This window comes from Arvicola amphibius, chromosome 6 (genome assembly GCF_903992535.2).
Source record: "Arvicola amphibius chromosome 6, mArvAmp1.2, whole genome shotgun sequence".
Classification (NCBI taxonomy): Eukaryota; Metazoa; Chordata; class Mammalia; order Rodentia; family Cricetidae; genus Arvicola; species Arvicola amphibius.
The window spans coordinates 128,726,146-129,879,578 of record NC_052052.2 but is presented as its reverse complement, the minus strand read 5'-3'; the positions used below and the strand labels follow the sequence as shown (position 1 = coordinate 129,879,578).

The 1,153,433-nt window shown below is 42.0% G+C and overlaps 5 protein-coding genes and 2 pseudogenes across 8 annotated transcripts; 5 read left to right on the top strand and 2 right to left on the bottom strand.

Moving 5' to 3' along the window:
• Positions 1–443: 443 nt before the first annotated feature.
• Positions 444–5,409, top strand: LOC119816634 (cytochrome b-c1 complex subunit Rieske, mitochondrial). Its single transcript, XM_038333442.2, has 2 exons — positions 444–753; positions 4,524–5,409. Exons 1-2 carry the CDS (start codon positions 540–542, stop codon positions 5,132–5,134), a joined length of 825 nt encoding a protein of 274 aa, XP_038189370.1. The 5' UTR covers positions 444–539; the 3' UTR covers positions 5,135–5,409.
• A 122,691-nt stretch (positions 5,410–128,100) lies between these two features.
• Positions 128,101–182,139, bottom strand: LOC119817416 (type-1A angiotensin II receptor). 2 transcript variants are annotated; one of them, XM_038334634.2, is made up of 3 exons: positions 181,982–182,139; positions 173,552–173,635; positions 128,101–131,263 (listed from the first exon to the last, which is right to left on the bottom strand). In XM_038334634.2, the coding sequence occupies exon 3, from the start codon at positions 131,215–131,217 to the stop codon at positions 130,138–130,140; it is 1,080 nt and encodes a 359-aa protein (XP_038190562.1). In that variant the 5' UTR covers positions 131,218–131,263; positions 173,552–173,635; positions 181,982–182,139; the 3' UTR covers positions 128,101–130,137. The 2 variants fall into 2 exon arrangements, with proteins under 2 accessions (XP_038190562.1, XP_038190563.1); XM_038334635.2 differs by lacking the exons at positions 173,552–173,635; positions 181,982–182,139 and adding an exon at positions 136,262–136,368.
• A 67,528-nt stretch (positions 182,140–249,667) lies between these two features.
• Positions 249,668–354,834, bottom strand: Mboat1 (membrane bound O-acyltransferase domain containing 1). Its single transcript, XM_038334186.1, has 13 exons — positions 354,613–354,834; positions 298,540–298,685; positions 297,577–297,654; positions 290,143–290,238; positions 279,552–279,607; positions 276,497–276,551; positions 274,705–274,888; positions 272,736–272,928; positions 266,983–267,086; positions 264,620–264,684; positions 261,724–261,856; positions 258,661–258,812; positions 249,668–250,890 (listed from the first exon to the last, which is right to left on the bottom strand). Exons 1-13 carry the CDS (start codon positions 354,706–354,708, stop codon positions 250,773–250,775), a joined length of 1,476 nt encoding a protein of 491 aa, XP_038190114.1. The 5' UTR covers positions 354,709–354,834; the 3' UTR covers positions 249,668–250,772.
• On the top strand, positions 330,086–330,533 carry LOC119817025 (annotated as a pseudogene).
• LOC119818181 lies at positions 341,495–341,700 on the top strand (annotated as a pseudogene).
• Positions 354,835–498,069: 143,235 nt separating the features above from the next.
• E2f3 (E2F transcription factor 3) lies at positions 498,070–579,897 on the top strand. Of its 3 annotated transcripts, none has more exons than XM_038335087.1 (7): positions 498,070–498,441; positions 565,556–565,667; positions 567,005–567,224; positions 568,855–569,013; positions 573,236–573,350; positions 575,181–575,316; positions 576,340–579,897. In XM_038335087.1, exons 1-7 carry the CDS (start codon positions 498,070–498,072, stop codon positions 576,600–576,602), a joined length of 1,377 nt encoding a protein of 458 aa, XP_038191015.1. In that variant the 3' UTR covers positions 576,603–579,897. The 3 variants fall into 3 exon arrangements, with proteins under 3 accessions (XP_038191015.1, XP_038191017.1, XP_038191016.1); XM_038335089.2 differs by lacking the exon at positions 498,070–498,441 and adding an exon at positions 499,424–499,607 and having other exon boundaries at positions 567,023–567,224; XM_038335088.2 differs by lacking the exon at positions 498,070–498,441 and adding an exon at positions 499,425–499,607.
• A 44,423-nt stretch (positions 579,898–624,320) lies between these two features.
• On the top strand, positions 624,321–1,135,614 carry Cdkal1 (CDK5 regulatory subunit associated protein 1 like 1). The gene is given in 23 exon segments (XM_038335499.1): positions 624,321–624,425; positions 625,017–625,060; positions 628,767–628,939; positions 631,843–631,955; positions 702,165–702,249; positions 762,164–762,260; positions 768,567–768,615; positions 777,976–778,096; positions 838,269–838,372; positions 921,124–921,290; positions 945,770–945,808; positions 945,810–945,885; positions 945,888–945,915; positions 995,526–995,706; positions 1,022,994–1,023,065; positions 1,029,220–1,029,245; positions 1,057,862–1,057,875; positions 1,072,990–1,072,996; positions 1,086,380–1,086,407; positions 1,108,802–1,108,867; positions 1,108,869–1,108,932; positions 1,108,935–1,108,966; positions 1,134,789–1,135,614. Coding segments are annotated over 21 exon segments (1,740 nt in total). The 5' UTR covers positions 624,321–624,425; positions 625,017–625,060; positions 628,767–628,769; the 3' UTR covers positions 1,134,990–1,135,614.
• The last annotated feature ends 17,819 nt before the right edge of the window (positions 1,135,615–1,153,433 follow it).

Sequence of the window (1,153,433 nt, the reverse complement as noted above, 5' to 3'; positions counted from 1 at the left end):
GTACATAATGAATAATCGTAAGCCACTGTCATTGTCAAACTTTGCACACAGGTTTCTGGCCTTTTTGTTGTCAGGTGATTAAAAAAATGTTATAGCAAAAAAAAAAAAAAAAAGATGGTTAGTATTTATTCTAGGTGATAAACATTAGGAACTAGTAATAGCCTCTTTTTTAATTCTGTAATAACTTTTTCTCCTGCCTAGATCGTCCCTGATTAAATTTTTGCCCTAAACCAAGGCCAAATATCGCGTCACGACCTCCAGAAATTCTTCCTGATTTGAGCTTTCTTTGGGCACTGGGACCAAACCAGACCCCGAATGAGAGCCGACGCCAGGCCCCGCCTTTTCCTGCCCCGCCCCCAACTGGCACCCGTAGCCACGCCTCCAACGCGGCGACCCTCCCGGGTCGCTGATCCTTGCGGGACTCCCTTTCCGGCGGCGCGCTGACGTCACAAGCCCTGCGCCTTTCGCGCCTCTTCGCGCCTGCGTTCGAGCGGAAGGTCGTCCCTGTGACCGGCTAGGTGTTAGGAGCAGCTGTCGCCATGTTGTCGGTCGCTGCCCGCTCGGGCCCATTCGCGCCCGTCCTGTCGGCCACGTCCCGCGGGGTGGCGGGCGCGCTGCGGCCCCTGCTGCAAGCCGCGGTGCCCGCCACCCCGGAGCCACCTGTGCTGGACGTGAAGCGACCCTTCCTGTCCCGAGAGTCGCTGAGTGGCCAGGCCGCGACCCGGCCTTTGGTCGCCACGGTGTTCCTCAACGGTGAGCCGGGTTCAGGGTGCCCCGATCCGGGTTCAGGGAGGTAGGGGAGGGCGGTGCTGTGGGATGTGGCTCGCCGGCGGGAGTGGGAGGATGCGGTTCTGGGCTCAGCGACCTTGGCGGCCGAGCGCCTCCCCAGGTCGGAGTACCGCTGGGATGCTCCAGCAGCGACATCTCCCCACTCCCCACCCCCGAGGCCTCAGGAGTCTGTCTGCACTCAGCCTACACTTGACTTCCTTGGTTAACTTCGAGACTAGCCTCCCACTGTCCCCGCGAAGTGACTGGGATACTGTTGCTTACAGGACTTTGACCTTGGGCAAATCTCCAAACGTTTTTCCTCACGGGTGAGGTGGATTCGTGGTTATAACAGTTTTGGTGTCGTGTTGGCTTAAGTGACAATTCTGTGTAAAATGTAAAATCATTGGTACGGTTTAGACGATAAGTATTCAAAATAGAAATTGTAACGAACACATTGTCTCGAGTACTGGTACATCTGCCTTTCAGCGTCTTAACTCCCCAGCGACCCCATCCCCACTCCCACAAAAAGAAGAAAGGAAGGCATAACCCCGAGGTCAGTTCCACTGTAAAGGGTCAGCAGTGTTTCGATATCTGGGTCCTCTAGCAGGGGCTTTCACAGCCCCACTTACTTGTGAAGAGGCGGGATACGGTAGCTGTAGATGCCACCCTTACAGAAAACAGACCCCCAGAGGGGGAGTGACCCACATAGCGGGGATTCTACGCAGCGTGGTGTCTTCCAGGTTTGCCTAAGTCTATGCTTGTTATGACGTTTTTCTTCACATGCCCTTGTGATTTAAAAATCTGGAATGATTTCTGGTGTCCCCCACAGTATGGGAAGCTGCGCAGGGCTCAGGCTTCTGCTCCCTTAGTTGACTGCTTCATCTCAGTCCTTACTGTGTTACCTATTTGGCACTGCTGAGTGTTGAGTTTATGGTCTTTCTGTGTGTTAATCAAATTGTCCGCTTGGGCAGTTGTTTTTTTTTTTTTTAACCTGGCATTCATCCACCCACTCTACCCCTCTTTTTCTCGCCTTTTTTTGTTTGTTTGTTTCCTTTTGAGGCAGGGTCCTGCTGTGTAGCCTAGACTAATCTCAGACTCCTGACCTTCCTGCCTCTGCCTTCCCAGGCCTGTGATTATGAACATGAGCCACCATGACTAGCTTGACTGGTGCTGTTTTCTGCGTATCTCTGTTTTAGCTTTTAACCTTAATTTCAGGTCATACTACAAGAGCTAGTTCCAGAACAGGCTCCAAAGCTACAGAGAAACCCTGTCTTGAAAAACAACAACAGCCAATGTTGTGTTTGCTGATACCTGACATCATTATGACGTGTTAGCGCTTTCCCTTCTGTTGTTGAGACTTCTGACCTTGATTTTAAGAGGCTAGAATGGCTCCTTAATTTTTGTCTCCCCATGCCAGATTTCCTATAAACTAATACACGATCTTTTTTTCTGAGTATATGTGAGGGAACACTAGTGGGTCTTTGAGAAACCGTTCCGGACAGAAGTGTTATTCCAGGTCTGTTTGGGCTGGGGGATGGGGAGGTGAGAAATGAGGAGGAGAAGTTGCAAAATGAAAAGCATCTCTCAGGTTTGTCAGATAGCTCAAAGGTTTCTTGTAAAGATTATTGTTAAAAAACAACAAACAAACAAACAACAACAACAACAAACTCTTTCCAAAGCAGACAGTGTCAAAACAGCCAAAACCTTTTTCTGGAAGCACACTTTACCTTGTAGTTTAATTGTACATTAAAATCCATCCAGGTGGTTGGGCCGTGGTAGCTCACACCTTTAATCCCAGCACTCAGGCTGAGGCAGGCAGATCTCTGGGTTTGAGGCCAGTGTGGTCTACAGAACGAGTTTCAGGACTGACTCCAAAGCTACAGAGAAACCCCGTCTTGAAAAAGACAAATCCATCCAGGTGGCTTATGGGAAAAGCCACTTATGGATAGGTAGTGATAAAAATTGGTGGGTTTTGGTTAGAAGCTACACGGAGGAATAAGCTTGTATCATGGTAGCATCCCTTCCTTGTGTTGTATCATGGTAGCATCCCTTCCTTGTGTTGTATCATGGTAGCATTCCTTCCTTGTGTTGCATCATGGTAACATCCTTTCCTTGTGGATTTCTAGCTACATTAGCTCTACAGCTGCAAAAAGTTTACATGCCTTAGATTTTCTTTTATTTCTTTTCAAAGTGATATATCCATAATTGATAGCAATAATGCTTAAGGTTAAAATTAAATTAAGAATTCATGCTTAATACGCCTTGTGCACATAACATAGAGAATGACTTTTGCAACATGGCAGTTTCCTAAAGGTCCCTTGGCTGATGATGTGACACAATGAAGTATAACTTGCTATACAGAGAATGGTAACTATATTATAGCTAGATTTCTTTTGTCACCATAACTCGAATGAGAATGAGTCATCCATTCTATGTAGCGTTCTTAATTACCTTGTATTGTCAATGGTTGGTGGTTGTGGGTACTCTTGAATATAGAACTGTGAACTTGGCTCCTTTCTATTTTAGGTAAACATTTTTTTAATGTAATCTCAGTCGTTGTGATGGAGAAGTAATTCTTGATTCCAAATACCAGTCTGTACCATCCCATTGGTATTAGGTAGAATAATGCATAATATAATGTCGAGCGATTCTGCAAAGTCCTAATTGTGACTCTCAGGCTGCCACTACTCATGTTTTAGTTCCCTCCCCAGAAGGGTTGGGTTGTAAGAAAAGTAATTTTGATAGGTTTCATTCCTGTTCAGGTTTGTGACTTCTGTAGTTACCTTGAAGTCATGTGAAAGTGGGTAAAATTCTGATATTTGGGTGTTGAAAGAAGTCTTTTAAGATGAGAACCTCAAAGGCCCAGGTAGTAGCACTGTCACAGTGGCTTCTGTTAGGTCTCATTTTTTCAGAAAATGAAGAATATTTATAAAACAAATTTTTATTATAATAGTATTTTGTGAGGGAATTTAATTTCTAAACATACTTAAAGAATCCTGCTGGTGAGCTCATTCTTTTTGCCAGAGATTTACAAATGGCCTGAGAGAACAATGCTGCTGCTCCTTTCCAAGTGTGCATAGGCAGTAGTGTTCTTAGATGTGTGTTCATTTCTCACAAACATTGGCCCATTTTATGACCTACAGGAAAAATGTTCCATTCAAAGGCTTTACAGTATGAAAAAATATGTTTTTTTTTATATAGATGCTGTTGTCTATAAGGGGGGGATATATGAAAATTTCCCCCTTTTTCCCCTTTTGAGTTGAGTAATTACTTTGTAGATTCCATTGAGTGTTGCCTATGCTGATAAGGTGGTTGTTCTCTGACCACAAATGGTTTTACTTGAATTTTATGCCTTGTAATTGAAAATAGCAATCCTTAAGTTTTCTACAACTAAAGTATATCAAGTCACGGGAGGGTTATGGTTGTGTTGTTAGTATGTTAAGAACTACAGCAATTCTTCCAGAGAGCACATAGCAGAGGTACCAGCTCGGCATCTGTCTTGAGATGATCACACAGCAATTGTTTAGGTGGACTAAGTGAGTTTTGAGACCCACTAGAGATCTAGAAATCATCTAGAGAGGATGAGAAATAATTAATATAGATGGATAGTCTGTCTAAGCAATTGATTTAAAAAAAACAAGCAAACTAGAAATACCTGTTTATTGTGCTGTTTGCTACTATAACTCAGTCTTTGCTGATGTGTACGTCTTCCAGGACATTCTTTTAACTGTGGTTTTCACCTGTTTGTCTTGCAGCTCCTGCTTCTGTTCGTTATTCCCATACGGATGTCAAGGTGCCCGACTTCTCCGACTACCGTCGTGCTGAAGTTCTAGATAGCACAAAATCTTCTAAAGAGAGCAGCGAGGCTAGGAAAGGCTTCTCTTACCTGGTAACTGCAACCACTACTGTGGGGGTTGCCTATGCTGCCAAGAATGTGGTCACCCAGTTCGTTTCCAGCATGAGCGCTTCTGCTGATGTACTGGCCATGTCGAAGATCGAGATCAAGTTGTCTGACATCCCGGAAGGAAAGAACATGGCTTTCAAATGGAGAGGCAAACCTCTGTTTGTGCGCCACAGAACCCAGAAGGAGATTGCCCAGGAAGCTGCAGTTGACGTGGCCCAGTTGAGAGATCCACAGCACGATTTAGAGCGAGTAAAGAAACCCGAGTGGGTTATTCTGATAGGTGTCTGCACTCATCTTGGTTGTGTACCCATTGCAAACGCAGGAGATTTTGGTGGCTATTATTGCCCCTGCCATGGGTCACACTATGACGCCTCTGGCAGGATCAGGAGGGGCCCTGCACCGCTCAACCTGGAAGTGCCTACCTATGAGTTCACCAGTGATGATGTAGTTGTGGTTGGTTAGTCATTGGACTCAAGGCCTAGGTGTCTTCCGGTCTTCCTGTCCCCTCGAAAAGTTGAGAGTAAGCCTGGTGTACTTCTAGGTCGGTTGATTTAAAATATTTAAGAATTGTGAATAATGTACTGGCAAACATGTGAAGTAATTGAGTTCACTCTTAAATATTGTCAAGCATTACCGTAATAAAGCTGTTGAACATCATAAAATCCAGTCACAGACCTGGAAGGTGCAATGTCTTTGATAGCTGATTCTAATAAAACATTACAGATTGTTGTACAAAATATTTGTGAAATCTGTAAATAGTTTCCTCATTTATCATCTAAATTTCTTATATCTTGAAAAGAGGTAGGGGACCATTTTTTACTTTGAAGTAGATAGGGAAGGTTATTTTAATGTCAGATGTTTTTCCGTTTTGATAAAGTTTCTAGAGTTATGAGAGATAATAGTTAAATAGAGATAAAGTATAAAAATACAGTATTTTATTGAAATATTTTTGTTTTTAAGGATGATTTTATTCTGTGGCCAAACTGGCCTCAGACCTGTAATCTTGCTGTGCCTCCTGAGCGCAGGACGACAGGCATGTGACAGACAGCATATCCAGTGTAGCAGGACTGCCGCCAGAGCTTAGGAAAGACAAGGAAGACAGAAACCTGTCAAAGTCATATTCTGCTCAAAGATAAACACTTGGAATTTTTGCATGTGTATTGTTGGAATATTTTTATATATCTGTGAGCTTTTCTTGATCCCTGTGCAAGCTCACTTAGTCTCCCTATGCTAGAGGAGAGCAGCCCACACACTGCAGTTAGCAGACACAACTCAGAACAGTCCATCTCCTGCAGCCTATAAAGCGTTTGATTGGAAAGGAGAATCTTAAGGGTGTTGATGAAAATAGATAAAAATCTTACTGTCTCCTAAAGTGTCATAAATGCTGCTTTTAAAAGTGCTCGGATCTGTTTTTAGTCAGGCTTCCAGGTTCGTGTAAGCAGTGATTGTCTAGCATTTTGCATTTGGTCTGCCCCAAACCCCTTGTGTTTGACCTGAATAGGGTCCTGTCCTATTTCAAATTTGTCGAATGAGCCTTTACTTTTGCTTGTGGGTAAGTAATTATGCTAGTGGAGACTTGCAGGGAGTTTGGGTTAAAAAAACAAAAATTAAGCAAAATTACTCTCATCCTCTAAGTCACAAGTGTTCAGCTTTCCCCACAAATTAGCATATTTGTGCTTTTTAAAATAAACACTCAAAAATGAATCACATTGTCTAGAGTCTATCAGTTGATGTTGGAATTTTCTTTTTCCAACTTGGAAGTCTCAGTTTTGTTGACAGTTTTCAAAACAGTGAGTTACAGTCAGTGGCCCTGTAAAGTTTCCAATATTCTAGTTGCATCAGAGGAAAGCCACCCACTAAGTACTGTTTTGCTCTTATAGTAGATCTATGTGCTCATCCATAGATCTTACCAAGTTACTTCAGTAGGGTGCTCTGAGGCCCACATAGTCGATCTGGAAGCGGGGCTGGTTACCTGAGAAGTTGCAGTCTGCTGCCTGTGTCACCTCAAGTACAGACAGGTGTTAGGATTACCAACATGGAGCACAACACCTTGCTCTCCTGGTCACCTGCTGAAAACCCAGGACAGTGATACACTGTAAGACTGAAACCATACAATAAGCCAGGATTTCTATTCAATAGCCCTCGCTCTGCTAGCTAGGAATTTAGAGAAGAGCATATTGATTAGGGGACCTGAGACCCTACTTTGGTTAAAAGAGACATCTGAAGGAAGAATGGTACACACTTGTTCTCTGGGTCCAGTATTCCCATCAAGCCTTGGACTCAGCAGCTACTAGGGTTTCTGTCTCTCCAGGCTGCATATAACCATTGGACAAACCTGTATCACCTAAGCCCATCAAGTAAATCCCTTTGTAATGTACATTTTACCCATTCTAGAAAATGCTGACTAATACAGGATGGTTTATCCTGTTGAGAATTCCAGCGCCTCGTGCAAAAAATGCCACCTTCCTTTTGGAGCAGCATGGCCTGCACTATTTCAATGGCAAAAATGATGGTATACATGTAGAGTGCCCTCATAGGCTCATGTGTTGAATACGTGGTCCCCAGCAGATAGCTGTGGAACTTACCTGAAGGTGAGCCCTGGCTGGAAGGTCTCTAGAGGTAGGCCTTTGAGAGTTATAGTCCCAACCATAGTTAAGGCTTCATTCTGCTTTCATTCCACCGTGTTGTGAACACATTTCCTGCCACCATGGACTGAGCTGCTCCAACCTACCTTTGGTTCCAGCCTCCATGTTTGTATTTTTGTCACCTAGGCATCTGAAGTTAGGTCATTACGGTGTTTTTAGTACAGATTTCATCCGATCTCACCTATGTCAGGTGGATGTTTGGCTCTTTGTCAAGTTGTGGGGCAGCCAAATGATGCTTGGTTTTCAGCGTTGGGGCCACTCTGGGGTTTTGGGTTCAGACTTTATACCAAATCAACATGATGAGTAGGGTACAATAGTTGTACAGGTAATTAAAAACCAGACTGACTCTGGGTGTCTCTTACCTGGGTTTCTGGGTCATGCTCCAGTCTCTTGGACCCAGCATTGGGTTGGGTGGCAGACAGTTGGGATAAACTGCCTTTGAGACTTCCCTACCTGAAGTTCTGGTTCATACTCCAGGTTTGGACTCCAAACTGTCCTATCACAAATTGTCGAAGTTGGGGAAGTGGCTGATAGGTGAGCAGGTGGTGGTGAGGGTCCTGGCTGTGGAGGTCTCCAGCCAGGATTCCAGGTCCAGCTTCAGACGGTGCTAGGCTGATGTGGGTGGAGTATGGACTTGCTCTGGAAATTCCTTCCTGAGTTTCTGGTTCAAACCCTCAAAACTTTATATATATATATATATATATATATATATATATATATATATATATATATATATATATACACACACACACACACACACACACACACACACACACACACACACACACACACTAAATGGAAAGTTTAGATTCCATTGGGTAATGTCTTACTTAGGGTCACTATTGCTGTAATGAAACACCATGACCAAAAGCAACTTGAGGGGCTGGGGGAGTATTTCATACACAGTTACAAATAACAGTTCATCATCAAGAACAGTGAAAGCAGGTGCCTGGAGGCAGGAGCTGATGCAGAGGCCATGGAGGTGTGCTGCTTTCTGGCTTACTCCTCATGGCTTGTTCAGCCAGCTTTCCTATAAAACTGGACCACCAACCAGGGGCAATAGACTGGGACCTCCCCCATCAATCACTAATCAAGAAATGCTCTACAGGCTTGCCTGCAGCCTAATCTCATTTTCTCAATTAAGATTTCCTTCCCATGATTCTAGCTTGTGTTATAAAACTAGCTAGCACAGCTGGGTCATTATATGGGGCTAGCATTAAATGGTTAGGTGGGCAGTTCATTATTGTGTTGAAGAATGAGTTTCATAATACACATGGCTTCTTCTTGGTACTGGCCATGTATCACGTCATGGGTCATAGCCTGGGTCTAACTAAATTAGAGTTCTCTCTGGGAGCATCAGGATCCCTTAAGACAGACTGCAGCCGGGGCTTTGTTATGGTGAGATAAATTCTAGCTCAGAGTTAACAGTGGCCTCACTCTGCTGACCCTTCCATGAGACATCAGCAGCCACGTTCTGCTGCTAAAGTAGCGCACACAGCCATTGCTCCAGAATGGTGTTTAAGCATTTGCCTAAGCTTTTTAAACTCTATAAAAGGAACACCATATATGACCCATTATAAAATTGATATGTGGCAAATAATTCAAAAATTACTTTCTTCTTGGGTCTGCACTGTAAATTAGGGTCACTAAAAATTTTAAATTTACGTAGACAGTTCTCTTTACAACACAAAACAAAAACTTACTAAAATCTAAAACAATTATTAGAAAAGTAATTTTGTCCAATTTGAATATTTCTTAAAATAGCTTTTCAGATGTAATTTGTTTTATTTTGAGACAAAGTATATATAGCCTTGGGTGGCCTGAAATTCACTATGTAGCGCAGTTCACAGAGATCTGCCTGCTTCTGCCTCCTGAGTATACTGCCATGCCTGACTTCAAAATGTAATTTAGAAAAAAAATCTAAAATAAGTTAAAAGAAATCAATAATTAATAGAAAAGGGTTCTAAGTAATGATATAGTATGCCAAAAATAAAAAGATTTGGCATAAGAAAAATATAATAAAACATGATTCTATTCTAAAATAGTATCTGTGACAAAACTATCAGCTCAAGTAATTAAAATATTTTATAAAGTATGGTAACTAGAATACAACCTTGGAGAGTTTCTTGTACATCAGTGCACTAATAATATCCATTTCTCAAAGATAATAGTACCTCCCCAAATCTGAGACCAAATCCTTCTCACCTGAAAGAAACCTGGAAGGCATTCACCAACAGATGCAACTAAAAAGGGAAAAAAATAAATAAATAAATAAATAAATAAATAAATAAATAAATAAATAAATATGTAAGTAAGCAATTGCCATTTAGCCTCCCGCAGTCACCCAAAAGGAAGGAGGAAGCCATTGTGGCGTGTTCCCTCATCTCTGGTATAGAAACAATGGACACTGAGAAAGCTGTGGCTAGAGAAATATGCATGGCGCATGCAAGCCTACATTGGAAAAAGAACTTTGGTTGCCCAAACCAACCTCAGAGAGGAGCAGAGGACCAACCCAGCTCCTAGTACCCTCTTAGAGCAGACAGGGTTGGTGGTGCCAAGGGGCATCCAGTTGTCTCCCATTTGCAGTTCAGATTTTCTTCAAAGAGATTTTCTTCCTGGATTGAACACAAACATATCTAAAAATTATGTTGAGTTTTACTCAATATTAGGGTCTCATCTAACCAGACTATGCAAACGTGCACTCTCACCAAGAAAGGATGTAACATAAGATGGATATTGAAGCAGAGGCAAATGATTTCTTGTATATCTAACCTACAAAATGGGTTTGAACCTTTTTTAAAAAAAATGTGTATTCCAGTTTGGCCTTGAACTCTAGATCCTCCTACCTCTGCCTCCTTTGGCAAATCCTACCAGCCTGCACCACCAGAAACAGTGGGTTTGAAACCTTTAAAGCACTAATTCCCGCATGTTGCTTAACCCCCTATTCTTTTAAAAGAGATGCCCTAAATTGTGGGACAATCTGCACCACATGACCACTTTTCTGTGTTCTGGAGACAATAAGTAATCACTGACTGACAAGCAGACAGATGTTAAGCGCCAGGTCTAGTTCTGCTGTGGGATAATGGTCTTGTAGCCTGTCACTTGTATTATTTTAATAAAACGCTGATTGGCCAGTAGCCAGGCAGGAAGTATAAGCAGGGCGACCAGGCAGGAAGTAGAGAGGAGCAGTGAGAATTCTAGGAAGAGGGAAGTTTCTGTCTGGAGTCGTCACCCAGATGCAAAGATGCCAGACACAGAGCAAGCAGTATGTGACTGCCTCACCGAAAAAAATACCAAGCCACGTGGCTAACACAGACAAGAATTATGGGCTAATGTAAGTTATAAGAGTTAGTTAATAAGAAGCCTGAGCTAATGGGCCAATCAGCTTATAACTAATGTAGACCTCTGTGTGATTCTTTGGGACTTAACGGCTGCAAGACTGGGTAGGACAGAAAACTTTGGTCAACATAGGTCCAAGATGCCCTCATCTGGCTTTAAACCCTTGTCAGACACTGAGCACAGTCATTTTACTGCCTGTGTCACAAGACCCTCTAAAAGCTGACCACTCAGAACCTAATCAGATGAACCCAGAAAGAAAGGGTTTTCAGAATTAACCTCTTGTAAATGCCAAAAGGCAGGCTGGTTAACACCAATAACTATCGCCCACATTATTTGGTCAAGACCACTGGAAAGATCTCCCCGATTCCCAGAATTTCAACTCAAAACCTGAAATAATCATCTTAACTCGGGTGTTCAGATGACCAAAGGGACATTAGGTCTATATAATTTCCAAATATGCCTTCCAGTGATCCGTGCCCATGAAGAGCAAGAGGAAGAGGAGGCAGTGTGTTTTCCCCACCTCTCTGTGACAGTTTAACAATTTATAGAAAACCGTAAAAGAAAGATGTGCAGATTCCATTGAGAAAGCTTAAGCGGTTCTTTCCCAGGGGAAGTAGCTGAGCCCCAGCTCGCCTTCGTTGCCTCCACTTTCCATTATGGAAGAGTTTTTAATCATGTTTGTGCTTGAGAAGAATGGGGTAGAACTGAAGACACCCCCGCCGACACACACACACACCACACCACAACTTCCCCTGCATCCCACTCCCCCGTCCACTCCTCAGAGAGGATAAGGCTTCCCATGGGAGTCAACAAAGTCTGGCACATTGCTTCGAGGCAGGATGAAGGCCCTCCCCATTAGGCTGGGCAAGGTATCCCTCCAAAGAAAATGGGTTCCAAAAAGGCAGAATAAGAAATAGGGATAAATCCTGGTCTCACTGGCAGAGGCCCCACAGTCTACCCCAGCCATACAACTGTCGCCCACATTCAGAGGGCCTAGTTTGGTCCCATGCTGGTTCCCTCCCTGTCAGACGGGAGTTGGTGAGCTCCCATTAGTTCAGGTCAGCTGTTTCCATGGGTGAACCCATCATGGTCTTGACTTTTTTGCTTGTATTCTTACTCCTCCCGTATTGTCACTCTCTGGCTGGGCTTTGGTTGCTCGGCCCAGTGCTCTACTGTGGATCTCTGCATCTGCTTCCATCAGTTGCTGGATGAAGGTTCTATGATGACATTTAAGATATTCATCAACTGACCACAGGGCAAGGCCAGTTCAGGCACCCTCTCCACTATTGCTTAGAGTCTTAGCTGGGGCCATCCTTGTGAATTCATGGGAATTTCTCTAGTGCCAGGTTTCTTGCTAGCCCCATAATGGTTCCATCAATCAAGACATCTCTTTCCTTGCTCTTCTTCTCTGCCCTTCCCCATCTCAACCATCCAGTTCCCTCAAGTTCTCCTTTCTCCCCTAATCCCTTTCTCCTCCCCTTCAGCCTTCCCTTCTCCCCCACAGCCATGCTCCCAATTTTTTTTAGAGGAGATCCTATTTTTCCTTCCCAGGGAGATCTATGTATGCTTCTCTTAGGGTTCCCCTTGTTACTTAGCTTCTCTGGGGCTGCAGACTACAGGCTCCTTATCCTTTGCTTTACAGCTAGTATCCACTTATGAATGAGTACATAGCATGCTCATCTTTCTGGTGCTGGGTTACCTAACTCAGGATTTTTTTCTAGTTCCATCCATTTGCATACAAATTTCAAGATGTCATTGTTTATAAGACTGAGTAGTACTCCATTGTGTAAATGAACCGCATTTTCTTTATCCGTTCTTTGGTTGAGGGACATCTGCGCTGTTTCCAGGTTCTTGCTGTTACAAATAATGCTGCTATGAACATAGTTGAACAAATGTCCTTGTGGTATGATTGAGCATCCTTTGGGTATATGCCCAACAGTGGTATTGCAGTAGGTTGATTCCCAATTTTCTGAGAAACCGCCATACTGATTTCCAGAGTGGCTGTACAAATTTGCTTTCCCACCAGCAATGGAGGAGTGTTCCCCTTATTCGGCATCCTCTCCATCATAAGCTATCATTGGTGTTTTTGATCTTAGCCATTCTGACAGGTGTAAGATGGAATCTCAGAGTCATTTTAATTTGCATTTTCCTGATGGCTAAGGATGTAAAACATTTGCTTAAGTGTCTTTTGGCCATTTGAGATTATTCTATTGAGAATTCTATATTTAGAGCTGTACCCCATTTTTAATTGGATAATCTAATATTTTGATTTCTAATTTCTTGAGTTCTTTATATACTTTGGAGATCAGTCGTCTGATTGATGTGGGATTGGTGAAGATCTTTTCCCATTCGGTAGGCTGCCTTTTTGTCTTATTTACTGTGTCCTTTGCTTTACTGAAGCATCTCAGTTTCAGGAGGTCCCATATACTTACTATTGCTCTCAGTGTCTGTGCTACTGGTGTTATATTTAGGAAATGATGTCTTGCACCCATGCATTACAGGCTACTTCTCACTTTCTCTTCTATCAGGTTCAACACACCACTTTCAAGAGCAGAGTCTCGGAGTTTTCGATCTCATACAAATTTTCAGAATTGCTTCTCTATTTCTGTGGAGAATGCATGGGGATTTCTGTTGGGATTGCATTGACTCTGTGCATTGCTCTTCATAGAATGGACCCTCACAATATTAATAGACTTTAAGTGAAAACCAAGAGATAAAGGACACTTCATTCTAATGAAGGACCACATCTCGTCTTTCTCTCGGCTTCATCTCACTTGATTTGTTGAGTGTCATGATATCACCTTATCTATTTTATTCTAGCACAGACCTTCTTTTTCACAGCAGAAACCCTGTACCTTGATTCCTCTGTAACTTGGCATAGTTTTATCATATCACCATAGTTACCGCCGGAGCCAGCAGCTTTCCCTGCTGTTGGTTTCAGTGGGAATTCTGAACCACACTATCTGTTTTATCCTTTTTTGCCAGTAGGGGGCAGAAGGTGATTGGTGAGGGTTAATTTGTTGCTATTTTCCTGGAGACACGTGAGGATTAGGATGGTAGTGATCCAGTTGGCTGGAAAGCTGAATGATTTATTTGTGTTCATATTAAGAACAGAATTCTATTCCTTCCAGACTATGGAGCTGCAGAAAGTAACTTCTGCCCCACTATTAGGAATTTCCAAAGTTTGACAATGACATAAACTGAACACTTAAGGGAAGGACTCATATCAAATCATAGTTTTTCTATAAAACATTTGTACCATATTCTCTGGAGCATAGGGTGTTCCAGCTAATTCAGCATGGGTAGAGGCTTATGTAAAGTTTATATTTAAGAGATAAACCCTTTCTGCCATTGAGGTATTTAAGATACACATGCCAGATAATAGTGTACAAATTGTATATGCAATTAAGAGGTTGCAAAGGACTTGTGGTTAGCAAAGAAAATACCAGGGAAATCTGTTTAACTTTGTGTGAGGATTTGGAGACAGTAATGCCAATGGATTAGAGATTTAATAGCTAGTATCCCTTTTGTCCTGAATAATGCATTACTTAAACAAAAAACAACAGTGTTTGTAAGGGTCTGGTGCATCTTTTCTGTCCTCTACCTCTGTCTCATCCTCACTACACGTAAGTCACTCACGTGAACACCCACATCCTTCCTGTCAGAAGGAGGACTTTGCATGAGAAGGACACAGGTTTCAGGACATGGCATCAGGGTCTTGCGCCCGTGTTTCCTATATGTGAGTTCACCTTGATACTTGCACCTCCATGTTTGCGGGGACCAATTCCTCTAGTAAATCTGTTCATATTTATTGCTGTTTATCCTATTGGTTCTGTTACTTAGGAGAACCATGATAAATATGTTCATATATCTTCTTTAAAGATTTATTTATTTTATGAGTATGTGTTTTCCCTGCACTATGTGCATGCCTAATGTCCAAGGACATCAGAAGAGGGTATGGATCCCCTGGAACTGGAGTCACAGATCGTTGTGAGCCACCTTGTGGGTGCTTGGAATGAAAGCTGGGTATTCTGGAAGAGTAGTCAGAGCTCTTAACCACCAGCACATCTCTGAAGCCCCCATATGCATCTCTTAATACATCTGACACTATTATATTGCTTTGGAAAATTTACATGTAGTGAAAAATGTACAGAAACAACACATTCAAGGCTGGTGATGAGGAAGGGGAAAGATGTGGGAAGGTTTCAGAGGGATTTTTGAATGTGTCTTTCTATATTCTTTGACTTTGAAAACTAGAGGATGGGACAGACATGAGAGAGGAGGACCAATGTGGAGAGAAAGCAGATTTGAAAGCAGCTTCGTGGGAGGAGAGCAGCTGCTGCTCTTTCGTTGGCATTCCCTTTGCATTTCCGGTCCAGGGCAGACAGTGCAGAGGGCAGAGCATCTTGCTACCTTCTTTTCAGTCACCTGGTTTTCTGTGACCCAGTGCCAGCACTCTCGCAGTTACTGGTCGATTGCATGTCCTCCTGTGGTGGTTAATTTTGATGCCAGCTGGTTGGATTAAGAACAGCTGAGGAGAGCCGTGCGGTGGTGGCGCACACCTTTAATCCCAGCACTCGGGAGGCAGAGGCAGGCAGATCTCTGAGTTCGAGGCCAGCCTGGTCTACAAGAGCTAGTTCCAGGACAGGCTCTAGAAACTATAGGGAAACCCTGTCTCGAAAAACCGAAAAAAAAAAAAAAAAAACAAAACAAAAAAACGGCTGAGGAAACCAAGCAGTGGTGGCTCACACCTGGGAGGCAAAGGCAGGTGAATCTCAGTGAGTCTGAAACCAGCCTAGTCTACAAAGTGAGTTCCAGGACAGCCAAGGCTACACAAGGAAGCCCTGTCTTGAAAAACAAAGAAGAAGAAAAAAAGACATTAGTGAAGCACACCCTTGAGTTTCCTGAGCTGTTTGAGTAGGGAAGGCCCATCCTCTGGCCTCTGTTCTGGACTGAATGAAAAGGGATAAAAAAGAAAGCCAGTTAAGAACCAACATCCCCCCTGCCCCTCCGTTGTGTTTCCTGATCTTCTGGGAAAATATGTGTCGCCAAGTCTATTGAAAATCATGTTAGCCCAGCTAAGCACAGACAGTCACACAGCTACGAGGGAGTTTTTGGTGCAGATCTACCTCTTGTCAAAAATGTATCCTTGTTCACAGCCCAGCTTGGAGGACTACTGTGGTTTAGTGCGTTCTCACACCCCCTGTAGAATTCCAGTACTCCATACTGGTGGTATATTACACACACACACACACACACACACACACACACACACACACACACAAGACGGAGTCTCTATGTGGGTCCATCTGTCCTGATTCACTGTGTAGATAGGCTGGCCTTGAACTCATGAACGTCTGACTTGCCTCTTTCTTTCGAATGCCAGAATCAAAAGCATGCTCCAACATGCCCAGTTTGGAATCAAAAATTAGAATCCTTTGTATTCTTTGTTCTTAAAAATTTTATTCCTACATTTCCACTTGGGGCTTAGGGCAATGAATTGCTTGAGTCTTGACATACAGTGTATACCGTGTCCCAAGAGGCTTGACATAAACCTGAACAATGTACACGGTGTCCCAAGATTTGGCTGACACTCACTCAGGTTAGACACAAACTTCTAAATTCTATGGACCTAGTAGCAGTTCACAGGTAGAATGCTGGTTTATCATATGCAGGGGCCTGTGCTCAGTCCTCAGGACCACCTAGAAAAGGCATTCCAAGTCTGTGCTTCACCACCTCAGATATTCTATCTGCACACACCTCACATTCATGGCTTCGAATAAGTTGATGCTCATTTCTTCAAGTTGCTATGCATTTTTGTTGATTTTTGGAATTTTTAATTTTTTTGAAACTAAAATTCATGCCTAAGTTTTCATTTAATGCGGTAACAGGTTCTCTTCCTCTTCACGGGGCTTTGCCTGCTCTTTGCTGGATCACATTCTGTAGCAGGCCCTGATGGTATCCTTAAAATGTCTCCTGGCTTTAAAATGTTTTGTTGTTGTTATTTCAGGCCCAGGGGATTGAACACAGGCTCCACCACTAAACTGCAGCCCCAGTTCTATGGTCCTTTCCTTTAAGTTTTGGTAAAACTGAAGAACCCAGTTGCACTCTTAAAATATCTTTTTAAAAAATATTTTTAGATTTACAGGTGCTTGTTTTTCCCCCTGGGGTTTCAGGCTTCAGCAACAACACAGGGAACGGCTAGACCTTACCCTCTCACCGCGGTCATCGCAATGAATAAGGGTGGGTGCGTGTGAAATTTAACCAAGAGACGCCGTGGGGAAACCAGAGCTAGTAGTTTTTTGCTAAGACGCCCTAGTGAGAGACACCGTCAATATTTGCTACCATTTTAAGAAGCTATTTTTTCCCCAATACAAATTAACAAGTAGTTTTGATTTTTTTTGCAAAATACCAATTTAATATGGGAAATACCTTATACAAACCTTGTATTTTGCGTCTCCAGTCCTTAGTCACAAGCAGTTTCATTTTCTACATTGTTAGTTATTTTCACTTTCCGTTATATTGGATTTTTATGATTTTTTGTGTTTATTTTAAATGCTATATAATATTTTTAAAATTAATATACACAAACCTACTAAACCTATATTACTGGAGAATGTTTAGATTAGTGGTTTTTCATTCTCACAGACTTCTATAGCATCTTTTTAAATATGTCCTTTAAATTGGGGCTTAGATTTATTCCCAATAATAAGATCAGAAGACCCATGCATATGGACATTTTGTAAGTTTTGGTGCACATTGCCAAATTCTCCTTTAAAGAAAAATTCTATTCAATTAATAATTTCCTATATTCTTACTCTGATGTATACTTAGTTTCATATAAACAAACTTTTGAATATGACCAGACAAATCCTCTTTCACTTTTTGTACTACTATGATTATGTTTTTAAGGATTCATTAAATTAAAATGGCGATAGATGCTCTCATTAAAAAAAAAGAACCATTATTTCCAAATAGACTTGTAAAATCCTCTTAAATTTTAATTGTAATTTATTTAGCTAGGAATATAAATATGAAATAAAGCAATGTATTACTCCTCCTTAGAGTCCAAGAATAGAGCATATGTTAGTCATGTTTTGAGATTTTAGATGTCCAGCAAATACCCAACATAATTTTTGAATCAATGTTAACTTCTCTAAGTTGACTGAAAACCTCGTCCTCTCCTTGTTTAGAACTGTGTAAGCCTCAGGGGTTTTATCATGCCTAAGATCTAGTATGCAAAGATTTGATTTGTTTTAGAAAAATGTAAATATGTAACATCTTTTATGTAGAGAGCGCCACTCAGCTCTTCACCCCCACTATCAAAGACCCCGTGTGTACATCTGAGTAGAGCAACTGTCGCTCTCAGGACTCTTGTGATCATCATGGCTCACAAGGACCAACCATTTCACATATTGTGATGGGTGGTTTTAACTGTCAACTTTATATAAAATAGAATCATGGGGTCAGGCTATGGGGCACAGTGACGCATCATCTAGATCACTTTGCCCATGGCTCTGTCTGTGGAAAGCATCTTCACTGATGTGGAAAGATCCAGCCTGAGAGTGGGTTGTACCGTTTCCTGGTTGGGACCCTGGGTAGAGAAACGTTAGCCAAGCACTAAGTGGACATGCATTCATTTCTCGCTCCTAACTATGGATGTCATGTGACCAGGTGCTATGAATCCCTGCTGCCTTGACTTCCCTGCTGTGATGGACTGAAGCCCAGAATAATGAGCTAAAGTAACCTTTTCCCCCTAACTTATTTGCCACAAGCAAGTAATTCAGAAATGAAACCATAGCACATTTTGAAACAGTGAACACTTAAAATCATTTTTTTTCTACTTAGCAAACATCTCAAATTTTGTGAGTTCATAGTAATACATACTTTTTCTCCATCACGGATCTGTGCTGTAAGGTTTGAATGGGAAATGTTTCTCACAGGCTTATGTGTTTGAACGGTTGTCCTCCGCCGTAGCTCTGTCTGGGACACTTTCGGAGGTGAGTCTTGCAACAGAAAGTGCATCACTGAGCGTGGGGTTTGAGATGACAGCCCTGCCTTTCTTTCTGCTTCTGGACTGTTGCTCAGTGTGTCAGGCTGCTCTCCAGCTCCACCTTCCATGTCTTCCCCATGGTGATGGGCTCTATCCCCTCTGGAATGGCGGGCCAGACGAAACCCTTTCTCCCGTAAGTTGTGTCTGTCAAGGCATTTTATCACAGCACCAGAAAAGCGACAAAGACATACAGGATGTCTGCTGAGCTCTGATTGGTTGACCGTGGTGCCAGTCTCTGAGCTTCCCTCTGCTCAACAAGCTCCCCGCAGCATGTGCTTCTTACTGAAAAGTACAAATGAAAGGTGGCAGGCGACAGCACAAAGAGCGTGTTTAGGCATCTCACTGTTTGGGATAAAGAAGAGGTGGTGAGAAGGTTGCTGCCAGGAAGTACTATGTTGTTTGTTTTCTTCCCCCAAACAAAAGTAGAAGGTTGAAATTTAGCATCTCACAGCCAGACCAAAATACAGAACCAACCCTCTATGATTTTGCAGCTCTTAATCCCCAGGGTGTTTGCATTTCTGCCTCTGACAGTTTATGGTATGGGCGCCACCTATACCTAGTGTGGTATCCAATTCACTCCAGACACTCACCAGCTCTCAGCAAATCAACACTTCTGTATCCCACACCGAAGTCAGTCTTTCATGAGTCTGTGCTCATCTGGCAAAGCTAGTCATTCCTGATCCCATTCTTCATAGTGGTCTTCCACGAAGACATTGCTATGCAAGGAAGTCCTGAGCCAGGAACATTATCCTTACTATTTCACACATATGCTTAGTGTTTGGGGAATCAAAAAAAGAATCCCTGTGATAATTGTTGATTTCCAGGAGTTTAGAGATGTGTGTGACAGGGACCCCATCCAGGGGCCATTTGTCATATTAGCCACCCACACTCAGGAACACCGAAAGAAGAGATCTTGACTAAGTTTGGAACCTGTTGGAAAATCTTCATGAGACCAGGATTGTACAGTGTCCTAAAGATCATTAGTATTTGAGTGATGGGGCTGTGCTGAAAAGTGCTTCTGGGGACACATTTTGTTTTGGATCCTGGGCTTTTCAAGTGATACCATTGGAAAATGTGGTCTTTTTCCTCTCCCATAATCAAATTGCCAGTAAGTTAACCGCAGTCTGGAGACCTAAATGCCACAGCTGCCGAGTGAGAGAGTGACTAGTACTCTTGGCGTTTCTTGGGTCCATTGGGTCTGAAAGATTCAACTTCTGAATGATGGCAGTTCTGGAGAAGGAACTAAGTAGAGACAGTGGAACTTATTAGGCGGAGAATCTAGTGGTATGGCCAGTCTTAGGATAGCTCATGCTCTTGATAGAGCTCCAGCAATTGTGTCACGTGTTCAGGAATGTGTTTGGTGAATTGGAGTTGTATGGAGAGAGAGATCTTCCCTCTCGTTCAACATGAAGGAAAACGTGATATCCCTCATTGTTGCTATACTGTGAGACACTGGTCCAGGTCTAAGGTATTGGGAGGGACACTGACTCTTCCTCTCATTTTAATTATTTCTGGAGTGTCTGTACTGTCTGTAACCTTCCACATTTTAGAAGAAAAGTAGTTCACTTTTCATTCCAAAGGCTTTGAATGATACATGGTGTGCTAGTATGAATGAGGATGGCCCTCATGGCCTCATATATTTAAATATTTGGCCTCCAGTTGGTGGAAGTTTGGGGGAAGGATTTAGAAGTGTTGTCTTGTTGGAGATGTGTGATTGGGGTGTGGTTTTATCATTCCTAGTTACTGCTCTCTCTCCCTTTTCCTCTCTCTCTCACCTCTCTCTCTCTCTCTCTCTCTCCCTCTCTCTCTCTCTCTCTCTCTCTCTCTCTCTCTCTCTCTCTCTCACACACACACACACACACAGACTCACACTCTTGCGCCCATAGATCAGACGCAAGTTCTCAGTTACTGCTGCAATACCATATCTGTCTTTGGGCTGCCATGTTTTCTGCCATAAAGGTCATGGACTCTAACCTTCTACAACCATAAGCTAAAATAAACTCTTTCTTCTGAGTTGCTTTGGTTAGGGTCTTTGCAGTAACAGAAAAGCCACTAAGATACACAGTCGCTTTGAGAGGGAAATGTGCCTCAAAGGTTCAAATCTGAAGACTGCCATTTTCTGGAAACCACAAGTAACCTCTCACATTAGGTGGGTCTTGGTTTTCTTGTCAATGAGCATCAATAAACTCTCCTTGCTTCAAAGCACTGCTGAGCAATTTAATGAAATTGTGATGTCAAGTACCGGAAACATCAGTTCTCTTGCAAGTCAGATTAGCACCTCAACCAGAAAAACCACTACTGAAAGCCTTAGACAAGTCAATTTAAATTTAATGAAAAAGTAAGATATTTATACAAAAAACACAGCATGAAAAAAATCTTTATATTTAAGCTGAGTAGAAGAAGTTATAGTCTTCGTATAGAAGAGGTTTTTGTAGAAGTTATAGTCTTGTTACTTAAATGAAGTTGTTTTCAGTCATGACTGGCATCAGTTTTATATAGAAAAACACCCCGTAGAAGGGATGACCTTGTTGTAAAGGCAATGAAGACATGCAGCTAGCTAAATATGTGATTGCGCACAGACTAATTACCCAACATGTTTTTGTACATAAAATATTTACTCTGGTAGACGAAAGTTGTTGCTGTGGATTGGATCTGAATTGTTGCTGAGGCTGCTTCTAATCTAGGAAATCACAATGACTTCATCACGTTGGACTTCCTGTGTCTGGTAGCAGCCTGGAAGGGATCTTTTGCTGTGCTTTCAGCTTTTGCTAAAAGTGCTTGTTAGACTTCTGCTGCTGGGGCCCAGGTTTTGAAAACACATTAAATACTTGTTCTTTTAAAACTAAAACTCTATGCTCCCTCTAAGAAGTGAGTTTCCTGGTAATGAATTTTCCTCATATTCTAGATTCTGTGAAAACCACAAACTTGTACAGAATAAGAAATAGATAAACCACTCCACATTTCTTCTCAAAAGTGGTTGGGGTGTCTTTACCTATAATTCCAAAACTCAGGGACTGACAAAGGGAGGATTACTGAGAATTCAAAGCCAGCCGGGGCTTTGTTATGAGTCCCTGTCTCTACAAAACAAAGCAGGCTGGCTGGCGAGATGGCTCAGTGATTAAGGGTGCTGGCTGCTATTGCAGAAGGCCCTAGTTCGGTTCCCAGCACCCTCATGGTGGCTCATAACAGTGTGTCTAATACTGCTTTAATAACTTATATTTTGAGAGAAGCCAACATAGAGGCAGAGTAATTAAATGTGCTACTTAAGTTCACGAAGCACATGAATATTTAAAATGGCAGTTCAAATGCCAACAGTCAAATAGGCTGGCTGTCACATGGGGGACTGTTAGAAATCAAAATCTCAGCAGAACACACCCAGGCTCACTTTAGTCTGCACTGTACAGTGGTCTCTAGACCTTAGGGTTTATTTAAAGAGTCTTTGTTAGCAGTTAATAGCGAAGTGATGGCTATTAATAAAGTTAGGATGCACTTGATCTGATGAAAATAGTTTCTTAAAAATTTAAAAATTGAAAGAGGGGGAAGTGGTGCTAGTACTTGTCCCTGCTACCTGAGAGTCACCTGAGTGTCATCTTGATGCCATCTTGCTCAAGACTGGTTATGTCTGTAACTCTCACATTCTGGGAAAACCTCCACTTTTGAGTGTACTGGGGACAATTGGTGACCCATATTTTATATGCCGATGAGTGTTTTGTCTGCATGTATGTCCATGTGCCATATGCATTGCCTGGTGCCCACAGAGGCCAGAAGAACAGAAATTCCCATTTCCCATGTGGCTTCTGGGAATTGAACAGTGGTCCTCTGGAAAAGAATTCCGTGTTCTTATCAACTGAGCCATCTCTACAGCTACTTATATGCTTATTTTTAATCCTCATAATAATCTTTGTATATAAACATCTCTTGCATGAATTTTAGGTGGGTTGATAGGTCAAACTTGTTAAGTGAAGTCCATATTCAAACCTGTCTTTGCGTAGTGTAGAAATTCCTGTGAGCTCAACTACATGTTATACATTCAAATGTTGCTTGTGTATTGTTTATTAGACTTTTTGTTTGCTTGTTTGTTTTGTGTGTGGGGGGGTTGTTTTGTTTTTTTAAGACAGGGTTTTGCTGTAGTTTTAGAGCCTGTCCTGGAACTAGCTCTTGTAAGATCAAGCTGGCCTCGAACTCACAGAGATCCGCCTGCCTCTGCCTCCCAAGTGCTGGGATTAAAGACATGCGCCACCACCGCCCAGTTGTTTGTTTGTTTTTATCAGAAGGACTGGAGGTGTAGTTCACTGTTGAAAGTGCATGATAGAATATGAATGGCCCTCCGTTCAATCTACACACACACACACACACACACACACACACACACACACACACACCGGACCTGAAATATATTCGGTTTAGGGTAACATAATGAATGAGAAAACTTAAGCCTCCACAAAGTTATGTCGTTAGAGAAGAAATACATGACTGGAATGTGCCGCACAGAGCAGTGTCACCAGGCTGCCCTGTCCAAGGCGACTTGTCTCAAGGACTTTCTTTCTGTGTGCAAATGGAAGGGACAGCTAGATCATCATGAGATTCCAGGCAGACTATGTAGACAATCCTGAGGCAAAATAGAGGCTTAGGAGGGAGATTAGGGAAAATTGGATTTTATTTCACTTTCCTCCCTGTTTCTTTCAAGCCATCTGTCAGAATGACAGGACGCGTGCGTTATCTTTTCTTCCTTTATCTTTCTTAGAAGACCAGTTGAAGCAAACACATTTGAGCTTTGTCAATGGCGACATCAGGGACTGTCTGTGCATTAGAATATCCTTCCTTTCTTTATTCCATTACCTGTGTCTGAGGGAGCACAGACCACGTGGCTGGGAATGACCAGAGCCACAAAACTATGCATTAGAACTCTCCCCTCATTTGCCCTAACTTTTCTAAAACAAATATTTTGCATCAAACATTCCAGTGTTACTGTTAAGATGCTCTCCACTGCCATGGGAATTCTCCCACCATTTCTAAGCCCAAGTTTTCTTAGGGGGATGCAGCCATAGGAAATCAGGACTTGGCTCAAGTCAGGGTGTTTAATGTTTGGAAAATGGTTTTGGACTGTATGTGTAATATCTTGAGTTTAATAAACATGTTGTCTAATATTCCTATCTTTTTAAAAATTTATTTATTTATTATGTATACAATATTCTGTCTGTGTGTATGTCTGCAGGCCAGAAGAGGGCACCAGACCTCATTACAGATAGCTGTGAGACACCATGTGGTTGCCGGGAATTGAACTCAGGACTTTTGGAAGAGCAGGCAATGCTCTTAACCACTGAGCCATCTCTCCAGCCCTGTTTAATATTTCTTAAGCATAAATAACTTTATAGGAAAGTTCAGTTCTTTGTGAAACATATAGGTAGTATCTTGTGTATTGAATTGGTCCTTTGTGTTGTTTTGCTATTTAAAATATATAGGAAGTTCTTTGGTCTTAAAAAGTGAGTTTGTCTATGAAACTTAATATTAAAAGTGAAATCACTTTAAAATTTAATAAATTAGTTCATAAAACATAAATATTAATAATAAAATTCTGATTAAAATATAGAATCAAAAATTTTTAAGGTAGGGGCTTTATTGTATTTAATTATTTCTGTGTATTTCTAAATTACTTAAATGTTTGATGGATTTGAAATGTGAAGGCCTGTGTTTGAACACCTGATTTTGTCTTTTACATGTATTATTTACAGAAGATAGAAATTGAAGGGGAAATTTTATCCTTATATCACTTGTTATTGATTTGCCTACACTTTATATTTGATTGCTGTTTGCTGTGGAAAATTCTTTCATATATTGTGTGAATATATGTCAATATGATTGGTTTAATAAACAAGCTGACTGGCCAATTGCTGTACAGGATAAAGTTAGTCTAGAAAGCCAATCTGAGGATGAAGGGATGAGGAAGAGTGGAGCCAGAGGAGATGCCAGCCAGCCGAGCAAGCAGGATATATATATATATATATATATATATATATATATATATATATATATATAGAGAGAGAGAGAGAGAGAGAGAGAGAGAGAAAGTGAGGTAACAAGCCATGAGCCACATGGCAAAACATCAATAGAAATATGGGTCAATTTAAATGTAAGAGTTAACTAGTAACAGCCTGAGCTATTGACTAAGCATTTATAAAAAATATTAAGTGTCTCTGTGGTAATTTGGAGACAGATGCTGGGACAGGGAGCAGATAATTAAGACAGAAAAACTGACAACAGTTATTGGTGGTTTTCTGTCTTTTTTCCCCCTTTCTTTGAGACAGGGTCTTACTATTTCCCTGGGTGCGCTGAAATTCACAGAATCTGCCTGCCTCTGCTTAATTAGTGCTGAGATTAAGGGCTCAGCTTGAGTTGTCTATACTTTGAATTAAAGTTAAAAACTGAGTAAATTGCTTTTGCCAATAAGTTTCATAGCTGAATAAGGATGACAAAAAATGTGTGTGTGAGGGAGAACAAACTATTGGGGCTAGCAAGGCGGTTCAGCAGGTGGAAGCATTTGCTGCACGAGCTTGAAGAGCAGATTTCAGTTCTTGGATCCCATGATCCCATGGTGGGAGAAGAAATGGGCTCTTCAAAATTGCTCTCTTGCCTCTCTATGTGTGCTGTGTGCTGTGATATGTAACAAACACACATACATGCACACCAATAACAACAACAACAATATTTTTTAAATCTAGTCATTGAAAAAAATAGAAGAAATTTTTAGAATTATTCTGGGCCAATCATTCTTAAAAGTGTGATCCCAAGGCTGTCAGCAGCAGCATTGCCCAAGAACTTGTGGGTACGGGAGCTTCTCGTGCCTCCCCACTGCTCTGGGTGGAGCCCCAAGTTTGCTCTTTAGTGATCTGTCAAGTGATTCCAGTGCCCATTCAGTGATGAGAAGCTCTGGTCCAGAGCACATGGAAGAGTGAGCAATGGAGCTGAGGGTGGGGTCAGTAGGGTAGTGTAGGCTCAGCATGACTGGAGAGTTAGAGCTTGAGCCAATGACTCAGAAATTATATAATCTACCTTCCAAAGAAGTGACAAGTATCGAACAGTTTGGTGAGATAGAAAAATAACGAATTTGGCCACATGAAATTTAGTTTTCAATTTGCATTAACCATAAAAGTCACTAAAGCACTTTGGGCAATATTTTCTACCCAATGAAACACGAGCAGTGACAGACGGCCCCACTCACATCTCGCAGAATTGCTCTCAACGCAGATGTGGAAACGAGGGCATCCTTGAGTAATCCGGAGAGCGCTGTCCTATAGTTGCAAGCCCCACCTCAAAATTTTACTTTGTCCTGAAATTTAAGTTTTTCAAAGCAGAGATTTATTTATTTATTTTATTGTTTTTTTTTTTTTTTTGTTGTTGTTGTTTTTTCGAGACAGGGTTTCTCTGCAGCTTTAGAGCCTGTCCTGGAGCTAGCTCTTGTAGACCAGGCTGGTCTCGAACTCACAGAGATCCACCTGCCTCTGCCTCCCGAGTGCTGGGATTAAAGGCATGCACCACCACCGCCCGGCATTCAAAGCAGAGATTTGAAAGAAAAGGAGACTTCAAGAAAAGAAAGAAACCAGAGTTCTTGTCAATTATTTTATTTGTCAAATGGTATACAGGAGATTTTTTTTTCTTTTTTTAAGCCTTTCAATCCCCAATGTAAAATGAATCACTTGCACACTTCGGTGATTCCTTGGCAACGATAGCGCATGTGGAATTTAATATGTCAAAAATTATTTTTCATTCTTCTAGTTTAGCCTGGTTTTTAAGTTTACCCTCAGTTTATAAGATACTTCCTAGAGTCCTTTATCCAGTAGGAGGACAAGGATCACAAACTTTCGAGGCTGCCCTTGTACCCGTCAAAAGGTAATTTCCTCTGACTATTGCAGATTCAATTATTTCTAAGTTCGTGTACACCATGTTGATAAGAACCAGACTGGTTATTTAAATTCATCTCTCTATGGACCAATTTAACTCCTGGAGGATATCCTTTGCGGTTTTGAAAGTAGAAAAAATGTGTATTTTGATCAAAAAATTTTAAAGTCAAATTACATGTTTGAAATTGAATATATCTTCATGTTATCTAATTAGTAAGAAGCATTCATCTTGGTTATTGATGCTAGCTGAAAGTCAGAGAGAACACAGTTTCTCAAAAATGTTAGGATTCATTTGTAAAGCACTGGAATACATTTGGTTTATTTTTTTTTTTATTTTGTTTCCACATGAAATGATGAAGCCCCGTGGTACAAATAAGATTCTGGAGAAATGTGAAGGGTTTTATTTTCTTCTCATGCCTACTTTATACCAAAATACAGAAAGCAGTGTTTTCTGATGGGTTCAAATGTCACACAGAGTGAAGAAATGCAGCTTTATTTAAAGTTCCGTTGTTCGGGTGCTACTGGGATGAAATAAAAACAAGGAGGAGAAATGTAAGATTATGGAAAGAGGCCATGTTCAGGGGCATGAAGGCTCTGTCTGTGGGTAACTGAAGACTGGCACACATGAACACTGGCACGCGAGAGTATACACAGAGAGGAATAGGCACATTCCAGATAGAGCTGTTCAGGAGGAGAAATGGTAGTATTGCTCAGGACACACTTGCCAATAAGTTTGACAGCAAGCATGGTCCCCATAGGTTCGTTTTACCCGGGATTACCAAAGAACACAACACAAACCTTTACCAGGGACCTCAAAGGCAAATGTGTGTTTGATGCCTAGATCATAAACCCAGCTTAAGAAGGGCCTGGTGCTTGGTCTGCAAAATGTAAACAGTAAATATTTAAGTAGAGTAACAAGTTTTCAGTGTGATCTTTACCATAATCTATCTGTTTTAATGAAGGTTTTGATTATGAATTTGCTACCTATAAGATGGAAGAAATTATAAGAAAAATATATTGCATTCCATCATATCAAATTATTATGAGAAGACATAAATTGCATATATCCTCAGTAGTCACTGCTAATGATAAGTTCACATAAAATAAATCACAGAGTGGAATGGTCCTATCCTTGAGCCTTCTGAAATCACTGTGGTTTAATGGAGAACCTGGTACAGGCAAAATCTAGCCAAGTTCATTAAATATCCAACATACTGTGAATTTCATTCCAGACACATCTTCTGTTTCCATATCTCTTTTTCTGGTAAATTCTTATCTTTCTGTGTTTTTGGAAAACTTAAGTCCAACTATCTAAGAATGATGACCTTCCTGAATCCAGTATAGTTCTCAGTTCAAAGGTCACAAATTGCTTGCAGCATTTGACCCCAATCAACTCATTTTCTTTTGATAGTGTGGAGCAACTTTCCTCCAGCCCCATCTCCACTTCTTTGCTCTTGCCTGGCCTCCTTAGCTTTGCACCGTCCTGGCTCTCCCATCACCTAGTTTTCTACTAAAGTAGACATACTCCAAAAAGTTCTTCACAATTTGAACAATATATTATAGTCTGGGATGTGGCAACTTACGGCTAGCCTCCTGTTTTTGCAAATGAAGATTTATGGAAATATAACCTTGTTGTGTGGGAGCTTTTGAGCTAGAATGCCCACAATGGCTTGATCTGCCAGTGGCTATGTTACCGGCAAAGTCAACCAGCAGGCGCTTTACAGGAAAAGTAAGTCTGGTTGCTTGTATATAGAATGAGAAACAAGAAAGTCAGAGCTAATAAATCAAAACAATGAATGGTCTGGTGAACAATAACTTCTTCCCACAGGAAAATATGACTCCGTGGTGGCAACAATGGCCATCTACCGCTGAATAGGTGAGAAAATGAGCACTTGTCCAGGAATACCTGTTTTTACTAAATAAATTGGTTAAGCCCAGTGTTCAAATACTCAAGTGATTTTCCCTGACACCAAATCTGTGCCATTCAGGCCAGTTCCAACCGAAGTGGAGTTTTGGTTATGAAAGCAAAAATGATTCTTTTGGATGGAATAAATAGTGTCCGTACATGATAGGTTTACAGTTCTGCATTTGATTATCTGATTCCCTCAGCAGGTGACCATAGCTTTACTTGAAATTGATCTTGTTAGCTTGAGCCTGTTACTATAGTTTTTCTTATAATTTATAATACTTTTAGAATCATAGTGTTTAATAGTTATGTTCTTTTCTCAATGAAATAGTTCAACTAGTTTAAAAATTGTTTATTATTTTTCAGCATTAGAAAATGTTTATGGGCATTTTTTGATTACCTGTAATTTAAGTTAAAGGTTTATTGTATTTTTCTTTATTTATAGTTTTAAATAAAATATATGTCAAGATGTAGCAGAATCTGAAGGATAGACCAATGTGATATTTGTCTAGAGTTCAGTATTGATCTTTTGCTAGCAATATCAGGGGCAATAAGGAATCCTGTTAAAGACACACATCTATGTCTCTCTTTTATATGTTTATTTTAATTTTGTTTCAAAGGTAATACAGCTCAATTCTGCCCCAAACTGATGGAATAAAATAACTTTTGCTTTGGAATCAATATGTTCATAAAAAGCCTTTAAATGAGTGCCATCCAGAGCTTCCTGTAACTATATGATTCTTTAGGGTTAGTGCTTGATTTCATTTCTATGTGAATAGCTTCGGAAATAAGGGCACATTTTACATTACCTTAAGGACACCAATGCAATTAGAAGATTCTTTCAACAATCTGAAGTTTAAAAAATTAAATATAATTTTCTGAATTGGAATTAACTAGTTATCTAAACCATAAACTTAATGCACAAAAATCAATGTGTATGAGCCGGCAGATTATGCAAGTAGGAGCACACTGTGCTACCTGCATCCTTGATCAAATGCAACTATCTATGTTGTCCACAGGTAAAAATGAAAACTTCTTTCCACTCAGAAGTTTGATTATAATTCTGTTTTCCTATAACTTTTTGTCTGTAACAGGGCAGGAAAGACAATCACACTTCGGGAATTAGTTAACCATGAAAACAGCTGTTATAACAGTAGCAACCACCATTCCTCAAGCTACTCATCAAACAGTTTCAAACTTAACTCCACCAAACTACATAAAATAACATGGCCGTAAAAGTGACAAGAGAAGACTCCACTGATCAAAACAGTGATATTAGTGGAAATGAGCATCCTTTAAAAGCTCAGTTAGTTATCAAGACTGGAAGCATTCCAAAGACAGCACACAAAACATGGTACATGCGGATGGATGATAGGATCCACGCAGAAATTGGTATTTACTCTTGATAAATTCTTTACCCTATAGCTCTTGCATGAAGAGTTTGAATCTGTACACACAGGGATACAGAAATATTAGAAAGGATTCATAAAATACCTACGAGTAGGAACGGACAGAAGATCTTCTCTCTTCTCCCACTTCACATCCCCTCTTTTCTCCGGCAGTCTTGTGCGCCTCGGGCCTTGCAGTGACTCGCTTCACTATCGGTGCCATGTAGAAGAACACGCTTCGGGGCTGCATTGGAAAGGCGTTAGGGAAAACAGACTGATGAATTTTTACCCTGCTATTCAAACCAGATTGTGTAAAAATTTGGTCAAAGCCTGCCTGAGTTTGGGTTTCAGCTGGATATTTCATAGGAAGTAATCGGTCCTAGGAATCCCCACCCCCTCGTGAATGACATGCAGTGTCACCGCTGAGGCAAACACTGAGCGGCAAGGCAGTAAACGGGATCAGGAGGCACAGTAATTGGCCTTGTTTAAGGTGGAAGTGCTGTTTCTTTCACTTGAAAAACTCAAAATGTCACCCAAACCTAACAAATAGTCTGGAATTTACTAGAAATTTCTGAAATCAAGAAGTATATGCAAGCCTATTTCTAATTTTAGTGGTACAATCTTATAAAAGAGAGAATTGTACACCAATATATCAATCAAAATAGCTAAATGAAATTAAATTTATGGCATATTTTCCCAATTTTTTAACTTCTATATTTACATCATAGCCCTCTTCAAACAGTAACCAAAACAAAACAGGGATCAATAACCATTACGAATAGCCTTCTACTTTTTAAACCATGCAAAAGAATGCTTTTGCATTTTTCTTTTCTTATTATCAACAGCACTTTTATTTGTGGTAGCGTAGCAATATCACAAAATCAAATCATGACGAGCAGCATCGCCTTGCTCTATAATATGACATTACTGGTACCAGCAAACTTTCTGATGCCAGCCACAGGAAGGAGGCCTATGAATCTGGAGGTCTGTGGTAGAGATATCAAATAGAGAATTCAAGGAGAAATAAGAAGTGCTTCATGGTTTGTGTCTTTGTTTTTTGTTTTTGGACAGCAAGAGCTTGAATAAAAGGGACCTTGGAATGTCATAGCCTGGAGAAAACTAGACCCTGTTCCCCAGGACACCAACCTGCTAAATTTCTGAAAGTATAAAACACACTTTATTTTCTAAATAATTCATTGATTTATGATATTCATAGTGAGGTTCTTTTCTTGTTCGTGGCCCCAGGGCTCAGTTTGTGCATGCCCTATAGTTATTTCTCAATAAATTTCAATTTCCCTTTATTTTCTCTGTGTGGCCAGAGTGACTCATTCCTATTCTTTCTTCTTTGATTTAAGGTCTATTCTATTGCTTTGTTTTTGTTTTCTCTGAGGTGAAATTTCTCTCATAAAAAAGTATTTATTTCTTATATATCTTCAATTACCACTTCTCAGCCTTTGGGGTGTCTTTTTACATAACAGGAGAATTGAATCACAAGGTGAGGGGGCTCATCAGACTCAGTAGCTCTTGTGCACCGAGCTGATCACAGCGGATAGCAATGTCCCTACCTTCTCTGGAGGCTCTGAAGGCTAGTTTTGGAAATGGAAGATGGAAACAACTGTCATTCATGCTGATCAGAGCGAATGTAGGATGGAGAGTGAGCCACTAATAACCCCATACCACATCTATGAACAAGCGGATGGCGAGCGAGCCGCTTTATAGATGTTATACCACATCTACACACAAGCTCCCATAGTCTGCTTGGAAGGCACTGGGTTTTGACAAACATACCAAAACACCCATGAGATAAATGACAACATCAGCATATGGTGCTGGGAAAACTGGGTATCTGTATGTAGAATAATGAAACTAGATCCTCATCTTGCAGCTGGCACAAAAATTCAACTCTAAATGGACTAAAACCTCAGTGTTAGACTGGAAACCCTGAAACTTCTAAAAGAAAGAGTAGCTATATATCAGGATGTAGATGCAGGTAAGGACTTTCTCAGAAGGACCCTGGATGTGCAAGAAATAAGGTTAACAATTGACAAGTGGGACCCAATTAATTAAAAAGCTATTGTAGTGCAAAGGAAATCTTTAACTGACTGAAGAGGTAGCATATAACATGAGAGACAACATGACCACATTGTTCATCATTCATAACAGGATTGCTGTCTAGAATATGCAAAAACTAAACATCAAGATAACACTTCCCCCCTCCCCCGGGGCTGGTGAGAAGGCTCTATAGGTAAAGGTGTTTGATGACAAGTCTGATGACCCCAGTTCACTTTTTGGAACCGAAGTGGTGGAAGGAGAATACTGACTGTCACAAATTGTCCTCTAAGCTCCATAAGTACACCATGGCATTCATGTCCCCATACACATATTCATACAAATCAATCAATAAATGTCAATAAATGTCATGTTAAAAAAAGACCTTTCAAAAAAGGAAACAACCCACTTCAAAAATAGGCTACAGAACTAAACACAGCATAATCTAAAGAAAAAATACAAATGACTAAGAAAGGTTTTTAAAGTGTTCAAAATCCTTAGACTGAGAGAAATACAAATTTAAAAACTACTTCGTTATTTCATCTTCCACCAGTCTACACAGAGTGGCTATCATCAAGGGAAAGATGACAACGGATACTGTCAAGGATGCAAAGGAAAGGGAACACTGATTTACTGCTGCTGGGAGTGCACACTGTCGCAGTCCCTGCAGAAATCAGTAGGCGGGGTCTCTCAGAAAGCTAGAAATAGAATCACCATATGGTTCACTCTTTGGCGTATAGCAGAAGGGCCCTATATCTTATTATAGAGGCACTTGCTTGTCTATGCTCACTACGGCTCTGTTCAAAATCGCTAGGACATAAACAGTGAGAACTTTAAGACCTTGAAAAAGAAACCGAGGAAGACACCAGAAGACTGGAAGGCCTTCTGTGTTCATGGATCAAAAGAACCGGTATTGTGAAATGGCCATCCTGTTGAAGAAGGCTGAAGTTTCAATGTGATCCCAATCAAATTTCAAGGATCTTTTTTCACAGACAGAAAGAAAGTCTCAAAATTATAAGGGAGGCACAAAAGACCAAATTTAGCTGAAGAAATTCTGAGCAAAAAGAATACTGCAATCATAAAAATAAAAAAAAAGAATGTTGCATCATACCTAACTTCAAATTATAGAGTAGAGGTCCTAACTATAAAATATAACTAACTTTATTTAACTACGGCTTTTTATCTTTAACAAAGTTAGCATTGAGAAAAATCACAATTCTCCACAAATGGTGTGGGAATCTGGATTTTAATATACAGAAAATGATGAACCAAGATCCTTACCATTTACCCTGTGCAAAACTCAACTACAACTAGGCCAACGATCTCATCTTAAGACCCAACACCCTGAAACTGAAAAAAGTAAGGAAAACATATCAACTTATAGGCAGGGGTAAGGACTTTCCAAACTGGACTCCAGTAGCTCATCAAGTATGACTGACCAAAAGGACCTCATTAACTAAAAAGCGGCTGTAGAGTATAGGAAAGGATCAACTAAGTGAGTAGGCCATCCAGGGAATGGGAGAAAATCTGTTCCAGTTATGCATCTGAGAGAAGATTAGTGCCTATAGTAATCAAAAAATAAGAAACGCTAAACACTAAGAAAACAAATTAAAAATTGGCAATGAATTTGATCAGGAAGTTCTCAAAAGAGGAGCTGCAAATGGTTAACGTAAACTTTCAAAAGTGTTCAACATCATTGGCCATCAGAGAATGATGTTAAGATTCCATCTCCCTCCAGCCATCAATAATGACAAAAATAATTTGGCATGGATGTGTGTCATGGATGAACACTTTACACGGTGGGTACGAGTGTACTACATAGAACCATTTTGGGTATCAATCTGAAGGAGTCGCAAAAAAAAACCCAACAAACAAACTAGAATAGATTTGCTGTAAAATCCAGCCATACCACTCAAGCCTAAACCCAAAGGACTTATATCTTATTATATATACATGTACACTAGTGCTCATTGCAGCTGTAGTCACAATAGCTAGGAAATGGAATGAATCTAGAGGTCTATTAACTGGTGAATAGGTATTAAACTGTGGTGTATATACACAATGAAATACTCTCATCTGTGAAGAAAAATGAAATTTACAAGTAAATAGATGGGGTATTAGCTAGGATTGTCTAGTAGAACAGAAATGATAGAGTGAACACACACACACACACACACACACACACACACACGGGGTTTATTAGACTGATTTACAGGATGTTGTCCTGATACAACCAATGAGTACTGTACACGGCTTCCAAACTTCACCTAATATGGTGCCCATCACCGTCCCTACGTTTATAACCTATTTTCCATAAGGTCCAATCTCCTTGGCTTTCTTCTTAACCTGATTGCTAATAACAGGCCTGGGAGATATCTTTGTGGTTTGCCCAGGTTACAGCATTTCACGAAAACCTTCTCCCCACATCAGAAACACTTCTTATGTGTTCATTTTGTACAGTCTACCCCTCATTTGCTCATGCAAAATAGCTAGTTACCAATTAATGTCTGGTTTAGCTGCTGTCTTAGGTACCTAATGAGTATATGTATTCTTCCCATTGTCAAGTAAGGTTTATTTTTTTTTTGCATGTTGTAGACAGTTCATTACAGAGCTTGAATGCGCAGAGTTAAAACTTAAGCCAAGAGGGAGTTTTTTTCATTTATGCTATGATGTTCAATCTTCCGTTTCCCATTATATTTTTCTTACTCATACTGCCAGTGGCCATCAATCACCAGGACTGGATTATCAATGGCCAGTCACTTCATTATTTGAACATGGTTTGCTCATTCATTTGTTTACGGTGCTGCCCCTTCTCCGCAAAGCAGGCAACCTGTCATGTTTTGCAGTTTTAATGACTTTCTTATGATCAGTGTTTAAAGATCCAAGGAGTTTAATAGACCTAAAAGCTTTTAAAAAAAAGTCAAGGTCTGAAAAACCTCCAGCTTAACAAAATTAAGGGTGCAGATGAGGCAAGAAACAGTGAAGTCAGGATTCCAGCATTCTCTTCATCTGCATGCAGATGTCCCTGGATGTAGCTGGCAATGTACTTATCATCAGCTTAAGATTAAACAGATCTGGAATGCAGGAAGCATAAAGACATATTGGCCAATGTGCTGGAGTTCAAAGGTTAAGGAATATGACCTTCATAAATCCAGAGCCCCAGAGGCAGGGTCTGAAGTGAGCAAAAAGCAGGGAGGGAAAATATCTTTAAAATTAAGAGAGAGATTTTAAAAGTCATCAGCTTCCCTTTGTGATTATACATGTTTTATTCTGCAAAATATGTGCTTAATTAACTAGAATTAACCAATCATAGTTAATGGGAAAGAAATGAGTCAGGGCTATTTTAAACATTGATTCCAATTTTCTGTCTATATCTAGCTTGTGGGAATGATGTGCCCACGACCTCAGAAAGTATGTTCATAGAGCACGGACGGCTCACTGTGTTCAGTACTGTTGTAAGGCACACTGCACAGCACGTAGCTGTTCAAACAGTATCTGGGAAAAGAATGTGCGAGTCTCCTAGGAGAGTAAGGAAAGCTGAGTAGTTGGGGACAGGACTCTGCATCCTGCACACTCTTGAATGATGCAATTGAGCAGCTTAAAGGTGGGCATGGGCTGCAGCCCTCACCATGCTGGGGATTAACCGCAGTGTTTTAGGCACGTTAGGTAAGTGCTCTACCACAGAGCAACCCTACCCACAGCCCCACTCCTTGGACTTCCTTTTGGAAAAATAATCTTAAGAGTCTACAATAAGAAGTGGCATACACTTAACATTCTTTCCATTATGGACCCATTCAATGACAGTTTGTTGTCAATAACGTAGAACGTGTGTTTATTCTTCCATTGCTTCTCTGTGTATCCCGTTGATGCCTGAACAGTCCTCCTGGACAGCAGGCCATATGCTGAACTCTAGAGATTCTAGAACGAGGGAAAGAAGCTGTTGCCACTCCTTTCTGTACAATAGGGGGAAACCCCCAGTTTAACCAGTTAGTAAGCGTACACGACGTTAACAGTACAAGAGTGAGTGTGTTCTATATATCCAGACCACAGCAATATTCCACAGTCAGCGTAAAAACAACTCAGAAGACAGGACTGTGTCTTTTATCTGGTATAAACTTTACTCCTTTAAGAATTCTGTCAGGCTGGGTGGGTGGTGTACACCTTTTATCCCAGCACTCAGGGAGGCAGAGGCAGGTGGATCTCTGTGAGTTTGAAGCCAGCCTGGTCTACAGAGGGAGCTCCAGGATAGTCATAGATACACAGAGAAACCCTGTCTTGGGAAGAAAAAAAGAAGAAAAAAAGACTTCTGTCAGACAGAATATATTTGAAAGCAGATAAATAAAAATTGAAAATGGATCCATGGAACGTACCTTTCAATGAAACTCCAGGCTCTGTAGCATTCTTGGCTCTGGGGTCTAGCCTAGGCTAACTTTTATCATATGTCTCTTCCGTGTACACACATGGAAGGACTTGGCAGAAAGTCCATTACATACCCTTGTACTCCTTCGGGTGGTTTGTGCCTCAAGAAGGCTCAGACCTACACCCTGCTGTCTCGAAAACCAGCCCCTCTTATAGCAGTCTCTGTTGCTGCAGTCCTTCAGCTAAGGGCCTGAGCACTGCTTTGAATCCTAGCCATAGCAAGTGGTGATCTGGTGCTGGTACTGGGTTGGAGGTTTTGCCATGCACCTGAGAATGCCATACCATTCCCCCCAGTTACCTATAGTGCTTCTCTGTGACCGTTAGGATATCCTTTACCAACTTCCCCTTTCAGATTTTCCTCTTCTGCACAACTCCATTTTCTCTTAGAATCTACTACAGGGACTAGCACATAGCGGATGCTCAGGAAATACATACAGAAAGCAAATGTTTCTGTGGTTGAAAAGAACATTTCCCTATTTTTAATAGAAAACAAAGATACCATATTTCATTTTTAAAAATCCTGAGTCAAAAGCCACATGCTTTTAAGTATTGGTGAAAGAAAGGGGATGGGAACCTTGTGCTGGATTTTAGCCTTGTGGTTTCTTTGAATCATTCTCAAGCCAAGGTTCACAGGCTGTTTAAACAGACCGTAAGTGTGCTTGTGTGGGGGAAGAATAGGCTGGACAGTGAGAACAAGATCAGCATATGAAAGAAAGCAATTGGCAGAGAAGAAGGCTCAGGCCCCACCATCTCCAGCAAAGCTCCAAGCAAGGCCAGGTGACCACCAACAGATAGAATATGAGTCCAAAAAGTGCACGCAAAATAAGCAACCAACCAAGGTCCTGGTCTGTAGGACTTGGGGACCATTGAGCTTCCAACCTTTCCTTCAGTTCTGCCCCACTTCCTTCCCTGGAAGGATACCCTTCATAAACCATCTCTGCTTAGGACTCTCCACCTACCCCTTTCCAGGTTCTTGTCTGGGGATACAAGAACCTGGAAATCTGGGCAAGCACCAAGTTGATGAAGGAGTTGTTTCCAACATCTTGAAACTTTCTACTTAATCTATTTTTTCCTTCCTTCCTTTGTTTTCTTCACTCACATTTCCTGAGACACGTAGGAGTGGCTGGCCCAGCACGGGCAGCATCACAGGTTCTGGGAATACAAGCCCCAGTGACAGCAGCGCCCACGCTAAGACTACAAGGCACATGTGGAACAATGCCCCACTGGGGACACACAACGGTTGGGCTTGTGCCAAGGCAGCCAAGATGGAGATGCTTTTGTGGCACCATCTATAATCATGTCAGCTAAGACAGTTATGTATGTGGTTATGACCATGATGGTGCCAGCTAAGGTGGTAGCATCTACATCTTGGCAGCTGTGGAGATGACACCCACATGGCAGGGCCCACATAGGGATGCTGTCAGAGTGATGTCATCTAGGGTTACAGGAACGTGTTCTTTTTCTCCACTTATTCAAAGGAAAAAAAAAAAACACAGAAAATGCAAGGCCTCAGCACTTAGATTTTATTGAAAGCAGACGAGAGAGAGAGAGAGAGAGAGAGAGAGAGAGAGAGAGAGAGAGAGAGAGAGAGAGAGAGAGGACACACACAAAGTCACTTTCCAATGTGGAGGAGGACCCAAAGCTAGTGTCTAAGTCTCCTTGTAGGGTCAGGGATTTTATTCTTGGGACTAGAATGAGCTCCCTATCACCCTTAGAACTGACAAGTTTGGACTTTGCTGTGGATTGCATGATCCAGACAAAGAAAGGGAAGTGACCGGTTCCCACCAGAATAGCACCCCGCTCCCCAAACCAGAGATCTGAAAGTCCCACAGAACAGTTCCCATCAGGGGAAGAAGTCACTAGGTCTTTGTCCTGGCGAGGAAGAAGAACAGGAAGTTTGCTATCTCAAACGTTTAACTGAAAATTACACTGGTCTATCCTGTGTTTCTTTTTCCTGTTTGTCTGACTCATTGGTGGTACTGACTTGTGGTTCAAGATCTAGGTTTCTTCTGGCCCCTGTCTTGAGCACTGTAGCTCCCCAAGCTGCCCAAGCTTCATGTGCCTAAACCTATTCTCTTGCTCATCACTGTTCTCTGCAATCCTTGTTAACTTGCTATGTACGTCTCTACCAACATTCCCAGTCACCAAGTCACTCTGATTTTTTAGTTCTGATTTGCTGTGTCTTCCTTGTTCATTGTTGCTAGACAATCCCATCCCTGAGCTACCGATTTAGTCTTGCAGGTACTAAGCCATCCCCCTTAGTATGAGATCCCTCTCTCCACTTACATTTTGAACCTGGATGGCAATAAGAAACAGAATTTAGAGCCGTTCCGGAAGGCGAGCATCCCCTCTGAACTGAGAAGTGTGAGCTTCTTTAGAACTTCTTAGGAAATGGGCCTTATGCCACTGAGGTCAAAGGCGTGGCCTCAGAGATGTCTGCACTAGGAACCTCATGCTCAGTGCTGGGGGCCATGGTCTGGTCTAAGGAGAACAGATCCACACAGTTGCTTTAGAGACCGGGGAGATGACTAGTAATCCTCCCACAGGCAGGGGCCTCACGCCAGTGTTTGGAGCTCTCTGGTGGACTGCACGCAAGTTCTCCAGGGATGTGTGCTAGCTGATGGGAACTGTCTGAGGCTGAGAGGTGGGTCCTTCCCCACTCTACAGGCCACTGTTTCCTGCTCCTCCCCTTAGGTGATTCAGTTTCCTCAGACTCGCAGAGCCGTATACCCTCATTGGACTGGAGTTCGACAATTTTGTTTTGTTTTAAAAGATTAATTTAGCTTTCTGCACACTCTGTTACAAAGGGAAAAGGTCTAACCTCAGGCAGCACAGCAATCTGTCCTTAGCTCTCACCAAGCAGTCCTCAACTCTCTCAAAACACACAGAGATGCAAACTTTCTCTTTTGTTTTAAGAGGAATAAACTCCAGCATTGGTATGATTGTCTCCCTATCATTATTCATGTGTCACTTTGTACCTAAAATAACAAAGAACAAAATCCAATCTGTTCCTGGAACTCCCCCAAAATAACCCTGTAACAAAATCTGTGGCTACTTCTTATCTCGTAAGATTTCTACACTTGACATGCCTACTACGAAATGTGTTTGTAAACGTGAGTGTTTGAGGATAAATTTGAGTGCTGCATTAATACACAGGAGCTGTTGGGTTTGTATAGTTTTTCTTTGAAAAAGTAGTTAGTCGAACTGTAGAGACTTAACAGTTAACTATAAAATTTAACAGAAGGAAACCTGGTTATATAGCATTGTATCTCAGGTCTAACCAATATAGCTTCTGTGGGTCTCTATAATGGAGTTAAGATAGAGACAGTCCAAATGGGTCACGATGTAGGGTGAAAAGGGCCAAAGAAAAGAACAGCCTGTTCCTAACTAGTCCCAAGACAAGGGCCAAGGAAAAACAGCCAGATCCTAACTTGACCTCAGGACCAGGGCTTGAAAATCCACCAATCCCTGAGCTTGCCCCAGAATCAGACCACAAAAACCCACCAATCCCAAGTCACCCTAGAAAGGATCCTCCATCCTCCCCCCCACCCCACCTTGAACCCCTCTCCATCAGAAATCCTATTAGGTTCCGATCAGTTTACTGATGCTCACCCTAGAGACGGTCATCCTCCTGGGTTCTTTCTTCCTAATAAATCTCTTGAGTGAGGTTTGTTGTGTGGTGTGACATTTTTGGGGGGAGCAGAGCCCAGTTGTGACAACTTTTGCTGGAGCAGAGCAGAACTGTAACACTTTCCCCAGGGGAAACTTTTCCCTAGCGGAGCAGAGTTGTTCCACTCTGAGTGACGCAGAGGAGAGCTGTAACACTTCTCTGGAGCGAAGCAGAGCAGACCTGTAACTTACTCTGGGGAAACTAGCCTCAAGCAGATCGCAGCTGTAACTCTTCACCAAATCTGAGCAGAAAAGAGCAGAGCTATAACTAACTGGGGGCGGGGTGGGGGGGCGCACCCTCCTCTGCCAGAGCAGAGTTTTTACACTTGCATTGGGAAACCTTTTCCTGGAGCAGGGCCATAAGCTGTTACGCTTGTGGTGACTTTGTGGTATTCCTTGGCTCCGACTGTCAGGGTATCTTTCCACCCAAGTTGCCATACTTACACACAGAAAATGATTGCAGACACTAGGAGACAACGGATAACTTTAGACCCCAAACAATATAGTATTTATTGCATTTCCAACAGATAATAAGCTACTTTCCCAGAGAAAACCCAGACCGAAGGTCAAACCCTAAATGTACAGCCCTTACTGTAGCTATGGCCCTGAGGGCACTGGAAAGGAACAGCGTTTGGTGGGTGCCATGGCTACTCTTCCTTTTCAGTGTGACCGGATCTGCAGTCAGCTAAGAGGTAAGTTTCTTGACATGCCTGTGAGGGACAGCCTTTGATCAGGTTACCTGCACTAGGAAGACCCACCCTGAATGTGAGCAGCACCTTCTAGAAGCAGATCAGGTGAAAAGAGGTCCAACCACTGAATGTGGGCGGCACCTCCGGCAGCGGGCTCTCCAGTGGAAAAGCTTCGCTCATTGCCTCGTTTGCTTCCCGTCTCACGGCTGCTGCGGATAAACTCCTGAGCTGCTACCAGAACCCAGCTCTTCTGGCTTTTATCACGGACAGAAGACGAGGCTATCTCTTTCGTTGCTCCTCTTCTGGGGGTCATTTCATCACAGCATCTTTGCATTGAAAACCAACTCCGTTTTGGTAGGAAGGATCATTGTGCGTAGCTCTTCCCTTCTTTCAGTCCCCACCACTGTGCATTCTGACGTTGCTTCTGATGTCGGCCACTCTTCCTTTTCTTGCCTCTCGTGACTTTGAGGTCTTTCTCCCCATTTTGATTACATGAAATATTTCTGTTGTTCTTTTGGGCTCTATTTAGTACTTTCTTTTCTCCAAAACTGCCTCTGTCTTTGAAAACAATGGCCTCTCACCGGCGGGAGGATTCACACTTCTGTCTGAATTCTCTTTGAATTAGGCTATGTGTGTGTGTGTGTGTGTGTGTGTGTGTGTGTGTGTGTCTTCTACTGACAAAGTCGCAGTGCCAGGAAACTTCAAACACTGATGATAAAGAAAGTTGTCTACAAAAACAATGTGCATCTAGTTCCGACTTAAGCTCAGAAGAAGCTGAAGATTTTGGCCCTTCCCAATCATCCAACACTCTCAATTTTGACTATGCAGAAAAACTGACATTTAACCTTGTTGTGACTAGAATCTTCGAGTAAGGATAAAAAAAAAACATGAATGAGGAGCTGGGGGGTGTGGATAGCAAACTTTAGAGATGAAATTTGAGAGTCAACAAACTCCTACATAGACCTATTTTCAACACATCTAAGATCCCTCCTTTGAGAATTCCAAGCTGACACTTGGGTCTGTCTTATTTTTCCTGAATGCTTCTCTTTTTATTAACCCCTATGCTTGAGATCTATGCCTAAAATGAATGACTTTAATAAATTCCGATTTTGATTCATAACGGATTGCCCTAAAATTCTTTCCTGTGGCAAAGCCACAAATCTCAGAATTGCCTGACGAGGGATCCCTAAGGAGAAATGGAACACCTTAAGCTGCTTCTAGAGACATCATGGAGCTGTGTTGCTGTCCCTGCTCCCACTGACACTGTAACTCTGCACAGGAACCAGTTGTTTTGATGTCTATTTGCTCATAAGGTGAGCTTCTTGAAGGAAGGGACTTTTGATTCTTCTTCGTTGGTTTACTATTTTGAAATAAGGTCTTGCTTTGTAGTCTAGGCTGTCCTTGAACACAAGGTTCTGATTCAGCCTTCTGAGTGTGAGAATCACAAGTGTGAAATCACCACGACCTGGCTGATCATTTTATATCTTCAGTAGATTGTTTAGAACTTAGCGTAGGTTGGTTAACTGAACCCTGTGTTGCCATCTAGGCTTGTTATAGATGGGTGAGATTTGGGTGGACACACAGAGTGCTGAGCTTTGTAATTGATGGCATGGGTCCCTCCTGCGTAGAGATTGAGGGTAGTAGTGCCAATGCAGTCTTTTCATTTTGTTAAGAATTGGTGATATCATTGGCATAGATATTGGCATCTTCTGGACCCTCTGCTCAACTTTATTGCTTAAAATAGGAGATGTTTGTGAACTGCTCTAAAAAGATATAGGATGTCAAAAACATAATCATTAACTATACACATTAAATTCTGATTATCTTAGTGAAAATCCCTGGAGTCAGCATGTGTCTTTTATTTGAAAGAATTTAAATAATTTCACAAATGTTATTCATTTATCTTCTTCACATTATCTCTGAAAGAAATTCTTCCATATTGTTTCATTTCGTTACCACAAGCTGTTCTTGCAGAATGGAATGCCAGTGGGCGTCACACACACACTGGGAAGGTCCCAACTCAGCCTGATGATGGGCCCTTGCCAGTAACCATAGGCGGAAAGGTGAGTATACTGTTTGTAGGGCTACAGTAGCAAAGATGTAATGGAAAACAAGGTCTACCCAGTAAAACTCCAGTTAAGGACACTTTTTTTTCAGAACCTGCTATTCAAGGAAGAAGTCTCATGTCCTTGTATCACGGGTACAAAAATAGCTAACATTCCCATTAAACATTTACAAAGTGCCCTTGTAAAGACTGTTTATTGGTGCTTTATAGATAAGACAACTTGACCAACACAGCCCCATCAGAGGCTTAATTCAGCTAGAACTTACTTCCTTTAAATGCTGTGTTCTGTTCTTCTTGTGACCCCCCAAGAACTTCAAAAGAAGCAAAAAGAAGCGTTGCTGGAGCTGTTTTTCCAACTGTGAAGAACAGAAGGGAGAGAAATGTAAACCAGTGTAGAGAAAACTTGACTTTTAGTCAAGGCCAAACATGGCCAGCCTTTATCAATCCTTAGATATGAGTTTCTTACCAGAGCTTATGCATATTCCTCTTCTCATGTTTCCTTAAAGAGATCTAGGCTTTGGTCATAAAGCAAAAGACAGAGAGTCTAAAATGTCATATTTAGCTCAGACCCCAGAGACGGGATGGAACAGTGCCATGTTCTCTGGGCTCTGGGCTCCTGCAGCCACACGATGAGTTAGAGGAAGGGTTTTTCTCCACCGACATTCATTCCCAGGGAGAAGCCCCTACTAGTTAGTGTAGATCATGTGCACTGCCCTGAAGTAGGGAATTTATCACGTGCTTCTTGGGGATGGAGGTCAGTGGAGACAGTGAACATGGTCTGGATTCTATCTTTCCACTCAATATCAAGACAAGAGGCCGCCATTCCCTGTGTTTCAGTAGTCTGTTATTACAGCGTAGGGAATAAAATCCCCCACCAGGGAAGAGGGATAAAACAATTTGGAGAAATTTCCTTCAGAATTTATAACTTAAAGTCCAAGTTCAGTCCCACTTATGAGTGAACACACAAGTGGGAGTTGCAAAATGATTTTTAACTGTAATTTTTTTCCTTCTGTCCTGAGATAATATATCACCTACCCCAGGGGACCAATGGGAAACTCAATATTTATATTTTTGGTGGTAAAAGCAAAACATTATATAAGCATTGAGACTTAAGTGAGCCTTTGAGACTTGGCAAGGGGTGGGGTTGATTCTGAGAAGGAAGAAGCCCTGGAAAGGAAGTGGGGAGGGGACCAGGGAAACAAATGGATTAGGAGGTCTGTGTCTGCTACTTCCCAGAGGGCCCGTGGCAGTGTGGGAATCCTTTTGGTGATACGAACCAAATATTTCCTTTGATTAATCTGCATAAAATCTCTAGCTCTTTAAATGGAAAGGGAGCACAAATTCTGAGTCATCTGAATTCCTGACAGAGAATTTTGCTTAGTTTTAGTGGAAGAGATATTTCTCTCAAATACATTTTAAAGATAAACACTGTGGACATGACTGTCCTTGGCAGCTGAGGTCTGTAGAATATCTACACTGTTTGTGAAGAGGGCAGAAAGTCTGAGACCCAAGAGCCTTTGGCCTTGCATACAGCCATTCTTTAGAGGTTTTCAACCTCAGCTCTCTTGACATCTTGGGTGTATTATTCCTTGTTGTTTGTTATAGGGTGTCCTGTATATTGTAGTATGCCCATCAGAAAATGCCTTCCAAAACACTGTCAAACTTCTGATTGAGGTGGAAGTAGGGAATACAGTTAGTTGGAAGTGAAATAAAATATAATTATGGCAAATGAGAGTTTGCCTTAGGAGAAAAAAAAAAACCATAAAGAGGCACAAGAGACTTAACAGGTGTCCTTCTGCTGGTGACATTAGAGGTGGTTCCTCATAGGTTAGGTCAATTATAGAATGGGATTATAAAATTATCATAAAATATAGGATGCTCAGGAATACTTAAATCTCAGGTAAATTATGAACATGGTTTTAGAATGTCTGCCTTAAAAATATTTGAGATAATGTTACAGTAAAAATTATCTATTACTTTTTCTGAAATTTGAGGTAAACTGAGAAGTCTAAATCTGGTCATTTTATCAATTAATCTCACCCTCCTTCTTTGCTACCAGAAGCATGCTGACCAGGCTGACCTCTTTCTGTTCCCCTCATCTCTATTTTTCAGCCTTAATTTCATTGGCTTTTTCTCTGCTTCACATCCTTGGTGTGGTAATTTGAAGGAAAATGGGCCCTATAGACTCCCAGGGTGTAGCACTATTAGGTATGGCCTTGTTGGAGAAAATGTGTCATTGTGGGGATGGGCTTTGAGGTTTCAAAGATTCAACCCAAACCAGGTGTCTCTCTCTTCCTGCTGCTTGCTGATTCAAATGTAGAACTCTGGGCTAATTCTCCAGCACCATGTCTGCCTGTGATCATTGTGTCTCCTACCATGACAATAATGGACTAAACCTCTGAACCTGTAAACCAACCCCAGTGCCATTCTTTGTATGAGTTACTGTGGTCATGGTATTCTGGCAATAGAACAAAAGACACTTTGTTTCTTCCTCTGTTACTGGGATCTTGCCCTTCCTTACCTCTGGACTCCTACCTATAAGAGTCATGAAGCAGCTTCAACACACAGTTTCTTTCTCTTACAGCTGTATATGATTAAAAGCGCCCAATTATGTGCTGCTTCTATTTGATTTCCAGTATCTGAATTTTACCTTTTCAATGAGACTCTAAGTTCTCAATGTCAGGAGACATAGCTTAAGAACTCTTAGTAGGGACTCAGTGAAATTTCTGCTGAGCCGTCTTCTCACAAAACTTAGTGGTATGGTCTATTTCTCCTACTCTTGGCATCCCTGGGTTGTCTGTAGGGTTGAGGCCTCTGGGTCTTTGCCTTCTTCACATTGGCATGACTACTTGATGTGGGATTCCCCTGTGTATGCTGTGAATATGTTTTATTACCATTGGTAAATAAAGAAGCTGCTTTGGCCTATAGCAAGTCAGAATAAAACCAGGCAGGAAATCCGAACAGAGATATATATATAGAGAGAGTAGGTGGAGTCAAAGAGATGCCATGGAGCTGCTGAAGGAGAAGGATGTCTGAAACTTACAGTTAGGACACAGCCTCATGTGATACACAGATTAATAGAAATGGGTTAATTTAAGATGTAAGAGTTATCTAGGAATATGCCTGAGTTATTGGCCAACCAGGGTTGTAATTAATATAGTTTCTGTGTGATTATCCAGGTCTGGGTGGCTGGGAAACTAACCTGTAGTTTCTGCTTACAAAATGGTGCCTAACATGGGGCATGGATCCACATAAAACCTAAAAAGGCTTTTTATAAAAGGATTTCTAGACCCACAAAAATGGGAGCCAAGCACAATTTCTTGGTAGCCACATTTTTTTTCCAGATAGGCTCTGTTTGCCGGCAGTGAGCAGAGGTGTGGCTCCTTTAAGAAAAGGTTTCCTGACTCAGCATTAGCAGCAGATACTGCATGACTTCTCTAAGAGACAGCTTCCTGGTTCATACTGGTAGCATGAACAGCTCTGGCTCTTTTTTTTTTTTTTTGGTTTTTCGAGACAGGAGACAGGGTTTCTCTGTGGCTTTGGAGCCTGTCCTGGAACTAGCTCTTGTAGACCAGGCTGGTCTCGAACTCACAGAGATCCGCCTGCCTCTGCCTCCCGAGTGCTGGGATTAAAGGCGTGCGCCACCACCGCCCGGCAGCTCTGGCTCTTTTGGGAAGCCTGGCTACAGGGTAGTTAAATGGGGTTTGTGAGTAGAGTGCTACAACTTGCTTAATGGCAGCATAGACACACTGCTTCCCTGGAGCTGGGGTAGTGAGCATGGTTAGCAGAGGTTGTGAACATTCCACTGCCATGTTGGATCGGGTGGAGCAAACATGCAGGGCTGCAGAGTTGGTCCTAGCCATGTCCATTTAGCATGCAAAAAAAAGTCACTCCTGGTCAGAAACTGATTACAAATATGCAATAAAGACAGATTCAGACAAAAATGAACCTCTGAGCAGGTCACAGTGTCTTTAAAAAATGTATGTAGGCTCAGGGGAGAGAGGAAAAAGAGATAGACAAGAGTACAGACAGTCATAGATTAAAGGGGTAATGATAATAAAATAAATATTAAAAAGTAACACAGTTTTTTTAAAATCCAATAAAGATGGAATATACACAGAGAGTCTGGATTATGTATATTATTGTGTTTTCTTTGAATTTTTTAAAACTGTGAATGAGCTAAGTACAGAGAGCTATTTCACTGTACAGAATCCTAAGCTAAACAACCATAATTATTTTAAATGTTTCTTGACTTCAAAATTTTAATCTAAGGATATGTTACTTTGGAAAAGAGGTCCTGCTTTTGTTTCCACAGAAGATGAGAATCTGTGGATTCCTTCCAGGCTAATATGTGTTGATGGAACAAGATCCCCACAAAAGGTCTCTGTGAACTCTAAAAATACTTTGTCCAACAAACAGCAGGAAGCAGTTTGGAGAAAACTACATCCAAATTCCCAAAATGATTGTTTATAAATGTTTGTTTTTATTTAAAAGGGATATGATATTGAAATGATTACTTTACATTGTCATGAACTTTGGTCTATTGATACAAATTTTAGGTCAATTTGCTATACTGTGTATATATATTTCTACTCTTGTTTAAGGTATTGTGTTTGTGCAGCTCATTTAAGAATGTAATGTATAATTTAAAATTATGGATTAATAGATAGTCATCTATAATAGTGAAACTGTAGTCATGTTAGTTAGGTTTTCCAGATGTACAGAGATATATTTCAGATGGACAGGTATTTTTCAAACCTATCAAAGACCTACAGAATATGGCATTTAAAATGTTTTAAGAACTTAGACTTTTCTCAACAATGAGATACATCTGCTCCTGAGAGCACCAATTTATTTCAGAGATGATGGACATTGAATAACTCCTTATGGAATTTGCTGTCATTGTGGCAAGATTAGCCATTTTAGCAAGAAGCTGCTATTGCTTGGACTGCTTGATAGTATGTTGTATAAACTGGGCATGCAGGACCCACAGGAAAAGGACCAGTGAACTTTGTCAGACTAAAAAAGTCGAGATGGTTCTTCAGGGCTCCTGCTTCACAGAAGAAACTGCCAGACTTTCTGAAGGACACAGAAGAAAGCAACTGACAAACTTTGTTGTTACAAGGCAGAACAGATCTTCAAATTTCCTGCTTCATGTAAAAGTCTGCCAGATAATATGGGCCTATAGGCTGAAGATGGATGCCCCAGTATTACAGAAGAACTTTGGGTGACTATCCAGGAAGTGAGATGTCTCTGTCAATTCTAGAGTTTTGGAAGTTGTTTACAATGCACTTGCATTTTACTTAGGTAATATTATATCCTTTTGGGGTTTTTGATGAAGTTGAAGACAGATATTTATAGTTTTCCTTAGTTATGACAAAGGATCAATTAGAAATGAAACTTTAGACTCACAAAGAAATATTGTAACTGTATTTCTTGCTTGATACTTGTTTTATTATATGTAATTTTACTATGTTAAAGTTAAAACTTTTTTGTTTAGGAAGAAAAAAGAAGGTGATGTGGAATTCCCCTCTGTATGCTGTGAATATGTTTTATTACCATTTGTTAATAAAGAAGCTTTTTTGGCCTATGGCAGGATAGAATAAAGCCATACAGGAAGTCCAAACAGAGATAGAGAGAGAGAGTAGGCAGAACCAAAGTGATGCCATGTAGTTGCCCAAGGAGAAAGATGCCCAGAACCTTTACCAGTAAGCCACAACCTCATGGCAATACACAGATTAATAGAAATGGATTAATTTAAGATGTAAGAGCTAGCTAGGAATATGCCTGAGCCATTGACCAAGCAGTGTTGTAGTTAATAAAGTTTCTGTGTGATTATTTGGGGCTGGGTGACTGGGAAAACAACCCGCAGACTCTGCTTACATCTACTGCTATTGTCCTTGTTCAGCTCCTGTTTAGACAGACATGATGGTGAGATTTTTGTGGGTGTAACTGTTGGAGACACAATCTCACAGCAAACTCCTTGAGACTCTGGCTTTTATAATCTTTCTGCCCTTCTTCCATAATGATCCCTGAGCCTTAGGAGTGGGGAGTTGTGGTGTGGGGAACCACAACTCTACATTTTGATTGGTTGTGGTTTTCTGTGATGGCTTCCGTCTGTTGGAAATAGATGTTTCTTTGATGAGGGTGACTTTTTTTCTTCTACTTATAAGGTGAAGTTTAAATAAACAGACCACATGCCTTGGCCTCCTCTCCCCTGGTGGCCTGAGATGTAGGACGGAAATCAGAGTTGACCTCATCGGCCTCTGAGGCAGTAAAAGTATGTGCTCCCAGTGGGAACAAGTACAGGCAAAACACAGATCAAGTGACTTAAATGATGTTTTCTTTTATTTTTTGGATATAAATATGGAAAATTAAAAAAATATTCAGCCAACTATGAGTTATGCTATGAGTTTTTGAGGAGACTGGGTTGGTTTTCTGGTTTGCTTTTTCTAATGAAATATTTATAGTATTACATATTTTATTTGGCCTCTAATAGACTGAATCTAGAAGTGTAACACTAGAGTTTACAGTTTTTAAAGTGAACATGCTCTCAGCTCTCAAGTTTATTTATTTAAATAAGTCAAAATTTAATGTCATTCTGTAAGAGGAATTTAGAGATACTCAGATAAAGATATGGGTAGATATAGATGTGTGTGTGTGTGTGTGAGAGAGAGAGAGAGAGAGAGAGAGAGAGAGAGCAAGAGAGAGAGAGAGAGAGAGACTATCAAATGTCTTAGATTTGCTTGATCTTTTAGATCATTGGTCTTAACTTCTGGCAACAAGTTGCTTCATAAATTAAAACAATATTGGTCAAAGGATTCAAATATGCTTTTAAAATTGTTTATGCAATGATATGTCTATGTGTGATATTTATTAGTGTGAATTATTGTACAACTCATAAGAGTCTTTTGAGTGTATTTTTAGTGTTTGACAATACTGCTGTTTTTGGAGTCAAGAGTCCTTAATTTCTTCCTTCCTTCCTTCCTTCCTTCTTTCCTTCCTTCCTTCCTTCCTTCCTTCCTTCCTTCCTTCCTTCCTTTGCATTGTTCTCTACATTTAAAAAGATTCATATTATTTGTGCATGGAATGATTTATCCATATGTTTCATCTGATTAAAAAGTGAAATAAACAATTTTAGGATTATTTTGATAAATCTGATATCTATTAAGGGTGGCAACATCCTCATGTCATTACACAGTGTTCTGACTGTGTCAAATCCAGCTCAAATCCACTTGACAAACTGTCTCCCACAAACATTGTGTATGTAGTTGAAGATCTTTGTTGATCATCCCAAACACAGCTGAACTAATCCTCTGAACCAGGGCTGTGATGAAGCCATAGGCAATGGAACTGTTGTCTTTGTGAAGACTAGAAAACAAACCACATATATGGGAGACTTACTGTTTCTTTCATTAAAACACCATTTATTTTAACCAAATTATCAAGCCAATTCAAGCCCCCCTCCAAATCTATATATTTTTTTTTTGCTTCTACTACAGAATCAAAGAAGGAAAGAAACTCCCTATAGGTACTCCTCCAGGATTAGAAAATCACAGATTCAGTAGTGACACTACTTAGCTCCTGTCAAGTGTCCTTACTGGCTCCTCACTGCTCTGAGGCAGGAAGGACAGAGCACCATCTGGGAGAATTGGTGGATTGTCAGACAAGCTGCAGGAGTGAAGGAAGAGATCAGCCAGGGCCTTGGTCTCTTATTTATACACTGTAGCAGGGGCTTCAAGAAGCTTGGATTTCTGAGAAAATGGATGTTGTTATATATGACCAGTGGTCACCTACTGGCATTCTCATAGAGGGTGTTTTGAAATTTCATACTTTCAAATTGTTTTCTTAGAAGTTCTTGCAATCGTTTCCATTACTTATTAATTAGTTACACATTTAAGTCCCATGATCAGAATGTTCTTAAGTTAACATGAACCCACCAGTGTTACCTTGCATATTATGCAATAAGAAAAAGATATTATAAGAAAAGTAGTAAGTAAGCGGCATGCTAGTATCTATGAAAAAATCTGTATTTTTTTGCTCATTCTAATTGCATGGCAAATTTAGTTGAGTAATTGTTAGCTAATGGCTATGTCTAATTATTCATATGATTAAACTCTCTAACCACACATCCTGAAGGTAGAGTAGTAGATGCTTCTGCCTCTAACACTCCTGGAACTTAACAGCATGCTAGGTACATTTTATCAAACGAATTTATAAACTATGCAGTGTCTGTGCTTTCAGAAAATTCAAACTTTAAGATGTAACACTTTACAGTTTATCATGTTTTAAATAGTGTCCTGTTTTCTATTTTCCCTCTTGGATATTTTTATTTTAATTACGAGGGCAAATGGTGCACCCGACAGATATTTGCTTCACCAACGTTTCTCTGGTTACTGCTGCAGGATGAGCTACGGCAAGTGGAATGGGTCTGTCCCCACATCCAGTCCTGAAAATGGATCGCACATTTCCAAGTAGAATCCTGATAAGTAGGTTGGTTTGAATTTTGTCAGTATCATCCTTATGCTCAGGTAGAGTTATAGATACAGCCATCGAAAGTACACACAGGGTAGGACATAAAATCCCAATTTCCTGAATGTCTCTGAGTTGGATGTCTTGCCCATAGGTGGAAACATCCCCAATGTGAATGAAAAAGCAAAATTTTGTAGAACAATGGAACCATGATACTACTGAAATTTACATGCCCTATTACATGTTTACTCTGTAATCTAATCCTTTATTGAGGACACTATGACCATATAATAATTTCACTGACTCATAGGCCCTCTGGTAATCGAATCTTCTATTGAGGACACTAGGCTCATATAATAATTTCTCTGACTCATAGGTCCTCTCTCCTATGTTAGAATTAAATTCAGCCTACTCCTATGCTTGCGTGAATGAACCACAGTAAATTAATGCAGAAATGATTCTCACAAAAGAAATAAGGTTGTATACTAATATTCTCACATTTTAAAATCATTTCCATGTAAATTTTTAGACTTACAGAAGGGAGTTTTCATACATTTTTCATCCAGTCTTCCTATAACTGTCAAAGTGAAGAACTTATCATGGAAACATAAGCTTTATAGAATAAACTTTAGTGAACATCCAGGTTTCCTCAGAATGCTGCTGTCTTTCCGGGTCCTGCATTGACTTTTTATTTATTGTGCCTCCTTCTCTCCTTGGATTCATGACAAGTCTTCCGTCTGCTCTCACATTATATGACTGTGATGATGCTGAAGAACGTCAACCAGGTTGCTTTGCAGACTGTCCCTTGGTTTGAGTGTGTCTGATTTTCAAAATTATTGTTATTATATGATTATAAAGAAGTTACACATTTCAAAGAATACCTCTCTCTTCATGATTGATGGATTTTAGGGAAAAAATACTATGTGATTCTGCCAATATCTTGTTTCTCATTGAATTTCACCTTCTAATTTTCACATCCCTCAGTGTACTTGTCTGGAATGAGTATTACTTTGATATTCTATGGGTCATGAGATATAAACTCCTATGCTTACTTTCCAGGCAAAGGTCACCTGACATGTCCTCAAGGAATTAAATCATGCTGACTGGAGGGGCCATAGCACAACTGAGGTTATGACAATTTGATTGAGAGCAATCAGACTTTCTATACCTTTATCTGAAACAGAATATAATGGCAATTGCCAGGATCAATACAGTTGTAGTTGCCAGGATACAATGACATTTGCAAGCTATACGGGGCACACAAGATTAATGTCTAAGACCACTTGTCTTGTCAAGTCTCCTGTCAAGTCTCCATGTTTCTTCGACTTCTAAGGGAACATACAGAGAAACACAAAATAGCCTGAACGCTTCACTGCTTGAGGAAGTGCATTGGTCTCACAGGAACTGGAAGGTACATTGTACCACAGGAGCCATGGACTCTAACCTGAAAAACCCATGATGCATGTTTATCAAGGCAGCTAGGCCAAACCAAGTCCATGGTTCTTTGCAATGAGATATTGTATTCATCAGTTGTACACAGGCTGATTGTAATTCTGCAAGACATGGTTATTTCTTTTTTATTTTAATTCACTGTAAAAATATAAAAATCATCTATTTATGTCAGTATGGATGCATACAGTTTTTAAAGTTTTATTTTAATGTTCATCAAGAGATAGCAATCAAGTTGGTGATTTAGTCACAGACATTAATTTTTTAATAACCAATTCACTATACTGTCAGTCTTTCCATCAAACTTGCTGAAATTCAAACAAATATAATTCACTAACTTTTAAAAATCTTGTCTGTTGGCGAAAGTCTAAACCAAATTGAAAAACTGAGAAGTGTGACTATGAGTTTTCTGTGACATTTTCTTAGTACAGCGAGGATGTAAGGAATTAACTGGAATGTAAATATTTCCTTCTTTCCTCTGTAAAAGTCCTGCATGTTGGCCCCTCTCACAAACCATTGGCAAAATACAGTAGAAACCTGCTATCGCCAATGGAAACTGCAGTCCACCAAGATGGCTGGCTTATATGGTTCAGCTGTGCCAACAATTGTGAACAGAGCGAGAAGGGAAAGCGTGATTCATCACATAGTGCTCAGGCTTAAAATATTCACAGCCCATTCGTGTTTTGGACTCAATAGGTGAAAACAGACAGAACACGTGATATATGCCTCACTTAAATGAAAGCATAAGACCAGCAGGCTTTGTCTTGCCTCTAGACACAGTATTTGGCCAGAAGCTTGCGGGGCTATTTCTTATTTTTATTAGGCTTGACAAGACCGCGTTTTCCAAAGATGCCTGATGATCCAGCTTAATTGTGCTCACGTGGGGGTTGTCAGCTGTGGTCCTGGGGTGACTACAAGGACTGGATGAGCAATTCTGAGAGATGATGATTGTTGTTGACCTAGTGAGTTTTTCTCCCTTCTCCCGAGCTATTGTTTGGGTTTTAATTTCCTTCATTAGAATTATATGGCAAAAACATGGCACTAGAAGATAACAGTAACAAATAGTTAATAGTCTTGCAAAGTCTGGTAGTCATATTGTCAGCAAAGTTGCTTGCAAACTACAGCTGGGGGGAGAATTTCATCTTGTAGGTAATATTTACGTTGCTTACAGGAATGTGGACGGATTTATCATCACGCTTAGTGTGTTGCTTTTTCCTTTTGCAGAAATCAAAGCAATGATGTAAGTATCACATGGTAGAAGAAGCCGGGGAGTCTGGTTCCCTGAGGGAGACAGTCAGGAAGAGTCAGCAATGCTTGCGATGAGCATGTTTGTGAGACAGATGCCAATGCATTAGAATTCATTGATAGAAATTCCTCAGGCAATCACGAGGCAAGGCCCTGATTGAAATTAATTACCTGAAGGAGCTACACTGTGCATCCTTCAAATGTGTCTACAAAACGAAGTGAAGCCTGGAGTCTCAACCATAGTTTGTTGAATTCAAGCCTCTCCCTATCAAAGAGAATCATTTTGGGATTAATATGACATTGTTGCTGTCTAACTCAGCAGCATATCATTCTGTTTCAAAGTTGTATTTTGTATTGTGCTGTCTGCTTTCATGAATGTTGTTATTATACTGAGCCTCTAGCACATTCTTGCCCTGTTTGACGATACCCAGTATGAGTCAAGTATGAGTGTTTGTATGAAAGTGAGCATTTCCCCTTCACTGAGCACACATGAAGTCCTACTGTTTTGATTGGTGGTCTAGTACATTCTCCATGAAATCACATGCAGCCTTCTGATTGTTCCTGAGGCCCTTTGAGTTCAACTATTTAAGAGTAGATTTTGTTATGGGCCGCAAGGAATGAACAAGGAAGGATCCCCTGTTACCCAAACTTGTATATCTGGATATCTTTAGATCCTAAATTCAGAAAGACTTTCTTCTTGTACCTAGACATTTTGTATCAGAACTTTGGCTGGCTCTCTCTCTCTCTCTCTCTCTCTCTCTCTCTCTCTCTCTCTCTCTCTCTCTCTCTCGCACTCTTGCGCTCCCTCTCTCTGGGATGTCCTCATTTTAGCACAGACAAACAATAAACAAAGTGACTTCGTGTCCCAGAAACTTACTCATTCCCACCCAGGAAATTTGTGACAGTCACACAGGGTCAACTGCCAAGTTTTAAGAAAAATGACTTACTGGCTGAAAATTCAGAATCTTAACAAAGTCAAGAAGTCAAGATTTATTAGGTAAATAAAATCCTAGATTTAAAGGCCTAGTTTCCACTTGCCCGTTTCTCTGGCTTAAGTACCCTAAGAATAGATCTGTTGCAAGGCAATAGGAAAATTGAGGTCTTTCTTATTTGCTATAAATGTATATAGTTCAGTTAAAATTCCTGTTCAGGGAGGCAGGCGTGAAGATTGCAGGCGCACGAGTGCATGTGTGTATGTGTGTGTGTGTGTGTGTGTGTGTGTGTGTGTGCACGCGTGCACGCATGTGTCATCTCCCACTGCTACTCTGAATGGAAAACGTGCTCAGAAGGGCCAAGTTATCTGAGCATTGATGTCCATTGTCACAGCACTGTGAATATACAAGTAGAGGCCAATTTGCAGAAGCTTCTGTTATCCAAAGCTTTGAGAAGGTTTTATCTGACCCATAGAGAATTGCAGCCATGCATGAAAAGTCTGCTCTTGCTCCGGCTGCCCCGGGGGCATTCTGATGCAGTCTGTCAGAGATGTCCTCCAGACTTTTCCTGTATTCATTCTCCATTTCGTGAATTTGGGTCTTAATTAGTCTCTGTTTGCGGAAAATACAATAAATTAACATGAACAATCTGGCTGCCTAGCAAAGTCGGTCTCAGGGTAGTATTTAAAAATAGTTTTATTATTTATTTGAGAATTTCATATAATGTATTTTAACAGTATTCACCCTCATCTCCTCCTCCCACCTCCTCCCAGATCAAATCCCACCTTCCTTTCCCCAGCTTTATATGACGCTTTCAAATTTCTTTTTAAAGTTCAATAGCCTATTGATTCCAGTTTGTGCTGTCCATCCACTTCTGAGTGCGGAGACACCCACTGGAGTGTGGGTAAGTTCCCAGGAGCCATACCCTTAGAACTAACTCTTCAGTTGTGGGTGGGTGTTCGTGAGCCTCTTCCCATGCCACGCTAGAATGCTGACTGGCATGGTGTCATGCAGGTCCTGTGCAGGGAGTGCCAACTGACAACTGTCATGAGCTCACGACTGCAGTATCCTGTCCCATCCAGGGGACACTGCTTTCACTTCAGTCCTCCCAACCTCTGGTTCTTAGAACCTTCTTTCCCTCTCTTCTGCAATGGCCCCTGAGTCTTGGGGTATAGGTGGGGTAGGATCTAGACATACCATTTGTGGCCGAGCACTCCATAGTCCCTTATTCTCTGTGCTTTTTTGATCAGGTGGAACTTTCTACGTTAGCCATCATCCAGTTCACGGGGAAGCTTTTCTCGCGAGGATGGAGAGCTGTACTGATCTACAGGTGGAGAGAAGTTAGAGAGATGTTTGGTGCTTAGCAAAGTCACAGCAGTAGGTTCACTCCTGGGGACTGTGAGCTTCCCAGCATGGGTTCTTGGCTAGATTTGCAACGCTTTGCATGTTTCATGAGGACTGGGTCATAGGTCCAATTAGAAATCAGTTGGTTACCTTCACATCTGAACATCCCAGAATAGAAGACCAAGAAAGGTTTGGTGGCAAAGTCAGATTAGCCAGCGTTGTAAAGAGAAGGATAGTGGAGATAAACATGTTGTAAGAGAAAGTATATTTTTGAGAGCCAGTTGAGTTTGTATTCTTAAGACAGACTGTCATTCTGGGGTTAGCTGGGAGAGAGAAGTGTGACTGCATCGTAGACACAAAGCTTTAGCAGTAATAAGGTACATAAAACCCTCCATGTGCCCCTCCCCTCCACGCTCACATAGTCACTGCAACCTTTTAGTGTGCTCCGAAGATTCATCACTTCCAAGATCTATGTCTTTGACCCTGGGCCCACTTCCTGCAGAACTAGGAAAAGCCAAGAATCAGATCCCAGCAGGCAGAGCGCTGAGGTCACAACCCTTTCTGGACAACACTTTCTTACCCAGTGAAGGTCCTAGAAAGCAGCTATTTAGTTTCTCGGCCTTCCCGACTCTTGGCTGGAATAATTTTAAAATGTGCAGTTTATACTTAGCTCAAGTTCTGTGTGGGTTAAGCTCCAGGCCCTTGCTCACTCAGTGAAGCTCAGGTTAGGTAGACATAGGGTTAGGGGAGCAGATTTATGTACGTGGTCCAGCACACTAAGCTTCAGCACCCAGAAATCTGGGTCATTTTCAGCAGCCATTTACTGTCTCAGTTCTGCTGAGCTGTCCCTTGCCACATCCTTCCCTTTGTGCCAGGCCAACTGTCTAGAGTGGGAAAGCCCTCAGGTGTTTTGGAAACAGCTCTGGCATTCCGCCCTAGCCTCCACTCACATGGTCTAGCCTAGAAACTGCTTGGTCTTGCTTGCAGACAGACCAAAGTACCTTCCCTTCAATGCTAGCTGTGCCAAAAATCCTACTATAGCACTCTGCTGGATTCCTGTCTGTTAATTCCATTCCCTTCTCTGTATCACCCCCTATACACTTTATTTTTTATTTTAATACAGTGTTTATTTGTATGCATATGTGTGCTTATGCATGTGGAGATCAGAGAACAGCTTGAGAGGGTTGCTTCCCTACTTTTGTTATGTGGGTCCTAGAAAATAAACTCAGGTCATGAGGCTTGGTGACAGGCACTGATGCCACTGAGCCCCCCCCCCCCCCGTTTTGGGGATCAATGTTCCTTGCATTTCCTAAATGAACTTTTCTCCTTTGGATCTTTTCTTAGGATCTGCTTTGGAGGAGCCTCTATTTGGAACGCTAACTTTCCGTGAAGAGCAAAACATGCATGACATGTTTGTTGATGGTTCTAAGACAACATTGAGTGTAGTTTCCGTTCTGCTCCAGAACCCAAAACTACCTTTGCTAATCTTTTAACTTTTTGCCCATCATCCTAGCTCATTCAATACCAGATCACTACACACATCTACATAACATAACCATTAAAATCCTGCAGGAAAATGGTGGGTTATTTTTAAATGGTTACTACGAACATTTGACCAAAACTTGGAGATTGAACCTAAGACTTTTTAAACATTTCAGTTTGAGGGGATAAAGGAGTATGGCTCAGTGGTAGAACAGTTGTCTAGCATATGTAACACCCTAGGCAGTACTCAAAATGGACACAGCATGGCATCAGGAGCAATGCAATACCCAGAGCAATTTTCCAATATTCCATGTGGGTGCACATGATAAACTAAAATGGAAGACTAGGGACTTTGGGAATTATCAAGGACTTGTGAGAATCTGAAAGTGGGGTGAAATGCATGATACCCAATGTATCGAACTATATGCTAAGATAGTGTAAATGTGGAGTCATAAAATTTTAAGTTAGGAAACTGGGTGGCAGAGAAGCACAGGGAACATTGGTTGGGTGACACCTTTAAGGGACAGTCTTGTGCTGATACCAATATACTGAGTCAAGGGGCCATGAGCTTGAGTCATCACTAAACTAAGTTATCTAGTTAGGACAAAGGTAAGCTTTTTAAAGAAGTGGATATATTTTAAATTCTTTGGAAAATAGAAGGACAGATAAAAGAAGAAACTATGTTTTGGCTTTGTTTTTTTTCCAAGAAATTTCACAGGTTTGCTTTTCCACGTTGACTGTGAGGTAAGTGTCTGACGGGTGCTTGGTGATCCTGGGGAGAGTTTCCTTTAGAAATCTACTTGAGGTCTGGTATCCACAGCAGGAGGAGCTCACTGACTAAGCAGTGAGGAAGGAGACCGCAAACCTTAGAGAAAAACATAGACAAAAATGCAGAATTCCAGAAAGTCCAGAGGACAGAGAGAGGGGTTTGTGAGGAACATTTCCAGAAAAAGAATCAGTGCATCCCGGAAGTCCTGGAGATAATGTGAAGTCCTTACATACCATTGCAGATTTCTGGAGGACAGTGAGGTCACAGATCTCCATAGTCCAGTGAACTTCCTAAGGGCTGCTATGAAGCTGGAAGAACACATGGCTAAGGAGGAATACAGATACTAGGTGCCCTGTGGTGTCTTAGCCAGAATACCCTGCACCCACAGATTGCTGAGAATAAGATTATCTTTTAAAGTCATCACCACAGTAGAAATAAATATTAAGAAGTATGTGTCCTCCTGATAGGCTGAAGCTTGAGAAAATGATGTACCACTATTTAAGTATCATTTGACTTCATTTTTTTTTCAAAGAAAGAGCTATAACATTCCTTAATTTTTCTACTTATGCCACGAAATGAAATTACCATAAGTCGAATGAAGAATATTTCACACTGGGTTCAAGCAGAATCATTTTCTCCAGAGAAACAATCGACATCAAGGGTAGACAAGGAGACGAGCGGTTGTACCGACATGGAAATTGCACGGGAAATCCCAGGTTTAATTCTGCAAGAACCAGACCATTACGTAGCTCTTTCCATTCGACCTCTTCCTCAGTGCTGCACTTGGAATAATTCCTTGAACCCTTGCAATGATTATCGAAGGGAAATTTTATCACCATTTTGCAAATGGAATTTTAACTCTGGGGAGGTGGGCATAGCCAGCTAGCAAGCCGTGGGGATAGAAACTGAACCCCGGCAGTCCTAGCTCGGATTCTTCATTCTTGACCCCAGTAAAATGCTGAATTTGGATGCATCAATAAATAAATACTGCAGCTATGAGTGCATGACTGACTTACCCAGTGGTGTTGGGAGAGCTTGAAGGACTCTCTGGTGGAGCCACAGACATAGTCAGGCTTCATAGAGAAGGAAACAAGAGAAAATTGGAAGCAGGGGCTCCAGCGAGCTGCAAAGTCAACCGGAAGAAAAGGACTGGGCATGTTAAGAAAAGGAACCATGATCTTTGTGGGTGTTAAAAGATGCAAGAAATAAATGGTGAAAGAGCAGACTTTTACTGATCTGAGAGGCGCCCCTGAGACCCAGTAGGTGCAGGAGAGCATGCCATGAAGAGCCTGGGGGTGGGGGTGGGGGTTATAATTGAGAATACAGAAGAAGAAAGGAAAGGTTTTGCCACTCCAGAAATGGTTTCTCTGAATGAACCAATTTGTTTTTCCAAACTTCAGGGGATGAGATAAGTCAGATTGCCTGGTATTGCGACCTCTGGGGCTTCAGGCTGTGTGGATGAGCTGATTTCCAGGAACTGCTTGGATTTCCTGTAATCTTGGGCTTGTTTTATACTCCTGTTTTTGTTTTTTTATTTGAGGGGAGGGGTCCTTTAAGGATGTGTGTGTGTGTGTGTGTGTGTGTGTGTGTGTGTGTGTGTTCGCTCTGAGAAGTCTTTCCTAAATGCTATGCATCTTATTTGAGACAGTGTCTCTCACGAAACCTGAAACCAACTGACTCTAGTAGAAGGGTTGCAGGGTGGTGGGGGCAGGGTTCTGTCTGCCTACACCCACCTCTACCAACACTGGGGTTATAAACACACTTGGCTACACCTGCCTTTTATGGAGGTGTTAAAGACCCACACTCAGGTTGTTTCTCCAACACAGTGTCGGCTTAGCCATCTACCTGGTCCAGCCAGGGGGGTTGAAAGCAGGACTCTCAGACTCACGTCTATCATATTATTGGCAGGGATCACTAACTTGGTACAATGTAGACTCCTGCTCTCAGTAAAGTATTTAGCGAAAGCTCTGCATTGACTTCTTTCTTTATAAGCCAATAGGTGGCATAGTGATAGGTCTAGGCAATGCCTCGCTAACTTTGGACATAAGTCAGTGTAGCCTAAGGGGAGTAGGTTAATGAATCACGTTCAGGATTTTACACCATGTATGGTATATGGGGTAATTGTGTAATGGTTTTATTTCTGTTGCTTTAACAAAAAACCCTCACCAAAAGAAATTTCGGGAGAAAAGGTTAATTTCATTTCACATTTCCAGGTTACAGTGCAAAGTCTCAGGAAAGTCAAGAACTCTAGCCAACTACTCACATCAACAAGACTTGTTCAGTCTGCTTTCTTGTAGACTCCAGGACCACCACCTAAGGGATGGCCCTACCCACAATGGACTGAGCATTCCTGAATCAATCACTAGTTAAGAAAATGTTCTACAGGCTAGGCCAAAGACCCATCTTTTGGAAGCATTTTCTCAATCGAAGCTTCCTCCTCTTAGATTATAGTTTGTGTCAAGTTGACATAAATCTAGCCAACACACACAGATTGGAGGTAGATCCTTTCAATTTGTCTAATGTGACATTGAATTAAGATTAGTAACTATAGGACTTCAAGTGACACAATGCAAGGGCTACTCTGTAGTAGTGACCTCTGCCCTTCTTCCCAGGCTGCTGGATCCAACAGGCAAAACTAATTACATGAATCATTAGTTTTAACGAATGCCTTCCTTTGACGGGAAGGCAGTTTTCTTCCTAAATTTCAGGATTGACTGCTCCACTCCCCTCATGGCAATCATCTGGGTGCAGCATGATCTTTTGTCTTAGACTCCATCCCAGCCTGTAAGAAGTAAGTCAGGGAAATGCTGAGTTCTAGACTAACCCTCTGCAAAAAGTCAGAACTCAATGTCTGCCAGAGCTGAAATGTTCAGCGCATTTCGTGTGTGCCAATGATAAAGGACACAGAGCAGTCTGGTCTTGAACTCACAGAGTACAGCTGCCTCTCCCTCCTGAATGCTGGCGTTAAAGGCATTCACCCCCATCACCAGGCTTGTTGTTTCTTGGTGTTCTACTCACAACTTTCAAAGAAGGAAATCTGTTACATGCCTTTCTGAATGTAAAAATAAAAGTTGAACGTTTAGGCAGCTCATCAGCAAGTTTGCCTCTTTTGTGGCTATTATTAATTACTTTCTTCCCCATACGCCCTTACAGTGCTTTTTTTTTTTTAGCTGTGCATGTTGTTTATTTATTTTTGTATTCTGGTTGAATATTTGTGGACCCCTTCCTTTGATTGGGATTGCAAGATCCTTACTAAGCTGTGTCTTTACCCCTTTCCACTTGTTGAGCCCCAGGTGCCGAGGCGCTTTTGATACTGTCGCAATATCAGATGCTTAGAGCTGCTGCACTAGGGTTGAGGATTCCTGGAAGAGAGGTCAGCATCTCAATAAAGATCGGACGATTCAGGGCTGGAAAGATGGCTGCTCTTCCAAATGACCCTCGCTCGCCTGATTCCCAGCTCCCACATGACCTTTCACAAGTATCTGAGGCTCCAGTTCCAGGGAATCCAATGCCCTCTTGTGCTCTCCAAGGGCACCAGGCATGATGTTGCACAGACGTGAATGCAAGCAAAACACCCATATATGTAAGACAAATTGTGATAAAATTGAAAGTATCTAGTAGCTTCAATAAAGAAACAGTTTTTTGTTTTTTTTTTTTTTTTAAAGAACTAATTATTCCACTCACCCCTTTAAATTGGTTTAGGGTGAGCCCACCTCCTGGGAGTGGTCGCTTAGCCAAAGTGATTCAATCAGTCCAACTGGAATGTTAGATTCCTACCCAGAACAGAGAGAGATTGTATTCTCGTGGCAAATAGGTTTTCAGTCTAGAAGGATTAATGATCTAATGGTGTCTTCATAGGGTGTCTTGATTGTTCGAGTCAAGGTCTCATGTTGAAGTCCAGGCTGGCTTTAGACTGCTGATAATCATGCTGCCTCGGTGTCTGCAGTGCTGGGATTATGGGCATGAGTTGCCACACTCACTCACATTCTTCTGTGTTCTGCATTACAGGTGTGGATTTAATTCTGGAAGGCAGTGATCGGCACTGCCGGGTTCTTGCGCCTCTTTGCAGTGAATTGTACAGAGATAGTTGCATAGATAACTGCAGAAAAAAAATAGCTTATTAAAACTGAAATACAGGCCGGGTACTCGGAGACAGAGACAGGTGAATCCCCGTGAGTTCGAGGCTAGCCTGGTCTACAAGAGCTAGTTCCAGGACAGCTAGGACTGTAACGCAGGGAAACCCTGTCTTGAAAAAAAAAACAAAAATAAACAAAAAAACAAACAAACAAAAAACAAACCTGAAATACAGACCAGCTAGGGATTGTGCCAGACCTTGCCTGTGACCTGGCTCCAAGAACGCAAAGTGTGTGTGTGTGTGTGTGTGTGTGTGTGTGTGTGTTGTGTCAAGGGTTATATGACCCGTTATGGGTCATTTTCATACTACCCGCCCCTCCCAAGCTTGTATAACAGCTTTTTGGAGTCTTCTCCCTAGGCTGAATGAAGTCCAGGAGGCTAAGGGCTTCCAATATTTCCACTGCAGCCTTTTGTATGCTAATGTCAGCCTTCACCCTATTCCCTATTAAGCTTCAACCAGGGCCCGCAACAACAGTAAATCATGTCATTTGTTGATTTTTCGTGGCTTTTTTCCCTAAATTATCCTAACCCAAATGTGTGCTCCAAACACACATTTGTCCTGCTACAGAGTCTTCCAGAATCTGACCTCATTGCTCCTCGTTCTGTTGTTATTTGTTTATTTTCACCTCCATAGTGACCTTGCCTTTGGATGTAGCCCTTTTGAAAGTCTCCCAGACCCACCCCTTGCAATCTATCAGTGCTGATTTGGGATTTTTTTTCTTCACTTCCCTCAATTCTCTCTTAGTTGCATTGAAAACAACAACAACAACAACAACAACTTAGCTGCTGAGAGACATTGCTTTTCACATAGCTGGAAAGTTTAGCAATGGTTCTGGCTTCACAGGCTAATTTAGCAACCGCCTGGCTTTAGCAATGTTTCTTAAGCCTGGGTTTCTTTCTCTTTCTGGTGAGCCCTCTCACATCATAACGGCCACTAACAGGGAGTTTTGCGTACCAGAAGATTCATTACTCATCTTGAAAGATAATATATTTGTGAATTGCTGAGATTTCCTGGAAAGTCTGCAGAGACTGATTGATGGATTACAGCTGCAATGGTGTGGGAGGGCTGGAATGCTGCAGATGGATCCAGAGCCTACCTTGTCTTGGACTAGTCAGTAGCCATTCCTTGCCGACCTTCATGTCAAAACTAGTACATTTTGTGTTAGGATTCAGGCATTATGCTGGCCTCTGTCTCCTGGCAGGATGCATCTAGGCAGTACCCTGGCCAGCCCAGGGCCTATGGCTGCTACATCACTACGCATGTACACAGGTGCAAAAGGGCCCCTTAAAACAAACAAACAAACAGACAAACATTTTTTATTAATTTTTATTGAGCTCTACATTTTTCTCTGCTCCCCTCCCTGCCTCTCCCCTCCTCTTCAACCATCTCCCATGGTCCCCATACTCCCAATTTACTCAGGAGATCTTGTCTGTTTCTACTTCCCATGTAGATTAGATACATGTATGTCTCTCTTAGGGTCCTCCTTGTTGTCTAGGTCTTTAGGATTGTCATTTGTAGGCTGGTTTTCTTTGCTTTATGTTTAAAAAGCACTTACGAGTGAGTACATGTAATAATTGTCTTTCTGGGTCTGGGTTACCTCACTCAATTCATTTGCCTGCAAATTTCAATACGTTTTTTTTTTTTCTGCTGCTGTGCAGTGCTCCACTGTGTAAATGTGCCACATTTTCCTTATCCATTCTTCAGTCGAGGGGCATTTAGGCTGTTGCCAGGTTCTGGCTATACAAACAACGTTGCTATGAACATAGTTGAGCACATGTCCTTGTGGCACGATTGAACATCCTTTGGATATATACCCAAAATTGGTATTGCTGGGTCTTGAGGAAGATTGTTTCCTAATTTTCTGAGAAATCACCATACTGATATCCAAAGGGGCTGTACCAGCTTGCACTTCCACAAGCAATGCAGGAGTGTTCCCTTTACCCCACAACCTTTCTAGCATAAGTTGTCATCAGTGTTTTTGATTTTGGCCATTCTTACATGTATAAGATGGAATCTCAAAGTTGTTTTGATTTGCATTTCTCTGATGACTAAGGATGTTGAACATTTCCTTAAGTATCCAACAGCCATTTTAGATTCCTCTGTTGAGAGTTCTCTGTTTTTTTATTGGATAATTTGTTCTTTTGATAGTCAATTTCTTCAGTTCTTTGTATCTGTCTGATGTGAGGTTGGTGATGATCTTTTCTTATTCTGTAGGTTGCCATTTTGTCTTGTTGACCATGTCCTTTGCTTTACAGAAGCTTTTCAGTTTCAGGAGATCCCATTTATTGATTGTTTCTCTCTGTGTCTGTGCTGCTGGGGTTCTATTTAGGAAGTGGTCTCCTGTGCCAATGCATTCAAGTGTACTTCTCACTTTCTCTTCTATGAGGTTCAGTGTGGCTGGCTTTATGTTGAGGTCTTTGAACCATTTGGACTTGAGTACAAAAGGTCCCTTTAAGAGACAAACTCCGTTCACTCCTGCTCTCTCTTTTCCAGCTGCTCTTCTGAAGAGTCAGGCTGGTCTTTGCCTCTCCTTAGTCTTCCTCTTTCTCTCTATATTTCCCTTTCCCTCCCTCACTCCATTTATCTCAATAAAACTCCCACATAGGCTCTACTGGCATGACATTTCTGTCCTTCACCCACCATGGGCTCTCAGCTGCCACATGGCCCCTTGGCCTGCCAATGTCTCTTGCACCATTTTACAACACTGTTACTAAAAAAAAAATGTTTGGGCTCTATTAAGATAATAGGTGATTAGCTTCCACCAATATAAAAGCTGAGAATATCATCATAGAGCATCTGGGACCTATAGGAGAGACTCTCCCATCTTTCCTTGTGTTTGTAATCATCTCAGATGTACCCACTAATATATTTTAAAGTTATCTTGGTTTATAACTTTCTTTACTACTATAAAACCTCATGAAGCTGCTTCCATGTGGGAACATGGGACTTGGGGTAAACTAGATCCAGGTCTCAGGCCTTCGTCACCCAAACTTGGTTCTAAAATAAACTCTTATTCCCTTTGAGGTCAGAGCTGTGTTTGTTTGTTGGGTTTTTGTTTTTGATTTTGTTTGTTTGCTTGACATCCCCATCACTTGAATTAAAACACAAGCCTTTAGATTACATCTCAGTATCTAACTTGGAGTACATGCCTCTCTATCTTCCAGCCAATTCTGTAGTCTATCTGGGACATGTACTTGGGAGTTCTAGACTGAGTTCATTACTGGAACCACCTTGACTTACAGATTTGGTCCTGTGGATTCCTGATTTGTTCTACCTAGTCCAAGTTCATTGTGGTGTTGAGCATTTAGCATAGGACAGAGAGGAAGCTACACAAGACTTTGCTCAAAGACTTACAAAATTATCAGATGAATACAACTGTCTGTAGAGAAGGCTGGAGGGTTCCCAACTAAACGGAAAGCAACCACTAGTGCAGACAGAGTCACTCCAGAATGTCCCAAGGTGACCTACCACTTGTTATAATGCTAAATTGCTTATGTCTAAGTGCGTATTTAAGATGCTTAAGAGACACATGAGTTTATATGTAGAGCTACATGTAAAGTTCAAACTGTGCATATGAGCCCAAACTCTGAGCTATGTAACATGAGACCCCCCCCCCCACCGCCATCCAACTCTATCTATATAATGAGGCTGTTTGAGTTACTAAGGTCTCTCTTTGCTTAACTTACTCCCTTGCAAATGAATCTTTTTCCTAATATTCTGCTCCTGTTGCAACTGTGTGTCTCTGCTCATTGCCTTGTTCTAGGATACAAGCATACAAGGACACCGCCCACCAAGCACCAATATCAATGCAAAGGAAACTGAGCTAAGAACTTTGGAGGGTTCAAAGACAAAAAAAAATGAGCTAAGAACTTTGGAGGGTTAAAAGACAAAATAATGTGCAGAAAAATCAGGCACCAATGTTAAGGGAATCATTTCTGTGAAATATTTCTCCTTTTTGTTTGTTTTTGTTTTTGTATACAGATTTGTGGCATAGAAAAGGGATTGAGAACTTAACTATCTAGATTAGCACATACAAATTCAGCATGCAGAGAAGGCAGGAAGCCCTTCTTCACTTAGGTTTCTTCTAGAGCATGCACAAAAAAGTGCTGAGTGTGCAAATGGAGGGGCGGGCTATGTAAATGTCCTGTAATAGGCTATGCACCCCTTGGCCCAAAGTTTTCTGAGCTTTCTCAAAAGACCTAACTCACTAGCCACTCCCTTTCACAGGCACCCTTTCCCATCTTAATAATAAATAAATGTCTCCATTTCTATTTTTATTTTATCTGTTTTTAGCCTGTGTCCCCCATACCTTCTTTATCCTGATGCAAGAGCTTGGAATCAGAGTCCTCTGAATACAGGTACACAGCATGATACTAAGCATGGTTTCTTAGTCTCTGTCTCTTTCTTTCTCTCCCCGCCACCCCAAACCGCTCCTCCCGCCATGCTTTCTATGACATGCTGAGTCTTCTCATGCTTTTCCTGAAACATCTTCCCACTTCCATCATGCAGTTGCTTGCTGACCATCACTGTTGAGAATGCTGGCTTTCTCAGGCCCTAACTTAATAGCTTTATATAAGACTCTTAGCTTTCCTGTTCCACTATTTTTCTCTCAGACTTTAGTGAAATTGTCCTCAAGCTTCCTTTTGAGTCTGCTTTTATAGTCTTTTACCAATGAGACTAAGAACCCAAAGGGAGCCCTAAATTCCCTGGTAACAGATAAGCAATAGTATCAAGGGATGTTCTCTCAGCCTGTGTGCAGAAGATTGTAATGATTGTCCTGGCCCTTTAAGAGACAAGCCCCGCCCACTCCCTCCATCAGCTGAGGCACGCAGGTCTTCCTTCCTGCTTATCTGCTTATGGCCTTAGTCTCTCTTTTCTGACTCCCTCTCGGAGAGGCAGCTTCAGTCTCTCCTCTCTCTCTCTCTCTCTCTCTCTCTCTCTCTCTCTCTCTCTCTCTCTCTCTCTCTGTGTGTGTGTGTGTGTGTGTGTGTGTGTGTGTGTGTGTGTGTATGTGTGTGTGTGTCTGCCTCTCTGTTCTTCTTCCCTTCTCCCTTCCCTTCCATAACCACTAAATAAATATTCAACCTCACTCTTTTAGGACTGGCTGCTCTGGGCACCTCCTGCCCACTGCCTGCCGCCACCGGGGATCCCAGAGCAATTTTTAATAATCCATTAGAGTGATGGGCAAATATGACAGGATGGATGAGGACGAGGGAGGTGGTGCCAGTCCCACCGGTTGAGAATAAGACCTTTACCACAGTTTAAAGCCCAATTTGAAGCAAGCTTTAATTAAATACTGGCCATGTTCATACCAAGGTTCCTGGGAAATGGACCCAAATCATGGTCTGCAGCAATTTAAGAAGGAAAACCCCCTAATTCATTGCATTTCCCATCAGGTCCAATCAGGAGCAAGCAGGCATCTTGATGGCCCTCCAGCCTGTGACCCTCCCGCCCACATGTGATCAAGCACAGCTGGTGTAGATAGGTCAAACAAACTCCTTTAGGGAGTGGAAAATGTGGCTTGTTGTCTCCCATAAGCAATAGTCTTCAGTGTTTCAGGATCTATCTGTCCTTGAGCAAGAGACTTGCAGGTCGGAGGCATTTTTGTTCCCTGGATCTCTGAGGCATGGTAACTGAAGCTTAAAATGTAGCTTTGACTCTCACAGTAGCACTCAGGGAATATTTAATTTTTATTAATTCAGAGAAAGCAGCTCTGACAACTTGGAGAGATACAAATACTTTGTAGACACATTCGTGTCTGTCAGACATTGAATAGAAAAGCCGTGTAAAATTATTCCTCCATGGGCAGCGGGATGGCTCAGTGGTAAGGGTGTGTGCCGCCAAGTCTGGCATCCAGAGTCTGATTCCTGGAGCCCGTGTGCTGCGAGAAGAGAAATGGCTCCTGCAAGCTGTCCTCTGACTTCTGACATTTTAGGTGAATGTAATGTATACATGCATGCATATAAGGAGAGGCAAGAACGCATTTGTGCAGCCAGATCTCTCTTTTCGCCTTTAGGTGGGTTCGGGGGAGTCAGAATAAGGTCATCAGGCTTGCAAAGGAAGTGCCTTGGTTGATCTATTCTGCCTTTTGAGATAATACTCCTGTATTTCAAGTTGGCCTCAAGTAGCTATGCAACCAAAGACGACATTGGACTCCTCATCCTCCTGCCGGTTTTCCAAGCCCTGAGACAGTAGGTCTGCATCTCCATGACTGTGCCACCATGCCTGTGGCACCATGCCTGGCTTAATCTGCCTCTCGTTACAGGGATTCATCTCACACAGGAAAAGGGGAGGAAATATTTTTCTCTCCCCACACGATCAGATTCTCTCAGTTCCCCGTTACTGACTATGATAGAGCAATTTATTTGGATTTTATGTAATAGAGAAGGTCAGTATCTATATGAGGGGTTATTTCAGAAAAGACTTGTGCTGTCTTTGTTCGCATTTAGTTACAATAACTAATTGCTCCAATCTGTTGTGCTCTTAGCTTATTCTTAACTGAACTATTCAATCTGTGAGGAAAATATAATTTGATAGATAAAATAAGTTCATGGCCCAATATTCCTTCAACTAAGTTAAAAACAACCTGAGCAGAACATGTTATATGGCTGCACTTATTGTCTGTTAACTTTATGTAATTGTATTTAATACTCAAAACAACTAAACTATTGTGTATATAAAGAAGAAATATAATAAACATTTTCTTGGCTTGTTTTTTTTTCTGACATCTGCTAATGCTTGTGTGTGTGTGTGTGTGTGTGTGTGTGTGTGTGTGTGTGTTAAGATAATCATTATCATGAGTGGGCAAAGTCTACATATCTCTGGTAGGAATGGTATTTGTTACTGAATCGCAGGAGGATAGTTTGGAAAGCTGGAGGATGTACAAAACTACTTCATCCCGTAAATCTTACCACCTGAGTCATCAGTTTGAGTTTCCTCACTGGAACAGAGAAAACATCTTTAATCATACAAATATTTGAAAACTGCAAGTTTGTCTTTATTTGGTATTTGGAAGATAATTAAAATGGACATGTTATGATTGATTAATATATGAATAATAGGTTAGTCAAAAGATAGATGGTTTTTGTTCTGTCTTTATACCAACACTCCATCAACAGGAATTAAGAAAACAGCATACCTAGGCTATAGCTCTCCCTCCACCCTCAGGCAATTAGCTAGCATAAAAGAGTGTGAGCTAAGGTGAACTGATACCAAATAAATCAACCGGATTCTTTCCCTGCATTTATCATTGGTGATTCTCATAGGTCATTTTTATTATTTTGCTCTTTGATTTGTATTAGATCTGGGTGTCTGAATGAGAAATGTCTCCCATAGGCTCAGGCGTTTGAACAATTAGTCTCCACTAGGGGATGCTATTTGGGGAAGTTTAGGTAGTGTGACCTCACTGGAGTAAGTTTGTCACTGAGGTGGGTTGTGACATTAAAAACTTCTTGCCACTTCCAGTTTGTACTCTTTCTCATGCTCGTGGAAGAGAAGTGAGGTGTCAACTTCCTGCCTGTACTTTCAGGCCTGCTGCCTGCTGCCATGTCTCCCCGCTGCCATGGACTCTTATCCCTCTACAACAGTAAGTATAAATAATCCCTTCCTTTTTATGTTGCCCTAGGCAGTGATTTATCACAGCAGCAGAAACTAATATACCAGGTGATGGATTTGGAATGGTTATGGTTGAACGGTAGAACGTTGAAGTCAGGTTGACAAGTGACGGATTGTGCTGGTTGGTTTTTGTCAATTTAGCCCAGACCTAGAGTCACCTGGGAAGAGGGAATATCTGTTGAGGAACTGCCTTCATCAGATTGACCTACGCACTGTGGGGCATTTTCTTGATGTGGAAGGGCCTATCCCAGTGTGGGTGGTGGCATCTCTGGGTAGGTGGGAATAGGCTGTAGAGAACAGTAACTGAGCTGGGCAGTGGTGACGCAGGCCTTTAATCTCAGCACTCAGGAGGCCTAGGAGGACTGATCTCTGTGGGATCGAGCCTGGTCCGCAGAGTGAGTTCCAAGACAGCTGTAACGGTTACACAGATAAGCCCTGTCTACCCTGTCAGGAAAAAAGGAAAGAAAGAAAGAAAGAAAGAAAGAAAGAAAGAAAGAAAGAAAGAAAGAAGGAAGGAAGGAAGGAAGGAAGGAAGGAAGGAAGGAAAGAAAGAAAGAAAGAAAGAAAGAAAGAAAGAAAGAAAGAAAGAAAGAAAGAAAGAGAAAGAAGAAAAAGAAGAAAAGGCTGGCAACTTTGGTAGCTGAGGGAATCAGAGAAAGCAAGCAAGTTAGCACTGTTACTCTATGGTTTCTATCTCAAGCGCCTGTCTTGACTTCCTGCCTCGTGCCCCTCTGCCCCTCAGTTATGAATGATAACTTGTAAGATAAACCAAACGCTTTCCCTCACGTTGATTTCATACAGTGTTTTATCACAGCAACAAAAGGCAAACGAGGACACCTTGCTTCAAACTAAATCCTTCCAAAATACTCAGAGGATTAAATTGTTAAACTGGCAGCTTGTCTGGGGCTGATATGCTAAACGTTTCATTTTACATAAGTGTTTGGTCCCCCAGAACACAAGGATAGGGACCTTGCCTCACAATTAGTGACCAAATTCTATGTGTCACTTCCAGGCACTGACTTAGAAACAAGTCTGTGAAACAGGGTATCACCGGGAGTTACTTAGCAACTGCAGAAGCACAGTCTGAAGACATGTTCCTTTGAGAACACAGTGATCCAGAACTTCAGTGATGCTAATCACATACACTCCACACCACACAACAGAAGAACACACAAGGAAATGATAACACTCAAGCAAAATATAAATATAAATTCTTAGGGAAGGTGTAGACTAAAAGCTGAAACACGACATCTCTAGTTACAAATTAGAGCAACAACCCCGAAGCCAAATTCCTCCTTTTGATGGTATCTGGTGTTGCTTTCCTGCCATGGTGTAGTGAAATCACATGCAATGTCATCCAATACAGGGTGTTAGCTGCTGACAAGAGCCACTTACTCAGAGGCTAGCGTCATTGCGGATGAGCCTGACGTTCATTCTCTAGATAGATGGTTCTGCATCAGGTTACATGATAAACCTCCTCGAAGCATGGGTTTGTGTTTCCTAACAGCATTAGACAAACATTCAGAGTGGTAACACAAGGGTAAATCAAATAGTAAATTAAATTTAGGTATGCCATCTGCTGCCTTTAATGACAGTCCACGGGACACTGGCTGCGCATGAATGTACGAACCATTTTCTTTTATTGCTGGGCTTATGGCAAATGTTAGCTGAATGCTCATTCATGGTGTCCTTCTTCTGCGGGAAAATAGAATTCAACCAAAGTCTATTTTTTAGTTGTGAGGGTTTTGCTTTAATAAAAATAATCCACAACAGAAGAAAAGCCAGCCTGTCCTCATTTCTCCAAGTTCAATATCTCTATTGTTAACATCTCTAGGTGTTAAAAGTTCATCCACAGTGGGGTAAATTGGTTAATGTGTAATGTAAGCAGAAATATGAAAGACCGTGTTAGGTTTTCTGTGATTTTTTTTTTATCTCCATCTGATAAAATGTCTCCTGACTAGCAATGGTTAAGCCTCTTGCAACTCTTTTGAAGGATGATCTTGATTTCTTCTAAGAGTAACTCTTAGAGTCATGTCTTTTCTTCACAGTGGGTCCTTAAAGAAATTATGTTTTCAGGGGCTGAGAAGATGACTCAGTGGTTAAGAACACTGCAGAGGACCTAAGTTCAGTTGCCAGTACCCATAGCCAACAATTAACAGTCTTACTTAACTCCAGCTCCAGGGCATCTGGCACCTTCTTGCTTCTGCAGGCCTTCACACAAACATCCACAAACCCACACAGACATCAACATATACAAAATGAAAAATAAATCAGTCTTGAGCTGGAAAGAGATGGCTCGGTGGTTAAGGACATGGTCTGCTCTTCCAGAAAACAGGGTGGGGAGGTCTGTTCCGCACATCCACATGGTGGTCCACAACCATCTGTAACTCCAGCTCCAGGGGATCTGACACCTTCTGGCTTTCATGGGCACCTACACACATGGCAGACACACATAAATGAAATAAAAACAAAACTTTTAAAGAGATTATGTTTTGCACATGGTTGTGAGAATTTTTCTTCTCTGCTTACTTTTAACTGACAGAAGATAATTATATATGTGTATATGTATTTATGGTATATAACATGATACTTTGATAAAAGTACTTTGCAAAATGTCTAAATCAAGTTATTTAACCTATATATTATCTCATGTAATATTTTTTTGTGGTGAGAAATGTCTTATATTAGAAATATTTATGTATGCACTATACTGTTAGCTTCCTGATTGCCACCACAATATCCCCTAATGCTATTGAACTTATTCTTCCTGCCTAACTGAAACACTGTCTCATTTGATACACATTTTAAAATATCAAATATCAGTAAATATCATAAGAAAATGTCAAGATCTGTATTTTTGTAATGTTCATTTTGGGGAGGAACAATAGCTCCATTCATATTGCAAAGTATGAGTTTTCAAAATAATACAATTTGGTGCTATCATTTGTATTTTGGTCTTGATGACAACCTCGTTCTTCAGCATTTGCTCACATGCAGTGGTTACCAGGGTGGTAGACTGCTTCCAAGGAATTTTGTAGGTTTTTAGTCCGCAGTATAAACTGAGTTCTCTATTTCTAAGACTAATAAAAGTTTTAATGATATATGCATCCAGCAGATGGGCAGAGGGCTGTCTTGGAAGCAGGCAGTTGCAATCAGCCTCCTGTTGTTTATATAAGGTTCTTACTCTAGTCAATAAAAGGTCATTTTCACACACGATTTAGTTCAGCATATAACAGGCTGTAAGGAGTAGCTACTGTGTGTCTAATAGGCATAAGGGTAAAAAGTGTACTTTGATGGCAAATTTAACGTGACAGCTTAGCCAAGAGAAACACAGGAGTGAGCCACAAACTGTGGACAAAGGCGGGGTTTCAGAAGCAGAGCGAAGGGCGAGCTGAAGGTACTAACAACATCTGTAGCAGAAATGTAGATTTAAAATTCCCCATGTCTGTCTTTTGCTGGTTTTCATTCCTAGCCACCGTCTCATTGATGTGAGACACTGTACCCATTTTATAAAATAATTTGTTTGCTCATGTTTCATCTTAGTACTCTAAGGTCATAAACTAAAATATTCACAAAATGACTACTGTGGGAACATTTTTGAAAATGTCAGAAATAGTTGGGATATATAGTTCTTTCTGGCCTTTAGAGTAGGTACCCAGGTAAAGTCCTGAGATACAGAAGAGGGACTCCCTTTGTTCAACTTGATCACAGAGCAGGGCACTGTGTGCAGTGCTGATGAGGTGGAAAGGGACCTCAGAAGTAATAGAAGAATAGAGCAGGTTCCTGAGTAAAGGTAGGAGCAGAAGCTGGCGGGAATTTACACTTCCCTGCAATCACTAAATGAACTGTTGATAATTTACATATAGTCACATACACACATTTGGAGATTTGCACATACAATGAGCCAGCAGTGTCTTGACATGCAATATTGCATGTGATGCTGGGGACTCTGAAGGGGGTCGGACCGGATACATAGCAAAGTTCACACTCGGATTCTTTTTACTGGTACATTCCCAAGGCGAAAGCTGCTACTCCATGCACTAAGAGTATGTAACAAATTCTGCTGTGGGACAATGGTCTTTTGTCCTGTCACTTGTGTTATTTTTAATAAAACGCTGATTGGCCAGTAGCCAGGCAGGAAGTATGGATGGGGCCACCAGACAGGAAGTAGAGACAGAGCGATGAGAACAAGAGAATTCTGGGAAGGGGAAAGGTCAGTTTGCAGTCATTACCCAGACAGAGAGGAAACAAGATGAGACTGCCTCGCTGATGAAAAGTACCAAGCCACATGGCTAACATAGACAGGAATAATGGGCTAATTTTAGATGTAAGAATTAGTTAATAAGAAGCCTAAGCTAATAGGCCAACCAGTTTATAATTAATGTAGACCTCTGTGTGTTTCTTTGGGACTGAACGGCTGTGGGACCGGGCAGGATAGAAATTCTCCTTCCTTCCACGTAACGTGTACCCTGTCACCTTCTCCCACTCCACCAACCCCTAGAGTTTTCTAGGTCTTTCCCTTGGTTGTTACTTCTGAAAACTTACCATTCCTTTTTGATGGTGCTGTAAAGCTGGAATTCAAAGACTTCTCTTTGGAATAACTTATTCCCTTGACTTGTCCCAGGCACATATAAAACGTGCACATCAGTAAACCTCGGTTTTCCTTGTTTATATCTTGTCCAAATTGTCTCTCTCAACAAAGACGATCTAAGATTAGTCTTCCTTCTAGGTTTAATTTAATTTAATTGCTCTAATATTTTTGATTAAGGACTGACTTTGTCTTTCTAAATTCCACAGTTACTCACACAGACCAGGAATTTTTATATATCTATGACCCAGACCATGCTCTGTCAGCTGCTCAGAACACTGTTCTCAAGTCCAGGCAGTGAAATCCCTCATTGCCTGAATGTCAAATACGTTGCTGTTGTTGTTTTGCTTCTATAGTAAAGCAATTCACAGATTCAATTCACTCTCCATCAAAATTCCAACGCAGTTCTTCATAGATCTTGAATGGGCCATCTTCAGCTTCATATAGGAACACACACACACAGAGGACTGCTGAAGCAATAATTATTATTAAGTAGGATTATTATCCTCAATAAGAATAAATGAACTGTCGGGGATCACTATCCCTAATTCCAAGTTTCTCTGCAGAAATATGGTAATAAAAACAGGATGGTATTGCTACAAAAATGACACATAAATTAATAGGATTGGATTAAAGGCCGAAACATAAATCCACACACCATGGACATCCAAGTTTTAATTTAAAAAAACCAGAAAAACACAGTGGAGAAAAGAAAGTATTTTCAGCAAATAGTGCTAGTCAAACTGGATGGTTTCTGCTGTGTGACATTTTGATCATGTTCTGACAAGTGAAGCTTGCTCGGAGCCAGGGGGGCGGGTTAGCCACTAGTAGGCCAAAATTACCCAGAGAGGTTTTGGATGACTGAGGACAGATAGGACAGGAAGTAGTAATGCAGGACTGGTTCTCTGCTTGGAAAAAGGAACGGAGCAGGTAGGGAGGTCTGGTAGCTTCTCTGCTTCTCTGATCTTTCAGGCTCTTGCCCCAATATCTGACTCCTAAATCTTTATTGGTAAAGAATAATTAGAATAATGCTTCAAGCTTCATGTACAAGAATCCAGACAGATGGATACCACCCTAAACAAAACTCAACCACAAATGGATCAATGATGTAAACATAAAACCAGATACACTGAATCTAATTGAAAAGAAAGTGGGGAATAGCCTTGAACTCATAGGCACAGAAGGAAAAAAACCTTTCTAAACAGAACACTGTTATCACAGGTACTAAGATCAGCAAATAATAAATAAGACCTCATGAAACTGAGAGGCTTCTACATGGCAAAGAACACCGTCACTGAGACAAAATGACAATCTACAGAATAGAAAAATATTTTTACAAACCCCACATCTTATAGAGCACTAATATCCAAAATATATAAAACACTCAAGAAACCAGATCTTAAGAAAACAAATAATCGCCGGGCGGTGGTGGCACACGCCTTTAATCCCAGCACTCGGGAGGCAGAGGCAGGCGGACCTCTGTGAGTTCGAGGCCAGCCTGGTCTACAAGAGCTAGTTCCAGGACAGGCTCTAAAAAAGCTGCAGAGAAACCCTGTCTCGAAAAACAAAAAAAACAAAAAAAACAAAAAAAAAAACAAAACAAAAAAAAAAAAAAGAAAGAAAACAAATAATCCAGTTTTAAAATGGGGATATAGATCTAAACAGAATTCTCAAAAGAGAAAACTCAAATGGCAGAGAAACAATTGAAAAAAATGTTCAACATCCTTAGACAACAGGGAAGTGTAAATAAAAGCTATAAGATTCCATCTAATTCCTGTCAGAATCACCAAGAGCAAGCAATAAAACAAGTGATCGCTCATGCTGGTAAGGTCGTGGATGGAGTAAAAGGAACACTCCTCCATTGCTGGTGGGAGTTCGAAGTTGTGCAGCCACCATGGAAATCAGTGTGGTGGTTCCTCGGGAAGATGGGACTCAATTTACGTCGAGACCCAGCTATACAGCTCCAGCATATACCCAAAGGATGCTTCTTCCTAGCATAGAGACATTTGCTCAACCATGTTCATTGCTGCTCTATTTCTAATAGCCAGAAACTGGAAAAAGACTAGATGTCCCCCAACAGATGAATAGATAAAAAAAAATATGGCACATTTACAGCTAGAGTATTACCCACCCATTTTTTTAAAAATGAAATTTACAGGGTAAATAAGCTTAGGGAAGTCTGCAGTAGAGGAGGCAGAAAGAGTTTAAGAGCCACTGGTGATGGAGGACACCAAGAAAATAAGACCCTCTAAATCAAAATGATCAAAGCTTGTATGAACCTGCAAAGACTGAGGCAGCACACACAGGGCCTGCATGGGTTGCACCAGGGCCTCTGTGTATATATTACAACTTTCAATTTCATGTTTCTGTGAGATTTCTGTGTGAATGAGTGAGTCTCTGATTCTTGTGCCTTCTCTTGAGCTCTTTTCTTCTTGTTTGTCTATTTTGTCCAATTCTGATTTGTTAGTTTCAACTTTGTATTATATTGAATTATATTTAAAATACATAAAACAAAATACTAGAAAAACCTCTTACCTGCCTGGGTAGAAAACTATCTGAAATCATAATTATGGCAAAGTCAGCTGGAAAATGTACTGACTGCTGTGCTGTCTAGCACTGAAAATGAGAGATATTTCAATTGTTTCGAAAGTGTGACATGGTGCCTCTTGTGATATTTTGATCTTCTTAATTCATCATGGCGGATAGCCAATCTAGTTCACCTGCATAGAATAGTTACATGCATCCTCACTCCTTTTGGAGCTTGTCTTTGTTGGAAACAGAAGGTCATAAGGGCTAGACAACATGATGCTGATATGGATACCAAGTATGAGTCAGATAACATGTGGCTGCCTTTGAACGTTGATGGGAGACTTTGAGTCAGAACCAAATGGCTGACATATGATGTCTGGGTACCTGAAAAGAAGCAATGCTATAATCTGCTAACTACTTCTGGCAGACTGCCTCTTTTGTGATTCTATATGAATATGACTTTCATATCTGTGACTTGGCCTAAGCCTCTGCCTTACCAGCCCACCTACGTGTGTCTGAATGTAGGTTTGTGTGCCTACCTCCTTGCTGACTGTGCCAGTCTGCAGGTGGGCTTGTGCCTGTCTGCTGGCAATCCTTGTGTGCCTAGGCGCCTTGGGGCAGCTGGCTACCTAGCAGTCTCTGTGTAGAGCAGCGGATCTCAACCTACAGGTCTTGGCTCCTTTGAGGTCACATATCAGATATCCTGCATTTCAGATATTTCAGTTCAACAATTCATAACAGTAGCAAAATTACAAGTATGAAGTAGCAACAAAATAATTTGGTGGTTGGAGTCACCACTACACGAGGAAGGTATAGGGTCACAGCATGAGGAAGGGTGAGAGCCACTGGTCTAGAGTGAATGAAGTATACATTCTATCTGCCTGCGACCCCTTGAGATTGCCTCAGTTTTCCATAACTCCCCTCCTTTCCTGGTAGTTGAGCAGGAAGCTCACACTAAACCTCTCCCTGGTTGCATAGGTCTCCCTACTGGTTCATTTACATACATGAGCACATACATACATGGTGTCTGATTCAAATCTTGGCTTCCCTGACCAATCATGTAACCACTGGCAGCTATTTTTCTATAAGTATCAGTTTCTTCAAATGTAAGGACAATTTATGGAGCAGATTTAGAAAGCAAGTTAAACAATGCATTTTTAACTGAGCCAGACACAGAACAATCCCTTGATCAAACACCAACAGCCTTCTACTGATATAGCCACATAATCAGGTACTATCTTGAACTATAAAAAGGAAGCGAGATTGACTTTTGTAGATGTGGAATGTCATTTACCTACTTAGGAACCTATTTTGTTCCTCTTGGTATTATACATACCAAGGTGTGCTAATTCTGATTCATTTCTCATAGCAAAGCTACTTGATGTACATATGTAACTCAAGAGTAAGCAGGCTTCCACTAGCCTACGACCATCCCATCTGCCTTGACATAGCAAAAATGAAACAGTCACATTCACCTAGATAACTAGCATTGGCACTTCTATAATACAGAATCAATTTTAAATTGTGACTCCTTTGTCTTAAATCACAAATTACATTGACTTAGCTAAGAGTTTTCCAAAACAAAATTAAAAATAATGATCTCTTTAAAAAGGAGAAATGCTTAAAGATCGACCTTTGTATTCATTCCATTCAAATTTAACATCTATAAAGCTTTGTGCTGATGTAATAATTTCATTAGTTTCTCCTCTCCCTACTCTTTTCTCTTTTGATCTTTTCACTTATTCATTTCCCATTAATTATAAAACTGAAATGAAAAGGAAGTGAATTTCCTAGTCACTTCCCATGTTAATTTCTTCTAAGTGCACTATGGTGATGTTTAATTTGTATCTAGGGCTAACACCCTGTCACATTTGCTTATGCCTCCAGATAGAAGCAATTAGCTAGGCCAGCCAAACCCTCCACCTGGCCTCTATCAGTACATGCAAGAGCACCGGAGGAAACAGGAAACTGGGTCTTCTCTGAGATCTGTTTGGGAATCAAAGCCTCTGCTTTCCCCAGTAGGGTATTGAGAAGGTACTTAAACCCCATTACCTCTGATTCTAGCAGACAATGACGTTTTTGATGTTTGACTAGCAAGCAGATACCTTTCAATGTAAAAGCCTTTACACCGACAAACAAGCACTCTAAAGTGGCATCAGTTGGAACCGGAACTCGAAGCTTTGTTAAATAATGTAAGAGAAAAGTCTAGAAAGAAACCGAATTAATCTTGAAGCAAGCCAACTTGTATTGTGGATATTCATTACGTTTTGGAAAGTGAGCTGTACAGACAGCAAAACTTCCTGTGGGAATGGTTCGCAGTGCTGGCTTGAAGTATTTACACTCTTGATCCCTGGGGCCAAAGCCCTCAAGGCTGTGAACTCAAATAGCTTCATTGACATAAACATGAACTTCACGCATGCCGAGCTGAGAATTCTTGGGAATGATGTTCTAAGACCCGAACTCCCTTACTAGTGATTTCTCCTCTTAGCATTGGGATTCCAAAGACACTGCGCATTTCAAATTATCATATTTCTTTTTATTCCAGTTAAGAAATGAACTTATAACAGTGGTTCTCAACCTGGGGATTGTGACTCCTTTGGGGATCTCATAACAGATATCCTATATATCAAATAGTTACATTATGATTCATAACTAGCAAAATTGCAGGAATAAAATTGCAACAAAATAATTGTATGTTTGGGGGTCATCACAACCTGAGGAACTGTATTAAAGGCCCAGCATCAGGAAGGTTGAGAAGCACTAACTTAGAAGAATAAGAAGATCCAGGAGGCATAGGAACCTCTTGGAGGGAGAACAAGGTTCCTTACCAGTCAGAGAAATGGAGTGTCCAGTAGCCATTCTTTCTGGCACACATGTTCCTCCTAAGAAATGCACCACTAGGCCAGGCATTTGGTGGTACACACCTTTAATCACAGTACTTGGAAGATAGAGGCAGGTGGATCTCTGTGAGTTCGAGGCCAGCCTAGTCTCAAAGCTAGTTCCTGGCCAGCCAGGGCTACACAGAGAAACCCTGTCTCAAAAAAGAAAGGAAAGGACAAAGGAAAAGGAAAGCCCTGCTGCTGAGTCACGAGACGTCCCTCCATTTGGGCAGTCTGAATGGCCTTGGTCATTTCAACACTGACCTGTCCCATATAGCCATTAGTTCATTAAATTTCATCTCACAGAACATACCATTGTCCTTAGCTGATTCCTAATCAGTGCCCCAAACCTTTCGTAAGAGGCTAAAATGTATTCTCCTCATTGTCTCTTTCCTCCTTATGTGTATATGTGAGATCAGATTTTAATAAACCCAGAAGTGTATGCATTTGATAATCCCTGGGCTAAAAGTCTTTACAGGCCAGTTTCTCACCAATGCTTGCACAAAAAGTTTATTGATTTACTTTAATTTTGGTGTGTGTGTGTGTGTGTGAGTGTGTGTGTGTGTGTGTGAGAGAGAGAGAGAGAGAGAGAGAGAGAGAGAGAGAGAGAGAGAGATATCATGCATGCTGTGCACATGTGAAGTGAGAGGTAGATTTTTGGGAGCCAGCTTTCTCCTTCTACCAAGTGTCCCAGGGATCAGGTCCCCATACTTGTAGAGCAAGGGCTTTTACCTATGGAACCATTTCACTGGTCCCCAAGTTAATTTTTAATGCCATTATTCTTGGTTGGATTAATGACTATTTTTAAGACTCTGCATATTTTCTTTGATTCCTTCACTTGGTATCTGAGTTCAAAACTTGGAGAAGAGTTTCTGAAGAAAATGGAATCTTTATTCCTTTAAACTGTGCAGAACCTCGGTGACATGACAGTCACATCGAAAGTAAGTTTCCTCTTTCTGATCAAAGTGGATGTTTACAAGGTATAGCTTGATGACCACGTGCTCAGCCGTCCCGCACTTCAGGGATGGAGATCAAAAACTCCCCCCCCCTTCATTGTATTCTGGGCATTTAGCAATTGTGAGCCCATGTTGATTAATTCAACATATTATAATGTATGAAAGTCAATAAACAGTAAAACTTCAAGGTACCCCTATGACCTCCAAACTTTTACTCATCCTCTAAGGAATTCATCCATCAGGAAAGATGGCTCCACACGTATTTGTTGGCCTAATTATGATGTATTTCCTTTAAGTGATTCGCACACAATAACTGACCAAAAAACTCTGCTTAACAGGCTCCCAGAGCAATTCATTAGTTACTAAGGACACTGTGAGTGGAATTGGAGCTGCAGCTCAGTGCAGATGGCCACAAAAGTGAGTTGATTTATCAAAGTAAATTATCTTGGCAGTTTCCACTCTGGAAAACACAATTAGGATCTGGTATTGTGCATACAGAAAGAGCAAAGCAATGCTGGCTCATTTTTCCAGGATCGGTATGGGGTTACACCATGGCTGGATAGAAAATCCAAGAAATATCCAGCCTAAAAATAGCCACGCAGTTAAATAATCAGTAAGTGTGTACTAAGACCTCTCATGCTTTCTCTCTCTCCTTTGGAAAATAATGGGTCAGATGCTTCTTAAACCTGAACCTTCTCCTTAATTCCAAAATGCAGTCCAGGCTCCATAGTAAAATAGCGCATGTAGCATGTCAAGCAAATGAAGTTAAGGCTAACTTTGTAAAATGTCCCCATCAGTAAAACAGAGCATGGCTCTGAGGTTGCACAGAATTGCACATTGGGAAAACCCTCCATTGATCCAGGTATGTCATTTATATATAACCATCAATCATAGCCCTGTCCACAAGCATAAATTCAAAACCTCTATGTTGGTTTAACCATCGCTTTTGCCTTAGGAACCATGGCTTGAATTCTTTGGCCTGGTAGCTACCTCTATGCATATGCCTGCCAGATACACAGATTAAAGCAATAAGTGGCCATCTGTGCTCTGCAGCCATTCAAACCAGCTCCAAATCTTCCCGGCCTGCCTTTCCAAACTCTCAGCAGGCTATTTATCCTCAGGTGCTGGGGGGCGGGGGGAGTCAAAGATGCCAAGAAGTCCAGGTCACACACAAAGATGCTGAGATTCCTGACTCCGTGAAAGCAGCCTGTGTAGAGGGGCGCTTTGTTTGTTTTCTTTAGTGCAGAAAGGAACCACAAAACTTCAGATGTATTTTCACAGCACCTGCCTTGTTTTGCTTAGGAGGAACCCAGTTTCTGGGCCAGTGCTGTTTGCTGCTGTCGTTCTACTCTTAAAGTCCAGAGCAGAGTTCTGTTTTCCTTTGCCAAGAATGCTCAGCTGAACATATTCGCTGTTTCCAACATTTCCTCATTCTGGAAATTTTATGGTCCGCCTGTAGCACTGTGGGTGCCAGGTCTGTCCTCCAGGGACCAAGTAGGGGCCATAGTAGAAAGTCAACGAACTCTATCACATGCAAGGAACAACATGGTCTCAGGGTTACGGGAAGCCCCAAGCCCCACAGTGAAAAACATCTTGGTTTAGATGCTAAACACAGCAACTGGGGGACTGTGCTTAGCTTGTGCTTAGAAGACAGTGTGACTGAAAAATATTTTGAAGATGGGAATCAATTCAGAAGCTTGGGGTTAGCCCTGGAACTCATTTTACTCTAGTTCGATGAACTCTACAGAGCAGCCAAAGTTTTATGATTGGTGTGTTCACGAAGTGGGGAAAGGTAACTGGATCAGATAGAAAACTGACTACAAGCTGTGTACACTGTCGTTCACTATGAACGTGCTCGGTAGCTATTACAGCCTCTCCCATGTGCAGAAGGAAGGGTGCTTCAAGAACTGAATAGAAGGACCAAGGCTGGGCTTGATACCATGGCTGGCCTCCAGAGAGAATCTAGGTTTCAAGCCTTTGCCTTGCCCATGTGCTCCTGTGGGAGGTGGGACTGGTGATTACTGAACAATAATGACCTCCCTTGGAGTCCTTCAGACTGGGCACTTAGGAACTGCCAGCATCTACCCCATGAGCCATTCTCACGGTTAATAGAGTCCTCTACCCAAGACTCCCACCCAATTACCTTTCCCTCAGGGGCGTTTTCTCCTTGCTTATTCTCATCAGTAGTGCCCTTTGGAGAATGGCCAGGATGACAGACACACATGACTTAGGATGAAAGAATGCTGAGCTCAGAGCAAAGTGCCTGGTGCACCTGCGTGGTCCTGGAGGCATTTAGCTTTTCTCGGTACAGTGCTTCTCTGGAAAGTGAGAGGAGTCCTTTGACAACGAGATCACATTTGTGACATTCAGAAAAACCAAACAATGTCTGACACCCATGTTAGGACTCCATTAGTCTTTGTAAACGTAAAGGTTACTATATTATCATCAGCACGATATAAATATAAACCACATGATAACAGTGAATATCTAAGGCTCTGTGGGAAAAACTTACAATGATCTTGAAAGTGGCGTTTAATCTTTCTGTGGATTAGCATCCAAACTGCAAAGCAGCAAGGCATGGTGGCTCATGCCTTTGACCCAGCATTTGGGAGGCAGAGGCAGGGAGATCTCTGAGTTCCAGGTCAGCCAGGTCAGACCCTGTCTCAAACAGACAAACTCTGCAAAGTAGCTATGGCAGGTGTTGCTCCCTTTGCACACCTGGGGGCTGCAACTAGGAAAATAGATTATACAACATTTTGTTAACCCCAGGCCTCCAGATTCATCCTTGGTCACCTGCTCGGGCTTAAAGGCCAGCACAAGACCTTCAAATGCACTTCCTACTGAAAATGGCAGACTTTTCACCCCTCCGAAGTTAAGGTTCACAGGAAAGCTGGTGTTTGTAGGGTGGCTATAAGATTTACCAGTGTAGAGAGCAAGGGCTTTTTACTGTGGTTCAGACAAGATGATGAACACTCTGTGTGTGTGCCCTTCCAGCTGCTGACTAACCTATTCAGACATCTTAAAGGTTTTTAATTAATCAATCACTAATAATTTTTGTACTCATTTGCTTTTTGGTACATGCTTATTGATTACTCTCATCCATAGCCTGTCTTAACTTTCTCCCTGTCTATCTTAATCCCTACTTTCTTACAAACACCCTTTTCACATTCCTGGCTCTATGTGTATTTTTTTGTGACTCAGTTTAACCAGGGTCATCTGTGGAGCCATGGGTTTGCTGCTATCTACTGGAGTTTGGTGAGTTCTGCAGGAGATACACGCCTGAAGACAATGACTCTCCCTTTCCCATAATCTATCAAGAGCCAGTACTTCAGGACTGAGTATGGCCCTTCTCCCAATCTGTAACTAATTGTTGACAGGGCTGGTTCATGCAAGCCCTGTGCCAATAGCCACGGCCTCTGTGATTTCAAGATTGCGATTGCTGTGTCATGTCTTCAAGATGGCGATGCACAGTCGTCTGCCTATTCCAGCTCTTAACTTCTGCGTTCCCACCGACAGTACGTAAGACTCCCTTCCATGCCAACATTTGTTGTTATTTATGTTCTTGATGATGATGTTCAGAATGATGGCCATTCTGGCTTGGGTAAGATGAAATTTTAAAGTAGTTTTAATCTGCATTTCCCTGATAGATAAAGATGTTTATTCTTTTTAAAAATTCTTTTTTAAAGAATTTTGTTGATTACTTTAATACAAAATATATTTCCTGAGCTTTGTTTAATAAGTGTTATTCTAAAAGACACTTATTTTGAAAACATAAAGATTAAAATAATAATATCAAAGTTAGAAGATGTGCATCCAAATGCCTTTCTGTCACTCCTAAGGTGTAAAGTGAGGCACAATAGACTCATGGCAGTGCCTAATTCTGTAGTTAAAGCAGCACACAGAGAGCAATAAAACCAGAGTCCTCCCTACGCTATTGCTTTCCATCATTCTCTTGCACCCAAACTTGTCCTTGTGAGGATCATTGGATACAGATGTTAGGTTGCTCTCATGCGGGCCTTGTTACCATTATTTAGATGGGTGACTCTGGACAGCAAATATCCCTTGTTTCAAAGGACCGTATTGGGCCTACACAGTGGTTGGGGATTAGCTATTGTGAAACAGATACATCATGAAGATCTTTGGACAGGTTGAATACAATCACTCTGTAAAATTCTGATGCCATACTTCCTAGAAGTAGAAAAGCAATCGCAACTTTAGCACAAAAGTATAAAATACTCTGGATAGCATAAGTACACCACATATGAGGTCAGTGCTTCAGGGACATTGAAACATGTACAGCCTACAACTGGAACTAAGCAATTTGTCAGGAAAATGAATCTGAGTTGAGTTCCAGTTGGAAGAGCATGCAGTTAATTCTTTAGGGATTTTAGGCAGGTACCAAAAATGCACCTTGGCTTACACATGACCTCTTCCTCAAATCATGCTGGGAAACCTGGTTATCCACATGTACAGAAAGAAAATTTGATTCCACCTGGATTTTGGAGCATTCCTTTAGTCCCAGAACTCTTGAAGCAGGGACACAGAAAGAGGCAGAGGAAGAGGCAGAAGAAAAGGCAGAGGCAGACAGGTCTTTTTGAGTTCAAGGCTAACTTTGTCTATGTAGTTATTTCCAGGACACGCAGGGCTATGGAGAGACCCTCTGTCTCAAGAAACTAAAAGTAAGTTAATAAATCTATTAATCCTATTTCCTAGGTGTCACCCTCTAGATAGTCAGTGCCAAATGCTGCAGAGACCACAGTGCAATAAACTCTGAAACTAATAGACCACGAGTAGCACGAAGAGTTGCAAGTTTGACTTCTTAAAGAGCTTACTAGCCATTTGTATTTCTTCCCTTGAGAACTCTGCCTACTTCCAAAGCCCATTTTTTTTTTAAAGTTGGGTTGCTTGTTTTCTTGATATTTGAGTTTTCTGAGTTCTTTGTATACACCAGGTATTAATCCTTTGTTACATATATTACTGGAAAAGGGAATTTTTCCCCTGTTCTGTGAGCTCAGTATAACTCCATTTGTGTTTTGCTGTGCTGTATAAAACCTATTTAGGTTCATGAAATCTCATTTGTACACTGTCTTAATTAGCATTTTATTGCTCTGAGGAGGTACCATGACCATGACAACTCTTATAAAGGAAAATATTTAATTGGGGCTGGCTTACAGTTAAGAGGTTTAGTCCATTATTGTATGGCAAAAGGCATGGCAGCATGCAGGCAGATGCTGTGCTGGAGAGCTGCATCTTTATACCCAGGCAGCAGGAAGAGACTGAGACACACTAGGCCTACCTTGAGCTTCTGAGATCTCAAAGCCACCCCCACGTGACACACCCCCTCTAACAATTCCACACCTAGTCCAACAAGGTCACATCTCCCAGTAGTGCCAGACTCTATGAGCCTATGGGGTCATTTTAATTCAAGCTCCCATATACACTGTTGGTCCTATGCACCCTACTCCCAGGGTCTATTCATAAACTCTCCGACTGTACCTCAGTGTTGGTATAACGGTCTAAGTCTTCAGAAATAAAGACTTACATTGAAGTCTTTTTAGAGTTGGGTTTTGTTCAAGATGAAAGAAAGCATATATTTCATTCTTCTACTTGTTGATATCAAGGTTTGTCAACACTATGTATCAAAGATAGGGTTCTTTTTCCAAAGTCAGATACCTGTAGTGACTTATACTTCATTTGCTGTTTTGTTTGTCATTCAGTTCCAGGAAATTTTATTTTCTTCTTAATTTCTTTTATGACTCATTAACTGTTCAACAGTATGTTGGTTAATCTGCAGAACTTTCTTTTGCTGTTGATATCTGGCATTATTCCACTGTGGCCAGGTCAAACAGAGGATTGCTCTCAGTTTTCTTATAGTCTTGATTCTTTCCTTGCACCATAACATGTGGTCTATTTTGGAGAAAGTTCTATTTGCTGCTAAGAAGAATATGAATTTTTTAGTGTTTGAATTAAATCTCCTGTAAATGTCTGCTAAACCTGACATATCATTTAACTCCAACATTTCTCTGCTTTCTCCAGATGACCTGTCTATTATGAGTGTGGAGTATGGCAATCAGCCACAGATGCTATGCTGAATTCAACCTGTGGCTTCAACTCTAGCTGTATTTGTTTGTGAAGTTGGGTGTAATACATTTGAAATTAAAATATTCTCTTCTTTTTCACTGAAATAGTGTTAAATGATCTTCTTTATTATCTTCTGATAAGTTTGGGGTTTAAATCATTTTTTTTTTTTGCCAGGTATTAGAATAGCTATACCAATGCCTTCTTAGAATTTCCTTTTCTGTCCTTTTATCATGAGATGGTATCTCTTTTTGAGGTGTGTTCCTTGGAGGTAGAAGACATAGCAATCCTATGTTCTGATCCTATCTGTAGTCTATGTCTTTTTATTAGGAACTAAGACCACTAATAACTAAAATTGTTGATGAAATAATGTATTAGGTCCTGTTTTGTTGCTTTGTGGTATTTTCTTAGATATCTTTTCCTTAAACATCATCTTATTGTGTATTTATTTCCAACAGCCTCTTGGTTGCATTTATCCTTCTTTTTAGTTTGAAATATTCTTTCCAATATTCTTTGTATATATGGCTTAGTGGTCATATCTTCTTTTAGTATATCTTTTATAATGGGTAGATTTTATTTCTCTTTTAGATTTAATGGATAGTTTTGCTGGGTGTAACTGTGTGTTGGAAGTTTTGATATTTCAAAACATGAAATTCCTATTCTAGGCCTTTTGGCTTTAAAGGTTTTTTTTTCCAAATAATGAGATATTATTCTGACTAGTCTGCCTTTATATTAACTTCACTCCTCATAGTTTTCAACATTTCTTCTTGAGTCTGTGTTTATTGTTTTAGCTATTTCAGGGGGAATTTTTTTCTCACATGCTGTCTCTTTGGTATTTTTTATGACTCTTGTTCTTACGTAGGCATTCCTTTCTCTAGATCTGGTAAAGTTTCTCCTATGCTTATATTGATAAGATGTGGTCTTTGACCAGAAATTCTTTATCTTCTCATCCCACAGTTTATAGATTGGGTGCTTTCACTGAGTCCCTCTGTTAATGAGTCTTAATTTTTTTATTTTCTTTTATTGACCACCCAGTTTCTTTGCCTTGTATTCGAGCCCTAATATTCTGTCGTCTGTGCGATACATTCTGTGGTGAGGGTTTCCACTGAGCAGTTTTATTAGACTTATTGAGTTTTTCATTTCCTGATACATTTGTTTGGCTTTTCTTCAGTACTTTAATCTCTTCATTGAATTTGGCTCTCATTTCCTGAATTGCCCTTATTGTTTTAGTCTCTTTTGTGTTTCCTTGGAATCCATCTGTCTATTCCTCACCTCTATACGTTCATTCACGAGTTTGTGTCCTCTTTGAATCCTTTGAACTTGTTTGCCATGCTTATCAGACTAGGGTCCCAAAATGCCAGCACATGAAGTAAAAACAGGTCCTAGTGTATTATGGATGGCTTCTCAGTCCGCCCCATTGGCAGCCACATTCAGAGAGTCCGGTTTGATCACACCCTCAATTCAGTCCCGGTCCAGCTGAATTTGATGAACTCCCATTAGAACAGGCACACTGTCTCAGTGGGTGGGCCAACCCCTCACAGTCCTGACTTCCTTGCTCATGTTCTCCCTCCTTCTGCTCTTCAACTGGACCTTGGGAGCTCAGTCTGTTGCTCTGATGAGGGTCTCTGTCTCTATCTCCAGCCGGACGAAGATTCTATGGTAATATTCGAGATACGTGTGATAGTAGGGGAAGGCCAGTTCATGCACCCTCTCCTCTGCTGCTCGAGGCCCTAGCTGTGGACATCCCTGTGGACACCTGGGATCCATTCTAGAGCCAAGTCTCTTGCCAACCCTCTCCTTAATGTGTTTCACATAATAGAAACAGAAGAGTCCTTGCCGGGGCTTTATTTTTTAAAGAAGAAGAGAACACGCATGATGTCAGCTATAAGACAGCTTCAGTGAGCCTCTCCTATGTATAAAAAATAAAAAAAAAGACACTGACAATCACTAGCACAACTTAAAACTGATAAAGATGCTATTTCCCATGCTATTGCATGTTTTATGAAGCCTTAGACGCTCAATGTATAAAAGCAAAGTTTAGCTGTAGAGACAAAAGAGAATGACTGTATATTAGTGGGTGACGTAGGAGGGGGACACTGACACTCTTCCACTTTGAGAAAAAGCAGGAGCAAGTGTTCTGCACAGTGTGGCCATGGCTTCATTAGGGGAAGATGACCTGCTGGGAGTGTGACAGTTGTGGGACAAAGCTAGGGGAGTTCTGAAACGGAGAGTTAACAGAAAGATCAACATTTGCAAAGACAACATCAGGCAGGAAGAAGGCTGTTATGCTATGGGGGCAGGTGGGCAGTGGTGTGGTCAGAGCATGGCCCAACGGGTAAAACATAGCAAAGAGCAGTGTTTGAAAGATGCGGTTAAAAGCTCTTAAATAAAAACTACTCGTGAAGCAAACCCTTAATTTATGTGTTAGCGAACTAGGAATATTTTATGACTATGTATTAGTCCGTTTTCCTTGCTGTAATAAAACATCATGACCCAAAGAGATTGAGTGAAGAGTTTATTTTGGCCCGTGGGTCCAGAGGTACAGTCCGCAATGATGAGGGTGGTGTGGCAGCAGGCAGCCAAAGCAAGGAGCTGAGAGACCAAATCTCCTTCCACACACAGGAAGCAGAAAGAGTAAATCCAAAAGTAGAGAGAGACCATAACCTCTCAAAGCCCTCCTCAATGTCGTGCCTCGTCCAGCTCCACCTCGCAAAGGTTCCACACCTACCCAAACAACCACCAAGTGGGGACCAAGTTTTCTAATGCGTGAGTCGATACGGGACATTTCCCATTCATAACACCACAGTCTATAATGAAATTCTGTATATAAATTAGCAATTTAATTTCTTATGATTCGAAAGAGATGGATTTCCCTTACATTAAATTATATTACACCAAAACCAAGAACATGTTATTTCCTCTTAATTCATGGGGGGGGGTCCTAATTGGTACTTAACTCTGACTCCTGCCACTCATTCCCCCCACTTTGACCAATACTTAACTCTCTTGGTTTTAAATGATGTTCTGTTCTAGGCAACACTAAGTTAATAATATTGGTGCCTGCTCAAGAGCTAAAATTAGTATATATTAAAATTTGGTCTCTTATCAGGTCCAGGACTACAGTGACCATGTGGAGCTGCTGGAACATATTGGTCTGGGGCAGAGTGGACCAGGAGACAAAATCAGGACAGACGTCCCATACTAGGGGCCAGGGCCAGTACCTCAGAGGTCTTGCGGAGTGACTGGGGCAGAGGGACCTGAGGTGGGGAAATGGTCTCTTACCAGATCTGGAATGACTGAGTCTGGAGTATATGGGTGTGGGGTGGGTTTAAATACAAATGTTTAAATATAGCATTTTTATTTTTTTTGTGTGTGTGTGTGTGTATGAGTGAAGGATATGTAGTGGTGGATGTGGGCAGATGTGCTATGCATGTGTATGTATGGACATGGTACATGTAGAGGCTGGAAGCCAACTTTAGTTATTATTCTTTAGTAACTGTACATCTTGTTATTTGAGACAGGGACACTCAGTGGATCCTGTGGCCTTCTGATTAGATGAGGTTGGTTGGACAGCAAAGGCCAGGGGTCTACCAACACTGTGATTACAAGCACAGGCCACTACCTGTGGTTTTTTTACATATGGGTGTTGCGGATCTAACCCAGGTTCTCAAATGTATGTACAAATACTTTACCAACTCTATAGTTAGCATCAGCTGTCAACTTGATACAACCTGGACTGCATCTTGATAGAACCTAGATTCTCTTACCTGGGAAGAGAATCTTATAATGAGGGGTTGTTACACTGTGTTGAGCTGTGACATTTATGTATGCATGGGATTATCTTTATTAAGCAAATTGATATGGGAAGGCCTGGCTCACTGTGGGTACCACCATTCCCTAGGTGGGTATTCCTGAACTGTGTAATGATAGAGAAATCTAGCTAAACACAAACATATAAACAAAAGAGCATGTGTTCATCAATTTTTCCATGCTTTTGACTGTAGATATGACGTGACTATTTGTTTTCTACTATGTTGACTCCCCTGTTCTGCCACCATGACTTCCTTGTTACCTTGAATTGTGACAGAGAGCTGTGAGCTAACATACAGCCTTTACCCTGAGTTAGTTTTCATCAGAACATTTTATTAGAGCAACAGCAATGTATCTAGACCACTAATTGAGTTGTCTTTCTAGTTAATTTTGAACCTAGTGGAGAAATTGTAAGACTAGGAGAAAGAACTCCCCCGCCCCAGTACTTTTAAGAGTGAATTACTGTCTTTTTCCACTTCCCATGTAGATTAGATCCATGTATGTCTCTCTTAGGGGTCCTCCTTGTTGTCTAGGTTCTCTGGGATTGTCATTTGTAGGCTGGTTTCCTTTGCTTTATGTTTAAAAACCACTTATGAATGAGTACATGTGATAATTGTCTTTCTGGGTCTGGGTTACCTCACTCAATATGATGTCTTCTAGATCCATCCATTTGCCTGCAAATTTCAAGATGTTATTTTTTCTGCTGTGTAGTACTCCATTGTGTAAATGTACCACATTTTCCTTATACGTCCTTCAGTTGAGCGGCATTTAGATTATTTCTAGGTTCTGGCTATGACAAACAACATTGCTATGAGTATAGTTGAGCACATGCCCTTGTGGTACAATTGAGTATCTTTTGGATATATACCCAAAAGTGGTATTGCTGGGTCTTGAGAAATGTTGGTCTCCTCAGTAAATTGGGAGCATGGGGACCATGAGAGGGAGTTGAAGGGGAGGGCAGAAGAAGGGAGTAGATCAGAGAAAAATGTATAGCTCAATAAAATCAATAAAAATAAAAATGGAAAAGTAAATGACTGATGCAAGTCTGAAATAGTCATATGTACTATTCTTCCCAACAAGTATGTTCTCCTACCTTTAAATCAAGAAATCAATTTTGGCATAGCTGTCATCTAGTCAGGCTTCAAGTCTGATCAATTGTCTCAATAACATCTTTTATAGAAAGGGATTATTGATGAAATTATACATGACACGTAGCTATGTCTCCTTGTCTCCTTTAGTTAGTCTTCTACAACTTCCATGTTGAAATTCAATGCTGTTGAAAGTGATACCACTGGATTGTACTAGGTGGCAAGTGGGGTTGATTTATTCCATTGTGGTCACCACAGTGGTGATTCACTTGATATCTGTCAAGGTTTTCCACTGTCAAGTTACTCCTTATCCCATTGTAATTAGAAAGGATTTATAAAGGGTCCCCATTTTTTATTAAATTTTACCCAGCTAGCTATAGTAACAATTAATGCTTTGTGGTTGGGTCTGTAATATTTATGCCAGTCAATTCATGATTCTTTAACTGTTTCATCCCATCTGCATTAATCACTAGCAATGGTACATTGCAAGGAAAAGTTTTCTTTATACTTATATATTCACTTCTTAGTTTATCAGAGCAGAAAGTCATAAGTTCCCACTTGATCCAATAGATGTAGCTTCTGTTCCAATTATTTACTTTAGTGCTCACTTGTCCATCGTCTGGCTAGACATCTCCTTATATGAGTGAAATGCTCCCACCGTGTTTGAGTGCTTTTCTTTCCCAGATGTGTTCTAAGTTGGTGTTATGCTTTCCCTCCCTCAGCCTTGGCAGCACCCTTCTCCCAAGAAACGTTTCCCTTTTTAGTGAAGACCATTTATGGTACTGGAATTTTTAGGGTAAACACTTGACCTCCAGAAGACTCTAATTGACTGCTCTTTCCTCCATTATGCCCATTAAAAAGACAAATAACAGTGAGAAAGGGGATTTATTTAATATGGCCATGTTAGAAAGAACAAATAAAGGTCCAGTGATTCCCAGGTCTATCTTGGGTACTGATATAAGGTGTAGGCTTAAGAAAAGGACACCATGTATACATAATGAAAGAGTCCTGGTCAGATGGGCACCCTGCCCATCACTGTGTCAGCTACTATCTATCTTGTCTGTCCTACAACATGATTCCACAAATTCTCGAGATGGCATGAAGACTCTTCCTGGGAGGCAAGTTCCTCCTCTGGCTTGAACCAGAGTTTAGCCTTTCCCCTTCCTCCATCATGGGATTCCTGGAGGGAAACTCATGCCAAGACAACTTATAGAAGAGAGAGTTTATTGAAGGCTTACGGTTTCAGAAGGCTGGAGTCCATGACCACAGTGTTCAAGAGTGCAGCAGCAGCAGGCAGGCAGCAGGCCTGCTTTCAATGGCACACCTTCTCCAACAAGTCCATACATCTCGATCTTTCCCAGTCTCAGCAACTGGGAATCAAATATTCAAATATATGAGCCTTTCGGGGTCAATTCTCTTTCAAACACTTCAAGGTCTGTTATTTCAGTAGTCAGATAAGCACAAGGGAAGGGTACAGTTGTCTCTCTTTAGAGTAGCTCCTCTCTTGCTAGGGCAGTTGCAAGATATTACAAAATACTGAGAGTCAAGTCTTGGATCTAGAACTGCTATAGCTCCTAGGCCTACCTATCTGTCTGTCTGTCTATCCATCCATCCATTTATCCATCTATCATTTATTTTCTACTCATTTACTGTTTCTATATTTATTTCAAAATCTGCCTGTATTGACACCCATGAATTTCACTGACGACTCCACTTCCAACATCGTTCTGTTTGCCACTCATTTCTCCAGCAGTGGGGAACCTGGCTCCCTGTAGGTTGGCTGCACCATCAGTCTTAGCTTTGCACATCCCGGAAGCTGTCATTGATGCTATGGATTTCACTCCTTAGCCTTGAAGAGCCACGCATTTATTCAGCCTCACCTAAAGGCTTTCAAACTGAAAGAGGTAAGTCCGTTTTAAAACTGCGTTGATGACAAAATTTTATTTCCTTAAATCTCTCTTTCCTTGATACTGAATTTCTAATTCTTTCCTCTCCATCTTGAACTATTTAAAAGTTTCATATCTATTGTTACATTTCCTTTGCTCTACTTTTCTGGCTATCCTGTTAGATGACCTAGTCACTCTGCTTCAGCATGACTCATTTCTACACAGGGCTTAGAATTTTTTTACTGAGTGATTTTTCAGTGAGACTTGTTTACCATGGACGAGCCAGTATCCTGGGTTTGGAACTGTCCCTGTGGAGTCATTCCTAGGGAATGACTTTGTATTGGCCTTTTCCAAGGATTTTGAGCTTTACTGATTTAGACAAACGAGTCCACTAATTTCTCGTGTTACAATTTCCACACCCAAAGAAAATATCTTTATGTCCCTGAGTGACAGGGGACCTTTAATGTTAAGCTTTGGTACAAATTATTTTATTTCCAACATTTACCTTATGTTCACAGTCAACTACCTTGTATATTCCCATGCTGACCAACACAGCTCATAGATTAGAATGAAAAGCCCTCCGTGTAGATCTTTAATGAACTCAGTTTATTTCTGACTTTCCTGGGTGTGACATGTACCCATCTCCTAACTTCTTCCCTTAAGCTTCCAGCTTCCAACCCTTAGTCTATGTTGATTCTAATAGGTCTTTTCAAAGGAAGATCTTTAATTCATATTCTCAAGACTTTTAGGTTTCCTTATGTTTCTGGAACCTGAGAATTTCCCTGATTAGTTTTGCACTTGGCTATAAATTTATTATTTTTTATTTTTAAGTTATATTTTCTTAAACAATTTAGCTTTAATAAGGGAAATTTGTATTGTTTCACATGATGAAAATGTAGGTAACTTAAATGTTTTAATACTTGAATGCTGAGATAAATTCACACATAGCTAATATGAAATAGTTTGTAACTGTCATATCATGTGGCTGAAATATATTAAATAAGATGGCTGGAATATAATAAAGAAGAATGAGACATACTGATAATAGAATATTAGGTTTAAAAGCATGAGACCTAATTATAGGCTGCTGTGGAAAAAAATCAAAAATGTATACAGAAGTGTGAGACTGTGCTAGAGATTAAGAATTTATAGATATTTTTATTGAGTTGATTTACATTCTATAGAGTTATAAGAAAATGAACTTTGATAGACATTCCTGTATCATAAAAAACCTCAAATAATAATAGTACCAATGAGGGTTTATAACTCCGGGAACTGAGGAAACCCAATCAATTAAAATTGTGGTTTGAGAATGACCAACTTTTGTCTTTTAAGTTTTATATTGGTTTCCTAACACCAAATGAAAGAAACACAAACTAGTGAAGCGCTAGACAACTCCATATGATCCCACCTTTGCTAGACTCCAAAAGTAAAACCAGTTTCTATGAGACTGAATTGGGAAGGGCCCCTCTGTTCATAAGACTGAATCAAATATCCTATTAAGGGAGTAATTTGACTTCAAACCGGTTACATGCGACCTCAAAGGGATTTTAACAACTGAATTTTAATATTAATAAGAAATTAAGTCAAAATAAAAATTTTGCAAACACTTAGGTAGGTTTTTGTTTTTTTAAGTTTTTCTGTTTTTATTTTCAGTTTTATTATTATTATTATTTTGCTTTGTTTTGTATTGTTGAGAAAGAGTCTCTCTACACAGCCCTTACTGTCCTAGAGTCCACCATGTAGACCAGGCTGGCATCAAACTCACAGAGATCAGCCTGCCTCTGTGCTCCTGAGTGCTGGGATTAAGGGCATGTACTGACATGCACTATGTTAAACTCTTATTCTTATTGTAATACAAAAGCTATCAATACCTGAATTAACGTGTGTCTGTATGTCTGTGTGTGTGTGTGTGTGTGTGTGTGTGTGTGTGTAGTAACCAATTTTTAAAAAAAAAGAAAACATCTAAATTCTACTTGTATGTTGTACATCATACTGATAAATGTCTGTATCCCAGCTGTTCTGGAGGTTGAGACAAGACAAGAGGAGCGTAAGTTGAAGGCCTCCCTGGGCTACATGTCAAGTTAAAGGCTAGCCTAGGCATTTTAGGGAGACCTTGATCGAGTGGAAAAGGTGGTGAGGCTGGCATAGAACTGGTGGAACACGTTCCTAGCTTTATGAGACCTAGGTTCAATCCCTAAACCCCCGAGGTAAAGAAGTCTGTATAACTAAAAGCTAAAGAGCTGTGTTTAATCTGAGAGAACACTGAGGGGATGGGGAGAGGACAATTCTGAGAGGTACCCTTTATGAAAAGAAATGTCTCTCACATCAAGACGTGTGTGTGTGTGTGTGTGTGTGTGTGTGTGTGTGTGGTGTGTTTCAGTTTTGTGTGTGATACACTCTCAGATGTGTGTGCAAGTAAGCACCCATGCACACCAGCACAGAGCCAAAGGAGGACTCTGGTTTGCACCTTTACCACTCTCTGCCTCTTTATTCCTAACTGAACTTGGAGCTGGACGGGCTGCCTGCAAGCCCTGCTGATCCTCTGTCTTGAGCCCCCACAGCGCTGGGGCTAAGGCATGTGCTTGGTTGCACCTGGCTTCTGCGTGCTTTCTGAGATCTGATCTGGCGTCCTCATGCTTGTGTGGCAACAGTTCTTACTACTGAGCATGTGCCTGGTGCCACTTCCTTTCTGTGCACGAATCCAGAAGCAGATTTTATAAGCCACTCAAACACCCAGCACTCCACGGTCACTTGAGCACCCGGTTGGTTTGTTTGCCTGTTTAACCGTTAAGCCTTCCATCTTCCGGGAAAGTGTTCACGACTACAACTGATGCTTCCTATATTGAGTTCTTCTAAATTGACTGCACTTTCTCGAAGAATTTGCAACAGTAAGTTCAATGATTTTCTGCTCCTTTCAAGTTATCCATGCCTACACTCTGTCTATCTTCATTACGATTTATTTTCAAACCTTTCATCTTATGTTTTACAAGGAGAAAATATTAAATTTAATGGGAGGTAATAAGACACAGAAGGGGATGGATCCGGATGGGAGGGGAGGGGAGGAGGAATTGGAGGAGCCCCAGGTGTGCAGTCCAGATTGCAGCCTCTCTTTTACACAACCGCTGGTTGGCACAGCATGCCCGTGGAAACCCTAGAAATATTCTCTTTTATCTTTCATTAGATTTGACAGTAGGATCACAACATTTCCATAGGCTTTGGTGACTTTTGCACTTCCTAAAACTTTAGTTGACCAGTGTATTAAATTTGTAAAACTGTTTAAACAGTCAAATTCTCAGATTTGTTACAGCTCTCAATACCAGCTCTAACCTTGTGATTTTGCTTGGCTCTTACAGCATCTGCACGAACGAGTGTGGCTTTTCTGAGTCACTGGGGGGTCATGGGTGGAAGATTCCCTTGGGTGATTAGAAGAAAAATGTTACCACGTGAATCTTGAGATCTTCAAGGGTTCTTCTGTTTTGCTTTTGTTTTATTGAAGATAGATTTTTTTTCTCTCACATAATATATCCTTATTATGGTTTCCCCTTCCTCTGCTCCCCCAATTCTTCTGCCCCGCCCCATCTGGATCAACCCCCTTTCTGTGTCTCATTAGAAAACAAAGAGACTTCTAAGGGATAATAATAAAATATAAAATAATAAGATAAAACAGAAGCCAACACTTTGGAACTGAACAAAACAAGCAAGCAGAAGGAAAAAAGTCCAAGAGAAGGCATAAGAAACAGAGACCCACTCATTCACACACTTCAGAGTCCCATAAAAACACTAAACTGGAAGCCATAATAGATACACAAAGGACCGTAGGGTAAAAACATAGAAGAAAAAAATGAAATAGTAAAAGAAAGTGATATGATTTTTAAAAAGAAAAGAAAAGAAAAAGCTAATAAGACAAAGAACCTCAAAATAAGTTGCTGAGTTCATGTTCTGTTGGCCGTCTGCTTCTGGTGGGCAGCCTACCCTTACAAGGAGTTTGCTTCTCCAGTGGGGCTTCTTGGAGGAGCCTAAACTTTCATTTGCAAGGGGTTATCAACTGGAGATGGCTTCTGGGTTGAGAAAGGGTGTGTGTGCCCACTGTTCCTATCATCTCTAGGGTCCCATCTGGGGCAGAACCCTGCAGGCCCCATGCATGCTGCCGCAGTCTCTGTGAGTTCAAATATGCGTCAATCCTGTGGGTTTAGAAGGCCTTGTTGTCCTGTCATCCTCCGTCCCCTCTGCCTTTCACACTCTTTCTGCCTCCAGTTCAGAAGGGCTCCCTGAGCCCTGAAGGAAAGGTTTTGACAGACACATGCCTTTTAGGGCTGAGTGTTCCAAGCTCTCTCAGTCCTTCCAATCATCCTGTTGTGGGTCTTTGTATTAGTTCCCGTCCCCTGTAGGAAGAAGCTTCTCTGATGATGGCTGAGCAACACACTCATCTATGGTATAGCAGAATGTCATTAGGAGTCGTGTCATTGTTCCTTCTTTTTGCCCTAGGTTTTTGGGTTTTTTTTTTTTTTTTTTTTTTTTTTTGCATTAGTATTGGTTTGCCCTAGGTCCCTGGGCTATCTAGTCTCGGTTTTATTCAAGCAGTATTGGGTATGGAGTCCATCTCCCGGAGTGGGCCTTAAGTCAAATCAGATATTTATAAGAAGTTGAAGATGGCCCTTTCAAGATCTGTAAAGAACTGTGTTGGAATTTTGATGTGGAGATCACTGAATTGGTAGATTGCTTTTGGTAGGATGTCCAATTTTAGTACATTACTCTTACCGATCCACAAACATGAGGGATCTTTCTATCTTCTGATATCATCTTCAATTTCTTCCTTCAGTATCTTAAAATTTTTATTATTCTTTCTTGCTTCGAGTTACTCGAGGTTATTTTATATTGATTGAGGCTATTGTGGAAGGTTTTATTTCCACGATTTCTTTCTCAGCCTGTTTGTCATTTGTATATAGGAGAGCTACTGATGTTTGTGAGTTAATTTTCTAGCCAGCTACTTTGCTGATAGTGTTTATTAGCTGTAGGAGTTCCCTGGTGGAATTTTAGAGTAATTTATGTATACTACCATATTATCTGCAAGTAAAGATACTTTAACTTCTTCCTTTTTTGGTTTGTATCCCCTTGATCTCCTTCAGTTGTCTTATTGCTCGAGCTAAGACTTCAAACGCTATATTGAATCGATGTGGAAAGCGTGGACAGCCTTGTCTTGTTTCTGACTTGTGTGTAATTATTTTGAGTTTCTCTCCATTTAAATAGATGTTGGTTATGGGTTTGTTGTAAACTGTCTTTATTATGTTTAGATATGTCCTTGTATCCCTAATCTCTCCAGGACTTTTATCATGAAGGGGTGCTGGGATGAAGCCTCCTTGATCATTTTAGAATGATCTTTTTGATGTGTTTTTGGATTCAGTTTGCAAGTATTTTACAGAGAATGTTTTCACCTATGTTAATAAGGAAAATTGGTCTGTAATTCTCTTTGCTGGATCATTAAGTGGTTTCGATATCGGGAAAACTGTGGCCTCATAAAAATGAATTGGGGATGGGGAAATGAACGGGATGGAGATGTATGATGTGAAAGATACAAAGAATAAGTAAAGAGAAAGTTAAATATAAATCGGGGAATTCCTTCTATTTCTATTTTGTGGAATAACTTGAGAAGTACTGGCATTAATTCTTTGAAAGTCTAATAGAATTCTGGGTTAAATCCATCTGGCCTTGACTTTTTTTTAAATTTAGTTATTTTTATTTCCCTAGGGATGGAAGTCTATTTAAATTGCTTGTGTGATCTTGATCTAGTTTTGGTGAATAGTATGTATCAAGAAAATTACCCATTTTTCAAAAAGGTTTTCCACTTTGGTGGGGTACAAGTTTTTAATATATGCTCTTAATATTCTCTGGATTCCCTCAGTTTCTGTTGTTATTCCCCCATTTACATCCACAATTCTGTTAATTTGGATATTCTCTTCACCTTTTAGTTAATTTTGCTAAGGGTTTGTCCATCTTTTTGTATTCCTCAAAGAACCAACTCCTCTATTTAACTGATTCTTTGTAAATGTTTTTGGTTTCTATTTTATTGATTTCAGTCCTGTGTTTGATTGTTTCTTGCCATCTGCTCCTTTTGGGTGTGATGTCTTCTTTTTGTTCTTGAGCTTTCGAGTGTGCTGTTCAGTTGCTAGTATGAGATCACTCCAATTATTATGTAGACTCTTGGTGCTATGAACTTGTCCCTTACACCTGCCTTCACTGTGTCCCTTACGTTTGGGTATGTTGTGTATTCATTTTCATTGAAGGATTCTTTTTTAAATGCTTATAAGCATGCACATACGTTAAGTGTTGATTTGTTGCTGAGCAAAGGCGCATGCCTTTGGTGGATCTCTGCAAGTTCAAGGCCAGCCTGGTCTACAAAATGACTTCCAGGACAGCTAGAACTGTTACACAGAGAAACGTTGTCTCGGGAAAAAAAAAAAAAGAGTTGATTTGTATGATTATGTTTCTCTTTTCATTTCCTCTCCCCACCCATTTTCCTTTTCTTTTATTATTGGTTCAGATTTTTTGAGAAATTTAAAGATTTTTTAAAGTTATCATTTATTTTGTGGTATTTTCCTTGCTGGGGTTGTTTTTAGTAAAGAGGGAAGTGGATCTACAAACAGCTCCCAGGAGAACATAGTTTCAAAACTGTTGCCTTGAGCAGATGTTACTGTCCAATCTGGAATTGTGCGAAAAGTAAAAATGTCCTTCAAGGGGAAAGGAGAAGAGAACGCTTGCCAAGGAGATGCTTTCCTATAGATATTAGTTACTAATATTCTTATGTAATGTGAGATAAATTACATCCAGATAACTGTTTCCATTTTTGTTTTCATTGCTAAGGAGCCACAGGTGGAACTGATGATCGTGTATAACCATAAGCTCTGGTTTGCTAATTGAATGGTCTCTTTCTTTCATTTTTCAGTTCTATATTTTTCTGAATGTTTCAGCCTATCTGCCTTTGTATTATATGTCCCTTCAAGACTTTTTTATTTACTTTTTTTATCCCTTCAAGACTTTTATATGAGCAAATAAACTTGAATAAATAAAAAGAGAATTGGGACAGATGGTCTCAAAGGTACCTTTTAATAAAGAAAAGTCTAATATTTAATATAGTGAGGGTATCAAAAGTTACCAGTCAGTCATTCAAGATTTTTTTCTCTCCCAGTTTTCAGAGTGTGACTGGTGACTTATGTTTTTATCAAAATACTTACCAAACTGCATTCCTGTCAGACTTTACTTTAGGCTATAAAAACACCTCTCAGGGTTTAGAAAGTTAGTCTTCTCGTGTGTGAATATTCACATGTCTAAACAGCTGGCCCCCAGACAGTGACACTGTTTTTATAGGGTGTCAGACTGCTAGGAAATGAGCCTTAGGCAGAGGAAGGTGAGTTGTTGTGGGTGGGCCTTTGGACCTGATTGGATCTCTCCCTAAAAGGCCTGGTCTTGCTGCTGGTGCAGGCTCTCCCACAGACCTTTCTCCACCATACTAGACTGTACTTCCTCAAGCTGTGAGCCAGAATAAATCCTTCTCTTAAGTTATTTGCCTAGAATCTGTCCACAGTGGTGAGAAAAACGGTTAACACAACTTAACTGAAGCTTATGGCTCTTAACATTTCACTGGATAAAAATATAATAATTTGTAACAAAATATGCTAAATTTAAGTTGATAAAAAAGGAAAATCATAGAAAAGATAATACCTCTTAGGATGCCTTTGCTCTGTTCCAAACTGTTTGTGGAAATCCTAGTCATGAAAGATTATCTTAGAAAGAGATCTCTCTTTTTTTAAAAAAGTAAAATCAAGAAATTATGGCTGGGCAATGGTGGTGCATAACTTTCATACCAGTAGTAGGGAGGCAGAAACAGGAAGATCTTTGTGAGTTCAAGGTCAACATGGTCTACAAAGAGAGTTCCAGGACAGCCAGTGGCTGTTACACAGAGAAACTCCTTCTGGAAGAAATAAATTATATCATTTTAGAGAGCCTAACAGACCACGAGAGACTCACAAGAATAGTCTGAAGTGCTTAAACTTTGAAAGATGCAACTGTAAATCTGGAAGTTTCTGTTTGCTGGCTGTTTAGCCTCAGGTAACTTGGTCATTGTTGGCCCATAACAGGGAGCTTGTGACACTGAAGTAGCTGGAGACACTGAAGTAGCTGGAGTTTCTCTACCGTGTCTGATATCTAACTCACTGCCTGGTAGCTGGTCAACTGGATAGTTACTGTTCACCACTGCATCAGAAGAGCCTGAAGTTCAAGTCTTGCTGCTGTGGGACCTTGAGACTCACTTCAAAAAGCCCGTCTGTAATTCTTGACCTTCCCTGTCTAGAGAGAATGCTGAGTTCAGGTTGAGAATCATTGTTTTATTTTTATTTATTTATTTATTTTTTGTATCTGTAGGCCCATATTTCGGTATGGCACAGGAGCCATAGGCCTGGTCTGAGGTGGTCACGTAGCTTTGCAGACAAGCTGTCTCAGCCTAACAACCACCTGGATGTGCTGCTCCTATTTTCTTTTGTTATTAATGTAGATCACCTGAGGAGAGGTGTTGGCTGAAGTTGATCAGGATGTTTGGTGCTCCTTCCTTTCGTAATTTGGAGGATGTCTTATAGAGATGCTAATTCATGGCCTACGTGACAGCTAGCATACTCGCAAACAGGTAGATGCGTACATGACAGAAGGCCATTCACCTGGTTACCTAGGATACAGCCTAATAATGTGTTTTCCCGCTCAATTGTTGTGATTATATATAAACTGTTTGGAGAATAAATGAGGGGAGATCTTGCCCTTCAAGGATGACCGTGTAAGCTGTGTCTGATTACTCCTCGTGACTCCGTTCCAGTCTAGTGAAGGAAAATAGTTATCTATGTTGGGGCCTGCACGGGCCTCAAGAGGTATCCATCCCATGTAATAGCTAAGAACACCAGGGATAAATCCTGCTGCCCATTGTTTAATCTGAACCAAACACGCCCTGGTCAGGGACTCATAGCTGAAGATAGTGACTGCATAGTATTTCACAGCCCTTCTGTCCATGGCCCTTCTTTCCTCCTGCCCGGCCATCACTAACTGCCAGGACTTTGAATAGCTATGTGTCTCTGCCTTGACAAGCATTCATTGCAGAGATGGTTCTCTGATTAAGATTGAGATATAATTTGCCTATGAGTATGAACACAAATTTTTAGCTAAACAACTGTAGTGAGCTCCCCCTAGGACCTCCTCAACTGCTGAGTTTTGACCAGGTTTACAGTACCAGGCACGAACTCTTCTTTGGGAAGCAGGCCTCAAATCCAATCCAAGGGTGGTTGGTAAACCACACAACAGTTTTTCCACAGCTGCACCATTGAACAATTATAATTTGCACAGCTGGTGGATAAAACCATTGATGGTTTTCATCCCCAACAGCCTGAGTAGCAGCATCTTCTGGTACTGAACGGCAGCCAGCAAGTCTGAAGCAGCTAACTCAGCTCCACCTGATCTCTATCTTATATTCAAGGTGTGTGGTGTCTTTGGCTATAGGACCTTATCAGCTAGTTCCAGGGAGAAACCAAGAGGAATGACAGGAGTCTGGGTTGTTAAGGCCGCCTCTGGGGCCTCCCTGACCAACAACTGAGAAGGAGATACCCAGTGCCTGGCCCTGGAGCTTTGTTTAATAACTCATAGATTTTAGAAACTGTATTGTCTAGTCCTGTAGAACGTTTCATTCCTAACCTTTTTTTTAAAAAAAAATCATTTTTTTATAAGTACAGCATTTTTATCAGATTAAGATGATAGCCTTCTGTTGGAATTAACCAACTTCATTTACAGTGATCCTATTTCCAAATAAGGTAATTTTGAGGTACTAGAAGTTGGGATTTTGACATATTTCTTCAGACACAATTCACCTGTAAGACTCACCAACCTTATAGATTTCCTAAGGTATCTAAACCACACTGCCACACATATATGGTCCTTTACATATCAAGTAACTGCTGGAGTGAACTTGAGAGAGTAGAAAACATCCCTTGTTCAGGCACGGTTCTGTAACATGAATTCTTACTGGTCCTCATAAATAAAGCCCAGAGTCAGATATTAGGGGGTGAAAGCTGAAGGATCAGAGAAGCAGTATGGCCAACCACTAGAGAGACCTTATTCCTCTAGCAACACTCAAACTGAAGAGGTGATCCTGTCCTCGGACTGTCTCCTCAGACTGCAACTGAGACCACATGAGTTCCTGTCTCCTCCCACCTTATATTCCTCTCTCCTCCCAGTCATATCGCTCCTGTCAGCACCTCCCTAGTGCAGGGATTAAAGGCGTGAGCCACCACTCCCTGGCCTCTAGTGGTTTAGCTCTGCACTTTGATCTTTGGGTAAGCGTTATTTGTTTTTTGTTTTTTGTTTTTGTTTTCTGTTTTGTTTTGTTTTTCAAGACAGGGTTTCTCTGTCTTGCTTTGGAGCCTGTCCTGGAACTAGCCTTGTAGACCAGGCGGGCCTGATTAAAGGAGTGAGCCACCACCACCAGGCCTTTATTTGTTAAAACACAAACAACATATCATTACAGGGTTCTCCATCTTTGCCGTCATAATTTGGAAATGTTTGTTTCCTCTGATGGTCATGATTCCTCAAGGCTAGGGAGTGTGTGTATTTTTTGAATGTTTTTGTTTTGGTTTTGTTTTTTTTACCTTGACCAATAAAACAGTTCTAGAATGCATGGAAGGAGACTTCAGTAGATGAAGAAAAGAGAGAAAGTGTGAGAAAGGAAGGAAGGAAAGTCATTTAAAGTTGTACTGGTTCAATGGCTCCCACACATAAGTGACCTTAGGATCGTGGCTTTTCTTTCCATTTGTTTGTAAAAAATTTTCTTGCTTCATTTTTCAGTTCTGTTTATGCTTTTCACATTTGGCAACTTTGTTGTTTGGTTCATATACATTTAAGATTGCTACGTCTGCTGACGGATCAACCTGTATAGTATCGTTCTCCATTGATGTGGAATGTTCTTCTGTATATGTGTTGCCTTTATTAGTTGACAAATAAAGCTGTTTTGACCAATGGCTTAGAAGAGTAAGGCCGGGCAGGAAATCCAAGCAGAGATAAAGAGAGGGAGTAGGCGGAGTTGAAGAGACACCACGTAGCCGCCGAAGGAAAGATGCCAGAACATTGCCAGTAAACCACAGCCTTGTGGCAATATACAGATTGATAGAAATGCGTTAATTTAAGATATAAAAGCTAGTTAGGAATATGCCTGAGCCAGTGGCCAGTGTTGCAATTAACATAGTTTCTGTGTGATTATTTGGGTCTGAAAGACTGGGAAACAAAAGGGTAGTCACGGTCTGCACTCCATCATTAATAATTTTGTTTTCTGTAAATTCTATCATATAATTCTAACATACTCACTCTTACTATTTATAAATATTCATATGGTGTATTACTTTCCTTTCCTTTTACTTTCAACTTACCCATGTCATGTTTGAAAGTATAATATTTTCCACAAAGACAAAACAAACCAAGGACATTGTATACAGTAATTCCAGACTGATTTTCTAGACAGCTTGGTTTCTAATGCCTTATCACTGGACCGATTCCTCCTCTATTAGCAATTGGCTGAGGGCACCTTTGCTGAATTCATGAATTTTGGCTTGATGAATGTAGATATATAATATGAAAATACACAATGTTAAGTAGATCTTTGGGAAGCAGTAAAATTTATAAGAAATAATATGATCTTCAGACAGCTGTAGTTCATGCCTTTAATCCCAGTAGTCTACAAAGTGAGTTCCAAGACAGCCAGGCCCACAGAAACCTTATCCCAAAAAAACAAAAATGATAATAATAATATCAATGTAGTTATTTCCTACTTAATACAGGTTTCTTTTAATCCATGCCTTTCCTTAAATACTATATTTGCAATTCAATTCAGCACTGCCATGTGCTACCACCACCATTACAAAGATACAGTCAACTGACTTATTATATTTTTTATAACTAGGAAACATAATGACTTCTGTTCTCTATAATCATATTCAAATGATTTGTTTTCAAAAATCTTGATTATTTGATCTTAAGAGGGGGAAAAGTTGCATATTTTATTTAGTGAGTATAAACATTGGCGTTTTCATTTGCATTGAAGCCTACAGGGAGTTAGTTCACTGTAAGGTATTTTTTTTCTCTGATTCCCAGGCCTCCATTAACTCTGGCTGACTCTGCCTGCTTGAGGACTGTGTGTCTCCAGAATTAAAAATAGATTTCATGGACTCAGGCCTGTTTCCCTTTTTATAGCACTATATTGAAAGCCATGTTCTAGTCTTTCATGAGATTTGAGGGAAGCCTCTATTTCTAATAGAAATTCCTGCCCCACCCTTTCACTAAGTCCCATTGTTCGCTTTAAGAACTCTGCAACACTGCATGGGATGAGCAGCTCTGTATGAACCCTGCAACACTGCATGGGATGAGCAGCTCTGTATGAACCCTGCAACACTGCATGGGGATGAGCAGCTCTGCATGAACCCTGCAACACTGCATGGGGGCAAGCAGCTTTGTATGAACCCAGCAAAACTGCATGGGGATGAGCAGCTCTGTATGAACCCTACAACACTGCATGGGGATAAGCAATTTCTCCTGTACGAATCCTCTAACACTGTGTGGTGTTGATGATAGACAGACTCTATCGCAGCTTGTTTTAAAAAGAAAGCATTTCAGTGCCCTGTTGTGAGGAACACACAGTGACAGCAGGTCTCTACTTATAAGCACACATGTAAGAGCCCAGGTCCCCTCCCCCACCCTCACGTCTTTACGTCAGACAATTTGTGTGTTCAACATCATTAACAGAAAAGGAGGAGCTTCCAGCATGCTAACAGTCGTTAAAAATAAAATGTTGTTAAAGCATATCAAAAAGCACAATTGTTCTATTCCTCTGAAAATGAAGTAACATTGTTGATAAGACAAAAAAGTAATTTGTAACTTACCCTGTAGTTGTTCAACAGGCTGGACTCCCCCAGTTCTGGCTAAGCAGATCTTATGCCTAATTTAGGAAATTGTAAACATACTTGTTCTTTCAACAGATTCAAAATTTTCTACTTGTCAATTTGGGCCAGGAAATTAAATAAATGCGCATTATATTTATGTAATAAAGTATGCAAAGCTTATCAGCAAAGTGAGCTAACTTGATAAACTCTAAAATCTACGTGTGACTCTTACAACCGTATAGTTGATACTTTTGATACTGAAATTCATGCACTAGGTCATCTACAAGAAGGCACAACAACTTCAGAATGGCTATTACAACTGCACAGATATTCAATGAGATGTATACATTTGGGGTATTGCTAGTCTCATGTGCATGATGGTTTTTATTTGCATGCTTTTACAGTAATATTTTACTTTTTTTTAAAAAAAAAGAAGTTACTGGCTTCCAGTGGTTTTCTCATACACCAAGAGTTTTGATTCTCTATCCCTCACCTTCTCCTCTACTTCTCCCACTTCCTGCTTGACTCCTTCCACTGCATTCCTCCCACCCTACTTTCACACCACAGGTGTTTTACTATTCTCCTCTCCCTTGAGGCCTCTTTTCTCCCTCTCCAGCTAATGGTTTCCTGCTATCTTTCTGGTCTCTGGTGTGGGATTCCCCTCTGTATGCTGTGAATACCTTAGGTGAATAAAGAAACCACCTTTGCCTGTTGATTGAGTAGAGCAGAACTAGGTGGGGAAAACTAAACTGAATGCTGGGAGAAAGAAGGGTGGAGTCAGAGAGAAGCCATGTAGCCCTGCTGGAGACAGATGCCTGAAATTTACCCTGTAAGCCACTGCCACGTGGCGATACACAGATTAATGGAGATGAGTTAAATTAATGTGTAAGAGCTAGTCAATAAGAAGTTAGAGCTAATGGGCCAAGCAGTGATTTAAATAATATAGTGTCTGTGTGATTATTTTTGGGCTGAGCAGCCAGGATAAACAAGTGGCCTCTTTACAATAACAAAATAACAAAAGGCACTTCAAGTTAAACACACAATTCTAAGACTTCATAGCTAGGATCTCTATATAAGAGACAATACATGTCATTATCTTCCTGGATCTGGGTTGATCCTCCCAAATGCCATGGGATAGTAACTGAAAAAAAATCCAGTTCCAAATACGGGATACTTTTCTACAAGTTGTTAGTTGGGGACACCACAGAAGACCACTCCCAAACAATAGAGATTTTTGACATTGTTCTTGGTGACCACCAGAACTTAATAGTTAGACCCTATTGCTGAAGACACCAACCACACAATTCAGATATAAAACGCCAAGAGATCAATCTGGAACTGAGATGGAAGTTTTTTCCCTGTTGGCTAGCTTTTGGGATGCTAGAAAGTGGGAGGCAGGCTGTTGAGGGAGAAGAGCTATCTGCAGTCTTACCCAGCCACCTACCCTTCTAGCTACAGTTCCAACATGCCAGTCATGATGTGCCTACCCATGCAACACTGGCATGATTGCTGTAATCAACCACTTCCTAACTGGCTTTGACTCTCACTCCTCAGGAGGGAACTCGGGCTTAACACATAAACATGGGCAAGAGCCTATGACTAGGGAGAGCATAAGACCCAGATGGGAGCCCACTACTCTTGTTTGGCTAATGGACATGTTGTCAACCTGTCTTCAGATTATCTGGGCTACTCAGATTAGTATGGATTTCAACCTTCCTCAAAGACGACTCTTATTGCTGCAGGTGGTGATTAATGCAGAGACACATTGGTCAAAGTGTCACATTCTTCAACTAAGAAACTGCCCATGCTTCAGTAAATAACCTCCCACACCTGCTCAAGCAAGCATCCCTAATTAAACCCAATGAATCACAGAAACAAAAGGGCATGCAAGTAAGAGGGACCCTAGCTGGGAGGAAGAGCCTCAGCAGAAGAGGGGGGTAGGCAAAAGAGGGTAGTGTGAGTAAACATGACTGAAATTCGTTATAAACATGTATGAAACTTGGAAAGAATTAATAAAGGAAGGAAATTATTAGAGCCTGCTAAGTTGGGAGTCCTGCAATCTCAGCACTTCAGAGACTGAGGCAGAAGGATTGCTATGAGTCCAAGGACAATTGGAGCTACATAGTGAGACTTTGTCTCAATAAATAAAGAAAATAAAAATGTCCTTCAGGAATTTCATGTTTTAAATTTTTATTTTAGGGAATTTGTATTTTTAAAAAATTCTGCTGCCCTGGCAACCCATAGGCCAGGCCAGCCAGGGGCAGGTAGGCTAATGGCAGATATTCACCTCTCCTTCATCTGCCCCAAATCCAATCCCCCAGCTCTGTAGCTGACCCTCTGTTGTGGACTCTCCTCACACTCTGCCCCACTCACAGGGAGCTAAGCAGTTCCTGCTGAAGCATCCTTCTTTCCTCCCTCCTGTGGACCCCCAGTCCCACCCCCACCACCCATTCCCAAGTGTCAACTCTCAATACCTAGAAACACATTCTACACAGAGCTCACAGTGGCCACACCTGGTAGGATCCCAGAAAAATTCCCTGACAGGCAATACACAGCCACCACACCCTCCTAAGAACAAGAGAGGGCATCAGAAATCAAGGAACAAAACACCCATGCAAAAAAGAAAAGACCAGCTATCAGCACCAAGAATTAGAAGCATTCCAAACCCAGATGCCTAGACACCAGTGTGAAAATGCAATAGCAGCCAGGAGAATATGTCTCCAGCAGAGCTAGGCAACCCTATCACAGTAGGCCCTGAGTATTCCAACATTGCTGGGGAAATGACCTTAAAACAACATTTATGAATATGACAGAGGTCCTTAAAGAGGATATTAATTTTTAAAAACCCTTAATGAAAGCAGAAACAGTGGATGGAAATGAATAAAATGGGTCAAGAACCGAAGGTGGAAATCAATAAAGAAAACTCAAACTGAGGGAAGTCTGAAGATGAGAGGTTTGGGAATTGGAACAGGAACCTCAGAGACAAACCTCACCAACAGAATCTAAGAGTTGGAAGAGAGAATCTCAGGCATTGAAGACATGATAGAAGAAATGAATACCCCAGTCAAAGAAAATGTTAACTTAAAAAATTCTTGGCACAAAACATCCAGAAAATCTGGAATACTATAAAAAGATTAAACCTAAGAATATTAGAAATAAAGAACAGAGAAGAAACCCAGATCAAAGACACAGAAGATATTTTCAACAAAATCATAGGAGAAAATTTCCCTAATCTAAAGAAGCAGGTGCCCATCAAAGTACAAAGAGCATAGAGAACACCAATAGCCTGGGCCAGGAAAGAAAATCAATCAAAACACTAAACACACAGGGCAGAGAAAGAATATTCAGAGTTTCAAGAGGGGAAAAACCATGATACGTATAAAGACAGACCTATTAGAATAACACCTGGCTTCTCAATGGAGACTCTAAAAGCCAGAAGAGCCTAGACAAATGTTCTACACACTCTAAGAGACCACAGATGCCAGCCCCGATTACTATACCCAGCAAAACTTTCAATTACCATAGGTGAAGAAAATAAGACTTTCCATGATAAATCCAAAATTGAGCAACATCTACCTACAAATACAGGCCTACAGAAGGCACTAGAAGGAAACTCCAACCTAAAGAGGTTAACTACATCCAAGAAAACACAGGGAATGAATAATCACAGACCAACAAATCAAAAGAGAGGAAACACACACACACACACACACACACACACAAAACATCATCATCAACAATGAAATAACAGGACCCAGCAAACACTGCTCATTGATATCTCTGAACGTCAGTGGTTTTAATTCCACAATAAAAAGATACATATGAGCAGAACACATGTGCAAACATTATCCATTCTTCTGCTGCATTCAAGAAATACATCTTAGCATCAAGGATAGACATCACCTCAGAGTCAGAGGACTGGAAAAGATATTCCAAGCAAATGGACCTAAGAAGCAAGCTGATGTAGTCATCTTCATGTCTGACAAAAGAGACTATAAAACAAAACTGATCAGAAGAGATAGGAAAGGATACTATATACCCATCAAAGGTAAAATCCACCAAGACGATATTTCACTTTTTTTTTGTTTTTCAAAACAGGGTTTCTTTTGAAATTATCCTGCAGTCCTGGCTATCCTGGAACTCACTTTGTAGATCATGCTGGCCTCAAACTCACTGAGATCCACCTGCCTCTGACTCCCAAGTGCTGGGATTAAAGGCATGTACCACCACTGCCCAGCTTGATATTGTAATTCTCAACATCTGTGTGCCAAACACAAAAGCACCAAAGTTCATAAAAGAAATACTACTATACATGAAATAACATATTATCCTCACACACTGATAGTGGGTAACTTCAATACCCCACTTGTGTTAGTTAGGGTTTCTATTGCTGTGAAGAGACACCATGACTACAGCAACTCTTATAAAGGAAAACATTTAATTTGGACTGGCTTACAATTTCAGCAGTTTAGTCCATTACTTAATGTTGCCATACAGGCAGATGTGGTGCTGGAGAAGGAGCTGAGAGTTCTACATCTTGATCTGCAGGCAACAGGAAATGAACTGTGTTCTATATTTGGCATAACTTGAGCATGGAGAGCTCAACGCCCACCCCCACAGTGATACACTTCCTCCAACAAGGCCACAAATACTAACAAAACCACACCTCCTAATAGTCCCACTCCCATGGGTGCCTTTTCTTTCAAACCACCATTACCACTCTTGCCAAAAGACAGGTTTGTCATCCAGACAAACACTAAACAGAGAAATACTGATGCTAACTGACTTCATAAGTCAAATGGATTTACAGAACATTTCACTCAAACACAAAAGAATATACTTTTTCTCAACAGTTCAAGGGACTTTCTCCAAAACCTCACGCACTTGGATACAAGGCAAGACTCAACAGATGCAAGAAAATTGAAATAACTCCCTGTGTCCTATCTAACCACCACATATTAAAGCTAGATAGCAATAACAACAGAAATCCCAGAAAGTTTACAAACTCATGGAAGCTGAACAAATCACTACTGAATGAAAAATCGGTCAAGACAGAAATTGAGGAAGAAATTGAAGACTTCCTAAAATTGAATGAAAATTAAAACACAATATGCCAAATTTAAGGGACATAGTGAAGGCAGTTCTAAGAGGCAAGTTCATAGCACTGTGACTGCATTAAAAAGAAACTGGATAGATCTCATTCTATTAACTTAACATCACACCTGAAAGCTCTAGAACAAAAATAAGAAATCACAGCCAATCAGGGTAAATGATGAGAAATAATCAAACTTGATGCTCAAAACAACAAAATAGAGACAATAACAAAGACATTACAAAGAATCAATGAAACAAATAGTCTTTACCCCCACATTCTAGCATCTTTGTTAGTGCTATCGAAGGAGAAATGTAAACACCAACCCAGCCCCAGACCCTTTGATCTACAATGGTGTACTGCCTGCAGGATTTGCTAGAGCAATGGTGGTATAAAGCTTGTGTAAGCTACCAACCAATATCCAATTTGACTTATGGCCCACTCCACAAGAGATGGAACCATACCTGACACTGTCTCGGTGACCAAGAACCCTAGACTAGATAGCCTAGGGGCCTAAGGCAAAACAAACACACCCCTAATGACATCCTGCTGTAATTAAATGGCCTCATTCAACCATTATCAGAGAAGTTTCCTTCTGCAGCAGATGGGAACAAACTCAGAGACCCACGGACAGAGAAATCTTGGACCACTCATCCCTAACAGGATGTCTCTATTAAATCTCTCCCCTCAGTGCTCAGAGGATCCCGCTAAAGAGGAGGCAGAAAGAGTACAGAGCCATAGGAGGTGGAGGACAATAAGAAAACAATACTTTCTAACCACAACAGGAACAGTGCACGTACAAACTTCCTGAGACTAAGATAGCATCATTCACAGGGCCTACGGGGGTCTGTACTGATGGGGCCCTACAGCTGCGTGGAGAAGTGGACACGCAATGCCCCTATTTCCTACTCCAGAAGCAATCTCCAATTGATAACCACTTGCATATAGAAATTTAATTTCCTCCAAAGACGTCTCCCTGGGAAAACAAGCTACTCCTAAGGGTAGGCTGCATGCCCAACAGTAGAGTAGATGACCAACAGAAAATGAACTCAACAGCCGGGCGGTGGTGGCGCACGCCTTTAATCCCAGCACTCGGGAGGCAGAGGCAGGCGGATCTCTGTGAGTTCGAGACCAGCCTGGTCTACAAGAGCTAGCTCCAGGACAGGCTCTAAAAGCTGCAGAGAAACCCTGTCTCGAAAAACCAAAAAAAAAAAAAAAAAAAAAAGAAAAAAGAAAAAAGAAAAAAAAAAAAGAAAATGAACTCAACAATGTAATTTGAGGGGTTTTTGTTGGTTGGTTCGTTTGGTTTGCTCTTGGTTTTATCTCATAATGCTACGTCAAGGCTCTCTCTCTCTCTCTCTCTCTCTCTCTCTCTCTCTCTCTCTCTCTTCTTTTTTTACAGTTGTTTCACAAGGTGCCCAGTTTTGTGTTTTCATGGGATTCCTGAGTATGTGAATGAGTGGGTCTCTGAGTCTTTATTTGTTTCTTGTGAATTTCTTGGGCTCTTTTTCTTCTGTGTGTTTTGCCTTAGTATGATGTGTTTGCTTTGTTAATCTATGTGTATTGTGGAGGTCAGAGGGAAACTTCAGGGCAGTAATTCTCCCCCTCTACCCCATGGGCAGACATTATGAGGTTCACAGAAAGTAAACTAGAATTTGCTGGGATGTACTCCAGGAAGCTCAGGCACAGATTTACAGAAAGGTAAGTCCAAGTAGAGAAGTCTATGTTTTGCAGCATGTTGTCTTGTGTCTATTAGCTCTGTTAGCAGTTTTTGTCAAAGCCAGAGCTAGAAAAATGGCAAGGTTATGAAAGGCCAAGCATTTATTTCTCAGTTTTCTTGAGCTATCCACACTGGTGAAGCTACTCTAGAAATATGTTTGCAGAGAAAAAGAACTATCAAAGTCACTGTTGGTGATGCACTCATTCATTTTTATGCATGTGTGTGTGTGTATCAAGGTGTGATAAATTATTCCCACAACCTGTTTTGTTAGGAACCTGTCAGGGTATTATTAATTAGTTAGTTTCTTTTTTTTTTTTTTTTTTTTTTTTGTTTTTTCGAGACAGGGTTTCTCTGTGGCTTTGGAGCCTGTCCTGGAACTAGCTCTTGTAGACCAGGCTGGTCTCGAACTCACAGAGATCCGCCTGCCTCTGCCTCCCGAGTGCTAGGATTAAAGGCGTGCGCCACCACCGCCCGGCCATTAATTAGTTTCTTGAATTCAATATGAATACAATTTCTCCTGGGTGCTTCAACAAAAATATTTATTTTTACTTCAATAACTTTAAACATTGGTCCTCTTTTGTGATGGCCCCTTACCTCGATGAATGGGTACTAGGTTTATGTACTTGGGGAAAGTAGCGTACTACTATATAGCAAAGTGGGGTGACCTTATGGAACAACAAGGCTCTGCATCTTTCAAAATGTTTTTCACCATAAAGAAATAAAAATGAGCAAATACATATGTTTATCCTGAATTAAATATTATATAATATACACATATGTTGAAACATGTAGCACAAATAATAAAAATCCAGAGACAGATATTGGGGTTAAAGCTGAAGATCAGAAAAGCAAAGCAGCCAACCACGAGAGAGACCTTTTACCTCTACCAAATCTTCAGACCTAAAGGCGAGGTCCTGTCTCCACAAATCCTCAGACTCCACACTCCACTGAGTTCCTGTCTCTTCCCCTTTATCTTCCTCTTTCTGCCCAACCATATCGTTCCTGTCTCCACCTTCTTAGTGCTGGGATTAAAGGTGTTGTGACTCCCAAACACTGGAATTAAAGATGTGAACCACAACTCCCTGGATCTGTTTCTGGATTGATCTGATCTTGTGTAGCCCAAGGTAGCCTTGAACTCACAGAGATCCGTTTTACTCTGTCTCCAAAATCCTGGGATTAAAGGTATGAGCTACCACTCCCTGGACTGTATGACTGATTAGTATGACTGCTTTGCCCTCTGATCTTCAGGCAAGCTTTATTTATTAAAATACAATAATAGACCACTGTAGAAACATATTATTCTATGATTATCTAAAATTTCATCTTTCATAAACCCATTAAAATAACTTAGTTCTTAAAAAAGATATTTGCTCCTTGACATATTTGTTATAACAAATACAAATGTCCTTCCGGCTTTTGGTTTTCATCTTCAAAAATGTTCTTTTCTGGATGATTTGTGCCATTTCTGGAAGACATTTCTGCCTTTATGTTACACGATAGGAAGGCTACCCTCTAGTCTCTGCCTGGCTCACCAGGAGCTGGTTTTGGTTAACACAGTTGATTAGATTATAAATTACTGCATGATGCTCCCATTCTTTGTTGGAAGCTGTGGCTGGAGTTGACTAATTGCAGACCCATTCTACCTTTTCAGTATTACTGGTCCCAGAAAACTTTGATGTTTCCTCCTTAAAATGGACAGAAACAGCTTTGGAACTGTCAGAAATAGCAACGTCTCCTGAAGGCTAACCATTGGCAGTCCGTGTATGGTGGCTTCTGTGTCTTGCATGAGCTGTGTCATGAATTCTCTGTCCATCAAGGAAGAATGTGCTAAAGCACCCGTGAGAGTTTCTACACTGCTGTAAACAATTGCAATGTTTGGCTTTCTACAGATTAGCATGTTGCTAGACAACACTGATTTGCTGTTTGCTCAAATTATTCCTTCATTCTTGGCATTGCTACGAATTCTAGACTTAAAACACATTAAAAATTTGTAGAGTTAAGTTTTCATGACAAAAGTTTAAAAAGAGTTGTGATGATGAGAAAGGTATCAGTATTTTATTTCATTTCTTGTATCTTTTTTTGTAAGTGTGGGTTTGTGGATAACTAGGGAGGCCAGGCCAAACTTGGGTCCCAGATCTCACTCAGCACCTCGTTCTCGTGAGTTAGGGTCTCTCACTGTTCCCAGTATTAGGCTGGCAGTCCTCAAGCTCCAGGGCCTTCCTGTCTCTCCCTCCTTTTTACTGAGCTGGAAAGCAATAACAAAGATCACACAAGACGTTGGAATGAAAACTGGCTGGAGATCGGGATAAGAGAGTAACTGACAAGAAACAAATGGGGGTAGATTTGATCCAAACACATTATATGTATGTATGAATATTAAATAAAATATTTTTGAGCCTAACATGGTGGCACACGCCTTTAATCCCAGCACGCAGGAAGCAGATGCAGGTCAATCTCTGAATATAAGGCCAGCCTGGTCTACAAAGTGAGTTCCAGGATAGTTGGGGTTACACAGAGAAACCCTGTCTCAAAAGAAAATGTAAAAATTAATAAAGTCTTTTACTTTCACGCATTTAAAAAGAATAGTTAGAGTGCAGCTGTCTGTATATGCCAGTGACCCAGTGTATTTTATGATAATGTATTTCCCTGTTAAGTGAGTTGGGTGTAGGGCACTTACACAATGGTGTTTGTGATGGTTTGGACTGAGGCACACTACTGGGTATACAAGTCGCCTTTTCTGCTTGCTTGCTTGCTGCACATATATGTGCCCTTCAAGGAAGACAGGCCCATGGGGGAACAACTGTGCTCCTGCCATCCTTCCACGTGGTCTGTCTGAGTTTGTGTGTGGCTGTAACTATGAGATATTACAGTTGATGCTGAGGAGAAATCACAACTTGTTCCTCAAAGCAGGGCCGACTTTTGTGGCACGGACAGAGCTGTGGGTCCTTCAGGAATGTGCTAAGACTCAGTCTCACAGAAGCCCCCAAGACTGTGCTAACATCACTCAGGAGTCTTGGTTTGTGGTTTGAGCGTGCCTTCTGCTCTGGATGCTTTTAGGGCTATGAATTTCTGTTATTATGCTCAAACAGCTTAAATAATATTTTAAAAATAGTTACCATGCCCAAAAGTAACAAACATCTTTCGAGAGGAAGCTCCCCAAGTTGTATTTGACTCTCCACACTACCCAGAGTGTGGCCCACCCTGGAGGGTCAAACGGATTCTCTGGGAGTTTGTCAAGACGCACAGATGCTGAGAATATGGCGCCCACCCATCACATTAGGAAATGCAGTGTGCTACGGACTCCAGGCGAAGTGATCCAACGTTGTGAGGCTTTGGGGAAGGAATCTCCAGCAGTGGGGTGAGGGGTGAAGGTGGGGCCTCTAACAAGGGACAGGACTCTTGCCGCTGGGATTTGCCATCAACTGAGAGGGAGTGAATGAAAGTTGTCATTGGGAAGAACTAAAGAAGACAAATGCTTTTGATGGGGCCCGTGACCCCCAACTCCCAACCCCTCCCCCCCATCCTGCCCAGCAGTATACACACAAAATAAATTCCAGACTTCTTCTTTCTAATCCCCTGAAAGCCAGCCTTCCCTTTCTCCCCCTTTTCAGATCCCCAGGGTCCGATCCTTCTTTTCTCCTCATTTCCTTTTCCGGATCTTAATGCTGACATTTGGTGTGATTTTAGGAACCCTGGAATCCTCTGTTCCAAAGCTGCATTCCCTCTGGGATTGTGCCTCCAACATTACATTCCTGGTGCGGCTTTGTCCTTTGTTGAAGCACAGATCCCGCCATGCAATCTGTAAGACAGGAGCTGAGGAAGACTGAAGCCAAGAACTTTTCCTTCCCCGAATGATATAAAAGGAAACTCTGTGTGTGTGTGTGTGTGTGTGTGTGTGTGTGTGCGTGCGCGTGCGCTGTAGGGAGAGAGACAGAGAGGAGAAGAGAGTGTTTTATACATGTGGGCACACATGGCTGGCCATGCCTGTGCAGTTGTGTGTAGATGCCAGAGTATCTTGCTCTATCATCCTCCATTTTATTCCTTTGAGATGGAGGGGTGTGTCTTTTATCAAGTTAGGAGTGCACCTAACTTGCGTGTGTGTTTGTTGTTGCTTTGCTAGGCTGACAGGCTAGCAGGCCTCTGCAGTCCTTCTGTTTCTGTCTCTGCTCCCCAGGGTTGAAGTAGCAGGTGCATGCTGCCACATCCAGCTTTTATGTGGGTTTGAGGAATCCAAAGGCAGGTCCTAATGCCTGTACCGCAAGTGCTCTTACCTACTGAGTCATGTCTCCAGGATACACAGGAAGCTTTATTACAGCCCTTCTGACAGAATTGAAATATGACTTAATAACAGAAAGGAAAAGGTCATGTAACAAGAAGTTACATGGAACATAAGAGGTTTGCCCACGGCTACCATTTTGGTCCAAGAAGAGAAGTGGCAATGTGGGCCCAGGGGCTGCAGGGAGGAAGCCTTGGGAGACCTGCACATAGGATCGACCATGAACATACCACCAGCAACCGTAGTGACTTCACAGTTGGGCCTGGAACACGGTCTGCTTGCTAGCATTCTCTCCTTGTCTTTTGCGTCTCAGTAATAAATGGTTTTATTTTTATAGAGTTCATTTGTTATTTTCTGGCTCCCCAGCAACTGAACATAGATTTTATTTTGCAAGCATGCCAGAAGGTGGGGGGTAGAATTCTTTCTGGGGTTCTCATCCATTCTCCGCCTCAGAGTCTCCATGATGGCAGTGGGGCCAGAGGCTGGTGTCAAGAAAGAAATACATATACGGGCATATGGTTTGCACAGAACCAGCATATGAGTTCACCAGTGGCAGAAGCAGCGTCCTTGGCAGACTTTTCGTTGGGGAGAGGAGGGTCCTCATTCTCATATCTTTTCTTCTCTGTTTTCAAGGGTAGTTTTGGACAAGTTGAGTGTAAGATGACAGGCGCATCTCTAGATCCCACTGCCCTGCAGGCAGTTAGAAAATATATTAGGATGAAATGATGTTATTTAAATTTAGCAAATGACTATGGAATATGAGCAATTTATAAAAAAATAAGCCCAATGATAGATGTATATGAAGGAACTGATAAATTGATATAAGTGAGGGAGTAAGAAAGTAGTTCAGCTTAAACATCTCCTGCGTAAGTCCCTTAAGTGGATGCTCACACACAGCAGAGAACCTTGGACATATAGAAAACATTGGATAGTCTCTGGCAAGAAAGACATCAGAAAGTGACATATCTGTTTGGTAGGAAGACATGAGAATTGATGGAGGATAAATTCTGAATAAATTAAACTGCTTAGCTGCTCCTTTTATAAGAAATTTTTTCTGCTTATCAGTGCAGGAATCTGCTTTTTAATAACCACTGAATGGCCAGCGACAGTGCAAACAATGTCTCCATCCTAGTGTGGGGCAGGATTTCTCTAAGGACAGATCCTGACAGTCTTGTTGAGAACAATGAATTCCCATCTGAAGGAATGGCTGACATTGAATAATTAGCTAATGAGATAAACATCTAAACTGTTTCCTGTGAGAAACTAGATATGGGCTTTGTTTCCCCAAGGGAAATGGTAAGAGAGAGAGAGAGAGAGAGAGAGAGAGAGAGAGAGAGAGAGAGAGAGAGAGAGAGAGAGAGAGAGAGAAGCATACATAGAGACAGAGACAGAGAGGAAAGAAGGAAGGAAGGAAGGAAGGAAGGAAGGAAGGAAGGAAGGAAGGAAGGAAGGAAGGAAGGAGCCAGAGGAGAAAGTGGATGTGTGAGAAGAGACCAAAATTTGATCTTGGGTGATGTATAGAAGAGAAACACACAGAGGGAACGGAGGACTTTTTGAATCAGTGCTGTCACCCTAATAACACAGAATGTTAATGTGCAGTGTCTTCTGTGTTCCCCTCTTTAGACTGGAACTTTTTTGTGCCTGTATCACGTGGGATGAAGCATTCTAAAGTACGTCTAGGATAGTAAAATGTCTGGTAAACTGAATTAGGGAGGGAAATGATTAGGAGTTTAAGAGACCACAGAAATGTAAAACTCTCTAGGATTCTGCAGAAATTTCTGGAGACCTGGTACTCTCTCTCTGGCAATGTGAGCTAATTTCATCTAAGGTTTCAATGGACTTAAACATTCCCACTGGCCCTCATTATGCCCTCATTAGTCTATGAAGTATACCATTGGCTAAGTCCTTATCTCATAGCCCTGTCACCAACGCTCATTAAATTGGTGTCGTGTTCTTGGAATTTTATTTTGACAAGATCTTGGTCTGTACCCCTGACTGGCCTAGGATGTACCGTGTAGATCAAGCTGGGCTAGAATTTGCCTTCTGAGTGCTAGAATGGCAGGCATTTGCCACCATACCTAGCTCTTGCTCTTGTCTTTTGTAGAAGAACATTGCAAAAGAACCATATTTAAATCAGACAATAAAACGGGAAATGTTTTTTTAAAATCATTCACTGGGCCAGCAAAAAGGCTGAATGCATAGACACTTGCAGCCTGAGGTAGACCACTTGACCCCACATGGTGGAAGGAGAGTACTGACTCTTTCAAATTGTCCTCTGACCACATGTGCAGCCTCTGCACGCACACATGCACACACACACACACACACACACACACACACACACACACACAAATAAGCGTACTAAAATAAAACAAGACCACCCATTATATGACTGTCTCATCCACATGAGCAGTTAGTTGCCCTGGGAATTTGATGTCAAGGCAGTCGCTCCACTTAGGGGCCTTGTCTACTCTTGTGTTGAGGAAAGGAGCCTGGGATTTAGTGATGTCTTTCACCCAGGCACAAGAAAATCTGAGCCCAGTGTTTTTCTCAGATAACAGCATCAGTAATTTTGCTTCTGTCTTTGTGTGGATCTTCTCTCTGGCTTCCTATTACTATTATTTTGTCTTAATGTGTTCTTTATTGAAAGCTACTCAATTCCTCTATGAAAATATTTAAAGTAAAAAAATACACGTTTGGATTTGTCCAATAAGAGCTCTCATCAGAATCTCTTCAAATGCTGACACTGATGTGGCCCTCAGAGCCACCAGTAGCGACTCATGTCGACATTTCATCTCTGCACTGAGTGTCTTCTCTGAGGATTAGCGGCTTGGTGGGACCGTGCATTCTTGTCTCTCTGTGGAAGCAGATTTAAGGTTGAACAATTTCAGATTCCATCGATCACCCACTCCACCTGCCTTCATCTCCAGCGTTTCTCAGTGGCGTTAAAACACACTGCGTTGGGGACCATCTCAGTAGACTTAGTAGCTCACTTGACTCGGGAACTGGCAGTGCTCCTTTCAGGGCAAGTTTCCCATAAAGTCGGCTTCTGCAGCTGAAGCTCATTCACATGCAATGCAATTTGAGACGCTGCATGGGAGAACAGGAAAACTAGGGCAAAGAAGTACATTGTAAGTTGTAAAAACCAGGATGCTCACACGTTATTTACCGCAAGGCTTTGCAGCTAATCCATACACTTTAACTGCGGCTCCTTCCTTAGTCTTCTACAGTAGGAATTGTCAAGTTTGAGGCTAAACTGCTTCATTTTTAAGTATTTCATGAGCAATTGCTCCCTTTCTGCCTGTGGTAGCTGCAGGGGTAATCGGCAAGGTCAGGAGTAAGTCTGTCTGTCATGTTGTGTTCCTGATCTGAACGGCATTCTTTTGGGGTGGTTTTCAGTGACGGTACTAGAGCTGATATCAAGATTCACACCTAGGATCTTTTTGTCCCCTGGTTTTCTGTGTACAATTGAAATAAATCAACAATTTGGGCTTTTCTTACTCTGGGTTAACTCTTCACTTACATCCATTGCCAAATCTGAACTGTATATGACTTCACAGGAACTCTTCTTCCGAATATAATATAGTCAGTCTCTCCTCGGTATTTCCCAAAACGCATCATTTTATTAGGTATAAAAGGCAAAACTTTGCTCTAAAAACTAATTTGGGAATTTCCTCTCCTGTCTTCTTTTTAGCAATACTCTCTAAAGTCTTAGTTATACAAAGCACCAGAGCAGTCGTCACCGAGGCAGTTAACAGTTTGTAGCCCGCTTGTTTATTGCATGGAATACATGCTCAGTCCAAATCAAATTAGAATAAACATAAATGTCAGTGCTCTACTGTAAGATCAGCCAGGCTTTCCTATTAGTGAGCCCACTTTTCGACGACAAGTTCTAGATGAAGTTCAGTAAACATGACCAAAGACAAAACAAGGTATTTTATTGAATTTGAATAAGCAGTCACAGGAAATTATTTTTAGAAAGTACCTACGAGATTCAGACACTGTGATGACCCTTTAGAAGTGAGGCGTGGGGAAAAGCAGCCGCGGTGTGCATTCTAGAGTGAACTTGCCCAGGTTCACATTCCAGCCCCAGCATTGGCTAGGAATACTGCAGCCTTGGTTATGCATGCCTCCTGAGCTTCTTTGTGTCCCATTGGATAACAAAGGCACTGACGTGACTTACTGTTGTGTGCAGGGCGCAGGAGCCGAGCATCCTCTACCAGTAAGAATAGCATGGTGGTTACAACGGTTTCACAGAGAGCTGGAGTTTAGTGTGTAATTTCCTCCATCCTTAACTGGCCGGAGATAAACAAAAAACAAAAACCAACCAGAAATCCGAAGGGTGGTACTACTTCCTGGAAATTCTCAAATGACTTCCTAAAGATTTTGTCCAGTCTTTCATTATGTTGCCAATATTCTCTACAAGTTCCTGGAAATTCCCACATCTGCCTTGGAAGGAATAGCACTTCAAGTTCCCTTAGATTTTTGTGTAATGGGGAGAACATTTTGCTTTGGTAGCATCTGCTGTTAAAATCCAGCAATCTGCTCTGATTGGGCAACACTGAGATTGCATATGCATGCCTCCTGAGTCAGGGGAAGGGAATGGACCATTTTACTTAAGTTTGGTGGAGGGTTCGGGGGGGGGGGGGGTTCTATCCAGAGTCTGCACTCACTGGGTAATCTAATGGGATGCAAGAATTGGAGTCTTTGGGAGTTCAAGAAATAGCTCTACAGGTAACATCAGTAGAAAGGTCTCTTTTCCCATCGTCCACTTAGTATCTGAGTGAAGGAGAAGAGCAGCTGCTTGTCTGGATCAACTGACTGTTGATCCCGGGATAACAAACTGCTTTAGGTGAAGTCAACACTGCTTGGAAATGTCCCTGTAATGTCCATCTGAGAGAAGGCCACCACGAGAATAGGTCCACACTGGGGCTTCTAGTGTCACATACACGGTGCTGGCTAAGGTGCGGCACATCTGTTTGGGCACATCTCTCCAGGCACATCTGTCCAAGCATCTCTCTCCTCTCTAATGAACCGTGGCAGAATTTCTTTCTGCATGCTAATGCTAGTCTGCTTTTGTATCTGCTGCTCAGAGGCTGGAAGCCTATTGGCTTATTTCTGGAAAATTATCCTTTGGTAACTGTATGTACCCATATGACCCAACAGAACTTCAATGTTCTTGGAAAAGTATTTCTGTGAACTCTAACCCAATTGACAAGCAGGTTTACTCAGAATCTCTATTTTTCTCATCCTGTTTAGTATTTTAAAGAAACTTTACGGACATGGAAAGAATCAAGAACTAGGCCCGGGGGAATGAATAACTGACTCACTGACATTAGGATTCTTGAAACTAAGTCACTGTAGCAAAGCTTCCTTGAAATAGTCTCACAGGTCACATCTCTTATCATTTAAATTTATATCTCACACTAATAGATACAAGTTTCTTATCGTGCTGATGAAGGGTAAATCTGAGGGTTTTTCAACTCACAGAAACTTGCCTATCCAAAGATTTCCTGTGTGTGAATGACATAATTAAATATTGCTAAAGCTACACATACTCATTCTAAGTTTTCAATTCTGGTTCTTTCTGATCGTGGAAATTCACTGTTTAACCTCACTATATGATTTCTCAAGCAGGATGAGTAAGCTTGATGAAGATATTTTCTACGGACTTGGGCCAGGCGGAATGTTGTGTTTGCTCTTTCTATGGGCTACTGGGTCTAGTTGGGGGGGGGGGGGGGGCTAGCAGCACGAAGGCCATCTGTTTGGGCTGTCAGATGGCATGGTTGTTCATTTTCTGCCTTATGATTCTATGCTTCAAATTAGATTTACTATAGTCAATATTTTGCCACTGTGCCACGTCAGGACACAGGTTTTAGCTACAATAATATATAATAGCAGGTACTGTCAGATCCTCAGTCCCATGCAGTTCTTCCCTTTAACACACACACTCTTTTTTTTTTTTTTTTTTTTTTTTTTTTTGGTTTTTCGAGACAGGGTTTCTCTGTGGCTTTAGAGCCTGTCCTGGAACTAGCTCTTATAGACCAGGCTGGTCTCGAACTCACAGAGATCCGCCTGCCTCGGCCTCCCGAGTGCTGGGATTAAAGGCGTGCGCCACCACCACCCGGCTAACACACACACTCTTGTATCTCTGGGCCCCCACTATCCCACAGGCTGACGGAGGTGACTAACAGGTTAGTCCACATCACCTTCACTTGTTTATAAAACGAGGGGTTGTGGAACTTTGAGGATAGAACCCTTATTAAATGGCCAATGGATGATGTGCTCGGCACTGGAAAAGGGGAACTCTTATCAATCACAGCCACACTTGTAGATCTTAGTCATGGTCCCTTGGATCTTGGACTGGCGAGACAATGCAATGGATAAAGGTGTTTGCTACCACACCCAAGGACCTGAGTTCAAAACCCAGGCACCTATATGGTTGAAAGAGATAAGTGATTCTCCCAAATAATCCTCTGAACTCCACAATGCACTGTGGCAAAAAACATGCATGTATAATAGTGCATATTCACACAGTAAGTAAAAGATGCAATTTTTAAAAGAAACATGAATGTTGGCTGTATCATTTGCCATCCTAAAGACATAGGTGGTGTTGGGGACCCATCTTTGACAAGGATACCACTCACCAGGATAGAGGCATGAGAATTAGAAAAATAAGTAAAGAGAACAAAGACGCGAGTAAAAATAATAAACACAGCAAACACAGGACAGTAGGAGGGAGTTCCAGTGAATACTGAAATCCCCTGCATTTATTTTTCCATACAGTTTTATAACCCCAATACAATAGGGGGACGAAGACAAAAGACTATTTTAACATGATACAAAGGACGACTAGAACAGTTACTTGCTTCAACACTTTGAGATATCAAGTCATTAATATTCTGTTGTTTAGGCAGTGAACCCACCCCAGACGAAGCATCCCGAAGACAACCACCCCCAAGGTCAATCCTCCTATTTCAAAAGAAGGAACAGAAGTATGCTTGAATATCCTGACCTTTGGTCAGGGTGTAGTGGATCTAACTGTATGTGCCATCTTAATATCAAAGAGACCAAGTAACCATACCCTAGTTCAGAATGTATAGCCACACTTTGATACAACTTTCAACAAGCTAAAACTCTCTGACCGTCTGACAAGGTGGAAATGGGCCCACAGTTTTGGGCCTCCACAGGTGGGAATCAGACATAGAATTAAGGACTCTGCTGTGACCTTAGCTCTCATCATCTCTGTTAACATTACTCTCATGAATGGGAAACATTGTCCAAAGTTGCATCTCACAAATACAAACATTTCTCTGTTTTCCTAATGTACGATCTATCCCATTTGACAATTTGTAAATTATTTTAAAGATTAAAAACTTATCAACAAGTAAGTCACACAAAGCAAATGAGACTTAATAAGTGATATCATTTCCAGAGCTCTTCAGTTCCTTCAAATTTGTAGATCAAAGCATTAAAGTATGATTTTGAAATAAACACAGCTAGTCCTAGATACATACCTGTATTTTGAGCAAGACTCAGACTTCTACAAGAAACTGATGAAGAGCCAGGTTTGAACTGCTGTTCTTCTTCAACAGATACTTTCATAACTGTCACATCTCATCCGAGCATTTGTCAGGAAGAAGTCAATGAGGAAAATATGCCACACGTGTGGAAACTTTAGTTCAGCTGCCTTGCTTAGGCTTAACTTCTGCAGGGTCCATCATCTACCATAATTAATATTATTTAAGTAGAAATACTGTATATGGGTATATCAACTTCTGTTAATATATTCACGCCATTCGAAACTATCTAGCATGTCATATTTATTCTATGAACATGGATGTTTCACTAAATAATGTATATGGCTTCTTTGGGTGCATGCTCAGGCTGCAGAAGGATAAGCCTCAGTGGGTTTTGCTCTACCTTATCTTTATGTAACTGTTAATGAACCATGTCAAACCTACACCCATTTTTGTGGCCTAGAAATGGAGTTAGGTAGGAATATTGCTTGTTCTAAAAATGTCCATTCAAATAGGACAGGGCACTACAGGTAATCCCACAGAATTCTATTGTACAAATATACCAAAGTGGACACAATTATAGATACCGATTTTGCAATCATGAAAGAAACAGAGGCCTTATGCCTGCTACCCAAACACTCTACCACTAGGCTAGAGCACTCATTAGCAAGCACGTATTGGACCTGACTCAGTAAGAAATTTAAATTTTGAAAATCCAACCCTCTGATCTTTGGCTGGAATATCCTGCCACTCTTACCATTTCCTTATTCCCTTTGTACTTATTCTCTAATCTCCTTGGTGCCGTCTGCATTCAAGGGATGTTTTCCTATTATACAACATAACCTAAATTATGTAAAATCTGTACAACTGTGTCATGGCCATACCATTGCTTATAGCTTGTGTCTCTCCCTGACATTTTGGCTTCCTCTTCCTCCTGTTGGTCTAGGCCTAAATCTAATACAACTTCAGGGTCCCGGACATCTGTGTGTGGTCCTCCTCTGCGGTCTGTCCCATGATCTGAAGCTGTATATACCTGTCTCCAGCCTCTAGCCCATCCTGTCTTTCTCCCGGTTTACTTTGTTCTCCACTTTTAAGGATCTTATCTGTCATACACATATCTGGAATTCCCTGGGCTTGTTTTCTTTTACTTCTATTTTGACCTACTTGATTCTGCTTTCTCTTCTCTTAATTCTCGGGTGGGTGTGGACTATTAGGGAAAATGCAGTGATGCATAAAGTTATGAAACTGAAAATACATTGCACGAAACTCTGAGCTTTACCATGGCTTGTCAATCCAGCTACCTCTTACTTGCCTACCTTACAAACTATGGAAAGGCCTATTATGTAATATAAGCTGGGAGTTACACCACTCTCTAGCCCCAACACAGACTAGGTAAACATAAAACATTTACTGAATTGATGAACAAATGAATGTTCAACTGAAAAACAGATTTGCTCATGGAGGAATAAGACAGTATATGTAGTTCCTCCATTTCATGGGGAATCTGGAATCTTTTTTTTTTTTTAATTTCACAACAGTTTATTTAAGGTTTTTGTGAATAAGATAATGTCCCCATGCATACATCTATAGTTTGACTTTCTCCTTTTCAGTTTGGATGCCATTCATTTCTTTCTTTTGCCTGAATGTTCTGGTAAGAACTTCCTATGCTATGCATTTGACAGTTTTGATATTTTTTGGGGGGGGGGGGTTTCTCATGGTTTTTTTTTTTATATTTAAAAATTTCCATCTCCTTCCCTCCTCCTCCCCCCTCCCTCCGCTCCTCCTCCCCCTTCCCTCCCCTGATGGAATCTTTATCTTTGGATTTTGCACATTTAAAAGATATTCCAAAAGCAAGTAGTGCACTTACTTTAAATATGTTCATGAAAAAATTAAATCATAGTATCTCATTTGAGATGAAGTAGAATTTAATGTTTGGGGGGAAATCTATTGCTACGATATGGTGTGGGAGGTCCTTCTGTCTATGTGTTGCTTTTATTGGTTAATGAATAAAGAACTGCTTTGAGCCTATGGCAAGGGCAAAACACCATGACCAAGACAATTTAAAGAAGAAATATTTTATTTGGGGGCTTACAGGATGAGTCCATAACCACCTTGGTGAGGAACATGGTGGCAGGCAGGCGGGCAGGCAGGCATGTTTCTTGAGCAGCAGCTGAGAGCTCACATCCTCATCCACAAATTGGAAACAGAGAGAGTGACTTGAAATGGCTCCAGTCTTCTGAAACTCAAAGCCCACACCGTGATACATTTGTTTCAGCAAGGCCACATCTCTTAATCCCTCCACTCCTCCACCCCCTCCACCCGACCCCCTGCCCAGACAGCCACCAGCTGGGGACCTAGTATTCAAATACCTGAGACATATAGGGGATATCTCATTGGAACTACCACGCAATCCTTTTGAAAACAAACGAAAATTGAAATAAGTGGCCAGCAATATATTAATGAAATTTAAAATAAGACAAGAAAAAAATTAATATGAAGCACATGTAACCACATTTATTTCCAAGAATATGACTGAGATGATTTGATGTTGGAGGTTCTGCCCTATCCACCAATGTCTCTGAACAACCTCCTTGCCCATAACATCTCTCAACTATTCTAATTATTATATTACAAGCAACTATTCTAAATCTTACCCAATCCTTTGCACATTTTACTGGACCGGAATGGACACCCCGGCATGCCTGGGGTAGGAACAATGAATGTTTCCAGAGTAAAGAATGAGCTAGCTGCACCATTGGAACATTCTGGCCTAGTTAGTTCCCTGCCCTTGTATAAAGTACCTGGATTCTTACAGCAAGTAAACTCCTTTACGCTGAGGCTGTCATGAGCTACAGCCAAACATAGCTGGTGGCAGACAAATTGTGTTATGTTTTCTGGAAAATATTTAGCCACATACACTGGAACATGAAAAATGTTTATAAATGTATTCTTGGTTCTACTACTTCTTGGAGTGAAAGGGGTTCATCGGATTCATATACTTGAATGATCAACACAGTGCAAGTTTTGATACCAACAAATCTTTTAGAAGAATGGTAAATGTTCCAATTTGGTGATTTCCTAATTATATAAGGTATGTTTATTTTATAACAGTATTAAAATGTTTGAGCAAGTATATTTAATGGGATACTAGCTAGTATGCAATGTCACTGAGGGACAAACCTGTATATAGAATTGCTTACACATTATGACTCCAACATCACAATTTACATATGTATGTATATATGATGAGTACAAAAATAGTATGTGACCTAAAATACTGAAATGAACATGTTTTTGTATTGAAGAACTAAATATGACTAGTATCTTGTGCTTTTTAAAGTTTCTAAATTTCCTGCAATACCACGCAGATAACTAGAGGTATTCGATTATTTAAAATCTTATGAGTAAAACAATGTATTAATTTAATGTTATAAACAATGAAAATATTTTTGTTTTTGTATGAAAAATTTCAAAAAATTCAAAATGGTGAATCTGTCCCATGTTGTTCAGCAGAAAAATCTATCTCCTTCCTGGTCTTTCCTGGGCTGGAAAACCTATATCTAACCATATTAAACCATCAAGCAGACCAAACTAAGTAAAAACACATTTGTACTTACATCCATGTCATTGTAAAAATAGATGAGCTTCTATTTTAAATAATGATTAGATACATTACAATAAAATTACTTTATTTTGAGGTAAACATTAACATTGCCAGATTTTCACCAAATGACAGTTTAGAGCTGTAGTTGTACATATATGTAGAGAATATATACTTTTCAGAGAGCAAGGCAGATTTTATGATATATAGTCTATTCACCACTGACTGTATACAATTCTTAAATGTGAAATAAAGCTGATGAACCTAGGAAGTCACAGTTATTACAAGCAGTCTGACTTTGATGTGTGACTTTGGTAACACTGCTACATAAATACACCACTAGCTGGCATTGGCTAGGGGCGGTGGACATTAGTAAGACACTGACTGAATTTTACAAAGGGATCCTGAAACTTGATAACTACAGCTTAGCAAATCTTTGCCTAATACGTGTAGTAACAGGGACAAGTAGACTGCCATTACTAATGACTAAAGGGATCAAAAAAGGTTCCTTGCCCTCTGGAAATTGAGCAGAACAAACAATCTTGACCTCCTGCCTCTTGTTGCTTGTCTAAACATTTAACAAACTCTACATACCTTCATGTGGAAATCAAAAGGAACAAAGCAAGAGGGGACTGGGGAGATTGCATTTCTGCCAGCAAATGTTTTCCAAACCCACAGATCCATCCAGCTACTGATTCTTCCTTTGGGCATCCATCACCTATTAATGCAAGATGCGGCAAGGAGCGGCTTTGCTTGGTTTCTTGTCAAAGTTTTCTTTCAGAGTTTTTAGAAAACATCTACAGTCCGCTGAATGCATGTTCTGCTTAGATCCGAGGCAGGGGTGAATGTTCCTTTGGTAGTGTGCCATCTAGCCGGATGCTGCCCTGGCTTCTGTCACTACTTCACCAGCGGACTCTGGGCCTGTCACTCCACCTCGAAACAAGACGCAGGCTTTTTGGCTGATGAGCTCATGTTATCCGAAGGGCGATAGGAAAGCGTGCTCATTTTTGTCGACAGGCTTGAGTGGGTCTTCGCTTTCGGGGGAATGTATTTTAGAAGCTGGAGGAAATATTTCTTAAATTTTTTCCCCAGGAAGCCGTAAAACAGAGGGTTCAGGCAGTTGTTGAAATACGCTATGCAGATGGTGACAGGCATGGCAGTGTCCACGATGTCAGAGATTTCACAGTTGCGGATGACACCCAGCTGGATCAGGACATCCAGAAAAGTGAATATTTGGTGGGGAACCCAGGAGAAGAAAAAGAAAAGCACAATCGCCATAATTATCCTAAAGATGTCGTCATTTCTTGGCTTGTTCTTCTGAATGTCATACGCCTTCTTTAGGGCTTTCCAGATTAGAGTGTAGCTGGTGAGAATGATCAGAAAAGGGAACAGGAAGCCCAGAATGTTCTTGGTCAGGCCCAGCCCTATGGGGAGGGTTGAGTTCTGAGATTCATAGTGGAAAGCGCAGACTGTGATGTTGGTGTTCTCGATGAAATACACATTCCGGTGGATAATAGCTGGCAAACTGGCCAAGCCAGCCAGCATCCAGATGATGATGCAGGTGACTTTGGCCACCAGCATGGTGCGGCGGAGGCGAGACTTCATCGGGTGGACAATGGCCAGGTAGCGGTCGATGCTGAGACAGGTGAGCAGGAACACACTGGCGTAGAGGTTGAAACTGACACTGGCTGATGCGATCTTACACAGGTGATTGCCAAAGGGCCAGCGGTACTCCATAGCGGTATAGACAGCCCACAGTGGCAAAGTCAGCAAAAAGCATAAGTCGGCCAGGGCGAGATTCAGAAGGAAAACGCTGGCCACGGTCTTCAGCTTCATGTAAAAGTAAATGACAATCACCACCAAGCTGTTTCCAAGTATTCCCACCACAAAGATGATGCTGTAGAGAGTTGGAATCATGACAAATATGTAATTGTGCCTGCCAGCCTTGGGGCAGTCATCTTGGATTCTCTTAATACCATCCTCAGTAGAAGAGTTGAGGATCATTTTGCTTTTCTGGGTCGATTAGTCTCAGACACTATTCAAAATGCACCTGGAGGAAACAAAATTCCAAAGAGGATTAAAAAGTTAAAAGGTTAAGTTTCAGTTGTAAATGAGCAATTTTCATTCTCAACTACAAATCTAGTAATGAAACTTCACTCTTTGGCAAAGAGATTGGATCGTATTTTCTGAAGAAATGTCATAAATTGATAGTCTATGATATCCCCCTTAATTTCTAGAGCATATGCTTAGGCAGTGTTAAGTGGCCAATTAGACAGAAAGCTTGACGGTCATAGAATGAGGGACCCCTTCTTCATAACCATAATCATAATTGACCCTTTGATTATTATGACGGATTGTCAACTTGACAGAATTGACTCACTGAACAACAAACCTTTGGGTGTGTTAAAGGTGCCACCCCACCTTTTGGTCTGGGCACTGTTCCATCAATTGGTGTCCTGGATAAAAGAGAGAGCTTGTCGAACACCAGCATCCACTGACTGTGGATCCAGTGTAAATAGTTTCCTCGTGCTCCTCATGATAGCATCCTATGCTCTAACTACAAGCCAAAACATCCCCTTCCTTCCTTAAGTGACTTGTCAGGTCTTCTGTCAAAGCAGCAAGTCTGGTAACTAATTCAGATCCTACCTCCTTGAAACATGCTAATGTTAAAATACCTCTCCTGATGTTTGTAACAGCTTATGGGAAGGAGGAAGGTGGGACGCAGGCTCACCTGAGGTCTATTGAGAAAACTCTATTATAGACTCCTGAGAAAGCATGGCTATGGTAGACTTGTAATTTTTTGTTTATTTGTTTGTTTTTCGGAACAGGGTTTCTCTGTAGCTTTGGAGCCAGTCATGGAACTCTCTGTAGACCAGGCTGTCCTTGAACTTAAAAAGATCTGCCTGCCTCTGCTGGGATTAAAGGCATGAGTCACCACTGCCCGGCTGTGTTTTTTTCCCTTAGGTCCTATATAATATATTATTTCTTTTGTCAAAAGACGAGGAGCTGAGTCACACACCCTAGATAGACACATGACTTTAGAAACCGTCCAAAAGACTGTTGTCTCCTATAGACCAAGGTCATCTAAATGGGGGCTACAACATAGCTCAGTCGCTAAAAAGTATTTCCCTGGCAAACAAGATACCTTGAGTGTGGATCCTCAAAACCCCTGTACAAAGTTGGGTGCAATAAGATGCACATTGATTCCCAGTAATGACAAGCTGGGAGGTAAAGACATGTGGGTCCCTGGGCCAGCTAGTCTGGTCTAGGTAGCAAAATTCCAAGACAGTAGGAGATCCTACTGTCTCAAGAGGTGGATAGAGAGTAAGGACCAATGCTCCAGATTGTCCTCCGACATTCACATATGCACTCTGCAGGCATGTACCGCCTCTCTCTCTCTCTCTCTCTCTCTCTCTCTCTCTCTCTCTCTCTCTCTCTCTCTCACACACACACACACACACACACACACACACGTTAATCAAAATGGACCAATTTGTTACCTAGATAGGAAACCACCCCTCAAAAAAACTGTATGTCCCTGAAACTTCAAGAATCATAACCTTACTGTCCGGTTTTGTGTGTCAACTTGACGCAAGCTACAGTCATCAGAGAGGAAGGAGCCTCAGTTGAGGAAATGCCTCCATGAGATCCAGCTGTAGGCGTTTTGTCAATTAGTAATTAAAGGGAGAAGATTCAGCCTATGGTGGGCGGGGCTATCTCTGGGCTCCTGGTTCTGGGTTCTATAAGAGATCAGGTTGAGCAAGCCAGGGGAAGCAAGCCAGTAAGCAGTTTTCCTCTATCTGTATCAGCTCCGGCCTCCAGGTTCCTGCCCTGTTTGAGTTCCTGTCCTGACTTCCTTCAGTGCTGTGGAAGTGTAAGCTGAATAAGCCCTTTCCTCCCCAGCGTGCTTTATGGTCATGGTGTTTCATCGCAGCAATAGAAACCCTAACTAAGACAATAACATCCATACTTGGAAAGCGTGTAAAGATGGCAGAGACAACTATCTCATTGAAATATGCACTTATACATTCAGAAGCCCCTCTTAGATGTAGTCACTAGGACCCTCGCTTTCTGAGTTCCAAGTCGTAACATTTCCTCTTTTCTTTTTTTTCTCCCTTTTCAGATACTGTCCAGCGTCCCTAGGCTGTTTGCCCTGACACTCTATGTTCCTTCTCTGTGAAGTTCCCCCAGAGTTTGGGGCTGTTCCTAGATCTCCATACCTGAACCTGTCTGCTTCTTTGTCTCTACCTTTAAAATTCTTGACTTTCTTTCCTAGCTAGGTCCTTCCTCCTGGAAATTTCCATGATCTCTAGCTTGTCTGCCCAGTTTTTTCTCAGACTTTAATGAAACTCTCCCCATTTCCTTCTGAATTCATTTTCAGTTTCTCTTATATATGTGTTGTGGGGTATTTGTTTTCACTGACACCCCAAACTGACAATAAAGTGCACCTTGAATCAGAGGGCAGAGTCAGCAATTCGCTGACCAGAATTAGCCAAAGAGACTTTGGAGGACCAAGATAGGGGGCACAGGAAGGTATAAGGAGGGGCTTGAGAGATTCTTGGTCTTTTAGATCTGACAAATGTAGGGAGTTAAGATCAACTGATCGTTCCTTCACCACTATTTGGGTCTATCCAGTTTTCACCCCAATATCTGACTTCAAAGATTTTATTAATAATAGAACAATAAGTAAATAAGTAAAGGCTTCATCTGGCATCCAACCCATGGCAGCTCCTGAGGCAGCTTTTAAATCCGCCACTTCACTGAGCCACCTCAGCACTCCCAGGACCAATACTCCCTGACCACAGCCACAGCTGCCGCCACTGGCTCTGTCTTTCAGTCCCTCACTCCAACCCTCACCCCTTGTCCTCCGTCCAGGTTGTGTATGAACAGCTGCAGGTACCTGAGGCCCAGCCTGTGCCCCACAGTGGTTAGCCTTGCTGTTTGAACACCACACAGGAGCCGCCCTCCTCACTGGCCCACCCTGAGTAGCCCTGCGTGTCTCAGGTCTCAGAGATGAGATGAGTGGAGTTAGTCCATCTGGGTCCTTCCTGCCGCTGCTCCCCACCCCACCACACACAGCTGAGCACGGCTGCTGCAGCTGGCTGCCCCACACAGTTCTACCATGGCTGCTGCAGAAAATCTGAAAAGTTCATAGATTTAATGAGGCACCTGCTAATTGTTAAGGGGAATTAGGTTTTGCTAAAAAAAAAAAAAAAATCTTTCCCACCCTAAGAATGGGGAATATTATGGTGCAGGAAGCTAAAACTCTGAATGGTTCCACAACAGATGGTTTGAAAATGAGAACAAAAACGAAGGAATAACCCACTTAGCTGGGATTGACATAATGTTGATTATAATTATTATTAGTTTGGTAACTCATATTTTATCCTTTAAAAGGTGGTTTGATTTTGGTGCCAAACATGAAAAATTGATTGATAAGATACAAGCCTTAGAAAGGCCTACCAATGAAATGAAGAAAAGTCTTCACACACCGACAGAGGAATTTAGATCATAACCTACTACACCATGGTATGATAAAAATGAAGAGGAGTGGCCCAAGGTTATTAGGAAACCAACATTAGCTTACCAAGTTGCCATACAACAACATTCACCAGATGATAGGCAGCCCCAAGGTTATGTGTTAAATGCTTGGGACATGTTTGAAGAATCAGAAAAGAGGAGTGAGCCATTTACTAAAACTATACAAGGTCCAAAAGAAACCTTCATTGATTTTTTTTTGCAAAGATTGACTTCAGCTATAAGTAGAATAATATAAGATCCATAAATTAGACAAATATTAATTTAATCTCTGGTTTTGAAAATGCTAATTCCGGCCGGGCGGTGGTGGTGCACGCCTTTAATCCCAGCACTCGGGAGGCAGAGGCAGGCGGATCTCTGTGAGTTCGAGACCAGCCTGGTCTACAAGAGCTAGCTCCAGGACAGGCTCTAAAGCTGCAGAGAGACCCTGTCTCGAAAAAAACCAAAAAAAAAAAAATGCTAATTCCGAATACAAAAGAGTGATTAAAATTTTCAAGGCAATATCAGCACCTAGATAGATAATGGATCTGATATACAGCTGATAGTGAATCTCACCCTCATGATGATACTTAGATAGGAGAAGCGATTTCTAAAAGTATTAAGAAAAATCAAAAGGTCAGATATTTTCCTTGTGGTAAATAAGGTCACCTGAAAAGGGATTGTAGACAAGGCATTCCTAGAAACAATGTTTTTTTTTTCTAGAGATAATCCAAACAGAAAATCCCAGCTTTCTGGAATATGGAGAAGGTATGGCAAAGGCATAATGAATGATCTACATCTAATGAATGTAGATCAACAAGCGACAGTCAAGGTAACCCTTTGCCATCAGCATGCACCCTGTGAGGCCTCTTGCAGGCCCCATTATCAAATTAGGTTCAGCATTCCTAGCAGCATTGAGGAAACACATCCACTGAGCAATTAAAATACTTAATGTCTGTTGTTAAAAACCATACTGCTCTGGATAACAGAACAGCTTCAGTCGATAAAAGAAATTTTTAAGGAGAGATCATACAACAAGTATTTTGGCAAATTTCTATAAATGATCAAAAGACCAAAGCTTAAAAATCTGAATAAATGGCATTGCAGTTGAAGGTTTGGTTGATACAGTGTGGATGTAATAATTTCACCATAAGGCACCCAGATTAGCCTTTTCAGGAGCTAAATATTCAGCTTCTAGGGATTGGAACTTTATCTCAGATAAAACCAACTACGAGGTGGTTCGAGTGTATGAGGCCAGAAGGCCAGATAGGAAAGTTAAATCCATATGTAACCAACAGAGCAATGAATTTATGGGGGCATGATTTGTTACAGCAATGGACAACATAGATTAACCTTCCTTCAATCTCAGAAACAAAGTATAAAATAAAGAATGCTTCCAAGAGAAATATTAAAAAGTATTAATTATCAAGAACAGTCTCCAATCATTTAGGTTGTACATAAGTAAGGCACAACAGCTGTTGAATTTTCAAAGGACCAACAGTCCTACCTTTAAAATGATTAACTGACAAACCTGTCTGGGTGGAACAATGGCCTTCGACATGGAAAACTGCAGGTACAGGAGCAGCTAAATGCTCAACATATTGAAGAATCGACCAGTCTTTGGAATTCTGCTATATTTGTCATTAAAAGGAAATCTGGGAAAATGGAGAATGGTACAAGCTATTAATAAAGTTATCCAGCCAATGGGTTTTATAGCCTGGGATTCCCTTGCCTTCTTTTACCTAAAGGGTGGTCTACTACAGTGATTGACTAAAAGACTGCTTTTTTTTTTTTTACTATAACTTTACAAGAACAGGACAGAGAAAAATTTGCCTTCATAGTGCCTACTTATAATAATTACCAGTCAATTAAAAGATAGCATTGGAAGATTCTCCCACAAAGAATGTTAAACAGCCCTACTTCATGTCAGTATTTTGTACAACAGCCATTGGAAATAATTTGTAAACAGTTTCCTAAATCTATAATTTACCGCTACATGGATGAGATCTTACTAGCTTATTCAGATGCAGATTCCTTAGAAAAAAACTGTTTGAAGTAGTAAAGAAAATTTTTCCCTGTTGGAAAGTACAAATTGCTCCTGAAAGGTACAAAGAGGAGATTCTATTAATTACCTAGGATATAAGATAGGTTTACAAATATTCAACTACAAAAAAGTACACAAATCAGGAGAGATCAATTACAAACTCTTACTGAATTTCAAAACTTGCTGGAATATATTAACTAGCTGTGGCCCACAACTAGATTGACCACTCAAAAGCTAAGTATTTTATTTCAAACCTTACAAGGTGATAAAGACTTATATAGTCCAAGAAAATTATCAGTTGAGGCTGAGAGAGAATTGGAGTTGGTAGACAAGGAATTACATGATGCACATGTGGATCACTTGGATAAGGATCCACTTATTGCAGATGATTCAGAATTAACTCTGTTACTTATTCAATTTTAACAAATAAGCAGAAATAGAAATCATCCCTCATCTATCACACATATCAGATTCCATATGGATCTACGAAGCCCTCTAACACAAGGTGATGATGAAATTGATCAGCTATTGGTAGCAAATGTGTTAGAAACCTCAGAATTTCATAAGAAACACCATGTTAATAGCAAAGGCTTGAAAAAAGATTTTTTTATCACTTCGCACCAAGCCAAGGAAACTATAAGGAAATTAAGGAAATGTCCTACTTGTTCTTTATATGACAAAACTCCATTCCCTGCAGAAAGTAACCCAAAGGGTTCTCAAAGAAATTTAATTTGGCAAATAGATTTGTCTGATTTTTATGGAGTCTGGAAAACTGAAGTATCAGCACCATACCATAAATACATATCAGGATTTCAATGGGCAACTTCTTTAAGTTCTGAAAAGGTTGATTTTGTAATTATACATTTATTAGAAGTCATGGTCATTATGGGAATACCTGTACAAATTAAGACTGACAGTGCTCCAGCATAAGTCTCTAGTAAAATGCAACAGTTTTCTTCATATTACAACATAAAGCATATTACAGGTATACCACATAATCCTATAGGACAAAGTGTTATTGAAAGGCCTAATCTCATTTTTAAAATATGCTTAATAAACACAAAGGAGTAATAAAGCCCCCAGAGACATATCACATAATGCTTTATTAACTTTAAATTTTTTAAATGCTAATGAGAAAGAAGCAACAGCTGTGGATACACATTGGGTAGTAGGGAAAAAAAACTAATGAATTAAATCAGCTTATATATTTTAAAGATGTGTTCACCTCAGAATGGAAACCAGGATATGTATTACGTAGGGAAGAGGTTTTGTTTTCTTTCCACAGGAGACAAAAAGCTGTGGATGCCTTCAAGACTGATGAAGATTAGATTCAAACAGGCGATATCTCTTCATTGGAGAGGTGACAGTTCATCAAAAAAAAAAAAAAACAAAAAACAAAACAACAAAAAAAACATGGCTATTCATTCTGAACTAACTTATAAGACTAAATGTTTTTTCTTTGATCAAATATAACCTTCCAAAAACAGGGAGGGAGACCTCCCCAAAGTTAGGGTCGGGGCAAGTTTTTGCTTTTGTTTGTTTGTTTTTTGGTTGTTGTTGTTTTTTTTTTATTTCTAGCAGAATGAAAGAATCCAAATAAGGAATCTGAAGACCACTGGATAAATGAGACATCAGAAGGAGGAGGAGGAGGAGGAGGAGGAGGAGGAGGAGGAAGAGGAGGAGAGAGAGAGAGAGAGAGAGAGAGAGAGAGAGAGAGAGAGAGAGAATCATTCAGAGAAAATGTCTAATGAAAAAGAGTAAATTGGACTAATTGTACAGTATATTTCCAATAGGATAAAATTTTAATCTTCCCAAATGTTTTGGTTTCTGCTATTCTCTACAGACATATAGGGCAGGGCTGGAGAGATGGCTCAGAGGTTAAGAGCATTGCCTGCTCTTCCAAAGGTCCTGAGTTCAATTCCCAGCAACCACATGGTGGCTCACAACCATCTGTAAAGGGGTCTGCTGCCCTCTTCTGGCCTGCAGGCATACAGACATATAGGGCAAATGATCTTTTTCTAGTTCCAATTCAATTAAAAATTAAAGCTGGCTTTGCAGCTAGAGTGTGGCTCTCTCATCTAAACTCAAGCATGTTTTTTTTTTTTTTTAAGAAAAATCTAAAATCTCTGTCTCATTTTAAGAGTCATCTGGTATGGGACAGAAGAAAAAAAATCTCAATTTAGGGACTATTCTATTGCTACTATCTGATAATCCTTTGGTTTTATTTTGACTCTTTAAAACTTTCCTTAAGGTATAAATATTATCTCAAAATACATAAGATTATTATATATATTTAAATTTTCTGATTTAATGTTAATGGTCATACAGAGTACTAACTAATTCTAGAAATAGGCTTTATCTAACTTCCTGTATGTGATTTTGGGATTAAGTCTGAGGCAGGTAATTAGGAGCTAAGTTTATGTCCCTAGATGTACTTAACAAGTTGTAGTCCTTTAACCTCTAGGAAATCTGCTGCATATGATATTTAAATTTTTTTCTGCAGTGAACCATGACCATTTCTAACAGCAACCTTTGAAGTCTCCAAAAGGACATTGGGCCCCATAATAATGAATCCACGTGGATTGTGGTAACACCACTAAGCTGACAAACACCACCTAAAGATCAGCTTTGGACTACAAGCTGCTTAGAACAACTTCAATACGGTTAGCTAAGATGGTCCAGTCTCATAGACTACTCCAGCCAGGAATTCAGATAAGTCCTGCAACAACTAGCTCTCTCAGGACTTGATCATTATCTCAGTTTTCTCAGGGTTTCCTAAAGATGCCTTCACCACCAGGAAATAAGAAGTAATTTTAAGAACACAACACCCACATTATCAAAAGGTGAGGTAGCTTTTGGTTGCTCAGTCAGTTATGGATGTTTATCATCATTTAGGGCGGTTATTTGCACATTGTTAGTGGTCATGGTCAGAGAGGAAACTAAGCAAAGGAAATCGGAATCAGTGAGTTAGTTCTGCAAATAAAAAAGGGAGATACAGAAATGATAGAAAAAGGGTAGATTATTGAATCTACTTTTAAACTGAAAAGAAGCAACTACTAGTCTCAAATATTTTTTAAATTGGTAAAGATTTTTGTATATTTATACAAATTTAAGGTTGTTTTTCTTAGAACATACTGTATATATGTGTCTCCTGTTTAAGGTATTTTTGTATATTGATACAAATTTAAGGTTACTTTGCTATACTGTATATATGTTTCTATTATTTAAGATATTGTACCTATGCTGCTTATTTATGAATATAATGTAAAGTTCTTGTCTTTGAAAGTTATTATTACAAACTATTTAAGACATGCAAGTTAGACCAGGTGGTGGTGGTACACGCCTTTAATCCCAGCACTTGGGAGGCAAAGGCAAACAGATCTCTGTGAGTAAGAAGCCAGCCAGGTCTAAAGTCAGTTCTAGGAAATCCTGTCTTGAAAAACAAAACAAAAATAAAATAGAAAGAAAGAAGAGAAATGAAGATTAATATTTAGTCGTCTAAAGCAATCAAATTTCTTTTTCTTTCTTTTTTTTAAAGATTTATTTATTTATTATACATATAGTGTTCTGGAATGGAGGGCACTAGATCTCACTACAGATGGTTGTGAGCCACCATGTGGTTGCTGGGAATTGAACTCAGGACCTCTGGAAGGGCAGCCTGTGCTCTTAACCTATGAGCCATCTCTCCAGCACCAAACAATCAAATTTCTAGCCATGTTAGGTGTGTTTTTAAAGACGTATTTTATAGAGATTGCCTTCAAACACTTTAGAAACCTACAGAATATGGCATCTAAGATGTTTTAATAACGTAAGGGTTTTCACGACAGTGAGACATGTCCGCTCCTTGGAAGCACCAATCTATTTCCTAAAAGAATGATGGGCAACTGTAATGCAATGCCCGCTCTGCACGCTATGGTATGGTTGGCGAGTAGGGCAAGGGGCTGGAGATTGAAACACACACAAAGACACATCTAATACCAAGAACACCTTCTTTATTGTGTTCTAGGGCAGCTTATATAGTGCCTTCCCTTGACTAATGGTCACGCCCTAACTCTTCGCTGCAAGCCCCCCAGAAACCACTCCCCTGCCATCAGGAACTCCTGAGGGTCTCCTGCTCAGAGCAGCTGCAAAACAAGTTGTTTGCTTAGAGCAGCTGAAAGCATAGGAGAACAAGTTGTTTACTCTGGCAGGCAGGGAGGTCACAGGAAATTTACTGTCTGGGGGTGCACAGTCCTCAACAGGTATCAAAGAACCTCCATGTGCAGTTTGCTTTCGTTAAGACTAAGTTAACCACTGCGCAAAACAGTGCTCTTGCCTAGACCGTTGGCAGTATGCTGTCCAATTTAAACAAGCAAGAAACAAAAGAAAGTGACTACTGAACTTTGCCAAGATAAGGTAAAACAGTCCTCCAAAAATTCCTGCTTCACAGAAAAGTATATCAGATATTCTAAGCCTGTAGGCCAAAGATGGATCCCCCATTGTTGCAGAGGAAACTTGGGTGACTGTCTAGGCAGTCAGATGTCTCTGTCATTTCTATAGTTTTGCAAGTTATTTGCTCTGCACTTCCTGGTAGCTCAGGTAATACTATATTCTTTTCGGGTCTACTATAGATTTGAAGACTAGATAGTTACCATTACAGCTTTGCTTGTTACCAAATTCAGAAAAGAAACTCACAAAAGAGATGTAAAGTGTATAAGGTTGAGAGACATTAAAAATGTAAGTTGTTTGTTCTAAGAAAATGTTTTAAGGTTTAAAAAGATATTTCTAGGTTGGTAATACAAATTATGATAGAAAGTGAATTAGGTAAAAAATTTTGGGCTCACCAAGATAAAACAGATAATAAAGTATTTTATCCAAAGTTGCCAAATACAAATGGACTGGACATTCTGAATGTAATTGATAATTGTTCTTATTGTATTTAGTTTTACTTTGCTAAAGTAAAAACTTTTCCTTTTTATTTATTGAATACCTGATAACTGTTCTTAGTGTATAGCATTTTTACTATGTTAAAGCTAAACCTTTTGCTTTTATTTAGACAGAAAGGGGGAAATATTGTGGGATGTTTGTTTACACTGACACTCCAAGACTGGCAACAAAGTTTGCCTTGAATCAGAGGGCGGAGTCAGTGATTGGCTGATTAGCCACAGGGGTTTTGGAGGGCACAGATAGGAGGGCACAGGAAGATATAGGGAGGGACATAGAGAGATGTGCAGTCTTTTTGATCTGCTGATCACTGACCATTCTTTGGATCTATCAGGTTTTTACCCCAATATCTGACTCCCAAGTTTTTATTACTAATAGAACAATATAAGTAAATGTTTCATCTATGAAAATAGAACCCACAGAAAAGACTATGTATGTGTCCCCCAGTTACAGTGGGAAGAAGTAGTAGTGTGGTTCTATGTGAGTGTGTCAGCAGCTAAAGGCACTCAATTGAAAGCACAAACTCAATTTTAGAAAATACTGTACTAAGTTAAAAAAAATGACAATTACTCAGAGTAGTTTGAAAGTTGTTCCCAATGCAGTCTGATTAATTAATCTTTAACCTCACAGGAATGTCACATCTGTATCTTATTCATTAAACAATGTATTTAACTTTACAATCTTGGCAATAAAAACTATTAGTATCCTCCCTTCGTAATAATCAAAATAGCTGCCTTTGGGTTATTATATCAGTAGACTTAAGATGAGGTAGAGGGAATGCTCAATATGGCCAGGAGATAAGGTAAAAGTAGGGCAGAGAATAAGATTTGGGAGGCTTGGCACAAAAGCTCCAAAATTAGCATTCAAGAACAATCTATGGGCAAAGAGTAAGAGTGAACACACCCATCCCTTCAGCTACTAGATCTGGCTGGAGCTGCTGGAGGGGGCAGAAGCTCTCCAGAGACATCTTAGAGCAGGGGTTCTCCGCCTTTTTAATGGTGCAACCCTTTAACGCAGTTCTTCATGTTGTGGTGATCCCCAACTATAAAATTATTTTTAGTTCATTGCTAGTTCATAACTGCTTTACTACTGTTATAGATATCTGCATTCATACTGCAATGTAAATATCTGTGTTTTCCAACGATCTTAGACCACCCCTGTGAAAGGATCATTCCATCCTCTAAAGGGGGCACAACCCACAGGTTGAGAACCAGTGCACCAGAGTGTCTGAAGGGTATCTGTGACTTATTACAATAGTAAAATGCATATCCCTGATGGAGACCAAGCTAAGCAGACTGTTTTGAAGTTGTGCGTAGAGCTACATGTTCTGGGGGAATGGGAGCAAAAACCCAAGCTATGCCCATGAGCCAAAATGCTCATGAAATCTAACATAGCAGGCCCTGTCTTCTATACAGTATGGGCACTGAGTTTCTAAACTCTTTCCCTGAAGCTGCTTATTTGTTCCTTTGGAAATACAACCTCCCAATAGTGTCTCTCACTTAGTTTACTACTATTCATATCCAGTCAGGGACATACAAACTTGAACCCATGCAGAAGTGGCATTCACATCCCAGGGTCCCCCAAGGTCACTGGGGACAGTGTTCTTTCCATGGCTCTTCACCATATACAGGGTAGAACTGTTTATTCCTTAACTTGCAACTGTCTGGGTGTTTATTTCCCCTAGGTCATTCAGGGCTTACCTGTAAACTGACCATCTGTGCACTAAAGGTGTCAAATGCAGAAAGTAGGCATGATTTACCAACAAGACATGTCATCACAGAGTGCGGGAGCTAGAAGTGATTCTTGGGATTTTCAGGAATAAGCAGGTGCTTGAGAAGGAATTCTGTAAAGATTCCCGCAAATATTCCCTGCTAGGTTTTACATACTCAAACTGTTCACTTATATGATTCTGAAAACATATACTTTTTCCTTGGGAGCACATCAAAAAAAATTGTGGGGGAGAGAAGGGGGAGGGAGGGAGAACATGAATATAAGGCAGGAAAAATTCCTACTGCACCGTGGCTTTTTCCTCGATGCATGAAACAGACGTCTCATAATCGCCTTAGCACAGAGAGAACCTTGGCCCCGGTAACCATGGCAATGAACCAAGCAGGACAATCCAGTGATGCAGTGATGGCTAAGACTACATCACAGCAATGGTGTTAGTACTCCACGGTAGAAAAAGGGAAGGATCCCAGGACCCTAACCTGGTACTGCAGCCACTGCTTTCTCCTGCCTGACACACTGCGAGAGGTTGTGCAAGGTCCCTGAATATAGCAGAAGTGGCAGTTAATGAGGCTTCGTGATGTGTCTTCCATGACATGTTCACGCAGGTAGCAATGATGCAGCTGTTTTGGGGTCACCGCTGGTGCTCCTGTCAGTAACCTGTCACCCATACTCCTGTAGGTAAGCGCAGTAAGATCGCCAGTTCACCATATTGAACTTGATCTGTTATTAATGTCTGATAAGCATGAGTAGATAGATATCTGTTCCCCTTTCTCCAGGAAAAATCAAAGGCAGATTTCTAAGCCACCCCTTTGCCTTCCTCAGTAGGTAGAGTGACTGTTCCTATCTGACCTATCTGAGGGGTTAGTTTTCATTCTCGTTGTTAACAGTTACTACCTTGATTAGAACCCTGTGGAGGCCAGTTAGGGAAAGTGATTCCTCTTTCCTGGTAGAGGTCTTGCATTCCAAGCTATCTCAAAACAAAAAATTAGGCAGGCCCTGAGGCAGGTCAGCCACCTGGTTAAATCAATAAAGCAGGACCCCCTTCCCCTGGGAATGCAGCTCCACCTCCCTTCTCCCCCCCCCCCCCCCCCCCCCCCGCCCACCGCAGCTCCACCAGAAACCATAGACACAGGAGGAACTTTTATCCCTTTAATGAGACGATGTGTTTTCTTCCCAGAATTCCTGACCCTTGGGGCCCCAGGAGAGTCCTGGGGTTCTGTTAGGTCTGCCTATCTCTCTGAGCCCTGATTCCCTCTGAGAGACAGAACTTTGCTTTTTCCTGCTCTTCTGTCTTTCTTGTGGGTGCTAGCCAGAACCCGCGTAAACTCTACCTAGTGCTCTGGACTTCCTTACTTTTCTCTGGCGCCCCTTCCTCGCGCTTTTACTACAGAGCTACTGCCACGTGGCTGTCCTCCACACTCATTCAAATAGCATGCCCTATCCTCCTTCCTTGGCTCCCAGAGGAACTGGCCTACCTAGAGGGAATGAACACCTTCCAAAGAGATGTTGTATGCTTCCCTCTTTGGCTATCAGACTATTGCAAAAATGAAGTTGAAGAAAAGACAGTTTCCTTCAGGAATCTCCCTATTGTAAGAGGAAATAGCTGAAGCCCTGAAGGCAGCCTGTGTCCTAGAGAAAGATGGCTGGTCAGGACCCTCACAAGAGAGACCAGGAGCTGAGACACTGGTGGCCATGGAGCCACGCCTTGACAAAAACATATCTTTTTTTCCTATTAAATTCTCCCCTCTAGTCAGGACTGTGAAGAAGGGTTCTAGAAGGGTCACTGGATCTCCTTGCCCCTGTGGCCAGATTGAATGAATCTCCTTTTCTGGTTGACTTTTAATTTGGCTTCTTAAATTGATTTACTGAGGATAAATGGCTGAACTTGGATTGCTGGGTCACAGGCTGTGACCCCTAAATCCAGTAAAGACTTGTGAGAAACGCGAGCTCTTTGTTTTGTTTCTCCTATTAAAGATGGCTAGCTCACCAAGGGCTCGTATTCTCTATCCACCTCTCCAGTCTTGAGAAACTTTTGTGTATTTGTCTGTTTGCCCAAGCCCTGGATGCCAGGCATTCCTGAGACTTGACTCTATCCCACCCTTCCCCTTTACCCCAATTCTGAGTTATCCAATTGTGTCAATTTATTAGGTCAGGCTCCCACCAAGGGGGTGACACAGAGTCACCACCCAGTGATAGGATAAACACTAAGTGATCTTCGCCCCACCTCTGTGTGCTGGATCCCTTGGTTTGGGTGGTTAAGAACATTTTCAGAAGTCGTTCGCCTTGCCAAGTTGCTTTCGCTTCGTTCCTGCATCTCTTTGTCCGATCCAAAGGGCTATAGGAATGGAATTCTGTTCCGACAGAAGCCCTCCTGTGAATCTCAACTCTCTAAAATTCACCCTGTGTCATCTGGGGATTCCATTCTCCCAATCCACAGAACAGGAACCCAAAAGTCACTGGCTCAGGGCGGCATTTGGTGGCCATCAAATGTCCAGGACACTAGCTTCCAAGAAAGACTCCTTTGTCCTAAAAGACGCCCCAGCTCTCCCATTTCACCTCCCTGTCCCTTTCACCCAGCTTGTATGCTCTACACCCTTTCCCTTCACTGCGGAGTCATTAGTATCCACACACAAACACTGTCTGCTCCACGTGCCGCATTCTGTGACGCAGTCCCAACTTCTCTAGTAGCTTTGGAACTTTGGATATAGATCTTGACACTTAAATCATCTTGACATATTTGTTTTCCCCACTGGTCTGCCAGCTGCTTGAGGAGAGTCCTGTTCTGAATCATCTTGTTTACTACTGTAAGCCCTGCAGTATTCCAGGGGGCAGATGATAAATGTCTCCTAAAAGACGGAGTGCCTTATCAGGGAACACAGAGTCCCCTCTCAAGGTCCTTATTCTCATATTTAAAAACAGACTCAGAAGAAACCTAAAGGGCAGTTTTAGTAGGATGCGAGCAAAAACAAGAACACTGACAAGTTAGGGATCTTGGAAGCTTCTGGAACAGGGAACCTGGAAAGACGATGGTAGAAAGTCATTTGTTGAGTTGGAGTCAAAGAAGCAGGCGGGATCAGCAAGGAAATCTGGGAGAGCATCCTGGGGTGGAGGCATCAGAGAAAGAGAATACAGAACAGAACAGCCAGGCAAGCATCTTAGGATTGTGACCAGTGCCTGAAATGGGAGCCAGAAAGAGGAAAATGGAAAGCCTAGGAGTTCAGGGTTAGACCTCGGGGAGTGGGTGGGTTTAGCAGGGGGAGTCTGCACTCACAATGGAGGCCCTTCTGCGCTGCAGACCTCATTACTGGGGGACGTTCTCCATTCATCTCCAGTCGATTTGGTCTTCTGCTTGCTTCTTGTGCCTTGATAGGCACCTCCCTCTTTAGATTAGGGCAGTTTTCTTCTATGATTTTGTTGACAATCCTTTCTGTGTCTTTGTCCCTGGTTTTCTCGCCTTTCTCCATTCCTATTATTCTAGATTTGATCTCTTCATAGTGTCCCAGATGTCCTGGATGTTTCTTTGACTAAGGTATCCATTTCTTCTACCTTGTCTTCAGTGCCTGGAATTCTCCTTTGTCGTGTGCTCTGTTGGGGAGGCTTACCTATGAGGCTGCTGTTTGACTTTCTAGATTTTTCATTTCCAGTTTTACCTCCATTTGGGTGTCTTTGGAGGGTCTATTTTTACGTTCAAGTCTTGAACTGTTTCTTTTTCCCTTTTGCTTGATTGTTTTTGTTCTCATAGATTTTATTAAGAGAATTATTAATGTCTGTTTTAATATCATCGTACATTTTTATAGTTGGTATTTTGAAGTCCTTTAGCCTCAGCTATAACACATTTCTTGGGACCTATTGCAGTGGGGTTGCTAGGTCCTGCTGGAGACATGATAGCCTTGGGTATTAATGATTCTGGTTTTAAGGTTGCTGTTTAGGCATGTAGGGTTGGGATAATTGTGGTGATTTGGGGTTCTGCTATCTGGTCTTGTCTTTATTGGGTGGGGTTTGGTTCCTTGGTTTCTGTTGCCATTTATGGATCTTCAGAAAGTGTGGCTATGGGGGAGTGCTTCTGAGTCCCTGCCAGGTATGGCCATTGGAAGTCCCAAGTAAATGGTGTTTCAAGGTACCCCTGGCTGACACAAAGGAATGGGGGTGGTTTAGGAGGGGGACTGGGAGGGTTCACAGGAAGTAGGAAACCTGGGCCTATACAAGGTTGGCAGAGTCTCTTGGAACACGGATAGAGAGGGAGGACAGGTCCCTGAATGTGGTCGGCTGCAGGGCTCAGGATGCCGCTGGGGAATTTACAATGGAGGAGAGGAAGGGAAGTGATGATCACCTAATGTTTCTAGACCAGTGTGGCCTCTGAGTTTCCAGCGAGACAGTGTTTTAGCTATGGGCGGCTGACACAGAGGAGCCAGAATGGGTTAGAAGGGGGTGCTGAGAGGGTCCAGAGCTCAGTGTAGTCTGAGATTTGGTGGGGACAATTGCAGTCTGTGGATCATCCCTGCATCTGAGGACGAAGTCTGAGGAGACAGTCTGAGGACAAAATAGCCCCTGCTGTCTGAGCACTGGTAGAGGCTGGTAAAAGGTCTGCTTTTCTGATATTCAGCATTAACCCTTATATCTGACTCTGGGTTTTTATTATTAAGAGCAACTAGAATTCGTGTCACAGGTAAAGGATGCCACCAGGCACTGGCAGCTGGCACAGGGGAATGAGAATGGGCTGGAAGGGGATACTGAGAGGGTCCACAGGAAGCAGAAAAGCTGGGTCAGCCATTTGGTTGGGCAGAGTCCCCAGAGTCCCCAGGGAGTGGAATACTAGAACAGACAGGTTTTTGAGGGATGTGTTCCTGCCCAGATAATTAGGCCCATTTTGTTTGTTCATGAGAGGGGTGATATTGTGTCTTTGTTCAGTCTTTGGGACAGCTTAGAAAGGCTTGCCTTCCTGCCCAGAGATACAACTTGAATCCATTCTTGAGACCAAGCTACACTGTGTATTATTAAAAATTTAAAAAAAAAAAACTTTAAAAACTAAATCTATGGAATAATTATGCTTACTATGAGGAAATAGCTTTCACCTCATGGGCTTCCATGAACCCACTGCCTCCGCTTTCCTGCTGTTAATCAGCCATTTGAAATCTTCAGGACAGGCAGCTATGCTGCCGCCTCCCCGTATGGCATTTCAGATTCTAAGAACGGTCAGTTGTGATGCTGTTCCCATCCTCTAAACCAGTGTATTACAGAGAGAAGGAAAGCAGGCCCCACAGCATTGTAAAGATGTCCATCCTACTTCATGGCTTGGTGATGTCTTCCCAGCTACCTAATGGGTGGATAGTGAGTGAGGGTGGCTGAGTCTAAGGCACACACACCGATCTCTGTCAGGCTTGTGGAATCAGTTCTCCCTGCTCTTCACTCACAGAAAACACCAGAGGCAAACCCAACTTTTGGACAAGAAATCAAAGCAGGCAGAAAACCTCTAGAAATGGGCTTAGAGGACAATGGGGAGTTAAAAGGATTAACATGTACAACCTAGAGCTCAGCTTTGGGGGAGGTCTATTGCTTTTTTTTCTTTTTTTTTGTCTCAGAAGGACTTCCTAAGTTTTATTGACTTTTCCACTAATCTTATTATACCTTTTGAACTTATGCCTGCATAGCAGTATAATTTCTAGATAATTCTTTATGAAAGTTAATTACTGCATACGATTGTTTCGGCTAGCAGTCATTCATATCTTAACAAGGACTAATCAGTTTACCTCTCTGCTCTGCTTCTTGCATGGTGCTGCAGCATAATCCTAGCTGCACTCAGGAGTTGGACGCAGGAAGATAAAGGGTTCAAGACCTACTTCAGCATCGCAGGAGCCTGGCCTGGGGTACATGAGAGTGTCTTTTTTTAAAAAAAAAAAAAAGACACTAAAAAACAGCAGGAAGGAATTGATTTAATGCATGCAAATCTCTGGAGAGCCCTAGCTGCCAGGGCTAGGAGGAAATGGTTCTCCCCTCCCTCCTTGCTCTCTTGACCCTACTTTGACATTACACAAATCAGTTGGTCCCATTAATCCCATGTTTGGAGTATCTAAAATTGTACTGACTCGCCTGAAACCATCAACAGCATTCACAGCAAAATGAGCCGGGAACGAGTTTGCATTCTAGAGGATCGATTTCCAAGATTTTTCAAATCCAACGTCTTTGCAAGCTGAGGTCAGCCTCTCCTTCAGCTCCACCAGTTCACATTGACTAATATCAAATATGTGAAAGGTCTTTCAGGGCAGCCAAGGGAGGAGCTTCCTTGGAAACAATAGTGATACGTTGATAAAAGACTCAACACAGCCTAGAGGCTGCTCACTAGAAGTACGTCTTCCATAAGCACTGGTACAATAATTTAGAGCAGCCAAATTCTGAGTGGGTGGACCCAAACCAGTATGTCTATAGAAAAGAGCACAAGTTGAAAAGTGAACCTCTGAATTGGGTTTAAAAACTCCCACATTCAGTAAGGGGAACACTCATCCATTGCTGGTGGGAATGCAAACTTGTGCAACCACTTTAGAAATCAGTGTGGCGGTTTCTCGGGAAACTGGGAGTCAACCTACCTCAGGATCCAGCAATTCCACTCTTAGGAATATAATATACCTGAGAGATGCCCAATCATACTACAAAAGCATTTGCCCAGCTATGTTCATAGCAGCACTATTTGTAATAGCCAGAACCTGGAAACAACCTAGGTGCCCCTCAATGGAAATATGGATAAAGAAGGTATGGCACATACATACTTTAGAGTTCTACTCAGCGGTAAAAAACAATGACATCTTGAATTTTGCATGCGAATGGATGGAAATAGAAAACACTTTACTGAGTGAGATAACTCAGACCCAAAAAGATGAATATGAACCTTCATCCAGCAATGGATGGAGATAGAGACAGAGACCCACATTGGAGCACTGGACTGAGCTCTCAAGGTACAGATGAAGAGCAGAAGGAGGGAGATCATGAGCAATGAAGTCAGGACCGCAAGGGGTGCATCCACCCACAGAGATGGTGGGACTGATCTAATGGGAGCTCACCAAGGCCAGCTGGATTGGGACTGAACAAGAGCATGTGATCAAACCGGACTCTCTGAATGTGGCTGACAATGGGGGCTGACTGAGAAGCCAATGATAATGGCGCTGGGATTTGGTTCTACTGCATGTACTGGCTTTTTGGGAGCCTAGTCTGTTTGGATGCTCATCTTCCTAGACCTGGATGGAGGGGGAGGGCCTTAGACTTCCCACAGGGCAGGGCATGCTGACTTTTCTTAGGACTGGAGAGGGTGGGGGGAGGGGGAGTGGGAGGAGTGGGAGGGAAATGGGAGGAAGGGAGGAGGTGGAAATTTTTAATAAATAAAAAATAAAAATTAATTAATTAATTAAATAAATAAAACCTCCACATCCAATGAGCGTTCTATGCCCCAACAGAAGTTCACATCCAGACATTGAAGCCTCCAAAGGATGTTCTCCTTCGCGGAGCTGAGCTGAAAACATTACAAAATCTAGCAAATTCCAAGTAAGAACGGATGAAATTTCTATTTGAGGAGCTGTAAAGCAGGGCACAACTCAGTGGGGATTTTTTCTTCCAAGCATTCAGAGTGCTTAAGGAAATAAGGGGAAAGCAATAAATAATAAAATAGAAAGATAAGAAACAAGTACAAGGTGATTTTTAATAGAAACTGTAAACTTCTTAATGCTTATTTCTCTAAGCCACTGCATTCCCTGTGGATATTCAGCAAGAGTTGTTCCCTGAAGCATTGCTAGGGTGGAGGGACACACGGGAAGATAAGGGAAGATAATTGCTTTCCAGAGTCAGAATTACAGAATAAAGGGGGCTGGAGCGATGACTCGGAAGTCGGGAGCTGCTGGCTGCTCTGCCCAGAGTCCTAAGCTCAGTTCCAAGCACCCAGGCCAGACACTTCAAACTGCCTGCAAACTTGAACTTCAGGGATGCAGCACCCTGTCTGGCCTCTGTGAACACCTGCACATATGTGGCATGCGCTCACATGGGTGTATGCATAAGTGAAAACATCAATCTTTTTTAAAAGAGTTATAAAAATATGTACTAAAGAGAATAGTTTATTTGAACTGGATGATTTATTGAGTTGTCCCAAACTGTGAACTTACAAACACTAGCTTACTACTCATTTGAAATATGAATAAAATCCTTGAAAATGTAATGGCGTGGTCATTTATTGTCCATTAGGATACTATGGACTCTTTTCTCTTTAGATTGCGAGCTAATTTATACAGCAGCTTGTACTGAACAATTTAATTAGATTGACTTGGCAGTACCTAATGTTCTAGTGATGTTTTGGTTGTGAGTCTAGCCTTTCATGGATGAGCAGTCTCTCCAACCCAATCAAAATACTCCAGTCAAAGCAGAGTGTAATAGAAAGAGCTGCTTTCTGGGATGCATCGTATCGGTTTTTCTAACATCTCATCTACCTCATCCAGCTTTTCACCAAAGTAGCCTCCTTTCAGCTTCAAGGAGTGTGCTGGCTAGATTGATGGCATCTAGATACAAACTGCAGACATCTAAGAGGAGGGAACCTCAACTGAGAAGATGCCTCCGTAAGATCAGGCTATGGGCCAGGTGGTGGCGGTGCGTGCATTTAATCCCAGCACTCGGGAGGCAGAGGCAGGTGGATCTCTGTGAGTTCAAGGCCAGCCTGGTCTACAGAGAGAGTTCCAGGACAATCAGAACTGTTCCACAGCAAGCTTGTAGAACATTTTCTTAATTAGTGATTGATGGACTGGTGCTGGTTTCTATAAGGAAGCAAATTGAACAAACCATGTGGAGCAAGCCAGTAAGCAGCACCCCTCCAAGGCCTCTGCATCAGGTTCCTGCCACCAGGTTCCTACCCTGTTTGAGTTCCTGTCAAGACTCCTTTGCTGATGAACAGTGACATGAATGGTAAGTCAAATAAATCCTTCCCACTGCAATTTGGTTTCTGGCTGTGGTGTTCATCACAGCAATACAATTGAGACAAGGATAGAAGGTCTATTCTTTGGTCACAAAGGGGCCAGATTTTCTAGTTCCTGGGCTTAGCTAACAAGGAAACACAATTCCTATTGTTTTCAGTGTGTGAGTGTCTAGTGACCCTGATTTCCTGACAGATGAAGTCACTGGAACTTCACCTCAACCTTGGATCCACTGTCAGTCCTTTGTTGACCACACCTTTACCCATTGATACTTTCCACGGATGATTAGACCATTGCCTGCATCCTCACTACAAGTTATAGACATACTAAAACTTTGGGTACTAAGCATGCCTTCTGATGAATCATCCAGGCCTTTCCAGCCTTCACTTCCATGCTGGTGATCTTGGCAGCCATGCCCACAGGAATGTGGTAGAGGACCTGACACTAAGGGGCAAGTATCTAGAGTTGACTTTAAGACAGACACACGGGGATGGGGGGTTGCCGCGTTTTCTTTAAATATTGGTGCACATAAATTAAGTATTTAAGATCCACTCTCTGCTAGATAAAGAGTGACTGTATGGTATGTCTAAGTGATACCAACATTTTATAATCCTTTTCCCATCAGCATCAATCTACTGTGGTCTGAACTTACAGAAATGATCACAAGACCAGCAGCATCCTCAATTCTGCGTATCAGTTATGTGGGGACAGCAGCTAAATGTGCTGCAATTACTAACTAGCCTCACCCCTTGCTTCACTTAAAATAATGCCAGACCCAAATGAGGATCACGAGAGGAAATTTGGATATTCCTCTCAATCTTGGATGGCAGTTAAGTCCCCCCCCCCCAATTCCTCTGTTTCTCAGGAGTTATTCAAGGTAAGAACCTACTGATGCGAGCCTAAGCTACAGTTAAAATTTTATCCTCTCTAAGAATTCCTACTTAATAACCATGGCTTCAAGAACTCAGCTGTGTATGTATATGTGTGTGTGGTGCATGAACGTGTGCATGTGTCTGCGGGTTAGCTTGCCGTGCAGGTGCATGACCTAGAGGGTGTGAGTGACACTGGTATGTTAGATTTTGGGACAGCATCTATCAGTAACCCAGAAGTCACCATTTTAACTCAGCCGGCTGGCTATCACCCTGTCCCAGTTCTGTCTGTCTCCTCCCTCCAGTGTTGAAGCCTTAGGCGTATGGCCACAAGCTCAGGTTTTACATGGGTTCTGGGGACCCAAACTTGGGTCCTCGTGCTTGGACAGACCCACTGAGCCATCTCCCCAGCCTTATAATTCAGTCTTGATAAGTGTCCCTAAGCTCTTCCTCTTCGCCCACAATCCCAAACTCTTTTTCTTAAGATTTTATTTATTACATATACAATACAGTGTTCTGCCTCCATGTATGCCTGCATGCCAGAAGAGGGCACCAGATCTCATTGTAGATGGTTGTGAGCCACCATGTGGTTGCTGGGAATTGAACTCAGGACCTCTGGAAGAACAGTCAGTGCTCTTAACCTCTGAGCCATCTCTCCAGCCCAAACCCAAACTCTTGACTGCTCATGCTATTGTCTCTCTTTTTCAAAAAGTATAGAAGAGTTGAGATGAAAGATATGTGATCAAGGCTAGTCAACACTCTGAAAATCTTCTCTGGCCATGTTGGTGTTAGCAGGAAATGGTCTTATCACTTTACATATCAAGCGCCATTGGAGAGTTCCAGAGGACAGGAAGACCAACGTGATAGGAAGCCCATGTGAGCATGCACCCATCCTCCTCCACTCCTAGACTCCTCACTACATGTTTCATCAGGCCAGAGTCATACAAGGAACTGGGAAGAGCCCATGATGAGAACCAAAAGACATGGATGCAGTTTCAGGTACCTGAGCTGGCAAATGTGACTTAATGCTGATGATCTGGCTAACAACCAAAGTCCAGTGAGATGCCACCCTGTCCACTGTCCAGTGCTTCATTTGGCCTTTATCAGCCATCAGAAATGGAAGTCCAGTAAACTGCTGAAGCCAGATGAAGAATTGCTTATGAAATTCTGTGTGTCTCTCCTACATTCGGGACTGGGGTGAACCACCTAGCTTGGTGCTATCTCCTAAAACACTTCTTCCATCTGCTTGTGAATGTCTGAACTTTATCTGATTTGTGTAGACTGGGCTGTCCTCTTCTGTGACACTACTGGAACCAGCTACTGCCTAGAACAGGTGGTTCCACCTAAGAACACAGAGAGGAGAGTGCAGAGTGGGTCAAGGAGTGGGAAGGGCATGGTGATGGAAACAAGAGAGATGGGTACAACCGACATAGAATTTGCATTTTTTGAGTGGGAGAAGCTCTTGTTCTGTAGCCCAGGCTAGCCTCAAAATCATGTAGCACAGACCGGCTCAGCCTCCCTCACCAGTGCCGGGATTAAAGATATGATTTACTTCTTCAAAGTTCAGGAGTTGGGATTTTCACCTAATGTATGCTTCATGTTCTTCATTTGGAAAATGATGGCAATGCTGTTTGTGGCGGATGATGCTGACGTGGCAGCCATGTCTACTGTGACACTACATGCCACTACATGCCACTACATGCCTCTACATGCCACTACATGCCACTGGCAACAGAAAGGCAGGTGCTATGGGGTCCTAGCAAGCCTGTCCAACCTCTGGCTTGTGAGCCTTAAGAGGATAGCCATGAACGTAGTCAAATACAAAACTGTAAACTACCTTAAACCATGAGACTATTTTAAGAACCCAATCGTGTGGCTCTCAAGAATGAACTTTGTTATGTAGTCCCGTGAAGTCAAAAGTCAGACAGGCCTATTTCAGGACTTTTGTTGGTGTTCTTAGATTTATACTCTGATGCAGATAACTAATTACTTTCACTGCAAGCAAACAGTAACAGAGAGATTGGAGTGCTGTACTCCAACACAGTACTCAAAAGACACTAAAGCACAAGCAAGGGCTAGACCTGGGAGCAAGGAGCTGAAAGACAGCGATGAAAACATGCATGGACTACACGTTGCCAGCCCCGATAATGCCTCTTGAATTGTATATGATTTTTAAAACATAGATACTACACCCTTGGCTGTAGTCTGTTCCACCTGCTGCTATCTGTCACTCCGTTCCTTTCGACACTGGGTGTTTTACACTTTCTGATAAATAGCCTGTGATAAGAGGCAAGAGAGGTTGGGATAATAGGCACGACACTCTGCCACTCAAAAATTAAAATGAGCTCGTTGCTGTTGGTGACTTTGGCTTCCTGTGACAATCTCATTTGCAATTAATGAGTAACCAGATGTCAGACATCGACTTGAAATGAAAATCCATTTCTAGTATACAGGCCGAACAGGAGTCAAACAGGAACCCTTTTCAAGAGCAAGACCTGAGTTACCGCATCATTTGGCCGTCTAAGAGTTCTTTCCTCTTCTAAGTGTGACTAACACTCCTCTCCTGGTTCGGACAAAGTTTGAATGAGTGTGTCTGTCTAGAAGGGCCGTGTCAGTGAGTGGCAGGTGACACACAGTGTACCAGCTGCTCAGGACATCAATCGCCACGCCACAACCATCACCTTCTCCCTTCACTCTCCTCTGTGGTTTCTGCCTTTCTCGTCCTTCCATTCCCCAAGCGATTTCTGCTTTTATTTCCCACCAACAAAGCCCCACAAACCAGTCTCCCTCACCACCAGCTCCACCCTGCCCGAACTCCACTGTAGCAACACACTTACAGACCTTCCCTGTCTCCATCAGGTAGTGAGAAATCCCTTGCCCTTCGAGATAGCTCAGCCCATTGGGAGAGCCCAACAGAAAAAAAATAGAAAAGCATAATTTCCCTTGAATCAGAAGAAACCAGTAAGCTGGGTTGATAGAAATAACTAAAACGTTCTAGTTTTAAAATTTTTAAACTTATTTTTGTCAGAGACACACATGCCATACATAGTATACATTTGGAAGTCAGAGAACAATGTGGAGGGATCTGTTCTCTCCTCCCCACCCTTGGGCCTCAAGGACAGGACTCAGGCCATCAGGATTGATGACAAATGTCATTCCCACTGAACCACTGAAACAGCCTTACTTTCTAACGGTTTTGTTTGTTTGTTTGTTTGTTGTGAGACTGGTCTTTAGTGGCTCAGCCATCTCTCCAGCCCCAACTTCCTAATTTTTACAAACAAATGTTTTTGACTAAGGCCCCAGTGCTCTGATTTCCCCACAGGAAGCAGTCGCGGCTGAATGTAATGGTCATTTGGGAGCATTTGTTTATTTTTTTTTCTCCCCAGTTAATTTCGATGCTTATCTCCTATACACTGAGTAAAACTTACAAATCAAACTAAGAGAGTAAAAGTGTATTTGAGCAGTGTGGACAAGGACCTCCACCAGGAGCAGAAGTCAACAATGCTGCAAATGACAAGTGCTGGTCTCTGCCTTCTTTTCCGTCCCCTCCCCTCCCCTCCCTGCTCTCTCCTTTCCTTTTGCTTCATTTCTTTTTCTCTTCATTACTTCTTTTCTTTAACTTTGGTAATCTATTGTTTTTACCTTTAGCAGCACTAAGTTAACTATATGCTGCCTTTCCGTTCTCATAGGTTTCACAAGAGACACAGTTCTATTGAGTAACCCTTCAAAAGACCAAGCTGTGTTGGGGGCACGTTGGCTCAGTATCGAGAACTGCCTAAACTTCTGCTCATGAGATCATTCTAGAAAATAGTCTCTCTAAGCATTTGCTAGGACTCAAGGATTTGAAGAGGCAGTCCAGGAATTCAAGACAAACTGAGGCCTGTTGAAGTGGCCCACAAATCTCCACTAGAGGGCAGAAGCCACCAGATCTGGAAATCAAAGTCTGCCCTCTGGAGGCATTCTGTCAATAGACACTGGATGGACTTGTGGGCCACCGAGTAGTAAATACATTGTGCACCCTTTAGGGTACAAAATGACTTGGCAATATTTGCATATAAATTCAGCCTTTGGTTCACTCTAAGTTCTCCCATGAGGAACAGCACGTTAGATGGAAATGCAATGAAGCACACGAGAGAATTAAAGAGAAGTCAGGGAGAGAGGAGACACATAGCTGGGAAGAAGTGACACACGATGGGGACTGTGGGTGTCACTGATCAGCTCGACTTCCTGCTACCAAGTTGCTTTTTTAATCCACCAGGACATAGAGTAATTGTTTTCACAGCTAATGAATATTTCTGAGAAAAATAAAACCTTTCTAAATAGCAGTTACCAATAGACTTCTATAAACAAAATTCCGCGACCACAATTTTAACAGTTCATTGCCCTCAAACGTTCCCTTCAAGTTTCTCGTAGACTAGTTTAAGAAGAAAAGCACCAGGAAGTTTGAAAGAGCAGTTAAATCAGAGGCAGTTTTACCCTCACCCCACCCTATTAAGAGCTCTGTTTTCTCACTATGGAAACATCGAAGAACTGCCTATCACAGATGTCTCTTCTGTATGCTGAAGCTGAATAGGTAACATTTTGGTGAGGCATTTGAGGTCAGGCTATGCAATTCCTGAGCGATAAACACTACCAACTGTAAAGTCTTTGCATCAAATATCAAAACAACCTCACTTCAACAAAGGATAAAACAGAAATGGAGGAGAAGCCCATGAAGTACAGAGATGAACAGGAAGGCAGAAACAGAGATACGCCCCAAATTAATAATAAAGAGGTATGCTGACTCTTGCATGATTTTGTTTGTTTCTTTTTTCGAGACAGGGTTTCTCTGTAGCTTTGGAGCCTGTCCTGGAACTAGCTCTGTAGACCAGGCTGGTCTCGTACTCACAGAGATCCGCCTGCCTCTGCCTCCCCAGTGCTGGGTTTAAAGGGTGTGCCACCACCGCCCGGCTTGCTGCTGCATCTTCATATATAAAACTAGAATTGCTGAGTAAAATTCAGCATAACATGTGTACATATATGTTCTGTGTAGTTAGACTAGATCAAAATAAATACATGACAGGAATGGAAAGCCCATCTACAGGCTAGGATCTATGTGCAGCATGTAGCAATATTGACTTAGTCGATGGTTAGTCTATTGACTGGACACAAACCAACCCAAAACCTTTGGACAGGGTTAAAATTCTCACTACATCTCAGAGTAATCATGTAATTGGGTAGTTTACTTCTCTCTATGCTTCCAGAGACTTCTATCAAAAACGAAATTAAAATCAACCATAAACTCTTAACATGAAGGTTAAATCAAATGAAGGGGGAAATAGTTGTAATATTACATACTCAACAAGTGCTAGTTTTTAATACAGATTTACTTATTCTATTTTATGCTTCTGAGTGTTTGGCCTGTGTGTCGGTGCACGACTGGAATGTCTGATGCCTGCAGATAATAGAAGAGGGCATCAGAGCCATTGGAACTAGAGTTACAGACGATTGTGAGCCACCATGTGATGAGAACCAAAGCAATAAGTGCACCATTTCTCTAGCTCCCATCAAATGTTACCTATCATTATTACCATTGTATATATAATCATCATAATGATATACTATTATATTATTATTTCCAACTCCTTATACCTATACTAAATTATTCAATAAAACTTTACATTTCATAATCAGTTCATCACATTCTTAATTAAGCCTAGAAGTTGAAATGGTGCTAGAAACTCTTTTAATCTAATATTATATGATTATATGTTGTTCCTCACCCAATAAAGCCAGGTTAAAGGCTCAGTTACGAAAACAAAATAACAATGAACATTTGAAGTACAAGTGATTACAAGATTATATTGAGGGGACAAAACCATCTCACTAAGCAGAAGATACACCTCTGGATGGCAGATTATAACCGGACTAATTAAATAACAAAAACACCCTTAAAGGTCTACACGAGTCCAACCCCAACCAGGTTCCAGTGCTGAGATGGGGAAGGACACAGGGTCTCGCCAATAACCAAGAAGTCTCCTGCAGTTTGTACCCACTTCCAAAGGAAATAACACTTCCTGCTGGTGGAGTCTCACTGGGCGTGTTAACCACATTTCAGGGTAGGCCCCAGTGCCCGGGAGTGGTTGGCCAAGGCCAAACAAGCTCAATGGTGGTTTCATAGGCTTTTTTTTTTTATCTCGTAGTGCTTTGTTTGCGCTTGTTGTTGTTGTTTGTTTTATTGGGCTTTTGCTTGCATATTTTGTTTCCTGATTTTGTGTTTTTGTGGGTCGTTGTGTTTCTTATTTTTGCTTTATTATTTATTTGTTGGTTTTTGTTTGAGTGAGAAAGAAGGGCATGGAATCGAGTGAGCAGGGAGGTGAGGAGGAGCCGGGAGGAAAGGCAGAAGGGGGAAGTGGGCTCAGAATATGTCGTATAAAATATGTTTTTAAAAAAACGCCTTAGAAATACAGCGTTCAGAGTCCAGAACTCTGTTTGCTTACTGCTCCTTTTATATTCCTGTGACTTTTCCCTTGGGTTACCTGGCTTGACATCTGCAATTGTTCCCTAACATGAGTTCGTGGTCTCACCTTTTAATAATTACACAATACTCTACCGGTTGTGATAGGAACATTTTCAGTATTACTTTATTACTGTATAAAATAGTGGAAAGACCAATAACTGCCTCTTTCATTCTGCTCATCCGAGGGCAGGCAGAGTTATGAATTTCATTCGAATTTTGTAAGGATGTCAGAATTACTAAGAGTTTTGGAAACCCTGATAGGAAGAGGGTCTCATGTGCAGAAACTGTATTTTCGAAGCTAGCCTATTCCAGCAGCCCGAGTCATACCCACAAGAAACATTCAACTTTCGCTCCACTCTCGGTAAACAGTCTGGCTTCATGTCGTAACCAAACCAAAGATGTTCTGTTTGTGGAGTCTAACTCTCCAACTGTCGATCGAGGCTTGGAGAGCAGCTTTGTTTGTTTGGATGTGGCTTTAAAAGTCATAGAATCTTCTGCAAAAGCAGGAAATTTGTAATTCAAATTTATTCCTTTTTCATCAAAATACACATAGTTTCTGTAAACAAACGCAATACTATGGTAACTATCAGAGGTGATTGATTGTCATATTATCTAACCAAAAAGTATATTTTAAGCCTTTAGTGTAGTTGAATCATTCTTCACAGTCTTTTGCCTCCCTTGAAACAATTTAAATTAGAAATTCCTGCCATTTTATTTCTGGAATAATCCCTAGAAATCGTGAGCACCGTGGTTCTCGTCCTCACACACTTCAGGGCCAGGAGACAGCAAGCAAAGGGTAAGCAGATGGGAAGCCACGGCCCACCTCTGCCTTACAGGAAGACAGGGGGGTTATTTTTCAGCCAACTGTGGCACTTGGGGGCGGGAGGGGATTTTTAAAGATAGGCTGGGAATTTCACATTTTATGGGAGACATCTTAGTCGGAAATATTTTCACTGGAGCAAATGAAGAAACAACACGGTGGAACTGGGCAGAGGTCTGTTAGAGAGCAGACCTGGTCCCACGGCTGCCAACTGACTGCACCAACCGCCTCATTTTACAACTGAGAAAACAGCCTCGAAGCCCTGGCAGGATGCTACGGACACCGATCCAATGTTTCTACACAATGTTAAACACTTGAAGCAAAAATACCCAAGGCTGCTAGACGGCTCTCTCTCATTTCTGCGTTCAACAAAATCCATGGCCCAGAACATGGAGATGGCTGGAGGCATGCTGAGGTATGGTGTGATGGAGGCCTGTCCACTGTGGCTCTCAGACAGCCCGGCTGCTCTGTCCCCACGTGTCTGACACAAGCCTGGCTCAGTCTGGGCCCCACTCCGCTGCCGTCTCTCTTACTGTTCCACACAGACACTTATCTTCCTCCTCCCACTTTCTGCCCTATAAAAAGAGACTGTTGCGTGGGTGTCCAGTGATGTGCCACCTTCGTGTGTATGAATACAACATGGAATCTATGGGATTGGGGTACTTGTGCCTGTTTTAACACCTGTGAAACTAATATCATCTAGCACCCAAAGACTGAACAGACTGATGCCATACTGATTTAATTGCCCCCTGTTATATAACTGATAAGAAAAGATTACAGTTGAAATATCTTACTGAATGCCAGAAATATTTGGTTTGGGATGTTTTCTTGTTCGTTTGTTTTTTCGAGTGTTTCTAAGGTACACTTTGCAGGCAGGAAATTTCCTAAACATTCATGTGACAAGAGCACATTGTGGTTTCAATGCCAGCTTATTTCCTAAATTCATTCTATTGATTACATAGATTTGAATGAAGAGTTCCATGAGGCTTACCTTTCCAATTGGACGAGCAATCACACTGCTTGTCAGTCTAGCTTGCGTAAAACATATTAACATTATGTTAACATTAGCATATCGGTTGGTGGTTTTTTTTTTCCTGCTTTATTAGAAAAATACAGCTTAACTCAGGAGCAATTTCTAAATTCCATTGAAGAATAACATGTATATGCAGGTTAGCTGCTTGGAAGCTAGAAGAAGGCAGTTCATGGTTTTATGCGTGCTCTCTCGGACAGGAATGTTGGACTCTGTAATAGTGCTGACTTCTAGGAAGACTGTATTCTATAATAAAGAGCAGGTGTTTTAACCTCTATCCAAAGAGCGTTTTCATAGCAAAATAGACAACCTAGGTGCAAAAATGGTAATCTGGGGATGTGAACTCTCTTGCAGCTGACTCAGAAGGTACCATGTTGAAAACGGTTGATGGGCCGGGCATTGGTGGTGCACACCTTTAATCCCAGCACTTGGGAGGCAGAGGCAAGTGGATCTCTGTGAGTTCAAGACCCACCTGGTCTACAGAGTGAGTTCTGGGACAGTCAGGACTGTTATATAGAGAAACCTTGTCTTGGAAAAAAAAAAGTTGATGGCTGTTTAGTTGAGGAGTGTCCATCTGGTGTGAAGGAATGCCAGGACTTTGGAAGGCACGGAATCTGCTCTGTGAGCCAGGACCAGGCAAGAGGGTATGTGTGACTATAGACCTAAATACTGTGATTAATCCTCTCCTGAAAAAAAAGTTTTCTCTAAGAGTTTCGATTATAAGTAAATATGTATTAGGCTGCTGGGATCAAGCAGCATCCAGGACAGAAAATCATAGAATATCGGAAGGACACTGTGAAGATTGCGCTCACAGCACCCAAAGTCCCACTTGCATTTCCACTTGGTGTTTTGTCATCTCCAGAAGCACAGTGTCCATCATTTACATCTTCCCAGACTCTGCTCAAATGCCCAGGCTTTCATGTAGGTTCTCAAATGGAGTACAGTTACAACAAAACCCACGTGAAGTCCTTATGCAGTAAGTCCATCACCCCGTCCTTGACAGGTCTGTTTTCCTTGACTCTTTTCTGTTTTTGTTGATTCGTTTCCTGCTTGTTGGCATGCCTGGAGGTTTGCTGATGAGTGTTAAACAGTGAACAGACTTTGGGAATCGGGAATTCTTCTAGAAGAAAGTAGTCATACCCTGGGTTTGTTCCAGGAAGCATTTGCCATACATGCAGTTTAATTTGTTTGGGTCTAGCCTTTCAATTGTGTCAGGTGTGATCAGAGCAGAGAGTGACTGTCTACAGACAACGGCTTCCGTTCACACCAGCCAGAGAAGGACATCTGCCGCTCACGGGCATCTGGTGACACCCTGGGAAAGAAGACGAAAGCATTCCCTGGGTCCTATTTCTTCCAACCATTTTAGGCACCCACTCATTCACATGCAATGAAGCAGAGAATGACCCTCTGCAGATCTCAAGCCTTCTTCTCTGTATACTGTCCCTCTCTGAAATTATCCGTGGACTCAAGCCTCTTTTGCTTTCTTTAACTCAAGCGCTTTAATTTAAGAAGACTTTGCCTGTATTTTCCTTCCCAGGCAAAGATTGGTCGTCTTTGAAATACAGACAGACAGCAAAGCTGGGCTGACTAATGAACTCCTTATTTGTTTCTTGGGACAACCTCAGGATTATGGTTCTCTGTCACATAAGGCCCACTGTCTTGAAAACCAGTTTTACCTGAGTGTCCAGCTGTTACCTTGTTTCTGCTATGGCTGTAACTTTTGTCTCTGTTGCTCCACTTTGTATGGAAAAATAAATGTCTAAGAGTGAGTCCTAGCCCTGCTATGTGGTCTGGGAAGAACCTTAAGCCTTGTATTCATTTCCCACCCTTGCAGGGCAATACAGCAATGATTTGCCAGTGTGAGTCTATATGGAAATATGCAAATGAATAACTGTTCATAGTAAATCTTTTTTTCAGAAAGGACTATGGAGCTGGATGAGGGCTCATTTAGCGCAGAGATTGCTATTTGTAGTAGTTTAAGTGAGGAACGCTCTCCATAGTCTCAGATATTTGAACACATAGTCCCCAGTTGGTGGCTCTGTTTCAGGAGGCTTAGGTACTAGAGCTTGCTGGAGTAAGTTTATCACTGGGGCAGGCTACGAGATTAAAAGGCCTCCCGACTTCAGTGTGCTCTCTCTACTTCACGCTTGCATTTAAATCTGAAAGCCCTCAGTTTCCTGTTCCTATAGCCATGCCTGCTGATTGCTGCCATGCCTTGCCATCATGACAAACTCTTAACTCTAAAACCGTAAGCCAAAATAAAGTCTCTTCCTAAATTTGCCATTGATCATGGTGTTTGATCACAGCGACAGAGAAGAGACCAATACATCACACAAGGACAAGCATGTGGACCCACAGCAGCCATGTGGAAGCTGGTGTGGTGGTGGACTTCTCTCTCCCCAGGACTGGGAGGATGGGGACAGGTGGAGCTCACTGGCCATCCCGGGTAGCCAAGTTGCTGATCTCTGGACTCCGTGAAAGACCCTGTCTCAAAAACTCTGGTGGAGAAGCTACTAAAGATGTCCGACCTCCACCTGCACACGCACACACATAACAATGTGCGCCCGCACCCACATCCACACACAAAGAACTACGTTCACAGAATCTTTTTTCTCCTTGGCTGGATCACATGAGGCCTTTTCTCCTGCCCAAGCAGATCCAATTGCTCTGGTTTTGCCCTCTTGCCAATAGATCACCTCGTTATTCACCAGGACACCTGCTGCTGCAGGGATGACAGGTCAGTCAACAACTTGCCTCCACCAAGAACCCACAGGCCATTAAATTTATGTGAAATCTCTAAGAGAGGGCACAGCAACACAGGATATGGTGCAAACAGCAGAGTTCATGGGGTTTTGCAGCAATAAGAAATATTTTTCTCATTTATACCTCAGTTTAAGCAGATGATAATTTTCAATAATCTATGAAATAGAAGGTATGCATAGACCCTATTAACAGAAGACCCGAGAATGCTAACCCAAACGGTGGCTAGCAACTGGCTATAACTTCTCCAGTACCATATCTGCCTGTATGCTGCCATGTCCTGCCATGATGAAAATGGACTAAAAACTGGAACTGTAAGCCACTCCAATGAAATATTTTCCTTTGTAAGAGTTGCCACGGTCATGGTGTCTCATCTCAGCATTGAAATCCTGAACTAAGACACAAGCTATTGGAGTAAATCCCAGATCTGGGTCCTGGCTCTGTCCTTGTTTAACAATATATACAACAGGCTCAGATGCTGTCAAAAAAGTAGATACAGTAAGAGAAATCAGACTATACATTTTAAAACTGTTGTTAGATCTTTAAAACAGTGAAGAGATGGACACATTGCCTGGTTATCCGAGAGTGTCCTCTTAATAATGTCCACCGTTATTTTCTGATTCTTCCTGTTTTCATTTATAAAGTCGCAATAGAACATATTGTCAATAACATGGTGACCTCAAAGTATGGTGGGTGATAGACAAGATCACTCCATGGTGCCAGCTGCTCATGCAACTATTACTCTCCTACCATCTCCACCTTTAAAACTGGATTACAAAAGTTGAGAAAATTTTAGAGATGAATCATTCCTGAACTGATAATATTTTAATCTTTGGTTTTTATTTTTAAGTGAGAAGATTGTAGTTCTTTCAAATATTACTTTTTTTTAATTGGCTGATTGCTTAATTTATGACTCTACCAGATAAAACAGTAGATAGAAATTAAGAGTCAGCTGGAGAGCCGGGCGGTGGTGGCGCACGCCTTTAATCCCAGCACTCGGGAGACAGAGGCAGGTGGATCTCTGTGAGTTCAAGACCAGCCTGGTCTACAAGAGCTAGCTCCAGGACAGGCTCTAAAGCTGCAGAGAAACCCTGTCTCGAAAAACCAAAAAAAAAAAAAAAAAAAAAAAAAAAAAAAAAAAAAACCAGAGTCAGCTGGAGAGCAGCTTCATCGGTTAAGAGCACTAACTGCTTGCTCATCCAGAGAAGCCAGGTTCAGTTCCCTGTATCCCTATGGCAGTTCACAACTGTCTGTAACTCCAGTTCAGGGGATCTGACTCCCTCACACAGACATGCAGACAAAGCATCAATGCACATAAAATAAGGATAAATCATTTTTTAAAGAGAAGTAAGAATCAACTAGACACAAGCCATTTTTGGAACAGCTGGCAGAGTAAAGTGGTTTAAAATCTATTTGAATTTAATGAACCAAAAGTAAGAAACCATTAGCATATTCTCAGGCGCTGTTTTAACCCTTTCACTAGTCCATAGATTGCCACTGAGAGTTGTAATTCTCTCAAATGCTAGGTTTGTTTTCTGTTGTTGTTGTTGTTTGGGGGAGTGGGGGTGTTATTTTTCCAGACAAAGAAACCCATGGTGGTGGAATCTAAAGCTTCTTGTTTTGAATGGAACAGCAGTTAAATTCCAGGCACCCTCTTAGCTTACCTGCTCATCCCTGTGCTGCTGGAACTCACAACTAGAACTGACTTATTTTGCAATGAGCATCAAGGGGAACCATGACCAGACACTGACATTTAACTAAAAAGACTTAATTCAGAGGAGAAGGGTTAGACTTTGGCAGCTTTATGAGCAGTTTCAAAGGACACACTGGAGTTACAAAAGAGGCGTGTGTCTCCCGAAGTCAGGAGCAGGACCCAAGCCTTGGCAGAGAATTTCAGAACAATCGGAACAAGCTTTTCATGTTTTTGTTTGAGAAAGGAAGACCTCGTGTGAGGTTATGTATTGTGTATTCCCAAGTGTGCTGCTTCCAAACATGGCTGTCTTTTGTGTTCTCACTAACAGTAGTGATATCAGCAAGCAAATCTGTACTTACTTATCAGTGATGGACTGAGATTTGAGTACTTACTAGCCCGGGATTCTGCCACAAATATTCTTCTGGGTTCATACTTTGGTTTAGAAGCCACACACCACCAGGACAGCTGATTCCCATATCTTCTTGCCACCTCAGCACAAGCTCATCTCTAGAGCAGTCTAAAGTCCTGTAAGACTAAGCTTGATTCCACTGGGGGATTCAGAGAGAAGGCAGAGGGTACTAATGAGTGAGCATGGAATCAGGACCGGGGGCAGAAAGCTGTGCAAAGGGGCATGGGCCTGGCTGCACGCCGTTCTTCCCTTTCCCCAGCTTAATGTAGGCAAGCTGGTTCTCTGAGCACAGTTTGGTTCAATTTACCACAACAGCACTTTTCTATGACACAGCCACTGCTGTTCAGTGATCCGGTGTGTACAAGGTGGCCCAGCTTTTAGGAAAGTTCTGAGCTCTGGGAAACCGGCGCATACCCATAATCCCTGCAGAAGGGCAGAGTTCTAAGTTAGCCTGAGCTGTGTAACAAGGCTGTGTCTTAAGAGTAAGATAATAAAAGTTATGAATATGCCGATATTAGTTGCTTGAAAGTCGTCCAAATAACACTTTCCAAGACTCAGATATGTATTCACACCAGATGAAACAAGTCATCACTTATAAGGGACCAGCAAAGGCTTAGTATTTTTTTTATTAAATATCATTTTAGCAGGAAGAATATATATTATGAAAAAAGCTTTTTAGAAGGCATAATTCTCTATTAACATGTTTCCTAATTATATTCAATTGTTGGCTTAGAACTATTTAAAAGGTAATTACTTGACAGAAGCATTAAGGGAAAAATTCTTTAAAGAATAATACTAACAGAATTAGTTTTCCTATTTTTATCAGAATTTGCACTGCTTTGAACATCTCTTAGCCCACAGAACACCCAGCCCTGGAGCTGGTTATCACTTCTTTGAATGAAGGGGGTTTCATTTTCCTTATAACTTCCTACTATGAAGGAATCCTCCAGCTCAAGCTTGTGCGGCAGCGAGCTCTCAGAGGAGGCGTGGTGCCACACCTGCGTTTTCTCCCCGGGCCCATTTGCTGGAAATAGCAACAGAGACCTTTACTTAAGCTGTAGAGAATCAAATTAACAAGAATGATACTGTTAATCTTCATGTTCTTGTTTCCATCCCTTAAACGCAGATTGCTAAATACATTTGTTCCCTGGCCCTCATTAGAAGTCCTGAATGGTAGCAGAGCGGGGGAAGGCATGGAGAGTATGAAAAACAACACCGATTAAGAAACAAAGAACATCAGAACTGTTTGTTCTCCCTCGAGTCAGTCGTATACTTTCAGAGTGAGTAGATTTGACTTATTTCTGTTAAATAATTTTATTCCTTCTTATATGGGGATGGATGGGCACATTTACAATGCGAATGTGTCTAGTTTGAATTTCCTTATTGAGCATGAAGATAAAATCATTTAGATGGAATAAAAAGCCCATGAAAATATTTTGAACTTGGTGATGTCCCAGGACTTAAGTACACTGCGTCTGAGAATGCAGATGGTATTTCGTTAAATGTGATCTACTGACAATGAATGCCTTCACTCTCTGGTATTTGAAGAACTGTATTTTCATCCCCAGAAACAAGACTCAAGGTCACAACTGTAAGCAAAGTGTAAATGAAGTATACAAAAGCACAAACACGGACGTTGCTTTCTGGAAGGAGCAGATTTTTAAGCAGATGGGTTTCTAAAGTTACAGTCACTACCAGAGGCCATGTCAGTAAGGACAGAGTTGTGGGCCTGCTTTCTACTTAAAAGCCTTAATTGGGGGAATGATTCATTGCGTATCAACATATTTTAACTTTTACAACCATTTAAATTTAAAATTCTGTCAGTTGCTTTTCCTAGGTCCATTCTAAACATGTCTCTAGTTTCTGTCAATTTATGTCATGCAGTGTTACACGTCACTTGTCAGACCCCACGCCTCTGACATTCCTAAGACTACACATGCTCCCTCATGGTCTCAGAGCCTCTGCCTAGAGCAATCTTCCTCTAGATGTCCACGCAGTTCTTTTCTGCTCAAAGGTTGCTCTGAACATCACTTTAGAACTGAAGCAACCTCTGCCCACTGCTCCCACAAACTGCTCATTCTCTGTGCTCTTCAACACCTAAGGCATTTTACTCAATTAATTTTTCTCTCCATCCACTGCAATTCGTATGGGGACATTTTTAAATTTTCTTTTTGCTTGTATGTGCTCATGTGTAGTGTAGGTGTATGTGTGCATGTGTGTGTAGCGTAGGGGTATATGTGTAGGCGTGTGTAGGTACACTTTGTGTGTGTGTGTGTGTGTGTGTGTGTAGGTCAGAGGTCAACTTTGGGTGTCTTCCTCTTTCACTCCTCCATCTTGTTTTTTGAGACAGGATGTCTCAGGGAACCTGGAGCTCACCATTTCTGTTGGGCAGACTTGGCCCATGAGCCCCAGCAATTTTCCTGTCCCTCCCTACCACCACACTCAGCTTTCCTGTGGGTTCTGGGGACCCAAACTCAGGTCCTCATGCTTTCACAGAAGATACTTTGCCAAATGAGCCATCATCCTAGACCTGGGTCCTGGGACTTTGATCTTTGTTCACACCTGTGTGCTCACGCTACCTAGTGCTCAGGTGTTCACAGGTGTTCACCGATTGATCGAACGGCAGAATCTACTGCCAAGTACACGCCTTAATTAGGGCACCACGTGTGTGCTGTCATGTTCGTTGAGGACTCACTACGCCATAACACTTACTTGATATTCCCAGTTTGTAGTCGAGGAAAGAAACTTAACAGGTACCTCATACCTGACAGTTGAAAACTGAAACGCCAGGGCATTAGACAGTTAAGGACAGTGGGCTCGGTGACAAGTAGGAGTATGAACAGACCATCCCACTGTAACTGCCCCACTCTAAAGGAATTCAGTATTGACGAACAGATTTATAGCAGCCCTCTTTAAATGAAGCCTGACTGTCTTCAGCCATTGATGGTCAATGCGCACAAGACAACATTGTTTTCCTTACGTCTTCTCGGTAGACACCCCGGCTTAAGTACATGCGCGACTCTGAGTCAAGACCATAACACTCAATTGCTCAAATCTGATCATGTTTGTTTCCCAACTAAATGGCCTCTTCTTCTAAGAGGTAAGGTACAGCCCCTCTTGGATCTTCAGCATCAGGTAAACCTGACTTGCAACCTTTCATTAATAAAACTCATTACGTATACTGAATAAAAGTTCCCCATGAAGTCAATTTTTCCTTTTTAACTTAAGAACTTTAATTGTTAGAATAAATCACTTACAAAGATTGTAGAAATACTTTCTCTTGAAAATGTATACATATATATTGTATTATATTATAGTATGTTAATTATACTGATGGTAACATCACAGAACCAGAGGAGAAGAAAAAAGATGAAATACAAAAGTTTAAGATGGTATAGCATCTTTCTTAACCAATGTAAAGTAGCATGTTCATGGGCAGAATTCCACTAGCCATGTTAGTTAACAAAGGAATCAAGTTACCATTGATAAACTGCAAATATTACGTAATTTCCCTTATAAACCAAATTACACATTAGTTTACTTAAACACACACACACACACACACACACACACACACATTGGCTAAAATTTCCCTTCACTGGAAACATTGGAGCCAAAGGTGGCTCCAGGCCACCTCGTGCTGTGGTTGAAAAGTGACGCTCTAAGTGTGTAATTGGAAGACAGGCAGATATGACATGCCTTTCTGAAAGATAGGTTGACAGCTGCCTTCACATCCTGTGCTTCAACAGGAAAGGCAAATTTGTTTTCAGTGTTTGGTCTTGTGCAACTGTGTTATTCCGGAAAATAAATGTAACTGCATCACTAGAGATAATGACTGGAATGTGTTTGAGACTGACATTTCGTTAATGTAACACGGGGAAACAGAAGGAGTAAGAACTTTAAGAACATTACACCAGGGATTCATTGTATTTATACAAATAAAACCAAATTACTACTATATAATATGTGTACGTCAAATAAAGCTAGAGCGTTGAGCAAAAGTGTTGAGCAACTGATTTTGTTTGACTCAACAAATTCTTTATAAAAAAAAATCAATAAGGTGTCTTTGAGTTAAAACAAATGAGACACACCTCCGTGCAAAATTGAGACCTTACAAAAAGAAGGGTGACAAGGATGTAGGTTAATAAGGCAACTGTGGCATCCACATGTTAGTCCTCAGCTCGAGAGGTGACATAGGGACCTACACACAACTCTTAAAGAGATCATGAATATAAAACTAGACTACTTTACTAAATAGTCAAGTGTAAAAACTAATAGGAAACACATGAAGAAGCCTGTGATAGCTGTATCCCAGGCAATGGGAACTAAGAAAATTTGAACATCAAAATACTTTGAAATTTCCAAGTTAAAAAAAAAGAGCATAAAACTTTCCTTTAACTGGCCGTGGATGTCCACTGCAGCGTTTAAAACTGTGTTTATCGCAGCCTGTTAAGTAGAACTGTCTGTGTGAACGAGAACGTTCTACGTCTGTGTCATACGTCAACTACGTGTCTACTGAACACGCGAGATGCTCATTCAGAGCCGAGAAACTGAATTTCTACTTTCTGGAGTCAGATTAATTTATATTTAAGTTTCAGTACCCACATGTGAATAATGGCTGTTCGATCGGACAGTGATGTCCGCAGATTCTGATCTCACTAACCCCAAGTTTTTACTCTTTTAAATGTACAAGTAGGCAGGCTTCCCTACTTGTAAAAGTCGGTTTTAACATAAACACTTTGGACCTGTAAAACAAACTCTAAAATGCTGTTTACACATTCCAATCAATAAGAGATCAGAGTTCCTTAGTTGTAAGTTGGCAGACATTTTAAAGGGGCATTACCGAGTTCACAAGGTCCTTCGGTAAACAAACGCCTTCTGTATTTTAGCATAGCACCTACAGCTACAAACGGGGCCTTTGGGACAAGTTGGCAGGAAACCAGGGCAATGTTGCTAGTTAGGAGGATTGGTAGACCATCAGCTCTTTAGAAACAACAACAACAACAAAAAAAAAAATGGCTCCTTACAATGACGAATGCTGCTTGTGTTAGCCTTAAATGAAATGTTTGAAAAAGAAATGTATAATGTATCGTCTGTGTTTACTATTCTTAAGCAAGGTGTCAGTTATTTGAAAAGTTTTCTTGCAAATGTGAATGTCGGGAATGGGATGTCTTTGGACATGGTGGTTAAGGAGGTCAGGCCCAAGACTAGAACCTCTTCTGGAAGGAGCATTCTGGATTAGGTGCTTGGCTTCTTCCACCTGGGGCTGATGGGAAATAACATAGAATGAGATCCTTCCTCTTCAGAGCTGTCTTGGTCAGGGTTTCTATCGCAGTGCTAACATACCACAGCCAAAAGCAACTTCAGGAGGAAAGGGTTTCTTTCATCTTACAGTTTGTAGCCAGTCCTTCATCCTGGAGAGTCAAGGTAGGGACTCAAGGCAGGGACCTGGAGGCAGGAACTGATGTATCGGCCATGGAAGGGAGCTGCTTACTGGCTTGCTCCTTATGACTTGCTCAACCTGCTTTCTTATAGAACCTAGAACCACCAGTCCAGGGCACTGACCACAATGGAATGGACTGTCCATCCCACAAACACTAATTAAGAAAATGCCCTACAGACTGGCCTATAGGCCAATGTTATGGAGGCATTTTCTCAATTAGTAGTCCCTCTTCCCAGCTTTAAGTCTAGATTTAAGTCAAATGAACAACAAAACAAAACAAAACAAAAGCAAAGCAAGCAAACAAACAAAAAACAGCACAGGAACTCCTAAAAATATACCACATCAGCTGGGCCTGGGGGTTGCTGTCCTCTAAGCCTCAGTACATGGGAGGTTAGCTTTAGCTGATGCAGCAGAATCACAAACACAAAGTTTGCCTGGGTATTTAGTAATACTCGGAATCAAAAGAAAAGTCTTTTTTTTATTTTTATTTTTTTTACAGCTGGGACATGGCTCAACAGCATATCATGGATAAGGTCTTGGGTTCAAACCCCAGTGCTGAAAAAAAAAACTTACATATTGTCTTACTGTCTTACAAACTAGAAGAGTATTTGATATAATTTATTGCACTTGTTTCCAAAGCTGACTTTTAAATTTCATAACGTACACTGTCCAGACTCTTAAGTTTATCTACACACACACACACACACACACACACACACACACACTACACACACGCACACACCAAACACAAATGCCAAAGATACACAGCAACAACTCTGTAGAACGTGACTATTTTTATCCTCAAGATTAAAGCAGCCCTAAATAGTTTGCTCACACCACTACCCTGGGGTGCCTTCCAGAAAGATTCTCCTACGTGCCAGTGAGAAAAAGAGCAAAGCCACTTGTAACATTTCTGTGCCCACCTAGCACCCATCCACCTAGCACCCATCCACCTAGCACCCATCCAGAGTCTGCCTTAGCAGAACAGAATCACCACGGTGAGTCCCAAGGGGCACACGCGGCTTTTAAATTCCTCTAAATAGAACAGGGAAGCTCCTGAAGGTTCCTTTCCCTACTAGTTGAGTTCACGGGACCCCCTTCATGAAAATTATCAGGTCTACTACAGAAGAGGATCTCCAAAACAGTCTCAGACCACTGTGTTACTCTCCAAGGCACCAGTGGGCTACCCTGTGAGTCCATGGCTCTCACAGGGCTTTCAGGACCTCCCTCCCTGACTGATATCACCCTGCCTTATCATTAAAGCAGGGGAGAGGTTTGCAAGCAGAGACTCTGAGACAGGCTGGCATTCTGAAAGCAAGCAGGTCTAATGTTAAGGTCTCGGTCTTTAGATTCCTGACAACGAGTGAACGCATACCCGACTTGAAGCTGATAAGGCCACAACCATTTCGTGGCTAGCCTTTTCACAAGAATGCAACACAGGGCAACCATCAGATGCTGAAGGGCCCTTTGCCAAAGGTTTTCAGTCATCTGGCATGGTTTGCCATCAGTTCATGAATGAATGGTTACTATGATAGTGTTTATATTTAAAGTTACAGGAAACACATTCCTAAGCCATGTATCAAGAAAATAGAGTAAAGGTGAAATATTACTCTTCCCTGCTTGGATAACTGACTATTAGAGAAAACTACTTATGAGACCCTTACCTGGTGATGACTTCCAGGGATGGCTGTAGGGATTTATCTGGATAAAGTGCCAGTCATTGTATACCAATCGATCAGATGTTAAATCTGGAAGAGGAAAATATTAAAGGGACTCACAAATGTGGTCAGATTTTAATTTTTTTTATTAAATACTTGCTAATACTGCATATTAAGACTGTTTGAGGAGAAAATGAAGCCACATGTTTCACACTGAGGACACATTTTCCCTAATATGGAGTTAGGCTGCTCCTTCCTAATGATGTTTAACAACCCTTCCCGGTGTCTTGCAAGCAAGGGGGACCAGACTTGGTGAAACTAACCTTAAAAATACAAACTATGCCGGGCAGTGGTGGCGCACGCCTTTAATCCCAGCACTCGGGAGGCAGAGGCAGGCGGATCTCTGTGAGTTCGAGACCAGCCTGGTCTACAAGAGCTAGTTCCAGGACAGGCTCCAAAGCCACAGAGAAACCCTGTCTCGAAAAACCAAAAAAAAAAAGAAACAAACTATGACAGTGGATTGGGCTTTGACTTAAGAAACCACAGTTAAATTTTGCTACATATTCTCTTTTTTAATGAGGTTTATACAAGTATTATTTAACTATATTTTGAAAATTCTATTATAAAAGACTTTTTTTCTGTTTGTCTTTTTCATATAAGACCTACATGTCCTATAAAGGTTGCTACATAATAATGTAAATGTCTTACTCTAATTTTGTAAGTTTGTCTCCCAGAGATACTCTTCTTCTTTACCCCTCTAGAACTCAAAGTATATATACGTGTACACATCTGTGTACATTCATGTTCTCTTAACTAAGATTTTACTTCTCTGCTCATTGCTGACATTAATCTGCTGATTTTATTTAGCCTTATAGCTACACAGAACGTTCTCTGTCAGCACACAGAAAGCAGATTCATTCATTGATAATTTACTTAGCCGGCCTGTTCTTAAGGCCTTAAATCTCTTTTTTTCCAGCTTTCCTTTTGGCTGCTACAAAACGTTTCAATACTCATAGTCATACTTAGACATTTTATACTTACTAGTAGAACATTATCGATAGCATAGGTCCAAAATAGAAGTATTGAACTAAACTGTTCTTTAACATTTTGACGGATATTGATAAAATTCTATTTATAAAGTTTGTGATAAAAATCTGATGCCAAAAATCTAGATTTTTGAAAAATCTTCTTTATGTGTCGTTTGACTTGGCATTTCAGTGCCTGTGGATGAAACTGAGTTTCTCAACTTCTAAAGTTCTTCAGGAGTTTTTCTGCTCCTATTTTACATGGCCAATACCTTTGCTTCCTTTTTCAATTAGGCCGTGTGTAGTTTCTCATAGGAAAAGGTGAATGTTAGTTATAGAAGCTAATATTTTACATGTCATGTGTGGCAAGCAGCTTCCAAAGGTTTGCAGTTTTATCTCTCGAATTTGTTTATCATGCTGCTCATTATTTAGCCGTTTGTTTGTTTGTTTATTTATTTTTAGGTAGCTAAATTCATCGAGAGTTTTTATTATGAATTTGGGAGAGTCTACAAAGATTGTTTTAACCTGTTCAGTTACTAAAAGAGACTGTGTACAGGTGACACAGAAAGCCTGTACACAGAAATATAATATCATAACAGAAATAGAGTATCAAAACAGAAGGATTTGGGGCATTATTACCATTGTCAAAGACATTTTCATAAGAAGATTCTCCACTTAAAATACTAATATGATATAAAAGCTATGGGCTTTCTGTAAGACCACATTTTTGGAAGAAAAATAAGGAAATCATCAATTTTACAGTGCCCCTCTTCAGAGTGTTAGCTGTGGCCGGCTGAGGCAAGAAATGCAGAGTGGATTGGAGGGAAAGTACCAGAAGGTCCAAGGCAAACACAAAGTGGAAATGTTAGAGACTCACTAAGGAAATTTGGAAAGCATACAAAAAAATGAATGATAGAAAGAATGAATCTTGAACGACTAGCCCTCTAGGGCTTCTCAGATCTGTTGTATATTTTTATTGATCTTTTTGTTGTGGTTATTCTGCTGCACAAATTTTCTGGCATTAATAAAAGTAAAAGAAATTATTTTACTCACAAGTCAGTGATAAAAAAAAACTAAATTACTTTCATTAGACCATCAAGAACCTAATTCTGGCCTTAATAGTCTTTTGATAAGAATCAACAAAGCCATAATGCGCACAGAATGGTACTTATGATTTATGTTGTATATGTTGCTTATGAATATTGTCATTACGTGTTGTTAAAATATAAGATACATACATGATGACTCTATACTTCTCAATTATATTGTGACTGCTTGGTCCAAACCTCTTCTCTCAGCAGATCAAACTTCAAAAAGTATTTAAGAACTCTCAACATGTAGAAAACACTCCAGTTCTCTCCTATTACAGCTAAAGTAACAATGAACTATGGGCAGCAAACGGATGGGAAACATCACGATGCAGTGTGTTTTATTCATGGTACAATGTGTTTTATCTAAAGTGACATCCTCTGAATGGAAAGACAGTCATGAAACCCGGCTTAATGGAGCATTCTTATTCAAGAAGAATTACACATATTTAGAATCATGAAGAAATGTAATTGAATTAAATACCAAGAAAAATGTGGGTCAAAGAGTAGAGGAAATTCTGATGATAAAATTGTAAGCATATGGCATTTGTTGGAGGAAGTGCTACAGAATGTTTTATTCTGTTTGGAAGAAGAAGGAAACTAATAGAAGTTGTCTGCACTTACAGGCTGGGCCTGGCAAAGCCGGTGAGGATGGCCATTGATACTGCCTCGCTTGTTAGCACTGAGGAACTCTGCCTGCTGCATTCACATCCCCTATGTGCTACCCTAGCTCTCCCATGCTCACTGCATGGCATGCTGCTGTCTCTGAGTTGAGCTTTGCCCCCAGTCTTTCCCATAAATGTTAAATTCTGTACTGGTAAATCTGCCTGGATGCTAACATCCTAGATCCAAGCAGCGGGTAAAATTCATCACTGAGAAAACTATGCCAACTGTCCTGGTGGCAGGCCATGATTCTTAGACACGATCCCAGGGAACCTAGGCTCGGCTCAGTCTTTTAGCCAACTTCAATGATCTTCTGGCAAAACAAGAAGCATTTGGCTGGGTCTATCTAACAACTGTCAGAAGTCTGCTTACATAGGGAGGAACCCTACAGGAACTAAAGCATTTGGAGAGTCGCTGACTCCAAAGGATTTGCCACTTACGTGGAGCCTGACCACTTTACAGCCAGACTCTACTACAGAGTTTTTAAACCATACAGTAGGTAAATAAGAGCCTATACTAAAAGCTGAAGGTAATATGTGATCTAAGCTGGCATGAACCACCATGCTCAGCTCACACGGTCCTGGGGAAGAAACCCAAGTTACACTCCCAGTCCCCCAAAAGTTTATTTTAAAAAGACCTACTACCCTTTTTTTTTACACTTTTTAAGGACCATCTTTGTATATTTTCCAGACTGTTCTTGAACTCCTGATTCAAGGGGACCTCCTGTCTCAGTTTTCCAAGCAGTTATGACTCCAGACTGTACTGTACCCAGTTCCGTTTTTAGAAAGCTTGATCGCAGTTTAAGTGTTACCCAGGTTCCTTCCATCACATGCACATTGGGTGACAGACTGCCACACTTTCAGTTCTTAATCGATAGCGGAAATTTCTAGATTTCTTCTCAGTGCATCTTAAGTCAAATACTAGAAACAAAACATTTGTTCTTAGTGTTCTTTCCCTGGAGACAAATGGGTCTTGATTTCAAATTACAACTTTAAATAAATTCTTACGCTATTAGCTTTCATCAAAAAGAAAGTTTCCCAGTGTGCGACAATGTGACAAAGTACATGGCTTTTAAGATTTAAGTAAATCTAAAATGTTACCACATTTGTGTATTTTTTATCTGTCTCCCATTATTTCTTAGTATTCTGGCAGATAACACGAAGATACATAGAGACTAAATATAGAGTTTTCTGAAGGTTAAATGAAGGACATTTACAGAATGAACACTATACATCATGTGTTATATGATGAATAAATTTTAGCTTTATTAAAAACTTATTTTCTGTTGGAGAAAAGGGGTTTTTCTGTGTCGTGTTGGCTCTTCTGGAACTTGTTCTGCAGACCAGGCTGACCTGGAACCCAGAAATCCCCTGCCTCTCTTCCTGAATGCTGGGACTAAAGGCATGTGCCACCACCACCCAGTTTTAAAACATTATCTTCTACAAAGGCCAAGAAAATAACACCCAAGATAATCATTTTAAAAAAGGCATAAATACCAAGGCTTTTCTGTCTTTAATGTGCTTGAACCACCCAGAAGTCTTTTGAGAATGCAGATTCTTATTCAAGGAGTGTGAGATTTTACATTTTCATAAATTCTCAGATGTTTAAGAAACTGCTCAATGGACTACGGCACCTGGGGAGACTGGACGGCACCCGGGGAGACTATACGGCACCCGGGGAGACTGGACGGCACCCGGGGAGACTGGATGGCACCCAGGGTGACTGGACGGCACCTGGGGAAACTGGATGGCACCGGGGGTGACTGGATGCTTGTTTCGGGTTTGAAATGTGGTGAATCTGAACAGGGGGACAGGGCTTGACTGGCCTCAACACATTCAAAACCACTGATTTGAAGCCTGCCTTTCATCATCTTTGATTCTGTTTTTTTTTCCATCCTTTTCACTCTTCCCTTGCCAGTAGTCCTTTAGATTGAAAACGATATTAGTGTCTATTCCAGACGAGACCAATGTTAAGCCTTTTTATTGTGGATGGCAGGATGGACTACTAGATGGGTTGGAAAGGTAGCTCTGCTGTCACACTTTCCCCCAGACACAAGGAATCACTTAATAAGGGGCTATGAGGGTGCACACACACGATTCATAATATTAAGTGAGTCTTAGGGAGGAACGGAAGGAGCTGTCTTTGTTGGAGAAGTGCAGGAACTGAATAGTGCAGCCACGCCAGACACCCATCTCATCTGAACACCAGGACAGGAGGAGTGGCTTTTAAATGTCTTCTCTTTCTCAACATCCATGCAACTAACGCTGCAGGGCAAAGACCGTTTTCACGCTTTCACGTGTCCTCAAAGGCTGAATGTCACCCTGCTCCATACAGCTGCCTTTGCAAGAGCCTACTACTGCTGATTCAGATTTCACAGATAATCCTTCATTTTCCAAAGCAGTGTATGATCTTTGATTCGTATAAAATGAGCAAATATCTAAGCAGCTCAGAGAGTGAATTAGCAAGCAGAGTGTCTCTTTATAGGCAAGTACGTAGCAACATGCATGTGTTTCCAATATTCTTGCTCTGAAGTTAAGACAGAGTTAAAGTCATTGGCCTGAGCCAAGACTTTTATCTCTCGGTGAAGATCAAGGTGTCTTCTGTGTAAACAAAGTGAGTAAGAAACCAGTTGCTCTAAACATAAGGATCGTTAGTCATATGACTTAAAGTTCATAACTCATCCAGAAGGCTGCCACTAGAAACAGTGTGGACTCCCTGTTGACCTGTTTCCCAAATTTTTCAATGCTGTAAATGTAATTAAACATGAAACTCTTGAAAAGACTCTTGGGTATGGGAGTTGTAACCATAACTAGCAGATTCTAGACGCTTGTCTCCACTTAAGACCTTTAGAGGAAGCGCAGAAACAAAAGCTAAAGCAAGCGCTTCTAAACGGACCTGTAAGAGTGAAGTAGAACAAAGCAATCACACAACATTCAAACCATACAACAAACTCTTTTCTATAAAAGAAATTTGAATCACAATTTTAGTTTTCAGATGCAAAGGAACTTTTCTGAATATCTGCTATAAAAAGAATTAAAGATCAGCAAATATTTCCTGGTAATACAGCTGTACAAAACAGCAATATTGAGTTGTCATTTCTATGAATATCCTAAATATATATATTCTTTTGTATTCCCATCTGGTGTTAAAGTAATAACTCTCGCGAAACTTCTGGAAAATATATACCTCTTTACATTTCTTTTCTGAAAAGCAAACACTATATTTTAGAGCTTTTAATAGGTTAATAGTAGTCGCTCACCAAGTCATTTGCGCATTACCTTCTGCTACTGAGTAAGACTGGTTAAAAGTAACTGAAGCCGTAAAGTCATTAAAAAGCTGATTGCTAGAACCTAATATTCAGGGAAAGGAAGGACCAGGCACAGTGATAAACAAAAGGCTAAGGGACAGGAGTCTGTTCTGGGCAGTAAAAGCATACAAATGGAACAGGAACTCCATCTCTGTCCCTATAACAGATTTGAAAGCAAAATATCCCAGCTCTCAGCTATCTGCCTGGGAAGGGTATCACGAGAGAGGCTGGTGGCCATCGTTCAAACTGTACTCCAAAGTCCTTCCCAGCTAAGTACTTCACTGGGGTTTGGAGTGAGAATAAGATTAAACTTTTGGTTCCTCTGAATAAGCAAAATTAGTTGCCACCGTTAATTAGTAACACAGTATCCACAGTCATAAGTTGCAGCAGCCAAAGGCAGCAAAAATAAGCTCTAAAGTATCAGGGAACGTTCTTCCTCCAAACTAGACAGGAGAGGAAGAGGAATGGTTCATAGGTGTGTCCTCACACTGACCCAAGTAAGACAGAAGACCCACTGGCGCTCAGTACGCCTGCCTCAGACACTGTGATGGTCGGACATTTTGTAAGCCTCAGAATAACAGGTCTTCCCCTGGGAGGAAACCCACTCTCTCCTGAGGTGGTGGGCACTGAGATCGGCTCAACTAACACCAAAGGAGAGCAGAACTAGAAGCCAAGGCCTTATAAGGGGGAAACTAAACCAATATCAACAACAAAATAACATGAACAAACAAAACCCAAGAAATCCAGGAAGAGGAGAAATCTGAAAATCTAGTAAATCTTAAGATCTTGCAACTTGAGGCCACTCCCTAAACCCCAGCATTATCTATTATACATTACAGGAATTGTCACCTATGATTTGGGGATGGACCTAGGAGCTATTAGGAAACTTAGTGTTTGTCATGAGGAGACAAAAGGAAAGACAGACAGTTTTGAAGACTCTAAACCTGGGCTAACAGGATAGACATTCTAGACTTTTATTTTGTCAGCAATCACCAAGAAGCAGAGAGAATCGAGGGTTTTTAGTAACTGGAGGAGACCTTCTGGGCAGTGACCTGAGACTCAGACTTGTTAAACAAATAAAAACACTCTTAATACCATGCAGCTAATTTGGTGGGAGGACAAGAAGGGCATTAGCAAGAAAATTATTCTAGGTCACCAGTAAAGTGATTGTCCAAGTAGGGCCATTAAAAGGCAAACAAAATAGGTAGTGTTTGTTTGTTTGTGGTTAAACTAAGGAGATGAACGGCTAAAATAAGCCTCTTGGGTTCCTTTTGGGACTTTTTTAATAGAATATCTTAAGGAGGGTTAATGCTTTTGCTAAGGGCAATAAATACGGGGGCCCCCCTGAACATGGAGTTCGGGGGTAGTAACTGTCAGAAAAAAAATCACTTTGGGAGTGAAGTACCCTGAAGAAGACAATTACTGACTGAAGAGACTAGAAGGAGCTAAGGATACTTGATGCAGCCTCTCTTCCTGGAATGACACAGGAAATTAATGCAGTCAGCTTCCAAACGTGACCTCAGGGCACACAGTGCCCAAACTTTCCTGCGAAAAAAGTCTCCTAGGAATCGGTAGTGGGTTTTTATGCTTAGTGAGGACATTAGAAAACAAGGGGACACCGGCAGCCAATTACTCTATACTTGACCAAAGAGAAGGAGAGGACAGACAGGACGGCTTGAATTTTCTGGAGACCACCACAGTTTGGGGTTGCAGAGGCCCTGGGCTAAAGGAACTGGGAACGGGGCAGAGGAGTGGAGGGCCATGCTCTAGGTTCAGTACTGAACCACTGGAATCCGGCAGGGACTACAGGCCAAGTGGGCCTGCTAAGGTGCAGCAACCTGCTTCTCCCCGCCCCAAGCTGAGAAATCAGCAGTGATGGAGTTTGGCCCACCTACCGGACTGTGTCTGATGACAATGACCCGCTGCTAGGGGGTCACTGGCAAACAAAGGGGGACACTCTTAACTTAAACTCAAAGTAGCCAACTTCTAATGACGGGCTTCGCAGTCACACAAGCCAACGTCACAGTTAAAACACAACAGTTATTTCAAAGCACGGAGGAAAGCTGGTTTGCTTGCCTCCTATTTCTGTAGCTGTTTAGCCTGTACTCGAAAGAGTTTGGTCAAAATATTATGAGTCTTTGGAGCACGCTGCTGCAAATGAGCGCAGTTTCCTCCCACCTCATCTGGAGAAGGGCGGCTAGCTCCAGTCTGCCCACTGGCAGGAAAAGTGCTTGCTCTCCAGGATCCTCCGGGTCCTCCTCGCCCAGTACTCCCGGTTCGTACGCGGTGACAAGGAACCGGCCCCTCCCGCCCCTGATCACCACGCTGGCGGGACGCCTTGGCTAGGACTCACCGCACCCGGGAGAGCACCAGAGCTGGGAAAGCCGCTGCGCTGGTACCGGCCTCGGTCACCCGAGCCACCCGTGGAGCAGGACTCACGCCGTGTGTCCTCTCCGGCCACACAGCATCACCCAGTCCCTCGCAGCTGCCTGACGATCAGCAGCGGAGCACCTCAATATTTATAGCCTAGGGGGCGTTGCTGCTCCACAGGTTCCAACCCCTAGGCTCTGTTTTGCACTCCTCCCCCGCCCCGCCCCGCCCCAGACCCTCCATCCAACCCTCTCCCTCTAGGGATTCTGATGGCTTCTTTTAAGCTAGGAGTCACTCCCTAACTGTCACTTCCCAGATCCACTCTCAGCTGGTCCTGTGTTGAAGATAGAGGGAAGTTGGGGTAAGGCCACATGAACTGACTCCGAGATAAATGCTCCACTTAGAAGAGGGTGAGAGGGGGAAGGTTGAGAAACTTAAGGATAAATTAGGGAACTCCCTTGTCTTTGCTGCGGCTAACTAAAAATTTGGCGCCCTTGTCATAGATCACAGATGGTATGGATTAATTTCAGAGTTGTAAAATGAAAGCCGATTAGCAGTTCCTCCCAGTTTACACGTGGCTCGAGCTGTGCTTATTTAAAAATAAAAACAGACTGCCAGAAAAAGGGAATAGCTCAAAATATTTGAGAACAAAAATGAACTCAATTCTTTTCAAAAAAGAAAATACTTTCCCCAGTGCATTGTGAGGCCAGAATGACTCCCATACCAAACCTAGGCAACACATTGCAAGAAGACATCAGACTAACGACTTCTGTGAATGGAAATGCAATTCCTCAATGAAGTGCTTGCAGTTCAAATCCAGCGAAAAATAAAGATATTGAGATCAGGATGTGCTCTGCTTTGAGTTACTCCACACTGCAAAACAATGGCTTTTCAGACTGCAGCAGGTTCTGTTTTACAAGCAGCATCAGCTCCATTTTGAGAAAAAAAAAAATCAGAAGTAAGAGTTCACACCTTGATGGGCAAGTAAACACCGTCTGTCTGGCACCAACCACAAGGCACAGATAGATTAACAACTTATTCCTCAAAGCAAAAAGGGGCCCACTATTTTTCTTTTAAAAAGCCATCAAAGTAAATGGGAGCTACAACCACACGCTGATGTTAAGATCAAACCAGGGAAAACAGACATGACAACATACTGGACTCACAAGGCTGGGGACGGGTGCAGCTCCCTCACCGGAAGCGCATGAAGAGGAGACCTGTCTGTCTCTCAGGCATCTTTGCAATTCCTTGAGCTCCCCTTGGGTTTCTTCAATCCTATGAATCCTATGTAGCCAAACTGTAAACTACATTTATGCATATATGTTGTGTGTATTGTAATGCACAATCTGAAAGTTAATATTCATAGGTAAGATTAGAATAAAAGAATCTGTGCTCTTGTATTTGCCTTGTCAGGTTATTAAGAGACTACTTGGGAATGCTGATACTTACAAAGTCAGTATACTTTGTGAATCTATTGTTGGTTCTATAAATTCCGACATTGTGAAAATACGTAGTTGAATCTTTGTAAACACAAAAACTCAGTTTAAAGAAATGTAGGTGGTCCTTTTAGTGTGAAACCTGAAACAGTAGAGCCGCTGAAGAAAACACAAGCAGTGTTCTACAAGATGCATGTAGGTCGGGGCTTCCTGTATAGGGCTCCATTTGCTCAGAAATTAAGGCCAGCGATTGACAAATGAGACTTCATAAAACTAAAAGTCTTCTACACAACAAAAGAAACGAGAAACAGTCGATTGAGTGAAGTGGAAGCCCACAGAGTAGAAGAGAGAATTTTTTTTTGCCAGCTGTGCATCTGAGAGAGGCTTAATATCCAGAATATAGAAAGAACTCAAAAAATAAAGTCATGAAAACATAAGGCCCAATTTTAAAATGCCCTCTGAATCTGAACAGAAAATTGTCTAAAGAAGCAATAAAAATGGTTAAGAAATATATAATAAAATGTTCAGCATCCTTAGCAATCAGAAAAGTGAAATTAAAGTCCTCTGAGTAGTCCGTTGTCCCCAGTTAGGTTGCTGAAGACCAAGCAAACAGCGACAAGGACTGTGGAGGATGCAGGGAAGGGGACCCTTGTTCACTGTTGGTCAGACTGTAAACTGGTGCAGCGAATATGGATATCAGTGTGGAAAATTCTCCAAAAGCTAAAAGTCAGTTTGCCATGTGACCCGGCTACAACACTCTTAGTCATAAGCCCAAAGGACTTGACGTCCTCCCCCTTGACACTTGCTCATCTGTGTTCATAGCCACTCCGCTCACAATGGCTAGGAGACAGAAACAACCCAAATGCCCTTCAGCTAACGAATAATGATGAAAATGTGGTTCATGCTCAGCATGGGATACCATTCAGCTCTAAAAGAAATGAAATCATGAAATTTATAGGTAAATGGATGGAACTAGAAAACATTACATTGAGTGGGGTAGTCCATATGTAACTTGAAGTAGCCTAAGAAGCCAGGGAAACAGAAGGAAACCACATGAGGAGGGGAGGAGAAGCTCTAGAAAGGGGGTAACAGGAGACCTGGACTACAAAGAGGGTGATAGAAAAGGGGGAGACCTATACTAGAGAGAAAGGATGAAGGGGAATATGCAGGAAGGGGAAGGAGAAAGAGCTAACACTAAGAATGGTTGAAAAGGCCATAGGGCAACATATTATTCAATAAGCTTACATTTTTAAAATGCACACACACACACACACACACACACACGGTCTGAGTGATGCCACATGGGGTGGTGATGACGTTCACAGGAGCCATACACTACCTTTGCCATCATTGTGGCATTAAGCATAGGAAAGCTTTTGAGTTGTTGGTCGGAAGATAACAAGAGTTTTCTAAAACAGCATGGGTTATTGTCTGTGCCCTGGGTTGCCTTCCAGAACTTGAGGGTAAGACCTCCTTTCTGAATACACCACACACTTTGGACACAGGAGTTGGAGGGATCACGCTGGAACTGATCTGCAGGCTCAAAGACTCGCTCTCAGCATCAGAAGGTGATAGGTAAGTTGCCAAGAAAGAGGAGCAATCAATGGTCCTATCTGCTATAAAGCCTGTGAACCAAAATGGCCGGCATGATAGCCCCAAAGGAGCAACAGTGGCACTGTCGCCTGGGCTGTAACAGCGGCAGCTGAGCTGTCTGATTCAAGTGAAGGCCCACGCAATAGGAATTAGTGCGTGGGCCCGGAGCTCCTTTCCCATCTATGGAGGAAGACAGCAACCAACTCTGAATTTTCGATTGTCATATTTAAAGTCTCTTTACATCTGTGCCTCCCTATGAGATGTAAGTGCTCACATGGCTTTCATTTAACTTCTTATAACATACCAAGAACTTATTTTATAAAGAGATGTCGGTGTTCCCAAAGGGGTGAATCTTAATACAGCCAAACTTTTGGTTAATTTTGAAAGGTTATTAGTGTTGTCTGAGAGCTCTGGTTGTATGAGGAGATTTGAATTGTGTCATTAAAATAAGTTCTCCAGTCACTATATAATTCACCAGAAATGCTCCCAATGTAAATATAGTTTCACAAAACTTCTTCCACTGCGCGGGCCGCCCAGCAAGTGAATATTTTATTCAATAAGAAAACGTAAGTTTAGTGATTCGAGAGAGAGGTTAAAGGTCTCATTTGGCAAAAGGATGTAATAAAATTCTTGTCCTGCTAAGCCAGGTTTTGGTAAACACCGCTAAGAATCGATCAATATAGAGAATATAGGAAAACCTGATTTTTGTGAATGAAGACTTGAGCTTCCGTTTTACCTCCGGGTATTAAATTTCGACTTTAACAGTTTTAATGACTTCTGCATTACAACTAACTTAATTACAGCCATGTCCACTTTCAGTACGTCTGGCACTCTCAGCCTTCAGTTTTGTCCTTTCCGGCTTTCCATCCTCAAATGCGTTTCTACTTCGGGACAAAGCTCTCTGTACAAAAGCCATCCCTATGTAAAAGCATTTCCTCACTCTTTAACACTCTTTATCAAAAAATTATTTACACCTATAAACCTTACACCCTTCTTATTAACATGATGGCTCCTTCCCGTATTATTATTGCTATTATTATTATGAAACTTATAAAGGTTTTGATAAAAATTGTAAGATAGAATTTCTTTCTTCATAAGCTAAGTATATGTAAATAAAAGCCAGGACGCTGGATCTAAACACAGACAAAACCATCAATCAGAAGCCCTAGGCCTCTGCTGTGGGAGATTTGAGTCCTGTGTAACACGCATGTAGAAAGCACTTCCATTCAAAGGTTTTTATTTCTTATTTGAGCTCATAAGGCACCCAAAGCAGGATAAAGTTTATTCCCTGTCTACTTCCTTTCCCTTGAGCTAACTGTTCCTCTATAGATAAGCCTGTTAATCATTTAACAGTATTTTACCTAAATTACTTTCTCTTTCTGTAAAGCTAAAAGCATAGAGATGAGTTATCATCCCAAGTACATTGCAAAATGGAAAATACAGTTATCATGAAACACAAGATTATTATTAAACCTTAAAATGTATCTGGAAGTTTCTACGTAGGTTTTCAGAGTGCCTTTTAAAAAAAATGGCCCAAATTTTCAAACTCCTGTCTTACCTCTGCTTGGCTGAAATGAAAAAAAAACTTTAAAAAACCTGTTTTTAAAAAGAGGTACAGGAGTATGTTATCTTTTAAAATAAATTTATTTTTCTTAATTTCCTATGAGTATATAATGTGCTCTGGTCATGCTAATGCCTCCAGTGGCTTGTCATCCTTTTTCCATAGCCCTCCTCCTGCCACCAAGTGCACATGGTAGCTTCAGGACTTTTTCTTTTGTTTGTTTTTGTCTGTTTGCTTTGCTTTGCTTTGTGACCCACTGGGAGCAGCCAAGGCCACTGTGTGGCATGGGTACGAAGCTATTTGCTGGAGTATGAGTAACTCACCAGAAGTCACTGAAGATAATGACTTCTTCCTTACAGCCTTTGGTTCCCCGCTAGCTCGACTGGGCAGGGCAAGGCCCTACTATCCCCTCCTCTGTCTATTACTAAATGTTTACGGGCTCAGTCTGGTGAGGACCCTGTCAGGCAATCACAGCTTTCCACGAAGACAGTATTTGGGGCCTCCTCTCCTCTGTCCTGCTCTTGCATTATTTCAGGAAGGGAATTTTATGGGTGTCTCATTTAAGGCTGAATATCTAACAGTCACTTGTTCTCAGAATGTTGACCAACCATAGTACCTGAATTAGCTGCTGATCAAGGCTGAAAGCATCACTAGTCTAGGTGTATAAACATAAATATTTAAGTGGCAGTTTGACACGTCTCAGTTTAGCCAAACAAAAGCAGTAGGCTCATTGTAGTGTCTTCCACCACCCCATTCTTGCACCTTAACTTTCTTGTATGGAATAAGCCTCAGACTGAATCAGAATACAGTCGGCTACCTAGGTAGCAACAATGCCACCATCCCACCAGTATGCTTCTCTTGTCTGGCAAGTTGGCAGTGTAGCATGCCGGGTCCAATGCTAGGAAAGAGCCTTGCTGACTCTCAGCCCTCACAGGCTTCATTTATTTCATTTTCTCTTACCCTTTCCTGTCTCTACACATTTCCCCAACTTTCTATGTCAATCTTTATCCTGCGTGGCCCACTGTTTAGACTGCCCTACCATCTAACCCTTGCTATTTGGAAACTTGCCAATCCCCAAAAATTGAGATCAAATGCTTATCTTTAAATTTTCTTTTCATATCTACCAGTAGTTACTATTTTGTCCCTTTATGTCTGTTTTTGGTTTTCCTGAGACAAAGTTTCTCTGTGTAACAACAGCTCTGGCTATCCTATAACTTACTTTGGAGACCAGGCTGGCCTCAAACTCACAGAGATCCACCTGCCTCTGCCTCCTGAGTGCTGGGATTACTGGCATGAGCCACCACTGCCCAACATGCTTGTTTTTGAAAATACAAAGACAGCATAATTTTCTGGAGAAATGACCACAAACCAGACCAGAGACCTGACATTCATTTAAAGAGGCCCCATTGGAGCTTGGCTAAGCCAGCCGACAGCAGATGTTTCCTGGCACTTGGTTGTAAGACAGACTTTTCCTAGACAGACATGAACAATATCCATTTACCCCAGATACTTAACCAATGATAGACCAAAGTACAGATACCACCAAACCCCAACTTGGTGAGCCAATAAATTTTCTTAGGATTACTTTCAGGAATATAGGTGAGAGGTGACGTGAGGTTATTACAGGTGCAAACATGACTCAAAGACAGCTGTATCATAAGCCCACTCCAGAATAGGTGACAGGAAAGCTGGGAACCGGAAGCACACTGCACAACCTCAATAGACTGTAGAGTGCTGTTTCCAGGCTGGCCTTCCAGTGGGTCTGAGCCTCTCTCAGGCAGCTCAACTGGTCTTTTTTTTTTCTTCTAGGAAGCTTGACTGGTCTACGTTCAGGCTTCTTGTCTGGTATGTGTTTACTCCAGGAAGCTGGGCTTGTCTCAAAGGTACAGCTTGTCTGGTCTGAGTGACGTGTGTTCTTCACTTATACACTCTTGAGAAGAGAGGCTTAGTAAATTTGATCAGTTTCAGAGACTTCCCAAAACTATTTTAAGTTCTTTACTTTCTGTCTTAAAAGGGGCTTTGCTGCACTATGGAGGGTCTCAATGTGAACGAGGATCAAATGAATTCACTAATACAGGCACAAATAGCTTATTGTGACTGACTGCAATTAAGATCAATAAATATCGGCTATTTTTATTAGCTCAAGTATTCCTTTATTTCTTCCTTCCTCCCCTCCCCCAATCTGTTTATTTATTTATTTTTCCTGATGGTGCTGGGAATTGCACTTAGTGCCTTACACATGTTGGGTAAATGCTCCGCCATTTAGTTGTCCTCTCAGTCCCAGTTCTAATTATTCTATGCATGGATATTGCCCACAGCTCCAACACACCAACTCTGAATCCTCTGGACAACACAGGAACCTATCTTATTCAGTATGCTTTGCCAGATTTCATGTCCTTCATTCTAGTAATTTCATAAGAACGTAGAGACAAATATAAAAATGACAAAAACAGCATTTCTCAATGTTTGGGTGGGCATGAATGGGTTTTTTTTTTTTATGGAGTTTTACCATTTGAGTTTGGTGATTTGTTTTCTGGATCTATTGCTACTATCTGTGTAGTGCACTGCCAGATGTTACACGTGGTAAATAAACAGCTGCGTTATCCGTTTTACTTTCTACCTTTGCAATGTAACTACTTAAATTTATTTGCTTATTTATTTATTCATGGATTTATTTATTAAGGACTGGAAATGAGAAGGCCCAAAAAAATGTGAGCCTATTTCCTCCTTGGAGGGTCAGAGAGTTTTAGCTGGTTCAGAGTTTCTGACAAGTGTGGCCACGCATGCTGACCTAGGGTGTGGTTACTTCGTCATTTTGACATTAAGACGGCCCACACAGGCAAATCCACTGTCCCACCGACCCCCACCAATGGTCAGGAAATCCAAGCATAAGTCTGCTCCTTCTTTTGAATGAAGAGGTTTGAATTAAGGGAGTGGCTGCCTTCAGGATCCTTGGTCTAGGGTGGGTTCACTGCCTAAACAATAGAATGCTTTTTTCATGGATTAATTTTCTAAAGGCTCAAAATATTGAAACATATAATTGTTCAAGTTGTCCTTTGTAACTCGTTAAAGTAGTCTTCTGTCTTCTTCCCCTTGTTGTATTGGGTATAAAAGTGTGAATTTCAGTATTCACTGGAACTCCCTCTCAATACTATCCTATGCTTCTGTTTTATTATATTCATTCGCGTCTTCATACTGGCCACTTATTTTTCTAATCCCCATGCCCTACCCTGGTGAGAGGGTATACTTGTTGAAGCACAGTCTCCAACGTGGAGAGAGATGACTCAGTGCTTGCTACTTTTGCAGAGGACTCAGTGTCAGCTCCCAGAACCCATGTGGTGGCTCACAACTGTAACCCCAGTTGCAAGGGGTCTGTTGACATGTTCCAGCCTCCATGCAAAACAGGCATGCACGAGATACACATACATGCAGGGAATAATCATACACATAAAATAAACGAATATTTCAAAAGGTACTTAACTTGAACTTTTAATTTAATTTTAATTACCTATAAAGCAGCAGTTTCAATGTGTACTTTTGTTTTGATTGCCTCTCCCCACTTTTCTCTCATATCCCTTTCCCCTAGCCCTGCTTATGCCAATCTACCTTCATATTACATATTACATTCCCAAGCATGGCAAATACTTTTTTTTTATTTTTTTTAAATATTTATTTATTTATTTATTTATTTATTTATTTATTATACAATATTCTGTTTGTGTGTCTGCCTGCAGGCCAGAAGAGGGCACCGGACATCATTACAGATGCTTGAGACCCACCATGTGGTTGCTGGGAATTGAACTCAGGACCTTTGGAAGAGCAAGCAATGCTCTTAACCTCTGAGCCACCTCTCCAGCCCCGGCAAATACTTTTGATAGGTAAGAGGAAACAATTTTTAAAAGCTACAAAATTCCCACCAGTAAAATGTTTTGTGTGTTTTAAATCTAATAGTGTTTCATTGATGATAATTGAATAAATATGGCATGCTCTACACAAGCAAAGCCTTTGCACTCGTGATAGTTGCTTAGATATTAACTTTAAAAAAGAAAGTCTTGCATGTTCAATGAAATGAGGGATCGAGTAAGGATAAGGCAGAAATTTAAGATGGAAGTATACATAATTTCACCTGGGTAAAGAAATCAACACACTTTTAGATTTAAATTTTCAGAAAATGGAGTGACATCTACAAAATCCTTTTGAGTGTAACTGAGTAAGGAAAATGGAAGTGCCAGTTTTAATGACGTTTCCATTATGACTTCACCATACAATCCGAGCATTTCCTGTCATGTTTCTTACTTTGGCTCAGTTTTGGAGCGTGCCCCTTGCTCTCCTGTAAAGCAGTTCATTCACCATGGTTGCTGTCATGTATCCATCGGAGAGGTCGTCCACGTGGCAAAAGCTTCTTTGACATCTGGCCACCTTGAAAATACCTTTGTTGGCCACAGTACACCCTATTCCTGCTGACTTAAGTTGCATGATTTGTGAGGCACACATGATTTGTGTGTGTGTATGAACAATAATAAAGAAGAAAATGTCATGAAGTGAGAGAGAGTGGCAGGCACACACAGGAGGAATTAGAACAGAATCTAGGTAGGCTGTAAACAATATAAAAACAGTACTCATGTGTGAAATTCTCTAAAATAAAATAAAATAAGCCAAGCAGTGGTGGCACACGCCATTAATCCCAGCACTCAATAAGCAGCAGCAGCAGATAGATCTCTGAGTTCAAGGCCAGCCTGGTCTACAGAGCAAGTTCCAGGAAAGTCAGGGCTACACAGAAAAACCTTGTCTCAAAAAAAAAAAAAAAAATCACAGCCAGCTTTAAATAAATAACAAATAAAATAAATGTGAAATAAAGTAAAATTTTATACATCCACCTAAGGGCCTTGGATTGCTAAAAGCTTTCATATTTTCAGTGTTTATTCTCTGTTAGTTAGTTTTCAGCCTTGGTTTACTGATGAAGCTAGCCTTCACAAACTGCCCATGTTGGCTGGCTTGGCTATTGCTTATTAATCAGCTTTGACCGTGTTAGTGGGTGGTGGGCTAATACCCTAACACTCATTATGTGCTGCGTGGCAGTGGTGGAAGCATTGATTGGGTTGAAACTCTCTTCTAAGCAGCAAGATTTTCCAAAGGACCGCATTTTCCACTCCAAAGCTCATTTTCTTTTTATTCTCATAGGATTACCTTAATTTATACTTTTCACAGAATTATTGTTATAGCAGAAAATTGCCGCATTTGGGTTCCTTTGGCTCCTGCACTTAGATTCGTATTTTCCAATTGGTTTGTGTTCCACAATCTTTCTGTACAAATTCACGCTGCTTCTTGCTCATTAAATTGTTCTTGCCTAAGTACTTCTTGATCGATCCTGTCATTACTTGTTCCTTTTCTTCCCTGGTATTGATGCTAACTACCAGGTAATTTCCTGAGTCTCCCCTTTGGCACATTTCATAGATTCAAAATAGCTGTTGCTATAATTATATTTTTAACTCTTTGTGCAGACTGTGTATCATCGCCAATTTTCTGCATGGTCTATGACTTGAATATCTGTAAGATTAAAAAAAACAAACTCATAAATGTGTGAGGTTTTGAATGGCAAATAGTTTAGCTGGGCACAGCTTTTCATCTCAGGCCATTTGTGTGACTTTGGCAAGAAGGACCTCTGGACTCTAGGGCTAGCCTGAGCAACAGAGCAAGACCCATATCAAGAAGGACCTCTGGACTCTAGGGCTAGCCTGAGCAACAGAGCAAGGCCCATATCAAAACACGTGGGAAAGCGAGGTGTGGGAGGACCTGCCTTTACTCTCAGCACTTGGGAGGCTCAGGCAGGTGAATCTCAGTGAGGGGGAGGATGGTCTGATCTACATAGCAAATCCCAGGCCAGCCAGGGCTGCACAGTAAGGCCTTGCTAATAGATAGATATGTAGACAGACAGACAGGCAGATAGATACATGGTAAGTTTTTCTCTTGGAAATATTATTAAATGACATCAGAACTAACATTACTGTTAAATCGTAAAGACATAAAAGATGTCCCAAATGTCTGAAATAAGCTCCACTGGCATCAGAAGCCCCACAGAGAAAGCTGTATGAACGTGTGACACCAGTGTATGTGCTGGCATGTTCTGCCTGAGTCTGCATCAACGGTTCACGCTAAAAGCCATGTGAATCTGAGGGTTGTGGTTGAGGGTTATCGTGGCTGCATCCACGTCTGAGCAGGTATGACAGCGATGAGCAGTGAGAACACATGTCACTGGGTGTGCTGAGGTCTGACCCAGTCATGCCTCTTAGCAGGTAAGACAGCTGTTGAGTCACACATGTCACTGGGTGTGCTGAGGTCTGACCCAGTCATGCTGTGCATGCCAAGCACATGCAGCACCTGTTCTTTTGTACTAGAAAGTTCTTACAGATGATCTGGATTTCATATCCATGCTCATAAATCAATTTTTTAAATAAAAGCAATCACGAAGAAATTGCAATGAATTCAGAGTGCCTTATTGAGCATTGTCAGTGAAATGGAACTCTTTTTGAGACACAGTTTTGAAATATAGGTCAGGCTGTCTTTGAATTCCTATTGTTCTGGGCTGTTGTCGTGTTCAGGACCAGCCCACTACATACTCTTGAGAGCTTGGGTTAAAGATGTGGTCTTCCATGCACACCCGTATATCTTTAATAAATGAAAATTTCCAGTAAAATTTCTCAATTTCTATCCAATATAAGTTTGGGGAAGAAAATTTCAATTAATGTAATTTGCATGTTAATTTCCAAATCAAATTGCTTAATATGGTATTGAAAATTCAAGTATTAAACTATATGCTAACAAATAAACAGTAATAGTTCCAGTCAGAAAAATTATTCATATAAAATATACATTTTATTGTGAGATTAACTCTCAATATTTATCTGCAAAGACATTTATATGTACTAAAACATACTAAAATGAAAACCAAATTTAATAGTAAAAAATTGAGCATCAATAGGTAATATGTCTTTTTTGACAAATCACTTGATTTCTTGAATAAAAATTATAAAAATCATATTAAAAGTGATAAATTAATATTGCAAATGAAGTCCCCTTTCTTCACAGAACCTGTTCAGAAGCAAAAATGTTATCCTTTGAATAATTTTTTGGATTTATTTTTATAAATTTTAAATGTTTCTTTTACAAATTTTTTAAAGTATTGCTTATCACTCTAACATACACATGTGGCAATTTGTGGACTTTAGTCACCAAAAGATATGACTAATCAATAATCAAAACAGCTTCATATAAACTATCATAATTCTTAGTCGTTACAGCATTGATATTTTATAGACTCTAAATGGAAAAACTTCAGGATTTTTGTGCTGAGGATATAGCTCAGTGGTAGAATGCCTGCTTTGTATTTGCAAGGCTCTGGATTTGATTCCCAGCACCATCACCACCACCACCAAAACACAGAAAATGAGGAATGTACACCACTGTGTTTAACTAATAGAGAATTCGAGACTGACTCGGAGATTATCTAGGCCAGAATTAACTCTGACGACAGCAAGTTGGAGGAAGGCCTAGTAACAGAAGAGAAAGGATTTGAGTCACGCTTTGAAGGTTAGGGTACCCCAGATAAAGGTCATACCCATGCAGGTGCCACTGGATACAAAATAGTGCCTTTGCCCGTGTGGCTGAATGAGAAATCTCATGAGTCTTTTCTTGATATTGATCAATTCTCATAAGCTGGAATCCCTATATAACAAGAATATTTTGGTATTACTTTCCGCAGTACTTGAAGTTTGGCACATTGGACATGTTCACTTAGTACTATTTGAAAGAATGAACAGATGATGAGAGGACAGATTCTAGTCTTTGGATCATTTCCCATGGAAAAGTAGCATCACCAAATCACTGTTCAGGGTCCTGTGACATCATTTGTTGGGTAGGAAGATGAAAGCTAATTCTGGTGGAAATAGAGGACAAGTACTCAAATAGAAAGTGACTTCTGGCAGGGAGTTGGGTCAAGTTGTCTTGTTTGTTTGTTTTTTGAGACAGGGTCTCACTATGGCAGTCTTGGAACACACTTTTAGATAGAACAGGCTGGCCTTAAACTCAGATCCACCTGTCTCTGACTCCCGAGAGCTGGGATTAAAGGTGTGCGCTATCACACCTTGAATCGGATTAGATATTCCTAAGGGTATGTTGAGGACTGAGGGTAATGGTTATGTGGATGGTGGGGTCTGGGGTGCAGTGGGGCCTGAGCGGTTTGTTGACTGTTTGGTTGTGAAGGATGGAAATGAAGCACTAAGAGAGACGTGTCCACTTGGTGCTGCAGTGGGTGGCAGTGCCGTTCCTAGAGATTAAGAATGCAAATAAGAAACAAGTTTTAGAGAAGGAAGGAGTTCAATTTTGGATATGCTAAGCTTGTTTTACTAGAGAAAATCCAAACGTAAGCAGAATCTGAGCTGGGATATGTATCTCGGGGCAACGGCTATCATCAAGAATATGTCTGAGGCTTGTATTAGATATGTTTCTTATTGCTGTGTCAAAAGATCTAACAAGAAAATATGGAAGGGCAAAGGATTTATTTTGGCTTGCAGTTTGAGGGCATGTGTTTCATCGTGGCAGGGAAGGTGTAGTACCATGTTCACGGCAGAGGGAGGCCAAGGGGTTGCCTTATGTCTGCAGTGGGGAAGAAGGAAGTGAGATCAGAGAGCAGTGAAGGCTGGTGCTCCACTTGCTTTCTCTTGCTTATTCATTCTGGGATTTGACCCCAGAAAAATGTTTAAGGTGGCTGTTTCCACTTCAACTAATTTAGATTACCCCTTACAGATATGCCCAGGGGCTCGCTTCTTCTGTGATTCTAGATCCCGTCAAGTTGACAATAACTATCAACCATCACAGAGGCTATAGGAGGAAAATGAGGTTGGAGGATAAGCAGGAGATGAATAGGTTCAGGTGGAACCTCAGGAATGGGCAAGAGCAGAAAAGCCAACACAGGGAGGAATGAACACTGACTCAATTAGTAACAGAAAACATCTGTGCGTTGTGCATCTTACTTGATCTTCACAGAAGCGAAAGAGAAACAGAAGTTACACATCCTGTCTTCTCCGAGGGAAAAGCTCCATCAAAGAGATAGACAATTTAACAGAAGTTTAGTTAGCCAAGCAAAAGTTAAAGAGCGATTGCAGCAGACTGGCTAGGAGGGGGCGGTGCTGTTCTTAGCTCATCGCGTTCAGCACTGGAGATTTTAAAGATGCTGTAATGAATATTTATGACCTGAGGAACATATTTGTACGAGTAAAGCAGCAGTAGTTCCCAAATCATAGTAAGTCCTGTCTCCCTTGTAGTAGGCTTTGTGCTATGATTCTCTTAAAAGAGACATAAGGTGTGTGTGTGTGTGTGTGTGTGTGTGTGTGTGTGTGTGTGTGGAGTGTGTCTGTGTGGTCTTTTTTTTTTAAAAAAAAAAACATTTATTTATTTATTATGTATACAGTAGTCTTAGTATTCTGCATGTATGCCTATAGGCCAGAAGAGGGCACCAGATCTCATTACAGATGGTTGTGAGACACCATGTGGTTGCTGGGCATTGAACTCAGGACCTTTGGCAGAGCAAGCAACGTTCTTAACCTCTGAGCCATCTCTCCAGCCCATGTGTGGTCTTTTAAGTAAGTAGCCGAGTTGTGTGGAAGAGAAGACATCAGAAATAGGCACGGTGGTGTGGAAAGCAGAAGTGTGTTGGCTTCTGTACACAGCCCGTTGCCTTTCCTCCAATTTACCGTTTGAGGTTTGGGCAAAGCCACTTATTCTTTCTCAGGGTCCCTACTGTAAATGTTTCTAAAGAAAATTCTAAGGTGGCTGAAGGGAATTCATTTTCATTCTAAAATAATCTTGCCTTACAGATGAGTTCAATTGAAAATTTCATTATAGCCCTTAGCTACATCAATTTGTTTAGGTAATTCCTATTTAAGGGAACAAGCAAGGACCTGCTTTAATGATGTCATTTTAAAGACAATTATGTATGCATGGCCATCTCTTCTAACCATTGACCGCTCTGGAAAGAGGAATATCATTGGGGAACAGGGCAACAAACTTGCCTAAATCTTAGGGGTGGTTGTCAATGGTTGAAATAAAGTATTTTTCATCTGTCCTAAAGAAATGTTCAGGTTAACCGTCTCAAAAGTACCTTGCTGGCTGTGGCAACACATGCCAATAAACACTACACTCAGCAAATCTAGAGAGTAATAGATAGTGAAACCTTGCTACAAACCCAAAACAAAACAAGTTCCACCTTCCATTTTTCTTTTTCGTCTACTTTCAAGACAATTGAAGATTGTTGAGAGGAGATACAATGCAAAAATAACAAAGAAGTTCTTTCTGCCTTCTCTTCTCCTGTGGTTGCTGAGCTTTGGCAGGGGTGGGGGAGGGTGTAGGTAGAGATGCTCTGTGTAGGTCTGAGTACCCAACCCACAGTCGCTTATTAGAAATGTTTTGACCAGTTATGAATCTCTGAACTGACTTGTGCCTACTGAAATAGAAGGTTCTCTGGCCAATGTCAAAAGCAGCCCAGGTCCCGAGTCTCTGAAAGGGCTTCTGGGGCTCTTACTCATTGGGCCATCTCTCCAGCTCCTTGTCTTTCTTAAGGCTGGGTGTGAAACTAAGTTTTATTGCTATAAAAATGGGCTGTAGTCTCCACACTTGACTGAGGCAGGATGAGCGGGGACTCTTTTGTAAAATACAGCAGTAGGGCTTGGGAAATGGCTCGATGGGTAAACCTACTTGCTGTACAAATGTGGGGACCTGAACTCAGATTCTCAGGACACATGTAAAGTCAGAGGCAACAGCACACTTCGGTGGTCTCAGTGTTCCTTAGACAAGATGTGAGGCGAAGATGGCGATTCCCTGAAGGATCACGGCCTCACCCGGAATGTGAGGCCGCAAAGAGCAAGTTCTTTTCTCAGATGAGATGGAAGGTAAGGATCAATGCCTGAGGTTTTTCCAGTCGGTATTTAGTAAGTTGAGCCATTGGAGAATATTAAGTTAATTACATCATTTTTTCCTGGGCATCTACAGAGCGTACCCATAATTTTGTCTAAGTAAAATGTCTGAAAGTCTAGTAAATGGATTTGAATGCACTATCAGATCTTACTTTGCTACTCAAATGAAGGATGGCTCATAAACAATAAACTGAGAACCACAAGTTACTTGTTTCCACTTTTACACTCCAGTGAACGGAAACATTTCACACTTCGTAGGAGGCAGATTTCTCTCTAGGCAAGGCTTGATGACTGTGTTTTTAATTTCATCTTCAAGAAAAGAGTCCTTTTTTTTTTTTTCAGCTGTAATCATTTTGGCTCGGAAACCTAGACATATTTTTCTTGCAAAGAACTCATGATTCATCATAAAAAATCAAGCACTGTCCAAAATAAACATTGCAGAAGTTCCTTAGGGAAGAGAGCTCCGTAACTGATTGATTTTCCGGGCAGTGTTCTTTCTATAAAGTTAATTGTGTCCTTTCAATCATCTCACTCCAAATTAACAAAAAATTAAACTCAAGACAGAGAAACCCAGAGTCTTTCATTTGGGACATTTGTCTGTGATAGTTTTGTCTACATCATGCTAGACTGCCAGTGTTCAGAAGACTTATAAAGTAGGCCTAAAAGGACAGACATGCCACTGCCACATTGTATTACCTGGATTACATCAGCTTCGAAAGGTAAGGAATCTCACTATTACTGCGGCACTCAGACTGGCCAGGTTCAGGAGACAGTCCGTGGGTCAGCTTCTAAGACCTGCATAAAGCAAAATTACGAGTTGACTATGAAGTCGCAATTCCAGTTTTAACTAAAGACTGAAGTGGGGGCACACGTGGCTCATGAATTAAGCTTTCTAAACTTCCCCAATCTCTTTTTTAAAAAGCAGAGAAAACCCAAGCAGAACTTCAAGAAACTGTAAAGTGAACTCATACCTACAGTGTATGTTAAATAGATGGTGAAAAGATTACTAGTAGCCGGTGTGGTTTTTTTTTTTTTTTTTTTTTTTTTTTTTATCATTGTCAGGCATTATTCTAAGAATGTAAATGCCAAAGAGCTCACGTAGGGTCATAGTTACTTCTCAGTTTCTGTGACGAAACACCATGACCTAAAGCAGCTATTGGAAGGAAGTGTTTATTCTGTTTACCATAGGGAGATTTCATGATGGTGGGGGACACATGGCAGTAGTCCGCCAGCAGAGAAAACTGAGAGAGTATATCTTCAACCACATGCAAGAGAGAGAGAGAGAGAGAGAGAGAGAGAGAGAGAGAGAAGAGAGAACTGAAAGTGGAGAGAGGCTATACTCTCTCTAAGCAAACCCTCAGTAACATTCTTCCTACAAGGCTGCATCTTCTGTCTTAGTCCCTCTTCGATTCTGTGAGGAGACACATGATCAAGGCAACTCTTACAAAAGGAAACATTTAATTGGAAACTTCCCTAGTTCCAGAAGGTTAGTCTATTATCATCACGGTGGGGAACATGGCAGCATGCATTATAATGGAGTAGCAGCTGAGAGTTAACATCCTGATCCACAAGCAGAGAGAGACTGGGCCTAGCCTGGGCTTTTGAAACCTTAAAGCCCACCTGCGTGACACATTTCCTCCAGCCAGACCACATCTACTCCAACAAGGCCGAACCTCCTAATCCTGCTCCCTGGGACTAAGCATTCAAATATATGAGTCTGTGGAGCTGTTCTTATTCAAACCACCTCCCCAAATAGTGCCACCAAATGAGGGCCAGGTGCTAAGATTCCTGAGCCTATGGGGGAATTCCTCATTCAACCCATCACAAATGGAATTTTTCTTATTCTTGTAATCAGTATATAAAATGCACTTTTCTCTAAAGTGTCTAAACTTCTGTCTCTAAACTGTAACCTTTTTCATTGTAAATTACTCCTAACATTTGCTTAGATTTGTGAAATGTAAATTATTAATATAAAGGAAACAAAAGAAAAATGAATAAAATGGCAAATATTTCTAAAGTATACTTTTTATTTTTTAATTTTATCATGAAGTTTTTAAAAATTATTTTTAGAGTTTTTTTTAATTTTTTGAGACAAAGTTTGTAGACAGAAGTTTCTGTCCCACCTGGTCTCACAGCCATTCAGTTCCAACAAAACACACAGAGGCTTATATTAATTATAAGCTGTTTGACCTATTAGCTCAGGCTTATTATTAATTATCTCTTATAACTTAAAGATAATTCTTATCTATACTGGCTGGTGACTGTAGACTGAGCCTTTCTTCTTCCCAGAATTCTCCTATTCTGGTCACCCTGCCTATACTTCCTGCGTGGTTACTGGTCATCAGTGGTTTACTAAACCAATACAAGTTACAAATCTTTATACAGTACAAGAGCATTTTTCTCACAGAAAAGCTTTCTCTGTGTAGCTCTGGCTGTCCCAAACTCTCTCTGTAGACAAGACTGGCCTTGAATTTACAGAGATTCACCTGCTTCTGCCGCCAGAGGGGTGTTGCACATCTTTAATCTCATCCTCCGGAATTCCATAGAAATTTCTACATATTTTAGGCACAAGACCCCAGTTAATAAAAAAATCATCTTTTATCATTCTGAACGCACCAGAGTCTAGAGCAGTGGTTCTCAACCTTCTACTGCTGCATCACTTTAACACAGTTCCTCATGCTGTGGTGACCCCAACCATACAATTATTTTTATTGCTACTCTATAACTGCAATTTTGCTGCTGTTGTGAATTGTAATGCAAATATTCTTTGACGATAGAAGTTTGGCAAGGGGTCACTACCCACAGGTTGAGAACCACTGAATATAGCTTTCTGCTATAACCTTTAAGATAGCAGCCAATATAAAACACTTAAGGAATGGGCTGGCATTAGTAACAGGGAGCATTGTTATACATTCTTAGTGTGTCTTACTGCAAGTGCTATGAAAGAAGAACCACAATTGGACATCCACCATTCAACACTGATATGGGAAAACATCTCATCCAAAGTGGATACAGGTTGCAATATGTGCCTCCAACCATTCTTGCTTCCCCAGCAAAATCAACAACACACAAGCACATCAAGATTAAGTGACAGAAACCATAGTTAATAATTCTGGTTGAAATCTTTTGTTTGTACTTCATATATGTATATATAAATACCCTGCAATTGGAAAACATGAATAGTATCAGAGGGTACACAAATTTAAATTTAAAAATCAGAAAGCTAGGGAATTAAGTGCCTCCTAGAGAAGTTATATATTTTATAGCTTCCTGCAACTTATTTTTAAAAAAGAAAATAAAAATTCCTTCAAAATGTCTCTCATTTTCCTGTTCTCAGGAGAGAAGAATGATCTATAAAACAATGTGACACTCAATTACTAAAGAAAAGAGATTTCTTTTAAGCCCCTTTTTTCAGTCCTTTTTCATGCAGGGAGGTCTTGAAAGATTTATTTTAATGGGTGTTTTTAAACATCCTGATAGCTCTTTGGTAGTGTAATCCCAGTAGTTTATAGAAGTGATGAATGGATATTTTAGGATCATCTGACAGCTAGGGGCACTGAACTCAACTACCTTTGCTCCTAACGGATCTCCTACCTCTCTCTTCTTTTGGATGTTGATTAAAACAGCAAGAGGTGGATTAAAAACACGCTGTATTGACACGGGGATGAAGCAATAACGGAAGCTTGTCATAAGGATCAGACTCTGCCTTCTCTGAGAACTGACAGGTCCCTTAGACCTGGGGGCTTCTACCACATATCCTGGCTGAGAGGATGTGTTTTCACCTAAGGAAGGTGGTGAGGTATCTCTGCATTTGTTATAAAGGACAAGCATTTGGTATGGCTGTTCTCTTCCCCTGGTCCATGCCCCTTTCCTTTTTTCTGAAGGGTGCTGCTTCTCTTAGATAAAGTAGGTAACATGATAGTACATGCTTCAAAAGCAAGAAAATTAATATGAACTGTATCAACATGGATGTATCTTTTCAATAGTATGAAATAGTCTAGAAAATATGAAGCATACACAGCATGCCAGTTTTACACATGTGTACAATCACTTCTGTAGTTTACGGACCGCTTCTGTCTCTTGGCTTCAGTGCAGAGGTCACGCTCACATCCAGAGGTCAGGTCGGGAGAGCACCATGAACAGAGCTGATCTTGAAGCGGTGAGGAGGGGGGAACACCTGAGATGCAGCCGTTATTACCACTGAGAAACCAGTTCGCCAGGATTCTGTTGAGTCAAGCAGCTTGATTGTAATGGCCACCGATTTATTTGACACAGATGAGGGAAGGGATTCAATTATAAGTTAAATTCAGGCATCTTAGGTGAAGGAAGATCAATTACACTTAAAGTAGAAGAGAGGAGGTTACCAGGATTGATTACCATTTTTGACACTTGTGTGTGTGTGTGTGCGCGCACGCACGTGTGTGCACGTGTATGTATGTATGTACTTGTGCATGTGTGTCATGAAGTGTGGTGTGTGCACATGCACGTGTATGTATGTATGTACTTGTGCATGTGTGCCATGAAGTGTGAGTGAGGAAGGTCAGGTGACAACTGACTGGAGCGTCTCTCCTTCCCCTTGCACACACGCGTGCTTCCATCCGAGGTTGTTTCTTCTCAATCAGTCAAGGCCGCCAGCATTGTGGCGTTTTGGGTTTCCTGCTCAAAGAGGATTAAACAAGAAAAACAAATTAGAATGGAGGTGAGAAATTAGAATCAAGGAAACTGGCAGCGAGAGGTGGCCAGCTGCTAGACAAGGGAGAAGGAGAAATGAAGACTCAGGCTCTAGACAGTGTACGTTACAGAACGAGGCAGCCACGGTGATGCCTAAGACGATACAGTCACCGAAAAGGCCAGCGTGTGGCCGGCAGTTGACATTTTCAGAACACTTAACAGAGTTTATAATTTTTCATACACTGATATAAAAACACTCGAGGAATCCAACAGTAAGTTGAGTTAACCAGATGAAATGTTTCTTTTCCAAAGCTGTGTCTTTATATAGTTATACTAATTTCATAGCAAAGGTTCAGAAATATGTAATGGAGCCTAGCTTTTAAAGACTGAAGCCATCTGTGGGCACACACAAAATACACAGGCTGATGACTGGCTTTGTAACACACAAGAGGAAGTTGTATAATTACTATTGTTGTGGTTGGTATGCAGATTTATGGTGATGGGTGTTCTATCCACGGGCACAACAAGAAATTCTTACAACTATCTCAGTCTGTGTGTCCCAGTGAAGTAACTTTGTCCCTTGACTCCAGAACAGCCAAGTGACACAAGCCTGAGCATTTGCCATCTTTTTGAGCCATTTGGACCTATGATCAAAGATGATGCAATAAAATCTAATTCCAGGCCTTCTGTAGCTATTCACACATGGAGAAAATTATGTACAGGTTGAACCTTGATAATGTTATTGCACCTACTAATTAATATGTATCTCAATGTATAACAATAATTATAACATGTTTCCTTCATTCTCTTGGCACATTCAACTGTTTAGTAGGATGTATTATTCATGAATCATCTTTGCAAATTGTAAAATTTTTAGATATCATTGCTGTGCATTTTTCTGTGTTCATCTGCCCCTTGCTGCACAGGGTCCCAATGACAGCATGATTTGTAATAGTAATTTTCTCATTAAAATTAACTCATTACACAGACAGACTTCAATATGACTGGCATCATAAACTGGTCCTGCTTCCTACTAGTACTACCATTGGTGTTGCCTGCCCTGGTGTCTGCTTACTTCCTCAGACAATGCTGGACAACCACAAAGTTGCACAAAGAACATTCTTTAGCTGTCTCCCCATGGCTTTCTCATTATGCTTGTCTGGTTTCTGTATAGAACGAACTCCTTACTGGCTGCCACTGGGTAGCCGAGTGACATGGGAGGTTATGTGCCTCTGATCTCTGCAGATCTCACTGCTGTTTGGCTCTGTCTTTGTGTCTATTAGAGAAACCTTCTATTTTACAGTTACTTTTCTCATCTCTAATGCACTTATAAGTGGCACCCTGCAAGAATTTGTAATCAGAATGTTCATTCAGTTCAGGTATAAGAAATCCTTGTGGGGGGCTGTAGAAGAATGCTGTGTTTTGTGTGTTTTCTCCCTCTTGTGTATTTATAGCAGTTTTATGGATTTATGTCTGAAAATATTTACAATCTAATTTGAGTTAAGTTTTGTATAGATCATGAGGTGATCGTGACATTTTCCTTATTCATATCCAGTTTTTTCCATCAATAATTGTTGAACAATCATTTTCCACTGGTCTCTGGAGCCATTGTTCAATCAATAATATATGCAGATGTCACTTTTGTGTTGTCTTCTGATTTACTGAACTTTCATTCTGGTAATGCCAGGCTTCCTTGACTACTTGAAATTTATCTCTATATCTTTAAGTTGCAAAGACACAGGTTTCTACTTCTATAGCCTAGTAAAATATCAGCCAGTTAAAAATTCCAACATGGATCAACTGGGGCTGAGCACCACAGGGTCGCTTGTTCTCTGTTTTGATTTGTTGTGGTTTTCTGTAGTAAACTCTATCTGCTGAAGGGTGAGAGCTATACTTATTTGTAGGTATAAAGATACATATTTAGATTGCTGTTAGGAATGTGCTGTTTTAACAAAGTGATGGCGGTAGGTTCTCCTCCAAGATCCATGACGTCACTAGCTCCAGGTAGATGGCTGGGTTTTCTATGCCATACTTAACTTCCCTCTTTTTAAAAAAATATTTATTTATTTATTATGTATACAATATTCTGTCTGTGTGTATGCCTGAAGGCCAGAAGAGGGCACCAGATCTCATTGCAGATGGTTGTGAGCCACCATGTGGTTGCTGGGAATTGAACTCAGGACCTTTGGAAGAGCAGGCAATGCTCTTAACCACTGAGCCATCTCTCCAGCCCCCTTAACTTCCCTCTTGTTAAACAGGTCTTACTTCAACTAGAAAACAAGATGTGGGTGCCACCATTGTACCCTTAAGCTTTATTGTAAAATGGTAGTTGCTGTAGTTCACTGGCATCATAGCTAAGTAGGACTGTTGGTTGCTCCCCTCCCTTGGAAACTTGCATGGCACTTTCTGGCACCATGAAAGCTCACCCACATGAAGGAAGCTTTTAGGTCAGATACAGCTCATATCTTCCAGGTTCTGTATCTGAAGTGCAGGAGTCTTTAGTGATAAGGACTTATATTCAACCTCTGGGAGGCACCAAGGGTAACAGCAATAACCTGTAGTATTCTGAGACGTTCTTGGAGTTCCATAACCAATAACATATAAGGGTGTCTTAAGGCTGGTGTTAGTCTATGACTTTTGAGGAGAGCATTGCCAGACCAGGTAGAATTGCACTAAACTACTGATCCTTCTTCTATAACACAACTCCTGCACCTAATGCTTAGGGATCATGGCAAAAGAGGAGTCCAAAAGATTTATGAACAAAAGCAACAGCATATCTGCTGTGAGATTGCATCTCCTAGAAACATCAGGGAAACTACACCCAAGAAGTCTCAACAACATGGCTACCTAAACAAGACCTGAGTAAGAGTGACACCCACGGACAAAACAATAATGAAGGGGGAAATAAACCCTGGATGAAGACCCACAGGCAACTAAGGAATATCGAGAATGGAAGAAAATGGTATTCCCCAGGGAAGAGTACCACAATTGGTTATCCAATACCAAATGATAAGCCCTGAAAACATATGCATACAAGTAACATTACACAGACTAAGAAGACTGGACTTACATATTCAGGAATACACATGTGCACTTGAGCACACACACGTATGGGTAAATGTGAGGCACTGGAGGAAGTAAAGAGAAAGGAGAAAATAATGTAATTATATTTTAAGTTCAAAAACTAAAAACTAATTTCAGAGTAGATGGGAGGTGCTATCAAACATTTTGATGATTTATTAAAAACACTAATAAATACATACTGCCTTGCATACTTGCATACTCTAAACTTCTTTAAAGTATTAAAATGATATTTTTGGGTCTATTAAGTGTTTAATAAAATCTTGAAATGCTATTTGTTTGCATAAAACAGTATTCCCTGGATTTATAAGATAAAGGCTTTATTAAGCTGTGAACTGTAATATATATATGTATATATATATATGTATACATATATATTAGATAAGATTTTCTTCCAAAACTGGTTCTAAATTAAAATATATAAACTAAATTTTTATTTCACTTATGTAATAATCATGGTTAACATAAAAGCATATGACTTTCTTTTTTCATAAATATTCTTAGTATAAAACCATTAAATATGAGGTACAGAAAAAATAAAGACTTTGTTATATTTTTTTTACTAAGACATTTAAAACCTATGGTTAGATTTTGCTTTTATGTTTTACAGTTTTTCTCATTGGGCAAACTCTTTCATTTGTTAAATAGTTAGCATATTAATTGTGGGAAAAATCCTCTTTAAGGAACAATTCCTAGCTGAGTCGTTCCTACTAAAATTACATAATGATCGTGAAACTCATTATAGTGGATGATTCTGAAATCTGTTTATAAAATGTGATCTATTAGAAAAACAATAATGCTAATGAACTGTCCAAATGAACTAAAAGTCTGCCTTTCTACTAAGATTTACCCCTTTGGGAATCATCATTACTTCGCTGTAAAACAAATACTTGGTATCCTATAAAAATTAAACAAAGAGCCATCTCTATCAAATAAAGATGTATAGCATTATAAAGGATTTTAAACACAATAACTAAGAATCAGAATTGGTTACAAAGCCTTCCTTGAGGGATAAAGAAGCAGGATGTTGTCATCAATCAATTGTAAAAAGGACATCATGAAGCCACCATTCTGACTAGAGGAAAGAAACTCTCTCCAGGTACTTCTAAACCACACCTGCGTTACACAACTCCAGGAGATGAACTTCTAGACTCACATTTTTCCCATCCAACATGTGCCAGCTGCATCTGAAAACACCTGTATAATGCTGGTCTTCAGGGCCACTGACAACTGAGAACCCCAGGTAACTCAACATTTCTCCCACTTTTTATGTTTCTTAAATCCTTTCATGTTTAGATTTTAATTGTGATGTTTAATAATTCACTTGTATGTTCCTGAGTAACAAAATAAGGTTAATCTTGTTTTTAATGAAATTATATATGATAATGAAACATTTCTTCTTGTTAATCATGCTTTTGCCACTATTAGCTTATCTCAGTCTCCTACCTTACTTAAATCTAATTTCTGTGATTCAAGATTCAAGTGTCTTTATTCACAATTTTGTGAAGCACACTTTTCTCACTGTGATTCAGTATAAATTAGATAAAGAAAGTCTAGTTTTTAAATTCACCAAAACTTACTTAAATCTTAAAAAAAAAAAAACCCTCAGTACTCCAGTTTGGAAATAAATCCAAATTCTTAAAACAAGTTAATAAACTTTTTATTGTTAAGTAAAAGACACACACACACACACACACACACTCATATATATATATTGGGTCCAGCCAATTCAATTATTATGTTTCTACTGATGTTAAAATGTTGGTTTAACACATTAAAAGTTGTAAAAAGGCGTCACAATATCCTCAGATAGTTAACAAATGAAATAACTCTTCCTTTATTTTCTCCAGCTAGAGACACACAAAGATTGGGCATTAACTCTTCTTAACCAAATTATACAGAAGACATCAGTCTCTAATAACCACATTTGTGTTGTTCTTTACATTAAGCCCTGATAGTCTGTGGTTAAATGAGTATTTAAGGAGTCATGTAGTACAATTAGCCAGGATTTATAAGAGTTAACGGACTGAAGAGACGGCTCAGTGGTTAAGCACACTTGCTGTTCTTCCGGAGGATTAGAGTTCGGCTCCCAGCACCCACATCAGGCAGTTCACAACCAAATGTAACTCCACTGCCAGTGAAAACCCTGGCCTCTGCAGGCTCCTGCACTCGAGCACACATATCCAGACACACCTAGAGATGACTAAAAACAATAAAAATAAATCTTTTTAAAATTAAACAGTAGTTGTTTTCTGATAATTAAAAAGGAAATGGACTGCACTACAGTGATTCCATCTAGAATCCAGTTTCTATTTCTAACTATGAAAAAAGAAAAGGGGATTTGGTTATGCCTATAAAGCCTATAGCATCCTAATTTCTAGTGAGTCTCACCTCTTGTTTCTATCACTTCTTAGCATTTGGCACACTGAAAAGGCAATCAAGCTAAAGGAATACTATATTGTTATCTAATTGCTTTGAAAATGTGGCTTTCCATATATTTCTACAGGCTAAATTTGGTATAATGTCAGTATAATAAAAACAGATCAAGAAAATATCCACAAATAAGAGCTATGATAATTTAGATATTAAAGATCAATTTTTCCTCAGAATTAGCGCTAGTTACTCCAAACAAAGTTAGAACTATATGGTCAAGGTAGCTGTAAAAACGTCCCCAGACTGCTATCACAGTGGAATTCAGTATGTGATATAATCCAAACACAGTGTACTACTACTGTGTCACCCATGTTTGACTCCAGAAGAAACTCTCTCCCTTTGTGATCAGGGCTATGTTTGCAGCTAAAGCAGTGGTTCCCGAACTGTGGGTCACAGTCTCCATAGGGGTCGCATGTCAGATATCCTGCATCTCAGATATTTACATTATGATTCATAACAGTAGCAAAATTATAGTTATGAAGTAGCAATAAAATAATTTTATGGTTGGGGTCACCACAACGTGAGGAGCTGCACAGCATTAGGAAGGCTGAGGACTGATCTAAAGATTTTGGCACCCAGTGTAGAGCCCCAGGGATTATATGCATTTACTGGAGGTGTCACCTGGATTGGTATTTGGTATGAGCCTGGCCCCTTGTGCCTCATCCCTCAACATCACCTTCCTGGTGGAAACTAGTGAGTTCTTTCCAAGGCTCAGTCTTCTCTTAGTTCAGTCAAGAGTCTATTAGTTTATTCGGAGCTGGCTGTTTGGACCCTGTTTTGTCTGTTTCAAACACGCAGTTTGAGATATCCGTTTTTTTTTTCCTCCAGAGCACTCAGCTTTCAGAGCACTCTGGTTGCTCTGAAAATGTTTGTTGATTGGCTAGCATTTGCTTTTTGCTTCTGCCACTCCTTCAGTTTCAGGTCCACGTTTTCTGTGACCGTTCCTGCTTATTGCATTCCCGTGTCTGTCAGTTTATGACCCCTTTGAGCACCTGATCATAAAGATGTTGAAGATAGAGGGACTTGTGGCCTCAAGCCCAACAGTGTGGAGGCTGAATCACCTCTTAGGGGTGCTCAACCAAGCATACTCTCTCCCCCGGTGGAGGAACTTTGTTGACTCAGCCAGGAAGACACATATAGGTTGGTCACTCAGTGTCTTGTGCCTCCTTGTGTTCTAAGGTACAGAACAAGCTTGAAGCACCATGTGAGTAACTGACCTTGGACAGTGAATTACTCCCCAAAGCAGTATATAGCTCTCTATATATGAGAAAGTATATATCATCAATACACATAAATTGAAAAGAAAGGATGATTTCTAAAACAGTAATGGACAAAACAAATTTCTGCCTTGGAGCTCCTCAGAAGAAAAGGCAGGCAGCTTCAGTTTCGCATTCCCTTTTAAATTCATTGTGCACTGAAAATCATGGTTGGAGTGACTTTTTAAAATGTGTGTGAGTGTTTGTGTGTATGACTGTGGTTAGGGTCGTTTTAGACTTATAAAAACAAATGTTTCTATGTCTTTTTCTTTTAACCTAAAATCCAGACGTGGAAACAAGATTCTGCAGTTATAACACTGACTGCTCTTGCCGAGGCTTGTGTTGGATTCAGCACCCGCATGGTGGCTGATAACCGTTCCTAACTCCTGGACCCTCTGCTGGCTTCTGCAGGCACCACGTGCACAAAGGGTATAGATATGCATAAAAGCAAAGCACTCAGAAATAAATAAATCTTAGAAAAGAATCAGAATTCAGACACTTTAAATCTAAGACAGAAGGGAGTGTTTTGTTTCTGGGCTACATCTCTGGCAGGCTTATGTAAATACTAATTGAATTTGGGGAGGATTTATTGGTTGGTGTTTTTTTGTTGTTGTTGTTGTTGTTTTGTTTTCCAGTTTTTAACCATTATTTTAAGCTTACTCAAAATGATTTGGATCTGGTGCCTTCATATGTTAATTATGGAAATTAAGGTTGAGAAAAAATTCAATTACAGAATTTAAGAGTAATAACCTAAAAATTGCTTAAAATATTTTTTATTAAGTGCTCAAAAAATATCTAAACTGCTTTTACTGGTCACACTTAAAATATTAGTTTCAGGACTGACCTGTATACAGAAATACTTTTGCTTTGGTACATTTTAAATGCACATCACTTTGACAATGCTAAGATGGTCTATTTGTTGCTTTGAAATAGTTGCTGGAGTGATATGCAGTGTTATAAATAATGTACTTTAATATCTACATATGTTACGGTCCCTTTCACTGGTCCTTAGTCTCACTGGTGTAAGAATTTGAATATAGGACTCAGAAGGAAACTCGAGGACAACAGGACAAACAGGAGTAATGAATATAAAAGATAGTTTGAATCAAGTCCAGGCTTGGGAAGATGAGGTGGGGCCATATGCCTAACAGATCTTCCTTTAAGTATCTTGAAGGGTGGAGAGTTACTCTTACTCTCCTGGACTCTTTCAGACCATGGAATTCCTGTATTCTTATTATGATAACAACGAGTAAAGAAAAGATGTCTCCTGAAACTTACAGCATCAAGTGTGGATAATGTGATGTAGAAGTCAATGGGTGAGCCTGGCAGGGCTTTGCTTACTTTGCATAGCAATGCTTAGCTTCTGACAACATGCATCTCCTTCTGTATACACTTACTTTTATCTCTTATAATATTAGAATGCTATGTTTCATAAAAAAGATTTAAAATCCAGATAGGCATTAAGATTCTCATCAGTATCCAAAATCAACAAAAATATCTTGATTTTTTTTCTCTTTAAGTTATAACTCAAAAGCCATAATGATCTGCTGAACAACTACTTTCATAGAGGGAAGGTTTGTATTACACTCCTTGAGACAGATTGGATTGCTATGTCACCAACCTAGCAAAAGATATAAAACTCAGATCATGGCACATCTCCATGGATATTACTTAGAAAAAAATGGAGATGGGGTTAAAAACAAAGCAAAATAAGACATAAAGTGGTTAATTTTGGCCAGCTGCATGTTCATAAACACCTAACAAGAAACATAACCAAAGATTAAAGTTTATTAGTATAATTTTTAACACTCCAAGTGACCATACTCCCCAGACTTTGGGATTCAGTCTGTAGATGTTTAGACAACTGTTCCTCACTAATGATTTTCTTCTTGATAAGAAAACTGCTATTAGACCTTATCTCAATCCAATAATAATGATATTGTTATCATTAATGATAACACAGCACCTACCCACTGGCAAATAATACTTAAATTTCTACTCTCTCCCTCTCTGGAAGCCATCTGGGTACTGTAACTCTAGTAGCTACTCCAACAGTTACCAAAATACCAAAACAGATCCTGGGTTCTTCACTCTCCAGATTAGCCTTGGAGGTCTAGAAAAAAATTTTTTAAAAAATTGAGGAGGAGTCAAATGTTTAGATGACCTTGTGAACCCATCAAGAAATTATAATGGACTTTATCTTGAACATTTAAAAAATAGCCTCTGTTCTAGCTTCTCCCAATTCCCTATCTAGGACTATAATGCTTATCATTCTTACCTTTACTTCAGATCTTTTTCCAAGTCAGACCAACCAGAATGAATCTTCTCCTGGCCTTGAAGGACAATAGAAAACAAAACATGAGTTAATCAGATGTCTTCAGAGAATATTATTCAGAGACAAGGGTTGGGGGAGTTGACAGAATTAAAATAAAGCCATGCTGGGTATGGTTATGCTCACCTGTAATCTCAGCACTTGGGAAGCCAAAACAGGAGGATTATAAATTTGAGGACTGACTGGACTTTGATGATGAAACCCTGTCTCAAACCAGCTAGCTGGAGTTACTCATGCCTGCTCTCCAAAAAGTAACTAAAGCCAAGATGTTATGAAGAATGGCTGCCAGGCACTAACTAAATGTCTTCTCATCTTGTTCACTGCTTCCATTCTGTTGATTATATTTGTTGCAAACACAAGAGAGTCTACCCTAAGATTGAAGTGTTAAAACAAAAAAGTGGGAATTTTAACTGGCCTGATAGAAATGAAGACGTTCTAAGGAGACACTTGTATCCCTCAAGCTATCAGATTCCTGGCACAAAGGACCTTGAAAGAAATGGAAATTCCCCAGGAACCTCATGCACAGAGAAGGAAAAGGTGCCAGGCAGAGGGGAACTTGTCTCTGGGAAAGAGATTTCACAGACTTCTAACAGGTGGCTGGGCCGCTCTATGGGGTGAGAATGAAGGCCAGTGGTGGGCAGGACAACGCCTTGACTGGGAATGCTTAGATGTGAAGTCTTGGCCTTCTGTGTAAGCTTTGGTGCCAGATGCGGTGGGAGCTTACCCTACGGTCACTGCATCTCGTTGTACACTTTCCCAGTGTTGTTACATTGAATAAATCTCCCTTTTTCTGTTTTCTACCATTAAAACTATACATTAATAAGTGAGTGAGTGACTCTGGAAGGTGATTAACAGGTGATTATTGGTCCTAAGGACTTACAGTTATAAACCTCAAAACACACATTTTGTGCTTTTAAAAGTACATCACAAAATGTGTTTGTACCAAAGTACACTCAATAAGTTTAATGAAGTTTAATGAAAGTTCTTTTATTCTTGTACTCAAAATCCTAATTACCTTTATTTTTTTCTGTAGAACAAAATCTTTGTTTTATTAAGCCTAAGTTTTAAATTACAGATTTTTGCAGAGGGTGAATTAGCAAAAATAGCCAAGAACATAGTGTTCGTAAGACAGTGTATCTTACACTTAATTGAAGGAAATGACTCATTTCAGAAATAAATTTCAGGATTAAATATGACTGCAAAAATTAAACACAGTGTTTTTATGCGCAGACGTGTGCATGTTGAAACAGAACTATATCAATAAAAAACTAGTGCTAGCAAGCATTACTGAGATATAACTATATAAACAGCACATATACATGGTATGTGCATATTTACTTGCATAATGAAAATGAGACAATATTGCAATATTTTCCATGGGAAAGCGAAAAGGCTCAGACCCCTCTGCTCTCCCACCTCAGAGACAAAGGAAAATACATCCCATCCTAAACCTCCACAAATGGAAAGGAATCTTAACCTGATGGCCAAACATTGTCATAAACAGCTGTGGTATCTTTTCTTCTTGCAGCGTTATTCAAATATTGATATGGGAATATTGGGGTGTCTCTGAGTGTGACAGAGCCCTCAGAGGCTGAGTTTTAGAACAAAATGTTCTATTTTAGAGAGCTGTTCTAATATGCTGCTTTGTTGATATGATAAGGCACTGGCCAAAACCAACTTGGGGGAGGAAAGAGTTTATTTGGCATACAGGTTACAGTTCATAATGGACGGTAACTAGAGGAGGAACTCAGGAACCTGGAGGCAGGAACTGAAGCAGAGACTATGGAGAAAGACTGTTTCCTTAGCTTGCAAGTTTGCTTTCTTACACAACCCAGGACCATCATCCCAAGGTGACAGCGCCTGCAATGTGCTGAACCCTCCTGTATCCATCATTAATCAAGAAATGATTCCACAGACCTGCCCAAAGTCCAATCTGATGGAGGCACTTCTTCTCTTGAGATTCCCTCTACCATGGTGACTCTAACTAATGTCAAGTTACCAAACCTGCACTAGAGCTTAAGAGAGATGAAGTCAGAGCTCCTGTCGAGAAGACAGGGTCCCTGGGAGTAGGAACCATTGAGCTTCACTGCCTTGGAGTTTCTAAGGCTTTACTAGGTAGAGGTAGGTACTGTGTCCTGCATGGTTTGGAACTTTGACTAGGGTAGCAAGGGAATGAAGAAAGGACAGACACATACAAAGATCAGCTGGGATCTGGTGGGTTGTATGCACACTGATGGAGTAGCACCAATTATGCAACAACCCAGAATCTTAGCACATCTATTATGTACAGAGCAGGGGGAGGAGTTATTTAGTACCTTTAGGCACTAGTCTCAGGCTCTAAACATCCAGGAGGGGAAAACTGAAGCTGCTAGATTTTTGTAGATTGCTCAGCTGTTCAGAAACACCTGTATTTTCACACACGCTCAACATTCACACCCAGACCAGAAGAAGACTTTAACATCCCTCTGAGCCTCACCTTGGAGGGAAGGCTTTGCCATTCCATAGGTCTGAGGCAGTGGGATGACAGCCCATGGCCATGTCAACAGACTTACCTGCTCTTCACACACTAACTCAGGTCTTTCTGGGTCCCTACAGGAACCAGGGAGGATGGGCAGGTCATCCTACTCTACCATTCCAAGAGTCAAGGTCCCTCTTACCTTCAGCCAGACCCTCAGTTCTTATCTTGAAAATTTGAAGAATAAAATTCACAGATCTTGGAGGTAGAGTTTTAGAAAGAAGTATTTTGCTCTAGAAATCTGAGGAGACAGAAAGAGGGCAGAGCTCCTATACAGCAGTAAGGCTTCTAAGAAAACCCTGGAAGAGATACCTTTGAGTCTCACTGCCTCGAGTCAATAGGGCTTCACTGTGTGAAGGGAGGGGGATTGAGCAGCCATTCTAGTTTCCAGCACAGGTGTTGTGGTCCCTCCCAGTTTTGGTCACATCCTCAGCATGGTAAGAATTAGCCAATATGAAGCTAAAGCTAATAGGCTAAGCAGCGATTTAATTAATACAGCTTCTGTGTGGTTATTTCGGGTCAGGGCTGCCGGGAGACAAACAAGTGGCCTCCTACAACAGGAGGTCTCAGAGTTTATCATGGGCATTGATTCCACCTACTCCCACAGAAAGGTCTTCAATTTCCTATTTTCTTTCAATACTTAGCTTTTTTCTGAGTGATTCAGTTTTATAAGAATATGTTCAACATTGCCCAAGTTAGATAGTGCCACTGTGTGACAAGATGTTTGATGGACCCTTCCTCAAAGTGAGACATACAAGTGTGTAGTCATATTCCACACCACGGGACAGTGTTTTGTATGAATCACCTTTCAACAAAAACAAGAAAGTATATTTATAAGCATATATTCCCTACAGCTCCTACGTGGTGCTCCCAATATGTAAAAAATGTTCTGAGAGACTTTTTATAGAACAATGTAAATGTACCACACTGCATTTCATGAGAAGATTCTGAACACACTATATATTTCATAGCCATCAGGAAGAGATTGTGCCTTATAACATATTCACCATGTGACAAGAACCTTGGAAGGGGATCTTCACAGAGCATTGAGATGTGCCACCTGTTTCCATTGCAAGCAGGAAGCTCGTGCGTGGTGCGTCCTTCCTCCAGCACAAACACATTCTGCTTTATGAGTATATATTCCAGTGTTCATAAATGGGAAAGCAGCTATGTGACAAGAAATCTCAGAAGGGATAATTATGGAAAACTAGGAATTCATCGTCTTCTGTAATCTATGAGCAAGCGTAATGTGTGATTCATCTTCCACTCAGCACGACAAATTTTTATAAAAGCACATTTTAATGTTCATGAGTAAAACATTCAATATGTGACAAGAAGCTTGTTAAAGTCTTTGAAAGGAGTTTAAAAGACAGAGAATCTGTTCTCTACTTCCAGTACAAAAAAAAAAAAAACTGTTCAATGACATTTTCCATTCAGCATGAATACATTGTCCTCTCTCTTTGGTGACTGTTGGTTTTAATAAAAGTGGCCCCTATAGGCCCAGAGGGAGTGGCACTTTTAGGAGGTGTGGCCCTGTTGGAAGAAATAATGTCACTGAGGTGGGCTTTGACGTTTCAGAAGCTGTCTCTCTCCAAATTCCTTCCCTCAACTCTATCTCCCCCACCATCTGATCCTTCCACCCCAGTCTTCACCCACCCCAGTGCACATATAAAATCCTATTTTATCTTCCCTCTCCTAGGGAGATACGTGTGTCCTGCCCAGTCCCTTCCTCTATACCTATCCTCCCCAGGCATACAGATTGCAAAATGATTGTCATTTATTTAATGGCTAATATGCAAATTTAAGTGAATATATACCATATTTATCTTTGTAGGTCTGGGTTACCTCACTCAGGATGACTATTTTATCTAGTTCCATCCATTTGCCTGAGAATTTCATGGTAACATTTTTTAATAGCTGAGTAATACTCCATTATGTAAACGAACCACATTATTTATCCAATTTTCTGTTGAGGGACATCTAGATTGTTTCCAGTTTCTGGCTATTATGAATAGAGTAGCCATGAACATGGTTGAGCAAATGTCCTTATGATAGGATGAAGCATCCTTTGGGTATATGCCTAAAAATGATATAGCTGGCTTCTGAGGTAGATTGATTTCCAATTTTCTGAGAAACCACCATACTGATTTCCTTAGTGGTTGTACAAGTTTGCACTCCCATCAGCAATGGAGAAGTATTCCCCTTACCACCCTTGCCAGCATGAGCTGTCGCTTGATTTATTAAACTTAACCATTCTGACAGGTATAAGATGGGCTCTCAAAGTAGTTTTGATTTTCATTTTTATGATCTAAAAATGTTGAAATTTTCTTTAGGTGTTTCTCAGTCATTTGAGTTTCCTCCATTGAGAATTCTCTGTTGAGATCTGAACCCTAATTTTTAATTGGATTATTTGGGGATTATATCTAGTTTCTTTAGATTTTTATCTATTTTAAATATTAGTCCTCTATCAGATGTGGGGTTGTAAAGATACTTTCCTATTCTGTAGACTGCTTTGTCCAATTGACCTTGTCCTTTGCCTTATAGAAGCTTTTCAGATTGTGGTAACTAACCAATCAAGGAAAAGGATTGTATGATTAAAAGCCTCAAGTCTTTGAAGAAAGAAATTAAAGAAGATGTAAAGATCTCCCATGTTCATGGATTGGTAGGGCTAACATAGTAAAAATGGCCATCCTACCAAAAGCAGTCTTCAGATTCAATGCAACCCCCATCAAAGTTCCAACACGGTTCTTCACAAAATCTGAAGAAAGAAAACCCCATAATTTTCAGCTTCATACTGAAACATTAAAATAAAAAACCAGGAGAGCTAAAACATTCCTGAATAATAAATGTGTTATAAAGAGATAAAGAAGAAACTAAAATTGGAAGATGAAATTGAAAGGGGGATTGGAGAGTAGAGGAGGGAATATGGGGTGGGATGGCTAATCATGAAGGCCTTCAGAAAAGTCATAATCAGAACTACTAGTATAGAGGCTGCCTAAAACATGTGCAGCATATGACAGGAATTTAGATGGAGTCACCACATAATGAGGGAGACAATATTCCAACTAGATATTTTCTGATACCAAGTAAAAGCTACTGTACCAGGAATGGGTTACTCTGTCCTGAGTCATTGGTCAGAGTAGGTCCTGTAGACATCCCCAAACATCACAGGCTATTGCCAAGGCTGTTGGTTGATCTCCACAGCTTGATGGTAAGGACATGTTTCTGAAGATACCACTTACTTATGTAATTAATGGAAAAATTGATGGCACCCAACTTAGAAGCTTCATTGTGTTCATGGTTTTAGAAAGTACTCTGCTTGTTACTGGAAGAGAATCAAACCCTACAAGAGTGACCTGCCTGCAAGATACATTAGTGCAATAGTTCCACAAATGTTATGGGAGTAACCAACTAATTTTTATTGGGTTTAAGGCCTACTCCATGAGATGAGACCCATACCTGACACTGCTAAAGAACCTGAGACTAGATAGGTGATAGACCTAGGGGGAAAATCTACTAGGATTATCTTGCTAAAAGAATATAGCAATAAAATCAGTCCTTATGACCTAATATACTCATAAGTCAGTACCTTGTCAGTACCTTGCTCAACCCTTATCAGAGACGCTTTTCTTTCAATGAACAGAATTGACACAGAGACTGTTAACTAGAGAATGAGAGACTTTTGAGTACTTAGTCTTAAATGGGATGCTTTCATCAAACCCCTCATCTCAACTCTCAGGGATCTATGTGGAAGAGGAGGCAGAAAGACTGTAAGAGCCAGAGGCAGTAGATAACATGTGAACTTAAAGAGACTTCGGCAACAACTTTGGAAGACTCCATAAGCTCAGGTACATTCCACACCAGTTGGAAGAACGAGTGACTGACCAGCCTCTGGCTGATCTGCCCCAATCTCCAGACACTAAACCCCAGGGCACATTTCGTGCCCCTCTCCAGCAGAAAAGCTGGTGAATGATCTGCCTGCTGGCTGGACTGGACTCTGTTCCACCAAGAACCACTCTGCTATCACACCCTTTCCATCTCTTTCTATCTCATCGTCCTCCCCTCAGCTAGCCCTTCCCCATCATGTTGGAGAGCTACTAGACCCCATAGACCCAGGTACAGTCAACGCCTGTTGTAAGAAGAACACTCCCTCCCCTGGGCTCCATATTCTAGTCTACAAATTTAGAAGAAGACTTTGGCTTTACCAGAGGTTAGGCTGGATTAAAGGATCCAAGATCCCCAAAACCCTAGCAGAGACACCCTACTAGACCTGAAGACTCACCAGTCACCAGAACCCTTGGACACTTAAGCCAGAAGACTGAAGAGGAAACAGAAAACAAAGGAGCAAAACGCCCATCCAACAAAGACAAACCCAGGAATTAATGCCTAGACCTATAATCAACCTAAATCAAGATGCCCAAATGCCAGTCTAAGAACACAATCAATAACAGAAAGGGCAATATGGTACCACTAGATCCCAGTGATCCTACAGCAGTAAGACCTGAATATTCCAATACAACTGAAGCGCAAGAAAATGACCTTAAAAGAACATCATGAAGATGATAGAGGGCCTTAAAAGGTAAATGAAAAACTTCCTTAAAGAAACTGAGGAAAAGACAAACAAAAAATTGGAAGAAATCAGTAAATCCCCTTAATAATGCCAAGAAAGGCAAGCAAAAGCAAACAAACAGGTGAAGAAAATGTTTCAAGACCTGAAAATGTAAACAGAGGCAATAAATAAAACACAAACCAAGGGAATTCAGGAAATGGAAAATCTGGGTAAGCAAATAAGAACTGTAGATGAAAGCATAATCAACAGAATACAAGAGATGGAAGAGAGAATCTCAAGTGCTAAAGATATGATAGAGGAAGTAGATTTATTGGTCAAATGGAATGTTAAATCTAAAAATTCCGAACCCAAAACATTCAGGAAATCTGGAAAACTGTGAAAAGACCAAATTTAAGAATAATAGGAATAAAGGAGGCAAATCCCAGCTCAAAGGCCCAAAAAATATAGTCAACAAAATCATAGAAAAAAGTTTTCCCAACCTAAAGAAAGACATGCCTATAAAGGTGCAAGAAGCTTATAGAACACCAAATACTGGACTAGAAAAAAAAGCCCCCTCACCATATAATAATCAAAACACTAAACATACAGAACAAAATAAATAGGATTAAAAGCTACAAAGAAAAAAGTCCAAGTAACATGTAAAGGCAGACCTGTTGGAATTGCACCCAATTTCTCAATGGAGACTAAAAGTCAGAAGGGCCTGGGTAGGTGTAGACACTAAGAGATCATGGATACCAGCCCAGACTACTATTCATAGCAAAACTTTCAGTCACCATAGCAATCAAACAGGTAAAGGAAACAGTTCAAGATTTGAAGACGGAAATGGAGGTAATTAAGAAAACACAAACCAAGGGATGGCTGGATTTGGAAAATCTGGGTAAAAGAACAGGAACTACAGAGACAAGTATAACCAACAGAATACAAGAGATAAAAGAAAGAATCTCAGGCGCTGAAGATACTATAGAAGAAATAGACACATTGATCAAAGAAAACAGCAAATCCAACAAATTCTTAACACAAAACATCCAGGAACTCCGGGGCACCATGAAAAGACCTAACCTAAGAATAATAGGGGTAAAAGAAGGAGAATTCCAGCTCAAAGGCCCAGAAAATATATTCAACAAGATTATAGAAGAAAATTTTCCCAACCTAAAGAAGGATATTCCTATGAAGGTACAAGAAGCATACAGAACACCAAATAGACTGGATCAAAAAAAATAAAATCCCCTCGCCATATAATAATAAAAACACAAAACATACAGAATAAAGAAAGAATATTAAGAGCTGCAAAGAAAAACGGTCAAGTAACATATAAAGGGAAACCTATCAGAATTACACCTGATTTCTCAATGGAAACCATGAAAGCCAAAAGGTCTTGTATATATGTGCTGCAGACACTAAGAGACCATGGATGCAAGTTCAGACTACTATAGCCAGCAAAGCTTGCATTCACCATCGATGGAGAAAACAAGATATTCCAGGACAAAAACAGATTTAAACAATATGTAGCCACAAACCCGGCCTTACAGAAATACTAGAAGGAAAACCAAAAACCAAGGAAGCCAACAACATCCACAATAACACAGGCATCTGACAACCCTCCACCGGCACAACTCAAAAAAGGGAAACACACAAACACTAACACCAGAAAAAATAACCAGAGTTAACAACCACTGGTCATTAATATCACTTAATATCAATGGACTCAATTCACCTATAAAAAGTCACAGGTTAAGAGAACGGATATGAAAACAGGATCCAACACTCTGCTGTTTACAAAAAACACACCTCAAACTTAAAGACAGACACTACCTCAGAGTAAAGAGTTGGGGAAAGGTTTTCCAATCAAAGGGATCTGAGAAACAAGCGGGTGTGGCTATACTAATTAACAAAATTGTTTTTAAACTAAAATTAATCAGAAGAGATGGAGAAGGACACTTTATACTCATAACAGGAACAATTCATCAAGATGAAGTCTCAATCCTGAATTTCTATGCTCTTAATATAAAAACACCCACATATGTAAAAGAAACATTACTAAAACTCAAATCACACATCAAACCTCACACACTAATAGAACACATAAAAAAATATCCATTATGATCAAGTAGGCTTCATCCCAGAGATGCAGGGCTGGTTCAACATGCAAACATCTATCAATGTAAATAAACTGAAAGGAAAAAAAAACAAATGATCATTTCACTAGATGCTGAAAAAGCTTTTGACAAAATTCAATACCCCATTATGATAAAGGTCTTTGAGAGATTAGGGATACAGGGATCATACCTAAATATAATAAAAGCAATATACAGCAAGCCGACAGCTAACATCAAATTAAATGGAGAGAAATTCAAAGCCATTCCACTAAAATCAAGAACAAGACAAGGCTGTCTACTCTCTCCATATCTCTTCAGTATAGTGCTTGAACTTCTAGCAATAGCAATAAGACAACATAAGGAGATCAAGGGGATTCGAATTGGAAAGGAAGAAGTCAAACTTTCGTTATTTGCAGATGATATGATAGTGTACATAAGTGACCCTAAAAACTCTACCAGAGAACTCATACAGCTGATAAACACCTTCATTGATGTGACAGGATACAAGATCAGCTCAAAAAAATCAGTGGCCCTCCTATGCACGAAGGATAAAGAAGCAAAGAGGGAAATCAGAGAAACATCACCTTTCACAATACCACAAATAGCATAAAGTATCTTGGGGTAACACTTACCAAGGAAGTGAAAGACCTATTTGACAAGAACTTGAAGTCCTTGAAGAAAGAAATTGAAGAGGACACCAGGAAGTGGAAGGATCTCCCATGCTCTTGGATTGGTAGGATTGACATAGTAAAAATGGCAATTCTACCAAAAGCAATCTATAGATTCAATGCAGTCCTCATCAAAATCCCATCAAAATTCTTCACAGACCTTGAGAGAACAATAATCAACTTTATATGGAAAACAAAACACCCAGTATAGCCAAAACAGTCCTATACAATAAAGGAACTTCCAGAGGCATTACCATCCCTGACTTCAAACTCTATTACAGAGCTACAGTAATGAAAACAGCTTGGTATTGGCATAAAAACAAAGACATTGACCAATGGAATCAAAATGAAGACCCAGATATTAATCCACAAACCTATGAACACCTGATTTTTGACAAAGAAGTCAAAATTATACAATGGAGAAAAGAAAGTATCGTAAACAAATGCTGCTGGTATAACTGGATGCCGGTATGTAAAGGAATGCAAATAGATCAATATCCGTTACCCTGCACAAAACTCAAGCCCAAGTGAATAAAAGATCTCAATATAAATCCAGTTACACTAAAGCTGGTAGAAGAGAAAGTGGGAAGTAGCCTTGAAAGCATGGGCACCGGAGAGCACTTCCTGACTAGAAAACCAATAGCATAGACACTAAGATCAGCAATTAATAAAAGAGACCTCATAAAAATGAAAAGATTCTGAAAAGTCAACGGACACTGTCTATAGGAATGGGAAAAGATCTTCACCAACACAACATCTAACAGAGGACTGATATTCAAAATATATGAAAAAAAACTTAAGAAACTAGACTTCAAAAACCCAAATAATCCAATTTTAAGAGATATAGATCTAAACAGAGAATTCTCAACAGAAAAATCTCAAATGGCCAAGATACACTTAAAGAAATGTTCAATATCCTTGGCCATCAGGGAAATGCAAATCAAAATGACTCTGAGATTCCATCTTATGCCTGCCAGAATGACTGAGATCAAAAACACAAGTGACAGCTTATGATGGAGAGGATGTGAAGCAAGGGGAACACTCCTCCTTCAGAAATACATTTAGGTGGGGAAAGAAAGGAAGGAAAGAAGGAAGGAAGGATGGGGAATGGAGGGGAAGAGAGAGTTACTGCAAAATACTTAAAATACTAAAAGCATAGAAAATAACAAAGAAGAAAACAGAACACAGGAAACATATTGAAGCTGAAAGGAGAAGATCAGTTGTTTATAAAGCCATAACTATTAGAATAACACTGAATTTTTTAAAAAAAAAACAGAAACTTTTAAAGTCATAAGGGCATGGAAAATGTATTCCAAGTTCTGAAAAACCACCAGTCAATGCAGATAGTTTTATTCAGCAAAAATAGCCATTAAAATACACATGGGGAAAATGCTTCATTTTAAAGGGAAGGACAAACACAGTTAAAAGGTCACAGTGAAAATATAAAAATCACATCTAAGAAAACAAAAGGGAATTAATAAACATTCTGAATAATAGCTCTGGATGTTAATGGTCTCAACGCCTCCAGTAAAAACGTCACAGACTAGATCTTATTACAAAATACTCTGATTCCTTCAGCTTGGAACTTGGAACAAGTTTCCCCTGGCTGAGTGGACTGTCCTGTGTCTCAAGCCATGATAGAGCAATTGCCTTTCAGTATTAGCCTGCCAGCTGGCAGGGTTCTCAGTCTTCAAATCACCTGTGGTACCTGGGGAATTGCTGTGTCTATGTGGGACATGTGCTGGTTAGAGAGTCCCTGGTAACATTATTGGGATTAGGCATAGAGGAAGAGAGATGGGGAATAAAAAGTGGTAGTCCGCAGCAGCAGCTATGGAGTTTAGGCAACCCAAACGGAGGGGTCTGGGAGAGGAAGAACAGGCAGCCTACTAGGTCTCTGTGCCATTTATGCTGGTTGAGAGTCGCTAGTATTGAGTAGGATAGATCAGGCAAGTCCCAGAGGAAGGAAGAATGGAAGCGAGGAGGTGGTCTTCCTTGGCAAGCAGAGGATGTAGGCTTGGGGCTTAGGCAACTCAATAGAGGGGGTCAAGGAAGGGGAGAGCAGGCAGTCTACCTGGGTCTCTTCACCTTCACCACGTGTGCTTGCTAAAGAGACCTCTGTAACATGGCAAGTGGGTTAGGACCAAAAGTGTGGTTGAGAAATTCTCATGTAAGCTAGACAGTCTGTGTTCACCCTCACTTCCAAAAGCCAACTGTATGATATCATTTTCACATCAACACAACACAGCCACCCTGCAATGCATATCCAAGAAACTTATTAAACTTACTTCTCTCTGAGACCAAGAAGGAAATATATTCATCTCTTTTCTCTTTGATAATGACATGTTCATATACAATAAGGAATATAGGCCACATACAGCCAGGATAGATACAAATGAAACCCAACAGAAAATAACAAACTTACTCAAAACATCATTATGAGATTTCTTTTTGAATTATAAAAAATTCATTGTTAAGTTCTTAAGCATGAATTTTGTAAATTTTTAAAATTTAATTTTATTTAACTTTTTTTCATTTATTTTACATACCTACCACAGTTTCCCCTCCCTCTTTTTACCCCATTGGCTATTCCCTCTTCTCCCACTTCTATCTACCCCTTTCTCATCCACTCCACCTCCTTCTCCAAGGGCCACCCCTTGCATCATGGCTGGGTCAGATAATACAGCATGGGGAACAAGTTCCTACAGGCCAGTTAAGTGCCAGAAACAGGTTCTGATATCACTACTAGGAACCTTACAAACAGACCAAGCTACATAACTGCCACACATATGCAGAGGGCCTAGGTCGGTCCTATGCAGGCTCCCTAACTGTTGGTCCAGAGTCCATGTGCTCCCGAGAACTCAGGTCAGCTGTCTCTGTCGCTTTCCCCATCATGATCTTGACCTCCTGGCTTGTACAATCCTTCCTCCCTGTCTTCTGGAGGACACCTTGATCTCTGCTCAGTGCTTGGCTGTGGATCTCTGCATCTGCTTCCATCAGTTACCGGATCAAGGCTCAATGATAACAGCTAGGGTAGTCACCAATATGCTTATAGTAGACGGCCAGTTCGGACAATTTCTCCACTATTGCTAGGAGTCTTAGCTACCCAGATCAGTGCAATACACAAATGTCCAGCCAGTCAATGGAAATCCAAACTAAGGAACATTCACATAAGGAAGAAAATACTCGGTAATCAAAAGGAAAGACATACTGACAAGGAACTTAGGAAACTCTCAAAGGCACATGCTAAGACCAGGGTCCTGTCTGAAGATTATACACAACACGGCACTTGTGTGACACTCTTGCAGACAGAGCTGTGGTGAGGAGTGGGGGGAAAATCTAATCCAGTATAGGAGCACAATCCTATCTTCCTCTCTCCTTCCCTCCCTTCCTCCCTCCCCCCTCCACACACACACACACACACACACACACACACACACACACAAACCATCATGCATGCAGAGACAGCCTGTAGCCACACTGGAGGTAGCAGCTGCTTCCTTCTTGGTTGAACTAGGTTTCGGGGAAGCTGCAGATCACTGCTGCCATCCAGTGTCTTGAGAGAGGATTGTGTTACACATCCCTAACCCAGGTAAAGACCAGAATGCCAAGGGCAGGGTCTCTCCAATAGTTATAAATTGTTCAACACCATAAAGTCAAAATATCAGAAGTGAAACCATCTTAAGCTGGGTCCTCATTAGGCAAGAGCTATCTATGGTGCACATACCTAGTGGTTCCATAGCTCCCAGTGCCTGGCACAGCACTGGGCCAACAGAAGAAATGCAGTCAGTGTGGGAACAACAGCAGTGGGAGTCACAAATTCTAGAATGTTTATGTCGGTCATGTTATGTTTGGAGGTACCAACTTCCAAATAACGGGCCAAACCGTTATCCTGTGAGTCAGTTGGAGGAATTTCAGGGCTCAGCTCACTACAGGTGCATCTTTACTGTCTCCTTCTTTCCCCCAAAATACACATGGTTCAAGTGCTTCCATGAACCACTGGGCAAGCAAACTGGCCAGTGGACTAGAAATTCATTGACTGTACCAGCTGACTGGGAATGTCATCCGTCGCAGAATGCACGGCTGAGTATACACGGTTCTGAGTTGAGTGACTAGCTTTGCAAGAGGAACAAAACAAAAACAGAACAAAGTTAGCAATGGCTGATTTTCCAGACACACAAGGGATCTGCCATTTTGGCCTACTCCTCACCTCTATAACAGACTGTTCCTGCTAACTTCTTTACTGGGCAGTTAGATTAGAAAACCCTCAGACTGCAGCATTTTAAAACCTCACGGAACCTGGGAATTCTCAAAACAGTTCTTATTCTTTCTGTCTTGATGCTTTTGAAATAGGATCTCCCCCATAGCATAGCCCAGGCTTGCCACAAATTTTCTATATAGCCCTGGATGACATGGGAACTCCCGATTTTCCTGCCTTCAGCTCCCAAGTACTGGGATTACGACGTGAGCTACCATTTCTGGTTTTCTCTGCCTGGGATTAAATGCATGTCTTCTTCATACGTTCAACACAGGTCAAAGCTACATCCTTAGTCCATGGGACAGTCCTTGTTCCACATTAAAGGCGTTCTCTTCAGAGCCGCTTAAAACACTGCAGACCTTACCTTTCTGCTCACTGCAATCTTGCATTTGACGAACGCTTTGGGTGATTTCGAATCCAGTGTACTGGGATGGTAGGCATTGCCTCTGCTGCTGCATTATTAACTTTGGTAGCTGCAGCACCAGCAACTGAGGACCCTTCCCCCTGCCCCGTTTCACAACATTGTGCTTTGTGGACATGGGCCCAAAACCTGGAGCTGAGCACCCAAATAAAGAGGGGATGATGGTTGTTTTAGTGTGTGCTTTGTAAAGAATAAATGAAAACCCACAAGGCCTGCTCCTTCCCCTCGCCCTAACTCCTGAGTGCAGTTTCTCCAATAAATTTAATAACATTCGTAGAGATATTAGATTAATTGGATGTTAACTCTGAATGTCTGTAAAAGTAGAGACATGAGTCACCAGGCTGTATTAAGGGGAAGAACTATAAAGCTCTTTTCTGATGGGTGCATGCAGCAGAATTATAAATATTTAATGTCCAATTAATTGAATTTTGTTCCCCAAACATGACACTGCCCTGAAACATCAACCAAGCAGGAGCAGGAAAAAATAACAGCAGCATGGAAAGAAAACTATGAGCTTTGGAGTAACAGCCACAGAAGTCCTGGTCTTTCCTTCTCTGAGAGCCCCTAAGCCATCCCCTTTCTTACCCTGAGCACCCCTGTCACTCACAGGGGGCTGCAGAGAGGAGCTAGAAGCACACCAACAGAAGCTGCTTCCATATGGTGGAGACACTAATTAATCCTCTGCGATGTTACACAGGCTACGCGCAGAAGGCTACGTGAGTCCTGCTGCACCTTGCTTACAGGTGGAATGGCTACATCGGCTGCCCTTCTGTAAATTGGCTCATTAAATTGACCATCAGTCAGAAAAACGAATTGAAGCTGTACAGTAGCTTGCGATGAGCAGCACGCGGCTCTGGATAAACAACTCATCCACATCTCCCCAAGTGCTGGACCACTGAGTAGGGCTGCAGGCTCTCTTCCCGCTGTCTGCTTGGGCTTCTCTTGCCTCCTCCAGCTCATTATCTTGGCAAGAAGCAGAAGTATGCCTTCTGCCCAGCTTCCCCTCTTCCACCGACCCCAGGCAAATCTGTGATAACAAAGGCCCGTGGAAAGTGACAAGTGAGCAGAATTTCCGGAGGCACAAACAATTGTTACCTTGCTCCACTGCCTTGCTCCACCTCTGCCGTGGCCAGGCAGTGACATAGCAGGATCTGCGTGGACATGCAGGCCCCATTCCCTCTCCTTGCACAAATCTTAATCCCTTCCCATTTTATTCATCATATTCCTGTGTCCAAAGAACAAATAGAAAACATTTTCTCCATGTTATGGCAAAACAAAAGAGGACAAAAAAAATGTACAACCAGGAATCTCTGACAGCTTTTTGAGGTAGAATATGGGCATTTGACTTTCCTATGTGGAAAAATCACAGAAATGTTTTAAGAATGAACACTCAGAAACAGCACAATACTCAGTAAGAGGGAGGACTCTGGGTATCTAAATTGGTGTACGATGACGACCAAGCTGCTATTTTAAATGATTTTCTCAGAGAGCTACACTTACTGATCTAGAATGCCATCTGTGATGTGTGCGTGTGTGTGTGGTCACAAAATCCGATCACAGAACAGGTGCAATATGTTCCTACACAGTGTGGCTTTTCCTATAGCTAAATGTGCACTGAAAATGTACATTTTTAAAATCATTTCCCACCTGTACTCTTTCATAATCTCTCAGCAATTAGTGGGATGGAAAAAAAAGAAAAAGAAAAAAGGTTGTTGAACCCTAACCTGATCAGGTAAGCAAGTCCCTTAGCTCATACTCCGTCTCCTTTAGGAGAATGTCTCTTGCTTTTGTTAAATTTTACCGTGTGTGTGTGTGTGTGTGTGTGTGTGTGTGTGTGTGTGTGGTGTGTCCACAAGTGCACACATGTTATAGCATGTGTGTGGAGGTCAGAGGACAACTTGTGGGTATCAGCTTTCTCCTTTCACCAAGTGGGACTCAAACTAGATCCTCGGGCCTGGTGGTGGGCAGGTTTATCTGAGTCACCTTGCTGGCCATGGAATATGTCTCTGGTTAGACACCTCTCTACAGTATTAATTAAAGGTCAATGTGACTGGCCCATGGGATGTTCAGACATTTGAGTAACTTTTTCTGGGTGAGTCGGTGAGGTGTTTCTATTTAGGATTATGATGGAGGACTTTCATTGATTGGTTAATTAATAAAGAAACTGCTTGGCCCAGTAGGTCAGAACATAGGTGGATGGAGTAGACAGAACAGGATGCTGGGAGAGAGAAGGCAGACGCTTCGGGCAGTCACCATAGTGAGTCGCCATGCTCCTCTCCGAGACAGACGCAGGTTAAGATCTCTCCTGGTAAGCAACCACCTCGTGGTGCTACACAGATTACTAAATATAGGTTAAAGGAAGATGTGAGAATTAGCCAATAAGAGGCTGAAACTAATGGGCCAGGCAGTGTTTAAAAGAATACAGTTTCCGTGTAATTATTTGGGTAAAGCTAGCTGGGTGGCAGGATACAGCCCGCCATTCCATCTACAGGATTAACCCTTTAATATGAAAAATGGGGGTCTCCTACAGTCCCTTGAGGGTCTGAAAATAGAAGACTATGTAAGATCTCCATCTATCTGTCTGTCTTTCTGTCTGTCTATCTCTATCTCTCCCCCTCGGCTCTTATTCCCAGTCCTAACATCTCTCCCTCTCCCCTCCCCTCCAGGGGTCTTCACTGGACTTCTGTCTTCTCATACTTGTTGCTAGGACTTGGGTAGAACTCTCACCATGGATTCCCCCGAATCTCCAGCTTGAGCATTGTGATCTTGGGACTTCTCAGTCTCTGTGGAGTATAAATGGTGCAAGTCATCTATATTTATATCTATACCCACACAATTGGTTATATTTGTTTGTATCTCCAGTGGGTTCTGTTTCTCTGGAGACTGCTGACTAATATACCTTTGCTTTCGTCTCTTGCCAGGCATTTGCTCACTCTTGCCGCTTCTGTTCAACACAGAACTGGAAGTCTTAGCCAGAGCAATTAACCAAGAGAAAGAAATCAATAGTACTCGATAAGGAAGGGAGAGGATAAAGTGTTCCTTTTAATGAACAATATACATTTAAATTTTGAAACTCTTAAAGATGATACAGAACAACCTGTTATTGTTATAACAAACAATTCAATAAAGTGGTCAGGTTATAACAGCACACAGAAATCAGCACACACACACACACACACACACACACACACACACACACACACACACAAAGATTTTTTGAGAAATGAATCAAGGAAACAAACTCATTTATAATAGCAACTGTGGAAGATAAAATGTTTAGAATGCTTAGAAATAAATTTGACTTGGGGCAGGGATGGGGCTGAAAAGATGGCTGAGGTTAAGGGCATGTACTGCTCTTGTAGAAGATTCAAGTACAGTTCCCAGCATCCATGTAGGTCAGCTCACAACCACCAGTAATTCCAGCTCCAGGGGGAGTCGATACCTCTGGCCTCTGGAAGTACCTACCCTCACATGCACATACCCACACAAAGATACACACTTTCGTGTAATAAAAAATAATGTAAATAAATAGATATTAAATAAAAGTTTAACTCGGGAATTGAAAGGCTTGTATGCTGAAAACTACAACACTTGTAAGAAAAATCTAAGATAATCAAACAAAGAGTCTATATTCATCAATTGTAAGAAGTAATATTCAAATGCTCATAGTACCCAACATGATCTATAAATTCAATATAATTACTAGGAAAATTTAAATGATGTTTTCCATAGAAATAGAAAAAGCAAGTTCTATCATTCATTTGAAATATATATTTATATATACATATATAAAACCAGAAAGGCATATGCATGCATATATGTTGGGTTTTATATATGTATATATACATATGTGTGTATGTGTGTGTGTGTTGGATTTTTGAGACAAAGTTTCTTTGTGTAATAGAGCTAGCTGTCCTGGAACTCATTCTATAGATCAGGCTGGCCTCAAACTCACAGAGATCCGCCTGCCTCTGCTCCACAAATATTTCAAAAAATATTTAAAGTGATCTTAAGGAAAAAAATTAAAACAACCAGCAACATCACATTTTCTGACTTCAAAATGTTCTACAGAACTATAATAATCAAAATGGCATGGAATGGTGTGAAACACACACACACACATACATATGTTCTTTAGTGACACATACAGGCCATTCACACATGCATACACATAAATAAAATAATAAAAATAAATCTTTTTAAAAAGATGCGTGAGGCTGAAAGAGAAACGGCAAATGTCATTCCTCCATGTTTTCTTCCTCAAATACCTGCTTGAATTTCTTCCATGACTGTCTTCAATGATGGACTCTTGTGGGGAGCAAGTGAATGTGTATTATTGACCTGAGCGTGGCCTTGTCAAGACCTCAATGCCTCAAACTCATGGGAATGCCAAGGCCTTCCCATGGGTAGGGCTCAGAGGAATGGCCAAGCCAGGTCAGACGATGATGAATGCTGATCGTGTGTGTAGAAAGCACCAACTGTAGCCTCTCCTCCCAGACCACTGCATCCTGAGACTGCTGCCTGCAAAGATTCTCTGCGGAGATCAGTTCATCCAGCTCCTCCTGCTGCTGCTGCTGCTGTATGGAACTAATGCCTGGGGTTCCCAAGCTGATGCCGGTGCATCTCCCAGAGCTCGCAAGCCCACCCAGCCCACTGGATCCCAGCTTCTCTGCCTCTGTGTCTGTTGTTTCTTTATTCTCTATCAACCCAGTTGGTTCAGTCTCTAAGTCTGAACTTATAGACCACAGTAGACCGTGGCCTGCCCGTCTGAACCAATGAACACTTTTGTTCCCTAAATTGCTTTTGGTCAGAGTATTTTATCATAGCAACAGAAATCAAAGTCAAATACCACTCAGTGGACTGGAGTCTAAGGTTGAGTAAACAAATGATTTTCTTTGCTCACTGGTTTTCCGAGTTTGAGCAAGCAGCCTCACTTCCTTTACTTTAGCTAAGAGCTGATTTCCCCACCGTGCCTTCCCAACTTAAATAAATCCTTTCTCCCCTATTAGTTACTTCTCTATTGCTGTGATAAGACACCGCAACCAAGACAACTTATAGGAGTTTATTTTGGTTTATGGTTCCAGAGGGGTAGCAGTCCCATCATGGCGGGGAGGTGTGGCAGCAGGACCGGGAAGCTGAGAACTCCCATCCTCAAACACAGTGTGAAGAAGAAAGAGCAAACTGGAGGCTTTTTTACTCTCAAAATCAGGCCGCAGTGAGGCACTTCCTCCAGCAAGGCTGCACCACCTGAACCTCCCTGAAACAGCGCCTCCAAGTGCTTAAGTGTCTGAGACTGTGGGGGACAATTGCCAATCAAACCATCTCTCCCTTAAGTTGCCTCTTGTCAGGTACTGGGTCAGTGACGAGGAAATTAAAGTAATACACGCGTTTCTTTTGCATTTTCCATCATTCTGTTAGAGACATTTTACTGCATGCATCCCTAGAGTTGCTTCTCCATTCTTATTCTTCAAACTTGGTTTTCTTTCCTATAAAACCTTCAAAAATCGAGCTCTCTTATTCTCTTCACCATTTCATATGCTTTCTTAAGCAACTGTGCCTGTACTGAAGCCTTCAGCTACCAAATATGGACTAGAAGTCCTCAAATGTGTATCCTTATGCCTGGGAACTACAAATCTAGCCCACTTCAACAACTCAAGCAGTTGACAGCAGCTTACACCAAATTAAACTCAAGGACTGTCCCTGTCCATACGAATCACTGTTTTCTTAGTCAGTGAGTGGCATCACCATTACCCACCCTCCCTGAACTTCCATTTCATGTCCTAAATAATTCTTGATCCATCACTTGTCTCCACGGCTGTTGCCACCAAACAAGTTATCAGTAGTATTTTCTGGATGACTATACTGCCTGCAAAATAACCTACACATACACCCTTTGGTCCTCTATAGCCACATCTCCTGCTAAACCCTGAACAATCTCTTCTTTTTAATTTTGAAGCAATTTGACTTGCATGAAAGTTGTAAAGGTACATTATAAAACTCTTTCACAATAATATCAAAAGACATTATCAAATGGTAGAATTTTGTCATGTTTTATATTGTTTGATTTATTATTATTCTTTTTTTATAACACATATAAAACATTTCCCTATTTGAAAGAAAATTCCACACAAAATTCTTCCATTGTACCTAAATATGTCATTGTGTTAAGATAAGATGTTATTTTAGGTAATTATAATATAATTAGCAAAATCACAGATTAAAGATTTACCTAAAACTTTAATTACAGAACTGCTACAAAATTTTCCAATTTTCCTACAGAGCTCCTAACACTCCATCGTGTTAGAAGAGAGAGTAGAAGGAAATCAGGTCTGCATGCAATCACATTCTGGGTGTGCAGGGTCTAGAGGGTGCTGGAGGAGACTAGACAGAAGATTGCCTGAGGTGGCCACTCCGGAGATCACCTGTAGATGGGACTTATTCTCCACAATGCTCCCATGGGAAACCCCATCAAATACAATGGCCCTGCCACCTAGATTTAGATGGAATCACTTCAGCTCTGACACAGAAAAGCTGCACTCTGGGATGGGTGACAATTCAGGAAAGCTGCAGCCCTGGAGCTCCCTACACAACCTGCTGCAGCTCCACAGTCCTGGGGAGGGTCAGCATGCTGGTAGTCTATTAGTCGATTTACTCTGTGTCTTTGTCCCGGTTTCTGCTGTTGTCAAGAGACACCATAGCTGTGGAAACTCTTACACAGGACAACATTTAACTGTGGTGGCTCACTTACAGTCCAGAGGTTCAGTCCATTATCATCATGGCAGGACGTGGGGGCATGCAATCAGACATGGTGCTGGAGAGGTAGCTGAGAGTTCTACTGCATCTTGTGCAGGCAATAGGAAGTGGTCTCAGACACTGGGTGTAGCTTGAGCATATAAGAGATCTCAAAGTCTGCCTTCACAGCGACACACTTCCTCTGACAAGGCCACACCCACTCCAACAAAGCCATACCTCCTGATAGTGCCACTCTCTTTAGGGGCCATTTTCCTTTAAAACACCACACCATGTATGAGTTTCCATCTCTTCTCTCTCACTTTCCCATTCCAGATCATTCTGTATCATGTCTCAAACAAAACATTGTAACTTATCACTAAATCTTCATCTTGGCATCTCTATAAGGAGAAATACAATCCAGGAAGGTGTGTGGCCTTTCTGTTTCCCTGCACAGGTCATGGCTCATTTAAAGATTACCAAAGCAAACATATACTAAATATGCAATTCATTCAGATTACTAGAACAAGAGGAAGTAATTATATAACTCCTGAAATTTATCCAATTTTGGCACTATCAGAGTTGGGCCGAAGAAGGAAACTAAAGGTCAAGATCCTGAAACCATCATCTGCTAGAAGGATGCCCACAAGGTGATTACTTCCTGGTTTGAAAAGGAAGATGAATATCTGGTTCCAGAACCAGGGGAGATGGCTCAGCAGTTAAGTGTGCCTGCTGCTTTTGCAGAAGACCCCAGTTCACCTCCCAGCACCTGAGGAGAGCAACTCACAACTGCTCGAACTTCAAAGCATCCGATGCCCTGTTCTGGCCTCTGTAGACACTGCATTCACGTGCACATATCCACACAGACACAAGCATACACACACATTTGAAAAATAATAAAAATAGATCTCTATAAAATAACTGGTCCCACCACTTCTAATTGGGAACCAACAATGAGAACAGATGGGGAAATGAGCCAAACTGTAAATTACATGTAAAACAAGGAATGCGTGCCTTGAAGTTCCCGGAAGAAAAGCTGCACCCGTGTTACAGATGCCACCAGGCTGATTGATTGGTTGGAGCATCCGGGCTGAGCAGGGTTGGAATTGGCTTTCTTTGGCTTCTGTAATAGCCACTTCTTGCCCGAGGACCTGCATAACCTAACCTCCTATGACGAGCAGATGAAACCTTTGGAAAGTTTTCATGTAACATCTGCTTGCTCCCCTGAGCCCTAACACTAAGCATGCCATGAGATAGCATCTTGAAGCCTGCAGCAGGGATTCCCAGGCTGCCATGAGCCGCCCACCTGATGTTCCCACTGTGTATTTGAGAAGTGCCTTGATTTACGACTGTCTTCCGTTTTGTAATTATAGCAACTTGCTGAGGCCTTTCACAGGAGAACATGCTATCTGGGCAACCCGAAACCTTGTTCCCAGACTGGAGTCTCTCATCTGAGCTTCAGAATAAACCGGCTCTCTTATGTGCTTTGAGGTGAGAGCCATGATTCGCATCAACAAATGTCACTCTTCTCCCAGGGGAACAGGACTGTGTGGGTGGGTGGGTGGGGCCAGAAACCTCACCACCAGAGAGGAACCAAGCGAAGGGAAGAATATCATGCCAACCTACAAGATGACTCACTTTCTATGATTCTATATGTTAATGAGTGTAACTCAATGTTCAGATTTTACCCAGGCCCCAACCTTTTGTTAAGAAACAGGTGAGCTGGGAAGAGAGAGAGAGAGGGAGAAAGCCATGGTAAGTCACAGCATAGCTGAGCCTGGTGACCCTGGGGCAGGAGCACAAAGGTGCTTGTGCTGTCCCATCAAGAGTTTCATGAGTGAGCCAGGTGTTATTTGTTGCGTCATCTAACAGAGCATCCTGGAGATTTAAATATTTCCCAGAAGGACAATGTGTCTTCCTCGGTTTTGAAATGTGCTCGAGCCGCCACGACCAGAATGCTGAGTTGTCAGCAAAGACAGGGAGCTAGGAGAGGCCTGCATTTTCCTTTAGAAACGGATCACTCAGGACGAGTTACCTAGAAAACAGAACGCTTTCCACGAAGGTGAAGACCAAAATAAGCAGGTGAGCTCCTACCGACAACCGCTGGCTGCTGGAACAAGGAGGCTCTGAGCAGGAGACAATGAGACAAACTATAAAGGTTAAAACACAAGCAACCCATGGTCATCTTCCGTCTACCGCTTACAGGTGATAAAACGTGCTAACTAAAACATCCCTGGCTAAAACATTACAATGACTTTTTTAAACTAGGTCACCACTGCAGAAATCTACCGACTTCGTTCCTCCACTGTCTCACTTAACCCTCCCGGTAGTCACTGATTCACCTAACAGAAAGGCGACACGCTTTCTCCAAACCACACGGCAAACGAGAAGCATGGTCCTGCAGCTGTTTTCACCTTTACCACTTCCGCTTTCTTTAAGTCTACCCATTATCCTGTTTGTATTTGTCTCTAGAGTAGGAAGAGGGCAACTCAAGGGCATCATTTCAGCATTCCGCGCCTTAAGGACGTGGCCATTTCTCCGACAGACTAGCAGTTACAGGTCAAAAGGAGTAGCAGAGATGTTCAAACGGCCAAGGCAACACATGGTTGAAAGGAGCCCCAAGGGAACACTTAACTTGCAATTCAAGGGCCGCCGGACGTTACAGCAAGTGGCCACAAGATGTCCCTACTTTACACCACTTCAGAGAAACAGCGCTCCAGCCAAGACTTGTAGGTGGTGTCTGCTGAAGCTGTTCCTAAGTGGGAGAGGCTCAGGTACTCTGAGGTTATGTCATTTCTCAGGCACTCTGGGGTTCCTTCCTCTCACACCTACACTATAAGGCAAGGCTGTAAGTTAGGTTGAGGGCTAGAGAGGTGGCTCAGTAAATAGAGGTGCTTTTTCTCCCCTTTTAAAAAGGTTTTGGAAGCTGGAGAGATGACTCAGCAACTGTGAGCACTTTCTCGGGGGTTCAGTTCCCAGCACTGCATGGTGGCTCACAGCTATCTCTAACTCCAGGTCCAAGGAATCCTATACCTTCTTCTGGCTACTTTGGGCATGGGACACTCACATGGAGCACACACAGGGTGCACAGACATACAAGCCGGCAATCACTCGTACATATAAAATAAAAATGTAAAGCTGGGCGATGGTGTTGCACTCCTTAATTCTAGCACTTGGGAGGTAGAGGCAGGAGGATCTCTGTGAGTTTAAGGCCAGCCTGCTCTACACGTGAATTCCAGGACAAACAGGGATACACAAAGAGAAATCCTATTTTGAAAAATAAATAAATAAGAAAGAACAGAAGGAAGGGAGAAAGAAAGATTTATTATTTCTCTCTCTCCCCTCACACCCTCCGTGTGTGTGTGTGTGTGTGTGTGTGTGTGTGTGTGTGTGTGTGTGTGTGTGAACATATGCATGCCTACAGAGGCCTGTATGGCATCAGATCTCCTGAAGCTGGACTTGCAGATGGTTGCAAATTACATTGTATGATGTAAGTGCTGGGAACCAAACACAGGTCCTCAGGATGAGCAGCAAGAGTTCTTATAGGCTGAACCACCTCCCCACCACCAAATCTCCAATATACACAATTCTCCTTGCCCGAGTTCCCAGAACTCACATCAAGGTGGAAGGAGAGATCCAACTCTGCAAAATTGGGCTCTGATCTCCATATATGCAGCATGGCACATGCACCCCACACGCACACACACACACACACACACACACACACAATAGGCTAATAACCTGATAACCTGAAGCTTAGAAAGCTAGGAAACCATTAACCAAGAAGTCAGCCATTTACCTCTTTCCAGGCTACTTTTTGAAACCAAAGACAAAGCCAGTGGGTATGTAGTCCCAACCACAAGGGAAACTGAGGCAGAAGCATGCTTGAGCTCAGAAATTTCAAGACAGCTGGGGCAATAGGAGGCCCAGTTTCAAATCAAAACAAGCTGGCCACACCATCCCATTTCCACTCTTTCCCTGGCTCCGTTGCAGTGTTCCCTCCCAGCGCTTTGCTGTAACCCCCTCACACACACACACACACACACACACACACACACACACCACACACACTCCCGCTTCAGACTCACAGGAAACTGATTCAGCAAAGGCCCAAAGGCAGAATGTCCGGGTGTAACTGCTTTCTTCTTGAAATACTTCTCAGGCTTCCTGCTGGAATTGAAGACCAAACCACCACTGTGAGTTTATGAGTAACGCACGCGTTCACCATTAGAGTAGGGTATAGTCTTTGCTTATTGGAGTGGGTGAGAGGCTATCTTTAGAATCCAATTTGCAACTGGGGACAGAACTCAGTGGTGGAGTTAGCCTAGCCTGCAGGAAGTTCTGGTTTCCATCCCCAGTACCGCATACACCGGCACTATAATTCTAGCACTGAGGGCGTAGAGGCAGGAGGATCAAGATTTCACAGTCACCCTTGTCTGTTTAAGGGTTAGAGGCCAGCCTGGGTTATGCGAGACTTTGCCATCAGAAAGAAAGGGAGGGGGAGAAGGGAGAGGGCCCAGTGTTCAAATCACTGCTTCAATGTCTTAGAAGTTTAAAAGGGGCAGCATGACATTATTCAGCCTTAGAGGCTCCGCTTCAGCTGTGTTGACCAGCGACAAAATCAGAAGATCAAAATAAACTGTACATGCCTTGGACATCTGTGGCCTACCAGTACTAAAACATATTTATAGGTTGTCAATTTTATTTTACTTTTATTTTTGAGAGAAAGTTCCATTATGTAGCCCTAGTTGGCCTTATGGAGATTAGGGATGTTTTATTAGTATTCTCTACTGATATTCCTTTCCCTAACGTTTTTATTGAAACAATGAATTAGCCATCATTATATCAGCACTTGGTAGGTTTGGAGACAGTGGGTCAAAAGAACTGCTTTGCCCTGAAGGTCCACTTTCCCTGTGCAAATGTACCTGTTTGTTGGGAGGGCAAATGAAGAGTCCTCTTCTGCTCGGGGAACTGAGCGATTCGGAGAAGCTCCATCCCCAAGTCATGATGGACAGTAAGATATGCCAAAGTCACTTCTGGGTAAGAGTAGTTAAACAGCCAAGGCTTGCGACTGATTGACCTTGTGAAAATTAAACACATGGTAGACACACCGAAGCCAAGAAGTTTCTAGTGCCCTTCATTTCCATTCTTTATTGTGCTTCCTGGAGCAGAAAGGAATGGGAGTTTGCTTGGTATGAGATATCCCTATTGAAGCTCGGGAGGCTTTAGACTTCGGTCAAAAGAAATGTTTCTCCAAAAGAACAACCAAAAATAAAAATTAAAAAAAAAATGAAACAAAAACTAGAAATACGGTGAAATGTTGACTGTAGCTGAGGTATATCTGTATTTTCAGTTCTTTCTAGAATTATCTTTTATCAATGAACCATTAACCAAGTGCTCCAACATTTGGGGAATATTTCATGACTCCATGATACTCATATCCACAGGCTTGTTCTTAAGAACAACTCTTAGGGGGCAGTGAGGTGTTTTAGTCATTAAGGCTTGCTACCCGAGCCTGACAGATGACCTGAGTTCAATCCCTGGATCCCACCGAAGGAGAGAACTGACTCCCGCAAGTTGTCTTCTGCCTTCCCAAGCTAGCTGTGACACTATCACACTTGCATTCATGCACACATGGTACACACACAATAATAAAGAAAAATAGTTACATGACATATCATGCTTATCATGTGGTATATTTGCAACAGGCCTCTCGGGATGGAAATTCATTCTCCCCAAAGTCATGTCAAAGTCCTATCCCCAATACACAAGAGTGTAGCTATGTTTGAAGATGAGGTGTTCGAAGCATTAACTTGAGATCATTAAGATGGGCCTTAGACTGGGTGATGGTGGTGCCTTCTTCCCAGCATTCAGGAGGCAGAGGTAGGTAGATCCCTCCGAGTTCCAGGACAGCTACATAGCGAGACCCAGTCTCAAACACCAAACAAATGAGCTTTCAGCAATATGGTCCAGCATTCCTAATAAGAAGTTGAGATTACAGGGAATCCCTCAGAAGAGGAGGCAAAAAGAGTATAAAAGCCAGAAGGGCTGGAAACCACAAGAAAGCAGGACCCTCCAAATCAACACGAACAGAGCTCATATGAACTCAGAGTCTGAAGCAGCATGCACAGGGCCTGCACTGGTCTGCACCAGGCCCTCTGTGTGTGTATGATGACTTCAGTTTACTGTTTTTATGGGATTCCTGAGAGTGAGAACGAGCGGGTCTCTGATTCGTGAGCCTTCTCTTGGGCTCCTTTTCTTCTGTTAGTTTGTGTTGTTCAACTTCAATAGTTTTTGTGGGGTTTTTTTCTCATTATATTTAACTTCGCTATATTTTAATATTATCTCTTAGAAGCCTGTTCTTTCTAATGAGAGCCAGAAAGGGCGTGGATCTGGATGGGGAGCAGGGGTTGCGGAGGAACTGGGGGGAGCAGAGGGCAGGGAATTGCCATCAGGATATAGTATGTGAGAAAATCTATTTTCAATAAGAGGAAAACCAAGAAAAATGCAAAAATAAAAATTCATAGAACTGAAGAGAAATAAATCAAAATTTCTACTCCATTATTTGAAAAATAAAACTGGCTAGGATAAAAGAGGAGTTGATATTAGGGCACAGGCAAACTCAGAAGAGTTGCGAGGACACAGGAGGAAGAAAGACAGCCATGTGACTCAGAACAAATTTAACTTGGCAACACTCTCATCTCATCTCAGATTTTTACTTTGAGACAGAGTTTCATATAGCCCAAGCTGGCCTCAAACTCCCTACATAGCTCAGGATGACCCTGAACTTCTGATCCGTGTGCCTCCACCTCTATAGTGTCAGGATTATAGGTATTTGCCATCATGTCTGGTTGGTGTAGTGCTGGGAATCAAAGGCAGGACTTCATGTGTGTATGTGTGTGAGTTAAGCACTCTAACCACTGGGTCATGCCCCAACATGGGTTTCTTGCCTCCAGGATGGTGAGGCAACAGATGTTTGTTGCTTAAGACACACAGTCTCTGGGATCTGATGATGGCAGTCCTCCATACCATGGAGTCCATAGTGGAAGATGAGTAACACAAGACCTTGGTTGCGTAGACAATGATGCACCATATCTTCTTCAACAGAGCCATGAGCTACAGGAAGACATCATGATAAGGCCTACGAGATAGGGAGACCGGCATATGCAGGACTCTTAGAAACACAGGCAGATCCAGCTCACCGGCCATACTTCACCCAAACCCTAGGGAACAAAAATCAAAATGTAGAGAGAGAAGGACTCAGAAGACATTCAGCATCAGTGGCTTGTCACCAGGGCCATCTTGGTCTCTAAAGGCAACGAAGGCCACAGCCTTTTCAACACAGAGAAGTAACAACATAATCTTGCCATGGTAGGGAAATTTTCATTTGTTCAGCTAATGCTGATCCAGAACCAATTCGAGCCATGGCTTTGCTAGATGCGGAGACAGAAGGAAACACAACTGGGCAGCTGCCAGTCTGGCTGCAAAGAGGCAAATAACATGAGGAGAACCAGAGCAGACGATATTATTGAGGATTGGTGAGCCGAATTTAGAAGTCACCCAATGGAGACTTCTCAGGGAATACAGTCATACACAATGCTCAGGAGATGGGATTGCTGTTTTTCCTTTTGCCCTCAGGGGTCCAGTCTTTCCCTGGAACACGGTGCTGCTTCAATCTCTGCTTTGCAGATGCACACCTCCCCCCAAAATCACTACCTGCTTCTGCTTCTGGAGACAGTCCATCCGGGGCAACTGCAGGCCTGAAAGCAGGGGTGGAAGGAGGAGGGTTGGGAGGGACAGGAAGGTGGTGGGCTTTGTGTTGTATACAGCAGGAGCCAACGGGAGTAATAAATAGCGAGGGCCTGGCATATTGTCAATGACAGCAATGTGGAGGACTCAAAGGAAAAGGTCACTGGTGAGTAGGCAGAAACTTAGTCCTGGCATTTGGTGGCTTTTGCAGAGCCGTACAGTCAGCTGCAATTGGCTGCAGCTGGAAATGCTGAAGGGTCATTTTGTTGACAAAGCAAAGACAATAGAAAGTGCAGGGCAAATGGCTGGTTGTAGCTGTCGACTGCTTACTCTAAATTTTAAAATCAAAAGTGCTTATCCGTGTGAATTTTCTTTGTCCAGGAACAAAAGGGACCATTGGATCCTAAGAGTCGTGTGCATCCAGAAAAGAGTTTTCTCTAAAACATGCTTCTCTGTCTAGAAGGCAGCCTCCAGCATGAGGCCGGGCACCTGGGGTCAACCAAGACCCAAGGGGATGATACGAAAAGCCCTTGGTGCAAACCCTGACCTGACACCCCCTTTAATGCAGATTTTTTAAATTGGCATATAATATGCTAGATGCCACCATGTGACATTATTTTGTGATTCTCCCTTCCCCCATCTCCCCCAATCCTGTTTCTTCTGTTCCTTTTCTGCAACCCCCTTCCCCCACCAGGTGCTTCTTACTGTTCATGCCCCATGTATCTTCATGCCCACCCTCCATCCTTCCTCATCATCTAATATCCTCCTCTCTTGGTCTCCTTCCAGATTTTTAGACTTTCCCCATGTTATGCTTGTTTACATATGCACATACATTGCAGGCTAGGGTCCACATGTGAGTTTTTAGAGGAAACATGGGATTTTTGTCTTTCTGAATTTGAATTACTGTAATATTATTCTTTCCACGTCCATCCATTTCCCTACAAATTCCACGATTTCTCCTTTTTTCCCCCCACAGCCATTGTATGTGCATACCATGTTTTCATTATTTATCCACCCGTTGATGGACATCTAGGATGGTTTGACCTTCCATTGTAAATGTAGTAATAACCATGGACCTGCAAGTGTTTCTCTGGTAAGATAAGAGTCCTTCACACACACCCAGGAGTGGGAAAACTGGGTCGTATGGTAGATCTATTATTAGTTTTCGGAGGAACCTGCACACTGCCTTCCCTAATGGCTGTATCAAATTACTCCCACCCCCATCTGTGCATAAGGGCTCCTCTTTCCCCACATCTGCTCTAACATTTGCTCTTAGATTTCTTGGCGATAGTCATTCTGACTGGGGTGAGGCGATATCTCAAAATAGTTGCATTTCCCTAGTGTCTAGGGGTGTTGGAAGCATGTGTAAGTACTTATTGGCCATTCGCGTATCTTCTTTTGAGCACTAGGCAGTTTCTTTCACTAGTTCTTTGGTTGAGAGGCAGTTTTGTTTCTTTGATGTTTTGCTTCTGGGGCTCTTTGTAGATTCTGAAGCGTGGCCAGTGAAGATTTTCTACCACTCGGCTGGCTATCCGTTTTGTGTGGCCGACAGTTTCTTTGGCTGTGCAGAAATGTTTTAATTTCAGGTTGCCCTATCTGTTGCCTCTTTGGGCTCGCTCTTGTGCTACTGCAGAGAATTCTTGCCTGCACAAGGCTCTTGAAGATCGCTCCTTGTTTGCTTCTAGTAGTTTCGGTCTTGGGCTTTAAATTAATGTCTTTAGTCCACTTCAAGTTTTTTTGGTTTTGTTTTTTAACCTAGGTTGAAAGATGGGGATCTAGCTTCAGTCTTCTACAGGTGGTGATCCAGTTTTGTCAGCTCCATTTGTTGGGGTTAGGTTTTTTTTTCCACTGCATGTTTTTGTTACCTTTGTCAAAAATTAGGGGGCTGTAGCTTTTGATTACTTAGTTTCAGATCCTGTCTTCTGTCCCATGGATCTACCTCTTTGTTTTAATGCCAGGCTGGCTTTGTCTGTAGTTCTGTAACTTAATTTAAGGTCAAGTAATGATATTCATTGTAAAAAGATTTATATTAGTAGTGTTTGGAGGACTTTATACATGAATGCTGTTTTCATATCATTCCCTCTCCCCCACCAGCTCCTACTGAGTGTCCCACCAACATACACATACACACAGAGAAAACCTACTGAGTCCAATTAATGTTGCTTATAAGTATAAGGTGTGTTTAGGGCTGGCCACTTGGGATTGGATACCCATCGGGGGGGCTTCTCCCTAGAGAACACTGAATCTCCCACTCTCAGCTGTCATTGGTTTCCTGTAGCTCTGTATCTGAGACCTTGTGAGATCCCTCCCATCCATGTTGACAACCAGTGTTGTCATTATTCCGGTCCTGTGTAGGTAATCATCTTTTTGAGAGTTCATGGGCGCAGCTTCCTGTCATATCTAGAAGACACTAGATCTCCCGGCAGATTTCTTGGTCCTTCAACTCTTATAATCCTTCTGCCCCTGCTTCCATGTTCCCTAAGCTTTATGTGTAGAGGTTGTACTATAGAGGTATCATTTAGGCTTGGCCAACAAATGCCATTGAGGATGAGGGGAAATGGGAACCCTTACAGACAGCGGTTCTCGACATTTGATCAGTTGTGGATTTCTATGACAGTCTACATCCATTGCAAAAAGAAGCGTCTTTGATGAGGGTGAAAGTTATACTTAATAGGCACACATTCAGGAAACAGTTAAAATTATACTGGTTTGGAAAGTGGAAGTAGTAGGGTCTCCTGCAGTGTTCATGACCTCACCAGCTAGGCTAGGGTCACAGTGCCAGGCAAGAATTCCTTCCTACTGAGTGGGGCCTTAAGTCTAATTAAGAAAACTGTTGGTGATGGCAAAGATCAAAGGGTCAATACTGTACCATTATAGTGTGCCAGGATGTCTTTTGTTGTGGTTCACAGGCATTTTACAGGAAGGTAGGAATATCGATTGCTTTTTCCTAGGCAGCTTACACAGCACCATCAGATACTACGAGAGCTCATCCTCAGGGAGGAGGTTTGCAATACCAGCTAGATTCTCCAGGTCCTGTGTTTGCAATGTGTTGTGTCTCAGCAATAGGGTCTTACTTTCATGTTCTGGAAGGCAACCAAGGGCAGTAACAATTGCCCATACTGTTTTAGGAGCTTGGAGACTCCGCTAAAGGAGAACTCCAAGGGAACTTTCCCACCCTCTGTCTAGCTGTTTACAAGGTCTTGATCATTAATTTTTGCCTTTAATTCCTAGACAAATGATGTCCTGTTCAGAGAGTCCTTTCCTACACCTTATCTTGAAGATGTACTGCCTTTGCCTTCCTCCAAGTTTTACACTGAGCTAACTCTCATCTTTAAGGCCATGGTGGAGGGGGGATGAAAACCAGTCTCAGGAGTGAGGCAATGTTAGGCGTTTTCTACAGGAATAAAGCATATTTGTGAACAGAACACTCTGGTGGGTCAAAAGACTATGTTTCTACCCTCATCTCAAGTATGAAGGAGCCTAGTGATGCATTGGGCTGAACACTAAAATCCCCAAGCTTCAGTTTCCTTAAATGCAAAAGGGCAAAACTATACCATTAATTCTGAACCTGGTTACACATCAGAATTATGTAGACAGATAATTAATAATACGGACGCTGGGCACAGCCCCAGTCAACCATGCTATCTGCGGAGTGAGACTCTGGGATGTTTTTAACTAAGAATTTGCAAAGGCATCTCTAGGGAGCTGATGAAGTCTCCAGTGAGTACGTGTTGTTGACATTAGCATGGCCATGTCAAGGACACCAAAGCCTCAGACCCACGGGAGTAGCAAAGCCTTCCCCTGGTTCTTGTGTGAATGCTGAGTGAGTGTGCAGAAAGCTTTGGCCCACACATACCCCTTCCCGATGTGTACAGCCCGAGGCGGCTCTCCTGCAGAGACCTTCCATAGGGAGTAGCTAATAGCTCCTCAAGCTCGTTGAGCTTTAGGGCTGTGAAGTAGATGACTTCTGTTAGAGCAAACCCAACCCAACCAATCTCAGGGTTTCTCTGTGTGTGTCTGTCCTTTCTTCATCCACAAGTTGCCCGTCAGGTTTCCAGATCCAAGCCACAGAGTATGTGGCAGGCATCCATTACCTTCATATCCCAAGATTTCTTGCCTTATAATAGATGTGCTTGGAGATGCAAACAGTGGGTGCATAGCAACCTTCAAAAACAGACAGTATCTTAGCCAGTACAACTGGGACCCTTCCAGGCAGCTTAGCTGACTCATGGATACCTTGGTCCATTCTTTAGCTCCTTCTGCCATCTCTGTCTTAGCTAGTCTTTTCTCCTTTCTCTTGCCAATGTTAAGCAAAGTCACAACCAAGTGTAGCCTTTTCTGGGATGGAGACCATTTCTAGGGAGGTGTGAGTGTGGTTCAGTGACTGAGCACTTGCTCAGCAGGCATGAGGCTCCAGCACTGCAAAACAAAGTCTCTCTGGCTAAGAGATAAACAACCCAGCAATGAGACACCTTCCTGTGCTTAAAGGTCACCAGACCAATCTATCTACTAGGAATCCTCCTCCTTGGACTTCAAACTTCTGTCATGTCCTTGCTCTGGTCCTCGGGGCTCTGTGCTTAGACTTCCCAGTGTTATTTATTTCTAGAAAAGCAACTTGCTTTTCACAACAGGCTTCAAATACCCAAAGTCTAGGGAAGCCTACATCAAAGGGCCATATTAAACAAGAGGGCCTTCAGGAGCAAAAAATGTTGGCAGAAGACTATCTATAACATCAGCTAACTGGCCAGCTTGGTTCCTGCCCTCCTCCTCTACTCCTTGAGTCCCTTAGCTCCCTTCCCCCATAGAGGCGAGGATTAACTACTGCTGGCAAACAGCTCTGTTTAGATGGAATATGGGAAAGATTATTCTGAGCCACATATGACTGTGGTCCAGGAACATAGAAATCACACTGCCGTGAATGACTTGCTCCAATATGGATGTGGTTGCATGAACTTCTACACATTAATATCTCTACCCCTTGCATGTCCAGTAAGCTTCCAAGTGGCAGGGCCAGTCACTGTATGTAAATGGTTTCTCTCTCTGTCCAATCTTGCAGCCATTTCTAAATAATTACTCAGAGGCTTAATATCAACTCCAGAATGTTTGACCTATAGTTCAGGCTTATTACTAACTAGTTCTTACATTTAAATTAACTTATTAATCTATACATCTCCACGTGGCCCATTGCTTACCAGTTTCCTGATACCTTATCCCTTGAGCAGCTGGATTGTGTCTCTTCCTGATTCTGCCCTTCTTTCTCCCTGTATTCAGCCTGGCAGTCCCACCTCACTATATTTTGCCTAGCTATAGGCCAAAGCAGTTTTTACTATCAACCAATGAGAGCAGCATATATTCACAGTGTATGGAAGGGTTATCCCATAGCAAGCATATGTTTGGAAGCCTCTGGGGTAGGTGAGTGCTGGAGTTACTCTTGGCTCTAGAGGTGTCAGTTGCTCTGAAAATAAGTTCTGCAGTCAGATGTAAAGCAGACTCTTGACTCAGCCCATTCAGGATCCCAATCCCACCTCCTCCATTACCTGGGAAAACTTGGGCCTATTACTTGTGTTAACTAGAGTTTATGGGAGGCCACCATTTTGAACTGAGCTTCTACACAAGGCTGTAGTAATTCAGACCAAACGTGAATGCAATCAATTATGCTAAGGAAGCAAATAGATTTCCAAACAGGTCTGTTTTTCCTAAAAGAAAATTCAAATCTACCTGCCTTCAAAGCTTATGAAGCACCCCATGCTTCACTTCTTACAAAAATATAAATAACCTGAACCTGATGGTTCCCAGGTTTTCCCACTGTTTCTAGATTATAGATCCCGCTACCTACCCTGCTCACTGGTAGCTCATTCTATTCTGTCACTGGACGCTGCTTGGTTATTGAACCACAAATAAAAGCCAATTGGATCTCCAGCTGAATCTGCTGTAATTTCATCTCGACACCTGTAGTCCCTGAGCCTTGGCCTTCATCTCTGCAATGACAAAGGCCATTGCCAAGTTCGCGGTACTGTAGAAGGGAAAACAAGAGAAAAGAAGCTGTTCGTGGATGCTTCTGCTCTTCTTCACAGCCAGGAGTGGGCAAACACAGGGAGTGTGACAAAGCTCACATGAGCTGGAACTTTCCTACAAGAATAACTTTCCTCGGGGGCCCCATGAAATTACTTGCTGGGCCTGGAAATTACCTCCACAGGCAACCATTCAAGTGGAGCCTGTTGGATGGCACAGCTGATGTCCTGACTGTTTGCTCGAGGTCAATGTGTCTTCAAACAGGGCAGACTTAACTTTTCTGGACAGCAGGCCAATGGATGGTGCAGCTGCTGTCCTGGGTAGAGCATTAGCCATAAGGAATGGCCGCTCAAATCTTGCAGGGAAACAAGGGTAAGGCCACACCAATCTGACAGCTTTTTAATTTGTGAGTGCTGCATGCCCCCAGAGCAAGCCTGTGCTACAGGGGTCTGAACCATATCTTTCTAGGATTACTGAGAAGGGCGGAGGATGGGTCTCCAGCATCTTTTATTTGCAGTGTCAAAGAATGTCAAGAATTCTCCAAGTACAACACATCCAATGAGCAACTAAATGCACTAATCAGTAAATGGATGGAACAGGCAGTTTCAAACTATGCAAACTCGCTGTTTGAGGGAACCCCACCCCACCCCCACTCCAGAACATGCTTCCAGCGTTCTCTCCAAATCTAGCTCTTAACCTCTGAAACTAATTTTGAAAAGCAGGAACATTTCCCAGCGTAAACACAGCTCAATCAAAACTGTCAAGAGCAATGACGCATTAAGCTAATCCATCCAATCCTTCATTCACCCAACAAACACTTACTACATCTTCATTACACGGCAGGCCCTATGCCAAGTGCCAGAGACAATGGGAGAAAAAGACGAAGTTTCTAGACCACAAGGCATTGATTTTTTTTTTTAAAGCTTCCTAAGTAGTTCAGATGCATAAGCAGAGGTAAGAAAGTGAGTCATCAGTGCACTGCCCAGACACGGAACGAACAGCCAGAGCCCCACCAGTTCCAGGAACAACTGTCAGCTCCCTTGTCCCTTCCCCAGCCTCCTCCTGGTGCTTTCTCCCTTAAACAGTCAGCATCTCAGACTAAATTCCTTCCTACTTCTCAGCTACTGAACAATATTGTTCCTTGGGGTTACCTAAAAAGTCAAGTGCAAGAAATAATCCTAAAATAGACTATTTTACATTTGCCTTTAAAAAAATTAAAGAAGTAAAATCAGGAGCTGGAGAGACGGCTCAATAGTTAAGGGCACTGCTGTGCTTGTAGAGAACCCCAGGTTCAGTTTCTAGGACCCACAACCATCAGTATCTCCAGTTCCACGAAATCCCTGTCCTTTCCTGCCCTAAGGGCACCAGGTACACACATGGCACACAGACATACATGCAGGCAAACACTCATATATATATATATAAACTTATTTAATTTTAAAAAAATCAGAAAATGTATTGATTTCAACCCAAACCTCCCCCCATCAACTCATTCTTATTAAAGACAGCTTATATTACAGACATCCTGGAAATCTAAACAAAGTTCTAACTACTAGTTAAAACCCTGGTCCTAAAGAGAAACCATGTGGAAAATGTTCTTGGAGGATAAGGCTGAATTTCTCTTCTATGTGCTGCCCCTTCAGAGCTGATGAAAAGCCTCACAGGTGCACGCTAGCTGCCCAGCAGCCGTCTCTCCTCTCCTCAACAAGGTTCTTCTCTCAGAAGTGAAGATGCTTAAGTACAGGGAAGCCTGGTAAGAGAGAACTCTGAAGTGTGGATTACTCACACCTCATGCCAATCCTGACAGTTACTGTTCTCATCAGCGTGATTTTTTTTCCATGTTTGTACCTCACAGTGTTCCCACTGGAGGCTCTGGTACATTTTAGGCACCTATAGCCCATCGTCTATCACAAACACTGGTCTTTGGATTCTCAGGCAGGCTTGTCCCATGAGTTCCTTGTGAAAACAGAGTGAGCCTCACGCACTGGGTCCATACTACATAACAACGACGCCTTGGAGGAACTAGCGGTCCAGGATATTCTGATCCTTGCCGCTCAGCTGTAGCATGAACGGAACCTCCCACCTTGTGGGATTCTCCCCATCACTTTATCTTCCGCGTGTCTTCTTTTCTGGTGTCTTCTGCCTCTGGCTTCCTGCTGGCTCCTCTGTTCCTGCTTCCGTCATATCGGGAGGAGGTGATGGCTACACTGAACATGTACGGGCATCTTTCTTTCTCCTAAACCTCACACTGTAACAATAATTTACGCTGTGGGAGAATGCTCTTGTACACTTAAAGACTTGTCAACATATTGGTTTAATAAAACGCTGATTGGCCAGTAGCCAGACAGGAAATATAGGTGGAGCAACCAGACAGGAGAATTCTGGGAAGAGGAAAGGCTTAATCTGCCAAATATAGGAGCAAGATGAGAACACCTCACTGAATAAGGTACCAAGCCACATGGCTAACCATAGATAAGAATTATGAGTTAATTTAAGTTGTATGAGGTAGTTAGTAACAAGCCTGAACAATAGGCCAAACAGCTTATAATTAATATAAGCCTCTGTGTGTTTATTTGGGAATGCATGGCTGTGGGACCAGATGAGACGGAAATCTTCATCTACAAATTTACCCAGAATTTACACTATATTAGCTATTATTACAAGCAATCCAAGGACTAGTTAAAATATACAGGAGATTATTAATAATTTTTATGCAAATTCTATGCCATTTTATGTTAAGGAACTTGACCATCATTAGACTCTGGAAACAGAAAATTGTCCTTGAACCAATTCCCTCACTGATACCCTGGGGCGGAATGGGGGGGGGGGTGGGAAACCACTGTCCTCTTACCCAGCACCAAGACTGATAAATGCTTTCAAAGTAACTGTATACGTTACAGTCCTAAGACACACCAGAGGGTACATCATGGAAAAGCCCAGGGCTAGTGCTCACACAAGAGTGGTCTGGATTGAAATCTCAGTTGCTTCACTAATTCTTTGACACTAGCAAATGTGTGTAATCCACAGTCCCTTCCTTCATAAGGGAAATAAGTCATACTTACAACACCATGAATGAAGATAAGAAATCACACCGTCCCCATTCCTGACATACATAGTGAGCACTGACCATGCTAAAGTGCTAGAATTAACACAAAGACAACTTCAGATGTGCACACATTTGTGAAAACACACACAAGTCGACAAAAACAAGAAGCAATTTTTTCCATAAGGAGTCACTTCTTAAAATAGAAATATATTATTTATTCAGTGAGAGACTAATTTTTTTATCATCAGATAAGAACAAATTTTCAGCTCCCAGGCCATTTGATTGGGGGCACATCACTGAAGCATATATTTTATTATTATTATTACTATCATTATCATTATTATTATTATTATTTTCCACATTTTAAATATTATGTTTCCTTCTTTCATACAGACTTTTTACCCAGTAGAAATCCCCGAAAGGAGCCACAGCATATTCATATTGAAGACAGTAGAGCACTGTCATCCAGTTGCAGCGTCCTAAAATACAGCTGGATTTAATCCATTACAAACATCAGCTCGTTCCTACACACTGGCCATGATCACTGACACTTCCAGGATATGCAGGGAGAAAAGAGAGCCTCTACCTACTGAAAGAAATTATTCCTTGAAAAGGCATTTGCCACCTTTGACAGGATGAGTGTCTGGGTGCCTTCTCAGGGCCAACGAAGGTCAAGTCCAGCAGATCAAAGCAGGTGAACTAGAAACCAGTAGCCTCCACCCCCTCCCCACTTCCTGGGGCACACAGGCAGGAAACTTTCTGATTTCCAGTCTTGGCTCAGTTCAGAAGGAAGAAAGGGAACGATACATTCTTGGGGGAAAATAACACAGCCTGTCTGAGGACACACCAATCCATTCAAGCATTCAGGATTGATCTTCCTAGTTAGTGGAGGGTTTTGTTTTTTTAACAACCTGAAAATATCCCTCCATCACCACTTCCCTCCAAGGGCTTCTGATCGTAGGAGCTGTATCCACAGCCCCGTAAGTCACCCACGGGTCTGGAGTTGCCAGGAGAAAATCATGCCTGGGAATGTTCTGATTTCTGAAATCTAGGACAAGTCATCTCAGCAGACACCTCCTAAGTGCTGGAGGCAATGCCTGGATCCATGCATCCAGATTTCAGCAGGTGGAAATGACTTCAGAAGAGACGGCCCAGCGGCCTGCTCTCCATACTGTGTCACTGAAAGGCCCTGTAAAATATGACGACAAAGCTAGACATAGTGATTTAGCTGTACAAACAAAAAGGACTTATAAAAATATTCCCTGCAGTGAAAAAAAGAACACATGTAAACATCTCCTCTGAGTCACTGGAGAACCCTTAGGCCTGGCCACTGTGTCTTCCTAACATCCCACAAGTCTGTAGTTCAGTTTCTCTCTGTGGGTATCAGTCTGCCTTCTTCACAGAATCTGTACTTTGAGGCTGCCTTTGAAGCCGGCGTGGTTTGATTGGCAGGAAAAGGATTATCAGCAGACTTGCGATGTGTAAGAAAAAGAACATGGACCTAGAAGTAAAAACAGAAGAATTGCCTTTCAAAGACGGACATAAACAAAAAAACATACAACATACATGATGACGTCATCTTCAGTGGCAAAGAGAGGCAGCAGTAGTAGTGAGCCACAATGACCCAGGGTTGCCATGTGCTCCTCACTTTGTAGGCAAGTAGGCTAAGGATGGATGAAACCACAAGGCTGGGTCAGGCAGAGATGGACAGACACAGCACTGCCCCCTTGACATAATCAGACCAGACCAAAAGAACTAACTGCAACCAGATATTTCTGCTGTTCAAAAGCTGAAGACGACAGAGCCCATGAAGTCTACTCTGTCCTCTAAGGGCAGGCACAGCTTCATCTCTCACATACTTCTCAAGACGGAGGAATTCTGATCTACCTCAAGAACCCGATGGATCCTGCGGGTTTTTTTATGATTTGCTGTGGGGAGGTTTGCAGAGAAGTGCCACAGCACATGCAAGGTCAGAGGACAACTTTTAGGAGTCTGTTCTCTCCTTCCAGCATGGGTTCCAAGGATTCAGCTCAGGTTCCGGGCTTGCACACCAGGGCCTGAGCCATTTCACTGCTCCAGGGTCTGCATCTTGAAAACTCTATTTAAGCTTGAAAAGAAGGTCTATCCAAACTACTAAGAACCAAGTTTTACTTCAGTGTTAACTGTCATTGGCACAGTGTAAATGCCAGGTAAACACTGAGCACAACCTGTTAATAAATATGTGTAAATAGAAGTTGATTCTGTTAGCATAACTATTCCAGATCTGTTAGAAAGGCTAAACAAATAATTTAGTCCGATTCCCTCAACACTGCTCGCCTGTGCTTTTGCTCTGTCTGTCTCTGTCTCTGTCTCTGTCTCTGTCTCTCTCTCTCTCTCTCTCTCTCTCTCTCTCTCTCTCTCTCTCTCTCACACACACACACACACACACACACTCATCCCCCTTTTCTTGATGGTAAGGATTGAACCTAGGGTTTTATGTGTTAGGCAAGCACCCATCCCTGAGCTGTATCCCCAGTCACTCCAGTGTTCTTTAAAGATTAAAGAAAAAACGGTTAAAAGACAAGGGATCCATAATGGATGCATATAACATTCCTCAGTAGTGACAAGACCAAATACTCAGATCTAGCCTAAGCTGCCCCACCTTTAGCAAGAGGAATGGTTTCCAAAAATGCTTGTGGTATAGTCAAGAGCATTAATGTATCTTCACTTGCTCATTTGATCCTTGAACACTGGATGGAGCACAGGGCCAGGATAAAGCTTAGTGGTGGAGCACATGTTGATATGTGTGGAGCCCTGGCTTTAATTCTCAGCACTGAAGAAAGAAAAGAAAAGAAAAGGAAAGAAAAGAAAAGAAAGAGAAGAGAAGAGAGGAGAAGAGAAAAGAAAAGGAAAGAAAAGAAAAGAAAAAGACCCTCCCCAACAACAATAGTTTAAACTGGGATTTCAAAAACAAAAGAAAACATGAGTTTCTGCCTTGTCCCCTGGAAGAAGAGCAATGGGAAAACCCACAGGCCACCAGTCCCATGACACCTGCTTATGTCCAGATCTCCAGACATTCCATTTCCCTTATATGGCAGTACAATACTTACATATAATCTACACAAGCCTCTTCTATGCTTTTAACTGCCTGTAGTACACTTAGAAAACCAAATACATTGTAAACAACCATAGGAAAATAAGGGGAATGCTCTGTACACGGTCCACCTCAGATCCAGTTTCCTCTGGACTTATTAGGACTTGTCCCATCTTGAAGCAGAATGGCTGCAGCGATCTATAGAAGATCCTGGTCCACAGTCATGATGGTGAGTAAAGAGATCAACACAACAGAAAGCAAATCCACAGAAAGGATAAGGGGCTGTTTATACCTCCCCTTAGAGATCAAGAGGTTAACACATGATGCTTCCCTGAGATTCCAACCACCTGCCTCTCCATGCCAGCTGTGCACAGTGTTTCAGATACACAAAACTGACTGGGGTTTTACTTTTCAATGGTGAAACCAGCCTGCAAATCATTGATGGTTTGCTAAATAACCCAAATAAATTAATTGACTCCCCATCTGGACTCAAGGGATCTTACTGCAATCTGTCGGTTTCTCCTCTATCTGGAGTACAGATGTTTCTTTATGCCTTTCAAGGAGATACGATGTCATGAGAGAAACATCAGTATGACAGTGTCTTAAGAATATTCTCAGCCCATGGACCAGGGGTCCACTGGGTACGATGAGCAGCCTTTTAAACAGCAAAGGAGTAGTAATTGGCCAGCTGACTTAGTAGGAAAAGAACATTGAGAGTGAGAAAGAGCTCTTAAGAAAATCCCTGAGCATAGACTGGATTCTCAGAGGTCACAGATAGGGTTACAGTAAACTACAACTTCAAAGTGAACACACCTAAGATACTTTGTTCCTGTGGGACGTGAGGCAATTGTGCTTACTTAAATCCAAGTACACAGTCAAGAAAAGCAAACTTCAGTCTCCTAGTGAAGTTTGGTGACCTTTCTGACAGTTCATATCTCCTCTGAAACTTTGTGGAATGTTCCATCTTTCTATTATAGAAAATCTCAAATCAGCTGTCATCTATTGAGTACATTCAGTACTGACTTTGGTACTCTAGATATAAATGGTGTCCTAAAGAGCTGGCTATCTATACAAGTTATTTATAGATTTTTAACCTTCTTTTATAAATGTGTGTGTTTATGTGGTGCTTATGTGTGCATCTGTGTGTGAAAGACAGAAGGACCCACTCAAGTGCTGTTCTTAAGAAACACTGTCCACAGCCGGGCGGTGGTGGCGCACGCCTTTAATCCCAGCACTCAGGCAGAGGCAGGCGGATCTCTGAGTTCAAGGCCAGCCTGGTCTACAAGAGCTAGTTCCAGGACAGGCTCTAGAAACTACAGGGAAACCCTGTCTTGAAAAACCAAAAAAAAACAAAAAAACAAAAAAAATATTGTCCACCTCCTTTGAGGCTGGGCCTTTCACTGATTGGCCTGACACACTACAATGAAGCTTGGCTGGCCAGGCAGTGAGCCCTAGAGATTCTCCTGTCTCTGCCTCCCCATCAGATTACAAATGTGCTACCACCAGATCTAGGCCCACCTGAAACCTGTGATGATATTTCTCCTGTCTTCACAACAGGGATTATTTATCCTGGGTGTCTATTACCCAGAGAATATAATATTTCCAGGGAAGAGACTCAGCACCAGGATAGCTTTATAAACTCACCATGGGATAGCAATATCCCTCTAAGGTGAGTGTAGAAGGAGTGGCAGGCTGTGTCCCGCCGCCCGTCTAGCTTATGCCCCGAAATAACAACACACAAACTGTATTCATTTAAACACTGCTTGGCCCATTAGCTCTAGCCTCTTATTGGCTAACTCTCACATCTTGATTAACCCATTTCTAATAATCTGTATACCACCATAAAGATAAAGTGGTGGCTTACGGGGAAGATTCTAGCCACCGTCCATCTTGGGTAGGAGAACTATGGTGTCTGCCTGAGGCATCTGCCTTCTTCCTCCCAGCATTCTGTTCAGTCTACTCCGCCTAATTTTCGGTCCTATCAATGGGCCAAGGCAGTTTCTTTATTAACCAATGAAAGTAACATAGACAGGTGACCTTCCTCCATCAGGTGAGCACATGGACCAAGAGTATTGTCACTCAAGGTGGGTGTAGCGGTTGAAAGAAAATGCCTCCCCAAAGGAGTGGCACTATTAAGAGGTCTGGTTTTGTTGAAACAGATGTGGGCTTGTTGGAGGAAGAGGGTCACTGTAGGGTGGGCTTTGCAGTCTCCTGTGCTTAATATATGCCTAGTTCAGTTAATTTCCTGCTGTGTACAGATCAAGATGTGGTAACTCTCAGCTCCTTCTCCAGCACCATGTCTACCTGCATGCTACCATGTCCCACCATGATGATAATGGACCAAATATCTGAAATTATAGGTGATGTGGGATTCCCCTCTGTATGCTGTGAATAGCTGTTTTGGTCTATGGTGGGAAATCCAAATAGAGATATAGAGAGAGGAGGCGGAATCAGGGAGACACCATGTAGCTGCAGAAGGAGAAAGATGCCAGAACCCCAAAACCTTACTGGTGGGCCACAGCCTCATGCTGATACACAGATTAATAGAAATTACTTAACTTATGATGTAAGAGCAAGCTAGAAATATACCTAAGTAATTGGTTGAACAGTTTTGTAATTAATACAGTTTCTGTGTGATTATTCATGTCTGGGTGGCTGGGAAATGAAGAAGCAGTCTCTGTTTACATATAAGCCACTGTAGTAAATGTTTTCCTTCATAAGAAAGCAAAACCAAAAACAAATGTGCTACCACATCCAGTTTCTTATGTGGGTGCCTGGGATCTAAAGAGCATTTTGACATCAGACATGGAGATGCAGAATTTGTCCAGCTGGTTTTTAGTCTTGCTTTGGCCCAGTCTTTCCTTATTATGCTCCCTTCCCTGTGTTTGAAATAGTAATGTATATCCTGTGCCATTATATGTTGTTCTGGTTTTTGATTTGATTTTATAGCAGATTACAGTTAAGAGATTACATTAATCTCAGAAGAGAATTTGAATTTTGGACTAAATGCATTTTGCATTAGAATATTGTTACAAGTTTATGGGGGCCAGGGAGTGTAATGTGGTGGTTTGAATGTAACCGGTCCCCATAACCTCAGAAGGAGTGGCACTATAGGAGCTGTGGCATTGTTGGAGTAGGTATGGCCTTGTTGGAGGAAGTGTGCCACTGTGGGGTAGGCTTTGAGGTCTCAAGTGACACAGTAACCTTGTTACTTAATTCCTCTTTTTTTGCAGATCAAGATATGGAACTCTTAGCTCTTTCTCCAGACCATGTCTGTCTGCACACTGCCATGTCTGGCCATGATGATGATGGACTAAACCTCTGAAACTGTAAGCCATCCCAATTAAATGTTTTCCTTTGTAAGAGTTGCCATGGTTATGGTGTCTCTTCAGAGCAACAGAAACCCTAAGACAGGATCATACTCGGGTCCTTAGTTTGCAAGGAAAGTGCTATATCACCTGAGTTATCCCAAGCCAAATTCCAACATCCTTTGAATTACATATTGAATTAAAAGAGCATTGTTGAAAGATAAGTGAGTGTATGAATACTGGGCTTTCAAACAATTTCATAGATTTCTTTTAATTTTCCTTTTTCTCACTTTTAAAAAACTTTTTAAAGATAAGATCTCATGTTGTAGAATATTATTTTAAAATGTGTTACATTTGCCTATGCTGTGAAACGTTTGGTTAATGATGCAAATTATGTTGCATTCTTTGATGTTGCATTTGTTTAACTCTGTGAAGCTGTGTTACTTTCCTGTCTAAAACACCTGATTGGTCTAATAAAGAGCTGAATGGCCAACAGCAAGGCAGGAGAAAGGATAGGTGGTGCTGGCAGCAGAGAGAAAATGAAAGGAAGGAAGGAAGGAAGGAAGGAAGGAAGGAAGGAAGGAAGGAAGGAAGGAAGGAAGGAAAGAAGGATAAATGAGTAGGAGAATAAATAGGATCTGGAAGGAAAAGATCAAGAAGGAAGAAAAGATTGAGGAATTGGAGAAGAAGGAGGACTCCAGGAGTCAATCACCCAGCCACACAAGTCACAGAGTAAGAATTAGAGAAAGGTATACAGAAATAGAGAAAGATAAAAGTCCAGAGGCAAAAGGTAGTCGAGATAATTTAAGTTAAGCAAAGCTAGCTAGAAACAAACCACACTAAGACTGGGCATTCATTAAGTAATTATTTGGGAGCTGGGTGGTGGGTTCCTCAAAGAGCAAAATAGTCAAAAGAATAAAAAACAAATAACTACAGTCTCATACAAAGCAGATCAGAAATATAAATAATGAAGATGGAGAACATCTGAGAAATGAGTTTTTACGTAGCTAACCTTCACTGCCGGCCACTGAACTTAACCCTGAACAAGCTACACATCTGCAAGGCAACTACACTCACCTTTTCTAAATGGCCATGACGTGAATTTCATTTTACTAGATTTAGTGGCTCTCTTTAGAGTGAGTCAGAGCTAGAGAGAGAGGGCTGGCTGTGCAAGCAAGAGGACCTGAGCTTAGAACCCCAGCAAATATGTTTAATATATGAAAAGCCCTATACATTGATATGCCCATATGTACCTGTAATCCCAGTACTGGTGCAGGATTTGGGGGTTGGGGGAGGGACGCAGGGGTGGAGTCAGAATGATAACCTTTCTAGGCTTTGCCAAAATATGACCTGATGAATAGATAATCTGAGACGGTTCCACATGAGCTCTGGATGCAGGGTTAAATCTAGTCTTTCAACATGAAAAGTCATCTGAAACACTCAGGCTTCAGAATGAGGACATTCAGGGGCAGTTCTCTCTTACACTTTGGAGAGGAAAAAGAGAAGCAGGGCCTGGGAAACAGAGATTTTGGTTTAAATAATAACGGCACTGTTCCTTTCTAAGTCACCCTTTATAACCAGACTGTGTTAAGAAAAAAAAAATTAACCTTGGTGCTGGGAAGATGGCTCAGTCAAGTAATTACTTGCCACATGAGCATGACGACCTGAACTGATCCTCAGAACACATGTTAAAAATCTAAATATGTGCTTGTTTATTACATGCTTGTCATCCCAGTGCGAGGCAGGTGGAGACAGGAGGATCCCTAAGGGCTCATTATTCAATAAGTGAGCCAAATGACAGTCCCCACCTTAGAAAGCAAGGTTGACAGGTTGACCTCTGGTTACCAAGCACACACACACACACACACACACACACACACACACCCTCTCTCATGCACACACACAAAAGTTAATCTGGAAAGGCCTGCGTCATCCACTAAGTACGCATGTTAGCATTTGCTGCTTAGAGGTGCTGGTCTAGGTCCTCTGCATGCTCCTCACTCGGTCCCCACACCCACTCCTACCAGGGCTGCCTGAGGCATTCTTAGCCTCCTTTCATGGTGAAATTACACAATTTCAAGGCCGATGGCTCAAGCACTCTATAAAGGAAAAAATTAAACATGAACGTGAAATATAAAACATGACTATAGGTCATAGTTCATTTGGAACATAATCTTTCAAGTACAAGCCTGGTTGATATACCTTTTCCTAAAATCTGGTCCCCTCCCTTGGTTGCCATATCCCCCGCCATCATGCACATCTGGGAATATAAATCCCCATGCACACGCACCAGCACTGGATCTTAGCAAAAGGCACAAGGTGCTTCTGCAGGCTGTGAAACTCAGTCGACCAGCAGCGACACCCAAACGCCAACCCTCGATCTGCCTCAGAGGATCCAACTCTCCAGCACTGTTTAATTCTCAGGAGAAGGAGGCAAGGGCAGGATATTCACACTTCGGGAGAGCAGATTTACAGGCTCCTCTTTAGCCCTTTGTTTGAGACAAGATCTCACAGCCCAGGCCCAAGCTCAAGCCCCTCCGGCCTCTGCTTCCCAAGTGCTGGGATTACAGATGTGTACTCCCTCGCCGGGGGAATCCTCTGAGTATGTACTCTGTATCCATCCCTTCTGAACGCACGGCCACAGGAGCCCTTTCACAACATTGGGGATGACTTAAGGGAGTCTTGTCAGCCATTATCACAGGTACTGGAGCTCAGGCTGGCATCTTTGGCACAGTAATCTCCTCTCAGAGCTTCTGTAGGCATTTTTCCCCGTCAAGTCACACCTAGCAGTTCTTAGTATAATTCGTTAGTGTGTTGATTCAGCTGACCAGCCCTGAGGTCAAAAGAAGATAAACGCACCAGGCATCAACGGAGACCACTGGAAACTTACTTGTATAAACTGATGGTGGGCTCGACAGCCAACATGACAAAGGGTGCTGCCGTGTAAGAGATTGCCAACTGCGTGGCGGCCCAGGTAACCACGTCATAAGCAACCTTCCGAGCTTTAGAGGAAAGGAAGTGATGCCTGTAGTTGTTCCTCACCTGCAAGAAGTCAGAAGTAGAATGCAGGAGTGAAAATAAAAGGAACTTCCACTCCATCGCACACAAGAAGTAGGACCACGGGAACACAGGCTGAAGAGCATATCTGACCATCTGAGCTCCATTTTCAACCAAAACCCCACTATAGCTTTTCTTATTACAAGTATGTGTGTGTATGTATTATGTATGTATGCATGCATAATGTGTAAATATGTGATTATATATAATATATATTTATTGTATATATCCTTTTTGCCCTCCCCCTGCAAAAAAAAAAAAAAAAAAACAGTTCAAGAACCTGGCACAGAGCTGGGTGGTAGTGGTTCACACCTTTAATTCCAGCACTTGGGAGGCAGAGGCAGGAGGATCTCTGCGAGTTCAAGACCAGCCTGGTCTACATAGTGAATTCCAAGATAGCCAGGGTTACACAGAGAAACCCTTTCTTGAACTATCCTCCCCCCACAAAAATAAAAAAAAAGAAAAAGAAAAGAAAAAAAGAACTTGGCACAGAGCCTTCAAAAGCCTTTTCTATTTGTATGTATCTACATTCATAATCTTAGTGGCACTGGTGAATTTTTAGCCAGGTTGATGTTTTATTTGTTTGTTTTTGGTGTTAACTGTTGGAGATTTTTTTGCCACGTCCATAAATATTAATCATCAATGAATTTAGGTCATTAGGGGAGAGTGAGCTTGTCTGCCTGTTCTGCTTTTGTGGTCCACACTCTTACTGGTAAGTCTCTGTGTTGTATCCTGTTTCCATGGCTACAAGAGAACAAGTATGAACTATGACCACAACGAAAAGCAACGGCTATTTACTGTGTGCCATGTCTGTGCTAATCTTTTAAATGGACTGAGTCTGTTGAGTCTTCTGGCAAGTCAACAGCACTAAAGACCTTTCTTAGCCTGGAGATTTGCTCAGCTGGTAATTACTTGTCTATGATACACAGAGCTCTGGGCTCAGTCTCCAGCATCTCTTCAAACTGGGCATGATGTCATAGGTCTATTATCCCAGCACTCCAAAAGTCCAGAGGTGGGGGCAGGAGGATCCAAAGTTCAGAGTCCTTGTTTTGGATACGTAGGGAGTTCCAAGATAGCCTGAGTCACAGGAGATTCTGTTTCAAAATAAAAGTAAGGCAAAACGAAGACCCCCTCAACAACAACAATCCTTTTCCTCCACGCTCACCTCCTTAAAACAGAGTCTGGGGTTCCAATGATTCAGAAACGCAGGGCAGTGGATGTGAAATTTTAATAGCTAAGTAGTTAACCTCCAGAAGCCTGAGCTGTCACGACTGCAGAGTTCATTCTCTCGCTAGAAAGAACTGGAAGCTCTGCTCCATCAGTCTCCCTTTCCGTCCACCACCTAACTTACTTGTGAAAATAGTTTGCAATGCTACAATAGACAAGATCTACATAAATCAAAGTCTGTGCCAGAGAGGCCACTGGAGTAAAGATACTTAAGGCACGAACTCTGAATACATCAGCGAGCAAAGTGCTGACCTTTATTTCTTAGTTTGTTCTAGCAATCTGTTCTTGAGTATGTGTTTAATATTTAGAATTTTTGAAATTAGCAGGAATAGCAATTTTTTTACCTTGTTCATATGTAGAATTTAATATACTTCATCTAATCTAAGTAAAACACGAACCTTCAGGGGAGAGCTTGTCTTATCCACTGCAGTACCTGGACACCTATACACTGACTGGCATGTGACAGAGCTGCTGAAATATTCATAGAAAACTGCACCGAAGAATGAGCAAAGAGCACAAGCTTGGGAGACAACCCAGTTGTGAACTGAATATCCAGAAGCACTTAAAATTAAAAATAAAAAAACACAAAAGCCAGTCATCATGGCATCCATTTGTAGTCCTGGTACCAGGGAAGTAGAAACAGGCAAAACCTTGAGGCTCATTAGCAGCCAACCTAGCCTGCTTTGAGTTCCAGGCCAGCAAGAGGTCCTGTCTCAAAAAAGAAATAGAGGGTGCCAATTGAGAAATGACACCCAAGGCTGTCTTCTGTTCTCCACACACACATTATAAACGCACCTACAAACACCCACCAGCCCCCCATCACACACACACAATCAGGCAAAATAAGTAAATAGCAAAAATTTACATATAGCACAATGAACGTTATTGGAGCCTGAAGTAAGAAAGACTATAGCCACGATCAAAGGACAAGATTAAACCAAACCTAAACGCTGTACTTAACACAGTAATTATATGCTAACTGTATCAGCCATATGAGGTTAGGTCTGGCCCCAGCAGATGCAGTTCCGAGGCTGCTACCTCACTGACTTCTCAGAGACATCGTGAACAACTTCTAGACTTAATATAATGACACGGGACATTAAGCAGGGTACCAGCAAACTGAAGTGTGATAGAACCTGCATTAATTAATAAACATGATCATCTGTACATGTGCATCCAGTTCTTAGTGATGAAAAATGTGTTTGTTTCTCAAGGGAGTAATCTGTTGCTCATAAAATTCTTATTGTTTTACTCTCTGCAAGTGAATCAGTTAATCACTTTTACAATGGCAAGTCCCTATACATTGAAGTACTTCTGTAGTAAGAAAAGGGTTTTTTTATACATTATGATTTTTCCAAATATCATTCCAAGAAAAGAAAAGAAAAAGTATTCTATGGGGGAACTTATCACTCTACATCAAAAAGTCACTCCCAACAACCCCAAACCTTCAACTCACCCTTGTTTAAAGCAGAACAACACACAAGCACACACACACAAATACAAACACAAACACACACATATGAATGCACGCACACACACAAACAGAAATACACACTCACGTATGCATGCACACATGCACACACACATACACAAAAACACATATGCATGCGCACACACACACACACACAGGTTGCTAGAGGAAAAGCGCCAACAGCAGAAGGATGCTTACCGCTCTAGCTGCCAATGTGACAGGGACTCCAGTTAAGAATGTAAAGTAGTATCCAGGGTAAACGCCATGCCACAGAGCAGACAGGACGAAGGTGAACACAGTAGGGCACCAGGGAACCCGTTCGTAGCACACACTGCAAAGAGAGGAAGGACTAGCAAAGCCCCGGCACAAACCCTGCATGCCCTCCACCTGCACCTCTCTGGGGCCCACCACGTGGAAGTCCTCAGGTCCACTCTGAGAGATGCCTGCCTGACTCTTAGCAGGAGCTTGCAATGAAATGCAGGCAACCTGTGCTTCTCTGGCATCCTGGAACACTATCAGCTACGCGGCTCATGGCTCTGCTATCAGTTTTAACCTCAGTAGATTAGATTGTCTGGGCCCCATCACATGGTCTACTATAACAAAGGTCTCAGTGGTCTCTTTCAACTCAAGTTCCTGCCTTAAAGAAACAGGTTCCACCAAAGGGCAAATCCACTAGAGGCACTAATATGAGTGCCAATGGCATTAAAATGCCCAAATGCCAGATAAGCATCTGTAGAAATTCTCTTCATTTAGCCAACATTAATTTCTCTTTCCAACCAGGCCCCTATGCCACCTGACTCATCAACATGACAACCCTTTTATCTTTCTGGTAGGAACTCTAGTGAGAAATTAGTGTGACATTTAGAGGATCTGCTCTTAGCCCGACAAATTTTAAATTAAGATAGTGGTTGAGTAGCTCTTACCCTAAATGCCTGAGACAAGAAGTCTTTTCAATTTTGGATTTTTTTTCAGAGTTTAGAATGCTTACATATACATGCGTTATCTTGGTATTGAGACCCAAGTCTAAAACACAAGCTCATTTGTGTTTTGCATACACCTTCCACACACAGCCGGAATGAAGAGTCACCCAATATTTTAGTGTGTGTGTTCTGATTGCCATCTGTCACGTCAGGGCAGACGGGGAATTTTCCTCATGGGACATCAATCATGTTGGTGTTCAAAAGGCTTCAGAAGGGGACATTTAAGGTTTCATGCTTTCGGATATGAGATGCTCAATGTGGGAACTACACTGTGAGAAGCTAGAGAAGTCAGCTGGTTCCCTGAAGATCTTTGGCTCTTCTTGAGTCAAAATTAAAATTAGTGATAGGAAGTGAGAGGGGACTTTCTCCCCAGAACTCAGGCTATGCATTGCCAATGGCAGTCAAGGTGGTGGTCACTACATTCTTCAGTAAGTGACAGCCTCCCAGTAGAAAACGCAACAGTATCAAGAATCCCACCAAGGATGGTTCAAAAGTAACTGAATTTTGCTGTTGTTGCTGTTGTTGTTTTTTAAGATAGGGATTCTCTGTGGAGCCCTGGCTGTCCTGGAATTCACTCCATAGAGCAGGCTGACCCAAACACACAGAGATCTGCCTGCCTCTGCCTCCTGATGCTGGGGTTAAAGGCTTGCGCCACCACTCTCCAGCAAAAGTAACTGACTTACACCCAGACTCAGGGTTTCATTTCCGTTTCACAAGAGGAACACAAATGCAGCTTGTAAGAAAAATATAGGCTTGGAACTCTGCTCTCGGTAAGATTTCTTTTTGACATGAGAACTAGACATGCACTTTTTTATTTTTTATTTTTCTCAATTCTTTGTATCTTTTTGCATGAGTGAAATATTTCATTCTCAATCATCTTGTCCTGTGCATTCCTAATGGAAACTGTATGACTCTTAGCATGCCCAGAACTACTCAGCAGAAAGAAAGAAAGGAAGGAAGGAAGGAAGGAAGGAAGGAAGGAAGGAAGGAAGGAAGGAAGGAAGGAAAAAAGAAAGAAAGAAAGAAAGAAAGAAAGAAAGAAAGAAAGAAAGAAAAAAAGGATGGTGGTAAAATTGCTTGCAACATTGGTTAAAAACAATCACGTTCATATCACAATTTCAAAACTGCAGGAAGTGGCAGTTTCGAGGGAGCAGCACGTCAACTTTATTTGAAGAACTACTACATTGTGCTTGCTTTGCTTTAATAGCTTCAAAGATTCATTATTATGTATGTGTCTACGTGGGGGGTTGTACACATAAGTGCTTGTACCTTAGAGGCCAGAAGAGGGCACTGGATCCCTCCAAGCTGGAGTTACAGGTGGTTGAGTCACTCCATGTTGGTGATAGGCAGTGAATTTGGCTCCTCTGCAAGGCCAGTATACACTTAATCACACAGCTACCTCTTCAGCTCTGCCACAGGGTTCAGATTTGTGAAAGACCCTGCTCATCAAAAGCAAAACCTATCTTTTCCCATGCTCCCTGCAGGTTCAGGGGCGTTCAGAAAGTGGAGTTTGGCGTTCCAATGATAGTACACTCATAATTTTCTAGCAAGTAACGCTTCTAAATTTAGAACACATATAGAAACAGGTCAGAGAAATGTCAGTACAAATCCAGGCATGTGGGGTACTGTAGAGCTCTCATAGCTAGGGACAGCAGCAGCTCTCATAAGGGATTTGATGTTGACACTGACTTCCTTAGATCTGAAAACGAGACTCTCCTGGGTATCAAGCCAAACAGCAGAGAAGTCAAAAGCCTAATTCCGGAAACAGACCTTTGGTCCTATATCTGTCACTCACAGATCTGTGACTTTGGGCATGTCATGTAACCCCTCTGTTCTCTTTCCTCAGCGATAAAACAGAGGAACACAGCTAATAGCATCTCACAGGACCGCCACACGGAACAAACTACTGTGTGGAGCAGAATAATGAGCATTCTGGGATGAGACAGGGACATGCTGGGATCTTCTCAATTCATCATTCCTACTTTTGTATTTATAAGATGTGGACAATATTGTCGACGTGTCAAATGGTATGACTGGCAGGCACCTGCTGCTCCCCTACGAAGTCCCCAAGCACATCCCTGCCATGAAAAATAAGGTCGTTCTGTGTCCCTTACCATTTCAGCCAAGTAGACGTCTGAATATTCCAGTTTTCTAAGTACATTTTGAAACTCGTAGCAGTCTAGAAACAAGAAAACAACGCCTATCGTTAGCTTTCAAAACACCAGAGCAAGGGAAAGCCCTGCCCAGAACTCCCTTGCTTCCACACCTGATGTGAATCTCAAGCAGGATTCCGCACAGTTCAGTCAGTCAGCCGTTCTGCCATGGGCAGTAACATTTTCTGGCATTTATAAAATTTACTTTGCAGCTAAACCTTGGCTTGGAGACTCAAGTCTGCTCAAAACTTATTTTCACATTAGAGCAAAACTGAGGGAGAAATTCTGTCAACTCCCTCTCACTCTGATTTTTTTTTTAAAAAAAAACAAAGTCAAATGTCTTAAAAACTACTCCAAAAGGGGATTTACCACAGGGAAAGTCTAATTATATGATGGTGGGGCTTTGGGGACAAATTAAATGAGACTGTTATCTTTGTGCGATGTGACCACGTGCAAACTAGGTCAGCCTTTTACAGCCATTTCTATAAATAGCCCCACAGTCCCAGCTGCATCCAATTTTGCCTGGAATAGGAAGAGACTGCATGCATGAAGGGATCACAATACAGACGAGAGAAGATCAAGAAGTTTCACCCATCTGGCAAGAGTGTAAGTCAGTCAAGTGCCAAAGAAGACAGCCCCAAATATGCCATGAACCGTGCTTTCTCATTCAAAGAGTAACAAGAAGTGTGGCTTTTCCTGTAGAAAATCTTCAGTCATAAGAAACCCCACGTAGGCCACACGCCTGCCTAATGTAATGAGCTTGAAAGGAGAGGAAAGGCTCGGAAGAGAGGTGACACATGGCTGCAAGAGGCCTGACAGATGATAGACAGATAATGCAGATGATAGGCCCATGAGAGAGAACACAGGTTGAACAGACAACGGATGGTAACAGATAAACAGTATAATAGATATATAGGTAGTATGATTCTTAGTTTCTTGTCAACTTGAAACAAGCTGGACTTATTTGGGAAGAGGCTCTTCGGTTATGAAAATGCACCCAACAGATTGTCCATAAGCAAATCTATAGGTTGTTTTCTTCACTAATGATTGGTGTGAGAGTGGTAGGCACTGTGGGCAGTGCTATCCCTGGGCAAGTGGTCCTAAGATGTATAAGAAAGCAGGCTGAGAAAGTCATTAGTGAGTAAGCCAGTAAGCAGCATCCCTTCATAGTCCCTGCATCAGCTCCCGCCTCCAGGTTCCTGCCCTGTTTGAGTTCCTGCCCTGACTTCCCCCAGGAATGGACTATGATGTGGAAGGATAAGCTAAAATAAACCCTTTCCTCTCCAAGCTGCTTTTGGTCATGGAGTATTATCACAGCAACAGAAACTCTAAGACAGGTAAATAGATATGGATAGATGACAGATAAATGATAGATAATAGATCAAAAGATGAGAGGAAAATAGATGGGCAGATGACAGATGAAAGGTAGATGAATGATAGGTAACATAACAGATGATGCATGATAGATTGTTAGGAGAGCTATTATTTATTGATGTTTTATTGCTAAACCCAGTTTGTTTCTGTTTGCATAGCTAGCTGGCTGCTATCAAACACGGCACTGAAGCCATGTAACTAAACCAGACTGCCTTGTTGTTCTGTTGTTCTTGCCCCACACCAAATACAATGAAAATTAGTGTTCTTATTTTCTCTTCAGTAACAATGTAACTTAATATCAGCCTTTGACCCCAAGCACACATCCAAAATGAAAGATTCTGTCTTTGGTACACACTTGGGGTAAATTCATGGGCAACTAAAAACCAAGAGGGTCAGTTGTGAAGGACAGTGACCTATAATGCTCCAAGGGAGCGAAGTCCCTAAACCCTAGGGCTTTGTCTGACAACAGCAGTCTTCACAAGTTTTTCCAAGAATGAGAAAGGTGCTTATGATGTCTGGAAACTTCCTATTGAAGAAGTGGTTTACTGGAATGAGGCAAATTGCTCACTCAGAACCGGTTCTAAATTTGAACTTTTTTTTTCCTTTTAACTATATCTGCCAGGGCTTTCTGACCCAAGGAGCCCTCAGATTCTCTAGAATCTAAAGATCAGCATTCCCTCCCCCATAGTTGAGACTCATTGCTTAGGCAATCTGATAAAGCTGAGGCATCAAATAGCACAATGAATTTAAATTGAATATATTATGCAATTTGGTGAGGGAACAGGCACAAAGTGGAAGAGGAGGAGGCGAGGAGGAAGACATGAAGGAGAAGAGGCTGAGAAAGAAGATAGAAAGGAAAAGAGAGAAGAGGAGGAAGAGAAAGGGGAAAGGGGAGGAAGAAAATGCTGTATTCACTGTGGCCATTTGTTCCAGAAGTGCAGTGTTCTCACCTCAATCTTCCAGATGTTCAGGTTAGAGAGCAGATCCCAGCAGAAATTCCCATCGGCATCCACACCGCTGAACCCAAAGCCAGCTGCATTGTGCACCGCATCCGCTGTGGTTTTAAGACAAAACGTCAGGAACCAGGCAAAGGTCTCTAAAGGACTGCCAACATTTGTCTAGCTACACACTGGATGCTTATTCGATAGTTTCTTGGAAAATGTGCCAACACACACACACACACACACACACACACACACAGGATTTGGCACCATTATGAACTGGGCTGTTTGGTGACCCTGGTTTCTATTCATTTGTTCTGTAGCCTCTGAATGCTTGCTAAAATGGATATCCATTGAATGGACAGAGGTGCATCAAGGAATGAAGAAATGGCGTGAAGATGTCAGAAGTGGGATTCAGCGGCTGGCAGGGTGTAGGGAAAGAGAAGAAGGCAAAGACACCGCTGCTTAGAAGTAAAGCCATTAAGGGACACAGTGGGGATCAAGGGTTATCACTAAAGATGTAACACATGGGATTTGTTACTTCCCCTCTGGCTGATTAAGGCAATTTAAGGAAGGCTTCTTTCAGTTCCTGGTGGGGAAGGCACAGTGGGGCAGAAGACAGCTGGTCACACTGAGGAAGTGGAGAGAGAGGTGGAATGTTGGCTCTCTGGCCACTTTCTCTTTTTTTATTCAGTCCAGGACCCAAGACCATGGTGTTCCTTACACTCAGGCAGGTCAAGCCTCAGCTAAGCCTCTCTAGAAATATCTTCAGGCATGCCCAGAGGCGTGTGCCGCAGGTGATTTAAAATCCCACCAAGGGGACCAGCAACATTAACCATCTCAGGTGTTAAAGGGTAGTGGGCTATGTCAGAAGACAGTCCGTTCTGGAAGAAAACAGAAGCTTAACCTGGACAGGCTACATAAAGGGGCTGATGGGCTAACCCAAAATGCAGCTAATGAAAGTTTACGACAAGGGAGAGAAGCTGAGCTGGGAATTGGGGGCCAGTTCCAGAGGAAGCCACACAGGGCCACAGTGATGAACACCCTAAAACCCTAACATAGTGTGGGGGAGCAGAGCTTGGGAGGTAGAGAAGGGAGGATCAAGAGTCTAAGATTATTCTGGGCTGCATAGTAAATATAAGGCTAGCCTGGGCTATGGAGGAAGCTGAAGACCAGGTTGAACTACACAGGAAAATTCTGGCTCAAAAAGAAAGAAAGAAAAGAAACAGCAAACCATCTAACTCACGAAGTCATTCTGAAAGCCCCTGCTTCCATCTTGATTTACCTAACTAAACTGTATGAAAATGGCCCTCAAAGGAACAATCTACCTCAAATCAATATTGTAATGAGGTATTTTGTAACCGACTGGAGTCCTGACAAGCCCTCATTGTTATGATGAAGACCAAGAGACTACTTTTCTCCTTTATCATATTCCAAATTCTGTTAGAATATGCTCTTCAAGAAATTAAGTCACCAGTGACTCACACTAATTAAATCAAAGCCCTTTCCAGTTCTAGACTGGAGGAGGGCCGAGAGGATTCTCCCATAAAGGTTTAAGTCCAAATTCAGACAGCTCTCAGACCCACTGGAGAGGAGCCTGCCTTCAGAACAGCCACTCAAAAGGAATTGGCATCCTCCAGGTCGAGCATTTGCCTAGCACTGTCCTTGGGTTGCATCCCCAGGATGGGGAGGGAGCTGGGTGGGTAGGGGAGCAGCTCAATGTTTATCTCCTCTATTTTTGGCATAGCTGATGATTTAATGATGCTTATCTTAGGCTTGACTTCAACCGAAAACTATCTGGTTTCTTGTAGAAGACAGGATTTAAAAGGACAGAGCCCCATGCCATCCTCTCTCCTTTAGAGGGAAATTCAGTAGAGAAGAAAAAGGAAACAAAGAAAGCAGATGTGTTGGGAGCAGTGAGACCCCAGATCCTGAACTTCTTGTAATCCCCTGATCTGAGTGCCTACAGCTGTTCTGAGCACGAGACCTTCAGGAGTTCCTGATGGCAGGAGAGTGGTTTCTGGTGGGTTTGGCTGGGGCGTGGCTATCTCTATATAATCTGCCCCTGAACACAATAAAGGGGGCATTCTTGGGAAATTCAAAGATGACCCGTGTCGTTGTCTCTCTGTCTGTCTGTGTGTGTGTGTATTTTAACCTACAGCCCCTTGCCCAAAGCTCGGTAACAGGGTTCAAGCGCACCGAACACAGACACGGGGGGGGGGGGGGGGGGGGGGGGGGGGGCACAGATGCCTGAAAAGGGGCCTCATGGTTTCATATATGTGAGAACAAATCTATGAATGACAGATGTCAACTAGGTGACAGCTAAAATCACAGCTGGACAGCCCATGGCAAGGCCAGCACAGCAATTCTTAACTTCCTGTCTCCTCCTTTAGTTTTGTTCCTACCACTCCGAGTCAGAGCCGAAAGAACCAAGCAGTGATCATGTGCATGAATGTGTGTTCTCCCTGGTCACCATCTGTGACAGTCAGATTTTCACAACATACAGGTCAAAACAGCTTAAGGCAGGGACAGATTTACTCAGGTCCAGATGTTGCAATCCATTACTGTAGGGAAGGTGGGTGTGGCAGAGCATGTCGCATCGTGGCCCTCAGAAAGCATAAAGAGCAAGGATTCCCGTGCCCATCTATCTCCTTCGCCCCCACTCGGTCCCTTCAGCCTAGGTCTGGTGCTGCCAGCATGCAGGAATGGAGTTGCCTCTTAGCCCACTATCTCTGGAAATGCCCACACAGACACACCTAGAAGTGTGTTGTATTAATAACCCGCATGCTTCTCAATCCCAGCAAGCTGGCCATCAAGATGAGCCACCACACACCTTTCTGGGTCTCTGGACCCCACACCTTTCAAGTATTTTTTATCTCCCATCACGGCGGCATTAGGAGGGTCGGTAAGGATAGGCTCAGCAGCATAAAATGCAGAAGTTAGAGGAGGTGACTAACTTCTAGAAGCCTGTCCCCGAAGGATCAAATGGATATAACAATAGCACCTGTGTTGAAGAAGCTGTTGAAAGTGGACAAAGTTCACACCCAGGACCCATCTGGGAAGCTCTCAAGAGATGGTAGTGGCCATTTTTATCATGATGGCCTCTGCTAATGGGAATGCAAAGGGGATGGAGACTGGAGATGTCCGTTCAATGTGCAGACCATTTCAGTGGAAGCAGTGCCAGAATCTGAAGGCCAGAACTGATTCCACATCCCAAAAGGCTGAGTGCTCCTTTGTGAGGTAGCTAGCTCCCAGAATCACCCTATTTGGAGAGTCAGGATTCCCTGCTCTGCACAGCGCTTTCTGCAGAAGTTTATCTAAGATTCCATCATGACCTAGAGCAGCCAGAGTGAGGTTCTGACTCATAGCCCCAAACCGGCTTTCCTTTCTCCATGCATGATGTAACCTACTGTGGCAGACAAACTGATCAGGATACCCCTTGGTTGGAGCTCCTCCTTAGAACACAGCTTAACAGTTGAGCCTCTTAAATTAGTAACAGTTGGTTTCGGGGGGGGGGGCGTTTAAAATTGGATGTTAAGTCCAAAGAAAATAATTTTATTATTTATTACATTTATTCATTATTTCTATATAAACAGTAACTAGAGCGAGCCTAACACAGTGCGCTGCAACTGACATCCATGAGAGGCCAGCTTTAAGGATTAAATTTATAATTAGTACATCAGTTATATGTAAATGGCATTTTAAAGAGCTGGATAAAACAATTATTCGGTTAAGCAATTTAAATATTCCCCCATGGACTATTCGTTGCTTCTTTATTCATAAATAATACAAAGGTTAATTTCAGACCAACCCGTGGAATCGAAACTGGAAAAAACTTCAAATCAAAGCCATTAATGAAATGTTTCCACTAAACAACCAGGAAGACATAAAAGATGGGACAGAGGCGATTGGGGAGAAAACGAGCTCGGTGCACAGAGAAAGCTGTCCAGAGGAAACATGTCCACATTCCAAAAGTCTCGGGGGTTCTCCTAAAGTGCAGAATGACATTCTCTTCCCCGCCACCCCTCCCACCCCGACCCTGTCAGCACAAACCACACCCACCTGTGTCAGACTCTCCCCATAAGGCCACGGAATGGCCTTTTTTTTTCCTTAAATCTGGAGCTGATTTAGTCCAAAGCCAGTCCTAAAGCCCCAAGATACAAAAGGTGGGAACAGAAAGGGTAGGGGGAGAAGAGAGAAAGCAAAGTAAGTGGAAACAGAGAATGCAGTAAAAGGGAAAAAGACATCCTCACTCCTCCTCGACACACACACACACCTATACACATTTGTACTCAGGTTAGTGCAGAGAAAAAGCATTAACTATTTTGCATGGGAAAACACACAGAGACCCAAATAGATTGCTAGATACCTAAGATAGAGATGCCTAGCTACTAAAGTAGTAAAAAAGACGGCATTTTTAACTAGCAAAGCAACAGCAGAATCGGGGGAGGGGTTGGAGGCAGGCTTCTGAAGCACATATTATGCCACTGAGGCAGCTCTTGATGCCTCCTGCCCAGATGACGAAGACGAAGACGTCTGTGTCCCCACAAAATAGTCTCGAGATGCAGAAGGTATTTCCTAGCACAAAGCCCGGTGCTCAACAAACACCCCTTAAATTAAGCTGAATGGAAATGGAAACAAAACACAGCACCCCATAAATTCTAATACAGCTCTGGTGCTGGATGCAGTAGTTCCCACCTTTAGTACCAGCAGAGAGGGGCACGTGGATCTCTGGTCTACAGAGCAAGTTCCAGGACAGCCAGGACTACATGGCAAGACCCTGCCTCAAACAAAAACAAAACAAACAGCTCGAAGTCTGATGGCTCTGGCCAAATGCTATGGAAGTACTGCATTTGGACTGAACTTACACATAGATATTCTTGCAGTTAAAAATAACCTGGCCCCAGTAGAAATGCTTAATGGGCACAAAGTTTATGTTTGGGGCAATGAAAGTTTCTGGCTCTCAGTCTTAACTGCAACAAACAAACAAACAAAACAAAACAAACAAACAAACAAACAAATAAATATAAAAAACCTGCCCATGCTGGACTGCAGGCCCAAATGGCCAAAACCATCTACTTCACATTACATGTACTTGAATGAAGAAAATAATCCTGCATCTGCAAAGTTTAATTTCGATTTTAAAACCTGAAACACAAACTAAGAAGAGGACCTGAGTCATGTGCTATTCCCTAACCTGCAGCCTGTGGACAAAACACTGGGGACTGTTGAATGGCCAGTCGGACTTGAGAAGCCAAGTCTTTGCTCTCCCAAGTCTTTGCTCTCTCTGACCTTTCCATCTTAAATCAAAAGCAGCGTTGGTAAATGCATAGGCTCTTCTCTTAGCAAGGCTTTAAACAACTCCATCTAAGATTCTTTCAAAGGAAAGAGATAAACCTTGAGATTGGCCAACGTGCCTCCAGAAAGAGAGAAAAAAAAGATGTGTGATTTAAAAAAACAACAACAAATAATAATAATAATTCTGAGCTTTTCACCATGAACAGGAAAACCTAGAACTCATCTTCCTTCTGAAGCATCAAGCTCAACCAGCATTTCCTTCACTGTGTGCAACCTAAAGTGACATGTGTGATGTAAAATTCATTGCTCATTCATTCATACAGCCCAGAAGAAAATAAAAAGCAAGCCAGACTGTCCTGGAATTTTCTCTTAACTTTGTACTGTACTGAATGATATTCTGGCTAAACCATCCAAGGACGATCTCTGCATTCTTCATTCATTTTGGGCCACTCCCTCAAACTTACCTAATGTCCACGCAAAGTAATACTTGGGCTTTGCAGCTTGCATGACGACATATAAGTACCAGAGTCGACTCAGAAAGCTGGCCTCATGTACAAACCAGTCATCAAGAAGGAAGGTGACAGGAAAGGACTTTGAGAGCGTCAAAAACAGCAGGAGAGACAGCAAGGTCAGGCACAACTTCTGTATCACAGCTCCCTAGAAATGGGGGAAAACCAAATGGTAACCAATCAGGTGTGACGACCACAGTTTCGGCAAGAGCATCAAAAGAACATGGTCATCCAATATCTTCCCTAGAAAGGGCAGTGGATGGATATGGGTTTTCTTCCTTAAGACACAAATCGATAGGATTAGGGTTAGGTGGTATATTCAGATGCAGAACACACATGTAACCCTTGAGGATTGGAGGTGTTCACGGTAAACACGGGACATAGCTGAATGCATCTTTTGGTATCTTCTACCAACATAAGTTAGGTAGGGTTGTTTTTCCAAAACATAAGGGAAATGGATACCATCATAGAGTAGCAGTTTTACACTAGAAAGCAGTAACTATTTGTTTTTCACCAGTACAGCCTGGGGAGGCAGGGTAACATGCTTGAGTCGCCAGCCAGGAGGTAGAAGCTTCCAGTATAATGGATTTTGTGCAGGTGACTGAACATCTGAGCCAGTTCATAGGCAGATAATGGAGAGCATTTGCTTCCAAAGAAGACTCAGATGTTTAAACTGGTATCATTGTTCGCTACATCTGTTACTTTGTCACAAGGCTGTTGACAGAGATTTCTGTCCTGCCTGGTCCTGTAGCGGTTCAGTCCCAAAGAAAAACACACAGAGGTCTACATTAATTATGAACTGATTGGCCTATTAGCCCCAGCTTCTTATTAACTCTTAAATCTTAAATTAGCCCATAATTCTTGTCTGTGTTAGCCACATGGCTTGCTACCTTTTATCAGCAAGGTATTCTCATCTTGCTGCTTCTGTGTCTGGCTTCCTCTGTGACGACTTCAGACTCAGCCTTTCCTCTTCCCAGAATTCCCCTTTTCTGGTTGCCCTGCCTATACTTCCTGCCTGGCTTCTGGCCAATCAGTGTTTTATTAAAGCAATACAAGTGACAAATGTTTACAGGGTAGAAGACCATTGTCCCACAGCAAAAGGCTATTACAACCAGGGAAGAGGGAAGCTCAGTTGACAAAATTCTTTCACAACATTGGCCTGTGGCATGTCTATGGGGCTTTTCCTAATTGTTAGTTGATGTAGGAGGGCCCACTAGGCAGCCTAGGCTGTAGAAGAAAGGTAGCTGAACAGGAGCCTGCAAGCAAGCCAGCAAGCACTTCTGTGGTGTCTGCTTCAATTCGACTCCAGGGCTTTTCCTGTAGTCCCTGCATTGGCTTCTCTTTCTTCCCCCAGCTGTTTTTGATCATGGTTTTATCAGAGCAAAGGAGACACAAACCACAGCATCTGGGGTTAGGATGTCCTGACCTCTAGTTTCGTCAACGTTCAGTAATTTTGCCCAGTTCCTCTGACTTCCCAGGAAATATCATCCTACAGGTCTTTAGTTTCCAACTTCATAAAAATGGGCATCCTTTCTAATACGGTACAGTGATGGCATCCTTGGCTGAACTGATTGGGGCTTAAGTGAGTGGACACAATATGAACTGAGACTACAGCCTGGCTCTAACTAAGTGATCTAGCATAGAGGACAGTTAAATAATTGCATATATTTGATTTTAATCAAATGGGGGGCGGGAAGATTGGTCAAGCTCTCTGCTAAGCTGTTTGACATTGGCTTTTCCTGTTTCATTTTTCCATTCTAGGGATCAAACCCCGGATCTCGTGCATACTAAGCAAACTCTATCACCAAGCTACACTTCCAGCTATATGACTCCTTAATTAGAATGACTGTTAGCAAGGGTCAGCCCTGAGAGTAAAACCCTTTCTATGAAACCCCAAGAAACATGCTGAATGCTGAAAACTTACAGTGGGAGAAGGTTCTGGCAAACTGTGAAAACCTCTTTTCTTCCAGTTCACTTCCAGCAACTTCATGTGTATATGTCTCCCTTCAATGAAGGCTACATAGTCCTTGAAGTTGTTACAAGGGCCAGCTATGACACTCATAAAGTTGAGATGGTAGCTTAAATATTCCAGAAGCGAGGGCTTCACTCTGTGAACATAAATGGAATTTAAAACTTGAGTACTCATCCATGTTCAATCCTCCAGCAGAATATGGCCAATATGTTCTTATCCACGGCAAAGTCTATCTCTCTTCTGTTCTCTATAAAATCCAGCTAAGAGAGACATCTTAAAGACAGGAACCATGGACGAGATAGGTGACTGAGATGGTCCCAGTTCCACGTCACCCTCTGCTGGTGAGGCCCATGAACCCTGAGGGAGGGATCTCGGGCAAAGGTTAGTCTAAGCCTGGGAGCTGCTCTTTTCTCTTCCCCTCTATCTGCCTGCATCACAACATGAAGGTACAAACAAAGGCAGGGTGAGAATCTGGCCCAGCGTCAGCTGCTGAGATACTCTGGAAAGGGGAAATTCTCTCCTGACTGCCAACATAAATACAAAGTAAATAGTGGGTGGACCCGACCGGTTTCCACTTGGAAGCCACACAAAACCAACTGTGACAATCTGTTGTCTGCTTTGGTGTCTAGGTCCCGAAAAAGAGACCAGGGAAAACCTGCAGTGCATGCCTCTGCTTAATGCGTCCAGGGCGCGCAGGAGGCCTGCTCTAGCAGGGTATTACTGTAGGCGAGTTCCCAAAACAGCCTCAACTCACAGCTTCCTCAGACTGTGCCGTAAGCTGGTTATAGCTACATAGGGCTGAGCAAGAGACCAGAGTATGAGAATCCTCTAGTGCTTCACAACTGCTTCCAAGTCTCAGTTCCTTCATAAAGGATCTCCTGGGACTCCCTAGGGATGCCAGCTGTCCTTAGGGATGCCAGATGCTTCTAGAACCCTCAAGTAGGAACACAACCCCCAGCCACGGCTGTTCTTTGTGAGCCACTCCAATAGCATTTTCATCTGTATGTCATTGTTTATCTCCTGATCCACTGGGGAGCCTCCCCCTTTCTCTCTAACACCCTTCCCTTTCCCTTGGCCATCCATACTGGCCAAAGAACACCTTCAGAATCCCTGACTCCTCAACCTGGATTCCCTTCTGTCCTGCTTCCTATCTTGCCCTATGCTGGGACCTAATCATGCTGCATGCAATGATAATTACTATTTCTCAAAGTCCCCAGACACAAATCCAATAGAAATGATTCTGGAGTAGACACATACATCCTGAGAAGGGAGACTCTTACAGGACTGACAAAATCAGAGATAGGCTTCATCTGCTCTTGACCTTTTCCCTATAGTGACCCAAACACCCGCACACAAAGATCTATATGCAAGGTTAGCCATTGCTTGGTAATGTCCAAAGGCAAAGATTAGTAGACAGGCAAGGGCCCATTAACAGCATTCAACAGTAATATTACTCCCATATAATAGAATTAATATATGAGTACTTATTAAAATGAACAAACTCTAGACCAGTCGTTCTCAACCTATGGGTTGCATATCAGATATCCTGTATATCAGATATTTACAGTGCAATTCATAACTATAGCAAAATTACAGATATGAAGTAGCAAGGAAATAATTTTATGGTTGGGGTCACCACAATATAAGGAACTGTATTAAAGGACTGCAGCATTAGGAAGGGGGAGAACCACTGCTCTAGACACATCCAAAGGACTTGAGAACGTACTACTAGCTGCTAACTTACTTCACAGCAAGTCGGTGTTGCTCGGCAGAAAGGTCTTCAGCTTTTCGACCCAATCCTATGAAAGATAAATGAAATTCAGAGTAAGGTGTCTTCCCAAACTCATTTGGGAAAAGCTGACTTTTTTTTGTATCCTCCACTATAAAGAATCCCATTTTTTTTAATTCTTTTCAAAAGCCCTGCAGGAGGAAGGCATTGGTTGAGCAAGAACCTAGCACACACACAAGGCCCTGAATTCCATCCTTACAGCAGGATGTAAATAAAGTTATTCTATATCAGTTACCCATGAGTTTGCCTGAAGTCTCCATAGGTTTGTATGAACAAGGGAGCATTCAAGGTTACTTGTATTTGATCTGCCTGGAAGTCTGTTAACTCCAGAAAAGCCTGCCCATCACCTCCACATAAAGATTCCTTAGCACACAGCAGTATTCTATAGCTCTAACAATTGTTAAGAGTGCTTCAGCTGCCTTTCATGAGCTGAGCCAATTCAGATGTCTCTCTCATGATGCCAAGCGGGAAACGTGGTGCGGTGGCTAACGGTGACTGTCAACTTGACAGGACCGAGGATCACCTAGGAAACAAACCTCTGGACATGCCTGTGTTTCTAGCGGCAGTTACATGAGGTAGGAAAATCCACCTTAACTACAGGCAGCACCACTCCAAGGTGGGTTTAATAAAGAGGAGAAAGTAAGCAAGGCAGCAACACACAAGCCTCTCCGCTTCTCAACTTCAGATGCCACGTGACAAGAGCTCATGCGCCTGTCGCCATGTCTTCCCGGCCATGACGGACTGTACCTCCAACTGGGAGCCGGGTTTGGTCAGAGGATTTTGTCATAGCAACAGGAAAACTTACTAATAGACCCGAGAATTGCGATAGCTCTAACAGGAAGCTGCAAGCACTGGGATGAGACATAGTAGGGGAGGAAACAGAGACTTTCTCCTCCTAAACAGCAAAAGGAAGCTAATGCTGACTGAGGGGAAAACACAGAGAATCACCAGATTTTTGTCTTTTCTTCTTCTTCGAACTCATCCACAGCAGACAAACTTCCAACCACAAGTGATATTTGCTTTCTGTAAAATGTACATGCTATCTTGGAGTCAACGAAACTAAAGCATATCTTGTGTGTATTTTTTTAACCTCCTTTTTTTGTTTGTTTGTTTGAAACAGGATCTCACCAGGTAGCACAGGCTGACCTTGAACTTGCGGCCCTCTTCTGTACACTTTCCACGTGCTGGAAGTACAAAAGTGAACTGAGCTACGTATTGGCTCTGGAGTACAACAAGCAACATAAGAACTCCAAATCTGCCTAGTAACTATGAAGGCAATTCCACAGCACACTTAAACTAGGTGTGGTGGCTCGGGCCTGTAATTATAGCATATGGAAGGCAGAGACAGGCAGATCGAGTTTCAGGCCAGGAAGAAGACATAATAAGATCCTGTCAAAAGAAAATGCCTAAGAAAAGGCAGAGTGTTTCTGGAATTCCCTCATTCCTCCCACACACAAGGGGGAAAAAGAAAAGAAAAAAAGTAAATAAACACTTCATTATGTGTTAGGAATACTCCAGGAAATGTGGTAAAGGGAGCGTCCTTTAAATCGTAAATTTAGGTCCAAAGACTATTTTGAAACGAAAGAAAAAAAAAAGAAGAAGAAGCAGTGTCAAAAAAACAAAACAAAAACCGCCCAGCCCAGTATGGTTGCCCCTGGGAGGAAGCAGGAAGATTCCTAGTTCAAGACTACACTGGGTAGCACAGTGAGGCCATGTCTACACACACATACATACACAGAGTCAACAATACGACCCCACTCTGTTTTATCCAATCAAATCTCAACACACCCATAGCAATTTACAGAACTGAACTCACTTTGACTGTTGGTTACTTTACTTCTGTTAGTCTATACTGGTAGACACACCCAACCTTTTGACGTGGTGACACCAAGTTGTCATATATAAAGTTGACACTTAAGAACAGAACAGCATAGCTAATCCCACCTATACCCCCCAAAAAAACCTTACAATGTTTTAAGTAAGTTCATGATTTTGGGTAGGGCTACATTCAAAGCTATTCTGGGCTTTCTCAGGCCCATGGGTTAGGTATTCCTGGCCGCTACTACACCAAGCAGGGTTTCCGTTTTCCTGAGACTTTCTGATTCTGACAATGTAAGTTGCATTTTGGAGTGTGTCTGAGTCCTGGGAAAATCAGGATGGTTGGTGACTCTATGGACACCCCATTCTTGCTGCGGAATGACCCAGTTCTATTGCAGAGTAGCTAAAGCCCCAAGTATGAATGAAAGACACTGGGTCAAATGAAATATGGTCTGTTCCCACGCTTTAAGTAAAACAAGGACACTAGTTGTTGGAGAGAAATCTTCTCAACCTGGCTACTATAGAGACAAGTCAACAGTGGAGATCGTTCTGAGCGCAACACAAACCCACATTGAACCCCTTAACCCTGTATTAGAATCATCTACCTGGCTGAAAGTCTTCCTCCCTTCCCTGAGAAACCACTCTACTGATGGAAACTGTGTGCTCTGACCATTGTTAGGAAGAACCTAAGTGAAAAAAAGTGTTCAGTTTTACACAAGCAAAAGACTCTTCCTTTTCCCAGCTTTTTTATAGGTCAGGCTAATCTTATCAGACAATTTTTCCAAGCACACACCTCCCCCAGGGGGGCTAAAAACCATAGCATTAAAAACTGATTAACCAGCCAATGCTGTTACATCTTTTATTGCCCTCTAAGTTTTTCAGAGATGAAATCAAAGCAGAAAGGAAGCCGTTGTCTTAATAAATTTGAAAAAGGTCAGAGGGCATCATGAATTAACTTTAAAATGTAAACAGAAACCTCACTGTTCTTGGAGCAAACACTTAAGTGAATGTGGACTGTGGATTCATTTTTTAAAAAAAATAATGGGGAGTGAACCGGAGGCCTGGAAACTGTGAACAAGAGAGAGCAAGGCCTGCCAGCGCTCACGTAAATCTTGGACTGTGTGTGATAGACGCATGGGAGTACCGGACACCTGGATGGCTCTGAGAGCCAAAAGGAAGAGTGTTTTCTCACCATCGTGAATTTGGAAAGCCAAGGTTGTGATCTTCTGAGTGACAATCATCAGAGGCCTAGAAAGAGGACAGAAAGTGGAAACTGGTTCAAAAAAAAGGAAAAAAAAAACTTCTATCTCTTTGCACGGTGGTTTTCACTTTGCAGTTTACCAAATCCAATGCAGAAACAAAGACTCTAAAATCGTCCACTTTATCCCCCTTGCAAGTTGCTTTACATATGTGGACAGAATAATGCTCGCCAGGACAGCCCAGACCATCTCAGTTGGCCAAGGCAGTATCAACACCAGAGGACAGCCTACAGGAGACCTTCACATGACCGGGTCAATAAACATTGCATCACGAAAAGGCCTGAGGGAGGGTCAGCTGGATGGAATGTTCTTTTACAGGTTGCTAGCCTAGGAGCCAGCCCATATAGTTTAGATGGTTGGTAGGACAGACCGGTTCTGTTTGTATTCGCACACTCTGGGATGTTCAAATCATGACAAAATCACCCAGGGACACATTTCTCAAATCACGCTTGCAATGTTAACAGACACAAGGGCTGTTCCTGGTGTCTTCATCCATGTCTGCTGCAATCTGCTTTGCTCTGTTAAAGGCAAATCTGGCATGCACGCACAGTAAGATATATTTGTAAAATAGAGCTGTCGAAAAACAAGCAATTTGTTAAAATACACACACACACACACACACACACACACACACACAACAGCAGTCTTAAATTAGTGGTGAGTCCTTTCCTGGGGGACATGCGCAAACTCCTGTTCTTCCCAGACAGGGCACCAGTGAAATCCAAAAGAAATGAGTCCACTCCAGTCTAGCTTGGAGAACCAGAGTTTAGCGCTGCTCACGGGTGCATAGGTGAAGAGTTACCAACAGGAACATGGGCACCTTCTGGGCAGCTACTGTACTGAAGAGGACTCTGCCCCACCTCCCCTTGTAAATCTTGACTGTTTTTATATCCTTGAGAAGGTGTGCGACCCCATGGACTTAAAGAGCCATCTTGTGAAGAACCTCACACACTTTAGTGGGCCCACTTATGATAGGGGCTCGTGGGAGTAATTGCAGCTTCTCTATTTTAAAAAACGGCAACAGCCATGTCACGCTCAGACGACAGAGTCTCACAATAGCCCCAAATCAAAACTTACCTACAAATGGCACTTGGGCCAAAAAGCTAAGATAGCTGAATGAGGGTTAAGAATCGAGATTTTAACTTCCAGCTGTATATAGTATATGCCTGTAATCAGGAAGCTAAGGCAGGAAGATCAGGAGCTGGGGGCTAACCTGGGTTACTTAGAGAGACCCTGTCACAAAAAAAGAAATACATAAATTTTTTGTGCTTCAAAGTGAAAAAAGAATGAAATATTTGTAAATAATATATTTTATTACTTAATGACAGTTCAATTTAAAGACAGTCATAGAATCTCAACAAATAACCCTCGTGTGTATGTGTCTGTGTGTGTGGTTGGGTGTGTCTGCAAATGGATAGTAAGTACATGAAAAGATGGTTGTTAGTAATTAGCAGGCACAGAAATTCAAGTGGGAATCACAAAGAGGTACCATTTCCAAGCACCAGTACAGCTGTAATCAAAATGACAGGCAATGACAAGTGTTTGCATGGATGTAGAGAAATCAACACCCTTACACACTGTGAGTGAGAGTACGTGACGGTTAATTTTGATCATCAACTTCATTTGATTAAGAAACACATAGGAAATTAATGAAGCACACTTTGGCTGTGTCTGTGAGTGCACTTCAAAAGGTTTAACTGAAGAGAGAAGATTCACCCTAACGCAGAGAGCGCTGTAACATGGGCTAGAGTACCAGACTGAATAAAAAGGGAAACAGAGCAAGAGAGACGGCTCACAAAAATAGCGATGACTCTTTGAAATCCTCCTGCATCTCACATCGTGTTTGTGGAAGCCCAATAGCCAATAGGCAGGACTTAAAACAACATAATGTTGTGCTAGGGAAAATGGAGATAGGTCTGCCTAGAAGCAGGGCGGGCGTCTGTGCTCTGTCAGAACAGGTGACAATACCTGCAGCCAACAAGAAGGTAATCAGGTCAGACACTCTAGGGCAGCAAGCCATGCCATGCTCTTTTATGTTGAAAAATAAATGAACACCATGGTTTTGGTCCTCATAAAAAAGGGCTACCTCAGAGTTTCTAGAAGACCAACTTGGTCATAAAGATCCATGTGTCTTTGTAGCTCACCCTCTTGATGTTAAATAAGACCTCTGACCCCGAAGGTACAACAAAGACTGAGAGCTATCTTTCTCAAAAGAGGTTCTCTATATATAGACACTGCATTCAAGGTGGTTTCTAAATATGGCCTTCAAAGCACCATAGTTTTCTTTCCACTGCCTTTCTGTCTTCCTTTGCTTTATTCTGGAAGCCTGGAAATGCTCAGAGTCAGGCTTCCTATGCAAATCCCAGCATATATTTTTAAATGTGTGCCACTTTCTGTGTGCACATCCTATGTGCAAACCACATAAAGCTCTGCACCCAACATAGCCCACACATATGCGGTAGGGTCTGGGCACACATGTACCAATAAAGTGATAAAATATTATGGAATTAGCCTAGACCTTCATCTCTGTAAAAATATAATATTTGTTTCACAACAGGTGGTGTTTCTATTTGAAATATCTAAAGAAGTCCCTAACAACTTACACACACATGCACATGTGCGCATACACACACACATACTCACGCACATATTCACACACACACAAAAAAAAAAAAAACTCAGAGATAAAGAGATGGCTCAGCTGCAGGTAAAGCACTTTCTGGGTGATCCAGAGTTTGGATCCCCAACACCCACATAAATGCTAAATGCACATGGTGGCCTGCCTGAAATCCCAGGACTTGGGAGGCACAATTGGAAGCCCTGGAGCAAGTCAGTTAGTCATGATAGTAAATTGGTAAGCTTTTAGTTCACACAAAGATCCTGCCTCAATATATAAGGTGGAAATGATCAAGACAGACACTCAGCCTTAACCTTTGGCCTCAACATACAAGCACACAGTTATATACATCCATCTTCATCCACGTGTACCCACATCCATACACATTCACACATGCATGCATACTACACACAAGAAAGTAAACAATTCATGTAAATGAGTTATGTGCTCCTTAAATGTCTAAAACCCACACACTAGAATCAGAACCTGTTCACCACAAGGAAACGTGGTCCTGAGCTCTGAAGACTAGAATCTGCAAGCGTGACAGGATGACACCAAACTGTCCCTCACAGAGCCACCCCACACCCACTACTCTTTAGCTGTGACTGTTTCTAAGTGTGAACTGAGATCTACCCAGTCTAAACAGAGGTTCTATCAGGTAATAAGACTTGGGAATTGAATCCTTAGAAGCTTCAACTTAAAAATGTAAGCCCCACATATACAGTATTTCAATCAAATAAAACAGTCTAAGGTACACTGTTGTCTTATGATTGGTATTCATGCTCATTGTTTTCCAAAATTCAAAGCTCAGCATACAGGATGTGGTGGTTAATGTTGCCAATTGACGGGATCTAGGATCACCTGTAAGACAAACCAGGCTAGTCTCTGGGAGCACCTGTGAAGGGTTTTCTAGATGAGGCTAGCCTCTGGTGTGGCCATGAGGGGTTTTCTAGATGAGGCTAGCCTCTGGTGTGGCCGTGAGGGGTTTTCTAGATGAGGCTAGCCTCTGGTGTGCCTGTGAAGGGTTTTCTAGATGAGGCTAGCCTCTGATGTACCTGTGCGGGGCTATCCTGAACACACACTGCAAACACAGAAATAGGAGGATATACACAAACAGTTCCCTCATGCAGCCGGAGTCCTTCTGCAGCACAGCGAGGCTGCTGAACCTGAGCTGTGCTCTGATTTCTCCCCATCAGCCACATCCTTAGATTCGCACACCCTCATCGATGTCCTGCTGTGCCCTTGGACCTGAGAAGCCTCTGAAATCAAGGTGAGAGGGCCATCTTCCCTTCCTGACATTGTTTTCTCCCATGATTAAAGCAAAAAGCAAGTAAAATCATACTTTGTCTTCTTGAACTCAAGATGATTAGTCTAATCTGGATAAAGAAATATGAGTAAAAAACAGAAATATAAGCACAGAAGTGAAGTAAGGCAAAACAGGCAGGTGAATATAAGTTTGAGACATAAGAATGATACAGTAACAATCTCCAACCACCACCACCATCACACCACACACACACACACACACACACACACACATCACTTTTTTCAAAGCTTTAAGCTCTATTGTCGGCACTGACCAGGAACACAGTCACCACTTCCCATTTCAACAGGGCACAGGACAAAGGGACATAGCATAACTTTTGTCTGCAGAATTAAACTCTAAGAGACTCTTCTAAAGACTGAAAACCTAGCGAGAGCCGGAAGGGGGAAAATGTGACCAAAAAAAAAAAAAAAAGCCAACCTTGAAATCTCTTTGCATATGTCTTCTCTTTCCAAATCACAGGACGCAATTATGTGGACATTGGACACTGACTGGGCTGAACGTCAGATGGGGTGGCCAGGTGTCATAAAGCAACAGAGGAAAATACTACCTGGGGACAACAGGGCAAATGGCCACCACCAGGAGAGGGACCAAAGTCATAGTTCTATTGTGTACCCCTAAGATATAGCAGGGAACACAAATGGTGGCTGGTCCAAATGCCAACTATGAATCTCCATGATTCTTCACTATGCATTCAAATATATTAATTAACATTCCAGGAGTATTCATGATACTATTCATAAAACAAATATGAAGTCACCAGTAATGGCCCCTCTGGGAGAAGCTGTCCTACGTTTTCATTATTTCTTCCCACTCCTTTTCTATAGATACCCACATTCAGAGAAAGAAATGGAAGCTTGGCACAGATCATCTCCTTTGCTTTAAAAACATTTTCCTCTTCCTCTCTGTCTTTTTTTTTCTTTCTTTGAGATAAGGTCTCACTCTGCAGCTCACTCCGGCCTCCACCTCAGGACGATCCTCCTCCCTTAACCTCCCAAGTACTGGAATTACAGATGTACGCCATTACACCTGGCGTAAAAACCTCATTCCCAATGGCAGCATTAATCTAGCTATTTGATTTGATTGTCCACATTTTTTAGACCATTTAGGATTCTTCCAGTTTTTCACTATTAGTGAAAATAGCTAAAATTCCCCGTGAATATATTTTATTTCCTCACAGTGATTCAATTCCTAACAATTTAGCCTATTATAACATACAAACTTGAAAGCATTCTTTCTTGAAATGTGTAGGGAAACTGCCTTCCAGGAGGGTAATATGTATTTATACTCCCACCGGCAGCGTGTGCGAGGCCTCGTTCCATGTTTTCAAAAACACTTGGTGGCCTGAATTGCCAACATGAGGGAGAAATCATCTGCCTGGGTCTGGCCTGGACTGGAAAACAAGAAGTCAGAGTTCTGGCTGCCACCCTCGGAAAACATAACTTCATTTGTACCCTTCTGTGAGTGAAAGAAATAAAAAACCAATTCAACACACACACACACACACACACACACACACACAAAATTGGTATTACTACAATTGCTGAGCTTCACCAGAAAGAGGGTGCATATTCTAATGCAGTGGTTCTCAACCTTCCTAATGCTGCGACCCTTTAATACAGTTCCTCATGTTGTGGTGACCCCTAACCATACAGTTATTTCACTGCTATTACATAACTGTAATTTTGCTACTGTTGTGAATCATACTGTAAATATCTGATATGTAGGATATCTGATATGCAACCCCAAAGGGATTGCAACCCACAAAATGCCTTCTGTAGCCCACATTCGGAGAGAAAACATAAAGACATTCACAGCTATTAATACGTGTATCGATTTAAATTGCATTAGTAGCCCTGGCAAAAGTGTATCTTGTGCGTTTGCGTTTTCCTTACTGGGCCAGCCTGCGGAAACTTGATTATTTTTGAGTGATAAATAAATTTTCAAGTCCTGGAACAACCTAAAGTTCAAGTGTGCATGTTTTCCCAAATTAAAGAGATCCGTATATGTTCAGACACAAATGCTAATCACCCCCCGAGCCCACTAAACGCCTGTCTGTGCTCTTACACTAAAGATGCAATGAAAAGTGTTAAACACTAAGATTTGTCCACGTCCTCAAAGTTTAGACCCTCCCATGTCAGGGTGATTTGTGACACCAGATGCCACTTTGAAACAGAAAATTAGGGGGAAAAAAACACGAAATAAACACTACTTGAGGGAATTCACCCAATTCAGAGAGTGAGGAAGATTGAAGTTGGTTTGCACCTTCCTCGTCAAGCAAACTCAGCATCAGCCGTGCGGTGCAAGCACGTGACTGCTTTCCCCAAATGCCCTTGACCTTCCCATTCTGGAAACTTTCCGTGATTTTGACCTTACAAAAATAATGCAAAAGATGCCAGGTGCATGATACATACCCATAAACCCAGCATACGTTTGAAAGGCTGAACTGAGAGTTCAAGCTCAGCTTATGCTATAGGGGAGAGACCAGTCTAGAATACATGAACAAGACGGTCTAAGGTAAGGGTGGGGGGTGGGTGAAAGAAAAGAAGAAAAGGAAAGAGAAAAGGAGAAAGCTTTGTGGTGCTGATGAAGCAAATGGAGGAGGAAGCATAATAAGACTATCTAAGACATGAATGAGAGATGTGTCTTGACCCATCCAAAGACAGAGAAGCATGAATCAAAGTGTATGAGCTGCTTGAAGCTGCTATGACCAACTGCCTCATGCCGGATGGCTTCAAACAAAACTCAAGTTCTCTTTTTTAAATTCACGGTCCCAGACAACAAAAGACCAAAGCTAATCACATGCACATGGTGGTGGTTCCTTCTGGAGGCTCAGGACAATCTGCCCCGCACTTCTTCCTGGCTTCTGCTTGTTGACAACATGGCTGGACTCCAGCTACACCCCTAAGCCCTACCCCTATCTTCTGCACACAGTCATCTTACTTCTAGGTGTGGCTTGAGTCTATCTATCCAGACCTTTCTACGAAGACTGGTCAGACTGCATCTAAAGCACGTAATTTAAGCCAGAGTCACCTCAACTTAACTGATTGCATCTGCAAAGATGCTGTTTAGAAATGAGGGCACAGCTTGGGGCTGGGTGGACACAAGTTTGGGAAGGACAGCTAACCCTGGACATGACCCTGGCTACATGATAGCTTTCTATACGAGTGCACATCCATTCTGCAGCTGTGCGCACTTCTGTCAATTTCTTCCTGCTATATACATGGTTCTCAGTCTGTCTGCAAATAATGGATGCAAGAACCTTTGATACAAGAGCAAGGCCTCTGCTTGGAGTGTAGGTCCCCCCTGCTACAATGACCCCCTTGCATAAATGACCTGATCTCTAGGGTCATTTCCTCTATTTCCTCTAGCATGAAATCAGGGAGGAAACATGAAACAAAACAAAAGGTGCCTGGAAGTAATCTAGGCAAAGAATTCTTGATATCTGCAGTGTTCTTCAATGTTCCCAGCAGCAGCCTCATCCACATTTAATTCAACAGCAATTATTTTTATGTACTAAACTTCCTTCAGTGGCTTCCCAAAGTCCCCAAGCTGGTTTTGGACAAACTACTATCTCTCATATATATATTCTTATTTATTTATAAATATACATACACACCTATGCCCACACATTATAGATAAATGTATATAAAATCAGCTTCTATAGAAGCTGAGATGATTAATTTTTTTTTTATTTTTTTTTCGAGACAGGGTTTCTCTATGGCTTTGGAGCCTGTCCTGGAACTAGCTCTTGTAGACCAGGCTGGCCTCGAACTCAGAGATCCGCCTGCCTCTGCCTCCCGAGTGCTGGGATTAAAGGCGTGCGCCACCACCACCCAGCTGAGATGATTAATTTTATGTGCAAACTTGATTGGGTTAACGGATGCCCAGACAACTGGTAAACATTCTTTTTGGATATGTGCATGAGGGTGTTGAGAATCTGCGTAAGTGAAGAATTCCTGTCCTCATGGATGGGGGTACTGTACAGTCAGTCACACATGCAAGGCAATGTGAATTCTTCTCGTTCTGTGCTAGAACACTCATCTTTCCCCTTCAGGCATCTGAATTTCAGGCTCTGACTTTGTTAGGGTTTCTATTGCTGCAACAAAACACCATGACCAAAAACAAGTTGGGGAGGAAAGGGTTTCTTTGGCTTATACTTCCATATCTGCTCCTCATCAAGTCAGGACAGGAACTCAAACAGAGAAGGAACCTGTGGACAGGAGCTGTTGCAGATTCAGGGTGGATCCTAGCCCATCAGTTCTTTCTTTGGAATACCCTCATAAACAAGTCAAGAAGTGTACCTCACCAATCTCCTAGGTGACTCTAAATCTAATCAGGCTGACAATGGATCTTGACCATCACCACGACTGATTAGATCAAGGGCATCACCACTTTCCTTATGGCTATGTACAGCACGAGCACCATTGACTTCATACATTTCGGCCAGTCCCAGTTCTTAACCTTATTTGACATCAATGAAATAACCCTCTTTTTAATTAATCTTGTTAAACACCTCACAGCTGGTGGCATATCTACTCATTATGATTCATATGAATTTATGTATTTCACCCTTAGAGAAAGGTCTATTTACCAAAGATTCACTGAATGGGAAACAATCTAACTAGAGGAGAGAAGTCAGGTTCTCCTGATCCATGCTGCTTGTAGGGAACAGAGCCTAGTTCCTGGGGAATTCCTATCAGACGACATCAGTCACCAGAAACAACACCTACCTTCATTTCACAAGGGTCATAAGAGGCTGTGCTTGAACTAATATGAACATATATAGAAAGGTGTGTGTGTGTGTGTGTGTGTGTGTGTGTGTGTGTGTGTGTGTGTGGAGAGAGAGAGAGGTGTATATATAGAGGTATGAATGTGTGTATGTATATAGATAGAATATGTATGTATATAGACAGATGATAGATGGATAGATAGATAGATAGATAGATAGATAGATAGATAGATAGATGTGTATACATAGAGAGGTGCATGTGTGTATAGAGAGAAAGAGGTGTGTGTGTGGGAGAGAGAGGTGTATACATAGAGAGTTGTGTGTGTGTGTGTGTGTGTGTTGTGTATGTGTGCGTGCGTGCGCACGTGCACTGTGGAGAACCACCTTGGGTGTTGTTCCTCAGTTGCTATTCTAGTTATTGGAGACAGGGTCTCTCATGGCCTGGAACTCTCCAAGTAGGCTACGATGACTGGCCAGTGAGTCCAGGAATCCACTTGTCTCTGTTTCTCCACACTGGAATCACATGTATGTGCCACCATACTTGCTTTTTTATGTGAGTTCTGAGGCTCAAAGTCGGTTCCTCATGCTTGCAGGCAACTGCTTTATTTACTTTACCAACTGTTCTGTCTCCCCAGTGCCATGACATAGAATTAGCAATGGACTGTACCAGAGGGCCAATACGGAGAGGGGTGACCCACCAAGTCACTGGTACTAGCTGTACCAGGGACTTCCCTTGTAGTTAACAGAAGTCAAGAGGATCTGAAAGTGGAATCATGGATACAGTACAGCCAAAAAATGATAAAAAAAAAAAAAAAAAAAGCTTCAGGGTACCACCTGTTTATCAGCAACAGCATATTATTAACTAGTAAGAGATGAAATGCAGGGGGCTGGAGAGATGACTCAGCAGTTAAAATGCTTCCTGAGGACCCAAGATCAGTTTCTCTGGGGAACATCCATCTATAATTCCAGCTCTGGATCTAATGTCCTCTTTTGGCTTCTACCAGTACTGCATCCAAGTTACATAAACATACACAGACAGATAGACACACATACACACATATTTTTAAAGATCCCTTAAAGAGGTGAAATACATAAAGGAAGTATGCTAGGAAGTCTTATGTAAATTTGACACAAGCTAACGTCATCTGAGAGGAGGGAACGTCGATTAAGAGAATATCTCCATAATACCCAGCTGGAGGGCATTTTCTTAATTACTGATTGATATTGGAGGGTCCACTTTCTTATGGGTGATACCACTCCTGGGCTGGTAACTCTGGGATCTATAAAAAAGCAGGCTGAGCAAACCACGTTGAGCAAGCCAGTAAGCAACACCCCTCCATGGCTTCAGCATCAGTTCCTGCCTGCAGGTTCCTGCCCTGCTTGAATTCCTGTCCCGACTTCTTTTGAGGATGAACTGTGATGTGGTAGTATAAGCTGAATGAACCCTCTTCTTCCCAACCTGCCTTTTGATCACAGTGTCTTATCATAGCAATAAAAACCCTAACTACGACAGGAAACTGGGTAAATACTTTAGGTTTTGTGGGCCCTATGTACTACTCTACCCTGCCATTGAAGTACAAAAGCGGCTGCTGACAAGCAATAATCACACACCCAACAGGGTTCAAATACGACTAAAGAAAATGGGAGGGGACGAGGTTCCCCTGACCTTCTCACAATAGATAGAGATGGCAGTTGTACAGAACAGGTAAATGTTTAACCTCAATCTCATTAGCACAGTATCTCACAGTGATTTAGCTGGCCATGATAATCCTTAACCTGTACTTGGTGTTTATAGACCCTGAGAGGCTTAGTCATCGCTCAGACATGTCCCTCTCCAATTAAGATACTCACCCAGAAAAATCTGTAGTGAGGATTCCATAGTGGAAGATGTATATCCGGCTGATGTGGCATATCGTAAGGTATCCCATGGCTACGAAAAAGGAATACCTGAAACACAAAACACAGGGGACCAGATTAATGTGTGTGACAGTAAGGTGCTCAGCAAATGTTCTCTTAGTCCTCTCTCTCACCCTCTGCAAGTGACTGGTCACAAAGCCTTTAACGTCCCAGCTACACCCTAGTCCATCCCATCTCCCCTTTCTACTCCTCTGAGTCCTTCATCCTTTCCTCCCCAGACTACAGCTTTGGCAGCAAAAAGATTTCAACTGGAACAGCTTTACAAACTGCAAACCCCTGCGTTCTTCCTCTAGCTCTTCTGGTTTAAATGGCACCAGGTACACGTGGACATGTTCTTGGTCTCCTTCTCAGCGCAAACCATTACGTTTATATGGTGAGCGCCACTAAACACATCTCTCTATCATATGCTCATGGCTCTCCACCCACATCTCAGACATCTATTACCAATTATTCCTGAGCAACTCCCCTGTGTTTGTCAGAGATGTGGCACAGGTGATATGACATATGAACTAGCGATATGTACCTGTGGCACACACACGGAGAGACATTTACATATATATGTATTCTTACCAGCTTGCAATTTTAAATACATACAATAATACGGTACAATGGAAAGAATGTCCCCAAATATGTATTCAAAAGCCCTAACCTTTAGTGTGATGGTATCAGATAGAGAAGCTTTGGGAGATGATTACATCATAAGGATAGAGCCCTAGTGATTGGGATCAGCACCTTTATAAAAGGAAGGCTTCTGTGCCCATTGTGGTGGCACACAACTGTAATCCCAGCACACAAGGGGTTCAGGCAGGAGGATTAGAAGTTCAAAGGCATCCTCCGGTACATAAGAAATTTGAGGCAAATCTGGGAAAGCCAGAGGGATATCCAGAGGGCTTTCTCATAAAGGACTATAAGAAGATGCTCACTAGAAGCCCCTAGCTGGTTAGAATCTGGCTTTTGTCCTCCAGAGATATGACAGACTAATTTCTGTCTTTTATAAGCCATCTAGCTAGCCTAGATAGAGTACCTTGTTGCCAGCCTAAGCAGACTATGACACTCTGATGAGCTACTGTCTCCCTTTCTTGACTGTACGTTCCATGGAAGCACAAATGTCCCTTCGCGCTTGTTAGCCAAACCCACCTACTCTGTGTTAATTGTACAAATAAGTATATGAGCAGTACTTTCTTTAAAGGGTTCAATGAGCCCACTGTCAAGTCAAATTAGAACCCCTGAACACAGCAATCAAGGGGCATCCCACTCTAAGCTCTCCTCCACTGTTGTAGGCTCATCTCCAGCTGTGGTCCATGTCCATTTGAGCCTCGATGACATGGTCCATTTGAGCCTCCATTACACTGGCCTGCCCATGGTCCACAACCGCATCTTGTTTTCGAACTGGATGCCTTTCTGTACGACCCTCCTTTTGCCTGCCACTCCTTCCTCCATCCTACAGTTCATCTGGAAAGTGCCCGTTCTCAGGCAAGGCTCAGCTCCATTGCTCCCTCTCCACTATCACTTGTTCAGACATCCTCCCTGCTTGAGCTTGGTCGTCAACCTGACTGGATTTTAAACAGCTGGGGAAATAAAGATTTGAATATATCTGTGAGGGTATTTTCAGGGAAAGATTAGCCCTCAGTGTGGGTGGCATTTCCAACAGGTATACAGATACAAAGTCTAAGGAGAAAGCAGCATGTGTATACCTACTTTTGTTCTTTCTTTTCTTTATAGATTCACTAATTTCACTTTATATGTATGAATGTTTTGTCTACATTCACCAAGTGAATGCACCCATGTGCACAGTCGCCATAGAGGCCAAAAGAGGGCATCAGATTCTCTGGAACTGGCATTACAGACAGGTGTGAGCCACCATGTGAGTATTGGGAATTGAACCTGCGTCCTCTGGAAAAGCAGCTAGTGCTCTTAACTGCTGAGCCAACTCTCCAGTCCTAGCTGCTTATTTCTGAGCATGGACAGCTATCACCAGACTACAGCTTCTCCAGCCTTCTACTGGGCTCAGTATCCAAGAAGCTTCAGTGACAGATTATAATGTCTGAAATGTCTCAATTCCTGGACTAAGTAACTACAAGGTTCTCGGCCTTCCCAGCAGATAGCCACTGTTGTGCTACTCAGGCGCTATCATTTAAGCCAATCTAATAATAATGTGTATGTCTGTCTGTCTTTCTGTCTATCTCTCCTTCTCCCCCACTCTGTGTGTGTGTGTGTGTGTGTGTGTGTGTGTTTACACAGGGTCTCACCATGTCACCATGTAACTTTGTAACTGTGGCTGGCCTGGATCTCACTCTATGTAGACTAGGTTGGCCTGGAACTCGTAGATCTATTTGCCTCTGTTTCTGCCTTCCGAGTGCTGGAATTAAAGGCATACACCATCATGTCTGGATATATACGCATATTCTATTGTTCTTGCTTCTGTAGAGCATCCTATCTATTACACCACCTTTGTTCCTCAAGCCCAGCATAAAACACTGCTCAGCTGCTTGTATTCTCCTAGTACATAACACTAATAAATTAAAATTATCCACATGTACATCTGTTTCCCCAACTCTCTGGAACCCTGAGCATCCCAGCCCTTAGCCTGACACACGGATACACAGATTCGGGGTAGTGAGGGCATCGTGACTATTAGAAGAAATGGATACACTTAACATTTTAAATGTCTCAGGAAAACAACAGGTAGAGACATACATCCGAAAGCTGTAACTTCTAACATAGGTCATAAACCAGGGGAGAATATTTGAATATTCTGGAATTAAATTGTACCGAAACTCACATGTTCACATTAAAATAACTCATGAAATCCAGGTCAGTCCAAGGAGTAGTAAAGTAAGGACAATAGTCAGAGAGCGAGCACAGAGAGTTCTCTAAAGCATTGCATGGCATTAGCTTCTCTTTCATCTTAGTTACAGAGGACTGTATTACAGCTGAGGGGCAGTGGGCGGGCATTTGCCGACTGTGCACAAAGACCAGAGCTGCTACTCAGCGTCACCAAAAAGAAAGGAAAACCGTGAGAGTTAAGTGGGCTTAACCAAAAAGTTCAAGGTCTGAAATGTTCTAAAATGAAAAATACCCACAATTAAAAAAAAAAAAGAACAAGTATCATGTCAGCCCTCAAAAAGATTCAGATGGCAAAACATTTCCAATCTTAAGGTTTCATATTCAATAATTCATGCCACTGTGGCCTATGCTCATATTCCAAAATCATAAAGCCTTCAAACCTGGAAACACTTCTTTCCAAAATATTTTCAATAAAGAATAGTCAGTCTACTTCATACAAAAAGGCTTCCCTTACCTCGGATCCATTCTCAATCCCTTCTAACCATAAAGAGTTGACAAAGCCAAAGGCCAAGAACACATGCCCTGAGAAGCAAAAAGGCAGAGGAGGAGAGAAAGCCTTACTGCTTCTGGCTTCCATTCCCTTTCTCCAGACAGCTCATGAGCTCAAGGCAGAAGTACAAAGCAGATTCAACAGACAATAGATTCTGCCAGAACCAGGTCAACCATAGTTGCACCTGTTTCTTGCCTTGCTTATAAGGCAAACAGACTCAATTCAGTGGTTGTCATTAAACCACAGCTGTCAATGACAGGGATAAGTACTGAATCATAATACAACAGGGCATTCTTGCACTGACTCTACCTAAATTCCCGTGTGGTGCAGAAAACATATTTTGTGAACACAAAATAATAGGACTTCAAAATCTGTGGAATGAGATATTGGCAGGGTGGCTAATTTTGGGAAAAGGAGTGTGGCAGAGATTGGGACAGGACAGTCAGTAATGTTCTCTTATTGACCTGGCTGGGTATGATGTTCTCTTTATAAAACAAAATCACTTACTTACATAAGCATTCATTACCTCGACTAAAAAGACAAAATCAAATCTATATCCTACACACTTGTTTTAGAAAGACTGTTAGCAATGATGAAATCAAATACCAACCAATATATTAATCATTTATGTATTGAGAATAATGGAATACATTGAAAAGAGCTTAGTCTAGGATATAGTACAAAGCAAGATATCCAAAATCAACCAACTACATCACCAGTCATTACACAAGGCTTCCATCCTGGAAGAGATCAATCAGAATCTGCTTCAGCTGGTCTCAGCACAGCAAGCTGATGTCTGTGCTTCCTGCCTCATACTGCAACTTGGGATGGAAACAGAAGTGGGACCCTAAGAACTCTCTAAGAAAACATCCTGAGGAACAGCTAGGCCAGAAATGAGATCCTTGCGGACAGCAGACAATGCTCACTACCTCTCTGTACCTCTTCTGAGTCACGAGAGGGAACTCCCAACACTGGACATGGAAAGAAGGACAATTTAGACAGGATCATGAAATCACAGTCTTCAGACTCTGCATTCAAGAAAATCAGGAAGATGGCTCAGAAGGTAAGAACGGCATTAGGACTCAAGTTCCAAATTCCAGCACCCATATAAAAAGCTGGTCATGGTTGTTCTTGCCTGTAACCCTCCCAGATGGGGGAGAGGGGAAGTAGGAGAGAGAGACAGATTCTAGAAGCTTTCTGGACAGCCATACAGCCAGCCTAGACAAAAGTAGTGAACTCCCAGTTTCAATGAGAGACAGTGTCTCAAGCCAGTGAGGTGTCCAGCAACAGAGGAGGACATCAGGACATCTGACACTCTACGCTGGTCTCTGAATGCATGCAAGCACATCCGTGCATGTACCATACATATACACTTACCCACACACATGCACACACATGGGGGGATTCATAATCATTCAGAAATAATCACACAACTTTTTTACTTTTTTCTAATTAAAAAATCCTGTCTCAAAAAACCAAAAAAAAAAAAAAAAAGAAAAAGAAAAAAAAGAACTGTCATTCACACTATGACAAACACAGCACCTCATGGGAGTTGGGAAAAGCCAACCACAAAGAGGCTAACCCACCTATCCGGATTTCACATTTCCTAGCCTGTTTCTCTGAAACAGCTGAGAGCAAAACAACTTTGGGACATGTTCTGAGTGACGTGGAGCTCTTCCTCGGGGAACTGGACCACTCCCTACTTCTGCAAACTGGCAACCGGTCAAGCAAACAGAAAGAGGAAGAACAAGTTTGGGCATCTTCCATTCTTATTCTCATAGCAGAGGTTTCTGCTACCAACCACAAAATTGCTATGGAGAGCATCATTGTGTGCTGTGAACCATTCAGCTCCGCCCAGGTTGGAATGTCCCAATCCCACACGCTAATTCCCAGACTCTAGGGCGGAAGTTGGAAACCCAGGCCTGCCGTGGAACAAGGGCTCATGTAAGTATTCGATCCTCTAAAAACCAGAAGGCACCCCATCAGTGTTTGTCAGTATGAGTGATGTCCCCATCCCTGTTCAAGACGCTATTTGCATAACTGGTAGGAGATCCTCCATGGAGTGATGCTGGCAAGTCAAGGACACACACAAGCCAGGCTGACTAACACAAAATAGAATTCATGGGGGTTTAGTTTCTTGCTTGTTTGATTTCTGTGTCCTGTTTTGTTTGTTTGTTTTTGTTTGTCTGTTTAAGAGAAAGAATGTGAAGTAAGGAAGAGTGAAAACAGAGACCTGGGAGGAGCTGGGAGGAGAAGAATATGACCAGAAAGTGTACTACAAAAGTTTAAAGCATGTAAAAAGACTTTCCTCTTAAAACAAAAAAAAAATTATTGTAACTACAAAATTATATATTGAAAGGTTACATGTCAGTGTTTCTAAGAAGTATGGTGTCAGCCTTTCTAATCAAGGGCTTCGGGAAACCACACAGGGGAGCAGGGGGACTTTTCAGAGAAGCTGGGAACAAAGAAACAGCAAGTGCAACTAGCGAGGTGCTTTGTTTTTTTTCTCCAAGACACGGTTTCCCAGTGTAGCTCTGGCTGCCCTGGAGCTTGCCCTGTAGACCAGGCTGGCCTCGAACTCAGAGATCCACCAGCCTCTGCCTCCCAAATGCTGGAATTCAAGGCATGTGCCACCACCGCCTAGCCTGCAAGTATCTTTTCAAAGCACCCTGGCCATTAATTTCATGAGTGTTTACTGAGCCTTCACTGTTGCGTGGGCTGAGAATTGGTCTAAATGCTGAAAATGCAATATAATCAAGATAAAAGACTTTATAGTCACAAAATACACTAGCAGCTGAGGAGATGGCTCAGCAATAAAGACCATCTGACAGAGACGGATTCCCAGCATCCCTATCATTGGGTTTATAACCACATGTAACCCCAGTTCCAGGGGATCCAGGGCCCTCCTCAGGCACCTGTACACACGCAGGGCCCATAAACTCACACAAGACATGTGCATACATATAAACAAAAATAAATTCTTAAATATTTGCTCTATTTTTAATTGTGCACATGTGTGTGAGTGTATACACGTGAATGCAGGCGTTGATGGAGGCCAGAAACTGGGTTCTCGGAAGGTAGAGTTACACGCAGTTGTGAGCCATCACACTTAGATTCTAGAAATTGAACTAGGGTCCTCTGGAAGAGGAGCAATATTCTTAGCCATTGATCCTTCTTTCCAGTCCCCAAAATAATTATTTAATAAAAGAAAATTATTAATAAAATTTTTAGTTTTAAATAAGATACAAGGAAAGGGGAGGCAAGATACTGATACATATATGTAAATGTAACTTTTTAGTGCCCACAAAAGGCAGAAATCAACACTGAGTTTTCAGACAGACCACAGGAAAGACAGACACACATTGTAAAACACACGCCACCAGTCTATCTGCTGATCATGTGATCACATAGACTTCAAGGAAGAAATAACTACCTCTGTGCCTTGAAAGCAAACATCATGGCGCAACTTAGCTCTTCCTCATTGAACCGTTCTCTGGTACACTATGCGTTTACATATTTAAAGTGTACAATTAATGAGTCTTGATTTACACAAACACTTGGAACACTGTACCAGATCTGAGAACGGACTTGGCCTCACCCTGCACATTTACACACACTTCTGAAAAGCGTGACCCTTGCCCCATCTCCTGGCACCACTCCACACCACAGACTAGCTTGAGTTTCCTAAAACCGGGTGGCTTCCCTCATTCTGAGATTTATTCTGAGATGCAAACACGTCATTCTGTCTCTCCAGAGTTTCTTCCTTTCCACGGCTGCATCACGCGCCAATGCGGTGAATGCCTAAGTTGTGCCCAGCTTGAGGCTGCCCGACAAGTGGATAAACCTTCTTTCAACTGCATCCCACTTCCCATCCTTTTTACATCCAGCCTTTTCTGAAGATTCCCATCCTCCCTGTTCTCTGACATCCTAGAGATACTCGGATGCATCACGCATGGTGAATAAGCAAAACACATTTCCCCTGGAAGGTCACAGAATTCCTCCCCGCACACTGCTCGATCTCGGGATCTTACCTGTGGATATTGGATGCACTTGTGGTGACCATGACTCCATAACTCATCAACACCAACACAAAGAGATGCACAGCATACCTTTAAGATACAAGGAAAGGGGAGGTAAGACACTGAGAACAGTTTATACTGACCTACCCACTGGATAGCCCACACCTAACCACTCCAAAGAGCAACTCATGCAAAGACATAAGTCCAAGTGTTGTTCTATGGAATCAAAACACTGTATCTCAAAAGGCACTGGGAAACCTGGACCCAGCTTGCAGTTGCAGCCATGGGAATGTCCAGAATCAGTAAGTGAGTAGGTCTTTTCTTTTCTTTTTTTTTTTAATACAGTGGTTGACACAAAAGATGCATCCTTCCCCAGTGGTTTATGGCATGATTCGAGCAGTATCCTGGTTCCTTCACCAAACTCAGAAATTTCCTTTAAGAGACACCGCTAAAAATGTTTGTCTCTAAGAAGTGTCACTCCCTAGGTATTTGCCATCTTTGGGTGTTAGGAGGTGTCTACACTAAGATTAACCCCCCATCTGTTAGAGAATGACTCATGTCCCTAATCCCTACACTGAAGCCTTTGGACTAACACCAAGTCTCTAACAGCAAGACAAGAAACACAGCAACATCTGTGAAGACTAGGGAGGGGTCCCCTAATCTTAGGAGGAACTGACCCTTATAGCGTTCCATCTACATGACTAAAGGAGGTCTTAGAAGTCTAATCTTAAGAAAAAAATAGACAGCACTGACTCTCAATGGTTAGCCTCTTCGTCGGATGCAGTCTATAACGCAAATGGAGGTTCCCATGACGTCCCCATTAGTTTACGATAACGTATCTACAACAGTCACCATCTCGCCAATCTTTTTACTACAGGAGGTATTTTATAATGCCATATATTTCTTACCAAGAATATCATCACAAAGCATCCAAGTGACAAATGAAACATTAGAATTTACGAGGTTCATACTCACCAGCCGAAACAAAACACAACGAAATAAATGCCCAAAATGGTGGCCAATGCATGACGGACCTCGGGGCTGGCTTTACCAGGATGTAAGTAGATTCTAAACCAGAAAGCAGCAGACAAGGCGAAGAGCTGGCAAGCCACAAAGTTAACCTGTGGAGACAGATAACAAAGACCCCCTTCAGTGCTTTGCCTATGGATAAATTTGTTTTTGGTTTTTCAGGTGTCTATTCCAAGATGCCTCTGAAACAAAAAAAGTCTCCCCTGAGCTGAGTGTTTGGAGAAGGAAGGGATGAGCAACGGAAGAAGAATGCTGCCTGCACGAGGTGCAGTAAATCCAGGGCTGGGGAGATGGCTTGGAGGTTAATACTTGTTCAGTTCCCAACACACATACAGCAGCTCCTTGCCATCCAAAACTCCATTTCCAAGGGATCTTCTGGCCTCCTTGGGTACCATATAGGCATGTGCTGTACAGACATACATGCAGGCAAAAGACTCATACACAAAAAATAAAAATAAAATAAAGAAGTGATAAACCCAAGAGTCTCTTCTTCAGCCCCTTCAAACATACAAATGCTTTCCTTCCCAAGAAAGGAAATTTTAGTGTCTAAGTTAGCAGTTCTCAGCTTTCTAATGTGACCCTTTAATACAGTCTTCATGCTGTGGTGATCCCCAACCATAAAATTCTTTTCGTTGCTACTTTATAACTGTAATTTTGTGGATGTTGTGAATCATAATGTAAATATCTGATATGCAGAATATCTGATCTGTGACCCTGAAGGGTTCATGACCCATAGACTGAGAACTGCTGCTCTAAGGAGACAGGAAGTCTGTTGACTGGGTTTCCGTTCCTGACTTTCAGCACTTCCCTAAAAGGAAGAGTATATTATCTGACGCACCCTTGTGTGTGGTTTAAATGAAACACACCCCCACAGGCTGATGTGTTGGAACTACTGTAGTAGGAGACTGCTTTTTCATTTCCCGACTGCTCAGACCTGAATATTCACACAGAAACTTTATTAATTACAACACTGTCTGGCCAGTGACTCAGGCATACTTCTAGCTAGCTCTTACATCTTGAATTAACCCATTTCTATTAATCTATGTATTCGCACAAGGCTGTGGCTTACTGGTAAGGATCCAGCGTCTGTCTCCTTTGGTAGCTACATGGCATCTCTCTGACTCAGCCTACTCTCTCTATATACCTCTGTTTGGATTTCCCGCCTGGCTTTACTCCAAAAAGCCATTGGCTGAAACAGCTTTATTCATCAACCAATAAAAACAACACATTTACAGAAGGACATCCCACATTAGAGTCCATAGCTGGTGACGCTATTTTTTGAAGGTTGTTGTATTGCTAGTAGGTGGAGCCTCACTGGAGGAAGTACATCACAGGGATGCCAAGGCAGGAAGATGAGGAGTTCAAGATCATCATCTCTGCTTGCATATATAAGTTCAAGGACATCCTGGGCTATATATGCAAACCAGGGAAGGAAGACAGGGAAGTAGGGAGGGAGAAAAAATATTCCTCAATATCTATGGGAATGATCTGCAAATTTTTGAAAAAGAACAAAGATGTATCTTTGCATTTTAAAGTTAAGGGTAATCTAACTCAGAACATGTTGAGGAGTCCAACCATCATCAAAAGCTGGAAAAGTAATGTAAACCCTTCTAACTATTAAGGATGAAAATTGGATCAAGGCACTTGTAGAAAGCAATAAGTTCAAAAAATAAAGATTTAAGACATTTAAACATGAATAAAACCACAAGATTTCATCAGCATTTTTCCAAAACTCAATGTGGGGCAGCTGTTACTGAAATTCATTAGCTATTTACTGGGGGAGTGGGAGGGAGAGAGAGGGGGAGGGAGAAGGAGAGAAGACGGAGGAGAGAGAGGGAGAGAAGAGGGAGGAGGAGGAGAGAGCGAGGGGAGAAGGAAGGAGGGGGCATCAGCTGCACTTACGCTCACTATGTTTTCTCAATGGAAAACAATAGTACTTTAGATCCCTCATAGAAACCAGCACTTTCAGAAAGCTCTGTTCTGTCTTTGATGATGACTGCACTGTTTCCTCTGTGTGTAAAAGGTTGTGTCTCACCAGACACCCAAACACACCTGTTGCCTTGGATTCCACCCTTATCCGAGAAGGCCCAGAAAAGAGGGCTTAGGAGCCTACTGTGCAAGCTTTGATCCTATCTTTTATCTAGGCTAAAGGAACAACTGGCATGCATGCACACAAAATAGAGTGAGAAGCTGGGGTAGTAGACCACTCTTGTAATCACAGCAGAGGGGAGGCTGAGGCAGGAGGATTCTAGTTCAAGGGCAGCCTCAGAGTACACAGCGAGATTGTTCTCTAAAAAAAATTAAAAGTTAAGTGTGTATATGGGTGTGTGTAGCACACATTGCTTCCTTTCAACCCAGTGACCAGTCTACAACCACAGTAGGGCGTATTTCCTCAGGAAGTGCCCACAGTAGGACATACTTACTCAGGAGAGTGCCCACAGCAGGGCATATTTACTCAGGAAGTACCCACAGTAGGGCATATTTGCTCAGGAGAGTGCCCCACAGTAGGGCGTATTTACTCAGGAGAGTGCCCACAGTAGGGTGTATTTACTCAGGAGAGTGCCCACAGTAGGGCATATTTACTCAGGAGAGTGCCCACAGTAGGGCGTATTTACTCAGGAGAGTGCCCACAGTAGGGCGTATTTACTCAGGAGAGTGCCCACAGTAGGGCGTATTTACTCAGGAGAGTGCCCACAGTAGGGCGTATTTACTCAGGAGAGTGCTCACAGAAGACTTTGCTCTATCCTTTCTGTTTGACCAGGAACCGTGGAGCATTAGTACATGAGGAATAACTCAGAATACAGTAGTATTATTTTGCAGCATAGCCCTCAGGGCAGTAGCAACAGCGCTGCCTGGAAACCAGTTAGAAAAGCACCGTCTCTGGCACCCCAGACCTACTGAGTCAGGCACTTTATGGGCAGGATCCAGTAGCATGCATTTGTGCCCCTCTTTACCCCAGCACAATCCACTCTGAGACGGTGCTATGACAGGAAAAGCTTTCAATGAGCTAAAGAATAAACTACTCAGCCTAGCCAGGCACAAGGGTGAATTTGGAAGGTAGAGGCAGGAGGATTATGACAACTTTGAATCCAGGCTAGGTTATGCACTATTCTTCAGTCCAGCCAAGCCACATAGCAAGACCTTATCTCAAACCCAAGCTACAAGAAAACAAAACAGAAAGGACACAAGCCTAAAAGTGATTGTAAAGTGTTATGGGAGCTCCTTCCGCTCCTTCAGCCAATAGCCGCTGAGATGGCTGAAGGAACGGAAGGAGCTCCCGCAACAGTAAAGGATTGTCTGAACTGACAAAGATCCCTTACTGCCCAAGCTTCAGTGAGGTTCCTGAATCTTCTAGATCCATACCTAGTGTTAGTAAGAGCCACACCCCACCCCTCCTGATCACCCTTAGTGTCTGATCAGCCCCCTGCTCCATCACCTAGCATCGTCTTTGGACTAAAGAAGCTAATACATATGCGCGTCTAAAACAATGCATGCACTCTCTAGTAGTCTACAGTCCCCAAATTAACATGTGCAGTTGAGCACAGGATGTGCAGTTGAGCACAGGATGAATTCACCAACTCTCGTAGAGCTATTTCCAACTGACATCCCTAACCCTTTCCCTGCTTGCTCTGTACCCAGTCTCTCTCCCACCCAAAATTCACATGGTACCCAACTCACCTTCGTCCTTTTTTCCTGTATGAAGAGGCAATAAAGCCCTGAACCCAATTATTCATTTCCTGGGCTTTCAGCTCCTAAACTGAGTTTTATAAACCTACAGCAGAGACAAACTTGAAAGTCAAGGAAGTTTCCAGAAAGAGAACTGGAAAAGAGAGTTGTTTTTTTTTTTTCCTTTTCATTGTAAAAACTTGTCTTCGTGAAAAGTATTGAACATATGCCAAAAGATTAAACCCCACCTCTTAGAGGAAGCACGGATAAAAAACATTCGGGCATGCATCATGATACTGTTTTATTAAATCCTCCACATTTACAAGGAACACTGGACACTGGCAGGTTATTTCTTTTCCCAGTGCTGCAGCCTCCAGAGGCACGCCGGGGGCTGCAGGGTCATTCCTGAATTCCAACAGCTCTGTTCCCACAGTTACAGCATTGTGTGAACCCCACTGTACAAAGATGAAGTAGAGGGCAGCTGTTTTGTTGATCAGATTCCCAAACCCAAGCTAAGCTGGCATGACTCAGATCCAGCCCAAGCTCAATTTCCACAGCCTTGACAAGATTTCAGAGTCACTTGGAGGCAATCAAACATCCCCCCCCCCAAAGTGTGTATTCTTATCCCACCCACCCAGGGTGTGCTGTGCTGAGCTTTCCAAACGTGGCTCATAAATGACCTCTGCTTCTCTCACACTCTACCTACAAGAAAGCTGTTGTTTGGGGATTTCTCGTGACCTTCATAGCTTCCAACTAAAAACAAACTGTGTCAGGACCTAAAAATATTGCCTTCCTCCTAATTGGAGGGAGTCAAGCACACTGTTCTTAACAGATAGCAAATATCAACAGTCTGAAATGATTGCCCCCTCCTCCAGAGGCGTACCAGCAGTATGCCAAGGAGGGGCAGGCGAGAGAGCAGGCCTGGAAGTGTCTCCTTGGTGGCACCGCTTTATGCGCACCAAGACTAAACTAATGTGATTGAAAGATCCCTGACTTGAAGACAAACAGTCCTCTCCTGCCTTGCACTCCCAACCCCTCCCCCCAAAGAAAAACAGAAGGGGAACTCAAACTGCGATTCCCTTCTGTCTTCTGTTTCACAGAACAAAAAGAGTCTGTTCCACACCCTTTAGCTACTTTTCACTTTCAAAGAGATTCTTATTCCTGGAGCCTTGGAATGTTAGCAAGATATGTTTTGAAATCTGCAATGAGCCCATTCTTCTCCCCAGCCTGTGGATAAGCAAATGTTATTAAAGATGGATAATCAATGTGCATAATTTTGCAACCCAGCACACTTTCCATTGATAGCTCCTCTCATCCTGAACACAAGTGTCTTTTATTGAGTACTTACAATGGATGAAGGACAATGACAAATTTCACACTAATGATTCTGATAGTTTTATGTGGTAGCCTGCTTCCCCAGACACAGGGAGACAATTAGGAACACCATGGAATGCAATGGCTGAGGTCACAGCTCCACCGAGATCACTCATGGTTCTGAAACACTAAGTCTCAGTTCCTAGAGTCCTCCCAAGAAGCACTACCACTCGGGGAAATTGCCATCTGCCTATAGCACTTCTGGCACTGCCATAACAACGTGACCAGAAACCAAGTGTCTTAAACAACAGAGACTTAGCATTTGATTCTAGAAGCTGGAAGGCTGAGAGCAAGATATGAGCATGATTGGCTTCTCTGGTGCCTCCCCTTAGCTTTACTGACTATCTAGCCCTGTGTCCTCACATCGCCTCTCTGTGTGTCACTGTCTTAAGATTCCATATAAGGACACCAACTATACTAGATTCCATATGGGCCACCCTCATCAGCACCTCCTTAAAGACCATCTCCAAACATGGTCACATTCTGAGACACTGGGGGACTTCACTTATAACACTGCCCAATAAAAACCCTCCCTCCCAAACCCAAGAGCCGAAGTAGACATCCCTGATCTTATCCCAGAAGGTAGAGTAGGTAGAACCCAAAGCCAAGGCTGCAGAGGATGCTGTGGGCCTCATCAAAACCTGGAGCCAGCTACTAGAGGCTCCACCAAAATGACTGCCAACAGGACCACCCAGTTGCTGGCCCTGTTTGGATACGACCACCCTTGTGAAATGACAGTTTATTCTAGGTTTGTACATGTTGGAAAAGTCCACTGTCCTTTGGCCTTTGCTTCAAACACACAAGCTTGAGAACAGAAACAAAAAGTACTTTTTTAAAAAGTGTGTATTCATGTATGTGTGCATGACTGGTACCCGTGCAGGATCTTCCTCTGCCACTCCCCCCTTATCTTGCCAGACAGAGTCTCCCACTGAACCTGGAACTCACCAATTTGGCTAAGCTGTTTGGCCAGTGGTCCCCGGGGATCCACCTGTCTCAGCCCTCAGCACTGAGACGAGCCCTGCTCACAGGTGGAGTTCTTACATGGATTCTGGATGATGGAACCCAGCTCTCCGTGCTGATGCAGCAAGCAATTTACCTACCTAGCCATCTTCCCACACTAGCAATCAGCATTTGCTGAAACGTGTTGTGTGTCAGGGGCTTAACAATTGTCAGCTGTCATTCAAAGTGATTCATATCATTTAGTCATCTCAAAGACTGTCAACAACTTCCAAGAAAACTAAACTACCAATCCCTTAAAACATTCCACTCTGTGGTGGCACTCTGAATTAAACTGGGGATCTTCATGAGAAGCACTGTCCAGGAGGAATTCGAAGCAATACTACAAGGGCTAAAAGTCCTTGCCAATGATTGTTCTTTGAGTGAAACTCTCCAAGTCCCCAGAGTTTGTATTCTCACACACCAAGCCTACTTCAGCAGTTCTGAGTAAGATGAGATTTAGCCCTCTTAATTCCCAGAGAAACAATCCACACATACTTGGTGATAGTTCAACTTGCACAGGAAGACTTCTGGCTTGCCCTGTCCTGAAAATATCATGCAGCCTTGTATTAGTTACAACTCAGAATGAACATCCTAAAAAAAGCTGACGCTATTTGGAGGGGAGGGGGAATGATTGTGGTGTCTCTTTAGACATGGCAAGGATACATCTACCCTATAATCCTTGGCTCAGGAAACGGGGAAGAAGGAATAGACTTCAAGACCATGCAGGATCTGGGATACCCTATCTTCACACATGCTCTCACCAACCTCCTCTGGAAAAAAAATTCATTGCAACTATTAGCCAGCACAATGAAGCCAATAATAATGATGGTGTAGCTAGCATGTATGGTACCAAGCACATGGCCAGAACTTGCCCGAGCCCTCTCTTCTCCCCAAGACCTTTCATCTCCACTTAAAGGAGGATACTTAAAGTAAGTGGGAGACAAAGAAATTATGTCACAAGAGGGTTAAGAAATTTATCGAAAGTTCACATAGCAGAAAGTCAGTGGCAATACTGGAGCTGAATTCTGAGGCTCTAAGCTGAGAATGAGGCTCATCTGATACGGTACCTGTCTCGCATTCACAGAGCCCCAAGTTAGTCCCTAGGACTGCCTAAAACCAGGTGTGATGCTCCACACCAGTGATCCCAACACTGAGGAGGTAGAGGGAAGGGACTGGACGTTCACTGCTCTCCTCAGATAAAAAGCAAGTGTGAGGCCAGCCTGGGCTATGGGAAACCTGGTCATAAAGAACAACAGCTCAGGAGTCTGGCTCCTGGGCCCACCTTAACTCAACCTTCTCACCCAGTTCCAACATCTCGTTCTCTAGATGAAGAAACGAGCCCAGTAAGCGTTCCAGGTCACAGAGCGCTGAGCCTCAGAGATGGGACAGGAATTCAGGTGTCCTGTGTGAAATCTGCTTCCTGTGGCTATAAGACATACCTGGGACAAACCATTGAAAAAGAAGAATGGTATTGTTTGCCTCACATTTTCAGTCCATGGGATAGTGAGCCTGGGTGATTCAGGCACAAGGTGATTCATGGCAGGGGCGGGGCATGCAGTAGAGGAGGCCTGCTCACCTCATATGGTCCAAGATACAGACAGGAAGCAGCAGAGGTCCCAAAATCCCCTTCAAGGGCATGGCCCCAGCAACTCAGCTTTATCCAATTAGGCCTCACACCATAACACATGGATTTTTGGGAGACATTTTGGATCCAAATATAGCTTCCTGACTCGGGTCCAGCAAGCCTTCCCGTGGCTCTCCACAGCCTTGGATACAGGTGGAAATACAACCGAGTGAGGAGTCAGAGGGGCCTATGTAGGACTAGAGTCTTAGCAAAGAACTCTGGGTCCCAGAAGCGGGCAAGGGATGCTGAAAAGGCCTGGAAGATAACATGGAGCATTTGCAGACGACGTTGTAAGCTTGGATGTATCAAGATCTACATAGAGAAAAATATCCTTACCCTAGCAGGTTGTGTGCGTGTGGTGCATAGAGGCAATATATATTTATATAATGTCTATATGGCTAATTAAAATATAAATATTATGTATGTATTAATATAAAATATACATATATTGCATAAATGTGTATGTTTATGTGTTTTATATATTCTTATGAAATCTGAAATGTTCCACATGACTCAGGTGAGGCTGTAATCAACTTCTCTCAGCCTGGTTGGATAATAAAGATAAAGTAGGTTTCATCCAGTAAAGAAATGCCACCATCTTCTTGGTTATATGAGAAAATAACACCTATCCACAGGATTATAAGGGGCATGAAGTAGAACGTGCTAGCACTTTCTAAACTGTAAAATTCCATATGTTAGCTGAACTACAAACTGTAACTAACTAACAAGACCACCTGGAGAGAATGACTCTCAATTGTCTACTAGAATCAAAGGAAGGTAAAAAAAGAAAAATGTAATTTAATATTAAAAGAAAATTCCTCCCAAAAAAAAAACTGAAAAGGACTGAGATTTGAGCTAGAGACAGCTCATCAGGTAAATACGTTTACGGCCCAACCTGATGATCTGAGTTCAGTTCCTGGGACCCATGTGTTAGACAGTGAGAACCAAGTCCAGCAAATTGTCCTCTGACCTCCAAATCCATGCAGGAACACACACACACACACACACACACACACACACACACACACACACTCCATGCAAAAAAATTCTTGTTTCCTTCCAAAACAAAATTGAAAAGGTTAGTATTCATTGGGATTGAGGCCTCACCTTAAACCACAATGAAGGAGAAGAGGCCTTTCTGTTGTAAAAGTTCCCAGGGTGCTTACAACAGGCAGATGAGCTGAGCCCTGCTTCTACTCACCATACTGCTAAGTAGCAGATAAAGGGAATATGAGTATTTAGTTCAGTACTACAGTAATTAAAGGCATTACAAAAACATATCAGACATATTGATCTGATCCAAACCCCTCAAGTGGTCCCCAGAGGGACGTGGAGACATGGCCACACTCTCCACAGATGGAAATGGATCTCCTGACAGCTAGATCTGCTTTTCCTACCTGGCTAATGGGAACTATGATATCACTGACATTTTTTCAACATGGCATCCGTATGTGCTGGCTGACAAACCCAGAGAGCCCTTTGTTAACACTGCCTTGTTCCTGTGCCTCCTCTGCTTCATGGACTGGAAAAATGCTACAGGGAAGACTTAGCACATTGTAGACCCAAGGTTTTACACAGGGCTTAAAACAAACGGATCTTCCTGTCTCTGTCCCTCAAAACAGCGCTGGGGTTGCAGGCTTGGAAGACCACACCTGGCTCTTTACATAGGGGCTGAGGATCTGAACTTAGGTTCTCATTCCTCATGCGTGCACAGCAAGTTCACTTACCTTTCTAGGGCATTCCCTAGCCCAGGGTTTGGTTTTTTTAAATGCTGTGATATCTGAAGATGTCTTTAAATATTTTAAACTTCATATAAGATATGTATCTCTAGGCTGCACTTAATAAAATCACACTGTGATTTGAAATTTTAATAATGAGCAAATAGGGAGGTGCCATGGGGTGGCTCAGCTGATAAAGAGCTTGCCATGCAAGTATAAGGACTGTGTTTGGATCTCCAGCAACTGCGCCTGGCATCATAGGAGATGTCTGATATTAACCTCCAGCCTTGGCATACACACAGAGGCACACACACATAAACATATACATATACATACACCACATATCCACATGCGTAAACACACACACATACAGATACAAAAAAACACAACTGGCCCAAATGGAGCTTATAAGGCCATTCAGACAAACTAAACTAATACCTCGTGTTCCAGGACTGAATGGAACATACAACAGGGATGCCACGCCCTTCCTTCGTCCAGGCCCCGGGTAAAACCACACCGAAATGAAGCCCAGCAGACACAGCCGTGTGAATTTTCACTGATTTCATTTTACTATAAAACTAATAAATGCTCACTTTAAATAAAATGATAGGCCTCTATTTTCAACAGAAGATGAAAAAGCTAAATGAAGGGACGATCTCACCATCTACCTTCCTTCTTACAAGATCAGTGAGCACACCTTAATACATTTTCTATATTTAATTCAAATATGAAAAGGTAGTTTCTCTTCACAGGCATTGGTTTCTCCTTTGGCTTCGTACAGTCATGGTATAATGTCTCCCCTGTGATGTGGTTTTCCACTCCGCTACGAAGATGGGCATCTTTCTCAGGGTGCTGATTAATTCTGTCAACTTGATTGGATTAGTAAATGCCTAGGGCATTCGTCAAGCGCTCCTCTGGGTATGCCTGTGAGGGTGTTTCCAAGGAAGAGGGAAAGACCCGTCCTGAATCCGTGGCATCATGCCATAGACTGGGATCCAGACTGAATGAAAAGAGAAAGTGGGGAAGTCGGTTGAGCACTGGGTTCCCCTTTCTCTGTTTCCTGACTCCACCATGATGGGAGCGAGCAGTCTTTGGCCTTCACAGCCCGAGCTGGTTCCACAGTCATGTCCTCAGCTCCAGGCTGGGACTGTACGGCCTGAACCGTGAGCCTGAGTACACTTCCCTTCCTCAAGTCGTTCCTCTACGGCAATGAGCAAAGCAACTAAGACACAAGATCCACTGCTCTCCAGTTCACTTTCGCTTTTTAAAGGTCCAGGATACTCCACAGTACGAGGCGGAGGAGGGCCGAGTGAGCAGTCCTCACCCCTTAGAGACAGATAGCCTGTCATTTCCACTTCATCTCCCAGGAAGGTATGGTAGTCAGTTTCTGGTTGCTGTAACAAAATACTTGGGGTGGATCATCTAAAAGGAGTAAAGAGGTACGTGGCTCAGAGTTTCAGAGATTTCCATGGCTACCTGGCCACGCAGCTGTGGTCCTGTAACAGGGCAGATCATTGTGGAAAAAGAAGGAGCAAGGAGGTCTGTCACCTAACGAAAGCTGGGAAGCAAAATGGGAAAAAAGGAAGGGCCAGGGTCTAGATTTGTCCTTCAAGGCTATACCTCCCAACACTTTACTAGTCCCCTGTTCTGCAGAAGGTTCCAGCACCTTCCAACAGTGCCAATGGTTGACAACCAATCCAACTCATGACCTTTGGAGGATGTTTAATATCCAAACCATAACAAGGAAGATGCATTCCACTTCCTATCCACCTGAAGAGTCCCCAGGTAAAGGATGAGGAAGTTAACAAATGCTAAAGGGAGGCACTGAGCATGCTCAGTCCAGCCCCTGAGGGCTTTCCTCATTGAGAACTAGACTGTCTACACAAAGGCATTCTCCATCGGTGCTCTCTGCATATATTATCCTACCACAAGGGTCTTGCTGCTAGAAAGACAGGAAGTTGGTTTCATTCAAGAGTAAAAATGTATAGTGGGCCCTGGTAGTGCAGAGATGCAAAGGGATCTTATGTTCAAGGCCAGCCTGGGGAATCTGAAGAGATACTGTCCTCAAATAAAAAGCAAAAAAGGGGCAGGGCTGGATATAGAACTCAATTAAGAATTACAGCCCAGCATACATGAAGCCCTAGGCTCAATCCTCAATACTCCAGCAATAATAATGATGGTGATGATGATGATGATGATGATGATGATGATGATGAAGAAGAAGAAGAAGAAGAAGAAGAAGAAGAAGAAGAAGCATTAAAGAGTCAGTAGACCTATTGTGATTCCATCATTAAAGCAATATTTTAGCTCTGCTGCTAGTTGCTTGGGTCTTATTTTCAAATTGGTCCTGTATCTAGGAAAGAAGCAAAGCATACTGTGTCAGTCGTCCGGGATGTTATGCACGTGACATCATTCACTCAACCGTTCTACAGTTTCTCATTTTCTTACAGCTTTTGTTGTTACAAACAACACCATACAGAACACTTTTCTACACATAATTACTCACTGGGGAAGTCTTGGCTGTAAGATAAAACCCTGGCTCCTCTGAATGATGTAGTTCCTCAAGATTCTGGGTCCTGCTAGTTCCGTTCAGTTTCAACTCCCTCTAGTTGAGTGTAAGACTGTGTCTCCCCACCCCTGGGGGCTGGCATCGGACGCGGCAATCTGCTCAGTTGTTTTCAATCAACTGGTGGTGAGAAACCTGGGTGCACTACTTTCAATTTCCTGGGTAGTGGTTGAGCACATGCGCATGGCTAATTGGCCTCCAGCCAGGGAGTGTTGCGGTCACTAGACAAACATCTTCAAGCGTTCACAGCAGAGGGGGAACACGGCCCAGATGTGCTGAGCACAGTCCCTGGATCAGCAGGAAGCAGGAGACAGTAGAGCAATGGCACACACGTAAAAGTGGCCCTTGTGAAACAGAAGCTGCTTCTCACCTTGTCCCCCAGTATAACCTCAGCTAACTCATACAGCCCACATCTCTGTACAGTGAGACGAGCGCCGGGAAGACAGGCAGCGGGTAAAGATGCCTGATGCCAAACCTAAGGACTGAGTCCAACTCCCAGGACCCACATAGTACAGGAATCCATACACATAAACACACATACACAGATAAACAAGCAAACGTGAGTACACAAAATATATACAAAAATGGGAAGTGTAGCTACTCTCACGGAATGGAGCTAATGCATGTCACGCGGTGCACACAGCATCCACAGCATTAAACGTGCAGCACGTGCCAGATATCACAGCGAGCCTCTCGTTTGCTCCTTTGAGCCATTTTCTGACACTCAACGGAGGAGGGCTCTCATTCGAGGCCATCAGTTTCTTGGAACGACCCTTGCAAGAAATCATGGACAGGAGGCAGAGACCTCCACCAAAGCACAACACCCTACCAAATAATAAACTCCTACAGTAAAAAGGCAATTGGCCCATCAGCTTTACAAATGATATTTGAGTTCATAATTGTGGCTTTAAGACAAACATTCACAACTCAATTTCTATTCTTCTCTTTATTTTTAAATTCTTAGGTATTTATAATTACATTGGAAATGTAAAAATTAATTTTAAAAATTAGTCCAAACAATATCAATATTATAACAGGCCAGTGTCATCTCATTAAAATCTCTCTCTCTCTCTCTCTCTCTCTCTCTCTCTCTCTCTCTCTCTCTCTCTCTCTCTCTCTCTCTGCAAGTGTTTAGCTGTTTCCTGTCACTAATTAGACAGTCAGTATAACTATCACCAGAGTGTTCCCAGTGGGTAAAATGAAGGTTAAATAAGATAAAGAGAAAGAAAAACTCCCAATTGGCCTCTTGGCTCCATAACCTTTGTTGTCTCCTAAACAAACAAGCAAACAAAATGACTATGGACAATCTTTTTCTTAGTGAACTCAAGATAAAACTTAATCATTCTGAAGTAAGTTTCTCCAAAGCCATACCATCAGTAATAATAATAACCATAACAATAATAATAATAATTGCTTTGAGGATCTTAGGTTGAGGGAGACCTTTAGGGACCATGAAAAAAAAAAGCACAGCTAAGGGTTGCTGTCTTATGCAATACCCAGGGGCAAAACCAATTATCTCAGAATATGTTGTGAAATTTCCAAAAGTCTCAAAACAAAATTAATTTTAATTTGGTTTAATTTGAAAATAAAGCACATTGCCATTTAGTTTTCATAAAACAAAGCTCTCATGGGGCTAGATGGAATACAGCACAACTGTCACATCTCCAAAAGCAGAGGGACCCAAAGGCTTGGTGGCCGTTGAGAAACGGAGGAGGGCAGTTGTCAAAAGAGGGTACTGTCACTATGTGTACTCCCCAGGGGCTGCCCTATGCTGAGCTCTCACTACATCATCGCCTTCTCCAAAATATTTGTGTATAGTTAAAAAGGAAATCAGCATGGACCAGGAGTCAAAGCAACTGCATGCCCCTACGAATCATCCCTTCCTCGGTTGCAAAGGCACGATGATCAACTATAGGTTCATTTTAGTTTCAACAGAAAGCAAGCTTTTCTTTAGTGTGTATTAGTTTTTCAACCTTCTCAGCTCTCTATGGGGTCACAGGAGAAAGGGAATTATTTGAAGTTTTGTTTGTTTCGTTGGGACAGGGTCTTGGTAGCGCAGATTAGCCTAGAACTCCTACCTCAGCCTACCAAATGCTGGGATTACAGGCCTGGACCACCATACTCAGTGCGGATTTCCATTTCTACAATCAGACTCCATCTCCCTTCACTCACACCATCCCACTACTCTGGCGGAGGCCCAGACTCTCCTAGTCTACTAAAGCCAGTGAGCACCGGGACTTCTTGCTGTTGCTTGCTCCCCCACATGACTCTGCTCGTCTGGACACAGGAGTCATGTTTTCCTGCCCCTCTTCTCTTGCCTTTCTGGTTACTGCCATTTCCTCTACATTGAGGATGCTGCCTCCCAAGGCCCATGCCAGGCCACACTTTTCTTTAGCCACACTATAAGGGCAAGGTGACCCAGGTGGTCGTGGAACACGCCTTGAATCCCAGCACTCGGGAGGCAGAGGCCAGCCTGGTCTACAGAGTTAGTTCCAGGACTGCCAGGGATACACAAAGAAACTGTCTCAAAAATAAATAGAGAGACATGATAGATAGATAGATAGATAGATAGATAGATAGATAGATAGATAGATGATAGATAGATACATAGATACATAGATGATAGATAGATAGATACATAGATACATAGATACATAGATGATAGATAGATGGATAGATGGATAGATAGATTGATAGATAGATAGATGATAGATAGATGATAGATAGATAGATAGATAGATAGATAGATAGATAGATGATAGATAGATAGATAGATAGATAGATGATAGATAGATACATAGATGATAGACAGATAGATAGATAGATAGATAGACAGACAAATAAATAAATAGACAAATAAATAGTCAGACAAATGAATGAATAAGCAAACAAACAAACAAACAAAGGCAAGGTGAGCAATCACTTCTATATCACCAAAACCCAGTTGTTACTTTCAAATTATCTTCTCAACCCAGAGGTCTCTCCTAAACTCCCGGGCATATATATATATATATATATATATATATATATATATATATATATACACACACACATACCTTACTGTCCTACTGAAATCCCCGCTTGGGAAAACCACAGTCATCAATTTCATTCTATCTACAGCAGGTCACCACTTCCCTCTTGCTTATTCAGTCCTCCTAGGTAACTAACCAGACAACCACTGCACTCTCTCTTCTCCCCACCTAAACAGACTCAGTCTCCGCACACCATATATTAGGCCTCTCTGCCCACTTTAAATCCATCCACTTCCCTCCCTATCCTCCCTCCCTCCCATCAAGCCACCCTCATATCATAATGGTAATCTACAATAACTCCAGCAGCCACCCAACTGACTGCTGCCCCTGGCTTTGTCCATTTCTCCTCCTTAGTCCTGATCTCAACTCAGAGTCACCTCCTGCTAGAAGCTCTCTCTCACCCAGTCCCAAGATAACAAGCATGCTGCCGTTGCTGGTGTAGTACACTCCGTGTCCACAGTAACATTCTTCCCACGCTCTTCTGTACTGATCTCTTTATTTAAGCAAAACCCTTCCAGAAGGTGGAGGCCATGTTTCTTCAGGGTAGCTGTCACAGGTTTCTATTCTGAGCAGACACTGGTGAATGTCTACTCATTCTTCATGGAACACCAATACCAACCAGAGGAACAGTTCTCCTCATATCTAGATTGGAAACTTAATGAGTTTTCTGGGATGATTTGCAGATGTATGGACCAGGGGTTGCTCATTGGAGCGTGCCTGACTCTCAAGCTCCTGCATTCCCAAAAGCTTACCCTGAGTCAGGGAACAATTCACGATTAGCTCCCTTCCCAACTTGCAGGCAGCTCCACCAGAAAGACTACTCTGTCTAGCAATTGTTTATGACTTTCGTGACCTTTGGGAAGAGCACTGGGAATTTTTAACTTTCATGAACTTTTGGGGTCTTATATGTTTTGTAAGTTTCCTATTTTTGAATTCTCTCTTCCCTCCCTCCAAGCCTGGATGCTTCAATTCCAAAGAAATAGCCACCTAACAGCATCCACAGTACCTACCATCTCTATTAGGGTCTCTATACTGTTCATGCACAAATGAAGAAAAGTATGAATGAATGTTACATTCAGAGGCCAAAGAGGTGGGAAGCATGTCAGGGGGAGTTTTCAAAGAAGGGGGACAGAGTCAAGACCTGGGGACTCAGGGCATTATAATCTGGAAGGACAATGTCAAACTGATGGGGCCTGGTCGAAATACTCAAAAAAAAAAAAAAAAACCTTTGTCACAAGTGTTATATGTGACCATGCATGTTCTAGAACCATTAGTGATTTCATGAAAAGTGTGGCCTCTTGGAGTCAGGTGACACCTGTTCATTATCAAAGACATTGTGTCCAGATCAAATCCTCACTCTCCACTTGAATGGGAAGCATTATAATAATCCTCCTAATCCAACCAAGGAGCTTCACTGACAGTAGGAAACACTTTTACAACTTCAAGGAAGGAAAGTAGAAGAGAAGTTACTACAGGTACTGGAGTTAAAAGTGCTACCAAAACCAATTCTCAGGAAGGTTAAAATTTCTCACACTATACTTACCAAATTTCACACTATATTTACCAAACCAATGGAGGGCCTGCAGCCTTGCCACCTGAAGTCTTGTTTATAAACTAACCAGGGTGGATGGGAAGAGGCTTGACTGTTAAGAGCACTTGTTGCTCTTACAGAAGACTCAGGTTCCGTTCCTAGCACCTACATTGGAGGGAGCTCCCAGCTGTCTGTAACTCTAGTTCCAGAGTATCTGATGCCCTCATCTGGTCTCTGCAGGTACTACACACACACACACACACACACACACACACACAAACACACACACTGGACAGACATACACACAGGCAAAAATTCATACACATAAAATACAAACAAATAAAGTAAAACATTTTGCTTTTCCAAATCTGTAGCTACCAAGGCCCTTATATGCCTAGATTTTGCTGTAAGAAAATTCCAACAAGAATTTCAGTGAGAAGCCAGTAAACGAGAAAATATAAAATAATTGCATGCATATATAATATGTATCATGAGTATACTTATTAATTAATAGTATATTTAATAGCAATGGTGTATTTCATAGTAAATTAACTATATGCAGTAAATTATGTATGTTTCAACATAATAGGCTACACTAAATAAAACACAGAGATGGTTAAATACATGAGGTTGTCTAACTTTCCTGGAGAAGCATGAGTCCTCATTCACTACACCAAATGGCATTTCTAGACTTCTGCATCCATAAATGGGGGGGACGTCTGATAGTAAATCCAGGATTTAAATCTCAGACTCCCATAAGATAATCAATCATAGGTTAAAAGGGGTTTTAAAAGATGCCACAATCTAATAGAATCTTTCATCAGAAATGATGAATTACTCACAATGGGGGAAAAATACCTGAAACTGAGTCAAAATGAACTTGACTGCTTATAAACCGTGCACACAAAAGAAAGTTTGAATTTGTTTGACTGAAGAAGAGGGAGACCAGAAATCAGACAGCTTTTTAAAATCTGAGAGCTGTCTGTAGAGTTGGGCCATGCAGGCAGATATTTAAGAATACAGAGTTTAAAGCCTGGAGGATGGAGAGATATAAATGTTTGGGAAGGAGAATAAATAAAAAGTAGAGGTGCAGAAAGGATGTGGGGACAATCCATCTTCTCAAGACAGCTGTAAAGCTCAGATGAGACCCGAACATTGACAGAACAAGGAAAACAATAAAAACTCTAGATAAAGCTGGAACACACTCCAGGCAAGACAGGAGACGCTCCACTGAGGAGCCATTTTCTCCCAACTGAAGCGCTTCCTGCTAGAGGGAGGATGGGGGCTCATCAGACTCAGAAATCAGAAAGCTAGTGAGATTTGGGAAACCCAAAAAAGTTGCAGTATCCCAAGACTCCATTCCATGGCTACAAATGCCATGAACCATTGCTGGAGAAAGGAGACTTTCTATCAGAACTGCCTGGGATACAGGGAATGAGGAAGGGAGCTCCAGGCACACAGCTTTTGTGAGCTGTCACCCACACAGGTGACCTTTTCAGTGATGCAGCTACCTGTGAGTCGCCTGTGCTCTTGTAAGCAATCCCAACAAACCCACTGGTTCCCCGCGCTGTACATGGGTGCAATCATTTCTTTGCTCCATCAACTTAGCCCTATCTGAGGTGAACAGATGTTAGTTTGTGTCCTCTTAGTAAAAGTCACTTGACAGTCTCATTCACAGAAATCTATGGCATGTTACTCTTTGGAACTGCATGCATTCGCAAAGAAGACAGCTAAAGAAAATACAGGAGGAAAAGTAATAGTATTAAGACAATTTTAACAGGTATCAACGGCTCCCAAAACTAGTGGCTCCAGAAAGGTCTCCTTCTTGACTTGGCCTTCAATAAGTCGTGTACTTAGCCGGTAAAGGCAGGCATTCTGCTTCACTGAATGGGAACACTTTCTGGCTTTCGTTATCTTTAGAGTTGAAAAGCAAGGGAAAAACTAGCTCAACACTATCACTTGGCCAGCCTCTTCTCAGCTCCCAAGGATTCAATAACGCCACAGGGAAGCAGTGCAGAGGAGAGTGAAGGCACCTCCCAACACGAGTCAGCGGGCCACGTTTACCTGCTGCATGACCCAAGCCAGCCACTTCTTCCAGCCTGCAGCTTCAAATGAAGAACAGGGCTAATAACTGTTGGGTCTTCTGCAGAGTTTATGTGTTTTAAATAAAAGGATTCGAAGAGAACTTAAAAATGGCAGCACACTGCACAAATCTAACCGCAATTGGTGCTACTGTCTGGATTTGTTAGGGTCTGAAGAAAACGTCTCTGCAAACCTAAAACTTAAATGGATGCCAGGGACCCGTGCCCATCCTCTAGGTAGTGATGGTGCAGGCTTTATTTTCAGAGTAAAAAACTGTCTTGAAGACGATGTGTCTCCCAAAGGCTCATGTGCTGGAGCCATGGTCAATGCAGCAACCTCTGGGAAGCAGGACCTACCAGAAGGTGGTTAGGTCACTGGGAATACCGTCTTCAGAAAGGATTAACATATTAAGACAGCCCTTACAAAAGTAGGCTGTCAAGTGACACCAGCCATGCACTTGTCCCCTCTGCAAACAAACAGCTGCTTTTCCCATCCCCTGCCATGCTGTGACCCAGTCAAATAAACAGAGGCAGTTGAGTAGGTACAGGTGCCTGATGCCAAACCTGATGACTAGAGTTCAGTCCTGAGAGCCCACATAGAGGAAAAAAGGAAATCGTCCTCGGAATTCAACCTGCACACCGTGGTGTACACATGCACACGTGTTCTAGCGCACGCGCACACACACACACACACACACACACACACACACACAGGTGCATACACTCACACAAATAAACAAATATGAAAAATAATGCAAACCATATTCAAGAAATCAAATCACCGTTAGCACAGACATTGCTTCCCAGGTACAGTACTGGAGCTTGGGTTCTCAAAACAAATCTGCAGCTTTGTCTTGAAGGGAAACCGAGGCACCATACCATCTGCTGGAAACGGTAATTGCAATGTGTCATGTAGCCCTGGGGCAACTTCATGGTCGTCTGCAGGAGCTACTGAAAGCCTGGCCATGAAGGCTCACATACCTGCTTTTGTCCCTGATTCAGAATAAACAATGCATTGTGGCAATGAGCGCAGAATCTGGGCCCAACCTGGATCGTCATCTTGTACCCACCCCTTCCTTCTGACCTGTATCTATAGAATGGACACACTGGACACACGCCCTTCCATGTTCAGAAGAAATAAGGTCTTAGCACATTAAGATACATAAAATAAGTGATATTCCTCTCAGTGTCCTCAAGGACTCTGTTGATGCAGATGTTATTTTATTTCAAAACGAGTTGTTTTAACCTGAGTCTTTTTTATTTTTATTACGTGTGTGTTTGTGTCTGTGTGTGTGTACATGCACTGCCATGGTGCATGTGGAGAGGTCAGAGGGTTGTCAAGTTTGCCATCAAGCACCTTTACCTGCTGGGCCATCCCACCAGCTCCTTTAAACAGGCCCCTTACACGACTCCGGGGAGAGGATGACAGAAACTATTCATTTCCTTTTTATTCCATTTCATAATTACAGTTATGATTATAAGCATAACTTGACCTCTTACAAAGCTACTCCACACAGAGAAGAAACTCCAAGTCCCTTAACAGTCTAACTGACCCATCAAGAATGACTAGCTACTCCCATAACCCAGGAGGACGCAGTAACAAGGACCTTGCTGGGGTGGAAGCTCAGCAGTGAAAACCAGGCCAATATTAGTCATTTTCTACCAACAATCTGGTCTTTGATCTTCAGGAAGTTTCATCTGTTCCTGTTTCTTGGGCAGCAAACAAAAGGCCTCTGATCTACCTGGAGATGGCTATGATAACAAAGAGGACTATTTTTAAACCCCACCAAGAAAAGGAGCAAGACACACCAAGAGCCCGGGATATCCTGCCATCTCCTAGAATCTGGCAGGCTTGTTGGAGACGGTCCCCAAGGGGCCAGCTCTGTCTAACGCTTTTTCGCTTTTTCTTTTCTCATTTCTGCTCCTTTCCCCGAATCTCAAGCTGTGGCCTCACCCCTAAAGGCTTCACTTCCCTCATCTGTTTACCTCTATGCCGGCTCCACCAAGTCCTGCCAGCAGAACTGAGCATCACCTGGGCGACACCCTGCAGCTGTCTAAACGATGCTTGGATGTTCTGAACTGACGTGAAGGCTAGTCTCACCAAGTGCCATGGTGCCCACCTATAATCCTGGCACTTGAGGGTCTGAGGCAGGAGGATGGTGTGTATAAGGACATCCCTGGATATATCTCCAGTTCAAGGGCTACATGCGGGACATCATTTCAACAAGTGGTACCCACACTCCAGAACGCTTCTAAGCCAACGTGAAACTTCCTGTCTCCTCTGGTGGTTCTTCTCTTTCTCTTTCACATTTGAGCTGGATCCTCCCACACTGTAATCAGAAGAGACTACCCACTGCTACTTGCCAGTTCCCAGGAATGCAAATTCTATAAGGAGGGATGGTGGGGTTGGGCAGGGGGAAACTTGTATACAGGGAAACAGGACACGCAGAAGTCCTTACAATTTTGTTCGGGATGTGACCTTCCCCCCTCCCCAAAACCCCACTTCCTTCTGAGCAGATGTTAGACCTGTTAGAGCTACTAAGTAAAATGCAGACCCATCGAAACAATCCTTTTCAAATGGCTACTGACTTAGAAGCACACCGGTGCAGAGGATCATGGGAAATAGACATGTTAAAATTAAGAGCTGCTACTGGGCTCTGGACAGATGGCTCAGCAGTTAAGGACACATGCTGCTCGGGGGAGGAACCGAGGTCTCTTCCCAAAACCAATACTAGGCAGTTCTCAATTGCCTCTTACTCCAGCTCCAGGAGATCAGAACCTTCCTCTGGCCTCCACAGACACCTGCACACACACAGTGCACATATATTATACTCCAGCACATACACATAAAATAAATCTTATTTATTATTTAAATACCTTAAACATGGTGGTCCTTCCAAGCACACCTGATGTGTTACAGTGAGGACCCTGTTTCCCTAGCCCCATAACAGCCACTAACTAGCTCTGTGACAGATATAGGCATAGTCGCTGTCAACCTCTAGTATGAATGGCATCGGACAGCCTTTAATGGAGATGCTATGCACAGAGATACTTATTGCAGCACACACAGGTACAGTAATGCTCCCTGTGTAAACTGTGCTGGTTATCAAAGATGATAAAGACTGAGTGCGTGCCTCCCCTCATCTTAACCTTCGGGGCCAAAAACTCTGAACAGGAAAATCTGACCTCAGATGACAGATCTATAATGTTCCTACTGGCCTAAAACCTTCTTATAAATTGGTTTAATATTTAGGCTGTGATAAAGTGATTTATACTGGGAGAGTTGGTTTGTGGCCATTCTCATGGAAAATGATGAACTGATTCACTACACATAAAGTTGTCATTGGTGAGACAATCAGTATATTATCAGATATACTGTATGTACACTTTATGAGACAATCAGTATACTATCAGATGTATACTGTTTGTATACTCTATGAGACAATCGGTATACAATCAGATGTATACTGTATGCACACTCTATGAGACTGTTGGCGGGCGGTCAATAGAATTAACCAGACTAGCTTTAATATAAAATATTCAGCTTTAATAAAGGAAAGAAAGGGGGACTTACATAGCCTGGGTTCCAGCGAGGAGCACAGGAAAAACAAAGAGGAAGCAGGAAGCACACCCGCAAGTTTTATAAGTAAATCTTAGCCTAAGGGGAACACACCCCACAACCCCAACCTTTATCTCCTTTTGATGACCGCTACAATTTACATATGCTAATTTTACTGTGACATACAGTCTGGGGCGTTAAACATCTCCATCGATAAATCATGTGATGGTTAATTTTTACTGCCAGCTTGGTTGAACTAATAATAATGTAGGGCATAAATGCGGCACACTTTGGGGTGTGTCTATGGGAGCTTTTCCAGAAGGGATTAACTGAAGAGTGAAGATCCACCCTGAATGTGGGCCACACTCTCCCATGGATCCCAGACTAAATAAAAAGAGGAAATGGAAAATGTATGCTGAATGCTGGCTTGCCTCTCTCTACTTCCTGACCCACCAGGATGTGAGGAGTATCAGCATTACATGAACTCCACCATGAAGGCAAGCACACACACATACAGATGCACACACAGAGACATATACATACACACAGACACATGTACATAGACAAGCACATACATAGAAACACACATAGACCCTCCCACAAACACATACAGACCCCCACACACAGACCCCCCCCCATACACACACAGACAAACATACACAGACCCCACACAGAGACCCACACACAGAGAGAGAGACACACACACACACACACACACACACACACACACACAGTGACTGTACCCTTTTAAATTATGAGCCAATAAGAAAAAAATCCCTTCTTTCATTGTCTCCTTAAGCTGGTTCTATGGGGCATTTTTGTCACAGCGTCAGGAACGTCACTAGTACAGACTGTCTTCCCTGAACAGAGTCCTGCTTGGCTGTTTGTACCATCATCCAGAAAGTATACACTCTCATGGGCTCTTGACAGCATCTCCGAGACAGCTTTATCTCCTCCAGCTTACCCAAAGACCCCTTTCTCCAACTACCCTCACTTACCCTGCCCTCACCACACACTGGTTTCATAATTCTCCAATGCCACTCCCTTTCTTTTGCAGCCCACAGCTTGCCAGGTCCTCCCAGTCGCTCCCCTTCCTTCTGAGAGTACCCCTCCCCCAAGTACACTCTCCCCAGGACTCTCCAGTAGTTCACTCCAGTAAATGCCCCAGCCCAGGCTGCCTCATCCCATTTTCTGACCCTTCCAGCAACAGCAGCTGCAATGTTCTGTTAACTAAGCTCAAGACCTGTCAACACTGCCCTTGGTGTCGCTGGTACTGCTGGACTTTGAAATAGAATTTCTGACCTCTAAATCTGACCCCAACTCTTCCTTCTGCCACTTAAATACCAATTACTGGGGGCTTTTTTTCTTTCTAATTCAAACAGATCATTTATCTATGTGTAAATGAATTTGATTAAAACTTTCATTTAGTAACTGGCTTCTCTTAAGGAAACTTCCAAACTGTTTTAAATTGGAGGTATACAAAGGCTTAATTAGAACTTAGAAATTGAGAACAAAAGAAAACAAGCTGACCAGAAAGCAGTTGGATGTAGCCCAAACTGACTTTAATGAGACACGTAATTAAAATAGAAATGCCACTGAATGATTGCCTTAACCAACCCCTGCCACATGGTGCTGAGGTTGGGTTAAAAGGGAGCCTGTTCTCATCTGTCTACTTCACAGTGGCTTAGGGAACCTACCCATATGAGGGCACTTCCAGGAGTGGTGGTTCTGAGAGACTGGGGATGGGTTATGAAAAACAATCCAACCAAGACAGAGGCCTGTCTGGCCATTGCTATGGGGACACCTACCTCCCAAGCACCATAAGACAGAGAGTCCCAAGTCATTTGCTGGGTAAGCATAGCCCCACAGAGGGACTGAGCCGTCACAGGTACAAGAGAACAACCACATCATGGCCCATGCTGCCTGCTGAGTGTGAGACCCTTCCTCTCTGCTCTTTCTACATTTCGCCTTGCTCCTTCGTGTACCAGCTCCCTTCTGCCTTCTTCTCCCTGCCCCCACTTCATACTAGTTTTCTCTTGCTGCCCTTTTCTCTCATGAGTCTCTTTTCATCATCTATGTGCACACATGTGTGTACAAGTGGACATGCATATATGCTTGTGTGCATACAGAGGCCAAAGGTCAATATTTGGTGTCTTCTTCAGTGATGCTCTCTCTACCTTATGTTTTGAGGCCATGGCTATCACTGAACTTGGAGTTCATCAATTCCGCCAGTCTGGCTGGTCACCAAACTCCAGGGATCAAACTGTCTCTGCCTTACTCAGTGCTGGGATTACAGAAACGCGCTGTTGCACCCAGCTTTACACAGGAATGCTGGGGACCTGAACTCAGGTGTTCAACTTGAATGGCCAGCACTTTCCCGTCAGAGCCATCTCCACTGCCCGTTTCCATCTTTTGTAAATTCTAGAGTGAAAGAAAGAACAGTACTCAACGATCTGTTGAATTAGGACAGGATCCCACAGAACCCAGCTCTGGGTTCAGTACATGCCGTACACATTACAAAATGGCGGGAGCTTGGGCACCACCTTCTAGATGAATGTATAGGATGAACACTGTGAGCCACGAATAGGAGACATCCTCAATGTCCACACATGAGGTTCAGCCCATTCAGTGTCCAGAGCTCTTGTCTGCAAGGAGATGCAAAGACTAAAGGAGAACTGCTTAAAATGGAGATGGTGTGTGGTGGTTTGAAGGACAATGGCCCTCATAGACTCATATAGTTGAATAATTGTGCCCAGTTGGTAGAACTGTTTGAGAAGGATTAGGAGGCGTGGCCCTGTTGAAGAAGATGTGTTAATAGGGGTTGGACTTTGAGATTTTGAAAGTCAAAATGCCTCTCAGTTAGATAGTGTTCTCTCTCTCTCTCTCTCCCTCCTTCCCTCCCTCCCTCCCTCCCTCCTTCCCTCTCCCTCTCCCTCCCTCTCTCTGCCTACTTGTGGGTCAGGATATAAGTCTCTGCTAATGCTCCAGCACCGTGCCTGCCTGCTAGGTGCAGGCTCACCCCCTGAAACTGTAAGTACCCAATAAACTCTAATAAACTGTCTCAGCCATGGTGTCTTGTCACAGCAATGGAAGAGTCACTAGGACACAGTGTTACCAACAGCAAGCACTGAGGAAACAGTTCTGGTCTCGTGCTTCAGATGGCTGAAGACGACTTCACATCTGCAGTGCATTTAAGGAGCACAGGCCAACACACATGATTTTTCACGGGCAGTTCGGAATCACATGTGTAGCACAGATATCACAAGATGACCTAGGCTAGACAGTCGGAAGTGCCTAGGGTTAAGTCCTCATTCACTGTGCTCATATACACAGATGGCCATGACTCAAAACAAACGGCTCACACTCCTTACCTATAAAAGAAGTAGAAGCTGAGCGTGATGGCATACACCTTTACTGCCAGCAGAAGCAGAGGCAGGCAAATGTCTGCAAGTTTGATGCTAGCCTGGTTTAGAGAGCACATTACAGGACATGCAGGTCTACAGAGAGACCTTATCTCAAAAAATCAAACAATAACAATCACTGTTAACAATGATAATGATTAACTAGAAGTATAAAGACCCCCGGAGCTGTGCAAGTAATGACATAGGAAGTGCCTGACAACTATCTTGGTCTTTTGTGCTAGCAGAACAAATCACCTTGAGTTGGGTAAATTACAAACAACAGAAACAGCTCTGGAGGTTGCACAGTCCAAGGTCAAGCCACCAGCAGGCTTGGTGTCTTCTAGAAGGTGCTTCCTATATGTCCTCACTTGGCAGGAGTTCCCTCCACTTCTCTCCACTTCTTTATATAGAACATGAATTTCCTTCAAGAGAGCAGCGCTCTCTCTCTCTCTCTCTCTCTCTCTCTCTCTCTCTCTCTCTCTCTCTCTCTCTCTCTCTCTCTCTGCACTGGTCATGGGTTTCATTATACCAATTCCAGAGAAGACTCAAGTATCCACCTCACCAGCAAAACTGAGCAAGCTGTCAATCTCTCCACCTGGGTCCCTACTTCAACAGGGATATTCCATTTCTAGACCACTGGAAAGTGACTTTCTACCATTCTGCCTGTCCTGCTCAGTCACCTCGCCTGACGGGGAGGAAAGACTGATGTGAAGACATTCATTCCTCAGGGGAGACCAAGGGGCCAAGGACTGACCTGCTGACCCTCCTGCTTCCAGCCCACAGGCTGCCGTCACCCTCCTATTGCGCCCACACACAGAGGAGTCGGGCTCCCCAAAGCCCCCCAGTGGCATGACCTGCAGCTGTGACGGTTCAGTTCAGGCCAGGATGTAGAAGCACCTACTTCATCTCCGGATCCATATTGACACCTCCCTGCTAGCTTTACCTGTATCAAAGCTGAAATGTGGAGGCCTGGAGAGATGGCTCAGTGACCCAGGTTCCACTTCCAACACCCAGAAGGCAGCTCACAACTGTCTGCAACTCCAGTCCCAGGAGACCCAATGTCCTCTTGTGGCCTCTGCAGGGACTCTACGCACACGGCACACAGACATACATTTAAGCAAACACTCCAGACCAGCGTGGACAACTTAGTGTGTCCCTGGATGAATTTTTTAAAGAGATGGCTCAGAGAGTAAAAATGCCTTGCTGCTAGGCCTGACAACTGACACCAGCATTTGTGACACCCTTTTAAAGCTACACCTCTGGTGCGCACTGCTCAACTTGTGGGTGGATCCGCTGGGGACGCTCCTCTGCCACAGCAGCTATTGACTGTTCATAGAACCTTAGGGAGGGGCCCTGTGAGTCCTGTAACTTCCTAAGCGTCATTAGATTCCCAATTCTTGTGAGCCTCCTCTACCCCCTCCAGAGAGGAGTGTGTCAATTCAAAGGAAATGGTTATGCAACACTTGGTACTAAAAGAAAAAGAGCTGATTATGTGAAGAGGTCTCAGTATGATGTGGGATTCCCCTCTGTATGCTGTGAATACCATTGATTAATAAAGAAACTGTTTTGAGCCCGTGATAACGGAAATAGGTTAAATTATAAAATATAAAATGATGGATATGGGTTAAATTAAGATGTAAAAGCTAGCCAATAAGAAGGTAGAGCTAATAGGCCAAGCAGTGATTTAATTAATATGGTTTATGTGTGGTTATTTCGGGAGTCTGGGCGGCCGGAAAACGAACAAGAGGCCTCCTGCTACACCAGTTGAACAGGTGCTACTAACAGCGGAGCCCATTACAGCCTGGGGTTAGAGGATGCGGTAAGGGAGAGGGATGGTTCTATCTAAGGTGATGGCAGTGATGACCAGTGGGCGGAGATAAGTAGGCAATTATCCAGTGCAACCATGGTAGATGACCATGCTGGGCAACAAAGATCCCAGAGACAGGTTATGAGGCGACTCTCCTCGGAGCACCAAGGCTAAGAGTTAGCCTCTCTGCCTTGAAGGATGTCTTGCTCTGTGTGTCTATCAATCTCTCCAGCTTTCATGGTTGATAGTCTTCGTGCTCCCACACCATCCTCTACCAAATGGACTACAGAGCATACAACTCACCTTTTCTCTCCCAGGGCCAAGGCCTTTAGATAGCTCCCCATTGCACTAGGCTAGATGTCTGCCTGTCCTACCTCTATACTGCCTTGTGTATTTACATTCCTGTCTTTCTCTCCTTCCCTCCCCCACCGTGTGTGTGTGTGTGTGTGTGTGTGTGTGTGTGTGTGTGTGTGCAAGTGCATGTGCACATCTGCACATCTGTGTGCATGGTAGCCCGATATGAGTTCTCTGTGGGCAGTGAATGAGCTTTGTTCATCTTTGTCACTGTGGTGGTTTATTCATAAGCCAGTTTGTCCAAACCAAGCTGCTCAGATATCACTCGCATTGCTTAGATGTTTCTTTGAAGTCTATTTTGCATGAGCAGGGGGAAGTGAACACAAATTTCCACAGTTAATTAAAACCACACTTGCAGTAGACACCTTCTGCAATGTAACGTAATGGCATTTAAATGAACAGAATGAAACAGTCTGCATTACTGAAATTAATCTACTCAAAAAGAAAAAACAAAACAGCTATTTCAAAGGAGGTGCGCCTCACCAAACAAGCAGAAGCGCCAAGGAAGAGAGGCTCCCACCAGCAAGCAGTCCTCTTTTGAACTCAAGCTGCAACCCTTCCCTGGGTCTCCAGCCTGTCAGCTTAGCTGTAAATTTCTGGACTTATCAAACCTCCACAATCTACGAGGCAATCCTTTCAAAGAAACCCAAATGGAGAGATGGAGGGATGGATAGATAATTAGCTATAGGAAGAAACCCAGATGGAGAGATGGAGGGATGGATAATCAGCTATAGGAAGAATCACACACATCGCCCTGGTTCTCACAAACACACATCATGGCATGCATGGCAATGAAAATTAATTTTACTCTGGAGAGCTAGCAAGATGGCTCAGTGGCTAAGAGCAGAGTCAGGATGGTGGCTCCTGCTTTTAATCCCAGACCTGGGAGGTAGAGGCAGGTAGGTGGTCTCTGCTGAGTTCGAGGCCAGCCTGGTCTATCCAGCAAGTTCCAGGGCAGCTAGGGCTACACAGAGAGACTATGAAAGACTATCTTTTTAAAAGGCAGTTAGTTCCCAGCACCACCCACCTAGGTAGCAGGTGACTCTTCTAACCTTCACAGGCACCTGTAGGCGTGTGGCACACAAACAGACATTTGGGCCCAGGCAAAGGAAGAGACCTGGTCAGTTGTCCTCATCAACTTAGACAATGAAACCCAATATGGACAAAGAACCGCCACATACGGGCTGCCCATGCATGCTTCAGCATTGCCAGGGCATAAATTTCAATTTTTTTTTCAATGTGGTACACTTACAAACATTTAAGCCCATACACACACAATAAAAGCAAGTAATAAGGATCTTTCTTAACAAATTAATCTTATCCTTTAGGATCCAAGGACTTTCTTCATTTTTTTTTTCTTTTCAACATCTCATTTCAGAAGATGAAGGCTAAAACTTAAAGGCTGGCGGGATGCCCAACACCTCACTGGTTCTGATACAATTCCAGCTGCTGCTGGCTCAGAGCCTCAGGGCAGTATGTGATGAAGGACACGGACTCAGCTTCACTGCTGGCACAAACTTTCTTGCATGCACTGTGCACCGGCAACACAACGAGGTCACGGCTTCCTACACTACGCTAGCCACACTATCACCACGGAGGCACCGTGGCAAGACCACCGCCTGGGCCTTCTGCCTCGTCTCTCCAGGTCTGAGCACGTGACGATGCGCAGAGCCCGAGTTTCCTCACCCTTCCTACAGCCACCTATGAGGGCTTGAGAAACAGAGAGAGAAGCCAAGTGTGATCCTAGGTAGAATGGGAGGCTGCTGGCTCAAAGCGAAGGACTTAAGGCCCTGGCTGCCTGCGAGGCTCTGAAACAGGAGGGTCCAGGGAAGGCTCGCCTTAAATCCCATCACCTCCAGACAGAGCCCGTGGGGGGCCCTTCGAGACATGGCACGTGTTGGGGTTGCAGTGTAAAGAAAACTATGTCTTGCTGTGGGACTGAGGAGAGCTGTATGAGAAAGAAAATAGATACTCCTGAAATAAAAATAAACTAGCCAGAAATTCCGAAGGAAAACCACAGCACCTGGGGTCAGTCAGACCGACCAGCTCTAGTTCATTTATCGTTCCGCACTCGGCCTTCGGAGGAGTGAACGAAGTGGTTGGCATGGTGACCTGCTTAGCTTTGGGCAAAAGCTAAAACTTGTAAACACAGCTATAAACTACTCACCAAGCTGGCTGGAAATATTTATGACAAATTTAAACGTCTTTAGGATAAAAATAGCATTGCATATTTATCCCTCTAGAACTCCTTTGACTCCCACAACTTGTCCATTCAGATATTAATATACCACCTTCCCAGGAACACCAGAGAGAATTCCTAAGCTGCTTGGAATGTTTAAACACCAATCAACAACTCCATCTGCAGGAACCTAATTTGGGTGTTTAGCCTTCTTTTTTTAATTTTCTGTTTTAAAATTACTTATTTATTTGAGACAGGGTCTCATTGGCTGTCGTGGAACTTACTATGTAGACCAGGCTGGCTTCAAACTCACAGAGATCCTCCTGCCTCTGCCTCTGCAGTACTGGGTTTAAAGGTGTGCACCATCACTACCCATCCCTGGCCTAGCCTTAACATTGTCGCATTTTACTGACTCTGAAGAGATGGTAAGAATAAAAGGCATAAAAAATTAGAAAGAATGTGGATTTTGTGTCAAAGAAAAAAAACAGTTCTGCACTAGCTAGCTGGTGTCCTTGGGCAAGGTATCAAATTATGACGAGCCTTGGTTTTCTCAACCATAAAGAAAGAAAAGGAATGAGATTATAACTGTGGTCATTCTTAATCTTCCTAAGCAGAAACCAAATAAAACGTCACACGCATCCAAATGGCTTATTCACAGCACACGGAGTGAGGCGTTCTTGCTGGGGTTCCAAAGCACTCACTTTCTTCTTCCCTTGTCCCCTCTGAAAACTTTCAAATCTGGTTTTACAAACTGAAAACCATGTACAGAGCTGGGGAGATGGACTCGGTGACTGGAACCCCCTGCTGCTCTCACGGAGGAGCTGTGTTCAGTGCTCAGCACCTGCATCAGGCGGCTCACAACCACCTGCAGCTCCGGCTCTAGAGAACCCAGTGCCCCTTCCTGACCCCCAGGACAGCCCACAAGCACATATCCCAGCAGACACAAAACATAGATACATATTTTTTTAATTAATTTTTTTAAAAAAAGTTACAAAAACAGAGAATTCAGCAATCTCCGCTTTCAGCAATCTCCGCTTTCAACGGTGAAGCGAGAGTCACAATATTGAGTGCTAAGTGGTAAGTCTCAAGCCCTGGACTAATAGCGAAGGTGCCTATTTAACTTAGTGAGGTGAACTTGGCCACCAGTTCTCCTAGCATCCCTCAGCCCGTACCTGTTACAGGGTCCTCCTGGCCTGCATACTGGGCCCTCTACACAGAACTCTTCAGCCCAGGGGGCTGGGCTGCTCGTCCCTATATTATCTAAACGCTTTGATTACCTGCCCTTTTTGTACCTTTGCCAGCTTGGCTGCTGTACCTGGTTCCCCCTCTCTCCCCTCTCTTTCCCTACCCCTCTCCTCACATGGTCCAGGTCAGTCTGGTCGGGTCCACTCTGGACACTCCCGGATGTCCCTGTCTCTGCCTACACTCTCCCTTTTCCTTCATCGTATCTAGGAGCGGCCATGTCCTTTTCTTCTTCTTCTTTTTTTTTTTTTTTCATTCACTAAGTCACTAAATGGACTCACATGTGAAAGAAGTATGAAAAGGACAATGGGGCTCTTCCGGTCGCAGGCGCTTCGGGAGCCGCCGGTTACAGTCCAGCCATGGCCAAGTCCAAGACCCACACCACACACAACCAGTCCCGGAAATGGCACAGAAATGGCATCAAGAAACCCCGGTCACAAAGATACGAATCTCTCAAGGGGGTCGACCCCAAGTTCCTGAGGAACATGCACTTTGCCAAGAAGCACAACAAGAAAGGCCTGAAGAAGATGCAGGCAAATAATGCAAAGGCCGTGAGCGCACGTGCGGAGGCCATCAAGGCCCGGGTGAAGCCCCAAGTGGTGAAGCCCAAGGTGCCAAAGGGGCCCCAGCCGCAAACTCACCCGTCTCGCTTTCATTGCTCACCCCAAGCTTGGGAAGCGGATTAGAAGCTACATGGCCAGGGGTCGTAGGCTCCAAAAAACAAAGCCCAAGGTTCAAGCCAAGGCAGAGGCCTCAGCTGCAGCTCAGGCTCCCAAAGGTGCACAGGCCCCTGTGAAGGCCCCATAAAAAGGTCTCAGTCTGCCAGTGTGAAGACAGATGGACTTGTGTGGATATCTACACAGTGTCTGCAGATGGTCAGGACCTTGTGCTGTTTTTACAAATAAACTTGAGGCGAGTTCTGTTAAAAAAAAAAAAAAAAAAAAAAAAGGACAATGGGGCTGCGTGTTGGGGGTGGACACCTTTAACCCCTGCACTCAGGAGGCAGAGGTGGGCGATCTCTGTGAGTTCAAGGCCACTGGAAACTGGAGCCCTGACCCAGTATCACCATACTCCATCTGTAATCCCAGAACATGGGACACGAAGGCAGGAAGGACAGGAGATAAAGGCCAGCCACAGCTACATAGCAAGTTTGAAGTCAGCCTGGGCTACCAGAAATGCATCAAAAAGAAAAGTGAGGAGAGAAGAAATGAAAGGCAGGAGAAAAGGAAAAGAAGTGTGGAAGGAGCTGGCACACTTTATGAAAAGGTGAGAAGCCCACGAACCAACTACACCGAATCTAGGGGAGATTTCAAGGGCATGCACGGATTAAATGGCAGGCTGAGAACAGTAAAAAAAAAAAAATACAGACCTACAATTCAGAAACTGGTTCAGCCTTGGAAATAGTAAGCTGCCAAATTACTATGGCAGACAGGAAGTTTCCAAGTGAGGAAAAATTTAGAACATACCCCTCCAGGGGTAAAAGCTCAAATAACCCTTTGTACAAAGCTCAGACTATTGTGACCTGGAAAAGCTGCTGGGTCCTACAACTCCCAGTGCATCCCAAGCAGCTTCTAAGACTCTCGGAAGGATGAGGTGCAGAAAGCAGTGTGAGAAGGTCCCGCGTGACTGTGACGGTAAGCAGCACCGGAGAAGAGGTCTAGCTCACCACCAACCCCAACCTCCTCCCAGTGAGTTCAGTCCATCAAACTCCATGTCCGTCCTTTTTGGATTAACTTCATTTTGTCTCTTACAGCTTCTCAGGTTTTGCGGTTTCTTCACGTCTGTCTTCAAATATAGCCAATTCCTTTCTACCTTTAAAAAGCATTTTTAAAAATCTCTCTTGCGCTTCCTGTCATCTTCATCTCTCTTCTTTGAAGCCATCAGGCGTCCCTGGGATGGATCCGGTCATTGTATCTCACCTCAGCCCCTCCTGAACTCGGCAATTAGCTATGCTCACAAAACTCCCTTCTCCACCAACCCCAACAAATTTCTTCTCAGAAAATTCTAACGTTCCTCTTCCCATGGACCTGTAACACCCTCTTCCTTGCTAAATAGTCTCTGCTATGCTGTGTCTCTCGGGATCCTCCCTTGCTCTGACAATGTTCTTCAAAGATGCAGGTTCAAGGTCAAATAGTTTCCTGTCCATTTTCCTTCAGCCACGTCTCAGCGTGCTAATGTCCTTCCTAAAACCCCACGACCTACCTCCAGAGAGACACAATTTGGCTTGCACTGCACAAACACTGTGGCCTACCTGCTGTATCACCTGCAAGGGATAATGGTGCAGAACAAGTCCCCTAGTCACCATACAAGCCAAACCACACAGTCGCCAAGTTCCTGAGTGAGCAGGCGTGTTCCCACACTTACCCAAATATTCTCAAGTTACCCCATTTTGAAACATGAAAATCAATGAGTAGACAGGAATGGAGGGTTGGAATCCACATGGCCTGGACCAAAATTCTGGCTGTACTGCTGGTCAGCCACGGAGCCAACACACTTACCTGTGATCCCAGAAGCCAGTAAGTAGGCTGAGGCCAGAAAAAGAATGCCTGGAGATCAAAGGTCAACCAAAGCTACGTAAGTGTTCAAAGCCAGTGAGAACTGCATAGTGAGACCCTAACACCAAAGACAAACATTAGTCCTTTGACATTAGAAGAGACAAAAAGCACATCTTTTTATGTAGCTAGCTGGCTGGAGGGAGAGTAAAACTGTCAGCTCAATGGCCCAATGTCTGTTTAAAGACTATGGATCTATTTTTTTAAGAATTTCCACAGGCAGGGCCACTGTGGTGGCAAATAATCTGAACCTACCACACTAACAACCCAGCAGCTCGGAGATAAGAAACAGTCTTTATGGAATAGAAAACGCGGTTCCTCTGAGTAGCTTTGGCACTTCCTAATACACCAAACGCCCTTGAATTCTGATCATACTTCTGTTCTCCGATTTCACTACAATCCAGCCCTTTTTCTCCCAATCCGTCATCCATATGCCTGTCCTTACACCTTCTCCTGCCCCGTTTCTTTCCGCAGACCCTGTCATTAGCTCTAAATTGAGCTTTCCTTCTCTTCTAGGAATTATTCAAGCAGCTCCCTGTCCCTGCATCCCAGACACTCATGAAGGAGGCTTCCAGGACAGACTGAAATCGAAGACCGTTCAATGGTGTGGCCTACCTTACTCTTCTGAAAAGGAAGTACTAAGACCCACAGGTGTAGCTCGGCGGTAGAATTTTTTTACCCAGCATGCACACAGCCCTGGGTTCTGAGCCCAGGAACACCAAAATAACCCCCAAGGTAACTCCTGAAAGCTAACTCTTCACCTATGTGTTCTGACAAGGAAGTCTTTTTTTCTCTGAGTCTCGAAACTGTGGGGAAATAATATGTGCTTTTGTGCTGACTAAAGAGTTCACTAAACTAAGCTTCCCCAAGCAAGAGTCAGCCACACCACCTGAAATCACAGCCACCCCCTGATGTAGGTACCACATGCCCACTTTCCAGATCAGGCCCTGAGGGTTTGTTTTTCAGTTTGGGGTTTTTGTTTTGTTTTCTTTTTGTTTGTTTGGTCAGTTGGTTTTGGTTTTTCAGGACAGGGTTTTCCTGTGTGACCTTGTTTGTACTGGCACTAGCTCTGTAGACAAGGCTGGCCTCGAACTCACAGAGATCCACCTGCTCCTGCCTCCTGAGTGCCGGGATCAAAGGCGTGCGCCACCACATCAAGAGTTTGGATGGATTGTACGACTCAACATTGCCTCTAGGTCTAGACTAAAATCTCCACAAGCCAGTTCTTACAACTGCCATCACTGAGCAAGTGAGGTCACAGGCAGATCTCAGCAGGACACTCACCAGTCCGTTACGCAGCCTGACTCTGAAATTTTTCCTCCTGTCATTCCTTCAGCTTGCCACTTCAAATCCCTTGTGCTAGAAAATCTGAGTCCCCACATACAACAACCTCTGCTACAAGCGGAAGATACCAGGGCTGGAGAGACGACTCGGCAGCAACGAACACACTGCCCTTGCAGAGGACTGAGGTAGGCTCCGGCAAGCACAACAGTAGCTCATGACTACCTGTAACTCCGGCTCCATGGGCATCAGACACCTCTGGCCTCCACAGGCACCTGTACTCACATACGCATTATTAAAAAAAAAAAGCAGAAGGTCTCATGAAACCAAAGATGGGAACAGTCAAGCCCAGGATTACACAAGTAGCATTTTTTAGAGTCTTACAGAGAGGTGGATTCCTGTACCCCAGGGGGGGAGTTAGGGGCTCAGAAGCAAGTCTACACAGAAGGGAACTCTAACCAATCAGAATGCTCTGACCTCTCACCTCTCTTAAACACCAGCAACACATCAGTGTCAGTTAAGAAACAGGCAGAGTGTCAAGGGTTGTCACGAAACTCTTGACTATCTTAGCAACTTTGTCCTACAAGGGATGGAACAGTTGTCAAAGTCACCTGACTGGCCTATGGGTGCTTACAAGCAAGAGGGCTGTAGTTATCTCTGGCAGATACCCACATTCCTTACAAGTAGATTCCAGCACGGACTCCTGTGGTTTGAACAACACACACTTAAAGCTTTCTATGATAAGGAGAGATTGAATGGTGAATGGAGGGGCAACACTCTGAGATCATCGCCAAGGTCAAAACTTAGAGAGTTGTGAGACGTGGCAAATGCAGGAAGGGTTGTCTGGGCGGGCCTCTGTTGAGGTTAGGGAAAGAGAAGTATCTTCTTACTTCACAATTGTTCATGGGTGAAGATTACCCAATCGGGAGCCTGAAGATTTAAAATGAGTCAAAGTCCTCACATCCTCACAGGAATGACTTAAGAAGTATGTGAAGATTATTAAAAAGCCAACTGTAGGATGAAATAAAGCTAACCACAATTGCAAACTGATACAACTGCATTCTCATGTTCCAATCTTAACCGGAAAACTCTGTGGAGGCCAGGGATATAGCTCAGTGGGATAGCACTGTCTAGTGTGTGCCCTGAGTTTTATCCTCAGCATGAGGGAAAATAGAAAAAGAATGGGAAGAGAAACGGGAGATGGATGGGAGAAAGGGAGGGAGAGAGGGATAGACGAAGGGAGGGAGGAAAGCAGGGAAGAAGGGAGGGAGGGAGGGACGGAGGGAGGGACAGAGGGAGGGACAGAGGGAGAAATAAAGAAGGAAGAGAGGGAAGAAGAGTAGATAGGAAGGGACAAAAAAGAGGGGAGAGGGAAAAGGAAAGTCCCCCCAAAACACGGCCCTAATTCTATTTCCACCAGTATGGTAAATACGATGCTCATCAGTATACAAAACTAAGAAGCCAAGGCCATAGTTAAAAGGCGTCAGTGTCAGCTTTACCCAAATCTCAGGAGAGCAAGAAGGGCGCAGCAGTGATAGAGCTCCCACACTCAACCCTGTCAACGTCTGCCCCTAGCTGACTGTGCTTACCACAACCAATGAGCTGTTTTGACACATTGTTACAATTAGATGGCAGTTACAGGGATCACTGTTCGAGACCAGCCTCCTGCATTGGGTCCAAAAAGAACAGGCTAAAAATAATAATGTCTAAAAAGATGCAAAAAATAAAAAACAAAGTTGCTCATACAAGGTCTCTACCACTGAGTTTCCCCATCAAGCCCCACGCCAGTTTCAAGAGGCACCATAGTGAAATTCTCTCTACCTCTTACACACACACACACACACACAACAGGATGCTAATTCATTAGCTATTTTCCTAGTATTCTATCTCATCTATAATTTCCATCTTAAATGGGTCCCAAGGGCCCATGTGTTAAAGACCTGGTCCATAGCCTTGGGCATTATGGGAAGACAATTGAGCCCTTAAAGGTGGGAACTAATGAAAGAAACAGCTAGACCCCTGAAGAGGATGTGAAGAGCCCAGGGTTTTCCTGCCTCTCTCTGCTTCCCAGCCGCTATGAGGCAGAAACTCCTCAGCCAAATGCACAGTGGGACGTACGGTGAGACCACAGCCCCAGAGGAACATGACCAGGGAACTGAACCCTCTGAAGGAGAGACCCAGAGCTGAGAATCTGATAATTTGACAAGCAATGACAAGCAGATAAACACTATCTCATGGGGCCTGCCTTCCAAGGAAGTGGATAAAGTGATCTGCAAATGTTATTGGTTTGGTTTATGGGTGACTAAAGAGCTCTGCCCGAAAGATCGAAATCCTTGTCAGAAATCAAAGGAATTCATATTCGATTTTATGGAATGAGAGGTTGCCTCATTCTACGATTGAGAATAAAACCAAAAATAAGTAGATAAGTAGTAAAGTAGACAGACAGATAATAAATAAGAGACATAAGAGATTATAGATAGATGATAGAAATATAGAGAGTTGATAGACAGATAGATAGACAGACAGACAGACAGACAGACAGACAGACAGACAGATAGATAGAAGAATAGACGAACAGACAGATAGCTTTAAGGAAACAAAACACCGAACGATGTTTTTTATTTTGGTTTTTCGAGACAGGGTTTCTCTGTGTAACAGTCCTTGCTGCCCTGGAACTTGTTCTGTAGACCAGGTTGGCCTCAAGTTCACAGAGATCCACCTGCCTCTGCTGCCCAATTGCTGGGATTAAAGGCGTGCGCCAGCACACCAAAGAACTTTTAAAATAAGAGAAAAAAGAAAGCCAGTTAAGCTCATTAAATGTTAGACCACGAACCTTTTGCATTAGTGACTGAACTTCATACTGATTCCTGATTATGCTTAAGGATTCCAGGACCCCAAATTATAATTACCTATCATCTTACGCTCCTCTGTTATGACAGTATTTCAGCTTGTCCTTGGTTTTGATGACTGTGACAGCTTTACCTCGCCTATGTGTTAGGTTTGTTACATAGACACTAGACTCCAACCTCTGTGTTAGCTTCAATACACTACATACTGTCTGGCGTGTTGTTATATGTACACTATACACCACTCTATATACTAAGCTTATTACATGGACACTGCACATTTCCCTATCTGCTGTTTATTGCATGCACACTACACACCACCTGTGTGTTGAGTTTAACACATGAACACTCCACACCACAGGCTCACTCTGCTCAGCTCTCAAGAGTCCAGAGCTGGAGGTTCACACTGAACCGTGATAAAAATGTTGCATGGTCTCTGTCCCTTTCTCAAGACAAAGCTTGCTCAACTTTTTCATTCTGAGAGAATGCTAGACTTTCAGAGAACTAGCCAGTCAGTTCCCGCCAGTCCTTTATCCACCTCCCTTAAAACTAATAGCTCATGTGATCATTTTCAAAACCCAGGAATTAACTCTGGTTAGTGTTCTTAGGTTTTAGTCTGAACTTACAGACAAGAATACATAAGTACGGTATACTGTGGGATGTTTCAATAGTACACAATATGCAACAATTCAATTTCAGTAATTAGCGTATCCGCCTCAAACATTTATCATTCCTTCAAAGTTTTAATGCTCTTAAAAATATCAAAAATCTCCTCCCATTTTGAATATACAATATATTATTGCTTGAGCCTGAAAGCTTTGAAAAATCTCTGTAGAAACCCTTAATTAGTTGGGATGTGATTGTGCACATCTGTAATCCCAGCACTTAGGAAGAGAGACGGGAGAACTTGACGCTAGAAACAGCCCCAGCTGTGTAACAGTCTGAGTTAACCTGAGCACCATGAGACGCTTTCTCAAGAAAATAAAGCAAAAGCCAAAACCTCAAACCTAGTACCTGCCTGATGTGTTTCTGTGAGGACGGTCAGAGCAGTAAAGTACCACCCGTGCACGTGTTCAGGGTGACCTGCTGTGGACGCAGCCGTCACTACCTAGGTGAACACTCACTGAGGCCATGCCTACCTGGCTCCTCCCCGTAGGGTCATTTGCCCAGCTCTGTTCGCACACTATGCTAGGCAGAGCTGAAATAGCGGAGGCTATAAATTAACTAATGCTCTCTGAATGTCCTAGATGCTCTGTGTAAAATCCATAGTATTCTATGTGAGTTTCTTCTGAGGGGTCCTGACCGCACTAGCTCCCTCCACTTAGTTATCTAGGCAATAGCTTGTCTAGGCACTCACAGTTCCTGGTGTGAATGCCTACTTCCTGGTGTGAACCCCCACTTCCTGGTGTAAACTCACACTTCTGGCATGAACCCCCATGTCCTGGTGTGAACCCCCACTTCCCGGTGCAAACCCCCACTTCCTAGTGTGAACGTCTACTTCCTGGTGTGAACGCCTACTTCTTGGTGTGAACTCACACTTCTGGTGTGAACTCCCGCTTCCTGGTGTGAACCCCCACTTCCTTGTGTGAACTCACAGAATGTGTACTTCCTACTTTAAGTTACACTGTGGAATGTCCATTATCTCTAAGAATGTCTGTGTTGTAAATTTCTTTACCATATCCTCCCAGGATCTTATATCTTTTATTTCTCAGATGCTCACTTTATTTCCGGATTCTCCATTGTCCACCTGTTCCTTCGACCACTTGACAGACCACTTTCACGTATGAATTTATTTTATTGGGGGGTGGGAACAGATGCTTTTGGGTGCTTCTGTACTTTCTGGAACTATAAACAACTTCAGATTCATGTTACATATTTTACAGTTAAGCCCGAGAAGCATTTCTCCAAGGACTCCAGTTCCTTGTGATGGAGAATGACATTAGGGACCAGGATCTAGGCTTAGGTAGCACCCACTGCTGGGAGAGTTGAATTCTTATAAACCGCTCAGCTGACAGACCAAGGAAATATGTGTGTGCTAACCTTTGAATCTTCAAATAGCTATATTCTCTTCTTTGTAACTTTCTGTATTTATATTAAGCTAAGCATGGGTTTATAGTGATGAATTGGTCGTTTCCATCCACAGTTGATCCAGTACAAAAAATAATTCTTGGAGCCGGTGAGATGTCTCTGTGGGTAAGGAACTTGCCACCAACCCTGACAACTTCATTTTCAATCCCCAGGACCCACACGATAGAAGAGAAGAACCATCTCCCACATATTGCATATACAAGCCTTAGTTCTGGGCAGAGATAACCATTTAAAGACTCATCTGAGGATGACAGCTGACATGTAGGAACATGTGAACATGTAGGAAAGTATGTTTAAATGAGCCAGTTCTAAGAAATGCCCTGAGTATCCGGCATAAGTAAACCCAAAGTCTATCGAAAGTTTGCCCTGTAAGCCTGGATCTTAAAACCTCCCCATAGATGAACTCAAACAGAGCATAAGGACCCAGCCCAAAATCACCCTGAGTGAAGGTGCCAGCCACGAAGAATCATGCCCACTGAAGTCCATTTAGACGTGGTGTGGGCATGCAGAGCAGTGTTGCCTGAGCTGGGAGAAAGGAAAGGCAGAGACGGGGTACGCTTGAACCAGGAGAATAATGACGTAGGGCTTCTTTTCAGAGGGGATGGAATGTTCTAGAATTACACTGTGACAATGGTTGGGCATCCTTATGAGTACATTAAAACATAAAATAAGTGAATTATGAGCAAAGCACAGAAAGTATATCAATAGAGGAATTAGTAAGACTAAAAAGACTGTGGATCTTTTAATAGTTACATCATAATGTTGGTCATGCTTAGTTTTTATAAATACAGCAATGATGATAGAACTTTCTCAGGAGCAGAAGAGAATTCCTTGGAAGTTAGCAGAACAAAGAAGCTGCCTTCCATGTTCAAGGTCCTCTTCAGGAAATGCGCTTCACTGACACCGAACCCTGGCCCATTGATGATTCCCCATCCTGCCCCACTGATACCCACCCTACCTCACTAATACCCCACCCTGCCCCACTGATACCCCACCCTACCTCACTGATACCCCACCCTGCCCCACTGATACCCCACCCTGCCCCACTGATACCCCACCCTGCCCACTGATACCCTACCCTGACACACTGATACTCCACCCTGACACACTGATATCCTGCCCCGATACCCTGCCCCACTGACACTCCACCCTACCCCACTGATACCCCACCCTGCCCCACTGACACTCCACCCTACCCCACTGATACCCCAACCTGCCCCACTGACACTCCACCCTGCCCCAATGATACCCCACCCTGACCCACTGGTACCCCACCCTGCCCTGTTGAATAAACAGCATGCTGAGTTCTTCCTGGTAACTGTTCCACGATCGCATGGCTTTGCGTCCTTCTTAATCAACCCATCTCACTTTAGTTCACTTCTTTGGTTTAGCAGTCTTTGGCAAGCCTGATTTTCTTAGAGTCATTTTCCTTCTAATGTCTCCAATGTTTTTAGAAGCTACCATGTGGAACCAAACCGAGACACACATTACTTTAGACTAATAGGTGTTTGAAGGTTCCCAAGTACACAGGAAGTAGCTTTACAACTCTGATAAAGCCATGAGTAGTTCATTTCTAAATTACTTTATAACACACTGCTTTCCTTCAAACTGTCTCTGTAACTTCCACTAGCTAAGACACACCATCATAATTCCTTATTCATTACCATGAGTCAGGGCCTCGCCTTGTATCTTGATGAAATGACTGTTATTCATTTACAACCTCATTATCTTATAAACTAAGACAACAAAACTGGAGTCAAATAAAGCCATCTCTAAAGACACTCTAAATGCGTAAGTGGAACGATGAGAAATATAGCAAATTAAGTTTTTTGTAAAGTGGAAAATTGACCATAAACCTGAGAATATGGACTAAGAATGTAGCTTGGTTGGTAGAGTGCTTGCTTACCATGCACAAGGCTCAGCATCTGAACCCCAGCATCAAATAAGACAAGCATGTAATATTGGATCTGGAGAGGTGGAAACAGGGAGATCGGAAGTTCAAGGCTATCTTCACATACATATCAAGTTTGAGGCTAGCTTAGGAGACAGGAGTCTCTGTCAAAAAAAGGGGAGGAGAAAGAAGAGAAAGAGGAGGAAGAGGAGGAAGAGGAGGAGGGAGAGGAGATGGAGGATGAGATGAAGGAGAGGAGGAGGAAGAGGAGGAGAAGGAGGAGGAGGGGGAAGAGGAGGAGAAGGAGGAAGAGGAGGAGTAGGAGGAGAAGGAGGAGGAGGAAGAGGAGGAGGAGAAGGAGGAGGAGGAGGAGGAGGAGGAGGAGGAGGAGAAGAAGAAGAAGAAGAAGAAGAAGAAGAAGAAGAAGAAGAAGAAGAAGAAGAAGAAGAAGAAGAAGAAGAAGAAGAAGAAGAAGAAGAAGAATGAGAAGGATTGCAAAATGTTTATAAGGCAGAAAGCAAGGTAAGTACAGCTTTTGCAACTTTTGTAAAGTCCACCTCGTGCCCCACACATTAAAAAAAATTTAAGAAAAAATTAATTTAATAGTCACTACAGAGTCTACCCCTATGACGTTGCTTCCCTTTTGTTAAATAACATATTGGTAATTTGACAGCTATTGTCAGGAGACAAGACCAGTCAGTGTTCCTTTCACATGAAGGAGAGGATGAAAAGCTCACTCTTGACAGACAGGAGTGCAAAACTGTTCTCTGCATGAACTCTTCTCCAGAGTAGCATGGACGTTGCTAGGATATTCCACCTTTACTCTAACCAGGAGATTCTAAAATCTCAAAGGCCAGTCCACTTTGCTCAATACACACCAACATGCACTTCTTTCCTTTGGGAGAAAGAATGAAGCTGTACAATGTACCGCTCCGACCTTTCAATCACGTGTCCCCTGAAAAGTAGAAACAAAAATAAAGGTAGGTCCTTAGTTTGTGGTGACCCTAACTCTCAAAAAGTCCTTCCTTAGCACCTAACGTCAACCCTTCCTTGATCCCATTGACAGTACTGAGATCACACAGCTTAGGGGGCTGAGAGAGTTTACTTTGCATGGCTTCTCAGCTTTCGGCTAAAATCAAGTGTAGCATGAGTTCTTATCCATGTAGTATCTGGTGTGTCCTCTATCTAACAACAATACAGTCACTGGATTTTTTTTTTTTTTTTTTTTGGAAAAAGCAAGGAGAAAGATTAGGAGACTTCACCATATACCCCACGCATGCACCTGATACTAGAACGCCTCTGAGAATGCACCTCATCAAATAATAGTAATTGTAAAGAGCATCACCTCCAGTGGTTGTGGATTATCAGGGCTTCCAGGTTAAGTGTCACCGTCGGCAAGATAGCTAAAGATGGAGTCGTTTTCTCCCGATGCATGGGGATACTGGATCCATGTATGTCTCACTTCCCTCATCTGAGGGTGGCAGTGGAAACAAGACTTTCCTCTCATAGCTCCACCTGAAGGGTTATCTGGACTCTCTGTATCCCCAGGTCAGGTGATCAGAGACCGTGCCCAGCCCTCTCACCCCAAACAGCAGCAGGTCAGTGTGTGCTAAAGGTCGTGGCTGTTCCTGAAAGGACACAAAAGGAACAGAAAGGGCACAAAGGTGGCCAGGTATCTTCAAGTCTCCGCAGGCTGATATGAATCAGTTCTTAAGAAATAAGGGTTAGTGGGGGAGCAGCACAAAGCAGGAGAGAGAGAGAACAAGCTGAAGAACTGTAGCTTGTTCTGTGCGCAGAAAGCAGACAAAAATTCTAGGTGCATGTAGACACAGATTATGTCTGAAACATGGGGAGGGGGAACAGCCATTGGGAAATGGACTAGTAGAGAGACTGGCCTGCCCTCTCCATTTTTTTTGTCTGCCTATGTGTTTGATACCAAGTATATATGCTACCTAGTCTAAAAATTAATATTTTGTTTTTTTGTTCATTTGTTTTGTTTTGAGACAGTGTCTCACTCTGCACCAAGGCTGCTCTGGAAGTCACAACGTATCCCAGGTTGGCATCAAACTCAGAGTGGTCTCCAGCCTCGGCCTCTAGAATGCCTGAATAATACTCATGAGTAACCATGGCTGACCAAGGCTGAGAAAGGTTAATTCTCAAAACTCACCCACAACAACTGAAAGAAAAAGTTAATGCTAAGACATCTAATATACAAGAAAGATACTCACTAGAACCTATTGTCACTGGCTTCAGTAAACAAAATGAAAGAGTTAAAACTAAGACCTGTGAGGGGACAAAAATGTCTTAGGAACAAAGAGGTTTTGACTGGGACAGGTGACTTTGCTGCACGGCCTTTGGATCTGATGAGCTCCTTCCTCTTTCCAGTCCCTGGATACCTCCGCTGAGTCATCCCTGTGAGTCACCTGCCACAGGCTGAAGCTGCAGAATGATCAGGAAGGACCACGCAGAGGAGGAGAAACCCGGGAGAGCATTTTTAACCTTGACCCCTGGTGCAAAATGAGAGTTTAGAACAAGCTAAAACCAAACGCATCCCATCCCTTGCTCCCTTGCTATTTTCCACACTTGACCGGCTCCTAAGCACAGAGTTCTGTGTGGTTTAGGTAAACTAAACCTAAAGACTGAAGGTGGTGGTAACATACAGATGAGGGTGTCCCCATCCGCTCAGCCCAGAAATCAGAATTCAGTATTTTAACCTGTGTTAATGCTAGTTTAGACTTTCCAACCCCTACCTAAGGCAGATAGGGTCACAAATGCACAAGAGAAGATTACCCGCTGGAAACTTAAGCAATGCTACAAACAGAGCTCGAGTATTACAAGGAAGTTGGTCAATGATTCACCAAGCCCACATTTTTTTTTTTTTTACAGAACTGAAAGCACATTAGAAACGGGTTAATGAAGAGTTCAGTCAGCTGCGGGGTAGTCGCAGTTCAACCCTGGGGGATGGTAGCCACGTGTTCCTGGCAAAACTTCTAGAAATTGCCTTTAGACTGAAGGAAGTTTTTCCTGTATCTATCTACTCGGAGGCCCAACTTGCTTAAATAGAAAATCTCTTTTCTGAACAACACACACTGAGTTTATACAAATTTGCTGCTACCAAAGCTGTTTGCAGATTGTATCTCTTCAAGTATAATCTGTCCCTCCAATTTCTCTTACAGAGTTCAAGGACCATGATACGGGATATTTGAATGATTTTCTTTTATGGGTGATTTGACTGTAGATACAAAAAGAAAAGCCTTAGACACTGTCTATATACACAAATCAGAGACAACAGATCCAGAAACAATACAGAAACCAACAGCCATATCCAGATATGGGACTTCAACTCCAGACGATGAGAACAGGAATGGAGTATGTTATAATTAAGCATAATTAGATTATCAGTTATGAAAGCAGAAACTAGAAATTGATCTAATCAGCATGAAATTCTGGCTCTAAATAATACAGAGGTCTAACTCCGTTGGTGAGAAAAAAAAAAAAGACCTGCTTTTCAAACTTATCTCAACTTAGTCATTCACTCCAGGCCAAGAATGTAAATAAAATTCCATCACAATCCAACAAGCATATATTTAACTCCTACACTGTGTAAGCACACAAAGGTGCCACTGAAGTCAATAAAAAATGACTGGAGGCCTTTGTCGAGAATCAGCTTCTGCTCTTACACCCAGATTCTTATAAACCAGAGCAGAGTCGCTGGTGTGAGGAGCCACACACACAAAAATCAACCTCAAAATGGACCCATGGGTTTGTTTGTTTTATTTTTAAAGGGGAGCCTGCAGCAAGCAATGCTACAACGTCCCTCGGGGTCGGGAGAGAGGCTCCATAGATAAAATACTTGCCTAGCACACATGAAGTTCGATTCCCTGTGTCACCCAGTCATAGTGGTGAACCCCTAATAATCTTAGTAATCTGGGTGTAGAGGCAAGAGGAACAGTGGGTTAGGGTCATCTTCAGAACACAGTGAGTTTGAAGTCACCCCATGCTACGTGAGAGCTCTCAAAGAAAAAACAAATAGACCTCCCCATCAGGGTGGTCTAAGTTACTTGGCAAGGGGTCCTACCTTGTAATGTAAAGTAATTTTGAGTTTTCTATTTGGTTGTATGCACACACACACACACACACACACACACACCTGCGATCAGAGGATAACTTTATTTAGGCAGTCTGGCTTTCTGTCAAACACCTTTACCTGCTGAGCCATCTCACTAGCCCTGAAAAATAACGACACGAAGTGTCTGTTTTCGTTCCTTGCTTCTGCTTCCCTTCGCCTTTCTGCCTGTAAAGCCACCTCCTCTGTCCAATTCAGATTCCTAAACCACTAAGAAAAGACAATCGGGTCTTTAAAGCCAGTTTGCTGACATTCTGTTTTGGAATGGTGATCACTACCCACAAAGAATGCAACTCTTTTTGAAGTCTCCATGCCTGTGCTGAAACTGCTTCTGTCTAGAATATTCTGCTTTGTCCCACCTAGCCCCGAACTCCTCCACAAATTCCTCTTTTCTCAGTCCTTCTCCAGTGGCATTCCTTCTAGTGCTGGGGGTTGCCCAGAGCATCTGAGACTTCAAGGCCTAAAGCGTGGCATGCACACGTACCGAACACTTCGACAGACACGCCAAGATGACAGCTGAGCAAGCATCTGCAGGTCCTACTGGAAGACATGGACCACATTAATCTCTGCACTTTGCATGAAGCAAGGTGTGCTTCAAGTACTCGATGCATAGCTTTTAAAAGAAGTCTTCCGGTGTTGGACTGGGCAGAAAACATGGAACAATAAATCATGCCTAAGGATACCTTCCTTAAGGTGGCACAATAAGAAAAGAGGTATCTTCAGAATCAAAAGAGTGGGGGTTAGAGGTGTAGCTCAGGGGTACAGCATTTACCTGGCATTCACAAGGCCCTGGGTTCAACCCCAAACCAAAAACAAAATACTGACTTTATTTTATAAGTTGAAGCCTTCAAGGGAAATGATACCTGGTGTTTATTGTGATTACTTTATGTAAATTACAAGAGCCGCAGCTGCAACACTATCACCCGCTTGTTGTGAATGCTAATAAAATGTAAACCAGGAACAAGATTATAATTTTTATTGTTGCTGTTTGGGTTTGGAGCTTTTTTTGTTTGTTTTTGTTTGTTTGTTTTGAGAAGAGGTAAGGCTATCTCTCTATATAGGCCTGACTGTCTTGGAACTCACTATGTAGACCAGACTGGCCTCGAGCTCACAGAGATCCACTGTCCCTGTCCCCCAAGTACTGGGATTAAAAGTGTGTGCCACCATTTCCAGCATAATTTTCTTTTAACACAAATGTACCTTAGTTATGAATGCAGCCATCATTACAGGATGACATCGTCTGTTTTATTCCTTTATGTAATCAGAAGACTTTGTTCTCATTCACACTTAGCCTATCTTCAAACTCTAAGATGCCGGGCCCAGCCGAACAGTCCTCAAGTATCTGTATAAATTTTTAAGTATAAAAATCAAGACAATCACAAAAAGAAGGACCATTAAAAAAACAAGAGCTCTCCCAGGCCCTGGTGGAGAGGGAACCATGGGGACCAAGGCAGACAAGAAGGCACAGGACAGACATAAAGTGCCAGGGGAGGAAGTGTGTGTGCATTAGAAGCTGTGAAGACACTGGAGGGACAGGGAATGAACCATCCACTGAGAAGATGGCTCAATGTGGCTGGGACACAGTGTGGTGATGTCACAAAGTCTTCAGCCACGGCACAGGTTCAAACCCTGCCTCTTTCCCTTCCTACCTGTAAAACTTCAGACAAGCCCTACAAGTCCTTGGGATGTGTTCTTTCATCTGAAATTTGGGGAATGCCTCTGAAGTATGTGGGGGACGTGTATATTCCAGTTCATGTGCACACATACAGGTGTGCATATGGGGGCCAAGAGTCAACCGGGGTATTGTTCCTTAGAAGCTGTCCGGCTTATTGAGACTGGGTCTCTCGCTAAGACCTGAGACTTGTCAATTGGGCTAGGCTGGTTGGCCAGTGAGCCCCAAAGATCTGCCTCTCTCCGCCTCCCTAACACTGAGATTATAAGTGTGCCCAGCTTTTGACAAGAGTTCTTGGGATCTATCTCAGGTCCTGATGCTTGCATAGCAAGTCCTTCACCAAGTGAGCTGTCTCCCCAGCCCCTGCCTTCTCATTATTTAGTTTTGCATACTGGTTGATTGAGATCTTGTATCTATAACAACTGGCTAGACACCCATAGTACAAGCCTTCAATATGTAGAGTTGATAAGGTCATTAAGCCAGATAGGTAAGTTGAGGCCAAAATGTAAAGACCACCTACTGTCCACAACAGGAAAGTTAAAGTCCCAGGGTCTCTGCTTCAAATGCTGGGAAATGCATGGTCACACTTCAGGCCATCACACTGTGGCATAAACCAATATTCTGTATGAGGGACATCCTGGAGACCCACGGGGCAGACTGTTCATCTTCCTGCTCCACGTGTACCGGGTCCTTTCTAAAAGGAGAGGGTTGGAGTGAGGGATACCCACAAACCCGCAGCCTTGTCCTCCTCAACAGCATGGAGTATAAAGTTTGCACCTATGTGGCCCTAACACACCCACATGGTGTTCTCTAGTTGTCCCCAAAAGCCGCCTTCTCCCTCCCCATAGCCATCTCTTCAGAAGCAAAGAGGAACTTTCTAGAAACAGTCATGTGCTGCTCTAGGAAAGACTGCAACCTCAGAGGTAGGTCACTGGACTCATTGAATTCTGAGGCTTCGGGGAGATACCTGCACCTCCCTAGACCGTCCCACTAGCCTAACCTCAGCCTCAGCAGGCAGGTTCCCCTTCTCAATCTTCACCAGTGTGCTGCTCCTGACTTCCTCCTTGGTGACTCATCACCCCACCGGCCTCCCGCTGCTAACCACACTTGGCTCCTGTTTAACCACTAAAACTGTAAAGTCAATGTCAAGAAAAAAGGGTCAGTGCTTTCCCAAAAACCCTACTGCTGCCTGGGATCATTTTTCTTCTACCAAGCCGCAAAACCCCTTCTCCTTCCAGACTTCTCCCCCGTGCTAGCATTCAGTGAGATAACAATGCGTGCAGGAAGGCTGGCACAGCAGGACACATCGTCCCTGGGTCTTTCTTCCCACTGCCAAAAACCTTCCGGAAGTCCTGAGATCTTACCTACCTCGATATCTTCTCCATCTCAAAGCCCCAAATAAGCATGAGCAGTTTCAACCCTGAGGGCAGTCCATCAGCTCCCTGGCACCTGGGGCTCGCACAGGTGACCCCGCTTTTACCCTGACTTCCATGTCCACACCCTGCCTTGCACAGGAACCCAGAAACCTTCCACTCAAGAAGCCCAGCCCCCAGCTCGAGCTTGCTCGGCACCTGATCCTTGGAGGCCCTCACCTTTACAGCTCCCTTCTCTCTGTTAGCACTTTTACCCTCTTGCCAGCATCCTTCAGCACCCCTGCTTAACTTTGCAACAGCCTTCTCTGAAAACTTCGTCTGCTCCACACTGCTCCGCCAAGGAGCTGTTGACAGAGATGCAAACGTGAGTTTCACGCTCTCGAAAGTTGGATGCCCAGAGGGATCGGCTCAGTCAGTAAAGCACGTCCCTTACAATCATTAGGACCTGAATTTGATTCCCAGCAGCCATGTAAACATCCTTGGTGCGGTAGCACATTTATTAAATACAGCCTTGACGATGCAGAGACGGGAGGATCCCTAGACTCACTAGTCAGCCAGCCTAGACTAATCGGTGACCTCTAGGCCAGCGAAAGGCCCTGTATCAAGGAGGTAGATGGAACCCTGAGGATGACACTGGAGGCTGTGCTCTGGTCCCCACACACAGACATGTATATGCCAGTGCGTGTGGGCGTGTACACACACACACACACAGTAAACAACTAAAAATTTAATCTCCAGTGAGTTGATTTTATGTAGTAGTCCACTAAATTGAACCCTTTCTCCAATCCCCCCGTTATGATTTGGAAGTGTCATGTTCCCAAAGGCTCTTAGGATTGAATTTGGTCCCTAGCAGGGGGCACTGGTTTGAAATCTTGGGAAGGGAAGGTTTTACTAGAGAAAATGGGATGCTGAACGGGAGGCCCTGAAGTTGACAGTCCTGGCATCACTTCTTGTTCTCTCTGTGCTTTCTCAAACCCCGTGAATGTGAAGAAGCAACCACCATGAGTTCTGTTTTTACTGGTCTCTCCCATCACCTGCTTCCCCCACCATGACACTCGGCACCCAGTGCTTCCACGGGCCTTGCCCATCACCATACTCGTCCCATCACGACAGACTATACCTTCACATTATGGGCCAAAACATGTCTTTCCTCTCACAAGTTGCTTCTTTTCAAGTATTTAGTATTCAGTCACAGAGATGAGAAAAGTAAATAATACACCCCCTTAATAAGCGCTCTAAACCAGTGGGACTCAACCTTCCGGTCACCATCTCTTTGGGGGTAGAACAAACCCTTCACAGGGGTCACATATCAGATATCCTGCCTATCAGATAATTACATTATGATTCATAACAGTAGCAAAATTACCATTACGAAGTAGCAAGGAAATAATTTTATGGTTGGGTGTCACCGCAACATGAGGAATTGTACTGAAGGGTTGCAGCATTAGGAAAGCTGAGAACCACTGCTCTAGACCTTCGCCCATCCTCAAAGCCCCGCTGCACCCTGCATCCTTGCCTCCTTCAGCAACGACCTCCTGTATCATTGCAATATGACCACCCTTGTAGACTTTAACCCTTCAATGCCTTCCCTTGGACTCACTCTATAAACCAGATGGACTTGCACGTCCCAGAATCCCTCCTGCCTTAGCCTCTAACTGCTAAAGTTACAGATGTGAGCCACCACACCTGGCTTAGATGGGCCATTGCTAACAAGTGCTAAGGAGATGGCACTCTGAAAACACATCCTGCCTTACCCAAAATGAACGTTTAGGGTCAGCATCACTTCACTCATGCTTGAATCAGCTCTTCCCATGACTCTGGAAAACCTCGGAAGCCAACAGAAACTTGACTCTTGTGGTCTGTGGTCTACTAGATTAATCTCTTGTAACCCGGTCGTTTATGACATCCAACAATGACAAGAATACGAACGGGGAAGAGGTTTGACTTTGCAAACTGACTGAAGCCAAAGAAGAAGCAAGAAGGAGGGAAAGAAGAGGGATGGAGAAGACGGAATCTGGGGGGACCTCTCTTGACTGATGCTCCGTGTCCTGATGGGTGTTCACGCCCTTCCTGAGCTGAAGTGAGCTGTGGCAAACCCAGGTCACAGTCTGGAGATTGTACAGATAATGGCAGTGTCAGAAAAAGGTCCCTTCTTCCCAAAAGGCCAACCTCTTGTCCCCTTTAAAAGCAAGGTTCCAAGCCAGGCATGGTGGCGCACACCTTTAATCCCAGCACTCAGGAAACAGAGGCAGGCAGATCTCTGTGAGTTCAAGGGCAACTTGGAAACAAAGCAAGTTCCAGGATAGCCAGAACTACACAGAGAAACCCTATCTCGAAATAAACAAACAAGCAGCTTGGGCTGGGATCACCTAATTGGCAGAGGGTATGCCCTAGTGTTTTCAAGGCCCTGAGTTTAATCCCTGAGGCCAAAAATCACAAAAATCAAAACTACTGTTCTCTGCATAGACCTTTACTAATTAACAACAGTGGTATCCACTGCTATAAACAACAGACCCTTCCTGCACATCTAAAATCCCCCGAGAAGTAGGACAAAATCTGAAACCATGAAAAAACTTGGGTTTGAAATCAAGTCTGCAAACCCAGCAAAGTCACAGTATGAGGTGACTTTCACCCAGGGTCTTGTGTGTATACAGTAAATTGTACAGGAGCCAAATATGTCCTGCACTTCTCTTTCTGCTTCCTGAGGTGCCAGCTACAAACTCTGTAGTATGCACCACCTGTTTACTTGTGTGGGCCTCTCCTCTGCCACTGCACAAACCCTTCGACAGTGCGGACCTTGACTTCGTGTCACCATACAGCCAAGTACCTGGTACTAACAGGATTAAATAAATATTTAATGTATTTAACAACGGCTGTGGAATGTGACCCGAGCTTTTAACTTAGGGCAAGATTTAGATAAGAACAGAACCTGGGTTTTCCATGCATAGCCAAGGACTTCAGCCAGGTGACCGAAAGCTCAAGGAAACCTGAGGTCACAGATCTCAGTGTCATATCTGTCTGCTGTGTCACCATTAGCCTAGTGCCAGGTCTCCAAGGCTGGCCTTCATACATGCACTTTAAAAAAGAAATTAAGATCTATTTTTGTGCATGTGAGTGCTTTGTCTGCATGTATGTATTATAGCACATACATGCCTGGTGCTCTCGGAGGTCGGAAGAAGTCAGGTTCCCCTGGAACTGGAACTACAGATGGTTGCGGGCCACTGTATGGGTACTGGAACCAACCCTAGGTCCCCTGCTAGAGTGGCAGATGCTCTTAACCACTGAGCCACCTCTCCAGCCTCATGAGTTCTCTTTTAAATGGGATCACAGACCTATGTTAAACTCTTAAACCCTGGGTACTTTAACATCAGAATCATTTCCTGGATTCTAATTCTTGTCTGTCTCTTTTTCAGTAGATGATAAATTGAGAGAAAGGGGGAGGGAGAAGGGAAAGAAGGAAGGAAGGTAGGTGGGTAGACAAGGCCTTACGGCCTAAGGCTGAACTGGCCCTTGATAAAAACACACACAGCGTGGGGACACACCAACCGAATGATAATGTCAGAACTCTGGTTTCCAGGAGGCTGCGTCAGCCTTGCCTTGTAATCATGGAGGCTGCAGTTCAGTTTAAAGTTAATCATATCACACTCCAGCCAAAACTCTCTGCAGAGAACATGAGCCCTCAGCCTCTATTCCTTATTCCCTGCACATGGAAAGGAGAATTTCTTGCCTAATTTATCCTGAGTAACTGAAGGTTAGTGTCTAGATAATCCCACGTCCACATAGACAAGTCTCATTTTAAAATGCAGGTTTAGTCTTTTAGGATATATATATATATATATATATATATATATATATATACATAACTTATGTTATGCACATGCTGAGGTCAGAGGACATCTTGCGGAAGTAGGTTTTCTCATCTCACCACATGGGTCCCTAGGACTGAACTCAAGTCAACAGACTAGCCTCAAGGGCCTTTTAACCCACTGAGCCACCTCTCTGGACCTCACGGTAGTTTCGGCAAACCTATCCAAGCTGCAGGAGCTCTGAGTCATTCCCATTTCCTATACATCATTTGAATTGCAGTGCTCTGTCTGTCTGTCATTAAGAATTTACATTTAACAGCTTCAGGAGTCCCTATTTAAAAAGAAGAAGAAGAAGAAGAAAGCTGTAAGAAAGGCTAAAATGTCTATCATAGATGTAATTGGGCACAGCACTCCTATTGCCCCCAAGAACAGGTAAATATGATCATCGGGTGAGCAGCAACAGTTCCTCCCATAAGCCAGGACACAGAGGATAGCTTTGCAGATAGTATACTTTTAAGTCTTACTTTCTTTGGATTTGTGTGTGTGTGTGTGTGTGTGTGTGTGTGTGTGTGTGTGTGTGTATCTGTGTGTGTGCAGATTCACGCATGGATCCCCTGCGGCTGGAATTACAGTGGGAGTGAGCTGCCTGATACGGATGAAGGAAACCAAACTCAGGTTCTCTGGAAAGGAACTCCAACCTCAGTGATAAACTTCTTGAGGCAAGAAAGCCAGGATTGAAGACAATCAAAGAAATGTGATTGATTAGAAAGTATGAACAGGATATGAAATCTTAAGACACTGGGGAAAGGCTTCAAAGACAAATCCCCGGCCACAGCTTGGTCCTAAATTATATTAGTTATGGCATGGGATTTTTCCCCCAGGCTGAAAACAAGTGATTTGAGGTGTCATATGAGGGGCACTTCTTCCACCATGTTGCTCAGACTGACCCTGCTGGGCAGGCTGACCCAAGACCTCAGAGATGCCAAGTTTTCCTTATGACTTCCCATTCATCCCATGATGATCTGAGTTCATTTGTGGTTTGAACTAAAATCATTCAGATTTGTATTGTTCTTCTCTTCCTTTTCATAAATTCAAACCAGAGTTGCTTTGGGGGCTGGATAGGTGGCTAGGAGGTTAAGAGCAAAGGCTAGTTACCAACACCCACATCCGCAGCTCACAGTGGCTTTTAACTCTGGCTCCAGGGGATCCAAGACCTCTTGACCTCAGTGGGCACCTGCTCCCGTGGACATATATCCACCAGGGGCCTGAGTGTGCACATATGTGCAGATGCACACACACACACACACACACACACACACACACATTTTAAAGTAATAAAATAAATCTCTTCTAAAAACCAGAGTAACTTTTTCTAAAACTCTATAGAGCTTCGGGATGCAGGAGGATGCAGTCAAAATCTTAATAACACACTAGGACCTCCCCTCTCAGTTTGCCTTAGTACTTCACCAGTCCATTTATTTCTGTGCAAAGGGGGAAGCCCCTCTGAAAATAAATAGAAATTATTCTTCTATTATTGTAAATAGGTTATTGTAAAATAGAAAATGCAACTACAATAGATTCTGGTAGGAATTAGAGAAGTCAATGCAAAATGAAATCATCCTATGGAAATTTCACAATTAACTTTAGTTTCCAAGTAAAAGAATTTGTTATTTGTGCGTGCCTGCCTGCCTGCCTGCCTGCCTGCCTGCCTGCCTAGATCCCTTAGGCTCCCTTACTACAAAGTAAAGAGAAATTGACTTAACATCTGAGGCTTCTACCAAGTTCCTGATTCTCAGAGTTTTGCAACTGAAGAGAAGGCAGCAGGCAGAACCTGAGGATAAGGGTGGCTCTATAGTAATGCAAAGGCCAGGGCCAACTTCACCATTGCCCCCGGACTGCGCGTGGAGGGTCAGCAGGTACAGGCAGCTCTAGTGTGAAAAGGAAAGAAAGAAAACAGCTCTAAGAAAATGAAAAATTTTTTGTTTTGTTTTGAATTTTTGGGCCAGGGTTTTACTGTGTAGCCCAGGCGGACTTGGTGCTCTCCATGAGGCCTAGACTGGTCTCCAACTTGAAGCTGTTAAGTCTCAAAGCCTGATACAAATGGCTGAGGTGCCATTTAACAGAAGCAATCTTCCTGCCTCAGTCTCCATGTATGGAAATACAGGCATGCGCCACGCTATCCAGCAAAAGGAGGGGAAATAAACTGGGAAATTTTAGCAGAAATAAAATAGTAGGGAAAGCAGGAGTCTTATTCCAAAAACCGTGCCTGAGTCCATTTATATCAATAGGCATTTACACAAACCTGAGGTGCCAAAAGAAAGTAAACAAGACTACACCTCAGTAAGATTTTTTTCCCCCCAGTACTGGGGCAGCTTCCAGACTCTCCTGGATACTACAAGTTCTACCACTGAGCTGCAGCCCTGGCTGTCTTTGCAAGATTTCTTACCAGGTTACTGTTGCCAATTTTAACTGTAATGTAGCAGGCAATACCTGAACAGTTCAAAATCTTTCCCCACGGCCCCTCTCCTCCCAAGAACCCTCCCTACTCATCGGCTTCTCACCGCAGGGATGAATGAAGACTGAGTAACAATGACCCTCTTGGTCTGAGAGGCATCTCAACAAGAGACAAGAGGATCGCCCCAAGTTCTAGCTCAGCCTGGGCAAAATATAGAGTTGGCTGCCAGTCTGAACTACAGAGTGTCAAGGAAGTCTGGGCTATAGAGCCAGGTGCTGTCTCAACATACAAGTCACCACCATATGCTATACTAGATATCTACACACCTGGTTAGTCGGATTTTTGTTGTTGTTGGTTTTTTTTGTTTACTTTTTGTCGTTGTTTGGTTTTGTTTTGGGGTTAGGGCGTCTCACCCGGTCACCTAGAAGGTAGACAGGAACATGGAGCAATTTCCCTGCCCCAGGCTCTGGTGAACATGGATTAGAGGCGTGAGCCACCACGCCCAACTCGATCAGACTTAATTCTTAACATAGTATCGTCTAAATTTAAAATCACGAAGATCTAAGTACACTGGTGGTAAAGTGCTGGATTCGTGAATCACACCACTAAAGTTTCGATCACAGACCAAAACTTAACTTCAGTCCAACTTGCCTGTTTAGGTGAACGGATAGCTTTCACACATAAAAAGCGACCAACTCTAAAAGAAGCCCTGGCACCTGTGGGCTGGGCTGAGCGGGACCAGGGAGCATTCCTCTCCCCAGCCCGAGGATCGGGGTCGCGGGTGGGACGCTGTTACCTGGTCTAGCGGGATGCCAAGGAGCTGACTGAGCGGGTGCAGGCAGGTGGAGCCCGTGGTGCGGTTGGAGAGGCTGTCGGGCGTTTGCGCAGCCATCCTGCATCTTCGGGTGTGCTATCTGCTGGGCACTGTACTCTGGCCACCCCGAGGGCTCGCGAGGACCGCGCGGGAACCCGACGCTAACTCCAGGGCGCGGACCTGGCGCTGCGGGCCCCCGCGCCTGGGAGGGCTGGGCCCCCCACGCTCGGCTTCCCGCTCCGCGCCGCCCGCCGCCCATTGGCCCGCAGCCGGGGACGCCCCGGAGGAGGAGCCGGGCAGAGCAGGGCGCGGATCCCCCGGAGCCCAGCCCTGGGCGGTTGGGAGACGCCCAGCCGGCTCCCCAGCTAGTTGGACTGCGGGAGGGGGTGCTCCCCAGCCCTGGGTTACTCCAAAGTCGTCTCACCCTCCTACCAGGCAGCGGAGGTGTCCTGCGCTCTCTTTTCACGCCCCGCTCCTGCAGCCGTTCCGGAAACCAGAAGAGACATCTTCGAGCTAGCCAACACCCACATTCTGCTCACTTTTTAAGATTCATTTATTTGCTATTTATAGACAGGATCTCCTGTAGCCCTAGCTAGCCCTGAACTCCCAGATACTGGAACTACAGGTGTGCACCAACTATAAAACTCCGACTCCATATTTCTTTTCTTCTTGCCCCCTCCCTCCCTCCCTCTCTCCCTCTCTCCCTCCCTCCCTCCCTCCCTCCCTCCCTCCCTCCCTCCCTCCCTCCCTCCCTCCCTCTCTCTCTCTCTCTCTCTCTCTCTCTCTCTCTCTCTCTCTCTCTCTCTCTCTCTCTCTCTCTCTCTCTCTGTGTGTGTGTGCCTTTTTAAAGATTTATTTTTTAAATATGTGGTATGTACTCACCTGTGGAGGCTGGAAGAGAGAGAGCTGGAGTTAAACAGGCAGTCGTGAGCAGTTCATCATGGGTGCCGGCAACTGAAATCCAGTCCTTTAGAAGAGCAGGAAATGCTCTTAACCACTGGGCCTTCCTGCCAGCCCCTACATGCCTTTGCTTAATCCGTGAAGTGCCTGGGAAATCAGGGCCTTTCTGTAGCAGTAAGAAGTAATTGAACATGAAGTCCACATCATAGAAGAGAAGGTCCACTCATGTCTAAAGCTGTGTACCTCCATCCTCCGTGGACCTCCATCCTCCGTGGACCTCCATCCTCCACATACCTCCATCCTCCGTGGACCTCCATCCTCCACATACCTCCATCCTCCGTGGACCTCCATCCTCCGTGTACCAGCTTCAGGACTGTGGCATCCAGGCTCTATTTAGGACGTTTCAGTGGCGCCCATAGCTAGTTTTCCATCATCATGCGGATTTTCTAGCACCCTGGAGGGAGCCTTGAGTTTTCCATGGGCTGTCCCACACCTGCTCCTGCCATTGGCCCAGGAAAGCCCAGTCTCTGAAACAGTGGACTGTGACAATCCAGACTTGCAATAAGACAATGGAAACACTGTTGTTTTCTGAAGAAGCGCAGACTTGTGCAGCTCATTGCTGATATCGCCTTCACCCACCTAATATGGGAATAAAATGTGAAAATAAAGAAACACCGGCATCGTAAATCCGGTATGATGCTCCACACCTGTAGTCCCAGCTACATGGAAGGCTGAAGTCTTGGGATTATGAAAGCCTGAAGCTGGTGACCGGCCTCAGCAATGTTCTGAGATTCAATCAATATCTTTTTCATAAACCTCGAAATGTTCACTAATAAAGAGGCTTTTAGAAATACAGAACTCCGGGCTGATGTCTAGAAAGCCAAAGAAAAAAAGAGCTTTGTGGGTCCATGTAAAGCATCTGGAAGCTGCCAGTGAAGGATCGGCTGGCAGAGCATCCAGTCAGAGAAGTAGTCAATGGCTTTAGGTAGATTTTATGAATGGGGACTCAGGTTTCAAATTAAATGGATAGCCTGTCAAACACAGGCAATGACTGAGATGGGAGGTGATGTATGATGTGAATATGTTTTATTACCATTGGTTAATAAAGAAGCTGCTTTCAGACAATGGCTTAACAGAGTAAAGCCAGAAATCCGAACAAAGATGTAGAGAGAGGGTAGATGGAGTCAGAGAGTGTGCTGCAGGAGACAGATGAATCAGAACCTTGTCAGTAAACCACAAGCCTCATGGTAAAATATAAAATAATGGAAATGGGTTAATTTAAGATATAAGAGCTAGCTAGCAATACACTTTAGCTATTGGCCAAGCAGCGTTTTAAATAATACAGCTTCTGTGTAATTATTTTGGGTCTGGGCAGTCGGGAACGAACGAGCAGCCTTCCGATCACAAACGACTTCCTTCCAGAGGCATAGATTTTTCCTGTTAATGTTTAACAATGTCAGCCCTAGAAAGCTACAATTAACAGTAAACAGGTAGACCACAGTTTTGAGACCCATGCCCCCTGCCAAGGAGCAAAGGGTGAAGGGGAAGCCTCCACTATATTACTCCCAAGCAGACTCCAGCACAGGCACATGCATACACATACACATAGACACATGCACACACATACATGTACACATGCATACACATAAACATAGGAATATGCATGAGACTAACAAGGCTAGACAGACTCACCAAGCATCAACTCTGGAAGATAATCAAGCTGAAGAAATACTCATCTTAAGTGAGATGAATGCTTAAGTGGGGTATTAAGATCAGATGGGGGCTGCAAGCATTTATTAAAAATGAAAAGGAAGGCATGGTGGTATACATACAATACTATCTATTGTGAAGGCTGATGCAGAGTCATCGTTGAGCCCAGAAGTTTGGAAGCAGCCTAGGATATGTCTAGAGCTTGTCTAAAGAAAGGGAAAGAAACTTTTAGACAGTCATGAACAGGCCAGAAGTAGACTACTGGCTTAGTATTCTCAAGTGAATGCTTTCCATAAGAAGGCTAGGCTCCTTGAACTTCTAAAAATTGTCCTCTGGGGTGAGGGGAGCTGGAGAGGTGGCTCAGTGGTTTAGAGTACTCACAGCTCTTCCAGAGGATCTGAGTTTATTGCTCAGCATCCAGGTCAGTGGTTCACAAATGACTGTCACTCCAGCTGCAGAGGATAAGACCCCTCTGGCCTTGAAGGGCACCTGCACACAAAATCATGAACAAACCCACAAGCAAACAAAAAACAAGTAGAGGGGCTATCTCCATGAAAATGAATGTTATCTAAGGCAGTGCATCATGATAAAAACTAAAGGCCAGGTACAAAAAGACCTGATGAAGATCATTCACCACATGCCCTGTGGTGAAAAGCGATATGCCCCTGTTGTTAGGGGAACCACACCTGTGGCACCAGACTATAAGACCAACACCCGGGTGCTAAGGCACAAGATCATGAGTTCTAGGCCAGATGGGGCTACAAAGCATTCTTGTCCCACCATATACTCCCCACCCCCACCCTCACAAATAACACATGCTAGTTCTGCCAAACCTAAGATGATCAAAGAACATGTGAATTAAAACCATCTTCTAAGTTTTCAGAGATACAAACCCCTTGTTTGAAGAGTGTGAAAACTGTCTTCACGCCACATATCAAGCTAAACTTGCCACTTAACGTTACATCTACACAATGACCACATAGACTCGTGGAGTACTAGCATTGGTATGATTTTCTTTGATTCTCCTAACGTTTCTAGGAGGATGGGGGCCAGAGTTTTATTGTTATGTCGTCTCCATTCTTGTTCATTTGAATACTGAGTTACTGGAGGCTTGCAGAGGTCACCAGCTTCGTTCAGCTGGTACATAACAAAGATACAAATAGAAGTCACGATTCCATTTGATTATCCAGAGGTCTGTGTATTGTAGTAGGAGTCCAGCTTCAGGAAAAAGAAGAAACTGTTTGCGTGGGATGCTAAGATAGAGGCTCAGCATCTGCGAACTGACCAGAGAAGAATGGAAACTCAGCCCCAGAGAGCATTGCCTCTGGGCTTTGAGTCATTTCTACTCACAAAGCCATAGGGAACTTACATTTTGCAATTCACGCTCTAGTTTCTTCATGTTTTAGCTCAACTGATGGATGTGTCTTTGGCCATATATTATTATCTATTGGCCAAACATGTTTTCCAGGCTGGAGATCAAAGATAAACACTTCTATTTTCACGTGTTCAGAAAATAAAGAACCTAATAAAACTGAACAGCTATCCAATGTACCACCAGAGTTACCAAGTTTTTTTTCCTTAAGAATACTCTGTCTGTGTAGAGCTATATCAATACCAGTTATCTCAGTGAGCTAGCTCCTCACATCCAGAGATACTAATAAATCCAAAGACAACAGAATCTGTAATAAGAGAAAATAAATCAGTCACTAGAAATGAAAAGCAGAAAGCCACATGCAGAGAGAAAGCCTGCTAAAAACACTCTGTTAATTTGAATACTCAGAACAATGTTTTAAGATAGGATTTTGTGTCTCTGAGTGGTCATCATTTAAGCCCAAACATACCATGGAAGGCAGGTGTAATGAAATCTCTTTATTTCTGAGTGGGCTGGGGAGGCTACTGCCCTTTTTTCTGGTTTGATGACTTTGAGTCATCTACATCTCAGGCCTCAGCTTCCTCCATTACAAAGTAGGCATTAGAATTATCATTTAGGCTGGGTGATGGTGGTGCACATCTCCAATCCCAGCACTTGGGAGGCAGAGGCAGACAGACCTCTGTGAGTTCAAGGCCAACCCAGTCTACAGAGCAAGTTCCAGGACAGGCTCCAAAGCTACACAGAGAAAGCCTGAGAAGAAAAAAAAAGAAAAGATTTATCATTTTGTCCAGTATGATAGTAGTATAGACCTGCAATCCCAGCATTGGGAAGGTACAGCGGGAGAATTGCTAATACAAGGCCAGCCTGGGCTGTGTGAGGAGATGTTATCTAATAAAAAGGGTGGTGGGAGGAGCAGGAAGAGAAAGAATGGGGAAAGGGGAAAGGGAGCTAGGGGAAGGGGTGTATGTTGTTAAAGTGATTGCTTTGAAAACCCCAAGACCTGAGTTCCATCCCCAAAGTCCACAGGAAATAAACTGGGCATTAGGGCCTCCTGTTTGTAATCCCAGCACTGGAGACCCAGAGAAAGACAGATCCCTAGAACTCACTGGTCAGCCAGTCAAGCCTACTTAGTGAGTTCCAGCCAATGAGAGATCCTGTCTCAAAAAAGTCAAGGTAAATAGCAATTGGGAAGCAATACTCAAGGTTGTTCTCTGGTCTCCATATGCATGTACACATACACACACACACACACACACATGTATACACACACACACACACACAAAATATGAAGAACCATGATGTCTGGGACGAGAAGTAAAGGAAATATTATGTAAAATAACAGCAAGTGTTTGTTCAATATTAAACCTGCTCGGTTGTTGCTCACCCTTGGTGCACTTTTTAATGTAATTAATGTGTATGAATGTATTGCCTACATGTGTGTCTATGTACCACATGCATACCTGATGCCTACAGGGTCAGAAGATGGCACTGCATTCCCTGAAACTGGAGTTACAGGTAACTGTGAGCTACCACATGGGTACTGGGAATCAAACCAAGAACAGTCAGTGCTCTTAACCACTGAGCCATCTCTCCAGCCCTATGGGCTTCTGTTAGCTTTAGTCTTTGAGGAAAGAGATGTTTCTCAAGTCTTCCCATACTTAAACAGAACTAGTGACCATCACTGAGTTAGCATTAGATGGGTACCGCTGTGAAGAAGAACGCAGCCTTCAGTCCAGGGAGATCTCGGCAACCAGTGACATGCTTAGTTTGTCCTGAACTCGCTGGCTCAGGGAGGTCATTACCCTCAACAATTTTGTTTTGTTTGTGACAGGGTCTCACTATGTGACCCAGGCTGGCCTTTAGAACACCACCACCTCCCAAATGTTAGGTATACAGGCATGTACCATCATGAGTGTTACCATGGGGTCCTTCTTAATCTGTTTTCAAGAAGAGACTCCCAGATTGTCCGACCATAGCCTTGTCTGCAAGTCTTGCTTCAGGATGCACATCCCACATGTCACACTTGGAGAACTGTGCCTTCTTTATGAACACTAATTCTATGTTCGGCAAACATTTGTTTTAAGACATTTAAAAAAAAATTTTTGTTGTTGTTTGGTTGATTGGTTGGTTTTGGTGGGTTTGTTTGTTTTTGAGACAAGGTCTTAGTATGTAACCTTATCCAGCCTGGAGCCCACTGTGTAGACCAGACCAGCTTCCAGTTCACAGAACTCTGCCTTTCTCTGTGTGTTGAACACTGGGATTAAAGGCTTTGAAAGCTTATGCCACTACTCAGGTGAGGGCTATGATTTTTTTTTTTTTTTGGTTTTTCGAGACAGGGTTTCTCTGTAGCTTTGGAGCCTGTCCTGGAACTAGCTCTTGTAGACCAGGCTGGCCTCGAACTCACAGAGATCCGCCTGCCTCTGCCTCCCGAGTGCTGGGATTAAAGGCGTGCGCCACCACCGCCCGGCAAGGGCTATGATTTGTAAAGCTCTGCTGTCTGTGCTCCAGACACACAGGAAGCAGCTCACCTACAAAATCTCTCCCCCATGCATCCTCAAACAACCAACAAAACAGTACTACTAAACAACAATAAGTGCATAAAAAAAGAAAGGTTCAGCAGGTAAGAGGGGGTGGTGGGTTACACATGTCAATACAGAAACAACCCTGATCTCAGGGGAATAAGGGATTCCTCATTCCAGAGCTGAATCAAGTGATCATAGCCTAAGGAGACAGATTAACCCATACACCCCACTCTAATATGGTAAGCTTCGCGAAGATTGTTACAGTTTTTACAGTTGTAGAACAAGAGAGTCATTAATCAAGGCATTTTAAAAAAAAATAACTTGTTTGTTCTTATTTTATGTACATTGGTATTTTGCCTGCATATATCTCTGTGTGGGGGTGTCAGATCTTGGAGTTACAGACAGTTGTTAGCTGCCATGTGGGTGCTGGGAATTGAACCTGGGTCCTCTGGAAGAGCAGTCAGTGCTCTCAATCACTGAGCCATCCCTCCAGTCCCCAGAATCAAGGCACTTTTTAATAATGGTGGTAGAACCATCAGGCAAGTAGCTAGCAGAGAAGCAAGGAAACTCTACCCTAGGCCTTAGAGGCCATCAGATGGTATTCTTAGCTTTTGGATTGATGGAAGCTAGTGATCGTTAAGATCACCTGTCCCAAAAGGGTTTCACGTGATAATCATGAAGGTGTTAGATCTGATACAGAGGCGGAGGAGGAGTGACTATTAAGAACCCTAAAGTTGGCAAGACAGTTTGTTCTGGAACATTTCAAACCAGCCCTTCAACTCTCCACAATGTCATTCTACCTATCCATCCACCCTGGTTGCATCTGTAACATGGGTGACACTTTTCTTTTCTTTTTTTTTTTGGTTTTTCGAGACAGGGTTTCTCTGTGGCTTTGGAGCCTGTCCTGGAAGCTCTTGTAGACCAGGCTGGTCTCGAACTCACAGATCTGCCTGCCTCTGCCTCCCGAGTGCTGGGATTAAAGGTGTGCGCCACCACCGCCCGGCTAAGGGTGACACTTTTCTCCTTCGAGCTTCAGCTCACATGTACAAGGCAGTGTTTGACAGGGTAGCGACAGGCAAGATGTGTAGGAAGTAAATAATTGCCCAAGCAGATTTCTCTTCTTTTTCCAGTACATGAGACAGCGGGGGATGTGGTCACATTGGTCCACCGTCAGGAGGCAGAGAAAGAGGGATGCTGTCACTCATCTGGCTTCCTCCTTTGCCCTTTCTGATTGCTGTGACAAAATCCTTTGCAACAGCCACTCCAAGAAGGAAGGGTTTCTTTTGGTTTGCAGTTTGAAGTTACAGTCCATGTTGGTGGGGAAGGAGCTTGAGGTAACTAGTTACAAGGCACCTATAGTCAGAAAGAGAGAGAGGAATATCGGTGCCTAGTTCACTTTCTCATTATCCTGCTTTGGGACCCCAACCCACAGTTAGGGAGTGTTCTTCCACTTTAATTAACCAGTCTAGAAATTCCCTCACAGAAATGCCCAGAGGTGTGTCTCCTAGGTGACTCTAGATTCTGTCAGGTTGGTAATAATGGTAACTCTTTCAGCTACTAACTGAAAATACACACACACACACACACACACACACACACACCACACACACACACACACACACACACACACACAGAGAGAGAGAGAGAGGCTACAAGCTATGTATATGGAATAGTCTAACTTGATATGACTGCTGCCATCTTGGCTATAACCTTCATCTTGCCTGGCACATGATCCTGGTGTGTGTCACACACTATAGGTCCATGTTGCTAAGCCCTCAGCCAAGGATATTGTGCTGGCCACTGATGACTGTTTGTTAATAGACCTTGAAAACGTTCAGTTTGGGGGAAAGGCTAAGCACATTCCAGCTAGCTTTGGCCACCATCTGTCTCACTCAGCCTACAGACTCCTCCTCCCTGCCTTGGAGCTCTGGGACCCAGGACTTGGTTCTGTCCTTTGTAAATTCAACTTGGACGATTCAGTTTGCTACCTCTGTCTGTGGCCCTTTGACATAGTCTGCCTTGGGTGGCAGGTTCTCGTACCCAAGGACCATGTCCTTTTTGACTATCATTTCCTTAAATAATGCAGGGAAGGTAAGTGTGATCATAATGGTTGATTTCCACTGTCAGCGTGACTGGATTTGAACCACGTAGGAGACACACCTCTGGTGTGTCTGTGAGTACCCTCCCAGAGAGTCTGAGGACGGCTGGTCCATCCTGAAAGTGGGTAATATTATCCCATGGGTGGGGGTCCAACACTGAACAAAATGGCGAAAGTAACCAAACATCAGCATTCATCTCTCTCTGCTTCCTGATGTTAGGTACAGTAGGACCCGCGGCCTCAAGCTCCAGGCCTTCCCCACCGTGATGGGCTCTGCCTTCAACCTGGGAGCCACAGTAAACCCTTCCTTCCTCAAGCTGCCCTTGCCAAGCGTTTTGCCACAGAAATCAGAACAATAACTAATAGCAGACCTCGCGAGACAGTGCAGAGGGTACACAAGCTTGCTCCCTAAGCCTGGCCTCCTGAGTTCAGTCCCCAGAAGCTATATAACAGACACAGCCTCTATGTGTGGAAGATTAGTCCATTGCTATCCTGAATAGTGAACTCTTCCGTGAAGGTGCCAATCTCAGGCCCTCTCTCATCTGCCCTCTTTCAGCTGACAAGTTGCCTGACATTCTGTCCTAGGTTGATCTCTGCCACCACGATAAGACATTCTGACCAATATCAACTCTGGGGACAAAAGTGTTTATTTCACCCCACCGTCCGTCGAGGCAGGAATTCGAGCAGGAACTCACAGGAGGGCTTGCTTGCTATTCCACACAGCACTACCTCTGTAAAGGACCAAGGAACTCGCTTCACAGCCAAAGAAGCGCATCGGCAACCATGGATGCTGGTTGCTAGCTGGATCTCAGACCAGCTTACCCTCAACTCTCTTACACAGACCAGGGCCACTTGTCCAGGGAATAGTGCTACACACATGCCCACAAGCCAAGCTAACTTAGACAGGTCCTCTCAGATGACTCTAGACCGTGTCAAGTTGATAGTTTAAGCTAACCAGGACTCGCAAGAATCAGACTCGTTCTGTCCTTTCAAATGGAATCCTAGGATGGACTCTCATTGCCGTGGATGGGTGATCTCTGAACCAAGGAACAGATGCACCCCTCTAACTTGTGCCGTGTACTCTTCTGTGGGGCTGGAGATGGAATTGGATCCTTTCAGACCGAAGGTGGGGGAGGGGCAGTAAAAAAGGGCGCTGTAATCAAAAGACCGGGAAACGAACTGTAGGCTTCCAATAAGGACAGACATCTACTTCAGCTCTGAATCTTGTATGCATTCATCCCTCTTCTGATTCTGCTAATGTCTCTGGTTTCGGCTACATTAGCTACTCTCTGAGTTAATTTACTCACTGTAGCATGAAGAGGAGGGAAGATAATGACCAAAGCTATTTCCATTCTTAACTCCTTCATTCTGGTCTCTACATCTTCAGTGAGTGGCGAAAGGGAGGGCTTGGAAGCGTAGTCGCGACAGAAAGCAGGGATAGAATTAAAATGCCTGTTGTTGTAAAGTTTCTCAAACACATAAGCTCCCCAAGAACCCCTAAGTTAAATTCTAGCAGTCACTCCTGAATAGCTATGATCAATTAGTGGGCAAGGGTCTTTCGAATGGAAGGACTCTCGGAAAGAACCCAGGAGGGAAAAAAAAACTGACGTAATAATTACAGTTGACCCCACAAGGCTAAAAGAAGATGACGACGACAGAGATGGATTTAATTATTGGCTCTTTGTAACTCAGTTTTTACACGTTTTATTCCATTTCTTTGTGTGTATGAGTTTGTGTGGTGTGTGTGTGTGTGTGTGTGTGCATGTGTGTGTGTGTGTTTGCAGGCACACGTGCTATCATGTACTTATGGAGGAAGGAAGGTAAATTGTGGGACTTGGGTCTCTTGTCCACTGTGTGGATCCTGGGATCAAACCCAGGTCTTCTGGTTCACAGGGAGCCATCACCTGCTGAGCCATCTTAAGGGCGCATAATTCAGATGTTTAGAAAGATACTCACTGATCAAATAAGACCAAGAAAATCAAGTGCACGTGCATGTATGTGCATTTACATGTATGTGTACGTCTGTCGTCATGTGAAGTGTGAAATATACCCCATGGGTTAATGTATTTCATTCCAGCTAGTGGGGCCATTTACAGTGGTAGTGGAACTCTTTGGGTGGGAAGCATGGCTGACAGTGGAGGGGGGTACCAGGGACCTTTGGAGGCGACAGCTGAGCCCGCTTCCAGCCCAAGCCCTCTCTGCTTCCCATCTACCACCATGTGACTCGCTGCTTCATGCCCTCCCCCTCCCCCCCCCCCCCCCCCCCCCCCCCCCCCCCCCCCGCTGCCACGAACAGAGTTTCTGCAGCCACCGTGCCTTCACCAGCCCAAGCCAAAACGAATCTCTCTTCTCAAGCTGCTTCTGTTGGACATTTCATCATGGTAACGGGAGAAGTAGCTAACACCGTCTGTACCATACATCCGGAAGTCCTCAACCCAGTTCTCTGAGTGCACACCATGAGCCACGGCATGGTGGCTATGAAAGGAAAACAGGGCCTTGGCCCGGGTGACGGACATCTCCACTTTCACTGCTTGCAGGCTGCAGAACCAGAGGAAGCTCCCAACCCAGTTCATCCCTCTGCTCACTTGCAGAATGAACGAACAAGAGAACAATGTCTCAAGAGAATGGGATAACAAAAATAAAGTCCTAGGCCTTCAGAAGATTCCTATCTTCCTCCAGCAGGGCTGACCTCATAAACATGCTCATCGACGGCTTGCCTGAAATTAGACATTCGCTGCCACAGGACGTCAGCACAGGCCACAAACACAACTCCGTGCTGCCTCTGGTAGCAGCCTGAGGTTTGCTTTCACAGGCCCCTCCCCGGATAAGACCGGGCTCTTGACTGTGCCGCAGAAAAGAATCTGGGCACCTGACTGTGCAAAGCAGACTTGGAGCTTTTCTGGAAGAGATTTTAACAGGGATCTAAGCAAGGGAGTTCAGAAAGAGATGCTCAAAGAAACAACACAGCCCAGGCTTCTGGGTGGGTGTGGCTTCTCAAGAGAGGTTGCTCTTGGTGCCTTAGCTGGAACCTATGTTCACATAAGAAAGCATAGGAAAGGTTCTAAACACACAAACATAGAGCCAAGCGTGGCTTCCTAGTCTCACAGTCTTGTTCCAGCTGCAATGCAGAGATACATCTCTAACTGCAGGATGGAACCAGCCACCAACTGCCAAGCACTGTCACCATACACTAAGCTGAGCAGTGCTGGCAGCTGACACAGCAGTTTAAGATTCATCTCATGCAATCAGAAAACAATATATGTGCTCAATAAAGATAGATCCAAATGGAAAAACCATAAACAGGTTACAGTGTGTTTAAAAATATACATAGGCTTGGAAAAGAAAGAATATAGACAGTCATAGAAAAAAATAGTTTAAAATTTCTAAAGTAGAGTCCTTTAAAAAAAAAGGAGTAAAGTAACATAAAAAGTAACAAGTCCAGTAAAATGGGAAATACATAAAGAGTCTGGATTCCGTATATTATTGTGTTTTCTTCAGATTTTCTGATTGTTAACAAAGAAACAACAGCTGCTAAGACACATTGGATTATTAAAGCTTCTAGATTAAACCAACCTATATATTTAAAAAATATTTTGACTTCAAAATGGAAGTTGAAAGGTGTGTTGCTTTGGGGGAGAGGTTATGCTTTTATTTCCACAGGAAATGAGAGGCTGTGGATTCATTCTCAGTTGATACAGATCATACTTGATTGGGGAAGACCCCCTAAAAATCCTGGCTACAGAATAAAGAAATAAACCTAGAAAACTATAAAACATGTATCATATATTCTACCTGCTCAAATACAAAACAAAAAAATTATCTTTGGCTAACTTGAGTATAGCATACAGTCTATATTGGTATTAATACAGATATTTATGTTACCTTTAAAAGTTCATGTATTTTCAGGGCAAGGGGATCAGACACCAATAAAAACCAGCTCGACTTTTCCATGTTCAGTGAACTGTGTAGGTACTGTCTTCAGCAATAGGACCTTGCCATCAGTTGGTGGAGAGCAACCAAGAGAATACAAAAAAATGGAAGAGAGGCTCTCAGGCACTGAAGATACAATAGAAGAAATAATATTCATCAGTCAAAGAAAATGATAAATCTGAAAAATTCCTAACACAAAACATTCAGGAAATCTGGGACACTTTGAAAAGACAAAATATAATAATAATAATAATAATAATAATAATAGGAATAGAAGAAGGAAAAGAATCCCAGCTCAAAAACAAACAGAAAATACATTTAACAAAATCATAGAAGAAAATTTTCCTAACCTAAAGGACATGCCTACTAAGGCACAAAAAGTTTACAGAATGCCAAATAGAGTTCATCAGAAATGAAATTCCCCATGTCATGTATTTAAAACATTAAACATATAACAAAGAAAGAATATTAAAAGCTGCAAGGGAAAAAGGCCAAGTAACATATAAACACAGACCTATTAAAATCACACTTGACTTCTTAGTGAAGGCCCTAAAACTCAGAAGGGCCTGGACTGATGTCTTGCAGACTCTAAGAGACCAAAGATGCCAGCCCAGACTACTATACTCAGCAAAACTTTCAATCATCATAGAAACAAGATATTTCATGATGAAGTCAAATTTAAACAACACCTAGCAACAAATCCAGCCCTACAGAAGATACTAGAAAAAAAAAAAGCTCCAACCTAAGGAAGTTAGCTACAACCACATAAACACAAGCAATAGATAATCTCACACCAACAAAACCCAACAAGGGAAACACACACACACACACACACACCACCAACACCAACACCAACAAAAAAACAGGAATTAACAGTCACTGGTCATTAATATCTCTTAATATCAATGGACTCAATTCATCAATAGAAAAAAACACGTTAACAAAATGAATCCAAAACCAGGATCTATCCTTCTGCTGCATACAAGAAATATATCTCAACATCAAAGACAGATATTACCTCAGGCTAAAGAATTGGGAAAAGAAGTTCTAATTAAACAGACCTAAGAAGTAAGCTAGTGTAGCTATCCCAATTTCTAACAAAATAGACTTCAAACAAAAATTAATCAAAAGAGATGGAGAAGGGCATGTCATACTCATCAAAGGAAAAATTTCCCAAAATGATGTCTCAGTTCTAAGCATCTATGCAAAGGCACCCACATTTGTAAAAGAAACATTACTAAAGCTTCAATCACACATCAACCCCACACACAAATTGTGAGAGACTTCAACACTCCACTTTCACCAATGGGCAGTTCAACCAGACAGGAACTACACAGAAAAATGACTGAACTAACAGACATTTTGACTCAAATGGACCTAACAAATACCCACAGAGCATTTCACCCAAACACAAAAGAATATACCTTCTTCTTAGCACCTCATGGAACCTTCTCCAAAATTGACTGTATACTCGGCCACAAAGCAAATCTCAACAGATACCAAATAATTGAAATTCAAACTCCCTGTATCTTAACAGATCACCATGGAATAAAGATGGAGTTCAACAACAGCACAAACTAGAGAAAACTTACAAACCCATAGAAGCTGAACAGCTCACAACTGAACTACCACTGGGTCAAGAAAGAAATAGAAAGAAATGAAAGACTTTCTAGGAGTCAATGAAAAATTAATGCACAACATAAACTTATTGGGCACAATGAAAATATTGCTAAGAGAAAGTTCACAATACTAACTTCCTGAATAAAGAATTTGGAAAAAACTCATACTACCAACTTAACAGCACACCCAAAAGCTCTAGAACAAAAAGAAGCAAACACACCCAAAAGAAGTATACAGCAGGAAATAATCAAACTGAGGGCTGGAATCAATAAAAGAGAAACAAAGAGAACTATACAAATAATCAAAAACTTGATTCTTCATGAAAATCAATAAGATATACAAACCCTATCTAGTTAGTTATCCAAACTAACTAAAAGACAAAAAGAGAATATCCAAATTAACTAAATCAGAAATGAAAATGGGGACACAACAACAGACACTGAGGAAAGCCAGAGAATTGTTACATCATACTTCAAAAACCTATACTCCACAAAATTGAAAAATCTAAAAGAAATGGACAATTTTTCTGATAGATACCATATACCAAAATTAAATCAAGCTTATATAATCAATTTAAATAGACTTATAACCCGTAAGGAAATAGAAGACATCATTAAAAGTCTCACAACAACAAGAACAGAAAGCCCCGGGCCAGATAGTTTTAATGAAGAATTCTACCAGACTTTCAAAGAAGAGCTAATACCAACACCCCTCAAATTATTCCACAAAATAGAAACAGAAGGAACATTGCCAAATTTTTTGTGGGGCCACAGTATACTCAAACCACATAAAGACTCTACAAAGAAAGAGAATTACACACTATTTTCTCTCATGAATATTGATGCAAAAATACTCAATAAAATACTCACAACCTGAATCAAAGAACACATCAAAAAGATTATCCACCATAATCAAGTAGGCTTCATTTCAGAGATGCAGGGGTGGTTCAAATTATGAAAATATGTCAGTATAACTCACCAGATAAACAAACTGAAAGGAAAAACACATAATAATCTCATTAGACATTAAAAAGGCCTTTGACAAAGTCTAACACCCTTTTACGATAAAAGTCTTGGAGAGATCAGGGATACAGGCACATACCTAAAGATAATAAAAGCAATATACAGCAAGCCAACAGCTGACATCAAATTAAATGGAGAGAAACTCAAACAAGGCTGTCTACTCTCTTCCTATCTATTCAAATACTTGAAGTTCTAGACAGAGCAATAAGACAAGTAAAGGAGATCAAGGGGATACAAATTGAAAAGGAAGAAGTCAAAGTATCATTATTCACAAATGATATGATAGTATACGTAAGTGACTGCAAAAACTCTACCAGGGAACTACTACAGTTGATAAATACCTTTAGTGAAGTGGCTGGATACAAGATTAACTAAAAAAAATCAGCCACTATTCTATTTATAAATGATAAACTGGCAGAGAAAGAAATCAGGAAAACAACACCATTCACTATAGCCACAAATAATATAAAATATCTCGGGGTAACTTTAACCAAGCAAGTGAAAGACCTGTATGACAAGAACTTCAAGTCTTTGAAGAAAGGAATTGGAGAAGATATCAGAAAATGGAAAGATCTTCCATATTCATAGTAAAAATGGCCATCTTACCAAAAAGAATCTACAGATTCAACACAATTCCCATTAAAATCTCAACAGAATTCTTTACAGGCCTTGAGAAAATAATACTCAAATTCATAAGAAAAACAAAAAACCCAGGATAGGTAAAACAATTATGTACAATAAAAGAACTTCTGGAAGTATCACTACCCTTGATTTTAAACTCTACTACAGAGCTATAGTGATAACAAAAAAACTGTATGATATTAGCATAAAAACAGACAAGTGGATGAAAGGAATTGAAGACCCTGATGCAAATTCACATACCTATGGACACCTGATTTTTGATGAAGAAGCTAAAATTATACAATGGAAAAAGGAAGGATTTTCAACAAATGGTGCTGGTATAACTGGATGTTGGCATGTTTGATCACATGTCAACCCTGAGTTTGCATTTGTATTAAATAAAATCAACCTCTGGTCAGGAGGCAAAGTTAGTAACTAGTTGACAGAAAGTAGTCATAGAGAGTCAGAAGGTGATAGAGAGACACACAGGAAGTAGTAGGGATGAACTTTGAGTGTGGTGGTCCTTTTTTGTTTGTTTGTTTGTTTGTTTGGTAGAACAGAAAGACACTCTCTTACTGAAACCCTGGTTAAAAGGGAAGGTCAGCTAGTTGCTCTTCAACATCACTGAGCTAGCAGGTTTTCACCCCAGCCTCTGACTCCTGCGTTGTATTGATAATTAGAATAATAGAGATTTAGCTAAAACTATATATGGTATCAGGAGCAGGAGGCAGATCAGGCCAGATGTAAAAGTCCCACTGTGCCGCTACCAGAAAAGAGGGCCAGTATCTGCAAGCTGCAGTAGTTTCAGGTGCAGTCACTGTGCCAGAGATAAAACAACAGGTATGTAGAAGAATACAAATAGACCCATTTCTACCACCCTGCACAAAGCTCAAGACCAAGTGGATCAAAGGCCTCAACATAAAACCAGATACGCTGAACCTGATAGAAGAGAAAGTAGGAGATACCCTGGAACATATTGGCATAGAAGCCAACTTCCTGAATAGAACACCAGGCAGTAAGATTGACAATTAATAAATGGGACCTCATGAGACTGAACACCTTTTGTAAAGCACAGCACAATGTCAATAGGACAAAATGGCAGCCTACAGAATGAGAAAAGATCTTTATGAGTTCCACATCAGACAGAGGACTGATAGATAGATAGATAGATAGATAGATAGATAGATAGATAGATAGATAGATAGATGATATAGTATAGATATAGATATATAATAATTGATCTACCTCAAGACCAGCTATATCATTCTTGGGCATACCTAAAGGATGCTCATTCACACCGTACTACTCAAGATATATTCACAGCAGCTTTATTCATAATAGCCAGAACCTAGACACAACCTAAATTTCCTCAACCAAAGAATGGATAAAGAAAATGTGCTACATTTACATTGTAGTATTACTTAGCTGTTAAAAAACAATGACGTGATGAAATTTGAAGATGAGTAGATGGAACTAGAAATAATCATCTTGAGTGAGATAACCCAGACCCAGAAAGACAAACATGGTATGTACTCACTTATAAGAGGATATTAGCTATAAAATAAGGAATAATCATGTTACAATCCACAGACCCAGAGAGACTAGGTAACAATAAGGCTCAAGCGGGGGAGGGGGATCTCTGTTCTCCCTGGTAAGGGGAAATAAAAGAGATTTTGTGAGTGAACTTGAGGGGATGAAGGAGGAGAATCCTGAAAGAACCAACTAGAAAGGAGGTGCATTCAGGGTTAGATAGAAAGCTGGTGCAAGAGAAACTTCCAGGAATCTGCAAGGATGACCCCAGCTAAGACTCTCAGGATTAGCAGATATGCAGACTGAACTGGTCATCTCCTGGGACCAGGCAAGACTTCCATTGAAGGAATTGGGATACCAACCCAGCAACATAACCTTCCATCCATAGTCCAAACTGCCTATGGGATATGCTGGGGTAAGGGTGCCACAGAGATTGTGGAAGTGGCCAACCAGCAATTGGTACAGCCTGAGCCCCATGCCATGAGAGTGAGCCCACCCCTGACATTGCCTAAAGCACAGGGACCCAGAGGCTGCATGGCCCAGTGACCAAACTAGAACTGAAGAAAAAAATGTCAATGTAATGATGCTTAATAATGTTCTTTTATATTCAGAGACAATGCCTACCCTAATTGTCACCAGAGAGAATTCTTCTAGTAACTGATGGAAACAGATGCAGAGATCCACAGCCAAACATTAGGCTGAGCCTAGGAAATCCTCCTGAAGAAAAAGAAGTATTGTAGGAGCCACCAAGGTGGTCAACAATATCACAAGAAAGCCAACAGAATCAACTAACTTGGGCTCAGAGGAACTCATAGAGTCTGAACTGACAATCAGGGAGCCTGCATAGGACTGACCTAGGGCCTCCACATATATGTGGCAGTTGTGTAGCTTGTTCTTCTTGCAGGACTTCCAAGTGTGGGAGCAGGGGCTATCTCTGACTCTTTGGCTGACTTTTGGGAACTTTGGTTGCCTTGCCGAGCCTTAATACAAAGGGAGGTGCTTAGTCTTACTACAACTTGATATGCCATGTTTTGTTGATGTCCATGGGAGGCCTAACCTTTCCTGAAAGGAAATGGAAGAGGAGCGGAGCAAGACCCCACCCAGCTAAGCTTCCAGCTCGTGAAAAGAAATGAAAGAAAAGCAAAACTGAATAAAACAGAAGCTTAGGACCGGGCATGGTGGTACACACCTTTATTCCCAGCTCTTGGAAGGCAGAGACATTCTGATTTCTGAAGCTGGTTTACAGAGTAAGTTCCAGGACAACCAAGCTCAGGCAGTGCAAGGAAACCATAAAAACAGAAAGCTGGTGAAGATGTAATTGAACAAAAGGACCGTGTTCCAGACGAGCAAGCAGCAGAACTTGGCAACTTTGACCACATGGTTCTGGATTTAGAGTTGAGGATACAAGAAGGGTATTATAGAGTCTCCCTCTAAGACCAAGAAAATCTCCTGAGGCCAGGCATGGGTCAGGGGTGTCCCTGCATAGAAGCCTGGAGAGGCCATTACATGAAGCTGTGAATGTGAAGTCCAGATTGCCTTGGAGACCCCAAGATGGTAGAAATGCTGACATCATGGGACACCTGCCAAGAAAGCTGCTAACAGGGAGTGGTACCAGCCCATGAGAAAGAAGTGGGTTTCAGTCAACAAAGCTGAAAGGAGTTGGAGATATCAAGAGCATTTCGACATCAGACATGGAGGTGCAGAGTTTGAATTTGCCCAGCTGGTTTTTGGTCTTGCTTTGGTCCAGTATTTTCTCATTATGCTCCTTTTGTCCCTTTTGGTCTGGTAATGTATATCCTTGCCATTATATGTGATCTGCTTTTTTATTTTGTCTTTATAGGGGATTGCACTTAAGAGATTGCCATGAGTCTCAGAAGAGGCTAGAGCTTTAAACAGAGTCAAGACTGTTCTATACTATGGGGACTTTTGGAAGTGCACTGAATGCATCTGCGCATTATGATATGGCTACAAGCTTATGGGGGCCAGGGAGTAGAACACAGTGATTTGAGTGAAAATGGCCCCTACAGGCTCCTGGGGAGTGACACTATTAGTAGCTGTGGCCTTACAGGAGTAGGTGTGGTGTTGTTGGAAGAGGCGTGTCACTGGATGGAGTATTTGAGGTTTCAGAAGCTCAAGCCAGGCCCAGGGTGGTATTCTGTCTTCCTGCTATTTATTGGATCTGGATGTAGAACTCTCAGCTACCTCGCCAGCACCATAGCTGCCTGCCACTATGCTTCCCACTACAATGGCAACGGATGAAACCCGTGAACTGTAAGCTAGGCCCAGTTAAACGCTTTGCTTTATAAGAGTTTCCATGATCTGCTGTCTCTTCATAAAAACAGAAACCCTTTGGCCAACAATTCAATTATATGTAACCCATTCCTGGCGCCGGAAACTTTGTTTGGTGACATGAGATGTCCATCTGAGGCTCTGTCTCCCCCTTAATTTGGTCATTTCATTTAGATTGCCTTCATATATAAATAAAGGTTTTTTTTTTAAAAAAAACAGTACCATTCAGATAAAACACTTATTGTCTTTATATTAAATTGCCTTTACATAGGGTGCCATTGAGTATGCCTACAACATATTTTTGCTGAATGAATGAATGAGTGAGTGAATGAATAATGCTTTAGTGGACATTTGCTAAGGGTTCTGAGGATAATAACTCACATTTCTTCCTAGTTTTGAGTTCTAATAGAAACTAGCTTTGGCTTTTGTTTGTTTTTCCATCCAAATTTGCTTGGAGTCAGTGATATGATTCATAACATTAAAAAACAGGTTGAACCTGAAATCACCCTGCAGGAAATGAGCTAAGGAGCAGAGATCAAGCAAAATGGAGGGGCTTGATAGAGAGAGGGGAGAGACAGACAGAGAGAGAGAGAGAGAGAGAGAGAGAGAGAGAGAGAGAGAGAGAGACTCTCCTAAATTCCTGGTGCAAAGTGAGGACATGTCAACAGCAGTCTTGTTCTCATTACCATAATTACATTGTTTGAAATAATTAAATCAAATGCAAAGTACAGAGTAATTCAATCTCCAGGATCCCAAAGGCACATTTCCCAGGTGTGGCTGGCCTTTCCACTCCACCCGCAGATGAGTCACTATAGAGATTAGCAGAGAGGGACCGATTCATCTTTGAACCCTCCCACACCCATACACAAAAACATGTCTTCAGGTGGGGAGAGGTGGATGGAAGAATCACCCCTAGAGGGGTAGTAGCTCTCTCTCAGCCAACCCTGCTGGGATCCTCTAATTGGAAAGAGGAGCAAAAGCCATGGGCATCCTGGCAAGGAACTCTGAGTCGAGTGAGGAGGTGATGGAGCATTTGAAAACATCCTTAAAGGAAAGCATGGTCTCAGGACCCTGCAACCCAAGCTTCTGGCAACATCTGGCACCTCCTTAGGAATCCCAAGGCCTTTCCTGCCTATTTCTCTATGGGTGATGGCATATCAGGAAGCCCATAAAATTGACCAATCTAGAAAAGCAAACAGCTCACCCTTAAAAAAGATAATAGTTCAACAGGAGGAGGGTAGTTTCAGCCCTTAATGTTAGCTCAAGGAGGCTTCTGGTTCCTGCCCTATGGTGTGTGCCAGATGTCCCACCCCTGACCTCATACCTTAGAGAATGAACTCTCCCTCCCCTGTGCCGACACACTATGTGTTCTTACTTCTAAATCTTGCTCCAGGTATCCCAGATTCTTCCTCTCAAATGACCGCTAACTCTCTCTTCCGGTTCAGTCTTATGCTACCATCTTGTCTATGTGTAGCCGATGTACCCACCGCACCCTGTAAGGCAGCGAGGCAACCGTCGGCAGCTGTTGCAGGTGGGTAGAGATTTACTTGCAAGGCTAGGGTGTCACTGTAGGTTCTATGTGCCATGACATGGGGCCTCTTGCGTACAGGAGTCCTTAGGGAGAAGCTGAGTGAGTGGCAGGGAATGGGACTGGCAACCCGATCGCCTATCTCCAGATGACCAGATGACTGTGTGCGGCGTTAATTCCAGAATGTAAAATCAGACTTTGCCTTTTGGGTGTCAAGAAAGTATTCCTGTTGGTAGAAGAAGATAAACCAGGGTTGGGAGTTCGGTAGAGTGCTCACCTAGTATGCACAAAACCCTGGGTTCCATCCCTCACACTCCATAGACTGGGCGTCGTGACTCATGCCTATACCCCAAACCCTCAGGAGGCTCAAGGTTATCCTTGACAACACAGCAAGTTTGAGCACAGCCTGAGTTATACTACAAGACACTACTGTTAGGATTCAGGCATTATGTGGGCCCCTGTCACCTGGAAGAATGCACTCAGGCAGTACCCTGGCCAGCCCAGGGTCCTGTGGCTGCTACATCCCTACGTAATCTAAACGCAGTAAAAGGTCCCTTTAAGGGACAAGCTCCACCCATTCCTGCTCACTTCCCGCTGTTCTTTTGAAGAGGCAAGCAGTTCTCTGTCTCTGTCTCTCTCTGTGTCTCTGTCTCTCTCTGTGTCTCTGTCTCTGTCTGTCTCTCTCTGTCTGTCTCTCTCTGTCTCAATCTTTCTCTCTTTCCTCCCCTTCCCTCTTCTCTCAATAATCTCTCCACTTAAACTCAGTATGCATGGCGTGTTTGTCTGCCCCTGACCCCCTGTGGGCTCCCTCCCTTGCAGAACAACACCACCTACCTCACCACAGAAAAAGAAACTGAGGATATCTTAGTCACTGTCCTATTGCTGTAAGGAAACACCGTGATCAAGGCAACTCATCAAAGGAAGCCTTAAATTGGGGGCTTGCTTACAGTTTCCTTTAGTCCGTTATCATACTGGGGGGAAGCATCATAGCACACGTGGTGCTGGAGTGGTAACTGAGAAGTACATCCTGAGAGACAGGGCCTGGTGTGGGCATTTGAAACCTCAGAGCCCACCCTCAGTGCCCCAACCCCTAATCCTTCTAATCCTCTCAAGTAATGATACTCCCTGGTGACTGAGTACTCAAAAGTATGAGTCTATGGGGCCATTCTTATTCAAATTACCACAGAACAGGAGGGGGAGACAGGGAGGGCCTTATGGGGAGGAAGAAGAGGAAGAAAAGAAGGGGAGAGGGGAGAAGGATATTTTATTTAACAATTTGTTCTTTGTATATTTTGGAGATCAGACCTTTGTCTGATGCGGGGTTGGTGAAGATCTTCTCCCATTCAGTAGGATGCCTTTTTGTCTTAATGACAGTATCCTTTGCTTTACAGAAGCTTTTCGGTTTCAGGAGGTCCCATTTATTCACTGTGGCTCTTGTTGTCTGTGGTCCTGGGGTTATAGGTAGGAGGTGGTCTCCTGTGCTCATGTATTGCAGTATACTTCCCACTCTCTTCTATCAGGTTCAGTGTGATTGGATTTATATTGAGGTCTTTAATCCATTTGGATTTGAGTTTTGTGCATGGTGACAGATATGGATCTATTTTCATTCTTCTACAGGTTGACATCCAAATATGCCAGCACCATTTGTTGAAGATGCTTTCTCGAATATCACCATAGAATCTTCATCCAGCGATAAATGGAGATAGAGACAGAGACCCTCATCAGAGCAAGGGACTGAGCTCCCAAGGCCCAGTTAAAGAGCAGAAGGAGGGAGAAGATGAGCAAGGAAGTCAGGACCACGAGGGGTTGGTCCACCCACTGAGGCAGTGTGCCAGTTCTAATGGGAGCTCATCAAATCCAGCTGGACCGCGACTGAATGAGCATGCGATCAAATGGGACTCTAAATGTGGCTGACAACGGGGGCTGACTGGGAAGCCATTGATAAAGGCACTGGGACTTGTTTCTACTGCACGTACTGGCTTTTTGGGACCCTAGTCTATTTGAATGCAAAGCTTCCTAGGCCTGGATGTAGGGGGGAGGGCCTTGGACTTCCCACAGGGCAGGATTCTCTGCCCTCTCTTAAGGAGGGAGTAGGGAGGAGGGTGAGTGGAGAAGCAGGAGGGGAATGGGAGGAGGGGAGGAAGTGTAAATTTTTGAATGGAAAAAAATTAAAAATTAAAAAAATAAAATAAATAAATAAAAAGAAAAAAACACAATTTGTTAAGTTGGTTTGCAACCTTGAGACCTATCCCTATCAGGTGAGCCCCTTTGGACTCTTGCTTGAGCACTGAAGACCTGCAGAAATGGGTTGATCCACATGTTTCCCAACAACACTGTTGATTTCCTAGTAATTCAAATTTGGTTGATACTGGGGATTGCCTCTTTGCCACATATCAATTTCTCAGTCTGTCAAAGAGATTGTTACGCTTTTCTTAGCAAAGCCATATCTAACTTGGTGTCAGTAATTCATGGCGATAGCAAGAAAGGTCTATAGTTTTTCACAGAAAAGAAAATGGAGGTGTCAGGTAGGATTGCAGCACTGAAAACCTCTAACCTCATCTGGTTTAAATTTCTAGCTGCTCTACCCGTTTCTTTAACAAAGGACTCTGTGCGGTTCAATATTTAGCAAATTGATGAGTTTCCTCTATTTTGATTTATTTTAGAGAAAGCATTATCAAAATATTTAAACAACTTTGATTCTATAAATATTCTAATGCAGTTCAAATTTTACACTAGTCATTACTATAGCAACACCTAGGGATGTGAACGTATCATGCTTACGGCTCTACGAATCCTCAGGGTACCAAATTGATACCAAAATCTTATTAAATGCACCCTGACATGGTACAGAAACCTGAGGGGCTTCGTTGCCAGGGAACCTCATTATCAAAGCCCTTTCTCTGGAGCGGACAATGATCTTAGAGCAACAGCGTCACCACAAAATGCCAGTTACCATGGTTGAAAATGCCCCGTATGTCTCTGTTTAAAAGAGACAGGCGAGTGCTGGGGATGGAGCTCAGTGGGTAGAATGCCTGCCTGGTATGCAGGAAGCCCAGGAATGGATCTCCAGCACTGCATGGACTGGGCAACTTCTCTATCGCTCCAATGTCATACTTATATTTCCAGTTAACCACTCAGCTGTTATTACGGGGACCACCATTAAACATAGAGCCGGAAGTACAAGGACTGCCAAAAGCCCAGGTGGTTAAGAAACAATAACAAGTACAGGGACAGTCACAGCCCCAGACTCCAAAACAGACTTTAACATAACAGGTTTATCACTTACTGCAGCAGTGTCTCCTGGATGTTAAGGTAATACCATAATGCTAAAGAGAACAAGTGCTTTACGATTTGCTTCAGGGAAAACACTGAGGGGTCTAATAATTCCCCTTTCCAATAATTTCCCCTTCTTTTCTTCCTTCCTCCCTCCCCACCGTCTTCTATTCCAACACTATACTATCGTAATCATAAGCCTTTAATATATCTAAAATGTATTTCTTTTCAAACATTTTTTGTTAGCTCCATGGAGCCAATTGGACCTTTTTAAATGGATCAGACTCGCCCAGAATAAGTATCATTTAATTCTTGCCTTATCATTCCTGATCTCGGGAACCCCTGAGAAATACCCTCCTCTACCCACAAAATAACCCTCCATCTTCCATCTTGGGACACTCCTCCCTCAATCACCAGGATCTGAAATTTTTCCAGACATAATTTTCTGCCTTTCCAGCATCTTGTGAGGTCCAAGCTGCCACCCAGCCAGTTCCACAAAGCCCGAAAAAACACGAAAGTAATCAGCCACCCCAGGACATGGTCAAGTACCTCAACTCTCTGACACCCACAAAATCTGCAAAAAGCAGTCTCGAGAGACCTGACAACACCCATGAAATCAGCAGGAAGCAGTCACGAGAAACCTGATGATGTCCCATTCCCACCCATTAAAGACCCCGAACTCCCCAAATTTTTATAATAAACAAAAGGGGAGAATGTTATGATTTTAGCCAACCACCATGGCTGGCACTTCTGGGTTCCAGGGCCACCCATGTGTGGACAAGCCCTCAGGCAAAAATACCTAGCTGCCCCAGGGACCTTAAAAGGCCCTGTATGACCCACATGCAGCATGGTTGCATCACCTACATATGACACAGCTACATAAGCCCTTGCATGCATGCACAAGCTCCGTCATCTACATATGATGTAGCTGCACTAGACAGCCTTTAAAAGCTGGATGCGCCATCTTCGGCCCACTCTTTCTGCACACTGACTTCACCAGGCATGTACACGTCTCCTCTAATAAACTCCTAAGCGGGTTTGTTGCATGTTTTGTGCTTTCTTCTCACTCACACCATGAAGGTAAGAGGATCGGAAGTTCAAGACCATCCTCAAATGCCTAAGTAGCTGGAGGTCAGCCTACACTACATGGAACTCTTTAGAAACAAAGGGAGGGTGTGTGATCAGGATACAGGATACCTTTTCCTCTTTTTAGCTTTATCAAATATATTACTTGAACATTCTTCATTCATTTGATGATTCTGAGATAGAAATAAGTTCCGCTGTTGGCATTGCAACGCATGCTGGCAAAAACTGTCCTTTGAGAAGGAGTTCACTCACTTTCCAGATAAGGCACAATGAATCAAAGTTGTTCTTTTTTCCTGATAAATGCCTACAGCCCAACACATAGCCTTCACAAACAGCAAACAGGCCCCTCTCCTTCCACAGGTGTCAACACACCTACACCCCTGGCAATTGTGCTCCTCACCCTGGCCCCTGCCTGCAGTCACTGATTTCACTGCAGGCACTGGCTCTCTTTGTTCTTTGCAGCCCTAGCTCCTTGGAGAACTTGAGAAAAGAAGGCTGTCTGGGTATCATGCTGTCACGGGACCTAAGGCAACACTTCAAGTTTCTACATAGGAGGGCTGCACAGTTCCATTCATTTCCTCTGATTGGCAGGGTGAGGTATCATCTCTTCCAAGACACTCATTCTTAAGACCCCTGTCATAATCGTTCCCATCTCGACCTTCCTGTACTCCTTTGTTCGCAAGCACTGTAAGAGTAGGAATATCTACCCTTGCAGATGTGTTTATCTTTAGAATAAGTCCCACAGTATTTTGAATGTTCTATAAGTGTTCCTTAGTTACATAAAGCTTTAAAAGTTGAGACTGCAGATGTAGCTAAGTATGAGTGTACTGGTCTAGCATGCACAGGGCCATAGGCTCAATTACTCTGGCACTGAGGTGAGAGAAAGTTCAGGATGATTGTGCAAGCATCCTATCAGCATAACAGTGGGTAGCCTTCTTTTCAAGACCTTTCTTGTCCTCCCAGCCCCACAGTTTCATTGTGGTCAATGAGAAACCCACTCATCACCTCAAATGACCCAATCAAGAAACTCCCTTACTGGCTCACCCAGCTGCTTGGGTTTCAGTTGATTTGAGATGTAGTCAAGGTGACAACCAAGATTAGTCATCGTAGAAGGGTAAGACATTTTATCAGCGACAAAAATGTATTTTGTGTGTCTATGTAGTGTAGTGGGATTCAACTGTAAATTTATTGTTGGTTCTTCAGCTCGGAACATAGTACACGTCAATAGAAGGTGCTGGACTAATGATAAGTGAGTGTGTGCATGATAATTGGGATATAAATGTGGGAACAATAGAATTGAGAATATTTCTACAAACATGCTGTCTGTGGCTCCTTGTCTTTCCAGTGAATGTTTATATGATAAATTACTTAATAATCATGACTTTCTTTAGTTACCTAGCAACATAGTTAAAGAGCTTTACCTGCATCTAATTGACCTGTTTCTTTCTGACTGGAGGATTATTATTGCCAATTCAAGAGGCACTGAAATGTACATGTCACATTTGTGCAGAAATGGTTCCTTGTGAGTATTTTGCCTATTCTTGATGGATTTCACCACCTTTGGAAACCAAGTTAGAGACCATAAATAGGATTTCTTTTGTGCAGAGAGGTGATTTCAAGACAGGGCTCCTCTGTGTAACCTTGGCTATGCTGGAACTTACTACATAGACCAGGCTGGCCTCAAACTCAGAGATCTACCTGGGATTAAAGGTGTGTGCCACCACTGCCTAACAATGTTTTTTAAATAGAATATCTTTATTAATTCCTTGAGAATTTGATACATGTATATGTGGTTGGAGGCTGCAGGTTCATCCCCAACCTCCAAGACCAGAAATAATCACATAGAAACTGATTAAAGCACTGCTTGGCCAACCCTTAGGCATATTGCTAGCTAGCTCTTAAATCTTAAACCAGCAAGGTTCCTGTGGGCAGCTACATGGTATCTCCTCGACTTTGCCTACTTTCTCCTCCTCTATCTGCTTGGGGTTTCCACCTTTCCCTATTCTGCTCTGCAATCGGCCCAAAGCAGCTTCTTTATTAATCCATGGTATTCACAGCATACAGAGGGAAATCCTACATCACCTTTCCCTTTCTGTCTAAATAACAAGGAAGGTTTTAACTTTAACATAGTAAGATTACATACAACAAAACAGAATTATTACAATATTTTGTTCATTTACATTTGGCAAATTAAGAAAAATACCCTATCATCTACCCTACCTTTGTGAGTCTAAGGTTTTATATACAATTTATCTTTTATCATAACTAAAGAAAACTATAACTATTCTTCAACTCCATCAAAAACCCCAGAAGGATATAATATTACCTAAGTTAACAGGAAGTACATTGTAAGCAACTTCCAAAACTCTAGAATTCACAGAGAAATCTCACTGCCTGGACAGTCCCTCAAAGTTCTTCTGTATCATTGGGCAATCAATCTTCAGCCTACAGGGAGACTTTTCCATGAAGCAGGAAATTTGAAAGTCAGTTACACCTATATTGGTAGTTTGTCAATCACTTTCTTCTGTGTCCTGAAAAATGTCTGGCAGTCTGTTTCATGAAGCAGGAATCCTGAAGGACTGTCTCACTTTCTTTAGGCAAGTTCAGCAATAATTTTCCTGTGGGTTCTGCATGTCCAGTTCATATAGCATAACATCAAGAAGTCCTGGCAAGAACAGTTTCTTGCCTGAAACTAACAAACTCCATAAGGAGCCTCTTCAATGCCCATCATCCTCTTGAAATAGATTGGTGCTGCCAGGAGCAGATGTGTCCCATTGTCATGAAAAGTCCTAAGTTTTTAAACATTTTAAATGTCATATTCTGAAAGTCTTTGAAATGTTTGAATAATAACTATCCTTCTGAAATGTATTTCTGTAATCTAGAAAACCTAACTAACATGATTACAAGCTTGACTATTATAGATGGCATCTATTAGCCTATATTTCTTAATTATCCATTACATTTTTAAATGAGCTGAACAAGCACAATACCTTATACATACAACAAAATTGATCTCAAATTTTTATCAATAAATCAAGATTCATAACAATGCAAAGTATTCATCTCTATAGTATGTCCCCCTTTAAATGTAAACAAATATTTGTAAACAATCATTTAGGGAATTTGGGCATAGTTCTCTCCAAACTGCTTCCTGCTTTTTGTTGGGCAAAGTAATTTTGGGTGTTCACAGTGACCTTTTGAGGGGTCTTGGTCCATCAAACTATATTAGCCTAGAAGGAATCCACAGGTTCTCATCTTCTGTGGAAACAAAAGCAGAACCTCTTTTCCAAACAGCAGATCTTTAGACCCAAATTTTGAAGTCAAGATACATTTAAAATATATATGTTGGTTTAGCTTAGCAGCCGATACAATGAAATGTCTCTGTATAGCTCATTCACAGTCAACAATTTAAATAAAACACAAAAATTTACATAATCCAACTCTCTGTATATATTCCATCTTTATGTGGCTTATTTTTTTTACTCCTTTAATCCATGACTATCTATACTCTGTCTTTTTAAAGATTTTGTTTTATTTTTTCTATATTCTTTTTCTTCTCTAGCTCAAGCCCACATACATTTATCCAACACTGTAACCCATTTAAAGGTCTTTTCACTCTAATTTGACTCTATTATATATATCTGTAATCTTTTTTCTTACCAGGACCACTTCTTAAAATGCTAAGTGATGTGGCTAGAATGAAGGCTGCTTTGTCTTTTGGTTCTACCCAGTTTAATATGGCAGAGGTCCATTCAGCTCCAGCTCTCTGAGCCATGCCCACAGCCCCATTTTAAGGCACACAGCGGGTCTATGTTGCCATTAAGCAAGTTGTAGCACTCTGCTCACAAACCCCATTCAAGTGCTTGGTCTCCTGAAAGAGCCAGAGCTGTTTGTGCAACTAGCATAAACCAGGAAGCCTTTTGAAAGGAGCCAAGTAGCCTTTGCTGTCTACGCTATGTCAAGAAGATTTCTCTTAAAGGAGCCATGGAGCCTCTGCTCACTGCCAGCAAACAGAGCTCATCTGAAGGGGGAAAATGTGTCTTCAGGGAAACTGCACTAAGCTCTGTTCTTTTGTGTCTATAATTCCTTTCCAAGCTCTTTCAGGGTTTATGTAGATGTAGTTGTCCATGTTGTGGCACCAATCTGTAGTTGGAGGCTGCTTGTTCATTCCTGGCCACCCAGACCTGAAATAATCACATAGAAACCATATTAATTAAAACACTGCTTGGCCAATCACTTAGGCATATTGCTAGCTAGTTCTTAAATCTTAAATTAACCCATCTCTATTAATCTGTGCATTACCACAAGGTTGTGGCATACCAGCAATGTTCTGGTGGGCTTCTGTGGATGTCTTTTTCCTTTGGCAGCTACATGGCGTCTTTTTGACTCTGCCTACTCTCTCCTCCTCTATCTGCTTGGAATTCCAACCTTGACCTATTCTGCCCTACAATAGGCCCAAAGCAGCTTCTTTATTAACCACATAACATGCCAGTCCACACCCTGTGCCCCCTGCATCCACCCAGACCTCACTGTCTGCCTCCTGCACTGTATACTGCAGGAGAGATTTTAGTTACTTAGAGCTGTGCTTCTCAAAGTTTAGTGTCTCAGGTACATAGATTCATATCTTGTCATCTCTTTAGACATCACAATTCCAAATGCTGTTGCACAAAACACAAGGAAATGCAAAATGGGTGCTTTTCTTCCCTCTGATGAAAACCACAAATCTTTGTCTCTCATCAAAAAGGAAGAAAGAGAAGAGTAACTTGGGACAAGAGTCTCCTGGAGGGAAAGTTTATCCCTAGAAGGGAACCCCTTGCTGATTGATCTACTTTGGTTGGGACAACTGAAGTTAAACCTCAGCTCCTTCCTTCTGCTTTGGAATTTCATCTTTTAAATATTTAATCGCTGCCATATGTGAGCCACAGCATGACCAAACATTTTGCTTGAAGTAGAACTGACAAAATAATCAGATCTTCTCTCTCAGTTTACGTTCTGGTCAACAACACAGACTCTTAATGAGTATACACAAACTGAAGCATTCGAAGTTATAAAATAGTGAGTGGGTGACACTGGGCTAAAGATGGCCACCACAAGAAGCTGATATGGTCTTAAACTGTACTATGACTTCTTATCCTGGATTTGCACAGTTCCAGCTTCCTGGTTCTGCCTTTGTCTCAGGTAGCTTCATATCTGATCAGCCTCTATTGACATCTCGTCACTGTCTCCTGTGATCTAAGTCCAGTCCCCTCACATAGCACAGGAAACCCCTGAACTCTCCTCCCTGGGAAGCCCAGGGAACAGGCATGTGCAACAAAACAATCTGGAAAGGGGTTTATCCTCCTCACCCCATCCCCACATAATCAAACAGAAGAAATCCATTTCTAATGTTTAATTAAGCTGTCAATCAGGAAGGTGAGAGTTACTTTGATGCCCTCAAGAAGGAAGTATGTATCATGGACAACCGAGGAAGACAGGGCCAAAGGCATCAGAGCCAGCCCAAAGCACCAAGCAAAACCTCACAAGTAGGCGAATATCTGCTTTCTTCCTCTCCCAGTGGTCCCCTGTCCTCTCTACAGTTATGCATTTTCTAATACAACCAGCATTTCCATATTGTCCCAGACTAGACCACAGACCTTCAATTCATGCATCCCTACATAAACACACTTCTTCATTTAATGTATGGATATTGGGAACCCACTGTAGTATAGGCTGCAATAATGTTGTGTAATCAACAATAGCAGTCGCAGGGACCTACAAGAACCCCATATCCTAGGAGGTATAGACAGGGAGAAAGAAGTACACAATAAACTCTGAATATTTAAAACTGATGACTACAGTGAAGAAGAATGAACTGAATTGAGGGCAATGGAGAGTAGAGAAACACGAGCTATTTAATAGGGTGGGGCAGGAGAGATATACTACTCACTTTCCACTACACTGACAAAACACCCAAGCTAATCAGCTTATAAAGCTAAATGGCCAACCTTGGCCTATAGTTTTGGAGTTTTCAGTCCATGGTTAGTTTGCGTCATTGCTCTTTGGCCTACAGCAATGGGGGAAATATGGAAAACAACATGGTAGAAGAATCTTTTCAGGGAACTGGTAAGAGAATGTCTCATTATGTCATTCCTGTAACGACCTAAAGTCTTATACTAGGTCCATGTCTTATGGCTTCTGTCCCATTCCAAAATCCATGGGGTGAAAAAAGCCTTAAATACATGGGCTTTGAAGGATGTTCCAGCAGATCCACATTACAACAAAGCCCTTACTAAAAGTATGGTTTGGGATCAAAGACTTAAAGGAGTTTCCATTGCTGTGAAGAGACACCATACACACTGCAGTCCATATTTAAAAAAACATTTAATTGGAGCCAACTTACAGTTTCAGAGGTTTAGTCCATTATCATCATGACAGGATATATCAACGTGCAGGTAGACACAGTGTTGCAGAAGGATATAAGAGTTTTACACCTTAATCCATAGGAAGGAGATGGAGTTTGTAATACTGGGAATAGCTTGAGCACATGAGACCTCAAAGCCCAACCCTAGACTGACACACTTCCCCAACAAGGCTACACCTCCTAATAGTGTCACTCTCTCTGAGAGCCATTTTCTTTCAAACCACCACAGGAAGTTAACTAGGCATGTGAATATGGGTTCACTGTGGAAGAGGTTTCTACCAGAGATATCAAAATGTTAAGGTCTCATGGCCAGAGAATGTGTGGAATGTGTAGAAACTTGGAATTCCAGGTGGGGAGGGTACATGCAGGACCATCCAGGTTCTAAGCCTGGAAGCTCAGCTTCCTCTGTCTATGGATGATCCCTGGAGGAAGGGGAGCTGCTTTGTTCTGTTACAGTGCTGGGGATTGAACCCAAGACCTGGGGTACTCTAGGAAGGAGCCCTGCTACTAAGCTAGATCCCCAGCCTGCCCTATACAGTTTGGGGCAGAAGAATAATATGAGCTGACTTATATTTTAGGAGAAGTACATTGGTTGTTGTGTCCAGAATAGACAGGCTGAGGAGCAGGGAGCTAGAGACCACGGCATGTGTGGGAGGAAGGTAGAGGTACTTTCAAAGATCTTGAGAGATGAATCTGGATTACATATTATGTTTCAAAACCAAATCCAATGGGACTGACTGGAAGAGGGAAAAAATACAGGCATGATTCTACTAAGATAATGAGTGTGGGAAAAGCCATGTGTAGGACAGATGATAAATGTGTTGGGAGGGGGAGGGGAGAGATGGCTCAATAGTTAAGAGTGCTTACTGCTGTTGCACAGCAACTGAGTTAAGTTCAAAGCCTAACACTCGAGTCAGGCAGCTGGATCAGGTCCAGCCCCAGGGGAGCTGATGCCTCTGACCTCCATGGATATCTGTACGTACTTGCATATACCTGTAGTAGGAGGCCATTAGTTTGTTCCCAGACACCCAGACCTGAAATAAACACACAGAACTGTATTAATTAAATTACTGCTTGGCCTATTAGTTTTAGCTTCTTACTGGCTAGCTCTTACACCTTGATTTAACCCATTTCTATTAATCTCTGTATCACCACGTGGCCGTGACTTACTGGTAAGATTCCAGCTGGCAACTCGCATCTTTCCCCTCATGGCGTCTCCTGACTCCACCTTCTTTCTCTCAGCATTCAGTTTAGTTTTCCCCGCCTAGCTCTACTCTACCCTATCACAGGCCAAGGCAGCTTCTTTGTTCATTAACAAATAAAAGCAACACATATACAGAAGGACTTCTCACACCATATACCCATGCATACATGTAGTTAAAAAAACTCTGAAAGACTGTAGTAGTTGCTTTACAACACACAGGTGAACCACAGACAACACATGCTCAGATCAAATTAAATCAAAGTTCTTCCTTGAAACACAAACTCTGCCATGACTTGGATTTGATTTGTCCCCACCCAAACTCATATTTGGTGACCCTTGAGGGGGATTCAGACAACGGAAGTGTCACCATTGATTCCTATAGGTGCTGAGAGTAGAGTTCCAGGACAGGCTCCAAAGCTACAGAGAAACCCTGTCTCGAAAAACAAGAACAAAAACAAATTTAGTTGGGGAAGTTGGTAAGAGGTTCACAGAGGACAGGGTTTTCAGCTGGGACTCAAAGGGTAAAGACAGGAGTCTTCCAGGGGACACATGGTCCATGGTTTAAGCTTATCAACAATCCTGAGACTCCCTCACACACCCGAAATACAATTATCTTCCCTCACCTGTGTAACCTGGGCACAGAAAGGAGGGTTTCTGTGTTTAATCTATTGTGCTTCATGTTTGACGTGTTTCACACTGAACCCAAGGGCAATAAGCATTCCTGGCATGTGATCAGCCATGGCCACCAGGGTGGGGTAGCTTCTTGAAAAGTAGCTGGATTAGGGTTATGTTTTGAAAATAGAGCCAATGGGATTGACTCGTGGAGGAGTTTCATGATGGGAGAGGTCAGCTGCTAGAGTCTGGTGCCAGCCGGAGTTTGTGTCTAGGGAAGAGATTTCTCTGCTAACTTATGAGACCATCTCTTATAGTAGATGCCAGAGCCCAGATGAAGAGGACTGGTCAGTGACAGCAAGGGCCAGAGCCCAGAGGAGGATGAGGGGTCAGTGGAGGGAAGGACCAGAGCCTAGATGAAGATGACAGATATAAAAGATGCAGTAGCATAAAGAGTCAGAAGTATAACATGCATGGCTGTGTTTTAAACCTTTGTAAGTAGAATATGTAAGACAAAATAGCCCAGAGGGAGAAAACACAGGTAAGGTAAGGAGAGCAATGCTCTTACACCTCCCTAGAGTGGAATTCACATGAATCTAACGGTGGTGCTGTCCGTTCAAATGTGTCTGCCTTCTAGAAGAATTCCTGAAAGGGAATTTTAAAAAAAATGTACCCAACAACTGTAGAAAACAAAGGCAGCTCAATGGAGGGAGAAGAGTCTTTCCAGTAAACTTTCCTGAAACAGTTGGAGGATCATGCACAAAAGAAAAAATACCTACAGGCTGGGAAGACGGCTGGCTCAGCGTTAAGAGTACCTGTTGCTCCTGCAGAGGACTGGATTTCTCTTACCAGCACCCTCATGGGGTGGCTCACACCCTCCTTTAACTCTAGCACTGCGGTATCTGATGCCCTCTGCTGGTCGCCTTGAGTACTGCAAACACATTATTTAAAAAAAATTAAAAAATAAATTTAAACGCAGCTAAGCTCAGACGTCATACTTTTCAGGAAATTACCTAAATGGTTCCCAGACACAACTGTAAAATGTGAGAGCAGACAACTCTGAAAGAAAAGCTAAAGGAAACCTAGGTGACTTCAAGTTTGGTGACGATTTTTTTTTTTTTTTGGATGCTTCCTGGGAGAAAAATAGATGCTCAGCCAAAGGAGAAATTAAATGGCATATTAGATTTGAGACGAATGATGTTGAAGACATATTGTGCTATAACTCAGGAAGTCTGCTAAATTGGAACTTAAGGTAAAAGGTGGATTTAGAGATGTGTATGTTTGTTAAGAGCCAAAGATTATGCATCAATATCCTAACCTTCTAATTTAAGATATTATAATAAGAAAACCAAACCAAACCTAAAACAAGAAGACGGGAGGAACTAAGAAAGACCGGGGAAGAAATTAATGATACAGTGGATATAAAAACAACAGAGAAAACTGGTTTTGAGGGACGGTTTAGTGGGTAAGTACCTGCAAAGCAGGAGGACCTAAGTTCAAATCCAAGAACCCACATAAAGTTGGACTAGGAGAACAGCTCTCTGATCTCAGTGCTCCCAAGGGGAGAGCAGAGACAGGAAAATTCTGCTCACCTGGAATACCTCCATGGTGAGCAAAAGACGGCCTCAGACAAGGTGGCAGGTGAAGATTGATGCCCGAGGTTGCCCTCTGACCTTCACGCATGCACCTACACTCATGCACAGGAACACACACACACACATACCACGTACATATGTATGTGCACACAAAGATTTCAGAAAATAAATAAAATCAAAAACTTATTCCTTGAGAAGATCAAGAAATCTTAAGCTAAACTGATTTTTTTAAAGTGAGGAGTTAAATTAATAGAATTATAAGTGAAAAAGAGAGTTGCTGCCACATTCATAGCAATGAAAGACTTGTAAAATAAATATGGTAATGTGTGGGAAATCATGCAACTTAAATGAAATGAATAGATTCCTAGGTCACAAACTGCTAAATCTGACTTACAAAGAAATAGGCGATTTGAACAGATATGTAACAAACAAGGAAACTCTGAATTTGTGTTTTAAATCTATATATTTCAAGCCCAGATGTCTCCAATGTTGGAAATATTGATTAAAGAATGGTTCATTCTGAGTTCAATATCAACCTAATACCATCATGATATCAAACAATAATATCATGAGGGGTAAAACAAAACAAAAAGCTAAAGGACATAGGTACAAAAATCCTCAATAAAATACAACCACATAAAATTCAGAAATATGAAAAAAGTAAGAAATATAGTGTCTGTTGGGGTTTGCATGGTCAACATCTCCAAAGATCATGGACCTAAACAAGTACTTGAGTCCCAGACGGTGGCACTCTCTGGAGAGCATGTGGTATCCTCAGGAGGTGGAGCCTTGCAGGAGGAAGTGGGATCTAAGGAGGGGAGGGGTCCAGCTATGCCTTTCCTGCTGCCGTGGAGGTGGGCTGTCCTGTCTGCTTATCCTTAAGTTATTTCTGTCACATGTTTTGTCTCTGCAACAAGAACAGTAACTAACACAGCAGTCACATGGAATTTTCCTCAGGATTGCAAAGTAGGTTTAACGTTTAGTAACCAGTTAGTATATCAATAGATCAAAAGCACACCCCACAAGACAGATGCGGAGAAGGCACAAGGCCAAATAAATGCAAAATGATTTCATAATAGAAAATCCTCCACCGAGAATGAAAATAAACCGTAACCAGATCAAAACCACACTGTTAAAATCCCACCTAATGAGGAAGACTGAGTGTTTTCTCCTCGGATAGGAAGGGGTCAGATGTCTGTTCTCACCACATCCACTCAATGGAAAATCATTGCAAGAAGAGAAAAGTCATTCGCACTGGGAAGAATCAAAACTATATCTTTTCTCAGGGAGCATGATCTGGCATGCAGAAATATTTCTTAAAATATTTCAATCATAATATTTCTTAAAAACAAACAAACAAAAAGTCTGATAAATCAGCTCAGCAAGTCACAAGATAAAAACTCAATATACAAAATTCAATGTGTTCCTATAGTCTTGCAATGGAAAGTTTAAAGTGTAATTAATGAAAATTCCATGTAAAATAACATCAATATGAATAAAACGACAATAAATTTAACACAAAGAATGTCCTACAGCCTGATCTTAAGGAGCAGTGGTTCTCAACCTTCCCAAAACTGTGACCCTTTAATACAGTTCCTCGTGTTGTGGCGACCCCAACCATAAAATTATTTTGTTGCTACTTCAGAACTGTAATCTTGCTATTGTTTTGACTCACAATGTAAATGTCTGTGTTTTCTGATTGTCTTAGGTATGCCCTGTGAAAGGGTCTTTCATGGGGTCGCTACCCACAGGTTGAAAACTACGGCTATGTAGGCATTTTTTCAATTGGGACTCCCTTCTTTCAGATAACTATAGCTATGTCAAGTAGACACAAAACTACCAGTGTGTGTGTGTGTGTGTGTGTGTGTGTGTGTGTGTGTGTGTGTGTGTGTCGTGGTGCCCATACAGAAAGACAACTTTGTGTAGTCTTTTAGGTCTCTTCTGTCATGTATGTTATGGGGACTGCACTCACGTTAGAAGGCTTGGCAGAAAGCCCTTTACCCATGAGCCATATTGCTAGCTCTGAAAGGCTAATTTTGTTGCAATAGAAACTGATTTGTTTTGGGTATTGTAAGTCAAATAAATTCAAAAATAGCCATAAGAAGGATAAAAAGAGCCAGGTTCTTGAGTAATTGAGCAAAGTTAGGAAAAGAGAGAGAAATGATGTCCAGTAGTCATTCCAGCAGAGCCCTGGACAGGAGGAAAGGTGAGACGAGGTGGCACAGCCAGAAAGCAAACACATTGAAAGAGATTCAAACCTATTCAATCTTCCATTTTAATGATAGTTTGTTGATATGGGGCATAATGGTTCCACCTGAAATTCCAGGACTCTAGGAGGCTGGGGCAGAAAGGTCTGACGTCAGTCTGGGCAAGGAGAATCCTGCCTCAAAACATAACAAATACATGAATAAGTAATAGTTGATTATATTACACAAGGAGCAAATCCTGTGAAGTACAACCTAAAGATACATATGTCATGCGTAAGAAGACAGACAGTAGAATCAAAGAGAGCCACAACTCTCAGCTCAAACTCTAGACCCAAATGTGAATAAGGTAGATTAACCTACGTAAAAATTGGCACAGCGCACATGTGAGAGCCACAGTGGGACTAGTGATAGCATTCTGTACTCAAACACAGTATTATTTCTGGGAAAAGAACCTAAGTAAAAGAATGATTACAGATAGTTCCTTGTGAACACAGATCAGGGTTTGCTGCCAGGAGAATTACAAAAGCAGCCTTTTGTTTTCGGAACCTTGGTTTCCAGAATTGCAAACTGGGAATTACGAGCCCGAATCGGGCCACTAATATTAGCCAAGGGCAGCTGATGCACCTGAGACAATTAGCAAACAAAACAGACTCTCGGGCAGATATTACTAGAAGCTGAGAAATAATGACATCTTTAAAGACTCCAACTAACCTGGACAATATCACAATTCTAAATCGATGTGCTTTTATTCAGAGAGCCTCCAACCACTCAGACACGCTGACAGCAAGATAGGAAAATCTGGTACACAGAGCTAACGATTTTCAGTGCGTCCTGTCTCACCCCTCTGGTGTTTCAGAGCATCCTGTCTTCCTAGCCATGTTAGGAAGATGCACCAGGAGTGGGAGGTAAAGCAGAGCTTAAATGAAACGCTACGGACCAGGCGCTTCCATTCTGTCCTCTTCTGAGTCACTGATTCAGCTAAGTGGGGGTGCCATCTGTTTGCAATGAGAGGTGAAACGAGGCGCCCAGAGTCAGACCACTGTGTTAGTCATCGCTCTGTTGCCCTGACCAAAGCAGCTCTTGTAAAAGGAAGCATTTACCTGAGGCTTGCTGACAGTCTCGGAGGCTTAGTCCATTATCATGGTGGGAGGCAGACAGGCAGAAATGGTGCTGGAGAAGTAGCTGCGAGCTACATTCTGATCCACTGGCCACGAGAGAGACTCTGGGCTTAGCATGGGCTTCGGAAACCTCAAAGCCCTCCCTTAGTGACACACTTCCTCCAACAAGCTCACACCTCCACGTCCTTTCAAACAGTGCCTCTCCCTAGAGACCAAGCATTTAAACCAATGAGCCTGTGGGAGCCGTTCCCTTTCAAACCACGGCAGCTGAGAACTATGGGAGTCCGCACTTCAATTCCGTTCTGATGGTAGAGATCCAAGACCCTTTCAATGTGTCATGGAGCACACGTAAGACATTGTCCCTTTGTGCATAACCATAAATGGACAGCCGGGCCACATCCCTCTCCACAAGGCTTCAGGGAGCAGGATGGAAGAAGGGGCAATGAAGGTTGAATCAGCCAGCCCGGGTGCGGGGGCAGGGTGGCTCCTGGACACGGAAGAACCGCTGCTCTGCTGAGCTCAGAGCAGCTGTGCTTGCCCAAGATTGAGTCAGCTGATGCTCCATCATGACTTAGGGAGGGGCTCCCAAGATCCCACCTCTAGCTGAAGGGCTTTTGAGAGTTGAGGGCTGCTTGGGTATGGCCCTTAGCAGGACAGCAAGGCTCCTGTGGATGGTCCCACACCAATCAGACTCTGTGAGTTAGAAAAAAAAAAGAGGATATGAAATTAGGTGGGGGGGTGGGAAGAAGTAGATGCGGATTAGGTGGAAGAGTGGGAGTGGATATTATTGACTATATTATATGCAGGTATGGAGCTTTCAAGTTATAAAAACAGTTTGTATATAATTAAAGGCACTGTCCCTTGATGAAGTAAAGTATAAATGGTAGCCATTTAAATAAGCTCAGCTGTAGCCAGAACGGTTTGCTTACATTTCCGAAAGACACTTGACAGAGTATCTATGCGTGAGAGACCCTGTAGAAGAGCTGATAGGAATGTCTGTGTCTTCCCTCAGCCCAAAACCGTACTGTTTTCTCCTTGACCTTAAGGTTCTCAACTTTCCTCCAGGGTCGAAGCAGACCTTTAATATGCTTCCTAAGGTTGTGGTGATGCCCAACCATGAAGTTATTTTTGTTGTTACTTCATAACGGTAATTTTGCTACTGCAAATGCACATATTCGATATATGATCCTGAGGGGGTCTTGACCACAGGTTGAGAACCACTAACTTAAGACACTAAAGGAGAGAACACTCAGTGGCAAACTTGGGATTTCCTGGGCTTAAATATGTATTTTCCTCTGTCGCTTGGTTTGTTTATACATTTGTTCATTTATTTGTTTGTTATGTAGCCCTGCACTTTGGGACCCTCCTGAATGCTAAGATTAAGTATAGGCATAAGCTAACCACATTCAAACTCCTGGGTTCTGTTTGGTTTTGCTTTGTTTTTTTTTTAAGGTGGGGGTTGTTTGTTTGTTGTTTTTTGTTTTTCTTTTGTTGTATGAGAGCAGGGCCCTTTGTTTCGGCCACCCAGCTAGTTTATACCCGAAATAATCATATAGAAACTGTATTCATTTAAATACTGCCTGGCCCATTATCTCCAGCCCCTTGTTGGCTAACTGTCACATATTAGTTTAACCCATCTCCATTAATGTGTATCGCCATTTGTTTGTGGCTTACCGGCATGAGTCTAACCAGTGTCTGTCTTGGGCAGGAGAGCCATGGCGTCTGCCTGACTCTGCTCTTCCTCCCAATATTTAGTTCTGTCTACCCCACCTATCTAAGTTCTGCCCTATTAAAAGGCCAAGGCAATCTCTTTATTCAACCAATAAAAGCAACATATAAGTAGAAGGACCTCCTACATCATTCTCGAGCCAGGGTTTCTCTGTAGCTTTAGAGCCTGTCCTGGAGCTCTGCCTGCCTCTGCCTCCCGAGTGCTGGGATTAAAGGCGTGCGCCACTACCACCCAGTTTGCCTTGTATTCTTAACAACAACAACAACAACAACAACAAAATCCAGCCATTTGGAGAATTAGTGCAATTAGAAGTGTGAATGAACAGAAATCCTTTTTAGCCTACTTGGTTTTCTTCTACTCAGTTACTTATAACCCTCTGTAAAACAGGAAGAGAAAAATAATTATACGACTATAATTGGCCACAGTAACAGCAGTTGGAACAAAAATAAACACTCAAAAAATACAATATAGAAACAACAGCAATGCATTTGTCATTGTGTTTACAGAATATTACAGACTCCTAGAGAAGGAAAAGGAAGCCGGGGGCTTCACCAGGGACATCCCAGAATGCTCTAGACCACGCGGGCCTGGGATCCGCACAAAGAACCTTGGAGCTAGACCTGCATCCTCACGATCCACCACAAGAGGGCGGTCATCAAAAGCCAGTGAAAGGTCACCCTGCCCTCTGCAGACACCGGAAGAGCCATCCTGCCTAAAGGGATTGAGACTATTTTTATAATCCGAAACTGCTGACAGAGTTAGGGAAACATGATTCAAATGAAGATTTTCTTCAAACTATTTTGGTGTTGTTAATCCTTTCTCAACAATGAATTCTTAGAGACTCATTAGCAGTAATAATAAATTGTCCTGTCTGCAGGGTAAAACAGAAACCAAATTAATTACTTACACGAAGCTATTTTAGTAATTTGCGATCATTAGGTGGGTTTTATTTTAGGTATATTTTACCCCAAATGGGGAATAACGGCAGTTCAGCCTGCATTTACTTTTTTAAAAAATGTGAATTTAATCTGAATCTAATTATTGAGAAATAAAAACCTTGAATTTAATTCCACTTGTATTCCTGTGCAAAAATCCTTTGTTTTCCCTTGCGAGGTTGTTCATGGAGAATGGACTCCTTGAAATGGCTTGTCACAATCTATCCCAGGACTCAGGCCTGCCAACCCAGAACTTTCTGGGCTTCCAGTGGCCAGCCAACCCCCAGTGGTGTGCGTGTTCATTCTTTCTGGGATCCATATTTCCAAGTTTAGAAGTGTGTTGGTGTCTGGACAGTGGCGCCACTCTTTCTGGTTTTATAGGCAACCCTGGTTCAGACCCTCAACCTTTCTGTGGCCCTGTTTCCTCCTCTGTGACATGGGAACAGGAACAGGTCTTACCTCATCAAGGAACGGTAATTGTTTAGCATTGCGAAGTGTGGGCCCGGCATCTGCTCTGTAAACGCTAATAGTCACGATTATTATTGTATTCCTAAATATCTATGGAACAACTACAATCTGTCTATGAACAAACTAGCCAGTGGTCCCTGACACTACATCCTAGCAAGGGAGGTGACAGTGAGCAGCAGGCCCTGTAACCAGTCAAGAATGCTTTGAAGCAAGAAGATAAGCACTATGGGAAAGCAAAGTGGTGACAGATACCAAGCTTGAGAGGGCCCTTTTTTTCTTTAGGGTACTTAGAGAGACCTCATTTAGAAGATGGTACTTACATAAAGAAATGGGAGGTATGAGCATACCATACAGCTCTGTTGGGAAGAGCATTTCGTGTTGAGGGCACAGCTAGGTCACCAGCAGACTCCTGCTGACCTGTTCAAGAATAGGAAAGGCAGCCCCAGGGCATGGGGGGCAGGTTGGGGGAGGAGGCTCTCACAAACTGGGTGTTTCATTTGCACATGTAGCCCCAAACAAAACAGGTCATCCCTTCCTGCTTTGGTGTCTGTGGGATTTCCCTCATTGTTATTGTCAAACCCATCAAAGGTAGTAACTCGGAAATCACCGTTTTAAGTTTTCCCCTATCTTGTGGCTTACAGTTTTGGTTGGGGGCTTGTTTTTGCAGTTCTGGGAATGAAACTCAGCCTCGTACATGCTAGGCTCACTCTACTGTTGAGTCACATTTACAGCCTCTTTCCGTTTTCCCACCCGAATATGGTGACCCTCAAATTGAGCCTGGTGGTTAGCTGGAATGGCTGTAGCAAATGCAAACACCCCAGCCCTTCCTAATGTCTCAAAATTTATCAGTTATCAATTTATCCTTTTTCTTTTTTTATCTCCACTGTCAAGACACAGAGACAGATTAAGAACTGGCTCCAAGATTTAAAACACTCACCGCCCTTCTTCACAAATAGCAAAACTCTGTAAGATCTTATGAAAACTGAGTTCTTGCTTTTAGTTACCCCCAATTTGTCCTAGAGTATGTGTTGAATCTGCCCACCGGCCATCAAAGCCCCCATCCCCCCATCTCCATTCTTATCAACGTTATTTTCCATAGGCTGGTTTCTTCATCTCCCTCTCTGTTATAGCCCAGCCATAATCTAAAACACACAAAACTGCTGGACCTGGGAAAGATGTGGAATCCTTCCTCATGGGAACACTTGTGACCACCGACTGTAATCTGCCAGATAAAGTCGCCACTGCAAAAGGTGTTCTTGTCGTTATGAACAACTGGAGATTATCTTAAACTTGTGTTACAATCTCCGAAATGCTTAACAGGATAAATGACACACACCGGCACTCAATCCTTGTTGAATTGAAGGCAAACGGTAAAACTCATGTCAAGTTCTCCCGACTCTGAAGACCATTGTCTGCATAAAAAAAAAAAACCCTACACAATATAATTTACATGCAACGAGTTTGTTCTTTACCGTATGCATATCTGTGAAGAGTGGCATGTATACATATGGTCATGTGACTACTGTCCTGATCAAGACACAGAAAAGTTATCATGAAAAGTGTTCCCATGTCCGTTGACAGTCAGCTCCTCCTCGGACCCCCAGTGGTCTCTGGGATTGATGATTTGCTTTCTGTTCCTGGAGCATTCTCCTTTTCTAGAGGCCGAATGGAATCATCTGGAAAGGAGTCTGGCTTCTTTCACTTAGCATAATGCAAATGAGAAGTTCATTTTTGTTGCGCACAGGAGTAGTTCCTTCCTACCGCCGAGTGGCATGCAAAGATGCATGGATGGAACACCAAGCATATCCTTTCAACAGCCAGGCAGCATTTGGAATTTGGGCTGTTTCCAATTTGGGGCAATTATGAATAAAGCTGCTATAATCCTTCATGTCCAGGTTTTTGTATGAACATATGCTTTCATTTTCCTTGGCTAAACATGAAGAAGTGCAGTTATTGGATCATGCGGTATGCTGAAGATTTGAAGAAAATACCACACATGTCTTCCACAGAGGATCGGACCATTTCCCCTTACTTCCTGCAATCCTGCCAGCTCCAGCCTCGACTCCACTTTGTTTAATGTCACTTTTTTTTACGACTTTATTAATTTTACCAGTTCTAATAAGTTGGTATCATGGCTTTAATTTGCATTTCCCCAGTGATATTTTTCTGCAAGGAAGGGAACCCAGGGCCTCACTAGTGCTGGACAAGCTTTCTACCATGAAACTATCAAGCTGTGGTGGCACCTTCCTTTAATCCCGGCGCTCAGGGAGCAGGGGTAGGTAGATCTCTGAGTTCACGGCCAGCCTGGTCTCCACAGTAAGCCACAACCCCAGCCCCGGATATGTTTTCTGATGAATGTTTGTTCAAATCATTTGCCACTTTTAAATGGATCATTTGCCTTCTCATTCTTACATTCATATATTTTTTCAAATAATATGTATCTATATTAAGGCATATCCTATATCAAATATGTGTGTTGTAAATATTTTTTTCTTATGCTATGGCTTATCCTTCTTTAAAGTCTATACAGAATAGTGTACAATCCACACTAGTGTACAATCTATGAGTTTAAATATATGCCCAGATTCTACTACATGTACAAGACTCCTATACAAACACAGTCCAGAAGTCAGGTGCAATGGTTCACACCTATAATCTTGGCACTCAAGAGGTGGAGGTAGATGGATTAGGAGTTCAAAACAAGCCCAGCTACAACAATGAGTTTGAGACCAGTTTGGGCTATATTAGACCCTATCTCAAAAAAAGGAAGAGGAGGGAGAAGAGGAAAGAACCACTGTGGATTAGAGATTCCAATGGTCACTAATGATTTGGTCAAACTTCCCTTTTTAAATCCCTTCTCCTCATCCCACCTTCTGACAACCTTTTCTTTTATGCTCTAGTTTCCCAAAACACACACTCTCTCTAAATAAATAAACTGCTGAGACAGCTCAGTCAGGAAAGTGCGGGTGTGGGGTTCTTTGGCAGGGTGCATGATTTAGCCTGCCATTGTAGGAAAATCAATTTTGATCATGACTGAGGAAGAGAAATCTGGTTGCATGTTTGCCTTAGAAGTATGGTTGGGATTTGGAGATGTGACTGAGACATGGTGCCTGTCTTACAAAGAACCATCATGAGCTAAGGCCCAGGGGTACTCTAAGGACACGGAGAGGGTAATGGTGTCTAGACTGGCCTGGGAAAGCCTACTTGGTATTCTGTTATAGTGAGGGACCAGGCAGGCAACATAATTAAAGAAGAATCAAATAGCAGGGGCCCTTGAGCATTGAAATACTAGTTATTCTAGAGAGACAATGGTATTGTTTCTTGACTAGGAGATGACATCTTGAAACTGCGTTGTAGGAGGATCAATCTGTAGCAACCTTGTGGTGACTGCTGCTTTATCTAGGTAGGAAATGATGCAGCACGCTTAGCTTCTGATGCTCCTACTCCTGCTTTTGCTCCTCCTACTCTGCCCCAGGCTTCCTGCATGCCAGGCAAGCACTCTACCCACTGAGTTCCACCCCAAGTCCCTGCTGGTTTCTTTGGTGAGAATCTGTGGTTTAAACCTTGGGCATTATTGACCCAACCTTGATCATTCAAATACTTTAAAGTGCTGCTTCTTGCCTCTTTTAAACATTTCAATCAGCCAGTTCATAAAGAAAATAAGAGGACTCGTATTTCTGAATGTCTTTGCACAAACTGCTTCCAGCACATTCGCATCCTGTGTGCGTCTTCACCATCCATCACAAATGAGACATAAACACAGACCAGGATCCCCTGACATGAAAACACCTTGTCTGCAGCTTTAGTTTATGAATGTGCCAGAAAGTAATAAACTTTGGTTCTTCAAAAAAAATATATTCTCTGTTTTAGATCGTGTTCCCACTGTTAGCTGAGGTTACTGAAGTGTTACCATGAATGTCTCATGAATTTCCTTGCCCTCACTTCAAGGAACCACTAGAGGATTGGGCAATTTTCTTCTTAAAAGCAGGATAAAAAAGATGAGGCCAACTGGTGAGAAATAAGGGGGAGCTTCAAGTCCACAAAATATATTGCATTTATATTGCAGTCCCGTTTGCACTCAGATCTACCAAATGTTGAAAGATCTTGATAGGTGCACAGCTCCGAGGAGAAGACATCAGCCTCTCTAACACGTTCACGGCCATTATCTGTGTCTGGCATCACACAGCATCTGCTAAGCCCCGCTGGAGCTGTGGGAGATGCTGGAGAAGTTATGGGCATCTTTAGAGTTTATCTCTTAGAGGGGAAATCATACCACATTAATATTGAAACATAGATTGTCATAAATTGTACCACAACATAAAAAGACTGCTGCTGGAAATAATGCAAGCTGAACTCTAAATTTCTAAAAAAAAAAAAAAAAATTAAAACATCATCTTGTCTATCAGAATGTGCAAGGAAAATCAATGGCCACCATTGCTTGCTTTGGAAGAGTGAGAAAAGCAAAATATGCAGATGTTATCTTTGACTTGCTCCTCGGAGTTCTCAGGCTCTGCCACTTAACCAATCCTCGAAATGCCCTGTGTATATATTTTCAGTCTGGTTAGGGACCACTTCTTCCCCCCCCCCCCCCAAGTGTGTCCTACAGTTCTCAAAGAATGAACTCCCCAGAGGGACCTTGAGGCAAACATGTTCAATTTCTTGGTAGTATATGCTCTATTATATACATATAAAATATGTGCTTTATGTTCTTTTGTCCTTAAAGGAACTTTGGTTTGGCTGGACACCTGAACACTTGATTTTTTTCTCCATTATGTCATTGACAATAGCTGGAAGCTCTCCCGCACATCCTTGATTTTTAAACATTAAATATTTCAGACTCATTCCAGCCCATTTCCTTTTCTGGTCCTTGACTCTTTTTTGAAATGACCCCTTTTAGTTCAGCCAAATGTAAACAAAACTGAATGTTCACTCTGCTCTCACAAGGGCTGTGTTTAGACTACAATTTGCTCTGGGCCAATGGTTTTCAAAGGGAGGTTTGGATCCCCCAGGAATCCTTGAAGGTGAAAGATACCAGGGACAGGAAATCAGGATTTAAAAACACATATTTGTTCATCGGAACTTATAGTAGAAGGGGAAAAAATAGCATACTTCGATGCAAGGAAAATGCATCTAAGCACAGCGGGCTACTTACATAATTCTAAAAGGCCAAATTACCCTGCAACTCATTGAGCTGCCATTTTATTTCCCGTGGACTTTATTGTATGATTCCATTTATGAGAAGTGTCTGAAATAAACAAATCTAACAGGTTTTTCTGTCCTGCCTGGTTCCCACAGTCGTTAAGTCCCAAAGAAATCACACAGAGGTCTACATTAATTATAAACTGTTTAACATAGTATCTCAGGCTTCTTATTAACTCTTATAACTTATATTAGCCCATAATACTTGTCTGTGTTAGCCACATGGGTTGGTACCTTGTCCGGTGAGGTAATCATATCTTGCTTGCTCTGTGTCTGGGTGATGGCTGCAGACTGAAACTTCCCTTTTCCCAGAATTCTCATTGCCCCGCCTCTACTTCCTACCTGGTCTCCCTGCCCATACTTCCTGCCTGGCTACTGGCCAATCAGCATTTTATTAAAAATAATACAAGTGACAGGATAAAAGACCATTGTCCCACATCAGACGTTATGTTGGTAATTGCCTATGGCTAGTAGGTGAGGGAGGAAGGAAATGAATTAATGAATATAAACTTTATTTGGAAAGTCACAAAGATGATGGCTTAAAATTAAATAGTTGGGGCCAGCGAGATGGCTTAGTGGATGAGGGTGTTTGCTGTCAAGCCTGGAGACCTGGGTTCAAACCTTGAAACTCACATGGTAGGAGAAGTCTGACAGCTGGAAGTTATCCTTCGACCTGCACTGGGGCACTGTGGCACCCCTACACACACACACACACACACACACACACACACACACACACACACACAAAGAAAAAAAGAAAATAAAGAAATTTTAAATCAGTGTAAAGAGTTGTGTTGGATGCACAGCTCTGTGGATGTATAGAATAAGCATTTGTTTTTAGATATGAAAGGGTGAGCTTTTTGGCACAGGTCTTGTATTTAATAAAATAGTATTTAGGAAATGGAGCTGGGAAGATGGTTCAACTGCTAAAGGGTAGGTAGGCTTGCAGCCAAAACACCAAGAAAGTAGATTTGCCTCAATATCACCAATGAGGACATACTAACCAACACGATAGAAAATGAGTGAGGATATGTATTGGAAGTTCACCAAAGAGAGCCCACAGCCGGCCAAATGAGGAGGAAGAGAGAGAGCATCACCCTGGGATGGAAAATGAGATACTGGGGGAAATGAGGACCATTTCAAATGATGGCGGAATGTGAGGCTCAGAATCCCACACGCACCCAGTGCGAAGATTGATGAGACAGTTTTGGATCATGGTTCCACAGCACCCTCGAGCTCTGGGTTGTCTCTGCAGCACCGGAGAAACACAAATGGATAGCAAGTGTCAGCTGCCTGGGTTTGTAACGCAGTGTACGGTACTGCAATAAACACGGAGTGCAGAACTGGGCATGCTTAGACCCGGGTTCAAACCCTACTGTTACAAGAGATTGAATTAACGCAACAAAGTTGAAAATAAGGGTGTCTTACAACCCAGGAGTCCTGTTTCTGGGTGTGAGTATCCATTAATGTGAACATTATTCCTAATAGAGGAAAATGGAAACAACCCAAATATCTGGTAATAAAGGGAAAAGAATTAAGCTCTAGTATTAACACGAGATGTTATTTAACACCCAAATAGGTCCATTAAAAAGCAGTCCACCCTTAGCCGGGCGGTGGTGGCGCACGCCTTTAATCCCAGCACTCGGGAGGCAGAAACAGGCGGATCTCTGTGAGTTCGAGGCCAGCCTGGTCTACAAGAGCCAGGTCCAGGACAGGCTCTAAAAAAGCTGCAGAGAAATCCTGTCTTGAAAAACCAAAAAAAGAAAAAAAAAAAAAAAAAAGCAGTCCACCCCTATAAAACATATCAGAGGACTTTTTATTTAAATTTGTTATTTTTTAATTGTGTGTGTGTGTGTGTGTGTGTGTGTGTGTGTGTGTGTGTGTGTGTACGAGTGCAGGTGCCCTCAGAGGTATGAGATCATATGTTCCTGGAGCTGGGGTTAAGGGTGGTTATGAGCCTCCAGATTGATGTGGAACTGGGAACCCCACTTGAGAACTTGGGCCCTCTGAAGGGGACTATGCATTCTCAACCTCTGAACCATCTCCAGCCCACTGAGGGTATTTCTTTTTTTCTTTTTTTTTTTTTTTTTTTTTTTTGGTTTTTCCAGACAGGGTTTCTCTGCAGCTTTTTTAGAGCCTGTCCTGGAACTAGCTCTTGTAGACCAGGCTGGCCTCGAACTCACAGAGATCCGCCTGCCTCTGCCTTCCGAGTGCATTTCTTAAAGGGAGGTAGAACATCTGCTAGAGTTGGGTCATAACATGACTCTGACCATTCGCATCACTGAAAAAGGAGATGTGATGGATGAGAGTATCACACTGTGATATAACCACATGAGACCTGCTGCTAGCACTAAGGTCCAGGAGATTCTTTCCCTCCAGGGATTTTATAGTATCTATCATAGGTGTGGGATGGTGACACATACCTTTAATCCTAGCACTCTAGAGGCAAAGACAAGTGGACCTTTGTGAGCTCAAGGCAAGTCTGATCTATGTAGTAAGTTCCAGGCCAGCCAGGCTCACAATGGGATCCAGCCTCAAAATATCTATCAGTTCCACCATGAAATATAGGTAATAAGTACCAGGATCACAGCATCCTCTCCACTGCAAGGGTGGGTCTTGGATTTACAGAGATTCGTCTAGTTCTGTGATCTTCAAAGACATTTGGCTTCATTTGGAGATTCGCTCGAAAGAGCAAGACTTAGAATCTAGGATACTCTAAATATTCTGCTTGCATCAGGTGTGACAAGCACTTCTCAGCAAAGTTGTCACTCAGGGGTATCTGTGATGATAGACTGTCCTACATTTGTACCACTGAGGACGGTGGCAGGAGCTCCTTCCTGCAGAGCACTCGACTGGTGACTAGGGAATTTGCAAAGCAGAATGTACATAGTAACTGATTTTTACTTTTTGTTTGTTTGTGGGTCTAACTGTATATGCATGAGTATGCATGCATATAGAGGCTAGGGTTCTAGGTCTTCCTCGATTCCACTCCACCTAATTTTTGAGACATGGTCTGGAACTCATGGATTCTTTTACATTGGGCTGACCAATGGGCTGTCCCTAGAGAGCCTTCCCGTCTTCACCTCCCCAGCACCGGGGCTGCAGATGCACACACTACACCCAGCCTTGTACACGAGGGCTGAGGGTGGGGCTCAGGTTCTCATGCTTGAGTAGCAGTCACTTTGCCTCCCCAGTCCTAATTTATTCTTTTGAGACAGAGTCCCATGTCTCCCAGGCTGGCCTCAAATCTACTATGTAGACAGGGATAATTTTCATCTTCTGATCTCCCTGACCTCATTTTCTGAGTGTTGGGATTATATGTACCGCCACATTTCCTTCATGCAGTGCTGGGGAACAAAGACAGCACTTTGTGCAAGCTGGGCAAGCACTCTACTGACAGAGAGGACCACAGTCCTCCAACATGTCACTAACATGCAGTTAGGGACAAAGGTAATACCCGGTATCACTCTGGCAGGCTCTGGGTGCCACGATTCTCTACTTCATCAAGCCCTAGACCTCCACACCACACATTTAGGTGATCTGTCTGCCCTCAGAAAAATAATTCTTACCTTGACTTACATTTTATAATACTATATCACAAGCGATGGGCAAAATTTTCAGCCTTCATCATCTTATTTGTTCACTTATTAATATTGTTTTACCTGAGATGCATCAAGCCCCTGTCAGACTTGTGGCTCTGGAAGAAACATGGACCAGTGAACTACAATCCTTCAGGGAATACATGAGACAGGGGAAAGACAGATACGTTAGAAAACCTAACCCAAGCCAGGCCAAATGATCTCCACCTGGAACCCATCACTTGGGAAGCTGAAGCAGGAAGGCTGCCATGAATTCAGGGCTAGCCTAGACTCCTGAGTGCTGCCAGTCCCCCCAAAAGATAAGTAAAGGGGGAACTGGAGAAGGGGAGAAATACAGGGAACAAGAATGAGGAGGAAGAGGAAGAAGGTGGAGGGAGGGGAGAAAGGAAGAAAGAGGAGGATAGGACGCAGAGGAAGAGGAAGAAAGCAGAAGGAGAAGAGGAAAAGAAGGAAACATGGCCTGTTCTAGGGATTCAAAGATATTCGCTAGGGATTCAGGTTGGGGATGGGGAGATTGTTCAAGATGCTAATCATGAAATCAGGGCAGGATGTTTTCTAGTTGACACACTAACTGCATATTTATGGAGTGCAGTGTGGCACACAGATGCCTGCATGTGTTGTGTAGCGGTCGCAACAGGCTATTTCACTCATCTATCAACTCAAATATTTGCCACATTTTTGGAATAAAATATTCATATCATCTCTTCTAGGTATTTTGAAATATGTGGCATAATATTGCTAACTGTAATTACCCTTCTATGAAGAAGTACACAAAACATTTTTACTGTATAATGGGACTCTGTGTCCTTTAGTTACCAGTGGTCAGAGTCCAGACTGGGTGTCTCCAGGTTCTTGACCTCTTATTCAAGGAATTGAAATGAAGTCTTACACAAATTGCAGAAGTAGCGAGGAAAAGCTATTAAAGGAAAGAGCTAGTAAAAATCAGAAAGAAATGCATTTTCAAGATTGACAGCAGGCCACATGAGTGAGGGCATTCAAAGGCCCTGATTATTGTTTGTGGCTTCCTTTTGGAGAGTGGCCAAGAGAAGAAGGAGTTTGATTTTTAAGGAATGTGGTTTGGGTAGTTCCGTTTTGATTGGTAGATTAAGTTGCACAAACATTTTTCTACTGCACACGTTTCTTCCCATGATGCATTTGATTTTAATCATATGGACACCTAATTATGCATGGATATAAGATGGTAAAAAAGGATTCTCCTTAAAGCTCACTTGGGGGATACAGTTTTCCTTATTTTTCATGCACCCCAAACCAGTTCAGGCAGGACTGGGCAATCAAAGTGGTTCCCTGATGTTTCCAGGCTGTGTCTGGATGGAAATGGGGCACTATCATGGGTTTAATAAGGAGGAGTGACTTATTTCCACTGCATAAAGGGGACAGACATATCCCATGTGGGTGCACAGGGGGAGGTCCCAGGTTGCCAAGTTATTATATGCATTGCTAGGAAAAGGGAGTGTGTATATTCCAAGCCAGGCAGAGTCCCCGACTGCCAGGTTATTCCCTATGCTTGCCTGCTTTACCTTACCGTATTTCCCCACCCTGTGACCCTACTACTATCTCTGGCGTCTGGCAAACACTACACGATTATAGATCTGTTTTTAGGATACCAACGTTTTAAACATTCAGCTCATGGGTGAAATCATGCCGGGTTTGTTTGTGTCTCGTTTATTTCACCACCATGTCTTCCAGGCCCACTCAAGTTGGTACAGATGACAAGATTTCATTCTTTTGGCTACAGAATAATATTCTAGGGTGTGTACATATTGCATTTTCTTTATTGTAATGGCTAAATTTTGGTTTCGACTTAATGACATCTGGAATCAACTAAAAGCCAAGCAGTTGGGTAAGTCTATGAGGGATTATTTTTTGATTAGATCATTTAAGGTGAGAAGGTTAACCCTAAATCTGGATACTCTTAGTGGCAGCCATCATAAAATGGCATGGAAGAAGAATTTTTTTCCTTCTTGCCTATTTGCCCTCACACTGACTGGCAAGTTTATGTATCCTGCTGCTGAGCCATTCCTTTACTGGGATTAGAACCTACTTCTTGGAGATTTCAGTGTAATTTGAAGATCAGCTGTTCCCTCAGGAACCTTCTGGGACCCCAGCCCCAGACTGGGTCTGCTGAAACTGCAGCCTCATGGACTGAACGGTCACCGTATTCCTGGCCTTTCCATTGGGGGGTAGCCATCGTCAGACTAGCTGGACCACACCTGTAAGCCACTTTGGCAAATACCCTTTTAATATACATGTTCACTGTATCACCTCTGCTCCTCAGGTGAGCATCGCCTGATACACTTGTGTGCTCATCCCTCGGTAGACATTTAGGCTGTGCCCAGCTTTTGGCTACAACTAATGATGCTGAAGCAGTAGATATTGCCTCCCTCTACCGTTCTTCTTTGGATATACACCTATCAGTGACATTGACGGATCACATGATTGTTCTGGTTTTCATTGCCTGAGGGCCTTTGTGCCATTTTCCATAGTGACTGCTATCATTTACAGTCCCACAAACAATGTGTATGAGTTCCCACCTCTCCATCTCCTTCCTGGCGTTTTGTTTTTATCCTTTGGTTAACAGCTATTCTAACTGGAAGGAGGGGATCACCTTCCTGAGGGAATGCAATGCTGGGTGCTTTGTACCTCTTTTGTCTTGTGGCTTTGAGTTTTTTGCCTCCTGTTGTCGAGGCTGGCCTAGGTCCTAGCTTCAAGCTGTCCCCCTTCCTCAGCCTTCCAAGTAACTGGGATTTTAGACAATGCCAAGGCAGCTGGCTTTTTGCCTATATTTTAATTTCGTTATTTGGGGGTTTGCTGTTGAATTTCAGGAGTTCCTTCTTTATTCTGGCATTAACCCCTTCTCAGGTACAGACTGTTGTGGGCGTTTTCTGCCAATCTACAGTCACTGTCTTCTTTTGCCCAGTAGACGCTTTTAGTTTGCTTCAGTCCCATTTGTCTGTTTCTGTTCTGTTGCCTGCAATAAAGAAAGCTTAAGTCACATTAAACTGACATAGGCCTTTACCGAGGAGCAAAAGGAAGCCACAGAAAATCCCTAGCCTCTGTTGTCTCTTTCTTCAAAATGAATGCATCAGAATTGCCTGTTGGTCCAGCAAACTCACCACTGGGCATGCACTGAATATAATGGAAAGCAGAGGGCCAGATGTCTGTAATGTCAGCATCTATGAGGCAAAAGCAGGAGGTTCAGGAGTTCAAGGACAGCCTGGGCTATTTACAATCTCTCTCAACACCCCCCACCCAACAAAAACAACAAAAGGACTGAAATAAGGATCTCAAAGAAATATTTATATGTTTATATTTACCTGTTCATATTTATACTAGTATTATTGACAATAACAAAAGGGAAAATGACCCAAATGTCCATCAGTGTATGAAAGGACAAGCCATATGACATGGGAATCAACAGCAATATAATGAAACACATTTCTGCATTAGAGAGACATAAAATTCTAATTCCTGCTACGACAGAGACAAACACTTCGGGCACTATGCTAAGTGATAAGCCAGTGTCCAGCTCAGCTGCACACATGCTAAAAGTGGAATGCACAGAGATTAGGACGGCATCTGGATGAGGACGGCACGCACAAACTCACGCAGCTTTCCCTATGAACGAAAGAAAAGCAAGGAGGGAAGCAAGGAAATGTGGGCCATCTCGATGGCTACACACACAACACACACACAAGTAAATAATCAGTACAATATAATGTACTTTTTTTTTAAAAAAAAAAAAAAAGGCAATCAGCTACCAGGGAAAATGAGGCTCTACTTTATGGGACACGGATATCAATTTTCCTGAGAGAGATAGATTGGTCATAGCCAGGGCCCAAAGGGATGGGGGATGGGAACTTCTGGTCAGTGGGTACAGAACATCAGTTTGAAAACCTGGGAACACTCTTCAAATGGATGTCAGTCGTGATCACACCCCCAAATCAGAGCCCACAGTGCTGTTCAGCTGCACGACAGATTGAGGTGGTAAAGCTCATGGTGTTGGCATTCAATGATGTTAATAACACACAAAACAAATCCATTGTTATCTCATGTTAAAGCTGCAGAAGTCTCCCAGTACCTAGTCTTCAAACTGTTCTTTTTAAGTAACTTTTTAAAAGTTACTTTTTTCTTTGCGTGTGTGAGTGTGTGTATGTATACACATGTATGTTGTGTCCACATACTTTGTAATCCCATCATTTGGGAGGTTGAGGCAGAAAAATCATGAGTTCAAAGTCAGCCTGAACTGTGTAGCAAAACTTCATGTCAAAAGAAAAGGGGCAGGGGCAGGGAATCTCAGATCAGAGGTGGCTCAGTGGTAGGGCCTGTGCAGTAAATAAGCAAGTTCTCCTAGTCCAGCGTCAGTCTTTCATACATGGAGAAGCTAAAATCCCAGAGACGTTAACCGCCTGCCTATAGTCACATAGGAGAGAAACAAAGCCAGACAGGAATGCAGGTCCCTGACTCAGACTCTTAGCAGTTCGTAAACTGTTGATTGCTTTGCGTTGCTTCTTTGAAAGGACTCCTTTAGAAACGTGCATTGCTGGTCTGCTGTGGTTCACCAAGGCTACCTTGATATCCTGCAGTTTCTCATATGTCCTACCCAGGGAGGCTGTCGTCAGCTCTGAGCTTCCACTCCTGATTACATTTCAGCAAAATTTAATGCATTGTTGAAGGTGTAGTGGAACTGTTAGAGAATAAAGATAGGACCCCCGGGGCATGTTCAGACTGCACGTTGCTAAAATACCTCGTCAGAGTCCAGGCCATGCCACCACGCACAGGCTAATCTTCTTGATGGAGTGTCCTGATTCTTAGATAAACATTATTAGAAGCTATCTCAAAGAGCCAAACGGTAGTGACTGCTTTCAACAGAAGCCTAAGAAAAACACCGTCTCAATCGTGATAGTCAGGCAGCGGGAGTCAGGAGTTTCTTCTGCATTCCAGAATGAATTGTAGCAGATCCACTGGAAGCTCTCAGTGCCTTTAGAGCGTCTCTGCCTTGCCTGCTGGAAATGCCTCCCAGCAGGTGGATGTGGCCACATGACCCAGTTCAAGGCCCTGAGAAGCAGATAAATGGGTGAAACGGGCATTATTCCTGTCTGCATTTCAACTTCCTTTGTCTAGACAAGATGGCTGGAGCAGTCATCGTGTGTGTGTGTGTGTGTGTGTGCGCGCGTGTGTGTGCGCGCGCGCGTGCCCTCGTTATATACACACCTGTATGCCAGTGCGCTTGCCCATGCATCCATCCATGGTTGGCATCAAGGGTCTTTCTCTTTCACTATTTACCTTTCCTTTATAAACTGAACTGTGGAGCTCACCATTCCAACCAGGCTAGGTTAGGTGCTGAGACTCACTTGTCTCTGCCTGTCACCGCCACCCGCTGGGATAGAGTTACAGATCCATGCCACGGGGCTTGGCTTTTAAATGAACACTGGAGATCTGAACTCTAAGCTTATGCTTCGGGCATTTTACCCAGAGCCATCTCCCAGCCTTCAAAAAAAAAAAACAAAAAAAAACAAAAAAAAAAACAACAACAACAACTTGTTTTTCTTTGCTTTTTTTTTTTTTTTTTTTTTTTTTTTTTTTTTTTTGGTTTTTCAAGACAGGGTTTCCCTGCAGTTTCTAGAGCCTGTCCTGGAACTAGCTCTTGTAGACCAGGCTGGCCTCGAACTCGCAGAGATCCGCCTGCCTCTGCCTCCCAAGTACTGGGATTAAAGGCGTGCTCCACCACCGCCCGACTTCTTTGCTTTTTTTTTTTATGCTCCTGTAAATGAGTTTTCTCCCTCTAGGTGAATATTATCCCAACGAAAATACTAATGAACTACCTCCTTGGAAAAGTAAGTGATTGGAATGGTGTTGTGGAACATTAGTTAAGGTGTGTTACATTTGTTTATGCTGAGGAACATTTGTTTAATGATGCAAAGATGTATTGCATTCTTTTATGTTGCATTTGTTTAACTCTGTAAAGCTGTGTTATTTTGCCTGTCTAAAACACCTGATTGTTCTAATAAAGAGCTGAACAGCCAATAGCAAGGCAGGAGAAATAGGAGAATAGAAGGGGCTGGCAGGCAGAAAGAATAAAGAGGAGGAGAAATCTGGGAGGAGAGATAGAGGAGCAAGAGAAAAAGAAGACTCAAGGGACTGGCCTCCCAGCTACACAGCAAGAAGTAAGAAGAAAGGAAAGATATACAGAAATAGAAAAAGGTAAATGCCCAGAGGCAAAAGATAAATTTTAGAAAAACTAGCTAGAAATAAGCCAAGCTAAGGCCAGGTATTCATAACAAAGAATAAGACTCTGTGTGTTTCATTTGGGAGTTGGGTGCCCCCCCCCCAAGAGCAAAGAACAAAGAGTTAAAAAAAAAACCTATAGAGTGGAGCCTATGAGAATATTTGTGGTTGGGACCCAGGAATATATTTACAGGCTGAACATCCTTAATCAAAATCGCTGCAACCCAAAATGCTCCAAAGTCTGAAACTTCTGGGGCACTGATGTGTAGAAAATCCCACACCTCCTCTCGCATGGTAGGTTGGGGTCGAGGTGCAGGAACGGTAAACACATTGTACAAAATCACCTTCAAGCTATGTGTATGAGTTACACAGGAAGTGGAAATGAATTTACTGTTTCCTCTTGGCTCCTATAAGCTATCGAGTTCTCTGTGAGTAGCCAAATAGTCCCAATTCAAAATCTGAAACACTTGGTCTCAGGGACTTTAAATAAAGGATATTCAGTTTGGAGGGGAGAGTGTGTGCGTGTGTGTGTGTGTGTGTGTGTGTGTGTGTGTGTGTACATGTGAATGTGGTAACCGATACTTCCCATCCTGATTGGAAACTGCCTGTATCAGGTTTTCCTTAATTAGATCCAGTTTTATTTTATATACATAGCTTAAAATAAAAGACTTAGAAAAAGTTGGTATCTGAATACAACTTCCACACATGTAGACTTTCCGAATTTGGTAAGCTCCAGATGCCACCCAAAACTGAGATATGACACCTCAGGAGCATGACGTTGCACACATGAATGGAATCATCCCTAGAGAACTCGTGCTGCTCTGTGGGGCTGGGCGATGGGGACAAGCGCTTAGGAGATTAGGTGAAATCTGCTTTTCCCAGTTGGGACTTGCACTGCTGCTGTCCTTACACAACCTTGGAACCGCCCACCCCCCTTGTCTGTGCAGTGTGTGGGGCTTCAGCTGACTCAGCAATTGCAAGCGCTGGCTCCGTTGCTATTAGTGCCTTGGCCAGATCCCTCTAAACCATCTGCTGGCTTCCCTCGTATCCATCATTCTTCAAAGATCACGGTTCAATCTGTTCTCCCGTGCTGAGGCCAACGCTCGGCAATCGACTGCGTGAGTCGATGCAAAAGTCAAGGTCTTGCCAACAATGGGTTGCCTCCTAGATCCTTGGTGTCCCTTCCTTACGTTGACGTAGAGCACTGATGTTAGGCCTTGGAAATTGAGATGCATTTCCTTAGTCTTCTAACTGCAGGAAACAGGCAGGCAGATGTCTGAACAAAACATCTCATTCTCTTCGATGAAACATTAGCCCACGGCACAGTGGGTGAAATCCACCTCTCCTGGCTACAAGAGGACACCATGGCATGCCCTTAAAGCTCCCTCTCCTCACAGCTGTCATCGTATAACTCCTGAACTGCCCACAGCTACCCAAAGAACTTTGGTACACATGTCTCTCCAGAGTGTTACCTGCCCCACACTGGGGACAGTGGCTTCTCATCAAACCACTTGTCTAAACTTTATCTCACAGAGATTTGGCACTGGGCCTTGAATAAACACCCTAAATTAAAAACGCCAGGGATGGGGAACTGGTTCTGGCCTTAGGTGCAGGTGACCTGGAGAGAGTTGATAAATATGAATCAGACCCAGGAGCCTTCCAGAGGGCGCCTCTGCATTCTTATGCCTGTGGATGGATTGGTTTGATTACTCTGGGTCTTAAAAACAAAATAAAAACAAACACACCCTGCATGTGTTCTGTCTGTCCTCATCCCGCTATTGATTATTCCCTACGTCAAGGCATCCTCGTGTTGTTGTTTGTGAGTCATGTGTGGCGGTTTGCAGGTCCCCACCTTACTCATGTTGAAATACAGTTGTCATGGCAGCCTTCGAGGTGGCTCGACTCTCACAACTCTGCTTCTGTAAATGGACTGCTGTCCTTGCCCATGAGGGTGTTAGTTGTTCGTTTGGAGAGAGCGTACTCCATTCCCCCACTTCTCGAGTTTCCACGTGATGCATTCTGCCATGTTGTGATTCAGCAGGAAGGCCCTTACCAGATACTCCCCCCACACCCATGTCACACTCCCCAGCCTGTAGAACTATGCAACAGACAGCACATAGCCAGTCTGTGGGGCCCTGTGATCGTAACAGAAATGGACTACGACAGTGGCCGTGTTTGTGATGGTGGAAATTGTAAGTTTACCAAGTCAACCAACCACACCATCTTCCTGGAACCACACAGGAACGACTTTATTCTAAATGAGCCAAAAGAGCTGTCTTCAGCCACCTTCCTTCAGATCAAATGGCTCTCCCCCGCGGCCACTCAATGTCATTCAGTTGGTCACACAGATCATAAACTCTTTAGACTCTAACCTGTCTATAGTTTTGTTTCTTGAATGAATGTCTTTGTTTATTCTGCTTAATGCAATCTGTTTAGTACAAATGAAACATCACCTGATTATTCTCTCATTAAATGCATCATTAGACACTCCTACTAATTCTGCAATTATTGCTCCTTTCAGAGGTATGATGAAGCTAGCAGAACAAAAATAAAGATATTAATAAATGTGTTAGTTCGTTTGTCCTGTTGCAGGGCTTTGAGGCAACAAAAAAAAACCCACGGTGATTATGCTAGAAGTGCTTTGGGCTCTTAAGGTTGATGTCATAACTAATTTAAAAGGTCTATATAATAATCGCAGTATCAGGGTGAAGGACTTAACTCAGTTAGTAGAATGTTCTTTTAACACCCACGAAACCCTGGATTCCATCCCTAGCACTTCAGACACCAGATCTGGTGGTGTACACATGCATTTCCAGTACTCAGGAAGCAGAGACTGGAGCATTGGAAGTATAAGTCACTCCTACTACATAGCTAGTTCAAGGCCAGCCTGAGATACATGAAACCCTGTCTCAAAAAGTGGTAAGGGGGAGGGCTAAAGATATGGCTCAGTCAATAAGGTGATTTCTGTGCAAATATGAGTACTTGAATCCAGTTCTTAGACTCCAGAGGAAAACGCTGGACATGGTGGCACATGGCACCAGGTGGTGCACAGCACTGGGAAGACACAGATAAGAGGATCTCTGGGGCTCTCTAGCTAGCGAGCCTAGCTCAATGGCAACCCCGGAGCCCAGTGACAGACCCTGGCTCAAAAAACCAGGTGAATGGGCCCTGAGGAACAGCACCCAACGTTGACCTCCAGCCTCTCTATGCACATTCGTGTACTGCAATGCAGCACCCTGCACACACAAACACATAAATCTTTTTAAAAAATCATATGTGCTAAGATGAGCGGTAGCACACACCTATAATTCCAACATTTAAGAAGCTGAGGCTGGAGGATTGCCGTGAGTATGAGGACTGCCAGGGCTACCCTGTAAGACCCTATTTCAAGATACAAAAATATGCAGAAAGAAGAAAAAAGGAGAAAGATCATTTTTCTCTACTATCTTCTACAGCAATTTTTTTAAAAAAAATTTTACTTCTTTGAGATTTCATACAATACATTCAGATCATATTTATTCCCCTTCTTCCATTCCTCCCAGATCCTCCTCCACTTCCAACCTACCCCAAGACACGTTCTCATCTCTCTCTTTGTCTTAAACAAACAAATAAACATGGAGTCCAGTTTGTTAGCTGGCTTTTAGGCCCTGTTAAAAGGTCTCCAAAATCATGCGAAATATGTCCAAAGTCATTTGGCAAAACAAATGCTGCACCTTTACAGAAATAGCCTTCTGGGAACTTTCGTGACAGTGCCTAGCTCTGACAGACTGCCGGGCGTGAATTTCACCTGTCACTTGTTAGGACACAAGGACCTGACTCGGGACAACCTGGGAGGAAAAGGGAGACTTGCAGAAATGTAATTATAAGGGGACCTCTGGTCCCACAAGGCTTTCAGTATGTCCTCCTGCATTCTGTGGGACAGAAGCTGTCAATTAATAGCCTCACAAGCCAGGAACCACGCTTCTTTGTTGGAGGCACGGCAAACACAGATCGCTCAGTCCTACCCAGAGGAAAACAAACCAACCTGTAAATAAACTGCACCCCAGCTATGAGGCCCTTGGATGGACAACTTCACCTCTGAAGCTGTTTGGCTTCGTGTTGGTATCTGAATAACACGTCTGGCCTCTTTGGAGCTCTGCTGTGTGTGTGCCTCTCTCTGCTTATTTCCCTGGTGGATCCTCAGAAGTGGGCTGCATCCTCCAGGTATGAAACAGTCACAGTGATGATCTCAAATGTGAGGTGTCAACAAGGATTGGCTTCACAGCCACGTCACCCTCTACCTCCACGTCATACCCCCTGACTGGCCCTGAAAGGCTCATGGGGACACCTGCAGGAGGATTTGTGCTTCTTTTTTCTTGTTTTGACTTTGTGTGTGTGTGTGTGTGTGATGATGTGTGTGGTGTTTATACATAGGTGTGTGTGTGTGTGGTGATATGTATGTGTGTGCACTCATCCATGTGTCCTCAGGAGCCAGAGAAGGATGTCAAGTGTCCTGTTCTATCACTCTTTGACTTACTCCTTTGAGACAGGGTCTCTCACTGAAACTGAAGCTAGGCTTGTAGCCAGCAAGTCCCAGGCATCCTCCTATCTCTGGTCTCCCATCCCCACCCCCAAAGTAATGGGGTCACAACCCGTTTTTATTTTAACCCAAGCTAGAGTCAACTGGGAAGAGGAACCTTTATTGAGAAAAAATGTTTCCATAAGATTGGCTGTAGGCAAATACATGGAGCATTTTCCTGATTGCTAGCTGAAAGAGGAGGACCTACCCCACCGGGAGTGGTACATCCCCTGCGCAGGTTGTCCTAGGTGATGTAGGAAAGCAGACTGAGTAAGCCCTGGGAAACAAACTAGAAAGTGGCACCCTCCAGAGCTTCTGTTCCTAATCATGCCTGGAGTTCCTGTCCTGACTTCCCTCAGTGATGGGCTGTCACCTGGACGTGTGCCTTGTCCTCCAAGCTGTTTTTGGTCATGATGTCTGTCATCGCAATAGAAACCTAACTAAGATACATGGTCACCCACAAACTGTTATAGGAACTATGGGGATTTGAACTCAGGTCCTTGTGTTTTCTCACTCAGTGTTCTTACCCACCTAGCCATCTCTCTCACCCCTCTTTCTGTTTCATCATCGCCTCTCTTCCTACTCTCTGTGCCTCTGTCTTTCTAGTTCCTCTAAGTCCCATCTGGCTGTCAGTTCCTTCCTGCAAGACCAGGCGGGACTACCACCCCACACCGCAGTCTAAATGTGGGTTGCCTACCTGTTTGACACAGGCTACCTGCACTTTTTTAAAAAAAAAAAAAAAAGTCTTTGGACATCATAAAATGATGATTGCTGCTTTAGTGTTATATGTTCAAAGGTCAAGAAGAAGTACACTAGGCAAAGTCTGCCCGCTTTCTTTTTTCAACTACATGCTTCTGACCAACCCAATGGAGTTATATAATGGTCTTGTAAAAGAAGTAATTCTGCATCGCTTGCCTGTTCCCCTGCACAAAGAATAAAAGACAGACTGCATCAAATCACTGAGGCCTAGAGAGTCCCCCTGCCAGGTCTGCTGTATTAGGCCGATGATGTCGTCCCATGTTTTAAGGATTAGAGGGACCAAAAACGGGTCTGTCCAATGCCAGATGTGCCTATTTTTTTTCTTTTTATTAATATAGGGAAAGGGGCTTAGTATTTTCATGACCAGTTTCAAAGCAAGGATCAAATCAGTGCTCCTCAGAAAATCCTTGAGGAGAAATAGGCTTAGTAATGTAATACTCAAGGTTTGGAGGGCAAAGTTCAGTGGTAGAACACTTGCCTAGCATTCAAGAGGTCCTGGGTTCAATTACCATCACCACCACCACAAAAAATGGAAAAATGTAAGGAGCTTAACAGTGCAGTACTCAGGGGAGGAGCTGCATGGGAAGAGTTGGTTTTAGACTGAATTGTTCAAGTCTCATTTTGATTCCCCACCCTCCAGCCTCAGATAGGATATGGGACCTCAGTTTCCTCATCTGAAAAGAGACCAGGGGATTGTTGTGGGAATTAAGTGGTACTGTGTGTGTAAGAGGCATACGTCATGGCACAGACTCTGAGATGCGGCCGGATCCTGGCAGAGCTCTCTAGTAGCACATTATGTAAATGCTGGGCTTCATAAAATTCATTAGACTCTAGCCAGAGCATAGGTTAGAAAAATGTTTCCTTTAATGGTAAGATTACACATATGTCAAGCACTGGAAGCCATGTGCCATGTCACAATTACTCAGCTCTGTCCTTGTCTCTCAACAGTAGCTATAGAATGGTGAGTCGGAACCACTGTAGTGTGCTGCGGGGCCACATTTGATCCGTGGACTGTCGTTTGCTGATTCGTGCTCTGCTAGACGACCAATAGATTCTTAAAAATCTGGCAAGAAACACCGACTCTGAAATGAGGACAATCAATAAAGATGGGAGATTAAGCGAAAGCACGGGAGAGGCCAGCCTTTCCCTGGACCTCCCCAAGAGGCCCTACTTCCTGTTAGGTTCCCATGTGGATTCTACAAACAACAGTGCTAATCCTGCCTTCTGGAAAAATCCTTTTCAAAAGTTGCAATTTCTGACACACAGAAACAAAACAAAACAATAACAAAAAATAAATTAAAGAAAAAGACAAACCCACAATCTGTGGCTAGAGTTGGCTCATCAGTTGAGGTCACTCGGCTGCTCTTGCATAGGACCTAAGTGTAGATGGAGACTATACCTTTGTTTCCCGGCCACCCGGACCCGAAAAATCACAGAGAAACTCTATTAATTACACACTGTTTGGCCAATGACTCAGGCACATTTCTAGCTAACTCTTACATCTTAAATTAATCCATTTTCTATTCATCTGTGTATTGTCACACGTCTGTGACTTACCGGAAAGGTTCAGAGCGTTTTCTTTCTTTGGCAGCTAGATGGCATTTCCCTGACTCTACCTACTCTCTCCATATCTCTTCCACTCTGGCTATATTCTGCCCTGCCATAGGCCAAAGAATATTTATTTATTAGCCAATAAGTGCAACACATAGACAGAAGGGCATCTCACGTCACCTAAGTTCACTTCTTAGCACTTGTGTTGGACAGCTCACAATTGCCTGCAACTCCAGCTCCAGGAGATCTAATGCTCTCTTCTGACCTTGATGGGCACAAGCACAGGAGTGGCAGAGTCAAAGAGATCTCTGTGGGTTCAAGGCCAGCCTTGTCTGCACAGAGAGTTCCTAGTCAACCAGGACTACACAGTTGGACTTAGTCTTTAAAAAAAAAAAAAAGTAAAAAATTTGAAGGGACGGTAGTGATCAGGAACAATCATGACTTAATGCCATCATGGAACTGCTGTCTCTCTGCTTCCTGGAACATGAAGGGGGAAAAAAACTATTAGATGATGTGATGTTAGTTCAGGTTCTCTGACGTGTTTGAATATCGTCCATAAGTGGCCTTTAGAAAGAATAGGGTCAAAGGTAGGATGCTGTAGAACACAGACATCCTGCCATTTTGTACACCACTTTTAAAGAAAAATATTATCAAATATACTATAACATAGCGCAAAGATGCTCCCCTTAGACATGCGCTGTCAGATTCTGTCTTGCTTTGAAATTTCTATTCCAAAGGCCTTTTCCATTTCTGCGGCTGTCCGTGTCATTGTTGAGAATGATGTGAAGTTCTACAGACTCTGGGACTAAATCCAATCCACATGTTTTTCAGTTTCCACAAAGCAATGGTTTCTCTTTGGCAAGGTCACTGCGAAAAGCTATCTATAAGATCTCTAATTTGCACAAAGGCACATGGTCACAGAAGCAAACAAGACTACAGTCCAGCCCAGCACTATGCCCTGGCAAGTGGCAAGAAGGAAGAGGGAAGCCATTGTGCATGCCTAAAGAGGCACTTTTTCTCATTTTCAATAAGGTTCTCTACATACCGCCCTGGAACCAAGAATGTGATTAAAAAAAATGAAAGATAGTTCCTAGTGTCTTAGGAGGAAAGGATATTAGCAAATAATACCTATCAAATGTTGATGGGACCCTGTGTAAGTGACTCACACAGGACAGATACCTGGAGGAGAGAGGGAAGGAAGCTGGAGAGGGCAGGGGGTGGGGGAAGCTGGACAGGACAGTGAAGCCCAACTGCAGCCAGACCCTCACAGGCCACTGCATCTGCTCTGTAGACAAAGCTCCACCATCCTGTACTCTCTCAGCTGGTCCTTGGCTGAGGACTACTGCACTTGTAAGTTCTGAGGGAAACAGCCTCGTACTGTGGGCAATACTCTGGTTATGGGGGCTGCTATTAACAGTTAAGCTACTTAGGTAGGGTAAACTAGAGTAGGCATGCTAAACTTTGTGAAAGAACCTGAACAGGGAACACACACACACACATACTCACACACACACATACTCACACATGCACACACACTGCTGTTAGTTGGCTGGAACTGTGCCTTTACCTGTCCCAAAGCAACTATATTTTTTTAAAGTAAAAAATAAAAATTTTGCCAGGCAATAGTGATACACACTTTTAATCCCAGCACTTGGGAGGCTGAGGCAGGCATATCTCTGAGTTTGAAGCCAGCCTGGTCTACAGAGAAAGTTCCAGGACAGACAGCACTGCACAAAGAAACTGTCTCAAAAGAAGCCAATAAACAGAGTCCTGACTCACAGAGAGCACGTACCTCAAATTCTGCCTTAACAGGCCTGAGGGAGCGAACGCCACTGGAGCAGGGACAAGGGAGCTACCACTGAGGGAGTAGGCCAGAGCTTGAGACCTCTGCAGATCTACACATGAGACTGGGACAAAGCAAACTTCAACAGATACAAAAAGAATTAGAAAAACCCCATGTATTTTATTGGATTACCATGGCTTAAAATTAGAATTCAGCAGCAACACTAATTCAAGAAAGCACAAAATACATGAAAATTAAACAATGCTCATCATCTGGATCATCAATGGGTCAAGGAAGAAATAAAGGAAGAAATTAAAAACTTCTTAAAATTCAATAAAAATGACCACACAACATACCCAAATTTATGGAACACAATGAGAGCAGTGTTAAGAGGAAAGTTCATAGCACTAAATGCCTACATAAAGAGGCCGAAAAATATCCTACACTGGTGAGTTAACAGAACATTTGAAAACTTTAGAACAAAAAGAGCAAACTCAGCCAGGGGAACTAGAAGGCAGAAAATAATCAAATTGAGAGCTGAAATCAACAAAATAGAAACAAAGAAAATAATACAAAGAATCAATGAGACAAAGAGTTGGTTCTTTGAGAAAATCAACAAGATAGACAAACTTTATCCAAACTAACCAAAAGGCAGAGAGAGAATATCCAAATTAACATAATCAGAAATGAAAGGGGACATAACAACAGACACAGAGGAAATCCAGAGAATCATTAGGTCGTATTTTGAAAGCCCATACTCCACAAAATTGGATAACTTAAAGGAAATGGACATTTTTCTGGATAAATATCACTTACCAAAGTTAAATGAAGACCAGTTAAGCAAATTAAATAGACATATAACTGCTAAAGAAATAAACACAGTCATCAAGAGTCTCTCAACCAGGAAAAAAAAGCCCAGGACCAGATGGTTTCAGCTCAGAATTCTACAAGATTTTCAAAGAAGAACTAATACCAATACTCCCCAAATTGTTCTACACTATACAAACAGAAGGAACATTACCAAACTATTTTTATGAAGCTACAATGCCCTGATACCCAAACCACACAAAGACATTACAAACAAAGAGAATTACAGACAAATCTCACTCATAAACATTGTTGCAAAAATTCTCAATAAAATACCGAATCTAAGAACACATCAGAAAAATCACTCACCATGATCAAGTCAGCTTCATCCCAGAAATGCAGGGACGGTTCAACATATGAAAATCTGTCAATGTAATCCAGCATATAAACAAACTGAAAAAGAAACACATGATCATTTCACTAGATGCTGAAAAAGCCTTCAACAATATACAACATCCCTTCGTGATAAAGGTCTTGGAAAGAGCAGGGATACAAGGAACATACCTAAACATAATAAAGGCAACATACAGCAAGCCAACAGCCAACCTCAAACTAAATGGAGAGAAACTCACAGCGATCACACTGAAATGGGGAACAAGACAAGGTTGTCCACTCTCTCCATATCTATTCAATATAGTTTTTGAGGTTCTAGCTAGAGCAATAAGACAACAAAAGGAGATCAAGGGATTACAAATAGAAAAAGAAGTCAAACTCTCACTATTTGCTGATGATATGGTAGTTTACAAAAGGACCCCAAAAATTCTACCTAAGGAATTTTTACAACCCATAAACATTTTCAGTAATGTAGCAGGATACAATATTAACTAAAAAAAAAATCAGTAGCCCTCTTGTACACAAATGATAAATGGGCTGAGAAAGAAATCAGAGAAACATCACCCTTTATAATAGCTACAGATAGTATAAACTATCTCAGAGTAACTCTAACCAAACAAGTAGAGGACCTGTACAACAAGAACTTTAAAATCTTTGAAGAAAGAAATTGAAGAAGACACTAGAAAATGGAAAGATGTCTCATACTCTTGGGTAGGAAGAATTAACATAGTGAAAATGGCAATCTTACCAAAAGCAATCTACAGATTCGATGCAATCTGCATCAAAATCGCAGTAAAATTCTTCACAAACCTCAAAAGAACAGTACTCAACCCTAGCCCCTCACTGGATGCTTTGCCTGGCTGTAAAAGATGACCAGTTCTGACCCCATACTAGACACCCTCCCTAGAGTCACCCTCATAGGTACCAGGAAGCTTGCACAACACTAGGTTTCCAGCTGCCTACCAAGTGTCCCCCCATTCTAGTCTCTCTCCTCAAACTCTTTTAAAGGGAGAAACGTGGGACTGGAGAGATAGCTCAATGGTTAAGAGCACTTGCTATATAAACATAAGGTCCAGAGTTCAGATCACAGGAACCACATGAAAAAGTCAGGTGTAGCAGCTGCTAAGCCTGGTACCCCGGCACTGTGGGGTGCAGAGGCAGGAGGAGCATGGCCTTGCTGGCCTCCAGGCTCAGTGAGAGACCCTGGCTCAAGGAAAAGGAGTTGAATAGTGGTGGAGCAGGACTCGGGATATCTTTCTCTGGTAACCATCTATGTAAAGGTGTACGCACACACGCACGCACGCACGCACGTACACACACACACACACACACACATAAACAGACACATACACACATTTTAAGAAAGCATCAAAAGAACAATGAAAAAAGAGACCTAATGAATTATGAATAAATAACGTAGGAAAAATGAGGGTCATGGACAGGAGGGGTTTTGTTTTTGTTTTGTTATTTGTTCTGGACTTTTTGTTTTGTTTGTTTGCTTGTTTGAGGAAAGGGAACTACTAGGCAGCCCACACTGGCCTACTGCCCTGGCCTCCCAAGTGCTGGTATTACAGGCATGAGCTGTCACACTCAGTTTATCAGCAGGAATTTCTTGGCAATCTTTTAGTGCTAATCACTGAAATAAAAGGAAATCAAAATTAGTCGTGTCCAGTTCAAATAAAAAGCTTTTCTAAATGTAAACCAACACGTTGTTTCACTGAGCAGAGATATTACTATTTTCAATTATGTGATAAAACATTTCCTGGCAGAAATGAAGTAGATGTTTTTAAGATCTAAAACACATAGTGCTGAGCGGGCTGGCAGCGACCCTGGTTCCACTCCACAGACCTAGCCTCCTGAAGGACATTGCAGAAAATTCTCCGAGAGCTTCACGCAAACATGGTCTGCAGCTGTTGGCCACTGGTGATCCCACTTTGAGTGAGACACTAGCAGGAGATGCTTTGGTAAATAGACTTGTAGAAGAAAAGGCTGCTGATTACATTTAAATATATATGAAAGGAGGAGAAGAGAGGCACTTGGCCCTTGAAATATTTTTCTTTTAAGTCTGAAGTGCAGAGTGTGCTGAGATTTCAGCGTGTCCAACTTGCCAACTTCAGCACCACCAGAAATTAATTTAAGAGTGGCATGCATAGGGGCTAAAATATGGTTCAAGGATAAAACACTTCCTCAGCAAGTATGAGGATGAGAATTTGGATCCCCAGAAAGCATGGAAAAGCCAGGCATGTATCATGTCCCACCAGTAATCCCAACATCCAGGAGGCAGAGATAGGGACACCAGGGCAAACTGGCCAGCAAGTGTAGCCAAGTCAGCAAGCTTTGGGTTTAACAATAAACCTCCACAAATAAAGTAGAGAGAGACTGAAGACACCCAACACCCACGTCTACAACACACACCTGTGCATGTGCACATGCACACATATGCATGGACATATATGCCAACACATGCATACAGGAACTACATAAATACATAAGGATTTCTATATCATAAATATACAGCCCAGTATGGTGGCATATACCTTTAATCCCAGCACTCAGGAGGCAGAGGCAGACAGATCTCTATGAGTTTGAGGCCAACCTGGTCTACATAGCAAGTGCCAGTTCAGTCAAGACTACATAGTAAGACCCTGTCTCAAAAAGGGGAGGGAGTTGGGGATTTAGCTCAGTAGAAGAGCATTTGCCTAGCAAGTGCAGGACCCTGGGTTCATTCCTCAGCTCCAGAAAAAAAAAAACAGGAGGGAAGAAAAGAAAGAAATAAAAAAGAGTTATAAATATTAATGAAAAAGAAATACTGTAGCACCTTTACAAAATATGAGTTTCGCAAAGAAACAGGTTATGGAGAAAGCCCATATATTTTAAACAAAATAAAGGTTTTTGTTTCACAAACCAGCAATGGTAACCCAAAGGATACAAATAGGGAGAGAGACACTATTTAATGACTGTCACGGGGATAACTGAATCCCAATATTAAAAAGTGTGTCACTTATATACTTTATTTCATACAATTAAATAGAGACTGTCTTAAAAGCTAGAAGCCCTAACAGTGTAAGACTGACAGGTTTCGTCAGCTTCAGGTCTCTATAACAATACCCCTATACCAATCAGCTTCCAAACAAGTTTTGACCAGCATGATGGTGCACACCTGTGATCTCAGCATTTAGGAAGTGGAGGTAGGAAGATCAGGAGTTCAAAGCCAGTCTTAGTTACAGACTAAGCACAAGGCCAGCCTGGGCAATGTAAGATTTATTTAAAAATAAAATAAAGAAGGAAAGATGGAGAGAAGAAGGGAGGGAGAGAGAGATGGGAGGAAGGAGAAAAGGAGGAGGGGAAGGAGAGAAGGAATTAGGGAAGCAGGAAGGAATGTAGGGAAGCAGGGTTTTAATTTGGCTCATAGTTTAAAGGTGCTGTGAGATAATGCTCTTGGACACTGTAAAAATTTGTCATAGTGGTTTAATAAACTGATTGGCCAGTAGCCAGACAGGAAATATAGGCACGGCAGCCAGACTAGGAGGATTCTGGGAAGAGGAAAGGGAGCGAATCAGTCACCATCAGATGCAGAGGAGACAAGATGAGAATGCCTTACTGGGAAAAGGTACCAATCCTTGTTGCTTAACACAGACAAGAATTATGGGTTAATTTAAATTGTAAGAGCTAGTTAATAATAACCCTGAGCTAATAGGTCAAACAGTTTATAATCAATATAAATCTCTGTGTGTTTCTTTGGGACTGAACAGTTACAGGACTGGGCAGGACAGAAACTTCCATCTACAGAAGGTTTTAGAATGTGATTGTCTGACCTTGGTGCTTTTAGAGCTGCAATAAACAGCATATTAGAACAGGACTATGTAGGAGAGACAAACCTCTCACATCATGTCTAGAAAATAAGACAATAAAACAAATTATTCACATACACATACCCTGTCAAATGACCTAAGTTCTCCCACTAGGCCCTGCCTCTTGAAGGCTCCATCACTTCCCAGTAACATCAAGCTGAACTCCAACCATGTCTTTAACATACGGGTCTTTAGGGGACAGCATATATCATTGTTGATAAAAGATGGCAAATAGAGAAGATGATGACAGAAACACGACAGAAAATGCATTAGCATTAATTACCAAAGTCAAAACTTGAACAACCCTAAGATCTAACTGTTAAATCCACTTGTTAAAGAGAACTCAAGAGAGGAGGACTCCGTTGATAACATGCTTACCAGGCATGCCCAAACCCCGAGTTTGGATACCCGGCACCCACATAAAAAGCTGGGTGTCATGGTGCATGCCTGTAAACCCAGCCCGAGGGAAACAAAGACAGGAGGATTATGGAGGTCTTCTGACAATCTAGTCTAGAAAATTCAAGGAACTCCAAGTGAGAGACGTGAGAGACCTTGTCTCACACTAAGGTTGAGGAGTTAGGGAGAGGGTTCAGCAGGTGAGGCACTCATTGTCAAACCCTGGCATCCTGAGTGATTCCTGAAACCTACATGGACACACACACACACACACACACACACACACACACACACACACAGAGGAAGAGAAAGAAAGAGAGAGAGAGAGAGAGAGAGAGAGAGAGAGAGAGAGAGAGAGAGAGAGGTGTTGAAATCAAGGCAAAACCTAAAGAGTCTCTGAACAGATAATGCCAGGTAGGCCACAAACCTTCCTTGATTTGCCAGCTGAACCTAAACATAAACTCAATAAGGAGTAGCCAAAACTAGAAGATAATATAGTTAGGAACTTGCCAATGGGGAGCACCAATCAGGCAGCAACACCGGGATGGGTGTTTCCTTTAGCCTACTCCACCGCAGCCTCTCCTTCATGCTTCTCCATTGGACCTCTGAGTCTGGTGTTTCTCGCCTCATGGATTTATTGTTTGTTCAAATAGATTCTGTAGTCGTTCATGCTTTCATTTAGCTAGAGTGGGTTTATGTTATTAAACACAGTGTGCTGGGACTGTGCAAATGTGCTGAATATACCGTCTGGAGGGTGGGGTTCGCGTCCCCAAAGCAACCTGCCCATAATGGAAAACATTGTAACATTCTTTCGCATATACAAAATAGTCATCACCTCACTGCCCCCAACTCCAGATCTCTAAAATCCTTCATGTCGGAAGGTTCCAGCAGCACTCTGAGGAACAGCCTAGACAACCAGCAGGAAGGGCCGGCTGTTCAGAGCACACAGTGGCACAAGCCCTGTGGAGTCCCAGCGTCCCCTTGCTTGCTCACTGGCAGCTCATCTTAGTGTCCCAGCAGAGCAACCTAAGCCCTTTCCCTTTGTGTAATTCCTTCCCCATCTATCAGCCTCTCAACAGGTCTCTGCCTCCAGCACCCGCCCCCAAGTCCAGCTTTGTTTCCACACCGGTGTCAGAATGCTAATTCTGAAACCCAAGAATACTTAAAAACCCCACCGGGCATATCCCTCTTGCCATAACCGACAACAACGTGCAGCCTGGCATCCAAAGACCCCCAAGAGATGACCCTACCCACCCTGTGTTTCTTCCTTCCCATGAAAGCCTGGCTCCTCTTCCATCTGTGCTGCTATTTACAGCCCAGTGCCATGACCAGAATGCCCTCGCTTGCCCTCTCACCCTCCTGACAAATGCTTCTCACCTTTTAACCTTAACCAAAGCTTCTCACCCCCATAAATCCTTTCTGAGGCAGAAGAGGAAAGGCATGTGTTTCCCTCAGAAGAACCCAAAGATAGGGCCTTGTTTGTTTTCTCCCCCGTCTATTATTCCTGACATGATGGGGGCCTTGGAGCTGGAATGCCCCGACTTGCCAATTAAAAGTGGTTCCGTCTCATTAAGTCTAAAACTCTGATTTTCAGAGAGATAGGGAAGGTTCCAACTTGTCATGAGACTCCTTTCCTTCCTCCCTCCCTTCCTTTCCCTCTTTCTTTCCTTTCTTTCGGGAGCATGTGCACCCCAATACTTCCCAGGCATTTGAATCCAGGGGAACGTCATGTGCTTTAGTGACCCCACCCTGGCTTTGTTGAGTGTCATTTGGTCACCCTAACACAGTAACTGTTGCCTTTGTCTGGCTTGGCCATGAGACACATGGACAGAGTGTTCCTGTCACCTGCATAAACCCAAGGTTTATCTCAAATTCAGAGAGATTCTTCAGCCTCTCGTGCTAAGCCCAGGAGAACTTCTCAGGTTCATCAACTCTTCAGCCTCTAAACCTTGCTGTGCTGTGCTGTGCTGTGCTGTGCTTTCTGGAGTGTGGAATGTTCTCAATACCAGGTACAGGTTCTAAGCACCTGAGACCCTGCTTGGGTCCATGTAGCTGGACTCATCCTGTGTTAGTTCTCTCTGCAGTAGTTGGGTCATGTTGGGTGTGATTACATCACACATTGTTACTCCACCCCACCTCACCTCCCACTCCCAAAATGCACAGAGAAGCACTGAATCTCAGCACTCTTCTGGAGGCCACAAGACTGTCCACCCATTCCAGCACCCGTCTCCAGCCTTGGAGAGAGTCCATCACTCATGGCTAAACGCTTGCCCTTTTCCTACTGTCTCCACAGCACCTGACCAGTCTTGGTGTTGGTTTCTGATCTCACTGGTTTAGGGAAGTCTTCTCTACTTTAGTACTTCTGACATACTATTAAGATGCAGATTCCAAGCCGGGTGGTGGTGGTGCACGCCTTTAATCCCAGCACTCGGGAGGCAGAGGCAGGCGGATCTCTGTGAGTTCGAGACCAGTCTGGTCTACAAGAGCTAGCTCCAGGACAGGCTCTAAAGCTGCAGAGAAACCCTGTCTCGAAAAACCAAAAAAAAAAAAAAAAAAAAAAAAAAGATGCAGATTCCAGTTCAGGAGTTCCAGAATGTAGCCTGTGAACCTGAATTTCTGCTAAGCCTCCAGGTGATAGCAACCTGCTAGTCCAATGAGCACTGTTTAAATAACTTAAGCAAAGCTTCACCTGACAAAGTTGCGTTGCTTCCTCGGGCTTGCTTCCATGAGAAATAACAGCTGCTGACAAAATGCAAGAAAAGAAAAATGGTCATCAGTGGAAAAACATCAGACAGGCGTTCACAGCTATCATCTGTCTTCCATGGGCCACCGTACTCCCCTCTCTCAACAGAAACACTGCTGCCTCTTCAGGACTTCCGTGCTGTGCAAATTTCAATTATTGCCCCATGTGTTTGATTGCATACACTTGTCCCTAACCATGCTATACATTTCTTGAATGTGTAGAACAGAATTCCCAATGGGTGGTAACGGGTCACACGTGGCCCCGCAGGTGCCATCACTGTCTTCTGAAATACAGGGATCAGGTGCCACGCATAAGGCTCCAACGGGCAGCCCCACCTGAGACACTTCCCAAGCCACGGTGCCATTTCCAGTCCATCCTCTCGGGTGAGTGTGCTTTGGTTTGTCTAGGAAGGGCCCGAGGCATCAGTATTTGCTTCTCAGATGTTGTTGACTTGGAGAACGCGTGTAGGTTTGGAGAAATCCTGCAGAGACGGCACAGTGCTTCCGTGGACCTCACACTCCATCTTCCCTCTTTAACGTTCACTGACACCGGACATTTGTCACAGACAGCAGATCAATAGTGTACGTTCTGATCAGCTGTGGCCACGCTCTGTGCAGGCTTCTGCGGATTTTCCCTAAAGGCTATTTCTGCTCCCACATTACATGCCATTGTGCTGGCTCCCCAGGCCCCTCCTCATCCTCTTTGATTAAAGATATGTTTTATTTTTTGGTGTGCATACCTGCAGTGGTAACAAGAGGATGCCGAGATACTCCAGAGCTGGAGTCACGGGTGGTTGCACACGGCCTGATGTGGGTGCTGGGGACCAAACTCAAGGCTAGTCTGGTCTTTATGAGACCCTCCTCAAATAGATAGATAGATAGATAGATAGATAGATAGATAGATAGATAGATAGATAGATAGATAGATAGATAATCAACCTCAGATTTTTCTTGTAAGTAATTTATTTGAGAAGTTTTTGTCATCGTTCTTAGTATTCCACAGTTCACACTCATGCCAATCTGATATCCATCCTCTACTTCCTTCTGTCCCGAGGAGGTGGAAGTATGGTTTGGTGCCTTTTTGTTGTGAGAGCGGGATCTTGGTATGTTTCCCAGACTGTTTGCAATCTCCCGAGCTGCAGAAGTCCCCCTATCTCAGCCTCTAGAATAGCTGAGACTACAGACGTAAACCATCACACCCAGCTCATACGTCATGGCTTTAAAGCACAGGCTCGGTTCCCATATTCTCTAGTAGAATAAACAGGCAACAAGAATGTAGGAAGACTCTGGGCGGGTCATCGAGCCACACTTTGTAGCAGTCGACTCAGAGACAAGCATTCGTCTTGCACTTCCAACTTGGATGCATGCTTTTAACTTCAAATGGTATAAGATAAAATAGAAATAAAAGTCAGGCATCGAGGAGAGCAGCGGTGAAAACAAGAGCAAGGCTGAGCACTAGCGCTGTGAGTGTCGTCTCACCAGGCCTGGACTGCCTGGCTCCCACACCAGAAAACAGTATCTTTTCTCACTTATCTTATTGAAGCTGCAGAGAGCGGGGTACTTTTCTTAAGAACTTAAAAGCATATAGATATAGCATGATACCCAGATGGAAATTAAACTTTCTCTGTGTGTGTGTGCATGTGTGTTTGTGTGTGTGTGTCTGTGTCTGTGTGTGAGGGTGTGCATGTGTGTGTATGTGTGTGTGTTTAAGCCCTAGCAGAAAGTCAATTTGGTTTTTTACTTTCCCAGCTAATCTCCTTGGAGTTATCAAAAACATCTCCTGCATCGTCAGAGTTGTTTCAAGTATTGGGATACTTAACTTGGAAAGCCAAGGGTGGGGGGTGGGATGGGGGGGCACCTCGTTATCTTACAGGCAGCTTCCTAACCCCACCTTCATGGATCATGGAGCCCCAAGGAGTGTTGGAGGAGAGAAGGCAGCTGAGGTTCTGGTTGCATGGTTTATATGGTGCTCCCTGTATCTTTATTGAGTGTCCACTATGTGCCAGGCATGTGTACAGTAAACCATGAGATCAGACCCTTGCCTTGCAGAGTTAGCGTAGACCCAGAGCCAGGGCCCGAGAGAGGCCTGTGAGAACACTGAGCCGGGTTACTGAGTCAGCAGAGTTGAGCTAACAATGCCTGTGGAAATGAAAAAGAAAGTTGCCGTGTGACCTCAGCCAGGGAAAGCACCACATCTGGAATAGTGTTCCTCACACTCTTGGGGGGAACTCCCCCTCCCCAGGTCACCACCAGTCCCTCTGGCCTGTGATCTGTCCCACGGACACACCTCAAGGAAGAGGATGACCTCCATCTTCCTTGGTAAGCATGGGTAGTGACTCCAGCCCTGACACTCAGGGACAGAAGAGCAAAGTGCAGGACACTGAATTTGGAGAAGGGAAAGTTAAATATTTATAAAATCCTGATGTTGGAGGGGATGAAAGTCCGTCTTATGGGGATGCAGGTACAAACAGTAATCTTACTCGTTTTTCTTTAAAACCCTGAAAGGAAGTCACTCTTATCTTCATTTTATAGAAGAAACTAACAGTATTTAGAGAATGAATGGGTTCTGCAGGAAGTCAAAGAGATCCATCTGATGGGAGGAGGGTGGCGAGGTGCTGGGGATGGATCCCAGGAGCCTTCTGGTTGCTAGATAAGCATCTTCAATGGAGCTGCCACCTCAGCTCCCAGAGCCATCTGATTCTAAGGCCACATCCTTTATACTTCGCTGCTCTGCCTCGCCCTGTGAGGCTTCAACTAAAGGCATAGTGTCCTGAGCAACATGCCAGTCTGGATTTGGCAGCCCTCTAAAGTTCAAAACATAGCCATAACTGTCAACTCCATAAACTTGTTGGTAACATCAGAAGGCACAGGAGACATTCAAATCTAGGAATTTAGTGTTTTTCCATACATCTTTCTAAGTACTATGTCCAACTGTAAGACATACTTAGTAGCACAATGCATATGCTTGCCTTAGCTATCTGGGTCTCTTTTGTAACTGCTCTCACAGTAGAGGGCAATTTTATGCCAACTACTGTTTCCTTACAGAGAAAAACGATTCTTCGCTCTTGCCATTTTTACCTGCTCAGTCTTTAGCTGAAACTGTGCAGTCTTCAGCAGTATGACCTGGCAGTGGAAAATGCATGCACTAGGGGAAATTCAAGAAGGAAACAATCGCCAGGTGTTTTTCACACTCCTGGGTCCTCCTAGCACCAATGAGCCGGTGGCCTGTGCGGAAGGACGATGATTTATTTGAAGCTCACTAGAAGTGCAGATTAGTTACCAACTGTCCCCCTCCCCAGGCTGAGCCTCACCCCCCTAGACAGAACCAGACTGTCTGTTCTGTTCCCATCATAGCCAGAATTCATCTCTGCCTTCACAGTCAACCGTTCTGTTGGATCGTCTTCAGTGGGTATGTCTGACACCTCAGTATCAAGAGGGCTGTCTTTCCATCTCTGTCTCTATATCAAAACCCAGTGAAAAAATTAATTCAAACTGGAGGGAAGGGGGGGGGAACCACTGAAAAGTTCAGGGTTGGTACTAGATGGAAGCAGCCTGATCTAGTGGCTCTAATAGCATCCTCCATACACACACACACACACACACACACACACACACACGCGCGCGCGCACGCGCGCGCACGCCACCTCTCAGTTTCATCTCCCAGAGCATGAGAAAAAGGTTACTTTAGGTACTAGATGGTGACTCTGGGAAATTTCAGGCTCATTTCATCTTTTACGTTCATGCTGCAGGAAGGTGTAAAGCTAACAACTACCTGCCTGGGGCGTGGCCTCATAGATTATTTACCTGGATGCGGAAGCGTGTCCGGTGCTCTTCCTCTCTGCCTTTCCCCCTGGACCCTGGTTTTGCTGGTTCAGTTTGTTTGGATCTCATCTTTATCTGTCGTTCATGCAGAGAATCCTGATTTGTAAGTTTTATCTATTAATAAATACCTGTATATTTCTTAGTTCTGAGCTAACATTCATAATCTCAGGAGAGAAAGATCTTCCTGTACTTTCCCAGTAACCGCTTGATTGTTTGCTCACTCGTTTTATGGAAGACGCGGGAATGACCAGCCATGTCGTTTTTCACTGAAATCCTGGGGGAGATACTAGTATACCCGTTTGACAAATGAGACCCAACAATATTTAGGAAAGTTAACCATTGTGATAAAGATGCAGTAAGAACTAAAAGCCATTCACACTGAGGGGACTCCACCTTCCGGGTGAGCTGGGAAAATTCAGTACAGTAACTAGCCAGCCCAGAGTCCCATGTTCCACCCTGAAAACTGTGGATGCTAAGTGACTGTAGTGATTGGCTTGAATTATCAACTCAACACAATCTAGAATCACCTAAAGTCACAGGGAATGGGGAATTATCTAGATTAAGCTGGCCTGTGGTCATGCCTGCGAAAGACTTCGTTCAATAGCGTTAATTGAGGTTGGAAGGTCCCAGGTGAATGTGAGCGGCCGTATTTCATGGTCTGGTCCCTAGGCGGGCACGGAGACAGTGAGTTGAGCATGCACACACATGCATTAATTCATTTCTCTTGACGGTGGCTATGATGTCACCAGTTCCCTGAAGGCCCCTCCTTGGTGAACTGTAACCTGGAACTGGGAGCCACACAAACCCTCTCTCTCTCAAGTGGCTTTGGTCATGGTGTTCTTAGCACAGCAACGAAACCCAGACTGAGACAGTGACTGAAACAGCCCCATCCCTGCAATATCCCCCAGCCTAACATGGCGCCTGGCCCCCAGGAGGAACGCAAGGCTTTTCAACTTATTGTTGAAGAAGGAAGTGCTGCCAGGACAGACCCAGACTCAGGACAGGGCTCTTCCTCGGGAACCCTGGCTCCTCTCAACTTGTTCCTCCTGTTCCCAGCCCTATCTAGAAACTTCCAGTTGAGGTGAGGTAATTTCCACTTCAAAGCCCGTCTTCTACGTTCCATGCATGCCTCCTCTACCCTCTTTCAACACAGATGGAGCCCTTTAAAGGGCCGAACCACATTTCCTTTGCTCTTCTGAAGAGCCTAAGCAGGCTGCGCTATCTTAGCGGGAAGTGAGTTAATCAACAGACTGAACAGAGTCAGGATGGAGGACAGGAAGAAGAGGCCACATTGCAGTCGAGGCCAGGAAGTAAAAATCAGATCTGAAATGTGATCTTTCAGAGTTACAAGCATCCTCTTTCTGAGGGGCCCGTGACCTCTCCCACCATTTATCGGGATGATATCCTGAGGATTAACTCAGGAGCCTTTGTAGATGGCAACAGTACTATCTCCATAGTTACTGAAACCCTGAGAAACTTGGGTCTTCCAATGCTTTATCAGCTTTCCCAAGGAATGTTACATGCTGGACACAGTAAGTCATCATCAGCAAGCCCCCACAGAGCGTCTGCGACATAGCACCCTCATTCCCAGGCTAATGACCTTGGAGTTAACCAACACTTCCTATATTCTAAAACTCTCGTGTGAAGTTCATATGTGAAGATATTGTTAGTCCTCTTCGTTGGATTAAATTTTCCTGTCTTTCCTCTTTGTCTCCTTATTTTAAATGTTTACACTGTATCTCAAAATAGCTACAATTTATAATTTCTTTTTCTAAAAAAAAGATGCTCCCTGACAGCATAGTGGCAAATATCTTTAATCTCAGCACTGGAGGTGAGAGGAGGATGGATCGGGGAACTCCAGGCTCCAGGCCACCCTTGTCTATATAGCACGTTATAAGACAGTCCAGTCTATCATAGTGAGACCCTGTCCTAAGAAAATTACAAAACTTGTACTCCACAAGATAAACACCTGAATTCCTCTTTTCATTTTGTTTTTTGTTTGTTTGTTTTTTGAGGGTTTCTCTGTGTAGCTTTGGTACCTGTCCTGGAACTTGCTCTTGAAGACCAGGCTGGCCGCAAACTCAGAGATCGGCCTGCCTCTGCCTTCCAAGTGCTGGGATTAAAGGCGTGAGCCGCTCCTCTTTTCACAACCACATGTGCTTTTAAATAAAAATGAAGTTTAAGACACTGAAGATATACAGTATTCTATTTCAGGTTTCATATATAGACTGTTTTTTATAAAAAATTATGAGACAAGGATTTACTATGTAGACCAAGCTAGCCTCACAAAAATCCTCTTGCCTCTGACTCTAAAGTGCTAGGATTAAAAGCGTGAGCCCCCGCACTCAGAAAACTTTTGATTTTTGACACATTCTGAATGAGAACTCGAGAGAGGATGGGAGGGAGTTGTCCGAAACAGGAGCTTTGATGAGCACCTACACCGCAATGATTGCTTTGGAGTATTGCTTTAGACTTCCCTAGCTAAAGGAAACTGAACGGAGAATTCAACATAGATTACAGTACAAGGGCATCCTCTACCAATACAGTGCATTTCTTCACGGCCCTTTGTACCTTCCCTCGGGGGACTTTGAAAGCATAAGTGGTGTTTCTTTAACTCTGATTTAAAAGTATCAAAGTTGAGGGGGGATGGGGACAAAAAAAAAGTATCAAGGTTGAGCTTGAGAAACTGCATTACCCAAAGTCACATGCATCATTGATACATTCCCAATCCCTTACACATCTAGAACTTTCTGACTCGTGTTTTGAGAAACCAAGCTCTACCCATGCCTATTTTCTTTCTTTTCCATGTTGTTATTCTTTATATCTTCCTTGGAGTCCTTTCTTGTTTTTGCTTCACATGTCATTCCTCTTCCTGACACGATTTTTTTTGTGTAACCTTCAGTGGCCTCTCAGTATAAATCAATTTCCTGTTTGTATTCCTAAAGCTCACAAATGCATTTATTTTCCCAGCTAAAAGACATAAGCCCAAATGCTTGTAGGAGGGAGTGTCATGCAGCTGAGCAGTTAAACAGAGCACAACACTGTGTGACATCAAGATGCAAAGGTGTCTGGGTGTCCAGTGGAGCAGCTTCAGATTCTCTGCCACTGCATGCAAGGAGGCCTGAGCTGCCCATCCCTGATTCCAGGCTAAATCTGAGACACAGATCTGGTCTTTCTACCTGCTGTTAAATGACTGTTAGCTTCCCTTAGGCGTCATAGGGAAATGTCTCTGCAAGCCTCATCTCGGGTAAGTGGCGGAAAGGCTGAATCTTTTGTTTGGAAATAGACCTTTCACAAGCTCTGCGGAAAACCTCAGCATGCTTCCTTTGGCATGCACTCAGTTCCAGGCTCTTTCTTCATCTTCCTGCTTGTTCTCCTTCACAGAGCAGCTTCTAAAAAGGGAAGCACCGGGCTCAGCATTAATTGCCTTCTAGGGTGCAGGGTCTTCCAGCAAGGTTCTTCCTAATCAAAAGCTGTATTGTTGGGTGCTAAATACACACAATAAAGAATCCACATTTGATCGGGCCCTTGATAGAAGGTAGAGCGTGCTGATTGACAGCATGGGCTTTTCTGAGAGATGAAAATTTAGAGCTCAGATCTGCTGCCTTGAAAAAGCCACTTGATTTCCGGCACCTGTGGTCCCATCCATGAAGCAGTGCTAAGGACACCCAGGGCTGCTGAGACAAGAGGATGAGCAGAAATGATAACATCCAGCAGACAGCTGTTTGTGGTGTACATACCTATAGTTCCAGGAACTGGAAGGCTGAGGCAAGAGGAGCACACGTTTGAGGCTAGGTTGGGCAATACAGACCCTGTCAAAAGAGAGGGAGGGGTAGCAGTAGGGTGGAGGGGAGAGACGGGGAGGGAAAGTAGAGGAGGGGAAATCTTAATGCTGCTTGCAGAAAAATGTATACAATTAGGGGTCATCGCATACATTGTGTTTTTTTCAGGTATAAATTCTAGATTATATACATATACATATGTATATGAACATAAGATAACATACATGTATATATGACATGAAATTAGAAGTGAGATGACCTGGAAATAGAATAAACTAATGGGGGTGCACAGAGAAAGGAAAGGGAATCGTGGAATGAATATGGCCCCAGTACCTGATACACGCAAATGAAATGTCTCTAGAGAACCCATCACTGTGTGCGATGAATATACACCAATGAAAAATTCACAAAAAGAAAATATGTTACATACCATAATGTCTGTCAGTGAAAAGATGAAAAGTGAAGAAGTTAATTTCTCTTTTTGTAGGTGAGATATTCGAGGGTCTGGATCCCTGACAGCCCGTGGCAGCTTGGCCTTGCCGTCCTCTTCTGTTCATTTTTTTTTTTGGCCTTTGCCAAGCCTAAGGTAACAAGCGTTAGTTGTCTGTTTATAATTTTGGTGAGCACAAACTGCACAGTTCTTAGAGCTGTGTGTGGCTGAGTTTTATGCTAACCTGAGGAAGGGGAGAACTGATTTTCTCTATAACACAGAGGAAAGAAGGGGAGCTCTTCTCACTCCCTCTAGGGTCACAGGAAGGATAGAGTATGTCCCTAAAGAGAAAACTGAACTGGTTACGTTTCTTAAAACAGAAAATCTTTGTAGATCCGATGGAGTTGGGTTTAGCTACTTTTGCAAGTAGTCTGATTTGAAACCATTGGCAAATTAAAAGGAAAAAACAAACAAACAAACCAAAACGCTAACTTTCAAACTCTCACTAAATACTGAACCAGGAAGAGAACTCCTGACACATCCTTTGACACCACAGCAGCTGGAAGGTGGCTGAGTCACAACAGCCTGGATGTAACCCAAACATGGTTCCTCTTTCATCCCCTTTTCTGCCTGGTACATCTTCCTGTAATGAACAAAAGCCCCCTGTGCCTGTCTGTACCTTCCCCTACACACACACACACACACACACACACACACACATACACACACAAATGAATAGGTCTTATTTCTTAGATTCTTAGAAAACATTTAACTGTATAAAACTTATGAAGAAAATGCCCCATATTTGAAAATAGATACCAAGATCAAAGTAGAACATAGGATCATAATGAACAGAGTCAGAGCACACTCTAAAGGGGCACATATAGTCTGCCCACGGGAACCTGTGTGGTAAATTTCTAAGTGCCAGCTTGAGCTTCATGTTGGTCCATTGGCAGATATCCTCTCTCTTCCAAGCACGAAGAGCCAGCATTTCAAAACTGGGAACTCCTGATCACAAGTACATAATTATCTGTGTCGGTGCCTGCAATGAGGTGTCTCCATCTTTCCCATGTGTCTGATGATAACTTTTCATGGTCAACAAAGTGGCAGGATTCACCAGCAGCAAGTTCTACTTATGCACCTCTGAGTTGCTCTTGTAGGGTCGATTTCACGGTGCTAGAGACAGTCCTGTGGGTGTTCACAGCTCTGGAGAAGTTTGTTACCACCTCTATTTTCTGTATGAACAGGGCCACAGTGTTCTAACAGGTAGGAATTTGTTCAAGTACCTGTGAGCCACTGAATCCCACTCCCTGAACCAGCTATAGTAGGCAACAGCATCATAATGCCAACTCCATATCCAGGAGTCAACAGAAAATTTTAATGTTGGTGAACCCCTCATGATGTGGGAACAGGAACGTCAAACATTTATTAGGAGTAAGGACATAGGTAATGTGGGTTAGAACTTCCTGCAATCCTTTTACACATTTATTGTATGTGTGTGAGTGTGTGTGTGTAAGAGAGAGAGAGAGAGAGAGAGAGAGAGAGAGAGAGAGAGAGAGAGAGAGAGAGAGAGAGAGAGAGAGAGAGAGAGAGAGAGAGAGAGAGAGAGAGAGAGAAAATGTGCATGGGCAGCTGTGTGTGTGTGTGTGTGTGTGTGTGTGTGTGTGTGTGTGTGTGTGTGTGTGTGAGTGAATGAGTGTGTGTATTAAAGGACCACTTATGGGAATTGGTTCTCCCTTTCTACCAAATTTGAAGCCATTTCCCTGGCCCTATTATACTTTTAAAAAATCTTTAAATTTTTGACTCTAAGTATGTGTCTGTGTTTGGGTGTGTATACACGAATGTGAATTGTCTTGGAGGCCAGAAACATCAGGTTCCACGGAGCTGGAGTTACAGGTGTTTGTGAGCCACCCAACACGAGTGCTGGGAACCCTGTGCTAGAAACCAGAAGGAGGGGTGAACTTGGTTAGTAGCCCCTTATAATGGTGTTTTCTTTTCCACTTTTTAGCTACACAATATATTACATTTATAACATCAGGACCAAAAGTCAACATGTAACTATTAAGCAACAAGTTTGATCTTCATGGCTAGTTGGGTCTTCATTAACATTACATCATCCTAGGCTCAGTGGTTAAGAGCACTTCCTGCTCTTGCAGAGGACCCAAACTCAGTTCTCACTATCTATATGTCAAGTTGCTCCCAGTCACCTGGAACCCCAGCTCCAGGAAACCCAGTGTCCTTTTCTGGCCTCCACGGGCCTCATACTCATGTGCACATGCTCACCAACTTAAAAAATAATTTTTATAGAAAAGTATATAAACCCCATCCATCTCTTAAAGTCTGGTGTAAGCAGCAGGGCTTCTGACACCATGCAATACTTAAGGACTCTCTCCCTCTTCAGGCCGTGGACTCTGCATGCTGTCTGTCATGAAATGCTTTTTAAAGCCACAAAACACTTATTGAGTCCAACAGTTCTGTGGACGGCAGTCTGGAGACCAGATGTAGAAAGAGGGGCTCTGATAGACGCAAGTGGTGGCAGCCTCGGCATCCTATGGCTAGCCCTTGGAACCCTGGGACCCCACAGAACAGTCTGAAAACTGCCTGCCTGTAACACATTCATCGCCCTGGGTTTTCTGTAGACTTGTTAATGTGATAGCAAATTTGTGGAGATACTTTGCTTGTGATCTAACAAGTAAAACTTGCTAGAAGATCAGAGAAGCAGAGCAGCCGACCACTAGTTCTTACCTCTACGGAATCCTCAGACTGAATGGGCAATCCTGTCTCTAGGAATCCTCAGACTCAATTCCAGGAGCTCCTGTCTCCTTCCACTTTATATTCCTCTCTCTGCCCAGTCAGATCCCCTTCCTGTCTCCACCACCCTAGTGCTGAATTAGAGGCCTGTGACTCCCAGGAACTGGGATTAAAGGTGTGAGCCATCACTGCCTGGCTTTGTTTCTTTTTTAAACTGGATCAATCAAGTGTAGCCCAGGGTGGCCTTGAATTTACAGAGATCCACAAGCCTCTGCCTCCTGAGTGCTGGAATTAAAGGTGTGTGCCACCATTGCCTGGCCTCTATGGCTAACTAGTGATTTAGCTCCGCACTGTGATCTTCAGGCAAGTTTTATTTGCTAGATCACAAACAAAATATCACCACACAAATTCATAAAGATTCAAATTCATAAAGATTCAAATGGAAGACAACAGAAATAGCTAAAGTTGGGAGGTGGAGGTTGTGGCCTTGGCACCACCCCTAGCTGGTGTCTTGTGGTGTGTGCTGATCCTGTCATGAAGAAACTAAACAGTATGTTAGAAACATGACTGTACTTTTGAGAGTCCCATCAAGTCCTTGTTTATACCTTTTGGTTTTGTTTTTATATTTGTGTATGTTTTGTTGTTGGTCCTGACCTCATACTGGCTATGTTCCCAAGGCTGGCCTTGTATCTTCCTCTCAAGTACTGGAATTACAAGTCATGTTCCACCACACACAAGTCCTGGTTTATGCTTGTCAAAGACAACCTAGTTATTTCAGGGCCTCTTTCACTCTCAGTCTGCACACTCAAGCATATGGTCTCCCCATAGAGAAAAGCCTCCTTGCGGTTCATTATGCTCTATGTGGCTATACCCTGTTGTTGTGGAACATTTGTTTAACATGACAAAGATGTGTCACATTGGTTTATGCTGCATTTGTTCAACTATGTAAAGATGTGTTGCATTTGCCTTGATTAAATAAAATTAACCTGGGCTCAGAGAGGCAGGGTTAGCAACCACTTGACAGCAAAGAGCAGGGAAGAGGGTAGCATGGGTTTTTTAGTTGGGGCAGTGTGTAAGAAGAGAAAGAGAAAGAGACACTCAGGGCCAGACAGACAGACACAGAGTAGAGCATACAAAGTGAAAGAAGGTAAAAGGTCCTGAAGAGAAATAGGTTAATACAAGTTATAAGAGCCAGTGGGACAAGCATAAGCTAAGGCCAAGCATTCATAACTAATAATAAGTCTCCATGTCATTATTTGGGAGCTGGTTGATGCCCCTACCAAAAAAGCCTGCTGCACTCTGCCCTCCTATTCTGCCCAGCATTTAGCATCAGGCAAAGGTCAAAATAAGGACATCTATTACTGTGTTCATAAGACAGTTACTACCCTAAAGGAGTTCAAAACCCAAGTGAGAAGATGACTTGCAAGAATGAAGCTTCCAGAACCAACACACACCAGTGTACAGGAAGGAGACAAAGTAGTGGAAGGACAGATGGGCAAGGCCACAGGTACAGTTCTGTTCTCTCAGCTTACAAGCCGCCATGCGTTCTTAGCAGAGCACATCTGATTTTGACCGCGTGGGCTGGAAGCAGAGTGCAGATGAGGACCAGCTGGACACCAGGCCAACCATCCCATAGAGCACGGGACTGGGGTAATAGCAAGTTTCAGGGGGCGGAGCTGAGCCTGGTAGGATGCACAGCCAGCTGGCAGCACTCCACAGAGCAAAGCAATTGACAATGGGCCAGCCAGGCAGTTGGTGTTGGTGAGGTCCATATGTGGATGGTGGGGAGCGCGGTAGGGGAAGCAGACATCAGGTTCTGGTTGCCTGCAGCCCTGGAGAAAGGGACTTCTGAGATATAAAGAGGAAACGCGGATTCAGCCGAAACTTTCAAAAGTTGAGTGAGTGTGGATGCTATATGTTGGGCTACTTGGGTGACAGGGACATGCTAGCTCCTCACTGGCAACTGAACACCAAAAGAATGATCTAAAAAAAAAAAATGGAATTGACAACGCTAGAAGGATTCATTTGGTTTTGGGATCAACTCCAAGGAGAGGAGCCTGCTGTTCAAACCACAGCTTGGGTCTGCCATGGGCTGATGCCAGTATCTTAGTTTGCTTCCTATTGCTTTGATAAACACCAAAGCCAACTTGTCTATAGCCTACCATGATGGGAAGTGAAGGCAGGAGCTCAGAGGCCCGAGCAGGAGCAGAGACCACGAAAGGATTCTGCTTACAGCCTTGTTCGCTATGGGTCACCCAGGCCACTTTTTATACGTTCCGGGACCCGCTGCCCTGAGGTGGCGCATGCGCAGTGGCCCGCCCACACTTAACATTAATAAGGAGACTTTTCTACAGCCCAGTCTGATGGAGGCATTTTCTCAATCAGTTCCTTCCTCCCAGACAATTCTGGACTTGTGTTGCTCTGACAAAGACCTAAGGAGTACAGCAGTGTTCAAATTCGCTAGCAGGAGCCCAATACTTGCCTCTGCTGTTGGGCAGAAGCCAGGTTAAACCATGAGGGCCAATCCCAGAAGCTGAGGTAGATCGCTGGGCATTCCATGTCTTACCCTGGGTGTGCGAGGCTAAAAGCAGAGACTGGGAGTCAGGTCAAGCAAGTTTTTGACCAAATCCCAAACTGGATTCAAGGAAAAGAGTTTAATTGAGATCAGGGCAGAGATTTGAAAAGAAAAAAAAATCCAAAGGGAGTCTTGAAACTAGGGAATAAAAAAAAAAAAGCATAGAGTAAACTGGGTGGTGGTGGTGCATGCCTTTAGTCCCAGCACTTGAGAGGCAGAGGCAGGTGGATCTCTGTGATTTCCAGGCCAGACTGGTCTACAGAGGTAGTTCCAGGACAGCCAGAACTACACAGAGAAACCCTGTTTTAAAAAACCACACACACACACAGTATAGAGTGAATTGATCAGGACATACACAGCCTGGGACAAATTTGATAACAAGTCCCATAGACACATATACATTGTTTATATGTAACAATCCCAATATAAGGTGATGTATATGCATTAAACTAATTAAGGAGGGGGAGAGCAAGTCTGTGTTTTATCACATGACACGACAATAGAGTTTATGCACAGAGACAAGCAGGAAGGTGGTTCACAGCTCTAGAAACATCTGCCCAAAACAGATGGAAAACAAGACTGTTTAGCCGAGGGATGAGGTTCAGTCCCTGAGGGAAAGGAATTCAGTAGGGCAAGAGGATGTCAGAATCCTAGCAAAGTAAATTAGGACCAGGGCAGAGCTAAGTCCTGGGATCAAAGTCGGGATCCAGAGGAGAAGCAGAGTCCCGTGGACAGAGTACACAAAGGCGAGGATGAGCTTGGGATGCCACAGCTTGCTGAAGCATCTCAGGCCTACCTGGTTCCAACCAGGGACAGCAAGACTCTGGGCAGCAGAATCTCATCTTCACTTTGGGCTCGAACTAATAGACATTTTCTTCTTTGTCCTACCATTTCCTAACGGTGAGGCCATTAGCTAGTTAATTAACATCTCTGAGCTGTGATTGCCTCATCTTTAAGATGAGGATAGCAGCAAGCTCTCGGCCAGGTGTTAGGGAAGAGTAAGTGATGTAATGTGTGCGCATGAAGCCTCGGCCTGCTACTGGCACCATCGTGGCTGCTTCGTAAACAGAGCCATTATGATCATTAAGACTCAACGCAAACTACACTGGTAGGGAGGGGACGGGGATGAAGCTTATAATATGTTGTCAGACTGGCGTGGATCACTGTGCAGACCCATTTGAGAGCAGGGCTATTGACATAGTCAGTTAGACCTGGAGTGGACCCTATGGAAGAAGCAAGGGCTATATTCCTAAAGGAGGTCAAGTTCGGAGAAGGAGCAGCCCACAAGTTCTAACTTACGATCTCCATTTCCATTTGGGGAAAACTATAGGCAGAGTCAAAAAGCCTGTTGCAGAAAGAATGACAAGACATGTCATTATGGAGCCAATTGGCCCCTGTTGTTCCCCTCTTCTTAATTCAAGGGCAGTCATGCCATGCCCACAGTATGCCACTTTGTAATCATTTCTCTGAATTAAACACAGTTGAATCTCCATGTCCATGGATTCTACAACCATGGATGCAACCTGTCACAGGAGGAAAATATTTGAAAAGCGGGACTAGGAATGCAACTCAGTTGTAGAGTGTTTGCTGCGAGTGCTTGGCGCTGCAAAAAGAGAAAAAAATAAAACAGGTGAAAACTATCTTACTGAATATGTGCCATTTTTTTGCCCTTGCTATTTCCTAAGCAGCACAAGATAACAACTGTTCACACAGCACTTGCATTATGTATTATAAGGAATCTAGAGAGGATGTAAAGTACAGAGGAAGATTTGTCCAGTTATGTGTGACGAGTGTACTGTTTCCTTTAAGGGGTTGGAATATCCTCAGATTTTGACATCTGTGGGAGGTCCTAGACCTAATATGCCTTGGAGACAAAGAGTAAACAATATTCTTCCCTCTGGGAATAATTGTTCAAAATGAAGTGCTGTCAGATGTGGAACACATTGGTACTTAAGTTGTTCGTGTACCGATGCCGCGATCTGCTGAGATGTCTGCAATGTGTCCAGACAGTTCCTGTGAGTACTGACCTTTCTCAAACACATGGCCACTTGTGCAAAAGAAGACGAGGCATCTGTGGACGCAGGAGCCTTGAGGAACTGGGAGGAGGCAGATGCCCACATAATGTTAGTTCTCTTCTGCCTAACATCCAGGCTTCACACAATAGAGTTTATCCAAAAGGTCCTCAGCAGTATAAATTAAACATCGGATTGTGGGGAAGATGGTCCAGAAACTCAGGGAGAGGGTTACTGTTTCATTTCCCTGACTCGGGGGTCTATGTTCCTGATGAGACCTGATTCCTTTGGTCTCTAAACTTCCTCCATAAGCCTGTAAGTTTGAATGGGGTGACCGAATATAGGAACCCATGCCACACTGGCAACATGTCAGTGCCCACCTCTGAAAGGTAACACAATTGTCTGCTTGCTATTTCTCAGGACTGGGGATCAAACCCAGGACCTTTAGCTTGTTGGTCGAGCACTACCATGGGACTAAATTCCAACCCCAGTAAATTCAGCTTTTGCCTCATGTAATCTCAGTTGATAGTACCAGCGACATTGGCTCCCAAGCTCTTGAATAAGCGCCTGGTCTGTGTTGAGATGTGCTACAAGTGTAAAGTAGACACTAGATTTCAGATGCATTGGAAAAGACGTGAGCATAAACTGTCTCCTTAATAATTATGTTCACTGATTGCCTGTCTAGATGATCATGTCTGAGATATGTCGAATTAGATAAAGCATAATATTAAAATAAATTCTAGTGATTTTTTTCCTAACTCCCCCCCCCCGGCAAAAAAAAAGACTACTGACATAATAAAAACAAAACAAAACCAGACAGCTGTGCCTCACACTATATTTCTATTTAGGCAAGTTGAGAAGATAACATTGCCCCAGGTGTTTTAGCTCTCAAAGTCTGGCCACGCCCACTGTGACTCATCAACCCGGTGGGTAGCTAACCTTTGACCAGCCATGAAAGACTCTTCTGGGAAGAGGGGGTGTGATAGCTGCTCTATCCCTGGAGCTAGTATCTTTCAGAGCAAATGCTGTCTCTCTTATCAGACAAAAGTACACGTAGGCAGTTGTAATTTTCTCCTGGCCCCTTTCCCTGCATCAGCACCCCACAGCTCTGCTTGAATGTCAGGAAAGAGAAACTTTCACCTCTCCTTTATCTGCCAGCACATGTTTTTCAGATAGACTGGGTACCTACACAGGCATCGTCTGTTTGGTCCTGTCCTGGTGAATTCCAGGCTCGATGTGATGTTTCTCACACAGGAGTCAATAAACGACTCCAAGTCCACATCAGAAGCTCCAAAGGTACCTCTTTGCTAGGCAAATGAGGGCACAAACATCACCTCCTTTCTTCACTCATTCAACAAATATTCATGCAGCATCTACTCGTGCCCAGCTTGGAAGAGCCAACTAAATAGCCTACTGGTTCTGTCTTTAGCAGCTTTAGGGGCAGCTGCCCCTCCAGTCCCGCAGGAAAGCTAGACCTCTCGGTGTCCCTTGGCCTAAGTTATCCCTTCACTATCACCTATGCAGCTCCATGGATGCTTCAAACACACACACACACACACACACACACACACACACACACGCTTTCGTGTGCCCGTGTACACTCACTGACAGCTATCTTCCTTAACCACCAGACTTTCCTTTCCATCAGACTGCCTGCCCTGTGAAATATCTTTTTGTTGTTGTCGTTGGGTTAAATGAACAATGAAGACCTACCCTGAACGTGGGTGTCATCATTTCAGGCTCTGGGCACTGGACTGAATAAAAAGGAGCGAACACACTGAGCGCTCCCCTACACGCCCTAATCCATTGCCCTCTGCTCTTGACTGCGGGTGTAATGGTCCCGGTTCCAGCTGTGAGGCCACTGTAACCTGGACATGTGAGCCAAACCCTTGCTCCTTTAAGTTGCTTTTTAAAAAATATTTTATCATAGCAACAGGAGACATAAACCAAGATACTGCAGAAGTGTGAGGACTTAAGTCTGATCCCCAGAAAATACATGAGAGAGAGAAAACAAGCATGGTGGTGCCTAAGGAACAACACCCAAGTTTGACCTCCACACACACTCACATGTACACACACACACACACACACACACACACACACACACGAGTAGACACCCAAAGAAAAGAAATGAACGGAAGTCCGATACTTATTCCAAGCCAGTCAGGTGTAAGAAGACAGCAGGTGCTGAGGGGAATGCTGTTTGACAACATTTCTAGAGATTCAGAGGGGACCTTCTGAAGAAATGTCATCTGCTCTGCGTTCATAGCGATAAGGTGAGGCTGGCCCTGCAAATTGTAGAAGAGACTCAGGGCACAAAAATGACCTTCAAAGATCATGAGGCACAGCATGATATGGTAGTTAATGTCTTTAATCCCAGCACTCAGCTGGGAGTGAAGGCAGGCAGAGCTCTGCGAGTTCAAGGACAGCATGGTCTATACAGTGAATTTAAGGATAGCCAGGGCTACAGTCATTGCTTGTCACAAATAAACCAATATATAAATGAAAGAAAGAAAAGTTCCTAAGGCATGAATGGGTCTGACATTTTCAGAGAAAGGAAAGGAGGCTCCAGGGTAAAGAGAATTCAAATCGTGAAAAACCTCATGAACTTTTTTTTTGATTGACATGGGCTATCATGTTGCCCAGGCTAGCCTTGAACTGGCTATGTAGCCAAGGATGGTCTTGAACTCCTAATTCTCTGGCCTTTTCTTTCTGAGAGCTGAGATTCCAGGCATTTACGGCTCCACTCCACGAAATGTAGATTTTGTTCACAGCATTGTAAAAGGCTAGACCTTCTGGCATAAAGGCGGAAGGAAACACTGGGGTGGAAGCAGAGGATGGAATGCAGAGTCCTGGGTTAAAGCTGCTGCCTTGTTTCTTAGCTAGAAAATGGGTAGCCCACAATATGGCTACAGATCAATCCTCCTACAACGTGCTAAATGTCATAGTTTGAGTGAGAAATGTCCCCTACAGTCTCAGACATTTGAACGGTCCCCAGTGATGGGAGGTTGAAGAGATGTAGCCTTGTTGGAGACATGCTTTGAAAGTTTAAAGGCTACTTCCAGTTTGTTCTCTCTGCTTCATGCTTAGGATTCAAGATGTGAGCTCTCAGCCACTGCACCAGCATCCACGCCTGCCTCCTGTTGCCATGCTTCCCCACCGCGATGGACTCTCAGCCCTCTGGAAGCAGAAGCCCAAAGGAATCTTTTTGCATATGCAAGTCGCCTGGGTCATGGTGTTCCATTACAACAAAGGAAGGAATACAACTTCCAAAGTGTCCTTTTACTGCTGGAGAAACAGCTGCGCAAGCACCCCTGTTAGTTGGTTCCCCCTTAATTACATAGCTATCCTGGTCTCCTACTATAATAAAATATCACATAGATGTTTCCAGGACAGTGGTTTAGGTACTAGTCCATTCTTTGTACCCTTACAGATGTCCCTGGGCCTTTGCTCAGGCAGCTTCCTTGCAAAGACATGCACTATGTCTTATTTGCAATCTTCAAATCCCTACAACTGTTCTAAAGCAAGCATGAGACCAAATTCATATGTCTGGGTCACGCTCTAAAACTGACTGTTTTATGGGAGTAGGCTAATCACACCACCACCACCACCCACCTTTAAAGGATTCCACATCTTCAGAACTTGTAAATGTGATGTTATGAGACAGAAGGGGTCTTGGCAGATAAGATTGCATTAAGTCATAACTATCTTGGTATGTGGGGATTATGCGAACTATCTGAGTGGCTCCTGCCTGCATTCTTATAAGAAAGGGTAGGAGATCAACCAAACAAAAATGAGTAAGGCAGTGTGACCACCATGGCAGAGATGGGAGCTATGCAGACACCAGTCGGGAAGCACCAGAAACTTCCAGACAGAGCAGAGTGTGGGTGGTTCTTTCGATGCTTCCATTTCAACCCAGCAATAATGACTTCGGACTTCTGACCTTAACCCCTCTAAGAAAATCGATTTCTGCCGCCTTAAGCCACCAGGTTTGGGGTAATTTGTTGCAACAGCCACAGGAGGGAAATGTCAGCCCCCAGCTCCACACCTTGGCATCTCGTCTCTTGCTGTTATCTTTATAGCTTTCTGCCAGGCTGGTGAATCCAGATCCTTCCCGTCCTCCTGCCTTCCTTCTTGCGCTGCCCACTCCTGTTTATGGCATGCAGGTTTCACAGGCTCATGTAGGTGTTTTCCCTCCTCCCACTCTCCTTCTCATAAAGCCACTTGACTCCGGGCAAATGAATCCAACCACAGCTCAGATGGACCATGGCAGTCAGGCCTGGCGCCAGCGAGACCAGCCAAGAGGCTGCTGCTGGGATGTATAGGCACATGGGTGTGGGCAGATCGGTGGCTTCAGTTGGTTTGGCTGTTTCTTTTTCAGTTTTTTTTTTTTTAACTCCAGCAGTCTTAGGCACTAAGAACTGTGACAGCTAACTGCAGAAAACAGAATTTCCAGACATTGTTATAGAGAGGGCTGAAACTGACTGCAAGAACTGGCTGGATTTAATGGCTGATTTAATGGTGTGATAGAATGAAGTGAAAAATTAGGAAGCTTCTTGATCTGGCATGTTCAGTTTTAGGTGTGTAGAAATGACACTTTATAAAGGTCACCTCCTTTAGGAAGCTCCATCCACCTCACCCCAAGTTTAGCAGTTCTGGAATCTTCTGGATTTGTATTTATCAGCCCTGCCTCATAAGCATTCATAGTCTCCGGCAGACTCCTTGAGAATGAGACTACGTCTTATGTCAGTTCCAGCAGCAGCAACATAACATGATACCAAGGAGAGGTGGATGCTAAATGAATTATTGACTAGGCCTGACCTCAGACAAGTTTCCAGGCTGGAGATGAAGATGGTGGGTTCACATTCACAGGTGAGAGTTGAAGCCATGATAAACAGCACTCAGGAAGGTATGACAGACTGATCGATCATCTTCTGAGTTCCTCAGCCCTAACAGGTAGTTCTCGCTAAGTAGATTTTAAAAACTTTGACCTAATACTCAAGTGTCAGGGACTGTGATAACTGAATAAGGAAGAAGCCGGGAGTCTGAGTCTGCTAGCTTTCCAGGGTGTCATGACACTAAAAGCAATTTATCATTGCCAGCCAGTTCAAGGTTCACCTGCCCTCACCCCTGTTGTCATGCAACATCATAATAAGACTCAGTCAGACGCAGAGAGACATTCTGCATGTGATATGTCTGACTTTCAGGTACTTATAATTATATATGGTGCTGTCTCAAAAACTGGTTTGCTGAGACATCCCAGAAAAACAAAAACAAAAGCAAAAACGTAGCATTTTCCCTAAATGTTACTCCTGAAAAGCTGCTAACGGTATGTGGTAATGCGTTTGAAGACCAAGCTCACAGTTTTCTCTCTTACATTTGAGCCAGGTCCCTTTTTTAATGTGAAATTAATGCTGTTAGTTTAGTTTATTAATATTATTGTTTTGTGTGTATAAGTATTTTACCCACACGGATGTGTGTGTATCGTGTGAATCCTGTGTAGCACAAATAATAAAAACCCAGAGACAGATATTGGGGTTCATCCTGAAGATCAGAAAGCAAAGCAGCCAGCCACTGGCTCTTACCTCTACTTCAGACTGAAAATGGGTGAGATTCTAGAGATTCCACACTCCACTGAGTTCCAATCTCTTCCCCTTATATTCCTCTCTCTGTGCAGCCATATCCTGTCCCCACCTCCCTATTTCTGGGACTAAAGGCTTGAGATCCCAAGTGCTAGGATCACGTTTGTGTGTACTTTGTTACTCTTTTAGAAAGATTCAGTCTTACATAGCCCAGGGTGGCCTTGAGCTCACAGAGATCCTCCTGCCTCTATCTCCCAAGACCTGGGATTAAAGGTGTGTTCCACCACTCCCTGGGCTGTATGACTGACTCATACGGTTGATTTGCCCTCTGATCTTCAGGCAAGCTTTATTTATTAAAACATAAAAAAACATACAACTATATTTCCCCTTTTTTGTCTAAAATAAAAAGGCTATAGCTAGTATAAGAAAACCTATATACAATAAGTAAAATAACTATATATAGTATATACAGGCAATAAACACATCAACAATATCTAATCCATTTACATATGACAAATTCAGAGAAAATACTCCTTATCTATCTTATCTTGGTGAGTACAAAGTCCTGTACCTAATTTACTTTCTACCATAACTTGCTTCCTGCATCTGGTAAACAAGGAAAACTATACTATATCTAATCTTCAACTTCTTCAGAAACCCAAGAAGGAAATAACATTAGCTGAGTAAGTAAGAAGTGTGAGCAAGCAACTTCCAAAAAATGTGAGAGATGACAGAAACAGCTGGACAGTCACCCAAAGTTCCTCTGCTATTGGGGCATCCATCTTAAGCCTACAGCCCTACATATCCAACAGACTTTTCTGTGAAGCAGGATATTCTGAAGGGCTGTCTCTCCTTGTCTTGACAATGTTTGGCAGTCACTTTCTTTCATGTCCTGCTTTTCCAATTAGGGCAATATACTGTCACCAGTTGAGGCAAAGACTTTTTCTTGCCTAGTGGCTTACTTTTGTCACAAAGTAAACTCCATGTGGAGTTTTTTGATACCCATTTTCTCTGAAGTAGATTCTTGCTTCCAGGAGTAGACAGGTCTCATTGTCATACAAAAGAACCTATGTTATCAAAACATCTTAAATGCCATATTCTGTAGATGTCTGAAGTGTTTGAAGATGACCTGTCTATCTAAAATATATCTTTTTTGACCTTGAAAATATACCTAATGTGACACTATTTTGATTATAATAGGTGATTAACTACTAACCTGCATTTCCTTATTATCCTAAACAGTGGTAATAATAATTTTCAAGGACTAGAAATTTGCATTACATTCTTAAATGAGTTGTATGGGTATAACACCTTGAACAAGAGTAGAAATGTATGTAAAGTATGTTCTAACAAAATTAACCTCAAATTTGCATCAATATAAAAAATTATAGACAATATACAAAAGTCTAATCCAATATAAAAATATTTAAAATGAGTAGTTGCTTTTTAAAAGTAGATCAATAATCTTTTTATCTTATCATATCTATATTCTCCATTTTTTCTTTTCAGAGTAGATTCAGTAATCTACCCTTTGTTCCTATCATATTTATATTCCTCTTATATTTCTTTTCAAAACAGGAACTTTAAATCTAATTTGCTTTCTTTAGCTTTTTTTCCTGACCATTACCAATAATAACTTATAACCAATCTGCCTAAACAATGACAAATACCCATAACCCAATGAAAGACCAGAAACTACCCACCCTACCTCATAGGAAGGTGGACACTGTGTTCTTAAATTTACTTACCACTACTGGATGTGATGGTATCTCTAGGGGATCTGAAAAGAAAAATAGGGGTTTATTGTCAAATTCTAAAGAGGTAACTGTATCATTTGTTGTCTCTGCATAATGGGAAAGTTCGGGGCTTGTCTGAAGTCCTGGCTAGAGTAATCTGTGAGACTGGATCATCTCAGCTAGTTACCTCAAAATTGTTCTGAGCAGTTTGTAGTCCAAAGTCAATCTTTAGATGGTGTTTTTTCGCTTCATGGTGTTATCATATTCCTGGAGGAATCATCCTTGTGGAACCTCATTCCCCATTTGGAGATTTCAAAGGTCACTGTTAGGTGTGCTCATGGTTCACTACAGAAAACTGATAGATCCTCAAATCTACAGGAAGGTAGATGAAACCTTTTCCTAGAATTATTTAGTACTCTATATGACCATTAATATTATGACAAAAAGTTTAATATATATACATATGTATATATATATATTGATCTTATAAAATTTATACCTTAAGAAAAGCTATTGAAGAGTCAAGATAAAACCAAAGGATTATGAGATTAGTGGCAATAAAATAGTCCTTAAATATTTTGTTTTTCTTCCATCCTATATCAGGTGGCTCTTCTGTCATGAGACAGAGATTTTGGCTTTCACTTTAATAAGCATTCTTGGTTTTAGAAAAAGAGAGAACCATACTCCAACTCCAAAGCCAGCTTTAACCTTTAATTAGACTGGGAGTACAAAAAGACCATTTGCACTATATGTCTGTAGAGAACAGCAGAAACAAATATTTGGTAAGATTTATGAAATTTTCTCCTGTTGGAAATATGATATACCAATAGGCCAATTATTCTTTTTCTTGAGACATTTTTTTCTGGATGATTTGTCCTTTTTCTTTAGATGTTTTATTTGTCCATTGGTCTTCAGATTCCTTAGCTGAATACCTTTATTCTCCAGGAAATACATAAACAAAACTCTCAACACTAATTTTGGGGAGATTCCCTTATGGCAAATTATATATGATCAAATGAAAAGCATTTGTTAGTTTTATAGGTTAGTTTAGATTAAACAACCATGGTACCTTAATGAACTACTACCTCCTCTAATTAAGAAGTGTCTCCTGTTCAAATTGAAACTTTATCCATTTTGATAGTATCCATAGCTTTTCTTCTCCTGTGGAAACAAAAACAAAACCCCTTCCCCAATGTAACACATGTCCCGGTTTCATTCTGAGATCAGTACATCTTTAAAGCTTATTAATTGATTTAATTCTGTAGTTTTTCTACTATCCAATGTCTCTCCACAGCTGTTGCTCCTTTCTCATTAGCATTTAGAAAATTCAAAGTTAATAAGGCATTATGGAATCTATTTCTGCGGGCATTTAGATCCCTTTCTGCTTATTTAACACTTCTTTTAGAGCTCCATTTGATCGTTCTATAACTGCTTGTCCTGTAGGATTGTGTGGTATACCTGTAATATGCTTTATATTATAAAAAGCAAAAAACTCTTTCATTTTCTTAGAGACATGTGCTGGAGCATTATCTGACTTTACTTGTGCAGGTGTATACATAATGACCATAACTTCTAGCAAATGTGTGAATCAGCCTTTTTCAAACTCAAAACAGTTGCTCATTGAAATCGTGAATAGGTATCAATGGTGTTGTTTACATAGTTGAGTTTTCCAAATTCTACAAAATGAAACACATTCATATTTCAGATTTCATTCCTTTGCGTACCCTTTGGGTTACTTCCTGCAGGTAGTGGTGTTTGGTTGTATAAAGAACAAAGTAGGACATTTACTCATAATTTCCTTGTTTATTGCCAAATGATGGAAAAGTCTTTTTTTTAACTTTTGCTATTGACATGACTTTTTTATGAAATTCTGAGTCCTTCAGCATGTTTCCATTCACTAATTGATCAATTTCTGCATTACCCTGTGCTATAGGGCCTGGCAGACCCGTATGGGATCAGATGTGTGTGTGTTATATATGGAATGATTCCTGTTCCTGATTGTATCTTGAAACTGAATAAATAATAAAGTCAATTTTGTATCATCTGGTATAAATTTGGTGGTTTCAATATGCAAAACAACTCTTTCTGCATATTGCACATCAGTAACTATGCTGAGAGTTTCTTTAAAATCCTTTAATACCATGAGAATAGCATTTAATTCTGACATTTGGAGAGAATCATAAAGGCTTTGATCCACTTTATTTAAATTTTCTGATTTGTATCCTGCCTCCTAATCCCTAGTGCTGGAACTAAAGGCTTGTGATCCTAAGTACTGGGATCATCTTTGTGTGCGCTCTGTTTGTCTTTTAGACAGATTCAATCTTGTGTGGCTCAGGATGGCCTTGAACTCTCAGAGATCTCTCTGCCTCTATCTACCAAATCCTGGGATTAAAGGTGTGATCCACCACTTCCTGGTTTGTATGGCTGCCTAGTATGGCTGGTTTGCCCTCTGATCATCAGGCAAGCTTTATTTATTAAAATACAGATAATATACCACTATATGCATGGGTCTGGTAAAGGCCAGAAGAGGTTATCAAATTCCCAGGAACAGAAGTTACAGACTATTGTGAGCCACCCTGTGGGTGCTGAGAATTAAACCTAGGTTCTATGAAGGAACAACCAGGGTTATTAACTGCTGAGCAATCTCTGCAGACTCTTGTTTCATTTTTTGAGACAGGTTCTACCTCAACCCAGCCTGATCTCAAATTCTCTATGTGGCCAAATCTGGCCTCTACCTCCTAAATTCTGGTATTACAGTCATGTACTGCCACACCCAGCTCCAGCCAGATACTTTCTGTAGGGATAATAGGACAAGGATCGAATTCTTCTAAATGCCAACAGAGATAGACAATGATCCTGACTGTTGTAAACGGAGCCCTGAGCTCCACAGCTTGACCTATAACTGAATTTCCTTGGGAATTTTACAATGCATTGATTGAACTTAATTAAATCAAGAGACTGGTCCCAATTGTCTGCCTTAACAAAGTTGTTCACAGAAATCATTTCCTGAGCAACTAGACTGTACAAAGCCTTGTGTTGTCTGTGTTAAACACCAGAAAAATAAGACTCAGGACCTTGATCTTCATCAGGGATGTATAGCATACACTAAACCTTGAAGGAATGAAAAAGGACTGTATCCTTTGCATGAAGTGTACTGTTAAATTATTGGGTTGAAATGATGCCTAAATTACATAGTTGGAATGGCGATGACTTAGTCTATAGACTTGAAAGTGCTTATTCTTGAAGCAGAGTGTGAGGAATACCCACTCATTGGTCATTTCCTTCATCATTAACTAAGCTATATCCTTCTGGTGTCCATTATTAATCTTATTCTTCTTCGGAAGCACTCTTTGGAGAATACACAAAAAGACTCTTAGGATTCTGTCTTAGGCAAAGGGAAGGACATTTGGAAGGAGGCTTTGAGCAATTAAAGAAGGCAGCAAAAGTGAAGAGAGGCTCCTTGGGATGATGGCTTCTTATTCCCACAAGACATTGCAAGAGCTGGAAGCCATGGAGGCAGGTATCTAAACAGGACCAATGAGAGAAAAGGAGAACCCAGGGACTCTAGAACATACTCAAACCAGCTTCCATGGAGTGGGCTTGCATCAGTAGCTTTCTCCCATCCCAAATGCCTAAAGTTGTTGTTTCTTTATTCTGGAACTTAGTCTTACGTCTTCACAAGCATCCAACCCTTTCTTCCTGCCAGGGAATGAACTCAGCACTTTCCTGGGCAACCATTGACACTCCCATTACAATCTTAAAGATGCACTTAGGTAACTTTGGTTCCTTTCACTGCAGAATCTTCCCCCCCCCCCCCACATTCCCATTATTCGTTTTCCAGTACCAATAATTCAGATCCATGTTGCACTGAAGCTTTTGGTCACTAGCTTTCGACATTCCCAGGAGGATTCTCTTATTCGCAAGTGTACCCCTGGGCCTTAGAAAAACTATTAGTCCTGCATTAACATCCACTGCAAACCCTTCTTGCTCCTGCTTCATTTAAGAGACTGATTCTTTCTTGTTCCAACTACTTCCAAGACTCTCAGTCAGCCATTTAAGAGCTAAGTGAGCCAGGTGTAGTGGCTACTCTGTAATCTGAGCACACTGGAGGATGAAGCAGATGGGTCTTGAGTTCCAGATTAGCTTGGGCTACCTAAGAAAATCCTGCCTCAAAAGGGGGTAGGTAATTCAATCAAACTCAGTTTTCAAACATATTTCACTCTACCATAACTTTCTTAAAAATTTTTAATTGAGGAAAATCACAACTATTCTCTAGAATCATCTTATATAACCCTCTCAGTGTGAATTCAAGGTAATAATACTAGTGTGTGTCTATTCATGAGTATATATGTACTATAACTAAGATACTGTGGAGGAAATACAAAAATCTGCCAACCCTAGGATCAAATGTGTGTGTACATTTGAATGTGCACTTGTCCTGTGGGATCTACAGAGGACTGGGCCTAGGATCCTACAAAGACTCCAAAGTGCACAGATGTTCAAATTCTTGTATAAATTCTGTGGCATTGCTTATAACCTATGCATGCCCTTGCATATATGTTAAGTCATCACTAGATTATTTATGATGTCCAAATAAAATGTAAATATTTATTTTACTATATTACTTAAAAAATAACAAGAAAAGGTCGGTCCATGTTTCATACTGATGCAAAAATTTCTGAATATTTTCAGTCTATGCTTGGCTGAATCCACAGCTTCAGACCAGATAGGAAGAGCCAACTGGATATGCATGAGGAGGTGTGGGTGGGTGGGAGTATCATAATCCCTGTATCTAGAACGGACGTGTAAGAACTTGTCAAACGTTGTGATTATTTTCAGAAACTGTACCCACAATTGCAACAGTGTTCTCAGGCAGTAAGTGCTTTGATGACATCACACAGACTCTCGGACTTCAGACATATGTGTGGTTAATTTAGAAAATGATCCCCGTGCTTCTCCTTCACGGATTAGCTGGAACAGTTCACATAACCAAGTTTGTTACTTTTCCAAGACACAAATGCCCTTTGCACGGTCACAGTGGTTGTTGGGAACTAGGGTGGAGGTGATAAAACTTCTTATGTGAAAGGCGGGAGGTAGGAGAGATACTACTCAAGCTTTCTAGGTCCTTGGGTCCTTTGTGTTCTTTAAACCAGCAGGCCATTTGGCCACCAAACTTCTCGAGTGGGGATTTCTTTCTTTGTGTGCTTCCATTAAATTTGCTTCCCATCTTGGATTCCAAAGCATCCAAGACTAATAGTGCCTCTACCTAGAAGATTCTAGAAGATGACTTGTCACTTTTTTTGCTCAATAAGTGTTTTATTAAATATTACACTGTGCCAGGCACAACAAGTTACAAAACAAATAATTTTCGTACTCAGGCTTGCAGGGCAGGCTAGATGGGACGGTGGATAAAGGTGCTTGCTGCCACACCCAATGACCTGAGTTCAATCATCCAGGCCTAACATGGTGGAAGAAGAGAACCAACTTCCACAAGCTATGTTCTGACCTCTCCGTATGCACACCTTCTCTGCATGACCAGCTGAAACATTTCTCCCATCGTAATTGTGGCTTATCCCATCATCCTTCCCACCTACCCCAAAGCTACAATTATGTCTACAAGATGAGCTCAAGACCAATCTCTGGGATACTCCTTACAATTGGGCTTGCAATGGGGTCTCTAGAAATGAATGGTTTCTGCTCTAGTCCATCCTCTGTTGATAGAGTGACCATGACTCTTCTTTTCTCTCTGTAGATCCAGAAGACTTCAGAATGCCCAAAGACATGATAGGCTGGTTACTTTTTGTCAACTTGACACAGCTAGAGTCATCTGGGAATAGGGAACCTCAGTTAAAAAAAATACTTCCATCAGGTTGGCCTATAGGCAAGTCTTTGGGTTATTTTCTTGATTAGTCATTCATGTGGAGGGCTCAAGCTTACTGTGGGTGGTGTCACATCTGGGCAGGGGTTCCTGGGTTATATAAGAAATCAGGGTGAGCAAGCAATAGTGAGCAATCTAGTAAGCAGTACCCCTCTGTAGCCTCTAATTCAGTTCCTGCCCCCAGTCTCCTGCCTTGAGTTCTTGCCCTGAATTCCCATCATGATGGACTGCAAGATGTAAGATGAAATCAGTCCTTTCCTCTCTGAGTAGGTTTGGGTCAGGATGTTTCTCACAACAATAGAAAGCAAAATAGGCACATGGGTAGCTAAAAATGATCAAATTGGTATGAGTTCCTCAGTCCCTCTGATGGAGAGTGAGACAGCTTATTGCTATTTCCTGTCCATGTTTAACTTATGGGAATCTCATATTCCATCTATTGCTCACCACAGGCTCTGTCCAGAACGAGAACATTCTGTGAAATTGTCATCTTTCCACCATTACATGTGGACCGCATTCACACATCAGGACTGCAGAGGAGAGTTCATTCTCTTTGTACACATAACACAGGATTCAGTCAGCTGATGGTGTTTTAGACCTACAAGCTGGGAATGGAGAGTAATGGGTGTTGGGTGGGTGGATCACAGATGATGGGAATTTGGTTAAGGAGAGGAGGGGACTGTAATTAATGTCTGTGCCGTGTCTGTGACTCCTTCTTACCCAGAAATAAGAGAGTAAACCATGGCCAGCTTCCCTCATCTTCCTCACCATTGGAAGGGTAGCTCGGGGCAAACATCACCTGGCCAGAGTCAAACTGGCTCTGGGCTAGAGGTTACTCTAGCTGATAGGGAAGTGTACTGTGGACTGGAGACAGAACGGGCAGGAAATTACCACAATTCCTCAGCATACTTTAGTTTTCTTTTTGTTTTTTCTTTTTTTCCTCCTGATTTCAACATTTTACTTTAAAAAATCTCCTAAGTTAAATTTCAAACAACATGAATAGTTGTATTCACTATTCATATTTTGTGTATCAAACTTGCAGAGTTCATAATTTTAAGCAATGTATTATTTGATGGACCTATCATTATAGAAAACTAGGGTGTACTTATATGTATTTTTAAAACATATTTGAATCAAAGTATAATTACATCACTTCTCTCATTCCTCCCTCCAATTCCTCTCATGCCCCAGCTTCATTCTCTAATAGAGATCCTATTTTTCTTTTCTTATTATTGTTGCACACACACACATACACACAAATATAAATACAACCTGCTGAGTATATTTTCATTTGTGTGTCTGTATATATGGTTTCAGGACTTACTACTTTTTATTGAGTAACCAATAAATTTGTGGGGATGTAATTTGTTACAGCAATGGAATACTCAGATTAACATTCCTCCAATCAACCATAAATTAACCAGAAACAAACCATAAATTAACATATGTTTCTGGGAAAAATAACATGATATTGTAAAGAACAGTCACCAACCATTCAGGTTGTACAAGAACAGGGTACAACAGCTGCTGATCTTCCAAAGGCACCAACAGCCCTGTCTTTAAAATGGTTGATAGACAAACCTGTATGGGTTATGCAATGACCTCTAACAATAAAAAAACTGCAGGTCTTAGAACAGCTAGTACTGAAGCAGCTAAATGATCAGTATACTGAAGAATCAACCAACCTTTGCAATTCTTCTGTATTTGTTATTAAAAAGAAATTTGTAAATTGAGAATGGTGATAGATCTAAGAGCTGTTAATAAGGTGATTCAGCCAGTGGACTCTCTACAGTCTGGAATTCCTCTGCCTTCTCTATTGTCTAGAGGATGGCCTCTTATAGTTATCTATTTAAAGACTGTTTCTTCACTATACCTTTATAAGAAAAGAACAGAGAAAAAATTTGCCTTCATTGTGCCTACTTATAATAATTCTCAGCTTGTTAAGAGATATCAATAGAAAATTTACCCCAGGAAATGTTAAAAAGCCCCACTCTATGCTAATATTTTTTAAGTCAGCCATTAGAAATGATATGTAAGCAGTTTTCTGGATCTGTAGCTTATCATTACATGGATGGCATTTTACAATCTGATTAAAATGTTGATACTTTAGAGAGAATGTTTGAAGAAATAAAGAAAATTTTGCCTTGTTCGGGATTACAAATTGCTCCTGAGAAAACACAAAAAGGAGATTCTATAAATTATTTAGGATATAAAATAGATCTATAAAATATTAGACCCCAAAAGGTGCAAATTAAGAGAGATCAATTGTGGGTTCTTAATGACTTTCAAAGATTGCTAGGAGACATTTCCAATCTATTACCTATTGGTGTAAAAAATGATGAACTGAGTAATTTGTTCAAAACCTTTAATAGTTACAAGGACTTAGATTATCCAAGAGAATTATCACTGAAGCTGAGATAGAATTGACTATGGCAGAAATTACACACAAGGGAGCAACCACTGAAGGAGCAGGCCTGAGCCAGAAAGCTCTGTGGGACCAGGTGAGAGTCCAAAGAAGCAGGCCTGAGCCAGAGACCTCTGCAGGACTGGGCCCAAGCCAGGGACATCTGTGGGAACAGGCCTGAGCCAGCAACCTCCAACAAGCCCATGGCAGCAACCTCCACAGGAGCAGGTACAAAGAAGTGACTGTTGAGGGAGCAGGCCTGAGCAAGAGAGCTCGGCAGACCAGGCACAAGTCAGGGACATCTGAGGGAGCAGGTCCGAGTCAGTGACCTCTGCCAGAACAGGTCCAAGGCAGTGACCTCAGCAGGAGCAGAACAAAGCAAGCAACCTTCATAGGAGCAGACCAAACAACCTCCTAGATTGCAGAGCAACACTCAGGAGTACCAAGCAACCTCCAGCAACACAGAGTAACCTCTGTCCAGGTGACTGAAACTCTGGTCCTGACTGTACCATGAGAAGCAACCATCTGAGCCTTGGATCCATTGGCACCTGGAAGACTGATCAGCAGAGGCACAGACCCAACTACACCAATAGAGGAAAAGATCGGTAGACAAAATAAGAACACACTCAACATCACAAAGAACAACATGACACCAAGAAAAACTAGTGGCTCTACAACAGCAAGACTTAAATACTCAAATATAGATGAAGTAGAAGAAAATGACCTAAAAATGACTTTAAAAGAATGTTGAGACCCTTAAAGAGGAAATGAAGAATTCCCTCAAAGAAATGGAGGAAAAGACAAAAAAAATGGAGGAAATCAACAAATCCCTTTTTAAAAAAAACAAGAAAAAGCAATCAAACAAATGGAAGAAAAGATTCAAGACTTAAAAACCAAAATAGAGACAATAAAGAAAACACAAAAAGAGGGAATCCTGGAAATGAAAAATATGAGAAAATGATCAGAAACCACAAATGCAAGCCTAAACAGCAGAATACACAAGATGGAAGAGAGACTAAATTGCTGAAGATACAATAGAGGAAATAGACTTATTGATCAAAGAAAACATTAAATTTAACAAAAACTTAGCACAAAATATCCAGGAAATATAGGACACCATGAAGGAGAAGTCCAACTCAAAAGCACAGAAGATATATTCAACAAAATCATAGAAGAAAACTTTCCCAACCTAAAGAAAGATATTCATATGAAGATACAAGAAGCTTAGAGAACACCAAACAGACTGGATCAAAAAGAAAAAAAGTTCCCTCGCCACATAATAATCAAAACACTAAACATACAGAATAAAGAAAGAATATTAAGAGCTGCAAAGGAAAAAGGTCAAGTAACATATAAAGGAAGACCTATCAGAACTCCACCTGACTTCTCAATGGAAACAATGAAAGTCAGAAGGTCCTGGTCAAGCGTTATACAGACATTAAGAGATCACAGATGCCAACCCAGACTACGATACCCAGCAAAACTGTCAGTCACTGTAGAAGAACAAAACAAGATATTTCATGACAGAACCAGATTTGACCAATACCTTGTCACAAACCCAGCCCTACACAAAGTACTAGAAAGACACTGAGAGAAACAGTTAATAAATGGGACCTCCTAAAACTGCAAAGCTTCTGTAAAGCAAAGGACACAGTCAACAAGACAAAACGACAGCCTACAGAATGGAAAAAGATCTTCACCAACTCCACATCGGACAAAGGGCTGATCTCCAAAATATACAAAGAACTCAAGAAACTGGTCATCAAAAGAACAAATAATCCAATTTTAAAAATGGGTACAGACCTAAACAGAAAACTCTCAACAGAGGAATCTAATATAGCTGAAAAACATCCTTAGTCATCAGAGAAATGCAAATCAAAACAACTCTGAAATTCCATATTACACCTGTAAGAATGGCCAAGATCAAAAACACTGATGAGAACTTATGTTGGAGAGGTTGTGGGTTTAAGGGAACACTCCTGCATTGCTGGTAGGAGTGAAAACTGGTACAGCCCCTTTGGAAATCAGTATAATGATTTCTCAGAAAATTAGGAAACAACTTTTCCTCAAGACCCAGCAATACCACTTTTGGGTATATACCCAAAGGATGCTCAATCGTACCACAAGGACATGTTCTCAACTATGTTCAAAGTAGCATTATTCGTCATAGCCAGAACCTGGAAACAACCTAATTGCCCCTCCACTAAAGAATGGATAAGGAAAATGTGATACATTTGCACATTGGAGTACTACACAGCTGAAAAAATAATAACATCTTGAAATTTGCGGGCAAATGGATGGATCTTTCCAGAAAACATCATATTGAGCGAGGTAACCCAGAAAGACAAATATTGTACGTACTCACTCATAAGTGGCTTTTAGACATAAAGCAAAGAAAAACTAGTACAATTCACAATCGCAGGAAACCTAGACAACAAAGAGGACCCTAAGAGAGACATACATGGATCTAATCTACATGGGAAGTAGAAAAAGCCAAGATCTCCTGAGTGAATTGTGAGCATGGGAACCATGGGAGAGGGTAGAAGGGGAGGGGAGAGGAAAGGCGGGGAGCAGAGAAATATATATTGCTCAATAAAAACAATTTTTTTAAAAAAAAGAAATTACAGAAGTACATGTAGATCATTTGCATCCAGAGCTTGACTGCATTCTGATAATTTTACCCTCTATGCATTCTTCTACTCGAATATTAAAGCAGAGGGAAGATATTATTTTAGAATTGATCTTTTTACCACATAAACTGCATAAAAAATTAAGAACTTATGTGGAAAAGCTCTCTTCATTGGCTCTAAAAGGAAAATTGAGACTTTGTCAATAATTAGCAGGAATAGACCCAGGAGAAATTGTAGTACCTTTTACTAATGATGAAATTGACAAATTATGGACAGAAAGTGAACCTTGGCAAAGAGCTTGCAGTAATTTTTTGGGAGAGATTAACAAGAACTATCCTCAATGCAAGAGAATTCAATTTATTAAGAGAACTAACTGATTTTTCCTCACATGGTACAGGGACATCAATATCTGGAGCCCTTTCATTCTATACTGGTGCAAATAAATCAGGAAAGGCAAGATACAAATCAGAAAATTTAAGTAAAGTGGCCCAAAGCCCTTAAGATTCTGTTCAAAAGTCAGAATTAGATGCTATTCTTGTGGTACTAATGGATTTTACAGAACCTCTTAACATAGTTACTGATTCACAATATGCAGAAAGAGTTGTTTTGCATAGTGAAATTGCTGAGTTTATACCAGACAATACAGAATTGACTCTATTATTTGTTCAGTTACAAGAAATAATCAGGAATATATATAACACACATCCAATCCCATTCCGATATGCCAAGCCCTCTAGCACAAGGTAATTAAGAAATTGATCAACTATTGATAGATAATATGCTGGAGGCCTCAGCATTTTATTTTTTAAAAATCATGTTAATACCAAAGGTTTGAAAAAAGATTTTCCATCACTTGGCAACAAGCCAAGGAAATTATAAGGAAATGTCTTACTTGTTCTTTATACAATCAAACACCAGTACCTGCAGGAAGTAACCCAAAGGGTACTCAAAGGAATGAAATCTGGCAGACAGATGTGTTTTATTTTGTAGAATTTGGAAGTTATCAGAAAATGAAAATATTCCCATGCTCATTGATAGGAAGGATTAACATAGTAAAACTGGCAAACTTTCCAAAAGCAATCTACAGATTCATTGCAATCCCCATCAAAATCCAACACAATTCTTTGCAGACCTCTAAAAAATAATACTCAACTTTATATGGAGAAATAAAAACCCAGGATAGCCAAAACAACCTTGAACAATTAAGGAACATCTGGAAGCATCATCATCCCTGACTTTAAGCTCTATTATAGAGCTGCAGTAATGAAAACAGCTTGGTATTGGTATAAAAACAGACAGGAGAACCAATGGAATCGAATCGAAGATTCTGATATTAACCCACACACCTATGAAAACTGATTTTTTACAAAGAAGCTAAAAATAAAAAATGGAAAAAAGAAAGCATCTTTAATAAATGGTGCTGATATAAGTGAATGTCAACATGTAGAAGAATGCAAATAGCTCCATATCTACCACCATGCACCAAACTCAAGTCCAAATGTATCAAAGACCTCAACACAAATCCATCCACACTGAACTTCATAGAAGAGAAATTGGGAAGTACCCTTGAACGCATTGGCACAGGAGACCACTTCCTAAATATAACCCCACTAGCACAGATACTGAGAGCAACAATCAATAAATGGGACCTCCTGAAACTGAGCAGCAAAGGATGTGGTCAACAAGACAAAGAGCTGACCACAGAATGGGAAAAGATCTTCACCAACTACATATCTGACAGAGAGCTGATCTCCAAAATATACAGAAAAAATGCAAGAAACTAGACATCAAACTACCAAATAACCCAATTAAAAATGGGATACAGATCTACACAGAAAATTCTCAACAGGAGAGCCTCAAATGCCTAAAGACACTTAAGGAAATCTTCAACATCCTTAGCCATCAGGGAAATGCAAATCAAAACAACTCTGGGATTCCATTTATACCTTTTAGAATGGCTAAGATCAAAAACACTGATGACAACTTATGCTGGAGAGGGTGTTGAGTAAAAGGAACACTCCTCCATTGATGATAGTAGTACAAACTTGTACAGCCATTGTGGAAATCAGTACAGTGATTTTTCAGAAAATTAGGAATCAATCAGCCTCAAGACCCAGCAATACCACTCTTGGGCATATACCCAAGAAGAGGCACAATCAGACCACAACAACACTTACTCAACTGTGTTCATAGCAGCATTATTTGTAATAGTCACAACCTGGAAACAACCTAGATGACCCTCAACCGAAGAATGGATAGAGAAAATGTGGTACATTTACACAATGAAATACTACTCAACGATAAAAAAAAAAAAAAAAGATCTCGAAATTTGCAGGCAAATGGACATAACTAGAAAACATCATTCTGAGTGAGGTTACCCAGACCCAGAGAGACAAATATAATATGTACTCACTCATAAGTGGATAGCAGACGTAAAACAAAGGATAACCAGCCTCCAGTTCCCAACCCCAGAGAAGCTAGAACCCTCTTCTAGAAACAGATGGAAAAAGAATCAGATATCCACAATTAACCACTGGGCTGATCTCCAGTCTAAAAGAGGGAGGATCAACATGAGCAAAGGGGTCAGGACCACAATGGAGAAACCTACAGAATCAGCTGACCTGAACTAGTATGAGATCACTAACTCCAGACAGACAACTGGGGCACCTGCATAGGACTGAGGTGGGCCCCCTGAATACAGGTGACAATAGTGTGGCTTGGGCAGTATATGGGACCACTGGCAGTTATACAAGGATCTAACTCTAATGCATGAACTGACTTTGATTTTGTGGAGTCCATTCTCTATGGAGAGAAACCTTACCCAACCTAGGCACTGGGGGAGCACATTGGTCCTGCCTCAAGGAGATGATGAGACAGACTTAGTTGTCTTCCCAGGAGAGGCCTTAACCTCTCTGAGGAGTGGATTGGGGATGAGGTGGGAGGAAGGGGAGAGCAGAGGAGAGAAGAGAGGGGGAACTGGGATTAATACGTAAAAATTAATTAATTAATCAATTAATTAAAAGAAGTATTAGAACGTTGGCCAGTGGCCTGGTTAGCCCTTCATTGGTTTGTTTGAATTTATAAAACAATTTAGCATAAAAACAGGGTTGGAATGGAGAGTAAAGTCTTTCCCAATTTGAAAATCCTTTAAGAGGATAAAATGTTTTACCCAGAGCACGCATCAGCAACGTTTCCATTTCTATCACAAACCCTACTTTGTCCTTCCCTCTAATCCTCGGCTCATATAACATGAAACAAGCTACAAAGTAAGGAGCAGTATCTGACACACAGGATGAAGCTGTAATGTGCTTATAAAAAAAAGAAAGTGCTCTTTATTCTAGGTGACTCAAGTCAAAATATGAGTGGTTTTGACTACATAGTCTAAAAGCTGGCCTTGAATAACAAGGGTTAACATAAGAAAACTATCAGGCATAACAGGGACCAGGAAAGTGCTAAGACAATTATGTAGATCATAATATGTATCTTTGATGCAAGTTAATTGTACATGTTATCATAGGACTGTTGACGGATTAAATGCACACGATATTTTGTGTAAACATAATGCTAAGTATATTGTGCAAATTATGGCAAACCTGTAGCCATTGTTATGTTGTGTGTCTGAAATTTTGTTTAGACTTTAAGTACATTGATGAGTCCCCAAAGAAACCTTATTTGGAGAAAAGAATGATGGAACAGATCTTCAGAGTGTACCAGAAGCCAAGGCAAGTGGGTATCTGCTGGAGTCAGATACAGTATATATACACAGTATATACAGCTGGGTTCATCTGTACCCCATATCTGTAAAGGACTGGCTGCAAGATTCCGGTGGATTCTAAGATCCATAGGTGCTCAAATCTCTTATAAAAGATGGCTCGGTGGCCGGGAGGTGGTGGTGCATGCCTTTAATCCCAGCACTTGGGAGGCAGAGGCAGGCGGATCTCTGTGAGTTCGAGACCAGCCTGGTCTACAAGAGCTAGCTCCAGGACAGGCTCTAAAGCTGCAGAGAAACCCTGTCTAGAAAAACCAAAAAAAAAAAAAAAAAAAAAAAAAAAAAAAAAAAAAAAAAAAAAAAAAGATGGCTCGGTGGTTTCCTATATTCCTCCAGATTACTTAAATACCTCTTACAGTGTAAATGGTCTGTAAAGCGGGGCCTATTTGACAAGGCTCCATCCCCATGGCCTAATCATCTACCAAAGGCTTTCCCTGCTTGACACCTTGATGAGTACAATATCCATGGGTGAGTTTGGCGCAGATATTCAGACCCCAGGGGAATCTCTGAGTTTTCCTATATAGTGTAGGGAATAACAACAACAACAAAAAAATTTCTATGTGCTCAGGACAAATGGAATTTTTCCCTCGTTTTTGCTCTGTGCTTGGGTGAACTGCGCGTGCGCTGTGGAAGGAAGGGCTGGCTCTCACCATCTGTCTCAGGAGGAGGCCGAGGTAGAAAGTGAGGTAGCCTGCTGAGTCCTGTTGGAAGCTTCGGATTTGGGTCAGATAGGTTCTAAGAGTGACCTGTGCTGAGAACAGACACAGATACTCATTTTGAAGCAACTAATGAACTCACGGGGAAACTTGAGCCTGAGAAGAGCAAAGCAGGACAGAAAGATGCACCACAAGGGTGACAGTTTGCAATCTCGGGAAGGGGAGCGGGGGGGGGGGGGGGGGGGGGGGGGGGGGGGGGGGAGCAGGGGGCGCAGTGACAGTTTGCAATCTCGGGAAGGGGAGCCGGGGGGCGGGGGGGAGCAGGGGGCGCAGTGGAGACTCTGTGAGGTCCAGAGTAAAGGCCTGCTGCGATCGGGACAGAGACTGACTTCGCCGGCTGAGAAATATCCTAGAAAACGCCCGTGAAGACTCGAGAGCTAATGTTAAAGCCGAGAAAAATATGCCGTTAGGAGTTAAGGAATGGGGTTCAATGTCTACTTTTTAATGTTTGGTGCACAAATTAGGAAAACCTGGAATATGATAAGCATTTACACTTTCATTCCCAACCCCGAGGACCCAAGTCAAGAGGAGAAGGTCTCCTGGACCTCAAACTGGCACCAACTGGACTTGGTAAGGGAAAAACTACATTGGAAAGATGTTGGGAATGCTGTTTCCATTCACTTTAGTCCATCCCCTTTACAATACTGTGTGTGTGTGTGTGTGTGTGTGTGTGTGTGTGTGTGTGTGTGTGTGTGTGTGTGTGTGTGTGTGTGTGTGTGTTTGATTATCTTGTTGTAGTCTGAATGTTTCCATGCCCCCAAACTCACCTATTGAAATTCTACCTACCGGCAGTAATGGATCTAGGAGGAAAGGCCATCTGGAGGCAATTAGGTCATGAGGATGGAGCTCTTGGGAACGAGACCAGTGGCCTTATAAAACAACTGCAAGAGGGACGGGAGAGATGGCTTAGTAGTTCAGAGTGTGCACTGCCCTTCAGAGGCCCCAAGATTGGTTCCTAGCCCTCGCATTAGGTGGTTCACAACCACCTGAAACTCCAGCTCCAAGGGGATCCAATGACTCTGGCCTCCCCTGGCTCCTGCTCCCACTTGTACATACCCTCCTCCCCAAGATGTAACTTTAAAATAAAATAAATCTTTTTTGTTTTGTTTTGTTTATTTGGGACAGGGTTTCTCTGTGCAACCCCTCTGACCGTTCTGGCACTTCCTCTGTAGACCAGGCTGGCCTCAAACTCAGAGATCCACTGCCTCCGCCTCCCAAGTGCTGTGATTAAAGGTGTGTGCCACCACAGCCTGTTAAAACTTTTTTTTTAATGCATGAGAAACACTTCTGATTCTTCTTGTCTTGTGAAGTCAGAGCTGGAAGGTGTACTCTGTGAACCAGAGAGTGATATGGCACCAAACACCAAGTCTACCAGCCTCCTGCTTGATTTTGGACTTCTGAGTACAGAATAATGAGGAATAAATGTTGTTGTTTATAAACTACCCATTTTTAGGGGCTAGGGAGATGACCGATGAGGTCAGAGCACTTGCTATGCAAGCAAGATGACCTGAGTTTAGAGTCACAAACATCTATGAAAAAGCTGGCCATGGCTGCACATGCCTGCAAGCCCAGCATTGGGGGACAGACGCCAGTCAGCCTAAGTGAAATGGGGAGCTTCGTGTTCGGTAAGAGACCCTGTCTTTTGGGAATAAAGCAGAAGTGATACAGAAAGACACTTGCTATCATCCTCCAGGGGAGCATTGTGGTATCCGTGTGTACGCGCGCGCACACACACTCATGTAGAACAACATAGTTTCATTATATTTTATTACAGCAACATAAAAGGATTAAGTAAATGTAAACCTACGTTTCAGTCACATCAGCAAGTATTTTTTTTTTGTAGTTTAATATAGCAAGTAAAGTGGCAGAAAGCCACCGTTTGAATGTAACAAAGATATTGGAGTTTTAATGACGTTTTTCCGTGTGTGATTGTATGCGTGGGAGCTAGAGAGATGGCTTAGCAGTTAAGAACACTTGCTGCTCTTTCAAAAGAACTGAGTTTGATTCCCAGTACCCATGCCATATAGCTCATGACAACCTGTAACTCCAATTCCAGAGGATCCAGTGTCTTCTTCTGGCCTCCGTGAACCTACACACACACACACACACACACACACACACACACACGCACACATATAAAAGCTAAAATAAATCTTTAAAAAAGTTACAAACTATAGAATTTTGTACAAAAGCAGAAAACTACCATGAAAAAATTAATTATTTATAATCTCACCACCTGGAGAGGGCCACTGTCAATATTTGATAGTTTCTCATTATCCTTTTTTCATACAGTTCTTCATCGTTCAGATTTTAAAATACATTTTAGGACATGGTACATGCAATATAGATCCTACATTTATTATTTTAAAATATGAGCGTTTTCCTATGTATAAAAAAGATTTTACAATATTATCTTAATTAATTTATACCATCTTTGTGGTTTTCTAGTATTTACTCACTTTTCTATTGTTAGTCATTAACCTCATTTCTAATGTTTTATTACTACAAATTGTGATGTAATATATACATGCATATATGTGAACATAAAACTTTGTACACTTCCTGTATTTATGCATATGCTCAGGATTGAACTCAGGGTCCCATATAGAGCAGGCAAGCACTCTATCATTGGCCTGCAGTCCCATCTGTAATCCAGATTTCAAATGGTTTCATTAAAATAAATTCTTTGATGTGAAAACATTGGGTCAAAGGTCACAAATATTCCAGGACTTAGGAAACTGCCCCTCCCCCCAAGTTCTTGACAGTTCTTCCTATGAAAGTCTGGGGTCTGGTTTTCCTCCTTTTGAGTCCAGCCTGTTGTAAGGCAACTTTAACCAATAAAGTAAATCACTGAACTTTGGTGACTGGGACTATCACCCTTGGAACTCTGAGATGCCAGTAAACATTATTAGCCTAGCGTAACCATGCTTTAGAAAATTCAGGACACATGGAGGTCACCCGAGGTATTCCAGGGCACATTCCTAAATTTTGTGTCAGACCAGCCCCAGAGCTGTGAGTGAATACACCTTCCTTCTGCAGGCCAGCCCCAGCCCCAGAGTCACCCCGGTGTGTTCTAGCCGCTGAGGGGCTGCAAGCTGTGGGCAGCATCCCCTGTATGCCCTGTCCAATTCCCACCTGCAGTCTGTAAACATATAAAATGGGTGGTTTAAGCCAAGATTCTGAAGAATTTTTTTTCACGCAGCAATAACATAGTGAGTGGAATGAACGTTCGGGGGTTCTTGATACACCCTGACAAACTGTTGCCTAAGCAGATTGCAGCCATTTGGCCTCCCACCTAGCACGGATGGGCTCTCCCAACACTACATGTATTTGGTCCACACCGGCATGCTCCAGAGTGTAGCCTTTTCTGTTTTTCGATTTTATCACAGGAAATGAATATTCACAGAGATGAGAGGCAAGTGTAATGAATATGCCCATCCCTTGGTTTCCACCATTCCTCCTTATATGATCTGCTTCACTTCCTGCCCTCTACTTCCTATCAGCAGAGTTATTAGATTAGGCACTAAACAAACAGCAACGGGAGAAGCAAAGACGATGGGCATTGACAAATATTTAGTAGGTACACTAGACTAGACACACTCCTAAATGTATCACACAGAGTAACTCAGTTACGTTTCATAGGAGCCCGAAGAGACAGATAGGTAGACTCTTATCCTTCATTTTAGAGATGAGGAAGCAGGGATGCAGCAAGCTGAACAAGTTGTTCAAGTCTGGACAGCTAGCTAGGCAATGTGAGTGGCAGAACTTGAACAGAAGCCGTCTGTCTCTAAAACCCATGCCCACGGCTCTATCTATTCCTGCTCTCAAGGGAGACCGGTCTCTATGGCTGGACAAGTTTGTGTGGCACATCGAAATGATTCTCTGGTCTACATTGCCCTGGTTATCAGGGAGACGTTTGAAAGTTGAAGATAAAACACGATGCTTTCTGAAATAGTGGTTCAAGGAAAACCATTATTAATTTTGGTACACACAGCTTTTTAAAGGAAAAGCTAACCCAGAGAAAGAACTACAGCCGAGTTAGTTCAGGGTTCTGTGTCATACAGAACAGGGTCTCATGTATATTTAAAGGAAAAATAATACAACTTCTAGATTTGTATGGAAGAATGAATCTGCCTCATAGTGAATTCCTTTTAAAAAAAAAAAATCAGGAAAAAATAGGCAGTGAAAGCCAGTTCTCCAAACATTCCCCCAGCAGCAAACAAGGGAAGAAATGGATAAAGCAACACTGTAAACCTCGACAGAGTGGTTCACGAAGGAAACAGGACTGTGGAGCTAAGCTGGGCAGCATGTTGGCAGGACCTTCCGACTCCACTTCCTTCTCTCTTGAGCCATGCAAATGTAAGCATTCTCATCAATATTCAAAATCTGAAAAGCCGTCCTGTGCGGTTATTCTTATTGTTTTGTTTTCTGATTGTGCTGGTGACAATGGCTGCTGGGGAGAAACTGGAGAAGCCTAGAATAGCATGAACCAGGGGGTGCACTCTTAATGTGAGAAGGGAGCCAAAGCCTGTGGAAATGGGGGTTCACCAGAGGGAGTGGAAACAGAGAGCTGGGGGTTGTTCACGCAGAGTCCATGTGCTTTCTCCTCTTCCCCCTGCCATACTGGTTAGGGTGCAGGAAAGCAGGAACCACTCAGTAAATAAAGCATAGCATCTGGGGGAAATCAAGCTGGTCTTGGGTAAGGTGGGAAGGCAGTCACGAAGTCACCCACACTCCCTCAGAGCAAACAGGGGCTTTGACAGAACTGTCTGAACTTGAGCAAGAAGAAAAGAATCAGCCTTGGCAATGAGGCCATGGTGCCTGCGGGGCCGGGGGTGTAGCGTGGGTGGAAGGAACACAGACTAACAAAAGACAAACACACACCACAGCCTGCGTGAACACTGAACTCCAGGGGGAGGAGAAATTGCCTGCTCCACCCTCTAAGGACAAAGGAGAGCACTGGTTAATCGGGCTTGCAAGAGAGACAACGTGGACAGGACTCTCTGATCTTCCCCCCCCCCCACCCCCAGTGATTCAAAGGAGTGCGTCAGCACTGATTTTAGGGTCTTTGCAAGTAGTCTTCCGAAGATAGCCGTGTGAGAACCACAATGTGTGGGGCACTGGGCCCCTTTCAAGTAGTAACTCATTTAATCCTACGGCTGCCTCCACGAAACAGACTCTTTCATCATCCCGTTTTATAGATAAGAAAGCTTGCTCAACAATACATAGCTCTCGATCCAGAGTTGATCCTCTTATCCATTGCACGCACCGGTTCTCCTTTACCTAAAAGGTGATGGTGCCTCTCTGCTGAAGTGGAGGACCCCTTTCTGTTTACCTAGTACACAGAACTGACCAGAGACTGCCCAGGCTGGGAGAAGCTAAGAACTCTTGCAACCTCCCTCCTCCATCTCAGAGACACCTGGGAATACAGGAGGCTAGCTCCTACTCAGTTGTACACCCTCCCGCCTCATTTAGCATCTAAATATCTCCTCTCAATCAACCTGATTCCTACGAAATGTTAAGACCTTTCTTTTAGGTAAACGAAAATGCTTCACCAACAGGTTTAGCTTCCCAGACTGTAGACAACACCCATACATAAAACACCCACACAGGCACACACAGCCCGCTGCCGTGTTTTAACAGACATAATTATGACTCACAAATAAGCATGGCTGGCGCATAAAGCACTCAACCAGAAGTTACATAAGCGTGGATGACATCCATCTTCTACCCGGGCAGCATTAGCATGAAACGCGGTGGACTGCAGACTAAATTAACAGGAGACAGAATAGGCCATTTGCTGTAATGAATTCCTGTAGGTGGGGATCTGCCTCCTAATCGCTAGCCCACAGTGGGGAGTGCAGTAATCCACCTATCAACGATAAATCCAACAATAAGCCCAAATTCTGCTTCCGGAAAGACACTTGGCCAAAAAAAACAGTGTCTCTAGAAACTGCCTGCCTGGACTTCACTTCAGATATTTTGGAGTGGATTAACTGTCACAACCCCATTTCTACCAGTAGGGATGATTCATTTTCTTCTAAGTTCAGGAAAATAACTAAACTGCATCGAACCTTCAAATCAAGCATAGAAAAGAGGGACAAAACCAAGAGCCTCGGATCAGATGCACGGCAGAAGCCTGCTGTGTCCCCGGCCAGGGAGATGTAAGAGCGGTTAAGGCAGATGTTTTACTGCTCCCCACTAAGTACTTCCTGCTTTGTTTGCTCCTTGGTCCTTCTCTAAATGTTTGATGCATTGGTGTAAAGGGAAAAGCCCATGAGAACAGAAGAGCTAGAAGAAATTCACACTACTCTGCCTCAAAAGAGCTATGATTGGCAGCTATTATTTTATATTATTATTGTTGTTGTTTTCTCTATGGCACACCCCCATCCACATATGTAAAGATTTTAATTGTGGAGGTTAACAATATAAAGAATACCAAAGATCCCAAATAGAGGACAGTGACTAAAGGCCAGATGAACTTTACCTTTTCCATTGGTCTGAGGAATGTCACTTGTGTCGGAAAATGGTTTTCATATCCTGGAAGACTCTGGGGCTGTCTCTGGGAGTGAGAACAAGTCAGCAAGCACCACTATGATTCAGGGACATCACTGTATAAGGTTTAGGAGTGTGCACACGCTTAGGGGACAGAGAAAAAGAAGTACATTGATTGAGAAATTAAGAGGTATCAAGGGAAGAAGGAACATGGAAAACCATCCAAACAGAGGAATCTTGATTTCTTTAACGTCTTTTGAAAAGCCCTCCCTGGACCCTATACACCCCTTCAGTCACTGATTTCTGCCTGGCCACGTTCTTTCCTAGGGGTTCTTTTTCCTTCTCTCTTAAAACCGTCATTGGGGGTTCAGTCTACAGTCGTTGCCTTATAATGTCTCAGTTAGTGACAATGACTATACAATGGGGTCCCATAGGATTAGATTGATGAGCTAGGGAGACCACTCAGTTGGCAAGTGCTTTGCTTTGCAAGTGTAAGGTCGAGTTCAGATCCCCAGAATCCACCTAAAGCTGGATGCAGTGGCCCATGTCTGTGATCCCAGCACTCCCATGACAATACAGAAGGTGGAGATAGGAGAATCCTCAGAAGCTGTCAGCCAGCTGGAAAGCAACAGAACAACAAGACTGTTGGAAAACAAGGAAGAAGGTAAGGACCAAAACATGAAGTTGTCCTCTGACTTCCACATGAACCCTGTGGCATTCATGAGCACACATTCACACATATGAACACGCACACATACATGCACATTCATATACACATATCGCACACAGATTAAGAAAAGATTACATTTTTCTAGTGATATAAGCATCTTATAGTATAAACTAAGTAAGTATATTCTATGATGTCCAAACAATGATAAAATTGTCTAATGATGCATTCCTCATATGTGACCCTGTGAGTAACCATGAATTTACATATTTCAACTACATCCTAGCTACATGATTTTATTTTCTTTTATCTTGGCAATGGGAATTAAACCTACGGCTTCACATATGTTCTACAAGCATTCTACCATCGAGCTAAAGTTCAACCCATAACATTTTTTGAACTGCAATTCTTTTGTGTGTGTGTGTGTGTGTGTGTGTGTGTGTGTGTGTGTGTGTGGTATGTGTGTGTGCCCATATGTCATGGTATCTGACGTCAAAGGACACATACAGGAATCAGCTGTGTCCTTGTATCATGTGGGTTCCACAAGTCAAATTCAGGTTTCCAGGCTTGGTGGTGAGCACTTTATAAAGTGAGTCATTTTGCCAGATTCCCTGCCCTTTCTTTGCTTTGCTTTTCCTTTTTTAGTTATGTGTGTATGTGCACATACATGTAAGCACACATATGTGGAGGCCAGAGGTATCCAATCACCTCAACCTGGAGTTACAGGTTATGAGCAGCCTGGTGTGGATGCTGAGAACTGGCTGTCCTTGCAGTAGAAGCAAGTGTTTTTAGTTTGAGACAAGGCTTCACTAAGTAGCCCCAAGCTGATCTCTGCTGCCTTGGCTGGCCTCGAACTTGTGATCTCCCTACTTTAACCTTCTAAGTAGCTGGAATTACAAGCCTTTAACCCCCAATCTTGTTACCATCCACATGTTAAAAGGTATCAGATCCATCCTTCCTGCCTAGACCTCTTTCTTTACAATTTAAGGTGGGTTTTCTTAAGACTACCTGCTATATCATCCAGGTGGCCCCAGTCCCAAATGTTCCTTCTTCTTGTTAGTCTGTTACTCTAGACTAAAAGAGCCATCACCTAACAATGACATGACCTAGACAACTGTGAGTCATTGTCCAAAGTCTTCCCTCAATCCTCACATGCAGTCTCTAAGACTTAACATTTCCAAGTTCCTCCTGGACATTTCTAAGTTTATCACCCTGTTTCCAGCCCAAGTACCAGCCTGACCATCTCTCTCCTCCGTGAACCCTGCACCCATATGCAGGTTCATCCTACTTTGAGATCCTCCTTTCCTGGTCCTTGGGGTTTCCTGAGGGTGCATCTCACCATTTCACTATCCTGCCCACGTTTAGTCTTGTTGGGTATTGGACAGCTTTCCACCTACTGGTCCAGTCTCTACATCTCCTGCAGCTATGCTCCAAAAGGCTGTACTTGTGCACGTCTGGGAGGGGCACGGGCAAGGTAAGGAGAGTACAGTAAAGTTAGGGTATTTCTCTTCAGGCCCTTCTTTGCCCAGTTGCCATGGGATGGCTGTAATATTAACTTTAGACCATTCCCTGTCAGGAAGCATCTCCACACAGCTTATTGGCACCTCTCTTTCACTTCCATGTTCTGTCAACTGAGCTCCTACACCCCATTTCAGATCTGGGGATGGTGATGGTTTCTGATTCTTACTAGGTTTGTGAGACTACACTACCTCATGTGTTTTCCCTGAACTATCTATGTGGTCCTCAACTTATCCCAGTTGGAAGTGCCACACGGTTTCTTCAAAGATCCCCACTATTCTGGCACAGAAACAGAGTCTTATTTGTTGATGTCACCTTGCATCCAGCAAGTAATAACTGAATAAATAAATGTGTGATCCAGCTGCAGCTCACCAAGTCTATCCCAGATATGTCTCAGATCCCAGAAAGTGGTGGTAATTCATGGACTAAATGACTTTGATTCAAGAGGAAAGGGAAGATGTTTTCAAAACTAGAATTAGGGGTTTAGTTCTCAATAAGGAAGCTCGTCATCATTGAGATTAGAAGAAAGAGGGAATGAAATGAACATTTCTAGGAAATTGAGGGAAAGGGGGCTAGTCTTCAGAATGTAAAGAGGAGTTACAATGGATCTGAAAAATGAAGATATAGAAAAATAACTTAAGTAGCAGAGGGAGATAAGTCAGCGCAGTATTTGTATTTCCACATATTTCTCATAGTGCCAGGACAACAATTCTATGATGGAGATGCAGGAACAGAATTTAAATAAGCATTAATCACTCCTTTACCAAGCAAAGTGCAGGGGCCTAAAGGTGTATTGGTGAATGAGTCACAATTTCTATCAAAAGTTCACAGAAGAGTGGAGAAGATAAACACAGATGAAGATACAAATTTCATCTTTGTAAGTACCATGGTAACAGTATGTGATGAGTCCACGCAGACTCGGGAACAATCATACAACCCAGTCTGGAAGGAAGAATGCAAAAGAAGTCAGAAAGAATGCTAAAAAAAGGAGATGAGCTTGGCAACTCTGGAAAGGGTTGGGCTGACAGAAAAAAGTGCAGCCATGGTTGGCATTAGCATAACGAACAATGAAGACCAAGGGTAAAATGTTCAAGATTTGGGGGCAGGAAAGATATTTCAGCACTTAAGAGAGTTTACTGTGCCTACGTGGGTTCCCAAGTCTGGATCTCAGCACTCCCATACAAACTAGGTTTGTGTCCACTGAGAGGGACAGAGACAGGAAGATCACTCAAGTTTGCTACATGCCAGCCTAAATCAAAATCATGAGCTCTAGGTTTAATGAGAGACTCTGTTTCAAAAGAACATATCAGAGAGTGATAGAGGACATCTAAAACCTTTCTCTGACTTCTGCATGTACACACAGACACACATACCATCAGCATCATGTATATACATCACATACGTATACATCACACCCATACACATATCATCAGCATACACATACATCACACACATATACTTTATAGCCATACACATATACACATATCATCAGCATCATGTATATACTTCACACACATATGTACGTACATCACATCCATATACACACACATCATTATCATCATCATGTACATACACCACACACATGTACTTCACACCCATTCACACACATCATCATGTACATACACCACACACATGTACTTCACACCCATTCACACACATCATCATGTACATATACCACACACATGTACTTCATACCCATTCATACACATCATCATCATCATCATCATCATGCACATATACCATACATATATATATACTTCACACCTATACATACACACACAAAGGGTCAGCATCCACACATATACACATACTATGCCAAAAATTAAAGCAAGATGCATGTTGAAAATCTGTTATTGTTTTTCATAATCAGTGGTGTTCCTGCAGAAGTTAATGTTCAAACATATTTATAAATAATTACAGACACAAAAAGAAGTTTACAGAATGAAAATAGAAAGCTGCTTTCACACTATTACCAACCCTCCTCCATTTCTCAGAAATAATCACAGCCAGGCAGACTTCCCAAATTTCCCTTTATGTGTGGGATAATATTGTAATATATCAATCACTGCAATTTTGTCTTAATTTTTGACAACAAGAAATTCTTGCTCTGTTGTAACTCTCACAGTCACGTTCCTGCCATAGACATACACTGTTTGAGCAGGGCCATGGAGCACTGGGTCAGGGACGTTGGCAACTCACAGCCAAAACTTTGGGTTTCAAAGACCAGAGCTTCAGGAGAAGGAAATGAATGGCCAGATACCAAATCATGGTGTTGGACATCAAGCTCAGAGCTGTGGACTGTTTGGAGCTAAAAATCTGTCATAAGCAGTAGTTTGGAAGCATAACAGATGAAAAACTCAATTTCTGTGTCTCAGAGATGAGACAGGAAGTGGAATGATGGGTGAGATAGCACAGGAGGTGACAACGACGCCTGTGTGACTTAGGATGAGGGACCAGACCGGAAATCACCACAGTTAAAGGACAGGAGAATGTCACCTTTCTTCTCTGAAACACTGAGAGGTTGCCAACTACCAACGCAATACGCATAGGGATGTCAGCAGCCATTGGAACAAGCCAAAGCAAGGAACACTTCGGGAGGTCTTCAGTTGCTCTGGTGAAGGCTTCCTATGAATGCAGTGAGTTGGGAGGCCTCAGCTATCTAAGAGGCAAGAAGCCTATGGGCCTCCAAGATGGAAATCAGAGCCAGAGCAAATCAGCAAGTGGTGGTACAACCAGACAAGCTCCAGCATCCACCTTAGACACTGGATTCAGTGTACCACAGCACAGTTCATAGTTGTACACAGGTGTGGTATTGTTGTTTAACACACGCTGGCTAACACTGCATCAACTGTTCACAATAAAGTAGTTTTAATTTAACTATGTGCAAATGGGAGCTAATACATCTATTCTCCCACACGTTCACAAGCAATGGGGAGTTATGCATGTTTGTTTGTCTCTCATGAGTCAATGTAGGTGAGCACGTAACGTGAGCTCCACTGTGGGTATCAAGGACAAAAGGGTTGGAAAACGTTGCAATGGATACTTCTCCACTTGATGACAGTTATCCCTATTTCTGTGACTAATAAAAAGCTCTGTGTTCTTCATAGCATAGCATTGCTTAGGGTTTTGCGCTGCAGACAGCAGAATCAAACCACAGTAGCGTCAACAGAAACGGATTTATCATTACTATCTGAGCTTACAGAATTTCTAAAAGAGCCAGAAACAAGTTGGACGCCCACACAGAAACAATGTCACCAGGGAAACATTTAACTACACAGGAGCCTATCTAAGGCCAGGAAGTCTCTCAGCACCCCTTGACCATTGAGTACCAAACAGCATCAGTCACTGTGACAGTGGCTCCAGAGAATGATAAACTCCATCCCAGGCCCCTGTTATGCCGTTGGATGCCACCTTCCAGGTCTCTGAGGGAAAACTTGCAAAGTAGTCTACAAAGCTCAGCTTTAGCGCTCCCACTTCTGAGCTACACTACAGAAGGGTCTGGAAAAAGCTAACACAACTGGCGGATTCTGCTACAAGCAAACATCCTTTGCACTCTAACCATTCAATAAAATGCTGTCCTCTAAGTGACTGGGGAGGAAGTGATCCATAAACAACCTAATTTTTCCTGAATCGGCCTTTGTGTGATTTGTCCTAAGATTTATGCAGGGTTGAGCCTACGAGTACAAATGGAGTGGAATTGAGTGGCTCCAGCTGTGAAAAAAAGAAAACGTAGACCTGGAAGCTGGTAAAGATTTTAACATTTCCAAACCAAGGGAGTCAGCCATCTGTTAATGCCAGTAACAAGGGAGGATGTCGGGGTACCCTCCCCCCCCCCCCCCCCCCCCCCGCTTCTGAGAGTTCCGTTCAGCCCATCGCATTGACACTCACATGCCCGCTAGGACCAGTCTGATTCAGTTCTGTTCTTATTCAGTTCTGTATAATCCTTACTTGATGATATGTGCCCAGTCAAACACGATGGCACTGATCTAGCGATGGGAACTTCAAACCAAACCAAGAAACTGGGAACCATCGCTAAGCTTTGGTGTGAATGTGAAGTGTAGCTTCCTCACACCGTGGTGCTAGAATAAAAGATGGCGGGACCTTTAGAAAATGGAGCCTCATTGGAGGAAGTGAGTCACTAAGGGTGGGCCTTGAGGTTTTATAGCCCCACCCCACTTCCTGACTGCGCTCTGCTTTCTGACTGAGGACCCAACGTGGCAAGCTGCCTCACACTCCTCTTGCCATGGTTTTCTTTTGCCTGTCCTGGAACTAGCTCTTGTAGACCAGGCTGGTCTCGAACTCACAGAGATCCGCCTGCCTCTGCCTCCCGAGTGCTGGGATTAAAGGCGTGCGCCACCGCCGCCCGGCGGTTTTCTTGCCGTGATAGACGGTATTCTTTTTTTTTTTTTTTTTTTTAAGAAAACCGAGCCCCCTAATAGCCTTCATCCCTTAAGTTCCTTTTTGCCAGGTCACAGAGATATGAGCCCTAACTAATGCTGTGGCTTCTTATTTGCTGCATAGAAGGAACCAGTAATCAGTGCATAAGAAATAAAGCCAAGCAAACGAAAGAAGCCGAGGTCCGAGACATTTTCCACAGTCGTTAAGCTTCTAACTCCATGATTCTTGAAACTCTGCCCTATTACATACAGCCTTGTCTCAATTCACCCTATATGATTGGGTTTAAGATACTAGTAGTTAAGAGAGGTACCGTCATATTACCTCTGTCTCTTATGTAAAATATACTTGTGGTTAAAATGCGATATGCTACAAATTACTACCCGACATTCCCTTGATACTGAAAAGAGGCTGACAAGATGGCTCATGGGGTAAAACTGCTCAACATGCAAGTTTGATGGCCTGAATTCAAACTCATGTAAAAAAAAAGCTGGACGTGTTGGTGCGTGTCTATAATTATAGCGCTCCTATGGAGACATGAGGTACAGACAGGAGAATCACCCACAGCAGGTCTGGGGTACACAGCATAGCAGGAACAACAGACACCCTGCCTTAACCTTAAAGGTGGAAAAAGTAAACTGAGCCCCAATGTCCTCTGGCACACACACATGTATGTGTCCACACTCAGACGCACATCAGACGCAAGTACATACAGTGATAATAAATAAGCAAAATAAATTTTAAAAATGCAAGGAGAAACATAATGCAAATTTTAAAACTAGCAAACTAGGTTTGTTATTCTAAGCAAATTCAAGTCGGCTTGCTTTGACTTACAATGACTAATATGTTATGGGATATGATGCATAGAAACTTTCCAAACTAGGAATGGGATAGTGTGAAAAAAGACATGGCAGTAAGCACTTCTGAAAGAAAAACCCGCAAAAGAATTATTAGGAGCATAAATTGCACTAAATGTAACTGTGCAGCTATGGTCCACATGTGCTCTGATGACATGAAGCACTTCAGTGAACCACCTCATCTTGAGATGAGGAACTAATGACAGCAACCATAGCTCCAAGCAGGTCAATGGAGATATTCTCCTGTAATTATCAAAGCAAATTTTGATTCTGAGTTCATCTCCGTGAGCATCTCCTCCAAAATAAGAAAGCCCTCACCATCCACAACCCCAATATAATTTAAAACATTGGTAATAATTAATGCTGTGTAAATGATTCAGACCAAAGAGAACTTTTAAAGGATATAAGGAAGAAAAGTTTTCGTTGGTAACGAAAGGATTTGAAAACTAAGTTTTACTTTCATTGGTACAGGTAAAAGGCAGTGTCTTGAAAGTGATAGACATTTACTGACGGCCAAAATGAGAACTTCCTCAAGAAGAAAACGGATGGAGCTCCAGGGGAACTCACTCGTGACAGGTACAGCTCCCCTCTAACCTGCTTGTCTTTAAATCAGGCTTGTGGTCTGGCTTCTGCAGAAATGTGTGCTGTGGACTCATGCAGCTTGCCAGATGGCAGTGGGAAGCCCATTAGTTATGCATCACACATCCTGACATCCTGATCAAAACTGAAAGAAATTATGCTCAGATTGAGGAGAGATGCTCCAGAGACAAGTGGAGATTAGAATCCTCTGTATTTCGACACAAATCTGTGCATAATCATTGTCTGGAAATAAAACCATTCTTAAGATATATGGACCCAAGGCCGGGTGGTGGTGGCGCACGCCTTTAATCCCAGCACTCGGGAGGCAGAGGCAGGCGGATCTCTGTGAGTTCGAGACCAGCCTGGTCTACAAGAGCTAGTTCCAGGACAGGCTCCAAAGCCACAGAGAAACCCCCCAAAAATATATATATATATATATGGACCCAAGTCTGGGGACAGGACCCAAGGAAGTCTTCTAATGGTTTAGGTCATAACATGCACCTTCCCATGCTGTCCATTAAAGAATGCCAAGCCAACGTCCTTTCAAGGTCATCTAGAAATGCCCAAGGAGCCAAGAGTAAGATGACACTTTCAACTGTTTGCCTTTCAAAGGAAACCCGTTCATTCTTTCATAGGTTCTAGGGAAACACTAGGAATTTAGTCACATGAGAAGTTTGCTTTCCCAGGGAGCCAGCTTGAGGCAAAGTGGGAAATGAATTCTACCCACATTTCTAATGAGGAAACGACTAGGTAGCACTTTAGAAAGGGCCCAGGGGTCCCAGTTGTATGAGCTATTGTTAACTGATAAGAGGTGGTATAGCCTTTCCAATGCAATAGAGAGCTAGTCACTGCTCAACAAAATTTTCAAGTTGTCTAGTGATCAAACATGGCCAGTTTTCCGCTAAATAGAAGACACCTAAGTAAGGCTTGTTGTGATATGCTCTCCTGGGAAAACAAAACCAACTCTCTCTCTCGAAGGAACGGCAACCTCTGAAAGCATGTGTGTGGAAGCCAAACCTCCAGCCCTTCCTGAAATTGTCTGTTGACCAGGAGAAACTGAGGAAATCAAGTGTCATAGTAAATGATTGTTAGATCACAGGTGACCTATATAGGATGTAGATATAAGAGAGACCAGTTCTCTCTTTACAGAGCAAGTCCAAGGCTAAGCTTGGGCTACAGGCAGCCCAGATTCAACAAGGAAAAGCAAATTTTTAAAAGAAATTAAACGAGAGTTTGGGTGTGCTGGCATTTGGGAGGTGGAAACAGCAAAAAAATAAGTGTATGCAGGTCGGTCTGGCTCACATGAAACCTTGACTTAAAAATGCAGCAAAATATAACAAAAGCCAAAATCAGTTCTGAGGGAAAGCTTGAGAAGACCACAGACAGGCTATGGTAGAACAAGGAAGACAGTACAGAGATCTACCGTGAGCATTGACTTCAAGGGGTGAAAAGGATACCGCCCCCACCCCTATGTAATGAATAAGTCACAAAACAATCCCACACCAATCTGAAATTATGATTAATAAAAGGGTTATTTATTTAAAGGGAAAAAACTTACAGATCACCGTCTTAGACAACAGCCTCCTGCATGACCAGGAAAAGCATCTGATAGCCTAATACAAAATCCAAAGCAAGAGCGCGCAGAGGGCTGCTGCCGCTGCTTTTTTTTTTTTTAAAGCAAAAGATACCACACCCCAGTGGGCTGGTATCTCAAAGGCTATTGGCTAAAGGAGCAAAAGTAGCTACCACAGCACCTCTGCCCATGAGAAGTCCTCTCTTGTGCTCAGTGGATTCCCTGAGACTGTGTCCCAAGCCTGCCTCTGTGTCAGAATCACCCAGAACATTTCCTGAGGACATCAGACCTTATGTGTGTCTCCCCAGACCTATGGATTGGAATTTCTGTACCAGGAAAGGATCGGTGGCTGGTAACAGACTTCCCATTTGCGCCCACACCACCGCTACTCTTTGTCTCCATTCGCCAAGACTGTGTTAGAGCAGAGAATCCGATGTCTAAAACAAAACCGAACTGCAGATTTTTATAATCATGGTTTGAATGAATTTCCTCATACACAAAGAATTTTTTCAAAGTTTCATTCATTCATTCACTCAACAGATACTTGGAGTGTGCCTGTTTTGGCATATTGGGGGCTTAGCAAAAAAAAAAAAAAAGAGTAAAGCCCAGCTCTTACAAAGCTACCACCAACATTACAACGTTAGCTACACGTCCAGGCCCCTGGCTTTCTTTTTTTTTTTTTAAGGGTTTTTATTCTTTAATTGAACCAGATGTTCTTCTAGTAATTCCATGCATTCTTTCGTACCCCACCCCCTTCCTCCCGGCCTGGGTTCATTGAGGAAAGTCTATTTGTTCTCAGGCACAGATTCTAACCACGTTCATCTGAAGCAGATTAGCCCCTGCATGTTTCTGCCCTTGGTTCTGCACAGGGCACACTTGGAGCACGTCTGCCAAACACGTGCTGGCAACTTTCCTTCTGTTTTCTCTTTGGTGTGACATGTAGGAAGTCTGTCTTTGGGCAGGAAGTTTATATACCTGGGGAAGATTTGATTGGGTTAGCGATGTCAGTGTAATCAATCAACTGACAAATATTTATGGAGGCATTTCTAAAAGTAGGAAACGGGTCTCTTTCTCAAGAAGTGGATCCAAAACCTCCCTGGGAAGGACACCTGGAAAAGGATTTTCAAAGGTGACAGAAAAATTAACTCTTGCTGTGGTCCCAAGCTGAAGTCATTACCACCTTGAAGTGAAAAGTTTTCCTGAAGGGTCCCTTCTCCACTCTCCTCCTCTTCCTCATTCTCCTCTTTCCTTCCTCCTCTCCCTCCTTCCCCAAAATAGGACTGGTGGGAACCTACAGAAATAAGCTTTTTTTTTGAGACATGGTTTTTCTGTAGCTTTGGAGCCTGTCCTGGCACTAGCTCTTGTAGACCAGGCTGGCCTTGAACTCAGAGACCCGCCTGCCTCTGCCTCCCGAGTGCTGGGATTAAAGGCATGCACCACCACCACCTGGCTAGAAATAAGCTTTTATCTGTTCCTTGCAACTGCCTCCTGACTTTGGGCCCAACAAAGACAAGGGCAACTCTAGATAAAAGCAATTCGAAAATGCTCAGAAGCATCTTGTCCTCCCCATTCCTCCTACGGCTCCCTCATTCTTGATACTCATCAGCACACAACCCCCCTCTTTCTGCTCCTGGCATTCCGTGCGCCCTGTCTACTTAATAGGACACGAGAAGGCCAAACTCAAGTCCACCTGCCCGGCTCTTTCAGCGACAGAACACAAATGGCTTCTCCCCTGTGGGTGGCCTTATTTCTCCCTGCTCCTGAAGCTGGCTGATCAGAAACAGAGGACGACCTTTCCAGGTGAAGAAAGATCACCATTCAGTAAGAAGTCTAGCAGTTTCTCCTACTGGTGACACAAGCCCAAATGTCACATTCTGAACGCTGACAGCCTGGCTGTGGAAATGCTGAACGTTCCCCCTCCCTGCAGTGGAAAGAAAAAAAGTCTAGAAAGATAAATTCTGGAGAAGGATTAGTTCACTTCCTGCTGTGAAAACACAAAAGTGTTTCTGTGCAACAGCTGATTAATAACCAGAATTTAAAACAGGCAGCACAGGCTTAAAACAGCTTCAGAGTACAACTTCCCTCAAATACGAGCAAATGGAGCCATTTGAAGACCCTGAAAGTGAAGAACACAAGAAGATATCTCTACTGCCAAAATACTCACTCGGGGCTCACTTCTGTGCCTTCATACGAGTTCAGTGTTTGTATAAAACTAAGCACACAACAGCAACAGCAGAACCCTCAGTGGCCTTCGGAACCAAAGACACTTGGGAATACAGAGGTTCCTCGGGGGATTTAACAATGTGCTGGATGCTGTCCTATTCTTAGTGATTCAGCTGTTGAAGAGGTTAGAATTCTATTTACCTTTACAACTTGGATGTAAAATGTTCCATATAGCCTCATGTGTTTGAACTCTTGGTCTCCAGGGTGGCACTGTTTTGGAAGATTGTGGATCCTTTAGGAAGAGGAGGTTTGTTGGAGGAGTGAGTCACTGGGAACCACCCTTGGAGTTTGAAATTTTTATTACATTTATTAATTTATTGTACTATCTTAGTTACTGTCCTACTGTAACTTTTATAAAAGGAAGCATTTTATTGGGGACTTTCTTACAGCTTTAGAGGGTTAGTCCATGATTTTTCAAGGTGGCATGGTGCTGGAGCAGCAGCTGAGAGCTTTACATCCTGATCCACAGGCAGCAGGGAGTGGTGGGGGTTGAAGTCTCAAAATCCGCCCTTGTGATACACCTACTCCCGGATGTTACACTTACAATAAGGCCACGCCTCCTAATACTTCCCAAACAGTTCTACTAACTGGGAGCCAAGCATCCAAACACATAAGGTTATGGAGCCCATTGTCACTCAAAACACATTCTCTATGTATGTATGTGGATATATGTGGGTGGACACACACATGTGGAGGTCAGAGGACAACCCATAAAAGCTGGTTCTCTCCTTTCCCCATGTGCATCCCAGGGATTGGACTCAGTTTGGTAGGCTAGGTGGCTTTTACCTGCAGAGCCATCTTGCCTAGCCTTCACTTCCTATCTACTCTCTACTTTCTGACTGCAGACCCAATGTGGCCAGCTGCCTCATGTACCAGCTGCCATGCCTCCTCCACCATGAGGGACCGTATCTCTCATCAGACCATGAGCCATGGTAAACTCTTCTTCCTCTCAAGTGGATTCTCAGCAGGTGTCTGGTCACAGCAAAATAGAAAAGTAACTAGTGTTACTAGTGTAAGACAAAGCACTGTGTTCTTCACAAGGCAAAAATGGTGGGACTTGCAACACTGTCCCTGCTGAATTTTTAAAAATAAACACACATTTATATATTTTTAAATAGTTAAAGATGTATGTGAATAAATTCATATATATTTAAATATTTTTAAATATATAAAGTATATATTTTATGCCCTTGTTGAAAAATAAATTCTAGAACTTGACTGCTTGTGTATTAATGACCGAGAAGGGTGAGATACTTTGTAAAGATGAATTTGGTGACTTGGTGAACTTTGCAAGATGAAATAGGTTTCGATTGTGTCCCCCACTGGAATTACAGATTTGGAAGTAGGCACAAACAAGGTTTCTCAAGGAGTTTTAGTCATCTCTTTTTACAAGGCCAAGTCCTGTTGTTATCTAGCTCGGACTGGCCTCCGATTCACAACCCTCTGCCTTAGCCTTCCGGTGGAATTACTGGTGTGTACCATCATGCCCAGTCACAGCAAGTGACATTCGACGTGTTATCAATAAAGTTTATTTCCCCCCTCTTATTCCAATACACGAGGGAAAAAAATGCAGGAGAATGGACCGGCCACTTTATTTGGCAATGAGGATGAAAACCAGAGCGTAAAAAGGCATCACGTGTGTCTGCTTTGGCATTCCCTCTAGCTAAAGAAATAGCAGGCACTTCTAAGAAAGTCAATCTGAATTTGCCTTCGTAAGTCAGTCGAGTCACTGTCAGGGTCAAAATCACTATGGGGCAAGATGGGAAGACAGACAGCACTGCTGTCCCCCTCCCCACTACGGTTTCTAGCAAATCTATGACCTGTATGTGAGTAAGATGGATGTCTAAATCCCAATGGACGTAGGAAGGTGGGCCAGAAGAAAGGCTGGTTTAGAAAGAAATGCTGGCCTAGTGTCTACTGAACCACTGGAATCTCCTAAAGGACAGCGCAATGCAGAGCCATTCCCGAAAAGACAAAGACGTTCACCTCCAAACAAGGCTCCAAAAGTGAAAGGTAGCCAGCTCTGATGGAGAATATCCATGTCTTTTTATCTATATTATCATCTGTTTGTTCTTTGCTTGGGTCATTGGGTGGAAATGATTCTCTTTCTTTCTTTTTAAAACAGGGTCTCATGTAGCCCAGGATGGCCTCAAATTAGGTAGCTGTGGATAACCTTGAACTTCTTGAACTCTTACTTCTACTCTCTGAGTGCTAGGATTGTAGGTATATAGCACAGTATCTAGTGAGTGAACCTAGGGTTTTGTGCATGGTCGGTCACTACTCTACAACCTAACTGCAGCCCCAGCCCAGCCCTATGATGCCTGCTTGCTTGCTTGCAGGATGCTTTTTTCTTCCTTCCTTCCTTCCTTCCTTCCTTCCTTCCTTCCTCCCTCCCTCCCTCCCTCCCTCCCTACCTTCCTTTCTCTTCTTCCTTCTTTCTTTCCTTTCTTCCTTTCTTTCTTTATTCATTTCTTTTTTGTTCTTTCCTTTCTTACCCTCTTTCTCCTTCATTTTTGTTTGTTTTGAGACACAGTTTCTCTGTGTAGCCTTGGCTGTCCTGGAACTTACTCTGTAGTTCAGACTGGCTTTCAACTCTGAAATCTGCCAGCCTCTGCCTCCTAAGTGCTGGGATTAAAGAAATATGCCAACACTACATGTCCCCTATGATGCTTTTTTTTTTGTTGACCAAATTTTCCCTTTAGTTTTTATTTTGCCCTCCTCACTCCACTATTTCAACTTGCCAGCATCAGCTTTTAAAACTTGCTATGCTGTGTGTGTCATCATTGCGTCATTGTCTACAATGGAAGTGTAAATTGTATAAAAACTTCTACAGAGTTCTAATTCATTCCATGCATTTTTCATGAATTAGAGTCTCTGAGAAAACATTATACAACCTTGACTTTGCATATAAGCACAATGTGTGCATATGAAAATGTTTCAACTTTCTCAGTGACTGCAGAACTGTCTTTTTGTACATTTGCATTTGCGAAAGATACCGTTTCTTGATACAGTACCTCTCTGAGCAGCTGGATGGGGTAGGTTTTGATCTATCTCATCAAAAGACTAACTTTCAACCTGAGAGACATGATTTTTTTCTGAGACAGGTGCTCATATAGCTCAGTCTAGGTTTGAACTCACTGTACATACAGCTGAAGATGACCTTGAACTCCTTATTTTCCTGCCTCCATCTCCTGAATGTTGGAATTACAGATATGTGTCACCAGTTGGGCTGATAGCCCCTTACATAGTTTGCTCTTTTATCTGTTTCCTCATGAATACGGTTCAAATGCTTGTATCCCTTAAACACACCTGACTGTTAGAAGTATGCTTGAATATGTATGCTTGCAAAGATCTGTTATTGAATAATTTATTATATGAAGTAAAATTTCTTTTTAAAATATAAAAATTATTTTATATAATTTCTAAAATTATAGTTTTCAAAATTATATTCTTAGGATTTTGGAATCTTGTACCAGGCTTTTTCTTTTGGGCCACCAACTAGCTCCCAGATCATGACACAGAGATTTGTTATTAGTTTTGAATGACTGGCCTAGCTTAGGTATGTTTCTGGCACTAGCTCTTTAACTTAACCTGTTTCTCTTTCTCTACATTTTGCCTCAGGGCTTATTACTTTTCTTACTACTGTATATCTCACTTTCACTGCGTCTCTATGTCTGGCTAACTAGAATATGCCTGGCTTCTTGCCCTGGGTGTCTCCCTCGGTCTCTCCTCTTTCTCTCTTGTTCCTCCTGTTCTCCTTGAGCCTAGAGTTCTCCTATTTATTTTCTCTGCCTGGCAGCCCTGCCTATCCCTTCTCTGCCTAGCTATTGGCTGTTTAGCTCTTTATTTGACCAATCAGGTGCCTTAGGCAGTCAAGGTGAAACAGATGCAACACATCTTCACATAATCAAACACACATCCTTACGTTGTTAAACAAATGTGGCATAGACAAAAGCAACACATCTTTATACGGTTGAAGTAATATTCTGCAACATAAACAAATATAACACATCTTTGCCTGGTTAAGATAGTATTCTACAACAGAATCTGGAGAATCTTTTTAACTACAGAGATTTTGATTTGGGGGACTTCATATTTTGGATTACAGCACTTGGAATTGTGTCTTTAGAAATTAGGCCCAAATTCATTAACAGAAATGTAGTAGAAGCATGTCTCTGAAATGCAAAAACATGGCTAAATTAGAAATATAAAATTAGAAAAATTCAGTTAAGTTTATAGATACATATTGTACCATAAATTCTCCTATATGTGTCTGACTAATTTTGAATTTAAGTAAACTAAAGCCAAGTGGAATAGAAAACTGAATTCATTGGTCATACTAGCTGTTACCTCCTGTGCCTCTTGGCCACAAGGGATAGCACACTAAATGCCATGAAATTACAGAACATGCCCACTATTTAGAAAGCTCTATTTCACAACAATCCATGAACTATAGTCGGAATTTGTAAATAAGGACTAGGTTATTTGGGAAGGACCTCAAAAGGTAAAACAGAACTGCAATATATTTATCGAAATTCCTGCACCTTAGCGTCTGTCCAAAAGAACTGAAAGCAGGAACTTGAATGGATATCTACGTGCCCATCATGCAGTATTATTTTATTCACAACAGCCACGAGTCCATCAGTAGGTAAGTAGGTAAGCAAAACATGGTGCATATGAGCACAATGAAATATTATTCTGGCATACAAAGGAATGGAATTTGGGGATATTTCATAACCTGGGCAGACCTTGCAACCCTTACGGTAACTGAAATATTAGCCAGGCACAGAAGGCAAAATACTCAAAATTCCACTTATGAGGTGTCCCTTGCAGTGTCCAAGTGCTCGAAAGTGAAATACTAGCTACAGAAGGATGTGGGACGCAGGCATGGAGAGTACTACAGTCTGCATGTAAAATGTCCCCCACAGGCTAATTTTCTGGATACCTGACCTCCAACCAGTGATGCATTTTTTTGGAACATTGTAAAACCCTTGGGGTGTGAGGTTTATAAGCAAGACCCACGTCCTGTTCTATTCTGCCTTCTGGTCCATGGAAATGTGAACAGGCAGCCCCACATGTGGCTCACGCTGCCACAGTCTAAAGCCACTTCCATTTTCATGCCTTCCCTGCTGTGTTGGACTGTACCCTCAAGCCATGAGCCCCCAAAAGTCCTCGTTCCCTTAAGTTGCTTCTTTTCATGTATTTGGTCATAGCAATGAGAACAAGTAAGTCACACAGGAAGTTACTGTTTGGTGGGGACAGAGTTTCTAATGGAGGACAATGATAAAGGCTTAGGTACGGTTGTGATGGTTACACATTGTGCGTGTATTTAACTGAATACTTACAAGTGGCTAAATTAATAAATATTATATTGTGCACACTTAACCACAAGAAGAAGTGGTCCAAAAGAGAATGCGCAGAATAAGAGGAGACCCTTAATGGAATATAGAAAAATGTGAAACCATCAATGGGATCCAGGAGGTCAGAGGAGCAGAATGGGAATCAAGAGAGTGCTCCTGCTGCTGGCAGTGTGCCCCATCTAAAACCCACTGAGGCACAACCACCCTACCAAATCTGAAAGGTAGTGTGTGTTCTTCTGTTTCTTACCCACAAGAACTGAGTCCCTCCACTCCTGTTCGTCTTCACCTGTCCTTTGCAAATGTTCTCCGAGAGACTGGAACTCAACAGCTCATAAGTCTCCTTTTGACGCTGGTGGGAACATCGATCTAAGTGACACTGGTTCACGACAAGTCAAGTCGGTGGGTTCAAAAGTAAGTATTTTAAAGCAAAGGGAATATATATCTGAAGATGGTAGATGTACAGTACCATTCTCCCATCCCTCCTCACCCCTACACAAAAAAAACAGAAACGACTTCTAGAAGAGCCCCAAATCTACAAGAAGTGTTGAAACAAAATTAAATGATAAACCACCTCAGTCCCAAGGTGCAAGTGAATGGATGCCAACTACCAACAGCTATAGGAGTCCTAGGCAATGCCCACGGGACCCAAGGAAAGGAGAACCCCCAGGTAGCAATGGATCACCATCAGATGCCACTTGTTAGATATGAGAAAAGGTTTGTTCTCCAGCAGCAGGTGAGGCCAAGGGACTGTGGCTAGATCTAAAGGACCTGGGGCAATCTACCTTGCCTTCCTCCCAAAACTGACAACCAATTGTCTTGGGAGATAACTCATTCAATAATGTGCTTGCTTTGCAAGCATGATGACCTGAGTTTGCCTTCTTAGGACCCACATTTTAAAATTCAGGCATGGTGACACCCAATTGATAACAATCCCAGAATGTACAAGGGAGGGGAGTCAGGAGGACTCTTAGGGCTTGTGGGCCAGCCAGTCTGAGCTACATGGTGAACTTCAAGACACTGAGATACTCTGTCTCAAAACCAAAGTGAAGGGTGCCTAAGGACGAACAGCTAAAATTTTCCTTTGGCACACACACACAGGCATAGGCACACATATGCTTGCATGCACACATACACATGCATACACACATTTCCTCTCACACACATACACACATATGCACCCCCACACACCTCCCATCACATAAACACTTATGTACACACACACACACATACACACACACTCACATACACATGCATGCACATACAATCTCACCACTGGCATTCCTTTTAAGGTAGGGTCCCAGACAAAGGAAAAACCACTGAGAGTAGAGACAGAGTGGGTCAAGACAGGGATACAAGAGGAGACTGAGACGTTTAGGTTAGATATAGGAAATGGAAAAGGTAAAACCAGAAATATCTCAGAAGACATGTCTCCCTGTTCCTGGAAGCCCTGAAGATGGAGCCTTTTTGCATGCTTTGATTCTTACCCAACCATGGATGGGTGTGGGGTGCATGTGGTGTGGAGGGCAGAGAACAACCCTGCAGATTCAGCTCCTATCTTCTACTGTGGGTTCTGGGAATTAAACTTAGGTCATCAGATTTGTCAACAGGAGTTCCTTGCTCACTGATCCTGCCAGCTCCTAATGGGTATATCTTTTCAGAGGGCCAGCAATCAACCCAGTGCTTTCTTCAAGTTAAATTGCAAAAGATAAATTGTAAAGGGATTGGTGAAGAACCATAAACCTAAACGATACTTTCAAAAAGAAAGTGACATTTTTGCTAAACAGATGAGACTCTACTGTGGTTCCTAGGAGTATGCCCTCCACAGGTTCACATGTTGAAGACCTGGCAGCCTGTAGTTCTATTGCGAGGTGACTAGATTTTGAGGCTGGTAACTTCATTATTGGGTTACCACTGATGGCTTTAAAGTTGAGTGGATTACTGTATGTCTTGTCCCCTGCCCCTTCCTGATTGTTTCTTGGCTGCCATGAGGTAATCAACTTCCCTTCACGATGGCCTTCTACCTCAGACCAATCCTATGCCAATGGAGTTGGCTAACCGTGTACAAACACTGCTGTGAGCCAAATTCATCTTTCCTCCATTTAGTTGTTTTCTTCATCGATTTCAATGAAAACAGACAAACAACATGGACGGAAAGACTGTATCCATCATGCTCATGGTTACTTCTGGTGGGAGGGAGAGTTGTGTTCACGCTGGCAAACAAGAATCGGACCTCAGGGAGCTCAGGCAGAGATCAACTTCTGGATTTCAGTGAAAATCACAAGGGTCTCATCATGACCCACTGAGGCATGCATTTATTTTTCTAGTTCTCTCCATGTATCTAATATCATGATGAAACCATGCTTCAAAAAGTCAAGGAAACACACCCCTTTGAGATGAACCCTTTCCTCTGAGCCCAGCATATTCTGTCGACATCACACTACTTGTTAGCTGAGCAAGAACTTAAATAAAAGAGGTCATTTCCATCCACGCTACAGTCTAAGTAGCGTCATGCTCACGGTGGTAGCAGCTGAATCACAGATGGCATCCATAAGGGAATTTCTGTTACACTTACCCTCCCCCCACACATACACACATACACGCAAAAGACCAATTTATAATGCAAAGATTGATGCTAGGTCACCGATGTCTGTAGTTAGTGTTTATTGAAGTGTATTCTGTGGGTTACATGTACCAAAATTACCCTGCTTACAATGCAGATTCCTGGATCCCAACCCGTGAGCTAGATTCACAAGATGTGACTGAGGACAGCACTGTAAGCCAGAAACTTATCCAGGATATATTTAAAGAAGCCCCGCCCAGAGCCAGCAAGCATCTCCCTTTCCAAAGAGCCGAAGGCAAGTAACCTTATGCTGGTGAATCCACACCTATCTATAATGACGTAATGATCAATTTTTTAGGCTATGCATTTAGACATTTTTTTTTATCGGTGTCTAATGTGCTAGTGCCTTAAGAACACACACTCCTCTCTTTCTTCTAAATCAGGAAGCTGAAACAGAGTGTTATTTCTTTGTGGGCAACTATTAGATAAAACCCTTAAACTACAAAACTGTTTTTTTGCAGATGCTAAAATGTAATACTGTATACTCTAAATTTGATGTGATAATTAAATTGTGCAATTTAAACCTTTGCTGGGCTAATGAGTGGTTTCCTTAATCACCTAAAACTATGATTTTTCCATCTGAGGATTCAATATTGAAATTTCATACAACTGTTAAATTTATGGTTTTTTTGTGTGTGTGAGTGGCTTACAGGGGCTGACAAACTCTTTTTCTAAATAGAAAAGGGACACTTTCAGAGAAGGTTGTATCAATTTTATATGGCTATAAGACAACATGTTAACACTGTAGTCAAAGGTGTGTGTGTGTATATATATATATATATATATATGTAAATTGTGTACAGGAAGGGGAATCCAGCGCCCCCATTAACTGGCAGGTGGGAGCATGAGGGGGATTATAAACAGTAAAGCACCTAGGTACAGGAGCAAGAATAAGAAGAAACAGCTCAGTGGTTAAGTAGTTGCTGCTCTTATAGAGACCTGTAATTACATTTCCTGCACCCAAGTCAGGTAGCCCATAAGTGCCTGTAACTCCAGCTCCAAGGGATTCAATGCCTTCTTCCGACTCCCCAGGTACCTGAACTGGAGTCCATGTATGTTCGGAATTGCCTTCTTTACACAGAGTATACCTGGAGATTCCTCACCAGAGTCTATAGCCCAGACTACAGTTAGGATCTTGAGTGTTCAACAAGGAAGGGTATGTTGGCAGGAGACCTACAAAGTGAGGAGCAGAGAGCCTTGAACTGCTACGTAAACAGGATAACAGGCTGTCTTTGTTTCCTCAGTGGCCATTCACATCACCACAAAGGGACAGCTCCGTAGACATTTATTCTAACACAGGGCTGGAGGTCAAAAGTCCAAATGCAAGGTGTTGACAGGGTCCTGCTCCCTCTAGGTTTAGAGATTCTCTGCTCCCCCTTGCCTCTTTGGCTTCTAGTGGCTGCCACATGGACCTTGACTGCAGTCGCTTGGCTGCAACCTGCCTCCCACTTCACAGGGCTGTGTGCTCCTCTCTGGATGTATCTTCCAAGGATACTTGCTGCTGGATTTGGGGGTACCGCAGGATAACCCCAAATGATCATATCTTGAGATCTCTTTCCCTTGTGTTGCTTCTGGGAATGGAACTTAGATAGTAGGGCTTAGCAGCATTGAAACATTTATTTGGCCATAACCTTTACAAAAAAAGAAAAGAAAAGAAAAGAAAAAGTGAAAGCTATGTAGCTAGGAGGTGGCAAACATCACCATAGTTACATCTACAAAGACTGCCTTCCCACGGATAGTGTCACAATGAATATACGGTAGGCCTGTCCTTTGAGGGGCCCCTCAATCAAACACATAGGCTAATTCTAAGACAACTAGCTGGTTGTCAGAGTAAATGAATGGGAATGGTGGGTGGCAAAGCAGTCTGCCTGTAGCACTACAGGAGACCACGTTGAGGTGGAGGTGAAGAGGGTTCAGAAGTGGGTCACTGACAGACAAGCAGCTTGAAGTGGCATGAACAACAGAGCCAACTTTAAGCATTACCCTCAATCTCTGAGTCAGGGTCCTATAATCTATATTCAGCAGGACATGACTACACTTTCAGTGGGGGCAGGGGGGGGGGGAAGAAAGGCCCTAAGTCGTGCCAGCAAGAGGACGTCAGGAGTTCTCTGAAGATCAGAGGTTGGGAGTCAGGTTGGCCTACAAAGAAGGCCAAAGCATGCTCGTACGAATTAGTAGACTCTAAGTGGCTGTCCCTTAGTGCACAGCTGCTGTGCTCCCAGCACACGACACACGTGCCATTGCCTCTTTTCATGAGCTCCAGAACCTGAGCTTCCGTCTACCATATGAGAAAGCAGGCTAGTCAGGACGGAAGCTAGGACAGGTGAGATGGTTCACCGGGAAACAGTGTTTGGCAGAAAAGCCTGGTAAGCTGACTGCCATCCCCATAAAGTTGGAGGGAGAGAACCAAGCCCACACAGCTGTCCTCTGAAGTCTACATCCTTGTTTTGGCATGTCTACACCCCGAAAACACTCACATACATCATTCACCCACACATACACAATACAATAATAAAAAATAAATGTGTTGTATGTAGCAGAGGGTAGAGACAGAGAACAACTTTGGAAGCCAACTTTTTCTTCCCATCAAGGGTTCCGGGGATCAAACTCTAAGTTGTAGCTCTTAGCAACAAATGCACTTTGACCAGCTGAACCATCTCTCTGACCTTTATTTTCTTTTTAAACAAGGAGAAGGGGGAAGGGGGCTAACAGGAGTTGGCAGAGCTAGAATTCAAACCCAGACTCTCCTGACTCCTAAGTGTGAATCTACTAAAATTTGCTGACTCTCCACCAAGGACTCATGGATTCTAGGGTCTTGAACTCAGGCCCTGAAGATTTACCAACTGAGCTGTTTCCACAGCCCCCCCACCCCCCAGGCTGTGGCCTACTTATCTTACTGTTCCCACCTACTGCCAGCTCAAGCTGGCAGAGTCTGGGATCTGGTATTGTCTCTAACGCCAGAGGCAGCTCTTTAATGACTGTATGTTGCAACACCTCTCCCCATAACCTCCCTACCTCCACCAAAGGGAAGTTACCAGTAATGTTATGCAGCTGGCAGTATCCTAGCTAGAAAGTATCAACTTTCTCCACAGTGACCCACAATGCAAAGCAACAGTGACGATATAAGATTTGAGAAGTTGCTATCATTCCTCTAGGTCAGCCAGGCTTTTATGCCTTTTGAATTCCACTTCTCCAGCCTACAAATACAGCCGGTTCTATCATTGTGCACAAATCTTCAAATGTACCAATACTACGGATCCTCAACAAGCTTGAATGCAAAACTAAAGTATTCCCAAGTCTGGTATAGAGCTTACTTTTAACTTCATAGAAGGTAATAGGACTGAACTTTCAGAAGGTCCTAACATGAACGGACCCAAATTGTTAAGTTTCCTATAGGATTTGAATGTCAGCTTGGATAAAGTGATAATCATAATAAACAAAAGTCAGGTGACAGGACTCAGTGTAATGCAACCCTCATCACCCAGCGGACACACTACCAAACACCCTACATTTAAAAAACAATGTAGCTGAGGTAGAACGATTTCTTTAAGTACATCTGTCTTGCACAATTCTCAGCTGCTAAATGAAGACCTGGTCTTTCCCTCTACATCTTCCCTCAGCTTCCTCCTCCGTCTTGAACACTCTTCATTGTGTGTGTACCTGTGAGTGCACATGTACGCATGTGCATATGGAAGCCAGAGGTCAACCTCAGATATCTTCCTCAATAGCTCTCTACCTTATTTTTCGGGTTAGGGAAGCTCACTGAATCTGGAATTTACCAGTCGGCTTCACTGGCTGACCAGCAAGCCCCAAGGATCTTCAGGTCTCCATGTCCCAGCTCTGGGATTGGTGACATGGGTGTCATGCTTAGCTTTTAAATGTGAGTCTTAGAGATCAAACTTAGGTCCTCTTGCTTAGGCAGGTAAGCATTTTATTAACTGAACCAGCTCTCTAGCCCCACAGTCCTCAATTTAATGAGTATTTGCTTCAATACAGAAGTCAGTTGGACAGCCATTTCATTTTTCCTGACGACATTTTCTGATTTACATATACACATATATATGCACACATTTTCCCTCTCTTTTAAATTAGGTTAGGTTAGGTTTGGGTTGTAGCTTTCTGTGGCAGTCCCATGTCACCATAAAAGCCTGTCCTTCGGATTACTGCATGGAGGATTAGAAACTCGGGGATCAGTTCTAGGTTAGCCCCGATTAACTCCCCTGGGTGTTTCTGGGCCAGAGAGGGTGTCTGTTAGACTCAAACCTATACTTGCAGTACGAGTTCACTGTACAAAAGAGTTAATTTTTACTTAAACCCAGTTCGGGCTAATCATGAAGCTACCAAGAATGCTCTGGAATATGAACTAAAGTGGGCCTGCAGTCGCGTCAGCTGAACCTCCTACCCCCACGGTTCTGTCTGCCCACATGCTTCTGTCTATCAGCCTTGGCCTCCGGATCCGCTCTCGCGCCATTGGTTGGAATTCAGGAAGGAAGAAACGCAGGATTTAAAGGGCTCAGTTTTCCACCTGCCAGGCCGGGTCCAACTTGCCTTTGACACGTATTTGTGAGAATCTCTAGCAGTTCTTCACTCACTACACTGATTGGTTAAAGGAAAAGGAGTCCCCGAGGGTGTCACCTTGACAATCTCCAAAACCGAAACTTGCGCTCAAGATTATCTCCACACTGCGTCTGCGAGGCAGAGTCCCTGCCCAGGTCATCAGAGCCAGCCCCTCGGGAGGGGCCTGGGAGAGGCGTGGCTTTCCGTGGGAGAGTAGGATTTTGCTCCACCTCCTAAGAAGCCTGCTCTGCTTCCAGCCAATCAGGCTGGCCTATGCAAATAGAGCCAGGGTCACCCCGGTAACCATGATGTATAGGGACCAATGGAAAACAGCCAGTGGCGACCTCGCTCCAGGATTGGTACTGAAGTAAGGCGACAGGGATCCAATGGACTGTAGGAACAGTCCTCGGCGGGCAGAGGGGCGGAGATATGCAAATATGGTTTGAAAAGCCGGCGGGAAATCTGAGTTTCGCGGGAGGACCTTGGCGCGTAAACCGTATCCCTTCATTCATTGTCAGCAGCAGCTTCCTGGAGCCATTTTTCAGCTGCCGGCCGCAGCACCCGGGCTGCCGCCGCCGCCTCGCAATCCGTTGCATCGGCTGCCCCCGACGCCTCCATCTCCCCTCGGGGCCTGATATCCGAGCGGCCGGGACCCTCCTCTCTCCAGACCCCCGATTATTTTTGGCCCCGGGGCCTGTGCGGTGCGGAAAAATAAAAAAGAAAAGAGAGAGAGAGGGTTCGGAAGCGCCGGGAGGGGAGGCGAGAAGGAGAGACTTGGAAACTCCGACTGCAAATAATAAAGAAATTGAAAGCAATACGTTAATATATCGTAACACTAAAAAAGAGCAGGAGCGAGAGATGAGAAAGGGGATCCAGCCCGCCCTGGAGCAGTACCTGGTGACCGCCGGGGGTGGGGAGGGGGCGGCTGTCGTCGCCGCCGCCGCTGCAGCCTCCATGGACAAAAGGGCACTGCTAGCCAGCCCCGGCTTCGCCGCCGCCGCCGCCCCGGGCACGTACATCCAGATCCTCACTACGAACCCTTCCACCACGTCCTGTGCCACCTCCCTCCAAAGCGGCACCCTGGCTGCCGGCCCCCTTCTCCCCAGTGTCCCCGGCGCGGAACCGGCCGCCGGCAGCCTCCTCTACACCACGCCACAAGGACCCTCCAGCAGAGCCGGGCTGCTGCAGCAGCCACCAGCACCAGGACGCGGCGGCGGCGGCGGCCCTCCGGTAATACCCTCCCTCCGCAAGGTCCCTAGCCCAGGTGGGAGGCGGGCTCCCGGGAGCGGTGGCTGCGTGAGCGCGAGGCTGAGCATCGTGGGCCTCGGTGCTGTCCCTCCACCGTGTGCTTATTGTTAGACTTGGGGTGCTTCCTTGCGGACGTTGGGAGGACCTGGGGGCCTGGGCAGGCGCGCGGGACAGTGGGGAGTCCCTCTTTGCGAACCACATTCAACACTCCAAAACTTTTCGCGCCCCCCCTTCTTTTCCTGCACTTTTCCCTACCCCCACTCTCCCCTCCCCTGCAACTCGAAGCTTCCTCTTTCTCGGGCGTAGGAAGGGGTCACGCCCCGGATGGAGAAGGGGGTGGGGGAGGGAGTAGTGCACAGGAGAGTGGGGGACCCCAGGGGATGTAAACTGGGGGACCCGATCCGTGCCTGCCTCCCCTTCTGCCTCTGCTATCCCTGGGCGCCCGGGGGTCCCACAGGCGTGCTCCGAGCGTACGGGCTCCAGTGCCTGGCACCTTTGGGGACCTAGCTCCCGGCAACAAAGGGGCTCTGGGAGGTGGAGGGGTATCGCGGTGGGGGAGGTGGAGCTGCGAACCACTGGTGGGCCAGGGCTCGCGCTGTCTGTGACTGGGGGCCGGCGGGCGGGTGCTCCGGCCTGGGCGCATCTCCGCGGTGGCAGCGGCGGCGCCCGCGTGGCCGGAGCGCCGGGGCCTTGCTTACCGGGCCCCGGGCCTGCCCTTGACCCGCCTCTCCCCTTGCCCCTTCCTTCCCCGCCCTGTCCCCCTCCCCGCCCCCCGGCGACGGAGGGCGGGGGCAGCCGGGTTCCCGTCCCGCCGCCAGGATCTGTCCCTTCTCTCCGGGACCCGCCGGTGACGTTTCGCACACGTGCGCGGAGGACGCGCCTGTGACTGGGGAGGAGGTGGCGGCGGGAGGGGGCGCTGGAGGGGGAGAGGGGGCACCCACTTCCTCCTGCTCGCCGGCTCCCAGGCCTGGGACGGTCCCGGCGCCCTCGCACCCAGCACCGCCACCCTCCCTCTCCCGTCCCCACCCCCCCACGGCGCCCGCCCTCGCCCGGCGCCGCCGCTCCGCTCGGCCTCGGGCCCCCTCTCCAGCCGGCCCCCCACCTCCCCCGGAGCCAGGCTGCTTTCGGAAATGCCCTTACAGCAGCAGGTTAGTGACCCGGACCGCGCGGGGGCCCGAGCCACCGCCGCGGGGACCCGGGATCCCCGGGGGGCCCCGAGTCGGAGGATAGGCGACCGAGCGGGGTTTTGGAGTGGGAACGGGGGGTTGGGTGCTTGAGGGAAATGAGTAAGCAAGAAAAATCTAACTAAGTAAATCCCCGGCCTCCGCTTCTAGGAGCCCCGGGGCGGGAGTGGCCGCCCCCGGGGTGGGTATAGTGTTTACGTGTGTTTCTTTTGGGGGGTGGACGGATGGGCAATTGAAACCCAGATGAGGGCTTCACGCCCGTGGCCGAGTTGAGCTGCTTTCTGTCTTGCTTCCCTTGTGCTGAAGGGGGAGGGGGCGGGTCAGAGGGTAGGGTGTCTGTGGGGTTCTCAGGCCACCCGCCACCCCCTCCCTTTGTCCCTGTAATTTATAAAGCGCCTTTGAGAGATGATTTAGGTCAGTATGCGTCTTCCCTTTTTGTTGCTACTAGAAAGAAGTGTGGCCCCGAGGTCTCCCCTTCTTCCTTTCTCTCCTGCATTCCTTCCTCCATGCCTCCTGTCTTCACCCTCGTGTTGAGGATTGGCCCAGACCGGGCTCGAACCCACCCGGACTCATATCTGTGGTTGCATGATAATACCAGTCGGGACCTCATTTAGTCTTCGGTCTCGATGTGTGTGTTTTTCACAATCAATATTTTGCTATGGTCTTTTAAGAAAGTCTGTGCACATATATGGGACTTTGGGAGATGGAGTGGGTAGATAAATAATTAATTTTTAGAAATTCCCTTTCTGTTCATAATTTGGCTTTGGGTTGGATCTTTAGTGCTTTCCAGCCTAGAGATACTTACTGGGGATGTGCGATACAGTCCCAGTCAAAGAGGTTCATCCTTTTAGTGACTAGGGTCTGCCAGCAGGGGGGAAGCCGAGTACAGTACCTGCTTACACATACTGTATCCAGTGTGCTAGATTCTAGGGACAGAATATTCCATGCTTTCATTAGCAGTAAATAATTTTGCCGACTTGATTAAACGTGCGTGGCCATACAGTAAGCCTATTTCCCCCTACACAATCGCTTCCTATATCATAAATAACCTGAAACAACTGGGTATTGACATGCTTCTTGGATTGATTCAGATTTTCAGGGAAAGTTATTTTTTGATAATAGGAAATTGTGAGACTACTAAATTGCTCTTTTAAAAAAGAATCTTAAGACTATTTGTTGGACCAGGTCACCCAGACTGGCTAACCAAATTTATATGTAGTTCACTGTAGTTAAGTGTTTAAAATATAAAAATAATGGTCTCATCGTCTTCCAAGTTATTTCTAAACTTTATTATCCTTGCCATGAAGTTATTATTCCAGGAATATAGGTTGTTTTGAATTTGGATACTCAAAAATAATGTTTCATTATAGGAATATAAATGCTTCTTATACATATTCAGAAGTCATTTTATATAAGATTGTAATGTATGCTGAATCACTGGTTAATCTACGCTTTCAACGCTGTATCTTCTGGGAGGGGTACGAAGTTTATCTTACCAAGTGCATACAAAATCCTCAGTATTGCAGGCAAAGTTTGATTTATTTTTTTAATCAGTATTTTTGTGGGCTTCCAGTTAGCTTGAAATTTATTTTGTTTTTTGAGGCAGGGTCTCTTATAGCCTTGAACTCCTGATCTTGCCTCAAGTATGCATGTTCTGAGATTGAAGACATCCACAACCATGTCTTTTGGAATTCTATTGATATTTTCCCCTAAGCTTGAGGGTTGGGAAGGTGTAGAGAATGAACAAGATGGGACCATCCAAACATTCTAGGTTCAAGAAGAGTTGAGGGGATTCTTCAGGTCATCAGAATTCTAGACCCACCTGGGTCCACCTTCAAGTTCTGTCTCCAAACATTTAAGAACTTGACAGAGCAAGTGACTTGCCTTCCCACTAACTGTAGCCTCCTGTATTTACATGCTGTCTGCTTGTAGACAAAAGACAAATAATCTGTCAGAATTGTTCATTATTCTATAAAATAGCACAATAATGCTAACTTTGAGGCTTTTTCAAGTAATATGATAATGTATGTACCATCCTTAAGCACAAAGCCTGGCAAATAGTAACTGTTCCATAAAATTAGCATTCATAAATCAAGTATTTTTATAACTCTGGGACTGCACATGTACTGTCCCTTTGTTTACCTTTATGAGCAGAATGATTGTAAGTTTTCTTAAGGAGCATGTAATTTCATTCTTCCAGAAATGGAGGATCTATTGATGCAAGAGGCGGTAGCCTATCACGTCAGATTTGCTTTAATTCAGTCCTAGCAGCCTGCTGATTATACTGTCCTCCGAAAGAGCCCTGCACGCCTAAAAACCTCATCTGAGAATGAAGGACTGCGGATGCATTTCAGCAGGGGCTTTTTTCCTGAGCAAGTCTGAAAGAAGAAAAATGTGGGTTCCTGTGGTTCTGTATGCAATAATCTTGCTTCTGCTGAGATGTATGGTTGATGCCAAGTTGAAGCTGGGAGAGAATTTTTAGTCACTACATACCCCAAAATGGAAGTTTTAATATAATGGCAATGCCCAGACGTGGGCAGTACAAATAGCTCCACTATAATCAGTCCCGAGGGCGCCACCCTAATTGTCCCTGGCAACAAAGCACCCTTAAACTGAGCTAAAGCACCCAAGCTTGAGAACAGGAAAGGATTTTTTTTCAATGTGTATTTTTCTAAAAATCGCCACCTTGTATAATACTTGGAGGAAGGACAGAGTCTGAGGAGTTTAATGACGTGCAGTGTAAAGTTAACTTGGGAAAAGAATATCTACCCTGGTCCTAGGAATAAATGCTAACACCTGGGGGCTGCGAGACTGGCGGGGGGGGGGGGCTATTTGGTGTCTTAGAAATAAAACCCAGTAGTTTCCCCTTAACCTTTTCTCATGCTGTCTTCTCCAGTGAGACACACACATCTCACACACACACCTCCAATTGGCTATTTTCTCCAACTTACCCCGATTTATAAATAGTCCATATGACTGGCTATAAACATTGTCCCAAGCTTTTTATCCATCTACTTTTTAGTAATACTTTAATCAGGATGGGTAAAGATCATTTATTTAGTATACCGAGTCGCCCAAGGTCTGTGAAGTTACCTGAAGTAGTGTAAGGAGGAATGATGCCAGTTTTCACCCCTATGTTGAGGGGAACATCCCTGAATTTTTTAAGGTGCCAAAGTATGTGGTTTGGTGTGCATTTTCATGGTTGTTAGCAGTTAAGTGGTGGTTCAGGGACTGTGTTTACAATTGCCGAAGAGCCCCCGCCCAGTAATATTTCATGGGACTTACGAAGACCAGATAAACGGGAAAGTATTATGTATAGAAAACCACAGATGTAGGGCCTTCCTTCTCCCCATCCTGTGTGCCTTCTAAGAATGACTGGAAAAATGTCACACAGAGAAGAGGCTTACTACAGAAGGTACTAGAAAGCAGCCACTCAAGAAACTGGCAAGGTGGGGGTGGGGTTAACACAGCAGGATTATTTAGGTGACTTTCCAGTGGGTGGGGTGTTCAGTTTATCTTCATCTCATACTTTTTCCTTTAAACGTTCCCCTCAGATATTTAAGTTGTAAGAATGTTTCTCCACCCTGCTAGCCTTAATGGGAGTCGGTCTTGTGGCCACAGTTACCTGCTGCTTCGAAGATGTGGTTAAAGCCAGGATGGAATCCATAGGTCCCCATAAACTTGACTTTGCTGGAGACCTTGAGTACCAGGCTGAGGTTGTGCTTTGTAGTATAAGGCAGGAGCTACATCAGCTTGAGGTTGAAGACAGTGGGGTGATAGCTGATTGAATCCAGAAGATAATAATGAATGACTGACCCGACTTCCGTTAGCTTTCTGGTAGCCCAACTGTTTGCGGCCATTCCTAGTGTCTGTGCAGCATTCTTATGAGTTGACGACAGTATTTCAGATTAGCATATTCAAGACTTGAGAAATATGATGGTTCTGGAATCGTAACCTGGGAGTTTATAAAGTGTAGTTCTTAACTATCCAACCCGCTTCTTTTGCAGGTGACAGTTACAGGCCACCTCAGCTAAGTTACTCAGCCAAGGTCACCAGGCAGCAGGGGGCAGGCCAGAAGCGAAACTGGAGATTCTTGCCTTATCAACTCTTCAGTGAGAAGAGGGCTAACTGACTTATATGCCCTGCATGGGAGGCATAGGTGTGTGAATACTTAAGTTTCCCTCAGAAGCCTACACGTACTTTGAACCACCAACTCTGAGGCCCCAACTTATTCCCAGAGACACTAAAAAATCAAGGCTACTGTAGACACAGTGAAATGGACTTTTAAATGGAAAGGAATGACAGGATTTCTTAAATAGTGACAGCAATTTTTTTTTAAAAAAACTTGATCTTATATTTGAATTATTCTTTGGATGTGACATTTCTGGTGTCCCAGGAGAGATTATTTTACTTAATCAATAACAGCCTAAAAGGATCTTTGAAACTTTCTTGGGAGAGGGACATCATGGGAAGTAATGTCCTGAACCATCCACATCCTGAGTGACAGAGTTTTGCAAGGTTCTCTGAGCCTTTGCATTGTACCATTGACCAAGAGGCTCTTCCTCTGCGGTTAGCGCCAGGAAGATTTCTGAAGTGTCAAAGCCGCCGATCAGTTAACTCTTTCAGAGGAAGTCGTCAAAAGCCAAAGCTCATTTCCTTAAAATGACCTTATTTTACTTGTGGAACCGAGAAAGCTTAAAAATAGAATTGCTTCAAGCTCTGAAGCCGGAAAGTGAAACATAATCCAACATGGTTGCAGCTCACAGCCTGCCCTGGGACAGGGGTATCTGTTTATCTGTAATCCGCAAGCCAGGAAGGTCCCCTGTGTGCATGAGGACTGACTTCCTGTGACCCATGAGTAGCAATTGATGAGAGTCCCGTTATCAGTGAAGCTGAGTTCCTCTGGAAGCACATTTGATGGCTGGAGGAGGTGAATGCCCTTGGCCTTCCCTGCCAGCTCTTGCCAGTCTGCCCTGGAGAACCTTGTCGTTCTTCTAGCATGCTGTTGAGTGACTGTTGAGAGCGGCTCCACCCTGCTCTTCTTTCGCATCTGTTATGTGTGGCTATGAACTCCTGGGTGTAGGCAGTGAACACTGACTCTGTATGTTTCACTCCTTCTTATGATGGGAGTTTTGGGGCGACATAACCAGAGCAACATCCTTAAGTCTGACACCATCACCTCTGCCCTTCGGCATTTGACCTCTCATTGCAAAGACGGTGTGTTGAGTAGAAAAGCCACGCTCTCCTAAAGGGCATATGAGAAACAGCTAGGTCTAAACTTAAATGGAGGCTACAGGGCCTGGGTTCCTTTCCTGCTTCCACCTGCCAGCTGTATGATTCTTCGTCTGCTACTCTTCATTGGCTCATCCTTCTGGGGTGGGGGAGTATTCATAAGGGGGAAGAAGATGAAATCAGTTGCTGCCTGGGAAGTGCTTAAGCCAGTGTCCCACAGAGGTGCAATAGAGTTGCCAGTCTCTTGTACTGCATTCGGTGTCTTGGTTTCTTTCCACTGCCCGATAGTGTTCGTCTCACACCATTTGCCCCTCTAGGAATGCTGGTGTCTGGAAGGGGAAGGCGTGTGTCGCATCCTACCGTGGATGTTGCCTAAGTGCTGTCACTGGGCCCCTGGTCTTTGTTACCGCATTTACAGCTGCCCGTTGACTTGGGAGGAGAAAGAAGAATAAGTTTCTTATTGTCGTAGTACAATCAGTAGTGCTAACCGTTATGAATGAAAGCTTTCTTTCTCTGACGGAACATGTTGGTGAGACGGCACGAGGAATGCAAATTGCGCTGTTAACATAACTTCGTGTCTGTGCAGTAAGCCATGGTCTGAGGCTAGTTCAGAAACCGGGGTGTCTCGGATGGTGAGCTCTAACTAACTTGGAGATGAGGGCTGGGAAAATGTGTCTTGCTCACCAGAGGCCTCTCATTTTCCCTCTGAGCCATTTCTTCTCATCACTCTGAGTTTGGTTTTGGTTTTGAGATGGTCTCAGGTAGCCCAGGCTGGCCTCTGGTTCTTTATCTAGTTGCAACTGAGTCTTGTTGGCCCTGAGATCACAGATCCGTGCTGCCACACAGTCGTCCTGTGCTCTCTAGTCCCCTCTTCTCTTAGGGGTGAGACTTGCAGCTCTTTCCCCGGCCTTGGGGTATGGTAAAATCTTTTTTTTTTTTTTTTTTTTTTGTTTGTTTTTTCGAGACAGGGTTTCTCTGTAGCTTTGAAGCCTATCCTGGAACTAGCTCTTGTAGACCAGGCTGGTCTCGAACTCACAGAGATCCGCCTGCCTCTGCCTCCCGAGTGCTGGGATTAAAGGCGTGCGCCACCACCGCCCGGCTGGTAAAATCTTGATCTGACTTTCTCTGCCTTGTTTTCCCTGCTTTCCTGTGGGGAGGGGAGTACCCCCTGTGGGTGTTTTGAGTGGACATAGGTTGCCCTCTGGAGCATTGGTCACTCCAGAGTGACCCTTTTGTTGCCCTACCCCTTTCTCGTTGGTCCTTCCAGCCCACCTGAAGAAAGTTCACGCAGAGTACCCTCTGACTTTCCAAGCCTCGGACCGCTTCCCTGAGTGACTTCTGTCTTTTCCTGGCACATCCAGTCTCCCTTATATCCCTTTTGGCTTTTACAAACCTTCCCGCCCAGTGATCAGGGTAGCTGGCTCTCCAGGTGCTCTCTGCAGGCCTTTTTTGATTGTAGAGCTAACTGTTTCATTAGTTGCCTCAATGGTCTTGGCACCCCGTTAGCTCTGCTGGGACAAGAAAGAAGGATGTGTTGGGGCATCTGCCCACTCTTGAATTTGCAATCTGTTTGGGGAGACAAACTTTAAATACGAGTCGATTTGTGAGCAAGGCTGAAGGGCGTCGGAAAGAAAACAAAGACTCATGTAGCCCTTTGTATGATGCAGACAGAAAGCACTAGAGAGCGATTGACATTCTTTAGACTTCACTGGATTATCAGGACCAGTGGCCGTGGTTCCTGCAATGGCTGATCTCAGAGCACATCCATGCATACCCTAAAATGTTCTTGGGTAAATTTGGGCATGGTGATGTACACCTTGAATCCCAGGATTTGGGAAGTGGAAGCAGGAAGATAAAAGCCTGGGCAGTGTATTAAGTTCAAGGCCACCCATGCTACACGAGACCCTATCTTTAAATTAGAAAGAAGTATCTCCCAGGACACTAAAAGATTGAGATACCTGGGCCTTATTCTGACTAGCAGTCTCTGATGATGTCCTTTTTTTTTTAAATGACCCAGACAGTGTCAAACTGTGCTGCCTCTTAGACCCTGTGGTTTAAGCTTCTCTAATGCCACGACAGTTTCAATATGCCGCCTACTGGACATCCTTGACTAGGCTGGGGAGACTTGAACCCTTGGTAGGGAAGCAGGAGGTTGGTTGGCATGAGGGGCACCAGTTGGACTGGTCAGTGTGGGGAATAAGGAGACAGTTGGATGTGTTAGAGTTGGTCTAGAAGGACTTAGGAGAATTACTGAGTTCAAGGTCAGTCTGGGCTAAAGTGACCCTATCTCAAAAAAACAAAAACAAAACAAAACAAATGGTCTAGAATAGGGATTGTTGCTTTCCTGGAAAAACGGGGTATAGGACAAATTGGAGGTAGGGTTAAGTCAGGCAGAGCTGTGCTTACAGAGAAGCTGGGTGTTATCACAAGGATGGCAACGGCCCTCACCTCGCGTTGTGGATGCCAGAGGCCAAGGCTCTCCTGTGTGTTGCCAGACATCCAACCTAGTCTAAAAATTTACCAGTTTTAAAATGTTGGTTTGATTGAAAAGGAAAATGTGCAGGCCAAACAAAATAGGTCTCTAGGCCAGATTGGGCTTAAGGGCTGCCACTCTGTAGTCGAAGGTCTGTGGGATAATAATAGCCAGTGTTTATGGAGTGCCTGTGGGCATCCAGGGCAGGAGACTAAGTGCCTTCCTCGCCTTAGCACGTTATCTGCATGGCAGCCTACGAAGTGGGTGTCATTTCCATCCTTGTTCTATGCTGGAGGAAGCCGGCTGTCAGGGGTTAAGGGGCTGGCTCAGGGCCCTGACAAGAAGTGGGACAACCAAAATTAAACCCAAGGAGCCTGGCCCCGAGTCTCAGCTTATTTCTTCTTTATCCTTTGTGGCCTGGCATTGGGTTAAATACATAGCAGGAAACCAAAGTTACCCGTCCAAAGGAAAGAAGTTAGTGTTTTACCTTTGCAGGTCGAATAACCTTTATCCAAAGTGCTTGGGACAGAGGTGTTTGTTTGGGACTCTTAAGACAACCACTTACTGCTTAGACTAGCCTTCATTCACTTAACTGTCCTCGAGGGTGACCCTGACTCTTGCCTCCACCTCCCAAGTGCTGGGATTATAGGAAAATGCCTTACCTGTCAGGTTGGGATTTGTTAGTTTGCTTGTTTGTTTTAAATACAGTGATATTTGCATATAAGTAATGAGATGATTCTAGGAGTGAGACTTTGGTCTGAACACCATTTGTGCTGTCGCCGCAGCTTTGAGGTCATTTTATACATTGCTTTTGCTCATTTTGTATAGGAAGCCATTTTATGAAGTGGAATTTTCCACTTGTGGAGACATGGTGGCACTCAGAAAGTTTCAGGTTCTTAAAGTCTTTCAGATTCTCAGATTAGGGATGTCCAACCTGTGGTCAGTTTAGCCTGAAGCGTTTGATCCAGGTAAAGATCTCCAGGTTCCATCCCTATCCTCAGTCGGAAGCTTGACATTTGATCTTGTGAAATATGTAGGCAGCCAAGAATGCAGGTTAAGGTTCTCCAGCTGGCAAGAGTCTTGTATAGAACATATGATGCTCGACCCATCGTCCACTATAGAAAAGAACAGCCTTGAAGACCTTTGTGCCTACTGTGTCAATACCAGCTTCTGGATTTCTAGGTCACTGCAAAGCAAACCATCCAATGATCGTTCCCAAAGCCCAAAGGGTCCTGGGCATGGTAGCGCATGTCTGAATCCCAGCTCTGGAGAGGCAGAAATCAATCCCTGGAGGTTGATCCCTGGAGTTCACTGTCTAGTCAGTCTAGCTTCAGGCTCTGTGAGAGACCCTGTCTCAAAAAACAAGGTAGACCTGGGTAAGGTATCCCCTGTCTTCATCCTAGCACTCAGAAGGGAGAGGCGGTCATGTCTGAATTCCAGGCCAGCCAGGGCTACGCAGTGAGGCCCCATCCGAAAGAAGAGGAGGAAGAAGAAATAGAGTGGAGAGTGGTCGAGGAGGGCACCTGATGCCAGACTGGCTTCTGCATGCACCCAGTCACATGCATTTACCTCCACGAGTACACAAATCCCACATAAAACCCCAGTATGTTACAGGGAGTTTGCCAACAACTGAGGATCTAAGCTTGGGAGGTCAAACTGGGCGAGTTTGCTGTGTCCAGGCACCAACCCCAGCTGGATGCCCTGCCTTGAGCGGTTTAGTCTAATTGTAGGCTCTTGTTCTGTTGGGAACAGATAACCAAATGAACAGAAAACTGGACTTGAATTAAAAGAGAGCTAGGGTGTGTCTTTGAGGACATGGGTACTGTAGAATTGGAATGACTGGAAGAAGCAAAGAGAAGGGAAAAATTAAAAATCTTTGGCTCAAGATACTTAACTCCTGGGGCGGAAGAGAAGTCGAGGCTGGACGCTACCCTAGGATGTGCTGTGTGGAGAGAATATTGGACGGTGGGGAGGAATGTTTGTTACAGGCTTTCTAGGATTCAGGGGCTGAGCCCTGGAAATATTTGTCACTCCGGTATAGAGGTTATGGTAGAACTACTCAGAAACCACAGGTCAACAGCTAGTCTTTCTAGTTTTTGGAGGGAAAACCACATAGGTGTAGTAGCACAGAAAGCTTTCGTTGTTTTGCTTTTCTCTGTGATAGGAAGATGAGTCAGAATCATCAGGTAGACTTGATGGGGGAGGGGGTCAGTATTGTCAGGATTCCCAGAGACAAAAACCATCAGATGTTATTTATGATGCTTGACCAGGTACGCACCTGGCCCCTCAGCTGCTTGGACAGAGAGGCTTGGTTTTGCTGTGTCAAAAAAGCACGGGGCCAACAGGGGAGTGTCACTTGTAAGGACAGGTCGTGTAATTACGACTGAAACCAGTTCTTCAGAATTTGCTGTGTTCTTTTGATTTTGCCAGTAAGGGAGAAAATAACCTCAAAACTTTTATGCTCTGTCAAATTAAAATTTTTAAATGATGAGGGTGTTTTGGAGGATAGAGCCAAGAAGATTCTAAATATCTACAATTAATTTTTAAGAATATATAACCATGCCGGGCGGTGGTAGCGCACGCCTTTAATCCCAGCACTCGGGAGGCAGAGGCAGGCGGATCTCTGTGAGTTCGAGACCAGCCTGGTCTACAAGAGCTAGCTCCAGGACAGGCTCTAAAGCTGCAGAGAAACCCTGTCTCGAACAACCAAAAAACCATATATATATATATATATATATATATATATATATATATCCATGTTGAAGCCTGTTTACAGCACTCCTTGAATTGACTGATTTTGTTGCTATATTAAGTAGCAAAGTGTGTAACTATCACATTGGTGATGTCATAAGGCTTCCAGCGGTTCTTGTTACTGCCCTGCTTGTCAGCATCTCAGACACCCTGATTCTGGGAATCGTCTTTAAAGTGAGCTCTCGGCCCTGGAGACCCATGACACAGCAGTGGGGTATGGTAGGAGCGTGGGACTTAGCAGTCTGACTCTAGAAACATGCTTTCCCACTCACCAGTATGTGACCTTTCACCAATTACATCGGTGAGACACACTTACCTAAAATAGCGATCCGATCTCATTGGCTGGTCAGTGGGATTAGTGAGATAGTGTTGATGGGAATCATGGTTTGTACTTCGGGGCGCCCTCCACTTCCCAAGGTAGGAAGTGTCCAATTTTGGCCCAACCTTCCAGGAAAACAAGCTATGTACAGTACTTGATTGCGTGTGTGTGTCCTGGTACTCTGGGGAGTTCAGGAGGTGATTAATTGTCTTTGTGACCTCAGTAGACAGGAGTGGTGTTCTCTAATGATGAAAATAATGTACAAGGTGGTGAGGGAAATAGCAGTCATGTTTCTCAGGCATCTGAACTTGGAGGCCCAGGGAGGCTCCTAAAGCAGCCTTAGAAAGGCTTAAAATAGAGTAGGCTCTTAACCCTGTTAACATCTTGCCGGATACTTTTTTTGTTGAAGGAGACAGTCCTGTGCATTTTGGGTTCTTTGTATGTCTGACCTCCGTGCTCTTAGATGCCAACAGCATTCTGGCAGATGTCATAATAACATTGACTCCAAACATTGCTAAATGTCCCGGGAGCAAAACCACCACTGATTGAGAACCACTGAAGAAAAGAAAGATACAGTGATCGATCATATGTGGATCCCTCCTATAGATGCTATAAATATTGTTGTAAACGTATTGATGTGTGCGCATGTGCATGTGGAAGGCAGAGACAAACTCAGGTGTCGTTCCTCAGGTGTCAACTCCCTTTTTAAAATTTTAAGATGGGGCCCCTCATTGGTCTAGAACTTGTTAAGTAGGCTGGCTACCTTGGCTGGCTGTTAATCCTCAGGGATCCACCTGTCTAGAGCTAGGGTAACAAGTATGCACTTCCACACCTCGCTTTCGGGTTCTGGGGCTGGAACTCCAGTTCTCCACCTTGTATGGTAAGCACTTTACCAACTAAATTATCTCCTGACCGTGTGAGAGAGAGAGAGAGAGAGAGAGAGAGAGAGAGAGAGAGAGAGAGAGAGAGAGAGAGTGTGTGTGTGTGTGTGTGTGTGTGTGTAGTTTTAATATTTTAATATATTTTAAGTGGCATACATTTGCAAGCAAATGGTTCCTTATTGAATTTTCACTTTGAAATGCCCAGCCGCCCTGCGGAACACCACAGCTATACCCTCCTGCTCCCACTCCTGGTAGATAGTATTTGTGTGTCTGGCTAAAGCTCTCTGTTTTATGACCAGCATAATATTAATTTGCTGTAACTCTGAAAATAAAGGTTCAAAATCTGCAGTTTGGAGAAATAACTTTTACATTTACCATTGACTTAACCACACTAAGAGAGGCTCGCTCAGATCAACTGTTCCACTTTTTAAGCCCAGCTCTGCCACTTCACAGTTTGAAAATCTGGGCATGTACCTTCCCTTGACGGCCTATCTCCTCCCGACAGTCTTACACGGCTCGGTATAAGGATCGCAAGCAGCAGTTCGGATTGCTGCTTTGCCCATGGCTGAACATGCCTAAGTCCTTGTCATCTACCTTGCCATTGTTATTCATCCAGGCGTCCCTTTCAGGCCACCAGCAGTCAGCAGCTACTCTTCCTGCTTGCCTTCCCTAGGTGGCAGTGTCAGCCACTGGGTGTACTGAGTTACTAACTTAATTGGCAGGTATGATGGAATGACCAGTGTGTCACCTTCAAGATATTAGGAGCACAGCAGTGGCAGAACAATAGAATCCCTTGTCCTCGTGTAGCCTTATAACTAATGAACAATTTGCCCTGTAATAAACACCATTGCTGGTATTGTTTCTGATGCATCTCATGGCTTGTGGCTCATGATGAGGAACCATAAACCAACACTATCACTTTGGAACTTGTTGGGAATGTTTTCATGCAAGACCCCAGGGCCTACTGAGTCAAAAACTTGGGTATCAGGGCCAACAGGTTATTTTGATTACTGGTCTAAGAGGTCAGTGCTTGGGGGAAGGGACCTGGGGAGAACCCAGGGCTTTGATTGGGCCATAGCGTTGTTCTGTGGTATCAAGTCAGCATTGCTCGTGTGGAGATTCTAGCATCAGAGTTTGCAAAGCTGGGTATGTCAAGGTAGTTCAAAATGGCGACACTTTGTCATCTCTTCCTTGTATGGACCAACCATGCTTTAAGAGAGATGACTGAGATGGTTTCTGATAACAGAAATTACTGGTCTTTCATCGGGTTTTCGTCTGTAAACATACGTGCTTCCTGTGTCTGGAGGCTACCCTCACCCTCCCAATTTGGAGATAAAGTTTAAGGTAGCCTAGGCTATCCTTGAGCAGAAAACATGTTCAGAGATGACCTTGAACTGCTGCTTCCAACTCCTAAATGACAGTCACAGGTCTGAACCCACTATACCTGCCGCCAAATCACTTGTAGTATGTTTGTTTGACCATTGTTTTTCTTATTTTAATTTCTTAACTGTTCTTTTATCTGCCCCCATTAAAATCTTTATATGTGTAATCAAATTGCCAGCCAAGCACACAAGGTGTCTGTGGAAATGGAATGGTGGCTCTTACACATTTAGTAGTTTGGGTATTTAAGGATATTGTAAGGAGAAGTGAAACAGTAGACCATGGAACAGCGCCCAGCTGGGAACTGGGCACAGAGTAACCTCAGGATAAAAAAATGTTCCTGCAATTTCTGCCCCATCCCAGTTCATTAGAAAAACCGAGGCATTAAATAAACATCACAGTTCCTTGTACGAAAACTTTGGGATTTGGTTTGCATATTCATTACCATTGTATAATTAAAATGAGAATCATAGAACCTAAACTTTTGATTTAAGGCTTACTTTATACACAAAAAAGAAAAGAGCTAGGCAGACAGGTCAGTGGTGGAATATTTGTCTAGCCTGAACAAGACCCTCATACCCACCCCAATACCACAAAGGGGGGTGGTTAAAAAAATGAATGTTTCTTGTTTTTTGTTTGTTTTTTAATGATGATGAGTTGGGTCTTTATTTTAGAAAAGATCAAATCTGATTGGCAGAAATTCCTTACTTTGCTCTAGCCTCAAACATGAATATAAGTAATCTGTCCATTCAATAGCTCCCTTTTAATTTACAAGCATGAATTACCTCTACATTAGAAGGGGTGTTTGGAACCCTGTGTTAATTCTTTTTTTAAAAAAGACAGTCGTTGCCATGCATAGGAAAGACGATAAGGGTCTTTCGCGATCCAAGTGTGTCCCATTTCTCTAAAAATGATCTCTCTACCTATGGCATTTCCTCTTTTTTCTGCCCAGCTTGCACTCAGTAACTTCAGGCCACAGCAATAGTTTGAAGTTTGCCATTTGTGGTTGGTTTTACTCCAGGGGCCATAAAGGAAGGCAGGCGGTATTCAGTTCTAACTTCTGGTCTTGTTGCCGCGTGTAAGGATCGGCTTCTCATTTTAGTGCTTCGGTTTGCCTTTCCGTACAGAAGGTGACCCTTAGACATCCGCCATTCATGAGAGTTCTAGTTCGATCCAGTACTACTGCTTCTCCTGAAGCCCGCCCTGGGGGCTGAGCCTGAGGCCTCTTCTCTTGGCTTACAGAGTAAAGAAATAGAAACAGAGCAATACTGTCTTAATATCATTGAGTTTCATAAATATTTGTCAGAACTTAATGACTGGGTTATCAAATGGGTGAATTTTAATTTCATTTATTTTATTGTGTTGTGTATGGTGGGGGTGTTGGAGGATAAGGTAGGGGGCGTGGTTCTCATCTGGTGGGTTTGAGGGATGAAACTCAGGCTCCTGGGCTTGGTGACTGTCACCTTTCCAGCTGAGCCCTCTCCCTGGCTGGAGTCTTGCTTTCAGTTTTTATTTGTTTTGTTGCGTGAGTGTGTGAAAATGCCATCACTTGGCTGTCCTTTTAAGAAAGGCACAGTATCCTGTGGTCTTATGCCTGAGAGTGATCTCCCTTTGGAAGAGGTGCTAATCATACCTTATAGACTTAGAAATGATGTTTATTGTTCTGGAAGATTGCTTTGTGTTAATCAGAGTTCCAAAAGCTGATAAATGTAGAACACACACTTATTAATTTACCTCAGGAAGTAATGCTGCCCAGTGAACAATTACAGATATTTCTATGCTTATCAGAGGAAGAATAAATGAGTTGAATGGCCCCATTAGTATTGTCCTGCTGTGGTGGCCCCTTTCTGGAGTGGGCCTCGGAGTGGAAGTACTGCTGGTTGTTCAAGGAACGCACGGATACTACTTAGTTTCAGGACTTCTTTTAAAATAAGAAAGTAGAAAGAGGGGTGAAAATTCAACCTGCTAGTCCAGAGGGAAACAATAAAAGATCGGTCTGTCTATGTCATATCCATTTGCAAATATATATTTTTTATAAAGTACAACCATTTGTACAAAATATGAAAGGAATATAAACTGACTTGCAAATTTTATTCCACTGGGTTAGACAGACATCTTTCCTTACCAATGTATACTGACGCTTGTTACTCTTTATGTGGCCACACATGGGATATGCCAGAAAGTATTTAGTTATTCTCACTTGGTTTCTGTTATTTTTGGTTCTGTTTGTTACTATTTTAAATAGTGTTACATTGGATAGCCACAAAAGCCCTTCATCACCTACTAATAAGGACATTATCATTCATTGCATATAGCACAAAGTAACACTGTTGCCACGGCTCCCACTGCTGCCCCTGCTATTGTGTATTGTGAGATGTGTCATCAGAGGACCCGCTGCCTTTGCTAAACATCACTGATTGTGTTTAGCAAGCTTAGAGGTCCAGACATTATCACCTATTGTGGTCTTCTTATGCACTCAGAAGACTTGGTTACCATCTAAGTAGGGCTACACTTAAATTACTGATAAAAGGTATAATCATAGGGAGGTGGTAACTCCCTTAATATGAGGAACTTAATTAGATCCCAGCACCCACACAAAAATATCAAGTGTGGTGTCATACACTTGTAATCCCAGCTCTGGGAGGTTGAGATAGCAGGATCCCTTGAGCATGTTGGCCTGCCAGCCAGCATAACCAGTGAGCCCCTGGTCCCAGTAAAAGATCCTGTCTCAAAAGACAAGGTAGAGAGATCCCAAGGCGGATCTCTGGCTAGCATATGTACTGCCACATACCCTCACACATGAAGATGTACATACACACAGAGAGAGTATAATATAGTAAATGTGTAAGCCAGTAAGGAATCATCGATTTTTATTATCAAATACTGTGTGTGTCCACGGTTGCGCAGCGGTCTCTGCTGTTGTGTGACTGGCAGTATGAGTTTGTTTATATCTGCGTCGCTGCCATCCCAGGAGTAGGGCATTGCGCTGACATGCTAGAACAGTCACCATGTCACTCACTTGGAATGTTCAGCTCTGTTGCAGTCTTAGGGTGTCAGTGTGGTATGAACATAACTGTAATTTTGTGTGCAAATGAGTATTTCTGTATGTCTTGGGATCACAGGGCACATGCATTATCTTTATCCTCTCCCTCCCATACATCCTTCACATTGTTTTGCTTAATATGAAATACCTGGTGTTTCTCCTGTTGCTCTTCAATGCTCCCCCACTCCCCAGCTCTCTTGGAGCGGTGAGTATAGAAGACAGACTCCCATATCCACGACTTCCCCGTTTATAAATTCAGCCAAGGGTGCAGGCTACTTTTACTTGCATCCGCACTAACCAGTTTCTTCTTGTCTGAACCCTCGCACCAATACATTAGAGCCATAGTTCTCAACCCCGGGGGTCAAATGACCCTTGCACAGGGGTTGCTTAAGACCATCGGGAAACAGAAATATTTTCAGTACCACTCATAACAGCAAAATTACAGTTATGAAGTAGCAATGAAAATAATTTTATGGTTGGGGTCACCACAGCATAAGGAACCGTGCGTATTAAAGGCTCGCAGCATCAGGAAGGCTGAGGGCCACTGCTGTAGAGAAATGGTGGCATTAGCATCGTATGGAGCAATGGGAGGATGGGTGAAGTGCATAGGGAGGTTGTGTGGAAGAAAGATGCCAATCCAGTGAGATAAAGACACAGCAAGGTAGTGGTTCTTAGAATCCCCTTGGAAACCAAAGAATAACCACACAACAAAGGTAATAACATCCTAGGCATTCTGTCCGGGGGAGATGTCTACACAACCCTGGGAGTTGTCTACTTTTCAAAAACAGTGTTGTTGTTAGCTGCCAGGGAAGTGACAGAGATCTGTGGGAGATCCAGAAGTACTGCTTACCAGGGCGACTGTGTGTGTGTGTGTGTGTGTGTGTGTGTGTGTGTGTGTGTGTGTGTGTGTGTGTGTGTAAGAGGAGACAGCCTGTCGTCTACCTAGCTCATACTCAGAAACTGAAATCAGGTTATTTTAGAAGTACCCTTATAATGGTCTAAGTGAGTTTAAGATGATGTTAGGCCACATTCATGGCTATCCGGCTTCCGTTTAGGCTCACCAGGTAAGGTGGCCCCTGGAGTCTGTTCTCCCCAGTGTTTTCTACTAGCTCTTCTTGGGTGAACATCAGGAAAGTGATTTTCTTTGGGAACTTTTGAAGCTGACCCCCTAACAAGGCCTGGTGAGCTCCCATCAGACTTCGAAGTAGGTCTATTTATTAGTGGTATTGTATTGATTGTGTGTGTAAAATGGACCCAGAGGCCTTTTGTAGCACTTTTCATCAGAACTGCTGGCTGGCAAATAATGACACGGAGACTTAATATTAATTATAAAATCTTGCCCTTAGCATAGGCTCGTTCCTAACTAGTTATAACTTAACCCATACATTTTAATCTGTTATTCCATGAGGCTTGTTACTTCATCTCCATACTGCCCATCCTACTGCCTCCACGCCCAGCTGGGGCCCTGCCTTCCTTCCCAGAGCTTGCTCTCTCTCCAGAAATCCTGCCTATACTCTCTGTGTAGCTATTGGCCGGTCAGCTTCTTATTACACAATCACAGCACCACCTCTTCACAGTGTACAAATAGCCCACGACAATCAATTGTTTGAATTATAATTCAAGATATCTTGCAGAATAACTGCTGAAACATTATATCCTAGAATGAAAATGGTAAGATATTTAGTAGACTTTTCATAATTTAGTTGTGGAGTGGTTTATTCAAGTTTGCTTGTCTGTTTTTCAAAAGTGTCGTGTGTCTGTGTGTGTGTGTGTGTGTGTGTGTGAGAGAGAGAGAGAGAGAGAGAGAGAGAGAGAGAGAGAGAGAGAGAGAGAACAGGTGCCCGTCATGTGGTGTATGTATGGAAGCCAGAGGACAATCTTGGGTCTTGATCTTCACTTGGTTCAGTATTTGAGATGGAGTTCTTTCAAGAGCTCTTGGTTATTCTCTTTAGTGCAACGCCGTCTCTTCGCGCCATGTGCTATGGTATAGTTCGCGAGTCGGGCAAGGGCCTGGAGATTGAACTGCACGCACACAGACAGAGACATGGGTAATGCAAGAATGCCCAGTATGCCCCTTTTATTGTGTTCCAGGACAGCTTATATAGTGCCTTCCCTTGACTAATGGCCACGCCCTATCTCTCAGCTGCAAGCCCCCCAGAAACCACTCCCTGGACGTCAGGAACTCCTGAGGGCCTTGGTCAGAGCAGCTGCAAACATAGAAAAACAAGTTGTTTACCCTGGCAGGCAGGGGATCACAGGAAATTCAGGGCCTGGGGGTCCACAGCCCTCCACAATTCCTCCTGTTTTCGCCTCCTGTAGCAAACTATCTTGTCTGACAATCTTTGGAGCGCCAGCCCCCAAGTAACAACTCGGAGACTCATTAAATATGAAAGCTGGACCTTTAGCTTAGACTTGTTTCTAACTAGCTCTTATAACTTAATTAACCCATAGTTTTTAAATCTACATTCTGCCCCCTGGCTCAGTAAGTTACCTCTTCTTAGTGCAGCATGTTCAGCTTGTTCTGAGTCTGCTGACGAAATCACTTAGATTCTCCTCTTCTTCCTTTCTCCCCGGAAATCCCACCTATCCTCTCCTACCTAACTATTGACTGTTCAGTTTTCTGTTGTACCAATCACAGGTACAAAAATCTTTGCACGGTGTACAGAGAGCCCACCACCGCTTCCGTCTCAGCACAGGGCTTTGGGGTTATAGACACAAGCCACTAGCTACAAGCCCAGCTTACCTAGGGGTTTGAACTCAGTCTCTCACAGTAGCAGAGCTTAGCACTTTGACCCACTGAGCCCTCTCTACAGCCAAGTCAATGTGCATTTTATCAACATTTAAATGAAGGCACTTAAGTCAATCTCATAAGCATTTATAAAAACATGGTTTTGCTTTGTTCGCTTATTTATCAATTCATATAATATGATTTTCTCTTTTACCACAGGCAGCACCAGGAGTCAGGGATGCAGTTCCATAGTAGAGTGCCTAGGGGCCTGGCATGTTCAAAACCCTAGGTCCCTTCCCAGCACTAACACATAGAAAGAAAACTCCTAGTCTAAGCCTTCTTGCATTTACTGTATGCCCACGATACTCATTTTATGAAAGCGTAGATGGTTTCCTAGACGGAGGACATGAATGAGGATTTATGTTAGCATGCTTCTTCTGTCTGCACTCAGGGCTGGGATGTCTGTGTCGTTCTCAGCCTCCCCCAGGAGTAGTGTCTGTCAGATCACCAGCTAGACTCACGTTGGCATTATGGCCATGGGTTGACCTTCCTGGGCTCCGCCAGCTAGGCCTTCTATCCTCCCAGTCTTGACTAATACTTTACATGTCTTCTTTCCCATCCTCCCTTCCCCCAACACCATGGCCTTGGCATCCTGGCTTTTTCCATTCTTGACAAATGATCTGTCCACTGTAACCGTAGCTAAGGTGTGCTGATATCTGTTGAAATTAGACCTAGAATCTAAATGTGGCTTCATGAAATGATGGGCAAGACATTTTTCTCTTCAGAGAGTCTGCGTTATTGGCATTCAAACCACCTTCCAGTAGCTTCTGAACTGAGATGTTGAGGGAAGAAGTGGAGTCATATGTCTGAAGCTTATTTAGAGTCACAGTTCCAAATCTCCTGGTGTCCCTTTCTTACAGTCTAATGAGGCTTTGTAACCCGAAGATTTAATTTCTTACCGATGCTTCACTGACTTAGCCAGACTGTGGTCATTTCTCCTGTTCGAAACAGAAATACGGTTCTTGAAGCTGTTTCCGTACAACACAGGTCTGTGACATGTATGATTGCATTTGTCCTCCAAGACTGACCATTATGGATGACGAACTGAGACACTGAGGGGCCACTTGGGTCATGGGCAGTGGTGAGGTTTGCTGTGTAGTCAGATGGGATGCAGGGCCCAGATGTGGACCTGTGGGTTCAGAGACTTCAGTCCTCCTTCCCCTAGTCTGTCCACAAAGCCACAGTGAGTTTTCCTATGGTGGTCACTTTGTGCTACCTGTGTGGTGCAGAGGCGTCAGTTTCCTGGAACTGGCATTAAGGGTGGGTGTGAGGTGCCATTGTTGGGCCTAGGAACTGAACCCAGGTCCTTTGGTAGAGTACAAAGTGTTTCGAACCCTCTACAGTGGTTATTAACTTTTTTTTTAAGCTCTGGGACCTTGGGAACATTTGATTGCTAAAGGAGATACAAGGTAGCAATGGTCCTCCTAGACCCTTGGTTCTCAATTGGGGATGGTTTTACCCCTTTAGGTGAATTGGTGTTGTCTGTAGACATTTTTGATTGTCATAACTGGGTGTGGGAGATGCTCCTGGCATCTGATTGGTGGAGTTCAGGAACATATTTTGACAATCTAATATAGGCAGGATAATTCCTCCTTACAGTAAAGAGTTACTTAGCCTCAAATGTCAATACGGTAGTTGTGGCCACAGTTTGACTTGCTGAATTTTTCACAGCCCTTAGTCAACCAAGAGTATTAAATGGGATATAATAGAAAAAAAAAAAAAACCCACTCTTCCTAAGTTAAAGTGTGTGCTGTTACTGAGAAGTTTGATGAAGTGCCGCTTCTGACGGTAGTTCATCCCTTCATCCAGCGTATAGACTCTGGATGAGCTACTAGCCACCCGTTAGCTACTGAGTCATCCTATTTAGCGATTGATTGCTGTCATAGTATTTGTCTTCAAGGAATCTAAATGAGTTAATCATGACCTCAACCACAAACCTAGTAATTGTGGCAACTCAGATTTGCCAAAGAGAAAGCTGGGAAGTGCTTCCTTCAAGCGAGAAGGTGGGGGTTCTCAGCTTACAAAGAAATAGTGCGCCGAGATCGCGGCTTCCTTCAATAATAACCAATCTATCTGTAAAATGGTGAACAAGGGGGAAAGGATGCTGGCTTTGCTGTCACACATCAGACTGCCAAAGTTGTAGTCACAGTGCTCGGTGGTACTCAGATTAGATGAAAAGGACGTTAGGTTCAGAAGACGCAAAGTGTGTTCTCCCTGACACTGTGCCATCCCAGAAAGCATTGTGCTTGCGCGGTAACATCTGGAAGGGATGCAGTGAAACAAGCAGATGGTGGTTACACAGATGATGGGGAGGGGGCATTGTTTGTATCGTTGTAGTATTTGTGCTTCCTCTTGCATTGTGGTGGCAAGTGGTTGGGGTCTGGTGTCTCCTCAATCGCTCCATCTTACTTTTTGAGAACCTCTTACTTTTAGGAATCTCTCCCTAAACCTGAAACTCACCAATTCAGGTAGGCTTACTGGCTAGCCTCCCCAGTGCTGGGATTACAGGTGCATGCTACCACACCCCACTTACACCAACATCTCCAGGCATAACGATCTTGGGTATTGTATTTTCTAAAGCGTTAAATAATACATCTCAAGTAATTACTTGCCATAAGGAAGGAAATAATTTCTGAAAGTGATTTACAAAATGTATTGTATGGTTCCATTCATTTGTCTCACAATCTAGCTCAAATAAACTGATGTGGGGTGACCTCCTGGGGAGACGTGAGCACATGTCTGTCTACTCCCCGACAAGCAAAGCCATCAAACCAAGGAAGCCACACCACCAGTATCTAGTTTGGCAAGCCAGTTTGAATTGATTTAAGGGAGTATGAGTGCAAGGTTGCTTGCAGGAGCGCAGGTGACTCAGGCAGCTGCATCACCGCCAAGCCCACCACAACCTGGGTTGTGACTCACCCTGGCTGTATCCATGGAATTCCCGGTGCAGCTTGCAGGCAGCTCCACCAAGAACCTCCTCTTTTCCAGCAGCTCATAGCCTGCATCACCTCAGAGAGGGCCCCTCCTGAGTCTTACAAATTTCTGATATTTCCTGAGCCGCCTCCTTCTTCATAGTGGAATGTTTCATACAGGGCGGAGTTAGCTACCCAACAACCTAGGGCTAGGCTAGTAATGCCCTTTGTGACAACCAGAAACACAGTGTTTCACCTGTCCCTCCATTCTGGAGGCAAAGCTGATCAAGAGAACCCTTTTCATCATTGACTTCCAGAGACTGCCTGAAGATCCATTGGGGCAATGAGACAGGATTTGAATGCTTCACTTTGCTCGTGAATGGATTTTATTTTAGTGGAGGACCAGTTAAGTAGAAAAGGTAGATGGTGGATAGTTTGCTTTGGAAAACACACACATCTCCAAAAACAGAGAAACCCTCAAAGACAGTTCGCAGAGATCTGCTGAAAATGACGGTAGAGACACGGACTTCTTCGAGTCTCATTGGTGTAAAGACACCCAGACCCACCTTGTGGGGGTAAAGCAGCTGTCACAGACTGCCACCAGCATCTTTACATCTTTGTGATTTCAAAACAAGTCCATTGGTGGGGGTGGGGTGGCTCAGCGGGTAAAGCACTTGAGTTTAGATTCCCCAAAACCAACATTGGTCATAATCCCATTAGAGACGGGTGAACCTCAAGGTCTTAGTGGCTGCCGTCTCCCCAGCAACTGCTCAGTGAGAGACTCGTATAAGATAGAGGGGGCTGAAGAGATGACTTTGTGAGTAAGCACACTGGCTGATCTTCCAGAGGACCTGGGCTTGGTTCCTAGCACCCACACGACTGTTTATGGCCACCTGTAGCTCCAGTTCCAGGCGACCTGATGCCTTCTTCTAGCATCTACGGGTGTCAGGTATGCACACGGCGCACAGACATATAGGCGGGCAAAACAGCCATACACATTAAACATGGAAAGATAAGACAGAGAGCCATCGAGGTGGTTCAGTTTGTAAAAGTCCTTCCTCCAAGCCTGACAGCCCGCGTTTGATTCCCGGTATCCAAATGGGGGAAGGAGAAAACCAGCTCTTGGGAGTTGTTCTTCACACGTACATCATAGTCCACGGAGAGAATAAATAAATAGTAAGATACGATATTAAAGTTGGAGAGCAATTGAAGAAGACACCTGATGCTGGCCTGTGGCCTCCACATGCATACATATGCATACACCAGACACAAAATGAGTCCACTGAAGAAGCGTGCTAGCTTCTGGGACCTTAAAGATGTTTCTGACCCTGTACTATGTGTGGGCTGCTGACCTAACAGTACCTCTGGCTCCACATCATGTCCCCCATAGCTCCCTTCCTTCCTTCCAGCCGGCTCTGTGAGAGCTGGGTTGTGTTTATGGTGCTGACATAGGTGCACCTGATTCTCACTCACTGCCTGGTGGTCTCACCAGTAGCTTCCTGATGTCTCTCCCTGCCCACCACAGCGCCCTATAAGTCAGATGCTTAGTGCCTCGGTAACAGCCTCTCATCCTGGGGGAATGGAAACCACTGGGTGAATGCATTGGGGTGCATTTTGGATGCTTCCTAGAGAGCCTTAGAATCAAGCCACTGTTCCCCTCTACAACTTTGTCCATGTACCCCTAAATGTTCACTTGCTTTCTGGAGGCCCAATGTCCAGGGTCATGGTGTCAGCAGGTTGGCGTCCTCTGGGCTTTCAAGTGGCTACCCACTTTCCAGAGCATCACCCCGCTGTGCACAGATGCCCCACTGTATCCTTTCCTTTCCATAAAGACCAAGCTCAGCCTTACGACCTGCCCTGTAGACCTTATTTGATAACTTCATCTCTTTAAAGGCTCTGTCTCCAAATGCAGTAACGTTTCGAGGTACAGGGATTGGTACTTCAGCATATGGATGCGGAGAGGGGGTATTTGGCTTTGAGATTGGAGTTGGGTTCAGCAGACTTTTTCTGCTTTATCTGAAACTGCTGTAGAGGTCTTTAGATGAGTCCGTACTGGGAGGGAGGATATCCCACTCGGTAGCCGTCTTCTCTCATATTTTTTGAGTTCCCTTCTGCTCTGAATGCTTTGGTCTGGGAAGGCCTGGAGAGAGAGTGTAACACCTTCACAAGACACATGACACGAGGCATGTGTCTCCAGAGTTTCTAGAGACACAGGCCATGTGACACCGTGACCTGGAGAGGGTTGTGCTTATGAAGGAACCGTGAGGGTATGTGGTGACTGTGGCTGAATGGGATGGTTTCTGGAACACTTTGGCCCAGACATCCTCGGATCCATCATCAGTGTGTGGCCTGCAGTGTGAAGAGCGAAGGGTGGGAAGAACAGAAATGACCACGCTCCCTCGGGGCCTCCGAGAGACCTGGAGCTTTTGTGAGGGAATGTTCAGCAGATGTGCTAGGAACAAGGAACCTTGAGGAAGGGGTCTGTAATACAAAAGTGTCCGTGGACACATTGTAGGTGTTGCTGCCTATGTCCTGCCCTGGACCGTTGCACTTCCTGCTCCCTCCGCCTGGTCAGCCTTTCCTCACACCTTAGTGTCTTGTCAGCACTAGTGAACCTTCAGAAGAGCTTCTGCCACCATCCGCTCTGCCTCACTCTTCTGTCCGTCATTCGCCATCTGCAGTCAGCAGTCATCATCTTTTCTTAGCTGACACCTGCTTAATGCTCCATGATTATTTGCTAAATGAATGAAGGCATCCATGCGGGCAAAGCCCCTGCATATAAAAATACATTAAAATTCACTTTTGGAAACAAAATCTATGATATGTTTTCCTGGTTGGGGTTACTGTCATGATGAAGCATCATGGCCAAAAGCAACTTGGGAAGGAAGGACTTGCATTTCCACATCATAGTCTGTTATCGAAGGAAGTCAGGACGGGAACTCAATCAGGGCAGGATCCTGGAGGCCGGAGCCGATACAGAGGCCATGGCAGGGTGCTGCCTACCAGCCTCGTTCATTACAGCTTACTCAGCCTGTATTCTTACAGAACCCAGGACAGGATGGCACCTGCCACAATGGGTTGAACCCTTCCATCAATCACTAATTAAGAAAATGCCTTACAACTGGATCTTATGGGGGCATTTTCTTACTCGAGGTGACTTTTCAGAAGTCTTTAGCTTGTGTCAAGTTGACATAAAAGTATCCAGGACATATTCAAAGAGTCGAGAGGAACAAAAACATAAAATATCTTATTTACTGGGTATTGACATGACATTTTAACTATTTCTTGTTAAGTTTTAACATGAAAAAACTTAAAATGGAATCAGATCTTGAGGGTCTCCTAAGATATTCCAAAGGCTGGGTGTTAAACACATCATCATTGGACAATTCTAGAACCCATTCTAGGTCTGTCCGTGTAGCCTGGCTGGTCTGGAACTCACTGTGTGAACTCCAGCACGTGTTTGGCTTGCAGTAATCCTGCGATCTCAGCTTCTGGTCTGTTGGAATTGTAGGTGTGCCCCCCTGTGCTGGATGTGTAGATACTTTGGAATTGATGTTTACCCTTCCTTTCACTATGAATAAGTAATAAATCACAGGAGAATTAAGGACACTAGTGACTCCTTCGCCTATGCAAGTCCTGGCTGCCTTTTCAGGTCACATTTCACCTGCTGCCCATGTCTTGAGACACTGTGTGTTTTTCGTGGTTTTGTTGTTTTAAAGCTGTAGGAGTTCTTTGGACCTCCTGCTGGACCTTTACAGGCCTGTTACTGTAGCACACATGTCTTTTCATTGCTTTGCAAAGCTGTTTTTCCATACAGAGCATTTCCTTAGTATGTTTATTTTTCAGTGGGTAAAAACATTAGGCCTAGAACACTGCCATAGCCTTTGCCAGCTGGCCAGAAGGCTGGGATGTAACTCAGCTGGTACGGTGAGTGCCGAGCGTGCAGGAAGCTCTGGGTTCAATCCCCAGTATCACATAAACCAGACTTGGTGGTGCATATCATGGGATCAAGTAGGATCAGAAGTTTAAGGCCGGCCTGGGATAAATGAGACGCAAATCTGGGTTAGATCTGTACAGAATGAGCCACCCTGGCTCCTCATCTCAAAATGCGTGAGTGAAGCTCCCTCCTCACAGTTGAGGGCTCTTCCTTCCCTTTGAAGCCCCTTCCATACCTGTCAATTGCCTAATGGATGGGGATGATAGAGCTTGGGCAGAGGGTCTGCTCAGCTTATCGGGACTGTCTGAGGATACTCGGGCTTTGGGGAAGGAGCAGAAGGATCTAGGACAGCTGGTCAAAACAAGCTTGCCCTGCCTTGTGGGAGGGATAGAGCTTTCAGATGATCTTTTGGTTAAGACCTTAATTAAAAACAGCCTTGGTCCACTTGTGGCAAGAATTTATTAAAGGAAAATAACCACGAGCGAGTCAGTGTTGTCTTCTCAAACAGAGCACCCACGTGGGAGTCATGGCTTAAATTCTGGTGAACTAACTCAAGGAGCCAAGACACCATGGACTGGTTACTTAACAGTTCATGATGCGTGTAATTAGGGGGAGGATTGATCTCGGAGATCTAAGAATCTCTGAAGTTGAAGACACTGTGATTTGTGGCTTAATTAGAAACTGATATCATGGTACCAGAAGGAAGATGTATAGTACTTAATCTCCCCTGTGCCACCTCAATCTTAGACTCACAAGTGCCGTGTTGTATCTGCAGAGTCCTAGTTACTGCTGGAAGTCTCTTGTTTGTTCTTTGTAAACTATAGAGAAAACGACAGGTTTCTTCTACAGTGAGGGAACAGAGCATCACTTCTATTGTGTTTGGGGCCAGCAGGGTTACAGGTGTCCGAGGCTTCCCTGCCCTGACATCCCATCCGCCGTTGCATGCTTTCGGGACGCCTGTGAAATCCTTGGTGTGAGTGAACACGGGGACTGCTCTGTGGCTGACAGTGAACCTCGTTCACATTCGTAGAAAGAAACCTTGACAGATGCAAGGGTGGGAAACCTGGAGAGTGACCTGCTGCAGGCTCTGGCGTCGGAGAAGAAGGTACAGTAACTTGGTGCCAGAGCCGGAACCCCTGGCACCGGTTGTAGATAGGCGTGCCCTTGAACTGAGCAAGGTCCCTCTGGGTTTATTTGTTCCTCCCTGCAGCTGTTCTTTGAAGTTTTTAAGTGGTGTGTCCATTTTACAGAGGAGGAGCTCGAGGCCTAGGTTAATTCCAGCATGCCCAGAAACATGAAAAGAAAAAAGGGCAACCAACCCAGACTTCTTGTTGTGAAGCTTGGGTGTTATTATTTGGTCTTTTTATATCAATTGTGAGATCAGATCGCTTAAGATTAGCAGAAGGCAGCACTGGGAAAGCAGAGAGTCAGGGTTTCACTGTGTACTCTGACTATCCTGGAACTCTCTCTGTAGGTAGACCAGACGGGCCTCCAACTCAGAGATAGGCCTGCCTCTGCCTTGAATGCTGGGATCAAAGGTGTGCACCATGCCTGTCATGTGAGACCCCATCTTTAAACCAACAAAGCCTATGATGACAGCAAGAAGGGTGATAAAAGGGCAAGAATATTACCAGCCAGTCTGTTCTTTTAAAAGGGGTGGGGGTGTGCGGGGTGAGCATCAGTAAAATTCACTGACTTGCTGGACAGACGATAATTTGAATGACATGGGAGGTAAGAATGAGCTCTGTTGGGTATATATGTAACAATTGCTGGGGGTTTGTAGTCTTTCCTGGCTTTCTGGTCCCTTCTAACATCCTTAAAGAAAAGGAACGTTCCCAACTGAGAGGAATGCTTGAGTCTTAGCATACTTGAGATAGTGATCCCAGGCTCTATCTGTTTATTAGATGGCTTCCCACAATGGGAGCCCTCTTTCCCTCCCATAAAAGTCCCAGGCCAGGCAACAGTATTTCATGACTTTAATCCCAGCAGAGGCAGATGGATCTCGGTATGAGGCCAGCATGCGCTGCATTGTGAGTTTTAGGCAGGAGTAGGAGCATAAAGCCAAAGGGAATAGCCACACTGCTCGTGGTTTAAGTTGTTCAGTTCCAGTGCGTTCTGAAAAGGAGAGTCATGGGAAGGCATCATAGCTGGGGCCTCTTACATATTGCAAAAATCTTTCCCACCTTTCAGGACTAAAAGTTGGTCTGTGGAGCTGGAGAAATGGATCCGTGGATCCACATAAAAAGCCAGGCCTGGCCAAATGTGCCGCTAAACTCAGCTTGGTCCTCTTGGCCTCTGTGGAGCACAGGCTCACCAAGTGGTCTGTCTGTGTGCCCAGAAGGGAAGTACTGCTGAGAAGGCTCAGAAGGGACCAAGCCTATACAGCTTGGTAAAGCATCCTGCAATCGCAGCTCCTTCCAGAGGCTGTCATTTTGACACGGTTTGATACTTTGTGACAAGACAACGCCAGCCTTCCGGAATAGTGTTCACTTTTTGATGGAGAAAGAAGCCTCTCTTATTCTTGATCCTCCGCAACGCATGAAAACTGGCCTAAGTCGAGGTTAGAAATACAATGAAATGGCACCGCCGTCTGCAGAAAACATTAAAATTGGGGTTTTACAAAAGTAGCTTGTTCCTTTGCTGTGGATAGATTGTTCTGCTCCAGTTAAGTAAAAGCTATTTTCATTCAGCAAAGGGGACTGGGACACTTTGGAGCAAAAGCCTCTGATTCCCTGTTCCAATCTGAGAACACTTAAGGAAAAACTAAAAGCTACTTATTCCATAGCCTGGTGGGGAAGGGGCTGGGGAGTTTCCTGTCTGCTCTCCCCTATCCTGGCTTGGTAACTGGTCCAACAGAAAAGGCTTGCTCAGGGCCAGCCAGAGCTTCTGTCCTCCCCCCTTCCCCTGCCATCTGCACCCACACTGTGCTTGCTTGTAAGATTTATTTAATGACATGTGTGACTCTCGGACTATCCATGGTAGTGAATACCACAAATTTGCCTAGGTAACATGATAGTTTTTATTTGCTTTAAGTTACCTTTAGCTTCCAGTGTGGTGTCATGGGAAAGGGCACCAAACTTGGATCCAAAGCTCTGAGTTCAAGTTTCAGCCTTGACATTAGCTTTTGCCGGCTCTGTTTCCTTGATCCATGAAATGGGACTCCTAACGCTCACGCACTTTCTCTTAAGCAGTGTCGAAGGGCTTTGTAAACTTTAAATCGACAGGCAAGCCAGTCAAGAAAGTATCAATCTGTATCTTTCATGATCCACCAAAAACTCATGCTTGTTTTCAAGTTTTAGATAACCAAATTTGCATAATCTTCTCCCCCATTTTATATTTCTTGTTGTTTGTGATGGGTTCTCATGTTGCCCAGATTAATTCTAAATTCCCTTTGCTTGGGAGGCTGGCCCTGAACTCCTGTCCTGCTGTCTCTAGCCTCCAAGCACTTAGAATGTGGGCATGCCTCATCATGCCCTCTTTTTGTATTTTTATGCAGTATTTTTTCTCTATGGAATTCTATGTGTAGGGTGTTTCTCTGACGAGTGAATAGACTTCAACTATCCCCTCCATATAATTCACCATTCCTTTGGCAAATGCAGTTTTGTTTTGTTTTGCTTTGCTAGGTTTGAGCTGTCCCAGAACTTTCTTCATAGACCAGGCTGGCTTTATCCGCCTGCCTCTACCACCCAGCTGCTGGATTTAAAGGTGTGCACCATTCCTGGCATCTACGCAGTTTGCTAACTATATTCAGTAGACGGAAGCTGCCTTGTTTATGCTGTGAAGATCCCAGCGCACTCCTTACTAGAGCCTGCTGGTTTGTGATGGTCACCATCTTAAAACAAGTCTCAGCGTGGCTCTGGCTGCAGAGTAGAAGCTGGTAATTACACTCTAGTTTTTCTATGGATGTCACCAATCTGGGTGACATGGACACCAGAGCCGGACACTTGCCAGCTGTTCCTTGTTTCTCTGCTTTGGGGGCCCTGGTCTGAGTGGCTGACTGTTCCTCAACCAGGCCGGTCACTTGTTTACAAGCAAAAACTAACTTCATATCAGACTGTCATTTTAATAGAGCTATTCTTGTTTGTAACTCAGAGATTTCCCCCCAAAAAACCAAAAAATTTATAAGTTTACTTGATTTGGGGGTTTCCCTTGTTGATGTTGGGGTTATAAGAGGGACTTAGGAGTTGATAGTATGAGGTTTTATGAAACATTCAAAACTTATCTAAAATTCTGACCAAACATTTTTTCCTTCTAATTTTTCTAACAAAAATGGAAACTCCAGCTGTATAAATAATGATTTTTGTTTGAAACTATTTCTTCCCTTGTTTTTAGAACCATCGAGGGAATTAAATTATAAATAAGTCTTAGCAAAGAACAACTGTCATTGTGAACAGAATGCAGAGTTGTTCGTGCTTTGACCCCCGTCTCAGGGCACAGAGGCAGTGAGGAGTGTGGTGGGCAAAGCTGGCTGTTTGTGGAGGTAGAGAGGGTTATGCAGATGTTGATTTGATTGGATCTTCATTTTATTTGTTAACATATCGCTCAGTTCTTTTAGATGACTTAAACTGAATTTTATTTTTATGGATATGGGTGTTTTGCCTGCCTGCATGTCTGCATCATGGAAGTCAGAAGGAGGCACTGCTGGGACTGGGTTTAGAGTTTTGTCAGGGTGGGAATTGAACCCGAATCCTTTAGAGGAGCCACCAGTACTCTTAACTACTGAGCGATCCTTTCTTTTTTCTTTCTTTCTTTTTTTTTTAATTCACAGATATTTTAACTGGCTAAAAATGGTATTTTCTATGTATTCATTTGCTACCGTGCGTGTGTGGCATATGAGTGGGTTTGGGGCTGGTGAGCATGCCCTGCGTGTACATCTGGAGGTCAGAAGTCAACCTCAGATATTTCTCTATGACTTTCCACCTGATTTGGAGGCAGGGCCACTCGACCTGTAGCTTAACACCTGGCATCACACATGGCCATACCCTGCCCTTTCCATGGGTGCTGGGGATCAAACTCTAGACCTCATGCTTTTACGCTCACTAAGCTCTAAAATGATGTTTTTCTATAAGAGTTTATTAGATCGCTTTTTAATACTATGTTTCTTTTGAGCCCGCAGCCTCCATCCCCATGTTATCTTTGAGGAGATGATTTATTTTTATAGAGAAGCTCAGTTGGTAGAGTGCTTGGTTGGCATGCCTGATGTCCTGGGCGCCATCTTTTCTTGCATATAATACCAGCACTCAGGGGCGGATGCAGGAGAAACAGAAGCTCACGGCCAGCCTGGCCTAAGTGAGACCCTGTCTCAAAACAGAAAGAAATAGTTCACATTCATTTATCTCCCAGACATCGTCCAATTTAGCACTTGTCATAGGAATGCCTAAGTCTGTGGCCACCATTAATCTTTTTCTTTCCGTAGGTCTGTATTTTAGTTACGAACAAGGGGCACTTTAGGCTAGCCAGGATGCAATAAGAAACCTTGTAAAAGCACTATGTGCTTTTTGATCCTCCTTGTTGTATAAAAGGGATTTTCCCCATGTTATTGGACAATTGGTTTCATCATATTTTTATGTTTTTGTTGTTATTTTATTTTATGATTGTCTTTTGAAATAGGGTCTCTGGGTGGCCCAGAACTTATTAGGCAAGGCTGGTCTCAAACCCACAGAGACCCATTTGCCTCTGCCTCTTGGGTGCCAGGATTCAAGGCATGCACTATCATACTCGACCCTTGTCACATTTTCAAATCAACTTGTCTTCCAGAGAGATTATGCTCTTGTCTATTATCTGTCTATTATCTATTCTATTCTTCATTCCACAAATACTCAACCAGTGCATGTCTTTGACAGGTGTGTAACTTCCAAGAAATTGTTGCAATTATTTAACATGATTGTTCAGAAAAAAATATAATAACTTAGATTAGAGGTGTTAACATCATCTTACACTGAACATATTTTCTAGAGTGCTCCAAATTTAACTAGTGTTAAATTTTTCGCAGGAGAAATACAGTCGTTGGTCTAAAGAAACAGGAGGGAGTGTGGCCAGAGTGAGGGTACGCTCGCTCTCTTTCTTCTCTCTCTGCTGGTGACACCTGTAGAAAAGAAGGCCGTCTGCTCTCTCTACCCGCTAGCTGCTTCCTTTCCATGCTGGTCTTCAGGGCTGGTAGTCCCAAGAGCAACTTGTTCCTCTTAGGAGTGAAGGCCGCACACTGAAGCATAAGGCTGCACAAACTCTGCTTTCCAGACTGACTTGTGCCTACCTCTGCCAGCAATAAATTCGGTGGACATCTTGAAGGGAAATGTACAGATGGTTATGGGGAGGGCAGAGATCCGAGGTGGAGGATGGGAAGGTCCTGCCACACAGATGGGCAGGGCCTGCCTTGGTGAGAGAGCGCGCATCTTAGGGGATTTGTACTGTGTTCCTTTTGTCTTTACTTTTGTGGTATTGTAGGCGGAACATTGCAGATTTCACTTGGATTTTTTATTTGGTGTGTGTATGTGTTTGTCTGTGTATGTGTGTACTTTGTACAGACGTGACGGTCCATACTGGAGGGTCCTCCCCTGTCTTTTCCCCATGTTGTCCTCTCAGGCGGTCTCTCACTGAACCTATAAGGGGCCAGTGGGTTCCAGGACCCTTCCTGTCCCTACTTCCCCAGCACTGGAATTTCAGGTGCATGTCCCTGCTCCTGGCTTTTACATGAGTTCTTGGGGCCAAGCTCAGTTCTGGTGCCTGCATGCCCAGCATTTTACCAGTGGAACCATCTCCCAACATTTGCCATTTTAAATTTTTTTAGGTGTAGATTCCAGCAGCAGCAGGTACCTCTGTCATCACTGCCCATTTCAGAAGTGTTTTCACCCTTTCTCCCACACCCTCCCTCCCTGTTCCTCTGAGCCCCTAACGAGGTCTCTTCTATTTTCTGCTCTCTATGAAGTTGACCGCTCTAGATAACTTGTACAGGTAGAATCAAACATTTGCGTGAGCAGTTGGTTTCATTTAGCACAGTGTCTTCAAGTACCATCCATGCTTGGCATGGCTCAGAACTTCATGCTTTTTATGACAGTAATGTTCCTCTGTGTGTGCCCATTTTGCTTACCATTCATGGGCCCTTGGTAAGGTTTGGATCCCACAGAGAATGCTGCCTAGATGTTGGTATGTTTGCACCTCTGATTTCAGCTTCTTTGGATATGGGACTGAAAAGATAAGTGGCTTAGCAGTTAAAGAACACTTGCCTCTCTTGCAGAGGATCCAGATTTGGTTCCTGGTACCTGTATCAGCTTATTGGTGTGTATCCCCAGAAGTGACTGTTGGTAACGCAGTGTGCAGCTTCTGGAAGAACTGCGAGAATCTCCTGCAGTAACTGTGCCATTTTACATCACGCATACGGTAGAAGGCCATGGCAGGGGGCACAATGAGCCTTTTGAATGGCACCTGCCACTTTAACCCACTTTAACCTAATCTGCCTCATCTTCATTGGTCACTGCATCTCCCAGTATTGTTTCTGATCTCATGAGCCCTCCTCCCCGTCCTGCTGGCTTCAGTTCTTTCATTGTTGCTCTGGTTGGTTGTACCTTTCTGCCTGTGGGGCGCTGGAAGGCTTTGACTCAGCTACAGTGGCCCTGTGCTCTTCAGCATCAGGGGAGAGTTAACATGGTGTGTGCTAACCCACTGCCCTCCAAAGTCTGCAGTGAGCCCTCTCATTCTCTTGGAAACCATTGCTGTAACAGGTACAGCTTCATGCGAATGAGAAATTCATCCTGTTCTACATCTGCATCCAGAGGAGCAGCTCCTCACATGTCAGAATTATTTTACCAGTTATCTTGGTGACTCAGATGCTTTTCCATCGCTCAGAGCAAGTTTTAGAATAGTATGAGTTTCTGGAATATTCAAATTTTGAGATACTTTCCATCACTGGTTAAAGGAGGTCTTCAGAGGAAGTTTAGGATGATTTGAAGTGTTTTCACACTTTCCATAGACATGTAGTTGTGTATGTCCTACAGCAGGACATGATTCCTCACAGGTAGCCATGTAGATCAAATCTTTGTTTCTTCGTGTGTTGTTTTTTTTTTCTTCAACCTTGGAAGCCTTTGGGGGCAGCAGGTAGTCTGGGGTACCATTTGGGAGTACCATGCAGGAGCCGGGTCATCTGCCCTCTTTCTGTGACCTCCACAGACATTCCCTAGATCCAGGGCTACCATCCTGACACTTCGTTTGTTTTGGTTTTGTTTCTCTTACGGAATCATGGTACTAGGTCCAAGTGGACCCGCAGTGCTGAACATTCCGTGAATTGCTTTCCCATACCTTGCTCTTTACAAAATACATAATCTGAAATCTTCAGTCGGGAGCCATTTCTAATAACATGTTTAACAAAATTAATTGTAGTCCTTGATCCCGTTTAAATTCTGGAAGGGCTGTCCTTCACCAGGAATGTGACGTGTGTCTGCCGCTGCATGGCCTCTACAGACTGAGTGCTCTCATTGACTTGATGTGAATCTCCTGTCAACCTCTCTGCTGTTTATTAGCTTTAGAATGGCAGGGTGCTCTGCTCTCAAGCCACAAGCTTGGTCACAGCCTTGGAGGTAAAGCTTGCCTGTCAGTGTCCCCCAGCGCCTTAGACACTTCTAACACACCACGTGTTTACAACACGACATACTGTTTTAAGTAGATGTTAACAAGTTCATTTTGGTGGAGACAGTCTCTCTGTGGCCTGGGCTCACCTGCACTCATTCAATATGTAACCCAGCCCGGCTTTAAACTCGCGGCCATCCTCCTGTCCCCACTGTACCTTTGAGCTACTATGCTCAGCTAACTAGTTTATAAAGTAAGCTTGATTCGGGTCCTTGAGAATAACATTTCTGTGTAGCTGCAGGGTTGACATTGAGACAGATAAATGATGTGTTTGGTACTTAGCTCAATCCTCCTGAAAAGAATATCTCGTACCTACCATGATCCCTAGTGAGCCCTCAAATGCATTAGCTGTCACCTTTTCCGAAAGTCAGGTTGTGCTGTGTTTTGCTGTCCCAATTGTGTGTGTGTGTGTGTGTGTGTGTACTTCGTTATACAGCTGTGCCCAGAAATCGGCACGGAAACTCAGCCCTAGCCTTGCAGTTTGGTACAGCCTGTTTGTGTGCCCGTTTACAAGCAAGCAGGGTCCCTGGAAATTAAGTGGTATGTCGACCACAGCAGCAAAGCAGAAAATGTATTTTCTTAACTGTTTGATGTAAGATTTTGTTATTAAGTCTTGGGAAAGGTTATGAGTTAATCCGAGGGTCTTGGGAAGTCCCCTTGAGTCATGTGGGGTGTGGTAGCATTGAGATACAGGCCTCTAGAGCCACACAGATCCAACTCTCTGGTCTGTTTATCCCCAGGCCCAGCGCAGCTTCTCTAACACAGCAACTTTTAGAACTGACCTGCATTGACCTCTAATCCTAGTCATCTGGGCCTTTAGTTTTTCTTCATTAAGGTAGAGAGTGGGGCTCTCAGTGACTTAACTCCTTTAAGACTTCTTGGTGAACCAACAGATCCTTCTTGGAAAGAATGGTGTTTGTCTTATCTTCCTCTTTAGGATTACAAGGTTTTGGCAACTCTAACTGTCGATCATTACCTATAGTTAATTGGCTCTAGGGACACCCCTGGAATACTAAAATGCCCAGGTGCTCTAGTCTCCAACATAAAACAGTACCGTATGTGTACGCCCTCACATACTTTTGGCCGTATTTAATGCAGTTGTAATGCTATACTCTAGTTAATGCTGTGTTGCTTATGGGGAATACTAAAACAGATGTGTGTGTTTAGTACAGATGCCTAGATTTTCCTCTGGATATCTTCAGCCCTTGGTTGGTTGTACAAATGCCTACTTTCTCCTTTTTGAAAAAAATTATTTATGTGTGTATATGACTGTTTGAGAGAGACAGACAGACAGGAGTCTAGAAGAGGATGTCGTGTTTCTTGGGGCTGGAGTTACAGGTGTGTGTGAGCTGTCTGGTGTGTGTGTCCTGTGGGGTAAGCATCCTTATCCACTGAGCCATCTCTCTAGCCCCATTTGCTCCATTTCTAAGGCATGTTATTCTATTTCATCTGTGCATTTGAATTCCATCCGTGTTCTTCCTCTGAGTTTGCTGCTAGGACATGGCCCATCTTGTTGCCCTGGCTTCATGTAACTAGAAAGCTTGTCTTTGCTCTTGGAGGCAGTGTAGCATGCTCATCACTATGTTACTAGAAAGACTTGGGTACAATGGTCATTACAGATTCAATATTCCAGGGTTCAGTAATTGGGTTTCCTTATCAGTCTGACTTAAGGCAGAAGGCCCATCTGTATTGACCACACATTTTCATGGATTTATTTTACCAACGTTTTAGGGATTTACCCTTGAAGGCATTGAAATGTCAACTTGATATGCATGGGAGGTGTGTGAAACAGGCCAGGTGACGCTCACAGTTGGAGTCAATTGCTGAGCATGATGTAAGATACCTGTTTGTGGACGAGGAGTGAGAATGAGCTTGGTAACCACTTTATGTAGTATTTTGGATTATGTATACAGGATAGACGGCTCAGCATTGAAAGAGAACCTAAGAAATTCGAAGCAAAAACCAAATAAGTATTAACCAATAGCAGGTTTGTGAAATACCACGTTTAGTAATGGGACACAACCACCTTAGACCCAGTGGTGATCCTTCTGGGAACTGTCTTTCTGGTTAATATCAGGATGTGATATTAGCACATCAGCTTGTATCTTGTCAGGGAACAGGTAGGTCTTCAGAGCCTGAGGACTGAAGAATTTCCACATTGTCCTGTGTAATGTCATAGTGGAGGGAGAGTCCCCAGCCAGGCTCTGGCGCTCTACAGCTAGTAATCGATGTGGGGAAAGGGCAAAAGGGTTAAGCAGTCCTGTGTTATTAGAGGTGTGTATGCATGCAGGTGGATGTGCAAGCATGCACAAACATGAGAGAAAAACAGGTAAGTCTTGCTATTTTTTCCTTTTATCAGACAACTCACCCTTGTCCCCTTGGTGCAGGAATGCAGTCAACCTCCAAGCCACTGAGTTCCCTGCCTAGGACTCTGGAACTCTAAACTGGAGCAGGTCTTGACAGTTACTATTGTAGCACACCAACTCCCCAACAGCCTTCTGGGGTTTCCTTCCCCTGTAATGACAGTGACCTAAACTGATGAAGCCCCCAAGGAAAGGACATTGATGAATTAGAAAATACACTTTCATGATGCCATCTTGTGCAGGCATTGCTGCACAATTAGGAATTCAACCTCTCAGGGAACAGTCTGTGAAGTAATGTCTCTGTGTGTGTATATGCCGGGGGGAGGGTGATTACAAGCACATTCATTAACTGTAAACTGTCACCAATAGTCACTGCTATAATTTTTTAAAGATTTGTGTGTGTGTGTGTGTGTGTGTGTGTGTGTGTGTGTGTGTGCGTGTGCTCATGTATGTGGTTACCCTTGGAGGTTAAAGTGGAGTGTCAGACCTGGAACTGAAGCCACAGGTGGCAGTGGGCCACCCATATGTATGTGTGGTGTCCAAAGAGGCTAGAAGAGGGCTTCACATCCACGGGAAGTGGAGTTTGAGCAGTTGTGGACAACCATGTGGGTGCTGGGAACTGAGCTGGGGTCTTGTGGAAGAGCAACTGGTGCCTCTAACAGCTGAATCATCTCTCTAGCCCTTGGTAGTAGATGGGGTTTTCCAGTGGCCGGAAGAAGCCATAAGAATTAAGAAGCCTGGAATCCAAATTTTAGGTATCACACTAAAAATTGTGAGGACCAGAAAGGACAGAGGGGAAGCGACACAGTGTGCTAGGGCAGCAGTAAGGACCAGTCTTGTTCTGTCCCTTAGTTCCACGTGGAAAGGATTTTTCCTAAGCTGGCCCCATCCTTTCTGCAGGTAGATTTTAGGAGATGACGGGAGAAGCTGAGCAGTGGATGGTGAAAAGCTAGTTGGCCGTGGGCGCCTTGTTTTGAGTATCTTGAGTGTTCCAGTGCCCAGCCTAGGAGCCTCTCCAAAGAAGCAAGAATCCGCTCTTCATGGTGTGAGTTTGTACAAGCAGCCATGTTGTCTTAAGTGCTGAGGTAAACCCTCCACTGGTTTCTTAGTGTGGAGAGTCAGTCAGTAGAAGCATGCACACATTTTCACCCCCTTACACGACTAACAGTTCTGGAGATACAACTCTGGTCCTTCACCATATCCGAGGCAGAGCTGTCTTTATTCTATACACCTGTGCTGCAGCAGCATGAGAGGATGTAGTTTTTATTTTACATTTTATAGGAGAACGTAAACTAAGGTATGTAGCAGGGGATAGTGTGGTTCATATCTGAAATTTCAGTAATTGGGAGGCTGCAGAAAAAAGATCACAAGGAAGGAAGGAATACTTTTATTTATAGGGCTAGAAGTGTAGCCCAATGATGGAGCACTTGGCCTAGCAAGCACAGGACCCTAGGTTTGATACCCAGCGTGGCAGCAACAAGGATTTAGAGAAAATGTAAAAGCCAGCCTGTCTCCAGACAGACATGGAGACCCTGAAAAACTCTGGGTACTGTGACTTTTGTAGAGTGTCTGAAGGTATCGCCTTCAGCTTCAATTAGTTAAATGGTAAGTTTGAGAGGTGGGGGAAGGGCAGATCAGATTTCTTGTCTGATCTGGGGAATTTTATATTTGAAGTCTTTAATTAAGTGCTCCTGTTGATTGTTTGCTTATTTAAAAAAAGCTGAGGGGTGTCTCCTAGTAAGAGACCTGTGCAGACATCAGAGCTCACTTAAAAGCACAGGCTGCAAAGAAATATAAATTCATTGTCTTAATTGGAAGAGAATATTTATAGAAATTGAATGACCCCATAAAGGTAAAAGCCTGGCTGCTTTCATCTTCAGAGTTCTGCTTTAGTGCGCATCTCTGAAAAGCCCATGTCTACAGGGTGGACTTTGCCATGGGAGCCCTGCCATCTCAGAGGTCAGTACCTTTGGCTTAGCTTGGTCACTTCGCTCCTATTTACCGAGTTGGATTTTGTTTTTAAACTTTGGGCTTTGCTGAAAATACACCTGTAAGAAAAGATGTGGCTTTGTGCTGAAATTTTCTCTTTGTGTGTGTGAGAGTGTGCACATGTGTATGTATGTAGGCCCAAAGTTAGCCTCTGGGGCCCTTCCTCAGGAGACATTCACCTTGCATATTTAGACAGGGTCTCTATGTTGTCCTGGAGGTCACCCATTAAGCAGGTTGATTGGCCATTGAGCCCCAGAGATCCACCTGTCCACCTCCCTAGGCTGGGATTCTGTGTGTGTGTGTGTGTGTGTGTGTGTGTGTGTGTGTGTGTGTGTGTGTGTGTGGTGGTGATGGTGGTGGTGGTTTTGAGACAAGTTCTCACCATGTAGCCCTGGCTGGCCTAGAAGTCACAGAAAACCCTCTGCCTCTCCAGTACCTGCCTTGCATTTCTGGCATTTTTAATGTGGGTTCTAGAATCAAACTCTGCACTTAGTACTTGCACAGTAAGCACTTTGTCAGTTGAGCAATATCCTCAGCTATTTTCAGTTTAATATAGTTGGGTGCTTTACAGTAAATGTTACCAAGGTTTAAACCACCATGGAAAGTTATACTTTGATGATCTTGCTGTCCAGTCTGTACCCATTGCAGCTGTTCTAATGCCTTGTACAAGCCCACAGTGCTGTCACAAATTCTTCCAAGGTTTATGATATGAGAGTTAGCCAGAAATATGCTTAAGGTATTGACTAAACAGCATTGCAAATAATATAGTTTCTGTATGGTTATTTTGGTTCTGAGCAACCAGGAACTAACAGAGACAGGCATGTGTGCATTTATGTGTTACACAGAACCATACACTTCTCTCTATCAGGCAAACAACTAACAACCAAACAAACAAACAAACAAAACTTGAAGATAAAGGAAATGATTAACTGGGATAATTTTTGGAAGCTATATAAGAGTTAAAGCCAATCTTCCTTATCTGTAAAGTCTCCTCTTATATCTTAAAATTAACCCATTTCTAATAATCTGTGTATCACCACATGGCTGTGACTTACCAGCAACTTTCCGGCACATCTGTCTCCCGCAGATGGCTACATGGCTTCTCACTGACTCTGCTTTCTTTCTCCCAGTATTCAGCTTAGTTTTCCCTCCTAGCTCTGTTCTGCTAAGCCACTGGCCAAAACAGCTTTATTCATTAACCAGTAAAACAAACATATACAGAAGGACTTCCCACACCATTTCCCCTTTTCTGTTTAAACAAAAAGGAAGGTTTTAACTTTAATAATATAGTAAAATTATATATAACAAAACAGGTATCAAGCAAGAATAACAGTTATAATATTTATATCTACCTTATCTTTTATCATAACTAAGGAAAACTATAGGTGATGTATGTTGTGAATGTTTTATTGCCATTGGTTAATAAAGAAGCTGCTTTTGGCCAATGACTTAACAGAGTAAAGCCAGGCTGAAAGAGATAGAGAGAGTGGGCAGAGTCAGGGAGATGCCATGTAGCCTCTGCTGGAAACATACGTGTGGGAACTTTGCCAGTAGCCACAGTCATGTGACGATACACAGATTAATAGAAATGGGTTAATTTAAGATATAAGAGCTAGCTAACAATATGCTTAAGTGATTAGCCAAGCAGTGGTTTAAGTAATATAGTTTCTGTGTGATTATTTCGAGTCAGGAAATGAACTAGTGGCCTCCTGACAACATGTCTCCACCTCCCTGGTGCTAGTTTGCAGATACTCACTGCCATGTCCAGCTTTTACATGGGTTTGGGGATTTGAACCGCCAATCTTTGTGCTTGAGCTGCAAGCACTTTGCCAGCTGAACCATCTCACTGGACCCAGAAGTTACTTTTTATGGAGCAAATTTCCTCTTTTTTTTGGCTTCTGAATTCCACTGCCTCCTCCCCCATAGAAGAGTTGGTTCACATTTCATTGCAGAACTTACATGATATTATTCTTTCTGTATTTATATGTCCCGATACTCTAAAAAAGGGTGCCCCCGCCCATGGCCCATCTCACCACAATAAAGGTTTCTTAATGAAAAGTCCACACTGTACACTTGTAAAACCAGAAACTTGGGTCACTGTTTTTTGGAGGGGGCAGGGAGCTAAGTCCTTTTGCAGCTTAAGACAGTTCTACCACTTTCTCCTTTAAGGGTAATAATGCCTACTCATGAGCGCAATGAATGAATGGACTGAGTCTACCTGTATGTTCTTACTAGGGGGATGATGAAATTTTGCCTTTTGGAACAAATCCTGAGGTATGCCTGAAGACAATCTCACTTCACTGGACGTGTTTCAGTCTTTATCCCCAGGCCTGAAGCTGAGCAGAAATCTCTCTTGTTACCTAAGAACCATGCCTTTTGTGAGTCCTTAATATGGGGATTATCAAAGCATTATCTGCCACAGATGCATGCTCCAATCTGTGACTTGAGCTTGCCTTGCGTGCGTGCGTGCGTGCGTGCGTGAAGCCCTGCTACTATATGCCCTATGCGCATATGTCAGGTGTGGTAGTGCACACTTGGAGTCCCAGTACTTGAGGTAGAAGCAGGAGTTCAAAGTCATCCTTGCTACATAGCAAGTTTAGGGTCAACTTGAGCTACATAAGACTGCTGTCTCAAAAAAAAAAAAAAAACAAACAAACATAAAAACAAAAAACCAGAACTGGCTCCAGCTAGGCTTAGTCAGTTAAAGGGATGTGTAGTGGTGAACAGATTTATTCCACGTGGCTACACCGGGAAGGGGAAGAGAATAGGATTACAGTGACCTATTACTCCTCTCCTTCACCTCCAAGTTCATCTTCCAGGTCCTGACATTAGGATTTGGCATTAAGAGATGGCAGGAAGTTTACACAACCATTCAATCCTGGTCAAGGAGTAATCCTGTCCATAGTCTCAGCTCCAGGCCTGTGGGTGGTCTGATGTTTAGCTGTTGATCTGTGACTTGCTGGCATCCCCATAGTGGATTCCTACCAAATAACTGATTCTGACGCAGCCTTGTTCTTGTGGGTTGGTTACTGCCCTCGTTTGCATGGGAGGGCCTTCACTGTCCCTTGAGTATTAACTCTTCTGGAATTCAAGGTGCCTGAAGAGAAAAGGGTAAGGCCCATCCATGGTTAATCTCTGTGCTTTCAACAAAAGTGAAGACAGCTTGCAGAATGGGAGCAGAGATGCCAGGTCTTCATTCTGCTCAGAGGTTGGATGTCTTGTTACCTTGTAGACCTAAGCATAGAGTCAGACAGTAAAGATCCCGTGTGCAGGGCTGCAAAAACTTGACTCTTAGCAAGCCTCCTGGGGATTTTAAACATGCTCCCCCAGTTTGAGTCCTGTGGCCTCCTTAGAAGTTCTAACTAATTTTATTTTTTGTTGTTATTGCTTTGTTTTGTTGTTTTATAATAGCAGATCACAGACTTTTGGTGCTGCCTTCTGGGTGGGTCGGGTTGGCCCTTCTTGGCAGGCAGCGGTCCGTGTAAGGACTTAGGAAACGGTGATATCTGTTATTTGACCCTGGTGCGCTTAGAATGGGAAATTTCTGGAGGAATTTTCCAGAGCTCTCATGGAGTCAGTGCTGCTTGGGACTCCATTGCATCCAAAATCCTGCCTACCAGGCCAATGCTTCCCAGTGTCTTGTAATTAAAAACCAGAAGAACAGGTTTCCAGAATATGCTAGGAAGTTTTGTGGCACTGAAAACAACATGCCCCCAACAAAAGCAGCATTGTTCCTCCTCATCCCGCCGCCCCTCTGCCTTTAAAAATAATTTGACACCAGAATGGAATACATATTTACTTGTGGTGGCTGTGGGCCATGGAAGGTGGAACTCTTCCTCTACCACCATGATTTCTGAACTTCATTGTGTCCACTGTCAACCTGGGTTGCAAGACAGAATCCCCTAAATGCCTTTGAGCAACTTTACCGCTATTCCAACCACATCTGTGGAAATAAATTCATGAGACTTGGGAATCACTTTTCAAAAATTCCCCCGGTATTGTGTATGCACTTTTGAGAACTGAGCCATGTAGTCCTGTAACAGGGACCAAAGATCACAATCAGGATGCAAGAAAGATGTTAAGATGGCTCAGTGGGTAAGGGCACTGTCTGAAGACCTGAGTTCCACCCTTAGGACCCACATGGTGGAAGGAGAGAGCTGACTCCTACGTGGACCACATGGCATGTGCATGCAAATGTGCACATGCACAACAGATAGAGAAACAAATAAATGATTGTAAATAAAATTTGTAAAGAAAGGCGTCTGAGGGTAAGCACAGCCATAACAAGGAATTGGTCATTTACAAAGCAGTTTGTATGCAACTTAACTCCTGGACTGTTTTCCCGTCTCAAGAAGAAAGCAGGCTGCAGTGTGTCTGTCTCCTGCATTTCTTTGTAATGGTCTTGCCCATTGATTTTGTTGGCTGTCAGCAAATGTGATAATACCAAAGGCCACCTGTGCCGGGGAGGTCAGTGCTGGACTTTCCTATTTGGCTCTGTTTGGACATCATTAGCAGATTGATTCGAACCCCTTTCTGGAGACTTTGACCTATACAGGGCTCTGTGGTCTTTTAGAGGAATAGTCCTTTCTAGATCTTTTCCTAATGTTTCCCTTGTTAACTGTTCTCTTATCCGTAGCAACAGTTGAGAATCTTCTTAGGAAACCCGTGCCTTGCTCTGTTTGCTCTCCTGCATATTTTTCCCTGTTAGAGGCTTTCATAGTTTGCCAGAAGGAAGAGAAGGTGTGGATTAAGAACATCATAAAGGGAGTTCTGAAGCTGGCCTGGGGCAAGGGTGCCCAGTGACTTTGACAAAAATGCTTTATAGTCCAATAGGGTGGAAATAGGAGACCTTCTCTGGTCCCTTTTCCAACATCAGGCAGTTCTTGGAGAGAGTACTCATGGAGATTCATCAGAGGCCAGTGCTGTGGTCATCTTGAAGTTGAAGGTGCTAGGGAGGGAACTCCATGCAAGTCACATGACGCTCAGCGGGCTTCTGTTTTCATTTAGGATTTTAGAATATTCTTCTTCATGTTTCTAACTGATATACTGAAGTTACTGACCAATTTAGTATTGGCCAAGGTCCGGTCACTTGTTGAAGGAGGAGCACTCCTGAGGCTAGGGAGCTGGCTTAGTAAGTAAGGCACTTACCACACCGACATCACCAAGTTCCCAACATGCCCGACATCCCGACACTGGGGAGATGGGGGGGGGAGAGCCTAGCCAATCCCCACACTGCCAAGCCCAGTCTAGTGGGTGTGCCAACAGCAGGTGCAGTGAGGAGCCCTTTCTCATGCAGTAAGGTTGAAAGCAGCTGAGAAGACACTGATGTTCACCCATGCTCACACACCTGGATCTGAGTGTGCGCATATGTGTACAGAAGGTGCCAAGTGTGTGAACCTCACTAGTGTGAGGCTTCAGATGTTGAAGGCATTCCCAGGAAGTTTTCTCCTTCACTTTCATCAGGTGAAACTCAGACTCTCTGGATCTACAATTTGCCTAAGGTTTCTTGCCTTTTATGCAGGCTCTTCGGTTAAATAATGAGACATTATATTTTGCTGACTTGCAACAACGGCTGTATGCTGGTACAACAGAAGCCATGTCTTTTTTAACATGTTTTCATGGGTGTTTTTTAATTCGCCTTTGTAAATGGCTGAGAATGATGATAGAACGCACTCCTAAACTGTGATGTAACCAAGAAGTCCTTGCTCTTCTTGTTTTGTATGAAACAACAGCCCCATTCGTGTATTTTAGTGGGCAGTGAAAGGTGTGAATCCATGTAGATTCGAGGGGGAGAGGTTAGTGTTGGTTCACTAGTGGAAAAGACAGACCACAATCATTCCAGGATCAAACCATACGACTAAAAACTATCGGGCTTTGGGGAATTGTGTGGTTTGGGTGTGTAAGTATCATTCTCAGACCCATAAGCATTGACTAGTTTATAGAAATCCTGACGTTTTGTTTATCCTACATGTATGTGTTGCTTTGGTGTTGGGTGGTTATTTTGCATTTGTAATGATAGCCTTGCGAAGAAGCCAACCCTGCTAAGAGGAATCTCGACACGTGTTTCTAGGGTTCTGTGGAGTTCACTTGGGGTCAGTCATCAGGAAAAGCACCTGAGGTCTGTGAATTAGCTTGCCTACAGGTGAGCTTTCCCAGCTGTGCAGTGAAGGAGGAGAGGCAGTGGGAGGATGTGACAGACACAGATGGTCTTCCAAGGTGAATGGCTTCTCCCCCATCCCCTTGAGTTTAATCTGGAAATGGTATAGTCTAGAGAGAGACTCTGTCCCCAGTCTCGTCAAATTCAACCAGAACGGAACTTCCTAGCCTTTGCCACTCATGACCCCACCCCCCAACCCTCGTTCAGCTATGGCAATATAGCAGGTATACAAATCAAACATTTGTTGATTATAAAGAATTTGTTTTAATCAATTCCTTGATATACATAAAATTTTCCATGTCAAAAAAAGATGAAAGTAAACTTGCACACTAATGAGATGGGTATGTTTATCTAATACAATACAATCCGAAGACATACTAATTTAATGTTTATATAAATGCTCCTTTGATACTTAGAAGGAATGATAGAAAGCAAATATTGAAGGTTCTTATTTTCTGTAAATAAACTACCATGTTTCTATAGGCACAGACAGCTTTGCATAGACAGTTAAAAAAAAAAAGCCCTCCATTTCATAACACATGATAACCTCAAATCTGAGCCAAGGTGTCACAGCAGGGCCTACTTGTGTTTCATGGTATGATAGCATACACAGTACAAAGTGTGTGCTGTGTGTTCAGAATCAAGGCTAGGGCCAGGAAGATAGCTTAGCAGGTAAAGGTGCCCACCCTCGTGCCTGAGTTCAGTCTCCAGAACTCTCATGGTGGGAAGAGAATGGACACCTGTAATTTGTCCTCAGACCTCCACAAATACACACATACAATAAATAAATGTTAAAAACTTAATTAAAAAAAAAAGGCATCCAAGGCTTTTGAGCACTATCAAAAGTGCCCTAATTGCTCCACCTTTGAATTTTAATTTGGTTTTATTCACAGCATGTTTAGAGACCCTTGATTTCCCAGTTTTCTCCACCCACCTCATTTACTTATGTGACCTCCCCCCTTAGGGGGGCTATGAATGAGCTAATGAGATGGTTCTATGGGCAGAGACACTTGGTGCCAAGACTGACACCTGGGTTTGATCCCCATGACACATAAGATAAGAGATCTGACCTTGGCAAGTTGTTGTCTGATCTCCACAGGCATGCTATGATGTGTGTGCACACATGCACACAACCTAAATACATAAGATACATAAGCTAGCAGTAGTTATAAGAATGGATTGGAAAATAAACTCAAAGGAGACAGAATCTCAGAGTGGGCACCGAGCTCTACTTGCCACTGACCCATGGGTGAATTCATGTTCTTTGTTATCTAAATTTCTGTTTGAATAAATGGTTGGTTTCCCCTTGGTAATGGAGCTACTGGGTAAAGCAAGGATCCTTGATAACTGTGGTCTGTTACTGATTTTGTCATTAGTAAAAGTTACTCGTGTGTTACCCTTTTCCTGTACAACACACTAACATTTTCTCCAAGCTCCTTTTAATAAAGAGCATTTTTTTTTTTATTTCTCCATGTTCAGGAACTTCAGAATCGTCAGATTTGTATATTTTCAGAGCTACAGCTCTCCTCTCTCCCAGCCCACAGTCCTCACCACCTTGTTTCCTAGAGTGTTTTCAAGATCCTTTTTATGTGCATCTAAAAAATGAGCATGATTTCCTATGTATTCATTAGGAGTCCCTGCCAGAGGCCTTTCTGGTTGATTTTTCTTCAGAACCTCAAAGGTAATGGCTCCTTATAGAGTAGAAAACCGCTAGCAGGGGCCTTGTTCAGCACCTTTCGTGGGTAAGTGTGAGTCTTCTCAACATGGTCTCGAAACATCTGCCCACATTAGTGTAATAGGAAGTTAAAGCCATGCTCAGAGAGCAGCTTCATAAAACTACCTGCAGAATGAGAGTGGCGGAGCTGCGTTGTGCTGTAGGGATCCATGTATGCCTCCAACCCCAGCCAGGGAGCCTGAGGATGGATGGCTGACACTTGAGTCCAGCTAGGCTCCTCCTCAGACTACTGGCATTCCCCTCAGTGTGGGGAGTCCGCTGGTGGTCTCCCCGAAAGCTCCTGAAGATCTCTTGTCTCTGTTGCTTACAGGAAGGGCTCATTCTGATCTTAGAGATAGACAAATGTGTGACCTAACTTGCTTCCCACAGCTTCTGTTCTGTCTTTGACACAGTGAGATTGCTCAGCAGTGGGTAGACCTGCTGGTGAGACTGTCATGACAGGGGAGCTAAGCTATTGACTACTCTATGTGGGTAAGATGGTTTTAAGTTCTGTACCCAGAGATGTTTTCCTGGGGATAACTGGGAGGCTCCGTGCACTGTTCTGAATGATCTTCCATCATGGGCTCCTATTTGGGAACTTGAAAATGGTTTAATCACTTCAAAAGTCATTAAGCTTAGTGTGGTGCACGCTTTTAATCTGTTGGGGTCCAGCCTCGACGGGGTTCACACCTTCCAGTGTAGGGCCATGTGGATAGAAAAATTAGGTAGGAGGAACAGAAATATGAAAGAAGTGCAGAGACAGAATAGAACCGGGAGGACAAGCCCATGAATAGTGAATACACCTGCATTTATTTTCCAGACACTTATATGCCCCAATCCAAAAAGTGGGGAAGAAGTAAAACACTGCTTTAACATGACACAGAGAACAGAGCAATTACTTACTTCAATACTTGAAACATCAAGTCACTATATCCTGAGTTAAACATTCTGTTGTTTATGCAGGACATGCAGCCACTACCCCTTAGACCAGGTATCCTGTAGGCAGCCACTCCCTGGATCAAATCTGCTGTCATAACCTTGAAGGAGCAAACAGGCTTGAATTCTCTGACCTTTGGTCAAGGTAGAGCAAATCCACCTCTATAGGCCATCTAATAGCCAAAACACTGAGTGACCACACTCTAGGTCAGGATAGGTTGTTTGTAGCCACTCCTTAAATCAGACCTCTTGTCAGTAACTGTAAAAGAGGGAGAGTAGACGAGATCTCTACCCTTAAGTCAAGGTGGAGTGGACCCACTTCTTTGGGGCCCCACATATTTAGTTTAATAAACCCTGTGCTTCTGCTATAGAACAGGTGACTGTGTGAGTCTCAGGCACCTTCTTCCACTTTCCAGACGTACCCATCATCAGTACATACATTCATCATGTAAGTTCTGTTTTAGGTTGCCTGAGGACGGGAAGATCTTACCTGTCATTGACTTCTTGCCTCTATTAAGAAAGGGTTAAGGGAGAATGCATCTCTAGGTGCTGTTCACCTCTGAGCCAACTTTCTGTCAAGATAGTTCACCAACAACTAGATAGTCATATACAAGCAGATAATGCTTTCAAATATACATGTGTCTATGGCCAAAATATCTCCTAATAAAGGAAGGGAGGATGACCAAGATGGGATGGCCATTTTGAATTGGTCCAGGATGTCTTTAACAGTTTTTAGCTGCATCATTAATCCCAAAAGCTTGGCTGAGGCAGGTGAAGCTCTGAGTTTCAGGCCAGCCTGGTTTGTGTAACAAGGATCAGACTATATAGGGTATATAGTGAGATGTTGTCTCTAAAAAATAAAAAATTGCCTAGTCCTGTGTTTACCTTATCAGGTGGAAGAGTGTATGAAGCTGAATCTCTTTAAGACTTACCATGGTTACTTGTTCTTTAGTGATACAGCCAGAAGACACTTATGAGAAATGGACAGCAAGAGGAAAAGAGTCCTAGGGCTTTCTGGGTTTTCTAATTTTTATTTTTTATTTTTTTTTATTTTATTATTATTATTATTATTATTATTTTTTTTTTTTTTTTTTGGTTTTTCGAGACAGGGTTTCTCTGCAGCTTTTTTAGAGCCTGTCCTGGAACTAGCTCTTGTAGACCAGGCTGGCCTCGAACTTCCAGAGATCCGCCTGCCTCTGCCTCCCAAGTGCTGGTGTTAAAGGCGTGCGCCACCACCGCCCGGCTTTCTAATTATTTTTTAATTTTAATTTTTGTATGAGTGTTTTGCCTGTGTGTATACATGTGCACTCCATGTGTTCCTGGTACCTGAGGTGGTCAGATGAGGGTATTGGATCCCCTGGGATTAGAGGTATAGTTGGTTGTGAGCCACCATGTGGTTGCTTGGAAATGAACCCTAGTCCTCTACCAAAACAATAAATGTTATCGATAAACCACTGAGCTATTTCTCCAGCGTGTGGGGTGTATCTGAAGAGATTTAATTGGGAAAATTAAGTGGAAAAAATGTTTCTGTCTTAGAGTGAAGAGACTACTCTGAAACTGATCTGTTATCAACATACTATACAACTCTGTCTTTAACAAGGTCAATGGCTCCTGAGGACTGACACCCAAAGTTGACCTGGGTTATATCAACACATACACACACACACAGCTGGCCAGCGTGTTGGAATTATCTGTATGATTATCTATTTTTGCACATAGAATACGCATTTGCCATATCATAAATAGTTCTTTTTAAAGTGCATTTTTATTTCCTTTATACGTAAGTGTATATGCCTGTATGTGAGTTTGTACACATGAGCGCAGTTGCCAGAGGAAGCCACAGGTGTCAGCACCTGAAACAGGAAGGAACTGGTGTGAGATGCCTGGTGTGGGTTCCGGGAGCCAAACTTGGGTTTTCTGGAAGAGCAGCGAGTGTTTTTAGCCCCCAAGCCATCTCTATAGCCCAGTGGTTCTTTACGATTTAAAATCAAGGGGAGACATTGCACGTGTTCCCACTTGACATCATCTCCTCCTTGAAGGGCTTTAATATTTCTGCTTTGGCTCTACTGCTGAAGAAATCTTTTGCAGGCACTGCTGGGGATCAAAACCAGGCCTTTGCTCACTCCGGGCCAGTGGCTGCGTCCTCAACATTCTTTTAGCTTTGACTTCTAAGAAAGTCCTTTCTCTTTGAACTGCGCAGGATATTTTTGCTGGGGATGAAAGTCATTTGTCATTTTTTTCAATACTTAAAAAGCTGTTCTGCATTCTGGGTGCATTGTTACAAATGAGAACTGTTCTATCATTTTTGTTTTTCTCTTTATCACCAGTTTTAAGCAATGTGATTGTACTGTGTCTTTAATTTTTAATATTTATTTACTTAGTGTGTGTGTGTATACATGCAACACAGCATGCACATACATGAAGGTTAGAGGACAACTTACAAGAGTTGGTTCTCTCCTCACTACTGGGATTTTGTGGTGGTGGTTTGGTTTGGTTTGGTTTGATTTAGGTTTTTTTTGAGACAGGATTTCTCTCTGTGTAACAAGTTCTGACTGCCCTGGCTGGCCTTGCACTGACTGAGATCCACCTGCCTCTACTTCCCAAGTGCTGAGACTGAAGGTGTGTGCCACCACCTCCCAGCCCTCCCACTACTGTTTAAGTTCCAGGATCAAATCAGGTCATCAGGCTTGGCAGCAAGCATACACACCGAGCCATCTATATCCCCAGCCCTTATTCTGTGTTGTGAAAGGATTTTGGGTAGGTGGGTGATTAATTGGCTGGTTTAGAGGACCGGACCCTTGTATCTCAGGTTGAACCTGAACTCTGCTTTGACCCCATTCTCCCGCCTCTGATCCCAAGCCCTGGCACTGTAGAAGGGCACCCCCACTCCCAGCTAGGCCTTTTTAGGAGAGTAGTAATTTTGGACTGGATACGAGTCATTGCTGGATACTGGACATTTCTGTCAATATTCACAAACTTTGTTCCTAGATGCAGCCACTGGTTTCATCCTTAAGGTCTTGCTTTATTAGGTGTGAGCAGAACAATATTATTAGAGGACTACTTTTCCTCCTGAATGAAGTGACCCATGATTTATAAGGCATGTATTGACTTCCCGGTAGGAACAGGCCCAGTTTCTGTCCCCACAGAAGTCAACACCACTGTGCATGCTGGCTTTTATTGCATCCTTGAGTTTTCCTGTATGTTCTCTGGAGTCAGCTCTGCTCCATTGAATCCACGGGAGGGACTTTCCATGGATCTCCAAGGGGGTTGGATGTCTTGCTCACTCTCCCTGTCCCTCCAGCCTCTAGCCCCTTCCTTCTGGTACTCTGTCCAGATTCTGGCTGTGTTGACACCCTTCATCCCTCCTTCAGCTCAGTCGTCTCAGCTCAAGAACTTGACTGGGTCCACCTGTGCTGCTCCTTCCTCTACTGCAACCTGGAAATCTCCAACCTCTAACTGCAGAAATTGGAGGGCTGAGTATATGTGGAATGAAAGTAGAGTGAGCAACCTGCCCTCCATTTGTCTAAGTGTCAGATGTCTTGACACAGTGCCAGACCAGCAGAGGTTCCCATCTTTTGCCTGCCTTCCTTATTGGTGAAACAGATTCACTATATATCCCAATTGTCCTCAAACTCATTTAGTCCTCCCTAAAACAGATCTGTCAGCCCCCAAGTAAGAAACTGTTTATGGTTTTTCGTATGCCTATAAAATGTTCCTAGTTAGAAATGGCTAAAGACATACGAAGGCATTTTCTCACTGTTGTCTAGGGTTGTGTCCCATGATTCAGGTGGATAGCTTAGCTTCGCTTTTCTTTTCAGTACACATTTTCATCCCTCAACTAAGAGACTAAAGCATGACCAAGTCATCCTATTCCAAAAGAGATGTTCGGATAAGCAATACAGAGTCCATTCCTAAAAATAAAACTTCTGCTGGGTGTGGTGGTGCACACCTTTCATCTCAGTCTCCAGAGGCAGAAGTAGGCAGTTTTCCAGGTTCAAGGACAACCTGGTTTGTATATAGTGAGTTACTGGCTAGCCAGGGCTACATAGTAAGGCCCAGTATCAAAAACAGTTGAACACTGGGAGATGGCTCAGTGGGCAAAGCCCTTTTCCACAAATGTGGGGACCTTAGCTCGAATCCCCAGAACCCATGTAAAGCCAAACACAGTCATGCATATCTGTAGTCCCAGCTTTTCTAAGGCAAAATTGGAGGGAGAGACAGAATCTACAGGGGCTTGTGGGCCAGCTAGCCTGGTAAAGGCGGTAACAAACAAGAAAGCCTGTCTCAAACAAAGTAGAAGGCAAGGGACTAACCCAAGGTGTCCTGTGACCTCCAAACACGCAGTGTGACACTCATGGTGGCAGTCATGCCACATGAACACATTCTTTGTACAATCACACAAAGAATTAAAAAGAACATAGTAAGTTACAAAAGGAGTTTATTCCCATAGTCTTGGAACTGGCCATGGCCCAAATGCGGCCCCTTGCCTAGTTTATAAATAAAGTTTTATGGGGACACAGCCCAGCCCACTCTTTGATATCCTCTCTGTGACTGCCCCAGAGCCTAACGTACTCGTTTGCCCTTTGCAGAAAATGCTTTAGAACTCCTGTTTAATTTCACTGGTGTTGAAGCACGATATACAAATCATAGGGCCAAAAGTCAGAACTCGGAAAGGAAAGAAGGATAAACTAAACTGTCGTGAGTAGAAGGTTCCAGAATACTTGCTGTGAGACCTTTGCATAGCAGGATCAGCCCAGACTTCATCACCACTCACCAATGAACATAGTTGACATGTTTTTGTTGAAACTTTAAAGTAGAAAGTTGGGAGTCCAAAGAGGACGTGTTCCCTTGTATGGACGGTATTTACATACTTGAGATTAGCGGTCATTTTAAGGAAACAACACATCGCAAATCAAATGAGGGCATTGGAAACCCTTTCTTAAGTTAGCGTAGCTATGCAGTTCTATCTACCCTGTGTCTGGAAAAGGCTTGTCCCGTTTAGACTTGGAACAGAACAGAAGGCTGTGTGTGTGCAGCATCCCATCCGGACCACTGTGCTGGGGAGACCCCTGCACACGTAGACACAGAAGTTATTGATGGCAGCACATTACCTCTAAATCATTAGAAATATTACCCATCTGCCCTTATTTCATGTAAGCTACATTAGGTTTAGTTGGTTTATTCGTCAGGTCCTTCTATTCCAGTTGGTATGGATACATAATTAACCTGATTTTGTTGTTCTAAGTGTTTGTTTATGAGATTGTATGAGAGAGAGAGAAGGGTCAGAAGATAGTGTCCGATCCCCTGGAACTGGAGTTATAGGCAGTTGAGAGCTGTGGTGCTGGCACTGGAAATTGAACCCTGGTTCTCTGCAAGAGCAGGAAGTACTCTCAACTTCTGGGACATTGCACTGGACCCTGTTTTTTGTTTGTTTGGTTTTTTTGTTTTGGTTTGGTTTTTTTTTTTTTAAGATAAGTTCTCATGTAGCCCAGGCTGGCCTCAAACTCAAGATCCTCCTGCCTCGGGGCTGGAATGACAGGCCTATGACCCTGTCTTAGGGCCAGTATTGTGATGAAACACCGTGACCAAACGTAAGTTGGGGAGGAAAAGGGTTGTTTTGCTTATGAAATTTCCATATCTCTGTTCATCACTGAAGGAAGTCAGGGCAGGAACCTGGAGGCAGAGGCCATAGAAGGGTGCTGCTCACGGGCTTGCTTCTTCTGGCTTGCTAACCCTGCTTTCTTATGGAAGCCTAGGGATGACCACACCCCTAATGGACCAGCACCACCTCCCTTCCCCATCAGTCACTAATTAAGAATGCCCTACAGGCTTGCCTACTACCAGATCTTAGAGACATTTTCTCAGCTGAGGTTCCTCTTCTCGTATGACTTTAGCTTGAGTTGCATTGACATAAAAATCAGCCAGGATAACTAATCTCCATGCCTAGTGATTTTTGACTTTTAAGACCAACATCCTGTATACTAGAGCTTGCAAGAGGATGTTGTCACAGTTATGTGAGCTCATCTGCTAACAGACATGTCCAGTGTAGACTTCCTGATGAATGGGAATTATATTTTTTATGTTAATTTTGAGACTGTGCCTGGCTGTGGCCCCAGCTGACCTAGATCTCCCATTCCCACAGGACTGGCCTCAGAGGAACTGCTGCGCCCTCTGTGGGGTACTACATCTCGGCTATAGCTCTAGCTGTCGGGTTTCTTTGCTCCCACTTGTTCCCTTGGTTTTCATCTCACCCACCCTGTGAATTATCTAATATCCTTTCAATAAATTCCTCTTTTATTTCAATAAGCCTGAGCTAGTTCTGCTCACAACTCAGTCGGCACCCTGGTCATATTAATTGGTTGTGTTCCTGGAACGCATCCGAACAGTAGTATGGAACATTAAATTGCATTTCTTAACAGTGATAAAGACGTGTTTTTTTACCCTGGTACTTGAGTTTGACTTAGGAAAGAATTCAATGCTGAGAAACCTACAGCTAGTCTGAGCCTCATTCTTTTCGGCTTTGCTATTATTTATTTGATTTTAAACTTTAGAAAATTGTTTATTTTTATGTGTATAGCTGTTTTGCCTGCGTGTGTGTATGTGAAGCGCATGCATGCCTGGTGTCCTTGGAGGCCAGAGAAGGAACTGAATCTTCTAGAATTTTAATTATAGTTGGTTGTCTCGTGGGTGCTGGGAACTGAACCCAGGTCTTCTGCAAGAGCATCTCTCCGGCCTCAAAACTTTGGGGTTTTGTTGCTGTTGCTGTTGTTTTTAACGTGTGTGTGTGTGTGTGTGTGTGTGCCACAACATACATAGGGAAGTCAGAAGACAACTTTTAGGTACCCTGGACTTCCTCCTACTACTGGTAGCCCCAGATGCTGATTATGAACAGTATCTGATATTTCCCAGAGTTCAAGTCCAGGATGGGTCTGTGCTTTGTCCCTGCCTAGGTCAAGGGCTTAAATTCTTTCTATGTGTAGCTCTCTTGACCGAGAAATTTTTATATGACCCCAGGTTCATGAGTAAATATTTTAGGTAACAAACTAAATATTTACTGATAATAAATTATTTTTAGCATTTTTCAAACCGTATTTTATAGGTATACAATTTTTCCACCTATTAGGGAGAGGCAAATTTGCATACTAATAAAACACATGTGCTTTTTTATTTTAAAGTGAACAATGAAATTGTGAGCTAGGAAAGCTCAGTACTAGAGCACTTCTGTGGACTGCTCAGGCACTGGTCTCAATCCCCAATATTTGGAGTTGGGGTAGGAGGTTTAAGGAATTAAATCTTGGCAGAATACCACAGAAATTAGAGCATATTCAACCCTTTTCACAGTCGGGTGATATTTTTTCTTTATAATCTTCAATGCTGAGAACACCACTTCACCTAAATGCATAGCTAAATGACAGAAATATGTTTAGGGCCATTTCAGAACTGATTGGAAATCCCGTCTTATTCTCAAGTTTTTTATGAAACTAAAGTCAACAACTCAAGCAGCAGTTCTGGGTTTTCATTTTGTTTTTCAAATCAAGCATTCTAAAACGCTGCTCTCCAACGATACTCTAATTTGCTTCTCTTATACGCTAAGGAATGATGGTAGGGAAATGCTAAAAAGTCTTTGTTTTCCGTAATTAAGCCACAATGTTTCTGTCAGCAGAAAGCTTTGTATAGAGGAAACTAGTAATTTGTAACCTACGATGATCTCAGATCTGAGCTGTGCTATTTCATGCAGTTGTTCAGCCATGTTTTCTGGAGTGACGACATGTGCAATGCCAACTGTGTGTTGTATGTTCAGAACCAAGGCTGCAGGAAGGTTGTAAGTAAGTAACCTGGTCGAATACTGTCAGACATGTAGGATCAATTCACATGTTTAATTTTAGGTTATGTTTTGATGATTGCACATTCAAAGAAGTTTTTATGTGACTCCCGCATTTAGTTATGCAACCCCATGTGGGGTCACAAGCTACAACTTAAGAAGCTAGTCCTGGCCAAGGCTCCAGGGAAGCTAGAAACAGAGAGTGTTCTCAGCTGCTGTAGCAGATGGGACTACCTGTCATGCACACTGATAAAACAGCATTTTCTTAACGTAGGAGACAAGTTTGCAATACTAGGCAGGTAAAATAATGTCTGCCTGAGGCTTTGCACAGTGAAGGAAGTAGACAGTGAAGGAAGATTGCAGAACAACAGCCAGGCTGGGGACTGGGAAACAGCCCAGGATCTAGACAGCAGGTTGGGAGCCATGGGCAGAAAGAAGAGCGGGGTCTTGGTAGAATATCTAAGATGGAGCGTTAGGGAAATGGAGATATAGTGAAGGCAGGGAAGAGCCGGACACACCAGCGATAACATACAAACTTTGTGGGAGCTTTTCCTAAGTTGAAAACGACCATCCACTTACCTCATATAGGATACCATCCACATCTGACCTGTGAACCACAGAGTTCACATGTGGGTCCTTCCCTTCAGGACCATGAGCTGTTTATAGGCAACTAAACCACCAAAGAGGTCTCCCCAGCAATAGTTACTGAAAGGAAACACAATCTCTGTGTTATACCTGACTTTAAATTTCGATAATCATGATGTACTTAAATGACCTATTTATCCAAGAATGTAGATTGTTTAAGGAGGGGAGTGTTACACCATTGGAAGGTGGTAGCACAGAGTAACAAATGGCCAAATCAAGAAATGACTGCATAAGCGTATTACATAGGGACACCAGCAGCAATGATGACATTGTTTCCTAGAAAGGCAGCCACTGTGAATGCCCCGAAATGTTAGACTTTGGGGCGTCTGTGTATGTATAAATTATCTTAAATTGTTCTTAGCAATGTATCAGGCCTAGAGAGATGGCTCAGCAGTTAAGAACACTTGTTACTCATGCAGGGGAGACCTAGCATCCATGTGGAGGCTCACAATTTTCTGTAGCTCTGGTTCCAAAGGATCCTATACTTTGTTCTGGCCTGTGTGAGCAGTGCATGCTCGTGGTGTACACTCATACGTGTAGACAAAACTCCCATACCATATACTAAAAAAATTTAATAATACTAATAGTGTGTGTGACTGGTAAAGAGGTGTCCCAATGGTTAAGAATGCATGCTTTTCTTACAGAGAACCTGAGTTCGTTTCTCAGCACCCATGTGGGGTGGCTTACAACCACCTGTAACTTCAGCTCATCTGACACCTCTGGCCTCCGAGGGCTCGTGCACTTAGATGCACATAACTGCCACACAAATACATGAACACACACAACTTTATTTTTAAAGTAATATTTTTTAATTGTGTAGGAAGGAAGGCGGGTATTGGTTCATGACTAAATGGCTTCTAAGCATTGATGTCAGCTTGAGGTTGCTTTTCATTTAGGAACATTCATATATATATAATTGGATTCCCAAGTAAGTCCATACATAAAAACTATAGTGGAGTTTACAAGCCAAGAGAAGGAAAATGGATTAGCTTGTGTATTAATTGTAATTCAAGTAAGAAATGCTGGTGGAGAAAATTGGACAGGAGTCCTGTCCCACATCCCGTCCCGTCCCCGTCCTCATCCCCGTCCCCTGCCACCTTCCTAGGGTAGTGTTGTTTCTATAGGTTTCTCACCCACAAGCTCAAACAGGATGCTATTCTGAACTTATCTCTTCGATAATCCACTGCGGGATTTCTAATGCAGTTCTTTTTGTTTGCTTGCATCCACTTTAACAACAGGAACCACTTGCCTTACTAGTCATGACATTGCAAGGCCTGGAATACTGAAGGTATCCTTGTATTTTGAACCTGAAATGTTCCCCACAGACTTGTGTGTTTGAACACTAGTTCTCTGGCTGGTGGCACTGATTTAGAGGGGTTATCGACACTTGAGGAGCTGGAGGAAGTGAGTCACTGGAGACTAACCTTGAAGCTTTATAGCCAGTCCCCACTTTCTGTTGACCTCCTACTGCCGTGACAGACAATATCACTTCTTAAATTGTGAACCAGAATATATCCTTTCCCCCTTAAAATGCTGCTTCTCAGGTATTCGTCAAAGCAACATGAAGTTACTTATACAGGCACTTGATAAATGCTTAAACGGCCAGAAGAATAAGAAAGACCGAGTCAGTGCATAGTCACGACTAGAAACTAGGTTTTCTTAATTTCCATGCCCATGGGGCTCAGCAGTTAAGAGAGCCCTCACCCTTCCTCAAGGCCTCGGTTCAGTTCTCAGCACCCACATTGGATAGCTCACAACCACCTATTGCTCTAGTTCCAGGGGGTCCTCTGACTCCTGAAGGTACCTACATACTCATGGTGTGTATACAGACACCCAGGCACACACACATATAAAATAAAATACAAGAAACAAATATTTTATTTAAAAAATCCTCTTGCCTCACTGTTGGGGCGAGCTACAGTTCACTCTAATTCCTCCCTTGAATTATGTCACTGTCGCGTTTAATCTGGGCCTCATTCCTTTTGTCTTGTTTCCCATTTCTTTTCCTTTTTCCTCTGTTCAGAATGCTTATCCAGACTTGGGCTTGGAGATACTGTCATGTCTGCCATTCTTCTCCAGACTCAGTAACCGGCAGCTGTCACACTGGTTTTTACCTTAGTTTTCCCTGTGGTTAGGTTGTGTAGTGGATGCAGAGTCGATACTCCCTCTGTTTTAAAGACATCCACCTTGGGTGTTGCATAAAACTTTCAGCAGTCAAAATGTTAAGCCAGCGTATTTCATTTGTTTAGCCCCAGATGGAATGGGTTTTGCTTTTCTTCTTATGCAAGTAATCTCTGCATACATTAGAATGGTTCTGAAACATGGAATACTAAAAAAAGAAAGTAAAATCGTGGTGGCCAGTCACTCCAAGATTAATAGTTTCTAAAACTCTTTGGTATGTAGCCAGGCTAGGGTGGTGCACTCCTTTAATCCCAGCACCTGGGAAGCAGAGGCTGGTGGATCTCTGTGAGTTTGAGACCAGCCTGGTCTACAGAGTGAGTTCCAGGACAGGATCCAAAGTTACACAGAGAAACTTGTCTTCAAAAGCCATTCAGTGTGATATGTATCCTTCTGTGGCTTATTTCTCTGCTTAGATCCCACCCCAGTACAGCTTTACTATCTTTACTACACAACGTTTGCATATGTAATATATTACTCCTTGCCTGACATCCCATTCTGTAAATCAGTAGTAGCTCATGCATTTTTTTTTTCCTCCAAGACTTTGTCATTTATGGTAGACATAACTGGGGAAATACAACTATTTCAGAAACTGCTGTTTGCTTGTTTTGAGATGGTGTCTCTTGGTTTTTCGAGACAAGGTTTCTCTGCGTAACACCTATGGCTGGCCTGGAACTAGCTCTATAGACCAGGCTGGCCTCGAACTCACAGAGATTCTCCTATCTCATTAAGTAGCCCTGACTACCTTAGAACTCACTATGTAGATAAGGCTGGTCTCAAACTCACTGAGACCTCCTGAGTGTTGGGATCAAAAGACGTATGTTACTATGCCTAAAGTGCTGTGTTTATTACACAGATGCCAGAAAAAAATATCTGTTCAGTTTATACTGTGGAATTCCTAGCTTGAATGTTATAAATTTAATGTATATATGGATATGGCCCTTTGTAACATATAATAAAATGTTAAAAAAATAAACATTGTCTTTGCTTCATTTCATTTTACTTCACCAAAATAACCACCATCAACATTTGATGTGGATTTTATTTTTTAATGATAGGCTCCTTCTCTAGTCCAGGCTAGCTGCATACTCATCTTCCTGCCTCCACCTCCTAGGTGCTACGTTGCCATGGCTCTTTCCACGCTTTTCTCCCCAGTGCATATATGGGGGATTTTTGTTCAAGGACCCTCCCCCCACCCCATGTGATCATTCATGTCTTTCTACAACTAATTTCCACAGTATTTTTTTCTGAAAGACTTTCCATGTGGTATGTGGTAGTTAACCTCGAGCCAGTGCACAGATACCCTTATATATACACACATATCCCCTTCGGGTTGGCAAAAACTGTTATTTATCTTCCAAGGGCATTGGGGAATTGATCCCTTGTCTTATGTCTTAATCAGTATAAACAAACAAATGAGTAAATGTGGTGATAGGTGTATCTTAAGCCTTGCCTTGGGAATCCTAAACTATTTAAGATTTGAGCTTCTAAACTGAACGTGTTGGTACATGCCTTTAATCCCAGTCATGCCAATCTCTGTAAGTTCGAGGCCTGGATGGTGAGTTCCAAGCTATATAGGGAGATCTTTTCTAAAAAATAAAGCTTCTGGACCATGTATTATTGTCATCTAAAATTATGCTATGGCAGCCCCCACAAGTCAATGAGGTTCATTTCATAGCATCAAAAAAGTCAAGGTTGCCGGGTGATGGTGGCACACGCCTTTAATCCCAGCACTCGGGAGGCAGAGGCAGGCGGATCTCTGAGTTCGAGGCCAGCCTGGTCTACAAGAGCTAGTTCCAGGACAGGCTCTAGAAACTACAGGGAAACCCTGTCTCGAAAAAAAACAAAACAACAACAAAAAAAAAAGTCAAGGTCACTTACAGTATATGCAGATCACATTCACTTGTTAGCTCAGTGCAGAAAGAATGTTTAATACGTACTCCACAGAGCCATCAATATTTATGGAGAAATTATATTTAGATTTATTTACATAGAGCCTCTGAAAAGTTGTCCAAGTAACTTACCAGTACTTATTTTTAAGAAAGGGAACTGAAGATCAGGGGTGGGAGAAAATCTTGATTTTTACATATAACTGTGATGCTTAAAGTGCATTATGCATTTCTTATGTAAAGAAGAGGCTTGTTTTCTCTTAAAGAATAAAGGGGAATACTCAAGCTTATTATGAAGGTAATATCAAGGGGCTGGAGCGATGGCTCTTCATGCTCTACCAGAGGAGTGGGGTTCCTAGCACCCACATTGTATGGCTTACAACTCCTGTTATTCCAGCTCCAGGGCTTCAGTGCCCTCTTAGAGCCTCTAAGGACACCTGCATATACATTTGTGTGCACATGCATGCAAATCAATAAATGAATTATTTATAGAGAGAATATTTCTAGATTTTAAAAAATTATAAAAATTTATTTTTGCAGTTATTTATAAATGAATAAGGCCCTGGGGAAATGGCTCAGGGTTAAGAATGCTTGCTCCTCTTGCAGAGGACTCGAGGTTCCGTTTCCAGCATCCCTATCAGCTGTCTCACAACTGCCTATAACTCCAGCTCTTGCAGATCAAACATCCTCTTCTGGCTTCTGTGGACACCTACACACATGCACATAAGTAAATAACAACTAAAGTGGCACCGGTTTACTATAAGTCTTCAAAGGTCTTTATGTGGCAGTTTTTCTAAGCTTCTCTTATAAGCCCTGGGCTCCTAAGAATGTTCCTAGGTCTTCTACATTAGGGTTTTCTCACGTCAAATAGAAGGTCATAGCAACTGCCATACAAAGTGATTGTGAAATGGCATAGCATAGTCAGGTACAAAGTGTTAATAACCTCAGTGTGTTGTAAGCGCTCAGATTTCACTGACTTGCTTATACTAAGGTCTGTATCAGGACCCTTGCTTGTCTTATGCAGTCCTGTTTCAGCTACCTTAAGTTAAAGGGCTCAGTCCCCAAGACATGCTACTTCCAATGCCAGCTCCAAGCCCCAGGTTGTTCTACCTGTAGCATGAGGGCCTGCTTGTTGAGGTTTCTGTCCTGCCCGGTTCCTGCATTCATTAAGTCCCAAGGAAAATCACACAGATCTACATAAGTTATAAACTGATTGGCCCATTAGCTCAGGCTTCTTATTAATTTATAACTTATATTAGCCCATTATTCTAGTATATATTAGCCACATGGCTTGGTACCTTTTTCAGCCGAGCAGGTCACATCTTCCTTCTTCAGTGTCTGGACAGGACAGCGGAGGAATGGGCTTCTTCCTTCCCAGAATTCTTCTGTTTTCATTGACCTGCCTCGACTTCCTGTCTGGTTGTCCCGCCTATACTTCCTGCCTGGCTACTGACCAATCAGCGTTTATTTAAAATATAATTGACAGAATATAGACAATTGTCCTGCATCATTTACCTGTGCTTCCAACTGAACCAGTTGCCATGAGCATTTTACTTATCCCTACTGGCTGCTTATAAAGGATATTTCAGAGGAAAGAGATGAGGAAGATGGGTGGGGTGGGGTTCACAGAAGGGATGGACTTATTGTACATCCTCTTGATTACCAGTCTCCATGTTTACTTACTCCGAACCTTCTAAACCCCATCTTTTGAGTTTTTAATGGAAGCTTCGTTATGTAGGTATGATCGGTTTAATTATTGACCACTGACAAACCAACTTAATCATCACCCCTTTCCCTGTCTGATAATTGAAGTTGGTACTGAAATCCCTGTTATGCTCAGAGACTGTCAGTTCCCCATAGGTCCATGTCTCAAATGCTGTTTCCCAGCTGGTGGGGGTGTTTGTTAGGGGGCTGCGAAAGCTTTAGGACCTAGGTAGAGGATGTAGTTCCTGGCCACTGGTTCCCCATTTGCTATGATGTTAGCATCCGCCACACTCAATGAAGTACACTCCACCACGCCTTCCCCCACTCCTCCATGCCTTTCCCTCTGTGATGGACTGGAATTCCTAAAGCCATGAACTGAAATAAACCTTTCCTCCCTTGTTATTTCTGTCAAGTATTTTGTCACAGCAGCCCAAAAGGAATATAAGTCCCAACCCTCTGGTAACCACCATCGCTCAACTCATTAACACACCCAATGACAGGTCACTAGAAAGTCCATAGATTTTTGGAGTTGTGTGTCGGGACACTGAATGAAAACGAAGGCCAAATACATCTTTCACACTTTTCACCAAGATGCTCACACCGTGAGCAAAGGAAAATGAGGACAGACTGAAGAGACTTTCATTGGCAGAGCGCTCCCATACTATTCAATCTAGCGTTTTGTTTTACTAAGTATATATGATTGAATTTGCCACGTTCAGCATTTAAAACAATGCTTTATCATAGATCAAATGTCTTAGCCTTTGCCCACCAGTCCAGTTACTATAGGCATGTTCAAATCAGGGACTCACAGGAAGCGTGTGGTGCATTCAAGTCTAATTCATCCCTCCCGTTCATGAAATGGAGGGGATAGAATAATCCAACAGAAATACCTGTTTAGGAAAGAGTAAAACACCATATAGTGATCACTTTCCATGGCCCACTGTGTCTTCATCAGGGATGGCAGTTATGGACTGACTTGGTGGGGATGGGATGATGGATGGAGCTGCTAATGGCCTCCCCTGTTGGCTCTGGGAAGGCTATTTTGGACGGCCTTTCTTCCATAGCTCGTCTGTGGTGTGGGTCTCCAAGCCTCATGATTAATTCCCTTAAGAGAAAGGTCTTTTGCTCTCTCAGCGAGCATTTAGTAGACTATCAGATATTTAGAATTGGTTTACTTTGTTGATGCTTAGTAACCAGAGTCACACATGGAAACTAGTTCTGGTGACTGAAGTTAGACTTCGGTCTCTTAGCAACAGCCCTCTGGGAATTTCCTGGCCTGTGACTTTGTGCTTCCTTAGGACTTTGCTTCAAAGCAAAACAAAATGGCCTAGGGCGATGAGGCAAAATTCGCATGTACCTGGGCTGCTGGCCAGAGGGTAGATCTTGACTTAAGGAGAGCATAGATTTGGGGCTTAGGAGCTTTGGATCCCAAACTTCCTGCTTTGTCTTTGATTGACTTTGCCTTGGGAGGAGACAGTTGTCTGAAGCCTTTGGATTACTTTTCACAAAGAGGACCAGAATGCAGTAGCTTACTTTCAGGTAGTCTAACCTCAAAGTAAGACTTTTCTTTCTGTAACAGCTTCCCAGTAGCCACAAGAAGTCAAGCACGCACACCTTTCTGCCAGGACCCTGCGGCTGCGCACTGCATCCCAGTCTATCTTGACTTCAGTAGTGTTTAGAACGACACACTCTCGGGTTTCCGCCCAAGGTGCTTTCAATACACAGATTTTATTGACTAAAGCAACAACAACAACAACAAATCTGAAGACCAACTTCTGCTCCTGTTACATGAGCCAACTCAGTCTCTTTTCTTTCTGTCCCCGTTTTCAAGTTGACAACATTTTGCCTGTAGTTCTAGGAAAATTCTTAAAAGTTGTCTGTTCCTCCCCCAGCTTTGGCCTTATGCCATGCAACCTGTTGGATGCTGGGGGAGGGGGGGAGGGGGGGAAGAGGGCAGCGGGAGGCAGCACAGCAACTAGGCAAGCCCAGGTGTATTCAAATGTACTCAGGCTCTGAGAGGAGAAGGCTGGTTGTCCAGAGGTAGAATGTTGGCCAAGAAAACCAAAATCCACGGAATATGCATGGATTGGACAGGAGAGTTGGGAGCGGGAAAGGAGGTCTCAGGAAAGCATATTGCTGAATTGTCCTTGCTGGGCCATTTGATGAATGCTTAGCTTAACCCTGTCCAATAGAAAGAGAATGGGCACACATGCAAACTGCAGAATACTCTATAAAGCCAAAGTATCTTTTTTTTTAACATAATCAGTATCAAAATTAGTGAGATGTTGGGCTGGGGGAGATAGCTTGGTTGGGAATAAAGCTTGTCATGCCTGTGACAATCTGAGTGTATTGTGATACCAGCCCTGGGGAGATGGAGACTGGTGGATTCGTGGAGCTCACTGGCCAGCTGGACTAACCTAATCTACACATTCCAGACCAATAAAAGAATCTATCTTTAAAAAAACCAATATGGGTAGCACCCGAGGAAAAACACCCACGGTTGTCCTCTGGCTTCCATACCTACAAAACTCATAGACTATTTTACTTTCTTATATATTTAAAATCTAATGTGTATTTTAGACTTGTAAAGTGTGTAAATTGGCTTAACCTGGTAACCAGTGGCTATAGCTGTGGATTAGGTTAGCCAGAAACTTTTCATTAGCAAGGCAGATAACCATCATCCTCTGTCTGGTCCATTACCTGTTTCCCATATCATAGGCTGCAGTTGGGTTTTTGTTGTTGTTTAACTCTGGGGTCCTGTCACCCAGATTCCAAATAAATACACAGGGATTTATTCTTACTTAGGAATACCCAGCCTTAGCTTGGTTTGTTTTGAGCCAGCTTTTCTAGCTTAAATTATCCCATTTCTCTTTAACTGTATTTTGCCTCTGGGCTTTTTACCTTTATTCATTCTTTCCTTCTTACTCTGGCTGGCTGTGTAACTGGGCCCTGGCATTCTCCTCTCCTCCTTTTCTCACTCCTTGGTTCTCCCTCCCCCCAGCATAGTTTTCACCTTCTGTTTAATCTTTCTGCATGGCAACCACACCTATCCTTTCTCTTTTCTAGCTATTGGCCATTCAGCTCTTTATTAGACCAATCAGGTATTTTAGGTAGGCAACACAGCTTCACAGAGTTAAACAAATGCAGCATAAAGGAATGCAACACATCTTTGGATCATTAAACAAGTATTCCACAGCATAAGCAAATATAACACATCTTAAACTAATATTCCACAACAATAAGCAGTTGATAAGAGATCTGAAGTTGCAGATCTCACTTGAAGAAGCAACCCTAAAGGGAGTTTGGTATACTCTGTCCTGCTGGGTGTCTGGTTGGAGACACCTTGCTTTAAACACCCACCATAATCGTACAGTAAGTACTAGCCCAACACCTAGTCTTCTGTCTCATCTTCTGACTGCATCCTGAGAAGGAAGAGATTTTTATCCATCTTGCTTACCGAGGTTTCCACCTACAGTTCCCAGCGTGCAGAAGATGTTAGAAGGATATTGAGTGAAGTGAAGAATAAGATAAGAATGTGTGTGGCAGCTTCTCGCTGGCCAGATTTAATGATAAGCCAGAGGACGTGCTATTGGTTGTAGCTCCTGATGGTGTATTTGTAACGTTTATTTTTCTAATGAAGGGCCATTTGTAGCCTGTAGCTAGTCGTGTTGCTCTAAATCACGCATTTGATGAATGTATATAGAAAGAATGATTGAAAACCTACAGACCCAGGCTCTTCGCCGAGCTCCAGGATGCAATGATAAATGACAGCTGTCTGTCTTGCAGGAAATGAGAGGTGGATAAGTGACCACTAACTGTTAGGGTATAAGTAAACAGTGTCCGAGGAGCACAGGAAGGGTATCCAACCAAGTCAGATTGGGAGATACCCACGAATGTGAATTTACGTTCCATAATGCATGAGTTGTTCTTAGCAACCAGCCCTGTGCCCAGAACATAAGTTGAGTCAGTAAATAAATGATTAACCCATAGCTGAGGAGTCACTTTCTTTGCCCATCCAAATGTGGGGATGCGAGGACCGCGGCGAAGGGAGTTTGTGTGACAGGTTGGCCTTCTGAGTAAGACCCCGACTGTGGGGCATGACAAGCCACAGGGTGGGATAGAGGCGGAGAAGGAGGGCACAAACAGCACCGGTGACAGCTCTCTCACTTTCTGATTACAGGCAAAGCGAAGGCTGGAGCTGGGTGAGAGTGGCCATCAGTACCTCTCAGATGGTCTGAAAACTCCCAAGGGCAAAGGAAGAGCCGCACTGCGGAGTCCTGATAGTCCCAAAAGTAAGGGTGCTTTTATCTGTTTCCCTGTGCTCCTTGGTGTGGTACTCCCAACTTGCAAAGCTTGTGGCTGGAAGGATGCCAAGGTGTGAATAATTTTGGCATGTTTCTTTATTTCTTCCTGTGCCTATCCAAAAAAAAATATATATATACAATGTCTCCTGGCACCTACTAAATGGCGATAGTCACTCCAGTACCTGGATGCGTTTATTTGCATTTTGAACTAGTCATATTTAACTTTCACTCTCTTTCATGGATGTGACTAAGAGCAAGAAGGGTGGAGACGAATGTGGTGGGGTAAGTGATGTCCCTGCCAACCTCATTCTCTGCCCACCACACAGTAGCTTAGGAACTGGGCAGTTTGGTCAGGAGAGTCCTTGCCTAGCATGATAAGGTCTGGGGTCAGTCCCCAGTACCAGGGAAACTGAGTGTGGGAGCACACACCCATACTCCTAGCATCTGGAAATTAGAGGGGGGAAGGTTCAAGGGTGTCCTCAACTCCACGAGTTCAAGGCCAGCTTGGGATACACAATACCTTGTCTTAAGAAGGGGGAAAAGGGGGGGCAGAAGTAGTTTACCCAATAAGTCACAGCTAATTTCTGCCTCCGTGGACACTGTCACCATGTCATTAGAGAGAGAAAAACGAATACATTATAAATGGCCAGGTATTTCCTAGTTCCGCACTTAATGCAAAAGCTAAGTTAGGCTTGGCTCTTCTTTTCCCTATAGATTCACAAGTACATATCCCCAGACTGTGTGGGTGTGTAAGGGCTGAACCTCAACCTGAGCTCCTGACGGAGAGCAGCACGATGCTAAATAGTGGCATTTTGTTTAAGAGGGGTGACAGCTTGAACTTTTTGAGGTGTTCTTGATCCAAATAAGACTTGTTCTGCAAGATGAACTAACAAGTGCTAACACGCCCGTGCCTGAGCAGCCAGTGAGCTCAAGTCTGTTTGAGACCGTTTTGGACAAAGCCTGGCTCGGTTAGCTTGGGCTTCTTAAGTGAGATTCCCTGAGGCCGCGGCACCTTCTCCATCCATTCAGCAGATACTTTTGAGCACCTATGTGTGAGGTATCTCCTTACCCAGAAAATAGGGGAAGGGACTACTGACAGAGACCAAGGAAATGTTATTGCCCGACATAGGAAGTCTGTATTGTCTCTTCCTTTCCTGATAAAGCCATGTCATGGCTTTTGTAACTCACCCCAGACAACACCAGCTTTGCTTCAGATACTAATCCGGCTGCCTTGGGAAAGAGGGCTTGCTTAGCTGCTAAGAAACCCTTCATTTCTTTACCTTTCCCCCTATCCCCCACCCGTTCGGTTTTTGTTTTTCTTTAAGCTCCAAAATCTCCCTCAGAAAAAACGCGGTATGATACGTCACTCGGTCTGCTCACCAAGAAGTTCATTCAGCTCCTGAGCCAGTCACCTGACGGGGTCCTGGATCTGAACAAGGCAGCAGAGGTGCTCAAAGTGCAGAAGAGGAGGATTTACGACATCACCAACGTGCTGGAAGGCATCCACCTCATTAAGAAGAAGTCGAAGAACAACGTCCAGTGGATGTGAGTAGGGGTCCCCTTCTCCCAGGCACCAGCTCTTCAGGGGGCGTTTGTGACTGCCTCGGTTTCTCCTAATTTCAGTTCCCACATTCAGACCCATACATCTCCCTCCCTCCCTCCCTCCCTCCCTCCCTTCCTCCCTCCCTCCCTTCCATGTAGAAAGTCAGGGCTGAGGATGGAGAGTGCTTGTCTAGAAGGATGAAGCCCAGGGTTTAACCCACATTTCCACATGAACTAAGTGTTGTAGTGTTCAACATCGGCAACCAGAAGTTCAAGATCATCTTCCAGTCCGTACAGAGTTCAAAGCCAGCCCAGGATCTGTGAAACCCTATCTCAAACAACAAGGAAAAAACAAAAACAAGACAAAAAAAAAAAAAAACCCTGTCTTTTAGCATAGAGTCATCTTATATAGATACTGCTGGGTCTGTATCTGATTAGCATAAATCTCAAGGATTGGGGAATTCAGTAGACCTCTGCAATTGTAAGTTGGGAAGGAAGCTCTTCACCCATCACACTTAAGTCTGTGTGTATGTGTGTGATCTGTTGATGTACATGCATGTCTGCTATTTTGTATTTTGGTCATCGGTAGATGAATATGAACAAACATGGTCTTGAAACAGACTCATTTCTGGTTCTAATAGATTAACACACTTCCTCTGTCAGTGAGGGCAAGACTTCAGTGTCTGGGTTTCTACTGCAGAGACATGTGTCCCAGTGTGTCTGATTCTTGATAATGTCATTTGTGAATCCTGGACAGAGCCAGGCATTTTATAAGTACAGCATTAAGCTATGAAATCATATTAAAAGGATCAAAACTGTTTGAGGACTATTTTAAATATATATATATAATTTGGCAAGGTGACTCAGCCAGTAAAAGGTTGCCTCGAAAGCCTGACAACCTAGATTCAATCCCTGAAACATACATGCATTAAGGCAGGAGAGAACCAACTCTAAAGAGTTGTTCCCTGGCCTCCATACTCCCAACACATTATGGTGTGTCCACATCCTTGCAATAAATGAAGAAAACAAAAACCTGTCTAAATACACTCAAGGGCTGAGGCGGTAACTCTGTGGTAGAGTACTTGCGTTAAAAAAGGTCCTGTGTTGAAAAAACCTGAGTGAATTTCTAAAGTGACGTGTGTGTGCAGGCGCGCCTGCGCGCCTGCGCGCGAGCTGGGAACTCCAGACTCACTTTGACCTGTGCCTTAGAGAACCCTGTTGACGGCTAATCTTTGTTCTTGCAGATGCCTGACAACACCTGCCTCTTTTGCCCCCGGGGATGCATGGATTAAGTGGTGGTGGGAACCAGGTGGCTGCTTTTTTGCCCTCAGAATTTGAGACTACTGAACAAACAGGCTTTTTTTTTAACCCCCCTTGGGAAAAGGACCCTGAAAATTACTGTTTTCACCTGGTTTCTTGGTGTGTGAAAGTGCATGGCTGTGCAGATGCGTTTCTGAAGCTCTGCTCAGCCCTTGGCCGACAAACAGCATGGCCTTCCGTGACACGGGGGAGGGGAGTCGTTGACCCCGATGGTTACACGCACACACACACACACACACACACACACACACACACACACACACACCCTTTAGCTCCTGTAAAGTGCCATAAAGAATCTGTGTTTGTGTTCTAGGGGCTGCAGTCTGTCTGAGGACGGGGGCATGCTGGCCCAGTGTCAAGGCCTGTCCAAAGAAGTGACTGAGCTCAGTCAGGAAGAAAAGAAATTAGATGAACTGATCCAAAGCTGCACCCTGGACCTCAAACTGCTGACCGAGGATTCAGAGAATCAAAGATATCCTTTATGCCGCTGGTGGTTAGACCCTTTCATACTGTTTCCAGAGCTGACAGACGGGCTTGGTCTCCGGGGATATGGGTGTTACTATGGCATCATGTAAACAACCATTGGGTGTGGGTGTGTGTGTGCGCGCGCGCGCGCGCGTGTCAGTCTGTCTGTCTGTGTCTATGTCCACTTAGCTTTACCACAGAAGACAGCATTTTTAATAAAGTAACTTTGGACTGTATGGTATCATTATCGGTGTTGAAAGCCAGGTGAGAACTGTTTTAAAGCATTTCTTCATGTGTGGCTGAACATATAGATACGCTCACATTGTAAGAACACGCTATTAAAATAAAGCGGAAGGTGTCAGTATTAATATTAATGGCAACATTAGGCAGGTTTGTCTTCGCCTTCCCAGATTTTTGATGGGTGTTAGCTGACACTGTTGGGGTTCTCGCTTTCTATTTTCTTTTCGTCAGACATTGTAGCGATTGGAATTTACTGAATCTGTCTGATTGGGCTACCATTGAGACTAGAAAAGTATACTGTAGCTGGGTGTGGTGGAACTGCCTATAATCCTGACAACGGAGAAACTGAATCCTGAGTTCACAGCTACCCTGGCTACAATAGCAAGGCCCTGTCTCCAGAAAAACAACAGAAAAGGAGAAATTACACTTTATGATACCTGCATTTGAAACACAAGGGCAGAATTATGAGGAGTTCAAAGCCAACCTGAGCACCATAGCCAGTTCAGAGTTAGTCAGGGGTACATGAAATCCTGTCTCAAATGAAACAGAAAGATCAAGAATCCAAGATTGTCCATGTCTGCCTGGGGAGTTTGAGGCCTGCCTGGTCTGCGTGAGCTCTTGTCTTTAAGGAACAAAAGAACAAGGTGTGGTAGCGTATGGCTTTAATGCCAGCATTTGGGAGGCAGGGGCAGGTGAGTTCAGCCCAGCCCTGCTACAAAATGAGTTCCAGACCAGCTAAAACTACGTAGTGAGTATATCCTGTCTTACCTTGTCTCAAAGAATTAAATAAATAAAATTTTAAAAATGGAAAGAGCCAGGCGTGGTGGTGCCCTCTAATAACCCCAGCGCTCAGGAGGCAGGCAGGCAGGTCTTTATGAGGTCAGCCTGGTCTACATAGCAAGTTCCAGACCAGCCAGGGCTGCACAATGAAAGCTGCCTTTACATGAATAAATGAATGGGGTGACTCGGTAGGTAAAGATGCTTGCCTCCAAGCGTAAAGATCTGAGTTCGAGCCCTGGTACCTACATGGTAGAAAGAGAGAACTGGCTCCTGTACATTGTCCTGACCTCAGAACTCCGCTGTCACATGCACGGTGGCACACACACCCACTCATTCACATGCTAAATAAACACATACGAGAAATTTTGTAAAAGAAATCAATAGTAGGGCTATTTAATTCACTGTTTAATTGGAACTCCATCATGGGAAAGCTGTGACTGACAGCTGTCCTGAATATGTGGTTTATAGCATTGTCTCCTAGTGACTTTCTCTGGGGCCTTTGTCAAAAAAAAAAAAAAAAGTTTCCTTGAGGGAAAACAAGAAATGGATTTGGAGGGAGAGAGCCACATCACAAGTACTTTTAAGTTTGTAAGATTAGCAAATATATTTATGAAATTTCTCTCAGCCCTCTCTTCAGTTCCCAGTCTGGTACAGCTTGTTCAGAGATGTGTTGAAATTTTCCTTCCTACAGCTTGTTGAATAATTGTGGATGAGTTTTATTTTAGTAAGCTCTTGTTACATAGCTTTTTGATGGTGGGCTCAAGGTTAAAAACCTGGTTATCAGTAATCTAGTATTCTCAACAAAAACCAGGACCATCCAGTATTCCCAAAAAGCCCCCATTGACTTCTTTGGTAGGCTAAGTGGTGACCTAAAATGGAGCACCATGTTTAATTCTGTCTTAACTGCTAAGATTTGGAGAAGACAATCTGTAGTACAGGCAAGTGCATGCGTGTGTGCGTGTGTGTGTGTGCGTGTGTGTGTGTTTGTTTATATTTTAAAAGATGAATAATGGCACACACCTTTAAGTTCAGCACTCTTTGAGTTTGAGGCTAGCCAAGGTTAGAGACCCCATGTTTCACAAAACAAAACAAAAATAAATATAAAAGTTCTGCCTTCCACGGACATCCGGCATACAAACGGTGCACATACCCATATACAGTCAGATACAAGGCTTTATTTAGAAGAAGAAGGAGAAGAAGAAGAAGAAGAAGAAGAAGAAGAAGAAGAAGAAGAAGAAGAAGAAGAAGAAGAAGAAGAAGAAGAAGAAGAAAATGAAGCTCACTAAAAGGCTAATAAGATATCGCTCAGCGGATAAAAGTGCTCGCTTCACAAGCCTGATGAATTGGGTTTGAAGTGTAAAACCCATGGTGAAAGGAGAGAACCTGACTCAGATGTTGTCAGCTGACTACCACACTTGCAAGCACGTGCGCAAACTACCGCGCTTGCAAGCACGTGCGCAAACTACCACACTTGCAAGCACGTGCGCGCGCGTGCACACACACACACACACAAATGATAGTAATTTTTTTAAAGCTGACTAACAACACATTCGGTTATATGTGTTCTTCCATGTCCCTTATCAAGAGAAAGAAAGCCTTGAGCCTGTTGTCCCTGCTGCTAAATGTCTGTCTCTAGCTGAGTTCATGTGCGTTTGTGTGTGTGCTTTTGTTACATAGTAAGTACCGTGCTTTTTCATGATCTCCTTTTAGCCTTGGCTTCCAGGATGCTTAAAGGGATTGCTCGGTACTTGGAAGTAACTACCGAGCAAGAGTCATGAAATGTTCATTTATTCTCTTTTGCTAAGTCATTGTATCTCCAGTTCATTCGGCTGCAGAGCACCTGGGAGCCGCTCACTTCCTTGGGAGCCTGAAATGTTCATGGTGTTAATAATGACAAGGGTAATTTTTCTAACAGAAATAATGATACTCTGCTGTCTAGGCAATATGTAATCACCCCAGCCCAGGTGCGCTTGAGTAAACAACGCTGTCTGCCTGGGTGGTAGACTCTGTTCTTCCACCCGTGTTTGCTGTTTAGTCATTCATTTGGTGGCTGCTGTCACTTGCTAATAGCAAGCAGAAGTAGCTGTTGTCTCAAAAATTTTTGATTAGTAAATCCTACTCTCCTGCCCCACCCTAAATTAGGGCCATCTGTCAATCAGTTTGATTGACGGGGCACTTCACTGGAATTTATGGAATACTAGTATACAAGATCGGCAAAATAAAGCATAGATTTTTTATTATTATTATTATTGAGACCATCACCCAGAAAAGCCATGGGGGAGCCCATTATTTTACGATCCAAAAGGGAAGACATACCTATTCTTTTAAGTCATAAAATGATGGATAATTTTTCCGTGTGTCTGTTTTGTCTTTTTTATTTATTTTTTACTTTTTTTTTCTTTGTGGATTTCACATCTTGCATCCCAATGCCATTCATCTCCCTTTCACTTCTGCCCTCTGTCCTTGCAACCTCCCCCGAAAAAAAAGAAATAAAATTTAAAAGTCAAAACAAACAAACTAAAGTCTCGGCATGGAAGCTGTAGTGTGGCCCAGTGTGTCACACAGTCTTTCCTTCAGTCCATGTATCTTGTGTTAATTGCAATGAGTTATTGGTCTGGCTCAAGGCCTCTGGCTTCTCCTACCCCCTCGATACACTGGGGCTTCTTGGATATCTTATTGTTGCCTTGTGTCATGGAGAGCCTGTAGCTTTGGATCTGCAGGTCTAAGTCCCTTCCCATACTCCAGACGTTTATTGACGAGGTGGACTATCAGTTGTCCTGGTTCTGGGCATGGGTGGTAACTGGCTTGGTCAGCCTGCCAGCTTTTCCTCATCATCACCACCCAGGTGAGCTCTCCAGCACTGCCTTGACTTGCTCACTCAGTGTAGCAGACAGCAAGGAGCCGGGCTAGTCCTGCTCCTGCACCCTCTGGTCCAGCTCACACCACCACTATTTTGCCCAGGCAAGATGCAGGGCCCGCTCTCTGGAATGCTTGGTGAGGGATAAGCCTAGCTCTTCCATACTTGTGTCCCCAAGGTCGGCTCTCCTGCCTGTTGCAGGTGGCAAGCGGTGAGGGAGAGGACACATTTTCCTTCCCCTTGTCATCCCATGGCGTACCAGGGACGGGGAGAGGGGAGCAGCTCTGTTTGGTCATTTTTATGATGGCCGTATCTGTACAATTAGATGGAAAATGTCCTTAACATTTCTTACGTTAGCTTATGTTACATATCAAGATATTCGAAAAATTAGTGGCCTTAAAGACCAAACTGTTATAGTTGTGAAAGCCCCTCCAGAAACAAGACTTGAAGTGCCTGATTCAATAGAGGTAAGGAGACAGCGGCGTGGTTCATCTGCAGAAAACATTCCAGAGTACCTGAGCTTGAAGAATCACTGGCTCATGGTTAAAGTCTGCCCATCCCAAGCACTGGATAGTTCTTTCCCATTTATTTTGACTAACCCAGAGTTTAAAAAGGTCCAACAGTTTCCTGTTTATTAAATGCTCAAAATGTCTGGTTTCAATTCAGAAGAGCATTCTGGTCACAGCAGTCTTTGATGCCCGCCTCTCTTCAGCTTTTCTTTTTCACAACTTATTATCTGGTGGTTCTGATCAAATTGAACCACTTGAGAAATTTTATGTTGATTACCTTGTGTACAGACAGTTTCCACCATGAATAGAGCTCCGGGGGCTTTAGAAGTGACTCTGTGACTTAGCACATTTTTAAGAATTCTTAAAAATCGTTTGTAGTATGTTTACTTTGAGAAAATTAAACGGGACCTTGGGGTAATCAGTAGACAAGAACAGTGTAAGAAAGTAGAGTGGCATTTTTGTAATTGCGTTCAGGTGTTCTTTGATAAAATCAGCCTAGACTGTAATTATAAGATAAAGGAACGGTGGTAAAAAGAAAAGACCTGGAATATTAAAAAATAATACCTAAAATGTTAAATTTACAAGGTAAATTTCTTACCTTAAGAAATTAAAATGTTGTGACCTAGATGAGGAAGGCCTCTATTATTGTACAGCGCTAGAGAGATGACTCAGCAGTCACAGCACAGGCCGCTCCTCCAGCGGACCCAAGTTTGTTTGGTTCCCAGCACCCATGTAGAAGGATCTGTAACTCCAACTGCAAGGGATGCAGTGTCCACTTTTGGACCTTGTATACATGGCATATAGACATACATGCAGGCAAAACACCCAAATACATAAACTAAGAGTAATTTTTAAAAAACAAAAGTTATAAAATCAAAGTAAATCTTGGGCTGGAGAGATGGCTTAGTGGCTAGGGGCACTGACTGCTCCTCCAGAGTATCTGGGTTTGATTCCCAGCACCCGCACTTGGCAGCTCACAACCATCTGTAATTCTGTTCCCGGAGAATCCAGTGCTCTCTTTTGGCTTCCCAGAGCACCAACACTCATACATGTTGATGCATGGACATGCATACAGGCAAAGCACTTACACACATAAAAATAAATGAGTGCAATATTTAAAAGCCCTCATAGGCCAGGTGGCTTACAAGCAACAAGTTGTTTTAAAAATAAGTAAATAAAGGTATTTAAAAATCAGTATGGTTTATTCTTATTCACTGAAGCTCCTAGCACTTTAGAATGCTGTTTATGAGTTGGTTGTTAAGAGTTTAACATTAGAAAGTTTTACCATGAGGGAATAGTTTAATGGAAATACATTCTTTGAAATGCTTAAAAGACCTTTAAATAATTTCCAGGAAATAATATATCTAAAGAATACCTAGCCACCTCCCCTTCTCCCCCCAAAAATGATGTCTTTGTGGGATCAAAAAACTTTAAAGCTCCACATAGTAGTTGGCTTTGATTTTTGTGAGCAGCATAGTTTCTTAGATTATTCAAGTAATGCACCTTACTATTGTACTATGCAAACAGCCAGAGGTAATATATGCAGGATGAGAATGGCCAGGAACTCTGTCCCAATAAAACTTTATTTACAAAATGGTTGGTGGCTTGGACTTGGCTTCAGGCTGCAGTGGTTTGCGGCCCCTTGCTCTAGAAGAATGTCATCCCTGGCAAATTAGGAGTGAGGGAGCACAGTGAGCAATGAATCTTGCCCTTTTCAATTTTAGGAGAGATAGGCTTTGGCTTTCATTTCTAAGTGACCTTGAGTTGACCTCTTACTTGTGTTCCTAGAGCCTACAAATACATTTGGCAAGTACCCAAGGGCCCATTGAGGTTTACTTGTGTCCAGAAGAAACAGAAACACACAGACCCATGAAAACAAACAACCAAGACCACAATGGGAATATCCCTAAGCCCACTTCCAAAGGTAAATATGCCACTATTGTCTTTGAGAAACAATGTGTAGAAACGAAGGCGCCTGGAAGGCTCCTCTTTCAGAGTCACACAGCTGAGTCCTGACAAATGCTCAGCTCTACCAGATCATTGCCATTGTGGGCAAGCATCACGTGCAACCCATCAAACTGGCCAAAATAACCAAAGTGTTGGGCAGGCTCAGTGCAGAAAGGTGGGCCTAGAATTTATGGACAATACTAGCTGTTCCGTCATTCACCATGTTAAAGGCCCCGTGTGAGAAGGTGGCATGCTTCCCTATTGGAGTCAGAAAGAGAAGTTCCAAGTCCATGCTGAACTTGCTGCTGGGTCCTGGGTATCCACCAATTGGCCCACGGGGTGATCTGCAGCTCTTAACGCCTTTATGTTGTGTGGAGGGGAGTGGAAGAGGACCTTTTGTTATGAGAATAATTTTTAAGTTATTACTAGTCTACAGACTAAAATAACAATCTTAGTCAAAATGGTCTCTCATCCCTGATGAAGATCCTGCGGGCTCTTGAAAGCAGAAAACTGTTTCCCTGGTGTGCGGACAATGGCTAGAATGAGGAGTGAGGCTGTGGACGGCATTGAGTTATCAGCCATGCTTGACCAGACAGCTCTCGAGTGATGCTTCTGAAATCATTTGGGATGGAAATGAAAAGAGCTTGATGAGAAAGGCCTTCATCAGATCCTTGATCTCATCATCCTCCCCACTGCAGTGAGGAGAGGATAGGGTCAGCAAGCAAGCATCAGGAAGGTAGCTCGCTTCTCTTCCTCTCGCTGAGCTCCAGCTTAGATATAAAGACACATAAAACCTTTCCCAAAAAGAGAATGAAGGTAAATAGACAAGGACGAGGCTAAGTGATGGGTTCTTGGTGCCGGTTAGCCTAACGGTGATGATGTGTGTCCTCGAGCCGCATGCGCCATTGAGCTAAGGGCGGCAACATGCACGTTCATCCAGGAAAGACAGATTTTTACATTTCTCCTAACCATGCCGCCTCCCCCATTTCTCCCTTTTCAGACTTGGCTTCTAACAACTCAGGACATAGCGACTGCTCCGTTTCCACGACAAACCTCTCTCCTCTGACCTCCCCAGCTAACCTTCTACAGCAGACTGAGGACCAAATCCCTTCCAACCTCGAAGGACCCTTTGTGAACTTACTGCCTCCCCTGCTCCAAGAGGACTATCTGCTGAGCCTAGGGGAGGAGGAGGGCATCAGTGATCTCTTTGATGCCTATGATTTGGAAAAGCTGCCCCTCGTGGAGGACTTCATGTGTAGTTGATTGGGCTTTGTACAAACTGTCCTTACAAACCAATATTTTTTTATCACGGAATCAGAACGTGTATCGCAGTGTTGTCCCCTCCTACCTTCTTCCTCCAAGAGTATCATGAAGTAAACTTCAGAACAAAGCTGACATTTTGATGAATTATTATTATTTTATTATTATTTTTTTTTTCCTAAACGCACAGTTGCAGGCTCCCTTGGGAAAGCCCTGCCTGGTCCCAGGCTCCAAAATCTTCCTGATGAGTCAGCAAGTGAGAAGATGTGCAATCAGGTGTCTCTCACCTGCCCTTTTCTCCCCTCCTTCCTCTCCTTCCCTTGCGGACTGGCTTGCTGTGCCTAACGGATGGGCTGTTGAATGGGGTCTGGCCACCCAGCCCGCTGGCAAACAGCACTCGCCCTTTGACAGCATTTCAAGCCGTGCCTTCTCTGCAGAATGCATGTCTTTGTGAGTCTGCTAACCTGGAATGGAATTCTGCCACAAATGCAAGCTTGAAGTCATGCAAAGGAATGACACGGATTTCTTCAGCTCTTAGGAATATTTAAATTACTCTCATAATTCAGTGTAAGCTATGGGCCGCGTGTCCCACTCGGAGGTTGCAAGAGCCTCCACAGCCTTGTGGATGAAGAACTTGTTTGTGAGTGCTCATTGCAGAGACAAGGAGAGTTCTGCTGCTCGACGCTGTTGTGGATTTTCCTGTCTCCATACCCCACCTGCTTCCACTCCCCCCATCCTGCGTGTTTGTGAGTTTCCAGTTGATTACTTGCAACTTAGGAGTTCCTTGTGGGTTGTTTTAGAATTTTTATTTTTCTAGCTGCCATTGAAGCATTCCTGTGGCCCCCATCAACCATTTCAATTGAAGTGTTTACCTTAAAGCGGTTTTTTGCAAATTCCTTTTCCTTTAGCAGAGGGAGAGAACCTCCTGATCAAAGCATCTAAACCTGTGCGACCTAAGGTCCACCAGCCTCTGCAAGGAGCATCCTCTGTCTTGCTTCCTTTCCCAGGAAGGAAGCTTGGAACGAGAACAGCTCTCGAGCTCACTGACTCGAGTGGCCCCCAGTGAGGACCTCGGGCCAAATGATACAGCTGTCCCATGGAGCAGCAGGCATGGATCCCTCCATCCTTGGGCTTCCCGGGCCCCTGCGACCGGGGAAAGGGCTCTAATGCCACACTCAGGGAGACCACTTCTCAGGATGGGGTCAGGTGGAGAGGCCCTAGGGAGAAAGGCATCCCATTGTGTAAGTGGCATTCTATCAGGGACACTTCCTGAAGTTGGGACGAGGAGCTCCCACTGTGTCAGGGGTAGACTAGTTCTGTCCAGAACCCATTGCCCCTCCTACTGTGAGTGGGTGAGTTGGGCAAAGGGAAAATGGGAGCTAGGAAATGCGGTGGTAGAATGCCAGGGCATCTCCCTCATTACGCCTCAGGAATGGTGTCCCAAACTGGAGGCTTTGTGTCAGCTACGATCCTTCCAGTTACTTCCAAGAATAGCGTTCCCACTGGCAGGTGGCAATGGCCATCACGTCCTGGTGTTAACTATGGCATAGTACCTCAAATCCATTCCTTGGATGCTAAGGGCTGCGGAAATGAGTTAGTCATCAAAACTAACCTCCAGCTGAACGGTAACGCTATGTGCCTGACCCACCAGGGAGGCACGTAGTAGGCACTCAACTCATATACACGTAACCGTGTTGAAAATAACCCTTGGGAAAACATTTTACTAAACCACAAGAACCCTGGCCAGTTTACTCTAGATAGATTTCCACAATATGCAAAGCGGTGGTGGGGGTGGAGACAGAAGACACCGGCACTTTAAACTCTGTGTGTGGGTATGCGTGGTGTATGTTTGGGAAGAAAAATCAAAGGTGCAGACTATCTTCCTCTCTCTTCTTCAGCCTCAGCCCCGGCCTCCTCCCCTCACACACTCTGGACTTGGTACAGAATAATCCGCGTGGTCCGAGCTGAAGCACTGGGGTGGAGGAGGGAGGGGGAGCTTCGTGTTAAGTGCCTACTGGAAATGCACTGTGGGGTTTTTTCCTGTATGGGAAACCATTTATGCCAAGCTTTCCCCCATGTCCTCTATTTATCTCATCTGGTTAGCTGCCTCTGCTTCTGGCTTTGTGTAATTCTCTTTGCCAGCTGCATCGAGCTGGGTTTCTTTCCCCCAAAGTCTAATGACTAAACTCACCTGGCTCCAGGTTGTTGTATGTTTGGTTGACTTTTCTTGTTGAAACTATTCGTATTGTGATACCATATTTATTGTTTTAAGAAAGGAAAGGAATACTAATAAGTCTTTAAGAGTTCTTTCGTGCATAATAAGACTTTTCCAGTTAATGGGCTTAACTGGCATATGTAGAGGAGACATCGATATTATATTCTGTTTGCATTTAGGCCTTTTCTTTGCTCTTAATATCTGGCACACAAAGTAGGTGAGTACTACAGTATTTGTGTTCCTTTAAGTCCTGAGAGTGCAGGTTCCCTGGTACCATTAAGTTGCTGCTACTTAAAAGCTCACATGCGGATGGCTGAACGTTACAAGTGTGCGAATGGTGATGGCGTGAGCCTCAGAGGATTAAACTGTATAAAGGGCAACACATGAGCTGTCAAACAGTGTTAGGCGTGTGTTTGTGTACATAGCAGTTTTATTTAAGTCGATACAGTCCGCTCACATTGCCATTATTTTCCAGTTTTTGTACAGAGATAGCAATTCATTTGTAAACACTGCCAGAATATTTTCTAGCTGGTTTGTAATTTTTTTAAGACTGTTGCCTTGGGTTTTGTTTTTGTTGTTGTTGTTGTTGTTGTTGCGCCTGTGACTCTTGTTTGCCTTTTGGCCGTACGTGTAGCTCTGTCTGTAAATAGAACCGCAGTATTTAAAGCTTTAGCTTTCAGGAAAAACGAAGTAAGAATCCAAGTGTGTGCATGACAAGTTGTGCGTATGAGAAGGGATCTGGAGGAAGATGCCTTGTGCAGGAAGTTGGGTGGCAGTTGGCAGGGTGTGGGATGTCTTTCCTACGGGGTACATGCTTTTTGTAAAAAGGAAGTGTTTCTCCCAACGTTGGGAGTGCGCAAACTACTAATCAGTTTAGCTTTGTGTTGTATGCTAGTTACAAAAATAAATAATGTAATATAATGTAAAAATAGACAAACAAAAAAAAGCTTTTATGATGGATTTTGTAAATAGATTTGTTACAGGGTGACCTGTTCTAGCTGTGATCTTACCACTTCAAATGGATGTAATTTGAATAAATTTTGTATGGTAAAGGGTCAATAAAATGATTTTTTTAAGAGTTCAGACTTGTAAATGTATTTTCTTTCATTATCTTAATATCTCTCTCTCTCTCTCTCTCTCTCTCTGTGTGTGTGTGTGTGTGTGTGTGTGTGTGCCACACACACTCACGGTTATTTTTTAGGCAAGCTATCATGTGCTCTAGGTTGGCCTCATACTTGCTATGTAGTTGAGTGTGGCCTTGAATTCCAGATCCTTCTGCATCTACCTCCTGAGTGCTGAGATTATAAACCCATGGTGTGCTGCCATGCCTGGTTTGTTTTATACGTTGCTGGGAATTGACCTCCATTGTATGGCTATGCTACAATCTATTTAACCATCGGTTGATGTATATTTAGCTTGTTTCCAGCTGTAGACTATTGGAATTCTAGGTGCTGTCTTTAATGTGCTTAAGTGAATGCTCTGGGTATTTTTAAAGCATGTATGAGTGGCACATACTGTGTCTTCTTTCGCTCTAGAACATAGGTTCTATGAGAAAAAAGCTTTCTGTTTTGTTCACTGATGTGACCTCGGTCCCTAGAACGGTGCCTGCGTGTACTAAGTTCAAGAGTTCTTAAACTGTTTGTAAAACATAGCCAAGGGCAGCATCCTCGGTTCAGGGTGCTTTTTTGTTTTGTTGTGAGTAGTGGTGCCTGTGCTTTTCTGTGTTTTCCTCTTGAACTTCACGGTCATGTGTTCTCATTTGTGTTTTTTTTTTTTTTTTTTTTTTACATTTTATCTTTGTTCTGTGTAGAGGTCATGTTCACCAAGAGCTTAGGACCTGGCTTTTCTATCATCTCACATGGCTGCTGCTCCTACCCGAGAATCCACATATGGGCCATCAAGTCATGGAGTCTACGGTCAAGCCAGTGACAGGAACAGAGCAAAACAAAGATATTTTCCTTCAGCAGCCTGCTGGCACAAAAGCGGGCAAATCAAAGAATTTCTCACCCACAAAAACAGCCAAGAAGTTTAGACAGATGAATATGAATCCAATCACATAGGGTTGAATTACATAGAAACACAGATAAAAGACAAGGATCTGTAAATATTTCAGAACCATGTTTATTATATAGAAAAGGTCTCTATGATGATGAAAAGCACTAGTCACATATAGAATTAGCAAATAAAGGCTGTAAAGCTAAGTAGATAAAGGCATTTACTGCCAAGCTTGATGTCCTGCATTATATTGCTGTGGCCCACACAGTGGAAGAAAACAGACCACTGCAAGTTGTTCTCTGACCTCTAACATGTACACATGTCATAGATAGATAGATAGATAGATAGATAGATAGATAGATAGATAGATAGATAGATAGAAGGTAGCAAGTAAGGTAATTAACAGAAAAGTATATATTCACTCATTTAGGTGAGTGGTTGTTTAGGCATGCTTTGAATGAACAGAAAGTGATGGTTTGGTACCAGGTACTGTCCTGGGTGTCCTAGAGTTAATAGCGTGTGGGGAGAGCATAGTGACTTGGCAGAGGAAGAACTTTTAGCTAAGAGAAGCAAATGTGGATCTTTTCACACTTCCCTTTCTAAAGCCATTTGTGGAAGACATAGAAGAACAGATGGTTAGAGGCAGAAGCTGAAAGGAAGGTTGGATACAACCCTGTCACTGGGGAGCTGTACCGAGGGAGGGTGGTTTGGGGCAGTGCCCAGTCTCGGGCCCGTGCGTCTGAATGTGGCAGTGCTCAGAGAAGATTGCCCAAATAGGCACAATTCTGACTACTAGACCGACTGGTCCTTTGTCTGCAAGGGAGGCTAGCCTCATCCTAGCTCAACTATAACCTCAACGTGAAGAAAATAACAAGATTCAATTGTAAATCCATGTGGTTTGAGTAGGACACGCCCCCTGCATGTTCCTGTGCTTCAACACTTGGTCTCTACCTGATGGCACTCCACTAGTAGGTTGTGGAACCCTAAAAAGTATTTTTAATATATTTTATCACTTAATATGTATGGGGTAAGTGCACATCCATACAGGCGCCTTTGAAAGCCAGAGGCATTGGATCCCCTGGAGCTGGAATTACAGGCATTTAGTTGTGAGCCACTGACATGGTTGCTGGGAACTGAACTTGGAACCTCTCTCTACAAGAGCAATATGTGCTCCTAAGCACCGAGGCCTCGCTCCAGCCTGGGTTATAGAACCTTAAAAGATGGAGTCTCTCTGGAGGAAGTGAGTCACTCACTGGTGGTGGGCCTAGAGGGTAGGCCGCATCCTGCCCATTCTTCCTGACTGCAAAAGCAGTATAGAGCCAGTGGCTTTAAAACTCCATGCGTTCCCCGCCCGCCATGGTGGACCAGATCCCCTTAACTGTAAACCTTCAATTTGCATTTTCTCGGGTATTTGGTCACAGCAATAAGAAAAATAATAATATGGCCATCCATTAGAGGCCTACGAGAATTCCTGCACTGACTAGTTAGAATTAACTGAGTAACCTGCAGATTGTTTCTAGAATCTACTGAGGCTGCGTATGGGTGTCAGTAGAAATTCTGCAGTTACATAGCAGCTTTCTGGAAGGTTGGTCTCTGCCACCAGCAAAGAGGAATTGAGCCCTTGGAGTGCATCAGAATTCTTGGAGCCAAAGCAGCATTCAAGTTCTGGGGTACCATGGTGTTCTTCTTGAACTTTCTCCCATGCAACTCCCTGAGTGAGAAGAAGCAGGCTAAGAAGGGAGAGGTGATAATCCCAGGAGAGAAGGAATGAAGACGCAGGGACACTAAGACTTGTTTGGGCTGAGCTACCCTGGGGACCTAGAAATAAGGAACACTCACATGTCAGGAAAGCTTAGAGCACCCTGCAACAAGGTCTAGGTGGTAGCCACCCAGAGGTCCTTTTAGATGGAAGAATTAGATAGTAGGAAGGCCTGGCTATAAATGGCGTGCTTGAGGTCAGCAGGCTACTCTCTGAACTCTAAGCTGAGGTCCAATCCATGTCCACTTTCTTCAGCTTCCTCCCACTGTGTGGTTTATTGCTGGATGGACTCTGAAAGCACTAAGCCAGGCAGGCAGAAAAAAAAAAAAAACCCACACCCTCCAGGCTCCCCTCAGCAAGCGCAGAACTGATTTATGTTCTCTTCGCTGACGCGCTGGAAGTGTGTTCCTTCACTTGGAGTTTTGCTTCCCACGCAGGGTAAACACACCTGGGAGAGGGGACCACTGGAGCAAGTGAGAATATGCCTGGGGCAGTCTGACTGCCAATTGACTGTGGGGCTGGACATATAGCGCAATGGAACAGTAGTGGCTGCCACTTGACTGGGGAGAGATAAAATGTGCACAGCCCTCTGATGAGTGCTGGAGCAGCCAGATCTCACATCCACAGACACCACCCACCTATACAGTGGGAAGAAGGAAAAACCCCCCAGACCACACAAATTCCAATGCAAGAGAACCCAGAAAGAAATTTCTCCAATTTCTATTTTCCTATTTCCACTGTTATTTTTTTCCGTTGTTATTTTTAATATTTTTCCTATCTTATTTTTAAATCTTGGCCGTTTCTCTTTCTTCTGATTTTGTTTACATATTTTAGATGTACTGTATTGGTCTCTATGTATGCACACACATGTGTGTGCTTGCCTGTGGGGGCCAGAAGAGGGCATCAGTTCCCCTGGAGTGGAGTTACAGACCCTGGTGAGCCACCCAGTGTAGGTGCTAGGAACTGAACTTGGGACCCCTGGAAAAGCAGCAAGCCAGCAAGTGTTCTTCACCACTGAGCCATCTCTGCAGCCCACTACTAGATGATTTCTCTCTCTTGCTTCTCTTGTTTTTCCTTTGTTAGTGCTTTCTTTAATCATGTTCTTCACTACTTCCCCCCTCCCTCTCTCTCTCTCTCTCTCTCTCTCTCTCTCTCTCTCTCTCTCTCTCTCTCTCTCTCTCTCTCTCTCTCTCTCTCTCTCTCTGTTTTTCAAGACAAGGTTTCTCTGTAGCTTTGGTGCCTATCCTGGAACTAGCTCTTTAGACCAGGCTGGCCTCAAACTCACAGAGATCTGCCTGCCTCTGCCTTCTGAGTGCTGGGATTAAAGGAGTGCGCCACCACCACCCAGCTCCTTTTTTGCTTTTCAATCTGTTCTACTTTTCCTCTTATGAGTTTTTAACTTCATGCATTTCCTATGCTGTTTTTCCCTCTCTCTTTGGTGTAAGGGTGTTTATTGGTTTGCGATTTTTTCCTGATATGCTGCTGTTGTGGAAGCTTGCTTTCTCTTAAGTAGTGCTGGGAATTGAGCCCTCCAAGAATGATTGCTCTCTAGGGCACTTGTAGCACATGCCTTTAATCCCAGTACTCGGGTGGCAGAGGCAGATGGATCTCTGAGTTCGAGGCCAGCCTGGTCTACAGAAGAATTCCAGAACAGCCAAAACTGCACAGAGAAACCCTATCTCGAAAAACCAAAAAAAAAAAAAAAAAAAATTGCTCATCAGATAAATCTAGAAGAGATCTCCATCCCTGCAGATGCACAAATCTTCACAAAGAAACCAACACACAAAAACAATGAAAAAGCCAAGCAAGGACCCCTCCAAAAGCTGCTCTTGAATTAGGAGACCTGAAATGCCAACTAGTTGAAAGATTCCTGTCCTGGGTTGCTTTTCGTTTCTCTGATAAAAACTGATCGAAACCCACTTTTAGAGGAAGTGGTTTGTTTCAGCTTAGGTTTGTGGCAGCTGATCTGAGTTGGTGACCGCCTCCAAACCAGCTTTCACATACACTGCTAAGCACACATGTGAGGGGTTTTCTCGATCAGATTATCTGAAGCAGGAAGACCCACAATGATGTTGGTGGCAGCACAGATCAAAGGAAGTGGAAGAAGGAAGCTCTTTGCTTTTTGTCTCCGTGCACTTGCTCTTGATGACAAGTTGATCTAGCCTGTGGCTGAAGCATTCCTTCCCCTACGTGATAATCAAGTTCTTCCAACTTCCAGTGAGGACTGAAGACCAGCAGCTCTCTGGGAATCCTCTAGGCCTTCACCAGATTGGGATTGCTGAGACATCCAACCTCAGGGAATGACAGATACTGGATTTTCAGTGAGCGACAGACATTGTTGAAACCGGGACCCAATGCTCCAGTTCTGCTCCCTTAGTGAACTTGGACTCACACAAGGTCACAGTTCTGCATCCAGGGAAACCAGGTGTGATGGTTTGAAAGAAAATGGCTCCCAAAGCCTACAGGGAGTGACACTATTAGGAAGTGTGACCTTACTGGAGTAGATGTGGCCTTTTGGAGACAGTGGTCACTGGGGGGCCGATTTTGAGGTCTCAGATGCTCTTGTCATGCCCAGTGTGGCAGTCTCTTCCTGCTGCCTGCTGATCAGGACTGTAGAACTCTCAGCTATTTCTTGAGCACCATGTCTACCTGCATACAATCATTCTTCCTGCCGTGATAAACTGTAAACCAGCCCCAATTAAATGCTTTCCGTTATAAGCGTTGCTGTAATCACGGTGTCTCTTCACAGCAATAAAATCCAAACTAAGACACCAGGGCAGGAATTCAAGGCAAGAACCCGAAGGCAGGAACTGAGCAAAAAACTATGAGGGAACATTGCTTACTGGCTTTCTTCTGGCTTGCTAAACTACTTTCCTTCTAAGATTGATATTTTTTAAAATTATGTGTGTAAGTGCATTACCTGCATGCCTATGCCTACAGAGGCCAGAAGAGGGAATTGGATCCCTTGGAATTGGAGTTATGGATGGTTGTTAGCTACCATGTGGGTGCTGGAAATCAAACCCCCATCCTTTGGAAAAGCAGCCACTACTGTTAACCACTAAGCTATCTCTCCAGCCCCCTTCACTACCTTTTTATACAACCCAGACACACCTTCTTAGCAATTAAGAAAATGCCTTGGGGGCTGGAGAGATGACTCAGCAGTTAAGAGCACTGACTGCTCTTCCAGAGTACTGAGGTTCAATTCCCAAAACCTGCATGACAACTCACAACTATCTGTAACTCCAGTTCCAGAGGGTCTGACACCCTCACACAAACATACATACGTTCAGACAAAACACCAATGCACATAAAATAATAAATAATAATTTAAGCAAAAGTAAAAAAAAAGCCTCACGGACATGATCGTGAACCAATCTGTTGGAGGCAGTTCTTCAACTGAGGTTGTCTCTTCCCAAGCGTGTCAAGTTAACAGTGATAGTGCTCGCTTTGGAGCTGCTGCTGTCCCCTGTCGCTGCTTTCTGCAACCGTGGTCAGCCCCACCCTTGGACTGCATTTCCTCTGAACTGTTTGCATATAAGGGTTTCTCCTCTCACAGGATTATTCTAGGATTCGTGTCCCAGGCTGGTGACATAGTGACACTGATGGTAGATCTATCTACAGGGAAAAATTTGAGGGCAAGAACTTGATCCTGAAGCATACAGGTCCTGGCATCTTGCCCATGGCAAATGCTGGACCAAATACCAATGGTTCCCAGTTTTTATCTGCACCACCAAGACTGAGTGACTGGATGGCAAACATGTCATCTTTGGGAAGGTGAAAGAAGGCATGAGCATCGTGGGAGCCAGGAAGCGTTTGGGGTCAGGAAGAAGATCACCATTTCTGACTGTGGACAATCTAATTCCTCAACTCTTGGGTGTCTTACCCACCAGACCATTCCTTCTACAGCTCAGGAGAGAAAGCCCACCTCATCTGTTCACAGTGCCCTGTAATCTCTGCTCTCACTGAAGTTCTTTGGGTTCCATATTTTCCTTATTCCCCTCCGAGTCTAACTGGTTTGCAGAGTTAAGTTTATGATCATGAATAAAAACTAAATCAAACTTTAAAAAAATTACAGTGCCATTGTTTTAAGTGACCAATTACCCTGGAAAGAATGAAAATAAACAGAAGAATGAAGTAAGCAAGTTAATTCAAGACTTCGATGAAAAATTCAGATGCATGTATGAAGAATAGATATCATATTCTGAAGGCTGGGGAAATGGCTCAGTTGAAGCGCCTGTTGTGAAAATGTAAGTACCCAAGATCAGATGCCAAGAACCCACATTTAAAAAGGTTGTGGTTGTGGTGTATCTCAGCAACTGACCATTCTAACCAACCTGTGAGCACTGGAGTCAGCAAAAAACACAGTCTTAAAAACAAAAGATGGGGAGCAATTGAGAAAGACACTGGACAGTGACCTCTAGCCTCCATCCACACGTGCACATGCACATGCCCACAGACACACATGCACACACATGTGCATACACATATGCACAAAATATATTCTAGACAAAACAGAAATGTTGGCAACCCATTTTCAGAACCCCTCCTTGCTACTCCTAACACTAGTCAGTAAAAACTTTGCCAGCTTACCTTTAAAAATCAAGAGACTGGAGACGTGGCCTGATGCTTATGAGTATGTACTGCTCTTACTGAGGGCCAGAATTCAGTTCCCACCATCCAAGTACATGTGGATGCACGTGTACAGGGTTTTTGAACAGGAAAAGTATTCAAGACCATTTACATATGATTAAGAGCTCAAATGTATTTTTTTTTACTTAGAAGGAAAAACAAATGATCTAAAAACATATAAACCATAGACAATGAAACTATACCAGAAAAATCCCCAAATCCAGGGAAAACAAAAGTCAAAAAAACACAGTGATCATGACACAGGCTAGAGTGGTCTGGGTAGAAAGACCCTCAGTTGAGAAAATGCCTACTTCAGACAGGCCTGTAGACAAGTCTGTAGGTCATTTTCTTGATTAATGATTGGTGTGAGAGGGCCCAGCCTGCTCGGGGGTAGGACCACACCTGGGCTAGTGGTCCTGGGTTGTATAAGAAAGCTTGCTGAGCAAGCCATGGAGAGAAAGCCTGTAAGCAGAATTTATCTGTGATCTCTGCTTCGGTTCCTGCCTTAAAGTTCCTGCCCTTTTTGACTTCTTGACTTGGATCCCTCAGTGATGGACTGTGATTTGGACATGTAAGTCAAATAAACCTTTTCCTCCCCAAATTGTTTGTGGTTGTGGTTTACCATAGTAATAGAAGGCAAACAAACACACAGCCCCACATAGAACCAATGAGAGAAGAACCTCTCCATGTTATATGCCAAGAGTAGAGGCCAACAAAAGAATACAGAGAGTTACAAGGTGGAAAAAAAAAATCCAAGTTACTTAAGAAAGACAAAGCTATTAGAATAACACTTCTCAAAAGAAATCCTAGATGCCAGGAGAGCGTGGAGAACTAAAGGGCATTGTCTTAGCTGGGATTCCTACTGCTGTAAAGTGAAACCACGGCCACAGCAACTCTCATAAAGAAAATATTGAACGGGAGTGGCTCACTTACAGTTCCAGAGGTTCAGTCCATTATCATCAGGTCCAGGAGCACGGCGGTGTGTGGGCAGATGTCCCGGTAGCTGAGAGTCCTACATCTTGCAGGCAACAGAAAGTTAACCGACAGTCATACTGAGGGAAGCTTAGCAAGAGACCTCAAAGCCTGCCCCCACAGTGACACACTTCCTCCAATCCTCCAATAAGACCACACTTCCTGATAGTGCCACTCCCTTTGGGGGCCATTTTCTTTCAAACCACTGCATTCTACTCCCTGGCCCCCAAAAGATTATAGCCATATCATAATGCAAAAAATACATTCAGTCCAACTTCAAAAGTTCCCATAGTCTATGACAGTCCCAAAACTTGTTTCAAAGTCTCTTCTAAGACACATGGCAATCCTTAATTGTAATTCACCTGTAAAACTCAAAATCAGAAAAGCAGGTCACATACTTCCAACATATAATGGCACAGGATATACATTACCATTCCAAAATGTAGGGAAAGGAATATAGTGAGAAGATACTGGACCAAAGCAAGACCAAAAACCAGCTGGGCAAAGTCCAAACTTTGCATCTCCATGTTTGATGTCAGAATGCTTTTTAGATCTCAAGCTCTGCTTATGTTTGACTGCAGCATCCTTCTTTCTCTTGAACTGGTTCCATCTCTGTTTGCAGATCTCCTCAGTGGGTATTCCACGACTCTGGCATCCCATGACCCTGGCATCTCTTATTTCTAGGCTTCTCCAAGTCAATATAGGCTTCAACTTCACTGCTTCACTCAGTGGCCTCTACTAGGATCCCCCTAAGGGACACTCCTGACACATGCCTGGCTTCATTGGCTTTATTCCATAACTCCTTTCTTCTATTCTTAACTTTAAAGCCAGAACCATGTGACCAAAGTTGCCAAGTTATGATGCTTACTGGGGCCGGAACCTGGTCTCCTCATTCAATTACACCTTCATCAGCTTTCTGTCTTTCACTGCCTGAGCCCGGCTGTGCCTGAACTTGCTCTGTGGACCAGAATGGCCTCAAATTTAGAGGTGAGACTGCCTCTGCCTCCCGAGGGCTGGGAATAAAGGTGTGCGCCACCACACCCAGCTCTAGGTTTTTCTTCAATTTCTTTTTACAAGTTGGAAACTTAGCTGGGTGGGGATCTTGCCCTGAGGTCACACTCTCTTTCTTCCATTTCTTAATCAGTTTATCTCCTTGAACACAGGATTTAGCTCCTTTCCACTTCCTGGTGCTCTTTTTCTCCTCCAAATTTACCCTGCTCAGCTTGCTCCTTTTCATTATAAATCTTCGTTAGCATTACCATTAATAGCCACATGACAGAGTCTATACTAGGCTGTTTGGAGATTTTTTTTTCTGCCAATAGAATTAATTCAAAGCTCTTCACTTTAGCCACAGGCAGACTCTTCAGGACAAGAGCAAAAGGCAGCTACTTTCTTCACCAAAATATCCCAAGACCAGTCTCTAGACCACATACTAACATTCCTCTCCTATGTAACCGCTTGAGAAAGCCCCTTCAATTCATCAATCATGTTCAGCACCAGTGTCTTCTATGCTCATACTAGTATGGCACGTTAAGCAGTGCTTAAAGTGTTGCACTGCTTTCATAACCCAAAGTCCCAAAGTCCAGATTTCTCCAAACAAACACATGGTCCAGCCTATCATAGTAACACACCATTCCTGGTACCAACTTCCATTTTTGTTAGGGTTCTTTTTATTTTTGTACGATTTTTCAAGGTAGGGTTTTTCTGTAGCTTTGAGCCTGTCCTGGAACTAGCTCTTGTAAACCAGGCTGGCCTCGAACTCAGAGATCCGCCTGCCTCTGCCTCCCAAGTGCTGGGATTAAAGGCGTGCGCCACCACCACCCAATCTTAGTCAGGGTTCTTATTGCTGTGAAGAGATACCATGATCATGGCAACTTTTATAAAGAAAACATTTAATTGGGGTGGCTCACTTATACTTTCAGAGGTTCAGCCCATTATCATCAGGACCAGGAGCACGGCAGTGTGCAGGCAGACGGAGTGTTGACTGCAGGAAGTCCTGCATCTTGCAGGCAACAGGAAGTCAACTGTCAGTCACACTGAGGGAAGCTTGAACAAAAGAGACCTCAAAGCCTGCCTGCACATTGACACACTTCCTCCAACAAGGATATACCTCCTAATAGTGCCACTCCCTTTGGTGGCCACTCCCTTTGGTGACCATTTTCTTTCAAACAACCAGAAATGTCAACTCCTGAAACAAAATAATTATCAATCAAGATTGTTCAATAACATCTTTTTATTTTCAAGAAAAGGAAAATTAAATGCTAGAGGATTCAACTTTTATATGCTATTGATGAAAGACAAATTGATTCAGCCAGTATGGAATTCAAAATGGAACTTCCCCCCCAAAAAAATTCTACCTAAAAATAATGTCTGAAGAGATGACTCAATGGTTAAGAGCGCTTGTTACTCGTGTAGAGATCCCCAGTTTGGTTCCTAGCACCCACAAGACAGAAAACAACCACCTGTAGCTGCAGTTCCAGAGGGACCAGTGCCCTCTTCTGGCCTCCATGGGCACTGCATATGCATGGTGCACAATATAGATCCAGGCAAAACATCTGTACACATAAAATACAAAATAGATAAATTCTATCTTTTAAAAAAACTGAAAAACAAGGCTGAAGAGATGGCTCAGCAGTTCGGAGCATGGGTTACTTTTTCCAGAGGACCTCAATTCAATGTACAGTACCCACATGGCACTGATAGCCCTTTGTAACTCCATTTCACAAGATCTGACACTCTCATCTGGCCTCTGCAGGTACCAGTTGCACACATGGAGAGCAGACACACATGTAGGCAAAACACTCATACACATAAAATATATATATTCAAAACTAAAAATGGATTATTGTATGATCTATTTTAGTTTCATAGGTATATACCCCTAAGGAACCAAAGTCAGGATACAATAATGACACCTGAGCACTCGTGTGTCATGATTAAGTTATGGTATCGTCTTAGACATCCATCAAAGAATCAATGAATAAACACAGTGTAGTATACATACAAACTGGAATAGTGTTGTTCAGCCATAAAAAGAATGAAATAAAGCCATTTTTACAAAACTGGGTGTAACTGGAAATCATGTTAAGTAAAACAAGCTAGAGTCAGAGAGACAAATACCATTACATTTATTACATTTTCTCTTGTGAGAAAAATCCAGATTTTTTTTTAAAGGTACAAATCTCCAATCAATGGGGATTATTTGGGTAGAGAACGAGGACCATCAGAGCAATGAAGGGAGTGCATTTAATCAAAATACATTTTATTCATGTACAAAAAAAATGTCAAAACGAAGGCTTTTGAGATGTCTCGGCAGGTAAAGGCACATGCCACCAAGCCTGATTATATGAGTCCAAGCCCCTGTATACACAAGATGGAAGGAGAAGCCTGGCTTTTGAAATCTGTTCTCTGGCCTCTGTGACACTCATGCATGCGCACAGACACCAACACACAAATAAATACAAATAAATAAAATATAATAAAAAGAAAATGTCACAATGAAACTCATTCTGTATAATTAAAGTGTACTGGTTTTGATAAGGGCAATAGAGAAGTTGAAGATGCAGCTTTCTTGTTAGGAGGCTGATGTGCTGCACCAAGTACAGAGATCGATATTGTGCTCTTAAATCTCTTAAATCTAGAACTTGAAGAGTGGAAAACAAAAGAATTTATTAAAGTGTTTGCAAAATTTCATAATATCAGGTATTCTGAGAATGCTCTTGGGGGTGCAAAGAACACTAACGGCGAAACCACTGATGCTGGAATATCAGGGAAGTACAATGAGAAACAGAAGGGACAAAACAGACCTGTTTTGAGGGTCAGTGTCCAGCCTCAGAACTAACACTGAAAACCTCAGCATTGCTCCTGCTGGGGTGCTTTGGGACTTGGGTATATCCACATAACAGAATGGGTAAAGTTAGTCCCTAGCTGAAGCATAGGAGACGTCTTTTCTTCTTTACATCAACTACAGTGGCTAGCTTTCCTCAGATCACAAGTACAGAAGCCCAGGAATTTAAACTCAGGTAAAAATAAGCAAATGCAGGGTCTGCAGAGGCGACTCAGCAAGTTAGAGCACTAGCTGCTTTCAGGGGATCTATGTTGGGTTCCCAACACAACAGTCAGCTTACAACCCCCTATAACTCCAACTCTAGGGGAATGGACACTTCTGGCCCCTGTGGGCACTTGCACACACTTACACTTATCCACACATAGATACACACAATTTTTAAAATAATAAAGATTAAAAGAAAAATAGTTTTAGAAAGATACGCTAACAAAACATAATCATAGTCTAGTTTTTCAACACTGACAAAAAGCACATCAACTGAAAATGATCACAGGCCAGGTGGTGGTGGTGGTGCACACACACCTTTAACCCCAGCACCGAGCAGGCAGAGGCAGGTGGATCTCTGAGTTCTTCAAAGCCAGCCTGGGCTGCAGAGTGAGTTCCAGGACAGTCAGGCCTACACAGGGAAATCCTGCCCCCCTCCAAAAAAAAGAAAATAAAAGAAAGAAGGGAGGGAAGGAGGGAGGGAGGGAGGGAGGAAGGGAGGGAGGGAGGGAGGGAGGGAGGGAGGGAGGGAGGGAGGAAGGAAGGAAGGAAGGGGAGATAGAAAGAGAAAATGATCACTGAATCATAGTGCATAAGTTAAAGACAACCACACATCCACCAAGGAGCTCATTCCATCATCTGTCCTGTTCCCCCACCCCACGTGCTGAGGATCAAACCCAGAGCCTTGTGTTTGCTAGACAAGTCACTGAGATGCATCCTCAGTCCACCTTTTCATCAAGAAAATGCTCTCAGTCCCCTGGTCCAACAGTTTCTGGTACATGTGTAGTCTCTGTTCTCTCAGGCACACCCACCAGACACAGTACCCTTCCTACTCTGAGCTTTAGAACTGGTAACCTAGATGTCATGCTTAGTCCATTACTTTTACTTTATCTGAGTTTCTGAATGATTCCTTGCTATACTCTGTTTTTCAAATTATGTATTCACTCTGTGTGTGTGTGCTTGCATACTTTCATGTGCACCACATGCATGCAGCAGTCTGTAGAAGCCAGAAGAGGGAGTTGAGTGAGTCCCCTGGCTCCAGAGTTACAGGTGGCTGTGAACCACCATGTGGGTGCTGGGAACCAAACCTGAGTCCTCTGCAAGAGCAGCCACTGCTCTTGATCTCTGAGCCATCTCTCCAGTTCCCAGCCCTGCTCTTCACCAGCTGTGTTCCTGAAGTGTGTGGCAGTCATGTTCTCAGCCCCCACACAACAAATTGGGAAAGACGAAAATTGTTTGGGAGAAGAGTCTGGAAGACATTATAGCGTTTTGCTTGTCTCCAGTATGCAATAAAAATGGATTTTTCTTATTCACAGAGAGGAAGAATCAAACTGGCAGTGACTTCTATATAGAATATTTCATTTTCTCTTTGAAAAACGTTGCCTCTACAGACTGCTTCTCATCTCCAGAATTCTTTAACAGTGTCTCTACATAATTAAATTCAGAAGTCTTACTGATGCTGTAAATTTTGTTTTTGAATAGTCCAGAGCGTGTCAAAGTCTTCCCAGAATACAATTATTTTCACGTGCCTGTCTCTTCACTTAAAGCCATGTGCAACAGTTTATAATAACTAATCAATCTGGAAGACAATGAAGTGTGTGTGTGTGTGTGTGTGTGTGTGTGTGTGTGTGTGTGTGTGTGGTCCTATAAATGGAAGAAGAAAGTGTTTGGCTTCAGTCCACACCCTGGAGACACCAGGAACCAAAGAGAATGCTACACGTTCACAGGAGAGATCTGAAATGCTATCAGGAAACAGAAATTAAACTGTGCCAAGGAAGATGTTTGTGGTGGTTGAATTAGTATGGTCCCCATAGGCTCATACATCGGAATGCCTGGTCATTAGGAAGTGGCACTGTTTGAGAGGGATTAAGAGGTCTGGCCTTGTTGGAGGATGTGTGGCCATGTTGGATGAACATGTCACTGGAGATGGGCTTTGGGGTTTTAAAAGCCTAAGCCAAGTCCTAGTGTCTTCCTTCTCCTGCCTATGACTCTGTATTTAGAACTCTCAGCTGCTTCTCCAGCACCATGTCTGCTTTCATGCTGCCATGCTTCCTGCCCGGAAAATAATGGACTAAACCTCTGAAACTGTAAGCCAGTCCCAATGAAATGCTTACTTTTATGAGTTGCCGTGTTCATGGTGCCTCTTCACAGCAATTGAACACTGACCAAGATGCTGTTCAACCTAATAAGAATAGCAGAAGGTGTGTGTGGGGGTGGGTGTGTGTGTTTAGGAGTAGGAGGAGACAAAATGACACCCATGATGGTTTTTTTGTTTTTGAGGGCTTTTTGGTGTTGTTTTTATTTAAGATAGGATCTCACTAAACAGCTCTGGCTGTCCTGAATCTCACTTTGTAGACCAGGCTGGTCTCAAACCCACAGAGATCTGCCTGCCTTCACCTTCCAAGTGCTGGGATTAAAGGCCTCTTTGCCTTTAAAGGTACTTAGCCAATTTAAGATGTTTAAAAAAAACTAAAGCTACACTCTGTCCTCAGCAAGAATCCTAAGAATGGATACTCCGTTAGCCAATGAGGCAGTATCATCACCGTTGACTCAGAGTTTGGAGGTTGTTAATGGGATGACAGTGAGCTCTGAAGGCAAGAGCAGGCGTCAGCTGTGGTGAAGGACAAAGAAGATGAAAAGTATGGAAATAATCTCCACACACAGTCCTGGCAGGAGAGAAGCCTGCAAGGAAGGGCCACACTTACTTGTAAAAACAGAAAAGGCATTGGATGTGACGCCTGCAATGTCAGATTAGAGAGGCATAAGCCCCTTCCTTTGACAAAGCATGCACATTCAACAGGAAGCATAAGTTTGTTTTATTGCTGACAGCATGGGAAATTCCGAAAGAAATGGAACAAACCCAAAAGCTGGGCTGAAAACCAAGTCAAGAAGTGTGCACATTAGAAAGACAATGATGGTGTCGGCCTCCATAGGCCTGGAGTCACAGGAGTTTGGAAACTGCTCAGTGAGGGCGCTGGGAACTTAACGTGAGTTGTCTGCAAGAGCAGCAAGCACTCTACTGCTCAGCCATCTGGGTTAGCTGCTCCCCTGGCGGCAGCAATTAAAGGCCTGACAAAAGCGACCTAAGGAAGGAAGGGGTTATTTTGGCTCAGCTCATCATCATGGATGCGAAGTGGTGGCTGCAGGCACTTAAAGCAGCTGGGCACATTCCATTAATAGTCAGGGAGCAGAGAGAAATAAATGCCGCTACTCAGGTTACTTTTTTATTTAGTCAGCAATTGGAATAAGTTGTCCCGCCTCAGCTAAGTTAATCTAGAAAATTCTTCATAGGGCTGACAGGATGATTTGGTGGGTGAAAATGTTTGGTGCCACAATGGAGACCCAGAGTTTCGTCCTCAGAACACATATTGTGTAAGGGGAGAACTGACTCCCACAAGTCATTGTCTGACCACCAGCACACACACACACACACACACACACACACACACACACAGAGTCAGGGACAATAAATGAAGAAAATCTTTCACAGACCAAGAGATCTGTCTCCAAGGTAAATAATTATACGTCCTGACATGTTGACAGTCAGTATAAACCACAACACTATCAATAGCAGAAAACATGAATTATGCAATTAGATCTTAGATAATTCCGAAGGAAGTAATAGACATAGAATATAAAATGATTGTAGATGAAATGACGAAAAAATAAAAGTGATGAGACAGCTCAGTGTGTCACCTGACAGCCTGAGCTCAGTGTGTCACCTGACAGCCTGAGCTCTAGCCCTGATGCACACATTAGAAGGGAAGCTGTTCTTTCAACCTCCACATATGTGCTATGTCATCCTCATAGCCCAAGCCGGGTCACAAATAAATAAACAAATAAATATCTAAATTAAGAAAAAAAGATGGCATTTCAGTAATGTATGAGTAAGAAAAGAATATCACAACTTACCAGATAGATTAGAGAAAGGATAAAAAATACAACACTAGAGTTAAAAATGCAGTTACAGAAGCTAGGCATAGTGGTGCACCTTTTTAATCTCGGTACTTGGAAGGCAGAGGCAGGTAGATCTCTGAGTTTGAGGCCAGCCTGGTCTACAGAGTTCCAGGACAGCTAGGGCGACACAGAGAAACCCTGTCTTGGAAACCAAACCAATCCAAAACAAAGAGCAATTACAGAAGAAAAAAAAAAAACAACAAAAAGCAATTGATGACTAAATCAACAAATTAAAAATAGCTAAAGAGATAACAAATTGGAAAGAAAATCACCTGGAATGTAGCACAGAGAGAACGGAAGATGAGGAAGGTGAGCCTTTCTGAAAAGATGTGGTGACAGGTTTGCCTTACTTTTTTGTGAAGAAACAGAAAATTGAGTTAAATAAAGGGAAAGGTAGAGATTTCAAGTTCAATATCTTTTTAAAGTTGAGTTAAATCAGACACAGAAAACTTAGAAGATAAAGAGCGAGACACAAAGGTTTAGGCTTTTTATTGCTGCTGGTCCAGACCTAGATATTTTCTGTTTCTTTCCCATCAAAGCATTGTGGACAAGGGCCAACAGGGAAGGCCGGGGAGAACAGCTGGTGCCAAGGAACCAGAAACATGCCAGGTGCTGCCCTATGAGCCCTTCCCCTCTCTCAGTATTTCATGAAAGTGTTAAGGAAAATAATCTAGAAGTCCTTTCTATCTCCCTTCTTGCTACACCCCCATCCCCAGGCCCTCATGCATTCTAAGCATTTGCTCTACCACAGAGCTTCAACCCCAATTTCCTGTTTATTTCCATTGGATTACTTTATTTTATGTGTGTGAGTGTTTTGCCTGCTTGTGCACCACGTGCATGCTTGGTGGCTTGCGGAGATCAGAAGAGGGCATCGGATCCTCTGGAATTGGAGTTATGATGGTTGTGAGCCACCAGTAGGGTGCTGAGAACTAAAACCATGTCCTCTACAAAAGCAACACGTGCCTTCAGCTGCTAAGCCCTCTCTCCAGGCTCCCAATTTACTGCTTTTTAACTCTTAAGTGATCTCTAAGTATCCCTGCTTATCCCTGCATCTGTCTTTGCCTTCCCTGCTTCTTTCCTTTCTTGAGCTGGTGTGGGCTTCTCATAGATGTGCTTACTGAACACTGACAACCACCCGTTTTCAAGTTCGTGTCCATCTTGATAGCGAGTGCTAGTATTTGTATCTTAAATCTTAGTGTTTCAGTTCTGGCCTTCACAGTATGCATGTAGCAAGTAGAAGAGGAAAGACAGCAAGCTCACATTCCTGATCTTCACTTCCCTGATATAGCTACTCAATTCAGTTTAAGACCTTCAGGCCTGTGCCCTTGCTCCCCACACACTTATTGCATAATGCAGAGGTGTGTCATACAGTCTGTACACACCTCTGTGATGGTTTGGATGACATGTTCCCCCACTCTCAGGCATTTGAGTGCTTTGTCTCCAGTCGGTGGCACAGTTTCTGGAGGATTAGGAGATGTGGCCTGGTTAAAAGAAGTGCATCACAGGAAGCGGGCTTTCAGAGCTTAAAGACCATCACCATTTTTAGTTCATTATCTCTGCTTCATGCTTACAGTGAGACGTGAGCCCTTGTTCCATCACCATGGACCCTAACCCTCTGCAACCATAGGCTCAGATAAACTCTTCTGATAGTTGCTTTGGCCATGACGTTTTTTTTAATCACAGCAGCAGAAAAGAAACTAATACAGCTTCTCGTCGTTTCATTAGTTAGCTCTCAAAATAAACATTGTGTTATTCTATGCAATGGGATTCCCAATTTCTTCCCCTCCTATCTCTTCAGGCCATTGTTTGGCGTGTCTGAAATAGTACTTGTGATGATTATTCTTGGTTATCAGCTTGACTACATGTGGAATTATCTAAAACCCAAGCAATCTGGGTACAGTTGTAAGGGATTTTTCTTTATTAAGTCCTTTGAGATGGGATGACCCACCTAAAATCTAGACCACATCTTCTGGTGGCAGCCAATGTAACTGATATGGAAGAAGGAAGTGCTTGTTCTTTGCCTGCTTGCCTTCTCTCTCCCTGGCAAGTTCATTTTTTTCACTGACATTAGAACATTCTTCTCTTGGATACAGAAGACCAACTGAGATATCAAGCCTATTGAACTGAAAAACTACTGGATTTTTGGACTTTCCATTGAGAGATAGCTATTGCTGGATTAGCTGGGTCACCCATGTAAATGATTCTAAAAAATCACACACACACACACACACACACACACACACACACACACACCATTCTGTTCCTCTATAAAGTTCTGACAATTAGGGAACTGATATTTTACTGAAATTCTATATCAACTGTGAAAACCTCTGCTATAGAGTTGCCATATTTTTCATGTAAGGCAAGGAGGTGATTTGACAGTAGAAGAAATGGAAATTACCTTATGGTTATTTCCTGTCTCTGCCGTACTCCAGGGTTACTGCAGAACATCAAATGAAGATGACATGGAAAGCTCCAACCTTTAGAGTGAGAATTATAGTAAAGTTCTCCTTGCTTCCATATCCAAAATTGTAGCAATTGTTTGCACTATAACTTCCCACACGTATACTATGTACAGAATTAGTAAAGGGGACTTGCCGGCTGTTCTGGAAAATTCTACCCACAGTCATGTCTGTTGAACTGACTCAGATGCATAATCATAAAGACCCCCCCTTTGTTCTGTATCTGTTCAACAAGGTTATTTGTTTTGCCCTCTCAGCTCTACCACTCAACCACTGAACAAAGGGTCACTTTTAGGATAAGTCAACATGTTGGGAGGTCAAAAGATGAGCAAATCCAGTAAGGAAAAAAATGTCTGAAGGTAGACAACATATTGAAATACTTAGTTGACTTTTTCAATTAGTTGCTTTGGAATAGTGAGAGATTGATGGCATGAGTGGAGTTTCTTTTTAGAACTGCGAACAGGAATTCTAGCACGGAAAGGCTGTCAGAGTCAGACTGCATGACAGTGTTGGTAAAGCTGCAAACTGATCATTTCAGAGTCTTTAAAAATGGGAGATGTTCAGCTTTGCTCTAAAAAAAGAACAGGAGTTTTTGACAAGTGTTTTCTCAGTTAATTTATACTCTAGTCATAAAGGACTGCTAAATAAATTAAACTTCAAAACAAATTAGTAAGGCAATTAAGAAATGAAAAACAAGGGTTTCAGATATATTACATACATAGGAATATGATTAGAGTATCCAAAGCATCTGTAAGGTGCTGTGTATTTGTTAAAGAGAAACACTGATCCTAACATTTGTCTAGAACCAAGAATAACACAGAGACACAATCCATTACACAATTCAGAGTTAAAAGAAGCCAACCAAGGCTCAGGAAAAGGTCTAATGATTCCTAGTTTGAAGACTCCCAAGAAAATGTCCTATAGACATGCCTTTAGTTCTATCTGGTGGAAGCAGTTCCTCATTGAGGTTCCCTGGTCTCAGGTAATTCTGACTTGTGCTGAGTTGACAAACATTACCCAGTATAAGAAATGGAGTGTTTAATCATGAAGAGAAAGCAAGTAACTGTTCAAAGTGCTGCTGAGCATCTTCCAAACAGATCTAATGATGGAACAAGTCATGGCAATTAGAAAAAGCCTGCCTGGGAGTCAGGAGAAACAAATGAGAGTGAGGGAGCACTCGGCTTGTGCCTCCTGGAGCCAGCTGCACTGTGGCTTGGGCTCTCCGTGATGCAGCCTTCATTTGAAGTGCCTCTGTCTCTTGCAACCAAAATACTGTAATAAACTCTAGCGTGTTGGACAATTTTCCATCCACCACCCAATTAGACAAAAGAGCAGGGCCAAAAAGGGGCAGTAGAAAAGATAAGGGAAAGTCAAAACATATAGTTTCCATCCTGCTACCCTTCTAAATGGTCACACACATACAAAAAAGGCACAGTCTCCTCTGGAAAGAGACTTCCACATTTAATAAATTTAATAAATGTGTCAAAAGAGTCAAGGGAGCATAGTATAGTAAGTGAAGAGATAGTCAATGTTTCCTTATTCAGAAAACAAAACCAGGAAACTGAGTTGAACTTGAATTTCAGGTAAACACTGGGTAATTTTTTAAATGGAAGTTTGTCCAGCAATCTCTGAAACATGATGTTAAAAAACAAAACAAACAAAAAACAAACAAACAAAAAGCTGCTTCACTCAAACTGAAGTATCTGAGAAGTCTTGCTTATTTATTTAGTTGGTTATTTATTTCCTAGAGAAAAGAATGCTGGAGTTGTTTTAAAGGACATGTGATATATGAGCTCAGATGGTGAAGAAAAGGTAGGAAGAATATTTGAGTAGAGGAAAGGGAGAGAAAACAGGGGCAGAGGAAGCCCTAATAAATGGGTAAGAAGAGGATGATGTCTTGAGAGAATGTGTAATATTGATAAGGACCTCAATGCTTCAGACCTTTGGGAACTGGAAAAGCCTTTTTTTTTTGGTCTAAGTATGAGTGTGCAAAACCCAGCAATTGTACCTTCCTCCTCCTAGAGGACTAGCTGACCCCTCCTTCCTGCGCTGCACATAGTAAACACACTGAGTTTCATAATAAATATCCCAAGGTTCTGTGTTGCGTAGTTGCTGCTCCTCCATCAGAGTGAGCACAGCACAGTACTCAAACCTTCCTGGTAGTGTGTCTATGTGACTGTCCTTTCTTGACTCCATTATTGCCTCAGTCAGGTTTCTTTAAGCAAGATGGTGTCTTTGATACTCATAGGAGCTAGGCAATGACATTAAAAACATCAGTAAAATCCAGTTTTATCCTCAGCCCTGTAGAGGGTCACTTGTAGAAGCTTGTTCTCTTTCTCCAGTCCCTGGGATCTCCACAGAATCTCCCTGAAGTCTCAGTCTTCCTCCCTCACTCCATCACTTTATGTGCCAATACCCAGAAACACTCTCTACCTAGGCATCTGCTGGCCACACAAGCATGAGAATCAGATAAGCAATCTGTCTTCAACTACACAGTCTCCGGTCTCATCCCTAGGATAACTCTCAACATCAACGGTCTCAATTCCCCAGTAAAAAGGCATAGGCTAACAGATTGAATTAAAAACAGGATCCATCCTTCTTCTGCATACAAGAAACATATCTTAACATCAAGGATAGACATTACCGGGCTGGAGAGATGGCTCAGAGATTAAGAGCATTGCCTGCTCTTCCAAAGGTCCTGATTTCAATTCCCAGCAACCACATGGTGGCTCACCACCATCTGTAATGAGATCTGGCGCCCTCTTCTGGCCTTCAGGCATACACACAGACAGAATACTGTATAGGTAATAAATAAATAAATATATTTTTTTTTTAAAAAAAAGGATAGACATTACCCCAGGGTAAAATGATGGGAAAAAAATTCCAAGCTAATAGACCAAGAAGCCAGCCAGTGTAGACATTTTAATATCTGACCAAAATCGGCTTCAAACCAAAACTAATCAGAAGAGACAGGAAGGACATCAGCTATTAATCAAAGGAAAAAAATCCACCAAAAAGATATCAAAAACATTTATTTACCAAACACAATAGCACCCAAGTGTCATGAACGAACACTAACTACTAACCTAAATCACCCTATCAATGCTCACACAGCATTAATGGGCGACTTCAGTACCTCGCTTTCAATAATAGACAGGTCATCCAGACAAAAAGTAAACAGAAAAATGCTGGAGTTAACTAACATCATAAACAAATAGACCTAATAGATATTTACATAATATTTCACTCAAACACAAAATAATATACCTATTCTCAGTAGCTTACAGAACTTTCTCTAAAATTCACTACATTCTCAGACACAAAGGAGTCTCAATAGATGCAAGAAAACTGAAATAACACATCCTATTTGACCACCACAGATTAAAGATGGGTATCAACAACAGAGACAAAAGAAAGTTACAAACTCGCGCAAACTGAACAATGCACTACTGAATGAAAAATATGTCAAGACAGAAATTAGAGGAGAAATGAATGACTCTGTAGAATTGAGTGGAAGTGAAAACACAGCATACCCACACCTATGTGACACAATGAAGGCGGTTCGAAGAGGACACTTCATAACACTAAACGCCCACATAAAGAGTGTTCGGGAGATCGCCTATTAGCAACTTATGGCACCGCTGAAAGTTCTGGAACAAAAAGAAATAACATGCAAAGAGGTAGATGCAAGAAATAATCAACCTCAGGACTGAGATCAATAAGGCTGAAACAAAAAAATCACTCACACAAAGAATCAGTAAACCAGGGCTGGAGAGATGGCTCAGTGGTTAAGAGCACTGCCTGCTCTTCCAAAGGTTCTGAGTTCAATTCCCGGCAACCACATGGTGGCTCACAACCATCTGTAATGAGGTCTGGTGCCCTCTTCTGGCCTGCAGACATACACACAGACAGAATATTGTATACATAATAAATAAATAAATAAATATTTTAAAAAAAGAACCAGTGAACCAAAGGGTTGGTTCTTTGAGAAAATCAGTAACGTTGGGATCACACAAACACAAACACACACACACACACACACACAACAGGACAGTGTACTATTCTCAAGCTAATTGTACTACAGAGCTATAGTAACAAAACAGCATGGTATTAGCATAAAAACAATCATGCTGATCAGTAGAGTGAAATTGAAAACCTAGAAAGAAGTCCATACACCTATCAGCATATGATATTTTGATTACGAAGCCACAATACAAACTGGAAAAAAAGACAGCATCCTTTTTTTATCTCATTATTTTTAGTTTTGCTGTTTGAGAAAGAGTTTCACTAGGCTAGGGGGGAGGCAAGGTCCAGTGAGTAAAGAAAAGCACTTGCCACCAAGCCTGAGTTCAGTCCCTGGAACCCAGCACAGCATAAACAGGGCATGATGTCACATTTCTATAATCCCAGCATCCAAAAGTGGAGGCAAGAGGATTACAAATTCAAGGCCATCCTCAGCTACTACTTGATTCCAGTCAGAGATTCATGAGACCATGAGACATGAGACCATGTCTTAAAATAAATAATAAATGCCCCATTTTGACAGAATCTTTTATGCCCAGATCAAGGGTGTGAATGCCTCCGCTCCTCACTTATCACAGGGCCCAGCTTTGATCTGACACATTACAAATTGTTTCCTTTGATGAAAACTTGAAGCTACCGATGTCCGAGAGTTTCGCGTGGGTGGGGAAATATGCTGCTTAATACAGAGCCATAAAGTACCGATGAACAAAAACGAAACAATAACATGAAATGAACCTACGCACAATCCCGACGAAAACCGAGTAAACAGATACTCACACTGTGGTCATGCCTGCCCCTCGGGCAGCAGAGGCAGGGGACACCTGCACTACAGGGAGAAGACTACACTGAACCGCCAGGCCAGACTGGTTACATGCCATCCTCCTGCCCGTAGAAAACCAACAGAAAATGGAGAACCTGGAGAGATGGCTCAGATAATAAGAGCATTTGCAGTTCTTGAGGAAGACCTCAGTCCAGTTCTGAGCACCTGTGCGCTGTGACTCAGTTTACCCCTGTACACGCCAGTTCCACAGGCCCTGACACCCTCTTCTGTCATCCTCTGGCACCAGGCCACACATGTGGTAGACATATGTGCATTCAGACAAAAACCCCGTAGACATAAATTAAAAATAAGCCATGGTTAGTCGGACGGTGGTGGAGCACACTTTTAATCCAGTACTCAGAAGGCAGAGAGAGACAGGTAGATCTCTGTGAGTTCAAGGCCAGCTGGTCTTCAGAGCAAGTTCCAGGACAGGCTCCAAAACTACTGTCTCGAGAAGAAACAAGACAAAACAAACAACAACAACAACGAAAAGCATCATTAAACAAACAAGCCAGGTGTGATGGTGTGCCTCTTTAGTCCCAGAACTCAGGAGGCAGAAACCAGGTGGCTCTCCAAACTTCAAGGTGCAGGATTGGTTATATACAAGTTCTAGGCCAGCCAGGGATACACAGTGAGACTTTTTAAAAAAACAAAAAGAAAAACAAAAACCAAAAATGGGGAGGGGGGCAGGGAAGGAGAGGAATACGAAGGAGAGGAATCGGAGAGAGGGGGGGTGTGTACCGGCGGTCGGAGGAGTTTAGGAAATAACCAAAATAGTCCCTTTTATAATAAATCAGTTTTAATAAAAGGGGAATAGGGTAACTTACAGAACCAAGGTCACAGCGGAGCAGAAGGTAACGCGGGGGGGATAGCAAACAAGAGCTCCTTCCGGCGCCCCGATCCTTTTTAAGGAGTTATCCTCACTCCCCTGGGGCAGCCACACGCCCCTGAATGCAGGGATTGGGCCAGCCGGACCACAACGGGGTGGGGGGGGGGATACGAAAAACATGCAAATCATGACAGGACTTTGAGGTCACGCTAAGGAGACAAGGCTTTCTGTAAAGGCAGTGGGATGCTTTTCACTGGGGTGGGGACATTGACACTGACTGTCGTATTTGTTGTTGAGGACTGGTCAATAGCTACAGTGTGAAAAGCAGTTCTGAAGCAATGAAGTTCTGGGCAGGAATTTTGGGCAAATTTATTATTAAATAGTGCGTGTGGATGTCAATGGCAACCTGAGCTACAGCAGGAGAGGAAGCTGGTTGAAAGAATCTGAAAAATACGTATTCCGTGGAATCATTCCAACCCCTTTGTGAAGATCAGAGAGTAAAATCAGTTGAGAGTGCTGTCTGGGTGGCTGGAGTTTGACTATCTGAATTGTTACTTTAATGAATTTGAAAGGGGTTAAAAGCAGATTTGGCTGATGTTAAAATACAAAACGGAGGACCTTAGTGCTGGCTTGGCGGGTAAAGACATTGGCACTTAGCCTGACAACCTGAATTCAATGCCCAGTACTCACAAGGTAGGAGGAAAGCTGTCTCATACAAGCTGTCCCTTTGACCTCTACATGCATGCCCTAGCATGTGTGGCCCCCCACACAATAAATAAATACTGGGGTAAGAGAGATGGCTCTATATGCATGTCTTAGCATGTGTGCCCACATACATACAATAAATAAACACTGGGTTAGAGAGATGGCTCTACATGCATGCCTTAGCATGTGTGCCCCCACACACAATAAATAAATTACTGGGGTTAGAGAGACGGCTCTATATGCACATCTTAGCATGTGTGCCCACCACATACAATAAATAACATACTGGGTTAGAGAGCTGGCTCATTGATTAAAAGCACATACTGGCCCGGGCGGTGGTGGCGCACGCCTTTAATCCAGCACTCGGGAGGCAGAGGCAGGCGGATCTCTGTGAGTTCGAGGACCAGCCTGGGTCTACAAGAGCTAGTTCCAGGACAGGCTCTAAGCTGCAGAGAAACCCTGTCTCGAAAAACCAAAAAAAAATAATAAAATAAAAAAATAAAAGCACATACTGCTCTTGATTGATTGAGAGCACATACAGCCTTGCAGAGCACTGAGGTCCTTTCCAAGCACCTATATCAGGGGCTCCTCCAGTTCCAGGAGCTCCAATGCCCTCCCTTGGGTCTCCATGGGCACACGACTGCACCCCCACATACACAAACACAACCCACGGGCACACATAATTAAATATAAAAGTAAGGTCTGGCTTGGTGGCACACACCTTTAATTCTAAGTGCTCAGGAGGCAAAAGCAGGCCAGTTTGAGGCCAGCCTGGTCAACATAGCAAATTCCAGGACAGCCAGGGGTTTCAGAGAGATCCTGTCTCAAGGTAAAAGAAATAGAGTCTGACTTTTTAAATATTAGAATTCATTTTATTTAGTGCTATGAAATTTTTGCAGAAATAACTTGCCCAAGTACACAGACAACCCAAAATCAAGTTATAGTTATCACAGCAAATCACCCAGTAGAGTTTCTTGCAGTGTTGTGGGTGGTCTGTTGCTGCATAACAAGACCCCCAAAATGTATTGTTTTAAGACAGTAGTGAGTCTTTAGACACCCGTACAGTTTCTGCAGGTCAGAAATGGGGTATCAGCTTTTCTAGGTGGTGCTGGCTTGAGTAGCCTGTGAGATGGGCTGTCATGTTCTGCAAAAATGATGATTATACAAATGTAGGCCTGGGGTTGAAAGACTGACCAAAGCTGACAACTCCCATGTATGGCCAAACCTGCTGGACGAGGCCTTGGTTCTGCTGCATGTGGACCCCTTCAAAGGGCTCTTTTAGTGTCCTCATGAACATGGCTGATGACTTCTTCAGAACAAGTAATCCAAAAAGAGAGTATCTCGAAAGCCATATGTCCCTTATACTGTAACCCCTTGTGTGATTTGATGAGAATGATCCCCATAGGCTCATATATTTGAACGTTTGGTCCTAGCTGGTGAGATATTAGGAAGAATTTGGATGTGTGGACCCTGTTGGAGGAAGTGTGTCCCTGGGGGTTGGCTTTGAGGTTTCAGAGGCCCACTCCAGGCCCAGACTCGCTCTTTTCTCTGCCCCAAACTACAGAGATCAAATGTGAGCTCTCAGCTGCTGCTCCAGCACCATGCCTTCCTGCCTGCTGCCATGGTTCTCACCATGAGTGCTCATGGACTAACCACCCTGTAAGCAAGCACCCAACTGAATGTTTCCTCTTATAATTCCTTGGTTATGCTGTCTCTTTAGAAACAATTAACAGTAACTAAGACAACCCCTAAATTGTATACTGATATTTCTTTAATATCCCATATAGTGATTTAAAGTCAGACACATTCAGCATGGAATACACAAGTTAAGGTACCCATCTTCTTGGGTACCAACTGACCAATAGTTCTAGTTTCATTCTGTTGTGATAAGACACTCTGACCACCAAGTGGTGGTGACACACGCCTTTAATTCCAGTACTCAGGGAGGCAGAGGCAGGTGATCTCTGTGACTTCAAGGCCATCCTGGTCTACAAAGGGAGCTCCAGACAGCCCGAACTGTTACACAGAGAAACCCTTCGTTGAAAAAGAAGGATTTATTTACCTTACACTTGAGGGTCAGAGTCCAGCACTGATGGAAGCTGGGGAAGGAAAAGCACTGCTTACTCACTTGCTCACTCATGCGCATGTTCAGCTAACCTGATACCAGCCCAGACCAGCTATCCAGATCGGTCCACAGTAGGCTGGACCTTCTACATCCATCAGGAGTCAAGATGACTAGTCCTCAGTGGCATGCACGTGGAGTACCTTACAACCATTGAGTATTTCATTTTTGGTTTGTTGAGACAGGCTGACCTGAACTTGCGGTGTAGACCACTAAAGCCTTGAATTCACAAATACCTGCTTCTGCCTCCCAAAGGCTGGAACTAACAGTGTTTGCCACCATGCCTGACATCTAAGACCTTTTTTCCTGTCAGGTTGACAGTTCACACAATCTGACCACGTGGTTCTGAGTCAGGGGACCTTCTGATATGCGCTCTAGCTCTGAGCCCATCTGACTTTACCCATAGATAGCATAGATAAAGTTTTGGAGACAAGTGTGCCCTACATACCCTTAAGGCTATTCTTTATTAATATTCTGTCAGGCCACCTCCAGTCAGTGTTACAGTAAGCATCAGGATATTTGATAATATGATCCCTGACAAGTTCCCTGAGGGTAATAAGTATCTCTTGCTGGGGAAGAGCACAGAAGACCCAGTCTTCTGATCTTTACTGACTTTTGCATTTTAGCTTACGCCAATCTCCTTGTTCATACAGTCCTTTCTTACTAGTCCATTCTTTCCCCATCTCTCATCTCAGAACTTGTAAATTTCTGTTTCTGGAATGCCTTTTCTCTAGGTCCTCTTGCTCTCCATCCTTACCCCACCCCTTAACCCCTACCCTCCCTAACCCTTCCCCTGCCTGCTTCTTATCCCAGGCGTCTGCTTAAACATCAACACCCCAGAGAGAATGTCACTGCTTTCTTGGGGCTCAAACAGAGCAATGGTCACTCATAATTGAGGGCCCTGAGCTATGTCTCTCAAAGATGCATGTTATCGTCAAGGGAAAGAATCCAGCAGAACTAACATGGAGGAAGAAAGGCCCTGTTCCTTCTGTTGTGAACAATACTGATAAAGATATTGCTAGTCGGTTGGTATTTTGATGTCAGTTGTAACTTTGTCCTCAACTCCTTCAAGACTGAGCTTGCATAAAAATACTAGTGAATAAATAAAAGGGACTTTTCTGACAATGTCAAGGGAAAAATGAGAAAACACAACAAAAAAATTCCCTTGGTGTGTCATTTTTCAAAGCCTCTTTCTTTCTGCTCTGACATAGGAATATTTTATTCAGTGTTATGCCGGTAAATGTTGACTAATTCTTCGTGGGCAGGGTGAAATTTGATTTGCAGAGCTGCAGATTTTATGGTCTCTAACTACAGGGCTGGGAAATCATGCCAGTCTTCAGCCTAGAGAACCATGGGAACCGCTCAGGAACACCCTGCAGCTCCTTCCAAGCCCACTCCCATGGGGTTTCTTCCTCACAGACTTGCCCACTCTTCTAGTTAGACTGATCAAATTTTGCATGTGCAAACTCTGTTCAATTCCCTGAAAAATAAAGAGAATTCAGCCTTCCCAGAACATATTTTCATAGGAGAATTTGCCTCTTGGTATCCTAGTCTCAAGGAATACACCAAGCACGTCTTCCTATTTCCTCTGTTAGATCATGGAAGGAATTTAAGAAAGTGATGTTTCTTCTCTCTCCTTACACCTATGCTGTCTGTATTAGCTACTTTTCTTTTGCTCAGACAAAACACCATGACCAAGGCAACTGATGCAAGGAAGAGTTTATGTGGGCATCTAGTTCCAGAGGGTTAGAGTTATCATGTGGGGAAGCATGGCAGCAAGCCGCAGTCATGGCGGCTGGTGCAGGGTGTTGAGAGATCATGTCTTAAATAGAAAACATGGAACAAAGACAGTGAACTGGAAAAGGCACAAGGTTACTAATCTCAAAGGCTGCCACCTGTGACATGTTTATTGCACCAAGGCTGCACCTCCTAAACTACCCCAAACAACATTTCCCACTGGGGACCAAATATTCAAATACCAGAGCCTATGGGGACATTTCCATTTGACCCACAACACTTATCAGATGGTGTTATTGGGATATTTAATGCCTCACCTTTTCAAGTAGGAAAATGAAATTTACAGAGTTCAAGTGTGTTGGCCAAACTCATGGAATTAGACAGTGGCTTTCCTAGGACTTGAAGCCTCATCTGTTGCAAGCCTAGTCTATTAATCTTTACTTTGCATCACAGGAGACCAAGTGACAATCACTGACATAGAAGAAGCCTTCCCAGGATGCTGCTGAAGAGGTGCAGTATTAACCTTGGGGCATACTTAGGAGAGCAGATTGTGCATAAGGAAATGAAGAAAATGTCTTTAATGTCTACACATGAAACATGAAGCCAGGCGAAGCAACAGAAACAGGACACAGGTCGTGTTAGGCAAAGACTCATTCAAGGACCACTCTGGCAGTAATCACTGACGTCTATAAAGCTTGAGTGTGCACCCCTATCCTGTGGTACCTTTAGAAAAATCAGTTCTGTGATATAAAGTAATTGCATGGATGGCCAGCTGTCCTTTGACTTTCTGTTATGATGGTATTTGGGAAGCCAAATCACCACAACTTTATTGCAGCAGAATAGCATAGACAATATTTCATATGCATTATAAAAACAGGCTATGTAATTCACTTAATTAACTCAATATAATTTGATTCTATATTTGACAACACCAAGACTTTTTATACAATACTTTATCCACTCAGTTTCTTCTTATTGACATTGGAGAATTAAAATCTCAGCATAATTTTGATTCTTAAATTGTCCCCATTTCTAATACATATTCACCAAAGCTTGGCATTTGGGTCACATTTCTCTTTTTCTAACTTTTGCCATTTTCCTAAGCAAATTATACATCACACCTTTTTTTTAAAAAAAAAAAAGATTATTTGTGTGTCTGTGTGTGGGGGTCTCCAGGAAAACCAGAAGAAAGAGTCAGATCCCTTGGAGCTAGAGACTGTGAGCTGCCCCTCATGGGGGCTGGGAATCAAATCCAGGTCCCCCAAAAGAACAGCAAGTGAGTTATTTTCCCCACCCTCTGCATTCCATTTCTTAGTCCCGAAGGGCCTTGATCTATATAATTATCCACTCCCTTAGCAGCCCCTGTGCCAGCCACATCCTGTATCTTTAATTTTTTTTAATTGTTTGTTTTTTGTTTTTTTTGGTCCGGCGGAGGGGGGGAGAGGAAAAAAGGGCAAGAGAAGAAAAGAAGAAGAAAAGGGAAAGAAAAGAAGAGAAAACAGGAACGAAAAGAGGAGAAAAAGGACAAGAAACGAAACGGAAAACAAGGAAGACTACCTCCCTCCCATTCTCGAGGCCAAGGAGCCATCAGGGTTCCCTACTCTATGCTAAGACCAAGGTCCTCCAACTCCCCCAAGTCCAGGAAGGTGATCGACCAAGCTGAGAAGGCTCCACAGAGCCCGTCCATGCAGAAGAATCAGAGCCCAGCGCCATTGTCCTTGCTTCTCAGTCAGCCCCCGCTGTTGGCCACATTCAGAGAGACGGGTTTGGTCGCATGATCCATCAGTCCCATTCCAACTGGAGTTGGTGATCTCCCATTAGTTCTGTCCCACCGTCTCATGAGTGAACGCACCCCTCACGTTCCTGACTTTCTTTCTCATGTTCTCTCTCCTTCTGCTCCTCATCAGGACCTTGGGAGCTCAGTCCAGTGCTCCAATGTGGGGCTCAGTCATTTTCTTCATCTATCGCCAGATGGAGGTTCCTTCACGGTCCTGACTTTCTTTCTCATGTTCTCTCTCCTTCTGCTCCTCCTCAGGACCTTGGGAGCTCAGTCCGGTGCTCCAATGTGGGGCTCTGTCATTTTCTTCATCTATCGTCAGGTGGAGGTTCTATGGTGATATGCAAGAAATTCATCAGTATGGCTATAGGAACTGGCCTTTTCAGGCTCCCTCCTCAGCTGCCCAAGGAACTAACTGGGGGCGTCTCCCTGGAAACCTGGGAACCCCTCTAGGGTCAAGTCTCTTGACAACCCTCAGGGGCTCCTTAAATTAAGATATATGCTTCCCTGCTCCCATTTCCACCCTTCCTGTATCCCAAGCATCCTATTCATCCTGTATCTTGTTAGAAGGTGACAGCTCATTCTCTGAACCATCTCCTATCCTTCCTCTAAATACCCATGTCACCAACTCATTTGTCCAGCCTCCTCCTTAATACTGCCCCTTCTTTCAGTTGGACATCTCCCATTTGCTGTTCTCTTGTTTCTCAATGCAGCTTGACCGTTCTTTGCAGAAATCTCAAGGACAGAGCACACCATAGAAGGCAGGCAGAGTTTATCATGAAGTAAAGAAAAAAAGTGCCCTAAGGTGGGTGGGGCAGCACACGCCTTTAAACCTCATCACTTGGGAGTCAGAGGTGGGAAGATCTCTGATATCGAGGTTAGTCAGATTTAGAGAGCAAGTTTCAGGACAACCAGAGAAATCCTGCCTCAAAAATCTAATGATGATGATGACAATGATGATGACGATGATAACAAGAACAACAACAATAATAAAAGTGTCCAGAGGCCAAAAAGGAAAACACAGAGTGAGAGTGGCCACTGGCCAGAGAGCCTGTTGTACCAACTTAGGTTTTTAGTTGGGTTTATACTATTTCTTAACATTGCTGGACCAGATAGCTTCCTGGAGGGTAATTTTCTGTCCAGATGACTGACAGGTCCTTTCGGATTAACTCTCAAGGAAGGGGAATGATGGCATGTCTCTTCTTTTCCAGAAAGCTTCCAGCTAGATAGCAATCTTCTGACCCTTTAGAAAGTTTAGAATATCCTGTCAGGGATATCCACCCAACCCAGCATTTCCTTTCAGATCTCATTCTTTGGGGTCTTGCTGTCACAGGCACAGGTATCTAGTTATAAGTTGCAACCTCTATGACCTTCATGATCTCTGGTATCTCTCCATCAACTTAGTGGTCTCTTTGGTCTCTTTCATCCGCTGTTTTTCAGCTCTCTTTGTCCTCAGCACATCTGTCAACCTTCTCTGCTGGCAACGCCACAGGCAGCACAGTCACTTGTCAGTAAATACCGTCGACAGGGAAACCCACTGGATGACGCTAGCTTTAAGAAAGGAAATGGCTGACCCGACTTGACGACAGGTCTGCTCTAGACTGATCAAGAGAACTGGGGAACACTGTCATAGTTTACTCAATGGGACCTAGAGACTCTTAGCTGTTAGCATGTTCTTATCCATGGGCCTATTGCAAGGAAGGCTAAGGTATGCTGAAGGTGCCAGCCACGGACATATGTCACCACGAGATCCACCACAGTGGCCCGGGATTATTAGGCTCTGATTGAACTTGCTTAGTCACATCCTCACTGAGGCTGAGGTAGCTCAGGCTGGCCTGGCTCAAACAAAATTAGTGCAGGTATCATGAGTGAGCTATGCAGAAGCATAGACAAACGTACTTGCATCTTTTCACAGTATCATAATTTGTTGAATAATAATAAATTCACAAGGCTTAGTGTCTTAGTTAGGATATATTGCTGTGAAGAGACACCATGAACATGGCAGCTTTTATAAAGGAAAACAATTAATTGGAACTGGCTTACAGTTTCAGAGGTTTAGTCCGTTATCTTCATGGTGGGACATGTAGGCATGCAGGCAGACTTGGTGCTGGAGAAGGAGCTGAGAATACTGTATTTTAGTCCTCAGGCATCAGGAAGAGAGCTAAGATGCACTTTTTTCAGCAAGGCCACACCCCCTCCTACAAGGCCACACCTCCCAACAGTACCACCCTGTATGAATCTATCTGGGTCATTTTATTTCAAACCACCACACTTAGTCATTCCAATAACAGGAATTTGTAATAAAATTTACCTACTTTCGTAGTTTGGCCAATGTAAAAGGAAGTTCTTTATTCCAGTCTTCTTTTTTTTTTTTTTTTCCAATATAGGGTTTCTCTGTGTAGCCCTGGCTGTCCTTTAACTCATCCTGTAGACCAGGTTGGCCTTGAACTCACAAACATCCACCTGCCTCTACCTCCCTAGTGCTGGAATGAAAGGTGTGAGCCACCACCGCCTCGCTTTTATTCCAGTCTTAGTTAGTAGTATTCTCTCTCCTATCACATATCACATAGTATCTAGTGAATATGTCTCTATATTAGCATACATGTTTATAGCGTATGGGAAGAATACAAGTAAAAGAAGATGCGTTCAGAAGGGGCTGAGAAAGACTGTGTAGAAAAGATAATGAGGCAGACCAATGCCAGGTGGAAGCTGTTAGTAAAAACTGCCGGTGGAGATGAAGGAGTCAGGCTTGAGAGCCAAGCTGCAGAATTCAGCTGTTAAGTGAAAAAGGCGAACCAGGCTGGAGCAGGAAACAGTTGGTCAGGTCCAGAAGGGTGAATAGGTGGAGGGGTAGATAGTCAAGTAGGTTGTATCCATAGCAGGAGCTGACACAAGTCAGAGGGTCACGGGGCCTTGACATATACACACTAGGTATTATCTGATAGGTTGGCGTGGCATCATGCCATCGCAGTGTTAAGGTTTGTGTCGCTTTATGGGGTCCAAAAGAGCGAGTTAACCCCTTCTTCTAACTGATGTGTTCCATAAATTCGTGGGTCTCGTTCTCTTGACAGGATTTTAATATGCCTGTGTGACCCCAGTTTTAATTCTTTCCAGTGAACTTAGAGGGTAGCTTCCTTTCTAGTCCCGGGAACTAGTCAATGATCAGCCTGGGCCAGAAGTGTAGTGCCTGCTGCATGATGCTCTTCCTTGATTCGCTCAGGGGCTGCAGGGTTCATTTGCCTCAAAATGGAGCCCAAAGCCTCTTCTAAGAGAAGGTCTCCCAGAGCAAAGGACAGCCTTAAAAACCACTGCTCCTAAGAAGTATGGAATAACTTAGGATAGAGTATAGCCTGACCTCAGTAGTTGGCCACAACAGGTTCTTTTCTATAAGAAAAAAAAATATTTACTCTCTGACACAGTTGCTCAATGATAGACAAATAAGGAAAATGAAATAGTAGTATATTATTTGTGTTTTAATAAATAAAGCCTGTCTGAAGATCAGAGGGCAATGCAGCCAACTACTAGAGAGACCTTTTACCTTTACCAAATCTTCAGACCGAATGGTCGAGATCCTGTCTCTACGAATCCTCAGACTCCACACTCCACTGAGTTCCTGTCTCTTCCTGTTTATTTTCCTCTCTCTGCCCAGCCATATCATTCCTGTCTCCACCTCCCTAGTGCTGGGATTAAAGGTATTGTGACTCCCAAGAACAGGGATTAAAGGTGTGAACCACCACCCTTGGATCTGTTTCTGGATCAATCTTATGTAGCCCAGAGTAGCCTTGAACTCACAGAGATCCGTCTGCCTCTGTCCCCGAGTCCTGGGATTAAGGCGCGTGCCTCTACTCTATGACCTGTATGGCTGACTAGTATGACTGCTTTGCTCTCTGATCTTCAGGCAAGCTTCATTTATTAAAACACAAACAATATGCCACTATAGGTAGTCAATTATTGTCCAGTTCTTGTAAATGAGTGTTCGTGGTACCAGGCTGTGGGAGAGTGCATCCTTGCCCAATGTTTTTCAGTACTTTATTTGAAGTTTTAAAAAAGGATCTTAGGATATGGAAAACATATTTTATTGCTAACTATTAAACATTCCCCCCCCCAATTAAATGTAAAGGCCTTTGGATTTTTTGATTAACCCCTATAGTTTTCGTTCAATTAAAATTATTTTATCATTTTATATGAACACAGGATGTTTTGTTTTGTCTATAAACCACGAGCATGCAGTATGTGCATTCTGTGCAGTAGTCTGAAGACAGCATTGGATCCCTTGGAACTGGAGTATCAGACAGCAAGTCGATGCTTTTACCTCTGAGCCATCTCTTTAGTCCCCATTAATAAAACTGGAATTTACTGGAAGCAAAACTACCCCCAAACTTGATTTGTTTTTGTATGTAATTATAAGATAACTCTTTATGAAGATATCCATTAGTTTATTTAATTGACTCTTGATAATCTTGGCTAATGTAGGAAAACCTGTGGAGATATGGGCCAGCAGTGTCTAGCCATGACTGCTCTTCTAGAGGACCCAGATTTGATTCCCAGTATCCACATGATGCCTCACAAACCTCTGTAAGTCCAGTTCCAGGGGATCCCTTGCCCTCTTCTGGCCTACTTGGGCATCAGGTGCATATGTGGTGTACATACATACATGTAGACAGACACTCGTGCACATAAATTAAAATCTTTAAACATATGACTAAATGTTACTGATAGTTACCTGTAATACAAACAAATATATGTCTTGAAAATAGATGTCTGGGCCACTGGGCTGGCTCAGCTGCTTAAGGCCCCTTCCACTAAGTCCCAGGACCTGTATTTGATCCCTGGGACACACATAGTGGAAGGGGAGAACTGCCTCCTGGAAGTGGTCTCTGTGGCATGTGTGTGCACACAAAACCAATAAACTGAAAGTTAACGACAATTTTTTTTTTTAAAAAAATAGTCTCTGCAACAATTCACTGAGTTCCTTTTACTAACCGTTTTTCTCTACCTCCTTACTAACATTTGAGAATTTATACTGGGAAATATGAGAGCCTGACTTTAAAACAAAAGACCTTTTGTTCGCTCTTTTCTTTTGCCCTCCTTGCTTTTCCTTTTGATCTTTGCTCCTAACTCTCCCTGCTGATGGGACAGCCTGGGAGAGGGCCTTGCAGATGTTTAGAATAAGTAAATGAGCCGAAATGGAATACTTCCGCGGCCCTTTCTGTCTGGAGGTTCAGGGAGTGCATTCTCATGAAGCCAGCTGCTAGCAGCTTGTTCTGTTCTCTGAGAAAGGCCTCCTCACCAGCAAGACCCTCTCTGGCTTGTTTTTTTTTTTTTTTTTTTTTTTTTTTTTTTAATTTCGCTATGCATTCTAAGACTTGCTTGGTGGAATTGTAAGTCTTAATTTTGCCTACAGAGTCAGTGTTTGTAAAGTTTGTGTGTTGGGGGGGCATCAAACCAGTGAGAAATGTAACACTAGTATGTAGTGAGAGGGCAAGCAGGCCTGCTTTTCGTCACAAACTGTATTCATTTAAACACTGCCTGGCCCATTAGCTCTAGCCTCTTACTGACTAATTCTCACATCTTGCTTAACCCATATTTAGTAATGTGTGTAGCACCATGAGGTGGTAGCTTACCGGGAAAGATTCAGCATGTCTGACCTGGCAGCTGGCTTCATGGCGACTGCTTGAGGTGGTTGCCTCACTTCCCTTCTTCCCAGCATTCTGTTCTGTCTACTCCACCTATCTAAATCCTGCCCTATCAAAAAGCCAAGGCAGTTTCTTTATTAACCAATGAGAGTCCTCCATCTCTAGTAGATGTGTAAATGTGGGGTGTGCAAGTGTGTCTGTGTGTATTATGTGTCTGTGTCTCTCCACTGTGTGTGTGTGTGTATGTGTGTGTGTGTGTATGTGTCTGTGTATGTGTATTTGTTCTCCCATCAAACAAAAGGTATGAATGCCTTATGGTTACAAAAGTAAATGGGCTTAAAATTTTTTTATTTTCTCTTTCCACACCTTCCTGGCCATGACCAACCAACCACATTCTGGAGCTTGCCACAGAAATACATTTCCAGTAAAATATTTTAGCTGACCATTGATAGTCATGCTAACACCTTACTAGGAAGCTTTGGTATTTTTCTGTTTGATATAATTTAAAAATCTTTGGTTGTTGCTTTAAAAACATTTTTAAGCTTAAAATTTAAAATAGCATACATCAAATGTTTGTTTCTGTTTTTTGAGATAGGGCCTCTTGTACTCAGGCTAGCCTCAAACTTCTATGTAGCTGAGCATGACCTTGAACTCCTATACCTCTGGAGTGCTTGGATTTAGACCTTTATATCATGTTCTTCCTGACCTGTTTACAGTGTGTGCAATCTGGGGCCTCCCTTGTGCTGGACAAACACTCTACCAATTATCAACTTAGCTACATTTTCAGCCTGTTTTTAAATTTTAAAATTTTAGCTTTTTGCTTGTTTTATCTATCTATCTATCTATCTATCTATCTATCTATCTATCTATCTATCTATCTATCTATCATCTGTTTATTTGGTTTTTCGAGACAGGGTTTCTCTGTGTAGCTTTGGAACCTGTCCGATCTATATACCAAGCCAGCTTTGAACATGTAGAGATTCGCCTGCCTTTCCCTCTGAATGCTGGAATTAAAGGTATGCGCCACCACCGCCCAGCTCTTTTGTTTATTTTTGAGAAAGGATCTCACTACGTAGCTTGGCTGGCCTGGAATTCATTATGTAAACTCACAGAGATCCACCTGTCTCTGCCTCATAAGTGCTGGGATTAAAGGCGGGTGTCACCACTCCTGATCCTTGTATTTATTTTTAAAATAACTTTTGTGTATTCTTTAAATATTTATATCTAAAGAAATAACTCCAAAAGACCCCCTCTCTCTGCTATACTATCACCTTCCCATTTCCAGGAAGCTTAGCATTTAAGTAAGCTCTTGTTTATCTTGACTTCAACTCAGTACTTCTTTGGGAACACACCTCTCCCACTGCCAAGGTCCCAGCTCCGTGCTGCTCGTTGGCGTCCTGTCTTCAGTTAGCATCCCTTGTCACCCTTTAATTTCCTCTGTTCAGAATTTACTCTCATCGCTGCACCAAAAGCTGCCCTTCCAAGTTGTTCAGCCTGATGGTTCATTCTCAGCGTTTGTCTTACTACAACTTCAGCATCATTTAACACAGCCTACCATTCCAGTCTCTGCTCTCTCGCTTGCCTTCCAGGACACCAATCTCGTTTTTCTTCTTTTCCATTGGTTTTTATTTCTCACTATGCTTTTCTAGTTCTTCCTCTTCTCCCCCATCTCCATATTAGCATGCTTCGGGCTCACCCCATGGGTGCTCATATTCAGTCTTGGCTTTGTATATTACCTGCGTGCCAATCACCCCCAACTTCTCAAAACTTTAGGAACATAAATTCAGTTGCTAGGTCAAGGATGCGCATGGATGTCTAACAGACACTTCAGGTTTGCCAGGCTTAGACTGTAGCTTCTGGAGCAATAATACCTAGAAACAATAGCATACTTCTGCTCATATCATTATTTATATTTTGAAATATTTGTTTATTTACTTAATTTTAGTTATATGTTATCTGTATGAGCATGTATAAATTTATATGTATATGTGAATGCAGTAGTTCAAAAGGGCCAGGAAAGAGGACATTAGATCCCCTGGAACTGGAATTCCAGGCAGTTCTAACAGTTTCTATATGGATGCTGGGAACTGAACCTGGGTCCTCTGCAAGAGCAGTAAATGTTTGCAACCGCTGAGCCATCTAGCATCTTGCCTGTTCGTTCTTTCACTCTCTCTCTCTCTCTCTCTCTCTCTCTCTCTCTCTCTCTCTCTCTCTCTCTCTCTCTCTCTGTGTGTGTGTGTGTGTGTGTGTGTCATGTGACCCAGGATAGCTTCATACTTGCTATGTAGCTTTTGCTCCATCTACCAAGTTCTGGGACTGTAGATGTATTCCACAATGTCTGGCTTCCTATCTTTGTTTCTAAATATCATTTTAAACTGACAGGAACTATAGTTCTATGGAGAATAGATAGATTGCAAGGACTGGCCAGAGAAAGTACATCAGAGCTTGGGACATACTGCAGTAACACACACAAAAAGCATGTATGTATAGTTGAAAGGCAGACATGTCCGAAGAACACTGAAGGCAACCCACGGCTATGGCCAAATTTTGGATAATTTGAACAACAAAGTAATAGTAACAATGGGTTAGAAGCTATAATGTAAGTTGAACACTGTGCATCCATACCAATATAAATAATTGAATGGAAAAATGAGACGGGAAAGCCCATTCGATAATATAAGTAGAAGGAATGATAGAAATGGAAAGTCCCCATTTGGCAAACACCACAGTGATAATTGTTCCCTGCAGGGTCGTTTAGAGATGCTGCAATTAGAGGCAGCAACATGCTCTGAAACAAGATGCTTCTGTAATCTCAGCATGTCTTCCCTCACTGAAAACAGAGGGAAGAAGAGTCCTTTTACAGTGGTTAGACCAAGTGTTCGAAGTACGTCCTTGTTAATGAGATGCTTCATATGCGTCTGTTGAGATCGGCCAAGGGGAACAGACAACATTTCTCTCCTGGTGTTCTTGCCCCAAGTCCAGTGCTAAAATATAGCTGTGCCATGTGCACATATCTTTACTTCTAGCACACGTGGATCTCTCTGAGTTACGGGCCAGCCAAGGCTACACAGTGAGGCCCTGTCTCAAAACAAAACAAAATATACAGAAAACAAACAAACAAACAAACAAACAAAACCCACGATGTAGCTGTGAAAACATCAGTGGACTCAAGTTGACGGACATTTTACAAAACAACTGCACCCGTCTTCTTTCAAAGTATCAAGCTTAGGGAAGATAAGAAAATCAAGACTTTCCCAGGGTTGCTGCAGTTAGAATGGTGTCATGTTCATGGTAGTTTCCTGGCTCTGATCACTGTTCTTTGGTCCAATGAAGCATTATTATCTGGGGATGAAGATTTGTATATGTATCAATTACAATATTTTGGCAACTTTGAAGAAGTTTGAAATTAGCTGGGTTTGATGTGAACGCCTTTAATCTAGAACTTGATAGGCAGAGGGAGGTAAATCGCTATGACTTTGAGGTCAGCCTGGTCTTACATGGCAAGTTCCAGAACACCCAGGATATAAAGAGAAACCTTGTCTCAAAAAGAAAAAGGAGTTTGAAATGTTTCCAGGTAAAAAGTTTAAAAAATTAATATAACCTCTTGGGAGGGAAAAGTGGTGAGGGTGTATGAGAAGAGCTGTTTGGTATGGGAGGGAGTCTGGGGTAGATTTTATCAAAACAGAGAATGGTATTGCTTGTATGAATGAAATTCTCAAACAGTAACTAAAAATTACTTTAGAGCTGGGCAGTGGTGCAGGCCTTTAATCCCAGCACTCAGGAAGCAGAGGCAGGTGGATCTCTCTGAGTTCGAAGCCAGCCTGGTCTACAAGAGCTAGTTCTAGGACAGGCTCCAAAGTTACAGAGAAACCCTTCCTTGAAAAACAAAACAAAAAAAGTAACTTTATCCCATTTAAAGAGAACAAGGATTTTCTATTAACTCTCCATTCAAATGTCATTAATATTTAGTAGAAAGGCTAACACATTTATTACATTTCTTAATGTATATGTCTGAGCACTTGTTATGAAACAACTTATCAATTGTTGGAGGGGGGGTGGAAGGTAGATGTGACTCTGTATTCTTTATCTTTCTTTTCTTCTCCCATATTTTTCTTTATCTGTAGCTTTTTCTTCCCCTTATTTTTCTGTTCATGGAAATGTCATTCTTCTCCCTGGCAGGCTTTGAACTCACTGTGTAGACCAGGCTGGCCTGAACTCACAAGATTACCAGCCTCTGCCTTGAAGTGCTGGGATTAAAGGTGGACTCAGGAAAATCCTTTTTCTTTTAGCTTCTTTAAAGGCTTCTTTCAACCTCTTTAAAATCTCAAGTCCTGGGCTAGCAAGATTGGCTCAGTTGGTAATGGTGTTTGCAGCATATGCCTGGAAATTCAATTCCATCCCCAGGACACATGTAAAGATAGAAGCAGAGGAATTGACTCCACAACGTTTCCTAACATGCAAGTCTTTCTCTGTCTGTCTGTCTGTCTGTCTGTCTGTCTCACATACACATGTGCACACAGTAAAAAAAAATCTAAAGCTCTGATTTTGATGCTCCTTAACTCTGATGTCATCCTTATTTGGCTATCTTTGTCTTCCATTATGAATACAGTACAGGCCAGGGACATGCTTTTAATTCTAGCACTAGGAAGGCAGAGGTAGGCAGAGATACAGCTCGTGATTGTGAGGCCAGCCAGGTTTACAGAGTGAGTTACAGGCCAGTCAACGTTATACAATGAAGCATTGCTAAAAAAGGAAGGGAAGGAAGAAAGGAAGAAAGAGAGAGAGTTAGTAATTTTATATCTTGTGTGTGTGTGTGTGTGTGTGTGTGTGTGTGTGTGCGCACGCGTGCTTTCCTGCCATGCCTGTGTAGAGGTCAGGAGTCGGATGTATTTTCCTCTCTTGTTTTGCACTATTTATTTAGGCATCACTAGGGATCTTTGGCTGGACTGAAACTCACTATGTAGACCAGGCTGGCATGGAACTCAGAGATCCCTCTGTCTCTACCTCCCAAATGCTGGATTAAAGCAGAGTGCCACCATGCCTGACTATAGTTATTATGTTTTATCTGTATCTGCTATCCTCTTAAAAAGGAAGGGACTTTCCTATGTTTCATCTCCTGAGAACGCAGACTAGTCCTTAGTGTATTGAATCCTTGCAGTGAAGATTATGTAACTCAGTTCTTGTAAGAACAGATCTACCATTATTATAATTGCTTACAACAGTGGAGAGCCAACCTAAGGTCTTCGACATGCAAGACAAGGGCTCTAACATGGAGCTATATTCCCCACAAAAACAAATGTGTTAGCATTAGGTCTTGCATTAGAAGGATGGAGAAAACATCATGTCTCCCACTAATATTTATAAACCATGAGAATGTTATACAATGTCTGTGAGTTAATATTTTTAATCAATGGGAAACTATAATACAATAAAAATAGTATGTTTTAATATTTGCCTTTTAGAGTAGCATTTGGAAGGTGGAGGCTGGAGGATCAGACAGTTGAGTGCATTCTTGCTACACAGTAGGCTTGGAGCCAGAAGTCTGGGGTAAATGAGAACCTGACTCAATTAATTAAAACCAAAACCAAAGCCAAAACATCATCATCATCATCATCATCAACAACAACAACCACAACAATGGAAAGAACTGTTTTGATTGCAACAGATAAAAATGAATTTGGGTTGTTTTAAGAGAAAAATATAGAGATTAACTTGCACACAAAATTGAATAACTTAGAAATAAATACAGTGCTGGGTATGTGGGGTAGCATTGTCTTTAGAATGTACTGATCTTTTCTTTCTTTGTACCTCACTTATGTTTTCCTTTGAAACAGCCTTGTCATGGGCAGGTTTTTTTTTCACATAATTCATTCATTCATTCATTCATTCACTTTGTGGTAGCCCTGGAAGATTCAGCCTCAGATTCTTGCAGATGACAAAGCCCAGAATTCTGGGCCTGGTGTGGGTTACCTGCTCTACCGCAAGAGACTGTGGTATTCTCATTGTTCTGACTAGCATTCCAGGCCACTTGTATAGTCTCTTAACCACTTGTACTGAGAGTGGGAGAATGGAAAGGGAACATTAATTATGGAATTCAAGCAACTGTATTTATGTGAAATGATAGACCGGAATAGCTGGTGTCAGAAGTACAGCAGTCCGACCCCTAGTGGTTACTTTGTAAGATGACCTTTCAGCATCCCTCTAGGGGGTTTCACATCATCTTGTCTATCATCATTTAAGAACTTCAGTGTCTCTCTCTTACCTTCTGCACTGAAGCACCCATCCACTTGAAGCAGTCTTTCTTTTGACGTTGATATAGCATTCCTTGTGTTTTCTCTTTGTTCCTACAATCACTTTTTCTGTTGGGTCCATCCAATTCTTGAGAAAAAAAACTTCCTTCAAAATTTCCTGTTGATATATGGTTTTCAGCCAGGGTGTTTTTTCTATTCTGTCAATAATTTCTCATATCTGATCTCAGTTCCTGCACCCAACATTGATTCTTGTGTGCTAACCCATCCCCTTGCTGCTTAAGAAACTGGAGCTAGATTTTGAGCATAGGCTGTTGAAAGTCAATATAAGTCATAGCATATTTTCCTGATGCCTGGTGGCTTCTTGAACATCACAAACTAAGAGCACCTACACTTTCCTGTTAACCTAACAGATAGATTAACCTGTCTTGAGCCTGCTACTGTTACGTTTATCTAATTTCTGCATAAAAAATCATATGCATTTCTGTTTTTCTAAGATCAAATTAAATACACTAATTGTTTATTTCGTGAAAAGGTCATTGATTGTTTTAAATTAATTAGTCCAATAGATGATGCTATATTTGTTTCTAAATTTGTATAATTTCTGGATTTCCTCTTTCTTTGTCCATTGAGGGGTAATAAGAACTCACTAACTTGGTTTTATCTGTCACATTCTTTCTTTTCCCTTCAATATTCTCTGTGTACTAATATGAAAAATGAGGGACTGTAGCTTCCGCTCAGCGTTGCAGCGCTTGCTTAGTCCCAATGCATGGACTGTCAAAGCCCCAAGCCAACCAAACTGAAGCCATTCACCCTCCAGCTTCTTTCTGAAGACATAAAAAATTTATTCCATATTTTTCATATCATTTTTTCTTTTTGCTGTATTTGAAATTATGTGTTACTGGTAAAGAAAGTATTACATTTTATTCTTAAGTATTTTTATGAAATTATTAAATGAAACCAGACTGCCTAGGATTAATTGTCTCTGTAGAAGCAGAACTCTAAGCCTAGTGCACCGGGTCACAACTGCAATTTCAGCAGTAGGAGGCAGATGCAGGCCGGAGAATCAAGAGCTTGAGGTAGCCTGGCCTACCTAAGAAAAATTTTTTTTTTTTTTTTTTTTTTTTTAAAAGAAATCAAGGGAAAAAAAAAGAAAAAGAAAAAAAGAACCCCTAAATTTCCTTAAAAGCAGACATCAGTGTTAAATGATTTCTATTCTTATTCAATAGACTAAACATTCCTTGTCTATTCTTTTCTAAAGAAATGGAGGGAATTAGCTGGGCATGCTTGTGCATGCCTTTAATGCCCACATTTGGGAGGCAGAGGCAAGATGATTTATGTGAGTTCGAGGCCAACCCCGTCCATACAAGGAGTGCCAGGGCAGTCAGGAATACATAGAGGCTGTCTCAAAAGAGATCGAGATCGAGATAGATAGATAGACAGACAGACAGATAGATAAAGGAGTCAAACTGGTAAAAATGTAAAGAAAAGATTTCCTCCCGGAGTAATTACTCTGGGAAGTATTTACATTCTCGAGTTCCTTTTTCTGAACTAGGAATAGTAATAATAAACGGCGAGATGTTCGTGTTAATCTCTTAGCTGTCCGGAACAGATTATAAGAACTCGGCGGAAGTTATTTGGTAAGATATAATGAGAACATGATGACGTAGGAGTGCATTTTTGTCTTTATTTACAGAAAAATTTAACAACAAGTATAAAATTAAAATCCTACGCAAACTTGAAACAATGGCGCGTTTTGACTTCTCCAGGCTACCGTCGCGGAGCATGCGCAAATAAGCCTGGCGGGACACAAGTGTCATGGCGCGCTCCATCTGAAGTCTGTGTAGTTTCCTGACAGTGGCGTGTGGTTTTTCTCTCACTTTGGACAGGTGAGTTTCCGGATTTGTGGATACGAGGGACAACTGTACCGATGCCGAGCGACTGTGGGCCGCGCTGCTTTTTGGGCGGAGTTTCGTTTCCACAGATTTTTCCCCCTACGGCCGATCGCTCGTTTGTTTTCGCAGTTTGAGAAAGATCTGGCGGCTGGGATGGGGACTCGGAGGCTGGAGCGCTGCCCCGAGAGGCCCGTGTGGCCTCGGATGATGATGGCATAGTCAGGGACTTACAGTCCGGCCTAGCCTCGTTTCTTCCCTCACTTTTCTCGGGAATGGACTTGTGCTCGGTGATCAGGCTGAGCAAAAAGAGGGTTTTACACTGAAGTTGGGCAAAGGCGCAGGTGACATGAGCCCCCACCCCCCCTTTCCCGTCCCTGTGCTTAGAAGACTTTCCTGTGTCTTCACGAGAACACTTGTGTCTTACTTGGTGAATTTCACTGAGCTGTGGTGTTAGAGTGCGGGCTAAGCAGTTTTCACTGTGGCCAGATGTGGCCTTTTTTTTTTAAATGTAAATGTAAAGAGGCCTTAGAATGGTCTTGGGAGTTACAGGATACTTGCATTTTCTAATTAATTTTAATTTTCCAGATTCATCTTTCAGGAGGACTTGAGGCCAATTTCTTATCATCAAGGTATTGGTTTATTTTATAAATAGTTTGAGTGATTGAAGATGTCCCATTTCTTAATAATTTCTTAGACTTTTTTTGCATTTCTTCTTTAATCTTTCGTTTTCATTAAGTAGCATGGACATGCGCTCTTCCTTTGCTGTCTGTGACACATCTAATTTTTTTTTGTTTTGAAAGTTGCTTGATCTTTGTTATATCCTAATTCTCTGATATTAAATTTGACTTTTTAAAAAATAATTTATTTTTTATTTTCTATGTATTGGTGTTTTGCCAATATGTATGCCTGTGTGTGGGTGTCAAGTCCTGGAGTTAGAGACAGTTGTGAGCTGCCACATGGGTGCTGGGAATTGAACTCAGGTCTTCTGGAAGAGCAATCAGTGCTCTTAACTACTGAACCATCTCTCCAGCCCAAATATGGCATTCTTGAGGCTTGTTTCTATATCTCTTCTAGCTGGATTATTTGATTTCTTTTAATTTGTGTGTGTGTGTGTGTGTGTGTGTGTGTGTGTGTGACATTGTCTTAATGTCTATTCCTATCTAGCCTGGAGCTATCTGTGTAGACTAAGCCCCCAAGTGCAGATATTAAAGATGTGCAGCACCTTGCCAGGCCTGGTTATTAAGATTTTTTTTTCTTTGCAATGTGATTCACTGCTGTTAACCTGGTTACCTGTCTTTGTGATTCTGGCTGTCCCAGTGAGCTGTATCTTTGTAGGTTTGAATGACCTTTCCCTTATGGCTCATTTTATTTACAGATCTTACGTGCTTACCGGGTACTTATATATCTCCTATGAAAATATGTCTATTCAGATCCCTTTCCCATATTTTAATTTGGGTTGTTTGTAGTTTTGAGTTCTTTATTTACTTTGATACTAGGTCCTTATCATATTATACGACTTGCTGTTTTCTCCTACCGCATGGGCTGTCTTTTCACGTCCTCCATGTTGTTCGTGGAGCATGAAAATTGATTCCCCCCCCCCCCACCCCGAGAACAGGTTTCCCATAACCCAGGTTAGTTTCAATTTTGATTTGTTTTTGAGGACAGCCTTGAACTCCTCATCCTCCTGCCTCTTCTTCCCAAGTGCTGGGACTACAGGAATGTGCCACTGTGCCTGACTCACACATTTTAATTGTGATGAAATCTAACCTGTTGCTTTCTTTTATTGCTTGTGCTTTTGGTGTCATAACTAAGAAACCAGTGTCTAATGTTGGCAAGATTTATACTTGAGTGAGTTATAAGAGTTTCGTAGTATTAGGTCTCCTAAATTTAAGTCTGTAGCCCTGTTTGAGTTGATTTTTGAGTATGATGTGAGATGGGGCTGCAGCTCCATTTCTTTGTTTGGCTATCTAGTTGTTCTAATATCATTTGTTGAAAAGACTGTTCTTTCTCTCATTGAATTGTTCTTATACTTATGTGAAAAATTATTTGATTAAAAAAGCCTCCAAAATAATTTGATTCAGTAATATCTATTCCTTCTTGTCAGTCTTTATGAAATAGTAACTCTAGAACAATGACTAACAAAATTATTTAGAGGGTTTGTTGAGCCTGGCTTCACTCAGAATAACTGATTCAGCATGACTGTGTTGAAGGCATAGACTTCATTTCGTTCAGGTCCACCCGACGCTATTGCTGCTGTTGGAAATCTCACTGTGGAAAGTGCTAATGCGGCACTTTGGGTTGTGTTCTTGGCTGATCATAGGAGAGAATTGCTGGGAGTTTAATCTATTGATGCTCAGGTTCCGTTCCTAAGTTCAGCTGGCCTGGGGTTTTGTTGTTGGTCATTTTCTGTCTTCCTTCTTTCGTTTGTTCCTCTCCCCATTGAACCCATCTTGTTGGTAGTAATTTCCAGAAGCTCCTCGGGGATTCAGAATGAGCTACTGAAAATTCATGGTTATGGGTATGGGAATTATGAGAAGTTCCTGACAGATTCACTACTCTACCATAGTCTGTCCTTTCTGTCTTTATCCATCTATGAAACTTGACTTCTTGTCACTTCTTTGAGAAGAGTTTTTAAGAGATCTTTGTCTTATGTAACTATTACCTTTTCCCTCTAAAATTCATTTCAGTGGTACCTAAATATTTTTGAGAATTTAAGTCTTTTTTTTTTAATCTACCAGTTTGATGTAAAAACTTTAGCTTGTTCATAGAGATAAATGAGATTGTGAAACTGATTATGATATACACTCAGACTTGAGAATGTCTATATTATATTACATTGACTTGACTCCTTAAAGTCAAATTCTAGTGATTGAGTTGCTATATGAAAGATGTGAATATTGCATAGCTTGAGATGTATTGGCAGTGGTTCCGCAGAAAACTGTACTAGCTGTGCCATGCTTTTAGGGAGCCACAAGGATTTGGCTAGTCTAACTTCTCATCAAGATAATGGTAGGTAACTTATTGTTTGAGTACTTATTGTTTGTGTAGTTGAGATTTGATCCTGTTTTTATTGACATTTTCTTAAATGAATCTTCAGTTTTTTGGGATGTTTACTTCTCAGTATTATACTAGACTCATGATTTTAGCATCTGTATTTGTCAGGCATATTCTTTTTCCTGTGTGTCTTTATTTGGTTTTGATATTAGAGTAATACTTTATAGGCGTTTACCAATACTAGTTTTGACTGGCATAGCTGTCTAGTGAGTCGTATACACACACACACACACACACGTATATACATACAAATATATATATATAAAAATTAATGTAAAAATAAATTTTTGTGAATAGATGTTTTGCCTGTCTATATGTTCACCAGAAGTGTGTCTTGTGCAGAAGGAGGTCAGAAAAAGTTGTCAGATTCCCCGAACTAGAGTTATGTTTGTTGTGAGCCTCTATGTGGGTGCTGGGAACTGAACCTGGGACCTTTTCCAAAGCAACAAATTCTCTTATCTGCTGCACCGTCTCTCCAGCCCCACCAATCAATCTTACAGGCAGGCAGATGAATTTCTTTAGAAGGTGGTGCGGGACAATAGTCTATATTCTGTCAATTATATTTTAAATAAATGCTGATTGGCCGGTAGCCAGGCAGGAAGTATAGGCGGGAAAACCAGACAGGAAGTAGAGGTGGGGCAATGAGAACAGGAGTATTTTGGGAAAAAGGAAGCCCATTCTTCTGCAATCCTGTCCAGACACCCAAGAAGCAGGATGTGACCTGCCCTGCTGAAAAAGGTACTGAGCCATGTGGCTAACATATACTAGAATAATGGGCTAATATAAGTTATAAGAGCTAATATGAAGCCTGAGCTAGTGGGCCAATCAGTTATAACTTATGTAGACTCTCTGTGTGATTTTCTTTGGGGCTTACCGGCTGTGGGAACTGGGTAGGACAGAAACCCCAACAAGCAGGCCCTCATGTTATAATACGGCCCCACTTTAGGTTTCCTCATAGCACTGAAGGCCTTGGTGATCATTGACCTCAGCAGCAGTGGCGGAGGGGAGTTGTTTTGCTTTCAGTTTCTTTCTCTTGAAAAGACCCTGTCCTACTTTTTCTTCCATGGTATTAGTTCTGACAGTTACAGTTCAATCATGGGATGGTCCACTGTCAGCAGAATTTGCATGGTTGCTTCTTTGGGTTTATCCTCCTACATTTTCTGTGAACTTAGGCTTTAAAGAGTTGGTTTAGATTCAAGGTTGGTGAGAATTGGGTACCAGCACAATGTTAGGCAGATGTTCTTAAACCTGAGCTATTTGTAACTTTTTTATGTGGTACAGAAGATGCCTTCTGCATCCTGTGATGCTCTCCTGGATGACATAGAAGACATCATGTCACAGGAAGATCCCAAGCCACAAGACAGACATTTCTCAAGAAAGCACGTGTTTCCTAAAGTACGAAGGCGGAATACCCAAAAACATTTGGAAGAGGAGCCCAGGCCACCAAGTGATAGGTAAGTGTTCTCAGAATTACCTCTGTGTCCATCCAGGGAAGAGACCGGCACAGCTGGCCTACAACATACGTGGAGTAGCTCCAGTTTTAGGATATTTGTATTTATAGAAGGAAACATAGGTTTAAAAAGTTGAGTGGTTTCACACCTGGTAAGAAATAGGTTAAAAAGGAAGAAATACCCAGGGAATGGAGAGTGGATCTAGGAGGAGTTAGGAGGATGAACATGACCTAAATATATTTTAGGAATTTTCCAAGAATTAATTAAAAACAAAACAAAAGTTCAGATTATATGCTCTTTGAAGGAATGGGCTAGGACACTAGGAGTCATTTGATTTGACTATAGTCGGTTTAAGTCTTCTGTAATTGCAGATTTAAACTTTTATTGAGATTTGTGATTCTTATGCTACAGTGGTGTTTTGGACATGTGATTTTTCTTAGCATATTAGTGAATACTCAGGAATCGTACAAAGGCACTGGGCACAAAAAAATTATTGTCCTTTTTACACTATTGTGGTGGGAAACAGTCACATAGTTGTATGGTTAGAATTAGCTCATAATTGTTTATCTGGTAAGTGTGGAAGGTTTAATGATTACTTTGTTTAGATTATTGAGCTTTTCAAGCCTGTGCATTTAGAATGTGCTTGTGTTTTAGTTAAGTTAGTCACATTTATCTCAATCATGTCTGTTGTCATTTCTGTTTACTTATAAATTATTAGGGCAATCTAAGGGAGAATCTTTTTTTTCCTTCCTAAATTGTTTAGAAACCTGTGAATGCAGTAACTTTAATCATGGAGTTTTCAGTTTTGATTATTTTTAATCTGTAAATTTTAATGGATAAAGATTTCAACTAGTGTTTAAGAGTCTGAATCAGCAGGTCATCAGACTTTTATTTTTTACTTACATATTTTTTGTATTGTATGTGTGTGTATATGATCATGAGAGTGTGCAGGTGCCTGTGTGTGTGTGTGTGTGTGTGTGTGTGCATGTTTGTGTGTATTGTATGCATTCATGTGTATTGTGTGTGTGTACATACTTATGTTACAGGTCACATCAGGTGTCTTCCTTGTTTGCTTCCACCTTATTTCTTGAGACAGGGACCCTCACTGGAGTTGGAGCTATTGATTTGGCTAGGCTGGGCTGGCCATTGTGCTCCAGTGATTCTCCTGTGTTCTCCCCCAACAACTACTGGGCTTACAAATGCCTGCTGTTTGGCCTGACTTTTTTCTGGGTGCTGGGAGGCCAAACTCAGGTCCTCATCTTTGCAGGGCAGCATGTTAATGCCTTCACCATCTCTGCAGCCTTTACCTCTTCTCTGGGTGTTATTGCTGCCACTGCTATTTTCTGTGCTGTCATTTATGCATTAATGATCTTTACATCAGTAAGTATGGTTAGTAGGAATTAAATCTACAATCTAGAGAAAAACTGTTTTTGAGGCAAGATCTCTTGTAGCTTGGTTCATTGATGGCCCTGAACTTTATGTCCTCCTTCTTTTCTTTCCTGATGCAGGGATTACAGGTGTGTGCCACCTGGCATGAAAGGGCATTCTTTATTTGTATTTAGAATTATTTAAAGTTGCATTTTATTTATTTATCATGTGTGAGTGTGTACGAATACATGGCCGAAGCATGTGAGTGAGGGTCAGAGGTCAACTTGGAGTTAGTTTTCTTTCTCTAATGTGTATCTGGGATCAAATTTAGGTCATCAGGCCTGGAGCAGATACCTTTACTTGTTGAATCTTCTTCTGGGTCCAAAAGGATGTTATTTATTTTTAATTAAAAAATTGTTTTTTTATTTACCATTTTATTTTTCCCCTTTTATTTAAAATTTTTTCTTTACATAATATATTATGATTATGGTTTCTCCTCCTTCTATTCCTCCCAGTTCTTCCCCAACTCCCTTCCCATCTGTCTATCATTAGAAAACAAACAGGCTTCTAGGATGATAAAATAAAATGTAGTAAGATAAAACAAAAAGATGCTGATCTATGAGCACAACAGAATGTCATTAGTAGTCATTTTATTGCTACTTTTTTTTTTAGTAGAACAGTAGTATTGGTTTTATAGATAGGTCCCTGGCCTATCTATTCCCTGGTTCTTGGCCACCTGAGCAGTGTAGGGGACGGGTTTGACTCATGGAGTGGGCCATAAATCCAAGCAGATATTAGTTGGTTTCTCTCACAAACCTTGTGCCCCTGTTGCACTAGTGCATCTTGTATGCAGTCACCATTGTAGACTGAAGTTTGTAGTTGCGTTAGTGTTTGGATTTTTCTTTAGTAGCATGCAGAGTACCTCCCAGGACGTGAGCACTAGTCAGTAGGGTGCAGGCAGGGTAAGCACCAGCTCTGCTTCTCCATGATCAGTGAGTTGTGTAGGTGAGTTCAGCAATGGGGCCTTACTATAGACTTGTGGAGAGCAATCTATAGTACTCTAGTCTGGGCAGCTAACAGCCTGGTCATCACTGAACGAGAAAATGCCTTACAGCCAGATCTTACGGAGGCGTTTCTTCAGTTGAGGTTCCCTTCTTTCAGACGACTCTAGCTGTGTCAAGTTGACAAAAGACTAGTCAGTACAGAGTGTGCCCGAGAGTGCCATGGTGAACCTGTGAGGTCAGAGAGCAACTCCGTAGGGGAGTTCTCTCTTTCCGCTTTCACCTTGTTTCCAGGGATCAAGCTCTAGTTGCCAGGCTTGTGCAGCAACACCTTTATTTGCGGAGCCAACTCACTGTCCTTTGATTTTAGAGTTTTGTTGTAACAGCAGATTTTAAATTAAATTGATGCATTTTGTATCTAGCTTATAAATTGATTCTAGTGTGTTTTTTGTGTAATGTGCCCTGAAGTCATCTAGTGGCTTTTATTTTAAAAATCATGTAAAGATACTTACTTTGTTTTAATTGATTACTTAACAGCACTATTCCAGGCATACAGAAAATTTGGATTCGAACATGGGGCTGCTCACATAATAATTCAGATGGAGAATACATGGCTGGACAGCTGGCTGCCTATGGCTATAAAATTACAGGTAATGAGACTGGTCCATAATGTATTTTATTGATTAAATTTCAGAGTTGCAGATTTTGGAGACAGGTAGTCTAGCCCCAACAATTTAATGATATTTTAGAGTAACTTAATGATTTGAAGGTAGGACTCTAATAGCTACTATATATTATTAGATAAGCTGGTTATCATATTTTTACCTTTCATTTTTGTTTGTTTACTTAATATTACATTTTATTTTGTGTGTGTATATGTGTGTGCACATGTGTGCACACACATGTGCACTGGTACACATCTGGAGGTCAGAGGACGGTTGCAGGAGGGGATTCCATCTCTTTTCCTGTGTGCCACTCTATATGATGTCAGGCATGATGACAGGTGCCCTTATCCACTGAGCCATCTCACCTGCCCTGTATTATATTTTAAAGTAACCTTAAAATCTTTTGTATTTTGAAATGAAAAGCTATAGAAAGTTCACATAAGTCCTTTACCCAGCCTCTGATATGAACACGATACACAATACTTTAATTTGTAAGCTAGAATATTATCACCTTTGTGATACTGCTGTCTAAACTGTGTATCTGGCTTGACTTGTTCAGCTTTTCCCTATTTTTCCTGTTTCTGTTTTGGGGTCTGTTCCAGGGCCCACTTTGCATCTAATTGTTAAGTTGTGTTAGTATTCGAGTATTTGTGGCAGTTCTTTCTGGCTTTGTATTTCTGAAGAGACTGGTGGTTTGTCAGATCACACTGTCTTAGTTCTTTTCTGTTGTGATAAAACATCCTGACTAAGGCACCTTGTGAAGGAGTTTATTTGGACTAATGGTTCCAGTGAATTAGATGGAACACCGGGTGGTAGCAGGTGGCTAGAACCATTCCAACACTGGCCACAGCCTAATCTCTTATGTCCTAATCTCCAATGGAAAATGGCCTCACTCCATTCCTGGGCCTAGTTCCAGAGCCTACGTGGCTTGCTGAAGCTTGGATATTCCACTCTCCTACGCTTGCCCAAACTTATGTAAGTAGGAACCATAACAGTGTCCTTGGTGAGGTTGGGAACCTTCAAAGTCTTCAACTGGAGCCTCCCCTTGTTTGCATGCTTCTTGTGAAGGGGTCCAGATTCCAATGACAGGTGGGGCTTTGAGCCATCACATATGAACTTGGAACACCTCTGGATTTTAGACGTCTTTAGGAGTTTTCTCCTGTGGTGGAATATCTTTATGGGTCCCTCACAACCAATTACTTACCAGCAAAGACTGGATTAGAAGTAACCATGATCAAGGCAACTTATAAAAGAGTGTTTAATTGAGCTTATTCTTCCAGAGGGTTAAAGTCCCTAATGGTGGAGCAAAGGCACGGCAGTAGCAGCATTGGGAGCTCTTGTCTCAAATGCAGGAGGTTGAGAGAGCATACTGGGGAGGGTGGGATGCTTTGGAAATCTCAAGCCTGTTCCCAGTTAAAAATGCATTTTCATAATTAACTACTTTATATTTGATATTAAGTCTTAGTATAATTTAGCTTGAGCTTGCTTAATATGTTCTGATGGTGTGTGTAGTTTGATAAGAAGGCAGCCTTTCAGGAAATTATAAAACGTTAAGTACCGACTTCTGCGGTGATAGTAAATATCCACTGTATTTTAATTTACAGTTTAATCCATTGGCAGTTTGAATATGGTCCAGTGAAAGTAGTCTCTATATAACATAACAGTCCTATATGTTTAAATACGAATCTTCACTTTTTGAGCATGGTGGTCTTGTAATTCCAGCTCTTGGGAGGCAGAGGTAGTAGGGTCGCCTGAGTTCAAGGTCAGCCTGGTCTATTATAGCAGTATATTCAGGCCACCTGGGTCTAGTTGGTAAGACTTTATTACAAAACAAGACTAAACAAAACAGTTTACTCTTTAGAATACAGATTTAATTTGAATTTCTTTAAAAAATTACACCTATTTATTTTGTGTGTATGCATTCTAGGACACTCACGCAGAGGCCAGAGGAAAGTTTCTGGTATCAGCTCTCTCTGCACAATGTGGAAACTGGAGCTGGAGCTCAGGTTCTCTGCCTCAGTGTGGTCTCCTCTACCCACCGAGCCTTCATTTTCATTTCTTTTTTTTAATATTTATTTATTTATTATGTATACAATATTCTGTTTGTGTATATGCCTGTAGGCCAGAAGAGGGCACCAGACCCCATTACAGATGGTTGTGAGCCACCATGTGGTTGCTGGGAATTGAACTCAGGACCTTTGGAAGAGCAGGCAATGCTCTTAACCTCTGAGCCATCTCTCCAGCCCTCATTTTCATTTCTTATTTGGGAATATTTTAAAAAGGAAAACTAAAAATTATTTGAAAATGAAATTTATTTTCTTAATAATGTAGTATAGTACTGATATACTTGTGTTAATTCCATGTGTTTGCATCTTATACACTGCTCCTTGTCTTCACGTCAGCATGACTTGAATGCTGTAGACTGTACGTACAATCACTTACTGTCTCAAAATCACGTAGAAATGTGGATTGAATGCCTCCGTTCCAGGAACACATTCTGGGAGATTTCTATAGGCTGAGCTTTTCCCCTGGTAAGGTTCTGGTTATTGTTTCTGAATTACTTCTTTTGGAGATCTTGCTAAATTATTTTCAGTGTCTTCATTTATAGTAAGTCGTCCAGTTTTCACACGTGGAGTCTTAGAAGCAAGTGACCTGATATGCCAAGCACAGCTGCTTTAGTTAACAATAGGCATCTTATCTTTTTCCCTTCCTTACTCTATGGCCCAGACTGGCCTTAAACCCTCAGATACTCCTTTCTGAGGGAGTACTGGGGTTTTAGATGGGTGTGTTTCTGTTTGTCTTAATTGGTTCTGGGAACACATTTAAAATACTTGCTTAAAAAGTACATCCAAGGATCACATTACTAATTAGAAGATTATTTTAAAAAATCCTAAAGTGAAATTTTTGTGTTTGAATTGAGGTTGACTGAAGTAATACCTGTTACACAAAGTTACGTAAAATCAGTGGCAATAGCAAATGCTGCCTGCTTGCTTATCTCAGTCTCCTTCGCCTGCTTGTGATGATGTCACTCTACACGAAACATATCAAGCTTACCTATATAATAAATTATATTAAGATGCAGAGTAAGCTGGGTGTGGTGATGCATGCCTTTAATCCCACCGCTCCTAAGAGGGGAATTTTTGTAAATGTTGTAAAAAAAGGTAGAGGCTGGTGAATCTTTGTGAGTTCTAGGCCAGTCTGATATAAATAGCGAGTTCCAGCACAGTCAGTGCTATGTGGAGAAACTTTCTCACAAATAAGCAAGCAAACAACTCCTAAGGGAAAAAAATAACAGAGAATAGATTGATTGTATGAAAATTTGTAAACACAGTTGACTTTAACTACTCTGATATGCCGTGGAATGAAACATGTGACATATGTTCCTTCTGGTTAGGCTAGCTCTAAGTGTCGGGGCTTTTACACACGTTTCTTAGGAAGGGGCGATGAACTGCTGGAAAGCTCAGTGTATGAAGATATTTCCGTGTGATTAAGATGAATGAACTGGCACGAGGCTGCTGTTGCTTTAGCATAAGATTGAGACTGGAGAAGGAAGACAAAGAAGCATGGAGACACTAGCAGAAGGAAACCCCCTCGCTCGTGTGCAGTAGAGCCCACACTGAGATTATTCAGGCAGATCTGCACAGCCTTATGTCTTTGCCTCATGCTGTGGTCTCTTGGAGTCAGTGTTTTAACAGCCAGTCAGTATGGAAATCTACTATTAATAGTAGCTTTTGCTAGAGTAGTTTTTGTTGTCTAAAATTAAAAAAAAATGCCCTCCAGGAGTCTTTATGTGTGACCCTCATGAGAAGGTTTTCACTTTAGAGAGGGAGAGAGAAACAGGGCCGTTGGTGCACTGGCATGCATTTCACTGCAGAGTTAAAGCTGCAGGTCTCTTACTGTGGTTAGCTTGTCAACTAAGAGCTGCTTGGCCAATTTCTACCTTCTTAATTAAAAGTAGAGTTCACAGAAACACGAAGAAAAGTTTTGGTTCTTGAATCCTTGATTTGTTGATGAAATTCAGTGGAATCCTGTTGTGGTGGTGTGTGCTCCTCATCCTAGCACTTGGGAGGCAGAGGCAGGTAGATCTCTATTTAATTGAGGCCAGCCAGAGCTACACAGCAATATCCTGTTTCAAAAATAACCCAGAACAATAACAATAATAGAAATTCAATGTAAAAATACTATTACCTTTTCTTTGTGCAGGTCACTAGCTAACTTTTCTTAGCTTTCTCTTTTCACTACTCATTATTTACATTTATAGTGTAGTGCAGTTTATAAAATCTTCATTTTTCTGATGCTAATCTTACATAGTTTATAACCAATAACTTTATTAATCTAAGCTTTAAAAATACTTAAAATATCCTGGCTTTAGATTTCTGACTTTGTTAGACTGTATACACTAGTGATGAGTTTTTTTTTTTTTTTTTTTTTTGAGATAGGGTTTTGCTGTAGCTTTGGATCCTGTCCTGGAACTAACCTTTGTAGATCAGGCTGGCCTCGAACTCACAGAGATCTGCCTGCTTCTGCCTCTCGAGTGCTGGGATTAAAGGTGTGCACCACCACCGCCCGGCAGTGATGAATATTTTTAATGAAGTATTCAGTTATGTGTTGAGTAGTATATTTAACAAAAACCGTTTGCTCAAGGTTCTTTGCAGAGATTTTTCTGTAGCTAGAGGTAATGCCTTGAGAAGCTTAGAAGTCTATCTGGAATGAGAGTGCAAATGATTTACATTATGATTGTGAGCAGACAGTCTGTAAAGCTAGGGGTGACCATCACTTTATTGTTAGAGTTGGGTCTTAGCATTTTTCTAAGGCTCAGACATTAGCCATAGGAATGGTTCTCGAATGAGAAGCATAGGTGTTCATGCATTAAGATAGGAACTGTATGGAACCAGAGAGATAGCTTAGCCGTTAGGAGCACTTGCTACTTTTGTAGAAAACCCAGGTCAGTTTCCAGTACCCACATGGTGCTTCACAACTGTCTGTAACTCTAGTTCTGGAGAATCTGATGCCCTTTTCTGGCCTCCAGCAGCACTGCATGTACACGGTGCATATATTCAGGCAAAACACCCATACATATAAAATAAAATGAATAAAATATAAATATCCACTTTAGGGGGCTGGAGCGATGGGCCATAGGTTAAGTGCTCTTACTGTTCTTGCAGAGAACTTGAATTCATTTCATATTACCAACATGGGTGGTTCACCCATAGTTTATATAGTTTCAGGGGATCCAGTATCCTCTTCTTACCTCTGCTGCCAGTATAGTGCATAGACCTACCTATGAACAAAACACATAAAATAAATAAGTCTTAAAAACTATTTCTATAACTTGCCAATAATCCACTTTCCTCTCTGATGACTGGAAATTACCAACCACATCTTAGGTTATTTTCATGGACTGATACTATTACTCAGAAGCGTCTGTTTTGCTGGCCATGTTTTGCCACTGCTAAGGTAGAAAGTTGAAGGTCTTATTCAAAGCTGTCTTTGTGTGATCCTGCTGCAGCACGGGGCAGTAGAAGTGGTCAGCCATGTAGGAGGTGTCCCAGATGACGGAAGGGCAACAGCTGTGGCAAGATGGCTGTGGCCACTACACTGAGCTGTTTCTTTAGCTGTCTCCGGCACTCGACCGTGAAGGGTGGAAATAGCCCTTGATTTTCCCAGACAACACAAACGAAACAGGTAACAATATTGAGATTTGGGGTCAGGGGCGAGAGAGAGACAGAGACAGAGAGACAAAGGCGGGGAGTTTGGAGATACCTAAATGTAAAAGGAGACCCCTCGTACATGGTGTTGCAGTGTGTGTGATCAACAGTGGGTTGAAGACGTCAGCGCAGGCTCCCTTTGTCTTACAGGTGAAAGGGATGAGGGAATCACATACTTGGATTCCTGGAATCATTACTCTGAGTCAGGAAACATGGTGTGGGCTAAGCAGGCCTTGAGTCAGGGGCATTTGGATTTAAAGAGGTAGATGGAAAGGGGAACGGAGTCAGAAATGTGTTGGTTTAGGTTGCAGAATATGAACAGTATCATAGAAGATCAGAATACATTGCCCTGTATTTTGTTTGGAAAGTGATTTTTTTCTTGTGTTAACTGAAAATAGACTTTTAAAAATACTATGCATTGCGATTATGGTCTCCCCTCTCCCAGCTCCTCCCCAGATCCTCCTCACTTCCCCACTCATCCAATTTCCTACCTTTTCTCTCAGTAGTATACAAGCAGGCATCTAAAAAATAATAATAAAATAAAACTAAGTAAAGCAAAAATAAAGAAATCAAAGAAAAGAGAGCCAAAGAAAAAGCCCAAGAAACACAAAGATGCAGAGACACACGCATTCACATACACAGAAATCCCATAAAAACACAAAATGGGAAATCACAATTATATATGCAAGGAACTGTAAGGTTAAAAAAAAAGCCCCGAAAAAATATTATATACAGTCAGCCTCCATAAATGCCATTGAATATGATTTGTGTTGGCCATCTACTGCTGGATATGGGGCCTGGCCTTAAGAGTAGTTTGTATACCTAGCAAGTCTCCATTGGATCAAACTGAGTTTTCCTGTGTGAGCAGTTATCAGTAGGAGATAGCTTCTGGGCTGTGGATTTGAGCTTGTGTCTACTCTGCTGTCAGTGCTGCGACTCCATTGTCTTAGACCTGTGCAGACCGTGTGCGTGTTGTCACAGTGTCTGAGTTCACATGTGCATCTTACTGTGTCTAAAGGTCTTTTTTCCTTGATATTTTCCATCCCCTCTGACTCTTACAATCTTTCTGCCTCTTGTGCAGAGTTCCCTGATCCCTGAGGGGAGGGAATTGATGGAGACACCACATTTAGGATTGAGTGTTTCAAGGTCTCTCACTATCTGTCTGTACATTGTCCAGGTTTGTGGATCTCTATTTAGTCTCATCTACTGCAAGAGAATGCTTCTCTGATGGTGGCTGAGCAAGACACTGATCTATGGGGATAGCAGAATGTCATTAAGAGTCATTTTATTGTTATGTTCCTTTGGTTTTCTCCTAGGTCCCTGGCCTATGTAGTCTCAACTTCTTGGCCACAAGAGCAGTATCAGGGATGGGTTCCATCTCATGGAGTGGGCCTTAAATCCAATTAGATATTAGGTGGTTTGACATACAAGCCTTGTGCCACGATTGCACTAACACATCTTGCATGTAGGTCACCACTGTAGCTCAAAGAGTTTGTAGCTGGGTTGGTGTTTACCTTTCTCCTTTGGTAGTGTGCAGAGTTCCTTCCAGTACCATGACTATTTAGTCACTGGGGAGAAAGCTCTATGTAGGCACCAGCTGTACTTTTCCACATTCAGTGAGTTGTGTAGTTGTTGTCTTCAGGGATAGGGCCTTAGCATCAGTTTGTGGATAGTAATCAATAGCTTGGGTTGTTTGGGGGTTCCCAAGGGGTCCCTTTGGCCAACAACTTGGTTAGATGTAAACCACAGAAGTGAAAAATTGCAGTGAACAGATTTAACGTCCTAAATAAGACTAAAGACTTTAGTGAAAGTCAGTATACGAGAGAGAGAGAGAGAGAGAGAGAGAGAGAGAGAGAGAGAGAGAGAGAGAGAGAGAGAGAGAGAGAATATGTATGTTAATAATGACTCTATCATTTGGAAGGGTGTGGACCAATGTAGTTGAAAAACTATTTATATAGTAGGGTCCTACAGCGCTGCAATTGAAAGGCCATTTATACATATAATTAATTCCTAGAGGCTGTGCACAGCATAGCTCTCTGTGACCTCAGGGATCAGTGTGTCTTGGAGAAGGGTTTGTAGAGACAACGCTGTGGTAAAGGCACTGAACAGTGCCAGTGGACACACCTTACATATAACTTACGCTAGATTTGACTATAAATTCTAGCTATAAGATCTTGCAAGAAAGTTGTGTTTATTTTAAGGAGTCCAGGATAAGTGAGAAATGAAAAAAATAAGTTCTTACAAGGAGTTATGGTTTATATTATAAAAACAATGAGGGTTCTCTATTCACAGTTTTGTAATCTGTGATGTCTATGTTAAGTATTTGGTTGAAATTTTGTAGTTCTTGTGTTGAGATAACTCACTCACTTGGTACAGTGCTTGTGCACGAGGAACCAAAATTCAGCCCTATAATCTGCTTAAAATACAGAAAACAAAATCAACTCCCCCCCCCCCCAAAAAAAAAAACATTCAGTGAGGTGCTATGCTTTTGTATCCCTATCCCTGGGGAGGCATCCTCAGGCCACCCAGCCTTTCCTACCTGGTGAATTTTAGGCTAGTGAGAGACTTTTTCCAGAAGGTGGACAGCACTAAGTAAACCACACCCAACATTGTCTTCTTGCGTCTATGTGCATGCTTGCACGTTTGCATGTGTGTCTATGCACACTTGTGTTTGCATACACATTCATACATGCACATACCCCTACACAAATGCTTTGTAGTACCTTATTGGGCTATATTTATGTTTAGAAGGATGTTTAAGTATAAAGCGGTACACAATGGTATGGTATAAAGTGGAGTACATGATGAATTTTTGTGGCTTCTTTGAAATGACTGGGAGCACAGACTTAGGTTGTGCTTGGATTTGAACTTATGCCTTCCAGAGTGCTAGGTTGACATTTCTCACAGAGCTACATCCTCAGCTATTTTTGTGATTTCTTTCTTAGTTTTTGTTTCTTCTTCATACAAGTTTGCACTTTCATTTTTCAGAGAGCACAGAAACATTTAATTTCTTCTATTTATTTTTTGTCTTACTGACTCAGAAATTTCTCCATGTTTGTCTTCTTATGAAACACCCAAACTACCCGTGTTTGAACTAACAGCATGCTTAGTGGCACTGATTTTGTCCTATATTTTGTTATTTGTACAAATTAAATAGTGTAGCTCTTTTCCTCTTTATACTCTAAACAATATTTTCCTTATGTTTAAATAACCTTGAATGACTGATAAGAATCTTCTCTCTGTTTTAAAGGAGTAGTGAAATGTAGTTCACGGTGTGAATTCCCAAGTGCTTGGTTCTGTGTCTTCATGAGCAGAAGAAGCTCATCTTATGTCCAAAATGAATGCTCAGTAACGGTTGACACTCACAGGCTAGTGAAATCATTTTGATAGACTGACGACCTGTTTTCCCAATTTCCCCACTATTAAAATTGTGGTAACTGTCACATTCTCCTGTTTCTCTTTATGAACCTGAAGATTGTTCTTCATCTGGTTAACCTTTGGCCTGGCCATTGAGGTTCTTTGAACTTCAGCTTTATGTAGCACGTGACTAGAATAGCCAGCCCATGGAGTGATCGCAGTGCTGTGTCAGGAGACCCAGTCCTTAAAAAATTTCTGGCCTTCTTCTACACTGTGTTCTTCATGCGGTATTTTAGAGTTTTTTTTTTTTGAGACAAATAAATACATATCCATACAATTTCAGAAAGCTAATACCCATTTAATATTTTAACCACTCAGATTATGCTTGGAGGTTTTCTCCACTAGTTTTGTGGAATAATTTATTTAGAAATAGCCTGTGTTTAAATTGTAGTTTTCCTGCATAAGAAAATAAGTAGAGGAGAAATTACCATGAAACCTTCACTTAAAAACATACTTAGAAATTTTAACTTTTTACATTGCCTTCTTTAATTTTAGGACTAAGAACTTCAGGAACGTCCACTAGCTCTTTTTGGCTTCAGATTTAAGAGGATTTGCATTACAGATGTGTTTTTAGCTCTTGAGCAGCAGATGGCAGTATTGCATCGTGTGCTCACTTAGTGATGTTATGACCCCTGAACATGAATTTCATGCTACAAATGATCATCTAATAAAATGATTAGAAGTCATTAAGTTACCTAACATTTAATTTTTCTCTGCTTTTTTATATTTTTGACAGTATTTATATAAGAACTTGGCAAATTGACCTTTTCAGAGGCTGTGTGAGCTCATGTTAATGTGAGATGCAGTGTGCAGGAGATCAGATGTGTGATAATCCGGAGATGGGCTGAGATCCTTTACTGGTCTTGGTTGCTCTCACTGCTTGTCCTAGAGTCTGGTTGTGTGATGGGGGAATTCAGCCAATCTGATGCTGGATAAGGCGTGTGTCCCCCCCCCCCCCCCGGCCCACAAATAGCCTATAAAACACCCATGTGCGTTTGTTTCCTCCTCTTTGTTTTCCTGCGCTCCTAAATCGCTGGAACCCTGGTTTTATAAATTCCCTTCTTCCCTTTATTAAAGCTAAATATTTTATATTAGCACTAATCTGGTTAATTCTAACTGCCGATCGATCACACACCTTACAGTTGTGGTCATCGTCTGTAGAAATATATAAAGGTAGGATTTTTTAATCTGAGAAAAATGCTTGTTACCTTATTACTCCATTACTTTCACACTTGCACAGATCCCTTGGGGCCCTCATTATTCCTCAGACCCGCTTATGTGCTACAGCAGTCAGGCCTAAGAAACGGGAAGCAGAATGAGCTAAACGTCACCCTTTTCATTCCCTCACTCCCTCACAACCCATCGACATGGGGTTGATGGCTGATTTACGAGGCTCAGAAGTTTGGTACATGTTTATATACATTCTTTTGTGTGATCGTGTTTACGACAACTGAAGGGCTTTTCTTGGATGGAATTGTGCCTCGGCATCCTCTTCACGCACTGTGGCGCCCTGCTCTCTAAGCCACAGTTCCGTGGCACTGCTGCCGTTCAGCTTCTTTGTGCTTTGCTGAAACATTGACTCTTGCACTGGTCCCACCTGAGGGTGATTTACCCAGTTTTCCTTTGAAATCTTTCTATCTTACACAGTGTGGACATTTCAAAGACACCGTAGTTCAGTGAGTCAGAGCACCAGTTCCTAGCTCTGAACACTGTCATACTGTAAAACCTGGTGCTACCTTCCAGTAGCCTAATAGCTGAACAAATCTGTGTCAGTGTCCTTGGTAGGATTACTAGAATATTCTCTCTCTCTCTCTCTCTCTCTCTCTCTCTCTCTCTCTTGAGGCAGAGTCTCACTGTATAGCCCAGGATTGCTTGAAATGCATTATGTAGGCCAGGCTAGCCCTAAACTTATGGTGATCCTCCTGCTTTAGTCTCCCAAGTGCTGGGATTAGAAGTGAGCCTCTGTCTCTGGTTGAGTAGGGTTAAATGAATGTCTGTGTGTGTTTGGATTAATAGCACAGGGTACCACTCACAAAACAGGAATATTTTTAATGTACATTGTATATGGGTTAGTGATCCAGTCAAACTTACTTTTGAATGTGATGAATGGAATGCTTGTTTTCCAACTTTAAGACAGTGAGAAGTGAAGTGTATTCTAACAGTTGACTCAATGGTGTATGTGCACGAGAAGCCTGGAAGCTTTCAGTAGAGTCCTCTTTAGCTGACTGTCAAGACCAGTCAGCTTAGTCTTGACATGTCTGAGATAAGAGCCACGCGCCATCACTCTTCCTGACACGGACACTTTTACAAATGGTATTGAATCAGAAACCCAGTTTAATCCATTCTTATTAAATTGGAAGCAGTAATTGCTTTCTATTTAATGGGATGGAATTGACTGTAGCAATTTTGATGGACCTTTAAACTTGATAAAATATGGTTAGCTATATTCCTGTTGGTTTGTGTGTGTTCCTGTGTACTTATCCTTGTGTTCAAAAGTTGAATTATTTGCACTGGTTGGTGAAGGGTATAGTAGAAAAGTGGGGCTAAGAATGGCATTTTCTCATTTTCCCCCTTTTTATTCCTCAGGGACTAACAGAAATAAATCTAAGGGCCTTCAGAATGGAATTTTCACTCACCACTAAGAAATAGGGGAAGGCGATTGTCTCTAGAGAAGACCTGGTGGGTGCAGAACGGCCCCGAGAGGTGAAGGAGAGCTTTGGGGAGTCACATCCTTCCAGCCGCTAGGCTTTTATTTAGAGATCTCCAGGTCTCCATTTCCACGTCTGCTTCTGTGCTTGTAGCTCTGTGCTCTGTGAAATGACGAGGCTAGTCTATGGACTGAAGATGTTCTGAATTATTTAATAATCACTGTTGTGAAAGGTAGTGCTCAATATATATATTTATTTATATTATTATAAATGGACATGCTTTTCTGTATCTCCGTTTCTGCAGTTGCAGTGCTGGGTCTGACCAGGCCTTTGTTCATGGCAGCCCCGCATCCCCAGCCACAGAGCAGCACTCAACCAACCCTTTGGGCTCTGTCTTTGTTCCTTCTGTGTTTTCAGTCACCGTTTTGCTACCTTATAAGGCGGCTCCGTGATAGCCTTTTAGCTGTGCTTTAAAAATTCATTCTCTGAAGAACCATTTGCTGATGGCAATTTGAATAAAATTTATCGTAATGAGTGATTCAATTGTAATATTTTTTCCTTTCCATTTGAGAGCTGAATTGTTAGTTAGCTTATCAAAATGAAGGAAATATGAGACTGTTCTAGAGTAATATGTTCTGATTTCATAAAACTTTGGGAAATTATTGAAGAATATCAACCCAAAAGACAGTGAAAGTGTACATAGACCTAATACTCAAACCCTTGAGAGGGAGTGTTCGAAGCTGGTCGCTCGCAGTTCACTGGTAGCGTCTTGTGGCTTAGGCAAGGTGTGAGACAGGTGCACGCTGAAGTAATGGGCATTGAGCCCCCCCCCCCACTAAAGGAGAGACCATTTGCTGTTTTTAGTTACGTTTCGCTCCCCATTCTCATCTATATGGAAGTACTGTCGTGGATACAAGTTTTAACATTTTTATATGTAAATACCTTTCTGATGCAGTTAGTGTTTCTATGGTCATGTAATAATTTAAGCGTAAGCATCATTTCCTTGGCACATGTATAAGTAACACTGTAAAAACAATAAAACTATTTTTCAAAATTGTGTATAGAAATGTGTGCATTGCTTATAACAGGACTCTTATGATTCTGTGGTTATATAATTATAATGAATTAATTTGGGAATTTGAAAACTAGTATGCTGATTCAGCAATGAATAGATCAGGGGCTTATGGGTCTCAGTCATTAAAGTTTTCTCAGCTATTTTAAGAGAGGAGTCCAACCAATGGAACTGAAGTTCAAATCAACACGAGCTTCTGCAATACATTTAAATACCTAAAAATTTAAATACTCACATTTAAAGGATACATAATTGATGTATTGATTAAATGTAACTTATATAAGTTAAAAACTGGTAGCTTGATTTGCCTCTGTTCTTGTGTTCATTCAAGGCATTTTGTTCACCTTTGCGCAATTCCAAAAATCCCCAAAAGATGGCACTATTGACCTGTGTTGGCATTTTCATGAAAAAAAAGTGTTGGATGTCTTATCTGCAAATGTCTTAAATTGAGGTTATATTTTTTACATTTAATTTTCTGTTTTGTAAATGGATCCTTAATTCATGTAAGGCTTGCAGGAACCAGATTTCATTTTTATTTTGAAATGGTTTGGAAATTCGGTTATTTAACAATCATGTTGTAGACATAAACTATATAATCCAATATAATTAATGATAAAACCTTGTCTTACTGTGACAGCTAATGTTTCATGGGAAACATAGTTGCTGTTGTATAGCCAAAACCATTAATTTTTTGAAGTCTCTAAAACAGTCGAGTGATTAAAACATAGCAGGCATAAATAAACAATTTGTGTGGCTTTCAGGTCACACCACTCTGGCTTATCCATTTTGGAAAGTCATTTTATATTAACAGCACTTTTGAAAATTTAGTAAAACCTTTCACTGTTTCTGTGTCCTCTGGCAGTAATATGATAGAAGGAGAATCTAGGGTCTACGAATAGCTTTTCAAGGTGAGAAATACAAAATTAGATAACGTGCCTCTGGCTTGATGGTAGGCTTCTAAACAGCAGTGTGGTTGAATCCATCACCATGCAGGTGAATACCTCTGACTGAGGAGTCAGTATCTTGAAAAAAGAATATTTTTAAATTGTGTGTGTGTGAGTGTGTGCACTAGTGTGCAGGTGACTGCAGATGCCAGAAGCACCAGATAACCTAGAGCTGGAATTGGAGGCAGTTGTGAGCCTGCCTCATGTGAGTGCTGGGAATGTAACCCACGTTCTCTGCGAGAGCAGAATGTGCTCTTCAATGCTGCGTTGTTTCTCCAGCCTCTGATAACTCACATGCGACCCAAGTGGTTGCATCCCAGGTGGGATGAGCTTATGTCCAGTCTTATGTCTGCGGTTATGTTCAGCTTGTACAGAGCCAGGGATTTGTACTGGAAGTAAGAACGCATGGACTACTTACTCTGCTTTTTTATGAGATGGGTGCTCATTGTTTTGGGGTTAGGTCAGAAGTACAGGACCTTTCAGGTGCCTTTTACCATTATTTATTGAAATTGTTTTGAATCTGCATCAGTTTTACATTTCAACTTTTCTGTTTTTCTCCCCAAATCATCTTTTTAAAGGGTAGTATGCCTTAAAAAAGATTTTGCACCTTATTCCATTAGAAACCCTTGCTTATTACCTTGACGTCATAGTCTCGCTTACCACCCATGTGTTGTGAGAGGTTTGTTTTTATGTTCATAGGAACAGATGTACTTCTATGTAAATCTTCATTCTTCTTGCTGCCTTTGTTGATGCCAGTAACATAATGCACATGTGATTTGTCTGAATTGCTTTGCAATGCACAGTTAAGGGAGAAGGTTGGTTACTTAGCAGCAGTTACAGTGGGATCTGATTGACAGCCATCTAGAGATTCTCCTCTAGGATTTAACAGTGGTCCTGTGAGCTGGGTATAGCCTGAAAAATAAAAAGATTACATTCTGACATGACTGCTTTAGAGGACATGATCTAGGCTTACTGTGTAGCATAGGCAGTACTGTAATTAAACATGAGTCTAGTCTGTTCATCTTTCCTTAGAGATGGAAAACTGTGGACTTGCTAAATAACAAAGGGTTATTTTCCTACTTGACTTTATGTTTTCAGATTCTTATAGGACAAATAGAAGTAAAAAAATGCAATGAGTTATTTTTTAAGCCCTTTATTCCTAAACAAATGGACAAAATCAGCCAAGTGTCCAAAACATGTGTTTACTAAATTTCTTCCACCCATCTCCACACACTCAAGCTCTCTGGATTCCCGTATGTATCTCAGGGTAGGAGTGGATGTCGTCTAAGGTTGTACTTCCTTAAGTCCTCCAATCAAACAATGCTATATATTCATTGCAAATAGAAGACCGAGTGTGCAGGGTTTTGCCTGACTTCGGTGCCTGTCTCATAATAATGTGCTAATTTATGCTGATGATCTTCCCTCATGACCCTTCTGTGTGGCCTAGATATGTTAATATGTTATAGCTTTTTAATTTCAATCATCCGTGTTGGTTGGCTCTGCTTGTTAGTTTCCACTACCACTCATACTAGTCTGTGTCAAGGCCTGCTAGAGGACAAGAAAAATGTATCTCAGAATCAATTTCTTTAAGCATGCATTAGTAATGGAAGAAATTATAAGATAGACATAATTTTAATAAGACCGTTATGTCCGAACATTCATTGCAAATAGTAAGTACTCTTACTGCCGTCAGCTTTTAATTAGGAAAGGGAGTTGGGCCATTGGCTTTATTAAGCAAGGGCTTTTGAACATCTTTTGATATATTTTTAATGCCAGTGAGAAAGTGTCATAGGACTGAGAAGCAGGCATCGCAGTCAGCTTTAGTGAAGTCAGAGCCTTGGCCATGCCTCTGCTTCTGTTCCCTAGGTGCTAAGAGTTGTGTTCCTAATGATTCCCACGGAGAAGGATGCTGCACACAGTATATGGTGGGGAGATTGAGGACTTTATGTACAAAAAAGGATGAGGCCAACCAAGGCCTAAAGGAGAACCCAAATAATTTAATCTGTTAAAGTGAAAATTGAGTAGAATAAATTTACAGACCTTGAATATAATTTCTTTCTTTTCCACAGAATATTTTTATCTTTATTATTGAAAATCCACCTAGGATATTTCCCCCTTATATTTAGCCCCTTATGTGAAGGGTACAGTAACTGCCTTAGTTCTGTCCTAAAACTGTCTCCCTCCCCAGCCTTTGATCAAGTATTGCTCATAAGGATGCTCAGATGCCAATAAAACCTGGAGAATGTTTTCATAAAAATTACTCAATGATGAAATTTGCCGTTATATGTAATGTTTTAAGTTTGAGTACCTGTCATGCACTTGCCATTCTAATAAAATTTATTTAAACATGGATTTAATCGACTTTGACCTATTTAGATGCATGTTAGTGGCTTGTGTTTCTTTTCTGTGTATCTTTTTCTGTGTGGGTGTTAATTAGGAAGCGAGGGACGCATGATGGCTTCTTTTGGTCGCCAGTGAGTCAGAAAGCAGTGATTTGAGTGGACGACTTGTGGGATTAGGTGTTGTAGTTTATGGCTGATAGTCGGTGAACTTCCTCATCTTTTCTCAGGTTTTTAATTCTCACAGATGAATCATGCAGACTGTGGCAGAAGTGAGAGGCCCAGGATGGCTCTTCCCACACATTGTGTCACTCTGCCTGGGGCAAAGCCCTTCATTAGAACTGTCAGGTGCGGCGCCCTGCTGGAACTTTCTTTCTGTACCTTCCTTGCCCTGTCCCACCCAGACCCACTCAGGCCGTCTCTTACCGGTGCTGTGGCCTGCGCTCTCTGCTTTCCTTACCTACTGGATCCCGCTGCAGGCGTTCATGCATCACTTCTAACTAGATAGATTCCCAGCACAGTCGTTCCCTTTCGTATTCACCGAACCTACCATACCTCTGGTTACAATAAGCCCTTGATTAGGATTTTTAATGAGTTTATATCAATATTCATGTAATTTTATGGGAACCGAATGAAGCTTGTTATATAGGTGTTTTCTCATTTGTGCTGTTCTTGTTCATTGTTGTTAGATACAGAATGGGGGATGACTTGTTACCACCTGAACAAATGCAATTTAGCGTTTTTGTAGTTTGCAGTTCTTAAGTTTTTAAGACCCTTTCTTTGAGCCCAAAGTCAATGGTTTTGTTATTACTTCTTAGATGTTGTGATTCATAGGCATTGTAAGTATAGATTTCATGCTCAAAGTGACTGACTAAAAAGGCACATTGTTCTTTGTTAGTTTCCTCAACTGCTTCTTTTCATCTTCCTGTACTCACTGACTCCTGGAGGCATCTGGCCAGCGTTGGGTGTTTCTTCCTGATTCATCATTCCTTCTGCACCTGCCAAACAAATGCTTTTACTCTGGTCAGGCATATTTTAGTGAGTTAGGCTTTATTATTGGTGTAGTCATGGACCACCTGATAAATCCAACCCTGTCACCCGAATACGTGTTGACCGCAGTCTCCAGGATGTTCAGACTGGGGCTGTGCTGCTTTCGTTCTACTGATGTCCCTGAGGGTGGAAAATCCCTTTTTTCTGAATGTGAAACTAACCACTGAGTACATTCTTCACCCATGATTGTTTTTGTGTGGTCTAAGTTTCTAGAAAGAGTGTTAGATTGAGCTTAAATATGTGTGTAGGTGGGAGGATAAAAAAGCAAAAACATAGTGTTAGATCGTACAGGGATGACCGACTTACCCTGTGGCCTTAGTGATGTCATTTAATCTTCCTGAACCGCAGGTTATTCATAAATAAGACGAAGGAGGTGAACTCTATTGCTCTCGGACTCTTTATAGATTCATTTATTCATTAGATATGCATCATACGCCTGTTATGTTGTGTATTCAGCTAAGGAGACAGATCTGTTCTCACCCTGGCAAGAAGACTTCCATTTCCTCTCTCTCTGTCCACCTGCTCTTCTCCCTGTTTGCTTATCTGATAATTGGATAGATAATGAGGAAATGAAGCAATGGGATGTGATTAATTACAAATTTAGGGAGCATGTCTGCTCTTACATACAACATGGATTGACAGGTTGTTTTTGGTGTGTGAGCATAAATACTCTATTCAGACAATAGCCTATATTTGCTTTAATGTTATTAAAGTGAAGTGGGTTTTCTGGTAGTAGTAAATTAATTTTGTTTTAGTACGAAGATGGAAGACTTCACTGGAGAATACTACTATTTAAGTTTAGGTGTAACATGTATGAAACAAAGCATTTATTCTTGACATTGAAAATTGTTTTTAGAAATTAAACTGGGTAGTATCCATATAGTTGTGGATGCTGAAGGTCAGAAATAATTTTGTTTTTGGGATAAAAATCATGTTTGGTATAAGTCTGGCCTCCTCATTTGAACTTTATGCCCTTATTCTGGAGAACTGAAATTTATTATGTCACAAATGGGAAAATTAATGTAAATGGAGTTAATAAAAATGAAAGGAGTACAAAATATCACTTAATTGAGAAATAGAATAAGGTATCCAAAATGAGAACATGTTTCTTATTTGACCTCAAGGTCTGAAAAGAAGGCTTAGTTTGTACAGGTTGGTTCAAGAGCATTTAACTGTGTTGTCGGCGGCCAGGTTAGCATCGAACAATTTAATTCTCTCACCTCTCCCAAAATAGTGATGAAAGCAACTAAATTCATTGGTTATTAGCTAGCAAGAGTAAGTTCAATTTTCTCTATACTCGTGACAATTAGAGGTTGGTTATAGCATATCTAATGCTCAAGTTTCAAGGCTTCCTCTATTTGAGAACTGTTTTGGGGAGATAACCTTGTAGCACATACATTTTAATGAGTGCATTACTTTTACCACCTGCTGAAGCCGACTTGGAGTGACTACTGACCTGAAGTGAATGCCTGTGTTCAATATTAATATGGCATGTCTGAATCCAGACAGCAATCTTTCATTTTGACATGCACATAGTCAAAGTAAATTAATGTTTAAAACCTGAACACTCTAAGTTCAGCCAGTGTGTGTGTCCCATAATAATCCTTCAGACGCAGTTTACATAGAAATGCTGAGTGCTTTCTTATGCTTTATTTATCATACACATGGGTCCCCTCTGCTGCATTGGTAACGAGATTCATCTGGTCCTGTTGTGAGTCACGTGTTTTGCATTGACTAACAAAATTAATTTCCTTTATTTTGAATTTACTCTTTGCATATTTTAGGTAAAGTTAATATTTTTAAAAACACATTCATGTGCTCTGTAAAACAGCCACATTTCAGTTGTGTTAGGATAATTTCATACTTCTGTTCATATCACAGTCTTTGGGAAATCCTGGGTGTAAAGATGGAACATGCCAACTCGGCGGTCCTGAAGCAGGTTTAGGTCAGTGCAATAAGGGGATTGCCGAGAAGACTTTTCCTTCCTTGCATACCATTTGGTTCTTGCTTTTATTGGTTAAAAAACATCCATGACAGATGTAGTAATAGGGAAATTATATTAACATTTAAGTATTAAATTAGCTTGTAGCCAGAGCCTTCTCCTAATATGATGACAGTTAGTAAGTTTGGGATTCTAAGGACCACATTGCATAACACGTTGTTACATGTTTCCTGTTTGCCTTTGTTTTTCTTTCTAAGTGTATTAGATCTGCTGTTTTCATGTTGGAAATTTCCATAATGGATGCCAGTGTTACATTTTACTCTTCAGCTATGTGGTTGATATTTATGTATTAAGAAAAAATATACATTTATATATATTCATATATTATAAACATACACACACACACACACATATATATTTATACATATGGTGGCCATAATGAGAATTTTGTGATCGGGGCTGTATGCAAACAACAGTTTTCATAACACCTTTGAATTTTAATTTCAGTGAAAAAATCTAATGTTATTAATAAACATATTTCAGATAGAAAGTTTTTCATGCTACAAAATGATGACAGATGTACGACTAGTGTGTGTTCTAAGAAAATGCGATGCTTTTATTTCAAGTTATATCAACATGATGATTTAGACCTTCTTAGAGTTACACTGAATGCCATGATTTTGTTCTGAAAAGCAAGATTAGATTTTGTTTGGCAGGGTTTGTGTAGAAATAAATGCACTGTTTCATTCAGGATACTGAACATCAAATAACAATTGTTAGATCACACTAAATGTCCTTACCATTTTATGAATCTTGGATTTTCTAACATCAGGAAAATATGTTTCACCCGTGGTACAGTGGCTTAGATTGGATTTGAGAACCCTGTGTAGAGAACACCTATTGTTTCTGCTGATGCCGTGTGCCCCATAGAGGTGAACTCTGACCCGCTGCTCTTCTAGCAGTGATGGATTTGCACTGATTGGAGCACAGACTCCCACTACCTCCTGCTCTCAGTTCTCATGTGTAATAGCTGCCTAGCACAATCAGATGTCTGCTTGGTGGCTGTAGAAGCCAGTGTGACAAGCTGGTTTGAACCGGTTCACATTTGTAACTCTGACTTGGTGATATTGTGCTTTTATTCCTGAATTAACAAGCTGTGTGTGGATAAATTATCTCTGATTAGTATACTCATTCTTGTTCTGCATGAAGAATTTTGGCTCACATGTAGGGTTTTATAGAACATTGTAGTAACTTTCATTAATTGGAGAATCAGCATTGAACAGCACCTCTTTCCTGCTCAGAGACTTGGTGAATAATTTCTGAAAAAAAAAAGTGAACATGTAAGAGATGCTGTGATTGGCTCTCTTATATCAGTCTGATTTTAACCTGCTTTGATAATCTTTACACAGAAACTCAGCCATATTTGTTCCTTAGTAAGAAGAAGTAATCCTGGCTGAGATAGTATGGAGTCCTCAGAAGTTGGTTCATTTTTATAGAAACTATTCCTTTGCATTTCTTTCTAGAAACATGACAGGCAGACATCTTTAGTGTAAAGAGGCTCATAGCTAATGGTGATACTCACTTCTTGCAGCCCTAAGCGTTGACATCACAGGATTCAGAGCAAAATATGTGCATGATTACATATAATCAAGGTTAATGTTTATCAAGGGTCACCATGTTTTTGCTATGGTCTGACAGTCATGACCTACATTAGAAGAGCCCTGTGGGTCTGTCTGGTATATTTTCTCTTGATGTCTGAGTGGTTTATTTCAGATGCTTGTCAGTTTCATTATGTATTATCATTTGGGGCCCTTACTGGGTTTTCAGGTGTCTCATCCACAGTGCTCTTTGCTATTACATTGTCATGAGGGAGCTGCTGTTTTATGGTGTGTAAACAGGCTTTAATCTTGAAGGGTGAGCAATTTGGAGGACATTTTCCATTTGGTGTTGTGTTATGTTCAGCTGGTAGATTGTCTTAGCTTTCCACCCAAGATTCCTGACTGGCTCAGTCAGTTCATCCTTTGGTGAACTCTTCCTGGAAAAACAGTTTGGAAATTTCAATTCAAGTACATTTTCTTTAAGGAAAATCCAGATGAGTAGCTTATTTCATAGTATACCAACCAAACAGATTTTATCAGACAGAAGTTTGCAAACATTTTGCTTTTTGCTAGTACAAGGAGAATGGAAGGTAGTGTTTTTAAAAAGTGTCATTTAGGACATTTTGGTACCTCAGAAGCAAAACTCAATGGCTGTTAAAACTGTTTTTATTTCTGTTTTGAAGTCATATTTAATTTTGACCATATCTAACTTAGTTAGTAGTTTAAAGGATAAACAGTTCAAACAGTAAGGCAAAAGCAGTTTGTATTTTGTCAGTTTTCAACTTTAGATATCAGTGAATCATTGCTGTAGCTTTCTTTATCTTTTGTTTGCACAAAAACCCTGTTAGAATTATGTCTGGGGGCCATCTGCTGTGGTTCCCAGCTCGTCAGTGTGATAAGGGATAAGCTGTATAAACAGAGCACCACAAAAAAGAAAAGACAAAAAAAAAAAAAAAAAAAAAAAAAAGAGGAAAAAGCAGCTTGCTTTTAGGAGTGGGGGAAAGTGTAAGGCAGTTTTAATTTTATAACCTAGCCACAGAAAGTCATAGGCTCATACTCCGTCAGGATGGAGGCCGTGATGTATTTATTCAGAAGCTACAAGACCAAGACTGTGCTGTATTTTCCCGTGAAGTTAATATTGTCTTTCTTTTTGATTATTGTATTCCTGCTCTGGAGGCTGAAGCTTTCAGGAGTTCTCCAAGAACACTTCATTGTAGCTCTTGACATTGTGATATTTTCCAGATCATCTTCTTAGGCTTTGGATTTTTTTCCCCCTAGCCATTAATTTCTCTCTCAGTTGAATCCTCAGAAATCATCGTTTCCCTTTTTCATTTGCAATGAGGTCATGGTGCTTCATGAGGCGCAAGGCAGTCATTTCCATGGCAACAGGCTCTATCAAAACATCACACGTCTGTCTTGCCCCTTACCTTTAAACTTCAGTGCTAGGAGGAGGCTGCTAGGAACACCGCTGTTCCTATAGCTCAGAGCTGCAGGGCCAGGGAAGAGAAAGCCAGTTTTCAAAATTTGACCTCTAACATACTTTAAAACGTTTATCTGTGTATGTGTAAGGTACTTATTTTGCATTAAGCCTCTTTAGTAATGCAAATATTGGTTTCTGAAATCATTTAGCATCTCCAGGAGTAGTAACAGAAAAGCCGGTTACAGTGTAACTTGTCACACTGCTCAGGCTTAAGCCGTCCTGCCTTAAGGGAATGGAATTTGGTTGATAGAATATTGGCACTTTGAACTTTGAAATGAGCCCCAGAACCTTTTTAGGCGTTTCCCCTTTTCCATTTGATGGTGCTATTGAGGTGCTGTGATTTTTTTTTTTTGCATTTATGGACTGGGAGAGCAGCCTGAACTTGCATGCTCATTGATAATTACTTATTATGAAGTATATAGCACAGTCCTCTTCTCTTGTGATCCTGCGGGTTGAACCCAGGCCCTGAGCATGGTAGAAATGTACTTTATCACTGCGCTACATCCTCAGCTCATAAAATCTTTTTTTTGTCTTTCTAAAATAACAGAATTTATTAAGTAAATTCACAAGCTATGTCAGTTTTGTTGGTTGCAATTTGCTAAGTAGTCTCACTTTTCTTTTGCTAGCTGGCCATTGACAGATACAGGCGTTTTTATTCTGATCGTAATTGCTAATATTAACTCTCAAATCACACATTACACAGTAAGAGTATGTGTGTGTTACAGAATAACTACGAAAAGGTTAAGGAGGTCAAAGTTCAAGCATTCAGAGCCCTTATTGGAGGTGGGGTCAGAAGATTGGCACATTTGCAGAGAGTCACTGAAAGGGCTATAGGATAACGACCCAGCTGAAGTCAGCTTATAAAATTTTCATGAGTTTCTGAGATTTTAGGGTGAGTTTTTTTTTCCTTTTTTATTTTCCTAGACAGGATTTTTTTTCTGTAGCTTTGGAGCCTGTCCTGGAACTAGCTTTTGTAGTCCAGGCTGGCCTTGAACTCACAGAGATCTGTCTGTCTCTGCCTTACAAGTACTGCCTGGCTTTTTTTTCTTTTTTGAGGGCCTCACTGTGTTGCTCAGGGTCCTCTAACTCAATTGCAGGCATCTCCCACCGTGTCTGGCTCAGTTGTCATTTTATTAGCTGGAGCATTTTCTTCAGTGTTTCATCTTATTAATTCTACCATAGCTTTTGTCTCTGCTCTTGCATTTCTGGGTAGTGCGGGTCACCAGGCTTTTAGCCCTCCCAGCTTATGCACTCTGCTAGTCCTCATCCAGTGTTCTTGAGCTCGCTCACCTGACTGCGTCTGCCTCGGCTGAAGCCATGCTGGAGGCAGAAGCTTGACTTTTTTTGTGTGCTTGTACCCTATGTTTGGTTTTTAGCTGGTAGTAGTCCTGCCTCAGCCTCCTGAGTGCTGGGGCTCTTTTTACTTTCATAGTGTGTTTTAGTACTGTGGTGGGCTATCCCTTCACGCTGTTCAGGCCTCTGTTGCTGTTAGAAGCAATGTTGGTGTGTCTCTGCTCTCCATTTCTCTTCAGTTGTGATGAGCTGACGGTGGCACTTCTTAAGCTGTTTGTATGGGAAAGAAGCTTTTGGGGGTGGGCAGAACTTTCAGAGTCTGTAGACACTATCAAATTAAGATTTTATTATGGAACATTTGCTACAGAAAAAGATTAAAAAATAAGATACAGAATATATACTGTTTTCTCAGATTCATTCCCCATGTGTCTGAAATCCTCTGTGTATTACTGTGCATGGTGGTACAATTTTCATTCTTCCTGCCTCTAGAAAAAGCCTCAGCCTTCAAAGGGACTCTTCCCTTGCTCTGTTTCACAGCACTAGCGCAGGCCTGTGTGTACTATTGAACCTGCCAGTGTGTATTAGTGTGTCACAACCATCTGTTCATCTGTCTGCCACCTCCACCAGGCTGAACTTGGGCTTTGTGTTCTCAGCTTGGCACACAATAGCCAGAATGGAAAGGTGCCGTGGTGTGAAGGAGGGAATGAATGAGAGGCGCAGTTCTCTTCAACAGATGCCTCCTAACGCGGCGCGGGGTTCTGTTTCCTTGTCTGGCCCATAGTTAGAGGGCCTTGCTGTTCTGATTTGAGCAAATTGAATTAAACATAGAGTCCTGTAGGACAGGTGCATTTACAAACCTCTACTCACACGGCTGCTGGTCTGTTTAATAAAACCTGCTGTTGTGATTGGGCAGTCACAGTCTTTCTTTCTGTTAGCTGTTAGTATTGTGGCCTAACAGCACTGCAGGCTGCAGCAGATGAGGGCAGGGTGAGCCGGTGGTCCTAACTGTGACTGCTAGGAAGACGCAGGCTGTGGAGATGGGAGGGGAGAGGTTTCATCTGTAGCTAGAAAGAGAGTAAGGACGAATGCAAATATTTGTCCTTCTTAGACCTCAGGTTCTAAGTCTTTAGCTCAATACTTCTTATCTGTCCTTCCTTCCTTCCCTAAGTTGCTAAGTGTGTAATATATCTAGTCTGAATTATTGTAGGTATATCCCTTTGCCTTTGCTTTTCCAAGGTTTTAAAGTTAAGGTAGAATTATATCCAACAAAATGAGCACATTTCAATTTTATTGCATTATTTATATTATGTATATGCAAATGTGTTTGCATGTGTTTTTGCCAGAGGACAACTTTTGGAAGAGTCAATTTTCTCCTTCCACCATCTGGGTCCCAGACACTGGACGAGGGTCATCAGGCTTGATGTGAAGCACTTTTCCCACTGAGCCATCTCGTCAACCCCTGTATAATTACTGATATTTATTTGTTGACATTTGTCATCAGGTCTTGCTGTGTAGCTGTCACTTTCCCGTGAAATACCATGTAGCTCTGGCTGTTCTTATACTCTCCTGCCTCAGCTTCCTGCGGGCTGCTGTTGTACCTGTTCAAACGTTAGGTGTATAATTAACGAGTTGTTCCATTTTACAGGCCTAGCTTAGTTTTGCCTCAACAAGGTGGAAAACATTTCCATATTCTTGAAGATCTTTTTGCATACATATTTGTCTCCAGTTTAGAGTGAAGAGAGAATGAATGCATAGATTTGGGTGCTGCTAACCCCCAGCATGTGGCTTCCCACCTCAAGTTAACCTAGTTAGGTAATTCCCACCTCAGCATGCCCGCAGGCCACCCTGATCTGACAATCTGCGAGTCTTCCCAGGTGATTACACATTGTGTCAGGTTGATAGTTAAAAGTAGCCATGACAGTGTGTGTTTGAGGAGGACTGCTGTCTGAATTAACATCAGCTTCCATTCATGGGCCTCAGCTCAGAGCGCCTTACAGGTGTCATACAGGACATACTGTTGCATACTACTTGAATGCTTAGTCCCCTAGGCAGAGCAGTCTACATGTATGAGTGACAGATGTGCAGGTGCCCTCGGAGGCCAGAAGAGAGCATCAGGTCCCCTGTAGCCGGATTTTCAGCTGGTTGTGAGCTGCCTGATGTGGGTTGCTGGGAACTTACTTTAGGTTCTCTGTGAGAGCAGCGACTGTTCTTAACTACTGAGCTATCCTCTCCCTCAAGACTCCCCCACCTCACCCTGCCCCATTTTGAGTTGTGTATATCTTACCTTTTGCTTTGCTGGCATTTATTTAATAGCTTACTCAGTGACATCGCTGCTTTGCATATGTTAATTCCTGAAACTTGGAGAATTGCACATTTTTTTTTCATTCCATGTTCTACACAGAAAAGGGCTGGGTTAAAGCTACAGAGACAGTAAGGCTGGAGCTATGGTGCGGTCTGGACAGTGCTTTCTGCCATAGCGTTAACCTTGCTGTACACCTCTGTCTGCTCCCATCCTAACCCACTCCATGGCCCAGGAGATGCGGTCAGCAGAGCTTCACAGTATCAAGTGGATTTAAGGACTAGAACTTCTTTATAATGTGTGCATAATTCACAACACATGTCTTAGAGTGGTGTAGTTCTTTGCAAGTGGGAGCAGGTTATTTAGGAGGGCTACTTTTCAATTTGTACTCTGTGTCCCCAGAAGTAAGTGTAAGTACTTTATACCTCAGCAAACTGCTTGCTATTTGCTTTGATGCTTTTTCCAGATGTGCCTGGTACTTCTTAGCTGGTTGACAGGAGGCCTTGGGAGGAGGTTGCAGAATATACATGTGTGTGAATTAGCTGATGACAGCAGAGAATATCACATTCCCTCTTGGGGTCCTTGTATTTGAAAGGACTGGGCACATTCTCAGTAGGTCCTTGACATTCATGAATTTGTTATGTGGGCTTTCAGGGTACCCACAAAGCTTATAAGATTCAGTTATTTACTATGAGAGTAATACTAGTTTCATAGAGTAGGGTATATGGGAATTAGTTAAAAACGGTGCATGCAGGAACAAGCTGCTCAAGGCTATATAGTTCAGTCTGCCCATTTGGCCTTTGAGAGAAGAAGTTCCAGCAATATTATTAGAAATATCTATATCTATATCTATTATTATTATTAGACTTTATTAGAAAAAGAAAATAATTCCTTTTTTGGTTTTTTTTGGGGGAAGGTTTTTGTGTATAGCTCTGGCTATCCTGGAACTCACTCTGTAGACCAGAGATCTGCCTGCCTCTGCCTCCTGAGTGCTTAGCTTAAAGGCCTGCACCACCACCACCCAGCGCAAGTAATTTTTTTTTTTTTTTTTTTTTTTGTTTTTCGAGACAGGGTTTCTCTGTGGCTTTGGTGCCTGTCCTGGAACTAGCTCTTGTAGACCAGGCTGGCCTCGAACTCAGAGATCCGCCTGCCTCTGCCTCCCAAGTGCTGGGATTAAAGGCGTGCGCCACCACCGCTTGGCCGCAAGTAATTTTTTAATGAATGGTATTTTTTTTTTTCAGTACAGTAAACTTGACTTTATGTTTGGACCTTAGATTGATAACTGGCCAGCACTTCCAGCAGAGAAAGTTAAAAACTGGATATGTTTTACCATATTTTATTTTATTTTCTGGTCACCATGTGCACTACATACCCTCCCATACCCTTTCTCTGTTTCATTTCACCTTATTAGAGGTTTTTTGATCCCTGAGTTAGAAGGCAGATATTTATCATATTGATGTTTTCAGTATCAGAAACATCTATAGCTTGCATTCTTAATGTGAGAGAAGAGGTATGATGTGTTACTAACATTGAATTGCCCTCAGTGCACACTGCTGTGTGTCTGGAATGCATGTGCCTGTGATTCATGTTTGAAGATTAAAGCCTTCGTGTGATGTGGAAAGATGAACGACATTCAGTGTTTGCATGATGCTCTGCAGAGCAAGCACATGTAGTGTAGTGGTGGTCGGATATCTCGGGGTCAGCACTGAAAGCTATGGGGAAAGCAGGTTTTGGACTGGGAGTACCAAGAGTTAGAGTGGTGTTCATAGTATTGTTTGTGCATTTAACAGGCGTCGCACTTGTTCTGAAAGTTCCCTCCCAATTTGTTTGAGCTCACTGTTGCAAGGAATAGCTTTTTAAAGCAATTTTGGGTACTTATGATATTTTTTACTTTTATTTGTATTTTCTATGTTTACATTTGCATGATGTGGGTATGGTCACATGTGCTGTAACATGTGTGCAGGTCAGAGAACAACTTGTGGGAATGGGTTCTCTCTTTTCACTATGTGGGTTTTGGGGATGGAATTCGAGCCATCAGGTTTGGTGGCAAGTACATTTACTCATTGTGCTATCTCATTGGCCACTCACCATGTTTCTGAAAGACTTTTATCATTGTCAAATTTAGCAGATTTAGTAAACATAGCCTATTGAAAGGTTTTTGTTTTTTTTTTTTTTTTTTTGGTTTTTCGAGAGAGGGTTTCTCTGTAGTTTTGGAGCCTGTCCTGGAACTAGCTCTTGTAGACCAGGCTGGTCTCGAACTCACAGAGATCCGCCTGCCTCTGCCTCCCGAGTGCTGGGATTAAAGGCGTGCGCCACCACCGCCCGGCTTGAAAGTTTTTAGAGTTAAAAAAGTCTGCTTATGAACAGATCAAAAGAATTTTTGAGTATAGGATTTGAATTTGCCTCTTTTTTTTTTTTTCTGAGACAGGATTTTTCTGTAGCTTTGGAGCCTGTCCTGGAACTAGCTCTTGTAGACTAGGCTGGCCTTGAACTCACAGAGATCCACCTGCCTCTGCCTGCTGAGCGCTGGGATTAAAGGTGTGTGCCACCACTGCTCGGCTTGAATTTGCCTCTTTAATGAATATCAGAAATCTAAAAGATCAGAGCACTAGTTGGCAATATTCTGTTTCTTCATTCCTCTCTGTCCTTCCTTCCCTCTCTTCCTCCCTCCCTCCTTCCCTCCCTCCCTTCTTTCCTTCTTTCCTTTCTTCCTTCCTTCTCCCCACCCCCTCTTTTTTAGAAATGCAACTATGCCTTTCACATATGGTTTGTTTTCAATATTCTTCTTCTTTGAGCAGGCTCAGAAAATTAAGTTATTTTCTAATCTTTTTCTGTAGACTTTTTGTAAATATCATATTTTAATATTTGTGATCCTAGGGACCAGAGGAAAACACAGGAATCAGAAATGGTCACAGTAGATAATAAGACACTATCCAGAAGTTTAAGGTCATAGTTATATTCTAGAAGGTTAGACCTGGTTGGTCTGTAATGAGTAAATGGGACAGTCGTGAGAGGCTAGCTAGTTATAGATAATGATGATTTGGTTTGTGTGTGTGTGAATGTGTGTGATATGTGAGTGTATGGCTTGTGTTTATTTTTATGTAGACTGTGAACCCTGTATGGAGGTCAAAGGGCAACCTCCTTGTGTCAGTCTCCACTTTCCCATCTTGTCTGAGACAGGGTCTGTTTGTGGCTGCATACCCCAGGTTAGCTGACCTTGAGCTTCTAGAGACTGGTAAGGCCTGCATGGGTTAAGGCTTAAGCTGAGGTCCTTGGATAGTCAGTCTTTCTATCAATGCATTTGTTCAGTACAACTCTTGAATAATTTAAAGTGTGCTAGCTTGTTAGTGCTAACAACATAGATGACTACAGCCCATTCCTTTGAATGGCTGTCAATCTGGTGGGGTACATTGCTGTGTAGAGCCATCAGGAGAAGTGTCTGCACTTTCCTGCAGCAAATCTGTGTATCTGTATGAGTGTCCTTCATGCATGGACTCTGGTCCCTTTGTTGCACTTGGTAATTGGTCTGCTGAGCTCTGGTATGAAGCCTATGTACTGCTCTCCTTGCTTGCTTTACCTATCGCTTTTTCCTTTTACTAACTGTTCTTTTCTGTTTCCATGGACACTTCCTCAATTTCCAGGACATTTTCTTTAATGATTCTGGTTTTTCCTTTTAATAGCAAAGTTAAAGGAAGGAGAAACAACAGATATGAACAGATTCTTATTGTGGAAACATTAAAATTACCTCATTTAATTTATATATTTGCTTTACCCTGATTTAGATAGTGCTTATGCTTAGGCAGCAAAAATGAATAGATGAGTGTTGTTACATGGTAGACAACTGTGCTTGGCCCTCGTGATTTTGCACATGAGTAAGGAGCTGTTGTTGTGAATTGCTTGCCTAGTATGGGCAAGGCCTTGAGTTTTATTCCAGCACCATGACCCCTGGGGGGGGTGTGTGGCAACTGTTTTCAGGAATGTCTATTTATTGATAGGCTGACATAATGATATCCACTATTGGAAATGAGTGTGGTTCAGCTTTTCTTAATTTAAAATATTTATTTCATTTTATAAGTGGGTGGTTTGCTTCTAGTATGTCTATGTATCACATGCATACCTGGTACCAGAATTGGCCAGAAGAGTGTATCAGATCCCCTGGATCTGTTTTGTGGGTGCTGGTAATTGAACTTGGGTCCTCTGCAAAAGCAAGTGCTCCACTATGCCATTTCTCCAGCCCCAGGTTCAGTTTAATTAGCATATTAAGTGGTATATTTAATGTGTAATCATTAAGAGACATGAGTAAGAGAACTGTCAGTGTGACTGTGCTGTGTGTCTGTTGCTCTTAGCAGTTGATTGGCTCCAAGCTCCATAGGGATCCAGTTTTCTTCTTTCTTATTTCAACTTCCTTTCTCATTCTGGGAAGGTAAGTTTATGGAGAGCTGACTGAGATAATAATACCCATTAGTTGTCATAAGCTTTCAGACATTAAAAATATGAATTCTTGGTGCTGGAGAAATGCCTTATTGATTAAGAGCTTGTGCTGCTCTTCCATAGGGCAAATTCAGTTCCTGGCACCGAGTCAGGCAGTTCACCTCTGCCTGCAACTCTAGGTGAAGTGCAACTGATTCCCTCTTCTGGCTTCATCAGGTACTTGTACACACATAGCACTCCCACCTCCACATACACATACATAAAAATACAAATAAATCTAAAGAATTGATTGTTTTGTTGGTGATCATGGTCTGCGGTGGGAAAGATGCTGCGGTGACTTTATGTGCACTAAAGTCAGGAAGACAGAGGATTAGCCTGTCCTAGTTCTGCTTCCATAGCTTTTTACTGTGGTTCAGTTAGGTGTTCTGGGAATGAGATTTTCAGAAATAATTTTCCTTCCTTGTAGCCCCCAAAGTACATTCTTCAAAGCTGCCTTCTACACCCTCCCTTACCCAATAACTCGTCACTCCTCCTCGCTGCCTTTGTTACTCTGATTTCTTTGAGCCCACCTTTGAATTTAGGACTTGTAAAATGATAAACATTTATAAATGTTTGATCTCTGTGTCCATGGAACAGCTTTAAAAATCTTCTTTAATCTCTGAGACGAGACAGGCAAGAGTACGGCATCTTCGATTATAGAATCTCTTTGAAGTTTTCGTTCTGTTTCAGTGTTTTCCCTCCAGCACTCCAACTTCCAGTGTGTTTGAGGCAGATTTCTTTTCATTAAAAATTTCCCCCTCCTTTTTGCTTAAGTCTATTTGGCAATCTTTCAAAGGTTTAGAGGGAAAATTAGTGAAATTACACTTTGAACTTTTCTTATTGTTTTCTAATTCTGCTTCTAAGTTGTGTCAGATGCCACTTTTGAAAGTATTTAATCTGTTTTTCACATTATTTCTGTTTTTAGAACGGATTTATTTTATGTACATACACACATATACACATATACACACATAAATATGTATATGTATGTACAGCAAATACATGTAGTCTCTGTGGAGACCAGGAGAGGGCATCAGATCCCCTGGAGCTGGAGTTACAGGCCATTGTGAGGAGTCTCATGGTGCTGGGCACTGAATCCGGGTCCTCTGAAAGTGCTCTTAACTGTTGCGCCATCTCTCCACCCTTCATTATTGCTATTGTCACTATCATGGTCCTAGGAATGTGCTCTTCTGTGATTAATAAATCAAGATGTCTCCACTCTAGATTAGCTGTTATCCAGTTTTGCTTTGTATGGTTATGTACTTAAGTTTTGTTCAGTGCAAGGAAAAATGGAAATCTGGTAATATAAGCCTTTTTCTTTATTCTTTATTTTAATATAGAAAATAGAGTTTATTACATAGTACTATGAAATACTTGTGGCATGATAGTAGACCACAGTCAAAGAGAACCATTGAGTAAACATACACGTTTAGGGAGGGTATACATATTCCTTTGGGGTTTTACATGAATCTTAACATCTTGATCTAGACCATGTAAAAATTTCACCACACAAGGAAGGTATCCTGTAATTTTTTTTTCAGTAGCTTCATGTGAAATTATTAATAGACTTTTGGATTCCATAGGTATCTGTAGCCACATTTGAGACATTTTCTTTTGTTTGTCAGATCATAGATTGTGAATATTTAGGTTAGATAGTATCAATCAGAGCCACTACAATACATTTGCCATTGTATCTTGTATAGTAATATTGTGGGTATTGTTACAGGGGTTGGAGTGACAGGGCAGAAACTTAGGGCTTCTCCTGAGTTGCCCTCTTATTTTAATGTGATAGCTGTGGGCCAGAGAAAGCTGTGAAGGATTGGACCTGGAGAATTTCAGGAACAAAGTAGGAAATAGCATCTTGTTAAATTCTTATGTATGTGATGGGCAGAGTCACAGGAAGGACTCAAAGCAATTTGGAATCAGGGAAATCTGCAGCCATCCAAATTAGCCTTTGTTAATGTCACATGCTAGTTTTCTTTGCTCCGGAAGGCAAAGTTGTTTTTAAATGGAAACCTAAGATAGCTGAGCTTAATATTGATCTTGAGGCTAATATACCGCTGACCAAAAGCTAGGTTACTGCCATTTTTGACTAGAGAATATGTCCCAGCATTTGCATTAAGTGTGACATGTGCTATGTGTCTGACACATGGAGTGAAAGTCATTCCTTAATGACATGACCTCTGTCATGAGCACAGACACATTTAAATTTATAAATGATGGCCTTCTGAGAAATGTCTGTTGTGTTTAGTAAAATACACATATAAAACTAGAAACAAACGGAACATTTCAAATAGCTAATTTTATCAACTTTAATAATTAATTAGCTTTTCTTTTTTGCACAGAATGAAGGTAATGACAACACATTCGCTCTGTGCTGGAAGACTGTCTCTGGAAACTGAAGGAGCATTTACTTGTTTCACAGATTTAGGCGTTTCTCCTTTTGTTCTCGGGGGGCTTTGTGTATAACAAAAGCACTAATGGGGGTTTTTATTATAAAGTTATAATTATATAATATCTTTAATGCCTTTTGGTGTGCCAAATTTAATTGTAATTAGTGAAAATGATAGAATTCCTCTTTTAATTTCTGTGACTGATGCTGGTCCTTTCTGCAGTTGAGCGGTGTGGTCATGGCATTTTATCATCTCACTTACGATTTTATTGATTCAGTCTCTGAAGTCGTTGATATCGTCACATGAGTCAAAATACTGAAAATGTGAAAAGATGTAAATGCTGAAGTGTTGTTTCTGTCTAAACCCCATGTTTGCTTAGCATCCATGTCTTTTCAGGTAGAAACATATTTCTCCATTTATAAAACCCTGCCAAATACAAACATATATTTCGGATTTTCTACCATTGATTTTACTTTTAAAAACGTAATTCTAAAGACATTGATACTTGATAATAAATCTGGTATTACTTAGGCCAGACTCAAGTGTATTCATGTAGTTTATTCTTTCCTTGTCTGCCACTCCCGGTTATTTCAGCTTGGGTATGTTGTTTGCTTCATCTTGAGGGTAGTGAGTTACTGGCGAGGACAGACCCGCCCTTCTGGATCTGTTTCTGTTTGACCTCTCCTATGCAAACTTACTCACTCATGCAAACACTGGGTGCTTTATAAAACACTGCCAGCTGTATTATTGATTTGTGTTTCTCAAAAGAGTTTTGGTGAAATTTGCATCTGAGTTGGCTCACTTAGCTTTGTGTGCTGTTAAGAGTTCAAATACTGTGGATATGAAAGATTACATTATGTAACACATAAAAAGGTTTTGTGACAGGCAGTATTCTCAGGATAACTGTGTCTTAGGTGTTTAAATCTAATTTGCATGTGGAATCTAGACCCATGATTGTTAACCCAACCCCAATTACAGTTGATGAAAATTTGCATAAAATTGATCTTGATGTCTTAAGGTATAGTGAGCAGAACGTTAACTCCTTCTGTAACATGTGCAGCCGTGATTGACTGCCACAGAAAAGGCTAATCTAAGCACACTTGGTTTACTGACCCTCTTTTCCAGAAATTAGCTGTGGTTTCCTGTCAGGGTATCAGAGCGATGTCTGACAGTTTAGCTTCCCTCGCTGGAAAGGGAGTGGCAGGCCTCACAGTCTCGCAGCAGTGCTGTCAGATGCACAGTATTTGGGGCTCATCCTGGGTGCTGCCTCATTTCAGAGGCTACCACAGCTTGAGATCTGGTTTTAGAGTTACGAAGGGGCATGTACTAATTTTAATGCTCGTAGTGTTGGCTTTTGCTTTACTGGAGGCTTTATGTTTGGCATGATGAATGACCTCCCTCCTCAGCTTGGTCCCTTTTGTAGTGGTTTGGATTGGGGTATACTATTTTTTTTTTAACTAAAAATCATGTGAGTATATTTGCATGTCTCTTGGGGCAGCCAGCTGATCCAGATCTACCTTTTCAGATGGAGTTTTGTTATTGACCAAGGGTGATTACCTCTTAGAACTATGGTGATCTGGATTTGCAAAGGCAGAGAGAGCTCATGTCTTGTATTTTATCTTTTCTCATCTGTTGTTAAACCTACTGTAAATGTTAGTAAGCATTTCAGGCCACTGAAGAGGCTTCTGATTTGAACAGTTTGATTCTGCCAGTGTTGTTGAAGTCACCAATGTTTTTGGGACCATAGGTGGATACTGTTTCTGCAGTGGTGACTTAGTATCTAAAATGTATTTCCTTTGTGTGGATGTGTATGGTCTCCACCTGTGTCTTTCGAAATAAAGTTTTAAATATGATGGTAATTAATACCCAAGATTTTATATTTACTTTAATTAATAATGTTTTAATTATTTCAAGTAAATTTGATGATGGTCAGAAATGTAATGGAGATGTGTATCTCTCTACCTATAGATATAGATACAGATATCAGTAATATGAAATATTATTAATATTTATTTTTTTAAAAATTATATGTTTTTTTTTATTCTGGAGAACTTTATGTATGTGTGTACATAGAAAAATGACCTTATCCTTTTCAACCATTTCTTTTGTTCTTATTCCTTGTATCATGATCTCCTTCCAACTTATAGCATTTATTCTTTATTCTGAAACAATATTCATTTTTATTTATTGCTAACAAACACCATTAATATATTTAAGCTTGTATTAGATTTATAAATGTCATTTTCTGTTTGCTATTAGATTAGAATGTACATTGTATAACATGAGTCACACCTGTATAAAATCTTTTATGTGTACTGGATGACAAACACTCCTGTTTTTAGCTAGATTGATCCCAGATCCCTAAGGGGTCTAGCAGTTTCTGTTACAGGGCATTGCTGAGTCTTCAGTTTTCTTCCTGTATTTCTTTCCCTGCAGCCTGTGCTTAGGTCAGATTACTGAGAAAATCAGTGTTATTGATGAATGCCATGCACATGATTATAAAAGCCCCAGTACCTCCGAGAAGGAGCAGAGACACGTAATTAAATGCAAATGGTGTCAGCTTGTTTAATTTTGAGTTAATGTAGGTTAACCCAATGCTATTGATCAGTTGGGAATAGCACTATGTGGGGTCCATCTAGTAAAGATTATAATGATTCTTGTTTTTTTTTTTTGTAGGTAAATTAGTTTGAGTTTGAGGGGAACATTTTGTATTTCAGAACTAGTGCTTAAGTGCTGGGCCTGGTGCTGTAGTCTTTAATCACAGCACTGGGAAGTGGAGGCAGATGGGTCACCATGAGTTTGAGGACAGACTAGTGTACATAGTGAGTCCCAGGCCAGCAAGGGCTACATTACTGTTTATTTATTCTGTGTCGATGTGTGCGTGTGTGCATGGAAGTGAGAGAACAACTGTGGGCTTTGGAACTAAACTCTGGCCATCAGCTTCCCAGCAAGTACTTAACCCACTGAGCCTTCTTGCCAACCTGTTCCTTATATTTTGAGATTTTATTTATTTTTATGTTATGGGTGATTTGCCTTCATGTATGTCTGTGTACCACATGTGTATAGTGCTCACAGCGGCTGTAGATTCTTTGAAACTGGAGGGCACCATGTGGGTACTGGGCTGACCCAGGTCCTCGGGAGAGCGGCCGTCTCACCAGTGCTCATCTTTAAGTTTTTAACAAACGCCCATGACGGATGGTAAGTGATGATTCAAGAAAAACCTTTTACCAGCTGATTGATATTGACACTTGGTGTAGGGTCCCCATCCCCTCAGATCTTTTCTAGAACTCACTGGTGTTTGATTTAGATAAAGGATGCTGCAAGCAAAAATCTGGAAGGACTTCATATAGGTGTACCAATGGCATGAAACTTAAGAGTCCAAGATCTGGATATTGTAGTGTAGACTGTAATGGAGCAAAGACGTCTTGATAGCATTTAACTCGGACTTGTTTTACAGCTCAGCAAATGGAGGCTCACAGATGTGGGAGGCTTATGCCAAGCCAGTGAGTGAGTTACTTGTAGCCTGAAAGCTAGGTCCTATTTATTTAACCTAGTGCCTCTCACTGTGCTATTCTTTTCCATGTTTATTACTTATACATGATTGTTATTGGGTTGCCAGATGGTTAAACATGATTGAAAAAGAAGTAGGAATACCTAATGGAAAAGTTGATTTCATAATTCTGCTGAAGACCAGGGCTGCTGACAGGCACTAATGGTAGTAACTAATATAACGCTGAGGACTTGCCATATAAGAAGCACTGTGCAGGGCTTTACATGTTCCTGCATGTAATCTTGCAAAGAGATCTGTGGGCTAGATAGCATTATGATACTATATTACAGATACAAGTGTGAGTCTTAAAGGGGGCTGGAGTAATTTGCTGAAGATCCTTCCCTGCCTAGTGTGGAAATGTATTTGAACTCCTGCCATGTCTCCTACTGCCCCCTTGGATCCATCAGCACAGAAGGGGATACTCTGCACACATTTGAAAACCCCCTTTCAGCTACTAATCAGTGACTATGAGATTTTAGTTTGAAAAAAATTATTTATTGTTTTTAAAATTTCTTTTCCATTACCATCTGAAAAGTCAGTTAATACAATCTCATTTCTGTTTTTAAGAAACAGAAATTTTTTGGGGAGCATGCATATGTTTGTGTAGTATGAGTGTCTATGTACTTGCATGTGTGTACAAGTAGGCATGTACTTGTTGGGTGGCCAGAAGTTGATGTGCCATGTCTCCTTTGATGGATTTCCACTTTATTTACCAAGGCAGGGTTTCTGACTTAACCTGGATTCACTAATCCAGCCACTCTCGGTGGCCAGTCTTTTCTGTTGATCCCATCCTGCCTCGCTAACATTGGGATTGCAGCTACTCTTGCCTGACTTTAATGTGTGTGCTGATAGGTTTTAGCACTTGGGAAACTGGTGCAGGAGGATCATGAGTTTGAGGTTAGTTTTGGCTACATGGGAAGACATTTTGTCGAACAGCACAATGGATACAGGCACATGGACAGACAGACACACACACGCACGTGCATACACACACAATGAAAAACAAGCCAAGACAAAAAAAAAAAAATCATGAATCTGTGTCAAGGGCCGAAGCCAGTGAACAGGTCGCCCGATTTCTAGTTGTATATTGAAGATTTATGGCAGGAACAAGTCACTGCAATTTGTGATTGTATTTTGGGGGCTGATAGCAAGTGAACAGGTCATTCCAATTTCTAGTTGTATCTTGATGCCAGGGTCATCTAAACTTTTGATTATGCCTCAAGGCCTGATATCAGGGAACAGGTCACCCGATTTCTGATTTTATCTTAAGGATTGATATCAGAGAACAGGTCACCCTGATATCTGATTGCTTCTTGACCGATGGCTGGGGACAAGTCACCCTGATTTCTGTTTGGAAGGCTGGAGTACTTGCCCCCTCTTATTTCCCACATTTCCTCCCTTTGTAAATTCTTTAGATGTTACTCAGTGGTAGAGTCAGTGAGCTCACCTTTCGCCTTGTTTTCTTGGTGTGTCAGTTGCACGGGCTGTATTTTCATCCACCTCTGTCTCTGGTGATTTCTTCTAGTCATACCGTCTGTATATTGTCTAGTCTGAAGAGGAGACGGGCACCCAGCTTCTGAATGCAAGGGTGAGAACTCACTGCCATGCTTCCCATAGCACTTGTGCGTCAGAGAAGAACAGGTGTCGGGAGGGGCACCCATTAGTTCCCACTGAGTTTGGAAAGCTGGAGGACACTGGGCAAAGGTTGTGCTCGATTTTAACAAAGTTGCCTATCTTCTCCTTTTCCTGTTGTTTGTCTCTGACAGCTACCCATAAGAGACCCAATAGGAGAACTCTTGGTCTGTTTGAGCCAAGTCACTTTCATTTTTCTCTCCTGACCCATTTGGCCGTGAATAGTAGCAGTCTCTTACCAGAGGGGAAAAGGTCTATAAGGAGACCAGGCTTGGCCAGGTCTGGAGGTAAGCTCTAAGGGTTCACTCAGACTCTTCAGTGCCAGCGGCTGCCCCATTTCTTCCTCCATTCAGCCCATGCCTATGGCTTTCTGAGATGCTGCTCTGATAGCTGACTGAAGAACAGAAGCTGGAGTTGTTTCCAGATGGCCTGGATGTTTGCTGATACACTCAGAAGCAGGCACCAAGGCAGTGAAAGCTCCGTACAGAACTGACAGTGAAGGACAGTGGGAAAGAAAATACCTCCAGGCGGCAGAGCTTGGAATAAGTGGTTACCTTTTATTCCTGGAGTGAGAGAAGATTGCATGGAATAAAGCCTACAGCGGTTAATGGACATTTCTAATGTTTTCTCTGTGTGATCAGAGACGGAGCAAGCATGCGCTGAAGACTGGTGACGAGTGAGTGTAAAGGAAAGGCGTGGGGAAGGCCTCTCTGCAGGGATCTGTAGGTGCCAGTCGTCCTCTTTCTCCAGCCATTTTAGGGCTTGCTCAATGGGCCAATGAATAAATGGCTGTGCTGGCAGTGATGAAAGCTATTCATGCATTCAACAATAAGGACTATTGTTAGTGTTGTAATAAGGCTGACCTGGCTAATGTTACTGCTGAGTGCCTACTCTGCCAACTGTAGAGTCCCAGCATTGAGTCCCTAGTGTGACACCATTCTCTGAGGGAAGCAGCCAGCCATCTGTTGGTGGTTAATTATATTGGACCTTTTCCATCATGGGGAAGGAACGCTACATCTTTACTGGAATAACCATCTACTCTGCATATGACTTTTCCTTCTCTACCTACCTCGCATACTTCTTTCACCACCATTGTCTGTGGATCCAGAAATCTTTATCCACTTATAGGACATTTTGCGTTGTACTCCTTCAGACCAACAAAGTTGTTCCTTAGCAGCGTGCCAGTTGAGAGGCAGCACCACGAAAGGGTGCTCTTGCTTTCCAGGTGTACACTTTGAATTAGAGACCATTGCATGTGTTGTCTCCAGTAATCATAATTTGTGGCTTTAGGGGTCAAGGGGTGGAGATTAGAGTTGCTTGCTATTTTAGTGATCCATGTTATGATTTGTATATGCCCCTTCCTCACTGAAGGCTCTTGTACGGAAGGCTTGGTCCCTTTCCTATGGCACTATTTTGGGAGTCTCTGGAAACTAGGAAGTAGAGTCTACCGAGAAAGTAGATTACTGGGGACATATTTCAGGGCTGTATCTTGTCTACTCTGTTTTCTGCCTCTGTGTTTTTCTGTTTCCTGGTCAGCATGAGGGTTCACAGCTTCCTAAGTACTCTTGCCATTGGGATATACTGCCTCATTGTAGGCACAGAAACATGGCCTCAAGTGACCCTGGCCTGAAAGCTCTGAGGCTTTGGGTACAAATAACCTTTGCTTTCCTCAGCTTGTTTATGTCTGAGACTTTTCACTCTGAAGAAAGTCTGAGTAATCAAATCTATTTGGCAGAGCTTCCGTTTTCTGCTATGTCAACCCTGACCTCTGCTGTCTGTAAAGTCGTGGGCCCTAAACGGAGAATGTCTCTGTGGAGAGAATGGTGTTCCAGAGGATTGGAAGATGAGGCTGTTCCTTGGCTCTTTTGGCTTCTTGCTCTAGTGGATCAGCAGCGAACAACAGCAACAATAAAAGCCACTTTGCTTATGAGAATGAATGATCTTGATTGATGATCAGGGGTGAATTGAGTTTCTGTTAATATAATGGCACCAGGGAGATGACGTCTAGAAATGGGGTTCTCTGGGCACTTCTTAGCACTGTTCTTCTCAGTCTTAAAGGGTAACCAGATACTTTGATGAGTCAAGAAAGGACCTACCCACATCTTTTGAGAATAAAGTTCTGTCTGCTAGCTGAAGAACCAGAGTCTCAACTGGAGTTTGCTTCCACCATCTTGAATATGTTATAAGTCTGCACTTAATTTTTGAATATTTTTAACACACAGTTATGATAATATACTAACGTTATTGTCGCAATTCTAACATTTGTGTTAATTCTCAGTTACTCGTATACTGCTTGTTGTCCTCATTCTTAGATCACATTTTCCTTATTTTGTCATCCATGCTAGATTCAAAACAACGTAACTTTTCTTCTTGTAGGTTGCATGATATTTTTGTACCTTTCATGCATATTCTTGAGTGCTCTTCTGGGTTGTAGTTAAGTTATTTGGAAATGTTTGGTCATTTTGCATAGAATAGGAGCTCAGTCAGGATTGATTATTCGCTTGTACTGAGGTAAGATCCTTTGTGTACTACTGAGTGGCCCATGAGTCACTCAAATTTCCTGTCTGGCTGAAAGAGCAGGTGCCCTGTGTGAGCTCTGCACCATCGTCTCCATCATGTCTGTGTGTTTGTGTGTATCTTAGCATGCTGTGGAGTCTAGAGGTTGGCATTAGGTGGTGTTCTTAATTGCTCTTTATGTACTGAGGCAGGGAGTCTCACTGAATCGTGAACTTGTCAATTCAACTGGTATAGTTTAGTCAGCTTACTCTCTGGAGCCCGTCTCTGCTTCCCACACTCTGGGATTATAAGCATCATGGTAGCTCCACTTATACATGGGTCTGAGGACCTGAACTCCAGACCTCAAGCTTGCACTGCAAACCATTTATCCATGAATATTTTCTTCTGGAAAAAGCCAAGGCTTGAGCATCATGGAGCTCATCATTGTTTTCCATTACACAGGGGTCCCTGTCCTTCACTGTAACAACTTCTGAGTCTTGAAAACCACTTTTTTGTGTTTTGTCTGCTTTTTTTATGCTGTTGTTTTCATATAGCATCTGATATCATATATTTATATAACCCTTAATCGGCTAAGATCAGACAGAAAAAAGATACTTACTTAGAAAGTTAAAACCTTTTAGTATCATGGGAACCTGTTTTTCACCGTTTAGAGCCATTTCTTAGTTATGTTTTAATGGAAGAGCTGTCTCTAATTTTCCCCGTTATAAATAGTAGAACCCCAGGAGGAGGAAGAACAGGTGAGGTCGACCTGATGGCCTCTGCAGGTTTGTGGAACCCGAGAAGCTGAGTGTGTAGAATTTCAAGGTCAGAGGGAAGTCTGGGAATAGACTCTTTCTGAGCTCCAGAGGGTCATTGTAAATAAACACAGGCTGAGAGAGATACAACACCCAGTGCTGTTTTTGAAGCCCAGCATTCCTCAGGTCTGGTCTTAAGGATGTGTTTCTGTGTTTGTTACTTACTGATTTAAGATCTTCTTAGTGCTTGTTGGAAAATTTATCAGGCTGAACATGTTGGTCCTCAGATGCTGCCGAGAGGCTGGTTGTGAAATGGGAAAGAAAACTAACTATGAGATGCTTCATAAAATCTATTTCAATTCTGGATATAAACTGTGAAACTCTGGGCTTGCCAATGAGGTTTCGATGGCTGTCCTGGTTGCTTGTGAGTCTTAAGGATTTGTGGTGTATTTATTGGACTGTCTTTCGCCTGACCAGATGCCACGGGTTTTACACGCATCATCTCATCTTGTCCTCCTGACGAATCCTGGGAGGTGTGTGGTGATGATCTCATTTTCAGAATGGAGACTCGGATGCTGCTCATTGCCTTGGGCAGTGGACAGGGATTGGGCTGGAACTTTGACTCCTGGGCAGGTGTTCACTGTGTCCCTCACACACACAGTTGTTTTCCTAGAAGTCATAGGGAAAAATTCTTGTCCTCAAATGAGACAGCAGGAGATGAAGTGGAAGCAGTTCCTAAGTCGCTGGGTCTTACAGGTTAGAGGGCAGTGCAGGCTCTGCGAGTTGTCTAGACTAGGTTTCCTATTTCCTGTTTTTCTACCTGAAGGGATTCTCTTGAATGCCTACACTTGCTTTGTTGAAATGGCCACATCTTTCTAAATAAGATTTTCATTCTTTTAAATGCACATTTTATCTGTGTACTATGCTGTCTGCCTAAATGGTCTGTAGACTGCAATAGATCATAGAGTGGCACTGGGAGTTAACATTGGAGAATACAATCTGTGCCTGAAACACAGTATAGCCAGCCCTATGGAAGGGGGGTTCTTACGACATAGCTAACTACAGATATGCTGTGTATTTTCTTTGGCCCAACTTTATTAGAATAAAGTTAAGTTGGATACATCCAGTGCTTGCTTGAATTAGTTTTTCCAGCTTTTTGTATTATTAAGAATGTTAGACAGTGGTTTACTGAGATAGGTTTTGTTTTGAGAGAGTTTTACTGTGGAGCCAACCGTTGACTCTGATTTCTACCAGAGCCAACCTTCTTATTGATGGAATTATAGACTTGTGCCTCCATGCCCCAGCTACTAAGGTAGCAATTGATAGAGGAGTAAGTCAAGGTACTTTAAATCTGTATATTTTGTTGTTCCTCAAATAAATTAATGTGTGCATAATAGTTGCTAAAATATCATTTGGATAGTTAGAAGTTTGCTGAAGAAAGAAATTGAGTGTCTGTCTTACAAGCTATATTATTACTTTAAGTAACGCCTATAATGGGAGCAGTTCATGAATTAATGGAGATGGGACCTTCTGGGTTGCTTGTATGAAGTTAGTGTGTGCGCTTGTACCTTTAGGAAGCTGGAAGGAGCTACCTCTGTTTTTCAGTCTTTCGTGGGTTTGTCCTGGTTCCATGTTATTTTCAGCTCATATAACTGCAGTATATTGTGTCCCCCATAAAAAAACCAGACACACAAATAAAATCCAGTATGTTGTATCCTTGACAAGAGCACTGTTTTGTTGCTGACATATGATTTGTCATTAGTTTTATTCAGTAGCATACCTTCCTCAGTTAATGGCACCATCTGTTAAAACTATGGCCGATACCAGTAGAGAGGAAGCCAATTATCTTTTTGTTTGTGAGCGTGGACTAGAAGGGAAGATGTCTGAGGTTGCCTGCAGTCAAGTACTTTATAACTGGTTTAGTCTAACAATTGGAGCTGGGGCTGCCTTGGGAAACCAGATCCAGAAAGAACATGAGAATGCTTGTGTAGTCTCCATCTCCTCTTGGCAAGGGCAGCACGCTGTGAAACAGGATCGTAACGAAGTTCTTCCAAAGCGTTGCATGTGTCTCATGCTCTCACACTATTGCTGTTCTCATCTTAGCTGTCATTTGAGAACCAGCAGAGGACTTTCTGCACTGAGGCCTGACCTTTGCAAGCATGATGCCCTATGGGCTCTTTTGTTTTGTGTATGTGTACAGGTTGCGGACAATATGATGGGGACAATAATGGCTAAGATTATCAGACATTATTTGCAGAAAAGTAGGTGGAACTTGGGGAATCTTTGTATTAAATAATCCAGACTCAGACAGACTTATGCATGTTTTCTCTCAATGTGTAGAACCAAGATTAAAAGGAGTCATGGAGTAGAAAGAAGTACTGTGTTGGGAAGAGGGAGGGGCCAGCAGGGCTCAAGGGAGGATAAGAAAGGAGTAAGGCGGGGTAAAGTGTCTGCATGAAATTGTCATAATTGTGTCTGGAGAGACGGCTCAGAAATTAAGAGAACTGATTGCTTTGCCAGAGGATCTGGGTTTGATTCCCAGTGCCCACACAGCAGCTCATAACTGTTCATAATTCTAGTTCCAGAGCATCCATGGCCTCTTCTGGCTTCCTTGGGCACCAGGCATGCACATAGTGCACAGACTTGCATGCAGGCAAATACTGAACACACAGATAGTAGTAGTAGTAGTAATAATAATAATAATAAAATTAAAAAAGATATCATTATGAAATCCATTAATTTATAAAATTAGTATATGCTAAAAAAGTTATAACTTGGTCACAGAGAATGTCACTATGTGACTTATGATATTATGTTTAAAAATGAATATAGCTGGGTATGGTGACACATGCATATAATCCCAGTACTTGGAGTCTGGAGCAGGATGGTTGGTAGGATTCTGGGCTAGGCAGGGCCACAGAGTGAGATCCTATTTCAAAACAAAAATGCTTTTATAAAACCAGACATCAATAATTGATTTTTTATCTATGACACCATCCCTTCCTCTGAGTTGGGATAATAAAGTTTTGTGCTTTATTGTGTTAGTTTCTAGCAGAATTCCTAGCCCTTGTGAGTGATGTTTTTCTTTCCCTCTTTCCCTCTTTCCCTCCTTTCCTTCTTCCCTCCTTTCTCCCTTCCCCTCCCTTCCTCCCTCCCTCCCTCCCTCCCTCCCTCTCTCCTTCCCTCCCTTCCAGACCTGTTGAGTGTGGTTGAGGCAAATGGGGGTGTCATTATCTTCTGCTATCCCCTTATAGCCTCTTGGGACACTTAAAAAAATAGTGAAGCCTTTGAAATTATATGTGAATATGTTTTTTATTCAGCTTCTTTCTCTCCCTCCATTCAGGCCCAAACTTCAGATAGGAGCAACAACCCCCGTTAGACCAGACTTTTCATTTTTCTCTTTTCCTCTCCTATCCCTCTTTTTCTCCTTTGCAGAATTCTTAGCTAGATCATGAATAAAAAATTAACATCTAGCTGGGTAATGCACACATACCTTTAATCCTAGCACCTGGGAGGCAGAGGTAGGTGAATCTCTGTGAGTTCAAGGCCAGCTTGGTTTATCAAGTTCTCGGAGAGCTAAGGGCACTCAAAGAAACTCTGTCTTGAAAACACACACACACACACACACACACCCCAAAACAAAACAAAACAGCAACCAAAAACAACAAAAAACCCAACCACCTAAGATGTAGGAGGGTATGGCAAAAATTTCTAATTTATTTACTTTAAAATCTAGTGTTTGAATAATTCTCCCAGAAATGGTCTATGGTAATAAATTCTGTTCTCTTGAATACCTGGAAATATTTTATACCTGCTGGGTTATATCTAAAGTTTTTGATTAATTTTCTGTCAGAACTTTGAGGCTTTCATTCTTTTGTAAACTCTCTTTATTTTTGAGATAGGGTTTCTTTATACAGACTTGGGCTGTTCTAGAACTTGCTCTGTAGACCAGGCTGGCCTCGAACTCACAGAGATCGACCTGCCTCTGCCTCCTGAATGCTGAGATAAAAGGCGTGCACCACCACTTCCTGACTGTGAACTTATTTTTAAGAGGTTTGGGGCTGGAGAGATGGCTCAGCAATTGAGAGTGCTTGCTGCTCTTACAGAGGACTGGAGTTCAGATGCCAGCACCATGTTGCACAGCAAGGAATTCATTGGCCCCTTCTGATCACCTTGGATAACTTCCCCACAGGGAGGGGTGGATTAGAGGGAGAAGAAGAAAGAGGTTATAAAAGTTTGATGTCTGACTTCCCCTTTTAAGGACCCCCCCACCCCTTGTAAATATATTTTCTTCTCTTTTTAAAACGTCTTTAGGCTCTTGTCTAGCTTTTCACCTACTATACATGCTTTGGTTTGGGAGTTTTTCTCAATGTGCTCTATTTTTCTATCTTTTTAAAAATATATGCATGTGAGGACCCTATGAGAGACATACACGGATCTATATAGGAAGGAGAAAAAGACAAGCTCTCCTGAGTAAATTAGGAGTGTGGGGGGTCATGGGAGAGGGTAGAAAGGGAGAGGGGAAGAAAGAAGGGCAATGGAGAAAAGTATAGCTCAATAAAAGCAATAAAAAATGTGTGCATGTATAGGTGTGCATGCAGATGTGTGTGCTGGGATCCAAGGTTCCCGCCAGGTGTCTTCTTTGATTGTTCTCTCTAACTTAGGTCCAGAGCTCACCGGTAATGCTCATCTTACCAGCCACGGTGCTCTGCAGCTCCCTTCCTTACCTTCTGAGTGCTGGTGAATGATTTAACACTGGTCCAGCTCGCGAGTCCTCATGTCATTGTTTTATTTATGGATTTCCAATTTCTGTTGGCTTGGCAGTTGGGTCATCTCTATGTTTACCCTTTCTTCACATTTTCTCTTTGGCTTTCTGGAATTCCTTTTACTGTGGTATGCCAAAGTCTGACTGGTATCAGTTAACTTTTCTATGTGCTTAGTACTCCATATACACATTAGTTTTGCTTCAAAAAATTTGTATTGCAAGTTTTTAAGGAAGACTATCCACATATCTCTAGCATTCATAATATTATTTTTTTTTGAAAATCTGCCTCCCAGTATATGTGTTTTGCGTGTGTGTGTGTGTGTGTGTGTGTGTGTGTTTATGTAAAAGTGCCTGTGGAGGCCCTGGAGCTGGAGTTATAGGTGGTTGTGATCTGCCAGATGTGGGTGCTGGAAATGGGACTGAGGCCCTCTCCAACAGCAGTACCTGCTCTTAACCACCGCTTCTCTGCAGTCCCGCAGTGTTATTTGTTTGCTAGAGTGACTGTTTGTTGCACTAGTGATTTCTGGGTTTGTTGTTGGGCTTCTGAAAGACTTCCTTACTCCCCTGCTTTTGGCGTTCTTCTTTTCTTATCTGTGTTTTGCTTTCCTCGTCTACTTTCTTGCTAGAGAAAACACTGTTTTATTTCCCACTTGCCCACTCCACAGTGATTTTCTTCTACTAAGAACTGTCAGTCATCTTTCTTTAATTCAGAGAAAAAAACATAGGCAAAGCATGTGCTATTTCTTGCTCTTCTGCACCTATGTGCTAGCATGCTAGACAGTTTCTTCTGAGTGCTCCCTTAGTGGTCGCAGGGAGAGCAAGGCAGACAGCAAAGATTATCTTAAAATGAGAAATGTATTTCAGGAGGCTGACTGTGTTACTGGGGTCTCTTAGATGTAGAAGGCTTTCCTTGTAAGCCATGACCCACAAATTTGTTACCTGTTTCAGACTAAAATTAATAATGTGTATAAAACCAAGACTTTGGTGTTTTTTATACATTCTATACATTCTCATAAAAGTAAGATTGGCAATGGAATTTTATGAATGCATATTTAATTTACAGGGTCTAAATTCAAATGAATCATGGCAAGAGAATGAATGAATTTGAGAGTGCTGTGGTGGAGGCCTTACTTGCCTAGCGTGTACTGGGCTCTTGGTTTTAATACCCAGCAGACTCAGTGATTATATTGTTCTAAGTGTGCTTGTTCTGTTTTCCCTTAGTAGTGCTGTGTCACATTGTATCAGTGGAGCATAGTGTTCACCAGTCCTTTCATTCTAGACTTCTTTTCTTGTCCATTGCTGTTACCAGTGATGTGCAGTGATTTCTTTGTCTTTGTATGGGACAGATATTTGGGTCATTTTGCACACATGTAACTAGATCTTTGCAGTAAATACTTAGAAGTGTAATATAGCTGGGTTAAATGTGTGTAAACTTATAATTTTATTTGATGTGTTGCCTGCTTTAGAGAATGTATTTATTTATACTCCTATCAGCAGTGTATGAGCTTGCTCCTGTACCTAGAGCCTGGCCACCACACCCCATGATGAGCCTTTTGATCTTTACTCATCTGATGAGTGAAAAATGGTATCTTAGTGTCTTTTAATGTGCATTTCTCATAAGAATCATTTGACTTCCTTTTCTGTGACCTATTCGTATCCTTTTATTATTGCTTTATTGAATGTGGTTACTAATTTGTAGGTACTCTCTCAGGGACATTACTCTTCATGAGACACTTGTCCCTCTTTGTTGTGCTTTTTCTGTCAAGGAAGTTACTGTTTTTTTTTTTTTTTTAGATGATTTTGGTTACCTGAGTTTTGTTCCTGTTAATAGTCTAATGCTTTCATTTTCTTACATTTAAATCAGTTACATGGAACTCACTCTGATTTGCAGGTAATGGATGGGCCTGCTCTCATTTTCCCGATGACTAATCATCTTTCCTGATAGCATTTATTGAGTAATCTGTCTTTTCTCCTCTAATGTGAAATACTACAATTATCATACGCAGAATTCCAGAGTACATTTGTATTCTTTCATCTGTCAGAGCTGCTAGTTTATTATGAAAATGTTTATCTCACAAGAGGAGGAACTCGTTCTGAAGCCCCCTACCCTCATCTCAGGAGAGTCAGTAATTAAGACTGTCTTTCTTCTTGTTGTTGCTATTATTTTAATCTTACTTAAGGAGGGTCCTGAGCTCCATCTTTCTGCTTCCTCTGGAAGACTAGGATTCTCCCATACCTGGCTCTTTTGTCATTTTTGTTGAAGAGTTTGTGTGTGTGTGTGTATGATGCATGTGTGTGAGTGTGGGCTCATGTATTCTATGGTGTGTGTGTGTGCTCTCAGTCCTCACCTTGCTTGTTTTGCGATAGTCTTTCATTTGCGTAGGCCAGGCTGGCTGGCCCCTGAGTGCACAGGGATCCTCCTGTCTCTGCCTCCGGCTTTGCCATCGTTTCACTGGGACTACAGGGGTTTTGGCTGTGTTTTCTGGGGATTCAAATTTGGGTCCTCATGTTTGCCCAGCAAGCACTTCATCTGATGAGCTATTTAGCTTTTTATTGAAGTATTTTAAAGTAATTGTAGATGTTGTAGGGACATGAAGTATGATAACTTAAATGTCCGGCTTATTGATCCCCATGAAAGTGAAGAGCCCCGGAGCTAACATTGGGCATGCCTTCCTCTAGCAGGCAGCTGTTTAGAAGCCGGGGCTCTACCAGTCCTTTAACTCCAGTGCTGGGTCTGAAGTCATGTTAGGGGAGACCTCTTTGTAGACTGTGGTACTGGACGCATGCAGGTCATTCTCACCATGGCCAGGTAGGGAGAAGTCATGTGTAGCTGCATGAATGGTAAAGATGTGAGGGATGCCTAAGTACAAGGAAAAATAGTAGAGAAACTGTTTAGATGTAGTTTAATCTACCTTTGTGTAACATGAGGGGCTGGGCTTAAACTCGTGATTCTCCTGCCTCTGCCTCCTTCAGCAAATCCTACTGGCGTGTGTCTCCACAACTGGCAAACCCCCAAGAAAATCACACAGAGGTCTCCAGAAGATTATAAACTGATTGGTCCATTGGCTCAGACTTCTTATTAGCTCTTATCACTTATATGAACCCATTATTTTTATCTATGTTAGCCACAGGGCTCATCACCCAGCCGCTACTTCCTGTCTGGTTGACTCCACCTATACTTTCTGCCTGGCCAATCAGCTTTTATTTAAAACATGATTGACAGAATACAGACAATTCTCCCACACCACCTTTGAGTGTAGAAAAGGCTAAATTGAAATCAAGAAGATCGAATTTCTGATTTCTTTATTAAGAATTGGGCTGTCAGGGAATCTCATCTACTGAACTTAGTGCCTTGTTTCAGTTTTATGAATTTCCTAAGAGGAAATATGTGGCCATAGCTATTTCATATAATGATAGGTTTCAGTTGAATATGTGTTGGTAACTTAGAGTCTGTGGCTAATATGTTTATGTCCTGTGAGTTATTCTCATAGTGTTTGTTGCTGCCAGTACTTAGTGTTATTTCAGACATATCTGACTTGTATTGCAGCGGCAGCTTCAGAGTGGGTTGCACATTTTCTTTATCTATAAAAATCTTTTGAGGTTACAAATGTTTGAGCTCTGATGTACATAGTGACAATAGTTAACTTACTGTAACTGACATCATCTGAGATGATTTAATTCTATAACCTTAAATAACCTTGAACCTGTATAGACAAGATCCTACAGAGATCTGCCTGCCTCTGCCTTCTGAATGCTGCATAATATTCTTTTAAAACAATTTAATTCTTTGATAACTTTAGAAAAATATTTTGAACATATTCACCCACCACAAACTTTTTCCAGATCCACCGTCTCCACTCTCACTTTCTTACCCACCCAACTTTGAGATTTCTTTCTTTTTTTGAGCCCATTCATTTCCTGTTGCCTAACTACTCTTAGGAGTGTGGCTTTTCTTGGAGTGAGGTCAACCTACCAGAGGTTACACCATAAAGAAAACTCCCCCTTTCCCAGTATCTATCCATTGCCAATGGCTCCTCAGCTACTAGTGGAATTTTGTGCTTACCTCCCCTCTCCTTCCTGGGGTTTTGCCTGCCTTGAGCTGGTGTAGTTTTACGCATGCTGTCGCAATTGCAGCTGCCTTGTGGTGTCCAGAAAACACTATTCCCATGAAGTCAACAAATCCTCCACTCCCAGTTCTTACAATCTTCCTGCCCCTTCTTCTAAGAAGATTTCTGGGCCTTAGGGTGGAGGGGTGTAATACACACTCCCTATTTAGGCTAAGCACTCCATAGTGTGTTATTTTCATTTTATTGACTAGTTGAGATCTCTGTGTTAGCTGCTATATACTACAAGAAGAGGCTTCTCTGATGGGGGTTGAGAGATTTGCTGCTCTGTGAGTATAGCAATATATTATGTTCTTAAAACCAAATGAAGGGATGTTAAAATAATGGATGTAGAAGTATTCTCACCCCCAACATAGTGGTTGATAACCATGTGTGGTAAAATACATGCCAATTAGCTATCTTAAGGTAATTCACAACACCTATAGCCACACCCTCCATACTGCTTCCAAATGCCATATTTGATGAATGCACTCTAAAAATGGAGAGCAAGAAGTCCCTCTTGCTGAGTAGCCCTGCTTTTCGATGTGTTCCTTCAATGACTTGGAACAGTGTGATGTGAATGCAGATTTGGGTTATCATTTGTACAACTTGTTTATCAAATCAGACTAATATGTTTTCCTTCTTCAGCAAATCTGTAATCCATTGATTTTCCTTTCCTCTCCACCCCTGCCCCGGTTGGGGAGTTCATGTATCTTATTACAGTCTATTTGAGTATGCATTGGTGCATAAGCTCTTGAATGGATGGGTTTTTCAGAGTTACTCATGCCCAAAGATATTAAAGGGGACTTATTTGTAGAGATATTGTTGTTTTATTATTTAGTTTTTAAAATTACATTTTGTGTATGTTTGTGTATACATACATATGTGATTGTGCAATATCATAGGTGCATATTTCCTGGCACACGTGTAGAAATCAGCTCCTTCTGTGACCTTGTAGATTCTGGAGATTGAATTAGGTCATCAGCTTGGAGACAGGTGCCTTTACTCACTGAGCCATCTTGCCAACACCTCATTAGTTTTTTTAATACCTAATTGTTTGATTAAAGCTTTTTTTTTTTGTATTGTTCTACAGCTTTTAAATATTCCCCTGTTTTGCTCCTTTTTCTTATTTTGAGGGATCAGAGCTAGATCATTGTTCATGCTAGGCAGGTGTTCTACCATCGAGCCATACTGGAGCCCAGTAGCCCTCTTAATTTTTCTCTGCAACAAATTTGTAAAGGTTATAACACTTGTCACATTAATTAATATTTTAATTGAAAGCTACTTCCATCTCTCTCTTTGAATTTGAATAAAATGTTTTCTTGTAATCTAGTCAAATCATTTGTCTAAGTAAACTCTCTATGTTTAGGACAGAATTCTCAGTTTTTTTCTGGTAGCATCTCACGCTTATTATTGGTTCATATCATAGATAAAAGTAATGTTTAAACTTTCTGTCTTATTTTCCACATTTTTAAAATCATAACTTGCATTTGAGAAAACAATTTCAATCATTTGGAGGGAGAGGATATGCTTTGGGTAGCGGTCCAGGCAATGTGCAGTTAACAAGAGTTTTAAAAGATGACCATTTTTTAAATAAATTTTTACTTATTTACTTATTTTATTTACATATATGGATATTCTGCTTGCATGTTTGTATGTGTGTCATGCATATGCCTGGTGTCCATGGAGGCGAGAAGAAGGTGTTGGATCACCTGGTATTGAAGTTTCATCTAGGAATTGAACATGAGTCTTCTGCAAGAGCAGCCAGTGCTCTTACCTGCTGGCTATCACTCCAGCTCAGTGTTTTTATACATTTAATATCTTTTTAGACCTGCTGAATTTAGAATTCCTGAAATGGTATCTCCCCGCCTCCCACCCCCAGTTCCTTGAAGAATCCTAAAGAATCGAAATATCTGTACCATTTAGGCTTTTATAACATGCTGGCCCAGTCCTGGCTGCCATTTGCCTTCATAGTTCTTGCTGTGGGAAATAACCCAGCTTCATATTTTGTGTTTCCCACCCAATTCCCTAGGCAGCTCTTTTTCCAAGAGGAGCTGGTTCCTTCCACTAAGGAATCATAACAGAAACCAAGTATTGGGTACTAGACTGCTGGATATTGGATCACCTTTTCTTTTAGACACTCAAGCAGAGCAAGGACATGTGTATACACGTATGTATATTTCTTCTGTCAACACGTAAAAGCTGTCTGGCAGCTCTTTTCCACCCACAGTTTTAGCTGTTTAGTCTAGGACCCAGATTTAGATGGACTCTGTTCACCCTCCCTTATGGAAGGGAAAGGCTGGTCCATTTCCGAGCTTTTTGAACTCTTCTTTGGGTTGTTTGATTTACATAGGCCTTCTCTGACTCAGAGAAGGTGTTCATGGGGGGGGGGGGAGTTGTTTTTCAACTCTTATTTCTTAACTCATATTTGTAATTACTTTTTTTTTTTCAAGTAAATGATGAGTGTATCCTGTTGATTTAGGAATTGAGGATTTTGTCAATATAGCTTTTCATCGTTGTGTTTTTTTTCTTATTTATTTTTGTTTATTTACTTAATTTTTTTTGATGGCCAGTAAAAAAGGGGAAGGCAATGACACTGGATTGTTTATAGAAGTAATTTGTTTTAGTTTTGTTTATTTTCCTTCCAGATAATACTTTTCAAAAGTTTGTAGAGTTTGAGCCCATTCTCTACCTAGACAACTTGTGACAATTTTTAGTGGTGATTTTATTTCTCTATGTAGCTTATTGGGTTTTGGGAAAGACAAAATTTATGTTTTTATATTCTGCCATTTTTTATTTTGGGACTTGGAAAATATCCATCCAAAACCCTTTCTACTCTTATCTGACTGCTTCTCCAGATTTATTATGTCTATTTAAATACAGTCATAATGTCTGATTGTTATCTGAGCTGTCATCCAGCACAACTCTCTTACTTTATAGATGAAGCAACTTAATTGGCTGTTATTTGCATTAGAAGTGATTTTTATAAATTTTTTTCAAACAAAAAAGAAACCACTTAGTTGTCTTTGTCAGCCTTTCTCATTAAGATGTTTTTGTGCCTAACATGTTCAGGGTGACTAATTGTATTGTTTTTATATGGGTTTCTAGGGCAAGAAAGAATGTATATTGAATGTGTTTGGGTGGTTGGTAAGGTAATGAAACATAAATCTTTTCAGGGAAAAGCAAGCAGTACTCCTCTTTAAACAGATTGTTCTGGTCAAATTTGGTTGTTACAGAAATACGAAATAAAATAAAACAGAAAAATAGTTGCATCTGTGCATGGTGGCACATACCTTTAATCCAGCTCTCTGGAGGTAGATGCAGAAAGTTCTGTGTGAGTTTGAGGCTAGCCTTGTCTATATAGTGAGTTTCAGGACAGCTTGGTCTATAAAGAGAGTCCCTGTTGTTGGGGTGTTCTGTGTTGCATGGGTCAGTCAAAGAAAGAGGTCATTTCCAGATGAAATTTTTAGGCCTGTGTGGCAGCAGGAAGGTCTGGCCTTTGATGGACTGAACCCTGGACAGCTGTACAAAAGCATGTTTATCGACTGTTACACCAAGTTGTTTTTTGGGTAAAGTATTTCTTCATCCCAAGGTCCTATCTAATCTGTGTTTCTCTAAAGGAAAGCATTACATGCTCTCGTGATTTTAGTCCTTATTGTGTACCGTTGCAGTGCACAATAATCCAAAAGCCTCAGGTGTGCCAGAGGTGTTCCGTGACAACAGTCATTAGAATTCTGCAACCCCCTTCAGAAGAACAGTTCTGAACAATTCTGCAGATCACGAAGACAGTCATTGTTTTTCACACATTCTTTACTGTTTTTCATAATGATTCTTCAAGGTCAAAGTATTTCTAGAAAACAGCTCACTGTAATGTCTACCCCAGATACAATGAGAACTGTCCATTCTTAATGTCTACCCCAGATACGGTGAGAACTGTCCACTCTAATGTCTATCCCAGGTACGGTGAGAACTGTCCACTCTAGTGTCTACCCCAGGTTGTTCTAATGTCTATCCCAGGTACGGCGACTGCTAAATTCCTACGACACCCTGTCTCAAAAACAAACAACAAAAGGGAAAAAAACCCCACAAAACCAAAAATAGTTTCATATTTTGGTGAAATATACATTCTTATTTGATAAGAATATATTTTGAAAAATCTTGGGATGAATACTATGTAATTTAAGCCAAGTCTGTGCTTTGATCCTGTTGAGCATTAGGATATGGTTTTGTGACACAGAATTCAAGTTTAGGATTGTCTTTGAGAACTTCATTCAGTGTGCAAAAGATCTTTCACAGTACATTTCCCAAATTCAGTGGGAGAAGGAAATTGCTGTGTTGTATCTTCACCTTGCTAAAATAAAATCCTGTGTTGCAGTTTACTGAGGGATACAGTAATTAAACATATTTACCCAATGCAAAATGCTTGCTTTGTGTGCTAAAATCAATCAAAGTGCAGGTAATTGTTTAATAGTGAAAGAGTCAGTAGTTTCTGTACCACTGCATTAGTTATTTACTGATGTTTGGATAAAGTACATGGCCAACAGCAACTTGTGGAAGGAAGAGTTTATTTTGGCTTACGGTGCTAGAGGGATGAGTCCATTATGGCAGGGAGGAGGCGTGATGGTAGGAGTAGGAAGCTGAAGTGTTGTATCCTCATTCCCAAATAGGAAGCAGAAAATAAGGCCAGGCTATCCACTCTCAGAGCCTACCCCACTGTCGTACTTCCTCTGGTAAGGCTGCACTTCCCCAAAACTTTTCCAAAACAGACTAGCAGCTGGGGACCGAGTGTTCAGATGCTTGGCCCTGTGGGGACATTTCCTATTTAAACCACCACAGACATGGTGCCTGAGTGTGATAGCATCTTGTTTTTAATATTGATCCATTTTTAGGTGCTTTTAAAAATAATTTGATAAAGGTGGTGATTAAGCTAGGCAGTGGTGGCACACATCTTTAATCCCAGCACTTGGGAGGCAGAGACAGGTGGATCTCTGAGTTCAAGGCCAGCCTGAACTACAAAGAAAGTTCCAGGTCAGCCTGGGTTGTTACACAGATTAACCCTGTCTCAGAAACCTAAAACCCCAAACCCAAACTCAAACCCAAACCAAAACCAAACTATAACCAAGCAACCAAAGTGGTGATTAAGATCGCAGAGCCTCGAGCCAGACTGCCATGTCCACCATTCGGTCAGGTGGGACCTTGGCCAAGCACTACACTAAGACTCTTCCTGTGGGAGTGGAGCTCCACACAGAGGATAGTCCAGAGTGTGGGGGAATGTTCATCCAGGGAGCATGCTCAGCAAGTGGGTGCTGTGTTTACACTGTCCTGCTTTTAAGGAGCACTGGTTATTATTATCCATGTGCTTTCTTTGAAAGAAGGTAAGCCTTTGATATGAAGCTGTTCTGGGGACTTCACCCCCATTTAAATTTTACAGAACTTGGGTGAATTCATTAACCAATGCAGTGAGCTTCTTTTGCGCGTTTTAAGTCTTTGGGCACTTGGTAGCTTGTGGTGACCATGAGGAGGAATGGGAGTGGGGCACTGGCTTTATCAGTTCTCTGTCAGCTAACAGAAGTGTTGTGAATGCAGAGCTCTGGAAACATTACCTTTCCAGCCCACCAGGAGGGAAAGTGTATTTGATTTCAGTTCTTACTTTATTTGCTGCAGATGTTTCTTGTTGTCTTTGGTTCTGTCCTGGGAACACAGAGTGCAAGTCCTGCTTTGCTAGAACTGGGTCCCCGCTTCTCCCCTCCTTAGTACTTCATAACCCGCCTCCCACTGGCTCCTCACAGTCCCGTGACTCCCGTTAGCCTCTTCACTGATCAGAGGCCTAGAATTAACAGAAAACCGTCCATTTCTATAAACAAAGGGAGTGGGGCGGGGGGGGGGGGGAGGAGGGAGAAACTGAATAATAAATTCTGAGAAGCATTTCAGATAACATAGATTGTAGTACTTAAGTTTTTTTTTTTTTACAAGTTTCTATATTGAATTCTGCATAGCATTAAATTTCCACAGAATGTGTGGAAGCCCAAGTTTCTGTTTATTTATTTACCCCCCCCCCCACCAGCTGATAGTAGAGTGGGCTGTGCAGTAGCAATAGCTTCTTTACTAATTATTTTGTCAAAACAAAATTCTACTTCTAATGTTTTTATTCTTTTGGCACAGATTATGATTTTGCTTTACCAAAGATACCTCCTTTATAGCCATTTTCTCAGTACTAACACTATTTCTCAGAGTGTCTAGTACACCTGCTTCAAAACACAGTATTTGGGCCGGGCGATGGTGGCGCAAGCCTTTAATCCCAGCACTCGGGAGGCAGAGGCAGGCGGATCTCTGTGAGTTCGAGACCAGTCTGGTCTACAGAGCTAGTTCCAGGACAGGCTCCAAAGCCACAGAGAAACCCTGTCTCATAAAACCATAAAACCGACCAAACAAACAAAAACCCACAGTATTTGTCTTTGCTTGCCATAAGATAAAGCTCTGAAACATCCCAGAGAGAAATATTACAGAAATGAGTTCCTAGGGAAAATTATTCTGTGTCCCCTGAAGAAGATATGGCTTCCTGTGAGAACTGCACAGTGAGCCAGGTGTGTTCTTGTAATTGTAACCCTACAGATTCTGTTTCATGTCAGCTGCTGGCGTTGACAGCATCATAAAACTATTGCATCATTTATCAGAATTCTCTTATCTACAAAATAGGAGAACAATTTATTGATGGAGTCAGGTAAAATATGTTATCAGTATACATGTGTTTTATCTTTTCTGTGCTGCTTCATTGAGTGAGAAGCTCAGTAGTGTGTGTTCGTCCTCACTGATTCCCATTGTGCTCACTAGTGAAATACCTGCTCACTATGTTCATTGATGCTGGAGTATCTTTTGTGACTTATGACAGATCTTTGAAAAATTAGAGTTTCAGATGAGTCTAGTTATGTGGGTTGTTTATAAAAAGTCAATATTTAGCTTTAAGGTTCAGTTTAATAAGCATTTGTTCAGTTTTGCTTAATGTCTTCTGTGTATTTTAACTCTCTTAAGTGATTTGTAATATTTATATCTGTTTTCCCTATGGGGTTAAGTACAAGTAAGGCATTTACAATCAATAATTTGCTTCTGGCTAGAGTTCCACACAGATTGTGTTGTAGTAAAGATGTCCAAGTATTGTCTTAAGAAATGCGGACTGCTCCATACAAAAGTTTAAATTCTATAAATCTGTAATGAGAAGAGCACTCTTTTTTTTTTTTTTTTCGAGACAGGGTTTCTCTGCAGCTTTTTTAGAGCCTGTCCTGGACCTAGCTCTTGTAGACCAGGCTGGCCTCGAACTCACAGAGATCCGCCTGCCTCTGCCTCCCGAGTGCTGGGATTAAAGGCGTGCGCCACCACCGCCCGGCTAGAAGAACACTCTTAACCAGGTGTAGCAGCTCAGCCTTTCTTTCTGGGTTAGACTTGAAAACAGTGTTCTCTGCATTGCTTTCTCTGATGTGTCTCCCACATGCACCCTCAGAGCTCTGACCTAGAATTGGTTTTCTATGAGGAAATTTGCTAAAGAGGGTGGTGTGGGCTTAAAGATATAATTGAGTATTTTTTCTACTTTTACTTTGAAATTACTTTATTTCTACCTTCGTTTTTATTGTAAAATTGATTTCCTGTACTTCCTGAGTCTTAGTCAGTTTTGGCTCTTATGTGTGGAGTCTAGCTTCACTGCCTTCTAAACAGTAGTCTTCAGACACCATGGGACTGGTTTTTGTGGGAAAGAAAAGCACCAGATTGCTTAAGCAGCATAAGGGAGGAAGAGCTTATCTTGGCTCACTGTTAGAGAGGAAACAGTCCTTAGGTAGGAGACTTGATGGCAGGACGGGGAGGGGCAGGGACAGATGAATGCTGGTGCTCAGCTGTCTTTCTCTTTCTCAGTTAGTGAAGTTGCAGGTCCCAACCCAGGGGGTGTTGCCACCCACCTTCAAGGTCAATCTTCCCTCCTCACCTGAACCTTTCTGAAAACACCCTCACACCTAGAGGCTTGATCCCTTGCCGATTCTAAATCCAATCAAGGTGACAAGAAGATTAAATATCAGAGATCATTTCCCACCTGTCTCTTATACAAGTAACTTTTCCAGGTAGAAAGCAAAATGGCTGGAAGCAGGAAGGTAGCCTAGCACCTTGAAGGACACTATTAACTCATTCTTAGGCACTCAGATGTAAAGATGAAAATGCTTTTATCCTTTGTGGCTGGAGAGATGGGTCAGCAGTTAGGAGCACTTGTGTTTTTTACCGTTTGCAGAGCATACAGTTGTGCTTCTCGAGGATCCAAGTTTGATTCTTTGTACCTCCTTGCAGCTCATAACCACCTGCAGCTCCAGCTCCCGATCTGACACTCTCTTCTAGCTCCTGTACGTGGATGTATGAATGTGCCGTACACGCTTGCAGACACATACTCATTTTTCTCCCCTCCCTGTGCTTTGACAGCCTCTCTTCCTTCTGATAGACTTGCTGAGGCTGCCTCGGACCTAGCACAAGCACCTGCCTTCTCATGCCGTTTACTGAATTTGTGTTCAAGAGGACTTAGGCTAACAGGAATGTGTTTTTTTCAGAGACCACATTGGAAATAGTATTGCTGTATTCTTTTTCTTTGACCTCCTTGTTATTAATTGGTTCTTTGGCAGTTTTGTACATGTATGCACTGCATTTACTCCCATCCTTTCTAGTTTTCTTCCCGTTCTTGTCAACTGCTTCTTTATTCTTTTTTGTTTCATTAACATATTTTTAAATGTGTATGAGTGTTTTGCCTGCATGCGTGTCTGTGGACCACATGTGTACCACCTGATGTCTACTGACACATTAGGATACCCCGAGACTGGATTTACAGACAGTGTGAGCCACCATGTGGATGCTGGGACTTTAATGTAGGTCCTCTGGAATATCTATCAGCCTATACTCTTAACTGCTTAGCTATCTATCCAGCCCCATATATATTTATAAATATATTTAATGTATGTATGTGCATGTGTGTGTGCATATGTACAAATATTTGTGCCCATATATGGAGGCTGGAGGACAACCTTGGTGCCATCTTCCCACTTTGAGGTAATGTCTCTCTTTTGCCTGAAACACACTAATTAGTTTAGAATTGCTGGCCAGGAAACATAGGTGACCTCTTGTCTCTGCTTTTCAGTGCTGAAATTGCAAATGCATTCTATTGTGCCTAGCTTTTTACCTGGATGCTGCAGATAGAACAGTTCCTTATGCTTGCATACTAAGTGCTTCTTTACTAACCGACCATCTCCTGAGCTCGAAATTGCTATATTCTTAGTTTGCTCCAAGTACCTCATGTTTTACTTCTTTCTGCCTTTTCATGAAAATCAGAAGTCATTTGTATCATTCTAAATATAGAATTTATTTTCCTTAAGTAAAACTCAAAACTGTAATCCACGGACTAAATGTGAAAAGCCTGGTTGATGTAGATATTATAAAAGAAACAAAAGAAAAATCAAACCCCTGCGCTTGGGAGTAATGAAAATCAGCGTCACTGTAGCTAACTAACCCTAGAGGAGATGGACTCAGTGTGCCTTAGTTCAGCTTGAAGAAGCAGCAGCGTGCCCTGCCCACTTTTCAGCTTAGGGGACCTCTTTGCAAGTCACAACACCTCTTTCAGTTCTTGTTTCTTCATAGGTAGGATGAGGATTAAAAATGCTTACCTGGTGGTAAGTTGTAGAGTTCAGATGAGATAATGTATTTGAATATGCTTTGCAAATGGTAACATGCTATGCAAATGTAGTTATTTAGCTCTAATTTATTACTTAGTCAAAGTTGAAATATATAGGGAATCAAGTTAAGCGTTTTAATTGCACTTGTGACTTCTAGGCAAATTCCCTTTGACTCAGAGCGCAGAGGAGAGGTCGGCATAAGTTTTGCCTTCCCTTCCACTTGCAGGCCATTGTTCTGTCACCATCACTCAGCAAAGCAAACACTCCTGTTCTGAAGTCCTGCACACCCGTTTTGCTTCTGTTGCACATTTCTGGCTTCTTGATGATTTTTACCCATGGAGTACAATAGTCCTCCCCACCCCAGGCTTTGCTGTTTTTTTTTTTTTTTTTTTTTTTTTTTTTTTTTTTTTTTTTTTTTTTTTTTTTTTTTTTTTTCTGAGTTCTTTCAGGCATCTCCAGTTGCATGTGGCATAGTCCTGCTTTCAACTGTTACAGGGCAGGGGACTCAGAAAGCATAAACCATCCTCTCCTCTGACTTGCCCTTCCTACAGCTTCTATTCCTTTTTGGAATCTTCCTTTTTTTATTAGCCTTGTAGACTAGAAACTGTCACCTCCTTTTTCTATATAGCATTCCTCGTTAGTTACTAACTTATGTTTCGCAAATACCTTTCCATTTGAGTCTCATCTCTCCATGATTGACAGCACATTCCATCACTTCTTATCTCTTCACTATTGAAATAGCCCTTTTCAAGGCAGAATTAGAACTTCTGCTTGCTAGGTCCCACACTGGGTCTTTTAGCAACTCAAACCACACAGAACATATGTGCAGAGCTCAGACCTGGGGAAGAAGACAAACCTGCCAAGCCAGACTCATGGCCAGATGCTTCAGAATCTAGGAAGACTTGATTTCTAGAACATGAGTTCTTTTTATGTAAATGCAGTGCCTTTACATTTTGGTGCAGTTCCCGTTAATCTATTTTTAAAACAGTCTCCTTTTACCTGTGCTCTAAGTATACACATGTATAAACTTTTGTTACGTTCCTTAAATGGAAAGAGGATTTTGTGTGTGTGTGTGTGTGTGTGTGTGTTCCTTTGGTAAGTCTGTTTTTTTTTTTGTAATTGATGCTCAATATCGTAGGGGAAGAAATGTTGCTTTGTTCGTTGTCTCTGTTAGAACAGGAAGATACTGTGGAAGAGTTATCAAATTGTCCATCAGAACTTGTCCTCAGCATCTGCTGACCTTGTTTCTCTAGTTTGCTTTCTGATTTCTTGTGCAGCCATGGCCATTATCTGTGTTTTCCAAAACCCTTTCTTTTAAAACAAACAAACCATGGTCTCAGTTTTTCAGCCCAAGCTGCCCTGTAGCTCACTATGTAGCCCAGGTTACTCAAGAACTGGTGAAAATTCCCCTGCCTCAGCCTCCTGAGTACTGCAATTTCAGGCATGAATTACCATGCCACGTTGCAACAGTCAATTTAAAAACACGTTTACTGGTCCTGGGGGTGCATACCTTTAATTCCAGCTCTGAGGAGACCGAGGCAGGCAGATAGATCCCTGTAAGTTCAAGGCCAGCCTGGTTTACAAAGAAAGTTACAGGGCATCTGGGGTTGTTACATAGAGAAAGCCTGTCCTGAAAAACAAATACAAAAATAATAATAACAACAAAAATAAAAACCAAACAGAATAAAATAACTTGAATTACTGCAAAAGTAAACTGCCAGTCATCATACTGCCTCCTGTTCTCTGTCTAACCCAGCTCTACATGGTCACCAGTTTATTTTCTGTTCTGTATTTGTATCTCATCTGCACACTTGGTTGAAATAAAGTCACATGGTTTAATTGCTTTTCTGACTGATGTCTTTCTCTGAACATAGCAGTTCAAGATCCGTCTGTGTTGCTGCGTCTCTCAGCACCTCATCTTTCATGGTTAGTAATGTTCTGTTGTATATTCTGGGTTGTATTCACCCACTGTTCAGTTGATGGATATTTGTATTTTCTCTGCTTTCAGGCTCTGGGGAACCAGGCCTTTGTGAGTGTTGGCGTGCAAAGTTCTGTGTGAACAAGCTTTCATGTATCTAGGGTAGACACGCAGCGGAGGACTTGCTGTGCTGAAGTTAGTTGTGTCTCGTAGAAGAACCAGCAGACCATTTTGCGACAAAACTAAAGCTTTTTTGTGGTCGATCTGCGGCGTGAGAGTTCCCTAGGTCTAGTGTTTTCTTGTCTTTGCCAACACATCTTTAAAACACATAGTCATCCAGTCGATGTGAAATAGTCTCATTTTGTTTTTATTTGCCTCCCTGATAGGATCATCTTTTTATATGCTTGCTGGCTCTTTGTGTCTCTTTGGATAAGTGTCTATTTAGATCTCTTGGCCATTTTTTTTTATCGGATTCTTTGCCATTTTATTTTTGAAATCTAATTGTCTATTTTTCTGATGTAAAACTAGGACTATAATTCATTGTATTTGACTTTGTTGTTAGAAAATGTACTGAAGCAAGTAATCAAAATAAATAAAAAGTCAGGCGATGGTGGTGCATGCCTTTAATCCTAGCATTCAGGAGACAGAGGCAGGCAGATCTCTGTGAGTTTGAGGTCAGCCTGATCTACAAGAGCTACCTCCAGAACAGCTAAACTGTTACACAGAGAAACCCTGTCTTGGTGAAAAAAAAAAACCACCCCATTTTTGTAAAACTGTTTTTGATCAGGAGCATGTGTGTGTTGGTTTGTGCACTTACATGGGATGCCCACAGCGGCCAGAGGAAGGTATTATATTATCTGGGTTAGAGTTCCAGGTGATTTTGAGTTGCCTGCCAAGGGTGTTGGGAAGCACACTCTAGGACTCTGTAAGAGGAACACGTGCTATTAATTGCTGAGCCATCTTTCCAGCTCCCAGAGTAGAATTTGGATCACCCCAAAGCTATAGTGCTCAAATACAAAGGCTGCATTTGGAGTTAGGTTTCTTATCATTCCCTTAGAAAGACTTTCCACAGGACACATTCTGCCTTGGTCATCTTTGTCATTTTTTGTTTTTAAAGATCTTAGCCAAGATAATTCTTCCTGCTTTCCTAGTGTAAGAAGTTTTGAGGTATTATTACAAATGCATAGTTAGCCTTTCCCAAGTAGTGTGGTTTATTTTTGTTAAGTTTTGTTTTGTTTTTGAGTGTCTGACTCCGTAGCCAAGGCTAGCCTGGAACTTAGTCTGTTGCTCAGGCTGCCCTCAAACCTGAGTGTGTGTTTATAGGTTTGAGCCACCCAAAGTGAATTATAACGCAGTACTTTATCTTTTAAACAGTTGGCTACTTCCCTTTGTCATAGATTGATAAATATGCTTGTACTTTTAGCCAGCATGATATGCCACTTTTGGGGATGAATTTGAACTCACTATCAAGTCAGTAGCACTTCATTGTATTGTTGAGTCTGTTTCTAGAGGTCTCTTAAAATTATGCAGTGTGGGTTTTGGTGTGTGTATGTCTGTATATGTGTGTTTGTACATGTGGAGGTGAGAGGATAAAGTTCAATGTCATTGCTTAGCTGCCTCCACCACCACCACCACCACCTCCACCTCCACCTCCACCTCCACCTCCACCACCACCACCACCACCACCACCACCACCACCACCACCACCACCACCACCACCACCTTCTTCTTCTTCTTCTTCTTCTTCTTCTTCTTCTTCTTCTTCTTCTTCTTCTTCTTCTTCTTCTTCTTCTTCTTCTTCTTCCTCTTCCTCCTCCTCCTCCTCCTCCTCCTCCTCCTCTTCCTCTTCCTCTTCCTCCTCCTTTTCTTCCTTCTCCTCCTTCTTTCTTTTTTTCAAGACAGGGCTTCTCTTTGTAAAGCTCTGGCTGAGGAACTCCCTTTGTAAACCAGGCTGACCTTGAACTCACAGAGCGTTCTGGGATTAAAGGCAAAAGTCACCTTGGCTTGCTGTTTACTTTTTAGTAATAGAATTAACACAATGAAAACAGACTTGGTGCAGTTTGTCCTTCCACCTTGATTTGCAACCAGATCTCTTTGGCTCAGGAGCTACCAAGGATGGTTGACTAATGAGTTCCCAGGATGTACATGCCTGTCTCTTCCTCATATTGGGATTAAGGTGTGTGCCACAATACCTGGTTTTAGTCCATGGCTTCTGGGGATGGGATTTGGGTCTGCATAGTTGTCTGGCAAGCACTGTGCCGACTGGACTTTCTCCTAGTCCTGAGTCATACTCAGTATCATTTTGTTTATTTGGCCTTGGTAGCAACCCTCTTCACAGATCCTCGAGTCTTTCTTACCTTGCCATTTTCTCTGGTAAAATAATCCCCACGCCCACCCCCTCAAGTAACCAAATTGGTTATTGTTTTGACTTGCCAAGTCAACTCCAGAAGTGACTCTTAGATTAACCTTCCCTGTATTTCAGTCAGGGTTAATTCTGATCTTGGAAATGCACCATTCTTAGCAGATGACTTGATTTACTGATTAGCGATAAACAACTGGGAACTGTATACAGTCTGACAGAAACCAGATGTGTTTGGCAATTTGCAAGTGAGTGATAACCTCTGGGTTGTTTAAGTCTTTAGCTAAATAGAAGTTTTTCTGTTATATCACTTTTAGGATATATGAAGATATTTTATGCGGATAGAAACTTAAGGATCAAATTGTATTTTGAACTTTTATTTATTAAACTATGGGCTTTGAAGGTTTCCTGTGGCAGGAAAACAGCTTATTAGACCGTTAAGGGAGGATGGGAGATGGTGGCTCAGGAATTCCGGCCCTCGCTTTCTAAAGCAGACATGACACAGAGGCACAGATACCCTCTTTGGACTCTTTAGTGACCTCTGAGTCATTATGTGTGTGGTCAACTTAGCTATTGGAGAGAGAACGACTATTAGTAGTGCTTATTTCTGTACTGAGTACATGGCTGTCCTGCATTTCCCCTTTAATTATGACCAGGATACACACTTATAGAATGAATTTTTAGTAGTTGTTGGCAAGTTTTGCCAGCTATTACTTGTCACTTAAACGGAAAGTTATTTTTCCTTCATTCAGTAAACAGAGTTCATGCTGACTTAGTTCCCTCATCTTACCTCTGTGAAACGTCTGTGGAGTAATTTGCAAGACAAACTCATTGTGAGGGGACCTGCAAGAGAAGGTACTTGTTCCCAGGACCTACTGTATCTTGTCCCCAGGACCTACAGTATCTTGTTCCATGAAGGGACTCTCCACCATGACCTGCACTCAGGATCTGAGGGCTCCTTCCTGCTCAGAATTAGAAAGAAAGTCTGAGTCCATTTAGCACTATAGGTCTCTTATCCTTTTCTGTCTTCTCTCCGCTCCCTTCTCCTTGTCCTCCTACTGTCCCAATCCTAGATCCCTAAGGGAGACTGCTTTCTAATGAGCCATTTTCAGTGCTTTTCAGAAACAAGACTTAGTGTGCCGTTATATCGGCCTCAAACAGAATAGTAGGTGAACTGTAGCGCAAAAATTAGCTCAGGACCAGCCTTTTTATTTATCTCTTATTGGTCTTAAGAAGACACTGTTTTTAGGATACACCTTAAGGAACATTCTCTTAGAACACATAGTTTACTCTCAAAGGTTTTAGTAGGCTCTCGATGATTTGTATCATGTAAATAAACTCTTGAGTCTGAGTAAGCTTAATGCGCATTTAAACTTTTGGGCTTGACTTGTTTTCCAGAGTTCTGTGGTAAAGAAACTCTCAAAAAATGCTTTTGTGGCCAAAACAATCCAACTCTTCTCTCTTTGCGTTATTCTTTGTGAGCTTTTAATTTGTATCTGCCTGGTTGCCCTCTGCATTGAAGTCTATGGATGTTTGTCTCTAACTCTTCCTTGCTGCTAGTTGCCCTCTATTGAAGTCTATGGATATGTGCCTCTGACTGTTCCTTGCTACTGGTTGCCCTCCACATTGAAGTCTATGGTTGTATGCCTCTGACTGTTCCTTGCTGCTCTTCCGGTGTCTCTCATACAGAGCAACTGTCTATAAAAAATGCTTTGTTCTACATGCTGCTGAACTTCACCATGCAGAAGCCTGCAGGGAGCAGGAAGGCGTGTCTGGGCTTCAGGCTAATAAGTCTCATTTGTTACTAACTCTCTTGTTACTTCCTTCCATGCCCACCCTTGATGAGAGCAGACCAAAGCCGACCTACTCAAAATCTTAGAAATATCAGAAATAGAGAAACGGCTGTGCTTGAAGCTCAGAAACACCATGTAGTGTTCTCAGGGCCAAGTCACACCACTTGGTATTGTCCTTAGATACACTCGGTGTTATGTTTGGTTAGGAGGTAGAGAACTGCTAATGAGACATGCTCCTTTCTCAAGCTCGCAGTCTGTGGATTCAGTTTGTCGGGACTCTAATCCTTGCCCACCCCTTAACCAATGACTTTCTGAAAGTAGCTTTCCCTTTCCAAGCTTGAGGCTCCTTCTCTGACAATGGGAATAAAATCGAACTCTCCTTACAAGGGCAGGTTTACATGCAGAAGTGTATGTGGCATGCCTGGCCTCCTGCCCGACACAATATGTATTCAATAACGTTAATGATGATCATTATTACCAATTGGGGCTTAACTGCCACAGACTGAAAAGCAGTTTCTAGTGTGTGTAAAGAAATAGTTTAGAAACATGTTGATTAGAACAAATATTTGTTCTTCTTTCCCTGTGCTTGGAGTGGGTGGTTGGTTGGTGGCCATCATTTTCCTGGTTCACCGACTAAAGCCCTTAGCAGGGGATCTGTATCAGGTCCTCGTTTCCACGCTCCACGCTGGATCACAGAAGGGAGGTAGTTCGTAGTCTCACCTCCAGGTGGAAAGGAAGTGAGCCATTCTTAAGTACTATTAAGAAGGAATCAATGAAGATGAAGCAGGTTTATCAGTTCAGAGAAAGGAAAGCAGTACCTGCTTCTCTTTGATAGGTGAGGCCAGCAGCTCAGTGTTGTGGTGCCAAGCAGTCTCCAGAGCTACTCCTTTAAGCTCTCTTCTGACCTCTGTATGCCCTTACACACTCCTGTACACACACTTAATAAATGTAATAGAAGTCAAATAGGGCCAGTGAGATGACTTACTGGGTAAGGGCACGGGTTGCTAAAGCCTGGTGACCCGAGTTTGATCCTTGGGACTTATGTAATAGCAGGAAAGAACCTGCGACTTCGACAAGCCTTTCTCTTATCTTCACAGGTACAGTGGCAGTAGCACCTCATTGCCAATGAGCAAACACAAACAAAGCCACTAGTCTTTATTTATTTATTTATTTATCTATCTATCTATTTATTTATTTATTCATTCATCCATTCATTCATTTATTTATTTATTTTTATGTTGTATTAGGGATTGGAGAGATGACTTAGCTGTTAAGAGCATGTACTGCTCTTGAAGTGGACCTAGATTTGGGTTCCCAGCACATTGGAAAGCTCACAACCACCTTTAACTCCAGAAAGATGTGACGCCCTCTTTTGGACTCTGTGTGTGCTTGTTTTCATGTGACTATACCCCCACACAGATGAACATGTGTATGCAGAATAAAAATAAATCTTAGAAATTCAAATAGTATGGGATGATATAAATTAAGCTTTCTTTTGTCTCTAATGATTAAACTGAAAAAAAAATCATCACTTTTGAAAGGTTTTAAAAAAACAGAAAATGAAAAGATGGATCTGGGGCTTGTGAGGTGGCTTAGGAGGTAAGGGGTTTCCTGCCAAGCTTTCTGACCTGAGTTTGATTCCTGGAACCCACATAATAGAGGAGAACTGACACCTCCAAGTTGTTCTCTGATGCACACACCACACACACACACACACACACACACACACACACACACACACACACACACACACACACACACCTAAACAAAGGAAAGCAAACAAGCTGCAACTGAGTAGTATATTGGAGGGCAGATGCATCCCCCCAGTTTCTGGGTAAATGGTACATGTGTCTAGAAGTTTTTTCTAAACCTTTAGCTTCTTCTCTTCTTTGCTTCTTAAAACACAAATGGGATCTACTCTTTTTTTTCTCATTTTTTTATTAAAAATTTCCATCTCCTCCCCTCCTCCTCCCCCTTCCCTCCCCTCCCTTCCACCCATACCCCCACTCCACCCCTCTCCAAAGACAAAGAGCCATCAGGGTTCCCTTCACTATGTTAAGTCCAAGGTCCTCCCAGCTCCCCCTAGTGGGACAGATCTAACGGGAGACCACCAAGTCCAGTCGGAATGGGACTGATGGAACAGGGGACCAAACCGGACTCTCTGAATGTGGCTGATGGTGGAGGAGGACTGAGAAACCAAGGACAATGGCAATGAACATGAACTCTACAGCATGGACTTAGGGGGATCTACTCTTCAATACTTTGTTCTATCGTACTTCATATACAGACCAATTCAAGTTATTCCTTGGGGATTTATTTTATAAACATGTTTCAGCTGTGTTCAGCTTCTCATTGCTGGGACAAAATACTGGAGAGAATCAGCTTCAAGGAGAAAAGGTTTATTTTGACTTATAGTTTTAGTTCATAGTTACTTTTCCTTATTGCACTTGTGCCTGTGGGGTAGAGCATCGGAACAGATGTTCATGATAAGTGGAGGAAGCTACTTGCTTCACGACTGCCAGGTAGTAAAGGTAGAGGGGAGACAGGGAAGGAAAGAGGGAGAGACTGCCAGAAGGGGAGAGAGAGATGAAGAGATGGGCAGAAGGAAAAAATGGGGAGAAGGAAAGAGAGAGATGGAGATAAGGAAAGAGAGATGGAGAGAAGGAAAGAGAGAGGAAGAGAAGGAAAGGGGGAGAGGGGATAGAGAAAACAAAAGCATGTATGAACGTGTGACCTTAGTAACTCCCACAAGTGTGATCTATCACACTTGTGATAGGAAGCACCTTCTGAAAGAAAGGGCTTAATTTCACAATGACTCTAAGGGTACAGTCCATCATTGGGGAAAGGAATGCTGACAGGAGATTCCATGGACCAACTAGCAGAGAGAGACTGTGCCTGAAAGCAGGGTCAGTTATAGCTCTCATGCATTGATCCTTAGTGACCCATTTCTTCCATCTATGACCCCATATCTTCCATCTATGAGCTATCCTTATGATTCCACAATCTTCCCAAATAGTACTAGTTGGTGGGAATCAAGTGTTCAGCCTTCTGCAGGCTTCATATCTAAACCATAACATCCTGTAGTTTGACTTACACTTAATAACTCCACCACCACTTACAGTGCTGAGTACCAGTGTCCATTTATTTAAGCCATCTTTCTCCAAAGGCTATATAAGCTTTCTAGTTCTTCTTTCCTTGTTAATCATCAAAGTAAATTTTAATATATATGTATGTATATGTTTATGTTTGAATTCATATATGTGTCATGTGTTAGATGTGTGATATGAGTGTCCCAAAGAATATTTCAATGTTTGGTTGCTGTTCCTACCTTGCCTTGCAATGTGGATGGCAGTGAGGGAGTAACAGTCACAGGTTTTCCTCATTGCTGTGCTTATATTAAATATGTCATATTTAAAAATGTTTTCCAACTTGAGAGGAAAATGTAAGAATTATTTCACTTTTCAAAAATATTTAATAAGATCCATGTATATCAGTGTAAACGTGTAACATCAGAAATCAAAATGCAAAATTGTGCACCTATTGGAAGGAAACAGGCATGTTTCTTTCCAGTCATGGAAGAGGGGAAGTATCTTAGTTGTGAGTCGCAATTCTAAGGCAAAATTGGGGCAAAAAAGGAGAAAAAGTTTACCAGTATGATGCCTTAGAAATAGAAAAGTGTCATGAAAATTGATTTCCCTCCCCCCAAAAAAGTTGAGAAATATGTTGTGACCCCTGTCATAGATATATTATTATTGCCTCCACGAGTATTAAGTAGCCCAATAGAATAATTGAAAGACAGAAAAAGAAAACAAAACTTCAGAAGTAAACATGGAAAATTCCAAGTTATGATAAGAAGAGCTTACATGTATCTGTCACTGGGGTCCCATTTTCCACCAGATTGTCAAGAAGGAGTCCAAAGGGGTGGTGCCCATCTAGGGCAAGGTTAGTGCACCACACTCCCAGGTCCTGTTCCTTGGGGTGTACAGTGATGCTCCCGTTCAGGAGTCTAACGGTGCACAAGGGCAATTCAAGAATCAGTCTTTGACTCAACAGTCCCACTGCTTTATGCTTGATACCAAAGGAAACCTGAGAAAAAAGTCACACAAACTCTCTCTCTCTCTCTCTCTCTCTCTCTCTCTCTCTCTCTCTCTCTCTCTCTCTCTCTCTCTCTCTCTCCCACACACACACACACACACACACTCACTCACTCACTCACTCACTGGAGCCCTACTTGTAATAGTGAAAGCCTTTAAATGATGCTGTATACGTTCCATCCAGCTTCCCTGCATTTACAGGTTCCCCAACCTGATCTGAGCTGTGATCTCTGGCTGGCAGTACTGTAACTGTCCCCTCGCCTTTGTTACTACCTGTTCTCCCGTGTTCCCCAGCATTCCCATGCTGCCTGGTAAGCACTTGCGTGTTTTTGATTTGATTAAATGTAGTATTTATCTTTTCTTTTTTGTTGTTTCTTTCACTAGAAAATGCGTCAGATGCAGATTTGTGGCTCCTGAACAGCTGTACTGTGAAAAACCCGGCTGAAGACCACTTCCGAAACTCAATCAAGTAAGGAGGCGGTCCCCATGCTTTTCTTTTCAGATAACCAAGGGAGGAACTAGTATCAGCCCGTGTTAGCTCCGAAGCCTTTACTTTTAGCAAGCATGTAGTTATTTGAGTGCACGTGCTGCAGTGTGCACATGAGGCCCGAGGACAGTCGCTGACAGTCGCTGGAGTCGGTTGCCTCCTTCTACTGTGAGGGTCTTGGGACTGAGTTCAGGCTGTCAGTCTTGGTGGCAAGTGCCTTACCCCACTGAGTCCTCTCACTATCTACAGATAAGCTTTTGAAAGATTTCTTATGTTACTCTGATTTCTCTTCAGCTCATATAAATCTTTTACCTTTTACTGAATGATTCGTCATATTATTAAATATTTGAGTATATAACTAAAAGTTTGAGTTGGACTTTAAGCAGTTTTTAAATAAAAACACTTTATTCTAATTAACTCACAAATAAAAACATCCCAGCTGGATTAAGGAAGCCACTGAAACATTATCCAGTGGGACTTTTAAGCTGCTATTTTTTGGGTTTATCTGATGAACAGTGTTTTACTGAGGAGTTTCATAATGCATTTTGGACGTTTGTGAAGCTAATTTGTCTGGTCTGTGTGTTCTTCTCAGAGGATGTGGGCATTTCTGGTGAAACTGCTTGCCATAGCCGTCTTTGCCTCCCATTAGCCATGCTCTCAGTGGTGCGGTGTGTGCCAGGAGCTCCAGTAGGCACTGGTACATGAGTCCTTGCTGTTTAGGTTGTTTCCTCACTGTGTCCTTGGAGCCCTCATTGTATAAATTATTTCCTCCTGGCCTTTCAGCCTCTCAGCCTCCATTGGCTCATTTCCATTGCCGTTTAACATGCTCAGCTCTAATCAGTCCCAGATGTCTGTTACCTATTTTCCATTGCCTTGCCAGCCAGGCCTTTTCTTAGCTTTGCTTCTATTATTTATTTATTAAATATTTATTTTTAATTTATATGTGTGCACTTATGTGTGCCCGTGTGTGCCAGGTACGTGCAGGTTGAGTCGAAGGTGACAGTTTAACTCAAAAGGAACAGAAAAATTTTTGTGTCACAGCAGAGGTAGCAAGGCTGCATGGAGCAGGGACGGAGGGCTACCTACACCATAGCAGAGGATGCTACTGTTCATTTCCAGAAACTTCTCTCCCTCTCTCTCTCTCTCTCTCTCTCTCTCTCTCTCTCTCTCTCTCTCTCTCTCTCCCCCCTCTCTCTCTCTCTCTCCCTCCCTCCCTCAGTGAGAAATCTGTCATATTCACAACATTGTCTATAGGACAGTTAAAATTTATACAAAACAGTTTAGCACTACTGAGGCCCACGCTTGCAGTCTGGGGAAGATGGTCTGTGATACAGATCAGTCTATCTTCAGATATAGCCCAGCGGTAGAGCATGTGTGAGTGGAGCCCTGACTTCACCCCACAGCATCACCAGAACAACACACAGGCCAGACCCCGCCCCCCCCCAAAAAAACATAAGGAAAGATTGAAAGGAAAAGAAGAAAGAAAACCCCCATGCAATTTTCCCCGGTGGTTTTGCTATCGAGTATTTTTTATTGTGCAGTTCTTTGGTGAATGAGCCTCAATGTCAGTGTGACATGTGGTGAAGCGCCACTAATCACAGAAGGAAACTTGTTCTTACAGCTCTGCAGAGCTAGGAGCTGCAAGCAGAGCTCCCTTAATGGACCATTCTTCTTGATCGAAAGAAAGATGAAAAGTAGTGTTTTATATGATTGAGTATTTGTTAATGGCTTTAAAGGCTTTTGATCCTTCTATACCAGGTGTTACTAAAGTAACACTTCAACTAATGTTTGATTTGTTTCTAGAGTAAATATAAAATCAGGTAACATATCGAAAGCAATTTACACCGAGAACCTATCAGGTACAAGTGACATGTATATACATGAAGACTTTTGTCGAGTGTTTCACTTTATGTTCATGCCTTCCTACTTATTGCCATCTCCTAACAAGAAGAGAGAAATATGTCCAATTTGTGACCCTTATATAGTCATACATTATTACATGTATGTAATAAAAATGTAATTACTATAGTACACATTTATCTGCCCTCATCCTGTGAATCCATCTCTTGTATGTATTTTATGTTACTTTATGCTTTTCAATAGAATGAGATACTTGTTCATCCTGTGGTGGCCAGTCCTTTCTATTAGACATCAAAGTCTTTTTTCTTCCTTGGATCACTTATCCATAGCAATTGCTTTGCTTTATCAGTGCTTACAAATAAATTCCCTCTGGCGTGGGGATAGAACCCGCTCTACCACTGAGCTCCACCGCAGGGCTTGGAGCTTGCCATGCCCGTGTTCTACACAGAGCTCTGTTCTGGCCTGTCATTCATTCTTACTTGTCATGCCTCTGAGCGTCTGCTTTTGTTCCCATCCAGTGTATTCTTGGTTTCTAGTCACTGTTTGCCTTTAACTGTCTATTGTCCATCACTTCATTTTGCCTCTTGAACCATGAATTAGAACCATCCACCTCATTAGAAAAGGATATCAGGAACAAAGGTGAGTGACAGGGGTTTGCGTTTTTCATGAGATTGATACAATTCTCATTTATGATCCAGCAGTTGTGTGTTTAACGACAGCTGTGGTCTCGCTCTTTCTTTAATGTTCCTGAGGTTTTATGGTAGATCATTGATCAGATTGATGAAGTCATAGCAGCTTTATGTAACAAAAATAGAAGTGAATCTGACTTTCTGGACTGGCCTCGAACTTTGAACTCTTGTTCTTGGCTGATCTAGCTCAGATAAAAACTGCTAGGGGTCTGTGTTTCACGATGCTGCCTGGTGGATCACTCTGTTTCTTCTTGTGCATCTCAGTATCCAGTTACTGTTTGATTCATTATTCCATTGTGGTTTAAACAATATGACCTTTAACTTGAGAAACCCTTGAGTAAATGAAAAAGATCAAAAGTTTGAAAAAAAATGCTCTTAATGAGTGTATCAAATCAGAAAAGCCTCTGGCTTCTGCTTTTTCAGAAGTGTGGTGTCTTTCTCGTGCCACCTAAAGGAGGTCATGCAGAGGCTGGTAAAAATAAACACATCGTGTGTGTTCCATGTAAAGACAGGAAGAGCAGCCAGCATTCTTTGATCATGGATTGATGACCTCTGTTTGACCTTGTACATTATTACCCAAATGGGCATGGTGGTCACTCGATAAAGCAGACAGACAAGAGTCATTCCATTTTGAATCACCCTTGCCCAGAGTAACATATGATAATGCTGACAGGGTGGCTTAGATAGCCAAGGAAAATGACTCGCATGAATAGTTAAAAAAATGCACACACACACACACACACACACACACACACACACATATAGACACGGCAGGAAAGGTGGGCCTGAAGTACTGGCTACCTGCTTTGTGTGATGTCTTTTCTCTACAGGGAATCCCTTGTACAATGTTTTGCCAAGCAGAGTAACAAATGGCTTTACTCTCAGCCCTACTGTGGAAATAGTGTTTGTTTTACGTGGATTTATCTCTGAGTTCTTTATACATTGACAGAGGAACAAGAGTACTATTTCAGCCAGAATACATGAAGTAAATTGATTCAAAGAATAAGCTGAGCTGCTAGGAATAGACAAGGTCTTGTTTTCTCAATTATTAATCACCCTGTTTAAAAGAAAGTGAAAAACTCAACTGATTATGTTGTTAATTAGCTTCACTAATATTTTTAGCTATAATTGCCTTGGTTAATTTTCATTTTCATTTAATTTAAATGAAAAAAAATTGATAGAAAATAAAAGCACACTGGGCCTCATTTGACTTTTTGTAAGAAACTGGTTAGGTAATTCACATTGTTTTCACGCACACACACACACACACACACACACACACACACATATGAGGAGGAAGGAAGGGGGAGAATGTTTGTGTGAGAATGTGAGCATGCGCAGACTACAGCATGCTTGTGGAGGTCAGAGGACAGCCTTCAACTGCCTGTCCTTGTATTGCCACATTGTTGGGGACAGGGTGTCCTTACCTGTGCTTAAGCTAGGTTGACCTCTGTCACTTTCTTGCCCCTATCTCTCATTTCCTATATTGCAGCAGGGGTACAGGTGCTTGCCCTTCTGCATGGCTTCTAGGGATCCGACCCTAGGTCACTAGGCCTAGCATAAGCATTTTTACTCACTGAGCCTTCTCCCCAGCCCACATTTGGGTTTCACTTACCTACTTGAGTGGCTTGAACTGATCTCAGTTTTATGTTGTCTGAAGTGTAAGGAGCAGGTGGCACGAATCCCTGTGCAATCTTGTTGCTTCACCCGTCTTGCACACCAGTTTTTTGTGATGAAGTCAGTTGGGGTATTGGCCTGTGTGGCTTTACGCATTGTCTAGTAAGGTGATGCTTTCTCTACTCTCTGCTCACTGTGGGTCGCTCTCCCATTCTCCACCCGTTTCCATCATTTTGGGACTGCAACAGACTGGCTCCTTCCGTGTCTTTTTCCAGACCCTACCTTTCTTTCCACGGTCTGGACTAGTGTGCTTCTTGAACATTTCCATGTCGGTGACCACAGTTACCTGAGTTCACCATACCAGGGTCTCCAGTTGTCCACCATGCTTAAGCCTTTAATCTGTCTGCCTCAGCTTCATGGATTATTGGGTACTCTTTCTATATGCTGCTGTTGCTACTACTATTTACTAGTTTTGTTTGGTGACATCATCTGGACGTTTTTTTGGTTCCCTTTCCTTCCTGCCTGCCCTTCAGCCCGTTTCTCCTCTTTCCAGCCCAGGTCTGTCGCTCTTTACTTACTCATGTGATCAGTGTTCCTTTGGAATCAGTATCAGTATGCTCCCATGTTCTACCTGATTCCTTGTGAGCTGGTATCTGAATTTACTCTGTTCTATCCTGAGGATCTTCTGCTTTAGTATAATAGAAACCTTTTAAAGTTGTTCACTGAGCTGGCTTCTGTTCTGCTTCATCATTTGGCCTTCTTAAAATCCCTTTAATGTTCCTTACCCTGCAGCTATGCTATCAAAACATAATTTCTCAGCATGAAATATTTTTTGTGTGTTTGCTCCTTGCCTGCCTCTCCTACCTCCATTCTTGTCATTCCCCCTTCTTCCAAACTGTAAGCTTTGCAAGCACACTCCCCACCTCTAGCTCTCACCTCCATCCCAAAGCCTCAGCTTTTCCCCCAGATGCACAGACTTGCTGTGTCCCCCTCACCTCCCACCCATGCTAATCTTGCATGGCAGATAGTTTATTTTCGTAGCTTATGTCAAAAGTAATAAGGTCTGTGAGGTCATTTCCCTTCTAGCCTAGCCCTTTCACAGCCAACTACTGCTTGATTCTGAACAAATATCTATTGCTGCACATTGCACTTATTTTGTTACTTGTTTACATATTTTTATTTACTTAATTACATATTGTGAGTTTTGAGGTTAATGATTAAACTCAGATAAATTCTCTCTCTCACATGCGTATGCACAAACATATGTGTGCATGCGTGTGCACCCCCCATGCTGGTCGTCAGCCTTTACTCTTCTGCCTCAACTGTGTGGAGTACTGAGAACTTTTTTTATATGCTCCTGTTGCCATTACTGTTTACTAGTTTTGTTTAATGGCATCATCTGGAAGTTTCTTTGGTTCCTGTTTCCTTCCTACCTTTCAGCCCATTTCTTCTATACACACAGTGTATACACACTGTATATGTGTGTATGTGTGTATAGATAATCCTGAGGTTGACATTAGGTATTTTCCACAATTTTTCTCCATTGCCCTCCATCTTATATTTTGAGACGGAGTCGCTAACTAAACTGTAGCTTACTGATTTGGTTAGACTGAGTGGCCATGAGGCCTCAGGTCCCCTTCTATTTCTGTCTCCACAGTACTTGATTATAGGCACACACCGCCATGCACAACTTTTTAAACTAGAGTTCTAAGGATTGAATTCAGCTTCTCAGCCATTGCCCCAGCTTAAGAAGGCTCTTCTGCATGGTCTTTGACTCTCAGACTGTATTGTATGATTATCTTTTTCCATTCATAGAGTAAGGTACTTATGGACTCTTTAAACATGGTCCCCCAAGGTTACTATGGGTTCCATTTTAAAGGCATGGTGTATTTTTAAAAATAGGTGAGAGAACATACTAATTTTCAAATATTGCATTGAGGACTCTCTTTTAAGAATTGCTGACTTTCTTATAGGCTAGGAAGGGACCTGCCTCTCTTTTCCTGAAGAGGTGACAGCCAGTTTTTGCCATAGTTGTTCTTTGTTTTTTTTCCTGAGGGACAATATTGAGAACACCTGTGCCTTGGAGTCACCTGGCCATGTTGGTAGCTCTGGGCTGTGGATTTCACTATCTTCTTTTCTACCAAACTAAACCAGCCAGGAGCATCAGTATTGTACTCCTGGGTTGTGTTCTGTCAGAGAGAAGGAAACATGGTGTTTTGCCTTGAGCTCGAGGCACAATGATTAGTTCTCACTTAATACATATTTGTTTAATTTGCCTGAATTCTCTTTTCACTTTGGGGAAGGAGCAGAGCCCTTCCTTCTGCTGTCACTCCTCAGCAGCTCATTGTTAATATCTTAGTCAAGCGGATTGTCATTTACAAGTTGTTTGGTTTCTTTTGTTTGTTTGTTTTTGTTTTTTGTTTTGAGATGGTTGCTCTGTGTGATCCTGGTTGCTCTGGAACTTAATCTTTAAGTTCCAGCTGGCCTAAAACTCAGAGATCCTCTTGCCTCTGCCTCCCAAGTGCTGGTATTAAAGGCATGGGCCACCACCAAACCTGTTGTGTAACTATTAACATTACAGCATTATCTTACATTTGAGCTTCCAATCATTTATAGTTTCTGTGAATGAGCAAAAGCCACCAGAACTCACCAAACTGAGAGCAGAAGACATATGAGGAAATGGTTGTGTTGGGAAAGTTAAGTTCGTGTATTAGGGCCTAGGATGCCGAGACACAGCTGTATAAGGAAAGAGAGACTGCCATTCTGATTTCTGAGGTGCCCAGGTCTATTGCAGATGTGCTGCTATCTAGTTACTGAGGAAGTTTTCATTGAGTTGAATCCAAAGTTGATCTGATGAAGGCAGGTTTCTCTGGTAAGTTGTTGATGGGTTAGCTGTAGTTCCCTCTGCCTTGTGTGGCAGTTATTTATATGTCACAGTGTGTGTAGTCTACTCTCTGTTGTTGTGGGCCTTCCTGACCTTCCCACCACCTTCAGCTACTTTGGAATTGAGGGTACCATTGGAGGAATGAGCTTTCTATGAACATTAAATGAAGCTTAATTTTCTTTTTCTCTTGAAAGTGAGGACTAAGAGTTATGGGTGTGTAGGACAGCCCTTACATTGCTTGTCCTGTAAGCATGGAACATAGAGATGCATGGAGGGGCAGAAGAGAATCATCTTATTATGTATTCCAGTGAGAAATTTGATAGAAAAGAGCCTAGGAAATGTATTTGAATTCATGGTTGACTTTTTAAAGGAATAGAAACAAAAGGAACTCATGGTTAGATTAGTCATTGAACTTGCAAATAAGGAACAGAAAAGCACTTGAGAGGGAGCAAATCACTTTAAAATGCAAAGCTGGGTTGTGGAGTTATCTCAAGTCTTTTGGAGAATAGTACTTTGCATATTTCATGATTACTGTCACATCAACAGTTGCTTTGTTTCTGCCATTCTGTGCAAGAGAGTGAGTGAAAGAGGTCAGTGTATTCTGAATGGCAACAGCTGGCTGATAGTGCTGAATTCTTACATAATTAAATATATGTGTTGGCCGTTGTCCTAACAGCTCTGTAGGTGGAGGCTCTGGAAGGCATGCAGAAACTTGCTGTAGCAAGATCAGAGAGGAACATGCTCTAAGCCCGTCCTCTCAGCTGAGAGTGATTTCCTATTGTTTTGGTTTGAATGACATTCTCCTTGATCTTGTGTGTTTGTAAACAGCCCACAAAAGACGACTCTTCTTTTTCTCCCTATTGTGTCAAGTATGACAAATGTAATTTTTCTTAATTTTTCCACAGAGTTGTTGAATAACTGATAATAAACAAAAGAAAAGAAAAGCCCTTTTCCACTTAGCTCATGCTACCCAAATATGAAATATTTATAGTTTTGGGTGTTCTCTGGGCCACACAAATGAGTTGCTTAGACTGGAGAGTGCATTGAGGTACAGTCTTCTGTGATTTAGGGAAACCGGCTAGGGTGCTAGTGGAGGGAAGATGCAATCTTCAGGCAATATGCAGCCTAGCTTTTGGCTAGTGAATGCTTTATGACTTTGTGGTACTAACTGTGATGTGAGTCTTCCACAGAGTTTTTTCCCCTTTGTAACTTTATGTGGAGGCCCTGATGTAGCTTTGGAGACAAGATGGGAGCTTGACGAATAAATATTGGAAGGTGGATGTAAGCACAGTCCAGCACAGATTGTAGATTGTGTGTCCCCCCCTTATGGGTATCTCTGTACTGTAGCATTCTTCTTGCCTGAATTCCCCTTCAGTCCTCCGGGGCAGCCACCGTCAGGGCCGCAGGCAGTAGGTGATGGTGATCCTTGAGCAAATGAGTGCACCGCCTTGTCTGTTTGCTTCTCTGGACGTTTATCTTCCTGACCCCTCCACCTCTGCCTCTGTCGGGCTAATATCTTCCTCCATGGATTTTCAAAGACCCTTTCTGTATATCTCTTTCTTATTAGATTGTATTACTTTGCACTTAGCTTCAGAAAATGTCATAGAAAACCTAATAAATAGAGGCTTAAATAAGATAGGGGATTTATTTTTCTGATCTGATGCCAGTTCCACAGTTACCATGTTGTTAGTTTGGTTTCACAATTGAGGCTAGGAGGGACTGAAGAGTTTAAATTACTAGTGGCCCTTTTCTGATGGTGTCAAACAGTTGTGACTTCCCAGCCACCACATGTGTCTCCCCAAAAGTAGGAAGAGGAGTATGCCAACTGAGACTTCCTCTTTCTTTTTCAAAGGTACTTTCTAGAAAGTTCTACTCAAAACCAGAGTTTGCCTCTCTTGTCTGTGCCTTTATCAGAGAACTACCTGCATGTGAAAGAGGCTGAAAAATTCAGTGTATTTCCCTTTCTTCTGGATGTAGTCCACTGTTGTCAACAGAATAAGGGCTGTGCAAGAAAAGAACTAGAGATTGTTCACTGGGGGTTGACTTGATGACCCTACCACAGGGAGTAAACTCAGCAGTAAGGCACACATTTTCTTTATCTTTCTACCATTTGCCAGGACTGGTATTTAGAGGAGGTCTTTAGAATATTTGCAAGCAGACCTTTCTGTTCTTACCTGTACTCAGACTATTTAAGAAATAACACAGTTGCTTGCATTTTAGAGCTTTCCCTCACTCTGTTTATCCAATAGCAAAACACAAAGGAGATGCTCATGGCTCTGATGTTGCAGAATGCATTAAAAAATATTGGGACTTGTACATGTTTTCTACTCTTAAAACCTACATGGCCATATATGAAAAGGATTCTATAAGGAAGGTGTGTATGTAACTCTCTGAGACTGAACTCTGTCATACAATCTTTGTAACCATGGCTTAGACACCAGAAAATTCAAAAGAATTTGGATGGCAAACAGGAGCAGAATTTAGATTGTAGAGGAAACAGGTTATGTGGGCATTAAATTCATTTTATAATTAAATATTAGAAAACAGTATTTTGTATAATTCTAAAAATAAGTTATAGCTGAGAACAATGCTTCCTTTCATAAGATAAAAAGGTAAGGTTAGATTTAAGAGTGGAGATTTAGAAAAAACATTGTAATCTTCCCCAGGGTGTGACTTGCTGTAGTTTGCTGTCCTTGGATCCTGTCTGAGGGAAGCTAGGAGACTTCAATTCTGATCTCTCGTTCACCCTCACTGTTGGCCTTCGGTGGCCTTGGTTGGGAGCTACTGGGCGGGTGGGACTCAGGGTCTCTGATTTCCTTGGTCCAGCCTACTCTTTCAGTGTCACTACAGGAAGAAAGATAATGATGACATCACACAGAAATTGTTTTGGGAAAAATACAAATGAAAGTGATGTCAAAGACCTTTTTAACCGTATGGTTTAGAAGTCAGCAGCGCATCGCTTGTGCCAACTAGCCAGTGTGTGTTCACTTATACACTTTTTGTTTTCTACAAGAGGGATATGGTAAAATTGAAAGGTTTAATATGGTGCCTTCTTGAAGTGGCTGTCAGTATTTTATAATAGTTAAGGAAAAGGCATGCTTTTCTTTAAATGAGAGTATGATTTGGGTCAATGTACAGTGTTTGGGTCATTCATAGTTGAAACTAACTCACTCTTGCACTATTCAATTTTACCTCTTTAATAACATAGGATTTTCTATTATCAGAATAAATTTTAAAAGTAGCAATTATCAAATCCTGAGAGTAAAACTGGTACATATCGCATTAACAGTTCTGAGAAACTTTGCAATTTTCTCATTCTTCTGGGCAGCAAACAATTTATTTGTCTCGTCATTTCAGATTGTCAAATAAAGAAGATTTTGAAACATGCCACCTCGTTGATCAGCTGGAGTAGTGTTGATTCTAATCAGGACTTTTAGAATCCAGGATGATTGAGGGCAGTGATACCCTGAGATGTTTCTGAATCCCTCCACTGTCCCACTACTTAAGTGACTAAGGTGTTAAAAAAGCCACCAAGATTCTGAGTCCTGTAAAGAAAAGGCACTGTATAGATTGAGTTGGCAGAGGTCTTATCATGGTCCTCAAAGCGATGAAGGAGAGGTTAAAAATCCTAGAATCTGGGTGGTTGTGGGGTGGGATTCTTTGTTATCTATCCTATAGACGTGGACAGTGCTTCTGAACTTCTACAGACTTCAACATTATTTTATTTGTATCTTGAAGTATACTTTTAAGAGAAGCCCATGACTGCCTTAATCACTGCAATAGTATATATGCATCAGTTAATACAGTCCTCAAAGTGTAATAAAAGGAAACAGAAATAAGGCTTGATAATGTGTCTTTCTAGATAGAAGTGCTTAGCCAGACTTACTGAAAGGGCCTGTGGATAGCGTTACAGTGAGTGTTGGAGTAATAACTACAGCCTGATACTTGTGTACCTAAGAGCTTATACAGCAAGAACAGAAGTGCCCCAAGGCCCCATATACTTTCCCCAAATTTATGACACTTCTTAATAAGACATTGTAACTGGAAGCTGAACGAGAAACACATTGTAGAATTAAACACATGCAGAAATTAAACTGGACTCTAATGAGAGATTGTAGTCCTGGTCGGGGAACATTTGCAACTTACATACCACATGTGGGATTCTTTGTAGAGAGGTCTGAACTGTGGAAGACTAAGCCCTGCAGCTCCTGCACAAAATAGCAGGTGCATCTGGCACTCAGTATCACAGCCAAAGAGCGTGAAGAGACTATTCTTCTTGGTGATTGAAATTTCTACATGGCCTGCAGAAGTCCAGGTGTGATTAGGGCAGAAATGAAGAATAAAACCAGTAAAGTAAGTACGTGCACTCAGGCACAGTAACCACAGTTACGTATGCACACGTGTACATCATGTGTGTACACGTACATACATGTACACATATATGTGTGTGTATGTATATGACACTGTAACTCATCCACAAGCTCTTTCATTTATGCTTGAGCATTTTTGCCATGAAATTGTGCTAGTTACACATTGCTTTCCCCCACCCTTTAGTAGCATATATATAGTTCTAGAATATAAATAAGTGATATTGAAGAACTGCTTAAGTTCAACATCTTGTTAAAAAGATCTAAAAGATATGAACAAATAGTTTGTGGAAGAGAAGGTGCTAGTGGTAAATAAATAAGAAATTTTCTTAAAATATGTATTAGCTAGCAGTCAGGGATTAAAATAAGTTACTAATTAATTGAGATTCTTTTTAAGTTCACTAGAGTTTTAGAAAAGCAGGGCCAGTCTCTTTGATTGTGGGGAAGTACTTGTGCTGTCACATTGCTGATGGGGGTTTGAACTCCCATAGTTTCCTGGGAAAGTCGTGACTTATTGATAAATAATATCAAATGAAAACCACACGTGCCCCTTTATCTAGCAATCTATTGTTTTATGACCTTTCCTACAGATATTAAAAACACCTGCCTGCAAGGATCGGAACATATTGTCATTTGTTGCATCATTGTTTGTAATACACAAAGTGTTGTAACACACCTTCCTGGGAGTGTTTTAGGTGCTTTCCTCTCTGGCCACAGCCTAATGCATTTACCAGCAGCTGATTCAGAATCTGCTTCCAGCAATCTGTCCAGTTGAGAAGCACCCAGAGGCACAAGTCACCACTGTACTTCAAAGTACCTTCTCTCTCACTTACTGGTGACTGTGTTGACATTACCCTTTCCTGAACCCTTTCACATACACAGGAATATGATGTTTCTGATGTGTCTGGAGTCTATGTGCGGCTGTTTAGAGATTTAACTAGCTCTCCCTGTCAATTAAGATAGAATCTTCTAGACTTTTCTTATCACTTCTATGAAATATCATTTGGCTCATCTTTCTATTTTCGGTCCAGTCAGAAGAAACACATTCCAGATACTAACCTTAAGATAGTAGGTCTGGAGCTTTTATCTGAAATAAATGTTTATGTTCCCTGGCCTCCATGTTAAATATGTATGGAATGTCTCCCCCATCTGACAGTGAATATCTTGTGCATTTAACTTCAATTTTCCCTGTTCCTGTCTACAAACTATAATTGTTCCAAACCAAATTCTTCCTAATTCTCCAAATTAAATGATACTTTTATCACAGCTAGCCAGCTAATTTTATGTGATATGCTAGAAAGAATTGATATTAACTTCACGAGAAGCTGTTGGATTTTTATGTATTGAAGGCTTTGTCAATTAAACACTAACAAGACAGCCTCAGGTCTTGAGAAGTAGTTTATTTATAAGAATATGGGGGACTAGAGAGATGGCTCAGCAGTTAAGAGCAATGGCTCTTCTTCCAGAGGACTTGAATTTACAGCAACCAGCATGGTGGCTCACAATCATCTGTAACTCAAGCAGGTGCCCTCCTTGGGCCTCTGTAGACACCAGGCATGCATGTGGTGCACAGACAAACATACCGACAAAACACCTATACACATTGAATAAAGAAATAAAATTAAAATAAAAGCTAATACTTAACAATAATAGAAACACAACTTGACAATTGTTTATTTTAAAAATTTTAATTTTACACACTAGTCTCAGTTCCTCCCTTCTTTCCCTTCTCCTGCTCGCCCCCTCCCTCCCCCATCCTCTCCCCACATCCACTCTTCAGAGGAGGTAAGGCTTCTCTTGAGGAACTGAAAAAGTCTGGTATACCAAGTTGAAACAGGACCAATACCCTCCCCTCTGTATCAAGACTGAACAAGGTATCCCACTATAGGGAATGGGCTCCACAAAAGCCAACAACCCAATAATTGTAATAGAGTTAGGTAAGCATGGTAATCCCATCTCATGGATAGTTGCTTGGGATTGGGTATTCTTTCTTTAAACTCTTAGGCCCTTTTCAAGTCTGAACTCATGTTGACTCTGCATACTCTAATTTACACAGCTGTGTCTGTCAGCAATAAGGAATTTATCATCTCAAAGCATGAGCGGCTTTGAGGATAAAGGATGGGCAGTTCCACTTTTGATTAATTTAGTGGTTCAAAGATGCTGTCAAGCATCCTGGGTACTGGGTTCTGTTAACCCTCCTACTTTTATTTTTCTGTCATGTTCTGTATACCAGCTTGGTCTTCACTCAGGTTTCCTTTGTTTATATAGTGTACCATGTGGACGGGAAGAGTTTCTTTTTTTCTCTTTTTTTTTTTTTTATAAAAGCTTAATTTTGACCTAAGTTTAGACTAAGTGAAATGTTAAAAGAATAAAATATACTAATTTGCATGTATTCCTTAACCAGATTCCTCAAGAGCTAATTTTTCTTTTTGGTTATGGTTAATGTATTTTTATAGTTTAAAAACAGCAACAACCAAGTTTTATAGTGGATGCTTACAGTCTGACGGTGACCATCCTCTGTCCTTTTACCACAGCCTGCGCCCGCAAGCCTCCTGCTGTTTCCATGCCTTTCCCTGTCCTCCTTTTTCCTTCTATCTTCTTTTTCATTTTTGTTTTCTGTTCCCTTTCTACATCCAACTGTGCATCCTGGAATAACTTAATATGTGTAAGAAGCAGTCTCATTTTTTTAAATTATCAATTTATAAAATACTTCTTGCTGCTGTCTGTGGAGTCATAGTGTTCAGTTTTGTGTGCATGATATTTTTATGTAACTGACTGTTGATGGATGGTTCATTCTATATTGTTTATCTTATCACTGTGTTGAATTAACTTTACAGAAGATGGATAGATTTACCCACTATTTTTGATAGATATTGTTGGAAGCCTCTATGACTCAACCAGTCTTGTATTCTGTATCCACATAAAATTAGCACCAGTGGGTCAATGTTAATGCATTTTATCTGCATGAGTTATACCAGAGGCTAGATCCAGTGGCATCTGCAGGCCTTTAAGCTGCACATAGGGAGACAAATCCTAGGGAGCAGTTCTGTAGGTGACTGGGAGTAAGTAGAGTGGTAAGGGTCTTCTTTTGCAAATGTATGTCTTTTTAGCTGTTTATACATTTGTGTCTTTGGTCCTGAGGTGATGAGGTTGCCTAGCTACATTCAAAGCATGTTTTTTTTTTTTTTTTTTTTTTTTTTTTTTTTCCTGCTGCAAATGGTGTGGCTTCTTTTTAATAGTATAAAGTTCTGCACCTTCTTTGGTTACAACTTTAAACATGAGTTCTTTCACCCTGAATTCTGTAAGTGCTCATGTCTTCCTGCACTTGTTTTTTGTTGTTTTTGTTTTGTTTTGCTTCCCCTCTCAATTCTTACTCTAAATCTTACCAAGGCTGCAGTATCACCGAGGCACCCATGCTGCTGCTCAAATGCTTTGTTGCCGTAACTTTTTTCAGTATGTGAACTATCCATCACCTTAAAGCCAGCCTGTTTCCCACAGAGCGTCGGTGTATGGATAAAAAGAATACAAATTCTTTGTCATGGCATAACATGAGTGGCCTCTAGTTCAGCTTGTGAGCCTTTACTTCACGTGAAAACTCCTGCCTGGAGCTGTTGCTGCTCACTCTCTTGTCAGCATTGGTTCTCTGTGGGCCGTCAGAATCGACACTGTTATCCACTCCACCCATAGCAGTCTTGGTCTCCATCTTCCCCAAAGTTCTCCAAACTTGCCCAAATTCTCAGAAACCGTTTCCAAAGACTTAAGAGTCATATGGCCAATGTTAGTCCCACCATTGAACTTCCTTGTAAAGTCACATGGCAGACACAGCTTAAAGTTCCAGAGTCCTACAAGCATGACTGCTTGGCTCCAGATACATATTTAAAGTTGTGAACATTATAGTTTTGGGAGCCTTGGTGAGGGCTCTTTCTACCCCACGGTGGGAAGGAAGCCGAGATAGAGAACAGGGGCCAAGGACAAGAAACCCCAAGGGACCTGCCTCGGAAACCTATTTCTTCCATCTAGGTTGCCCTTCCTAAATGGTCTAGAACCCCTCTAGTAATGCCACCAGTGAGGGCCTGCTCACATGTGGGCTATTATGAAGTATATTTTATATTCAAGCCACACAGATTTCTGTCCTAATAATTGGCTACTATAGATGCTATTTACCACCATGTTTCCTGGGCGATGGCGGCGCACACCTTTAATCCCAGCACTTGGGAGGCAGAGGCAGGTAGATCTCTATGAGTGTGAGGCCAGCCTGGTCTACAAGAGCTAGTTCCAGGACAGGCTCCAAAGCTACAGAGAAACCTTGTCTCAAAAACAAACCAACAACCCCCCCCCCCAAAACCACTTACATCCCGTTCATTGCTTATCGGGAGGAGGTTTTTCTATTCTTGTTTTACATTACTTTTGATTTTGTTTTTGGCATCTCTGATGCTAGTTAAATATATTCACCTTTGTTCATTACTTTATCTTTTCTTCCTAGAGAGTCTGAACATTTTTTATTTTTGAAACCTTTTAGTAGGGGTTTGTCTTGGAATTGATTGTTCCAGTTAAATTCGCTCATCTTTTCAATCTGTGAACTCTTTTTTTCTGTTGTCAATTCTGTTATATAATTATATAAATAATCATTTTTTAGTTTTATGACAGGTTCCTTTTATTTTTGCTTCTTTTTAAAATTTTTTCTACTAGGATTCAGATTTTAAGAATGCTTTCCTACCTTTCTGTTTTGTCTTTGCCTTTGGTGTCTTCACAAAATTATCTAATTATTTTGAGTATCTTCTCGTTTATGAAATGTTCTTTGGTAATTAGCAGCGGAATTTGTGATAACTGGCCTTATTTTTGGATGTGTCTGCTCAGGAAGATGTTTTACAGGCAGATGAACAAATCTAGATTACAAATGAGTTCTGGGAACGTAGTTGTCAGTGAAAGAAACACACCCTAGGCTGAGAGGAAAACCCTTCAAGTGAAGTTTGTGTTCTCTGTTCCTTGCCCTCCCTGGGACCTCCAGTCTGGTACCCTCTTCATGTGAGACCTCGATTGTTCCTAGGAGTTTGTTGTCTTTGAAATTGGCTGACAAAGGAGTCATTATAATTGGTGGCAGTAGACAGAATTAATTAAACAGATCATTTAGTAATTTGACATTGTGGGTACAGGGTGCGCATAAGGAGTACTGTTACCTGTAGCTAGAGCTGACCTATGCTTCAGACTGTCTTGTGGGGGCGATCCTTCTGTCTGTTCCTTCAGGTACCAATCATCTCATGACGGTAATTAATGCTGGAGACACACATGGTTCCTGCTTCAACTGTGAATGAATGTTTTTAAGGCTGGATGGCTTTAGAGAGAGACTCCTGTAGGAAACATTGTGTAATGCTGTGAGGTTTTGAACTATATTGGAAGAACACATATAAGGTTACAGTGATATTATCAACGGTGTTGAGTCTTAAAAACTTTGAATTCTCTTAGTGAACCCCAAGTGCTGTTAGACTTTGCAGGTGTGGTAGTACATTTGAGCTGACTTTGCTTGTGAGTGTGCACCAGGCTAAGAAAAGCCAGGAACAGTTTCTTACTAAGAATACACTACTGTTTGACTGCTCATGTTCACTAGCTCAAATCACAACTATTTCACTATGGGTTCTTTTTAAGGTTAGCTAACAGGAGGATGGGCTGTCACTTGCCTGGAATTGTTCTTTCTGTAAGGAAGGTTTTATTAATATGGGTGGGTAAATTGTCTCCCTCTGTCTTCCTTTTGAAAGTACTTTGTTCTGGTTAAAAGGACATCTTTGCTTTCTGAACATCGCTTTATATGCACAGCTGGCACCAACTGGGCATTTTTTGGATCAAATTGTGGAGCTTTAAGAACATGAAAAAAATACAGCTAACAATGCTAGTTCTGTTCAGCAAGGAGAGGCTGTTTGTAACAGAGCAAAACTAAACCTGTGTTTCTTGTTTGCTTGCTGCAGAGATGCATCTTGTTTGATCCATCAAAGTTTCCTGACATCAGGATGTAATTTTAAGAAGACAAAATAACAATTCTGACACCAAACATACCAAAGCATAGAAGACCTTAAGTGAACAATTGATATTTTGTTAACAATTGAAAGTGGGTTTGGGAGGATGAATGGTTTTGATTTGTTTCAACATGTTCGTTAGTTAGAGACTTATAGCTAAAGCTTCTTCCCTCTTGGTTGGTTTTTGCCTCTGTTGTTTTCCAGGGTTTGAATGTATTTGCATTATTATTTTTTTTTTTTACAAGACTGTCCGTGAAGATGAAGAACCTTGTTAACTTATTACAAGAACTCCTGGGTGTAGTGTAGATTATGAAATGTTTCTGAGTAGCACTAGCCCTAAGCATGCTCCATTTTTGGGAAGCCCATTCACTTCCTTTTTACTTCTTAGTTGGGCACTCCCATCTGCCTTGTTTCTAGGCCAGTTCAGATGAGAGTCTCTCTCTCTCTCTCTCTCTCTCTCTCTCTCTCTCTCTCTCTCTCTCTCTCTCTGTCAAACTGTGCTTTGCCAATGAACTATTTGTTGTTTTATGCCAGGCATTGTGTTGGAGGCTTTGGATAAAATGTGAGTAAGGCAGAATCCTGCCCAATATTTGGTAGGAAAGATAGTGTGCCAGTTCGGCCTTCTGTGCCTTGTTTTTTTTGCTACTAGACCTGGGCTCTGGAACAGTTGTCTTATATTTAGCAGGTGGCATGGTAGCTTTGTTCTGAGGGTGTGACAGGGACAATGTAGTTATAATCCCAGCAAAGCCATCTGGTTATACTGTTTCTTCATTCACCTATTGCTGGGCATCTTGATTGCAAGGTTTAGTTAGTCATTGTGAGAAAAGGAGCTCAAACTGACGTGCAAATGTTCATAAGAGATCCACGTTTTTATATCTTGGGAAGACACTGAAGAGGCTGATTGCCAGTTTTTCAGAAAGCAAATCTAGTTCCCCAGCCAAGCTGTCCTGAATGATTGCAGTCATGAATGATGTATAGGCAACACTTGCCTTTTTAGGTTTTTGTCCGTTTCAAGAGGCATGTGGTCACACCATGGTTTTTATATTCTTTTTTCTTATAGTGCATCATGAGGAACATCTTTTTATCTTCTCTTTTCTCTTATTTTCCTCCCCAGCCCCCTCCAGACAGGGTCTTTCTTGTGGTCCAGTCTGGCTTAGAAATCACTTTGTGGCCCAGGTTGGCTTCAAACACATTATCTTCCTGCCTCTACTTCCCAAGTACTGTGATTACAGACCTGTACCATCATGCCTGACTTATGGAATGGTGCTTTTGAAAAATTATTTTGAATTTTATGCATATGTGTTTCTGTGTGGGTATATGTGTGTGAGTGCAGGTGTTCATGGAGGCCAGCCGTATCAGATCCTCTTGGAACCAGAACTGCAAGTGGTTGTGAGCCAGCTGAGAAAGTATTGGGAATTGTGCTTAAATCCTCTGCAAGAGCAGTGAGTAGTATTAACTGCTGAATCATCTGTCCAGCACAGCCTCTAGGTTTTTGCTTTTTGTTCTTTTCCCAAGTATTAATTGATTGCATTGAATTTTCTGGCCTTTTTATTTTGGTCACTGACTTATCTATTCTTTTGAGAATAGCACACTCTCTATTAGACATTTTTGAACTCTTTAAATAATTTTTATTTTAAAATTATTATTATTGTTATTATTTTTTGTGTGTATGTGTGTGTATGTATGTACATGTGTGCTTGCACACATGAACATGCACAGGGGACCATGCCACAGAGTTCTTATGGAAGTCAAAGGGTACTTTCTGGAAGTTGGTTCTGTCCTTCTACTGTGGGTTCTTGGGATGAAACTCAGGTCAACCAGCTATGTGGCAAGGGCTTGTGCACACTGAGCTGTCTTGCCAACTGTATGGTAAGTCTTGAGCCGTGTCAGTGGCACTCCTGTGACTTGAACCTCCTTCATTATTGTGTTGATATTGTAGGTATTTTGTCTCTATTTAGAATCCCATTGTTGATAATCTACAAAACACCATGCTGGGATTTTGAGTGCCATTGCATTAACTACACAATCACATCGAGAAAAACTGACTTTTGATAATATTGTCTTCCTATCCATGAATATAGAGCTCTGAAATGTTAACTTCTTCTTTGATTTTATTCATTAGCTTTGATTTTTTTCTTTACATATCTTTTTGTACATATTTTGTTAGATCTGTACATAAGACCAGCTGGACCTTGAAAAATGCAGAGGGGGGCTGGAGAGATGGCTCAGAGGTTAAGGACACTATCTGCTCTTCCCGAGGTCCTGAGTTCAATTCCCAGCAACCACATGGTGGCTCACGACCTTCTGTAGTGAGATCTGGTGTCCTCTTCTGGGGTGCAGGCTAAACATGCAGGCAGAACACCATATACATAACAAACAAACAAACAAACAAACAAATCTTTAAAAAAAAGAACAAAGAAAAATGCAGAGGTGCTGGCACCCCTCTGCAGCTGGAGAGTATATGTGAGGCTGGGGATGGAGCAGATATGGTAGAGTCTAGCATGTCTATAGTCCTGGGTTTCATCGTCAGCACTGCATAAGTGCAGTGGTGATTCACTAGAGGTGCAGACAGCAGGGTCAGAACTTCAGGGTCATCTGTGTGTGCATAGCACATTTGAGACGAGACTGGGCTTTCTCAAAAACTTGGATTTTTCACATGTAACTTTTGACTTTTCCAAAACTCAACTATTAAGAGTGACCAAGAAGCCTTAATGGTGAATCTATTTGTTAACATGTACCAAGTATCATATCTCACACACACACACACACACACACACCACACACACACACACACACACACACACGATCATAGTATATATAATGGTGAACACAAACAAAAATCATGAAAGATCACATAATAAAATACAATATGCAATTTATTGGAATAAAAAGCTCCTCATACTGAGAGGACTCATTTCTCGCAGTGTCACAAGTGCTTATGAGGTGTAACTACAAGTTAGCTGTGGTTTATTAGCACCATGGCAGGTTTGGATAGTTTCCTTAGCTGTAAAGGGTGTGGTGCATGGTCTGTATGTGTTTCTATGAACACTTTTGCTATATTTTAACTTCATATAATGATTTTATAGTGCTGGAGCTATATGGTTAAGCATACTTGCTGCTCTTGAAGAGGACCTGCGTTCAATTTCTAGCACTTATATCTGGGTGGCTCACAACTGCCAACAGCCCCAGCTCTAAGAGATCTGGTACCCTCCTCTGGCCTCTGCAGGCACTGCCCCTACCCATAAATACCTAATGTTGCATATATTTCATGGTAGTGTGCCACCAAGTATTATCTTCATCTGTCTCATGGCTGTGTGGCATATCTGACTCTATCGTGTACTGAGCACCCTTTTGTATTCCCTCATTTTTTGTCTTGTGTTTATATATCCTAATTAATGATTACATGTACCCGTAAATACTCTAGTGGAGTATTGTTTTTGTTTATTTAGTTTTTTATTGTACTTTTCATTTTTTAAAATAATTTTAAACTTGTCCCTTACTCAATTAAGTATAAGATAATTAAAAATTTTACATTTTTCCTTTACTACTTCTTTGTTAATGTTCTTTTCTGTGTAGGTCTGCATCTCTGACCTTTGTCATTTTTTCTTCTTTGTGGATGACATCTAAGATTTCTCAGGAAGGAGTTCTAATGTTAGTTAAAGGCTCAGTTTTTCCTGGAGAATAATATTGCATTTCACTTCTGAAGAGTGAGTTCCCTGAGTTTAGAGCTTATGCCGCAACGAAATTCTTCATTTACTTTTTTCTTGCTTCTGCAGCCTCTGTGGCGAAGTCAGATGTAATTCATGTCTTTGTTCCCCTGTATAGGAGTTCTCCCCTTGTGTGGTCTTTCTGTAACATATTTTGCCTTGCGTTTCTGTCATTTGAACAACTCATTTGCAATTGTGCTGCTCAGTGTTATTTGAGCAGCAAAATGTTCTTACATTCTTTGGTTGGTGTATGACAATGCTTAGAATTTCTTAGTGTTCAGTCTTTGGTGTGTTTCTTCTGAATCTTTGTCGTCACGTCTCCTCTAGGATTCTCATTACACACAGTATCTTTGTTGTTGCTGTATAACTTTTCATATTCCAACGTTTTTGCTTCCTAGTCGTCTTTTTCCTTTTATTTTTTGTTTTCTGTTGAGGTATCCTTTAGCTCAGAATGTCTTTAAGTATCTGTGTCCAGACTGCTACTATACCCAGGAGAGGCATGTCTCTGTCACAATAGCTTACTGCGTAGCACTTCCTTTTTGTTCTTATGTGTAGTCTGTGTTCTCCATTAGAGCTATTAGCATATTAAGCATTGTTTTAAATTTTTGGTCTGATCATCTTAACATGTCTGACTTATCTAGGTCTATTTTTAATGTTTACTTTCTTTTCAGATTGTGCCTTTTGCTTTTAATCATACATACTTTGTGATGTTTTCTTGATATGCAGTCATGATCTATTGTGGTAAAATAACCACCTGCAGACCAGCCTTTAGTAATGTAGTACTCTGTAGTTCTGTAATAGGTCTCTGTGTCATGGTAGTCTGTGCCTTCATACTGTGACCTCTCCAAGCGTTTCCTTGTCCCTTCTCCCTAGGTAGTCTTGGGTATTTCTTCCCCAAATCAGATAGGCTCCAGTCAAAAATCCAGCAGGTTAGGGTCTAGTTAGTTATATTCTATTCTCTTTAGTGTATTCCTTGTCTAGAAGAGCTGAGTGCTGTGGGTCTTCATTTCCAAGTGACTTCTTTTTCTCTGGTCCTACCAGAAGCTTCTTGGGTGTGTTAGCTAGGGTTTCTACTGCTGTTAAGAGACACCAGGACTATGGCAACTCTTATAAAGGAAGGCATTTAATTGGGGATGGCTTACACTCCAGAGGTTTAGTCTCTTATCATCATGGCTGGAAGCATGGCTTCAAGCAGGCAGACAGGTGCTGGAGAGGTAACTGAGAGTTCTACATCTGGATTGGCAGGCAGCAGGAAGAGAGTGAGACATTGGGCCTGATTGAGCATCTGAAGCCTCAAAGCCCACCATAATGACACACTTCTTCCAATAAGGACACACCTACATTAACAAGGTAACACCTCCAATGGGCCTGTGCTGATTTCTGTGGTTAACATATTAGTAAATGCTCATCTAGTCTTTTCTATACTCTCTCTCTCTCTCTCTCTCTCTCTCTCTCTCTCTCTCTATATATATATATATATATATATATATATATATATATATAAAACGCTCACATATATGAAAGTTTTATACATATTTATAATTTTTTGAGTACTTAGATTTTATCTAGTCTTTTATTTCAACTGCAAACATAACAGTTAAATACATGAACATCTTTCATGTAAGTCTTTTTCTTCATTTATTGTTACCACAGGATTTAAAATTTTTTTTAATAGATTCTTGAAAAGTGAACTTTTGTATTAAATTGTAGCAGTTTATAAACTAACTCCTCTCATATGGGAAGTAGTGGTGTATGCCTTTAATTTCAGCACTTGGGAGGCAGAGGCAGGGGGATCTCTGAGTTTAAGGCCAGCCTCGTCTACAGTGTGAGTTCCAAGACAGCCGGGGCTACACAGGGCAACCCTGTCTTGAAAACAAAAGTGAAAAACAAACAAACAAACGAACAAACAAACAAGTACTGGCTCCCCTCTCCCCTCTCTAAGTGTAGCCATTCAGTCTTGAGAAAAGATACACAGTAGTGTTGCCTGGCAATGAAGGAGAGCCTCCCTTTCTCCCTGCCTCTTTCTCTGTCTCTCTGTTCCCTCCTTCTTTCCTTTCTTCCCTCTCTTCCTTCTACCCACCCTCCTATGCTTTTAGTTTTATCTGGTTCAACTTTGCCAGTTGAATGTTTATCGGAATGAGTGCTCATTTTTTTTACCCCTTCCTCCTTTTTCTCCTCTGTGCCTGCTCCTCCTGCAAATAGAATCGAATGTTTCTACAATTGTTGGGATTATTTACCATTATTTTTACTTTGCTGTGGAGTTCATGCCTCTCAGCTGTGTGCATATGAGCGTCTTGGATCTTGAGAATTAGCTGTGGAGAATTCTTACAGTGGTAACTACTTTACCATGCACATGAAAACGATCAGCACTTTAACATTCTGACCTTGAGAAAAGTCATAAAGATATAATGTGGGTTCACTAAGTGAACCCTATGTTCCCACCACTCTCTGTTTAACTACTTTTATCACTGTAAGAATAACAAAGATTCTGATATCGTACACTATCATTACATTTTACTCAAATGTAATGATTAATATAGTTTAAAATGAACTGCATATTGCCTGCAGTAATACTTACATGGATTTTTAGACATAAATAAACAGCTGCATTAATAGACTTTAGTGGCTTTGAAGTTCTTTTACACTATGGTGTTGTCTGAGCCCTCCATCAGGAGGTGATAGGGCTCACATCAGTGAACTGCCATTTTTCTCTTGTGTCTTGTCTTTGGCATTTGTTATCTTTTCTTTCTAGGTCTTTGGGTGAGTTCCTGCAGAAAATATGAGTTCACAGTGGGGCTTTTTGGACCTGGGCATCTCTGAGCCAGCAGACTGAGCACTCACTGCCTTTTAGAGCAGGTGCATGTGCAGATGGCATGGGGTGAGGGGGACCTGCCTTCTGCCTGATGATGCTGGAGAGAGTGATTGATAGCAGTGCTTATTCTGAGCAATGGGCTGCGGCTGGGAGCGTCTGAGTACCTGGCTAGGTGGACTGTCAGTGGCTGGCAGCATGAATAGAGATACTGAATTTAGTTTAGTTATAATAGTAGATAATTTAGTTTGTTAGCACTCTTAACCTGGTACTTGCCTTTTGAGTTTTTCTCCTCTCTTTTGCCTGTGTATTCTGAGGAAGAGGGTAGTAATAGGTATGAGGGTGCAGAGTGCAGTTCTCTGAGCTGGAGGTTTTCAGTAGGCAGAGTTGAACATAGAGTAGCCTCCGTGCCAGGCTGAAAGGTCTCTCGTTGTGTGTTTTTCTCTAGTTTTCAGTCTGTGTATTTGTCAGGGTTCTCTGAAGGAACTGAACTGATAGAATGAATACATCTCTATCTAACCTCTACTGTCCATCTGTCTGTCCCTCCATCCATCCATCTATCTTTTATTTATCCATGTTTTGTGTTCTGGGTATTCCAACAATGGCTATCTCTCAACTGAAATGCCAAGAATCCAGTAGTTGTTCAGCTCATGAGACTAGCTGTCTCAGCAGTCCAAGCTGGTGTGTAGAGTCCCGGGGGATTCCTAGAGATCTGTTGGAACCCTGAATAAGGAGGTTTAATCCCAGGGAAGAAATGTAACAGCAAGGGTACAGACGAACTTGCCAGTGAGAGTGTGGGTAAGCAAGGCAAAACAAAACCAACCAACCAAACAAACAAACAAAAAAACAAACAACCCCCCCACAAAGCTTCCTTCTTCCTTGTCATTTTATGCTAGCGGGGGTTTGGTCCAGATTTAGGGTCTTTCCACCTCAGATGGTCTAATGAAGAAAATCCCTCACAGCTCCTCGGGTTTTAGTTGTTTCCAGATGTGTTGAAGTTGATGACAAAAATGAGTTTTTCTAGTCTTTCTTATAACTGCCTTCTGAGTGGGCACATATGTTCTTAGGTCAGGTCAGGTAATGCATGGTGCAGTTAAGAAAATAGTGTCAGGCAGTGGGAGCACACACCTTTAATCCCAGTTTGTGGAAGACAGAGACAGGCAGATCTCTGTGAGTTTGAGGCCAGCCTGGTCACTAAGGGAGTTCCAGGATAGTCAGAGATGTTACACAGAGCAATCCTGTCTGTAAAAAACCAAAAATATTTAAAAAACCCCAAAGAAGAAAATATTAAAAAATTTTGTTTTTTGGTTTCTTTACATGTGCTCTATCCAACACTACACAGTAGTATAGACACGTACAAATGAATATTTATAAATGGTGAGCATGCACAGTAGATTTTTAATTTCTAACACTATTTTCTCACTGTGCCATTTAAAAATGTTCTAGAGCTGTGTTGTAGGGATTGGTCATATTGATGCTTCTACTAAGGTGTTTACACATTCCTGGGGTAGCATCTGCCTGTTCCCCCTTTTGTCCTCCAAGTTAAGCAGGCTTTATTGACAGTGTGTCCTGTAGGCCATGAAGCTTGAGACTCTCTTCCTGTTTCTCCACTTTCTTTATTGCTAGGTTTTAAAAATGGAGACAAATGGACTGCCGTTCTTGAAACAGTTAGTGTGAAAGCATCCTCAGGTTGTGTTTGGCCTCCATGTCAATCTGAACATTGATAACTGCTTCCAACCAGCTTTCAGAATGTTTGGAGCTCTGCACAACAGAGACGGAGCGTTCAGTTCCACATAGATGTGCCTACTCTGCGTGGTGTTAGCACCTTAGCTCTGCTCTGTTCCTCTCTCCAGGCGTTGCCTGTGATGCTTTAACCACTGACCTTGTTATGTGTTTGTGTGTGTCCCTGTGCGTGTCTGAGGTGGAGTCGCAGGTGACTGGGAGCTACTTGGTGTGGGGGCTGGGAACCAAAGTCCAGTCTTCTAGAAGAACAGCTGCGGTTCTTACCTGCTGAGCCATTTTTCCAGCCCCAACTGTAATCATTTGATAGTGGATTCTGATGCATCTTTTTCTGCCTTAGAGAGACTCAGTTGAAATCGAAAACCCTACTTCCCTTCCCTCCCCTTCTCTCCCTTCTCTTTTTCCTTTTTCCCTTCCCCCTTTCCCTTTCCGTCTTCCTTTTCCTTTCCCCTCTCCCCATTCTTTTCTTTTTCTTTTTCTTTATTCTCTTTCTTTTTTGAGATAAGGTTTCATGTTGTCCAGGCTGACTTAGAACTCACAGTATGTCCCAAGGTGCCCTTGAACTCTTGATTCTCCTGCTTTCACCGCCTAGAGTTCTGGTATTACAGATGTGCAACATCAAAACTGGTTTAAATTTAACTTAATTTTATGTGTGTATGTTAGTATTTTTAAATGCTTCTACATGTATATGTGCAGGTACAACTGTGTATGTATGCATGTGTACTTGGTGAAGATCAGCCCTGGGTTCTGCTCTTCAGCGGCCATCTCCCTTGGTTTCTGTGCCAGCATACCCCTTTGGCCTGGATGTCAGTTAGGCTAGGGTGGCTGGCCAGTGTCCCCAGGGATCTACTCTCCAGAGAGTAGTCCTTTAATCTCCACCTTTCTTCATCCACACTGACTTCCATTTTATGTATTTTAAATGGGAATATATTTACTTCCCTTTTTTGTTACAAGTCAGGTTTCCTAACCCATTTCTGATAATTTACCAGGTGAAATAAGAGAGGAGCCCAGTGAGGGCTTCGTGTAGCAGGAACCAGAGACCTCCAACCAGACCAGTGACTCATTGCAATGAACACTTTTAAGTAAAGATGTATGGACTAAAGGACATGCTGTGTGACTCACTGCGTCACACTACGGCTTCCATGAGGAGATTTTTTCCTTTCTTTTAAACTCTATTTTGTTTTATCTTGGGGGGAGTTGTAAGGTCAGAGGGTGGGAGCTGGGGGTGAGGAGGTGAGTGAGATTGATGCATGATGTGGGGTCCACAGAGAATTAATAGAAAGTTGGGTTAGAGAAAGAAATTATTGTTAACTGTAAAGTAGTAAATTGTGGGTGGCAGTGAAGGTAATTATTTTTTCTTTTCCAGATGATTTATTTAAAATAAAAGAATTTAATATGACGTAAAATTCTTGTTACTTAATTCCTGTTCCATGAAATCCTTCTGTAACTATGTTTTTAAAAAGCACAGATCATGGTGCTGCATGCTTTTAATCCCAGGACTCAGGAGGTATCAGTCTCTGAGTATGATGCTGTTTGGTCTCTCTCTCTCTCTCTCTCTCTCTCTCTCTCTCTCTCTCTCTCTCTCTCTCTCTCTCTCTCTCTCTCTCTGTGTGTGTGTGTGTGTGTCTGTCTGTCTGTCTGTCTGTCTTTACATGATGAAGGGCCTCATTTTCCTCTGCAAACAGAAACAAATCTCAAATCATTTTCTTTCCTTATGAGTTAGTTTCTCTCGGGGACAAATGTTCTGTGTTCATTTATTTTCAGTTCATATACTTCATTTTAGTGTGAACCCTGCATGACAGCACACAACCTGTCTTCCTTAGCTTTCTGAAGGCTGGTACTACAAAGCCCTTTCCTGTTCTTGGCACATGCAGCCCATTTCTTGAAGGTGATGGGATTCTAATACTAAGAGCGTCTCTTAGTGCTTGTCCATGTGAAGTATCACATGAGGTTGCTTGACTCAGAAAAGATTTTGCATGAGTTAACAGGTCACTGTTCCAAGACAGGGTCTTGGAACACCCTCAGCACGGGTCTCACCAAGAACCCGCCTCTGCTTTCATTGAAGTCTCAGATTTTCACTCGGGATCTGGACCCATGCCCCTTATTTCTCCAGTAGGAAAAGTGTAGTGGGCAGGGTTCTCTAGAAGAACAGAATGGGGATGGGTGGGTATTAGTTTGGCTCCCACACTGGGATTGTGTAGTTCAGAGAACCAGATGGCTGCTTAGTTTAGGAAGGTGATGTCTCTGCAGTCCTAATGTGGCTGAAAGCCTGGAAGACCCCTGTGGAGTCACTGGTTTTGAGTTCACGTAGGAAAGAAGGTGGAGAAACAGGAGAATGATGTTAGTGCTCACAGCAGCAGCAGTAATAGTTGCATGCCTGCACAACTCAGCAGCAGAGGCAGGTGCACAATCACAGTCTTTCCCCAGTACCTCTTTCTCTCTGGTGAGTCCATTGTAAGGTACTATTTACATTGTGTTGCATGGAGGTCATTCCCTGTCAGTTCATTGTTTCCACAAATACCTTCTGTGACACACTCCTGGGTGGTTCAAGTCCCACAAGTTGACTGTCAAGATCATACATACAGAGAATGCTACTCCTCCCTGTGTTTCAGGTGCCATGCTTTGAAATTTGCAGAGGTCCTCCTCCTACAGCATTGCATGCTTTCTCTGTCTTTACTAATGAGCCTTTATGACAACAGACGTCCCAACAAAGAGACCACTGTCCATGAGATATGTTATTCCCTAGTGTACTAAAGCTCATGAAGCCTAGGATGGAAGATGTTATAACTTGCCCTTTGGAGTCAGTGAATGAGCAGATCTTTTCAGATTCTCTGTCATGCAGCACTACTTTTCCCTAGCTAATAATATGAAAGATGTAGATGTAGTTAACTTTTTTTTCTTCTTCGAGACTGGGAAGAAATCAGATTGTTGCCCTTAGGACTAGATTTTCTTATGCTTCTAAGCAAACTCTGACATCGATAAAAATACCTCATAAAGAGTCCTGAGATCATTTGACCCACCAGCCATTGGCCTGTTATCATCTCTGTCTTTAGGCTCTCTCCCGTACACATCTCGACTTTCTTTGTTTGGGTCAAGGGCTTGCACTCAAAGCCATTCTTCAGAACTGCTTTGATCCATCAACACCACATCTTTCTCTTCCCGCTGAGACCAGATGCTGAATTGCAAGGGTGGGAGTGGTATTTGCATGTCACCCTGGAGCTTCTGTTTTCATATTTACAGGTTCAGTTATGTCACCTGACTTCTTGATGCCTGTGCCTACTACTTCCATTAATTTCTTGTTTTCTTATTTCTCTTGCCTAGTAAATATTAGATAGTTTCCAGTTTAAGAATTTTCAACTTTGTCATGGCACAAAACTAATATGCACACAGCTACTTAAAACTGAATTTGAAACTGAGTTTTCACTCATTTCTATGATTGCGATTTACAGTAACACTCTTGTTAGGATGCTGACCAGTGGTAGTGGCTTTAGATTTCTGTCAACCTCACAGTCTGAGTAGAAACTCACTGTTTACTCTGCTCCCTGTGTGTGCTGTGTTGCTATGCTGTGAAGTAGACTACGTATGTTAAAGCATTCTGACTTGTTCAGGATAGGCTAGTAGTTTGTAATCATATTCCAGGTCAAGGAGCATCTGTGCTCTGTACTGGTACCCAGCTCAGAGCTGGAACTGACATATATCAGAGGTATCCCGGGTCAAGGAGCATCTGTGCTCTGTACTGGTACCCAGCTCAGAGCTGGAACTGACATACATCAGAGGTATCCCGGGTCAAGGAGCATCTGTGCTCTGTACTGGTACCCAGCTCAGAGCTGGAACTGACATACATCAGAGGTATCCCGGGTCAAGGAGCATCTGTGCTCTGTACTGGTACCCAGCTCAGAGCTGGAACTGACATTCATCAGAACTGGTTTCATTTTTCCCAACTGAAACCCTATCAGCAGCCTCACTCTTCTCCCCATCTCTGGTAACCCTCAGTCTTCTTTCTCTTTCTTTGAATTTGCCTGTTCCAGATTTCTCATAGACACAGTCTTTGATGTTTAAAGTAGATTTGTAAAAATCACAGCTACCTTTCTTGAATTCATGGCTTAAATCACCAGTTAGTCTGCCATTCTTTCCTTAGCTGTAGCCTTAAAGATATTCCACCATGGATGCCTGTGAGCAAGGTAGGAAGGAAATCGTGGAGAGTTCCAAGAAATACCAGACCTTGCTGCTTTCAATCAGGAACCCCCAATCCCCCCCCAAAAAAAAGAAAAAAGGAAAGAAAGAAAAAAGATTTATATTTCCTGAATTGGCACATTTTACGGGACTCCAGCTTTTCCTGGGCTACAAGGCACCAGAACGGGCCGATATATTTTCTCAAGTGTTATGGGAAGCTGAAAACAACCTGGAATGTTGAGTGAATGAAGTGGAATCTGTCCTTTAACAAACACAGATTGGGGAGTGGGGTTTAGCTCAGTGCCAGAGTAAGCCCAGGTTCAGATACATTAGGCCCTGAGTTCAAGCGCAAGTTCCACAAAGTGTCAATCAGATCAACAGACAAAACTCCCCACAAGTTAGAAGCTAGATTTACAGCAAAGACATCTTCTTTGGCTTCTTTACAGCTAGGTTACAAGCTTAGCTTTCCCGTGTGTCTGTGCACGAGTATGCATTTGTATGCTCATGTGGGTGCAGTGTGTGCGGGTACAGATGGACACCAGAGGCCAGTCTCCAGGGTTGTTCCTCAGCTATTGGCCCCCGTGGGTGCTGGGACTAGAACTCAAGTTCTCTGGAAGATCAGTTAGTGTTCTCAACTGCTGAGCCATCTCTCCAGCCCCCATCTTGCCGAAGATGAAGACTTTGAGATGAAGTCTTTCTTTAGTCTGGAACTCACAATCTATGCTGACTGGCCAGAAAGTCGCAGAGATCCACATCTCAGCCTCTCTAGTCCTGGAATTATAGACAAGCACCACCAGGTCCAGCTTTAAATGGGTTCTGGGGATCTGAACTCTGGGTGTCATGTTTGTATAGCAGCCACTTTACTAACCCCATCATTTCCCCAGTGCCATCCAAGGTAATTGTGTTGCAGCTCACCTTGGGTATTCAAATGATGCAAGTCAGAATGATGGAAGGGTCATGGGTTTACAGACATAAATTAAGGGAAATGCACCGATAAATTCCGAGTCGCTCCACTAACCAACTTACTTCAAAGTCAGAATAATTATTAGTTGAACTTTCCCTTCCTTCTTGTATTTTTTCTTTTTCTTCTTTCCCTGTGTTCTTTTACAATAGGGTTTATGTTTTTCAAGTCGAGTTAATGATATTGAGTATTATTTCAAAGCACCAGTCACCACTGTGGTTTATTCCTTAATTAATGGTAAGGTGATTTTGTAGACAGGTGATATAGTTTAATTTATTATGGAGACTGTTCTTGCTAGTTATTGATTAGCAATGAATAAATTACTGCGGTTTTTAATCATAAGTTTTCTTTTGGGGGTAATTATCAGTTTCTGTATTTGTAAGCTGTGTGGCTTTATTGTCCTGTCCTCCATATTAACAGGAATGAACTTGCCTGCCTCTGCCACAGGTAAATTTAGGGCAGAGGGAGACAAGTTTCCATGCTTGTAGTTTGATCTTGACTTTTATTACAGATACAAGTCTATGTGCTTAAAAATGACTTCAAACTGCCTTTCCTGTCGAGTAGCTTTTGCACTACCTGCCTGACAGATGGTGTTGGAAGTCATTACTGAAATCATGTGTTTACCTGCTCATGGACATGTGTTCACCAGATGCACCCTGTTTACCCAGGACTGCTTGTTTCTTAAAGAAATATGCACCTTCTGGAGAGCGTTGCATAACTTAGGAGACCAGAAGTTAAGCAAGCCGAAGCTTCTGATTGTTAGCCCCCAATTTAGCTGCAGTCAGAAGACCCATTTCACTTTTAATGAGAGCTCACTTAACAGTGTTAGTCTGTGCTTCCTTTGAGTATACTTTAATTCTACCCACCGTGCCTTGGTTCAGTGGCAGCACGAGTGACTAACCAGTCTTTTAAGGAGATGGTTTGACTGCCAACACCTGAGAAGTTCTAGGAGCACGTTTCACAGGCCAGTGTTGAAACTGTATTTGCCCCTCTCAGTTCTGATTTTGGAGGTCTGGCATCCAGATGAAGTGTTTTCTTCACTTTAGCATTTCATAGATAATTTCTGTGCTCACCAAGATTGAAATGGGTGCCGAGTATTTGGTTTGCTAACCACGAGAACCTTCTTTACCTTTCTCGTATCACCACCGTCTCTCTTTCTCTTGGAGAGTGGCTAGAGCTGAACGGCAGCAGCGCCTCTCTAACGTGCCCCAAGCTCTCAGCTTTGGAAGGCTGTGTCTAACTGTCTGCACAGCCCAGGAAACAAGGAGAGTCATTGTGCATGGACTGTGACAGGTGCAAAACTGTAAATAATTACAGGTCTGGGCAGAAAGCGGGCCGACGGTGCAGAGCAGCTGGCAGGCCTGACCTGTGGCGGGTCTGACCTGAGCAAAGGAGCCCGAATTCATGGCAAGCTCAGATTTGTTTTATAGTGTGCAGCTCATCTTCGGCTGCAGGAAGAGGCAGCTGAACAGCGAGGGACCTTGATTATTGGGAAAGAGACTTGCCCACTGTGCTACCTCTGGGATGGCTGCAGGGCCAGCTGGGACTCATAGGGTGTGTTTCAACCCTGATTTACATTTTGGCTGAAGTAAACCACTCAACAATGAATGTATTCAGTTATCACCAAGGTGGCTTGGGCTTTTTATTTATATTTTTCTAAAACTTTTAATGCTAATTAGTTCTAAGATGTCAAGTCTTGAACTTAGGGATACATGTGACAGTTGAGAAGAGGGGGGCAGCTGCGATTATGCAGTTCCTTGGGAAGGCCTAACTTCTTTCTGATGTTCTCAGCGAACAGAGTTAAGAAGGACCACAGCCTGTTGAGAGTAGGGACAAAAGCTGAAGACTGGGCTGGGGAGGTGGCTGTGGGCTGAATTGTCACCGACTGGTCAAGTGTTTCCACTAATTGTTAGTTTTATATTTAAAAAAAAAGTCTGTATTTCTGGCTTTCCAGGAAAATCCTATAGACCCAGCCCCGCAGCAGGCTGGAGTGATGAAGACTGCACCTGCCCCTTTACATACTGGTGTGCCCCGTCGTCCTCAGTCTCTGCCACACTGGCACTACTGTCACTGTCCTGGCCATGCTGAACTAATGGGACGGCTCTACTGTGGGCTGTGTGCGTGCGAGGATGGACAGGTGTCAGTAATGTTGCCCGACTGCGACGTTCCTTGCCAAACCCTCCACGTTCTGATCCATTCTCCCCGTTTCCTGACACTTACACTCTCCCTGTTATGGTTAAAGTCATAGCCCTGAGATCATCAAGTTGTGCCTGGCCATCCTTACTTAATACAGAAAATGCAAGTTTCCTGGATGGGGATCTTGTGACTGCTTTCAGTTTTATTCTTCACACATTGGCATCCTTTATTTGCCTGTTTTTCTGCCTATTTTTAGAGGAGCTTGGCTTTTTCTTTTTTAAAGGAAAAGAGACAATGAGGAAAAGGCCTGTGGCCTCTCTCAAAGCCCCGGGCACTCTAGAGGCTGGCAGATCATGGCGTAGTGTCATGGCGGGTGACTTAAGATGCAGCGGTGGTCTTCAGGTAGTGGAGAGATGATACAGGTTGGAGGTGTTCCTGGAAAAAGTAGAGTGTGCCATTCTCCCTTCGTGTCTCTACACCTGTACTCTTTGACTCTCATGACCCAGGTGCTCTTCAGTTCAAGTGATCTCTCTGTGTCTACATGAGGGGCAGCATAGGCAGGGGAGGATTTCGCTCCAGTTGTCCGAAATTCCCCAGTTGAACTGTTTCTGTTCCAGTTTGTATTGCAAAAGTGATGAGAGTTAAGGAAAATCATGGCCATATGTTGACTTCTGGCATATAGCCTGTTCCTAAGCGGGATGTTGTGGGCTCAGATGACGTTCCTGGATGAAACTAGGTGGACTAAAGAGCAGCCAACTCTAGCCTTCAGGACAAACCTGACTGGTTGCTTGTTTTTATTAATAAAGTTTTATTGGAACAGACTTGAGTTTATTAGCCAGCGTGCTTTCCCACTGTTAGGATAGAGTCAGGAGTTTAGTTGTGACATAGACCATATGTCCCTCAAACCCTGAAACAGTTATTTGGCAGTTGACTGGAAAAAAAAAGTCTGCTATCTTGCCTATAGAAGGTTCTGCCCAAAAATGAACACAGCAGCATCAACTCCAACCAGCTCTTCTCTGCTCTCTAAAATAATTTTGTTGAAAACAAAAGGACTTAGTTATATAATTAATTTTTCTTTTTTAAAAATTATTTTGTTTTTCCATTTTATGTGTGCTGGTGTTTGCTTGCATGCATGTCATCTATGTACCACATACATGCCTGGTGATGTGAGGAGGGTATTGGATCTTCTGGGACTGGAATTTCAGACAGTGTGAGCTGCCAGCTGGGTGCTGGGGACAGAACCCTCGTCTGCTGGAAAAGCAGCCAGTGCTCTTAAACATGGCTCGAGCCATCACTTCTGCCCCCGATTCAAAATACTTATGGCAGTTTGATTTAAAAAATAATTTATTTATTTAAAATAATTTAATTTGTTTTAAGTGATCTTCAGATTATTTAATGGTAAAATGAAGTAGAACTTTAACTGTTTCAAATTAGCATGTAACTGTTCAGATCAGTATGCTGCAGTGTGATATTCCAACACTTGCAAAGATAAGAAAGAGAAGGAGTGCTGCATGAATTCTGTGAGTCATTCTGCAGAGCAGCCGAGCCAGTCCTGGTTTCGGTGTGTATCTTACAAGAACTACCCGTTCAAATGAAGTCAGATTTTGTTTTCTCTCTAACTGCTGCAGGCTCTGTGTTAGTTAGCTTCCCAATAATATAACAAAATCTATGAATTAACTTATAGACAGAGAAGTTTATTCTCACTCATGGTTTTGGAGATTCTCTGCCGTGGTCAACTGAGCATAGCTTTTGGGGCTCTAAGGAGGATGCTGAATGGTAATGAGAGGGAAGTCCTCGCTGAGCAAACTTGGCCAAGAAGTGGAACAGTGAAGGGTAGCATCTCATAAACCCTGCTGAAGACACCACCCCTAGTGTGGTGGTTTGTTGAAAAATGTTTCTTATAGACTCCTGTATTTGAACATTTGCTCTCCAGTTGGTGGTGCTCTTTGGAGAGGTTTTAGGGAGGTGCAGTCTTGCTGGAGGAAGTATGTCACTGGGGGCATGCTTAGAATGTTTAGAGCAGTGGTTCTCAACCTTCCTAATGCTGTAACCCTATAATGCAGTTCTTCATGTTGTGGTGAGCTCCAACCATAAAATTGTTTATGTTGGTACCTCATAATTGTACTTTTTATACTGCCATCAGTCATAATACAAATGTATTTGTTTTTAGACGGTCTTAGGTGACCCTGTGAAAGGGTCCCAAAGGGTTCAGCTTCTAAAGGGGTCATGACCCATATGCTAAGAACCACTGGCTTAAAGCCTTGCCATACATCCAGCTTCTCTCTGCTTTGCATTTGTGGTGAAGGTGTGATCCTCCAGCTTCCATCTCCGGCTGCTTGCCCCATGCCTCCCTACTATGATGCATCCCTCTGGCACTATAACCCCAAACTCCTTTGTCTAGAAGTTACCTTTGCCATAGAGTTTGTCACAGCTACAGAAAAGTAATTTACACAACTGTTGAATTAGAACAGTCTTGTCCTGATGTTCCATTCCCTCCCCGTAGTGATGCCATTGGAACAACACCTTTAACACATGAGCATTTGGGGAGACATTCAGCAAACCTGTAAAATCTTTTCAAGCCAGTTTTGTGTTCTCTCTCTCTCTCTCTCTCTCTCTCTCTCTCTCTCTCTCTCTCTCTCTCTCTCTCTCTCTCTCTCATCATCCTCATCAGAGGACATCTTGTGAGAGATGGTTCTTTCTTTCCACCATGTGGGTCCTAGAGATTGAACTCGGGTTGTCTGGCTTGGTGTCAGACACTTTTACCCACTAAGCTGTCTCACTAGCCCAAAGCTATATTTTTGTTATCAATTATGTGTGATTGACCCTCAGTTTTATATATACATTTATGGGTATTTTAAGTGTACAAATGTTCATATATGGTCCATTATGATGGCATTTTCAATTTTTATAACTGTTAAAAGCTTTAGTGATTAGGGAAATAGTTAATTCTTATTTAATGATGAAACTTAAGCACTTAGACACTAATAAAATTATCTTTATTGCTTCTTTCGATTTTGAAAGCATTTAATAATAGCAGTTCAGAGAGTGGTGATGTAGCTCAGCAGGAGAGCATGAGCTTCATTTCTCGAATCCTTATCATCAAAAACAAACAGACACTCAAAAAGCCACCATGCCTATTTGGTGGACATCACTCAACATAATTACTGGGTGCCTCGAGTATTAAGTATTGCTTTAGGCACCAGGACTTCAGCACCAAATAAAACAAAGGAGTTAATGAGTGAACATGGGTTGGTAGTCCATATATCCATAGACATAATTATTTATTGAGCCAAGTTCCAAGAACTGTTCTTTTTTTAAATAAAGATCTGGAGATATATTGGTGAACGCACATCAGTTTAATTTTTTTTAATGTAGCTTACATTGCCACTGAAAAACCAAGTATTAATTCAGCTACTCAGTGCTATGAAGAATATGATAGTAAGGTTTTGAGAGAGCTGGGCGATGATATCTTGTGTAGTAGGAGTAAGAAGGACTTCTTTATTTAGTAAGATGGCATTTGAGCACAGACCGGGGTGTTTAAGAAGGAAATAGCAGTATAGAAGACGGAGGAGTGCGCTTGGTCAGCCCAGGCCAGTGTTGCTGCGGATGAGGGGCCAGGGGAAAGTGGGAGGAGATGAGTTCGTTTGTCACATGGGGCCACCCTGTGTTTAGTGGGCAGGTATAACTGTGTAGGACCAGGAAACAGGGATCTGTGACACACATCTCTAAGGCAGGCGTCAGCAATAATATTCTTTTCTTATTGTGTCTCAAATTAAATCTCGCTCTCCAAATCTCTTGGTGAGTTAGTGTTTCAACATGGAAGTTTGGTTGACATTTTTCAGTTCCCCATGGTTGAATTTATGTTAACACTGGTGCTCATCATAGGCCGGTCATCTGGTTAATTTGCAGCAAGGAATATGAGATTTGGAATAAATGGGTCAGAAAGCAGGGGTGAAAGGAAACTAACAATTCATGTTCAATTAAAATGTACATAGCCTGCAACAGTTTTTCACTGTGCTTCCATAAACGGGAGGAAGGAAGGAGGATGGTAATTAATAGTTGTAAATTTAAACGTCAGCTTTCTTCCAAGTGTTAATTTTTCCTATATGTGTCGTACAAAATGGTCAAGCTTGTGAAATTGGCGAAACACTGATCATGGTGTTTATAATTACAAGGCATGCTGGGTAGTTGGCCTCAAGTGTGAACTAATTAACTTAGGGCTGGTGCAGTTGTTTTTAGATATTTAAAAACCGGCTCTTTTCTCAGTTTGAATGACTACATTATAGCATTTTAATCTTGTTTACTGTCACATAATACATGTTTGTATGGTCATAATTTGAGTTCTAAAGCACATTCAGGTTGAATAGGTCTATTTAGGAATCACACTGATCTGAAATTAGAGATACTTTGAGTTCTAACTTGATATTCAAAAGCTTCATATTTCAGAACATTTGGGTTCAGATTTATGGCTTAGGGATGCTAACCCCTGATGGAAAGGTCTATGTAATACACCAGTAGCTGAAAAACTCTCCCAGTCCAAGAGTTCTGTCCCAAGCTTATGGTAAGGGATGTGGATTAGTGATGAATTTGTTTTGCTTAAGAGGATAATCAGATAAGTTTTTCACAAAATACATGTTTTGTGAAGAACAACATCACTGACCATAATGCAGCTCCTCCTTTTGGAGTCAGTAGATTTTTGGCATGCAGTATTAGTGAGGATTATAATCCATATGTGGATAAAACACACTGCAGACATTTAGAAAAATCACTTACTGGGGTGATGCCATATAAAAACAAGTTCATCTGAAAAAACACTTAAGTTTTACCCAGGAATAATGACTATGGTAATTCAGTTGCTAGGTAAACTCAAAATATATCGAGTATTTGAATATATTCCATGAGTTTTAGAGGAGTCTAGTATTTTTTTTCCTCCCTGAGACAGGGTTTCTCTGTGTAATAGCTCTGGTTGTCTGGAACTTGCTCTGTAGACCAGGCTGGCCTTGAACTCACAGAGATCTGCATGCCTCTGCCTCCAAAGTGTTGGAATTAATAGTATGCACCTCCACCGCCTGGCTTAGTAGGAGTTTTATGTAGTTTCTAGCCTTTTTCTTTCTTGGTTATGTCTTTTGTTAGTACAGCAGGTCTTGAAGCTGTTTGGGCTCAGCTTTCTGTTTGTACCTGTATTACTAGGTCAAGCTTTCTGTGTGAATAGAGGAGCTGCGTGATGGACCTAGGAGTTGGGCCACAGGTGAAATCATTACTGACATTATCCAACATCTGTGCCTGTCCGTAACTCTGGCAAGGGCAGCAGGTCTCAATCATGGCTGTCCATATGTACCTGTGATGGGTCATCAGCCACAAGAAAGCTTAAGTGGTGCCAGGAGCGCGATCCTGGTCACCCACTGGCCCTGCACGTGGAGGACAGCAGGCTGACACTGGTGGGCACTGTGTAGAGCCCACATATTCCCTGTCAAGGTTCTGCTGTCTGGATTCTGCGATGCCCGGGGCCTTTACTAGCCTTGGGCAAAGGTGGATAGACCTTGGTTGTAGAGTTGTTTAGTGGGGATATTGTGAGGGAAGGAGAGGAAGAGACAGAAAAGTCACTTAGGTAACTTCTTTTACATGTCTTCAGCCTTTCTTTCCCTTCCTTTTTTGATGAATTTGATGTACAATAGTTCTTATTTGAGGGGAGTGCATCCTGTCAACCCCTCAGTTGATGCCTGAAACCATGGATGGTCCTGAACCCGTATATACTGTGTTTTTTTTTCTGTTATGAACAAATCTATGATACAGTTTAATTCATAAATTAAGCTCAGTGAGATTAACAACTACTAAGAAAAACAACTAATTCTCTGCAGGCAGTGAAAGTCATTTGAGGACCTCTGGGCCAGCCATCTCCTCCTCATCGCCTGTTCTCAGACTTCTAGTGAGGGCACCGTTCAGACGGAAGGGCACTGGAGCGCTTTGCTCCTCGCTGCCTTATTTCAGCTTTGCAACATTTTACTTTTATTTACTCAAACCAAAGCACTCACTTAGTTTGGCCTTCAAACTTTATGGCGGAGGAAATGGAATACCATCGAATATGTAACTGCACTCGGCTCCATTTGTGTTCATGTGTATGGTTTCTCTGTCTGTTATGCAAAGTCATAAATAATCCAGGAGCCCAGCATCTGTCCCACCTGCTGCTGTCTTTATGATGCGAAGAGTTGAGTCACATGAGTAATTGTGCTACTTGTATAAAGAACTTGGAAGACAGTTTCACTTGTGTAAGTCCTGGCTGCATGTCATAAACATGAAAAGTTTGAGCCATCTGTTACTTAAAAAAATTACACTGGTATACCACCTGGTGTTTGACTAGGCCTCGGGATTTGTTCCAGGTACAGCACTGCTTCACTGAACAAATATTGAGGTGAGGGTGGGTAAGGCTTGGCAGTTACCTCTGGGACTTGGGAGGGGCCCTTTTCACTGAGCCCTGAGCAGACTTATTTTTATCATTGATGTTTCCTATTGTGGTTTGCCTGCCATTAAAGACAGTTTTGTCTTAATATTGAAAGTGGGATACCAGGGGTTACATTACACAAAACAACCCCGTACAATTGTGGAGATAATGTCATGTGCAGCATGACTGAGTTGGGAGCAGAGGATGACCACCTGCTAAGATTTTGTTCCTTGGCAGTCTGGTGAGTGGCCCTGTGTTTTGGTTGCTTCCTTGGTTATTTGGCTGTTGAGATCCATTTTTGTTATTGCAAACCATTAATCTTGTAGCACAGAACTATGGAATATTTGGCTACTGGGTGTTTGAATTAAGGAAATAAATCCCCTTTAAAGTTGTTGGTCCACAACCAAAGAATACTTTTATCATTGTTAATATTTCAATTTTACCTGTAGCTGGCTTATTCTTATCTCTTGCGTTGAAAAGAAATCTGGGTAATAGTTGGCAATATGTAACCAATTACCATCATACACGTGTCTGCTTACCCACTGTCATGGTGGCTAGGTATGTAGCTCAGTGAGTACCCTTGAATAGTTTGGAGCGTGCTAGACATAATTTAAAAACACACTAATGATGGTCCTGGGCCAGGGAATAAAGATGGAGATGCATGTGGTGGTCACCATAACAACGCTATGCCACTGTGTTCTTCAGTCAAGGAGAAGCAAACATTTCTCATTTCTTTAAGTGTGGTTCTTAGAGTTGGCATTCCTTATCTGTAGGTTTAGCAGGTGGTGACCCAGCATTGAGAAAGAAAACCAGGGGAAGAATTGCATGTGTACTGAGCAAGTACCAACTTAGTCATAACTGTCTGCAGTATAGCTTACAACTATGAACGCAGCATTGCCGTCGGCTTCTTAAAGTAATCTTGAGTTGACTGAAAGTATCTAGAGGATGTGAATGGGCTAATTGCAAACAATACATGTTATTATATGAAGAATTTGAGCATCTCTGAATTTTGATATTATTAGAGGGTTGACCCCAGGGCCCTTGATTTGCTAGGAAAGTTCTCTACCATCAGGCCCCACCCCTGGCCTAACAACTGTATTTTTAAGAACATAGATACCTGAATAACGTGTTTTTTTTTTTGTTTTTTGTTTTTTGTTTTTTCAAGACAGGGTTTCTCTGTAGCTTTGGAGCCTGTCCTGGAACTAGCTCTTGTAGACCAGGCTGGCCTCAGACTCACAGAGATCCTCCTGCCTCTGCCTCCCGAGTGCTGGGATTAAAGGCGTGCACCACCACCACCTGGCAAATAACTTATTTTTTAAAATCTTAAGGTTTTATCCCACATCTATTTTTAAAATGTACTTCCTAAAAAAGCTGTGGGTCCAGTCATAGATAGCCACACAGTGGTGTTACCCATTACCCTATAACTTAAACTCTGAGACCATTTACTATGTAGAACATTATAAGAATAACTTAAAATTTAAAATTGCAGTTGCCTACTGTTCTGTCTCAGATGATTAAACTGAAGGGCACTTCCTTGTCTGCTGCTTCACTCGAAGGCCTTGCTGTTCTCCTCCAGACAGCAGTGCAGTGGCTGCGCACTTCTTTCTGAAACATGGAGAACCTGGAGCTGCCTTCACTTGCGTGGGCATGCACCTTGTCAGAGCTTTCCATACTGTTGAAAGATTGCACATTGGAACTTTTGTTGGTGCTAATTTTTAATTTTGGGGTTTATCACTTTAAAAAGTGTTTTCCCCCGTTACAAAGTCTCCTCTGTTTCCCAAGTCTTTATTTATGTGCTGTAGGAAAGGTGCCTGCATTTCTGACATTGCTGTGAGAAACTTCTGCGAGCTCAGGAGACAGGCTGACAGGATTTGGAGCATCTGTCTTCTGTGGAGGACTCTGCAGAACGAGCTGGTGCTTCAGCCCCAGAGAGTTCTTGGCTCTCAATGATTAAAAAATATGGACTGGGAACTTTGATCTTTGGCTGCTCTGATGTTTTCTTTAGAAAGGTGTTGGAAGATCTCAGGATCAAGATAATTGATACAGCATCCCATCTGTCCCAGTGCACTGCTCCTAACAGGGCAAACAGAAGCAGATGCTATTTCAACCTCCCTATTTCTTTTTTTTAATTAAAATATTCTTAAATAATTTTTAAGGTTTGAGGATAGGGTGTGTACCTCTGTATGTCGATTTTGTACATTTCTTCTCCCTGTCATGTTTCTGTACTCATGTCCTAACCTCCGCTTCTTTCTCTCTCAGCTTTTCTGTAGTTGTTGTTCTGAGCCTTTTCTCCACTAGAGTGGGAGAACTCTCTAGATTATTGTATTTATAATCCTCTCGTTGATGTTCAGATCCCAATCATGTGAGACCTTGTTTGTGCCCTTCATGAAGATGTTGCTTACTTGTTAGTTTTGTCCCTCTTTCTGTCTGAGCTTCCAGGGCAAGTATTTTTGTCCTGCTTACTTCTAATCCTTGTAGTGATGAGCTGTGTGCTACGTTCCCGACCGACTCCCAGCTGCCTGGCTAGCGTATGCCCCGAAATAACAACACACAAACTGTATTCATTTAAACACTTCCTGGGTCTGCGAGCTCCTTGGCAATCAAGGACACCTGATCTCAGCACCAGAATATACATCCGGGAGAACCTTCATCTGGCGATGGATGGAGATAGAGACAGAGCCCCACACTGGTGCACCGGACTGAACTCCCAAGGTCCTGATGAGGAGCAGAAGGAAGGAGAACATGAGCAAGAAAGTCAGGACCGTGAGGGGTGCGTTCACCCACTGAGACGGTGGGACAAAACTAACGGGAGACCACCAAGACCAGTTGGAATGGGACTGATGGAACATGCAATCAAACCGGACTCTCTGAATGTGGCTGACGGTGGAGGCTGACTGAGAAGCCAAGGACAATGGCGATGGGCTTTGATTCTACAGCATGGAGGGCTCTGTGTGAGCCTTGTCAGTTTGGATGCTCACCTTCCTGGACCTGGGGGGAGTTGGGAGGACCTTGGTCTTACTTAACATAGTATAGGGAACCCGATGACTCTTTGGCCTGGAGAGGTAGGGAGTGAGGGTATGGGTGGAGGGGAGGGGAGGGAAGGGGAAGGAGGGTAGGAGATGGAAATTTTTAATAAAAAAATGAGAAAAAAACTGATAAAAAATTAAAAAAAACACTGCCTGGCCCATTAGTTTCAGCCTCTTATTAGCTAATTCTCACATTTTACTTTAACCCATATTTAGTAATGTATGTAGCACCACGAGGGGTGGCTTACCGGAAAGATTCTAGCCTGCATCCTTCTCAGAGAGGAGAGTCATGGTGACTGCCCGAGGCATCTGTCTCACTTCCCTTCTTCCCCGCATTCTGTTCTGTCTACTCCACCTATCTAAATCCTACCCTATCAAAAAGCCAAGGCAGTTTCTTTATTAACCATTTAGAGTCCTCCATCAAATCCTGAGAGCAAGAAGTGTGTGCTGGGCACTAACCATCATTTCGAAGGATATAGAAATGCCTTTTGTTTTTCTGACAGCTCACCTGTCACGTGTTGTTGGGGGAAGTCTTGGCATTTTTTGCTCTGCAGATGACTGGCACTTTGAGGAAAGTCCTTTTACAGGATTATTTTTGGAAAGCTATAGGTTCGTAGTCTCTTCCATTTCTATTACTGTTGTCCAGTACATCTTCAAGTAGCAAAACCCTCAACCAGAAGTGACTTCAGTGGAAAGAAAGTGAATTGCGCTGCACAAGTGGAGGTCTTTGGAGCTCCAGAGAGGGACATCTGTGCTCTTCTCAGTTACCCAGGTTCTTTCCTTTCTCTTACTCTTTTCTCTCCTGACTGGGCAAGAGGCTGACCCATCTTTCCATGAAGACCCGAACAATAGTCTCTTCATGCGTTATTAATACAGATTCTACATTTACTCCTTGGCAGAGTGGGTGAATTGTAGGGATTGGCTTGAGTTGCTCCTCTGTAGTGAGATGAAGGTGAGGACTGACTAGCACACTCAGGAAAATCCCATCCTAATTAACCTTTATAGACGAGCTTCTAAAGACTTGATTTCCTGAGCTCCAAGTTAAGATTGCCCAGACTGATTGGCTTGATAAAGAGGAAACTGTTGGATGGAATCAGCACTATATGATAATTACTCCATTAAGGAAATTATAGCATTTAAAATAAAAATGCAAGTTCTGTCTTTCTAAATTTAATAAATATGATACTTTGCATTGCTTTTATAAAACAGAAAGTGGATACATTAAGAACCAGTTGGAACTATGACTCCCTCTTAAGTGTGTTTGAACTGATAGCAATTGGTGTATTTGAATTACTCAGATAAAATAGAATCTTGTTGCCTAGAAGAAGGGAAGAGATAGCTGGGTAGTGGAGCTCATTTCAAAAAATCAAAAGTCAATATTTAGGACAGTGTGCATCTGTCACCCAACCTACTAAAAGGTTTTGGTTTACTTGAACACAATAATGGATTATTTTTTGTTTGGCCAAGTAGTCCCAGTAAATATTTAATAGGCAACTTAGAAGCAGTCTGATATTAAGGAAAGCACTGACTTAGGACTTGGACTCCAAATACCACTTCTGGTTCAGACTCTAAACATCTGTGATTTCTAGTAAAACAACCATCCTCTGTGGAGCCCTTCCTCCATTTTCTGTAAAGGCATTCCCCCCAGCCTGGTCCTCTTTGGTGGTAGCTACTCCTTTCCTGGGCACTGACTGACATACCGAGCAACTGGCTGCTGCTGCTGCTGGTGGTGGTGCTGGTAGTGCTGGTGTGCTATAAAAAGTGAATCAAGATTGTGAGATAGAAAGGCGTTTTGCTCTTAGTGCATGTGGGAAGTATAGGAAATAGCTTGTTGTTTTGAAACATGCATGTCAGTTCACAAGACAGGACGTATTTGTAGGCATAAGCACTCACATTTCCCTTGTGTGTCTGGCTCCTCATTAGTCAAATCTGAGCTTCTAATGACACCTGGCATCTGGAATGGCACCAGACTAATAAGTGTGCAAACAGACAGAAGCGTGGAGTCCCTGGTTCACCTGCAATACAGTCAGAGGAGATCTGGAGTTAGAGAGCTGATCCTGGGTTGGAATCCTAGCGCAGCTGGTTGAGAAGGAAGTCTGGTAGCATACTGAGACTGTGACCTGGTAAGTGGAGGTGGACATGGATTCAGGTTCATCCCATACATTAATGTATTTTTATGAAAGGAAGCTGTTTTGGCTTGAATAGCTTCGACTGTATATGCCAGGAGAATCAACCAAAAGCAGAAGTCTAAAGGCTTTGTGTTTATTTATTAAAAATGTATGTGTATGTGGTGGCATAACACACATGTGGATTTCAAAGGACAACTCTGAGGTGTCTGTTCTTTTCTTCAGCCACGTGGGTTCTGGGTGGTACTTTAGGTCTTTAGGTTTGGCAGTAAGGGCCTTTACCGCAGAGCCATCTTGTGTGTCCCATAAAAATTTTGTGATTTCATATAACAAGACGTCTGGAGATGGGAAGTTGTGTGTCAACCAATTGCATGGGTTGATGTTTTCTGCAGCACAGGGATCTTCTATCTTGAGATCCTATCCTCAGTTTATTACTTCTGTGGCAGCAATATTGATTTCTTAGGAACATTTTCATATGCTGTATGCAGGGGTAATTACAATCAGTCAAGAAGCTCCTTCACTCTTGATCAGTAAGTAGGGAGGAAAGCTGTTTCCCAAGGTCTCACTGTACTTCATAACCAGTTAGGCCTCAGACTCAGACCTAAGTGATAGCCACTAACAAGGAGAACAATGATGTCATATTGACCTTTTTACCCATCATTGGATTTTGAGGTGTGCGCGCGTGCGCACATGCGTTTTCTGGTATGCATGTGTGTTTGTGTGTATGTGCATGCACATGCTAAGCATAATGCCTTATAGACTAAACAGTAAACTCAGATTGCTCTGAGGGAATGGAGTGGTTTGAGTCATGCCTTAATTTTCTTTCTATTGCTGTGATAAAGACCATGACTTAAACAACTTGAAGTGAAAAGAATTTATTTGGCTTAATAAAATTTGACTTTATAAGTCATAGTCCACTGAGGGAAACCCTGACAGGATTCCTAGGCCGGAACCTGGAGGCAGAGACTGAAGCAGAAGCCATGGAGGAATGTTATTTACCTACTTGTTCATCCTGCCTTCTTATACAGCCTGGACCACTTGTCCAGAGGTGACACCATACACCGTGGGCTGGGCCCTCCCACATCAAATATTCAATCAAGAAAGTGCCCCACAGTCTTGCCTATAGACAATATGTTGATGACACTTATTTTTCAATCGAGGTTTCTCTTCCCAGTTCACTCTAGCTTGTGTCAAGTTGATAAAACCCTGTTAGCACAGGGTGAACAGTTGACTGGCAATAGTGGGCACATCCTAGTACTTACTATTTAGTAGAACAGCGTCAAACCAAGGGAGTTTTGAGAACAGTGTGCATTCACAGAAGCATAGACAGGGAAATCACGAAAGCTGGAGTCATGGGCAGAGAAGTCTTTCTAAAACAAAGTACATCTCACTTATTGCCTGCGTAGTCAAATCAGGCACGAATCAGCTGTGCAGCAGTGTGCCTGCCCACTGTTAGAAGACCGTGAGGCCCAGGTGTATGTGGAATAGGTTTGAGAAAAGTCTGAAGACAGTGGCTTCAGTATTCAGTCTTAAATCCTATTCTAGCTATAGCTCTAACAACTAATTCTTTTCTCTTTTTCTTTTCTTTTTCAGACTGGGTTTCTTGCATAGCCCTGGTTGTCTTGGAACTCTCTTTGTAGACAAGGCTGGCCTTGAGCTCATTGATCACCTGACTCTGCCTCCCAAATGCTAGGATTAAAAGCGTGCCCCCCCTACGCCCAGCTATAACAACTAGTCAGCATGATCTGTTTTGTTTGAATGCAATTATGTAGTATTAAGTGTTGTGTTATATACGTGAAACAGTGTCTTTGATCTCTCTAGGAATTCAAGTATCAGTGTAGTGATTATTTGGCTTACTTTTTCCAAATAAAGTATGGATTCTTAACTTGATCCCCATAGTGAGAGAAGTCTATAGTATAGTAAAAATCAAAGCTATCTTTAGTTAATCTAGGAAGCACAGGCAAGGAAACTTGGTATGCACATGTCTAACCCATCAAGTAGATAACTGAGATAGGAAGATCATGAGTTCTAAACCATCCTGAGCTACATGGTGAGGAAGCATGGTGTCCTATAAGTCTGTTTCATTTTGAATTTTGGCTGAATTAATTGGTGAATAACTTATATTATATTATTTTATATTATAGATACTATAATTTTTATGTTTCCCTTTTTATGTTCCAAAAGTGAATTTCAAAGAATGAAAATTACCAATATTTTCATCATAGTTTTTCTCAGGTCTCTATAGATCATACTGTGTATGCCAAGGAGTTCTTGGTATAGGTGTTTCTCACCCCATAACCTTACTGTCCAGGCCAGAGACACTTGTTTAGAGATCTTTGTTTATTATTTTGTTATTTTTTGTATTTCCTGAAAAATTCTTTGGCATGTATATTCTAGAGAGTGCTCACAAATCTAGCCCACAGTTTTCAGGTAGAAGAAAAATTATGACAAGGGTTATACAGTAAATAGTTGATGGAGCACAACTAATCCAATGTACCACAATCAAATTAATAATTGATTTTCACTCATGTTAATAAGTTTTTTTTGTTAAACAATAAACAAAATCTTAGGTCAAAATAGAGCAATTACAATGGAAATATAAAAATTCAGTAGATATCTTTTTAAACAAAAATTCAAAATGATATTTATTGCATGTGTTTGTGTAGGTCAGATGACAACTCTCAGGAGGTGTGGTCATAGAGGATATGTAGAAAAGTCTTTCCTCCTATTGTGTGGAGATGGAAGTGAGGATTTCAGGCTTGGTGGCTGGTCCCGCTATCTGCTAAACTACCTTGCATGAATTTTTTAACATATAAAATGTCTCATCATAAATCATTTTCATCTTTTTGAGAGACGGTATCTCAGTCTATTATAGCTTAGTTTGGATCTCACTGTGTAGCCTCAAAACTCTCAGTAGTTCTCCAGTTTCTTAACTTCCTAAAAGCTGGCAATGCAGGCAAACGCGACCATGCTCAGACAGAAATTACTGTGAGATGAGAGTGTATGGGGAATTCAGAGCGCTTTTCTGTTTGGGTTGTATACAGCTCACATGTAAGCAAAAAGCAAACTTTGCCTTCTGCCTTCCCAGGTTATTTGGCTAAGTGAGCATCAGTGATACTATTCTCATCATATTTGCTTTTTTAATAAAATTATTCTCTTTGAAAATTATGTAATGGTAAAGGAAATTGTTTTATAGATTACTATTGAATTTTTTTGAAAGAATATTTTGATTTTCATAGATTCTGTTTTCTGAACATTTTCCTCGGATTGTAGTAGTGTCTGCCTGCCTGCCTGCCTGCCTGCCTGCCTGCCTGCCTTCTTTCCTTCCTTCCTTCCTTCCTTCCTTCCTTCCTTCCTTCCTTCCTTCCTTCCTTCCTTCCTTCCTTCCAACAATGATGACTTGAACTTGGAGTATGAAAGAGAGAGAGAGAGAGGTAGAGCAGAGCAATCCAGGGCAGATCCTTTTTTTGTTTTTAGTTAGTTTGTTTTGTTTTGATTTGTGTGGGATTGCATGGTAGTTGAGTACCAGTTTGTTTGTTTCCATGTGGAGTATTATGGGCATAGGAACAGTAAGTCAGGATTTGTCTGGAGCATGCTGACTTGAGATATTTACTCCATACCTGATGGGGGGAGGGAGAGAGCTAGATAATGAGAATGTGTGTGTGTGTGTGTCTGTCGTCTGTGTGTCTTTGTCTCTGTCTGTGTACCCCTTGCTGACCCTAAGCTCATTATCTCTGCCTCTGACTCTTGAGTACTGTGATTTTTTTTTGTATTTTTAAGATGTGGTTGTATGTGCATCTATACACTTTTGGGTGTGATCTATTACAGAGGAAAAATTGCTTGGTAGAAGAAAAGTGGATAATTACGACAGTGTGTGCCGGAAGGGCTGGAATGTACTGTGTACCAGAAGCGTCTCAGTTTGAGAGAATAAGGACAGTAGATCTATTTGTGGGGTGCACATTGGATGTGGCCTATGTGTGCTGTTGGCCAGGCAAGCACTCTCCGTGCTGATCTATAGAAGAATTAGTATTTTGATGTAGAACAGTACGTTATATTCTGGTCTGCAGAAACAGCAGTTTGGTTTTGCATTAAAATAAGCTGGAAAGTCATTTGCTCAGACCCCAAGGTAGGAAAGGCTGTGTTAGATATAAAATGTTTAAATTTCTTTTTAGAGGTAGTGCCTCAGAATTTGTTACTTCCAGCAGCATATGCCTAAATTGATTTTTGTAGAAATAAGGAGACCTGGGTTTCACTGAACCTCACGTGGGAGGTATTAGAAGTCCTCTAACTTCAGTTTTTGCGGGGGAAATTTGCAATCCTGAAATGTGGTGTATTTGTGGACATCTTGTTTCTGTCTGTTGCCTGCAGCCTGGACGTACGTGGATTTAGTTCTCTGTCCTTACACTGGAGTTCTCCATTGTAGCTCTGTTTCACAGTGTCCAGGCAGCGCGTAATCTTGCCTTTGGGAAGCTGACTTGGGCGCCTTGAGTTTGGCTGTTCTTGTTCAGAGTTTAAAATGAGTGCCCATCACTTTGTGTCAGCCACAGATTCCCTCCAAATTCCCACTTGTGGCGTTTTCTGGAAGCTTTCACAGAAATCTTACTACTAATTTAATACTGTAGTTTTTGGAATAGAAAATCTAATAATTTCACTAATTCCTACAGTGTTTCTTTTTAATCTTTCTGGACTTTAGTTGTAATTACTGCCTCTTAAGGCAAGTGTTTCCTATTACAGTTGTTGATTTTTCATGCCAGTAGACGCCGCAGGCTTTAGCAGCTTTCATTTAACATGTGGGAAAGCTAAGACTCAGGCGAGATCTGCCCTCCTCTCAGTTTGCCACAGAGGCAGAATCTGAACTGACCTCTTGAGACTTAGTTTAGAACATCCTTCTGGAACTGTGTTGGCCCAGTTAGCAAAGACTGGAGACTAATAACTCACGAGAAGAAAGCTATAGTCTGGCCCATAGTCTAGGATGGTGACTGGGCTCCCAACTGTGACAAGGAAGGTTGTCATAGTAAGGGCACTGTGCAGTACAGAGGAACTTAGAGAGGCCAGGGTCCCACCATGTCTATCAAAGGGATGTCTCCATTGAGTTAAAGACCTGCTTACACTCTCCAACCTGACAGTTTGATTAGTAGTGCCTTCCTGAGAACCATGGCTTGATCACATGGGCCTGTGGGAGACAGAATGCATTCAAGCTCTAAGTGTGCCCTGCCCTGAAAGCTTCAAGCTTAGTGTTAAGCAAAGGAGTGGTGAGGGCGCCCGCGCACACTCGCGCCCGGTCACACTCGCGCCCGGTCACACTCGCGCCCGGGCACACTCGCGCCCGGGCACACTCGCAGTAGACCCAGCACACTCGCGCCTGCGCACACTCGCAGTAGACCCCGCACAGCAGTGTCCCGACACTTTCCCTGCTCCTGATTTTCTTGTCTTCTCAGCAGTATAGCTTTGAATTCATTGCCACCAAAATGCAGAAAGCAAACCAGTTATTTAATGATGTCTGAAATCCCTTTAATCATAATTCTTAATTAGTTGGTTTGAAAAGATGCCACTTTATTTTCTTCTGAGATGGTCAGAAGACCAAATACAGTATTTTTCTCCCCTAAAGCATTCATCAGGTTCTTCCAGTTAACTGTGACATCCTGTTTATATGCCATGGGTTACAAACCACTTTTATGTGGGTTCTGAGATACATAGGAAGATTCAAAGGCGTAGGAACAGCCACCACAGTTTTTGTTCTCTTCCCCTTTTTTGCTGGGAAATTTCTGGTTGTTTATTTTTAATTAAAATATTGGTTTATTTTTAATGTTTGTATTGTTAAATAAAATATCTTAAAGTCACACAGAAATCTTGAGGTCAGCAAATGAAGTGGGGCACCTCTGTAACTAGCACTGGAGAGCTGTAATATCACTTGTTACTTTGAAACGGCTTTCCTGCTTTCCCCAGTTGTCTTAGTTGCTTTCCCATTGCTGTGATAAGACACCGCGACTAAGGCAAATGATAGAAGGAGGAATTTGTTGGGGTTTGCAGTTTCAGAAGGTGAGCCCATGGCCATCATAGTGGAGAGTACAGCAGCAGACAGAGCTTATATCTCTATCCTTAAGTAGGAGGTAGTGTGTGTGTGTGTGTGGTGGGGGGGCTGGCTAGGAATGGTATGTGCTTTGAAACTGCTTTCTTTGAAACTGTGTTCTTCCCTAATGACACACCTTCTCCAACAAAGCTACACTTCTTAATCTTTCCCCAAAAATTACTTCAACTAGGAGCCAACTAGAATGGCTCTGGGGGCCATTCTCATTCAGATCACAGCGTGGTGGAAGTCACAGCTTGCTCCATCTACTAGTGATCATAGTTTTGATGGATTAGGGATCAGTTTTGGGGATTCCTTATGATTTTTCCCCGTTTGTCATTAGATAATAAAATAAAAATCCTGATGATTTAAAAAACAAAACTGATCTGTAGCCTACATTTCTCTTTCTAGGTTCCCCCATGTCTTCCTTTCCTTATAATTTATCTGCCAAAGATAAATTTCGTCTTTGACTGTCAGCTTCCTATGGGCTAAGTTTTCTTTGAGGATGAGCCCATTATTGATGTTTTAGGTGTGGTTTTCAGTCCTCTTGTGGGTTTTATTAATGGGTGAGTCTCTTCTACCTCCCTTTGAGGAGGTAAAGCTCACAGGCCCATATGTAAGAACTTACACTGGTTATTTAGTGGTCTCAGCTTGTGAAGAATTCACGGGGGGCTGACCACTGTGAAATTAGGGAAGCTTATATCAGCCACAAGGTCTGCTTTCTCAGTTCCCTTCACCTGGGTCATGGCTTTTCTTCTTTATTGTCATGTTTTTAAAAGTTTCACCTAATAAGCAGGCCTATCTTTGGGCTGTTCCTAGTCCACCATTTTCATCAGAGCCATAGGTTTGCAGTCATGTGCTTTTCTCTTCTCTGTTGAGTTCTTGTGACACACTGAGCTATGAGCTTCTATCTCTTTGGTTATCTCAGCTTCTGAGGACTCAGATTGTAGTGTTCAGGTTTACCTTTGAAAATCATTTCAAAAGAGATTAAATTTATGCCCACTTATTTTTTTAATGAGACTTTGATATAAACATAGTTCGTTTCAGTTTTAGCTTACTCCATCATAATAATTTTCATATGACTATTTTTAGTGGAATTCTTTCATCTCATACAGACTTGTTATTTTTGTTTTTAGCTTCAAATTAAAACTTCTAAAAATCATTTTTATTACAATACAGGTATAATTTTATTTATGAGTGAAATACATATAATATGTAGTTTTTTTGCTTTTTACTTTAGTGCTGAAATTAGTTAACATTAGCCCAATGCAGTGTTGACTGTTTCTTCTCTCCTCATTCATGTTTATGAAGATGTGAGAATGTATTTATATATATATGCTTTAACACTGTAGGATATAGTAAATGGTTATTGTTGTTCTCAGAACAATCCACGGGATGAAATGGAGCTATTGTTTTCAATATAAATGTCAACTCACCCTAACATTAAAAAAATCATCCCAAGATTGGTACATGCCTGTGATCTCTACACATAGGTGGCTGAAGCAAGAGGCTTGCTCTGAGTTCAAGGCTAGCCTGTACTTCATAGTGAATACTAAGTTTTTTAACATCTTATAGTAAGACCCTCACTCAGCCAGAAAACAAAACAAAATATTTTCTATAGGCAAATGAGTAATTATTATAAGAGTATATAGAAAAATCTTTTTATCTTTACTTTTAGTATATATGTTTATAGCTTTGAGACGTGAATGCACCTTATCTCAAACCAATTTAATTCTAACCAGTAGCACACGCTGGGTGGTACCGGGTCTTATGCATGTTAGGCAAACATTCTACCTCTGACGTAGTTTCCTAACCTGATGTGGGATTCCCCTCTGAATGCTGTGATTACCATTAATAAATAAGGAAAACTGCTTTGAGCCTATAGCAGGGCAAAAAAGAACTAGCCGGAGAAATCTAAGCTAAATGCTTGGAGAAAGAAGGTGGAGTCAGGGACGCCATGTAGCCTCCATAGGGAAAAGATGCTTGCTGCTGGTTAAAACCTTGCCAGTAGGCCATGAGCCTTGTGGTAAAATATAAAATAATAGAAATGGGTTAATTTAATATATTTGAGCTTGCTAGGAATATGCTATAGTGATTGGCCAAGCAGTGATTTAATTAATACAGTTTCTGTGTGGTTATTTCGGGAGTCTGGGTGGCCGGAAAATGAACAAGCAGCCTCATGCAACAATAACACAATATATATAACCCTTTTAAGAATTTTATTTAATTGTTTGAGAATTTCATAAAATGTAGTTTGATCATATTCACCCTCTCCTCCCAATCCCCCAGCTTGGTGTGGTTTTCAAATTTAGTAATCCAAAGGCTCCACTTTGTGCTGTCCATATTCTTTTGAGTGTGGGGCCACCCCCACATGCCTCACACTTTTTACTTAGTGATTAATCAGCGGGTGTTGGTTGATTAGCTCAGGGTTTCCCACTTGCTGCAGTGCTGTGTATCATTTTTCATGGATACATGTAGACATTTTATTGCACCTTTCCCTAGGGAGCTAACAACAGTGAACCAAATGGAAGCACATTCTGAGTATGTGCTTTTCCAAAGCTAATTGGCACGGCCCCAACCCCCCTTCTGTATGATTCTGCTGAGCTTTACTTTCCTCTGCATAATGGACAGTGGTAATAATGAGGAAGCCTGGTTTCAGTTATACATTACAGCATAATTTGGTTTGTTTAAGTCCTTGGTAAATGGTGAGTGCTGCTCTCATGGTTGTTTTAGTTGAAAATTTGAATTGATGCTAGTGTGAGTTCGTCCATGCGCTAGCACTGAAATAGAAAAACTGTCAATTTAACCCCCCGAAGTGGATGCTGTTTTACCCATTTATGTGTCAAGAGAGCATTTTTGCACAGAGTAGTGTGGTATTTCTGTCTCTGAAACCACTGAGCTTGCTGGGTTTGGAAGTGAATAGTGGCTCCCAGCTTTGGTCTGCTCCAGGTATATTGACCACTGCTATTTTAAGAGAATCTGTCCCCAGTTAAAAAGTTGCTCCTAATTACATAGTGTTACAATGAATACCACCTACTCTAAGGTCAAATTAGTTCTACCCAACTGCAGTATTATGTTTTTGATGTTAGCCTCTGAGTGTAACTGTTGTTTTTAGAGAAGGAGAAATGGAACAAAAAGAGAGAGTTGCAGGTGCCTTAAATACTAGGAAAATTCTCTGCAGTATTGCAGTGACTTTTATGGATTCGATTTTTGTTTATTTGATATAAGGATTCATCATAAAGTTCAGTTATAGATTAATGATACTGCATGTGTGTGTAATTGAATATAATATGTATTTCATTTCATTGGATTGTCTATATTTTTACATTTATTTATTATTGTATTTGTATGCATATTCATGTACATGCCTGCTTGTGAGTTTGCGCATGCACACATGTGGAGGTCAGAGAGGACAACTTTTGAGTCAGTTCTTGTCTTCGCCCTTTGTTGTGATGCAGGGTCTCTCCTGTTTCTTGTCACTGTACTGTGCTCTCCTACTTAATGGCTTTCAAACTTTCTGGTCACGTCATTTCCCTCAGCTTCCTCCCTCCGTAGGAGTATTGGAATTATAGATACAACCACGGACTGTATCAAGTTTTTTACATGGATTCCAGGGACCTGAACATAGGTTTCAGGTTCGTGAAGCAAGTGCCTTACATACTGAGCCGTCTGCTCAGCCCTCGTGCCATCATCATTTTAAGAGTTGCAGCCAATTCAGTGAAGTTACACGGAATCAAGACTTTTTATTCTTTAATTTGAAGAAATCACAGACTATATGGAGCTATGCCACCGTTTTGTGTGTTACTTTCATTCTGGGATTTATTTGACCACACCCTCATAGTGTCAGAGTTTATTATATCCAGATAAACTCTAAGGAAATTACTGCGTGAATGTAGCAGGTTTAAGTATTTTGATCATCTGCACAGAGTGCCTTCTCTGCTTGCTCTTATCACAGGCTTTGGCTCCTGTCTGCTGGATATACTGCAGACTGCTCACCATCCTGTAACAGTTTTTTCTTCTCACAGAGCATAAGCCACACAATTATGTTTCAATTTTCTCAATTACAATAGCATTCCATATTGGGATGATGCTATTATATTCCAGTTACTTAGAAATTGATTATCTCCACACATTTCTTAACATATCTGTTTGGATCATTAGTTTTGTTTTGTGAATTTTAGAGTAGCTTTTAATTTTACTTTAAGCTATTGGGAGCTCGTAGCTTAGTTGTTCAAATTGTGACAACAGTCTTGTAGGTCTGCAGTGGCATTCATGCCAAGTGTTCCTTCTCAACTGGTTTCAGGATAGGGAAGGCATTGTGTTTACTGAGCTGCACCAAAATCATAACTCCCTTGTGGTTTTCTCCTATTTGCTTAATGTGTTTCTGCATTTCACCTGGCTGTATACCTGTCCCTCAACCTATAAGATATGAGTCCCCTCATGAAACTTCTGAAGAAAAGAGTCTTCCCTGTAGAGTGTAGAGGTGTTTATACAGAAACACATTGCATGGCCTTCTTTCTGATGCTGTCATGATGAATAGTCTACATTTAAAAGTGTAAAACCTAGCTGTATCAAGGGAGCTTTTTTTTAATGGACAGAAATTTTTGGCTAAATTGCACATCTCTATGAATATGTTTATATTAATACCAATACATTTAGAACATGTATGAGAAATAAGAGAAATAAGCACAGAGAATCCACTTGTAGAGAGAGAACTGTGTTTTCCTGACACACACACCTGTGACTTTAGTGTTCTCAAGTAGATCATTAGTTTGTTCACTAGACTCGGGTGAGTAGAACAGTCAGGTACTGAATTGATGTTCCTCCTGGAAGGTGTTTGGTCCTACAGCTTGGTACATGCCGGTGTGTTCTAGAGTAGAAAAGCTTTCTCAGTGTTTGTGATTGTGTTCTGAAGTGAAGGTCATAGGAGGCAGGCGATCTCAACTGAAGTCACTGCATCTTTTTGAAGCTTAGTTTTCTTATCTGTGAAATAAAGGAGTGATACTCTGTCATCATTAGGTATCTTCGTGCTGCTGTGCATTTTAAGATTCTATACAAACCATTTCTTATGTTTGATATTCAGAAGAGGAGGTAGCTACTTTATTTTTATTTTCTGTGTCACTCAAGTTAATGGTCTATGCAGGTGCATGCCACTAGTCTTATTTAGAGATATGTTTCAAGAATATATGAACCAGTATATTAAATTAACTTTATATTCATTAAATTTTTAATTAGCATTCCAGTGCCACCTGAAAGGAAGACATGCTAATTCATACTATTTTAAACTTTCTTAAGTTATTATTCTTAGCATTATTCATATTTTGAAGGATAAAAGCTTTTAAAAATATCTGCTAGGTACATATCAAAAGAAAAATAATTTCACATTGTATTATTGTGAGCAAAGCTTATTAAAGCAGAAGAACAGACTGTAAGAAGGTAATGTTTAGAACAGGAACATTCTGAGAATCTGCATTAAGGATTTTGTCTCATCTGTTATTTTGGTCACATGTAAAGTGTAGCATCAACATTCCTTGGCTGGACCGAGGTTTGGTTCAGATTGTTCTTCTAGTCTGCCCTGCTGGTTTGAAGCCAAATTCAAGAACAGCTTGGAGCAGTTCTTAATAAGTTACTAGGTCAGGCCTTTTCTGAGCCTTCACTCCTAGTCTGGTGTTCTTCTTGCTCTTTTACGAACCACCTGTTCTGTCTCGAGATGTGGCTACCACTGCCTTCCTGCTCTATTTTCTCTCCTTGTCCTTGCTCTGGCAACTGTCTGCATCTTTCTTTGCCTTTGTTTCTGTCTTTTTCTTCTCACATTTGCTAATAAAAGTTTCTCCAAGAAGCTTTTTTTCTCTCTGCACATTGCCCGTCTCATTATGTCACCTGCTCTTTTTTTCTGCCACTGAGAGTTGTATGCTTGGTGCCAAGTTGCTCATGTTTTTTTACATATCATCCTTATTGTCTCTTGCTTTGCAGGCATGAGTCTTCCTTGTTTCTATATTCCCTTGAAATCTTTTCATTTTATGATGACAAAGGATTTCATAGAAATGAAATAGGCATTTTCTTTCTTTTTTCAGGTTTTTTTTTTAAAAAAATACTATTTTATGAGTCTGAGTGTTTTGCTTGCATGTATATATGTGCAACTGCAAACAAATACATTTTACAGAGAATGTAAAACTCCTTATCAAATGAAAATGTTTATCCATACAGTGTAGGCAGTTGGCAGAGAAGGGTTTCTAGTCCCTGGGATGTACTGTGAGTCAGGCAAGCTTGTATCTTTAACAAAATTCTTTGAGCAGTGGTTTTAGGATTCCAAGTGGAAAAAATTTATCAAAAGACTCAGATTACTTAATCAGAACATTTCAAAGAGGGCTTTTGAAATAATAATTTTATAGGTTCTACAGCCAATCAAACTGCATAGTGAGTTGTGGAGCTCAATCCCAAGGAATCCATCTACGAAACGCTCCCACACCTAAGGCTCAGGGAACATTGTAGAAGAGGGGTGGAAAGGCTGTAAGAGCCGGAGAACCAGGAAGCTCGCTGTGAAGCTGTGTCTCCTAGTAACACCAGAAGCTATACCCATCTACACTTTCCTCATGGCCATCTGAAGATGAACGGAAGCCGGCGGTGGTGGCGCACGCCTTTAATCCCAGCACTCGGGAGGCAGAGGCAGGCGGATCTCTCTGAGTTCGAGGCCAGCCTGGTCTACAAGAGCTAGCTCCAGGACAGGCTCTAAAGCTGCAGAGAAACCCTGTCTGGAAAAACCAAAAAAAAAAAAAAAAATAAAGATGAACGGAAGAAGGATGATACTAACTGACATGCCTCAGTCTTACTCAAGAATACACACACGCAAGTGAATAAAGCTGGGAGTGGGAGGTGCGGCCTCCAGAGGGAGGAGCACACCTGTTGTTGTCCACTGCCAAATGATCAGCCCTGAAAGGTTTTATACAAGTAACATTATATGGATTCAGCAGGTTGTAGTTAGGACTATATATGTATATTCAGATACATATATACATACAATAGCATTTAATGAAAAAAGAGGCTGTGAATTTGAGGAGAATTGGGTGGGGCATATGGGAGGGTTTGGACAGAGAAACCAGAAAGAAGAAATATTGTAATTAAATGAAAATCTCAAAAATAAACAAAAATAGTAAGTTTATACTCACTTATTCATTTAACCCTTCTTACACTTCACAGAAGTTTTCAGTGTGCCTTTATCCCAAGGGCCTACCGCTACGAGCCTCAGTTGTTTGTTGGCTTGTTTTTCCTCCAGTTCTGAACCTGTGTCCTGAAAAAGGTGTCAGAAGACCATAGCAGATATATCTGGGTATGGAGACAAGTCACTTCTTGATATACAGTCTAAAGTCGTGTCCAGAGACTGGGCTGCAAGTACCTTAGCTTTCTCAGTTACTAGCTAGCAAGGGGCTCAGTTTGGTGCATAAAATATGGCACCCAAGAATGCAGTAGTAAGAACAACAGCTACTTTTAAATTAATGCTCTTGTAAAAGAGTTGAAGACGTGCACATTTAACTTTAAAATGAGCAAAGGATATAGTCTCCTAAATCTGGGAGGCTTAGACCCTTGAGTTTGTCCACTGCTCTTAATAGCATAAAATTAGTGTTGCTGAAAGCACTGAATGAATGAGTGATGTTCACATACATATCTATGGCCATTTACTCTTCAGTAATGAAATGCTTCGGAAAAAGCAGATATTCATTTGAACCAGCGTTTCTACTTAAAACTTATGTATGCTCGTCAGCTTTTATTGATGGGAAAAAAAAACACTACAGGACATCAGTTTATAGGAAGAAAATTTATTTTGATTGAGGCTGCCAGTGGTCTGTGGGCAGCAGCACAGAACATCATGGTGGAGCAAAACTGCTCCCATCTTGGCAGCCAGAACGTGGGAGAGAGGAAACTGAAAGCAATTGGGAAGGGGTCCGGGGACAAGGCACTCTTCTCAAGGACGGACTTTCAGGGGCATATTTCCTCCAGTTCTTCCTGCTTCCTGGACTTCTGTCACTTCTACATAGCCAATCTAATTATGAAGTCATTAATGGATTAACCCATTGATGAGGTCAGGCTTCATGAACTGATCTTTCTTATAGAATTTCAAACACCAGATCTTGTTGCATGGGGGAGCAAGCTTTTAAGTCATCATCACCCTTTGGGGGGCATTTCAGATCCAAATTGAAATATTATTCTAGGGAATGTAGATTTCACATCAAGATTTATATATTTTGGAAATACTTTTTCAAATATACAAGATTGTACATAAATAAAATATGTGTACAATATATACATTATGTATCTCTGCAGATGTATACATCACCCAGTCATGCTTGCTGTTTGAAGGATGACAGCAAACACAAGAAACCAGTGACTGTTAGTTGTCTAGGGAAAAGTGAGCAGGGAGTTCAGAAATTTCCAGGATATGAAATATTTTACCTTCTATTAGTCTCTCTTGTTGGAATTATTTTGAAGTGTACTTTCTTTATATTAGCCAAAGTCTAAGAAAGAATATGTGAAGGTTTACATACATTTTAATTAATATTTTAAACACGCAATTCGTTTGAAGGCTTAGCCTGTCTATCCGGTGTAGCTAGAAATAGTCTCTGTCCTGCTGGTCCCCTGGACTGGTTTTTCTCTGCCCCCTATTCTCGAAACCACATATGAAATAACTATTCTGAGGCTTTTATTAATTACATATTCTTTGATCTGTTAGCTCAGGCTTCTTATTAACTAACTTTTACATCTTGAGTCAGCCCATTTCTATTATTTTATATTTTGTCCTGAGGTTCGTGGTTTGTTACCTCACATCTTACTCCTTGGTGATTGCTGGCCTCTTTCTGACCCCGCCTTTCTTTACCCTGCACTCAGTTTAGTTTGCCTGCCTAGCTATATTCTACCCTACCTTAGGCCAAAGCAGTTTCTTTATTAACCAATGCTAATACAACATACTCACAGCATCAACAGGGAAATCCAACATCAATCTGGAAAAGAGATTTTTGTGAATGGTTTATATGAGCATTGCATATTCTATATGATTGCTTTGTTTGGTAATATGATGATAAGGGAAGACATTAATAGACACATGCATTAGTGGTATGAGAAATAGGCATACAGTACGTAAGTTTAATGATGCGTGTTTTCTTTAGTCCATTGCCAGAAAACCCTGGTCATGTTAGATGGTCTTGGTAATTAGATAACGTAGGTGCGCTAGTGTCAGTTTCTAAGGCTGTGTCAGTGAGCAATAGAATTCACAAAGATTCTCTTCACTGTTACAGAAAAGCTCAAGAGGAGAATAAGAAAATTGTCCTGGCTGGCTGTGTTCCCCAAGCCCAACCTCGTCAGGACTACCTCAAAGGATTGAGTATCATCGGGGTAAGTGTGGACCGGATGGGTAAATAGAACATAATGTCATTAACTCATTCTAGTACTTACGTCTCTTAACCACACTAACTTTGTCCTGTATGTGTGATTTTTCACCTCAACACACGTGTGTGTGCGCACGCACACATACATACACAATACACCCTATGTTGTAGGTTTTCTCACTGAGAAACTACCACTATAAGAAAACCACACTATAAGGTTTATGGCTTGTCTTCATCTTGGCCTTCATGAATGACCTGGTCTTCAACCCTGTTACTGCTCTCCAAATAAGCAAATTTCTCATCTTCTTGAGCTTCCTGCTCATCCTCCCCAATACCTAATGTGTGTTTTTAGAAAGCTCTGTTGTGTTATCCTCACCTCTGGGTGTTGGCTTCAGGGCAGCCCGTGTTGTACAGCTCTGTGCTGCTGCATCCTCCTCCAGGATCCCTTCCCTGGCTGCTGTTGCCCACTGTGGACTTGTCCGTGTGTCTGTCTCAGCACAGAGTTAGCTTTTGAAATGTGGTTGTACACTTAAACAATTTTATTTTGTACAAAGCCCATGGCTCCAATTTAATTATTCCTACCAGGATATCATTTTTATCCCTTTAACATTTGTGTGTTTTTCTATTCTGCATGTATAAGTGTACCCATCAAATGTTTGTTGACTGATTTGACCAAAAATTTTTGCTTTTGTAGTTTTATTCTTTTGCTTAACTGTTGGACAGCTTGTTCTGAGAAGTTCAGAGACTTGTCTGTTTGCCTTAGTTAACAAAAATGACCGAGTGCAAAACTTCTTAACCTGTGGGTTGTGACCCCATAGGCAAATGAATGAGGTAAGGATGGTCATGAAAACTTTGGAAAGTGGGAAACATTTCCGAATGCCCACTAACTAAAAATAAGGTCAAGTCACTATGTAGCGAATCCACAGTGTTCTGGCAGTGCTTGCCCATGTTGCATCATGTGACTTCACTTCTAGCCTTGGTTCTGAACATATCTGTGCACTTTGTACTGAGCATGCTGCCAGGCCCCACAGTGCCAGGACTTCTTTTCTAATCCAACTGAAAAGTTGTCTTTGAGGTGTTCATTGGCTTTTAACAGGTGAGCTGCAAAGTGGACGGCTGACTTCCATTTGCTTAAGCCTGCATGTTCCATATGACTATTATACTTCAGTTGAGCATTTAGTGTTTCAGCTGAGTACGTAGTGACCACAGGTGGTTGGTACCTGACATAGTGGACCGGACAGCTGTGAGGATCTTTGTCGCTGCAGAAAGCTCTACACTCTACAGTCGGGAGATGTGAGGACAGCATTTTTCATTTGCTTTAGGTGCCAGCATGTTGGTGTGTTTCCTCTCTCCATGTTTAGTTCTGAATTCCAAGTCTTTTCTTAGAGCAGGGTAAAATATTTTTATGGGCTCTTTGAAAGCCCCTCATCAGAATGACTCATTAATGTTATTTATGAATTGTTGTTCGCCAGCTCCTTTCCTCCTTGTTGAGAACATATGGAGTCGTAAGAGAACATGCTGCATGGTGTCCCACTCCCACCCTGTATATTTATAATCAAGTGCCCGAAGAGTACAAGATATTGCTTTACTTACTTTATTTGAATTATATGCTGTTGAATAAGCTTTTGTGTATCCGGGGCTGCAATTTATAGTGCTGAGAATAGCTTTCCTCCTCTCCCAAAGAAAATGCAATCTATTGTGTACTCTTCAAGGGGACTTTGGGTCTGTTTTTGTCCATGGTGTTTTCTGTCCCGTCCTCCCACCTGCACTGTTTTGGCCTAACTTCTCCCTTTCCTCTTTTAATGGCTGTTACTGTAATCTCTCCTTTTCTCTACCTTTTCTCCACTTTATTCTCCCCACTGTCCTCATCACTGAAAATAGACTTAATAGTTTGCCCCAATTTCATTATGAGCTTCTTTTCTGTTCCTTTGTAATTAAGGGAAAATAATCATATTTAAATTCTGTTTAATATACACACTCTTTCCTGGTCCTTTGTCCCTCATGGATGCAAATCCCTCTGATGTCTGCAGTCACACTGAATTCTGAGGTCCTCACTGTCTGTTAATCTGTGTGCTTTCCTAAGCTGCTGGCTTTTTTCTTTAGTGACCTTCACAGTAGAACATTTGGCTAATTTCATCTTTTTTTGTTTATATACATAATGGCTTTTTTGAAATAAAATTAATGCACCACACAGCACATCCAATCACAGCTTGTAGTCCTGCCGTTTATTCAGATGTGTGACCATTATTGCAAACACTGTCAGGACACCTTTCACTCCTGGAAGAGTCACAGGGTTCCTTAGCGCACCTTCTCATTTCCCCTTTGTGTCACCATAGGCAGTCACTGACTTGCTTCCCCTGTGAAGTTTTCCGTCGTGGACTTTTCATCTAATGGGTTGCACATTATGAGGACTGCCCTGATTTCTCACGGTGTGTAATGATGTGGCATGTCTCATTGCTCCTATCCCTTTGTGACTTAACGTTTTGTCATCAGTTGGTGGAAATATGACTTCACTTCCTTTGGCCATAGTCACAGGCTTTTGTGTGTATAGGTTTCCAGTTCTGTTGAGTAGATTTTGGACTTCTGGATTACATAATAACCGCGTTTGGCTACTGCTTGGAGCTTGCTCACTGGTGGAGGCCAGAGCTCTTTTGCTCTCACCAGCTCTCTGTCTGCCTTCAGCGCTCCTCCCATTGCCATTTCTCCTGCTGCCACCAGGGTGGCAACCACCACCCCTGCCTTTGTCCCCATTGCTGCTTTGGTGCTGCTTCAGCCGGCTTCTTGCTTCTTTACCACTCGATGATAAAGATAAAAGTAAGCCAAGGACATGATGGGAGAGACATTTAATTAAGGCTAGTTATCTGAGAGTGGCACAAATGGGAGTCTCCTGGACACCGTGAAGGGTAGACTGCTGAAAGCAAGGGTGGTTGTACAGTTTTGGCACAGCCATTCTCACAGTGGGCTAGCAGGGGAAATGCTAGGTGAAAATGGTTTGCTAGATTTTGATTTTGTGATAAGAAGTTTGGTGCGAGTTGGTTGAAATAGTCATGTCTGGGACTTCGCCTCCACTGTAGCTGGAGTTGTGCTTTGGTAGCAAGCAGGTGTGGTTGCTGTGTACTTCTTCAAGGCCTCAGTGAAGTGTTCTGAATAGTTAGCAGTCCAAATGGTTGCTTGGCTCAAGGCAACCAGGATACCAGGGAAGGTTCTCAATTGTCAGTTAGTGTCTTGACCTCCACTGCCTTATCTTAAAGGAAAAACAGACATTGGGCAGGTACTTTAATAAATGCCTAAAATCTTTAGCATTAATTTAAAAGTAGCTAATAATAATTTGACAATGCTTAATTCCTGCTTCAGCGTCCCAGAGAGGTGGATCCTTCTAATCTGCCTCAAAAGCACCATTTATTGCAAGGTTCTCATGGGCCTGTGGCTCTGCTGATTTTATGAAGTTCATGGGTTAGCTTCTCATCTCTTTAACTGATGCCCGCCACATCCACTGCTCCCCTGCATTCCTGTTCCATTTGCGTGCTTAAGGACCAATGGACTATGCCTGAAACTTTCTATTTCTAAGCATGTAGGAAAACATTCTTGTTCTGCCTCCATCACCAATTTATTTCATATTTTTCTCATTTTATTTGCTATCTGCTGCTCTCAAATGATACTTGGTTATTCATCCGTGTACAGTACCCAATTTGGCCGAGTCCTCTTCTTACATATGTCCAAGTCCCAGGAGATTTGAGTCGCTGTGTGTGTTGTGACTTGTACTTCCTCCTGTGTCAGACTCCAGTGGGAGTCACCTGCATGCTGTTTCAGCACTGTGTTTCTATAGGCAGATGCCGGCCCTCACTTCTCTTCACAGGTACTGGTAGCTGAGCCTACACGAATTCAATCCTCTGTTTTTCCTTCTCTCCACCCCTCTTCTCTCCTTTTCGCTGTATTCTTCTGTCTTCCAGACTTCATCTGAGCCCCAGTGCATCGCCAGCTGTTTTCTTCCATCTCCTCCTGTTCCTAGTCACCAATCCCTCCACACAGTGTTTGTTCCACTGTGGTATTTGTTCGACACTCGGTGCATGCCCACTGAGTGAGCTATGGAGAGAACAAACCTCGGGTTGGTCAGTTTGCCTGAGAAAACCTAATCTGCTTGCAAAATCTCTGTCCGAAATTCTAATTTTAACTAAGGATTTTTATGCATCCTTCATCCCTTATTCTCTGTCCATCTCTGTTTTTATCATCTTATCTTCTTACTCTTAGCAGGTGACCTTAGACCAGTTGATGAGTTTGTGTCTCCTCATGCTCAGTGGGAGGACCTGCTCTGCTTCCCCTGCTTCCTCCTCACCTTCCCTCAGTGGGAGACTTTCCCTTCCAGTCTCTTCCCCAGCTCATCTTCTCTTTCCCCACCTCCCCTCCCACCCCAATCCCTCCTGCTCTCTCTCCTCCTCCTTCCTGCTTTCTCTCAGATTTATGACTGTATGTCTGTTACCCAAAAGAATGGATTTTATTGCAACATTTTTCCCACATCTATATAATTGATCGTATAAATCCCTCTAGTACCCTCTTTCCTTAACCCTGTTCTGTTCTTCAATAGGCCCTGGTCTCTAAAATGTCTCCATTTTAGCTTTTATGCTGTCAACCTTAGTTTTTGTTTTTTTAAAATTATTTGTTCCCCTTTTAGCATGTTTTTCTTTACCAGCTTCCTTCTCTTTGTATTTAAACTATTAAGAAATAGTTATTCTTACCTAGACCCAATTACATAAATTATTATTACTGCATTACATTATCTCATTATCTTTTTTTTGTTTGTTTGTTTTGTTTTTTTGTGACCTACTACTACTATGCCTACATCTTTTTCTGGGTTTCCCATTTCTTTGGGTTTCCAAAGCATTTAGCATAGGTTGGATGTCTCTCATTTTTTTCTTCAGCTTTTCATCCCAGAACTTTGGAGGCAGTGGTAGGCAGAACTTGGCGAGTGTGATGCTAGTCTTGTGTGTGTGTGTGTGTGTGTGTGTGTGTGTGTGAGAGAGAGAGAGAGAGAGAGAGAGAGAGAGAGAGAGAGAGAGGACAACAATACTTGGAGCAATTTTAGAAGATCAATCTTAAGCTATTTTACTTGACTCCTCTAACTTCTGTGATCATGACTTTATTTATTTTTACTGTCTTCATTTCATTCGAAACTCTTCTGTATCTCCTCAGTTTTCTTAGTGGCTTTTCCTGCCTTTGTTGACAAGACACCTTTGGTATATCACTCCAGTGTATCACCTTTTTCTGTGCTCTGTGGCACTCGGGGAATTCTTCCCTGGTCACTTGTGTGTCAAAAATGACCTTTACTATTGACCTTTGGACTGTGGGTCTGAATAAGCTACTTAGCTCTAGGTACAAATTCACTGAAAGAATTTTCAAGATTGATATTAAAGCACAAGATTTCCCATGTATCTCCTTAATATTAGCACATTCTATTGTGTAATACTCCATTTTATACCCTGTAACTTTCAGCTTTGTAGAAAGAAACATACTTTAATTAAAATTAAGTGTATGTTTTAGCCTGTGTTGAGTTTAAGTGGATAGCTGTGGCCTGACTTTTTCTTGGGAGACAAGACCAAATGTCTACTCAGCTAGTTAAGACCCTGACAGTAGATCAAAAATGCAATTCCACCCAATTGTAGCCTTAGTGTGCTAGTGAGTTCATTACTTTATTTATTTATAAAGCAGGGTGCTTCCTCACTGCAAATCCCACCCCAGTGTAGGGAACAGATCTAAAGCCACAAATTAAAGCATTTCCCCCTCTCCCCAGCAGCTGTTTACTGCATGAACTTTCTGATTCTTCTTCCTTTTCCTGGGTAATGTTTCAGCTCCCAGCAGTGGTGCTGCAACAGCAGAACTCTGTTCCGGCTCACTGTGCCATAGTGTGTGATGCCTTCACTTACCTACGGAAGACACTCATCACTGTTTCACAGGACAGTCACATTTTTTGGTTGTCTCCTTCCTTCCTTCCTTCCTTCCTTCCTTCCTTCCTTCCTTCCTTCCTTCCTTCCTTCCTTCCTTCCTTCCTTCCATCTGTGTATATTTTAATATATGTGAATAAAATCAGGTAATTCACATACAACCTCCATCTCTCTAATGCATCTGTTGTATGTGAGAGTGCTTGAGTACACAAACACACACACACACACACACACACACACACACACACACGCATGCACACACATAGTGGTAAGTCAATCAAGTGAAACGGCACCAGCATTCTTAGGAAATGTTCCCTGACTCCAGGATGCCCGTGACTGCACTTCCTCTCTGACTTCGTGTCTGTCTCCCTTTCCAGGTTCAGCAGATTGATCGTGTGGTAGAAGTTGTGGAGGAAACAATTAAAGGTAATGGCGGAGCATAAGATGAGCAGATGCATTTTCTGAACTAAAATTTGTTATACCATTCACTTAACACTTATTAATCATTTTTATGAAATATATTGTTATAGGATAAAATCATACATTTTGTATCTATAAGACACTGGAAAGAAATGAGCAGGGAAGTCATGTAAAGACACAGAGGGTTTGCAGAGTAAAATAAGGTAATCTTTAAAAGCCATGTACTGTGTGATGTGAACTATATGGCATTTGGAAGAGGGCAGCTATAGAAGCAATCCAGGTAACCTAGAGGTGTAGGGAATTGTTGAGGAAACAGAATCCAGAAGTGTTTTGGGGGCAGTGATACTCTTGTTGATATTGTGATACTGAACACCTGTCAGGATGCACTTGCTCAAAACATCAAACTTCCACTGTCAACTGTGAATGCTAGTGACCTGCCAACATCTGCTCCATCCTTAACAAACCTACCCCTGAGGCACTCTGGTGTAGATTGTTGGCAGTGGATTGTAGAAGCTCTTGGCCTCTGCGCAGCCTCTGTGAATCTGAAGCTTCTCGGAAAAATAAAATGAATTTTAAAAATGAGTGGTATTCAATAGTGAGCTTCGCTGGAAATGTGTAGAGGCATGTCAGGAAACAGGGGCCTTTCTCTCCTAGGTAAGTTTGATGAGTGACGGCATCTCCCTGACAAGTTTGGCCCAGTGTAGATTTACTGGAGAGGCTGTGTTGAGTTTAGTTGTGAGAAACAGTAGTAGAGATGAGATGAGGTTTGCGGGACTCTTCCCTGGTTGTTTAGAGGATGGACAGGGTGACTTTAGTGCGTGGGAGCTAATGAGAGCTTTGGAGGCTGAGGCGTGGTCTGACAGGTTCATTTAGCAGGTGTCGGCACTGAACCCCATGCATCTCTTAAGTGGTTGGCTGAGTTTGCTTCGAAATATGTAAGAGAGATTCGTCCTTTACCTCCTGTTTCTACTGACCGCACTTCATTTAGAAGTCCAGCCAGAGGAATAATATGCTTCCCCGCCCTGTAGCATTGAGACATTTGTTGATTGCCTTTGAGCACATTATTTTTCTGATGCTTAATGTTCTCAGCGGCAGCTGGAGAGGATTTGAAGGTTTTTCTTTAGATTTTTCAGCTACTTTGCTTTTATCTTAATGTCCCAAATGGAACTATGTAACCTCTGTTTTCCTCTCCAGAGCTGTTTTCCACATTCATCTGTATCCATTTAGGCTGGCATTTATGTGCTGTATTACTTGAGATCCTTCCTCATTGGTACCCAGAGGAGTTCTTGTTTTCTGGTGCCCAGGAGGACTTTCATTCTGTTGTCCATTAGAACCTTTGATCTTGGGGTCCTAGTAGGATCCTTGCTTTCTTGTATCTAGTAGAATCCTCGGTCTCTGGAGCCCAAAGGGACACTTACTGGCATCTACGAGGATCCACACTCTTTGGCATCTAATGATATTTAGCTAACTGGGGGAGGTGACTCTCTCCACCATCACACACCCATCAGATATGCAGGCAGGTGCATTTAACCCACTGACTCATCTTCCTCAAGTGCTTTCGTGTGTGTGTGTGTGTGTGTGTGTGTATGTATTTTGTTGAGGGAGAGTACGAATTATGAAACCAGAAATGGGACTGTGAGACCTGATCTTAAGGGAGGTAGGGAGGCAAGGAAGGGGGAGGGGCATGTGTTATGAATGCATAAAGGGACTTTGGTCAAAAGGATACTAACTAGTTTTGTGGAGAATAAGGGATTGGAGAGGAGAGGAGAGGAGAACAAATAAGAACAAATATGTATGAAAATGCCATAATGAATATATTACTTTGTGTTCTAACTCAAATGAATTAACCCAGACAGTATAAAGAAATCCCACTCCCTGACCATCACATAGCCCTGCCTTTCTTACTTGTTTTAATGTTGACTTAGCTACTGTCAGGCTGAGCTTACATGCTAACACTTGTAAAACATAATGTCTGATTACATGGGAAGACGAGACTCTTAGTTTCATTAATAATCTTAATGAAAGACTTTGTGAAATCTACTGTAAGCCAGTTTCTATTTGAATGTCATTGGTTAATGTCTCTGTGCTGATTGTTTGTGCTATCTTTGTAGTGTGCTCAGATATGTCACTTTCTAAGATCCACGTTCTGATTTCTACATCATTCTGCTTTATATCATACGATGAGTACTGTAAAGTATCAGTCCCACAAAGAAGTTTTATTGCATATAAACTTTATATTCTTTTCTCTACTAGGACTCATTTTGTAAAATAGAGCGAGTTCTGACTCCATTACCAAAATATGTTCACTCAGCATGCACAGCTTCAACACACTTTTTATATACACTGCCTCCCAAGGACAGCAGGACAAGCCAGCCGGCAAAACGCTTGCTGTGTGTGCCCGGGGGCCACCGCTCATTCCCCAGAGCCCACAGGGAAAAGCTGGCATGGTAGCACGTTTTTGGTAAACTCAGCCCAGGGAAGGTGGATGGATATGGGTAGATCCCTAGGGCTCCCTGGCCGGCCCACCTCCCTGAATCTGCATTGTGTGTTTCAAGCCAGTGAAAGAGCCTGTCTCAAAAACAAGATGGGTGGTACCTGAGCAACACCAAACTGTGGCTGCCCTTTGGTCTGCATGTCATACACCCCTTTTATGTGTACCCATACTCTCGTGTACCTGCATACATGATCATGCAACACACACATATGCACACACAAAGCTTTCTTTATGATATATTATTTTAACAATAACAACAACAACAACAACTAGGCTGCCTGACCATAACCTGGTTAGCTTGGTGTTGGAGACTGGCCTTGTCATTCCTCACCAGGTTCCTGGCGTTGAGAGCAACTCTTATGGTTGGTTGTGAGTTAGGGTCCTAAGACAGAGAAGTAGCCGGGGTTCTCCTACCTTTTTATACACATGCTCATGTTTCCGGAATCTGTGACAGTCTTGCCACCCATGCACCTTTTTAATCATTTAATTATTTAGATAACAAATCATTTACAAAATTGATTTTCATTGTCAGTTTTTTATAGAAATGGCAGCTTACATTTGCTTGTCGAATTTGAAACTTCCCCTGCATCATTAGCAGGTCTTGGTAGGACTACACTTTGCATTAATTACTGTAGCAGCTGTAATCAGCACCTTGTCTAGTTCTTCGTAGCTTATCTTTTCCTTAGACATTAATTCGTTTGTACTCTACAGGAAGCCTGCTTGCACTGATTATGCACTGCCCAGCGACAAGTCTGAACCCTTCCTCTCTCGTTCCAAAGCCATGTTATTTCTGTTCTGTGGGGCTGCTTATAGTGGACAGAGGATTGTGAGGAGGGGGGACCTGTGGCTTTAATCACCACCCCTTTCTCATTGTTTAACTTGCTGCTCACTTTTTCTGATTCTTGCCCAGTCTTAATATGAGGGGAGGGCCCTAGTCTTACTGCAACTTGGTATGCCATGATTGCCATATCCATGGGAGGCCTGCCCGTTCCTAAACAAAAATGGAGGAGGAATGGATGGGGGCTTTCTGAAGGGAGGGGAGGGAGGGGGAACTGTGATTTGGATGTTAAAAGTAATTTTAAAAGTATAAAATTTAATGTATATAATTTTGAATATTTTAATAATAAAACATTCAAAAAATTACAAATATATTTGATTGACTTTGACTGATTATAACTAGTGCCTGATAGCTTTCATTATTTGTTCTTCTTAAATGTTTTTTAGGGGCATTTTCCTTTTGGAAGGTCTTACTATTCACCATCGGACTCCTTTTTTTCCAGTGTTAGGGAGGGAATTTGGTTCCAGTCAGTGGGATTTGGTTGTGGTGGTAGACTTTTTACTTGATTGGTTTTAAGGAAAATTAGCAAGAAGCTGAAGTTGTAGCAGAGTGTACTGTGACATAGAAGATGTATCCTGCTTTCCTAGCCCAGACGACAGGGGAATGACTCCGATGAGTGTCCCTCCTGAGACAAGGTCTGTCACTGAGTCTGCAGCTAGTTGTGTTTTGGCTTGGGTGGTGGCCAGCAAGGTGGCCATCCTTCTGTCTCTGACCTTCTCCTGAGGCTGGGAGTAGGACTGGCTTTTTGTATGGGTGCTAGGGATCCAGACTCAGGCTTCATACATGTACAGCACCTCCTCTTACTCCATGAGCCGTCTCCACAGCCCTATGGGCTTCAGTCTTAAAAGGCAAATTTGTCTCACAGTTCCCAAAGTTGTGCAATTATTATACCCCTATTGTTTTCTAGCAGCTAGCTCTGCTTCCATGGCTGGTTGTGGTAACTTTAGTATGGTAGCTGTGAGCATGAGAAACAGTAATGTTTTATATTGTGACACGGATACTTTCTACAGGGACAGAAACATCTATCCCTGTGTTCTTTCAAATACCACAATTTTGTAGCTGTCTAACCAATTTCTAAATCAGGAAGGTCTGTCCTAGCAAGGCAGGCAGTGGGCTGCGAGGCCTCTATTCAGGGTCAGGGCTAAGATCCGCCTGCTCTTCTTTCAGAACTGTTTCGGCTGTTGACAGTTTGGATGGGCACCTGAGTTAGATTGCAGAGAATTAATTAATACCTCACACATCTTCTTCCCTTGTCATAAAGGCATCTCTGCTCCCCGAAGAAGGCGTTTCCGGGAGAGTAAGAGGTCATGTTGCCTTGGTGTGCCCTCTTTGTCGCAGCGGTCTGCCGATTAGCCCAACCGCAGTCAGGATGAGCGCAGCCTCCAGCTGTGTGTGATGGACGTCCTGTTCTAGCAGTGCTCTCGTCTTCCTTGTGAAGCTCTTTCTTGCCCACATACCAGTTTCTCACTTCAGTGTTGTAGGGCAGGCACATTTTTCTGTGGAACATGAGTCTGGGCATAAAATAACCTTCAGGTTTGCAGAGACTTCACCTGTGTTCTCTGATCTTAGAGCATCTTCCCAAGCTACCTGGCTACCAGGGAAGGTCTAATTTTTTTTTTTAATTAAATAAGTTTATCCACATTAAGTAGTATGATTTTTATTTATTGAGAATATCATGCAAACATGCAATGTGCTTTGGTCTTATTTGTCTGCCTCTACTCAAACTCTTCATAATTTCCCCTTACAACACCTTCCCAGCTTCAAGTCCTTTTTTTAAACAACCCACCTAGTCTAATAATGTCATCTATATACTCACTAGCATGGGACCACCCACGGGAGCATGGTCAGCCTTCCCTGACCACATTCCTAAAGAATGCTGGCTGTCGGTCCCCTAGCAGCTATTCACTGTCCGTAGTTCCTCAGCTAGGGGTAGAGGCTCATGTGCGTGCCCTCTTCCATCCAAGCTAAAATGTTGACTGGATTGTTCCTATACAGGTCCTGTGAAGGCAGCCACAGCTCCTGGAAGTCCACCCTGCTGTGTCCAGAAAAGACTGTTTGCATTACTCCTTCCTGACCACTGCTTACAGTCAAAATTTGACCTTGTCTTCCTTGATGTTTTCTGTGCTTTGGGAGGAGAAGCTGTAATACAGATGTCTTATTTATGACTACACACTCCACAGACACTTGTTCTCTGACTTCGCAGTGTGTGTCTAGTAGCTCTACATTTGGGCCACGTCAGCAGTCAGCAAAAATCAAGAAATCATGGCAGGAGTCCTATTGTTGTTAGTAGGCTGGGTGCTCACATAGCAAGGAAACAATGGCCTGGCCTCTAAAATTAGGTGGGTTGAATGAAGCTTTGAAGAAAAGTCTTAACTGTTGGCTCTTTTACAGAGCCTTTAGAAACAAAGAAATGAAAGGCCAAAATATAGAGAAGGGGTCTCAGTTGCCAGACTGTTGATGTTTTTCTAACATGTAATGACTCTTCAGTCTAATGTGAGAGACTGAGGAGGGAAGAGGTCGGTGTGTAGTGTCACAACTTAGTAACTGATAGATACACGTTTTGAGGATCCTCATGCTTATAACATTCTTTTACTGTGTGTATGGGCTTGTGAATGACCTTGCTGACTGGCTCCCTAATCAGAGACCTGGGTTACTTTCCTTCTCTTATAAAGCCCAAAGGCCTTGAGACCTGTGGGGTTTAGTCAGATTTTGCTCTTGATCCACAGACAACACTGCATATTGATTCAGCTTGTATAGCGACTAACGCACAAATCGTGTAGGATAGGTTGGCTCTTCTTGACCCAAGTTTAGTGTTATCAATTTGAAATTATTCTGTAGCAGTGAATCATAAGCAGCTACCTTTTGGTTTCAAAATTTACTACTATGTAATAATAAAATCGTATAGTGAAAAATTTCAACGAACTAGCTCCATTGTAACCAGCGTGAAATCAGGGCTTTGAAGTTGGTTTATAAATAGCTGTTGGAAGCTTTAGGGATTATGATTGAATTTAGATTTTAGTGTGAGTTTTAAGTAATATTTAAAAATGTTAGCTTAGAGAAGTATTTTTTAAAGATGGCTAATAATCTATTGAGCTATATATGGTCATTATATAGTGAGATGAAGTGGGATTGTATTTAAAATGGGAAGGAGAGGACCCGGAAGCTCACTGCTCTTGTGAGCTCTTTTCTTTCACCCTTGTTTTGCAGTTGCATGTCCTTGTTTTCACTTGTTCCGTTTTCATCGGTTTCTCTGCAGTCAGGCGTTAGGAGTCATCCTTGTTACCCCGGTCATTGTTCTTTCCATCTCTTTCTCTGTTTCTTTAGCATGGGCTTGATATAAAACTGTATATTTTGAGATGTCATTACTTTTTCTGCTGTGTAGGACTCCATTTTGTAAATGTACCATATTTTCCTTATCCATTCTTCAGTTGAGGGGCATTGACATCTTGAAATTTGCAGTCAAATGGATGGAGCTAGAATACATCATATTGAGTGAGGTAACCCACACCCAAAAAGACAAATATATGCACTCACTTATAAGTGGCTTTTAGAGATAAAGCAAAGAAAACCAGCCTACAATTCACAATCCCAGAGAACCTAGACAACAAAGAGGACCCTAAGAGAGATATACATAGATCTAATCTACATGGGAAGTAGAAGAAGACAAGATCTCCTGAGTAAATTGGGAGCATGGGGACCATGGGAGAGCATAGAACGGGAGGGGAGAGAAAGGGAGGGGAGCAGAAAAAAATGTATAGCTCAATAAAATCAATAAAAATTAAAAACTTTATATTTGGTCTCCATTTCTGTTAACCTCTATTGTCTTGATTTTATTTTCTCCTCTCTTCATTGTAGTCTGAAAGGTGATAAAATCCAAGCCAACCGGTTCCCACTTTAAAAATAATTAATTTCTTTTTTTTCCCCTGTAGTATGAATGGATTCTATTTTTTGAGACAGAGTTTTATAAAATTGCCCAGGTAGGCCTTGGACTGGTAATCCTTCTGCCCCCCACGGTATCTGGGATTACAGGCTCATACCACCAGACCATGCTAGCAGTCATACACTTTCTGTCTCTCTGCTAGCCATTAGAAGCTAACAAGAAGGGGTCAAGCCAAGGTGAAGTGTGTGCATGTTGAATTGTAGTCTACTCGTCCTTGTCTTTTTGTGAGTATTACACATCCACTTTTATGATTAGTTTGTTCCAAGAATCTGCCACCCCCTTCCCCCAGCACATTTCTCTGGTCCCCCTTGTTTCCTATGAAGTCCTACCTTGTTTATCGCATATCCTTCATGTTATTATTTTTTCAAATTTTGGTTTGTTTCAGAAGGCAACAATATTGATAGCTACACATGAAACCAGAAATAATTTGTAATGCTTGTATTCCGACTATGGCCTGTGGATTTGATGAATACGTTGAAATAATTTCCTTTGAAACAGGATGTTAAAGAGAATTAATATATCACAAATAAGGGTTTTATTTTGCTTGTCCATTTTTAAGGAAATTATGTCGTTTCCTTCCTTTAGTCTTTGTCTATATATAACAAGCAACTTTTATGTTTTCTGTTTTGTCTTTGGTGCACTAAATACCAACTAGCTTATTGTTATATGTGATACATTTTAATGAGTCATTGGATTAGAAAATAACTCTTTATGTCATTGCATGTAGATATGCTTCTCTATTTACATGCAGATAGTGAAGATGAATAATTTATCAAATGTTATTAGAGCAGGCTGCATATTACAGAGTCCCAGAAGGACATGAGGAAATTTGCCTGGAGCTCATATGGAAATGGCTCTGCTTCTGCCCAGTCATTCTTGACCTTTCAGCCTCTCCGAGAACTGTCGTGTTAGCCCTTCGGTCTCGCTCACCTCTTCATTAGCTGGGCCTTGATTGAGGAGTTCGTCTTGCTTGAGCATCTGTAGGATTTGTTAGCCAGTCCTCATTAGACTTGGGCTATACTTATCTGTTAGAATGGGCATTGTCAGAAGGAATGGGTAGTTCCTGTTTTAGTGGTTAGAGCAGCAAGGGCTCTGACTGATAGCTTCCTTGTTTCCAATCTTGGAAAGCTCTTTTCTCAGATGTTAAAACAGTATATCTTTCTGAAATGAAGCCTGAGAAAAGATATATAACATTTCTTATGCAATTGAATTTAAGTGATTTTTTTAATGATTATATCTTGATCTACAGAACATCCCCACAAAGCAATGATAAAGCTAAACAAATGCCCACAGCAAGTCTGCCTTACTGTGGAAACTCACCACCAAAAGCATTCAACCATAAGTTGAAAAGTTATCATTTATGAATCTTCCTGAAGCTTGGCTAAGTATAGTTGTATGTGGTATTTGTGCTTGGGCTGTTCCCATTTCCCTTCTTCATGCCATGGACAGGATTGCTCTGCTCTGTATACCCTGTAACCTGGTGCCTCTGTTGCCGTTACAGAGACGGTTCAGCTGGTAACTGTTAGTTACAGTGCAGATCTGATGACCAGTGACTCTGTTGCACTGAAGCTCCTGGATAGTCTGATGCAAAAAAGGTCCATCATCAGGTGTACTAGCCCTAAAATTTACAGGGGATTCCGGTTTCTGAGATAGGGATGGGAACATAGAGAAACTCCCAAAATGCTTTGTGTTGACTAGAGGCTGTGCATACACACTGAAGAGATGGAGTGGGCTTAACCTAACCATTCTTATCTACCTGTATGCACATTAAGGAAAGGCCAGAGAGGATCTGTGGCAGCCCAGGTTAAAGTAAATGTAAGGCTCACTTGAAAATGGCTCAAACTCTTCTCTCATTGATCCATATGTTGACCTACAGTAGATTCTACGACCTTATTTGCTTATGATGTTTGAATGAATGTGTAATAAGTATTTGACTACAAGGAAATTGTGCCTCTACCAAGTTGATCTATAGAATGCCGTGCTTGGAAAATAAAGAAAACAGGTACCCCCTCAAAAAAGAAGGAGCAGGAGAAGACAGTCAATGCTGGTGGATTTGTGTGCCATGCTGATCTGTGTCTTGTGCTTGATTTGAAGGTCACTCAGTGAGGCTCCTGGGCCAGAAGAAAGACAATGGGAAGCGGTTGGGGGGAGCGAGACTGGATTTGCCAAAAATCAGGAAGAATCCACTGATAGAAATCATTTCAATCAACACAGGGTGAGTATCTCTGAGTTGCTCTTGACATAGTGAACTCGGTGACTTCAGCTTGTACGTCCATGGACACCTGATACCAAGAGGCAGTTGAATGTTTTCTTGGGGGAGGAAAATCACAGAAAGTGGTAAAACTGTTGAGCATGGTCACTTCTAACATGTGTCTTGGCTTCAATTACATGTGTGTTTGAGGCCGGATAGTATATCTTTGCTATTATTTTCTCTTTGGGGGCTATGAGGCAATAAACATGGATTTCATTTTCCGTGTTAAAAATCTTTTAGAAATCTTGAATAAAGTAAAACACTCTCTCTCATGGCTCGTGCCAGCAATCCCAGGCTGAGGCAGTAGGGTCTGGAGTTCAAAACCAGCCTGCCCCATGTAGTGAGCTCTTGGCCAGTATGAGTGAGACCAGCCTCAACCCCTTACCATTCTTCCTCGAACTAAAACAGAGTAAAAGAGATGGAACAGTCTCTCAGGAGTGGCTGGGTACTTGGCATCTATGATTGCTTGTACGTAATTTTGGTAGAGCTTTCTCCAAATACTAACCATGTTTGACCATTAGCTATCTTAACTATGTATTTTAAAATGTGATTCTTTACTTATGTATTTTATGTTTGTGGGTACTTTGTCTGCATATACATCTGCATACCGGAAGATGGCAGCAGGCAGTTGTGAGCTGCCGTGTGGGTGCTGGGAATTGAACTCCAGACCTTGGGAAGAACAGTGAATGCTCTTAACCACAGAGCCATCTCTCCAGTCCCTGGATCTTTTATTTTAAAGTCATTGCAATTTTGCCTTATATTAATTATTGTAAAATTGTTAAATAATTTGTATTACAATTTTATTTTGTTTATAAAAATAGCATTGTGTTAAATTTTCTCTCATATGTGATCATGGACTGAGTTCTTCTGCAGTGAGACTGTAATGAATCCCGAAGTTCAATGAATACTTGCTGTAACTGTCAGGGTCTTGTCCCTCACATCAGAGAATGTAGAACTGACCCTAGGAAGTCAGTAAGCAAGTACACTTTTGATGCTAAGTCAGTTCATATTATCTCAAATCGCAACGAGACTTTGGGAGCTGTGACCAGTCATCACTTGGCCGAGTTGCTTGCCATCTTATCGTTTTTCTCACATGAAATCGGCCCCATGAGTGTCATTCCATAGTATCAAAGTGTAACATCTTTGCTTAGAATTTATTTTTTTAATCCTTATTGCTGGTGGAGCACATTGCTTTTTTTTTTTTTTAAAAAAAAAAAAAAACTTGCTTAAAATGTGCTTAAATGGTTATATCTATAGTCGTTCTCTTTATCAAAGTTTACAAAGATTTCAGTGTGTTTTTACAAATTAAGTACAGTGCTAGACCTTTTGTAGTTGTGATTTAATGTAGGAGAAGGGCCCTCTTTGGAGCATGCTTCATAATATGGTTTCCTAGGTCACCATTTGAATATGTACAGTTGTTTTATGTTAATGTTAATTTAAAACCATCAAAGCAGGGCTTTTGACATGGAAGTTAATAGTACAGACTGCTCCTGCAGAGGACTCAAATTTTCTTCCCGAACCCATGGAGAGTGCTTCACAAATTCCTATAGTTCCAGCTCCAGGGTATCTGAACCTTCATTCCCTGGGAGCACCCTCACTCATGTATGCATAAATGATCATAGGATAGGTATACATAATTCAAAATAAATGTCAGACGGACGCCTTTAAAAAAGAAATAAGTTGACAATTTCAGATAATGTTTTTGTTAAACTTCAGAAATTATTAATTTTTTTAACAGTACATGTACAAAGGCTTTGCTAAAGGTATTTATAAATTTTGTATATGAAGATATAGAAAGAACCTTTTATCTCTAATATTTTGTATCTTTTCTCTGGTTAGTTTATCTTTAATGTCTTGTTTCTGTTTGTTATATTAAATATGTGAATTTTAGCTCAAGAGATTCTTTACTCCAGTTCTTTCTGGTATTAATTTTTCTTAGTCAGGACACCTGAAGATGGGGTGTGGTAGGGGATAGTCTCCATGATAATAGATACAGAGATCCTGCTCCTCTCCTGGAGAGCCACTATGGCTGACTTCTGCTTTGTTCCCTTACTGGAGCATCCTAACAGAGCTATCTGCTTCTTTTCTAGCCCAAGATGTTTCTTCTGCCAACACTCTGCTAAGGGAAGCCCCCTGCAGAAATGTAGCAATCTCCTCAGGCTCCCAGGCTCCAGGCTCTGGGCAAAGGTGTTACTTTTTCTTTGCTGGCCTTGCTCAGCCCCCTTAAGGAGTGTCCTAGCAAGGTTCTTCTGTTCTGCTCTGCCTTGCTGAGGTCCCCTAGGGAGCTTCTCAGCAAGGTTTTTCAACTCAGTCCCCTAAGGGATGTTCCAGCCAGGTTCTTCTGCTGGCGTTTAAAGGTTGTCACCCAAGACTCTTTTGAGAAAGAGATTTATTTGGGAAGGAGGAGTCCAGGAGAGTGGCTGCCTCAGCCACTTAAGGCCGCTCTTAACTGAAGGGGTGGAGTTTTTCTAGGGAGATGGGAGTTTGGTTAGTGTTTCCCTGCTCAGGGATTGGTCAGTTTAGCTGGTGGGGCTAGAAATGGCTCTGACTTAATGGCCAAGCTGCATTTCTTTCATTGGTCCTTTTTAGCTTTTTGACTCTAATCTTAGGACCAGGGCATATTTCTTTCTCTGGCTCTGATTCTAGGGACAAAGTATCTTTCTTTGATACTAGTTTCAGAGCCAGGGCACATGTCTTTAGTTCTGAGTTCAGGGATAAAGATGTTTCTTTCCCTGGCCCAGGTCGCAAATACAGGGTATGTTTCTGTCTCTGACTCTGGGTTCAAAGTCAGGGTGCTCAGGGATTGGTTGGTTTCTGCCTTTGCTTTTCCTAGCAGTGAGAGTGGAGTATAGAGGAACGGACAGTAGGGGGTGGTGCGAGGGACGTAAAGTAAGAAATTGGACATTGGGAAATGAAGGCAGTGTATGATCTACTTGTTGATTTCTTTGAGTGTTAAGCCATCACTTTGGGCAGTCTTCATCTTCCAAAGCTGAGAGTTGCCTCTGCTTTACCGTCCGCTGTGTTAGTGTGGTCTCAGTGCTGACAGGTTATCCTAGGGTGAAGGCTCCAAACCCTCCCTCACTTAAACACATCCCAGAAACAGCTCCTGACCCTGACTGGTCCCTGATACTTTTTCCTTTATTGCTTATCTTGTCTCTTGTTATTTTCTGTCAGTCAGGGACAAGAAAGATGGCAGTTGGCTTTGAGGAGAATTTAATTTTCTTTAAATTACAAAATTGGATTTATTATCATTTTTTTTAAAGTATCTGTTACTCCCCATTTCTCCCTCTGTATGCAGCTAAGCTTCAGGAACACATTCTGACCCAGATGGTTTAACTTTCTGAGATGTCTGCCCCACATCAGGCTCCTTTATAGTCCTTGATATATAGCCTCTCTATAAACACACAGATTAAAGGCATCGGCTGTGGACTTGTCCTACAGAACTGAAACAAGTTTTAGAGAAATGGTTATTATTAGTGCTCTTTTGTTACCTTTGAGTCTGTTTAAGTCATGGGCGTTAGTAGATGGATATGGTCACAGTGCATTTGAAAATATAATTTGGGCTTATCGCATTATCAAATTGTAGAATATAGAGATAAACTTCTCCAACGTCACCTATACACCTGAAATGTTGATACACACACACACACACACACACACACACACACACACACACACACACACAATCTTTAAGCAGAAGTATCAAAGATTCTGTATTTGGAAAAACTGCTTCAGCTGATTCCTTGTGGTGATGGCACCCACAATGCCTCCTTAGGTCTCTGACTTTGAGGGCCTTTAGACTCTCAGATGTCCCTTACTGTCCCTCTCTGCCACAGGAGCAACAAGGAGTAGTAGAATGGCCGCATCTCCTTGGCCCCTGTCCTTAAATACGTGCCCGTCATAAACACTGTAAAATACCAAGATCCTGTGCTGTGTCTTTATGTCAGTGTTAATTGTGACTTTTGGAAAATTATATTCTATAAAAGAGCATTTTTTGAGTTTAATTAGAAATATTGTAGCCAAGTGTGATAGCAGCTAATTCTAATTTTATCAGTAGGAAGGAGAATCGTGAGATTAAGGGCAGCCTGGTCTACACAGAGATTCAAGTCAGTCAGGATTTATCTCAAAAATTCCCATAATATAACTATGGGGTGAAGTTCTATCTACTGTATTTCACCATGCCTGTAATTACACTTGTAGGGCTGAGGCAGGAACAGTGGGTTTGAGGCCAGCCTGGTCTGCACAAAGAGACTTTGCTTCCAAACATCTTTAAACTGATGTTTTCGAGGCTTTTCCCAGCAGTGCCGTACGTGCACTTATCCTAGGTTATTCATTTTACAATCCTTGGAAATGACTATGGGATGGTTAGATCTTTGTCAGTTAGACACAAGCTAGAATCATCTGGGAAGAGGTGACCTCAGTTAAGAAAATGCCTTCATTGCATTGGCCTATAGGCAAGCCTTGGGGGCATGTTCTTGATTATTGGTTGAAATGGCAAGACCCAGTCCATGTGGGCAGTACCACTTCTGTGCGGTGGTCTGAGGTTGTGTAAGAAGGCCAGCTGAGATATCTATGGAAAGCAAACCCGTAAACAGGGCTCCGTCAGTTTCTGCCTCCAGATTCCTTCCGTGAGTTCCCGATTTGAATTCCTTGTGTAGGCTTCCATAGATGGGGAACTATGACATAGAAGGGTAAGCCAGATAAACACTTTTAACTTCAAGTTGCTTTTGAATGTTTTATCATAGTATAGCAATAGAGAGCAAAGCAAGACAACTGTATATTTTAGTATATTCAAATGAATACTTTATATCTAGCATGCTATTAAGAACCAAAGATAATCATTTATTTTTATTTAGCTCATGCTAGACTGTTGTTCAGATATTCAGATTGTATGAGTCAGACCTTACTCCGAATCTTTTAAGTTTTGTTGCCTATGTGCTATGCTCTAAGAATAACTCTTTGAAGATCTTGATATCTTTGTCTGAAGAGGTAATGAATGACTCAAGACCAAATAATTGACCAAAGGGCTCAGGAATTTCAGTTACTCAACAATGTAAGTAACATGGTGAAATATTGCCTCTTGGTCTACAAGAGCTAGTTCCAGGACAGGCTCCAAAGCCACAGAGAAACCCTGTCTCGAAAAACCAAAAAAAAAAAAAAAAAAAAAAATTGTAAACTAGTACTGTATCTACATTCTTTCCACCTCTCTCTTTGTTTCTGCAGCTTCTTTTCTACCCCGACCTCCTTTCAAATTCATAACCTCTTCTTTTCAAAAAAAATATATAAATTATTGAGCACTCACTTTTGAAATTTGACCTGAGCTATTTTTTTCATGCTGCCTCCTTCCCTCCTAACTCTCCCCTCTTCCCTCATTTCCTTCTTTCATTCTGTGTTTCTTTCTCTTCTCCCTTTTTTTTACTCCCCCCATCCTCTTCTCCCTCTCTCTTCTCTCAGTTCAGCTGCGTCACAACATGAACAAGTTCCAGAGCAGGATGCAGTGAGACTTTGCAAACTGGCACTGTTCAGGTGTTCCTGTCAGGCCCTGCCTTTGTCTCATTTGGTCTGACTGAATCAGACTTTGCAGGGAAGGTTTGCTTGAGCTAGTTGAGACTATAGAACAGTGTGTCCTTCAATAAGATCAGTTCAGGGACCAAGGCTTGGTCATTTCCTTGGCCAATGCCTATCAGTGTGGGCTCTGTGGACCAGTATCTAAAGCATCAGCTGTTTACTGCTGGCCGGTGAGAAATAGAGACCTTGAGAGCTGGCATTGTTGGAACTTGTTGAGGGATTCTCCTGCAGTTTAACTGCGGTAATTCATCCTCACTCTATTTTACACAGAGTGTAGTTTACAAAGATCGGAGATAAATCCATGGCTGGTACTACAGATGCTCGCAGAAGGACCGAGTAGGCTTGTGTTGTAATTTTTATCTCTTGTTTAGAAAGTATTTCAGCCAACACTCTGACCTTGATTTTCCCAATGAGACATCATTTCTGTGGCTGAGTAGCTGGAGTGGTTAGTAGCTGTGCTAGCCTTTTGTGCTGCTCTGACAGAAATACTTCAAAAGGAAAAAAGAGTTATTTTGGTTCACAGGCTCTGAGCTTTCAAACCATGGCTGCCTGGATATACTGTTGGGTGTGAGGGAGGCAGAAGTGCAGAGACAGAATTCACCTGTGCCAGCCCCCACCCCCATCCCCTTGTGGTCCACCTGGGCCCTATTGTATTTAGATGCCTAAGTGCATTCAGGGTGCATCGTCCCCTGTGTTAATGCAACCCCTGTGTGCATTGTCTGTGGAGACACCCTCACAGGCACCTACCCCAAGTGTGCTTTACTTAGCCCATATCTGTCTCTGGATTCAGTCAAATTCACAGTCAGGATTAACTATCACAGTAGTTTGCTATTACTCTGAAAAATGAAAATGTAACTTATCAGTTGGCAAACAATCAAGTGTTGGCCAGAGCTCCAGGGTATGTGTGCAGCCATATCTGCAGGAGTGGCCTTTTTGGTCAAACGCGGACCTGTAGCTTGATTGCTGTCAGAGTGGTGGCTTAAAGCACATCCCAGTCTTCACTTGCTTTGTATCAGGTTTTCTTCAGAAGGAAATTTGTGCCATTCTAAGATAGCCTGTGAAATGTAGCCACTAAAAGCTGTAACTGTAAATGGTCTCCTCCCAAGACAAGGCGGGGGTGCTAGTTCTGTTGTGTAAGCTGTGCAGAGCGGGCCCTACCCTGGAGTGTGACACCAGCCTCTTCTGGAGGCCAAAAGTTCAGTGGGATGAGTTTGGGCTTGGAGTTGGGAGTTTCAGACTGTTGTTCTGATCTGGGGACTTGGATGAACTGATCATTTCTCAGCTCGCTTCTTGTTCTGACAGGTTCTGTTCTGTCTACCATGTTTATAAGTGATATATTGATGAGATTTTCATACATACTGTATGAACATCTCCTGTGATCCTTTCCCCTCCTGGAGGCTTCATCCTTTTTGCCATTTGGTCACAAACACTTCAGGGGCTCACATCTAAGGTCCAGACTTAATCCTCTGTAATCAGTTCTTCATCTTTTATTGCAGTGATTGAGGTTTTTGGCCAGGTTCTTTTTTTTTTTTTTTTTTTTTTTGAGTCAGGATATACTCAAAGTGGTGATCCTCCTGCTGCTTCTTCCTCCTCGGTGTTAGAGTTTTCAAGTATGTACCACCATGTTGTGAAAATGTGTGTTCATTTGTAAGTGAATGTATAAATAACAGAATAATTGCACTTTTGTTCTGAATGCTTTTGTGTGTGTCCTCCAGGACTCAGTCCACTGGAATCTGCTGAGCACTTGGGCATGGCAAGGTGAAGACAGAAACCGCTCTAGCCCAGTCTCAACAGTGTGCTTTTTACTTCTCTTCCTATAGATGGCTTTTTGTTGTTGTTGTTGTTGTTGTTGAAAACAAAAATGAAACATCCTAAACAATTAAATACCAAGAAGCGGAAGTATTTAAAGCTATCTTGTACTTGTAACATTTTAATCTTTCAAACAAAAGCTCTTTGTCTTGAAATTCATAGCTCTTTCCATGTCTTCACTGGATTCTCCAAATATATTATTTTCACTTAAATAGTGTACAAGCAAAATTTCAATACAGTGGATTTTTTATGCCTTATAAAACTGTATTTGGGAAAGATTTTTATTGGAACAGTGGATGGCACTATTGGCCCATACCTGTATTTATGTATTTATCCTTAAATTTCAGAACGTTAAAATGCTGGCTCAATAAAGGTTCTTAAATTGAGTCTCTCAGTTAACAAATGCTAGATAATGTTAGGATAGGCTTAATGTTAAATTTTGTAAATATTTTTATTCAACCACTATTTTATATAAACTTTGTAATGAACATGTATATCTATTTATATTTACATGCATATGTATGTATTTATCACTGGCATATATAAATGTCTGATTTTAAAAATCATTTTAAACCCTAGATTATTACATTGTTCTCTTGTCCTAAGTAAAACAATATACTTTGTTTATTTCTGATGCACAAAGCTGTCTAGTTTGAAGGTGGGAGAATCACTTTAAATTTGGATTTAAGAAAAATCAAAAGTAAAGATATTGAAAGTTATGCCCACCATTATAGAGATGAGTTTAAAGAAAGTTGAATAGAATGATTGACAATTTATCCAGGTCATTTCACATATTGTATGGTGTGAACAAACATCAGTATAACAGCTTAAGGATGCTTTTACAATTTAGAGAGTTTATTAACTTTTGATTTGAAGTATCATATCAAAAGGGGCTGAAGAGATGACTCAGCAATTAAGAGCACTTACTGTTCTTGCAGAGAATGAAGGTTTGGTTCTCAGCACGCATGTAGCTGTTCAAAATGGTTTATTACACCAGTTCCAGGGGATCTCATACCCTTTTCTGGCCATCACTGACACTAAACACATATATGTTGTATATACGTGCAGACAGACATTCATATACATAAAATAAAATAAATCTTAAGAAAATATCAGCTTACCTGTGTATGTAAAAGGATTCTATGCTTGTTTGTTAAGAAAATATAAGAGTTTGCATCAGGACACTTATTTCTTTTGCATTGTTTATTAGCTTTGTTCAAATGTGATTGATAATTTCCTATTGATTATGGATAGCAGGAGTTCATTTGTGTCTCCCACGAGAATTCCACAGCAAAAGGAAAGACCCGAACAAAAAGCAGCGCTGTAATAGAATGCCGTGCAGTGCAACAGTGTAGAAATGAGAAAGCCACCTCAGGATCATGGTGTATTGTTGGCATGTGGGAGAGGGCTTCTTTGGAATGTTGTATGGAGGCGGTATTTTAATTTATTTTATAGATGGCAATCAAAGGAGAAATAAAAATGAAACCAAATCTATGAGCAATAGCCTTGGCTGGATGACCTCACTTTGTGTGTAGTATGACGAGGAAATCAGTGTGCTGGGGTTTTCATAAGACAGTGATGGGGGAGGGATTGGAGAGAGTGTGGCAGTTTTGTGTGGTAGCACCTACCTGTGAATCGAGCACTTGGGAAGCTGAGGTAGAAGAATTACAAATTCCAGGCCTGCCTAGACTATATACACAGTGGGATGAGCCTATACAAAAATTGTAATTTCAGGGGATATTTAGGATAGAACTGTTAAATCATATGAATTTTTTTTTACAGTTGTTACCCAGTGTCCTGACCCTTCATGCCATCTCCTATCAAGCCTCTATTTGCATTGTGGTCAATGGAACTGGGTTCTGTGTACAAGGAATCAGTAAATGTGGTTGGATATATCAAGGGCCTTCTGTAAATGGTCCTGTTTCTTCAAGAAAACTTCTTTTCCAGTTTGGTCAGAAGAGGTGGGGGTGTGTGTGGGACCCAGTTTGTGTAGACCAACCAAAATTATGTGTAATTGGATACACATGTAATGTTTGGCAGGCCCGTCAGCTCTCCCCAACACTAGAATAATACATACCTCGTATTTACTTTTAAAACCATTTTGCTTTCATTTTACTACAGGATCAGCATGGTAGTCTCAGTTGGTTTATTTTTTTTCTAACCCTGACAAAGCACAATGTTTTATTTGGCTTTTATAAAAGGCAATAGTGCATGTAGTTAAGACCTCATTTACTTTATCTGATGAAATAGTCTCTGAGGAATGCATGTTTTTCCTATAAGTCCACTGAGAAAGTTGATTTTACAATAAGGTCATTTGTAAGAATTCCTGGTTTGAGTTTTAAAACAACATATGTGATTTAGTTATTTGTAATGTATATTTTTGTGACTTTAAAAGGTTAACCTAAAGTATTAGTCATGAGATAATATGAGTTTATGTGGAATTTTTTTCTTGCTTGTTTTAACCCTGTAAAATACCTTTTAAAATGTGTAGGTCTGCCTGTGGTGGTATTTTTCTTCTATTCTTTTTCTCTTTTATTTTCCCACACATGTATATAAATTTTTAAAATTTATATGCAGGGATGCAAGAATGGACTTAATGATTTAGGACCTGTGACTGGAAGACACCCCAGTGACACTGATTGTATGTTACCCATTTGTTTGCACATCCACTTCATCAGCTAATGTGCAGAGAGGTCAGTACTCACCAGACACTGCATGGTGGAAAACGAGCCCTACTCCTAACATGCTCTTCTGGAGGGCCTTGCTATCTGATTTCTTAAATAACTGGTAGATAACTGGTTCTGTTGTGTTGTCTATGATAATATTGCTGTTTATGTGGATGGGACTTGGAGTTACATTCCTCAAAATTGCCACAACTGTCCAGAAGTTATAACACTTTTTCTACATTAGAAGGTGGCCGATCTGGGCCTAGGAGGTGGTGGTATTCATCATGAATTCCTTGCTAGCTAGTGGCACCCGCTTTGATAATGAGTTATTGATGAGAGTTCTAATGCCACCATTGCATTCTCTTATTCCAAAATGTGGATGACTGATTATCTTTTCAGTGCCCCATATGCTCATTTTTTCAGAATACGTGTTGATGTTACTTTCAGAGTGGGAGATTATGAAAGTTCCTTTCTGTCTTATTTGTATTTCTGCTTTTGAGTTTTCCCCTTATTTTTACTTTTCTACCTAATTCTCACTTACTTGCAGAGGAAAGAGGCAGAACAACTGAAAGACAGGGTGCTGTGGAGCTGAGCGCTGATGCCAACTCCTGGGAGGACATGCCTGTCTGTAACGAATGTACTTGAGGGAATTGGGCTCATTAGCTCCTGGAGTGTCGAGCAGTGGCTGTGATGGCACAGAGAGGGTCTGTGTGAAGAATAGACTTCCAGTTACATATTTCGCTCTTCATTTATTTTTCAAAAGATTAATTTTTCAAGTTTATTCATGCTATTTTGCATAACTATTCTATTAGGAATATAATTAATGTATTTAGGACTCCGTTACCATTACATTCAAGGATGATGGAGAAAAGACAATAATATATACATTTCTGTGTTTGGTCTTTCATTAATTTGACCACTGTATTGTTACCTTCCCTATACAGTACAGGTGTTCCTGGATTCATACATGCAGAAGGTCTCATGCACTTCACAAATGCTTATTTGGAGTAGAATCAAATTGTGTTGTCTAGTTTTTTTATTCCATCATTTGCCTTTCTCTGTAATCAATTGCCTTTCATATCTACTCTTTCTGTTCTCTTTCCTGTACTTTCTTTTTTAAAAAAGTTTTGTTTTGTTGTCTTTGTCCCTCCTCATATTCTATATTTCTAATCTTCTTTCCTTTTGAATTTCTGACTTTTAATAGCCATATTTTATTAAATATTTCCTCGTTTGGTGTAGTAAGTGAGAAATAACTGCTTTGATTAATGGATTTTTATTGTAAATATGTAGACTTTTTTATTCTTTGGTATGTTTCCTTGACAAGTGTTTAGGTGGTATCAGAATAATATATTTTACATAGTTAGCAGCAGTTTGATTTATGCAGTTTATTAATGGGTTATACTGTTTAAGATCTTTTGCAAATTAATGAGAGTGGTCTGAGGCCTTTTTATTAGAGGTGAAAAAATTTCTTTAAATTAGGGATAGTTTCTACAAAATATTTAATAAGTCCTTTATTATTTATAGCATCGTGGCCAAATACCAAGTGCCCACACATCTCTAATATGAATCTATTCTTGGATAATTAAAAGTCACTTTCAAAGATACATATGTTCATAAACTTTTAGAAGCAGAAAAAGTTATAAAAATTTAAATTTTCCATGTACACAATGAAACTGAAGTCCAAAGGGTCCTCATTTCAGTGAAATTGTCCTAGGTCACTTATGTGTTTGGTGTTCTGACTTTCAGAAAAATAAGATTAATAAGAAATAGAGGTTGGTGTTATAGGTGGTGCACCCTATTGTTTAGAAATTTAGGACTTAATGGATAGTTAAGAAGGTTTTGTGGTTTCTAAGACATTATAAAAACCATACTTTATTGTTACTTATATTGAAATAGAGGTTAAAACACCAGAAAAATGTATCAATCACTGTGGTCATTTATGTGCGATACTAAAGAGGCAGATGGCGAGGTGGTCTTTTTCTTTTTTAAAATAATGTTCTTATTTATTCTTTGATAATTTCATATAATGTAGTTTGATTATATTTATTCTTCTCTACCTCCTCCCAGATCCACAGCACCTGCGTACCCATCTAGTTTCATATACTCTTTCTATTAAAAATAAACTGAAACATCAAATCCAGTTTGTTTTTAGTGACTACTCCTAGGAGTGAGACCTGCCCTGGAGTGTGGTTGATATGCTAGGTGTCAATTAGTGAAAAAAAAAAAAAACTGCCTTTTGCTCTCCAAATAGCAATCAAATACCAATAGTTCTTCATCTTGGGGTAACATGTCATGGCCACTTCCCATCCTTTTTGTTGGTATATGTTTGGATTGACCTTGTGTAGGTCTTGTACATATTCTCATAATTTCTGCATCTTTTCTGTTGTGTTTGGGAAATGCTATTGTTTTGAGATGATCTGCCACTTCTCATTCTTACAATCTTACTGCCTCCTCGTTTGCACAGCTCCTTGAGCCTTAGTGCAGGGATTTGAGATATCCCATCTAGTGAGTATAATACTGGCATACAAATAGACACATTCATCCATGGAATAGAATTGAAGACCTACACATGTATCTACATCTGTAAAAACATCTGGTTTTGACAGAATACACACCGAACAAAATATCACAGCATCTTCAATGAATAACATCAAAGTCCTGTCAAACTGGGTAGTTTCATGTATAAGAATGAAACTAGGCCCATATTTCTCATCTTGTACAAAATTCAACTACAAGTCAATTTAGGACCTGATACCCTTACTCTGTAAGAGAAGAAAGTGTAAGGCAAGCTTGAACTCATTGGTACAGTAAAACGCTTTTCTGAACATGACCCTGAATTTCAGGTATTGAACCCAACAGTATTTTAATGGTACCTTGTTAAACCAAACTACTTCTGTACAGCAAAGGGCACCATCTTTTGAGTATAAAATTACCTTATTAATTTGAGGGAAAAGTCTTTTTTAATTGTACATCTGTAATGGCTATTCCTCGTTGTCAACTTGATTACATCTGTAATTAACTGATACTCAACCAGCTGGGTACTTCTGTGAGGGATTTTTCTTTTGTTGATTGGATCATTTGATGTGAGAAGATTCACCTTCAATCTGGGTTACACCTTCTGGTGGCAGTCTATATAAAGGGCACAGAAGAAGGAATCATGTGCTCTTTATGTGCTCTCTTTAACTCTCCCTGGCAAGTTCATTCCATTGCTGGAATTAGCCTACTTCTTCTGGATGCTGGTGTGTACCAAAGAGCTGTAATGACACCCAGCCTTGCAGACTGAGCAACTCCTGGGTTCGGGCCTTCTACTGGCTGAAAGCTACTGTTGTAATAGTTGGACCGCAGCCTGTGAGCCATTCTAATAAATTCCATGCACATTCTTTATATTGTTCATATAAGCATGTATTCATATTGTCAGTTTGGTTTTGTTAGAGAACACTGACTAATACAACATTTGACAGAAGGCTGGTATCTATAGTATACAGATCACTCAAAAACCCTAACACCAAGGAAACAAAGAACCCAGTTACAAAAATGATACATGGAACTAAAATTCTCAAAAGATATAAAAACAGCTGAGAAACACTTGAAAAAAGTGCTTAACATTCTTAGCTGTTAGGGAAATGCAATTAAAAGTACTTTGAGATTTCATCTTATCCCAGTCAGATTAAAAACAAACAAAACCAAACATAAAACCAAACCCCAAATGGCATTAGATACTGGTGAAGCTGTGGGGAAAGGGAGCACTTATGCACTGCTGTTGGGCAGTGCAGACTGGTGCAGCCACTCTCGAAGTCAGTGTGGAGATTCCTCACAAAGCTGAACTCGATCTACTTCTAGATCCAGCTGTACTCAAAGGACTTTATATTGTACCGTATAAATACTGTCTCTGTGTTCATTGCTGCTCTCTCCATAGTAACCAATCAATGCAAACAGCCTAGATACCCATCAACAGGTGAATGGAAGATGCAAATGTTATAATTTACATTGGGAAATGTAAAATGAATTTATGAAATCTACATATATATGGCTAGGAATAGAATCAGTCATCCTGACTGAGGCAACCCAGACCAAAAAAACAAATATTACATGATTTGTCCTGTATGTGAACGCTATCTTTACCCTTCACACATGTGTGCTTCATTTAGAATTCTCACAGAGATTAAATAACTAGTGAAGTAACCATGGGAAAAGTAGGAGTAGTTCAATAAAGGGGAGATGGGATATGTTATAAATAGAGAAGGGGGAATGCAACTATAAGGACTAAATGCGTTAGGAAATGGGAGGACAGGGTATAGGAAGGAATAGGGGTAGGGGTGACTAATACTAAAGCCAACTACACACACACACGGGGTGGGGGAGGGAGAGAGATTATATAATTACTCAATAAAGGGGGAACAATACTCCAACTAGATGTTGTAGAGTACCAGAAATGGATTACCCATTTTTGAATTGTTGACAAATGGGGTCTCCTAGATTCCCCCCCACCCCCGAACATTACAGGCTATTGGCAGTACTATTTGTTATCTTCCAAAACTTGATGATAAGATCCTATTGCTAAAGACACCATTACTTGAGTTATAGAACATGGAGAAATGTAGCTGTAGGGGAAAAGTACTCATCAGTTTTATCAGCTATGAACCTACAGGCTATAATAATAACTAGCCTGGCAAGATACGCCTATTGGTACAAAATTGGCACTGATGTTATGGGTGTAACCAGCTGCCTTTTGATTGCATTTAAGGCCTGCTCTATGAGCAAGAACCCACAACTGACTCAGAATCTATGGTCAGATACACCATGAACCATAGGGAAAATACATTACTATTATTCTACTAATGGGACAAAGCAATAAAATGGCTCTTATGACTTATTCCTAAACCTATAGATCAGTGAGTCCCTCAAGGAAGCTTCTTGTAAATGCTTCCTTGTAGTAAATGTAGTAAATTCCATTAACGCAGAAACCTACCACTGGTCAGTATGTAGAGAATACAAGAACATTTAAACAATTTTTTTAAAAATTGAGTTAGGAAAGAAGAGAAGGCTGAGAGTTCTTTTCATTGTCTGAACATCTTCACAAGGATTCCATGGTTACTGTCCTCATTTGTTCCTCTTTGGCTGACCCATCATTGCCTTTCCTATCCACATTTCCTGCTATTCTTCTTTCTGCAGCACTTATTTTGATCAGTCCATTGGAGTTTTCGATGAAAACATTTTTCTGGCTGGATTTCCAGATCCAAGGGTGTGTTTTCATTCCATAGTTTGTCTTGATGTTCTTTGAGTGCTGCCCTTGCATTTCTGCCTTTCTCAGTGAGAAAGTAAATTTTTCTGAGAGAAGTAAATTCACACCTGAGTGAATGCCGTGAAGCTCCCATTGTTTTGAATTAATTATCCTCTGGAATGTTCTGCAATGATCATAGCTATCTAGTAAGTTTGGGAGAACTGCAAAGTCCCTGCTGAGCTCGATTGTCTTCTGCACATCATTCTCATGGAGCATGGGTTTGGGCAAAGCCGACACTCATTTCATCAGATAGCCTTAAGGATTGTGTTAAATCTTTTCTACAAAACACCATAAATGATTGACTTCACTTTAATATTACTTCTTTTATTTCACAGACATTTTATGTTACGTAGATTGAATTCTTACTAAGAATTGTTGCTAAATTGGTAATGCTGAATAGATTTTAATAAATTGGGTGCATTCTTTGAGATGGAACATGCAAAACGTTTCTCCTTCATTTCTCTGCTGGGTTTTTCTTGTGCAAGTGTATACCACTTGAATGCTGACCTGGTCATTGTTTGTTCAAGCTTGTATAGGAACATGCTAGGTCCACAGCAAGGCAAGTTCAAGGGGAAGCAATGAAGGGGAGAGCTGGAAGGTGGGTGTGGCTGGCTGGGAGCTGACCGCTCTGTCTGAAAGAGGTCACCTTCTGGTCAGGTCTGGTACCTGAGGTTAGTAACTGCCTCAGTTTCCCATTCCCAACGCATTCAGATCAATGTGTCAGGCTAGACCTTTGTGCAACTGGGAAAGTAAAAATGTTTAGTGTTCATATGAATATCTATATGTATTCCCATGATTTCTAAAATAAAATTCTCAGAACTCTGAGTTTAGGAAGGATGAAATATCAACCTACAGAATGATCCTATTTGTATATATGGCAGCAATACACAAATAGAAACTGAAGATTTTTCTTTCCATAGTTGTTCCAAGAACAATTAAATACCTAGGGAAAAAACCTCACAAATATTCTGCAGCATAAATATCTTAAAAACCTAATAACCAGAAGAAATTAAGGAAGACCTACACGAACCTAAGCATTAAATATAGTATTCATGAACTGGAAGATCAAAGTAGGAAATATGTCAGTTCTTAAATTCATGGGTAAATTTAAAGAAATCACAAATATCAGTAGGTTTTTTTTTTTGTAGAAGAAATACAAAGGAAGTAGAGTTTTCTAATACAGTTGAGAATGAATAAAGTTGGATAAATAACATTCCACACTTCTGGCTTTGTGAAGTAGTCACACCAAGGCAGTGTATGAAAAAACATGCATTAGCTACTGGAAACAGAATAGTGAGTCTAGAAATAGAAATACACAGATGCAGCCAACTGATTTTTGATATAGGTTCAAATATCCATTCAAGGCAGGAAGCAGTGTTTTCATTATGATGAATATCCATATGGAAAAAGAAAAGAAAGAGTCTTTGATTCCAACTTCCCATGTATACAACAGTCAAGCCAATAGAGATCAAACATGAAATGTAAAGACTCTTAACAACTGTAGAATAAAATGTAGGAGAACATTTTTTGCAATCTGCAGATAAGCAAAGAGATTCTGGACATGAAACACAAAGCATGATCTATTAAAGGACAAAAGGTAGACTTTATCAAAGTGACAGCTCTTTTTCTGTGACTCTTCGGATTTGGGGAATACAAAGCAAGCCACAGGTTGGGTGACATTTATCCAGAATATAAAAAGAACCTTGAAAATAGCAGGAGAATAACACAATTTGAAATACTTGAACAGGCACCATCCACAGAAGAAATCCCAATGGAAATAAGTCCTTGTCAAGTATTTTCTAAAAAGCATCACTATCAAGGACTCCCAACCCAAGCTGTTAGATTAGTGAAAATGCAATCTTGCGGCAGTGAGGTGTGGGGGACACTGTGGAGTATCTACTCTCGTATCGCCTCACTTGGTTATGCACTGGTAAGAAGGTAAGCGTATTCTTGTCGTGTGGTCATATTTCACTTTGGGATGTAGGAAATGAAAATTTATGTCACACAAAAGAAAGGCACATAAATAAGAAATATTCTTTTTTATTTATGGGTTTTAGTTCCAAATCTTCAGTTGTGAGCACATAATATGTAGTAACTGCAAGTACCAGGAAAGTAAAATGGGACCATAGAGTTGCGGTGCAGCTTTAGAGAGGGAAATGTTAAGGTTCAAGAGCCATGAAGGAGAATTTAGAAAAAAATGAGGCTGGGAGAGACCTAAACTTGGCCGTGGGGAGGGAGGATAGAAAAATAATACTTATTAGGAAAAGCCATAGAGAATAATATTATGTTTACTTGAGATTGTATATGTGTATGTGTGTGTGTGTGTATGTGTATCTTGCTTAAATGAAGTTTTACAACTTGAAGTGACAATGCTCCCTCTAAAAGCCATAGATTATCTAAGAAAAACTCCAGTACCAGGTATGGAAAACCCACTTTAGGGTAATTTTAGAGGAGCCTATGAGATTCCCAAAACAATACAGGGAATTTTCCTTGCCCCTTCCCTCATGCCTATATCTGAAGGTGCTTTGCAAGGTGCAATCAGTAGCCCTCCCCTTCTGAAATCCCTTCCAATTACAGCAACAACCAGAATAGCCAGATAGCTCTAAAGATGCAACAGTGGCACTATATCCTGCAGGTGACCAAACAACTACCTAATTGGTCCAAGACCAGCTCAGTAGAAGGGCAGGACTGGTACTTTATACCTAGCCCACTACTTGTGGCTGATGAGGCCATTGATTCTAAAGTAGATCCTACTTTTGCTGTTTTCCTAAACCAGTATAATTGCTAACTTCATTCTAAATATTTATCTTTGTGCCTACAGATAAGTGTAGATCTCACCCCTTATAAAGTTTTCCTTAAATTTATTTATTTATTTATTTATTTATTTATTTATTTATTTATTTATTTAGCAGATGGAGATGGTTACAGAAAGTTACAATAGATCAAAATGCAGAAAACAAACTATCCAGCCAATTAATACTTATAACACAACCTTACAACTAAAGCCCAGGGAACATCATAAAAGAGGACTCAAAAAGAGCCAGAGGATGAGAAAATTTGTTTTATAGTAGTATCCTCTTGATTTGACAGGGAAGCGGCACTCATGAAATCTTAACAATGTGCTCTCTAAACAAGAACTGCATGACCTCAGCACCAGTTGAAACCATGTCCAGTCATCGTCAGAGAGACTTCCTCCGGCAGCTGATGTGAGCAGATGCAGAGACCCACAGCCATACATGAGGCAGAGAGATCTCCATTGGTTTCCTCCCCTTTTAGTCTGGGGAACCCTATGGAAGAACAGGAGAAAGTATTCTAGGAGCTGGAGGGATCAAAGACAGAAGGAGAACACAGCGCACAGATTCAACTAACTAGGGCCCAAGCGAATCACGGAGAGCATGGCAGCTGCAGGGGTCTGGGCCAAGTCCTCTGCATATATGCTATGGTTGTTAGCTTGGGGTTTTGTGGGACTCCTCTAACAGTGGGAATGGGGGTATCTTTTACACCTTCGCCTGCTCTTGTGATCCTTTTCCTCCAACTGGGTTGCCCTACCCAGCCCTGATATGAGGGTTTGTACCTAGTCTTAATGTATCTTGTTTTTCTGTGTTTTGTTGGTATCCCTGGGAGGCCTGCTTTTTTCTGAAGTGGGGAGAAAGGAGGTGATAGGGTGTTGGGAGGAGCGGAGGTAGGGAACTATCGTTGGGATGTATTTATTATATGAAAGAAGAATTAAACAACAACAGCAGTCCCCACCCATAACAAAACAAGACAAAACAAACAAACAAACAAACAAAACAAAACAAAACCAGTTTGGATGGCAGAATCTCTCAAGATCCTGACTACTATAAGACAAGCTACAGACAGTTAATGGCTTCTAAGAGAGGAGAATCAGTCTTCTCCAGGCACATCCCCCTACCGCCTTATAGTTTACCCAGTACCAAGTTGGCAGCCCCAAACACACAAACATAATAAAGAACTCTAAAGGGGATCAGCAGGTTGCATTAATAAATTTATGTCTAAGTATATATGTAATTTTAATATAGGATAAACTGTGAATTTGAGAAGGAACTGGGGAGGGGGGAGACAAGATGCAAATATAGTCCTCATTAATCAAATACTTAATTTTTAAAAATTTACTATAGTTCCTTTCTTAGTGGCAACAAGCAGAAAAATCCCTGTTGTATCCTTTGTGGGACCATTGGTAAACTGCTGTCTTCTTTCCAGTAGAGTACTTTTGAGTCACAAACTAGAATAAGTGCTGGTGCTGGTACCCTCTGGATTCATCTGGATTCCTTATGAAGAGGAAGCCCATCAAGTATCTCTATGATAATCTCTCAAAGGCCAAACTGTGCTAGCAAAGAGGTGCTCAGTGGTTCCTGTGGTTGTAAGTGCCCCTAAGAAGAGCAGCATCTATAACTATTGACAGTTGGTGGTGGCTGGGTACATTGGGGTGAGGGGACCGTTCTGTATCTTTCAGTTGGTGTTGGTCTTATGCATCCGTATCTATGTGCTGGACTCACACATCTCTTACCTTATCTCAACACCAGTTTTACTACTAAGGATTTGAAAGCGTTAATTGATCTGGCAAACTAAAAAAAAAGAAGAGGAAGAATGACATAAAGGATATGGAAATTTATGTCTGTACATAACTGACACGGGAAGGCTGGGTACCTGAGCTACGGGAGGAGAGTCTGGGTCTGAAGGTGTGTTGGCGGTTGCATATGAAGTCTTTCTGACGGTTCCTCCCTGGTGAATGGAGTATTGTCTCCTCCGGACAGGCTGAGATCAGGACACTGTTCAATTACATGGGGTCTTTTTCTATTAAAGAAAGCTCTTTTGACTTTGGTGAGTGCCTTTTGTTACTCACAGGGTGTGGAGCGGCAAGAGTAGAGTAGTTTGATCAGAAGAGTAACATTGCAGTGGGTTGTCCTCTGTGCACACTGCCCTCTCCGTGACCTATGTGTGTCCTCTGTGCACACTGCCCTCTCCGTGACCTATGTGTGTCCTCTGTGCACACTGCCCTCTCCGTGACCTATGTATGTCCTCTGTGCACACTGCCCTCTCCGTGACCTATGTGTGTCCTCTGTGCACACTGCCCTCTCCGTGACCTATGTGTGTCCTCTGTGCACACTGCCCTCTCTGTGACCTATGTGTGTCCTATTGTAGTGAGGAGCTGTGGGCAGGCTTCCTGCCGCCCTGCTCCCGGCCACCGGCTAGCTTATGCCCCAAAATAACAACACACAAATTGTATTTTTTTAAACATTGCCTGGCCCATTAATTCCAGCCTCTTTCTCACATCTTGCTTTAACCCATTTCTAATAATCCATGAAGTGGTGTCTTACCGGAAAGATTCTAGCGTACATCCATCTTGGGCTGGAGCTTCATCGCTTCTGGCATCTCTCTCAGGAGAGGCACGGGTGGTCTGTCTCACTTAGGAGAGGCGTGGCATCTGACTGAGCCATCTACCTCACTTCCTTCTTCCTGTTCTGTCTACTCCACCCACCTAAGTTCTAACCTATTAGGCCAAGCAGTTTTCTTTATTAACCAATGAAATCAACAGATTGATAGAAGACCCGCCTCCATCATCCTCTGTGCACACTGCCCTCTCCGTGACCTATGTGTGTCCTCTGTGCACACTGCCCTCTCCGTGACCTATGTGTGTCCTCTGTGCACACTGCCCTCTCCGTGACCTATATGTGTCCTCTGTGCACACTGCCCTCTCCGTGACCTATGTGTGTCCTCTGTGCACACTGCCCTCTCCGTGACCTATGTATGTCCTCTGTGCACACTGCCCTCTCCGTGACCTATGTGTGTCCTCTGTGCACACTGCCCTCTCCGTGACCTATGTGTGTCCTCTGTGCACACTGCCCTCTCCGTGACCTATGTGTGTCCTCTGTGCACACTGCCCTCTCCGTGACCTATGTGTGTCCTCTGTGCACACTGCCCTCTCCGTGACCTATGTGTGTCCTCTGTGCACACTGCCCTCTCCGTGACCTATGTGTGTCCTCTGTGCACACTGTCCTCTCCGTGACCTATGTGTGTCCTCTGTACACACTGTCCTCTCCGTGACCTATGTGTGTCCTCTGTGCACACTGCCCTCTCCGTGACCTATGTGTGTCCTCTGTGCACACTGCCCTCTCCGTGACCTATGTGTGTCCTCTGTGCACACTGCCCTCTCCGTGACCTATGTGTGTCCTCTGTGCACACTGCCCTCTCCGTGACCTATGTGTGTCCTCTGTGCACACTGCCCTCTCCGTGACCTATGTGTGTCCTCTGTGCACACTGTCCTCTCCGTGACCTATGTGTGTCCTCTGTGCACACTGCCCTCTCCGTGACCTATGTGTGTCCTCTGTGCACACTGCCCTCTCCGTGACCTATGTGTGTCCTCTGTGCACACTGCCCTCTCCGTGACCTATGTGTATCCTCTGTGCACACTGCCCTCTCCGTGACCTATGTGTATCCTCTGTGCACACTGCCCTCTCTGTGACCTATGTGTGTCCTCTGTGCACACTGCCCTCTCCGTGACCTATGTGTGTCCTCTGTGCACACTGCCCTCTCCGTGACCTATGTGTGTCCTCTGTGCACACTGTCCTCTCCGTGACCTATGTGTGTCACTGACCTTTTCACTTTTCTAAGATTTTCGTTTTTTATTTTTCTAGCATTTTGTATAGAGAAAGATTATTAATTTGTACTTTTCTTTAAGCCTGCATCTATGACTATCTTGTCTCAGAAGCACTTCTTTAAATTTAACCTGTCTGAGAAACTTCTCAAACCGTCAAGTCTTGGCTTCTTGAATTCTTTTGATATTTAATAGAAATCTGTAAATATTTTCATTGTATTCCTTTTTGGTATTAGCCTTCTTCTTAAACTTATTCATGTTTTCATCTATTCTGGTGTTTTTTCTTTGAATATGAAGGGAGATGAACTATAATAGTGATGAATACAAAGGTAGGAGAGAGTGGTGAGCTGCACGGCTTGTTTGTCGCACGCCACTGGAGGACTCCACTTTCACCCCGGTTTGTGTGCACACTCTCCAAGGTTCACAGGCCAGACTTTCCGGGCATTTATTAGTATATGCTAGGCACTGGGGTCAACACCCGTCTCACTTGTCTCCTCACTAACAGAAGCAGCTGATTTTCTCTTCTGGTTTCAGAAGCTACAATTCATCCAGTTGGGAAGGTCTGCTGCTTTGAAAGAAAATGGCACTATTAGGAGGTGTGGCTTTGTTGGAGTACTGTGGCCCTGTTGGAGGAAGTGCATCACTGTGGGGGTGGCCTTTGAGGTATCGTAGGCTTGAGTTATGCCTAGTAAGCAGTTCACTTCCTGCTGCCTACAGATCAAGATAGAGAACTTCTCCAGCATCATGTCCTGCCATAATGATAATGGACTGACCGTCCAAAACTGTAAGCCACCCCAGTTATGTTTTCCTTTATGAGAGTTGCCATGGTCAAGGTGTCTCTTTACAGCAATAGAAACCCTAACTAAGACAGAAGGCATCCTGGCTGGAGCATCTTTGTCTGTTTGAGGCTACTAACTCTTTATATGCTGCCTGCCTGTGAAACAGTAAAGGGGGCTGAGAGCCTGTGCTGCAGTTTCCCCTGGCACACCTTTACCTCCCAGACTTTAACTCCTACACATCCCGTCATCAGTGTGGACCGATTCATCAGCTACGGGAATCTGAGGGAGATGTTTCCTGCCCAAACCATAGCATGCACCCTTTGACTCCTTGCTCCTTATCCCCACTGTTCACATATTTAACTGATTCACCTCACTGTTATCATCCAAAATTCAAATCTTGAGTGCTTGTTAGGGGACACAAAGGAAGGACCGTTTGACAGTTTTCCTCCCCAGGTGATTTAGTTCACCTGTTATCCATATGCATTGCTGATGTCTTCTCCTCAGCGTCTTATTGTTAGCTTGTCTATGTGTGTAGGTGCCTTTTCAATTAGTGATGTTTTTAAAATGATAATTTTTTGTTATTTTTGAGGGCTGCTTCCCTCTTCCTTTTTTCCTCTCCCTTTCCCATCCCCCACACCATAGCAATGAAATTAAAAATATTTTTATATATTTTAATGTAGTTCACAGAATCTTTGAAACTCATATTTATGCTTTAGGGATTCAAGGACTCATTAAAACTTTTGGCCTAAGCCTGGTAATTGTGGCACACACTTCTAATCCCAGCACCCAGGAGACAGAGGCTGCTCATGTAATAGTCACAGTGGAAACAGCAGCTCTGCACTCCATCAGAAAGTGTTGGTGTTTTCTGTGTTTGCTGTGCTGAGAGAAGGAAGTATATTCCCTTCTCTGTTCTCCCATTCAGCCTCCTCATGGAATTACATAGATCTTAGAAGACTTTTAGCCAGTTTTGTAGAGTCCTTTTTTTCATCTGCCATTTCCCCAACACTATGGTTACAGATGTGGGCTACCTTACCTGATTTTTCAAAAATATTTTTAATGTATTACGAATTGTATTACAGGTCAAGTATCACTTATTTAAACTTTTTTGAGCAAGAAATTGTTTGGATTTTTATTAAATTCTGAATGGAACCAGATGTGAAATTTGTTGACATATATTTTACACATTTGTTCTAAGATGATTCTACTCATTGTTTCTTAGTAATTTTGTTTTGCATGAAACAACTTTGTTGAAATAGAATTCTTCACTTCTGGGATTGTGTCAGCATTTAGTTTTAGATTTTGGATTGGACTACTCATCACATTCAACAGAATGTGTGTGTGGGGGTGGTGGTGGTGTATATGTATGTGTGTGGTGTAGATTTCTGAGGAGGATATAGGATGTTCTGCTCTATCATGTTCAATCTTATTCTCTTGAGAACCTGGAGCTTGCTCTTTTGGCTAGATTGGCAGTCAGCAGGACCCAGCAAGCCTCCTATCCCTTTTATACTGTGTATGCGAAAGCCAGCCCTAGTTTTTGTATAGTGGTTTTGGGTACCATGGTCCTCCTGCTTCTGCAGGAAGTGCTATGACCCACGAAGCCTAATTCCCAACTTTTAGTCAAAACATCTTGTGTGCATAATGCAGTGTAAATGTGGTACACAGAGTGATGAACTGTAGACAAACCCTTGGGAACAGTAGCAGTGTGATTCTTCCAAAGACAGTCAAAAGCGGGGAGAGTCACTGGGGTTAAGAAGTCACAGGACAGGCTGTGTGAGGGTTGGCAAACCACACTGTGCAGGCTGAGGATGGATGCTGCCTTCCTATTGCTCGTAGTTTAAGAAAGGATTAGATGTATTTAAACAACCGAGGAAGGATGTCAAAGGAGAATAATTTGAGACACATGAAAATTGCATGAAATTCAAAATCCAATATTGATCGAGTTGTATAGGGAAGCAGCCACCTGGACTGAACTTCTAGTCCTCTGTGTTTGCAGTTGTGTCCTGTGGCAGTGGAGCATTACATCAGAGAATAGGTGTGGTTCTCCGCAGAAGAGACTTGACAGAGCATGGCTGGAAGCGCCAGGGTTGGAGCATATGGCAGTGGGTTTGAACTTTGGGTAGCATGTGGGAATGCAGCTTGTAGAATTTTCATGAAGTTGATAAAATTATTTTACCTATTTGGTATTGAACATGGGCTTTTCTTCAGAGATCCTGCCAATTTGATTCACTCTTGAGTAGGCTGTCTGTGCATAAATATTTCATGCATGTGTCTTCTGGGCGAAGGAATTTGTTCATTGGGGTCAGTTCTGAGAGGAAATTCACAGCTCACGCACGTGCTGCTTCAGGCTTCACCCCGGTCTTTTTCTGTAGCTGATGCTGTAGCAGATGATTGCCATGTGCGCAACTGTCTCCCAGCGCCGTGTTCTCCTGCTGGACTCTGAGCATGTGCTTGATCTCAGGACCCTGCAGTGGGAGCTCCGCGTGTTTGCTCTGCATACCACAGGTGCCAGCTCTAAGCATCTTAGTGGTGATTGGAGAGGATGCCGCACACTGGTTTTGTTTCTTTATTTCTCATTGCCATCCATACTCACTGAACCAAAGGAAGACGAGTGGAGTGTGGGTCCCACTGTCAAATGATTCTTATTTACAAGAGAATTAAGAAAGCATGGGTCTGGATAAGCAGAGGCAGAATCTGCTCAGATATGTTAAACTTGGTGGGGGGGTGTAAAAATATGTTTGGAAAAATATGTAGAGTCACAGTCCATGAAATGTAAATGTGACAGCATTTCCACACACATATATGGATGGCCATATCTACTATACTTGTCTGGCATTCCTTATATTTGTATTCAAGAGCATTCATAAATAGATGCTGATTTATGAGCTGAACATCTCTTGTACTTTAAAATAGTAGTGTCATTGCTAAAACTTACTTGTTTTTCGAAGATTCAGCCATGGTTGATTCCAAGAATTTTTCTAAGAGCGGACGCTGAATAATTTCAAATAGCCCTACTGTATAGCAGTTGGATAGCTCAGCAATGACAAAATATCACTGTGATTTGTTTGTTTGCTTATTTTGCTGCTGGGGAGGACAGTGGATCTGCGACTATGGTCCTCCTTCCTGTGCCTTCTTACTGCTGGGATCACACGCATCTGTCACCACACTGTATTATTGTTACTTTTTTTTTTTTATATATATATAAGATCAAGGGCAAAATTCAAAGGTTCTCATACCTACTGTTTTGCAACACTAAATAATTCATAAAATTAGATGTTGCCAAAGGCTTATCAACATTTCTTAATATAAGTAATTTAAAATTAAGAGGCAAGGTGACAGTTATGTATAGAACTTATATTACAGTAAAGTCATTCTGATAACAGCATTTGCAATAGAGTCATGTCCAGCTGCTCACTGCTCTGCAGGCCCCAGACTCTAAACTGTGCACTTGATTGTCTCCCAGCTTTGTAGCAGATACATAATTCCAGCAGCAACTGCACCCCACCCAACAGCCTCTTCTTTCAATCTCTATGCAAGAACAAAAACAAATTCCATATTTCAGCGTTCATTTAGGTGTGCAGTGAGAACTGTCTCCTCTCACAGAACCGACACTGGAAACAATTAATCTGTGTTGTAAATGACATCTTGAAAGATATATATGAAGAGCAGAATTCTACAAAGGCTTCCCACTGATGGACTGTCTTAACCAAGAGGCTTGTGGAATGAATGCTGCCAGTATTTATAGTTAAGTATGTGTGTGAAGACATTTTTAAAATTGGGAATAAGTAAAATCTTTTCACATATTAGTACAACAGAAATATATTTGCAATTGATTTTGATGAGGCATTACCTTCATACTTAAGTAAAACATTATTATTCCATAAAGAAGTTCAATTCTTCTTAATAGGTTTGTATTACACAGTTGCATTTTTATTTGTGTTACTATATTTTGAATTTAGCCAAGAGGACTCTTATTCTCTGAGTACCTAAGTAATGTCCTCGACCCTGCCTTTTGGAATGGAAAACCTGGTCTGAAATTATTCATTGTCTTTACAGAAAAATAGCTGATGGGTTGTAGAAAGATGAAGGTGTGTGAAAAGGGGAGGGACAGTAACTGTGGCTGCAGGCTGGGTCCCTGGCATAGAGCACTCTCCTCCAAGCATAACAGCTGTCGTCTTCACCAAAAGAGCTGCTATTTGTTAGACCCTGGGATTGGATTTCCTCATAGAAGGAGACTTGGGAGGGGTATTGCACCCTCACTTGATGTTTCAGTAGCTCCCCCTTTTACTCTTTGGTCTTTTGTATATAAGTCTGCCATAATTTTTTGTGGCCCTCTATTCTTGGGAGGTGTCCTAGTATATCGACTGTGAAAACGAAATGAAGGAGGTCCTCTGTCTACCCAGCTATGAGGTAGTCCTCATCCATCCTGGGTGAGATGTTCTGGTTGGTATAGCTTCTTTGGGCCACCCTTGCTCCTGTAAGCGATCCCTCACTTTTGCTTGGTAAACGCAGTAGACTCATTGGTTCTGTAAGTCCAGCTCTGGTGGAATCATATTTGGGTTGTTGGTCATGCTCTGTAAGGAGGGTGGAGATTGTTATGTCTTCCCAGGGAAGGTATTCCCACAAAAGACATTGCAGCACTGTTCTCTTTGTATCAGTTTGAGCAGAAAGAGGAACTTGAACAATGATGAACCAGTTGTATTTTAGACCTTTGTTTGAGATGCTTTGGGGAAATTTTTCAGCTGTCAGTTGACAGTTTGTGTCTTTTTCTTGCTTGCTTCTCTCTTGTGGTGAAACATTGACCAAAACCAAATTGGCGAGAAAAGGATTTATTTCAGCTGTGGGTTATGTATAGCCCACCAGTGAGGGAAGCCCAGCGGAGGAAAGCAGAACCATGATGGGATGCTTTACTTACGGCTCCTTCTTCCTGGCCTTCTCAGATTACTTTTTTATTCTACCCCAGACCACCTGCCCTCCAGAGGTGTTGCCCGCAGTGAGCTCTGCACTCCCACACATCGATAATTAATTAAGAGAGTGCACCGTGGGCTTAACCACAGGATCCTCATATGGAGGCCATTCCTCAGTTTAGATTCCTGCTTTTCTCTGGTGACTCTCTATTGTATCAGGCTGACAAAAACCAACCCAGCACAGGTCTAGAGCCAGATTTCAGAGAGAAATAGGATTGTATGTGTTGTCATCATATCGGTTGGTGACAAAATTTGTTGCCTGAACTTAGTGTACTTATAAAGGAAGTACATATTTCTGTTTTCTCTTATGAAACGTTCCTGGAATAGATGCCATTCTTTCACCAATTAGACTGTCTTCTGGTTTTATACAAAGAGCATGTTGCTTTCTTCTATTGACTCTAATTCTTTCACTATATGTGTTTGCCCCTCAGTTGTTCTACTTGAAGTAGAATCCAGAACTTTTTTGAAGGCTAAGAGCATCCATGCTTTTTGGCTCTGTTAATGTTGCTTGCAAAACCCACAGTGTTTATCAGAAGGAAAGCAAACACTCATTTATACTGTAGAGTATAACAAAATCTATGATCTTTTTGCCTGAGGACTCTTTCCAAAACAATATCTAGACCAGCATTTCCCAACTGAGAGTGTTCGGCTGGAGCGCCCATCTGGGCCGTCACTCAGGGCTGGGCCTTCCTTGTCTTCGTAATTCACGCTGTTTGTCAGCACTTAGAGACCTTACTTTCTTGTTTGTGGTTTTTTAACCCCAGGGCTCTTAAAAAGTGAACAGTGCTTTCTCATTTTTTCTTAAATGTTCTCATTCATTTTGGGGGTGGGAATTTAAATTTACTCTAAAGAACTTAGTTTTCTAAGTTCTTCCAAATGAGATTAAAGACTTTTTTATTGATTTTTATTTTGCTCTACATTTTTCTCTGCTCCTCTCCCTGCTTCTTCCCTCTCCCCTTCAACCCTCTCCCAAGGTCCCCATGCTCCCAGTTTACTCAGGAGATCTTGTCTTTTTCTACTTCCCATGTAGATTAGATCCATATATGTCTCTCTTAGTGTCCTCATTGTTGTCTAAGTTCTCTGGGATTGTGGTTTGTAGGCTGGTTTTCTTAAAAACCACCTATGAGTGAGTACATGTGATAATTGTCTTTCTGTGTTTGTGTTACCTCACTCCAAATAATGTTTTCTAGAGATTAAAGATTTTTAGCCTCCAAATATTCATTACTTTAGCGTATATTTGTGTTTTTAGTGTTAACACTACATCATAGCATCTGTTAAACCTGTTTAATAAGTCTAATTTTTTAAAAGTTTCTTTCTAGTTTTCTATTTAATTGTGTTGTGTGTGAATGTAATTCTACTTCCTTTCTGTGCTTCTCTGTCTTGAGGTTGGTTTGTTTTTTGTTTTGTTTTGTTTTTTGTTTGTTTGTGTGTGTGTGTGAGTGTGTGTGTGTGTGTGTGTTTTAAACAGGGTTTCTTGTGTAGCCTTGAACATTCTAGAACTCTCTCTTTGGACCATGCTGACCTTGAACTCACAGAAATTCGCCTGCCTTTGCCTCTCTAGTGCTTAGTTTAAAGGTGTGCTCCACTACCGCCTGCCTGCCCAGATTGCTTTTGTCTTACTTTGCAGACTGGGCCAACCCCATAGTGTGACCCTGAAGCCTGAGAGCAGACACTTTAGTGTTCTTTATCAAGTAGAAGGGATTGGTCATTTTGTGTTTACTTTGGTGCTGTAAGTTTTGTAAGCATGTTTGCTTCTGTTCTGAGTTTGTTAAATTTTTTAATCATGAATAGATGCTCAATCTTATCAAATGCTTTCCCACATTTATTGTATGATCATTTGACTGATTTGCTTTAGTCTGCTAATGTGGTGAATTATTTGGGTAAATTGTTGTCTGTTAAGCCACCATTGCTTTACTGATATAAACTATAGTTGGTGATGGTACATTATCATTTCATATATTTTGGGATTCAGTATTAGTATTTGCCAAAGTTATTATTTTGAGGGAGTCAGTGTTCAATCTGCAGTTTCTTTGAAGTCTAAGGTTATGCTTGTATGTTTTGTTTTTTGTTTTTGTTTTAAATTTTGGGACATGGGATTACTTTGTAGCCCAGGCTAGACAAAAAAAATCACTGAGTAGCCCTGATGTTTAAGTATAGTTAGTACCAGTGCTTCTTCACCTGTAGCCACTCACATGTAAAATTAAATAGATATAAATGTACCTTGCTTGGTTGCTGTTTTCTGTCCTTCAAGGGAATTTTCCTTCACTTCATTAACACTCTTCCTGTATCTCCTCACTTGCCTCTGGATTTTTGGTTGTATGAGGATTCTTGCTAATGTTTGTTTGTGTTTCTTTTATTTTATGTGGCTGATCTGCCCAGGTTGTCAGTTCATCCATGTTTTCAGGGAAATAGATTTAGTTTTAGACATTTCATTTCTGATCATGTTTTGCCATAGATTTTTGTTCTTTCTCAATGTTCTCTTTTTCTAATTTCTTCTGTTCAAAGTTTATATTATTTATTTTAGACTTGGTTTTCAGTAAAAGCATTCAAGGCTGTATTTTTTTTTTTTGTAAGCACTATTGTAGGCATCTTGTGCATTGACATATAGGCCCATAGCTTTAGTTTTTAATTTAAGTTCCAGTCATTATTTCATATTTAGCCTTTGTAATATTAGAAGCATGTTTTTTAGCCATAGACTTCAGGAGCTATCAAAATATTATTCTGATATTTGTCCAGAATATGTGTCTTGGTGAATATTTCATGACTCTTGATAACAATGTCAATTAGAGCACGTTGTTAGCAGTATGGTTTTCGACATTGCTCACTTTCTTGCTTTCTCTTCTATAATTGAGAGCTGTCTGTTGAAGTCTGAAGTGTAACTACGGCCTTTTCAGTGCATTCTTTGAATTCTAATCACATCTATTTATGTAATTTAAAGCTATAATTTTATATAGTGCACAGGTAGGATTCTTATTGTTTGTAGAAAAATCTACTCATTCTCATTATGAGGAGTCACTGTCAAGTGCTGGTAATATCTATAGCTCTAAGATCTTCTTTCTCTATTGATAAAATTGCTCTAACTCCCTGTTGTTTGGTGTGAGTTTGACATGCCCTTTCCTGTCATTTTACTTTAAACTATCTGGCCTTTAAGTTAGTTTTGTTTTTTACAGAATTGATTCAGTCTGATATTGTTTTACTCAGTCTTTCAACATCTCTTTTTATCCTTTAATTGGTATGTGTAGGTCCTACAAATTTCATATATTTAAGCTGGGTTCAGTTTTATTCTCCTGATATGTCATCTTTCATGTCATGTATTTTTAGTTTTGTTTCCCTTCTCACCTTTTATTAGACATGGATTGTCATTTTCCTGTTTTTCTTTGTTCTGATTGCCTTAGTAATTGCTCTGGTTTTTCAGGATTTATGTGTAATTTACTATAATTTTCTTCAGTTATACTACAGCACTGCATATATACTTTAGGAACCCATGGTCCTTGACTATTAACATCTCCTGTCTCATTTACTCAAAATTTTTTACATATTATACCTGTAACTGGCCACATGACCCATGAAATCCTGTAACAGAAAAGATATTTATTAGAGAGCTTTTCCAGGAGGACTGCAGTCTTTTCTCTGAACTCTGTTCTTAATTAGTTCTGGAGTAGTTCAGGTTTACACCCGAGTTACTTTCTCTGTGATCCTTTTACATACCTGCTGTCTAGTCTGCTCCCGCCGTGTACTCTGCTCCTGCCGTCTATTCTTTTATCGTTTTCCACATCAGAAATAGTGTTTCTGTTACCCTGGTTTTCAAATGATACTCTCAGTATTTATCAATACATTCAATATTTTCAGTACGTTTTGTCTTTTAGTAATTTGACAGTGTTGCACATTCTTTACTACATTGGTTGTTTCTTAACAGAGGTCACCATTTAATTTTCTTTAGCAAAAATATGATGTGTTTTTCATTTTTGACTGAGTGCTGTACAGATTTATCGGTGTTATGGGCCTTGTGGTTGTGGCATGCCTTGTGGTTTGTTGTGTTGTTTCTATAATGTGTTCCTTAAGCTTCTTGGTCTCTGTGGGTTTAGATTTTCCATCAGGTTTCAAGCACTTGGGCATTGTTTTCTGCAATGTCCTTCCTGCCACTTCACTCTGTAGCGGCTGGTTGGTCCACGTCACATCCCACAACTCAGTTGATTCTGTTATTTGCTTTTTAATCTTCTCCCTGTATTTCATTAGGGGTAATTTCTATTTTGGGCTCAGGCTTACTCATCCCATCTATTTTTCTTCTTTACTGTTGTATTTTTAGCTGCCAGAAGTGTGACAGGGGCCTTTTAAAAACATACACTTATATTTTTACATCAGTTTGTATCCTCATTGTGCTCAGATTCCTCTATCACTGTGAGCACATGGGATGTTTGGCTGTTCGTGCTCTTGTCTACTAATTTTATCATCTGTGTCATTTCTCATTCTGTTCCTACTGACTTATTTTTCTTCTCCTCATGGGTCATGTTTTCTTCTTCTCATGTCTGGAAATTGGTTATTAATATCCAGATTGTAAATTTTGTGTTGTTAGGTGCTGGCTTATTTTTATTCTCCCAAATATTTTTGGGTTGTGTTCTTGGTCTCAGTTTGGTTACTTGGAAACAGTCTTTTCTGGGTTTTCCCTTAATTGATGTTAACAGGTGAAAAATAGCTTTTAGTGGAGGGATTTTTTTCTCAAGTCAAATAAATATGCTTTGGAAGAGTTTGCTCAGTGTCCTGAGAGGTGGGGCAGCCTTTTCTTCCAGCATATAATGAATTGTTTGGTCTGTTTCCAGGGCTTCATTTCTTAGCTTCTGTCACACCTTGTGTGCATGGGATAGCCAGTCTGTAAGAGACTTACTGTAGTTTTACATAACTGTTTAAAGCTCCCTCACCCTGCACGGACCAGCCTGCAGATTCTCAAACACTTAGAAGTGCTACCCAACTCTTCTCTACAGAGCTGCCTCCTCTCTTTGGGCATCTCATCTAAACACACTAGGATGTCAAAAGTATTTTCATGGAGCACATAGAGATCTGAAAGGATTATTTCACTTATTTTTCTTCTTCCTCACTGTTTAGCCTCTATCTATCTATCTATCTATCTATCTATCTATCTATCTATCTATCTATCTAATCTATCTATTCATAATCTATTTATTTATTTTTGATCTAGCACCTGAAACTGTCTTTGCATGTTTTCTGTCATTTTTAGTTATTGTGGAAAGGCAGATAGCATCTTTATCCAGAAATCAAATCCTTTTGTTAATGTTTTGTTTATTATTTTGATATTCCATAGATTGGTGTCCCCTTCTACCTCCCAGAGATTTCTTTTTCAGAATTTAGACTGTGACAAAAAGAAAAAGAGAGATGTTTCATGGTATTTTCTTTGTTTTTGGGAATTATTTATATCCTGTATCGTTCAGTCTTTCAAGGTACATAGAAGAAATATTTATAGTTTAACTGTAGTAATTTACCTTTTTAGACTTTTTTGTTTTTAGGGGGTCCAAATTTGGTAAATTGCATTCTTCTAGAAAGTTACCTACTTTATCAAAATCATCTGCCAAAGGTTGTGTAATAACTCTTATTTTAACAAAAGTGTGTATTTTGATAGACATTCATTCCTTGCCCTTTCTAGTTTTGCTTGTTTTTTTATGCCTTGCTTCCTGATTAACTTAACTTGGTAAATTTCTTTTGTAGAGTCATCACTGGTGTCTTTTGTTCTGATTATGAAAGTAAACATGTTTATTGAAAAAAGGTTTATAAAATTTGGAGAGAACACAAACAGTAGAACACAAATCAGCCACTATTTCACCCAGAGATAATCACTGTTCTTAGCTTGGTGACTCCTTATACACTGGTCTGCATGTGACTGTGTGTTAGTTGTAACACTCTAAGATCAGTTTTCTGAGCACATATGTAGTTGTGGGGGGCTGCCACTCAGCTCCCAAATAAACACACAGTTATTCATTATTACTTATGAATACCCAATCTTAGCTTGGCTTGTTTTTAGCCAGTTTTTCTTAACTTAAATTATCCTGTCTATCTTTTACCTCTAGGCCTTTTCCTTTCTTTATTCTGTATATCTTTCTTTACTTTTTACTCTGTAGCCAGCTGTGTAACTGGGTGGCTGCCCCCTGGTGTCCTTTCTCCTCTTCTCACTTCTCACTCTTGAGCTTTCTTTCTTTATTCTCTCTGTATGCCAGCCCCACATATCCCTTTCCTGCCTAGCTATTGGCTGTTCAGCTCTTTATTAGACCAATCAGGTGTTTTAGACTGGCAAAGTAACACAGCTTCACAGAGTTAAATAAATGCAACATAAAAGAATGCAACACATCTTTGCATCATTAAACAAGTATTCCACAGCATGAACTAATGTAACACATCTTCAGTTAATATTCCACAACACACATGCTTGTGTTCGTTTCCAACAGCAGTTAAAACAAAGAACCTAAAACTGGGTGACTTAGAATTGAGTCTCCTAGGAGGTTTAGAGTCTGGTAACTTTAACTAATTATATAGGCAATACCATGCTTCTGGGGCAGAGTCCTCCATTCCTCCTCTCCTTAACCCCGATGGATGCTCCCTATTCCTGGCCTTGGATGATTAACTCTCTATGCCCGTTTTACTTGGCCATTTTATGTATTAGGTCTCTACCCCCAACTTCCTTGGCCTTCCTTTTCTGTGTCTCTGTCCAAATCCCAATCTTTTAACAAAAGCAATCATTGGATTAGGTCCTACTCTATTGCATAATAACCTCCCTCAAAATAAATTTTATCTATAAATATGATATTTCAAAATAAGGGCCCAGGTTGATATGAATTTGGGGGAAGCACTGTTCGCTACAGTACAATATATTGCCATTTCTCACTTTATCCATTTCAGTAATTCTGTGTACTTTTATTTCTGAAAGTGAAGTTTAGGGCAAAACCAGTACTGTTGCTAGGTCACATTAACATTGGTCTATGTGAGTGTTTGACGTGATAGCATCCAGCTGTATTCATGGTTTAGGGCCAATGTGGTTATGTTGCAAGTTCGAGCACAGTAAAGCCTTTCTCAGTGAGACCTTGTCCCCAGATAGTGATACAAGAGACAGGAGTAGGGCTGGGCCATGTTGGCACACACCTATAATCCCAGCACCCGGGAAGCACAGGCAGGTGGATCTCCATGAGTTCGAAGGCCAGCCTGGTCTACAAGAGCTAGTTTCAGGAAAGCCAGGGAGACACAGAGAAACACTGTATCGAAACATGAGTAGATATTGTTGAATGAAGTGTAATGAAGGTAGGCAAATGTCCTACACCCCAAAAGGCACACCGACTCTCTGTGCTGTTTGTACAGCAAGGATGGTGTGAACTCAGACAGCACAGATCCACCATTTGTTAGTAAGGATTTTTAAGATTTACTTCAACTAATTTGTTGAACAAAACTCAAACAACTTGTTTTTTTTTTTATGTAACCTTTACTGAACTATTTGATTACATTTTTCTCCCATGTCTTGAGATGGGAATCACACACATGCTCTTTGCACAATTTTGTGTGTGTGTGTGTGTGTGTGTGTGTGTGTGGGTGGGTGTATGTGTGTGTGTTGCTTGTGTGATCCTTTGGCGTTCTTCATGAACATGGTTCATGACTCTCAAGCAAGCTTCCTGCTTGTAGTATGGGTCTGGGTTCTGAAGGTGCTCTTCTGGTACTACTGAGTCATTTTGGGGTGATTGCTCACTTCATAGCTTTCAGCTTCTCTTGTTTGGTCTTGTGGGACCCAAACATTACTGTCACAATCAGGTTAATTTACATCACTTTACCAACATGTTTTTAATCAGTTATCAACTTGTTCTCCTGAGACATGTTCCTGAACTGCATAATAGGCAAAATGGCAGGAGCTCACATCTTCACTGCAGTCCTGGGCACTGAGAATCAGGCTCTAGCTACTGTACTTTCTGATGCTATTTTAAAGAGCAGCTCCATCTGTAATTCAAGTCAGTTATTTAAAACAGTTGTAGGTCTTAATCAAGACCCCCCCCCAAAAAAAAACCCCACAAGAATGTAGCCAAAGTCATTCATGACTTTAGCTTTTAAAGCATTAGAGTGAGGACAGGCATTAGCAGAACATATATTATACTTAGGGAAACAGGTGAATTCATATAAACTCATGTAAGTTAATTTTTATAAATGTGTGTTGTTAATATATTGGGTTTGTATGTGAGTGCTTCTGTGTGCTGTGTAGACAGACTGAGGTGTTCTAGCTCAGGGAATAGTGAGAGAGGCTCTCTGTTCCCCCTGCTGCGGCACAATCTGAGTACTCATGTTCAGGATTTAGACTGTGCAAAATAGATTTTTAAAATCTTGTATTCTCTTGTGTTCTTAATAGATGGAGGAGTTGTATTGTTTTAGTTATGAATGACTCAAGTTTTTGATTAATTTATGATTTAAGTTAAACCATTCATTTGATTGAGCTGGAGTTATTTGTGTTTCACAAGCTACGTGCTTAATCTGCGTGTTCAGCATAGCTTCTGAAAGTGCCATTTCGATTGCCATTCTCCATTCTCCCCATCCGTGGAGCTCAAATACTTCACTGTAATTTTTTTGGCTTACTATCTGCTATTTTATGTCCCTCCCCTTTTTAGTGTCAATGCTTATCCAAAATGTATATTGTAACCTCTATTTACAAATAATTTCAGCAAGATAAACACCTTCCGGGATGTCCTTAAAAATCCACTGACTGAAGCATACATTTTTTCATATATAATACAGATGAGAGTTCCTGTAGTTTTAAAACACTTTCTTACAGTTTTACCTTGTAAATTTCTTCCATGCATATAATAATTTTTCTGCTTTTAAGAGAAGTAGTAGAGTTATCCATTGCATTGGCTATACATTTCCTTGTTTTCCTTTACTTAGGGCTTTGTTTTCTATCCCCTTGATGGCCAAACTGGCCCTCACCCTTGCTTTACAATTCTGCAGCCAGCTTTTCTTCTTCAGTTGTTCAGCTATAAGATGATCTAAAAATTATTACATATATCTATCTTGTGCCATACTGAAAATGTTGAGTAGTAAAGAAGTAAGGCTATTTTCTGTACTTGAAAATGAGTGCCAAATATAAAGATATTTCTAATATATATGACTTTTATTTGGTTTTTCGAGACAGAGTTTCTTTGTGGCTTTGGAGCCTGTCCTGGAACTAGCTCTTGTAGACCAGGCTGGCCTCGAACTCACAGAGATCCTTCTGCCTCTGCCTCCCGAGTGCTGGGATTACAGGCGTGCGCCACCACTGCCCGGCACTATATATGACTTTTTAATTCTATCTTTCAAGTGGATTTTTATTATAGAAATGTCACACTACCTTTACTGTCAAAAATTTTAGGTAATATTTTTCTGATTCATTCATGAAGATGCCACCTGCATCACTCCTTAGCTAGAAGGTTTGGATTGGATGCCTGGTTCTGTTACTCGTGTCCCATACAGACACTGATGCTGCAGAATAACTCTTGTTGACCATAAGGAAAATGCTTCCTCCACCTGGAACTCCCTTCCATCTGTGACTGAAGTCTAGTGTGTGGCCTTTCATGGGGTGGGGGTGGTGGATTCCAGCCAAGAGTTTGTTCTTGCTGTATGGTGGTGCTCCATAGAATCACTAAAGCTAAACAGAGCTGTGGGCCTAACAAACTGTAGGTGGTGTGGTCCTCCACCATCAGAACTGCTGAGGCCTGGCGTAGAAGTGGGATGCTGATCACATCCCCATCACATTTGTACTTCAAGGTTGGTAAACTTGAAGATTGACTCACGTTTTCCTGCCTCAAAGTATATTGGCCACCCAGTGACCACCTTCCCTGTTTAACCTTTTCTAAGTAAGTTTGCAAATATTAACTTGCTTGTTCCCCCAGTCAACTATGTGAGATGAAGATTTTGTATTATCGAAATGTATCGAAGAGGGACATCTCAGTTGAATGACTTGTTTGCTAACTACCACAATGCTTTGCAAAGCATCGAAAAGATGTTCTCAGGCAGAAGGCAAACCAGGTGTTAAAATAGTTTCGTCTTCTCTCTAGGCAGGTTTGCTAGTGTGCTCCCCAGTTCAGGGCCATGCTTTGCCAGGTTATTGACGGGGTATTTGGTCCTAGTTCCCAAGCATCTTGAGTTCATACTGATTTGGCGCTTTCTGCCCACAAGACATTTGGAATGCTTTGAGTTTTACCCTTTTTGTAAGAGGGTGCCCCTATCCTTTACTTATTTGAAATTTCATTCAGATATGTTTATTGAAGCTCTACTGTGTGGGAAGAGTTAGAGATTGTGCTATGAATAAGGCCCCTGTCCCTATGCAGTTTAGATTCTAGAGAGACTACTACCTAAAAATGTAAGACAATTAAAAGCGTGAAGAGGAAAAATAAAGGTGGCTGAGATGCTGTAGAGTAAGGGCTTAATCAAGTTTGCAAAGAGAAATTTTTATTTTAGTCTTTTAACTTTTTTCATTTATTTTACATACAGCTTCAGCTCCTCCTCCCCTGTTGCTCCCCTCCCCCACCTCCATCTAAGCCCTTACTCATTGGCTCCTCTGTCTCTATTCAGAAAGGGGCAGGCGTCCCATGAAGTTGAACAAAGCAAGGCACATCAAGTTGAGACAGGACAGATCATCAAGTTGATCCTCCTTCTGCATAAAGGCTGGACTCGGTTATCCAGCATGGGGAACGGATTCCCACAAGCCGGGTCCAGATCTCATGGCCAGAAGCCGTACAAACAGACCACGTCACACCACTGTCATGGATATGCAGAGCTTAGGTTGGTCCCATGCAGGCTACCTAACTGGTGGTGGCGGTGCTGCTGCTGGTGGTAGTGGTGTCTGGAGTCTAGATTCCCAGGTCAAAACCAAGACTCATAAGACTCGGAAAAGCCTGGAGCCACTGTGTATAGTGTCTCTAACCTTTAGAATGTGGCATTCTGGTGATTCAGGAAAGCGTGTTAGATCCCATTCAGAGCCTTACTCTGAAATTATAATGTATTATATATTTTAGTGTAGATTCGGTCTATAAAAATTGTTCCAGTGAAGATGGGTTAAAAAAATTTGAGCAATAAGAATATATCTATTCATGAATTAATAAAGACATATTTACAGTGAGTTGTTTATCAAAAGGCAGAATTGGAAGTTCTACACATAATCAGGTTGAAATGTCACTGAGCATTTTCGATCCGCATTCCTTCCCACTCTGTGTAATCAGAACAGGCCACACTGTAAGTCTAGCCCTGGGGGATCTTTCCCAGATATCATTCCCAGAATCAGCAACACCAGGCTTCATGGCAGACAGTACCATTTTGTCTGACCCAGGGTGTTTCACCTTTTTATAGATATCTAGTAAATTACACACACACTTCTTAGCCAGCCAGCCTTTTAGTCTTTCTGAAGCCTGATGATCTGAGTAGCTTCAGCTGCTCCCCCCACCTCTGCTCATTTGTTTCTCTTCTTGCCTCCTCTGCTTTGAGCTGTACACTGGATGGTTAGCTGTTGTATGTTGAAGTCTTTGCTCTCCTTCTCCATACCCCAGTGCCCACTTGGGGAAAGCCACATTCTTACTCAAGGCCTGTCACAGTGCTGTCTCCTTCAGGAAGGTGCCCTGCTTTTAATTATTCTGTATCCTTATTTGTGTCTGTATCCTGCCCTGGCTGTCCTGTGGCCCCTGTGATATTTTCCTGTGTATAATCACCTGTGCACTTGTTAGATTCCTCCCGTCAGATCCCAGTAATAAATGCCACAGAGGTTTGCTCAGAGTGAATATTTAGTGGTTCAAATATGGAAATGAATAGATACCACACACGTTTAGGCGGCATGCATTCCTGAATTTCCTTGTCTAGTATAATACTAAGTAAATAATGCTAATCACAACTTACTACATGGTAGACTGGTGTATTTTTGTGGTTTGTCATGATGGATTTTCGGTATTGTAAATTTGGAGACTATCTGTGAGTCAGAGCTTGGGTAAAGTCAGTGAGCTAGCCTTCCAGAGGGTGAGCTCCTCATCTTGCTGCTTTTTCGGCTTCTGCCACAACATTTTGGCTTGTTTATTACACACTGGGGCTTAGAGTTCGTGAAGCTTCTCGAGCCTTTGCCCGAGGAGCACATTTTCCTGACTATCTAGTGTTCTAGAAATTGATTGTTCAACATTTCTTTTTTTTTTTTTTTTTTTTTTTTTCCAAATAACCAAATGTTTTATTTGACTAAATTCAGATTCATGCATAAGCATGACAGTCTCTCTCTCTCTTTTATCACTTTGGCAATTAAAAAACAAAACAAAAACCCCCAAAAAACAAAAACCATAAACAATTTCTAAAGGTTATGTTTTTCCCCTTTTCTTTTGTTACCTCTAACAATTACTTTAAAAATTTATTATTCAATATATTGATCATATTCTTTCCCTTCTCCCAGGTCATCCCTTTTTCCTCTTTATCCATTTTCATGTTCTTTCTCTCCCTCTCAATAAACAAACAAAAACTACAAGAAAACAGAACTAAAAAGAAACAAAACATAAACCATAGCCAAAAAAAAAAAAAAGCGCACATAGAAACATGGAGTCTTTTTATGTTATTCAGCTATCCCTGATCATTAGGCCTGCCACGGAGTGTGATTGACATTCCCAGTGGCATCCCATTCCTACTGGAGAAACTTGTTTTCCAATTCCTACCTGATATTGGTTGCAAATAGTTTATTGGTCACATACCCTCAGTGCTGAGGCTTCGTTGGTTTGAGCCTGTGCGTGTCTGTGCCTGCACTCTTTTTCTTTGGAGCCATCTGCCAGCGCTGGCTCCTAGAATTTTTCTGCCTTCTATTTGACACAGGTCTCTGAGCTGTGGGTCTCTGTTAATTACCATATACTGCAAGAAGCAGCATCTTTGATGAGGGGTGAGCAGTGATCTGGGTCTTGGCCTAGTTAGCACTAGTTATTTATTGATGTGTACCAATATTACCCCCAAATGTGGCTGCTCAGCACATTCATTTGCCTCTATGAGTCAGTTTCCCAGGCTCTGTAATCCTATGCCAGCCTGCCTTAAAGGTGTTTGCAGTAACTATCATATGATTTGAAGTCTCATCTAGCTGGGAAGGAACCTTTCTCAAGTTTTGTGCTGCTTGGGGACCTGTAGTTCTTTTTAGGCTGTTGGATAACCCCACTTCTGTGCAATGCTATCCATACACCGTGACAGCTTTCTCAAAGCCATCAGAGGAGTGCTTTCTTACTGGGCAGAAGTTATGGAATCATGCAAGCAACTTCTTAGCAGTTTTAATACTGGAGAGATAAGAACCAGGTTTCGCATCCTGCCTACCCTGTAGAGATTCACACACGATATAGATTCTAGGAGGCAGGAGAGTGGAGGCCATTGCACCCTATCAGGAGAGGCTTAGAGACACTGGGTATCTAGAAGCAATGCTGTGGTTCACGTAGTTCTGTTGAATAAATATTCAGTGAAATGGTGTGTTTGCAATAATAAAAAAGTATGCTGTTTTATCTCTTCTAGGCTGTGAGTTGTAGTTAATTGCCGATTCCGGTTGGATATATACTTAGATTTCTACTGGCTTCTGACTCCCCTTCTCCCCATCATTCTTCCGAGGAAGCTGGCGAGCAGTTTTTCAGTTTTGACCTTTTGGTGTTGTTTGGAATTGCTCGTGACTTCTCATTCATTATTAGCCCCTTCTTTTCTGTGGAGTTCTTCTGCTGAGTTTTCTTTTTCATCTTTCCTTTCTTAGTCTCTTCTTGTGGAGTCTTCACCCTTCAAATTTTTATAGTTTAATTACTTCGTTTGTTCCACACCCATATTTTAAATGCTTCATAAATCCACATGGAATTAGTGATTTCAATGGCAGGGCGAATTTGCACTTGTTTATAACAGGTTTTCAAACCGAGCCCTGCAGAGTCTTGGGTTCTTCATAAAGGTATAAGTGGGCAGCTAAGCAGGGAGAGCTGAAAGCCAATTCTGCTCCAGGTATTATGGTTGCTGGCTGGTGTATGATAGTTCCTAGTCTGAGAAGATGCATGGAGAGGTAGAGATAAATTCTGAAGCCTTTGTAGGCATTGCTTTGTTCTGTGTGTGTGTGTGTGTGTGTGTGTGTGTGTGTGTGTGTGTGTAATGTTGCCATGTATCTCTGTCTTTCTAACTGCTGTCCTGAACATATGAAGCGTGGCCTTGCTCCTCTGGTCATGTGATGGAGGAGAGTTATCTGTCTATGTTTCTTTCATTGGTTAATTAATAAAGAAAACTGCCTTGGCCCTTTAAGAGACAGAAAATTAGGTAGGTGGAGTAGACAGAACAGAATTGTGGGAACAAGGAAGTAGAGTAGGGGAGACACTTCAGTCGCCATAGTGAGTCTCCATGCTGCTCCTCTCCTAGATGGATGCAGGTTAAGATCTCTCCTGGTAAGCCACACCTCGTGGTGCTACCCAGATTACTAAATATGGATTAAAGAAAGATGTGAGAATTAGCCAATAAGAGGCTGAAACTATGGGCCAGGCAGTGTTTTAAAAGAATACAGTTTCCGTGTAATTATTTCGGGTGTAAAGTTAGCGGGCGGCTGGGTGGCAGGACGCAGCCCCGCCGCTTCACACTACAGTCATAGGTACATATCACTCAGTGACAGGCTGGAGAGATGATTCCGTTGTTTAGAGCACTTGGTGCTTTTACAAAGGATCTGGGTCCAATTCTCAGCATCCAAACTACAGCTCATACTATTCTAATTCCATGGGTACCAGCCATGCACATGGTTAGCATACATACATGCAGGCAGAACATTCATACATAAAAAACTAAATAAATCTTTTAAAAGTGTTGCTGATGATATGAGTGCAATTAATGGGCCACAAATGGCTCTGGTTTATTAGTATTAATACTAGTTAGTTGTTAGTTGTGACTCCATGAAACCCTGCTAAATTTTAGCCTTGGTAAGTAAGGCCCTCTTCCCAGGCTCCAGTACACTCTTAATTTCATGGCAGCTTTGTTGGATCTTTTTTGTTTTTTTGTTTTTGGTGGGGAGATGAATTTTTATGCAATACAATTTGGGGACATAAGGATCTTTGTCTTTCCTAACAATGAGACCTGAATTGGGTCTGAATGTGTTCTTGCTTTGGGTCACTATTTCACAACCTTTCAAACAGAATCTGAGTGGATGTATGAAGGTCAGTCTGTCCCTAGCCTTTTCTCCTTTGCGAGGGAAGCTGGACTTGGAAGTGGAAGTTTAGTCTCCATGCCTGTGGACTCTGCCTGCAAAGCCTAAGGCAGGAAGGGGCGACATTCCCAAGTTCATGTCAGTAAGGAGCAAGCCCTCTTCACGGAAGCCAGTGTGACAGAGAGCTCAGGGTTTTGCTCTTTAGATGTCATAGATCCTACTGGAATGCATCCTAAGATTTGGCTTACAAAATGGCCTTTTAGTTTTCTTTCCTAACTTGTCTTGTGAAACTTGCTGTTTTCAGGTGTTTTGAAATTTTGTGTAAGTTATAAATGGCGTTGTATATTTCAGAGGTCAGGGCTGGAGTCCTCGCTCGTCATGTGCCTCTCCACCCTTTTATTTTTAACCAGCACACGAGCGTCTGACTTTCACGTGGTCTTTTCTGCTTGTGGGCTGCTGCCAGACGCAGTGTCTTGTTTGGAGGAGATAAATGTCTGGTGGATTTTGTTTTGCTGTGAGATGCATGAGTCATACTTAGCATGAACTCTGTCCTTCCTCCAGACCTCTAATTATTTTGGGTAGTCTACCTACACCTCAACAATGTGCAGCTGATGTGCTGAAATGTCTCCTCGTGTGTCAGTTTATCAGAGTTCCCACTAGTCAACCTCCCTTTCATGTCCTCCGAAGATGATATCCTTATTTCTGTGCTGTGCCAGTTACCAAGCCTCTTGGCTTCGTTTTATATTCATATATTGATTGTTAAATTAGGGGGAAAATTCTGTTTCTTTTATGGCTGGCCCCAGTCTCATAGTCTTGCTTCAGCCTCTCACTAGCTGGGATTGCCTGGCTTTTCACAAAAGATTTTTAAAATTAGCCATTGATAATCTTTAATTATTTTCTTAATAATAATGAACACTACCAAAAATCTAGGCTTCACTCATATGTTTAACCCTCTAGGACGTTTCTAACATAGTGGTTTGCAGTTAAAAACAACAACAAAAAATAATATGGGGATCAGCAAGACAACTGAAATCTTGTATATTATGTTCCCATTAAAGAGCTTGTTAAGTGCTATCAAAATTATCTTTATTTCCGATATGTTATGACATGTAGCGTGTGTAATGGTTGCAACTATTGGTAGTGGAGCCAGACTGTCTGGTTCACCTACTTAACCAGCTGTGTAATGTTTGTGATATTTGTCAGATTATTTATGTTTCTATGTCTGTTTCATCTTTGGAGAGAATGCCAGTGGCAGCCACTTCATGGGGAGTGATTTTCGGGATTAGCACAGCGTGAATAAAAAGTTTGTAACAGTGTCGCCTCTATCCCACGAGTGCTGTTTGTTTCTCGTCTGTCATTTCCATCCTTAATTGTTTAGTTTTACAACATTTTAAATTTGTTTTTATTTATTTACTTATGTGGTGGTGTGTGTGTTAGTGTGTGTGTGTGTGTGTGTGTGTGTGTAGGGAGTCCCAAAGAGGGACTGAATCTGGAATTATAGGTACTTGTGAGCTCCTACACTTTGGTGTTGGGAGCAAAGTTCAGGTTCTCTGCAGGAGCCGTAAGAGCTTTTAGCTGGTTAGCTGTCTCTCCAGTCTCCTAATGTAATCTCCCTTTTCAAGATACATGATGGGTTTTAAATTTCAAAAATTAAACGTTCCATGTAGTAATCAGTTTTCTGTAACACCCAAGAAATGAGAAATTAAATGAAACACTCATTATCAAGGGCTTCTATGCTATTTGTTAGTATATTAAACATTGCAAGGATGTCATATGATTACCTAGAAGATTCAATAATGTAGTTCTGGTGGTGGGGGCTGTAGCTCAGCCAGTAGAATTCTGGCCTTGCCTGCTTGAGGCCATGGGTTTGACCACATTTGCATAGCAGTTTATGCTTGTAATCCCAGCTATAGGAAAGCAGATACAGGAAGATTAGGAGCTCAGTATCCCGGAGGTGGAAAGAGTAAGTGCAGTTGTCCAGAGTCCTGAGACAAAAGTCCTAATTTCATTTGTGGAAACATTAGTGCTTTCTGTAGTGTTCAGTCTTCCTGGTCAACTGGACGAGGCTGAAATCTCAGAGGATAGCGTTCTGGGTTTAACAGAGAAGCAAAGACCCACTGAATGTGGATGCATCCTTCTATTGGTAGGGTGGTGGGCTGCATAGAAGGAGAAAGTGGGTGGAGCCCCAGCATCCCTCTCTGCTTCCCGACTGTGGATTTGATGTGACCATCCGCTTTATGCTCCCGACTCCACAGCTAGAACTGACATCTCCACTGTGCTTCCCTACCGTGATGAACTGTACCCTCAAATCATGAGTTCTTTTCTTAAAAAAGAAAAAAAAGTTGCAAAGAATAAAACTTTTGAGGTGAGCCTGAGCTATATATGAGATACTGTCTCGAAAAACAACCCAGAAGTTTCTTCCTGCTTCACTCCCAACAGAGGGGCATTCTGCGAGCATTTCTAAGTTCCTGGTTGGAGACAGACTAGGTGTGTTGGTAGTGCACTGTCACAAGCTACCCGAGGTTAATTGGAGTCACATCGGCTGTTCCCCAGACTGCTGATGTACTTCCACACCATTGTTTTGTTGTCTTTTTACTGGGAACATTTCCTTGAACATTTTCTTTGAGTATCAAAAGAAGTTTTGTCTGTGGTTGGAAAAAATGTCTCTAACCTGCCAACCAAACTTGGAATTGCATAAGAAATGAGTGTTGATGCTGAGACATGGTGTGTAGGCAACAGCTCTCTTGTTCTGTGTGAACACGTGATGGAATGCAAACGGCCATGTGGGGTTGCTCTTGCTTGGTTTCTGTTTGGAAAGAGCTTTGGGTAGAAAGATTCATTTTGGCCGCTTAGTAAACTTCATTATATTTAGACACGGGATCTGGTTGGCAGTCAGTACAGGGACAGCATAGTACGAATTCTGTATTAAGCTCCTTGGTTTCCGTTTCTTCATGTTGGTGTTGAAATTTAATAGCCATCTATATCTCTTGTAGGTCATTGACAGTCATTAGGTGATCCGTGGACTCCTGAAGTTGTCTGTAGAATTTTACTGTTTTTTTCCCAAGCTTTTATTATACAATGTTCTTAACTAGTTATGTATCTGTGTTTGTCTCCATTTGTGTGTCTGTGTGTGTGTGTGTGTGTGTGTGTGTGTGAGTGTGTGTAACCCAGAGACTAATTGCAGATGTGATTCTTGGGGAAATGACTGTGTGGCCTGAGAATTTCCAATTGCCTAGGCAAGCACTTTGTCAACTAAGCTATCTGTGGAGTCTTTGTTTTAGGCCAGATGTGGTGACTCATGCTTATTACTCGAGCATTCAGGAGGTTAAGGTAGAAGGATCATAGTCAGTTTGTGTCTAACCTTGGCTACATTAGTAAGAGCTGTCCTGGGTTATGGAGTGAGACCTTTTGTCTCCTCACCTCAACTTTTAATCCCCTCCCACACACACCTTGAAACTGAGCTCTTTACTTTTTTTTTGGTTTTATAACCTGGGAGCACTCACCTCATTCTTAGGTTTTACTGTGAGGCTCTCCACACCATCTGGCTCCAGAGTCTTTCTTTTCCAACCCAAAACAGAGTTCATTAACAACAGCATCCCTGTTTCCTCTTGCCTACATCCCTGGCAGTCATTATCCACTTTCTGCATCTGAACTTGACTACTCTACTCACCTTTCGCTTGGAATTACATCATTTTATCCTTTTGTGATTCGCTTTTTACACTTAATGTGGCATCCTCAATTATTTCCCAAAGGTGTAGCATGTGGCAGATTTCTTTCTTTCTTTTTTTCTTTCTTTCTTTCTTTCTTTCTTTCTTTCTTTCTTTCTTTCTTTCTTTCTTTCTGTCTTTCTGTCTTTCTGTCTTTCTGTCTTTCTGTCTTTCTGTCTTTCTGTCTTTCTGTCTTTCTGTCTTTCTGTCTTTCTGTCTCTCTGTCTCTCTGTCTCTGTCTGTCTCTCTCTCTCTTTCTTTCTCTCTTTCTTTCTCTCTTTCTTTCTTTCTTTCTTTCTTTCTTTCTTTCTTTCTTTCTTTCTTTCTTTCTATTTAGGTCAGATACTGTTCCATTCTATGTACATACCAGAATTCCTTTGGGTGTTCTACTTTTGATCAATATTTGTGTTGCTTTGGCATTTTTGCTATTGAGAATAATATTTACTGTAAACCTTGTTAAACATGTATGTTTTTATCTGGGTGAATAGTTCTTTTGTTTCTATCTCAGAGTGGAGCAGCTCTGCTCTGTGTTCTGGAGGAACCGCGCTGTTGTTTTCTGTAGCTGCTGTGCCACTTCATAGTTGGTGGGTGGACATCCTCAGAACATCAAAACAATCCTCCTTTCCAGTGTAGTATATAGTCAGCAAAAGGCTAATCTTAATTTCTTCACGTGCAAAGCAGTGGACACTACAGGTGTTGGTGTTCGTTAGATGAGGTCTATCTATCTACCTCTTCTCTTTACCTCATAGTTTTTGGGTGGACGCAGTATAAGACATTACCCCCCACTTTAGTCCTAGCTTACCATAAGATCACCTCAGCAGTCGGTGGGGTCTTATATGCGGGTATCTGGGGGAAATCTTTAAGGTCCCCAGTAACTGAGAGAAGAGAAAACAAGTATGAGAATCAGCAGATGTTTCCCCGAGGTGTGATTCTGAAAGCACGAAAGTGCACGGCAGGAATGGTTACGTGCCAGTGCTACTGTGTGTCTTCAGATGCTTTGATCGGTTATTTTCGATAAAATTTTTTAGATTTTTATTTTATGCTTATGAGTATTTTGCCTGTGCACTACTTATGTGTACGCTGTCCTTTCAGTTCAGAAAAGGGCATCTTTTGGAACCGGAGTTAGGGATGATTGTGAACTACCATGTGGGTGCTCGGACCAAACCTGGGTCTTTTATAAGAGCAACAAGTACTGTAAATTGTGGGGCAATCTCTCCAGCCTCTGATGGATTATTTTCGATGTGAATATTTTTCAAATTAAAATAAAAAAAGATGAACAACAAAACTAGATGGATAGTAGACTAGAGAGATGACTCAGCAGTTAAGAGCACTTGCTACTCTCATAGAGAGAATCGTAGTTGGTTCCCCAGCATTCATTCCAGTGTGGGTGACCTACCCTTGCCTATAACTGTAGTGCCACGAGATCTTAAAGCCTCTTCTGGTCTCTGTGGACACCTACACATATATGTTGTGCAATCACACAGACAGATAGATGTAAATAAAAGTAAAATAAATATTTTTTTCTGAAAAGGTAAGTTGATAATAGTGCTATGTCTCCCTCTTTTATATCTTCAAATAAATAAAAATAACGCAGTGACAAGTCAAGGAAAAACACACTGCATTTGTTGGTCTTTGGCTCTGAAGTACTTGGTTTGTTGGTGGAGCTGCTGCAAAAATTTTATTTTTCATATTGTACTTACATAGATGGTGAATTTGTATGATGTGTCCCACAAAGGTTTTAAGTAGATGAATTTTAGAAAGATTTGAGAACAATTTTTAAAATATGACACAAACTAACATTTAGAATAACGAGACCATAAATAAAATAAATTCTCTTCCCCTGATCACAGGAAATGGCCCACACTCTGCCTGCCTTTCTACACTTCCACACTTTTTCTGGAGGGTTACTGTGTTGGATCAGGCCTGTGTATACAGCCAAGAAGAAAGCCTGCTGTGGAAGTATTAGGCTTCATTGATGTAGTGTTATTTCTAATTGGTCTTAATAATAAAAACTGAGTCAGATATTAGGGGATGAAAGCTGAAAAATCAGAGAAGTAAAGCAGCCAACCACTAAAGTACTTACTTCTACAAAATCTTCATATCAAAAGGGCAAGATCCTATTTCTCCAAATCCTCAGACCAAATGCCTTGAGCTCCTGTCTCCTCCCGCCTTGTATTCCTTTCTGTACCCAGCCATATCCCTTCTGTGTCCGTCTCCCTAGTGTTGGGATTAACGGCATGTGACTCCCAAATCCTGGGATTAAAGGTGTGAGCCACCACCACCTGGCTCTGTTTCTCTCTGAGACTGGATCAACCTAGTGTACCCCAGGATAGCCTTGAGATCTGTCTGCCTCTGCCTCCCTAGTACTGGGCTTAAAGGTTTGTGCCACCACTGCCTGACCTGTGTAACTAGCTCTGCACTCTGATCTTCAGGCAAGCTTTATTTGTTGGCTCACAAACAAAATATCACTTCATCCCCCTTTTTTTGTCTAAAATAAAAAAAGTTGTAACTAATACAAGAAAAAGCTATATGTAGTAAATGCAATAATTATATATAATATACACAGGTAATTAATACATTAACAATGTCTAGTCCATTTGCCTTTGACAAATTCAGAGAAAATACTCCACTATCTGTCCTATCTTGGTGACTCCAAAGTTTTGTATTTAACTTACTTTTTATCATAACTTGCATTATCAACCATATCTATCTTTTGATGTTTCTCAACCTTATACTCTATATACCTCTTTTTTTAAAAGCACTTCTTGGTCTTTTTTAAAACAATAATTTATTTATTTTTCTTTATGTAATAGACCTTTTGCCTAAAGGTAAGTCTGTACAAGTGCATTAGATCCCCCAGAATGGGAGTTAAAGATAGCTGTGAGCTGCCATGTGGGTACTGGGAATGAATTGAACCTGCATTTTCTGGAAGAGCAGTCAGTGCTCTTAACCTTTGAACCATCTTTTCAGCTCCCACTCCTATATCTCTTTAGAGAATTTCTTTTCTGTTTCTGGTAAACTGGGAAAACTATAACTATAACTTTCTAGTCTTCAACTTCCTCAGAGACCTGAGAATGAAATAATATTAACTGAAGAAATAGGAAGTACAAGCAAGCAACTTCAAAAAAATGTAAGAAATGACAGAAACAGCTGGCTGCCTGAACAGTCCCCCAAGGTTCTTCTGAAACATTGGGGCATCTATCTTTGGCCTACAGACAGATTATTTGATAGATTTTTATATGAAGCAGGGTTTTTGAAGGATTGCCCTACCTTGTCTTGCAAGGCTTGATTGTCACTCTCTTCTGTGTGCTGTTATCCAATTTGGACAGTATTCTGTCAGCAATTGACACAACAGCAGCTGGCCCAGTGACTTACTTTTGACACAAAGAAAGTAAATTCCATGTGGAGTTTCTTTGATGTCCATCTTCTTCTCTGAAGTAAATTCGTGCTGCCAGGATTAAACATGTCTCATTGCCATAAAAAAAAGAATCCATGTTATTAAAACATCTTAAATGCCATGTTTGCAGATCTCTGAAGTGTTTGAAGAGGACCTGTCTATCTAAAATATTTCTCTGTTTGGCCTTCAACACATACCTAATATGACTATATGTTCGATGGTAATAGGTGGCTTACTATTAACCTGCATTTCCTTCTTATTCTAAGTAGTTGGTAATAATAATTTTCAAGGACTAGAAATTTACATTACATTGTTAAATGAGTTTTATATGTACAATACATTTAACAAGATTAAAATTTTTTGAATAGTATATTCTAACAAAAATAACCTTAAATTTGTATCACTATGCAAAAATCTGTATCAATGTAAAATATTTAAAACTAGTAGTTGCTCTTTTGGTTTAAAAGTAAATTCAATAATCTACATTTTTGTCCTATTTCTATATCCCTCCTTTTTCTTTTCAGAGTAGATTCAATAGTCTACCCTTTAATCCTATTATATCTATATCCTCCTTTTTTCTTTTTAAAACAAGAACCGTGAATCTAATCTCCTTTGTTCAACTTTTCTCCTATCCATCACCAATAACAACTTGTAATCAAACCCCCGAAACAATGACAAATATCCATAACCTAGTGAAAGACCAAAAACCACTCACCCACCTCTTGGGAATGTGGGTATTGCATTTTTAAGTTTACTTCCTGCTGTTTGGAGAAGATGGCATCTTTAGGAGACCCTGAAAAGAAAACATTTGGGTTAATTGTCAAGTTCTGGGAGAGGTAGCTGTGTCATTCATTGTCCATTCTCTGCGTAATGGGAAAGTGCAGGGCTTGTCTCACGTCCTGGCTAGAGTAGTCTGTGAGCTGGATCATCTCAGCTAGTTACCTCGAAATTGTCCTGAGCACTTTGTATTCCAGAGCTGACCTTTAGGTAGTGTTTTCAGTGGTGTTGGTCATAGTCCTGGTGGAATCATTATTGTGGGACCTCATCTTCTTTTAGGAGTGCTCATGGTTCACTGCATAGATAGACTTATAGATACACTGATAGACTTAAACCCAAAATTATGTACAGAAACTTAATGAAGAACTTTTTCTAGAATTAGTTAGTGCTCTATATGACCATTAATAATATGACAAAAAGTTTAAAATATATATGTTAATCTTACAAGTTTGAGATAATATTTATGCCTTAAGAAAAGCTTTAAAGAGTCAAAATAAAATCAAAGGATTATGAGATTAGTGGAAATAAAATAGTTCCTTAATTTTTGTTTTTCTTCTTTTCCATATCAGGTGACTCTTCTGATATGAGAGATTTGGGATGATTTTCCTTTCACAAGTATGCTTGGGTTTAGAGAAGCAGAACCACACTAGAAGTCCAAAGCCAGCTTTAATTTCAATTGTACTGGGACTACAAAAAGACCATTTGCAATGTATGTCTGTGGAGAACAGCAGATGCAAACATTTAGAAAAATTTATAAAATACTATACTGTTGGAGATGTGATATACTAATAGGCCAATTTACTCTTTTTCTTAGGACATTTTTTTCTTGATGGTTTGTCCTATTTGTCATATATCTCGATTGTCCAGTGGTCTTTAGATTCCTTAGTTGGATGCCTTCATACTCCTGAAAAGACAGAAACAAAGCTCTTCCCCAGCCCTAATTTTGGGGAAGTTCTCTCAGCTTTCACCCCCTAATTTCTGATTCTGGGCTTTTACTAGTAAGACCGTTAGAATTCACACTACAAATTTCCAACTTGTGTTTTTCTTCTTGAGTTCTATTAGCTAAATTGTGTAGTATTTATTTTTTAGCTGCAAAATTAGAATAATGACCTTGATGAGTTTGTTTGAAGATTTTCATCTCTATTTCTTTTTCTTTTGATATCCTACAAATTCAGAAGCTTAAGTATCTCTCTACACAGGCCCTTCTGCAGGGCCTTTGCTGTGCGCCTACTCTGTAATTTTCGTGATTGATGCAGGGCTGTGCTTGTTTTTTCTGCCTTGTGTGACCTAACACCAAACATTCAGAAAGTTGGCAACTAGAAAACAATGCAAATGTGAAAGATTGTCCCAGAGCTGGGTGTGGTGGAACACAGCTGTCTTCTTAGCTGAGGAAGGAGAGCCCTGAGTTTTAGGCCAACCTGGGCTACACAGTGAGACTCTTTGTCTCCAGAAATTGTTTTCATTGTTAAAGAGGGTCTAGTTGTTTCTTTACAGTTCCTGATGGATGTTAGTAGATACATTGGTTATTTGGTCAGTGTATCTCTACACAATCTCTAGAACAAAAATGTTCCATGTTATGCAGAAAGCAGTATCTCCCTAAGAATACTCAGTACATTTCCTTGATAGGAATTTTGTCCCATGTGTTTTCCTGGGCTACTAGTAGTTTCTTTGTGAGTGCTGAGGGCCAACTGACTTTGGTTGAGGGTACTTGCCAGACTCATCATTCATTGGACAAAGGAGTGGAATGTTTGCATGAGCCAATCTGTGCACCCTGGGACAGGTGCTGACAAGTTACTTTGACCTTTCTAGACTACATGAGAGAAAAGTAGATCTTTGATTACACTCTCTCCCTCCCTCCCTCCCTCCCTCCCTCCCTCCTTCCCTCCCTTTCTCTCTCCCCTTCTCTCTATTTAAAAGGGTTAGATTAATTTCTGGATGGAATCTGGCCAAATTTCTCTCATACAACCAAACACATGTCAGTATAACTTTACAGCCCACACACACTTTCGTTTGTTTGTTTGTTTGTTTATTTATTTATTTATTTATTGTGATTTTTATTGCTTGAGCACACAGCACACAGGACTGAGGTATGTGTCTATACCAGAGAGCGAGGAGGACAAGGGAAAGAGACAGACGAGAAACCAGGATTAGTACCTGCTTGTCCCTGCTAACAGAGCTGCACTTCCAAATATTAACATCGACACAATGCAGATAAATGCACCAAACCGGTGAGAATCCAGAATGAGTTGACAGTACTCAAACCAGGTGGTTAGTGACAGTGCTCACTCAGACATACAAGGAAGAACTGGACAGTATCACACCTAAACACCCTCACCTGCACACATTCCTTAGTAAAACATGGCCTTCAGAGATATTACACTACCACTTCCAGAAGAGGGGCACTCAGAGTCAAATCCTGTTCAAGCCCAGGATCTCAGGGTAGTCCTGGTCCCTGTCTCAGGTCTGTAGTAATGCTTCATGGTCACGAAATGTTTAGTTAAAGAGTTCCTCATTCATGTCTGTCTATAATGCTGGAGAAGCATAACAGTGGTTACCCTTAGCAGCTCTCGCTTTCAAGGAAGGGTAGTAGGAAACGATAGCAGTGGTCATGGACTTGAGAGAGTTCTAGAGGAACTGGTGCAAGGAGAGGAAGGCATGGACATGGTGAAAATCAATATTGGCGTGAGAGTCTTGGAAAAATGAAGCACAATACCCATGAAGCAGAAATGAACTTCCTGCCCCATTGCCAAACTCCAGCCGAAGGACCTCTTCAGTGGATGCAGCTGTGGTCCCCTATGCCACCCCACCATCAGGTTTCTCCCACCTAAACAATGGAGCTTGGACCCCTTGAACACAGGATGACTCCAAAGCAGATGAAGATGCACTGTGTACCATGAGCCCTGCTTCCTTAACCTTGCATTAACAATCCTTTCCTTGGCCTTTTCATTGGGCCAGTTGTTGAAAAGACACCAAATTTGCTTCCTCAGGCTTCTGTCTTCAAAGTAAATGATGGAAAAAGAGGATAGAAGAGGCCACTTCAGCATGTTCTGTGACAGAATTGTTAGAGAACTTATGTCCTTCTCTTGGAGATGTCCTCAAGATTTAAGGCAGAATCAGGAATTAGCAGCAGGAAAAGAAAAGCCTTGCAATAAACCAAACAGATGAATATCTTACAAAGCCTGTGTGATGGGCAAGAATTTCATTATCATATTACCAACAGTACTGTGTTCACATACTATCACAATACTGTTTATATATAAGAATATATAATATATAGATAAAAGGAAAAGCAGCACCACTCAGATAATGAAACAGAAACTGAGGTTATGCTGTGTCAAATTAGATGCCAGAATAGCTGTAAAGAAATAGAGCAGGAGGGATCCAGGTCTGTCATACTGCAATTTTTTCCTGCCACCAGATAGCTGTGTCAGCGTTAAACAGAGGGGTTGTCACCACCTCCTGGTAAGTTCCTCCCAACTGACTAGTCTCAAAAATATTGTTTGTTTTTTGTTTTTCCAGTCTCTATGTGTTAGTTACTTTTTGCTTACTGAGATAGAAGACCAATACCAAGGCAAGTTGCAGGAGAAAGGCTTTTTTTGGACTTAGGATTCAAAGTCATCCACTATGGCAGCACAAAGGCATGGTGACATGAGCAGAAAGCCGGGGGCTTACATCTTGAACCACAGCAGGTATTAAAGAGAGCAAACTGCAGATGTTATGTGGCTTTGAAACCTCAAAGCCTGCTTCCAGTGACATTTCCTCCAGCAAGGCCACACCTCCTAGACCTACCTAAACACCACCACCAACTCAGCACCAAGTATTTAGATACCTGATGCTATGGGGAGCATCTCATACAAACCACTATGTAGGGTGTGCTGGAAATGAACACGGTTTCTTGCACGGTTGGCAAATACTCTACCATGGAGATATACTCTAACTCCAACATTTGAGTTCTTAAACTGACTTACTTCCCTTATCTGAGATATATTTTTCCTTTTCTAGACTTAATATTTCTAAAACTGTCAGTGTCTATAAATGATTGAATTAGTTACTTCATGGGGTCATTAAAAAGATTTCTATTTATTTTTGTGCGCACGACCGTTTGCCTTTGTGTATATATGTACATCACATGCGTTTTTGGTGCCCTCAGAGGTCAGGTGTTTGGACCCTCTGGAACTGGAGTTACGTATGGTTGTGAGGTTCCATGTGGGTTATTGGGAACCAAATCTGGGGTCCTCTACAAGAGCAACTAGTGTTCTTAGTTCCTGAGCCATCTCTCCAGCCCCAGAGAGAGTGTTTTTAAAATTCACCCTAACCTCCTTCCCTAGAACTGCTCCTTCCAAAGGCCTGAGAGGGAAGCACTCTTCTCCTATGCCTTGTATCTCGTGCCTGGTGCTATTGGCATGCTAGCCAGGGTCTGGACAGCACAGAGCTTCAGTACCAGTGTGTCTCTCTGGTAATGGTGTTTGTCCTGGCTCTGCTTTATGTCATCAGTTCAGAAAGTAGAGACGGAGCTTTGATCCTAGTTGAGGTTTATAATTTTCAGTATTTCTTTCCCAGCTCTGTCCTTCTGGCCTATATGTTGAGGTGTGAATGCCAGGATGCTGCACCCATGCTAGGCTTTGTCTTCTGTTCTCTGTTTGAAGTCCTCATCTCTGTTCCTCACGAAATTACGACCCGAACACTTTATATTCTTACATGTTAGATGTGTATCTGAAGTAAGCTTTCTCGTTTCAACGCTCTTGAAATGTAACAATTTCCCGTCTTTCTCAGGATGTTTTGACCCATGTTAGAACAATAGCTTTTATCGTAGGCGCCCAAAAGGGGCACCTGGTAAATAGTATAGAGTCAGTTCCAAGCAGTGTTTCCTGTGGATTTCACCTTGGCAGAGATCAGGCTGTAGAGCTGCAGAGGAGGCAAAGGCAGTCTTTCTCGCTGTTTCTTCTTTGAAGCTGAAGCTTGAGGTCTGTTCTTCAGAGCGTTGGGTTCGTATGTTTAGCAGTGGGATCATCATAACCCTGGGTCAGTCTTTGATGATGATTGTTTCCCTTATGTTGACCTTAGAATATCTGTGAGTTTAGCTATCAAGTTTTCAGTGCTGGAAATTCACAAGAAATAAATGCTGTTTCTCACTTAATCATTGGGTTTATCTCTACCATATGTAGTAGCACCACCACTGAAAGTATTTATGGAAGTATGTCCTGTTTGTATTCTTAATCTTCAGTATGTCTAGTAATCTGGCCAGGTGTCTGCCCCAAACAAGCAATCACACAGAACAAGAGTTTGGGGTAGAAGTGGGAAAGTCTCTCTCTTTTTCTCTCTCTCAATGTGTGCATGTATGTGTAAAGATGTTCTTGTATGTGTAATTGTGCATTTGTCCATTCTGCTGTGCCCAGCCCTGAGTTATTCCATGAAAAATTTTAAGGGTGTTTGTGTCTTGTTTTTAAGTGTGACAGGATTCCATTGGCCTCAGGGTTGTGTTGGGCTTGAGACTGTTGATAAGAATGTGAAAGTGTTATCCACTCCATAGAAACCACACATCAAATTTGTCCTACCCCTGGCCCACAGCATGTGATAGGATACTTTGGGGAGACTGAGCAGCAGCAGCAGTGAGCCAGAACTTCCAGCTCAGCACATGGCCCTGAGGGTGAGCTACAGACTCTGTAGTGTTTCTGCTCTGCTGTTGCTGAGATTAGCTGTATCCACTAGGTTTTCACTTAAAATATTTTATCTGGTAATGGATTTGGACTTAACATCAAGGAGCATCTATATGGAAATGTCTTGCATGATAAAATGATATTTTGTTGGCTATACATAGGATTCATATACTAATTAAATAAAAATTTTGACAACACTATATATTTGCAGAGTCCAGAGTTGTTCTGTAGGCTGGTCCAGATTTATAGCAGTGTTTGTGTGTGTATGTGTGTGTATGTATGTGTGTGTAATGAGGGGTTGATAGTATGTAATGTTTTTGAAAAGACTATGCTGTTGGGGTTTGTTTATGGGACTTTGTTTTCATTTGCTTCTCATTGTCAAGTATCAAGTGAGTATTTTATGTTGTGTTCCAGTCTTTTGGAATATCGTGGTTTTTAAACCTTCATTGTTATTTCATTTGTTTAGTTTATGTAGTCTAAAAATATTCTACTGCATATGTTCTCCCAGGCTCTGGGGTTGCAGTGCTGCGTTCAATCTAATCGCTCTGCTCTTGAGCCTGTCAGTGTTTCTTGGCCAACGGCCAGCTCACAATGTGTAGGTGTGTTGGGCTTTCTCTTCTGTCACCACAACCAGGGTCTTTGCAGGGTTTCCTGCATCCTAGCGGTTCAGTAGCCACCTCAGCTTGGTTTGGCTTTTAGCAGTTAGCCTTCAAAGGTCTTTTGTTTTCTGACAGTTGAAGAAACTGGCTCAGAGTTCCTACTTGTGGACAGCTGGTTAATCGTTTAAGGACAATTGAAACGGTCTATCACAAATCCCCTTATTTTAAAGGGGGTTTGACATGTTGAAATTATTGCTCAGCACAGGTCCTGGTGACTGCAAAAATTAAACAAGCAAACAAAAAAAACCAAGAAAAAAACCCAAAACAAAACAAAAAACTGTTTTAAAACATCAAAAAACTCATTCTTTTCTGCTTTGGCACTGTGTTTTGTCTCTATAACAGCCCCCCCCCCCCCATAGACATAAAACTGCTGCCCGAGTTGGTCCTGTTGTGGCTTGCTTACAGAAGTGTGCACTTTAGAATTGTTAAGTTTAAGTTTCCTATCATTAGTAAGCTTTTTTTTTTTTATGTTGACAGATGAGAATGAATCTGTTTTATGCATTGAAAATTTAGGGTCTGAAAATGCCTCCTCCACAACTTGGGGAAGCAGCTGAGAGAAGGGCACTCTGCGTTCCTAATGGAGGATTTCTATGTCCTGGTCTTTTTGACTACTAGAAACGTTTTGTTATATTACTTATTTCCACTTTTAGCACATTTTCATAGGCTGGATTTTGTGGAGAGGCTGTGCTTCTACTATTATTGAGTAAAACAATAGGAAAATGTCATTTGCTTTTTGTTTGTCTTTGTTTATTTTAAGCTAGGCCATTCTCAGGGCATCTTTTCTGCAGAGTTTGGCATCCCTATCACCTGGTAATCTAAACTTAATACAGTTCCTGGTGTTAACTGCACAAAACACCCTAGTGACCAACAGTAAAAAGTTTTCTACATGGTTTACCTGTATCAATTCACCTGCATTTTGTTTTAAACACTACTTTCTCGTTTCTTCCTCTCACCTTCCCTTCCCTTCCCTACCCTTTCCTCTGACATGGTATCCCATAAGGAGCAATCCTAATAAGAGGTCTTAGTGGCTTCTCTTAAGATGGCCTTTGGGCTTCTCAGCGCTCTTTATCTGGACAGAACAAAGAAAGGAGAGCAGGTTTCCTGGAGTAACTTTAAAGCTTAGAGTGGCAGCTTGTCTGGGACAGTGCTGGTTTCTGCGAATGGCAGTCAGAGGGGACTCCCAGAGCCATGGGAGTGTTTGAGGAAAAGTAAGAGAGCACACTGGCCTCCCAGTGCACCCAGCACAGCGCTGGGAATTGAGTTCTAGAACTTGGAGCAGAATAAGTCATATGAGGTGACACATTCTGCCATAGACTCAGCAAGAAGATGAGAAACAGAAAACAGACGACAGCAGGAATGCAAAGAACAAGCATGGGCCAGCCCAGACAGGAAGCCTGATTGCAGGGCCCTCAAATCTAAAGCAGAGAAGTACTTATTTTAAACAAGTAGTTTTATGTAGCAGAATAAGCGCTGTCAAATTCTGCTGTATTCCCTTAGCTCCTGCTGCACTGCGCGAGGACTGTCTGTCTTCCTGTGTGTGTGTGTAGTGAGGGTGCTTGCTGGTGTTGTTTTGGGTGCTTGTTTTTTGTTTGTGATACTGGAATTCTGGAAGTGGAAATCAGGGCCTCATTTCTATTAAACAAAGCTCTACCACCCGACCCCAGGGATGCCTGATGCACATTTGTTCCAGGACATATTCATACATAGAGTTGACATCTAGCACGGCGGAATTGGAACCTGCACTGTTCTCTAACTTTGGGCTGTTCACTTGTCTGACTTTTTGAGGTCGATTCCCATTCTGTGTGGTGGACATTGTTGATAATATGCTCTGCACCTCCCCATTCCCCACCCCCACTGTAGAGACAAGACTAAAGGAGCTCCTGTGTGCCTAGTCAGGAGGGAACAGAAGGGTTATCTTCTCTATACAGCACAGCTAAGCATCATTCTTCTTTCATTACAGAAGGCCCTCAGTTGTTAAACTAAATGTAAACTACTTGGGAGGAACAGTGTTGAAAGGTCACGATCAGTGTGGTTGGTTAAGTAGTAAAACACGTTTCAAAGCGTACATGTTTCTATTCCCTAGAATTATATGCAAAACTGTCAGACATCAAGCTTATTGTTGGTTTGACTACTAAGGAGAGTGACTCATATATTTTTCATAGTTATATACCAGTAAAATCATCTTGGTAACATTTATCAAATTTTGTTTTTTATAATATGAAAATTTAAAGCATTTGTGTAATAATGATCTTTTGAGGGCCTTGTTCCTTAGAGTGGATACTGAATCACTGAGGATAAACAACTTCTATTTTGTTCAGTGTTTTTACATTTTTATCTTTTTATATATTAAAAATTGTCTTTTATTTGGTAATTTTATTTAAATTGTATTTCATAACTGAAAGAACCAGTATTCTAGTGTGGACAGGTAACTTCTTACCCGTGCCTGAGCACTGCTGGGCCATGAATCAGTTTTACATCTGCACAGCTACCCTTGTCATCCTGTTTGTTTTCTCTTCCAGTGTAGCTCCCGGAATGCTCACAGCAGCATTTTCCTCTGAAAATAATCTGAACTTTTCTGAAAGCCTCCACTTTTATAAAAATGCTGTTCCCTGTTCACTTAATGTTAAGTCATTAATTAAAAGTTCAGTGTATAAACTAATATTCCTTAAAAGCTGCATATAAGTAATACGAAAAAATTTCTAGTTATTTGATGGCCAAAAAAATACTGGTAGTTTACAAAAACTGGGTGCTTTGTGTTGGCTTTCCTTTGATTAATCATGGGGTTTATAAACTTGGGTTCGCATAGATACATGTGTTTAATCATCTAAAATATTTATAAACTTTGCTTCTTGTACATTTGTGTGTTGAGGATAATCTGTGGCTTTCTGTGATCATTCTCTCTCAGATAAAAGTCACAAGGATTATCAGCTGTGCTCCTCATGGAGGTTAAATCTGAATCATGTAGATAATTTATTTTGTATCTCATATAAATTAAGCAAATGTTACTAAAATGTCACTGCACTGTTTGTTTTGCCTGTCAGTTTATGTATGCCTTGTCTTTAAGTTTTTGAGCCTCATTTATTGCTACCATTTGAACAGGTGTCTCAATGCTTGTACCTACTGCAAAACTAAACATGCCAGAGGAAACCTGGCCAGCTATCCCATTGATGAACTTGTAGAGAGAGCCAAACAGTCCTTTCAAGGTAAGAGTTTCTAGAATTATGTGTGAAGTCAGTCGCCTTAAGAAGTCATATTCATCTTCTAAGCAATTCTACTTTAAAAATGGTTCAAGTTTCTTTAGCTGTCTGAATCTTAATTGTGTCTCCTCAGCTAACAGAGGATAGTATAAGATTAATCATCCAGGCTGTGTTTATTTTAATTATGGTCCTGTACAACTTTTCCAATTAATCACTCTCAGGTGAACAACACATTGCAGCATCACCCATATCTAGGTATAGAAAAGGGAAAATGGGGGATGAATGAGTGAAAGAAATCAGTCAGTCGGTCAGTCAGTCAGCCATCATCTACACAGCTCTGGATTTTGTTCGGACTTTTGTGGGGTGAATGAAATCCACAGGTGGGGTATAGGGAGTAGTGGCACTGGGCAGAGCTCTAGAAGAACAGCCTGCCTGGGCTGTTCTGCCCTAGGAATCAGTGCCCCTTACCCTCGGCAAATAGCAAGGCTTATCTTTAACGTGAGTCATGGTTGTTTTGACACATAACTGCTTAAACCATGAACTTCCTCTTTTTTCTTTGTTTTAATCTGTCTATATAACATGGTGTGTTTTTACACTCAACACACAGAATGTCTGTTGTCTCCTCATCTTGTGGCTTAATAGTTACTGGCAATGTACTTTTCCTTTTAGCAAGTAACTTGGAAAACTGCATTCAGCACTTAAACCTGAATGTCACAATGTTTGCATTCCAAACACATTTTTTCATTCAGTCTATTTAAAGCTCTCATCAACAGGAATTTGGAATGTTTCATGTAATAGAGGAAAACATACCCTTGGTTCATTTATTGACATAAAAACCAACTTTTTAACCATTTATTTTATCTTACTCCTTTGCCGCGTTCACATTCAACAGGTGCTGATAAGAAGCAAAGGGAGGTGGTTGGGTTTTGATTACACTGTGTTTTCAGTGTCAGTTTTGTTTGTTTGTTCTGGGGAAACCATGGGGATTGTCTTTTTTGCAGCAGGATTCCTGGAACAACTTTCAGAAGGGGCACACGTTTGGATAGAAACCTTCTCTATGCACTTGGTCTTCCTGGCTGGCACTTTTGGCTGGTGCTGCCTTTCCATGTGTCTGTTTGATGATGGGAATATCAAGGGTGTCTGATCTATGAACCAACCACTATAGTTGGAATTTTCTTTGGGCTGGCCACTGGCTCCCAAATAAAGACCTGAAGATTTATTATTAATTATGAACAACCTTAGCTTAGACTTGTTCCGCTAGCTCTTTTAACTAATTTAACCTGTTTCTGTCATCTACGTTTTTCCTCGGAGCTTTTTACCTTTCTTTCATTCTCTATGTCCTACTTTCCTGCTTCCTCTATGTCTGGCTGGCTTATAGCATCTTTTTCTTTTCTTTAATCCTCACGCCTAAATCCCTCCTCCTACTTACTTTCTCTTCCTGGAAGGTCCACCAATATCTCCTGTCTTGCTATTGGCCATTCAGCTGTTTATTAGATGAATCAGGTGCCTTTGGCAGGCAAGGTAAAACAGCAACACATCTTTACTTAATTCAACAAGTATGCCACAACATAAAGAAACACAGCATATTTTTATATAATTAAACAAATGCAACATATCTTTGCACGGTTAAATATTCTGCAAGTAACCACTGTTAATCATAAGTTATAGGAGGCGGTATTTCTCAACATTATGAAATTCCACAGACTTTGAAAAACCTATCTCATTTCACTTGAAAACAGGTGAAAAATATAAAACAACAAAATGGCTATTTAAGCATAAAGATTTATCTTCATTCCTTCATAATTGACCCTTACTGTTGATAGCATTGCATCCTGACTTTATGCCAACCCACTCATGTTTCATACATAATTTAAGAAAAGGAAACATGAAGTTTAGAAATTGGTTTGGGAACTTTTGTAATTGCTTCCAGCTCAGCAATCTGATTTCTCCTCTGAGCAGCATGAGGCAGTTTCTTCTCTAGTTAGTTGGTAGTATCAGCTGTGCAAGGCTGGGCTAGTGACTCAGCTTATCCAAGATTAGCAACAGTTAGTGCTTATGGAGAAAGTTCCAGAAAATGGTGCCATTTTTGTCATTATTTATTTGTGTGTTATTTTCATTCTCAACTGGATTTTGGCACTGTAGGCTTCCAAATTATTGTCTTGTCATCAGTATCTTAAATAATGAAGCTGGGACCCTGGGTCTTAGGTGGCTGAGTCATTTGACTGGCTTATGGCCTTGTTCCTGTAGCACTGTGGCCTTTCTACTTGCTAAGGGAACCACTGTGTGCAGGAGGGCTGCCGTAGACAGTTTGGAGTTGAAACGCTGTCTGACCTCTCCAAGCTACAGCTTTTCCTCACTGCCAACTTAGTGTTATCTGTTGTAAGAATTCTAGACATGTGTAAGCTGCTGGCTGTGTGAAAAAGGATGAAGTAGATATGTTCCTCACAGTAAAGGCATTTCAAATAAATCCAAGAGGAGAAACTGAATTTCGGTACAACATTGTAGCATCTGTTAGAGAAATAAACGGCTGTGATCCAACCGCAGGCTTTATTTTTGCTTTAAAATGTGTTTTATGAGAAAATCCTCTATAGATAAGTTATGTAATATGACAGTCACTTTTCATTTTCTAATTTAGAAAAAATGCAACGTTTTGTCCCATCGTAGGACATAGCTTTGCAAGGTGGCACCGTACACACATCCATTAGATAGCGTTGTTTGTTTCCACAAAGAACCATGAAGCTTAGGGTCACATAGTATTCTACAGTCTACATTTTTAAATCACAAAAGATAATCTCACAGGCAGCATAATAGAAGAAATGTCACATTTTTTTTAAAAAAATTTCTATGTCTTATTTATTCTTTAATAACTCATGTGTCTTTGAGCTACAACAATTCTACCATGATTTAGAAGGCTTAGCCCACTATGGGCAACAATCGCGAGTCTGTGACAAGTTTCTCACAGATGAAGTGTAAGTTTGCTATCAGTGAACTCCGTTATCAGTACAGATACATTTCCTGTCCTTGGTGCTTTCCTTCTTCCCCGCCTCTCCTCTCCCTTGCCTTTCCCTCCTTTTCTTTCAGCCCCCCCGCCCCTTGAGACAAGGTCTTGCTGTTTAGGTCATTGAGCTTGCTATGTGGACTAGGCCTGGCTTCAACCCTGTAGCAGTCTTCTTGCTTCTGCCTACAGAGTGCCAGAATTACAGAGCTGTGCCACCATAGCCTATTTCTGTGGCCTTTTCTTTCTTTCCTTTTCTAACTTTGTTTAATGGCTTCTGTGTGCCAGTGATTTTTTTTTTTTTTTTTGATTTTTCGAGACAGGGTTTCCCTGTAGTTTCTAGAGCCTGTCCTGGAACTAGCTCTTGTAGACCAGGCTGGCCTCGAACTCAGAGATCCGCCTGCCTCTGCCTCCCGAGTGCTGGAATTAAAGGCGTGCGCCACCACCACCCGGCTATAAATGATTTTTTTAAAAAAATAAAATAAAAAAACCTTGTGTAGACTAGGATTAGAAACCAGGATTCCTCTCATGCAATAGAACGTATGATAAGTATGTAATTTCTCCCTTGTAGCATATTCATGAAATGTTTTTGTGCATAAAAAAATCAATTTCCTGTCTCTGTCGTGAATGTGCATAACTACAGGCCACTGAAAAGCAGGTGGTACTCAGAAGAGAAAGTGCATGAGCCTGGGGACCATTCTGGATAAATGACTCCTGAGTGTTGGATGCGCCCCTCCTCCATTCGCCTGCCGAAAGGGCGCCTGTTAACTTCTGAACAAGGCAGCGTTGAAGTCAAGCCTCTATCTCATAAACACCAGCTTTCATTTCTCTCATACATAAAGTGTGTGCATACTTAGTTGGTTTCTTAGTTGCTTTCCTTTTTTCCCGCTCACTTTAGTCTTTTAGGTGTTTGCCAATGACCCTTTTTACTTTCTCAGTGGTTTTCAGTTTTGAGACAGGTCTGTATTTGTGTGTTGGGAAATTGTCTTCCCTACCGCCCCTCTGCTGAGTCAGGATTCTTTTTCTCTTTAATAAAATCACAGGGATTAGCTGTAATTGTGGTCCCTGGGCTGGGATTGCTGGGTTCCTTGTAGCTGTGTTTTTAGATATCTAGAAAAACATGTCAAGTAGTGACCAGGACTTCGTTGGGGCCAGATTGAATTCACAGCCTGCTGTTTTCTAGGATATTTGTATCGATTTTTCTCCAGCAGCTAATCAATCAGTTTCAGTTGTGTTCTCGATGGAGCAAACCTTTGTGTGTGCGCAGGGTGAGTGGTGTGGAAACAGCGCCTTCCATTTCTGTCTCTGAATCAAAACGTGGGGATGATGGATGGGCTGTTTTCACAGTTATCGTGTGCTTTCTAGATCTCGTTTGTGTGTTGCCTCCCCCACCCCTTTCTGCCCTCATAAATCTGAAAAGCCCTTGCAACGTAAGTGGCATTAACCAGTTACAGACATAATGTAAATTATGATGAAGCATTCAGAACAGGAAGACAATTTTTTTGATGCCTAGTGATTTCAGGATTACTGTTGAAATTTTAAAAAATCAAATTCAGAGCCGAAGGCTGGCAAAGAACACAGCCTGTTACGGTTAAGGTTAATTGTGAAAAGCAAAGCGGAGACATTGCTTCCTGCTATGGCGAGTAGTTAATGCTGGGAGCAATATTGGATTTGCTGTTGTATTATCCAAATTGCTCAGTTGTAGAGCTTACATGAAGCCCCCATTTGACTATCACCTCTAGTCATGATTACTGTGTAATGATTTTGCCTCAGTATCAAAAAGGGACCAATAATGGCATTCTATTAATTTATATGGCAGTTAAATATCTAATTCCCTTATCTTTTCATTTGTGCAATATTCAAATAAAATAATCAAGTAAATGTCTCCTATAGATTACATTCATTTGCTATACATTGTCAACTCTAGTAGGAATTTAAGTACCCACATTAAATGATTATATGTAATGAACTATGAAAATGGAAGCGGCATAGAGCAGCTTTCTGTGAAAAAGGCAAGATAATTCTACTAACCCGGGAATCCTGGTCTGTCTAGAAAAACAGGGAAAGAGAAAGTTCCATGGTTTCATGAACACATGAAGGCAAAATCTATAGTGTACTCTGAAACAGGTGTGTGTGTGTGTGTGTTTAGGGTCGCAAGGCTCACGTGGGTCATTTATCATCATCCAGATAGGTCCGAAGACACAGCTGACAGTTATTGAGTACTTACTCTGCACAGTGTAGGGATTAAAAAGATTAAAACCACATGGACTGTAAGGCACTCTTTGTTTACAGAAGAGGGTACCAAGTGGGAGTACTGAGGCAAGGTCTCACCTAGCCCTTAGCAGCCCTACAACTTGCTGTGTAGCCAGGGACAATCTTGTACTTCTGATCCTCTTGCCTCTGCTGTCAAAATGCTGGCATCTTGGACATATAGCACTATGCCTGATTTTGTAATGATGAAAATTAAAGAATGCAGAACCATGAAGCAAGTCTTAGGATAAGAGCTCATTGACCTTTGTTTTTTTAAAATTTACACAAGAACCTTTGGAGTTTGAATACATACCTGAATATCTAGAGTGGTGTCAGCAAATTGGCAACCCTTATGGCTCTCTCCAACTTTCCTAACGCTGCCAATCCCTTCTAGTCAGACTACTCAACAATGGTCTCTGTGGAAAATCTTGCCTACTGCTGGCCCTGGGTGATCAGCCATGGTCATGTCTGCCTCTTAACACCCAAGATACCGTTTGGGATCTTGGAGGTTATATTACAGTGCAGTCTATGAGAAAGAAACCCCAGTGTGGTCCTGAGTTAAAGTGACTGTTGGAATCATATGGCTACTGCTCTGTTCGCTCAACACATATTTCTTGAGCATTGTTGCAAGCAGTTTGTATTTCTGCTCATAGGTTCAAGCCTCAGAAAAGCTATGTTTTCAAGAGAGCATAATTAGTGCCCAGTGCCTTTCGTAGAAGACGTTAGGTTCAAACATATCTCGTGGCATGTATGGGTTTGACCCGTGCTTTGTAAATGTTGGGTGAGTGGCTCACATAGAAATGATCATGCCTCATGTAATTCCATGTATAGCTTGGGGCCTGTAAGGAAAATGTGGCTTGGAAAACCTATTTCAGAACAAACAAGAAATGCCCCTGGGCTTCAGGTGTTCATCTAGTGCAATTAATTGAATACAAGCTTGATTTTATGTTACACAGATGTTTAGTGGTGATGGCTTTCCTACTTTCCTAGATTCACAGCTGAGAACTAAGTGTGGAGGCTCATTTCCTAACAGTTCCCAGGTATCTACTGTTTTATGAAGCAAGTATGCACACTTAACTCCACACTAATGCACATAAATACACATTGCTTTGGTTTTGCACATTCTTAACAGCATTCTGCAAGTTATCCTGGGTGACAGTGGGATACACATTCCCCCAAGGGCTTAGATTGAGACTGCTCTGTTTCTGGGATACTTTTGGTAAACTTTGAAAGCCGTAAGTTGGACTGGAAGGTTGTTTGGGGGAATGCTAACCGCCCTGGAAAGAAGCGAGAGCGATCCTGTTACCTGAAGGTTTCTGAACATGACCTTCGTGGGATGTTTTCTGGGAAGAAGCACTATTCTGGGCTGCCAACAACTCATGCTCATTCTGCAGAGTCTGCAGTTTCTCACACTGGCTGTCAGTTCATTTCATTTGAAAACTTATTAAATTTCTTCTCCTGCTCCCGTGGATATTAAATTGCCGTAAACACCCTTACACAATGTCATGTACGGTGAGCACAATTTTCTACATGAAAAACAATGTTTGTTAGTGGGACCTTGGCTGTCTGCAAAGGTTATAAATTCCTGTATCTCTTTTTATTTGTTGCCCTCCATATGCTCTTTATATCTCTTGGTCAGTCCTAACGCATTTCTTACTGCTTGTGATATAGGAAAAATTTGATTTAGGGTACTGACTTGGAAGCACATGCCCTTTAATGCATCATTTCTGATAGCATTAACAAGAGGAGGGTGGAAACTAGAGGGTTAGAAAATCCAACAGTGACAATGAAGTTGAGTAAGAGATAGTTGATGAATAAATGAATTTAGTGATTAAGGAAATGAGTGATTACACAATTACACATTGCACGCATGTGCTTGCATGTATGCGTACGTGTGTGTGTGTGTGTGTGTGTGTGTGTGTGTGTGTAGGTGGTAGAAGAGAATCAGTTCAGAGCCCTGAGAACTCTAGGCTCTACCACTGCCCTATATTCTTACAGTTAGTTCTTTTTTTAAAAAAATAATTCCTTGAGAATGTCATACAATGTACTTTGATTATATGTGCACCTGCCTCAAATTGTCACAGACGCAATCCCCCTTTTCTATCCACCCAACTTTGTGCCCTCAAACAATAATTAACTAAGAAGCCAGTAGGTTCAATTTGTGTGGTCCATATGTTTTTGAGTGTGGGTCTATAGCTGGAATGCATTCAACCTACCAGAGCTATACCCTTAAAGGAAACTGATTCTCCCTCTCACGGCAGCTGTGAATTGCCAATAGCTCCATAGATGGGAGTGGGCTTTTCTCCCTCCCTCACCCTCCATGCTGGGATTTTCATTTGGCTTGTGATTGCACAGTCTTGTGCGTGCTGCCACAAGCACTGTGAGTTCACATCTGGGATTGCCCTTTTGTATCTGGAAAACCCAGTTTCTTGTGATTTTTCTACCGCCTCCATCTCTTGCAGTCTTTTCCATCCCTTTTCTGAAGTGACGCCTGCGCCTTAGGAGGAGGAGGAGGAGGCATATAGAATTAGGGCCATTTAGGGCAGAACACTCTGCCATCTCTTACTCTCAGCACCTTGGCCAGTTGTTGGTCTTTGAAGTAATCACCATTTACTGCAACAAGTAACTCTCCAATGAGCGTGGAGAGGTGCACTAATGTGTAGGTGTTGTAATACAGCCTTAGGAGTCATTATATACTGTGTCGCCTCAGCAGAGCAGTAGACGCAGGATCTCTCCTAGGCTCTGTGATCTGTCTAGCCACAGGTTCTTGGCTCCCACAATAGTGCAAACTATGAGTTCCATCTTGTGGAGTAGGTCTCCTAGCAAGCAGGAAGATTCCCATGACTTTTGTACCACTTTTGCAGCAGTACCATGTCTTGGCCAGGCAAGGTTATTTAATTTGCTGGGCTGAGATTGAAGACAACTTTTCTCTCCTCTGGCAGTTTATATAACTCCTTTCAAATCATGAAAGCTAGCATGACTTTATTAATATGTTGAGTTTCTAGTTAAGGAAAGTAAATAATGTTGAGTTAGTAGCTTACATGTGAGTTTTAAACTCTGGATAAATTTGGACTCTAGATTTGGTTGAAGTGTGAATGTCTGACCACATTCCTAACCCAGTAGCTTTGTGGTCAGCCTGGTATTGTGCGTTTTCCTCAAATGAATCACCACACTTTACCTGAGAGGAAAGTGGTGATAGCCACCACATCTCGCAGCTTTGTTTGGGGAAGTATCCTGATTAACTAATGCCACCATTTGATCAAAACACTCAGTGAAATAATGAAGAAATTTACTGTTTATGTGCAGTGACAAAAATATGGCCTGAATTTTCCCATTTAATAGGTGTACATCTGCTCTATTATTCCCATGTTAGGCCTGCTGTATTCATTCATTTGTGCTACAAGATAAAATACCACAGACTCCTGGACATGGTGGTAGATATCTGGAGTCCCATCTATGTAGGGGCTGAGGTGGGAGGATTACTTGCATTTCAGAGTTCAAGGCGGGACTGGACAATTTAGTAAGACCCTACCACAAAAACAAACAAAATAGCAGGGAGTTCAGGTCATACACACCATTAATCCCAGCACTCCACAGAGAGAGGCAAATAGATCTCTGTGAGTTCAAGGTCAGCCTGGTCTTCATAGTGAGTTCCAGTCCAACCAACCAGAGCTATACAGCAAGATCCTGTCTTGTAGACAAAACAAACAACACAAACCTGGTAGTTTACAAAGAACAGAATTATTTATTTATATTTCTGAAAACTGGCAGTCCAGAATTTGCTGACAGTCTGGTAGGGTCCAGTCTCTGTTTCTGGTGGCACCTTGTTGCTCTGCAGTTAGTGATTGAAGGGAAGGAAAAGGAGCCCCTAAAGCCTTCCCTGCTCCTAAAACCCCACCTTTTAATGGTATGCAAGCTTAAATTTGAATTTTGTGGTGGATGCAGACGATGTTTACATCATAGAACCAGTTGTCCATTCTTTCTGGAAACTTTTAGACTACAGATTTCACAGATCTACCCCAAAAGATTCTGGTGGTCCGCCAGGTACTTGCTCTGGTCTGAATGCTTGTAAACTTTGAGAATCCCTATTCCGGTTAAATCCCCAATGATGTTATTAGGAGGTTGTATTGGGAAGTAACTAGTCCATGAGCACAGATGGTTGTGATGCCTGTAAGTTAGGCCTGGCCAAGACAGATACTTACCGCATAAACCCTTCTATGATTGAGAATGCAGCCAGAGGCCTCATTTTTGAAGTAGAGCATTAATTAATCTCCCTTCATCAGACGCTGAAGTTGCTGGACCTTTTTTGTGGCCTCCCAGCATTCTGGATCTGTGAGTAATAAATATATTCTGTTTTTAAATTACTTATTCTAAGATGCATTGTAACAGCTGTCTGAATAGACTAAGGGTGCTGTATGCTAGGAAATGTCTATTTTAAAACTCTACAAGTTTGTGAGTCAATGCCTAGATCATTTCTATGCCTAGCTTTTAATTTTACCAAATTTTTCTTAAATATCATGTATTTTGATGAGGATGAGTTGATTCTTTGAAAGCAGAATTTCTTATAATTAGCAGAATCAAGAGACCTTTAACTCCTTTAAACATGGTTTATAAAACAAACATGCCTTATATTATGGAAATAATCCCTTAATCAGTGTTAATGAACTAATTAGACTTGTATTAATTGCTTTTCTATTTCTGTAAAAAGACACCATGACTAAGGCAACTTATAGAAATAAGAGTTTCTTTTGCCTTATGGTTCCAAAAGGATAAGAGCCCATCATGGCAGCAGGAAGCTGAGAGAAGCATCTTCAACTACAAACACAAAGCAGAGACCCAAGCCCTGGCTTCACCCTCTTCTCACTTAGTCAACTTAACAGTTCTCTTCTGTTCCCTTTGTGTTTGTGTACACACTTAAGTACATACGTATAGAAGTCTATATACGTATATATTTCTACTATCTTTTGAGATGAGATCTTTCTTTGAACCTGTAGCTCACTGATCTGTCTAGGCTGCTGGACAGTGGCTCCGAGGGCTCTTCTTATCCGCACCTCCCTGGTTTGGGCTGTAGACTCACACCAGCGTGCACAGTTCCTGTACCGCCGGTGCACTGGGGACCCGAGCTCAGTGCATTATGCTTTTGCTTCAGGCACTTTACTGGCTACTCTGTCTTCACAGCCTTCTCTTCTCTCTGTGAAAAGTTTCTCAGTGGCTTTTACATGACTGTCTGTTGGTAAGATACTACTTTAGGTGGCGCTTGCCTATAGTCCCAGCACTCAGGAGGATGGATCAGAGCATGGCACGTTTCAGATCAGCCTGGGATACTTATGGAAACCTCGCCATACATATATGCATGCAATAATAATTAATGAAAATGAGGCCATGATTTTGAAGGTGAGCAGGGAATGGTATATAGGAGGTTTTGGAGGGAGGAAAGAGAAGGGAGAAATGTAATTATATTATAATCTCATTAAAAAGGTTAAGACTTAAATGTGACTTCCTTGCAACGTGGTTATTTGTTCATCCTTTTGGAGGATGGAGAATCCTGTTCTTCTTTCTGAAGCTGACCAATCTGGAAAGAAAGCAGCACATTACATTGAGAAAAGCGCCACTGGAACCTATTAATTTATAAATTATCATTGTAATCATCTATTCCTCCAGCAAATCTTTTTATGGGCCTAATATATGGCCTCTGTCATGCCAAATTCTTAGAATCCAATGATGAATTAAACAGGTATTCTTACTACTTAACAGAAGAGAACAATGAGCAAAGAAAAGGATAAAAAGTGTAAACTCTATGTACTTTAGAGGAAACAGTGAAGTAATGGAGGATAAAAGTTGTAAAAGATGCAGCTTGCTGCTTGCCCTGTCTTGCTGTCCCAGGACCTTCTTCTTTGTCACCTTTCTTTCGATCACTAATAACAGGAAGGTACCATGTAGTCACGATCTTTCAAGTCTTGAAGACACAGCTTTGTTCTGCCAGCTCCCTCAATGCCTGCCTATTAAGTATGCTTTACTTCTAGCTTCCAGATGGGAAAACTGAGGCGGGGGAGAATAAGTGGCTTCCATAAGATCACCGAACCAACAACTGTGGAAGCAGAACAGCAACTATCCTGTTCTTGATCAGAATGACAAAATCCTGTACAAAATTCCATCCCACTGTTATCAGTAGGCACAATGCCTTACACTGGAGTTGAGTCGCTGCTTTTGTGAGTTTGGGCTTTTTCCATCCTTCACGCTTCCTGGTGATAGGACAGCAATTCTTAAAACCATAATCCTAACCTTACTACATTCTTACATAGTGGAAAACATACTTTGGTTTATCTGACTAAACTCAAAGAAATGAACAAGGAGGAAGGACCTGAAAAAACAAGCCACTGCCTGAGAATTACTTTGTGCTCTTAAAACTTGTTTTTAATGTATACGCATGGTTTAACATATCCATTCCTGGGTTACCGTTTAAGAAGAAACACCAGACTTTAAGCACATTTTCCTTAATGTAAAGTATATGCAGATTTCCTGGGTATTTAGGTGACTTGGGAATGCTGTACTGGTTGGTGTAGGGAGGACCTGCATTTTTAAACTTCTAGTTGATTCTGATAGAAGTTGTTTTAGGTGCCATTCTACCCACTGTGACCTTAGAAGGTCCTAGGAAATGACAACATTTTCATGGCTCTTCATTGCTTGGTCTCATGGCTGTTCTTCAGGCACTGTCTCATGGCATTTAGCAGCACAGTCTGCCCCAGTCTTACAGAGTTCCTTTTTATCTGTGGTGACCAGGATTGCTAATGTGGAGTGGTCTACTTATGCCTTCCACTTGACCACTGTGGCAGTGAACGCTGCCAGGGGCTCACTGATCGCATGTTCAGAGAATTTGTTTGGAATGAGTGCATGCTACATGCTGTGATGTTTCTTATGACGAGATAGGAAGCCTTAGTTAGCAACCAGAGGTAGGGAACCTTCTCAAAATAAACCTTGTACATGTCTGGATCCTCAGGTTGGTAGAAATAGCCACCTTGATTGCTAAGGAAAAAAAAGGATTGTTCATAGATGTGAGGTCATTTACGGGAGAAGACATGGATTGGATACATGTGAATATTAATATTTATATTACATAAACAAATAATAGCAAGACAGAATATTTGAAACAAAGGCAATAATTTTTTACATAGGAATTGTTGGAGAAAATCATTTTAAAAGAAAAGATCATTTTGCTTTGAAAAAAAGGGTTGCTATAAACACTACCAAGTGAATTCATTTCCATTTTTATATCTATATTTATTCACTGTAGTAACATCTGGGCTTTATTTTTCAGACTTGAAATAACTTATATTCGATGGTCTGACCTTTACTTATGATTGCACTGACTTTCAGATGTAATTCACTATGTAATTAGTTTATGTAAAAAAGAGGGGGAGGTAGGAGGAGCTTGGCTTGGTGTTAAGTGGAGAATAAATTGAATAAAGATTTTTAAATAACTTCTCTAACATGGTTAACCCAACATTTAAATGTATCCAGCAATATTTTTGGAACTGGATTTTCAAGTAATGTATGCTTTTTGTAAATTCATAAATATTTTAGTCATGTGAAAAATAGCTCTTTGTATAAATTTTGAAAACCTGTGTTTTTGCTCAGGTTGCCTAACATTTTGCGTTTTATTGCATGTTTCTTGACTTAAATTGATGACCTTTAAAATAACATACTTTGAATACCTACAAGAGAATTATAATTTTTTTAAATGGCACATTAGCTGAGGTCAGTGTGTATGCTTTGCTTAATTGTTTCTACTATTAGTTTTTTTTTTTTAACAAACATTTGCTGAATACCTCTTAAGGAAAGGATTTGGAATATGAAGACAGTGCTATTTATATTCTGGATTGTCTCTGAACGCTCGAATATTAAAACCAACAATGACAAGTTTCTAACTAGAACTTGCTTTAAAATTATAATACAGGATATTTCATTTTTTTCAATAAAATATCAGAGTACTGAATCATATGTTACTCCAGAGTGGTATCTGTGTTACCCAGGACACTGTAGAAAAAAGAAAAACAGAGAATTTGGGCAGGATACATTTTGGGTGAAACCAGATGTATCAAATGCGGGTCAGCTAATTCATGATATCATATGTTTACCCATGGTACTGCTGAGTTTTCTTAAACGTAGATTCCAGAAATCAGAACTACAAACCTGGGACTGGAGAGATATTCATCTGTTAAGAGTGAGTACTGCTTTTACAGAAGACCAGAGTTCGAGTCCCACCACCCATAACTTCACCTGTAACTTCAGCGCCACAGGAACCACCAGTATTCACACACACACACGCGTGCACGCCCACACACACAGAGAGAGAGACATAGATGCACATGCATATATAAATACCAATAATAAAATGAATCTTTTAAAAACCCACAAATTTGCTAATCCTAAATAAACAAAGCCTTATTTCATAAACCAGGTGGAATCATTGTACATCTCTGATTTTGTTCCTTGATTTTTTTATTTGCATTGTGGTGATGTTTTGATGAATGTGGTGTGCTTTTGACTGTAAGTGGCATGCCGCCATGCTTTATGGCTCCTTGTGTTGTCTGTGGCCTGGGTACCAGGTTGAACTTTTACGTCTCTCTGGCCTTGCATTCCATCCTTCCATTTGCCTCGTGACTACTGGCTGCTGGTGCTTGCTGTCCGGCTTCCCATCTGAGGACGAGTTTCAAATGCAGAGTTCCTCACTGATGAGCCAGTGCACTTTGCCTTGTGCTATGTAGTCTCTTGGGGAAAGTGACATATTCGGGTACTGCCTGTTGCAAATGCATTGCTGTTGCAATGCAGCTAACTGCATTACAGTAACTTGGTCACTTTGTCAGTTGATAGCAATTTAAGGGAAACCCTTCACAGAATTGCAGTCATAACATTCTGGGATGATGTCCTGAGACGTTTCCCTTACCCTCAGCCCCTTTTCCCTAGTCTGTTTTCTAAGATTAGATACCTGTTGTAAACAAAAGAACCCTGAGCCTCAGACCCAAGATGTAACTTCTGTATCTGACCTTAATGTATTTTGATGCAGTATTAATATTTCATTTATGCACATTCACAAGTTGATGAAACTATTCATAATGTCAGTGGAGCAACCTCAGCAGCCAGGAGGCAGAGGCCGGGATATTGTTAGTTCAGAGCCAGTCTAAACTATAGAGTGAGAGTCGGGCCAGAATGAGCCTGTCAGTAACAGTGGCAGCAGGGGCAGCGGAAAGTTTAAAACAGAAACTTTTTCATATCTCATAGTGTAGAGGTCTATGGAAGATGGATAAAGTAATGATGTTAAGGTCCAGGAAGCTTAATTCTGCCATGTGTACCCAGCAACTTGAAGCTTGGCATCAGTGGGGATACTTGAAGTCTTCAGAGTCCTCATTGGGTTAGCCGAGTGCTTCAAATCTACATTCTCTGCATGCTTCAGACTTACGTTAAATGAACTGTGACTTTTAATTTGGAATGTATTTGCAAACCAATTTCTATAAAAAATGGATTTATAGCTTGAAAATGGGCACCTCTGAAGCGCCTGGAAAATTTAGCCCATCGTCAATGGGCAGTTGTGCCTGTTTTCAATTTTAAGCAATTGCATCCATGGTGTGCATGTATTTTGCCTTAGTTTGTGAGAACTAGGGCTCCCTAGAAAGAAAAAATAAACCCACTTTTGTTCCTAGTTTATTTGCAAACCAGGTCAGACGCTCTTGATTAGCTCTCAGTTGGAGAATAATTTGGACCTTGACAGATTGAACCCAAACAGCAGGGGTTTTCTAGTATGGCCAGCAGATAGCAAAATAAAAGAAAAGCCAGTTCCAGTTCACAGGCCATACAGCAGGACTGAATAGATGTGCAATGGTTAATGAGTAGTTGCTTCAAATATTTACGAAAGGCCCAAGAAAGAATGAAAAAGCTAGTATCTTAGGCAGCTGTTTGTAAAGGAAACCCATTAAAAATAAACATGCTGGATAAGGCTCCAGGCTAATAGAGCTGTCAGATACCAAGTACCCTCAAAGAACTCTTTCAAGGGACAGACATCATCAAGACCCACTTGGATATAAAAGTTGTCTTGCTTTCTGGTTAATACAGTAATTTGTTTTCATTTTAAAATTTGTGTTTTAATTCTTCAGCTATTCAAACAGAAACTATTTTCTAGACTGTGATGCTGGGTTACTGGGGTGAGGTCATGAGGTCATTCAAGTGGTGCTTGTTAGGATAAACTTGGCTGGAAGGCTAGCATTCAGCAGCTTCATACATCATCTTAACCTGTATCTGAAGTTTAGTTGGTATTATATGGAAATGCATGTTATATCATGGCTTGTATATGACAGTAACAGCATTTTACTGTGATGACATACTTCTTCTCGGAAGATCTATGTAGACATGGAAATGGTGACTGGGGCAGTGAAGGCTTGGGTTCCAGGCAGAGTACAGGTGCAGTTAATCCTGTCTGAGGATGGTTTTCAGTCTTCCTAGCAACCCATCTGCTTGTGCACTACACCTTTAACATTTAGTTGAAGTGAAAATAAAGTGTATGTGTACTTGTACTATATGGATGGCTGATATTCATGTCTTACCAATTCTTATTTTTAACCATTTCTTAATTCCTCAAAAGAAGCAATTTTAATTTCCTGAAGCTTGAATTTGCACCTGAGTAGCTTTGTGCAGCGGCTCAGACTGAAGATGGAGTCGCAGAGGTCTTGTTATTGGAGACACTGTGTGGTTGCAGGCCGATTTCCCAGCTAATGTGGGTGTGGCGTCCTCACTCAAACTTTTCTACAGAGGATAAGTGTGATTTCAGAGACTCTGGCAAAGGCTGAGAGAAACACGTGACACCATAATCTGACCCTGGCCTGTTGTTTCCCGTTAGGCTCTGTCCTTCTCCAGGGGTGCTGGCTGGCATATTTTCTCCATCCCTATCTCAACTGCTGTGATCAGAAACTCTGTAATTACCTGTCACCTGGAATAGTGTTTAATCACCATGAATTCACCGAGAGTCACTAATATAAGGGAACGAGAAATGCCCACAGAACAGACAACTGCTGCTTATAGGGAGCCTGCTCGAGTGAGCAAGGAAGAAGGCTAGTCAGAGATTCAAGTTTCAGCCAAGTGTTGCTTATGTGTAAGTAAACAAAGCTATTCTGGCATTGCCACTTAGTAAATGCATATGCGTGCGCGCGCGCACGCACACACAACACACACACACACACACACACACACACACACACACACACACACACCACCCTATACATATACATCAGGGGAATTATATTCTAATACATGCATGCAAGAGGGGCAGTGTCAATACCACTGATGTTTTTAGTGATGAGTTCCCCCTTCGTGCTGTGTGGAAATGGGTCTCAATATCACCCACAACGGTAAAGCCATGGTGGTGAAATCTGTACGAGTTTCTCTTCCTTATTTATTGGATCTGGACTCTACTGATAACACTAAATTTTTGCCCTGCTCTGCAGTTGTATTAGACCCTTAAACTTAGACTCTTTGTACTTCATCATTGTAATTTACACACTGGGCTGGGACATTCCCTTCAAGACAGTTTGTCTTGTGCCTCCAGCTGCTCCCCAATAGCCATTGTGCTGAATAAGCACTTATTTCAGTATGTCCTTGATACAATTAATGCAGGCATCTGCAGAAGCGGCCTTGGCAGCAGCAGCTGCACTGCCTTATGGAAGCCAACTTCTGCTTAGCATTGTGATAAAAGAAATAGTTTTCAGCTGAAGCTAATGTTGGCTTATTTTTAGCATAAAAAGAGATGCACCTGCCAGGGCTAGGAGAGGACTGAGGTTTGTTGATTACAAGTTCTTGTAGTGCCATTGTTATTGGTAAAAAGGGCGTGATGTCATCCTTATGAAACCGAATTGGCACCCCGTCGAGTGACAAATAATTTACTCTGTGTGGTTTTAGCAGCATGGGCCTTGTGTTGGAAGAGACTGGAGTTGGGAGTTTTCACAGTCGAGTGCTGTGGGACTGCAAAGGTGTGTGACAATGAGAGGAACTGGTACTTAGAGTCGTGCATAGGAAGGGCCAAGGTGCAATGAAACGTAAGGGCACATTTAGGGTACCAGGTGGGGCCCAGGGGCTTTGCCTGCATTGAAACCACAGTGAGGAGCCCAGCAGCACCATGTGGCAGATTCTCATTTTCTCATTAATCCGTCTGTCCCCTAAGTCAGGGCGACATTGACTTTGAACAGCACTTCATCTGTTCAGTATCTCCTCTCAGCAGTGTATTGAGGTGACGTCATTCCTGATTCAGCCATCTGAACTGTATTAAAATAAATCATCGACTTGATTTTCTTTGGGAATCTTGCTAGCCATCATTAATGGCAGTCACATGACTACGAATTCTAAACTGCTTACCATTTCAATAGTTATTTTAATAAAGTAGAGCAGCTGCTTATTTAAATTAGCCGAATGATCTTTGGCCTTTGGAACTACTTACAAATTAAAGTATGATATATTTGTAGAAGAGTTAATAGTTGCTAACGTGTATTTTGTTTAATTATTTTACAACTATATTTCATTTGTACAAGCTGATGCAGCTTTTGCTTTACACATAGCTAAAAATTATCTTTCAGACAAGCTTCAGAGTGAGAAAGAGCAGAATGCAAGTGTGCCTAGTGAGTGGCATAAGTGCCCCTGAGCTGCGCACTGAAGAATAGGAAAACGTGTCTGAGGTCTGTTTCCTAGTGAGTAAAGTGATCAGAACTTGCTGACTTATTTAATAGCTTTAGGGCAGCACAGGGATGACAGCAGGGAGTTCCCATCTTGCTGCTTTTACTGCTACTAGGAACATGGAGATGACGAGGCACTGTCATGTTTCTTAGGATCTTCCCATCCCTTACGTGCAAAGATGGCCACATACCCACATTTCAAAGGTCATAGTCCAGAAATTTTGGGTGACTAAAGGTAATTAGACAACTGTGGGAATGTCTGGGCCCTTTCTCTTGATTTTATTTTAAACCTGTGATATGAAATTCATGGGATTAAAGGTAAGTATTATCAATATAAGAAGAATATTTCTATAATAAAACTTTTTTACTTTGTCATTAAATAACAAAATATATTTCTGTGGCTAGTAATTTCATATCTCGAAAGCAGTGGGTGATAGATACTTCAAGGTAATCTAGAACTAGGGTAGCATGATATGAAAGAATTTTAAATCTCTTATAGAAAACAATGTTTGTTGCCCCATATTCTAAACTATAGGATTTCAGCAAGTGATATCAGAAAACAGACTTGATGTTTTCCAATCCAAGTTCAGGTTTTTTTCTCACCCATCTATGGGTATGATTTCCTCATGGAGTACAGGCAGCTCACTCCTGCGTGCTTAGGGAAGAAGACAATCACCGATGAGAGAACACCAGTCTGTAAGCAACGTCGAGCAAACATTGATACCTGAGTTAGACATTTTTGAATCATGTCATAAAATATGGAAGCAAATGTGATTTGAAGAAAGAAGGATTTATTTTGCATACTGCTCCAGAGGTTTCCCTCAGTGATGCTTGACTCACTTGCCGTCAGGACTCCAGTTATTCAATAGATGTGACAGACTGAGTATCCGAAAACGCTGCTTAGATCTTGGTGGCTGGAAGGATGTGGGACTGAGGCCCCTATATACGCTCAGAGGGCATTGCCCTGACTAGCTTTCTCCTTAAGACCCCTCCCCAATCTCTTATGGTTTCCATCTCCTTTACAATAAACATCACCAACTGAGAGTAAAACTTCCACGCATGAACATTTGCAGAGCATTTAAGGTCCCAATTATAACACTGCAGCTGTCAGTCCCCTTTAGGAGATTAACTGTAGCTCCGAAATTAATACTAAATCCTTTCTGGGTATGGATTGCAAGAGCTCATTTCCTGACACTCCAGACTTTGGGTCTAGGTTCTATATGTCCCTTTCTATGTTGTTATTCTGACAAAAGTCCCGAGAAAAGCAACTTTAAAATAGATTTATTTTGCCTAAAAGTTTAAGAGGAAATAAATGTACATCTTAACAATCTCTCATGACAGGCAGGGCATGGTGACACAGAGCAAGGCCCTGAAGAGCTGGTCTTCTGGTATCTGCATCAGGAAGCAGCAGTGAACGCTGGGGCTCAGCTTGCTCTCTTCTCCACTCAGTCTGGGACCCCTGAGTGTGTGGTCATCACATCTCAGGGAAACAGTTATAGGTATCCTCACAACTTCACAGACCGACCCAAAGGTGTACATCCGTGGCAATCCCAAATCCATGGAGACTGAAAAAGAAGATTAAACCTCACAGGTCTCAAACTCAATGTTTTATTTGACCCAGAATTCTAAGTTTTAGGAAATTGATATAAATTCCCTGTTCAATTTATACATCACCTTGCTATGCTATATAATCGTTTCCTAACAAAGCATTGTCCCTTCACTGTGAACTAAGAATGCTCAAGGTCACCATAGGCTTAGAGTTTACAAATGATTTGTTCTCAGCTCACATAGACGTCTAAACTAAAATCTTGTGTTTTGATTTTTGCAATGCTGAAAATCAAATCCAGGGTCCTGAAAATAATAGCAAGCCCTCTCCCACTGAGTTGTCGCTTCAGCTCCCCATCCTTTGCTTGAGACACAAGGCTAGTGAAGATAGAAGTGTATCCCTTCTAGAAAAGATTATATTTATAGAGTTCTAGATATTGTCAATTGCGGACATGAATACTCACAAAAGTGTGTGTGTGTGTGTGTGTGTGTATTCATGTGTCTCTAAATATATTCAAGAATGTTTACTGTTCAATATATTTTAATTTAAGATACGTGTTTCAGAACAAGACCTGCTTTATTATTCTAAAAACACTTTCTTTTTCAAATGTGTACTTTCCTGATTATTTCTTTAGAAAATTAATTCAGTATTATAGATTTGATTACCAAAACTGTTCTTAGAGTAAAAATAACATTTAGCAGGGTCTTCAAAGCATACCAAAAAATTAATCTTGGCTTTGTGGCTAGTGCAGGATTGCAGAGGAGTGACATTCACTAGTTTCAAAGGACCCTGGGGGTTAAGTCTTGGTGAATGGGATTCTTGCCTTTAGAAAATTGTCCTGAGAAGCCTGATTGTCTTCCTGTCCTTCTGCCTTGTGAGCTTCCTTAGATGCTTCCAGCTGTGAGAAACAGTGCTTCATCAGACACTGAATTAGCCAATATCTTACTCTAGAACTCAGTTCGCAGAACTGGGAACAGTAAGTCATGCATATACATAAATCACTCAGTGTGTGGTGTTTGTTATGGACACCTAATAGACTAGGACAAGTTATGAGTCTTTCTGCTGGAGGAATTTATAGATGGTTGCTTAAAATGAAAACTTGAAGCTTAATTGTGAGGTTTTGAAACTCAAACATTATAGCTAATGCTTAAGAGGTATAAGAACAATCATTTTAAATGACAACTCCAAACTCATAGTTTATTTTAGAGAACAATTAGATTACTTAATTTCAAACTTTAGAATGTATTAAAAAACTTGAGATCTTATTAAATTGTTAGGAAATTGATTTTTTGTTTATTCTTTAAATCACAAGTCCTTAGGTTTAGGGAAGAATAAGAAAATTACATTATCTATTTATCTATCTATCTACTATCTATCTATCTATCTATCTATCTATCTATCTATCTATCTATCTATCTATCTATCTATCTATGTATCTACCTATCTATCTATCTATCTATCTATCTATCTATCTATCTATCTATCTATCTATCTATCTATCTACTAGAGAGTGGGTTTATTATATGCCAAACGCTGTTCTATTCGATAATATTTATAATCACCATCTCCTAGGAACTTTATCAGATATGTACTATAACTTGCTAGTGGCAGGGAAAGGGGTTTGTCATTGTAAAAATAACCTGAGAGATTGGGATGGTGGTTCAATGTAAATGAGAAACCGAATCACAAACAGGTTTCAGTGTAACACAGCCAAGCCATGGTGCAAAGCCCAGGATCTCCATTTCTCTGCCTCTCAGTGAACTCTGAGAATCAGCAGTTTAAGCCCTGACTACCATAGGGAATCTGTTGAATCAGACCCACAGTCACCAAGGTCAGCCATCCTCTTTATGTCTGTGGAACTCTTAAAGGGCATTCATTCCTTTGTTTCATATTGTAATTTCTTAACACTGTCTTGACCCTGCTTATTTTTTTATATTCTTTTGGCCCTCTTTGGTGTCTAGGAGGCTGTGTCGAGGGACTCGTATGTGTGGTAGGTGGATCGCAGAGACAGGATCTGCTAAAGAGATGCAAGGAAATCAAAGAAGCCTGTTTTCAGTAACTGATGACTAGAAGTGGCAGATCCCCAGGTCTGTGTTGGCAGGGTGGGGGGTGGTGTCCTGGATGGGAAGGTTGTGCTTTGGTTCCTTACAGTTGTGTGGAAGCTGGGTTGCAGGCATTGGGTCTGGGCTGGAAAGATTAGTAACTGAGGCTGGTTTTGGGGCACATCACTCATGCTCCATACAAGCTAGTTGTGGGCATCCCCAGATATTCAATGAATTGCAGCGACACACTAGGAAACAGTTCTCTGGCGGAAAGGTGTTTCAGTTTTCGTCTTTCCAGCGGGAGCTACTTTACTTCTTGATGAAACGGAACAAGGAAGTATAAAGCAAGATTTAAAATTACTGGAGAGCAACGTGAGCGTTGACAGGAGAAGGATTTCAGAGGAGATGGGACTCTGATAAGCTTAACCGAGCTGCACTCAGGAACACTTCCTACCCTGATATGGCAGAGCAAAGAGGGTGGGGTTCATGTAAAAATACCTTGAGAAACTGGGAGGATGGTTTAAGACACTTAAAGCGAAGGCTCCCTAGCTCTCTCAGTCAGTGGGAGAGTCACGGAGAAGTATTGTTTATGACTTGATGCTTATGTGTGCGAATGTGTGCATGCATGATTTTGAATTAATATAAATAAATAAAGCTTAGGAGAATTTTGAGCCTGTTCTAGGGTTTGAAATAAAGGATTTCATGTTCAGTGTTGTCCCTGGGAAAGTCGGGGTAGGATAACTGGCTCCAGGAGGGGGCAGCAACGCTGTGAGCATTTGAGCCTGGTCCAGTCTTTCTCTGTGCACTTGGCTATTCAAAATCAAGCAGTAATTTATTTTTTTATGGTTACCATTGCCTTAAGTGATAAAAATAAAGGGGGATGCTATTTAATAATCTTACAATTTATTAAACTCTTGGTCTCACTGAAATGGCAGGGCTGGAGAATACAAAGGCACCAAGCATACCCTCACATGTAAGAGTTCTGTTGGAACCATTTTGGTACAATTTAAACCTAATTTTGTTCCAACTCTGCGTGTGATTTGTGTAATAAGACATTCAGAAAAGGCTCAGCAGCTTAAATAGCTTATAAAATACAAACTGTGGGAATATAGGTCTAATTGAGCTTATTGAAAGAATTTTTTAACATATAAACATTAATTTTTATTGAGCATGGACCAAATTGAAAAAAGTCTAAACTTACATGTTAAAATAATCTAACATTGTCACTGCAGATCCAAAATTTCTGAAAATGTAAATAAATTAAGATGTAGGCCGTGCTCTACCATCTGTAATGAATTAGCATTCCCTTTTACCAGCTGCTGCTGGGGCCTGGAGCTGTCTCTGCATCAGGGTACACCGGTGGGCTGCTGCTGGAGCCTGGAGGTGCCTTGGGACCAGGGAACACTAGTGGGCTGCTGCTAAATTTAGGATCCTGGGGTTTAAAACTGGCAGCACCAAACCGGCGATTAGAAATGTCTCTGCTGTTATAAGTAGCAGCTCTGTCCACGTGGGACAGGAAGTATGTGTCTTTTTTCTTATAGATGTTGTCAGGCAGATGAGGAGGCCAAGCTGCTCTGGCTACCAACATGGCAGAAGGCTCAGGCGTTCACTGCTGCTGAGAGGAGAGTTGCCCTGGAAGGGAAAAGCAAACAGCAAAACAAACAAACAAACAAAAAACTATAGCAGTTTCCTTTTAGACTTTAAAAAAAAGTTTTATGTGTGCATGTGTCCTTAGAGGCCAAAAGAGGCTCTTGGATCCCTTGAAACTGCAGTCATAATCGGGAGCCTCCTCATATGTTCTGGGAATGGAACCCCAATCCTCTGTAAGAGTAGTTAAAACTTAACTGCTGAGGTGGCTCTCCAACCGCTTTATTATTATTATTATTATTATTATTATTATTATTATTATTATTTTTAAATATACACATTTATTTAGTGTGTATTGTGTTGTGGATAGGTGGATGTGTGCTGTGTGTGTTTGTGACGGGTATGTGTGTTTGTGTTAAGTGTGTATAGACATGTGGATGGAAGAAGGTATGGTGTGTGTGTGGGGTTTGTGTGGGGTTGTGGGGATTTGGGAAAAATGTAGGCAGGTGTGTAGGCATGTGTGGTACATTGGGGGAGGGTATTGGGTTGTAGGGTTTGGTGTGTGTGTGTGTGTGTGTGTGTGTGTGTGTGTGTGTACAGTGGCACAGGCATGCTAATATGGAGGTCAGAGGACAACTTGTCTCTCTGTGGCCCTGGGAATGGAACTCCGCTTTTAAGGTCTGTCAGCACCTTCCCTTATTCACTGAGTAAGCTCAAGGGCCTGCTAGAAATCATCTCTTAAGTAATAGACATGTTATAGAAAAAATGGGAACATTCGGATATTGATGAGAAATCTCATGCTTCAATTAAGCTTATTAATGTTTCATTCTCTATATTTTCATTTTTTATGTGAGAAATTATTTTCTTGGAAGAATAAATATATATATGTATGTCTCACTGTACAACTAAGACTGATCTCAAATGATCCTCCTGCCTCAGCTTCCTCAGTGATGGGAATACAGGTACGTGCCACTTGTGCCTGGATAACACTACATTTTGGAGCAGGCAGATCTGGTTTGAATTTGAATTATGTTGCTTCTTGGGTTCATGATCTTGTTAAATCCCTCACGTTTTCTGAGCCCCAGTTTCCTCCTCTGTAGAATTTCAGCAACATCTACCCTCTGAAGTTGTTCCGTCAGGCCAGGGGTGTTCTTAGAGGCTGAAAGTGTGCTACAGGAAAACAGTGGGAGTGGCCTGAGTGCCACATCATTGTTACTGTGCCTTTCCGAAGGGAGGGTGCTGCTCCCGTGGGTAGAGTAGGAAAGCACAGTGGTCTGTGATGACTGAAGCCATGAGCACCAATGGTGGATTGGAAGGGTCATCATTGTGCATGTGATAACACAAGTTAGCCATCCACATCACCTTGGGTGCACCGGGTGTCATCTTTGGAAATGTGTGTGATTTACAGTTTTCTTGCCTTTAGTATGCTTTAATTGTTTTTTTCTTGGCATAGGCTTAAGAGAACTACAAACTCTGGCTGGAAGTTTTTGTTTGCTCCATAGCAGAGACATGGCCATATCTGAAATGATCATGTTACTGCCGCCTCACAAGCAGTGTTTGTTCTCACAGATAGACCCGTGTGATGGCTAACCTTGGTTGTCAGCTTGAAGCCCCTGTGAAGGGGGAACCCCAAGAATTGCTAGCATCAGATTGGCCTGTAGGTGTATGTCTTTGGGACCTTTTCCTCATTGCGTATTGACTTAGGAGGGCCAAACCCATTGTGAGTGATGGGGTAGGAGGTCCTTTTGTCTATGTGTTGCTTTCATTAATGAATAAAGAAACTGCCTTGGCCTGTTCATAGGGCAGAAATTAGGTAGGTGGGGAAGATGGAACTGAATTCTGGGAGAAAGAAAGCAGAGTCAGAGAGACGCCATGGAGCCGCCAGAAACAGATGCTGGGAATTTTACCCAGTAAACTACTGCCACACGGCAATACATAGATTAATAGAAATGGGTTAAATTAATATGAGTTAGCCAATAAGAAATTAGAGCTAATGTGCCAAGCAGTGATTTAATTAATACAGTTTTTGTATGGTTATTTAAGGGTTAAGCTATCCAGATAGCCGGGACTACAGTGAGTGGTGCCATCCTCTAGCAGGTAAACCTGGGGTGTTTAAGAAAGGCAGTTGATTCTATCTTCCTTACACCTATAAGAATGGCTGAGATCAAAGACACTGACGACAAATTATGCTGGAGAGGTTGTGGGGTAAAGGGAACACTTCTGCATTGCTGGTGGGAGTGCAAGCTGGTACAGCCCCTTTAGATATCAGTATGGCGATTTCTCAGAAAATTAGGAAACAACCTTCCTCAAGACCCAGCAATACCACTCTTGGGTATATATACAAAGGATGCCCAATTGTGACACAAAGATATGTGCTCAACTATGTTCATAGCAGCATTGTTTGTTATAGCCAGAACCTGGGAGCAACCTAAATGGATAAGGAAAATGTGGTACATGTACACAATGGAGTACTACACAGCAGAAAAAAATAATGACATCTTGAAATTTGCAGGCAAATGGATGGAGCTAGATAACATCATATTGAGTGAGGTAACTTAAACCCCAAAAGACAATTATCATATGTACTCACTCATTAGTGGTTTTTAAACATGAAGCAAAGAAAACCAGCCTACAAATCACAGTCCCAGAGAACCTAAACAACAATGAGGACCCTAAGAGAGACATACATGGATCTAATCTACATGGGTAGAAAAAGACAAGCTCTCCTGAGTAAATTGGGAGCATGGGAACCATGGGAGAGAGTTGAAGGGGAGGAAAGATGTAGGGAGGGGAGTAGAGAAAAATGTAGAGCTCAATAAAAATATAAAAATAGAAAGACAGTTGAATATGAACCTGGGAGCAGCCAGTAGGCAGCATTCCTCCTGGTTTTCCCTTCAGTTCTAGCTTGAACTCCTGCCCTGACTTCACTAATGATGGATTATGACCTGCAAGTGGAAGCCAAAGCCAAAACAACCCTTTCTTCCCCAAGCTCCTTTTGAAAGGTTGTTGTTCCATCACAGCGACAGAGAGCAAACTAGTACAGTATGTTAGCCCCATCAGCTCGAGAAGTCAGTGCTCTCAGGTCAGTGAACACATTTACCTAACATACCTTCTGTGCCAGGTACTGGAAGACAAAGTGATGAAGTATAAGTCAGCCTCCTACAGCTTTGTTGCAGAACACGAGGGTGTGACTGCTGAGAATCAGGTGTTTACCTTGTGGCCTGAACAGCCACATGATAGGAAGACCAGTGTGGCTGCAAGAGCTTTATGGCAGGCAGTGCCGTTAAATGGAGAACAAAAACAGTTTCAAAATCAACCTGTAAGTGAGAGGTATAAGGACACCCCAGTGTTCGAGTAGGATCGTTATTCTGGCCCAGACTAAAGTTTAAGTGTCCTGGATCTAGCTCTACAATCCAAAACCTTTAGCCTACTGCCTTGAGGGTGTGCCTGAGCCTTTTCAGAACCCTCTGTTATCTTTACTCCCTTGTTCCCATAGTCACACAATTTTCAGGTGTCCCCCGGCTCAATTGACTGAACTGGATCTCTCTAGCCAGTAGCCGCCCAGCCTGAACTGGCTGCCCTAGGGCTGAAACCTGTGCCATAGACTGACTGTGCCTTACTCAGGCTGCCCTGATCCTGCTTCTTCAGCTGTACCTCAGTATGAACCCAGAGCACCTGCTCATGACTCAGTTCTATGTCCATTTCTTACTGTTCCCTGTCCATACATGAGTCATGACTTGGTCCTTGTCTTAAGTCTGTGCATTGATATCACTCTCAATTGAGTGTTTTTTACTTCTATAATCTGAACCTATCACTTGTCTTGTTTTGACTTGTTCTTTATATAGTCCACTGCACCTGTAGGTAGCTTTGTATGGTGATACCTTTCCTCCTCAGATTTGGAAGTTACCCATGTAGTCTCCTTCACCAGCCTTGGCCTTGACCGTTCCACTGTCTGTTGTTCCTGTCAGGGTCATCCATGTAGACTTTTCCTACCAAGATCGGAGTCTTTGCTGGCTCTTTTTCCTTCGTTCACAGTTTGTTCAAATTGCTGTAAGTGTTGTGGGACAGACCCTGATTTCTCTTCCAAAGAGAAATAGTCCTCCCCCACACCCTGTGATGAATTTACCTTTTCTGTGTTGCATTGTAGTTATTGGTGCTATATTTTGTCACCTCAAGTAGACTGTAAGATGTTTTATGTGTATCCCATGTAGGGAAATTTGTTAGTGCAATGGAGTTAGAACCCAGACTTAGATAATAAAGCAACAGGGCCAAATGTCTTGATTATATCTTTATCTAATGAGTTTCTCCTTGGTTCCCCGAAGGCTTTCTTCTGTGACAGCCTTTCGGTGCTCACCTGCACAGAATCCATCCTATTCTTGTGACTCCAAACAGCACTATTGTTCGCAACTCTTTCAAGCACTAAATCCATCCATCTTTTTAGCTCGCCATCATGGCATGCATATAAAGATGGATCTATTCTGAGTCAGAGGAATGCATGATGAACATGCATCGGCTTGGAACTGAATCAGGTGGTTCATTCTTGTGACTCAGAACCCCTGTACACCCTCAAAGCCATGGTCTTAAAAGGGGGAAAAATGCTCTCTATTGAGCGTCATATAAGGAAGAGTAGATCTTCCATGATCATAAGTAGAGCTCACCTCCTTAACTACTCCTTCATGGCTTAAAAGAAGTCATAGTAAATAATTTACTGTTTGTTAATGCATCAGCCACTTTTTAACAACTTCCGTGCTGTTTAACTTTAAAAACAACTTTGCAGTAATTGTTGTTCACCCTTTGACAATTGAAGAACTAGAGATTGAAAGAATCACCCACAAGACAAGATGTTTACCCAGGATTAGGCTTACCTGTCCCTATCACTTACTGGTATATTGAAAATTAGCCCTTCTTTGTCTCTGACACTTGATAGCAGCAAACCCTTCCTCTCCCCCTCTCAGCACCTCCCTCTTCTAAAATCCACTTCCTGGTCCCCAACTTTTGGTTCCTCTTCTAGTCAGCATCTGACATACATATCCTGGAATACTTCTGAACCCCAGAATTTGACCCATTTAAATATGATCTTGGCCAAATTTTCTTTTCTTTGTAGACAGAACCCTTATTGTCAGTGAAGGGTTTCTCCTGAGTGGCAGGCTTTCACCCTATAGTGCAGAGTTTTGATAGCTGCAGGCTATCATTCTATTTACAAGCTGTCTTCATCTTTTAACTCTTGAGGGTTGTTCCCCACTCCCTATTTCTGTGTGTCACTGGGTGTGGGTAGAACGGCCTCACTCGTTTTCATCTTGTTAGGAACCGTGTTTTGTTTACCACGTTAGAGGTTTTCAGTGCCTTAAAGTTTGAGGCTTTAACCACTAAATGATCAACAAACATTTTCTGTAAAAAACCTGAGTTTTCTACACCATAGATATAGAAGCATAGAAGAGCAGAGTTGATTTTCCTGACATTTCTGTAAGAAATTCTCTTAGGAATCAACACGAGTAGTTTCCAAGGGCTCCATAACATTCTGACTGTGAATATGAGCTAATAGTATGTCGTCCTCCATACTTTATGCTAAGGATTTATTCATTTATTTTTGCCTAATACAGGGTTTGCTCAGGCAAACCCCAAGCTCTCAGTCGCCCTCTTGCCATAGTCTTTCTAGTTTTCGGATTATATGTGAGCATGTAACCAAAATTCCTTAATATGTCACCATACATATTTTATAATAAGAATACAATATACTTTATGTCTTTTTAATTATTTGTATATTTCTCTATGAATTATGCCTCATGTGTAAATAGTCTCTTGATTTTATGTATAGTTTAAGTTCAAAAACACATTTGGAAGTGGATTACCCAAAACTCAAATAATTGATATCTGTGTTATAAAGGGAAGAGACTTTATGGAATAGTTCCAGTAAGGGGAGGGGTATTGTTTATTATTGTTGTTTTATGCACATTTGCATATTCATTATGTTATTGTGGGATATTGGATTAAGATGTGTTACATTTGTTTATGCTGTGGAATATTTGTTTAATGATGCAAAGATGTGATGCATTCTTTTATGTTGCATTTGTTTAACTCTGTGAAGCTGTGTTACTTTGCCTGTCTAAACTGCCTGACTTGTCTAATAAAAAGCTGCAAGGCCGGTAACAAGGCAGGAGAAAGGATTGGTGGGGCTGGGAGGCTGAGACAATAAATAGTAAGAGAAATCTGGGAAGAGAGATCTGGGAATGAGAGAAGGAGGAGGCCATTGGGAGCCAGCCACTCAGCTACACAGCACGCCACAGAGTAAGAAGTAAGGAAAGGTATATAGATTAAAGATTAAAGCCTAGAGGGAGAGGTAGGTGGGATAGTTTAAGAAAAACTGGCTAGAAAAAAAGCAAAGCTAAGATTGGGCATTTATAAGTAATAATAAGACTCCATGTGATTTATTTGGGAGCTGAGTGGCGGGCCCCCAAAGAACTAAGAGTAAAGAGCAAAAACAACCAATACATTAGAAGAGAAATGACAGGAAACTTTGTGGTTGGGTTTCTGGGACTTCTTAGCAAGGTGTTGAGGATGAGACCAGTCACCAAGTAGGTGCCTTCTTTTCCCACAACTCTCCTTGCATTTAACTCCTTGCCACTGGAGCTTACTCTAAGATGACACTGTAGTTTGTAATTAGAGAGGGACAAGCTTTTGCATAGCTAATGTGTTGCCCTTTTGACATGCCTGTTTATAAGCATACAAGTGATTCTTTGTGGGTGGCTGACATTTTCTACCTCTTGTTTCTTGAAAATCCCAAAGAGATTTTTACAAAGAGAGATTTGGAGGCTATTCCCAGGTTCCTGTGCCAGGGCCTCTGGAGTAAAACTTGAGACTTTGCATTTCTTTCAAGTTCTGAGATGATAGTGAAAGATAAGTCTAGTGTGACATTTCATGACACAGGGTGTTTTATGGTGTCCAGAGCATATATTTCTTACGTTTGCTATATCAATGCATAGACTTTTGATTTGTATCCCGAATTCTGTTCATTTGTCATTGAACTTACTTTCAGCTCAGCTGTGAATGGGCTCTTGTTTTATTTCTAACTTGATCATTTATAAATGGAAAGCTATTGATTTTGCTATATTTATCTAGAACTTGATTGCACTTTCTTATTAATTATTAACCTTGTGGCTTTTTAGTTTCTTCTTTGGGGGCTTACTGGTAAACAAGTATGTTATTTCACTTGTTCTCTTTTTGCTCCATTCACCCCTGAAATTCCTGGCTATAAAATGCCTTTAATATCTACCAGCACCTGCCCATCTTCTTTCCTTTCTCTTCTCCCTCCCTTGCTCCATCCCTTCCTCCCTTCCCTCCTGTCTGTCTGTCTGCCTGCCTTTTTTTGGTTATAGTTTTACATTCACTTTTATATAATTTCAAATCTTTTTCTTTTACATCCAAAGGAGTTCTATTTTTTAATATTCACACACTTCAGAATATATTGTTTTTTAATGGTGTATCTTCAAAATAGTCCAGGTCCAGAGCTGTTGGCTTGCCTGTAAAAATGGCATCCTTCTTCCTTAGAGCCCAGATCCTTCTCTCAGTGCAAGTTCTGGAAGGCAAGGATTGTTTCTCTGTTCTGGCTTTTGTCTTTTCTAGATGGCATATGAATGGAATCATCCAGAATGGTGCCTACTGAGGTTCAGAATGTGCTACCCCCAGATGTGGTCCCTGAGTATATATGCCTTTGTTTTAGATTGAAGGAATTTGAGAAATAACTATTGTGACCTTCATACAGGAGTGTCACCTTAGAAATGCCCTCCACATATCCCCTGGAAAGGTATATCTTCAGTGACTGAGTGCCACCTAACAGTCTGCATGGACAGAACAGGCCTGCCTAGCTTTCCTCAGTTGCTGTTGTCTAAGCTTCAGCCCCATGTCACCCTTTCTCACAGTCTTCTACTAACCTAGTATAGACACATGCAGGTTGAAACAATTCTGTATTGCTTTATTTCCTAATGGAGATCTTTGACTTTATAAGGTAATCCTCTTGTGTTATACTAAATAAATTTGTTTATTTTCTTTTTTGTTCCTTATTTTGTTAGTCTCATTTACAGGGTCCAACCTGAAAATGCAAGAAGACAGCAGAAATAGATGTTTTTCTCTTTACTTCGAGCCCTTTCCTTCTGGCTTCTTTCATTTAGCATAATGTAGTTGAGATTCACTCATATTTCCACTCATTTATTTCTTTTCATGTTTGAGTGGTATTCCATTTGAGGTATGTACCATGATTTATTAATCGTTTGAAGGGCTTAGGGTTTTTTGCAATTTTTTGGTGTTTATGAATAAAACCATTATGAAACACATCAGGTTTGTAGGAATCCACATGTCTGGATTTTCATTTTCATGTTGCCTTTCTTTATCATCATAATTTTCCTTCTCGTTTTTAAAAAATATTTATTTATTTTTACATCTTGACTGAAGTTTCCCCTCCCTTCTCTCCTCCCAGTCCCTCTCCCCAACCTTCCTTCTGTCTCCTGGATGCCCCAATCTACTTCTCCATTTTTCTTTAGAAAAGAGCAGGTCTCCCATGGATATCAAGCAAACGTGGCACAGCAAGTTGCAGTAGACTAAGCCCCTCCCGTTATATTAAGACTGGGCAAGGCAAGCCAGCATGAAGAATAGGTACCCGAAAGCCAGCAAAAGAGTCAGAGACAGCCCCTGTTCCCACTGTTAGCAGTCCTGTAAGAGAACCAAGCTACACAACTGTAACAAAACTGCAGTCTGCCTAGGTCATTCCCATCCAGGCTCCCTGGTTGTTGGTTCAGTCTCTGTGAGCTCCTATGAGCCCTGATTACTTGGTTCTGTGTGTTTTCTTGTGACGTTCTTGACACCCTGGCTCCTGTAATCCTTCCTTTCTCTTTTCAGTAGATTTCTTGAGCTTGCCTTAACTTAACTGTGGGTCTGCATCGTGTCTTTCAGTTGCTGGATGAAAGTCGCTGATGACAACTGCAATCAATGAGTTTAGCAGAATATTGTTATATTAGAAATTTTTTCCCCCAGTTTTCTCCAGTTGGGTTTGGTTCTATCCCAGGTCTCTACTCCATCCAGCCTGTGGGTCCTGGCCCTCCAGTCTGTGTCAAGGTGGTCTCACTCTGGTGACATGGGTCTGACCAGTCATTGGTTGGCCACTCCCACAATCTCTATGCTACCCTTCCCCCAGCACATCTCAGAGTCAGAACAGACTGTATGTAGGTTGAAAATTATGTGACTGGGTTGATGTCCCAGTCCTTCCAATAGTAGTCTTGCCTGGTCACAGGAGATGGCCAGTTCAGGCGATGGATCCCTTATTACTAGGAGTCTTAGCAGGCAGGGGTCATCCTTGTAGATTCCAGGGGGTTTCCCTTGCACCAAGTTTTTACCTGATCCTGAAATGCCCAGCTTTCCAGCAATCTCTTTCAGTATTTCCCTGCTCCACCCCTGCCCCTAACCTGATCCTTTATGCTTCATCCCCAGCTATCCCCAGTCCACCCACAAAATATCTTCTATTTTCCCTTCCCAGGGAGATCCAAGTATCTCCCCCTCAGCCTTGAGCCTTCCTTGGTACCTAGCCTCTCTGGGTGTGTGGATGGTTATCCTTTACTTTACTAAAGCTGATATCTACTTATGAGTGAGTATATACCATGTTTGTCTTTCTGGGTCTGGGCTACTCACACAGGATGAATTTTTTCTGGTTCTATCCATTTGTCTTTAAGTTCCCTGATGTGATTGTTTGTAACAGCTGAGTAATAGTCCATTTTATAAATGTATCACATATTTTTTATCCATTCTTTACTTAAGGGATATCTAGGTTGTTTCCAGATTCTGGCAATTACAAATAACGCTGCTATGAACATAGCTGAGCATGTGTTCTTGTGTTATGACTGAGCATCCTTTTAGTATATGCCCAAGAGTGGTACCACTGGGTCTTGAGGTAGATTAATTCTCAGTTTCATACTTTGTTTTCCTGTCATTTAATTCCTAGTGCTAGTGGGTTTTTATTTTCCTCATCACTTAATAATTTTGTATTTATAGGGTACAATGTGATGTTTTGGTGCATGTATGGAGTATTTAATGATTAAATCTCAGTAGTCTTGTCTTTTTGTGTTTTTAAGGGTATGATTTTTAAAATGAACAGCATTTAAACACCTGGAAAAAATATCTTTGTAGAAAAATAATTATATTTAATATTGACGGGAATTAGTTTCTAGGCTTTTGAGTTCTTTTTTCTTTTGTGTCGAAGCTTTTATATGCTACACGATCATTTTCCTTCTTTGTATGCACAGCAAAGTCCAAAATTCCTGGGAAGTCACCTTAAGATTTTACCTTCTGTCTGTGGATAAGGATGTCTGTCTGCCTGTAGCTAAGCATGCTCATCTTGACTGCGTTGTAACAGGTGGGAAGACAACCCTCGTAGAAGTGTACTGATTCTCAAACCTGGAGCTCCAGGACACTTTTCCATCCAGCCACTCACTGGAAGCTTTCTATCCTTAATACATACTAGGTAGGCCCCTGTGGAAGATGTGTAGGTGAAGCCAGCTCACAATCATACTACGTATACTAAATTTCACAAATAACTATAGCTGTCTCTCATACCCCAAGAAATTGAAAATAGGGACTTAGAAGATACTCTTATACAAGGTTTATTACATTAATATTCATAAATATCTTTTAATCGATGTGGGATGACTGGAATTTTCACTGTCTTGTGTTGTTAATATAGATACAATGTGGCTTCTGGGTTGAATGGCTTGATCATATTGAATGTTGGAATGAGTTTTCTACAGGATTAGGAATGAGATGAAATCAAGGTAGAAATCTCAGTCCACAGGCCAGCCTGTCTTGCTGTCTCCCTTCCTTCCATCCTTCCTTCCATCCTTCCTTCCTTCCTTCCTTCCTTCCTTCCTTCCTTCCTTCCTTCCTTCCTTCCTTCCTTCCTTCCTTCCTTCCTCTGTCAGCCCCAGTCCACAGGCCTTCCTTCCTGCTCTGCCTCTTGTTCTAATTTTAGTTTGTTTTAACTGGGTTGATTCTGAACTTGGAATTGTACCTTCCGAGTCTTCTCATTGCTTCCATCTTTCTCAATGCCTTCTCATTAAGGCATCAATGATCTTAAACCAAACAGGCCAAGAAGCTTTTGGATTGGGTTGCAAGAAGGTCACTCATTAGTAGCAGGTGTGTGTACATGCTGCCACCTTATTGGAAATAAGAGACCTACCCATACCGTGTGATGAGCCAGCCTTTTTCTCTCTTCATGCCAACTCTTTTGTGGCTTGCTATGTCTATTTCTTACGTTCATACGTGGATCTTGTGCTTTGCTCATATTTTTCTGTGTTAAATTTAGTTCAGAGGTTGTTTTCCATCTCAGAATTGCTATAGCATCCTCAGAGATGCTGTTTCATTTGTCTCTCGCCTCTTCTGCACTGGGGTAACCTGAGGCTGGTTTTTGTGCATCCCTTAAAGAAATATGTCCAAGCTCTCAAGAGATCTTACCAAAAACAAAACAAAACAAAAACCCTGGAATTTCATTACAGTAAGGCAGAAGACATAGGGATGTGCTAAATTATACTTCAGAGCTATGGTCAGCCAAATCCTCTCTAGTAAGCTTGATCTTTGAACATTTCCTTCCACAAACAAAACAAAACAAAACAAAACAAAAACAAATGGATTTGAGGGGGGAAGAGGGTCTTATAGATACCAGAGACATAATAGGATGCACTAGTTGGCTCAGCAAGTAAAGACACTTGCTATCAAACTTGAGTTCTATCCTCTCGTGCACACACGTTAAAGATGTAGAATAATAATGTGCAGACAGCTACAGAGCAGTATACTGATGTTTTAAAAATCTATGTTAAAACTTCATTGATACAATGAAAGAATATTCACACTTGAAAGGTATAGCTGACATTTACCTCAGTCTCTGGGACGTATATAGGTATATGGCCAAAGCTGGTGTTGAAGCTGACTGGTAAACATAGGCCAATTCCTTGTACTGTGCCGTCTACATTTCACAGTACTGTGCTCTATGCTTGGGATTGTTAGTATAAAATTCTAATAGAGAAGGCATGTAGTTCAGTGGCAGGGCACTTGCCAGCCATGTGAGCAGTTCTATCTTCAATTCCAATGAGGTAGAGGCATTAAAGTGCATTGTTCATCATCCTAGGCTATGCACAGACCTCCAGGTTCGACAGAGGAGTACCTGCCTTTAAACTCTCTTTTTCCTAAAAACTTCCCATGGGTGGTGTTTCTAAGTGTTCGCTTTTTGAGAGGGCCTCATTGTATAGCCCAGATCGCTACATATGACCTAATATTTTCTGTGTAGTCTAAGCTAGCCTTGAAATCTCCATCTTCCTGCCTTAACTTTCCCAGTGCAAAGATTCCAGGTGTGAGTACTCACAAGCCCCTTTGAGTTTTTTCTTGTTGTTTTGTTTGCTTTTTAACTTCATGCTCTTTGTCCATTGCCCCTTGGCCTGATTAAGTTTGGCTGCAGCGCTCTTCATCCTGGCTTTCCTGGAGGAGTCCAACTTTGTTGGAGCGATTGCTTTAAGCACCTGTGAATGGAGTTCCGTAAGATTGGTTAAATTGAGTGAATTAAACTGAAGCAAAGTCAAGTGGATGAGAGAGTCCTGGTCTTCCCCTGACCATCTGCTCCTGTGACAGGCTGACAAAGGTCACGTTTACGGAGGACCTGGGTTGGGTTGGAGCAGGTGCAGAGTTGTGGGCTCCTTTTGTGCTGCACCTGTCTCACCACCGGTGAGTAGAAACAGCTGCTGAAGGCAGAGTGGCATTGCCCTGTAGGTGGGTCTGGAATGAGCCCAAATTTGCAGCTCTCTGTGCTGCGTCAGTTCTGATCGTTTATATTTCTGACTTGGCATCACAAAAGAGTGCATTAGGGCACCTTAATAATGCCGAATTCTTTGGGATTGTGACCAAAGTCAATCAGATAATTGTGATTCATTGAAGCCACAGCACCAACTGCATTCATAGCCAGCAGCTGCCGTGAAATATTCTCTGGCTTTCTGCTTGTCTCAGACCAAGGACATGATAGAGCTCAGTTTGTTCCCAGTCTGTAACTAAATGTTTGTTGGTATATTTTGTTTGGATCTGACACCCACTGAATGTTCTTTAATGGGCTGTGATAAAGTGTTGGGGATGAATGTCTATGGGATGTAAGTGTAAATTTATAGTGTGTTTGCTTTGCCTTGTTGCATTCTTTGTTGTTGGTCTAGATATAATCCCACTTAGCTGTACTGTTCATAGGCATTCTGTCTGCATAGATTATCTAGTTGTTGAATACCTGCATTCCATCGTCAGTTCAAACTTTTTCTCCTGTGTATGATATTGTCTGACTTGGAACAAGACCTTTCTCATCTGTATCATTTCTGTCTATTCTGCAAAATGAGGATGTTAAACAGAACTCCTTCAGAGTTAGTGGAAGTAGGCAAACTGTGAAATCTGCACAAGGTGCTGATCACTGGTCCAGGCAGGGACTGAGCACTCAACACCCTACCTTCGATTTTACAACTGATGATCTAGCACTGAAGGAACGGAAGACGGGATACGTAAGCTTGGGTGTTCCTTCTTAGAGCAGCACTTAGCTCCTTCTCAGCTTTCATCCATGCTAGTGGGATGGTCCTTGTTGAAGTGTCTAAGTGCTGTGACTGAACAAAAGAGAAGGAACAGGCTTTAAACTTCGGACCTATCACTGAGTGCTAAGTGCATTTTAGTGACCGTGAGAGTGAAATGGTTAGAGATGTTGTCAGTTCGTGGGCTCTTTATCTGCAGAATACCATCCAAAAGGTTATTTGGTCAGCAGGGGGATGCAGTTGCTTATTTAGTATATCACTTGCCTCAATTATCTGATCCATTTAAAAAATATTTTCAGTTAGGTTTTTTTTTGTTTTGTTTTTGTTTTTTTGGTTTTTCGAGACAGGGTTTCTCTGTGGCTTTGGAGCCTGTCCTGGAACTAGCTCTTGTAGACCAGGTTGGCCTTGAACTCACAGAGATCCTTCTGCCTCTGCCTCTGCCTCTGCTAGGATTAAGGGCGTGTGCCACCACCGCCTGGCAGTTAGGTTTTTTTTTTTTTTTTTTTTTTTTTTTTTTTTTTTTTTTTTTTTTAAAAAAAAAAAAAAAAAATTACTGTGTTTAAGCAAAATGATTTTTTCTTACCCTACAATTCAGGGTTCAACATCATGAATAGACGGTCATACACTTAGTGGCATTACAGCTTCCCAGTGGAGGTCTGGATGCAACTTACAGCAGTTGGTTTTTCTTCTACCTTGTGGCTCTGAGGGCTGGAACTCAGGTTGTCCGGTGGCAAGAGCCATTCCACACTGAGCCATCACACCAGCCCCCCAAACAGGAGCCTTTCCACACTGAGCCACCACACCAGGACCCCCAAACAGGAGCCTTTCCACACTGAGCCACCACACCAGCCCCCCAAACAGGAGCCTTTCCACACTAAGCCACCACACCAGCCCCCCAAACAGGAGCCTTTCCACACTGAGCCACCACACCAGGACCCCCAAACAGGAGCCTTTCCACACTGAGCCATCACACCAGCCCCCCCCCCCCCCAAACAGGAGCCTTTCCACACTGAGGCACCACACCAGCCCCCCCCCCCGAAAAAAACAGGAGCCTTTCCACACTGAGCCACCACACCAGCCCCCACCCCCCCCACAAACATTTACCATTTAATTCTTCATGTGATACAGGAGAAAGAACATGTTAACACATTAAAATTTTAAAACTTACTAAATTATGTTATGCTCATTAAGGAAGCTGGAGTGACACTCCGGGTGAAGCCTGCTTCTTTAAGTAAGAGATTTGCCATAAGGAGACATTTGAGCAGTCTTTCACTTTTAGATTCTGTGGGTATAACAACTGCCCCACATTCCTAGGGGCCAACATTATCTTCTTTTTTATACTGAAGCATACATTTGCCACTTTAGTTTGGGAAAATAGAAAATTACTGCCAGATTTTTTTTTTTAGAGAATTAGGAAATTTTAATTTTATCACATATTTTGGAATTCTTTTCAAAAAATAAAGCCCAGATAAATCCAAGTTCCTTACTTAGTAGTCCATTTATCCTGCTTGTCTTCTGGAACTGACTGCTCTCATGAACTTGATATGCATACCACCTGCCTCCTCAACCAGATGTGTTTATGGGCTATATGTTTATAATATCTTTTTCGCTTTGCTCCTTTTTTTAAAGAAAATATTTAACTTGTGTTTGTGTGTGTGCGTGTGTGTGTGTGTGTGTGTGAGAGAGAGAGAGAGAGAGAGAGAGAGAGAGAGAGAGAGAGAGAGAGAGAGAGAGCGAGTGAGAGAACATGACTTTATCACTGTGTTGTGTGACAGGCTCCTGGGAGATGTGATAGGCACATTCTACTTATCCCAGAAAGAGACCTAGAACAGAACAAAAATGGATGCCACCAGGGTCCAGCTTGGTGAATGAATGAGTTTTATTGGGGTTACTTATAGGAGCAGAAATGACTCCAAGAAAGTTGTATTGCCAAACCCATTCTGGCATGTTTAGCAGCTCACAAAACCTAAAAATCTACAGGATCCTGTACAACCTGCAGACAGTTCAGTGCACTGTGGAGTATTCTTCACAGGTGGCTCCCTGGTGTGGACCTCTTCCAGGCAGCTGAGCTGGTCTTCAGTCGTGTGTGTGTGTGTGTGTGTGTGTGTGTGTGTGTGTGTGTGTGTGTGTGTGTTGGCAGCTTGGCTGGTCTCTGCTAACTTTTTGTGTTTCAGTCTTTGTTGCAGCTTGGCTGATCAGAGTCAGCTCACCAGTCTTTATTGCTTATGTATATTGTTGGGAAAGAAGAGATCTGCTCTATCTGGTCAGTTTTGGGATCTTCCTGAAGCTATTTTTGAGACGTTTATCCACTATCTTAGTGGTTTTCCTACTCAGAGGTTAAGAGCATTGCCTGCTCTTCCAAAGGTCCTGAGTTCAATTCCCAGCAACCACATGGTGGCTCACAACCATCTGTAATGAGGTCTGGTGACCTCTTCTGGCATAGAGGTGTACATGCAGACAGAATATTGTATACATAATAAATAAATAAATTTAAAAAAACTCTAGAGTGGTTTAAAAAAAAAGATTTAGTGTTAGTGTCCCCCACCCCCAACATCCTGTACCCCCTTGTACACAAACATAATCTCTTAAAACACCGTATTGTTTCACTTGCCTTTTGATTTACATCGTGTGCCTTTGTTTTGTTTATTGTTTTTCTAGAAGGAGTTTTCCTGTGTAGCTCTGGCTGTCCTGGAACTAAATCTATGGTCTAGGCTGGCCTCAATCTCTGTGAAATCAGCTTGCCTCTGCCTCCTGATTGCTGGGATTTCATCCTATGCATTGCTGGCTTACATCCTATGTGTTAAGAAGTTTTCCTACAAGGTGGCAGGTTTTAACCTCAGAGGAAACGGCTGTACAACTCACAGGTGTGCAGGTGCTTATGAAAGCCAAAAGAGCACACCTGACCCTTGCAACTACACTTACAAGTGCTGTAAGCTACTTGATGTGGGTGCAACTAAACCCAGATTCCTGCGAGAGCACTCACACTCTGATTCAGGATCCGCCTCTCCAACCCCGAGTTTTTCTCCCTTCATTAAGATTTCCTGGAGCTGTCTATTATTCCATTTTTTGCCTCACCCATTTCATTTGCCATGTTCGGTTATGGTAATGTGCCATTTATTCACGGCATAGTGGGTGGGCATTTGGCTCATTTTCCCCCCTCTCTGTGGCTGCTTCTGATTTGTTGTTGTCACAGCTTGATCTCCAGCACCACCAATGCCAGTGCACTCCAATTAGGCCAGGTGTGGTGGCACACACCTGCAGTGCTAGTACTTTAGGCCAGGTGTGGTGGTGCATACCTGCAGTGCTAGTACTGGAGGATGGAGGCAGGGCAGTTGTCATCATTTCAGGATCAACTTGGATTACATGGTAAATTCCAGGCCAGCGTGGACTCTGTAGCAAGACCCACACACAGACACACAGACATTGAAAAGTCTTTCAAAAAATAACTCTTCTACCAGATGCTCAACTTTATATTCAGAAAAGTCTATTTCCTTAGTCAAGAACCACGATAACTATGCAAATTCATAAGAGAAGATCAGATCTTTGTATATTTATACACAAAATTACTATTAAATACCTAAGCTTTGTTTTAATTTTATATTCAATGACCTTTTTAAAAAAATATGTTGATTGTCTTTGTTTTCTACAGTGAATATCAATAAGCTTTCTTTTCCAAATCACAGAATAATTTAAATATATTTAATTATTAAATATCGTTAATAAAATGCCTTATTCATCTTACTATATCCCTCTAGATAGCCTTAGTACTGAGTTATATAGCCTTGGCCTCTCTTTCCATTCCTCTCTCCTTTTTCCCTTCTTCTCTTCACCCTCTCTTCCCATCTTCCTCTTTCTCACTCTACCTACTTATGTTGCTCCGTCTCCTCTCATCCTCTTCTCCTCTCATCCTCTCCTCATAATGTTGAGGATTTCTTCCTGTTCCCAGGGACTTCTCACTCTCTCTGGTGAGGATAGTCTGAATGGGGCTTCCAGGCATATTGGTCCATATTGAGCCTGTTTCCAAATTATGATGGTCTTTCTGTGAGTGACATCTTCCTTAGGCTTCCTTTATGGTCTCCTTAAGAGCAGGCTAATTTTTGTAACTCTGAAGTGACTGACCATTGTCCACATGATTCTTTTCTTTGGCATCTGAAATCAGAGAGCTGAAAATTCAGTTCCTCTTTCTAAGTTCAGTTAGGCCTTATCACACTTTGGAAGAGAATGATTTAACTCAAATATGCTTAAATGATCTCACCATGAAAATGACTGAATAGAAAAATGTTTCATAAAGTAAATTATATGTGCTTTATTTTTATCTGCAGTATAATTCCTTATCAATATTATCCCATTAGAATAAAACTTTTTAAAATATTACTTTATATTATGTTTATGGGTGTTTTTGTCCTGGTCAGATGTGCAGTGCGTGGGGTTCTGCCTAGACACCCTGCTCTTCCTGGAGAGAACTAAAGCACTCTAGACTCTTTCAGTGTGTTAAGCCCAGAGTCTTCCATGGAGTCTGTCATTCAGAAAATGTTTGCTGTTAAGAGCCATCACCACACCCCTTAAATTCACACCTGAGTCGTATAGAGTGTCCACCCTAATCCTCCGCAAAAGTTGTGGGAGGCATATCCCTGGATTCCTACTAAAGCCAACTGCCAAATGAGGTGATAAGATGAAAACCAAGTTCCATGGCTCCTCCAACTGACTGGCTGCCACAGTAAAAGCCTTCTCTGCTGAAATTGTGGAAGCTGTGAGCAATGAGAGGCCGCTCTTCTGATCAGCACCACCAATGTGGCCTATTGTTGTGGCCTACTGTTGTGGCCTACTGTTTTGGCCTACCGTTGTCACTTGAGATGTTACACGCTGCAGTGCGGTATGCAGAAAGCAGCGGCACCTTCCAAAGCTGTTACTGTGGCATGTCCTTCTGGGCTGCCCAAGTGAGAAGGCTTAATGATGAGGCCGAGCATCATTAGCTGTGCGTCTTCAAGGGGTTTCCCAGCATCTGCTCCCCCGTCAGAACCGTCGCTCTTAAACAACACGTGTTGGGCAGAGTCCCCTCGAACCTTCTCGTCACAGAATCGTCCTTCTCTTTGCTGATAGATTTGCTGATAATGGATGAAAACCTGCACTCTTTCTAAACCATACTGTGACATTTCTAAGTGACGCGCTGTAACTGAAAAATAATGGGCAACATTCCATAGTGAAATTGGAGGTGAACATGCAATGGGATATTTAATCATTTGTATAATTTTTTTTCCTGGAAGTTAAATATTAAAATTGAATGAGAAGTCATTATCTGGAATGGTTTGTGTGAGCCATAAGAGTTTCTGTTGTAATCATGTACCAAAAATCAATGGGACACGTCCTCTTTCATATTTATGATGAGATAATGCCTATTGGAGCTCATGTATTAAAAGATGAGCCTTTGTGTTCTGTTTGAAATCCAGATGACAGCCGCACTGCTGCTCGCAGTATGTGAGAGGAAGGGAGAGAAGAAGTGGCAGGAGAGTAGAGATTGACCTGAGAGACAGATGCGTGCTGGGACCCTTCCGCAACACTCACATGTGAAGATGTTATTTTTTTGCTGTTTCATTTGTTTGCAGAATTCATTAGTTTTTGTTCACACATTTTTGTTTCATATTTGTATGGAAGCATAATATGTATACAGACAAATCCCCTTTCTTAAGCATGCACTTTAGCAATTTCACAAAGTGTCCACATTTGATTTACAGGCGCTTGAACTAAGAATTAGAATACTTCTAGCAACCTAGAAAGCTGCTTCTTCCCCTAGCCACCTTCCTAGAGTACCCATTATCTTGACTTCTAACACTGTGGCTTAGTCCCACTTCTGTACTTGTTCTGATTAGGGATTTTGAGCTTTATCCCAAGAACAATGAGACGTTATCAGAAGGTTTCAGGCAGTGGGATGACACCATCTGATTTGCATTTCTAAGAGATCCATAACTACAGGATGGTGAATGAATTGTAACGATCAGAGTGACAGTCAGTGGAGGGTCCTGGCAGAAGGCTGTGTGCAGAAACCATGTAGTAGCTTGAACACCATGGCAGCAGAGACAGAAAGAGAGGAATGGCTTACACACACCCCCCACCTCACCCCCCCTTTAATCCTGAATGTCTTACTCTGATTTCAAAGCTTTTCTGAGGATGTCAGTCTTTGAAACATTCTATGCTTTCATCTTCTAAAGCGTCATTATTGGGAGATGCATTCCTGAGTGAGGTATGGCGAGCACTGGCAAATGCATGTTCTTCACTTTCCTTGCCAGAGTGCCTTTGAGATTTCATAATTGAACATTAGTGATCTGTATCATTTCAGAAGTCTTCAGAGCTCGACTTGATGTCCTCTGTAGTGATGCTGCTTTTACACAGATCCTCACATGTTTATTGAAGAAGCCGAGGCAGGCTGTATGCTTCTACATGCTTTTGTCTGGTTGCTCGATCCTAAAGATGTTATTTTCATTGATGGAGCATAGTAACTGAGAAGAAGGAATGATTTTAGCAACAAAATCCTGCTTCTAAGTAGAGCATGTTTTCATTTGAAAACACTTGTAACTATACTTTAATAAACTAAAATTGAGACCTGGTTCATGTTTGTGTCACAGGGAAGAATTGGGATTGCTTTATTTTATCACAGTAGACACAGATCCTTTAGGGTTAGCACTCATAGCTTTAGAAGTAAATATAAAGAGAATTCTGGGAAGATGGCCGGGTAAAGAGCATCTACAATCTTGCCGTAGGTAACAAATTCACTGATGGGTTCTGTTTGGCGTGATTATTTTGTAATTATTTTGAAATTCTGGAATCTGTTTGAAGGTTTACAACTTCCAGGGGAATTCTGTGGTAGTAATTGTGGTTCCATTAGGCTAATTGAATTCTTAGCATAGTAGCAGCCACCTTCACCCTTCAGCCTTTCCAGTTATCAATCTGGGTTAGATTAGTTCACATGAAGCTTAAAGAACTAGGACGGGCACTGAGCCCTCTGCTTTCTGAGTGTCAGAAAACTGTTCCCTGGGTGCTTATTGAAAATTCTGATCATAGAGTCGAAGACAAAGAAATTTCCAACCTCCTGATGGTGTTTGTGTGTGTCTTCCCATTGTCACAAGACCCTCTCTTCTGCAACTCATGTGTATTCCAGGGAACTTGGGGAGATTGTCTTTAACCCTTTTGTTATAAAAAATTTTGGGGGGGGATCCAGATACTAAAGATAGGGTGTTTAATAAACATATAAGGGGAATTAGAAAGTCACTGTCTGTGGGCACAGAATTGTGCAGACACAGAAAAGAGTTTCCCCAGGGCAGTTCTTGGCATGGAGCTAGTCCATCGCAATCAGAAGAAAACAAAAGTCCAGTCAGTTCTGAGGAAGTTGGGGAAGTCGTTGCTATCAGATGCTGTAGTATAAATCTCAAATGTTTAAATATTCTTAAATATTCTTCTTTAGGGTGGAGCTGTTTTTTTTTTTAATTATAGAACCTTTAAGAGGTGGGGCCCTCAAATTTTTAACATCCTGTCTCATTCTCCTGAATGCTGAGATTATGGATGTTCACACCGGGTTGTCTCATCCTCCCAATTTTAGGTGTGTTATGTAGAAGTATTGAAAGGATACACACTATCACCCAGTCATTACCACCCACTCCTCCAGGCCTCCTCTTCTCAAACTGAGACTATGAGTGGATTAAACAACACCCTACTCTTCCCAAGCCCTTCTTCCAATTTTTTTATTATTCTAATTGCTGTAAACTTTTTTCGTCTATTTCATGCATGGTCATTTCTTGTCGAGGAGGTGGGGAGAAAATGTTGTTGACATTCCATCCTTGTTTTCTTCTGTAACATGTTATAGGGCAGCTTCTCTGTATTAACATTTAGTTTTAACACAAGCTTGGCTCGGTATCTTCTTAACTTCAATAATATGCATCACTCTGTTCAATTGCATTTGTCTTCAGTCCTTTTAGATGCTAATGTCATAAAATTACATCTTCATACACCATGGATCTAAAAATGATAAGCTCATAATTTAGATGTATTATTCTCTTCTATTATATACACAATAAAATGTACATTTAAGGACTTAAGCTATTTTAATGGACTTTAGAATAATAATCTTTTTAATATTAATAGAGGCCCCTCCTCCTAGTTATAGTTAGCATCATCTTTCAACTTGGCACAGTCCAGAGTTATCCAAGAGAAGTCTCAGTTTGGGGATTGTTCCTCCATGGTCACTGCTTCAGCCCTTGCATATAGGTTCCTGGCATTGAGTATCTGCTCTGATTTCCCTAAATGTTGGGTTTGACATTGGAGTTGTAACCTAAAATAAATCCTTTCCTTCCAAATCTTTTGTTGTCATGGTGGTGTCTAACATAGCAACAGGGAAGAAACTAGGATGCCCTCTATTCATCATATCCTGACATGTTTGTAGGAGGCCGCTTGTTCATTTGCAGGCCGCCCAGACTCCTGAACTAATCACACAGAAACTATATTATTTAAATCACTGCTTGGCCAATCACTTAAGCATATTGCTAGCTAGCTCTTTTAATTTTGGTTAACCCATTCCTATTATTTTATATTTTACCATGAGGCTCGTGGGCTACCTGCAAGGTTCCGGCTGACAGCTTGCATCTTTCTTCTCTAGTGGCTTCATAGCAGCTCACCACTCCACCTTCTTTCTCCCAGCATTCAGTTTAGTTTTCTCCACCTACCTCTAGTGTACTCTGCATAGGCCCAAGCCTGTTTTCTTATTAACCAACGGTATTCACAGCATATAGAGGGGAATCCCACATCACTGACATATTGATATCCTGACACACGCCACAGCATAGATGAACCTTAAAGATACAGTTTTAAGTGAAATCCATCAGGACTCAAAACACAAGGACAGTATGGTTTCACATACGTGAGTACCTAGGTCAGTAAACCTCATGGTAAAGACAGTTGTCATTGCCGGAGTCTGTGAGGGTATTGGAGAGAGTAGGGAGGCATTTTTTAATGTATCTGGGATGGCAATGGTTGAATGACACTGTGTATACTGTGTATCCTTTCAATACCACTGGAGAACACACTTAAAATTGAACGACCAGCCTGCTGAGTACACCCGTAATCTCAACACTCAGGAGACCGAGACAGGGTATTAAAAGTGTGAGAGCACCGAGGATGACTTCACCTGTCATCCAAGGTATTGGCTAAGGGGAGCTAAGCAACATAGGTAACAGGGCAGGATGTCATGATAGGAACAGACCTTCACAGCATAGGAAGATCTGAGGATGTGGGATCTAGGCACCATTGGGGTGAGTCAGGACCTCAACAAGGCCAGTCTCAAAAGTGTACAGTGAGGAGGAAGGCTTGGATCTCTGTGCTTTGGGTGGACGCTGCTCTCATAGGTTGTTGGCAAGCATGCAGTGATGGGCTCTGGCTGGTATTGATCAGTGTGGACAGCTGAAACACAGGGTAGAGGTTAGGGAGTAGAAGCTGGACCCTTCAGCATCTCTGCATCTCCCATCATACCTTCTAACCATGGAGACAGCTGCAAAGCATGTTGGTTGCTGCTTTTCTTCTGTGTTCAACTCTTTCTTGAACTGCACCACAGACTATAATCACCCCAGAAGCACATAGGATAGCCTTCTGGGGATTCCGCCCTGGCTATGTGACAGAACGGCCCCCAAGAGTATGGGTAATAAAGGCTCCCACAGTTGGATGGGCTTTTCCCTGCCATTTCAAATTCTAGAAAGATTAATTTATGTTCACCAAAGGCTAATGACACTCTTTCATATGCAGAGTCAATTTAATGGAATCGAATTGTGTTACATTTGGATTGGCCTACATGGATTTATTTGAAAAGTTTTACTATTGATTAAAAATACCATATTTATTTTGAATAGGAATTATAAGTACAGATTTAATTAATCAATCACAAGTTCCTTCCTGGTTCTGATCTGTAGGCAAAAGGTTTGGATGTCACATGATCTAGATTTTAATATTGGCTCTGTTATCTTACATAAATATTTTTGTTATTCTTGGATTTCTGACTAAGAAGATTAGAAGAAATAATGTATATGGAAATTCTGAAGTATTATACAATCCTCAGACATTTTTATGTCTTTAGGGAAACTGTTTTCAGCAACTGACAAGAGGTTCACTTATACATAAACATTTTGATTTAAGTAACAGTCTTAGGAGGTACAACTATCCTACATTATGTATTATCTGGATTCATTGTGGTTTGCTAGGATCTGTTGTAAATTGACAGAATATTCTTCTTTAATTTGAAGTGATTTTATTTTGTGATTATTTTTATGACTTGAATCTTCCTGTGTACTTTTAGTGACAATCCTGATGTTCTCTCATCATAAGAATATAAGTTTTATGAAAGTATTTGCATCTTTGGGTGTTGTATTAGTCGAGGTTCTTTAAAGGAACAGAACTAATACAATAAACACACACACACACACACACACACACGGAATTCATTAAATTGGCTTCCTAGCCTGTGATCATGGTCCACAGTGCCAGTCTCAGGGTGGAAGGAGTGAGAACCTCACGAGAACCTCACAATCGTTCAGCACAGGATGCTGGACCTCTCTGCAGCCCCGGTCTGGTGCTCCAGACCTGGAAGATTCCTACGAAGCTTCAGATCTTCAGCCTATATTGGAATCTCAAGACTTGGTTCTAATCTAGCCGAATGAATGCCTCAGCAACTGCCCCTGAGACTGAGGCCAGGCACCAAGAAGGGAAAGCTTCCTTCCTCCGTGCCCGTGGATGTGGGCCGATGCCAGAGGCTGTGGTCTAGATTTCGAGTGGGTCTTCCTGCTTCAAATAATCGCATCAAGAAAACCCCTCACATGAGTTTCAAGTGGTTTGGGTTTTAGTCCAGGCAGCAACCAAGTCATCATCACAGGGATCATGCCACAGTATATTTGAATGAACATTGGTTCTCACACTGTATATGTAAATGAATTCTCTGATTTTTCTGGTTATTCTATATCTTTATTGCATCCTTTTCTGATAAAAACTGAAATAAAAATATAAACAATATAAATTCAAATCCTAAAGCTATAAAATGATGGCCATTGCAAGTGAGTGATGGCTATGCATGCAGTGGTCTGGGTCTGTGTAGAGCAGCCTCCCTCCACCCCTGCCCGGAACACAGGTCACTCATCCAGAGCTCAGAAATCCTCAAACATCTAGCTCAGTGAACTAATTAGGATGAGGTAATCAGAAATGATGAGGGGATCAGAAATGGTGAGGGGGTCAGAAATGAGTAGGCTATCTGAAGAATGTGTGTCATTCAGAGTCGGTCCTGTAAGGTTTTACTTGTCATAATCATGTGTGAATAATCATAATCATGGTGTCACTGATTGAAATGGCCATGAGTTTTTGTACACTGTCACAGCATCTGCCCAGTGAAGGGGCTTTCTCCAGAACCACATTCAGTGGAGATTTTGCTGGTGTCCCACTTGCCTTGGCTTTGTTTGTTATTTTTTTTTCTGCATTGAAAACATATTTCAGTACCTGGAACTACAGGGAGACCACCCACAAACCATACATAGTTCTGCACTCACTGTGGCCACTTGTACGGAGGAGGAGAATTTCCTGGTGGGAACACCCTCCGAGGCAGACCTCAGGTAGCATCAAAGATGCTGGTCCTGGCCAGGCGGCGGTGGCGCACGCCTTTAATCCCAGCACTCGGGAGGCAGAGTTCGAGGCCAGCCTGGTCTACAAGAGCTAGTTCCAGGACAGGCTCTACAAAAGCTGCAGAGAAACCCTGTCTCGAAAAACCAAAAAAAAAAAAAGAAAAGAAAAGAAAAAAGAAAAAAAAGATGCTGGTCCTCTCTCCACTCACAGGGCGGCCTCCATCCCAGTGTAAGCTGAGGTTGACATATGTGCATCTGCTCCCTAAAAGGCACCTGGGGAACAGCCTCACCACACCCTCTGTCACCTCCTCAGCGCTCCTCAGTAGCCTGGCTACTGTTACCTGGTCCCGCTTCCTGCTACATATGTGGTGTGAATCCCAGCTAATAGTTCTGGGCTTTGGTTTCATCTGCCTTCAAGTAAAGTTTTATTGTGTGCTGGCTTCATTTAACCCCTTCCATCCCAGTGTCCATCTGATAAGAATGGCCTGGGCTCTTGGTTACACACACAGCCTTTCAGACCACTGAGAAGGGTCTGAGAGGTAACAGTGTGTGTATGTGTGTGTGTGGGGGGGTAACAGTTGGGTGTCTGCCTGGGAGCTTGGGAGTTTGCACAACAGGCTCCCCTGGCAATTGTGAAGAAATAGGAGGCAGCATTGCGTCCCTTGAGAATTCTGTGTGCCAGTACCACCCACCTGTGGGTAGGTTGCCAGCTCTAGCCAACAAAAACACAGGAAGTTCCACGTAGCATATTTATACTGAAGAATCATTCTTTATTTGAAATTTGAAGTTCACTGGTTGTTCTATCCAGCAGTCTTACTGTGGAGAAAATGGATTTGTGCTGCAGAAGTCACGATTCCAATATTAGCCTTGGGTCGGATGAGTGCTGGCAAGGCGTTCTCTCAGGCCTGACTAGTCAGCATAGCTTCAGACATTCTGGGTGTGCCTGATGGTAGGCTGTTTGGAAGGAGTGTGGGTTATGAGGTGCATTTTGTCTCTTGTCTTACTTTGAAGTTCTAAACCAGAATGCCTTAGAGTATAACCTGATTTAGAGGCAGGGCTTGTTATCATGCTAACGAAACAGCTAGTAGAGAGCCCACTGAGCTAACAAACCCTGCAGGCACCTATCTTCCAAAGGGAATTTTTCTTCCTAAAGCTTGACTTGTTAGACCTCTTTAAGAACCTGTTCTGATGGAGCATGCTATGGAATAGCATGTCAGTGCAGACTGTAGCCTAGAAGGACTGCCACGGAAGTGTGGAGGACAACCTAGTAGTACTGCCACAGAAGTGTGGAGTACTGCCTAGGAGGACTGCCATCTAAATGTGCAATGGAGCCTAGTAGTTATGTAGCTAGTTTTCTCATTTCTTTAATCAAATGTTTGAGGAGAAGCAACTTATGGAAAGGTTGGTTTTGGCTTGTGGTCTGAGGGTACTGTCTGTCATGGCGGGAACATTATGTTGGCAACATCTTCCTGCTGTGGTTTCAGGGACCTGTGATGGCTTGCTCTTATCTGGGCAGATCAGGAAGCAGAAAGATGCATGCTAACACTCATTTGCCTTCTTCTCTTTTCCCTTCTTATTTAGTTTGGGACCATAGGATGCAGCTTCACGCATTCACATGTCTCCCTCCATCATTTAATCATCTCTGGAAACGCACACAGACTTGCTCAAAGGTGTGCCCCACTAAAGTATTTCCTAGCCCAGTCCATTGAGAATTCCAATTCCTCATCATGGTAATAGTTACTTTTGTAGAGAAGTTGTTATATACCAGGCATTTCAATGATTTTTTGTTTTTAAACTTTAGAAATATTGGGATCAAGATTAGTCAATTTTTCTTTTATAGTGGAATATCTCAAATGGGTTATTTCTAGAAGTTTCCATGGCTTCTGGTTCTGGAAAGTCCAGCATTGACAGTTGATATCTGGTGAGGAGAAAGCAAGGTGGGGCTGAATTTGCCTTTTTTACAAGCTTGCTCTCATGATAACTGAGACCCATTAATGAAGTAATGCTCTCCAGCTGTGAACTTTAGGACCTGGCTCCTCTGAAAGGTCCCTCCCACTCACTGACATTGCAGTGGTAGTTAGCACAAAAATTTCAGGTGATACTGTCCAACTGTAGCAGCACCATTCCTCCATTTTCCAGAAAACTGTGGTTTGGTAGGAGGTAAGTTGATTTAGAAAGAGTGGTCACAGGGTGCTGAATCCAAAGTCAGGGCCATGTCCTCAGGCTTGAGCACCCCTTCCCTGCTCCTTTGGATGAGAGTCTCACCCATTAGTCATGTATCCCTCAAAAGACAAAACAAGGTGGGGGTTTCTCTTCCTTTAGCTGGGTTGTTGAGGTTAAGCACAGCTCTGTACTGCGTCTGTGAGGACATGCATCAGATGGACAACCCCAGGAAGGGACACATGAGAGAAGGCGCTGTTAGACTGTTTTCCTCTCACTCTGGAGTTATTTTCTTATGCTCATATTGCACATGTGCACACAAATCACTAACTTTTGTGGGGGTAAGGTCACCCTAAAATGGTTTTGCTTATGAATTTTACCAAGAATGACAGAATTTGATACTTTACACCGAATTATTTATATTACAGATGTATTTATGTTCCATAAGTTTGGCTCTTAGGACTGGAAACACAGTTGAGTTTCACTTCCAGGTTTTATATTTTTGTTTGTGCATATCAGTTTCCTTAAAAGTTGGAGGTAGGAAACCCCTTCTGACCCAGGGTTTGCTACTGATCTCTCTTCCCTTTTGCCCTCTTCTGCCTTGGCTCAAGCCCTGCGATCTGTGGCTTTGGCTTTTGTTCCTCTGAGTTTTCACCATAAAGCATCTGATCCAGCATCTTAGCAGTTAATATTGACAGGGTGCACTGGAAGGGGGATTTCTCACCAGAGGTGATTTCTGGCCTGCAGATTGTGTGGCTTCTGAGATTTGTTATTTTTGTGGGGTGGAGAAGTTTCTTCAGGTTATTTCTGTGAATAAGAGATCAAAGTCAGATGGCTCTGACAAGGTCCTCTGAGGAGGACCACCCAAAAGTTTGATTGTTCTTGGATTTTCCTACTGTATGGTGATTGACTGACCCAGGGTCTACTGCCATTTTGTTTTGAATGAAAGTATAGAAAGAAGTCCCATTTCTGCTGTTGATTTTTATCAGGCAGTTTTATTATTGTTTAATTCAAATTCACAAAAATGTAGTCTTAATTCCCCTCTATTCCCTGCCCCAGACATTCTATTTTGTTATTATTTGGTTCTTATTCCTTCATCTGAAGTAGAACTCAATCAAACATGTTTTACTTTCCCTGCCTGGGTGGGATGTTAGAGGCACTGTTGGACTGGGTCCTGGGGTAGAGGATTCAGACTCTCTTAAGGTAAAGTTGGTTCCCATGTTTTGTGACGAGAAGTTTTGTGAACAATGTAGTTAGTGTGCTGATCAGATCTTCAGTTCCTGAGTGAGCGGGAGGCACATGAGCAGCTAGACACGTCAGATTTCGAGGTAGTCGAATGGTGAGCCCCTGAGCTCTGTGAGCTCTGATTATCTAGGTGACAGTATGTTAGGAAACGGGAGACAAGATTTGGAGGCCCAATAGTGGAGCTGAGAATCAGCCTCAGTGGAGAAATTTGAGTATCTCTTTTTTAGATATCATTTGTGGAAGGTCAAAGGTCATTCCTGATCTTAAGGAGTCCATGTAATACACATGTGACCCCTTTGCAGAGTGGTATTTCCTATCTACTCCAGTCTAAATTAGCGCAGGTTGCCACCCACACCTCCGTCCTTTAATCTCTGACTTTGTTGTTCTTTTCTTTTCTTACTTACTTACTGTGTCAAATTCTGAGCTGCTTTGTCCCCCCCTCCCCCATCTTACCCCATCCCAGCTATTTGTAGATTCCATGTGCAATTTGCTTAGGATTTCTTTTTTTTTTTTTTTTTCCAAAATCTTGTATCACTAGATCCTAGGATGTATCCTGGATATAACAGGTCAACAATAATTTTTTGTTGGATTTTTGGAAGATAATCCTGGTGCAGCGATGCCTATGCCACTTTGCTTATTCTTCCCTTCATCTTCCCTCCCCTTTCTTCCCAATTTTCCTATTCTCTGTGCTGTCCCGGCTAGCTATGAACTCATGACAATGTCATGTCACCATGCTCAGCCCTTGCACTATTTTGCTAAAACACTAGAGCAAAATTTAAAAAAGAAAATAAATAAAAAAACCTCTACTACTATATAGGCTACCATAGTTCTCTATATCTGATGCAGATCCCCTGAAAGGTCTTTGATGCTAGGTATATAAAATAAGATACCTTTTTAATGTATAGTTTTAAAAAATATTTCTAGTACCACATTGACAAATGGAGTGTTCTTTCTATCACTGAAGCATGGCTGACATCCATACTCTTGAATGCTTGAATGTGTGTTGTGCAGAGTTTACCATAGTGGGTGAAAAACTTAATACATGGCAGTTTATTTTCATTCCTTGTTGCATAATTTGCATAATATAATAATAATAATAATAGAATTTACAGTGAGATATTCTCATAGCATATTTCCAGAATTTCATTCTTAATCATTGGCAAGTATGTCATATGTTGATTTTTGTTATTTGTTAAATAAGTTATTTTTTTGTCTCAAATATATTTTTGTATTGAGGGGAAATTAAAAAATGGTGAATGTAGATACTGATACCTATTCCTTAGTCATATAATGCTGCACTTGTAAGCTGCTCCAAAGAAGTAAAACCAATTTGACCATTGGCACGCGTGTGCCTGTGTGTGCATGCGTGTGTGTGTGTGTGTGTGTGTGTGTGTGTGAGAGAGAGAGAGAGAGAGAGAGAGACAGAGACAGAGAGAGAGAGAGACAGAGAGAGACAGAGACAGAGAGACAGAGACAAAGAGAGTCAGAAATTAAATTTTAAAGAATAGGGGAATTGGTTTTCAGATTTAGAAACTGGCATGTCTGAATTCTGTGCCTTCTGGGGTGAAATTTCAATCATTGTTGATTTCTTAAGACCGAAGGCACAATTTTTCCAATTTCAAGGAATGTAATCTTTTTATTATAGATCCTTTAACTGGTTTAAAGAAGCCTACTCACATTGGCGAGGGTTATCTAGTATTTTAGATGTTACTTACTCATTTCTGAAAAATACCTCTGCTCTAACAACTTGACTAGGGTCCAGTCTAACAATTGTGTACCACAGTCGTGTCAAGTCAGCAGACAAAATCTAACCATCACAATTTCTATGTTTTCATTTCTGTTCATGTCTGTTTCTGGACACACTTGAGGAACTTGTGCTTGCCTAGGTCCTGTGTGTGAAAGTTCATGCACATGTTCATGCACGTTACTAACTTTATTAGTAATAGCCCGAAACTGTCAACAGCCCACATATTCTTAAGCATGTGAATGGGTCGGCAAATGTGGTGTGTCCATGCCATGGAATACTACTCAACAATAGATAGGAGCAGTTGTTGATATATGCAGGCCTATGCTTGGATTTCAGAGTGCTTAGTTTTATAGAAGAGAATCTCAGGTGATTGTATACTGTATGAGTCTGTATTCATAAGGGGATAGTTATAGAGGTTGAGGACATATTGATAACAGCTATGGTTAGAGTAGGGACAGTGGTGGCAGTGAAAGGGAACTTAGGTGAACGATTGCACAGTTCCATGTTCCAATTGCTGTGGCCATCCCATTAGTATGTAATGCAGTAAAATCTGTAGAACTCTACTTGTTCTGCTAAAAAGACCAACCCGGCCTGCCATTGAGCTAATAGAATTGTAACAGGTCAGTGTCCTGGTGTGTCAGTTGGTAATGTGGTTGGTTTATAGGATGGCATCATAAGGAGAAACTTGCATGACGGCTGTAAGGGATCTCTTCACTGCTTAGACAATTGTCTGTGTCTCAAATTCGTTGGAAATTCAAGATTTTTCAGTGTGAATAGAGAAATGAAGGCTCCACACAGAATCAAGAAGTCACTAGTCAACAACCACTGGGCGGGCAGGTGGGCAAAAGAAGAAAGGAGAGCACAGCATGAGGTTTAGATTGAGCAGTTGAGAGGATGAATGTCTGCAAGGAAAGAGGCTTACCAAAGAGGATTCTAGGTTGAGGATAGATGGGAAGCAGAAGGTATGGCCTCTTTATAGGCCTCAGCTGCACTCCTGACACCTTCTCTTAAGGGCGCTCCTGACACCTTCTCTTAAGAACTCACAGGGGATGTTTCACTTGGTCAGAACCCAGTTTTAAAGGACTCTTATATTTTAGGCAGAAAGCTGCAAAGTGACAAGAAGCTCCCAAGGCTGTGCCTAATTTCCAGTTCATTCTCAAGTTAGCACATCGTGCACACTTGACGTGTTTCTGTACCTTTTACTTAGCATTGCATGTGTGTGGTAATTTCTAATTAGTAGAAAAGCAAATGGGCAATCAATACCATCAAATACCTCTTAAGCCATAGGCCTCTTAGACACGCATTTCTTTGAACTAATATAAGTGGAATGCTTTGTACACCTGTGCTCTGTGATGGCCCTTGATTCCAGTGTTGCCGTGCACGTTGAAAGAGATTGAATTCTTCCTTGGCTGTGAGTATTTGTGCCATTCTGGAATCCATATGCTACAACCTAATCCTCCAGGTGGTGGTATGAAAAGAAGAGTTTTTGAGAAGTTCGGAGATCATGAACACCCCTTATGAACTGGAGTAACGATCTTAGAAAAAGTCTTGAGTGAGCCTTAGGTCCCGTCCTCATCCTCCCATGTGAGGGACATCCACAGTTGTTTTGTATGAGAGAAGGATTGTCACCATTACCGAGTCTTTGAGCACTTCTGTTTTTGACTTCTCAGCCTTCAGGAAAGTGCAGACAGAGTTCCTGACGGCCATAAATCACACTCTAAAGTATTTCTTTATGGAAGCCTGCACACAGGGAGACAACACCATCTGAGCTACGCAAGCTTTACCCCGTATAGAATTCTTCTCTGATAAATATGATCACTAGAAGGATTTTTTTTAGAAAAACAAAATGAGTTTCATAATTAATATTGAATTTAATGTTGCCAGAAATTGTTCTGCTGCTATTGCTGCCTGTTTTTGCAGTCTGTATTCCAGTAAACCAGCCGGTCTGCTTTCTTCCCAACTGAATGGCACAGTATGTTCTTCTTGTGTACCCACGACAAAGGCCGAGACTGACAAAGATTGGGTTTTCTATTTACAAGCATTGTGAAATTCTGTGTGTCTCACTGTCGTTTTCAGACATATGAAAGCAATTTGTTTGCTTTGCCTGGAGATCATTTTTCAGTTTCTTTGCTTCTCATACTTATAACCCCACATGTAGCTTGTACATGAGCAGCTACTTAAGGTTCTTTTGGGAAGGGGCATTAGCAAACCAATGTGCCTTCATTGTATTCATCGTGTAAGATGCTGAGGTAAGCTGGGCTTCCAGGATTTAGCACCCACCAACATTTCTACCTTCTGGTATTGGCTAATAGCAATGTTGTGTATACTGTAACCTGGAATTCATTCTCTTACAGAGTCAGAATAAAATCTTCCGTTACTAAGATGAATGTTAGAGGTCATCAAGCTGAAATATTATTAGTCATAAGTTACTACAGGAAGGAGGGGGAAAGTAAGGCAATGTGCAGGAGGTGACAGTTCCCAAAGGGTGACGACATATCAGTGCAGCTCCCACACTCCCAGGTGTCCGTAGGTGACAGTTGTGCGTGCTGGGAAGGTCAGAAACAGCAGCAATGTTTCGTTGTTTCTCCCGCCATTGTTCTTCATACAATACTTAAAGCATGACCAGAGCAGTTCTGTTCCTCCAGAATATTATGGTTTAGTTAGGCTGTATCCTTCTGGAAAGCAGGTGTTGAAGGTGTGGGGTCCCAGCTATGGCACAGGTGAGAGGTGATTGGATCATGAAGGCTATGACTTTCTTGATGAGTTCTTGGCTGAATAGTCTAGTTAGAGGAAGTCAGTGGCACCATGCCTTTGAAAGAAAAATCTTTTCCGTGATTCACTCCCTCTTCCCTTCCCTTGCTTTCCCTTGCCTTCCCTTGTCTTCCTTTGCCTTCCATATCCCTTACCCCTCCCTCTGTTCTGCCCTCCCCCTCCTTCTTTCCCTCTCCTCCCTTTCCTCTCCACTAAAAACTTGGCAGCTTTGCTCAGCCACACCTCCTGCCATGGTGTTCAACCTCAAAGTTAGCCCAGGACTCGGGACCCAGCAACTGGACTAAAACCCCAGAGACAGAGATTAAAGAAAGCCCCCTCCTCTGGAGCAGTGTTATTCGGTGCTCACGATTTCGCATCAGCTCTCACAGCCCAGTTCGGACAGATGAAGACTACTTTCTTCTTTCTGTGAATGCTCATTTGTTAGCCTTTCTAAACCTGCCCAGTTGGCAGCAGTGGCATCTTCGGGCTCCCCAGCCTTATTTGAACATTCTTCTATAATGTGGGGAATTTCCAGTCTTATGAAAATGACTTCACCATGACGCAACTCAGAGAACTGATGTTCCAGGGGCCCAAGAATGTGACCTGGATTTCATCAACAATATGAAGTTCAGAAGTAAGCAGTGAGAAGATGAGGATTCCACTTAGAATCCACATTATTTTCTTAGCCACACAGGGTGCATGTGTCATCAGCTCTCAAGGTGACAGTTTCACAGTTGAGGGCCCTGTGGAGCATAGTCATTGACAGTTTCTCATTGACCTCGTGTTGTACTGTACCAGGCATCATTCCTGAAAGGTTCCTCCTGAAGCTTTTAAAAAAGTTATTGGCTAGTACTCACACGGTTAAGTTAAAAGATAACAGCTCTCAGTTGCCAAGTGAAACATCTTACTTAGATGCTCAGGTTAGATTTGGTCAAACTGCTGTAGTGGCAAGATGGTCAAAGGCCAGGGCCTGGGGACATCTAGGATGGTGTCGTTTCTAGAACTAGACTTGGAGATGGACACTTAGGAATAAAGAGCAGAGAGCGGCTCAGAGAGTGGAGTGAAGAGGAACAGGGGTGCAGTCGGGAGAAACAGTCTTCAGGGACCATATCAAGTTCATATTGAATGACAAGTGTCTCAGCGCTAGAAAAAATTCTTAGATTCTTCTACAGTTCTTTGATTCTGACTCTTGTCATATTTATAAGGTTATAAGTTCTTTAATAGTTTCAAAGACTCACATTCTTTTCCTGCTGAATATGGAAATAACTAAGCCATAATTACTTGCTTTTGATACCCATAGTTCCTTGAGCATTACAAATGATGCCTGTCTTCTAATTGTTAAGGGACTGTATGGTCAAGATAAGCATTTATCATGAACAAAGTACCTGCAGTATGTGTTCCAGGGAATATTTTTTCACATGCTAGTCGTTTAGTAGACTGACAACATGTTCAGAGCTTGGCCACCTTTGTGTGTAGTGATTGACCCAGTAATTTGGGGATATGGCCAGCAGGAAGCAGGAGTACTTTCCGAACCTGTTCAAACTGCTGAGGGCCTGTCTCTCTTGAGATTGGATGGGGATTCACCTAGTGAACCTGAGATGCCTGAAAGTGTGCATTTGGTCACATGGATGCGCATTTGTGCCCTTATGCTGTGCAGAGGGGCTGCTGCTGCTACCCATGCTGCTGGATTTCCTTGAGTATTGTTTTTGTTCTGAGACTTTGTTTTGGCTACTTTTATTTTTCTCGCAGAACTGTATACTGCAGTTGGGGAAATTTTATTTAAGACTGGAATGAAAGAGTTGAACTTTGTATCCTCTGAAGTTTTTCAAGTTTATCATACAGAACTTTAGCAAATGTGTGTGTGTGTGTGTGTGTGTGTGTGTGTGTGTGTGTGTGTGTGTTGTATGTGGGTCCCCATGTACTAAACAATATGTAGTTTTTCGTTACTTACTAAATGTTTAAGCTGCACCTGTTTATTATTTAAGTTAATTGATTAGAAAATATAGTTTCTGCTTAAGGCCTGTGTGTTAAGGTAACAAGCATTGGGTGTAAGATTATTTATAAGGTTGGGTAGTGTTAGACCAAGAAATACTTTCAGAGAAACCGATATTTTAGACAATAATGTGAATTGAAAAATCACCTGTCTCTAACCTCTTAAGTGCATAGGGTGTGCTCAGTTCTGGTGGAGACAGGGGAGTGCTGCTGATTTGCGGTAGACTGATTCGCTGCATTCCTAGCGCTCTGGTTTGTGTTCTGCTGTCGATGTGTTGGAGGATGGATTTGCTGTAAAACACGCTCACAGAACAGAGTCCTCAGAGCCTTGGTTACTGCATATTGGGGTACACTTACTTTTAAGTTTATATCTACATCTTGTCATTGCATGGGGGCACTCTGTTGCACTATTTGTTCATATTAATTTTAGGGTGTTTATTATGTTCTTGGAGTAGTTGTCTTTTAAATCTGTTTACCTGTAGTCAGCATTAATGACAGCAGATGAGCAAATGACAGAGCCAGTGGCAGAGAGAAAGATTAGAAAGGCCGTGCTGCCCTGAGAAATACCACCTGTCAAGTTTGCTGAAGTGCTGGCCTGGCCATGAGTGAAGGGAATGAATAATGTTAGCTATGTAAATGGTACTGAAAGTCTTGTTGGACTTCAACATATTTATCCTAAAGAATTTTAGGGTTCAGGCATAGTGGCACATGTCTTCAGTCCCAGTACCTGAGGCAAAGGTAGACAGCTCTATGAGTTCTCAGCCAGCCTTGGTTCTCTAGTGAGTTCCAGACAAGCAAAGGCTACATAGAGAGGTCCTATGTCAGAAAACAAAAACAAGTTTTAGTGAGATGAGTCTGTGCATACTTGGGAATATTTAGAGAGCTCTGCTAACTACCCAAAGATGGTTCTTGACAGATATATTATGAACCTGGAACAGCATTGCATTTTTTTAGTAATTGGAATGAAAAACATGCAAAGTTTATTGGTGACATCAGTTGAAGAGAAATTGTTGGCATCAAGAGAATGAAGGAATGTTAACTATGGATGGCTTGGTCAGAGCCATCCATAGCTGTATGGTAAATCAGACCATAGAGTTGTTTATGTTAAGGATTGAGGCTTGGCACTCACCCAGTAAGCAATAGGATCTGGGCAGGGCACTTGTGTTATATCAAGGATATGTTATTCTTGTAGGAGTTAACATTACTTTGGGGTTTGCTACCTAAGCACTGAGAAATTATTCCATTACCCTCTGGAGAAATCAGTGGAATAGATCAGGCAAAGAGACCATTGAGAGAAATTAAAAGGAGATGAAACTGTTTGATTTGGAAAATCAAGACACTGGAGTATAGGAGGGAAAGGAGCACCATCTGTTGTCCCTTTCTGCAAGATAAGGAGTAAGATATTCCCACAAAGAGAAGCTTGCAACTTGGTTGTTATAACAGAGCATGGAAGGAAAGAGAGTGGTATCTTTCCTTAGAAACGATGAATGCGGTGTAGATAATCACGGTGTGGTCTCAGTTGCTTAATAGATATGGAGGTTTTCTGGAAAAATATCCCATATTAAATGCTGATTAGTGTTTGAATACAAGAAATTAAACCAGCCCTGTTTGGAGTTGTGACTTCTGTAAAAATAAGCAGCAAGCTGAGACTTCTGGAAGACTCAAATCTTTTTCATGTATTCTCAGGGGGAAGTATTCCAAGATATAGTCATATTTTGTCGTCGTCGTTGTTGTTTATGCTGTGAACTGTGCACGGCATGAGTATTGTATTGAAATCAGGGACACTATGATCATCCAAAGGAAACCCTACAAGATCAAGCTAATTACCATTCCCTTTGAGGAGACAATGGAAGAGGTCATTTTACCTCTACTTAACAGCTCAGGTTTTCACTGTGCCCTCACTCCCAGCTTCCCGTCATTCTACCTCAGCTGCACCTAGTTTTGGGCTGTGCCAGATTATATAGGACATGGGAGGTCTAGTGGGATGAAGACATCAGAGATTCAGCTTTCCTTAGTTGCTACCCCGGCCATGATAACTTTTCCTTAATAATACAGCTGTTTGAATCACCTGTGCTCTTATAAGTGACCCCAATAAATTCATTGGTTCCTTCAGATCTGATTGGATAGAATCATTTATTTAGCTTATGGGTGGCCTATCTGGAATACATAGGTATTTCTGTTCATCTCTCCAGATAAAGCATGGACCAAGTAAGCTGACCTTCGTGTCTATCGTCTTTTGAATATTCTTTAAGAAATGTCAAGAAGTGAACAAAGTAATGCTGCTTGTGTTTTCCTTGTCATTATTTACAGTGTATTCTGTATACAGTGTAATCCTTCAGCCAACTTTAATTTCATAGCTATTCATTGTGTTTAAACAGCACCTTTCTTATATTAAATATTTATGGTAGTCTTTGGGAGGAATACATTAAAATGGCAGAAATAGACATTTCGTCAATTGAACACAATGGATCCTCTTGTGAATTTTTAGTTTGCTTTCAAAGAAAGTTCACAATGTTTGCTAAGAACCAAAAGAAGCAATGATTCCACCAATTCCCTGGCCATGCTTCCCAAAAGCCATATCTGTCAGAAGCTTCCACGCTCCAGCACCTCCCATTCTGAAACCATTTACAAGGGCAGTAGAGAATGGTAAACAAAAACATTGACAGTTGTATTGCCTATTAATAATTCAGTAGAAGTATACCTCATTTGCATTGATATTGCCTTTTAATCAATTTTTAACCACAGTAGCAATAATGAGGGAAAATTTTGGACCTGCGTTGGGTGGCAAGATGCATTCTAGAGAATGGGATTTGCAGACATGAAAGGTGTTTTGAGAAAGGTATTCTAGGTCTCCTTGAATGTTTAAAGAAACTCATGCTTTTTGCTTGACTGTGCTGTTCTATTTGTTGTTCTAACTAATAAGCCCGAATCAAGGAGTGGTTATAGTCCCCCTAGAGAGGTGTCTTGTCCCAACTTAAATTTAGGAGAGCTGTGCATCTCTAACTATGGGAACTTCACCAAATTAAACGAAGTATTTCTGTTAGTTTTTATGAAATCCCTGAAGACCATTTATACACTTCCTCTATCATTTGCTAACAGGTCAGTGTCTCCTAGACAGTTTTACCTATTTTCTGAGAAGATAGGTTGCATTTGTTATAAGTGGGAAATTTTTTATTTTTGAAGATCTTATTTAGCTTTCACTGTGGATTAATGAAACTTTTGGTGAGAGTTTTGAAAGTCCCAGGTCAGGGAACTCCTGATTCTAGTAATGATAAAGACACTTCCCAGTCAATGCTGACCACTCTTTTTACACCCGTCTTACAAGCATGCAAAATGTCTGACTGTGCAGGAAGCATGGGCAAGCCACTAATGAAACATTTTCTTAATAATGTTTAATATATATTTAGTTATCTGAAGAAACTGAGTTGATAACTACAAAAATTATATAACGTTATGTTCCTTTTACAAACTGGTTCATTAAGCATGCTGCTTCTAACACCACATTTTAATTTCTAGTCTAGAAATGTTTCATAAGTTGCCCTTCCAGGGAGATACAAATTCCCTCAAATCAAATGAAAGCTGTGATTTCATCCTTTTTAAAGGAAATCTCTACCACAAGAAACTTGGGCCAAGTACACTGGTTGAAGCTTCTTTCTTTCCAGATAAACTGACATCTGAGAGAATAAAGTGGGTTTATTTAAAGTTAGGGAGTTTTGGAGGAGCTACAATTAAAATATTGTTTTTTGTTGTTGACTGTCTCTGGGATTTTCTTATTTCCTTCATAAACTATATAATAAAACCTGATCATTAAAAAGTTTCAGATATTGTCTGTTTAACTTGAAATCTGTGTGAGTCTGAGTCCTGGCTTTCTACTATTCTGGGATGTTGTCTTCAGATCTAGCAGAGTCTGAGAATAACTTTGAAACCAGCTGATAGTCATTCGATCTTTTAGTACTAATATGCCCTCACCCCAGTGTGAACTCTACTGTCAGTGGACACTTCCCTTCTAGCACTCCTGGTAGAATGGGCATCATGGGCTGGAAACATTACTTCTCCTCTCCTGAAGGCTACATTTAGTGGGTAGCCTTTTGGGGGTGATGGCACAGTGTGTGACTTCAGCACAGGCAACTGTTTGTCGGTCTTTTGTTCTGTGGAGTACTTGGGCTCTACTCTAGGCGTGCACAGATGTGGCCCATTCTCCCTAGTGACAAAGGCTAACTTTGGAGACATGGATAGGCTTCTGTATCGTTTGGTGTAGGAGAAATAAGACCCAAGAGAGCAGACATGGGTCTGAAAAGAGCTGTCATAGTGAAGTGAGAGGCAAGAGGCAGTGGAGTGAAGCTCATTCATAAGCTGACTGGTTATTTCCTGTTTAATAAGACCTTTCACATTTTAACGTTTATTTTTGGCTTTTGCTTTAAGTTCACAATCATCATAATTGGCATTGTTAGTGTTTGGAAGCAGGATGAATGTAGGCTGATACAGTATCTCTTTAGGTGTTTCTGGCCAGCACCTGTAGATCTGCCGCCCACCCACCTACCAGGTCAGTGGCAGGTGTTCCTTCTACTTGCAGAATCTCCTGATGGCCATCTTCATTGCTTGTCAGCTCAAGGTTGGCTCCATTTAATATTTTCCTGTCCCCCTCTCTAAAAAATGCAAAGATAAAGGCTTGAGTACATGGAATGATTTAATATTTTGTTGCCTGCTTAGATGTTTGAAGCTTTTCCTTTTGTTTTGACCTGTCTCTCCAAATGTGGTTCACTAGTGCATTTCATCATCTACTGATTGTGCTCTTCTGGATCCTGAGTGTAAGTGATCCCTGGGACCATTCACTTGACCAAAACGTTACAGGAGAAACTGTGTTCAGACAACAAATCTAATTTTGCAAACACTTAACAAGTTAAGGATTCAGATCAAACTAATGAAAGCTATTTAAGAGAAGTCAGTTGTAGTGGTTTTAAAGCATTTATTTCATTGCTTTTTTAACTTCTTGACTGTTAACACCATAAATGTGAATTTGAAAAAAATTAACTTGGATTTGAACTCTATAAAAAGTATTTTTTTTCTTTTAATTAACTTTATTGTTTTTACGGCCTATGTGGAGCCCCATTTCTGCGCTTGGGTAGTTCCCATTTGCAAATGGGATAATTTCTGCATATAGGTCTGAACAGGCTATGCCACAGTTATCTCTTTTGTGTAACTTTACTGACAAAAAAAGTAGTTTTCTTCTCCAAATGGAAATTCCAGAGTAGCTGAAATGCCTTAGGAAATACTTCCATTTCCTTTTTTTTCAATGTAGTAGACCTTGGTCCATCATTGGAAGCCCATGTTGAAACTTGGGATGTTACATGCCAATATTGCTCTTTTGGTGTTTTATATGTACCAGGTGGAGTAGGAAATACTTTCTGTTGATTGTCTCATTTAATCACTACACTAACCCTTGAGGTGTTGGAATTATTTGATATCATATCTGGGGAAAGTTAGTTAAGGCAGACTCTAGTGGTAGAGCCAGAGCTGTCATTCAGTCTGTTCAAAACCCACTGTCCTGTAGGGCATAAAGGTGTGGGCTTTGCTAGACATCTCTACACTGTTTATCTAGTTACAGTTCATCTTTGAACTTACTTGATCTTAGAATTACTCTATATAATGCTTCACCTGTGCTACATTTCAGTTCCTGGACTGAGACTTTTATTGGCATATTGGCTGTCACTATTATAATCCAATGTCGCTATGCCCACACAGAAACATAGGGCATATGAGTGTGCTCATCCTGCTGCCTGGTAAAGGAGGATCCGAGGAGGCTCTTGTCTTGTGGCTGATGCTAACTAGTCACTCAATTTCAGGTGATGCTGGTGAATGGTTGTGAAATTAGTCCTGATAGTTTCTTCTGACTTCTGCTCACCTAATAAAGTCCATTTCCTAAGCACAGCAACCTTGGGATTTTTGAAAAACAATTTCTCATAATACTTTTTTGAGAAGCAGCTGTATAGGATGTAGTTCAGTCTTGAGGAGAGCAGCATTGATAGTATATATATTACGTTCACATTTAATATGCATCTCAAATATCAAGTGATTTTTTTTCTCTCTCTGCTTTATGAAGTGTCCACTCACAGCCATTAAATCCTGTTTGTTATCATTCCTGTCTCTCTGTATCTTCTTTCTTCCAATGAAATACATGATTTACACATCATGGAAATGCACGAACCATTTCTAAGCTACATCTAACAGTCCAGAACTTTATTCTTTTAGGAATCAATAATTGTGGAAAAGGGAATCACAGTGTGAGTGACAGCTAAATTCAAGGGGGAAATTTCTGAAGCATTTTCTTTTGCAGGAGTGAAAAATAACTGTGTGGTCACGGGGAGTCACCTTAGCACAGTAGAGAGCGCCTCTTGAATTTACAATCAGAAACACTGACTTCTGAACCACACCGCAGGGCTGTCACAGTCATCAAGTGTTATTTTCTAAGGACTTTGCCACCAAGCTCCTGAACTTGCCAAGGAATGGATGCCAAAACTTAAGAGGCAGAATTAAAGAAGATATGGGACTGGAGACCCAGGGCATTTCAGTTTTGTTTATATTCAGTTTTGCTTAAACATAAGGAACTTGGACTTGGGCAGAAAAGGAACTATGGGCAGACTCCTGATGACTTGTCTTCCCTTAGGGTAGACTTTTGGGAGTTCTGTTACTGGAAATGACATAAGACTATCTGGTCCAAGACCCGAGATCCTCAACAGAAGGGAGTCACCTCTCTTGGTTCTAAATTATAATGTGGCCCAACTTTAATTCCAAATTCCTGAGTTCTGAAACCTGACTCTTAAGGAAAGATAGTTCCTAACCAAAACCAAAGATGTTTCCTTACAGAGGGATGGATATATTTTCTTCTTAGTTCCTGAGAGGCCTGTGTATCTGTGGGTTTATGTAATTTTTATAGACTCCATGAGGAATGTGCAGTGGATGGCATGTACCCTCTTTCTGTACATTCTGTGAGGCAGGTGCCTTGCTAGGTGTTGCATGTACTGCTGACTTTCATTTTGTCATGAAATCTTGTAGTCTAATGAGATGGTTATTAACCCTCAGGTCAATTAAATAATTTTCGCAGTGACATTAAGTTTGAGCTGCCAAAGAAACATGGAATCAGACCCTGCTAGGGTGGGATTCGAGGTTGTGTGCTCGCATATGAAATGGAGAAGCAAATGAAAGATCCCAGCTTTCAGTCTGGTTCTAAGAATCCATCCCAGAAAACCACCATCTTCTCCAACAGCAGAGTTGTGTCAAACGGAAAACTTTGGTTAGACCTTGCAAAGGAAGAGGCTATTTTCATGCTGCACATCTAACTTAAGCTCAGGTGGGGAGCACCTTGTTTTCTTTGCTCTCAAACACTAAGATAATCTTTGAGGGGGTTAACTTTAGGGTTTCATAAGTTCTAAAATAAACAGGCGATGTGTGTGTCAACAACATTACATAGGCAGATGTGACGCCATGGGTTTGAAAGCTGGATTGTAGTTGACTCTTGAAAAGAGATAATCGCAAGCTAAAAGTAGAAACCTAAAATTAAGAATGTCTCTAAACTGTAACTTTCGCACATGTGCCCGAATGCAATAATATATTCACTGTAAAGTCTAGAAGCCTTATAAATACATGACTGGCAGTTGCCTCAGGCAGAAATCTTTTACTGATGCAATGAGATAAATGTAATTGACTGCATGTAGACGGATGGGTAATTAAATCCATGTGCAGCAATTTCTAACTAATTGCTATGTTCTAATCACAGATTGCTTTCTCTTTGTCAAGGTAAGTGTATATAATTACACAGTCCTTATTTTCTTTAATCTGAAATCATCCCAGTAGGGTGAATATTTTTAAGCACTCTGAATCTTTGAATATTTGTTACATTTCTGGCATGAAGATAATTTGCATATTGGTAATTTGTGGGCCTTTATAGTAAAATAGCTTTGAGTATCATTGAAAACAATTTTGTGGTCAGTAGAAATTTCTCTAGTCTGGGTTCATTTGTTGTTTAACCTTTTTTTTTTTTTTAGTTAAAGGTATTTTATAATTTGAGACACCGGTAATGTTGAAGGCATTCTATGAACCATTATCCTCATTACAGTAGTTAGAAAGAGACAAAAAAATATAATAAATCAGGAAGTGGCTATTGATTGACACAGGAACTGAAATGAGCTTCTTTTATGGTTGGAGAGCTTAGCTTAAGGCCACATGATCGCCCCGGCCCTGCATGCAACTCCTTGGCTTTAAGGACACAGAAGGCACTTCTAGACCGAGGGGAGGAGAGCAGATGGCAGTTCATGATGCTGTGACATTGTGGTTTTAGATCATCAACAGCCAGGTGTTTGTAGTACACATTGCTGTTGTATGAAACTAGGTAGTGGGCTTGGTAGAAGATAAATATGTGTCTGACTTATCCATCCTTGTGCTCCTAGTGTGCTGCCCAGGATGTGGACCTGTTTGTGGAACCAACTGCGCCAGGGAATTGGATCCTCCTTTCCAGATTTTCCTTCCTAGCTAATGTCCTTTCCTCATTCTTTTATTGGATAAAGAAGGTGTTCTTTTTAAAAAATAAAGCATATTAAATTATTTCACAGGGGGAGGGACCATGAATTTAATTTTCCGGTACACATTGTTTTATTCAATCAAGCATTTCAATCCAGGCCTGTAGCACTGCCATTTGGGAGACTGAGGCCAGAAAGATTGCCTTGAGTTGGAGTCTAACCTGGGTTGTAGACTGAGATCCTATGTCAAACTTTTTTTTAAAGCATGGCTTGCAAAGTGGCTCAGTGTTAAAAGCTGCTTGCTTCCTGATGACCTGGTTTTAATTGTATAGACCACATAAATGTGGAAGGAGAGAATAGATATCACAAGAAGCCCCTTGACTATCATGGGAGTACCCCCTCCAAAAAAAACCAAACAAACAAAAACCCCACTCTCCTCTATATGCGCGCGCACACACAAATTAATAAAATGAACTAAAGAACTCCTTTTTCTTACCACGGCTTTTGTTTTGTTTTGTTTGCTTGTTTTGTCTTATTTTCTTTTGAGACAGGGTTTTTCTGGAGCTTTGGAGCCTGTCCTGGAACTAGCTCTTGTAGACCAGGCTGGCCTCGAACTCACGGAGATCCACCTGCCTCTGTCTCCCCAGTTCTGGGACTAAAGGCTGGCTCTTAGCATGACTTTTAACAGTCGTGCAGTTCTAACTGAGTGCATTGTAGGTTTTCTGCCCCATGTGGCAGCTACTGTAAAAGGCCTGGTTTTGCAAGACTTAGCTATAAATTTTGTTGGGACCATAAGTGATTTTATCTTTATCCTTCCCATTGCTGCTCTGAGGATCAGAGGTGCTCTGTGCAGTTTGCAAAATTGCAGTCTCCTGCTGGCCTCAGACCTGCCCTGCTTCCCAGCACCCCTCCTACAGAAATGGGTTGCCAGCTCCCTAGTGAGTCAATTCTTCTTTCTTTTTCTTAATTCTTTTCATACAATAAAATTTGCTCATGTTTTTCTGTCCCTCAACTTCTCCCAGATCCCCTCTATATCTCCTACCTCCTACCCACTCAACTTCATGGTCTTTCCCTCCCAAATATAAATAAATACACACACATACACACATACACACACACACACACACAGAGAGAGAGAGAGAGAGAGAGAGAGAGAGAGAGAGAGAGAGAGAGAGAGAGAGAGAGAGAGAGAGAGAAGAAAAAACAAAATTTGCATAAACAAAACAAACTCACACCAAAAAACCAACATGAAGTTCCTTTTTGTGTTGGTCGAGTAGTACCCCTGGGCCTGGGGCCTGCCCTGGACTGTAGTTGATATACTCAGTGACACACTGTTGGATAAAACTGATTTCCTCTTTGCTAGAGGGCATCAATTGCAGCTAGCTTCTGGGTTAGGGGCGGGAATTCATGTTCAGATCCTTCTCTTAGTGCTGGGACCCCCTTCTGTCTTTAGCCTCTGTTGGTCCTAAGTGTGCTGTCAGAGTCTCTGAATTCCTATGTACATCAGCCCTGTTGTTTCTGGAAGACACTGTTTCCTTGGAATCATTCAGCACCTTTGGCTATTGAAGCCTTTCTGCCTCTTCTGCATAGACCCTGGAGCCTGGAGGAGAGATGCTCTTCTTCAGTGTGAGAATGCTCAATTCCTTCCTATCTATGCACCTTGTTCTGTTTCTCCTTCTGTGTTGATTATAGTAATAAATATCTAATATCTTTTATCCTAATTTATATTTAATACATTTATCTTCATAAGCTCAAAAGCCGAGTTAAGTGTTCTTTCCCAGTGCACCCCACTGTCATGTCTGTCTCCTTGACTCCATCCACTATGGTGCACTCAGCTCTTTAACTCCACCTATGAGTTTTCTGTATAATTTTCTTTAATTCTATATCATAAGTTTTATCATGTGCTTTGGGACATTTCATATGGATCTTGCTCACACACAGTGCTCATTTCTGTCCCCCCAGTGAAGTACTGAGGTGCTGGCTGGGTGGATATACTTTTATGATTTGACAACAGAACTTGATTTACATTTGATGAGAGAACTGTGTCCTTTTTCCATTGTTTTCAGATATTTGTTTCTATAAATGTGGACTAGGTGGACATTATTTTACATGTCACATTCCATCACTCTTGTGATTTATTGTATTGCTTTGACTGTACCAGGTTGGCCACTGGGAATTTCTTCAAGGTAACTCGTAGGTTCTTTTGACATGCTCCTTGTTTCTGAACGCTTTCTTACTTGTCTCTTTCTCCAGAATGGCAATTTCTTTCAAAGAATTACCTCCTTCTCCAGAACCCTTGCGCTCATGGTCAAATAAGGTGTTCGAAAGCTAAGGACCAGCTGAGGGTTGGTAGCATCTGGGTCTCCTGTGGGCTTTAAGTCTGAGGCATCCTATCGGAGTTGGAGGCAACCAGGACCCTTGCATGGAGTTGGAGGTCTTTAGTGACTCACTGGCTCAGCACTGCCTTTTTTCTTACTAAAATAAAATACCTTTCCTTTTCACTTTTTATAGGAAAAGTAATTTGTATGTAGAATGGTCTCAGTTTCTTTATTTCTCACTAAATTTCTTACTCCATGGTGACTCCACATTTATCTGGGTGCATGAAAGAGACACTAAATTAGAATATAAGTAGGAAAGAAGGATATTGATTCCATGGAACCTGTACTTGCAGTCCCTCCACCCCCACCCCCATCCTCCCTGCCTCCCTTCTACCTGAGTCAAGGTCTCCCTCTATAACCCTGGCTGCCTGGGAATTAGCTATGTAAACCAGGTTGGTGTTGAACTCATAGACCCACCTGTCTGTGCCTCCTAAGTGCTAGGATTAAAGGCGTGCGTCATCACACCTGACTTTGATCTCTTAATATGACTGAAAGTTTCAAATAACTCTCATGGCTCGCACATTGTGTTAGGTCTCCTTCTTTTTGTGGTGACAAAAATGCTCTCATGAGAACAACTTAAAAGAGAAAGGATTTATTTTGCTCACTGATGCACCTTACAGACCATCCTTTCCAGGAAGTCAGGGCAGCTGACACTTGAAGCAGAGAGTCACGGCCCTGGCAAAGACAGAGAGAGGAAGGGTGTTGCATGTTAGTGTCAGCTCTTTTTCTCCCTCTATTTACTTTCAACCTTTTGAGATTAATATAATTGCAATATTTCTTCCTTTCATTTCCTCCCATAGACCCCTCCTTGCTCTCTTTCAAATGCACACCCCATTTTCCATTGTTATTGCATGTATATATGTGTATTATAAAATATGTATCCCTAAGCAGAACCTGTTCAGTCTGCATGATGTTACTCATAGGTATGTTTTCAGGGCTCACCATTTGGTCTTGGCTCACCAGTTGGTGTACTTGTCTCTGGGAGAGACTGTTTCTCCTGTTTCTAGCATTTCCTATTTGCCTGTAGTTCTTTGTGTAGGTTTGAGGCCTTTAGGGCTTCTCTTCTTCTACTTTGGAAAGTCCATTGGTGGAGTTCAGCTCTTGTTAGGGCAGTCATATTGGTGAGACTTTATGGGTGTAGCTTCTGACAGTACTAGGAGACAAAGTTTCATACTAAGCACCTTGATCCTCTGGCTCTTAAGATCTTTTTACCACCTTCCACCTCCCTTCTGGAACATTCCCTGAACTTAAGATGCAGGAGTATTTTATAGACGGATCCACTGGGACTAGAATCCATGACTCTGCATTTTGATTGGTTGTATTTTTGTGGAGTGGTCTACATCTCTTGCAAGGTAAAATTCCTTAAGCCAGGATTACCAGGCCCTAGGAATGGTGCTACCCACAGTGTCTTCCTACGTTAGTTAATGCAGTCAGTGTAGCCCCACACCGGCCATTTTCAGTGGCCTTTCTTCTGGGTGATTCAAGGTTGTGTCTAGTTGACAGTTTAACCACCATAAATGTTTCTATTGCAAAACTATATTGTAACTTGTAGACCTAATGAAAAACTGAGAGTCCATTGGAATTTATTTCATATACTGTTTTTTTCCTTTTGAATGCATACGTTCTATGTATTTTCTGTTTGTATGATTTTTATTATTGTTATAATAAGCATTTATGTTTTATGCTGTCTATAATATTGTTACTTTTCTATATTCTGGCCATAACACATTTCAGAAAGACACTGTGGTCTCTTAGTTCAATTTCAGATTTTTCTTATTTCTGAAACATCATCGTCCTGACTTTCCTCATACCTTCATGCATTTCTTCTCTCTTTTGGTTTCATTCATTTGTTCATTTAACCAGATATGGAGCATTTCCGAATGCACTGTCTGTTGCAGGAGGTAGGTCTCTGAACGAAACTGCTGGCAACCTCGGTCTCACTGTAGCTTTTACTCCGCTGACAGTGAACACACTGTAAAGAGAACACACAATGAACATGAAGAAACATGAGGTATATTGAAGGTTTGGAGGTTCATATTTCTGTTCTCTGTGTGATACTGCTGTGGGTCTTTAGATGATCTGCTTGAGGCATATCCAGGACCTTCAACTTCAATCCCATTCCAGCTGAAACCACATGGAATAACACACAGTAACTGATGTATGATATGAAGTCTCTGCGCACCCACCCCCCAATTAGAGCATTGTAGCCTGTTTGTGTAAACTCAAATTTGAAGTAATAAAATAAAATTGAGTAGAAAAGGTTTGAGAGACTTAATAGAAATAAATAAATCTTTGAGAAAAAATAACCATCACACTTTCAAAAAATGCTTTTGCTCTAGTTGGCTAATTTTTGACCAGCGCAAGCCATTATCCTAAGCACTCTCTTTTGTTTACAAATCAGAGTAAACACTACAGTAATATTGTGGCTACAGAAACATGGTGCATATCTGTATAATGATTTTATGGAAGAGAGATTATAAAAATTCATGTTCATTAAGTTAATTTTGTTACTTTGTTAATACCATTTCATTATTTTTCCTTGAGAGAAATTAGTTAAAGATAATGCACAAAAGGATTATTGTAGAGTCAGGAATTTGTAAGTGGTTGTTTTTATTTGTAATACAGTTTTGAGAATTTCAATAGACTACACTTTTAAAAACACAAATAGAAGTGAGTGAAGTGAACGATGTGTAAGGTGTGGTGTTTCGTTATCACAAATCTGAGGGAAGGCCGGGGCTGTTGTTACGTACGTAGAAAGAGTGCCAGTTGTTACTAGATACACTTAAGATGTGATTTATTCCCATTAAGTGTTACTGCTCTTCATTGTAGGCAATTCTGAAAGTTATGTATTTTCAACAAGAATGTGTTAGCAACCTGTGTAATTGAAAATGCGCTAGTTGCTATTTCATGTAAAATTGAATGATACAGAATGAATTTATTTTAATCAGATATTTAAATTAACTTGAGATTTCCAAAATGTAATTATTGAAACCTCGTCAATATTCAAAATTCTTAAATATTTTTACATCATTTGGTTTCCTCTTTAAATCTTTCAGTCCAGCAATCTTTGTTCTTATGCACACCTCTGCATGCTTCCAGTCCTCAGCCCCCCACCAGTGATGAATCAGAGGGTGCCGCTCGCTAGTGCATCTTACGGCGTTTCACGCCAGTTAGACTTTTTGTTTTCTTCACTTGATCCTCATTTTTTTTTCTCATTTTTTTATTAAAGATTTCCATCTCCTCCCCTCCTCCTCCCCCTTCCCTCCCCTCCCTTCCACCCATACCCCCACTCCACCCCTCTCCAAAGACAAAGAGCCATCAGGGTTCCCTTCACTATGTTAAGTCCAAGGTCCTCCCAACTCCCCCTAAGTCCAGGAAGGTGAGCAACCAAACTGACAAGGCTCACAGTGAGCCCGTCCATGCTGTAGAGTTCATGTTCATTGCCATTGTCCTTGGTTCCTCATTTTTAACATCACCATAGCTTTCCTCTCAAGTTCTAGTTTCTACTTATTCCATTTGCAATATTTATGGCTAAAGTTTTGTAGGTATTTTCCTGCAATTACTGAAATGATACCAAAAATTTTAAAAAGCTATTGGAGCTCTTTTTGGAAAATTCAGAGGTGAGATATAATTCAGACTCTGCTTCTGGCACAGCCTTAGGATGGGTTGACAGCCTTTAGTGGAAATGAAATAAGGTCTTTTTTGTATTTATTAGCTAGATTATTCGTTGACCACTGTTTTTTAAAATTGATCTTTTTTTTTAAATTCACACACATTGGCTAATTAGCACAGAGTATTAGACACAGTACTAAACACAGAATGATGATAGACTGTAAAGAGAGAGCTCTTTCTTCCTCCCTCTCTGTCTCTCTCTTACACACACACACACACACACACACACACACACACACACACACAGAGGAGTTATCCCATCTCACGTCAAGCCTGCCTTTGAACTTGACAACCCTTTGGCTCCACTTCCCGAATGCTGAGGTGACAGACACGTGTACTGATGGTGAGAACTGATCATTTTTGCCTTTTCCGAAGAGGTAGTTTTAAAATGTCATTCTGATTTCCACCCTTGGGCTAGAGGAACATTACCATTCTATTTTAAAATACTGAATAGTAGCCCTCTAAATTAGCTTCATATAGAATATATTTAATAAGAAATTAATAAGAAGGATTTAATAAAGGTCACTTGCTCTTAATTATGCTTACAGAGCCCTAAGTGTTTTATAAAATAGAAAAATGATAAAGTTCAGCCAAGTTTGTTTAATCAGATTATTGTCATTAAATTTGTAAGAATTGTTTACAACATGGAAAAATGTAAGACTTGGCATAGTTAAAAAATACCACATGTATTACATCTTGACATTTACCGCACTTACTCTGAATATTTTTAAGAGAAACATGGAAGCAGGATGGTGGCACCTGCCGTGAATCTCTCCTTTACCCCTCCTCCCACCAGCCCTCCTCAGATGAGCTTTCAGTAGCCCCATAAGGTCTCTTCCTCCTGTCTGCTTTGCCTGTCCTCTTCTTAGTGGTGTGTTAGAATTCCATTTTGTTTCCAATTTTGTCTTGTTGGCAATGCCTATTCTTTTATTCCTCATTTTCATTTTTTCATTTCCTTCATTCTTGCTTGCCTTCTTGCTTTCCCTCCTGCCTTCCTCATTTCCTTCCTTCTACCTCCCTGTCTCTCCAGCAAGATCTTGCTGTGTAAGGCTAGCATCAGACTCAGGATCCTTGCACCTCAGAGTCTCTAATGCCAACATTATGAAGTGTGCCATCTTTCATCGTGCCCATAATTGTGAAACTATGGGTCATGTTTACAATGGCTGCTTCCATGTCCTTTTCTGGTTCAGTCATCTCTCATGTTACTACTTCTGATCAGTAATAAGCAGGAGAAAAGTCATAGTCAATATTCCCTTTCTTCTTTACATGCCTGCTATTTCTGGGGATGCCAGATATTTTGAATTGTGCTTTTGTTGAGCTCTGAGTTTGCTGGATTCCTTTATTCTTGTGGAATAAAAATTCCAAAAATTTCTATATGGCTTTATTCTGCCATAAGGTTAAGATCTTTGACAGCAGTTTGATTGTTTTAAGTCATTTTAGGTGTCCTAATATGAGTGTAGAGTAGCTTTTATTTTAACAGAATTTTTCTTTGTCATTCTAGTAGTAGCCTCATAAAAACCCAATTTGATGATCCATGCAAAGCTTTCATTTTGCCTGTGAGGACATTAGTTCTCAGTCCTGTGATGTTCTAGAAGTTTAGAACACCGCATTCTCACGTTTCTTTTCTCACCTTATGGGTTATTGTCCTCCTGCACATGCTCAGCCCAGTGTTCTGCTGGAGAGTGGTGGGAAATATTTGCTGCACATTAGGTCTGGATGTCTCTGCAGCTTTCTCCGAGTGCTTATTGCTGCAAATGCTAGCTTCTAACCTCACATCTCTTTATGTGAGCTGGGGCATTGGGCTCTGTTTTAGTCTCCTTTCTGTACTGGCCGATGCTTCCAGGTCTGATGGGAGCTCACTGACATCTGTAGTGATTAGCTGCGGGCCACGTTCCCGCCACCCTGCTCCCTGCCACCGGCTAGCTTTATCCGAAATAATTACACGGAAACTGTATTCTTTTAAAGAATGCCTGGCCCATTATTTCCGCCTCTTACTCACATCTTGATTAACCCATATCTAATAATCTGTGTAGCACCACGAAATGGTGCCTTACTGGGAAGTTTCTAGCGTATGTCCATCTTGGGCTGGAGCTTCATTGCGTCTGGTTGTAGAGGCAGGGCAATTGTCTGAGCCATCTACCTCACTTCCTTCTTCCTGTTCTGTCTACTCCACCCACCTATTTTCTAACCTATTAGGCCAAGCAGTTTTCTTTATTAATTAACCAATGAAATCAACAGATTGATAGAAGACCCGCCTCCATCATTTCCCCTTTTTCTGTTTAAACAAAAAGGAAAGGCTTTAACATAGTAAAATTACATATAACAAAACAGTTATCATGCAAAAATTACAGTTACAATATTTATATCTACTTTATCTTTTATCATAACTAAGGAAAACTATAACTATCTATCTATTCTTCAACTCCATCAAAGACTCCAGAAAGATATAATATTACCTAGGTAAACAAGAAGTAAGCTACTTCCAAAACTCTAGAAATGACAGAGACATCTCGCTGCCTGGACAGTCACTCAAAGTTCTTTTGTACTGTTGGGGCATCCATCTTCAGCTTACAGGCCCATAGTTTCCAGCAGACGTTTCCATGAAGCAGGAAATTTCAAAGGCAGTTCAGTCAGTATCTGCTGTGTCCTGCAGAATGTCTTGCAGACTCTTTCATGAATCAGGAATCCCAAAGAATCATCTCGCCTTTAGGCAAGTTCAGCAGTCCTCTCTCAGCATTCAAGATGTGAGTAAGAGGCTGAAATAATGGGCCAGGCAGTGTTTAAAAGAATACAATTTGTGTGTTGTTATTTCGCGTGTAAAGCTAAATACATGCAGGAGCCGGGTGGGATGAAAAGCAGGCCTGCCCGCAGCTCCACACTACAGACGTCCTTGATTGTTTCTCTTAGGTGATGCTGTGCACCGCAGAATGATGCTCGTCTGTGGATTACGAAGCCATGCGTGTCATCAGTTTTCCTAGTTTTCAGTTTTCAGATAATTTTATAGAATTTTTAGTGCACTGTATGGTGCAGTGGAAGTCCTGCTAGAGTATTTCCTTTCAGTTGAATTTTTGTTATCGTTAACGTGGCTCAAGCCGACAGGATTTCAGAGGCTGCATTTGTCATTGTGAACATTTGCTTGTTCCTTTAGGATGACCCTGTATTTCTACCTCACAGAAGGTTTGTTTACCAATAATTCCTCTGCAGATTCAGGAAGGTGAGAAGGTGAGGTTTTGATTTGCAGAGCAGAGCCATGGTCAAGCTACAGCTGATGCCAAACAGAAGACAGCATAAGTATTTTGCTGGTTGGGGAATCCTCGGTACACTAGACAAGCATAGAAACTAAACTTCTCAGATGAGTTTTAAAAAATTAGCATACACATATTAGAGAAATAGGGAGTTAATAGTAATTTTGTGCAGTTATCTATGAGTTAGACTTACAAGGAGGATGCATCATTTATAATCATTTATATTAAGACACCATGGGGCAGTCAAAAGGCGTAGGTAGCTCACCAGCATGGGACTGCTCTTGGCTTGATCCAGAACATAAACCCCTTTTCTAACAAAGCACTTAGCAACATGGGACTCCCACCAGCCTTGGACTGTATGCGCATCACTCTCCAAAGGTGGCAGTGGGTCACACTGACCTATTATTGCCTAGCAATTTTTTGTCACTTTGCCTATCTTTCCATACACATCCTGAAGCATATTCTGGAATAGGTGGCATTGCATTGATCCAGTCTGGACTGGTTTGAGGTGCTTGTGCAGTAAGACAGACTAGTTCCTCCAAGCAAACTTTCAGGGAAAATTCCTTAATTGCAATCTTATGCCTGTGCGTAATTGGGCATGCATATGATTAGAATCAGATGCAGCACAGAAAAGTCATGTGCTAGGAACAAAGACTCCCATTAGCCAAGCCTGTCAATCACAAGATCACTCCTCTGTCCTGAGCAACCACTTCCTCCTCATGGACCCACAAACAGGAGTGTGGGGCGGTGACTGGGGCTCTGGGGTAAAGCTTACCTACAGCTTGCAGCTTTCTCGCAGGGTGCTTCACTTTCACTTGGCTTCTGGCTTTTGACTGTTTGTGTGTGTTTCTGTAGTTCATTGACTAAGAAGCCAACAACTCAGAGACCCAGACTGGAGGCCACTAATAATAGTGGCACTGGTCAAGTGTGGTATATACTTATAATCTTAGTATTCATAAGGCTTATTATAGAGAACACTAAGTTTGTGGGCAGCCTGAGCTACATGCGTAAACTCTACTTCCAAAATGAAATGTTTGGAGGCAGAGCATAGGCTAAGCTGGTCTTACTATAATACTATCTTTAAATAATATTATTTAGTCTCTTCCGCCCCCATCTAAAGTAAAGACACGAAACTTTTTAATGTCAATACAGGGTCTGAAATGTTCTTAAATGAATGGGCTGGGCAGGAGTGCGCCTGTCTGCTCTTACTCATGACCCTTCAGATGCTGAAACAACAGTCTTATTACTTGTGAACTTCCTAATGTTAAACCGACTTTACATAGCCCTCCATGTAGCAGGAAGAAGCAAGATCAGGTGACTTAATATGTAATATATAAATAGAACAAATATTATATGTGCCCTATTGGGAGAAAGAAGTCTAGAATGAAATGATAAGGAAGGAATCAGATGTTACCAAAGAGAGGAAGGAAAAGTCAGAAAGACAGGAGTGGAGAACAAATTCGAGAGATGGGGGAGGAAGGGAAACGGAGCAGATTTTGAAATGATAGGCTTAACTTCAAATTGATGTAGGGTTCATGGCCATCCAGTACACATGCAACTGTAGGTATTTTTGTGGCATTATGTGTCATTAAACTTTATTGCCCTCTTACCATTGATTCCCCCAGTCACTGTCTATAGTTACATCTTTTTAGATGTATGTATTTACTTTATCTATTTGAGTGCATGGGTGCATTATGGGTTGCACATAACATGTGGAGGAGAGACTAGGGAGTCACTGTCTTCCTCTGTCACTTTTCTGAGTCGGAGTCCCTTTAGACCTGGTGCCCATGTTTTCCCGGCCAGGTGAGAAGCCAGCAAATCCTGGAAATGTTCCTGTCTCCACTCCTCCAGAGCCTGGATTATAGTGTGTTTGGCATGCTGACTTGTTATGTGGGTGCAGAGATCTGAATCCCAGCCCTCAGGGTCATGCAACAAGTGCTGTTAACCACCAAGCCATCTCTCCAGCTTCTGCAGTTACACTTCCGGAGCCTTTGTTTTGGAAGTTTTTCTAACAATACAATAATTGAAATAGCTTATTATGGTGGGAATTTTCCCTAATGATAAAACAAGATCTTTTAGAGAGCATCACTTTCTAAGCAGAGGACATTCATTGATCTGCATCCATATTTTAACTTTTTACAGAGGCATGCATACAGAGAAGCTGAGTCTTGTGCAACTGAGTTTGGCAATATTTAATTTTTTTCCAATAGGGTTTTTTTTTTGTTTTAAAAATATTTTATTGAGGATGTTAGCTTTCTTTTATTAACCCTTTGTGTATTTTCTGTTTTTCATCATTTGCCACCTTAGATTACTGTGGAGCAGAGTGGGACCCAGCTGTTGACATTCTCCACTTGGGAAGAGGTAGCTTGTATTGGAAGTGTGGCCTCATGAGTTCTTACTCAGGGAAGATGACCATGGGTTCTGATGGCTCAATATTCCTGAAAAGTGCATCTCATCCCTTCCTGATATAATTACCAAAATTAGTATTCTGCAAGGTTGTTGTGACCTCCTGATGAGCCTGGTGATAGAACAGTTTGGGGCAAATGAGTGGAACTTGCGTGGTAGAGCAGGTTAGGAAAGGAATGTTAGTTTCTGTCTCGTTCTGTTTTATTGCTTTGTTCATATTTGTTTTTCCAGACACAGGAGCTGCTGGTCATGCCTTTGTTTCTCTTATCTTAGTTGTTCACACTTCTCTTTTTCATTTTATGTGCTTATTTTCCAAGGTGGATGTTTCAGTGCAGCTGGAATTGTCCCTTTGGGGCTGGTATTGTAGCCTCTCAGCCCTGCTTCTCCCCAAGAAATGAACGGAAAACTCCCTATGAATCTGCCACTGTCCCCTGATAGAACCTGCATGATAGGCAGTCTTAAAATACAGATGCTTCATGGTGGATCTGTACCAGTTACGGGGCACACATTAGGCAAGGACAGATAAAGACCTCAAGTCCTGAAGGAGTGAAGCTGTTCAGGCAAACACGGCTGTCTCTTAGTGTGGCCAATTAGTTAGTTGTGCAGACAAACATGTCTGTACTTCAATGCAAGACCAGTTTTGGTGATTGCAGTCCCAGCTGCTGCATCATATTCACGCATGTGCTTAGTCTGGCAGCGACTGCCCACAGAATGCAGAATCATGAGACTTGAGACTCATGAGTCTCATGAGTCATGAGACTTCAGGAACACCAAACTGAGGATTCTACCTCGCTTTACTTTCTTTCTGTAATGACTTCTTGGTGGTAAAAATTTGAGGAATCACCTCTCACTAGAAAGAATGACTAAAGGAAAGCCTTACAACGTCTGAACCATGTTGATTCCTAGCAGGTCTTTTACATGATTTTGAATTGGTCTGGCAGGGCAGGACTGTTAAGGACAGGGCTTACCATTGAGCCAACTCTCCGCTGGCCTGAGTACTGTAGCAGCCTCTGTTGTCGGGACATAGAGACTGCTGCTTCAGCGGTGGTGATTGAATGTCACAGCTGTTTCCTCTCTGTGTGATGTGATGTGAAGTTGCAGCCTCCCAGAAGCTATTGGTCCCCAGCCTTTGCAGTTTGGGGAGCAGACTGCTGTTTTCTCCAGTGGATGTTCTTTCTGCTCTATCCAGGGTGATTTCCCCCTCTGTATTCACCCAGCAACAGAGGAGGCAGCGTTCCAGGAACTTGCTCTTTCTACAGAAGGCATACGTGGTACCATTTGGATGGAAAAATTTGTAAATTAAAATTCTGTTCATTTTAAAATATTCACATTATGTTGCTCAAATGCCAGTGACTGGAAAATCACAGTTAATGTCCTGTTTTCATAACCCCTTTCAGAATGTTATAAAATGTGTTTGTGTTGTTACTTGGCCATCTTTCTTCCTAGAGCTTTTCTATTTTTTTTTTTAAATTATAGTTTTTTAAGCAGGTTGTATGAATCTGGGTCTGGTTGGTAGTTCACTCCTGTTATCTGCAGGGCTGAGACAGGATGCTGATCATAGCAGCCGGCCTTAGCTACAGGATGAGCTCCAGGCCAGGCTATGCTAAATAAATCCCTGTCTTTTAAAAGGTCCAGGCTCACATAAAGGCAATGTCTGGTGGCACGTACAATTTTAAAATCAAGATTACACCATCAATTGGAATAATTTTAAAAGTTTCTTTTTATTTTTTTGATGGTTTTATGCATGTATGTAACATAGCTTGACCATATTTGTAAGGAACAGGCTGATAGTTCTATTTTCAGAGTTACTGACAAGCAGGTCTTCTCTCCCATAGCTGGGCTGACCCCAGTTTGTCTCCCAACTCAGTTAGAAAGTTACAAGTGACCTGCTTCATGGCTGAGCCCAGAATTGGAGAAAAAGAACAGCTTCAAGCTCCAAATTGTTGATTGGGTGTGGGCTTTTGCCCTAGGCTAACGAGATGGGCAGTTTGGGAGGGATGCAAATCCTGGCCTATAAGAGATGAGCAGGGGATAGTAATCCACTGTCTTGTACCAAATCCACGTGGCAGCCATTTTGCCTTTTCCTAATGCTTGTACCTTTCTGCAGAACTGTATATAAAGGCTGCTTCATTTCCACTAGCCTCTTGACTTTATTATCATATTTCCAACAATACTCACCCCAAATTCCCTTAGTTCTCCCCTAGACAAGCTGCTACGTATCCTCCCCCCACCTTTGTGTCACCCACGTCCTCTCCTCTTTTGAGTGTGTAACCTAGTGAGTCCAGCTGGGGTGGAGCGAATGCTGTCTTAGGCAGGGTTTGTGCAGGTAACCACAGCTATGGTGAGTTCTTGAGCACAAAGGTTAGGTCATGTCCAGAAGGAAGCATCTCCTAGCTCTCCTCTTATGCTGTTCTTGCTCTTTTCATAATGCTCCCTGTTCCTCAGGGGATGGGGGGTAGAGGTGTTGATATCACACATTTTTAAATAGAAAAAAAATTTAATTAATTTAAAGATAATGTTCATAAAATAGTAAAACGTGCCAGGTGTGTTTCTTTGGAGGATAAAGACTTATTCTTTCTGAAACTTTATATTCAAACCGAGGAAGCCTGTAAAATATTTTTAACATTACTGATTTTTTGTTAATTTTTGTTTTTGTTTTTGAGACTAGGTCTCATTGTGTAGCCTTATTTGGCCTGGAATTCACTACCTAGGTCAGCCTGTCTTCTAACTCAGAGATCTGCCTGCTTCTGTCTTCTGCTTCAAGGCGTGTACCACCAGACCCAGCTATATTACTGACTGTAGCACTAAAACATCCCCAGTTTTTGTTTTAGAGGAACTTTTCAATAGCTTCTCTTCTTACTGCTGATCCATGATTCTGTAAGTGAGAAGTGGGCAGTTCACATTCACCCTCTTGTCCTCTGAGCTGTGTAAATCTCAGAAAGATAAAATCTATTTTTGCAGATTTCATAATAAAGCACATAGCTCTTATCTATAGAAAGAATAGTGTCCAGATATTTTAGGTCCAAGCAGCGGACTGTACTGCTGGTAATTAAAAGTTCTGTTGTGGGCTTTCTTCTGTACAGTTTGAGTCTGTCCATGTTTACAGACAAGTCACATTTGCCTCTCTTGGCTATTACAGTTTAAATTGTGCTTTGGAAGCCTGCCGTGCAATGACAGTTTTAAGACAGTTTCTGGAAACTTCCACCGTGTTTCCCTCTGGAAGCTGTGTCTGTGCCCCTGTATGTGGAGGTCTTCCTAAGCAGGGAATCAGCTGACCTGAACTATCTTCACACCACATTTATTTTGTTTATTTTAGCCTTTTAATATTAGCTTATCCTCTCACTGAATGTGGGTTCAGGAAGGGTCTGTCTGTCTACCAGGAGAACTTGGGTGGCTCTTGCTTATTCTGTTTCATTCATTTTTAATACCATTAGGTGACCCAGAAGTGTTTCCTTTTGTTTTTGAAAGGCAGGTATTGCAAATGGTTACCTTTTGTTTGTTTGGTTTTTCTTTCTGAGACAAGGTCTAGCTCTAATACACACTGGCCTAGAATGTTGAAGTCTTGTACTTGGAACAGTTCTCCTGTCTCAGCTTCCCAGGAGCTGAGATCACAGGCACGTACTGTCCCAGCATTTGAAGACAGGATTCATTACAGCAACAAAAATTAAATATTCTTTCCTAAGGTATAAGCACTAAGCAAATGTAGAAGGGTTTCTAAGGCAGCCACTTAGTTTAGGTACCAGCCAACATTTTTAATGTGAAAATAAAGTGAGTACTATTTCAATTGAATAAAGGAGACAGATTAAAATAGTTACTAAGGAAAATGGGTTGGTTATGATTGATTAATAATTGTGAGTTAATCCTTAACTACACTTGACATTTTTCCTTCAGTTGGTGACAGATAGACTAATGAGTTAACTGTTCCCAGTTCCTATTCTGTGGAGGGACTCTTTCCATTCCAGAGTTTACAGTGTTTAGTCGGTATTCTCTGAGGTGGGCCTGGAGCTCTAGCGCTGATCAGTGCTTTGGAGAAGCGTGCTTGAGCTGATTGCTTGGGGATGTTGATGACTTCATAGGACACACTGCTACCTTATGACATTGTTGCGACTCTCAGAAGTTCATAAAATGAACTTAATATCCCACTGCCAAGGAGGAATAAACTGCTTTTTCTGCAATTGAATGAGCCGACTGCTTGCATAATGGTATTGAAAATACTCCATTAGAAAGAGTGAGCAGTGGTATGGTGAAGAAAACGGCTGGGCCACAGATTTGCTAATTATCTTCTTTAATTCACAGAGGGTGTTTGCGAGATATGGCTGACCAGCGAAGACACTGGCGCCTATGGCAGAGACATTGGCACGGATCTCCCCACACTTCTGTGGAAGCTGGTGGAAGTGATTCCTGAGGGAGCCATGCTGAGGCTGGGCATGACAAATCCACCATATATTTTAGAGCATCTGGAGGTAAGAAAAGGCCACGTTGACATGCTGACACAGCTGTCCCTTGTACAGACCATGTGGCCTTCTCAGGATCATCATTCAAGCTTTGTTTAGAACCATTGTCACATGTGTCTACAGTCTCACATTCCCAAAAGAAAACGAATGAGACTTGTAAAGCTCTTCTTTTGTTCTATCCCATTTATTGTTACTTCCTTAATATTTGATTCATATATATATATGTGTGTGTATGTGTATGTATGGATGTATGTATATATTCGTGTGTGTGTGTGTGTATGTGTGTGTATGTATATATTCGTGTGTGTGTGTGAAACTCTCTGTGTTTCTAGCTAAGAGATTTGTCTGATCTCTGCTCCTGAGTGCTGGAATTAAAGGTTTAATTCCTCACTTAGCTGTTTATTTTTATTTCAGTTCCTTTGTGTATGCCTGCATGGGTTTGTGCCATTTGTGTGAAGGCACATGAGGATGGCAGAAGAGGCTGTTGTCCTCCCAGAGCTAGAGTTACATGTGATTGTCAGCCATTGCATCATTGCATGTGGTTGCCTACGTCATCCACATGCATCCCCTGCTATAGCATCACATGCATTAGTTACTCTGCCATCTCTCCAGGCATGTTCAGCTTAAGCTATTTAGTCGCTGGCACCTTGTCATGGTTCGTGTGTGTGTGTGTGTGTATGTTCCTTCATTTAGTTTCTCAACACATAAATCTCACTTGCTTCCCCCAGTTTGAGACCTTGCCTAATTGAGAACTACTAATCCATTGCATTCGTTTTGAAAGCCACGGTCAGTTGGGCTGCTTTAACTGTCTTGTCTTAAGCTTGAGGGTGACTTTTCAGTTTGTCTTTTTTTCTAGAGATAGATAGGGACCAAGTAGAATGAAAGGAATATTGGACTTGAAACTCTTCGGGATTCATCTGTGAGCAAAGGAGGAGAAGTGTTCTAGAGATTTCTGTACATTAGAGTTTGACCTTTAAGTTACATAGCCAAATGTCAAACTAGAAAAAAATAGGCACATGTCCAAGGAGTTGTGGTGTCTGATGACAAATATCACATAAAGCCAAGTAAAGAACGTAGACAAACGAACAATTGTTTTAATGAAAAGGAACATTCTAGGATCCACGATTATTACTGGAAAACTATTACTATAAATCCAGAGTCTGCGCCCCGAGCCCAAATGCTTCTAGTCATGTGTATATTAAGGAAATGAGGCTTCTTTTTCACCATGGGCATTCTTTGCACCATTTTTTTGTGCAGGAAATTATGTTTCAAAAAGCTTAAAGTAAACATAGTTGCTAAATTTTACTGTCCAAATGCCAAGTTATTTAAACATAGAAAACATTACTGGGGTAGGGACCTGGAGAGCTGGCTCAGAGATTACGAGCACTTGCTACTCTTCTATCCACATTGTGTGGCCCATAGCTTCCCCTAACTCCAGTCCAGTACATCCCTTGATTCCCTCTTCTGTCCTCTGTGCCATCCACCACACACAGCAGACATTCACCCAATAAATCTGTTAATATTTATTTCAGTGATTTGATTTTAGGACTAGTTGAGAGTATTATTGAAAAGGCACCCCAATATCGGGAGCATAGTTTAGAAATCCTTCAAACAGTTGGTGACAAATTAGTAATTGTAATTTATGATGGAGCCATGTTTCAGGTTTGTTCTTCACATTTTCCCTTCTCAGTTTTTCTATAGACCTGTGATTTATAGATTGAGTTTCATGCTTCATACAGTGTCAGCTGATTATTATAACTTGCTATTTTAAAATGAGTCAAAAGCATGTCAACTTCTACTTAACACTTTGACTTAACACTTGAGAAAGCAAGTGCTTTTAGTTAAAATGGGACTATGGCAGTCTCACTGTATTTGCAGTAAGTGTGAGGTACCCATGGCAGAGGCCCGACAATGTGCTAGATGTGTCTTTGGTAGGAAGGGGATTCGGCTTCACTGATATGCAGTTGATGGTGACATGCCAATTCCTTTAGATTGGAAAGCAAAGTTGATCTAGATTCTAAAGTCGTTTTTGACAGAGTTCAGGTAGGAAATAAACACAAGGGAAAAAAAAACCAATTGCACAAAGGTGTCAAGCAAGTCCTTCTTGGAAAGAATCCAGCATTTTAATTGGTGGTAGGATTGTAGCCACAGATGCTGCCAACATAACTCGTCCCAGTGTAGTCCATATAAAGCAGTGATTGACTTGCTGGCCTCCCAAAAGGTCATCTAGAGGACCTTCTAGGAATCACAGATGTGGTTCAGTGTAACTTTATTCTGTATCTGGGAAACACCAGATGGTTAGTTTATGAATTCTAGAAGTGATTAAAAAGTTCTGGTTCATTTTTTTTGTTTTGTGGTGCTAGGAGGTGGGTAGGCATCTGAAGAAGCTGGATATGTGCCCTCAGCTCAGCCCCATCCTCACCCCAACTTGATAACACATTTTAATTGTCAGGACATTGTACTCTTTTATTCTTTGATTTGAAATCGGCCTTTTCTCCTTCACTGTCAGTTATCTTTAGAGTGCTCAGTAAATGAGTATAAAAGATTGAATAAAGGAAAACTTTTCTTCATAAAAGAACTGTAGAGTCCACGGTATGATCATAAACTTTGAAATCATCACACTGTGACCAATAGAGACAACAAAGGATGATAATATAAATGAGTTTCGAGGATACGAGCACACCACAAGAAGTCGTGGTATCATGTGTACTAAAGGTAGTGATTCAGGGAAATGTACCTCCCTGGGAATAGACCATCCAAAAAAACCCAAAATGAACAAAGACAGATAAAAATGGAAATGTCCAGGCCTTTTGGAAATAAGAGCTATTAAACTCCTAGCACTTTGACAAGACCTTGAAGTTGCTGCCATCTTCCCATGGTGCAGATACAGGTTGTGACTGCAAATGTACCATGTGTGACACAAAAGGTACCCATGTTCCAGAATCCCAAGAGCTTCCAGAAAGGAGAAGAACTCAAGATATTCAGCCCCTCGCCTAACAGCGCATCTCTCTTCTTTATTGCCCACTCCATAGGAATATATCACTCTACGGAAATAATTGACTTACCTAAGATGCTGAGATAAATTTAACAAGAAGAAATAAAAAGAGGCAAGTGTAGGCTGAGAATGCTTGTTCGTTTCCTGGCTATGCAGACCCAAATAATCAAATAAAACTGTATTAATTACAACACTGTTTGGCCTATTAACTCAGACTTCTTATTAAGTAACTCTTACCTCTTCAATGAACCTATTTCTATTAATGGGTTTCTATCGGCATGAGGCTGTGGCTTACTGGTAAGGGTCTGGCCTGTTACTCATTTGGCAGCTATGTGTTGTCTTGTTGGGTACCATTTTGCAGGCAGAGACTGCTCATTTGTTTCCTGGCTGCTTAGACTCGAATAATCACACAGAAACTATATTAACTACAATACTGTTTGGTCAATAGCTTAGGCATATTTCTAGCTAACTCTTACATCTTAAATTAACATATTTTGGGCTAGAGAGATGGCTCAGTGTTTAAGAGCGCTGCCTGCTCTTCCAAAGGTGCTGAGTTCAATTCCCAGCAACCACATGGTGGCTCACAACCATCTGTTATGGGGTCTGGTGCCCTCTTCTGGCCTGCAGGCATTCTCACAGACAGAATATTGTATACATAATAAATGAATAAATAAATAAATAAATAAACCCATTTCTATTAATCTGTGTATCACCACAAGGCTGTGGTCTACTGGTAAGGTTCTGGCTGGTGACTGGCATCTTTCTTTTTCATCAACAACATGACATCTCTATGATTCTTTCTCTCTCCCTCTCTCCCCCTCTCTCTCCCCCCCCCCTCTCTCTCTCTCTCCCTCTCTCTCTCTCTCTCTCTCTCTCTCACTTTCTCCGTCTTCCCCTCCCCCCCCCCCTCTCTCTCTCTCTCTCTCTCTCTCTCTCTCTCTCTCTCTCTCTCTCTCAGGTTTCCTGCCTAACTTGTCTCTGCTAAGCCATTGGCCCAAACAGCATTATTTATCAACCAATAAAAGCAACAAGGACATCCCATATCATCTCCTCTTTTCTGTCTAAATTAAAAAGAACGTTTTAACTTTAACATAGTAATCATTAGTACAATTACATATAGAAAACAGGTATCAAGCAAGAATTACAGTTATAATATTTATATCTATTCTCCATCAAAGACTCCAGAAGAATATAATATTACCTAAGTTAATAGGAAGTACATTGTAAGCAGCTTCCAAAGCTCTAGAATGGACAGAAACATCATGCTGCCTGGACAGTTACCCAAAGTTGTTTTGTACCATTGGGGCATCCATCTTCAGACTACAGGCCCATAGTATTCAGCAGTCTTTTCCATGAAGCAGGAAGTTTGAAAGACTCTTTCACCTATCTTGGCAGTTTGTCAGTTACTTTATTCTATATCTTGTAGAATGTCTTGAGGTTTCTTTTGTGAAGCAGAAACCACGAAGGGCCATCCTATCTTTTGGAATGTTTAGCAGTCACTTTTTGGTGGGTCCAATTCATACAGCATACCATCAATCAGTCCAAGCAAGAAGAGTTTCTTGCCCACATGGCTAGCAAAGTCCATATTGAGCCTCTTCAGGGGGTCTTGTTTTATCAAACCGTATTTGCCAATAAGGAATCCACAGCTTTCTATCCTCTGTGGAAACAAAAGCAGAACCTCTTTCCCAAAACAACATATCCTTAGACCCAAATTTTGAAGTCAAGATACCTTTAAAACATATATGTTGGTTTAACTTAGCAGCCCATACAATGAAATGTCTCTGTGTACTTAGCTCATTCACAGTCAAAAATTCAAATAAAATAAGATAATATACATAATCCAGACTCTCTGTGTATTTTCCATCTTTATGTGGCTTATTTTTCTTTACTCCCTTAATCTCTGACTGTACTCTGTCTCTTTAAAGACTTTGTTTTATTCTTTAAAACTATTTTTGACTGTCTATTCACTTTTCCTTTTCTCTCTTAAGCATATGTACATTTTTTAAACACACTGTGACCTATTTAGAGCTTAATTTCTGTCTGAATCTGTCTCATTTTCTGACCAGGAACACTGTAAAGTGGTAAGCTGTGTGGTTTGGGCAGCCCTGATTGCTGGCTTTGCCTCTCTCAGCCTTTCGATATGGTGGAAGTACCTTTACTGCCAACGCTATGACTCCCAGGTGTGGGAGCTGTGCTAACCACCTCAATTCTGGGAAGCAGTTGACCCATGCTGCCACCAAGTTTAACTTGCAGAACGTTGCCCACAAACCCCATTCAAGTGCTCAGCCTCCTGAAAGTGTCAGAGCTGTTCCTGCAACTGGCATAAACCAGGAAACCTTAAATGATCCGCACAGTTTTTGCTGCTACCACTGAGTCAGGAATTGTACCTATGCTTGCTTCTATCAAACAGAACTCACCTGAGAAAATGCTGCTACCTTGAAGCTGTGCTTAACTTTGCTTTGTTGTGCCTAGAATTTCTTCCCAAGCTCTCTTAGGTTTTATGTGGATGTAGTCAGCCACGTTGGCATGCCATTTTGTAGACGGAGTCTGTTCGTTCATTTCCTGGCCACTCAGACCCGAATCAGGTCAGGTGCTGAGGAGAGAAGATGACGGAAATACAAAACTGCAGCGAAGGGCAGGAAGGGCACAGGGGTTGAAACTGCCCAGGTAAAAGGAGCTTTTTATATAACAGCTCTGAGTCTTAGTGCCCAAAAGGGAAGCTATCCTGACGATATTATTGTACAAATGGTCTTTTTGTAATCCTGGGGTGTTTCTCACCGCAGACTTTTATTAAGACGCCCCACACAAGAGAATTCTGGTCCTTTCGCATCCATGTGACTTGTTAAAAAGCAACTCTTATGAGAAAGCATGCTCCAGTGCATGCACCTTCACCCCACAACCGTTGAAAGGGAAAGTTACTTAGGGGGAAGCTCCAGAATTTCTACTGAGTGAAAGTGAGGTATGGAAAATAGGTCAGCTGAGGCTGTCAGAGGGCTTTGTCAAGAGTCTGGCATTCTGTTTGGCAATTTGCATAGTGGATACTGAATAAATACAGAATAAAGGGAGCAAGACTTCACCATTAACAGGCAGACAAGGAGTGAAGTATCCCTGTGGGACATCTGCAGTACTGTTTTTAATGTATTGTCTTTCAGATTATTCAAAAACTATTGACGGAAATGAACAAAAGTATCTATGAAGTGTGTGGTATTGTTACATTTGCATATGCTATTAGAAATAGTATTATAGCAGTGAATTGAAAACGTTTTTCCCCATCTAGCATTCTCTGGTGCCTCACCATCTCACACGTTAGCAGTAAGCTCTTTTTTTGTGTCAATTAGGATCCATAACATGCTCTTTTATTTATCTCCATTCTCTTGTTGCTTTAGTACCCTTCTAATATGTATATATTTAAAGTAAAAATTCATAGACCTAAGTTTTCTTTCCCCATTCTGGTAATGTGTTCAGATGGGATTTTTAAAATTGTTTTTCTTGAGCAATATATTTTTCTCCACTTACCTCGCTTCCTCTCCTTCCCCTTCTACCCTCTCCCATGATCCCCATGTTCCCAATTCACGCAGGATGCCAATGCATCCAAGTGTACTTCTCACTCTCTCTTCTATGAGTTCAGTGTGGTTGGCTTTATATAGAGGTCTTTGATCTATTTGGACTTGAGTTTTGTGCATGGTGATAGATACGGATCTATTTTTAATCTTCTACATGTTGATATCCAGTTATGCCAGCATTTTTTGTTGAATATGCTTTCTTTGTTTACAAGCCAACCCAAGATGCCCAAGTAGTTTTCAACAAGAAGTTTTAAGTCATCTATTGCATACTGAGCTTCAGTTTCTAGCATCAAATCTGACTGATAGAGCCTCAAAGTAGCATGAGGCTGAAGGACGCTCACATGCACAGACAGACTGGATTTCAGGGCAGAGTACACTGTTGTCTAGTTTTTTTTTTCTTCATTTTTCTCTATGAATGCCCTTTTGATTTATAAATGTTATTTTATACTATACTATATTTTAAGGGGAAAGTACTGTTTTGTGGATAAAACCCCTAAGTATGGAAATAATTTTAGATATCTCTGTCTTACAAAGGAGCAGAATGAATAAATGCCTTGCCTAATAATCATTTTTATGCCCTTCATCCCTATATAGAGAAATCACTGGCCTGAAGGCTCTCCTGTAACCCTCAGCTCCAAACTCTACATTATGTAATATTCCTAGGAGTCTAGACCCAGTGTGCGCCAATCGTGTTTGGTTACCCTAAGGTACCTTCATGCATGTTGTGGTTCTGGGCTTCCCTTGCCAGTGGCATAGCTCCTTGTCTCTTGCCTGTGGCCTGACTGGCTGAATGTGGCTCATGAAGTACAGTGGTGTGTGTGCGCACGCGCGTGTGTTCATCACAGAAGAGATTTCTCCTGAGAATAAAGCGGGAGCATAGCAGTGACCGTGGAGAGCTTACCTGGCCCTTCATAACGTCTGTGTGGAAAACTGAGGCCACAGTCCTGTATGTTGAGCCACTCCCCTCCGTGTTCATACCTGCGTTAAAAACCGTAAAGCAACACTTTTGAATATAGACAGGCATCTCAGTAGTTTTCGTTGATTCTAGAGTATTTGAGAAGCCTTGGAATTTTTTTTTTTTTTTTTTTTTGGTTTTTTGAGACAGGGTTTCCCTGTAGTTTCTAGAGCCTGTCCTGGAACTAGCTCTTGTAGACCAGGCTGGCCTCGAACTCAGAGATCCTCCTGCCTCTGCCTCCCGAGTGCTGGGATTAAAGGCGTGTGCCACCACCGCCCGGCAAGCCTTGGAATTTTTGTATGGTTCTTTTACAGCAGAAAAATAGTTTTATTTCATCTTTAGTATTCAGTTTACATCTATATAAGAGGGCCTAAGACATGTATATGATTTAATTTTTATTTTCATTGTTAAAAGCTTTGGCAGTTTGCCTGATACATTATTTCTCCAGAGTAAGCTGAGAAGACCTCAAGTCACCTGTTAAAATTATTAGTTCAAAGAGCAGGCTGCACCATGTATGGGTCCGGTCTTCTTCATTCATTAAAGATGCCAGTTATGCTCAGGCCATTGAGGAAAGTGGACTTCTAAGTTAACAAGCTGTTAAGCTGCTTAACAACCAAGCAGTCAATATTCTTCAGTAACTTCTCTCTGAATTTCATGATCCTTTCCCTGTTGATGATATCTTTGCTCTGATAGCCTTCTAAAGGCCGCCTTAGGCACTAACTAATTCACCACTTAATAAGATGAAATTCTTATATTTTATATCAGGTAGGTAATAGAATTCTCAGGTGATTCAATGTGAAGAGCAGAAAGACTGGTAATGAACTTACTGGTTCATAGAATTGTTGAGGGAATCATTTCCATAGTCTGCTCTCTCTCTCTCTCTCTCTCTCTCTCTCTCTCTCTCTCTCTCTCTCTCTCTCTCTCTCTCTCTCTCTCTCTCTCTCTCTCTCTCTCTCTCTCTCTGTGTGTGTGTGTGTGGGTTTCAGTTTGTCACTGAAGGAAGTCAAAGCACCTACCTGGATGCAGAACTGAAGGAGAAACCAAGCTTGCTGGCATGCTCCTTTTGTTTTAGTCAGACTGTTTTCTTAATACTTGGCCCTACCTACCTACTCCTCGCAGTGGACAGGGCCTTCCTTCATCAATCATTAATTAACAAAATATGCTAAATACTTGATTGTAGACAAATATGGTGGAGGCATTTTCTCTTTGCAGAGTCTCTCTTCCCTGAGGAATATAGCTTGTGTCAAGTTGATGTAAAACTGACCAGCACAAGAGAGAATTGGATTCTTTTTATGGCGTGTGCTATAGTGGTCTTAAAATCACCATGGGAAGTGTGCTGCCTGGGAATGGGGACATATTTTGGGTGAATGTGGCTCTACCAGTTGGCAACAAAGAAGTAATCTTGGTGAATGTGTTAGCACACACTGGGGTCTGAGGCAGTGTTGCTACCAGTTTAGGGCCAGTTGGGTCTATATAAAGGGATTCTGTCTTTAAATAAAGAAAAAAAAGGAGAAATCCTCATAGTTTACAAGTTAAAATATGTCAAAACAAGCTTAATACCCACTATGGTCTTGTAGTGTCATGTTGAATCTCTCTGTTTTGGTCAGTTTAAATGTTAGATATAACATTAAGTTGATTTAGCTTCTATATGTCAATTTATTAATTTTATGCTTTTCAGCTTCTCCTCGGTGCCTTTATGTTTAGCTGCTATGGTTAAGTTCCATAAAACTAGGTTGCTAGTAACAGAAACTAGGTTGGTGCTATTACTCAGCTGGTAGAGTCTGCCTTGGCTTAGATCCCCAGCACTGCATGCCCATAATCCTATCACATGGGAGGTGGAGGCTGGAGGATAGGAAGTCCATGGTCATCCTCAGCTACATAGCAGTTTGGATCCTTTAGAGCTGGACTTGTGGGTGGTTTTGAGCCTTCGCAAATCAGTGTGGGTCCTCTGGAGGAGAAGAACGAGTGTTACTGAACCCTCTTCTGCCCTTGCTTAGCAATTCGGATTTCCAGGCCATCCTGGGCCACATGAAACTTTGTCTCAAAAGCAAAACAAAATAATCAGAAATGAATTCTCTCATGATTCTGGAGGCTAAATTTCTAATTGAGTTTTAAGTTAAGAGAGTTAGTTCCTGTGGAGGGCTGTGGGGAGAGTCATGTCAGTCCTAATTTCTGCTTGCTGCTGGAGATCTTGGATGGATCATGTTAGTCAGGCCTGAGTCTGTAGATGGTTTTGTCTCGCTGTCTCTGTAACACCACACCCTCTTCTGAAGCACTAGTTCCTGGGCATGGAATTCAGTGTGACTCTGTTTTCACTTGATTATGTCTATAGCACACTCTTTTTTTTTTTTTTAAAAAAAAAAAAAAAAAAAGTCTCATTGACAGGGACAGGGCTTAGGACTTCTTTTCTAGGCCCCAGTTCAAGGCACAGCCTGCTCAGTACATGGCCTGTGTTGTCCATTGTCCTGCTTTCTCCCCTTTGCTGTGTTCACTGTATTATATTTTAAGTGATTTCTTTAGAGATTGAGGTGTCTTAATTTGCATCAGTCTAGTTTGGGTTTAAGTCAGCTTGGCTTTATCAGTATTAGAGCACTGCTACTAAGGCTTTTTCTTCCCTCAGGCCTCATGTTGCCACCCTCAAGGCTGCATCTCCCACGTGCTGGCACATTCATCCAGTCTCCATAACTACATAGTGATCCTTACTGCTGCTTTTTATTTCTTCATGTAGGCTGGAGGCTTCTTTCAGCTTCCTTTCCTTTCAACCTAAAGGTCTTTTTTTTTTTTTGTATTATTAGGAAGGCAAGTCTATAATACAGATCCTATCATTATCTGTATTCCTTCATGTTTGAGGGACTGCTCAGATATAGAATTTTTGGTTGATGGTCTTCTTCTTTTATCCCAATGATTTCTTGCATCTACTTTCTTTTGATTCAAATAATCAACCATTCATCTTACCAAGAGCTCCTTGTACATGCTGAACTGATTCTGTTGATGACACCCTCAGTACTTGTCTGTACTTGACCTTCACTGACTTGATTGTGATGTATGGAGGTCTAGATCCTACTTCAAGGAAGCGAGAACCTACCGTTCCTCTTCGGATTCTCTTTTTCCAATAAGAAGGTATTGACATTATTGTCCACATGTTCTTTCTCCTTACATTTATTGTTCTTCTGAAATAGTCCCATTATGTGTATTCCAGTGTGCTTGGTGGCCAGTGACTGGCCTTCACGGAAATCCCACATGTTCATTTTTCTGAAATTTTTCTTCTTTGTGTCCCTCGGGCCTCAATTAACCTGATGTTGAATTTATCAACTCTTCTGCCAGTTCACACATCCTGAAAAATTGAAGTGAACTATTATTTCAGCTCATAAACTTTTCACACTGAAATTTTAGTGTGTGTGTGTGTGTGTGTGTGTGTGTGTGAGAGAGAGAGAGAGAGAGAGAGAGAGAGAGAGAGAGAGAGAGAGATTTATCTTACTCATGGCACTTTTTATTTAGTGGGATATTATTATCCAGCTTTCATGTAGTTCTGTAGGAATGTTTTTCTTTAGTTCTTTGACTGACTATATTTTAAATGCTGATGAAAGTCTTTGTGTATTGAGTTTAATTTCTGGCCTTTCTCAGTCTCTTTCTATTGAGTACCTTTGCCCTGTGTTTAACCAGATACTCACAGGGAGAATTTGGTTGCTGTTTTTGAGAACTAGACATTAGAAACACCTGAGGCATTAGCTCTGGAAAACAAGCACTTAACCACTCTAGGTCTTGGTATTGTTGTTGCTTATTGATGCTTTACAGAATTAATTTGTAACGCCTGTACTATAGAGTTCTTGTGTATTTTCGCATTTAACAAAAATGTTTTCATAAATACTCAGAGCCATAATTTCCTGGCTTTTGCATAGGGGTCCTATGTGAGCGTTACTCTGTGCCTCCATTGCTCAGTCAGATAGGTTATTTATAATTGGAGTTTTCTTTGCCTCGCTTCTTGTAGAATGTCTCAGATTTAGAGAAGGTGAGAGCTTGGCACCTCTGCAAGTCTTTAATACGCATATTTATAACCTGAGTGAATGAGCACATGCATGTGTGAGCACCACCACACACACACCCATACACACCACTACACACACACATGACACACCACACACACACACACACACACACACATAGAGAGAGGGGGAAGGGAGGGAGGAAGGGAGGGAGGGAGAGGTAGGGAGGGAGGGAGGGAGGAGGGAGGAGGGAGGGAGGGGGTGGGGGCTGTCAGAGTTAGGGGAGAGAGTCCAGAGGTCAGAGAGAGTCCTGTGCATGTCAGCCTTCTAAGTCACACGAGTATGTCTGTGCTTTCTCAAGTCCCCCATGAATACCACATCCTCTACTTTTTCTTTTAAGCCTCTTGGTTTGCTTATTGTTTGTTCCCAACTGTTCTTCACAGCCTCAGGAACCATGATGTTAAACACTGGCAACTGATTATTTTTGACAAATGCCCTGGCCAAAGGCTCTTCTCACTGGGTGAACGCCAGGTCTTGTTAAACAAGCAAGCTATTGCAGACACACTGGCCAAATAGTGGCAGTTTTCTGGAATGAGACTTTGAAGGAGCTCTGCTTCCTGACAGGCTGTGGGTGTTTACGCTGAGAGAAGGCCATTGCTCTTCAAGGGTACATGGAACAAAGGTGGGGGATATGTATAAGGTAGGTTGGAAAGATAGCATATGGTTCTTACTATACTTCATTCATGTTTCTGGATTAAAGACACTCTAGGCTTCTGTAAGCCTCTGGTAATGTCCTGCATTCTTTAAAATATGATTATGATACATTTTGACACCGACTTTATTGTTTGGATGGATATGTGGACTTTCAGAGATCTTTGCCCTACTGTTCCTTCTGCCATCAGAAGTGTTGTTTGTGTCTGGAGAGGGTGGCCTGTTTGTCAGGCCGTTCATGTGTGAGGTTAAATCAATTTTCTTCCTTAACTTTTGTGTTTCACATCAAAGGTGCCATCAATCACTGACGATGCCATCTGCCCTATTAGAGCCTTGCAGGAGGAATTTGTGGCATTAGTCAGTGACTGGCAGCAGAGATCACTGCTAATTAAGTCTCCATCATGGAAAAGTAGAGAGATTAACAGATAAAATAGTTATTTCATTACATACTTGGAACTCTGCGATTACCTCACAAAAATGGACACTTCATAAGCTGCATATTGCCTGTGACAATTATTTTTTCTTTTCCTGCATTAAACTGATAAGTTTTATTTAAAACCTCATTGCATATTTTGTTCCTGTTCTAACATATGCTTATGTTCTCTGGTTTCTGCCTTTGTGTTGCTGATGCTACTGTTGGCCTCCTACATAGTGAGCCTTCGTTTACTAGATGGTTAATGTGCCCTTCCAAGGACTTCTTTATCTTTGCACATGTATTAGTTAGATGATTGATCACTGCTATTGATATTTCTTTACTATATCGAAAGGAGACCAAACTAGAAATAAATTGCTATACCCGTCCATAGTTTGTAAGTAAGGTGTATAAAAACACTGATCGTTTGGGGAAAGCCCTCCACAATGGAAAGCATCTTGTGCAGCCTAGAAGGGATGGTTTTACTGTCATGGACTAAATGCAGATTTAGTATTCTTCACTTCTAGTCCGGCGTGGTTCGTACATCTATAATGGGTTTATTTTAACGTCCTTCCACCTGATTGTTAATTGTGTGCCTAGTCACAGAACTAGAGGCTTTGGATCAGGTCAGGGCTGTCACTCTTCTGAGGAGTTAAATGAATTATGGGTCAGTCCATTCATATCGACTCTTTGTAGAGAAAGAACACCAGTTTGAAGATCATGCTGACATATATCTTAAATATATATAAATATATATAAACCAATATTCCTTTCCATCTCTAATTTTGAGCCTTCTGAAAATCTATTTAAAGTCACTTTGGTTGACTCTAGTTTGGAACATAAAAACAGAAAAAGCCCATCAGAGACCTGTCGATGTCATCTCATCACCGGATGTTTGGATTAATCATCGCATGCCACTGTGACAACTGTGTCACATTTATCTAAGTCTGTGTCAGAGAGGCCTAGAACCAGGCTTCTGTCCTGTCCTGTGAGCACAGGAACTCATTCATGTGACCTGAGTCCTCCTCTAGGTTATTTCTTCTGTGTAAGTCTTACTGTATTTTTTTCCATTGCAAGTATTATCTGTGCTGCAGACAATACAATGTAAACAGAATAGTTAAACCATATATTCTATGGAATATGCTCTGAAACGAATTAGCTTAATCTCTGGTATAGAGGTACAAATTGGTTTTGTGTTGTTGTTTGTTTGTTTTTTGTTTTGTTTTTCGAGACAGGGTTTCCCCTGTAGTTTCTAGAGCCTGTCCTGGAACTAGCTCTTGTAGACCAGGCTGGCCTTGAACTCAGAGATCGACTGCCTCTGCTTCCCGAGTCCTGGGATTAAGGTGTGCGCCATCACCGCCCGGCAGTACAAATTGTTTTTAAAGGGCATTGTTGTGAAACTCTAAGGGACATTTGCAGGCTTCTGGCGTTGGTATTATTCATAATTAGTGCTTCATATTTATAAATAATTGTATTATTGTTGAGTAATGCCTTATAAAATAGTATCACACTTGCTTTGATATGCAGAAGTTTTAGAATAAACAATCTACAGTTGAGATTTATTAATACCTAGTGCCAGAAAGAGTCAAGATAAAACTTGTGTGTCTGTGAATACTGATTTGATCCCTAGGATGTCCAGTCTTAGAAACATTGAGCTGCTGGTGCTCATTGCTACTCAGTAGACAACAAGTATAAAGTGTGAGGTGACAAGGGGATTGCAGGAGGAGGGCAGTTCCTAGTTTTTAGGTAAAGTCTACCCGGACAGAAACTCAAGGTTTACTGGCAAGCCGTCTTGCCCACCCTTATGAGTTCTAGGTTCACTGAGAGATCTTGTCTCTTAAAGCAAGATAGCCAAAAAAAGCATCCCACAAAATCATCTGGCTCTGGTATGGGCACACAGGCATACAGGCACACACACACACACACAATGCACACAAAATATGATTTATCTTTATCTCTAGGACTGAACTTTGTTACTGTTCTCAGAAGCCCCTGAACTCTATCTGTGGAGCCCACTTCGTTTAAAGAGCAGTAGATTAGAATCTCACAAGATAGGCGGACACAGTGTCATAGACTCACCAGCCACCTGTCAGACCTGGGCTTCCTTTACTTCAGCTCCGGTGAAAGCACTGATGTGGGAGGGCAGTTGGACCAGATTGGCGTCATATGCAAAAGACAGAGCATAGCCGCTTTCAGCCTTGAGAAATATATGCTGTTTACTAATTTGTTACTTTGAGTCCATAGGGTAGAGTTCCCCCCCTTGGGGGTCCCCTTCTGTTGAAAGTGAATCCTAATCCCTGACGTACTAATAAGGGGGCATCATATCTGGACTTTTGCAGGTGTGGCCTTTGGAGATGACAGGGTAGAGGGTGCCTAGGATAAAAACGTGGTTCTTCATTGGAGGAGACCAGGTCACCTGGATACTCTTGATCTGCCATGTGATAGTTTCAGTCCAGCAAGACCCTGTAAGCAGCACATGTATTAGTGGCCCCTCTAAACCCTGGTCCCCTTTGGTTATCTTGTGCCTGGTTGTTCTTTGCAGAGTTTCTGACTTACATTTTATAATCCAGCCAGAAGGCTGTTACCAAGTGTGGGCTCTTCGATTGCCCGAGCTGCGAGTTAGCTGCGGAAATGCTGAGCTCTTCTCTTGATGATTGTAACTATGATGCTCTCTTGGGTTTTGCTGGGCATAGAGTGAGCCACAGACCTCAGTCAGTCTATGGCATCAAGGGCACATGAGTACTCCAGAGTGCTAAGCTGTGATTGGGGCAGATTGCTAAATGCACTTTTTCACTTCAGGTAGTCACTGTGGGGCCAAGGAGTGTAATCCCACCCCGAGTCAAGGCACATCTGGATCTCCTTACTCTGGCCAGCATTGCCTTTGTCCCTGCCTCCCAGACATGTTTTATTTTATTTTATGTTTTTTATCCATCTGTTTTTATGTGTATGGGTGTCTTGGCTGCATGTACATCTGTGTACCATATGTGTGTGCCATGGATACCAGAAGAGGGTAGTTCCTTGGAACTGTAGTTACAGTTGTGAGCTGCTTTATGGGAATCTAACTGGATCCTCTGCAAGAGCAGCAAGTGCTCTTAACCTCTGAGCTATCCCTCCATCTCCCATACATGATTTATTGTTAGCCGTTTTGTGCACGTTTACTTGGCTATTCCTCAGGAAACTAATGTAGGTTGGTGAGGTAATGTTACTGGGATTTCTCACACCTTCTGTCAGGTTCCCAGACCTTGTGATCTGTCACATGAATTCAGATGAGACATGCAGACATGTATAGACAACAGGCAGAAAGTTTATTAAATTATAATAGGAGGCACCCTCAGGTGAGAGGACAGTGGCTAAATGGCTATGCTTAGGAAAACTCTGTTAGCATAAGTATAGATAATAGCCCGAGACCACTATATTAACCTACATTTTTAAGTGTGTCGTGTCTGTCTGTCTGTCTGTCTGTCTGTCCTAGTGTGTCTGTGTTTTACGAGCATTGAACTTGGGGCCATCTCCATGTTAGGCAAATGTTCTACACTGAGTTACATCTCTAGTCCTTTATATTATGTCTAGAGCAGAGAGCTTTCCTGAGGAAAACTGGTCTGTTTGTTGTGATTGGATTTACTTTTTTTCTCTTTTTCCTTTAGACAGAATCTCACTGTGTACCTCCGCTGTCTTGTCCTGGAATTCACTATGTAGCTCAGAATGGCCTTGAGCTCACAGAGATCTGCCTACCTCTGCTTCCTAAGCACTAGGAGCCTCACACCAGGTCTGGATCATTCTTAAGGGAAAGACAGCAGTGTCCTTTATATCTAGCAGCTAAGAATGCCATGTCTTCCTCTGGCCAAGAGCTGGACTCCATCACATACCTTTGAACAGACTGAACAGTATCAGTAGCCCATGATTTCAGCTTCTGGGTTTAGAAGTTGCTGCATGTAAGGAGGGGGTCATCCTCAATGACTTTCCAGTCTGCTGCTGTCTGACTGACATATGCACAGGTAGGCCAGAGCACAGGTTTGATGCCAGCTGCACCATTGTGCTATGTGTTCTGATCTTAGATTCTGTAAAGGAAAACTCCTGCCTAGGTTTGTGCTCAGCTGAGATCATGAGTGTGACTCAGATAATCTTGTACACAAGGATGCTCTTTTGTCAGTGGTAAAGGAACAGACAGCTCCACATTGCCCCCCTCAGTAGCCTTAGGGGTTAGTTCCGCCATGCCTTTAGGGACATCAACTAGGAGGGATTCTGAATAGCTTCAATGCTGAAAGGAATCAGGATTATTTGGTACAGGAAAGCAGAACTGGGTTCTATTAAAGATAAAGCTTAAACAGAAACATTGAGAAAAAAGAGAGGAAGATACATCCAAGACAGTGAGTGTGGTCAGTATGGTTGCCTCAGCAAAGAGTGCAGAAAATAAATCCTGCCATGGGTCCAAGGTCCTCAAGAGAGAGTCAAGTTCTCTCTTAGTGTTAACCAAATATATCTTCCTGGTGACTCTCAAGTTCTAGCTCAGAACCTAGAATCTTTTTTGCCCTGTGCCTCCCTCTCTTTGATATGAGAAGGATGTGAGGTGGTTCCTGAGATGCCTGGGTGGAATTCCTGTCTGATAAGATGCAAGTAGAAGCCACTAGAATCACACAAGGAGTGTAGTGCATGCTCAAGAGTCCCTGTTGAGATAGAAAGCAACTGCTTTTATCTGGGACAGAGGAGGCCTCCAGCAGCTGGTACTTGAGGGTATTTCCCCTTGTATAGTGTGTTCAGTTGAGTCCCTAGCAGATCAGATGATGCTGTGCTCTGATGAATGTGCTTTATTGTTATGCTGATGTTTTAAATCTAATATCTGCTGGAACTACTTTTGTCAAAGTCTTTGTTTTTCCTCTAAATCTTGGCAAGGCATATTTTGCCAGTTTTTGGTGGATACCCCTTAGCCTAATCAAGCGTCACACCCGGAAGGATGACACACAGCATGTTGTACAAGGAATGAACCACTAAATCAAAGTAAGCTACCCAGCAAATTTACCCCTGCTCTTGCTATACAGTAATTCTTCCTGGATGGTTGTTCAAAGCTAAGTCGCTTCTGCCATAGACTCGAGGTGGAAATGAAGTACACACCTGAAGTTTTCTGTCCTTATTTCATGGCCGAGTCAGAGGGTCACTGCTCCTGGAATATTTGACCAGTGGGAACACAGCCACTGCCAGAGCCACGTGCCTTCTGTTTGGAGAATGTTGGACGGAGTTGAGTTGTGTGCTTTGAACGTTTCTGTAGAGCACCTGACACAATCGTGCACCACTGTCAAACTAGGCAGTTCCCTATGTACTCATTTCTGAAAATGCAGAGAAAGCCACTATCTGCTTTGCATGGCTAATGCTGGAACATAATCTGATGTTGAGTAAGTGACTTGTTTAGCGATATCATTTCCATAGCAAGTAACTTATAGCCAGAGTGGGTAAATTACTAGACCAAAATATGTGTTTTGCCTAAAATGTGAAACAAATGTTTCTGAGGTAAGCCTCAAATTGGATAATCAGAGAAGAGATAAATGATGTAAATATTTTAAAAACTATCTTTAGCATCTGCTTTCCATTAGATTCTTTAATTATTTATGTCATGTTTAATAGAAGCCAGTTGAGCTGCTCGGCTGAATGCTTAATTTAACTAGCTTGCCCTTACTCATTAAACTGGTCAGTTATTGATTGCTTATGGTGTGTGTAGGAGCCTCCACCTTTTCAAAAATTTAAAAATGGTAATTAAAAAGGATTATTCCTCCTTAAAAGTATATCTTTTCATCATATAGAGTGTGCAGATCAGAACACATTTTCCTGTTAGGCTCTTTGTTTTATTTTAAAACGAATTATAAAGTGAAATCGACTGTTTTGGTTGTGTTCAGCTCCATGAATTTTAAGATAAACAAAGATTCTGCAACGTGTCCCCAGTCAGGATATTAGAACTTACTTTTGATTTCTGTTTTAATGTAGTATTTTATTCTTTGAGGCTTATTCATCCATACAATTGACTTGTGACCATGTTCACCTCGTTTCTCTTCCTACCTTTTTCTCGATTCACCACCCCATTTCCCTTCCACTGTCCCACTTTTGATTTCTTAAGAGAGCAGAAGAATAACTTGAACATACAGTAAACACTTAATCAGGTAAAAATAAAGTGTGAATGTGTGTGTGTTTTCAGATTTTAGCATTTTGACATTAGTATGGAAATTGTGTTTTTATCTTTGTAATGTAAAGTGTGGTCTTGGCCCTGACACTGAGATGCAGGAAGATGAAGGTGTGCTGAGGTCCTTAAGCATTTCTCTGAAAACTAATTAGGATGAACACTTTTCCTCAACCTATTTTAGCTCAAATTCTGAAAATGTTAACTCTTTGTAGTCTAAAACCACCATTCTGTTACGATGAAGCTATCTAGTTCAAATGCATATTCGAATCCTGTTTCACAATATCCAGTCCTTTCTCATGGTGGAACACCAGGGACTGGGGATTCCCCTGCACAAGCTCTCTCCTTCACTTTCTGATGCTATTATGGTGATTGATTGCTCACTTGCTGAGAGGAAATGTGGGCGCTGCTCTGATTGACTCAGTGCTGCACTGATGCTATTAATAAAGCCATGGATGAGATATGTTCCTGGTTGTCTTCTGTGAGGGCATGCATGACTTTGCTAGTGTTGCAGTGACACCAGTAAATGGAATTGCCTAGCACTGGGGCACTGCTTTTCTTGGATATTCTCTTGCAATTGTTTTCAGTGCTCCCTGGAACGGAATCATGTACCACAGGTTGTATCCCCCAAATTGTATGGTCAAATATATGGTATAGTGCAACATTCCCTTAAAACATTTTGATACTTGATTGAGATATAATTTAGAGAGCAGTGACATGAAAAGAGAAGTAAGATGGTGTTTGTAGCCCTTTGAGTATGAAGACATGTAATGTAATTGCAGGACAGGGAAATAGTACCTGGAATCTGTATAATATCCTCTGACCAAGGAAGTAGCGCCATCAGCCACCTAAAAGAGCAAGAAAGCAAGGCTGTAAATCGCTACATAAAAAATGACTTTGGAAGGGTCTGTTAAATAACATATGCCAGAGAAGAAGCAATCACAGACTGTGTGGTTCCATACATATGGGTTGATTGGAGTCCTCACAGTCGTAGACCAAAAGGAGAAAGGTAGTTACCAGAGACCACATGGGAGGGAATGTGGCCTTGATCTTGAATGTGCACACTTTAGTTTGGGAAGGTAAGACTTTTGGGACACACATGATATGTGACAGTTGTATGACTTCGTGGCTATACTTAATGACATTTGGATTGTATCTGTAATGAAAGTGGCTAATATATGTATCATCACAGTTAAAACAGCAGGTTCATTTCTACTCTGCTTACAATAGTTAGGTCATGGAAACAGCCTAAATGTCAATCAGCTGATGAGCAGGTCATAAAAACATGACATACACAATGGAATTTTATTCAGCTTTAAAGAAAAATGAAATTGTTCGGATTGCAGGGCATGGGCGGCGGAAGTGAGTGAGGTAGTGCAGACTCAGGAAGATGACGTCACCCTTTTCTCAGACTCAGGAAGATGACGTCACCTTTTCTCAGACTCAGGGAAGATTGACGTCACCTTTTTCTCGACACAGGAAGATAAACGTCAACCTTTTTCTCAGACTCAGGTGGCTTTTAGACTCTAAACGTCACCCTTTTCTCAGACACAGGTGGCTTTTAGACTCTTTTCTTTAGAGACGTATTCTGTCTCTCTGTCTGTCTATCTATTGGGGGTAAGTTTTTCAAGACAGGGTTTCTCTGTGTAGCTTTGGAGCCTGTCCTGGAACTCACTCTGTAGACCAGGCTGGCCTTGAATTCACAGAGGATCCACCTGCCTGTGCCTTCAAGTGCTGGGAATAAGCGAATGTGCCACCACTTGCCTAGTTAAAATTTATTTTATTTTTATGATGTATCTGTGTGGGTTATGTGCACAGGAGTGCAAGTGCCCACGGAGGTCAGAACAGTTGTTGCGTCCCCTGGAACTGGAGTTACATCACTTAGGAACTGAACTTAGGTCCTGTAGTAAGAAGTATGTACTCTGAGCTGCTAAGCTCTCTCCAGCTTGTATCTTATTTACATACTCTTCACAGTGCTTTTGTTGAGTTGTGGTAGTATAGATATTCAAAACCAGGCGTCGCTTATGATAACATCAATGCAACAAAATTACACATAATAGCTGTTTTCCAAATGTGTTGTACTCACTAGGTTGCCCTTCCAAATTGGGCCTTTTACATTGTCTATTGCTTTTTCGTGATATTTTGAGTTCAAGAATAATAATAAACATGGCTGTAATTTCCATTTTCTAAGAAGACAGCTTCGTATAACAGCAACAGGAGAAAACTACTGGCATTATTGATCTGGTCAGCCATTCTTCACTTCCTGCCTGTCAAATAGTTACCATCTATCTTGTGATCAGCCTTGGCATATAAACTCTTAAATTATAAATGACCTTCTCTTGAAATAGTTTTGTACATTGTTTGTTACCCGAGCTCTTCAAGAAACAAAACATTCATATACATGTCTCATATGTGCGTGTATAAATTCCCCTCATGTGCCTGTCCTCTATGCAGGACTCTCCCCAGCTACACCATGGAACTACACTCTTGGTCTTCAATTGTATTAAGTCCTATGTATTAGACTGAAAGCTCCTTTGGTGACCCGAGGCTCTATGTACAGGCGACAGACTCCTGTTGAAGCTCACAATTGATGGCTTCAGAATCCTTCCATTGGGATATATTTTGTGGTGATTTAAGATCTGAACTTCTAGAGACCTATAAAGATATATTCCACACTGGGGCAACTTTTCATGCTTGAGTTTATGTGTTACATACTTGCATATACTTTCCCCTTGTTCTAAAAATTAAAGATGATGCCTATTGATCTTCTTTTGCCAAACTGGTTCAACAATAATCAAAAGTCTCGTATCAAATGTGTATATATATATTCTGTTTTTAATCTCATTAGTATGTAAGTATGCTTCAAAATATTACACTATCCCAGTAGTATATACTGTTAACTATGTATCCATAAAAATTAGATATTTACAATGCAAAATGTTATATATTATCTCTGTGTGTACTGCTATGGTTAATTTACGTCTATGTGGAATTTTTTGCATTTATATTTTTTTGTAGGGTGTGTGTGTGTGTTTAGGTAGGTAGATCAGAGGAGAACTTTGGAAGTCCGTTGTCTTCTCCTACAATGTGAGTCTCAAAGAACTGAGCTCAGATCTGAGATTGTCAGTCTTGGCAGCAAGCACCCTTTAGCAGTTGGAACATCTCAACAACTGCTTGACTTTATATTTCAAAGCCTCAAGAATCACTGGTGTCATGAGAACCCTTGGTGAGGCATATAGAACATTCTAAGTTTGTGAAGGGTGCAGTATCAAGCAGAGGGTGCCTACTAGCAGCAAAAGCTTCTTTTGGAGAACCAAAGAAGGAAAAGGCACCATGTTTCCACTGCTTCCTTCTGGTGACTGTTTTGATATGTACACCGGCTTTCTTGTTCTAGGACCAGGTCATGCCCAAAGCTGTGCCTTCTTTCACAGTCAGTGTCCACCCACACATGCTTTCCAGAAGTGCATTTCCTATGCCAGTCCTGTGATCACCATTTAACAGCCCCTCTCCAGCTCAGTACGTAGTGTCTCCTCGTCACTGCTAGTCCAGCAAACAACTTACTGAAAAATCCCTCCTCTGTATGATGACTTTCCATTAATCTTATGATGCTTTGTTTCCCGGGAACCATGCAATATCTTTTAAAGAAGTAGACTATCGGTAATTCATGATTTATGTCACTGTTTGAGCATATCTGAATTATCTTACTGCCCTTTAATAGTCCGCCAGTGACTCTGTGGAAAGGTGTTGTTCTCAGCATCTCTCTTTTTGCAGATGAGGAACTCCAGGCACAGAATCTGCAAAAGTAGCTACATCTTGCTACCGTTGTGCATGTTCAGATACCACTTCCCAGCTCAACAGATGTGTCTAGGCACATCTTAACCTTTGAGTCCTGCTCCTTGAGCAAACAGATCTTCTTACTGGTCTTTTCTCTCAAGCTTTTTGGTATAGAAAAACCAGAAACGTAGTGTCTTAGTTAGGGTTTCTATTGCTGTAAAGAGAAACCATGACCATGTCAACCCGTATAAAGGAAAGCATTTAACTGGGGCTGCCTTACAGTTTCAGAGGTTTAGTCCATATCTTCATGGCAGGAAACATAGCACTATTCGTGCAGAACTGGTGCTGGGAGTCCTGCATCTTGACCTAAAGGTAATAGGGAGTGAACTGAACTAGGCATAGCTTGAGCATAGGAGACCTTAAAACCCCCTTTGTAACACACTTCCTCCAACAATGCCACACCTACTCCAACGAGGCCGTACCTTCTAATAATGCCATTTCCTATGGGCCAAGCAGTCAAACTCTGAAGTTTATAAGGACCATTCCTATCAAACCATCACAGATAGGACTTATAGCAAAAAGCCAAAATTTTCACTTCAGAGCAGGTAAGTTGTGCTCCCCTCAAACAGAGGGCATCCTGGACCATGGAGCTGCGTTTGTTATTTTTGCTTCTTCATTAGAAACTCCAACTTCAGCTCTTCTGTAGGCTATTCACAGCCAAGTGTGTATGCTTACTAATTTCCTGTGAGAGGCCTCACGAGTGAAGGTAGTTTATGAGTAACTAAATAAGTCTCTGCTAATAACGGTGGCTCATTGGAGGTTTGTCTTCTTTGCTTGTGCTTTGCGAGGAATGCTTAATGTTCCAGCCAGGGGAAGGAAAACAGGCAGCAAAGAGCAGAGCTAGTCTACGTGTGTGACTGGCCTGAGAGTGTCTGAAGGGTGACTGCTAGGCATTAGTTGGCTTGTGATTCCATAAGGCCCTTCAAAACATTGCTCTAAAAGAAACAAGAGATATGAAAGGCTGCTGTACTGGGTACTGCACTGTTCTGGTACTGAGAGAGCTAGATACCGCTGTGCACATCTGGCTGTTAAAGAGCTGTACCTTTTGGTCATATTTCTTCATGACTTAGACTTTTCATTCTTTCTGGCACCACTTTGTGTTCTCAGAAGAGGTTGAAAACAGGCTTGCTTAATTTGTTTCTCCTAGATTTGCTCTCTTTGATCTCGTAGCTTGTATGATCGCCCTTCCTCATCTCTTTCCTTCCTCATCCTTTCTCTCCCACTTGGTTCTGGTCTTTAGAACGCTGCATCGTACACTCACATATCCATGGAAAGCTGGCTGTCTTTATTGTCGGGTGTCACATGTCTTTCCCACTGTCTATGCTCAAAACATGTTCTCAGTAGCTAAATTGTAATTTAAGAAAATAGTAATTAAAAAGGAAAGAAAAGAGGAGAACTGTGGATCCTATTCTCTTAAGTGTTTTAAAATACATTTTGAGCTTCTTGAAGTATAAAATCTTCTCTATGCAAATAGAACAAAGTCATGAGGTCTCAGGCAGTTAACTGAGTTTCTTCTACTAATGTCCCAGAGGAGAAAAGGAAGCTGAGAATGAAGGAATGCAGGTTAATTCTAAAGCACTCTTTTCTCTGGCTTTATCTGATTTCACATCTTTTTTTAAAATAATTGCAAAAAAAAAAAAAAAAAAAAAAACAGTGAAACAAATTAGCAGTTCTCCCGTGGGACCCTCCAAAAGCTATTCCAGAAATCTCGTGGCCCGTGGAGCAGTGCCCACTGATGCCTACATCAGAGTCAGAATGATCAGCCTGTTCTCACGTATTTGTTCACCAGCACTTGTATGTGTAGATCTGAGGGAAAGGCTGCCTCAGATTCATTAAAGTGATGAATGTTTTTTCCTACCCTCTCTCTCTCAGGAAATGGCGAAAATCCTCAACCACCCCAGAGTCTACGCGTTTTCTCCACATCCCAGTGCAGTCCGCCTCCGACAGCGTGCTCATGGACATGAAAAGAGAGTACTGCGTGGCCGACTTCAAAGAGTTGTGGATTTTCTCAAGGAGAAGTAAGCCGGTTAGCACTTTGGAAAATAACCGTTTCTTTCTTTCCTTCCTGAGGTGTGGTGGCAGCAGGGTACATACGGCAGCCTTGCAGTTAAGGTGTGTGGCAAAGGGCCGAAGTCCAGAAGCTCTCAGAGCCTCCAGTTTCCTTGGGGCCCTTGATGTGGTTTCTGCTCTCCCCTCCATGTGTGGTACAAAGCGCTCTGTTGATTGAGTAAGCTTTCCCACCCTCCCACAGCAGTTCAAATTATGATTGTTTTCATACCTGGCCAGCTAGTTAAAAACTGTCCCTCCTCGTCACTAGCCCTTAAAGTCTCTTTTCATGTGGCCCTTTGAAGTTGTGAGCTGGCTTTGACATGGAGGAAGGGACCAAGTCTGTCACTAGGAGTGGGCCATTTTTCCCCTGGCTACCATTTTCACAGCGTCTGGAATGTCCTTGTTCTTAACACTGATCCCTGCAGTTCACTTGAGTACTTAGAGTTTGCTAGGAGGCTGGAGGATTCTATTTTCTTCTCTTCAAATTGCTGTTGACCAAAAATTAAGGCATATTTACACAATCGCAGACATGAATGATAATTTTCGTTTCCACAGAAAAACACTGCAGCCCATAATTATGTTCTTCAAAAGCTCCCTTCCCAGCACGGAATGCATTCTATGATTAGACAAGGCAGGAACAGAGGTGCTGGCCACGGTCACCCAGACCCTCCTCAAATCTAGGAACGCCATCATCACCTCTGAGATTGGATCATTTATCTTTGGCACATTTGTGTGTGGTTTCTCTACTGTCCATAATTTATGCCTTACCCCACTGCTGTTGTTTCCGTCTTGTTGTTTGTAATTATGTGGTCTTGCACCATGTCCTGTCCTACACGGGCATGATTGCTTTACACAAATTGTAAGCAATTATTTTTTCCACCTTTAATTATTGCTAATTTTTATGGCGCACACTGTTACAGATCCTCTCTTATTTCCCTTCTCATCTTTCTTTAACGTGTCTTTTCATTTCTATCCACCTCTAGGCATGTCTTGATTATTCTAATCACCAGGAAATAAAGACTTTAGGATGCAGTCAAACAAATAGGGCTAATTATTTAAATATTCAAGTCAGGAATAGGAAGAATAGGACTGTATAATTCTAGCATTAAATCTGTGCAGCCTTTAAAGTAACACATTGCAAATCCCCTCCATCTCTCTGTACTTTTGGATCTTGAGTAGAACTGGTCCAAGCTAAATAATGTGGATTTTTGTGCCAAGTGGAATGCCATATCCTATCCTTGCATTTTGATCACTTTTGTAGGTAAACTTGTCTCCAGGTAATAAAGTCCTTCCAAGCACTGTGACACTAGAGAGCATTTCCAGATAGCAAGTGAGTTGTTTATCCCTGTGAAACTTCTTACCTTTCATGTGTAATATAGCAGCAGAGTGTACACAGTTCGTGCATTTTACACAACAGTTTTTGCCTTGTGCAGAACAGAACAGAATCCCTTCCAAGTGCTCTGTTGGGTACCATGATTAGATGAGACTGAGGACTCACCAGCTCTGCTCTGCCTCTGTGTGTGTAAACACTGATTCAGTCATTTGGGAAATCTCTGTGCTGACTAAATATTCAGTAGAGTCCCAGCTCATTCCAACCTTTTGTGTTGCTCTCAAGATCAGCATGGTGAATGTGTTACATCTTGAACGTTTTCACCAACCTCCATGTTATAGGTCAAATGTGAGTCACATTAAGATGTCAGAAAGTTATCCCTTGCCATTTTTCATAGACTTAATTAATCTGAGTCTTTCTCCTTGTAGCCTCACTTAATCTGTGGCATTTTTGTAATTTCCTAAGGCGTATTTCAGATCTTTGAACCACAGACTCTAACAGGGTCCTTCAGTGTTTTCAGCACCACAGGGAGATCTGGAGAATGTACTCCATCCCACATATGTGCATCCATGTGTTTTGGATGGCTACAAGTATGGAGTATATAGTATGATAGCAATCATTCTACATCTTTAGGAGATTTTAAAATGGACTAAGCATTATCCTCATTCAGCATGGACAGAAGCAGTCCTGGTATAGTGAAGTTCACAGTTAGGTAATAAGCGAAATACAGTTGGAAGTTGTATGGCAAAGTCAGTGAGATAGGTGGGAAAATCTCAAGTACCCTATAAAGCCATTGTCACTGTGAATATAAGCCATCTTTGCATGGTTTTAGAAAGTTCATCAGAACCATAAAATTAGGGAGAAGTAGCCCATCTCTCCTCATAAAGGCAATGCAGAACAGCTCTATTCTCTGACAGAAAGATAGCTTGTTCAGCCCGTTGAGAAACCTCATTCATCCAGTGATTAATTCTCAGTTATTATGGACAGTTGGAAATAGATGGAATATTTACCATGGTTTTTGTTGCTCATTATTATGTAATTCCTTATCCCATTAAAAACTAGCATGGCTTATGCAAGATAGATTTATTAGCCCAGCAGTAGTGGTGCACGCCTTTAATCCCAGCACTTGGGAGGCAGATTCAGGTGGATCTCTGTGAGTTCGAGGCCAGCCTAGTCTACAAGAGCTAGTTCCAGTACAGCTCGTATTGTTACATAGAGAAACCCTGAGAAAAAACAAAAGCAAGCAAACAAACAAAAAACAAAAAAAGACAAGATAGATTTGTGCTTATTTTAGAAATACAGAAGTCCAGCTCTAAGACCAATAATACTATTATAATAATATTTTATCTGGTATTTATTAATGTTCAGTGTGACATTTTCATTCTTAGAGAGTTTCACACATCCCGACTTGTGGTCCGGCAGTTGATGATGAAATCACCCTGATGTAAACTGGGGTGTTTGTTGTATTCATCTTCTCTTTGCTTTATTTCCCTTATTTATTTTACTGATTAATTTTGTTATTTGACAATAACATGTAAATAAGTATGTTTTTTCTCATATATATCTCATTTCCCCTAAAATCTGTGGAGCCTTTGTAATGAGTCTATAACAAATAGAAATTACTTATTTCTGTCCTTCCTTGTGAGGCTCATAGATCTTCATGCTGTGAATGAGGGATGAAACATTTCCCAATCTGTCTCCTCAAACAGCTAACCTTTACCTCAACCTACAGCATTAGTCTGCAGCCCACAGGTTTAGGGAGTTTACCTGAAGCTGCAGGCTTTTAAGCTACAAATTCAAAGGTCTTTACCGAGCTCTGTTTCTCACACAGTGGAGTGGAGGTGAGCTCTTTTTAATTAATTTTCTTTCACAGTTGAAAGTGGTCCATGTTTTAGCTGGAGCAATCTGAGTTTACCTGTGAGCCGCTCGTAGCTGATTCATTATTCTCTTCAGTTGTTTGAAAGTTGGCAGCTATTATCATAACAGCAGCTGGATGAAGATAACCTGGTAGGGTTGGCACATGTTGAGGCATATGGGAATTTAGTAAATCATGCAGCTTTTGCAAAAAAAAAATAAGAGTGTCTAAATTACTTGATATGCTCATTTAAAACAGCTGGCCACAAGCAGAGAGTCATATGACTTGAAGTCTACTCAGATTTATTAGCCCAGCAGATGCTTTTATTTAAATGGATTGATGGTTTCTTGAGATGCATGGTGGGCTTTGTAGGAACCCGGAAGAGAACTGCTGAACAAAGTAATACACATAGTTCTGGTTTTTAGTCTGTTTTAGTTTTTATAAGTATATCATACACTTTACTTCTTTATATATTCCTGAAATTTTAAAAATAAAAATTCAATCATTCCCTTTTTTTCTGTGCAATTTTTGAGTATTTCGTCCCATTTTGAGGGATTTTTTTCTGTTATGTTATGTACTGTCTTAGGATTCCCTGACTTTGGGGTTTGTTAGAAAAAGCGTTAGTTGGATTCCTCCTCATTCCCAGCCTCTCTGGGAAAGCATCATAGTAATCTATCCACATGCTGAAATTTCTTTCTTCCTATCCTTAGTCCAAGTTGCCATTTGCCCATTACCAGAACACACTGGGAAAAGATGAAGTATGTCAAAATTGTGTTTTCTTCTACCTTGTCCATCTCGTTTTATTTCTAGTGTTAGAAATGTAAGTGATGGTTTGATATGGTAACTCATGCCTGTAACCCCAGTATTTGGAAGGGTGAGGTCGGAGGATCACCATAATTTCAAGGCCAACCTGACTGTGAAATGAGACCCTATCTCAAAAAACAGAAGAAATAAAATAACCAGAAAGAGAAAAATGACATATATGTAGCAATGTGTGTCAGAATAAAGTGATCAGAATTAAGAGAAATAAAAGCTCCCACTTCAGAAGGATTAGATAGTTATAGTTTCCTACAGCTGCATTTCCAGATGTGTTGTGTTCACTGAAGCAGCTCCTCTGAAATAACATCCTCAGAAGTGTTTCTCTGGCTTTCCTGGGTTATGTTCTTCTGATATCTCTAACTAGGTTGCTGTTTTTGTGTCCCTGATGTCTTGTCCGCTAGTTTATCTCTGTCATTTTTGCTTTACAAAATGGTGTTCTCCTCACTTCTTTCTGTTGCTATTTTCAGAACTTTTAACAGAGGAAATATATTTCATTTGGACAAGTGCCAATCCCAGGACCCATTGGAAGCAGAGAAACAATTCTTGAAAATCATCCTTTGACTCCTCGTGTGAACTTATATACATACAATTCACACACACATACACACACACACACACACACACAGCAAGAAGGGAGGGAGGGAGGGAGGGAGGGAGGAAGGAAGGAAGGAAGGAAGGAAGGAAGGAAGGAAAAAAGAAAAATAAATTAAGACGTGATATAAGGTAATAGACTTAGCCAAAGTGTTTGGGAATGTGAGTTGTGTCTTGGCTAACTTGTCAGCTTTATTGCTTTAAAAGTTACCTACAAACGTAATGAAGCACAAGTCCCAGTATATGTGAGGTATATGTATATTAATTATATATAATTGTTATTACATGGGTATACGTAACTAATCATATTCATGTAATAACAATTATATATAATGATATAATGAACTGAGTGGGGGTGACCTACCCTTAGTATGAGCAACACCATGTCACCTAATTAAAGGCAACAAGGTGAAAGGTGCTGAACACCTGCTCCATCGCGCTCTACTTCCTAACTGCAGACACATCATGACCAGCTTCTTCACAATCCCTTCGCCTGCCATGATGAATGAGTCTCAAACTATGAGACCTCATATACCCAGCTTCCCAGCTGTTGTGTCTTGTCAGATGTTTGGCTGTAGTAATTACAAAAGTAAACAGACACAGGTAGAAATGGTGAGTTGGACTGTTGTGATAATTAGTATTGTCAACTTGATGTCATCTACAGATTGGCCTCTGTGCATCTTGGTTGCTTTAATAGACATGGGAAGACCCACACAGTATGGGTAGGGCCATTCCTGGTTGTGACCAAGACTCTAGAGAAAGGGGCTCATTATCAACATGCATCCATGCTGTGTTCTGACTCCATGTGTAATGTGACCAACATAGACCATTACCTGTGAGTCAGAATAAACCCTTTCTCCTATAAGTTGATTTTTGTCAACATATTTTATCATAGCAATAAAAAACACTGAAATAGAAATTGATATCAAGAATTGGTTCTGGAGCTGCTGCCTTGATTAAGTTGACTGTGGTTCTTAGGCTGCTGGAACTATTTGTGTGTCAAAAATAGAAGAGTCTTTACTTTTGGCTTAAAAGCCTTTGGATGTTGAAAGAAGAGCTTAAAGGGCCATTCTGGTAGTAACTTGGAAGACTATACTGAGAAAACATGGATAGTGGGGCCTAGTTCATGAAGTTTCATAGGGGAACAAGGACTCTCTGGAACTGGACTAGATTCCTATCATGTGATATTTTGGTTGAAATCAGACTTCTTTCTGCCTGTATCCTGATCCCCTGAGTGAAGGTGAACATGGTGTACTGTTGGCTTTCCTGGGAAGTTGAAATCAGGAGAGAGTTCAAGCTGCGGCTGTGAGCTGCAAAGGTGTGTGGGGAAAAAAAATCCCAGGCTTCTGTCTTATAATGATCTAGATTCACTTAAAGGAAGAAAGCACAGGATAAAGGGTTCTCTGCTTCTGAAAAGCAAGGCGCAGGCAGATATTTCCTCGGGTAAGTGCATAGAAGCTGATACTGCTGCGGACCAAAGGGGACTGGCTCCATCCTGAGCTGGGTTCAGAGTGTGGCGGTGCCTGCCACAGGCTGTAGGAACTGTGGGTCAAATAGCAGGTGAGACATGTAGGTCTGGATGTAAGCATGCGAAGAGCAGGTGCAGTGTGGTGTGTGTGGGCGTGGGAAGACGAATGCATGCGCACCAGGAATGGAAGTCGCGGAACACACATTTAATGAGAGAAGGAAAATGATCTGTGGTACACCGAAATGAGGGGAATGGAGGAGCAGACTCTTTTATCCAGGTTTCTCTAGAGGAATGGATCTTATAGAATAAGCATATATGGAATTTATTAAAGTAGCTTACAGGCTGCCATCTGGTTAATCCCAGCAATGGCTCTCTACTCTACCGAGGGAAAGGCAAAAAATCTAATGGTTGTTCAATGCATGTGGCTGGATGTCCTATCTGGTCCTCAAAGTATGTTGGAATCCCACAGAAGCCAACTCTGATGCCAGAGGAGGAGCGCCTTAGAAGCAGGACATGGGGACTTGCCAGAGAGAGTGGGGTTGAACAGGCAAAAAAGCAAAAGCTCTATTTACCCCCCGGTTCCTTCTATGGGGGCTTCCACCAGAAGTTGTGGCCCAGAATCAGGGTGTGTCTTCCCACCTCAAATGGGCCAGTCAAGAATAAGCCCTCACAGGCATGCCCTGCTGCCTGGGTTTTAGGTGATTCCAGATGTGATCAAATTGAAAACCAAGATTAGCCATCACAGAGACCCACGAAGAATTAACCCCACAGAAATCAAGGGACATTGCAGTTTTTAGAAAGGCAGGTGATAAGGGCTAAATGTCAGCCAGAGTGGCCGCCCGTGAGCAAGCTGGTTGCTCTGTGGCATAAGAAAGAACTGCTCCATTCCTTTCTTTTCCTAGTAGGGTAGCTCTTAAAGCTGTTGCCTTGTGCAGTTATCTAAGAGGAGAGATCTTCATATTCGTATGTTAATAGCTGTATCCCATGTCCTAGCAGGTACTCAGAACATGTTCAGAGAGCGCCCTGTATATGCTTTTGTGAACACACTGCTCTATACAGCAATCAGGGCTTTCCAGTCAGGAAGTGGGAAGGAAGGTGTTGGTGAATGAGTGCCACTCACTTTGGAGCCCCTTAAGAAGTAGACTTTGGGTGCTATACTGAGTCTGCTATTCTTAAAGCTTTCTTTAAGTATGAGAAATTTTACTGAACTTTTCATGTAAACTGTCAGATTCTTCTTCATATCATGTGATACTGAGCCATCTTAGAGATTCTGTGTACTTGGAATGCCTGCTAGCTAATTGCTGAAGGTGATGGCTAGGTAGCACTCAGTGACATGAATATCTATGCATCAGCTCATTGGGATCCCACAGGGGCACATACTAGGAAGAAATTGCTATCCCCATTTTACAGGGTAGGACATGAAGACACAGGGAGGTTAAGTGGCCCATCACAGAACTAGTAACTGAGCTCAGATGAGAAGAAATTAGGAATGGCAGTTTAGCAATCAAAAATAGGCTATGCAATTAAACAGAATGTTTAAAATGACACAAACCCTCTCCTAGACATACATAACTTTCTTGTAGTCAGCATCTCCTTTATATTGTCAGTGGTAGTCCAGGCTGGGGGCCATTGACTTAGAAGATAATTGCCTGTGTAAGGATGTTACCACGAGAAGCCATGAGATTTTTGTCAACACCAGTGTGTTCAATGAATAAGGCTGTATGTTTCCTAATAAAGTATGCATTTGAGCATCTTCAAATAAGGCTCGGTACCAATTGTCATATCTGCGTGTGTGTGTGTGTGTGTGTGTGTGTGTGTGTATGAATATGTACATGACTGCAGGTGCTGGAAGACAGGTGCTGGATCCTCTGGAGCGAGGGTTAAAGGCAGTCATGAGCCGCTTGCTGTGGGTCCTGGGAACTGCACTCTGATAGGGAGGAGTGGTATGTGATCTTAACAACTGAGCCATCTCTCCAGTTCAAGTTTGTCATACCTTGTAGCAATGTTTTCTTTCATGACCTATGAGGTGACAGTTTTAAATTAGCTCCATTTCTCCTCCTCTATACTTCTTGTTCCTAGAACAGAGGACATGGGGGGGGGGGCGCGAGCCATTTCCAAAATGCTAAGCAGGATATGGTAGCACATATCTCTTTCCCAAGGACTAGGGAGGTTGAGGCAAGAGGCTTACCAGTTTGAGACCAGCTTGGCTGCATATCCAGATCTTTACTCAAAAAAAGCATATGTTTTGTGTTAGTTTTGTATCAGATGCATGCTAGGAGTGAAACATCAAAATGTGAGTAACTGTGTTCTAAGAGCTGATGCTTGTTCATCATAGTTAATATACAAGTGCCTGGAGCCACAACTTTAGGTTCACTATACTGAAATCTGTTCATGGTTGGATGTTTTTTGTTTTTGTTTTGTTTTCTGTCTAGAAAAATAATACTAATTCACAGATCTTATGGTTAAAAAAAACAAAACCTTTCTTTAGATAAAAGTATAATTTGTTTGATCTTGTTTATGATGTTCTTAATCCTGCTAGAATAAGGAAAGGCTTTACCTAAATCACACTGGCGCGTGAGTGCCCATTTTTATGCTCGTTAAAGGTACACTCTGACTTGTTTTCAAGTGTGAGAAATAAAAGCAGCAGAATAAAGAAGGTGGGGGCTGATCTAGAGTATCGATGAAGATCAGAGCTTGGCAGAGGGAGCGTGTATAGCCCCAGGGTTACAGGATAGACCTTACGTCCCATGGCCCAGGGTAGCTTTGATGTTGAGCTATCATTAGCAGGACTTTCTATCTCAAGGCTCATAGTAACTAATTCAAAGCTAACCCACAAGTCTGTATTCCAGACACCAAAAGAGAGAAAGCTTGCAAAGGAAACGATGTGGGAAGCTGTATTAATGTGTGAGTTTTTGTAGCTCTTATTTGAATAGAGCATGGCTATGCCTAAGCACAAAGGAAGTTAGGAAATACAGCATTTATTCCAGACATCTATTTTTAGATTAAATGAATAAATTATGAAGGGGCCACCAAGAATCTGTCAGGTTATATAGTTTTTAGCATTCATACTTTATGGTTTTAATAGCTGCCCCTGAAAAGAATTGAATTTATAATCATTTTCCTTGGATCTCATGCCTGGTTTTACACATGATATCAATAATATATTGTTGGTGATAGTTTTTCCTTTCCTCCAAAACCAGCTGTAATGGCACAGGCTTGTGATCCCAGCAGTCGGTGGCTAAATTAGTAGGACTGTCTCTCTCTCTCTTCCTCTCTCCCTCTCTCCCTCCCTCCCTCCCTCCCTCCCTCCCTCTCTCTCTCTCTCTCTCCCTCTCTCTCTCTCTCTCTCTCTCTCCTCATCTCTCTCTCTCTCACACACACACACACACACACACACACACACACACACAAAGATTCTTTCATGAAGGCCTAGGGAACCTTCTGCCTGGGTGGGTATTTTTGGGTATGTGATGACAAGGTGGTCTCCTCTCTTGTGAGAAACTGCAGTGATGTTGAATACTTTGGGTTTTATTAACTCTATTCGAGCAGAATAACCTTTACAGACTTGAAATTGAACAGTTACTTTTTATTTATTGTTGCCCTGTTTTTCTTTGTGAAGGCAGGGAGTTACTCTGGTTCTCCTTCCACAGTCATTTCAAGGTTTGCATGGAGTCAGTTTCTTAACTTAGTGGACAGGGGAGCCTGTGCCTGGTGGACCTTCTGTGACATTTACAGCATCTTCTATCATATTCATTTGTTACAACACTGTTTTTCTTTCTTTTTTGTTTCTAATTACTTGGTTTCTGTTGCCATGTCTATTAAATTCTTGCTTTTCTTCTAGGGTCTCTGTCTTAGTTCTGTGACAATCATTTCTACAGGAACCCATTTGTTACTGCACTGCAAGCACCCTGTATGTAATTATATATTCTGTAATTTAGATTTGTGCCATATAGTCTTTCTACTGTTGTGTCAGGTGTTGGATATAGAATTAGAGGCCCTACCGGACTTTTGTTTTGCTTTAAAAATAGATTGGAGGCCATCTAGGGCTGAGATCCATGAAATGCAAATCATATTTATGTTAAAAGCTGTAGGCAGCCCCTCAGTGTCACAGAGGCCCATAGGCTCTGCTGGCTTGGGTGACTGAATACAGCCTCTTGGCTTCCGGGCACTATAGTGATGGAAATATCTCCCGTGAACTGGATATGTATAGGAAGCATCATCTCTACAGTGGCAGACAGCATATGATCTTCTGATTCTAGTTCCTCCCTCAAAATGTTTGCCAACAGGCCATCAGGAGATGCTAAATCATAAGTAGAAACATTTAATTTACTTATTTTGTCTGGCCCTCTGAAGAGAATTCTAAAAGTTGCTCCCAGTTTAATTTTTAAATTGGTTCCTTATAGTCAACACTGCTTCTCTCTCAGACTGCCTCCTTTACCCATTAGCACTTTATGTCCAGAGGGAGATACTAACACCAACTTCCTAAATTTTTATTGGTTTGTGTTTTTATGAGTCAGGTTCCAATATAGCCGAGGATAGCCTTGAACTCCTGAACCTCCTACCTCCATCTCAGAACCTTTGAGATTTCAGCCCTCATCACCATACCAGACAAATGATCCTCTTTATTAAAAAGTTGTGGAACTAAAAACATTTCTTTCCTCTTATTTTTTCTCTTTCCTTCAGAACAGCAATTCTCAACCTGTGGGTCTTGACATGCATATCTAATTGTCTTAGAAACTGAGACGCAACTCAGTACCAAAATTACAGTAGCAACAAAACTAATTTTATGGTTTCAGGTCACCACAGCATGAGGGATGCAGCATTAGAGAGGTGGAGGACCACTGCTTTAGAAAAGAAAAGTGAAGAAAAAAACGCTAAGGGATGAATGGTTTTGGCAGTGTAATTAGCATGATCATGAGCATGTAAAATTAGAAGGTATCCCCATTCATGCTCGGCTGAAGACCAGATAAATTAATTCATATATACTTGTGTTCACGTATTCTCTCATGCTCTCCCTCACTCTTCTCATCCTATTTTCTCCATTTTGTCCTTCCTTCCCTTTGACTTGGTTTTTTCTTTTCTTCTCTGTATGTATGTGTGTATGTATGTATGTATGTATGTATGCATGTACACCCATATGAATGAGTGGGTGCATGTTCACATGCACACATGCCTGTGAAAACCTGAAACAACTTTTGGTGTCCTATTGTCTGAGTTTTCTGTCCTGCCCAGTTGCCACAGTTGTTAAGTCCCAAAGAAATCACATAGAGGTGTACATTAACTATAAACTGATTGCCCCATTAGCTCAGACTTCTTATTAATTCTTATAACTTATATTAATTAGCCCATTATTGTTGTCTATTTTAGTCTCATGGCTCAGCACCTTTTTCAGTGAGGCAGTCACATCTTGCTTGCTCTGTGACTGGGGCCAAGACTGCAGAAAGCTGAATCCTCTTCCCAGAATTCTCTTGTTTTCATTGACCCGCCTCTACTTCCTGTCTGGTTGTCCTCCGTATACTTTCTGCCTGACTACTGGCCAATCAGCATTTATTTAAAATATAATTGACAGAATACAGGCCATTGCCCCACACCATCTCCCCATTGTTGTAGGGAGATGCGTATACTTTCTGCCTGACTACTGGCCAATCAGCATTTATTTAAAATATAATTGGCAGAATACAGGCCATTGCCCCACACCATCTCCCCATTGTTGTGGGGAGATGCCTGATTGTTTGTTCTAGCCACCTAGCTAGCTTACACCTGAAATAACCACACAGAAATTATATTAATTAAAATACTGCTTGGCTATTAGTTCTAGTTTCTTATTGGCTAATTCTTACGTTTTAATTTAACCCATTTCTATTAATCTGTGTATCACCACGTGGCAGTGGCTTACTTGGTAAAATTCCTAGCGTCCATCTCCAGCTGCTCTGTGGCTTCTCTCCGACTCTGCTTTCTTCCTCCCAGCATTCAGTTCTGTTCCCCCCCCCCCCGTCCCACCTACCTAAGTTCTGCCCTATCAAAAGTTCAGGCAATTTCTTTGTTCACTAACTAATGAAAGCAACACACAGAAGGAACTCCTACACCATCCATACATGAGCCCCACCACCAAATAAATAAATACTAAATTAGATAACTATAAATCTACAAATCTATGTATATATCAATGAATGTGTATATATGTATATATAATGTATATATGTAGGTTCATTAATACATACATAAATTCATAGATACCTAGTTATATAAATAGATCAATGCATGCATGTATACATACACATATATGAATAAAATCATAATGAAAGTAGCTCCTTGCTCATTTTCTCTTATGTGTTTCTTATAAAATGTTTCCTTTAGTTAGAAGCATCATTTATTAGGCATAACTCACTCAAAATATGGTATAACAGTTACTGCATATTAATTAGTGCACATTGGTGTCTTTTAGAGTGCTGCTATCAGTTGGAGTTTTCAGGGGTAAAATCAGATTGCTTTTTCAGGATCAGGGATTTCATCACTGTTTCTAGACCCATGCCCTTCATGTTCAGTTGAAGCCTGGTAAATTAATGTTAATTCATGAATCTCGCATTCTCTGGTTTTCACAGTCTCTCTCTGCTTCCCCTTCTCCTCCTCTACCACTGGGATGACAGCCAGAATCCTGAGTTGGCCCAGTAGTGCCAACTTCCACACATTTCAGTAGTCTCTCCCCTTGTACTCTTCTGCTTTCCTGCATCTCCCTTCCAGTATGGGTGCTGGTGGTACCTTTTTGAATGACTTCCTGTTGAAGTCTTTATGAAAATGCCTGGAAACTCATCCTTCTTAATTATAGTAGGTATTTGGGTAGGGTCTTAAAGTCCTAAAGTACGAGGGAAAAAAATAGTAAGCTAGGAATCTGGAAGGCCAGTGTGCAAGCGCCTGTAACATGGATATGGTTGTAAATGTCTTCCAGAAGTTCCTGTGGGGGAAACTTGTTTGTAGTGTGAACGTGTCAAGGTGGCTGGACCCATAGAGGTGGCACCTTTCAGGAAGCAGTAAAATCATCACCTTCAGAGATTGGATAGTTTTCCCAGGGCCGGGCTAGTGTCACCAAGAGTGACTGCTTCAGAAAGAGGGAACTTACCACTTGTCTCTCCCCTTCTTCATCATGCTGTGATTTGCCAGAGGTCCCTTTCTGGGATGCCAGTGTCGTGTTGTTTGTACTTTCCAGCCACCAAAGCCATGAGCCAAATAAACCTCAACTTAAATCATCAACTTCTAGTATTTTGTTGTAGCAACAGAAAAAGGACTCATACAGAAAGAAACATATGTTCAGACTTCCTGCACCTGTGCTCCCTGAGCAGTACGTGTTCTTCAGTGGACTCAGGAAGTTGTAGCAAAGCTATTAGGCTGTGGAATGGTGGTGACCCAGCGAGCTTTGCCTTCTCACTGGCAGCAGTCTGGGAACTCTGATCTTCAGATTGTGTCCGTCATTATCTGACCCTCCTGTTAATATGGAAATAAAAATCAACAGTGGTCTAGAGGTTCATGCTGAGTTCCAGCGTGAATTTTTGAGCATAATTTGCTAGGGGTGAATTATCTTCAGGACACTCATGGTTTGGCTGTTGTCAGAGTCCTGAGAGATGTAATCCGTTTCAGTTATTTCCAAACAATAGATTGTGGCAGGACCTTAACTAAGCTGCGGGTGACTGCTCCCACACTGCTGATTTAAGTTGTCAAAAGAGTTTGACACATACACAGACCTGATACCAGTTTGGGTCAGCTGGCTTAGCTGTAGCCCGTTGCCAGTAAACCCTTTCACTTTGTGTGTGAGAGAGCAAACATAGCCCCTATCCAGCCCAACCCCGTGTCTCACTGTATACACTGCTGCCTGCCTCTGGGGCCCTTAGTGGCTGGCTGGGGCAGAGTTCAGCCCCTGCACAGCCCTCAGGCCCATACTGGTCACCTGGCCTCACCCCTACTGGGGGGCTGCTGATGAACTGCGGTTTGCTGTCACTTCTATTCATTTATAGCTTGTGTTGGTGATTAGTAATAAATACTTGGTTGGTTGGTTTTGTGGCCCATGTCTATATTTACAGTTCTTAGTGACTTACTTGGGAAACTCTTTGTCCAGGATAGTTTAGGCAAAGGCGAGGCAGGGATTACATTGCATCGCATTAATCTCCTTTCATTGCCATCTCTCATTCAGGTTAATGCTGACTGGAAGAATGATCTAAAGTTTGAGGATAAATATGAGGAAAACAGCAGGGAGTTACCTTTTTAAAGTTTGAAGATAAATTATGATTTAATTTTTCTGCCATTGGTCTTTGCACATTTTATCCATTTGTATGAATTCACATTAATGGAGATGTCTTAGGCTTCGGGAACTGACTTATGTACTCTGGTCTCCAGTGATGTGAAATCCTTGTAACATACTTTTGCTCAGTTCATCAGACAAAAGAATGTTCTTCCTGTGAAGGACCAAGTCATATGGGGAAGGTGATGCAGAGTGATTGTTGCCTCCTCTCCTGTGAGTTTCAGGAGACCTTAAGGACGGTGATTTGTTAGGAACGCCCTTTGTCTTCTTTCTGTCCATGAGTTTATGGTGGCGAGCCAGAGTGCCCAAGTCTAGAAGCACGTAAGTCAAGTGATTATCTTTTGTGCACACTACCGTCAAATCTATCCCCTCACCTCTTAAACTTTAGTCTCTAAATCATTTGGCTAATGGGTTTCTTATTGATACATGCCTCTACTTTCTAGTAACTTAAATTTTGTCCCCTAAATAGTGTCTGCCCAAAATATTTCTGATTTGTGTTCTACTTTGCAGCTAGGCTTTCATTCATGCTTCAGCAGTTTGTAGGTTTTCAGGCAGTAGAAACAACAAACAGGGTGGCTCTGTCTAGTGCTATGTACCATTGATGGCATCTACTTAGCTCCTGTTGGCATAATTGGGAACCCATCTGTCCTGGTCTCATCATTTTCACAGTCCCCTCTAGTGTGGCATGTGAGGTTTGCACATGGTGAAGTGTGGGAAAAGAGCATCACAGTTGCTTTGCTTTGGTTTGTATCTTCACATGTGGGAGCCATCGACTTACTTTGTGAATGTTAACATGTGGCATTCTCTTTCTTATTCATTTCTAAATGAAGGTGATAAAAGTATTAAAATAACAACAGGTTTGGAAGTTATGTTTTAGCCAAGGAAATCAATACAGTTTCCTTATGTTTGTATTGTTAGTATATACTTCACAGTTAGTGATGTAGAATAACTCTGGAGATAACTCAATAAAATGTCCAAATATTTGGAGCATATTCGTTGTCTGGCATGAGATGGTGTTGGTTTGACTCTTTCAATAATTGAAGCAGTTTCCAGAAAATTGTGAGATATAGGATTTATATTTCAGTATTTACTTATTTATTTATTTAGGCCAACCAATGAATATGACTGGGGTTACTTGCAAGAATATGGGTAAAGTGTTAATAATAATAAGAACATGGCTTTTTTCCCCATCTTCCTCTTGGAGAGGAGCTTCGCTTCTGCCTCTCTCCCCACTTCTCTGCTTCCCTCTGTTTCTCTCTCTCTCTCTCTCTCTCTCTCTCTCTCTCTCTCTCTCTCTCTCTCTCTCGTCTCCCTCTCCCTCTCCCTCTCTGTCTCCCTCTCCCTCTCTCTTCTTTAATAAAGCTTTATGCCTAAAAAAAAGAGCATGGATGACTTGGGCATCTATTTCATCAAAAGTGTACCCCAACTTTGGTGATGATTCATAAAAGCTACAACTCAAGCGTTCTCTGCTCCCATTGTAGACAGCTCGGCAGATTGCAGACTCTCTGGATCCGTCCTCATTGCTTATATAATTTTTGTAGTCTTCTTGTGGATTAGCTAAGTTTCAGGGATGTCCTGAGATGTGTTTGTTATCTTCTTAAAGAGTCTTTCTCCAGGATAGACTGCTTCAACTAGGAGAGAATTTTTTTATTTAATGTTACATCTTCCCTACCACTTTTATAGTTTTAAATGTGTATAATTGAAAGATCTGGGCACAAAATTAAGTTAAGATTGCTATTTAAAAATCTCCTTGGTCTGGGGAGGTGGCTCAGCAGTTAAAGGACTTGCTGCAGAAATAAGAGAAGTGGAGAGTGGATTTCAGCCCCTGTAAATGCTGGCTGGGTGGGACGGCCCACCTATTTTCCTGTCTCAGAAAGCTGAGATGGGAGCTACAGAGCAAGCTGGTTAGCAAGCCTGGTCATGTGGGCAAGCTCTGAGTATATTGACAGGCCCTGCCTCAATGAATAAGGCAGAAGAACCATGGAGGAGGTTCTTGATATCACCTTTTGGTCTCCACAGGCATACACACATACCATGAGAGCAAGTGTCCATGCACACGCATACACATGCACATACCATATTCAGAGACACATGAAGACAGAGAGAGTGGAAACCTGCTTCACTCCTGTGCACACACTAGACCAGGATATCTGATCACGGGTATTTGAGAAGCCAGTGAGAAGGGAGATGTTACATTACATGATTTAGACTGTGGACTTTAAAATGTGTGAGCCCTGGAAACATCCAGTTGAGCCTGTTCTAAGACTGTAACCCTTAGTGAGACACCATTTCTTCTACGCTGACCTTCTAGGAACTGTTTTTCTTTCCTAGAGAAAGTACAAAATTGCAGTTCAGAGAAAATCCACATACTAAGGCCTTTTGCAGGATAGCTTAATTAAAGATTAAAGTTAGATCCTTCAGAGGAATCCAGAGATCTCTTTTTCTCAGCCAGATACCTGCTATTTCTCATAGCTATGTTTTAAATAAAATATCCAATAGCAGATAAACTAATACTATATTTTCTGAAAAATACATGGATAAAGATTTTGTTCCTAGTTAAGAACTCATCCAAACTTTTTTTTTAAGACAGGGTTTTTCTATAACAGTCCTACCTGTCCTGGAACTCACTCTATAGACCAGGCTGGCCTCGAACTCACAGAGATCCACCTGCTTCTGCCTCCTGAGTGCTGGGATTAAAGGCATGTGCTACCACAACCAAAACATTTTTAAGAGTCCACTCATTCAGGGTAACCAGTAAATTCTGGATATTCCCACATGAAAAGAGAAGTCAGAAACCCGGTGTGAAAGCTCTGTAAGGAAGAAAAAGTGTTTGTGTGTGTGTGTGTGGGGGGGGGGTATTCATTCACCTTCATATCAAAAAAATTCTTATATATTATACTTAAATGTATAATAAAATACAGTGAAGAAAAGTGAACCCAAGTAAAAGTACCAGACCACACATGAACATGAAGAAAAGAGAAACATGTTATTAGTGACCCTGCATTTATTTTTTATTATATTGACAGAAAATAGTATCTCAGCCCATTTTTTCATTGCTCAAGGAAGCAAAGAGAATTGGGGGAAGGAGAAGGAAGATGAAATGGCTAATACTGACCATGACCTTGACAGGATCTAGATAGAGTCAGCTAGCAGGCAAGCATCCAGTGTGTCTGCAGGGGCATTTCCAGATAGGTTTCACTGAGGAAGAGAAGGACTCCAAATGTAGCCAGCAGCATCCCATGTGTTGTGGCCTTAGGCTGCCGAAGAGAGGAGAAAGTGGACAGAGCAGTGTTTCCCTGTCTGCCCTAACTGAAACAATGAAGCCAGCTGTCTCATGCTTTTGCTGCCATGCCTTCTCCGCTGTGAAAGACACTTTCTTCTTGAACTATAAAGCTAAAATCAACCCTCCCTGTCTTAAACCGGTTCTGGTTGGGTCTTTGTTCACATCAGAGAAAAGTAACATAGATGAAGTGGTGATGACCTGAATATGCACCCAGCGCCATCTGGAATCTCTGTTAAAGGGGTTTCTTGCATGTCCACAAAATTAGATAAAGGTAACATTTTTCTTCTAGAACTTTTAGACTCTCTCTTCTGACTTGTCTTTCCATTTGGAAACACCTAGAATTTCCCAAGGTTGCATGGAGTTTCTGTTGTTTTTGAAGTGGGCTTTTCCATCTGGAAATGGGGGTTTCACTTCCTTTGGGGGTTGGGTCCAGGAAGGTGACAAACACTGAAATGAAGTAAGATAGGGTCCAAGCAGTCACTTGTTTTTGGCCCTGGGACTCTAAGTTTTCAAGGCATGCTTTTAGTATGTGGGTATTCTAATCCTTTTCTTTCCAGTAAAGATGCTGTAGCATCTTACCACCCCCTGCTTACATTTCTAGAGAAATTCATCAAAAGAATGAGCCTCCTTGAGCCATCCCTGAGCTATTCCTTCGCTTGTTGGCTTCCTTTTGAAAGGTGGTTTATGATGTGGACAGAGCAGCTTTCTAGAGAAGTGGAATGTGTGGGATAAGAAGCTTCAACTATTGACATTGTCCTGGGCACCCACAACTGTGTTGCTTTAATTTGCATTTGTTAATTTTAAGAGCATGGATGTCTCAAGAGGCAATCTGTAAATCATCAAAATATGCATTTTTCATCTTATAAGAATGCAGTTTTATGATGCAGTCAGTTCTTTTCATACATGGTCAATTGTTAAGAAAGTTACGTTAACATTGTATTGGGGCACTTTCCCTTTCTTGACTTAGTCCATTCCTCATGGTGAAACTCTTGGATTTCTTTCAATTGCTAGCTGCATGAAAGGGGTCTCTTTAGTTCTTTCTCTCTTCTTTACTTTCTTCCTTCCTTCTTCCGTTCCTTCATCTCCTTCCTTCCTTCTTCCTTCCTTTCCTTCTTTGCTTTCTTTTTGAGATAGAGGCCATAGCCAGAGGTTATAGTGAAGTACAAGTTGCACATCCTCTATTGTTACAACTATATATAAATGTTGGATGATAATAAAGTGATGTTTGGATACATTTCTCTCTGTGTGTGTATATATATAATATATATATATAATAATATTGCTTTGTGGGTTAACTGTAGAGCACCTGTACATCTTCATATGGTTAAATTTATAATGATTTTGCCTACTTGGGGTAATTCTCTGAAGTAGGCTGTGCCAGCTTCCCATGAAGGCAAGTTTCATTGTCAAATGTGTGTTAAGTAAACTAATTTCTCCAGCGTCACTGTGAGCCCTACCTTTTGAGGGAGAGGGCTGAACAAACTCTGGCATTCCCCTTCATTCAAAGTGCTACCTGGCAATGACTTGGATTCGCCGTTTCTCTTTCCCAGGATTGTGTGGCTCGTTGCTTCAATCCTCGCTTTTCTGGTATATTGTGGTCTTATCAGAGTGTATCCCATGCTGAGTCACAGACAGGGGAGCAGCGGTCCATGTTTTTATTATTCCTGTGAGAAAAGGCAGACTCTCATGATGCATTTTCCAGGAATTCATTGTGCAGAACAACTGAGACGGCCTGTGTATAAAACCAGACACATACGCAGTCTTAACGAAGATGTTATCAGAGAAAATTGTTTCCTTTCCAGACACTGCAGGTTGTTTGGGTGTCTTTATCTGTTATTGGACATGACCTTATGAATTCTTTCATCCATTTACGATAGTGACTAATACCAGCGGCACTCACAGCCTTCTTGGAGTACACCATCCCCCACCCCATTCTCTGCTATCCATCCTTGTCCTGACCTCAACCACCTCTGACCCCCCACTCTCTGCTCTTTCAACTTGGCCACCCGCCAGAGCCCCGGAGCGCTGACAAAGGTACTTAGTGGTACCTCTTATGGCAGGTTTGCTGTGTTTTCTTGCCCACGTGTCCTCTAGCCATGGCCTAACTATGCGAATTACATTTCCTCTGTGACTGAAACCTTGCTGAGGAAGTCAAACACTGATCCCCCTTGAGCTGCCTTTGTGGTTCCTAAGTCTCTTTCCTTTTGAGTACATTCCTACATGTTCGCATTAGCCATACTGAATCTTTTTCATGGAGTTTATGTGTAATTCTGCAAGGACCAAATTCCTCCCTAGGCAAGATAGGACCTCCCAGCCAGGACTGCTTTAGCTGGCTTCTTCCTGCAGCTCTTCTCATACCTGGCCTTCCTGACCTTCCTGCCTCGATGTGACTCCTGGCACTCTCAAGAAGATCTTACAGGAACAGGGGAGAGGAGTGGTCTGACTCTTTGGAGACTCTTTTGTCTGTGTTCAGGAAGTAGCATCGTATGAGGGAGGACCTGTGTAGAGATGCTGAGGGGCTTTGACCTAGAGTCTGATTTAGAACTGGCTTCACAAAGGGTGCTAAGCAGAATTGGAGAGAGAAATAAGGCTCGGTCCAGGATTGCGACAGGCCAATCAGGAACTAGGGCACTTATGAAGCTGCTTGCAACAGGGGCAGTGAGCAGAGTACAGTCACTCTGGTGAGCAGACGTTGGGATCTGTGACAGTGCACCTTTTCTAGCATGGTGAAGGAACTCACCAGTTGCTCATCGTTTTCTAACTCTGACTCACCCTCTTCAGTTTCTACAATAATATTCAGTGCCATTTCAGGGTCCATTTTTGTGCCAGGCGGGACTTAGAACTGAGTAGGGCATTATCTCGTTTTGATCTCCACAAACGGTCAGCAAGTATTTATTTCTTCAGTCTGCTTGGGTTGTCATAACAAAGTACCACCACTGAGCAGCTTAAACCACAAAAATTTATTTTCTTGAAGTTCTAATGGCTGAAAGTAGCAGATCAAGGTGTCGGCAGATTCTGTCTCTGGTAAGGTGCTTGCCCTGACTTGCAGATGGCTGTCTTCTCGCCACATCTTGTGTATATGTGAACAGAGAGGTACAAGCTTGCTGTCCTGTCTCGCTCTGAGAGCAAGCCGTTCTTCAGAACACTATTACCACGTATATTCCTATTGAGGGACAAGGCCACGACCTGTAATGTTAGGGGATGGGGATTCATTTTGTTTTATAACAAATTGTTGGGAATTATCTTCCATATGTACATTAACAACGGGGATGAAAAAGAGGCTCAGCATTCCATAGTGAGTTACCAGGATCTCTGTGGCCCAGACACTGGACTGCATGTGATTTTTCTGTTGCTCCTTGCCGTCATCATCTAACTAATGTTACTAGCTCTTTTTTCTTGAAGTGTTAATCACTATCCAGGTCAGTGTGGTGGTGTGTGGTGTGTGTGTGTGTGTTTTTGTGAGAAGGAGAGAGAGAGAGAGAGAGAGACTGAGAGAGAGAGAGATGAGAAGAGAGAGCAGAGAAAGACCAGGAAGTCAAAGTACGGAGTCAGAGTGGTCAAAGGGTTGTCATGGAGGAGTCCCTCCTTCAGAGTGTGGAGACTATGATACATGGGTCACTTTTCCCCAAACTTTAAGATTTGTATGAAAATAACATCAGCTTTCATCACATACCTACTTTTGATTTTTTTAAAACTCAACCTGCCCTTTTGTTATATGATGGATTGATTTTCAGTAACTTTATTTACTTTTTAGAAGAAAAAATGTTTTTAGTATTTCCAAGAAATTTTGGTGAAGTGTACAAAGAGAAGGACGACCTTTAGAGGAGGAAGGAGACAGGAATAAGAGGTAGAAAATGGATGCAGTAATGTATTTTACCTTATTATGAAAGAAGGAAGAAGAAGGGTCATTTGAGTATTGGAAGGGACAACCAAGAGAAGAGTTGGTGGGGAGAGCAGAGACCGGTGTCAGAGCAATTAAGAGTAAGGCATAAAGAAAATGAATATGAAAATGCCACAGAAAACTATTCTTTTTATAGAAGAGAGGTTGTATTCTCATTGGGAAAAAAGGTTGGGTTTTTTTGTTTTTTTTTTTTAAATAGGTAGTTTGAGAAAATAAAGCCTTCTCACTGGGCATGGTAGTACTTGCCAGCACTTGGGAGGGAGAGAGGCAAGTTCAGGGCTACTTTCATTATATAGCAAGCGTGAGTCAGCCTCATACTACATAAGATCCTGCCACAAAAACAAACAAACAAATAATATATAGTTGCTTCTCTTTTCTCCACTCCCCTTCTTTTCAAACAAAGCAAATCTTCCAGCCTGCTTTTCTTCTCTGGGGGAGCTTGCTGGAGGACTGGATCCGGTCACTCTTGTGACCCATTTTCTTTTCATTGACCTGACAGTGGCTGTCCCCATTTCACACTCTGTGTATTTGTTTGCCTTTGCTAGTTATAACAGATGACCTCAAATTTTAGTGGCTTTGACCGACACAAATATATTCTCTAGATAGAAATGTGGCATGTACCACTTAGTTCCTTGTCCTAGTTAGGGTTACTATTGCTGTGATAAAACAGCATGGCCAAAAGCAAGTTGGGAAGGAGAGGATCTACGTGGCTTATACTTCCACATTATAGTCCATTACTGAAGGCAGTCAAGGGCAGGAACTCAAACAGGGCAGGAACCTGGATGCAGGAGCTCATAAAGAGGCCATGGAGGAATGGTGCTTACTGACTTGGTTTTTATGATTTGCTGAATTGCTTTTTTATAGAACCCAGGACCCCTAATGCGCGTGGTGGTAGTATTCACAGTGGACGGGGTTCCTCAGTCCTTAATTAAGTAAATACCCCACAGGCTTGTCTACAGCCTGATATTGCAAGAACAATTTCTCTTTGAGGCTCCCTCCTCTTCTGATGACTCCAGCTTGTGTTGAGTTGACATAAAAATTAGCTTTTCTTGAGTGTAAGATCAGTATGACCAGGGTCGTGTTCTCAGCTGGCCTTAGGCTTCTCTTACATGATTTTTGAGGAGGGCTCTAGTTTGGTGTCTTGTGATTTCTTAACTGCTTCTCCTGGCTTCTTGGCTAGGACCAATCTTGGGTCCTAGAGGCCACTCCCAGCTCTTGACTACTAACCCACAGAACATTGACAACATGGATATTTGATGGCTTTCAAATCAGCTTCAGCATGTTCTCTGACTCCCTTCTGCTATCAGTCATAGGAAATTATGCTGCTTTTACTAACAGACTCACTTTATATACCAGACCTAAAGCACGGATAATAAAATCTCAGTGACAGAAATTGGGGTTTAACGTGAAGGTCAGAAAAGCAAAACAGCCAGCCATTGCCTCTTACTTCCACTTCAGTCCGAAATGGCAATCGTACTCCAGGAATCTCAGAATGAGACTGAGACTGAGAACTGTCTCTTCCCATTTTATAATCCTCTTTAGTGCTGGGATTAAAGGCGTGCATCTCTACCACCTGGTTTCTATGGCAAGGTAGTATGGCTACTGGGATTAAAGGTGTGTGTCAATGCTGCCTGGTCTGCAAGGCTGGCAAGTGTGGCTGTTTTACTTTTCTGATCTTCAGGCAAGCTTTATTATTAAAATACAAATGAAATGCCACTACACAGACCCATCAGAACAAAGGTTTCACTATAGTGCTTACAGGTTCGAGTCCTGAGTTACATCTTCAGGATCCCGCATCATCATCAGCGTGTTTGATTGACTGAGGGAGACTATCTTTACAATAGGGTTTGGTGTAGGAACTGTCTTAGTGCTCAGCTAGCATCTACTGTCTTGGATTATGGGGGCTTGACTCACCTCAAATATAAGGTGGAAACAGCATCTTAGAAACTAGAACTCAAGACCCAGAGTGAGCAGAGCTGGATGGAGTTGGACTTTTCCTAGATAATTGATTTGTATGTCTGTCCTTTAGTTTAGATGTGAACAACCTATTCAGTTCCTTTGCTTTTTGTCTTCATAGCAATACAGTGTCTTATAGTACATTGTTTGCATAAGTTTTTAGACATTATTCAGGAAATTCTTGCCTGTTATCAAAAGTCCTAAGTGGAGTCTTTTATTCTCCCATTACCAATGGGGACCTCTATCCTTGTTTCAACAGTTATGTAATAGTAAGCCAATAATAATTGCTTTCTGTAATCATAAGTGCTGTTCTTGAAGTGGATCTCCTTATAGACCATGTCTTTTGAATTTGGCTAGAGGAGGAAAAGCCACAGTCCAAATGAGGGCGCACACACCTCTGCTGTACAGTGATCAGTAGGCTTGTAGCTTGTAAACTAGTCGCCTTTAGAGGGAAACACAGCTGGGAAGTTGTGCCAGAACAGGGAGGTGACTGAGGCTTCATAAAGGAACCCACCGCTGTAGCGTCCTTCCCAGAGGGTGGCTAGCTCAGAGCGCTGTTTCCATAAATAATATGATTAACACCTCCTTGCTTTTTGTTTTGTTTTAGTTTGTTACGTTTAGCTCACAGTGTTGGGGATTGAACCAGGCTATCACATATTCAGGCAGGCGCTTTCCCTCTGAGCTAGGTCCTCAGCCTTTTATCTCCTTAACCAGAGCTTGACTAGGTATAAAGACACATGCTAAGGAGATGGCAGGGCTCTTTAAGGAAGAAATACACTCAGAACTAATGAAAGAGTGTTACATTACAGGAAGACTCCAGCCTGTACAAGATTCCTGCTCAATCTACCTTGGCCCCCCAGCTCCAGCTCCTCCCAACCAAGTTCACCTGTGGACAAGGCAGGTTTTCTAGCTCTAGAACCAAGCATGGGTGTGTGTGCTTGTCCAATGAATAATTGAGAAATGGACATATTAGATACAGTACATACATCAAGTAGAATTAAAACAGAAACATTTAAGGAGTTGCTCGTTATGAGGTCAGAATTTCATCAGCACTTTGAGGCAGGAGCCTCGATGCTGGGGATTTACCAGGAAGTTCGCGGTGAGGAGGTAAAAGCAGGGAATGTAGTCTGTTCTTGCAGACGTCTGGAAAGGCGAATATTTGGAACCAGTTAGGGAAAGGGAATAAAGAGTGAGGCAACACAAACTGAGCTGATTTGTTCCATAATTGCAAGGGGAGAGTTCCGGGGATCGCAGGGGAGACTGCAAGAATAGTTAATTGCAAGGGGAGAGTGCTTTCGGCAAAGTGGAAAGCCTGGGTTGGCCAAGAGGCATTTGAGGCTACTGCAGGGAGGAGTAAGGCAAAGCAAATGTCCATCTTAGGTCCAGGGCCCACCTGCACAAAGAGTAAAAGCCTGCAAGTTTATTTTAGAGCATCTGGGAGGAAAATACAGAAAATTAAATGAAACTACACTGGAACATTTTTGCGTGAAGACAAAATGGTGGCGTTTGCCAGACTGGTTAAGAAGCTGGTTGTACCCTCTAAACAGTTGCTGGCTTCCTTTTATTGGCCCAAGTTTTTGGTTATTTCAGAGCCATCACTGCCCTATCATGGGAGAGTCTGGCATCTTTTACTACTAATAAAGGATATTCATAAAATAAAAAATCAGTATTCCGAATTGCACCTGTTTAGGTTCGGGTAGGTATCCAGCTGAAGCAGTTCACAGCTGAGCCAGCCAGAAAGGTTTTATTTTACAGGGACACATGTATTCCGATACCAAGAATGGTCCTCCGTAATAAAGCTAGCCAAGTCACCAAGGAAAACATCTGTTTTGTTGTCAGGCCCACACAACCAGCCTACAAGTTCAACACAGGAAAGACTTGTTCATGTGATAACATAGGGAGGCCTTGGTACAACTGTCATTCATCCAAGAAAAAAGGGTAACCTAATCTCAAAAAAATATTGCTGCTGTTTATTTAAAAAAAAATAACCAATCTAGGTTCAACTTGATAAACCCAAAGAAATCAAATATGAACAGTTCACATATGACATATTTTGCTATCTAGAAAAAGGCCACGAGGATACAAAAATTCATTTTGGGATACGTATTTGTGAATTATAAACTCATTACTTTGAAATCTCTTAATCTGTAAGTTTACAGTGTGGCAGATTGTCCACACATTACATACAAGGAGATGATGCCTTCTCCGAGGCTTTTTTCTGACAGGAACAGAACAACACCGAAGTGGCGTGTTAGGAGCCCTCCCTGCTGAAATGCTCATCCACGAATGTGTGGTGTTATATTTGTGAATGCAGTTCTGTATGGATTTTCTTTTTGCATCTCTCCTTTTTATCTGTACCCATCTTTGGCAGTCATGGGAATGTGTTGATGACTGTCTCTTAATTGCTCAGCTGAGCATGTTAATGCAATCTGTAATTGTAGTACTGGGGCGGTGGAGGCAGGAGAATTGAGAATTCAGGGCCAGTGGCAAGCGTGTATTGAATTCAAGACCATCTTGTGTTACCTAGGTCAGACCCTACCTTTAAGGATTTTTTTAAAAATATTAAGTTAAATCCTTAGCTTTTAAAATTCCCAAGAGTATATCCTGCACACCGTGACTGGTAGTCCTGGACGGTTTGCAGGCCCATTCAGACACCTTGTGCACACAGGAAATTCCCAGACCTGCAGTTCACATTTTTTTTGTGGAACTGTTCAGAATTAGAACACACCCAGTTACTGAAACAAGGCCTCGTACCTTATGCTTTCTTCAGTATTTTATTTTTGGATAAGGCCTTATGTATAGTTCAGGCTGTCTTTGAACTCACAATCTTCCATCTTTGCTTCTGAATTCTAGAATTAAAGGCAACATGCACCATCTTGCCTTTAATTCCAATATATAGCACAATTTCATTTTGAACCTAATTCATATTTGAACAGAAGACCCAATTTGATATGTACATGTAAGCTATTTAAGATCAGTAGAGGAGCATATCATCTAGGAATCAAAAAACCTTTCATGTATATATATATATATATATATATATATATATATATATATATATATATATACATACATATATATACACATATACACATCTCAAAACATACATTTTTAAAAGGATTTAGTGATGAAGTGATGAAAATATATTAATATAGTATAATGAACATAATCTAGTAACGGGAATTGAAATGACTTTATTTAGGGACAATATTTTATTTCTTGTGTTTCAAAGCTCAGTATCATCCCTCATTAAGATCAGTTATTGAAATCAATTTGTATGTTCTATGCTTTTACGGATTTCGGTTTTGTCTTTTACACAAAGCATGTTTTCGAGAATACTGCTCTCAGTTCATGGTGGCAGTATATCATGACTTTGCTAAATATATTTGTCACTTGGACATCACTTCTAAATTCTGTTTGACCTCTTTCTAATAAACATCCTTTCTCAGACTACTTACATCCACTTAAAAGTTCAATGCCCGCTCTTCTCACAGAACAGGAAAATGGCTTATGAGACATGGACACTTCCTTTGCACTTGCGTTGTGGTCTGAAGTACATTGTTAGAAATGCTAGCTTGGGCTCAGAAAATGTGTTCCATTGCAAGCCCTCAAGGGAAACAGAGGGCACGATTACCTTTTGACCTTAGTGTGTAAAGACTTGAAATGACTTGTTTAAACCTCAGTTTAAAGAAAATTATTGCAGTTTAATTTATTTTGTGTGTGTATGTGTGGGTGTATACATGTGGCATCAAAGGACAGCGTGCAAGAGTTTTCACCTTCTACACCAGTTGGGTTCTGGGGACAGAAAGATCTTTAGGCTTGGTGGCAGGCAGCTTTTTGAACTTGGCAACCAGTCTGTCTTGACCAGAAGCTGCACACATCCAGGTTCTAACACTGTCCTGTTCTGGCCTGATACCCCAAGTAGTAAAATTATCAGGCCTGTTGGCTCCTGTACTGGTTTCCTGCCTTCTGCTTTCTTCTCCTTTTACATAACAACTTAAGGAGCACAGTGGCCTTGGAAGCTACATCTCTAAAGATGTGTCTGACGCTGCAGTCCAACACCAGAGTGGGGAAAGTACATAAAAGTCTAGACAAAACGGGTCAGTTCATCCTCTATGCCTCAACCCAGTGGGCCCCTCAGAAGCAATCCTTTCTTGGAATCCACTCCTCTAATACAGGAGCTCTGTCCACATCCTTTCTCATAGGCTCTCGTTCAACAATAAGACTACTTCCTGAAATTAAAAAAGAAAAGAGAAAAATACTTATTTTGTTTTCAAGTCTACTGCCGATGTTGGGTCCAGTATCACAGCTGCATGTGTAGAACAGAACAGTTCTCAACTACGATGGGCTTCATGCAGGCCACTCACAGGCCTCAGTGTTTTCTCGAATGCTTTTGTTTATGATTTTTTATTTTGTGTACTTGCCCTCAGTTATCATTTTTTTTAATGGAGGTAAACAAAATTAATGGGTAGGCCCAGTATTAACAGTTAAATCTGAAGCTGTTTCAAGTGATGTAAGTCTGGAAACCCCAAGGTCTTTGAACCGTCCACTAAAGCTTTTTCCTTCCCCCCAGATCAATTTGAAAAATAACAACAGCATTGTTTTTAGCAGTGAATAAAAGAAGAGCAGTTGTGGAAGAGGGGAACACCCAACGGATGCACATTGAACAAGCTCCCTTTGAGCTCCAGGAGGAAGGGAAAGAGAACTGATTTCAGTGGCCCTCAGTCACTCTTCATGATACCATAATCCTTGGGTACTCTTGTCCCTTTGCAAAATGAGGAAGCGATAGCTCAGATCTGGTATTGGGTTTTGATTTCCAGTTCTGTCCCAGGGTTTTTCTCTTTGGAACTGTAGAGTCTAAGGCGTGTTGGTGCTGTTTGAGAGCGTGTGCCAGGAGGGTCAGAGGTCAGTGCTTGCCCGGGCTACAGAATGAATTCAAGGCCAGCCTGAGCAAGTTAGTGAGATCCTGTTCAAAAACTTAAAGCAAGAAAATAGAAAATGGCCATAAGGATATCGCTCAGTGGTAGAGTTGCTGGCCTAGCATGGTGAGTCCCTAATACCAAACAAAGCATAGTGGCCTCCATCAGAACTGTTTTGGGGTCCATATTTTTCTGAGCCTGTGCTGTCAGGCGTGCGGAGACTGACCGCACTTGGCAGTTGAACACTTGAAAGGCAGCCAGTACAGCTGGCAACCTGAGTGTTCAGTGCTGTTTTTCTTTTGGTTTGTCTTAGTTTAAGTGGTCTTAAATAGCTGGCTCCCGCTGAGTTGGACTGCTCATCTCTAGTTGCCACTCTCCACTCTGACTAGTTTGTTTCTTTGGCCATTCTGCCTTACTCTGTCTCTTGCTTTGAATGAATACTAGTCAATGTAGTTTTATGCTAGGTATTGAACTCTGGACCCTGGGAAAGTTGTACCTTGAAAAGCGGCATGGACACACTATCCTTAAGGAACTTAGTCATCTGAGTGGGAAAACCGAGAACTAGTAATGATTATAGTAGAATGCCCGGAAGAAAGACCCTGGCTCAGCAACACGAAGAGGCACTGACAGGTGATCTCAGTTCAAGGAAGATTTCCTAGAATAACACCAAGCAGTGTCGGGGGAGGAGCTTAGCTCCACCGGTGTTAGAGGAGGACTAAGCATAGCCAGGTACACGTGAAGCTCTCTGAAGAGGGTGTCCCTCTTCAAGGGATGGAGTTTCACTGGGGTGGACTGTCATAAGTGGGAAAGAAAGAAGCTGTGTGAGGAGGGTCAGCCTCCTGTGCACACAGCAAGGCAGAACAGTGGGGAGTGACTGGGCTGGGGACAAAATAATTAGCATAATACTTAAAAATATCTAATATGTAAGTTTTATCAGAAAGACAAAATTCCACAATCTTATTACCTGAGCATTCATTACTATTCCTTGGTTAAGTAGTTCAAGCTTGAGAGAGTTTCTCTAGTAAAATTGCAGCGCCGGTTAACATTTTCAGAGACTGGAGTGTGCTCCAGAAAAGACAGGTTTCCTGCTGCCTTTCTGAGCCCTCCTTCGTGAATCAACCTGAAATTCCTCTGACATGGTCATCTCCATTTTCTTAAACTCTCCCAACAAGTCACAGGTTAATTTGGTAGATGGGCGCTGTAGAAAACTTTTCCTCAGCCTTTTTTTTTTTTAAATTGTTTGTTTTAATTTGTGATTAAAGAAAATATCTGGTAGATCTAGCCAGGGTTTAGGTAATAGCATTGTCTGGGAATAAACATTCCAGAACCAGTAACGTGTGTGTGTGTGTGTGTGTGTGTGTGTGTGTGTGTATTCATATATATTCTCAGATGAGCTGAGTCAAAAGCTGTATACCAGTAGATGAAGTAGAATGATCTTCGCAAATGATGTTCATAATAGGAGATCTACTTAGTGATTTCTTGTTTTTCCTCTTAACCTGGTGGAGAATGCTCAGGTCACCAGGACGCTCACCAGTTCAGTGTTATTGATGGTGACAGAGCATGGACATACATTAGCTGCTTTATTGCCCCCATTTCTGCAGGTTGAATTCCTTGCTGAATACTGATGAGCTTCCATAGTGCTTTCTCTTTTGATTTTTTTTTAAACTTTTAGCTTATCTACGGAATATGAAATCATGACTTCCCAATGTCTGGAGAACTCTTAGGAAAAATTTTTAGAGAGCCACTAAATATGGTTGGAAAATGGAGGAGTGGAGTGAACCACATTGAGCTAGTAGTGGTCAATAGCACAACATGTTCTGTAATTTTCGTATTTGCGATCGTCGACCTGTCCCATCTTTTTTTCCTTTCTACACCTAACAGTTTGAATGTTTTTACATGGAAAAACTATTTAAAAAAAAAAGAACCAGTATAGCTTTAGTTCATGATTTGGTGCCTTGCAGGAACTGCAGCAAAACAATGAAGTCCGTTCCCATGAACAGCCCCCGAGTCCAACCCTTCCGAAACACAACTTTATTTTTATAATGACCTCCGTTCATTAATTCAAGACCTTTTCTTGATCTCTCGGAGCTTGCTGTAACTTTTGATGGCATTCTTCCAATACCCCTTTTTATGCATTTTAAATCAACACACACTGTGCTCTGACTTAATGCATGTGGATAGACGGAGATGTAATTTAAACACATCTGTTCAAATCTGCATTTCAGATCAACTCGGTGCAGCTTCTCATAATATGATGGAGTATTTTTGACGGAGTATTATATCCTAAAGTAACACACCAGATGGTATTTATTAGAGAATGAATCAGAAATGAAGTTTTAAGTTGAGTTGTAGCTTTTCTGTCTTAAGTCACTCATTTTTAGTCATTAAAACAATAACGGTTGAAGTCCTTGGTCCCTGTGATGAAGCCTTGTATGAAGACATTCAATCTGAGTTGAATGTCAGCCAAGCTGAGATTAAATGTATGGGTTTTTTTTTGGGGGGGGGGGGGGGGATAGTCCTGTTACTGAGAAAAGCGAGACGACAAAGAGCTAGAATAAGTAATAGCCTAATAATAGTCAGTGGCTACACCTAATACTTCATCTCAAGTAATTTATGGATTTAAATAAATTGAATAACTTTACTAAATCTTCATTCACTTGGCAAATGTCAATGAATAGCTTCAAATTTATAAGAATATTATATTTTAGGATTATTATTTCAGCATCTAAAATAAATATATTCATCTTCAAAGCTACCTTTTACCACCTCTAGAAATAGATGATGTACTATGTATCATATGTGGATCTGGAATTAACACACAGAAATTCATTGCCTGTCAGACTTACCAGCTTCAATAAAAAACTGAATGTACATAGTTGTCATGTCAATAAATAATGAAAAAATGACATAAATGTTTATCCCACCTTCCCTGGATCCTGTATTGACTCAGTCTCAAGCACAGAATGCTCTTTGTACCCCTATGCCGATATGTGAACACGAGACACTAACTAACAACACTGCAGATCATGGTACATTTTGCCGAGAGACCAGGGAAGGGGACAGCATCCATGGAGTTGCAGTACCCAGGTTTTAGCATTGATTTTTTTTTCCTCTCCAGAATTTGTGACAGTTGATTTATCCAGTGCCAAGGGGCTGTATCCAGGATTGGAAGCAGAATCTACATAGCATCCCTGTCTCTTGCATTTCTTCCAGAGCTGTGTTCTCCCATCTGGAGTCAGGAACGACTGACTGAACCAGCCCGAGAGCACCTCTGAGCTGTTACTCAGTTGTGTGCACAGTACCACAAATACATCTTCCCCTTGTAGATTTAGACAGAGTGCACAGGGAAAGCAGTGATTTGTGAAGTAACCTGTGGTTATGTTAGGTAGTCACAGAAAACATTTTACAATATTTGAAATAATATAATTGCTTTGCACCGGGAGCACGTCCATGAATAAAGATGTTAGTGGGTGTCCTGCTAGTGTGGAATCTCATGCTGTTGTATTTATTGGAAATATGCACACCATTGGCATGTTTAAATTTGTGGAAAAAATGTAATGAAAACAGAAGATTTGCATTTTTAAAAAGTTTCAGGTTTAAAATCATGTAACTCTTTTAAACTGAATTTCCAATTGAATATAGTTTTAATATCAAATTTCCTTTGTAGCTTAGATTGCTGTCATTGTTACTGTGAAAAACATATTTTCACATCTTTCTTAAGCTAGACAACATACAACGATTGGCCATCACATTTGATATTAGATAATTCAGAACTGATTTTTGGTAGAGGTTTTATGTTTTAATGAATATGACTTAACGTTTAGTTTATCCTTAGGCTACAGTGTATGAATAGCGGTTTTAGTTGATCAAACTGCACTTATTGTAGTCAGTGCCACAGAAATGTTCCATCTTTGAAGTTTGGGTGTCTGATGATTGCATGGCAGCATGTAGCTTTAGCTGCTATTTTTTTTTTTAAATCTTTTAAAGTGCTAGAGATCAAATCCAGAGATGTTTGCATGTTAGGTAAGCTTCTCTACTACCAAGCTACATCCTCAGCCCAGGGACTTAAGTTTTAAGGGAAATGCTCAAATTAGGGGGATTTTTAAAATTAATATATAGTATATATATATATATATATATAGATAATGTATATATATAATATTTGTGGTATGGTGTGGTGTGTGTGGTGTGTGTGTGTGTTGTGCAATCTAATGGCATGTGGTGTGGAGGTCATAGGATATCTTCTATGAATCAGTTCTTTCCTTCCACAGTGAGGGGTCCTGGGGATTGAACTCCATCAGCAGGTTTGGTGGTAAACGCCTTGCCCTGGTAGGCTCTCTTTCTGGCCATAGTAGAATTTGACATGTGTTCTGAATCTGGTGAAACAGACTCGAATGTCACAAACTTTTCTGATTGATAGTCACCCTTTCTTCTGTTTGTTTCTTCAAGGTATTTTTCCTCTTTCTCTTTATGATAAAGAGGGGAAATTGGTATCTGAGTACTCAATCTTAGTCTACTCCATGTCAGTTGCTCTTTGGGTCTCTTTTTCCCATCTTCTCTAATACATTCAATGAATTGATTCCATTTATCTGTCATCTAACTTGCCTTTCAGCTTCATTTCCTTGTCTGCCCTCTTTCCCCAACACATTCTTTAGCCATTTACAGTGCGTCTTAGGCCAGGGAGGCAAGCCTGACGTCAGTGGTCCCGGCCTTCAGTGCACTCCATGGCTTCTCTTACATGATTGGCCCTTCCCTAGTGATTTTGGGTTCTTTGGTGGGTGTGAAGATCCTCTCGTCTGGCTGGTTTCCGTGCCATTGTTGTAGCTGAGGCCGTAACTATCTGGACTATAACTATCTGCGTTTCATCATCGCTTTCTTCCATCCCATACAGAAAGCACCACCAGCACCATCCACCCTGAAGGTGCCACTCCCCACAAAGCCTTTGCTTGATGCTTCCTTCAGCCTTCTTCACACTGGTCCTGACTCATGTAACTGACCCTCCAACACTCCATTGCTCTGCCGCACATTCCAGTGTTTGCTGCTTTGAACATATGTGTGTGTTCCTTCATGTTCTCACTATTCCTTTGCTTCAGTGTGTGTTTTACTGGTCTCTCTACCTGTGCTGATAGGGGCCAGGTTACCTGTGTCTTTTGAATGCAGGGAATGTAGCAAACTGAACTGTTCTATAAACAGGAAGCACATGCTAGAATTCATTGCTTAGTACTAAAAAAGTGAATGTGATACATTTCATGAGATTTTATACTCACAGCAAGTTGAAATAACAATCTCAACTTGGTTAAAAGTCACCAATTAATCAATTTTACACACACACACACACACACACACCTGTGTTTTTGTTTGTCTTATTGTTGCTTAACATCAGGTGCCTTCATGTTATGTAGTGTCTAGATGTGGTCCCTCCTGCCTCTGTTCTGTCCATCTCCTGGTTAAGCCTGTGCTAACGCATTGCTTCCACAGAAGCTTCCTGCATCCTTCTCATATCCATATTTTGTGTTCTAGGATTTGTTTTATAGCGTTCACTATACAAATGTATTTATTACTCAAGTTCTGTTGCTTGACCAGGAGTTACTGAAGTATTGCGTGAAGAGCTTAGACTTTGAAACCAAAACCACAAGGGTCAAGATCATAGCTCTCACCTCCATGTAATGTATGACCCGGGAGAAGCCGTGTAGCCTCTCTGAGTATCCAGAAAGTTTTTTAAAGTTTAAAATCTCATACAGTAATAATCTGTATGAATATTAAGAGTATCAAATGAAGAGATGTCTACTAGTCTCATTGCTTGCCATCTTCGTTTACCTTGAACATTGTCATTGCTAAATCTGAGCTATTTCAACTGCTGTTGGTGAGCACCTGGCATCTGGGAGTGAGGTTTTTCCGGAAGCTGTAGCATCTGGCTCAACACATGGTTCAGTGTTAGGGCATAAGCATCCTCCTCCTTTGACACTGATTAAATCAATTATCAGCTCAATTGCCAGTATTGACTAAGGTGGATTTTCCTCAGGAAGTTATTGGAGCCCTAATTAGCTCCTCTGACCACATTTTCAGAAAGTGACTCTGGTTTAGAGGACCTATATGATGTTTAGGTCCCTCCTAACCCCACATATGTAATTTTGGTGCTTTGTGCCATGATTTTTTTCCTACTACATGAAACATTCTAGTCACTAAGGAAGATGTTGTGTCTTCACTGCTGTGCCTTTGAAGATTATTTTGTTCCCCTTCTCGATTTTAGTGACAGTACATGCCTTTGCATTTTGCTAACTCATTTATTTGTGGTTTTCTGTTGTGTTCAGCATTTATATGACCACCTTATAAAAGTATCATCAGGCGTTAAGAACTGCTTTTCTAGAAATCTAGATGGAACGTGTGACCTTGTCTTTGGGAACAGATGGTATAGTCCATGAAGCAAAGCAGTTGTATTTTTCTCTCTAAGTTTTTTTGTGTGTGTGTGAAATCTTTTGATCAGAAATCTTTGGTGCTTTTCTACAGAGCATCACAGATGGAGGCACAATGACAATCTTTGCAGTAATGTCCTGTTAGCTGGAGCACAGCCTACACTGGGAGGTGGCAGACCACTGACGGCTGATCCCTGTAGCTTCCCTGTGTCTTTGCTTTCTTCTGGTGTCACTTTCTAAGACTCAGAACTGCGTGTTTTTTTCTGTGCCTTTGTGTTCCATCTCTTTTTCCCGTTTGCCCTTGATATTGTACCTTGGCAACTGCTGTGTCATTTCCGCGCTGCTTGCCAGTTCGCTGCGTGGTGGGAAAACATTCCTCCTGCTCTCTTGTGCTCAGCTGTTTCCTTGTCCCTGTAGGAATTCCCACCTGGTCCTTGGGTTTAGCCCTGAGATCCAGTCTTGTGTTTAAATTAGAGCCGTCCTCCCTGGTACACCTTTCCATCAGGAAGCCAAGGCTGGCAGTCTTGACTCCTTGGCACATTTGCTGGGTAAAAACATTGTGTACTCATAGGTTACTTTGCACATATAAATGTTATGTTGCACAAAATTTATTATATTGAAAATTGGTCATTAAACCCTTTATTATTTGACAAAAAGTATTAGTTACTCTATTCTACTTAATGTGATTCCCCAATGACTTTAGTAAAGTGGTTTGATGACACCAATTCCTATCAAACTTCTCGTTTCGTTCCTTTGTGCACATCCGTCCACTTTGTGTGGTGTGTTTCCTTGGGGTGGTTATATGCTTGTGTTTTTTCATTTTTGCTAAATACTGCCACCAATGCTGGGAGGGCCCAGAGGTGTCACCGTTAGGTGTGCTTTCTCTATTGCTCTCCTCTCATTTTGAGACAGGACTTCTCTCTGATCTGATATACCAATTGGGTGGACTGATGTGCCAGCAGACCCAAGGGAATGTTTATCTCTGCCTCCCTGGCAGCTGGGGATTTATTTCTATCACCACAGCCCGCTATATATGTGAGTGGCTGGGAATTCAAACTCTGATTGCTGGTGTTTACTTAGGAACACTTTACCGGACTGAGCCATCTTCCCGGCCCTCTTTCACCTATCTGAATCTCAGAATTGTTGTTTTGATGTCTTAGTCTCTTAGTCTCCCGTGCTTAGTGCCAGTTAACTTAGGCTAAGCAGTTTATGCCAGGTTCTAGCAGCTGAAAGTCCACAATTCAGACAGTTACAAGGTTCGTGTCTATGAGGTCCTCATTCTTCACAGGTGGGCACCTTAGAATTCCTACCACACCACCAAAACAGAACTAACAAGAATGCCCTGCCTCTTTAACAGCCACCCTATAGAAATATGTGAATCACCTACCTTGGTCACGCACGGGGAAAGCCCAATGTTGACCATTGAGGAAGCATTGACAGACTACAATTTCATGGTGGGGCTTTGGATAAGAGGCCTAAGGTCAAACCCTAGCACAAGTAAAATAACAAAGAAAGGATCCTGGGACATGTGGCCCTGCTATGAGTCTTTGGAAGCCCATTATTTAGATGTGAATTTAGTGTGGGAAGGGCCAAAACAGGTTATCTTGGTTTGTGTGCCAGGTTACATATTACCAAGACAGGGTATGCCCGATCTACAGTAGTTACAAGTTTCTCTCAATTTTTGCGTAGCAGTGATGTCCACGTGGGGCTGTTGTCTAAACCCTGGAAATTGATCTTGGACATGAATGTCAGGTTGTAAGATTGCCTCGTGATAGCTAACAGTGGCTTGGACCTTATGTGGGGTTTCTGTGGGGCTGTGGAAAGCCTGAGCCACAGCAGTATGTGCCTAATGGCTAGGAAGCTTGAAACAACTCATGCACAGTGAAAGGCCCATCCCGCACGTGCCTGGGAATAGAACAGACTAGAGCTTACCAAAGTTAGGGACTTTTTTTCAGGCAAGTGAGTATCCATGACAGAGTGTCAACAAATGATGGGCCAGCACGATTAAAAAATTTTTAACCATCACTATCTGTGTGAGTGTTACATGGGAGATGCTGGTGGTCACCTGCTGCCATCTTGGGGTCCTCTCAGAATGTTCAGATGTAAGCTGTGGAGACGGCACTGTTAAGTGAAAGTAATATGTTCCAGGTCACAAAAAAAGGGCTACTGGTGACCTGAGTCAGTCATCCAGAGTACTTCTATATATCCGAAAAGTTTTTGCCGCTATTTCCCGTACTCTGTATTACAACCATCCCCCCCCAAAAAAAAATTTAACTGAAATTTGTACATAATGCTCAAGCTATATACCATGAACATTGACACAGCCTTGCCCTTCTATTCACTTTTAGAGGCAGCAATTGAAGGTGAAAGGACTCTTAGGTTAACCATACACTTTTAAACAAGTGCTCACTTGAGACAGGATGCCATCATCACCACAAGGCAGTAAGTATAAGTTTTGCCTCATGAGAAGCCTGTCATTTTACAAAGTCCTGGTGAATCTCCACTCTCCTCTCCCCTGCCAGAGTTAACCTTCTCGGGCTTGAAAAGTACTGAAACTGGTATGAGTCATCCCAGGACTTGGCCATTGATGATAGGACAAGCCAAGCCTGTCACTGTATTGAATCACTAATTCAGCTCCCTGTCTGTTCCCCAATTCTCCCGAAGCACTTCTCATCGGGTCTGTGGCTCTAAAGAGCACCACCCTCCAACCGTGAGGCTGCTACCTGGCCTAAGACCACCTGCAGCTCATGGCCCATTAGGAGACAGAAGCATGTGAGACCCCATAGGCGGGATGAGAAATTAGGAAAATGGTACCAGAGGTGGTATCAAGGAAGATTCTGGATCGAGACCAGGGCTGAACTATGAGTATGATCACACATGAAGTTTCAGAGAGCACTATATTCGCCTCCCCAATAGTGTCCCTCAAAGCACTTAGCAAATCCAGGGAATTCCTGGCCTGACGGGGTACAGTTCCATCAGATGGTAACTGCTGGTGGTTCTGTAGACCCTGTGGTTTCTCTTGGAGCTGTCATGGTGCCTCAGCTGCTATAAACATGTCAATGAATGGGTAGTCTGGGGCTCATTTATAAAGCAATCAACAGGAAGATTTGTCACTAGCCCTAGTCTGCCAACTCTGAGCTATCAGGATGAAGTCAATGATGGCAACAGCAATAGACAGTCAACTGATTACGAATGAAATAATTGCAAATCTGCTTTGATTTAGTGGACTGTTTGAGTTCTCTTATACAGGCATCTCTTCTTGTCCGCCTGCCTGCTTCACTACTTCTTTCTCTCCCCACCTCCGTTCCCTCCAACCCTTCATCCTCCCTCTCTTTCTCCCTTGTTCCTTCTTTTCTTCCTTTCTCCCCCCCTTCTCTTTCTCCTCTCCTCTTTCCTTCCTTCCTTTCCGGACTCTTACATAGTCCCAGGATAGCCTTGAACTTCCTCTGTAGCCAAGGATGGCCTTGGTACTCCCCCACCTTTGCCTTCTTAGTGTTGGGACTGCAGCTGTGTACCGTCATGCCCAGTTTTATGTGGCATGATTCCCACGCTTCATGCATGCCAGGCAAGTAATCTACTCACTGAATCTACAACCCCAGCCCTCTGGAAAACCAACACTTAATGATACACATCCATACAGAATATTAATTAGTCTGACTTGTTTTTGATACTGGACTATATATTAGAAGCACTATATTATGACCTTATAAATTATTCTCAAGACTGTTATCAACCCTCTGATAATGCTTTCCCAGTTAGAAAAATCCTGTGATACCAGGGTTGAATTTCTAAAATTTCAGTAAGCGGTTTTCTTTCTCATCGTCTAATTTTAAAAGATTTAAGAAACTTGCCCAACTTTGTAGTTTGTACCCTGTCTTGATATTCATTTAATTGGTTCTGCTAATGTGAATGCCCTTTCAAATATGAAAAAATAAAGCAAGAGGGAAAAGTTGATTATTTCTGTAATTGGGATTTTCTCTTGAATAAATGAATTTCACCTACTTATCTTTCTGACTTAAGGGATGGGGTGGGGGCTAGTTTTCTTTGCCATTGTAGTCAGCAGCCGACGAAGAAGGTATAGTGACTTCCGTGGTATTGGAGTGACAGAGTGGTTCGGCTGTATTAATATAGTGATGCTGAACGTACTCGCCCATGCTTTCCTTTCCAAATCTCAATTTCTACTGTGTGCAAAATAATTCCATCCAGGAAGAATTCTAATTACTTAGTAATTATCGTCTTATCTCTAAATGGAATTCAGACATTCGCTGGCAGTTTATGAATGTTAGGACTGTTTCATTTCCTTTTCACCTTGATACCAGAAAAATACACATCACCAAATCCGGCGTCATGAACCTTATAATTCACGTTACCATAGAAACAGGAAAACTCATATAAGAATCATGTTAACAGTACCATAGATAGTAAATACCTTCAGTCTAACCCACAGTGTCCATAAAATGATTTTTAATAACAGATGTGAGAATCCTGTGAAATTTAATATTGGCTCCTTTTAAATATTATAACAGTATAATCAGTTATGCTTACTTTAATTTTTAAAGCAATATCCTTTGGTCTTATGTAAGGTTTTGTGCTTATTCAACATACTTGCTGTGCAGTGCAAGCGCAGCATCGCAGGATAAAATCTTACTTAGCATGGTGTTTATTTATTTTTAGTTAACAGTGATGATTCATAACCTGTTTTTCTTGAAGCAAAAACTGATGTCTTTTGGGTTCATACCAGGTTGCAACTATATAAATGCTACTAAATTCTTCAGTTCATCAGCTTGAGCTGTCCCTCAGGCTCTTCCCTCCCCCTGTCTGTTTCAGAGCCATTCTTCTTTCTGAGTTCAGGAACGGTGCTGCGTATACTCCCCATTTCACACGAGTGATCTTACGGCCATTTGTGTTTTGTGGTTGTAAATCTAATATCCCCACAATGGCGCCTTCCATTATATTAATGGATGGCTTGCCATCTCATTCCTGCCTTGTGTCATATGGATTGCTTTTTTACTTAATGATAAAATTATATCCAATTAAACAAATGATTAAGTTTTTCTAGTTTATTGAAAGTTTTACTACTTTTAGTAAAGATTAAAAGCCAGATGAAATTTTGTATATTTTTAATAAATAATCAAATAAAATATATATCAAAAATTATTTCAAAATAAGTTTTTTTAGTTTTCATTTTATATATATATATATATATAATATGTAGCACTAGGAGGATATTTTCATACATTTATGCTTTGCATCAAGTTTATCTTCCCCATACTAAAACTAAGACTTTAAAAAAAACTTTCTGTGGTCCTTGCTTACTTGCACTCACTCCTGTGTCCGGGTGGCAATCTTGAGATTGTAAATTATTTTCACAAAACCAACAAACAAGGGCTAATTAGTAAAAACTTACCCCAAAGAGAGGCTAAATAGTCGCTGCGTCAATGTCACATTTTGCCTAATGCTTGAAACAACTTGGTGCTGAAACGCTGAAAACATCTTCACACAAGGAGGCTTAAACTTCTCTTTAGCATCATTGCATTTATAGGTATTTTTATGTGGAAAACTTCACGATTGTTGATTTATAGAAATGTGTGCTTTTGCTTTTGATACAGGTTCTCACTCCATACTCCAGGCTATCCCTGGAACTCCTGTAGTCCTCCTGCCTCAGCTTCAGCAGTCTTAGGACTGTACCACACCTAACCTCTAGGAATATTAATGCTCCATGCTCCTTGCTTTTGTATTAACTTTTCAGGCAGGAGGGTTTCAAATATGTTCTTTTTGTTGTTAATTCATTATTTGATCCTTAAACAATATGACTACACATATTAAAGTATCATTAAAATCACAGCATATGGTTCTTGTACATTCAGTGGTCTGATGAAGATTGTGCTAAGAAAGGAGTACGTGTTCCATTTTGAACAGAGGGTGATTGATATAGGAAACTAGTTGGATCGATGGATAGACAGATGGGTGCATGCGTACATGTATTCTAGACTCTGAGTGCTGCAGTTGCAGAGTAGTTTGGTTGAATAGACAGACTCTCAGAAAGATAATTATTTATCCATTTGAACAAATTTTCCAAAAATGAAAGTTTTGTGAAGCAGTGTTATTTAGGCCTTTTTATTTGTCTTTTTTTATCTTTTAAAAAATCTTATTTTACATATATAAATTTTTTGCCTGCATACATATATACATGAACCATGTGTGTGCTTAGTGCGCAAGGACAACAGAGAGGGCATTTGATCCCCAGGAACTACATTTACTGATGGCTTAAAATGCCAGATGAGTGCTGGGAACCAAGCTCTGGTCCTGTGCAAGAGCAACAAGTGCTCTTAAGTGCTGAGCCATCTCTCCATCCCCCTAAATTGGTTACTTAAAATAAAGTTTGTCTTAGTGAAGATTGTTTTTAGTTTTCAGCTAGTTAGTATGTTTTTATTTTTGTAATCACTTTAAACATTGCAAACCTTCAGAGACTGAAATGCTGGTGAAACCCTTCACTACACATTTTAAGACTCTTGTCACTGTCAGAATATTTTTCAGGTCTAGAGTTTTTAAATTTTTCTCACCCTTTACTCATAAACCACTCACAAATTCCCATGTTTCGCAGTTTTAGTTAATATAATTTGTGACAAAGAAAAGTACAACCACTTATGCTATGTCAAGTCTCCTTTGGTGGCATTTACACTCTGATCCTGTTCGCCTATAATTTCCTAGCACTTACCTAGGGCACCAACTGAGAAGAAGCGTAAACAGAAACAGGCTGTGGAAATGCTAGAATGGAGAGTTGGTGTGAGTGTGGTCCTTGCCTTAGTCTCATGAAGAGTAGAAGAAAGCAGGCATCATTTAAAGGGTTGTGCTATGAGCCCCATCTTGAAGAAGATTGGGCTAAAGCTGGGATCTTTGAAGTAACTTTTGGTAGCAAGGCTGTTAATGAACCCAAATCTGTCTGGGTTTAACATTCGAATTCTTTCCTCTGAGACTGTTGCTAGGTTTTCTACAAACCATCTGAATATAGGGATAATCACATTCATTTCTGGAAGAATAATGAGAATAATAAAGGCAACAATAAGGTCTTAGAAAGAATAAATGTAGCCTGGAGCCATTTAGTTTTAAATTGCCTCTGCGTTCATCGCGAGCAGTGGACAGGGCACTGAGAGGGCTGGAAGATTCAGGTCTAAATTCTGATGGCACCAGCAATACATAGCCTGGTGGCCTTTGACAAGTCTCTTAACCTCCAGACAGAGCGTAGATATCTCTGCTCTAAAATTTACTGCAAAAATACAAGTAGGTTTTTACATTGCATTAAATTACTGGAGAAAAACTATTATTAATAATAAGTTTTGTTCCCAGTGAGCTTATGATCCACTAAAACTTCTAATACAGTCATGTAATGAACACATGTGGACATAGGTCAGAGAGAAGACAGCCTTAGGGAGTGATTAAAAACTTCAGACTAGGACCCTCATTTAATACATCTTAATTGTGTAACTGTCTGTAATTCGCCTCTCTGAATCTTATTCCACTGATGATATTTCCCCATTTGTCCTGGAGACTTACAAGAAGTTGTCTCAAGCAAAATATAAATTGTCCATGCATTGCCTGGCACTAGGTGTTTATATTTCTCTGACAAGGTTGCAGTGAGGGTGGGAGACACATATGGGCCCTGTTCAGCAGGTGCCCTTCTGAGCACTGCATCCACTTGAGTGAACTTACCACTGAATGCTTTTATAGGAACAAACAAAGCCACCAAAGGCTAAGTCACTCAGTCACTCACCCTGAGCCTGCAGCAGCTGTGGAAAGAAACATCTTCCAGATGCACAGGCCAAAAGACTGGGAGTAAATGCCCAAGCAATGGGTTCTATCCCAGCTACTTTGGGCTTCTTGGTACTTTTTTTTTTTTTCCGAGACAGGGTTTCTCTGTGGCTTTGGAGCCTGTCCTGGAACTAGCTCTTGTAGACCAGGCTGGTCTCAAACTCACAGAGATCCGCCTGCCTCTGCCTCCCGAGTGCTGGGATTAAAGGCGTGCGCCACCACCGCCCGGCGGTACTTTTTTTTTAAGACCAGGAGATTTAAGGTTTTTAAAAGGATTTATTTATTGTTTACTTATGTACATGTGATAGTGGACAGTTCTCTTTTTACTATATGGAACTGCCATTTTTGTTCATGCCTTCAACAGCTAGTAAGCACTTTAACTGTTTCTAATTTTGGCCTATTATAAAGAATAATAGGAAATCCACTCTGAAAATCCACTTCTCCAATCTCCATTTCTCCTAGATAGATAACTTAAAATCTAGTTACTGGGTTACCCTACATGTTCTGCTTAACTACTTAAGGACTTGCCAACCTGTTTTCCAAATGGCCACACCATGTTACACACCATCTTATAATGAATGCGGGTTCAGTTTTCATCTTGTGCACCTACATCTGCTCTTGTCTTTTTTAAGTTGCAGCCACATTACTGGCTTTGTAGTTTTAATTTGATTTCCTAGACCAAACCATTCCGCACATACTAGCTAGTTTATTCTCTAGTGAGGTGGTGATTAAAGTCTCGCCTGTTGTTTGTCTTTTTATTAGTAAGTCAGAAGATTTTGAAATGGTTTGGGGGACAAGACACATGGTTCAGAAGTATGCTCTCCTAATCTGTGGCTTATCTCTTCAATTATTTGTTTAGAAAGATTTATCTTCTTCTATTTGTGTGCATTTATATGTGTATCCATAGGACATGAAACTAGAAAGGCACCTGAGGGGAGAAGGGATCTTAGGGTAGTAGGAGATAGAATGATGGACTAAATGTAAAGGGGAAACGGGGGTTCGCTGGTTAAGAACGGAAGCATTAAGGAAGGAATAGTGGGGAGTGAACAAGAATAAAGTGTCATGGCACATACATTGTAAGGTGCCAGGCTGAAACCCAGTACTTCATATGCTGGCGTGAAATTTCCATTTATAGTTTTGAAATCACTGATATTCTAATCTTTGTTTAATTTCTCTTTGCAAATTTTATGGACACTTCCTTGATTTGTCTTATTTTTGCCACTTAACTCTTTTCTTAGTGAAGTTACTCTATATGGGTTTTTATTTTCTGGTATCTCTTTTGGATTGTTGATTATTAATACATAAAAATACAACTGATGTTCCCAGGTTGCTGCTGGAGCTTGCAAGCTTTCTTAGATCTCCATATCCTCAGAGCCTAATTAGATTTCTTTGTATTTTCTGTGGAATGTCTTATCTGCAGGAGAGCTAGGTTCCTTCCTCATTTACAACAAACATGCCTTTTATTTTTCTTGTTTGTCTTTCTTTACTGACCAGGCTTCCATGGTATGTTGAGTTGAGGAAGTGAGAACAGGAATCTGTAACTTATATTATCAGTTTTATTGGGAAAACATCCATTCTTTGGGAAATATATGAACTGTATTTGATTTGTCGACTTAGTTTTCTGCATCTACGAAGACCACCATGAAGGGTTCCTTTTATCTTTTATTCCTTTAGTGTGATTCAGTGTGTTAACTGATATTTCATTTCATATCACTCTTGCATCAAAACACGGGGGAATAATCCTTTCCATAGATTGTTGGATCAGTTTGGTAATGTTTAATTAAGAAAGCATCATCTTTCTATTCACGAGAGATATTAGTATAGAGTTCATTTGTAATCAGTTTGATTTTAGAATATGCTAGACTCTTAACTCCTGACTTTTTTGTTTACTATAATAGTTTCTGTAACATTAATCTTATTTTTTTAATGAGTTTAGTAGGATCTGTGGTGAAGCCATCTGAACCTGGGTTGTGTTGTCTTGTCCTGTTGTCAAGATATAAACTAGGAGTTTAATTTTGTGATAAGTAGAAGTGCATTTGGATTTTCTGTTTCTTCTTAGGTCCATTTTTATCATTTAAAGAACTCTCCAGTTTCATCTAAGTTGTAAATACTGGCATAAAACAGTGTATAGTATACTCTCAAGGTGACATTAGTGTTGGTAGTAGGTTCTGTCCCTTCTTTCATGCCAGAAATTGATCACGTTTATCTCCTTATTTTCTTCTCAGATTAGTTAGAACTTAAGTAATTTTAGTTTCTCAGAGATGTGTCTTTTACTTTTATTGATTTTTTTTTCTTATTGTTTCCTCCTCATACTTTTTTATTTCCTCTCTGTTTTACTTAAGGTTTGATTTCTTCCTCTTGGTTGGTTTTGTGAAATGAAAGCTAAGAATATTGATTTTATATCTATCAAACACAGTCATTAAGCCTTAAAATTCCCAGTACTACTCTCGCTGTAAATCGTATATTCAGACAGTCTATGTTTTCATTTCAGTTGTTTAAAGATCTTTATTTCCTCTTCCCAGTGCTTGGAAAGAGGAAGAGGACTGGAGGAATGGGAGACCAGCTTTGGCTAATTGGCTATCTTTGAGGCCAGTCTAATTTACATGAAAGTCTTCCTGAGAAATCAAATTGTGGAGGGCTTATATGTATTTTTTCATTCAAGACAAAATGACTCTTGAAATGTCTTGTCCTGTGTTGTCTTTGGTGCCACCAAACTGGATTGTGTGTGCTAGAGATCAAACCCAGGGCATGTACTAGGTAAACACTTTACCAAGTGAGATATATAAACCCCAACCCAGTGCTAGCAAATGCTATGTAGTCACTCCAGGTTCCCGGTAGAGTCCCATAACCGAACTGATGAGTTAGATGTACATCAGGGTCCTTATTCTGTTCCCAAGTTATTTCACAAACCTGCTTTGGCAGTAAACACACGACTGAAAAAATGGTGAGTCCAATTTTCCCTGTTATTGCAGCTCATTGAATATCTTTATTTCAGCACTTCAGAATTACTTCCTAAAACTACTAAGAAAGCATAAATATTACAGGGTTTTGAGACTCAAGAGAATACTAGTCAGTGATTGCATACATGTTACTCACTACTTCAATAAATTTGTGAAAATGAAATTTTTAAAAAAATAGAATTTTGAAATTTCAGTGAATCAAAGACAGTGTTTCCCCAGAATTAACATTTAAATATTTGTAATAATATTCTGTTTTACACCCTCATCATTTCCTCTTACTTAAATCACAAGATACAAAATTAGAATTTGCTTTGCTTCAAACTTCTTTGATTTTTACACACTGAGAATTATTTGCTAGGCAAATTAACAATGTAAATGAGATTTTAGTTGGATTACCTAAGGGATCAAATTATTTTCAAGACTATAAGTGGCAACATTTACATATTTTAAATTAATGTATAGATGAGCCTTGTCTGATATTGAGGTGCAGACTCTACTTTTATGATATACTCTTACATACTTTTAAACAATTGAACAGTTTCTACTTCTAAATATTGGCATGTCATCAATTTGTAGTGCTCTGTCTCCTGTGTTACCAGACCAGATTTTGAATTGACTGTTGAGTTACATTCACATTTGAACATCCCAGTTTGTTGTGGTTCCTTTAAAGGTTGGTCACAACCCACCCCCACCCCCACCAGGGAAGCCAGAGTAAGCAGGTGTTAGCCAGTGCTGAGCACCACTGATAGAGAAGCAGGGGCAGGGGGTGGGGGGTGGGGGCGTTCAGAAAGGGACTTTCCTTTGGGAATACCCGACAGCTATTGCCAGATTCATTCTGATTCAAAAATTCGGACAATGACCAATTGTCTTCATTTCTTGCCGTGTTTCACAGGCAGTTTCTAAGATATTTTTAATCCTGGGGGACATGGACTCTCATCTGTTATCTTTTGCCTCTATTTTCATCTGTGGATTTCTTTTTATCATGACTAGTTAGAAGACAAGTGTAAAAGTAGCTAATTGAAACTTATTTACACACTTCTTTCTGTTCACAGACTTAATCTAGCAAGTTCTTTTTTTCTGAGTCTTACTAAGGAAATACATGGTTCTATGATTTTTAAAATGTGATTTTGATTGTCCTTAAAGAAGAAAGAAGTAGGTTTATGTCACAGTAGACCATTTCTTTTTTTCTGTAAAAAACTGTCCCTCATATTTATCATCACATAAAAAAAATCCTTGAATTACTTTACAAGTTATAACCCATGCAAATTAATGACTCTATGAGCAAAGTAGAAATGAGAAGAGGACACTTTTTATAGTGAATGGGTTGTGTTTCCTTCACATATACATCAAGTGCTATGCAAATGAATTGGAAAGCTTCTGTTTCCATGAATGTCTTTCTTAGGAGCTGTGCAGTTTGACCAAGCCTTCTTCTCTCTTATGCTACCAAATTCTTGTGTTCATCTATGAAGAACCATGTATGACAGGAAAGTAGGTATAGGATGATATGGAATATGTTCCCTAATGTGTATAGGTTCATTCATAATTTTGGAGTACTATAGTGCTATTTCATTTGTATTTTAATAATAAAGCTTCCCTGAAGATCAGAGTCACACTGGTCAGCCTTACAGACCAGGCAGTTGTAATTCACACCTTTAATCCTGGTAGCCACACTAGTTTGCCATAGAAACAGGGTGGTGCATGTCCTTAATCCCAGTGGTGTACACCTTTAATCTCAGCACTAGAGAGGAATATAAGACAGGGAGACAGCTCTCTGTCAGTCTCATTCTGAGATTCCTGGAGGCAGGATAACCATTTTGAACTGAGGTATAGATAAGAGCCAATGGCTGGCTATATGTTTTTCAGATCTTCAGGCAGGTTGAACCCCAATTTCTGTTCTGTGTTCTTATTTTCCATGCTATGGAACTGTTAGGAACTGCTGTATCAATCTGTTACCATTACACTGTTAAAGTTTTGGATAACTTTGTAGCCAACTGAAATGAAACTCTAAGGCTGTGGAGAAAAATGGCACCACCTCCAGCATTAATTTGCTCTATATTCCACTCTTCAATTAAAGTCTCCGGTGACTGGAGGGATGGCTCAGCAGTTAGGAGCAATAACGTGCTCTTGCAGAGGACTTTGGTTCAATTCCCAGAACCCATATGGTACCTCATGAATGTTTGTAACTTCAGTTTCAGGGTGATATGATGCCTGTTGTGACCTCTGTGAGCACCATGCTTATGATGTACAGATGTACAAGAAGAGAAAAACACTCGTACACATAAAACAAATAAAATATCTTCTAAAAAATATTTGCAGTGCTTTGTTCTTTATACCAAAAGGACAGTGAAAATGACTGTTTGTTGATGTAAATTCTCAGCCTTAAGGAAATAAATACAAAGGCTATGGGCAGAGAAATTGAGACAGACTTTGACATGTCTTCAAGTAAGAAATGATTTTACATCTCTAAAAAGGTGTCCTGTGCAGGAAGACTGAAGATGGAGAAAGAGCTGTGAGAGACCGCACCGTACTGAATCACTGCTTTTTTTCCCCTTAAATTATAGACTGAAAAACATACTCAAGTAAAATAGAACAAATAACACATATGGAAAATGAGACAGAAAAAGCTAAATATCAAACTGGTAGTTTGAACTTTCAGAAGAAATGAGTCGCTAAGAGAAAGTGTTGTAGACGACGTTTCCTAGAGAAATTACTAAAGAAATAATACAAGACAATATCCCAGAGAAATTATTAAAAAATCTAATAAAAGCCATATTAGCATGAAATTTTAAATGATAGAGAAAAACCTGACACCCAAAAAAGAGAGTGATACAGCACATGCAATGGAGTGTGTGTGGCTGGAGTGTGCATCAGTCACAGAGTATAGACCTGGCTGACACAGGCCCTAGGTTTGATATCAAGCACTGTGAAAGTGTGAGTATGCACAGGAGTGAATTCCATGCCTTCAGCATCTATCAGCCGTTTTCAAAAGGAACAATGCAAAATTCTGGTGGATAATCGTTTCAATTTGGAATATTAGGTAACTGTACTGCCGATCAGTCGCGTGCTCAGACATCCTGAGACCTAATAACTGTCACCTGATACTGAGAAACACACCAGCAGAGTGAAGGAAGTTATCGAGAATTAGCAAAACCTACGACCTAGGAAAGCAAGACTGAGGAAAAGGAGAGCAAGGAGCAGCAGTGAGGGGTAACAGCCAGCTCATTGCTAGAGTAGTCCACACTCGAAGAAAGCAGTGGCCTTTCCAGAAACTAGGGACATGCATGCTGAGTGACCTCATACATCAAGTGTTTAGAAAGTGGTTTGATTTTTGTCATTTCCACTTCATCCCTGCCACCTGTGCCAGGCTTTGAACTCAGGGCACTGTACATGTCTAGCAAGCTGTGCCACGGGGCAACAGTTCATCCTGCTGCTGACTTTTGGTAGGTCTGATGAAGCCTTGAGAAGATACCAGTTTAGGAAAATAAAATGCTAAGCAAACTTTCCAAAGACTCAGTTACTACTCTTAGGAAAACAGAAATGTTGTTGAGAAACAGCCTGGTCTTCCAGTTGTCTCTGCAGTTTTTTTATGGAAGTACTCTGAATACAGTGTTAAGAACGTAGGGTTAGATAGAGTATAATTCCAGCTAGTTCATTTACCGTAATGTAAAAGTCCCTTAAGTACTGCCTTTAAAAAACCAACAAATCCAGAAACAGCAGAGTAAGCATCTATCTTAAGAGACTGAGGAGAAAACAAAACAAAACCATGTCTAAAAGCATTAAAAATGGATGCCTCTGAGGATGACCAGGGACCACTGTATTTCATTGCATCTCTTAGTATTTAGAGCTTTTCAAAACTGTTTTCAAGTGCTCTGTCTTAAAAAAATAAACTGTATTTTTTAAATACCATTTAAAATGTCAAGGAAATAAAATAATTCTGGCTCACAGTCAACTGTTTTTTACATTTTTGTCTGTTTTTCTTCTCCAGGGTTCCTGGAATAACGATTGCTACGGATATTATCTGTGGTTTTCCTGGAGAAACCGATCAGGATTTTCAAGAAACACTGAAACTTGTTGAAGAGTACAAATTTCCAAGTCTTTTCATCAACCAGTTCTATCCAAGACCCGGAACTCCTGCTGCAAAAGCCGAACAAGTTCCAGCACACGTGGTGAGAACCATTCATAGGAGCCATTACTTTGTGCCAGCAGCTGCTCAGACAAACCTGTTTTGCCTACCCAGTGCCACTGGCTCGTGCTATCCTTTATGTTGCAAAACATGAGAACAGTTCAAGCTGGGCATGGAAAAGTTAAATGACCTCATGCAAGGAGAGGCAGACAATATCACATTTTCTCTTGAGGAGGAAGGTTCAGTTTTTAAAAACTTTTAAAACCACTTTCTTGTATATACTTGTGTATACAATTAAATCTTTGGGTGGCTTGAAATCAGGCAACATTTACATACATGGGAGTGTGGACTGGGATGTGGCTCCATGGCTACCTAGCATATGTGAGGCCTCCTTTCCATCTTTACCACTTCAAAGTAAACATAAATGAAACAAAAGATTAATATTTGAGCAAATAAGCTTTCTATCTTCCTACTGCATAAAAGTCCATTTTAATTATTTATTTGTTGGAAACTTTGTGGTTTTCCACTCCATCCTGTACATCTATCATCTGTCTGTTCTTCCATCCATCTTTCTAACATCCATTTATCCATCTACCCATTTTCTTTCTTTTTATTCATCTGCCATCTAGCTACCCATCAACCTGCCCATCAACTTATCCATCCAAACAAATATGCATTGTTTTCTCAGTGCAGATATATAGTCTGATTAATTTTATTTCTGATTGACAAAAGCGCCCTACTTTAATCCCACAGATAATTAACTTTGCACAGACATGAAAATAAACTAATTCATTACCTTTTCTAAGTTATTACTGAGGTCTGATTTGTGGATCTGGGAGTCTGGGAGTTGCCAGTGCATGTGCAGGTATAGGACAGTTTCATCGGCAACCCAGGGGCCTCTCCCTCTTCTCTGATCATCTGCTCTCTTCAGCCCCAGCTTCTATTTGATCTAGCAGCTCTTCCTCTGTTTCCTGTCATAATTCAATCCATTTTTTCTAAATTCATCAAAAATCTTTTTGAGCTAAAGCATGTATACTGACCTTTTTTCTGTGTGTAAATATTATGTATCATTAATAATGGTCTGTGTGTGTTTTCATATAGTGACTGTTGGATATGCAATCAATCTGATTAAGTACATCCTCTGTATATGAAAGTCCCTAACATGGTCATACAGAGATTACCACTGTCCTCTCCCTTCCCAGAAGAAACTCATTCCCCTCATTGAACAGACTTTATCAGTGTATGAATTTGGGTTCTGTCCATTTCTTTTTCATTGTTAGTGAATCCAGTATTTTGCAAAGTGCCACCTGTTTTCTTTGCTGTATAATGTTTTTGCATAAGTTATTCATCCTACTATTAGAGGCAAGTGGGCTTTTTCAGCTTCTTAACGTAAGAACAACAGCTGTATAGTCATCACCACTCTTGTTTTTATCTTTTGTTCTATTCATGTGTAAGGTTTACTGCTGTGGCTACTAAAAAGTATAACTGTATTTTCATGGGATGTGCAGTTGACCGGCTAGGCTAGGTACTGGCAAATTGCCTCCCTAAGTAGCTGAATAAATGCACAACCCCTGTTGCCATGTATTTAAAAAGAAAAGCTATCTGATCATCCTCCTGCTAGCTCAGAGCTCTGTGCTCATGATGTTTGTGTATTACCTATGTAACGTAATCTAACTGGCCTTATATCTCCGTGGGAACAAGTAATATTCAACCAACTGCTTATTGACTCTCGAGTGGTACCTCTGTCACTCTGTGGTTTTAACTTGCAGTTCAATAAAGCTATCTGGTAGTGAGCATCTTCCCATCTCCTCCCCTCTTTCTCATATATTTCTTTGGGCAGGGTATCTGCCAAGATCTTTTGCCCATTTGGAACATACTCTTTGCCTTTTTATTGGAAAGTTTTTAGAATTCTTTGTGATTTGGGGTAATGATCCTTCAGGTACATGTGCCTTACAGACTTTCCCTCTGTGTCTTGCCTTGAGTCACATTCACCTTTCTACCATGTCAGCATTAAGTCCTTTTCATGTGTTTCTGCCCTGGCTGGTACAACAAACACCAGAGTGACTGCACATTTTTGAAGGCTGGAGGCGCAGAGAAGGACCCATGCCAACTCTGACATGTGTAGGACTCTTTCTTGGCCTCAGGAAGTCCTAGCTTTTAGAGTTTGCTGGCTAGCTAAGGTGTTTTTTGTTTGCCATTGTGTAGCCTTAGTCTCTGCCTTCATTGTCACCAGATATCCTTGTGTGTGCCATGAAGATCTCCATCTCCTCCTACCCCTCAGTGCAAATATATATTTATATATAAACTGTGTTTATCTATAACATGATTTCTAACATTTTGAAGTGATTAGGACTTCAAAAGAAATGTTTTTTGGGAAACAACCTGACACCTCTTATATCTTAGTAATTATGCTCTATATAAAAACCATTGCATGAAATTTTAGCTTTATAGAATTCAGAATTATAAATCCAGAGAATTGGACATTAATGATGAAACTTTAGAGATTTACTGTCTCAGAGTAGACAGTAATGGTAACATTGTGTCTTCTTCCACCTCCAACACTTACCAGAAATTAATAATTGTTTACCCTGCTTGTCTCAGGTATTTTATGAAAAAACTTATTGTAGCATTCACTAAAATACAAGGCTGTGGTAAATGAGCAGTAAACATTTTCTCTGATTTATTCCCCATTCCCTTGCCAAGACAAATCGATAATGAACGTGAGTCTAACATGGTGAAGGGCTAGCACACACCAGCTCTCCAGTGACAGCTTTCTCTTCTTTAACACTGACTTGAGGAGAAAGAGCCATTCGTACATGCATTTCATGTCTTCTACACACTCCCCATGTGTTCTTCCCTCATAGGGGATAGAAAACGAACTTCAGTATACATGCTCCTTTCTTCCTAAGTATTTTTATATTCACAATAACATTAGTATAAGCAAATCTTGGTGCTTAGATGCATTGTGTTAATGCCCTGATAAATGAATTAAATTCTGTATGTTTCTTAGTCATGCAAATCACAGATGGTAACAGCACTGGCCTGTCAAGTTTTCATTTTCGAAAGGCAAAGGCTAAGTTCTTTGCCTGTTCTTTACTATGGCTATTAAAAAGAAACAGAAAGCCAGGCGGTGGTGGCGCACGCCTTTTATCCTAGCACTGGGGAGGCAGAGGCAGGTGGATCACTGTGAGTTTGAGGCCAGTCTGGTCTACAAGAGCTAGTTCCAGGACAGGCTCCAAAACTACAGAGAAACCCTGTCTCGAAAATAAATAAATAAATAAATAAATAAATAAATAAATAAAATAGTTTAGAGTTTATAATGAAAATTAGATGATATATTTTCCTGAAAAGTTAAACTAAAATTTACTTATTAGCTATTGCAATGATATTTATACAAGATGATTTAATAGTGAAGTTATCCAAGCCAAATGAGAATGACCTTGGAGTAGTGATTGAAAGGTCGAAGTTACAGGTTTATATTCTCTACTCCGTTGTGCCTTTATTTCTTGGTCTTTGTTCATTTTAATTCTAGCAGTATATTTAATTGTGACTGAGCTTCTCAGCCTGCCTGGAAAAGGTCACTTAGGTTTTTGTTTTTTTTTTTTAAAAAAAAAACAAAACAAGAAACCCTTTTGATCCTTAGAGGTATCACTTCTAGACTTCCTTTCTAGAAAATTTTAATAAAAAAATAAGGAAATAGTGTCATGGTCTTTATTTGAACAGTGTGTCACTTGAAGGGCTACACCTTAACTAACGAGAATGATTTGGGGATATGCATACTAGATTACAGTGTTTTTATGACGTTAAACCCCTGCTTACTACTTGCCTTGCATATTGGAGCTAGAAAGTAAAGGTGATGTCTCCGAATATATTAATAAAAAAGAATCATGGTTCACCTACCAGAAGTTTCTAGAATTTTTACCCCACCCCAGAATTAAATCTAGAAACCAACAAATGCTAGGCAAGGGTTTGAAGGCTGGGCTATATCTGCCCACCCTTCCCTCCCTCGCTTCCCTTCTATCTTCCAACTTTGAGACAGGGTCTTGCTGAACTGTCTAGGCTAGCCTACTATCTGTTTATGCAGCTGATGTTTCTTTAAGAAGTGAGAAGTAGAATGTAATGATCCCTGAGGCCTCTTGTCATGCTTAATGACACTTGATTTGCTGTTGTATGTTTTTAGGGTCACCGTTTCACCAGTGAGTGTGAAGGTTTGGGAGCTTGCTTTTCCTGGTCAATTTGCTTGAATGCTAACTCTGTTTCACCTTCTGGTTTTTGTTTGTTTGTTTTTTAATGAATTTCATGACAGTTTGTATAAGCAATTGATCAACCCTTTTCTTGAATCTAAGCTGTGATTACTGAAAGTTGTTTTTGAGGGTTCAAGTGACAATACTGACTGAGTGGAGGGGAGCATAATGGGCCCCAAAGATGTCCACATCTTAAATTTAAAACATGAAACATGTTAGCTTACACAGAAAAGGGGGCTTTAAAAATATAATCAGGTTCTTTTACTACATAATAATTATACATATTTTTGTTATACAAGGTGACATTTTAACACACATATACAGTGTATTTATTTAATCAGAGTCATTAGCATAGCCATCATCAGTTCAAACGTTTGTTATTTCTTTATGGTGGACATTCAGAATCTTCTGTGTTAACTGTTTTGAATCACACAATGTAATGTAACAACCATAATTACCTTATTATGCTATAGAAGATTCGAAGTTGTTGCTTCTTTTGTATCCCAGTATCCACTAACCAGCCCTTCTCTATTCTGCTCCTTCTACAACTTATTTATTTATTTATTTGTCTACTTATTTGTTCCCTATGTCTGTGTGACCATTTATATCATCTGTCACATGTTCTGTTTGTCTTTCTGTGTCTTGTATCTCACAGTGCCACTCATACAGATGTACGTGGTAGGGTTCCTTTCTTTATACGACATGTCAAGACATGTGGATCTTGTCTTTGTTTCTAGGCTTTGAGAAATGTGAAGGCAGTCTTCCTATCCCCACTGACTTAGTACCTGGGAAATGGCAGGAACTCAACACAGGTAGAGTTCATAAATATTGTTAATTGAGTGCTGAAGTCTGAATTGCTGTCCACCATCACAAGAGGTCAGGGCCTGTGAGGAAGGAAGACTGTTTCCCAGCTACAGGGAGCATAGGTATTTATTTAGTGAGATTAAACTTCTTCTTTTGGGGGCTGGTAGTTGGGTTCTGAGTTTCTTGCTTGGGTGACAAGCAACATATAGGAATAGATTATTGTCAATAGTGAGTTAGGAACTGTGGGTGAAGCGTATGTTAAGGTGACTTTCCAGACCACGTTAAACTTTCCCCTGACGTGGGACTAGCGTGGAGCTCCCAAATAGCAGTGCTTATCCGTTTTAGCACACTTTAGAGAGGAAATACAAAGGGGCAGAGTCATCAGAAAGTTCATTAGGAGGTCTTGCAAGAGTGGATATGGGAACAGTTTAGGAAGTTTAGTGGGTTTAGGGATGTCTATGCCTCTCTTTAGGGTTTGATAATTCTAAGTCCTAGATCCAGTCAGCAAGACTATTGTGTTCTATGGAGATACTTCTACAGAGGTCATCTTATTGACCTGTCATGCACTCTTGACACCACCACTACATCTCCCAGGGACTCCTGAACATTTCAAAACTCTTAGGATCACAACTTCCTTTCTGACTCCATCTGATACTTATGACTGCATCCTAGTGGTTCTGTATTGTGACCTGACCATCTCATAAGTGAAAAATGCTAACCTGTAAGTTCTATCCTGTCTTCTCCCTCACACCCCAGACTTGATTTTCCCTGTTCAGCTGTCTCTATTCTACAGTTACAAGATGGATTTTTTTCATCATTGCCTCTTTTTTCTTTGTGTTTATATTGTTCTAAACTCCAAGTCTGTGTTTTGTAACCTGTAGAAACATCAATCTGGAACACATTTGAAAAAGGTTAATTTATTTACTTTTAAAAACACCTTATTAAATTGAGCACTTATTTTTATTCTTCTCTCAACCCTTATTCAAAACCTAAGGGGAAGAGGTAATAATGTTGAACTTTGAAGGTTATAAAAATAACAAAATCTGTTGCCAAGCCTCAGGTGTGGAAAGGAAGGATTGCCAGTAATTCTCACCAGGCAGCTCTGTCAAGCGCTTGATTGTCCACCATGTTGAATTTGAGTATTAGTCTAGGCTAAAGTAGAGTGTGTAAGATTTTCATGAGGAAAAGGGCTTTTTAAAAGATGTTGGTGGTCTCCAAGATTACAGAGCCAGTGTGTGCATATGGGATCGTACAGCACACCATTTCCCCATAGGCAGCACAGGCCCAACAGAGAGGAATTACCTGGGAGATGGATGTATTGAAGACTAAGATCCTGGGGCTGGAGAGAGGGCTCCACAATTAGGAGCACTGGCTGCTCTTGCAGAGGACCTGGCTTCCATTCCCAGCACACACATGGAAGCTTCAGTTTCAGGGGATGTGACACCCTCTTCTGGTCAGTAGACACACGTGAGGTACACAGACATGCATGCAGGCAAAACACTCATATGTACAAAACAGTGTTTAAAAGCATAGGTTCCTCATTCCTGTCAGTCAGACCATGCTTTGCAAATGCCAACATTTCCCTGAGCCTGTTCATTGTGACCACCTCAGTTTTCTGTCTGTGATCCTAGACCTCTTGCCTACCTTCCCACCCTTTGGTCAGGTCCTGATCTGAGACGATAAGCTCTATGGCCTTGTCCATCAGCTGTGCCGGTGATGGGATACTCACTGCATTGGAGACTAGGTCCTGCACAAGCCCCGATTCTGTGATAGTCTGTGTCATGATGCTAAAGGGCAGCAGACTTGTAAAAGCAGAACTTTGTTTACAGATCTCCAAAGACCCCCTGTTAATCATACCCAGATTTAAAAAAAAAATGAAAATAAAAAATCAAAACAGGGATGTCTCTGCTTGAGCATCTTTAGTCTTAGAACCACCAATCTAAACCTGGGATAATGAAGAGTGAGTATGATTTTACCTCACTGAGAGTAGCGTTCCTTTATGATTTATGATGATCTTACAGAAACCATGTGACACAAAGAAAACCTACATAATGTGTTCAATTTGTTCCTGCAAACTTTTTGATTTTGGCATTAACTTTTCTCCTGCTTTTAGGAATTTTTAATTACTATGACTATAAGAAAAAATATGATTATAGGTGGTTTTTCTATGTTAGATGTTGCGTGCTAGAGGGTGTTAAGATGGAGAATGTCTGACTGGATTTATATGGAAAATATAAATCCTGGACTTTGAAAAGTCATTTTTATTCTATTTCTGTCTAGGTTTTTTTTTCTTTTCATGGGGGATTATATGCCTTCTTTTATACAAGTTCCAAAAAAAATGCAAGGATCTACATAATTCTTCTGTGTCTTTTATATGAACCTGATTTATTAAAATTATAATATTCAATTTTAACTCATTTTTATTACCTTAATAATGGTTTTATAAGAGATGAGACTCTTTGGACTAACTTCTAAGGAAAAAGGACCTTATGGTGCTGTCTTCTGGTTTTGGTCTTATATTTCTTTGTCTATGATAAGAATGGTTCAATAATAATTCCATATTTCTTCTCTTTCAGGGGAATTAGAATTGTAGTTTCAAGAATTAGAACCGATGTTAACTGTGCATTCAGGGTAGCAGAAATGATTTGGTAATGTGGCACGAAGCTCATGTCTAACTCTGGCTCCTAAGAATTTTCTTTGTTTCATAATTAAGGACAAGAGAACCAAACCCAAGTGAATAAGCATTCAAATGGAACCAAACCCAAGTGAATACGCATTCAAATGGATAAAAGTGTATTTTGCTGATTATGTTCGATGTGTGAGTCTTGTCGTTTTGTACATGTGTCCTGACTCCTTAGTTTTGCTACTCACAGCAAAGTACCCTCAAGCAGTGCATTGTAAAACAGGGTTTAGGAGGGGTTCTGGAAAAGCTTCCATTTTGTGAGGTCAGTGTGTGACAGAACAGCCGTAGGCTCTGCTTTCTGTGTGTCCTGCCTGGTGTCATCTTTGCAGGAATCTAGCATTTCTACTTGGCAACCCAGTTAGCTGGACTGAGTGTCACTAAATTGGTTTGCCTCACAGTGAAGTAGAAATCCTGAGACTGCAGCTGTATTCTGTCTGCTCTCTTGATCTTTGCTGTTATAAAAAGCAAGGGAAATATTCATTCCAGAAATTCATAATTTTAGAAAGCAAAGTGCTGACATTTAAAGTATGTCCTCTTAGGGCAATTGCTGTGCGGTTTCAAAAGTGCTTTTAACTTCTTTTTCTAAAACCTCATAGCTTTAGTTTATTCGGTGTGCATGGGTGTGTATGTGTATGGTCACATGTGTGCCACGGCACACAGGTGAGGGTCCACGGAAAACTTGCCAGAGGTGTTCCCTCCATCCACCACATGGGTTCGGGGACAGCACTCAGGTTGTTTGGCTTGAAGACAGACACGGTTGCCCGCCGAGCCGTCTCACTGGTCTTGTTTTTAACTCCCTAAAAATGTTTTTAGACCTGAAGAAAAGACTTAGGTATGGTAAAGGGACCCCAGCTGCACCTCCCCAAGCTGAACCAGTGTTTGTATTTCAACATTTTACTCTGTTCTCACATGCTCTCTCTTGCATGTGTTTGTGCCCCTGCCCCCATCTTTCTCCGGAATATTTCACCCCTTCCTTGTCCTTCCTTCCCTCCCAGTCACAAAGAGATAGTCTTACTCTTTCCATGAACAATCTGTGTAATGAACGCGCCATCCTTTAATAATTGTATACACTTACCTTGCTTGGGTGAAAGCTTTTAATCCCACGTATGTCACAGAAGAAAAAGCAGTGAGGCTCTGGAAATATCTCAAATGATTATGTCCCATTTCCCGCTTTCTGACTACTTAAACGGCTACAGTCATGTAGTCTAAGACATTTTTTACTTTAATTCCAATCCATTCCAAACATTTGGATTATTCTTTAAGAGTTTTTAACACTGAGCCTATCTTTAAAATAAATAAAATAGCTCAGATTTAGAGTTTAGGGGCAGAGAAGAAACTAAAGTTAGAAAGGGCAGAATTTATCTCATGAAGTGCCTGGTGTTTACTTGGCGGTTAGCAATATGCGTGGACCCTTCATCCTCAAAACTGCAGATGAAAACCTACATGGGTTGAGAGAAGCTGGGTAGACGCATGAGAGATAAAAATCTCTGCTTGAAGGAGAATTCACAGGTCGTGTCTGAACTGTTTCTCCTGATGCACTGTGAGACTTGCTGCATGGAAATTGCTGTGGGCTGCATGCTGTTTGGAGGCAGAAATACTTCCCTTCCATCTTAAATTTCTTTCCTGCCCTAACTCTCAACCTCTGGTATCTGTGAAATCACAAAGTATACTCTCAAGTGGCTTTTTGCTTCTTTGAACTTGTTATTTTAGGGAAAACTAATATAAAGAAATGGGAGAACATTCCCATGTAAGTTCCAGCTGGTTCTGGAATCAAACAGAAAAATACACCCTTTCACTATTTTTTTTTCATTTGTAAAAACTTCTCCTTGTAGGTTATGAGCTTGGTTCTTTTGCAGAATAAAGTATATATAAAATAAAATTTTTAGCTTCATCCTAAGTTTCTCCACTTTTTCTCACACAGCATTTATACAATGCTGGATTCTCATTTTGTTCTATATTGGATATTTTTAAAGGAACTCATGAGTTCCTTGTGCATGTATGAACTATAAGCTTAGAAAGTATTCTTCAATGAACAAAAAAAGATCTGATTTTTTTATTTTTTATTATTTTACATTTCAACCATATTTTCCCCTCCCTTCTCTCCTCCCATGCCCTTCACCTCTTCTCCACTCCCTCCCATCTATTCTTCCTCCATTATTGTTCAGAAAGGGGCAAGCCTCCCATGGGTATTAGCAAAACATGGCATACCAAGTTTTGGTAAGACTATGCACCTCCCATTGTATTAGGACTGGACAAGACAGTGTAGTATGAGAAATAGGGTCCCAAGAGTCAGACAAAGGGTTAGGAACAGCCCTTGCTCTCATTGTTAGAAGTCCCACCAGTAGATCAAGCTACATAACTGTCACGTATATGTAGAGGGTCTAGGTTGTTCCCACGCAGGCTTCCTGGTGTTGGTTCAGACGCTATGAATTCCTATGAACCAGATTGGTTGTTTCTGTGGGTTTTCTTGTGCTGTTTTTGACCCCTCTGGCTCCAACAAGCTTTCCTCCCTCTCTTGAGCATGATTCCCTGAACTCAGCCTAATGTTTGGTTGTGGGTCTCCGCATCTGTTTCCATCAATTACTAGATGAAGGCTCTCAGCTGACATTGGTGGTAGTCACTAATCTATGAGTATAGCAGAATATCATTAAGTATCATTACGCTGACATTTTTTTTCTCCATTCAAGTTTGGTTCTATCATACGTCTCTGGTTTTATTCTTTTATAAAAACTACCAAACTGCAGAGGAAGGTTTATTGCATATATTATTAACCCATAAGGATAACTTAGAGTCAACAGTCCTATGACAGCTGGAAAGTGGTGAGCACTTGACCAGAGTTGACTGATCCAGAGAAACTCGGGTACCAGCTCATACACCACAGGGCCTTGTCCATGGGTTTCACATCCACAAATTCAGCCATCCATGGAAAGGCCATTTAGAGAAGGAAATATTTCTGTATCAAGCCAGCATTTGTCCTTGTCATCATTCCCAGGCAGTGGTGATACACACCTTTAATCCCAGCACTCGGGAGGCAAAAGCAGCAGGATCTCTGTGAGTTTGAGGCCAGTTTGATCTACAGAGTGAGTTCTTGGACAGCCAGGCTGTTTCACAGAGAAACCATGTCTCAAAAAAAACTAAAGAGAGAGAGAGAGAGACAGAGAGAGAGAGAGAGAGAGAGAGAGAGAGAGAGAGAGAGAGAGAGAGAGAGAGAGAGAGAGAGAGAGAGATGCATAATGACAATTGCTTAACCAGGACTTACACTACATTAAGTGTTGTATTTAAACTAGAGAAAATTCTTTTAAAAGTGTACCAAAGGGTATGTGTAGGCTAAATAGGCTCAGTGTGCTTGCTAAGGCATTTTTAATGAGGGCCTTGAACATCCACAGTTCTTTGTGTCCTTGGGGCTCTTAGAACCAACTCACCACCAATGCTGGAAAACAGTTCTATGCTGGAGATGATTTAAGTGGTCAGGGAATCATCTGGTTTTTCTGTAAGGGAAAATGAGGCAGGAAGAGAACATTGCTATCAGAAAAACTGTTTAAACCATGAAGGAGTTAGAGCCTTCTTCTCTTCTTCCTCATCCCTCCATCTCAGACTTCCAGGTTACACCCCTTCCCTTGTCCCAACTGAAAGCTTGTGGCTTGTACATTGAGGTGACAGTAATAACTATATGGAAGGACACTGGGTGTGGTTGAAGACAAGCAGAATCCAGTCATCAGTACCTGGACATGGAATACTGGTTTCGTCCCGCAAGTAGAATACTGTCAGTAGCTATGGCTTTGCCTTCTTGAGGAGAGTTTGAAGGGGTCTCTTTGGAAAGCTGGCCAGCCCAGCACTAAGGAATCTCACCTACAGAGTTCTAGAGTTAAGCCTCTGGTCGATCACTCCATAGGGAAGTTCACACCAAGCTCTGGCCTGGCTTTGAATTTTCAGTTATGGTACTTTTTTCTGTCCCTGTCCCTTACTTTAAAAGTTATGGTACTTTTGTTGTGTCCCTTACTTTAAAAGACTGTCATTCATGGACTGTGAGATATCTCAGGAAAGTTAAGAAAATGCCCTGTGTCCACAGACCAGAATCATTGGGATAAAGAAAGAACAAGCAAGATTCTGGGTGAACAACAACGACAACAACAAAGTCTAGGATCTGCCATCAGTATCGAACGCATGAAGCAAGATCAGGGTGCCATTCAACACAATGCTTCAGACGACAAAGGGAAATTCTAAGAAATTACAAATGTGACAAAAGAGGGAAAATATCATGTAGTTGAATAAAGTAGAACATATACTGAGAAAATAAATGACATTAGGTAGAAAATATTTTGAGAACATAAAGATAGAGGGCAGTCTGTGAGGACTGAACACTTAACTAACAATTCTAAAAAGACTGCAGAGAAAAATAATGAAATAATTCAAAAATACTTCCAGTGACTGACGGACATGCTTTTGCCAGTCAAAAAATGGCCACCAGAGGCCTGAATCATGAATCTGAGGCAGACCTAACTAAACCAAGATAAGGGACAAGAACAGTGCATGCTGCGAGGATCGGGGAGTCAGAGTGGTTCAGGCTTCTGGACAGCACCCAAAGAACACTCAGATGACCAGCGCTAAAGAAAAATGCTTTCCAGTCTAGGATTTTATGCAGTTTTCAGAAAGCTTTTAAAGGCAGTCTGGGCATCATCAAATAAGAGACTAAGTGAAGGATGAGGACACAGGATAAAGGAAGCATAAGGCTTAGCGCAGATAAGAGGTGAACAGACCTCCAGGATGCTAAAGGAGACAGCTGTGTGCCAGACCTTAAGAGCAGACAGATCAAATAAGAGCCAGCCAGAGAGCTTTGAAAGATCCTTCTTCCAGAAGATAAAAGGGGAGGGCTGGGGTTTAGCTCACTTGTAGTGTGCTTGCCCGGCATGTCCAGAGTCTTTGATACCATATCCAGCTCCAACTCCATTTTTTAAAAATTGGTATTTCACAAGACTAGCATTATATTGATATCTAAATCGTGAACAGTTACCACAAGAAAACCATGGGCCATTATATTGAATTAGCATTGGTGTGAAATTCTTCAATTAAATATTGTCAATCCAAATTCAAAACACTTTAGAACAATTGTACATCATGATCCAATGGGACTTAACTCTGGCATGCAAAGCTGGACTAATAGTTGTAACTTAATGATTGTGATTTATACAATAGTGAAAAAAAAGAACATGATCATCTCAGATCACAAAGAAAAAGCATTGAACAAATTCTAATTTTTTTCTTGATTAAAAAACACAAAACAACAACTGCAAAACTGCTGACAATTTAGGAGTTCAAAAAAGTAATCAATATAATAAAAGCTACTTATCAAAAATGTATCATAACAAAAAATGAAAGCCTTTTCCTCAATAGCTGGTTTGTGACAAAGATGGCTTCTTCTGTCATTGTCTGTGTTACTGAAAATGCTGATGAATGATCAGACAGTAAAAATGAATAAAGGCTTAAAATAAGACAGGAACCAAAAATATTTGTTAAGTTACCCTATGTGCTAAAAGCAGAAAACAAATTCACTGAAGTTGCAAAACCAACTTAAAAAAACCACTTGCAATTCCATATGAAAATACTGATGAAGTTGAAGAATATATCAAAGTAAGTCTCTTTTTGTAGTAGCACCAAAAATAGACAACAATAAACTTAGCCAGAGAAGTGAAAGATCTTGGTAGGAAAAATCTATTTTAAACATCAATAGAAGAAAATGAAGAAGTGCAAGAATTCAGTGTTCATGAGCCAAAAGAATATTATTAAAATGATCATATTCTCCAAAGATTCAAATCTATAAGACACAGATTCAGCAAAATGCTTGTTAAAATACAAATGATATATTCTTTACAAAAGTGGAAAAACTCATTTAACAATTTATGTAGAATCACGAAGACCCTGAATAGCCAAAGCAATTCTAAGAAAGATAAAGGCATCACATTCTGTTTTTAAATTTTACCATAAAGTTTTATTAATAACAAAACTATCATGTTGACATAAAAGCAGACTCATAGATGAATCAGACAGAGTTGAAAAATAATTCCAAGCATATGGCCGACTCTTTCTCAACCTGGCACTGGAGGACAAATGGGAAAAGGGCAATCTGTCTGTTAAGTAGCCGTGAGAAAACTAGACTCCCACATGCAAAAGAATCTAACTGAAACCGTGATCTCACCTAACCCCGAGTACCTGGAAAGACTGAGAAAGTAAGGCCACAGCTCCGGTGAGCACATCGATCAGGAGGCCTCTTCATAATGGCTTGGCAATTCCGTTTTTAACAGCCCACCAAAACTTGGGCTTCAATATTGAACAATATGCTCTACACAGCAAGAGTCAATGAAATAAAAAGATAGCTATACTAGGCAACATGTAAATCTTATATCTGAGAAGGAGTTGATATCCAAAGTTTGAACAGAATTCATATACATGTAAGTGGTAATATGTAGTGATTTTGAACAACAACCAAGGAAAAAATCTGAAGATAATCAACAAAAGTTTTAGGAGTGTCAGGGAAAATAGTCACTGAAAGCAAATAATATATACAAAATCGCCCGTGCTGAGGCAGCCTCCTCGACCTGAGGTCTGGGTTAGACACTGTGTGGTTTACTCATAGTTTGAATATGCTCTCTACAGATCCCTGCCCTGGGGTTGGTACTTAGTATGGTGGTGCTGATGTGGTAGAGACATTAAAAGGTGAACAAAACAGGCTGTGTTCCATAGCAAAGTGCATGCTTGAGGCCCTTGACTTAATCTCTGCAGTAGAGGAAGAGGTTTGACCTGGTGGGAGCTCCCAGCATGGCCCCTTCCACACTTGTCTTTCTCTGTGCAAACTCTCCTGCCAGTGTGGTGCAGCCTCGGTGCCATGCCCTTGACTCCCTGAAGCTGTGGTTAAAACTTGCAGATCATTTTGTACTTTCCCTGCCCCTATCCCTACCACACACACATGTCTGAGCCCTTCCCCGTGGTAGCCTCAGAATTTACATACAGTGGACCTCTGTGTAGGAGCTCTGCTCTACAACATAAAAAACCGTCGTCTGGTTTCTGAATTGACAGGAAAACAAGAGGAGAGGGCTGAGCTGTCTATTAAATTGTCCTCTGGTTATCAAATAAAGGCTCCTTTGTCACAAAGGCCAAAGATAAAAGAAAATGTGTACGTTTAACATACAGAAAAAACCTCTATTTTTTGACATAGTACTTGAAGAGAAGCTAGGTCAGAGAGCCCAGCCACCCCTGAACTGAATTTAGACTCCGTATTATTGGAGTGATAGGTGTGAGGGAGAGATCAGTGGTGGCTGTGTTGCTGCTCGAAATGAGTTTTTACAGTAGGTGCTAAATTAGATGTAGAAAGTAGTGGAGTTATCAAGCCTCCATGGTCATGTCTGACCTTCCAGGTCATAGCCGTGGGATCATAATAAAAATGAGTCTCGGGCTTATCAAGAGAGGCAGCAATAACTGGCACCGAACAGTTTTCAAGCTTTTCCATAAATGGGATGACACCAGGGCTTATTTGGGGTCAGGGAGGAGGCACGCTGCTTTTGATCAGTTTTTAGAACTATACAGCAGCTTACCTGGGGGTCAGAGAAATTTAGTTTTCTCCATTCTTTTTTCACCCCCTCCCCCACTCCTCTTGGACACTGTGCAGATTGGCCTCTGCAAGCTGGTGCAAGGCTGTGGGTGTCAATAGGGCTTGGGAAGGTCCAGATTGCATGTCTACAGGATGGGCTCCCGGCCTCAGCTTTGCTGAGTGTTGGATTCAGTACAGGGACAGGATCTCAGGAAATGGGAAAATATGTCTGATGGCTGTTGACAATTTTTATTTATTTATTTGTTTATTTTTTTGTTTTTCGAGACAGGGTTTCTCTGTGGCTTTGGAGTCTGTCCTGGAACTAGCTCTTGTAGACCAGGCTGGTCTCGAACTCACAGAGATGCGCCTGCCTCTGCCTCCCGAGTGCTGGGATTAAAGGCGTGCGCCACCATCGCCCGGCTGTTGGCAATTTTTTAAAAAAGTTCACAGAACGCCAAGGTGCTGATGAGCAAAACTCGTCCGCGCTAGTTTTATCCACTTCCAAAATGTTACTCTCACGCTTATGTCCCTTCCTTGACTTTTTCTTTTCTCTTTGGCTCAGCTGTAAATTATTTCATGGCCATCAAACACTGTTGTTAAGCAAGTGGAAAACAGGTAAATAAATCCAGTTGTCCCTGCCTTCTTTAACCCTAAAAAAAAAACTTATTAAAAGTTTATAGAAACAAAGATAGTAGCAGTGTAGTACACAGGCTGCATACAAGTTGTCCCGTTTTTCTTGCTGCGTTGTTAAAGTACTGTAGACATCAGTGCTTTAACGCCGTAACTGTGAATCCTTCCAGAGACGCATTATCACATACCGTGTACTTAAGGAACGTTTTAAAGCCAAGAAGTAATAGAATCATCTTCCTGCATGGAAGAGGCTTCTGCCCATGGGTTGTTTCCCTTCTCTGAAGTGCTTTTGAACTCCGAAGGGGTTTGGATTGGGGATTACTTACATAGATTTGACTAGTCGAACATCTCTAACCCAGATTCTAAAACATAAATACTTCCAGGGATGTCAGATGCGTGGGTTAGAATACCTAACCAGTGCTTAGATTGTTGGAAACAGTTTTAATGGGGAGGTAGTGAGCCCATTTCCTTTGCTTTGTCTAGCAAATCAGTTTCCAAGTGATGAAGAGGCAGGGAAGCCTTGGTAAGCTTGCTGGCTAGTTTGATATCAACTTGACCCAGGCTAGAATCATTTCGAAAGAAGGAGCCTCACCTGAGAACCTCACTAGATTAGTAATTGATATGGGAGGGCCCCATTCACTGTGGGAGGTATAATAACTGGACCAGTAGTCCTGGGTGCTATAAAAACTCAGATAAGACTATGAAGAGCAAGTCAGAAACCAGTGCTCCTCCATGGCCTCTGCTGCAGTTCCTGCCTCCAGGTTCCTGCTTGAGTTCCTGCCCTGATTCCTCTAAATGATGCACTAGGAACTATAAGCTAGAATAAACCCATTCCTCCCCTCTGTTGCTTTTGATCATGGTGTTTATCACAGCCATAGAAACCAAGCTGAGACTTTGAGATGCAGCATTCTTATATTCTCAGTTTCTGTATTTGCTGGAAAACTTGGTATCTAGAACACATGGATTGTCTGACCACACCCTGAACGATTATTGGTTGTTTTGCTTATTCTTTATGTAAGGAGAAGCCATGATGTACCTGTGGATTTTGACCATCATGCTATTTTTCTATCTCACAGGAGCTATGTAGGATTTGTTAGAGGAAGGAGCTGCTTGTTGGTTCCCAGCCACCCAGCTAACTTAGACCCGAAAATAAGCACACAGAAGCTGTATTAATTAAATCACTGCTTGGCCCATTAGCTCTAGCTTCTTATTGGCTAACTCTTATATTAATTTAACTCATTTCTGTTAATCTCTATATCACCACGTGGCTGTGGCTTACTGGGTAAAGTTTCCAACATCTGTCTCCGGCAGGTCCATGGCTTCTCTCTGACTCTGTCCTTCTTTCTCCCAGCATGCAGCCTAACTCTCCCTGCCTAGTTCTGTTCTTCCCTGTCATAGGCTCAAAGCAATTCTTTATTCATTAACCAATAAAAGCATCACATAGACAGAAGGATCTCCCATACAAATTTGTTGTTATGAAAATGCAAACAATTAAAAATTTTTTCCTGAAGTATAAATTGAATCAAAGTAAAAATCCCTGGAAGACCAATTTGAAACTGAGTTGTTAACCATGAAAGTCCTGAAGCATCATTTATAACTATAATGATGATAATAGTGCCATCCAGCCTGGTGACTGGCATCTGATCCAATAATCTGCTTAAGAATCATGAATCAGATATTCATTCTGTGGGAGACACTCTTATTAAGCGGTGCTTATACCAGACACTGCTATCCAGAACATTTGCAATTCTTTTTTGCCAACATGTCAGCACTCACTGTGTGCTTGGCTGCTGTATAAGTAAGAATGCCCAAGGCTTGCCTCTTCCTCCCCATGAGTGCATGAGCTCTGCTAAGTCAGTAGTGTCAGCTGGCTTGCTTTCAGGTACATAACTATGGTGTCTGCAGAATGGTGGTGACGTAGAAAATGGCTTATTATAGTCAGAGCTCAGAGAATGGATTGTGTGTGAAGAAGGTGATCATGGAACAGAAAAATGTGCCAGAAGGCTCATAGGAAAGGAAGATAGACTGTCCACACTTAGAAGAGTAACCGCATGGTCGATGGCACTATCAAAGAATTAAGTGAATATATGGTTGGGGGACTGATCAGACGACTCTGAGAGGGAATTAAGGACAAAAGAATTGGGAAGCTAAGATTGTTGACCAGAAATACGTTGGAGCTTATGTCATAAATTGAGGTGTTAGAAGAAAATATGGCGAGGTAGTTAGAGAACCCAGGGGCTCAGGAAAGATAAACCAGCATTGTGTGGGCTGGGGAAGAGAATGGGTAAATAAACCTTGAGAACATCTCCCTTATGCAGTTTCTTCAGTAGTGACTAAATTATGGCTTTCTCCTCAAAGAGGCATTGACACACAGTGACAGTAATTAGAAGGTCTTTACAGAGAGCATTTCTGTTAGAATGGGCATTGACCCATGGAAGAGACACATTTTAAACTTAATTTTATTTGCCTGCACTTATGTGTATACACCAGGAACATGCCTGGTACCTACAGTGGCCAATGGATCCGATCCCGAGACTGGAGTGACAGACAGTTGTAAGCCACCATGGGGGTGCTGAATCAAATGGGGAGCTCATAATTACTGAACTGCCTCTCTAGCCCCAGAAGAGACTATTTTGAGTGAAACTTGTAGTATGAATCCAATGCCTGGAGAGGCAGTGGGTCCCTAACAGCTCTTTCCTAATGTGAGTTGGGAGAGACAGGTTCTGTCAGGAACAAACATGGCAGCCGGTTAGCAGCAAGAGTTGGGTGAGCTTTGACACAGGAGTAGGAACTCGAGTGTCTGAGCCTTCCAGGTTTTCTGGAGAGTGAAACCACATGACTGTATTGGAAAACTCATGCCTCCTAAGTGAGAGGCAGTGGATCCAACCATAGTTCTAAATTCTGCCTTTATATCTGCTTCACTTGAGATGCTTGTCTATACCCAGCTCTGAGCCTATATCCCAAATCCACCAAACTGGAGCTTCTAACTTCTAACTTGAAGAGCCGGATATCAGTATCATGTAATCCTGGGTGGTTCTGTGTGTAGCCAGAGGGACAAAAGTGGTGATTGAGAGTGGAGGGTGGCAAAATCTAGGTAGGTGCCAGGTACTGAATATTCTCAGCTTTCCAAACCACGTGGTCTCTACTGTGACCACTCAGCAGGGTCTTTGGAGCATAGGTGCTACCTACAGAAGAAATGAACCAAGCTGGAGCCCAATGTCTACAAACACACACACACACACACACACACGTTTCAATTTGTGTCATATCCAAAACATTTGAAAATATAAAGACAAACTTTAAAGTATAAAAAACAGGCATACATTAGGCCCGCAGATAGGAGAGGACCTTCCCCTGTATTGGAGTCAGTTGGGATGGCACAGTGCAGGCTGGCATTACTGAGTGGGTCGTGAGAGCCACCTGTCTTCATGCCCATTTTGAGTGCCCAGGAGTGACCACACAGAGGATGTTTGAATGAACCATTGTGTAGAAGCTGCTACTTTCTCCTATTGCTGCTAATGGCTACTCATCTGAGCAACAACTGTGACATAAATGAATGTTTTTTTTTTCCTCTGTGCCCACTATGGCTTTGTTGTCAAGAATGACTTTTTCTTGCAAATAAATGTTCTCTATGGAAAATAGAGAGTGGTGGCACTAAGGCCTGGCTGCCCCCTCCACTCCATCACATCACCATCTCCTTTCAGGTTTCCCTGCTTGTTGCCCACTGAGGACCCCATTGAGGACCTAAGAGTCAATGGACTGCTCTGTTGTCACCTTGCCCTGTCCTTGTGGTTGGTTGTTACAGGCTATTTAAGAAATGATAAAGCTGAAAAGGTGTTTTCACTGATACCTGCCATGCTTTTGAATCAGCTGCACATTTCATGCCTTCCTGTTATTTGATTTGTATACTGTTATGAGGGGTGAGCAGACCCATCTACTTCCTGTGATGGGTGAGCAGACCTCATCTTCTTCCTATGATGGTGTAAACAGATCTATCTACTTCCTCTGATAGGCGAGCAGACCCATCTACTTCCTATGATGGGGTGAACGGACCCATCTACCTTCTAATTTCTGCCCTTAGCATTGGCCGTCTACAGGAAATGCTTCCACTCGGTGGTCTGAAGGATCATCATAGTTATGTTTTAGCTCTTACTAGAGACTGTGGGGTGAAATCTACATAGGACATTATAGCCTTGTTTTATTTTGTTTTCCTTATTGTCACTGAAGAGGCCTCTCTCACAAAATAGCAAGGAACTACTTTGTACACCTTAGAAGACAGAGGCACAAGAAACATCGCTCAGTCTTAGACCATTTGTTTGTTGGCTTTTGACTTGTGTGTGGAGTTCTATCCACAGCACTACAGATAGCAAACACAATCATTACAATGTTAGCAGATAAGATTTGAAGCTCTTTCCTGTTTCAATCATATTTCACATCAGTTTTCCAACTGGTTTTTAAACTTTGAGGTTTGTGATTTAAATTCCAGGGACTTTTTTTCCCTCCTCCTTACTGGTCTTTCATTGAGGATTGCTATCTCTGAACCACCGTTGACATATTGACACTAGGAATGTGAGATTGTTGACTCTCATCTGCGATTGTCAATGCTTTTAATAAAGCTTCTGATGTTTTCCACACACAGCACAGTAAAGGCCCAGGATTGTTGAATTAGTTTTTCTTCCTTTTCAGAAGCACTCACCATCTTAGGCCTGTAGCATCAGCCTGCTCTGCAAGCCCATACGCGGTATGACCCAGAGGATTCTGTGTCTTAAGTAAAGGAACAGACGAGGGAGCAAGGCAAAGTTGTAGGCACAGTGTAGAGCTGAAGAGTTCTTGATGATGGCAAAAGCCAAAGGATGTTAGGGAAATGACCGAGGAGCATAGAAGTCAGAAACCACCTTAAGACGCATCCTGGCTACTGGATCTCAACTTTAACCATGCCTTGGAAATAAGGCAAGCTTGTTAGAGCCCCACAAAAAAAAAAAAAAAAAAAAAAAAACCAATTACATCTGAGACGCTGGGGAGGACATAAGCATCAGTCATCCTCATCCGTAGCAAGGGGTGGGTACCATGACATATCCAACTCCCTGCTTGGCCTTAGGAAGCCCTGGGCAGGCTTTGGAGCCAGGGTCCCTAGACACATCTTCTCTCCTTCCTCACTCCATTAGCTTCATATGTGATCTCCCTCCAGTCCTGCTTTAGACGGCTCTAATGTGCCTGGAGCACCCAAGCCTGTGGCCCACATACCCTCTTTCCTCTTTGAGGCACCAGCTTCTTCCCATTACTCTCCTCATGTCTCCAAGCCACCTTCGCCTTAGGATCCTGAACACTGGAATTCTCATTCCTCCCTCAGCCTGCCCATTCTTGACGACTCCTCACTCTATGGAAGGTGCATCTGCTCCAGAACTGAAGCTGATCTCTGGAAGTCTCTTCTGTTCTTTCCATCCTGCCTCTCAGCTTGTGTAATCCAGTCCATCCTCTCCCTGCATCCCAGCTTTCCTTGGGGGTTCATCATTTGATTGGGGTGGTTTCAGTAGCCTCTCATACCTCCATGGGAGGGATGGTCTTGGGCTCATTGGTCTTCATCTTCCATCTCTTTGGGGACCTCTTTCTGAGTCACGTTTGGCCATCTGTTGCTACGTAATGGAATCACATGTTCTGCTCATTTACCTTTCATGTTTCAGGCCAGTTCCTTTAGTCCCTTTGTGTTCGTGTGCCTGTACTTAGCCTTGCCGTCCACAAATGACACCATTGCCTGTCTGTTCAGTGCTTCTCTTCGTACTTTGTGCAAACCTAAGCTGACAAGCAAGGAGGGTACTCCGTTCCAAATGTTTGTCATTGCAGAGTAAACTTAATGACCCCGGTGTTGTCCCTACCCTAGCAGCAAAGAGTCTAAGAGTGGTGTCTCCTTCTAGAGGACGTAGACTAAATGATCAACAGATATACACAAAACCCACCTTACCATCAGCATGCCCCTTATAAGGTATCCTGGCTGCCTCCAACCTGCCCCTGACTTCAGTGGCCATTTCTCTTTCTTCACTGACTCAGTTCCTAACTTCACCATGGACCACTTTGACCCTTGCTTGTTAGTTTATATACCTTTAAGTTATTCTGTCGGTGTCTCTGTGTGTGAGGTTAAAGGACAGCCTTGTAAAGTTAGTTCTCTCCTTCTGCCTTTACATGGGCTCTTGAGATAGATCTAGGTCACCAGCCTGTGCAGAGAGCACCTTTACCCAATGCCATCTTGCTGACCCTTAATTTAGTGTTTTCATCTTAAACTTCTTGGTTGTTATGACCCTGATGACTTTGAATGTGGTTCTGACTTCCCTCCTGAGGGTCTGTCCCAGTCTGTATTATAACCTAGTCCTCATTTTCCTTCATTTTCTTTTGACATTATTTTGGTCATAGCTCTCTTAGTGCCCACCAGGCCATCATTGTCATGTTCCCTCAACTGCCCCTAGGTGGCCCAGAAGTCAGCCACTCAGAACCTGATAATCTAGTTTGTGGTATCTTGGCCCCTTATCCTCTCCTCTTATCTTTCTGCTGTGGCCTGCCAGTTGCCCAGTTAGCTACTTCTTAGACTCCCTACCAGTAATGAAGCCAGAAGAAGGTATGCTGAAACTTAAACCGGCCTCTTTCAGCGTCATCCCACACAGCATGCCATGTTCTGACATCATGCTCTTCAAGCCCTTGTCAGTTTTGAGAATCCACGTGAAGAAGTGAAGTCTTGTGTTCTTCTTGTAGCAAGTTTATTCAAGAAGTTCCCATCTGGAGACAAATACTAAGAGAATTTGACTTAACAGCAGAGAAGAGAAGCAAGAGTGTCAGATATTACCTGGGCTCACATGAAACCGATTCTCTGCACACAGGGAGCATCACATTGTGTGTTCTCTTGCATACCCCATACAGAGACTGAAATGGTCACAGCATTGGCAGCCTGGGCTGTTCAAAATGGCTGTTCAAAAGGGAAGCTTTCAGTTTTGTTTGGTTTTCTCTAAAAAGGAGTTTGGTGTAAGTACAGGGAAAGGAGGCCAGAGATGTTTCTGACCTTGGGAGAAAATACCAAACCAGTTTATAAAATCATCTAGGAGGAATGGTGGGGATGGACAGCTCCTCAAAAAAAGAGAAAGAGAGAGACAATTAGTTAAACAGTGACTGAGAGGTCTCAATGAAAAGAAGGGAAAAGAGAATGCATGTGTTCTATCAGACTTGCACACTGCCTTGTTTTGAAACCCAGATACAGCCCACTTAGATACCAGAGCTTCCGCTCTCCATCTCTGCCGTCCATGCAAGGGGACTGACGACGAAGGTGACTTGAGGGGCCCTTGTAAGATTCTGGGAGAGACATTTTCCAGGCCATCCTGGTTACAAGTGGGTCATGTGGCATGTTCTACATGTTTACTTTTTAAACGCTTAGAGAATCCACAGGTGGCCATGTGACTGAGATGTTTGTTTTAACAGGCTGAAAAGCAGGAGGTCACTTAGACATGTGCTCTGATGCAATAGGAAAATACCTAATTACTCCATTTGGGGCTCAGCTTTTGGTGTCAGTTAAAACTGCTGAAAGCAAAGCTCAATAATTCCTGACAAGTAGCTCTCCTCATGTTGTCTGTAGCTATATCTTCATTGTATGTGCAACCCATGAGGCTCAGGCTCAGAACTTAGTAAAAGATTTCTTTTTAAAAGCTTCTGTCATATGCAGTTGTAGTATGCATCTAGAAAGGCTCTGAGAACCCCAGATCTATTGCAGCATGCTCCCAAAACTGACTAGCAGCATTCTCTGCCTTCCTATAGAATTCGCTGGGAAGTCAGGTTCTGAAAAGCAGACAGCTGGTTGGTGCACCACACTGCTTCATTGTCATGCATCAGGATACAGGCTAGAATTGCTGCTCATCTGTCTTCAGTAGCAGGTAGAAGGAGCAGGACATCTTGTTGGAAAGCTGTTTGCTTGATTTTCAGTCAAGGGGGCACTGACCGATGTGTTAGGAACACAGACTCTAAAATGGAGTAACTAGCATTTTTTTTCTCTGCAAAGGTCCAGGTGGTAAATACGCTGTGGTTTGCGGGATTTGCATTCTCTGTTGTGACGACTCAGCTCTGCTTTTGGAGCATGAAAAGCACTCACAAATGAATGGGTGTAACTGTGTTTCAATAAAACTATATTGACTTGACTGTATGTGTTAGAGAATCTGAACCTATGTTTGGGGTTATGTGTGTGTAGGCCGTAGGCAGACCTCAGAAGTCATCCCTCGTGAATCATTTATCTTTTTGAGACCCTTCTCTTTCGTTAGCTTGGAGACTGAGGGTCAAGCTAGCCTATCTGGCCAGAAAGCCCCAGGAATCCACTTATTTCCACCTCTCCAGAGCCAGGATTATAAGCAGATGCCATCATGTTTGGTCTCTTACAAGGGTTTTGGGGAATTGAACTCAGGTCCTCATGGTTCCATGGCAGTCACTTTGCCAACTGAACAATTTCCCCAGCCCTCAGCGAAACCTGTTTATAAGGACAGGAGGTAGCCTGGATAGGCCCATGAACCATAACTTACCAATGTTTGTTCTACATTCCAGAGAATATGCCATTGGCTGAATAACTGACTTCAGAGGAAGAATATTGGGGACATTCAGATAACTCTGTTGAAGTGTTTATTTTTTTTCATAGCCAGAGTTCTACTGTATGTGTGTATAATTAGTTTGTTGTCAGAAATAAAGAGTGCTGTTTCCTTTCGGGGGGCGGGGAGGCTCAATCCACATAGCATTATTTAATTACCTTTACCTCCTTCTTTCCCCAAATCATTTGAAGTAGCTTATAACAAAGGTATATATATATGTAGGACTGGGTAGAACTTGGCGGAAAAATGTACGTTTAACTTGCTTGAAGCTCTAGTGCCCCCCAAAATAAAAGAAGAAGAAAATTAAAGGGCATGTGCGATTTGGGGCTATCCAATCTTGCCATTTCTTCCCCCACCTGCTAGCTCAAGCTGGTAACAGGCCATTTCTGAGACTGTTCAGCCTTGGGGCACTTCCTAAGTTGATTTTTGGCATCTTATCTTGACAAGCATAATTTCCTTTTGGGAAAAAAAAATGCCCTAGTGTGTTACATCAAGTCTCCCACTGAAGGAAGTGTTAGTATTCGTCATTTTTCTTTTGACTGAAGTAGAGCCAAGAACCATTCCACCAGCTAAGTGGGTGTAAAGGAAGGAAAGGGAAAATCATAAGCTAATGAAAAGTCTGGTGGACGAGTGTTCAGATATACTCTGAGGGTCACAGAACTAGCATTTCATTAGCCAAGGGAACTGTTTTCTGTTTCCTCAAAGACACACCTCTGCTCTGTAGGCAAAGAGAAAAGGGGGTTATATCACGTCAGGGAGGTAGTTGCAAGCACTGCTTGTGAAGATGGAAGAGGCGGGACTTTTGCAGGAAAAGATAGCCATCAGTAGGCGTCAGAATGTGACCCAACAAAGCCAATTGATCGGAAACACTTCCCCATGGAATTGTTCCCCTCAAGATAGTTTTCCTACAGACCTGTTCCCTACTTCACAACTATGACTGTGTATAAGTGACTTTCATATGCAACCTTAATTATGATCAGCTCGAAGTCAGATCCCTGGCAATCAGGAGGTATGTGGTGGACATACTCAAGAAGACTTGGGTAGGTAGCAAATGTTTCCATAGGTCTCATGGATATTTGCCAAGGATTCATTCCAACAGAAGCAGCCCAGTTACATGTTAGTCGGATATCACAGGCATTATGGGCCACTTGCATGACAGAAGTGTAAGACATAATAGAGGTTGATTCCATGCTGAACAAGAGATAAATATAATGATTTCTGCAAAAAGAAGAGAAAGTATTCTGTGTCTAGTCTGAAAACACTTAATCAATTCTGTACATTTAGAATACGACTCACCTAAATGGAGGAGAAAACATCTCCAGAGTGCCCTTCTCAAACTGGGATCCTCATTCACTCCTGGTACAGTGGAAAACTGGAAGGAACAGTATTGTGATAGGGTACAGGCTGACCATATCAAGGCCCTAAGTATGTATATAATTTGATCCTGAAATTAGACATGCACATTTATTTCTTAAAATAATCCAAACTTTCAGACTTATAGAAATGTTTGTATAGAAATTGCCATTGAATCAAAACTTGGTGTGTAATCTGTATACACATTCAGTCCCAGCACTCAGGGGGCTAGAGCAGTGGGAGAGCAAGTTCTAGGCTAGCCTTGGGTATGTAGGGATGCCCTGTCTCAAAATAAATAAATAAACAAAAAGAAATGATTTGCAGGAAACATTTGGATTCCTAAAGCTTTGGAGTTGCAGAGCTCCTTGCAAGTGAATGGGAGTCTTTATACACAAATACAGAAGTTTGACAAGGATGAAATATGAAATGAAAAGCAAATGTCACAACCATCTAGGACAGCCTCCAACCTTCGATAGTAATAACTCCATATGTGCATTGTGTTGTATGCACACATTTGTGCACAAAACTGACATGGAACCATATAGGCATGCAGTGGCTAACAAAGAAGCTTCCTTGCAGGTAGAGTGTGATGGGAGCCTGGGGAGCAGGCTCGAGGTCTTGAGTAAAGTCCGGGTTTAGCTTGAGAAGAGCCCCTCGTTCTAAGTCAAGGGTCTATCTTTTCCTAGCTGCCTGTGAGGCCTGTGACAGCTCATGCTTCTCTGCCTCCAGTACATCACTGATTCATTGTGCCATTATTGTTGGATACATACTGTGTACAGAATGCACCATGCCGGTCCCTGGGGCTGTAGGACAGTTTCATAATGAAGGTCCGCCAACAACTGCAGGCTCAAGCAGGCAGACTCAAGATGTGCCAGGCAGCTTGGTTCAGCAGCAGTGCCACTCAGTAGATTCTGGTGCTTGAGGGTCAGTTGGGAGCTTGAAAACTGAGCTGAAAGGACCCCAAATGGGTGCTGAGGTTTCTTTCTCCTCACTCTGGTTTCTAGGTGTGTACTTGGAAATAGTTTGTGATGGTAATTAGCTTCAATTACAAAACCTTCTAGGACAGTGGGTCTCGACCTATGGGTTGTGACCCCTTTAGCAAAACTCTTCTACCTCCAAAATTATTTACATTACTATTCATAGCAGCAGCAAAATTATAGTTATGAAGTAGCAACAAAAATATCTTTATGGTTGGAGGTCATCACAGTGTGAGAAACTTTATTAAAGGTCACAACATTAGGAAGGTCGAGACCACTGTTCTAGGAAGAGGCAGCCTGCCTGCTACATTACAGTTGACATATATAAGTATCAGTTGACTGGTATCCATTTGCAAAAAGTAATAGTCTTTTTATTGATAAAAATGCACACACACATACATGCATTTTTTGCTACCTGTCAACTCAAGTATTTGTGGTTTTTCTTCCACAGAAAAAGCAAAGGACGAAAGATCTGTCTCGGGTGTTTCACTCCTACAATCCATACGACCACAAGGTAAGAGAAGCGTGTGATTACTGTGTTTGTGATTAGAGTGTCTGCCGACAATCCCTCTTCCAGAAAATGTAGCTGAGGGCATGGCTGTGATGCCTCCCGGACCTGGATCTTTCTAAATGGATAGCACAGTTTTCACTGGTTTGTGACGATTTTGAAATGCTTGACCAGGTACATTTATATTCCTATTTTAAAATGCCTTCTAAATTAAACAAAATTTCTATTTCTGAACTGAATTGCTTACATTTTTTTTTCAAATTAGAATGTAGTTACAGGGTTCTAGAGTTGTTGCTCTGTGGAAGAGCCCTTACCCAGCACGCAAGAAGCCCTGGGGGTCACTTCCCAGCACTACCCCAAACCAAGTCCAGCCTTCACTCTCAGTGAAGTATCAGATCCTGCAGAGATAGTTCGAGTGTTCTCTTGAGATGGAAGTGGCGGTTACTGTTTTAGTTTATTGATGTTCTCTTTTGAAATACTGTGGTGAGTGAGGCAGGCTTTGGAATGGCTAGAGACAATTGAAACGTTTACTTTCAAATCTTGATTCTTCATTGTTCTGATACGTACCATGTATCAAAGAAGCAGCACAGGGCCTGATATCTGAAATGCCCTTTTCAAGACTAGCAAGACAGAGGCCCAACATGCAAGGGCTGCTGTGCTCCCTTCTGCTGCTCGGGAAAGACCCAGAGCCGTTCCTGTTCAGTTTGTGCCCAGACTTTCCCCTGCATTTGAAGAACTTCGGGTATATTTTCACCTTGAAGCATTTCAACCCCATCTTTGTAAAAGGAAAGGTCTCCTGTAAAAAGTGCAAACATCAAGGGTTGGGGAGATGCCTTGGTGGTTAAGAGCATTGATCACTCTTCTAGAGGACTCTGGTTCAATTCCCAGTACCTACACAGTGGCTCACAACTATCTGTATCTCCTACCCCAAGTCATTCAGAGCCCTCATCTGGCCTCCTCTTGCACTGCACACAAGTGGTGCACAAACATACATGCAGTCAGAATACTCAGACACATAAAATAAAAAATATATTTTTAAGTTCAAAAATCATGTGTTTGGGGCCAATATTAGAACTCCTAATGTTCTATATCTTCATAGAGCAACACATCACAGGTTTTCTGAGGCTTGTATGAAAAATCTGTAGATGAAATGTTCCAATAAATCTGTTAATTTGAGGTGATTTCAAAAGGAAACAAAGAAACAAATCACGCAGTTAAAATGCTACTATAAATCTCAGTCTTTATCTATGAACTTGTAGGCAGACGCAGCGCGGTGTGAAGTTATTCATCCTGCCAAAATAACTAATGTAAAAAAACCTGATTCCTCAGTTGAGAACAGAGAGATGTCTAGACTCAAGAGACAAAACGAGTGTGCTAGCAGTTGATGGAACCTCAAAGAACATAGAATTTCTAGTGTGTAACAAGGGGCTAATTGACTTTAGCACCAGCACATTTTAAGGAAAGTGTTTATGCTTTGTGGAGATGTGTGACCCCCAAAACTATTATTTCAGAGGAATGTTTTCCGGCCTCAGTCAGTTACTTTGCAGAAAGGACGGGTTGGTTTAAAAGAGACTGGGAGCCAGTAACATCTGGAAGTGCAGTGGGAAGGTGATATAATAGTTGTGTGACAGCTGTGGCCCAAGACGGCCAGACTGCTGTGGGGAGTGTTGCCCCCTCCATGAGGCCGTTTAACTAGCGCACATGCACTAATGACTGAAGTTAGCATTTAAGAACAACAAATTTTCAAAAGCTTTGCAAATCAAAGGTTTCCCTTGAGTTGTCTGAATTTTTGCAACTTCTATCATTTTTAAAATTCACAGATGAGGGAAATTCCTTTATTCTTTTATTAAAACTCTTAATGGAGCCTAGCCATCTGTAGCTCCTACTGACTTCCTTTTCATATCCTTTGTGGCGTTGTATCAAAGTCACCTCAGATGATTTTGGCTTCATCTTGTGAGGACTTCATTCCCCTACAAATTAGTCGTTGCAATGAAGAATTGACTAGAAATGCTAGAAGGAATTCCTTTTGATCTCTGTTCTCAGATTAGTAATAAATTATTATAAGGAGCTAGCCTGCTAGAGGAATGATTTTAAGCCCATAAAAGTTGGTCTGTTGGCATTCTCTTTTATTGCATATGTTTGTAGAGAAGGGCAAGGGTGTTGGAGGCAGCTCCAGCCCTTTAGTAACCTCCTCTAAGACTCTAAGGTCTGTGCTGGCAAATTTTAATGACACTCTATTTCCTTCATCGTTGATTGTAATGTACACAGACTAGAAACATAGGAAGACATGATCATGTACTGTCTTCTCAACCTGAGAGTGTGTTTCTCCCCCTACTATAAATAGATAATAGGGACTTGTGTTTCACACTACTTTGTCATTTTAATTATCCAATTACAGGCAGACAAATCAGTTTTCTAGGTAGATAGCTTTGAGTGTAAAATGTTTTTACAAGATATGATTAAAGTTGATTCAAATATCTCATGCTCAATGAGATTTCTGGAGTGATCCTTAGAAAAATATACATGTGTATTGTAAATGAAACCTTACACAGAATAAAACATAGCTTGTCTAGAAACTGCTTTTAAAAACTTCCAAGGAGAGGATACAGTGCATGAAGTCAGCTAGACCATGTGTTGACAATTATGGAACCTGAGTGACGGCTTTGTGGGGGTTTGTTCTTCTGTGTATTTTTCTATATGATTGAAACTTTCCAGAATACTCGAGAAGGGAGACTAAGATAAACGTCGGCCAGGTCGTGAGAGTGAGTGTGCTCATGTTCTTCTCTCTCTGGCTGTGCTTTCACTGTTCATTTTCCCTTGACGTCCCTGTGTGCCGAAGAAGAAAAACTCAGCGTTTCAGTGGGTTCGTTATGCTGAGTGAGCGCAGAAGAGAAGCTGCCGTGCCTCAGCTGGCGTCATTTCCTGGGATTTCATCCCAAATTACAGAGGGTCAGGGAAATGATAGCCTTGCCTACTGGTAAGTGCTAAAACAGTTGTCATTACAAAGAGTAGTTAGTGTTCCAGCCTCGTCTCTGTGAGTCAGGTGTGTTTGCTCTTCTGTCACTCTTGCCCCTGCCCCACAGCCGGGCTGCTCCTGCCTCAGCCCAGACGTAGGAAAGTCACCAGGTTAAACAAACATGCTGTTTCAGTGAGGCCGAGCTCGTTTCTTAATCACACCCTAAAGCTTTTGTGTAGGTGGTAAATGGTCTCTCAGTTTTCTCTTAAATGCTATTGCAAAAGCAAACAAAGCTGAACAGCAATGTGTGTACCTAAATAGATGTTGGGAAACATTTCTCAACTTGAAACTGACTGGGGACCTGGAGAACTTTCATTTTGGACCATTGTTTCTCCCTTTTAAAGAGATCATTGTCAAGGATTTTTACAGTAATAACTCTTTAAAAGACCATTTAAACAGTTTTGACCAACACATACTCTCTTTATCTGTTCTAAAAGGAATATCAGGAAAGGCAGCCCCAAAATAGCAAAGAATCTGATCATATTTTATCCGTTTTTGCCCTCTGCTATTTTGATAACTAAAGCTTCTGGTTTCTGAAAACAGCATACTAACTGCCAGGAGAGATTTCCCACCTGCGGGCCTTCCAGGGCATGTAGTGTCAATCCAGAATTGAGTTTTCCCTTTCTGGAAGTCACAGGTAAGTTAGTCAGGCTATAATTAGAATATTCCTACTAAATGCATGCCAATTAACATGTGCAGTGTATCTTTATCCTGAAAAAAATATTATGCACATAAAAGATGCATCTCTCTTTTTCTTTCTCTTTGCCTTTCTCTTTCTTGTTAGATTTTATCGGAATTTATGTCTTCAAGGGAAATCTAGGTTTATTAGTTAAACACAGATGTTTATAATCTGCTAATGTAAAAAAGTCATGATAAAATATGAAACCACTTTGAAGGAAAAAGTTAGAAAACTCGGTGCAGATCTGTAGCAGCTTTGAACATCTGCAGAGTTGAGTAAATTCTAAACCAGTTAATCTGAGTGGATTAATCTGTCCCCACTAAGGTATCTGTAATGTGTTGTTGCTGTAGCACTCTCTAGGTTTTGTGAGGCACATCTATCTATTAGCAGATAGCTGTGGTAGAGGTTTTCTATAGATATAGACATAAGCTAATGGGAATGCCTTCAGAAAAGAAAAATCACTGTACATCATCTGCATTTGTTGGAATGGGCTTTTTCTTTGTCTTTTGGTGATGGCTATTATTTTGATATTTATTTCATAAAATTGCAAACAAATTTGTGTATCTCAGAAAATAGCTGCGTGTGAGTGCACTTGACAACTTCAGCTCCAAACAGAAGGAAGATGAGCACGAGCGCTTGTTTATAAATCAGGATCTTGCTTATGCAGTGATCTGGCTAAATCAAAATAGAGCTCAGAATTGGCTGAAGACCCAGTGTGGCTCAGACTGCTCAGAGGACAGTTTAAATCCACCCCCTCTTCCCTCTCCCACACACCACGACCATCTCATTTTACCTTTGGTCCCTCATCCACTATCAGTCCATTCTTTTTTTTTATTTTTTTTCTTTTTCTTTATTTTAAAATTAAAAATTTCCATCTCCTCCCCTCCTCCCTGTGAGAGCTATCAGTCCATTCTTTTGTTTAAATCCACCCTAACCAGTATACATGTCTGCTTGCCCAATCCACAAAGTCAACTCCAACAGCAATTTAGAAAGGCTAGTTACTGCCTTCAGTAATCCAGAGCTCTAGGAAGAAAAGCTAGAGTGGACCATGAAGACTAGCATCTATTAATAGGACCTCTGAAAGTACAGCTGCCCAGGACCATTAATTTAGACCCCAGGACTCAGGACACCTAATGCATTTTAACAACCCCAGGGTTAATCATTAGGATTAGTTTATATCATGAGATACACACTTTGTTTGAAAACAATGAGATGCATGTATTCTATTTTTGGAAACATTGATGCTGTGGCGGGGGTGGGGAGTACTGTCTTAAAGCCTTTTAGGAGTTAGTCATTCTTAGGAAAGGTTTGAGCAGGTGAGATGTTACCATAAAGAATGTTGGGATATGTGTGAGCAGTGGATGAGGAATGCACATGAGAGCATAAGAGCTGAAGTGTGTTGACCAGTGTGGCCCACACCAGTTATTTATAAGTTATTTATAAGTTGGGTACTGTGAAACATATGAACATTTTTTTTAATTAGTGTGTTTTCATCTTAAAGACTGTGAGGGCTGCCAAATATCTCACTCAGTTGATAAAATGGTTGCCATCCAAGTGTAAGGACCTGAGTTCAATTCCCAAAACCCAAGTCAAAGAAAAATAGGTATGGTAGCACACACTTTTAATACCCGTGCTGGGGCTCACTATCAACTATCAACTAGCCTATTTGGTGACCTCTAGACCAGTGAGAGACTAATCCTCAAAAGTAAATAAAGGTGGACAGACCTTGTTGAGTTTTAGTTGACCTCTGACCTCCACAAGTACATACACCCATGTGCACATGTACCTCACCTAGGTGTACCCACATTAATGTGTGTGTGTGTGTGTGTGCACACATATACACATATGGGAAGATTATTTCGGGAGCTCATAAGCTAGCTCACTGGTACAGTTGTCTTCAAGTATGCACAAGGTCCTTAGCTCACTCGTGGTACACTGCCTGCCCGCTTGCCCCCCTTAAAAAAAAAAAGAAAAGAAAGATTACTCCAAGCCTAACATGAGATAATTATAATGATGTATTGGTACATTTTATTTGTGTGTCTATGTATGCATGTTTACATGTGTATGGGCACATGTGTGCACAAACATGTGGAGAGCCAAAGTTGATGAGGCAGGGTCTCTCATTGAACCTGAAGCTGGCCTATTCCAGCTGGTCTGGCCAGCCAATTTACAAACAATCCACAAAGTCTGTATTTCAGGCAGTCAGCACATCTCCCTAGCTTTATATGGGTCCTGGAGAATCTACTATATCCCACACCCTTGCGTGTCAAGTACTATATTCACTGAGCCCAGCCCAAGAGCTTTTAGTTTAATATGTTACTGTATGTGTATATGTTTTTACCTGCATGTATGTCTGTGTAACATGTGCACACAGTGACTGTGGAGGCCAGAAGAGAACATGTGATTCCCCTGGAATCAGAATTACAGGTGGCTGTGAGCCCCGATATGGGTTCTGAGAATTGGATCCAGTCAAGCAACCAGAGCTCTTAACCACTGAGCAGTTTCTCATCACACCCCAAGCATGATTTTTTAAATTATAATATCAAACATAAAAAAATTTATTTCAGTAACCCACACTTCCCAAGACTACCTTAAGAACATGTTTATACAAACATGTCCAGGAATCTTATCTACTAGTGCTTGATGAAGTTTTATACAATAGAGTTATTATATAAAATAATACAATAAAAAAATTAAAATATGAGCTGAAATATTAGCAGTTCTGCTTTGAGCAGAAGTATCCAGGGGAAGTCCTCACCAACAGTCTTGGGCTGTGTATAACTGTCCTTTCTTCCCTAAGAGGTTAGGAATGTTGGTGACGTCAGTTTCATAAATACTTGCATCATACCTTGTAAGCAAATGTATAGTCTCGGCTCAGACGCCCTGTGGTGATGTCCATTAATCAGATGCCATAGAGATGCAGAGCAGCAGAAATCTTGTGCCCAGCTCCTACTGCCTGAGGATTGATGGCTGCCTCCACACTGAAAAAAAGCATTCACTGCTCTGTCAATCCTCACCCCCTCCCCCAGGCTCCAGCATAACACAGCATCAGAGTACTGTGAGCTGTGCTTCCAGAGAGAGATGGGATTTGGATCCCTGCCTGCTGGCCCTACAGAACCTCGAGCTATCTGCTGTCTGGAAATAGCGAATTCAGTTTTTAATTGATCCGGCACTCTATGGTCGCCAGATTTCTCATGGCATGTGCAGATAAAGAAACAAGTTATTGATCTGGTGTGTCGATGCCGTGCTTAAAACAGTTCTGTAGCAGATTGCCCAAGGCCATTTGTGCATGTGACTCTATTTTCCATCTTTGGCAAAGACAAAAGTGCTTTCAAAGTAATTTTACGGATGTTGCTAAATATCAGGAGATTTTGAATAAATGTCTAACTGACAGCATTTCCTTACTGTTACATTGACACACATCCTTATACAAAAGTCACACTCAAGTTGTGGCCTAAGAATATAAGGATGTGAAACCTCAAGAAAATATTAAATTCATCCCCTCAATTCCCCTCTAAAGACAAACAAACAACCTGGCCACAGAATAAAGACCACACAAACAACCCTTTGAATATAAAAACAACTTCCATTTATTAAAATGCCTTCCCTCTGGAGATGGCCTTGTGATTGTCACCACGTCTGCATCCACAGCTCAGCGGTTTCCTGCTTTCACGGTGTCTAATGCCTGCTAACCTAATCCAGAAGCTCTGGCTTTCTTTTAACAACATCACATTTAAGTTGCAGGTCATGTTTCCTTGAGCCTAACTTTGGTATTATTTGTGTATATTGTCCTTTAAATGGAATATTGAAATTGAACATCATGTTTTACATTTGTCCAGTTCATTTGGCCACTGCAGCTGCAGGGATGGGTAGGTACAAGTAGTGCACAGGACAGCGATCGTGATGCTGCTAAAATGCTGCACCCTGAGACCCACAGGTCTACCAGTTAGCCTGAGAATTTACAATGAGAATGAGCACCAAAGAGATCTTTATTATGGCTGTGGGTTATATTAGAACAACCATTAAAGGCCCACTGGTAGTTGGCGTCTCTCTAAGAGCTTTGTATACACATGACTTGTTCAGCATTCACAGTAGTAGGCTCTTGAAAGAGAGTGCTCTTGAGCTAGTGTGATGGCTCAGCAGGGAAAGGCGCTTGCTACACAAGCCCGGCAGCCTGAGTTCAATCCCCAGAACCATTTATACGTGGAGGGAGAGAACTGACTCCAAAACGTTGTCCTTTGACCTCCACATACATTCTGGAGCATGTATGTGGATCACACATACCTGGATTGCACATAACAAGAAGGTTAGACTTCTTGTACCTTGTCCCACTGACGAGAACCTGGAACAGAGAGGTTAAGTAGCTATTGTAGACCACATACCTAGACTTTCTGGAAGCCTTGCTCCGGAGTATATGCCCATTACTTGTGTGGCACAAATAAGTGGAGATTGGCTGTAACCAGCCCTCTAAGAGGTAGTTGATAAACACAACTTACACTCAGGGCTGAGGGAGACCTTTTTCCTTCTCTCTCCTCAACCCCAAATCTCAGTCTACACAGAGGTATAAACAGGAATAAGAGATAGGACAGGTCCCCTAGCCTGATTAATTCAAAATCAGCTTGGGCAGAGGAAATAGGCTTCCGCTGGGTCCTGGAGCTGATGTGCCGCAGAAGGTAGGTGCACAGAACTAGTCAGCGGCTCTTGGCCACTCTTGGCTTGCAGCTCCCATAGTACACTGTCTGACTTCCTCCCTCTGGGACTCCTCCTGGGCCTGTCTCCTGCTGCACACACTAGCTTGCGCTCCGCCCTCATGTTGTGCTGTTTACAGCCACCTGATCTCCAGTTCTAGGGGCTCCAGTGCCCCCTTCGGGTCTCCACAGACACCACACACATGTGCACATCCCTTCCCCCACAGCCAAGACTGTTACACAGAGAAACCCTATCTCAAAAAAATCAATCAATCAATCAATCAATCAAAAAAAATCGGTCAATCAATCGTCGAAAAAAACTGTCAGACCTTCCCTTCATTTCATTTCCTGCCTAGAGGACGTGTCTTTCTCCATGACTGGAGCCCCGAGGTGACAACGGTCAGACACAGCTTATCAGATATTTACTTGTTTATTTAAGAAAACAACTCACTAAGCTCAGTCTCTCACAAAATTTATGGAAACATATTAACATATTAACCTGGAAAATTCTTTTTCCTTTGTTTTTTTTGGTTTTTGGTGGTTTTGGTTTTTGGTTTTTTTTTTGTTTTTTTTTTTTTTTTTTTTTTTAGTTTTTCAAGACAGGGTTTCTCTGTAGCTTTGGAGCCTATCCTGGAACTAGCTCTTGTAGACCAGGCTGGTCTCGAAGTCACAGAGATCCGCCTGCCTCTGCCTCCCGAGTGCTGGGATTAAAGGCGTGCACCACACCGCCCGGCTTGGTTTTTGTTTTTTAAGACAGGGTTTTTTCTGTGTAGCTTTGGAGCCTGTCCTGGAACTCGATCTGTACAGACTGACCTTGAACTTGCAGATGTCACCTGTCTCTGCCTCCTGAGTGCTGTGATTAAAGGCATGCGCAAACACTGTCCAACTGGAAAAAAATATTTTAAGTTGCTTGAAAATATAAGAGAAATTTAAAAGTGCTCATACCATATTTTCAAAAAAGAAGAATTTTAACTACTTCTCCAAGGATGGTACACTGTTTCTTAGAAGTGCAGCTTATCATAAAGTAAAATTAGTGGCTTATTTTTAGCTGGTTGTCTTGTTGAGATTGTGTAAAAATGTCTGCTGGCGACACCCCCATGGTCCACTCTGGAGAAGTAAGGGGCTTGCTGCTGACTTGGTGTGCACTCACTCTTCTGCAGGGAGGCTCTGGAGTGTCCCGTGATTGGTGGTGTCTGGGTTGATCTGTGGGGCAGAGACCTGACTCCTCTTCCACAGCACATCATTAAGTGACTGAAAGGCCCCATTTGTGGGCCACATTAAGTGATTGTTACCTTTGAGGTTAGATTCTGAGTCGCATGAAACCATTGGCAGAATTCTGTCCACAGAGAATTGGTTGGGAATGGGAAGTTTTCCCGTGGGCCAATTTCTCAGTCCCTCTGGGGTCTGTTTGTTTTTACAGTATTAAGAAGACATAATTACAGTAAGCATTTATGGTACTTTTTGAAATATATATTTTAATATTCTTATGGAGAGTGTAAAGGAGAAACAGAGTCTCACTCTGTAGCCCAGCCTGGCCTGGAACTTCTGGCAATCCTCCTGCCTTAGCACCACAAGTACTGGGCTTACACTCCCTGCTGGCTCTGTCCTGCAGGCTCCTAGGCCCCTCTCCAAAGGCAACAGTTGTTTCTGGTTTTGTGTGAAAGCTTCTAGAGTTATTTTGCAATATAGATACATGCTTTTTAAAATTTAAACATTAAAGCACTACAAATGCCTATATTTCTTTTTTTTCACTTTACAGAGTATCATGGAGATTGTTTTGATCGTTACATAAAGAATGGTCACATTCTTCTTGCAAAAAATAGCAATATATTCCAGACCAGATGTTGACCATATTTATTTAAGAGTACTCTTATTGATCTATCTTGGAGTGGTTTCTGGTCCTTTAATCTTAGAGTGCTGTACCATAGAATCTTGTAAATATGCCATCCCATGCCTGTACCACCATTACCTACCTGTAAGAAAGCACTAGAGGAATGTCTGGCGGTTAAATGTGTGCATTTTAATCATTGTTGGTATCATCAGGTGCCCACTCTACTCGATTCTCTGTTGTATTTCTAGCAGAGCTAGAGCTTATTTCCTCACACTTGACACACTGTGCCAACTTTTTAAGTCTTTTCTTTTACTCTCGTGAGTGTATTTTCTCAGTTATTATAAATAACCCTAAAAATAAGACTTGGTGTTTGATTGTAGATAGCTACCTCCATGTTACAAGCCTCCTCCTCTTGCACATACTAGCTACGTGGTATTGACAAGATACAAGCTCTTCACCTACATTTCTTCCTCTATAAAATGAGAGCACTGCTCTGTTTCACACTACCATGCTGTCTCTTCCATGTCTCACCATGAAATTATACAGTGCCATGAAAGATAAAAGATGTTGCTTGTTCAATTGGTGCACATCACATCAAGATGAGAGATTCTAACCCAGGGAAAGTGTGTCTTTGATTGCTTGGTCTCCAGTTAGTAGAATTCTTTAGGAAGGGTTAGGTATGGCCTTGTTGAAGAAGGTATGTCACTGGCGGGGGGGGGGGGGGAACACTTTGAGTTTTCAAAAGCCCATGCCATTTCCAGTTAGTTCCCTCTCTGCTTCATGCCTATGGATCAAGATATAAGCTTTTGGCTACTTCTTCTGCACCATATCTGCCTGCCTGCTGCCATACTCCCTGCCATGATGGTCATGGAATTAACCATTTGGAACTGTGAACCACAATCAATATTTTTTTATAGGTTGCCTTGGTCTCGGTGGTATCTCATCCCAACAATAGCAAAGTAACTAAGAATGAATCCATGAAGTTTACATTTATAGGATTCTCAGTAGGATAAAGTACAGTAGCGCACAGTACATAACAGTTGTCTAGTAAATAGCTGTTACTACAATGAACAAGGGTGCTAACCCACCACTGATACTTACTGTACAGTACGTTGTCAATAAATATGATTGCTAGTGCAATAGAGTTATCACAACGTGATTGTGCTCTTGCTCTCATTCTCCCATACCTAGCACAGTGGCAAATGGGAAGTGCTGAGTGAATATGAGTTGCTGGAGAAATTCATCTGTTTCCTCCTACAAAGCTTAAGCAGAGCATTGTAGGACTCTTAGTGGTAGCAGATCCAGCAGCCATGGGCCTTGGGGTTCTGTGGTCTTATTCCCTTCTCTCCCAAGTCTCCTACATGCATTGACCTTTTCACAAAATGCTTGATTTCATTTTATCAGTAAACGAGTCCTCTGGAACTTAGGTTAAACACTTAAGAATCTTTACTCATAAAACCAAAAACCTTATATTGAAAGGGTTTATCGAAATATCGTCTCTGAGAAATTTTCCCCAAAGGTCCCAATGTATTATCCTACACAGTCTGCATGGGATACTAATAAGAATTACACAGGCTTTATATTCTTCTTACTTTTGGGGGTTTACATTTTATTGTAATTTTTACAACAAATGAATTCTTGGACTATTGTTGAATATATTTCTGCTCTAGGAAGGATAAAGTGTTAAAGGCTTCTGCCTTGCAGTACCATGAATTCCTTACTTGGACTTGAGCTTGGAGGAGTTGACGTCTTCTTCCGGGATCACAGGAAGTGGCCTGAAGAGCATCTTCTTTACAACATGGGCTCTGTTCCTTTAAGCCTGGTTTGCATTTCAGACTTTTTCACTGCCATCGGCAATAGACTTCATTTAACTTGATGACATGTATTTCAATATTTCTACATGACATAAGTCTTTCTTTCAATCTTTTACAATTTTAAAAGGAAATAATACTGATGTAGTTACTTTAAAAAGAGTCATAAAATAAAAATGTGGAGTATTTTTATAAACATTAACAAGTAGGACTACATGAGAGAAGATTGGCAAATGTGTGGATGGTACATAAGGTAGTAGCGTGCTGAGGGTCTCGTGGACTCAGCTAACATGAGAATTAGCTGGCATAAACCAACTCTATGACAGCCCAACTCTGAAGTGCACATCGCCAGTGCCTTAATCATAGTGGAGTGTACCGGAGTTGTCTGAACCTGCCCATCCCAGCACAACCAGACCTCTCCCTGGGCTCTGAGGGAAGACTGTAGTTCTCCCCCTTCCCGTGAGTGCCCAATATGGCTGGAGTTCACTCCAGTGAATCACAAAGGTCCATTTACCCCAGATCCATTTGCCAATGTGTGTATCTGATTCCACAATCACTTTTACTTTCTTGGAAAAGATAAGGTCAAAACCTGAAAGTTTGCTTTCAGAATTGAGGTGAAGGTAGTGTCCCTGAGGTGAGGCTTAGGACAGCAGACTCATCCTGCTCCCAAGCTGTCACCAAATGAGTACCCCGAAGGCCAGCAGCCACTGACACTTGAGGTCCAGGGGAGCTGAGCTAGCTCTCTAGACCAACGGTTAATTTACTTGCCCTTTTTTTGTACTGGAGACGTTTGAACCTGGATTTGGCAATTGTAACTCAAATGTGTTCATTTTTACATGGAGCGAAATGTTCTTTATTCTTGAATGAAAGATCTTTTCCAACCTGTGTTTTCATAATAATGTCTGAATCTATGAGATTTGTACTTACAACTTCCCTCAAGGTGGTAAAACACTTACCTAAGTCTGACCTCCTATCTTCTTATACCTTCCTTGCCAAATTAAGCTACTTTTGTTCTCCTCTGCAGCTATGTGAAGAGGATATAGACTCCTCACAGTGGCAAGATACTCCCTGTGTTCCAGGAATTTTTAGCCTTAATAGCTTATTAGAATCCTCTCAGGTGCTTTTCATTGTGTTGATGCTCACTTGGGTCCTACACATGTATATAATGTTGATTTGTTCCTGGATGTTCTAAAAGAAGAATTTATGCAAATTGCTTCATATAAAGTTATCACTTCTTCTTTACTGATCACTCAAGCTTCAGCTTCTCCTACATGTGCACTCCACTCCTTTGCTGACTGCTCTGCACTTGTCCTAAATCTTATCACTTTCCCTAGTCATCCTGCCTCACCCCTGTGTGTGCAGTGCTTCTCTCTGCCCCTCAAGTACAACTGATCACTACTGATACTGTTCAAATGGCAGTCCTGAGTGTATCTATTCAGTCTGATGATGTCACTCTTCCTTTAGTAACTTAATTGCTTTATTCAATGTTTTATTTAGGACTTTATTGTAAATAATCAACGTGTGCTCTTAATAAATGGAGATGCTTTATATTTATAATTGATCAGATTCCTTAACAGACTATCATGGTGGTTTCTGCTTTAAACAAGAGTTGACTCTGAAGTCACAGGCACCAGCATGCCTCACTTGAGAGGCATTTTGATTTGAGTGGTATCTTGGTATTGAGGATCACTCGTTTATAATACAACTATTGGGCTCACCTCCTTGGAGATACCAAAATAACTGTTGCTGATCCTCACTTTGTCAAAAATGAGGAAGAGAGATCTGTGTTCTAGAAAAGCTAATTGAAATTTTACTATTCAATGAAATTGACTTGGGCTGCATATACTTCCCTGAATTGTGCCTGACCCAGTGAAGGTTTTTACCCTAAGATCCGAGAGTGCAGAACCTGTCACCTTGCAGTGGCTGAGGTATGAGGGATAAAGGGTTAGTGTGTTCTCTACAAGAGAAAAAAGGAGACAGAGAGGAGAAATGTTCACAATATTGCACAATAATAATTTCTATATTTAAAAGTTTTACTAACATCTGAATAGTGTGTATTTAATTTGAAATGTCATACACATAGACATAGTAGAAATACTTGGTCATATTGAATCGTTTTGAATTTCCAGTGAGAAATCTACAGAGCAGTATTATCTATATCTAAGATCTCCCTGACATTTGAATTATACATATTTGATTTCAGATGCAATACATATAAAAATATTACAACTGTTTGATATTACTGGACAATTTGAGTTTCCCCTGAAAACTCCAGGGAATCAAATGTGCATGTAAGCCCTATACTGTTTTATAAACAATATAGGAAACTTGCATCATTGAATTTATGAGCTATTTTTATACAAATATTATCACTCATCGACACTCTAGAAGATGGGCAGAACAGAGTCTGAAGAACTGACTTCAAAGCCATGCTTTGCTGCCCACCTACCTAGACAACTCTGAGTTGTTTGTCTTTTCTGATTCCCAGCTTCATGCTAGACTAACATGACTCACAGAATCTCTAGCAGTATGTTAAAGCAAACTTTCCTCCTGACATATCAGAATTTAATGTTGCTTTTAAAGTTCATCGCCTCATAAAATATCATTGTAATTAAAAAAGGACTCTGTGTGGCCAACACATGACATTTAATACTTAAAATATTTTCATTATTGTCCAAAGAAAGCTTAGAGTTCCTTATATTAAAAGTCTGCAGTAAACAAATAGGCAGAGATGCAGCTCAGTAGGTAAAGAGCTTGCCTAGTATGCATGAAGTAGATGTGGTGGGGCATTCGGAAGATGAAGGCAGTGGGATCAGAAGACCAAGGTCATCTTCAGGTGTACACTGAGTCTTAAGACAGGTTGGATAATATGAGGCATTGTAATAATAATAATAGCTGTATTGCTAACCAAATCTGAGTCCTGGCTACAGTTATGAATAAAAGCCTAGGCTTCTGGGAAGCGAAGGCAAATACCTAAGTGCACAGCTCTTACATTGTGCTAATGGAAAGTATCACTCAGGAGTGATGGCTGTTCCTTGGGGTGAGTCTCTAAATAGACTACATGCTCCATAGTCTTCTATGAGAGCACGCTGAACAGTATAATGGACTACTCCATCATAAAAACTCACATTAGTAAGACCTGAAGCTGTTCTGCATAGTTGAGATGCAATGTGCCCAGGGTTTGAACCTGCAGTTTGCTATGTGCACAGCCTGCATAACACGTCTTCTCTAAGGCTTGGCTTTCCCATCTCTAAAATGGAACAACAAAGCAGTACCCACCCCACAGGTAATTATAGAGATTAAACAAGAGAATGTCTGTTGAAGAGATGAGCACAGTCTTGGAAAGCAAAGCAGGCTCCATAGTATTCCTTGTTATAGTAATTAGTATTGTAAAATCCATCAATAAATATTTATTGCTATGCTTTTTTATCTTGAAAAGAATATTAGCACTGAGATAATCTCGCTGTTATTAAAGGAAGCATGTGACTGAGCACTCAGAAATATTGCCAGGGTCTTTAAAGTAGATTTTAAAAATCTAGCCATCTGGAAATCTAATGAAAAAAAATAAAAATATTGTTCTGGTTCTCTGAGCCATTCATATTTTTCTGGTGCTTCTGAAAACAGGGCAGTTGAGAGTTGCACTGAGACTCTCCATGACACGACAGTCAGACAGCCCTGTGGTTGACTGTGAGTTCAGGGTGAGCCCTCAGAATTCTTGTACCTTGGAATTGTGCTGCCCTGCATGAAGGCGCATTAACATATCGTACCCATTGTATGTGCTTTAGCTGTTCGCTTAGAGGAAGATAGTTCATGTTCCTGGTCTAATTTGGTAAATATAAGTAAATAAGATAAATAAATAAATGCCCAGTACTAAGAATTCTAGGAATAATCCAAAGCATGATTACTAGTTTTATATGGTATGTTGGTGGTTAGTGGCTCATTAAACACAACAAAAATAACATACTGTGTATTTGGAGTCTTTAAACAAAACCTTGAGATGGGTTGGAAGCTTAGGGGTCAGTGTAACACAGTCACATCACTTTTCTTGCTTTGTATTGTATGGAAACAGAGACCCACACACAGTTGGCTATTTAATGTTAGATCTGCACCTTAAATTCAGGTTAACTGGCACCTAGTCTGGTGTGGCTTTCACTTCACCACACAGTGTTTGGCTTTTGTAGGTGTTTTTCCCTCTACTGTTTTGTGTTTGTTTGTTTCTAGATAATGTGACTTTCCAATATTTACAGTCTGGAGAGCCCCTTGGTTTCCATTTACTCTGGAGCCCAGAACTCTAGTATACCCCACCTTTTAGCAAACAAGATGGAACATTTCAATAAGGCCCTTGATTTTACTAAACTAAATGTGAATGTCCAGTTTACTGGCTTTGATCCAAGGGCAGGCATCCTCTCTGCAGAAGTTATAGTGGCCCGAATAACGCACAGCTCCATGTGGAGCCCATAGCTTCTTAAACTGCAGTTGCCTAATGAGTTTGGACCTTAAGAAAAAATTGACAAGAATTAAATTTTTCCAGAGGCTAGAGATGGCTCAAGAGAAAAAGCACATCCTGACAAGGACCCGAGTCAGCATTGTCAGAGCACGTGTAAAAAGCCAGGTGTGGAAGCAAACACTTGTGACCCCGACTCGAAGTGGGACAAAGAGCAAGAAGATTCCTGAGGGGTTGCTGGCAAGCCAGTCTACCTGAAATGGCAAGCCCACATTCAGATAGAGACTTTGTTCAGAAACTGAGGTGGGGAATGATAGAAGAACACACCTAACATCAAATCTGGCCTCCATATGTCTGGGCATGGACAAGCACCAGCTAATGCACACACACACATGCACACACACACACACACACACACACACACACACACACGCATGCACACAGTTTCTTGAATGTGCAATGACAGAAAATTAGTTCAAAATAAACTGTGTTGCATGTACTAGTCCAGGTTGCATCTCATGACTTCGCTGCAGCCGCATTGCTTTGCACAGCTCGTGCCATCATTGCCACGTGGTGTCAACAAGCACAGCCTGAAACCACTCAGCTTAGTTCTGAGCTCCTCTATGCTGTGGATTGCAGTGTTTTTACTGCACATATTAATTGCCCTGCTTTTATCCATATGTATTAGTTTAACCATAAGAAACAATGACTTTTAATATTTTCTTACCATCATTGCTCGGCAAATACATCTCAAATTGGTACAACTTTAGATTGTATTATGCTACAGTGTGTGATTTCAAATTTTGCTGAGTTCCATAAATATGTATATACATATATACATGTGCATATCTGTACATATGTAGATGTAGAATATATATGTATATATGTGCATATATATATATATATATATAGAGAGAGAGAGAGAGAGAGAGAGAGAGAGAATTAATTTTGGTTTGCTATTAAGACAGAATTCCCAGTAATTTCTGAAAATTGCCCTAAATGTACTTCTGCTATTTTGTGCTACAGATTTATTCAAAGCAACATTCTCAGCATTGAGGATCATAAAGTATCAATCAACTGAAAAATGTTGAAGATGTTTCGCATCCTGTAGCACCAAACTCTCAGCCAAGATTTAATTCTTTATGAAAAATATATAAACACACACTTTTGTTATTATGCAAATGTGATTTCAGCCTTAATGAAGAGTAAAATTACTTATATACCAAAAATTGCTTTAAAACATATTTCTCTGTGACTTATCATTAGTAAGTATTCTATCAGTTGGCCTCTCTTATGTACATAAATACCCAGAGTCATGTGACAGTTTTTCACTGAAAAGGGCGGCAGGTAGAACAAATCGGAGGAACTCTGTATAGACTTGCATGATCCTGAGTCAGATGCAGCATGTGTAACCTGCCTCTTTTCTGCTGGCAGGAAGCCCAGGATGGGCTGAGCTGGTGGTAGTTTCTTGCCTCCTGACAGCCTCTCCACTGCCATCACCACAGAAATACTATGGTTAGGCCCAGGGTGGTGAGGTGGCAATGTGAAGGTGTGGCCGAAACCACCTGTCAGTTAGCGGTGACCATCAGTGCTGTAAGAGCGCTCAGCCCTCGTTCCCATGCCCTACCTCCCATGATAGGTGATCCCTCAGACCAGCCAGCCAGCTCAGCTAGGAGAGACACTTGCCTCCAAGCCTGGTGATCTAAGCCCTGGGACCCACATGATAGAAGGGAAGCTATGTCCCACAAGTTGTCCTCTGACCTCCACGTGGCTCACCCTGGCAAGCACACACACACACTAAAAATTTCTGAAGAAAAATATGTGATACCAAACACTACTTATGATTTAGGGTGATGTGTAAACTGTTCCAAAGTTCAGAAGTTCCCAAGCCAGGCATAGTGGCAGCACTAGCAATCAGGAGGCATAGGTAGAATGATCTTGTAAATTCTAAGACAGCACAGTCTGTATAGCAAGTTCCATGCCACACTGGATACCTACAAGACAGACAGACAGACAGACAGACAGACAGATGATAGATAGATAGATAGACAGACAGACATATATATATATACATACATACATACATACATACATACATACATACATACATCATACAACACATGCATAGGAACAAAAATAAAAGACTCAGTGGTAGCATGCTTATGTGGCATACACAAGGGGCAGGCACTGTATTCAATCTGCATGTCAGTCTCATGGAGGGGTCCAGGCTTCTTCCTTTTATATACTATCATTATCTTTAGGGAGGGCTGGAAGTAGTAAATACCACTTTCTTTTGAAAAGACTGTGACTTTGTCAGCAATATGGGTATCTCTGTTTGTGTTTCAAATGTTTTTTTTTTCCATCTGTAACATAAACAATGCTGAATTTCAGTAATCCCAGTTGTTTGTGATAGTAACTTCCTGTCCAGGGCTTACACCTAGCTCTTAAGTTATATGTTGTATCTGAACCAGTGTGATCTGTATATTTTTGTGGGGTCACTTGTTCATCTTTTGTACATTTGAATGCAGCTACTGTTCGTTCCTTTCTTGTCATGTGTCTTTCTTACCTGTGGGGTCTTTGCTGAAATAGAAACATCTCCATAAATTAGTCAAAAGCACTTAGATGCTAACTGCCCTAGTGTTTGTAGCCAAGAAACAAAGACTTATTCCCTCCTAATACTAGGAAATCATAGCCAGAAACTGTTGATTGGGCCAGAGCATTTAATTCTGTTGCGTGATTGGAAATTGCTTCAGAGAAGACCCGCCCGAAGTAGGGGAATGTCTTTATTCATAATTATGTATATTGGTTTTTCAAGACAGGGTTTCTCTATGTGATGGCCCCAGCTGTTCTGGAACTCATTTTGTAGACCAGGATGGCCTGGAACTCACAGAGATCCACCTGCCTTTGCCTTCCAAGGACTGGTATTAAAGGTGTGTGCCATCACGCCCAGGCATAAATATTTTTTGAAGAAATACAACTTTTTGCTCTCAAGCAATGAGAATTTCAATATTCCAAAATAATACATGTTATTTTTTATAATTTTTTTAAAAAATAATATGTATATGTTTTTGCAAGTCTGCTTGGAGACATGTGCACACAAGTGCAGGTCCTCTTGACAGCCAGAGAGGGTGCTGGGTCCTCTGGAGTTGCAGTTATAGGCACTTGACATGGATGATGAAAACGGAATTTGGGTTCTTTGCAAGAGCAAGAAGCTCCCTTGACTGCTGAGCCATCTTTCCAGCCCCATGATTTGATCATTTGAATGAATAGATAACATATATTTTCTAGGGTATCAATAAGACTTAAAATGGAAATGTGTAGCCACAGAAAAATTCCTAACCTAGCTGACAACTGAAGCAACATAAATTCAAATAGCTATAAGTCATTGTTCTTTCTGTAAAGTTAAAGTATATTGACACTACAGTATAGGATGCAAATCTTAATTTTAGAGGGAGACTTAAAGTTCACATGAGTTAGCAGAGTAGTTCAGCTTCTGAAAAATCTACCCTAAGGAAATAATCTTCAAGACAAAATTACATCTCTCTGCTTCATTATTGGAAGGGGGAAGAAGGGAGAGAGGGAGGAAAATCATAAATATTTGCCTTTAAAGAAACCAGTTCTTTCACCTCTGGGTCATTTAGCTAAGGTCACATACAGGGATCAGTTATGTGTGTGGCACTGTGACACGCAGCTGAGAACCTGTGTCTACACAGAACCAATACCAGTGCTTGTATGAAAATGCTCCTAGGATGGGAGAAGATGGTTGAAAAATATCTTACATAAGTTACAAATTCAGCCCTGTTTCGGAACTGCACAGTGAAGACAGAAGGAGATGCCGTTGCTTTTACCTCGTAAACACCCTCGTCTGACTTATCTATGTTAGTATGTGCAGTTCTTCTGTCACTGTTGCTGCCGAACCATAAAGTAAGACAGCTCTCCTTCCAGACCGTCCCTGGCAGGTAGAGCCCGTTACAATATAATTTTTATATTACAGGGAGCATATCTTTATATAACACATTAAGGCTTTTCACTTTTACTGACCTTTATTCTTGGGACTTTAAATACCATTTAAGTATCTCAACGTTTTTGCCATAGAACCATTCTGGAAGAAGCTGTATTAGTTTGGGATTTTCTCTTCGTTTGCACAAAACTAGAATTCCAGTGGCTATTGAGAGGCAATTCCTATGTATTTATTTTCGTGTGTGTGTGTGTGTGTGTGTGTGTGTGTGTGTGTGTGTGTGTGTGTGTGTGAAATCCTAGAGTGCATAGGGATCATTTAACATTTTCTAAGCACATGTGATTCCTTTACAGAGACAAAGCATCTTGTGTTTCTCTAGTTGTTCTGATGTAAAGCTTTTAAAGAAACAGGAAATTTCCATCAGCCACCTTTCTCCCTACAACTGCCCTAGAAATAGTCATTAGGATTAAACACTAACAGCCTCAAACCATTGTCCATAGATTCATGGAAAAAGACTACAAAGTAACACTGAAACATTTGGGGTTATTTATAATAAAGCCCATCCAAAAGAAGTGAGATGCCAGTTTACATATTGGACGAGCAGTGGCAGCTGCTTTGTTACTGTGTGGCACTGTCCCATCCAAAATCAGATGGGAGATGGGAGTTGTTTGACAGAATCTGTCATCAGCGTTAACATTATTAAAATAATTTAAAAGCTGCTGCTTCATTTTTCAAGCTTAAGGATGGGCTGTTGGTTTGTCCAGGCCTCCTCGGCTCTGGTGCTGAATAATCCAGGCTAAATTTGCCCACACCAGATTTTCTATACAGCCGGGCCTCAGCTACCAGTTTTTATCCCAGTGGGACAGTGCAGCTATGTTCCTGGCGTTTTCTGCCTATTACCAGTTAGGGTCTGTGAACAGAATCTCCATTTGTGAGAACCTCATTGTGGATAGCACGCAGTGGTCTTTTCATTTTGATTGATGCCTCTGGTTCTGCACCATCTGGCTTCTGATAGGCTGCATTAATCATATCCCGAACTAAGAAAGTGTAGACATGTCTGCTTAATATGTACCCATACATAATGTAACATTAGTTATTCATTCAGCTTGCAAGGCAGAGTCATAATATACGCAAGGTCTTTATATAGTAAAGCATAAATATTAATATGCAACCCATTAATGCTGTTTTTACTTCTGCTAACCTCCCCCCATACATTTGTTTATGAAGATTGGGGAATTAAGCAAAAGACTGTGTACACAATTTGCATGACCACACCACGTTCTGCTGGCTTCTCGCATGAATTTAGAGTGGCGCGTGTCCATCCCCCCAGTCCCTGTGGTTGCTGTCTTCTTCTCCAGTTGCCTCTTGAAACACGGGTTAGTGCAAGTGGCACACTGGTGCCTTTCTGTGCCCTGAGCTCCTTGCACTAAATGTAGGCCATGTGCATGCAGGGTCGCGGGGGCAGCTGTGCCCTACTCGTGCGTGCCGCCTCTGTCTGGCTCCACTCTGTGAGCTCCGTCCCCTGCTGGGTAAAAATGTTAAGAAAGAAGAGGGGCCAGGAAAGGCAAAGTAGGGATCCATAAGCCAGGGAGAGTAGACTCCAAATGTAGGGCCTCCATCCTTATCAGTAGTTCAAATTTGGTTTTAGAAATTTGCTAGGGCCTTTTCCAGAAGGGGAGATTTAGTATTAATCATAATCCTTCAGTATGGAGAGGAGGGAGGGAATGGGTTACAACTCCCCTGGGAAGTTACCTCGCTCAGCATTGCTGGAGCATATTTCTTACAGTAGCAAATTAAAACCATAATTTCAAAAAACACATTTTATGTTTTATTAATTGTGTTTTGTCATAACAATACCATATTCCTATGTGGTTACATCTTCTTATATGTGTGCCAGACTCAAAGTATGGGTTTTAATGAATTATACTATTGAAGTGTGAGCGAAGATTAATGCTTGTATGCCGCAGAATGCAAAATATGGCACCCACTATAATAGTGATCAATCATGGACTAAAGCCTGGGAAGGAAGGCACACGCTCAGGGTTTGTGCTGAGAAATAAGCCAGCCGCAGCTCCTGTTTGAAATGTAATTTCAGGAGGTTTAATTAGTTGCCTAAGCACCAGGAGCAATAGCCTTAGAACGTATGTGAGATATTACCTGCTCAGAAACTGTCATCTTAAGGCTTGTCATTCGAAGATGGCATGTAGAGAACTGGGAAAAACCGTTCGGGGGGGAGGGGGGTAAAATCACTCATTTAACATTCAGCTCACCTATTTTTTTTACTTTAAAATTCACTTTTTATGTTTCTTCCAATAATTTAGAACTCATCATTGCTTAATTCATTTTATTAATTGATTTTATTTTCTAAATAGACTTCCAGTCCACAGCACTGCATAGACACGTAAGAAAGCAGAACCTCGCAGAATCAGGTTCCGACTGCGGCGACACTCTTGTCGCTCAGAACATGGGGATGGAGCCTTGGCTGCGCATCTCCTTGGATGATTTCAAAATAGCTGTCAACTGGCTAGGCCGTTTCCAAGTTAACCCTATTTTAAGGGATTTATTGTCTTAGTGAGCTTGCTTTGTTACAAAAGAATAAAGAAAAATCTTCGTGACCTCAAGCCTGAAAAGACAGAACTTTGGTTCTACGTAATAGTATGTAAGATTCATCCAGTAAAATTCTAGTGCTACCATTTGTAAAGGTGGATGCTGATTTACATTTCCTGCACTGTGTCTATTACATGTGAGTGCATGCACTGGGACACAGTCCCCCCCTACGTTCCAGTCACCGTGAAGAGCCAATGAAAGGAAGAATGCACGTGCTTCCTGCTGCCTGAATTCTGCTTCTTGCATGAGTTCCCTTGAGGGTTTCTGGCTCAGGCTAAAAACTGTTTTTAACCCATTAGGAGCCAAACACTGGTGAAATGCAGTATGATTTCATTTCCTTCTTTAAGAAACAAGTAAGCTATTGGACTATGCTTCTGGAAATTAGGGCACTCATTGTGAAGACTGGGCAGGATAAAATGAGAAGTCTTTTAAAGCAGATCATTTCATCAGCTCAGGGAGGCAGGGCAGGCGGCTTCCAAGAGGACAGAGCTTGGCTGCTCTCCTTCAGGGCAGGGCTTGAGCATATGTGTCTGGAAGCAGAGGGCTCCTCTCCTTCAGGACAGGACTTGAGCATACGTGTCGGGAAGCTGGGGGCTCCTCTCCTTCAGGACACGGCTTGAGCATTCGTGTCTGGAAGCTGGGGCTTTTTTCTTCCTACACAGTCCTTGTATTTTGCTTAAATGTGCAGCAGATTTGTAAATAATCCCTCCATAGTTTATAGATACCAAAGATGAGTGACTTTGTATTTGTAACTTGCATGCATGTATAGGTGTGTACACATGCATGTACAGGTGCATGTACACACAGGAAGAAGCCAAAGATCAGCTATGATGTTATTCCTCCAGCCTGTCTAGCCTCTCTCCTGAGACAGCGTGTCTTACTAGCCTGGAACTCTTCATTTAGGCTCCACTGGCTGGCCCGCTAGCTCCAGGGATCCTCCTGTAACTACTTCTCCAGCACTGCAATTACAGATGTGTGCCACCATGTTTGACATTTTTTTAGTTGGATTTCAATGATTAAACTTATATCATCATGCATGTGCAGGATGCATTTCACCTGCTGAGCTATCTGCTCAAACCTTTGGAATTACTTCTTTTTCAAATATTTTTTAAATTAAAATATAATTACATCATTTTGTCCTTTCATTTCTCCCCCCAACCCTTCCAGTGCATCCCCTCTTGCTCTCTCTCAAATCCATGGTATATATTTCTTTAATTATTTTAACAGACACATATTTTTTTTTTTTTTTGGTTTTTCGAGACAGGGTTTCTCTGCAGCTTTTTTAGAGCCTGTCCTGGACCTAGCTCTTGTAGACCAGGCTGGCCTCGAACTCACAGAGATCCGCCTGCCTCTGCCTCCCGAGTGCTGGGATTAAAGGCGTGCGCCACCATCGCCCGGCTCAGACACATATTTCTAAATATATACATACAACCTGTTCATTCTGTAATGTTACTTGTATGTATATGCTTTCGGGGATAACCAGTTAATATTGGATTAATACATCTATTTTGCTACATTTACCTTATCAAAAAAAACATAGGAATACACATTTCTTCGTTGTCCTGTTTTATAGGTTTTAGTGTTGCTGTATTGTCAAGAAGCAACCAGACATATGTGAAGCTCTCCCAATCAGAGAACAGGCACTTTCATCCCAGGCTGTCCATTGCCATTAGCTGAAGTCAGGTGTCCTCTGTCCTCTGGCGTTTAGTGTCACAGAGTAGATAGATCAGTGTCGGGATGTGGACAGTCTCTTTCTGTAAGTGGGACTCAATAGTCGTTCTATGACACATCACAAAAGTCACATTCTTTACTTCTGTCACTGTGTGTGTGTGGCTCTTCCCATCACACTGTCAGTGTGCTGTGGGGATGGGGTAAACGGCTTCCTTCCACTCCACTGTTCATGTTCAATAGCAGGAGGGCCACCATGGTTAGCTGCCAACAGCGTCTAAATGGATTCTGAAGGAATCACTTTGTGAAAGCTTAGCCAAAGGCTCTTAGAACTTTGAAAGCTTGAAGAGTTCAGAGCTAGCATCGAGTGTGGAGAGGGTTGTGAGAACTATGACTCACTGCTTGGGCCAAAGAAATGTACTCTCCTTCCCTGACAGCCTGCACACTTGCCCTGCAAACACTGCGCTGAGGGTGGTCACACTGAAGAGTTACTTGCTAGCTGTCCGTCCGATGCTGTAATAAATTATTTTTACCTGGTCTTCTGGATGCCTTCAAGGTTAAGGTAGCCCACACCGGTGAGCACTATTGTCACCTCCACTCCCCGTCTCTTGCTGATATGGACCCACATCCTTCAGAATATAGACCAGAAAACAAGCAGGAGTCGTGACCGGAAGGGAACAGTAACACACCAATGTTCCGTCAGCATGTGCAGGAGCAAAGGCTGCCTCATGCACCGCTTTGAGGAAATCCTCATGGCATAGAAATACATTTCTCTGGCCCAAGCACTGACTCATAGTTCTCCCAGCCCTCTCCAGACTTGATGCTAGCCGTGAATTCTTCATGCTTTCAAAGTTCCGAGAGCCTTAGACGAAATCCTACTCTACTGTCATCATTCAGTTCCAAGTTGAAGATGCTGCTCTCAGTGGAAACAAGAACTTGCATTTAATCGTAGTTGAATATGAGCTCTGAATCATATGAATCATAACCTGTTTACTAATTATGAATATTTCACTTATTGATGGTTTGTTCTTGACCCTTCCTGCCAAGGGTGTGTTTATCATATAAAGGAGGAAGCTACTCTCATAGTTCCCACAGTCTATTAAAGCTCTCAGAATGTAGTTAGAGCAAAAAAGACTACAAAACAACAGGCAAAAGCCATCCTCTGTACAGACAAGTTAGTGAGGTACTTGTCTTTTGAGAGAGCTTTATCATCCGGACTCTTTTCAAGTAAAACACTTTGAGAAACTAATTTATTTCACAAAGCAGTAATTTCATTAGAACGATTGGTTAAAGAGTCTATGCATAGTATAAGCTGAGTGTGATTGCTCTTTGAGTTCATGGCCCCAGACAGCAGAAACGCAGACTAATAAAAGAGGGTGCTCCTAATACAGTTAATGTGAATAAACACCGGAGGAGACGAGAAGCCATCGCAGCTGTGCTCGCCTAGGGGTGGCCGAAGCTCACCATCAAGCCATTCAAATTCTCTTTACGAACACTGACTGTTCACTGCTGGTGCCGCCCTGTACCACTGTGAAGACCCGTGAAAGACCTGTGTGCCAGAACCTTTCCCTTGCTTCTTTTCTCAATTGTATTCTTGCTGTTTTGTTAACTTGCTATTCTTTCTCCTTCCTTCCTCCCCTCCCTTCCCTTCCCTTGCTTTTCCTTCCCTTCTTTTCCCATCTCTTCTCTTCTCCTCTCCTCTCCTCTCCTCTCTCCTCTCCTCTCCTCTCCTCTCCTCTCCTCTCTTCTCTTCTCTTCCTGTCCCTTTCATTATTCTTCCCCCCCCCTCTCTCTCTCTCTCCTCTCCTTCTCTCTTTTATGGTGCTAGGGACTGAATCCAGGACCTTGAACATGCGGGGCAAGTACTCGAACAACCAGTAATTTATTTCTGTATGTATTACTGGAGTCTCTCTCTACAAATGGAAGTTAGTATTCCATCTGCTTTTTGTCATGCAAAAGAAAATGACTCCTCCAAATAAATTCAGTGACTTGGCCATAGTAATCACCAGTCTCCCTTCCTCCCTCCCTCCATCCCTCCTCCACCTCTACCCTTCCCTCCCTTCCTCTCCTACCCCTCCATCCTCCTCCTCTCTCCCTTTTGCAGCCCTGCTCTCTTTCTTGCAAAAAGTTGTTTGCTATCTGCATTTTGTATTGCAAAAGAAAATGACTCCTCCAAATAAATCCAATGACTTGGTCATCATAATCATCATTCTCCCTCTCTCTCTTCTTCCCCCTCCTCCTCTACCCCTTATTCTTTACCCCTCCTCCTCTTCCCCCTTCTCTTCCCCCTCCTCCTCTCTCCTTCCTCCTCTCTCCCCCTCTCCCTTTCTCTCCCCTCCTTCAAAACATTCCATTGTCATTTCAGTCACAGATAGCCACAACCCAAAGGTTTTAAAATCTCCAACACTTAACAGATGTGATTTTATGTCTTAACATTTTTTGTAATCCAGATTTGCTAAAAACCCTAGGCAGCCTCTGTAGGTTGGAAAAAGCAGATACTTCCATCCAACTGGCCCTGACCTGCATGTGCGCACTCTCACTGACTTCTTGGGGGAACTTTGGGCACATTTCCTAGTCCTTCTGACCCACACATTTGCCATCTATGAAAGAGAGAAATGCTGTCTTATTTTGTTGCAAATGAAACTGCAAACAGCTGATTTGTAGAAATAGTCCATAAAATCTCTTGCCCGTTTCCTTCCCCTTCCTACTAAGTAATTTCTATGTAATATGTCTAGTCTGGACACTGGAAAACTGAATTATTAAATATAGAGCTACATCTCATGTTTTACTTCTTACATCTTTCCATGGCAATTAGACAGAATGCTTTATGAACTACACCAGGATCAGTTTAGTTGATCCTACTGTTATGCAGCCAGCCCCAATCCTGGGAACAATGGAAGTCAAGCTTGCTTCATAGGGCAGTGCGTGTCTCTTCACCTCTGCATGCCCTTTTCTATGCTGAGGACCTCAGCTACCTCTTCTCATTTCCAGTTACTCAAAGCTACACCTCTTTCCAGGACAGTACAATAAGCGTGGCCATTTCTTTTATAAAGATATAAACTATTGAGGGTATCAGCAGGAGAGACTCCTGGCCATGTTCAGTTCGAGAAGAGAGCAGTGGTTAAGCTGACATCCAAACTACTAATTGCTGCTGCTCAGTGATTGCAAACCTTGCTGTTCTGTAGCAGACTTTCTGCAATGTGTCCTCATGGTGTGCCTGAAAAGTTACCCCATAAGAGGTCACTCTTCATGACTTGTGACCTGATCAAGGAGATCCATAAATTACTGGAAACTGCTTCCTTCAGACAAAAGCCCATCACTCCCACTGAGCCTGATGTCATTGACTGGGGTATGGGGGGGTGTCACCAGAGAAGACAGCCTGCACTAAGCATAGGGTGGCATCCTCATTACTTGAGGTTATCTGCATGGCTCCAATGAAAATCTGATAAAACTGAAGGAAGCAAGGCAGCTCCGACCCTCAGTGCAGAAGCATTCTCATGATGCCTTCATATCACATCTGTGCTTGTAGAAAGTACCCAAACACAACTGCACATCTCGTTAGTTATGAAGTTACCCATTATAGGCAAGAATGTAACTTTCCCCTCAGGTAAATCAAGATGGCATTTCCCCAGTCTCGAATAAGGGAAAGACCAGGGTTGCTGGCACTCTTAGCTTTCTGCTGACTGTTACTTTGTTGTTCTCTTCTGATAGAAGATTAAACCAAATGTGAAAGATCAAGGGGAGAAACAGAGAAGAATCCACTTAATGGCTAAATGTACCCACGGAGCATGTGAATAAGACTGCCAAATGCCGGGTTATATATGGCCCCTCTGTTTTTAGTTAATTATGCCTTTGCTGCTAGATTATGAATTTCTCAAGATTAGGGACCATGTCTTCTGTTCTCCAATGCTCCTTAAGGAACCTAGAAAAGTAGTTGAAGTTTCAAAGGTTCTAAATAAATCCTTGTTGGGTAGAATTGAATTTATGGCTATGTTACGTATAAATTACTTATACTAAGACCATACAGAAAGACTAGAGGAATTTGATGTAGTTTTCAGTAGACACATTATGGTCCTGTGCTTCTACCCACCGTAGGATAATGCTTTCATTCGGTCTCTATGGTGCCCTTCTTCCTAATGGGCTTATCTACTCTCTGACTAAATCATCTACTTGCATTAGGATCTTACCCAGGGCTAATAACACCCTCTCAAGAGGGTATATTGAAAGAGGAAGGGGCATATCATTTGTAATGATGCTGCTGGCATTTGATGCCCAGGGACCAAGGATGCTAAACATCCTGAATGTTGCCATCTGTCACAGGAAAGAAACATAGCTCCTGACACCTGTTCTTAGCAAGCTGGATTTCTTAACATTTGTCTTCAGAATTACACCTTTTGCTTTTGCCCACCCACCACACTCCACTCCTTCAGTCTGTGTAAGCCTGGCTGAGCTAGTTCATCTCCATCCAGCCACTCTGTCTTCTCACATGTCACGGCATATTTCATCCCTTCTTCTCCCACCCTGCCTCCTTCTCCAGTGAGCGACTTTGAAGCCTCTCGACTCAGGTCAGCCATGAGCATCTCAATGAAGCCTTTGCTGGTTTCCCATCCGGAGCAGGATAGGTGGCTCTTTGACATTCTAAACATTCAGTTGACCTTTCGCTTCTCCCACTAGACTGAAAGTGTGTCCCAGAATCCATTCACTGCCTGTCACATCTTGGTTACTTGATGAATAAGTTTTTATTAAATGAACCCATCAGTGACATTGTCAGGTAGGAATTAGTTTATATAGAGAACATTTAATGGTATCTCATACTGACTTGGAAAAACCTGATACCAGGCATGCCCAGGATAGCAGCGACCTGGCAATGTAAATAGGGAACCTTTCTTGTCAATGCTGGAGAATAGGTAAGAAAAGAATAGCCCTTTATACTAGCTCAGGCCTTAAGACCAGAGCAGGACATACAGGGGGGAACTGGCCAGCAGTAACCAAACTGTGATCCTTGGACCCAGCTTGTCCACAAAAGTACTGACCTGAAACTTAGAATTTAGAATATTTAGAAATTTGGTAATAATGTCATACCTTATAAGTCCAGTAAAAATAAAAGGACTTGCCTTGAGTTCCATTTTTCTGGCCATTACTTTTTATCATATTTTATAAATAAATTGGCTCCTGGTCGAACTGAAATTCTTTTCAAAAAAGGAAGGCCTTGCAGTTGGCCACCTTAGGTGTTCCCTTCCGTGCCATTTCACAGCAGATATCTAGCTAGGTGCTGAGGAAGCTGACCTCGCCTCTAAGTTCTTCTCCCCTTTGCTCTACTCTGGCTAAGAGACCGCTGCTGTGACTGGGATGCATGTAGCTGGGAAGGCACCTCTGACCCCATACAGCTCTAGGGAAGGCACCCAGAAAGCCCTGGTCTCCTCTGGAGAAGCAGGCAGCTCACCGAGGAGACAGGGCTCCCGGAAGTGATTGGCTCATTTCCACACCCCACCATGGTGTACAGCATCACTGTTAAGCCACCACCTTCCTTCCAGGGAGCTAGTGGCTCCCAGCATGCACCTGAAGATGGGCAGCTGGAGAACTGAGCGGGACCCACTGGAGACAGACATTATGACCTCTCAGACCTGTGTGGACAGGCAGGAAGCAGAGATGAACTGTGGTTGGCAGGGCTGGGGGTGGGGTGTCTTAGGGCTGGTCAGTCCTGCTCATCTCACTGGCAAGACCATAAACAATTAGATTTTCTTGCAGTTCTCTTTTGTAAGTCAGTGGTACAGCTCTCCAGTGTGAACTTTCAGATGATAGTATCAAGTCACAAGATCAAGGTATCAGACAACACCTGGGAGTCCCAAAATATGATAATACTACACTAAAGAGTACATATGAACTACTTGGTGGACAGATTCAAGCAAGGAAATGTTATTTTCAGAAAGTTCCTAAAGCTGTGGGAAAGAGGGTGGTGGCAAGCATGTGTCTATTGACTTGTGTATACAACAGAGCAACCCCCATAAAGATGGCTTATATGGAGCAGTGCTGACATGCCTGATAGCAAAACTCACCAGCTTCGCTTACCAGAGTTCTAACTAGGGCAAAAAGAAAAAAAAAAAAGGCTTGGCAGACAGCGTGTCTGCTTTGTTTGGAAGAGAAGCATAAATATCTAATTTGCCTTATAACGGAGTGGAATGTGTAATCCACCAGCATGTAGCCACATCATCATGCCATCCGGCTCGGAATGCAGGGACAGAACTAATCTACCAGCTCACCCTGGTCCTCACTCTCCGATGCTGAAATGAAAGCATCCACATGCATATTCCATGTAGTCACATTTCATTTCTTCGAAGTTAAAACACAATTTTGCCCGAAGATGAAATCTAAGAGCATCCAATAAGCTAGCCATGTCCTGAATGAAGTGGGGGGGGGGGAACACACAGGAATAAATTTTCAATGGATTTTCCTCTTACAATTTCTCTGGTTTGTTGAGACTTAGGGGTTTTTTTTTTGTTTGTTTGGGGGGTTTGTTTTTGTTGTTTTTCTTTTTAAGTAGTGCCTAATCAAAGCAAGCATGTCTGTGGCGATGGATGTGATTTGGGTGTGAGGTGGACCTTGTAGATCTTACTGTCCGCATCTTTTCACCCAGGCTCTTGAAGGAAAGTGAGGGGGATGAAGAGCCACAAACAACACCTTAAGTCTTGTGTCTGAATAAAAATGCACGTGATAACATGTCAAGGAGGAACAAGCATTTGGTTTTTAATTGGTTGGACTTTGCTGTTAAGCTGGTGCCTTGCACAAGCCTTGTGTCTATTTCTGGGTGTATTTCTGCTACGCAAAAGCAAATGCGCTTTGATGAAACCATGAAATGACCCGCTGTGCTCTCATATAGAATACTTGACTACAGCCTGATTGTCTGATGCTGTTTTCTCTCCACATTAAGTCAACCTGCGAGACCGTTGATTGTACCAAACACCATTGCTTAATGCCATAATTCTCCAGTCCTCTGTTGCGAGGGACCCTACTTGGGAGGTTAATTGTGTATGTTTCTGCTTTCTGTTGAAAGCCCAGTGACAGCCTGTCTAGAGTAACTCAAGACATACAACAGTCCATGTCAAATGCCAAACCACCTGCTGTTCTGACATCAAGGAGGCTGGGAAAGAGACAGTCTAAAGGTGAAAAACACCCAAGTTTTTTTAGTGGAGCTGGATATGGTGGCATGAATCTGCAGTTCCAGTGCTGGGGAGAGAGGCAAGTGGAGCCCCAAAGCTGCTGGCCGGACAGCTTGGCCTACTTGGTAATCTCCAGGCCATTGACAGAAATTAGCTGGAAAAACAAGGTAGACAGTCTTTAAAGACACTTTCAGTTGACGAGCACACATGTACACGTTCCACACATTGGCACTCACACATGTACACAGGAGCATGCACAAAGCCCCGTATGCACAAATCGCATTCATCATTTTAATCTATACAGTGCTCCATACTTCTCTATACAAAGTCATGCACTCATAAACAGTTTCCCTTCTATCCTTTCTTGATTCTCTTGATTTTCTAACCCACAAAGTGGGCGTAAAATTGTAAGTGGTGCTCTCAATGGTGCATGCTTCGAAGTCACACGGGGTTTTGTAATAATTTTTGAGATATGTACCACTGTGTCCAGCATTATTTGTTCCCTTTTCCTCCCTCTAACCTCTCCCAGGTCCCTCCCCACTCTTGTTTTTAAAGCAAGTGCCACAAGCTAAGTGCCAGGCAGTGAGTGTGCATCCTAGTGACAGACCGTACCAGTTCTAAACACCCAAAGAGGAGCAGGTGATAACGTGCCCCCTGCACCAGCACAGGTGCTGAGTTCAGATCTCAGTTCCCATGCTGGACACAGTGGAGCGTGTCTGTAACCCCAGGCTCCAAAGGGAGAGAGCTGGAAGGGCCTGCATCCCCCAGAGCTTACCAACCAGCCAGTCTAGCCAATCAAGTGAACTCGGGATTCGCTGAGAGAGAGATACTGCCTCAAGCAAATAAGGGGAAGAGATAGAACATAGACAATTAACATCACCCTCTAGTTTCTAAACACACCTGTGTGCATGAACAAGGGTATGTGTTACACACACATGCCCAGAATAAATCTCAAGGACTTGAGACCAGGTGATCAGGGTGGAGGTGCAGGTTGCTGAGGTATGGGACGAGAAAAATGCCATAGCATTGCCATGTCTAAATGCCTTCTGTTTGAAGTTTACCCTCATTGTCATTTACCCTCCATCTGAATTCACACAGTGGCTTTAACTTCATCATATGTGCACGGTCAGTTCTATTTTACTGAGCTTGAGCCCTGGGTGGTCATGTCCCCTTGGGTGACTTGGAGCCTTCATGAGGTTAATGTCTTGCACGTGTTCTATGTGGGCTGCAGGGTGAAGTGGCAGGGAGCTAACGAGCTAGCTTTGGTTCACAGCCCGCATTTCCAGGAAGCCACTTTTCATCTTTGTAGCTGTTGAGAATGTGCAGAGTTTCATCTCAACTCCCAATGACAAAAACCAGAAAGTCTATAAAAATTTTAAATTATTCCACTGACATAAATATCCTTGTTTATTGAGCTGATCCTTCCTCGTTTAGAGTAAACAGCTTTATAAAGACTCCTCAACACCACGAGCTTTGTAACAGCGCTATTAAAAGAGATTGTTTCTCCTCCTTTGGAATTGGTTACACAGTCCTGGAAAACCAGAACCCTCTCTGGGTCTCCAGTCAAACATCCATCTCAGCGTGCAGCCCTTTCAGCCGACTTCATTAATGACAGGGTAGTTGACCTTTAACCCATTTCTAGTGGTTTGGGTGGAGGTGACGGTCACAGAACCCAGGGCATTCATAGGTTCTAGGGAAACCATGTACCGCCAAGTTGCCCCTCTAGCTCTGTGACCAGATAAGCCCTTCTTTTAAGAAACAAGATTTTGCTAATCTGGTCAAATATCAGTGAGTCGGATTTGCAGTTTATGAATTAGAGACAGATAATCTGATAATTTTCAAATTCAAATCCTGGAGACTGGCTTATCAAGCCATGCCACAGGCCAGACGAGCTCGGTCTCAGCCTGAAGTCCCACAGCTACATTGTGGCTGAACCTGTAGTTTGATACCATTTGTTGTCATAGGCAACCAAGGAGTTGTCTTTCTGAAAGGTGGGGTAAACTGGAATGGAACACCTTTTATCAACATAAATGCCTGTGGAAACTGACAGGCAGTGGGGGTATGAACTTCCCAGCTGTAGGTATTCAGTGTGGCAGCTTTTGACTGTATCAGTGAATCTGACTATGTGTAATAGGATTACCTCGTTTAAAAAAATCATTAAATACTGCTTTGGGTGTCAGAGTCCAGTATCTGTCTGAGTTCCAACAGGTATTTCCTGGATCATGAGTTTTCTTTACTGAAATTAGAATAATAATATGGCTAACGTAGCCCTGGGATTCCAATCATCACTAAAGATTGCATGAATATACAGAAAGAGAGAGAGTTAGGTAGAGTTCATCTCCCATATCCCACAGAGAATGTGCATGTGCATTACATATGTGTAATTTACCTCCCCAACCTTCCCAGTCTGTACTACCAACCCCAGCCAGGGTAGGCTCAGAATAAATGTGGTGTAAGGTATGAAATAGAAAGAAAATGTGTAGTATCATTTCTAGACCCTACAGTGTTGTTGGAGTGGTAAGCTGACTTCTCTGCTCGTCTTTGACCTGACTACCTAGCCAGGGTTCTTGTCATCCTAAAATCAAACTCTCCTTTTAGGCTGGAGATGTGGATCAGTCAATAGTGTGGCCCCAAAGGTCAGAGTCATCCTTGACTACATGGTGGAAACTGAGGCCAACCTGGGTTACAATGAGACCACGTCTCCCATTAGATAAACCTTCTGCTCTGCTCTGTATGTCTCTCATCTAATCCAGACTCAGAGCTGCATATTTAGAAGCCTGTATATCGATGGTTGATCAGCATTCATGTTTACAGAAGCCATGAGCAAGGACTTCTTCAGCAACACATAGGCAGAGGGCGTGCAGAAGCCATGCCCATCCATGCCAGTGCCACAGAACCTGCTATGAAGTGGGTCATAAAGTCCAGGTGAACACTAACCTTTTTGTACATAAGGTCATTTGATTCCAGTTTCTTAAGGTAGAACAAAGACAAACTTCCTTCACTGCAGAGAAAGCCAACAGGTAGAAGCATGGGAAACTGGGACCATGTCTTTTTATAGCCTTTTCTCTTTAAAAACAATTTTAAAGTTAAACATCTTTAAATAAAGTTATGCCATTGCATAACTAACTTTCTCACCAACTTGGCCAGTTGAGCAGCTCGGGGGCTGGTAAGACATGTGGTGTTAGACAGCCATGTTGGACTGTCTGCGAGAAGATCAGGCTGTCTGTCACTCAAAGGCTTAGATGTAAGAATGGAAAGAATAGCACAGGCTGTGCTCTTATCAGCCCCCAAGAACCTAGGGAGAAAGCACAACTCCCTCCGCCCCTAGTTAGGGCTCCCACAAGGCCACTCACACTCCTTTGTCATGTGGGAAGCCCACTGACCTGAGAGGAAGCTAATTGTTGGCTAATTTTTTGAAAGAATGATTAATAATCACTTCTGTTTGGTGGGCTAAAAATCTGTGGAGCTAAGTGTTTCTCCTGTTATATAAACCAACATGAAGAAAAGGAGTATGGGATCCTGTATAATCTTTTTGTAACAAGCTAGAAGATGATGTATTTAGTTTTTAATAATTAAACAGAAACATTTTATCCTCATGATGTTGCAATCATATTGCTAATAAAGCTTAGTGCTTGTTTTTTAACTGATTCATTTTCTTGCTTATGACAATCTAGAAAGGTTTATTAAATCTAATGACTGCTTAGGATTAAGTAGGGGGAAAGCATGTTCTAATTACAGGGATGGATAAAAGCAAACTAATTAACCAAAAACGTGCGTTTCCTTCCTCCCAGATGTCTGGTCAGCCATGGTGGAGAGGAACCTGAGTTACCTAGCGCCTGAGTTTTTAATCATGTTTTTAGATTGCATTTTTTACACCATCTGTAGCATTAACCTGACTGTAATTTCTGTCACAGTTGGAAGCTTTGGTTAATAAATGTTTTGTTTTGGAGGGGGATGGGAAAGCAGGCAGGAATCTGAGAGGGTTTATGAATGAATCAAAGGGACTATGTCTTAACTGAGGAGCCATACAATAAAATCCTAGACTTTTACGACTGTAACTTGGCTGTCTTTCTGTGCCTCTCTTTATAGCTCCACGTACTTGGGAAAATACTTGTAATTCAGCTTTCTAAACAATAACCAAAAAAAATTCATGTAATAGATGCTGCTAATCACCAGATTTGTAAAAATCTTAATGACTGGAGCTGGGGAAGTGACCCAGTTGGTCAAGTACTTGCCACACCAGCATGAGGACCTGTGTGAACTCCATCACCCAAGTAGAAAGCCCAATGTGTGCTTCTATTTCAGTGCTGGGGAGGCAAGACAGGAGGATCCTTAGGACTCATTAGCCAACCAGCCCTGCACAGTCAGTAAGCCCCAAGCCCCAGTGAAAGACCCTATCCAAAATCAAGGTAAATGGCTCCCGAGTGATGGCCCTCAAGGTTGACCTCTGACCGTCACATGCACATACAAGCATATACACTTGTTTAACATGTGCACCTATGTACACATACAGATCTACACATAAACTCATAAACACACAGAATATCTAATTTTATTCAGGTTACACGGACTATAGATAGAAAAGAATATGTGGTTGTTTTATTAAATTCAAAGCATTTATTTTTAAATATCCTGAATCAAACATAGATTCAAAGTCTTATTGAACTCTAAGTATACTTTTATAGTATTTTTGATAATAAATATTCTGTATGTATGTATCTCTAGTAATAATTACTATACACCTTTTTTTCCCTTTTTCTTTTTTTTCTTTGATTTTGTTTTGTTTTTTCTAGGACAGGGTTTCTCTATAGCTTTGAAGCCTGTCCTGGAACTAGCTCTTGTAGACCAGTCTGGCCTTGAACTGACAATGATTTACTTGCCTCTGCCTCCCAAGTGCTGAGATTAAAGGTATGTGCCACCACCACCCAGCTACTACACACCTTTTGAAGAAATTGATTGGGCTTTCAAAATTTAAAAAAAAAAAAATGAGGACAATTTTAAAGTGTCCAAAATGATGTCAAAGAATAATATGTTGATTTAAAATTTTACGGTAGGGAAACCAAGAATTGCAGGTTGCAGGAAAATAAGTATACATACTTTTGTGTTTGAAATTTTTATCATTGATTCATGGCTAAAAGCAATAAACAGGATGAAGGCTAAATTTTCAACTAAGTCCCAGAATAGAGGTTTTGCATCTTGAAGCATGGAGCACACTGACTTTAGAGCTGTCAGGGAAACATCAATAGGTATTGTGTGTCTATAGATGCTGGGGACTTGGAAATGCAGATAATGGAAGCAGCGGGGCAGTGGTGGCATGGCTTTAATCCCAGCACTCAAAGGCAGAGATAGGCGGGGTATTTCTGTGAGTTTAGACCAGTGTAGTCTACAGATCCAGTTCCGAGACTGCCAAGGCTACACAAAGAAACCTTATCTCAGAAAACGAGAGAGGGGCGTGAAGAGGGAGGGAGGGAGGGAGGGAGGGAGGGAAGGAGGGAGGGAGGGAGAAAAACGAAATGCATAGCAAAGGTGACAGTGTGGTGGACCCTTGGGAACTGGGAATTACAACAAAGTAGAACATGTGGTGCTTTCCTTTAAGCACACATGTTAAAAACTGAACACACACACACACACACACACACAGTTATTCTGGTAGTAGACCATGGAGATAGCATCTTGATAGTTTGTGTGTGGATGTCTTTGGACCTTGAATCCCAATGCCTTTATGGATCCTCAGATCCTCCCAAGAGTTTTATTAGAGTTAGGGCTCTGTTAACGTGCCTTGTATAGCAGAGTAGAAGAACCCTTACATATGGTAGACCACTAAAAATTTCAAGTTCTGCCTTTCCGAAGGTGACTAGCATGGACAATCAAGATGCCAAATGAGATGTAAATGCTGGAGAGTTGGCTGTCATCACTCACCATGTGAGTCATTTCTTTCTGATTTGTGATGTGGTCTGAGGGATCTGAAGGAAACATCAGCACAATGACACAACAGGTCATACTAGGAGCTGTGAGAGCAAATATTCCTCCATCAACTGTGTATGGAGCCTTTGCAAGAACAAGAAAAGAGAAGGTGTTGTATTCACAAGCATAACACATAGCTATTCTTTATTTGTCTTGCTTAAAAAAAAGTCCAAACTCCTGAACCATGTCTTCCAGCTGTGTGTTCTAATTCTGTTGTAAAAAGAATTCCATTACTAATGAGAACACTTTGGATGTAAAGTATGCTTAATGGAGATTTTTATGTAATAACTAAATGTTAAGTCTTAAAACCTAATTAGGCTACTGCTAGAGTTCGGTTAGTAAAACAATTGCCTAGTGTTTAGGAATCCTAGGTTCCATGTCCAGCATTGCATAAACCAATCATGGTAGCACATGCCTATTATCTCAGCATTTAGGAGGTGAAGGCAGGAGGATCGTAAGTTCAAGATCATCCTTGGTTGCATAGGGGGTTCAAGGCCAGCATGGGCTATGGCCTACCTACCCTACTACACTCCAAAACAAAAACCGAAAAACCTAGCTGTGATTGAAGGCAGGTACTAAAGGGCCTGCCATAATGTTTGTGTGAAGTTTGGGCTCAGGCTGTCAGTTAGCCACACACTCTTATCAATAAAGCTAGTGACCTTGGAATTGATCAGATTATGCAGTTCATTCAACTCGCTATTTAAAAGGCTTTCAGATAATTGTCACATGGTCTTATTAAATGCAACAGCCCAATTTCAAGGTTGTCCTGGCGGCCTCATCCTGGCAGGCTGTGCATGTGCCCATCACAGGCTTTCCAACCTCCTCCTCACCAGACTGAAATCAGTGTAATGAAAACAGTCAAACTGCTCATAAAATGTCACATGGCTATGAGAACACATATTATTTCTACAGATATTTTCTGTCAGTCACTAGATCACTACTCAAATGACAGCCGTGCCTGGCAGAGACGTCCTTTAAAAATGACAGTCCCATACTGCAGGAGACCACTGGCGCAGTAAAATTTACTGCTCTGTCCCTTTGATCTCAGCCTACAAAAGACACAAAATGTTACTCGGGAATAAATAAAACATTTATAGAAAAGGGGAGAAAAGGTTATATGCTTCATTTTGCTTATCAATGTCATTTCCAAGCCAACAATTTTATTAGGGGTAGGGGTATGGTGACAAGCTATTTTTAGTTGGTGGGGGAGAAATGTGACATTTAGAACAAATGTCATAGCATTTCTTCAATAAAAATCCATGCTGTCAGCTGCCTAGCTAGCTCTAGAGAGTTGCAGAAAAGCTAGATGGACCCAGAGGAGGAGCAGGATAGCTTGCTGGTTGTTATTGTTCCCTTTTAGGCCCTCCTCTCAATGCGGACAGACACTGCAAAGTATGTGTCCGTGCCCCCATGGTTCTGGGAATCCACCTTGTTAGCAAAAGGGCCATTTAAAAACAAAAATTTAATCTGCCTACCTAAAAAAAAAATGATTCTGGGTTCAACCAAAAGCCTATTGGCTGTTTTACTCACCAAATCTCCAGGACCCCCAACTTTCCCACAAACCAGAGAACTCAAATATCTGCTACTGTTACGGTCAACATGAAAACAGAAAATGACTTCATAATGATATATTTTACAGTATCAGAAAGACCAGTGATAGACTAGGAAAGAATTGGCACGTCCTGTGTTCTCCTTGTGAAGCATTTTGTTCCTGTCACTTCCCTTTTTTGGGGGGGGGGCATATATTCACATTTGACCATGAAATATCTCAGGATTGTTATCTACCTTTTGGGGGGGGGTGGGAGCCATATCTTGCCTTTCTCTGAATCTCCTATACTGGCTAGAATAGTTCTTGATAAAACCATGGAACAATTAAAGCCTTAGTTTGAAAAGTATGGTTTCTCTCCAGAATGCCCCATGTCTGCACAACGTGCCACCAGTTACACAGTGATCCCGGTCATCTTTGCCATTTTCAAAGCCCAAGTCCTGCTTATTCCATCCATACGTCTGTTGAGTTGAGTAATCATGGTGGTCTTTACTGAAGATATCTATGCACTCTTTTAACATGTATTATCATTTTACATGTCTGTAATCCCAGCAGAGACTGACACTGGCAGACATCTGTGAGTTCAGGGTCAGCCTGGTCTACATAGCAAATTCATGGTCAACCAGGGCTATAGAATAAGAAACCCTATCTTCAAAGACAAAAAGAAGGGGAAGACATCTGTACCCTTTCCCTATTTCCTTTGCCCACCCCCCCCCCCTCATGTCAGTGCTCCAACCATGCCTTCTCTTCCCCCTTGGAGTCTAGCTAAGAAGAATGTTTTCTTTTTAACCAGGCTCCTCCCTACCTTTGTCTGTGTCAGGCATTGGCTGGACCTCTGCCAGTTGCTCCAGGACTTTGTATGTCTTACACCTGCCCTTGACTTTCAGGTGGCAGTTAGTAATTGTCTCAACTTAGCCTCTGTCTTCTTACTGCCATTGACTAGCTAGCCATGAAGTGGCCACTCAACAGGCACAGGCATGGGGCCAAGGAGTGAGAGGCAACTCCAGAGTTCATTCTCGGCTCTCAGCTGCCAAATCGACTTAGCAGGTACCCCGCTCTATTTATCACCTTGACAAGCGTCACTCAGCAAACATTTACCAAGTCAAGGTCAGAGAACACTGACTACCAATGACAGCCTTCGCTCTCCCTTAATAATCTGTTTCTTTCATTCCGGGGGTTCTGGGAATCAAACCCAGAGCCTCTACTTACTAGGCAGGTACCGAGCTAGGTCTCCTAAGAAATCCTAGCTCTCAAGTCCTACAGACTATATAAACTGTAACTCTCATACCAAATTATAGAGCATTTTTGTGTGTACTTGTCATATGCTTATGTCCTGCAATCACACGAGTATGTGTGTGTGTGTGTGTGTGTGTGTGTGTGTGTGTGTGTGTATGCGCGTATGTGCCTGTGTCTGTGCCAGATTGATGTCAGGTATCTTCCTCAGTACTCTCCACCTTATTTATGGAGGAAGGGCTTGCACAGAATGTAGCTCTCCCCCATTTGGCTCCTGGAGCTAGCCAGCTGGCACTGGGAATCCTCCGTCTCTGCCTTCCGAGTACTGGGTTTGCGGCAAGCCACCACACCTGCCTAGCCTTTATGTTGGAGCTAGGGATCTGAACTCTGGTCCTTGTGCTTTTTCAGTAAGCACTTTAACCACTGAGCATCTGAGCAGTACCAAAGCAAAAATCACTTTGAAGGCAAAGACGGCTTCTCAATAATTGATTCCCCTGTGTTTTTCCTGACCATTGCTGAAAAGTACCTCCAGACGAGGGCCTCTTCATATGCCCATCCTGACCATAACTGCAAAGGTCCACAGGGGCAGCAAATACATCCCTGTTTCCGTGCACGTTGGAGCTCATTGACTTAGAAAAGCAGCAGTTTGGGAACTATTTTCTAAAATTTATTCTTGTCTTTACTTCCCTTTTTTATCCTCCTACTATATAAAGCCATGTGAATAATTCATACGCACTGGTTCAGATGTAGGTGATGTTTTGAAATTTCACATTTATCTGGATTAGATATATATGATTTAGTAATTTGTGTATGCCCCCAATTACATTGTTAATCTGTTTTTCTAATAGTGTTTTGACACGTGTCATCTGTATTGACAGCCTCATTGGCAGGATGGAGGTATAAGATTTTCTTTTTGTCATTAAGCATTGTCATTTTTCATCATGGATTCTGAAATACAAAGAAAAATAATTCCTTGCATATAGATTTATTTAAGACTTTAATGAATTAATTTAATATCATTTGAACTTTGTTTCTACCTCCATTCTGGTGTAGGTGAGTGTAGCTCAGATCTGTTCTATTGTAGCTGACTTGTCATCAGTAACAGTGCTTTCTAGTAACCGTATCATAGGATGCTGCATGCCCATTATGTATAGGTAGAGTTCTTTTAGCTAGCAGCTGAATTCCTCCTAGAAACAGTGGACTTTGCTTAGAAAATAGTTCTAATAAACAGTTCCAACCACAGTTAGAACCTGAGGCCTCCAGAGGAAGCAGACTGTGAAAGATAGATCTAGCTTCTCTGCAACTGAAAAATTGGAAGGATTGATTTTGTATGCTTAGAATAAATAAGAGAAAGAGTGGGGCCAGAGAGATGGCTCAGTGGTTAAGAGCACTTGTTGCTCTTGCAGAGGACCCAGGTTGGATTCCCAGCACCCATATTATAGTTTACAACTGTCCCTAACACCAGTTCCAAGGGATCAATGCCCTCCTCTGAGGGTAGGTACCAAGCATGCATATCGTACACATACTTACATGCAGAAAAAACACTCATAAACACAAACACAATGAAATTAATAAATTTCATTTTTAAATTTTTAAATAGTGAGAAGAAGGAATGAAGAATAGCCAATGTTTAGCTTTAGGTGTTTTGAGGTTTGGTTTGGGGAGTTTTGTTGTTTATTTGTTTGCTTGTTCCCTGCGTACATTTAATCACAGGACCTAAATCTGAAGAGCAAAAGTAAGGGACAAGATAGGACCATGATGATCTAGGTTCTTTAGATGTTTAAAATTATTTAAGGGGGGGGGGATATGGATTCTTCTCCATGGGGTAAGGTGGGGAGGTTGGAGCCTGTCCACCTGTATCCTTGGACAGCTGAGGTTCATGATGCTCCTGGCTGTCTTCACTTCCCAGACTCTCTGTTGTTCTGTACCACAGCTTCCTCACCCCCAAGTAGAAATAATCCAGGTACTTTTTCTCCTTGATTTTTCTTGGTGATTAAATTAAGACTAGTAAAGATTGGAAATGTTTTATGTACGTCCATTCAGTGAACAAACAGATAAATATCACATACATATCACTCTATTCACAGAGATACACTTATGATAGAACTTAATGAGAAGCATATGTTCCTTCTTTCAAGATGGAGTTTCGTTATACAGCTCAGACTGGCCTCATCCTCTTCCTGTCTGTTTTGAGCGCTGGGATTGCAAGGCCTGTTCCATCACAGCTGCCGTGCTTCACATCTGAATACAAGGAAGAAGTGCACCGACACTTGTTCTCAGGGGTAAAACTGGCTTAGCAGTCTCCATTTCCACCAACAGCATTTCGTACTTAAGGTCTTCAGTGTGTACTCTGAACAACAACAAAAAAATGAAGAATTTATTTTTAATTAATTCATACCAATTTTATCTGACCCAGTCTGAATTGCCTTCTATTTGTAAAGACCATCATCTTACAAGGTTGTACTTGTTCTCTGACCGCTCTGCGCTAACTCTTTTAGGGAAGGAGTGTGCCTTGTTCCTAAAGTAGCGGTGCAGCCAGCTCTCCAGACACAATGGCAAGTTCAGTCCACTTGACTATAGTGCACAAAGCCAGTCACTGGAAAAATGGCTTTATCTTCAGGGATGATCAAGAGTTACACCATGTAAAATATTAAAATACAAGGGGGATGAAATTAATTTAGAATATAATAGTTTTTGGTTGTTCCCATTTTAAAAAATATCTAGGTTAATTTGCTTCTGACCAGTTTTGAAATTAATCATGAAAAATATTGTAATGCAAATATTCAAAAGCTAAAAAACATAGAAATTCATATTTTAAAAAATATTTAGAAAACATTTTTCTAAGTGATTTTTTTTTTACTGAGTTCTCATCCGAAATTGTTCGCTTTGCAGTGGGGGGGGGGGGGCGTGGTTTTAAGAAATTGTTATCTTTCACTAGCAATTCTTTTCATAGGTAGAAGTAGAATTTTAAAATGAAATACTGTGTTACTTCAACTCAAATTAGAAATAGACATAGGAAACATGGATGTGGGATGGGGGTATGTGGTGGTCGGAAGAGTGAGAATTTGGTGTAAGGAGGATAGAGAAAGCTCTGATAGGCTAAGAGGTTCCTCCTGTCACCGTCCACTACCGTCCTTCATCCCTCACAGACTATTGTTTCCCTTCCCCTGATAGGCTAAGATCTTCCTCCTGTCACCGCCCACTACTGCCCTTCCTTCCGCTGGAGGCAGTGAAAGCTCTCTGAGAGCAGGCACTGAGCCTGCCGGCTGTATCCCCAGTCCCTAGCATGTATAGAAGGTTAATGAGGATTTGTTAAATGAATTAGTTAATTCACTTATAAGTCATTGTGCAATTTGGTGATTATTCATTATGTTCAAGAGACCCATTTCCCATGCATTAGTAATTAGTCCTGCTCGGAAAGAAATTTCATAAACTGTAAGAAGGGCAAATCAAAGCTAGCCAATGTGCTAAGGAATATATTACAAAGTCATGGCTGAGTAAACATAAATCTGCAGGATGTTCATAAAGAATCAAATGTGAGCAACAGCCTAAATGGTCAGTAGTAGGTGATAAGTTAAATATACCACATTTGTACAACACAGGACCAGCTGGTCAATTAATCATGTTATAGTGATAAAGAATTTTCACAGACTTGTCAAAAATTGAACTATTATTGCCTATATGTGTGACATCAATTTTATAAAAATAATAGTATGCATTTATTTAGCTAAACCAAGACTGGTAAATATCTAGCAAAATGTTAGTAGAAGTTATGTGTAGGGATAGAAACCCGGGGATCTTGCTTTCTTTTTTATGCCTGTGATTTTGAAATTTTCTGAAGTGAACATTAATTCCTTCTGTGAGCAGGGAAGAAAGGAAAGCTTCCTGGTGCTGATTTGAGGGCAGAAGGTCAGCCCATTCATGAGTGGCAAAAGGAAACAGGGCCGTATGGAAAGGATGAGTGGACACACAGGAGGACAGAGCACAGGCTGGCTGTTTAGAGTCATGGCCACCAGCATCTGTGTGCCAAAAGACCCTGCTTACCTGGGAGGGAAGCGGGTCTGTGTGCTGTTAGCCCTGCTCTGGATGAAATCCTTCCAGGTGTCACACAAGAATGAACTGTATGGAAATCAGAAACCCAGACACCTAACAAAAGGGGTCTGGTGTTGCTGTCGCCTGGCTTCGTCAGCACAGGATCTAAGCCCGTATAAGTTTTCCTATGTATTTATGGGTTTCTTCTTCTAGGCCTTATTCTGTCTGTTTTTATTCTGTCTGTTTTTTATTTTTCTGATATTTGTGATTGGGTTCTAGGCCTTATTCTGTCTGTTTTTATTCTGTCTGTTTTTATTTTTCTGATATTTGTGATTGGGTTCTAGACTTTGTGCATGCTGTGTAAGAACCCTACCACTGAGCTCCTTCCCCACAAACATACATTTGTTTCTGTCATGGCATTTACAGTGAGGGTAGGTAGAGTGGAATGAGATTGGCTTAGGGCTTGGCAGTAGTCAGGCATTGCAGGTTTGAACTTCTCTATCATCTATAAACTCCACAACCATGCACACATTTGTTTCAATGTTCTAAGTCAGTAATGGTAAAATGAAGCTATTAGCAATCCCTTTCAAGATTTAGACAAGAGAGAGATGTAGAAATTCCCCAGCTCTGTGCCTTCACAGAAAGAGACGGCTAATGAGTGTTCTCTTGTATATGCTGGTCTCTTTTCCGTGGTTGTGATTATACTAAATGTACATTATAGTTACATGACCGTAGGCTGGTATAGATACCTCATTTGAAACGTGATTGTTTTTAGGTGTGTGCTTCTTGATGTCGTTGCTGCTGCTGGTGGTGGTCAGAAATAGCGTGACTGGTTTTCAGGCATGCTTTTGTTGTTGTTGGGGGTGGGGGATAGTAGTGAGTAATAGAAATAGGTGAGTCGAAAGCTGCACTCAGAAAAGCAAACCACTTGCTTAGACCAGGTGTTGGGAATTACTTCTCTTTGCTGACAATGAGCTGTCACCTAAACCGGCCTTACAGAAATCAGTCCCTGAGAAAGCTGCGCACATCGTCCCCATCGCGGTGGAAAACTGGCCGAGCACCTGATGTGTCCAGAGGGACTGCACTGTCACTTCTCACTCCATAAGCAGCATCCTTCTGTTGTGAATTAAATGTCCACAGTCAGGTCTGCGTCTGTGTGTGCTGTTCACTTGGGAAAGAAATGTTCTTCGGGGGTGTTTTATTTGTAGCAGCAGTGGGGCAGTGTGACAGTAGGCAAGGTTAATATTGGTCACTCACTCTTTCATCTTAGATTCTTTCCAAGTACTCATTTTTCGTTGTGGTTTTACCATCATATATTATCGGACTGAGATAATTACACATTACACATATGCTCACGTATATGTCAGCATGATGTTTGACGTGTGTTTGTAAGAGGTATGAACACTACACAGAGCCTCTGAAAATCCTGTGTATTCCTTCAGGTCTATGTGTGGCTGACTAATGAACTGAATCCTTGTGTACTGGAGGCTTCTGTTTCCAGATTCATACATCCCTGCCTCGGTTAGGACAGGAAATTCTCTCTTCTTCCTTATTTCCCACCCCAAGGTGAGCTTAGAGTCTGGAGACAGCCAGTGACCCAGAGCAGTGAGTCATCCCGCTTCCACCTGTCTATTCCAGCCCGTTTTGTCCACCGCTCCAGTGGCAGGATGTCAGAGCCCTTGTTGCCATTGCCTTCAGCTTCCAGCCTCTGCAGGGATCCAGTCCGCTACTATTTTACCCAGGCCTGGAGGCAACTAGAACAAGCTTTATGAAGGCTGGAAGCTAGAGCTGGACATGGTCGGGTTTATGCCCTGCTATGTGATTCCCCGAGCCAGAGAGAGTCTAAACTCAGGGTTTCGTGTGAATTTCATCACTGCCAACAAGCAAGTGTTCTCTAATCTGAGAAATTGAGATAGAGATATTTCACCCTTTAAAACTCATACTGGAATAACTAAACATTTGTGTGAAATTCCCACTTAATTTTTTGTTTTTAATTTCTGTCATTTTTTTCAGTTGGAAACATAAATTATGTATTTTTAGTTTTAATATTTGTAATTACATATTTAATTATGCGTGGTATGACTTTCCATGATGCAGATTTTTTATGACAACTGGTGTTTCAAATATATTTGCTTTGACCATCGTCAATGCACTTGATAGTTATTTACTTAATGCCTTAATCTAAGGTTTTACAACCTTTTTATGAATTTTTTGAAAATATTTTTAGTAACCGCTATATCTCATCATAAAGTTCATTTTTGAGGTATTATTGGAAATGGATATGATAGAACTGAGAATGATAAGTTTATTTCCCAGTTAGATTCTGACTTCCTGTTGAGGGAGAAGGAGTCTACAGCAGCGCAAAGCTGTGGGTTGGATGCATCCCAGACGGTGTTCGCAGCCTCCTCATGGGTCCCCCGTGCATCCCTTGTGCATCCCCTCTTGTTCCCCTCTTGCATCGGCTGCATTTTCTGTCACCATGACCAAATGCTGGACAGGAAGCAATTTAAAGAAGAGGTTTAGTTTCTCTCATGGTTTCCAGAAATAAGTCCATCCAATAGGGAAGGCCTGGCAGCAGGCAGCACTTGAGTGCAGGTGTGTGGCTCCTCGGCTCACATCTCTGGGGGCTAGTGATGAAAGGACTCCAGCTCTTGGGATGCCGGCACCAGGGTCAGGGCATTCCAGCCTACCCCCATCCCCAGTTAATCCATCCTGGAGAAGACTTTACAGACATCCCTAAGGCTAGGCCTCACCACAGCCACCAGGGCTCAGACAGTTCTTGGGTGGTTGTTCCCCAGCCAGGAGCTCCTAACCTCCACTTTCATCTGCACGTGCTCTTGATTAGCAGCCTTTGCCTGGAAGGCTCTTCCTGCCTCGTGACTTCTAGTCCTTTAGACTTCATCTCTGATGGTTCCTTCCTGCCCAAGTCAGACCACCACATAATGGTCACACTCCTCAGTACACAGCAATGCTGTGCACATCCTTCCACTTTCCATCCCTCGCCGTAATGAAAAACGGGTGGAAGCAACTTAAAGGGGGGAGGTTATTGGGTTTTGTTTTTTTCAGTTAAGAGGTATCAGTGTGGTGATTTGCCCTGGTTACTTTCAGATCTGTGATAAGGCTGCCATGGCAGAAGAGTATGGTAAAGGAGAATTGCTTACCTCATGGCATCTAGGAAGGAAGGAAAAAGGGAGGGGCCCAGTTCCTAGTATACCTCTCCAGGGTGAGCCAATGACCTGCTTCCTTCAACTAAAGTTGCCATCATCTCCCAATCATGCCATGGGCTGGCTTTCAACATGAGACCTGGGAATATCTAGGATCCCATGTGTAACACCACTAATATTTACATTTTGGAAGCTGTTCATCTTCCCCTTCCAGTGTAAGTTCCAGAAGGAAAGAGACCATGCCTAACGTGCAGTAGCTACGCAGTGAAGATTTGTGGAATAATTGAGTCCGTTATATATGGAAATTGTTTTGTTTCTATGAAAACAAAAGATTAAATGAAAACAATTGTATTTGTATGATGTTTTGTTTCATGAAATTGTGCCCTCGGTTACCCTGGTCCACTCAGATAGCCACTCTAAGGGTCTCCTATTTGACTTAATTGCTACGTTGTAGAGATTTTATCATCAGTTTCTGGTCTAGCCTTGAGATTTGCCTTTCAAAATGTAAAGCTCTACTTCAGACCAGGACTGAGAGTCATAGCTTCCCCTACTTCCATCACAAATCAAGTTTAAGACATTCTAAAGAAGCAGGAGGAAACCAAGCATGGTGGCTTACGTCTTTAATCCTAACACTTACTTGGGAGGGAGGGTGGGTGAAAAGGGAAGGCCAGCCTGGACTACATAGTGAGTTCCAGGCCAGTTCAGGGTACAGGGTAGAACTTTTAAAAAAAAAAAAAAAAAAAAAAAAACAGGCAAGAGAAGATAGTTGGCTTCCTAACTCTTGCAAAAGACCATGAAGGGCAAGCCTGTGGGTTTCTAGCTTGTATCTCCAAGTGTGTGCACCAGTCCACACTGCCTGATGTGTACAGTTTGCTTTTGTGGTCTTGGGTTGATTACCTGTAGTTCTGCTGGTTTTAAAAGTCCTGCAAATAGGTTTTTCAGCTCCCCCTGGAACCGAGTGGGACAGTCTGGGTGTCTCAGTGAAAAAACACTGTGCCCCGCTAGGCTCATTGGTGCTCTGGGCACCAGCCTCTTTGTTTTTGCCAGAACTCCTGTACTTGAAGAGGAGGGGAACGCTGTTCCTGTCATAGTTTTGAGCACATGATTTTAACCTGAGCAGTGGCTAACCCCCATCAGTGAGGTTGGCAGGGCTGGTGTTGGGGCTCAGTGCTCGAAGCTTCTGTTCTCAGGAGGCCATAAGTTCAACCTTCAGTGCAGAAGAAAGGAAGGCCAGGGAAGAAAAGGAAGGAGAGAGGGGAAGAAAAGGAAGGGGAATCTGAAACATTAAAAAATGTCAGTTAAAGAAAACCTAAAAGTTAGAAGAAACCCTTTTCTTGTGGCAGTAAAAGTAGCGTTTTAGGGATCAAGGAAGATGATCTTCAGGGACAGCCACTCTGCCCAATCATGTCTCGGATCTTCCTGGGCAAAAACATGGTAAAAACCTGTTTCCCCTCTGTACCATACAAAGCCTCACTGCCCTTCTCTGAAAATTCTGCAGAAGATTAGCATTGTCATAGTGAAAGTAACATTGGCTGCTCCCCGTTTTTCAGCAGCACCAGATAAACACGACTGCTTCGCAGCAGCTGCTTCCCCTATTACAGGATCATCTGTGCTCTGGAGACAGTGTTACATCTGTAGTGCTCACAGGTATGATGGATCTGCCATTTCAGTCAAAGAGTGCAGTAAGAATGTGCTGGTGTTGAGAATAATCACGTTTTGTCTTTTCAGAGAATTTATTCACACGTTTATAGCAGTGACCTACACTTCAGATTTACAGTGCTTTAATATATCTGTTTTAAATATGAACATAAAAATTTAAATAGAAGAAAGAGCCTCCAAATCCCCTCTTCCGTAAAGCTAACAAACAGACTGCACTTCTGCACGGCTTCCTTGATGGGCTCGGAGTAATTAAGCAGACATAACACATAAAGGAATTTATTAGGCTTTTATTAAGGCTTGATAATTCGAGTTTCAGATTTAAATCTCAGAGGGCTCATAATTGTTGTCATTTCCTAGTTTGAGCCACGTTTGGAAAGAAGTTTATCCTCTGTGCAAAGGCAAGACAAATTCAGATGGAGAATCCGAAGGGCCATTTTCATTAGCCAGAGCTGAACGCAGGTGTCATTTGCTGCTAGCATGAGGCTTTTAGTAAGGAGTGTGGACACTGCTTAGGGACCGAATCTGTGTGGTGCCTTAATGTGGAAAGAAGAGACTCTTTCAAACTCTAGAAATGTGAATGACCCTAATTCACAAAGGAAGGCAATTTCAGTCTTACGTTAAGGTTCTGTCTGAATACCATCACAAGAAATTCACCGGGACTGGTCCAAGGCTCTGCAGAGACTCTAGGATGCTTCGTAATGCTGAACAGGTGTCTTCTGGTTACACCTGATTGTCGTGGTTTTAGCCTTTTTTTTTTTTTAAACCGAATGTTTTTCAAAACATTGGTGAAGATATCTTTCACTGTTTGGATCTTTTTGCTGATTTTTTTTAGTGCTGAAATGACTGACTCCACTAAATTCATTAAAAAAAAATAACTTTGAACTGGGGAGAGAGCTCCATCAGCAGAGTGCTTGCCCACATAAAACGACAGGCATTTTTCCAGGTGTTGCCGTTATTCCAGTGCTAGGATGCTGAGACTTGCTGGCCAGCCAGACTAGCCAATCAGAATCGGAACTCTGTCCTGGAAGTTAAGGTGGTGAGCTGAGGGACTGGTTCATAGGGAAAAGCATTTGTCATATAATCACAAGGAACCAAGTTTGGAACTCCAGCCCTCACATAAAAGCTAGCTGCTGTGGTACCCACCTCTAAGCCTAGCACTTGGGAGGTGGAGATGGGATTTCCCCAAGGAATGACCAGAATTAGTTAATTTTAAAAAAAAAAGAAGAGGAGGAAGAGGAGGAGGAGGAAGAGGAGAAGGAGGAGGAGGAGAAGGAGGAGGAGGAAGAGGAGGAGGAAGAGGAGGAGGAGGAGGAGGAGGAGGAGGAGGAGAATGGGGTTGATTTCTTACCATGTTAGAGGGTGGAGAGGAGCCCGGAGTCAGAAGGTCCCTTGTTAGTGGGTAGTTTGCATGTTGTATCATCTCATGGTAGAAGGCAGAACTGCAAGACCGCAGGAGGTCACATTCCCAGCTCTGGTCCTTCTGTAAAACTTCCATGCTTTATGCGGGCGGAGCTTCATGACCAAAACACCTCCCACCTTCCCACACTGGACATTAAACCTTCCAAAGTATATTTTACTGGGGACACATTGAGACCACAACAATACAGTCGGCATTTTCTTTTCTTGTTATTCCTTCTTTTCCATAAAACTGCAGTCTACTGGGAGTCATAAAAACGAGCATTTCCCTAATAGAGGCACCAAAGGCACCTGGTGTGTCAGGCTCTTCACCACCGCTTATGTCTCTGTCTCTGCCTTGCTCTGAAGAACCTGTCTGATAGCTGAGCCATACCTAGCCTCTCCCATGACAGTCTGTCTTGGATTGATGTCCCACACAGCCAGCAAGGCCAGTGGGACAGGATGGCGACAGAGTGTCTGTTCCCTAGCACACAGTCTGGCTTTTACTTCATGCTCAGGTCTGAGACTGGTAAGTGCCCTTTCTGCCTCTTCCAAATGCCCAGCTTAATCCTGCCTTTTGAAACAGTGACTGGGACAGACACTGGCATAGATGAAGTCTCTTCTCTTAGGCTCTTCATCCTCAGCCCCCTCCCTGAAACTATTTTCCACACTGCTCTGTCTGGCGCTCAGCAGAGCAGAGGCCTCACTTCCATCATTGGTCACTTTAGACCTAAGGTCAGTCCCTCAATCTCAGCATTAGACCCCTCAAATGCCAGTGGTTAGCCGCTGTGATCTGGAGAAAGAATAGCTTAGAGGATGGTGATTTCAGATCACCTTTTCATCTTTTCCCAAGTTTTCTTTCCCTCCTTAGTAACTTCCACTCTTCCTCAGGATTCTTTCACTAACCACCCAAAATTCCTAATTCTGTGATAACCCCTGAACTACAGATACAGGTATTTATTAAGTAAAAAATCAGCAAAGTATGTGTGGAGTTCATTTCTCATACACTTTGTGTCCTTAAAATAATGCTGTTACCCTCATTATTAACTGGATTCCCTATCCCTAGTATTGTCCTTCCAGCTCTGGCTTAATTATGGCCCCAGAATGATTTATTCCCTTGTTCCTAATTACTGCTCTATTGAATGCTAGTCCCGAAGGATGTTTTTGCCAATTTGCAGGCATAATTTAAAACACACACACACACACACACACACACACACACACACACACACTACAATATTGTCAGTTTAAAATTGACTCTTTAATAGGCTTTTGTAACCTATGCATGGTAGCCTGGGATTATAACCCCAGTATTTGGGAGGTAGAGGCAAGATCAGGAATTAAAAACCACCTTCCTTCACTACCTAGCAATTTTAAGGCCAGCCAGCGCTACATCTGCCAGATAGATAGATAGATAGATAGATAGATAGATAGATAGATAGATAGATAGACAGACAGATAGACAGACAGACTCTTCATCAAAATCTCTCCCCGTTTTAGGGCATGATTGTGGTTCTAGCTACTGAATATTTTTAATCGCCCTTGTTCATGAAATAAAAAGTGGAAACCTTACGGAAGAACCAGAGTTTGAACATTTTTTTTCTTTATTTTTAGTGCTGTTTAGAATCTAAAAGCTTAGGAAGCGTAGATTGAGCCAGAATAGAATTTAGCCTCATCAGTACCACCCTTACACCAGCAGCCATGGTGATCTGTCGCAAGCCTTGACTCAGCACACAAAGGCCTCCCCTGGGCCCTTCTTCTGTATCAGTGTCTCCCACCACTCCCTACCCTAGCACTAAGTTAGTTGGAGAAATTTTATTCCTGAAACTGCTGAGGAGGGGAAAAGCCATAGGTGACATTGTCATGTAAACCCAGAAGCTTGTCATTGTAAAAGGGAGACCAAAACTCAACAGCCTTGAAGGTGAGGTCAAGTACCCTCCCTCCTCCTAGGCAATTTGTTTGTTTGTTTTTTAGCTTGTGGGCAGAGGGGACACCAGCGTAAAATGAATTGCTTTTACTAGTCTTCAATCCCGACTTTCCCAGCCTCTCCATCGTGTGGTGCCTCCAAGGCGCATGAGTGTCAGATTGGGAAGTTTGTGTGTTGTTTCTCACTGTCGCTAAGCTGCCAAGAAGCACCGTAGCCAAGATCAGTCTTTCTCAATCCATCATCTTCATGGGTTCAGAACACAGTTTAGTTTATTTTTAATTTTGTGTTTATGTGTTTATTGATGTGTACATACAAGTACACATGCATGTTGGTGGCTGGGCACTTGTACACTGTGAAGGTCAGAAGATAACCTCAGATGTCATCCTTCAGTGTTATTCATTTTATTGAGATGGAGTTTCTTGTTGGCTAGGGGCTCCGAGGCAAGGTAAACGGGATGCCCGGTGAAGTGAGAGAGCCCCCGCCTTTGTCTCTCCGTTGCTAGAGTTATGAACACTGATCACCACACCTGGCTTTTTATATGGATTCTAGGGCTCAAACTCAGGTCCTTGTGCCTGGAAGTCAAGTACTTCCCAACTGAGTCGTCTTCTCAGCCCCTGAAGATTGCCTTTAATCAGAAATGGATAGGCAGCTAAGATGTGAGCCGTAGAAGTGAAAGCTAGAACCCTTGTTTTCCTCCTTCCTCAAGTGTCTATAGGAACAGGCGTCATTGCTAAAGCCCTGTTGCAAAGTGACTACCCAGTCTTTGGCAGCGGTGAAGCTAATCTCATGTACACTCTTAGCCCTTTGCATCCATGATCAGGAGAGGAAAGATGCTGACTTATTGAAATGATTGTGCTGTGTAAGGATTTCCACCCAGCCAGCCACGCCTGAAGTCTTTACAATGTCTTTACTGACCACTTTCCTAAGTGAGACTGGGAGGTTTTATGTCATACTTTAAAAAGAACACTGAGGTTTTTCTCAGCTATAAAGAACAAAGTGATGTCACTTGCTGGGGAGTAGATAAAACTGGAGATAATCGGTCAGAGAATTAAGCCAATCTCACATAAGTACGTTTTCTGTCATTCGCAGTTTTTATATGTTGTATAGACATACATACGATTGTGTAGTGTATATAACATGGAAGAAGAAGGGAAATAAGGAGGACTAGTGGGTATGTAAGAAGGGAAAATACACTCAAGCTATGTATTATCTGTATGCAAACATTCTGTGGACATGGGCTGATGAAAGGAAAGAAACACCAGAAAGAAGGTTGTGGTGAGTTCTAAGCTGAAGCTGTAAAGAACCAAGAAATAATTGATAACGACAGCAATACAGCATTATTTTTGTTCCTGAGAGAAAGTCTGCTAAACTATCACAAATATGAATAACATCATTTGACACTTTGGACTTTAAAAAAAAAACACAGACCTTTGAAATCATCTATCTTCTTGCTTTGCTTGGCTTTGTGTTGGAGGAATATTAAACAGACCCGTTGAAGGGCCCTGAGCTAGGGTAGGGAGCTGCTGCTGACATTGGTGCTTGTCTTTGAAAGATGCTTTTAATTTCACTGCACTGGAAGTCCCGGTCATAGCCTGAGCACACAGCACAAGCCGAGGTCCCAGGCCCATAGCCACTGCTGTCCTCCATCATAAGGAGGCCTGTGGGGAGCCATGCTGGCTGGCTGCAGAAGAGCATGCAGCATGCTGTGAGTGTACCAGAGAGAGGGAGCGCCTGAGTCTCCAGCAGCACAGCACACTGGGGAACTTCTCCAAAGGAGACCAGACCTGGCCTGACAGTGTGATTCTCGAGGTGGGAGGCCAGTCTAGGAGAGCCCTGCATTCATTCCCTGGCCCTTCCACTTACTTCCAGTGTGTGGCTGCTGAGAAGTGTGCCTTGCAGTAGAAGATAGAAGCTGTGCTTTTCCCTTAGAGTCCTTGTGTTGTGAGTCTCATGCATGTTAAGTTACACATGTCCAAGTGAGTTTAATAAAACAGGGCTTGGCAGATAATCTGCTTTCTCTATTAACTTGTTGTCTTTGTGTTTCTGAGATAAAGTTGTAATGTAGTCCAGGATGCCCTCAAACTTGCTGTATAACTGAGGCTGGTCTCCAATTACTAATCCTCCAGCTGTAGCCTCCTGCGTGCCGATATTACAGATGTACACCTCATGCCCAGATCTCAGTTTCTCTATTATTTGGAATCAACCTGATAAATGAGAGCGAATGGTGCTATGGGTAGGGTATAGTTAGATGAAGGCTAACCATGTGCTTCTATATTGTCAGAAGGGAGATAGCACACGTAAGATTACAGAGTGTTTAGAAATGTACGTCAGACATATGCTGGTCAGACTTCACTGTGTCAGTGAAGGGGTCTATTAAAGCTTCCAGAGTATTAGATTCAGACTTTGAAAAGAAAGTACTCTTGCCAGTTTTAAGGCTGTAAGAGGGAAATGTGAGGAGAGATTGAGCAAAGCAGCAAGCGTATGTAGCACGCTAAGCAGAATGGGGTAGCCCTGTAGAATGCTGTCTTCTAGGTGCTGCCTGTTACTGCCATGGAACCTGCAGAGACTTGCCTGTCGACAGTCCGGATGGGCTCGAGTGCTCTGAGACTGCATCCTGCCGTAGCCATAGCAGGTAGCTGACTGCAGGGAGCACAGAGTACAAAATCAAAACAGTCATGGAGATCAACATAATCCCAGTGAACTGGATGTGCTCACACCAGCCCTTCTCTGTGAGGGCCCTGGAGGACACTTGCACACCAGACTTCTGATCTCGCCCTCCTGGTGAGACCCATGTCTGAATGACCAGAGCTGTGGTGAGTTCATCCCTGCTGCCCAGGAGAGGAATCTGAGATTATATTGAGAAGGGATCTGGGATCGTTTTGAGACTTGTCTTAGTTACTGTTGTACTACTGTGAGGAGACCCCATGACCAAGGCAACTTAGAAAAGAAAGCGTTTAATTGGGAGCTTGCTTACAGTTGCAGAGGCTGGGTCCATGGCCATCATGGTGGGAAGCGTGGCGGCAGGTAGGCAGGCATGGCACTGCAGCAGTGGCTGGTTTCCATCTGAGCCACAGGCAGCAGGCAGAGGGAGGAAGACTGGGCCTGGCATGAACTTTAAACCTCAGAGCCCACCCCAGTGACACAAGTCTCCCAACGAGAGCAGTCCTCCTGCCACTTTCGCAGTCTGCTAGCTGGAAACCAAACACTGAGATATATGAGCCCTAGAGGGCCACACTCAGTCCAACCACCACCAGGGTCCTAGAAAGGACGCCCGGAAAAGTGACTCACTTGGCAGGTATTCTCAGGCAGTATATGTAAGCTACAGAGATAGATTTTGGTTTTTTAGTGGAATCACCTTTAAAAATCTAACTGACGCCGGGCGGTGGTGGCGCACGCCTTTAATCCCAGCACTCGGGAGGCAGAGGCAGGCGGATCTCTGAGTTCGAGGCCAGCCTGGTCTACAAGAGCTAGCTCCAGGACAGGCTCTAGAAACTACAGGGAAACCCTGTCTCGAAAAACCAAAAAAAAAAAAAAAAAAAAAAAAAAAAAAAAAAAAAAAAAAAAAAAAAAATCTAACTGACATGGCCACACGGAGGACAAGTTTTGTGTGCAGTTAGTTCCTTGAGTTCAGAACTGTGGTCTTCCATATCATCATGCGGTACACCTCCATGTAGAAAAGTTAGAAGGGATGGTATCAAAATAAAAGCACACCATCTGTTTTTCAGGCCTAAAAGGAATATTTTAAAAGTTAGTGTATAGTCTCAAAGAAGTGTAAAAATAATTTCTAACATCCTGTGGTACTCAGACTATAGCAGGCTTTCTTTAGGGCCACCAGTCCCCAAATTATGACAAACTGATTAGTTATGAATGCTCAGCCTTATCTTCTGCCTGTCCCACTAGCTCTTATAACTTAATATAACCTCTTTCTCTTCATCTCTTTTGCCTCAGGACCTTTGACCTTTCTTTCATTCTATATGTCCTACTCCATGTCTGACCATCTGGCAGCTGCCTGACCAGCTGGCCCCTAGTATCGCCCTCCCTACTTTTCTCCCTCATTTTGCTCCCTCCTCTCTTTTGGAGCCTAGATTCCTCTTACTATTTATTCTTTCTGCCCACCAGCCCCATCTATTCTTTACTGCCTAGCTATTGGCTGTTTAGCTTTTTATTAGACCAATCAGGTGCCTTAAGCAGGCAACGTAAATCAGCAGCACATCTTTACATAATTGAACAAATGCAGCATAAACAAATATAACATACCTTTACATAGTTAAAGTAATATTTACAACAACAGACCATGTAAATCACAGACTTTTTTCAATTTTCTTTCAAGTAAAATATTAATCTTCAAAGAAAGAGAGGTCACTGTCCGTATATTCTCTCTCCCCACACCTTCTCTATCCTTATCTCTTTTTCTCTATCCCTTCTTTCCTTTTGTCCTATTTTAAATATCCTCCTTTACCAAAACAGATATTAAATATGTTCTTTTCTGCCCAAGGCACAAGCTAATTTCATTTGGGCATACCTGCTGTACTACAAGACAGAGGTGTAATATGATATCAACTCTCCCACACAATGCAATAGATTTGCTATAGTCTCAATCAAAATCCAACAAGGCTTTTGGTAAATTTTAGAATAAAATAGTAAAGATTTATATAATAAGTAACAGAATATAGTTAGAGATAAGCAACAAATTAGGAATTCAGTCATTATCACTCAGCAGAAAAATGGGCAAAGTCAAAATGCATAAAAATTACAACAAATACTTGACCTTTTATGTCAGCATAGATCGTGGCTGTAGGGGGGTTGTGAAGCTGGTAATATATACTGTTGGATGTAGAAAATAAAGCACCATAAACTCTCCAGGAAAGTATCAGTCGACCCAGCCTCTTTAGAAAGCAGCTTAACTGTAAATATGACAATGGTACACTGAAATAGTCTTTCCTCCCGATAGCTCCCCATCTAGATAAATGCTCCCCCACAAACCCAGAGAGGCGTGTGTTCTTGTTGCTAATAGCAACAAAACTGGCAGCAAGCCAGGTGTCTTTAATAGGAAAGTGGTTAAATATATTATAATGTCTTCATTATCTGACCTCATGTGCACTCATGGAAACTAAATGAGGGGCTCTGTGGCAACAGAAGGTGTTGGACTTTCTCCTGTGAGCATGGGGAGCCATTGTGGGACTTTAAGTAGAAGCACGACATGACCAGACTTGAGTTTTTAAAATATCTTCCTGGATGGATTATGGAAAACAGATCAGAGAGACATAAACTAGAACAGAGACTCCCATTAGGAGGGTGTTAATCCAGTTGACCATTAATGATGGCCCCTTGAGATGGCAGCTGCAGTGCTGTTACCAGCCAGAAACACTTAGACATAGCAGTATATTTTAGGGTTCTGTTTTGACATGTCTTGGGCAGCTCTTCATGCAAAATGCTTACCGAGGCAAAGATGATAGAAGAGGTTTGCTGACTGTCTCATCACCTGACTAAATTATTTAGAATTATAAATCAATTTTTCTCACTCATCTGCTTTTCATGTCCTTGTTAAAAGGCTGAAGCCCTTCGAGGTGACTTTGGGGTTCTTTTTCTTCAGCAGCGTGAAGCTCTGAGCACATGCTATGATCAGCTTACATGGGCCTAGCTTAAGTTTAGGCCTAATAGTACAGATAGCTTCTGCTTTCCCTCTACAGATTTCTTTTATTACCATTTTCAAAGGCTGCATGGTATGGGTGCTTTTTGTTGTATACCAGCTTCTCCACCATTTGAGACTAGGCAGATTTAAATTACTAATAAGTGCATGAGCATAAAAGTCACCATCTTAGCCATGCTGTGGCTTTGATCCCTTGGTGACTATCAAGGTGTCGCTTGATATTTATCTCTTAACATGAATATTTCATATTGGTTTAGGAAAGGTCATCTAATAATAAAAAACCATTTTAAGTCTTCACCAGCTATCTGTAGTGATCAGATTCCCAGGATTAATTACGTATTTGCAATGTGTCTTTATAACCTTAACTTGACTTTAAATTTGAGGATGTAGCACAGCATGGTAAGACTCTAGAGCCAGACTATAGAGTGAGAGGGTGAATGTAGTTGTCACCAAGCATGGGACCAGGGCTGTGGGACTCAGTGCCTTTGGGCCTCCAGGTCGAAATGGTGTTGAAGTACCAAATTTGACTTTATTAGTAAAACATGTACTGTTGTTATATGTTAAATGAAAACATCCAGTGAGAAGTCTTTCTTGACATGTACCTTTTGATGGAATGTGCTAACAATTTCACTGAAAAGCACACAGTAAGAGAGAACCACTTTGTAGTGGCACTCAATTGTATTTTAGTAAGTAAAGACTGCCTGAAGATATAAGAGTAAAACAGTCCCACTAGTTAGCCTTACAGAACAGATTATGATAACACACACCTTTAATCTCAGTAGCCATAGTGACACACAACTTTAATCCCAGTAGCCACACTAGTTTCCATAGAAACTGGACGGTACATGCCTTTAATGACAGTGGTTCATGCCTTTAATCCCGGCCCTAGAGAGGATTATAAAATGGGAGGAAACACAGCTCTCAGACACACAGTCTCCTTCTGAGATTCCTGGAGGCAGGATCACCATTTTTGGACTGAGGTCAAGGCATCTTCAGGTTGAACCCCAATTTCTGACCCTGAGTTTTTATTAATCGTGTTTTATTTAATTGTGCTTCACTACTCGAGGTATAAGCTTTGGTCTGTGGGGGTTTTTTAAAGATTTTTATTTTATTATTTATTTATGTGTGTCTCTGTATGTGTGTACACTCATGTACATATGTGTATGTATATGCTCAAAGACCAGAAGAGGGCATCAGATTCCCTGGGGCTAGAATTAAAGACAGTTGTAGCTATGACAGGCACTGGCATGAAGCTTCTCCGCCGAAAGAACAGTGGGTGCTCTTGACCATGAGCCTCTTTCCAATCTTGGTCCTGGAGATTTTTCTACATGCAAATATAACATATATGGAAAATAATCCTTTTATACACATTAATAGTATTAAAACCAGAGTTTGAGGGTTTTGGTTGTTGTCTTTAAAAAACTGAAAAGGTACCATTCCAGTTACAACAGTGACATCATTATCCCAGTAGCTATGACCAGTCAGCCTTTTAGTTAAAATTAAGTGTCATAAACCAACAACCTGCCTTTGTCCAGCAGCAACTGCTAGTCTTTTAAAAGAAGACACTAGCTGGGCCTAGTGCTACATGCTTTTAATCGCGACACTCAGGAGGCAGAGACAGGAGTTTAAGGCCAGTTTGGTCTACATAGTGAGTTCTAGGTCAGCCAAAACTACACAGTAAGTCAATCTCCTCTCCCCTGCCCACCCCCCCCGCCGCCTCTTCCTGCAACCTCACTAATGGAGCTGGTTCTGCATACATTTGATGTGAGAGCCCAAAAGGACTAGCCCAGCCCAGCAGGGCTTGCACCTAGCCCCACCCTGGTGCAGTCCCATGTTGACTCTGTAATACCAGAATTATCTTCCTATCTAAATAAGCAGTACTGGGAATGGCTACAGCCTGCCACAGGTCTGAAGCACTAAACAAGACAACATGATTTCACTGGCGTATTTCTCAGGATGGTGATGTCTTTTAGGGTTCCTATTGCTTTGAAGAGACACCATAACCACGGCAACTCTTATAAAGGAAAACATTTAATTGGCGTGACTTACAGTTCAGATGTTTAGTCCCTATCATCATGGCAGGAAGCATATGGTGTGCAGGCAGACATGGTGTGTTTGTTGTAGAAGGGGCTAAGAGTTCTACACCTTGATCCCAGGCAGCAGAAGTCTGTATCCCAACTGGATGTGGCTTGAGCATATGAGTCCTCAAATCTCCCTACCCCCACAGTGACACATTTCCTCCAACAAGGGCACACCTACTCCAGTAAGGCTACACCTCCCAATGGTGTGACTCCTTATGGGCCAAGCATTCAAACACATGAGTCCATGGGGGCCATTCCTCTTCAAACTACCACAGGTGGGAACTGCCTGGGTCATGCAGAACACTTGTTTGCCATTATAGCTGTCATCTTTTCTCTCAGGCCTGGACGGAGGATATGCTGGTTAGGAAGTACATCGTGGCAGGGAAGGCATGGCAGCAGGAACATGAGACTGTTGGCTTACATCTTGGCAGACAGTTGGAGAGAATAGGTTAGAAATGGAGTGAGCTTGTCAACCACTGTAGCATACTGCCCAGAACCCGCCTCCTCTGGCTGGGCCCCGCCTCCTCCACCTGGTCCCAACATCCTCATGCTTCCTTAGCCTCCCCAAACCATAAGCCCGTGAGTGCTGTTTAACGTTCACACGGAGCTGTGGTCTCTCTGCCTTTCCACCCTCTGCAGCGGTGTAGCCTCTCCTATGGATTTTAGACTCTCCAGTGTCCAGAACAATGAGGAATATTTTTTTAAATGAGGTAGGCAGTCTCGGGTTCTCTGTGATAGAAGAACAGCATAAGAAAGAGATCTCACTGAAACCGTTTTCCTAGTCTCATTTTGACATTCGCAGATCTCTACTTGATACTATAAATTAATTCAAAATACAGAACTACATGTAGCTCTTTAATAAGCTGTTTTAATTATTTTTCCATTCTACTCTGCTAATTAGGGAATGATACTGAACTTCTTTCATTTCCCATCATTTATTATTTTAGTGTCTTTCTTTTCTCTGTTCTCCATGTTGCTCTAGACACATACATACATAAGTAGCAGAAAAGAGACTGCAGTATTGGGCGCTGCCAAAACCACCTGCAGTGAACTGAGTGCCTGGGCAGGGTGTCTCTCAGAGTAGCCTTCAGCAAAGATGCTTAGAGTCTCTGTTTCTGTGCGTTGGAAATAGCAAAGGGGGATGTGAAACTGGTAACTAAAGAGGTCCACAAATAAGGTTGTTATTGTAGACTCTCCCTATTACAGGTGCTAACAGAAAGATGGGCTTTTTTTCTCACTGTAAATCACAGAAGTCAACCCTCTGGGGAAAATATATCACTGATGATTAGAGTCCAGTTAGTGGCTTTTCAGAATATTGTTTGAGGGTATGCCTTCAGACATAGGGTCATATACCCACTAAAAGCTGCTTCCATCATTCAGGAGCTGTTATAATGGGGGCCTTAATTCAAAAGCTAGACAAATGGAAAAAGAAGGTAGCTAGTTGTACACTTTTATCTTTGTCACTTCTTTCTCAAAAATGTTCACGATAGGGCCAGTGAGAGGGCTCAGAAGGTAAAAGTGCTTGCTGCCAAGCCTGACAACCTGAGTTTATTCTAGCAAGAGACCCATGTGATGAAAGGGAAGAACAGTTCCCACATGCACACATCAGTGTGAGATGGTGGAGTAATCAGCTTGCAGACATTGTATAGGCTATTTTTCCTAACTTGGGACCATTGTGTGCACTGCTCTTAAACTTCATGCTGCCAGATGTGCTGTTTAGGAACAGAGAACTGTTTATTATTATGATTTTGGTTTGTTAATGAAGAAGTGCTCATTTGCAAATAACTGTTTAATCTGTAATTAAAACCTGGAAGCACTCTTAAAAATAAAGACAGTTAAAATGCATCGTCACTGACGTGCTAGATTGAATATGCAATAGCAAGCATTAGACAAGTCCTCCCCTATTTATCACTTTTAATGAATCTTTCACCCTGGGCCCACTTTAAGCCCTTGCTGGTATTCCTGTCACCCCATCCATATGCTTCTAAGAGCATTAGCCATTCCTGGGCCTGTGCATGGCTTAGAATAAAATCAAAACCGCTAGGTTTTGATCACATATAAGCAGGCTGGGAGAAAAAAATCATTATCATTACCATATCCTCATTAAGATGACGGGCCCTGGCCGTATCTGCATGTTTGCTCGGCCATCTGAAATTCATGCATGCAGAGGAAATTTTTCTTATCCTTTTGAAAGAAGAATAATAAATATTTATATTGCACACACAGCTTTAACTCTTTCAGGCAGGCACTGGATCATGTTTTAGAAATGACAGGAAGCTGCTTGTGGGATTTTATTTTTCTTTCCCAGGACAATTCAGTTTTCCAGTAAGTCCTTTAAAGGGAATTATAGATTCATCAGTATTGTAAATACTCTCCTTTCTGCTCCCCATTAAATATATTTTGTCTTACTTTTTGGCAGTCTTTCGAGTCACATAACTTCACTTTGGGGCCTTCTCTAGGCTTTACTGGCTGGTTCCGCAGTAGGGACATCGTGCGCCTACCAGGGATGCTGGCCTACACCCTCGTTCACATCGGGGAGCCTCTTCTTTCCTGGAACCCTCCACTCCGTTAGCATGTTAAGAAGTAATCCAGATCATGTTAACGGTACACCCTCGTTCACATCGGGGAGCCTCTTCTTTCCTGGAACCCTCCACTCCGTTAGCATGTTAAGAAGTAATCCAGATCATGCTGAAAATAAGTAAGCAAACAAAATCCAGGGTCTCATGGAGTCCAGATTGGTCTCAAACTTGCTCTATAGTTGAAGATGGCCCTGAACTGCTGATCTTTCTGTCATTCCCCCCAAGTGGTTGAATTGCAAGCATGTGCCATAACCAGTTTCATGGGATAGTGGGTATTGACTCAGTTTCCCATGCATACTAATCAGCTACTTTACCAACTTAGCTATATCCCCAGTCACCCATGTTATTTTATGCATGAGTATGCTTTGCACCTGTGTGTGCGGGTGGACGCCTGTGTGTGCACTTTTTCAGGCCCAGCTCTTTCTCATTTGCTCTCCACCTTAAGTTTTGAATCAGAGTGTCTCACTGAAGTGCAATGATTGGCTGAACTGGCTGGCCAGTAGGGAGCCTTCTGTCTCTGCTAACCCTAGCACTAGACTTACAAGTTTGTGCCACCTGGCTTTCTGCATGGGTGTTGGGATCTTAACTCAGGTCCTTACTTTACCCACTGCGCCATCTCCCTAATCACACATTACCCCTCCCATGTTGCTCTCTTAAACTTCCTCCAATTCTGAAGCAGGAAATGGAAAGAACCCCTAGGCAGTTATCTACTTAGAACAACCTCATGATTCCTTTCTTAAAGATACCCAGCAATAACATAGACACCATAAATATGTTATATTTGGCATGGTAGTGTGTAGCATACCTGTAATTCCATCACTTGGGAGGTTAAGGCAGCCTTCCTTGGCTACACAGCAAGATTAAGGCCAAATTGGGTTCATGAGACCTCATGTCAAAATAAGAACCTGAGCAACAGACAGACAGAGAATACTTCTGTGAATGTTTGTGCCCACAGCGCAGCCTTTGCATAGTAAGTGAAAGGGTCATGAAAAGGTGGAATTTGGTTAAATACTTACATAACTTTTTGAGGTTCTCTGTTTTTGTGAAGTTCTTTATTTCACTTGCATAAAGTCTACCATTGTGATGCTACCTAGAGGCAGCAGAACCTATCCTCCATCCCATGTCAAACTATTAATGTGAAAACAACTCAAGACTTGTGGTACATAATTATTCTAATAATATAGTTTAGAAAGTAAAAGTTACTTCTGTTCATTCGTTCATTGTCTTTTTATTCTATTGGCAATGGGGGGGGGGTCAATTAAGGGAAAGCTATTTCCCTCAAGGCAAAAAGATGGAGTCTACATCTGGGAGGAGACACGCCATCTTCTCCCACTGGGGTTAATCAAGTTGGGCCAGTCCATCACCTGGTGAAGGGACTGCCGCAAAAAGGCTGATTCACCTTTAGCCATGCTAAAGAGATGGGAGGAATAATCATCCCTTTGCTAAGATCAGGTACTGTGCCTTCTCAGAATCCTTCTCTTTGTGATGTCACTGCAGCGACATCGTGAATGCTGTTAGGTCTCTCCACCTTTCTGAGTCCTGACGCAGAATGCCAACTTTTTCTCTTCTTCCTTCCTTCCTTCCCTCCCTCCCTCTCTCCCTCGTTCCTTCCTTTCCTTCTTCCTTCCTTCCTTCCTTCCTTCCTTCCTTCCTTCCTTCCTTCCTTCCTTCCTTCCTTCCTTCCTAGTGCTGGCTAAAGCCTAAATATGCTTTCTCTAGTCCTTTTGGTCTTTTTTTATTCTTTCTCTGAAGCCCTGCTCTTTCCACTATGGTTGCTTGTTCCCTATCTGACTACTTACAAAGGTCATAGCTTTCTCTCTCCCTTCTTGACATCTTTCTCCTCTAGGCAGCCACCAATACTTACAGCTTCTGTACCTAGAAGTATTTTCTTTTAAATCCTGATAAAAAAAATTATCCTTGAATTTTCTTCTAAATCTGTTCTTAAATTCTTTTATTAATGAGACTAAGAACCCAAATGGGTTCCTAGGCAACACGTGGGACCAATTCTGTTGTCTCTCCAATTCTGTTGCTACATGTTGCCTGAAATAAGAGAGGGCTACAAACATGCTGGCGACAAGGAAACAGAAATTGTCTCTAGCATCCTCCTTTGAGAAATCTTTGGGAATATATGCACAGCTCCTGTAGGCCATTTCTATTTTATCACTGGTAGTCAGGTTTCTAGCTCCTAGACAGACCCCACAGTAAAAGGATTTCCCCTCTGTAGCCCCTCAGGTTCTGTCGTTCCACTCACAGCTCATAATATGTTATTGTGTATTTGAGCCAAAACTTTAAATCAACATGTAAATAATATATTTGTATAATACTATTGATTTCTGAAACAGGACTCAGAGTCAGTGGCAGAATCAAAAAGCCCTGTTCTCCTCAGAAGAGCAGGCCCTGTACCTCCCGTGGGCAGCACAATGAGCCAACCCATTGGCAGAGGTGTTGCCAAGCCAGCCCTGATACTGTGAGCATGGGAAAGCTGCCCCCATTTCTTACCTGTCATGTGACAGCATGGGTGGGAGAGAGAGATGCCCCCACCCCTCCACCATCCATTGACACCTAAGGCACGTGGGAGAGCTAGCCCTGCCTCTCGCCTGCTGCAGCACCGAGAGTGCTGTGTAAGCAGCCTTGTAGAGCTGACATTGAAGGCCTTGGTCTGGGAGATCCACCCCAGGACTGGAAAGCAGGAGAACTGGCCCCGCCCCTTGCTCGTCCCTGCAAAGGGTGAACTCACCTGGGCTGTGCTGGAGCTCATCCGAGTGGTAAAGACAAAGGAAAGCTGGGGCTGAAAATACCCGGGCCCAGAAGCCGGGTTATGGATTGGCCCACCCCAACATCCATCCCATTTCTGCTCTACTGGAGCATGTGAAGGGACTGGTTCTGTAGACCCAAAGCTGCAGGATCTCTACAACACAGGCCAACAGCAGGATATCCATGAGCACTTCTGGTGAAAGCCCAGCATCAATAGTGTAGCAGAAACCAGAGGCCTCAAACCAGACCAATGACTCTCAGCAATGAACACTTCCAAGTAAAGATATGTGGACAAAGGGGCTTACTGTGTTACTGTGTCACACGCCAGCTTCCTTGAAGAGATTTTTACCCCCCCCCCCTTTTCTTTCTTTTATTTTCCTCTTAAATTTTATTGGGGGGGGGGGGCTGCAAGGACAGAAGTGGATACAAATGAATGGGATTGAGATGCATGGTGTGAAAGACACAAAGAATAATTTAAAAGAAAGTTAAAAAAGAAACAGAAAAAAACATCCTGCTCTGCCCCCAAGGTGAAAGGTGAAAAGCAGCTTGTCATAAGAAGTAAAGCACGGCAGGCTGGCACTGGACATTCCCTTCGGTGAAATTTATTAGAATGAGATTGGCCTCCGGGTGGGAGGAAGAGCATTGGATAGAAACAAGGTGACATATGGAGAGCTCACAAGGTCGGAACTTACAGGGATGGAGACTTCCGTCCAGAGCCTAGAGAGGAGCTTCATTAAGGGTCGGAATGAGATGAAAGGAATGATGGGTGGCGGCCAGGGAAGCCCTTCAAAAAGCAGCCATTATATGCTGACCCCAAGCAGTCTCCCTGAAGAGTGTCAGACCAATCCCTAGGCAAAAGAAAAGGTCTGACTTTCAGGATCCTTTAGTGTGGCAGGACCCGTCATCTCACTCCATTTACCTGAGCATAGAGTACGTAAGAGGTAGCATGGATGAGCCCAGTGCTGGTTAGGACCACAAATCAGGGACGGCTTTTCGGCCACCAGGTTAGTGTTTTAACACAACTTTTGAATTCCAAGTCCTTCACCACATAAAGAAGGTCCCTCCTAGAGCGTTAGATCATTAAAATGTATGGCCCAGCTTCCAGTCCAGTTTCAGGGGTTCCAGGGTCTCCCCGTGCCTGCTGTACAGTCTTCTTACAGGAATTTGGGGAACCCAGACAAGCTGCATAGGCCTGGTGGGGTTTCCCAGCCAGTCCATCCACTTGGCTTCTTTTCCCTGTGTCATTCTGGGAACTTTAGCAGGACTTCCGGTCTGCATCTATGATAAACAGTTTTCCTAGAGCGGCCACATTCCTGGCTAGTTTTGGCTTAGGTCCACAATGCAATATTGTGTTTGGCAGCTGAAGCCATTATGGGGGGTGGGGGGTGGATCAAAGAACCATTACACCAAATTTCCTTTTGAAAAAGGCATTGCTGATCAAAAAGTAGTACTCAAAACTGAAAATTGCTCAAATTAAATGACTGTGTCCTTTTTCTTGCTTTCCCAACTCAATTCTTACCCAAAAATAGACAAATATTAAGGTTCTTTGAGGCTTTGTTTTTCTTAGCAGTCACTCTAGAATAGGTTTGTTTGCTTATTTGTTTATTCTTGATTTAAATGTGTGCAAAATAAGTCCCTTGACCACAAGCTCAGTCTCCTTGTGTTGAATTTCATATATTTTCACACTCGTCTGTCATTCAAAGGAAGCAGGGAGACGAGGTCTAAACGGAGCCATGATGTGTGCACGCACACGTGCGCCCAGCTAATTACAGGTTGCAGTAGAATTTGGGAGAATTTCAATTTAGCTTCATTATGTCTGAGATAGGGGAAGTAGCATTAAAGGGGAACAGCTAGCGTGGGTGAAGAGAAACACACAGACGGATTTTTCTTTTAATACAGACATTTTAAGGCGGGGATAAGATTTAGTTTAGGGTTCTGGCTTCTTAGGTCAATGTGAACATTTCTCAGTGTTGTGTTTCTGTGAGCTATGTAGCAGGACTTGTCTGTGCTTGAGGAGTTCCATTTCCTCGGCAGAGAAGACAGATGCAGGTGTCTGGTCCTGGTGAGCAGGGTTTTCCTCCTGCATCCCGGGTGCCTGGCCAACAAAGTGGAGGCTCTCCCACTCCGGTCTCAGGGTCTCGCAGAAGCTGAGCCTAGAAGCCAGGAAAGGAGGGATAGCTGGAGAGAATAATTGCTATTCAGTCTTCTTTAATGAGATGTATGGCCCTGCTGAAAGATTGTGGCTGCGTCTTTTGTTATGCTAATTAGACACCATTAGAGCTTGGCAGTCTTTGATTTCGGCTTAATCCTTTCTGCTTCCTCGGCCTCAGTCCTGACTGGCAAATGCTTGGCAGATAGTGGGCTGTGTCGCACCACGCTGTTATTTATCACTCCTGTGTGTGCTGACTTCTTTGGTAGAAAGGTGAATGATAAAAGATGTATTTTAACAAAGGCAGTATGTGTTTCGGGCATTTATTTTTTTTACTTAAAAAAATTTAATTTGAAAATGACCGCTTCCTTTTAAGCCCCCCACCCCATTGTTGTTGCCATGGTTGTTCTTTCCGTCCTAAAGAACAGGAGAGGGCAGTTTGCATCATCTCTCCTTGGGTGCCAGGATTTCCCTGAAATCTCTGTTTAAGTCCAAAGTTGATTACACCCTAAGATTTTAGGGAAGCTGTAATTCCCGGGGGAGGGGGGAGGATAAAATCGAAGCAAGAATAATTTGATGGCCCAAACCGACAATTTAGCTTGCCTGCCTTTACAACTTACGGATACGCCTGCCTTCTTCTCTAAGACTGAAGCATTGTATTTACATGATTGCCACAATTAAGAGTATTTGTGGTGAATTTTAAAAACAGCATCTTTTGAAAAATGACCAGCATTGTCCTTTTTCAAGTAGTTCGGGGATAGTGTGACCTGTGAAATTCTCCACCAGCAACACAGCATCTAGAGCAGCGTGTACAGGAGAAGCACGGCGTGAACACATATTTTCTTTAAATTACTTGGTAGCCACATTTTAAAAAAATCCTGTGTGTGTAAGAGAGACAGGCAGGCAGAGAAGGGGAGGGAGAGAGAGAGAGAGAGAGAGAGAGAGAGAGAGAGAGAGAGAGATCCATATGTGAATATCAGAGAAAAAATTGTGGGAGTCAATTCTCTCCTTCCACCCTATTGGTCTTAATGTTCAAACTCAGGTTGTCAGGATTAATGGTTGGTGACAACGGTCTTTATCCTTCGAACATCTTGGCTGGCCCCCAGTACTCATATTTTAAAAATATTTTTTGAGATTTTAATTACACGATTCCCTCTTTTCTTTCCTCCCTTTGAAACCTCCCAAGTACCCCCTTCCACTTTCAAATTCCTGGCCTCTTTTTCTTTAATTGTTGGTGGTATGTGGTGTGTGTGTGTGTGTGTGTGTGTGTATTTCTAAATTCATGACTATAACCTACTCAGTCTATACAGCGTTACATGTGTGCATATAGTTTCAGGGTTGATCATACAGTATTGAATAACCCATCCATGCGCATCTCATGTTTGGGCAGTCATGTTGAGATTTAATAAGTGTAGCTTCTGACACTTCTAGGAAAGACAGCCTCACAGTAATCTCCTGTTCTGGCTCCTACAGCCTTCCTGCCCCTCTTCTGCAGTGATCCCTGAGCCTTAGGTGCAGGGTTGTGTTGTAGATGTATCTGTTAGGACTGGGCTCCACAACTCTGCATTTTGTTTGATTGTGGGTTTCTATAATGATGTCCGTCTATTGCGAAGAGAAGTTTCCTTGCTGAGGGAGGAGAACTACACTTCCCAGCTAGTTCCTGGAGGAGGATCCCCAGTACCGCACATTAAAAGTGGAAAGAAACTGGTGAAGATAGAGTTCCTCCATGCATGGTCTAAGTCAGTATCCCAGTGATGTGTTAACAGAAGAGCAATCTAAAAATTAGTGCAAATTTATGATGATTTTATTCATACTAAGTTTTTGTTTTAAAAAGAGGTCTCAGGTATCTGTAGCCAAGTATGACATCAGACTTTTGATTCTCCTGCCTCAATGTCCCAAATGGTACTGGGAATGGAGCCCTGGCCCTAGTGCATGGGAGGCCAGCACTTTGTGGACACAGCCACAACCCAGCCTCATATTGAGGTTTTTGTTTTGAACTGGTGCATACTTGGCTCACAGTGTTCCACAGCACATTTCAGTTTGAATTTGTTGCCTATGCCATGTGGCTTTATGTTGAGTCCATTGTATTGAAAATAGGCTGTTTAGAGTAATCAATCACCTTACCACTTGACTAGTATACCTGTCAGGAGGAAAACCTATGTTTGATTTAATGGGTTAACTATTATGAGCGACATGACCTTGACCAAGCTCCATTCTCTAAGGGGCCTTGGTTTTCTCTTCTGGGTCTGGATTTCCAAATGAGTGGAGCATGGTAGCAGGTTGACAGATAGTGGCTACAGATCACCAGGGTCCATAAACTCCGTCTCGCCCAAACACTGATTGCCCTGACTTCTTGTGTTTATTTTTCTAAGTTATTGTGTCATGAATGAAGCAAAATTTCCACAAGTGTCTTCCAGGAAGATGGCCTGTTTAGGAGTGGCTCAAAAGTAAGGCTGGACACATCTGTGCCTTATGAGTGCACATAGCTTGAAATAAAGCTGAGAATTCATTCATTCTCAGCTCTTCATTGTAACCATTTGTTGAGAAATGGCTATTTATGTATCTGGTGTTTATTCCTTTGTCTGAGTGCCTGGTTTCTTCTGATTTGAGTGTGCTTGTGTTGAATGGATCCTTCAGCAATCCGTTCTTCTGTAGGGAGCATTTACTGTCCTCTCACAGTTTCAGAGAGCCTCTAGCTAATACATAGTACTTACATAAGAGTAAATGCCATTTGCTGTAACTCCTACATAACTAGTAAGTCAGAAGTCCTGAAAACCTTTGTGTTTCTTTTTAACTTGATGGCCATGTTGCTTATTTAGTAGACCCCTGAATGTATCTGCAGTCAATGCAGTCAGATCCACCTGTGGACCCTTGAAACCCAGGGTGTACCAGACTCTATATCATGAGGTTTGCCTGTGCACCATCTTCCTAGTATACGGAAGTTCCTGGAGAGAATGACAGCTTCCAGTCAACTCCTTCAAGGTTGGTTATTGGATGAGGACTTCAGTGGTGACGGAAAGTTTGGCATGTTTCAAATCTAGAGCCTAATTATCTTGGGTGATCTCTGGTGCCTTTACTAGCCATTTGTCACCCTCCTATGCATGTGGACTAACATCTTTGTGACCATTAAATAATCCTTTGAAATCTAGAAACAGAATCCATGTTCTCACCAATCAAAAGTCTGAGGATATCCTCGGATAGCATATGAAGCCTCCCAATTTGCTTTTAACCACCTACCTGGTACACCCATCAGTGGATTTGAAAAGTACCTTGATTTATGATGTTCTTCTTTCTATTACTGTTATTTTTATTATTATTTTTATTATTAATAGAAATAATAATTATTATTATTATTTCTATTATGATGTTCTACTTTCTATTACTAGACTTTATCAGAGTAGTACTAAGTTGGATCATGGAATTTAGGGGGTCACTCATATTGACTCCACAGTAAGTTATCTTTATCCCTTTGAAGGGAGAGTTGTGTTTTTATATTGCTACCATAATAAAATGTAATTTATAAATGAGGCACAGTAAGAGATTAATAATAATAATAACTGGTAATAAAATTATAACAGTATGACATTATAAATATTACGTGCTGAGTGGTCTCACACTCTCACAATCTCTCGTTGTGCTGTGGGTACCAATGGGCAAACAGTACATACTGTGAACAATGGATAATTGTGTCCTGATTGGGACACACCAGGAGGTTACCAGACAGCACAATGCCACTCAGGCAATGTGTAATTTCAAGGAATATTTTCAGACTGAGGTTGGTTAAATGCCACTGAAACTGGGGAAAATGAAAATGTAGACAAGAGAAAGCCCTACACATTCACTTCTGAAAACTGGCATTTTACAGCTGGCAAGATAGTTCCGTAGGTAAAGCCTGGTGATCTGAGTTGGATACTCTATAATACTACACATGGCAGAAGGAGAGAACCAACTGCCACCAGTTCATAATGCACCATAGCACACATTCCCACAGACATGTATACAAAAATTTAATTAATTAAAATGTAAATAGATAAAGATATTTCATGGCCATATAATATTTGTGGCTAAAATGCCTTGTAAAAAATATATTTTTCAATCACTTATAGTTTCTTACTTCTTTTTCATCTTTCTTATATATAATTTATAAATAAAATTACATATAGTCAAAGTATGTCATGTATTTCTGTTCTTTATGAGATGCTTTTCAATGAAATTTGGCTCAGACTTATCAAGTAATGGGCAAAAGGGATATTGGGAAAGGTCAGTAGGATGGAGGTAGCTCAAGAGTTAAGTTTTTAGGATTGAGCTTTGGTGGGCAGGGTTCTGGAGAGATGGCTCAGTGGTTAAGAGCACTCTCTGCTCTTCCAGAAGAGCCAGGTTCAGTTTCCAGCACCCATGTCAGATGATCCAGAAACTCCTGTAACACCAGATTCAGGGTGATCTTATGCCTTCAGCCTCCACAGGCAACCACACAGACATGCATATATTCCCTACCCCTACACCCCTACACACAAATACACATTATTAAAATACAACAAAAATAAATCTTAAAAGGCATAAGGAACCCTATCTACATATCTCATGTGAGTCAACATAGTCGTATTAATAAGATACCATGTATAGATTTTACTACCAATATCTACTCAAACAACTCAATTAGTTATGAATTCTGAGTCCTTTTCCAAACTGCTTGGACATGATGGAACGTATCCTATTCTGGGAAAATAGATCTGAAATACTTGTATCAAGTCTGTGATAAGGAAGGATTTGTGTGAGTTTATTGACATCATAGATCTCATGCTCTCCATCAATGCTACAATCAATCCCCCGACACACACACACACACACACACACACACACACACACACACACACACACACACACACTAATACTCTTTAGGAAGTATCCTGAAATGTTCTACAATACCAAGCAAGTAGTTAAGCCTCTAAAGATCTTCAGGTCCAAGTCTAGCCAGGCTAGGTATAGAGCTTACTTTGGAGCAGTCTTATGTGGTCAGCTATCAAGTAGCTAGGTACCACTGCTTTGGGCTCTCTGTCAGTAGGTGAACACAGTTCTGGAATGAAGGGTGAGGTTTGGCCTCCAGCTGGGAAGACATTACTAGCATTTGCCTTTGTGGCTGGGGTGATCACATGGCTAGAAGAAAGTGAGCTAGCCAGTGCAAGAAAAGGGACTAAGGCCTCTGGCACAGTGGCTTTGGTCAGCCTGAGGTATCTGGAATGTAGTTTCCTGTGTCCTGTATCATCTTAAGAGAAAGGACTTTGGAAGGGCCTGCTATTCAGACTTTCTTCATATTTAGGTTATTTCTGGGTGAAAAAAACGAAGGAATAGAGCCAGTGAGAGAGTCATAGCATTTAATCTATATGCAAATATAGATGACTTTAAAGGCACAGACACTCTGCTTCAAAGGAGTTGAATAAAATTAGCCCTGTTAATAAGCATAGCTAAACAGTGTTTTTCACACAGAGAATAATGTCTCTTTAAAAAACTAAAATATTTTATCATCGTTTCATAATTAGACACAGTTCCCTTAAAAATAAATGTCACCATCTCTTATGAGCCCTCAAGTAGCCCAGGCAGCTACAGGCCAGCTCTGTGGGTTCTGATGGACAGAGGCTCAGTGCATGTTTTCTGCCCCACATTCCTGAGCTGCGTCCCTCCTACATTACAGAATGGTACTGTGCAGTAAAGCTGGTATTAAAATTTAATGCTATTGCTATTATCACTGTTGACTCTCTTTAGTATACATATGCCTGGTTCTTTAGTTCCGGGGCCTGCCAGGCGAGAACACCAAAGTGTGCATAAACAGTCGGGAAACACTGGTACCTGGAGAGCCAGCGTCACACACTCTGCCTGTTGTGAGTGATGAGTCCGAATGGAGAGGTTATCATTTTCATTAGCAGAGAACAAGACCGTGCTTTTCTCCAAGTGTAATTACAGCGGTTCAGCTGGCAACAGCACACTACAGTAATTAGTCTAAAGGTATATGCAAGGGCAGGCTTCTGCACAGACACCAGAAATATTATTCCACAGTTTAAGGTCACAGCCTTGTGTTTAACATGTTCCAGGTATCTTGGGGAGGATGATGGTGAGGGGACTAAACTTAATTTGACTGGAGCTAATGAAAGACATTTGACATTTCCCAGAGTCATGCATTCAGAAGTCAGTCAGGTAGAAAAATTGTATTGTATTATCTACAATTTTAAAAAAAAGCCTTAGCCAGAGAAGTAGCATGTCATAATATTTTGTAGGGCAAACAGAGATAAAATTCAAGTTGGTTAGGACCATGATATAAATGATCATAAGCACATCTGGTTTAATCACCATTCTTTTTTAAAACAGGTGTGAATAGAAAAAAATTTGTTCTGATTTTGAGATAGGGTCTCACATTGTAGCCTAGGCTGGCCTGGAACTCGGTATATAACCATATGGACTCAAACCTATGGTAAGCCCCCGGCCTCTGCCATCCAAGTACGGGAATTTCAGGAGTCTGTCTCCAAGCCCAACTCAGAAACAGCACTTGTTAGATTCTTTCAAGAGAAGATCATTTCTTTACACTTTATAGCTTTGTTACCCTCATAGGCATGTGTATGTGTGTTTATGTAAATGTTTACAAAATTTCCAAATAAGCTCTGATCTTTGTGGAGTTCTGTGGCATTTTTTTGTTCCATTTTTCAGTCACATTGAAATACTAAAACTTTTATTACCCAGAATTGAAAATAGAAGTTACATTGGCATTATTTTCAAAATCCACTTCTTGGGTTTTCTAAATGCAACAGTGTTGTGGAATATTACTTTAATCATGTAAAGGTGTGTTACATTTGTTCATGCTGTATTTGCTTCATTATGTAAAGATGTGTTGGGCTTGTTTCACCTTGCTTGCCTAAGGCACTTGATTGGTCTAACAAAAAGCTAAACCGCCAATAGCTAGGCAGTAGAGGGATAGGTGGGGCTGGCCCGCAGAGAGACTAAGGAGGAGGAGAAACCTAGGCTGAAGAAGAGAGAGAAGAGAAGAAGAAAGAGCTGCCCGGGGCCAGACAGACAGACAGCCTTAGCCAACCAAACAGCCACCAGACAGCCATGAGAAACAGGAAAGCAGGACATACAGGAGGAAAGAAAAGCAAAAGGCCCTGAGGCAAAATGTAGATGAAAAAAATAGGTTAAACTAAGTTATAAGAGCTAGTGGGACAAACATAAGATAAGGCCAAGCATTCATAACTAATAACAAATCTTTGTGTCATGATTGGGTTGATAGCCCAAAAGAAAGCCTGCTCCGTAACAGAAATATAAAAAGAAGGAAAAATTAGTAAAGGAAACACTTCACATGCAGTGCACAGATAAAGCCTCACATGTGTTTAGAGACCCCCCCCCCTTTGCTTTTTCTGATATAAAGAGGATTTAGATTCTCTTAGTGAATTACAGACATTAGCCAAAGTACCCCAACTTAGTCTTGAATTTGAGTAATAACTTCTTTCTTCTAGCAGTTGTTTTCCATTTTTCTCTCCAAATTTTTACATAGTGTTTGAGAAGAAAGGCGGGAAATGGAGTAGTTCTGATGGAGCGTGCAGTCAGCAGCCAGATTCTGTGGGAAACCACTGCTTTCTCAACATGCCTGTGTTTACGCATGTTCTCCAGCAGGGTGGTTAGACCTGACCCTCCCTCTCAACTTCAGCACTTGGGAAATCTTAGCCTGTGTCACAGCCTCTGGTGATGTAACAGACTCAAAGCCTGCACAGAAACTGAATTTGAAAAGCATTGCTGTTGATCCTCTATTGTGTTTCTGTGCTCAGGAGAAGTCAGGCACTGCAGAATGATGTCTGCGAAACTGAGTTTTCAGTTTTAGTTATCTCTTAACAGGAGGCAGGGAGAGCTGGCTCACTTCAAAGGATTCTTTCTCTTGGTCTCTGTTGTGCTGTGCAGGTGACCCTGTCTCAGGAGATCCCTCTCGAATCCAAGACTACTAAGCTAAGCATCCTCCAAGTTCATTTGTTGTTGTTGCTGCTGTTTTTCTCTGAGGGAATACTGCCTTTATTTTCTATTTTCTGCCTTAGTTGCAAGAAATGAGAAGAGGGGGTAGGCAGGGGGAGATTGAGAATACTGAGATTCATCCTCTCCCCTGGGCTCTCCAAGACCAGGACCACTGGATCACACTGACTGGAGCCCAGGACCACTGGATCACACTGACTGGAGCCCAGGACCACTGGATCACACTGACTGTCATGACCCCCCCACCTCAGGCTCTTGTGAGAATCTCCGCACAATGTCCCCAGATAGTTTTACAGGACTTTTTATAGTTCATCTTTCACAGAATGACCTTTTAGAGTTAGGTTTAAATGGGTTAAATGAGGTTCTGTACATCCTGGGGGAAAATCGCTTTCTCCTCTGACATTTGATTAATAAATTGCAGAGTATACTTACTGGATACTGAGACCAGGAGCCACTTTGGAAAGTCCAAAGAACTGAATTAAGAAGCAAGTGGGCCACATTATCCCTGCTTCCCAGACAGTATCAGGGATTTTCCTGGCAGAACTTTGTAAAGGGAAACTGAGTTTTGCCATAGAAACACCCAATTGGGGGCTCATAATACTAAGGAGGGAAACTGCTTTCAGCTCCAAGGGGTCACACATTAAATAAATAAACATTTTATTTAACCAACTGTAAAATTACATACTACAAAACAAGAAAAGAAAGACAAGAGAGGCCATCTTTCTGAAGGTTGTTTTTACTTCAATTTTGGATTTTTTTTTTTTTTTTTTACTTTTGGGTTTTTGAGATAGTATTTCTCTGTGTAACAACAGTCCCAGCTATCCTGGAACTCATTTTGTAGACCCAGGCTGGCCTCAGACTCAGAGAGATCCTCCTGCCTCTACCCCCTGAGTGCTGGGATTAAAGGTGTGTGCTACCACCACCCAACTGCTGAGTTTTTTATAAGAGGTTTAATTAAATTCCCTAAGGATTTAGGTTGTGGGTAGCCCTTTGAAGGACTTGTGAGTGCTCTATGGTGGCCACCAAGGATCAAGTTATTAATTTAAGTGCAGAAAAAAATGGCTGTCATTTCAGGCACTTTGCAATATGCTTGCTTACTATGAGAAAAGAAACAGCCTGGATTACACAACCTCTTTTGCCAGATTCTTACGAACTCTGTGCTCACATCACTTCCTCACTGCAGATCTACAGTAAGAGATGACATAAAACTGGTTGAGCAAAGTCTTTAAGTAATTTTTGTTTGTTTGTTTTAATTTGTGTGCGCATGCGTGCATGGTCGTGTGTATGCAGGGTTTCTGATGAGTCCAGCAGGGGCATCTGATTCACAAGAACTAGAGGTGTAGGTAGTTGTAAGCCACTTGATGCGGCTCTGGGAACCAAGTGCCAGGTCGTCTAAGTGCTGTATTTCTCCCTCTCAGTTCCTCTGGCTTCTACCAACTTCCCTTGGTGATGTGAAGGCCAAAGCGTAGTCAGGTCGCTTTCATCTTGACAGGCATCTGCTGACAGACACCCTGTACCCTGCTCTGCTCTCCTGCTCACATCCATAGGCTTCCCATGTGCTTTCAGCTTAGGTATTATGGGGTTTATTTGGTTTTTTGTGTTTCTTTATTGTTGTTTTTTCTCCCTTGGGTGCTGCTAGATCACATGTTCCTTCTGTGTTCCAGGCATGCCTTTATTCCTCTCCTGGAATGTCAAGGTTCTTCTGAAGCCATCCTTAGAGAACATTCTCTAGATCTGCCGTGGAGGCTGAACTCGTTCTGCGGAGTGTGCTGTTGTGCTGCCACTGGAGGGGTTTTGTAAAAACGTGTCTTTCCAGTGCCTATATGCTTGCTTACAGGATTGTGTTCAATCATTTCACTGGAGTACCCTGACCTTGCATTCTTGTGGGTTGCTCCACCCCCGTTTGGTGAGTGCTATCACTGAAGGGAGGTAGCTGTGATTGAGTGGCCTTTTGGATTGGTTGTTGGCTAAGCCTGGTACATGCTCTATCACTGTAGAAGATAAACTCTGGTCCCTTCTCATGGAACAGCCCCGCTGCTAGCAAAGGAGCTAAGAGGTGTGATCTGGTGTGTCTAAGGAGGCCTGTGGCTTGACCCCTCTTGCCAGATGCCCTGTTTTTATCTCTGGGTCAGGGGTCTCCTCACTCTGCTAGCAGAAGCAGTCCATGATAGCACACATCACGCTGGCCACTGACATCTGATAGATGATGAGTCTTTAATGGAATTAAAGACTTGGGTAGGGATCACATTAGAAAACATAGAAAGCGAATGGTTCTTCTAAAATGAGGTTTGATGACTAGGGTACAGCTCCGTGCCAGAGCACATTGAAAGATTAATTAAAAAATAAAGAAGACATGAGGCTTTCATACACTGAGGCGAATCTTTAAGGTCTTTATTGTTCTCAAAGCCAAGTGCTTCTTCTACGGCTTCTAGGGTGACTTCATGGTTTATGATTGATAACCAGTCTGTTCTTCATTCATAGAAGTCGCAAAGGAGAGCATTAGTAGTTTGTACTGTGGCTTTTACAAGTGTGGGGATGGATCGCAGCAGTTCCCATCAGAGTCCGGCTTTCTTCCACTGTCTTTTGTTCAGTATCATCTGCGGCAATGACCCAAGGTCCGTGGCTGAGGAAGGTGTTTGCTACTGTCCATCTCCACACATTACAGTTCTGAGCCCCTTTGGCAAATGACAGTTAAAAGCTCATCTATAAATGGTTCTCTGATTGATCACAATCCCAGCTGCCTACATAAACCTACAAAGTTTTTTGTTGTTGTTGTTGTTTGTTTGTTTGTTTGTTTGTTGTACTTTATACCTGTATTATATACCTGTATATATACCTGTTAGTGTTTTTATCTCCACATGAAATAGAACAGCCCAGTTGTGGGTACAACTGGCCACAATAAATTGCAGCAAGCATATCAAAACAGCAAATAGCACACACCTTCAACATTCTCACCGTGTTAACGCTAGAGTGAAGTATAATTGCAGATTACCTTAAGAACCATCGACAGGTTACTTATCCTAAGTCATAAGCAACTCACACTGTGAGCTGTGTGTAAAATCCCAGCTTTCTCCAGAAGAATAAACACCCATGAAACCTATTATTTACCAGTCTTTTTTAATAAACGAAACTCTGGAAGCTCATCGTAGAAATTGGAGGAACTTTCCTTGGCGTCTATTTGGATTGTTTTAAAGAGATGTATTGCAGGAGCATGCATTGCTTTTCAGGGAGTGAGATTAGTCTTCTAAAAAAAAAAAAAAAAGAAAAGGAAAATCTTCAGAGACCTCACAGCCTTTGGCTAAGGGGACTGCGTTTGAATGGGGGTGGTAAGCTAGATGGCACATTGGGGTGCACTTAGGTATTGGCAGTGTAAGAGGGAGTGGGGAGTTTACTCTGGTTGTTTTTTTTAATTGTTAGGTGGTCTGTTCGGTGCAGCTGTGTTTATGGTTCCTAAAATGAGAACTGCCTGAGCACAGTGACAAGTCCCCACACATGAGAATAGGACTTTCTTGGGGGGTAAAAAACTATCCTGCCAGTGTGGGGTGTATTTACCAAGCAGCAAGAGCACAAGCAATTCCAGGCGGTTTTTACAGCTGGTTTGATGGAGCAGACATTTCTGACAAGGTTGAGTTTTGTTTTTTAAGTAATTGATCCTTTAAATGATACATTTCACAGTGGAATAAAGTTGGAAATGACAATCGGAAAGGATGCATAGTCACATTTCTTTAACCACTATTTGGCTGACTTAACTTATGCTCATTAAAAATGGCTGCATAATTTGGAAACACAGGCCTAACATGCCCATTGTTTAGTTGCTTCCTAAAATGTATTTTATTACTTCTTTGATAATTTCATAGTTTCTTTTATTATATTCACCCATATTCTTTCCCTTACTCCTCAGAGACCCACCTCTGCTCCCCACTCTCTCCCAGCTTTATGTCTTCTCTTGTTGAGTTGCCCACTGAGTCCAGTTTGTTGCTGCCCATATGCTCATGGGTGGAGGCTATCCGCTGGGACGTGGTTGACCTACCAGGGACTGAACTCTTAAAGAAAATGAACTCTCTCCCTTCCCCATAAGGATTCAGCTATCCTCAGAGATGGGAGTTGGGAGTCCCTCCCTGCTCTGTGCTAGAATGCTAAGTGGCCTGATCTTGTGCCAGTCTTGTGCCGACAGCTACACCCGCAAAGAGTTCATGAGGTCAGCATTCTTGGCGTGTCCAGAAGACACTTTTGCTCCCATCCCCCCTTACCTCTGGCTCTTATGCTCTTTCCATCCCTTCTTCTACACTGGTTCATAAGTCTGAGGCTGGGTGGGAGTGGGGTAACAGGTGTCTCTTTGTGGCTAAGCACTCCCACTACACTAATTCTCTGTGCCTTCACCAGGTGTGAGCTTCTGCTTTAAACCACCATTCACAGCTCAGAGAAACCTCTAATAAGAGCTGCACTAATACAAGGGCATAAAGATACTAATTTGAGGGCAGTTTGATTCTGTGCCCACTTAGCAGGATAATAGTTGTGGATTCACTTCTGGAGCCTGTGACCTTCCCAAACCATGGATTCTTGGTCAGATTAGCAATATCAGGCAAATACTCCCTCCTGTAGAATGGGCCTTAAATCCCATTTTTAAAAAGGAGTGATTACTTGCATAACATCTGTAACCACTGCTGCAACCCGGGGTGTAGCTTGCTACCCCTACCATTCCAGGTCACGGGGGTTCACAGCTGAGCAAGACTGTGGATGACTTTTCTCCTGGTGGCCTGTATAGTGCCCTCTAATACTATGAGCTAGGAGGCAGAGAAGAAGCTTCCTATTCAGTACCCAACTTGTTTTTCCATGTCCTATGGCCAGGGGTGTGCTTGTCCTTAGCAGTAGGTCTTATCAAGTTTGAGTGGGGGCAACCAAGACCATTGGTAGCAGCCTGCCTGTATTGTTTTGGGGAGCTTCCAGGACATTTCTCAAGGGAAGGTATCCCACACCTGGCACTGGGTTTTATTTGGCAAGCCCATGGCTTTTAGGGGTGTCTTACTTAGGGTTTCTATTGCTGTGACGAAAACACCCATGACCACAAACAATTTGAAAAGAAAGAGCTTTATTTCACTGTACAACTAGTAAGTCCATTGTCCATGAAAGTTGGGGCAGTAAACTCAAGGCCTTAACCTGCAGGAAGGAACTGTTTGCAGAGGCCATGGAGGAGTGCTGCTTACTACATGCTCCCCACGGTGTGCTCAGTCTGCTTCTTATACACCCGGACCCACCTGCCCAGAAGTGGCAATACCCACAGTAAGGTGGGCCCACCCGCACCAATCATTAATCAAGAAAATGTCCCACAGGCTTTTTCCAGAAACTAGACTGGTAGGGGCACTTTCACAATTGAAGTTCCTTCCCAAGCTTGTGTCAAGTTGGCAAAAAACTATCCAGCACAGGAAGGAACATTATCCCCTGTGTAGGGTAACTCTTTTATATGAACTAACTCTTGTATACAAATATATATGTGTATATATATATATGAAGCTTACAGATACATACGGGCTTTTCCGAGTGCCTTAGTATAGTCATCCTTCTCTTTGCCCTACCTTCCCATCCCTCTTTCCACCCAAACCTCCCTCCCCTTTATTCTCCTCTTCCCCTTTATATCATCTGTGTTCTGCTGTCCTCTTACCTTAAAGTCCTTTCTCGCCCCCACCCCCTAACCAATGCCCCCTCTGAACTTTCTGGATTCTACAGATTCTCCTGATTAAACACACAAATCTAAAGATTCACCTGTGAGTGGAACATGTGACATTTGGTTTCCGGGGTCTGATATTGGTTTCCTTCATTCAGTATGTTTTCTAGTTTCATCCCATTGATCAGCAGACTTCATAATGTTCATGTTTGCTCTTTAAAAGATGGCATGGACTTGTAGCTACAACAAAGAGACACTTGCCCATAGCAAAAAAATATATATACAATAAATAAATGCTTATGTAAATAGTCATAATTTCAGGATTGTATAAACGTGCACACACTGAAGTGTAAAGGCCGAACAACTAATTTTGTTTTTTAAATTATGTGTATATTTTGAATTAATGTGTGTGTGTTTGTGTGTGTGGTGTGTGTCTGGAAGAGGGTATGTACACACAGGAGAGTCCAGGTGCCCCTGAAGGCAAGGAGGAAGTCAGAGCTGGAGTTGCAGGCAGCTGTAAGCTGTAAATTTGAGCTGGACTCAACGCTAGTCTTCTGGAGGAGCTGTGTGCACACTTGATCACTGAAGCTATCTCTGCAGCCTAATGACTAGTTTTGGGTGCATTTTTGTTAGTGTTATATCCCCTCATAACTCAAATTATGTTTATTACTATTCCTCCCATATTGCCCAAAATATTTCCCTGCATTATTGGAATTAGAAGCAGCTTGTCTGGCTTGTTGTTGCAAGTTTGTTGCAAGAAACAAAGTGATATTTAGATCTTGGTGTATTTTTAGGAACTTTTTTTTTTCTTGTATCTTTCCTGTGTGAAAAAGAAATCTGATCAAGTTGTTTTCATAGTCATGTTCAAAACGAGTTGTGCTGTGGTGACTTTACATCCCTGCATAGTTAATGGTTTTCCAGAGATTGGGATGAATTAATGCAGAATGTTTGGTCTGTTAAACAACTTGACCATCTGCAGCCTACTCTAAATTCAAGAAGCAGCTAATGGTCCAGGACACTATATGGGCCCCGACACTTACTTTCAGAATTTTTTGTTTTGTTTTTTTCAAGATAGAGTTTCTTCTCTGTATAGTCCTAGCTGTCTTGCAACTCACTCTATAGACCAGGCCTTGGACTCCTCGAACTCACAGAGATGTTTTGGGCTGCTTGCTTCTTCAACCCTTGCCTTGTCTTCTCCCCACAGATGAGTGAACGACAGCACGTGCTAAGTAAACAAGAAGAGTCTTTTGGACTTCCAAGTTTTATGTTGCACTAATCGCTTCTATGAGCAAGGTAAGATATCCTCATGTTCCCTTCTTTTTGCTCCAAGACTGAGACCAGTTCTGAAAGTTTAAAGCAAAGTGTGGACAAACAGAAGAGAAAACAAATACTGAATCAAAGGAACCAGGCTAGCAAGGGGTTGAACTCTTGATTTTTTTCCAGTCCCTATGAATATACTTTGGCCACTAGAGAGCCTAGAACAGCCTTAGGCTTCTGGGTAATGGGAACCAGCAGCTAATGCAGTTGGTGGAGAGGGGCTCTTGTTGGCAAGGCAGGGAGAGTAGTGTGCAGGAAGCACAGCCGGTTGCCCCTGGAGATGTGTCCTTGCACTTGCAGGTGAGAGAGACTGCCAGCACGTGTGCCCCCCCTCGTCCTCCCTGTTTTCCCCCTGCCCCCACCTCCCCCGCCCCATGGCCTCTAACACCCTCGCAAGGCCTCCACAGTGCTTTCTTTGGTCTGAGTGGAGTTCAGATGGGCCCTTTCTCTTCTGTTCCCAGCCCTCTCTAGGAAAGTAGAATTTTTTAAAATATAGGAAAACTTAATTGATCTCAAAATACATACCTAGTATAACACACAGCCACTGGAGAGGGATGTTTAGAAGCTCCTGACTGTGGTCAGTACAGTACCTCAGGCTTTTCTTCCCCAGAGGGGGAAAGCATGTCAGAAGTGATTTACAGAGTTCTTCCCTCAGGGGAGGAACCCTGGATGGACCAAGGAGGACAATGGAAAACGTGTCCTAGGAGACACTCAGAGTGGCGTGGGATGGCCACAGATGGTTCTGAGTCGTGTTAATTTTCCTTAATGTCGAATGGTGTTTCCTATCCTTCTGTTCTTTTCTCATCAGATGAGAAGTGGATTTTTTCTCTCTCTCTCTGGGTCATGACTGGAATTGGAATTTGGGGATTTTAAATACTACATGGGCACTTCAGACAAGGCTGGGCAAAGGAAAGGCAGCAGCGAGCCCTCACGACTATTGCTTATTCCACATGGAAGAGTTCCTAGGTAGGACCCTCAGAGCCCACGTGGAGACACTTGTGGGGTACAGAGAAGGCTTGCAGCTGAGAAAGGAGCCCCTGTACCTCACATTTAAGCTGACCCTCTCCTATTCCCATCTCAGGAAGAGCCATTCTCGTATGCAAGCCAGCCCTCTGCTCAGCCTTGGGGAGGACCCCAATGTATTTTGGTTGCCTCTTCCCTCTTTTTCTTGCCATCTGGGCTTGTGCCTCAGCAGGGAACCTTTCCCCCTTCATTTAAAAGGCAACAGCATGGCTCATTAGCTGTTTCCTCCAGTGTAAGGCAATTGGGCTTTTTCCAGTTGTTTAAAACCCGGGAGGCAGGGCGGGGGGGGGGGGGGGGGGGGGGGGGGGGGGGGGGGCGGAAGAAAACAAGAAACACTGAGCCCTTCATTCAGGTCAAGGCAGCAGACCAAGAAGGCTTATGTTCCACGGGACTAGCACCAGAATTTCTAGGCATAGTTTGGGCTAAGGATTTTCTTACTTTATAAATTAATTTAAAAGGGTCTGATAGTAATGCTCTTTTAGTTGGCCTGTTTTGCCATGAGTCACCCACCCCTCCAGGTGACCTTTCCCTACCCTTTGATGAAGCCATGTGTACAGTGATCATAAAAAACTGACCTCAGAATGACCAACACCCAGTGTGGCAATGGCAGGATCCTCCCTGACCATTCCTGACCCCCTTTTTTTTTTCTGTCTCTATAACTAAGCCTTCAAAGATGTCATAGCTTCTATTTCTAAATAAGATTGCATCAAATATCAAGGATTATTGGTTTAGCACTGCTCTGTTTATGTTGGACTCTGACCCGAAGAGCTGGCAAGTAGCTACAAATACCAAATCAGAGGTGTGGGGGGTAAAATGTGTACAGACGACCTGAAAGGTCCCAGCAAGAGGAGACTTCTGCTGAGGTGAGCATGGACCTCTATCGCTCTATCAGCAGTCTCTAGAAGAAAGCCATGTGACAGCTCCCCGTGAGCCAGCTAAAGTGGCCTTCAGAGTGGCTGCTTCTATACAGAGATTGACTCATGAGACTAACAAACACAATTTCTCTTTCTAACACAAAAGACATGAAGAGGCAGCCATTAGCCAGAGGAGTCGTTTAGACAAACACCAATGTGCCATTTCACTGAAAGAATTGCTTTAAAATGTCCTTCCTCTTGCCCTTTTGCACACATGAACACCAACACACACACACACACACACACCACACACACAAGATCTTCATTTGAAGAGTCTATTAAACCATTTCCCTGACAGCTAAATTGGAAAAGTATTGGAAGTGTGAGGTTTTCATAATTTCTGAATCTGTTTTCTTTACTGTGAGCTCAGGCAATGGCTTGGTGTAAAAGGCCACTCCAGAAGTGGTTGGCTGACTTTTGGGGATTTCACAGCTTTCCTGCCACTGTTTGTCTAAGGACACCTGGCAATCTGGTGATGGAGGCACTGGGCCTGTAGCCCCTTGGCTCATCCTAGAAAGGCCTTTGCACTCTCCAGGGGTCCAAAGCCTTGAGTGGCCAAGAGATAGAGCACTCTGTAATGGGACCCCCGTCCCCCCCGCCCCCCCCCCCCCCCCCCCCCCCCAAGCAGAACCTTCTGCAGACACTTGAATAAAGTGTGGACTTAGTTGATAGTGGTGTATCATTTTTTCTCTTTGTGGTAATGTAGGAAGTTAGTGGTGGGGGCCGAGAGAGGGGGGAGCAAGAAGCCTTCCTACGTCATTATCATTGTTCTTTATCCTAGAGCTATTGTAAATCAGGCTGATATTAAAAACTTTCTAATTTCTGAAAATCTGTTTAAGGTTTTAGTGCCCAAGAACCCTGAATTCATGGGGAAAATGGTTGAAGTAGACATTTATGAATCAGGAAAAACACTTTTTGAAAGGACAGCCAGTATCTAACACCAAAATCTACACACCATCCATCAACAAGCCTTGGCCAAGGGAGAAGTCTCTGGTTTAACAAAGGTAAGTTCAAGGTTCTTGTCCCCCTACGCTGCTGACGGCGTGGCAGCTTGGGAAGCACAGTGACCCGCGCCACGCGTCTGTGATCACGTGTAGGCCCCTTCAGAGGAATGCGCGGGTTTGCTCCTTTCTGGCAGATGGCCGATCTGGAGGTGCAGCTGCGTGGGTGCTGATTGCAGCCGTTGCTTGCTTCTCTGCCCATAAAGGGAATAAAACTGCTTCCTTTTCCAGGCAGAAGTAGAAGGCAAAAAGCCATTATTTGTAGGTAGGAGATTCAACACCAAGGGTGAAAGATCCAGCATGTTTCTGTATCGTCGACCCTGAAGGGAGGGGGGATAAAGGACCTGGTGCTTCCCTGCTGACAAGCTGTTTTGTAACACGGCTAAAGCCTCCAGGTGAACAGACACGAAGCTGCGGCACACACGTTCTGTGGTACCAATGCTAGTGTGAGCTGCATAGATACTGAGTCCCGTGGAGCGAAAATTAAACATTTTTTTCCTTCTGTAAAAGAAGTCACCTGGCCCCTCATTTATACCTTGGTAAATATGGATGCTTGCCAGCCTCGCACACATTTCATTGAGCTACAGTTGTAAAAGCTGATGAGTGTGAAATGAAAATGTGTATCACATTTCTAAGCATCATTTGATGTCCTTTCTTCAACACAATTGTTAAACACCCCCTCCCACAAAAGGATAGAGCAATGACTTAACATATGGGAAAAGATAACTGATACCTATCTGCCCATGCAGTTCCTCGACCATTTACCTCTGCAGCTCTTAGTTCAAATGAATAGCAAAGACATCCTGATTCAAGTAAGTAGAGCTGTGCCTCAGGAAGAGCGGCAGGTGTGTCCTTGCCCTCTGTCTTCACTGATGACGCTGAACTCAAATCCTACAAGAGCGGCACCTCTTCTGTTGCGTGGCTGTTGCAGAGGAGGGGCTGTCCATGGTCTCTGACCCCAGCAGAGGGGCATGTATTAGCACGTCAGAACCGTACCAGCTTTCCTCTTTTGTGTGTATAACTTTAGGAGTGTTATTATCATCATTCGTGTGTGGTGTGTGTGTGTGGGTGTGGTGTGGGTGGGTGGGTGCTCATGTGGACATCAAGGGGGAGCAACTCTGGGGAATTGGTTCTCTTCTTCTACTGTGAGATTCAGGAATTTAACTCAGGTTCTCAGGGTTGTACAGCAAATACTTTTCATCCTCTGAGCCGTCTCACCAGTATTTTATTTGATTTCATTTTACTTTGAGACAGTGTCTTATGTGCACTACACTAGCTTGAACTCACTTTGTAGCTGAAGATGACTTTGAACTCCTAATCCTTTTGCCTTTACTTTCCAAGTGCTAGATTTACAGGGTATAATTCTCTCAAACTGTACCCAGTTTGAGGCGACCATCTTGTTAAAACTTGGGGGAAAATCACCGATGTTCATTTGGGTCTTGGGAGGTATTTTAGTTATTATTTTCATTGTATAGGGATTTGGTTTTGTTTGTTTCCTTTTCTTGGCTTTGGACTTTTGGGGTTTTTGTTTTTAACCTTATTTGGAAGTTGGAGAGAATGGTCTGGAAGCAACAGTAGTCTGACCTTGAAATTAAATGGCTAGAGATTCAACTGAATTATTTCATCTTATTCTTTGGATGTTTTTCAAGGAAATTAGCAAATCCATCGGGTGCTTTTAAGAGATTATTTTTTTTCTTTACTTGTTCTGGCTTGAACTCATGGCCTCACGCATGCTGGCACAGCCCTCAACCACTGTGCTGTGTCTCCAGCACTATGAGGTTGACTTTCAATTGCTGTAGTGGAAAGAATTTTACAACAAATGGCAGAAATATTTTAAAGGCCCTGCCTGGCTTAGTTCTCACATGTGCATCTCTCATAAGGGCTCGAGCTCGAAAACCTCTTGTGAGTTCTCCGTGAAAACAGCCCCTCTGTTCTTGCACACCGTGTGCTTTCTAAAGGTCCAGCCCCACTTCAATTCTAGGAGGCCCACTTCCCCTCCTCTCCTCTCCCTTCTTCCAGCCTAAGGTACAGTGTTGCCACCAGTCCGCCTCTGCCCAGGACAGCCCAGATGGTGGGGTGTGCTGAGGTCATGTGGCTCCTAGCTCCCTGAGCTTATATAAATGGATTCTTTACATGCATGAAGCTATAAGTAGGACTGGGGATTGGGCACTGCTAAGAGAAACACCCGCACCTCTTTCTTTCATCTTTATTTGTGACTCACCCTTTATCTGTATTCTTTATCTGTTTTTGTCTGTCTTTAAACACACGACCAGCATGCCAGGATCCAAAGGCTTTGCCAGTGACCTTATTCTGTTACTAGACTGCACTCTTTAGCAGGAGAACCAAAGAGAGCAGGAAGGGAGCATGGGAGTTACAGGCTTGCCAAGAAAGTGGCAGAGGTTGTAGCCCATCTCAGGCAGGGTGAGCTCTTTGACAGCAGGTAAAGGTTCTGGAAATGGTGTGTGGAATTACCTAGCTCTGTGCGGTTGGAGTTTGGTCACAAGAGCCTGAGTGTTCACCTGGCTTTGCCAGCGCACCCTGGGTCTAAACTGCTCAGAGCTCTAGTTCTGCACGTTGAGTGGGAGTGAAATCGCCACCCGCAGTGTTGATGAAGGAATAAATCCAGTCCTGCTGGTGAGCTTCCTTACTCAAACACATTTCTGTCTCTATGAAATTACATTTTCATGGAAAAGGACAGAGAGAAACCTCTTTCTTTTTTCTCTTCTTCTTTGAAGCACCGTAAATTGGACCCAGAGCCGTCTCATATGATGCAAGATTTCTACATGTAGTTCCTGTCTTTATAAATTTTATTCTGAGACAGGGTCCTCATCACCTGCTGAGTCTAGCCTGTCCCCATTCTCTGCTTTAGTTCCCTCAGAAACTGAGCTTGTAGGTGGGTTCCGTCGAGACAGTTAGAAAGGCTGATCCTCCTCTTCCCAGCTTTATTAGAGGTGAGGAGGAGGAGGCAAGACAACTAGAGACACAATTAGTCTGACTATTGTTAGGGCAGATGGAGTCAAATGCCACCCACAACCTAAGAAATAAGTTGAGGAAGTGTGCTTGATTTAGGAAAATGTTATGTAATAATTTAAGTGAAGGCATCTGAGCTCAGAGACTAATGTAAATCAAATGAAGGCCAGGCTGTGACCTTTCCTATAGAACAGCCAGGGGACTTGTGCTTTAAGGTGGAGGAAGGGGTGGTGACATGTATTCTAGGATGATAATCCTTCACCGTCGTCCCCGTGCTCACAGTGCAGCATGTGTGTGGAATCAGCTGTGGAAGAACACAAATTCCACATGCCCCTCCCCAGCTCTCTAAGTCAGAATCACTCTGGGGGTGATTCAGCCAAGTATTTTTAGAGACAAGGAGTTGTTTTGTCTAATCCTATTTTTGAGATCAGGCCACACTGTATATAGTCCATGCTGGTCTGGAATTCACTATGTAACCTAGGCTGGCCAAAACTCATGGCACTCCTTCCTCAAGTACTAAGATGTACCATCATGGCAGATACATGATCTATCTTTAAATTCGTTTTTCTTTCACAATTCCATATATATGTGTATATGTAACTTTGCTTATACTGTACCCCATTATCTTATCCCTGTCCTCCAAACCTCTTCTTTCCAAAGAGTTCCCTTCCTACTGTCATCCAGTGCACACATGGCACAGAACACCCTTTTCATTTAATTAGGGTTACTAGCGTGAGTATAAGTGGGGATTATTTTATTTGAGCAAGTATAATTTATCAGTGACCACACTGTTAGGACTATGACTCTACCTGCCCCTTGTCCTCCTCAAAGTAGGGTGGGGCCTCAAGAGCCTCTTTCTCATAAGTAATGAAATAGTAACGGGCCAGTCGTGTACAGATAGCCACAACCGCTGTGAGTTCCAAGAGACAGAATCATAGCCCTTTTCTGCCTTCTCTTTATTAATACTCTCTGAGCCTTGGAGGGGGTGACAAAGATGTCCTACTTAGGGTTGAGCCTCCACAATCGCTTATTCTCAGCACATTGGCCAGTTATGAGTCTCTGCATTAACTGTCACCCATTGCAGACAGAGACTTGTTTGACCAAAGCTGAGTACTAATCTATGGATATAAATGTAACTGCTTAGAAGGCAGTTGAACACCACATTCATTTAACAAAACAACAGTTATAAGTCACCGCCCCCACACACACACCCACACCCTCTAGGGCCTGTGACCTCCCAGGCCGTGGACTTTTGACCAGGTTTACAATACTAGGTGTGAATTCTTTCCTGCCTCAAATATGATCATAAATGGTTGGTTACTGCCTTTCAGTAATGCCATTACTGCATCAGTGACCACATTTTACCTGGTTGGTTGGTATTAGAGCTCACAGAGTTCATAGTTAAATAAGACCATTAATGGCTTTTCCCCTCCATCAGCCTACATAAACTGGCCAATACTAAAGAGGTAGCCAGCAAGGAGGATTCTCCGAAGCTAATTGCAGCTGCATTTCTCTAGGACCTAAAACAAAAGTGTGTGGTGTCTTCAGTAATAGGGTCTCCTAAACTAGTTCCAGTGGGTAATCAAGAGAATGGCAGTAGTCTGTGTTGTTTGGGGGGAGTATCTGCGTCCTTTCTGATCAACAACTCAACTCATAGGATAATATCCAATACCTGGCACTGGGATTTTTGTTTAATAACCTATAGCTTCTGAAAGCAATATTATTCATACCTGAAAGGTGCTTGCCTTCAAAGTATTTTTATTATATTTTTAAATGTAATAGCTTACAAAACAATAGGTCTCTATATGGCTTTTTCGTGCATCCTTAATTTTAGTTAAATCTTCTCCTACTTCCTTCTTTCCCCATCTTTCACTTCCATCTCCACTTAAATCTTTCCACCCTGACTGGTTCTTCCCTCAACTTTCCTATCAAGTGTGTTCCACCTGCATAACCTGTTTTACAGTTTTGTATTGTTTTTTGCAACCTTTTTGATAACACTAATACACATTAAAATTTAAGACCTATTTTCCCAAGAAAATGATTCCCAAACTTGAGTATTTGTTGCAAACAAAAGCAATTCTGATGTCCTTTTCCACAGCTTTCCTCACACCAGATGTTAGAAACTGCAGGTGGATATCAAAGGAAACTATGGACATGGTGGCATCCACTTGGAATCCCAATGCTCAATACTTTGGAAGTTGATACAAGAGGATCTCTGTAAGCTCAAGACCAGCCTGAGCTACACGGGGAGATCCTGACTCAAACAAACAAGGAATAAAGGAAACATGTGGGTAGACAAGTGGTGAGGTGTGCAAATCTAAAACCATTCAATAGAATGGAAAATTACCTGTGACTCACCATCCAAGAGTGGGATCAGGCTTTGTTTTAATGATCATATTAAATCTACTTACAGAGAGTTTCAAGCACATCTAACAATAGCATATCATCTTCATCCCACATCCCCATGATTAGCCATCTTGAACAGGTGTCACCTTCTAGTAAATCTTATATCATCTGTGTTCTTACCTTCCCATCTTTCCCATACCCTAATTATTAGTAAGAGAATTCCATTTATCATTTTATCTAGAAATATTATCAGTAAATAACCCCAAAAGGGATCGGCCTTTTTAGGGTCTAACTTTTCTTTTGTCATCTTGGAACAAAGTCCAGTGTAGCCCAAGTGACAATTGATTGAGGCTTAGCATGAGCTCCGAGTCCTGATCCCCCAGATTTCACTTCTGCAGTGTCTGGGATTTTAGTATGTGTGCTTTCAGCACCTCTTTTGAGGTGGTGCTGGGAATTAAATTCAGAGCCTCTGGTGTACTAGGCTCTTCAACCCACTAAACTATATCTCTAACACTAGAAAATTCCTTTTCAAAACATAATCATGTTCTATTATCAAATCACAAAACAATGATTCTTCTTTACCATTGATATTTCAGGAAATGGTTATCTTGGGCCAAGTGGTATGTTAAATATCTTATATGCATTCATATCATCCTCATGATAGGCCACTGTTACCATCAAATTTTCCAGATAAGGAACCAGAGCATCAGTAGACTAATAAATAACTTACTCAGAGCCATGAAATGACAAGAGCCAGGTAGAGGAACAGGAAGCACTTTTTAAATCCAGGTCTTACCAACTTGAAGAACAGTATGAAATCTTTGGGGCTAGAGAAATGACTCAGTGGTTAAAAGCGCTGGCCGCACTTCAAGAGAACCCATCCCAAAGGTTTGAGTCCCTGAACCGTGTTGCAGATCACAACCATCAGTAACTACAGTGCCAGGAGACCCCAACACCCTCTTCTGTTTTCCATGGATACCAGGCACATACCTACTGCATGGACACATGCAGGCAAAATACCATGCACAGAAATATTTTTTAACTTGAAGTTTGGACAGGCCTGATGGCACAGGCCTATGATCCCAGCTACCTAGAAGGCTGAGGCAAGAGGATCATAAGTGCAAGGCCTACCTGGGCTATGTAGTATGTTCAGGGCCAACCTGGGAAGCTTCCTAAGACCCTATCTCAAAAATAAAAATAAGGCTTGGGATATACCTCTGTGGTAGAGCACTTGTCTACCATGCAGGAGGCCTTGGTATTCAGAGACGAATGAACAGATGGATATAAGAAAGGAAAGAGAAAGGGAGAATGAACGTGCATAAAATTTTCCACTGTAATCGTCTTGATAGTGTCAGCAGTTTGCAACCAGTTTCCAGGACTGTTTAATATTATAAAATTAACTCAGTACTTATTAAGCATTAATTCTTCTTCCACCCTTCTGCTAATCCCTGTCAACTTCTGATCTTTCTGTCTCCGTGACTCTGAATACTGGAAGTGACAGATGAAAGTGGCATCGTATTGCTTTTGCTTTTTTGTGACTTGCATGATGTCCCCAGATTACATCCATATTGGGCCACATGTCAACTCCAGGCTGAGTGACATTTCATTGTATCTTTACATGCCGAATAATACTCCACTGTATTTCTTCTGCCCAGTCTTCTGAGCACATTGGAATGCTGCCACCAACTGCTTCTTGGGAACATAGTACACAAATGACTTAAGTCCCTGCTCTAGATCACATGATAGTTCTGTTTGTTTGGTTGGTTGGTTTTGTTTTGGATTGTTCTTTGAGGAGCATTACACTGTTTCCATGGCAGCTGTATCATCAGCAAAGGTCCAGTTCTCCCACAACCGTGCCGTGTCATCTCATGCTTTTTCTAGGCTGTTCAGATATGCCAGACAAGTGCTTTAAAGCCCAGCTCCATGCTCTTTACATTGCAGGAATCTTTTTTTTTTTTTTTTTTGGTGTGTGTGTGTGTGTTTTTTAAATTTATTTTTATTTTTATTTTTTTATTTTTTTTCTCTTTTTTTATAAAAGATTACCATCTCCTCCCCTCCTCCTCCTCCCCCTTCCCTCCCCTCCCTTCCACCCATACCCCCACTCCACCCCTCTCCAAGACAAAGAGCCATCAGGGTTCCCTTCACTATGTTAAGTCCAAGGTCCTCCCAGCTCCCCCTAAGTCCAGGAAGGTGAGCAACCAAACTGACAAGGCTCACAGTGAGCCCGGCCATGCTGTAGAGTTCATGTTCATTGCCGTTGTCCTTGGTTTCTCAGTCCTCCTCCACCGTCAGCCACATTCAGAGAGTCCGGTTTGGTCCCCTGTTCCATCAGTCCCATTCCAACTGGACTTGGTGGTCTCCCGTTAGATCTGTCCCACCGTCTCAATGGGTAAACGCACTCCTCACGGTCCATTGCAGGAATCTTATTTGATAACTCTGGTCAGGAATTTCTCTTTAGACTGAGCTCACTGGATCCAAGAAGAAAAGGAAGGTGAGGCAGAAAATGATGAGGAAGTGGGTAGAACTAATCACTTTTTGTGTACTCGGTCACAACAGCTTTTAGGCCCTGCATGATGAGAGAAGCAGAACTATTGGAGGCTTGTGTGACTCCTTCTACATAAAACACTTGATCTTACCAGTTCTCTCATCAGTACTTAAGAAGTCAGAGCTGGGTCTCTGAAACATTTTCTCCTGAATTTTAAGCTTACAAATAGTCGGGTTTATTGCAAAGACTTATTTATTTATTTTGAGTTCTTTCCTAGTGGTAGAATTGGTTTAAGAAGGAGGTGACCACTTGTGAAAGGCCAGGACGGCTTGTGGTTTGGCAGGTGTGGGCCCAGTTATAGTGGCAAGTCCTACAACACCTTACAGCTCACTTCCTTGAATCACAGTGTTTCTCACATGCTGACTACATCATTCAGGGAAGATTAAGTGGATCATATGGACATGGACGTAGTGGACATATGAATTTTCTAAGCATAGGTCACCAATTCCCTGACCTTTATTTTGACTGTAGACTTCTTTAAAGTACTTGGCTTACTTCGGCTTTTATTACAGTTTAACAATTCAGAGCACTCGTTCAGGATTCTCATAAACTGTTGTTTGAATCCTTGTTCCATCCCTGACAAACAGAGTGAACTTGGAGAAATTTACTTACCCAAGTCTCTTCTTATGAAACCCGTAAGAGCACCTGTTTTACAGGATGTGACAAGAGAGGCTTAGCACAGTAAATATTGTGATATACTAGCAGCAGCAGTATTTGTGACTTACACTAAGCCGTGATCTTACTTTAACTGACAATAGAAATTACACACTAGTCTATAATTTCTAGTGCATCCACTGACCACTGACTTCTTACAAAATGGCAGAGGTAAGCAGGTCACCTTAAAAAAACTATGAGAATGACATTAACACAAACCACAGATGGGCCCATGAGATGACGCAGTGAGCAAAAACACCTGCTGCCAACCCTGACCACCTGAGTTAGATCCCAGAGACGCACATGATGGACGGAGAGAGCCAGTGCCTGCAAGTTGTCCTCTGACCTCTACCAAAGAGCACTATGGCATGTGTGGCTCCCTGGAGTCAGCTAGACAGCTCAGCTCCAGTCCTGCGCCCACTCTTGATAAGAAGGCATCTTAGGGTGGCATGCTTGCCTCGTTACCTAACAAAGGACCTGCAGGACCATCAGATGTACTGAATTTTATGTACAAACTATACTGTGTTTTCATAGCTTTGACCCTTAGAAAAACACTGTTTAAATGTTTTTCTTCCCGTCTAACATTCATTTCCAAAACCACTGAAGTGAAAGGGGCTATTAGTTCAGGGCCAGATTTGAAAGCACAAGAAAACTTCGTTCATGAGGTTAAGAAATGGCTTAATAATTAAGTTGAAAGTGGATCTAATTTCAAACAGATCAGCTAACCGTGTTAGGAGCAAATGAGGGTGTGTTCCTTCCTATTCTCCTTCCGCCCCAAGACGTTGGCTGCAATCCCACGACATTTTTCCAGTTCGTTTTCTTTTTTTTTTTTCCACTTTACATCATGCAGTACTGAATTCTTTATTGCCCGAGTGTTAAATTGGTGTCACAGACAATAAGACCACAGTACATATACCATTGTGTGCATTGCTGTCTTCCATATTGCATCTCATTGGTTTCTTTTGCAGACCACTTAGGACACATTTGAATTGCACAGGCTAAATGCCTTACTATGTGTTACTCCACACTTTCTCCCGAGCTGCGTTTAGTTGGACACTGCCAAGCCAGTATGGATGATGTCAGTTGAAACAGTGTAGGATATGTTTACAATACTTTCCATGTACCAATCTGAGTACCATTCAAAGCATCATCAGCCGAGCTGATGCAGAACAATTAGCTTTCATTTCACTTGCACCCCTAATTGTGCAATCAGCAACGATAATTTTCCTTCTCCTGAGGGTTGGAGCTGGGCATAGAAAGAGTTGCATGCATCAGGGGACTAATTGTGCCTTGATAATGATAATAACAGCTACAATTTAGTGAGTCTCTACTATGTCCCTAGCGTTGAGGCTCGCAATGCCTTGGGTTGTTCCGGTAGCCTGGGGGAGGGCACCTGAATGTCATGAAAAGTGCTCTCAGCATTTCTGTGCATAATGACAAAGAGACGCCTATGGTAAAATTAAATACACACGCATATATATATCTATATATATATACACACACACGTGTATACACACACACATGTACACACACACACACACACACACACACCTTATATCCTTTACTCCACTGGGAAAGGGGAGAAAAAATAGTGAAGTTGAGTTAAGCAGTGACAGATGCCCAGAGCTAGGGAGGCTGAGTTTAAGAGCAAAGAGTCAGACACCTGGACCTGAGTTGCTCATGCCTGCAGCATGCAGATGCCTCCTGACTGCTTCTGTTTCCATCTTCACTGAATATATTACCTGGGCACTGGACTTGATATTGGAGAGACAAGCAATGAAAGTGCCCAGGACTTTTGTATAGATCTTGATCTGACTGTTGTGGTTGTTCTGCTCTTCTGTTGTGACTCTGGTGAGCAGGGAGTAGCAGGGGTAGAATCAGAAGGGGCACACTATCCTCCATGGCTGTCACTGAGTCTCTAATAAGTCACTCAAGGAAGAAAGGGTTTGGCTTGGCATGTGACTGAAAGATGTAGTCCATCGTGAGGAGGAACCATAGCTGATGGCTGCAGCAGCAGAAATGAGAGGCTGCTCGCTCACATCTGGGTAGACTGAGGAGGGAAGTGATGCTGGACTCAGCTCACTTTCTCCCATTCCCTCTTTTTATGCAGCCTGGGACCCCCAGCCATGCAGTGGTGCTGCCCATATTCTGGGCAGGTCTTACTCACCCAGTCCATCTTCAGAAACACCCTGGCAGCCACACCCAACGATGGATTTTGACAATGTCGTGGGCTTTTCATAATCCATCCAACCTGGCAATCAAATTTAACTAGCCCAATGATGTAACTGCCTAATTTGTGGATGATTTTCCCCAAATGTAAAATCAATCTATTCAGAGTGGAAAGCATTTGGTGGGAAAGCTTCCCTGTTAGGTCAAAGGCTGGATTCAGCAGCTTTTGAACCTCGAAGGCCCCTGGTGCCCCATCGCACCCGAAAGGACTGGAGTTAGGGAAACTCCTCAGAAACATTGTCCCTGTGGTGAGTGGGTCCCAGCGTCCTGGAGCTTTCCTGTGCCTCTTGTCATTTCATTCTTTCTCTCAATGTTGTTTTTCTCTTTCCACTCCACCAGTTGGGACCCTGTGTCTCATGTGTCTGGGACTATCCCATTCTGTGCCTGTGGGTCTGGTTTCACTAATAGTACTTTTCCCACCCTTCAGAAATGGTTTGTAGGAAGACTTTTGTCATCAGCTCTGAAGTGCGAAAGCTGCTCAGCGCTTTGCTAAGCACTGCTTGGGACACAGATGTCTGAGGTGTGGACTTGCCTTTTGGGGTGTTAGGAAGAGAAATAAATGTCTCAATATTTACACCTTCCCCAAATTCTTCTGTGGAAACAACCATCACCATGAAAGGGGTATAGGCCTTGGGAGACAGGTTATGGTGGCAGAGGCCCCATTTTACAGCAGACTTGGATCTTCTATAATCCCAGGTGGACACAGCAAGGAAGTGTCGTACATGAACTTGCGAGCAGCTCTGCTAGCATCTTCATCTAGACTTCCCAGACTCCAAACCTATTGTTCAAATGGTCCCCAGTCTGTAGTAACTAAAACAGTGAGTATGTGCCAATCAAATGTGGAACTTGCCCAGTGCTAAGTGAGATAGCATCGAAGCATGCATGGTGGAAAGCCTTTGAAGAGATAGCAGGACCGGAGCTCTTTGCAGGAAGCAGGGCACGGCTGCTTGGATAGGAAGAGGTTTGAAAGATGCATGCTGAGTCATTCGTAGAAGCCCTGATGGTAGAAGCAGAGTCTTAGCTGTTATCTAGAAGCACATCGGAGCTGTTGGCGAGAGCTGTGGCTTCTGCTCTGCCTCCCCATGCCCTGTCTGTTCCCCGTCTTCCTCATACAAGTGCTGCCTCTAATTATGGAACCCAAGTCTTGCCTTTGCCCTGGGGACAGAGACACTTGTGAAAGGTTTGCAGGGAACTGAATGCCAAGGTAGAATTGACAGTGGGAACTGTCAGTGTGGAGAGGTTCAACCTCCACTTCCGTGGTTTCACAGATGTGAGATTAGAACTGGCTTTGAAGGTGAGAAGGGCTCCGGTAGGTGAAGAATGAAACCCTCAGAGTGGAAGGATCATAAATGGACGAAGAATGCACAGGGCAGTGTCCGACTTTCACACTCAAAGCAATTGTGGGCAGTCAGAGGAAATCATATTCTGTATGAAGACTAGGAACTCTGGGTTTTCAAAGCTAAATATTTACACTAAACTGTTAGACAGAGTGTGTCTTTCTCCAGAATCAGCTGTTCACAGGTTAACCCTGACATCTCGGTCCTCCTGCAGCCACATCCTGCCTACACAGTAAGTCCTGTGGAGTCAGACTGAATGCTTCATACAGTCACATGGTGACTGAGTCCTTATGCGTGACAAGGCAAGAGACATGACAGGAAGAAATGCTGGAGACCTTTGTGAGAGTGGGCTCATAAGAGTAGGATACCCAACCCAGTCTGGTGCGTTCATTCCAACTCCAGACCATAGTCATCACCAATTAGTCCTCGCCTGGTGTTTGTTGCCTGCACTCGGTGGAATAGATGAATTCTCTTAGCAGGAAGGTTGGGAGTAGACAATGTACTTGTGTGTATCACTCAGGATGTTGATATATTCTTTGAGCAGGAACTCTCAGGCAAGCTTCTCAGTCTGCTCCATGAAGTCCTATGACATCATGATAAGCAGATGGCAAAGGCTTCTTTGATGAGATTGAGTTTGTAAAGTTAAGTGGCTTTTCATGGGAACTCTTAAGAATTGGGTACCGCAGAGCAGGGGTTTACTTTCTACCATGAATTTTGGCTTTTTCACCCTTCTTTCTACTAGTGAAAAACACAGCTTGTTCCCTGCCACCCTCAGCATCGGCTTTTCATTGTGTGTGAAGTAAAACAACACTTTTAAAAATAAATCAAATCAAGGATGTTTAAGGAATAGACTGCTCTCTAACATGGGCTTGTAATGTTTTAGGTTTGCAATGAAGTACTTCAGGGAAACAAATTTTCTCTTTTCCCTCTATCTCCCAAATGCACTTCTATAGAACTACCAAGAAACATAAATATTCAGGCCATACATAAGGTCGGTTATCTAGGACAGTTATCTGGTAGGAAGCCAACCTGCACGACGGGGATACAGTACCTTTCCGATTTGCCACCTCTGGAGAGAGAAATCCGAAGAACACTCGCAGCAAAGGACTATTGTAGACCTTATCAAGAGGAGCACTTCCCTCCCGCAGGCCCCTGGCTCATCAGGCTTCCTTCTTGCAAGCATTCATTTAAAAAGAATAAAGCAGTCCTTGTGCCTAGGAGCTTGGGACCAGCGGTGACTCTGGCATTGTGGTCTTCCCCCTTTCAGACGGTGCCATCATCCTCTGGGCGTTTTCCCCTCCCTAGACCATTTTCTCGGCTACAAATTAGGAGTGATAAAGCCTGATTCATAGTTTCTAACAATAGACTGAGATAAGCCATGGCGAATACTGGATCATGTAAGCAGTCCATGAATAAGGTGTGGAATTGAAGGTTTGTTGGGGGGGGGTGGCTGGTTAAGATGTTAATATCTCATCCATGCCTCAAAGACTTTCCCCATGATTATTGTGTTCAATGGGAATAGAACATGGTGATCAGCTCTTTAGCCAGATGTAGAAATAGCATTTGTGAAGGATAGTTACTTAAAGTAAATATCCTGGTGGCATTCTTAGGAGCCCACTTTTTCTGTGACTTAGAGTAACTTTTTGCTCCTGTTACTCTTCACCCGATGTCACTTGCTCTGAACAACCCAAAAGCATCAGTGTTGCAGTGTTATTCACGAGTCTTTCTCAAGCATTCTCCCACAAAGGGACTCTCTGTGCCCCCGTGAAGTTATCCTCCCGTACCACAGCCTGCCTGACTGTCTCCCTCCTGCTATCCTGTCTGAGGCAGATTGTATCCTCCTTGTCAGAGCCATCCTTAGGCCCACAGGACCCTGAAATTCTATTCCTTTTTCTATAACGCAAAGAACTGAAAGCAAGCACTTAGATTTCACTGTTCATCTTGGGATTATTCACAAAAACAAGAAGCAGTCCACCCACCTCCCAATCCACAGATGTATGGACAAACAAAATGTGGTGTGTGGCATAATAGGATTTCATTCAGTCATGAAAATAAAGGAATTTCTCACGTATGTGGCAGCATGGGTGAACCTTGAGTTTGAAGTGAAATAATAGACCAAAATGTGACAAATACTTGAGTTCCCTCACTCAAGGTGTGGGAGGAGCAAGGTCATCAGGCCCTCTGGTGACGGTGGACAGCTACAGTGGTGACAGAGCATCTCTGTGGGGTGATGAATATTAGAAACAGTAATATCTACACAACTGAGTAAACCTTGTAAATGTAATGAATGCCATGGAACGCTGCATTTAAATTGGCTAAAATTGTCAGGTTTATTTTACATATATTTCACAAGAAAAATTTAAATAGAAAAAAAAACAACCTTAGGGCTTCAGGCTAAAAGCCAACATCCAAACAGCATTCATCCAGTCTGAGAGGCCTTGACTTTTCTCTGCTCATGAACACTGGTCCAGCCAGTGCCTGCCTGCTGCTCCCTGACATGAAAGCACCATTTGGGAGAGCGTGTGCACCTGCCAGTCCCTCTCTGGTAGTGTGTTTCTCATTAGATGTCCAAACAAAGTGTCTGTTATCTAATATCATCCAGATAGATCTCTGCTGAAACACTGGCTCATTGGTGAGATCACCTTAGGTTACAGTTTACATAACTAACCACCACCACCATCACGATGTGGGTGGCTCTTTTCCTCCATAATGGATTTCACCACCAGATATCTGAAATAATTTGTGTCAGTTTCCAGTCCCTAAAATGGAAGTTTCACTAGTTCTAAGACTTTGCTTCATTTGCATCTGTCTTCTTGATAGCTAAGTACCTGCAATGGAGTACGTGCTGTTAAATGTAGGTGTTCAAGAGCTACATGCATAGCCCTTACTCAAAACACTACTGAACCAAATACATGGACATCGTCTATCAGCAGTCTCTCCATTGTCATTGCAAATGCCCCCTCCCCTCCCAAGCAACTTACAGAACCTCAGTAAGGCCCAGATGAACTCTGCAGGGACCACACATGTGTCTGTCAGATGTGGGGTAGTAAAGTGCAACTCTTCACGCCTTAGTGGGTCTCTGGAGACGTGTCTGGAGGTGTTACTGGAGACTAGTGTCTCACATGTGCTCAGCTAAAACTACTTGGATGAGTCAGCTTTGTCCTCCAGGTCTTAGCCATGCAAAAGAGCATGGGGACATGGTCACATGGTAAAGGCAGAGGAACAAGAACAGCAAAGCAAGCATACACAAGTAGCCTTGAGTCTTTGCCTGCATGTTTGATAACATCCCATTGGCTGAGTAAGTCACATGGTCAGCAGAGCACACTGCAAGTGATGCCACAGAAGGCAGACATACAGAAAAGAAGGAGTAAGAACCAAAGATCAGTTTACCAAGGCTAGGAAATCTTGGCACTTGTAATCGGTACATCTCCAATTCCCCTTTCTATCCCCCACAAGAAAACTCTTTCTGTTCCAGTCTTAGATGCAATGTTTCTGGCTCTGTAATGCCTTGTTTTCAGGTGTCAATAGAACTGGAAGGGTTAGACCTCAAAAACAATCTGAACACTAGAAGAAAGAGCCTTCTCACTTTTTTTTTTGATAGAAAATGTTAAGTGTATATTGTTTAAGCCAGTTAGCTAGATTGTGATTGTTTTTTACAGTTAGCATTAGGAAATGAACACAGGGACAGTCCTTCCTCTAGAGCAGTGGTTCTCAGCCTCCCTAATGCTGTGACTCTAATACATTTCCTCATGTTATAGTGAGGTGCCTCTCCTGACCAGTGGGGCAGCCAAGATTGCCTGGGTGTGGTATGGTTGAAACCTGCCCGTGATGTGGCAAGGCCAGTGCCATGGGTAGCAGAGAACAGAAAAAGAATGGAAAGTGAATTTCATATGGAACACCCGTCATGGTGTCGTCTATGAGTAACTGAAAGTGGGTTAGTAAGTCCAGCCAAGAAGAAAGTATGACCCAAGGGTGTGGATACAGAAGGCAAGGACCACTAGGGACCATCTTCAGGGCGCTACCCTGAAGTAGTGATGGAAATAGTGAAAGCCTTCACATTAAACTTTATCCCAGTTATTTTAAGTGACTTTTGGTAGGACCGGTACTTTTTACTTTATAAAAATTGTGTTCAAAGTAGAAAGAGGGCTTGGGAAATGTATAATGGAACTTTGGAATGAGAGGTGTGAATTCCTAGTTAATCATTGTTTAATCACAGTACGTTTATACCATAAAAATGATCTTAGCCAGTTTTCTAGGACTTTCAAAGATGTATAGCTATCATCATCATGAGCCATCAGGGATACTTCTATATATTAGTTCATCTTTTCTGAAGCTCTTTGAGACAGCATAACACCTGCTACCTCCTCTATTCACTTTATACAGCTCATAGAGCCAAGTGATGTTAAACCATGATTCTAGCATCATTAAAAATGACGCCTGCAATCCATGAGAAGGTCGAATGACAATGACACTAACATCACACATGACTTCTTTTTCATTTAAAATATAAATGGTACATGGTTACCTAGTTGAAAAGAAGCTCTCTGTAGTAATTATTTTAGTTTGATTGATTACCTGAAGATTCATTGGATGATTGCAAGTGTGAATTTCCCAGTATCCTCACCACTCCTGTGTACATGCCTTTGGAGTAAAGATGGCTCTGGCTATGGTTGGATGTTGGAGGGAGGGGTCCGCTTGTTCTTCCCGGCCGCCCTGCTAGCTTACACCTGAAATAATCACACAGAAACTATATTAATTAAAATACTACTTGGCCCATTAGCTCTAGCTTCTTATTGGCTAACTCTTATATTAATGTAACCCATTTCTATTAATCTGTATATCGCCACGTGGCAGTGGTTTACTGGCAACGATTCGGCATGTCTGTCTCTGGTGGCTCCATGGTGTCTCTCCCTCTGCCTTCTTCCTCCCAGCATTCCGTTTAGTTTTCCCTGCCTAGCTCTGTTTCCCTACAGCTCTGCTATAGGCCCAAAGCAGTTCCTTTATTAACCAATGAAAGCAACACATAGGCAGAAGGACCTCCTACACCAGTTGGAGAGAATACCAAAAGGACGTCAGTGATGCATCCTGGCCCTGCTGACCAAGAACTTATTCTCCACTAGACACCCAGCACCTGGTACAAAGGAGAGGGCAGCACTAACTGATGATGAATACTGAGATTTTTACCTGTTCCTTAGTAGTGTATGTTCCTCAGTAGTATATTTTATATAGATACAAATATTCTTTCCCTGAGAAATGCAATTTACCTATTGTGGTTCTTACTAGATGATCAGATTCAAATATCCTATCTCTTGCCCTGCCTGTGGAGCTTTAACTTGTATTAATGCTATTCCAATTTAGAATAAATGGCCTCAGATTTCTGCTACTATCATAGGCACTGATTATAGACTTTAGATCAAAGTGTGGCCCTTTATTCCTTTATACAAAGGCTTGCCTGTGTGTCGAGGATGAACGAGCAATTTGCATTAATGATGCTTACAGTAAGAGGTAGGTCTTGAAGTTTATATTTAAAGAATTAAAATGCAGTTTTGGTAGAGATCACTTTCTGACATGAAAATAATTTTATATTCAAAGCAAAAACTCAGCTCTTGAGATTCTTTCCTGGATGCTGCCTTGCATTGGGCATGTGCATGGACTCAGTAGGCCCTTAGGAGATAGGGCTGATAGAAGGTCTTACTTACCTTGAGACAGGGGCTATCAAGCATATCGTCCATCCTTCTTAGTTTGCACTTCAAGCTGTTAACTGTGCTTCTGAATGAGGCATGAGAAAAATTTACACATAAGAAGTGTCTTCAATCCTTTAAAAGAAGTTCAGAGCTTGGAAGTTTTTTTTTCATGTCCCTTGAGTCAGACGAAATGTGGACTCCCCAGAAGTCATAATGAGGTGACAGGCAGATGCTGGGCTTGGGTTTGTCTCACTAGGCACAGTTCACGTCCGAGGGGTGGGCATCCTGAAAGAGAGGGGCCACTGAGGCCATGCAGGGACACATTAGATCTATTCCTTTGGTGGATGTCAAAGCAAAATTATTCAGAATATAATCTGAAATTTCTTTGATCATACAGTCAATAGCTTAATAATTTATGTTCAATCTTATTAGTAAAGTAAACACAAGCCTTTGCTATCACCAAAATAAGATTAAAAAAATTCTAGGATACTAAGATGAGAGGGAGATTTTGTGTTATCTTCATGTTTAAAATTTTTCCTCTGTAATTTTAATGATATGATAGCAATTAAGCATTGGGATGGGGACTTCATCTCAATAATATCTGATCTTGAATCACTCATGCCTAAAAGTGATACTGGGAAGTTGATGATGTATTCTCAACGTGTGACTGTGTGGCAGGTTTTCAAGTGAAAAGGCCCAATTAATTCCTAATTTCAATCTGTTGGTCCTGTATATTCCATTGTGCCTGTTAAGCTGACGGACTCTGCATGTAACATCTTAAACATAGACTTCAAGAACTAGAAGCATCCTTGGCTTGGTGATAATCAAAGACTCCTATGACAGTAGCATGTTCCCGTGTTATGAAAATCAAAGACTCTTATGATAGTAGCATGTTCCCAATTTAGGGGAAGTCTAGAAGAATAATTGAGATACTTTGGTGCCCTTGGTCACTGTGTGTGCTATTATCTCCTAATGGTTTGAATCACAGGGAATGACATTGTCTGTCAGTTCAAGGGAAGGAGCTGGCACTGGGATGTCATTGCAGGGCCCTGGCAACACCTGCCGGTGTCGGGGACAGAAGAACTCATTTATAAGCTGCTGTACAAGCTGGGAAGGCAGGTGGTGACTCTCTTACAGGGCTGTCTTTCATTTGAGCAGAACCAGACCAACTGTTCCTCATTAAAATGCATTTTGCAGCGTGTTCTAATATGAGCATGTTGATTGTGTATGTATGCGTGCACATGTGTATGTGTGTGTGCTCTGAGACAATCCAGCTGTGCTTCTTGTACAGATACAGTCTCAATGTGCTCAAAACTTTAAGACATGCAGCGAAAAATGGCTGTGCCTGATTGATGCTAGCTTTCCTGGAATGGCCTTCTGTAGAAGAAACAGGAGATGCCACTCTTGCCTTACAGGGTACAGCATCGGGAAGGGTACAGAAAGCCTATTTTCTAGAAACCTGTGTTCATAACAGTCAGTTTGGTAGTCAGGAGGTACTGGACATCACTCTTATTTACAGGTGACTGGAAACACATCCCTGATGTGTGCTGTGATAGGAAGGCTAAAGCTTAGCCTCTTCCCTAGTCATCATACCGAGCTAGGTGACTGACAGTTACATTCTACCTAGTCCTAGGACCAAAAATGTGTAAAGTGTGAGAGGCCTCCTATGCACATGGCAAGGTTCCAAAACGGCTGCTGCTGTTTCCTTCTGTAGCCCAATCCGTATTACAGCTCTTCATCAGTGTTCTTGGGAAGGGGGCAGGACTTCAGGGAATACACCAACTGACCCAGCCTCCTTTGTTTGGAGGCCAAACCCACATAGCACCCAAAGAAAGGATTCTTGTGACTGTTGGCATCATAAATACAGATCACAGAAGAGCAAGTGGAATGCAGTATCCTTTAGCTATCTGCAACTGAGCCCTTTCCTCAGAGTCCTGCCTCTTGTGGCTGCAAGTTCCATGAGTAGGACAAATCTGTCAGTCCAGGGATCTAGCTCTGCCCGAGCTGAGCACGCACACTGGAGGGGGAAGAGCCTGAAGGGTTGTGCAGTGGTTGATGCAGTAGTCCCTGGAACCTGCACATATGTTGATATCAGAGAAAGAAGGACTTCACGGAATGGCTAAGACAGGATCTTGGGATGAGATTACTCTGGATAACCCCAGGATAACTCTCATAATATAAACCACCATCTCTGGGCTTCCAGTTTTGAAATGGGGAAAGGGGTCACAAGCCGCAAGCTCCCTCTTAACTACCTGGGAGGGGTAAGGATTGTATTCTTTCCCAGCGCCTCTGCAAGGATTCATCCCTACCTACAGCAAAATCTTGGAACATGTGACCTCCAGAAATCTAAGAATGAGTTTGTATTGTTTAATATTCTAGATTTAGGGTAATTTATTAAAGTTACATTAGAAAACTAATCTACAACTTGTATAAATCACTTGTCTCATGACTGGGACAAAGTACCTAATCTAACCAACTTAAGGAAGGAAGGGGGCTCGGCTCATAGTTTAAAAGGCGACTAGAATCTGTCATAGAAGGAAAGGCAGGCATGGTGGCAGACCTGTGAAGCTGCTCATCAGCTGTATCTGTAATCAGGAAGCAGAGAGATGCATGCTGGTTCTAAGCTGGCTTTCTCCTTTTTCCTCATTGTATTCAGCCCAGGCCCCTAGCCCATGGGAAAGCACCTCCCTTATTTAAGGGGGAAATACCCTCACAAATGCACCCCAAGCTGTGTCTCCCAGGTAATTCTAGATATAGTTGAAAGTGGAGATTAACCTTCACACTGTGCCGTTTCCTCCCCAGGAACTGTTCTCTGTACTGAATGTCCAGTAAGAAATACAGCAGGCAGATGACATTGTTCATGACAAGAGTATTTATATAAAATGTGAGCATGTGACCCGAAGGAACAGCTAGAGATCCCAGTATCCGTTCGGCTTGCACTGCCTCCCCTTTGATATCAGACCCTGAGCATCTCCTGGAAAATTAAGGGTCTGCTCAGGAGTGCCCATGGGGTAGTGCAGGAGTACCAGACTCACTCATTAAGTTAATAAGCCCTGTGCTAGGGGCAGAGCATACGTCATGCAGGCCGTTGTAGCTGACAATGTTTCTCTAAGCCAAGTCATGTCTTGAGTTCGAGCCTGAGAAAATAATAACAAGAAACAACAAGGTGGGGGTGGCTTTATTAAGAGTTCTTCCCCGGAGGCTGACCCCACAAGTCTTGCCTCACAGAGAGCCTTTACCACTCCTCTCTCTGTGACTGTGGGTGCTGGCGGTGAGTACAGCTCCCTTCTCCTGGGTTAATGTCTGTGGGGACTTTGTTATCACGGCACAGCTGCTAGACCATTCAAGTCTTCGCTGTCCCATGTCACATTCCTGTGTACCACAGCAATCTTTCTTATGTGCCCAGATCCCAGGCAGAGTCCCTAGCATATCTTCTAACTTGTAACATCGTTTTAAGGCAGAGGTTAGTATTCTTATATCGTAGAAGTAGTAATTAGGCTTGGATCACATGGCTAGCTGAGCTTGGACTCGGAATTCAAAACCTGCTCTCGTTCGTCATAATGCGGGCCTCCTGCTGCTATTTGTAAAGAACCAAAATACCATGAGTGGATTAATTGTATTTGGAAAGCAAATAAAATGGTGACTTTGTAATTTTACAAGCACTTTTGAGGTCATTTGCATAGACCATTAGAACCTCAAAGTACAATGGAACGCACTGACATCAGTTGAGTTCTAGATGCTCAGAGTGCTTTATGCCCATCTTGTTTAGTTCTCCTCACAACCTGTGATGCACAAATGGCTGATGCCCTAAGCATCACCACTTTATAAGTGAGGAAATGCGCAATAGGAGAACCTGTTTGAGACTGAGACCCTCAGGGTATACTGGGGGTGGAGCCCAGGATCGGCACTCATGGCTTCTAGAGCCATGGTTTCAAGAGCATGCTCAAGTTAAAGACCCCACTTTCTGTCCCTCACCAAAACATGTGTCCTTCTAGGGAAGGAAGCAGTCAGAGCTAGCCAGTGCTGCACCCGCTGCTTTCGCCTGTAACTGCTTGAGTTCTCCTTGTTGGGCTTCTGAACTTAAAGGCTTATTGCTGTTTGGTTGTTTGGGGGGTGTATGTATTTGCTTCTGTTTTTAGCAGATCTGTTGCTTTGATGGGATTTGATAAGCTGTGTCTGGAAAGTTTAAAGTATGCACATCACACCTGTAGTCCCAGAACTGAACAGCTGGAGGAGAATCTTGACTCCTAGGCTTTCTTGGGTTACATGGCAAGACCCTGTGTCAAGATACCATGAAAAGCTAGAAGAAGGCAGGCTTAGAAACTGATAAAGGGAGCAGTGAAACTTCCAAGGAGGAAGAGTGCTTTACTTAAAGTTAGCAGGGCACATAGTAGGAACTCTCTATGTATCCTTAAGTCTGTGAAAATCAAGTAAATTTTTTTGTTTGAGCAAATATCAGCTGGCTTTGTTTCACATTTGTTTAAGAAAGATATTTCTGAGAATTGAAATTCTTAAAAATTACTAATATCAGAATTGATTATTTTAATAATCAATAAAATTTCTTGAGTTGGGTATATTAAATGGCATTAAATTTTATGAATAGCTACAATAGTTAAATATCCACTTATGAGTAAGTACATACCATGTTTGTCTTTCATGGTCTAGGTTACCTTACTCAGGATGACTTTTTCTAGTTCCTTCCATTTGCCTTCAAATTTCCTGATGTCTTTGTTTTTTAACAGCTAAGTAATACTCCATAGTGTAAATGTACCATATCTTCATTATCCATCCCTTGGTTGGAGGACATCTAGGTTGTTTGCAGGTTCTGACTATTTTGAATAAAGCTGTTTTAAACATAGTTGAGCAAATATCCTTGTAGTATGATTGAACATCCTTTGGGGTTATGCCCAAGATCAGTATAACTGGGTCTTTTTTTTTTTTTTTTTTTTTTTTTTTTTTTTTTTTTTTTTTTGGTTTTTCGAGACAGGGTTTCAGGGTTTCTCTGCAGCTTTAGAGCCTGTCCTGGAGCTAGCTCTTGTAGACCAGGCTGGTCTCGAACTCACAGAGATCCGCCTGTCTCTGCCTCCCGAGTGCTGGGATTAAAGGCGTGCGCCACCACCACCCGGCTAACTGGGTCTTAAGGTAGGTTGATTACCAGTTTTCTGAAAAATCACAACCCTGACTTCCAAAGTGGCTGTACAAGTTTCTACTCCCACCAGCAGTGGAGGAGTGTTCCCCTTGCTCCACATCCTCTTCAGCATGAGCTGTTGCTTGTATTTTTGATCTTAGCCATTCTGACAGGTATAAGATAGAATCTTGGAGTCATTTTGATTTACATTTCCCTGATGGCTAAGGATGTTGAACACATCCTTACGTGTTTCTTAGCCATGTGAGAATCTTCTGTTGAGAATTCTGTTTAGATCTGTACCCCCATTTTTAAATTTAACTATTTTATTTGTTGATATCTAGTTTCTTGAGTTCCTTATATATTTTAAAAATCAACCCTCTGTCGGATGTGGTTTTAGTGAAGATCTTTTCTCATCTATAGACTGCCAAAAAGCCTCTTAATTTGATGTCACCAGTTGTCAATTTCTGCTTTTGTTTCTATGATCTTGAAACCCTATCCAGAAAAATCATTCTTTGCATTTGTATATCGAATTCTTCCCACCATGTTCTCCTCAAGCAGTTTCAGAGTTTTAAGTCTGACTTTTAGGTTTTTGAATATATTTTGAGTTGGGTTTTATTATTTGATTGTTTGGGTTTTTGATACTAGATGAGAGATTGTGGTTAAATTTCAATGTTTTTCCATGTAGATGTCTATTTTCCCAGAGCCATTTACTGAAAATGCTGGCTTTTTCTCCAGTGGACATTTAGCCGGTACCATGCTATTTTTACTGACTGTGGCTCTGCAGTATGTTTTGAAATCAGGAAATTATGCTTCCAATTTTGTTCTTATTTGCTTAATATAGCTTTGGCTATTTAGGGTCTTTTGTGTTCCATAGGAACTATAGGATTATTTTTTCAGTCTTATGAAGAAAGGTGTTGATTTCTAACAGGGATTTCATTGTCTCGGTATTCTTTTTGATAGTATGGTCATTTAACATTAATTCCTCCAGACTCTAAACCTGGAGGTTTGTTGTCATTTTCATTTCAGAGCTCTCTCACATGATCACCTCCTTGGTTAAGTTTATCCCCAAATATTTTGTAGCTATTTGTGAATGGCATTGCTTTGTTGATTTCATTTTCCCCAAACTCATTATTGATGTATAGAAAAACCAGATCCTGCTACTTTACTGAATATATCAGTTTTAAGAGTTTCTTGATGGCAGTTTCATACAAATAACTCCTAGTGATTATTAAAACCTACAAACCCATTATGAGTACCATTCTTTTTTAAATTTTTTTATTTAGTCTATATACAATATTCTGTTTGTGTGTATGCCTACAGGCCAGAAGAAGGCACCAGACCTCATTACAGATGGTTGTGAGCCACCATGTGGTTGCTGGGAATTGAACTCAGGACCTTTGGAAGAGCAGGCAATGCTCTTAACCGCTGAGCCATCTTTCCAGCCCCATAAGTACCATTCTTGAGAGCTCCTTCAATCAATTGAAGTGGATGCTTGTACCAAACACCACACAAGTCAGCTTCACAAAAGAGCTGTCTCCCTGATAAAGGAGTGGCTCCCTTGTAAAGACTCCCAGTGCATAGAGATCAGCAGGGCAGCATGGGCCCAAATGCCTGAGAAGTGCAGAAACAAAGATTGTAGTTGGAGTAGAGAAAGTCACCCTGGTAGCCAACAACTTTAAGTTCCGGTCAGTCTCCTACAGTGAAAGCAAGTTCTTCCACATGAATGAGGTGTAAATAAAAGCTTAGAAACTGGGTCATAAACATTGCCTTCATTTCTACATTTCTGTTCTCTTTTAAATTTTGTGTGTGTGTGTGTGTGTGTGTGTGTGTGTGTGTGTGTGGAGTTTGTGCACATGAGTGTGGTAATCTCTGAGTCCAGAAGGGAGCGTCAGATCCCCTGGTGCTGGAGTTATAGGTGGTTGTGAGCTGCCCGATGTGGGTGCTGAGAAGGGAACACTAGGTTCCCCGCAGGAGCAGCAAGCTCTTAACCACTGAGCCATCTCTTCAGACTCCGATTCCTTTCTTCCTTCTGCCCTTGTCCTGATCAGATGTCTTCCGGTCTTTAATATCTCCCTCTTCATCTATTACCAAGATGTGCCTTTGCTACTCTCGGCTCTCGGGCCACAGCCAGTGTGTGCAGTGGGGAGGAACACTTCCACACAGTAGACCAAGGTGCTTAGGACTCTCAGCGCTCAGAATGGAGGCACAAGAGAATCCAGTGGTTGCTGGAGGATAGCTGTGCTTACACCGATGCATGCTGCGCTGCCTCTGCCTCTCCTTCATCCTCTGTGATTCTCCTGTGTGCACATCCCGCCATCCCATGCTATGTCCATGCTGTGTAGAGGCATTGTTTGGAAAAATCTCATACAATAGAGACAATGTGTGCTGTGAAATATTAAGGCTGCCATGAGAGTAGCAGTGTTCCTCCCCCTACTTTCCCCCTGTCAGACTAGAAGCCTTGCTGAATGGAGCCCACACACACACCAAAAAAAAAAAAAAAAAAAAAAAAAGAAGCAGAGCAGTCATGTTGACTCACCCCTTGTGCTCTTCTCGAGCTGGGTTGTCCCAGCTTTTCTGTGTCTGGCACACCAGGGTAAATGGAGGGAACTCTATGGATTGGGCCCCTCTGGTCATGTAGACCTTTATGGGCCTACCTAGAGATGGACTCAGCCTTTCCCCAACGGCAGTGATGACCACCTTAGAATGTCTGTCTTCAAGGGTGTGTTTGATGAACAAAATGTCTTCCATGTAGTCTAAAATAACAAGACTGTGTTCTAATCTTCAGAGAAAGCTGACTTTTCCATACAAGCGTGGGGCTACCTGAACCCTGCAGGGCATCTAAATTGTGTTGAAAGAATAAGGAACCATAGCTGATATAACTGCAGGAATGTTTTCTGAAATGTATTTTTCTTACCTGTTTCTCTCTTTATAGGAATTCAGAAATCGGTTTGGGAATCATCCGAAGCCAACTTCAGACAGCTGTGCTCCAACTCGGCATGACTCGGCATATTCCAGAATTGGGCTGCGGATATCCCAGCATGACTCCGCAGTGAGAGTCGCTGCAGGCCTGGCTCTCGTTGCTCTTCTTTTTGCATTTCTGGCCAGAGTCTATGCTTACAACGTAAGTAAGTGAAGCATTCATGAGGAGTAAGTTTCTAATTAAAATCTTCGGGAAAGCAACCACACCAGTTCTCAAGAGAAAGGCAGTCGTCTGAACTGGTCATGCTGCCAGGTCTGGATCCCTTCTTAATGAGGCTCACCCTGTCTCACATTGAGCTGAGCCATTTGACCTCAAATCACAGCTTCTGGAACATGTCTTTCTCATCAAACTCCTGACTTTTTAGCAACAAATTCAAGTGGTTTCATTTTTTGTTCTTTTAATCTCCAGTCATTAAGTCCCAACCTAAGTGCACAGTGGCTCTGGCCATCAATGACTCTGACCACCCTTTTTTGGTGTGGAAGAACATCCAGCCCTTAATAACCATTCTTCGGGCTGTGCTTGGAGTCCCTGTGCTACAAACGTATTTTCCACAGCACATGTGTTCCTGAAAAGTTTATATAGAAACCTTTTTTGGGAACTTGGACCCAAGTCTGCTACTTAAAGGACTCTTCCTGGCATTTTAGAAAATGTGAGGAAGCCATGCCTGCGGTACCCACAAACTTTCCAACAGACCACGCTCCTTTCCTGCACGTCTGACCAGACATCATCAATCTTTCCTACTAAAGTGACTTCTTTCACAATAAAAGGAGTTGGTGCAATAAGCAAACCCTGTGTTTATTGGCGTTTAAATGAATTACTTGGATCGGGTAGGCTGAGGGAAACAAAGTAAGTGCCTTTATATGCCAAAGGATCGCTCTCATCTCTGGATACCATGTTAGCTCTTCCTTACATGTGTCCTCTAAAGAGCCCATTCCCAAATTTAATGTCATCAGTTGGCTAAAAATAAATAAATACATAAGAGCACGTGCACAGCTATACACAAGCACTCGTTTTGTAGCACACGCAGCTACACACACAAGCTCGTACTCGTGCCTAGCACGCGCAGCCACACACACAAGCACTCATTTCTAGCACGCACAGCTATACACACAAGCACTAGTTTCTAGCATGTGCAGCTTCACACAAAAGCACTCGTTTCTATCACAGTTCTCTTACATCTACCATGTGCAGATTTCTATGAGGAAGCACTGCATTGTGATGAGGGTAGCTGCAGGCCTGGCTCTGGTTCCACCATTTTGCTTTTTTGGTCAAAGCCTGGCTTGCAATGTAACTACATGAAGCATCTGTAAGGAATAAGTTTCTAATTAAAGCCTTCAATGAAAGGGAAGCCACCAGCCAGTTCTTAAAGGGCAGTCAAAGATCGGGGCTCAGGAAGACCAGTGGATAAAGTACTTGTTATGCAAGCCTAGGAACCTGAGTCCTGATTCTCAGAGCCCACAGAGATCAGAAGTAATATAGCGTGCATCTGTAGGTCTATCTTCTATGGCATTACAGAAGTCAGAAACAGGAGAATCCCCAGACCCTCACAAGCCAGACAGCCTGCTGTATGTGTTAGAAAGAAGGGGCCCCGCTTCAAGCAAAGCAGAAGGCAAGGACTGATGCTTGAGTTGTGTCTGACCTTCCTACAAGTTTGAAATGCGTGCATACTTATACATCATGTACACTAAGATTCAGAAGGGCAAAGAACTACCCGTGCCCTCTGAGCACTGCAGCAGGCCTTGGAGCACACCTCTGTGGTAGCAGAAACTGGGAGATGTAGCAGCAGCTACCACTGACGGCCTGTTTTTAGAGGTGTCTTCCTTGCTTTGTTGGTAAGCAGTGAGCTCCGGTGTGGTGCTTATTTAATAAAAACCTAGCAAACCTCAGAATGCTTTCCCAAGCAGGAGCCACACTGCATAAGGCAGGAGAGCTTTCCACCTGTAGCTTGTTAGAGGCAATTTTTCTCTTTATTTCTGCTTTCCTACCCCTGCCTCTCTTCCTCCCTCGTCCCCCCCCCTCCCCCCCCCCAAATCCTCTGCTTTCTTCTCTCCTAGTCTTCCTCCATTTTTCCTACCTGTGAGAGAATGACATTGTCAGATACTCAGTAGCCCCACTGACCCCCTCAGGACCCTCAAGGCTGGTTCCTGTGCTCAGGACTCTCCACGACTATGGCTCCACTGTGCTCTTGGGTCCACAGAAGGACCAGTCATGCCCAGACTGTCAGAACTGTCACACACCATGTACATTGCCCTGGTGGTGACCAGTTTGCACAGGGGACAGCAGTGGCCTGGAAATCTGGATTGCTCTTTCCTGGGACTTCCTGCTTGAGGGAGGAGAGAAGAGCATTCTACATGTGAGTCATTGCTGGGCTTGTAAACACGGTTCTCCAGGGACAGGTCTGAGTTTGGCTGGTGCCGAAGCAGCTGTGGCCATCAGTGACACTGTTGCCTTTCCATCTCGCCCCCTTCCTGTTCAGTTCAGCTGCGTGGCTTTTCTTTGAAGCTAAGCATACCTGCATGCCCGTTTTAAACAGTGCATATGGTGCAAAAGTGGTGTCTTTGGGCAGCTGGGTTAAAAAGTAACCGGTATACAGTTGGCGATATGCGCTACCCACCACTGAGGTGATGGCGGACTTTTGTGGAGGAAGGAAATTTTCCTCAGCCTGGATGCATGCCAGGTCCAGCTGCATGTGCATCAACAAGCAAGAGGTGTGCTGCTGCATCAGCTGCTGGCTGTGTCCATACCGTGATCCAACTCATACCCACAGTCTGTCAAGGTAGGACATGTCCCAACTCATACCAACAGTCTGTCGAGGTCGAGGTAGGACACGACCTACATAGGTTGTGTCTTTCCTCTTTTAAGAAGGAAACATAAACCATGAAATAGTGGTGCACACCTTTAATCCCAGCACTCAGGAGGCAGAGGCAGTTTAATCTCTGTGAGTTCAAGGCCAGTTTGGTCTAGGAAGCAGAGCTCCAGGATAGAGCTACACAGAGAAACCCTGTCTCGAGAGAGAGAGAGAGAGAGAGAGAGAGAGAGAGAGAGAGAGAGAGAGAGAGAGAGAGAGAGAGAGAGAGAGAGACTACTAAAGTAAAAATTCATGCAAGAAAATTTAACTTGGAAGAATTTCTATAAAGTGAGTTACATTTTAAGGCAGCACTGGGAGGCCACTCAGACAACTTCCCACCCATTAACCCCACAGCAGAATTCACAACAATTGCCGTTATCTCTAACTCTCCTGTTTATGGCATTTACATAAATACAGCCAAACTGTTTGATGCCTGCCTTTTGCTCAGCATTGTGAAACTCATTCCGACTGTCACATGTAGCAACGAGACACTGGCATTTATTGCTGAATAGTATTCTACTGTCCCCAAATACCCAGTGTTTACCCATTCTGTATTTGCTTCTGACCCTTTTCATCTTGAGCCATCCTACTATGAAGATGCTTTGACACACACAGATAAGTGTGTGCTGAATGTATAGTGAGGAGTGGAATTGCTGCTTCGCAGCGTTTGCTTGAGTTCTGCGATCATAGCCACTGAACTGACTGTACCTATTACTTCAAGTGAGCTTCTTGGGCCATAAATCTTTAAAACCCTGTTCTTTCCCCCCTTCTTTCTCTCTTTCTTTTTCTTTCTTTCCTTTCTTTCTCTATTTCTCTTTTTATTTTTAAGATAGAATTTCACTTCAAAACAAAACAAAACAGGGTCTCTCCACATAGCCCTGGCTATCCTGGAACTTACTTTGTAAAGCAGGCTGGCCGTGAACTCACATAGATCCACCTGCCTCTGCCTCCCAGGTGCTGGGATTAAAGGCTTGTGCCACTATGCCCAGTTGGGAATAATTTGTCCTTAGCCCACCATAGACTTTGGCCTAAATGGTGTCGAAACTGTAAAGGAGTTAAGGAGCTGAATCAATAGAACATAGGTCCCAGTGGTCCCCAGTACACATATTAGGCAAATAAAGAAAAGGCATAAGAGTTTACAATCAGCAAACCTGGGGTTTAACCAGGCAACTTTCTCTCTTAGAGTCTCTTTTATAAAACAGAAAAGGATTTTTATTCCAGGGTGTTGAGACATATGTGCATATAAAATACTATGTTAAGTGCATGTGTGGGTACATTCATTTAATCCAGAAATACAGGAGGCGAAAGCAGCTTGCAGAGTTTGAAGCCGGCCTGGTCTACGTAGTGAGTTCTAGGCCAGCAGTGAGACTTTCTCTAAAATAAAATACACAATGTCCTTGACATGTACCACTTCCTCTCCTTGAAGAACATTAGCCACTATAGCGGCAAAAGATGCTAGTACTTCCAAAGAAATGTGAGCGAGTTTATTCTGAGTCAAATTGGAGTGGCTTTAGAATGGGAGCATTGATTCAGCTGGTCCCAAGCGACATGTGCCATTGTGGAAGTGGGTTCTATGAACTTTTATAGTCACAGACTAAAAATTAGCACTAAATCATCACTTGCAGCAAATTGCTTTTCATCAAATTGTTGGGGACAGCAGATAGGTTTAGAAAAGCATGGAAAATATCTGCTGTAGGTTTCAGATGCAATCCGATGATATTCTCAATTTGGTAATTAATGAGAACTGATTCTCAAGTTTTTACTGATACTCATATAAAGAGGGTAATAAGGAGACAAAGATAGTCCAATCAGTTCATCTCTCCAGCATGGGTAATGGCTTTCCAGGGAGCTTCACACCAGTTAGGGGCAAAACCCAGTTTTATAAACAAAAGTTAGTTTAGATTCTGATACCAACACATGACCGCTCAAAAGAATTATATAGGGAATAAAAAGATTCCTGCCTCAAGGGACTTTGGGTCTGGACTCTAACAAATTCAGCAAAGGCAGGAAAATTCAAAGAAAATGGATTGCAGCTGCATTTGACGAGATCAAATTAATGCAGAAGTGCAAGCACAAGTTTGAAAGGCTGATCTGACATCAAGAAGGAGGCTGTCCGTGGCCAAAGATGAAAAGGGCACCTAGATTCAAAGGGCGGCTGGCTAAGCCCTGCCCTCCCCAGCCCCGCCTCAAGAAGAGAAGGCAGAAACTTACTGGTGTGTCTGTCTACCCAGTACTGTTTTCTGTGTTCTATAGTCCAAACACCACAATGGTGGAGAAGGTGAGTGCAGGATTTCACTAGATCTCAGTTTCCCTAGCTTTTGAGCATCTAAAGCCACCAGTGCTAATGATACACATGCAAGAAGAAAGTAGCAGAGGAAGGGATGGCTTTGTGCCAAAATGAGGGAAGTGTACCGTCCAGAAAAGCCTGCAGATGGGAGATTTCAGCTCTTAGCATCAAATCTGCATTTAATATGGCCGATGCAGATAACTATATGCTACACCAGACTACTTCCATAGAGAGCCATAAAGCCTGGGGCTTTTAACAGGCCTATGGTTTTCCAACTAGGAAGCACACTGTTTACTTAAAACATTTTATGTTTGGGTCCCCATATACCGTAGTATGCACACAACAGATACACAATTCGTGATTTTAATTACAAGACACAACTAACTTTTGGATCAAGTATTATCTGGCACTTGGGATGACTCTGATGACATTCTCAACTCCTAAAGTCATTCCTGCAGTACCTCAGGAAGAAAAAGTATTGCACCCTTGCACAATAATTTGTTTTGGAATAACCAGAGTAATGGAAGCTTCTGTCAGGTGAAGCTTCATGTTAAACTGGATGTGTAAATGGAGGACCCTGGGAAAAATCTTTACCAAAATTTTTGAGAAATTTGATTTGAGAAAATGCTTTGCACCAAGACTTTCTTCCTTTAATTGTAGACAGTGAGAAACAAGCATTAGACTGCAAAGCAAAGTCACAGGCAGGGTGGATATCCAGAGGAACTTGATACCAGAGTCAGGTAAAGACAGGATGAGAAAAGAAATGTACAACTCAGGTTCCTTATGAGTACACAAATACCAAGGCTATCAACATGAATATTAGCATGTCAGATCCAGCAGCATATTAAAAGGATTATTTACATTTGTGACAATGAAATGGGATTTATTCTAGGAACTTAAGGGTGGCTCAACATAAGAAAAATTTGCATACTATACCATGACTAGAATAAAGAGTAAGGAACACGTGGTCATCTCAATCGACAAGAAAGGTATTTGATAAAATCTGACAGTCTCATATGAGAAGTAGAAATCAAGAAACAAGGGCAAACATAATCCTCAACATAATCAACAGTATTCAGGGAAAAGAAAGAAAGCCATTGCTGGGTGCCTACCGACACACTCAGTGTTGAAAGGCTCCAAGTCTTCTCCCTAAAGTCACAAGTCAGGACTGTCTTCTTGCACACTGCTACTCAGTGTTGTCCCAGAAGTTAGAGCATTGTCACACAACAAAAGGAAGGAAAGGCATTCTGAAAGGAAGATGTCACTGTGTGCAAATGACCTGATCCTGCCTGTAGAGAACCCCGTAGAAACTCACGAGGAAGCCAATAGTGCTAACAGATAAACTCAGGGAAGATGTAAATCACAGAGCCAAGAGCAGACAATCCAGGGTCTATACACCATCAACGAATAATCCAAAAACAGAATTGGAAAAGTAACTACATTTACAGTTGTATCTTAAAGACATTTAATTTTAATTAGCTATTTAGCAGTGAATATAACCAAGAAAATGAAAGTCTCTGTTTGCTAAAGACTGAAAAGCGTTGCAGATGTAGATAAGAGGGAAATCATGGAGCATTGTCCCAGATTCATGAATTGCAGAGTCAATACCACAGCTAGTTGAAGAAAAAAAACATAGGTGTGGCTGGGTATGGTGGCACACATCTTTAATCCCAGCACTCGGAAGGAAGAGGAAGGTGGAGTTTGAGGCCAACCTGATCTGCAGATCAAGTTCTAGAAAACTAAAGCCACATAGAGAAACTCTGTCTTGAAAAGCAAACAAAAGTAAATAAATTAAAAAGTAAAATAAAAATATATGCAACAATGCTGTAGCAATTACAACAGTTTGATATGACCTTGAGGACAGACATGCAGACAAATGAAAGAGGATAGCAAGCCCAGAAGTAGATTCTTGCATATGTAGTTAATTGATTTTTAAAATATTTTAATTAATTCTTTGAAATTTTATACAATGTATTTTAAACATATTTACCCTCTATCCCCAGCTTCTACCATAACCACACTCCCATTCCTTTCCACCCAACTTTGCATCTTTCTTCTTCTTCCTCCTCCTTCTTTAAACCCAGCAAGTCATCTGTGTGATCTAACTAGTCTTGGGAGGTCAACCCGCCAGCGTTCACAACATTAAAACAAGCTGATTGTTAACAAAAGATCTATGAATATTCAATAAGGAGCAGCTCGCCTTTTCAAACAAATTTGCAGGAGCGAAAATGGGTATGCACATGCAAAGAAAGAAACTGGACCTCAGACTACTAAAAAACAACAAACAAATAAAAACCCACTAACCCAAAGTGGATCAAAGACCAAAACTTAAGAACTAAAATGATAGAACTTTTAGAAGAAAATTTCAAGGGAATATATGAATATGGAACCGTATTGGTTTTATAGATGTGAGATCTGACGTATAGGCAATAAAAAAGAATTGAGCTTCACTATAATTAATAATTTAGAGTCATCAAAAACATTATGGCTACAAACAACCTACGGAATTGGATAAAGTATTTGCAAACAATATATCTAGAAAAACAGCTACGACAGTCTAGTATATAAAGAACTCATACACTTTAATAACAATAAAAAATAGTAATCCAAACTTGAATAAATAACTTGAATAAACGCTTCTCCAAAGAAGACATACAGATGGCTTGTAACTACAGGAGGAGGTGGTCAATAGCAATAGTCATTAGGGAAATGCAACTCAAATCCATGCTTGTGGACATCACTATCAAAAGAACAGGAAGTAAGGAGTGTGGGTGATGGTGTAGAGAAATCAGAACCCCCAACCTTTCAGTGGAAATGTCAAGTGATGTAAGCTACTCGGAACAAGGGTGTTGATTCCTCGAGATTCAAAGCTAGAACCAAGCAATTTCACTCCTAGCTACACACTCAAAAATCTCTCAGGTAGACTCGGGAGTCTGAACACCGGTGTTCATGGTGGTGTCATTCACAGCAACCAAACAGGGAAACTCCCCCAGGTTCATGGTGTCTTCACACAAACAAGATGGATGCATACAGTAACAGAGTGCCATTCAGTCCTGAAAAGGAGGGAAATTCTGGTATGTTACAATGCACATGAGCCCCCATTCACTCACCCGTCTCTGCTGAGCGCTGAACCCAGGGCCTTGCGCATGCTCAGCATGCACCCTACCACTGAGGTATGCCCTCAGCCTCAGGGAGACCTTCACCACACAATGAAGTAAACCAGATACAGAAGGACAAATACTGCAGGAGTCAGTTCATCTGTGTTTCCTGAGGCAGAGATGACTGGTGGCAGGTGGGAGGAGGGAATGACAGCGACAGCATGCGGACATACAGAGTTTCTGGCAGAGATGTGGAAGAGAGTTACCTACGAGACAGGACTAGAAATTAGACGAAGAAATAATCTGTCTTGGTTATGAAGAGTTTGGAGGCTGAGGATTTAGCTCAGTGGGTAGGCTGTTTGCCGAACATTCTCAAAGCCCCCCCAGCCCTGCACAAACTGGGCATGGTGCACTCCTTGAATACTAGCACTCAACAGGTGGAGGCGGGAGGATGAGAAGTACAAGGTCATTTTGGCTGCACAACAAATTCAAGGTCTGAGCCACTTGAGAGCTTGTGAAACAAGCCTGCTGAGATGGGTCAGCCAGTAAGAGCACCTGCCACCAAACTTAACAGCCTGAGTTCCATCCCTGGGATTCGCATGAAGGAGAGAGAGAGAGAGAGAGAGAGAGAGAGAGAGAGAGAGAGAGAGAGAGAGAGAGAGAGAGAGAGAGAGAGAGAGCTGGCTTCTGCAAATGGTCTTCTTATTTCCACATGGATGGCATTACACGTGTGCTTCCCTATCCCACAGGACACTAAATAGGATGGATATATATATATATATATATACATATATATATATATATGCAACAAAACCCCAGAATTTTAACACTGTGCTAAGAAATAGATGTGCAATAGCCAAGCAAGAGCTATTGTGCTAGCTTCCGAACAACTTCTTATTCTTGCAGGCTATGGAGATGTCCTCATTTGGTAAAATCAGCAGTGACCATGTGAAAATGCTGCTTCTCTTACTTACACTCTGGGTCAGTGAGCATCTCCCAGTTTACTTTTGACACTTTTGGAAACATACAATAAACCATTGCTTTCTTGGAATCCTTGAAGCAAGGTCTACAAAGAGTTAAATCCCTGCTTTTGGTTTTATTCCTTTGTCCATAGCCGAATTTCTCATGGTGGCCATTTTCAAAAGTTCCTAGGCAACCCTCAGCTCAGTCAGGACCTAGTGATTCCTATTCTTAATGTAATGGCTGACACTCATGTCACTGCTGACCCTCTGGTCCTATCTGTCTTGGAATTGTCGCTGTAAGGCAGAGACAGAACTGGATGTGTGGATCACATCATTCTTTTAATTAAGAAAGGGCCTCAGTAAGACCCAAGCCCGCCTTTGTTGTTGAGAACCTCTTATCCTCACCTAATCTTTCCTTTGGCATTTCTACAGAGTAGTTCGGAGAACCTAGCAACTCTTTATCCTTCTAGCACCTGCTACCTTCTCCACTCAGCTACAGTGATTTAAACAATTGACACTGTTATTCTGTATCTCGAGTTGTTACCACACCTGTTCTGCTAAGCATGCAAGTCCTTTGTTCTTAATAAACAGATAGGAATACGCACCAAAAACGTCATCCTTGGTAACTCTCTTGGGATGTAAGTGTAGAAAGCAGATGTTCTTGGTTTTTTGTTTCTGTAGTTTATGTGTGTGTGTGGTGTGTGTATGTGTGTGTGGTGTGGTGTGTGTATGTGTGGTATGTGTATGTGTGTGTGGTGTGTGTATGTGTGTGTATGTAGTGTGTATGTGTGTGTGTGGTGTGTGTATGTGTGTGTGGTGTGTGTATGTGTGGTATGTGTATGTGTGTGTGGTGTGTATATGTGTGGTGTGTGTGTGTGGTGTGTGTATGTGTGTGTATGTGGTGTGTATGTGTGTATGTGGTGTGTGTATGTGGGGTGGGGTGGTATATGTGTATGTGATGTGTGTATGCGGTATGGTGTGGTGTGTGTGTGTGTGTGGTGTGTGTATATGTGTGTATGTGGTGTGTATGTGTGTGTGTGGTGTGTGTATGTGGAGTGGGGTGGTATGTGTGTGATGTGTGTATGTGGTATGGTGTGATGTGTGTGTGTGTGTTTGCAGCCTGTGTGCATTCTACATACAGCCTTACTTGAAATCAGTTGAGAGCTAAGAGATGGTCTACCATCCTCCTCTACAAACTTCATAGGAAGAGTCTAAATTTCTAGCCCTGGCCCATGAAAGTGCTTAAAGCTGCCATTTTACAACACTGGAAAAAACTATACCAGAGTTCAGCCCCAACTCCATGCCTGGGCCTTATTACAGGACACTCTGTTCCAGGAAACAGTGGTGGAGAGTCAATAGCATGTCTCATTTCATTCCATATCCGAGAGCTCACCTGGAAGTCAAACAAAACAAAGGAGCAGATGGAGCTTATGGGCTAAGCACTGTCCAATATCAAAGAAATAGGGATCTTTTAAAGTATCCTTTTAACTTTTAATTTTTATTATTTGTAAGTAGGATTGTTTATTATGACTCTGCGTGTGTGTGCGTGTGTGTGTGTGTGTGTGTGTGTGTTATATAGGTGTGGGCACATGTGTGCACTCATGCATGTAGAGGCTAGAGGTCAGTCTCAGATGTTATTCCCCAGGAGCTGGCCACTGTTTTTTGAGACAAGGGCTCTCACTGGGTCCTAAGGCTTGCTGATTAGACTAGGTTTACTGGCCAGCCCCACCCCCCACCCCACCAGGGATCCTTCTGTCTTCATCTCCACAGTACTAGGACACAGGCACATGCCACCACACCTAATTTTTCACATGGGCACTGGAGAGTGACCTCAGGGCCTCATGTACCCGATCCATTTCTGCAGCTCAGATTCTCTTGTGACATTCAGGATGAACAATGTCTTCGTTAGGGTCTCTAAATGCCATGATGAAACACATGGCCAAAATCAACATGGGGAGGAAAGAATTTATTTGGCTTACATAGCCTTCCTGAATCACGGTCCATAGAGGGAAAGCAAGGCAGGAACTCATAGTAGGCATGAAACCTCAGGTAGGAACTGATGCAGAGGCCATGGAGCGGTGCTGCTTACTGACTTGCTCAATCTGCTTTCTCATAGAACCCAGGACCACCAGCCCAGGGTGGTATTACCCACAATGGGCTGGGCCCTCCCACATCAATCACTAAATAAGAAAATACCCTACAAGCTTGCCCACGGCCCAATCTCATGGAAGCGTTTTCTTAATTGCAGGTTTTTCCTCTCAGATGGCTATAGTTTATGTCAAGTTGACACAGAATTTGCCAGCGCACAGATGGGGTTTGGAGCGTTTTATCAGAATGCCGTATTAAAAGGAAGCCCTCCCCGCAAAGGGAGATCTGCTGTGCTTGTCATCCATCACTGCTCTGTCTGCCCCCTTTTTTGTTTGTTTGCTTTTAATATCTGATTCTCCAATAGTTTTCTTCGCTTGTACACCTCCCAAATGTAGGGTCTCTGACCCCATCCATGCAAGATAAAGTCACCAAGCCTTCAATTAAGACCCCCCCCTTTTTTTCTCCCTTAACCAAGATCCTCTGAGGCTTTTGAAGACAGGAAGGTTGAACGTTCCAATCTTAAGCAAAAGTCAGCTGGACACGGGTCTAAGACATTTAATCTTATCAAGCTGATTAGATTGCCTAGAGCCGTGAAAATGATGATAGATAAAAAAAAAAAAAAAAAAAAAAAAAAGCTGCAAGAAAGTGGAGTGGCTCAAAATGGTGCGAATTCAGGTAGAAGGATGTTGTTTAATGCTGTCAACTTCCAAATCAAAAGGAAAGTGGGGAGGGAAAGGCAATTTAACAGCAGCTTGCCCTCCTGCTTTGTGGCAAAGCCAAGCTGTCTACCCAAGGAACCGTTGCAACTCCAATTAATATTAAAAGCAAAACCTGTGGTAACCGAACACTGCAAACACAATCGCGACCCTGTACGAAGTGACTGCCGGCTGTCTCCTGGGAATCAGTCCTAAACAGCCGCTGTTGCGCGGGAACGCGTCCGAGAACTCAAACTTCTCCGCAGCAATGTTGGAAATTTCAATGGAGATTTGAGTTGACGGCAAGGCGATTGCTCTTTCTCGGCGCTTCGAAAGAAAAGATGAGAACTGGCCCGTGTCTCTTGGCTTCAGCTAGAACCTGGCGTTTCTCGGAAAAGCGGAAGTGGAGAGCCTGAAGGGGAGCAGGGAGTAAGGGCAGAACTCAGAGAGTCTGTGAGGTAGACCACTTACGACACGCGGGAACCAAAAGTCGGAATCAACTGACTTGCCTAAAGCCCGCCCTCGAGTTTAGGGAATTTCCAAGCGAAGATCCCAGCAAAGACTGGTTTTGGTGTAGAGGTGCTCAACTATGGCATTTATTTTTGATTGTTTTTAGTAGCTTCACTATTATATCATGTGGCTTATCCACGCCAGGGTAGAGGCCCCACGGACGAATGAATAAGCAGATGAATGAATGGGAACTAGAGCTCAGCGTACACAGACAACTGATAACCAAAAGCTTTAGGTGAAGGAAGGGCCCAGGCTTTCAAAGGTCTACTAAGAAATGGGTGAAGGGTTTAGCATGGGCTTTAGAGTAACTGGAATTAGGCTTTTTCAAATCAGATACCCATTTGTTGAACCCTGAGGTTTGGGCTCAGAGTGTCCTCACACAATGCAAATAAAGCACTTGGTCCTTCCCTGTGAAGCCAAATAAGCTAACAATAAATACCTCAGATGGCTGTCACATGTCATCTCATTTAGCGTATTCTAGATCCTGTCCTGATGGGTATAGGAGGCCTCAACACAGGTGCTCTGGCACGGCTACAAGTAAACTTCACTCATAAAATATTGGCACTACCTTTATCACATGATCACATCATTGTTACAAGTTATGAGAATCTCAGTATCAGTTTGTGGGGCCCTGAGGTGTCATGACAAGAACACAATGCCACACCTGTGACGTTCTCCGTGGGGTGTCATGATGCAGCATCTGATCCCGAACAGAAGATCGTTCTGCAGAACAGTACCCAGCCATTTTCAACGGTGCCAGTGAGGATTGAGACACCGTACCAGTGGGTGGAGAAGCTGAGTGATGAGGGGCAAGGACAGAGCACTCTCGGAATCCTGATTTTCTGGGAGAACTGGCTACTGTGAGAAGCAGGGCAACTGGAGTATAATCTTTGTGTCATTCTTAATTTTTTTTTCTGTAGGCTGGATATTATTTCTAAACAAGTTTATGAAGTCAAAAAAATATTGGTACTGAAAGAGGAACATGGGACAGAGCGCTCAGGGGTGGAGTGTCTACTTATTGGAGGAAGAACGCTGGTCTAGCATGCATGAGGGCCTAGGTTCAATTCCTACCACCAGGAAGAGAGAGGGGGAGAGACCGACAAACTGATAGACAGAATTTTAAATTTCCTTCCTTCTAATTAAAACTATCTTGTTCATTTGGAGAGAAAAAACTGGATGCCCTCATGCTGAAGAACGAAATTACACCCATATCCATCACCTTGCACAACCATTAACCCCAAAGGAACTGAAGACCTCAGTCTGGAAGCTGAAATACTGAACCTGCTGGGCAAACATAGTCAGTGCCCTACGAGATGCTGGTGTAGAAAGGGATCTTCTAAACAGGACTCCATTTGTCCAGGAATAAAGGGCAACAATCGGCAAGTCTCACAGCATAAAACTAAAGTTTCTGTACAGCAAGAAAATAATCAATAGGAAAGAAAAAGCCTACAAACTAGAAGAGAATCTTCACCAGCTATGTATCTGACAGGATTAATATCCACAGTATATATGGAACTCAAAAACAAACAAACAAACAAAAAAAAGGGAGTCAAGAAAACAATTGACCTATCCAAAAATCAGGCTGAGATCCGAACAGAATCTTTAAAGAAGAAATAAAGCTGGCTAAAAACCATGTCAAATGAAAGTGCTCCACTCGTAATTTTCTTTTACCTGAGTTAGAATGGCCCAACGGGCACACAACTGACGAGTGTGGCAGAACACGTGGGGAAAGAGGACCTCATTCACTGTGGATATGACTGTACCCGGATTGTCTAGGTTCTCTGGAAATCAGTGTGGAGAAGTCCCCAAAACTGGAAAACAATGAGGAACTTTACAAGGAAATGGATGGGACTGGAAACTGTTATACTGACCCAGGTAACCCAGACCCAAAAGACAAATACTTCATGTTTGCTCTCGTCTGTGGTTCCTAGCTCCGAATCTTCAGGATCTAAGCTGGAGTAACCACAGAAACCAAGAAAGTAAAAAGATATCATGGGAGCACTAGAGAGGAGACTAATACGCTACAAATGATCTAAAGGGCGAAATGGAGAAATGGGTGCCTTAGGGTTTCTATTGCTGTGAAGCAACACCATGACCATGGCAACTCTTATAAAGAGAAACATTTAATCAGGGTGGCTTACAGTTCACAGGTTTAGTTCGTTATCATCGAGGTGGGAAGCAAGGCCCCATGCAGACAGACATGGTGCTGGAAAAAGAGCTCAGAGTTCTTACATCTTGACCCAAAGGCAACAGGAAGAGGTCTGTCTCACTAGGCACTGCTTGAGCATATATAAAACCTCAAAGCCCACATCCACTATGACACACTTTGTTCAACAAGACCACACCTCCTTCAACAAAGCCACACCTACTAATAGTGACACTTCCGTTTGAAAGCCATTTTCCTTCAAACCACCACATGGAGAAGGGGGCTTTAATTGGGGAAAGGAAGGATGGCAACACAGGAGTGGAATGGAGGAGGAATAAATAGCACTAAGAATCTCTGGGAAACCCTTAAGGAAATACATTTTACATTTACCTAAAATTGCATACAACATATATAACTGTATATGAATACATATGTATCTTAAATGAAATTATACTATGCTACTAGGGCTGATAATGCTTTACCCAAGAACAATAGAAACAAACAAACAAATAACCAGCTCTAGGCATGAGAAACCTTCTAGAGTTGTTGGGAAGGGAAATCCCAGGACTCCAGAACAACACAGGCTATTGCTGTTGCCCTTGGTTGCCCCCAAGAACTTGATGGTAAGTACCAATTGCTGAAGACACCATGTACCTCAGACACAGGACTTGGAAGATTTGAGCTGTGTCTGACCTGATTTATGGCCTGTTCACAGGAGGGAAATCCTGCCTGGTACTGGAAACTTAGCCACGTATCCAGGGTTAATGAAGTCATGACTCTTGGAAGAGAATCCGAGTTTATTAGAAATGCATAATTCCTAGCTGCATTCTAAATACTTCTCCTTACACCCACAGATAAGTACAGCCCTCACCCCTCATCAGAGAAGCTTCATTTTGCAGCAGATGGAGACCATCACAGAAACATACAACTGATCGAAATACAGAGAATGGCTGGTCCTGGAGCGTCAGCCTCAATACATCTACAACACAACTCCTGCACCCACTGCTCAGGGAACGTGGGAAAGATGGGCAGAAAGGTTGTAAGAGCCAGAGGACTGTGAAGTCCGCTGTGAGATTATGTTTATGATGCTACAGCAATCTGATTGCCTAAACAAGATCTAGTGATGACAGCACTAAGACTAAGCTGACATTAAAGGGGTAAATCTAGAGGAGCCCCACCCTTAGACAAAGAACTGTATGTACTTTACAACTACTGAGAAAGGCAGAACTAGTAGTCCCCAGGGATAAGCCCCATAATTGGGTATCCAATACCAAGAGGTCAGCTCTGAAATCATATACATACAAGCAACACTAAAGGAACCTAGCAAGTTGTATTTATATATTTACAGATATATATATGCAACAATTATATATGCAACAATAATAATTAAAGAAAACAAAGCCATGAATTTAAGAGGAAGTAAGAAGGGACATGGGAAAGGTTGAAAGGGGGAGTAATATAATATTTCAATTAAAATTTATAAATTATTCCAGGTGATGGTGGCACAGACTTTAATCCCAGCACTCAGGAGGCAGAGGCAAGCAGATCTCTGTGAACTTGAGGCCAGCCTGGTCTACAGAGCTAATTCTAAAACAACCAAGGCTACACAAAGAAATCCTGTCTTGGAAAACAAAATGGCCAAGAAATGTAAGAGGAATGGAAATCAAGACTATAAGAGACATCACCTTACACTAGTTAGAATCTAGGGTACACTGAATGCTTGGTGAATACTCTACTAAGCCACATCCCTAGATGCCTCCATCCCAGGGAGAATAACTGTCATCAACAGGACAAAAAAATTACCAATGCTAGTAGGGATGCAGACTCTTACAGATGCTGATGGGAATAGTAACAGAGCCACTGTGTAAAACTGCACAGATCGTCCTTTTAAAACTAAACGTAGAACCATCTGATCACATGGTTCTATCTGATCACATGATCACATAGCTGAGTATATCTACAAAGGGTATGGAGTCAGTAAGCAAAAAAAATAATGGCCATGTTTATGGTAGTACTGTTCATATTAGTAGATGCACTCAGCCTGGATGCCCATCAGTGTATGAATGGGGAAAATATGTGCGCTTTCTGTCTGTCTGTCTGTCTGTCTGTCTGTCTCTCTCTCTCTGTCTGTCTCTGTCTCTCTCTGTCTCTCTCTCTGTCTCTCTCACACACACACACATGCACAGACATAAAGAGAGAGAGAGAGAGAGAGACATCTAAATTGTATCTACATATCTATCTATCCGTAGATAGTAAGATGTAAGATTCCTTACTACAGCCGGGCGGTGGTGGTGCACGCCTTTAATCCCAGCACTCGGGAGGCAGAGGCAGGTGGATCTCTGAGTTCGAGGCCAGCCTGGTCTACAAGAGCTAGTTCCAGGACAGGCTCTAGAAACTACAGGGAAACCCTGTCTCGAAAAACCAAAAAAAAAAAAAAAAAAAAAAAAAAAAAAAAAAAAAAAAAAAAAGATTCCTTACTACATGCTGCGTTTTTTTTTTTTTTTAAATGATTTCAGATCTAGATAACATAACTATTTATTGATTCTTTGGGAATTTCACATCATGCAACACAATCCCATTCACCTTCCAGTCCCTCCATTTCCTCCCCTCACCCCTGCATTGTCCCCTCCAGCCCTCCCCCAGTTAATTAAAATGAATTAAAAACAAAACAAACAACCATCTTGCTTCTCTGCCTGTCCCATCACTCCTCATTCTTGCTAGTGGCACTGGAACCTGCAGTGTGCCATGCAGCACACCCTTTTGTGCAACCAGCCCCACCCGGAAATGTTGGTTGCAATGGTCTGGTTCAAGGCTTTTAACAAACCATCACCACTGGACCCTCACTGAAACTCCTCTCAGATATCCTGCTGTTGCCCAGAGTCACAGAGATCCCTCGGCTAGCATTCCACAGGACCAGTCCCTTCATGTACTCTTAACAGGTAGATGGGGTAGATGTTAGGGTGAGCCAACCCAAGTCCCGGGATGTGGACCTGGGAGGTAGCTGAGCTGGTCAGTCCAGGTCACTGGGACCACCGCCCTCCAGGCAAGGGGCAAAGTCCACTCTCCTAGGCCCATGCCATCAGGGCTAGTTCTCCCAAGCCAATGATGAGGCCATCTCCCCCAAGTGTGGAGCCAGCTATTCAAATGGGGGGCTCAGATAGCCTACTGCAGAGTCTAGCAAGGGGAAGGGCCAGCTCAGTACAGCCCTTGAATTTCAACACAGATGGTTCCCTTGGCCCCGTGTGGTAACACATGTCATGGACATCAACACAGACCCCAGCTGCAATGGATCCATGGACCCAGACATGGCCCTCGGCAGCAGCCCTCGCCAGGATGATACCATGGCCCTATGTGGCAGTGCAGGCCACTCAGATGGGCATGGCTCCTGTGGTGGCACAACCCTTGGACACCAGCATGGCCACAGGTGGCAGCCCAGACCCTGGGCATCCTTGTGGCCTTTGGTATCAACATGGGTCATGGATGTCAACACAGATCCAGACATGGCCCTTGGCAGCAGCCCAGGTCCAGACGACAGCCATCATGGCCCCATGTGTCAAGCAAGCTATCCACATCCGCCTGTTCCTCACTGCCTTCACTTCTTTGGGTCTGCCTCTTACCACAGCACAGAAACCAGTCTGCTCCTCTTTCTCTCCCATTCTCTCCCATATATTTGTTCATCAGAATGGCCCTACCCACCCAGCACTGGAAGGCACAAGGCGGGCCTGTGAAAGGCTGGTCCACGGGTGTCTTTCACCCACCTGAGCAGAGTCATTACTGTGGTTTTATCATTGAAATACAGACGTACATGTATAATGAAATATCTTTCAACCACAAAAATCATTTTTGTCATTTGTAGTGGGCTATTACATTAATAAGCTAGAGACATGTGCTCGCTCAGTTGTGGAAACTGAATGGTTGACCTCCTGGAAGAATGGGGCAGTCACTAGGGGCTGGAAGAGTGGA

What these genes read in the sequence shown, in the direction of transcription:
- Mboat1 (XM_038334186.1), bottom strand. Translation starts at nt 354,708, where the DNA reads ATGGCTGCGCAAACGCCCGACAGCCTCTCCAACCGCACCACGGGCTCC. An exon ending in CAACACCGACTTGCTGTGAA is followed by an intron (nt 274,889 to 276,496) that starts GTAAGTTAGCAG and finishes TTATGTTCACAG; the next exon opens with AGTGAAGCCCTCGCTTCTGG. An exon ending in TGAACATCTGGAAGATTGAG is followed by an intron (nt 264,685 to 266,982) that starts GTGAGAACACTG and finishes TCTTGTTTCTAG; the next exon opens with ACTGCTACGAGTTTCAAAAT.
- LOC119817416 (XM_038334634.2), bottom strand. Translation starts at nt 131,217, where the DNA reads ATGATCCTCAACTCTTCTACTGAGGATGGTATTAAGAGAATCCAAGAT.
- E2f3 (XM_038335087.1), top strand. Translation starts at nt 498,070, where the DNA reads ATGAGAAAGGGGATCCAGCCCGCCCTGGAGCAGTACCTGGTGACCGCC. An exon ending in GAGTCCTGATAGTCCCAAAA is followed by an intron (nt 565,668 to 567,004) that starts GTAAGGGTGCTT and finishes TTTTTCTTTAAG; the next exon opens with CTCCAAAATCTCCCTCAGAA. An exon ending in CCCTAAGCCCACTTCCAAAG is followed by an intron (nt 575,317 to 576,339) that starts GTAAATATGCCA and finishes CTCCCTTTTCAG; the next exon opens with ACTTGGCTTCTAACAACTCA.
- LOC119816634 (XM_038333442.2), top strand. Translation starts at nt 540, where the DNA reads ATGTTGTCGGTCGCTGCCCGCTCGGGCCCATTCGCGCCCGTCCTGTCG. An exon ending in CGCCACGGTGTTCCTCAACG is followed by an intron (nt 754 to 4,523) that starts GTGAGCCGGGTT and finishes TTTGTCTTGCAG; the next exon opens with CTCCTGCTTCTGTTCGTTAT.